The following is a 1,098,026-nucleotide window of genomic DNA, read 5'->3' on the forward strand; positions in this document are numbered from 1 at the left end:
GTGTATAATAGCTCTAACGTATTTAACTACTTACCTTTTACTAAAATATTACCTTTTAGTAAGACTTTACCTTTTAGTAAGACTTTACCTTTTAGTAAGAACTTACCTTTTATTAAGATTTTACTATCTAGAAATACTAGTTAGAAGTGTATATTATTACCTAATCTATTTCTACCTAGATAGTTCTTTAGTTTAAGCTCTTCTAGTAGGTTTAGTAGATCTAAGAAAGCTATCTTCTCTTTACTAGCTAGACCTAAAATATTATCTAGATATATTAAACGTAGTAAGAAGGTTGTAAGCCTATTTACCTAGAATAATAAACTAAAGACCTTTTCTAGTATATAGAAGCGTAGGTTTAGTAATATAATTATTAACTATAAGAAAACTATTAAAGATATTAATAAGAATACTTTTATAGATAAGCTTATAGGTAAGTAGCGCAGCATAGGTAATACTCTAAAGAGAAAGTAGTAGAGGCCTAAAGAGTAGACCTAGTAAAGAGAACGTTTTAGTAAGCTATTAGATATAGAATACTTAGAGTAGTCTAAGATCTTTATATACTAGCTTTAACTTTAGTGCTATTACGTATATATATCTAGTATAGCTTTCTAATATAGCTAAGGTATAATATACTATATAACTCTACTATTCTCTAAAACAAATACTGCGTGCGTACTTAAATATAATAAATATTACTTTTAATACTATAGATTTATTAAGATACGTAAGAAATAGAATACTAGCTAAGTAACTAACTAAATAAGTTAATAATATTACTCTTTAATATAAAGATTTAAGGCTATAAATTAATCTAAGTAGAGCTAAGGTGTAGACTATTATATATTTATAAGCTTTAGCTTAACTCTTTTTATTAGTACTAGTATAGGTATTTCTAGTAGTTTTTATCTAGATAAATATAATAATAAACTATTACTACTAACACTAGTTACTACTTTCTAATTACTTTTATACTTCTATACTCTACTTTCTTTACTGCGTTAAATCTACTCTATATAGTAATACTTTCTTTTTTATCTTTTTTCTTTAATATAACTTCTAGTCTAGTATATATAATATACACGCCTTTATATATACGCAAAATTTCTAAAGCTCTTAAGCTAAACTTATTCTACTAGTCTATAATAGAAAATAAGCGTAGTTCTATCTATAAGAGTTTAATTAACTTTATTCTTAATAGTATTAAGAAAGTTAGAGTTTTTAAGATATATTCTATTTATAAGTAATTAGGTAAAGTTAAAATCTATATAAAGAGATATAGATATACTATATATCTTATATGTCTAGCTATAATAATATCTAATCTATCTAGTAATCTTTATCTACACTACTACACTATACTCTATAATAATAAGCCTAACTCTAATAAACCTAGCTCTATTATATTAAATATAAATTAAATTCTACTTCTATTCTATAAAAAAGAGTATCTACTTATTTTCTATAATTACCTATTCTAGATAAAGAAGAATCTTTATATCTATATTACGCAGTCTTCTAATTATATTACCTACTCTAGCTTTAGATATAAGAGGCGTTACTAGATAAAGGTATTTACTACGTATAAAGAAGTAGAGATTTACAAAGTATAAGATAGAGTAATATATCTAAGTTAGTGCTCTATATTCTATTGCATACGTAAGAGTAATAAACCTAAGTTCTATAGTAGGCGTTAGACATATATAAATATAGTTAGTTACTCTTTTTTTATATCTTACTTTAGTAGTACTAATAGATAAATAGTACTATTATAGAGAGACATTTACTTACCTATAGCTAGACTATATAAGACTATTTTTATTTAGTAACTAGATTAAAATATAAGGTAGAGTTTAGATTAGAATATATAATAAGTACTAAGCTTATTATAAGCTCTTATATTATATATAAGCTTAAGAAGTACTTATAAAGTAGAAAGAGTTACTAAAGCCTCTACGCCTAAGTTTTAAGATACTATATTCTTATTATAATTAGGTCTTTTATATAGTAAAGGCTCTTTATAAATATATAGACTCTAAAGTATCTATAGTATAGAATAATAATAAAAAGAACTATAATAGTTTAGAGACTAAGCCTTTTATAGAGTTCTATAATTATAATAAGTTAAAGTTAGTTACACTATCTTATACGCGCTACGTTCTTAGAAAGGTATTAAATATAGCTACTTAGTCTAAGTCTACTTAAGAGGTTACTTCTATATTAATTAGTTGTATACTAAAATTAGTTTTTTAAAATTTCTTTATCTACGTTATTAAGATAGCTTAGTAGTATAGAATAATATTAGAGTTTCTAAGTAGTATTATAGAAGTAATATTCTTAGAGTAGAGTTTTATAGTAATATTATTATAGTAAAGTTAATAGGTTATATTAAGAATACGTTGCTAATTTAGTAATATTATCTTTATAATATATAGTATATAGTATATTATAGTAATAATATAAAGTAGTCTTCTAGAGTAGTATTATAGAGTAATATCTAAGTATAGTGTAGTATATAAGCTATAATTTAAACTTACGTATATATATATAGAAAGTACCTAAAGGCTACTAATAAGTACTTACTTATTATTAAGATAGCTTAGTAATATAGAATAATATAATACTTAGACTATATTTTATACTACTATTATTAGAACTTTCTTTAGGTATATATTATCTTTAGCTTTAAATCTACTATATAAATAAATTAAACTCTAACGTAAACTAGTTATAGAACTAAATATTAAATTAATAAAATAATATAAGTTATATTAGTAATAATAGCTATAAATATAAGCAAGATAGAGTTTAATTCTTATAGTTTCTTATATTTATAGAAGTATCTTTTTATATAAGTCTAAATTAAAGCGTAATTAGTAGTTAGCCTAAAGTCTAAAAGTCTAGAAAAATTAAGAATTTATTATTAGCTTAGTAGTTACTATAAATATATAAAAATCTAGAAAGAGTAGTACTTATAATATCTTTCTTATTATATATATACCTAGTAATAGTCTTTAGAAAGTTTAGTATAGTAAAAGAGTTAGTAAGGCTATTCTAAAACCTCTATATATCTCTTAAGATTTTCTAGTATTCTAATACTCTTTAATTACTATAGCTAAGCTAATAATATTACTACTAAGACCTTACTATTTCTAACTCTGCTTAAACGCTATAGTTAGACTAATAGTACTACTACTCTAACTCTAACTTATATATAACTTTTCTTACTAATAATACTTTATAAAATCTATAGCTAGATTACTAATAATACTATAAGTACTACGTAATTTATCTAACTAATAGCAATTTAGAAATACCTAGACTCTACTTATTAGACTTTCTATATTATTTATAGCTAAATACTTTTACTTAGATAATAGTAGATCTATAGACTACTAGAAGATTCTTACTAGACTAAAAGTTTTTATTATATTAATATTACGCTGTATATAGTTAGGTATATAAATACGTAGAGCATTCTTAATAGTAGCTATAATTTCTCTATTATTTACTAGTTAATAAATATTATCTATAAGGTCTTTAGTAATAACTAAATAAAGAGGTTAGATTTAGTTATATAAGAGAAGTAGAACTCTTACTAGCGTAGATAATTATAGTAGATAAAGCTAAATAAAAAGAGAGTAGGTCTTTAAGAATCTCTAAACTCTTTTTTAACTATATCTAGAGTTAGCTATATTATCTTAATAAGAAAGAGAATTCTTACTTTCTAAATTACCTTAAGATAAATGTTATAGTTATATATATTAATACTATTAAAGCCTTCTTTAACTAGAAGAGTTCTTATATCTTATTAATAATAAGACTCTAATAAAAAGATAAGTAGCAGAAAGAGAATTAGTAAACTATTTATTATAAGATAATTAAGTTTTACGTTAAATAATAGTGTTATATTAAGAATAGATTATTTTTAAGAAAAGATAGATTATAATATACCTATAGTGTAGCTATAGTACACGTTCTAGGCGCTAGATCTTTCTTAACCTAGCTTATATAGTCTATAAGAACTCTAGAAGAGCTATATATAGTATTATTTTAAAATTTCTTTAAACTCTTTATCTTTTATAAATATAAATACTTCTATTCTTATATTATTTTTTATATAAGGTAGATAGAACGCTTAGTTAATATATAGTAGAGTTATACACTTAGACTTAAAACGCTTACGCTAGTCTACTTACGTATAGAACACTACTATAAATAGTATTACCTTTATAATCTATACACTATTTTAGCTAGTATACTTTACACTAGTAACTTTATATTATATATTTATATTTTCTCTATATAGTACTCTACTATAGACTATACTAAGCGTATCTCTAGTAATAGTAAGAGCTTATCTTCTAATTACTCTTATATAGCTACTTTATCTTCTTTTTTTATAAGCTCTACGTATTAAGCTATTCTAGTCTTTAATATAAATTCTCTACTAAAGTTATCTTTACTTTAGTTTCTAGCTAAGAATTAGATTACTAAGCTCTACGTCTAACTACTTATAGCTTACTATTATAGAACGTTTACTAATTAGAAGGCTAATAGAGTTACTACTAAAATCTAGTTCTAACTATAGAATAAAATTATCTTAAAGAATAATAAGCTTTACTATTACTACTCTACTCTAAGCAAAACTATAGAAGTAAAGATAGCTAATCTAGTCTATAACTATATTACCTAGTAATTTACTAGTCTTATAATAAAGAAGGTAGAAGAAGTAAGAAATAAGTTATTAGAGAAAGGTATTAGCCTTTCTATAGTCTAATTACTTTATAAGTATAGAGTAAATTTTTATAATAGAGGTTTTTATATAGCTAATATTAGATTTTAGAATAAAAAGCTTCTACTTTTATATATTCTTAAGATTATAAATAGCTAGAATAGAAGCGCTAACTTCTTTGCGCTAGCTAATAACTATATTAGAGATACTTCTAGTAAAGTTAAGACTTTAATTAGCTTAGATATAGACTATTAGACTTCTAATTAGTAAAAGAAGCTCTATATACAGCCTAGATAGGTAACCTACTTTATCTTCTATTATAATTTTAGTGTCTTAGGTTAAACATCTATATAATCTTTTAGTCTAGTTATATTCTAGAATATTATAAGTATTATTAACTCTTTTTATACTCTCTAGCTCTAAGTAGATAATTTTCTAAACTCTATTATCTCTAGGTCTTTTAGCCTCTATATTAAAATTATCTATAAAAAACTTACTAATATTATAAAGTATAGAGAAAAGATATAAATAACGTAGAATATAGTGCTATATAATAAAGTACTTAAATATATACTTCTTATTAAGCTAATAGAGTAGAACTTGCCTTCTAATAGTAGTTATAATAAGAATAATTTATTCTCTCTCTATAATAGTAATAAGTCTTCTAACTATATAGAAAATAGTAACTAGTTTACTAGTAATACTATAATATCTACTAGTAGAAGTATACGTAGTTACACTAATAAGAGAAGCTATTTAAAGATTAGCGTAAAGGCTTATAAAGAAGATAAAAATAATAATAATATTATAGATAAAGATTTAGATAAGAAAGAAAAGGTTATTTATAAAAAAAGTAATAAGAAAAGTATTATAGAAAGTGTAGAAGCTGCCTTAGAAAACAAGAGTAAGAGTTCTCTAAGTAAGAAAGCTAGAACTTAATAGTTATAAATTCTTCTATTTAAGGTATACCTTTAGAAATAGAATAGTTATATACTATAGTAATTATAGACTATATAAGAGGCGAAGATAACACTTTACGCTTAGCTTATTATAGAAGTAGTCTTCTTATAGTTTTCTATAGACTTAATACTATAGGCTTTATACTCTAATATATAAGAAATAAGAAATAAAAAATAAAAATAAGAAATAAGAAATAAAACATAAGAAATAAGAAATAAGAAATAAGAAATAAGAAATAAGAAATAAGAAATAAAAAATAAGAAATTAAATAATAATAATAGTAATACTATAGGTCTCTTTAGTACGTAAACGTAGAAATATATAGATACTTATATACTACTTTTATATTTAAAACAATATTAGTCTATAATTTTAATTTAAAAGATTTAAAATAGATTAAAGTTAATTATATATAAAAAGACTATAACTATATAATTATATATAGGCTTATACTAATAGTAAGAAGTAAAGTTATAGATACTACGTTAGAGTAGTAAGAAGATACTAGAAGGCGTAATTATTAAAGTTACTAATCTTGCTTAGTAACTTTCTTACGCAGACGTATAAAGCTACTAGACCTATAGTGTTACTTCTATATCTAGGTAGATATATTTATATTACTACTAAACGCAACTCTAGTTAGAGTATATATTACTAGTGTAAAGCTCTTATGCGTTATGCTTATAACTAGTTTTACTAGTTATTTTCTAGAATATTATAATATTATAATATAGTATATTATACTATTCTTAGATTTTACTATATCTTCTATTAAGAGAGTTATAGTAGTTATATTACGTAGTAGATCTAATTTGTTATAATAGATAGTAGAAGTCTATAGTAGTGTTTACTAGTAGTGTTCTATAGTACTCTAAACTAGAAATGTTCTATAGTAGTATAAACTAGTAGTAGTTTATAGTAGTCTTAAATAGTAGTGTTTAACACTAGTCTTTATTAGTAGTATTCTATAGTAGCTCTTACTAGTAGTGTTATAAAGTAGTTTCTATTAGTAGTATTTTATAGTAGTTCTTTCTAGTAGTGTTTTAGAGTAGCCTTTAATAGCTTTATTCTTATATAGTTATAGTATTATATATCTATAAGTAGCCTTTTATAGTAATATTATAGAATAGCCTTTATTTTATATATCTAACTAGAATACTTAAAAGAGAAAGTATAGTGTATACGTAATAAGTTACCTTAGAAAGATTATATAGAAAGAAGACTTTAAGAGAACTTATATTATAAGTATATAAAAATTTAAAGTAGTTTATATAGGTATATAATATATAGTAACTATTTTTAAACTAATATATCTAGTTACTCTTATCTAAACTTAGAAATAGTTTAAAAGAAAGTTTATATACTAAAAAACGCAATAAGAAAGAAAATCTCTAGAGTAATTTAACTTATAAGAAAGCGTAGCTACTACTATTTACTAATAAAAAGAAAGCTAATATAGTAATAAGTAAACTATGTATTACTACTATTATAAACGTTCTACTAAGATTAAGCTAGAAGTTCTTTTAATTATTTTTACTATAATATATAGCTATAACTTTTCTCTAACTAAGTAGAGTACGCGTAAACGTTCTACTATTATAGTTAATAGAAAAGTGTATCTATTTATAATAATGCTTATAGCTACTAAAGTAGCCTAAGAGTATCTATAGAAGCTTCTAAAGGTAACTAGACTAGACTATATATTACTTGCTAAGCTAGTTCTTAACTATATTTAGTACCTTTTTAATAGTATTAATACTCTAAACCTTAATACTCTCTTTAAAGCTATTAGGTAATCTAAGTAAGTAAAAGTTACTAAAGTTAGTATTAACTTAACTCTAACTAAGAAAGGTAATAACCTTATTAACTATTAGCTAGAAGCGCTAACCTATATCTACTATCTATAGCATACTATCTAACGCAACACTAAAGATAGTATAAATATAGTTAGGTTCTAACGCTCTAATTCTATTATTTAATTAGCTATTAATTTATAGTAAATATATATATTAACTTACTTTATAGCTATCTTAATATTAATAAAAAGAAGCGTTTATAGAGCTATAGAACGTAGATACACTATTAACTAATAAAATACTATATCTACCTTATATATAGCTAGCTTAACATTCTTACTAGAAGTAAAAAACTTAAAGATAGTAAGGCGTAGGTTATAAAGAGTTTTACTAGTAGAAAGCTTATTTTATATAATCTAGATTATAGAACTATAGCGTCTCTAAATCTTAGCTACTATAAACTTTTACTTATTATACTAAATAGTATAAGTAAAGTTCTAAATAATATAGGCTAAAAGTTACTTAAGTACTTAATAGTCTCTAGATAGGTGTAGAGCTAAGAAAAGGCTATAGAAGAACTTACTAACTCTAGATATAGCTACGTACTATCTTGCCTTACTAGTAGTATATAGAGTTTTATTAAAATCTATAATACTCTTTTTATTATATAGTAACTTATCTATATACTTCTTAAAGTTACGCGCGCTCTTTTCTATAACTATACTAAAGATAAGTAAAACTATCTTACTAGCAGAATTCTCTATCTATAACCTAGTAAGATTATTATCTATAGGTACTTATTAGCTAGGCTTATAGACGTAGAATAGGTTTTATAGAAGCTAGTTAAATAGCACCTTTTAGTTCTTATTAACCTATTTAGTAGAGTAGAAAGTATTAATACCTATCTTAACCTTTTTAATCTAGTTCTATACTATTAGAGAAACTATTTAGGCGTGCTTAGGTATAGATACTTACTAAACATTTCTATTAATTCTAAAACTAATGCCTAGGTTATTTATATCTATAAATAATATACTAATAATTCTCTTAGTATTAATAGATATAATATAAATCTTAGATATTAACTAATTTATAGCCTCTTCTATAGTACTAGTAGTAATAGAGATAGAACTAATTATACTATATCTAATAGTAACTAGAAGGCTATAGTAGTAATAAAATATTAGAGCGCTTAGGTAATTAAGTATTATATATAGTATAGAAAGCTTCTTAGAGGTAATATACGCGTTATTCTTCTTAACTAGAGTATACTTCTAGAGAAACTTAAAGAACTATAGAGTTATTAGTAATTAAAATAGTTTCTATATTATCTACACTTATATTTACTATAGTTACGTTATTATAGAGAACCTAATTAGTAATACTAATAATACGCTCTACCTAGTCTAGCTATATAGTGCTAGAAGTAATAGCCTTGCTAATTACCTGCGTAGGTTCTATATCTAGCTATACTATTAGATCTAATATAATCTTGCGCACTCTATTAGAAAAGTTAACTTCTAGTTCTATAGTAAGAATCTAGCGTTTAATAAAGAGGTTAGTATATAAGTTAAGTAAGAATAGTTTATAAAAGATATTTTTAATAGTATAAATAGTAAGTAAGATAAGAAGTATTAGTATAGATAAGAGATTTTTATTAGTAGAGAATGTAAGCTTATAGTGTTAACTTACGTGCGTACGTACCTTACTTAAAACTTACTAACCTAGTAACTATACGTAAACTAGCTTTACTATCTTAGATTAGTATGTATCTTATAGCTATAGACTTAGCTTTTATAGCTAGCTAATTAAGAAATATACTTATACTCTACAAATTACTCTCTACCTAGGTACCTCTACTACTACTAGAGTATCTTCTTTTTTATTTATCTACCTAACTATAAGCTATATTCTACCTATTACTAGATTCTATATTACTAGTTTAAAGTTCTTAATTAGAAGACAACTCTAACTATAGTAACTATAAGTCTAACTTTTATAATAGTAACTTCTCTAGTAAAGCTAAGTAGCCTAAGAAAAGTGTACTATCTATTTAGAATATAGATAATATTACGTTTATAATACTTAAACTATTACTAGAGCTAAAGAATACTATTTTTCTATCTATATAAAAATATAAAGACCTTAAGAAAGTACGTATATATATAATTCTATTACTAATTAATATTACTAATCTATTTCTTTTATAGACTATCTCTAAGTTAGTAAGATTTATAGCTAGCCTAAAAAAAGATAAGAGTACTAGTATAAGTCTATTATATAACGTATTCTGCGTAATAGTTTATAACTATAGATATAAGTTTAACCTATAAGATAAGTACTATTAACTCTATTACTATATATTACTGCTAACACTCTTAGAGATAGTAAGCTTAAAATAACTAAGAACGCTTTAGATAAAGGCTAGCAGAATAAGCTTAATTCTAAGTTATTTAACTTTAGAAGTATTTCTAAAGTAGCTATATCTATAAACTCTATTCTAACTAAAATTATTCTATATAAACCTAATATTACTCTTAGTTATAAGAGCACTAAAGAAGCACTTAAGGCTATCTAAGATTAATACTTTACGCTATTATTAGAAAAGTATAATAATTCTAACTCTAAAATTATAGTTAATAGCCTAAATAGTAAATTTAGTAAATTAAGTAAGGTAATATTTTATAGATTAAGTAAGTAAGGCTTTAATAATCTTAAAGTAGGCTAGAGAATATATACACTATTATTACTTTCTTTTAGTAAAATTACTTATTATCTAAGACTATCTATAGTAAAATAGATAAATTAAAAGATAAAGAATATACTTATAGACTTAGCTATTATTATATAAACTAGCACCTTATATTTCTCTATAGAGCTATTTATCTACTACTATATTAGCTTTTAATGTATTAAAGTTCTCTAAGACCTAAAGGCTAATAACTCTAAACTCTAAGAGATTATAAGTACTATAAGCTATTAAGGTATAGTAAGAAAGAGATAAACTAGACGCAGGCTTATATAACTACTTAGAAAAAGTAGTAGCTAAATAAAGTACGTCTAAAGAATAACTTATATAGTAATTACCTTATAAATAGAGTAGTAAGTAGATCTATTTCTACTATAGTATGCGTAAATCTTCTTAGATAAACCTTACTAATAATAATAGAGAAAGGCTTTTTTAGAGCGTAGGTTAAGTTTACTTATATAAACCTAGAAAGGTATATATTTATATAATCTATCTCTAATACGTAATAGTTTTTATATAATTACTTTTAGCTCTTAGATTACTATAATTAAGACCTTTATTAAAGTAATTAATAATATAAAAAGTCTATATAAGCTTTCTCTTTCTAGATAAGTTTTTATATCTACTATTGCTAAAGGTTGTACCTTAGATTATATAGTATATTAGAAAAATATAAATGCTCTAGTAGATATAATAGATTACGTAAGTAACGCTAGCTATAAACTAGAAGAGATATAAAAAGTAGATTTATATAGTATAGAGAATCTTATATAACTAATATAGTTAAAGCCTAAGAATAAATATAAGTTAAGTCTATAAAAGAGAAAAAGAACTTCTTAGTAGTAGATTACTTTTCTATATAGTATTACTAATTTATACTAAGAGGTAGTAATTATGTATATTATTTTCTATATATTAAAGGCTTAGATCTAATCTTTAATATAAGCCTTCTATAGTAGTTAGAATAAATTATACTATGCTATATTTATAAATATAATATAGTAGTGTTACTTATAGTAAGATAAGACTTTAGTTATAATATAGAGAGCCTTAGAATAATATAATATCTTTATCTTAACCTAGACTACCTTAAACTTTTTAGCATATTAGTTAAGTAGCTATTTCTATCTACTAGGTTTTTATATTCTTTATCTATTATAGAGTATAATTATTTAAGTATCTATTACTAATAAAGTATAAATAATTAGAATTTTTATAATTCTTACGTTAGAGTTTTATATAGAAAAGCCTATATATAGTACTAAACTAAGTATATTCTATATTACTACTTCTACCTCTTACTACTAGAGTTACCTAACTATATAGAACTAAGACTAATAGGTAACTTAGAGTATATACTTATTATAAGTATTTAGATATTTTAATTTCTACTTAAGCTAATTAGTAATATAGATTAGAATAAATAGAATATAGAGGTCTAGAATAAAGTTCTAGATACTAAGTAGCTTTTAACTTTTCTTTAGAGTAACGTAGAATAAACTATATACCTATAGTAAGCTAGTATCTAGTAGAGTTAAGCTAGGTGCAAAGACCTAGCAAGTATCTATAGTATTTAAATACCTATTTATTAATAGCCTTAAGTTATTTAATAATTTACTAGTTCTTAGTTAGGTATAGCTTAAGAGTAGTGTTAAAAGTGTAGTAAAACGTCTAGTATAAGTATAATACTAGTTAAAGAATAGCTATAAGATTAATAATATAACTTATAGAGTTAACGTTACTATAGCGTAGACAAAGAATAGTTAACTATATATACTAGTTTAACGTTAACGTATCTATATAATAGTAGAAGAGATAGATATAGTTATTAATCTTATCTAAAGTAATAGTAATTACTTATCTATAGAAGAATAGTAGATAGAACTTCTAGTAGATACTATAATAGGTATACGTAAACTAACGCTGCGATAGAAAGCGCTAATAATAGCAGCTTCTAGCACTAAGTATAATTTTTATAAGTTTATTACTAAGAATATAGATATAGATTTAGTTACGTATCTTACCTAAAAGTAAGTTAAATAGATTCTAATTAGCTATGCATATAATATATAGTAGAATTAGATAGCTTATATTTATTAGTTATCTCTATAGCAGCGTAAAAGATTTAATCTTACTATCTAGTAGGTTAAGAGTACTAGTAGTGTAGAAATATATATATAGACTAGAGTAAGGCTTACGCCTAAGCTCTATATATCTTCTAACTACGCTAGTTCTCTAGTGCCTTACTAGACTATATATTAGGTTATTAATTAAAATTCTAGAACTAAATTTAAAGCGTAGAATCTCTATAGTATTAAGCGCTAAGTTATCTTAATAGTTAATATTAGCTATATACCTAGGTATATTTAATTTAGTACTATTCTAGAGAATATAATATATAAGTTGTATTAGAGGCAAATAACTAGATAGTAGTATCTATAAAGTAATCTATAATAAGTAGTATTTATAATATTATATTTTAAAAGTAGTATTTAAAAGATAATATTACTAGAGTAGCGCCTAAAGAGTAATGTTAGTATAATTATATACTAAGAGTAGCCTTTTCTAAGTAATATTATAAAAGTAGTGTTACTAGACTATTACTTATAGAATAATATTACTATAGTAATATATCTTAAGTTAGGTTTTAAGTAGTATTATAGAAGTAATATTATTAGAGTAGAGTTTTATAATAATATTACTATAGTAATATTACTAGGTTATATTAAGAATGCGTTACTAATTTAGTAATATTATATTTATAACGTAAAGTATATATTATATTATAGTAATAAAATAGAGTAGTTTTCTAGAGTAGAGTTATAGAGTAATTTCTACGTATAGCATAGTACGTAAGCTATAATTTAAACTTACGTATCTATAGTATTTAAATACTTATTTATTAATAGCCTTAAGTTATTTAATAATTTTATAGTTCTTAGCTAGGTATAGGTTAAGAGTAGTATTAAAAGTATAGTAAAATATCTATTATAAGTATAATACTAGTTAAAGAATAGCTATAAGATTAATAATGTAATCTACTAGATTAACAAGCTCTAGCACTTTAAGTAAGAAATTAAAAACTTTATTACTAAAAAGATAGAGCCTATATTTAAGAAGGTTAAGAAGCATGTTACTAGCTAGTAAATATAATATAATATAATTATTAATATAACCTAAGAAAGTCTACTAATATATAAAATAGGTTAGAGTTAGTATTAGTGTCTAGATTTTCTATATAGAGTATATATTTTCTATCTTATTAGGCATAAGTTAATATATTATACGTTACTCTTAATATAGAACGTAATATAAAGTACCTAGGTAGATTAGATATCTAGAATAGATCTATCTTTTCTCTACTAACTTTTACTTTTATTTAATATATATACCTACTTACCTTAATACTATAAATTAGAATATTAATAACTATAAACCTATTTAGAAGTTAGTCTTAGCCTTTAGCTTTAAGTCTACTTTCTCTTTAGCTACGCGTCTAAGAACGCTAAATATAAACTTAGTGTATTTACTTAGTAATTCTATAACGTCTAACTTATTAAGTAATTTAATATATAAAATAATAGTTTAGTAGAGTACTTCTTATAGACTATTATTACTATCTAGAGTACTACTAAGAGTATATTCTATAGCTTACGCAAAAATATCTCTATTCTATATTAGCGTATATAAAGAAGAGAATTTAGTGCGTACTAGATCTTTAAGGCTATTTATATTATACTTATCTACTATTTTATATATCTTTAAGTAAATAAGAAGCGTAGTATAATTAGTCTTAGTTACCTTAAGAATTAGAGCATAAATTCTGTATATAAAGTTAATATAAGTACTATTATAATTAGTATAGTAATAGTATAGATAGATAGCGTAAAATAGATATCTATAATTACTACTACACGTATATAGAAAGTCTAGTAGAAACTTAAAGTTACTAGATAAGTAACTTATACGTAGAGCTTTAGCAGCCTATATAGCTAATTTAATTATTAAGTTCTTAGCTTTATAGTTATTCTTATAGAGAAATTAGATAAGTAGCTTTATAATAGCTAGGTTATTCTTAGAGAGATTAACTTTACTCTTAGCTACTTTCTACTAATATATTAGTATTATCTAAATAACTTTAAAGATATATTTCTCTAAGATAAAGTACCTACTCTACCTATAGAAAACCTCTCTGCGCGCTTAAAGAAGCCTAAGTAGTAGTAGACTATAGCTTTATAAACGTAGTGCGTATTACTACTATATATAATTATAAAGTTAGAGTATTTACCTATAGATTACAACCTATATATATATATTAGAATTATTATACCTTTCTAAATCTATATAATATATATTCTTACTCTCTTATTATTATAATATAGGCGTTAGAGATTTAAGTTACTATTATAGTCTTTACTTCTATTATTTTAAAGTTAGGTACTAGTAAGAGTAACTAATAGAGTAGAAATAAAGTTCTAAGAACCTACTATTAAAGTGCTACTTAGTAAGAGATTAAAGTAAAAGTAAAAGTTAGAGTAAAAGAAGTACTAGTATTATATACTTTATTAGTTATGTCTCTATATTACTAAGCACTTCTCTAATAGCTTTTTATCTTTCTAGTATTATAAAAAGTAAATTAATATACTTTTATAGATAGCCTAGAAGTTTAACTATCTAAAGTACTAAGTTTATATAGCTAAGTGTAGTAATACCTAGATATATAAAAGAAGTGTTATAGGTAACGTTATTATTAGCGTCTTAGATATTATAGGTAATATTCTTAGTAAGTTATATAGCTAGAAACTTTATTACTCTAGTTTATAAACTTATTATTATCTAGAAGTTAAGTTTCTAGATAACGTTATAAGAGTAATGTTATAGTAGTAGAGTCTATCTAGTAATATTACTATAGTAAGGTTCTTAGGTTATATTAAGAATGCGTTATTAATTTAGTAATATTATATTTATAATATATAGTAAGTATTATACTTTAGTAATAAGAAAGAGTAATATTCTAAAGGCATATTATAGAGTAATATCTAAGTATAGTATAGTATATAAGCTATAATTTAAACTTATATATTTATATATAGAAAGTACCTAGAGGCTATTAATAAGTACCTGCTCTTAGTATCTCTATAGAAACTAATTATTACGTTATAGACGCGTATTAACGCGTTCTATCTCTATTAGCTATTTAGTATATAATATTCTAGATATAATACTCTAGCTTCTATAGTAATTTCTTTTTATACTACGTTATAGAAAATAAAAAAAGAATTTAATACTTTACTCTTTAGTAATTCTTAGGCTACTATTTAAGTTTCTATAATCTACGCTGCTTTTACACTAGAAAAGAAGAAGCTCTTTCTCTTTAGTGTAGAAGTTTTGTAGTTATTAGAAGATAGGTTCTAATAACGTAGTAGTAGAATATTACCTAGCTTATATAATATATAGTTATAATATTTATAGATAAAGATACTTTATTAAACTAGTATAGTAGAAAGAAAATACTTTCTAATAATATTTTTTAATTAGATAAAGATACCTATAAATATATTAAAGTTATTAAGAAAATACTTTATAGAATAGCTTGCGCAGCACTCTTACTATTTTATTAGATATTAGATAGTCTAGCTACGCGCAGAGATAATATTTATATATATACTTAGAATATTAATAGCCTAAAGTACTGCTGCCTATAGCTATCTAAGAAGAACGTAGTTCTAATACATAGCTATATATATATTATAGCATGCTCTATATATAGTCTTTAGAAGCCTATAGATATTAGTATATTTAAGAATAAGATACTTCTAGTATATCTAACCTATCTAGGTAGGCTATAAAAGCTTAATCTAGAACAAACTTATTATTCTCTATCTAGAACTAAGAGCTAACTAGATAGTGTTCTTTAGCTATATATAGTGCTATATAATAGTTTCTCTAAGCACTAGCCTAGCCTATAGTTTAATAGTATATTAGAAGAGAATATAAGAAACTCTTCTAATACTATTATAGTAGTAGGTATAAACCTTAACGTGTCTAGCGCGTAGAAGCTTATAGATTAGTTTCTAAAAGTAATACCTTTTATAATAACTATATAAGTAAACCTTAAAGATATTCTAAGCTAGTAGTTACGTAAAAATCTTTTTAATTTTACTATTAGAGGTATATATAATAACTTTATAAATGTTTTCTATAATATATAGTTAAATAGACTAGAATTATAGCTAAGCTAGATAGCTAAGCGTTCTATAAGTTCTATAGTAGTATTCTATTATCTATAGAAAAAGAGAAAGAAGTAAAAGAAAGAAAGTAGTTAGTTAGTATATATTAGCGAAGAGCTAAGAGATAGCTATATTAAGTAAGATAGAGGCAACGTTTAGAACGCAAAGGTTACTATTTCTACTATTAGACTATATAATTATTTACTATTACTAGAGATAGTTAAGGCTATAGTAAAGTAAACTATAAGTAGTAATAGAGTTATTACTACTATAGCTATAATTTATAGTAACTTTAAGAAAGTATAATAGTATTAGAAGAGTATATAGAATAGTATAAAAAGAATACTATTCTATCTACGTTGCTTATTAAGTAGAATAGCGTACTTTATATATAATATTTTTTCTAATAGCTATTACTATTTTCTTATATTCTTTATATAAGTTAAACCTAGAAATAGCTATATAAGAAAGTAACGTATTCTTTCTAGTAGCTAGTAGCTTATTTACTAGTTAATTAACGCTAAGCTATTAAGATAAGTACTTATTATAAAGATTATTCTAAGTTTATTAAAGTAACTCTAATTATAACTACTATATATACTTTTACTTTAGTAAAGAAATAGCCTCTTAGGTAACTAGGCCTTTTCTAAACTTTTTATTATACTTCTTAGCCTATTTTATAGCCTATTTCTTAGTCTTTCTAATATTCTTACTCTTCTTACAGCGCTTATAAGAAACTCTAACTACTAAAGTCTAACTATCTTCTAGATTCTTATTATTCTTATTCTTAATATCTACGTCTAAGGTACTTATTAGATTATCTTATAGAGATATAGGCTAATAATATTAAAGTTAGTTAAAGGCTTCTAAGTTATTCTAAAAGTTATTCTAATAGTAACTAGAGGCAATATATAAAGTAGTAGAAGAATATAATAGAAAGCTACTTTTAAATAGAGCTAACGTAGCTTTTTTTATTTTACTTTTAGCTCTTATCTTTTATAGAGTTATAATATACTCTTACTTCTAGATATAATTCTAAACTACTTTTACTAGACTACTATAGATAAGGCTACTAGACTCTAACTAAATAACTTCTTTCTTTAATAGAGAGTCTAGAGATTTTACCTCTCTTAAGTAGTAAAGATATAAGTAGTTATAGTTATAGTTAGAGATATAATCTATATATTTTCTTAGTATAAGCTACTAAGATAATTCTGCGTTACTCTACTTACTCTCTTTTAGTATTCTATAGGCGTTACTCTTATTACTATAATTACTAGTAAGTGCTATTATTACGTTATTAATTACTAACTAAATATCTTTATTAGTTATAGAACCTATATAACTTAGTATATAACTATAGATAGAATAAAAGTATCTTACTATTTTAAAGAGCTATACTTATTATATTTAAGAAACACTAAATAGACTTACTAATATATTAGTTTAAAACGTAAGTAGTCTCTAGAAGTAGGCTAATAGTATTATATTCTTTACTAGCCTTTGCAAGAACCTCTATAAATAACTAAAGCTTTTGTTTTTTTATATATAAAAGTATATTATATATATTATTAAAGCTATTAATTATCTTTTTATTATTAGTAGATATATAGTATTTAGAAAAGTTATTTAACTTACTTTATTAAATACGTAGAAGGCTTTATTATTAAACTTATAAGAGACTTTAGCTTCTTTTTCTATAGTTACTTTTATAAATTAATACTAATCTTAGATAGATTAAAGATAAAATAGAAAGTAGTATCTTTTTAGGTATATATAGTTTCTAAATTACGTCTATAATAATAGAGTTAAAAATACGTTAGAGATTTTTAAAGTATATTAGAATATAGATAGTAGCTAGTGTTACTAGATATAATAGAGATTCTAGGTTATAGCTGTTTTTTTGCGCAAAATTTGCTATTACCTAGTAACTACTTTTTCTATATAACTCTATAATTATAATATAACTTTAGGTAGAATATTAGCTTTTAGCAAAATTAATAATTTACTTATAGATTATATAGTTTCTAGAGAAGATAGCTACTATACGCGCTATATAATGTTAGAAGCATCTTATAAAATTATATTAAGATAGAAACTATATTTAGAGTAAGAATAAGAAACTACTAGTAGAGGTAGCTATAACGTATCTATATTATTTAATTATAATAGCTACACTAACACTATTTAAGAGATAAAGCTCTCTTTATCTTAGAAGTAGCTAGACTAATCTATAGTCTATATAACCTTATTATAACGTAGTAGACTATAGCTAACTAGTAAGATAGAAGAGTAGAAAGCTTAAGCAACTATACAAGTATTAGTAAGTATACTAAAGATATATAAGTGTAATATTAGAATAGTAGCTAGTAAGCTACTTAATATAGTAGATAGTACTCTTAAGATAATATAATAGAGAGTGCTTACTAGGCTACTTAGTAGATACTATAGTATCTTGCTAACCTCTCTTAATAGCCTCTAAAACTCTATTACTTAATAGCTTATATAGAATAAATTTAATATTACTATCTTAGTTAACTATACGTATAATTAGCATAAAAACGCTATATATATAGCTTTTCTATATACTAGCTATAATAATACTATAGAGAATATTACTATTATTACTAAAATACTTTATAAGAAGACGCTAGGCTATTATAAGCTATTATTAATTAGAATAGGCTTATATAAGATAAAAATAAGTATACTAATACTTATAATACTTTTAATAAGCCTTAGTTTAGATATATACCTAGTAGAAAAAAGCGTAATCTAAGCTTTATTAGTTAATATATTATAGAGTAATTAAAAGATAGTAGAAGCGTTAGTTTAGGTAGAGAGTAAAAGAAGATATAGCTATATAAGTAGTTATAAGTAAAAGTAGTGCAAATTAAAAGTAATAAAGAAAGAGGTTACCTACTATATACGTTATAGAGTTTTAGAACTAAAGAGACGTACGTTACGCTAGTTTATTCTAGTATTAGCGCGCTAATTTCTAGAGAAATATATTCTTTAGTATAGTATTTTACGTTAGACACTTATATTATATTCTAGCTCTATTTTTATTTTACTATTTATAAGTACTAAGTATTATATAAGTATTTATTTATAGATAATAAACTTCTATAGTATATTTATAGAGCTATATTAAGAAGTAATATTTATAGATAATCTTTTAAAAGGTATTTTATATTCTTTAAATAATACTTTACTTTTATTTTCTTAAATATAGTATAATATATATTAGATAGTAATAATATAACTAAGATTACTTAGTTACGTATATATATACTATAGTAGTAGTAAATATATATAGAGTAAAGACATGTTTATAGGTAGTATAGTATAGTAATATTAAAATATAATAGTCTAGAGTAGTATAGAAAAGTATACTTTAGGTATACTTTTAAAGCGTATAGTATAGATAAGATACTAATAGTATAGAAGTAGTAAAATAGATATAATATAGTTATAATAATATACTCTAATAGTAAAGTAGTATAGTTAGATAAAAAGCTTATATACATTTATAATATACTCTTATTACTATAGTTAAATAATAACTATTATCTAAGTTAATTAGTAGAATAAACTATTTCTATTAAAGTAGAGTATAGTACTATACTAAAATATTAAGCATTATATATAATTTAAAGACGCTCTACTTTATACTATAAAGATATATTTTATATATAAAGTACTATTAAAGTTAGTTTCTTAGGCTATATTCTCTTAGTAGCGTAGTCTACCTAAATACTTTAACTACTATACTACTAATTTAGAAAGCTACTATAATTAGTCTTAGAGACTTATAACGTGCTTAGGTTATATAATATACTAGGTATATATACTATTTCTCTTAGTGTAGTTAGCTACGTATTTATTAATAGACTACTATAAGATAAAAAGCAAGAACGTTTAGTACTAGATTACTTTACTCTTATATAGTAGCTATTCTTTCTATATCTAATTATAACTCTTAGATTATCTTTAGATTAGTTTAGATAGTGTAAGATTAATAGTAGAGAATATATAAGAATTTTATAGTAATATAGTTTAGAAGTAACTAGGCTTAATTAGTTATAGTGCTAGTTACGTTAGTGCTTAAATCTTTACTAGGTAAAGTGTTATTTATAAAAGTATAGAGACCTTATATAGTATAAGAAATATATTAAAGTTAGAGTTTATAAGCTACTATATTAACGTACTAGTATAGAGAGCTTATAAAGTAACTATAATAATAACATTTTTCTTTAGTACTTTATTTTAAAGAATCTCTATAGCTAGTTAAATCTAAATATATTAGCTATAGTTTAAAGATAAAATTAATAGAATATAAACTATTCTATAGATAACGTCTATATTATATATTATATAGGCTAGTATTATTATAGAACTAATTTTAAACAAAAGAACCTTAGAAAAGAAGAGAAAGTATTTCTACTACTTCTACTAGTGTAATTCGTAATAGAGAAAATTATTAGAACTTATTTACAATACTAGATAATACCTAGATATCTAGATAAAAATAAAACGCTTAGACTAGTAGTACGTGCGTAGTCTAACTACTTAGATAGAGCTAATTATAATTTTTCTAAGTTAAAAATAAGCTATAAAAATAAAATAGAGGATTATTCTACTAAATATTACCTCTACTCTCTCTATTCTATACGCTTATAATATATACGCTAAAGCTAAAGTTTATATAAAGCTATTAATAAAAGATATATACTTTTTAATTATCTACTATTCTATTACGTTAGTATAATATTATTATAGAAGCTATAATAAGAACTCTCTAAGCTATAATAGCTTTAGCTATTAGCGTTGTATAGCCTTCTTTAGCAAGGTTTAAGTACTAGAATAGTGTCTTAACTTAGTAGCTAATAGTATATAGTATAAGAATATAAAATAGCTTTAGATAATAAATTAGAATTAGATAGTAGAGAATACTTTAATTAGAGCTAGAGAATAGCACTAGCTAAAGCATTAGGTACTAGACTAAAGGCAGATTCTATAGACTTTACTAGAGATTAGAACTAAAGAGATAGTGTATATAATAGAAGAGCTACTCTAGCGTAGATTTAGAGTATCTTAGTAGATTTTAGACTCTACGTTATAAAAAAGAAAAGTTATTTCTTAGCTTAAATAACGCTATAGCCTATTATAGTAATAAGATAAGGTATACCTAAGTAATTAATAGATATATATTATATTTAAGTATATAGAAAAATTATATATATATCTTCTTAGTATAAATTACTTAGTAGGTACTTAGATAAGCTAAAAGATATATACGCTAACTACAAGAGGTTATAGATAAACACTAAGATATAGTACCTTTTTGCCTTCTAATAAATATTAAATAGAGTTTATAGAGATTATATAGTTAGATTATTAAGATAGAAATATTAAGATAATTTAAGAGCTTATAGGTGTGTAGCAAGTTATAATAGTTACGCTAGTATTAGTAATATAAGTTACCTTAGGTATTTTATATTACGTTAGTAATTAAAAGTTACGCGTAAACCTTACTAGTAAGATATTACTTATAAATATTACCTCTTAAATATTACTCTTCTATATTATTCTCTTAATATAACTCTATAGTCTTACTATAATAATATTCTACGTTTAATATAACTCTTAAAAGATAATACTCTAAAGATAGTTAGTTTATTACGCTAGCTACTTACGCTATAGCCTTTAGAAACTTAGTTCTTACTACTTACGCCTGCTTACCTAGTATAATAATTATAATACCTTTAACTAATATATACCTATCTACTAGAACCTACACTAGTTAAATAAGAGTTCTAAGTATAACCTCTTTAGTTAATTATAGCTATAATTTAACTTAACTTTCTTACCTTTCTAAACTAAGTCTCTATAATAAATTACACTATAATAGCCTAAGCTTTACCTTTACTACGCCTTTCTACTAAGCTTTATAATATAATCTACTAACTTACTCTTACTACTCTAGAGTTACTATATCTCTATAAGTCTAACGCTACTATAAAGAAGCTATATCTTAGCCTTCTTAATATATTCTTTAGAAATAAGAAACGCTTTAAGTATAATTAGCTTAAGTACGTTAGTAAGTAGTTATATATAGAGACTACTAGTTTAGAACTCTAGTTTAATAATATTATAATCTCTAAGAGCTTAAAAGATACGTTACTATCTAAGATACTAATTTACTAGATATTATCTATATCTATTATAAGAAGATTCTAGGTTAAAACTATTAATCTTAGAGGTAATAGTAAAGAGAATATAAAATATTAGAGTAGATAAAGACTATCTACTATTATAAGCCTTATAAAGCTCTATAATAAGAATTCTTCTATAATAGTAAGGTACTATAAGCCTTACTAGAGCTTTTATTAAGAGAGTTCTAAAAGTATTAAGTATTTCTTCTTTATAGATTAAGGCCTTAGCTACGCATACTATAGTAAGAGCCTTAAAGGTATACTCTAGTATATAAGCTATTAATATATAGTAGATAAAGCTATATAGTCTTAGCTAAAGAATAGTAATAGCCTAAAAGTATAATTAGTAGAACTATAAGCTAAGAACCTTAGATACTTCTCTAATATTCTAGACTATACTATAATACCTATTATTAAGGTAGATAGAATAATTATAAAGAATAACTTAATTAATCTAGCGTTAGAATAGTAGATTAGTAATAAGTACTTATAATATTAGATAATATATAGTCTCTAGAGAGAACTAGAGAGTCTTATAACTAGTTAATAAGGCCTTAATATATAGAGAGCTTAGCCTTCTAATAAATATTAAATATAGTTTATAGAGATTATATAGTTAGATTAGTAAGATAGAAATATTATAATAATTTAAATTATAATTTAAGAGCTTATAAACGCGTAGTAAGTTATAATAGTTACGCTAGTATTAGTAACATAAGTTATCTTAGATATTTTATATTATATTAGTACTTAAAGATTACGCGTAAACCTTACTAATAATATATAACTTCTAAATATTACCTCTTAATATTACTCTTCTATATTATTCTCTTAATATAACTCTATAGTCTTACTATAATAATATTCTACGTTTAATATAACTTTTAAAAAATAATACTCTAAAAGTAGTTAGGCTATTACGCTAGCTACTTACGCTATAGCTTTTAGAAACTTAGTTCTAGCTACCTACGCTTTATTACCTAGTATAATAATTATAATACCTCTAACTAACGTATACCTATCTACTAGAACCTTTACTATTATCTCTACTAGCGTAGTTCTACCTTCTATAATTAATATCTACCTTATTATATTCTAATTAACCTACTTAAGCACTATTACTATAAGGTTTATCTAGTAGCTAGAGTTCTTCTAGTTAAATTATTAGTTACCTTCTATTAAGATAGTAGAGAGTATAAGATACTTTATTTATAACGCTAGCTATTAATTACGTAGTAAAGTAAAGCTATTTAGAGTAAAGTAATATAGCTAATACTTTTTTATATATAGAAAGCTACTTAGGCTACTTAGGCGTTAGATCTAAGCTAGAGTTAATATTTATATAAAGCTATTAATAGAGGTATATATCTAAACCTATAGCTATTATACTATCTTTTTATAATATCTTTATAGAATAAGACCTTACTAAGCTATAATATTATTATCTTTTAGTATAAAGTAATCTTCTTTAGTAAGGTTTAACTACTAAAGCTATTTAGTAAACTAGTAGCTAATAGAATATAGTGTCTAGCTTTAAAGCTACTCTAGGTAATAAACTAAAAGTAAATATAAAAGAATAGTTTAATAAGAACTAGAGAATAGCACTAAGTAAAGTAAAGAGATAATATATGTAATAGAAGAGCTACTCTAGCGTAGATTTAGAGTATTTTAGCGCGTTTTAGACTTATATTATAAAGAAAAGAGGTTATCTAATTACTTTAATAGTGCTATAGTATATTATATTAATAAATAAAGTATACCTTAATAGTAGATATATCTCTATTAAGCCTCTATAATGCAAAGAATATATTTTTCTAGTTACTTAATAGGTATCTAGATAAGTAGAGGTAATATGCGCGCTAATAAAGAGAAAAGACTATAAGTAGATTATAAAGTCTAGCTATTACCTAGGTATTAGAGAAATAAGCTAGTATAGCTAGGTTAGATAGTATTAGCAAATAATCTTAGACGCGTAAATAATACGTAAGTATTACTTCTATAATATTACTTTTATATATAACGCTATAAAGATAGATAACTTAGTTACACTAACTATTCTTTCTATAAACTTACTCTCTATTACCTACGCCTTTCTACCTATTATAATAATTATAATCTATTAACTAACGTGTATCTATCTACTAGAATCTATACTATTACCTCTACTAGCGTGTTTCTACTGCTTATAACTAACACCTACTTTATTATATTCTAATTATCTCTACTTAAGCTCTATTACTATAGGTAAAAAGAAAGTAATCTAAAAGCTAATTAATTTCTAGTAGACCTATAAAATACCTAAGATTAAGAAAGTAAAGAATATTAGATACTTCTACTATAACACTAGCTATTAATTAGATAGTAAAAAGATATTATTAAAAGTAGAGTAACGCTTCTAATACTTTTAATTGCATAGAAAGCTAAGAGGTTTTATTTCTTAGAACTAAGCCTCTAAGCTACTAACTCTAAAGATACTATACTAATATTACTTTATTTATAAGTCTATTCTAAGCTACTTAAAAATATATTAATTTAGTAAGATTAAATTAAAATACGTCTACGTACTAGAGAAAGATCTAAATAAGAAGAAAGCTTAGAAAGATATAATTCTCTCTAATAATAAAAATAAAGATAAAGATAAAGAAGATAAAGAAAATAAAGATAAAGAAGATAAAGAAGATAAAGATAAAGAAGATAAAGATAGAGAAGATAAAGATAAAGAAAATAAAGATAAAGAAGATAAGAAGAATAGGCTAGAGTTAGGTAAAGAGAATAGTTAAAAGTTAGATTATAACGTAGATTAGAAGTTAAGTAAATAATATAATAGTAAGTAAGACTAGGTCTTCTAGATACCTAAATACGTTAGTAAAATAGATAGTAAAAACTAAGATTACTACTATAATATATTAAGCGATAATATCTCTAACCTCTATAAGGCCTAGTATAATAAGTCTAATAATAGGCTTTACTCTACTTATAGCACTTAGTAGAGTAGGCTATCTAATAATATAGTAAAAAGTTATAATACTACTATAAGAAAGAGAAAACGCAGCTACACTATATAAGAAGTAGATAATAGTACTTCTACCTAGAGTAATACTACTATAAGAAAGAGAAATTATAACTAGAATACTTAAGATAAAGATAATAGTACTTCTTCTTAGAGTAAAATTAGGTATAGTAAAAGTATATAGTTACCTTTAGGTAAAGGTTATTCTACTATAGTAATCTAGTTCTAACCTAATAATACCTCTATATATATTAACACTATTAGTAATATTAACGCTAATAATAATACCTACGCTAATAATAATACCTACGCTAATAATAATACCTACGCTAATAATAATATATACGTTCATAATAATACCTACACTAATCTATTCTTTAATAATAAACTAGAGTATAATAGTAATTTTATAAAGTAATAGCGTAATAAGTATTACTATAATATACTAAACGTATATAACACTATATTAAAGCGTTTTAAAGGCTTTATTAATAGATTTTCTAATAAATTACTATCTACTAAAACACTGTAGTAGCTAAGAGAGATTTAAATTTTCTAATACTAGTTAAGTAAATATTATATATTAAAGCTACTTCTTCTTTATAAGTATAAGAAGCTAATAGAAAAGATAACTTAAGAAAAGTAAAGTATCTAAAGGTATAACAAACGCTTAGGTAACTACGTTATCTTTCTAACTATAAAATAAGTATAAGAATTCTTAGAAAATAGTAGACTAAGAGAGACTATTATAGTACCTACTAAGCTTAACTAGTAAATACGCCTACTAAAAGATATTAAGTAAATATTAAATATTATAGTCTACTTTAACACTATTAATTACTATAAGTATAAGATATAAAGGTACTCTAAGAAAGAGCTTATAGCGTACTCTACTAAGAATATAAGTAATAAATTTAGAGATATTTAGAACAAATTATTAGATACTACTCTAAACGTTCTTAACATTAGTCTAGTAACACTATACCTAATTCTAAGTTTTCTAAGGTATCTACCTAGCTAGAATTTCTAAAACTACTAAGCTTTCTTAAATTACTATAAGGTAGCTAAGAAAAAAAAAGGTACAGACTTAGTATAGAATAACTTCTAGCTTTTAGTAACTTATAACGCTATCTTAGAGGTATATATAGATAGATATAGCTATATAACCTATAGTAGAGTTAAAACTAAAGATAAGCTATAGTTATAGTAGAATACTAATAATTTCTATAATCTTTACTTATAGAATTAGTAGAGTTGTCTATAAGGCCTTCTAAGTCTTATATATCTATAGCTAGAAGACTAGTTTATATAACTAGTAGATATACTATATATAGTTATAATAGAGCTTTATTATCTAATCTACTATATAACTAGACGTATATTTACACTATTATAGAACCTTAGTAGATAGGTTATAGTAGTAGCTGTAGAATAGTAAAGCAACTCTATAATTACTAATAAGTCTATTATAGAGAAATCTATTATATAGTTTAACTAAGCTAATATAATATATAAAACTCTATATTACTTTCTATAGAACTCTAATAATATTAGGTAGTATATAGTATAGAAAAAGGCACGTATCTTTAAATTCTATTTTTTTATTAGCTAACCTTAGAATTTAGGTCTAGAATATTACTTATAAGAGCTATAAATATAAAGAGAACTATACTTAGAATCTATAGTGTCTATATATAATAGTATAGAGTAAAGAATATACTATATTACTTTATAGTCTATAGTACTATTATAATAAGAGTAGTAAACTATATAAATATTTACTACTTTTATTAATAAAGTAGTAGATATATAAAGTTACTAAGAAATATATTACTAAAGATAAAGTTCTTAATACTTTTAAAGAAGTTATAGGCCTATTATATAAAGAGATAGACCTATTAGGTAAGAAGATAAACCTATTAAGTAAGAAGATAGAACTATTAGGCTTATAGAATAGATTACTTAATAGCTTTTAGCCTAATAGCTATTAGTAGAGCGTAAAGTAGTATAGTAAGGCGTTTTAGTGTAGAGTAGCTTTGCTAAGCTATTTACATTAACCTAGGTTAATAAAGTATACTAACTCTATTTATTATATATAATCTTAGTAGTACTTTACTAGTTAATAATTAAAGACTTAATATCTATCTATTCTCTAGACAAATACGTAAACGCAGTAACCTCTACTTTATAGTTTAATATTATAAAGTCTCTCTAGACTACTAGCTCTAACTACTACTATAAATAAAGTGCGTCTATAACTTAGTTAATAGTCTAGTTCTAGTTAGGCTAGGTTATTAAAATTATACTTTAGTGTATAGTATAATTATAATAAGTTTAATATTATCTACTAGAGTATTGCCTAGTGTACTATTATAGTGCTATAGTTATTAGTAGAGCTAATAATTTAGAGAAACGCTATTAGAGAGATAAGAATACTAATAACTCTAAAGAGAACCTAAGCTTAGTATATTAAGTTAGAATCTTTAAATAAGAGCGTATATTAATCTCTACACTATTAGTGTTAATTCTTCTATATAATTAAAACTAATTCTACTAATAATTATAAACTATAATAGTATTAACCTCTTTATATTTATAGTTAAGCTAGATCTATAAATATATATTACTAGTGCTAAATAAGATATTAATAAAGTAGAATATCTAGAACTACTAAGCGTCTAGTAAGATATTAGCAATATAAGTAATATTATAATTACTATAGGTAAAGTTAGCCTTTAAGTACCTCTATAGTATATAAATAAAAGCGTTACTATTTATAAGCTACTACTAGCTAAAGATTTTCTACTAGTTCTAATACTTTAGTAACTAACTAAGTTAGATACAATTACTACGCTGCGTAATAAAGTTAAAGTAGAAATTCTAGGTATATAACTTTGTTTAAACTCTAGTTAGAGTAAAGAGTTAATATATTAGAGATAGTTTAGCACTAAGTATAAGAGCGCTATTAAAAAGGTAGAACATTTTAAAATAGAATAAGATAAAAGTTAATTAAATACTAAAAATAGGTAAAAACACCTTTATATACTTCTAAGGTAGCTAGAAACTAGCTAGCTTAATTTATTTAGATCTTAATAGAATAGAGTAGTAATATTTATAAGTAGTATTTAAAAAAAACGTTTAAATATTATCTTTAAGAGTAGTGTCTAGAGGTAGTATACTAAAGTAATATTCTAGAGTTATATTAAAAAGTAAGTACACTTAAAGTTATTTAAAATCTATAATATAAGATAAGGTTATTAGCTAATAAAGTCTATATACGTACTTAGTTAGACGTTTAAGCTTTATAAGCTTCTAAAAGAGCGCATAGAATTACCTAGATAATATATTTACTATATATTATCTTAGTTAGTGCGTAGACGTAGATAAGTACGTTTAGCCTATATCTATAAAAAGAATTATAATACTAAATAATAATATAAAAAGTTATAAACTATAGTAAATAAAAGATAATAAGCACGCTTTTATAGATCTTAAATTTAAATTACTAATCTATTACTAGCGCGCACGTTATTACTCTAATATATAGCTATATACTATATTAGCGCGTTCTAACGCATATACGTAAGGCTATATATTACTATTATATATCTTTTTATTAGTAGTAATAGTTTAAATAGAAGATATTAGAGAGGTATCTACTTATATAGCTAGTAGCTTTCTACTAGATCTTTTAAAAAAATATAATAAATATAAAAAGCTTTTACTTTCTATATTAATAAAAGTAAAAGAGTATAATAAAGAATCTCTAGAGTAGCTATAATTATAGAAAGAAATAGGTTTAGTTCTCTAATATAAAGCCTTAGATTTAATAATTATAGAACTATTATAGTTATTAAATACCTATAAAAGCCTAGAAAGCTTTATTTACCTAATACTTATTACTTCTAATTATAATAGAATAGATTATTCTCTTATAGTATTTACTACCTCTAATTAAGCTAGATAAATACTTACTATAAGCTAACTATATTAGTTACTAATTATACCTAAAGAACTAGATATAAAGATAGTGTACTACTTATATTCTTACTATATCTTCGTAAGACTTTAGACGTACCTAGACTAATAGAGTAATTAGAAGATAACTACTACTAGTTACCTAGAATAGGTATAGAAGAGCTATACTATAGATATTATAAGCTCTAACTATATTATAAAAAGTATCTATTTAGAATATACGTTTCTTAATATTATCTACTAAGAAGAGAAGATATTAAATAAAACACTAGTATTTCTACTAGGCCTCTCTAGCTAGAACTATCTTCTAACTATATAAGAATATCTAACGTATAGAAAACTAAATACGTATAGTAAACTAGACACTTCTCTTAATAGAGTAGACTACTACTTTTTATTACCTAGAGTATAGACTATACTTTATATTAAATAAAGTAGTTTTATAATTACTATTTATATTATTCTTAGGTAGAGACTCTAGATATATTAGCCTAAATATAATATTAATAAGCTTTTTAGTAAAATATACCTACTATAAGAGAAAGTACGTTATCTTATTCTAGTAGAAGGTAATACTTTAATTTATTCTATAGAAGTTTCTTACGCCTTAATTACTCTAGATAATAAACTTAATATAGCTATAGTTATAGTATTAGCACTAACGTAGAATATTATATAGTAACTATAGTGTCTATATATAGAGAAGAAGTATAATAGAACTACTATTAATTTTAATAAAAAATATATAATAATAGAGAAGATAAAGAAGGCTATAGATTTAATAGAAAAAGGTAACTCTGCCTAGCCTTAGCTACTAGTTAATAAATACGTAGAGGTAAAAGCTTTACTTAAGGTATATATTTAGTTATCTACGCTAAGTAGGTAATCTACTAATACTTACTCTTTAGTAATTTCTTATAGGTAATTCTATTTAAGATTAAGGTATTAAATTTTACTAACTATAGATATATAGATAATAAAACTAGAGATAATAACTACTTCTAGGCACTATAGAGATACTTTAAGAAAAACGCTAGTAGGCTAAGATTTACACTATAATAATATAGATCTACTATCTAAATAGGTTAGCCTAGAGAAGAATAATAGTAATTAAGAAAACGTATAGTAAACTAAATAATAGAGGCATTTTAAATAGAGAAAGAGGGTAATAGAGTAGTTTAAAGCGTAGCAACTACTATATAGTATACTAGTAGAGTAAAAAGATCTAATTTATAAAGTAAAAATATATTTATAGGTAAATAGATAGTAATAATTATACGTACTTATAATAGAAACTAGTATTTAATTAACTACTAAGTCTAGTTACTAGAGAGTATCTATAGTGCCTAATTAGTATATACAGCGTCTATCTTACTTAGCTTATAGTTAATATAACTATCTTCTAATACTAGTAGTAATAATACGTGTAGTTTATAGACTACGCTATTAATAAGCTTAATAAGTAAAAAATTAGCTAAAAGATTACTAAATACTATTAAAATAGAAAAGCTCTTAGTAATAGGCTAGTATATATAGCGCTTAAGTACACTATAAACTAGTATAAGCTTAGAAAATACTTTTTAGTATAATAGAAGTGTAGCTTTTATCTACTAAAGGCTCTATTTTTATAGCTTATTAAGCAAAAGTTAGTAAGTCTAGTAGTAAAAAGGTTAGTTTACTTACGTCTAGATTGCATATATAAAGAATATTAGAATAATACTATTACTAAATAGCTAGGCTATAAACGTAATAATCTTATATTATTATATTTATAATTTAAAGGTAGCTTTATTATACTCTATAATATTATAGATAAAGAGTTTAGTAGTAGTCTTAAGTTTCTTATTCTAATAGCTATATATTATAAGAAACTAGGCTATAATAGAATTATTCTTATCTACTTAAGCTATAAGAGAAGTATATATCTAATAGGCCTTAACGTTTTTAATTAAACTCTTAATTATATTATAGTAGACTAGACTCTTACTTAAACCTATTCTATTTAACGTATACTAGTTTCTATATAAAAGTAAGCTAAATAAATCTTAAAAAAGTTATAGAGTAGACTTAGTCTAGGCTATCTATTCTACTTATGCAATTTCTTTAAGCCTAGCGTAGTACGCTAGTTACTTATTATATTTAGTTAGAAGAGTCTAAACTTACTCTATAGTAGACTATCTAACTAGGTTAGTAAAAAGTAAGTTAGTTATATTAGTAGCTTTAATCTTACTAAACCTCTAGGTCTCTTTTACTATACTAATAAGAATATCTACTTTTAAAGCGTATAGGTACTAGAAAAATTAGTTATAATAGGCTATAATCTTATTACGTTACGTATTATTATTAATAGAGTATATAATATCTTTTAAGCTAGTAGAGTAAGTAGTATAATAATAAAGTTTAAGAGTTTTAGTAGTATTATTAGAAGTAGTAGTAGTAGAGTTTACTAGTATATCTTCTAGAGTAGAGAGTAGAAGTCTTGTTACTACGCTAGCTAGAGTATATTCGTCTACTACTATAGGCTTAAAGTTCTCTCTTACGTTATTTATATAAGCTAGAAGAGTGTAAGGTATAGAACTTATCTAAAGCTTTTCTAGAATAAATAGAGTTTCTGCGTTCTCTATTAATAAGCCTAATTCTATACTATAGCGTGCGTTACTAGAGCTTAACATAGCTATATTCTACTAGACTACTTTAGTAGAACGCTCTAGTAAGTTAACTAACTATTCTATCTTTCTAGTATCTCTAATAGCGCTAGTTATAACACTAGAATTATTACTACTACTTATTCTATATACCTTTATTCTCTTTAATACTAGTAGAATAGTAGAGATTATATTTAAGAACTACTATTTTATAAAAAGTAATAGTAGTATACTACTTCTATAGTTAAGGCTACGTGCGTCTCTATGTAAGCTATCTACGTAAACTAGTAAGATAACACTAGTAGTTATAGAATTTATATAGATATATAGTAGTAGTACTAATAGTTATTATAACTCTTTATAAGGTAGAATAGATAGTAGAGTAGAGGTAGAATAGATCTTGTTTAATACGTCTACAACTTTTTAAAGTATTATAGCTATAGTATATTTCTATAATATTTCTATACTATCTAACTTATAGAATATTATTTAGTAGTACTATAATACTATTAGCTATAACGCTTTTATCTATATAGAAGGCGTTAGAAAGATTATATAAGTAACTATAAGAAAGCTACCTTAATATAGTAGAAGCTAGATAAACATTATTAATATAAGCTTCTACTATTCTAATATATAGCTAGATTAAGTAGAAAGATAATATAGCGTTATGCACGCTATGTATAGTAGTGCGCACTAAGGTAACCTTAGAATAAGGTTTATAACGCGTATGTACACGTACTACTACACTACTACTATAGGCACCTAAATCTTAAAACTAAAAATACGTACCTATATAGAGTTAAATATAGAATAAAAATCTAGTAGTAGTGTAATTATAAATAATACAGCTATTATACTAGCTAAGAGAGTAGTATTATAGCTAGATAGAGTTATAGAACTAAGTACTAGTTACCTTATAGTAGTTTCTTAGCGTTAGCCTTATTCTATAAAGTAATAATTAGTTACTTCTTTTTCTATAAACGTTTTAATTATTAGTATAACTAAGTAGATAAGAGCTATAATAGCTATAACTAGAGTAGAACTAAAGATAGTAGCGCTTTCTTAGCTATTAATTTATAGTATATAGAATACTCTACACTACACTCTAGTAATAATATAGTAGACTTTATCTCTTTAATATTTATATCTATAGTTACACTATAAGGTAGTAGATTTATAATCTCTATCTTATCTAGCTATAGGCTAACTAGTATATATCTAATTAGGCTGCTACTAACTCTAAACTTTATATTCTTAGAGGTTATTATAGAATTAGTATATATATTAAACTATAGATTAACTATAAGCGTTCGTAAGTATCTAATCTCTAGAAGTTCTAGAGCTGTAGTTAATTCTAGCACAAAGAGGCCTTATTACTAGAAGGCCTAGATAGTAATTACGTCTATCTATATACTATTATCTATTAGAGCTATATTTATTTTAAGCCTACTACTATATAGATAAAGAGCTTAGAAGATTAGTATAATAGTATATTATAAGTACTACAAACGCAAATAAACCTTTAAAAAGTACTTTAAATACTTCTTTCTCTATTAGATTATTTTCTTTAAAAAAGTAATAGATTATAGTCTAAGCCTAAAGCTGCTATAGATTTAAAAAGGTTTATAGTAGTCTAAATAGAGTATAAGATTTACTATAATAATTTTCTTAAGTGTAGATATATATATAATAGAGTAGAGAAGCTATTTTACTATATAAGTATGTACCTAAATAGGTACTTCTTATAGGTCTAACTCTAAGCTACTTAGGTACCTAGGTAGATTTTTAGGTAGTAGATAGGTTATATAATTATTAAACTCTTATAATTATAATAAAATATACTTTATAATATTAGTACTCTATATAAGGCGCACTATACTATAGTAGACTTTAGAAGTATTATATTTTATCTTATAGACTAGTTTTGCGCACTCTAGTAAGCTCTATAGCTATTAAATAGGTATAGTGTTATAACTTTTAAACTACCTATAAGTAGGTAAAGATAGAAGGTATTATAATAGCTATAAAACTTATTAAGATAAGAATAGCTCTGCGTTAATAGTTTAGAACTTATAATATATTATTATAGCTAGTTAAACTTACTAAGAAATATAATTCTTATTATAAAGCTACTAGATAGATTAAAATTAATTAATGCCTCTATAGAAGAGGTAAGCTTCTATAACCTATTAATTACCTATATAACTATAGATAAGTTATAGCTTATATTTACCTTAAGTAGCTAGAGTTTTATTAGTAAGATATTTATAGTATATAGTTTTTAAGTAAAATAGTTGTATATAAAAAAGTACTATAAGAACTATAGAATTAAACCTTATCTTAGTTAGATATAAAAATAAAGCTAATTATTACTTTTATAAGCTACTTATTCTTTTTAAGCTTAGCGTTTTCTACCTTCTATAGTCTACTCTTATCTATTTAGATTCTTCTATAGCGTGCATAAAGGCTATATTCTAATATTACTAGTATTAACTTAAGAATAGTTAGTACTATAGAAGAATTATTTTTTACTAGAAGATTACTAATATATAAGAAATATAAGATTTATATACTTTGTTACTAGACTATAGTCTTGTATATACGCTTTAATCTCTATAACTATAATTTAAATCTTTATACTTTTTATTAGTATACCTAGATAGCTTTTATTATTAATAATTAAGTTCTACACTTATAGTAGTATTAACAGAAATATTCTAGCTCTAAACTTAGTTAACTATACTATCTAGTAGATTACGCTAGTTTACTAATAGGTATATTAATAAGCCTACTGCGCAAATAGTATTTAGAACTTACACTTATAGAGAGATTAACTTATAATTTAGTTTATATTAAGATAAGTAGTTACTAGCTAGATTAATATAAAGATATACTTAAGCTATAGATTATATAAGTAAGATTACTACTTAAAAGAAGAATTATATATTCTTTAGAGCTTACTTAGGCTAGAGACTTATCTAAACTATTTATTCTGTCTACTATATTACTTATAGAGCTTATTAAAGAGAGCGTAGTAAGTAGTACTATTTTATATTATAAGTATAGAGACAATAGAGTAGATATAATAGTAGTTAGTAAGATAAAAGATAAATTAATATTTAGGTAGTCTATGCGTACAGACGTGCTCTTAAACTAACTCTAGTTAGGCTAGAGTATACGTTTATACCTAAGTATATCTTAATTATAAATATCTAGATATTATACGTCTTAGAGTTAAATAATCTCTTTTATACTAAGATCTTTACTATACTATAGCTTATTATATATATAAGAGTAGATAGGTAGTCTTTTTATAATTTTAGTAATATAGAAAGTAGAGATAATATAGTAGTACTTAGATAGTAATATTAAGAAGTAGTAGCTTAGAAGTAATATATAATAAGTAATATTAATTATATATACTTATAAAAGAAGTTCTTAAGGTTACTATATATAGAACTAAGTAGAGAGTAGAACTATTACAAAGTAGACTATCTCTAGAAGTGTCTTCTAAATAAAAGATAATTACTAGTTTTAGTTTTTCTATAAAGCTACTATTACTAGCTACTCTAGTAGTAGTTAATCTTAGACGTAATACGCAAAATAGAATACTTTTAGAATTAGTATTAGAAATATAATAATATAGTAGTATTATAAACTAAGACTATAATATATAGTACTATATAAAGAGTAGAGTTACTAGAGTAATATTTATTGCGTTATATTTAATAGTTATATTAGCAAAGGCATCTTACTATAGTAACGTTTAAGTAGTAATATTAATAGAGTAGTATCTATAAGTAGAGTTTAGATATAAACTATTATTTTCTTTTATATATAAACTCTAAGTAATAGTCTTATAAGAATTTATATACCTACTAATAGTTTATACACTATAATAAACTAGCACTTATAAGAAAGAGCCTTTATATAAAGATATATTATCTTAAATATTATATAATTCTTTAGCGTTAACTATATACGCTTTACTAGTTTTTATTATTATAGTATAGCTTAATATTACTACCTATATAGAACGCTTACGTAGTATTCTATAGAGCGTAACTATACCTTTAGTCTTACTAGTAACTAACTTAATTCTAACTACGCAGCTACCTAATTAGTTAGTATTACTATTAGGTATTACTATTTTTCTCTAGAAGAACCCTCTATTATATATTTACTATATAAACAAACTATATCTACTACTAACTTATTACTATTTAGACTTAAATTCTTTACTCTTACGTAGCTTAGAGTAGATAAAATTAAAGAAAAGTCTAATCTAGAGTTCTTAACCTTTCTTAAGACTATCTATATAGTCTACTATAATTATCTCTAACGCTTCTATAAATAACTATCTAATAATATAAGTAACTATATATAACTAGAGAATATTATAATTTTATATAGTATTATACTTACTATATTCTTTACGCTATAGAATGCGCCTAAGCATGCTACCTTTAGCGCTCTAGATCTACTACTACTATATATCTACTAGACGTAGTTACGCTATAAGAAAATAATAGATCTAACTATTCTTAAGAATTAATACTATATACTAGCGTAATAGTATACAAACTTTTATACTATAGACGTAGCTCTTTATATAGATATATATTTAAAGGTTATAGTATAGTAAGTAGATATTATATCTTTATTAGATAGATAGTAGCTATTAGATATATAGAAAAGTTTCTATAATTTAATATATCTACTATAGGCTTAGATATTATAGCTAGATAAAGACAAGGTAAGAGATAATTAGAGAGAGGTGTTACTTATAAATAAACGCTAGAATCTTATAGGTATCTTAATAACGTAATATTAGATAGATAGATATTAGAATATAGAGAATATAGTTACTTAGTACTTTAAAAGTTTACTTTTCTTTTTATATACTTATTACTCTACTAGAGTCTACTACGTATATAACTACTATATTAAACAAAAAGCGCGTCTAAGTTAAAATAGTATTCTTTACCTTCTAATTAGAGATATATTAACTATAGCTAAAAAGCTTAATAATCTATTTTAAAAAGAGAAGCCTAAGTGTTAGGCTAATTTAGGTTACTCTAAGAATTATAGTTAACTAGTTATACGTATTACGCTTATATTAGATTATCTTCTACTAATATTAGTAGTATACTTAGGCAGCTCTACTACTCTTAAGTATAGAGAAAAGATTAATATATTTAAGAATATAACTATAAAACACTACACGCCTAGAGGTTAGAGAAAAAAGTAATATATTATAGTAGGTATAATATTCTATATTAGAAGCTTATATAATTACTTTATTACTTATTATAGAAGTTATAGAAGATTTTACAGAGTTATTATTAAGTATAATAGTATACTAAGTCTAGAGGTAAAACCTATATACTTATAGCGTGCTAGTAGGCTAATAACTAATTATATAAGAGTTATATTCTATAGATAGTATAATTTTTAAGAGAAACGTAGTCTATATAAGCTCTAGTAGTTTTGTAATATTTCTTCTTTATTATAGAAATAAAATAAAGCGTTCTAAGTATATAGGCACTTAGCTAGAGAAAGTACCTTATTTATAAACTAGCTTAGCCTTTACCTTATTTTAGATTAGATAGTAGACACTATTATAAGAGACCTAATATAATTACTAATTATAGTTTTATATTTATAAGGCGTATTCTTATATATACTATATTATATCTTTCTAATATAGATAACTAGCTACGTAGATTAAAGTAATATAATAGCTAGCTTAAGCCTCTTAATATATAAGATTAGGTTATATATAGTTTAGTACTCTAAGAGATTTATATAAATTAGTAAGTATAATATATAAGCACTCTAGCTTCTATTTAAATAGATTTTTAGAAAGATAAGATTTAGAAAGTAGAGCTACTATTAGATATAGCTTAATAGCTATCTTTTTCTCTATAGAAAGTCTTTTCTTTTAATATTTTCTTTCTAATATTCTACCTTTTTAGAACTTATACCTAAAAGATAGCACTATTTACTATTCTTAGTACTAAGAAAGTTACGCAGAAAGTTATAATAAAGATTAAAAGTAAATTTATAGTGCACGCGTTAGATAAAGCTTACTATTATTACGCTAGAAGATTAAAGACGCGTTGTAGAGTTTCTAAGGTAAGGCTAGATTAAATAAAGTTTAATTATAAATATATTCTATCTATAGTATACTTTAAGAGCAAATATTTAAAAGTTATAACTAGTAAGGTAGATTATTATAAAGCTTATTCTATAGTAATAATTATATATATAGAAGAATATTAGAGTAGAATACCTAAGAAGTAAATTAAATATTTTAATCTTAAGCTTAGTAGATAGTTACTACTATAGGCTTAGTAGTGTTTAGTCTGCTAGGTTATGTTTACGCATTAAAGCTATTAAGAGTAATAATAGACGCTTTATATCTTACTTTATAAAGTTTTATTAATCTACTACGTTTAGTAGTAAAGCTAGTAGTACTTTAATAGAATTAGTTAGTAGAGGTTTAGAGGTCTAGGCGTGTTATAGTTACGTCTCTATTTATAACACTATCTAATCTACACTAATATTAATATATATATCTACGTAGACTATTAGGTTACGTAAAGTTAATATATTATATAGTAAAGTAACTACGCTTAAACACTAAAAAGAGCTATATAAGCTCTAGCTTAGCTAGTAGTATAGAGTCTCTTACTAATTAGCTAAGCTCTACACTATCTATATCTATAATACGTAGTCTAGAATTAGATGCGTCTTAGAAACTAAAGAAATATCTACTAGAACCTATTATACTACGCGCAGCCTAAACTCTATTATTAAAATAAAGTTAACTAAGCTTTATATTAGTTTAATAGAAGGTAAGTCTTACAACTATATAGTTAATAATTTATATTAGAATATAAGCTAATTCTATATAGAGTCTAGAAGCTAAAGATACTTCTATTCTACCTAGTATAATTACTTAGCTAGTATTTAAAACGCTATCTTATATTATAATACCTATTTATAAAGACAAATATAGTCTTACTAATAAAAAAGAAAATACTAAGATAGATATTACTAATAGTTAAGAAATAGTAACTAAGAAGGTTACTAGATAGAATTCTAGTAACTATTATATGTAAGATTAACCTAGAGGTAGTTATTAACTACTAGCTAAGTTTCTAGTTTATAATAATACTAACCTAGATCTATAACTATCTATTAGAAGATTCTCTTTAGTTTTAGTATCTAATAGCTCTTATAGTAGCAGCGTTAAGAACATTACTACTAGTAATAATAATATAGATAATAAAGATAGTAATAAAGATAATAACTAATACTATAAGAGAAAATAATTTAAAAAGTATAATTAGTCTTAGAAGCTAGCTAAGATATTATAGCAAAAGAATTACTAGTAGAGAGAGAAACTTAAGGTTAAGAATATTACTATAGAGAAAGTAGCTAAACGCTTATTACTACTATTTGTATAAAAGTAGAATAGATATAGATAAGAATAGTATACTAATGCGCTCTATAATTATAATATTAAGAGTAGAGAATATTATTACCTCTATAGAATATATAATACTAAGCGTTAGAATTTAGAGTTTATAGCTACTATTAGTCTTACTAATTCTACTTTTCTATAATAGATTAACGCTTTACGTAACGCGTATACTTTACCTATAGTATTAGTAGATTAGTTTAAGAGTACTACTTAGCCTAATATAGCTTAAAAGTAAATATATCTTTATTTAGAATATAAAAATATTAGAGAATACTAATTATACTAAATAACTAATATAAATAGTCTTATTCTATTTCTTTTATCTCTTAGAGTAATTTAAGTAATACTTATAGTCTACGCTATTTATAATAATATACGTAACCTATAAACGTCTTTATATATACTATTATATCTATAGATCTAAGATACTCTAGAAAATTCTATACCTACTTAACTTAAGTTTAGAGACTTCTCTTAAACTTACCTTAGTTTTATATAAAGTCTACTAAACACTATTCTAATTAGTTTTCTAGGTTTATATAGTAAGAGTAGAGTAAATAATTTCTTAACTAAGCTATAAGAAGAGTAGTTCTATAATCTTATACTTTAACTTATAATTACTAGATTAACACTACTAGATAATATTAGGTATCTTCTACGTATATAGAAACTTATAGATATTAATACTACTATAAAGTTAAAAGAGTAGTAAACTTAAGATAGTACTAGAAAGTAGTTATATTATTTTAATATCTAAATAGAACGTAATAGTAATATATAGAATAAAATAATAGAGATTATTAATACTACGCTAACTCTAGTACACTTCTATAACCTAGTAATCTTAGTTAATTTTAAGAGTATTAAAGCTTAGATATTAAATATAAATCTTATAGAGAGTATAGACTAGACTAATAATATACTAGAAGATTTATTTAATAAGTAATATATTTCTAATAATAGCTTTACTCTAGATATAGAAGCTATTATAGTAGCTCTATTACTAGATCTATTAACTACTATTAGAGAGTATATAGACAATGCAATTATAAATAACTAGAGATATTACTACGTACTTAAGATACTTTAAGATCTAAAGAAAAATAGATTTAACTAGAAAGTACTATCTATATAGATATATATAGTAGCGATATTATAGAATACTATCTATATAAACTTTAAACTTCTAAAGATATACTATCTACGTAAGAGTAGCTTTTTGTTTAGTTAACTATATAGATATAATAAAATACTTTTTAATACTATAGGCTACTATCTATTTTAAGAAGATATAGTAGCTAATATTTATATTAATTAGTATATATATAACTACGCTGCCTTAGAATCTAGGTTAATAGAATCTTATACCTATAAAGCAGGTTTTACTTTAGCTAAAGCTTCTAAGAAGAGAATCTATAAGATTCTAAGTTATAATATTAATATTTCTTATAGTATTTAATTAGAGCTTTATATAAATTAGAAGCTCTAGTAGACTCTAAAGTAAAGAGCGCAGAATTACTATAAGAATAATTCTATGTTTAATCTAATAGATAGTTTAAACAGACCTAAAGTAGCGTAGGTAGTATCTACTTCTATCTTTATAAAATATCTCTATAGAAACTATAATAAATATATCTTGCTTCTAGAGATATATGCTATTACTACACTAGCTAAAGGTTAATCTATTAAGTAGGCATAGCTTATGTAGGTTATTCTATAGTATCTAGAATAGCTTTTTAACTTCTATTACTCTAAATTTCTAGTACTCTAGGTAGTAAAGAAAGAATAGTATAAAGTAGGCTATCTACGTAGTTAAAGCTTCTAGAAGTCTTTACTACGTAATAGTTATACTTAGATTAGAAGAAATACTATAGACTAGAAAACTTTATAATTTAAACTAAAAGTAGATAGTAAACTAGTAGGCTATATTAATACGCGTCTACTAGTATAGTATTCTAATATATATTGCCTTATTACTAAGTAGTCTAAAGAAATACTAAGAATCTACTTTAATTTTCTACATATTATAGTAAAGAATAGAAGTAGCTTACTTAAGAAGAAGATACTACTTATACTAATATATAAGCTACTAAAAATATATTATAGTAGTGTTTAGATATATTTATAGTACCTAAAGTTAATATAAATAGATTTTCTATCTTATACGTCTAAAGATAAAGTTCTATTTATATAGAATAGGCTCTATTTAGCTATAATAGATAATATAAATATAGTTACTAGAAATAGAGAAATAGCCTTAACTTCTAAATAGTTATTTAATTAGCTATAGATAGATAAGTATTTATACTACTATAGTACTTCTAAAGTTATCTATAAATAAAACTACTAGAAGATATTACTATATTGTAAGAAGACTTAGATCTATAAAGCTAAGATTAAAAGAATTAATAGCTTAGGTAACCTTAATACGCAATTTACTAAGATACTATATACGTAGTTCTTTAAGTACTACTAAATAGTTCTATATCTAAATCTAGTAGGTATATTTCTATCTACTAAGAAGAAAGAAGGTACCTACTAAGTCTAGAACGTATATATAGACTCTAGAAGTAGTAATATTAGATAGAGAGTAATAAGATATTAAAGTAGAGATATACCTTTATATCTATATATTTATAAGATATAAAATTAATTACTTAGATAAATACTACAAAACTATTAGATAGTAGATAAAGAACTAGCTACTACTAAAGAGGTATAGTAAAAAAGTAGAAAGGTAGAAAATAGTTCTATATAATCTAGTGTAAATGTTAAAACTATTTAATATATTATTATTCTAGTAATTACTATTATATCTATCTAAAGATTAAATAAAGAATATCTAGAGATTAAATAGTAGAAAGAGAATAGAGTATTACAAATATATACTATAGTATCTACTAGAGTAATTTATATATATAAGTATATAAATAGTTATACTAAAGAAAGCTTTAAAGCTGTTATAATTAGTAATATTAAATAGTTATTATACTTAGGTTCTTTACTAAGTATTATAAGACTAGATATCTATTATTATAAAGTTAATTTTATTTACTTAGTAAATTAAGACTAATACAAGTAGCGTATAATAATATTATATATTTAATAGATCTATTAAGTAGTAGTATAGAGTTACCTTTAATAATAAGGTTAAAGAATAGTATAATAGAGTACTAGAGTTATTAAGTAAGAAAGAGTTAAAAACTAAGTTAGTAGAGTATAGTAATATATAGTAGAGAAATAGTAAAGTAATATTAAAATAGTGTAATAGTATAGAGCTAAGAAAGTATAATAGAGAGTAGAGTAATAGAGTAGTAAGATAGAGTAGAGTAGTAAGATAGAGTAGAGTAGTAAGATAAAGTAGAGTAGTAAGATAAAGTAGAGTAATAGAGTAGTAAGATAAAGTAAAGTAATAGAGTAGTAAGATAGAGTAGAGTACTATAGTAGAGTAGTATAGTAAAATAGAGTAGAGTACTAGAGTAGAGTAGTATAGTAAGATAGAGTAGAGTAGTAAGATAGAGTAGAGTAATAGAGTAGTAAGGTAGAGTAGAGTAATAAGGTAGAGTAGCGTAGTAAGATAAAGTAGTATAGTAAGATAGAGTAGAGTACTAGAGTAGAGTAGCGTAGTAAGATAGAGTAGTATAGTAAGATAAAGTAGCGTAGTAAGATAGAGTAGAGTAATAGAGTAGTAAGATAGAGTAGCGTAGTAAGATAGAGTAAAGTAATAAAGTAGTAAGATAGAGTAGTATACTATAGTAGAGTAGCGTAGTAAGATATAGTAGTATAGTAAGATAGAGTAGAGTAGTAAGATAGAGTAGAGTAGTAAAATAGAGTAGAGTAGTAAGATAGAGTAGTAATATAGTATTATAAAGTAGTGTTTAGAGGTAAAGCTTAAGAGTAAAGCTTAAGAGTAAAGCTTAAGAGTAAAGCTATTAAGAAAAGGTTTAGAGTAAAGTTATAGAGTAAAGCTATATAGTAGAGAAAGGTAGTAGAGTATTAGAGTAGAGTAGTAGAGTAGTAGAACTATTATACTATATATATATTCTAGCTATAGTAGCTAGAGATTAGTTTTTTACTCTATAATAAGAACTAAGTAAGAGAGTTATATAATAAAGTAGTTATATAATAATTAATATATAGATACACTATATTTTCTAACTTTAAAAAAATATAAGATATATAATATATAAAATAATTAATCTACTAGCCTAAACTATAAAAGTATTATCTTAGTCTAAGTAGTATTACACTATACCTATATAGAAAGCTTTTTAGTAGCAGCTCTTTATTCTATATCTTTCTTTTCTATACTAGTAGTAAATATAAACATTTTTATATTATACTTTAATATAAAGATATTAGTTTATAGATATATTATTAAATTAGTAAAAGATATTACTTTTAAATACTAATATTTTTTTTCTTAAGATATTAGTTTACTAATAAATTACTAGATAAATGTTACTAGTATAGTATACTAAATACTATATAATAGTAGTAGTATAGAATAGTATAATTAGATAGTACTAAACTATAGAGTTTATAAGTATTAGTACTTAGTAGTACTTTATAGTAGTATTTAGTAAAGGTATATTATAGTAGTATTTAGTAATAGTATATTATAGTAGTATTTAGTAATAGTATACTATAGTTGTATTTAGTAATAGTATATTATAGTAGTATTTAGTAATAGTATATTATAGTAGTATTTAGTAATAGTATATTATACTAGTATATAGTTATAGTATATAGAAATACCTTTTAGTAATAGTATATAATAGTAAAATAAAGTAGTTTAATAGCTATACTTTTATATTTTAGTACAATAGATAGTAAGATAAAATTATAGAATAGAATAGTAAAAGAAAGTAGTTTACTAGATTAGAAAAATAAGAAGTAGAGTTAATAGATGCAGTAGATAACTAAGAAAATAAAGAAAAAGAATAGATATAGTAGAGAAACTAGTTATTTACTATTCTTAAAAGTTTTAGAAAGAATATACTTCTATTAGTAAGTATTTAGAAGATATATCTCTTTTATTATAAAACTCTAAATATTTACCTAATTACTATTATAATTAAAAATATTATTTATAAGTTATAAAATATAAGAATATTCTTGTTATAAAGCTCTAAAGCTAAATTCTAGTAGTATACTACTTAATTATAGAGATTTAATACTTATTAATAAAATAAAATTAAAATACTTTATAAGATAGTTATATTAACTTATAAGTTATAGAATATTATAAAGTACTTTATTAATACTCTAGAGTTTTATATAAAAACGCTATTCTTACTTAGTAATAATAGAAAATTCTATAGAGTAAAGTTTAAATATAGTATTATTAAGTATTATAATAGAGTATAGTATATAAGATAAGTACTTAGAAGTAATATAACTAAATAGTTTAATAAAGAAGTATTATTAGAACTAAAGTTAATATCTAGTAATAAGAATAGTATTAGAAGAAAGTCTTACAAAGTAGTATTCTAGAGTAATATAAGGTATATACATTTTAAAGTAATTTTAGATAGTAGAGTTATAAGTTAGTATTTTACTATAGCATTAAATAGTTCTATAGTATAGTAGTAAGATAAAATATAGTAATATCTTCTATTTAAAGGTAGAATAGAATATTATAGTAGTGTACTATAGTTATATAGTTTTATAGAAGAGACTATAATATATATTAGTTATATAGAGTAGTACTATAATATAATATTATTCTAGCTAATATATTAAAGTAAGTTATATAATAGTATAGAAAAAGAAAGAATTATAAATAACTTCTTTCTATAGATAGATAAGTATTAGTAGAATATAAGTAATCTCTACTATATTACTTACTTAATAGTAGTACTATTACTAAGTAGTATATCTAACGTAAAGCTTTAGTATACTAGAAATAAGTAGTAGTTAATTAAATCTTTTGTAAAAAACTTAGATAATAACTTTTATACTTATATCTTTTATACTAGAAGTAATATTCTTATACTTTAAATATATTATAATAATATATAAGTAAACTAGATTTATAGCTTATATACTATATAAAAGTTATTAGAAAGATAAAGTAAATATTTACTTAGAGAAGTAAAATATAAAAAAAATGCTAAGACTTTTTATTAACCTAGGTTAATAAAAAGTCTTAGTAAAAAGTATAGACTTTTTTTAATTTAACTTTTCTAAGTAAATATTTACTTTATCTTTTTAATAACTTTTATATAGTATATAAGCTATAAATCTAGTTTATTAATATAGAAAAAATATAAAAAAGTTAGATTTTTTTCTAAACCTAATCTCTAAGTCTATACTATATTACATAAGAGTAACTAATTATAGATATAGTTCTAGTTTATAGTAGATATAGTAGTACTATTAGTAGGCTAGTTAGTAGAGTTAAAAAGATAGTAGCGCTTTTTATTATTATTACACTAGTCTTATAGAATATTCTATAGAATAGAAAGTAGATTTAGTAACTTATTATAGCTAGTATATAAAAGGTCTAGAAGCTATATTAATACTATCTAGTAGAGATTACGTATAAAGTTATCTAAGTGCTAAATTAGAAAGCTATGCTTACTAATAGTAAGAATATTATCTTACTACTAGACCTAGCCTAGAGCTATATTACTATACTAGTAATTACTTATCTTATAACTTTATATAATAAGATAGAAAAAGAGTATTTTAGAGTATAGGCTTAGCTAGCTATGTATTTACGTATAGATCTACTTCTAATAATTACTACCTATACTATAGAGTTCTATAGCCTATATAAGTAGAAGCTTATTCTTATTCTTATTCTTATTCTTATTCTTATTATAGTTATTATTACTATTATTATTACTATTTTTATTATTATTATTATTATTCTTATTATTATTATTATTATTACTATTATTAATATTATTATTATTATCTTTATTTTCTCTTTCTACTATAGGCGTAGACTCTATAGTAGAGAATAGTATAGATAGTACTAGGTTGTTAAGAGTAAACTATAGATATATATTCTAGATAATACTAAATTAGACTAACTTCTTTAGAGCTAAAAAGGTAGTAGCTAGTATATATAGCTAGACTAAACTAGACTTTTATATAGCTATTATAGTAAAAAGAGAATCTATAGTAAGACTAAAGTAAGTAAGAGACTTCTACTATAGTAGCGCTATCTATAGTATATAGTATAATTTTAGTAGGCCTTATAAGTAAGTAGTAGATATATTAGACTTAGAGTAAGCTAGTAGAGTGTCTATATTAAGAGTATTAAGATAAGTATAAATTACTTACTACGTAGACTACTACTCTAAGATTAGAGTAAAGATACGTAGAATAAGAGCGTAACTACTCTTATAGTAGTATATAGTAAGAACGTAGTTATATAAAGCGCTAATATAACTAAGGTTATAGTTTTAATAAACTATTAGTAGATAGCTATAAAGATACTTAGTAGTTAGCTTCTTAGTGTAGTTTTTATATATAATATATAAAAGAGTAAAGTAAAATATAATAGTAATAGTTTTTTAATATATAATAACTATAGTTTTAACTACTACGTAAAGGTAAGCTTTTTATCTAAGAAAAGAAATATTCTTATAGAGATAGATCTATAGCTTATATAGTAAGTTACTTAGATACTATTATAAACCTAAGCGCTTATAAAAGCTATCTACTTACTCTATAATAAGAGAATATAAGTAGCTTATCTAGGCTATCTTATAGTTAGCTAGTGCGTAGTCTATCTACTAATTCTAACTATCTTCTAGGCTATTTATAGATATAAGTAAAAGTAGTATTATAGTAAAGTAGCTATAGAAAGTTTATTTAGCTATACTATCTATAAAAGAAAAGTCTTAGAATATAAGCTTAAAGACTTTTAAACTATTTAAAATACTTAGTACTTAGCTACTAGTACTATTTATATAAGAGTGTAGACACTAAGTAGATATCTTAGTATATATATACTTATCTACTTCTCTATTAGTAGTACCTAGGTTATATTTATTACAAACGTGCCTTTACACTTAGACTTACTTATTATTCTTTTTCTAGCTTTTAAGGCCTAAGATAATAGCGTTATATAAGAGCCTAGTAGAGTTAAGTAGAAATATATATTATATATAGTCTAACTAGATAGAAAGACTATTAATAGGTATAATAGGCTTATAGAAAAATAGTATAGTAGTAAGGTTCTAGTAGATAAATAGTACTAATAGCTTAATGCGTATCTAAACGTTCTAGATAAAGTATAAGCCTAGAAAAAGCTAGATATAATAATTAGTAAAGTGCTTTTATAGTTTTAGTAGACTAAGGTCTAAGATAATATAATAGAGAATATATACTATAACGCTAAGAGCTTTATAGTAGATAAAAAAGTTAGATAAAGCTTCTAGAATAGTAGATAGAGAGTAGAGCTAATATAATATACTATAGGTAATATTACTTATCTACTATCTTAGTCTATTAAGTAAGAAAAGAGTAAGCTAAGAGTCTAATATATAAAGTACTTAAGAAGTAGAGAAGAAAAGAAATAAAAAGTAATATAAGAGAAATAAAGCGTTTTATATAATAGATTAGTTAGTATAAAAGAGAAATTACTATAAGTAAAAGAGAACGCTAAAAGCGCTAGCGCACTATTTCTATAGTACTAAGGTAGAGCTAGAGATAGTAGATAGAGCTTACTAGATAGAATAGTAGTATAACGTAACTACTTCTTTTTTATATTAGAAGTAATAAAAAGAAAGTAATAAAAGTGTAATAATAGACTAGAGAGAAGAGTAGAAGATACGCGCTAAGTAGCTAGAGAGTAGAGTAGAGTATAGAAGTATACGTAACCTATAGAATAAAGTAAAGAAAGATAATATATAACTAGCTACTAGTAATAATATTACGCTAGCCTCTAAACTACTTACCTAAGTAAAGCGCTAGCGTATCTACTAGAAGTAGATTACTACACTATAGAATAGAATAAGTAGCTAGCTAGATAGAGAGAAAAAAAAAATAATTATACTAGAATAAGTATTATAAGAGTTAGTTAGTATCTATCTATAGCTAAAGTAGTATATTATATACTATACACTAGGTAATAACTATATAAAAGCTATAGCTACGCGTTTTAGTCTACTTTCTCTAGAAGTAGGCTAGCTTTATTATATTATTAAAGTTACTATCTATAGATAAAGCTAAGAAAAACGCTAATCTAGAGTAGCTAGTAGATAGAGCTATAGTAAGCTACGTAGAAGATAGATAATTAGTACTAAAGGTAAGTAGTATAAGTACGCTAGAAATACTACTAGAAAAACTATAATCTAGTAGCGTAAAGAGATCTAGCTAGATAATAATACCTACTTTATAGTAGCTAATAGTTATAGTACTATTTCTAGAATTCTAAGTTCTTTACGCCTTTTTTATAAGATTAGCACTAGTAACTATAGTCTAGTTAATATAGTCTATAGCGCTATTATAAAATTAGATATATATTTTAGTATAAGAAGGCACTTTACTATATAAAGTATAGTAGAGGCTCTTTATATTAGCTCTAGAGAATAGAGTCTACTAGTAAAGTATTAGTTATAAAATGTTAAACTACTAGTATTTAGAGGCGCTACTTAGATTAAAGAAAATATATTATCTAGCTTAGGCTCTCTTCTATAACGCCTTAAGATTAGAAGTAGTTAGAAAGACTATATTATATATAGATAGTAGGTAGTTAGAAAAGTAGACTTAACTATACTAAGTAAGAATAAACTACTAAAAGTAAAGAAGCTAGTAATAAAGTATAGACCTAGAGCTTCTAATAGAAGAGACTTATATTATAATCTAAAAAGTAGATATACCTATAACTAGAGCTAGTATAGAAACTCTTAATAAAGTTTACTATAGATCTAGCTAACTCTATAAAGTAACACTTATAAATAGCGTAGTAGTAATATTATACTTATATAGTATACTAGCTATAAAAGCTATTTATATAGTAGAGAAGTTATATTAACTAATCTTAAAAAGAAAAGAGATAAAGCTAAGACTATAAGCTTAGATATAAGCTAGAAAGTTATTTTTAAACTAGTTTCTAATAAAACTATAGCTCTTAGAGAGAGAAGAAGAGCTACTATTATATAGTACTTCTAGACGTAAAAGTCTAGAAGATACCTAAGCTACTTACGTATACTATAGCTACTTAACTTCTTCTATATTAGTAGTATAGATAATAAGCTAAGCTATATTATTAGTTTAGAATATAATAAGTAGTTTAGTATAATAGAGACTAGGTAGACTTAGATATTCTAGCTATAGATTAGAATAGCGCATAGTTACTTTCTAGAAAGTAATATTAGTTTTCTAATAGAGTAAAAAAAAGTAGAGAGATATAATTAAGTACGTACTAGTAGTACTATAGCTTATAATATACTAGATTTCTACTCTTTATAGATAAGAACTACTTAGATATAGTTATAAACGCTATTATAAAATTAGTCTCTATAAGATAGAAAAAAAAAGTATAGTATAAGTAACGCACTTTCTAGTAGAAAGAGAAAAGAAAAGGTATAAGAGTAACTAGCTTATATAATAAAGTTAATATTATACTAGTAGTTAAAGTTCTAATAAGCGCGTATATTAGAACTATCTACTAGATTATAAAGATATAGAGTATCTTTATTATTATAAATAGATATAGATAGAGTATATATAAAACGTAGTAGTAAGAATATAGTATAAATACTAGCGCTATATAGGCTAGAAGAGTACTTTATCTCTAGCGTAATCTTATTACTTATAGTACTATTCTTAAGAAAGAGAGTTATAGATAGTGTAGAATTAGGCACTATATCTATACTAGCTTTCTTTTCTTCTTTATCTTTTTCTTCTAAATTAAGATAATAGAGACTACTATTAAAAAAGAAAAGATAGTATTATTTAGTAGAAAGTAGTAGAGAAGAAGAATAAGCTATAATAGATAGAAGTAAGTATAGTAAGACTAGATAATATATAAGAATAGAGGTAAAGTATTATTAAGAGTAAGTAAGAAGTAGAAATATAAAGCTAGGTATAGAAGTATACTCTATAATTAAGAACTATTTCTTTTATTTCTATTAGCTTAGGCTCTATTACTTTATAATAGTATATACGTACTTTACTTATCTAGCTCTACTCTAGTACTATAGAAGAGGTTAGAAACTAAGAGAGAAGTAAGAAGAAAATAGAAAGAGAAAGAGAGTATAGACTAAGTAGAGCTAGTAATAAAAAAAAAAATAATATAGTATCTAATAAAAGAGAGAAGCTAAGACTATAGAGATAAAACTCTTAACTATATATTTAAGATAAAGAGTTTACTATATAAAAATAGTTACTATAGTTAAACTAAACTAAGAGTAAGTCTATATCTATTAGTAACTTATTAGCTTATAAGAAGTAGACTATAGTAAAAGAAGATAGTATTTCTTTATCTACTTAAATATATATATAATATAGATAACGCTAAAATAGACGCTATAGTATAGTATAAGTATATCTAGTTTATATCTAATAGAGCTATTAGTCTAGATAATATAATTCTATCTAACTTACTTATAGTATAGTAATAGACTATAGATACTACTATAGAGACTACTTTTATTACTAGATTCTCTTATAATATATTATAATAGATATACGTAACTCTTTCTAAGTTAATCTTATTAGCGCTTATAGAGAGATACTTTTAAAAAAAGAATAAAAATATAAATAGCTAGTTAATAAGTACTACTATAGAAGGTTTCTTTATAAGTAGGTATAGATAGAAGTAGAAGCGCAGCGCTAGTCTAGCGCAGCTTATAGTATATTTCTAGTAGCTATATATATATAGTCTTACTAGTTTAGACCTTAGTAATAAAATAGCTAAGAAACTAGTAAGTAGAGTATAATATATAGTAGGCATAAATGTAGTAGCTAAGTAGAAAGACTTTATAAAAAGCTAGAGGTATATAAAGAAAACTAGCGTACTTTTACTACTACTACTCTTAGACTTAATAAGCTAGATCTTTTATAGTATACTAAACACTATATACTTAATAGCTAGCTAGCCTATTACTTTATAGACGTAATAGCTATATAAAAAAATAAACTAAACTAGATACTCTTTACTTATAGAGTAGATTAAAAACTAGTATATACTATTCTTTATTATGTATATAGCGTAGAAGTAGCTAGTGTATATAGTAATCTTATAGATAGTCTATAAAAAAACTACTAAGTAAATAGTAACTCTAGCTAAGAATATACTATTTAGTAAGATATATAATAATAGTAAGTACTTAGAGAGTATAAGAAAGACGCGTAAAGCTAATCTCTAGAAAGCCTAGAGGCTAGAAGTCTATCTAGTCTATAGTAGAAAATAGAGATTATTAGAAAAGTACTTTAGTTTAGATATTTTCGCTATACTATCTACTACTAGAATTTCTAATATATAAATAGAATAGATACCTTTTCTATGTCTATAAGCTTAGATTAGTATAATATAAGCGTATATCTTTTATATATAGATAGTCTATATAGCTATAGCTAAGTAGATTTATAGATAGCTTATAGAGAAGGCTCTCTCTATAGTATAACTAGCTTTTAAAGATATATAGAATAAAGTAGAGATTAAGATAATAATAAGTATATTAAGTTATAGTGTCTAGTTCTAAGTAGAGAGTAATATAAGTGTAGCGTTTAGTAGTGTTAGCTTAGGTAGTATAGAAGAAGTAGTAATTTCTAATTTATAATAATAAAAAGTAACTAGTAGCTATAAAAAGTAGTAAAAATAGAAATAATATATAGAAAAATAGAGAGTAGAGAATATAAAGATAAGTATAAGAAGATTTAATTATATAGGTAGTAGCTAATAGAATACACTTATACTATACTAGCACTATTAGCTATTTTATACCTAGTTAGCTAGCCTAGATCTTCTTACTTTAGTAGTAGTACTATCTACTAGTCTATAGTATAGGTAGATAGTAGAAGTGCTTTATCTAGTATATAAACTATATAGGTAGCCTTAGTCTTAGTAAAGTAACTAAAATAATAAATAATAGCTCTAATTCTATTCTAAAAAGTATAGGTAATAGACTTAGTTCTAGTCTAAGAGGTATATAATAGTATACTATAAAAGCGTTATAGTAGACGTAGAGAAGCTATTAGAGACTACTTATATACTAAGAAATCTACTAGATAGAAATAGAATATAGTTAGAGAAATTCTTAGTATTATAGATTAAGTAGTAGAAGTTAGAGATATTATAGTAGCTAATAATAGTAGTAATAGAGTAGAAGGTTTTAAGATAAGTAGAATAGTTTAAATATATAATATAATAATTAGTAAGAATATATATAGTAAGATATACACTAGTAATAAAAGTCTACCTATAATAGGTAAGCTATAGTATAGTAGTAATGTAGAAGAGAAAGATAGATATACTTATAGAGAAAGAGATAGTAGTACTATTAGATAAGAGAGTTATAGAACTTCTTTAGATACTAAACGCTTAGGTTATAGAGATTCTAGAACTAATTACACTATAGGTTATAGCTAGATAGACTATCTTAGAGTATAGTAGAAGCTAAGATAGAAAAGTTATAAGCGTAAACGCTAGTCTAGGCCTTAGAGAATAGTATAGCGCTTATTAGTAGACCTTTATAAAGACTCTAGACTTTAGTTTTATAATAAAGTAATACTTTTTCTATAGATAGAGCCTTTACGCTACTATAGACTAATAGAGCTAGAAGAGCACTAGATATATTTAGAAACGTAGACGTAGTAAAGAAATATAAAGCTTTACTTATAGTAAAGCTATCTAAGCTTAAACTATCTAATATAGATACTAAAAGTGTATAAGAGTCTATAGAACGTAAGCTATCTAGAGTAGATATAGCTAGTAGTAGCGCTAGAAATAAAACGTTTACTATAGTAGCTATATTAATAGAAGATTAGTCTAGAAAGTAGCTATACACTTTGTACTTAATATCTATAGTTATATTAAGAGTAGAAGTCTTTTATAGAAAGTATATATAAACTAAGCCTTTCTTTCTATATACGCTAACTAGCTATTAATAGATAATATAACTCTAAAACTATATTATAAAGACGCTAGAGTAATAGCTAAACTTAAAGTAGAGTATTAGATTAGGTACACTATAAAGAGACTTTTAGTAGCTAATATAAATAAGCTTTTAGATAACCTTATAGTAAAGAGCTATATATTACTAGTAGTTTAATATACTCTTAAACTTATTTATATAGATAGAATAGACTAATAGATACTAAGTAGAATATACTATTTTATATATAATATAGTTAGTAAAGGTATTAAAGTTTTTATTATACTTATAGTAGTACTTATATTTATTATAGATCTTTTTATAGTTTTTTATTTTCTTTTTAGTTTTAAATAATAGATAGTAGTCTTAGTAGGTATAGAGAACGCGCCTAATTAGCTTAGATATTACTAGTATACTAAAGTAGAAGTAAGTAGTAGTAAAGAAAGAATATAAAAGAATACTAGAGGCTAAAAGATAGCTATTTAGTAGTATATAAGTAAGAAACTAACTAAGATAGAACGCTATTAATATAGATAGTAGTAAAGATAGTATATTAAGTATAGCTACGCTTATTTACTAAGTACACTATAAGTCTACTAGTACTATTAATAGCTTATAGTGTAGCGTACGCTCTACTATAGTAACACTATTCTAAAGTAGCGTAGCTATCTTTCTAATATTAGAGTTCTATAGCTAGATAGTACTATAGATAGATAGAAAAAAACTAGTATACTACTATAAACTAGAATAGACTAATAAGCGCTATAGTAAGTAGAGAGAAAGAAAGAGAAAGAGAAAGAGAAAGAGAAGAGAAGTAAGCTATATAGCCTTAGTTATAGGTAGATAAAGAATTAGAGATAAACTATAAGTAGTAGAAGTAGAGAGCTTACGTATGCGTTCTATAGAAGAAGAAGTAGTAAACACTAGTACTTATACTAGATAATATATAGCTAGATATAAAGTAGCGTATAAAAACTTAGGTTTAGATTAATATTAATATTTTTCTTTAGAATTTTCTTTTATTAACGTTAGTAGTCTAGGTATATATAATAAATGCTTTTGCGCTAGTATAAATCTCTACTATATATATAGATAATATATTACCTATAAGTAATAGTTATATTAAACTTTATATTCTATATATATAACTACTTAGATTTCTCTCTATTCTTTACTAAACTAATATAAAATACTTAACTATAGCTCTATTAGTACGTTCTTATTCTTTTATCTCTAAAGTTAACGTTATAGCGCTTTCTCTAAGCTATAGTATATTCTCTTATCTTTTTATATAGAACTAACCTATTCTATAGACGCGCTCTCTTAACTAAAGCACTATTAGAAATAAAACTACTATTACTAACTAGACTATAGTTACTAACTCTAATACTATTACTAATACTAATAAAAAGAATACTATAATAATACGTATAATATATATAAAAGCTATCTAGCTTAGCGCTTACTAATTAGCTACTAATATTTTTCTTAATACTCTTCTAGTAAACTAGTCTATAGTTTATCTTAGCGTAGATAACGCTACTATAGAAAAGCGTATAGTTCTTAGTAATATTAGTAATATTACTAAGATAGACTATCTTAGTCTAGTTATAAAAAGTAGAAAAAAAGTATTAGTAGCTACTAGCGTAATCTTAAAATTAGCTTAGTCTACTAGTATTAAGAAACTACTATAAACTAACTTAATATATTCTAGAGTAGAATATAAAAAGAAAAGAGTAACTTTATTCTAGGCGTAAAAGCGTAGTATACTAGGCTAAGAAAGAATAGGCTAGCTAGCTAGAAAGTAAAAGTAGCGTATTAAGGCTATCTAGAAAGAGAATAAAGAAAAGACTAGAACTATTATACTAGAGGCGTATAGAAAATAAGCTAAGAATAGTATTAAAAATAGTAAGTTTATTACTAAGGTCTTCTATAAGAGCCTAGACCTAGATAAAAAAAATACTTAAGATCTATTAATAGTTTCTAAGTATATTATTAAGATCTTTAAGTACTTTAAGATATAAAAGATAGTAACTATACCTAGCTTAAACTATATAGAGAACTAGCTAGAGCTAGAATAGAAAATACGTAGTATTCTTATTAACTAGATACTCTAAGTATATACTAGCTTTAACTTTCTTTCTAAGACTCTCTTTCTAGCTATTTATATTCTTAACTACTTTCTTATAATAATACTAATTTAGCTTAAGTAATTATAGTTAGTTAGTATTATAGCTTTATTTATTATCTCTAAGTATAAAAAAGTTTTCTCTCTCTACGTCTAACACTTTCTATACGTTATAGATAATAGTATTACTAAAGTAGAAGTTTTTAAAGTAGAACGTTTTATTCTTAAAGCTATTAAATATAACTTTAGCTACTTTAACTTTCTAAACTTTCTTAGATAGATCTCTAAGATAGATAACTATAATATATAGACTTATATACTAGAAAAGTACTTTCTTAAAATAAGCTATATTAACTACTACTTTTTTATCTACTCTCTAAGCTAGGTTACTACTACTACTATATATCTTACCTACTTTATACTAGAGCGTAGCCTATAAAATAATACTTTTATATACTACGCTAGCTATAGTAAAAAGTAACTCTAGCCTATTATAAAGTTAATACTAAAGTATACTTCTAGCTTAGTTATCTATAAAGCCTTTTTTAATAAGTATACTAGTAAGAGATTCTTAAAAAGTAAGTTATTACTTACTCTACTTAGTACTTTATAACTAATCTCTACTAGCCTCTATAGTTTTTTATACGTAGATCTAAAAGTATATTACTATCTATAGTACTATACTCTATAAAGAAGAGTATAAAGATAAAGAATAAAATACTACTATTATCTAATTCTAGACTAAGAGCTAGCGTTAGCGCTAAAATAACTTTCTTTCTTTTATTACTACTACTTATTAGCTCTTATATAGAAAAGCTAGAAAATACTACTATACTATATAAAGCTATAGAGATAAAAGAGCTATATTTAGTTTTTATAGAACTAACGTATAAACTAGATTTAAATCTATATTCTTTTTCTAGACCTCTTAGGTACTTATATAATAGTATAAGAAGTAAGTTAATATAGAATTTATTATAGTAGAATATTAATATAGAGTAGAGTAATAAAATATAGTCTAGTAACTCTATATAGTAATCTTAATATAAATATATTTTCTAAACACCTTATATTTACTATAATATAGTAGTAGGTATTAATAAAACTCTCTCTATAATATTTACTATAGATATAGTACTTTAATAATAATAATAATATACTTATAAGAGGTAATAGTAATAAAAGCTTCTCTAGAGAACTTAGAGAACTTAGAGGTAGTAATAGGTAAGCTATAGAGCTATAGAAATATTAAAATTCTAGAAATATATATCTAGATAAGCTTTTAGAGCTAGATAGAAGCTAATAGTAATAATAGGTAGCTCTTATTAGTAGAAGAGCTAGAATTTAGAAGATAGTATAATATTAACTAGAAGCCTCTCTATTAGCTATAGAAGTAGGTAGATAACTATAGTTAGTATAAAGGTAAATATCTTTATAGAGGTTAATACTATAGTTTAGAAAATAGCTATCTTACGTAGTATTTATATAAAAGCCTACGTACTTAAATAATACTTCTTTTTACTATAAATCTTCTTTTCTAACTTCTTAATACTTCTATCTCTATTCTCTAATATACTCTACTTCTTTCTTAATAGATAATACTTAGTCTAAATTAACTTCTCTTCTACACTTATAGAGAATGTTCTTATCTTTAATAATATCTAGACGCTTAGCGTTATAGAAAACACTAGTTTAAATAACCTTACTATATTTATAAGTAGCTTAATTAATATTAATATTTATACTAGCTACTCTTTAATAAGTATTATATAAACTTTAGCTATAAATATAGAGCTTATATAGCGCTTTAAAGAGTACTTTAACTTTAATAGTATTAACGTTATAAAGTAGATTAATAGGTTAAGAAAAGTAGTAAGCTTATATCTTCTAGATATATAGATTCTTATCTATATAGACCTTTCTTCTACTACTTATATAATTACTTTAGAGTAGCTCTTATAACTCTAGACACTAGACACTAAACTTATAGCTAGTGTAAATAGAGCACTAGTAATACCTAATAAGTAGATATTTATTAATCTTATAGTAGGTAGTAAATTTAATAGCTAAAAGTAAGTAGTACTTTAACTAATTTAGAAAGCGCTAAATATATAAAGAGTAAAATATTAGACTATAGAGATAGTTATATAATATAGTAGCTAATATAGCTAAGCTTATAGATAATTATATATAAAATATAAGTTACTAGTATTTGTATAAGCTTTACGTAGGTATCTTAGATTAGTTTAGAGGCTTTGTGCTAGTATTAGACTTACTATAGCTTACTAGTTTTTCTTTTAGTATTAGTAGTTACGTAAGGCGCGCTTTAATACTACTAGTTAATAATCTAGATAGCTATTAGTATTATATTATAAATATAAAGTAGTTAGTGTATTATAATTACGCGTATAGTAAATATTATATTAGTAGTAGTATAGTTATAAGTGTTATAAGTTATAAATCTAAGCTTACGTTAGAGATTTTTAAGTTTAAATTTAGAGTCTAATATAGTAATACGTTATTACGTAATTATATAATTACGTAATTACTTAATTTTAAAAAAGTACACTATAGGCCTTATCTCTTAGGCCTAGAGAGAAATATAGAATTTATACCTTAGTATCTATTAGCTTATAATAGTATAGAAAGTAGAAAGTATTTCTTATATTTATATTCTAATACTTACTTTCTCTTTAGCTTTTCTAAAGTAAAGGCGTAAAGACATATTACTTTTCTTTTTCTATTACTTCTAATATTATTTCTCTATAGTAGCTCTTAACTCTTATATAAAGTATTAACACTTAGTACTTAGTATTATAGAAAGTATAGGTTATAGGTAATAGCTTCTATTATAGAACTACGCTTAGGCTAGAAATCTACTAGTTTCTACTACGTGCCTAAGTAGTATACTACTAATACTTAATATAGATAATAGTAAGATATAGATATAATATACTACTATAAAAAGAGCTATATAATTATTAGTTTTCTATTACTATAAATCTTATTACTATATACTACTTATACTATTCTATAACTATATACTATTATATAAAATACTATACACTAATAGTATTATAGTATATTAGAGAAAGTAATTAAAAGTAGTGTATAGATATTTACTATACACGTCTATAGCTATAGCTTTTAATATAACTATACGCAGCTTTACTTATATAAATACCTACTTAGCTAAAACTACTAATAGCTACTATAATAATAATAATAATAATAAAAATAATAGAAAAAATATAAAATACTAGAATACTAGATTCTACGCGTACTACTATCTTCTAATATATACTTAACTATCTATCTTAAGCACTATAATAGCTAGCTTTACCTATTTTCTAAGAATATAGTAAGATCTATAAGAAAAAGAGTATATATTTATAAACTCTATCTATAACGTAGTATTAGTCTATTACTTCTAGTCTACTACCTACTTTAATATTAATATTAATATTAGATAAGTAACGTACGCTAAGAACCTAGATTAACTTACTACTATTAATAATAAGTTTAAGCTTAGCGTAGACTTCTATAACTTTAGTAAGAAGTTTATAGTAGTAGTTTACTACGCTAAAAGTATAGAGTAGAGATAAAATAGAAGAAAAGTAATAAACTAATAGGTATAAGTATAGAAGGTTAATACGTTTGTACTAGTACTATAGTTTCTAGAAGTAGAATTTCTAATATACTATAGACCTATAACTAATAAAGTTATATTCTAGTAGTAGAATATAAATAATAAGGCTTTTACGTAGATAGTACTACTTATAGAGATTAAAGAGCGCGTTATCTAGTTCTATCTACACTAGTTACTACTACTATAACTTTATTTACGTTAAGTTACTAAACTTAACTAAAGTATACTAGAAGTTACTAGTTAGCTAGACTAATAGGTATTTCTTTTAGCTATATTATAATAAGTTTACACTATTAGTCTCTACTTATACCTAGTAGAAAGCTATAACCTAATCTTTAGTAATAGGCTATATATTATAGCTAATAGCTTACCTACTCTTAGTAATATACTTAAGAACTTAGGTAAGTATTATTAAATAGTTCTACTAGATAGTATTCTAACTAATAAAAGAGCTTAGAAGCTAGATAAAATATACTAGCGCTTACCTAAATAATACTCTACTCTAGCTAAGTATATAATATTTTAGTATAGAATCTATAAGGTTAGTTTATAGATACTATTTATTAAAGCGTTCTAGTTCTTTAGAGTTACTATTAGCTATTTTAAATAATACCTAGATTTAAACTATCTAAATTATAAAATTATAGAGACGCTTTCTTATCTAAAGAAATTTAAGTTTACGCTGCCTAACACTACTAGGTATCTAGTAGATAATTAGAGAAATTAGCTAATTAGTCTCTTCTCTAGTAACTTAGAAAACTATTCTTATACTTTATACTAATATATATATAAGGTAGCTATAGAAGTCTAGACTTTATATAATATTACTAAATTAGATAGATTTATAGATAAAAAAGAGTAGAAGAGATTTTACTCTATTAGTTAAGTAGCTAAGAATATATCTAGTATAAGTAGAAAGGCGTAGAAAAAACTACGTAAGTTTAATATAGAAAGTATAAGAAGAAGAGACTTAGTAGAAAGAGTAGTATATAAATAAAAAAATAAAAATAGAAGTAAAGAGAGTAACACTATATCTTTTAATAACTTCTAGTCTTTTAGGTATTAGTGTAAAACCTTCTATTAAGAAGTAAAATACTTAAGCACTAGGCTAAGTTAAGATATATAGTTATCTACTACGTTATAGATAGAGTTCTATTATAAAATATATATAGTAGAAAGTAATATAAATAGGTTTAAGGTGCTATCTTAAGTAGTATATAGAACTATAGCGCTTTAACCTATACTTATATATATACTTCTAGTAAGTAGAAGAAATATCTAGAAGGCTAGCTATTATTAAGATATAGAGTATAGTAGAATATAGGTAAAAACTTATAGATAGTGTATATTAGTATAGCTAAGCCTATTACGTTTATAAAAGCTAAAAGACTATATAAGTTAAAGAGAGAAAGATAGTTATATATATAATACTATAGTAGCTACTTTCTATCTTACTAAAAGAGTGTATATCTTAGCGTTATAAAATTAGAAGGCTAAAGAGTATACGCCTTAATATTATAGAATTAAAATATAAATAACTACTTTTCTCTATTCTATATCTATACTACTTTAACTATAACTCTACTAGTCTATACGTATTTAGTAAGCGCTAGTCTAATAAGCGCTAGTGCGCTAACGCGCTATAAGCTTCTAACTAATATAGAAACTATAGTATTTCTAACCTCTTTATATATATACTACTACTACTATATCTATTCTAGTCTAAACTAATTTATATATATATAGATTTACTTCTATAGAAGCTACTAGAGTATATATACGCCTATATAGTAGGTAGCTACTCTAGAAAAGAGATAATTAGTACCTTTATATTAATAAGCTAAGTCTACTATAATATATCTAAACGTAAATAATATTTCTACTTCTAAATCTACGTTATCTCTAGTTTATATTAATAGCTTTATAATACTATAGAATAAATCTAATAAGAGCTTAGCTCTTACTAGTAATATATTTATATACTTAAAATCTTTAGGTTAGAGTAGTCTATAAATAATATCTACTATAGTAAATACGTTAGATAGAAAGTATAGATATCTATTCTATATCTACTCTAAATACTATCTAGAGTATAAAACGTAGTATAGATATTACTACTACTATTACTCTAGTGCGTCTAGTAGGCTCTAGAAATCTACTATCTTATCTACTAGCTATATACTTATATTTTCTACTTTCTAACTTTATATAAAGAGCGTAATAATATTTTATATAACTTTTCTATATATAAGCTTAACGTACTTACTTTCTTCTATCTATATAGTATACTAGAGCTACTTATAATTAATAATAAAGTACGCGTTTATATAGCGTAACTACTATCTTTCTTATATATAATCTTACGCGTATACTATATATATCTATAGAATATTCTATAATATAGTAGAGCGCTATAGCTTACCTTTTATATATATAAAAAAGAGCTTCTACTCTCTCTACTTAGCTTATATATATCTCTCTAACTATATATACCTACTACTAAGAATAGTAGTAATATATAGCACTAGTGTAGTATTCTCTCTACGCTAACCTTACTTACTCTTATAAATAACTTAAATATACTACTAACTATCTACTTACCTATTATACTTATATTAGTAAAGGTTATAGCTATAGATAGTATAACTATACTTAAGAAGCTTACTATATACTATAGACATAGCTCTATACCTATCTATAAGTTAATATAAAACTTATATCTACTTACTATTATATAGCTATTAAATATTAGTAAGTTAGACTATAGCTACTTAGTATAGAACTATAGCGTCTACCTACGTGTTTTTAATATTTAGAGTATATATCTTAGCTATAGATTACTAGTAGATATATTTAGAAGCTATCTATAGCTCTATAATATACGTATAGAGATTATATATAGTTATAGTAACTAAGCTAAAATTAATAAGTATAAGGCCTTAGGTAGACTAGATACTTTAGAGAAGCTTACGCTAAATCTATATCTACGTAATAGTAACGCTATTATAGTAGACTACTATAGTAAAAGTAACTACGCTAGCTAAAAGATACTATATAAGATACTTCTTAATAGAGCTATAGATAAAGTACTTATCTACTAGATTACCTAGGTAATCTAAGTAGTAAAAGATATTACTTAATATCTATAAGTAATTATATAGGTAAGCTATATATATAGCGCTTATCTAGAAATTAATATATATACTATATAAAAGAACTTAGTTATATTCTACTAAATAGTATTATACTAGAAGATAGCTTTCTATATAATTAAGTAATTATAGAAAATATAACTAAAATATATAGTAATATAGTTACGCTACTCTAATTAGAAGTAGACTAAATAGGTATTCTATAGTATAAATAAAGGCATTCTAAAGAAGCCTTAGGTATAGAATTAGAAGATATAGTTCTCTAGGCTAATAAAAATATAGTAGATAAACTAGAAGAGTTAGCTACTAGGTACGTAATATAGCACATATAGTAATATATATATTAAATACTATTTACTAAAGAGAAGAAGAAACGTAGTATAGATTTATAGTAACTAACTATAGTTAAGATAAGCTACGTTAGAATATATAAATTCTATTACCTAGTAGTTTAAGTAGTAGAGCGTTAACGCCTATATATTACGCCTTTTCTACACTTTTAATACTACTAACACTAGATCTAAGTATTCTTTACTAATAGAATATAACTAGTATCTCTATAAGTAATACTCTATTTACTATATAATCTTTACGCAAACAAAGAGATAGATAGAGAGCTTTTATCTAGTAGACTATTATTACTATTAGTATATTTATTAATAGTAAGCTTAATACTTAGATACTAGATATTATAAATCTTAAGAAGAAGTGTAATAATAATAAAAAGAAGCTTATTAAGAATAGTAGATATAATAAAGCTAAGTAGTTTATAGCTATATTTATAATAGTTTTAAATATTATCTTTACTTTAAATAAAGCTATTATACTCTAATTAACTAGTAATATTAGAATTCTAAAAAAAGTATATTTTCTTTAGATTTATTATTCTTTTATAAAGCCTAGTTAATATAGTTCTATAATATAGTTAATACTTATAAGTACTAGTAATAGCTACTATCTTCTATTTATTATATTAAATTCTAATAGTTCTTAGTATACTCTTCTCTTTAAAGTTTATAAAACTAAGTTATCTTTTATAAAAGCTACTCTTTTTAACTAACTACTAATTTTAAGAGTATAATTTTCTATTTACTTTTCTTTCTATTTATATTTCTACTTTTCTTTTTACTTTTATTTTACTTTTCTTATATATTCTATATTATCTTTTATATACTTATATTTCTTATATAATAATTAGTATTTCTATACTATATAATATCTATTATATTTATATTATACTACTAAGTAAGTATTAATACTTTTTCTTTCTAACTATATTTTTAACTTTATTCTATAAGTATATTTTCTTCTAAACTTATATATATTTATTAAAGCTTAATTTTTAAATATCTTATATAAAAATACTAACTTTAGTTAAGTATTTAAAAATACTATTCTAACGTAACTCTATAATATAGTAAGTTTATATCTTAACTTTTATAAGCTTACTATATACTATTTCTACTTTTATAATAAAAGTATTACTTTAATATAATAATAGAATATATCTAGTTACTTTAGTGTATACTATATAGACTTATTATAATATATCTACTTAGAGTTTAGCGTTTTCTTTATATTTATTATTTATATATATATCTATATACTTATTTCTTTTTTAAATCTTAATCTAATCTATACTTCTATTACTTTTTCTATTTATAAAATAACTTTAAAAGTTATCTTTTATATTATTTTTACTCTATACTTTTCTCTTACTTATATTTTTACTTTTTATATATCTATTTTTTTAGTTTCTATCTACTTATCTTTATACTTTCTATCTACTTATCTTTATACTTTTTATTTACCTCTCTTTTAATACTTCTTTCTATCTATCTTCTTATAATTCTTTCTATCTTTCTTCTTACTATTCTTTGTATTTATATTTTTACTATTCTTTCTATCTATCTTTTTACTAATCTTTCTATCTATCTTTTTACTATTCTTTCTATCTATCTTTTTACTCTTCTTTATACTTATCTTTTTACTATTCTTTCTATCTATCTTCTTACTATTATTTATACTTATATTATTACTATTCTTTATACTTATCTTTATATATAAATTTATTATTACTATTACTTTATCTCTATCTTATTATATATTTAATAATCTTTTTTTCTTTTTAAATATATTTTACTTATACCTAGTATTATTAAGATAATTATATCTTTTTTATAATATACTACTTCTTCTTATACTAGTTATATATTCTTTCTAATTTATTATTTTAATTATACTTTCTACTTAAGTTTTTATATATATTAGTTACTTTATATTATTACTTTATTTAGATATAAATCTTACTACTTTCTATAATAAAGTATTTACTTTACTATATTACTAAACTTATAACGTAGTAGTTAGTATAATAGTAAGACTAATAATATAATAGTAAAGTAAATAGCTATTAAACTTAAAAGATAGTATACTAGAAAAAGCTAGATTTATATAATAGTAATATAAGAATTATAGCTATATATATATAAATATACTATAAAAAATTATACTATATATTTAATTTAATATATATACTACTTCTTTCTTTACTATATTATTTTCTTTATATATAGTTTTATTAAAAACTATATAGTAGACTTCTTTATTATACTTTTTAAAGTAGAATTTCTTTACTTAATATAATATTCTTTATAATTTAGAAAACTTAAATATTTATCTTAACTAAAGATTCTATACTAAATTTAAAATTTAGAATTTATACTTTAATAATTTACTTATATTAAAATTTTATATACTTTATATAAAATAGTTAAAATAACTTTTTTTTTAATACTTATTAATATTTATATACTAATACTTAGTTATTATACTCTTTCTAAGTTATCTTTAGTAATTATAATTTTATTAATATATTTAGTTATCTTTAATTTTTATTTCTTTTTTTACTTTTACTATTCTACTTATATATTTACTTATCTTTCTATCTATCTTTATACTTATCTTTCTAGTTATTATTTTCTCTATCTTTATACTTTTATATATATCTATCTTAAGACTTACCTTAAGACTTATCTTATAACTTATCTTTATACTTATCTTTATACTTATCTTTATACTTATCTTTATACTTATCTTTATACTTATCTTTATACTTATCTTTATACTTATCTTTATACTTATCTTTATACTTATCTTTATACTTATCTTTATACTTTTATTAATATTTATAGTAAATTTTCTTATAATATATATATATATTATTTTTCTAATTTTATTTTATACTATTTAACTATTATAAGTTAGCTTAGTTTTACTTTTAGTTACTAATAAAATATATATAGTTAGTAGATTATAATATTAGTTTTGTAGATTACTACTTTGTTTTCTATAGCTTTAACTAATTTAGTAGATTACTTTACTAAGCTATAAGAAGTTAGATTATTATTACTTTTAGTTAGTAATAAAATATATATAGTTAGTAAATTATAATATTAGTTTTGTATATTACTACTTTATTTTCTATAACTTTAACTAATTTAGTAGATTACTATACTAAGCTAAAAGAAGCTAGCTTATTTTTATATATAATTAGTAATAAAATATATTTAGTTAGTAGATTATAATATTAGTTTTGTACATTACTACTTTATTCTCTTTTATTCTTAGTAATCTAGTAGATTACTCTACTAAGCTATAAGAAGTTAGTATATTTTTAATTAGTATTAGTAGTAAAATTAAAATACCTAGTTAAATATAATATTAGTTTTATATATTATTAGTTTATTTTATATAAATTTAACTATTTTACTAGATAGCTATACTATACTATATTAAGTTAGCTTATATCTTTATTTAGTTAGATACTTTTACTACTTAGCTACTATATTATAATAAAAGTTTTGTAGATTACTAGCTAGTTTTGTAGATTACTACTAGAATTTCTTAGAATTTAACTAAAATACTTAATTACTATACTATACTATATTAAGTTAGCTTATATATTTTTTTAGTTATATACTTTTACTACTTTACTACTATATTATAATAAAAGTTTTATAGATTACTAGCTAGTTTTGTAGATTACTACTAGATTTTCTTAGAATTTAACTAAAATACTTAATAACTATACTAAACTATAATAAGTTAGCTTATATTTTCTTTTAGTTAGATATTTTTACTACTTAGCTACTATATTATAATAAAAGTTTTGTAGATTACTAGCTAGTTTTGTAGATTACTAAGATTAGTATATTATCTAAGGTAATCTACTATAGATTACGTTTTGTAAATATATATAGCCTAGAGACTATTATACCTTAGTATTCTAACTTATATTAACTACTTTTACCTATTATCTATAATATTAAAAAGGTATTTAGTAATAGAAGTAATACTTACTAGAGTTAGTCTAACTAAGTTATTCTTTTTTAAACTCTTTTACTTATTACTAAATTCTACTATAGTTACTTAACGCTATAGAATTACTAGCTATATAATTCTAAAGTAGACTCTAGATAAAGTAGACTATATAATAAGTTTACTAGTAAACTATAGTAGTAGAAATATATATATAGTATATAGACCTAGCTATATAGGTAGAGGCTACTATACTAGTAACTATATTATCTAGCTATTATTATTATTTATTTATAGATAGTATACTAGAGCTACTATAAAAAGGTATTAGTAAACTAGTTTAGATAATAGTAGAAGATAGTATTAGAAGTATAGCTTATATCTAGTAAAGTATTTTATAAAATACTAATGTAAGTAGAGTAGAGAGTAAAAATATAATAGATATTATCTTAGAGGTAGAAGTATAAAGAGAGAGAGATAACACTATTCTTAACTATAGTAATATTATAATAGCTAATATTATATTAAATATAATATTATTTAGATATAGGTACTATAAGTAGATATTATATTTTTACTTATCTAGGCTATACACTAAGCTACCTTAAACTATACTATTAGTATACTTAAGAATAATATTATAATAATAGTATATAACTATCTATTCTATAGATAATATAAGTATAGCTATCTAATACTAATTGCGTAGAGACGCGTAGTAGAGAAAGAAGTAAAGACTAGAAGCTAGTATAATAATAGCTAATATAGCTTAGCTAGCGTAGCTATACTATTCTAACTACTAGATAGTATTATAAAAATTATCTAGATATTTATAAATATAGATAGATACTATAGATAGATTATAAATACTATATCTATAGATAGTATTAGTAATAAGAAAGCAGCTATCTCTAGTAAGAAAGTATTATATTATACTCTTCTACTCTAATAACGTTATACTACTATAGATATCTAAATACTAGAGCCTAGTACTTATTACTATAATACTAAAGTAATTAGTTACGTAGATAATACCTTATAGGCCTTTATTAATATTAACGTTTATAGTAATATACTCTTAGATAGCTTTATTACTAGTAAAAGGCGTATCTATATAGTATATATAATAGGCTAGATTAGAGTAGTTAGTTAATTCTTAAAATACATAAATAGAAGATAGATTAAGATATAATTTATACTAAACTTTATTTTTATTATTAGAAAATAGAGTAGCTATAAGAAAAGTTAATAGTATACTCTAAGTAGTTAGATAGTTTAGAGCCTAGATATAGAAGTAAAAGGTAAAGTCTACTTATAATATATAGTAGACTTTATTAATAATAATATATAAAAAGTATTAGGTAGACTATTAGTGTTAAAGAAAAGTCTTTAGTAAGAATAAAGTTATAACCTATTTAGGTATAGTAATAACTATATTAGTAGTTTTATCTATATTATTACTAGTATTCTATAAGATTAGGCGTATACTAAGACTATAAAAATAGTCTACTAGATTAGCTTTTAGCGCTATAAGTAGTACTATAAGTAATATTATACTATACTCTAAGAGCTTTATAAAGAGCTTAAACACTAAACTCTTACTACTACTAGTAGTAGCTACGTAGGCTATAGTAGCTAACTTACTTTAGATAATCTTAAGTAAAACTTTCTCTTATAACTTATAAAACTACGTAGCTACACTATAGATATAAATAAAAAGTTTAGATAGATAGATAGTGTTAAACTTACGCTTAATACTATAGTAGAGATTAGTATAATAGTTTAATAATATCTCTTTAGACGTAGTAGTAGCTAGATTATTAAACTAGTTTATACTATTACTACTATTATTATATACTAAAACCTTAATAGATATAAATCTAAGAAATATATAGTACTAGGTACTTACCTTTAGATTATATTTATACTATACTATAAAAATTCTACCTACTTCTTACGTATATATAAATATTCTAATCTATACTCTATAGCTAGCCTACTTTTCTAATATATTAGCCTTTTCTTTCTAAAATATATTCTAAACTTCTACTACTAATATAATATAAAGAGCTATATTCTTATAGTTAATCTTACGTCTAATAGTAATATAGATATACTATATAGCGTAAAGCTTAATTCTAATACCTAATACTTTCTTAGTAATAAAGTAGAGTCTATTACTAAGGTAATTAGCTATCTTCTATACTATACTAGTATAGAATAGAAAAAGTATAGAACTTATTATAAAGAGATTACGTAAATAATACGCTAGAAGATTATACTATAAACACCTATAGAAAGATAATACTATTTATATATAATAGATAAAGATATTATCTATAAGTTATAGTAGAAATTAGTAAATAGATTTTAAAGTTTTATTATAATTAAAACTCTTATAGTACTATAGCGCTAGCAACACTAATCTATTAAGAAAGAAAATATTACGTATTTTACTATCTATAGTATTCTATATATAGTAACTTATTAACTTAGTACTATAAGTAAACGCGCCTAAGATTAGGTACACTAATACTACTATATCTTTATTTAGGCGCTAAATATAGTTTCTAATATAATAAATAAAGTTAGAGTTATAGAAAATAGAGTTAAGAAAAAAACGCTATTTAGTAACTACTTTCTTATTAGTAGCTAGTATCTATACGTAATATATAATCTATTCTCTAAGCTAGATAAAGTAGTTATTATTAGACTTATTAAATACTAACTATAAGTTATTATATTATAATATAAACTCTATACTACTAAAGATAGTATATATAATAGAAGAAAGTTTATTAAGTATATTAATATAGTAAAGATTATATAGTTATTTTTTAATCTAAGTCTAGAGATAGTAGATTATATTTTAGAAATTTAATATACTTAACGTAAATTTATAGTAGATAAGCTAGTTACTAGACTATATTATAAATCTATCTACGTAGTTAGCGTACTAGAAGTAGCTTATATACTTTACTATTAAAATAATCTACTATATTAGTATTATATAATTAACTATTAACTATAAATAACTCTACTTTAGAAGCGTAGCTTCTACCTTATTATTAGTATAGCTCTATAGTATATCTAATTCTTCTATAGTTAATATACTAGTAGACTTCTTTTTATTAATATTATTATTATAAAAAGTAGTAGTAGGCTTAAAGTCTAACTATAGTTAGTAAATAAAAGCTAAGCGCGTAAATTTCTTTAGAGCTAATAGATTAGTAGCGTAAGGCTAGGCCTACTTATATCTATTTAGCGTAATACCTAGAATAGTAAAAAGTATAAGTAGTAAGAGTTTTTTTTTATTTAGAGTACTTTTTTAGTATAGTAATAAGAGCTATAGATTATAGAGAAGAACTTCTATTATAGTAAGTATTATCTAGTTAGAGCTAGTATTAATAAGTAGATAGAGTATATAAAGAAAAGTAATATAGCTCTTAAGAGCCTAGAAAGTAATAAGCTATTAGAAAGTAAGCTAGAAGTAGAAAAGGTAGCTAGGTAGTTAGTGCTATAAGTACTATACGTAAAGAATAATAGCTTAAAGAGAGCTAGTATATAAAATAAAGTTATATATATATAACTATAAGAGCTACGTAGACTAACTATAGAATTCTTTCTTATATATAACTATAGCCTAAATATAGTAAGAAAAGTAGTTATAGATAGCTATTTATATTTATACTATACTTAAGATATAGTTTACTAAAAACTACTTAAAAAGCTTTATCTTTTTAAAAGATAGCACTATAAGCTTAAGAAGCTCTACGCTAGATTTACTATCTATATAAATAGTAAAGTTTATATAAATAAGCTATAGGCTTATATTATAACACTAGTTACTCTCTTTAGAAAGAATATTATAAATACTAGTAAACTCTTCTAATTTACGCTTTTTAGTGCTAGCTAGTATAGCTTTAAAGGTATTACTACTAAGCGCTATAGTAGTAGAATATAGCTAGATAACTTTAAAGAAAAATATAGTAGTAGTGCTAAACACTATATAGTTAAATAGACGCTAGTAAGATATAGCTATAGTATAGTTTAAGAAGAAAGCTATTATACTAGAGCTATATAATTTAGCTACGTTTATATTAGTAGAAGCGTAATAGTAAGTATAAATATAGGTTTATAAGTATTTCTACGTAGTATCTTCTATAGTAATATACTAGTATATTCTAGAAAAGATACCTTCTATTATAGTATATATTAATCTATCTACTATAGAGATAAACTTAATAGATTTAATTAGAATAGGTAGAAGAATAAAATTAAAGTAATATTAGTGCAAAGATAGAATAATAGAAGCTAAATAGTTAATAATAGTATAATATTTATCTACTACTAGACTTTAGTGTATACTAAGGTAAACTACTAACTTATCTAGTAGAATAGTAATTCTATAGATTTTATAGATAAAAATATTCTATTTCTTATAATAGTAGAAAATCTCTAGTAATTCTATAGTAATAGTAGAGAAAGAGGCGTAATAAGAGAAGATATAGTATAAATATAAGTATAATAGCTAATTAATAGTAGAAGTTCTAGAAGTAGATAGGTAAATAAAAATAGTACTAGACTTCTATAGTAATAGATTAGTCTTTTAAAGAAAATTTCTAGAATTTAATATAATATTAATAGTAGCCTAATTATAATACTAATTTTAAAGTAAATAAGTAAATAGATTAGTATACGTAGTAACTACTATAAGTAGTAGTAGAGTAATATAGAATAAATAAGCTAGTTACTATAAATAAAGTTATATTTAGAGTAAACTAAAAAAATACTATAATAGTAAAGAGACGTGTTATAGAAGTCTATCTAATAGTATCTTAGTATTTAGAAAAAAAGAAAATAAAGTTTTACTAACTCTAATATAGCTATAGAAATATATAGCTAGAGTAGTTAGAGTATAAATAAGTAGTTCTAGACCTTATAACTATAAAGGTTATATATTTAAAAATAGCGTAACTTTAGTATTATAGTCTAAAACTTAGATTAAGTAGCTATACTAGTAATTAGTAGCGTAAGATAGCGCGTACTAGTCTAATATAGATACTAAATTAGTATATATAGATTAATAATTAGTATAATTTTATTATTACTAGATATAAAAAGAAAGTTATAGACTAGTAGACGCTAGTATATAATATAAATATTCTATTTCTATAAGTATACTTACACTTCTATCTATTACTATATCTAGTAAGTACTAAGATAGCTAGAATAATAGTATCTATAAATCTACTACTATAGTAAATAATATATTTCTAAAGAAAAAGTATACTAATACTTACTAGTTAGAGTTTTATAATAGTAGCGCTTTTTAAAAGTTATTAATATCTTAGTTACTATTTTATACTATAGTATAGATATATAAGTATATTACGTAGAAGAATCTAGTATTATAGATTTCTAATAAGTATAATACACTTACTCTTATAGGTATAATACTAGTACTTTTAATATTAGTCTAGAATAAAGCTAAAGTTAGAGAAGATAAAATAGAAGTAGATATAGATAGCACTACTTTTATAGATAATATAATATTAGAGGTAGCTAAGAACGTAGTAGATAAAATAATAACCTAGCTAAAGAAATAATAATACTAGAAAGAAAGCTTAGATAGTAGTATAAAATAGATAATAAAGAGACACTAAGTTAAGAAATTAAAGTACTAGAAAAAGTACTAAACTTCTACCTAGAAGCTACTAAATAACTTTAATATAAGAGTTAGAATAAATAGAAAGTAGCTTACGTACTAAGAGTACGTAAAAAGATAGAGAAAGATAAGCTTAGCTATAGTAGAAAATTTAATTTACGCTAGATATAACGTTACCTTAAAAGAAATATTCTAGAACTAGTTAGCACTAATAAGAGTTTAGTAGTAGTAAGCTACTAAGAGACTAGAGCTACTATAAATTATAATATAGAGTAATAATACTATATTACTAGTGTATAATAATATAGTTTCTATCTATAGCCTTAATATATAATCTTAGAAAGTATATAAGAAGAAATATAATAAAGTAATACTTATAGAGAGTATAAAGTTATACGTAACTATTTAATATTATATTAAGTATACTAAGCTTTATAAAAATAGGTTAGAAATAGAATAGATTATTAAAAAGTACTAGAATAAAAGTAGTAGAAAGAGACTAAAATAGAGAGTTATAATATTTATAAGAATATATCTACTAAAAGTACTCTATAGTTAGAACGTAGAGAGATAGACGTATAGAAGAGAATAAATAAAGTTTAATAAAATTATAATATATAGAAAAAGGTAAAGCTATTTTAAGATATTATTTAGAGTTAGCGCTTTTACGCTATTACTAGAGAAAGTTAAGAATAGTTAGATTAAAAGCTTATAGAAGGTAATATTTCTAAAGTAGTATAATCTTATTATTACGTATAATAAACACGTAATACTACTATTAGATATAATTAAGAATATAATAATAATACTAATAGAGAAATACTCTCTACTATTAGAATAGTTTACGTTTAAAGATATAGAAGAATAGAACTATATTTATAATAACCTAAAGAGTCTATAGTTTCTACTTTAGTTTTATAATCTAAATAATAGTTATAGATATATTTAGGTTAGATAGCGTCTAGTAGGTACTATAGAGCCTAGAGATATAGTAGAGAAGAGGTATTTAAGTAAAAATATATTATTTTTAGAGTATAAGTAAATATAATAGTTTTACGTTATACTAAGTTTAAATATATTCTATATAATCTCTAATATTAGTGTTATATACTATTATATAGAGAGCTAAACTTAGTTATAGTAATATATTTCTTATTCTAGTCTCTTTCTATATTATATCTACTATATCTTCTTCTATTATTATATACTTATAATTATCTTATAAGTAATAAAGCTCTACACTAGTAATATTTACTAATATTCTAGTCTACTATAACTAAATAGATATAGCGTCTAGAACTAGAGCTATAGATATAGTAGAGCTTCTCTAAAGTAAGAGAAAGCTACTAAATAGTTTTATCTTAGCTAAGTATAAATATACTACGCGTACTACTATACTATTAAAAAATATATCTATTAAGAATATTATCTACGTCTATACTCTACGCTAATTATCTCTTTCTACGTAGTTATTAAAACGCGTTACTACTTCTACTTTAGTTTAGAATAGTAAGAAGTTAGTATATATCTACTATAGAATCTTAAGCTTTAAGTATATTTCTATAGAAATTAAAGTAGAGTTTAAGTATATAAAAGGCCTAGTAAAAAAGCTATATATAGATTAAAAAGAGTTATATTATACTTAAGTAGAAATAGTCTACTTAGAGAAGGTAGTAGTAGCGCTATAAAGTAATATTATAATAGAAAAGCTAAAGATAGCTAGAGCCTTAGATATAGTTAATATAGCTAAAGTAGAAGTAGCTTAACTCTATAGTTATATTAAGGTAAGTAAGAGTATACTCTATAAGGTTACTAAAAGCTATAAAACTATTATTAATACTAATAATACTACTAAAGTTAACTATACTAATTTAGATACTAATAGTATACTTACTATTAATAGTAAGGTAGAGAATAATTAATAAGCTTTAGTATATAATAGCTAGAATAGAGAAATAATAACTCTATTCTAGAATATATATTATACTTATATAATATAGACTTTCTTTTATATATATAGTAGTTATATTTAAGTACGTCTTCTACTTTCTATAAGAACCTTTATATATAAAATAACCTAATATAAACTAAACCTATCTATTCTAATATACTCTCTACGTAATATACTACTATTATATATATATAATATATTATATCTTATTATAAACTCTAGTCTACTTATTATACATATAGAATAGAAGACTAAAGTAATAAATTTTATAATAAGTTTATACTTAGATATATTAATATTTAAAATAAAAGTTTTATTACTTAAATAAATATAATAGATTTATATTAGATATAGATACTAAAGGTGCGTATTATATAGAGGTAGAAAGGTTTTATATCTAGCCTAGATAGTAAAGTTTAATATTAGAGTTAGATAGTAAAGGTTTTATATCTAGATAAGAAGTAAATAGTTCTTAGTATCTACGTATACTCTAACTATAGGCTAGTAAGTGTCTTACTCTATAGTTAGAATTATATAAAATATATAAGTATATTATTACTTATATAAAAGTATATCTACTTTATATAAAGTTAAAAGAGTTAGTAGTTATAGAATATCTATAAGAAGATTAAAGTTTAGAACTTTAACCTAGATATTATCTAGAAAATCTTATAAACTTTAACCTAAGTAAGCACTAAAAACTAAAGTAGTATAAACTACTTATAGTAGACTTCGACTTAAAGTCTACGTATCTAATACTAATAGCTACTAGCGTTATTATACTACTAGACTCTAATATAGCTATAAGATATAATAACTATAAAGAAGTTAGTATATAAAGCTTAGAGTAGAAAAGGTTTTATAGATAGTATATAGCTAATTAGTAGCTTTACTAAGTAGTATAAGAAAGTGTTAGTATAGAGATTTAAACTTATACTTCTTAATAGTACTTAGTAATACTAGATAGAGATACTAAATAGTTAGAGTATTTTTTCTAAGTAAAATAATCTATAATTAATAACTATATAACTTACTATAATAGTAGCTATTATAAGTATACGTACTAAAAGAGAAAAGTAAATCTACTAGACTATTAATTATAAGTAGAAATAAGTCTTTTACTATATAAATAAGTTTTATAGATTTATAAGTATAAGCTAGTTATAAGTATCTTACTATATAAGTAGATTTATAAAATCTATAACTATAAAAAATAGGCTTAAATCTAGTAGTAGATACTTACTAGTCTACTAAATCTAGAACTCTCTACTAAAAAATCTCTATTTAAGTTTATCTTAAATAGAGTTAGTTATAGAGTTCTATATATAGACTATTTAATCTTAATAGACTCTATTTAGATTTCTAACTATAGTAAAAAGAAAGAGGTAGATCTACTAGACTATTAATTATAAGTAGAAATAGGTCTTCTACTATATAAATAAGTTTTATAAATCTATAAGTATAAGCTAGTTATAGATATCTTACTATATAAGTAGATTTATAAAACCTATAACTATAAAAAATAGACTTAAATCTAGTAGTAGATACTTACTAGTTTACTAAACCTAGAACCTCTTACTAAAAAATCTCTATTTAGATTTATTTTAAATAGAGTTAGTTATAGAGTTCTACATATAAACTATTTAACTTAAATAGACTCTATTTAGCTTTCTAACTATAGTAAGAAAGAGTTTTATTAATATCTACTACTATATTATAGTAAATATAAGATATTTAGAAAATATACTTATATTAAGATTACTATATAGAGTTACTAGACTATATTTTATTATCTTACTCTATATTAATATTCTACTATAATTACTACTATATAATATAGTTTTTAAATACTATCTAAGCTTAGAAGTTATATAAAGAAGTATATATTATTAGTTAAAAGTATTAGTACTAATAGTAATATATACTAAATATATTAAAATCTTAAAATTTTTTAGTAGTTCTAAGATAATAAGCTAATGTCGCGTCTAGAAGCATAGAAATAAATAGAAGATAAATTATTATATTACAAGCTTACTTAGAAAGCTCTCTTAAGTAGCAAAGCTTCTAAGAGCTTATCTTAATCTATGCTAGTATAATTACGTACTATGCTCTTAAGAAGCATCTAGAGGTGCGTTCTGCGATAGCTAAGTATTTTTTAATATCTTTTTACTAAATAGAGTTTATAAAATTAAGTATAAGACACTAGTAGTTAACTCTAATAGAAAATCTAAAAAGAATAAACTTACTAATATTATACTATAGACTACTAATATTATATACTAATATTACTATATATATACTAGAATTTATATAAAAATAGTTTATAATTCTTAATTCTAATAAGATTAGAGTTAGTTTCTTATAAACCTTTATCTAAGCTTTAGTAAAGTATATAGAGTAAGATATACTATAAACTTCTTCTCTAAGAAATATAATATCTTTACTAATACTTGTTATAGCTATACTTTAAGACTAGTCTATAATATCTTTATAAGAAGGCTAAAAGAGTAGTGCGAAGGTTATTCTTACACGTAGAGAAAGAAGAATAAGACTAACTTGCGAGCTGTATTTTACGAACCTCTTCGCGCGTGAACAACCCACTTCACGCCTTCGACTATGACCTCGGGTTGCGTTATTTGGACGAAGTGGCCGCTCTCGCGCGCGAATGCGAGCTTGGTATTCGAAGAGAGCTGAAGATGTCGCCGCATGATGCTCTCGCTCTTCTCGTCCGCCGTGCTAATCAACTCGCGTACCCGACGCCTCTGCTCTTCGCTCCCATTCCCTTTTGCAACTCCAGCCTTGTACATCCCATCCCAATCCCGACTGCGCATGCCTCCAATGACGTACACAGGCTTCTGCCCGAGAAGCGACTGCTGGTCACTCAATCTCTTCTCGCCCAGCGTCGCGAAGCTTGCTACGTACTCATCTTCTTCCATGCGCGCAATCACCGCGTATCTCTCGGTCGCTTCCTCAGCCATAAGTGCGTCCCATTCCTGCTGTGTCAGTTTGTGTTCTGCGGCAATGCCTTTGGCAATGTATGGGTTGATGCCCTCGGACATGGCCTGGAGATCCGGGTCGTTGACGTCCAAGACTTGTGGCATTGTCTCGTGGTTCGCGTCGACAAGTACCAGTCCGGCAATGTGATGTCCATTCCCTGTCAGCGCAATGAATTCGTTGATCAGTACGCCGGCCCAAGAATGACCGACGAGGATAAGAGGGTTCTTGAAGGGAACGTTCTCGACAAGGTATTGGATATCTGGCGCAATATTCTCGGCTGTGGGTGGGTACGGAGCGCTGTCGGATAACGCGTAACCAGCGCGATCGTAGGTGAAGCAGCGCATGGATGCAGAGAGCTGTCGCACGACAGCTGACCAGTTGAGCCTGCTGCTTGCGACACCAGAGACAAACAGTACCACCGCATCATGGGGATCGGTCGGTTCCGGGCCGTGGGTGTATAGCGCAAGGGAATGTGTGCCATCGGTTTGCACCATCCTTACACTATGGTGATCCGCGGTACTCATCGTGTGTAGATCGTGTCGCGTGCTTGTCGTCCAGGGTCTTGAAGTCGTACGTGAAGAGCCTCAAGACAGGTAGTGACGGGGTTTCCTTTCGAACGCGACAGCGACCTACGCTTGCTTAAGTAGATGCGAAGTTACAACTAATACATCGACACCGCGCGACGTGGTCTCACCAGGGCAGGATGTGCGGAAAGAGTAAGGCGCCACCTCGCTTGTGGGTCAGATTCATAAGCAAAGGGCGCAGCGCCCTCCGCGACCGTACGAACGACAAACTGGAGCCGGTTTCAAGCTCAAGCGACTACTATACATAGCCAGTCGGCCAAGATTCGCGGTGGAAAACTCGTTCCATGTAGAATTGACTAAGAACTGCTGCGCTCCGCAAATGCTTTGTGTCGCGCGCGCTGGTGCATCAAATTTGTGTGCAAAAGACGACCATCAGATTGGGAGTAGCGATCTATCCTCTCTTCTAACGGACGGATAACGCTTGGGGCTGGTAAGAGAAGTATGTGACCGCGGCATCATGTTTGCGATGAAGCGGGCAACAGTCGCAGCCCTCACTTACTGAAGTATCCCTGTCCCAAAACAGCTTGCGTAGCCAGGTCTTTAGAATCGCCAGCGCTATTGTTCACCGTCGTGGTACGTGATACGGCGCACATTGCTCAACACGTTTGTCCTAGATTATGTGCATCTCCGATAGAATGCTAGCACCAGCGGGCCGTCCCAGTCATACGGTGCGGCTCGAGAGGCGGAGTGGCGCCTTGCTTTGTAACGGTATAGCGTACGTATGCCGGCATCGTGTGCGCGCGTGTAACAGAAGGTTGTGCGGGGGCATGCGTGAGGGTGGAGAATGCGTTGATGAGTAAACATCTGCTACTGCGATACGTCAGTCGGGCTCTGGGGCAACGCTCGGGTGGGGATGCCTACGCTATACCGAATGGCGACAGCGATGGACCTCCAAGAATCGCGCCGATCTTCTTGCAGTATGAGCATTGAAGGATTATCACCAGACGAAGTCGCCTTCGTTCACGTTGCGATGAGGAGTCGGGTGGAGGATGCGCGGCGGTGGACGATTGTGCGCCGGCGTTGCGCGAGCTGATGGAACATCACGTGGAGCCGGTTTTGATGTTTGGTGGCGGCGGCATCTAGGTGTCATGCGAGGGGCAGAGTCGCAGGTAATTCTGGAGACAGAGGCGACGCTGTGAGGATCGTGTTGGTGATGTCGCGATAGGCGTGCCCCCACAACCCGAGGAGGCTTGGCGGTACTGTATCGCCGAGGCAGCCAAGCGACACCAGCTATCCTCCGCACCAAACGTCACACAGCTCCGATCCTCACGCAACAGGTCAAGTTCCCATGATGTCGCCTTCTGTATGGCATCACTATTGGCAGTTCATCAACGACCTTCATAACGGAACCGACTTCAGGGTATAGATCGGTCAAATCGGCGGTTTTGGGCGAGGCTCTTTGTGAAATGCGCCCGCGGAGGTGCTCACGCCTGACGTCGAGCAAGTCGCCAACGTGGTTAATGAACGAGCTCATGTGGGACTTGGCTTCGAGGACTTAAGAGCTCACGGCAATGGGCTATGCTGCAGCTGTAAGGGAGACTTCGCAGCTCCTGAGAGAGCCGGACCAGATACTGCACGCTGCTAGCATGAGGATTTCAAAGAGTCGTGTCTCGCATCGTATAGAGCCGAAAGTGTACCTACTCGGATCCCGTTGCGTTGTGTTCCGCGATTGGAGGAAGACGAGAGCTGTATTGGTATTCCTATGACGCGAAGCATCAATACCCTGCGCATTGGTGTGTTTCCCTGAAGGCTTCCGTGACGAGTCCCGACGACATCTGAATAGTCGCCATTCGTTTTCATCAAGAGAATGACAGCTTCGAGGATGTGGGACAGTAGCGTGCGATGCAAGAGACCGCGGGAAGAAACACTCGAAGTACATGTAGAAAGGCAAACGCTTCCATTTCCATGACTTGGGTACGACCGTGCAGCTTGACCGGTGTGATGGTATTCGGCGCTTTGGTAGCAAGGGTTGTGGTAACAACGTCGGCCGAGTGAACTCACATCCACACCGTATCGCTGGAGTGACGGAGACACAAAGGATGAAAGATCAGAAGGCAACACTCCATAGCGCAGCAGCTCTTTCCTATCTGGAAGTTGATAACGTTGCCAGGCCACTGACGCAAACCTGCTGTGTGCTGGTCACAAACATCTTCGCGTTCGGCTTCGTCGCATGAATCCACCGCAAAACGGGCAGTCGCGCCGATATTTCGGGTGGTCCTTGAAGATGCGCATGAATTCCCCGTATTAACATGCTAAGTTTAGCATTATCGGGTCAGCGCGGACATTGCATGCTATTCAACGACCGGGAGCTGTTGTACTACGGGTAAAGAACCCGTACTACGGATGAAAAGCCGGCGGGTACTCACGTGAGCCTCGCAGAACACGTACGAAACCTTCTAGAAGATGAGGTCGACGGCTTGTCGAGCGGTAAGATGATTATCTTCACAAGGAATATCTCGCTGAACCTATGATGAGTACGCCTCGACATTAGACTCTGGGGTTGATAGCCCGACTCTGCGCAGGTGCAGCGAAGGGCCGATGCTGGCTCCCTTCGCACCGCTGCTCCACGATACGAGATAATGTGGCTCGCCCGATATATTTACGAGATGATCATCGAAATCGCGGTGGGTGATGGACGTTTGCGGTGTGGCATGACTGCAAGGCTTCGAGAAACGAGGCGGTAAACAGACCTACTCGCGCCGATTAGCTTGGAGGCTCCTTCCCCACAAGTCTGCAAGGAAGGATTACACGAAAGCGAGATATAGCGCCGCTACTGATAAACTGACTCCAGTCTGACGTCCGTTCAGCGGTGCACTTCCTTGTCGCCAATCTCAAATGTAACCCCGTATAGATATGTCGAAAGCACAAGCATCAGCCGCATTGACGCCTGCCCGAAATAGACGAAAGCTTGTCACTGCACTAGTCAACGGCGGACGTAGACTGACCTGCGTATATAAACGTTGAAGGGCTTCCGTCAAGTACTCACTACACAGCATCCATCCATCTCTTCACAACAAGCTTCACTCATCTCACCCACTTTCGCTACCAACCCACGAATCAACCATGAAGTTCGCCATCGTTGCCCTTTTCGCCGGCCTTGCCGCCGCCGCACCCACCGCCGTCCAGGAGGACCAATTCGAGACCGTTACCGTTAACAACGCCTCGTATGGCGGTCGCGACGCGACGTATTTCTCGTTCTACGTTCACTCTCAACACGTTGACAACGTCCACTGCGCTGCCAACCCTACCTTCGAGGTCGAAAAAGTCTACAGCTGCGACGACTCTTCATACACATTCCGCGTCTTGCAGGTGGAGGGCGGCATCTATCTGAGATTGGCCCACGTTCTTAACGGGTGAGTTGTTCGAGCGATTATCGGGTGGGGAGAACGCGTGCTGACATAAATTTAGACCTTCCATGGTGGGCGACTTCATGGTCAGGATGAACGGACCTATCCCTATTGCCCTCAGCCAGGTCGGCACTGCCACTGCCGACTTGGACAAGGAGGGAACCGTTTAAACGAGCGGTGGATATGATAATGAGGGATCTTGCAGTAGCTAGGTCCGTAGCTATACCATAATGTTAATGTGGATCAACCGAACGGTGCAAATGATAAACATGAACAGTGATTCTTCATCGGTCGTGACAGCTCGATAGGCAGAGCGCATGTCGTATCGGCCTCACGCAATGCGGCAAAGACCTGCGACGGAAACTGGTCGATTGTATTTGCAATGCCCGCCAGAACAAGGACCAGGGCGTTCGAATACATTGCAGCTGGAGTGAATCTTCACATGAATGTGGCCTAATTATATCTCGGGCTGGAGGTTCTCATGGAACAGCGCTGGTTGAGCATGTCTTCACGAGGATGTCCGACCGCCTTGCTAGCTAAAGCGGCCTGCGTGACACTCACGGCTCCTGCGAGTGGACCTGATGCTGAAAGCGCGCCGGGGCTTTGACGCGGTTCCGCCAAGTGCTACCATCTGGAGCGCGGAATGCTTTCAACCTGCGTCATGGACCGGTGGTCGCAGGCGTACGCGCACCGCCTTGCCGTCGCCGTTGGCCGTACTCGGGTATGACCGGGTGTCAGGACAGCTCTTTGTAACGCGTGGAGATTCTGTCGCTCTCGCAATGAATTGGCTGCGTGTATGCGACAGCGGTGCGACCTGAAGCAGCAATGGGTACGGTGCGGTTGGGAGACGTGGGGTGCAGAGGTGCGGCGATGCAGCCGCCCGAAGATGGGCTTGGTGGCTTGCAGCCTGCCCAGGAAGGAGCCCCAAACGCGCCTCGGCCCGCCCACCTGCGCGCTTCCGCCCTCAACCTCCACCCCCAACGCGCTGCGTCAACACTTGTCTCTCGGAAGGGCGCCGGCTCCCACCATGTGCTGTGCCGCCCATGAGTCCCTCACATCGCGCGTCAAGGTCTGCAGTCATGTTTCCATCATCTTCACGTTAGTTGCGCTCTTCACATATGGCTCGGCTTCCTCGTCCTCGCCGCAGCTTTTCATACCCATTCCTCATAGCCTTGATGCAACGACTTGCGATGGTGAGCTACTAACTGACCCCACAGCCAGTCGAAGATACCTCAGCATCCCTTGTCTACTCCACGCCTATTCACAATGGTGACGATAGACTCCAGACGTCCGCTTTGAACCCTGTGGGCATCACATGGTAGGGTATGCATACCGGTGACGCAAGATCAAGGTCGCAATATTTACACCGCTTGAGCTATATAACCAAATCATGGATACGTCGATACGGACCCTTTCCTGGGGACACGGGAGGCTGTAAAGCCAGTTAGACCGCCGCGTGGTCGCGGTCTGTCGCTGATGCACGATCGCTCAGCATGGCCAACCACCTCCAGGGCACCTACCTGTTCGGGGAGGCTCCAGCCAATTGAGCCAATTAAGCACTGCATTGGCATTGCACCAGTCTACGTCGGGTTGGAAGATGTCGAACGCGCTCTTGAGACGGTTGGTGGTAGCATACACAGACCACCAGCACTTATGACGACTGCGTGCAGCACGAATACCTCGAACTTGAGACTATACCACCGCCAGAACTAATTGAAAGGTTATATATCGAACAAAAATGATGTTGTGACAGACTCCTCGGCCTTAGGCACAAGAACTATTCGGAGACTCCGATGCCTCGGCACTAGATGTACTTCCGACAGCCGAGCAGCCGTCATTGTCTTCCCCTCAAATGTCGATCATACATTCAAGCTCTAGGCCTACCCGTAGTCCGGCCCGCTCTACACTAAAGAACGTCACTCTGAAGATTGCTAGGGAGTGTTTTACAACACGAGCGAGCCTTGTATATCCGCTAATCTAGATGCGACACGGGCGATCGGGTTCCGTCTTTCACAAGGCTAGCGTGCTGGTACGGAGTACAGATGTACTAACTCTACGGGGAACGGTCCTGGCTGCTCCGCACTCACAGACCCTTCTTTGGGCGTTAGGCTTGGATTTCTTCTCACTACAAGATTGGGTTTTGACATACAGTGGAGAAGAGAGTGTCGGAGTGCGCGAAGAATGCAAGGTGGAAGACAGAAGGTAGCAAAGAGAAGGTTGTAGACCGAGTCCAAAGGCAGAAGGTCACACATGGAATGTGAATGACGCTAGGTTAAAGACGCAAAGCAAGGGAGCATAAGAAAGAGCAGATTCCTCGAAAGAAGGACGGCCATCAAAGCATCTTCGCATCGAACACAACCAACATGCAGCTTCTCAAGTTCCTTCTCCCCCTCGCGTTGAGCGCACCTTTCTCGGCGGCGCAACCACTCGATGAGAGAGCGATCTCTTCGAGCTGGGCTGGGGTCAACTCGTACTTCCTTCATGCCTACCAGAAGTACGCGCACCTCAGGACTTCTCGTGCATATACTCACCATCAACAGGGCTGATCGTCTAGCTGTACTCGACGCGGTCAAAGATGCGAAACTCAAGACGCTGCGTATCTTCATCTCTCCCACGCCTCAAAACAACAAAGACACTGGCTCAGTGAACATGCCCGATATCGAGCCACAGCAGGTCGGTACATACGACGACACCCAGCTGAAGGCCATTGATCAGCTGATGGTCGAGGCGCATGACCGAGGTATCAAGCTCATCATCGCTATGCATGATCGCTATCAATTGGGCTGCTGGGGTAATGGTATGTTCCCTTCAAGATCGAACTGGAGTTGCCAATGATACTAACGCGTGCGTCTCACAGATACATACGTCTCGAAGTACAAACTTCCCGCAATCGACTGCGCGAGGACGCCCGCTGCTCAGAACGATGTGACGTTCTTCTACCAGGACGCATCGCCCATCTTCGACTTCGATAACCGCCTCACACACATTCTTCAACACAGGAACTCGCTGCTCTCGGGTTCACCGCAGTGGAAGGATCTGTCAGACTACATCTTCTCGTTCAACATTCAGAACGAGGGACAGGGACATTTGCGCAACAACATCGCGCCTGCACCAGAATGGTGGTGCAATCGAAGCAAGAAGATGCGAAGCATCATGGGCAGCAGCGCCATTCTCATCTCGACAGGTATGTGGTCTACAACCCACTTCGCACTACTTCAAACGCAGAGACACCGATGCTGATTATGCATGTTTAGGCGGCGGCAACGAATTCCCCAACTCTGACATACCCGAAAACTGGAGCTGCGCCACCCTCGATCTCATCGACATCCACTCCTACAGCGGCGTATCCGAATGGCGCAACAAAGCGCCCATCGCCCTGCAGCATGCCCAAGCCGCCAAGAAACTCGTGCTGTTCGAGGAGTTCGGCGCGTCTGGTTCCAACAAGGCGAGCGTGGTGGGTCAGCATATCGACATCTTCAATGGGCTCAAGGTGCCGTGGATGATCTGGCAGATCAACAAGCCGGGCAAAGGTGCTGCGGACTTTGAGTTCTGGACCAACGAGGATACATTTGGGGTTGTGAAGCAGGGGAGTGCTAAGGCATTGGGTATTGCGGCGGCTCAGACGTTTCCCAACCTCGCTTGAATGCACGCATAGTGGGAGAGAAGCGGGGAGAGAGAGATTGCAGATAGCTTACATCGCCGCATGACAACTACGACTTTCGATAAATATCACCTGTACGCTTGATCTCGTCGTCGACGTTCTTTCCTCTGCCTGCAGCTTCCAGCTTCCTTACTAACGGTAATACTTCCTTGCCGAATCTCTCGATGTCCTCCTCGTAGTGCAAGTGAGCAGTCAGCACCAAGTCGACGCCCAGACTCTTCAGTAGCAGTATCCGATCGGCGATCTGTTCTTTGGTACCAATCAACTTGGTCTTAAAGCCGTCATTGTACTGCACCAAATCTTCAAGCTTGCTATCCGCCCACATCCCCTTCTTATTACCTGTACTGGCACCAGCCTGCTGTACTGCTTCTCGAAACGCCTCAACGGCCTCCGTGTCGGCTTTCCCTTGAATCTCTTTCAGCACGCGGATAGCTTCTTCTTCCGTCTCACGGATGATGACGAAGCCATTCACCGCGAATTTGACTTTGCCCTCACGCCCAGCTTTTCGCGCACGCTCTTTCACATCCTCGATCTGCTCGCGGAAGCCATCCAGATCGTTGCCGTTCATGAAGTACCAATCGCTGACTTCGGCGCCATTGTTCCGGGCGTCGTCGCTATTGCCGCCTTGGAAGATCTCCGGATGCGGCTTCTGGAGTGGTTTGGGTGATAACTTGTAATTCCGGAACTGGTAGAAGTCGCCGCCGAAAGTGAAGCCCTCGTCACCAGCAGTCCAGATCCCCTTGAGTGCGCGAATGAACTCATTGGAGCGTCGATATCGTTCGGCATGCTCAAGCCACCATTGCCCGATACTCTGGAATTCGCTCTTGTTCCAGCCGGAGACGATGTTTACCGCAATGCGCCCATTGGTGTAGTTGTCGATGCTTGCGATTTGCTTTGCGGCGACAGTGGGGTTCCATGGGCCGGGAAGTATTGCAGCGATGAGCTTGATGCGCTCGGTGTTGTGCAACAGCGCCTGAGACAATGATACACTTTCGTGCTGGTTGTCGGCTCCATACGATGCGGTGAATCGAATCTGGGTGAGCGCATACTCGAAGCCGTAGGCTTCGGCCGTCCGGGCGTATCGTACGTTGGATGCAAGGTCCCAACTCGTCCGCTGGGCAATCTTTGAGACAACGAGACCGCCTGAGACGTTCGGGACCCAGTAACTACAGTGTCGCAAGGTTAGGAGATGCGGCAAATGGCTGTCCGTGGGAGACAACTCACGCGAACAATAGACGATCAGGATCTTGGTTCAGGTCTAGCTGCTCTGTGGGCGTATAATCTTGTGCTGTCTTGTTCAGGTGTCCATTGGCGCCATTCGTCGTGCCATTCTGTGCTGCTGCTAAACATATTATCAGCCCTACACATAATTGATAGCCCTAGTATCCGATAACCTTACCTGTCTTTTGTCTCTTGCGCGGCGTCATGCTTGTTTGGAGGTATACAATAGAACGTAAGTTTGAAGACACGGAGGTATGTGAGTTGAGTACCCGTACTATGCTGCCCCGCAACATGGACTTGGGGTTCGATTGCAGATCGGACGTACGCATTATAAGCGTGGATTGCGTGATATGCAATCATCCGAGAGCGGGATTTGTGGGATTGCTGTAGATTAAACCCGGTGAGTAGACTTGATGGTGTTCACCTTGATTGCAGCCGGCTTGCCGCCGATCTTGCCTAAGCCAGCTGGCAGACTTCTATATTGCAGCTCAACATCTCGGCTTCGTGTATGACAAGCTGTGGTGTATGATCTTGCGACAACTTCACGAGTCCGGCATCCTCAATTGGCTGCTTACAAGCTTCGGCCTACTGGTCAATGGGGCAATCCAACCTTCCGAAGACGTGATGTGCCGTAACTTGCAGCAAGATACTCAAGCACCGCATACCCCACACCAAGATCGACCAGGATAGCGAGCTTCGACTACGACACTACCATATTGTCCCGACACGACCATGTGAACGCTACTGAGCACTGAAAGTAACGCCGAAGCACGTAATCTACCATCGCGTGGTCGCAATGGTAACATGCCGACACCGCCGTTGTCCCGCGTCGATGTGGTCTCTCTCAATATGGGAGCTCATGACCATTCAGTACAAAAGACTGTCTATCAAAGCCAGTCGTTTGTATGAAGGATTCCTTGCGCGCAGACAATCATGTCCAAATTCTCAACGACCGACTTGAACAGCAAAAGCAGCGCTGGCACGACCGATGTCGAGAAGCAACTCACCCATGAGTCTCCGACCGTGCCAATCGCAGCTCCAAAGACCCTGGGTGCTGGAGTTAGTTATGCTTCCAGTACATCATACTTCGTTACTAACGTATCAAGACGGCGCTTCCAATCGGAGTCTTCGCGACCACTTTGACCACGCTATCGCTAAGTCTCATGGAATGGCGAGGAGTGACCACAAACAATGTCTTCGTCGCCAACTTCTTCTTTGCGGCGGCGTTCGGCAAGTTACCGGTATGGACGATGTGTGTATGCTTTGGCTGACTGGACACTAGGCCTGGTAGTTACTGCACAGTGGGAGCTGTCCGTCGGTAATGGTTTCGCGTATACTGTCTTCAGTGCCTTTGGACTGTTCTACGCCGGCTTTGGTGCGATCTTGACCCCTGCCTTCGGGGTTGAGGCAGCATATGGTGGCGATGTGAAGCAATACAACAACGCTCTCGGGTTCTTCATGATCAGTGAGTTGCTCAAGACCGACAAGTGGTGAGATTGCAACTAATCGTGTGACAGTGTGGACGGTCTTCGCCTTGGTATTCCTCGTAGCTTCGTTGCCGACAAACCTGGTCTACATCATCATCTTCTTCTGTGTCGAACTAGGGTTCTTGCTAGTCTCGGCGTCTTATTTTGCCACGGCAGATGGACACCCGACCTCGTCCGTCGGTCTCAAGAAAGGCGGTGGTGCGTTCTGTTTCTTGGCTGGATTGACCGGGTGGTATCTGACGTTCGCGTTGCTGCTCAAAGACTCCATCGTTGAGCTACCACTCGGCGACACTTCCCGGTTCTTCGCGAAGAGAAAGGCGGAGTGATCTACAGGCAACAGAGCTCGCATGCTGGTGACGGAAGGTGCCTCGGAGGTGCGCAGTCTACTGGGATTGTTGATGCGCCGTGATGGTGCGGAGTTGGGGATGATGCGATTGAGGGGTTAGATGGCGAACGCGGTTCGCGTTCGGACGTGCGCACGGGTTGCAGACTAGTCTCGTACTGGGTTAGCACAAATGGGATGATGCAGGTGCGGTCCGCCGACGCGTCTCACTCTCCAACACTCACATTCACATGTTGTACCGACACTGCATCGTGCGATCCACCCCCACGGTATCGGACTATTGCTAGCTATACCTGCCTGCCGGCAGACAGCTCAACGCTCACCATGTCGGCGATATATCCCTGTCTCTCCGGTCGTTCTCATCGCCATCGTGAACCTACTCAGGTGTTTATGCGCACCAATGCGAATGGCTCAAGAATGAACAAATAGCACGCAATACTCTGCGTGATTCTCATCATTCCGAGGGATGTTCTGCGGGGTTTAGATATAAGATCGTAATCGAGATGTCGAGATGTCATCATTCTGTCCATCTACACGATGGCCATCACGAATGGAACTAACAGCGAGTCCGGAAATGCGCAGCAAGTCGACTTCAGAGACCCGGCTGTCTATGCTGGGTATGAGACGAAGTGGTCTTCTATTCCGGAAGACGAAGCAGGCTGGCTACAGCGTGCTCAAGATGTGGCCGATGTCCTCGCTGTCGATGCCGTCGTCCGAGATCAAGAGAACAAGTCTCCACGTGCGGAAGTTGCGCTACTGAAGCATTCCGGATTATTGAAGCTCCTTGGGCCGAAGCAGTATGGTGGCGGTGGTCAGCCTTGGAGTGTGGGCTACAAGGCGATCCGGAAGGTCGCTGAAGCAGACGGGTACGATCGTTCCCCTCCCGAGTGCGTATGTATACTAATTGTCGCAGGTCAATCGGCATGCTCCTCGGCTACCACCTCCTCTGGTCAACCACAGCAAACATCGTTGGCTCACCCGAACAAGCCGATCGCTTCCAGAAGCTCATAATCTCGAACAACTACTTCATTGGCGGCGCCGTCAATCCCCGCGACAGCGACCTATCCATCAAGTCCGACGGCGACAACCTCGTCTTCAATGGCTTCAAGTTCTTCAACACAGGTGGTGTAGTCTCCGATCTCACCGTCCTCGAAGGCGTATACGAAGGCACCGGGAACCACATCTTCGCCTTTGCAAAGACGGATCAACCGGGCATCCAATTCGGACATGATTGGAACAACATCGGCCTCCGCTTGACGGAGTCGGGCAGTGTGAAGATCTCCGACGTGCGCGTGCCTTGGACGGATGCGCTGGGTTGGAACATCGAGAAGAAAGAACCAGATCCCCGCGCGCTGCAGATACCGTTCGCGACACTCCTACTGCCAACCATTCAGCTCGTCTTCAGCAACTTCTACCTGGGCATTGCGCTTGGCGCACAACGATACGCAGCGAAGTACACAGTGAAGGGAACTCGGGCATGGCCATTCGGTGGCGATGTAAGCACACCCGCATTTACCAAGCCGATATACATCGCTAACGTGTAACCAGAACAAGGAGAAGGCCACAGACGAATTCTACATCCTCGAACGCTACGGGAACTTCCACGCCCACCTCCGCGCCGCATCCGCCCTGGCAGACCGCGCAGGCCAAGAAGTCGATGCCATCTTAAATAAATACGCCGGCGATCTTAATACCCGCGGGAAGCTGACTGCACGGCAGCGAGGCGAGCTGGCGGAATGGGTTGCGAGCGTCAAGGTCGTTACAACGGATACAAGCCTGCAGGTTACTTCTGGGGTGTTTGAGGTCACAGGCGCGAAAGCAACGAGCGCAAGGGTGGGCTTGGATCGGTTTTGGAGGGACGTGAGGACGCATACGCTGCATGATCCTGTGGCGTATAAGAATCGCGAGTTGGGGAGGTTTGAGTTGTTGGATGAGATTCCGGAGGCTACTTGGTATACTTGATTGCGTTATCCGAGCTCAATATGACATATTCCTTAGGAAACCTCGATGTTTCTATACGTGGTGAAGCTATGAACTGATAGTCCGTGGACTGGCAAAGAACGCTCAGTAATACCTGGTAACTTCTTCCGGCGGCGTGACATCCCTAGACGACAGCGCACAGTGTCTGAAACCCCTCACCCTTTCATGTTCTACAACTCCCCATTGTAGCTGCGCTAGATGCGGGTCGACCTCGCTGGGAGAAACATGACAAGCTGCGCTAATCGCGAGACTACATGAACCTACAACAGGTAATTCCATTCGCATCTTCCGAACCCCCACAAGTGCCACACCAGCGAGTAGCAAAACAAAAGCAGACAGCAGTACAATGAGACTCAAGTACGAGAACCCACAAGCTGATATAGAAGAGTTCTGCGATGTCCCGTCCCTGTTGAAAGAGTCGACACGAAGGAGAAAGATGGTTTGCGAGAGGATCCAATGGAGCGATCCGCTAATTACCATAAGCGGAAGACTCCATCTGTAAGGTAGTTGTAAGAAGTAGGTGCTTCGCTGCTGACCATACGGTTGAGTGACTCGGAGGCTTTTCCTATGGGTCGCAAGGCGGTTCCACTCCTCGGCGCCAGCCATGGATGTGCACACCAAGTTGACGGTGAAGTAGCAGACAGAGAGTACGATTTGTGGCGCATTGGCAAGCCAAGCATTCAATAGGGTAGCTCTGGGGGATATGCTCTTCGAACTGAATATGTAGTCGTCCGAAGCAGTTCCCCAACCCCAGGTCTGGCCCCATGGCCATTGGAGTGGGCTCACCGAGATGGAGATTATGGTGAAAAGAGACCTTGAACATTAGCGGGGACTGGAAGGCTCCGTTGAGATGACTTACAGACATGCCAACATGAACTTACTTCCATGGTGGACTGAAAAGAAGTATCGTACCGGAGACGGACGCCAATAGCCCTCTAAACGGCTGCGAAGCTCAGGAGTATCTTCATTATCGGAACAGCCATGACTTGGGGAGTGGCCAATGCTAAGCAAGATCTCCTCTCGACCCTGCGTACATCTCCCGACAGTATGCGGATCTGGACGCTTGAGAAACGACGCTGCAGCATCTCCCAGAGTGACTCAGTAGGCAGATCGGTCGGTGCCCAGAACAATCGCCATTACAGCGAGTTTGAGTAGGCCGAATGTAACCACAACAATCAGGAAGTAGAGGCTGACTTGCACGCTACTGTGTAGAGTCGGTTTCGCAGAAGCTGCCTGCGCTACGTGTGCTGAGACGTTCATGCCCAGAGTCTGATTGTTGGACACCGGCTCGAATCGTATCCATACAGGTGACTCCTTAGTCAGCTCTCTTATCATGCCTTGGTTCCCAGTCACATTGAGACCCAAGTAATGTGACAGTGCTCCAGTCGTGTTCAAGTCTGAGAGGGATTGTGTAGTATCGAATGCTACACGATCCACTCCTAGGTAAAGATCGCCATACGTGGAGGAGTACTTGTTGTCGTAGACCTTGTTCCATCGGCCTTTTGATACGTTCCAGTACGACCCCGGTGTTTGCCCAGCATCTGTAGTGGCGCTGATGTGCCGCCATTCGTCTGACGTGATATCGAGAGTGAAGATGTTGTATTCCGAGTTTGTAGCCACCTTAAAGACCGCGGCATTGTAACTGTTGGCCATTAGTTAGAGCATCTTGGAGCGTATTGCTCGGCACGTACAATAGATGTAAGGGAATGGACGATAGCGCCATCGTGTACCAGAGCATCGCACGCCTTCGAGGTATTGCCCTCAGATTACGAGGGCTTAGTATGCCGATATCAAGCCACTGTCCTTTGGCGTGCGCTGCATCGACGTCTTCTCGAGTTGGAGACCCTAGAACCTGCATTGTGTAGTTGGACGTGGACAAAAGTATCGTGCTGAAAGTATTGATCAGAACGTGCAAGCCCGTGTTCCATCTCGACATCGTGGCCTCGTCGCCAATTTTGAGGTCGGCTACCCCCGATGTGTTGTATCCGCCACCGCTTCTGGCTCCGACAACGATCATGGCGATATTGCAACACAGGACGAAAGAAGACATACAGCAACCAAAGAGAACACCCATCCGCCACCCATGGAAGCGACTACCCCGAACCCATTGCATAATTCGGGAATCGAGAGCGTCTGGGGGGTTGTTGGGTGAACGTGACTGCGAAGGGGAAAAGCTCTGCTTGGGAGTAATATCGGTATGGCCAAAATCGACAGTCATGTTGCCTTGTATATCGCTAAAAGCATTAGCTACGTCCACATACGATCGTGTAGAGATCTCTACCTAGAAGAACGAATGAAGCTATCCGTGTACTGATCGTGATTGAACACAAGTGATTCGCTTTCCCTATGTTCGAGGCCTGGGGGCGAAACTGTGCGAGTGCGGTGCTGTAGCATGGACGATGGCAGGGTGTCGCCGAAGCGCTCGTCATCTACACTCAAAGGGGGCAGCAAAGGTGCCTGTGAAGAGATTCCAGATTCATCCAACATTTGCACTCAAACAATGTGATGATAATGATGGAGGGACCGAACAGAAAGGCTTGAGAAAGGCGGGCATGCCTTTTTATCGAACTGGTGCATCGCAACAAGGCTGAGAACAGAACCATGGTAGCGGTCTTGGAAATGGCCCCAGTGTGGTTGCCCGACCGTATTGGAATCACCTTATTGGTGATGGTCATGGTGCATGCATCTCCGGCGTGTGCGGCTGAGACAATACGAAAATACATGTGGAAAGACGATGATTGAGCGTGCCGTGCATCACCAGGCTACGCTCATTGTCGCAAAATCTCGCCATGATGAGTCCGAAATGTTGATGGGAGTTTGCGATTGGTAGGCGGGGTGGAAGAAGCTGGAAGTTGCGAGTTGATCGTGACGCGGGCACGTGAAACGAAGTTCCGCGGCTGTGACCTCATCAAGTCAGCACAGCCCTAACGCATCTCACCTAACCTTCATCCTTCCACCTCCACTCACGCGCACTCAAACCACTCACTTCGCATCGCACACACCCGATCTTTGCGACAAATCCATCACGATGGGTGCACCCAAATACCAAAACGTGCCTCAGCGCGATTCGCTCGACGAGGCGGCACCTGCGCCGTCCTATTCGCAGGCGCCACCCAGCTACCAGGCGGCCAACGACCCCCAAGAAGCCCTCCTCAGCGGCGTTCCCCGCGGCGAAAACGACAACCTGCCCGATGACTTCAAGTTTGGCGGCGTTGTGGCAGAGGCGACATTGGACATCCGGATGGCCTTCATCCGCAAGGTCTACGCCATCTTGTAAGTATCCACGCCTCGAAGACATAGGTCGCATGTACTAATGCCATACAGGACCGTCCAACTCCTCGCGACCGCCGCCGTCAGCGCCCTCTCGATGATGTCGGAATCGTACAAGAACTTCATCCAACAAACGCCCGCGCTCATGTGGGTGTCGCTGATCGGCTCCTTCGTCTTCCTCGGCCTCACCTTCTGGAAGCGCAAGTCGTACCCGACCAACCTCCTCTTCCTCGCCGGCTTCACTGCCATGGAAGCATACTCCATCTCCGTCATCGTCTCCTTCACCGACTCCAGGATTGTGCTGCAGGCGCTTTTCTTCACACTGGGCATATTCATTGCGCTGAGCCTGTTCGCCTGCCAGAGCAAGTACGACTTCACGCACTGGGCACCGTACCTGTTTGGCGCGCTGTGGGTCGTGGTCTTGTTCGGCTTCATGTCCATGTTCTTCCCCCACAGCAGCTCGGTTGAGCTTGGATACGGCGTTGTTTGCGCGCTCATCTTCTCTGGCTACATCCTGGTGGACACACAGATGATTATGCGCCACTACCACGTTGAGGAGGAGATTGCGGCGTCCATTTCCCTCTACCTCGACATCATCAACCTGTTCCTCGCCATCCTGAGGATCCTCAACTCGCAGAACAACAACTAGGCGGGAGGATGTAGTAGGAACTGTAGATTCACTCGGGAGAAATTGTACGGCGTTATGGGTATTGATATCACTATGCTGGGAGTGTGTGGGTAAGGAGCTGGGTATTGATTATCGTACTCTATGTTACTTAGCTTTAGTTGTATAATACCACTTTTACACTTCTCTTCGTATCCAAAGCAAGTGCTAGAGAATCGGCGTTTGTATGGTGAAGACATCTCTTCCATCTCATGATGGACTCGACGCGCCATTCTAACAGCATGCAGCATCCAATAGCTATGCATGCATATCAGTCAGGCCATGGCGGGGTAGCACTATGGGGCTGCAGGGAGCGTGGGCGCGTTGATAGGTCGGGAGGGTGAAACGCCCGGACCCTTGATTTTCGGAGCACCAAGCTTCGTCGGCGGATGTCTTGGCAAACCGACCCTCGCAGGAACTCGACGATAACGGGTGCAGGGCCGTGTTAGGGGCAGACGGGGACGAGACTGAGCTCTCATATAGGCTTGCCACCTCCTTTCGCGCAATGCAACACTGCCTGTCTTTGTTCGCGTTACACCCTTAGGCGCATGCTGCAGTCGGGTTAGGCGAGGCCCCATTTTTGAAGTGGGCAGATTCGTAGCGCGCTCCAGACACTTGTCTTGCTACAGCGAATACTGCTAGCTCCCGCGACACCTGTCCAGAAATACAGGGAGAGCAATTGGACACGCCTGTGCCATCCTTCACCCAGACTCCAAGCTGGCACGCAGGCAAAGGTGCAATTCGCGTGGCCCGCTCAGGAGATTGTTGATCCGCGCTTGCCCCATCCATCTCTAAACCCTGAATATCTTTGCTTGGGACCACCACACCGCTCCCTCGACTCGACTCTGCCCGGGCGCATCGTGCTCTCCCCCGCCGAATCCTCGCCTACGCATCGACGACAGTCAGCGCCCATTCTTTCGCCCGTTTCGCTGCTCAATGGCTGTTGGTTGCTGAGACACGCACCCCAATCCGTTCGCTAAGACGTGACTGTTGAGCGACAACCAACGACGCCCTTCGAGCCCACACGCCGCACTACACGCCGGCAACCGACTCCGGAGACCGTCGCCGGGCTGCAAGCACTCTCTGGAATTCATTCCTCTGCCATTGGCTCCTCTATCGGACCGCCTCGAGACAGCGGGTATCGCGACAGCGTCGCTCCATCACTCTCTCGCTCCCCACATTGGGGCATATTGCAGCCAGCCACCATGGCGACGACACACATCGCCAACGGCGCGCTGGGAAAGACGCACACGGCGGACATGCAAGCGCAAAAGCTACCGACTGCGCCCAAGAGGCGGAAGATGCAGGCAAAGAAGGTCGAGGATGAGGGGCTCATGGCCTCGCTGTGCACCCTCATCTGCGACCACCAGATTGGTATGATCTCGCAAAGACTCAACAATGTTGAACATCATGAGACTAACTCCCACAGGCATCTCCGTCAACCTCCTCACTCTCCTCGTCCTCACCCACACATTCTTCCCCCGCGCCCGAAGCCGGACCAACAAGTTCTTCCATATGTCGTACTACAACCCCGACACCAACATGTACGGCTGTGGCACCGACGATCTGCCCTTTGTCCTACTGTGGACCGTCATCTTCACCGGTGTACGCGTCGCAGTCATGGAATACTTGCTCGACCCGCTGGCAAGGCTGGGTGGCATCAGGACAAAGAAGGGCCTGGACAGGTTCAAGGAGCAGGCCTGGTTGATTGTCTACTACACCGCGTCGTGGTCCTTGGGAATGGTATGTCGCACAACACAGAACATATGGATTGGCAGTGCTAACAAGGCTACAGTACATCATGTACCACTCCGAGTTCTGGCTAGATTTGCATGGCATATGGGAAGGCTGGCCTTTCCGTGAGGCAGACGGCCTTTTCAAGTGGTACTACCTCGTCCAATGGGGTTTCTGGGTCCAGCAGCTTCTTGTCGTCAACATTGAGGAGAAGCGCAAGGATTACGCGCAGATGTTCACCCACCACATCTTCACGACCGCGCTGATGTGCTTGTCCTACGGCTACTTCCACATGCGCGTCGGAATCGTCATTCTGACCATCATGGACTTCGTCGACATCATCCTGCCGGTAAGCAGTCCGAAATCACTAGTTGAGCACGAGAACTGACAAACAAAGACCGCAAAACTCCTCAAGTACATGGGCTACTCGAATGCCTGCGATTATGCCTTCGGTCTCTTCGTCATCGCCTGGGTCGTCACCCGCCACGTTCTCTACATGATGGTCTGCTGGTCCATCTACGCATACGCCCCAGTCGACATGGCACCCGGCTGCTACCTCGCCGACTCCACCTCGAAGTACACCTCGTTCGTCCCCGCATCCAACACCTCACAATTCGAAGCATATGGCGGTAACAACCACTGGGGCAACCTACTCAAGGCGTACAACGACCGCAACGGACCCATCTGCTGGAACCCGCAAATTCGCTACTACTTCCTCGCGCTCCTCCTCACACTCCAAGTCTTCTGCTGCATCTGGTTTGCGACCATTGCGAAGATCGTCTACAAAGTGCTCATGGGCAACGCAGCGGAGGATCTGCGCTCAGATGACGAGGGCGAGGACGAGGAGGTCGAGCAGGAACAGACCAAGACCATCTTCAACATGGCCACCACCTGCGGCGAGAGCGGAATGAGCTCCATGACGCCAAAGGAAGAGGAAGTCGGCGTCGATGCCCTCACCTTTGCGCGTCTCAACGGCGCCAGCCAGCGCCGCCAAGCTAAGAGGGAAAGCTCGCGCGCAAGTGGGATTAGTATTCCCGGTCATGGCGATCGCAAGGAGCTACTCGGTCGCATTGGTTGTGATAAGCCTTCATAGGCTTTTTGTGGTCACCACAACGGGTTATCGATGTTTTCGGTGCGTTACGAAAAGTCTCGCGGGCGTCTGTGGCGTCATAGACTATACAGTCCTGGGTTTTTTTCTTCCAAAGTTTTTGGAAAGGGTGTATAGGTTTCGAGGGAATATACCACCATTTGGCTTGGTCGATGTGTGGTTCCGTCTTGCGGTTGATGATCATATGTATACCCCCAGAAATCGAAGTTAGATTGTTTTCTTGAACCTTTTCGATCGACATGTGTGCTATGGGCGTGAAGTACGGATGATGCTCGATTACGCGGCGTGGTTACCACCAGGACATGTGCAGTCATCCCGCTCTACACCTCGGCACATGGCTAGTGTGAGTGGGATGGTGGGGCTGATGTTTACACTTCACGAACGTTGTTCTGACTACCTAGGTACCAACCAAGATTCAAACATAACACGTGTTGTGAAGGCTCCCCCTTGCATTAGCAACTGTGCCGTTGACATGTGGCACCTGGTATCCTTCGACTGAAACCCTTCACAGTACCAGCTGTTCACACCGAATAATCCGTCGACCTTTATATAACCTCGACATAGTCCACTTTGGCAACAGCAGAGTCCTGCCAGCAAACCAACTATACACACATATACACTACCAACACATCACCGCTACATCACAACGACACTACCATGCCATCCCCGGACAACCCCAACCCCACCCTCCCCTCCCCACCCTTCTACACCCACATCCCCAACATCAACAACCTGCGCCTCGCCACCCACTCCCTCACCACCACCTCCGGCGCCACCCTCCGCCCAGACATCCTCTTCCGCAGCGCCGAAGTCGCCAAGCTAGACACCGCCGGCTGGACCGCCGTTCGCGATATCGGCGTAGGCCACGTCTTTGACTTACGCAGCAAGCCGGAAGTGGAGAAAGGATGGGCCGGCATCGTCGGCGACGATGCATCCGGCAAGCAAGATTTCAGACCAGGCTGGATCCAAGCCATGGAGGAAGCAGGTGTGAAACGCACGTGGACACCCGTGTTCTCAGATGAAGACTATAGTCCTGAGAAGTTGGCGGAGAGGTATGCGAATTACATGGATGAGGATGTTAAGGGGTTTGTCGAGGCTTATGCTAGTATTTTGACTGATGGGGGGAAGGCATATGGGACTATTTTGCGGTATCTGGCTGGTCTGTCTTTGCCGGCATCTGATGGTACCAGCAACAACGGCAAAGAGGACGAGAAGCGAGGAGCGCTTATTCACTGCACAGCCGGCAAAGACCGAACAGGAATCTTCTTCGGCCTCCTCTTCGATTTCCTCGGTGTGCCGCGCGAGCAGATCGCCGAGGAGTACCAACTCACTGAACTCGGCCTCCGCCCTGCGCGGGACGAGATTGTGGAGCGCTTGTTGACGAGTCCCGGGTTTAGGAAGTATATGCTTGCGCAATCAACCGGGCGACCTCTATCGAAGGAGGAGATGGCACAGATTATCCAAGGAAGGGATAGCGAAGGTTCTGATACGTCGAAGTTTCCGCCTGAGATTCTGGAGAAGGGAAGGCAGGCTGCGTTGAGGATGGTGGGGTCGAGGAAGGAGAGTATGTTGGCGAGTTTGGAGATGTTGAATGAGCGGTTTGGGGGTGCGGAGAGGTATATGAGGGAGAAGTGTGGGCTTGGGGATGGGGAGTTGGAGGCGCTGAGGAGGAATTTGGTGGTTGAGAAGAAGGAGTGACTAGGTGTGGGTATGGAGGTCTCGACGAGACGAAGAGGAAGGCTGTAGCAGCGATCTGGCCACCCAACAGTAGAATGACGCAGACCGCGATCGAAGAAGGGATGTATTATGGAGAGCCAATCATGTGACTGCGCTCCTGCATCTTCGTCTCGGGAAAGCGTCCGCGATGTAACAATTCTTCACATCATACTGCCAATATCTCTCCCGTAGGTTTCGTCCTGAAGGAACCCAGGAGGTGCAAAAGAAGCTGAAGAATGTGTTATTCTCGTCTTGTTTGCTCGCGCATTTGTTCGGTAGATACAAAAGGTTGTAGTCTGGTTATTAACTCAAGTTTCAACGGTCTTTGGACAGTATATTATATGTGCATTTTCTCCCATTTCTGGAAATATCTCTTCGTCTAGGTCGTCGATGTTGCGGAAGTTGTGTGTGGCTAGTTTCGCTCTGCGTCATCGCAGTACCATGGAACGGTCTTTGGTGTTCATCATGCTCTTATATTGCGTCCAGAAACGACTCTTCACTGGTTCCTTTCTAACTGAGCACAATGGATCGTCGCGTAACTGCTGTAGGAACTTCTCTGTGACGTGCATGCGCTGTTCACTTCCCTCGTCACCCCACTCGGCGCGCATCTCGGCCAGCCGCTCTTTGTGTCTCTTCCGCATGCGCTCTAGACGCGTGTCATGCTCTGCAAACGCTTCCCGAAGCATCTCGCATGGAGGTGGACGTAGTTCAGCACTTTCATGTAGTTGTTCGTCGGTTGATACGTAGTGCAATGTCCATTGGCCTGGTTCTTCGAATTGAAGACCACAATTGGCGCTTGGGCATACACATGGTGATTTGAGAGTATGTTGATAGTATGCTTCGGTAGCCTGGATCAAGAGTAGCTTCCGGGCGTTGACCATATATGTGCAGGGTTCCATCTTGTCGTGAAGCCAACGCCACCATTTACCCACAGGTCCAGATCGTTCCTGAATTGGTGGGATTACGACTTGCATTGATTGTAAGGGCTCGGTCAGCTCCCAAGATACTCGTTTATCGGTAGATTTGATCGCTCGCCAAAGCTTTCTCGACCTGGGACGATTGGGATCAATGGGATTAAGATGGAAATTCGATGCGTGTACGTGGACCCCATTCGGGCATCCTTCTGCCAGCTGAGTCTGCGCCTCCAGAGGCTCTTCTTCGGGTTCGAGAATAAGGGTTGTGCTAAACTCGACGCTTATAAGAGAGGGAAACCATACGCGCAGTGTCCTCCAGAACGCAGCTATCTGGTGTTCCGCGTAGAGCCTCGCTTTTTCCTCATCTAGGAACTTGATGTAATGCGGTGTGAGATCCACCCAGTCACCATGAAGGGTCGTTTTCGAATTCAACAGCTCAACGATGATGTACTGCATGTACTTGTGAGCTTCGAGAGCGGCATGTGTGAGGCCCGAATATCCGCCAGAAAGTACCCAAGAGCCCTGTATGCGATACTGTACCGTGGGATCAGACCAGAAAAGCTTTGCTGCTTCTTTCCGTGTTACAGGTGACGCACGCATGAGCTGGAAGAGCGTTGCTTTGTCGCAAAACGACAGCATATGGTGCTGAAGCTCCAACGCCAGGCGTGAGAAGTGTTCGAAAGTTTTAAGTGAGGAATGCATCGTTTCCTCTCCCTGACGAACATGATGTCGAAAAGGTACGCGTATCTCGCCGTGACGGGTCGCGCATAGGTCCCAGTTCAAGGATGTGGTCCACGGGCCCTTGGGTACGATACTGGGTCGGGTCCTGGAAGCGCGCACCTGCAAGTTGAGCGAATAACAGCCGGATGGTAAACTGGAACGAAGTGGCGTCGTCGCAAGTGAGTTCATTGGAGGTACATCGCGATGGCGTTCTTGCTACAACGGATGGTTGCCTACGCTGAGCTGTCCGCAAGCGGTCTAGTGTCTGCGGGCTAGTGCACTCGAGCACTTGAGATGCTCTGAGATGGATGGGCCGAATGAGCATGACAGACAGCGCACCCCGCTCATCTAAAAGTACAACCATCACCTACTTGAGCGCCAATTTCTGGAGGACAGAGAGAATGGAGAACAGGTTTCATGGTCTTGCCGACCCTATGCAGGTAACGCATCCCGTACTGCGACAGCCTCGGAAACTCTACCGGGGCTACCACGATGGGTTATTTACTTATTTTCATCCCGAAGACGGCTTCAGAGCAAACGATCGTTACTTCATAGATTACTGCTATTGATTCAATGCTAGGAAAGTGAGCAAGCATCTCAACTGGAAAGACAGAACCGTCGCACACAGTCCCTTCATTCCATGCTTCGACAGCAAAGGTACGTGTCTATTTGCTGGTGATCTGAGAGTCTAAAACTAATTCTTGTGACTTAGACTACGCACGGAAACCCGCAAATTCCAGAAGATAACGGGGCGCTCGCAACGTCCTCGTTATCGAGATCCACATTTCGAAGTTCGAGACTCACTGGCTGGATTCCGAGTTCTCAGAAAAGTCCACTAGTATCAACGGTGTCATAACGCCGATGAGGAAAGAGATGATGTGTCCGATGACAGAGATGGGAAGGAAGTGATGCCTTGAACCTGGCACTATACAGCGTTCGGAGTAGCTCGCAGTGAAGATCATACGTCCGGAGTACGTCACGCGCACGGCGCTTTGACGCATACCGCCTATCAGCGCTGCGCATTGCTTTCGGGGAAAGTGCGGAGGGTCGTCTAGGGAAGTCGGTATGGGCGAAGCGGAAGTCATTTCGGAAGGAAAGCACAACACGGCTGTTCGAACGCCGCGGTCTTGCTGCCTTCCGCTCCTGCCAATTTTCATTTGACACTTATCCACCTCACTTAGTTGTAGACTTCCTCAAACACTGCATCGGAGACGCCACCCACCATGCGCATTCCCGCTACTGCCATGAAGCTCATCATGCTCATGCTACTGATCTTTTGCATCCAAGACATCGCCGCCTTGCCAGCCGAAGCGTCCGACAACTTGTGGAAGCATATGACCGTACGTCGCTTCTGTCCGAACTACAAGGGTCAGATACTGACAGGCTTTCCTCTAGATCCAAGTCTGCAACGTGGCCAACTTCAAAGGCGCCTGCCGTTACTTCGACGTTATGGTGGACGAGTGTCGCGACATCAGCAGTGATTAGTACGTCTAGATTATGTTATCTTGAGATATGAAGCTTGTGCTAACACATGCGCCTCAGCTCCAGAGAGATAAGCTCAGTTCGCGCTGTCACCCACATGGGCTGCTGTCAATTGTATCGGTATGCTCATTCCTTGCTACCTTCTCTATGGTCTGACCACACGCTCACAAAGGCTAATTGTAGAACTCCGCGCTGCGAGGCTCTCTTCGGCGATACCGATATGGCCGTACGCTGGGGCGAAGGCGGTAAATCAACAGTTTCAGGTTGGACGAAGCAGGATATCAAGAGCATGAAGTGCTTTATCCTGGGCCGGCCGACCGAGATGATCGACTACTACTGAGTGAGCGTCGCGGGGAAAAACAAGGGCAGAGGCGCCGATATACAATGCGCTCGATTTAGACATGGCCTCAAGACTGGGACAGTCAGCAGCCGGGGAGAAGCTTCGCAAAAGCCATGTGTTTGAACATGAGTGGAGAGACCCGGGACTTGTATGATATCGAGAGCGGAGAATGGTACAATGGTCGTACATCATGGTCTATCTAAGAAAGGCAATCCGAAAGATGCTCTATTTTGTCCCGCATGGAACTGTAGCGGACCGTACAGGTAGTGTACACAATGTCATAGCAAAGACCAGGGTATCGGTGGAAAGAAGAGGGCCGAGCGGTCAACCTCGGGCGGGGTATATGATGTCGTGACGTCGTAGCGTGAGGGTATCGTGAAAATAGTAAGAGGGGGTACTGGCCAAGCGCATGTACGAGGTGAAGATGAGAGAGAAAACAAGAAGTGTGGATAACGCCAACAGCCGACGCCGGGCCGGAGGGCTTATTGAAAGAAGGGGGAGTCAGGTCGAGAGGGGACATATTGCCGATGACCTTCACTCGCATTAAAGCAATTTGAAGTTCTTTTCTTCGCAATCAACCTCAAAAGCTTCACCGTACATTTTACCGTAGATGTAAGCTTCGCCGACGAACAGGTACCCAAGATGCTCACCAGAGCCATTTTGAGTGGGTCGGAGGATGACGGGAACGCTGCAGCCATACAAGATAGCAATCGCATCTCCTTTCTCGGTTCTAGGTGGTCCAAAGCCAACGAGTTCTTCATGGTCGAAGTCGCGGATATTGGTGGTGGCACTAGAAATGGGGTCGCCTCTAAGGAAGGATCGGTTCCAGGTGACAGCACGGACGCGACAAAGGTAGTCGTACACGATGTTAGTGGGGCCGCCTTGAAGGTTCCCCCGTAGAATGGTGCTAATGTTGAGGTTTCCACTATTTGTCTGGTAGGTAAGACAATGTAGACATGCTTTCTTGTACCAATGAGGGGGTGGGTTGCCCTGCGGATCGCGGTCTGCCACGAGCGTTTGCCACAGCTTGTCTGGAATTTCGGGGTTTTCTACCGCGTGATTGTCGAACGTCCATCCTAGATCCTCCAAACAATCTTTGGTGATCACACTATCGGGAAACGGGTCAGTGCGGAACGAGACTGTCCCTATCATGACACCATTCACGGACATCGACATATCGTGTATGACCCGGGAAGGTACGACCGACGTACGATGTACAGGACTTCGAGGGAACTTGACACGGGCTTGCTTGTTTTGCCTACCGCAAGCGTTGTAGCTGTTACTACCGGGTAACCCGACAAAGCTGTCGCCAGCCTTTCGACCGCGAAACAGACCTTCGCCCTTTCCCCAGGCAGAGTCTTCCACGAATAGGATCCAGGAAGGTAGATGAACTAGCTGAGGGGTTGTTGGAGTTGGTTCCTGGCGTTCCCTCAATGCCCAGTGGCGACAGATTATGTCGATGGATCCCGTCGTGTCTACAACCCATTTGACGAAGTCCCGGTATATCTCAAAAAGATCCTTGTTATAATCGGGAACAGGAGGAGGCTGAGATGCTTGCTGACGCGACTCTGGCCAATACGCTTCTTTCGATATACTTCTGAGCGCATTGATGGTATCGCGTGGATCAGATGTGTCCAACCCCAATGAAGAACAGACGAGGCTCTCCAGCCCTTGGGTGGGAACCAGGGTGCCGTCCGGTCCTTTGTGGATTAATGTTGATTTCATGTCCACCAATAACTTAGCGCCTAGGTGCCCCATCTCCAGGGTTGGATCCCCGTTCGGGTGACTGCCCTTGATCTGAGTGGATTCATAATGCATCGTGAGCCGAGCCTTCATGATATCGAAGTTTCGGTCAAAGATGCCGATGGCAATCTGCAAGTCCCTCCAGTCCAGCACCTGCTTGCCACAGTGTACTGAACCAGATTGCGCGAATGCTAGGTCCTGTATAGCCCAGCGCCGTGAGAACCTATAAAAGGTAAGCTAGAGAACAAGTTCGAACTAGAAAACACTTACCAGCTCCGCTTGAGAAGTTCGTACACGCTTGCCCATTCTTCTACATGAGCGTCATCGGCGGGGGTATCCCAGTGGGTGGCCGGATTAACGATCTTGGGAATGAAGGTCATGGCTTTGTTGGGGATGTGACCACCAGGATTGTCGGACCCAAGCCATACGTTCACATTGTAGGCTTTGCGATAGATTTCAGCAATCTTGAGCACTTGCTCTCCCTTTTCTTTGGCGTCGTCTTGATTGATACATACTGCATCCACCCAAAGTCCGAGAATCATGTCTGCTTGTCGCAAATGTCTAAGAGCTTCATAGAGATTTGGTTTGATCCTGAGCACCTTGTCTACAGCCGGTCTGAGTACTTCAGTCGATTTTTCCATAGACTGAACATGAGGCGAGGCTAGGTCTTCCTGGATGATGATGCTACTGTAGTCTGCGCCATCGTCCCAGTTGTAGGAAAGGGCCGAGTACCTGTAATTTTGGCTTCCGAGGTCATCATCGCTAACGGCCAGAAACGAAGCGTTGATTTTCTCATCGAAGGCTCCCGGCTTAACGACTAGAAGACGGACTTGGTTGCCAGGAATACGTTTGTAACTGTACATCCTGCCCAGCGGGACCAAGGCTTCCGCCAATCTAGGAGCAAGTGTCGTGAGTGGCTGAGAACGCGGCTGCATCAAATTTTCACCTTCAACCACAGGAGCGATGTCCGTTCTCTTGCTCTTGGAGTCTTCCAACTCGTTTTTGCTGATGTCGCTCTTGAGGGAGCCATCTGAGGTTGACCAAGCAGCACCTTCATTCTCTGAGATGGAACTTCCTGAAACCGTTACAGAGTCCCGATCGCTATCAGCGAAATAAGCGTTGGTCTCAAAGTAAGCGTTGACAACTCTATCTCCTTCACTGTAGGGCAACGGGAGTGAGCTTAGAGAGAATGAACGTATGTGTTCAGCGACGTGGTTTAGAAGCTGCGATCCAGATATGTCGTCCAGATTCCCAGTGAAAGAGCATAGAGGACAACTCATAGCTCCCAAAAGCTTTGGATTTGAGCACGTCTGAAGAAAGGCTGATGTGCTCCTGATTGATCCCTCATGTAGGTCGGTAAGATGGCCTTTAAGCGAGTTGATCGAATTGAATTGAGGCGAGTCGTTGCATAGCGAGCACTCCCAGTAGATCTCTGGATGGTTATGAGCATGAGTCATATGGTTGATCCAACTTTTCCTGTCTGTATATAGAGCCTCAGGGTCGGTGCAGGCGTCTAAAACGCAGGTATATGGCTGAATGTCTTCTTCGATGTGCTTCCTGTTGTCTTAGTTAGAGAACAATCCAAGTAACTGATATTGCGGCCGTAATATACGAACCTCCAACGATGCCATTTGAGATCTTTCTTCTGTAGTGGTACACAGCAACATGGACATCGAACCTCAAGTAGTCTTTTGTTCAGACGCGGGGGACGAGGATATTGCGCTTTGATAGCTGAGGCAACCTCAGAAAACTGGGTACCCGATTGTTGAGATCTAGCGATTGACACCGATGGCGACTCCAGTAAGTTAGGATCTAGGATAGATGCAGTCGTATTTGATAAAACGTTAGTAGCAACCTGATGAGGTTGCGCGACCTTTTCTTGTGTTTGGATATTTGAATCCACAGTTGAAGAACCACTCGTGCCATGAGGAGCAGCTGCGATGATGCTAAGAAGGTTTTGGTTAGGCTCCGCCGCTTCAGCACCAGAAGAGTCGACATCGGGGTCTACACGGGGTTGTGTGCGCTTCATCTCGTGTCTCTGGGAGTATTTAAAGCGATTGTGTCTTCTCAGGTTTGCAACTATCAGACGTTCTTGTACCGCGGTTAGTTCCCGAGACATCGAAGATACATTCCAGGCATGTATATCAAACGAATTCGAAATGCTTGTAGCTTCTGGTCTCGACTCTTCGAAGATCTCAGAGCCAAGTGATCCCCAGAGTGTGCGGCGCTTGTTTTCAAGATTCTGGGGACGAAATAGTACAATGTGTGTAAGATGTCTTCGAAGCATCTGTAGATCCGGATCATTATGACTGTTAAATGGAAAGATGCTGTCGGCTTTCGAATAGTGAGAGTTGACAGCGGCTTTTCGTATGACGATACTCAGCTGCGCTAGATCGTTCAAGAGAGTATCGGCGGCTCGAATCGCTTCTGAAAGCTCTCTAGTAACCTCATCTGGAGTTTTTCCGATTACTGTAGTGGCTAATTAATACGTTAGAATTTGTCATAGAAGAGCGGGCATCTATGCTCTGCTAAGACGATTGTAGACTTACTGTGCAAGAGATTGTATAATTCCCCACCAGATGAGTCCTTGTATTCTAGGCCTCGATCAATCTCTAGGCCTGCCTAGAGTCAGTACAATGGTTTCGTTGTTGACTTTTGAGTGCGTGAATACCGAGATCCCTGCAACTGTCGATCGTACTTTGTAGCACGACCAAGAGGTCTACAACTCCATTCCGAACATGTGGCTTGGCTTCCAACCTCTCATCCAGGGATGCGTTCTGGCTATTGGAAGCGCCTACGCTGGCATCCCAGAGCTTGAAATCGGCCAATCTGTCTTCTGCCCAATCATCTCTTAGGCTCCGAATCAGCAAACACTTCATAAAGCTACTCCGGCAGGCCTTGGTTGCGTCTGAAATACTTGGCCAGTTGGTTGTATTCTCGGAAGATGCGTCAGATTGACTTGCACCACTAGCGACTTTCGCATAGCCTGCACTTGGCTCCATCGTACCCAGACCATGCCCCGAACCTTCGCTACCGAAGGCAGAGGCGCCGTCTCTGGTAGGGTTGTCGGGCATTGTCGCTTCTCTCGTTGGTATAACCTAGTTTATAGATTCTAGAGCAATGAGTGTTAATGAGTAACATATACAGATGCTGTGGTCCGTCTGGTGGAGGGACGAGGGGACACTAAGCGCCGTGGCTGGTTACGTAACATTCAAGACGGTTGTCATTCGTTAAGATATCAATGAGGTTTCAGCCACGTTCATTACCCCTCTTTCTGCGCCACGCTAGGTCTAGTGTCAGTAGTGTTACCTCAACACATGGCCCATCTGCTCGTTCTGATTCTACTATGTCTCATGCTACACCAGAGCGATGAGCGAGAGTCAACGTACTGCTGATCTGAAAGCGGCCCTTATTGGGTTGCATGTCATCGCCCGTGCTCTTCTACATGCACTTCTCAAATCTGGAAGACCGAAACAAGAGAGTAGAGTGGTCGCACACATATCTGGGGTCTTGGCGCTTGCCAGCGAGACTGCCCACTCCCTCAACAGCAACTTCTTTACCGAGCTTACCAGGTTGTGCAAGGTGACGTTTTTTCCGACGTTCATGGACGAAACCAAACGCTCACTGCAGTAGTGGCAGCACCGAGACAACCGTTGGAGATTTGCCACGTGGGTCAAGTCGTATTCGGAATTCAAACTTGATACAAAAACGTGGCTTTGTCAAGAAGCGTCTACGCACGCTAAGGAAGGATTTTTTAATTACGCCAAATCCCCTCTTTCGGATCAGGATGCGCTACTTCATTTCCGTACAAATGAACCAGTGGGACTTACCCTAGCACTAAAGACCACTCTGCTATACCACAATTTGTCCCAAAACGGGGACGAGGACACGCTAGATGAATTACCTCAATTTGTCACCAGGAACCTTTACACAACGGTTTCCGAGTATTCCAGCTGCGACTCCTCGCCTTCGGAAGAGATCAAAGCGCGGCACCATGAAGTTCGGTTGTGTTTAACAGGTCGGTCGCACGTTTCGGATGGTTTCGCAACTTTCGACGTACACTCTCTCTGCTCCCCAAATCTACAACTAGACGGGACGTTAGGCCACTGGCAACAGTTAAGGTTACGGGTATCTATGTAAGAAGATATCGCATGCTGTAAAAGTGCGATATGCTGACGAGGTGCTATGCTTGTAGGAAGAGAATGGCGACGAAGGAAGTCCGTTTTAGTGAGCTTGAGACTATGTCTTGTCACTCTGATGATAGCTCTAGCGCAAGAACTATGCTCGCTAGTCCTGATTCTATGTCTAAGCAAGAATTTTGTGGCCTGCTAAGGAAAGACGTAGGCCCGGTCAAAATATGCTTGCAAGTCGAAGATCGATGTCTGCTCGATCTTGCTGACTCAGAGACGACAGGCCAGAGACTGGCACGCAGAAAAAGTATTCCTTTGGCCCAAGTCCTTAATTCTTATGAGATGTCTCGGAAGAGAAGGGTAGTCCTCGCCTTTACGCTCGCTCGCTCGATATGGCAGTACTACGATTCTGACTGGACGAGTACAAGTTGGTCAGCAAGTTCGATACAATTTATGTTGGAGACGGATAGATCTGCACCAACACAGTCACGCATCACGTGTGCACCCAGTTTCACGGTTCGCTTTCATGATGATGAAGACAGGATCCCGGAATGTTTTGAGTCAAATCATGTCGGGCACAAATATCCAAGGATATTGTCCCTAGGGACTCTGCTCTTAGACGTCGGCCGAGAATTCCAGGACCAGGGGACCCAGCAACCTTCGTCTTCCATGGAACAAAGGATCAACAATGCGTGCACTTCAGGTCTAGAAGCATCTGACCCTGATTGGCCTCATTTTGGGTACAAGGACAAAGCCGCAGAGCATCTTAGAGTTCTCTACAAGGATGCGACTGTAGCTTGTTTCGATAGTAACCTTTTCAAGCCTAAGTGCGACAGGTAAGCCCTAGACATCTATGGCTACAAATTGCTGCTAAAGTTGTGTTCAGGTGTAGACGCCATGACATGAAATGCTATGGTTCTACTACGCGGCTATGCAAAGGCTGTGTAGAGGCTAGGCACAAGTGTACATACAAAGGCGTTCCCAGACTGAGTGAGGAAGCCTTTGTTCTTGGTGCTCAAGCGAGACGCGAGGTTTTGCTAGAAAAGGTCGTTCGTCCCTTGCGTATGGCTCTTCACCTGATTGATTGGGACGCGTCCGACGATAGACCAGAAGTCATTCCCCTACGATCAACAAGAGAGGCCCATCTTGGTCCTCTGCACCAGCTCCGACGCTCTCACAACGCTGTTTCCGAAGTTCAGGAGCGAGTAAGCTCTGCTATGTCATATTCTCTTATGTTGCGAAAAATTACTAACTACCGAATCCAGTCACCGCCGCGAAGATGGCCGCGCCAAAACCCAGTATCATTCTACGATGATGAAAGTTTGCCCGAAGGTGTCTTGAGCTTAAAGTGAGGCCGTGCTATCCAGAAAAAGTCGTCTTTACAATGCTGAAATGAATACAGACGTGGACAATACGAGAGATGGAAAGAATTGTTTGTCGAGACTGCTCAAAGGTTCGAAAGCACTGCCGTGGAAGAAACCCATCCGTTAAAGATAGCTGTGCTCGACACTGGTCTTGATCAAAGCCACCAGGATATCATGACCGAGCTTGGCAGAATTTGGATCTACGAAAGCTCCCGTGATATGTTTGAACGGGCCGAGAACAGTACCATAAATGATCTCCAAGGTCACGGCACACATATCGTAGGCCTCATCCTGGAATATGCGCCAGAAGCCGACCTTTATGTTGCGGACGTCACAATTGACGGTGAAGCTGACCGTAACCTGATCGCGAAGGTGAGATATAATCCAGTCAAAGAACGCGACTATGCTTACAACGCCCAGGCTATAGTTTCTGCTGTTAACCACGAGGTTGACATCATCTCGATATCGTTCGGGTTTCAACGGAAGAGCGTTGGCGACGACCTTGAGCAAGCTATTGACTACGCCAAAAGTAAAGGAGTTCATATCGTTGCGGCAGCGTCGAACAGCGGAGGAAATGCGGGTCGCGCATGGCCAGCCCGATATGATGGCGTTTTCTGCATTCATTCTACTGACGCAAACGGAAACCCTTCCGGATTCAATCCCACCGCGCTTGAAGAAGTCAATTTCGCGACCGTCGGTGAGGCTATCGTATCTAGCTGGCCAGGGCACCTGTCCGAATCACCTGGCAATGATGGTACGGATGATAGTGACACTCTGACCAAAGTCAAGTCCGGAACATCATTTGCAACCCCGATCGCTGCAAGTATCATCGCCTTTGTGCTGCGCTATGCGAGGACACATCTAGATCAAGAGTACGCACAGCAGCTAAGGCGACATGCTGTCATGGGCTCCGTTCTGAGGTGCATGGCAGGACCTAAAAGATTAGAGTTCTACTACCTGGCGCTGCACTCCAACCCCGCTCAGATTTTTGGTAGAGAGAACCCGGAGGACACCCGCAGAGATATAATCACGGCTATCAGGCAGTCCGGGTAGCATAGGACATGAGCCTGGACCTTATTTTGGGTTGCATGTGTATCGTTACAGTAGCGACAGAATTGGATGTATTGAGAGATCTGAAATTAGACACAAAGAACATGGGTCGGAGTACCCTCAGTCGTCTTTCCTCACTCCAAAGGTTACCCTATCTTCTCCCTCCGCTACAGTAAAAGGGCTGAAGGTATTCTCATCGATCAGCTGACACTCATGACTTATGGTGAGGTCATGCGGTCGACTCTTGGTAGGCGAAAGTTCGAGGAACGCACCTTTGAGATACTCTTCTTCTTTCTTTATCTTGCCCGACCTGCTTACTGTTACCCTGCTAACTTTGAAGGCCAACACAAAGTCAGTGCTTCCTTCCCAAGAGGCTTTGGACTTCTTGGACCTCCCGCCATGTACCTCAAGTCCGCCGCCGACGGGGATAGTTCCTCCAGTAAGGATTGTGCCATCGACCTGGGCGCCTGCGAGGCCGTCCGTACTATTCGTCGCCGTAGTAAGGCATTTTGCGCCGCTCACAGTCTTCAGCCCTGTTATAACGTAAAACTCTTTGCGAAACCGACTCCGTTCGAGGTATCGTAGCACGGCGGGTGCATTAGCGCAGCGCTCGATATATGCTTCGTATTGTGATAGTTCGGCATTCGCGCTGTGATCGTCGGTGGTATCAATGTAATTGGTTTCCAGATCATCGAACGTGAACGTCCTGCCGGTGCTTTTTGGTGTTAAGAACGCTCCCTAATGCAACGAACGATAGTACTGACCTCCGCTCGACGTTGACCGCCACGTCAACTCCTGCACCAAGCAATGCGCTCAGAAAAGTGGTCATAACCGTGACCCCGCCGGATCTTCCATCTTCTGTCTCAATAGCAGCTAGACTTTTCCGCGACTTGATTATACTATTGGCGTCCGGTTGCAGAGTCGCGAGGGGACGATGGGGCTCTTTCAGAGAGGCTAGCACATTGCCGAGCTTGATAGGGCCCCCAGGTGGATAATCCCAGTTCCGTGGTAAGAAGTACTCGGGGACTTCAGATGCCATTTTCCTCGAGGAACGTATTGTCTACCTTACAGGCTTGGTCTCCGTAAGATTCGCAATGACAGAGGTGATGAGGTTCTTGCGCTGGTGAGCTGATGAATAGCTGTGTAAGGATACACATGCATGAGGTGTTCTTGGGCAAGCGATTCATCTAAAGCTGCCCACAGCGATTGTGGCTCATCAAGCAGCTGCAGTATTGCTGGTCTGACAGCTGAGAGTGACGCGCGCGTCGCAAGCTTGGTTTTGGCGAAGATTAGCTCGCGTCGGCGACGCCATCTCGCAATCTACGCGCCATTCAGCGTTGAGTGCAATGGTCCGACTGGCCAGGCTGGAACGACACATTGGGGTTGTCGTAAGCGGGTTCGCAGCTACTATCGCGTTGGCCGATCTGACATCGGATGCCTGCTTGGCGCTGTCGTAGTTCTCGATAGCCAAAAAGTGGATGCGTAGGAGATGGCATCGAATGTGCTCACTGCAGCTGGGCTGTGTGCTCCCGCCTATCGCAAAGCGTTACATCCTCGCTCAGCCACAGCTCGGAAAGCCACCGGTAAGGCGTTCTTTGCATCAACACATGATGCGCGATTTGATCATTGACGTTTGCTCGCAGCACTGGGGTCGTGGCGAGTGAATGTGAGTGACAATGGCAGCCTGGAAGGTGGCGGCCCCGGGGTGTTTGGGGGAAGCAGCGGCGCTCTCCTGGGGTAGCCGAAGCCGGAGTAGCGCAATTTGCAGGCGGAAGTAACGCGCCGTACTCACCAGAATCTATCACACATCCACGACATAGAACATCGACACGGCAACATCGCCGGCTTACATCTCCAATTTATCTGCGCATCTTCCTTCAATCTTCAACATCCGATTCATCGTCCAGCTCCTCATCGCTCAACATCTCCTCGTCCAAATCTTCCTCGTCCAGATCCTGCAAATCAGACTCTGTTAACCGGTCTTGCATAGTTCCATCGTGAACATCGCTTTCCTCTTCACCATCAATTCCACTCCTCTTCTCTTCTTCTGCGCTTTGTCGAGACTGACGCTCGCCGATCAAACGAAGCAGTTTGATCCACTGTTCAACATCCGGATAAGCCTTCCAATCGCCCTCTTCGCGTGTGTAAACCACCCCTCGCTGACACCAATCTTCCTCTTCGGGATCGAAATCAAGAGGTTGAATGTCCAACGCTATAATCAGCCAGTCCACAAAATCTTCTTGCGCCATTGCCTCATCATTGACAGGCACAGAAGCTTGAGCAAGGTATCGCGGCCTCAGAGTCAGCAACGCGAGCATGACCGGCGAAGAGAGGTCTCCAAACAACTTGCCTATTTGCTTGATACGTTCAGTCTGATAGTCGTAGTATCCGACCAACTCCTCCCCAAACATCTTGTCTCTCAATCCGTCGCCGAAGTCGGGAGACCTCCCCTTCCCCCAACCCGTGAGTTCAGGAAAGACAGTAGGGCAAAGCCCACCAACCATCAGATTCTTAAAGGGCACCGCCGTATATCCCGGCCCCCGGATACACCCATGCGCCAAATACTCATGCTCGCCATGATACTCACCCGGATCCAAAAGATGCGGCACCCACCAAATCCTCACCTCGCCATGCAGCCTCTCGCGATCAATCACAGCAACGTGAACCTCCCTACACGACAGGGAGCAAGTATACGCATAGCAGAGAACTGTGTGGAGAGAAGCAGCCCACGAGCTGAACTCAGTCAGAACGTCTTCGTCGGCGGAGAAGTGGGCTTGCACCATGGCATGCAGTTCTTTCTCCTGTTTTTCGTAAAACCCGGTGACTTGCCGGCGGTTCATGTAGCCTCGGGGTATGATCTCGGTTGCGTTGATGACGGATAATTCGCGGCCGCCGCCGCTGGATTCGTCAAAGGCGCGGAAGAGGTAGCGTGGAACGCGGTTTCGCATGGCTAGGTTTACGGGTCGAGTTAGTTGTACGGGGGCTGTAGCTGCTGGATCGCTATCTTACCTTCGAAATGGTCCTTTCGCTGGCCGGCGGTCTCTTCGCCATCAGGACTCTGCACGTGTAGAGGCATCGAATAGGTGTCGATCTGTGTGCTCTGTCGCTTGTTGATTTGTATGGTTCCAAGACTATATACATCATGTGCGCAACAAACAACTAACAGTCATGCGATGTTCTCAGCAGCCTCATCTCACATACTCAACATCTCCGAGACCCAAACCGCCTGGCACAAAGCAATATTCGTAAACGATAAATATAATCATTCATATTTCATTTCATCCAGATAGTAAATATACACACGAATCTCCCAATCCATCCCAGCCCAGCCCATCCGATCCATTCGCCCTGGATTAAAAAACGCCATGAAGAAGCCTTCCTCATATGAAGAAGCTCAGTTGTCATCCCATCATACTTGCATTCCAGCATGCATCCAAACAATGGGGGGTATTAACCAAAAAAGCACCACCACCATCGTCGTCATCTTCCATGCCTCCTCCATCTCTTCCTCATTACATCAATATCCAGACCGATCCACCGACGAACAAAGCGAATATGAGGATAGTGAGGATCGCCGCGCCCGCTTTATCCCCAGTGGTAATTTCGGATTGGAACTTGGGTAATCGGTCGGCGTCGTTTCCAGAGCCTAAGCCGGGGTTACCCTCGGAAGTACCACCGGTATCGCGTGAGTACGGCGGTGGCACCCTCTGCGCATTCAACACACTGATGACGTTGAGAGCTGTCATCTGCGGTCCGACGCCTTTGATGTTGTCCCAGCCCTGCTTCCACCAACTCATACCGCACTGGTGGTTGCCGCCGCCGTGGTCAGACGGACCCTCGCATGTTTGCGCAGCAGCTACAGCGGACTTTTGCAGCTTGGGCATGATCTGGGGCGTGAATTCGGGGGCCATTTGCATGGTAATGCCGAGCCAGCGGGCGAGGTACGCTTTGAAGGATTCTTGGTCCGCGTCGCAGACTATGTTTGCTTCACAGATTTCGACCATGACGCCGCCTTTGTCTTCGGGGAAGAAGATGGCAACTTTGTTGATGAATTTGGTGAGTTCGTTGCGCCATTTGTCAGCGCCGTTGGTGTAATTGTACATCTGCGACTTGGTTAGTCGTTGGGTTGTAAGTAAAGTAGTGCATAACTTACGTATGCTGCTCCTGCAATCATGATTCCGTAGTTGTAGGTCCAGGGCGTTTGGTCAGCGTCGCTGCATGGCGGGTTCGTGCTGATACTGGTTCCGTCGTAGACTTGACCGTCGCCGGGCAGAATGGGACTATTCGCCATCCAGTCAAAGGCCTTCTCCGCCCACTTCGCATATGTGTCGTTCTTTGTGTACATGGCCAATCGCGCGCCGAGATGGAACAGTCCTCCGTTGGATGCGGTGTTTTTATACGTCCACCCATTAAGCCACGGATAGATCTGCCAGCGCATGCCACCGCCGCAAGTGCCATCGGACACCTCCTTCTGGTAGCGGCCGACGAACTGGTTGAAGACGGACTGCGTCATGGCGAGCCAACCGGGCTGGTCTGAGGGAGGATCTTTGAGTTTGTATTCGGCGGCGGCGATCATGGAGAAGGCCCAGAAAACTTGATCATCGTTTCCTTCGTTCTTGGACTGGTTGGAGGGCATCTAGAAGGCTTAGCGACAGACCTTGCGATAGCGCATTGAGATACATACCAGGTCTTGATGCTCACCAAATTGGTGTATCAGTCCCTCGCGGACCATCTCATTGTACTGATCGTCGCCGGTGTAGTGCCAGTAGTCGAGGAGGGTACCAAACATGGCGCCCGCCTGCCACCAGTAGTAGGGTTCGTAGAGGATACCCGGGTAACCACCGAGTACATGGATGCCCTTATCGTCGATAGTCGCATATTGCGCAACGAGCTGTTTGGCGACCTGGGAGGAGACATCGTTGATAGAGGCTGTAAGGTGAGGTTAGCAGACTGTATAAGCGCACGGTATGTATGCGACGGCGACGGGTATCCTACTCTCTGAATTGGGGTCGAGCACGATGGCCTGGGTGAAGGGTCGCACAACATCTGTCGACAGCAAAGAGAGCGCCGCTAGCGCTCGCGCAGGGCTGAACAACCTCATCTCGACATGTGCTTTGCGCCTAAAACAATGCTAACGAATGGCTACCCCGCAAGTGCGTGAGACCAAGTGGGGAGGAAGCGAGATCGAGCAAGATCAAGCAAACAAGCAGCGTGGTGAGGTTGACCGGGGAGTAGGAGGCAGGTACCGGAGAAGGTTGTGGCAGCGGAGGAACGGCGACAGAAAAGCGAGTGTGAGTGCAGGTGGTAGTGGTAAACAGGCGTCCAGCGTTTGATGACGGACGTGACAAAGAGAGGCGGGAGCGATCGTCGAGGCAATAGCGGGCAGCGGAATGGCGGCACTGAGAAGGTAACTTTGATGGATTAACACGGGCCTGTGCCCCCATAGGCTACCCTGGCAATCCCATGGTCGTATTCGCCGCCTGCATCTAATCATCATGCAGCTGGCGTTCCCTCTAAGCCGAGGGAAGGCAGGTCAAGTTGTAATTCACAGCGCAAGCGCCGGTGCGAACGGCGCCACACCACCACCACTAACTGAATACAAACAGTATGCAGACAGTGAATGCATTCCCACAGTCTGCGTGTATCTTGCGCAACGCAGCCGCAAGACCCGGTATCCGCGTTGAAACCTCTGGACTCAATTCCGCATGCCTGCGCCCCACCTGCAGGGAATGTTTGTGGCGCAGGCGCCTGACTTTGCGCTGTTTGGCCTGACTTCACCGTTTGTTTTCCTCGTTCCGTTTCGTTTCTCACGTGGGTGAACACTCAATCTCCCGCACCGCATCTGTGGCTGAGTGAACCCGATCTCCAAAGCTACGACGTCAACGTCTGTCTCACACAAGCGTTTTCCAAGCAAGCTTACAGGCGTGCTTGAGGGCCGAACCCGCCTGCCCAGCTGTCTTGACGGCTCTCTGCCAAGACCTCTGCCAAGCCGCTGTCCCGTGCAATGTGTGGGGATGTCCGGAAATTGCGGTCATGGACCCTATTCTTAGTACACAGGAAGTTAGGCCAGGCCCTAAGGCAAGCAAGGCAAGCAAGCAAGCAAGAAAAAAATGGAACACCAAAGATTCTTGGTTAAAGTCGCGAATATCATGCTTTTAAGCAAGCAACAGGGAGACGCGCGTATCGCACGCGTCTCTTACGAAGCCTTGTCTTGCGTTTACATCCTAAACACACCCCAAGTGCTCTCCTTCTCCACGCCCTTGTTCTGTCCACCGCACGCCATCTGCAGGCCCATGCCAAGCACCCTCCGTGTATGTTCCGGCGGTATGATACCATCGTCCCATAGCCTTGCCGACCCAAAGGTGGCCTCACTCTCGTGCTCGATCCGTGCCTTTAGCGCGGGATCCACTTTCTTGCCCACGGCTTCCATGACGGACGAGAGCTGCTCTGCGCCCATGACCGACGTCTTTGCGTTGGGCCAGGTGAACATAAGGCGTGGGGAGTACGCGCGGCCGCTGTGCTTGTGTTAGCAATGTTGTGTCGAGGAGTGGGACTGGAAGGAGACTTACCACATGCCGTAGTTTCCAGCGCCAGCACTAGATCCGACGACGACTGTGAACTTGGGTACGTCAACGCAGCTTACTGCTGTTACGAGCTTTGCGCCGTTCTTTGCGATACCGCCTTTCTCGGCGTCCTGGCCGACCATGAACCCTGAAATGTTTTGGAGGAAGATGAGGGGAATGTGTCGCTTGCCACACAGCTGGACAAAGTGCGCGCCCTTGAGCGAGCTCTCGCTGAAGAGAATGCCGTTGTTGGCTACGATACCCACGGGGTGGCCGTATATCTTTGCGAAACCAGTCACCAGAGTTGAACCGTACAATGGCTTGAACTCGTCGAAAGAAGATCCATCGACGATGCGTGCAATGATTTCGTGAATGGGGATTTGACGGCGCAGATTGGTACCCACGATGCCTGAGAGCTCCTGGGGATCGTAGAGAGGCTCCTGGAAAGTAGGTTGCGAAGTAACAGTCTGGTTGCGGTGCCAGTTCAAGTTGCCAACGCTCCTCCGCGCAAGGACAAGTGCATGCGCGTCGTCGACTGCGAGATAGTCTGTAACACCAGAGACCTCACTGTGAAGCTTGCCTCCACCTAAGTCTTCTGCGGATACCACCTCGCCAGTCGCTGCCTTGACGAGCGGTGGGCCAGCGAGAAAAATGTGACCCTGATTCTCCACGATGATGTTCTCGTCGCTCATGCTAGGCACATAAGCACCACCTGCCGTACATGGTCCCATGACAACGCTGATCTGCGGGATGCCCATGCCCGACATGCGCGCTTGGTTGTAGAAGATGCGGCCAAAGTGGTTGACATCTGGGAACACATCTGCTTGGTTGGGCAGGTTCGCACCTCCAGAGTCGACGAGGTAGATGCAGGGTAACCGGTTCTCTTGAGCGATGGTCTGGGCTCGCAGATGCTTCTTCACTGTGACGGGGTAGTATGTGCCTCCCTTGACTGTAGCGTCATTGGCGACAACCATGCATTGCACACCGTTAACTGTGCCGATACCAGTGACGATACCGCCTGCAGGCACATCATCCTCTCCGTACATATTGTAACCTGCCATCTGGCCCAGTTCGAGGAATGGCGTGCCCGGGTCAATGAGAGCAGATATTCTGTCTCTAACCAGCATCTTGCCTCGCTGTATGTGCTTGTCCCGAGCTTTCTGGGGTCCACCTTGCGCGATCTTCGTGTGCAGGTTGACGAGGTTCTCGGTTGCCTCGTCCATTTGGCGCTTGTTCTCTTTGAAGTCCGCATTGCTTGTGTCGACGTTCGTGGGGATCACAGACACGGCTTCGGCATGGTGAGAATGCGTAAAAGTAGCAGTATTGCGAACTGTTTGTGGAGTGACCCGCGATTGGGTGTGCGATGTTGGCGTAGGACGCGAAGTGGACGAGAGGAGGCAGCGTTGTGTTTGCGATCGGACAACTACTGAGGGTCGTACCGAGTGCTTGAGCAAGGTCAAAGCCTCTCTTGAGGGCGCTCTTGGAACCATTTTAGTTGGAAAGATAAGCGCTTGGGTGGTCTCAGCAGTCCAGACAGCCCTCTGTGTGTATGTGGGGGGAAGTTGCTTTGCGCGTATTCACGACGCGAGATTGAGGGTGTAGTGGTATGCGAAACGTATCGGTGAGTTACAGCTCGATTATACCGCTAAAAGAAAGCAGACAAAAGAGAAGCAAGAAGTTTCCGGCCTTCCGCTTCGAAGGAAATTGAGCTCGTTGTTTGCCGAAGCGCAGTTGAAGCTGGGGTTCGGATGACATCTCAAGACCGCTGTTAGCCGTACCGCGGCTCTGCGGGGAAACCACTAGTGTCGCATCGAGCAGGTACCAAAACACTTGACCATGCATCGTGATGCGCGAAAAAACATCGTACTGTAGCATTTAAGCTATTCTGCAAGATGTTTACAGCTTCTCACCCTCAACCGGCACCTCAACCACCTGATCCAAGCCCTCATACTTTGGAATATCAAGATTAAACTTATCCGCCATCTCCGGGCTCAAGAACCTGCCACCAAGGAAATGCCTCCCAGTAAACTTCTTGACCAGCGGCTTAGGTGCAGTCAAACTAATGAGAGCTGGTGGCATGAAGCCCTTGCCAGGCCCAGAATCTTGAGGTCCGTTCTCGATATCCCATGATGAAGGTGCATCGACGGCGAGAACAGGGACAGAAGTAGATGCTAGAGCTTCGATGACTTTGGGGAACGGCTCGCGCACTTCGCCGGAGAAACTGAAGCCGAAGATTGCGTCGACGATGTGGTCGGTTTGCTTGAGTGCGGACGTGAAGTCTTCTGTGAATGGCACTTTGAGGTCTTCGAGTTGTTTCTTGAGGCGCTGTGGAGGCCGAGGGTCAGATAGATTCTCCCCGGTACTTGGCGGAGTATATACCTGATAAAGCTCATTCTTGCTCTGCTTTGGGTAGTAGATTGTAGGTTGGTAGCCGTAGTGGAACAGATGACGGGCTGCGACTAGTCCGTCGCCGCCGTTGTTGCCGGGACCACATGCTATGAGGATGCGCTTGCCTTTGCTGAGGGGTTGTAATTTGAAGACTGAATCGTCAGCTTGACGGAGTGGATTCGATGGAGTACCAACGTACCTGCTTGGGAAACAGAAAGACCTGCGAGCTCCATCAACTGATCGATGGAAAACGCGCCCGATGACATGAGCTCTTGGTCAAGCGCGGCTGCACTTTTGGCGGAGAGAGTCTGAATTGAGGTTAGTAGACATCATCAAGTCCAAGATCTTGGAAGTTTACTTACTCGAAGAGCCATCGTGAGATATTCAGTTCACATATGGTGCGTAATGTTGAAGCGGAGAGAGTGGTTGTCACAAGATATATTCGTGAACGACATGGTGTTGCCATTACATCACTGCTCGAGGACGATGAGGTGAGCGCAACAGCGATTGCACACCACCACAACATAGTCAACTTCAGCTTCTACCTAGCTAGACTTCATGAACTGGGAGCAATCGTGCCTCTGCAAAGATTACTTAATCATACACACCTCAGCCACCAACCCAAAGTACACCAACCTCGCACGTGCCCACGCATCTCGGCAGATCCTCGGAGCAAAAAGATATACCCAAACCACCAACCAACCGCCCGCTCCACTCGCGCAGTCGTCGCAACAGCCCAAACCTCCCCAACACAACACCCCACAATGGTCTTAAGAATCCGACTCGCCCGCTTCGGCAAGAAGCACTCCCCCTTCTACAACATCGTCGTCGCACACGCCCGGTACGTCTCCCAATTCCATCCAACAATCCCATCTCGGGAGTCCGCAAACACTGCTTCCACTGTATACTTGCATGCCTACTCCGCCGCCCATCTTTCAAGACGATCGCTCAGATCCATTTGTTAAAACTCCCTAACTAACACGTCCATTTCCAGAACAGCACGCAACTCCCGCCCCCTAGAAGTCCTCGGCACCTACGACCCAAAGCCCCAACCCCCCCGACCCGGCGACACCCACGGCCGCCCCTGGAAAGACATCAAACTGGACCTATCGCGCGCGCGGTACTGGGTCGGTGTAGGGGCTCAGCCCTCAGATACCGCGTGGCGGTTGCTGTCCATGGTGGGGATTCTGGAGCCGCAGTATAGGGTGGGTAAGATTGCGGGGATGGTGGTTAAGAGTGGGAGTGCGAGTAAGAGTTTGATTAATGGGGTAGGGGAGGCAGGAGGGAAGCCGGGGGTTGTGGTGGAGAATTTGGAGGGCGGGACCAAGGAGACGGCGGCTGCTACTTAGGTGGCTGAGTGTGGATGCGAGGTCTCGTGCAACGTGCGTAGAGCGAAGGGAGGGGAAGATCGAACCCTAGGTGGTTGGACACATCAGCGTTCGAGCACAACGTTGCGAGAGCAATTGGCTGGGTTGCGGTACGAGGCTTCAGCCCAGACGATTTTCAAGATGATCTAAGAAGGAATGAAAGATGCGCAACCCAACAATCTGAGATTGGCTCTGAACAAGGAACGTATGCACAAGAAGCTCAGCGCACGAAGACATAGCGTGGAAGAGACTATTATGAGGGAAGGTATTTCTAGTCTTCTATCCTAGCTCACGAGGGCTACAACTGAAATGTACAACTTGTAACAATACAACAAACTTCTACATGCAAACTCCATTTCTCAAGCAACGCTCTAGATCATCAACACAAGAAGACGACATTGTGAAACTACGTTTTGGAAAAGAGCGGTACGATTACTATTTCGCTCCAAACTACCACAAGGCTACACATATACCTGCACAACCCGTAAGAATACAACAAAACCGTCGACACTATCATCGACTTGACTCCAGCACCCAACCCATTCATCCAGTCTAATAGATGCGCCCCCAAGCAAACAACTCCCGCTAAATGCAACAACCATCTCCCCAAACCCAACAAGATCGAAACATCCTCAATGCGCCGCGACCAAAAAGGTATTCGTAATGAGACAAACGACCATAACAACAACACCGTAAATGCTCAAAGCAAGCGCCAAATTACGCAGTAGGCCCCTTCTGAAATCACGATTAAGATGTCCCTCGCTCGTGACATACCCCTCCGCCTCTCCACTCTGATACTCATCTTCGTCGTCTTCATCCTTAACAAGACGCTGGTGGTGTGAAGATTCCGGGTCAGAGATCTTGTAATAAAACAACCCCGGTAGAATGAAGGAAATCGTCGTAGAACCCGTGCTACCAACATAAGCCAGTACTTTCTCCAGACTAGAAACGGTCATGGCGGTGATGAAGGAGAGGATGATGAGGACGGTGGAAATGACTGCGAATTTCAAGTCGCTCATCTCGTTGCTCTTGGGAGCGCCGGGTTTGGGTGTGTTGTTCATGAGTGTGTTTCGTGAGGGGCTGCTTTCGCTTTGTTTGCGGCCGCCGGGGCGCCACTTTAGACATGCGTCGATGCTGGCGCGGCAGGGGTGGATTTGGAGGGGGTAGGAGAACATGACGAGGATGACGATGGCGAGGCGGCCGATGGTGCTGGCGGCGGCGGTGGGGTACATGGAGACGATGTTGCCGTGGATGTTGTCGCCGTAGGATAGGTAGCCTGTGATGCCGGTGAGGATGTACAGTCCGCATGCGCCTCCGATGGAAGCGAAGATGACGGTGGTGGTCTGGAAGTGAGAGTTGTCGGCTATCTCGTTCAGGATCGAGAACATGTTCTGGTGGCACGTGTAGGCGAAGACGATGACGGGGAAGGCAGCGAGTGCGGAGACTGGGCCCGCCCATTCGAAGACACGGACGTTGCCGCGATCGGCTATCGTGTCGCCTTTGAGGAAGTGGGCTACGACGAGTATGACGAGGTAGGCGATGGAGAAGAGGGCGATTACGCTGGTGTACTTGAGCGAGTCGAGACGGCGCAGGAAGGACAGCGGAATGACGATGAGCCTGGATTGGTTAGTACACACCACTCCGAACTTCATAACCAGCACCTACATGAATGCCGTGATCCAGAACTGCCTGTCGACCAGAAAGGTGATGTCTCCAGCGCCCGGCGCAAATCCTCGAACCACACCCGGCATCAGATCTCCAATGATGATAAGATAGCTGACGGCCACGCCAAAGCACTTGACGGCGATGGCAGCGTCGAAGATGATGGACAGGTTCGGATATGTCATCTGAGACAGTGTCGCAAAGGATACATGTCCGCGGTCAATGTAGCGCGCGCATCGCGTCTGGAGGTAGAGGCCAAAGCCTGCGGTCGTGCCAGCCCATGCGATAACGAAGATGCCGAGGAAGATGCCCATTTTGGAGAGCGCGGAGGGCATGGCGAGGAGGCCGGCACCGAGAACTGTAGACGGTCAGCATGGTCTTGTGTGGGGTAGCTGGCATGGGCATACTGGTGTTGGCCAGGTTAATGACACTGGATATCCATGTTGCCTGGCCCTTGAATCCGACGTCTTGTTTTCCTCTGCCTCTCCTACTTGGGTCAGCTTTCGTCCGATAAGAGATATACGAGGCTATCGTACCGTCGCCCTCTCAGCGACCCGGTGCTCGAAGTCATGGGGTCTGCGTCTGTTGGCTCGGGGCCGATGGCGGAGTAGGAAGCCATGCTCTGGGGTGCGAAATGCGCGGTTCGTGTTATTGCGCGTTCATCCGTTGCGGGTTGGCGGCGGTGCTATCTATATTGCGATGACGAGCACAGGCAAGCGAATGTAATGACAGAGCTATGGGAGCTCGAGCTGATAGTGAAAAGCGAGGGTTGGAGTGCTCCGCTGACGTCTGGTCTCGAGGCCCCATAACCCGGGGGCTTATCAGCGGCCGCTAAAATTAACATCCGCTCCGCTCGAGGTACGCGCCCGCGTTTGCACGCCTGGGCGAACATAAACATCGAATCCAGCACAACCATGGACGAATACGAGGAGGCGGTTCTGTTCACATTTTCACTGCTGGAATCGCGGTTGGATCGCCTGGAGTATATCCTCGGCGGCCCGCAGGACAACACCAAGGACAAGCAAAAGACCATCCCGGATCGCATACACAGGATCGAGCAGTCACTGCAGCAGCTCGCGGGCAAGACTGCGCTACTCGATGAGGCCAACAACTTACGTACGCAGCCCGTATCTCCTCTACTTTCCAAGGCTAACGTCACCAGTGAGCAAGCACAAAGATGTCCTCAAGACACAACACGACGACAACGATGACGGTCCCCCACTCGACAACGCCCAGAAAGCTGTGTTGGTGACGGAACGCGCAACAAGCTTCGCGACAACTGCGTCACAGCTTCAAGCTCTCGAAGACCAGCAGATACCCACCACCGATGGCTTCACCAAGCTAGCCGTGTTGCGACCGCGCATTGCTGAAGCAGAAGAACGCCAACTACAACAAGCACTCAAGATATCCGAGCTGCGGAAAAGGAACGGCTTGCTGAATCAGCGGTACCAGCAGGTCATGCTCCTCGGCGCAGGAAGATGCTGGGTCGACTACGACGAGAGGCTGAGGAAGGCCCTGAGAGCGCTTGTGCGGGAGGAGTATAGGAGAAGGCCTGCTGAGGAGGAAAAAGGCGTGGCACGCGAAGAAGAAGAGGGCGATGAGAGTGAATCTGAGGAGGATGAGCTGTGAGAACTGTCAGCATCACGCAACAGTTCACCGAACCAAGAATGCCACGCTCGGTGCCATCAGTCTCCGCGCAGAAGCACCAATCGCCTGCTGAGACACCGTACGTCCATTACTATTTTCTCAACCACGTTGTGTTGACGGTACGTGGACTTTATGCGTTGCGCAAATACCGACGTCAGACGGTTTCAAGGCGTGGCTGACAGATGCCAGGTGCTTCACGTGTACCTTGGGCGCGCTCGTCACAGCCACAGCCGGTACCCGCGACCGTCATTCTAGTTTTGCACATCTGATAGAGGCTCAGCAGTCTGGGCGGGGCATGTGGACCAGATCAGCAGCGAGCATGTGGACCGGTGTCACCATCGTTGCAGCGATCCAGAGTCGCGCATGTTACAAAAGCGACGCGTTGCCTCGGATCAAGCAAGCATCCGAAAGTGACATATTGCAAAACAAACTTCCCGATCATGACGACGGCCATGGGGAAATTGATGCGTGGTACAGTAACGTACGTCAATTGACCTTTGCACCCTTACCGGAAACACTTTGCCATGACACAGGTAGCAGTCGCAGATAGTTCAAACACGAAAAGAGTTTGTAAGCGCCAGCTTTTTCTTGCTGAATGATGTAAAGTGAGGTCAAGTGAGGGTCTCAGCAACTTTGTAGGGCTGCGGAGGGTTCGGTGCCGTAGCACGGCGTTTCAGGACCGTCTCGTGTCAGCTTGGTGACCTGGCCCAGGGCCCCGAAGCGTAATGGCGCCGACAATGGTCCGGACGTCAATTTCCTGGCTCGCCTGGGAACTACTGCGCCTAGACACACCTCTCAGCCGCAAATGGACGCGGCGCACGTGTCGGCTACCATGGGTAATCAAGACAGGCCATGGGGAAACGTGGATGGCATGCCTTGAGGGCGACGCAGGGTGCACATGAGATTAGCCAGACTTGTGCAGTGGAATTGCAGCTGTCAGACCAGTTGTGTATGACAGCAGCGGTGTAGATTGTCGATTTAATCAAAGTACCACATTTCGGACGGGGATGTCCTGTGTGTGGGAGGGTTCTCGGGGTGTTCTTGAGTGACGAGTCGAGGATGCATGATGAGGCGTCGCCATGTATTGGGATCCCTTTGAGCGACGTACCTAGGTGGTACTAGCTGCGCCACGTCTTGGCTTGGCGTATTGAAGAGTGGATGGTGAATGAGTGAATGGCCGTGAACAGCTTGACATTGTCGAAACATTGTCGAGCAACAGGTGGATGAGATACCCCCATAACGCTGTTAACATCAAAACAACGTAGACTTGTCTGTGTACGGCGGCTCGACGGCCACCAAAGGCACTAATGCACTAAACGCGCGTGCAGCTGTCCAGGCCTTTGGCTGACGGGCGCGGTGCCATTTTAATCTCTGCACAAGTGGGACCCGCAGCGCTGCAATCCCCGAACAACCCTTAGCCATTCCAGCCGGCGCGGCCAATCGAGAACTACTGGGAACCCAAGGTGAAACCGTCGCATCTCTCGCTCTGCTCCCGCCCTCGCCCGTAATCCTCCCCCGACACCCACCGCCTGCTGCCATAATCCAACTTCACGCAGCCGCCAGAGTCGCAGAAGCCTTGCGCGCCCACCAACACTGCTGGTCACTGGACGCCCGCCTCCCGCTGCTTGCGCCCTGTGCACCGTTCGCTGCCCTGCACAACTCCACCAACGCGCCGATATACTGGCCCAACCGCCCACGCCCACGAACATCACTCACTCTCTTTGACTCTCGACATTCACCCATAATACCGCATCGGGCACCCACGCTCTTTCCTGCTCTTCCTGCGCCCGCGACAGCATAGCTTAATCGCCCCTTTCCCCGCCGCTTCCACCAACACATGCCCGCTTACGGCTCGCTGGGCGGCTCTCCTTCACTACGCAAAATGGAAAACGGAGGCTACGGCCAGAGGTCCCAGGGCTTCAGCATGAGCCGCATCATCGGGGATCCCTTTGCGCTGGCCACGATATCGATTGGCATTGTGAGTAGTCCGGAGTACGCGGCAGTCGCGGGCGTGGTCGCTAACGTTGTATACAGCTCGCCTGGGTCATCGCCTTTGTCAGCTCCATAATATCAGCCATCCACGGCGGCTTCCCCAACTTCGCCTGGTGGACGCTCGTCTTCATGTTCTTCTGCATTGCGGGCGTCACCGTCACAGTCGCCTCGGATGCCGAGAGGACGTACCATGTCGCAGTGAGTAGCCGCCACGGCATACCATGCGAACGCACTTGCTAATTCCAGCAGATCGTGGGCTTCCTTGCCGCCGGCCTGGTCTTCACCACCTCATCCGTCAACTCGCTCGTCTACTCACCCGTCGCTCCCTTTGAAGCCGCGGCAGCCGGCTACATCCTCCTCTCCATGATCGCCGTAAGTCATGCCAGCACACGCCCACCACCAATTCCAACTAACAAGCCCAGATCGTTTGGATCTTCTACTACGGCTCGCAACCACAAGCCAGCCACCGCGCCTTCGTCGACTCCTACGCCCTGCACAAGGAGCACCCCGGCTCGCGCTCCTCCCGCCCCATCTCCAACGGTTACACCAACCGGCCCGAAACCCAAACCGCCAACATCCCGCCGCAAATGTACACCTCCGCCCAACTAAACGGTTTCGAAACCTCGTCGCCCGTCTCCGGCTACCCCGGCGGTCCCGTCGGCGCAAACGGCCGCAACAGCTCAGCCCCCCAATTCGGCGGCATGAATAACAACGTCTCGACTCCCACAAACGACGACGCAAACAACCAGCAAGAAGCTTCCATAGAGTACCCGTACCGCGCCAAGGCCATTTACAGCTACGAAGCCAACCCAGATGACGCGAATGAGATTAGCTTCCAAAAACACGACATCCTCGAAGTCTCGGACGTGAGCGGACGGTGGTGGCAGGCTAAGAAACCAAACGGCGAGACGGGTATCGCGCCCAGCAACTATCTCATCTTATTATAAGAGAAGAGAGGGCATGGAAGAGACTGGTTCTCTCAACACCCTTCTTTACGACCCTGCCACGAATGTTTCCTTGCCTTGTCAACTTTCCAACTACTCTACACTTCGATGTCCACAGCTACATCTTCCGAAGTGTGTCCGCTTCGACAGCCAACGCGGAGCTGGAAAGGGGAGAATTTATGTGGGTGTTTTCTAGGGCTGATTGGATATTTGACACCGTGCAACACAGAAAGTTGCGCACACGGGTGTTATAACTGTGGCTACCATACCTTTCTGCACGATACCCAAAGTTTCCCGTTTTTTGTCTTTTGTTTCTCAGTTCGCTTCTACATCAATCAGAGTAATTCTAAATCTTTTGTTCGTTTTACTCTTTTGAAGCCATTGTGCTGTTTTACCTTCACACTTACAACTTACCCTTCTTTCCTAGCCTTCTTGTTATGTATTTTATGTATCTCTGTTTTTGCGTTGAGTTCATCGGCTTCCAATGTGAAAGCAGAGCAATGGGTGTTTTTCGGCATGTGAAAGGGTAGTTTTCGTGGTTGTATCTCATGAAATTGAGACAGAGGAGACAAGTGGGTGTATGCATTAGCCTCAGCAAGCCGGGTCTTTTTCAGCGCGCAACAAGTAGCGGGAAAATTAGCGATTAGCGATTAGCGATTAGCGATTGTGTGGAGGAAATGAAGATTGTATAGAAGCAACAAGAGAGAGAGGAGTAAAGAATGCAAACTTGACTGAACTCATCAAAATGTGCGTGCTTTACTTTCTGCGTGAAGACCATGCTTTCACCTGTCCGCATGATAAAATAGTTTAGCAAGTGAGGATTCCTTAGTTTATAGTAAGAGAATAAGATTGGGTATCTAAACGCCTGTCCAAGGAGATGCAACTAACGCCTTGATATATCCAAGCCTCAGAACGCCGTATCCGTACATAAATCTCATCCACGGTCAAGAAGAACCAAGACCCTCTAGCAATAACTCCGTCTCTCGGGATCGGCCACATAAACCTCTAAATAATATACCGCCTCCATCCATCAGGATAAAGACACTTCTTCCCACTATCATCCCGGCCCGTGCGAAAGCGCTCCCATCGCGCATCATACCCAGCGCCGAGAACAAGGATAGTCTCATCGTCGAGCCATCCGATGAGGCCCTTGGTCGGCCGACCGCCCGGCACACCCGGAATACCTGCACTCAGAGTAGCGGACCTACCGTGTGGACCCCAAGTGGTAGGTTCATCGCCCATCTCGAACTTAGCTGTGGCCGTAGGATATATATCTGAGAACGCGCGGGGCAGACCAGGGATCTTGGACAAGATACCATACTTGTGCTGCGACGGATCGGCTTGTGAAGAGGCATTTGTTGCGGTTACAAGGTCGTAGATGTGGAGGCTGGATTTATCGGATGTCACGGCGAGGGTCGAGCCGTCGGGGGAGAAGGCGAGAGAGAAGACGGCAGCGGGGTCGACGCCTCGGCGGAGCTCTGCCAACTTTGTGCAGGAAGGGAAGGACCATAGCCGGATGATAGTGCCCTTCTCGCTGGCTGTTGCGATGAGGTCGCCGTTCCTGCTTATGCCGATTGCGCGCAATGGGCTTTCGTGAGCGGGTATGATACTCACATTGCCCGTGGTGAGATCATATATCTTGACCTGACCCGCCGCCCTTCCCGGAAAAGCGACGATGCTCGTGCCCAGCTCACACAGCCCAAACGGGTTATTGACGGTCTCGTACCCGGCCGATTTGACCGGCGGCACCTTCATCTTGTATATGCATATCGAGTTGAGCAGCGCGACGATCATGTGTGACTGCGACAGGCGCACGCGCTGGACGGGCGTCTTGAACTCGGTCGACGTGGTGAAGCGCTCGGTCTTGTCGTTCCAGATTTGGACCTCGTAGATGATGTCAGTGTCGTTGACGCTCCAGTCGGGGTCCTCAGGAGGTACCTTGTTCTGGGGGTACTTGGGCTGCTTCCCTCCTCCGACCAGGGCGATGTAACTCTTGTTGCCGAGCATCTCTGCGCAGCCGATGCCGCCGCCGACTTCTGTGGGGGTGTTAGTGGGATATGGTCGGTATTTAGGATAGGGTGCTACCTCTGGAAATCTTCTCTTCGCATGTTGAAGACGAGAATACTGGAGGTGTTAGCAGGGGCCTTCAAGGTGTGTGCGCGCGTCATACCGCGAAACCCGTTCTCCAGGGCTACCGAGAAGTGCGAGCAGTCGGCGTTGAAGGATGCCGAGAGCACAAAGGGCCCGGCATCCGAGTCTAGAATGGGCCGGGTGTTCATGCTGGGCGCAGCGAATAGAGGAGATGTTTGTACGGGAGGTTGTTTCAACTGCTCAAGTGGGGCGTCTTGAGTGCAGTGCGGAGGTGGGTGGAGCGCTGTGCTGAGATACTTCGAACGTAAAGTGGCTAGCAAACGGCGCCGAAAGCGTTATCGCGGTGTCCGAGAGTATGCTAGACCCATTTTCTCAGCAGCGACTGAGGCAAGGCGAGAGTGAATAGCGGCGAGAGGGTTGGTTGATAGCGATATCGAGGGTCCACGGCTCCTCCAAGAGCTCGGTCACGCCCTCGGGATCCACCTGAGCTCTCCCGGCGCTAGCCGCTTAGAGCAAGCGCGACTTGAGGACCTGATGGATGAGCAACGATGCTTTTGGGCACCATCAGTCTTGTTAATATGACCGGAGAATTACTACCACCTGCCGCGCAGGGCCGCACGTGAGAGACGAGACTTTCAAATTTACCATTTCAAGTTGTAGTGTTGAGCTTGGAGAGACCCTGATAAAGTACCCCGCTGAGTGCCGCTGTGAAGTAGAACAGCGCGCACCCATTGGAAAAGCACCAACGCGTTCCACTCGCTATCTAGACATACTTGCAATACAATTCGCGATCAATATCAATCCGCAATCACTCGTGTTGTACATCTTGCCGAAATCAGACGCGCCAGGTGGTCGCGCCAAGAAGGAGACTGCGACCGGGGTGTTTCCCGCTAGCGAGCCCCTTTGCATCGCGCAGGGAGTAGCTGCCAACGTCCCCAAATTTCCACGACGACACCGCTCCAACACCACACCACAGACATACGCCCCCGTCTCACCCCCAAGCAGTCTCGCCTCATCGCTAGATTGTCTCCATTGCGTGTGCACGCCGCCCATCCACCACACCCATCACATTCACCGCCCCCGAGTTCATCATGTCTTCGGTACGACGCTCCCCAACACCACGTCTCCCTCAGGCCACGATGCCGCCCTATCCACCACCACACCACCTGCCATTGACCACACCCGCTAACAATGTCTCAGGCGCTTAACAAGACGCGCAGAAAGAAGAATGTCAAGAAGGGTATTCAGTTCTGTCTGATGGTCTGTGGTGCCTCTGGTACCGGCCGGACGACCTTTGTCAACACCCTCTGCGGCAAGCAGGTGCTCGGACACAAGGAGGTCGACGACCCAACAACGGCACACGTCGAGGAGGGCGTCAAGATCAAGCCCATCACAGTCGGTACGTCGCCCCGATAAGGACCAATGGCTATCATCATCGCGTGCGGCTGCTAACAAACATTAGAACTCGACGAGGAGGGCACCCGCATCTCGCTCACCATTGTTGACACACCCGGATTCGGAGACCAGATCGACAACGAGGCCAGGTAGGCATCTCCTAGGACTCACCACAACCCACGCTTACCCTCCGCAGTTTCTCAGAGATCGTCGGCTACCTCGAGCGACAGTACGACGGCATTCTCGCAGAGGAATCGCGTATTAAGCGTAACCCCCGATTCCGCGACGACCGTGTACATGTCCTGCTCTACTTCATCACACCCACCGGTCACGGGTATGTATGCCGCGCCCCTCTGCCCGCTCCAGCTAACACACCACAGTCTCCGTGAACTCGACATTGAGCTTATGAAGCGCCTCTCACCCCGCTGCAACGTCATCCCCGTCATCGGCAAGGCTGACTCCCTCACACCCGCCGAGCTCGCCGAGTCGAAGAAGCTGGTCATGGAGGACATTGAGCACTACCGCATCCCCGTGTACAACTTCCCCTACGACATCGAGGAGGACGACGAGGACACCGTCGAGGAGAACGCCGAGCTCCGCGGCCTGATGCCCTTCGCCATCGTTGGATCCGAGGACATTGTTGAGATCAACGGCCGACGGGTACGGGCACGCCAATACCCCTGGGGTATCGTCGAGGTCGACAACCCCCGCCACTCCGACTTCCTGGCTGTGCGAAGCGCCCTCCTCCACAGCCATCTTGCCGATCTCAAGGAGATTACGCATGACTTCCTATACGAGAACTACCGTACCGAGAAGCTTAGTAAGAGTGTCGAAGGTGGTGCTGCTGCGTAAGTTTTGTCCCCGCTCTACTACAATATCAGTACTAACATCCTACAGTGACTCGTCGATGAACCCCGAGGATCTTGCCAGCCAGTCAGTGCGCTTGAAGGAGGAGCAACTGCGACGCGAAGAGGAGAAGCTGCGCGAGATCGAAGTCAAGGTCCAGCGCGAGATCAACGAGAAGCGGCAGGAGCTTCTGGCCCGCGAGAGCCAGCTGAAGGAAATCGAGGCCCGCATGAACAGGGAACAGAGCGGCCAACTGCAAGACCACGACGCAGACGAGGCTTAGATGACGCCAACACACCTCGCTTTCAGGATCCGGCTGTCGCATCTCCTGCGGTCTTGGTCAAGCACGGGTAGCGCGCTTGCCACGGGAAACCATCGAGTCGTCAAAAGGTGTATTGATCATCACAGCTGCGGGCGTTTGTAATAGGTGGCTTGTGCAATGCCGACACGGAAGGGACATGGTCGGATGCCGGGCTTCATTTCTTCTTATTTGGGGGCCTTTCCATCTTTTAGCCGACAGTGATAGCTCCCTTGGATCACGTCTGTGGTTACACTGTCCCTCGACATGACACTGCTTCTCGTATGTTTTCTTAGCTTTTTCGATACTTATTCCCCCGCCTTTTGGTCCTTCATGTAGGAAGTAGTAATTAACATTCTAATATCACCCCGGTGGTCATAAATGGTGTTTGTCATTTGTGGTTTTCTTGTATGTGATAGAGTATCTCGCGGCTTTGCTCCTTCCTTTCGTGACTGCAAATTCTGAGTGTGATTCGCACCTTCCACACACCTGGGCAGTGTCACTCACTCCACTATCGCGCATGCTGGAGGCCTTTCCAGCAAATATGACCATTGACGAGTGCGCTGACATCGCTCCGCTCCTTCCCATCGTAACTACAGATCCTGAGTGTGGTGCGCACCTTCCACACCTGGGCAGCTTTCACTCCACCAAGTTCCACTCCACTCGTGTATGTTGGGGGCCTCTGATTCATCGACGATCACAGCTCTTCTCGTCTCCTCAACACAACGCCCACACTTGCTTTGTTTGTGCGCCTTCATGTACACTTACGACACCACAACTATCGACTTATGCCATATTGTAACGTTTGTGTACTCAAAATACGCTAGATTAGCTTGCTGTTTCTTCACCGATCAGTTTCGCGAATGCCGAGGGGGAGGGGTGGTGGTGAAAGTTTCGCTTTCTAGATTTTAGATATGGTGTGGATTGTTGTGTGGAATGGGGTGTGGAATGGGCTCACCGATCAGTTTCGCGAATGCCGTCCACCCCGGCCCGGCAGATTCTCACCGCACGTTTAGGTTGACGAGATGGTGTTTTCACGCGAAGCACCGCGAGACGCGCATTTTATCGTTGGTGGTAGGGGTGGAAAATGTGGAGGGGATCTTGTAGGTACAGCAGTAGCCGCTTGTGTCCAATGGGTTCAGTCCGATTAATCATTACAGTCACAGGCAGAAGCCACCAGGTGTCTGAGTGCGAAGGCAGCTGAACAATGAGTGCGAGTCTCGCGATGCCATAGCTACCTGTTTGTGGGTAGTAGAAATTTTCACGCTGCCAAGTACGAAGCCAGTCCAGCAAAGACCACGTACTCATCCCGTAACTGAAAATAGGAGGACCACCATGGAGCAAGACTGAGGATGACGAAGACACTGCTAACGATCTAGACAACACCAAGAGACTTCGTTCTGAAGATCGCCGTCTTGCTGGTCGATCTTAGCGGACACGGAGCTGCGAGAGCGAAGCCATTCACTGTATACTCAGTCTCAGCAGTGCATCGACCCCATCAAGAGCCAATGACGAAATAACCTGCAGCGCTTGCATACATCAACCCACTTAACATTGATTTCGCCTGCCCGAATTGCAATCTGGCCTACGGGCCTGGTGTCTCAAGGTGGGCGATGATAGGACCTCTCGTATGCTAACATTAACGGAAGGGTTGACTGCGCACACACTGCTACATACATCCTGCAGTGCGAATATACCTCGCCTCCGCCGTTGCCGACAGACTGTCACGGAGAAGACCGCAAGAAGCAACTACTGCAGTCAGCTCTAGGCCGTTACCCCAGGTCTTTCGTCCACCAAGCGATCTTCCCGCACCGGTCAAATACTGCACGTCATGGTAGCGGATCGTTTCGACCCATTTCATCCTGTCTGATCGGTCTACTCTGCAAGTGCCGATGCGCCTTGCTCTCATGCTTTTCCCGTCGGCTCACCGGTCACATCGCGCACAAGACGACATCAGGCATCATTCTCGTGGAAGGATCTGCCAGCGGATAAGACGACCATGACAAAGACATGATGTTGATGACCATAACAATGGGTATTGATACAACTCACTGCAGTGGTCTTAATACGGTCGCACACTAATCAATCAAGAGTCGCCCGTGCTCGTCGGAACGACACCCTATCTACTGAGATTCATGGCTTTTGAATTTGAAGGTGGGGATAAATCAGGGGTTAGCCTGCCGTCCATTAGCGTTATACTGGCTTTATCCCTGGTGCTTCGCGGATTGACAAAACCACGGCACAGCGGCAAAGCGAACGCGAAAGTACGCACGCATCGGAGCTTCGACATTGATTAAGGCAAGCCTCGGGGTCATACTCGTCCAGCCATCTCCTGCCAGTTTAAACATGTCGATCCTGATCACGTCAACGGCCTAAACTTGGCCGAACGTACGCCTTCAGATCCCAAGATGCTCCAGGCACTGTCGTGCTCCCCACACAGTGGGTATATCGGCCCGCTTCTCGCTAGATTCATCTGGTCTGGCCTCTCAAGCTTCCCTTTGCTTGCGTATCGGACCACGATGCCTTCGAGATAGATGATCTTTGACAAATTCCTCAGCCAGACATGAACAACCCGGATTCAGACCCTTTCCGTGTCGGTCCGCTTGCACATCTTCGTATGCGACATCGGCATACCGAACGTCGCCGACTCTGCACGCCATGTTCTATGCGTCTCTTCACCGTTCAGATCCCAGGATGGTCAGGATGTCAGACTCGTGGCTCGATGACATTGGCTTCATTGAACGGAGTACGCCCGGTCGGTACTCTATCTCGTGTGGGTCCAGGAGCAAAGCCGAAGCGCAACTATCCGTCCACGTCTCGGTGCCAGTCATCAATACAGATGGGTGCAGCCGATGCGAATATGGCTAACCGTCGCTGCATCATGCCGGAGATCGCCCCGATATGGATTCCTTCGTTCGTTTTCGCAGAAGATGGTATCACTGAGGCGAGGTGAAAGCGTGCAGATGCGTGAGACACGCAGACGTCCTGGTCTATTATGCAATGCCGTCCCAGGAACATATCCTGCATGTGGTCCTGGATCGAATAAACGCCACAGCCAAGTGGCGGCAACGGCGGCGGGGAACCTTCACACGTACCAAGTGCCAACACAAAGGCGACGCGTTATCTCCTCCTCGTACACGCGGAATACAGCGCAAAGAATGTGTTCTCGACCGGCATACATAACCGACAGCATTGTGTATGAAACGTATGAACCGAAGTTCGTCGATCGGTAGAGCGTTTGGTTCTCTGGCTTGCGTGCATGGCGCACGCCCCTAACCCCACCTTTTCCCAACGGTTCCACTTTTTGACCTGATCCGGCTGGAGATGTACAACCATTATCATCATAACCGCGCAGTGCGCGGCTGTCGTTATTATGTTCGGATGTCGACGCAATGACTCAAGATATTCTTTGGGACCGAGGCGGCGATTTGCCGGTTCAGCTGGCTACTAACGACCCACTGCCTATCAGCTGCCGCGAAAGCTGCGAACTCTATCGTCCCTCGCGACACGCCTTCCTGGCTGTGCTACTCAGCAGAGCAGCATGTGCACTCCTTTTGTGCCGCGTCTGCAACAGCGTTGAGCGTGTAGTAGCTGGCTAGTTGACCTTACATGTCGGCCACCACTTATTCATCATCAGCTACTGCAGACTGCTGCGAGGCGCCAGGAACCGAGGACTAGACACACGCTCGGATGGGGAAAGCAGAGCCTCCTACTAGCTGAATCCAGTTGTACTGTATACAGGATCGAATCATAAATCCGGTTGACGCCATCTTATGCAGGCGGGGTCCCACCGGCGTGGTTCGGGAATGCCAGGTGATGCAGGTCTCAACACAGCCGCCAACCGCACGTCAGCTACCCACCTTCAGAGTTTTCAGGAACGTCCGTCAGTGTGCAGGAATGCACAGTAGCCGGGCACGCGCTCGCCGAGCTCACCGGAGGATCGAAGTCACCTCATCAAAACGAAGATTGACGGACTGTCTTTGAGGCCAGTCAGGATTGATGTTCGCGTGAGCCGCTTGGAGCGCGGCGGTAGTCTACGCACGACCACATCCGGAAATACATCTACAAGGTTATTCATTGGATGCAGATTAACTTTACCCTCTTCGATGTGCATTACTCCGTAGTCTACAGAACTGTCCCGGCTGTGAGCGATTGGGTTTACCAAGTGGCCACCAGGTGTTCTTTCTTCGTCGCTCAATGCAGGGACCCAGCATCCGACCGAGCCTTGTATGCATGCAATACCGGGGCTTTCGTCACCCACCCCCTTCAACGTCTGCATCGAGATGGAGTGGGACCCATTTCCTCATATGAGGATAGATGCGTTCAGCGAAAAGTCTAGACTCGCCAATCGGATTGCAGATCGGCTGGGGAAGGAAAAGTATCCCTGTATACGCTAGCTCAGCCACTCACCTCTTACCGAGTCTGAACGGAGTCGCTCTTCAGCGCCGGGAGCAGGGGCATGACTTCCCCGAAAGCTGAAATCTCACTAGCTGCCTAGTCTAAATCGTTCTATCCAAGGCCATTGTGCACTGGTATGACCAGCCGACTTATTCTTGCACGCGACTGCGGCGGTAGAGCTAGTAAAATGGGACCCTCTGACAGTTCCGTCATCACGCACAACATGTTGCCTGGTGTGAGCGGGTACCACTTTCGCCTTCACCTGGGTGCCGGTGCTGGCGTAACCGACTGCTCTGTCATTAGTTGGAAACTTTCTTTTGTACAACCCTCCCGCTTCCTCATCCTACCATTGGTGAAGTCGTTTAGCTACTTCTTCCTCCTTTACTCGAACCAGGTACCAGAGCGATAGTACATACTACACCTGGTGCGACGTGAAACGCCACCAGATCACGTAAACTCACATCTCTACACTTCCTTTTAGTTGGCTTCTTAATCGTACATCTTGTCTCACCTGGCCTCTCGTTCTACCACTCCCATCTTTTCCACACACTGAGCTTTACACCTCATCACCACTTCTCATCATCCAAGACGTAGTGAGAGCACTCTTCCAAAGCTATGGACAGACCGCAAGTTTCGATACCACCCGTGAGTAGTACGATCCATATCGCATACTGCTACAACATACTGACTCCAAACGCTAGGCTGCGAATATCCTTGGTGTAGGTTTCTCTGCTCCACCCACGTTTTTGACTTGAGTCATGATACTGACATACGATCTGGTTCTCTAGACCCTCGGCACTGGTGAGTACCTCCGAACGTTTGGTGGCTAAGGACTATGCTAACTTGAGTAAAGTGTATGCAACCCCACGTCAAGCCCTTGACCCCACGAAGCACTTGCTAACAAAGGTCCGAATGCAGCTGCTGGTGTATACAAATCATCCCACAGTAAGTATCACACGCATCAACATTGCACATGACAGATCGCTGACTTTACCGAAGAATATGGACCAACTGGCGGCGGAAGAGCACCGAAGGCCTTCCAGGCACCATGCTCATACTCTGGTCAATTTGTGCGACACCCACATCAACGGACCTGGTCGACTCAGCTAACCACAGGATATAGGCGGCGTACCGTTCGGTGTATACGCGATTGTTCAGGTATGCCATCACCCACTGCACAGTCCGTCTTCCCTTTTACTTACGTTTGATTAGAACTTCAACTTCGCCCTCAAATTCCAACCTCAAGCTTTCGCCAGTCTCACCCTAATCGCATGGGGCCAAACACTCTACTACCACAACAAATGGCGGGTCTGGACAGCAACTGTGGCGACCATCGCTCTTGCAGCTAGCTTCGGTATCATGGAACTCATCCTCATTCTTACACTGCGCGTAAGTTAACCACGCAACCTTTCATTTGTTCGAAAGTAACTGACAGTATACCGTACAGGGCCCATACAGCCGCGGCGTCGAATGGCCCATGATGCTAATGGCCATCTCCGCCTCCGTAATCCAAGTCATCGGCCTAATCCCACCCTACTTCGAGCTCGCCAAGCGCAACGGCCGCGTCATCGGCATCGACTTCTGGTTCCTCACCATCGACTACCTCGGCGCCTTCTTCTCGCTCATGGCCGTCGTCGCGCAGCAATGGTTCGATGCTCTCGGCGCCAGTCTATACATCGCCTGCATGGTCCTCGAGACAGGCATCTTTGCCAGCCAAGCGGTCTGGCTATGGCGTGTCAGACATGTGCGCAAGGAAGCTAAGAAGGCGGGCAAGACGTACGACGAATACGTTGCTGAGAATAGCGGCAAGAAGTTGCCGAGGTGTGGGAGCGAGGAGACGTTTGTTGATGTTGAGACGGGGTGTGAGAAGAAGACGACGATTGGAGGTGGAGAGTATGATGCTGGTACGGCTGAGAAGGCGGTCGAGAAACCATCCACGACCCAAGAGGAACGCATCGATGCCACCGAGGCGACTGCGACACCCGCATCGACATCGACAACCACGTTGACGCCCATATTCACTTCGATGACAACAGCGCCATCACCCGACACACTCCAGGCCCCCCCTGCTGCCGTCCTGAAGAACGATACGTCCGGTTGAACCCCTTTGTATATATCTCCCTTTTCCTTCGGACAATTTGCACGGCGCTGCACATATCATCTTCCGACTTCTTCATGTCCTGTACGATACCTCACGATGGCGATCACGGCGTACCATCTTTTCCTTTCCTTCCTTTTCACAATCTGGCGGCAATGGTTAAAAGCTCTTCCTGCTCCTCCTCTGGTAGGAGGTCAAAAGCTCGTTTCCTTGCAAAAAGTTGAAAATAACTTGGGTGGCTATCTGCTATGGGTTTCTGGTGTTATTTGCGGATGGGGATGGGTTCCGGTGTGCGATGGCATGGCATGGCACGGGTTGTACGAGTAGGAGTTTAAAACTAATTATATGGTTGCTCTGACAGTATGGACCTTAGTTGCGGTACATTGAAGCCAAGGCTTACAATCGACACGTGATCTGACAATGCACGATAGTCAAATGGGCTAGTGTGATATCTTCGCTGGTACGGTATTGGAGTGCCTGTTTTACTGACTACAGTTTGCTACTCTCTTTACCACATCTCCTCCTCCATCAAATGAGACCAAGGGCGATGATCAACAGAACTTGCTACTCATCATCCATTTGAGCCTTTCCTCGCTGTTCCTTATTCTCAGGACCAGGTCGCTTAGTCGACACAGTACCCTTGAGCTTCGCCGTCTCAGCAACACCCTCACCCTTCTTGCTCATTTCTCCTTGCTTGGAAATCTGAGAGCTGTGGTGGGTATCACCGTTAGACAAACCCTCTTGCTTTCCGGACATGTAGTTGAAGCTCCTGGGCTTTCCGCGCGGATCGGCCTGTAGTATTACTTAGCATTCAAGAAGTGGGAACAAAGGTTACAGCTTGTACTAACCGGGTCGGCTACATGTGAAGGTGCAGCCCCGTGACCCATAGCCTTCGGGCCCAACTCTTCATTTGGGTCCGGTCTGCCGGCACCAGGTGCGCTGGGATCGCCTTTCATAGTGATCTTGTGGCTGCGCATATTTTCCTCGTTCTCGCCGGCCATCTTGCCTGGCATGGTTGGATGCGGCTGCAGATTGGCCGCGAGGTTCTGCTTTGACGAGGGACGCAGATCTGAATTTATAGCGAAATAGAGACCGCCGGTGAAGGCCATGGCTACACCTGCGAACTTACTAAAGAAATACGTTATAGGAGGATCGGGATGAGAGTTGTGATGGCATCAAAACGTACAATGTGAAATCGCTATTCTGCACCTTGGGAATGATGGGCTCGCTGGCATACTGCCTGCTCTGGGCGCCATTCCGTAGGGGGTGAGGCCTAGCGCTACGAGAACATTTCGAGCCCTGTATAGTAGTGCCTGTAGCAGAGGCGACTCGCGGCTTTGTAAAGCGAAGTAGCGGCATATTGAATCACATAGATGTATATACTAAGTGTAATTGAGTGTGGAGGAATGATTGGTAGTTTGTTTCCATCTCCCATGATATTTAGACATTCGGTGCTAGGCCAACATCAGGTTCCAAGGTTATCGTCAATGCGCGCGAGATGATGCGTCATCGATTCAGCGGAGCCATCTCCGGGGTATGAGTGTCGTGTCCAGGAGATGGAAAAAGCAGTACGTGCGCCATGGAATGCATGAGAACGCGTTTCATCAGAGTTGCATGGAAGGATGACGTCTTTGCGGGGTGCGGGCGCGTGTCTGGGGAATTGGAAACTGCGGTTCTGGCTAGCGTGGTGAATACGTCATGGTTCGTTCGCGATGACCCATCAGCGACGAGCGGATTACAACTACTACAGATACATACTGTGTCCATATTCAACGGTTATCCCAACTGTCAGATACCACACGTTCAAGTGACATGTGCTGACTAAAGGTAAGGTGTCCAATGAGCGATCTAGGCAGTGAATCACATGAGCGAGCTAAGCAGCTCTGCCACGCGACGCATACGAACACCCTTCATCGACGACAATAAACCATGCACTCGTCTCAAACGTCTCAATATGACGACAGGCCTTTTGATGGCTGCGCATCGAATGCAGGCGGATCTAGAACCATTGCAACAGCGGCTCATTCGTGCGACGCTCAACACACAACCTCACACCGACAATACGACCACGGTTCTCGTCCACGGCGCGATAATCCGCCAACACATGCGGAAAACCAAGCCTTGACGTGTATCTTCATTCTATATACTGTAGAGAGACTCTTTTGTACGAAGGTCCCTACGGCTTCTGATCAGCGTCCGATATGAACACAGTTATATCCAACCCCCGCTTGCCGCGGACTACTATACGAACACCAGAAAGCTAACAGCTGACGCCATGCTAATAGCCCACCAAATACGGCCAGCAACCAGATCTTGAATGCTACGCGAGGCACTGGGTACTGGCGAGCCAGGCGACGACTCCACTGAGCATACAGTCCCGTCAGGATTAGTGCTAGCGCTGGCACTTGTGTTGAAGAGCAACTCCACCCATTGGATATCGAACCAGGCCTCTTGCCCGGTATCCATACGCCCCGAGAAGGTGCCTCCGTTACTCCAAAGGCTCAAGATGATCATGCTCTCTGCATCCGGTACGTTGACTCTTGTGTCAGCCGATTGCGCACCGTTCATGTACCAGGCGCTTTTCCCAGGTACCCAGTCCAGCCTATAGTTGTTCCAGTCTGAGGTAGGTTGGTAGTCCTTCATTGACACATTGAAGGTTGCACCATCGATGGGTGCATCAGTGTCGGGGTCGGTGGTGGGCTGGTTAGAGTAGTGCACTTCGTCAGCCTTGGCCCCAGTCGGTATCTCTATGTCGGACTCATTGGTGTCATCGTGGTACGTGAAGAAAGCCGCAACTGCGCCGCTGGCTCCATTGATGCGTGCGGACATGCGGATTGAGGCGTAGGTGACATTGTATTCCGCAAAGTCTAGTTCAGCGGCCACCTGGCTTCCATCGGAGAGTCTTGTCGTGTGCAAGGTAAGATAGGTAGAATCTTGCGACGCATCGGTGTTCTTGCCTATGAGTGGTTAGATCTCGGTAGAAGCAACGATAGCTCCAGCTTACTTATCGACACACGAGATGGTTTATAATACATGTCAACCGTATCATCCCTTGGCGACGGTCTATACCAATCTCTCGCATTCCAGCCCGAAACCCATGGAGCAGCCTGAATGATCTTGGACTGGCCGCTGGCTGCTTCAGTGTTCGTGTGACCCTCTCCGTAAGACGAGGCAGAAGCCGCATCGCCATCGATGTCATCATGAAGCTGCCTAAAGTCGTAGAAGCGATGGAAGTCGTACGTTGATGCCGTCGAGCCGTTGGTGGAGAATTGAGTACATTCTGCAGCGACCTGGGCGAAGAGAGAAGATGCAGCGAAAACCAAGAAAAGGGCTGAGCTGTAAAACGTGACAAACATCGAAGGTAAGCGCTTGGGATCACAGCAGAGGAGATCTGCAGTCGTCACGACATAGTAGTCGGACCAGCTTACACTACATACGTGCAGAGGTTGCCCTTTCGTAATCTTGTGGTGTGGATGTCACCTGTATAGGCGCAGGAGCGAGACATTGACAGTAAAGGCGTTCAATCTTTCAATTTCGGCTTCTGATGTGCCTTTCATGGAGCTTCGACGTCAGCGTCCGGTATTGCAGTGCAGTATTGTTGTTCAGGGCCGGTGCATGGCAAGACGAGAAGGTACGAATGAGGCGTGCAGAGTTTTGTGGCTGGGTCGTGGCGCCCACTTGTCGAGTTCTCCTGCGGGTACTAGCCACCTTGTCGCTAGGTACCGTTCCTGAAACATAATATTACGTTTCTGCTGTTAAACATCGCAGCTAGTCGCGAAGGCCAGACGCGTCGATGGGACGCGTCTAACCTTCGAAGGCTTCGCGACGCGTCTGCAGGTGGAAATGAAAAAGCCAGCTAGCACTCATTCGAGCTAGCGCAAACACCGACCACCGGCCATTGTTCGTGCAGTCGTTCACGTCATCATCATCATCACCACCGCTCGAACGCCAGAAGGCAACAACAGCTTTGTTGTACAATATATCGCGAGATGAAACGCTCCCACTTTCTTAGCGAACTGATTGGCTCGCTTCTCGGCGCTCTATTACAACCGTTCATCATCGGTCTCGCGCGTTGATGTGCCGACGAATAACCCCGCCGCTACTCCAACAAAGATGTGTCTCGGCAGTCATTCTGAGTCCGAAGGGCTGAAGCTTACTTGCAGTTACAATATCAAGCGGTGGCCCTACCTATCGCACGTCCCAGCTACTACAACTGCAAGATATGCGCATTTTGTCCGTTGTCAGATACACCACCCATCCTGGAATTTGCGCATCACGGGGCTCAAGGCAGCATTGTAGGCATCAACAGCCAGTATTTCTGTAAACGGATCGGATGTTTCTTACGCGTCCGACCGGTTCGCCGGGCCTAGTCCCCACTTCCCGGTAGATACAAAGCTGTCTAGAAATGGTATTATTCCCCGCGTCGTCTACGTACGTTGGTACCTTATATATATCGTGCATGTCTTTGCGATCTCACGATAGCGCGACAGATAACCCCAACAAACGGAAACATGGCTTCAGAACACCAGGCACCACAGACCTTCACCTTTCACCATGCCGAACTAGGTCCCATGACCGGCATCGTTACGCCCGACAACGTTGTTCAGTTTCGCGCCATACCATACGCTACCATCCCCGCTCGCTTCAAGCAGTCTGTTCTCTCGGATACGCTCGCGGCCAAGAAAGACTTCACGGGACATGGGTATAGTTTGCCTAAATGCTTCCCTGCGAAGAAAAGCTAATGCCCTCAGCTATGCATGCCCTCAAGTCTTTAATATTGACGCGGTTGGCGGCGGTAACTTCCCTGGCGAAAAGTTTCCACACTCAACGGACGAGTTGAAATGTGCTATCCTTCAGGTGAATGTACCGCTTTCGTGCCTCAAGCAGCAGCCACCCTCTTCAAGACTACCTGTATCGGTCTACATCCATGGGGGAGGCTTCGTGCTCGGGAAGATTGACGAGCAGCACAACACATCTCTCATGGTCGAGCAGTCGATCCTCGACGGCCAACCCATCATCTCCGCGAGCATACAATATCGTTTGGGGGCGCTTGGCTATCTACATAGTCCGGAGGCTGGAAATGCAAATCTTGCACTGAACGATCAACGAAATGCGCTTCTCTGGATCCAAAAGTTCATCGAGGGCTTTGGAGGAGACAAGAAGAAGGTTACTGCCTTTGGAGAGTCCGCTGGCTCCATGTCAATTTGCGCCCACATGCTACGCCAACCTCCGTCTTCGGGTCCGCTGTTCCAGAGAGCGATTCTCATGTCCGGCATTATGGGGCCAACGACAGCACCGCTATCACCCGAAAGCGCAAGCGAGACATACAACAGCTTCTTGAGAAGAGTTGGGATTGAAGACGAAGGCGAGGCAGGTCTGGAGAAATTACGTCAAGTGGACGTACAAAGGATTGTCGAAGAATCCGCTGAGCATCGAGCAGCTGGTAATATGTGGCTTTCGGTTCAAGATTCAGAATGGTTTGGTGATGAAGCGGGCTGTGTGACATGGGACCGCTTTCCTGAGTTGCTTGGCAAATGCGAGTGGGTCAACGAGATTATTCTGGGAACTACAGGCTTTGAGGTGAGTCGATGCTTTTCAATCATACGTCCAAACCGAGAATCTTACTCAGTCATACAGGGCGTCACGTTGATGTCAGCAATTACTGCTGTCAGCCCGGACGCTTTCCTCAAAGGCATCGCAAAGCAATTAGGCGAGAAAAGCGCGGGCCGAGTCGAGCGAGCTTACGGCATCTTGCCGGGAATGGACAAGAACGTGTTCACAACTGCAGGCGCACGTTGGGTAGGCGACGTCGTTTTTGATGGTGAGACATTCCGCATTATGTTGTGTGCATAGCTGATAGTTGTAGCGCCGACTCACTACTTAGCACAATATCTCACCCAGCACACAAACAAGAAGGTTTATCGCTACGTCTTCGATGTCCGGAATCCTTTCGCTACCAGTCCCTTCTGGCAGCAAGCGCATCACTGGGTCGACGTGTACTACGTGTTCAAGACGTACCAATTCCGCTACCCGTCACAAAGACTCAAGGACATTTCTAGCCAGCACGCACGAACCTGGAATAACTTCGCGAATGGAGAAACACCGTGGAAAGAATATAAATATACCGGCAAAGGCGACGAAGTGGTGATGGTGGCAGACGAGAGGGACGGTTGGGTAGAGAGGACTGTTGAAGAGCACGAGAAAGTGGTGGACAACAGCTGGCGGAGGTGCGAAGTGTTGGTTGAGAGTTGGGACAGCATGCGCGGGAAGCATTTCTCGCCATTTCAAATCGAGCCAATGAAGGCAAACACGACAGCCTAGATTAGATGATAAGGATATCATCCCACGTCAACCTAGGGAAAAAGTGAACCCCCTGGGGTCTACATCGATGTTAGCACACCCACTTTGCATGTAGTCATGTTAATGTAGTCTGCAGACCTGTTCAGGTTTTCCCTTGTATGAGGTGACCCGGTGCTTCTCCATCATTTTGAGTCATATGGCGCTAGGCTGGATTACACTTAGTGGCTTCTTCTTGCGGCGGAAGACCCTCCGAGTCATCTCTTCTATCATCTTTCCAAGTGTACAAGTATCCGCAAGACTGTTCATGCATCTCATCAATCCCGGCACACCTCAAGATGACTTTCCAACAATCCTCAACACCGTTTTCGCGGTTCGCCCTCGTCACACCTCGACTCATCATTGTACCCACGCCATTGGCTATCTCAATACCGGCTTATGTCACTCTTTTTGCGAACCTCCTCGCAGATTCGTCATTCTGCGAGATGGGCTTTGGCGACAAGTTTCCCGTAGTGAAGCGCACGCAAGAAGAAATGCACAGTTCGATCGCTACACGAGACATTGCACAGTGTTGGGAGAAGAGAGGATTGGGCACTTTTGCAGTTGGCTGGCGACCGAAAGAGTGGTCTGACCATGCAATGGGTCGGTATTTGAAAGATGCGAGCGAGAAAGTCAGGATCATTGATGGAGAAGAGATGGACAACGTATGCCAAACACTAGGCGCAATCGAATGGCTAGGCTATGCAGGCGTCCGGGAGGTTCTTAGAGATGCGATACTTCTCTCTTTATAAAGTATTTCCTTACGTATAAGTTATATAGAATATAAAAAGTATAGTTAGCTTATTATTTCTAAGTTACCTCTAAGTTATTATAGTACTATAAAATAGTAATACTAAACTATAAGCTTTAAATTTTATATATATAGTAATAAGTTAAAAAGAAAAGTATATAAAGTGTACTATAGTATTTTTATTACTTTTATAATATATATATAATTATGCTACTTATACTCTTTTTCTTTATAATAGTAATTATTTTTATAATTATTTACCTTAATATTTACACTTACTTAGTCTACTTTATAATCTTATATTTTACTAGTAAGCTTATTATAAAAATACTTAGTATTTATTAGTAATCTTACTTATTACTCTTAGCTTAAAGAATATAAAATATAAAGTTATACTTACTCTTTTTAAGTACTTAAATAAGTATATATAATACTTATTTATTAGATATACTACTTACTTATATAAAGATAACTTTAGTAGCTAAAGTCTTTTTTTTAGCTAAAAAATTAGCTATATAAAGTTTACTTTTTTACTTTTAATAATATACTTATATACTTACTCTAGTAGAGACTACCTTTATAAGCTAAATTAGCTTTTATAGTAATAATAAATAATATATAAAAACTAATATTATCTTTATACTTTATAGTTTATAAGTTCTAATATAGTATAGAGTTTAAGCTACTTAGGCTATCTTAAGATAGTAGAAACTAGTATATAAAAAGTAATATTACTTAGTATAGAAACTAAAATTAAGTAATAAATTATATTTTAGAATAAATTTAACGTATTTAATTGTATAGGGCTGAAGCTAGGCGTCTGGGATGCAACGACAACTTCTCTTCCTCCGCGCGACGATTCTGACGATCCACTACCACCATGGGAAGAGATGGTCGAAATGCTCTACGGTGTTGCGCCGGCGTATTGGGGTCAGGGTGTAGCTCGCGAGGCCGCGGAAGCAGTCATGCAGTGGGCGGCAGCGGAGAAGGGTGTAAGGAGATTCATCGCTGAGACAGAAAAGCCCAATGCGAGAAGTGGTAGAGTGTTGGAGAAGATGGGGTTTAGGAAGAGTGGCACTAATTATTGGAAAAATGAAGATGAATTCGAGTGGGAGAGGGACGCTAAGAGCCTTGAGTAGGCGGGTTTATGCTGTGGGCACATATTCTGGAGCGGTTACGAGCATCATGATAGCCCTCAAATGTTTCCAGACAGATTCATTGTACCCTACTCTCTACGATGCCTTCTCATACTTTGTCGCCAAAGAGACTTGGCAAAAAGCCTAGGTCTTGCCCTGCCTGCACTGGTGCAAGCAAAGCTTTCGCTTTCTTCGCCTTGCACATATCTTCTACTTCTTTCTCATCTGCCTCATCTAGCTTCACGGGTGTTCCCAGTCCAAACCTGTCAAGATGGCCAGCGTGTAGCATCACCTGAATGCGCCGCTCTTGTCGAACCAGAATGCCCTTCATCAACCACTTCCCCACGCCGAAAAGGACGTCCCAGTCACTTGGATTACGCTGCCATGCACGATTTTCATACATAACTCTGATGCGAATCAGCTTCAGACCCTCACAATCGATCAAAGGGCGGAGTGCGAGCCTATCTAGTAGCGCGTCTACAGATCGTGGGCTGCCCAAGCTGGTTGGAGAGCTAATGCAGAAGAGCTCTTGAGTATTGATTGTCCACTCGATTTCTCGGAGAGAAGTACAGGCGAGTGCAAGCTCCACCATAGGGCTTCCTGGAATGGGTGACGACTGAGAGTCGTGGCACAGATGCTCAAGACGAAAGGCTAGGTGCTTCACTGCCCGCAGACCGTCACCACGAGGAATTGCTGCCATAATGTCGTAAAACCACGCACCGCCGTCGCCGCCACCCTCCTCGAGGTTGAGAACAATCTGCTGTGTGCGCTCTAGCATGAAGACAATGATCTCGCCCTGCAACTGCCCGCATGTGAGACTCAAAGCCGCGTACCAACCTCCGACATCTCTGTAAGCTTGTCCGATTGGGGTCAGAGTCTTCTGGCTATGTTTGCAAACGGTCAGCGACTGATAGTTCCAGATACAGCAGGCCCAGATATTACAGCTGGAAGAGTCGGCCAGAAAGACAGTGCCGTTTCCGGAAAGATAGTGGTGGTAAACGATCTTTCGAATCTCAGCCGGCAATCGCAAGAAGTGGGGAAAGTATGGTGGTGGCTCGTAGGATAGAAATCCCGTCACTGCTGCAGCGATGTCCTTGAATTCTGTCCACTCGATCCGTTCAATGCCGTTCTCGTAGTGCAGCCATTCAACGACAGGACCAGAGAATTCCCGGAAAGCTGCCACTTTTGCATCCGGCCAGATGTCGTAGTCGTTGGTGAAAGCCAAGTACTGCGCCGCTCTTTCTGCGAGATCCTGGAACGCCAACTGGTCGATGGGTATTATGTCGTTTGTCGTTTGGTGCATATATGTCACCGCGGTCGGGACATCGCGTGAAGCAAGAATGTCAATGGAGCCGTGGTCGTCATAAAGAAAACCGCAGGAACAGTGTCCGTCCCACATATGCGCACAGAATCGTGCACACTCGAAGTCGAATACATCATACCAGCCCGTCATATGGCGAAAGACAGCGTCGCCGAGCGAACCATACCCCATGTGTTCGTAAAGCTGTACCAGAGTTCTGGACATGTACTGTTGATGGTACGGCATGAATGGGTCAAAGCGACATTCGCGGTTGTCCTTGAGGTATGACATGCTTGCCTTCGCTATCTTGGTGAACTCCTTATCTGCGGATGTTCTGCGGAGAGATGTCTCGTAACGTAGATACCAAAGACCTGCAGAAGAAATATAGCGGAAAGCTTTCGTGAGGTCTTCGTAGAATGGGTCCACAGATAGGTTGGAGCTCTCACTATGTTGGGCGAGCGAATCACTCAGCGCATCGTTCGGTGTGGTGTGTAGAACGGGTTCGGTCTCGTATTCCATGGTGTGTTCAACGCCCTCGAGAAGATCCTGAAAAGCCTCGAGAAGTGAGTGGTCATCGGATTGGTCCACGCAACCGTCATGATCTGTGGCTCTTGCGACAAGGAGCATGTACTCGGAAGAAATAGCGTCCTGTCACCATAGATTAGTAAAGTAGACAAAAAAGTTTGAGACCAATACATACTTCAACCTCGTAATGTATACACTTCGGCATATCGGATTGTCAATCCCGAGTTGAGAGTAGCGACTCGTTGAGCGAGAACAATGCAGTACGTGGATATGGTGATAGACATGACCTTGGAGGGGACTGAGCACTGACCATTCGGTTTAGGCAGCAGGGTACCTACCTAGGTATGTCAATCCGCAGCCGTTCGAGTGAATTTACCTAGACCCCAGGTCTGCAAGCAGAAAGACATCACGTGACGTGTATAATCTTGCCCAGGTGGCGTGTAAGTAGGGCGTCAGGCAACCCGCGCGGGGGGACCAAGGCCTCCATGCTATCATATCAGTCACCGACAACTCGAGAATACAAGAGAAGTAGACACTTCGCAACGCGACAATGACTGAGGGCACTCCCATCCCCGAAGTCGCCAGTCAAGAAGCGGCATCCGTCCATGAGCCCAAGTTCACCAAGTTCCTGCTTTTACCCGCGGAGCTACGTCTCAAGATCTTCGCAGCGTACTTGCACCTAGAGACAGCGCACAATGACTCCACGCTGGCAGATCATGGTCACCTCAGATACCGCAAGCCTTGTTGCGACGTCTTTGAGGCCTATTTGGAGAATGCGCGCAACGCCTCGAGTCTAGCAAAGCATCTCCATGTTGACAATTACAACAATCCGTGTTGCACCTGGCGCTGGCCAGAAGACCTCATTGTCTGCGATCGGAAGGCTGAGGATGAACTGGCGACCGCGAAAGTCGCGCCGTGGCTCCCTGCTCTCGCCTTTGCGAACAAGCAACTCCTGAGCGAAGTCACCCTCTTCATGCTCTCGACGACCGAGTGGTTCGACTTCAAATACGATGCAAAGAAGCCCTTCAAGATCGCGCGTTGGTTCGCAGACTTCCTTTCCACGTTCCCCGCGGTGACGATCGATGGCGTAGCTACCACCCAAGGATTCGCAGCCATCAAGCGCATCAACTTCCCCCACGTAAAGTACATACCGTATACCCGGGCCAACTATGATATCGACGGCAACCTCGACATCCCTCTAATGCTCAAGTGCACACAGCTCGACGCCATCGCCATGTCATTCCACTGGATCCAGCTCGTCGATAGAGCGTACACACAATACCAGAGTCCCCGCGAACTGGAAGATTTCCTGGAAGCCTTCCAATTCAGACCGATGCTTGAACATAGTGGGGTCAAGAGGGTGTATCTTGAAGGTGTGAATCATCTCCAGGGAGGGGAGCGGCGGTTGGCTTGTCTGTATAAGTTTGGCGAGTGGCTTGTCAAGGGGTATAGGGAGCGGGGGAGGGAGGTGGATGTTCATGTCAGTGAGCGACGTCAGCGGTTTGATGGGAGGACTGTGGGGCCGAAGCTTGTTGTGGAGGGCAGTGAGGAGGAAGAGGAAGAGCCCAAGGTGAACCGGAAGTCTGGTAAGCGCGGAAGTGGAAGAGTCGGTTGAGCATCTCTTGCTTAGACTGCTGGTTGACCTATCGCACGGTTGGAACCAAATGGATCGATCGGATCCTCCAGCCCATTGCACTGCAATCTCTAGCGTGTATGAGGGATAGGTCAAGCTGAACGTCGCAGCAGTTGCGACCAACGGTCTGGAGGCATGATAGGCAATAGACAGAGAAAGACCAATATTGCGGGTCATTCTCCACCGTCCAAATGAAGTATGCTCCATGGTATTGTAGTGACGGAGTAGCACAAGCGGTTGAAGGAAGCCTCTGCGCGGCGTAACCGACTTACGATTGGCAGCGAGAGGCCAATAACGTGTCACATCGCGACGAGATATCGTAAAACGATAGCTCATCGAGCCAGACACAAAATGCTGTTCGTTGCCATCGTGCTCATTTATCCGCAAGTCGAAGCGACCTGAGCCAGCGATGTTCTCGTCTTCTTTTCGTGTTCTCGTCATGCGCAAACGCTTCAAAGATCGCGACCCGCCGGCTATCCACCGCCCCTGACCGCTCCTGGTTCGACCGCCATTTTCGCCGTGGTACAGTCTCCGCAAAACCAACACAACAACCATTCACACGCGTCACAGTGGTAAAATCCGCCCGCACGCACACCGCAGGCCGAACGCTATGATCCCACACCGAACAAACACCCTCAGAAATTTCACTCCCAGCCCCCACGATAGGCCATTCCGGCCAACACCGGCCACACACAGTGGATCTTGTGAAAAATCCTCCTCCCAATACCACCTAGGCATCACGTGCCCCTCTGGCCCTTGCACCGCTCCCTCTGCCTATATAAACCGCCCTCCCTCCGTCCCTCCTTCTGCTCATCATGTCGATCATACTTCATAGAATCATTTCTAATAGTATGCATCCTCTTCTGAGTTACTCTAAGTAGCCACAGAATCTCCACCCTGGTTGATGACTATCAGCCTCGATGTCCCGGAGTGAGGCTTTTTTTTACGTGGTGCTTCGGCGCTCGTGGCGATGATCTTCAGCTGACTGGTTTGCGACTTCGTGTTGCGCTGGGAGGCAGGACGTTGATGGCAATCTGACAGGTTACCTTTTTTTCTTTTTTTCATTGACAAGATGGGCTTGCTCGTCGGTTGAGGAAGAAATCTTTGGTGGTTTTGGTGGGCTACATGGTGGTGTTGAGGCAGAGGGAGCTGTTCGTCGCATCGCGTCGCGCTTTCCGGCCCATCGACGGTGTTCATGTGGAAGGAACAAGAGCTCAGAGCGATGCGCGTTGCACTTAATACTACTATGATCGACCGTCTGTTAAGTGCTTTCAAGTCTACTGTAACTAAACGATGGAATGCATGTCTTGTCAGTGTTCGCGCAGCGAGGCGGCGCCTGTAGCGAATGTTTTCGCGTGCGACAAAGTTGCCCGTTGTAACAAAGGCACAGCTAGATTCTCCGCGACGAGATACACCACACCTCGAGCGCGAAGGCAGAACAACTGATCATCTGCGCGACCCAGGAGCGCAACGTTCATTTGAACGACTTTGTATTTGACAAGCCCCTCAAAGCAATACTGAAGTTCTTGTGTCGCATCATCCACCGCCACGAAGTACGAGCCCATATCGCACGCCTCTACACACCACCAACTTCAGCCCTTTAGCCCTTCAGCACCTCAAACTGCGCCGACGATAGCCAGCATACCGTGATAAGCTATTTTGGAGGGTCGATGAATGGGGAAATGAGCCAATAAAAATGTGTGGAATATCGAGGTTGTGTGTCGCTAGGTTTTCTCGAATTGGAGGATACGCGAATGTTGAAAATAAATTCTCCTGCACTACCCGTGTTGGTTGTTGCGTCAAATCTAACGGATAATCATGAGGGAAGATTTGGGAACGATTTGGTAAAATCTGTAATATGGTGGTACGCGTAGAGCACATGGAGAAGAGAAAACATCGCTTTTGTTTGCTCAATGACTACAAATGATCACCCTTAACACCTATTATATTCGCACTTTTCCTTCGTGACAACAACGCCCAACGCCGGCAGCAACTCCTGAGTCTGACCCAAAGTCCCTAACACTTTTCTCTCGTCAATCAATGCCTCAATGCCACATTCTCATGCCGCTGCCATGTTCATCTGCTCCAACTTTCGCATGCGCGCAACTCGGGCTTTGGCCGCATTCGCCTGCAACTTGCGTTTGATAACACGTTTTGCATGCCAGTGAACACCTTTGCCATTCCGAGCGGGTGGGTCGAGTGTGGTCATCTCACTATCCGGAGAAGGAGTGGTGCTACGTGTGGCTTCCTTGGCTGTTGTGATTGAGAAAGGAGCAGAGTGGTTCTCCGCGGTTGAAGAAGATATGCCTTCCACGGATGGCCTGACATCACGTCTGGCATCGATGTCGCCGCCACAGCCATCTGCGTTACTATTGTCGTGGCCACTGGGCACTTCGTGGTTTGGGAAAGAAGCTTCAAACTCATCGCTAGATAGAAGACCAACAGATCCTGGAGGTGACGAACTCTTTTCCCTCTCCATGGCGTTTCGGATCAAGACTTCCTGGCGGAGACTTGACCGTGCTTTCTTCATTGTAAGAGAGTGCCGAGGGTATGTAGGCCCCTTAAATGATTTGGAAGCTGAATTTGCTGGAGTAGTGGTGTGGTTTGAGGCATCCGTTGCCTTGTCGTATGTCGACAGGATGTATGCCCGGACCTTTTTCAACGTCTGCTGTTCTGCCATCAGACTGGCGATCGCGACGTCGAGACCGTCGATCTTCGCGTTCAGGTCCGACAATACGACTTGCCGTTCGGTATGGTGAGTCTCGTTCTGCTTCTGTTGCTGTCTCATCTTCAAGGATCCGAGACAAGATGGGATTTTGAACGCCTCTTTGCTGACAACCCGGTAAGCTAAGGTGAAGAGTTGATGTGGCTGATCGAGCGTGTGATGAGTAGGGAGGCCTAATATCGTAGGATGTGGTTATGGTCTTGAGTGAAGGTAGGAACGGCAGTAGAACAATTAAGAAGATGCTTCGAGCCACACATCCCATGTTAATGGGTTGGCTCGTGGTGGAAGAGCTGGCTAATGAAGTGAGAGTACGCAGATGGGTCGAGTGAGAGGATGATGTATGAACATGATGAGTACTCCACAAAAGAAATGGAACATCCGAGACTTATAACAGTAGTCTTGGGTCATTTTCGGAATGCTCAGTGCACATCATAGGTATGTCGTTGACAAGTAACATTGATCGAACGGCGTCCAGGTTCAGAGGCTTTACTACTGCGCAGGCGACGGGAACTAGAGCTGAGTTATCGACTTGATATAGCCGATGATCTGAATGCGCGTCTTCTCGATCTTCACGCGCTCGCATAGTACATCTCTCGTCATGTTGGAGAATATCCTGCTACTAAGTGGCTTCAGGTGTACAGTGTGATTGATGTCGCAGTCCTGGGATGATGAGAAGAGGTGCTAGCAATACAGCAGCCATGACCTGGATCCGTTCCGGGATGCGTGTCTCACATGGGACGAGAGGGGTGAGCGGGGAGTGGGGAGAAGCGATGGGTATCAGTGAGCCGGGGTGGGAGATAGTCTAGCCCGGGTTTGGCTAGTCAGGGACCAGAAACGTCTCTCGCGCAGCGCGACACGTCAATTTTTTGGAGTTATCGACAAAGTTCGCGACAGCAAAAGGCTATCACGACGCCAATGCTCGAATCCAGCCCTGGGTATGCCATCTTCAGCGATCTGAGGAGAAGGATGGGTACTTCCTCTTCTCAGCCCGTTCCTTCCCCAAAACGCGAGGCCGCGACGGTAGCTTCCCCCGCCACGGCGCGCAGGTCCCACTTTAGTGAGTAGACGGCCTCGACGCGTTTTAATGGGCACTTTTTTGCTCCATCAACCAGCACCTTCCCGCCCAGAGCCACGACTAACGCATTGGAGTGGCAGACCCAGACATGGATGACGTCGCCGCGTCAGAGCAGCTCATGAGCGAAAAGGGCACGCGCATCGGCGCCGCCGGCTCCATTGGCACCCTCTCCCAGGTCGACGGCAGTCAGGACGCCTCTCCTCTCATCCAGAAGAAGCGCAAGCGAAACAGCGCACTCGGTCTCACGAAGAAGAGTGTCGCGACGTCCCCAGGCAAAGGCATACTAGCCCAGGACGACGTTCCAGCCTCATCTCCTTTTCCCTTTCCCGCGACGCAACCGGAGCCCGAGTCGCCTGCTGCCAATGCTTTCACCCACTCAACCGCAGTTGAGGTGCCCGACTCCCAAATTCCCGGAAGACCCGCGCAACCGACTGCTTCATCGCCCATGTCCAGCCACGTCATTCCGTCCAGCGCAACCAAAGGCAAACGCACATACAAGCAGAGCAAGCAGTCGAAGCGCGATCGGGCTATCAGCGACGCTATGCAAGATGACATAGACCAGGACGGAGACACAACCATGATGGCAGACGAGGCAGCCTCGCCGTCGCATACGGCATCGAAACACAAGCGCGCTCAAGAAGCGGACGCGCCGGAGTCGAACGACGCACATACACGCAAAGCTGCTGCAAGGGACGCTGACGGAACACCCGCATCGGCTAAGCGGCGGAAGATTGGTACGCCAAAGTCGCTGACTACACTTCGAGACCTGATTGGAGGCGGGGAAGACGAGGACGCCGAGCAACCACGGACCGTTCAGAAGTCAAAACTAAAACGAATCAAGAAGCCGCAAACCCCCATCGCGAAATCCAGAAACCTCTACGAGATTCCCGACGACGATCCGCGTCCCACGAACGGAGAGGCGAGCAACGCGCAGACATCTGCCCCCAAGCCGCGTCTCAGTTTGAAGAAGACGAAGAAGAACAAGGACAGTATCGACAACCGGCCTACTCCGGTTCGCACGCCTGCTCAGCCGTCGGGCGAAGCGGAAGACGAGGACAGCATCATGCGAGAGCCCGTCTCCAGTGACGAGGCAGACGTTGCTCCACCGTCCGGTGATGATCACAGCGATTTCAAAGAGAAGAAGAAGACAAAGAAGAGGCGGTCATCTGCGAGGAAAGCAAAACCAAGGCGGGAGAGCGGCCGATACAGCTTCACCTGGAAAGATCCCCCCTCTGGTACCGCGGCGGAGAGAGCATTGAACACCGAGCACGACCTACAACACCCTCCTGATCTACGAAGCTCCGGTGACTTCACCGCAGACGAGGAAGAGCTCATCCGTCGAGCTATCGTAGACTACCAACAGAGGAAAGGCTTGGAGGTGTCTGAGCTTGTGGACATCATACAATGGAATCCAACTGACCCCAGCTTCAACACTGGAGATGGAACTATATCATCCAAGAGCGAGTGGTCGCCACAGGACGTCGAGGACGCGCGTGAAAGCGCGGAATTCTGGGACGACATCAAGCACCTCCGCACAGAACGCTCGCACGACAGATTAAGAAGACATATCCGTCAGACATACCACCAGTTCAAGAGGGGGATATGGACAGAGGAGGAAGACAAACGTCTGAAGCAATTCTACGGGATGCACCCCAACAAGTGGAAGGTCATTTCGGTGGGCATGGGGGATCGCTCCATGCACGACTGTCAAAACAGATGGCGCGATTACTTGCAATATGGTGACAAGCTCAAGTCTTCGCGCTGGGACGAAGAAGAGGAGGATCTTTTCATCCGCGCCGTCACCACGGTCGCTCAACGGGACGAAGACCACCGCGCCGAAGAAGGATTACCGCCCATTGAAGAATACATGATCAAAGACATCAACTGGCAGCAGGTCAGCCGTGAGATGGACAACACGCGAAGCCGGATTCAGGTCGTACAGAAGTGGAGGAATCTGCAGAAGCGCGAATCTCCGCCAGAGATCGAGGTCGAACGCAAGCCGAGGAAGGAGAAGCTTGCTGCTTCCAAATCTGCGATTCCCGAACCTACCCCCAAGAAGCGCGGACGGCCAAAGGGAGAGGCTGGCGCAACACCCAAACCCAATCCTCGCTCTGCCAAGTCACAGGATGTCATTGACAACTCGGATGAAGAAGAAGCCCAGGCCTTGCCGCCGCCTAAGAAGGCTAAACGGCCAAGGAAGAGCGAAGGGTCGGAAGTGAAGAAGCCCAAGAAGTTCCGCACGGCCGAGACCGACGAGATTGTTGACAACTCTGACGAGGAACGCCAACCTAACAAAGAAGCGGACAGCCCACCGAAGAAGAAGAAACGCAGAAAGTCAAAGAAGAGCGAGGTTGCAGAAGTCGACAACGAAGAGGAGTCTCGCCCGACCAAGAAACGGGATGTCATCGAAAACTCAGATGAGGAGATGGTTGACGCCGATCAGCAATCGACGGTCTCGCCGCCGAAGAAGAAGCGTGGACGACCACGGAAAAGCGAGGGTACCGAAGCCAACGAGGATCAAACGCCCCGCCCGACTGAGTCAGGAGATATCATCGCGAACTCGGATGATAGTGCTGATGTTGACGAGCAACCCAAGAACTCGCCGCCGTCCCAGAAGCGCGGTCGCCCCCGGAAGAGCGATACTCTGGAATCGAACGAACCGGAGAAGCGCACCGAGCTCGAGGTTTCCGAGGAGTCAGTAGCAGATCTGGAGCTTGCAAATGACGATCAGTCTGAGCATGCAGAGGGCGCCGAAAAGGTCGTGGAAGAGACCCAGCCAGTTGTACAGGAAACCCAAATAGATCCGGCTTTGATCGACCCAGCCCTGATAGATCCGGCTGTGAACTTGGACCGCGCCCAATCACCGCCAACTGGTGATGACGCCGAGCAGGAGATTGAGGAACCATCCGATGAAGACGAACCATTCAGCACCGCGCCGATCATTTCCCCAGAGCAACCGCAAACAGACGGCAACGACGAAGTGCAAGAGCAGAATGAGGACTCACTTGAGGACGACCCAATCGAAGACGACGACGATCAACACAGCGTTGCGTCGAGCAGCTCATCACAAGACTCGGACGACGACCAGTCTGAGCACGACAGTAAAGTCTCAGCGCCTACGGAGAACGACGAGCTTCCGGTTGAGGAGGCCCAGCCTGGTGCCACTTCGACCAACTTAGATGGCCCGAGGCCGACCATTTCCACTGGGGACAAGATGCAATGGGGAGACAAGTACGACTTGATCGCGAGCCTGCAAAATCATCGCGATGATCGTGAAGAAGACGGAGACTTCAATTGGGACAAGATCGCAGAAGAAGTCGCAGAAGAGCGCAAGTACATTTGGACTCCGCAAGTACTGCAGACCGCGCTGGACCAGCTCATCCAGCTTCTCCGCGACAACTGCAAAGAAGTGGACGAGGATGACTTGGACGGGACGGTGGATGATATAATGGATTTCATCTCCAGTGAGCATGGGGAACAGATTGACGAGTACTACGACCTTTCATAGGAAACGAACTGATACGCGTCGTTGGGTCTTGTCGCCATCAAGCGCTTCAGGCGGTAGTAGTGGTAGTAGTGCATTGAACGTACTTGGAGTAACGCGTTCGTCGCGTGTACATAGCATATAAAACCATATACACCATCGCGTAGTGCAACATAGCATGATATCTAGCGTTCCTTCCGCATCCGTATCCTCCACCATCGTGACCTCTCTAAACGGAGCCAACACGCGCACTAAGCCCCTTCGCCACATCGGCTCGGTTGGCACCCGAGATCTCACTCACTTGCCCCACGACATCTACTTCGCGTGCGTAGCGCATCGCGCATAGCGTATTCTAGTCTGGTTGTTCAGATCTTCAAGGTTGTGCCTAGCGAGCATCGAACAACGCAAGGTGAAGTAAACGTTGTGTCGATACATCCGGCGTTTACGGGTCCGCACAGCCACGCTCAACGCCTCAACATACCTAGTTACATTACACTGGGAGGCACGGTAAACAACACAACACATTCCACCGTTGTGGCAGGTGGTGCAAGGTGTGAGGAGAACCTAAAATAGAATTAAACACAAAGATTTTAAGGGTCACGAAACGTGGATCCACAGCCGCATGCAGGTGTAGAAAGGACGAGGCTGTGGATGGTGGACGGTGGACACAAAGGCTAACGCACGCTGCACGAGCTATTGAAATCTCCGGGACCCATACGGCGTACGGTAAAGAGACTAGAGGTGTTAGAGAGCTTAGAGGGTCCGAGTACGATGGAATGTGTGGGAGGGTGCTGGGATAGACGCGGTCTGCGGGTGTGAGTGGGTGGTGTGATCTATTGGGTTGGGTTGGCGGTGGGCGCGGGGGAAACTTCGTCCGAGTGGTGAAGATGCGATAGATATCTGGTCAACACAACGAGTTCTCAAGGGAAAAGAGGATGCATCGTGAAGTGCATACGCAAACTCCCTCGAACACATCACAACACAAGCGTCCATGGTGACACCTCCAGCCTCGTGCAGGATGACAAACGCGAAAGGGCAGTTCCCTGATCGAGTACCCACCTGTCTTGGCTTATGTCAGGTGGTCCCTGCCACGACCAAAGGCGGCCGGGGCTTGCAACGTTGCGAGGCCAATGGCGCGATTTCTGATCATTCCCCTAACCGGCACCCTCCATGACGTTGGCTTGTCTATCCGCGGCCAGTCAACGGCTTTGGCGCGAAGGCGAGGCGACGAAACGGACAGGATGGCCTCGCTTTCAGCGCTCCGAGGTAGGGTCGGATGGCTGCTGGCGGAGGCGGATGGAGGATTAGGGTTCGTACTGCTGCACTCCACATTTGGGTGCCCGTATTTCCCCCCCTTCTATCTTACTGTACCCAGTGTAATCCTTCACTCCATCGCCGCTGTGTCTGTTATTGCTGTTGTTCTGGCCGTTGCGTTACTCTCGGTTGCGCGTCCCTCGTTTTGCATTTGCATCCGCATCGCCCGGTCGCTTCTGCTGCAGTGACATCCATTCGCTCCACCTAGCTGATTGTCATTCCGGCTGTTTGTGCCACCCTCAAATCAGCGTCCTCCGCAGCCTACGCCTCCTCACCAGGGCCCTTGCCACCCGCTCACCCTCGAACGTGCATCCTGCGTACCGGCACATATAGTATCCGGCTGTTAACCCGTCTGCCCTCGTCGCTCGTCGAATAGAACCGGGTCAAGGGTGCCGACCTTGTTCCTGAACCGCGACGTCATTTTGACCATTTACCCGCTGGCTTCCTTCCACCTGACGAGACCCGAGGAACCCTTTGCGAACACGACTCGTTTACGTTTGACGGCCCTTTTTTTTACCCCACGACGTGCACGCGACCACCTGGGCGCACGTGTTTGGTAGCGATAATAAGCAATGGAGCAAGTCCGACCACAACCCGCGACGAGGCCCGAGGGTCGCCGCATGTCGATATTCACCGAGGTGGGACTGGTGGATGAGAGCAAAATGATGGAGGAGAGGAGCCCGGTGCCGACACATGGAGAGAGTTTGAGGAGGTTAAGGCCCGCGAAGATGCTGAGGTTTAGGAGCCGGAACGATATCTTCAGCGCGGAGGGAGAGAGGTTGGCTGACGATGAAGACGATTGGGAGTCGGTTTGCGACGAGGACGAGGCGAACGAGAGCGTGTCGCGTATGACCACCACATCGCAATCCTTTCTTCCGACGAAGCTGTATCGATTCGGCCTTCTCAGTGTCCTACTGGCATTGATGCTACCAATCATCCAACTCAATCCCCTCAAACACGTCGGCGTACGGGGTGGCGCGATCCCGGCGAACTTGATCCAGGCCAATGCCGAACGCTCGATGCTCGTCAGACGAGAAGACAGTCCGACCGATGCGTGTAGACGGTGGAGCGGACAAAGCGCCATCGTCAACGGAACGCTGTACATGTACGGATTCCGCAGGACTACCGACGGCCAACAGAAAGAGGATACATGGAGTACGTTACAAGAGGCAGTCATCCCTGCGCATTCAATGCTAACATGATACAGACAACGACTTCCTCACCCTCGATCTCACCGAATCCTGGCAAGTCGCCTCTCCCGCTCTGACCGGTCTCCCCAAGCCCACGGGCCCACCAGCTGTTTCGCTCGGCCAGCTCTGGGCATCGCACGATTCGCTTTGGCTCTACGGTGGCCAGTTCTCCGACAGCCCACAGGCCGACCCTTCAAACAACTCAGTCTGGGAATACAACATTGGTGGCAAGCAATGGATTGAACACGCCGACCCAAAGACCTCGGCTGGTGGAGAAGAGGCAGAGGATGCTGGGCAGTCTGTACAACGCGTCGCTGAAGGAGCTGGTCTTACTGTTCCTACGCTGGGCAGGGGCTTCTACTTCGCTGGTCATTTGGACTTCCTCACGACGGAAGGCTGGAGCATTCAGACCCCGCGACTGTATCTGAAGAGCTTGCTGGAGTTTACGTTCCCGGGCCAGAGCAACAATGCTGTAGAGTCTCTTGGAGACGGCAAGACCGCTGGTTCGGACGGTGTATGGCGCAACATCACCTATGGCGGATTACAGAACACCGCGTCTTTCCCTGAACGCGCTGATAGTTCGCTCGTCTACGTCCCTGGATTTGGAAAAGAAGGTCTCTTGATTGGATTGACTGGTGGTGACAATGCTACTTTCGTAAGTTGACTGCTCATGCTGTGATAGCGGACGCTAACAGAACGTAGACCCAGATGAACACTATCGACGTTTACGACATTGAGACATCGACATGGTACAAGCAGAGTACTTCTGGCAAGACGCCGAAGTACCGGGTCAACCCATGTACAGTTGTAGGAGCTGCTGCAGAGTGAGTACACCCTACTTTCATTATCACTCGCAATCCCTACTAACAACGTCTAGCGGCTCATCGTACAACATCTACATGTTCGCCGGTCAAGATCTCAATGACCCTGGCAAGCTTGACACCCAAACGCAGCGCGACGACATGTGGATCCTTTCCGTTCCATCATTCTCCTGGATCGAAGTCGAACAAGGCACCGACAAGGCCAGCATACCTCCCCCACGTGCCGGCCATCTATGCCAAGTCTGGGACCACCAAATGATCGTCCTAGGCGGCTACAACACCGACCTCGGCTGCGACGCGCCCGGCATCTACGTCTTCAACATGAGCAGCCTAGGCTGGAGCGACCAATTCACCGCCGTAACAGGCAAAAACGCACTCCAAGGCTACAACGCCAAAGACAAAGGCAGCACCGGCAACCCCCTCGCCCAACAAATCAACCAGCGCGGATTCGGCGTCGAAGCCGGCATCGAAGGCTCCTACGGCTACGCCGTCCCCGAAGCCGTCCAGAGCGTCATCGGCGGCGCAGCAACCGGTGGCGCCACTCTCACCGCCCCCGTCCAAACACCCACCCAAGGCCCCCTCGCAACCGGTAAACCCCAGACCTACACCATGACGGGTCCCGACGGCGCAACCATCACCAACGTCATCAACGGGAACCCACAGGGTAGCTCATCCGGCGACAGCGGCCCCAACATCGCCGCCATCGTCGCCGGCGTAATCGCAGGCGTCTTCTTCATCATCGCCGCCTACTTCGCCTTCTGCGCCTGGATCTACCGCCGCCAAGTCCAGATCTGGAAGTCGCACGCTGCTGCCGTACAAACACGTGCGAATGCGGAGAAACAGGGGACTTTTACTAGTAGCTCGGGTAAGAATAGCAGTGAGCGGCCGCCGGGTACGCTGGGTGGGAGTAGCCATGGGGGCGTTGCGGCGGGTAGCTTTGATATTACGAGGAGGGGGAGCGATGCTGTGCCCGCTATGCCTAGCACGGCGTATGGCGGGCCTGGGGAGGGGGATCGATGGGGCAGGAGGAATAGCGAGGGGAGTGTTGTGGATGGGTTGTTGGATGGGCAGGAGCCGAGCTTTTGGGGGGCGAGGGGTGTGTTGCTGAATCCGAGGAGGAGTTTGAGGGTTATTAATAGGGATTGAGACTGCATCTCGATCTCAGAGCAGAGTGGTGGCATATGATCTTCTTTTTACGATTCCCCTGATTCAAGTATTTGAGTAAACATTTGGTTATATAATGATGGGATAGGGCAGGCATACATGGCTGATTGGGATAGTAATAATGACATATGGATAATGATCTACTTCTTCAATTGCGATCTTTCTTCTCTCTTCTGTGCTGCATCGACGACACCACGGGCTTAAATTTAGTGACTACGTCGTAGATACCCACATATATCATTTCTCCTCGCATACCTACGTAATCTCTCCTCCCTTCTTCAACCCCCCAGACAAGCCAAGGAAGCCAACGAAAAGAAAAAGAACCCACACACCCACACACGTCGAGGATCCCACCGCTCCCCCAACCGCCCCCGTTAAGGAAAGCCCCACCTCCATCAAGGTTATCTCGGAATCAGCCTCGGTGCCCACCTAAACCGTCTCAAGCCATCAGATTAAACTACACCAGTGCCATCTGTTTGCGTGTAGCTATCGAAAGGATGGCATGGGATGGGGTTTTGGAGGGTCGAAAACCTCCGGCGAGGTCTGTCAGGTAGGTATGCTGGTCAGGTTATGTCTATCGCTTGAACAGAGGAAGAGGCGCGAAGTATCGGTAGTAGTGAACAGAGTAGTAGGAAGAATACCTAGGTACGTCGGGTGAAGTGACAGTGGGGAGGCTCATGTAGCAGAGAGCGTAGAAGGAGTGTTCTCGCACAGTAGGTACTTAGTATATATATATATGTTAATGATGAATTTGATCATGCGTGCTCAAAGATCTGTAATTCAAAGTAGACAAGGTAGTTGGGTTGTGAAATGATCTGTCGCATACTATGCGCTGTCGGTGTTAGAAAATGTACTCTGATTGCATTATGCATGCAATGACATTGTTTCTAAGCACGGTTTGTCGCTCTTTAACACACGCAAGTCTAGTTAGTAGCAATGTGGTGTAATCACTTCAGTCTGCATCGCCAAACAACCCCTTCTTCAGCACCCCAGACTCGCCAAGGTAACCAACGAAAAGAACCCATATATCCACCACACACGTGTTGGGGGTCCCACCACTCCCCCAACCGCTCCCGTTAAGAAGCCCCCCCCCTCGAAATCAGACTCCCACGCGCTCGTCTGACAGACGATCTGCATCATCGTTGGAAAGCTACGCCGGCCGGTCGTAAACTTTCCTGGTGACACGTGATAATCTGTCGGATCACACGCGTATGGAGTTCCGTCCCGAGGGACTGGTCTGTTGCAGACGCCAGTTTGGAGAGGGGAAGAGAGGGAGTGGGTGGGGGAGGGGGGGAATATATAGATGATAGGAGGAGAGGGGAGGGGGGAAGGAGGCTGTGGGGCTGTTGCCTGGTGTGTTTACAGTGAAGGCGGTGGTGTGGAGGCGCTGATGCTTGGTGTGTGTACAGTGAAGTTGGTGGGGTAAAGGCGCTGGGATGTTGTGATAGTGAAAGGTTGAAAGCAGCTTTCGACCGGATTTGCATTGCTTTCTGAGTGCATGCGCACATCAGCCTACTTGTCGAGAATCCACACCCCCATCGTGAGACCATCTCTTCTTCGACCCCCCAGCCAAGCCGAGTTGAAGCCAACGAAAAGACATGTGTATGTCGAGGGTCCCTCCGCTCCCCCAACCGCTCCCGTTAAGAAGCCCCAACCTCGAGAGGGGTCTCATTCCAGCCTTCTTGTCTTGACGCATCCTCCCATGAGTGGCGTTGGAAACCACCAGAGATGTATGCGCAGTGTCGCAACAAGCGGACTGAGACGAGACCCCTCTCGAGGTTACTGGTCTGATACAGACCCCTTCGACCTGGGCGCCCAGGTAAAACTATTCTCTCTTTGGAGAATCCGTCGCCACTCTGCGATGCCGTTCTCTGAGGGCTATCCCGTTCGGTGTGATTCTTTTTTGAGAATCACCATGAGCTGCAGCGTTCCTCTCTGGGAAGCTTGGTGATGTTAGCAATTCATCGTATGTCTCGGCCGGAGAGAGGACAAGGGAAAAGGTAGGGCAAAAGGGAACATACCTCGCACTCCCGTCGGCAGCCCCACCTCTCTACCAACCCGCCCGGTCAAGAGCGTCCCTATAATATCTTTCCTACCGTGTACACCCGTTTCGTCTTCTTACGGGTTTGACACAACGCCGGCACACATCTCCATCTGTGTCTCTCTTGTCTCGTGCCGGAATCTCTTCTCTTCTCTTCGACATCGGACCTCGTACGCAACGACTCCTCTATGGGTAGTCGCCATACACCTGTGTTGTGTCAGCTCCCCGTCCCAAATGTTCTGTGGAACAGGTGGAAAAGGGGAAAGGGGGAAGGAGAAGATAAAGCCATATCTCACCCTCCCCAGTGTTGAACAGCCCCACCGCTCTGCCAACCGGCCCTTTTAAGAGCCTCCCGCTACGAACCGTTCTTCCCGTGTAAACCCTTTGGGCGACCCACGGTCCAGGTTGTAGCGCTGGTGTGATGCACACCCCAGAGATGTGTGTTGATGATGGTAGTTGATGTGGATGGAAGAGAATTGCAAGTGAGGTAGTATGTCATATATAGACGAGAAAGTTTGCTTAGAAGAAGGATCTCGTGCGCTTGACTGTCGGGCGGGTGATGAAGATTATGATTGTTACGTGTTTTCTCTCGCGCTTTGATGTCAGGCGCGAGTGTGATGCAGGAACCGATTAGACATGTTAAGGGAAGATTGGGATGTAAAAGTTTGGTATAGCGAGACTGATAATACGCGTAGATGTCTCTGAGTGCAACGAGGATAGCAGAATACGTGACAGATCATACCAGCATCGCGCATCCACTGGCTGCGATGGTGTATGTCTTTCGCCGTTCGACCGGAGGATCAAGCTTTCTGTATGTGAAGCCATATCGCTCCTTCCGTACTTTCAAGGCTCCTTCCATTCGTCTTCTTCCTTCGTGCGAACCAAACGACATCTTCCCGATGAACTTGGCGCTTCACACCCCTCACATGACGTTCTTCAGTCAATGGCTTTCACACGAGGTGCGCGGTTGTTCGGCGCCGATCAGCCTCGGCATATGGACAGCCGAACGCTGGACCGACGTAGGCCCAGCACCAGCTCTCCGGAGCACTGGAGCTTGCACATGCGAAACCCAAATCCGCTCTCGCCCACATCAGCCACGCATTTTCGCTCTTCATCGCATTGTGGGAGCAGTCGCGTAGGTATCCTCTTGCTCTAGACGGCTTCTTTGGTCTTTGTATCTGCTTCTGCTGCCTCTATCCGGATTACACGCGCGCCTGTGCATCCCACGCAACCCCACTACAGCTCCCACCATGTCAAACACGGCGGACTCGGTCATTGAGAAGCTGCCCAACACGGCGGAGCTAAAAGAAGATGTCAAGGCAGCGTCCAAGTCTTCGCTGCAGTCGCTGCGGGCGCTGTTAGCGGGAGGTGTGGGTGGAGTGTTTGCTGTTGTGGTTGGCCATCCCTTTGATCTGGTCAAGGTGCGCATGCAGACGGCAGAGAAGGGCGTCTACAGCGGGGCTATGGACGTTGTGCGGAAAACCATCGCAAAGGAAGGACTGGCCAGGGGGCTGTATGCAGGTGTTTCTGCGCCGCTTGTTGGTGTAACACCCATGTGTGAGTACAGGAGGACCAGTATATGAATAACCTAGGCTGACAATCGACAGTCGCGGTGTCCTTCTGGGGCTATGATCTCGGCAAGCAACTCGTATCCAGCGTATCCAAGGTCGAGAACAACCAGTTCAGCGTCGCACAAGTCTCCGCCGCCGGTTTCTTCAGCGCCATTCCGATGACTATCATCACCGCACCCTTCGAGCGCGTGAAGGTGCTCCTACAGATTCAGGGACAAAAGAACCTGGCGCCTGGCGAGAAGCCAAAATACGCTGGTGGCATGGATGTGGTCAAGCAGCTATACAAGGAGGGCGGCATCAAGTCAGTATACCGCGGCTCTGCCATGACACTGGCGCGTGACGGCCCTGGATCAGCCCTCTACTTTGCGACATACGAGACCGTCAAGCGCAGTCTCACGCCAAAAGACCCTGTCACCGGTCAGCCGGGGTCGCTGAGTATGGGCGCCGTCATGGTTGCTGGTGGTGCTGCCGGTATCGCCATGTGGATACCCGTCTTCCCAGTCGACACCATTAAGTCGCGGTTGCAAAGTGCCGAAGGCCGACCAACAATCAGCGGAACCATCAAGGGCATCCACGCGAGCGGCGGTCTCAAGGCTTTCTTCCCTGGTATTGGTCCAGCCATGGCACGAGCAGTGCCTGCCAACGCAGCCACCTTTGCCGGTGTAGAGCTTGCGCAAAAGGCGATGACGAAGATGTTCGACCGCGACGGCGAGTAAGGGACTCGCCAAAGTCCTCAACTTTTTCGGATTCGCTTTTCTTTCATACTCCATGTCCATCTCATGTTGATCACGAACGATTTGGTGGCATTGCATATGGCGTTGTTAGTTTTCGCCTCCGCGCTTAGATATAGAGCAAGGGGCTTTCTGGGCGAACTCCACCCTTCGTCCCACTCGCCAATAGATACTGTTCTCACATACCCATCTTTCCTACGTCCAAAGTACCGGTTTTGGGCGGCCATGAGGTCTGTGCAAGCCAGGGCCCATCGGAATGCGGTTGCATCCGCAGTCCACTCTTCCCGCCCAACCAAAAGCCGGCCAAGATGACAAAAGCCTTGCGATCGCTACCGCTGTCATGGACCTGGTAAGGCGCCGGATGTGGACATGCAGTACCAGGTGCATACCGCCTTTGTTTGCTATACAATCCTCCGGTAGTCGCCACCACCCCCCGCGTCAATATGCCTTGCTTCGCCTTTGTCCTCGTCTATATCTCCCGTATTCGTACTGTATGTGTTTCAGGGATTATCGTGTCGATACTATTAAGAGGTGGACGGGATGTCCTGATGACGTGTGGAGATTGGCTTACCTCGGTGATGAATCGAGGTGTTGAGAGATATGACAATGGAGACTGCGCGAACCCGCACACCATCGATCTCGAGATCTGTTGCGCCAAAGTTCTCGCCTCTTAACCAGCACCCCGTGTCTTCTACCGCTGAATCAGACAAGGCTCATCCCATCTTTCTCGAACACCCCTTCGAAAGACTGTCTCCTACGCTGGCAGCATATCCGCGCGTTGTCGAAGCTTTACAAAGGAGACGAATATCAGTCTATCCCGACGTCAGCGAAACGATGCAGAAAGCGCTAGGTCACCGTGCCGACTTCTTCGACGATTTCTCTTCGGAATCAGAATGGGAGGACAGGATGAGCAAAACGATACAGAGTCCGATTACAAGCGAAGGGCCGGGTCTGAGAGACATTCCGTACGACATCCACGCCGACACTGAGAATGCGCAGCGCGGAAGGAACAGGCAACGCAGCACCATCACCTCGCTGCCCAGACTCGCAGATCTTGCAGATGTCTCTGGCTCTGGAACTGACGATAGTGGAACCGGTGACGAGCGAGCTTCTGGTCGAGGAACGAATCACGCGCGAAAGATGTCTCTGACACGTCTGAACAAGGATAATGTGCGCCTGGTGGACAACAGGTCTATCAGATCCAGCATCGACTCGCCGAGACATTCGCTACGCAGCACCTTGTCTTTGCCGAACTCTCCGCTCATGGCATCGGCCAATTCAGCACCGTTCTCTGCATCAGGACCTCTAGAGGATACACTCACCGCGCTACCGCAAAGTCCGACGTTCCGCAGAGAGCACAGGAGGACCGCGTCGTCAAACAGCACATCAGACAGCGTCCTCGCAGACTCCATCATCAACGCCCACGTCATGACCATGCGCGCCCTCGAAGCTCTGAGTTCAGACCCGCGTAGTATAGACCCTCGAGTCAGTAGCGACATGGCAAACGCAGCAGGTCGCACATACCTGCACTCCGCCTCCACAACCTCCTGGCCCAAATCCACCTCTTTCTCCGCAAACCGACACGTCACGCTGTCCCCTCTATCAACCGGCGAAGACCAAGACGACAGAGCCAGCCGCCACCGCACCGCACAAATCTACTCCCCAGCCCTCAAACCCCCCAACCCCTTCTCCATCCCCAACACCGCAACCACTAGCACAGGTCATGACCTCCTCATCCCAAAGGCTAGCTACATCCCGCAAAAACACGCCAGTATCCTAGATTCCCATCTCTCGGCCCTCAACTTCTCGCTTTCAAACCGCACGACGGAGGATTACACGCGGTTGAACTCGTGCTGTACGAGTGCGTTTCCGTTTGGAGATGAGCCGAAGAGTCCTTATGATGATCGGAAGGGGAAGGAGGTTCTGGGGCTTATGACGGGGAATGCAAATGGGGAGGAATGTGATATGAGGAGTCGGAGGGAGAGGAATGAGAGTGCGCAGGGGGTTGTGAGGGGTAGTGCTGAGGAGAGGGGGCGGGGAGGTGGAGGGGAGAGGGGGGGTGTGAGTATGGAGGAGAGTGGTGTTGTTGTGATGGTTGGGTTGAGGAGGTGGACGTGGGGTATGGGGAGGGGGAGATGTGCGTGTACGTGTGGTAACGCGGATGAAGAGCAGGCTGGGCTATCGCCAGGAAGAGAAGGGGAGTTGGCCCGAGTCGTTATTCCAACGTACGCCTCGTCTTGGACGCCGAAACACAGTTATACCAAGAGCAGCATCAGCAACTGCAACAGCGAAAAGAGGATGGATCACAGTTCTAAAATGAAAAGGAAAGAGCGCTCCGCCGACTTCGACGACGAAGCTTTCGCTTTGGCGCTGAGGGCTGCGAACCGAGAGTTGGCGGGTAATTGGTTCCGGAGAACGTTTAGCGCGAGGACGTTGAGTGGGATACATGTTGAAAGAAGAAGTACATGGGATCAGGGTAACGGCAACGGCAATAGCAAGGACGACCGCGATGTTCATCCTGCACTTCGTTCGAGTCAGAACAGACACCTTGCAACTCCCTCCGAAGACGACCTATTGTCCCTATACAAAACCCCCCAAACCGGACGGAAGAACTACACTTGGATATCTTGGGCCCGCCGCAATACCTCCCGCCCCCAACAACAACAAACCCCAACGCTCCATCTCACATACACACTCTCCCGCCCGCGTGTACTGTTAGTAATGGGTATCCTCCTGCTCATCAGCCTCCTCGCAGCCGCAGCATGGATTCTAGTTGGTGCCGGCGAGGGGAAATTGACACGGAAGGAGTTTAGCCAAAGAGTGGGGAGTGGGATGGCGATTGCGGGGTTTGTGCTTGCGGTTGAGGCGTGGGGGTTCGGGGGGTGGGTTGCTTTTTCTTGATGGGATGGATGGGGGTGGGGGATGGGTGTTGAGAGGAGAGTGTGTGGGACTTCGAAGCTGAGTTTAGAATTTGATATGAAAGTATCTATTGTGGGGAAATGTGAAAAGTATCATCTCTTTGGAATGACCGGGCTGTTGTATATCGATGATATACCTTTAAGTATCCTTAGGTCCCCTCTGCCTACCCTGCTTACCCTGCGTCCACTTCGCGACACTCACAGACTTGTCACTACCATCCTTCTCCCCCTCACCCCTCTTCACCGGCTGCCCAGCACAACTATCCGCACAGATCCTGATAAAAGTAGTAGCGGGGTCCGAAATGAATCCATTGATTGTGCTATACAGAATGCAGTTCAAGGATTTGAACGCAAACGCTGAGCAATTGTTTAGAGCGTCACACCGCTGACGGCAGACGTCTGCGTTCGGGATGCCTCCAAGGGCGAGGATGACCTGAGAGCCGGCCGCCGGGATGTTCTCGCAGCGGACGAAGTAATTGTCTTTGCATTGGGAGTTGTTAGCGGAGCAGGCGTTGGAAAGTGGAGTGGTGAATTGTGGGCAGTTGGGGTATTTGACGCAGGATACTGTTGGTGCGGCGGGGACGCAAACGGAGGGAGTTGGGGTTGGAGTCGTGGTTGTGGTGGATGTAGATGTGGATGTTGCTAGTGTTGTAGGCGGCATGGTGGCTGCTGGGGCGCTAGTACCACAATCGCGGTTGTAGTATGTGAGACCAGATCCTGGTCTAGGGTCGACATTCGTAGCGGTGATAGGTATCCGGGCTAGATAGCATGTGTTATCATAAATGATGAAGCTACGGCATTCACTCTCTGCGCGACAGTTTGCTAGACAGTCCTCGTTGGTTGTGAATGGCGAGGCTTTTATGACCTGGAGGTTGATGTTGTCGATTCCTTCCACGCCACAGAGCTCAGTAGCAGTCGGAGAAACAGAGGTTATTGATGACGAGGTCGTAGACGTTGCCGGTGTTACAGGCAGCGTAGTAGTTACCGAGGCGCTGATCCCGCACTCGCGGTTGTAAAATGTCAGAGGGGATCCTGGCCCAAGGTCGATGTTTGTACTGGTGATAGGCGACTCATTTAGATAGCACCCGCTCTCAGAGATGATTACACTGCCGCATCTACTCTCAGCCCGGCAGTTGGCTAGGCAATCCTCGATAGTTGTGAAAGGGCTGCTTGTGAAGGTGGACGGTTGTTCTTTAATGTAACCTTTTGTGCCGCAGAACTCCGTTGTAGATGGGGAGGGTGTGGGTGTTGACGTGATCGTGGAGGCTGCTGTCTCGGGAGTTACGGAGATTCCGGAAGACGAGCTGGAGGAAAGTAAGGTTGAGGATTCGTCGGTTGATGACGAGCTTGAAGCGGTGCTGGTGGTGCTTTCGCTGGTCGATGTGGAAAGTAGAATCGAACTAGAGGACGAAGCGCTGCTGGAGCTGGAACTTGAGGTGCTGAAAGCCGAAGACCTAGCAGAAGACAAAACAGCATCACACTTTCCAAACCCAGCTTGACAGCCCGTTCCACAGTATGCGCTTCCGCTACCACAGTACGAGTATTGCGAGCAACAATCGCCATACTTGCCGCCTGAGCATGTCATGCCCGCCGGCGAGGCTCCATACGAGTTTCCACAGCGAGCGTTGGTGGTAACCTTAACTTTTGCAGGGGTAGACGAAGGTGCTGTCGACGGAGCTGTTCTGGTCGAGGTAGATGTACTGACGCGGCTAGATGTTGTCGAAGTACGCGCTGGTGCGACTGCATCGTTGCAAGTACCAAACGACGACTGACACCCAGTTCCGCAATAATCCTTCGTCTTTCCACTGCACGAAACATTAGTTGGTGACCTGTGAAAACGAAGCTATATAGCATACCAGTACCCGTACTGCGAGCAGCAATCACCCCACTTTGAACCTTTGCAGGTCATGCCTCCTGGCAAGGCATTGTAGGCGTTTCCGCAGCGCGCATTCGTCGATACTTTGCCAGCGGCGAGCGTTACCGCTGCTGAAAGGGAGAGGAGAAGGGTCCAGCGCATTGTGACTGGTATTAATGATTAAGGATTATGCTGTATACGAAGGAGCGACAGATTGACGGCGAGCGAAGGAATGACTGTTGGTGAGGTGCTCGTAGAGAGTGAGACGAGTAACCTAACAAGGTTTGGGAGCTGCATAGCTATATACCTATCTCTTCAGTTGATGAGTGTGTGCTCACAACATCGCGATCATGCTCTAAGATTGGAGCCGAAGTGGCTTGCCCGCGTACCTGCATCAAGTTCACGATAGCCTCACGCAGGCGTTCCCGAAAAGCCACAAGCACACCAAGGCACGCATCGGGTTGGCTTCTCAGGTAAACATCAACTAGGCAGTCGCAAACATCAGCCCATGAACAGAAACTAAAAGAGGTCGGGAAGAAAAGGAAGTTGCGCACGATGAAGTCAGTGATGGTGAGCCAGTAGCGCAGCGGGTGATTGGCGCGACCCCTGGAAAGCACGTGTGGACGCGTTCTGGACGCAAGCCACAAACCTTGGAAGGCACGAGGCTGCACCACGACTCACGATACTCTGCGCGATCGGCCGCCCCGGATGCGGAGGCGTTCCGGGAACTGAAGTAAAGAACTTAAAAGCTTCACATCCTGCAAGGCTTGCGCTATCATCTCCCGAAGACATTCTTTCATTGTTTTATCCTCTACTATACTCTCAAATCCGTCTCAGCCCTCCACAATGACCGGAGATCACGAATACGTTGCCGTGTTGATGGACTGCCCATGGAAATGTCACAGAAGAGTCTTTAAAGTGGCGATGCAAAAATTTGATTTCTCAAATTTCTGCATCACCACTTAAAGACTCAGCCTTCCAAATCCCCACTCCTTCCTCCGCAGTCCAACACCCAACACCCAACACGGCAGGCAGGCAGTCATCATCACCTTCCCATCCTCTTCCTCTTGAACGCTCCCCGTTATGCTATAACAGACGATCGTCCAAGAGGAAGAGGATGAGACGGCGCTGATGACTACTTGACTGCCAATGAAGTCTACACCTGTTCCTCATTCTTCTCTCAATTGGCGATTAAGGACTTGCATTTCCATGTTCAACAGGAATATGGAGATGAAAGTCCTTAACCGCCAATTACGAGAAGGATGTTCTTGTTGGTTGGGGATCTACGTAGATATTGCGCTGTACTCTTCTTGTAATTAGCGATGCAAATGTAGCATTTCCTTACTCCTGTTGACTAAGGAAATGCTACATTTGCATCGCTAATCACGAGAAGGACGTTGTTGCTGCGTGCGCATCTAGGTGAGATACCGCGGTATACCGGAAAAAGTGTGAGGAGGACTGCGCGGTGACCATAACCCGTCTCCTCTCCCATGATCGATACACAAGACTGCTCCTAGAGTGATGACAAATCCACTCATCCACTTCCACCCTTTCCCAGCCTCGCCCAGGGATCCTCAACAAAGCTCGGGAGAAAGTATGCAGTATCCCCATTCTCCATTCTCACGCCGTGACGCAGCGCATTCAGTTCAGCCTTGGAGATTGGTGGACCGCCGAATGATACCATCTCTGCCGTGGGCGGGTCGCCAGACATCGCAAGGTTTGGAGTGCTGCTCTTGGTGGCAGCCGGTTTCTCAGGAAGATTCTGGCCACGGGCTAGAAAAGCAGCCAGACCAGAGTCGGCGGGTCGGTTCTTCTTTGCTTTACCCGGCGCGTTGTTGTGGGGTTGCGGCGTGGGGTTTGTGAAGTCGGATATAGCGTCGGATACAGCGTCGTCGAGGTTGATCTCGTCTTCGTTGGCAACTTTTTTCGATCTGACACCCAGTTTGGTGGAGTTGGCGCCGCTCGCATCAGGGCCAGCTTTTGGCGAGGCGGTGTGGTCGTATTTGCGTTTCTTCGTCCCGCCGAAGGAGGCGAAGCCCATGGCCGCTGCGATCTCGTCGTTTTCGTCGTCGTCCATGGTGGAGGATTGGTCGTGATCGTTGAAGAGTTGGTCGTGACAGCCGGAGTGGAATTACACGTAGGACCACGGCGCCAGCGCCAGAGGTATCGAAGTCATGAGCTTGCGCACGGATTTTTAACAGACGTCGGCACCTCGGGGCTTGGCAACTGGCTCCAACGCCAGCGACCCACATCCATCAGCACACTACTCCAACGCTACAACGGAGATCCACACTCCGAGCCATTTCGTCACTACCATTCTATACCCGTGTGTACCATGCGTTGACATGCGGAAGAACTACCACACCTCGCTCAATCGCACAGCGACGATCTCCACTCCGATGGAGAAGGTAGCATCGTCGGGGTGTTCTTGCTCCGCATATGATGTCAACCGGCACTTGGGGACGTAGTATGCATAGTCGGACCGCGGCTTCGGGATAGGCGGATGGATATATAAGCTTTGATGTGAGCCGTTGGTAATGGCTTGTTCAAGCCAAATTCTTATCTTTGGGTTGTCGAGATGAAAGTCGCGACTCAGGTGTTGTTCGCCTCGTTGGCTGCGGGCTCTGTGCTGCCGAGAGGAGGTGGGAGCCATAATGGAAGTGCGATTGCAGACGACGACTTTGTCTATGTGGATGGATTGAGGCTGTATAATGGCGATGGATTGTACTATCTTACTGGTAAGGATATGCTTCTCTCCCGTACAAGTGGTGGGCTGACATGTTCAAGGCATCAACTACTGGGCTTGCATGAATCTTGCGGCAGGCCCAGAGGCAGGAGGCAACTACTCGCGTTTGGTTACAGAGCTCGATCAGATGGCTGCTAAAGGCATCAACCACCTCCGCATCATGGCTGCTTCAGAAGGGGCACCAACACCCCAGCCCTTCAGGATGAATCCAGCACTCATGGAGTCACCTGGCCAGTACAACGAAGACGTCTTCCAAGGTCTCGATATCTGCCTTGCTGAGATGTCGAAACGCGGCATGCGCGCCACCATGACGCTGAACAACGAGTGGCAGTGGAGCGGTGGATTTGCCCAGTACGTATCATGGGCAAACAACAACACCGCGATCCCGTACCCGTCAAGCTGGAACCAGACTGCACCACCCCAGCGCGAAACACCTGGTACAGGATGGGGAAACTACACCGTAGAAGGTGTCAACGCAGCTCCATACGACGAGTTCACTTCCTTCGCCAACCTCATCTACAACAACACGCAGGCCGAGCAATGGTACAAAGACCACATCAAGACCGTCATGAGTCGCCGCAACACCATCACAGGCCGCCTCTACACCGAAGACCCAACAATCATGACCTGGCAACTCGCCAACGAACCCCAACCCTCGGACCAACTCGGCTACACAGGCCCCTACAACATCTTCTTAGAACCAAACCCCAACGACCTACTCTTCCCCTGGGTCGACCGCATCTCCGCCTACATCCGCTCACTCGCCCCCAAGCAGCTCATCAGCGTCGGGTTGGAAAGCAAGCAAGGCGAATACTACTTCAAGCGCGTGCACAACTTCTCCACCGTCGACTACGCGACAACCCACTGCTGGGTCCAGAACTGGGGCGTCTATGACATGTACAACGCCAGCGACGCGAATCTAGTCGCTGCCCAGGATTTCGCCCGCGACTTTATGAAGAACAGCAGTCAATGGGCCATCGACATTGGGAAACCGGTTTTCCTGGAGGAATTCGGCATGGCAAGAGATAACTGGGTGAATGAAGACAGGGAATACCCTTACCTCAGTGACGCGAGCACGACGCACAAGGACGCCTATTTCACGACGATCATCGGGGCTGTTATGGATGAGTTCAGGAATGGGGGTGCGTATATCGGGACGAGTCCGTGGGCGTATGGCGGGATTTGGAGGCCGGAGACGCAGAAGGCGAATGAGTTTGGGATGGTTTGGGCGGGGGATCCGCCGCATGAGAGTCCGGGGTGGTATGATCTTTATGATGAGGATTATGCGATGGAGATTGTGCATGCGCAGCAGAAGATGATAAGCTTGTGGATTGAGAGGCAGGGGAGGAATGAGACGGGGTATTAGTTGGAGTATGAAGATGATTGCTCTTCGCGCTGGTCGTTTCGCAGATTATGGTTTTGTATACATACTCAATTTCTTCCACTGCGGATCAAGAAAAGCGCATTGAATACCACATGCCTATCAATTATCTTGAGAGATCAAACATACACATCGAATTGCCCTATCATACAACCCCCCGTCCCTCCTACAAAAACCTCGACGGACTACTCTTCTTCAACACCAACGGATGCCGATGCACACTCGGCATCAATCCCAACCCAATCGCCCTCCGAATCGCCTTAGCAACCTTCCTCTGATTCTTCGGCCTAAGCCCCGTATCCTTGCTATGTTTAACCCTCCCCATCTCCGTCATATACTCAGACATCATCGTAAAGTTCTTATACTCCAATATCGGATTTATACCCAGCACATCAAACGCGTCTTGCTGCGGCTTCTTGCGCCCGTACTTCCACTTCTTTTGCTCGGTGCCGGAGAGGTCGTGGGGGGCGTAGACGTCGCCCGGTTGCCATTTTCGGTAGATTTGCCGTTGGTATTGGGCTGCGCGGTCGGATTCGAGGACTTCGCGTGGCATGTTGGCGGAGAGGCCCATGGTTGAAGCCATGCCTGTGAGGGAGGGGCCGGTGCGCGGGCGCGTGGTGTTTGTGTTTGGGGGTGGGCGGGCGGCGGCGGTGCTGCTGGCGAGGATGTCGAGGATGCCGTCTTGGGGGCCTGGGGTGGTTAGAGGGTGGGAGGTGTGGTGGAGGAGGGCAGTTGGGAGATGGGGTATGTGGTGAACGTGGGGGAATGGGGCGCACCTTGCTTATGGGACCCGGTGGAGAAGTAGCGCATGCATGTCGAGCTTATGGACGGCAGCGGCCGCAGTGGTAACCGTGTTATTGACATGTTGGCGGCTGTGGTGGTGTTGGCGTCGTCGTCGCTGCCGTCGTGACTTTTCGAGATGCGGCCTCGGCGGTCGGAGGTTGACTTTCTTAGCGCAATTGGATTTCACAGCAGGCAAGAGCTCCCGCAATTGCTCCCCTCACTCCCCGTCGCCGCCACTGGATCCCGCTTCCATCTCGTCTTCTTCGTGTATATACCGTTTGTGCGCCTTCCTCCACCTCATGGACAGCTTCTTCGCCTAGATACCCTTCCCACCGTGCGCCAATTGCACGCCCAACCTACGTCACCACACTTTTGTCTTGTCCTGCGCTTAGCGAACGTCGCCGCCGCCATGCCCTCGCACTTGACCCGCCTCGTCTTCCGCAACATCATCGCCAACGAGCCTCTGCTGTACCGAGGATGCCGCTACCGAGCCGTCCGACCCCGCGTCATCACCCAACATGGCGCCCGATTACTTCCCCAGACGCAACGGCGGACTTTCTTTGGGGAGCTGTTCAAGCAAAAGCGGAAGCTCAAGCCTGCGGAGGCGCCACCGGGTCTGAATACAATGGCTGAGGTTTCGTATAAGCGCGCGAATGACCTCAGGCCGCCGGCACCGAAAGACGTTGCGGATGCGATCAAGAAATTCTTTGCGCAAAGGAAAGGCGCATTTGAGGACTGGCATGTGGGGACCGCAATTGAAGCTCTCAAATATCTGCTGGAGAATCCAAGAGAAGACGGGAAGCCATGGCTATATCGGCAAGATCTGGATAATATCCTGGAGAAACTACTGGACACGTCGAAGCGGCCAGAAATTCTAGGGAAAGCGCACATGGCCTTTGGGCGGCTCGTGGTTGACGAGTTGGCAAAATCTGAAGAACAAGAACCCGAGAAAGCTGGAGAGAAGAAGACCAAGGAACTGAAGGTCCCCTTTAAGATGTACATCGACTCGAGGCGTATCCAACTTCTATCCGCGTTTGGTGCGGCTACTGAAGCAAGGGATATCGCAATGAGCGCGTTTAAATACGACAAGACAGCGAATGCCTTGACACGTGGTGCCGTGGTCTCTAGCTGGAACACAGTGATTGGAGGGATCACCCGGGAGAACAGTCTGACCGAGGTCTCGAAAACGGTGGATGCTTTCACAGAAGCCTCGGTTCCATTGACCAGGCCTGCGCAAAATAAACTAGTAGCATTCTACGCTGAGCGTGGAGACCTGGAAAAAGCCAAATCTTGGTACTCGCAACCTGTTCACACCAAAGTCGGCCACCAGGTTACGCAGCCGTCGGGCGGCACCAGCTCTGCTCTGCTCAAGGCCTGCGCCGCAGCAGGCGATCTTACATATGGTCAACAGGTGGTAGCGAGCATGCTCAAGGTTGAGATGCCCTCGAAACCTGAGTGGGATGCAATCTTCCTCTGGTCTGCTGCTATCGGCAAAGGCCCTGATGAGATCGCTCGGATGATCAACGTGCTGATTCGCAGAAATGACGAAGCACGACAAAAGGATCCTAAAGTTCCTATAATCCGCCCAGACACCGAGACCATCAATGCGTTGGTGGAGCATTGCATGTCTAAGCAGGACCCGTACCTGGCGGAGCGCTACATCGTACTAGGCGAGAAGTTTGGCATTCATCCCGACGAGACGACCTATACGATGCAGATGCAATACCGCATCTCTGTCGGCGACCTCGATGGAGCGAGATCTGCCTACTTCAACCTGCAGGGTAGCTTCTCTGGGGACGAGCGCAGTGTTGCAGTCGTCAACGAACTGATCCAAGCACTGTGCGTATCAAAACAGCATCATTTCGATGAGTTGATGGCCATGGTGGACGACCTGCACGAGCGCAAGGCCAGCTTCGCACCAGAAACAGTGGCAGCGCTGACGCTGTTGCATCTGCGGAGGGGTGAGATCCACGACGCGATGGATCTTCTCCAGGTGCACGCTCATCAATACTCACCAGAACAGCGGACGATCATCCAGAAAGCACTTTCCATGTTCATACTAGACGGTGAGACTAGCACCGCGGATGCTTGGGACGGGTACCAAATCCTGCGCAACGTATTTGTCGAAACACCCCGAGAAGACCGGATACCAATCATGAACGGCTTCTTCGCCAGGAACCGTTCCGACATGGCCTGTCACGTCTTCTTCCACATGCGCAATCACGTCAGCCCGACTCACACCGCAACAAGAGACGTCTACGTCGCAGCCTTCACCGGCTTCGCTCGCTGCCAAGATGCCGAGTCCCTCGAACTAGCACACAACCAACTGAAACTGGACCTAAACGTAGAAATGGACACCAAACTCCGCAACTCACTCATGCTCGCATACGCTGCCACCGGCGAGAACCGCAAAGCCCTGTCCTTCTGGCGCGAGATCTGCGATTCAAAAGAAGGCCCCACATACAACAGTCTCGCCATCGCCTTCCGATCGAGCGAAGGCATGCACTTTGGCTCCGAACACGCAAGGTCCATCTGGAAGCGCTTGAAAGACCAGGACGTCGAGATTGACAAGAACATCTGGACAGCGTATATGTGTGCTGTTGCGCGGAATCATAATCATGATGAGGCGTTGGCGCTGGTGGAGTCTGTGGAGGAGGAGTATGGGTTTACTCCTGATTTGCAGATGTACGTTACTTCCTTCATTGACTTCAACCTGGTGGCTTTGTTAACAGTAAAGCAGTCTAGGCAGCTGGTTCAACTGCACGGCTAATATTGAGAGGCAAACTCGCGTCGAGGCTTGGATTAAACAGCATTATCCGCAGGTGTGGGCTGAGATGGAGGCTCTGGGCCATTGGGTTACGATGGATGGGTTTGGGTATCGCCAGTATAACATTAATCGCGACCTTGACCCGTAGAGCGGCGCGGAATGGAACGGTAAGGTAGCCAGGCCAGGATGTGCTCGATTGACGGCAGTACGACATCAACCGCGACCGTGACCCTTGAGTCGCGCGGATCGAAATGGTGTGGTATTCTCACTGGGACTCGGGTACCAACATTGCGGGTAGTATGAGATTACGGTCAACCGCCGCATTCCAATCGCGGAATCTTAAACCAGGCGCATTGCGCCAATGTACGCATCCAAAGTCCCTCGCGAAAAGACTCTAGGCTCGAACGCGAAGCCCGGAAGACCATGCGCTTCACATCCTGATAGTCAAAATCCATATCCGGCCAAGCACACCTCGTTTTCGTCTTCGTTCGTCAGGGTCTCGCTTCTCTCACTTCTCACTTGCTGGCGCTCCGTTTGTTGCTCACCAGGCCTCAGCGGCGTTCGACGAGCGCTTCTCCACCGCTATCCCTACTATTGACAAAGTCTCCCACCCGCCGCCTCCTGCCTTCTCTCTCCACCCACCCCTCACTGACTGGGTATCCGTTTGTCGCCCGCCTGGCCTTCGAGCGCCTTCCCACCGCTCTCTTACTGGGGATAAAATTCTCCACTTGATACCTCCTGTCTTCTCTCTTCCACCCACCTACTACCCTTCTCAATTCTACCCGCCCTCTCTTACTGGCTGCAAAAGCCGCCCCATCAATTGCGCCGAAGCTCTACAACCGCTACTACATCTATCCACTTCGCTATCGACCGCGTCGGTCTGTCAAGAGCGATTGGCTGGACGACGGTGAGTAACCTCATGATTTGCGGAGAAAAATGAGATTTCTGACATTGAACGTGGTAGTCATCATGCGCGCTCACTATCTAGTCGCTGGCTTGATCGGCCTCGCTGGTCTTGCCTTCGCCGCTCCTACTCCCGAGTCCACTGCCGTCTCCCTCATCCCGACCTCCCAACCCGCCGACATCGCCGACCTCGAGTATGTTGCTCCCGAATGCAATATGAGACAACAGCCAGACATGTGGCTCGCGGCTATCTGCGGCAACCACACCAACACGAGCACCATGCCTAAGACCTGGCTCGGCGTCTGCGCACTACTTACCGCCGGCGTCGCGCATGAAGTCACCACCACGGTCCAAGACCCTGGTCTCATGTGCAGGTTCTACGACGACAGCGACTACTGCAACAGCGACTTCGTCGTCGCTACCCTTACCCACCATTTTCGGATTCCGTCGGCGATTGGCAAGCAGATCAAGTATGTCAGGTGTGATAAGGCGCCGCCACGTGGGGATTCTGGTGAGCTCGAGGCTAGAGCTCATGATGCTCTTCTGGACGATGCTCCTTTTGTTCTTGGAGCGGAAGATATCAAGCATGCCGAAGAGAATGACGCTCTTTCCGCCCACGACGCGATCCCCACCCAACCCGAAGACACTTCATCTTGGTCCCCATCCCCCTGTATGAACCCTGGATCGGACTCCTACTTCTTGATCGTGTGCGGCGGTGGCAACGCCAACTGGATCCCCAACAATTGGATGAACGCTTGTGTGCGGCTGTCCGATACCGTTGGGCACCACGTCGGCACTGTTATTCAGAACGCGCACATCATGTGCAAGTATTACGACGACAGTAATGAGTGCAATAGCGACTTTAAAGCGTACTCCAACAATCTTTCAGAGGACATCGAGATCTTTTCGTATCCACCCCAGGTCGGAAACCAGCTCAAGTATGTCATGTGCAAGCAGGGTCAGTGGCGCAGGGGTGTTGCATCTTCCTCCGCCTGTATGAACCCCGATGCGAGCCACTACTTCTTGTCCATCTGCGGCAATGGCAACGCCAACAACATCCCCAACAATTGGATGAACGCATGTGTGTCGCTGACCAGTACCGTTGGGTACCACGTTGAAACTATTACTCAGAATGCGCGCATTTCGTGCAGGTACTACGACGACAGCAACGAGTGCAATGGCAACATCGAAGGGTCCACCACTACTTATGAGAAAGAGGAGAGCTTTACGATTCCACCCGATGCTGGAAACCGGATCAAGTATGTCATGTGCAAGATTGGTCAGTGGCGCAGGGACGTTGGTGAGGTGGAAGCTCGAGAGGTCGTTGCTCCTTCCTCTCCAGAGATTGTCGTTGCTCCAGATACCGACGCCGCTCCAGACACCGACGTCTCACCAGACTGGGCCTGCATGAACCCGTCCCCAGATAACCAATACTTGGTTGTCTGCAGCCATGGCGTAGGCCAACTCATGCAAAAAAAGCTCTTGGGTAACTGTCTGAAGCTAAACAGCGATATCGCGTATAACGTCGATTCTTTCATTCAAGATCCAGGTCTGAGGTGTAAATTCTACAACGACCGCCACTCAGACTGCAAAGGCGAACCCATTTACACCGCTCAAACTCTGGATAAGCAACACCTCTTCAAGATCGATGCGAAGTACGGGACTAGGTTCAAGTATGTTTGGTGTTACAAGGGCGACCACCAGCTGAGCGATGTTCCTGCGCTCGAAGCTCGAGTAGCGGATACGTCTCTCGAGGCGCCATCTTTCGCGGTCGAGGAACCGTCCGGGCTCATCGCGCGACTCATCAGCGATACCGGCTACGCCTTCGAGTATCAAGAGAACTTCGCTGGGCTCTGCATCAAACTCCCGGACACGGTATCTCGTCATTTGACGCACGCAGCCTTGGTCGATCATACCCTCTGCAGGTTCTACGAGAGCGGCTGCTTTACTGTCATTAAGCCTCTCTTCACTGCAAAGAGCGAGGCCCCCTATACCAAAGTTCCTGTGCCATCGGATGTCAGCAAGAAAATCACCCACGCTGTCTGCGGGCCTTCGTCTGCCCCACACAATGAGATCGATGCGCGAGCGGATGTTGTATCTCTCGAAGCTAGCCCGACAGCCACTTCTGCAACAACGATGGCCAAGGAGTTCTTAGCGAGGATCTACAGCAGCACAAGCAACATGGCTGTTCTCAGCGACAAGAATAGAGCCTGCGTTCGGTTCAACGACGATATGTCCCACGATGTTACCAAGGTAGAAATGGGAGCCAACACTCTCTGCGTGTTCTACGACAACGCTTGCAGTCGAGCTGGATACCCCGTCTTCACCTTTTCGACCACGGAGGGGTACTTCAGTCGAAACGTGCCAGCAGATGCTTCCAAGCAGATTACCCACGTCATTTGCGGGAAGAAAGACACTCATGCTGCGATCGAGACACGAGCGGATGCTACAACGGCATATTCGGGAACCCTTGCGAGAATCTTCAGCAGCACGAGTCGTCATGCTATCCTCAGGGAAAACAGCCGAGCCTGCGTTATGTTAAGAGATCGTGTTGCCAACAGTGTTACCAGTGTAACTGTTGCAGCTCACACTCTCTGCGTGTTCTACGACAATGATTGCACCCTAGCTGTATACCCCGTCTTCAGCGTTTCGACCGATAAGGAGCAATTCACCACTCGAGACGTGCCAGGGGATGTTGGCAAGAAGATCACCCACGTCCTTTGCGGAAAGAAAGATGGTTATGCCGACGTCAATGCGCGAGCGGATGATTCATCTCTCGAACCAGCAGCCCAGAAGACGAAGATGGCCCGAGTCTTCGGCGATACAGCCGACTTGTACATCTACGACGACAACGACGCGGATTGCGTTGCGCTCAGCAAGCATGTGGCTAATGACGTTGTCGGAGTACAACTCGAAGCCGGCATTCTCTGCGTGTTTTACACCAATGCCTGCAATATAGCCAAGTTCCCGATTTTCCGCGCTTCGAATCCTTGGAGCAATGTCGTGAGTGTGGATATCCCGGGGTATACTGGCCGCGACATCACACACGTCGCTTGCGGGAAGAAGCATACTCTTGATGCTGAAATCGATGCCTGGGCGGCTAGTACATCCGTTATTGATGCGCGGGCGGATACTGCACCCATTGTCGACAACACGGCTCTGATGACTTTACAAAAGGACGGTCCATCAATCGCCTACGTATTCAGCAGCACTGGCATGTTTGGTATCTACCCCGCAGACGCCAACATCTGCATCCCACTTAGCGACTCTACTGCGCACGATGTCATTGCCGTGGCTGTACACGAAAACGTCCTTTGCAGGTTCTGGGAGAACAGCTGCGACGTATCCAAGGGTCCTCTGTACCAGGTTCACTCGGACAAGGGTGACGCAGTCCCCAAAGTGCCGTCAGACATTGGCAAGCAGCTTACTCATTTCATGTGTATGCGTACTAAGCCTCAATCTACAATCGTTACGCGAGAAGCACTAGACACATCGATGGCCGACCCTGGAGCCATGGCCTTTCTATTCGGCAGCACTTCCCAGCTAGGTATCTACGATGAAGACGCCAAGAAGTGCATCCCGCTTGGCGACTCTGTTGCGCATGATCTGATCGCTGTGGCTGTACCCCGAAATGTTTCCTGCTCGTTCTACAAGGACGACTGCGATGTATCCAAGGGTCCTATCTTCCTTGTTGCGTCGGGCCAGGGGCGTGGGGATGTCCATTACGTGCCGTCGAAGATCAGCAAGAGGCTTACTCATGTCATTTGTATGCGTACTCAGCCTCACGCTGAGATTGTTGCGCGGGAGCAAGGTTCTCGATCCAATGTAGCTCTCATCACTTCCGCGGCCTCTGCAGCCAACACACCGGATCCAGCTACCGACTTAACCAATACCCAGATCCAATACCCCCGAGACGGATATAGCCCCGTAGATCTCCCAGTCGGCGATCTATTCACCTGCTCTTATGAGCAAACCGATAGCTGCTGGATCATGGATGCACTCAACGATTGCTTAGAATTCCCTACGAACACCGCCCACAACGTCATGATCCTCGAGCAGGCTAAGGGGACGTATTGTTGGTACTACAACAAGCCTGGATGCAAGGATAGTGATGAGGTTTTCCATCACACATCGGCGCCAGGAAATCCGACTGCATTTATTGGGACCTTCTTCAAGGATCTCGCGAGTGTGGTGTGCGGAGGTCCCGGTGTGACATCTGAGCTGGAAGTCATTCCCCACGACCATGCTATCGAAAAGGTCACCGCCGTAGACAGGCCCATCTACGCCGACGATATCACCAAGCGCGATTCTCTCCCCACGGACTCGGCACCTTCATGGACACTTCCTAGAGTCATCCGAGTGGGCGAAGTATTCGCCTGCTCCGAAGACTTTGCCTCCGGCTGCTGGTACATCAACGCCCAAAATAAATGCACGGATTTTCCGGCCCAGGTCGCCCACAAGTCCCAATTCATCATGCAGGCCAAGGGTACATGGTGCAAGTATTACCTTGAAGCCGGCTGCTCGCACGAAGCGTGGCAGTACGTATCGACTCCCACGGATCACACTACGTTCGGGGTCAAGACCAACTTGGTTGCGAGCGTGGAGTGTCAAGCTTCTAAGGCGACTGCGAACGAGGTCACCAAGCGCGACTGGCCCCCAGGCTCAACAACAGTCTGCCACCAAGCGCACTACCAGTTCTGCACCGACAACGCCATCAACGCTATTCAGCAATGCGCCAACTTTGCTCCTGCGGATCAGGGCCCGATCTCGCTCATCCAGTATGGCCGCGCGTACTGTAAGTGGTACCGCGACTTTGGCTGTGGAGGTGGAGAGGACAAGTCGCCCATGAGCATTGACTCGAGGGGTGGGGAGCAGTGGGTTGATGACTTGAGCGTGGAGAATAGGTTCAAGAGCGTCAAGTGTGAGACGTATCAGTGGTAGGCTTTGGGCTTATTGCGGGTCTTCTTACGGATGTGATGCGGAAGCGGAAGTAGCTTCTTTGGATGACAAGTAGTTGGATAAGTAGAGGAATGAAATAACGTTCCCTCCATCTTGTCACCGTGTGAGATAGGTCTGGAATATGCATCGACGTTGGGTCACCTACTTTGCACGTTGTCGTATTGATGTAGGCTGCAAATCCATTTAGCTTTTCCCTACGTTGACGTGACTTGAAGGATTCTGGTCCGGTAAGCGTGGCAGTAAGGCGTACTTGACATGCACGCTTTCCCTTCTTCGGTTAGCACGAACACGATCTAGCGCGTCCCAGTGAACCAACTCTCCTACCCCGCAAACTTTCTCTCCATGTTTCGCGACATTTGAGTAGCCATTGATATGAATAGTCCAGCTGATCTCGATGCCTTCTTCGCCTTTCAAAGCAGTCAGTTCGCCTCAGACCACGCCCTAGATGATGGCAGCTTCGCCGGCTTGTCCGAAGCACTGGCAGCCTCGAATGCGGCACCGAATCAGTACAATGAAAGCTGGATGATGGATCCGTCGCTTCTGGATCTTTCGAACCACTCAACAGCCTCTTCGTCGCCGTTTACGCCAAGCGCATCGATGTCGCGACCCAAGCTTGGTAGCCGCTTCTCCAGAGAAGTCATCCGCACACTCAAAGACTGGCTCACTGTTCATCAGAAGCATCCTTATCCAAGCGAGGGCGAGATGATGGCACTTCAGGACCGTACGGGATTGAATAAAGCGCAGCTTACGAATTGGTTCGCGAATGCCCGTCGGCGTGGCAAGGTGCAAAGTGTCCGTCCAACTTCGCCGCAAGTAAAGAACTCGCCTTCTTCTCCGGTTGATATCATTCCAAGACCTGGCACGCCTGCAGTTAGAATGGCGTCGAATCATAAAGACCCTATGCAGCGTTGGGTGGAATCGCCGCCGGAGCATGAACCTGCTGCTGTTGGCGACATTGCGCGTGCCATGGCTTCTACTTCGCGTGAGTGACTGACTATCCAATGCAATGAGGTTGCAATGCTGACTGCTAGTAGACGAAGACGCTGGAGACTTCGCGTATCATCAGCCATGGGAATCGCCTTATGCCATGTCTTCAGCAAGTAGTGCAAGAACTTCCCAATCGAGTGAATTCTCGGGTCATTGCTCATCAGGGTCACAAACATCTCTCAAAGTACGTCGCGCACCGCGGAAGAAGCGGGCCACTCGACGCCGGCGTCTTGACACGGAGAGAACCGCACCCATCGGTATGCCGTACCAATGCACGTTTTGCACCGAGGTCTTCAAGACTAAGTACGACTGGCAAAGGCACGAGAAGTCGCTCCACCTACCGCTGGAGAGATGGATCTGCGCACTCCAAGGCTCTCGCACTACGAAGGAGTCCATCGGAGAGCAATGCTGCGTCTTCTGCGGCGAGGTGCAACCGGATGACAAGCATATCGAAGCGCACCACTACTCGGCATGCCAGGAAAGGAGCTTACAAGAACGTACCTTCCATCGGAAAGATCATCTCGTTCAGCATCTGCGCTTGGTGCACGGCGTCGAATTCTCCGAATGGTCGATGGCGCGCTGGATGTTGCCTATACCAGATGTCAGGTCAAGATGCGGGTTTTGCGGTACCACTATGAATACATGGCTTGAGAGGACCGATCATCTTGCCGATCACTTCAAGTCTGGTGTTACGATGGCTAGTTGGCAAGGTGACTGGGGTTTTGATGCATCTGTCATACCGCTGGTCGAGACTGCTATTCCGCCCGGTATGATCCTCATGATTCGCTCATTGAAGGCTATGCATACTGACATCATCCAGATCTCATCGATTGGGAACGAGGTACCCTCATTCCCATGAAAGGCAGCGATCCATCTTGGGGTACTCCACCAAACGCCTACGAATTGCTTAAAGTCGAAATCGAGTTCTTCATTCAGCGGTATTTCGACAAGCACGGATACTTACCTGACAATGACGCGATGCAGCTAGAAGCATGTCGCATCATCTTCGCAGCCGAAACTACTTCCGTCATGCACGGACCAGACACAAACCATCTTCACGAGGTCTCGTGGCTGCGAGACCTGATGATGTCATCACATGAGCTGACTGAACACGCAAGGTTTCAGCCCGTTCGATCTTCTCGCGAGAGCAGACATTTCCCGTTGCGCATCAATGCCAAGGATCATCTCTTCGAACAATGCCCGCTAGAAGCGCAGCTTCGCGCTTTCGTGATTCAGCGCGTGGGGACGGGTGAGACACTGGACGATGTGCAACTGCATCATGAAGCATGTCAGATTGTTCGGCGCATGGAGCAAGAGTCCAGTACGCCATCTGACGTCTTCGCTAATTGGATAGTCAAAGGAATCTACTCGGGCACGAATTGGATATCGCTCTTCAAGCAACGCGCAGGTATCTCCGACGTTGTATCTACCAACATCCCGGCAGATCATGGCTTGGGCGAGCTACTAGACCTATCCTGGCCAGCCTCGCCTCCCAAAGAAGCATCCACGTCCGCTCTCGGGACCGCAAGTCCATCCAAGCAAACCCACGACTACTTCACTACACTTCCCACCTTCTCCGAAGAGCCCATAATCTCGCCTGAATCTACCGCGCAGACGGACATGTACGGTCGGTTGCGATCGCTGCTACCGGACGACACAAACTTCTACCGGATCTTTGACAGCGACATGAGGAGATGGGCGGCATCGACGCTTTCACCGAAGAACCCAAACTGCCACGTCCCTTCCGACGAAGAGATCCAGCATCAGGCGCGATGGATCATGTATGATGGTGACGACCCATGGAACCAGACGCCTGCGGATTTCCCGAACTGGTTGTCACGGTTCAAGAGGGAGGTTGGGATTGTGGCGAATGACGAGGGAGTGAATCCTGGTGATTTGGTGATGTGAATGCAGTGAACGGACGCTGACATCGATCATTTGTTGCCGCCTAGAAGTACGCCGACCTTTCCAGAGCTCGTGCGCAAAGAAGAAGGCTTGGGTGCTTTCTACGGAGCACCCCCAGAGGTTCATAATCCCTTATGTTCACCAAGACGAAACATATTCTCTCTCAACCCACCACTTCAACATCTGGCAGCCATGAGCTCTCTACTACTGCGTGTATTCCGGCCCGTGCTGACCTCATTGTTTGAGTATGCCGGCTATCCTATTTCCGTGAGCTTTCCAGACCAACATACGCCCTTCCGGTCGAATGTCGCAGTGTCACCAGCGACCAACACCGAAACTTCTTCATCAGACCAACCCACGAACTCCCACGATGAGTTACCAGGGCCGTTCCGGCTATTCTCACTGCCAGGCGAGCTCCGAAACATCATCTATGCTCACGTTCTCGAAACGGATGAGCCTATCCTCATGGCACCATACCTCAAGAACGGAGTCTTACACCAGCGTCTAATCCTCGAGGATCCGACCCAAAAACTACGGATAGATCTAAACCAAATGAAATTCGTCTGCAAACAACTCTACGAGGAAACATCAGCTCTCCCACCAACCCTTTGTCCAGAACTGATCTTCCCCCTCCGCAACGACACGCCCGACTCCGCTTCTAGCATATGCGCAAGCTACATTGCCAACGCCAGACCCGAGCAACTCAACAGCATCCGCCGCATCCACGTCCACGAGCGCATCGCATACAGACAGGTTCCTTTCTCGCCGCACCTCTTCGACCCTTGCATAGCCCAGCTCGTAACATTCGCCACCCACCACCCCTCCACGTCGATCCACGCCTTCCTCCACAGCTCCGACCCCAAGGTCTCCAACGACACATCCAAATTCCCCATCGCAGGCTTCTCCTACGAGATAGCTCGCAAACGGGTAGAGTGCGGGTCCGGATACTACAGCGCTTGGTACAGTATCGACAGGGCTCTGGATGAGATGGCGGAGACATGGTCGGACCATGCGTTTGAACCGCAGCCGTTTCCGCAGAACTTTGTGTTTAGGCTGGGATGTGGGGTGAGGTGGAGCAATTGGCAGCAGTGGGTTGGGCTGGAGTTTCCGAGGCCGATGCTTACGAGGACGGGGGCTAATTATACGGGGAGGTATGATATTTGGTTTTTGGGGCGGACGTGAGACGGGCAGTGGAGATAGTAGGGTGGAGCTTTGGGGAGGAGGGTGGTTAGAAGGATGGTAGTCTTCGTGGTTGATGTCATAGGACTGTTATTGACATACATGAGATATCACCCACTATGCAAGCATCACATGTGCCTGGGGAGAACACTGATTGCTTCCCGAAAATCTCTGCATTCATATGAACTACACGGCAGCAGAACTAACTTCCATGAGCTTTCTGCCTCATCCATTCAACCCGTTCTACCCACCTTCAATCTTGTCGCGGCGGCGGGAGAATATAGCCGCCGTAAGCGAAGAGGTCGACCCCCGTGGGTTCGAACAGGTCCTTTAAGTCCCCCAAGAAGCCTGACTGTGCAGGACCAAGTGCTGGCTGCGACACGTGCTCTTGGGATAGCGGTACACCTGCCGCTTTTTTGATACGAGCCTGTGTAAGAAGCCGTTGGCCAGTTGGCAACTGCTGTGGCGGCGGTTGTGCTTTTCCAGTAGCAGGAGTCTGTTGTACCGGCAGCGATTGCTGCGCTTGATGCAGTGGCAGCGTTTGCTGCGACCGAGGTGGACCATATGGGCCCATGTCTAGGTCAGGGTACCTTGCACGCTGAAGCGCCAGGAACTGCTCACCGTCTGTCAAGGCCTGCTCAACTGGCGTCTCGCCCACAGTCTCTGGCACCGTCTGGGTTGCCATTGCGGGTTTGCGTCTCGTTTCTGCGTTGAGCTGATGTACTAGCGTGAGATGTTCGCGCCTCAGCTGTTCATGCTTTTGCTGCAGTGTCGTGATAGCAGTCGCCTGTTGCTGCATTGTCGTCATAGCAGCTTCAAGACGCTGCTCTTGCTCTTGCAACCTACTTTCCAAGTGCCTATTGTAGGCATGCCTAGGGTCAGTACAACTGCTTCGAGGACCGTATGTCTCAGGTACACGGCCATACTCAGCGCCGTAGCTGCTGTTTTGATAGCCGACATGATAGCCAGGCTCTTGGTATTCACCAAAGCGCATACCGTTAGCCGACTTCTGATGGTCGCGCACTACAATTGGGCGGAGACTCTCCGCGTAATGTCCACGTTGTGGATTATCATGCTGCCGCTCATTAGGCGGGCCATCGCCACCGTTACCAAGGCCTTGGCTGAAATGCTGCTGCAGGTGCGAATCTTCTGCCATGGTGGTGTTCATGGTCGTTTGCAGCGGTGTGGGATGTTAATGCTGCGGTCAAAAGTTTCGGTGTCGCGTTGAGACTCGCCTTTGTTTGGCCAAGGCGCTAGTGCGCTGATCACGTGCTCGGTGCGCAGCCCGCGCACCATTTTGACCGCTGCCATCACGCAGCGCCATCGTTACAAAGCCAAACAGCCGCAAAGATCGGTGTAACACGAAGAGGCATCAACGACCACAGCACAGCAGATGACGAACCGGGAATCGATCCACCCCGATCGCAAACTCATGACTGGGCTAGATCCTAGCCGAGCTGAGGCGCCGTAACGCTCTTCATGAAGCCAAGTTCAAAGAGTAGATTGCTGCTGCCAACGAGCGCACAGCGCAACCCAGTGAGAAAATTTGCAAGATCCAACCTCTGTCCAATGAGGTCAAAGTAACTGTTGACTAAATCAAGGAACATGGGGGGAAAATTGTGTGCGGGAAAGGAAGCACATCTTGAGGAACGCCGCAAACTACTAAATGGGAATCTCGAACGCTGAGTGACGCCAATCCAGCATACGCCGCTGGCGATGCCGCAACACGATGAGGGAATTTGCAGTGTAGACTGCGGGTTTGTAGCTCGATCCATACCAGAACTTATTCCTTACATGCATCGAATTAACATGTCTTTCCAATCTTAACTACCTGTAGCGAACACTGCATAGGCATGTGTTTAGGATCAGCAATTAGACTGCAAACATAACGTGTTCTTGCATGCCACACTGTAGGCCTGGCAAAACACTTTGTCACCATACAAAAGCGACCGTACTAGAGGTTTCACGGCTGCGGGCGTTGACTTACATTCACACTCTGAGGATTGCGATCTCTCTCATTTGATGAGGAGTACCTTTGCGTATGTGGTGATTATGTATTTCGGGAGTCATGAGTAGCTCGTCTCGCTCTGCGTCATCGCAGTACCATGGATGGGATGGAAGGGAACCAGAATAGACTTACATTCACTTCACGTCATTGCGCTGAGTCCTGCCAGGGACTACCCTCTGCACCCGCGACAGAAGCCAGTCATATATCGCCCGCCGCCGCTGCTGCAACCCGGCCTTCCCTCTTCTTTTGGCGCGCTTGGTTGTGGACCTCGGGAGATTCACGGGTACTACTGACGCTCGCTCTTCCTCCCTTTGTGCCTTGACCTCCGCCCTCGCTTAGCCTGCGCATTTGCTCTTGCCTCCACGCGATTTTCGCTGTAGCAACCTCCAAACTCTTTGTCCCGGCATTGCAAGAACGATAAACAGCGACAGCGATCAACAGTATAGCTCAGTCAATGGCGACTGCGAGTGCCGAGGGCAGCGGCGCAGGTAATCTCAGCTATTGCAATCACTTCTACGACACTAACACTTTTGCTAGTGCCAAAATCGATCCTGCCTCAGTTCCATAGTCCGCTTCTCCGATTACCTGGCGAGATCCGCAACAGGATCTATGAATACGCACTGGAGGACTCAAAACCGCTACGTGTGATTGGTAATCTTCACAAGGCACCATACAAGGCCCACGCAACGCGATTACACCAGTTCAATACACTCAAGCACACTTGTCGGCAGCTTCGCACAGAGACTGCTTGGATGGGTGTTTCGCCGGCTGACGCGTCCTTTCACTCTTCCTATAACACCTTTAGCCAAACCCTCGTTCCTGGAACTCGGCAACTTGAGTGTTACAAGCATGATCGACCCACAGACAGCTTTCTCTCGGATATACCCTTTGATGACTTCGTTTTTTTCTGCCAAAGAAATCCGCAGCTCGAAGTGGCTATCTTTTCGCAAGCTCTACGAAAGGATCTTGGATGTCGCGGTTTGCTTGTTGCCGGGGCGGCGCTACAGCGTGTTCTGCGAAGGAAAAAGCTGCCTTTCCAGGTAGATGCGGGTATTGCAAGTGAAATTAGAAAGATGGCAAGACACATGCACAAGAACACGAATATGAGGCTATGGAGGTTCCGCTCAGGAGGCAGACTGCTCTCGGGAAACATCAAGGTTTATCCGATGGAGGAGTTCGATGAAGCCGAAGTGCGGTACTCGTATCTCCAGAAGAAGAAGGGGTTCGAGGACTGGGTCGCGCAGATCAGGGAGTGGTACAGAGACGGCATTTGAGGCACGTTATTCGTGGAGCAAGAAGGACAGCCGGAAAGAAGTGCTTCTATAACGAGAGTTTGGAGATGCCTGGACAGTGCTATAGTTTCTCGAGTTCTTCACATCCGAGGTGACACGCCGATACTAGCATGGGGGCAATCAGATACATAGGTACATCGAATATGAGACGCCCAATCCCTGATCCATGATATGAGTATGCCTGCGCGAAAGTTGCACGTGCACTGTGACCCATTCTGGAAGCTTAGCTATTATGCGCCGGGACTGGGTAAATGTGGCTAGTATCGTGATGAAGGAGAGTGTTAGGCATCGTGATTCAGCGCATATCATTTATAGAACGGATGCAATGAGTAGAGCGTATGCATCGTCTAAGTTCGAGTGCTTTCATGCGTTGACTGGGAAAAAGATGTGTCAAGGGAAAGCACGCTGTCATGCCCTTTCTGGTCGCTAGCGGGGCTTGGCGATAACTAATCCGCATTACCCCAGAGCTCCTTCTCCACACCCCATTCCGCCCCATCCGATGGGAAAGAGCCAACACACGCTTTGCAGAAGCCATTGAGAAGGCAAAACAACACATATGATTGTAACAGGCGTGCTACTACGGCTTGCACCTTGATCAAAGTCTCATACGAATGTCAACATCCTCACAGCTCCAATGCGACATTCACCACGGCAGCATCGATCGCGCTTCGCGGAGGTGGCCTGAACCTTTCCCAAAGCAGGATGCCATCCGCCACGCGGGAAGCTTTCGCGCTTCTCGACTCAGGCAGAGGATGAAAGGAGGCTCAAAAGAGGCGATACATTAGGCAAAAGAAACGGCAGTCGGCTCGTTCATCACGGGACTACATCATTCATTGGTGGATCGGCGCCTCTCTGGGGTCAAGGAATCTCCACAGCCGGAGGAAAGCCGTCCGAAGCAATTTGTATAAGAGGTCGCGCTCCCCACGGGGTGGAACGTCTGTTTGGCTCTTTTCAGAACGACGGCGACATGTTGCTACCAAGCTTAAGAGAAATGGCTCTTTGGCATTGGTGCGCTCAATCGAATGGTTGATACTGGTACGTATGCTTGCTTATTTCGTCACATCCCGCATCTTTCTGTTTGCGGTCGGCACCCCATACTCACACCACCCACGGGGTACCTGTCTACTATAGCACGGAGTCAAGGCTAACCATCATAGACGTATCTGGAGACTCCAACAACGTGTCTCCCCACATGCGCACCACAACCGTCATCCCACATACTGCCGTTCCCAACATCCGGTAACCCCTCGGTCTCCCGAACATCACCCGGTCTCACAATCTCGACGCGAAAGCGTGACCTGGATGTCGGCACCTGTCACATTGCTCATCTCACGATGCTCTCGCATTGATCCACACGGACCCGTATTTCTCAGAAACTTCAGGACTCTTGGCTCAGGATTTTCACGCTTTGATGCACGTAGCGGGCCGCTAGCGCTGCAACCTCGGAGTCGGAGATGAGGTTTTTATCGCGCGTCGGCCAAGACCGGCGTTTGCTGGGAAACCTGCCAAGTTCGTACCGCCGACACCGAGATGCGCTGCCAGCGATGAAAACTCACGGTGACGTAGAGGTGGACATCTGACGTCGCAAGTCTCGATTTACCGCGCTCCGCGAAGAATTTGGATATCCCGCAGGAACTGTCACCCCCGGTTTTCTAATGCAGAAGCTCTGGCGCACCAGTTACCGGCTACTAGGACGAAAAACGTGCTGCCCTAGCTGGAGAACAACCTTTTCGTTCCGGCTACCCTCCAATGGCGAACAGATGGACTTGTCACCGGTGTGAACGATCCAACGCGACTTGAGGCTCTGCGGAAGCTAGCGAGTGCCGTCACGTCCGTGCGTACACGTCTTGCATATTGTCCAACGATATGAGGCACTTGTCAGCCTCGTCTGCACTATAGACGCGTCTATGCCCCTGCATAAGGAAACATCCCGGGTAGCTCCAAGCTATCTCATAGGCCGGCTGGATGAAGTCTAACATTGGATACTCGGATGGAGCAGTTCGCCGATACTGAAGCGCACCCCATCATCACCATCCACAATGGCTGTGTAAGGGGAAACCGTTGCAGCACGCGATACTGGAGTCACTGGGGCAAGATCACAAACTATGCGACCCCGTATACGACCCCGAGGGGCAATCCACCAGAACCGGAAGGGTGGTATACTTGCAACAGCTGCAGTGGGCCGATCGTTGCACTATCAACTGTCTGTGCTTCTCGGCGTGTCCAGCAACCATTCCGATACTACGCGATGAAGAAAATTCACGACCGGCAGCTCTCCGGCTCGAGCGTGCTCGTGACAGGCTGCCCCGTTGCCAGCTCCAGCTCCACGATGCGATGTCATCATACCTCCGTTGTCAGGGCGCTCGTGCGAGCATATCTCCTTTCGCCTCCATGGCTAGGGCGTTCTGGAAAATGTTAGTCGGATGGGTATGCGGATGAGACTGACACTGGGGCTCCACTGTCAATAGACCCTACGAACCCGTCTCCGCATGCATTTTCTGCTATTTATACGGCGCAGCCTTCTCCTCACAGCCCACACTGGTCTCCTCTTCTCCAGCTTCTCTCCAGCTCACTTCGTTTGAGACGTATACCCCGCGCTGCAGACCAGCTCGACTTTTGCTCGATACCCTTTTGCTTTTCTCTATTGATTCCTAATTACCACGCGCCCAACATGACGGTCATGTCGCGTTTCTTCAAGAAGAAGGCGACCGAGGAGGAGATCCACGAGAAGGGAACACCCAACACCGCCACTCCTGCGGACACACCTCCCAGGGGAAACTCTGAGACCGTCCAGGCTGCGGATCTCGAGCCCAAGGGCCGTGTGCCTGCCATTGCCGTTATCCTCGGTGCTTGTGCCAGTATCGGTGGATTCATGTTCGGATATGAGTCTGGACAGATCTCTGGTTTCCTCGAGATGGACGACTTCAAGGCGCGTTTCGGCGGTGAGAACAACGAGTTCTCTGCTGTCCGCTCTGGTGCCATTGTCGGTCTTCTTGCGTAAGTCACTTCGTTCGCAATGCGATGAACGCGCCTAACAATCTCCCAGTGTCGGTACTCTCTTCGGATGCTTGGGCTCAGCTCCTCTCGCTGACACCTTCGGTCGTCGTCTTACTATCTCCGGTTCCGCTTTCTTCTACATCATCGGTGTCATTATCGAAATCACCAGCAAGAACGTCTGGGTTCAATTCGCCATGGGCCGCTTCACTGCCGGTCTCGGTATCGGAGCTCTCTCTACCGTCGTTCCCATGTACCAATCCGAGTCGATCCCCAAGCGCATCCGTGGTGCCACCGTCTCCTCTTACCAACTGTTCATCACGCTCGGTATCTGGACCGCATACATGGTCAACTACGGCACGGAGAAGGACTACGTCAACAGCGCTCAATGGCGCATTCCCAACGGTCTTTCCGCACTCTGGGCCATCATCCTTGGTAGCACCATCCTCCTCCTCCCCGAGTCTCCCCGCTACGCATACCGCAAGGGCAAGGTCGACGAGGCTCGTATGAACATGGCCCGTCTCAACGGTGTCGACCCCCATAGCGCCTTCATCGACGCCGAGATTGCTGAGATCCAGGAGAAGCTCGAGGCTGAGTCTGCTGGCGGCGACCACCCATGGCACGAGATCTTCACCGGCCCCCGCATGCTGTACCGCACTCTCCTCGGTATGGTCCTCCAGGCCGGTCAGCAGTTGACAGGTGCCAACTACTTCTTCTACTACGGCACAACCATCTTCTCCGCCACCGGCCTCTCCAACTCATACGTCACCTCCATCATTCTCGGAACCGTCAACGTCGTCGCTACCATCTTCGGTCTCTGGGTCGTCGAGAACGTCGGCCGCAGAAAGGCCATGATGGTCGGTGCTGCCTGGATGGCCATGTGCCTCTTCATCTACTCCTTCGTCGGTCACTACGCCCTCGACCAGAACCTTCCCCAGAGCACGCCCGCTGCCGGAAACGTCATGATTGTCTTCACCTGCCTGTTCATTGCCGCGTTCGCCACTACCTGGGGCCCCCTCGTCTGGGCCATCGTCGGAGAATTGTACCCTGCCCGCTACCGCGCTACCTGCATGGGTCTCGCCACCGCCTCCAACTGGCTCTTCAACTTCATCATCTCCTTCTGCTCTACCCTCATCACCGACCGCATCGACTACTTCTACGGTCTCGTCTTCGCCGTCTCCCTCGTCCTGCTCTTCTTCGTCGTCTACTTCTTCATGATTGAGACTAAGGGCCGCTCGCTCGAGGAGATCGACACTATGTACATGATTCACGTCAACCCTATCACCAGCGCCAAGTGGGATGCGTCGAGCTTGGCCAAGGACGGCCTTGTCGACACCGACAGGCTGCACATGGGTCCTGGCGGTCGCAACTTCAGCAAGGCGGAGCAGGCTGGTACCCACGGTGGTATCTTGGAGCCTGCCGAGCGCAACGAGAACCAGGTCTAGATGATTGGTTGTAGGAATGAGGCTATGACGGAGAAGATGTGTTCACGTTTGGAGTGGACTGTGACGGCCTAAAATTTATCAGTTGTAATTCAGTATGAGTGTCCGTATGTAGGACAGAAAATGGGATGCCAATATGGTGCATGCCCTCAATACATTATCATCAAATCACTTGCAGTCTTCTCATGGTGCGTGAATGCTTTTCGTGTTGTTCTCGTATCTCAGCCCAGACCTTCGAATACTTCGTCTCCCTAATGCCACAAACATCTCCGACAATTTGATGCCACTCGTCTCCCGTCCCAGGTAGCCCATCCAGATCGTTGTATTGCAAAAGCCGAATCCAAGTGATGATTGCAGCCTACAGCGCATGTTCCGAGCTTTCATGATACTGACCGGAGTCTATGTAATTAGCAAACCATTCTGTAACCCCAGGAATCATTGAAAAATATACCTAACTCACCATAGAAGCTCCGATGTTTCTAGACACCCTCTCGCTGCCACTTTTCAATCTCCTTGATGCAGAGCTTGATCTGCTCTCCGCCATGTCTCTGTATGTCTTCCTCACTGAAGACAGGTTGGACAAGATCGCCAGGCCCTGTACCAGGGAATATGCGGATATGACTCGGGATTGGCTCCTCTCGATCAGAGCCAAGACGAACGGCCATCCGGCGCATGAACGGAGAGAGAACAGCATGGTTCTCGTGCATGTGTCTGGCGTACAGGAGGCCGGCAGCCTTCATAAGCCACATATCGGCGGATTCGATTTCGCCGAGAGAGCCGACATATAAGTGAAACTTGATACCGGGCCAAAATGCGACATATGGCGCCAATATCTCGACTCCCTTGTTCCATGAGCTCACCCATCCCGAGGAACTCGAATATTCGTCGCATAGTGTGACTTGACGAATGCATTGCTGCTGACTCCACGAGCACGTAGTAACGAATGTATGGAAGTCTGCGATTTGCCGGTCAGACTGAAAAGCCAGGTCGTTCAGTCTCAGACCTAGGCCCTTGGTTTCGTCGTAGAGCTGGCGACAGACGTATTTGAGCCGGTTAGATTCGACCCAGTGCTCATAGAGTCGATGCCCTCTGAAGCTCTTCGGGTGAGTCTCGATCATAAGGAGGCCTCTATCTTCGGTGAGTGCGTACTGTCAAGCTGTTAGCACGAATAGTAGGATGTCTTAGCACCGCGTTGGCAAAGCATAGTAAGGGAGCTACATACTAGTAATAAGTTAGCAAGATATTTTAAAAGCTATTCGTGGCGGCTACTTTACCCTCATAGATTATATCGCGGAGTTCTCTCGGTAGAGCGAGTAGGCGGTTTGGGACCGACGGTGGTGCTGAGCCGCCTGTGGCGAGTGGCTGTGAGTGTGGGAGGCGCATACTGAGTGTCGGCGACAGTAAGTAGTGCGAGGAGGAGGAGAAGCGGAGAGGCAAGTAAAGTCTCAGTGTTGTTGTCTAGGAGACCAGTCCGTTTGCTCTGGGGCTTGGCGGGCCACAGAGACTCATATGGAAGGAGCGACTGCATATGTGACGTCACAGCGAGAAGAGTGAAGAAGTCCAACCAAGCGGAAATATTGAGTGGATTGTGTAGTATGAGCCCTGATCATTTCCTAGACTCGGCGACCATCTTCGCGAAAGCCACTAGAACCTAGACATGGCTACTTATCAACTCTTGCAGCCGGAGCCTCTGAGATGTTTTCTGAAAGACAAGCCCAAGTTGAACCTTTTCGCCGTCTCACTGATGGACGCTCCATGATATCCAAGAAGCGTTGGCAGCGACTCAAAAACCCTCCTGGAACCACTGTTTACACTGTGCAACCCAACCATCGACATCTTCAATGTCAGAGTAGGGATCAGTGCGCCTGAGTTCTTCCTCGTCAAAACTCTTAGGGAACACTTGTACAGCCGTCGAATCCGCCCAAAAGCCATCTCGAGGGATAGAGCGATACTGTGCCAAGCGACCTGCGCTATCCTTGAGCTCTGCACTGGCAAGAACAGGAAACGTGCCTCTTATCGCACACTGAGCCACGCTGCCCTCCCAGTGCCAAGCCTGGAGACTATGTTGGCCCGAAAGCCAATCAAGTCGTACCTCCACAGACAGGGCTGGATATCTCTTGCTGATCGTATCCGCTGCCTGCAATTCCATGTGCAGTCTCGCAGATGACGTCTGCAAGATCGCGACGCTTCCGACTCGTCCGAAATTCGCAGGCGAACAGTGCTTCTTAGTAAACTTGTCGAACAGTTCATAGCTGAATGAGCTGGGGAAAGTTAACTTGTTGTATCTCAAACCGAGGCCCTTAGTCTCGGCGTACAGCTGGCGACAAACGAACTTGAGCGAATTCGGATCGGGGCCTCGAGGGTTGTCTGCTGCACGGAGACGAGAGGGAGTAGATTTTAAGACAACGAGTCCAGCTTTCTCGGTGAGTGCGTACTCGTAGATCATGTCGCGCAGCTCCCTCGGGAGGTCGAGCAACCTGAAGTGTCCAGACGCAGCCATCTATTGACATGTCAGTTGTGCGTCTCAACTGGAAGAACTCAGGTAATGTTTGCCTTTGTCGCGACCGACATACGGCAGTGGGCCCGGGCGCTTGAGATTGATGTTGGCGTACAGTATGGTAGTGGAGTGAGTGTCGCGGTTTGTTTGTAGTAAACAGGGAAAAGTGGGGCACCTCGAGATGAGCGAGGAAAGAGCGACCCGGTCGTGACGGTGAGGTCGAGCCGGCTACTGATAATTCGATCTCATGGATCATATATTGACTATTCATCCGCAACTAGGAAGTCCTGCAATCATTTCCCATACGTCCAAGTCAGAGGCGCGTCTCGCTATACATGATGCGTCATACGTAACATATCCCTTTTCCTTTTCCTTCACTTTCAAACTGGATGTCGTCGCCTTCAATGCCGCCGCTTGAACGCCAAGTGCTAAGGAAGAGCCCGTATTATGGTACAGAGAAGAAGGTAGATCGGTGAAATTACTGCAAAATAGGAACGCGAAAGAAGCAAAGGGGTATTTTGGGGGTATCTGTGGTGCGACGGTGGGTAGTGGTCGCACGTAAGGATGTTGGTAGGTTGTGGGGTGTTTGGTGGAGGGTATGAAGCGCGATGGAGTTACTGTTTAGTATCTGTTCACCTGGATGCATTAGTAAATCTACATCTTCAAAGGATAGCATTTCAAGCACTTACCGGTATCCCGGGCCTCTCCGGGCGCCTCTCCTCTCGCGGTACTCATCGTGTTCCTCAATGACTTCGACGACATCATCGCCCGGAACGCGTTGCCGTCCCTCCACGATGATGCTCCTCGCTCTCGGTGGCGCGCCCCTCCTCTCCTCAACAATGATCTGCGAGCGTCCACTGTTCCGCCTCGGGCTCCTGCTAATCTCGCGAACTTCAGACCGGCGTCGCGACGAGCGTCCGCCATGTGAATTGCGACGTGGCCTGCGCACTACAATCTCTTCCTCTCCGGCCATTGCCGTTGTCGTACCGGTCTTATTGTTGGTGTTCATCAGCGACTGGATGAGCCAGCAGATCAGGAGAAAGCCGGCGACGCTGCCTAGCACGATGCCGACGACGGTACCGGGCTCGGGACCGTCGGTATTGTAGTAGGTGGGTATTATACCCTGCTGGGCATATATAACGTTCTGTCGCTTGGCAATGGGGGCTGTCTTGGGCGCATCGAAGACAATCGCTGGCACGTCGAAGGCAGGCTGTCGGGCGCTGAGGCTGGAGTCGCGGGGCGCCATGTTGGCGATGACACTGAGGGGATCGCGTACGGCCGGCATGGTGAAGTCGAGCAGTATGCGACACTGGCCGCGAGAATGCGCGCTGGCAGCAAAGTGGTGGTGTTCGTATTTGGCGTGTTTGGGGGGCCGTCGTCTGGGGGAACAGCAGTTCCTGGCCTGGAACCGACGATGCCGGCGCTAGTTGTGGGGTGGAGGTAGATCAATCTGGTGTGCAGCAACACGCAACACAATGCTCGAGAAGGAACAAGACAGTCAAGCAATTGAAGGGTGCCGAAAATCCGTCCCAGGTAAAGAGAAGTGGGAAAAGCAGGGCGCGCTTGGGGATTTGACACAGTAGTGCGCTGGTTGACTACGACGCCATGATGCAATTATTCATCTTGTTATGGGGGCTGGGGCCCAATAATAGGAGGCTGAACCTCAACACCACCGCCCGCACCGCGCGACATCACGACACTCAATCTTCGGCCGATCTCTCCGCATGGCTCTTTTTCTGATCAATGTTGTCGCAATGCATCGCCTTTCCTGTTCAGCATCGTGATGCCGCCAAAAGCCATCCGCAACGCTCCGCGGGAGGCGCAACGCCTGAATGCCCAATTTGACCTCATCTCAACCTCGTACCCGGAACCTTGCTCCTAACAGTCGACCAACTCTGCCCGCCCATACTTGTTTCTTCCTCGCATGTTTCCTCTATTCGACTGGATCGCCCTGCGTCAGATCCTGCTTTGCGCAGATGATTCCCGGCCAATTGCGACGGCTTCGCGCGCCGAAACCACAACTCGCTTGTCGCGCCGTCACGTGAGACGTTTGCTGACCTTCCTGTCCGGGTTCTGGTGTGATCGCGACTGCCACAACAACATCCTGACTACCACCCGACAGCATACATCAAGCCAGCGCGAGCTTTGTGGAAGCTGCAAGTATCACTGTGTTATCTTCGTCGACTATAGGAGTTGGCGACATCTGATGGGATTCGGTGTTTTGCTACCCACCTGCACACGCAATTGTCAGGAACGCGTGCGCATGGCAAAGCGCAACTGCTACACGAGATGATACACACCCAAACAGCAAGATGGAGTGTATATGTATCCGTCTGTCCTTGCTCTTGGGGATCGATAGATAGTGAGAAACTACCTTGTAATCACTATGCCACCACAAGATGTGCTTACAGAGAACGCCCAGTCAGAGAACGTCCAGCCACAGGATGCGCGTCCAACTTTCATACCTAAGAATTGCTTACGTCTCAACAATCCTCACATGCTCCAGCTTCAAAGGGACATTTTCAGCCTGGAAGACAAGACCGAGCGCGTTTTGAAACCATTCGATCCATCCCACCGTTTCGACGCCATCAAAAGCTCGCTTGGGCAGAACAGCAAGAGCGAACGGATAAAAGATGACGGCATCTTTACACAGTGGCTTGCGCCCACTCATGCCCAACTACGAATTCAGATATGCGGTGGATCTAAGATCGACAGAACTTCAGCAGCTTCTTTCGCTGTTGAACACCTTCAAGGTCTCCAGTCGTCAAACTCTTCCAAGAAGACTCAGGTCCTGTATTTCTTTTGTCATCGTCCTGACCGTCGACGTAGTACTGCCAGCGCAGTGCTAAACGGCTGGATATATCAGCTTGTCCAACAAAGACCTGATTTGACTAAAGAATTTTGTGAATGGCTTCTTCAAGATCCCATTTATGTACCTTCCTACCTCGACAAGGCCAGAATGATGTGGGCCTTTTTACGACGGGCTGCAAAGCTGAGCAACGCGGGAATAACATACTGTTTGCTGGATGGCTTGGACGAATGTGGCGCAGAGAGTAGAGCTCTCATCCTTGAACTACTCGATCTTACGCTCCCGTACGAAGGCTGCCCGGAGACGCAGCCTACTCTGAAGTTCCTCGTCACCACCCGCATCCCTCTAGACGTCGCAAAATACGGGAATGTCGACTTGGATGCGCGCACTGGGAGCGGGTCTATGTCTTCCACTATGGGCTCGCTTACAGCCGAAGAGCATCTTAGCAGCCTGAGCCAGAAGTATAGCCGCATGGGTTTTATAGTGTTGCAGGTGCTCGCTGCCTACCTTTGCCCGCCAACCACCGGGCAGCTTCTGTCCATGTTCCCCGAGAGCCAGCGAACCCACGTTCTTGAATTCCTCGACTCTCGTCCAACCGAACTGCTAATTAGTTCCGAGCACATAGGGTTCGCAGATTCCGATGCGTGGCTCGCGCTCTCAGAGTCAAGTCTTGCGGAGGCCAACAATGCCAAGCTTGCTCGACAATGCCTAGAGTTAATCGGCGCTGGCCTTGCTCAGATCGATATGGCAGATCTGGAAAACGACGAATCTATTTGGGTCTCGCAAGTCCCTACCGACTTGAAGTATGCAGTAAATCACTGGGCTGAACATATCAAACTTCTGAAGGACATCCCGCAAGACTTGGTGGCATTGATCGAGGCGACCTTTTGCCCTGAACCAATAGTCCTGGAGAAGTGGTGGATCATGTTCATGACCTGGAATTACGGCATCTCCCCGTATCATGATGTTCGTAAACATCATACAACACTCCTCCACGTATGCGCCCTCTTTGGTCTCGACAAGCTCATCGAGGCCCCCTCCTCGTATTGGTTGCTGGTAGAGGACATGTCATCACTAGACGCCCAGATGCTAGCACCGGTCGATGTCGCGATCTTGCATAACCATATTCAGACGGCCAAATTTCTCGCTACAACCTTCGAGTTCTCTGGAAGTTTCTCATGTATCCTCGCGGCTGGTTCCAGTGTGGAAATAGCAGATCCGATCCATTCGAGACATGGCCCCACTGATATACATCTAACGAAAGAACAAATCGAGGCGGTATTGTGGAACGCAGTCTGCACCGGTATATCAGAAATGCTCGACGGCGCCATCAACTTCGTGTTCGTAAAATCGTCCGGCGACCTTTTCCCATGGAACAAAACGTCATACGCTGAAGCCATCATAGATTCCGGTGAATACCAGCTGCTGAAACACATCCTGACAACGGTCAATATGCAGGAGAAGGCTGCCCACCTCATCGAATACGCAACATGGCATCACGAACCGCGCATGCTCCAGGAGATACTAGACTACGAGGTCGTGCGCGAAATGATCAGACACAATCAGATAAATCTTCGCAACGCTCTGAGCAACGCACTCTTCCGCAGAAGCCCCCGGATGACAGAACTGTTACTCAGCGAAAAGACTATGAACTTCCCAGCCCTTGTCAACAATCCAAGACCGCTGGAATGGGCAGTCAAGCACCCCAATATCCACACTCTCATGGTATTCCTAGCACGACCGAACTTTCGTTTCGACAGGGGCGCCATTGAAGAAGGCATCGCGCTGAACCTCATGTTGCACAACGCGGGCCAAGAAAGCGGTGTCGATATCGATAGTCTTGGTAAGCTACTCAAGCGTGGTGCGCGAATGCGGTACGAAGACTTTGGCATGACTGCTCTACACGTCGCTGCCGAGATCGGTCGGATGCCAGTCATGAAGACCCTCCTAGACAATCTTACCGAAGACGAGATCAAAGAGGATATTGACCGCAGATGTAGCCGCGCCCACAGAAGTCAAGGTCGGGAAGGTATGACTGCATTGGCTATCGCTGCTTTGACGGGCCGCTTGGAGATAGTGCAGTGCTTGTTGGCTAAGGGAGCGGATATTGATGTGGAAGATAAGAAGGGGAAGACTGCTGTGCAGCTGGCGCGAGAAACTGGTCGGGTCGATATTGCGGATACGATCTTGGATAGTTGATGCTGTGGGGATGTTTGAAGAGTATGGAAAGGAACCGAGGTAGGTTTGATAGTAGTTATTCGCTGTTCAACCTAGACCTGAGCATCTCCGCACCTCACCCACTTCCAATCCCTATACCTCCAACCATGCGCATACATCAGCTGTGCGACCTCTTTCCTCCTGCGGACATTCTCTCTCCCCCATTGGCCCTTCAGTGCAAGGTCCAGCAAGCCTACGCCACCTTCCTCAAGCCCAGGATCAGCGCCAGCATACAGCAGCCTATCAACCCAATCCAGCCACCCATTTTTTACTGCCACGAACAGCGGGCTCGATAAGAAAATAGACCTATTTGATATGCTAACGCGGCTCACAGTCCAAACGACTGCCCATGTGCGCTTCGCACCTCTGGAACATACATATATCCAGCCTTCGTCACGGACCACATGGGTGAACTTCCTTTGAAGGCGCCGCTGGTATGCTACACCGAAGTGATGCGCAGGTATTATAGCTAATGTACCCAGCGCTTTGTTACTACTCGTTGATAGAGTATTAAGAGGGGGAAAGAAGTTGCAAAATGTCTTATCTTTGAGTGTTCGGGCAAAGAATCCCTCGAATATGGAAAGTTTACCGTAGAAGTTCGGTATGCTCTCCATCCATTCATATACAGCATTGAAGACGCGCTGGTTGCCTTTTGTGGTGGCGGCGATGAGGAGGTCTTGAACGAGGATCCGTCTTGCTACGTCTTTTCTGAGGAAGGCGTTGCCTCCTGCTTTATCTTTCATGTGCTGGGTGCAGTGATTCAACAAGATGTCGATTATGTCCTTGCGCTGACTGACCTCGAGGACGGCGATAGAGAGGTATGTGTACAGCCGTTTCTGTTTTATGTCTTTTACTGACCGTAGGAGTAGCCGGAGCACGTTTTGACGTCCGGTACAAATTGCAAAGCCAAGAAGGGTCGTACCAAAACAGTAATTTAAATCGTCTACGCTGCTGCGAAAGCCTGCAAATAGCTCGAGTATCGTGTTTTCATCTTCGACATCGATGGCACAACAGATCCTCAGGAACTTGCGATCGTTCTCGACGCGCGTTTCGGGGTCGTCATCCACTGTATACCCGTCGTAGTGTGGCAAATGCTTCGCTCCATCCGCTGAGTTCGCGTGTGCAACGACCCAGCTCTCCTTCCAGTACTCGTGCATGCACCAGCTTATCCAGGTTCCCAGTTTCTTACGTCTAACTGCATGGTCTTGTTCTGATATCCCCAGCCTTTTGAGCTCAGCCTTATACACCGGAATGAAGAGATGTGCAAATAGGCTACGTTTGGCGCCCTGTCTTTTTACACGATGTTGGAAGTATGCGTAGCGAAGGTTCAACGGAACGCTGTCGAAGCGAGGATAGCGAACACGTTCACGACTGAAGGCGGGGTCGCGGTAAGGAACGAATCGGAATGACACCAGGCCGTGATCAGTGAAGAACGTTGACAACACCTCATCGTCGATTAGATCTATATGAAGTTAGCTATATGGTGAGGTTCGCCGAGTATAGTAAACGTACGACTGGTAAGCCTCAGCTGAAAGAACTCGTGACGGGTATAGGAAGCGGAAGCGAGTTCCAAGATCCATCGCAGTATTTCGAGTGGTACTTTCATATTCGAATTTGATGGGGTGGGATTGTTAGATGATGGAACAAGGGCAGGAAACGCAGGTTTTGAAGAATGAGTGCATGACTGTTCGAAGTTCTGTGAGTCAGCGTGAACCATACTTTGGTCAACCTGTCGAGCGAGAGACATTGGTCATGAACGCATTGACTGAACGCATCTCTAGACCAATATTCGCATCGTTCACGTGCTGTACATTGTGTTACTGTCTCAGTGGGCTGTGGCCATTACTAATCCAAAGCTGCCGTTGGGTGAAGTCATGCGCCTCGCGCCATCTGAGTTCTCTGAGCAGATAAATTGATAGACGTTTGAGCCTCTTGGTCGGCTTTCATCATACCACTGATAAAAGGTAGTGGGGCTGTGATTATTGTTCCTGTATGCTGTAACAAGGATGGGTCGTGCTGGCCGGTGCTCGCGCGACGTGTTCAGTTCGGAATGAGCACGCAACTGCCATGGCTGCGAGCTTAGCAAGGTCGTAGCTGCTGATGTGTTGAATGTAATAAGTTTCGATCCTGCTTTCGTATGCGATGATCTTGTCAATGCGCGAGGTGGCTGGTTAGAGGGCGCTAGTATGACGCAATCGTGACTCGCGCTATCATGCTGACTATGCAGGGCCATCACAACATTCGCGATCACTGGAAAGTCGTTCTTACATTCTCATTGCTTTCCAGATTAAGTGACTTTTTGTTGATACATGTACAAAGAATTCTGAATCAGCGATAGCTAGCCATAACTTCTGGTATTTCCCAAAATCACCACTGCCTACACACAAGCGCCTCGCTTCCAGCATCGCGTTCTACACCAACACCGCACTTGTCGAAACCCGCGTCTTCTGATCCGGAAACCAGCCTACCAGCGCACCTGGAAGGTTGCGATGTTCCAGTTGGTGTCAGGTCCTCGCTTTAGCTATTTGTGAATACGATCCCGCCGACGCGACTGTTGAATTCTCTCTTCCACAGTGGCATCATGGACCTTGGGAGTAGGTTGTCACCATCGGCGCCGAATACTTCCAAAATGACATCATGGCTCTCGGCAATCTTTCCCGCACTGGATGACCCGTACTGTCGGATGATCGCCGTATGTAAGTTGATGAGCTTGTCTTTACGTCGCACCACAATGTTCTTGAACAGAGCCCTGAGGGACTCTTCAGACGGCTCTGGGAAGTTTGTGTTGACATGCAGCTCTCTCATACTCTCCGGAAGCATGTCGCCCATGCAGGGGATGTCGATATGCCCCCACGTCCGCGCACCAGTTGGAATATGCGCATCACGGCCCTGGCGCTGTCCGCTCTCCAGTGGCGGTCCACAGAAGCATTCAACGTCCACCTCCAGCTTTTGCAATCTCGTAAAGCGCAGGAACGAGGAAAGACCGTTTACAATCTCTCCATGCAGCTCGTCAATGGTGATGGCGAGGTCAACAATAGTATCGCTGTTGTAGTTCGCCAGGGTCTCGATCATTTCGCCCGCATTCCAATCGTGTTCAAGACCATCCCATTTTGTTTGGTGTGAGTACTTGAAGACTTGGAGAGCTGGTGTGTTTGTGAGGAAGGCCGAGAGTCCCGTAGCGTCCATGCAACAGTAGGCGAATTCGACACGGGTCAAGGGAGATTTGACATTTGGGTTGAGCCAGTTGAAGGGAACACCTCCCCAATCCTCGTCAACCGCAACGCAGCTGACAGCGTAGATGTTTCGTATACTATTGAGAGTCATGAAAGGCGCGAGACATTGCAAGCCAACTCTGACGTCATACCCTTCCTCCACGAACGGTAACAAAGTCTCGAGCCGAGCCAGGGGCTTCTGCCGGTGCCCATCTGCATTGGACATGGCGACAAGCGACTGCACATTAGAAACAAGAGCCTCGGCGCCCTCACCTTCCCTGACCTCATGCCACCTATCAGGCAGTTGCAGCGTCTTCAGGTTGGGTAGAAGACTTAACAAAGCGACGGTCGCATACAACTTGTCCATATTCGACTGGTCGCCCGCTCTGTCTTCTTCCAGAATGCGACCCCACCACTCTTCCTCGTCAGCATCGGCGTAATATTCGGCGCGCCGCAGCAGATCTCTGATATTTTCCATCTCCTGCTCATCTTCGCGGAAACTGTGCGGGGTGGTATCCTCCGGCATTTCATCGTCTTGCCGGTGATCCCAGAGAGAAAGAGTCTCAATGTACTCAGCAATGATCGGATCGCGAGAGATGTCGTGCAGGATAGCCAATGTGTCACCGCGACGAGTCCGGCTCATGTTAGTCGTGTGGCTCCAAGTCTTGCGCATGTCATTGTGCTGTCGGATCTGGGACGCAGCGCGTCCATACACAGTCTTACATGAGAGTACGAAGCTTTCAAGACCATCAGGTGCGGTACGGTCAATGATCAGGTCAAGAAGTTCTGGTGGAAGATCGAGGAGTCCCATGGTAGCCTTCGAGGTGGCGCGGCCGGCGTCAATGCCGCCAAAAAGTAAAGAGCAGGCGGAAGTCCTGGCAGGCAGGTGCGTGGCGAAGTTGTGGCTTTAAGTGTCAAACGTGTAGTAAAGGTATGATTCCACGGTTCCGATGCGAGCTAGTTGAAGCTACTGGTGGCGGCTCTCACCTGTGCACGAACAGATTCTAGAATCGCAACAGCGCAGGGTCCAGAGATGTTGGGCAGCGGAAGAGAAGGTCCGAAACTGGCAAGTAAGCGAAAACACAAAGGTCGTTCATTGGTTTCGGTGTAAATCTCCTTTGCTCTTCTCGTTTGAATCCTGTGGTGGGGTAAGCTAGCGGCGCTTTGGGCCTAGCCTGTGCAAAAAAAGAAGGCTCTCATAGCTTCGATCTCCGACCACATGCGCCTCGCTTGATGTCTAGCAACATCGTCCTACATTTAACATGTCGATGCATATATATATGTGGCATCGTTACTCCACGGAGCTCTCCCAAAAGTGGCCCCCATATCTGTTTCGAAGCGCCCGGTCTGATGAGGTCTTCCACCGGTTTATGGACAGTCGCGACGATCACACAAAGATCGATCCCATGCCAGTTTTGATACAGATTCCTTGATATATTCTTTCATGGGCTGAGATGTGGGCGTTGCTTTAGTGCTTTACGGGTGAAGTACCCGTCTTACAATGTTGCAGGGTCATAGCACTCGATCTGTCCACTTCCTTGTCGAAGATAACCACTCTCTGTCTCGAGAACTACATACATATCGGAACAACCTTCGCAAAGAGATATGCTGCGTACATTCGTTTGGATTGCTGTTTTATATACGTGGAGTCAATCTGTAGCACAGACTTGTGGTTGCGAGAATTGTTTGGGCAGAGAACCTGATTGTGCACTGGCTATGATACTGTGACCAATTGCAAACAAACCCTTTTGCCCAGAAGTAGGCTGAACACACCAATTGGTTGTCTACATGACCCCGCATTACCGGACGTGCTTCTTTTCTGCATATCTCATATCTAAAAACTTGATTCAGTTCCACATGTTGATCGGGTGGTCGAGTATCTAGGTATTCCTCTCCTGATGCGGAGCCCACTGGCATGTACAACCCGATATCTCTTAGTTTATGCGGTCGAGCCCGGATGAGTCGCACTACTGGGATCGTGAAGCGAAACCTTGGGCCGGAGAATGGGTTAGCTCGTTTCTAGTCGACCCAGTCAAGGGTCCGGCAATTCTCCCCGTTGAAGAAGCAAGGATACATACGGTGTATACCCCCAACGCTAAGCGATATGTACTCATGTACAGGACGTGTGGTCCTCCCGGTGCTATCTTTTCGCATGGAAGAAGCAAGCTTACAAACGGTCTATACCCCCATCGCCAAGCGATCCATACTCATGTACAGAACGTGTAGTCCACCCGGTGCTATCTGTAGTTAGTTTAACGTCGATGGAAGGATCGATGAACAGTGATAGTCTAAGTTCGGTGCATCGTCGAGCGGGATGACCCTGAGTGAAAGTGACTGACTTGCATAAGCAGGTTTGTGCCAGACTTCTTGTACGGAATAGTGCTGGTGCAGGAGTAGTGCTGTTGGTACGGATGGGCCCTCCGACCCAATCATGGTGCTTCTGAACGCGATGTCACGTGGACTGAGGGAATGTGCTAGATATCGTTCTCACATATCTGAGCGCTACCGAGGTAGTTGAACAGCGATTACAGGTATCGTACTCTTTTTACACTCAAACATCTTCACACAGATCATCAAGAGGCCCTTTCGAATTTCTTTAGTTGTCTTTCCAAGTGTCAAAGGGTTGCGCGCCCCAAAGTGTCCGATATGCCCCGGCATCGTTTCAGCCCAACTGTGAAGAAGTCGTTCCCAGTAAGGCAGCTACACTTCTGCATATCAAGGCGGGTATCATGACTACCGGCGTCTTTATGCAGTCTTGTCACAACCGTCTAGCAACTGGGGCTGCGGGCCACGAAGCAAGGATATAATGCGTCATCACCAGAGCATTGCGCAATGCGAGGATCCTCTTCGACGGCCACTAAGAATATCGCGTAACGCGGAGAAATGTAATGGAATGCACTACATTTGGTGCGACTTGGCGCAGATTGCGATCTTGTCCAAAGCAAGTACCACCTCTCCCCGAAAGTCTTCCTTTGAGATGCAAGTCTGCTGAAACCCCACTTCATTCATCTGTCAACATGGCACTGTATGGCCTCCCATTGCTATTCACTCATCGCTTTGCCAACTTTCGGTGCTGTAATAAATTGCAGATTCCAGTTATGCCATGTAGTATTGGGTAATAACACCGAGCCTTCTAACCCTACAAGTATACGGCAACGTGGCCTGCCCCGCCACTTGCATCTCCACAACTTTCGGGCTCTGTTGCGCTGTTTCTCATTTCCAGCGCTGCTCGAAATCCTCCAACGGCTGCGGGTCTAAATTACGAAGTGAAACGGTATTAGGCGCCGGTGACACTTCATCCTCCCAGGCATTACCTTCGGCTACTCCCGTCAGAGGCCCGTGATGCGGGTAGGCATTACGACGACCATCTACATCTGAATGACTGGGCCGGCGGTGATGCTGAAAAGTCTTCTCAATCTGTTCGCCAACCGATAGAGGCGTGTAGTACACAGACGAGTCTCTTAAGTCGATCGGAGATGGCGATGCCGCTGGAGGTTCGTCAAGCGACATTGCATCAAGGTTGGACTGAGTGAGTGGTGACGGCGCGGTCATGCGTGGCTCGAAATTGGGCATGGTCATCTCTTCAATCCGGTTTGCACGCAGGCTGTTTACGTGCGACGGATGCCGTGATTCAGTAAAGAACCCCTTGATCTCCTGGCACGCATCGGCGACGCTGTCGGCCAGACGATCCTCCCAAACTCGTTGACCTCGTCTCGGATGATAATCGCCGTAAGCCAAGGCGTCGTCTTCATGCGGGTAACGGCTATGAGTGATGTGCAGCTGCTCTATTGCGCGCTTCCTCTGCCGTGCTGGAGAAGGTAATTTGGTCGATGGTGCATGGGGCGACCCAGGTTCCAGTTGTTTGACGTCTTCAACAGACCCATCAGTACTGCTGGGAGTTTCCTGACCCTCACCGCTGGAGTCATCGTCACGTATGTCTTCCTTCTTTTGAAAGGTGGGTTGCGGGGCACGTCGGTGGATGTCGTACTTGAAGTTTGTCTTCCCTGTCCGCTTTTCATCGATGAACTGGGGAAATTCGTTGAGTGCTTTTTGGGGCTGACCACGTCTGTTCATGCAGAACTTCTGAATCTCGGCGGGAGTGAAGAAGTCGGATGGTACCATACGCCCAAAGCGGCGGCCCATGCGATTGAGCTCTTTCCGCGGCACAGTCACCTGCTTGTCGCTGCCAAAGATGCGTGTAAATGTGATGCCAGCAGTGATGTCGTCAGCGAAACCGAGATACACTTGGGTGTCTACACGACCTGGGCGATACAAAGCTTCGTCCAATGAATCAGGAGCGTTTGTTGTCAGGATGACGATGTGGCCTTCTCGCGATCCAGGTCCATCTAGAGTGTTCAGCAAACCACTTAGAGTGACTTTTGTCCTCGACGGGGGAGGCGGCGGAGGCGGTAACTTTTTCTTTCTAGAATCCACATTCTTACGCTTCTTCTTCTTCGGCCTTGCATTCCATGAGCTGATGGACTCTGAGCTACTCTCCCCCTCCTCCTCCTCCTCCTCATCTTCGTCACTATCTTCTTGTTCTTCCAAAGGCGGCAGCGCCATGGTGCGTTCACGGACAATGCCCGCAGCGTCAATGTCTTCGAAGAGGATGACGCAGCGAGCGGGCAGATTCTTCACATCGTTCTGCAAAATGGTGTCGTCCATGCCTGCAAGGTCAATCACGCAAAGCGGCAAATTGTAATGACTCGCAATTGCGGTAGACAAGCTGGTCTTGCCTGTGCCAGCCGGACCATAGAATAAGTAACCTCTCCGGTATGGCGTTCCATTCTGGTAGTAATAGTCCTCCGTCCCATCGGCAAAGAACACCTGGAGATCAGTCAGAAGCTCTTGTTTCTTGAGTGGGTTCATGTCAATCGTCTCAAGACTACGTTTCCTCGAAGTATGGTTTACATTGCGATGGGCAGAGACGTAAAGGACAGTCAGGGACGTCATCTGGCCGCTGACAGTCTTATGAACGGCTTTCAGCAAGGCTTCGATGGGCTTTTTACTGCCCCACATGCAGCGTAACGTGAGTTTGTCGTAGGTTCGGCCATCCGGTTTGTACAGCAGAAATGGTACGCCTTCGTGGAAGAAAGGAGTGTAGCCAGCAGAAGCTATGAGGTGGTGAGAGTTGCTCTCATCATTGTTGGCGGTCTTTTGCTCATGCGACAGATCTTTCCACTCCAAATGTTCGAAAGTCGGAAGCCATGCGAACAGCTGGTTGGATGGTTGCTTGCTGATCCACATCAAAAGGTCGGTGACCAGCGCATCGCTACTGTCGAGCTCAAGTGAGTTTGTGAGGTTCGAACTGAGCCAGTCGTATGTTGCCTTGCCGTATGTGCGAGCGGGAATGCATAAAGCAATAGCCCAAACCAGATAGGTGAGGTCTATGCCTATGTTGCAATCGATCCAGACCTTGATAGCTTGGAACAGTGGCTTGTTCATGCTGTTCTCGATTGATGAGTCCATCAACGTCTCGAGAAAGTTCTTCTCATTCTTCACTCTTCGATCTTTCGTCTTCCGGCGAGAGTCATGGCGGCGGTCATCGTCGTCCCAGCTATCATCGCTCATCGTTGGGACCCTTTCAACTGAGACTATGGTAAAGCCGATAGCTGACTATTAGAAAGATAGGAGAGCGTATTGCGCTTGGCGTATGAAAGTGTTGAAGGTTGAACGGCCGTTGAAAGTTGCAGAACGGCTATAGTTGATATAAGACCAAGAGAGCGGTACATTATATAGACAGATAAGTTCCCAGCAGGAACAGTCGTGAAGGATCGATTGGTTCGCGCTCTGCTTCGGCGCCTGTCGAGTATCGAGTGAAAACACATCCCGTTGGAAACCATAGTCGGTATAGAACAACTTTCACCCGCTCTACAAAGTGAAGAATACTTACTACAGTACCAGATCTGTTTCCATTATTGTATTATTAGCAGACTTTCGAATCGGACAGATTAAGTATGTGTTTTTCTGTCAGCCTTCTCAAGAATGTGCGGTCAGCTCCGCGGATCAGTGTATCAACCCCGATCATGTATAGGAAATCACTAGGTAGTGACTTTGGAGATGTAGCAAGTTCTGGACGCGTCGAAGCGGAACGCGCGTGTGGCGACGTTGTAGGTGAGGACGCGATCATGGCTGGAGTCTGGCGATATTCGCGTGATCAACAGTTTGTTTTGCGATACGCTTGCTGGGTGATTGTTATCTGCCATGAAAGTGTTGGGAAGGTGAAAGAAGGAAGTACTGCGAAGACGCGTGGCAGGGCCTGAGAGCGGGAAGCGCGCTAGCGCGCTCGGCCACCCAACCATCTCGTGGTTCATGAGATCCCACCAGGAACAATCCACAGCAGCCTGACTGAGCCGAGATCGCCGCGCAACCTGCGATGAAGCTGCTCTTTCGAGTCGCGCATATTCTGCTGGTACTCGTCCTCTCGTCTCTGCTGATATACAGCGTCTATTACGCGTTCGCGCTTCTAGCGGAAGACCAGCAGCACAGCTCGCCGCAGTCAGTGCAAGCCGATTCCGAATTGGACACCGACTACGTATCTCGCAAGCCATCACCACAAGAAATAGTATGTATCTTCCAATGGCCGCATCGAGATGGTCGTGTACTGACGTTACACAGGCTGCATCGATGAACACATTGTGGGACTACCTGGACGACTGGGATGAAGAGCATTGCAAGAATGTCTGCGAGGCTTCGTGGGTTGCCTGCCGACTGAGGAATTGCTATCACCTACCGGATGTCAGGAAGCAAGAGCTGTGAAGATAAGTCATGGATAATGGCTTGCGACGCTGGACGGCGCGTCTGCGATCTCGCTGCAACATCATCTGGAGCATTCTGAACGTGTCTCGGCGATTGCAGAAGAGTTCAATATATTCGAATAACGATCGTGTGGGGTTGCGCGAGACTCAGACGATGAATGTCCAATGCCGGAGTGCCCCACACCCTTCATCAATATGGCTAAGAGTACCATACGCCCATGCATCACTACTATTCGTCCATGGAATCCAGGAACGCGGGAACCTATCCCATTAGGAATTCTACAGCCTGCGACGATACTGGACATCGTTGTTTTGAAAGCCCGTGAACTCTCGCTGTTGACACACCAAGATCGCTACAACCATCATGGCTTTTCTCTTTGCCCTGGCTTCGATGGCGACGTCCACCATGGCTTTCGACTGCACCCGCGAATATCTCCAGAACACAGCAGACTCCTACGTCGACCTAATGGCAACCGGCCAACACGACCGTTTCGAAAACATCGCCTACACCATGAAATACTTCGAAAACAACGTGACCGCCTCACTTCTCAACGGCGTACCCGCCTTCGGTCTAACCATTGACACCCATCGCTCCATCCTCGATACCACACAATGCAAGACAATGACCGAGCTCATCGTCACCGACACCAAACATCCCTACGTCATACACACGCAAATGACTCTAAACCCCGAAGGCAACGTAAACCTCATCGACAGCATCGTAACCGACGCAGGCGACTGGGCCTTCAACGCAACCGGCACCTCCTACTGGAACCGCCAAGAAACCTGGACGTCTATTCCCGAAGCCTTACGCGACACCCGCGAGACCATCAAAGCAGCTGGCGAAGCCTACGCCGACCGCTGTAACGACGTCACAGTCCACGTCCCCTTCGGCACGCCCTGCGCGCGTCTCGAAGGTGGTGCGTATACTGGTCGTGGAAATCTCTCGGCGAATACGTGTGATATCGGTGGGCTGCCTGAACATATCCCCATGACTAATCGCAAGTATGTTGTTGATGAGGTGATGGGTGTTGTGGACATTTTCATGGGGTTTACGGGGCTGGATCGCACGAGGAATACGGAGGGGGCGCCGGATAGTCATATGTTCCGGGTTGAAGGGGGGAGGATTAGGTATATTCATACGGCGAGTGCGTGTTTTGTGGATGGGTGTGGGATGAATGGTACTGGTAAGTTGATGAGTCTGAAGTGCTGTTGATTCGTGCGCTGACGTGTTGATAGGTATTCCGCTTGGTCTTGGACCTCGGACGCTACAGCGGGGTATCAAGCTTCATTAGCTTACATTCGGTGTAGCCGATCGTTGCAAGCTCGTTGTTGGAGGTCATATGTGACCGATTCTGAAGATGGTGCCGGCATCAATTCATCGGGACTACCAAGCAATGCCACTCTACTAGACACTGCTGCACACTCACTAGTAGTTCCTTCCTTCTCTGACCTCTCAACACCCGCGCAATCTAGTAACCTCAGTCGAGCATCACAACGCTCTCTTCAGTCCCAGTTTACCCTCGCTTTCACCTCAGGATGATCCTCCAACCACTCCTCCACATCACCCTCATCAACCACCAGTCCTGGATGCATCTTCATCGCATCAACAAGCACATCCCTAATCCCCTTGTCATCATCCAGCGTAGACGTGAACGCCTCCTCCAGCGCATCAGCCAAATCCAGACCCTCATACTGCCAATACACATGCAAAACGTCTATGACGCCCTGTCGTGCAAACTCTTTCAAGTCGAGCATGTCAAAGTAATCGGCAACCGTATAAATGCGTACGTGCAGGAGGAGATGGGAAGCAGATAGCATCTTGCCTGCGCAGGGGCATTTGCGCTTGAAGATCTGCGGAGCGGTCGGGGGACCGTGCAGCAGAGCGTAGGTGCTGTGGTTGCAGTAGGCTGTGGGGTGGACGGTCTCGCCACCGGAGAACTGGTAGGTTGATGTGTACATGTAGTCTAGGATGTGCTTCATGGTAACCGTATCGACGTCAGAGATTTGTACTTCTCGGCTGTTAGTTTCCTGCATTCTGTCAGTATGACATGTATGTCGATGTGGTTGCCAATACTCACACTGCCGTTGAAGCGAAACATGCGCGCAAAGTACGGCGATGAGGCTTCCAGGATGCTCTTATGGGTGATGAAGTGTCGACCTTCGCAGATGATGGTGAAGTCTGAGGTTTCGTCATTGAGTGCAAGCTTGGTTTCTTTGATCTTGGGCTTAGATGGTGTTGGAGGAGCTTGGTTCTCTTTATCGAAGACTTGAGATGCTTTGACCTGCGGCGTCTTGGGGACGACCTTGCGGATGGTGGTCGCCTCAGTTGGGAGATCCATGGCTTTGATGTGATCTAGGGTCAGGGTGGTTGTTGAATAACACGGGTATTGACAGCGGGCAATGTGTGACCAGATTCGTCACGAGAGCCACGAGCTCACATGGAAAGGCAGTGCTGGTCGCAGGTTGTTTGGTACCACTGGTTACTGTCGCCTAGAGCGGGTGGGGGGTCGCTCGCGCAGCCGGTTTCATCCCAGCTTCACGCCTTGATTCGATGTCGTTACCACGGCGATAATCGAATTGCCTGCGGAGCGCAGGCAGCGATCACTTTCCGCTCATTGATCTGTGATGGCGATGGTGAGCGTGAAGATGACACAAGGCAAACATGTGGCGCTGAAGAGATCAGCCCGCCTCTAGTAAGCTTTGCAGGGATAGAGAGCGCGGCGATGTGCGCACCCGCGTCGATGACGCGCATGCACGTGTTGTGATTTCAGGCTATTGTAGTTTCCACAGACCTATTAAAGTAAAGACTGGCCGTCGATTGCGAGCAAAGTGGTAGTCTTAAGACATTTACATGCTTGAAGGCTTTGAGGGCTTTTAGGGCTGGGAATGAAGTCACACAATCTGAGTACAAAAATATGTGTTATATCTTCTCGCTGATACAACTTCCATAGTTCCAGCAGGACCGTGAGTGTCAGAAGGTCAGTCTTGACAGCGAAAGACATCGCCGCGTTTAGATACCATTGTGACGCCATCGCGACTACCCCAACTACGCCTGCGGAAATTCGCCAATGGAAATCGTCAGTCTGCCGATGGAAATCATGCGAAGCCCATTCGTCAAATAGATCATCACAGCCGCCAGCAACAACCCCCAGGCACACCTGAACATCTTCCCTCCCCGCCTCAACCCATACGAAACAAGCATCGTGATGACACCAGTCATTACGATAAATTCCAACGTCTTCATCAAAACCAAGCCGCTGCCTATAAAGAGATAAGCGTCACAGCCGAAGATTACCATAGCCTCCCTAAGCCACGCGGCCGCCCTCATGAGCACGAGCTTATTCAGATGCTCTGGATGTCGTCTCATAGCGACCTGCCCACCAATGTCGATCGCGATGCATAGAGCCTGGACGACCATACGTATTGCGGTCTTGGACAGATGAGCCCTGCAATCCGTACCCATTAGAGCGGAGAGAAATGCCATCTCAATGGGAGCGCCATAGAAGTCATCCAGCCCGATCAGAAGCCCTATCGAGAAGAAAAGCAAGCTCAACCCCAACAAAGACACGAACACCAGCTTCATGTAGTACAGCCAGAAAGAGAATGCGTCTGCCCATGTCAATTCTCGTGCGAAGAAGGCATATGAAAGTAGAGCCATCTTCTGTTCGTCATTTTGTGTGTGTAACCGTCCTAGCAGGGGTATGTTGGCGACTTGTGGGCTTGCTAGTACAGATCCCACGAGCAGTGCGTGGTCGACTAGTGCTTGGGTATAGCAATTCGACAAGAGATGGCACATGATGTAGTTCATCGGGCTTCCGTATGTTACGGCGAGGGGGGCCGAGCAGAGAGAGCAGGTTGTCATGTTGAGCTTCAGAGTCGTGATCTTTAGACACTCGCTGCCGATGAGGTGGCCGCAGGGTAAGAGTCTTACGGCCTTGCATGGGAACTCGTTTGGGTCGTCTTTGTTGTCGACTGCGTTGAATAGACGCATGCATACGTAGCATTCATCTTCTGGGTCGGGCGACTCAAAGTCCTCTGTTTTGTAGGTTTTTAGTGAGGCTGTGATGCCGTAGATCGGCTGAGACGATGCCATTGCGACTTAAGTGATACTGAAGGATAGCTGGTTGTGAAGTGGTTTGATAAGTTGTGATCTGATGCCAGTAGTTGTATCGAAGGCTTCGTGTTATAGTGGCATTCACGTGCAGTGTACTGATAGGCAAGAGTTAGTGAACTGAGTGAAACCGGTAACTAATAGTCACAACGTTTTCTATCCACGGTCTGCACCCTTTCAATGCTAAGCAGTAAGATAATTGCGACCAGAATGATCCAAACCATCATGTTTGCTGCTTTGCGGGACGCAACATGAGCTATCACATCGTTAGCCCCGCTTCTGAAGAATCTCAGACAAAACAAACTTACAATAAACTCCATCTTGTCCTCTCCACTCCACCTCCTCAGATCCAATTCCACCGTCTTCACAGGCTGAAACCCATGTCTCGCATACATGGGCGCACCCATGGGACTCGCTTCAAGGAACGCCTCAACACCAGCCTCATCCGCCTTCTCGCAACCCCATCGCACTAGCATACTTCCCGCTCCCCTCCTTCCATGTTGCGGCAGTGTAACCAGTGTATCTAGCACATAGTAAGGCCTCTTTCCCAGAATCTCCCGCTTGTTCGAGTTGAACAACTTGAAGAGTTCCGCGAACATCTCCGGGTCACTTTCTTCGTATGGTGGTGGGACGGTGAGACCAGCGTCGACCTCTTCCCAGGTCCGTTCCTTTGCGCCTTCTTCCTTGGGCTTGACGTAGCGCCAACGTGCACCTGCGATCATCTCGCCGGTCGAGGTGTCGACGCACTTGACGTAGAGTATGCCCTTGTTGGTTATGCCATCGCGGATGTCTTCCGTCACTTTGTCGAGGGTTTCCTGAGATGGCTCGCGGCGGGCGTAGAGGATCTTGTTGACGGTTGGGCGAAAGACTTCGTGACGTATGCGCATGTATTGCTCTGCTTCTTCGGGCTTGAGAAGCGAGACTGTGAGGTTCGGGTCTGGCATAATGATGGTTGGAAGACTCTGTAGGACAGAGACGAAAGACACTACTCGACAGTGAAACGTGGGTAGTGGTACTGAGAAGCAAATGAAGAAACCTGCGTGTACTTATGTACTCATGTGTCTGCCTAGGGCAGAGTCATACCTTCCGTGTTTGGCGTGCCCGGCATGCCTGTCGGAATCGGAGTAGTCACCCAATAGCAGTCCGAAGCGAAGGGAGTTGCAAGTACGATATGAGCATTGTTACCCACCAAAGGATGGTGTACTTGTCATTCTGCGCCTTACACGTAAAAGGGCTGATACAGTAGCTTTGTCACGCGGACACTATCAATAGTTGATGCAGGCGCCCAGGTGGTTTCCTGCGGGGGCAGCAGCTCTCGATCATGATCTCAATCACTCGCATACAGCAGGTCGTCAATTCGACGAGCCAATTTCCAATATACTCAGCGCTTTTCCATTCATTGAGCATGATGCATGCTAAGTTCAGCGATACTGTCATGGTGTTGTTGTGTTACATGCTGAGTACTGCAGGTGGTGTTGCGAGGTGCTGACTGCGGAGGCTCGCCTAATCCTGCCGCGTACTGGGGTTATCCCTGCAACAATTTCTCCCTCAGTTTTGCGATCGCGCGCCTGCAGCTCTCATTGCACATTCACGATAAACCACAATGGCGCCCGCAAAGACGATTCCACACAAGTCCGGTGGGCACCAGCGCTACGCACCCGAGAAGGCGAAAGACCCTGCGCGATTCCAGTCCGAACTTGAGGGCTCAGACGACGATGCAAATGCAGGCGCACTGCAGCCGGTGAAGGAACCACAGGACGATGACTTTGAGGGGTTCGGCTCCGAGGAGGAAGTTGGAGACAACGGAGCTCAGGACGACGAAAGCGATGACGAGAGCATAGACATCCAGACGGAGAAGAAGCAGGAAAAGCCTGTCTTGCCGAAAGATGCTGAGGAAGAAGAACTGGAGCGCATGATCTTTGGCGACTCTGAAGGCTTCCGGCAGGGTCTGGAGAACTTTTCGCTCGACCCGACCGCAAACGCATACGGCGATTCATCGGACGAATCTGGCGCAGAAGAGGCCGACCTCGACGCTGTGGCAGATCAAGATCTATTCTTCTTCGATGCTGGTCCAGTCGCTGCGCCTGCGGGCTCCGTTGCTGCAAAGGCAGAAGAATCAGACGAGGACGATGGCAAGCCCGCCTGGGAAGACAGCGACGACGAGAGGCTCGTAGTCAGTTTGGCGTCGGTGCCGCAATTGAGGAAGCTGCGAGAGACGGCAGACGACGACATGGTCAACGGCAAGGAATACGCGCGGCGGTTACGCAAGCAGTACCAGAGGTTATACCCTACGCCAAAGTGGGCGGCTCATGCGACAGGCAAGGCCAACAAGAAGCGCCGACGGGATATGGATGACGACGAGAGTGGTGATAATTCTGCGAGCGACATGGACGTGGACGAGGAAGATTTGTCTACGCAGCCACTGGCTAGGCTACTCAAGGATGCGGATATTTTGTCACAAACCTCACGAAGCGTGGCCAAGCGGAGGAAGGTGCAAGCAGGCACCATTGACATTCAGCGCCTGAAAGACGTCGCAAAGGCCGGGCCGGTGAGTACCGCGATGCCATTGCAGACGACCCTCATACTAATTGCTATTCCAGTCTGCCATCACCTCCCTCTCTTTCCATCCCGCATACCCGCTGCTCCTCTCCTCCGGTCCTAGCTCAACACTATACCTTCACCACGTCAACCCCAACCCGCCGAACCCGAATCCTCTCCTCACGTCCTTGCATATCAAAAAGACTCCTCTTGTCACCACAGCGTTCCATCCTTCACCTTCGGACTCGCGCATCTTCCTCAGCGCGCGACGACGCTACTTCCACGTTTGGAACATCGCGACCGGCAGAGTGGAGAAGGTGTCGCGTGTATACGGCCACCAGCACGAACAACGGACAATGGAGAACTTCTCCCTCTCGCCCAACGGCAAATACATGGCTCTTCGGGGTTCCTCGAGAAAGGGTGGTGGTGTTATCAACATTCTGGATGCAAGGACACTGCAGTGGGCGACGCAGGTGCGCGTCGAGTCAAGAGGTGGTGTTGCTGACTTCGCATGGTGGGGCGACGGCACTGGTATGAGCATTGCGGGCAAGAACGGAGAGATAACGGAGTGGAGCGTCGAAGGAGGCGTCATAGGAAGATGGAACGACGAGGGTGCTGTGGGTACTACAGTCATCGCACTCGGTGGCAAGAGCGGACGTGAAAGCTGGATAGGTGGCGATCGATGGGTGGCCATTGGCAGTTCCAGTGGCGTGGTCAATGTTTATGACCGGCGAGCATGGAGCGAGAACGACCCCTCAGTCAAGCCTGCCAAAGACGATTCGAATGGCGGTATCCCCAAGGCACCGAAGCCGGTACGCGACTTGCAGAACCTGACGACACCAATTTCGCATCTCGCATTCACGGCGGATGGCCAGGTACTCGCCATGGCGAGTCAATGGAAGAATAACGCCATGAGGCTGGTGCACCTCCCATCGGCAACCGTGTTCAAGAATTGGCCTACCGAGAAGACACCGCTCGGCAGAATCACAGCAGTCGCATGGGGAAGGCCGAGCGAAGAGGAGGAGAGAGAAGGCAGTCTCGCACAGCTAGCAGTCGCCAACGAAGCTGGACATATCAGAATGTGGGAGATAAGAGCTTAATTTTGGATGCGTCGACGTTAGAGGACGCCAAATCACTAGTGTTTCCGACCCAATCTGCCGGCTGGGAGTTTTGACCGAGAGTACTGCACATATCGCACACAAGAAGTTTAACATATGTTCGAAGAAGCAGCGCAAATGATTGTCTCACCTCTTCCCTCCAGTGATGAGCAAGCTGCGTCAACTGCGAGGGATCAGTCAAGCGCGGGTTCTTACATGCTGGATCGCAACTGCTGCGAACTCCCGAGCCGAGAACGGTCAACAGCTATTCATCTCGCTTTCCAACTGCTCTGCAAACATGTCGCGTCGTCCTCACTCCGTCTATCGATCTATCGTCTATGCTTACTTTGTTTTCATCGTGAACATGGCAGGTACACTCCCCACGCACCCGGGCTTATACACCCGCCTCGTACGACTATCCTCCATCACCACAACAGCACTTTTGGATACCTCTTGCACCACAATCATTGCACAACAGCCTATCAGCAACATCTTCGCAAGTGCATCATAGCAACAACATTTCCTCTCTCATCATGGGCAAGAACAAGATCCGCAGCAAGGACAAGTCAAGGAAAGACAAGACCTCCATAAGCGACACGAATGGCTCAAGCACCCCTTCGACATGGACATCTTCTCACGGGGCGGTCATAACCAGATCCACTAGCAATACATCTGATCGTCGCCAGCTTCCAACAGAACCCCCGGGGAAAACGCTCTGTGTTCCTACCATCACCTCGCTCAAAGATACAACTACATCCAGCACTTCCCCCAGTTCATCGCCCGCTCCTCCGGTAATACGCGGAAAGGGCTCAAAAGACAAACGAGACTCGGTCATCTCAAGCACATGGGAAGGTCCAAAGCAGCAGTCCGAACCTAAAGCTACCACCGCAGCCCGACCTCGATGGGGCTTCAGGCCTCGCAACTGGTGGCCATGTCGCATCATACGCTGGATATACCAATTCTTCGTCGCTCTGACTCGGATACGCTGGACCGACAAGCAGATCTCCAAAGATCTCATATTAACACTAGCCTTCGTGGGTATAGTCGTGGCCGGTGGCTACGTTGCCCTGGACATACTGCTCAACGCAATACCTGGTGTCTCGGCTCAAGCCGTGGATGGCAACTGCAGTATCGTCTACGTCACTGTTCCTGGACCGATCATCACCATCTCGCTCGTTGGTGCGTCGCCAACCAACCCGGCGAAAGGCACGTACTACTTTTCTGTCGTGAATAGTACGACGGAGTGGTTGGACAGTATTGCGCCGCCTAGTCGGTTCAGTACGCTGCCTACCAGGACGGCGGATGTTACGCCGATTGTCTCTTCGGTGGGGGTGACGAGTTTTCTCTCTTCCGGAGCGGCTGTCGTGTCTTCAACGTTGGGACCGACTACGTCTACGCTGTCTCTGTCGGGTCCTTTCGTCTCGTCGTCTGTAAGTTCACCTTCATCGGGCGCAGCATCGTCTGAGACATCGAGCTTACCTCGCCCTATCAATCAACCACAGAGACCGTACCCGTCGTATCCTGTTTCAACGAGTGTTGTCACTATCAGCAGCGGGCTGCCTACTCCCGTTTCTACGCTATCCACAATTCTGTCGCCGTCTGCGACCTCTACGCTTTCAAATGCAATCACCTCATCAGTCGCCTTATCAAGCAGCCTGCCTGGCCTGAGATCAAGCATACTCCCAAGCACACCTGGCGGAACATCTTCGGTGCCTCTACCCGGCTCGAACGTACCAACGACTTCAAGTGCACCTGCAACGTTGACAAGCCCGTCTGGTAGCTCGGCTACTCTCAGTCGCGTTACATCGACAACTACAGGGGGCTCTTTCGTTTTCCCGTCCACGCAGAGCGACGGCTTCACGGTGTCTCTGCCTAGTCCCACTTCAGGACCGACTCCTTCCGCCGACGTATCGTCAAGTACCTCCATAAGCCTGTCGAGCAGTATCGGTAGTTCTGCAATACCATCGTCAACGGGGCTTACTCAATCGCTATCTACATCAACTCCCCTCTCGCCAAGCAGCTTCGGTTCATCTACTCTTCCCACCAGTGTAGGTAGCTCCTCCGTTGTGCCATCGACAGGTTCCACTTTGCCACCCTCCTTGACGTCCTCAACCGGGAGTTCCATTTCGACACCGGGGATGTTGCCGACTTCAGCTCCATCATCCGCTCCAAGCAGTACATCCAGCCCTACATTGTCGTTGAGCTCCTCGAGTCAGCCTTTGACTAGTATACTCAGCCCAAGTACCTCCACCGGCTTTGCCACACTGTTTCCCATCACGAATTCTTCGTCAAGTCTGAGCTTCAACTTGACTTCTAGCTCTTCTACGCTACTGAGTTCGAGCACCACGACGAGCTCTTCAGTTAGCTCTAGCTCTTTGGCTGGTAGCTCTTCCTCGTCCGATAGTAGCATAAGCCTTACATCCGCTACTACCTCGTCCGGTTCACTATCGAGCTCAGTTTCAGTTTCACAAAGCACTTTGACTTCGAGTCTGACTGCCACCACCTCGTCTGGGTTACTATCGAGTTCTGTGCCACTTTCGCAAAGCACTTCGGCTTCTATTCCGACCGCCACCAGTGTGTCCAGGTCACCGTCAAGCTCTATTTTCATTTCGCAAAGCACCTTGACTTCCAGTCCGACCGCCAGCACCGCGTCCAGCTCACTATCAAGCTCTATCCCAGTTTCGCAAAGTACTCTGACTTCTACATTGACGTTGACGACAACTACCTCTCCGCTAGCGACGTCGTCTGCTCCTCCAGGCTTTAACGCCACGTCTATGTTTAGCGCTCGGGCTATGACAAAGGTGATATCGTATGGGGATGTCGCCATTAGCTTCGTTTTTCCGTCACCCAACATCTCAACGACCGTGTCGTACTGGACCGGGATATACCCCACGGTGACTGGACCGGAGCCATCAGATCTGCAAACTATACCTTTGACGACACGGACTGAGCGCCAGACCCCAATCTCCGCTCTACCATCCTTTGAGATCTTCTCATCCCGATCCAGACGTTTCAAGACGGTAGTGACGACAGTGTTTGAAGACGAGGATGAAGGGACGACATCACTTGCGAAGCGGCAGGATATTCCAATCACTGTTGTTGTGCCCACCCCAACACGAGAGACGGCGATACTTGCGACAACGACCGTGGCTATTCCGGATGCACCAGGACCTTCATCTTGCGGTGAGTCGGGCAACTTCACGCTGACGTTCGATGACACGGTCACTGGGGACGATGACAACACTATACTGCTCGTTGCCAGTGGCATGAAGAACCCCTACCACCACCTCTTCTACGGAAACGGATACACATACGTACCCGACATGTGGGAGCCATACCCCGCAATTTCCCAGCCAAACATCGCCATGTTCCTGCCTCTGACCGGGCGGCTCCTTCCCAACACGCCCTTCGCAGGCACGATGCTTCCTGGCGAACTCGGCGCCGGACCACGAGCCTCAGTCAACGCCTACTGGTTCAACGCGTACTCCGCCCACTTTGGCTGCGCTCTCAACGGCCTCACACCCTGTACGTTGCGCATATCGGGATACCGCTTCGACACCACTCTCCAACAAGAAGTGCTAGTCGCAGAACAAAACGCGACTATCCCGGCATGCTGGGGCTACATCAACTGCCGCCTAACTCAGATCTTCTTCAACGACGACTTCCGCGCGTTGTCTGGTATCCAGTTCAATGCCTACACATACAACCTGGGTATACCGCAAGTGCACATGATGGATGATCTGCAAATGGAATGGTACAACAACACCTGTTCGGCGGGTATACTACGGATAGGACACAGCTAGTGTGGATCTAGGGTGTGGCGAGGTTGAAGTCATTTCATCGGGAATATGATATGTTGTTGGAGATGGCGATGATAAGAGTAGCATAGTATATCCTGGTGAGCAGTATATCTAGACGAGAGTTGCATACAGTTAGTCCACATCAAATGCGCCACTCTTCCTGCAGATGACCGTGATGAAGCCTCAGGTGACGGCTAGACCGTCGCGCTGCAATGAGGCGTGAGCTCTCCATCCGCGTCGATTGGCCGTGCACGGCAATCGTCGTCCGAGATGTGTTCCAAGGTGTTTCAGACGGGGGGTGCCATGTGAGCTGGAGGGGAGTCGAAGACGCGTCGGCAGCCAGCCACGGAAGGAACGACGCGTAGCGTGGGTGCAAGCTCTCCACGGCGACTTCCCTCGTCGACGTCCAGGGTCCTGTTATGGCGTCACGCGGCGCCGTCGGATTTCCATGTCACGCGCGAACCGCTGAGGCTGCAGCTCCACGCGGTGCGCGCATATCGATATAGCCGGCGTATCATTCTCCAGCATAGCTTTGAATTTCCTTTTTCTTCCTTCTCCAGACCTCGCTGCAGCTCTCATTCGTCTTCCCGTCTTCGATTGTCGCATGTCCTGTTCCCGCCTCAAGCGACGTGCCGCATCTGCCTTTACCGCGTAGATACTAGCGTTTGCGCGGCAAGCTTGACCTCTTCACGGGTGCAGGTGATAGCAGTCTCTTTCTCGGCTTTCGCTGCTCAGAGGGAAATTCTCTCACTGCTCCGCCGAAGGTAGACCGCCGACCCAGGCCCGAGGCCCGCTACCACAATTTGCAGAGCTATGGCTACCTTTGCGCAGACCAATTTTCCCTCAGACGTCCGAGACAAGCCACCCCACCAAGAGCCCCCACCACAGCATCGACAACACCACGGACCCTTCTCCCATCAGCTCAACCCGCCCACCGCGCCTCAGTCTCAGTCGTCGAACCCCCCGCCGCAGATAGCCAGACGTGCCTCGCGCGACCTCAGGCCCCAGCACTCCAACGGCGCAATGGCGGGCGCGAATGGCCATGGGCCCATGGCGGTGCCGGGCGGGCGCGCCAACGGCCACGAGCATAGGGCAAACTTGCGCGAGATGGGCTTTGCCGGCCCGCGCAGCCCCCCAAACAACAAGAACACCTCACACGTCCCCTGCAAGTTCTACCGGCAAGGCGCATGTCAGGCTGGCAAAGCGTGTCCGTTCCTGCACTCCGACGAGCCGCTGACGGAGCGGGCGCCCTGCAAGTACTTCACCAAAGTAAGACATGTGCGGGAGGAGGTGAATCATCGCTAATCACTGTACTAGGGAAACTGCAAGTTCGGCCAGAAATGCGCCCTCGCCCACATTCTCCCCAACGGCCATGTAGTGAACCGCGGAAACGCCGGTAACCACTTCAGCCGCATGAACATTCCACACCACCAGGAGATGCCCATGAACAGCTCGCTGCTTACCATGCAGGCACACATGGGCGGAATGCAGCCAGGCTACCCGTATGCCATGCCCGACGAGTACGCGAACCAGAAGAACCAGTACGACATGATCCCGACCATCGACACCACCTTTTCTTCCCACCCAGGCTCCAACTATGGCTCGCCGCCAAACGAGAACGGCCGACTTCCGATATCGCCGACACAGAAGGGCTTGAGCGTGATGGATGTAGGACTCCCTGCGTCTTTCGACAGCCAAGGTGTCTCGACCATGGCGCGATACGGTCCCATTGCGTCTTCAGTACCCGCCAAGTTCCTCGCAAACTCCCCGCCGTCCTCGTACCAAGCCGATTCGCCCGCGCTGCGAAACCTACACGACTCTGCGTTTGGAGATGGTCTGCGGAGGGGCATTGCAGGACTGGGGTCCTCTCCACCAGAGTCGGTAGAGCAGCCAGTTGGACGGAGGATGCTACACTCTGAGCTTGCCGCGAACCGCTCTCGAGGCATCATGTCGTCGAGTGTAGGCGCGCGACCGACGTACAAGGACGAGGAATGGGATGAGACGGACATGATTGGCAAATTCGAGGAGGACCTGCTGCCCAATTCGTTGAGCGATCTTCTAACACCACAGGAGAAGATGCGCCGCTTCTCGCGCGACCAGGGCGAGAGCGACAACCGCACCTCGCAGTCCAGGTTCGGAGTCTCGCCAACAGCGTCAGACCTCAAGTACGGATCACCATCAGCAGCCACAGCTTCTCCCTCGCGATTCCAGTCCATGTGGGCCAAGCCCCGAGGCCCGACTTACGATGGAGGATTCGAATCAGGCTCACTACCAGGCCAGTCAGCCTTCGGACACGTCGGTTCACCCCTCCGCAACTCAAGCCTCCACCCAGGAGCCAGCCCCTCCCTACGCGCCATGAACCGACCGACCACAGGCGACATGAGCCCATACCTCGCCTCCCCTCCTCGTCAAGCTTCCATGAGCATGATCAGCCAGCAACTCTCGCGCACCCGCATATCAGCCCGCGACGAAAGCGGCATCACCAGCAACCCCGTGCACCCCGGCATCAACCGCGTCACCTCCGCATCCAGCATCGGCAGCTCCAGCGGCCGTCTCGGTATCGATCGCGCCGTAAGCAGTAGCAGTATCAACCGCGAGAGAATCGAGGAAGAGCAGGGTCTGTTTAGCATGGAAGAGGAGGATGATCTGAACAAGAGCAGGGACGGCGCTTCGACTACCTCTAGCAACAGCAACAAGCGTCTGAGTGGTCTGTCTTGGGGTAGTGGTGGCAAGGGTAGCCCGAACCTGGCCCCTGTTGGCGGTCATCGGACTGCTGGTAGTTCTGCGCTCGGCAAGGAGACGGGTGCGGGTGCTTGGGGTGGAAACGCTTGAATCGACGGACGACACCCAGACGATGTACGACGATAGCGGAGACCTGCCCTGGCCGCCCAGAGCCGATTCAGCACCAGCAGCCACCCACACACCCCACCCCACGACAGTCATCTCTACGACATTCTTCCCCTACATCACTCACTTCAAAAGAAACTAGGTTGGAAAATTCTCAGCGTTCCCGGCGCAACTTGCATACAGGGTCCTATTCCTCCCACAATACGGACCCTAATCCCTCCCATCTTTCAAACGGCATATACATAAAAGTCTCTTAAAGCTTCGGCTTGACATGATCAACCATGAGGATTCTACCTGGCGTACACAGCACAACGGCACGGGCATGTGCCATTTCCATCTTCTTTCCTATTATTTCCTTTTCTTTCTTTGCAAGTGGGCGTTCGTGCGTTTTTCTTCTTATTTCCACATGAATGGTGCGTCATGGGCAATGGAGTTTATATAAAGATGAATAGTTAGTGGCTATCTTCTTATAGTGGCTAGGCTTTTATGCTGTATGGGGTTAATGTAGTGGATGCTGGATGTGATGAAGGGTTTACTGAACAACGAGTATTTACGATGGCATATGAATGAGCATGGATGGATCGATGAAATGGGTGGGTGAAATGGATGGATAGGTAGCTTTAGCTGGAATGTATATATACATATTCTTGATCAATCGTACTAGGCGTCTTGTGCAGGAACAGTTGGTGGTGGTGGTGGTGCGTACTCGAGAAACTCGGGCTCTGCGAAGCTTAGAGGAGTGAATGGAACATTGTGACGCATGCCACCCAGTGGTATGCCTTTGCTGAAATGCATCGTCGCCTTACGCAGGCCCCAACGCATGTTGAAGACCTGGGTGCATTTCAGCAAAGGACGGCGACCCTTCGCGTGCTTGTGCAGGATCTGCGGGCTCCCATGTTTTGAGCTCATTTAAAAACAATCAGGGTCGTCTCGCCTGGGGCTAGGCGACCCGTACGTGAAGTAGTTGGGCGCGATACTTCCAGGTCCACTCGTTGGCTGGGCTAATTCATTGGGCCCAGATCTTGCTCGTTCCTGCGCTTGTGTGGTACTTCGACTGCGTATTTGGGCCTGTTCCATAGTCGCCCAATCCGATTCTTCGTAATCAAGCGATTCACGCGGTTGTGGAGATACCATTCGAGGTGGGGGTGGAGGTCCATGTAACTGCTGGAAGCCGCTGTTCGTCGAAGAATATTCGAGGTCAGCCCCGGAAGGTTGAAGAGGGCCGTAGCGATCAGACCTAGGAGGCAGCTTTTGCTGCCTTTGCGCAGGATATAGAGGCTGCATATCGGGTCTTCGCCAGGATGGCTCAGTCCTCCAGTCGGTGCCGTCTCCGCGAAGCTCTGTATATGCAGACTTGGGTGATCGGTATACAGAGGACATGCCCTCTCCGGGCTGGTGATTTGAACTCTGAAAGGTCTCTTGTGTCGAAGACGGTTGACGCAGGGGATTCCAAAAAAAACGTGGTGGGCGATAAGGGTTCCTGCATGCTTGAAGGCGCTCCGTGGTTTACAGACAGCTGTGGTGACGGTGCAGTGGTGTTTTCAGATCGCGATGACAACGGTGCTCCCATGATGGGACCCATCGTAGCATGTCGCATTCGCTCAGAGTCTGCTCGGGCACTGGGCAGGGAAGCATGTTGGGCATTTGTGTAGCCAGGCGAACTGCTGTAACTCTGTTCCTGAGACTCCAGGTAGTCGTTGAGGAGCTTCTGGTCGAAGATTTGTTGTGTAGCGGTGACTTGAAACTGTAGTGGTGACTTGAAACTGTTGCGGTGCCTGTTGCTGTTCTTGCAATCGTCGTTGCTCCGCACGTTCGTCCAAAACTGCCATTTCCTGTTGCCACATTCGTTCTTTTTCCTCATTCCATTGGGATTTATGTTGCTGCTCGTAAGGTGCTTTCTGCAGTTGCTGCATGTGTCGACCATAAGGTAAGTAGTCCTCCTCCTGCCGGCTTAGCAATAACCTTTTCTTGTTTTATCGTTCGAGTAGGTCATCCAACTCAGCACCAGCCGAATCAAAGTCTGGTGGCCTTGAAGAAGCGTGTCCATAGGATGATACCGACAGTGACCTTGGTGAATCGTGTCCATAGGATGATACCGACAGTGACCTTGGTGAATCGTGTCCATAAGATGATACCAACAGTGACCGTGGCTGCAACGCAGCGGGAGCATACTCAGCATCGTCGTAGTTATCATCGCCGGTATGCCAGAAACTGTCGAAATCGAAATTGTCCGGAGCTGTTGGGTCACCAAGGAATGGCTCCGAACCCAAAGCGTTATGCTATCGTGATATCAGCATGCATATAGAGACAGAGGTTGTAAACTACACTTACATGGTCGTTCCTGTTGATATGTACTGGGTTGCTGGAAAGAAGAGCAGGCTGATCATGCTCAACGCTGTCTTGCACGGAGAGGTATGAACTGCCCCGCCGGAAAGATGACGGGGGATCCGCGTCAGAGATATTTGGGTACGTTTCTGACGGTAATACCGAGTGCGGGCGAATGCGCCCGTTGGCCGTTTCATTGGCTTGGCCTTGTCTGTATGCTTCACTTGGGTCGAGTGACGCTGTTTCTGCTTGAGAATTTCCTACAGCATCAGGGTTTGAGCTTAAGCCTGCGATGTCAATTGAAGCCACCTGTTGTGGTCTGTCAACCTGATCACCCGTGTTCACTGTTGCCAATGTGTTGAGGGCTCCTCTCCTGTAGAGCATGTCGGCATGCTGGCGAAAGCGGAGGAAGAGAAGCGGGATGCCTTGGGCCAAAAGCTGTCGCTTCTTGTCCTCGGGCCATCGAGAGACGTCACTTTCAAACTTTTGCATGATTTCGGGCGTGGCTGTTTCCATCAGCTTTTTCGCGAACTGGTTGATGATCAATTGGTCTTGACGGTTCTGAGGCATCGAGGTTTCCTGTGCTCTCGGTGGAAACTGTGTTCCCTCACCCCCGCTACTTTTCTGCTGTTTCATCGTTTTATCCTGATGATGCAGGACTTGCAGTATTAAAAGCTTTTTTGTATCGACTCCCGGAGCCAGGGTAGAATTTTGTTCCCTCCAAGTCCTGAGCTGAGTCCATGTCGTTACATCGGAAGGCAAGTTCTTCTGTATCTGCGCGTTCAAGACATTGGGGGGAAAACGCTCGTCATCTAAGTAACGTATGATCCCCGGATTCGTCTGTAAAATCTGCTCAGCAGCAGCGATCCTAGCCGCATGCGTGGGGTACACACTCGAACCTTGGGAATGCTGCTTATGCTCTTCAAGCTTGGATGCCACATCTGCTGTGCGCCGAATCTTCGCTGGTATGAGTAAAACATTAGACTGGCCATGGTGTTTACGCGTATGCGCATTGAGCGCGCTCCTCTTTCCAAAGCCAATGCGATTGAATTGACAGGACACTGTCTGGCAATACACGCGTTGGAAATGGGTGGTCTCATGCTCGAGCCGGAGTTGCCAAGTGGCAAAGCCCGACGATAGCCTCTCACAATGCGGAAAGCGGCATCTAAAGGCAGTGGAAGCATATGATTCCTGGAACGCCCGAAGTGTGGCCGGCGCAACACCCTGTACTTCGTGCTGAGCCAAAAGATGGACAACAGCACTCTCGTATACGTGCGCGAGTCGGCTGAAGAGCGTTCGGTCGTTGTTGGTGACGTAAGTTTCGATATCTGGAGAGGTTCGTGAGCTCACGAAGGTGGCTACATTGGATTGACAGGCTGTGTTGTCAACTTACCTGAACTGTTTTCACCGTCAAGTTGGCTGACTAGTTGTCTGAGACCCAGTACATTTGCCATTAAGTCGTAGATTGGTATGTTCAGAAAGGGGTTGAGCCGTTCCTCTACGTGGGTGGTGTTTGCCCATTCCGGCGACGTGATCCGATGTACAGCAAGTCCGAGTGCGTGCAGATAGTTTTCGTGTGTTCCGTGCAGCTGATCTAGTTGACGTTGAAGGGGTCCGCCTCGGCGGAGATCTCTTCCAGAGGCATATTGCAGGCAGTGTTCGATCCAAAACTCTATCGCATATGGTAAGAGCCTGTAGTGGCCGCTCGCGATGAGAGCAAAATAATCTGTGAAGTTGCTTCCCAATCGTACGAGCTCCAGGCCGCGGATGATGACAATCGCGCATGCGCAGGATATGTCAAGTGCAACATCAATTGCTGGAAGGATTTGGGGTAGTTGAGCCTTCAGGAAATATCTAATTGATCGTTAGCGGACATAAATCTAGCTGATGGATATGCTTACTCTTTGACCGAGAAGTGGACTGGTACTATCGTTGAATCAGGTAGTTCTTCGATAAGCGGTTTGCAGTGGTCAAGAATGGAAGCGACAGGAATACTTCGCATCTGAGAGCCCATGTCGTCTGGAAACATAGACAGCGCCTGCAGTAGCTCTGATTTATGCAGAGGCCTTCGTGAGAAGCATATCCAGCTCATGATGCGTGGCACGCCTCCGTAGCTTTGGGCACCTGGGGCGCTGCAGAGACGAGTCACGATCTGTTTGTAAAGGGCCTCCAGATCAGATGGAAGGCTGTCGACGACAGTACGTAGTTCCTCAGGGCTATACACCGTATCAAGTGATTGCAGCACGAGGCTCACCCACAAGAACATACCTGTGTGAGCGTTAGAAAAAGTACTGTCGTTCAGCAGATTGAACGGGACGTACCCTGAGACTTCTCAAGCAGAGTCTTCTTGACGTGAGCCATGATCGAGGAATCAGGGTCGAGCTCTTCGAAGTGCTCGGGAAGATCAGCAAGCTTATCATCGACAAAACTGGCAATCGCACGAGTAACTGCAAGACCTTCGTCGCCATTGCTAAGAGAGATCATCGTTGACAATTTGTCCTTCTTGCGTCGCGAAGTGACCATAGTCTCTCGGCTGGCGATCATGATCTTGCAAATATGAGAGGACTGGTCGGTTGATATCATCTGCGAAAGATCCTTGAGAAGCTCCGTTTGATCTCGTTCAGCCCATTCATCGATGCCGTCTACAATAAGCCGCACGGATCCCAACCCTTGAAGAAGTTCAGTAAGAAGAGTCAGTAATGCTTTCTTCGTGGGTACTGGGTGTGATTTGAAGTAGACATCATGGACGTAAGTGGCGAGATCCTGGTGTTTTTGAATCACTTGCGAGATAAGGGATCGCAGGAGACGGCTTAGGCCATCGGATTGGCTTCCAAGAAAACTACAGAAGTAGTAGATAACATGGATGGCGTTCGCCTCGGTGTGTTGCACAAGCACAGAGCATATGGTAGACTTCCCTTCACAGAGGTCAGCAAGTGAGTAGTCACGGCGGTACTTTGACATACCTGCCCCGGGTTTTCCGCAAAGCCAAAAAAAGGGATTCTTTGCGCTATCTCCCAGCCATTGCTCAGTGGCTTCGTGTTGTATGAACCAATCGCAACTGCCTGGCAAGTAATGTTGGATGCGCCGGTCGAGAGAGTCGGCTGGGAGAACATCGGTCGTTCCCAACCACGTGAGGACTGTTTGAACCTTGACCTGAATTTGGTGTGTATAGTCAGCCCGTGTCTCATATATACTGAATTCACTAGTTCGCACTCACTGCAGCCCACTCGCGCTCTTGTTGCTCCCATTTGTCATTGTCGGCTTTGCCACGTCGGATGGATTCAGCGATGTCCGCTGCAGCAGCTTCCTTGTCGGCTAGCTCGCTGTGATACGCCAGGCTATGCAGTATCCCATTGAATCGTGATTCAAAGCCAGCCCACATGGAACCGAAGAATATAGGCCATGCTATAGCTAGTGAGAACAACATAGTGGCAGGCTGCTAGTGTACTTACATTTCCTCTTCACAAACTTGTAAGCTCGACGATGAAACTCTACAATGTCAGAATATACTAGGGCTAGCACGTTCTGAAAGTTGTGATCATTGACAAGTGCAACGCCAAGACGATGAAGGCGAGAGAGTATGTCCCCAATTTTGCCGTAGGCTTCTATCAACTTTTCGAAGGCACTGATAGAATCGGCCGTGATCTGTCTTTACAGTAAATAATCCAGCCGCTGTCTATACATGCGACTACTCACCATAAGCATCATCTTTACTGGTGCCCAGATCCAAGGTAGAAAAGGTGTGCCGTTGCACAGCACCTCAACTACCTTGGAGTAATGCTCCATTCCCCGAAGGAATGGATCCAGCCGAGCCATATTCCTTTGCATCCGCTGGCCGCGGAGCTCTTGCTCAATCTGTATCGCTGCCTCTCGGACATCTTTGAGCTGCGTGATTTGGAATTGTCGTTGGTCGTCGGACGTGACAGTGGATGCAAACCGCTCGAACGCGTCTTGGATCGTGACGCGGGCTTGGGCGGAAGGGGCCGCCATGACGAAGTGGGGCCGTGCGCGCGTCACGGACACGCGACGAAATCTGGGGCAGGAGGAAGATGCTTCGATCACAACACGTTCGCTACTTTGTGAACATATCGATGGTATTTTCAGTAGGGGAGTAACGGAGGGCAGCTTGTAAGTGGCACGCTCAAGGTTGACAACACCTGGGCACGCTTGTACAGCCTCGTAGGCAGACAAACTCAGCCCCAGTGGCTTGCAATGGCTTGCCGCAGTCATGCACCCACAGTAACCTTTCTGACTTCCACTCTCCAACATGGTGATCTGCGAGACGTCTTCTTTTGCGTCTTCAGAAGATTTACAGCATGCTCACACGTCTTCCAGAGATCGTTGTCGACGAATCAGCTGCTCCAGCTCCAAAGCGACGGCGATTCAATACCCCCCATGCGGAGAGCGTCACACTCGAGAGCGTCTGCAATGCATCTGACTCTGTATCCTCGGCGCAAGTCACGTCGATACCATCTACTTGCGCAATAATTGAAGAGACAAGCGACAACACTTTGGTGTGTTATGGCATGGTTCGTCGCGTTCATCTTAGTTCCGTGGCCTACACTTACGTTACTCAGATATCAGATCTAAAAGTACAGAGCTCTTCCCATCATGTCGCTAGTCCAACCTCGGCCCAACACCCGATCCGCTTCGAACCTCCTCGCACGCTGTACCACGGTAGCGCCAGTACGCCAATCGGGCGGCTCGACGAATATTGGGGCGAGCTACTGAAGAGGCTGGTTGCCGACGACGAGCTCATATTACAGCTCGCACTGTTCTCGGCCCCCATCGCCCCCTTGATAAAACCAAAGATGCCTAGGAGAGATTTACAGTACCTTGGAGTCACAATATATGGCCCCAGATGTCGCTGCGATGACGTGGGCATTTTCATGACTCAAGTCAACTGCTTTTTGGACGATCCCGTTGGATGTGATCTCAATGTGCCCTACATGAACCCCCAATGTCTGTTCAGTCTTCATAAGCGACTACCGATGACTTTTGATTTGCCGCAGATGCAGCAACCGTACATCGACAGTTTTTCACGAGCCTCACTCGATATTCTGTCCGGTTTCGAGACTGCTGATGACTTCGAGTCATCGGCCAGCCCTACAGTTCTACTTACCGAGCTGAAAGAGTACGTAATCTGTCGCGAAAGAGGTGTATTGACTAACTTCGTCCCAAAGGCATCAGAAACAAGCCCTTACTTTCTTCCTGCAACGCGAACGAGGTATGCACCCAAACAAAGATGGTGTTGGCATATGGTTGCGGAATACAAGCGCAGACCAGTCTACGTGCGTATGCCCGAGGCCTCTTTTCGAGATTCAATGCTGAACCATGATGTGCTTCAGTTTTGTGAACGCTGTGACTGGTGAAGTACAATCTGCCCCTGGCCCGATATGGCGTGGTGGATTGCTCGCCGACGAAATGGGTCTTGGAAAGACGCTGAGCATGATAGCTCTAATCGCTTCTGACCAGGATCGCCCTTCAAACCACGATCGATTTACATGCTTTCCTACACCCGAGACTTACATACCGTCGACTCTGATAGTGGTGCCAGTGAACTGTAAGAGTGCATGTATTGTGCGACTTTACAAATACTGACTTCTTCTGCAGTGTTCGGTGTTTGGGAATCACAATTACAGAGGTTCGTCGTCGCAAGCTGTGCGAGTTGCTCTTGCTGACCTTCATTAGCCATGTTCAACAGGGCAAGTTGGCATGGTGCATGCATCACGGCAAACGGAGGTTCAAGCTGAAGGACCACGAAAAGCCGCCCGGTAAGTTGTGTTCACGTACACTCTACAGATGATACGTCGACTGACGGGCCGTTACATCACTAGAGATAGTGTTCACTACCTACCAGACCCTCGAGGGAGAGAACCGCAGGAGCGTTCGGAGCAGCGATTCTATATTCTCCCATCACTGGAGACGCATCATACTCGATGAGGGTAAGCTCGAACGACTCTCTCACATCATGTGGTTCAATACTGACTAAACCTCTTCTAGCACACACAATACGCAACCACAAGACTTCTACTGCGCAAGCAATGGCCGCGCTCCGTGCGACTTCGAGATGGGCAGTCTCGGGCACCCCAATCCAGAACAGCCTGCTCGACTTCCATGGCCTCTTCAAATTCCTTCATTTCGCCCCCTACGACGATCCAAAGGCCTTTGATGACGATATCTCGAGCATATGGCGTACAAAATCTGTCGAGGACGCTGGCGAAATATTCAAGACACTGCTCTCGTGCATCATGATACGTCGAACCAAGGCTATTCTAGATCTGCCCTGCAAAGACGATCAGTTGATACGTGTGCCATTCTCTCATGAGGAAGAACGACATTACCGCCAAATCGAGCAGCCCGTCCTGGATATGCTGGATCGCACCACAGGAAACGGCAGCCAAACCCAGGCCCCTTGGATGACCGCTATACAACAGATCAACAAACTCCGCCTTGTTTGCAACTTAGGAGTCTTCACTCCTTCGCAAGTGAACGGTTTCTCGCAGCCTGGCAGTTTAGATGACACGACATCCGTGATGAGCGCCCGCTTCTCAATGGGTGGAGGATTTTGCGAACTGTGCTTCCAGCCAGTAGAAAAGTCAATACTCAGTACTGGACTCCGTGATCCTACACAAGAACAAGTCTACTACTCAGCCTGCAGCAAGTTCTACTGCGCCGAGTGCTCTTCGAGTCTTTACCATCGATCACCCGATCCATGCGCATGCACGGAGCAGCCGCGACCCTGTCACCTGCGTCCGCTGGCATCCTTATTAGCTACTCCTAGTCTAACGCCCACGGACAGTCTTTCACCTTCATCGATGGATTGGGACTATGCCAACGAGATTTCAAGCAAAGTATGGGCGCTTGTTTCGCAGATCAGGTTGCGTCCACAGGAAAAGCAGTAAGTCCACCACGACCTTCGAGCACGTTTCCGAGCTAATCTCTCGCTAGTGTCGTATTTTCGTCCTGGACATCAAGTCTCGATATGGTGGAGAGAGCGCTTCGGTCTAATGCAGATCAAGTCATTCAATTCGTCCGAATCGATGGCAAGGTGCAGCCGAAAAAGCGCAGCCTTGCTATAGAGCGGCTTCGTGACGACCCTGGTATACGCGTCATACTGATCACCATTGCTTGTGGCGCCTGTGGGTAAGTTTACGAAAATATTATCCATGAAACACGAACACATACTAACAGTTGTTCCAGTCTGGACCTGACAGCGGCATCTGCAATCCATCTTCTCGAACCCCAATGGAACCCATCTCTCGAAGATCAAGCGCTCGCTCGCGTTCATCGACTCGGACAGACTCGTCCCGTCACCACCATACGCTATATCATGAAAGACTCGTTCGAAGAGGTAATCATGGCGCAGCAGATTGTGGAAATATGAACTAACACGTCCACCTATAGCACATCCTCAAAGTTCAAGATCGCAAGAAATTGCTCGCCACAACGCTCCTCTCCAATGGCTCTTCGCTCGAGGTAAGCAATGCGCATACGAACACATTCACGCTAGCCTTCACATACTGACAAGCTGTTCTTAGAACCTGCGACAATTGCTGCACGAAAGAAAGGGCGGTCAACATGCTTGATGGGACGCAAGAGCATCGATGGCTAAACGCAATATATTCTTCTTATCATTCGTGCCTGGATTCTAGTTTCTGATAATTGTAAATACTCTCATACGAGACTACCATCGTGTTCAGGGTGGTAATGAATTGCCGGAGTCGTGACTGAATCGCCGTCCGCTTTGCTTCGTCGCGCACAACTTCGACAATGTACTGATGCAAACTTCTATGTGAAGCCCTCTACAGGTACCATAAGTGAATTCTGTCATGGCGTATCTGATTTCTAGCTCGTGATGATAGATGACTCTTGTGATCGTCCTACGCCTCCCTCTTCGCAGGCTGCTGGTGTTGATGTAGGTGGCCCGTGCGTATCGCGTATTGACGCGTCCGCGCGTCATCCTTCTGCCATCGCAGAAAGACTGCAAGCACTACATCCCCAATCACCAGCGACACCTGCACATCACCACCGTATATGCCTTCGATTACACGCGGAAAATTACGGCCAATGTTTGCGCATTCCGCGTGCTGCTACATGGCGTAGCGCGTGTTACGCGTTCTACGGATCTCTAGCATGTTTAGAAGCTGCGCACGGTAATCGTCGTATGCCTTTCTGCGCGCTTCTTCCTTGTTATCAAACTCCACCTTCTCCTCTCCGCTCAATCTCGCCGAAATCGCGTCGGCGCTTTCGCGTTGGTCAGCCTGGCTCAGCTGTTCGAAATAGATAGGAGATGTTGCACCAAGACGGCGACGATGGCAGCCACCCAGGTCTTCGTCCAATTCGCCGGTTCCTTGGAGACGAGGCTGCTGCGCGAAAAACAACACTGCAAAGGGTCAGCCTCTGCAATTAGCGACGTGGCCTCCAAGTGAAAGGGTGAAGGCTATGCCATCATGCCATGGGCGTGGGTTGGTATTCTCTCCCTTTGCTGCACACACCGTGCGTGGCATTTCCTAGGTTATCTTAGCGTATGTACCCCGCACACAAGCACGTGATAAAGGCTCCATCCCAGCGCGCCACTCCCCGCAGCCTTGAGAGCAGCTTGATACAACCTGTTCATGCTCAAGTAACAATGCCTGGCGATGTTCAACTCGTACTCCCGCGCCGCGATCCGACAATTGAATGATGGTATCAACGGAGGAGAGCTATGCGTGCCATGCCAGATAGCCATAGAAGAAGACGAGCGTACGGGCTTCGCTAGCATCGGTACTCCAACCTGGTTGAACAACGGCTTCCGAGAATACGATGAATACCAGCATCTTACCGAGCCCGTTCTCTATTGCGACTGTTGTCGTCATGTTTTTCGCGCCCGAGAGTTCCAGAGACGACAGGGAAGAGATCAAAGCCCATCAGTTGATGCGCAGAAGTATCCTGGGGACTTCAACGGATTGACAACGTGTGTGTTTCTGCAGGATGACGATTTGGATTCGAAGGCGTGTGAGGCGGCATTGAACGACTTCAAGGTTCACAAATCAGATTATAGTCGGACAGTAAGACATCACTGGGCGGATGTGGAGTTGATCAAGAGTTGGCTTGGTGACTGCGAAAAAGACCACGGCCATGCCTGCAATGAACACCAGACATCACTTACTGATACTGGGCCGCTTTTGCTTCTGGACGTTATCGATGATTGTCTCGCGGTTGGGAATTTCAAGGATCGGTATTTCGCCTTGAGTTACGTCTGGGGCGCTTCGAAACAGTTCCTGACCCTGGTGGAGAACTACGACCACCTGCGCGAGCCCGGAACACTTTCGAAGCAACCCTTGACCCAGACGATCAGGGATTCAATGACTTTCATCAAGAGCCTGGGTGAGCGATACTTGTGGGTTGATACGATGGTAGGCGAATTCAGCATGATAGATTGGGGCCTCCACTTACGAAATCCAGTGCATCATCCAAGACGACGCTGCTAACAAAGCGAGCGCTCTCGCTCAGATGTGCGCAATCTACAGTTGCGCCATGGCCACGATAGTGGCCCTAAACGGAGACTCCGCCGACGCCGGCCTACCTGGCATTCCGCCTACGGCCCGCAACACCACCGCAACCTTCGTCACCCCTGGACTACACATGGTGGAGCGATCATCCTTGGAGAACATGTTGGCAAATCACACCTATGATGGTGTAGACGTCGATTGTGTATACAACACGCGCGCCTGGACATTCCAAGAACGATTACTATCGAATCGAAGTATCTACTTCCTCGGCGAACAGGTGTACTTTCATTGCAAGAAGCAGCTTGTATGCGAAGACAGATACATCAGCGATGACAGCGGATTCTATACTCTGGACAAGATGCGCACGACAAGCGCAGAACTGAAGTCCAAGACTACTCGAGCTAGCACATATAGTCCACTGGACGAGTTTCGTTGGTACGAAGAAATCGTTGCGGAATACACGGCAAAGAAGATGGGCTACCCGGACGATATCATCAATGCTTTCACCGGCATTCAGACTATGCTAACTCGCATGTTTGATTGGCCATTTGTCGGCGGCCTCCCGACTTCCTTACTGGATCTTGCATTACTTTGGACTCCTGTCACCACTATTGAGCGGAGACTGACAGCCTCGCAACAACCAAGCTGGAGTTGGTCGGGCTGGATCGGGCGAGTTCGATATGCAGATCTTGTGCGCCCAGGCCATAGGCCGATAAGCTCGTTGTTCAGGCCGCTAGCCAAACATCAGCTGGCCACGCCAGCTACGATTGTCTTCGAATGTATGAGCGTTCCTCTGAAAGCGTTCAACCTCACCAAGTCTCCGAAAGGGCTTTTTGACCCATTCCAGAGCACATCTAGCCCCATCACCGAAGACTCATGCTACGTCTTCGACAGCAACAAACGTCGCTGTGGCATGCTCATAGGCCTTTCTCAAGAAAACGCGTCTGATATAGCCAGTGACAAACTGAAGCTCCTCGCGCTTTCGGCTTGGAAGTCGAACAACAGTCTCACGAAGAACGGGCCAGTTATCTCTCATCTCTCGGATAATGGATATTTCTCAGACGAAGAGGTGTACGATCAAGCTTTCCGCGATGCAGAGTGGTGTACTTACAACGTCATGCTCGTTCGCTCGGTAGGCGACGCATATGAGAGGGTTGCAGTGGGACAGATGCACGTAGACGCGTGGCATGGAGCGGGTGAGACGCGGGGAAGGTTCGCGGTGAATTGATCATATGGCGATACAGTAACAACGCACAACTATAACTCAGAGCATGAACAGTGGCAACATGATACACACCCTTCGAAAAGCTCAAGGAGCGTATACTTTCCCAGTGCCTATATGTACTGTTCAATCATTGAGTAGGCACGTCGCGCGTTGTGCAATTGTCATGCGGCATCTTGCCAAACCAGCTCCCTTTTTGGGGTGTTGCCAAAGCCTTCCGCATAACAAGGTCCGCCATCAACAAGCCAGTTCCCTGTTCAGTTGGTGGACGCCACCCTCCAAACAACGGCACCTTCCTCAGATAGATCCTCGAGTATGCCGTGCCGCAGTCTGGTTGCATAGGTATGCTAAGCATTATCTGACTTGGCCTCGACGTCTCATGTCCTCCTTTTGATACCAAGCGGGTTGATATCACCGTTGTTTCTCCAGCACGTCGATTTGCGCGAGGATCACATCCTTGCACCATGGGAGCGGATTTTTTGTCATGGCGCTGTACACATTCGTGAGGTACTGCTCTGTTGAGAGTCCGTCGGTGCATATAGCAGGGATCATGCAATGTCTGGCGACGTGTGTAGCGAACAAGAGGCGTGATGTTCGGCCGTTGCCATCTGGGAATGGATGGACGCTGACGTAGTAGAGAGTGTCCCATACACCCTTTATCAGAGGATGTATGTCCTCTTGGTCGTGCGCAGCGAACTTTGACCACCGCTCCAGATTCGCTTCCACTTCGCCTGGATAGGGGAATATGGCCTTTGGGTTCGACTGAACCTGGACTGGCATGTGGCGGATTAAGCCAGCCTTGAATGGCATTTGCATGCCTCGAAACAGGATTCTTGACATGATCCTTATGTCCCCTAGGAGGTTCTCCGGGGTTGATGCTCGCTCGACATAGGTACTCGATAGTACAGCCTGTAGTGCGACACTGTTGTTGCGCAGTTCGAGATACTCTATCTCCTTGGACTCCTCGCCGTTGTCGAGTTTTATCAACTCGCTCGAGGATGGAAGCCGCAAATTCATCGCGTTGAGCAACGCGCTTCCACCGTGTTTTTGCAATGGTATGGCCGCTTCGACCTTCTTTGCGGTCGCTAACGATAGACTGTTGTGTTCTATGGCGCAGCTTCTCCAAGAAAAATTGGCAAGTACGTTACTACAAAACATTGTGGTATCTTGCACGGTCTTTGATGGTGATGTGTCCTCAGCTCTTAGCTGGAAATCTTTTCGCAGCGTATCCAAGTATGCAAGTTCTTGACGCATTTGGTGTTGCGCATCTCTCCAGGGTGCTGCATTTCGTATCTGGTAGACCTTGTCCCATACTGTTCCGGAACGGGCGAGCGTAGTCCACTCCGGTCCATATTCGAGAAGACCGTCGAATTGCGCATAATGCTTTCTGAGGAGGGTGTTTCGCGCGCGGATGATTTCTTTCGTCCACTTCATGTTGTTTGCGTTGCTGATTTTCTGTCTGTGTTGATGTTCCGAAGTTTGGTGCAGGTTAACAGAATCTTTTCGGAGGTTTAGGGTTGCTAGTAGCTGCACTTCTATGGTACTTGCCCCTACTTCCATGGTACTCTCTCTGACTTCCATAGTACTTGCATCCACTCAACCATAACATAGCAGCGGCGAAGGTCCCAAATCCAGCATCACTCGCACTCGCTATACTATTGTAGTATCTTACAATATCGTTGATGGTGATTAGTCCTCAGCACTTAGCTGGAACATTCTCCGGAGTGTATACAAATGTGCGAGCTCTCGATGCATTTCATGTTGTGCACGTCATCCTAGGAAAAAGCTAAACAGGTCTGCAGCCTACATTAACGTAGAAACCTACAAAGTAGGTGGCCTAACGTTGATGTAGGCTCTAGGCCTGTTCAATTCTTTCCTTGTATAAGGTGTGTGCATCTTTCTAGGGTGATGCATTTCTCCCACAGCCTGCATTAGAGGAAATCATCTGAGCCAGCCCACGCGCACAGATTGTAAGAGGCCAGTACAAGACGCCGATCTTCCTTGTTCATGGCACGAGCGATGACTTGATCCCCCGGGAACAGTCGCAGGGGACGTACGAGGCGCTCGTAATGGAAGGTGTGTCATCGGGCCTTGCTATCGTCGAGGGTGCGCCGCATATCTGCGACCTCAGTAGCAATCCTGAGTCAGAAGGGTGGAAGGGTATGCTGAAAGGCTATGATTCCCTTTCTGCCGCGATAGCCCATTCCAGTTCTGCTGCTGCCGGGTGTTCCATCTGATCGGGTTCTTTCGGTTGCGATAGCCCTCGTTCGAGAGGCCTTCAACGTAAAGGGTGTAGTGTGGATTCGGGACTCATGGATGGCTCATTCGCGATGTATCATAGCCAGTGGCGTCTACAATCGAATCAGCTCGGTGCTTTAGGTGGAAAAGAACAACATCGAGGGATATAGTGTAGTAACTCAATATCATCCCAGCGGAACACGCTGGATGGGATCATCATCGTACCTGCTAATCTGTGATTGTCTGAGCGGCCAACACCTGGATCTAGTTGATGCGATGACTCGGAATCAAAGATAGTTATGATTGTAAGGAAGTGCGCAAGCGACGACTGTTGCTGCCGGTAGTACAGTATGGGTATATGCGAGGCTGTTAGAGTGTCGGCAGGCCATCTCCAAGGCCCCTGGAAAAGCGCGGGCCTGGGCAGGGTCCAATTATGCGCTAACGATATGTGCTCGACGCCCGCGTCACTGTTCCCTGCCACCCCGCCACGCCTGCTTCATCCATCTGCATGACTCTCTTTGGCATTCCAACCGCGATCGCATTTGCTTGCGCCGCGCTTCATCTCCATGGGCCTCAGAAGCACGGCCAGCCCCTCGGATGCCATGTGCACGCGTCATATACTTTCTTTCTCGCGCTGCTATAAGAGCTTCAGTTCCATCTCGTTCACAGCCAAGGGCTTTGTAGTGTTCAGGCAACAGCGCTGTACCCGGCAGAAAGCGACTCCAACGGAATGTGACATGCGGAGAGCCAACACTACCGAAAAGAAGCGATATTCGGATCTGGATTGCAGTTCAGCAGCACCCCATTGTAAGCGCCCAAGGCCACTACATCCAGGGCTAGAGCATATGACACGAGAAGGATACTAGAACCCGCAAACGGTCTTCCACATACCATAGTCACTTGCGCATGCCTTTACAAAGTAGCTTGGCTCACGGTCGTCGCAATGCATCTCAGGCAATAGCTGGTACGATTACGGCGTGAGCATGTTCTCTGCTAACGATAGACAACGCCCGCACTACGGACGAGAATGCTTCTGGAACAGCTGATCTGCAAATGCCGTAGATAACCTCGCATATGGCGTATGCTGTATTCAATCATCTCTCAGCTTTCGATCTTGAACGGTCACGACTTCACACATGAAGAGTGGTGGCGCCGAATCGTTGGCAGGCCCCCACCTCAGCCTGATCACCTGCCGTGCCGCTCAACTTGATATTAGGTTCAGCCTTGGGAGAACTACTGCGATCCGTCCTGAAGGTTCTTCTACCACCTCAGGAGCCATCTTCGACGCGCCTAGAGATATCTATTTACCATTCGCAATGCACCAGTATACGAAGTCCTCGCCGCAGAGGACCACTGCGGGCGGGCAAGAACTGGACGGCATCCAGCCTCGCGAGGACGAGGCTGCGATGAGACCGGGGAATGAATCCATCCGCTCAGGCTTCAACGTGAGCCCGGTGCTTCGATCAAGCCTCGACCCAGTCTCGACTGCGACTCCGTCTTCAGTCCCAGACACAGCTTTGGAAAGGTTTGAAAAGCCTGCTTCTTCCGACCAAACTGGAAGTTCAATCAACCACCTGCCTGTCACCTTACTTGGTAGACGCCCGAGGTGGAAACGGACATGGATAACGCCTGTCACAATACTAGGCTTCTACTTCATATGTAAGCATGATAAACAGCGTTGTACATCTGCTTGTTCATAATACTAATGGCGTCTAACCAGCCAGCATTTGTGCAGCAACGCACTACTGCTTCTTCGTATACCTCGACGGTCGTATCATCTCTCCAGAGTCTATGCCTTCCACGAAGACTACTACAGTACCACAAGCCTACGCTACTACGGTATCGCTGGTACTAGTCACCGCATTTCGCGCTGCAATAGTAGCAAGCATCGGCACATGCTATACGCAACACCTTTGGGCAACGTTCAGAAAGCGCACTCTCAAGGTACTATATTTCTCAGTCTAGCTAGCGGAACGGAAGCTTACAATGTGCAGATCAGCCTTATCGAAGATCTTTTCCAAATGCAGACCAATCCGCTCCGCCTTTTCAACTACCACTTGTATTTCGAAACGCCAATGCTTGTAGCTGTTGCTACGTTTTGCTGGCTTGTACCCATTGCAACACTGTACCCTCCAGGTACTCTAGTCGTCGGACTGCAATCGTCTTCCATCGATCAAAGCTTCAATGTGTCCGTCTTCCACTATAGGACTCTCAAAGACATTACGGACGACAATGTCATAGCCCTAATTAGGTGTGAATACGATTGTAATACAGACTGATGGTGCGATTTGCGTCCCCCGCCATTCCCGGAAGCGCTACAGAATTCGTCGCTGCTAGAAGGTTGTTCTTCAAGGGGGTTAGTTCATCTCATGCCAAGCAAATCATAGTGTTTCCAAGGTCATGTTTGTCAGATACTGATTTGCCTACAGCATTATTCCTAGTATGGATTATATTATACGCACAAATCTGATTGTAGGTGAGATATCCAGGCTGAGGCAAGTAAGCAGAGAAAACTCATCGTATGAACTCAATTTTCTGGGGACCATCCTGGATTGCGAGACTACGAACCGCTCCATAGAAAGCACGATCCTGCAGTTAAGCCACCGCCAACCCCTTCCCCAGTATCCGGAGATGGTCTGGCAGATCGAACATCCCGAACCCAGGTGTGAGTTAAAATACTACGTTGGATCAGAACTTTTCCCTGGGAATAGGTCCATCACCTATCGCATCAGGCACTACGAAGTGAAACCACGGTATTGGCCGTGTTTGGACAAAGACAGATGGAAGCCCACTATCAATCAGTCGCTTCCTGAATACAGACAGAACGTTAGTCTTCCGGACTCTGGCATACATTTCGTTGTACCTGTAACCGAGACAGTGTGTCGGCCGAGAATAGTAAGATATCACGTCACCATCACACATGCTGGTGGAGCACAACATATCTCTTATGTAATTGGAGCCGAGGGATCTGTACCAGAATACACGCCACAGTTTAACAGGTTCAACGGAACTTTTGAGCAATGGTCACAGCTTGCAGACACTGAATCGATATACCACAATTTTGCATGGAACCTCGATCAGCCTGGAAGGAGTTTCGAAGTCAGCTTATTTGAGTATCCCAGCATGTCTAACGATACGAAGCCTTACACAACTGAAAATGGTACCGACGTGGAAACGTGCCTGCTCGAAGCACAGAATCTGTCGTCCGACAGGCCCGATGATGAATCACCGGGCCAGATCTGGGCCCTCGGTGTCTTCGAGCAAAGACTCCATGACATCGATGAGGTTTATGAATGCCCAGCATTTGACTCTAATATGGCCAATGAGCTCCTCATCAACACCACAATCTCCGCACTGGCCCTAAACCAGCGCTTCGACACCGTCAACGGAACAGAGACCCGCACCTTCACTGTTTACCGCTTCGAGAACAAGCTCGCCTTCTTCCTCCCATACGGTCTCTCACTCGCCCTGGCGATACCAATCCTAGTACTAGGACTCGTAGCTCTTTACGTCCAAAACCACGGCGTTTCGGCTATCAGTGGAGGTTTTATGCAGCTTCTTATGACGACTACCGCGCGTGGTTCACTCGAAGCTGCGGTTATGAGGGGCTCTGGTACGCTGGGTGGATACGAGAATGTTTCGGAAGAGCTGCGGGGGATGGAGGTTAGGTTTGGAGAGCTGGTTGAAGTTAGTGGGGATGAAGTCAAGGACACCGATACGCTTCTGAGTGGGCATGACGGGCTTGTTGATGCGCAAGATTATGATAGTTCGCAGTCAGGTGTGCAGGCTGCGTCTGGAACGGAGCGGTTCGAGAACAGCGTTTCTGTAGCGCGAAGAGCCGGCTTCGGCACGGTCGATGAAGTGATACCATTCAGGAAGGAAGCAGAACAGTAGTTGGAGGCTTTGTGCTCTAGGAAGCTACGAAGGGAGGAAAATTGACGGGTTTGCACTGATTCAGGTTGTCCGGGCACTTGCAATGCTGATGGTTCAGCTCTGACGGTGACGGTGACGTACACCAGAAGTCACTTCGGTTAAAATCGAATCGCGTTACCCTCCGTAAAGCGGCATGTTGTGTAGCGCATCGCATTCATGAGAACTCCGAAGGTGTTGTGATGATGAGCAAAAAGAGGCAAAAGCAAAATATCCAACAGCGCCACCGGTGCATTGCCTGTACGCAGCTAAGCGGACGCAAATTCACCCCTCAAAAACGAACAATACATATGTACTACGTTCGGTTAATATCTTTCTATGGGTTTTCTGTTCCTGTTACTCGATACGATTTATGGCGTCACGGCACTAATCTCGGTGTTATGTCAACCGTGCTCACCGGCGGTAAGATTAAGTCTCTCTTCGGTATTGTCTACGGACCGTTTCCAAGCTTACACACCGAGCCAGGGGGAAGGTTGTATTGCTTGCTCCTCCCGTTCGCTCGCTCTTCTTCGTAAAGTTTGTTTTACACATTACATTGTAAACTCCAGAATCATCGCCAGACCCAACAATGCAGACGCGCAAAAACCAACGGGTAGCTTTTGCGGCAGTTGCGTTTCTTTCTGCCTTTGCATCCAGCTCGCCAGCACAACCACTCTCGCGTCGCGATGTAGCTTCCCTATCCGACGTCCATTCTCTAGCACTCAAAGAGCGTGGTATACCGGTCGTCGACTCAACCATTCCCCTCAAGCTGCGTTCCGGCGCTGGCAGACAACTTGCGAAACGCCAGAATGGTGGGCCTCTACGCACAATCTATGATGGAGCGCAATATGCCATTGACGTGACCATCGGTACGGAGACGCTTCAAGTTTTGATCGACACTGGAAGCAGCAGCTTTTGGGTACCGAAGGCCGATTTCGTGTGTGTAGACGTAAACGGCACGCAACAGTAAGTCTCGACACCTTAACATACTCTCATCTGGTACCTCAAATCTGATATTGAACGTTAATCATTGTAGATCTCAGCCCACTTGCGGATTTCCGAAATTCGGCCCCAAAAGCTTCTCCGGCGGCCAAATCGCGGACCAGAACTTCAACGTGACGTATGGCGGAGGGGAGTTTGCGACTGGCATTGTGGGTCTTGAAGACGTTGGCTTTGGAGGTGTGACCGTCAAGAATCAGAAGATGTCGTTCGTGGATAGAACCTACTGGCTGAGCGCAGGCAATCTGACTAGTGGGCTGATGGGTACGTAACGCATGTTGTCTGTTTTGAGGTTTTGTTAACGAAAGTTACTAGGCTGGGGGCTTGGTGCCACCACCGCCATCTTTGAGGGCGCAGACCCGTCTCAAGACGGCGGGAAAAAGCCCATCTTTGTCAAACCATGGCTGGAGACCGCCTATGACCAAGGCTTGGTGGCAAAGCCCATCTTCTCGGTCGTACTCGGTAAGAGGGGCAAAGACGACGCGGACTTGTCAGCTACAGGTTTCCTTACGATAGGAGGAGCGCCATCGTCATCGTCGTTGCCGCTCACGGGTGCCTACGCTACCACGCCAATCCTCAAAGAAACGTTCGATCATTACCAGCTGAAGAACGAGTATGTCCACTATGTCATCCGACCTGACGGGTTTGTGGTCAACGGAAAGTTCATCGCCTGGGCACCAGGTACCTCCGCAGGCACCCATTACGGTGACAGTCAAGACCGATTCACGATCCTTGACAGCGGAACCGCGTACACCATGATCCCGAAGGCCCTTGTAGAGACGATCGCTGCAGCTTTCGACCCTCCAGCTTCCTTCAGTGAGGATGACGGGCTCTGGGTGGCTTCATGCAATGCGAAACCACCTTCTGTCGCCATTCGCATCAACGGAACGAACCTTCCCTACGCCTCATCAGACGTTCTCGTCGACGGCACTCTAGGCGTAATCGACGAGGAGAAGCAGACATGCATAGTGGGTTTCATGGAACCATCTACTCCGCCTTGGGGTGGCGACCTGCCGTATATCCTCGGAGCCAACTTCCACAGGAATGTGCTAGCGGTACACGATATTGGAAACAAGGTGATGACGTTTGGTGCGCTGAAGTGGAACTGATCTCGTATCCATTGCGACGCTGATAGCATACACAAGATTACATTTCGATAGAAAATACCTTCATATCTGTTATGCACGTCAATATACCGTAGCTCTCTAGAGATCTGTCATGTTCGTCCGCCTAGTGTTCTTCCCCTTTGCGTGTTAGCATCATGGCCAGCCGTTCCAACATGACCGTCAATCCACGGAGTGGTGGTTGACTCCTTCCCTTCATGTCGGTCCGAGGTCGCGACATACACTCAGGCCAGAAGAGTACGCCGACAAATGGATGCTGATATGTGCTAGCTCAGTCCTCGTAATGTAGCAGCGTACCTCACAAATAAGCACATCGCACAGCTAGACGTATCACTTAATTTATTGAGTCTTAGACTTGGTGATAGGCATAGCTAGGGTAAGCTCGCCTACGCAAAGACTACCGCAGCAAGACACAGAGCTCCAGGAAGACCCTGGATAAAGAAAATCTTGGTATTTGCCGTACACCCTCCATAAACACCCGCCACAAATACACAACCCGCGAAGAACAGAGCAATTTGAGGCGCAAACACGGCACTGGGATGGGCCAGAGACCACAAGAGGCCAGCTGCCAGGAATCCATTGTACAGGCCTTGGTTGGCGGCCATGGTCTTGGTTTTGGCCGCAAAGTCAGGCTTGAGTGCAAATGCTTTCAACCCTGCTGGTGAGGTCCAGAAGAACACCTCCAAGGCCATGATGTAGACATGGAGCGCGGCGAGTAGAAGAACGGTAATAGAGGCGAGGAGCGGCATGGTAGGCGCAGATTGAGGGTTGGATGTGGTATCGATTTTAAACGAGATGATGATTTGAGGGTATGGTCGAGTCTGGTGATGAGGGGGAATCAAGGTGAATAAATAGCTAGAGGCTACTTCGGCTTTACTTGAGAAACGCTAGTCTCAACGTGTTGCAGGAATGCTAGCGACACGGGCAAATTCCTTCCTATAATGCCGAAGGACCTCACGTTCCAGAGAGAATTCGAGATTAAGCTATGAAAGTGTAGACCCCAGGGTGTTCAGCTTTTCCTAAAGTTGACATGCCCCGGGGAAAGCTATTGCGCAGATAAGTCTTGAAGCTAGGTGTTAGTTTTGTGGAGGCGAAGAGGCAAGGTTCCCAAAGGTTGAGTTGGTGGCTGTGCGCGCCGGCTGTTGCCTAGCCGTGCATAGCTCTAGCTGACTGCGGTCATCACTGCCCCGCGCCATAAAGCGACAACCACGTTGGATGCCATCTCCTGTTCTTCTTCGCACAACATCAGTTTCGCCACTAACCTTTTTTTTTACATTCTATTGTTCATATTGTTGAATGCTATCCATAGTAATGACTGCAAAGTTACATCCAGATCATGCGTCTATTACGAATGAATGAAGATGGAGACGTTAGCCTTGAAGACCACCCGGAAAAGACTGAGCCGTACGCAATACTTTCGCATAGATGGGGGGAAGACCATGAAGAGGTCAACTTCAAAGATGTGATAGAGCACACGTACAGGCACAAGAGAGGATACGCAAAAATCCTTGGCTGTGGAGAACAAGCAAAGCGGGATAACCACCAGCTCTTCTGGATTGATACCTGTTGCATCGACAAGAGTAGCAGTGCAGAGCTTTCCGAGTCGATTAACTCCATGTGGCGTTGGTACTGCAACTCTCAAGTCTGTTACGTCTACCTAGATGATGTCCGTGCAGGCATTGATGAGGCTGAAAAGGATACTGCATTCACCAAATCAAAATGGTTCACGCGAGGTTGGACACTTCAAGAGCTACTAGCACCCCGGAGACTTGAGTTCTACGACGCCGAGTGGAACCAGATTGGGACGAAAGAGAGTCTAGCAGATAAGATCTGGGAGATCACGAACATCAACAAAGACTTCCTTGGCTCAGACATCTCCTTACTCAAGCAAGCGAGTATTGCTGAAAGAATGTCGTGGGCCTCGAAAAGAACGGCAAAACGGGAAGAAGACATCGCTTATAGCTTGCTCGGAATTTTCGACATCAACATGCCTCTGCTGTACGGCGAAGGCGCGAAAGCCTTCCAGAGGCTACAAGAAGAGATCGTGAAACACTCAGATGATCAGTCAATATTGGCATGGACTTCATCGCCTGCGCAAAACCACAGTGGTAAACTTTTCGCCCATTCGCCAACTGCATTTGCCGCTTGCCGCGATGTTGTGCGAAGCATACAACAAGGTCAGGTGAAGCCGTATTCCATAACAAACAAAGGCCTCAAGATCAGTCTACCACTCATCAGGGGAGACAATAAGGGCGAGTTCCTCGCGGTGCTCAATTGTAGACGCCGATATGACACATTCGGTAATTTGGCATTTCCGGTAAAGCATGGGGACAACAGTCACCAATATCAGAGGCGAGCTGGCGAGCTCCAGCTCGTTCCTTTTAGCGACGGGGTTCTTGCAAGAGTGCAGCCGATGTATATCAGCATGGGGCCGCTTGCTGACTACTCGACAAACCACCTGAAGGACAATACATCTATCTTACGCGCGCTACCGAAAGGCCTTAAAGTCTCACAGATATTTCCTCCCGGCCCATCATCTCATGAAACGCACACCTTTGAGGGCAATCGGTATCCAGACTGTCCACAAGATCCGGACAACCGGACCCTTGTGGTGTTAAGTTCGGGGACCACTCGATGCTACCTTTTCATGACGTTCTTCCACAAGAATGAGTTCTTTCAAGACTACGTCTGGGATGCCCGGCTTCTTCCTGTTCTCGTCGACGACAGCTCCGATATTGAACAGGTCTTCAATGCATGGAGCTGTGAGGATCTGTCAACTCTGCAACGAGTCCAGCATTCATCTTGTGGTAGAGTGGCTCTTCGAACTATACCACAGGTCATCAAAGGTCGAAGATATACAATCATCGAGATCATCGATTGTGGTTCAGATATTGGTATACGCCTTCGAAATATCTATGAGTCACTTCTTGTAGTCGTTCGATCTATTGGATACCGCCTATGTCGTGTCATTTACTGGACCTTTGATCTGTTGTTCAAGGGGGGCAGGCTCCGTGATCTGCCCCCAGCACTAATGCTGTTTTGCATTCCATACCTATCATCATCCCGAGATCCTGACAAGTACCAGACGCCGAGGATCTACATCATCTCTACTTTTCTAATTTTCGTTTTTGTTAGATGGAATGAACTGCGCCTATTTCAGCAGCTCCAACGAGAAGAGAAGATTGTTCTAGGTTGGCAGAATGTTCGAGAGTTCGATCCAATCATTGGCTATATTGCTGTTCTGCTAGTAGTCGTCTTTCTACCTTGTGTTCTTCTCGAACGGTATTTGGAATACGACTTTGGTGTTCCGTGGATGATTGTAGGGGCTCTGGTATCGCCGTTATTAGCTAATATCACTCGAGACTGATTTCGGTTGCATTTAGGGGAACTAATATAAGACTTAGTAGTTCTTAGCTTTACCGTAAAGCAAAGCATGAATGACCCCAATGACAAATGGAACAAATGGACTAGATAGTACCTGGATTGCAAATGCTGTGGCGTCTTGCATAGCACTATCATGCGAGATTGATTCGTTCGCCGCTATGGCAAGTGGAACAAAGTGTGCCAAGCATGTAGCTGTAGCGAAAAGACAACTGGGTCAACTTCATCTTTCTTAGCATTACCTCTATTATCTTTCTCAACACGATCTTACCCCGACATACTATATATCAGGTTTGGCCATTTTCGCGTAGCAGAGCCTGCGACTTGGCATCATTGCGCAATAATTGACAAAATTGCCAATGAGGCTGATAGGCGGGGCGGTGGTAGCTACGGTTAAAGGGCGGAGCTGTGGTAAAAGACCGAGACGGCAGCACGTGAAAACGACGAGACCTCACCGTCGGCCCTGAAGCTCTTACTACCATTACGACCCAAAAATGGTAACTCAAGTTCACCGCTAGACAAGTATTCTAGCACAGTTAATGTATTCGCATAGCTGGAAAGGTTAAGCTACGGGTGTACGAGGCTAACGCAGACTGGTCAGGCGGGCCAGCTGCAAGCGCCGGTTGTTGCTTAGCCTCGCGCCCTGCATAGCCCCGGCTGACAGCGACCATGGAGCAACAACCACATCAACATAGGAAAAGATTGGACAGCTTACCTCGGGAAAATATCCATCAACGCCAACACACCTGCTCTACATGTCTTTTACTGTAATGTAGTCTGCGGACCTGTTCAATGTTTTCCATGCATGTGGTGCAACCACGTCAACTACCTAGGTATCTCCGGTTTCTTCTGACACGCCATCAATTCCACTTCAGATCTTCTACTCGTGGTCCAGTATAGCTAGGACCGAGTAGAGCAGCATGAACAAATACGTAGGTTGGATTAAGCCTAGCATAGGCGTAGAGAAGTTGTCGGAGAGCCCTAAGCAGCACTCGGCCGTAAGAACACTTGTGCCGGACACTGTCGGGATGATAGTTTTCCGAGATGAAAGCGTCGCCAACATGATGCTGATTCATCAACAGTAGTACCAGTGCTTGCGCACCAACTTGAGGCTCATATAAGCTGGTTGCTTGTGTAGAAACGTCACTTACCAACACTCGGTCCCGCCACGACAACGCTTTCCAGAATTAGACACAGCTTCTATCATCTCGACTACACCTATGATCTCTGCTCTCAAAGTTCTTCTTCTGATGAGCAGCCTGACACTCGCGTCCGGGGCAATGGCAGAGGTAAGGGTTCAAAGCAATGCCGTGTTGGAAGAACCTCTGCTCACATGCGATCAGAATTCAACATGTCAGTTCAACATAGGTCTTGATACCGTAAGTTTACCAGAATAAAGCTCCCTCCAAGTACTGAGACGCTGATTTGCATCAGTCGGATCTTGCAAACACCAGCTATGTGCGCATGATGAAGAACGTCAAACTTCCCGTTTCGGGAACGACATACCGCTACGCCATAAACCCCCCTTTCGACAAGGAAAAACCGTACCTCTTGTTCCTTCACGGCTTCCCAGAGACTTCGTACAGTTGGGTCAACCAGATCGAATACTTTACAAGGCGCGGCTACGGTATCATAGCCCCAGACCTTCTCGGCACCGGTGGTACAGACAAGCCCGTCGAACTGGAAGCTTATAGTCTGAAGAAAATGGCATCTGAGATTGCTGAACTGCTCGACTGCGAAGGTCTTGACAAGGTGGTCGCAGTTTCGCATGACCTGTAAGTCCAATAGCCACATGCTGTCTCGTTTCCAGACCGCTAGACTAACGTGCCATAGTGGATCTTTTCTACTCTCCCGCTTTCATGCGTACCATCCTCAGTACCTCTCAGCTCTTGCATTCTTGGATATCGGCTACTACGGCCCCGGCACAGACTTCAACCAAACCTTCGTGGAGGCTTACAACAACATGTCACAAGCAACATTCGGATACCCTATTCTTGGGTACTGGTACTACTTTAACCAACCAGACGCGCACATTCTCTTGGATGCACATGTAAGTTCAACATTATGACCGAGCACGTACGCAAGCTAACAACAGTACAGTTGGATTCTGCGTACTCTCTCATGTTTTCGTCCGATACACCCAAAGTAATGGTGGAGAACTTCAACACGATTGGTGCGCTTCAAGAATGGCTATCAGCTGATAGAAGAGCGGAATTTGGCAATGCCTTCATCACCAACTCGACTCGAGAGCAATGGAAAAGTATCACTCGCGCACAGGGAGGTCTTGAGGCGGGTCTGAGATGGTACAAATCTTTCTTGCGTGGTATCAACTCGGCTGATGAGGACGGTATGACGCATCGCAGATGCCCGCTTTGTTTGACATGATCTAATGGAGCGCAGAGATTCGATCGATGTCGGGAGTCATTGAGCAGCCTAGTCTGTTCATCGCGGCCGAGAGGGATGCGGTCGGTATTCCGGCGGAGCAGTTACGTTCTATGCTGCCATACGCTCCGAGAATGCAGATTAGAACTGTTGATGCCGGCCATTTTGTTCATATTGAGCAAGCTGATGAAGTCAACGAGGTGCTCTACGACTTCATACAGAGCCTTCAATAGGTGGATGCCAAGGTAGCAATGGGATCTGCGAAAGGCTGGGGTGATTTGCTTCTCCTCCTCTTCTTCTTTGAGATGTTGTAGTCGTGAATGTTTGTCGTAATGGAAAGAGATTGTTTGGTGATCACACTTTTCCTCTCTGCGAGCACATGTACTTGCGGTCTTCATCATTCGAGAGACTCTTTGCGTTCGGGTTGCTAAGAGTTTTAAAAAATTGCGCAGCTCGGTCGCTGTGCGTCATCGCTGTATCCATGAACATCCAGCCCGTATGTGGCATCGCACTTGGGTTCGTGTCAAAGGAATGGATGGCGAGAGTAGCCTGTTTGTAGAATAACATATGTACTGAAGCAGTCCTGCTGCAATGATGACCATGTTCAAACCGTTGCTGACAGGATGGAAAGATTGCGACTATAGTTTACCCTAATGTTAGAACAGCAGGTGATCTGTTCATCATGAAGAGGTGCGATGCGCAAGAAGTCACCCCGTAAGGTAACAACTATTCCCACAGGCGTTGTCTTATAAAGACAATCTGATTCAGGAACAAGGATGGGCAAAGATTATGGTTCATTCACGACTACATGGATCGACAGTGACTGGTTGACGCGAAATTACGCGGCGATGCAAGCCTAGACATGGGTACAATGAAGCGTTTCGATAAGACAGATTCATTTCGAATACGAGTGCGTAACTAATTCCACAAACAGATCGACCCACAAGAAAAATTGCCTCAAAGAGGATTCTGAACCACAACTAGGCTACAGCTACACTTGCGGCATCGTTCTTTGCCATCACTTCCAAGTGATCACAAAGACCCCTCACCCGCTGCTCAATACCGGCATTGAAAGCTGCGGCCTTCTCGGGATCCCTCGGCGGTATACCCATGATGGGGAAGTCAAGACGAGACCTTTCACACCATTCACTCACCTTGGGCTCCGCCATCCACTTGAGTCTGTTCCTCATAGAAGCCAGAAGGGTCGTGGGATATTCTGCCGGTATGCGAGTGTACGGAAAAGGGTCGCAAAGATAGTTCTTGAACTTTTCGTCGTCGTAACTGCCTTCGACGTGTCCAACGAGAGCGGCGCTGAACGTGGGCTGGAAGAACTTGATGTTCTGGATCGTGATGTTTCTGCCATTGAAGACGGGAATGGGTGGCTCATTTCCCAAAGCGGCCGCAGCGCAGTCAATGAAGAGAGTATCAGGCACAGGAGTGTATGTGCCCTTCTCTAAAGTGACCTTGTCTGGGTCAATGCGTTTGACTCGTCCCTGGCGTATGATGTTCGTGACTTTCTTCACCTCGTCAAACTCCGCCTTGGTGACAATCGCGTGCCTAAACATGGTAGGCTCGATGCTCTTGTCCAGACGGTGAGCATGCCCGAATTCCTCCATGCGGTGAAACATCTCTTGAGATGTTTTGGACCCCATGATGGCAGCGCCCTTTTCTTCCAGCAGTTGTTCGGGGTTGGGCGTGGTCTCGGGAGGTTGAAGTGTAGCGCGTTCCAAGAACCAGGAGTCGCGCGGCATGATCCAAGAAATGTTCTTCGGGTCAATGCCTTGAGTTAAGAGAAACGAGCATGCGTCCATTCCAGTCTTCCCGGCTCCGACGATTGTATAGGCGCCGTACGGTCGCTTCAGTGTTGCTAGAGCGTTGGGCGTGACAAGGTTGACTTTGTCTGAAACTTCATACGAAGGTGGAGCCATAGAGGGGACTGTGATCTTCACGTATGTGGCGTCTACAATACGAGTGTTCGGTCCAACCCGGATGGTTTTTCCCGTGACAATCGATTGAAACTCTCCATCGCCAGTGTAGTTGTGCAGTGGGTAATAGGTAACGCGACCGGAAGGAAGGAGAGTATTGTTCAGGACCTTGGTGTAATAGGCAACAACCTCGTCGCCCGATGCCACCTCGGTAAGGCCTTTGTTGAATCCAACTTGATCGATTTTCCCATCTCCGAGATGTCGAGAGTTGACACCGTAGACGAAGGACGGTTGGTGAAGGGTGACAAAGGGGTAGGCAACTGTCCAATGACCTCCCGGACGCGAATAGCGATCGACAATGGCCACCGTGATCTCCTTCTTAGCGGCAATCAGGGCGTCAACGAAGGCCATGCCCGTAGCGCCCGCGCCGATGACGAGGTAGTCGGCGGATATAGTCTCGGTCATGTTGACGGTCATGTTGATCGATTCTGAGGTAGGTATGCAGGTCGGAAGACTCTTTCAGGAGATTGTTGGTATGTTCGAGACGAAGAGATGGATGTTTGGTGTAGCAAGAAGAGAGAAGAGAAAGCAGATTCATATACCTAGGCACATACCTTGCCCGACCGGAACGCGTGTACTGGATTCTTCAATAGGGTTCAACATACCGCTCCTTCGGCATCATTATTTCGCTGTCGATATTAACCGTAGTCCATGATATCTTGACTTGTCCTTGGATGTTTCCTGTACATTGCGGCCGAGCCTGTTGTTGTGACAAAGTTGCTCCGGTCGGTCGAAAGCTCCCGAGAAATAGCTTACGGACGTAAGCAACGGAGCCACACTATGATATTCTAGCTTGAAACTGCCATCCTGCCAAGCAGTACTTGTGGCAAGCTTACGGACGTACAGGTACCTACTCAGCCTGAAAGCAAACGCAATAGCATGAGGCCTTGCGGTCTGAGCTTCGTCATCTCGCGATTCTCCAGAATACTGTACCTATTCAGCACCATCTCCAGCACACGAAAAGGCAAGGTCTTACTGTTGGTCCTGAGATTCTTGCTATCGATTCCCTCAGGAATAGTGGCCTAGTCTAACGACAAAAGTATCATAGCCAGCGGATGTATGCCCATAGCTGGAGGTATAGAGGTTCGAAGTGGCTTAGGTGTGGGCTCGTATCGCTGCGGGTTCGGCTTCGGGTGCTTGAATTCGCGGTTCTTCTTGTCTACCAAAGCATGATGGTATACAAATCGGAGGCCGCTCGTTTGCTCTGGATTACTGCCGTAGCATGGGCAAAAAAAAAGGGCAAAAAGAAGGATGTGCAAAAACATACAACAGCGGGGATTCGCTAGTGGTCACCCACCTAACTACTAATCCGCCGGTACAATGCTTGTATATGGCTGAGCGGACGGGAAGCCTAATTCTCATTGTCCTATGGTCGTATGTGAAGGAATAGGTGATTTGGTGGTATATGAAGTTGTTGCGCTGGCCTCGAGAGCAGAACGGCGGCGAGGACGACTTGAGAGGCGCCATGGGAGGACCGCGATTGCTGGAGACAAGACCAGCACTAGGATGTGCTCAGTGAGTGGACCTGGGGACATAATGCAGCCTGTCCATGCCTGTCTCGTCGTCGGTCCTTGAAGACTCGCTGCGGTACGGCGCAGGGCGCTACCGAGGTATAGCTGTGATGGTGACGCATGCCGAGGATGGGACCAACTTGATGCTGTAAAACGGGATAGACGCAGCAGTAGCAGTGGTAGTAGTGGTAGTAGTGGTAGTAGAGCGGAGGAGCAATAGCCAAGATCCAGGTGCCTCCTTCCTCTGCTTCAGGAGTCTCGTGGAATAGCGTGCGTAGGCACGTGCGCAGGCGCGTCCACGTTCCAAGGCGCGTAAACAAGCCGATGACGTAGCGTGGCTTGGGGCCAGCCATCAACACCTGGCAAGATGGCGCATACATATCCCCGGCTGGGACTGGCCGTTGACACTTCTTTATCCTTAACTTTAACAGCGACATAATGTTTACCACCAAGGCGACCTCACTGCGAGCTCTGTCTCGCGTACCATATAGGGCCAGGTGCCCAGCAGCAAGGAGACAGTATGCGACAGACCATGAGCAGCGCACCAAGGAAACACTGAAGACATCATCGCGATTGACATGGTGAGTAATTGCTATTTCAACTCTTTGCGCGGTGCGCATTGCGTCCCCATACCAACTGGACAAGCCATACTAACTGCCTCAGGCTCACCACAACCGCGGCCGCCGGCGCTGCAGCCCTCTACTACACCACCACTCCATCTACTTCCACTGCCTCCTCCTCCTCTGCGCCTTCCACCTCTAAGGCCGCCCCACCTCCCCCGGCGTCACATGATACCAGCCGACCGGGGCACCGCCACGAATCCGAGTACGCCTCCGACGTTCCCAAGCCAGTGGAAGACCGCCACGGCGACAGCGTCACCAAACACAGCATCGCCGCGCACAAGAACCAGAACAAAGTCCGTGAGGGCAAGTTCTCGGGCAAGGAGTTTGACAATCATGAGCTGGTGCATTCGCCGGGGAAGCCTGGAGGTGACTTCGAGGTGAAGCGGTAGGATGGGAGAAGGTGATAAGGGAGGTGAGGATTGTTGAGCGAAGTACAACGGAGTCGCAAAATCACTGAGCGCACTCATGCTCTCTGTAGATGTCTTGTATCCATTCATATCCGCGTCTTCTGTCTTGAAGGGGAACAAGATATGCCGGCGACGCTGCCTTCTTCCGCATGTATCCTATATTCGGTTCGTATATACCATCGATCTAGGTCTCCCTTGAATCGCATTTCGGCATCTCTACTGCGGTCCAAGCCCTGCATCCCTCAGCTCCTTGAAGAACTTATTGGAGAAAGCCGAATCAACGAATTCCAGAAACTTGGTAACTTGCTTCCCGTCCTCCGTGAAATGCAAGATCAGCGCGTATTCATTCGCATACGGTCCGATGTCACTGTCTGCTGTGCTCGTCGCATGCATAATACATGTATGCGCATCTACATCATGGACTTCTGTGTGAACGGTGACCTACGATGATGTCAGTCGCTTGCATTCCTAAACAGAACTCTGCGTCTTACTTTGAAGTTCCTGAAATGTGGCAGCATTTGACTGAAGCGCTCGCGATATTGGGTGTTATTCTGGATTGGCCGTCCTAGGGATGCAGGAAGGACTTGTTGTGTGCAATCTTCCGTTCGATAGGCCATTGTCTTGTCCATGTTCCAAGCATTGTACCCGTCAATGACGGCTTGGGCCGTTGCTTTTTGGGCGGCGAGGGCGGACATTATGGATGCTCAGAGATGGAAGATGGCAATAGTATTGCAATGATAAGCTGCGTTGTGGTACTTGATATATACATGTCTGACTGATCATAACCTTGGAATAGGCTAGCGAGAAGCGGGCAGGTGCCCAGGTGGCGGGGGTGATAGACGAGTGGTCGTTGGCGAGTAGTAGCTACACACCCTCAAGACGCGACGATTTAGGTTTGTAAAGATGCGTCATGCGCTAGGGCGACCGTTGCACGCCGGAAGTCTCACCATACAGCGCGCATTCTGTTCCGCTGTTTACGCTGCCTCGGCTTGTGGCTGCCTTCTCACATGCCCCAATGCCTTTTCCCCCCGCCCAACGCCTTCACAGCTATTCTCACCTTATCGCACATGCGCGCCTGATTGCTGACGTTCATATGCAGGCGTGCGCAAAAAGCAAAACGCCTTTAATCTGCATGAAAGGCCCGCCGTTAGGGAAGAGCGAAGAAACGAGAAGATAATGCGCCTTTGACCCCCGGGCTGAGCATCGAGAAGACTTAGAACCGTCCCTAAGCAGATGCTCTCTTGGAAGGTCCACTACTCTCAGCATTAACTCCTCTGAGGGCTCCTTCTCTTCGTATTTCGAGATCGCAAGAGCAGTCCTGAGAAGATTCTTTATCCTACAACTGTTTAGCACGTACCTTCCGTCAGGTATTAGCAAGGCTACGTAGAGCCAATGATGATACCTTTCTGTTACTCTCATGTGCTTCTAGAATGGCTAGCATCACTGCGACGAGAAATATGCTTGTATCACGAACCTGAACGGTTGCTATGAACCTATACGGCAGCTAGAGTATGAGATAAAATACATATCGGAAGGCCAACAATGCGCATCCGTTGAACTCGACGACCAAGCCCACTGACTTTGATGCCCGCGCCACTAGCCACGTCGATTTCGGAAATGTTCCTTCGCTTTACCAGCAGGAAGACCCGTTGTTCGCTTGCTCCCCACCCAATGTCCAGCCACTTCGCAAACACCCCGATCTAGTGCTGGGATCTTCGCCCTTCCAAATACCTCGTCCGTACTCAACTTCCATGGCTGACCTCCCACATCTGAAGCCATCAGCGTCGTTGTCGGGTTTACGTAGTTCAAGAAGAAACGGTCGATCGTAATTCCGAGTGCTTTCGCGCTTACAATGTCTCCGTATATGAGCGTTGGGTAGAAGGGCTTGCCGATGTAGTATACACTGATTGAGCGCAGACCTGGAAGATAAGTGGTCGGATCGACAACCGTGTCGTTCAGCAAGCGTCTCACAAACCCCGTCGTGAGAACCATACAGTCGACAATAGTCAAAGATCTGAGGCTCACCGGCAGTACTGAGAACAAGAGTCCGTTGGCCAGCACGACGTGACTAGGTGGAAGCGCAGACTCCGGTATTATCAACGTCTGTAAGTCATCGAAATGGTAGTATATGGGCGAGATTCGTTGAGCCCGAGAGAGTGTTATACCACTCCATGATGATGGCAGCTCCAGCTTCGTGAGGCGAGAGTATTTGGCTTCGAAGACTTGGGCGAGATACTTGTGCTCTCGTAGTTGTTGCGTCGAGGGGTCATTGGTCCAGTGACGTCGCCCATCAACCTGCGGGCTCATTGGTCCTTGCCATGGGTCTGCATCCCTGAGCAACATCGGATAGTGCAACATATGACCGCCACCGAGAAGCAATTCTTCTAGGTTTGGTAGCGCCAGCAGGAGCAGAGCGAGGAAAGCATTGTTGTGACCTGCTCGGAGCGCGTCTTCCCACATCCGCTTGTTGTGGTTACTCATGTCTTCAGCGTCCCGGATAACGTTTAGACAATCTGTTCGGAAGGTAACTTCGGTCTCAATAGCGAACTGCCTCGACGGCATTCTTGACCGGCGTTGCGCATCCATGTACCGCAGAAGCCCAGCGCGCAATCTGCGCCGAAGTTCACATTCTCGGGCACTGCTCCAGGGCTTTTGTATACAGCCATCTTCGATGCCACCGTAGTTTGCTTTCCGAGCCTCGGGAGATACATAGTTTGTGATTTCAAGAGATTCGACCTTATCCGCCCATTCGTTGGCGGGGAAATCTCGGAGCGTTCGGAACAAGGCGAATGCTTTCGAAAGTGGAACGGTAAGTGCTTTGAGCTCGTGAAAGGTGGTTCGAACGACTTTGGGGAAGCGAGTGTTCGCAGCGGCGAGGGATGTTAGATTTCCGTAGGCGCTTCGGTCAAAGCGCGGCTCGACTATAAGTTGAGGGATGATTTGGAGAAGTAGTTCGTCGGGGAGGTCCCTGATGCTGGCCTTGGGAATACTGCTGGCTGTGGAGGACGACATGGCTGAAGATCAATAGTCTGCGAGCGTGCGGAGGGGTAAATTTACGAATAAAGAGTATAAACAACAGTGATCATATGAAGGAAAAGGAGAGTAAATTCATAAGCAGGTGTTAGTAGGCACCCGTCTGACTACACAAGTGCCCCTCTATGCGTTCGATTAGGATAGACATGATAGAAAGTGCGGGGCAATGGGATCGAAGCGTAACCAAACAAGGCGAGATAGGGAATGTTCAAGCAAGATTCCCTAGCCAACATGTGCTGTTGCCTGGAAGGGGGTTCCGTCTCGAGTGAAATGATCGCAAGACCGGTCTCCATATAACGGGTAACAAGTGCAATAGCCAAGAGCTTCCGGGACAGTGGACAGTAGCGGACGTAGTGTACATTAGAGAAGGCTGTCGTCCATTCCAGTATATGAAGGAGAGTCGTCAAAGAAACCGCGGGAGCTGCTATGCGCCTCTGTTGCATGACCACATGTGCATTATTGCGCTCTCAACACCTGTTGTGAGTACTACCTGTTGTGGCTTGTCATCTGTGGGCATATTCAACCTGTCGATGGTATCAATCCTGTCTCCATGCTCAGTGCTGACAAGACGGCAGACGAGTGTTGTGATGAGATCATCGAGCACACCGACACAACCGTAACAGTGACCGTACTCCAACCTCCTCGGGGGCGATATCAATGCAGCCCCGACGTAACAGGGACTTGTATGTGGTCAAGTGATGGAGGAGCAACCCCTGCGTGTATGAAACGGACGTCCACGTACTCAAAGGGCCTGAAAGGGGGCGTCTTCCCAGGAACAGATTTCTGTCACTGCCGTTGTTCATATCCTATCCAGTACGCAGTGTGACTGCACCTTGAGATACGGCATCGGACCGTGCAAGATTTAATGTGGTTCTGCGACCAGCGGCCTTGCATTCGCAACCTGCCTAGGGGCGGGTGACTGCTGACTCGGACCGATTCGATCGCTGAAGGGATCGTCCGCCAACGGTTTTCTCCGCAGCTCAGGCACGTTCTCATAGCCATTACTGGCGAGAATTCTCTGCTACGACTCGTCGAGTGACATCGTCGAACTCGGCGAGAAGAACGATGTTGCGACTACACGTTCATGTCCGGTGGAAGTCTAGCATAGTGCCCTTTGGACTACCAATTCAATAGTCAGAAGGCTCGAAGCTGAGGTTTGCGTGTAGCTCGACACGGGCATTCGAGGTGGAGCAGGCACGTGGCGTGGAGACGCGTCGGGAAATTGCTGCTGGCCCAATTCGTCCAGACAGCGCTAATCCTCCACCAGTTCGGTAAAGCCAGGGTCAAGGCACGGGTAAAATCTCCAACGGCCGTCTCGTGGTTGTAGCGCGATGTCAACAAAAGGCTGCGTCATGGAAGGTCTACCGTGCGCGTTGTGAAAGCACTAAGCTGTATTGGTCAACGCTACGCCGCTTGGGGAACATTCGGGCCGATCCAGGAAGGAGTGTGCCTGAGCGCTGGCTTCCGACGATCGGGCAAAGACACCACCGTACTTTCTGTATAACCGCGATTCAGTAGTTTGCGCGACCACATCATGGACTGCAACTTCAAATATACTTGAGTAACTGGAGACAACAAACTGCAGGTCGTCTACACTAGAAGACGCGCATACGGGCCGATCGTTCACGTTGTAACGGTGAGATGTGGCTGAGCGGACTGCAACCCACTGACAAGGAACAAAGAGCCGCTCTGAGAACGACCAATGCAGCGAGGATACCAGTGCGATGGCAGCCCTATCTAAGCTTTTCTCACTGAATGGGTCATACCAATGAGTCGCAGGAGACGTCTACGATAGTCCGCATCGAAGCCGCGAGTTCCGCGCCCTGGCAGTTCTACCCCTGATGCCGATCCCAATCGACACCAACACGATGACCTGAAGCGCACAGGTTATGACTCGGGACTGTTAGAGGCACAGCAAAATAGGAAGAGCTTTGGGAATCTGAAAGCGGCGTCGCGCATGGCGCATGCACTTGAAAGCGTCCTGATTAAGGTTCCTCTTGGTAAGGCGAACTAAATGAATTCAGGGCTGCAAATCTGGAAAAGCCACAACCGACAGTATCTATGCCAAGCTGCCAGCCTCAAGACAAGATACGGTGAGGCTGTCAAATCTGCCATACTCCAGCTAGAAATTACTCGAGCGGGGCAAAGGACCCGTGCTGGTGGTTCCCACCTTTATGGGGTCACCAACAGCGATCTACGCTCATGATACCACTTCATAATGGCCGAATGCATGGGTCACTCCAGTGGATCAACGACGGACACCCTGGAATCAGGCTTCGTCATGTCGATCGATATCCTACTGGTCTTCCTAATGCACACAACGGTGATATACCGGACATTACTGTGCTGCCACACTTGTACATGGTGTGGCGTTAGGAGAGAGACGTTGGAGTGGGTGAGTATATAAGTACTATCGGCTCCGACTTCAATAGTGGTATCATCCAGCTACAGATCCACAGTCATTCCTTTTTTACGACACTCGCTTTTTGCTCCAACTATTTTACAGTCTTTCCAACAACCCTAATTCTCCCAAGATGCGTTTCAACGTCCCCGCCATTCTTGCAGCCGCCGCTGTTGCGAACGCCGCTGTTATTCCCCAGATCCCCAAGGTTGATGGCGTCGTTGGTGGCGCCACATCTGGCGTCTCTTCCACCGTCAACGTGAGTACTCTACAAGTCGCCTTATGGTTACTCAACTGACAACTTCAACAGAAGGTTGAGGGTGTCGCAAGCCCCAAGATCAACGCCTCCATCGGTCGCCGTGTTAACGCAAAGGTCGGCACCAAGTTCGGATCCGTAGACGCCTCCGTGGACCCCAAGAAGATCAACGCCAACGTCGGTGCCCACATCACCAGGCGCCAGGTCCCTGACGTTAAGCCCATCGTTGGTGGTGCTACCTCCGGCGTCACCTCCACAGTCAACGACGTCAAGAACGTCGGTGCTTCCGCCAACGTTGAGGCTCTCGACGACACTGTCGAGGTAGAGGTCGGCAAGCGCCAGGAGCTTCCTGTCGCTGGTGACCTCGTCAACGGTGCTACCTCCAAGGTCACCTCCACTGTCGACGACGTCAAGAACATCGATGCCAAGGTCGATGCGTTCGGTGCTTCCATCGACGCATCCATCGGCAAGCGCCAGGACCTTCCCGTTGTTGGCGACCTCCCCGTTGCTGGTGGCGCTGCCGGCGACGTTACTTCCAAGGTTGGATCTACTCTCGCCGACGTCCAGAACCTGGACGTCAACGGCATCGCTGAGGGTGTCACCGCCCCCGTTGCCCCCGTCGTTGACGGTGTTGAGTCTGCTCTCAAGCCTGTTGTCGACGGTGTCGAGCAGGCTGTTGCCCCTGTCACTGGCGCTGTCTCCGGCCTTGTCACCCCCATTGTCAACGACGTCAAGGACAGCGCTCTCGGTACCGTCAACGGCGTTACCTCCAAGGTTGAGTCCACTGTTGGATCCACTGTTGACGACGTCAAGAACACCACTGGTTCCGCTTCCGCTCTTGGTCAGTCCGTTGATGCCGCTGTTGAGAAGCGCCAGGTTCCCGACGTTGCTCCCGTTGTTGGTGGTGCCACTGGTGCCGTCGAGCCCGTTGCCAACACTGCCACTGGTGCCGTTAAGCCTGCCGTCGACACCGTCAAGGGCGCTGTTGAGCCCGCTGTCAACACTGTCAAGGGCGCCGTCGACCCTGCCGTCAACGCTGTCAAGGGTGCTGTTGAGCCCGTTGTCAACACTGTCTCCGGTGTTGTCTCCCCTGTTGTCGACAACGTCAAGGGTGTAGCCGGCTCTACCGTCAAGACCGCCACCGACAAGGTCGGCTCCACCGTCGACGATGTCAAGAACATTGACGTCTCCGCCGATGTTCTCGGCGCTGCTAAGGTCGACGCCTCCCTATAAAGGCGCTGCTAAGCTATGACGGTCATGCTTCGAGCGTTACGCAATCTTTCCAGCGTCCATCAGCGAGACGCATTTGTACATATATCCTAATCTGTAGTAACATCTAATCAGAAATACCCCCCCTAACTTCGTCCATTCATCGTGAACGTGATATGTTGAGATTGATTCGTGATGGTTGTTCACACGCCGCTACTTCGCGCTGTGCTAATCACGCCCCATGAACGAAAATTTGTCACTACATCGATGCCAACTGTATGATGTCCTTTACCGCCATCAAATGACCACGTGACGAAGAGCGCATCATTTCTGTCACCCTCAGTTGAGCTCGGTGGGCCGACGAGAGTTGCCTCGTCTCTAACCACAGTTTTGCGCCATATCCAAGCTCTTAAGCCACCCAATATTTGAATCTGTGTAGTCATTGTGTTTCCGTGTCGACACATCCTACCGTATTTATTCTGGATCTTCTGCATTAAAGCTTCGTCGAGTTGCGAAGAGTGTATTACCTTGGCATTGGCTGTGCTCATGATCTGAGTGGTGGTCTGTATGTACCACGGTACATATCCTGGAGCCGAGGGTCATCCGTAGTTCAAGACACACATGCTGGGCCAGAAGATCCATCACCCAGTCTTAGCTGTGCAACGACTGAGAAACCCTTGGTATAAATTAACATGTATTTATACGCGATCTATTGCTTTAGGGCATTCTTCTCCTAATCCTAACGCCCTCTTCTTTCGCAGCAGCAGCAAATATACACCAAGCTGGGTCAACATGATGTCTCCAAATAACGCACACAAGCGACAGAAGCTTGGTCTCAAAGAGTAAGTGGCAAAGTATCTTGAGAGAAAAAGAGAGAGTATGCTGACAAAATTAATCTCAGTTTCTCAGATTCAAAGATCCTATCTGACATCACGATTCGATACGGACCTATAGGAGAGCGTATATTCGAAGCCCACAGGATAGTGCTAAGTTCGAAGTCATACTGGTTCAAGGCAGCCTTCACTGGAGGATTCGCAGTAAGTCTAGTCTCTTACGACAGAAACGCATGCCTCTACTGACGTGATAAGGAGAGTTCCGCCAGGGATATCACCCTGAAAGAAGACGACCCCGATGCTCTCAAGACTATGCGTGAGTTCGCATACGATGAGGATTCCCTCCATCCCGACGAGTTGGCAAAAGGTACTCCCATCGGTATCCGTCATGCCTTGGGGCTGTACCGCGTCGGTGACAAGTACGACTTCCCAAGATTCCGAGACTGTACCATCTCTTGTTTCAAGCTTCGCTTGGAGCACTGGCTCAGTCAACCTTCGCTTGGGGACGACGCTGCGCACAAAGACTTTTGCGATATCGTTAGAGAGGTCTATGACATTGTTGGTCCAGACAACCATACGCGTCAGAAGCTAGTGGTGGCTTTGCTGGAAACGATAGACGATGTGGACTCCACGCGCATTCTCAACAACACGGGGGGTAAGCAACGTTCGGTAGTAGAGGCGGCCCAAGAAGTAGCACCATTTGGACGAGACAGTTTCCTGCACTTGATGGCCAAGACCGGAAGTTCAGCAGTCAACGAGTTCGGCTTGGTAAGTACAACTGAGTTGTGCACGGGAATCAGGGTCGACTGCCCCAGATGTCACAGCGTTTGGTGGAGAGTGGTACTTGAGGAAGATGAAGACAGAATCGAACGGTGCGTTTGCGAAAATTGTAATCGGAATATGATTGACCTGGGAGTAAAACCGGATGAGGCAACTTGGACTGCACGTAGGTAATTTTGCTGTTAGGCTTGCATCCATGGATGGATGCGTAGCGCGGTCTTGCCTCGGCAGCGGAGATCTCCGGCACTACCGGTAGGCCACCCTGAGCTAGGTTTCAACTTTCCAATGTTTCCCCCTCGAATTGCTCTCCATGAACTTGCGATTCCACCAGCCTGCCACTTTAACGACGTTACGACCCATTGACGACCAATTTGCATCTCTCGCTCTCTTTTCTGTCTTTCCGAACTGTTAGAGATACTACGCGTGACTCCCATCTAGCTCGGAACTGTCTGCGACCAGCCATACCTAGAACACACGCCCTCGCGCAATCACGCCTCACCGCTCTCGACCTCAGCTATACAGCTCATACGAGTTATCATCGCACTCGCTCTTTACGTCGAAATAACGCACCCTCCTTAACTGCCCACCATGCCCGAAACAACCAAGGTCGTGCCCCTCACCTGCCACGGCCACTCGAGACCTGTGCCGCATATTCACTTCTCGTCCCTGGTCGACGAGGACCAGTACTACATTATATCAGCATGCAAGGATAACAACCCCATGCTCCGCGACGGAGTCACGGGTGACTGGATTGGCACCTTCCTGGGCCACAAAGGCGCCGTCTGGCAGGCGAGACTCTCCTCGGATGCCTCACTAGCAGCGACGGCCTCTGCGGATTTCTCTGCGTAAGTGCTTCTGACTCCCGCGAGCGAAGATGGTACTAATACTCCACAGCAAGGTCTGGGACACCCACACCGGTGAAGCCCTACACACTCTCTCGCACAACCACATCGTCCGCGCCGTCGCGTTCCCCAATCAGCCCCACCCCCAGATCCTCGCGACAGGAGGCATGGAGAAGAAATTGCGCATATACGATCTTTCACGTAGCGACGCGACGAGCTTCGAGATTGGCGCAGGCGTTCACACCGGAACCATCAAGTCGATCGTGTGGACATCGGACCCGAACGTCATAATCACAGCCGCCGAAGACAAGAAGGTGCGGTGGTGGGACTTACGCCAAGAGTCTACAATCGGCGAGCACGCCGTCGAAGGCACTGTTGGCTCTTGCGAGTTGGATAACACCTCCTCGGAGGGCATTCTGAGCGTAGCTGCTGGAAACAGTGCCTACTTCTTCAACAGCCAGTCGCCCGGATCGCTCATCAAAAGCATCAAGACACCATACGAAATCGCCAGCGTGGCTCTGCACAACGGGGAGCGGAAGTTTGTTACTGGTGGTAGCAACCAGAATGATACCTGGGTCAGGGTCTGGGACTTCAACGAGGAGAAGGAGCTCGAGACCAACAAGGGCCACCACGGACCTATCTGGTCGGCAAGCTTCTCGCCTGACGGAAAGCTCTACGCGACAGGCAGTGAGGATGGAACAGTCAAGCTCTGGAAGTTCACATCCGGCCCGTACGGTCTGTGGAAATAGGATTTCGCATGACCGGCGCTGCTCCTTGCCACACCTATGGCCAGATGCAACATTCCAGCACCCCCATAATAGCAAATACGAGACAAGTAGCATTTACCACTTTGGACACTTTGGACAAGCTGTTACCATCGCGATTCTTGACAATGACATGTATGGAGCAGGTGAGCAGAAGCGCTGCGAGACCATATCGTAATCGCAGCATTGGAGTTGACATTACATTCGCGCGCTATCTCAGGCTACTCCAACCAGGGTAACTGTACCCGCGGAATTATCCGATTCGACATGCCGAAGGATCAACAACACCAATGGCGTGCAGCAACATCATCCGCCTGCATATGCTACGGCCGGCCTAGGTAGCGATATGCAATGCTCAACACAACGATAAGACTGCCTTGGCAAGATAGCCGATAGCTGCGTTCACGGCCGTTGCCAAGGGTGGGAGGCCTCGAGTGATACGCTTAAGTACAGATGTCATGACCTCGCTGTCTGTATTGTATTCCCGAACTTTACTGTCGCCTGTTAGAAGTCGTTGCCAGGGTCTTCGGTTATCTCGCCTCTACACCTCTCAGGTCAATAGTTGGATCCGGACTCCAAGCACCAACAGCCGGTTCAGCAGCTGTACAGATTCAACATGGGAGAGAAAGAGGAGATCTCGCCAGCGCGCGAGCCCAGCGTTGATGAAGGGCAACTTGCTGCTGAGAAGCAGATGCGTGATATCGGCGCAGATCTGTATCTCGAAGTCCAGCAATACTCAAGAGAAGAGCTAGAAGCAGAACGCAAAGTCGTCTTGAGAAAGATCGATTGGGTCATCATGCCGATGGTACGTTCTCCTCAACTCATGTCATCAACTACGAGACAGCATAGCTAATGGAAACAGATCTGCATAACATACATGATCCAATTCCTCGACAAACTCTCCCTAAACTACGCAAACGCCTACACCCTAACCCCCGACCTCGGTCTTCAAGGCGACCGCTACGGCTGGGTCGCCGCCATCTTCAACTTCGGCTACCTCTTCTGGGCGCTCCCCGCAAACTACCTCATCCAGCGGCTCCCCGTCTCGAAATACACCGGCCTAATGATCCTCCTCTGGTCCATCCTGCTCTGCTGCCACGTCGCAGCGAAAAACTACTCCGGCATGCTAGCCCTCCGCTTCTTCCTCGGCATGTTCGAAGCCAGCATCAGTCCCGCGATTATGAACATAGTCAGCATGTTCTACCGCCGCGACGAACAGCCCGTTCGTATGTGCGTGTTCCTTGCTTTCAACGGCATGGCAACGATGGTCGGTGCGCTCCTCGGCTACGGCCTCGGCCACGCGCATTCCGCGCATATCAAAACGTGGCAACTCATCTTCCTCGTCATCGGCCTGTTGAACTTCGTCTGGGCGTGGGTGTTCCTCTGGGTTATGCCTGATAGTCCTTCCACCGCCAAGTTCCTGGACCATAAACAGCGGATTGTGGCGATTGATCGTATTGCGAGCAATATGATTGGTGTGAAGACGAAGCAGTTTCAGAAACATCAGGCGCTGGAGGCCGTGCTAGATTTCAAGGTTCTTTGTATTAGTTTGATTGGGCTGTGTTGTGGTGTTATTAACGGCGGTGTGTCGAACTTTTCGTCGAGTTTGATAAGGGGGTTCGGGTTTAGTGGCATCTATGCTACGTTGCTGCAGCTTCCGACGGGGGCTATTGAGTTTGTTGTTGTGCCGCTGTGTGGACTTGCGGCGGGTTACTTTAGGGATACAAGGTGTCTTATCCTGGCTCTGGTCTGTCTGCCACCGCTGGCTGGCTTGTTGGGGATTCGACTCACGCCGCTATCGGAACGCTGGAGCCTTGTCGGATGCACTTGGCTGCAGTACATCATTGGTGCGCCGGTTATCTTGTCCTGGAATCTGCTTACGACGAATATCGCGGGTCACACGAAGCGTAGTACCGCAAACGGCATGTGGTTCGTTTTCTACGCGGCGGGCAATATCGCAGGAGCGAACATCTTCTTCGCGAGGGAGGCGCCACGTTATTTCTCGGCCTTGACCGGGCTCATCGTTTGTTATTGCGCGATGGTGGTGATTGGAGGTGTACTGGCTCTGTGGATGGGCTGGGAGAACAAGAGGAGGGATAGGATGTATGGTCAGGGTGAAGATGATCAGGCTATCCGAGACGGGTTCAGTGACTTGACGGATAAGCAGGCGAAGCATTTTAGGTATGCGCTGTAGATTTCGTGGACGATTCAATGGAAAGATATCTATCGTTACTACGTACTTGTCTCATGAAGAGATGTTCATGTTCTCTAGATCTTTCGCAATGTCATCCCCGGTCACATCATTCTTATCCACATTACCTGACAAGTATCCAATGCCTTTGCATCCACCTTCATCATCAAACTCCACACCAATTATCTTCTTTGCTACCCACTGTGCAGTCTTGGCATGCAGACTCGGTTCCATCAGCGCATCATTCCTCTTTCCCCCATACACCTTACTTCTTCCCTCAGCGAGTGCCTGGAACACCACCAACTGGTCCCGCAGGTACTCGTCCACGCAGCCACCATGCTCGATCTCTGTTAACACATCATAGGATACCTTTTTCACGATGGTAGGGATGATCTGTTCGAGCTTCCCAGCACGGAACCCACGATCGTATAGCCAGTCGCGGCCAAGCTTCATGCCGGTGGGCGTGGTAGCTACTAGTAGGAGATAGTAACGCTTATCGTGGTGTGAATCTTCAAAAGTAGTCTCGACCCTATTATCGTGATCCCCCGTATCGCCGAAGAACCGAGATTGGCGTCTCTCAAACATGCCATCGAGTTCCTCGCGGAATTGCCGCTCAGTATCTTTGGGTGCGATGATAGTCGCCGCTACACTAACTATTTCTCCTCTGTCGAGTAATTGAAACGCTGATAGTCTCTCTTTCATAGGCGAAATTGTGTACGTGACGCTGCCAACAGTGGCACTTCCCTGCGACCAGCCCCGCGAATGGACCTGAATGCCGATGTGTGGTATGCCGACAAGCTCCAACGTTGGTATGAGTACCTGCGCGACGTAGTCGATAGATGGAGAATTGGAAACGTTGGTGCCTCCATCGATACATATACGTATAGGCGTTTGAACTCCAGAGAAGATGATGTACGGTAGGATGGCTTGGAGAACTAGATTGACACTTCCGGGGGTGCTCTGCTTGATCCGCACTTCGCCAGCATCGAGTACACTGTTGAATTGTTCGACGATCTTGGATGGGATGAAGGTGATTTCCTTGCTCTTGAGTTCTGCACCGTTGATTTTCGCATTGCTTGCTTGGCCTAGCCACTGCACACAGGTCAAATGTTGAGCTTTGAGTCCTCCGCCGCCAGACCGCTTGCCCCGGATTTTGCTGACGTGGATTGGCTTTCTGGCTAGGCTCGAGAGACCAAGGGCTACCCGTAGGAGCTGGCCTCCACCTTCGAGGGTCGTGCCGTCTAGATGGATTGGTGTCGGTGTTTGAGGTGTGGACGCCATGGCTACGAACAATGCTGCCGTACGAGTGTGCAGCTCATCGATGAGTTATGTGCAATAGTAGAACATATTCTGAGATGCATCGCTGTTGTGGCTGAGACATGGGTTGATGCCTGGTGTATGAGTGAAGATGACTCAGGCGGTCGCGCCTTCCGTCCACAGGTTCACGCCGTGAATGAGCCCTAATGCCACCCGTATGTAGCAGGTGTCTATTGAGTCATATTTGCGCCTTCTTCGTTCGAGAGTTTGAACTTCTTTGTGGAAACCTCGTCGATTTGGCGTGGGGTGAACAAGGAGACGACCTAGAGCGCGCAAAGCTGCAGCGTCCCGCGGCGATGACGTTGTGCAGTGACAAACATTCAGACAATAGACATCCATAAAAACACCGGGCATCTAGAACGTGATCATAGCAAAGACCCTTGAACGCGGGCGTGAAGTTGGTGGTGCCCTGCTTCAGGGACTCTCGGAGATCGAGCCGCGGCACGCAAGCGATCGACGCGGCGGTCCTGTCGTCATCAGCGAGGCGCCGAACTTTTGATTGACATGTCCGAAGTCGTCCACTCCCACGTCCGCACGTCCACGGCCATGTCGAATGCCTCAATAACGCCCCAATTCCATCTTCACGTCCGGTAGCTGCCTCGTCTACCCCCCGCCAGCCATGCGCGCCCCGCTGGCTTTCTCCGCAAAGGCCTGGCACGGCCCAGGCAACGGAGCCCTCTTTTCAAATATACAGTCGCGCATCTCGACGACAACACCCGCCATTGCGAGGTCCTTCGCTACGACACCGATACCGAAAGCTTCAATACCCAAGGCGTCACCCAACAGCTGCGCGCCGTCCCTCTTCGCGCGGTCATCAATCCTCCGATTCGCAGCCGCGGGCACCACACGCAACAATGGCCTACACACACCAGCTCGCATGTTCACGACATCGCGACTACTAGCCGAAGCCTCGAGCAATGCCAAGCCTGCGAAGCAGCGCATATCATATAAAGAGGAAATCAAACAAAAGGGCATCGTAGACTTGGAAGAGCACGATGGCGAGCCCGAGAACGAGGAACAAGGCTTTGCAAAGTCCGAAAAGGCGGCGCAGGCGAAACAGGTCAACTTGAGCGCCAAACTCAGCAAAGACGGGTCTGGCTCTTCGGGCGCACCAGGCGGCATGAAGGAGATCTGGAGACTGATCAAAATTGCCCGACCTGAGCTCGGCGTACTCTCCTGGGCCTTCCTGTTCCTGCTCCTTGGTTCTGGCATTTCTCTCTCGGTACCCTTCTCAATCGGCAAGATCTTGGACGCCGCTACTTCGACTGAGAACACCAATGGGCTACTCTTTGGTGTTTCTCCGTCTATCTTCTACTTTGGCCTGGCAGGTGTCTTGACGACCGGCGCTGCGTTCAACTTCGGACGTATCATCATTCTACGAATCGTTGGAGAGCGCATCGTCGCGCGTCTTCGATCGCAGCTCTACCGCAAGACCTTCGTACAAAACGCCGAATTCTTCGACGCCAACAGGGTTGGAGATCTCATCTCCCGCCTTGGTTCGGATACCATTATCGTTGGAAAGAGCATTACACAGAACTTGTCGGACGGTCTACGTGCGCTCGTTAGCGGTGCAGCTGGTTTCGCCATGATGGGTTTCGTCAGTCTGAAGCTTACCGGTATTCTCGCCCTGATCGCCCCGCCTGTCGCCCTCGTCGCCTTTTTCTCCGGTCGATCGCTACGAAACCTCAGTCGTAAAATCCAGAAGAACTTGGGAACATTGACTAAGATCGCCGAAGAGCGGTTAGGGAACGTCAGAACAAGTCAAGCTTTCGCTGGAGAGGTTCAAGAAGCATCACGATACAACCGGCAGATCAAGAGGATATTTGCTTTAGGAAAGAAGGAAGCCGTGGTTGCCGCGAGCTTTTACGGAAGTACTGGACTAATGGGCAACCTGACCATCATCTCCATCCTGTACGTTGGTAGTAACATGGTCAAGAACGGCGTCATCTCTATCGGTGAGCTCTCCTCGTTCTTGATGTACACCGTCTATGCTGGTTCTAGTATGGTTGGTCTTTCCGGCTTCTACGGGGAGATGATGAAGGGTGTTGGAGCTGCCAGTCGTCTCTTTGAACTCCAGGATCGCAACCCAACAATATCGCCCACCAAGGGTCTTCCAGTGAAGTCGGCTCGAGGCCCCATCGAATTCAAGAACGTCAACTTCAGCTACCCGACCAGACCAGCGGTGACCATCTTCAAGGACCTCAGCTTCAGGATTGAGCAGGGTACCAATGTGGCCATCGTTGCACCCAGTGGAGCTGGCAAGTCTACAGTCGCTAGTCTCCTTCTGCGTTTCTACGTCCCCAACTCTGGAACCGTAACCATCGACGGCCGAGACATTACCACCTTGAACGCAAAGCAATTGAGGAGGAAGATCGGTTACGTCGGTCAAGAGCCCGTACTCTTCTCTGGCACAATCGCGGAGAACATTGCATATGGCGTACCCAATGCTACACGCGCTGAGATCGTGGCTGCTGCCCGAAAGGCCAACTGCCAGTTCATCAGCGATTTCGTATGTACAACCCCTATCTTATGGGAGCCCCGCTAACAAGTACAGCCTGATGGCCTTGAAACACACGCTGGCGCAAGAGGAACTCAACTCTCCGGAGGCCAGAAGCAACGTATTGCCATCGCACGAGCACTCATCAAGAAGCCCGACATCCTTATCCTCGACGAAGCCACGAGTGCTCTGGACGCCGAGTCCGAAACTCTTGTGAACCAAGCGCTTAACAAGCTTCTCCAAGAAAACAACACAACTATCAGCATCGCCCATCGCCTATCAACGATCAAACGGTCCGACCGTATTATCTGCATCGACTCTGAAGGTAGGGTAGCCGAGGAAGGCACCTACGAACAGCTCAGCTCCAACCCAGAGGGCGCATTCAACAAACTCATGGAATGGCAGATGAGCGGTGGTGATGTGCCTGCTAAGGACGTCAAGGCCCCAAAGCCTACAGAAGAAGAGGAGGTCGAGCGAGAGCTTGATGAGGAGAAGGAAGAAGCTGCTGGCCGCAACCGTGTCTAGTGAAGCTGCATCTTTATTTGTATCATATTCAATGGCAGTCGTGGCGATTTTGCGCGACTCTCCTGCTTCCTTCATGGAAGCAACGGTGGGCAAGCCCGCCACCAACAATGAACCTCCATACAGCACCCAGGTTGCTGCACGCTTGGGCCCAGACACGTATTCCAAAGCAGAATGCGCTCCGCAGGGAGACTAGAGAGTGATCGCCCTCTCGCATGGCGCTATTTAAGTGGTACTATTTGATCACATAAGAACTTATACGATCACGCTCCTATATTGCCATAGCCTAGGATATAGTTCACGTTCTGACGACCCAAGCATGTGAGGCTTGCAGCTATAATCAAACCATCATTCTCCTCTCAATATCACTCTACACTCTGCAAAACATGTCGGGACGCTTCACTAGCTCCTTTAGCACCCTGATCGCACCCTGCATGTCATCACATAATCAGGTACGACACCACTCATAGCACGCACCACAACCTGATACATGAGCGGCTACCAATCAAAGCTCTACTGGACACACTAGCGTACCGAACAGGCAATCTCCCCGTACATCGTGAGGTAACGCGATGGTGACGTCATGCAAACCGCGCAGTCTAGACCCTCCACACCTAACGCGCGCTGACGCGATGTATGCTGTGATGCAAAAGCAACGTGCCATATAATCCCCATCTCACTCGACCCAAAAACCCACCCATCCCAAACCAATTCCTCCCTAATGCTCAACACCACATCCCGTCTTCTCCGCCTCTCCACATCCACACTCACAAAGCGAAGCCCAGTCCCCATCGCCAAATCCTTCAGCACAACCACCCCCCGCCTCTACGCCGCCAAAATGGAAGCTTTCAAGAAAGTCGGCAACCGCGAGAACGCGCCGCCCAAACACGAAATGGTGCATTTCCCCGGCCTCATGTCCGAAAAACGCAGCTTCGGCGACTTCCGCACCGTCCTGCACACAGGCCTCTACTCGCAAATCGTCGCCATGGAAGTCCCCGTCAACGGCGAGATCGGCGACGAAGTCCATCTCGTCGACCAGATCTTGCTTTTCACATCCGGTAAAGGGCTGGCGACGGTGAATGGCAAGGACCAGGAGGTTAAGGCTGGTGATGTTGTTGTTGTGCCGGCTGGGACGCAGCATCAGTTTGTTACCAAGGGGGATCAGCCGCTTGAGTTGATTACGGTTTATGCGCCTGCGGAGCATTTGCCGAGTAGTGTGCATAAGACTAAGGAGGAGGGGGATAAGGCGGAGGAGGATGAGGTTGATGAGGCGCCTGAGTGGGCGTTGAGGGGGAAGGGGGAGAATGAGAAGGAGGGGTTGGTGAAGGAGAGTGGGAAATATTAGATGGGAAGGCTGTGTAGTCTTAATGATAAGCGTGTTCTATGAGGCTGAAAGGTTGTGCGTTGTTTGTTGGTGTAAGAGATCGTGAGCTGGGGTACGTCCTCATACGACTCATCCGCGAGGAGATACTCTACGAAACAGAGAAGTATCGCATCTCCAAGAACCCCAGGGGTACGTCCATAACTAGAAATCGCGTAGGAGGTTAGACCTCAACCCATTCCGTAAGCTGTTCCTTGCGAACCTTGTGTCGCAAGAGCCTCTTCTCTTTCCCCTCTCCATCAAAGACCGCGGGTACGATTTGTATGTCAGACTCGCTGCCAAACTTCATCGTAGTCTCCCATGCCTTCCCTTGTTTGAGCTCCCCAATATCGTCCGCAATCTTGAGAGCCTTATACTGAACACCGTCACCCAAAGTATCGCCACAGTCCCGGCTTGATTGTGGGAGCTTGATGCGACCGCATCCAAGCTCATTTTCTGGATTGAAGTTACACACCAACCACGGCGCTCCTGCTCTTCCATTCTCCTCGATAGCGACGACGAGGACGAAATCAGAGTCATCAGTCCAGGATAGCTGCTTTTCGTTGTTTTTGGCCCTTCTCTTGTCACTTTCCACGTCACAATCCTTGAGACGGAACACCCGGCCCATTTGCATAAACACAAAGCCTGTGGCGTCGTTGCCTCTGGACTCGTTCTTGACACTAGATTGATCTGGCTCAATATCCTTGGGCTGGGCTCCTGCGGTCTCGGCATCGGATGCTGCCTTCCATATGTTGATGCCAATTATGTTTCTGAGTTCCGGCCACTCGCGCTCATCGCCCCAGTCCACGTCATCATCCTCGTACTTCAGCTGGTCAAAGCAATCGGGTACCAGGCAGAAGTGGTAGTCGCAATGCATTCCCAGTCGGAGTGCGCCATTTTCGATCCCGTGTAGTGCGCGATAGACCTTTTCGCGCGATACTTCATTAAGAAAATCGGTCTCTTGGATCGCTTTGATGAGTTCGGCGGCGGTTGGACGTGGTTGGGTTTGGCGAATGGGTTCTGTTTCTTCCGCCTCTTGCCTCACTTGCTTGAGCCTCCATTCGTGGTATCTGCTCATGTCTGCTAAGTCGGGAAGCAGTTGTTTTATGTCTCGGGGTTGGCGATCAGAGCCGTCGTTGTTGGAGCTAGGATAGCTAGCTTGCGACATGCCGCTAGCCATGAGTTCTGCAAATATCCTCTCGCAATCGGCGTCGGTTAGAGTTGACATGGTATCTTTGCGTTTGTTTGTTTGAATTTGAGTGAGAAAGAAAGAATGAGAGAGAGGTCAAGTTCAATTTTGCTGTGTGAAAAGTGAACTTTGTTACGTGTAAAAGCTCTTCGGTTGAACCATGGTACCATCAGTGAGTCACATCGTCTATGATCCAAACTTTGAACCCTTTGCAGATTGAAAAAGACACAGGTCTCTTCCCTCTCAAATAGTGATACTCGATGTGTTCTTACCGCGATTCTATGCTCGTGAAGATGGACTTGGCTTGTTCAGCCAGTGTATGTTTCGCGTAGTGATATTTATGTAGTAGCCTCATCCTGAAGATTAGGCCCACGACTTTCCATAACATCTAAACTTGATACGAATGCTACTGCATCGAACTTGAATGCAATAATTAGTTGACCACGGTGGACAACAACAGCTTAAGGAGAGTGGGAAGTATTACCTGGGTAGATGGGAAGTTTAGCAGACTTGGTAGATCGCGATAACGCATACTTGAATTAATTGTTGACTGTTAATCAGGGTCGTGCTACAAACTTCCTCATATTGGTTCACGGCGGTCTCGGTTGAATGCCTCACTATCGTGGTTTTGTTTAATACTTCATCCAGGTACGATGATCGTTCTCCGCAGCGATTCAATTCGTTCGTCTAGACAATGCTGTCCAAGCATATAGTTCAGCTCGTATCTTAGAGGTCGAAGTAGTGTTTCGTGTCCACACGATGATGTAGGCCGTGCTGTATACCTTTTGGACAGCAACCTTAAAGCCAACTTAGACGACATTGTAATCCTCTTGAAGCCCAAATGGTCTTCACACGAGTGGTTCCTCAATTAACGCTATGCCTCACTGCCCAAACGGGGGTCGAAGAGCGACTGCTACCGAAGCTGTCACTGTTCGTTATGACGAGGCATCGTAGGATACCCGTGTTCATAGTTTGCTACCATATTTGCGCGTAATCTGTGATTCATACGACAACAAGTCATTCTGTCTGTACACACAGTCAGTGTCGCAAATACATGACAGTCACGTTGCGCTTTGGGGTGCTTGTGAGAGCAGTTGCGCGGTCCTCGTGAGCTTGTATGGCGCAATGTAGCAATCACGTCGGTCAGGTTATTAACCACCCTTTTTGACGTGGAATCCTCACTCACGCACCATCGACTCCAAAGTTAACCCAAGACAATCCAGATTTCTCCCTGATACCTCTACCGATCACGATGTCTGCACCCTCCAAGACCTTTCCGCTAAATGATCTCCCTACCATGGCCTTCGACGGCTCGGGCAAAACCGACACAGTCCGGGAGAGATATTGCTCAATGCTCAGAGAAATTGCGGCGGTGGCCGGCCAAATAGAGTTCACGATTGGTGAGCACTATCACCATTACTCACCCAGCGTCCGTACTCTCGTTGATGAGTTCCTGAGCTCAGCATGGGGGCAAATCATCCACGTATGCGAAAGACCGTTCGCTGTGATAGAGTCAGGGCTTGAGGCAAACCACCAAGCAGTGCTCAACCAGCAGTTTCGGCATGCCGGCGGAGCAAGTTCCCAGGTTTTCGCAGGCCTCATCAATCGCCCACCTGCCAAGGACGGGAAGAAGGCCAAAGCCAACGCTACTGTTAGGGAGATCATCGTCTTAGTAAGGAAATGCATTGAACGAGCGAAGCTGGCATGCCGTACTTTGTTCTGGACGTTGACAATTCCTGGATCGGGCTGGGATCCACTCACGCGCCAGCTGGAGGAATCTCTGAACGCATTCAACACTATACCTACAGCCCCGAGCCGAGGAATACTCATCGAGATAGCCCTTCGGAGGAGCATGGGAAAGAACGTGCTAAACGCAAACAACAAAGTCGTGAAGAGGATACCAAACCAAGTCGCAAAGCAAAACATCGAAGCCTGGAAAACCTCAGATCGTGTTTCACAAGATCTCCGCCTCGTGTTCCACACAAAGCAGAACGGAGCACTATTTGACGGACTGGAGCGCACCACCACCGAGCAAGCAGACGGCACCATCAGTATAACGTACGATGGAAAATTCATCAATTATCATTATGCCGGCACACCCACGATGCACTTCATCTGCGCCCACAACTGGTACGTCCCTGAGAATCTTGCCAACGCTGATACGATGCGAGATTGGATAGTCGGCTCAACGCGGCCCAAATGTCGTTTGTTCGCCCATGCCAACGAGATTTACACAATGTTAAGGGAGGAACATCTGGGAACCGCGCATATGAACGCCGTGGGAAGCGCCCGTCGGCGACTCGAACCTATTGAGACCGCAGTGGTCACAAGATTCGAGGCAGACCACCGACGGGTGCACCAAAAAGAGGATTTTCCACTGATTCGTCCAGTTGTGATAACGGACTTCCACGGCAACCCCTCCAATATGAGCCTGGTCGGACGCACTAAAGACTACGGCATCAGTATCTCTAGGAGTCTGAAGCCGACATTGTGTTGTTTTGCATGCCGATGTATTTATGGCTATAGATCCTTGTTCACCCCAATCGATCAGGAGACACAGAAGCGGGAGTTCATCAGCTTTGACTGGAAGGACCGCATCATCGAGCATTGTTGTGCGGAAAGCGCAGCGTCGATGCAGTGTGCTCTTTACAACACTGCACGTAACGGAATGGCGCATCAGTAGCTTGGCGATGTTCTTTCGGCAAAGCTACCTACAAAGACACCTCGCGCTTGTCTCTTGCTCCCTTTCACGGTTCCTCTCGCCCTGCACTCGGGCGTGGCGAATACTTCCTGCGTTTCCATGGCGTACACATGATCTCTATCGTTTTTGTTTGTTTTTCTGGAGTCTTCTCTTTTTAGGGCAATGTAAACACTTGAGGTACCGAGAGTGTTTCTTTGCATCGCCTTTCCTAGCACTGGTTGTCGTCATACGACTATTTCGATCGTCGTTGGTCCTTGGGCGGGATTACTTAGGTTCTCTTCTCTCCTTGGCTTGTCTCTCCTCACACTCTTTACATTGGAATTGCTTGCGAGTAGTTGGATAGTAGGATACTTATACTACCATCTACAAATGACCGATTCCATCCATGCGACGACGTGACTTTGCTCTGTGTTTGTTGATCGTTTGAGACATGCCCAGGTGGACATGACCCCGGGAAAATCAGCTTGTGTTCTTTCAAGAGATGTCGATGTATGAGGCTGATTCTAGGGCTTCGACAAGATGTCCCTGGCTAAAAACACGATTCAAAACTGAGTATCGGAGTATCAAGTAGCTTGAAGGTGGATTACAGATGTTGAGCAGCAGCAGTACTGGTAGTGACTCACATGTATATTACGCAATCTTGGAGATACCCTTATGGTAGGACTGTGCAGATAATGCGCAGTCGATCAAAAACCCAAGCAATCGACTGAATGACCTGTTGGTCATGATAGCTACATGTGTGCGATGCCATATCCTGGTTGCCATCCACTTCGCCCAGTGCCCAGGTGGCACTGCGATGACGCAATGCGCAACGAGCCATCCCGACCTCGGGACTTGTGTAACGCAAACTAACTAGACAGCAGAGCTCTTCCACAAATAAGAGGAGTTCCAACTACGATAGACATTAATATTGTGGGATGCGCTGGCTGAAGAGAGATCGCGTGAGCTAAGAAGCGAGGCACTGGGTCAAGAAGATTTTGTTCTACATTCTGTGTGTAAGACGGCCTGATATGATATCGCTAGGCGCCGTCACATACATCTACGGCGGTTTACATTTTAAGGAAATCTAATAACGGCGGCGATGGATACAAAAGAGTGACTGTCCTGAACGCGAGAGAAGATACAGATCCGTTCTAGGGCACATAGTAAAGATGACTAGAAAAGGCTACGCGATCCTGTCCGCACACTCGTTGCCATCGCGTTCGGAGAACGGCCCGATACTTAAGATTCCGGCTTCTCTAACCACTGCGGATGACGTCAGGGACCTTCTGCCGAAAGATATTGCCTGTGGTGGAAAGCGTGGAGAAAACCGCGGCGACGATCTGGGCCTCGGATTCCGTCCCGAACTGCGTTGTCATACACCACGGCTTCTTGTCCTCGAGATCGCTCATTTTATCTCCAAGCTTCACAGCCAAACGCTGAGTTTTGTCTCCTAGAAGAGTTCCCCAGAATCTACCTGTTCGCGGGATACGGACCCTGTCGCCTTCGATCTCAGATTCAGGCTTGAAATTGAAGATCAGCCATGGCGCGCCAGGCGTTCCGTCCCGTTCGATAGCCACGACGAGGACAAAACCGGAATCGCTCCAGGGCATCTGTACAGGGTTGTGGGACAATTTGTTGTAGGTCTCTCTCGACTCGTGTGAGAGGTAATCAACCCTGCCCAGCTGCATGAACGTGAAACCGGTATCATCATTGCCAGTGGATGAATTGCTGGAAGCGGATTCGTCTGAATCGTTATTCTTGCGCCGGTTGTTACTCTGAGGGCTTGTCTTGGTCAGGTTGATACCGAGTATAGATCCAGGTAGGATGTCGCGCGGGTCCATCCCGTCGATGTCGTAATCTTCGGGGACTAGCTGTAAGAGATCCATCCTCAGACAGTAGTGATAGTTGAGATGCGTTCCCAGGCCGATGTATGAGCGTAGGTCGGTACTCAACATGTCACAAAGAGTCGTACGGGAGTCCTCGGAAAGAAAGTTTGTCTTTTCAATGGTCTTGATGAGGTCGGCGGCGCTTGCAGGTTCAGGGAGTTGTCGATTGAGATTGCACTGCTTTTGGCTCCAGTCTTGAAATCTCCGTAGATTGTCCAGGTTGGGGAGTAACTGGCGCATGAGAAGCTGGCAATCTTCCTCGACATCTGGATTGTCCGTACGGAAAGAGCCGTCGTTGTTGTGGTAGCCGCTTGTCGAACGTTCTATCAGCCGTGCTGAAATCCTCTCGCAATCGGCGTCAGTGAGAAGTGACATGGTTAGATAGATCCCGGGAGTGAAGTTGAGTTGAGAAAGGTAGTACAGGGTATCGTGGATGCGACTTGGGTATGCTTAGTTTGCCAGCTGTTCGCACAAATGCTCGCGGTGACGGGTGCTTCTGATGTTGCTAGTCTCTAGCAAACGCTTGGTAGCTACCTAGCTAGACAAAATCACCAAGCGAGTGAGTGTGAGTCAACACGCAAACGACTTGGCTCAATCGTTCGGTAGCTAAACACAATCAGCGCACGCATAGCGCAAGCAGCAATCCCCGACCACGGTCTCTTCGGGGCCACAACCAGTTGTACAGAAGACCCTGTCAAGTGCGCTGCACGGAGCAATCTTTTTTTTTCAGTCGTGCTTAACGCTGAATGAACCCTAGAAGAAGGTACCAAGCCTGAGCTCGATTTCCTATTGGCGTGAGGCATTGGAAATGCGATCATGCATTCATTATTCGCTACCGTGGGTGTAAATGGAGCAAACCACTTTAGATGAACAGCCTAGCAAACCACCATTACTAGATGTTTATTTTCTAATGTACAGAAGGTTCTTTTGCGAGAAGACCTCTTAGGATTGAGCGCGAAAGATAGAAAAGTGGAAATGCGGAAGTTCGGAAAGTGGGGGAGAGGTTTGAACACGCTGCTGGACACGCAGCGCGATCGTCAGCTCTATCTCATCGGTATCGAAGGGACATGCGCTGCCCATTGTGAATCGGTCATAAACTCACCGTGATATTCCATCGCGACTTTGCTTTCCGGGTGGTGTATGGGTTTTCGTCATGATGCAGCTGAGTTAGTCACGCATTACTACAAGTGGTAAGAAGGATTCTCAGTGATCTCACAAACCTCCACATCAGAGCGACGAATGGAACAATGCCCGAATTCAGGGTCGTGACAGTTGCATCACAGATCTGCAATTGAGACTCGAGGCGTGTGGGGCCGCTAAGAGAGCGTTTTCAACGTTCTTCCACCATGGCGGAACACGATAGTGACGCGGACCCTGCGCGCGTTCGCGGTGGTGGACGGTGGTCTGTCAGCCTTGCCGTGGCGTAGTATGACATGTTTAGAGGCAGTCTAGATTAGAATACGGGTGTAAGTATTATGCATATCCTGACATTGGGCGAACTCAAGTCTTGGTGCGGTAAGTTTTCGTGTGGCGTTGCAACGACGTAATAGCGCTGCAATACCCCGATCGCGACATTTTCGCGAAGGTACTGGATGCACTCAAGATGAGGGGAAACATGGCAGGATTAGTGTCTTCAGAGAGGAACAGCGGCCGGAGTCACGATAGGTAGCTCGCGGGGTCGGGCTCTGAGCCGAAGTTTGGTTATCAGATGCGATAACCGCCGAGAGACCGAGGACCGGGCGGCGTGACAATGGCATGTTACAGAATTTGCGCGACTATGTGCCGAGAAGGCCTGCGCTTCAGCTCGTGGTGATTGCGGTGAAGGCTGGTGGTGTAATATAACACGTTCGGTGAGCACCATGATCAGGAGATGGGGCTGATGCCGTGGGCGCAGCCAAGATAGTCGCAGGATGGTTTGATCTAGGTCTATATCGGATAAAGTAGGACATGACAAGTGGGAATACGAGCGGTTTCGGCGATGGGGCGCTGACAAGCGTCATTCGGCAGAAGTGGGCGTTCGGGATGCTCATCTCAGCCTTGAAGGCGTCGTTGATCGGCAGTAGGAAAAGCGTCCGGGCGCGGCCTCTGTCGAACATTTGTCCATCACCACCAGACCTCACCTCATGCCCACGCCCTCTGCCACGGCTAGAATCCGCCCAATACGAATTTCTTCACAGTTACTGTCCACCGTGTCAACGATCTCGGGAATTCGCACGCGGCTGCCACTCGGTCGTGTTCGTTTGCCAGCCAGTCGAGGTGAGTGATGCCACGATCTGATAAGAAATTCGGTTGCATCGAAGCATCAGATAACCACCACCATCCCCCACATGCTCTGCGGTCGCACATCTCCGTCGTCCGCGGTTCAACAAACAAGTGCGCCATGCACACCCGCACCGCGCCTTGCTGTTGCATTGAATTCCCCATGGCCATACCAAGTCAGTTCTTGCTAATCATGGTCCGCGCTAGCAGTCCCCTTTGTCGCGTCCCCGGCAGCACGCCCATCGCTCCTTCACCTCACTCCACGCAGGCACATGGCAACCTCGACAGCGACCATGCCCAGCCCCATTCCTACCACGGCGACCTCCCACCCTGACGACCCAATTCCTGCCGAGCCAAAGGATATCCCACAGCTCTCACTCCGGCCCTCGCCGGCACAGTCGCAGCCGGAGCAGACGTCCCCCAAATCTTCAGGCGAGTCCACACTATGGACCACCAGCAGCGATGAGTCTGAGGCGCCCATGACGCCCATGACGGAGCCCGATCCGGGCGTTGAGGAAGTAGTCGATAAACTACAGGAACTGCCTACCTCGGCTGTCAATTTCTCTGGGCAGACGCGTCCTCGCCGCGCATCCACCACGCTCATTTCGGACAACCCAAATGACATCAGACGGATACTGGGCGAGGGTGAGACGGCCACCAAGCTCATCAGCCAGTGCTGCGGTGGAGGATGCTGTCTGCTCAAGACACTGGCCCCGGACGCGTCGTCGCCCAACTTCATACCCGTCGTCGTCCCCGACAACCATGCCTTCCGGAGCCTCAACCTGCAGCTAGGCCCGCTCGGCCTCGACAGCGAGCTCACCGACACAATTCCGCTCCCTCCCGCCAACATGTCCTTCGAGCCTCTGCCGTCTAAGGACACCAAGTACGTCTCGCAGGTGCACAAGACGCCGCCCAAGTACGTTCAGCCACACCCGCCCTACGAGGTTTACTCGGCGCCGCTCTACCACGCACGCGAGTTGACCAAGCCGGGCGCTGAGAAGAGAACCATCCACTTCGACATCGACGTTACCGACTATCCCGACGAGGGAGGCGTCGACTTCAAGGTTGGCGGTGCTGTTGGCATCTGCCCTCCCAACTCGCAGGAAATGGTCGATGAGCTGTTCGATCTCCTCTGCATCCCCAAGTTTGTCCGCGACAAGCCAGTCACACTCAAGACCCAGACGGGAAGATGGCCGACCATCTGGGGCGAAGACCAAGCCCGCGAGCTTGTCACAACCAGACGCGAACTGCTTACCTGGTGTGCCGACATCCAATCGCACCCGCCCACCAAGAATCTCCTCCACGTGCTCGCCGAGTATGCTGAAGCCCCCAACGAGAAGAAGATCCTGACATACCTCTGCTCAGCTCAAGGACAAGCAGCCTTCTGCGACCTGCGTACTACTTCTCACTTCACAGTCTCACAGATGCTCAGCGCATTCCCTTCGTCGAAGCCGCCGCTACCGCACCTCCTCTCCGTCCTCACTCAGCTGATGCCTCGATTCTACTCCCTCTCGAACGACCCGCACATCTCGTCGGCGCGCCCCGGCCTTCCCGGTACCCGTCGCCTCATCGAGATGGCCGTCACAATCCATGAGACACCCGATTGGCATGCTGAGGGTGCTACACGTACAGGTGTAGGCAGTGGCTTCATGGAGCGCATGGCACACGCCTTCATCACAGCCGAGAATGAAGGTGTCGACCCCCGCAGCATCCTCGATCTGCGCATCCCCATGTTCCGCGGGCTCATGGCGAACCCTCTGTCAAAGCAATTTGGTGGTGAAGGCCCCATGGTGCTCATCGGAGCGGGAGTTGGCATGGCTCCTTTCCGTGGATTCATCCTGAACCGCCTCAAGAACGCCAACTGCGCCAACAAGATCTGGCTCATCCAGGGTGTCCGAGACTCTATGCTCGATGAGCTCTACTCGGGTGAACTAGGCGACCATGAACGCGAAATCAAAAAGGTCGTCCAGAGCCGGAAGGTCAAGGTGGGAGGCTCCAACGAGGTCAAATACGTCCAAGACGAGGTGCGAGTACAGGCTGACATCGTCTGGTTCGTCATCAATGCTCTCGACGGACGCATCTTTGTCTGTGGCTCTAGTAAGGGCATGGGCGAAGGTGTCGAAGAGTCCCTGATTGATGTCGCGATGCAAAAGGGCCGCCTGAGCGAAGCGCAAGCGAAGGAGTTCTGGGCCAGGAAGAAGGAGGACGGACAGTACATTGCCGTAAGTACACTCTCCAATCATGCCTACCTTTCACATACTAACGAACACGCAGGAAACATGGTGAACATGCCCTCTCTGAACATCTGTACATACAGTTACGGCTTCCGTTTCACGACCGCGTCTCTATCCTTATCGCTACCACATTGCCACGGCGTTCGAACAAAAGGTGTCCTTTATAAATCATATAGGCAGAACAAACATTGGTCCGCACTTTCAGTCGAAGTTGGCTGTTCATGGCCTCTTCGTTTTCTGGGTTGGGATATTCGTCATCACATTAGAAGGACATGCGCGCAAGAGCATGGCGTTTGTCAAAGGCTGGGAACAGGCAATTTGTTTGCGTTATTACTATTGTCAAGTCTAAATCATCATATCACATGTTGTTGATAGTGGGAAGAGAACGTAATGAAAGATGTTATTACAAGTTGTGGTCTTCTGGTGTCGAAAGGTTGGTGCTTGAGTGGAAGCTGGTATCTTCCCAGTGCATTTAACAGTATCAATAGGGGTAGCTACCGTTTATGTCGCATCATATGAAGGAATTTCTCGAGGTAGAAGTATACGTTACTTCGTGAACTATCTACTTGTCAGAATTTAATACAACGTACGCCCCACGAGTCCTGGCCACCTCTAGTAGCATACCCTCTTACGCACGTGCACTGTGCGCCAAATCACACTTTGTCGTGAATCTAATGAGTTGATAGAGCCTATCTACAATGCAATAGTCTGGGTTGCGCATCACACGTTGATCGTAAGCCTTGGTTTCAATGTGTCTCAACCATGGTTCTCCACGTTCGCTACTCTACAGCGTTTTAGCATTGGGGTGAAACGAGTTCACTCACTTATATCGCATCTACCAAAACAGCATCGTTCCTCTGTTCTTCCACTCTCCATAACGACTAGGAAACCTCATTCGATACGCGTTCTAAGGAAACATTATACTCTAGCATGGCAAGCCAACTCCCAGACGAGGTCCTTCTCCAGATTCTGCACTACCTTCCCAAAAGTGTCAAGCACCCCAATCCCCAAGCCGACTTATTGAATGCGCTCTCGACGTGCAAGCAACTGGCACCACTTGCCCGAGAGGTTCTCTTCTGCGCACCAATACTGTACTCAAGCAAGGTCGACCAATTTCTCGCTTCACTCTTCCAGTACCCAGACCTGCGACACAAGATCCGCAGCCTGACCATCGAAACGGAGATCCGTGGGATGTGCATAGGACCGAATCCTATTCCAGCACTCGAGCCTTCGCTACTATCAAAAGCCATCAGCCACATCAGCACATTAGCCATCGATCCCCTGACGAAACAACACTTCGCCGAATCCCTGCATGCCGGAAACGAATACGACGGACCAAGCATCCTCCTCAGCCTCGTGCTGACCATGCTACCCAATTTACAGGAACTGTATCTCGGGGGCTCGATACTGTACAACTTTCCCTTTCTCCAACCCCTGCTCTACCATAGCAGCCTCTTTCCAGCCCACACCCCTGATCTAGGGCCTCTACTTCCTCTCTTCAGCCACAAACTCACCGTACTTGAATTGCCCAACGACTTCCGTACCTCGCCTTCCAGCAAGTCGGACTATCGGGGCTCTGTGCACGGTATACCGAAGTACTTCCCCGCGTTGCGCACGCTTGTGCTGCCGAGTGATAACGTGGTATATGCCTACTACAAAGAAGTCGTGCCGTCGAAGCTCGAACGGCTTATCTTGACCGACTGTCTCGGTAGGGAGGCAGAAAGGTGGGTGAAGCATGTAGCCAGGGCAAAGACAACGCTATTTCCCAACCTGGCAAAAGTGAGCTTGTATCACTGCTACCCTGGAAATGCCGCTAAAATGGCGTCGCGGGACTTTATGAAGAATGTGGGTATACTGTGTAAGTTTTCCTCCCGATCAAGATTTCGTGGTCGACGTTTTGTTCTAACAGTGTCCGGTAGTCTACCAGTATATTCCAGCCTTTCATCTCTGGAATACCAATGAGTTTTTCCATCCTTGGCTGTATAGTGGTGACGAGCTTGATCTTTCGGCGGCGACCATGGATGAGAAAGAGCGTAGGTGGGATAAGTCCGAACGGGATATGAAGAAGAAGCGAGAGGCTAGGAAAATTGCGTGGGGCGGAGTCGCAGGCGTGCGGAACCACACGGCATAGTAGAAAGGATATGCGCCTAAATTCTTTTTTCCGTAACAGGAGTTTATCATCAGTAAGGCCAACGCATCGTTGACGTAATGTTTCGTTAGTACACCCGCTATGAGCACACTGTACCAATTCTATCCGACACCAGGCCAACCTGTGCACAGTCAGTTTCCACATCCTTATATCGAATCTCTCATCCAAAAACTTACTCCAAACAGTCGGCCCATCATTAACCTTTGCAACATTAACCCGATCCCCCACCCTCCACACCTCCTCCCTGCCCTTCCCCCAAAACCCATACCGCCCAAACACCGGACTCCACTTCGCTCCCACATCAATCCTGCGATCCTTCTGCAGCCTTTTCAGCACCTCTCCACTCGGCCCCTCCCCCGGTTTCCCCGTCTTGTAGTCAATATTGATACTCTTGCACCTCACACAGTTATGCGGAAGCAAGATCTCCGTCCCCCCCTTTACCGTAACTTTACCCCAGTAATCTTCTTCGTACGGTTCATACGCGCCCTCCACCACGATATTAGGACGGAACTTTTCGATATCCATGCTCATACCTTCTGGTAGTCGGGAGGAAACATCATCGAGACTCGTTTGCGAGCAGAAGAGATACGGGGCGCAGTCTGCGAAAGTGATCTTCCAGGATTCGGCTACTGAGGGCTTGTGCAGGCCCATTGCCTTCTCCACGTACGAAGTAGTAAATGGGACGTATTTGGAGAGAAAACGGGTTAGTGGCGAGGGTGCAGCGGGTTGCATGTCCTGGAATTGGACGGCGCGTCGGTTGGTGCCTAGGTAGACGAAGATTACGGGGTAGCCGAAGCAAGATGTGAACCAGTCGTTGTACTTTTGGGGCATCAAGAAGGCGGACGTGGGGCTGGAGTGCATGTCGATGTTGATGGGGGATAGCTTTTCTGCGTCGGGTTCTAGTGGGATTTGAATTGATGTTGCTTTTGATGAGTCGCCGTACGCGATGTGTTTTACAGTGATGGTGTCGCTGGTCATTTCTTGGAGGAATTGCGTCATTTCTGGGTATTTGGCTACGGCCATGTTTTTGTAGCCTTCTTCGGTTTTTTGGAGGAGCATGAAGGAGCCTGGGTGATATTAACATTGTGCCAGTGTAAAGAGGATGTGGGAAGCGTACGGTCGTGCTTGAAACCATGAGCGGTGGCAACGGCTTCGGTGACCTTGACGGCTCGCAGCGACTTGATGGGGTAGATGTATATCTACCAGTACTTTCATCAGCACACGATCTCTGTCATCTCACAATCATCCAACATACCGCTGAGATCTTCATAGCCGTCAACCGCTGCATCAACGGGCTAAGAAGGTTGAGCAGTTGATACATGCCGAAAGGCACTACACAAAGTGCCGTGATGATCCATATCGGCGACACCTTCTCGATGTTGAAAGCGTACTCTTCCTCCATACTGCGCAATCAATTCGTAAATATCGAGAAAAGGAACCGTCGGTGGTCTTGGAAGTTGATGTGGTTGCGGTTGGAGATGCGCCTGACCCACGTGTACGCCTTACCAAGGCGCCAAGACATGTCAAACCTACTTGAGTAACCTCGGTCATCGGTCATCATCGAACCTTCAACGGCACGCAGTGGCGTCAGTATCATGCGACAGTCGTAAGAAAGTTGCATTGGTAAACACATTGTTAAGTACTCAAGCCGAGAAGGACCGCGGTACCTAGATGTCCGCAGTTCAAAGCGATGCCGGGTCCACTGTGTCAACTATACAAAAAACGCTCTCGAATAGCTTCAACGAGTTTGTTTGATCTTGATTCATCTAGCCACAGTCCTACAATCTGGACCCTTACACCCTCTTTCCGAAAACTCGGAACCGCTTCACACCCCCATCTGGGATAATCACCAACTTCGCATGCGTGTAGCCCCTGCCAGCCACCTCCTTAAGCTCAGCCTTATACTCATGCTCCTTATCCGGACCCGTCTTTTGCGGCTCCAGAACCTCAACCCACTCCTTATCATCATGAGCAGGCTCCTTCTCAAAGCTTCCAGCAAAGACCTGCACCTTTTGCGGGAAGTTACCCCTAAAGTGCGCAGTGTCGACGACAACGTGGTCGATCTCGCCCTTTGCGCCCAGCCTGACAATCGTCCAATCGACGTGTTCGCCACGCGTGCGCTTCGTTTCCCAGCCGTCGCCCATGTCTTTCCCGCGACCGGGGAGGAGGAGATTGTCTTTTGTGCCGAAATGTTGGTCCGAGCATGATGTTGCGACGCCGCCCATGACTGTGGCTGAGAGCTCGAAGATAGCATCTGCGGATTGGGGGAACACGGGTACAGCGACACCGTAGAGGCGGAAACGCGCAATGCCGCCGTCGGGGTACATGAGGAGCCGGACGTGGGTGTACGCCTTTTCAGTGATATTTGCCAGCTTCCATCCGTGCCGTTGGCTAGGTCCACATTCCTGCTTTGACAGAATTGTCTCCCAACCCTGGTAGCTTGGCTTCTTCACCTCTTCTTCCTCTTTCTCGTCCGTGATAAAAGCACCCTCGACGGCAATTTCTGGTGCATGGTTTCCGTTGAAGTGTGCCGTGTCGATTTCTACACCTGCTACTTTTCCGCTGGCGGTACCCAGTCTCAGTACCACCCAGTCGGCGGGTTCGGTGTTGTGACGTCGGGTTTCCCAACCGTCATACCAAGCTCCCGTATGTACGAAGACACCAGGTTTACGGACTGCTGGAGTCGGCGTTATGAGATTCTCGGCTGCGGCGAAGTATTCATCACTGAAAGAGAGGACTTTGGAGCCAAGTGGTGCAGATATGAGATCTTAATGCTTGTTAGATCTTCTGTCGAAATGCAAGGGTTATGGGCTTCTCACCAGTGTATTGGGACTTGAAAGTACTATCGATCTCATCAATTGGTATCGATTGCGCAGTGTTTGTGGCTACGCTTTTGACATCTTCTGGTGAAATGGTGCGAATCTCCATTTTGAGAGTATGATATGCAAGAAGAATAAGAAGATAAATGCAGTCTGCTGAAGAGAGAGAAAAGTAGGAAGTTTGTTTTGGGATTTGGCTGACTACCAAGAAGTTATGGCGGGGTGGTGGAGTGGTGGGGTAGCTAGACCCTGTGTGCCAACAGCTGCTGCTGCTATCGGAATCCGCCGATGCCTCCGCCGACTCGATGGATATTGACGGGCCGATCACGGAGTGATACCGATAACTAGATAGCTACCTTACATAAGACTCTCATTATCGACAGTCATTCCATGTATTGCTTGTAAAGTGTTTGACTCCTCTCGCTGTGAAATGGGCCGATGCTACAGTAAACGCGCTGTTTGCCCGGCGGGCCGCACGATAGGGAAAAATTGATGTGTTCGTAGTTGACACAAAAGATTGAAGTAATGGTAAACAGATCTATGCATACCCTGATACTATGGTAATCTCCAACTTGCGTGCTGTTGCACCCTTCATCCCCCAACGGAATCAGCATCGTTCTTGCGGTTGCAGCCGAAACAGTATGTCTGCATCCTCAGATCTGGTTTGCGTGCCGTAGGGTGATTGATAGGGTATTCCTCTTTAGACCGTTTGTCGGACCAGGTGCCACGTGTGTATCCAAGTCATATGCGGCAATGCAACAAAGAACGCGACGGTCAGCAGCAACGAGATGTTGTAGAACGGAACTTAAAAGAATCCGGTCTTCGTCTCAACCAAGCAGTGTGGATGCGACTATCAAAGTCTCAATTAGCAGGGCTCTCAATACTGCCGATCTTCATCTTCACCCATAGCTCGGATCGTTCCACTGCGTCTCAGAATAGTAGGAGCTTCCATTCTTGTTGTTGCCTCCATTCAAGTCCAACTTGGCCATAAACTCGGGGGGTACGGTGGGAATGTATTTCCGCTCTCGTTCTTTGTTGACACCTCCGAATCCGGCACCGTAGGTGATGAGCATGTCCGTTGACGTTGGAAGTGAAAATGGCAGCATGTACGACGGGTCTAAGAGCAGCTCGTCCGGTGGCTCGTCCTTCTCGTCTTCTTCCGACATGCGCGAAGGCGCAGGCGATGGTTCGACAGGTTTATCGGAAGTAGGTCTGACAGGCGTGGTTGGTACGGATTCCGATGCTGGCGGCGGATTGGGCGACTTTGTGCGTGCGGCTTTACGATCAGCGGCAGCTTTTTGCAGATGTACAATGTACTTGGAAGCGCTTTTCGGAAGGCCTTTCTCGCCTACTTCGGGGCGGTAATATTTCGCGGTGTGTAGTAGCTGTTGGGGCGACAGACGTGTTAGCTGTTGTAGAGTACCCACGAGCGACTCTAGGTCTTCTCCGAGTGAAGAGAAGCATTGAAGCCATTGCAGAAGTTGCACCAGAGGCTCGAGATGCCGTTTAGCAGCGTCCGCGGTGTTCTCGCCGGTAGAAGTCATGGAGCCGTTCTCGTAATGTTCGGGTTGCCGGTTGTTGGAACGAGCCCAGTCTTCGAGCGTCGAGACGTTCATGCGTATTTGCATAGCTTTTGTCCGTGCAAGATACTTCCGGTTCGACATTATGCGGTTAAAGACTTCGGCAGAAAGCCAGTAAATGAGCTGCGATAGCACCTGCGCAGCAATGACAGAGTGCACATCGTACAGATCAAGGACGAACAGGGTGGATGACAGGAGAGAAGTGATGTTTCGCGGTGATGGCTGTGCTCTGCGCTTTGGAGATGGCGGTCGGAAGCGTTTCTCGAGGGGTTCTAATGGCTTTGCCTTGGGTTTGGAACGAAATATTTTCCATTCGTGTTGGAACTGTACGTCTTCGAAGCCAGGCATAGGCTCATGGTCGAGCATTGCCTGGTCCAAGTTCTTGTCCATCCTTCGCTCAGCGTCACGGATGATCAGGATGAAAATCTCATTGATAAGTTCTGCCATCTGCAGTTGAAACTCGGTAGTCGCACTCGTGAGCCCGCCGTCTTTCTTGAGGTAATGTAAAAGCAGTGTCGCATTGGACATCCAGAAGGCTAGCACAGTCATATCCCACTGATGCTTTTCTACAACGTCGTTTATCTTGTTCATGGCAGATACCAGCAGGGTCTCGAGAAGTTCCGGGTTCGCATGATAGTGTGCGTAGCGGGCACTCAGGAAGAGTATGTTTGCGGGAACTGGCTTTTGCGACGGAGAGCGCTGCGGCGTCATGTTTGTGATGATGATGTCCAGTATACGTTCCAGCTCGCTTTCTTGGAAGACAAACATCTGGTCGTTGAGACATCTGTCCCAGATGAACTCCTGCGCTTCTTCTTCTGGCTCTTCAGGTGACTCGGGCTGTTCGTCCAAGCCAAGGTTGCCGATGTCAACCTCGAGATTGAAAGCACTCTCCATCATCATGCGCCGTTTCAAGTCGTTCTCCTGCATTTCTTGCTCAAAGCGGTCCTGGGAGAATCCAGAGCTGTAGAAGTCGTCGCCAACACCGACGTTGCCAATCGCGTATCCGCTCTCGTGTAGATAGTCGGACAGCTCGGTGTTGGGCTCGACAAAATCGAAGGCGGTCCTTCCTCCAGAAGACTTGACATCAGTCGATGCGCCGTGGTCGAGCAGAAGTTTGACGATGGCCTTGTGCCGATTTGTCATGGCCCACATGAGCGGCGTCCAGCGATTCTTGTCCTGCATATCAACAGTTGCGCCCTGCTCGAGAAGTGTAGCTGCCACGTCCTCGTGTCCAAAACAGCTTGCGTAGACGAGTGGCGGCGTGCCTTCGGCGTCGACGCCGTTGATGTTGATGTATTCCCGCGTTTTCCCATCCAGCAGCCGCTTTACTCTTTCCAGCTCGCCATTCGAAGCGGCCAGTGTAAAAAGCCCCTGTAAAGCCTCTTTCTTTTCCTCGTGTGACAACTTGTCGTCGGCGACAACCTTGGCCTCGTCGCCTGCATTGTCGTTCTTGAGGCGCGCTTGGTGGGCCAGCATCTGCACTAGGCGACTATCGCTGTCTTCGAGCTGCTGCATGTCTTCGTCGCCAAACGTCGGGTCGTCGAGCGAGAGGTTGAAGCTGAGCGGGCGGGCGGGCATGGGGGTGGTGAGAAATTGCGACTGCCCTAGGCGACGTCAGCTCCTCGTGGTTCATTGCGCCTTCCCTATCCGACACTTACCCTGCCAGGCGTCGTAGATCTCGGTTTCCTCATTCATGATGGTGACAGGTCGCCTGTCATTGAGGGAAGTGGGCAGGTCCGAGGGGAGTTGTCGTGGCCTCATAGGTTCCCCAAGGTCGCCTGAATAGGCATGCTCGTGGTCGGGCGAGTCCATTGTGTGACATTGAATAGGGTGGATGTGGAAGGATGGTGTTTGCTATGACAGCGGCTACCTCTGCGGAAGATGCATGTGTCAAATGTCGAGGGATGCCCGGTCGCCTGTGGTGGGGCAGCTTCAGTCTAACAGTGGCGGGCAGGCAGAGGGTGCTATGGGGGCGAAAGTCGGTCGCAGTGGGAAATTGCGACTGGGCGTATTGCTGACCCGCCCGGCGGAGGTGGTAATAATGCAGCGTCGGTATGCAGATGATGCAGACGGCACTACTGGCCCTGAACCACGATGATGTCGCTACCAACGGCTCCAGCCCGAGGGCTAACGCGCAAGGCCGATCTTCCGCTATGCCAGATACAGCCGTCCCAACTTGCGCGGGGGGTGCTCGCCTGCCTGCCAGCCACACATGGTCCACGTTGATATTCGCTGCGGATGCATGCTTGGTTTTGGTTTCAGGGCGCGTTGGGCTGGGCAGGGAGACGTTACTTTTGCGTGCGGTGTGTTGGGCGCAAACTTCCGCTACAGCGAGCCCATGTCGATTATGACGTCTAAGAACAAGCGCGAAGTCTGAGCGCGCATCTTCGCAGTCCGTCTGCTGTGGCTGGAATGCCATCAGTAAGCACTCCACATGCGCGTCTGCTCCCTCTAGAACACTGGCATCAACAGCCTACCGGACTCTCTTCTACGCCCCTCCCGTCGCTCCCAACACTCCCGACGACCGCGCTCTTGACATGGCAGTCGCGCCCCGCTGATGCTGTGATGGATAGATCGAGCGCCTGGCGACTTTACTCTACACATTGATTCTCTACATCCCACCCAGAGCATGTCTTAGATCCCTGGCGGTTGCGAACATCGGAAAGACACAATGACTCGATCGGAAGGAGGCGGGCGCACGCAGCACTTCTCGCACATCTTTGCGCGTCTGCAGGAGCTGCAGAACTATGGCTGGGACACGGACATTGAGCCCTTCCACTCAGTAAGAGGCGTCGCATAGCCCAGGTTGTCGCTGCACCATGCTAACGTCGAATAGTCGTATGATAACTGGCATTTCTTCGGTTACGAGAAGCAAGCGCCCCGGCAGGATCGCCCTCCGTCAAGAGGAAGGAGCGCTGTAACCTCCCCCACCTCTTTCAAGCTGTCGCATTCGCCCGACTCCCTGACCCGAAGCCGCCCAACCATAACACGCACTCACCGCAGTTCGGGCTCAGATGCGAGCGCCTCTACCGTACAAACACATCGCACCAACACCACCGCCAAAGGTGTGGCAAGAGAAGGCCGGACCGTCGTATGCCGTGTCTCGCAGCAGACTCTGCGGCTCGAACGCGAGTTCCAGCTCGCCAAACTCGTCGTCAAGGAGTCGGATCCAGAGTGCAAGCACTTTGTTCGGCCTATAGAGTTTGTGAGGCTATCGACCAAAGCCGGCGAGGAGCCTCTTGTCGCCAGCATATTCGAAGCCCCCGGGCCCAACTACCTCAACGACTTGGTCAACTTCGGCCCCAATTTCTGGAAGGTTGGCGGTCATGGACAGAGTGGTCAATCAGATACTTCATTGCCCAACCGGGGGATACCTCTCCTCACCTTCCTCGACTTTGCCGTCGGATCAGTCGAGTGTCTGGAAATATTGCACCACGGCCACGAAATCGTCCATGGCGAAATTCGAGGCGATGCCTTCCATTTCGCTGAGAACGGGACAGTCAAGATGATCAATTTTGGATCGGGCGCACGATCTTTCGAGAACGGACTGACAAGCGCGGGTTGGAGTACCCTGTCAAAAGAGACTGGCATCGAATTGAAGTTGGCCTTCATATCCCCTGAACAGACTGGTAGAATGCCCGCTGAACCCGACACAAGAACCGACATCTACAGTCTTGGCATTCTCTTCTACACGATGCTCTGCGGGCAGACGCCATTCGAAGGCGCTACGGCTCTCGATGTCATGCAAAACGTCATTAGCAAGCGAATTCCTCCAATTTCTTCCAGACGACTAGACATCCCAGAGGCTCTGTCTGAGATCATCCAACGTATGACGCAGCGCAATATTGAGGAGAGATACCACTCTACTTCAGGCTTGAAATTCGATCTCTTTCGTATTCGCGAGCTTCTTTACGATGGAGATGTAGAAGGATTGAAGGCCTTCCATGTAGGCACCAAGGACATCAGTTGCTTCTTCAACTTGCCCCTCAAACTAATCGGGCGTGAGAAAGAGCGCAAGACTATAGTGGACGTGATAGAGCGCGTAGCGAGACATCGTCGGAGTAACGTCAAAGCGTTGCAGAGCCTGAGCTCAGGTTCCTCCTTTTCAGATCAACGACGAGACCTGCAATTTGACGACATCATTTCCGAAAGCACTAGCTCCAGAGGCTCCGACAGCAGGCTCAACAGCGTTTCGGCAGATGGCCCTGTATTCATGGAAAGCGCTCGGTCGATGCAACAGGGCTCCCAAGATAGTGTGGCACAATCAGAATCATCAACGGCTGAAGGAAGTGTGGACAGTCGGCCCCAACTGCAATCCGCGAGCCGAGGCCGTTCCAACAATAGCATTGAAAGCACCGGACTCTATTCTCGCAGCCACCAATCCAACGATGGCCTAAGAACTCTAGCCAGCACGCGAAAACTAAGGCGCAAGGCGCGATGTGAGGTAATAGCCATCGCCGGTGCCACCGGGTTGGGTAAATCTCGTCTCGTGCAGAGCGTACAGAGCACAGCAAGGAGCACTGGCTACTTCGCTATGGCTAAATTTGATCCCGCCAAGAAAGCACCATTTGACCCCATTCTTAGGCTGATGTCTTCTTTCTTCCGCCAAATATGGTAAGTCTCTTTGAGGACTACTCTCAATGCTCGCAATTGTACTAACGTTAGCCAGTATGTACAGTCATATTAGACATTCCTGTTCCCCTACAGCAGCTACTAACTCATATCTCTCTGTCTAGTCAGCGAGGCGGACGTAACGACGGAATTCCACCAGAGATTGCGCCATTACCTCAGGAACAGTGGAGTTTGGGCGGTGCTACGAACCTACCTTGATCTACCGGAATGGCTCTTGAACACGAACGGAAAGAGTCCGCAACAGAAGGACACGGAGCCCACCAAGGATCTGACTCGACGGGCATCATCTCCTGCCGTTCACTGCGGATCAGCTGGACATACTGCCGAGGCTTGGCTACGAAGCGGAGGTGCTTCGAAATCTTCCAGATTCATGAATGTCTTCATAGATGTTCTACGACTCCTGGCAATGCACAAGCTCTGCACATGGAGTTTGGAAGATGTTCAGTATGCCGATCCCGAAAGCGCTGAGCTGATTCATCACATCGTGCAAGCCAAAATTCCGCTTGTTCTTATGCTCACATACAGCGACGAAGAGACTCTACCCCGAGAACTCACCCCACTACTGCGTCACGCTACCAGAGTACAGCTTCTTCCTTTTGTAGAGGCCCAGACGGCCGACTACGTGGCTGAGACGCTCCACCGGGACCATCAGTATATCCTTCCTCTAGTAGCGGTAATTCAGGAAAAGTCTCGAGGCAACCTCTTCTATATACGCGAGATACTAGACACTTGCTATCGGAAACGCTGCGTGTACTACGAGTGGCGGGAGAACACCTGGGTTTTCGACCTAGACAAAGTCTTCGCCGTTTTCGAGAGTCCAGAGTATGGATCATCCGTTACGACTGACTTTATAGCAAAGCGGTTGACAGAATTACCATCTTCCAGTAGGAAGCTTTTGGCGTGGGCATCCCTCCTGGGTGGCACGTTCTCGTTCGAACTTCTGAAGAAGCTCCTTCAGCCTACAAACAAGCCCGCAGCTCATGGGAGGTTACCACTTTTCGAGAGAGACGAGTGTGCCGTCACAGCTCTCGATGCAGCATTGAAAGCCTACGTACTCATGCCTGCCGAACAAGATGCTCGATTCAGATTCAGTCACGATCGGTACCTTACAGCGGCTATGAACTCCCTCGACAAGGAATGGGATACACAGTTGATGCACTTCACCATTGCCAAGATGATAACTTCCGGCGAGGAGTACAACGACGACTCAACTTCAGGTTCCAAGGCGTTGTACATGCAGAGTCGCCACATCTGTCTCGCTGCAGAACTGATCAAGACCAAGGAAACAGTGCGAGCTCCATTCCGTGATATGCTGTATCAAGCTGGAGAAACTGCATGCGAGTCGGGTGCGCGATCAACTGGCATCTACTACTTCGCACACAGCCTCATGCTTCTGCAAGACGATCCATGGGACGACAATAGGCCAGACGTATCCTACCAAGAGACGTTGCAACTCTTTGTGCGCTCGGCAGAATGCTATTGGCACCAGGGCATGTTCGATGAGGCTCTTAGCTTGATCCGGACCACCTTCCAGCATGCCCGCGATCCCTGCGATATGGCTAGTTCGTTCATTCTACAGTCTAGGGTGTTCGCTATTCGCGGCGACAGTTTCGGGTAAGTAATGTTCCATATCCCTTCCGTGCATGCGCCTGGAGCAGGTTTCACTCTTGCAAGATAGCATGACCTTTGAAACTTGCATGTGTACCTGTCGCCTTTCATCACTGCAACTATCGCGACAGTCAGCTAACGACATCACTATCTATAGTGCGTTCCAGGCTCTCAAAGACTGTTTGTCTTTGCTCAATTCCCCTATTCCTCCGACAACATGGGAGGCATGCGATGCTCAGTTTCAGCAGATATATGGCACGCTTCAGAACATCGATAAGGAAGAACTGCTCAAGCGGCGTCCATCTCCTAATGACCGTGTCCTGATGACTATTGGGCCTGTCTTCATCGAACTCCTTAGTGCGGCGTTCTGGTCGAACAGCCTGCTTTTCTATCAGGCGACGCTGAAGCTCATCACCGTCCATCTCGAAAAGGGTACCATGTCACAGGTTGCCCTTGCATATGTGCATCTGGGCACTGTTGCAGGCGGTCGTTTCGGAATGACGAATTTCGCAGTCGACATGGGCGCGATTGCAAAGCGAATCTTTCAGATGGTAAGTTCTGGCTATACGAAGTGCACGTGAGATATATGCTGACTTCATACCTCTACCTCTGCAGTTTCCTGAAGACTACTACACCCTGGGACGAGGTCAAACTTTGCAGCCAATGTTTCTGGGTCACTTGGAAGCGCCTGTAGGCGATCTGATATCGAGCTTAGAAGCAGCCTTGCAGGCTTCACTAACTGCTGGCGATCGCATCCTCACACTTCTAAATCTTGGTGTACAGGCTCACTTTAGGGTCATGGCTTCATACGACGTCGCAGAATTGGAAGCCTGGATTGAAGAAACACCGCTCGATATGCGAAACTGGCAGAAAGACATGCGTGGAGGAGTTTTTCTCATGGCTGCTCGTCAATATGCAAGAGCGCTCCAGGGAAAGACTGACTCAAGCAACGCTCTTTCCCTCCTCTCGGACCACGATCACAATGAGGTCGAGTACATTGAGTTCCTCGAAAATACGGCCAGCAATCCCAAGCGTCCCAAGTCTATATATCTTGCGACCAAACTTCCGTTGTTGGTACTCTATGGTCATCATTCGGATGCGGTGGCTCTTGGGGAGATGCTACTTCCGATGCTGAGCAGTCTCTGGTCAGAAAGACTCAATTACTCGGTCCGATACTACTTATCGTTAGCATACATGGCTGTTCTTCGAGAGAAGCCCGCTCATAGCCGGAGAGACGAGATGGTAAAACACGTTCATGAGACCCTCAAATTGCTCGAGACATGTTGCACCACCACTGGTGTCAACTACCGGGGCTGGATACATCTTCTCACTGCCGTCCTCGGGGATGTTAATGCCGATCCGCAATCCGCGCTGGAGAATTATGAGGCAGCCATGGAGCATAGCGAACGTTACGAGTTTGCATTGGACGAAGCGTTTGCTCTCGAGCTCTACACTGGATGGTTGGTAGACAAGAAGGCCTACCGGGCGGCCCGACATTCTTTGAAAGACTGCATCTCGGTATATCGGAGGATGTCAGCATACGGAAAAGCAAGTCACTTCGCGAGTCGGTATGAGTGGCTAGTGCGTAGCGGCGCCTCGCTCACGACAGTGGACCAAGCTGTACAAACCTCCCTCGTAGATACGGGTAACACGGCCTTCAGACTTGAGCAAAATGATCATGATCAATTTCTGGGCGCGGAGACTGCAGTCGATCGAACACAGAACTGGATTGTCCCGGAAACACGGCGCCAAGAGTCTGCTCCAGCTCTACACAACGGTCTCTCGGCTGTCGGTCTGGACATGCTAGACCTATCCTCAATCTTGGAGTCGAGTCAAGTCTTGTCTAGCGAGCTCGTCGTCGATAAATTGATGGCGAAGATGAGTACCATTTTGCTCGAATCTACGGGCGGTACTTTGTGCGGCATAGTGATTGAAGACTCACAAATTGAATGGTCGATCGCATGCGTTGCCACCAACGAGCCTGACAACGACAGTGGTGTCTCTTCCGGCGTCACATCCTTCCCTGCCAGTCAACCTTTAGATACTGTGGACGATGTTGTTGCGCGGCAAGTGACGCTCTACACACTCCGCTTCCGAGAGATAGTCTTCGTCCAGAACCTACTAGAAGACGACCGCTTCTCCAACGTTTCTGACGCCTACCTTCAACGGAATCCCGAGGGGAAAGCAGTCATCTGTATCCCGATTCTGCACAGCGATCACCTTCTTGGTTCAATATACGTCGAGGGCCCGCCGAATTCGTTTACCGAACGCAACACCCAGGTTCTTCGGTTACTGGTGAATCAAATTTCCATCTCCTTAGCTAATGCACTGCTTTTCAAAGAGGTGGAAAGAGTATCCGCAAGCAACGAAGCCATGCTTGAAATGCAGAAACGCGCTTTGTCACAGGCGCGGGCAGCAGAGATCAAGGCGAAAGAGGCTGAAGCTATAGCTGTGCGTAACATGAAGCTGAAAGAAGAAGCCGCGAAGGCAAAGAGTTTGTTCCTGGCCAACGTGTCGCACGAGTTGCGTACTCCCTTGAACGGCGTGATCGGTATGTCTGAGCTGTTGAAGGCTTCACCGCTAAACTCGGAACAAACCGGATACGCCGATTCAATTCGTGTCTGCGCCGATACGCTGCTCTCGATCATTAACGACCTTCTGGATTACTCCAAGCTCGAGGCTGGCAAGATGAATGTCTTGGAGATGCCCATTTCATTGAGCGAAACAATTGCGGAAGTAGTCCGCGCTTTGGCCTACACGAACGCTGAAAGAGGCCTCAAAACCATTGAGCAATTGCATCTGGATCCAGAGATGCTCGTCATGGGCGACCCTGTTCGACTGCATCAGATTCTCATGAACTTGCTGTCCAACAGCTACAAGTTCACGCCACGAGGATCTGTCACTGTCCGCGCTGTTGTTGACCAAGAGACAGACGACTGGGCAGATGTGACATGCAGCGTTATAGATACTGGCATTGGTATTCCAGACGAACAGAAGCAGAAATTGTTCCTTCCTTTCTCGCAGATAGAGTCCAGCTCTGCTAGAAGCTACGGCGGCACTGGCCTTGGTCTGAGTATCTGCAAAGCCCTCATAGAGAACGTTATGCATGGTACAGTACGTCTCGACAGCCAACCCGGCCAAGGTACTACAGTCACATTTTCGTTGCGATTCAAGAAAGTGCCGAAAGCGCAAGCAGGCAGTCAGCAGCAAAGGACACGAGAGCCAGACCCTATGGCTAGGTTCTCAAGCCAGGAAAATAACGGCCATGAGCAACTGTCGGGTTCCTGCATCGATCTTTCTACGATACCCAGACGAGAACTACGGGTCTGCATCGCGGAAGACAACTTGATCAACCAGCGCATCGCAATCAGCTTCGTGCAAAAGCTTGGCTTCAAATGCGACGCTTATCTCGACGGATACAAGACTATCGACGCTCTTGAGCGTGCTTCGGAGAATGGTCGCCCCTTCCATCTTATTCTCATGGATGTGCAAATGCCGCATTGTGATGGCTACGAAGGTAAGGATTGCTACTCGCGCCTTGGCTAGCACATGAATACTGACTATGTATAGCTACGAAACTGATCCGCAAGCATCCCAATCCCGAGATTCGAAATGTACTCATCATTGCCATGACCGCTTCCGCTATCCAAGGAGACCGCGAGAAGTGCCTGGAATCCGGTAAGTTCTGGCAGCTTGCTCTACGTTTGAAACATACGCTGACCTAGTAGGTATGAACAATTACCTCGCGAAACCGGTTCGCGCGCAGACGCTCAAAGCGCTACTGGACTCGTACCTGAACAAGAACAAGGAGGTGGAGGAAATCCCCAATCTTGCGATCGAGGCGAAGAAGTTGGTCAAACAAGCATTGAACGAAGCTGAAGCGCTGCCTGATGTCACGAGTGGACACAAGGATCTCGAGAAAGACGTGCAGAATGGAAATGCTGCAGAAGAAGGGACGAAGCTGGAAAGGCCGTCCAGCGTTCGTATGAGCACCACCCAACACATATTACCCAACGGCAAGACGGAGCCTGTGCCGCCTTCCGAGTAAACCGCATTTTCTTGGCCAATTTAAGGATTGACTGGTGGATGTTTTGCGGCTTTTCGAGTTCCCGTTCGCGTTGTTATAGGCCGGTCGTTCTTGCATCGTATGGCGTTACGCTCACTGAAGGAAACCATAGGGGACTTCCTTCGTGTTCCAGGTACATCGTAGCATTCTCGCCGGCAGCGCTTGATGATCGAATATTCGCTGTAGTGCGAATTTGAATATACCCGTTCGGTCGGTTCATCGTGTTGACTCAATCTTCTTCCTGTCAAAGCTTCACCGTGCGGGGTTACAATACGATGCAATGACGGCCCAGCACGCACACTCTCAGAACAGACAGTTCGACGCGTAAGCTCGCAGCACGAGCAACCTCACGGCATCATTGTGCTCGCCGGATCATCGGCCAAAGCACGACTTGGCGTCAGCTCCCTAGCCAGCGTGTCGCCGTCCCCACTTTAATTAACGCCGAAAAATGCCGCGCACCCTGCGGCGCAGTGACTGAACCACGAAGTGGCTCATGAAGTGGCTCAACAAAGCGGTGGCACAGTCGCTGCCAATAGATCGTCACTAGAGTCAGCGTTCCGCGACACAACTTTTACACCTTATACAACACCGGTGGTGAGGATGAGTCTGCCCTCGCAGATCTGCATGTCAGAAAAGGGCTTGCGTCACCCCCTTCCCCCTTCTCGGCTAACGGGATGTGCGTCAATTGGGCGTGGGCGTCTGGGTTAGCCGGCATCCACGGTTGAGTTTGTTGGCAGAGGGTTGAGTCTGTGGCCTTTCTTCCTGGTTTCTGGTTTTTTCTCTTTCATGGGTTTCACCTCTTTCACCATACGTATGCTCTAGGAACTGAATATTCACAACGATACGCTTGATCTCACCTCTATTGTTCTATTTAGACTAATCCTTATCTTGACTACTCCACGAAAAGACAACTGGGTTGAATATGGACACAGACGCCATGACACGACCATCTCTAGAATCCAAGCGGCATCACACCTTCGGCCTCCATCGCAGCAGAAGCCACCTGTCTAGCAAACCATCCTCTCCACACCTCTTCGAAGGCACCGACGCTGTACTCCAAAAACGCAAGGTTGCTCTCCAAAAAGTCATAGATACGCACCACGCTCTCGAACTGAAATACGGCCACGTCGCAACACCAACGAGTACCACCAGCGAACGACCGACTTCATCATCTTCCTCGATCTCCTACGACCCTTTCACAACAGACTTCGGCGACCTATCTATACCCGACGCTGAAGTGCGCACTTTCCGCTACCTGCTTTACAGATGGGACCACGACAGCTACACGCTCGACCCGGAATTTGACAAGGCGATTGAGAGACGAAGAGAGCGCTTCGAAGAAGCGGCGATAAAGCATTTCATCAGCCGAGTCGCGCTGTGGGATGCCAGTGGGCAGGAGCAACAGACCCAGTCACGAAGCGTGTTCTCAATTTTTGGCAGGCGAAGGAGATCGCGGGCGAAGAGCGATGCGAGTAGGATGCTGGGAATCGCGGAGACGGCGAATGAGGATCCTGGCTTAGACGCGTTGAAGGAGGTTACTACGAGAGAGGGGTTGGCGCAACTACTATTGACGTTATTGGCAAAGGATGATGCGCCAGCAACCACGAGATTGAGAGAGGAGTGTAAGCAGGCGATACATGAGTGGTATCAGGTGAAGATCATTACAGATGGGTCGAGTGACAGTTGAGAAGAGGTGTCTTTTCATTGTCTGGTTCAACGTCGTAAAAGCTGTGGCTATCAGACATCCAGATATACTGCATCGGTAATAAATCATGGCTTTCGGGTTAGAGAAACGTAAATTTGTGCAGACGCGACGAAGTTCAGTGTTCTTGTGCTTGCTGTACCCCAGTGATGTCATCAGCACTATCCGAATGGTTCCGCTTCCGATCGGAACCAGTCCCGTCACCCATCTCAAGCTGTTGTGAAACGAACTCACAAACACGGCTACGTTCCATCAAATATGCCTTTCCTCCACGTCGGCTACAAACGCTTTCACTACACCGACTTGAAACCACAAGATGGCAAGACACGCGAAACACTCATCTTCATGCATGGGCTGGGCTCTTCGCAGAATTACTATCAGCCAGTAACGCAGAGCTTGGTCGCGAATGGATTCCGCTGCATTACCTTTGACAATACAGGGGCTGGTCGATCGACGTACACATTTGTCGAGCAGAGCATTGAGACGCTAGGAGAAGATGTGATTGGGATTCTGGACGCGCTCACCGTCGACAAGGCTGTGTTCGTTGGGCACAGCATGGGAGGGTACGTCAGCAACCTCTCGGGCAGAAAGAAGCCTTGGAAGACGCGACTGCAACGAACACGACAACTGACACGTCTCTAGCATCGTCGGCGCACACCTTGCGGCTGAGCGAAGTGACCGCATTGTAGCAGCTATTCTGATCGGCCCTGTATATCCCAACCCTGAGGCAGGCCCCCGCTTTCACGAACGGATAGAAACCGTTGCAAAAGACGGTATGCAGCCCATGGCAGACAGCATCCCACATGCTGCAGTCGGGAAGAACGCGTCTCCACTGGTCAAAGCGATGATCCGCGAGTTATTGCTATCACAGGATCCAGCGGGTTATATTTCCAACTGTCGAGTCATTATCAATGCAAAGCCGCCTCAGTACAGCAAGATCAGCGTGCCAGTACTCATCCTCGCTGGTGAGGAGGACAAGAGCGCACCGCTTGAAGGGTGCAAGAAGATGTTCGAGGAGATTGGCAGCAGCGAGAAGAGGCTGGCCGTTATGGAAGGAGTTGGGCACTGGCACTGTCTTGAGTCTTTTGACGAAGTTGCGGAATTCATTGAGGGGTTTTACGACGAGATGCTATAGGCAATTCGTACTGGTTATTTCCGAACGACCCGCGGAACGGGGCACGCACTCACGGAACTGTAGGGTAGTGGAGAAGTTCTGTGTTCGTTTCATCGCACAGGCCCGTTTACCTGCGAGTCAAAAGGGAGGAATGGTACCTGCCAAGTCATACCGCCTTTCTGTGATGCCTCGCACTGAGTTCACAGTGTGCGCATTGTGCCTGCGTGGTGGAGTTGAAGAGGGGTTCGTGAGGATACCACGTGCGAGCCGATCTTCCAGACGACCCTTGCGATGACTAGCTTAGCGACAAAAAAGCTGCAATGCAGACTCATCTCCGCGTGCGAGTAGGACGCAATTGGTGGTGTTGTGCTGCCGCATGACATAGCCATTGGCGGCGTCCCTGGCCCGATCAGCTGCATCATCTGCATTGGATGTGGCCTTGGCGCATGGGTTCCACCCTCCAAAGAGCGTTTGCAGCGGATAACTGTAAGCAGTAAGGCAGCGGGCCGCGCACCCACAAGACATATATGTGGGAGTAAAGACTTTTCCAGTCTCTAATTCGTGTCAAAGGGCTGTGGTAGGAGTGATGTATTTTAAGGTGGTGGTTCAGGGTTCTGCGCCGGTACCCGCCGCAGTGGTTTGGTGTAATCTTCCCTGACGCCCCTCTCAGCAATGCCCACGACGCCATGCGCAGCGCTTCATTTGGCATCCTTTACTTTTCAGGCTCGACATTTCCGCGTGCGCTTGCCTGAGTCGAGCGTGGGTCATCTTGGCCCGATGTCGCTGGCCTGTCGTTCTTTGATTTGATTCGGTCCTTCCCGCCGTCCGTGCTGCACTCCCAAGGTTGTGCCGGATCGACTTGTCGGTAGACGAGGCTGCCACTCGCGTCTATTCGACATGGCCTCGCGCCCTCCTTCCCTTATCACGAGCCAACCCGAAGTGATCAGCGTCCGAAGCTGTGTGTGTGGCCTCTCACGCGCTACCACATCATCGCTGGCATGTGAAAGCCGACGACATCATACTTGAATGTTTTGTCCTCTGCCCCCCATGTGCGACTCTGATTGTGACATATTTAGTGCATCTGTCATGCTCCGTCTCGAACGCACGGAAGCTAGCGAAATCCTTCTCCAGTTTAATCGCGCCGCTAGTCTTTTCACGCGCCTAGTCTATTCAGGCCCCGGAAATCGAGTCCTGGGAGGCGGTGAACTCCCAACCCTTTTCGTAGAGGTGCCCACGCGCTCGGCTCAAACTCGTCAAGAGATCGTGCATGCCGTGCGTCTCGCTGCATGCTGGCAGGGTCTGGGCCAACCAACGGCCAAGATCGACATTTGGGACGTTTTGATCTCTTCTTTATATACTAGGCTCTAGTTTCCCTCCTACTGACCGCGGTTGATTCAATAGTCCTCCAGGCGGGTCCCGCGGTTCGTCACTTGACTGACCCAACAATTACTGGCGTCACATAGCCCGCCTGTGATTCCAGATTTCATTCTCTTATACCGCTTGTGTGTGCCGTTCGCGCGAGGAATCCAAATCTGTGTGTTTCGGTGTTGGCACTGGCTGCTGGTATGGGCTTTTACCCCTTGAGCACAGAACCTTCCTATTCCGATACTGATATCCGACCTAGACGAGTACCGAAATTATTCACCACTAAGACAATATTACCGATTCAATATCCTTTGAGACACCTCACATCTACGTCACTCCCCGTTCTCGATCTTTGATAGATCGGCGATGAATCGAATTGATAGTGTTGCGGGTTCCTATCTACCCAAAATACCCAGCCAAGAACCACTGTGCAACAACAACACTGCTCGGCATAGCAAACATCACAGGAATAAAGTCGAATCGATCTCCTCTTTCCGGGTTGCAGACATGGAGCCACGACGACCAGTCTCAGAGCAGCGCTCACGACCATTACGACAACAGTCAACCACATCATCAGAAAACTCAAACAGCAGATCGAAGAGCCGTGGCCATGGCTCAAAGCCCTCATCGCGACGCACTTCCTGTACTATCGTGGATCCCTCAAGACCTGCGCGCCATTACCGAGTGAAGAGTTTCCAAACACCCCCCGCCACCACAACCAGCCAAGATGTCGACGACGTTCTCGCTCTGCACTTCCGCAGCTGCAGCATCTTCTCAAATCCATCCTATCAGTCAAATTCCGGTCTTCCAAGCCCGGCAATGTCTCACGGTGACGCATTCGGGTTTCCCAGCGCAGCAACGCGTTTCAGCTCAGACAGTCTACGCGTAGTGGAAGAAACATCGATGCCCCGCCAAAGCGAAGACACAATCGACGCAGAAAAGACCAACACAACCATGCACTGGACGTCGCCATGCACGCGAAAACGCGAGTACGAAAGAATCGACAAAGCCAACAGCGGTCTACGAGGCTTCTTCCGCAAAGTAACACCGCGATGTGTCTCAGGCCCGCAAGAGAAGTTCTACGAGAAAGATCAGTCGGATGCTGGATCTGTGCGACGCTATCGCATGGATGATTTGGATGACGCGCACATGAATGAGAAGGACAGTGCGCGGCCGCGGACGAGTCCTACACCCAGGCCAAACTCGAGACCTGGCGTGAAGAAGCGGTGGACGTGCTTCTAGGTGTAAAGAGCAGAGAAAGAGTGAAAGAGAGCAAGAGTGACATTACGCAGCAACGATTTTGGCATATTTTCGCGCAGCATTGAGAACAGGCGTTTGCTATATCACGATACCCACGGCATGTTTGTTTTTGCGAGCTTATTGCTTTTGAATCAGAGAGAACGCATTATACCAATACGTCCATAGAGTAGAATTTTGTCATAATTTATAGTTTTGCATTGATCTCGTAACAGTCTTGCTGGTGTAGTGAATGAGCATGCAACAGGCGGTGAGCATTGCGTCATGGCATCGCATTTCTTCATGGATTGGGTATTTGATGCGCGATATACAAGAAGACGTGCAGCGTAAGTGAATTGAATGGTGATCATTGATATAATTAAATGCGTATCTATAACTTGGACTCCTCTTTGACTGTGCCAATCTTGAGCTTGGGTGCGTACTTCTTCAATACGCTCTCGTTGTGGTACTGTGTCTTGGTCAGCAAATCCAAACTTCATGTGCGATAAGGCGCTTTCGATGATCAAATCAAGGGTCCAGTCTGCCATGATTCCGCTGGTACCGAGCACCGAGTACCATCAGCGCGGCGGTACCAAGACCAAGCGCGCAACAGCAAATCCAGCCCTGGGAAGACCGCGCGTAACGAATCGTCCCAGAAATTCCTTCCCTCTCGCCTTCCATATGTATTGGCTATAACGTACCTTCCAGAACTGCTTGCTAGCATCCTTTCCACCGACTCTCTTCAGGATCTTAGCGCCACCTGGGTGCTCATCCACGAACGAGTCCATCTTGTATACATCGTTGTCGACTATTATGTACAGTCCCTTCTCGACTGTGTTGTGCTCGGCGACTTGCTTGGTGGTGAGAGACTCGGACATGGTGGGCTTATGGACGCGTTTCGGCGGTGGAGGCGGCGCGACGGCAACGGAGGGTTTGGTGGAGGTACGTCGGCGTTTGAAATGTGTGAGGAGGTCGCGACGGTCGCGTTTAGCTACGGAATTTTGCAGGATTTGTCGGTGAAGGACTGGCGAGTATGGCTATGGTGATGCGATAGAAGTGATCACGGGCGGAGTCTGGGGTTGATCTAGTAGTAGCTCGGGTTGCGGCTCGGTCGTGGAATGCTATAATGTGGAGGTATGCCGAGGTTGATGAATTGCGCTAAAGCTGCGCGTGGTAAGCTGGGTTGCGGAGATTGTGATTGGTGCTGACACGTCATTCCTTCCTCCCTTATCGACCATCAATCTTCCAAGGCCGTTGTTCCTTCCCCAGGCCTGGAAATCACCTGGGTAGACATCGCGGCGGCGGTGAGCCTCGCAGGTAGTACCCATGGATTTCGCAAACTCTATCGCCACATGCTGCACCGTCCGTCAAAGCAGCGAGTGCCTCAAGCTGAATTAGCACACGTTATGTTTTGAAGAAGGTTCTATTGCGCTTCGTCTCAAGGCGCAGTTTCTTCCTGCTCAACCTTGGTACTGATCGGGCCGATACCAGTGGAATTGTATACTCGACACCATTCATTCGATCTCTGCGCTTAGTCGCTTGGTCTACCACTACAATAACATGCGATTAAAGGGGTACAGCGAATCACAGCGTATGAAGAGCAAAGCCGCAGAGTCCCTCTCATCTTCTCAGATGTAAAATGGGGACTAGGCAGAGACTGTGTCCGGAGTAAGGATTTTTCATACGCTTCTGCCTCTCTGAAGCTACTGGTATAATTTAAACCACATCACCTACCACTTACCTTTCCAAATAGCTTGTGTATCTCCCAAGCACGCGACAAGTCGACTGCACTATCCCTCAAGGACTGTATTCCTCAGTCATACGACATGATGTCAACGAAGCATACTGAAGCCCCTGTGCGCAACGCAGGGGTAGAATCACGCCTTCTTCAGCTACCCGGCGAGCTTCGCAACAAGATCTTCGAATACGCACTCACCATCGATGAAGGAATCTATTATCGCGAGGACAAACTGGGTGTGGGTTGGTTGTGTCTCCATCCTCAAACATTTGAAGAACACGTAGAAAGACTGAGCGAAATCCCCGCACCAGTAGGTCGTGTTCAAGAGTCAGATGATGACGCTCCCATGAGGAAGCGACGAAAAATTTCAGAGACGAATCTGACTACCAACAAGCCAGTGTCAGACACCAAGAAGACGATACACCAAGGGCCGGTCAGAGTGAATGGACACGTGGTCGCCAACCAACTCCAGTTTGTCAACAAGAAGCTTCGAAGCGAGACCAAAGCGTTGGTCATTCGCCACAACGATATACACATCCGGGGTCCGCCGAACCATCTCACCAAATTCTTCAATAGCGTCGTGGGAAAGAGAAGACTATGGATTCAAAAGATCCACCAGAAAGTCACAGATTACCGCTTTGAGGATCTATATGGTCTCCAAATCGACGCAGAAATGCATCCCCGCTTTCTGATAGAGTGTCATAGCAGGAGCACTGAAGGCTGGGCGGAATTTTATTCTCTCGCTACTCGTGCAGCAAGTGGGACGCCGAATATTGTCTTCAGTTGGTAGTACCAAGAGCGCTTTTGTACGGGCAGATTGCCAAGATCATCAGAATGGACCCGCTACTAGCATGAGCTAGGCTGTTCTTCTAAGATTAAGATTTGGACAAGGTTGTGGTTCGGCCTCTTCGCGAAGATGGCATTGAACGAAAGGAGCTGATGCCAGGTTTGCGAGATAGGGTCGAAGACTTGCTACCTATGGCTAAAGACTGGTTTGAGAAGGGGTATTAGAGCCACGGAGATTGGACAGCATGCTTGCAGCATACAAAGGCGGATGGAGGGACCGACAGCGCAGTGTTTTGGGTTTAATAGCTCACGGACTACAATGATACGATTTAAGCTCTACAATGCTACGTTCTAAATGCAAATTGCTACAGTATGTGCACGCGCTTCGACTCTACAGTCACCCCGTGAAGTGCATCTATGCCGCAGGGCTAGCAACCGAAGTTGTGAGCGGGCCGCTCTCAATGTACGTTCCCGAGAAGAACCAGTCTTCAGCGCCCGTTCCATCGTTACCCTGGCGGGGCAGACGAAGGACACCAAGATGCCAGTCAGCACCATTGGAAGAAGTGCTGGTGGAGAACGGTCCAGCAGTCTTGGTGAGCGTGCTGTTGCCGGTAGAGTGCCAGAAGGTGACTTGGTTCTAGAGATTGGTGTACAAAGTCAGTACATGCTTCATGTCAATTTTCACGGAATGTGACGTACGGAGGAGAAGTTGATCTCGTAAGCTACGTTGTGCCACTCGTCGGCCTTGAGCTCAACCTTCCACTTGCTTTGGCCACCCACCATCCATTGCCTGCAATGCGGTTAGCACAACCCCCGGATTGAGTCCATGTATTTGGGTCAGCTCACAAGTTGGTGTTGCTAGTGCCAGACTCTCCGTTGACCCATCCGTACTTCAGTTCCGTGAAATGGCTCTCGAAGAAACAGATCTGGTGTTCATTCGTCGCACTTGGAACGTTGGTAGTAGACCTCTTGATCGAGAAATGGTAGTATACCGTGCCCTGGTTGATAGCAGCCTTCGTCTGGGGGATGAGCTCTGTCCTCCACATGTCGCTGTTCCACTTGGCCGTGTTATCGATCGTGATCTTAGCACCTTGCTTGCTGCCAGTATCGCCAGAGTTCTTGTAGTTCGGTGACAGATTTACGTATTTGGTGGTCGCGCCTGAGCCGTGGATGTAGTACTGATAGTCTGGCAGAGAAAGAGGCGAGCATCAGCTGTGTTCGCTGTGTAGCTTGACTGCAGCACTTACTGCCCACTTGGTTTGCCCATGACCATTTATCCAGATCGGAGGAAGTTGTCATGTCGTTGAAGCGACCATCCCACAGAATTGTGCCTATCTCTAGTCAATAACATGTAAATGCGATATGTGAGCTGACGAACCTGCGGACACGGCGCTCACAAGCGCGTTGATGATAGCTGCCTTTCCGAACATGTTGACGACTGAAAGTGAAAGGGTCCTCGTTTGGAGAGGCTGTGACGACTGACAGTTGAGATATCGACAGCTGAGCTGTTCATGACGCTATATAAAGACCGCCTCAAGCCAATGCTTAAAGTATCTCAACCCGAACCTGGAGGTGAGGCGTCCGTTTCGTGCTTAGAGCGCTGCACATCAATATCGGGGAAAAGGCACATGTCCGGCATTCTACATTGAGTATGTGCTCAATGTGCGCTGCGTGACCACTGTTCTCAATCAATCTATATGTTTTCGCCGCCTTTTCACATATAGTTGTGGACCTAGTAACGGCCAAACGGTCCGGGACACATTGCGCCTTGTCTCAGCCAGACGCGGAGATGGCGACCCGGTTTTCGTCACCGCGTCCGCGGCACATGGTTCGATGCCGGCGAGTTAAGTCCATACAGGTACGAGATGGTGACGGGCTTGTTAATGGAGGAAGGCCGATCTGGCAGGGTGTCGAGATTAAGCTACATTAAGCCGAGGCCTACCCCACAACTAGTGCGAGCTAAAAAGCTTCGAATGGCGAGTCTGTCAGCAATTTCGTGTGGTGACATGAACTTAAGGTCTGTCGCTAAGTGTAACTGTTTCTGGAGATATGTGAATGGATGCCTTTGGCATGACATTGGTTTCGGCGCGGGCGCACTTGCCGTGCCGCATCTTCCGAGATCTACCAAGGGGACCGAGAAGAAGAACGCCAACACCTCGATGCCTATCGCCGCAAGAAGTCTCGCAACAAGAGGCTGTCATCCACATCGAAAGAGCTTTCCAGTCTTGCGGATCTCTTACTCATGTCCAGTTCCAAGGCTTTCCTACTAGTAGCTGGTTTCCCAACCCCACCTGGGCACGATACATCAACCGTCGATTATCGACATGCGTGCCTGACCCTACGCAGTCGCGGCAGTCTCAGTTTTCCTCGCAGACGAGAATCTACCGCAGCTTCTGTCCCTTCGCGCAGCCGAAATGTGATGCAAGAAATTTCGCGCCAAATCAGTGGCGAGGCCACCTCCGTTTGGTGTGGACATATTCTTGGTCGTCGTCGTGAAGTTGTGACCTTGGTCGTGGGGTCAAATGTGTCCCAAATTCTGAACGAGTTGAGAGATTCGAGGGGATAGTACACGGTAATGGCTGCAAGAAGTACCGCACTAGCTGCCGCCCTGGGGTCCAGTACCCGGATATCTAGCCAACGGTGAAGCAAGTGTCCACGGGTCTGTTACTTCGACTAGTGGTGGCACGACTCGCGCTGGTGAGTACAGCTGCTAGGCCAGCCGGACCAGTCGTCATATGTTAGACGTCGCATGGAGTGATTTAATCTGGTACCAGGCTTTAACCAAGGGGAGAGGCTCGAGAAAGTATTGCGCGGCGATGGCCGCAAGGAGAACCGCAGCAGCTGCGACCCAGGTGTAAGCGGAGATGCGGCTTCCCGCTTGGGGAGAGGACGCTAAGGAAGTGGTGTTGTCTTTTCGAAGTTGATTCTCCGAGCTGCGCCTGTGAGGGCTGGATGGAACGCGAGTCATGTCACCAGCCGTGGGCACTTCGATTCATCGCTGGAGAATCAACGAGACTTTACCTGGCGTTTGAAAAGCATTTCAGAGTTGTTTGCAGCGCGAAGGCCTCCCTTCCATAACACCGCTGTTGGTACTAGCCGCTCAGGGATTAGTGTCTATTGGTCTCATGCCGTCGTGCACACGGTGGCCTCTTACACCCCACATGGACTGAGGCACAGCAAAAACTGCGCTACGATGAATGTCGTTCCCAATCGTGCCATGAGGTTCCGCCCTTGCTGTCTCACTTTAACTGTTGATCATGAATGTCGAAAGATGCATCGCGCTACACAATGAGATATTGCGCCACGGTTGGGTCAGCTCAGGTCGCAGTCCAGAGTCTCTCGAAGCCACCTGCAAGACATGGTTCGACACCTTTGGCGATGATGCCGAGGCTGTTCGTTCCCAGCTTTCGCCTGATCTTGTTCGGTTTCTCCAAGAAGCTCGAGTTATTGGTTATTCTGAAAGTGTAGTCGATCTATCCTTCTTCTACTGGCTACAAAATCTCGCTTCGCCAAACTTCATGTTTGAGCAAGCGGAAGATTGGTCAGACGATGGAGAAGATGGCAATCTTTTGGTTCTCTACGAGATGAACAACTTCTCGGGTCACTGGTGCGGACTGGTGTAAGTTGAATCAGACAGCCGCATACTGTCTTGATCCGGAATGTGCTAATCTTGTCGTACAGATATGATCAAGAAGCAAACCTCTGTATCTTGAGCCCAAGCATCCATGACGCAGATGAGGTCTTTGAACAGAAAGTGTGGTACCCATTGGAAACCGCTCTGGAGTTCTGGTTGGGCCAGATTCGGAAAGGGAAGATCGTTGCTGCGCCCAAAGCTATACACGAAAAATCTGGCAATGAGCGCTACGACCCTTGGGAGTTTATCCCGTACAGCAAATCCATGCTGGAAGAGAATGTGGAGGCTTTCAATCGTCTAGTAGAAACTATCGAAACTCGGATGCCTTCCACGGCCGAGCACGCAGAAGCTGAACAAGTTGTACATGGGCTGGTCGAAGAGAGCATACTTCAAAGCATGAGTCTTCCCCATAACTTCACTTACGATTTCCTCCGACAAGCACGACGCCCACGCTTCCGAAACATAGCCCCAGGTCTCGAAGTAACTACCTCCATATTCTCCGATCAGCCATTCGGTTCTTATCTCTCGTCTACCTCCGACCGGCCTCCTATCCTCCTATTTCGCTTCAATCCCAACACTGTCACTGGCGAAGAAATAGATAATCCATTCCCTGGATTCGACCGTATGAGAACCCATACTGTGGGCCTATATCTTGTCCCACATTGGGAGACGACCGCCGAGGACGAATGTAGGTTGATTTTACCTTTTGGTATTGGAGCAAATGGTTATGCAAGGAGGACTGATGGCAGCAAGTTTGGGAGAAAAAAGGGTGGTGAAGACAGCCATGTAGATTTGTATCGTCCTGGATATCAGCCGCTTGAGGAGCCGCATGATCATAGTCTTGTCGATGTGTTGAAGAGCTGGACGGGTATGGTGGAGAGAGGCGATTGGCAAATTGATGAGAATGGAGTTGCAGGTGGAATGGATGTATGGAGAGAGGCGGATAGCAAGGAGAAATGGGCCGCGTATGTGATTCCGAGGGCTGTACAGGGGGTAGAGAGGTAGATAGCTATGGTGAAGTATGAGAGCTTCCAGAGGTAGAGCAACTAAAGCAACACGAAGCTACAATCGCGCCGCGGAACTTTTCACTCTTCAAGCCTCAAGTAATAAACGCCTACGAGATAGCAAGCTGTAGAGGGAAACGGAGGTTTATACTATTCGGAAAAGCCTCATTGGTTACCTATTTCTACTGGAAAAGGCTCTCGAGGTGGCGTCGCACCATTCTCAATTCTTTGTCTTCGTTCTCTACTCGATATCCCGGACCTTCCCAGCAACCAGGATTCCACCATGCATCTTCCCAAAGATCTATAGCATGCTGCCAGATGATCTTGAGGCGCTGTCCCTGAGACGATGCGCTCTTGCTAAAGTCATCCAAATAGCCCCTGTCGAACTTAACCTGAGATGCCTTACAAACTCTCGGACCTCGCAAGATCTCGGTGTCTTGTCCATCTTGTGCAGGCTTCGGACGCCCAAGCTTAATCTTGAAGCTGTTGTACTTGAAGTCCAAGCCCGCAGTCTCCGAGTAAAGTTGCCTGTTCGCATACTTGAGCATGTTGAACTCAACGTAGCGCTTGACAGGAGACGGTGTTTCGAGTGCACCGAGATTTTCCGAGTGCCGCACAACCTGCCGGGGTGCTTCCGGCGAGTGAAGGTAGAGCGGAGTTGGTGAAGAGAGCGCGAGCTCGTATATTTCTGGAATAGCATAGTTAGCGCATGACCAGTGCACCATTCAACGTCGACGTAGGAACGATAAATCACTCCAGAGCTCCGACTTACTGTTTCATAGTTCACCCGGGAGTTTGAGCAGGGGCGATTCCGTGGACATGTTGTTAAATTCGTCTGCTTGTACCGTACTTCTGCTGGGTAAACTAGAGTAACGTCTTCGAGTCGAAATTAAGTACCAGGCGCAGAGTTCTGTAGAGAATGGGTGGGTTTAGATTCTGCTTGGAGAGGAGAGGAGCACTCGAGGGGTGGAAGTGGGATGCTTTAAAGGGATGAGCCACTAGAGACTTTAGGTGAAAAAGGTCACTGCATTCAACTCATCCACAATACTATCGAGTGAGTACTCTCTCGTAAATTGAAACGCTCTGGATCGCGCTTTGCCTCTGTTGAAGTGGTTAGCCTCACGTTGACAACACTGTTGGGTCGGATCGTATCGATCGCGAGTTTCACTCACGAGCGTTCACTATTTGTAACCCTCTACTACATATACAAGGGCTTCCTCCCTTCTACATAACAACCACATCACAACTCTTCTTGATCTACAAATACTCACGAATCCACCAATCACTCAACCCCTACCAACGTAATCTGCTCCCCAAATCTTCTACCAACGCGGAAAGCATGCCAATTAGGTCGAACATGTTTTCAGATTTCATCTGGTCGTTTATGTCGAAACCGGAAGCTGTAAAACCAGCGACCAAGAGCCGCCTCTTCCTTCTTCCTCCCGAGCTCCGGAACGTTATCTACGAATACGTCCTAACCACACCAGACGCAACGCTAAAGTACACGACAAACGACACCTCCGGCCACAAACAGCTCAATCAGCTACAGTATGTCAATAAACAGCTACACCAGGAGTGCGCACACCTTGAGTTAAAGTTCAATACTACCATCACGATCTCTACCCGGGCCGAAGGCAAGACCACTGCCACCGAACAATTCTTTGCGCTTCTCGCATCACTTCCAGAAGAGAAACACAAATGGCTCCGAACTGTGGCTCTGCAAAATACCGACGCTGATGTGAACGAGTACTTGACGCAAAGGAATAATCCAGGCAAAAGGGTCCTCACACAGATCGACAACCAAGCCAACATGTGTCGACTAGCGAAACTGTGCAGACAGATGCCATATATTACCGTGGAACACAAATGGTCAATGTTCAGCGCCAAAGTGCTGAAGACAGCCTCTAATGGACCTGTCGAACCTCTCATGGTAATCGCACTTGGGGTTGCCTTATCAGAGCATCTCTTGGGTGACTCAAGGACCGAACTCTGGCCTATGGAACCGAACACCAGACCAGTCATAGAAAAAGGGGTGGAGATCGTACGAGGATGGAACATGTTTGATATAAAGGGCGGGATGTCGCAACCATTACATGAGAGTTTACGGGCGGATAATTTGCACTTCTTCCCCATGGAAGATATCCTAGAATCGGAAGAAGTCCCCGTACGCACAGGAACTCACTTCAACAATAAAGGGGAAGATCTTGCGCCGATATGGAGAGCGGCGATAAGGAAGTGGGTAGCGGAGGGACTATAAGGGATTTTTTTTGCTAGATCATGTCTACTTTGTAGACGAAATAACCCACGAGAAGACGCAGGTGGATGGGCAGTTACGTGCATTCATATACCTCATCCATGTAATTCGCATCGGTGATGCTGTCCTTTGAGGGTGACGAGTGTAAACTCGCGATAGGTGTGTCTTCATAGCTGTTGATGTAGCCTCCACACGGTCTTATTTTTGTAGTAACATTCGACTTATTCGCATACGTAGGAGGTTAGGCGACTGGTTTATGATTCGTCGTTCATAATTCTCTTTGTTTCATCGGCACCTGTCATGTTTGTCGTGTGCAAGTGGATGAAAGAGGTGAATGAGATGAAAGCAGCCGCGGCCAGCGCACGGGCCCGCAGTTGCCTCGGTGACATCACAAACAAGCTGCGCAGACTTTCCCAAGTCTGCCTATCGCCCATCACAGCGACCACACGAGCCAACCCACGCCTGTCTCACGTCCGCCCTACAACTGTCTCAGTCGCCGGCCCCGCTCAACCGTAAACTTAATTCCGCGACAAAAAAGGACTCCACCACATCGACATGGCTGACGCGCGCGGAGAGTACTGGTACTATGAAGATGGCGTCGACCCCAGCAAGATAACGGTCCCGGAACTGAGGAGCATCCTGCTGCGACATGGCGTTACGTATCCGTCCTCGGCAAAGAAGCCCGCTCTGGTTGGCATGTTCGTCGACCTGGTCCTCCCTCAGAAGTCCAAAGTCCAGCGGATGCAGGCACACACGAAGCGATCGACGCGGGGCATCGTAGACGTCCCCTCCAGTTCAGCCAGTACGGTTGAGACAGACGACGCCGAGGACGAAACACTTATTGCGCCTACGCCTGCGAAGACGCGACGCACAACCCGACGAACCACGCGCGAGCCAACAGAGGAGGCAGAGGTGCCGGCACCACGCGCCAAGACACCCGCGCGCGCTGTCCCTGCCAAACACAGCAGAGCGCTTGAGCCCGAGGTGGATGAGAGGCCTGCAGCTAGGCGTACACGCAAGAGTGTCACTCCCGCGCCTAAAGAGCCCACGCCTGAGCCGGAAGCGTGGCATCGCAACGATGCTGCCAGCCCCTTCACCCAGGAAAACCCGTTCCAAAGCGGCAGCTCTCCTGCGGTCCCAGATACCACATCGCGCGACCGGCGTAGGAGAACTACTGGATTTGGTCAGCAGGAGCGGCGCAAGAGCGATGCGCACCGCCGGAGGACCGTCCAACCCAAGGCTGAACAACTAGACGAGGGCATCATGGTACCTACACGTGGAACGTTTGATGTGGCGGACCCACGTACACAGCATCAGGAAGACGATCTTGCAGATGCCGGCGAGGAGTTCACTCCAGAAGAGCAACTTGAACTAGTGCGCGAGCGTGCAAAGGCTGGCGAGGTCGACATTCTGCCTCCACGCAGACGGAGGCAAAAGGGCAAAGCCACTGGTACGATCAAAGCAATGGCCGGAACTCTGCTCCTCACAGCATCAGCCGCTTTCGCTGGCGTCTGGCGACAGGAAAAGATCGATGTTGGCTTTTGTGGCATCGGACGAGATGCTACTGGACTTGGTGGTATGGAGCTACCGAGCTGGGCAGACCAGCTCCTCCCGCAGTGTGAGCCCTGCCCACCACACGCGCAGTGTTTCCGCGGGTTGACTCTGAGGTGCGATCTCGATTTCATTATGAAGGACCATCCGCTGTCACTCGGTGGCCTGGTTCCTCTCCCTCCGACGTGTGAGCCAGACAGCGAGAAGACGCGGAAGGTGAATGGTATCGCGAACAAGGCAGTGGAGATTCTGCGACAACGCAAAGCCCAGTATGAGTGTGGGGAACCAGATGCGGCAGGGAATCCAGTGGAAAGCCCTGAAGTCAGCGAAGGAGATCTGAAGCAGCAGATGGCTTCTCAAAAGAGCAAGAGCTTGACAGACCAGGAGTTCAGTGAGCTGTTCGACAGAGCCTTTCCTGAACTGACTATGCGAGAGGAGATAGTCGAAAGCACCGATGGGTAAGTACCTCCTTTCCAGTTCTCCAACCACTTGTGCAACATTTCTGACGTGGAATTGTACTAATCAGTTACTCTTCCTTGGAAACAGAACAACAGGCGGACGACGTCTCGCATCCACCTCCCTCGCCAAGCTCTCCCTCTCCTGCAGCGTCCGAAGATCCCTCCGAGAATCCTTTGAACGACATCTTCTCCAAATTGTAACGATGCTCATTCTGATTGCCACTGGATCGTACGGAAAGTACGCATACACCAGTAACCGAGCAATGGAAGTTCGCGCGAAGCAACTCGCAAGCGACGCATACGATAGACTCCAGGACCAGGCCGCGTTGAGCTACTATGACCCTGGCGCCGAGAAGGGTATCAGTATGACACAACTGCGAGATGACGTCTTGAGGACTGAGTTCAACGCATCTCGCCGACAGAAGTTATGGACAAGGGTGCAGGCGAAGGTCGAAAAGAACAGCAACATCCGTGCAGGTGTCCGAACCACCGCGAGCGGCGACGTTGCTCGCATGTGGGAATGGGTCGGCCCTGTGAAGCGCATCGACGACGGACGGAGCCCTGAGAAGCGCGAGAGTGGCAGGTTCAGTCTTGGCATGGGTAGCAGCCCACTCTCCGCATCCAAGGATACGAAGGAGGTCCAGAAGTGGGAGGAGGGACATCCGATTTACTAGTCGTTACGCTCGCAGCTTTCATTTGTTTCCCATCGCGGGTTCATGGGTCAAGGATGATATATGATCAGGGATCTGCACTTTATTTGGCACGCATGATACCACAATTCAATTCTTACTTCGACTGCACTCCATCGTTTCAACACACTCAATGACTAGTGAATATGTTTGGGGATGGTCTGGTGCGTGCCCTCGACATCTTGGCTGTGGCTGGTGAGTGGCGCAGGTCTCGGCTTACTAACCTAGCCGAAGCCCACACAACGCTAGCAATATCGGCCCAGCGCGACCACAACACCTCCAGCAACACCGCCAACTTTTCGCTCATACTAACCACAGAGCAAAATCCGTCAAAATGGTGAGTGACATTCTTGTTGCCAGAGACATTGCGAAGGACCACGACCGGTGCGACGAGCGAACGAATCCACGAATCTTCGATGACGATGGCGAGGCGAATTCTCCGACCCCGCGACATTCGACACGATGATACCCCGTTAGAAGACCGAGATGTGGCGGAAGACACTTGATGCTGAGAGGATTGGGATTGTACAACGTCTTTTACAGAGGGCTGCTGGTGCGAAGGGACATGTGAGGACCTTGGCGTTGAAGAGGCGGCGACTCAACACGTACTCCATCACGGGCCCTTGGTATCGCGCCGCATCTGAACCCAGCTGTCGGGCGCAGTGTAGATGCTGGCATTTGATGGTCGCAACATCTCACCAGGATGATCTCAATCGCGACCTCCGCATCACCGCACATCCCTCGCCATCGCTTACGTCGGTCGCTCGCTTCGCATTCGTCGCCAGTACAGGAAATTGGGAATTTCAAAAGCATTGAGCCTGAATGCTGACTGTGACTTCCCAGGTCAACGTTCCCAAGACCCGCCGAACCTACTGCAAGGGCAAGAAGTGCATGAAGCACACCCAGCACAAGGTCACCCGTTAGTGATCCGCGTCCACACACTCGCATACCCGTATACTGAGACTGTGTAGAATACAAGGCAGGAAAGGCCTCTCTGTTCGCGCAGGGTAAGCGTCGTTATGACCGCAAGCAATCCGGTTACGGAGGTCAGACCAAGCCCGTCTTCCACAAGGTACGATCGCACGCATTCGAGCTCAAAAGATGAGTACTAACACCATGCAGAAAGCGAAGACCACCAAGAAGGTCGTTCTCCGTCTAGAGTGCACACAGTGCAAGACCAAGGCACAGGTAGGCTCCGCTCACCTTCTTCCACCTCGCAATCGCTAACATACTCGTAGCTCGCCCTCAAGCGATGCAAGCACTTCGAGCTCGGTGGTGACAAGAAGACCAAGGGTGCCGCTCTCGTCTTCTAAGCGTGTACCTTCTTTCTCTCTCTTTTGCTGGGCTCTCGGCGTAGTCTTCGGGCGGATGGAATGGACGGCTCTACCTTCGACTCAAGCAATGCATCAATCATCAGTGCGATAAGAATGAAGGCGTGTGAGGCGGAAGATCTGGCGACAAAAGGTCACCAGCCACGAATTTACGGACTGTAACCTACATATGCATCAAATGGAGCTCGATTGAAGGGACCGCAAAACATTTCCACTTAACGCAGGTAGTGACAGCGTGATCGGTGCCAAGTGATGGCTTCTGGATGCAGCAGGTACAGCCGCGCGGATCGTTACTGACGGAGTCATTTCTAAGTAGTGGCTACCCCTCCACCCCACTAACGCGTCGCGTCCTATCTTGTCGATTGGGTCAGACGCTACTTCTCATGTGAGTCTCCATCATCCTCTGGATTCCCCTCACACAATGGCTGATACTAAGAAAAGTGTCCTCATTATTGGCGGCGGCGCAGTCGGTGCCATTGCAGCCGTCAACCTCGAACTCGGCGGTCTCGCAACGGTGACCGTGGTGCTGCGATCTAACTACAACGTCGTCAAAGAGAAAGGATACACAATCGAAAGCTGCGACCATGGCAGATTGGATGAATGGAGACCTAGCGTTGGTATGTTGCAAACCTTATCAGCGATTCACCTGCCGATCCGCAACTACAAGAAGCTAACACACCCAAGTCCGCAACACCATCCCCAACCTTACCGAAGAAGACCTCCCACCATACGACTACGTCGTCCTCTGCACCAAAAACATCCCCGACGTCTCCCCCACCGCCGTCGACCTAATCACGCCAGCCCTGCCCAAAAACAGCAACAAAACCACTCTGATCCTCCTGCAAAATGGCCTCAACATCGAAAAGCCCTTCTTGCGCCCGCATCCCAACATCCCCATTCTCTCCGCTGTCTCCATGATCGGCAGCGCAGAACCCTCACCGGGCCACATCGTCCAAGACGAAGGCGATAAGCTGCTTATCGGCGCTTTCCCCACTTCCAACATTAATCCCGCTGTGCCGGAGCGTCGGGCTGAGGAGTTCGTGGCGTTGTATGGGAAAGGTGGGAAGACGGATTGTCAGTACTCGCCTAATGTTTTGCATGATAGGTGGAAGAAGCTGGTGTTCAATGCCTGTTTGAACCCGATTTGCGCGATTACGGGACTGGATGATGGGCGGCTGAGACTTGCTGATGGGGCGTTGGATGGGCTTGTGAGGCCGGCTATGCGAGAGATTGTTGCGGCTGCGAAGGCAGTTTGTGGTGTTGAGTTGGCGGAGGATGTGGTTGAGGCGACTATTCATCTTGATCCGTTGGAGAGCTATTTGAAGCCGAGCATGCAGCAGGATGTGGAGAAGGTGAGTCTAGTTCCTGACTCCGGTGGTTCAAGTGGGAAGAACGAGGTGCTAACGTTGATAGGGCAACTTCATCGAGTTTGAGAATCTGCTGGGTGAGCCGTTGAGGGCGGGTAAGGATGCTGGTGTTGCTATGCCGACGTTGGAGGTGCTTTACCAGCTTGCCAAGGCGATTCAGTGGCGGATGAAGGAGAGCAGGGGACTTATTGAAGTGTCGAAGAAGAAATAGCACGGTTAAGCTGACATGTTGACTCTTGGTCTTGTACATGGTATTATCAGCTCCACATGTACTGTATCAAGTACGGATTGGTAGAGTACTAGAGATTATGACAAGAACTTGGAATGACTATCGAAGATGTGTGGTATTTCTTCGAAGCTTTTCAGCCTATTGCTAGCATGCTGTCTAAGACAAAGAGAAAGCTCCAATCTACCCCACTTGACCGACTATCAGTATCGTGACTCTTTTTCGATACACGCCAACCTAGGAAAACCCCGAACACCCTGGAGTCTACGTTGACGTTAGATCACCTACTTTGCAAGTTGTTGGTGTCATGTAGTCTGCAGACCTGTTCAGGTTTTTTCTTGTATGAGGTAGATATGGAAACCAAGGGCCAGGTATCATCGTCGAGATATCGGGTCCCAGCAGGAGACCGAGAATATATTCAGGCCTTGTCGACTAGATGCGACACCCTCCAGTTCTCTCTCTAGATACCATACTCCATCCACTCTCTCAAGTACTTATTGCCGATCCACTGCTCTGCCTCTAGAATAACCTCGCCATCTTCCGCAACTCTGTGATTTGCCTTGATGACGGGTACTGTGAAGTTCGCAGGTAAGGTGGGGAAGTACCTTAAGTTCTCGGCCTGCAGTTGCGCCAAGTGTACTTTTGGGCCTTTACATGGCTCTCTCCATTTCTTTCCAGATTCTTTCAACATAGTATGTTCGGGTTCGTCGAAAATAAGGTATTTGGTGCTTTCGCCACGGTATGCATAGTAAATGGATAGAGCCGCCATAAAGAAGAAGACAACGTCGTAGTGCCGGCGATTGGCGTATGTCCAGAAAGGGTGATAACACTTGACTCTCATAGTGGGGATGTCGTTGCAGAGTCGGGCGAGGCGTGCGACAGCCTCCGCGCTCTCACTATCGAAGCACTTTGGATCATACTTGTCGCATGTGATGCTGATGGTCTTAATCCAGGACCTTTTGGCAATAGATATCGACGACACCCAGGCAGTAAGCATGTCGGACGGAGACTCATGTCCGGAAGCCTCAGACAATGTGACTTCGTTGAACTTGAGCTCTAAACCAGCAGTCTCTGCATACAACTGCTTGTTAACATACTTGAGCTGGTTGTATTCGACAAGCTTCTCGTCATCCCCCTGCTGGAAAGGTGCCTCGCGATGGTAGAGGTACGGCTTGTCTTCTCCATCCTTAGGCATGCGGTAATGCAGCGGCTCTGAGTGGGTGAGAGCAAGTTGGTAGATCGTGTTGCGGAGCTCGGCCGGCAAGTCCAGAAGAAGCGAGGTGTTGGCCATCGTGGTGCGATAGTGGTTGAGACTTGTTTTCGGGAGATGAGGAAATTCAGTCGGGTTGGGGCTGCAATTGACACAAGAAATTGTGCTTGAGACTCGGTTGACTAGTGGCCGGTTGTCGTTCCAAGGTTCGCTCTGCGCCGCCTAAACTGGAAGGGGGTGCTTCCCTCCACCTACACTTCAACAATACGGCAATACAGCTCGTCTCTCACCCAACAGGCCCGCACTCTTCGGGTGAATGCGTCACTACCTCCATGTTCCCCTACACGCCATTCACTTCTTGCACTCACTGGGGCTGACTTCGACTACATCTCCTTCACTTTGGGTTCAGTCCCGAAACTAAATCGTGTCATCTACTCGACCAGACTATGACCAACATACCGGCTTGTAACGCAGAGCTCATGTATGGGTACGTCGGTGTCGTGATCAGCAAGCTAACTTCTGTAACATCACGTGCAAACTCAAAACCCAACTACACCTGGGCAGGGCTGCGTAAAGCGTGTCGTACGATTCCAATATACGTAAAAGTGGTCAGAGTCCACAGCAGGTTTAGGGCTGAGTCGGTGTTGCGATACCTCGGCGAAATTCTTCAGCAGCCGATGGAGTGGAAACAACCATGTTGACGAGACGAGGCATTTCCACTCATCTCGATCAGGATGGGTTCGGCATGGCTATTCGATCGGAGAAGGCGACGCTGGTGGAAGCGTGACCATCCGAAGCAAGGCCGGAGGAGTTGGCGATTGGATAGTCATGGGTTCGCGTCGTGGGAGTGGAGGGGAGTTCCTGAAAGCAGAGCGGGCCATGGCCCTGCCGCTGCAAGGGCATGAAGATCTTTATCGTAAAACCGGTAGAGGCGGAAGATCTTGGGCGCTGACAACGTCGCCATTGCAGGGTAAACCAGGTTTTAGTGGGCTGAGGAGCGGAACCGAGGTGGCGGTGCAGTTCGGCTCATGTCATGCTTGGCGAATGACGAGTGACGACGCTGTGAACCAACTGGGCTGCTGGCCACGACTGGCAAGAGTCAAGAATCTTCTTAACCTCCGCACGTGAACCACCCTACCCATCACCTGTCGCTCCTGTGACTCTTCCCTACGCCTCGCGCACCTCACCTGGCCACCGACCCAACAACAACCATTCTTGAGCGCTTTCGAGCGCGCGCGCCTAGGCTTGGAATCCACTCAGCCACGCTTTGCTGCTTAGTATCACGACCAGATCAGCACTTTTCAGCCGCGAAATCAGCCCACCGACAACAGATAGCTTGATAACCTCAGGCATCAGCGCTTCCCCAGGCCTGACTCTATGCACACAAACGCGCCTGACCAGGCTGAACATCAACAACACCTCGGCACAGCCAGCGCATACCGTATACCGAAAATGGCGCTCAACGGAGTGCGCCGGAAAGACACGACCAAGGGGCCGCCGCTGCGCGTTCTGTCGTTAGGTATGTTGGTGATATGATGTAAGGCCTCAGTATGGCAGGTGCTAACCCATGTGACAGACGGCGGCGGTGTGCGGGGGTACTCCATGCTCATCATCCTCCAGGAATTGATGCACCGAACTTTTGTCGAAACCGAAGGCAGAGCCCCAAAACGGCACGAAGTACCCAAGCCATGCGAACACTTCGACCTCATTGTCGGCACCGGCACCGGAGGCTTGATCGCCATCATGCTGGGGCGGCTGAGAATGGACGTTGAGACCTGCAAGGACGTCTACGTGCGCATGACGAGGAGAGTCTTCGAGACCGACAAGACATTTGCCGGCATACCGTATCGATCGACGTTATTCAAGGCGTCGAAGCTGGAGGAGGCCATCATGCAATGCGTGCGCGAACACACAATCTACGACGACGAGGGTAACGACAATCACAACGGGCAGGATGCACCGCCCATGACCCCCGGGAGCGCAATATCGGGCCGCATGCAAAGAAGCGCTAGTAATGCCAGCAACTACAGTCAGATTGGCATGACTCCCGTGAATATGCGCATAGCCGCCATGAAGTGGGGAAACCCTCACGCCCAGCTATACGACAACAGAGAAGAGCGCACTAAGACGTGAGTAGGACGCATGTCGTTAATATGTCAATGCGCTAACTGTCTGCAGTGCCATCACAGCCGTCTACAAAGGCACCAAAAAGTCTGGCAACGGCCAGGTTCTCCTCCGCTCCTACGATTCCCGTAAAGAACCTCCAATCGAACCAAACGCCACGATATGGCAAGCCGGCCGAGCAACTTGCGCGACCGCCCTAGCATTCAAGCCAATCCAGATCGGCCAATCCGTCTTCCTCGATGAAGGCTCCGGTAAATACAACCCAGCGCCTATGGCTCTCGACGAAGCTGTTTGCAACGAATGGCCTGGGCGCGAAGTTGGCGTTTTCATAAGCATAGGCACCGGAAAGCGGCCAGAAGGCACGAACGCACAACAGCATCTGTGGTGGGAAGGCTTCGTTTCCGGCGGCATGGGCGACTTTGCAGAGGCGAGACGGAAATTGATCCAGAAGATTGAAGACTGCGAACGGACACACAAGGAGATGAAGGATCACCTTGCGAAAAGACAAGTCAACCCTGAGAACTACTACCGCTTGAACGTCAACGTCGGTGTGGGGGAGTTCGGAATGAATGAGTGGAATGCACTCGCGGAAATCAGCACGAACACACGCATGTACTTGGCGGACAAGGGAGTACAAGGCATGACGCTTGACTCGGCAGCAAAGATCGCAAGGATACACTTCGCAAAAGTGCGATGGGAGCGCGCAGCCAAGGGAGAGTCGCCATTCTCGCCAGGCGCTCAAGCACCGAACAAGCCTCTTCCTACCGTCCCGGATCCAGCGCCCATGGCAGTCGAACTACCAGCGGAGGAGCTCGCGCCAGAATACTACACAAACATACATCCCGCCTTCCGCCCTCCGCCAGAACCGCGCCGGCCATCAGACAACGACAAGTTCCTGGTTGTGTCATCAGACGAATATCCGCAATCAGCGGCGAGTACAGATGGATTCAGCGACTTCCATCCCCGGCATTCAGGTGAACTAGTGTCGCCAGGACGTCGCTCAGATGAGCAATTCTCAGCGGGACGTCCAGTATCCTGGATGAGCTCTGCGCCTAGCTGGGATGATCGCATGTCCAACGCTCCACCTAGACCACCTAAGACACCTTTGCAGGATGGACTTCACCCACCGCCTCTATCCGGTGCACGCACATCACCCCCCTCTGGCTCTCACTTCGCAAGACCCCCTCCAGGTGCACCACTACCGTACCCGGATACAGACGGCCCGCCACCAATTGTCAACAAGGCGACGAAACCGGATTATACACGGTAAACGAGTGCGAGGTCGATCTTCTTTTTGCATATATGCTTGAATGGTGTGTGGAGTCTTGCATGGCCTATCTCTACGAAGGAGCGCCCATATCACGATGTTTCACGGCTGATAGTTTGTTGAGAGAATAGTTTAGATACCCATCGAAGTTTTCTTTGTTTCGCTCAATGTCATGAACTTTTTGCATAAATCATCGTCTTTCCATGTTGCTTCTCATGTCTCGCAATGCTCAAAAGATTTGGAGCTGCCCATATGTGCTGATCAGAATACATGCATGACCGAATCGCTTCGCTGCATCAACGTCGCCAAGATGTCAATAACTGAAGCTCGCAAGGATCAACCGACCGTCCACTCAGATGTCTTCCTCAAGATCTTCCTCCTTAGGCTCAGGCTTGACGGGAGTGACTTCCTCCTCCTCATCACCGACGACATCCTCAGAAACCTTCTTCTTGCGACCACGCTTGGCAGGAGTGACTTCACCCTCTCCGTCAGCAGCAGCCTCGCCCTTCGCCTTGCGCTTGCGCGGAGTAGGAGTCTTCTTGGGGGTATCCTCCTCAATGGGGTTGCCCGACATAAGAGCCTCCAACTCGTTCTTGAGGGTATCCTTGAGGCGGCCCATCATGCGTTGACAGGCGATGACGGAACGGCCGGCGGGGCGGGGCGTATTCTGTTCGTTGTGTTAGTTCGCAGTGTTGAGAAGGGAAAGTTCTAGTTGGGGATTACTAACATTGTAGTCAAAGGTGACGTTGGATTTCTCGATGAGTGCGAAGAGGTAGACGAGCTGTAATTCTTTGTCAGCATGTATGGTGTGGAGGGTGGGAAGCGACATACACGCTCCTTATCTGTCCAGGCAGTGAGGGCCTTGCCGCTATTGGCGCCTGACATGATGAAGCGATTGACGGACGGTACTGGATTGTAATTAAGTGTGTTGAAGGTGTTGTGCTGTGCGGTGGACAGAAGATGGTATGAAGTACGAGGCAGTAGAAAGGAAGAAGCTGGGAGGTGGCAGAGTGGTTTATGTGTGGAGGTCGCGCTGTTGTGACGGTGAGGATGAGCTTGGCACTGGCGGCTACCAGGTGAAGGTGAGTTCTGGCACACGTGGGTCATTCGGGGTTGGGAGATTGCAACGCTTTGGTAAGTGAGGGATTTAATATGGTAGAACGTATCAAGCAGGTACGTGGTTTCAATACTGGTTTGATTTGTTCAAAATGCCTATGATGCATATGCCCTATGAAAGCTGACTATGCAGCTAAACAAGACCGGCGGAGCATTCAAAGTATGCCGTGAACCTATTCCGAACGCCAGACGCTGAGATGCGTTACAGAACGCTCAAGTCGATCGCCTCTTCTCCATGCCTGCAATGCCACGGTGATCGGGATGGATGTTCAGATATCCTCAGCCTCTTTCAGGATGTCGTCGTCATCATCGTCCTTGACCTCCTCCTTGACAGTCTCATCCTCCAGATCCTCCTCAACCTCCGGAGTAGGCTCCTTCTTCTTTTTCGGACGGCCGCGACCTTTCTTAGGAGTGACTTCGGCGTCACCACCGTCCTCGTCAGTCTTAGCTTTGCGCTTGCGGGGTGTTGCGGCCTTCTTGGGTGTGACCTCAGAAACAGGCACTCCCGCCTCCATGGCCTCCCACTCCGGCTTGAGAACGTTCTTGAGTGCGTTAATCTTCTGCTTGAAACCACTGGCGTTGCGACCGGCTGGGTAACAGCCCTCCTACGTCACGTTAGCGGGGAGTACTCTGTGCATTACAAAAGTCAGAATAGGACTTACGTTGTAGTTGAAGACAGAGCCGTTCTTGTTGACGAGGTAGAGCAGACTGGAGAGCTAGTCAAGGTCAGCATCGCGCGATTGACAGAGTGCAGCTGCCATTAGGTACTCACCAAGTCACGGTCACTCCATCCGGTACCCGTGGCCTTCTTGGTATCCGACATGATTTGTTGGTCGTTTGTGTTGGTTTTGTTTACTGGATGGTCCGTAGTGCGGAGGAGTGTGGAAGAGAAGATGAACTGAGGGAGGTGGAAGTTGGAGGAGAGGCGGCTCAGACTGATGTATATAATCAAGGTGAGAGGACCGCCAAGCGTCCAGATTGACCAGAGCTTGAGCTCACCGTGAGTTCGTAAAGAGTAAACGCGGCACGTGGTGCATGGTGCAATGTGCATCATACGTGGTGAAGGTGAGTCAGTTGCTCACAGCAACGCGATAGCCGCCCTATGGATCGTGTATGCTGTGCCGATTCGCTTCAATGGTTCTCAAAGAACGCGAAGTACACATTCTTCAAGCTATCATGATGTATTCCATAGGTATGCGACATGTTGCACTGATTACCTACCCTATTTTGATAGGCACCCGGCGTTGAGACGCGATAGCAAGGCTCAGTCTCGATGAAAACCATCAAATATCGCAGATGCACTTACATGTTCTGAGAGTAAAGTAGCCGCCACGAATAGCTCTTAAGATAGTTTGCGAACTTCTTGCTAGTACGTGTCCTCCTTGCTACACTTTGGCTAAGACGATTTCGAGACATTGTATTATTCGTGCTAACGGCCTGATAGATAGGTTTTCCCATTGCCAGATGTAGATTGAAAGACAAAGTTGGAGTGGAACTGACAAAGTGACCGACGAAGATGCAGCCCAGGATAGCAGAATGTACAAAACCTACCTGGACAGTGTATAAGAAACCATACCCAAGTGAGCTTCCCACCGTCGCAAAGAAATGTTTGCAAGTGCCGAATTGTCTAAAATAGTCGTCTCCATCCACAACGTCTTTTAGAATGGTGCTTGGTATAGAACTTCCTGTCTCGATATCAATTTTTGCGTCCAAGCACTCATACCATACACAACGTCAAGGCTGCGATATCAGATCGCATCAAATCCAATAACATGGGGATCACCTGTAAAAAGACGAGGTATCGCCCTGGTCGAAAGCAAAAAAGCACCCCATACCCAAAACAGGCAGTCAAACACGGCCACACACTAGCAGCTGCCAGCCACCTCAACCACCAAGTCGTCCCGATTCGACCCGCTCTGACCATCACGTATGCGGCATGCGAACCATTGAATCAGTGCGTACCGGTGGATGTGGGTCCGGGGTAGAAGCGGGCCTTCCCGTGCGTCGATGAGCCACCGCATGCGGCACCGAGGCTGGCATGGGTCTGTGCCTACTATAGTTCGAGGGGTTTTGATAAGGGTTCGCGTGGTGTACGGGATTGGTCGGGTTGATAAGAGGAGGTGTTCGAGGCGTGCGGATCGTCTTATCGTCTTACTGTATCTTTGTGAGATCAGACGGCGGATGAGGGGTCGGACAGTGAGGGGGTCCGCATCGGGGGGCTGTTGGGCGGTTTGGGTGTTCTCAACAGATACTCTCTCCTTGGAAGTTATGCTAGCTATCCGATGTGACACTAGGGTGAAGATAGACATTGATCATGGCCGCTTGAAGTCACAGGAACGAAGTCAGGGAGATAGCAAATATTGTCCATAACATAATGTATTGTCATTCCAGTGCGCTCAGCTGCACCAGGTCGGAGGTATCTAGGTGTACTACAAGTTATCGTGCGAAGCGATTAAATGTAGTAGGGTATCGAAATCCGTCCAGCCATCCCACAGAAAAGGAAATTTTGTGACCCATTGCCCAGTCTAAATGATATCAAGACCGAAAGAAGAAAAAAGGTAAACCTAAGTGGCTAACCCTGACGCCAAAGAACATGTCGACGAATCAGAAAGCTACAAGTGAGCAACACCATTGGTGACCTCAGCGACACCGACGGTGGTGCCGTTCAACTTTTCGCTTGCGTAAAGTTGTTGAGAGACCTTCTTGTCGAAGTACTTGGGCTCGGTGTATGGGTCGTACATGTTCTTCTTGATGTAGGCGTCGAGTTGCTCGTCGGTAAGACCACGGAGCTCGGTAGCGCGGTCAACACCGTTCTTCTGAGCTGCACGGATGACACCGCGGGTTACGATGACGGAGACTTCGCGGATACGGCGGATGTCGGGGTACAACCAGCCATCGGCGCGCTCTTGCTTGTTCAATGAAGTCGACAGTGATTCCGCGGAAGCGTAGATCATGTCTTGGGTGACAGAGACGGCCTTGGAGATAATGGCACCAAGTCCGATACCAGGGAAGACATACATGTTGTTTCCTTGGCCGGGGGTGAGCATCTTGCCGTCGAACTCCATCGAGGGGAAAGGAGAACCGGAAGCGAACAGGCAGCGTCCCTCAGTGGCGACGACAGCCTCCTCGAATGTGCACTCGGATTTGCTTGAAGGGTTGGAAAGAGGGAAGATGATGGGGTGGTTGTTGAGCTTGGCCATCTTCTCAAGGATGTCCTTGTTGAAGGCACCGCCGATGGTGGACAGACCCATCAAGATAGTGGGTTGTACGTAGTCGATGAGGCGGCTGAGCGACTGGTATTGGCGGCCGTTGTTGTCGTCACGAGCAAAGAAGACCTTGTGCTCGGCCAGCTTGTCACCACGGTCCAGGGTAACGAGACCGTTTGAGTCGACGAACCAGAACTTGCGCTTGGCCTCATCCTCTGTCAAGCCCTCCTTGATGAAGTACTCAACGATCTGCTTGGCAACACCAACACCAGCACTGCCAGCGCCGAGGAAGATAGCCTTGTGGTCCTTGGCGGGAACACCGGAAGCCTTGACAGCGTTGATGAATCCACCGACAATGACGGCGCCAGTTCCCTGGACGTCGTCGTTGAACATGGCGTATTGGTCTTGGTAGCGTTCTAGGGCGGGGAAGGGGTTCTTGAAGTCCTCGAATTGGATGACGATGCTGTCACACGATCAGTTTCCTGAAAAGAATACGGATGTAAAGTACGTACCTGGGCCACTTGTCGGTAAGGGCAGCCATGAGCTCGTCAAGGAACTCCTTCTCTTGCTCAGGAGTGACCTTGGGCATGCGGGATCCCATGTAGAGGGGGTCGTCACGGAGAGCCTTGTTGCTGGTTCCGAGATCGAGAGTCAGGGGCAGGGTGCTGTCTGGCTTGATACCAGCGCAGGCAGTGTATAGAGCGAGCTTTCCGACGGGAATACCCATGCCGTTCACACCAAGGTCACCAAGACCCAAGATGCGGGATCCGTCTGTGAGAACGGTGATGTCGACCTGGTGTGGCCAGTTGTCGAGGATCTTGCGGAGGTTGCCGCGGTCGCTCCATGAGAGGTACATGCCCTCGGGTTGTGTCCAGATTTCGTGCCATCGTACGCAGGCCTCGCCGACAGTGGGGGTGTAGATGAGAGGAGTCAGTTCCTGGGTATGTTAGTTTATTGCCCTGGAAATCCTACTGAGTTCTCGCATACCTTGATGTTCTCTCCGAGGAGACGGTAGAAAAGATGTGGGTTGGTGGCCTTGAGGTGGACGAGGTACTGGAACTTCTCAATGGGCGCCGTCTTCATGGCAAGGAGCCTGAGGCCTTGGTAGAGTTAGCAGTGGTATGTGGATAGTCGGTGTCTGACATACATCGCTCGCTCTGGATGTCGTAGCTCTCGACGGCGGGGGGAGTGAGGCCGTATGTGCCCAGGGTCCTGCGGACGTCGGGCGTGTAGGACAGGTCGTAGTCACCGGAAGTGGTGCTCAGTTGGCGGGCCATGTTGGGGCGTGTAGCGGAGGGCATGGTGTCGTTTGCTATAGTGGCCATACAACGAACGAAGGAGGGTTTTTGGATTGAAGAACGGAGGCCTTGGGCGGGAGCCGTAACTTTTATAAGCGGTCTGAATCGCTGCATTGAAATGAGCTGAAACGACGCGTCGGCAATTGAAAAGGAATTAGGAAGACAGCCCGCCTGGGGCGCGGAGGATGGGGGGCTACATAACAAGCAGCCTATCGGAGGGGTCTAGGTTCCGCAACAGTCAGTCTGTGAGGAGATCCGTTCTCGCCGTCAAAGTGTGCCTGTAAAGGAAGCATGGACCAGCCCGTTGGTGACTTTTACGCGAGTCCCTTCCCCAAGTTTACTATCTTGCCGCGTGCACAACTGCAGCTTCACACACTACACTCAAAACAAATCATATCGCATTCTAGGACACTCTGTCACCATTTCAGAGTCTTCACAGCTCGTCTTTCCAGAATTTTGCTCGAATCCTGAGGGATGCCGATGCTCGTCGTGTCACAGCCACAGCCACCGGGTAGCAGGGGTCATGACTGGACGTGCATACGAGTCGGGAGCAATCGGAACGCCCATATTTGCCTTGACGGAATGCCGTAGGATTCTTCCATGGGCTTCAGTCTTCGTCCGCTCACCTTCTGTGCTATCTTGCTTTTGCCGGTACTCTGTCCTAGCTGGAAAGTAGCCCGAACGGCTCTCACCCGCGCCCTCGTCTTTGGTATACCGCTGTTTTCTTTTGGTCAACGACAGCATGCCCGTAGCCCAATATCGCGCTCGTTGCGAGGTCAGGCATCGAGGCATTTTATTTCCGCAGTCAATGCGCAGCGCCGCGTTGCAACAGCGTGCTTATTATTAATCGCGTTGATCTGACGGGAAATGTCTCATGGCCATTCGCCACATGGTACCTTGAAGTGCTGTCGCGTTACTCAGGTCAAGCGGCCCCGATGGACATTAGCCACTAATAGCCAGAAGCCATCACCGTCTACTCCTTCGCGGGTCCGCACCGGCTCCATGAAGGCACACCGCGACCCGACGAATTGCTAAGCACTACGAGCGGTGTGTCTTTGTACCGCAGACGGAGCCGCTGGGGGCAACTTTTTTACGCACACGGTACACCCCTGACTGTTCGCTAACGGACCGTTGGTGCCATGCCAGGGGAAGCGCATGCAGCATCCGATTGCTTTCGGCCCATGTCTGCGACAAGAAGAATGGGCGCCTCGACGAGTAGTCGACTGTCTATATCCGTGATATCCGGATCGCATCTCAGTATCGGAAGTCCGATTCAATGCACGTTTGATCTCCTTTGCGATATGGACGAGGTCTCAGACCCTATACTTGCAGATGCGACAGTGGATCACCCGCGCGGTTGTGTGGGGAAAGCTTGATGGCTTGGGTAAGGTAGCCGCCCTAGGGCTCTGCGCCCAGTTCCTGCTCCTCCGAGAATTGGGGCACGCGACTCCACAGTCCACAGCACCACGGGATGTTACGGACAACTTTATTGCAATTACCCGCATCCGATATTCACATTCACATCCGCGGAGGCTGGCTGACGCAAGCATCAATTATCGAAAAAGTGGCTAATTATCAATGGATTGCCTCCCTTGCAGCAAACCTGCGACTGTCATGCAGCTCACCGTCTCTTGACACCTGGAAAGCCATGGCGTGCGAGTCAGCATCGTACATACTAGATCTGATCCAGCACACGCATGAAGCCCTATGGTCGGAGCAGACTAGCATGGGTAGCAAACTACTAGTCTCTGACAGTCTCCGATCTCCTAGTATTTCTTCCAGAAATCAGCCTTCGTCGCATCTTGGGAATTAGACAGCTGCCATCTACCTACCTAGGCTTCTCGCGCTCCACAAACTCTATGGATAGCCAAGGAATTTGCATACAATGATATGCATCTACTCACTTCATCTATCAAACTATTACAATACTACTGACTTCTTACACAGACTGTTTGTGATGGTCGTGTTCGCGGATCGCACGTGATGTAGTTGACAAACTTAGAAGGCTCTCGTGTTCTTGGCAACACAAAGCCCGCTGTAAAATGACAACACGATCAGTTTACATAAGGCATACGTCTAATGAAAACCTGATTCCAGAAACTGGGAGCCTGATTGAAGAACAATGAGGTCCATCTATCAGCTGGCCTTATGGCTGCTTGCTATGACGCGGCGACGCACGGAGACACTTCCGCGGGGCTGTGATGGACCTGTGGTAGCTGTGAGCCTGTTCACGATAGCCATAGTATTGGAGCTGTTATCAAAGCGGCTAGGTGTTCCAGCCGGAGTACGCTCCATCATTGTGAACCGGCTTCCGACGACTGCTTTTCTGTACCTTTTTTCGACTACATTTCAGAGCTAGAAAGTGGCTTACCTCGGCATCTGGTTGCTTTTCACCCCCATTGTACGAACGCAAGAACACATTCAGAACAATCGCCATTGTGGTCGCTTACACGCTTGGGGGAAGTTTGCTTCGATTGCAGAATATGGAGCTCATCAAAGCCACGTGCTCAAGAGTGATGCGCGAACCATGGGTGCCATAGGTTGGGGAATGACACCCGCCCATGTAGGCTTGGCGCATATGTGGAGCCGCGGGATCGACGAACGGCATGACGTCGAAGCGCTAGCTTCCCTCGTCATCCTGATCAACGCGTCGTTTGGGAGCCTGGAACCTTGGTGCAGCTTCAATGTAAACTCTACCAGAGCTCTCTCCACTTTCTATCAACCACAATTGCACTCCACTCCACGTGAAAGTGACACAAACTATCGCAATGTCACTCTCATCATGCTTCGGCTCGCGCAAACGCGACGACGACCAGCGTCCTTTGTTGCCTCAGGTATGTCAGCTCAACTGTCTGCAGCGCGACGCGTACTAACACCGAACGACAGTATCGCGATGATACAACGCTCCAGCGTGAGGTGCACCAGAAGCTTCACTCGTATCAGATGCTGCGGGCGCTTTCCATGGGGTTCATGCCGTCGAATGAACAAGTCATCATCAACCTTCGCAGCTTGCTCTCTGCAGACGTCCTCAACCCAGAGAATCCAGACTTGAGCGACTCAGGACGCCTGCTTGTCAAGTTTACGAAACAATGGCTTCATCAGTTCATCGACACGATGAACCACAAGAACAGCGAAGACCAGATTCAAGACTTCCTCTGGTACCTTTCCAAGTCCAGGATCTCTGTTGATGTGGAGGATATCGCGAGGCGGACGACAAGGTCAAAGGCGAAGGCGGATGCTACTGCAGGTGCGTACACACAGATGCGTCTATATCTCATTCACTAACACGGGAGCAGCATACCAGAGCCTCCAAACCGTCGGATCCCTCCTCCTTACCAACTCAGACTTCCGCATCTTCCTTTCTGATCTCCAAACCGTCGGACGCGAAGTCTTCAGAGATACCGCATTCACACTGTCGAACGTCTCCAAGAAGGCTGCAAAGAAGATTGAGCCCTCACAGGCAGAGTACAAGGCACTTAAGGAGCCAGGCGCGGATGAGGGCCCTGCGCCCTCAGCTCAGGATTTGGGCAACGATGTCGCCGAAGTAGCCCAGGTAGTTGGAAATGGTGTGGCCAAGGTTGCTCAGAGGGCAGACGTAAGCCTAGGACAGAAGCTACAAGGCGATGAGGGCGAGTCTCTCATGTTCCGCCTGAAGAAGACGGTTACAAACCTGAGGCAGAAGAGGGACTACAACGACTCCGTCTCGGTGCTGGCACAGCTCCTGAAGCGCTACGCTTTGGTGTACTCTCGCACGGTTGAAGATGCCATGGGCACGCTCGAAACCGACATCGACACGAACCCAGCGATGGACAAGGCCGTCAAGAACTTCTGGACATTTATCAGCTCGTTCGGAGATAAGCAGGAATGGAAGAAGCTCGAGGACGCCTTCCACCAGGTCTTGGACCACTCTCGCAAGGACCCAGAATTTGAGGATCTGCTGACCGACGTTGGCAACTCCCTTCAGAAGCTGCTCACCGACCCCGACTTTTTCGATCACGTCGACGAGAAGTTCCAGGAACTCCGCAAGAAGGCCCAAGGTGTTGGAACTGAGTCTTCGCTCCGCCAGGATGTTGATGTGTTCTTTGAGCAAGCCCAGCGAACGTTCATGGCCGTGACGCAGGATGAGGACATTGCGAAGCTGATCAAGACGAGCACGAGGATCTGGAACATCTTGTCGCCCATGCACAACTACACCAACAGCGAATTGGTTCAGGACGCCATCAACGTCTTCGTTCCTCTCGGAATCCAGGCTATCCAGTACATTCCTATCCCCCGTCTGGAGGTCTCCACGCCCGAGATCGACATGCTCCTCGAGAACCTGATTATCGAACCCGGAAAGACCGTCAACCACACCTCCTTCCTGCCTTTCCGCTTCAAGGTAGAAACATACAACGACTTCGAACTCCGCAAGGCCCGCTTCCGTGTGGCGTCAAAGGCTACTTCCAAGTTCACCATCAAGATTGACGGTCTCTCGTTCCGTGCAGATGAAGTTGGCTTCCTTCTTCGCGCACACTCTGGTCTCCTCCGTCTTGCCGATGAGGGTATCGCATCTTTCCAGCTCGACGAGCGCGGTATCGACATCCATCTCGACGTCGAGGTTGGCAAGGAGAAGCTGGAACAGATCCTTACTCTCAAGGCTGTACGCGTCCACATCCACAAGCTCACCTACAAGCTTCGCAAGTCCAAGTTCAGCATTCTCGGCTGGCTGTTCAAGCCTCTCCTCCGCCCCATCGTCCGCAAGGTCATGGAGAGGCAGATGGCCAAGGGTATCGCTGATGGTATCCACGCTGCCAACCGCGAACTGATCTTCGCTCGCGAGAGGCTCCGAGCTACCAGGATCTCGGACCCAGACGACCTCAAGACCTTCGTCAAGGCTGTCATCACTCGTCTTACACCCGCCGACGACCCTGACGTCTACACGAGGGTCGGTGTCGACGCGCCGGGCAAGGGTGTCTTCGCCGGCAAGTACGCACCTGGTAGCGTGGTCAAGCTGTGGGAAGAGGAGGGTCGTCGTGCAGCGGAGCGCATCGATGACTGGGATGAGGGTGGCTGGAGGAACGACGTTTTCGACCTTCACGCCATGACAATGTCTTAGGCGTTTTGTTGCATCTCTCACGATCGGCTCAATTTGCAAGGTGTATTTTCCTCTTCGGCATGGTTTCATGGGTTTATGATCGTCTCAAGGCCAAAATGTTTTCTTAGCGGTAAGGGCATGGTTTGCTTTTATGCGTGTATACGATATCCCAATGTAGTACATGGTTCATTTGATAGTCTTGTTACAAAGGTGTCAAATCCTAATAGTGACTACAGGTCCGCTTTTAGGCAGACATCTAATTCATGAACGCCCGCTCAAACAGCGTTATCATACAGTGCACCAAACTCTGACCGCGAGTTCGATTTTTTCAAATGCTAGAGTGATCTTTCTTTCCAAGATGGAAAAGCCTCTAGCCTTCCTACGTATCCCTTACAAATCAGGAATCCCAACCACTTTCATCTCGATTCACCTAGAACGGAGGCAGGTAGAAGGGGTATCCGCCATTCTTGATGCGGAAGACACTGAGCAGGAAGCTGTACATGCCGAATAAAACACCAGTCCACAGGAAGACGGCGAACGACTGTGCGCGCGGGTCTTTGATTCTGGGAACCTTGATGGCCAGAGAAATAGCAGCAAAAGCGAGGATTCCGTAGATGGCGGCAACAATCTGCGACTCGAGACCGTACTGGCTGCTGAAGCCCCCGGCGAAGTAGTTCATACCACCCTTGCCATCACCAACGACATACGGTGTCTTCCTAATGTGGTTGAACATGTGGCCACTGGTGAAGAGAAGCACGGCGATGAGGCTGACGGCGGCCCAGAGGTTGCGGTTCTGAAGGATGGGAATGATGTATGGCCAGGCGACTGAGATGGCCGTGATGCCTCCGAGGACGATAACGGTTGCGGAGATGTAGAAGACCCAGTCGATGGGGCGGGAGACGGAGGGCTTGGGCACGTCAGCGGGGAGCTGGCGCGCGATCCAGGCGTGGATCTGTTCGGCTTTCTGGGGGCCGGCGGTGAAGTCGAAGCGGACGGGTGCGGAGTCGACCTTTGCGTTTGCGCCGACGGTTGGGTGGAAGTAGAGGAGGACGGGTGCGGTTTGAAGCATCATCTATCAATTGTCAGTTTTAGGACATTGCAGTAGAGGAAGAGGGACATCTCACCGACTGGAAAGTGTTCTTTCCATCAACAAAGTCCAACGTGCCGAATACCAGTCTCGTCTTCCCATCTTTATCACCCTTCATCCAGCTCTTGCCCAGCAAATCCCACTCTGGCTGAAAGTCCCTGCAGAGCATGCATCCGAACCTCGGCTCTAGGGCCGTCAAAAGCACAGCAACGCCATAATCTCTCGGAGACTTTGTCAATTGCGCATAACCGGCGTCGTCGAGCTTGAGCGGATGGCCAACGGAAAGCGACTTGGCGCGGGCGTCAGTGAAGCGGTCGCCGGTCGATTTCTTGGCTGCCAGAGCTGTAAAAGGCAGCAGCGAGGCAGTGAGGAGCTGTAACCACCGCATTGTGTCGTTTGGCGGGTGGAGAGTTGGTGTGCGGAGCTTTGGTGGGTTGGACTGATGCTTGGGAACGTGGCCTCGAGCTCGGAGATGCGGCGTGCGTAATGCCAAGGCCGACACCTAGGCAGGGGTGCGCGACATGGGCGTTGGAGGTCAGCACTCTGGATTGTAAACCTCACAAGGACTGCTGGACTACTCAAGAGGCGATTCGTTCCTCTGTAGTTTTCGAGTACTGTTTCTATCTTTTCAGCGTCATTCCTTCACTTTGTTGGGTTGCTAGCTCCATGACGGCCATCTGCGCTCTGTTTGTTTACCCAGTCGCGTCTACCTAAAGCCCCACCACATTCCGTCCTACATCTACACCTAGCGACACGCTCGCGCATCATTGAGCAGATATTATACCATGGTCGCCGCTGTGGAGGCAGATATGGACATCAACTACGAGATGAAGGATGTGAGTGAAAGACCGCTGGACCCTGTTCGGCTGCCATGTCTTAGACCTTATACTAACCCTTTCAGCTCCAACATTCGCTGCGGAACGCGACGCTGGAACTCAGCCTTGAGCGGAGTAAGCATTCGGTCGAAGCGGTAGTCAAAGACGAGGAGATGCGGAAGTTGCGAGTCGCCCAGTGCCTCCTGCAAGACGAGAACAGCGACCTACACGAACAACTCGAGGAGGAGCAGGCGCGATCGGACGAGCTCGAGGCATCGCTCGAAGAGGCCCTTGCGCAGTTGGACGAGCAACGCGCAGAGGCAGAGGCAGCACAAAACAACATCCGCACCCAGGCGCGGGAAGTCGCGAATCTCAAGGTAAGCACGTCCGGCCTATCGATCATTGCGCTATTTGCTTACTTCTCTTAGGCCGAACTCAAGGCTATGGAAAACGTCACATCCGACTCCAACAAGATACTTTCCGACAAACTTGCCCTGTCCCGCGAAATCTCATCACTACGCCCCGAAGTCGAACACCTGCGCGCCCAGGTCGAAGCAAACACCGGCCTGCTCTCTGAGAAACTCGCATTGCAACGCCAGATGACTACGCTACAAGTCGAACTCGAGAACGAGAAGCGGACCTCCGCCCGTACCATTGCGAAACAGGGGAAGAAGATGGAGCAGGACGAGGACCTCCGCAACGAGTTGGAGGAGGTGCGCAATGAGCTCGCAACGGAGAAGAAGGACCGGATGAAGGCTGAGGCTGGGCTTACAAAGGCTGAGAAGGCCATGGAGAAGGTGCAGGCGGATCTGGAGTCGCAACAACAGGCCACCGAAAGTCTGCAGGCCAAGGTCGAGAGCCTGTCCAAGAAGGAGGCCAACAAGGCTAGCAAGCGCAGTGAGGCCCAAGATGCCGCGATTGAGCAGCTCCGCGAGGAACTACAACAAGAAAAGGCTGCACACCTTCAAGCCGAGAAAGCCCGCAAAGACACCGCCGCCCGCGATGCTGAGATCGAAGAGCTGCGACAGGAACTCGAACAAGAGAAGCGAGAGCGTCAGAAGGCGGAAAAGGCGTCGAGGAAGGGTTCGCAACAACCCGACGATCAAGCCGAAGCTGCAAGGAAAGAGCTGGAAGAAGAGAAGCGCGAACGCAAGAAGCAAGAGAAGGAATACAAGCAGACCTTGGCCGAACTCCAGGGCAAAAACGCGGTTCTCGACGACAAGCTGAGTGCTTTCCGTGAGAAGCTGCGAACAACCAAGGAGAAGTTGAAGGAGAAGGAAGCCGAGCTCCAGAAGGCAGACCGGGCACAGACTGCACCACCTGTTAAGAGCATCGCAGCTGCGTCTAGCAAGCCCACAAAGACTGCTCGGAAACGTATGGCAGCTACTGCTGAGCCAGAGACCATGCTGGGTACGCCGGGAGACGGCTTCCCTGCGAAGAAGGCAAAGCGCGGCACTTCGGTCTCTGCCATCGGTGATACATCCACCTTCTCACTAACACCATTCCTGAACAAAGCGAGCAACATCGCACTTGACAGCCCTATCATTGAAGAAGAGGAGGCCGAGCAACAAGTCGAAGAAGAAGCTGCTGAAGAACAAGCTACTCCGACAGCGCCTCCCAAGAAAGCCCTCAAGAAGACTGCCCAACCCAAGGTCAAGGCCCTCGCACCATCAGCATCGAGCAAGGCAAACGCAAAGCCACGCAAGAAGAACGCCGCCCCAGTCCTCGAGATGGTCTCAGAGGAAGCATCTGAGCTCTCTCATAACACATCCAAAGACGCATCCGAAAACGCACCCGTATCCATCCCAACCAAAGATGACGATGGCCCATCAAAGAAGTCCAGCAAAGTCAAGCCCCGCAAGTCACTCATGTCCTTTGCCACATTTACCGAGGAACCCGCAGCGGAGAAGAAGAAAAAGCGCAAGCTCGGTGCAGGTGCCGGAAAGACACTCTTCGATTCTGAAGATGCCGAGGACGCTGCGCCCCTGAAGCCTGTCGGTCTCAGCAAAGGCTTATTTGCGGCGAGGGCCCTGAGTAAGAATGTGTTGGGTAAGCAGGGACAGGGACGCCCCATTTCGGGCGGGTTCAACATGATGAGCGAGGAGGCGTTTACCTTCTCGCCGCTCAAGAAGGATCGGAGAGGGGCGAGTATCCTGAAGTAGAGGAGAGGGGTTGGGGGTTCTGAGATGCTGTACAATATTCGTTCGGTGCATATTTGGCGTTTGGTATCAAGTATTGGCATTCACTAGACTTCAGCTTATATGCAATACATATATTACAGTTGCATCCTACAATACATGAGCAGTGCAAGATACTATCTTTCGTAAGTCTAGTTGAGGAATACATACACAGTTCTGTAAGACGTCCGGCAGGCTGAATTTCTGTGAAGACCTCCAAGCTGCTACCTTGCACTTTTTTGAACACTTGAGAGGGTGTTGTATGCAACACGCTAGAATCCAAGATATCGTGTTCTCGAACCAATGTTGGTCTGCAAGTAGGCCAAATAAATGGACCTGGGCGCTTAAGTACCTGGAAAGCCATGTGCGGCGCGGAAACAGGACCATAGCGCTGGGGCGTAGTAGGCGAACAGTATATATAGGCCGTACTAACTGTGCCTCTTCAAGGCGAGCAAACAGCACGACCCCACAACAGACCAACAACAAGGTCTTCCCCTGAGTAAGCCGTTTCGCGATGGGTCCAATGGAGTTGGAGTAAGATTTCAAAGAAGGCATTGTCTTTGTAGTCGAGCGCCTGATTGGGCTGTGCATTATTCCCACACCACTCATCTCGAGATGAGGGATGAGGGATGAGGGAATTGATGCTCACCGGCGACCTGTAACGGAAATACGCAAGGCAATACGGAAAATGCGCAGAGTCTTTGTGAGGGAATTACATCTCGCTCACGGCGCGCCGAAATCGCTCGTGAGCGATATCTGACCGGTGCGGACCGGAGTATAAAGACACGAAATGCGAAGATATGCACTTCGTACACGGTGTAGATAGTACCGCCGTGGCGCACCCCTTGTCCAGATGGCTGCAAGATGCCTTAGACGCTGAAGCCATCCAGAAGGCAGAAGAGACAGCTCACGACTGTGCCGTAGAGAATAATAGCCAGCACCAACACAAGTGCGATGCCTCACGATGTTTTCCCGCGCCAGCGCGCTTACAAGATCGGAAATAACCCGTCTACTGTCAAGCCAACTCACCAGCCTCCTCGGGCGTTGTTAGTCCCCTTTCAGATATGGCCTAACATCCGCAGCCGAGCCTTCGCCACGAAGCCCACCTACAGGGCTGAATCCGATGGCCGGGGCACTTGTTGCCCGATCCACGAGGCGCGTGATAATGCCGAGATGGCTGAATTGGTGTGCTTATCGAATGGCCAGATCGCTGACGTCGGACATGTTTGAGCACGCCCTCTGTATGGCCCGTTTGCATATATCGAGTGTGCCTTGAGCGTATTTGCACGTCACGAGTAGACCCGAAGGGTGTGCTCTGGGCTTGGTTCCCGACTTAGCCGAGTGCGGGAGGCCTTGGAGGTGCGTGGATGTTGTGTGACGCGAAGTCGATGGGTTTGTGTTAAACTGCAGAGGTGCGCGCTGGTATGAGTATAGGGAACCAAGGTCAATGTGTTTGTCGCGTCATCTCAAGGATCGTAGTGAGCCTTGTAGCAGGTAGTAACGGATGCGCATTCCACGCTGTCATCAAGAGTCCATTTGGTCGCATGCGATGGTAAGACAGGTGCGCACAGCCCCAAGAAGTGGCCACATACTAGCGTGACAAGGGCAAGGGCACGAGCAGGGATCGAGCTAAGCTAGCTTCCCCGCTCAGAATGCATGGTGCTGTGAATGCAACTGCCTGGGTGCATATAAGCCAACGACACCCTGTTGTTGTCGAATAATGTCCCTCACATATCCTTCTACCATCGCCGAGTCTACGCATTCTTCTTCGAGACCCATTCTACACGATAACGATACCGTTAACAATCAACGTACTACCGCGACCATGAGCGACATCAACGGAAAGGCACCTGTCAATGGTGGCACCCAGTCACCTCGCACTGCTGAGCCGGTTATCAAGGTTCAGCCACCGCGTCGAGAGGATCTTCAGCCTAGCTATGCGAGGGTTATCCAGCCTGACGATGCTGATGCTGACACTAACGGCTGGTATGGTGGCATGGTATGTTTACCTCAAATCCATATCCCATGCGCCACTCTAACACCCATCTAGATCAACACCCTAGGAGGCTGCATCGGTACCCTCGGAGCCATCCCCTGCTGCATCGTCTGCCCCAACCCCTACAAGCCCGTGAACCAAGGAAACGTGGGTCTCGTCACCAAGTTCGGACGATTCGCCCGCGCGGTCGACCCCGGACTCGTCTACGTAAACCCACTGTCAGAGCAACTCGTCCAAGTCGACATCAAGATCCAGATCGTCGAAGTCCCCAAGCAAGTCTGCATGACCAAGGACAATGTCTCCCTTCAGTTGACATCAGTCATCTACTACCGCATCACCTCGCCCCACAAGGCCGCTTTCTCCATTTCCAACATCCGCCAGGCGCTTGTTGAGCGTACGCAAACGACTCTTCGCCATGTTGTTGGTGCGCGTGTGCTGCAGGATGTGATTGAGCGTCGTGAGGAGATTGCTCAGTCGATCCGTGAGATTATCGAGGAGACGGCGCTTGGATGGGGTGTTGAGGTTGAGTCTATGCTCGTCAAGGATATCATCTTCAGCCAGGATTTGCAGGATTCGCTCTCTATGGCTGCGCAGAGCAAGCGTACCGGAGAAGCCAAGGTCATCGCTGCGAGGGCTGAGGTTGAGGCCGCTAAGCTTATGCGTCAAGGTATGTTATGGCTGTATGAAATGCGTGGGAGACATTCACTGACTTCTTATCTCTTTAGCTGCCGACATTCTCAGCAGTGCTCCTGCTATGCAGATCAGATATCTCGAGGCTATGCAAGCAATGGCTAAGTCCGCCAACTCTAAGGTTAGTACACCAATCTTCCTGCCCAGAATCACGCGAAACTGACCGCCCAGGTGATCTTTCTTCCTGCGCAGAACCAGACGGTTCAGAGCGCTCTCGCTCAAGCCGACTCCGTTGGCGAAGGACCCAGCTCCCACGGTGCCAGCCCAATGGGTGTGCAGAGCTCTGCAGCACAGGAATACGGCGGCAACAGCCACGGCTTCCAGAGTGCTATCAACTCGCATGTCATTGAGAACATGTAAAGAACTGGCTTAACAACGAAGCTCCCATTCTTCACTGTATTCATGTTGCTTTTTGGTTTTTTGGTTTGGTAAGCGATGACTACGGATGGATGGATACGACGAGGCAGATTGATAAGAGTTTGACGATGGACTTGGGCATTTTGTTTCCGCGTTTCTTGATACCCTATTCCGGCAGCAGTATTATCGGTTCACTCGCTACTTGTTCTGATAGACTCTTTTACGATAATGATAATGCCTGATTATACTCAACGAACTTAGTCTCATTAGCGGTGAATGAAATCTTACTCGATACTGATCTGCTGAGATAGAAATTGCCGAATACGAGGAGGGCTAGGAGGTCGAGTAAAAGATATGGCGTGCCTAGGAGATATACATATCATCTGGCGAGCATGACAGTAGAGCATACGGACTAACGTATTCGTCACACTGGACTATCCCTCCATCTATCGGTCCCCAAAAAACTCATTGTCGTCATCAACCCGCGTGATGCCTTCCTCGACAGTCACCGCCAAACGATTGAAGCATGGCTCGCGCTGCGTGACCTCATCGGCGCCAACACAAAAACATGTTAGCGCCAGCTACCAAGCATATATAATCTCTGCTTTCTGACCTTTTCTCCTCTTCTCGACACCCTTAAATGCATGAGTGACTATCCAAAAAGAGTTGTTCGTTCGTAAATGACCTTTGGGAAGTGAAGTGGTTGGCGATGACATGAACGTTTTGCGCCAAAAACAAGTTGACTTGTGGCCATGTGGCAGATACGATGCAACTCAGGGTGAGTCGAAAACAACGCTCGAAAGGCATGTCGAGTCCAAAAGTGAAGTTTCATGTGTTCATTCATCTACTTCAGCGTACTGTAATTCTCCTCGACACTTTCCAAACCATCCATTTACCAGGTTATGTCACCTTGTATACTCCAAAACGTCCAAGCTTACATGCCATGGTCGCTCACTCAAACGCACAATGCTTGGCTCCAACAGATGCTTTGATACAAAGGAATTTTGAAATTTAAAAATGGAATAGTAATAGCAGAAGCTCCAGCTCCCGCAAAATGATCAACAAGAATGGAGGGAAGAATAACAGGGTGTCTGACCAGAAACACGGACTTATGAAGGAAGCACACTCTTGTCGGTCGTTCCATTCCCGTTCCCTAGTATCGGTCGGGCCTCCTTCTGTTGTGGTTCGCCATATGCCCACTTCGTTGCTGCGTTGACGATGTTTGCGCATACTGGGTCGACGTGCTTGACCCATAGTGCCGCAGTTCGGTATAGGATGTAGTAAAAGACCGCAATGGCGATAAGAATGTGCGTCGTCGATCCACGTTGGAGGTCCTGTTGCTCTCCCTTCTCGTTCCTTGGCGGGTTCATCGCGGAAGGTAGGTAGATCATCCAGGTAAGCACAGACTTGATGAAAGTATTGTGCAGCAGGTATACAGGGAAACTGACGCGACCGAGAAAGTTGAAGACAGGCGACGTAAGGAGTTTGCGTGCGTTCCTCGAAAAGAAGATGCCCAGCAGGACAAACGCGGCTCCCAGGTGGTCCCAGTATCTTCGGATATCCGTCTTATCGGCGGTCAAGCTGTGCATGATGGTGGCCATTGTGTGCGACCAGCGTGTGTTCTGGGCCGAGTCCTGGGGAAATCCAGCCATGAACATGCCGCAGATTATCATGATGGCGGGGATGGGGGCGGGTAGGACGGAGGTGGCGGCATCCTTGTAGTGGTTGTGCAACTCGGCTACAAACATGCCCGTGACGATGTTGAGGCCCTTGATGGAGCCAACTGTGAGGTCTGCTCTAGTTAGCGATTGCCCAATTCGTTTGCTGGCCGGAACTATACACACCTTTGCCGACTTGCCAGAAATACATGTACATGATGCCGTAGATGATGAACCGCGCTTTCGGTCGCACCAAAACCGTAGCAAGCATGGTTGTATAGACCATAAATGCGCCTTCCAAGAACATATGCAGTGTCCACTGTGTGCCATCGTACTCGTCCCAGCCGGTTGTCCATGTCTCTGTTTGCGCTCTGAACAGCGACTTGAAAGCCATCCACAGCGTAGGCTCCTGTCGGTGCCAACCCTGCCGTATCCACTGCGCATCGACGTGCTTCGTCATATGGTATGCGTTCGTATTCGCCATGAACCAGGTAACGATGGTCGCCGCCATGGTGGGGAGAATCAGCCGTCCTGAGCGCGCGAGCGCACTTCGTGCAATGCCGTGGAAGGCAGCATCGTGATTTCCCTGACGCGACTTGCTAATCGGCCCAATCGAATTGACGTATCCAGTTACGAGGAAGAAGAGGGCTACGGCGCTACGACCTCCGACGGCGAGGCGGAAGAAGGGGAGTTGGAAGAGGTGCGGCGCGGATTTTGCGTCTGCGGCGGGCTGGTGTAGCCATGGTACAAACGCAGTACATAGGTGACCGCATACGACCATAAAGGATGCTATGCCTCGGAGGCCCTATAGCACGCTGTTAGCCCTAGTTACACGACTGTGCTTGTGACGGCGGGTACGACTTACATCTATCCAGTTGGCGTCGCGGGGAGGCATGGTGAGAAAATGTAGCGTGCAGAGCCAAAAGAAAGTCTACTATTCAAGGAAGGTGAGGATTTAAGAACTATAGTATGTGCTCAGGCGCATTGCCGTGGCTTCGAGACTTGCTGATGCGTGCCCAGGTGGCTTGGAAATTCCGCTGGTGCCGAATTCCGGGTACCAAGAAGGCGAAGAACAACGGCGCTCGTAATGATGGAATCGCTGCCGCAAAGATCAAGACGGTCGGCAAGAGGGGAGCAGAGGTCAAAAGGAAGTGTGAGTGTAAACCAGCGGTTTGGCCTTGCGAAGCCAATGCACCCTGGCCCTGCCGGTGGGGGCTACATCTTTTCAGGAACGCGCACCCTGCAGTAGACGCGGCTCACTGGGCAGATGCTGGACAGTTGGATAATGCCAAGAGAGGCTATCGGGAAGGTCACTTTAGCAGTCTCCTTTGGTACGCCATCAGTGGTTTGCGGGCGCGGCAAAAACCCCAGGTAATGCTTGAACTTGATGGCAAGACTCTACCACAGATCACCCCTGAGCCGCATTGAGGTTGGTGCTCATGTCGCGTGCCCGGGCAGATGAAGCATGGAGCATGAAGATGGAGGGAAACGGCATCCCGCGCTAACAAGCTGCATCTGTGGCCTTTACAACTCCATCGCGTAGCGCACTCCTGACGATGGTCCCTATATCTGGAACTCTCCGCTGGCGGATGTAACACAGCCATTGCAGCTGCACTTGGCCATGATCGTCCGGAACCGTTCCTTACTACAAGACCAAATTTAACGCACAGTTACGAACCACGAGACCACCACGAAGAGCTCCGCAGACCAGCTACCCGCGTATTCGGCTCACGATAGCGGTACCACTGCTCATCGGCGCATGGAGGCGTAAGCTAGTGCGACGCCTCGTAGAATCAAGCACACGGAAGAACGTTTCGTTGTCTTGGCGGGCTGACGTGGAGGGCCGCTTTAACCGAGACTGCAACCCCTGAGCCAAGTTAGGGGTCGCTGCAACGCATCGTTATTTGCCAGAGCGTCCGTCTCCGATAGAGTGCCGTTTCACACCTGAGCGGTAACAATGTCTTGCGTGTCTTGACAATCGCGCGGCAAACTTGCCAAGGCCTCACCGCGCATGCAGCTGGGTATACAGAAAGAACACGTCTTGTTACCCGGATGAATCTCTCCCTGTGTTCGCGCCCTTCTCGTGATAACCCGATTGCATTCTCGTAGAATTGCTGCGCTACTTGGAAGAACGTATTTCCACTGTCACGATAAGTCAACTAATCATGAGTCAAAATTTGAGATACGCCTTCAGCGCCTCTGTCATTGCACTCCACCTGCCTTGCCCATCGTAGCGTGTGGCAACTGCTCGAAGCCGCCACCGAGGACCGCAGGCAGCGTGCTTGCCGTACCTGGCGATGTCTTCGCCCATGATACCCCAATCGAGAAGCCGGACGCGTGCTCAGGAGCGATGACATTGTCATTGGCCTGACACAAGTTGGTTAGCAAATATCGGCATGCATGGCTGTTTGCCGGATCGAAGAGCCTTACATCAACAAGCAACCAATGTAGCTTCTCCTGCAGATACGTTCCAACAACATTCTCATCCATACTGCGCAGTTCCCCCATTCGCATCCGGTCTTCCAGGGCTGCCGTCAATGCAACTACGCCATTCGTCTGCATCTCGGTCTTCTCCTGGCCAACCGCGTTCTGGAAACCTGCATATCCAACGAACCCAGGCTCTGACATCCATGCCTGAGTATTCGCAGGTCCGGCGTTGATGTTCATTTTCGCGTCCAAGAAGACGAGGACCTTGGAAACACCTCCAGGCCCCATGTGTTGTGCGCGTATGACGGCGGAGTACTGGTACCGGACATCGCTGCTCTGCGGACTGGCGACATGCTGTTCAGCGCGTGCGGTCTCCCACGAGAACCGTGACGTTGCATTCCCCCCGTACAGTGCGTTCACTCTACCAACCAGAGTGTCGGTTGCGGAGAGCCCGAGGAACTCAGGATACGTGGAGCCGAAGATTGTGTGATCGCGAACAGAGGCTGAGGTCCAAAAGTCGCCTGCTGCATTGCGATGAAATGGATAAAGAGCTGTCGACGTCAACGTCATTAAACATCGAGTAAGCGGTCCGTGATGCACTCACGCGTGTTTTCGTCCGCTTCTGAGTACGGTGCAGTCGCAAACGTCGGCCAAGGGTTGACGTGGCTTTCGACGAAGCTATCCGGATGAAGGTCTTGCCAGATAGCGAGCAGTCGGTCGACGTTACTACAATAGTCAACACCCCACTAGAGTAGGTTGCGCGGTACTTACGTATGAAGCAACCAGAAGATGGGATCAAATGCAGAGTACGCCGCATCGTACATATGACCTCCACGGCCAATGGCATTATGCAAAGTATCATGCACAGACTCCAGACTATTCGGGATGGCGCCCTGAGCATCCGTTTCCGCCATGCTGTTACTGACGTCGAGATAATTTGCTTGCATGCCCAGCATCTGGTAAGTCTGCTGCATGAGGTTCACCCGATTGCTGTCGAGAGATTTCGCTACAAGGTCGTTCTGGGATTTCGCATTTACGGCCATACTAGCAGGGTACCTCTTTGTTGAATTCCAGAGTATCCACGGTACACTCTTGAAGTCGTCAGCTGGCAAAGGATGGAAGCGGTATGCGTACAGCGGATTTGGAACAGACATTGTGGTCGTCGACTCCCCACTTGGAACTTCAATGTCGACCACTTCTTGTTGTACGATCGCGGGGAAGGAGCTCGTGTCTTTGGGCGGTACAGCAGCGGCGTCCCAATACGGCATTCGGAAGGTGCTTAGGGCATTGTACATTCTCTCTTTCGCTTCTCCCACCGGAAACTCCGAGATTGCTTGTTGAGCATTGGAGTAGAGCAGTTCCTTTTCAGAGTCAGTGAACCGGATAATTCGCAAGTCCCCTTCCATACTTCTATGAGGCCGAGATATGGTCTGTGCCAGGTGGGAAACAGGTTGCTGCCATGAGCACAGTAGCCGTTGCTTCCGTTCGGATGTTTGCCAACGTCATCCCATGGTATGTAAGGCCGGCCGTGTATACCTGGTGTCGATTAGCGTGTCGCTATCTGGTTACATGTTGCATATGATAGTGACAGAGCTTACCTGCGATCTGATAGTAAGAGAACTTGTCGTATTGACCTACGCTCTGCAGCCGCCGCAGTCCTAGCAGATAGACGTTCAACTGATCTTTGTTCCGCTCTAACTCTCGTATCTCTAATCGAGGATGTATGGTATCAATACCCAGTCCACGAACGCCAAGGATAGGATGTATTGAATTCGCTTGTCGTGTTTTACCGCCCTTCCTTGGAACGGCAGTTGAGCTTGCTGGGGCATACAACATGGAAACGCAAATAAACAACCAGAGCGCTCTGGCGAGCATCCTGAAAGCCGCCAAATATTGGCTAACGCAAGAAGCAAAGTGAGTTGTTGAGAGCGCGGACACTTTTGCGAGAGAGCAGCATCAAGTTCTGGGGGATTTGAGACGAGTACAAGACGAGCCTCCAAAAATGGCACAACGAAAACAATTGTGAGCTGATCCTACATTGACAGTATAAACGTTGCACACGCTGCTCATCAGCTTGTTCTTTAACTTGTTCTTTATCGTGCATATGTAGCTAAGCGTGATATGCTTACACTGGTGATCAAGCCTGTGTAGTACTCGACGCGTAAGGACTGAGTCGCAGCGAAACGGCTGACTGGTACAGGCTCAAGAAGCACGCAAAGTGCTAAACATAGTATGTAATCTCGTGGATTGAATACTAATACAGGGCAGTTTATAATAACACAAGCTCGGTGTGGGAATGAGAAAGCACCGCATTAATGTGTCAGATTTTTGGGCGTTCACTCATCTTGTTTATTCTACACGGCATATATGGCAAGCGGCTTCGCGATTAGAATCTCTGCAATATGCTCGTAACTGGATAGTCAAACCAGACCTATTCACCTAGTTTGTTGATGCGGCGTTAACTGGCTGCGGGTTAGCTGTACACCACGCTAGTCGTGACCTCAACACCGCCATGTTGCGACACTTTGCTGACGACCCAGACCACATTGGCCAAACACAACGTTGCACCTTCCTATTCAAGTTTCGGTGTGGCTTCAGCCATAAACTGAGTTGTAAAATTAGCAAGAGAATATCGCCTCTAGAATTGTGTATATGAAAACTCTCAAGCTGATAGTAAGCCATGGATATGCAAAGAGACGCCGTCGACTCCAAGTCATACAAAACGTAATAGTACAGCCACTAGAAAAGTACTCAACACACCAGGACACCGGCTAGTCCAGCTTCAAATCCATATTCGCGTACGCATACTATGCGTGGTCACCCTCACCAGTCTCGTCGTGATGCATTTCAGTCCCGTGAAAAGCATCGCCGAACGCCGAATCATCGACAAGGTCCAAGCCCAGGTTGTCATCGTGTCCATAGTCGGCCAGAGCGTCTCCAGCACTATCAATGTTGTCGAAACTTCCAAAGTCGGCGGTGTCGAACATGCTGCCTGCATCAGCGTCGATGTTGGATTGAGGCATCCCGCCGACATTGTTCGGGCGCTGGTTGTTGCTCATGTTTGGCTGCTGGACACCGCCGGCTGGCTGTTGGGCATTGCCTGACTGGTCGTTCATCGTCCAGTCATCAGTCTTGTCTCCTGCACCCGCCATGCCGGACATTTCTACATCCAGATCCAAAAGATCGGCTCCTACATCAAGGCTTGTATCCTGTTGATCGAATGCCGACGACTGGTTCATGTTGCCGTGTGGTACATTGGGTGTACCGGTGGCGGACTGCGATTGACTCGGTGGTTGCGATAGTCTAGGCAAGGACATGTTGCCGATAGGTGTGCCAGAAAGTGATCCCGACCCATATTGATCCAAGAGGTTCGCGGCAGAGTTGTCTTCCATTGAGCCCTGGTTGTTCATGCCATTCGATGTGCCGTTCGCTTGCTGTTGGGCTCCGTTGCCGTTCATCTGCGCTTTTGGAGGTGAGGGTTGTTGTACTTCAATAAAACCACCCTTGTCTACACAGACAACCGCCTTCTTCTCATCAAACTTGACACCCAGCGACTTCTCCAAATCTTGTACAACTCCTTCGACCGGGTTTGCGTCATCACCGTCGTCCTCGGTGGAGCGAGATAGATCTCGTAGTCGGCGTTCGGCTTTGATGTAGGTCCTGGTGCGCTTCAACTGTGCCACCTTCTTCGCGTGCTCGGCCTTCATCTTGTCAATTTCAGCCTGCTCATTCTTCGTGTACTCTGCTACGCGCTTCTCGAAGTCCTTGAGTTGGTCTGCGTCCAGCTTGTAGTAGTTCTTGATCTGGTAGTTGTCCTTTCCTGGCTCCACGTTCTCAGCTCCCGGGACGTCCAAGATGCCAGCAGTAAGAGGAGCAAGCTCTCCCATGAGGCCTAGGCCTAGATCAATCGGCGCGATCTTTCCAACAGCGTACGGCGATGAGAAGATCTCCTCCATCCACTCGTGATGCTGCTTGTAGCGCGACAAGCTGATCTCGCGCGGGGTGAGGAAATCGAAAGCATCTTGTGTCGCGTTCTCCTCCTCTTCGAGCGTGTTGTCCGGCGCAAGCGCGCCTGCAGCGGGTTGACGGGGTTGAGGTTGTGTCGGCAAGCGCTGGCGTTTGGCTGGCGGAGGTTGTGCAGGATATTGCCTGCCTGGGTACATGGGGTTGTAGCCCTGTGGCTGAGGGCCTCTCATCGCCTGGTGTCCAAACTCGACTTTTGGCCAATTCGCCTGGTCGACTAGCATGAATTCCTTGCGCATCAACGGTCCGGCTTGCTGGAGTTGAGCGCGCATCTGGAACTGAGCCTGGACCTCTCGTGGGACGGGTATTTGGGCGGCGGGCATTCTGCTTTGTGGATCTGCGGGCTTGTAGTGTACAAGCCAGAGATTGGGATCGATGTTTCCAGGACCTGCGGCGATTCGATAGCGATGGCGCGCGTGTACGGCATATGGTTCGCCGGGGTAGTGGTAGCCACTGTTGTGGACAAGGACTTGGAGAGTCTATAGGGTGTTAGGCATTGCGCGCAAATGACGCCTTGGTATACATACGTATCCGCGCACGTTCATATCGTATGCGGTCTCAGCATCAGCCCAAACCATGCCGTCCGAGGCGAACATGGTGCCCATGCGCGGGGGCTGCCATGTGAGGATGACAGTGCCATCTTGGGGAGGGGCGGCAAGGTAGGTCCACGCGACGGGGGACGTGTCGCGCACGATCTGCGGGCCTTTGATGAGGTACTCGAGGGCTTGCGGAGCTTGGAGGCCCGGCAGAGTAGGGAAGCGGTACGAGGATATCAGGTGCACATGGGGAAGGAGGTGGTTCGGCACCTGCGCACTCGGGTCGGGGGCATGGTAGGCTTGGTTCATGCCGTACATGATGGCGGAGATGATGCGACGGGATTGCCGCGTCGGTCGGGTCGGTTTGGGTGGTGATGCAGCGGGCGCGAAAGCTGGGGTTGGTTGATGTCTGGAATCTTTGGCGCGTTGGGACCGCGCGACTGCCAAGATGTCGTCGTAAGCGGTTAGCGCGGTACTCGGCTCCTACGAACACATGTTCGACTGCACGACCACGGTGTACACAAAGGTGCTATTTTTCTGTATGTTAGTGAAAGATTTATGGCGCATAGTTTCAGAGGGGACTTGCTTCGTACGCATTAATCAGCATCGTCGAGGATGTTCCCCTTTGCAGCCGGTCGCGAGCACCTGAAAGATCCTATCTCGACCTTCCTGTATCATCGGAGCGCTGAAGTCAGCTTCGAGCACTATGTCTACTGCCTTCTATTGGAAGTATTTTTGCGTAATGCTCTGGTTTTGACCTTTACCTGGGTACTCATTCTGCACAGTTGTGGAAGGGTGATTTCGAAGGTTCAATACCAACACTAAAATCAACCAACTATCGGGCATTGATGATACGTCACTATGAATTACGCAGTGCCATGGTGTAGTCATATACAGCAAAACTGGATGCAAGGAGGGTAGGGAGGCCTTCTCTTGCGAAGCTATTCATGTTTCCTCTTCAACCTACCAATATATGGAAGTTGAGCCTTTGCAATGAGCCTACCCGCAACCTGCCTAGGTAATGTGACGTATCTTAGGATCACTCGGAGCTTCTCTTGTATGCGAGTAATTGTACACGTTCTTAGCAAAGCCATAAGCAGCTGCCCCATTAGTGATGAAAAGAACGAGTGAAATATTCGCGTGAATTATGTATCCCAATGAAAGATGCAGCTTTGACTGGCGGCATAATTTGCGAGTCAGCCCCACAAACTTGCATGGTGTTTTCGGCGTGAACGGCTAAGTCGATTGAGTGGGGGTAAAATGTCACCAGCCCACAACACGAATTTTGATCAGGCCTCGCTCACTCAGGGCGTCGAGCCATGGAATAACGCTATAAACGTTACAATTTGACGACTTTTCATCAATCACCGATCACCGATCACCGCTCATCGCCCGTTTGGGCGACGGTGAATTCTGCGATTCTCTTGGCAAAAGAGCAAAACCGGGCTTGTGGTTTAGTGGTATAATACTCCCTTAGCATGGGAGTGGTCCAGGGTTCGATTCCCTGCAAGTCCATCTTTTTGCGCTGCTGTACCGTTCCCTAGATGGGGGAGAGTGTGGAGGTGTGGTGAAGGTTTGGGATTTTTTGCGTTTTTTTGGTAAGAGGGGCAGCACGACTCGTCATTCCACGCAGATGATGCAGCTTCTTTGCCCATAAATTCGCCTCTGTGCTCATGTCTGCTGCCATAGTTTGACCATGTTCTTCTTTGGTAATTATTTTAGGGATTTTGGGCGTGTGGTGGTCGCAGGCAGCATTGGAGATTCCTCATCTCGACCAGCCCTTCCATGGCTTGGTAAAAGCACTGCGACAACAGCTGCGTCTTAACAGCGTGACAGATCAGTGTAGTGCATCAGTTTTGAGCACATGCAACAAGAGTGTGTAGACTTCAACATAATTACGACACTCCTACTTAGCAAACAACCCCATAGATCTACCCTTTGAGTCTTTTTAGCAGCTCTAAATCGGGGAAGATGTAATTGTACACACTCCTATGCAACAAAGTACAATCCCGCAAAGACGGTCTTAGTTCACCCTTCGCTCGCAACAATTGCTGTCCCTACTCGACTGTATGTCTGAAGGCATTAATCGTTATATGATCTGGCGAACCCAGTGGCAGGTCAGTGTTCAAAGCTTTGTTAATGCTACGTATGGCGCTCAACAAAGGAGAGGAAGACGCATCCTCAGCATCGCCAGCCGTACGCGAACGGAATTAGTAATTTGGATCATAGTCGTACACACCAGAAGGCTCCTTGAAGAGAAAGTCAAGCATGCCACGATGCATCTTTGTCTTCTCACTCAATCTCGGAGTTCTCGGCTCCGCACCAACATCCAAAAGCACCAAACCCCACTCTATCGCATGCCGTAATGTGTCAAGACTTATCATCTCAGGAGTACCTTCAATTTCCGCATGTGTGGCTTCCTCTCCATTCTTCTCTGCTGCTTCACTAGCGACTGTCCTAGCAACATTTTTAGCGATAGGCACAACCACATCGCGCAGTGTTTCAAGCACTGTCCTTTTGTTATCGCGCTTGAGCGTCTCCGATGGATCCTGTTCGTTGTCGTTGTCGTACCTATAGACGTATGCTTCCGGGGATGTACGTTTGCGAATACAGGTGAAAAGATAGCGCCAAGCGTGTAGTTGGGGCAGATTTGCTCGGAATTTCACTATAGACTCGGGTTTCCAGTCGTTGATGATCTGGTCAACCGAACTTAGAGCATCGCGGTCTGCTGCGCCTGATACAGGATATCTGGATTTGGATTTCCAATCGTTGACGACATTTTTCAACTCATCTTTGAAGGCGCCAGCATCGTCCGTCTTCCGCCTTTTTCGTGGTGGATCAAGAGTCTGTCCGAAGGCAAACTGTGCCCAAGTATCGCTCTCTTCTGGGGTATACGCGAGTTTGAAGTCGTCGACAATGGTGCCTTCTGGCTTCTTTATCTCATCGCCGTACATGCGGTCCAATCTGGCCAATTGATCATCGATGACTTTTCGCAATTTCTTTAGACTTGGGCGACCATCCGGGTTATATCGCAGACATTTCGAAACAATCTCGCACAGACCCACGCTGTATTCTTTGGGAAGCTCCCTCAGACGACTTGGAAAGATCCCTTCCTGCTGGCTGACATTTCCTTTCTTGAGTTCATCATTATACACCCAAGTTTTACATCTCTCATCGGCTTCGTCATAGAAGTCAGTACCTTTATAATGAGCGACCATAAGTGCCCAGGTTGTCATAGCTAGACTCCAGATATCCGACTTCTCCGAGACAGTCCATCTTTCCGGGAACCAATCCAATTCCTTGAGCGCGGAATGCTCTCGTTCCTGTCGAAAGATGAGTATCGAGAGAACGAGGAGATACAGATAACTTACTGGGGGCTGCATGCCGGGCGTACCGTCGTATCTTCTCTCGTCTGTACCCTTCTCACAGGCAATGTCAAAATCAGAAACAACAACGTTCGGATATGCAGGGTACTTGGTATTAGCGGCCTGCAGGAATATGTTCGCATCCTTGATATCGGAGTGCACAATTGCCCGCCATGTCTCTTCTCGGTCTTCGGGTGCTGCATTCGGTGATGAGCAGGTACCATCCCGCAACGCCAGTAGTGCCTCAGTCACTTGGCTGAGAAAGTACCAAATGAAGTGCTCGGGCACAGGTCTCTCTTCTTTCTTATGCCCGTCGTGGATGCGTGCGAGAGTCCCTAGTTCAGCAAACGACGTGTATATGTTGTACAGATGTCCTTCTAAAGCCTGGTTTCCTGTATGAGTACGGAGTGTTTTGGTAGATTTCCGGTGACTGTGGCCACGATATGGTATCATATGCGAACAATTGAGGGTACTAATCATCTGGTTCATATAAATCTCGTCCTCGGCGTCCTTCTTCTCTTTGTCTGATATTGCTTCCAGACATTTGACCGTGACGCGCTAGTGATAGGTTAGCACAGCTACCTGGCTATGTTTGTTAACCTTGACTCACATCCTCGATGACGCCAGTGCTGCTGGTACGAACACATAAGTATACGGACTTGCGAGGCATTGTTCCCTGGCTGAAACGCCGTTTGCCATCGTCGAGCCGAGTCTGGTGCAAAGTCATTGCAAACTTCCAACGACCGTCGTCATGACTGTAGAAGTCTTTTCTCTGGCCTGCCGTAGGACCCAAGAAGCGTTTGCGTTTAGGGTCATTCTGAAGGAAAAAGGTAGGCGACCGCTCACCGCTCGAGGCTTCCGATGACGCCACTGACGCATCATCGTTGTTGTCAGGCTGCTGTAATCCAGTTGGTACTGCTACTGCTACTACTGGAGGCGCTGGGTTAGGAGGAGCGGCTGGTGGAAGGGCTGGAGCAACAGCGCCTGGCGCAACTGCCGTTGCCGCAGGTTGTCGGCCGTTGTCTGTCTTGCCCAGCCAATGATTCCTCCTTGCGGTCCACAGCCTGTCGATACTCCCCCCTGTGTTTCTTCCGCGAAGGTCTTTTCTCCGGTTAGCGATGACCTTCCGCATAAACGAAAGGAACGCGTTCCTCGTCCTGTTGTTGGTAAATCCATCATAGAGTGCTGCATCATCGACATCTATGCTGAAGTATGTGTCAAAACCGTTAATGTTGTCTTCCACCCGAGGGCGCCGAGCGTTCGCCATTGCATGTAGAATGTGCTGGGTGCCTTGGAACGTTACGGGGGATTATGTGAGGATTTGCAAAACAGATTGCGCAAGCCTGCGCTCAAGTGAAATCGCATCTCCATTTCGACAAATAACGTCAAAGCCTCTTGTAATGCTTTGTTGATGGCCTTGAGGTGGTGGTTTGATGCAAAGACAATGGAACTGGGGATGCGGAAGCAAAGAAGGACTCTAGGGGTCTTTACTTAGTAAGACGCTTTGTCGCATTTGGCAAGAGTTCCTGTTTAGAAGTAAATTTCAACTTTTATTTTTCATGCAATTGATTTCGTTACCCTTTTAGCGTTCATATCTCCTGCTTCCACTCCTTGTTAAACGCCCGCCCAATAACCATTCTCCTCACCTCACTCGTTCCAGCACCGATCTCATACAACTTGGCATCCCTAAGTATTCTACCAACGGGCACTTCGTTCATGTATCCCATACCGCCCATCAACTGCACGGCATCAGCCGCGACCTCGCTCGCCCTCTCTGCCGCATACAGAATAGCGCCTGCGCAGTCCTGTGTCTTGATATCAGGACTAGCATGCGACTCATCCACAGCGCGGGCGACACTGTATGTGAAAGCTTGACTAGCCCGGTATTTCGTGTACATATCCGCCAGCTTCCCCTGCACAAGCTGGTTATGCGCAATCGGCATGCCGAACTGTTTCCGCTGGTGTGTATAAGGAAGGACGTTATCAAGCGACGCCTGCATGAGACCCAGCGGTCCCGCTGAGAGTACAAGGCGCTCAAGATCCAGGCCCTCCATCAAGACGCGGACGCCGCGGTTGATCTCTCCCAGAACGTTTTCCTTGGGGACAAAGACGTTTTCGAAGACGAGTTCGCCGGTGTTGGAGCCGCGCATACCCAGTTTGTCGAGTTTATTCGCGACGCTGAAGCCGGGGGTGGAGGTCTCGAGGATGAAGGCTGTGATGCCTTTGGAGGCGGCGTTGGGTTCGGTTTTGGCGTAGACGACTATTACGTGTGCGTCTGGGCCCTATCGAAAGCTTGTTAGTACACCGTCTTCCTTCTGACAGCCTTATATGTAGACGCGGCAAGAGAACGTACATTTGTAATCCACATCTTCGTGCCATTAAGCAAATACCCACCATCCACCTCCTTCGCCGTACTCTTCATGCTAACAACATCACTCCCCGCACTATGCTCGCTCATAGCCAACCCACCAATCTTCTCTCCACTGATCAAACCAGGCAGGAACTTCTTCTTCTGCTCCGCATTCCCGTTCAGCATCAACTGGTTGACGCACAATTGGCTGTGTGCCGCGTAACTCAGTCCTATGCTGCCGCTCGCCCGCGACAGCTCCTCCATGACGACACAGTGGGCTTGGTAGCCCATTGCCAGTCCGCCGAACTCCTCATCTGCGGTTATGCCTAGGAAACCCGCTTCGCCGAACTTCTGCCACATTTCGTTGGGGAACTCATTCTGTTTATCGGTGCGCGCGGCAACATCTTCAGGAATCTCGCGTTGGGCGAAGTCGCGCACCGATTCGCGGAGCTCGTCGAGGTCGGATTGCGAGGGGGGTGTGAAGGCTTTGGGGTGTTTGGTCGATGCGTGGCGGGCTGTGGTAGTGGAGAGGATGGCGGCACGAGGGACGCGTGTTTGCCGGATGCTGCGTGTGAAGAGGCGGGGGGCTAGGGAGGCCATTTTAATGATGTTGTAAACTGGAAATTGGAAGGTCGAATGAAAGTCGTCAAGAGAAGTGGTGAGATGTTTGACAATACCGTCTTGGGAGTTCGGTTTGCGACGGCTGATGGACCGAGGCACCTTCCTAACTGATGGATTGCGGAGGACCAGGGTCCGGGGAAGAGAGGAGCGGCGTAATTCCGCCCTCCATCCCCGTCTATGAACAGACAAGAGCACTACCAACAAGCCCTCAAAGGTCCTTGACACGCTTCATCGCCTTGTCATTACACTCGCCCACATCCAGCGCGACCAAAAATCTGCTCACAGCATTATACGCCGCAACCGTCGCCGTCAACTCCACAACCATGGTATCCTCCAACACGCCCTTGACCATCTCCGCAACCATATCTTCCACCTGCACACCCACAGTCATCTGATCTGTATAAACCATAACTGCATACTCCTCCTTGCTGAACCCCAACAGCCCCTCCCTCTCCACCATCCCATGTTTTGTAACAGGTAAATCAAAGATAGTCTGAAGAACTTCTTTGGACACGCCTGCTTTCAATGCTAGAGCAGCATGCACGTCCCATTCGTGGACTGCGTGGTTTAGTACTGCGATGCGGCTTATCGCGAGCTCTTTCAAGTTGGCTGGTAAACTGGTTTGCGTGCGGATCGCGCCGATGAATGAGTTCCAGCCGTCTGCTACCGCGGGGTTGTGTAGGAGCGCAAGGTCGAGTGGGATAAGCGGGCGCGGCTTTCGTCGCTCGGCGATACGCTCGTAAATTGGGCGGGCTTCTTCATTTGAGGGCTCGCTTGGGGCGTAGGGGACGCGCATCTTGGGTCGGAATGTAGTGCTGAGGGGTCGTACGTAGGTAGCAGATATGATGGGCCGGGTTTGAGAGTGGCTGAGCTTTGCTAGATGTGGGCGGAGGAACATTGGATGCAAGGAAGCAAGGAAAGAGGGAGACTATATATCACTCTTGTGCATATGCAGGGACTATCACGGATATACTTTCCGGTATACGGAATAGCAAGGCATGGCACTGGTGAGCAATGCTAGTTGTTCAGATAAGAGTGAGCAAGCCAGGTTTTTGAAATATCTTTCGATCAAAGATTCATTCATGCGTAATTTTCCGTAGATCCAACCATAACAAATATATACATATCCAACACCGCAAAAGACGAACTAATCTACAACCTGCTCTGCTCATCAAAGACATTCGGTAACCTAGGGATACCTTCCAATCTAGTTGTCTTCTTACCCGCTGGTGCGAGTGTGACATTGTATGTCAAGTCGAGCTTCGCCTTGGGGTCCTTGCTAGGCTCAAAGTCTAGCAGCAGATCGTCCTTGACGGCAAAGACAGTGTCGTTCGTGACCCACTGGTCGTCGCGGGGGTATAATTGTGTGATGAGCGGCTTGTAGTTCTCGGCTGAAACCATGAGATGGATGTGTGCGGGACGGAAGGGGTGGCGGTCGAGAGTCTTGAAGAGTTGGCCAGCGGCGCCTGTTGTGTGTTAGTCTTGCTCGTGCGATGTCTTCAGAGAACGACATACCATCGGTAGGAAGCGAGTACGCTGTGGGCTTGTAGCAGTAGTACCAGTACTCGCCCTTCTCGTTGGTGGTGAACTTTCCGCGCAGGTTGTTGGGCTCCTGGTTCTCGGGATCTTGGAAGTCGTACTTTCCGTTTGCGCTCGCTTGCCAGATGTCGATGACGGCGTTGGGGATGCCCTTCTTGGTGTCGAGATCCATAACTACACCGTGCATGAGAGTGGTTTGGCCATCGGGATGCGGGTTCCGGATGATGGTGTCGCCGAGGTCGCGGAATGGCGAGTGTGGTGACCAGAAGGGGCCGAGGATTGTGGAGGATGTGGGTGTCTCGCCAGACTCGTTGATGTGCTTGTGTGCAATCTCGTCGACCAATCTGGGTAGAAGTTAGTATGACGTTTGGTCTTGCTGAAGGTTTGACGACTTACGATTCTACACCTAGCACATCTGAAATACGATGCGCCTCGTTCCTGGTGGCTGTTGTGGTCTTGCCAATGGAGTTCACAAATCGCACGCCCTCAAACCACTCCTCGTTGGTAAGCTCGACCTCGCGAATGAAGTCGTGAAGATGTCTGATCAGCTTGCCCATGACAAAACGCGTCCGGTCTGGCACATTTGGTCCAATAGCGTTGATGACGGCGTCGGTGAAGTTAGGGTCGAAGCGGTGCGAGCCATTTTCCTGAACCTCAGGCGCTGTCTGTGTGTTTGGGTCCATTTTGAATGTGTATATAGGGAATCAAGGTACAAAGGGTATCAAAGGGCTGGTGAAGGGGAGTAGTACGGAATAGACATCATGCCTGGGAGGCAAGAGCTTAATAAATAGTAACTGAATTCTACCGCCCGCAGCCAACCGAACCGATACCGTTGACAATGGCCGTCTCTCTAGCCGCGGATCAGGCGAGACCTTGTCAGAGCTGTCTGGCGGCATGCTGTACCGGCTTTCAAGCGTACTATGAGCGCGAGGAGCTACAGTGCCGAAGGCTGCGCCAGGTCGCGACGGCTGCCCCGCCTCGCGCTGGGCGGGTTGGCGAATTAAAAGGGAGCCGATGTGGAAGAAGTCTTACCCGGCCTTTTTCCCTCGCAATTTAGCGTCATCAGCACTAATGCCCCGCCTTCGGCGCAGACCCCGGAAGTCTAGAGACGCGACGCGATGGCTGAATTATCGCAGAGTGGAGGGAGGATTCGGAATACATTCCAGAGTAACAGCTTTTGCTGCGAGCTGTTTGTTTACACCAAAGACACGTTCCGTGCAAGGAAGCAACCACCAACATGGTCAAGCATCACCTCATGATCGGCACTTGGACGCCGCCAGGTGTGATCATCACAGTCGCATTCGATGATGAAACATTGAAGCTGGAGTTGGTGAAGAAGACGGAGATCCCAGAGGATGAGCCCATAAGCTGGATGGCTTTCGACGTATGCGCGCAATTCCTGGACCTTGACGCGACCAACAATGGCTGATGACAAGGGAAACAGCACAAGAAAAAGAACATCTACGGCGCTTCTATGAAGAAATGGAGCTCGCACGAAGTCAAGAGCCCGAGTGAGATCGTGCATACAGGCAGCTTTCCCATGGGCGGACATCGTAAGCGACACACCATGAAAGCTCGATGCCATTACTGACAAGTTCAACAGCCAAAGCAAATGATGCCGACACCAAGACCCGTGCGATCTTCCTCCTTCCCGCTCAGAAGCCTCCATATGCCGTGTACTGTAATCCGTTCTACGACTATGCTGGCTACGGCAACATCTTCTCGGTCAACCCGGAAGGCCACATCAAAGAGAACATCCAGAACTTCGAGTACTGCGACAAGACTGCCATCCACGGTATGGTCTTCGATCCCTCAGAGACCTATCTCTACAGCGCGGATATGTGGGCAAATCGCGTCTGGTGCCATAAGAAGATAGACGATGAAGGAAGGCTGGAGACAGTAGGCTTCACTGAGGCTCCTGCGCCGAAAGACCACCCAAGGTGGGTAGAGATGCATCCATCGGGCAACTATCTGTATGCCTTGATGGAGGCAGGCAATCGGTTGTGCGAGTACGTGATTGATCCGCAGACCAAGCTGCCCGTCTACACGCACAAGACGTACCCATTGATTCCACCTGGTAAGTCAAACTCTTACTCCTGGCCATCCCAGTAGCTAACTATATCTCCCAGGTATCCCCAATGCAACCACTATGTACCGCTCCGACGTTTGCTTCCTCACCAAATCCTCAAACTACCTCTTCGCGACCTCTCGATCCAACTCCTTCTCCCTCACCGGTTACATTGCCGCATTCAAGATCGCTCCCTCAGGCGCCATTGAGCGACAAATCTGCCTCAATCCTACGCCGACCTCTGGTGGTCACTCGAATGCAGTATCGCCGTGTCCTTGGTCCGATGAGTGGCTAGCGCTTACGGATGATGAGAAGGGCGGCGTGGAGATCTATAGATGGCAGGACGAGTTTCTAGCAAGAGTTGCGAGGTTGGAGATCGGTGAGAAAGGCTTCGGTATGAATGCTATTTGGTACGACTAGACCGATACACAATACTTGGGCGTAGAGGATACGTGGGTAGCACCAAAAGAATTAGCATCACAAAAACTTCACCCTCAGCATGCCAGCATGATTTCTGGTGTGGGTGAGTCTGCATGCATTGATGGTCCTCCACGTCCCGAAGCGTAGCGTACACGCGTGGCAGCGGCGGGTCTGTGTTCAGCCTCGGAAGAATGAGGGGCAGCGGTACCGCCGTCGCCCGAACTAACGCCAGTCGGCAGATGTCGTCGGGGGAGCTCTTCCTTCCCCAACTTCGTCATGGCCTGCACGAGATAATTGGAGTAGTATAGTCGCAACCATCGAATCTAATCGTTTTCCAATCTTCCATTTCCACCCAGTCGTCTCTCATCTACTTGCGACACTTACACTGAAGTGCACAGCTACCCCACACAACAGATACAATGGCAGCCAAATCAACACCAGGCATTTTGTACGTGACGATGCAGCCCAAGGAGGGCTTGCCTGAAGCACAGTTTCACGATTGGTAAGTTGACCCCTCCGCAGTCGCATCCTTACTACCTCACGATCTCACCTGACACTTTTCCCTCCAAGGTACCAGAATGAACACGGTCCCAATCGTCTGCGCCTCCCGTTTTGCAACAATGGCTTCCGCTATCGCGCCACGGATCTCGAGAGCGCGCCTGAGTCTAAAGACAAGCCAGAATGGATGGCCATCTACGATTTCGACGAACTCGAGTGGCTCACTAGGGAACCGTACATGAAGCTTCGAAGCGCACCGGTGCAATCGCAACGAGAACGCGATACTATGAAGCAGATATTCGTCGACAGGCGATCCTACGATCTACTCGGTGAATGGAAGGGTGGAGACTTCAAGGACCTGCAGAAGGTTGAAAACGAGGGAGAGAAGAACGTCATGATTGCTGTGAGCTTTGCGCTGCATGAGGGCGCAGACAAGGAAGAGGAGCTGAAGAAGTGGTACGATGAGGAGCACGTACCTCTTCTGCAAAAGGTGCCCGGCTGGAGGAGGACGAGGAGATTCGTGACATCATACCTAGATCTGGAGAGCGGACACAAGACCGAGAAAGAGTACCTCGCGCTGCATGAGTACGCGCCGCAGAATGGGCTCGGAGGACCTGAGTTCAAGGCTGCTACTACGACGGAGTGGTGCGATAAGATCTACAAGGATGTCGTTAAAGACAGGAAGAGGAGGGTGTACGATCTCTACTACACCTTTGGTGCTGCACAGCGCGACCTCCAAAGTCTGGCGAGCAAAGACACAGTACCAGCAGAGAGTTCAGAGGGCATGGTCAAGACATATCCTGCGCACACCACACCAGAGAAGCGACCAGTAATCGAGAGCTTCGTCACAACAAAAGACGGTGTGCAACTGCCGTACCGCCTCGAAGGCTCCAGTGATCCCAACGCGCCTCTACTCGTCCTCTCAAATAGTATACTCGTCGACTACGGCATCTGGGACGACTTCGTAGCCGAGTTCACAAAAGCCACAAACAACAAGTACCGCGTCCTCCGATACAGCACCCGAGGCCGCAACACGCTTCCCTCGAACTCTACATCACCTGTCACAGTCCACACGCTTACAGACGACGTCATCGCCCTCCTCGACGCCCTCCGCGTCAAGGAAGCCTCCATCGTCGGTGTCTCCCTCGGCGGCGCAACAGCACTCAACGCAGGCCTCTCCTACCCGGACCGCATCTCCGCCTTCATAGGCTGCGACACCAACGCCTTCGCGCCCCCCTCTAACGCCAACGCCTGGAACGACCGCGTCGCCGTCGCCGAGAAAGAAGGTCTAACCGCCTCATCCGGCGAACCCATTGTCGGCGAAGAACTCGCAGAAGTGACAGTGCGCCGCTGGTTCGTAAAGGAGTCTTACGACGATGCGGAGCTAGCGAAGAAGATTCAGCGCGTCAAGGACATGGTCAAAACGAATTCGTTGGCTGGGTTTAGGGATTCGGTCAAGGCGCTGCATCAGTATGATATTAGGGAGAAGATGGCTGGATACAAGGGGAAAGGTGCGTTCTTGGTGGGTGCGGGGGATGGGGTGCTGCCTAAGACTATGAAGGAGAACATGGCGGATAAGTTGGGGGGTGGGGTTGAGCTTAAGGTTGTTGAGGGGGCGGGCCATTTGCCCATGGTGGAGAGGCCGGCGGAGGTTGCGCAGTTTGTTGCGAAGTTTTTGGAGGGTTAGACGTGTGTTGCTTGGAGTCTTGAGGATAGTGAGATCTGCTCATCTACACCGTATCATGCAGAAGACGGTAGTGTCCTGAGTAAGCTGTGGCCTTTGCATATCGATCTATACTGCTTCAGTTCATTGAGATCCCCAGGGCCAGCTAACCGCAAACAGACTAGCCCGATAGAGCCACCGAGACATGAAACATATATCCCCGACTCAATCATCCGCAATTTACGCATCTCTCTTTCTATCACTGCGTTCTTTTCTCAAGACACTTCCACTTATTTCCAAAGCAGTAAGACCCTCACTCTGCGAGTATCTCCAGCCTGTCACCAACAAGTCCTATTACAGGTACTACCTAGGTTCCCAAGGTCGTGGAAGCCAGTATGTCGGGCCGCATTCAACACGGCCGCATCGGCAAATACACTTATCCAGATAAAAGGGCTTTTCCCACTCTTGATAAGCCATACTTCTTCAAACCTACCGCGGACAACCGGCGTTTACGCCCTTACAACAAGACACGTTATGTGTTCAACTTCTCCCAATGGGAAGGCAAAACTGTTCATGAGTTGGCCTTCGACGAGCGAGACCGCGGTGGTCTCGACTTCCTCTTTTTCATCGTTAGCGACAAGTTCGATTTGGCGCGTCGCCCCGACCTCATCATTGCACTGCGCTCCCTTCAATATAGCTATTATAACAATTATCTCTTCCCGACATTCACTACGGGGCTCACCAAACGAGGATTCAAGAGGGGGTTGAGAAAAGGAGCGGTATATGAGTGTGCAATGTATCCCAAGAGCATTAATCCCCATCTACAGTGGAATCTATCGTACGAAAAAACACCGTTCGACCACTTCATCGAATTGTCAGAACCTCACAAGATACATCGATGGACGCGTAAAAAGCCGGATGTTACCTTCGATGCGGAGCCACTCGCTGCACTGCGGCCTGAAGGCGCAGACCTGGAACAAAGGAGTGCATGGGACGCGTACCCGATACGTCTAACTTTCTATGGAGTCCCGACCCGAATTGAACGCTTGTTCATCGATGACCCAGAGAAGAAGGCGACCTACCTCACCGTATCACCCGCCGGAATTCAAGGACACGATATTGAAGATAAGTTTATCAATCTCACCATGAAGCTTGATGAGGAAGGCAGAGAGCCTGGTTGGGCAGAAAGTATGCTAGGCCTTCCTTTCCACTTCTCAGGAGCTCTTTGCAGTACAGATACCGTCGACTTGGTGGACACAAATTTTGAAAAGGTGGATGACGAGTTCGATATCAAAAGCGGGCTTCGCTTTGAACTAAGAGGTACTGTTGGTACTGTTGATGATGGAAAAGTATCTGTCAAGCCAGACTGGATGGATCCACGGCTCTTGGAAGATCAGAGAAATCGCGAAACGATGCACATGACTTTAAATGAGGGTGTTCAAGTCCCAGTTGTTGGAGAGAAGTATCTGATCAAGGGTATCATTCCGCCGCCAGACCGCGACAGGTGGGAGCGGCGTCTATTCGATTGGAAACAAGCTACGCTACCGGACGGAGTTTGGAAGGCTTTCGTATTTGATCGCATTGCGGAGTAGACTATCATCGCATCATTCCCTACATTGCTCTTTTCGCCTTTGTCGATGCCAACTGTTTAGTGGAGGAGTTACGGACAACATCGAGTCTTTGTCCTATGTTTCGCATTTGGAAAGTCATGTCCATCCGCAAATCAACTGCCGCTTTCGTATGTGTTCCTCCGACTCTTACGGAACAAAGGCGGGCTGCTGTCTAGGACTCTTTGCCCGGCGACTCTCGAGGTCTAAAACTTTGTCTCTGCTCCCTTACTATACAACCACATCTCTTTCGCACATATCGAACTACTCCTCCACTTGTTCAACCTGCACAAAGCCCTCTCTTCGACAGTGATCGAATATGTCAGACCGGGTCCAGCATGGCCGCATCGAGAAGTCTCCGGGCAAACCACGCCAGTATGATCGGTCCCTACAAAAGAAAGCGTTTGCACGACACAAGCAAGGGTATAACTTCCGCCCTACGGAGGAGAACAGGCGTAGAGTTCCTGAGAATAAAGATCGATACTTCTTCAACTTCAGCAAGTGGGATGGCTCCTCGATTAAAGACCTCGCCCATGACTGGTCTGGAGAGAGCTTTCTGGCTGACTTCGTGCTTGGCGAGAAGTTCGATCTGGAGGGTCGACCCGACCTCATCACGGCTTTCCGCTCTTTAGATATTGACTTCTATAACGACGACTCGGATGTTGGACAGAAAGTACTAGAACGAGGGTTTACGCGAACCGTGAGAGGGGGCTCACACTTCTATTCTAGCCGTCTCGCCGAAGTTTCTAGAGTACTGCTGTCTTGTGATGAGACGAAGTATGATCAGTTCATTCATGTCACTCATCCCCCGTCTGAGCATTGGACTGTAACGAAGACTGCTTCATTCGGAGGCGACGAAGAGACACCAGACGTAACCCTCGACACCGTGACATTCGACAACACGATTTTCAGTAAGCTCGATGATGCGGAGCGAGAAGAGTTGGCACGATTCCCGGTGCATATCTCTTTCCACGGCATGCCGATTAGGTTAGAACGGCTCTTCATCGACAAGCCAGACAAGAAAGCGACATACTTGACTATAGCGCCGCTAGGCTTCGACAGCAGCTCGACTAACCGACATCCCCATTATCTCACAATGCGTCTCAACGAAGAAGGCCAAGACGACGACTGGGCAGAGAAACTTCTCGGTATACCTCATCACTTCTTCGGGGTCTACGTCAACAGCGAAACGGAGGACCTTACTTGCGCCCACATCAAGCCTATACAAGCAAGTGAAATTGAGGCTGGGTTCCGCTTTGAAGCGCATGGTAACGTCGTGTATTCGTGTGAGGGCTATGCTTTTATTGACCTCTATTGGGAATCGTACTCGATGTTTCAAAAGTATGGATCTGAAAAGCGGCATGTACCACTCGGGGGTCTAATTCTGGAATATTCGGAAGAAGAATTGGATCTTCTAGATGGTCCAAGTCACATTCGTGGGACACTTACGACACAGGATAACGAGTCTTTCATTTCTAAGGGATTGCGCCTCGAGTGTGCGACATGGAGATGCTGTGCTTTCGAACCCGAGAGCGCAACATGAAGATTGGGTTCTTGTAGCGCACTGAACTATCATTATTACCGTATCAATATAAACACTTACCTTTCTATACTACACCCTACCCTCTATCTTCCCTGCCATCCAACCAACTCGTACAATTCACACACCTCTTCGCCTTCTCGCTAATATACTTTCTGCAAAACCGACACTTTACCTGCTTCTTGACGATGTTATCCCCACTACCCCTCGAATAGGCCAGCGCCACGACCCAAAGCGCCAACGCAACGACCAAGAACCTGACAATCTTGTCCAAGAACTCGCCGTAGGCTAGCACCACGGCGCCGTCGTCAACAGCCTGCTTAGGGGTGTTGTAGCCATTGGATATGGTGGTGTTGTAGTTGGGTCCGGATTGCAGGATGGCGAATTTGGCGTCGAGGTTGCGGGAGAGGAAGGGGAGGAGCGAGATGATCGGGAGGATGATGGAGGAGACGAGGGAGTTTGCGACGGCGGTGAAGGCGGCTGCGAGGCTGGGTTACGAGTTAGCATGGTTAATTTACGTGTATTTTATTATAGAAATGTACATACATCAGTCCAACGGCTACTTCGAGCACGTTGTCGCGTAGGGCGAAGTTGCTGAAGCTGTCCCAAGCACTGGCGGTTCGCCTGCGGATTCCTTGTTCTGCATCGCGGAGGGTTTGGTGTGTGTTTTCATCTAAGCGCGGCATGATAGTGCTATAGGGTGTTGAAATGGTAGGGTAAGGTGTCACGATGTGTAAGGATGTGGTGCATGGGTGGTGAAAGCTGGAGTCGCGTCTCAGGTGACGACGTCATGCCGACCGACGCGTAGTGCGCGTAACCTTGGAAGGTTCGCACTAAGCACCAGATCAGGCTTGTACGAGCACGCCCACGGTCACATTGGCATCTTTGAAGCATACAATTGCCATCGGATATGTTCAGCAGCGTTGACTGTAATGAACATCCCCCCTTCGTTGGTAGTTGTGGCGATGTGATCATCTCCACTCCAACGCCTCCCGAAACCCAGTCTACTCCACGCGTAAGCTTCCCCAGGCTGTGGTCCACTTAGCGAGACGCCAGATAGATCGGCTTTCCTTATTATCATTGCCCTGCGTCGCAGACAGCCAGGCGGCTGCAGCGCTGCGCACGACATATCCAGATCCTCCGACATGACGACGTCTTGCACATCATGCCATGCACACGGCGAACACCACATCCTTCACGATCTCGATCGCGAACAGGCGTCGCACACCCAACCTCACATTTATCTTATCCAGCCACCAATCCGCGCCGTGGGTCTCCGAATGCCGACCCCACAGAGTCGGCCCTTCTACACAGGAAGCCACTCTCCTCCCGAAGACAGGCCACATGCCCAACCCACACCCCACCCCACCGTCGTAACGAGGAAACCACCAAAAAAGATTTAGACCCCGCCTGTCGCAATCACAATCACGCCAGGCAGCCTCATGATTCAGTACCATCGTCAACTATGCCGACCCCGGATCAAAGCACTCCGCCGCCTATCTCGCGCCGCGTGACCCTGTGCGGCACGCCATAGTAGGATCGCCGTCCTATCTGTAAGGGTCAAAAGGGTACATCGTCCAAAACGCAGGGTCTTGCCATCCGAAGTGGATGGAAAAGCGTGGACATGACAAGTGGTCACGATACATCAGGTCATGTTGTATCAACTTTGGGAAAGGTAAGCTGTGTACATGTGTAGATCTCTTCGCGTAAAGCACACCAAAAAAAGATGCGCGGTGCAAAATACCCTTTTCCTGCGATAATGTCGGCACGCTGCGCTTCGTGAATGGAGGAAGTGAGGGGTAAAGAATCCGAAAATGTGGTTGGTGAAGCAGCTGGATATATGCCGGTAGATGTTTCTTGGGCACACTTTCTCATGCAACATGCGCAGTGCACGAGGCTGCATGCAAGATACAGAACAAAGCGGTATGGCTAGTCCTTCTTGGAGTAATGGCAGACGAAAATCACGACTTGGTCTGCTGCAGGCAATCGTGAGGCTGAACGGAAGACGAGGAAGAAAAAAAAATCGAGTTGGCTGGTACGATAAGATTATCTTCGCCTCTGTAGCGGTGGTGCCGGGAGACCCGATTATTCCTGCTGTGACAGTCGCCGCGGAGGTTTTTCGGATGGTTTAGGGTTGGAGCGGTAAGCGCGCGAAAGAGGGATGTTCGCTGCTGGCGTGTGGAGGGGTAATTTGGGCGCTGTTGGTGGTTTTTCGCTATCGTGGGTTATGCGGCGTGAGGTCACGGTACTGCACGCTTGTCTCTTAGTCTGCAGTAGTCGCGTTTTCGGGTGGGGGATGGTTGCGTGTGCTCGACTCAGTATATCGCCGACGGAGGTTGTCAATGGAAGGGGTTGGCCCGTTGCGTTTGATGAGGTCGTCATAGCAATATCACCGAGCCAAGTGCGAAGGAGGGGATGAAGCTTGAAGATATTATGAAGTGGAATTTGTTTGTTGTTCGATCGCTATCATGCTGCCGCGGCACGCAATGCAGTACAGTATGTGTAAATGCTCAAGAAAACACCGCCCAATGCGTGTAACCATAAAAATGCAAGCCCGTGGTATACCAAAAACGCCTTCCAATGCTGTGTGTAAAGTCAAAAAGCCACCAACGCCGCGCAATGCTGTGTATCCAACCCCTACCCCATGATGCACCTTTTTCTCCATCCCGCCGTACTACCGTGCTACAAGATCGACTCTCCCGTTACCGAGTCGACTCGTGCTCTTGATTTTGATCGGGTCGATGACCTCCGGCGTTCTGCGCCGTCCTTGGGCTTCCTAGTCTTTGCGCGACGTAGCGCAGGAACATCCTCCTCTTCAGATTCGTCTACAGTGAACAGGTCCGGGCTGGGTTCTCTCCATGAGTGGCGATGGCCCGATAGTGTGCGCGAGTACCGGCGACGGTTTTGCTGTTTGCGGGTTGCGAGATCCTGTGCGCGGCCTCGTGATGGTTCAGTGATTCTGATCCGTGGAGGGCTGAGCTGAGACACAACTTGTGGCGTGTCGTTCAGTCGATCGTCATCGAGCCCCATGAAAGACTCCTCCTCGTCCTCTTCGTAGATGGTAGGCGCGTGGTACTGAGTGTGGAGCTGGCTGTGGTTGTGCTTGACATATCGGGTCCACTTGTTGGCGAGGTTGGACTTGAACTTGGAAGACTTGGTGGTGCGCGGTCCTTCCTGGACGTCGATGCCTGCGCTCAGGGACAGCTCGTACGGGTCGTCAGCCTCGGTGATGGGTGGTGAGATGAAGTGCGAGAAGGGGTCTTCGTCGATGTCCGGAAGATCGTTTTCATTAGTGTCGTCGCTGCCGTTCTCGACCCATGGTGGGAAGGAGTAGGCGCGAGGGGTGCTTCGTAGATAGGAAGGCATTATTAAGAGGAAGTCCTTGAATTTCCGAAGGAGCGATGAACGTCGAACAGGCAGTGATGGCTTAGCGCTTGATTCAACCTTGACAAAGGCGATGTGACCGAGAATGGTGTTCGTTCCCCCGGCTCCTGGCCGGTCCTTCCTGAAACAGCAGCTCGCGAACGCTCGGTGAAGAGAGTTCACAAGTGGTGCTGGTAGGAGATTTTGGTAGTAGATTCGCCAGTGGTGAGCGGCGCACGCAAGCTATATATGCGTGACTTTTGGGTAGGCGTCTGGAAGAGTCACGAGTGGGCGGCGTGGGAGAGGCGACGAATATGAGACAATGCGAGTGCTGCCTGGGAAGTGTTTGCCTGGGAGAGGGCAATGCAAGAAGCGACAGTTAGTAGGAACCGTGGTTTATCCTCCGCGAGATGTCTGGTACGGGATGCATATTCTGGAGGATTCCTTGGGTACTTATGTTGACAGGCGAGCGAAGCAGCCGGAAGAGGAGCCCTGCATGTGCAGTGCATGCGCATTAGCGTGCGGTGTGGATGAGAAGCTTAGTGCAGCGTGAGCAGAATAGGTAAGGATCCCAGGGCGCAAAGGAATGGGTGACAGGCAGAGTGATGGCGGGCGGGCCACATGAGATGGTTGGCGGCACACCATCTCGGTGTAGGATGACCTGCAGGCTGCACGCGCGCATTGGCCACTAGGTGTTGCGGACTCGACGGCCGTTAATGCAGGACTGACGATCCATGGAGTGCCGCTAGATATCAAACTATGGCCAGAGACTGAACAGCGCGATCGTGCAAATTGCAGCGAGCCGTCACGACGACTGGCGACACTAGGCGTCGAGGGTGGAGCCAAAGGCCCGAAGACACTACGTAGTCACGATACAGCGCTAGCAGCGGGGCAGATCACACCAGCATACCATCACAACCTCGACGTTCCCACTCAGCCTCATTTCAGGCTTGCCTCTTTTGGTCCATCATACACCCTCTTCTGCTCACACGCCGCTCGCTCGCGTCGCTGAGAGGCCACGACGGAACTGCTTAGAGTCCCGCTACATCCGCCCTGCCACGCTCGTCGTGGGCATGACGAGGCTGCTTGCGTGAACCTTTGTTCTGTGCCTGCAGCCGACGCTCGACTACACCGAACCCGGTGGCGTTCCTCCAGAAATGTTTCATGGAATGGTCATGGATAGGGTTTCAGCTCCGTGGATGATTCAGCTGATGCGGCTCCAATACACCACACTGATAAACTACATTAACTTTGGATCACCGTGACAATTGCCACTATTGAAGCCTGGCACCGTGGTCTGCCTACACGGAGCATTACCCGTATCATTCGACAGCCTGGGATAACGCGGCAGCACCTCCCGGCTCCACTATCCAGTTCTCCATTATTTTGAGATTTCTACTGTTTTCCCAGATTCCTCCTTACAACCGCGATACGGCCCGATTTTGCTTGGGCTCTACAAAAGATGGAATGACGTAGTTTCGCATACACACGACCCTCCTGTTGGGCTTTGTAATGTTACAGTCACCGTTTTCTGACGTTGCGGTCAACGTCGACGATAGTCGCACACTGTAGACGTGGGTAACGCGGTTCCCGGGCGCCAATTTGGGCGTGCGCCTCAATATCTGACTAAGAACTCTATCTCGCCCACCGCAGTGTCACCTGAACCCTGATGCCGCCTGACGAGTCGGAGTCGCCTGAATTCTTGAATTTCAATGCGTCCCGCTCGCTAATGCTAGCAGACGAAGTCTTGGGAGCTCACGTTCAGCTCTCGAGACGAACTTTTGTGCGCCTCATGGCTGTTCATGTTCCAAATGATGTTCGGCGTGCACGAGTTTGTCGCGGTTGGGTATTCAAGAACACTACCTTGTTGGGTGGCTGGGGGCAGCTGCGACAATCTCGGCTCCTCTTTCCAGATGCTACTACAAGTCGCTTACGCCATTAATGAACTGCATTCGACACGGGATTGGACACTTCTACAGTTTCTCTCCTAATGCGAACCAAATAACGTTCACGAATAGAAGCTCATCGTTTTCCTTCGAAGCGTGTAGTCTTCCCTGGCATGTCGGCTTCTAGGCGTCGTTATTCGCAGCGCTTCCTCCCTTGACTGCATCACGTCTTACCAGATCTGGTGGACTACAACACAGCATGCCCTAGTAGCGCTCTCTACACAATTTGCTTTTTTCCATTCAAATCATTGGGTCCTTAGTCTACACAAATCGACCGATGCAGTGGCACGCGTACCGTGACCTACCACTCACCGCTGGGACGACCCCAGCAAGACTAGATTTCTTCACAACCGGTCTACATCCTCGCAGAGTCCGTCCCTCAACGTCCTTCACGATGCATTCTCAAAGCCATTCACCGCCCTACACCGCCCTTTCCGCCATGCCTTCCGCGATACGATCTACGAGGCGCGAGCGCCCGGGAGCTAAAGTCGCTCGCTAGCCTACAAATCCCCAGCAGGGATTCCCCAAACCGTCAGACCTGCATTTGTACCAAGGAAGAAACACCATACCTGTGGGTCTGCAACAACTCGGACGCTTTTGTTCCAGGTTTCTTGAAACAAACATCGGACCAGCATCGGTCCACCTCGGACTTTTTATGACGCGCGCCTACAGTTACGGGCTCGCGTTTCGGCGAGGCGACGAAAAGTTCGAACGAGATGATCATTGGCCGCCTGCCTCGTTTCGATTCCGTCTCCGTTCGTACATACGAGGCGCTCACCGCTGGTGTTCCTGCACCAAAGCCCGACACACCGTGCCGATAGCGACTTACATAGTGTTGAATGCCGGCATTTGTACCAGCGCTGACAGATTTCCAGTCGCCTTGACTGGATGCCGACGCCGGTGCCAGGGATCCTGTCTGTGGGGTGCATGGTTGAGATGAGCCCCGCCGTCTCTTCGAATTCTGCAACACCACGGACTCTGATCCGACTAATCGCCCCTCTCGATCCGAAATCTAGTTGAGATGCGCGCGCGTACTGACTGCCCCTATCCTCGCGCCCAATGCATGTCCTTGGTACAACGAGGCTCTCACCGACTACGTCACTTCCTTTACCGTCCATGTTTGGGTATACTCTTCTCCGCGGGTCAATGCGATAGTAAGCGCTTCTGAGAAAGACTTCATCAAAATTACCCCGCTCCTCCCACACGGAAAAAAATTAATGGTGTACGCGTGTTCCGCGTGACACCATCGACATGGTGCGGGAATGCCGAGCCTGCAAGTAGTCAATCAGCTGCAATGGCAGAACAAACGTGAGGGCTGCAACAACCAGAGGAGACAAGGAAAAAGAAAAGGAGAATAAGCTTCGTCCTAAACGCTTCGTCGTAACATGTCGGAATCAGCACTTGCGTATGCCCATGCCCATTACCCCAGCTACGTCACCTGGCACACGCGTTGCACTCACGATCGTCGCGTTAAAACTCTTGTCTCTTTATTCTTTGCTCTTCGTACCCAATCACAAAAGCGCACGCAGATCCCCTCGTTCAAGAAACGCCGTCCCAAACGCCGCGATCAATGGGTATAGTACATGCTAAGATCCGATGCCAATCTCATATCCAAGCATCACCTCTGTTGATGCTCCCTCCCAGCCCCGATTTCCGCCCGTTGAGATCATGAAGTTGCACGTCGGGTCGAGGTATAGCTGCGATATGACGCCGGTGCGGTGTCCGGGGACAATGAAGAAGGGTGTAGCGGCCGCGCCGGCTTTCGGTCCCGCGTCGTTGTGGGCGAGGTCGTAGAGACGGAGGATGTCGTATGATGCGCTGGTACATGTTAGTGCTTGTCTCACGTCACGTCACGGCACGTATCTATGTGTGCGCGTGCGAGGGGGAGGTGAGCTTACCAAATGAGATGTCGCCCATTGGGCATAGCCCGAACTGCGCTCACTGCACCACTGACGCTGGGGAATCGGAATGTGCGTCGCGGCTCTCGTAGGCTCTTGTGTAGACTGTATTCGTCCACTGTTCCGTTTCGCCGGCCAGCGTAGATGAAGTTGCCGTCTGGTGACCAGCATGCGTTCATGCACCACGGTGGTGTGTTTCGCGGGGGTGTGATGCGTGCGACGGGGTTTGGTTGCCGGCGGTCCCAGATACGCAATGTGCCGTCCATTGACGCGTCCATAAAGGTCGTTTCAGATGAAGCAGGCTGCTCGGTCTGGTTTGCGGAAGCAATCGTGGACTGTTCTAGATCCTCTCCATGGGGCAGGCCGTTGGAAGTGCCATTGAGCTGCGCATCTGTAGTTCCATTCGCTGCTGGTTGGTTCTCAGCATCTACTGGGGCTTCCTTCGCTTGATCCGCAGCTTGCTCCTCGGGTGCTTGTACAGGACCGCCCATGTCCATCATGTCCATGTCAGCATTGGCGTCGTCGTCGGCTTGTTGTATGCCGTTCGCGATGGCTCTGGAGAACTCGTCCTCGTCGTCGTCACCACCGAAGGAAGGAAGAGTGGCCGAGAGGTTGTTTTCCTGGCCGTCACCGAACAAAGAGTCCTGGTCCTTGTCTCCAAACAGCGAGTCGTCAGGAGATCCCTGAGCATCCTCAGTACCTTCTTCTTTGGGTATCACGGGCTTTATATCGGCGCCGTTCGCGAGGGCGCCGTTGGTTCGAGGTCGGGCGGAGTTGTTGGAGGAGAAGGTGCCGTTCGAGGTAGGAAGGGTTTCGGTATCCTGAGGTATGGGTAGGGTAGACATCGGACGTTGCTCGATTGCGGATATCTGTCCTCCGCTCGTCTCGAATTTCCTCTTAACGCTTCCAGTGTTCAAGTCCCAGTCATTGATAGTCTTGTCCCAACTACCACTCAATACCGACGTCTCGTCCTGCGACAGTGTCAAGACCGACACGGCTGAGGTGTGGTTTTTGAGTGTGTGTATCCGCGTTCCTTCTTGATGGCGCACCGACTGCAGGTTTATGCCTCCCGAGTCCAGACCCGACAACAGCCATAGCGCTTGGTGGTGTACTGCGAGCGAGTACACAGGGGACAAGCTCTCGGCTGCGGCACTGTCCTCATTCTCCCAGTATGAGAGAAGCACGCCCGCCTTGGTGACCGAGTCAACGAAAGGGTGTCGCTGGGCCACGGTCAGGGCAAGCTTGCCGTTGGCTGTGTCCACCCAATTGAACTTTCGTATATAGCCGTCTGCGCCTCCACTGAAGACCCATCGCATGTCCGGTGTGGCGGTGATGGCATTGATTGACGTGCTATGCGGTGCGGCGATGGTGGGTATGATGTCGTAGATAGGCGCATTCAAGGCCTCCTGTCGCACGCTCGGGTGGAAGGGCAGGTTTCCGAGCACGCCCGAAGCCGCCGCTCGAGGGCTGGGTGATGTGAGGGTAACAGAGGGGTTGCCATCTGCTTGTCCAGCTGTACCGCCATTGGATATGCTGTTGCGTGGTCGCTGCGAAGGGCTGTCGGGCTCGTCCTGGTCCTGATCTTGGTCCTGGTCTTCATCGTCGTTGTCGTTGTCTCCGTCTGCATCGTCGTCGTCATTATCGCCGTCGTCAGCATCGTCGCCCTCTTCCTCCTCGTCTACATCCATGGCATCGTTCTCCTCCTGCTCATCTTCCTCCTCGGCGGAGCCTGTTGCGCGCGGTCAGCTGGCAGCTCCTCCGAGCGTCGTGGGGATATTTACTGGCGCCATTCTCGTAGTCGTCCTCCTCATTCATACTGTCTCCATGAGCATGGGCTAATTAGCACGTGCTCAGCGGATGCACTGCTACGTCGCGTCGAGTGGATGCGCCGATGTTCGCGTTGGGGAACATGGATGAGGCTCGGCCTCGCGTCATTCTCCCGAACGGCGCCATTCCTGCTCGGGACTAGTCAGTCCAGAAGCCAACTGGTCCAAATGAACTCCAAATCCCCGGCCAGCACCTGTGCAACGTACAACACCGACCCATTTCTATTGGCTGATACTGTACACGTTTGTCCCCTTCTTTGGATGCTGACGGTTCGGCATAGCCGGGGGTGAGATGTTGTAGTCGCCACACGCAGCAGCAGTGCCTACAATAAACGTTATCACACCAACACGTCCGTCCTCGTTCAAGGCGACCTTTTCCGAGATTTTACAACCCAGGACCCTCGCAAAGTCTTCGCGAGATACACAGAACGTACGAAAACAGACCTGTAAACTTCAACAGTTGTCTACCTCCTTTTTCCTGTGTTGTCTTATCCAGCCTGATTGAGAGACCTCATCATCCTTACTATGGCCTCCGGTCCTGTCTCCTGGAATGATCATGTCGGGAACCAGTTTCGCTCTTGGCGTAAGATTCCGCAGCCACCAGGCTGGCATCGGTGTTCAGCATTGTTACCCCTACCTAAGTCTTTGCCTCCTTAATGATTTGGCCCCCGCACCTGTCGCGCTGGCTCACTCTGCGATATCTTGATAGGTTTCCCAAATAATGTCTTGTCATCTGATGGCCACCGGTTTTCCCCTCAACCTTCTTAAGCATGGCAGACCCCCGCGCCCCGCTGTTGTTCTGATATCCCGTTCTTCTGGCCTCTCTTGTATGCGAACCCTCTTTCTTCCAGCCTTTCGTTCTTCGATCGCTTCGATTTACTACTCATCATTCTGACATCCTGTGGAGTGTGATGGAGGACACTGCGCTCTTGATCGATCAGCGATCGTTGGTCTCCACCAAAGAGAGTGATGTGCACGAGCGCGATCTGGGACCTACGAATCCCACCGAAGGAGCCAAAATCGCTCTGAAGCGTGACTTTCCATGGCTTGAGTTCATGTATCACACTGCAGTACTCGCCATAGTTGGTATCCTTCTGTGGATACACATCATCGGACTCTTTTGGAGGGATTTCAAGATCAAAAACCAGAAACGGCAGAACATGGAACTCATGGCATTTCAGGTCGCGTCCAAGGCTCACGAGTTGCTGATGCTCGCATCACTATCCATGATTGTCTTTCACTACATGCGAAGACTGCTGGTCGGGCGAAACGGTATTCCCTTCGGACTCGTCAATGCACTTCATGTCACAGGCTCGCCCAGCATGCTGTTCAAGTGGTCATTCTGGGCGGGGTGGAGGCGTCACCTCCCATTCGGAGGCTTGTTGTTTCTCACCTGTATCTTTTCGCTGACTTTAGGACCGTCATCCGCGATCACGATGATTCCTTCGCTTGAGTGGTACGAGATGAAGAACGCTTTTCCAGCCAACGGCTCAACCGTCCTCTACAACGCAACTGCAGCCAAAATCTGGCCAACTGTCTTCAATAACTCAATGGACACAAATCAAACTGCTCGTTGCCTCCAAGATCCATTCACGTCACCATTAAACCTACACTGCCCGTCGGCAGGGTTCATCGATATCTATAAATGGGTATTTATCTCCAGTTTTTGGGACATAACATGTTTTCAATGCTGAAACTATTCAGTTTATCAGTTTCACGAAGACTGGATCACGCGATGACTTGCTCTTCACAGATCTACGTGCGAGCAGCGTTCAACGGAAGGTCTCCATCAAGACTGGCAATGACCCAGAGGGCGGCTGGGCCTACACCACCGTCGTCACAGAGCTGAGCTCGAGAACACTCGGTACATTTTATAACTATGCAAGACACAACAATGCCGGCGGTACTAGAGACATGGCATATCCCCGATTGCGCATCAAAGCGGACACTCCAATACACCAGCCCATCGTCTATGTGAAGTGTAGCCTCTCTATGTGGACCCAAGTCCCGGATCGACTACGCGTCCCATTTCCGAACATCGATAGGTCACAGGCATGGGGGCAGGAGGCATTGCATCCCGAAGCTGAGACACAATACGCCAAGTCTAACGATACCATCTTTGATCGGCTACCGAGTAAAAACGCGAGGTTCAAATGGTACAAAAACAACAACGGGGATTTGTCATCATCGCTACTTGCGTTGGCAATCATCCCTGTCTCGGCCAAAAACTCAACAAAAGACAGATACCCGTCCACTGCCACTGTGGCATGCTCAACTGATGCAAGGTGGGTCTCTAGCGATGCATATTACCAGCCCAAGAACTCGACCACTGTCTCGAGCAACGTTTCTGATGCACTCTCCGAGACCGAATGGAAACCCGAAAAAGCACTCCTCACCAAGTTGGGCATATCAGAAAACCCACTCGACCTGAGGCTCGACTGGGCGCATTTTCTGAACCGAAAACAAAGCGAGTGGCTAGCCGACAACTCTTCCTCCAGTGTCAGTGGCATGGCCCGGTTCCTCAATACTGCCATCATCCGCCCTAAACAAGAAGAGAACCGAATTACGGCGTTCTATGCGCCTAATATGACGACCCCAGACACGGGCGGCGCATTCGAAGAGGCAATAGCGATGCTGGTGGGAACTGTGCTTGTGGACGGCATAGCGCGAAGCATGTCTAGATTATCCTCTTTCGTCAAAACTAACGCCACCGCTGACGTGGTAACAAGACTTGAAACCTTTCTTCCCTCGGGTGAAAGGCTTTTCAAGTGGAATCCAGACAGCTACGTTCCCGATTTTTACTCAGTTCGCATCACACTCGATTCCTACGGATACGGATACGGACTCCAGAACACGGCCGTCTGGGCAGCCATGATTGTCCTGCTGCTCTTTGCGCTGATGTTGATTGTGCATATAGCATTTGTAGGCTATTCTGTCGCTAGGGGACGGTACTACGGTGGCGAGTGCTGGGAGGACGTAGCGGAGCTTATCGCGTTGGCAATGAATTCGGCGCCGAGCGAGAAGTTGTACGGCACGAGTGCAGGTGTGAGGCGCCCTGAAACATGGAGGAGTATGATCAAGATCCAGGAGACAGGCGACCAACATCTGGAATTGTGTGTCGTGGATGGACAGCAGGAGGATGGAGAGACGGTCAAGATCGGGAAGAAGTACTTGTAACCAGAGTGTTTGCTCGTATTTAGGTCGACACGACAACATAGCTGAGGCCTAGATGCACTAGCCATTGACAGTGGTATATTCTGGGTTTGTTTAATGTTTAATTTGATGTATCATCGCGAAGTAGTCTGGAGATCAAGGGTTTGCAGCCACAGTCGGAGACGCGATGCGAAATAGTAATTGAATGGTTTGGGCGGAGTTTCTTTCTGGTACTCCGACTCGAAGTTTTCATGAGTAGGTAATTTTTATTTACATTGAGGATATGAGCGTCAGTGGATATAGCTTCAACCTTTTATCGGCAAGATGAGGAGATCGAACGTCTGGGTCTGCCGGTATGGAAGGTGATCGCAGAGTCACACTTCCAATATCACGGTACAGCACCGGGATAGCCGATATGTTGATCCTGACGGCTCGCTGCGATAGTTATTTTTGACACCAACGAAAAGACGCATTGTCTGAGTAAGGAAAATGTGGCGACCGTCGGTACTTACAGCAAGTTCTTGCGAAGTTGCTTGACTCAAGTAGTAGGCGTGTCAACGCATGGGGCCGCTTCCCCGAACTTGCGGGTTCAGGCCGCCAGCGAGGCTGACCGGCCAGCGGCCCCCATGGCCATGAGGCAGCCTGGCAACCTGTCCTTGGGTTGGAAATTTGCGGCTGAGCTCAGTGCGACAAAGCTTGTATCAGTTGGTGTTTCTAAACATTGAGGAGAGAAGAAAGGCGATGTTGATGAGATGTCGGTAAAGAGCTGCAGAGCCGCAGAGCCGCGCAGGATGCGGGCACCCGCAGACACCCCGCTTAAACTGCCTAAGGAGGGCCTCTGCAAAATCATCCAGCGCGTAACCCATCGTTTGGAAACACACGGTGCACGGTGATATGGACTATGAGAGCACTTGTAAGCTCGACCGGTGAGAGCGTCGTGTTCGTGGTTCTACCTAGGAGGCAAATGATGACATGCCGCCTCGCCACTCCACGCTTATTGTGCCGCAACATAGGCATACGCCTCATGCTCCTTACATTTCAGCAACCCCAACTCCTTCAACCACTCAAAAAGGATCGCGATGCCGGTTCTCAAGCTTGTGCCACGTTCCACGTCGGTTGCACTGCCCTACGCGCCGAGGCATGGTTGGTCCAGAGCGGCGTGATTGGATTCCCGACCCATAATCCTGTAGCCGCCGAAGGCACCTCTTGCATGGTTTCATAGCCAGGCTGGTGCGGCGATCATGCAGCCTTCACGACTGCGCCGCAATATTTGCTCCGACCATGTACTGCATATGCCCGAAACTTGTACTCTGGGACAGAGTACTAACTCCCACATCCTCTCACGTTCTGCGTGTGTGCGAAACGTCAAGTGACTCCCTCAACCATGGCGACACCCACACCATCCCCCACATCGAAACATTTCAACCTAACGACCACTCAAGAGGAGAATGCAATCGAAACGGACCTGGCCCTTCCTGGCATCAAGCGTGGTATTGCCATTGGAGTAGCGTGTTCCGTATCGATCGTCGTTATCGCCATTCTTGCTTTCTTTGCGATCAGACGAAGGAACCGTGTGCTGGCTCGGAGAGCACGGCTCCAGACCACAAAGAGAGAGTCGATGGATGCCGAAGCAGGACCACAGGAGAAAGCTTGGTATTCTACACCCGCGTCATCACCACCGCTGCCAACACCACCACCGCTGCTTGTTGAAGCCGATGCTCGGATTATCTACGAATTGGATGCAGGCCAGATACCAGAACTGCACGGCGATACTGCTGCGCAAGAAGTAGAGGGAAATGGCAACATTCACGCCACGTCAGAAGCGGAAGAACTGTACGTTCGGAAGCTTGAGCAATGGAGGACTTGGAGCATGGCACTGGAGCCGGATACAAGGACTCGTACCACCGAACCCGTACGTGCTCCTGTACCGCTACTCATGGTCTCACCACCTGAGGCTTCTCCTGGTGAAGTCTCGCCGATGCAGCGCTTGTCGAGGGACTACACCCCGCAGGACGCCTCGCCAGTATCACCGCCTCCAAATGTTCATTTTCCATCGGGTCATCGCGAGTACACCAACCATTGAGAGAGCGAAATTTCCAAGATTGGCTTCCCCGCTAGGAAAGCGCGAAAGAACGTATTTTGATTCGTAACGACATAAGATGCTAGCGGACCGTCAACACGACGCTTGCTTATCCTCGATACTCTTCGAATCGACGTGGTACCGGTCGTCTTCGCCATCGATTGGCGAGTCCGGGAAGAGCCGCTCCCCAGTGCCTTTCTTTTCGTCGTTTGGAAGGACTTCGGAACCTGGTAATTCTGCAGCAAAGAGTCGACGATCGCCAACGGCCTCCACGGGAACAACAGGACTGGCGAGTTCAGAAGCGCTCTTCTCGCTATTACACCCAGCCTCCATCTCCGCTGGCCCGAGGGCTCCACATTCGCTCCCCTTCGTCGCATTCTCCAAGTCGTACGAACTTTGTGACAGGGTGCTCTTCCGGCGTATTCCAGCTCGTCTTCGACGCACGCAAAACCAGCCGCCCAGTAGAAGTAGTATGACAGCAACGGCGACTGCTGCGCCGATACCAGCGCTCGCGCCAACGCCCAGACCGCCATTTCCAGATTCTAAAACTGCGGGCGCTGAAGCAGAGGCTTGCGTCGAGGTTGAAGAAGGAAGAGAGGTTTGCGAAGACTGTGATGCATCGGCCGGTGATGGTCTCCCGGGAGGACCCGGTGTTGGTGGAGTTGGAGTTGGTGCAGGTGTAGTTGAGCTCACGTCGTCGTCGTCATCATCGTCCCTGTCCTTGCGGTCTTTCTCTGTCTCGGTCGGGAGCGGTACAGTCGGATCTGTGGATGTCGACATCGCGGATATCACGATGATAGATGTATATATAGTAAGAAGACTGCCAGAGCGCACGTTGACTGTTGTACAATAATGTGAGCTTCTAGTGACCAATGTTGGGGTTACCTTCAAAGTCATTTGCACTTGCTACACCCCACCTACATATGAACATCAGCGTCCCAGGACAATGGGCATCGACGACGACACCTCATCCATGTTTTCGCGTTCAAGCATCGGCAGAGTCGCGGCACCCATCGCTCATTCGCCGACGGCCCTAATAGCGCGTCGATTCCGCCGGCTCAGCCTCGTCTCCTCACGAAAACTTCGGTCAATTGTCATCTTGGCCTTACCTGCTACAGGCCTGACTTTTGCGTGCCTTGATGATGGGTCTCGATAGGCCAATGACCTTGATGCTCCCATGTAAGATGGGAGACGCGTCCATCGGGGCTCCGCTGCGCTGTCGAGTTCGCCAAGCTGCGGAGGCCACCGCCGCGTAGTCATCAACTACCGATCCCTTCGACCAAAGTTTGGAATTGTCTTGCACATAGAATGAATAACATTTCTGCGTGGCGACTCTTGTGTAGTGGTTTGCTTCGGGCTGCGCACAGTATGTATGTATGCAGGAGCTCCTGAGAACTAAGAAACATTCACGGGCCAGCCGCTACATCATGCAGGGCTAATGACATCGACCCAGGAACTGGAATTGTCGATGCTGGGCCTAAGTCGAAAGTTTTGCCATTCATGGACAAGCCGCTGCACAACACGTGGAGTCTCAGGCATCGCTATGATCACGCCGATTAGGTTCACGATATTGGGTTCATGGAAATGCGCGCAAATTGCCATGAAATGTATGACACCTATCTCTTTAGAGGAAAAAGAGCGACCTGACGGCGAGGAGATGGTTCGAGTCGGTGCTGCGAAGCGTGCGTGATCCACATGTCGGCGCCATCGGAAGCGAGTCCGTCCCGTCCGCGGTGTTTCCTCCAGCCTCCCCGCCCCATCGCGTTGCACGCCGTTCAACGTGCCTCGACGCCGTCGCTCGCTCTATGCAAATGCTCCTCCTCTCAACCGATCATACAAACCGAATGGTGCCCAAGCAAGAAAATCAGCGAAATCTTTGACGCCGCGCGTCTGACTGGACTCTGGACCGGGCTGCAGACTGCAGCTCTCGCAATCGCTTTGCGGGACGCATCTACTGTGAGATTTCACGGTACACCCAAAGTTTCGAGTACATTAGCACGTGGTCTATGTACAGGGACAGATGCCTCGGGATGCTGCTGATTCGCTATTGCTGTCTGAGTAAGCAGGGGCCATGGAAAGTATCACTACCATCGTAGTGCCCGCGGAACAAAGCCGGTCGAGAACTCCTAGGGGGAAGAAACTAGATCGACATGAATTATACTTTCAGCCATCCCAAAGGTAGTCATCATTACCGCATAGGATATTGTGCCATCTCGAGAGCACGGTGGACTAAGATCGATCTTTGGCGGTGCGCCCATGCACTTGCATCAGCTTCTTCCGCGGGATGAATGCCACAGGGTCTCTTCCGTGGCCTACAAGCATGCTATCAATCTGATAGACTCTGGTGCGGCTCCTCTGGATGGTCGATCAGCTAGATTGGAGCCTGCGCCTGCCCTTGCAGGTGATGGGGACGAAGAGGCCGTCAGCTAGCGCAGAACGGCACACCCGCACTTCTTCAATAGCGCGACATTTGAATGGGGAATCCCTTCGATAATCGTCTGAGTAATTGCATGTTGAAGAGGTGATCTGGCGACACAGAACCATACAATGGCAGAGGTTGGCAGAGAAGCATGATACGTCGAAGGCGCGCCTGAAACCAAACACCAGAGATCCAAAGGTCTGGAAGGAATGTTGTTTTTCGTTCCGGATTCATGTTCTGGCATTAAGAGCTAGCTCCGCATGTCAGTTAGGGCTACCGGTCTGATGGAAGAGTCTAATGATACCGCCCAAAGTCCTGACGAAAGACGCCACACAACGGCTGACCGAGAGATAATAAGGGGATCCACCGGGTCTATTGCGCATTCATCGTGCATATCCCACAGGCCACTCGCCCCCGTAAGACTACGCCGGTTGCGGCCCGACCTCTACGTGGATTCATATGCCTTCGGGCTCCTCTACACAGATTGTTGCGGATCTTACCTTCATTTCACATTGAAACCACTGAGACCTTGCATTATGGCAAGCCAGAACTCCAACCCCAACGCAGACCCTGTCTTCTTCGGTGGCATAGAAGTCGACATCACCCAATTCGATTTCAGCGACCATACTTCGAAGGTCAACAGTCTTACGATAACATGCGCAGTCTTCATCGCTCTGGTGGTGTTGACTGTCGGTCTCCGCCTCTTCGCAAGAGCGAAATACGTCGGCCATATCTTCATAGACGATTGTACGGGCCCACCTATCCCCTCCCTCACAAAGGTCCCAGCTGATGTATGACAGTCCTTATCATTTGCGCGGCCATCTTCACTGTTGCTCTGGCTGCAGTGTGTATCGCTGGTAAGCAGCAGGTACTTCGAGTGCGGAATCCAGCTAACGATATGTTAGCAACCCAATATGGCCTCGGGCGACACATTTGGCTCCTACCCATGTTGACACTCTTCGACACTTTGAAGGACTGTATATTGGTAGGTGCCAAGCTTTCATTGGGTGTCGTATCCTGGATATGGCGATTGTCATGAATGTTGAAAATGGACTTGTTGAGCTGTCACAACTAACGCGCTGTAGTATCTCTTCATCTGCCAAATCCTATACGCCTTTGCTATTGCGTTGACGAAGATCGCCATCATATCGTCGTACCTGCGTTTCATCCACGACAAGACCTTCCGCATCTGGATGTACGCGATATCTGTGTGCATCGTCGGTCTATGGATTTCGGGTAAGACAAGCCACAGTTCCCGACACGTGACATGTGCTGAAGTACTGTTAGGAATCTTCGTCACCATCTTCCAATGCCGTCCGGTCCAAGGAGCGTGGGACTTCACCCTCGAACCAGTGTGCGTCGACTACGTCACCTATCTATACGCCAGCTCCGCCGTTAATGTCGCGACGGATCTTCTCCTTTGCGCGCTACCTATCCCTCATATCTGGAGGCTGAACATGCCAAAGAGGCAACGAATCGTCCTATGTGTGCTACTCGCAGGAGGCGCAAGGTATTTGTAGACGGCAGGTCATCGAACTTTGCTAACCTTTGATAGCGCAAGCATATTGGGCATTGTCCGTATTGCCTTCTTGGACCGTTTACGCGTCCTGGATGTTACCTGTAAGTATTCTTTCGATTTGAGGATCATGATGGAGGGTGTCTTTGGATGCAGCAAGCAGAGCACGAACTGCTATACCTGCCACCAACAGAAATTGCATTGATGTCGGCTATTCCACTCGAACATGAGAGCTAACAAATATACAGATCAGAGCGTCGAGTGCGTAATTATGTCGGTAGGCGAGTGCAGTCTGGGAATCATCTCCGTCAGCATCGCTGCTCTTCGTCCAATGGCACGGCAGTTCTTCCCCAACGCGATGCGAAACTCTCCCTCTTCCTCGTCCAAGCCACGCGAAGCAGGACACGTTCGCCTCGAACACATACCCTCAAGCCAGGACAAGGATCAGTTCACATCGGAAAGCAAACATGATCTGTCGGGTTCATACGGATCGCATACACAAGTCTCCTGCTAGTCATCCATGTACAATCTAGACAACTTTTACAAACCTCCGTACGGCTTCCCAGCTCGCATCCCGTCCCCAAATGCTGCATTGTCGATGTATACTGCAGGGATACTATGAAAGGTTGAATGGTGACTTCGCGAGTCTTTTGCGAACATAGCACAGGCAACGTGAGCTTCATTGGACACAAAGAGTCAGCGAAGCTTATGTTACCAGTACTACATTTGAATCCTTGGCTGCGTTCCTGACCTAGAAGAGAAACAGGAATGACGAAAGTCCTTGGAGGTTGTCAAGCTCTCGAGACAGGCGACCAAGAGCGGGACGGAACGCCTTGTTCAGCTGACCGCCAAGAAAGCCAAGCCGTCAGCCCAATCTCGCGCTTTTCCATGGCTGGCTAAACAACGATTGTTATTGGTCCAACACCCTCACGACGTCACAGACCATTACCAGAATCGCGTCAAGCTGAAAGCAGGCTGTGTTGGCGATCTTACTCTGCGCGTGCAGGCTGTGTACAGCGTTAAGGCGTCCACGGCGTAATTCATGAAGCACACCGCTTGTGGCCTGAATACATAAATGCGATGAGTCGCGCCTCCTTTCCATGTGCATACAACTCATCAAATCTGCCTTAAGGTTACACCAAAGACTCATTGCGGCGACTCATACATCAACCACTCACCCTTAATATACTCATCAGTCTATAAAACCCTACCTCGAGTTCATTACCCCCTTTACACCTTTCCATCTTCAAACACAAACTTGCAAATCTACCTCAAACATTACCACCATGAAGTTCACAGCGGCAACTGCTCTTCTCCTCGCGACTGTCGCGCTCGCCAGCCCAGCACCCGTCGCCAACCCAGACGCGGTAGCTGAACCAGCACTGATCGGATCTCGCGCCCAATTCCGCGAAGCGCTTGCTGCACGCGACACCCTAGTTATGCCAGAAGTTCAACTCGAAGAACGAGCCAGCAGCAGCGGCGGCAAAGGAGGAGGCAAGGGTGGAAAGGGAACTGGTGGAAAAAACACCACCGAAAGCGCGGCGTCCGACATGCTTTCACCAAGTCGCGCTCTGCAGATCACTGCACTGGGTCTGGGTGTTGTGGAGGTTGTAAGACTCTGGGGTTAGACGACGCGAGCGAGATGAAGCTATACTGGTTGAGAGCAAGGTGGCTATCATTGTATTTGGAGGAGAGAGGCGGAGTTTGATGTGGTCACGACACTTTACTGAGCGATGGAGTCATGTTTGCACGTTATTGTATGATATTGGAGTTCGATACCACGGCATTCGGAAATCAACATGGAGTTCACAACACCACAACCTTCTACTTGCAGGCTAAGCTCAAGGCGCCCGCTACGTCACCCCGCATGTGTGCCACAGCGATCAAGTTTCCACATCTGACACGACAAATCCATGTACTGGACTACGAGGACTGATGACGATGGTACCGACCCGGATCGGTGAACTCAGTGTGTGTTGTACACCGAGTGATTCATTCCATCGTTAAGATGATCATCTCAGTAAACAAGCATAGCCACAGTGTGGCGGTGTTGATCAAAGGACAGACTGGATATGGCTGAGATGATCAGTGCACAGCCACAAAGAGCTGAGAGATCAGCAAATGCAATAAGCCTGAACAAGTTCACCATGTGCAGATCAAAGAGATTTGAAGTATGAAGAGTAAACATTAACACTGGTATCTGCCGCGGCCTGAACGCTAGAAATGAAAAACGCCGTGCAAATGCTATGCCCCAAACGCTACGCTATGCTATCGGATCGAATAGAATCCAAAACACTTTTTGTTGCCATGAAGCAATGTTTACAAGAACTTGTTGATCATCTTCTTCCATCCACTGGCGGAAGATTCTTCCCAGGTCTCGCTAACTTCGTCCTCGAACTTTCCACTGAGGAGATCGGCTTCCGCGGGGTTGATGAACTTGCTCCTGGTGATGAGCTTGTGTCCAATGTAAAGTACGGCGAAGAGGATCAGACTGATGTATGCGATGAAGAAGTCCTCAACGCTCCATGGGACGAATGCGGTGAAACCTTGGGTGATGGTGATGATGGCGCAGAAAGTGACACCGTAGATGGCGAGTGGGCGGCCACCCCATGACTTGAATGGGAGGGTGTCACGGTCGATGTTCTGAGCCTTGAGTGCGCGCATGAAGCTGATGTGGCAGATCAAGACACAAGTCCAGGCGATGAAACCTGCGACGGAGACGATGTTGAGGAGCCAGTTGAAAGCTTCTCCACCGTTGGCGCTAAGATTCATGTAGGCAAGCAGACCCATGGCGCCGGTGACTGCGGTCGCCCAGTATGGGACACCTCGCTTGGTGGTAGCCTTGAGGAACGCAGGGGCACACTTCTCCTCCGCAAGACCGACAAGGATACGGCTGCCTGAGTAGACATTGGAGCTGGCGGCCGAGAGAACGACGGTAAGCAGGATGGCGTTGAAGATATCGGGAAGAGCGGAGACTCCTGCGAGCTGGAAAGCAATAACCATAGGAGACGAACCGGCGTTGGTGTCACCAATCTGAAGAGCCTCGTTGTCGTAAGGTACCAGAATGCCAACGAAGAAGATGGTGAAGACGAAAAGGGTGAAAATGCTCCAGAAGGTCTTTCGGATAGCCGAAGGCATAGTAACACGGGGATTCGCGGACTCTCCAGCACCGATAGCGCAGAGCTCAGTACCCTGGTATGCGAAACCAGCCTGGATGAGAACAGCCCAGAAACCGACAAACTTGGCAACAGGGCCCTCGGCAAGGTATGGAGCGAAAGCACCGGGAGAGTTCCAGTACTGGAAGCCAATGTAGCCTTGTGCGCCGACACCAGCGTTCATGCAGATGGCGTAGATCCAGAAACCGACGAGGGCAACGACCTTGATGAGAGCAAACCAGAATTCGAATTCACCGAAAATATCAACGGGCAAGAAGTTGACGGCGGTAATTGGTACCCAGAAAATGGTGATGAAGATGCCGATGCTGAGATCCGAGTCCCACCATTGAATGATAAGTCCAGCGGCCGTGAGTTCGAGTGCGTAGGTGATGGACCACGAGAACCAGTAAATCCAACCCATGGAGAAACCTAGCGAAGGGTCGACGAAGCGGGCAGCGTATTGTGTGAATGCACCAGAAATGGGGAGGTAGGTAGCCATCTCAGCCAAACTGAGCATGACGGAGTAGACCAGAGTACCGACGAAAACGTAAGCCAGGAGCGCGCCAGCGGGACCAGCAGTAGCGATGGAACCTCCGCTAGCAATGAAGACTCCGGTTCCTACAGTACCGCCGATGGCGACGAACTGCAAGTGTCGGGATGAAAGCTTGCGCTGAAGCTCATCCTTGGGGGGTGCGACCTGCTTCTCGACGTCGCTCGAAGAGTGCGGGACCGACTTGTCCGACCGCTGGTCCATCTTGGGCGTGATCTCCTCAGAGGCGGATGCCATATTGGTGGTGGTATTGGCGAAGGACCCTGGGTTGGGGCTTGAGGTTCAAAGTAAGAACAACAACGACGAAGCTGTGATGTATACGATAGATGTCAAGTGCGCAAGAGCCAGGGACGAAAACGATATTTCAATCAAACCACGGTTACCCACCACTCCAGAAAGTGGAGTCATGGCGCAAGACTCCATGAGCCATCATGTTAGCCGTCGGCGTACTCCACGCTCTGGAAAGCCAGTCGACCGTCCAAATTTTCATCGTCGGTCCACTTGGCGGGCAACAGAGTCGTTTTGCCGCGCAAGATGCAGAAGTTGAACCGTGACAGTAGCATGATCGAAATTTTCGAGCCAGGATCACGTCGGCTACGAGCGGGTCGGCGCCGCCAGTTCGCGTCGCCTTGAGCGCGTCAGGCCAAGCGGCAATGCTTATCGCGGGATTACCGTGTGGAATGTGTAGCTTTGCCGTTCCGTATGTTCCCAGCAGGAAAATTCTGCAGCTTAGCAGTATCTTTTTTGGGGTACTTTGTGGCGGCGGACGCGTTTCGGGAATAGCGAGAGGGCCGGCCCTTCATCGGGTCACGGCCTTGGCGCTGGCCGTGTCAGACTTCATCCATCGGGAAACCTCATCAGGCCTATCATGACTCCGTCGCATGTCACCGCATTCAGCTCACCCCTTTCCCCAGCCGGTGGTTGTAGAGATCTGCTTTGGTCATGCTGAGTCAAATGCCGCAGACTTTTATTTGCATGGCTTGAAGGCGCATCACGCTCTGCTTAGGTAGTGTTGTTACCAGATTCGCGCGACTATCACATCGTGAGAGCCCAGTTCCTGCACATCTCATGCGACCAGTGGAAGCAATCAGCCAGCATAGCAAGCCATCGATACCGCCTATACGTCCAGGACGCATGCAAAAATCTGATGGAGCCTACCATCTCACGCGGCTAAGAGGTTTCAACATCAGGCGCGTTCATAATTAGCTTTCTCACCGCAGCATCATCATCGACGTCGAAAGCGACATCTACTATTAGTCACGTAGCGAACGTGGCATAAAACTAGACCCCAGGTTCTTCAGCCTTATGCACTCCAGGACGAGCCCAAATGTGGTGCTACCGTTGCGCTGAGACATGGGAGTCGGGACCCAGCCGACCGCTCGCCGGACTGTCCTTGCAGAATCCGGGGATGTGTCTGACTTTTCATGTGATCTGGGGAAGATTCGCCTTGTTACTGGACTAGACCACTTGGTCTTGAGCCGAGACCCTCGTCTCGTTGCCACTATGTCTTTTCACCACCGCATCGTCGTACATGATCGGACACACATTAAGTGTAAATCGCATGGATATCTCGGTACATATCATCTAGTCTTACTGCTGACGAGGCAGCCTGATTTGTGGATCGATTCGCTTACACGTCTAGATGTGGAGAAATTGGGACAGGTACACTAATATTACCACACTGCGGCGCTCAAGCACGATGCTCACTTCACCTCGACAACGAAGCGCTGTGGGCTCCTCAAGACTCCCAACTGACACATTCACTCGTCATCGTCGTAGTCCATCTCTTCGTCTTCATCCTCATCCTCGTCGTCATATCGGTCTTCTTCCTCATCACCCTCATCACCATCCATCCCACTCGTGTTCTTCAACTCATCCAAGTCCCACACACTATCCGGCAACCCCGTAACCCCCACATCTCTCTTCACAGTGATGATTCCGAACTCCTCGACGCCGCAGAAGCCTCCCCTCTGACTCTTGCCAAAGAATCCCACGATGATCTCATCGGGGCTGGGTGTCAGCCTCACAATGTCCGAGCCACGCCTCGCGTTGAGCTCGCCCGCGCTGGTACCGTCGTTCAGATGTAGCCTTACACCATCCCTAGGGACGACTTCAACGGAACTAATCTCCACCCCCTCGGGAAGACGTATCTTCTCGGAAGCGTGACCACCGAACTGGTGTTTACGGCCGTATGTACGCATGGGTCCCCAGTGACTCGTGTGACCATCTGCATACTTCACCACGCCGCCATCCCATAGACATCCGACCCTTAGATCGATGGAAACGGCGCGGTGCAGGTTTCCGTCCTTGCCCTTCTCATGAAGGAGCTGCGCCCATTCGTACCGACGAGTATCGGACTCATCGGGGAAGGCTAGGCGCTTGGCGAGTCGGATCTCGGAGCCTGGGATGCGGATGTATGATCTGCTGGCGAGGAGTTTCCAAACATTGCCGATGTTGGTTTCCTTTCCATTATAGGCGAGGATATTGAGATGGAGGGCCTGGGATCGATCGAAACGCTCTTCGAGAGAGGATTCCGTATACTCAATGCGCTTCGGTGCGTTGTGAGTCCAGCCGAGGGGCTGGGATGTCTCTGTACGCTTGAAAGTAAAGCGTACGATGCCGCTGCTTGAGCTGACGACGAGTTTCGTCGGGCCTTCATCGTCGGTGTGCTCAGCGTGGGCCTCGGGCGAAGCATGTCGTTCTTCGTTGCTGATGGTGGGGTCGATGGGCAGGCGGAAGTGGGGCAGCATGCGGAAGGAGAGCGCATCAGCTAGGTTCCAACGAGCATTGTTAGGAGTGTTGTGAGGGTCTACAAGTGCGCCTTCTGATTTGAGGTGGCCAGAGTACGCGGTCTTGGGGAGGAAGTTCTTGGGCCAGTCTTGCGCATATCCACGCTCCATGATGCCAGAGCGATGAGGCGATCCGAATGCGTGACCGATTTCATGGAGGAACGCGCCTTGGCCGATGGCGCATGCTTCCCACATGGTGTCGCACTGGCCGTTGTCATTGCCTACTTTGTCTCCAGGTGCACGGACGTCTGTGAGACAGCCTGTGACTTCTTCCAAGAAGCGCGGCCAAGAGTAGGTCAGGTGGCTACCGAACATACCCAGTGAGATTCCGTCGGGGTTATGGCAACCCAGAGCTGCGTGTCCGAGAATCAGCTTCTGCGAGATGCTGTAGTGTGAGTCCAAGATCAACCCAGCAACGATGGGTCGGGCATCGGAAGCGAAGGGACCTGCTTGTTCCTTAAGCGCATCCAGAAACCAGTCGAACAAGTCATTGTCACGACGTGCGTTAGGGTTCTGTTGCGCGACCTCTTTATTACGGATCTCCTTGACGGTCCTGGAAGAGCGAATAACGTTGACTTTGGCAGTCGATCGCATGGCACCTTCTCCGTCGAGAGCCTCTTCAACGCGCGCATTGAGGAAGTCGCGACTAATCGTGTCCGCAGTCCACTCCTCATCCAGCCTGAACGTTCGACGCCCAACACCTTGCAGCCTCAAGTCTTCCGCGGTCATAGCTTGCCACATGTAAGCCGCCATGCGGAGCTTGGCGATAGCTGCTTGGAGGTCAGAGTGCGCCGAAGACATCCCAGCGGCCTTTGAGGGTGGACAGTCGATGAAGCATGGCGAGTCTGCGGCGACCATGATAGCGAGGTGAAGAGGCGGGTACTGCAAGAGCGGGATGTAGTTGACGTTCACCTCGATGGTGTGTTCAAGGCAGTCATTGCAGACGTAGGCAAATTCCAGGACGTTCTGTCCTGGCGAGAGCATAACGAGGGCCTTGAAGTTACCGCCTGCTATCGGCCACGTCTGCTCGGGAAAGGAGTCGGCCTTGTTTGCGCCTTTGGTAGCAACATGGATGTAACTTCCTTCAGCAGCGGTAAGCGCATAGGTACCCGTGACTAGGAGACAGCGCTATTGTACGTGTTAGTTATAGACGGTCAACATAGGAACTGCACCATACCTGATGAATCGTTTCCCCGTCTGCGACATTGGTGATATAGAGAGGGTTTGAAATCGGTGCCATTCTGATGCGATCGGAGGATCGTTAGTAGTGTGTTTCGGTGATGTTGTGCAGAAATAGGAATGAATATAACGTCAAATTTTGTCAAGAGATGTTGCGATGTATCTAGAATGCCATTTTCATGTCGTCTTACTGTGAGTTTTATATTCCATTTCAAACGCCCGTGAGCAAGGCTGCAACTCCTTACTATGTTGTGGCTTTCAGGCAGCCGTCCCGAAATGGCTAGTCTCAGGGTGCTGCCTCGTCGAGGATGCCGGGTAATGTCTTTCACGTAACGTCACCATAACAACTCGCATACTAAGGAGCGTGACACTCCCAAAATTTGAAGCATCGTATGGTTACGCGCGATGCAAAACACGCCGAGATTTTGATGATGCGTTACATCACCATACACTGGCCGGCCGGGCCGCCCGTAATCATCGAACTCATGGCTTGCATCGCCCGAGCTTGGAACATCTCTTGCAAATCGGCATTCCCAGCTGTGACCTCGGCCTGTGCGGCAGCGGCCGCAAAATTATGCTTCCTCTGTTGTCTGTGCTCCTGCGACCAACCTTTGTACAAGTTGTCCACATTCAAAGGTCCATCATCCGCAAAGAGCCTGGCGGCTCCTTTGTGGTACGTCGTCAAATCCTTCAAGCATACCTCGCTTTGCGCGCACTCATAGTTTTCTTCCTGTTGCCGTAGATGATTGCGCATCGCTCTGCGCGCTATGTCCATGAACCGAGGATATTTCCCTTCGATTACGGACGTAGTAATGATGGTATTCGCTGCATGTTGCGGCGATCGTCCGGTTTCTGAGAAAGACGGATCCCAAGCTGGGTCGTCCTCGAGCGCTGCGTAGATGGCTTTCCACGTATCCGAGCATTGCCGCTGCATCAACGTTCCGTTGAAATAAAGATCTGGCAAGTCAGCCTGCAGCCAGAAAGCAAAATGTTGCAAAATAGCAACAGATGTGAGTCCCTCTCTGCCGTTGATAGGCTCCAGTTTTAGTCCCTGCTGCTCTTGAGAGGCCTGCATCGCGCGCGCGAGACGGCCACGGGTTGCATCAGGAGCAGAAGCTTCGAGAAGTGCCGTAGTAATAGTATCAATTCTCCCATTAAAGGCTCCACCGGGGATCTTCTTGATCCAACAGCCACTAGCACCGCGCGGCAAGTAGACAGTCTCTCCAAACACAGTTGCATCTCTGAACAGCCGAGACTTGTTGGTGGGATCATATCTAGGCCGGCCTAGATCTCCACGGCTAAGGTCCAGACGATCAAAGGTATATGATTGCACTTGCTTGAGCGTGGGCTGGCCAGTAGCAAGATCGAAGAGAGTCCGTGCTTCCTCAGGCGACTCGGGTGGTCTCTTGAGCAACACGTATCGGGGATCCTGGCTGAAGAGCATGAACTCCATGTCGGGCCATACTGGGTCGGAAGGGCTTCTCAGCTGTGTCCCCATATAGACATGAGCCATGAAAAGAAGAGAACATGAAGTTGCTTCGTGTGACAGGCCAGCCGCGTGCCAGTGAACGAGAAAGTGATACTTCAACATGCCGTTGAGCAAAGGATGGTGCTTATATATGTAGAACGCTTTTTTCTTCATCATCCCGAAAATGGGGTGTCCATTGACCTTTGGATCTTGCGCAAGCTGTTGCCATTGTTCGGCAAATCCGTCATGGTTGGCCCAGGGACTGATGTCGTTGTATGCTTCTCTGAAAGGTTTGTAACATTCATCTTGGATGTTGTCTGGCATCATCGGATCCTCCCAATTATTCGTAATGGCCTGTTCTACTCCCATTAGGTGGTTCAGGTAGACCTGAAGTTCAAAGTGCGGTCGGTTGGTCATCTCGCCCATGATGTCTTGCGAGTCGAAATGAAGCTGGACGCCATATGTAAGCCACATTGGGATCTTGTGCTCGGTAAACATGTCCAATAGACCTTTGGAGACCATATCCAGCAGTGGTGGGCGTTTGGCTGCTTTGGCAACGATCCGCATGATTTGGGCAAATTCGATTGCTCTGAATGTTCGATTGTGAATGTTGGCATCGCCGAAGTCCTTCGGCATCACTTGCGGAATCGAGTTCTTTTTTGTCATGTGCTTGTGGAGGTAGAACTTCAAGCCAGCGAAGACCGGCCAGAAGTCGAAATGTGCTTCACTTTGGGCGTCCGCTGTAACGCCAAGCCTGGTGGAAGGCTTTGCAATCTCCGCGAGAGACCACTTTTGCGAATCCTCGTGGTTGTTGTAGAAAAGAACGGCGGGAAGCGTCCAGACCGGATACTCCGTGACTGGATATTTCTTCGGTCGTGTTACTAGCAAGTCGAACTTCGCCTCCGCACTTTGAGCAAGCTTAATAGCCGTATCCGTGGTCATGGCTGCCACAATCAAGTCGACTTTGCCGCTCTTGTATTTCTGCCAGTTGTCACGGACTACCTCCCTCATGTCCTGTTGCTCCTGTAGCATCAGCGCAACAGCAATCCAGAAGTCGTCCTCTTTGTCTTCCTCAGCTTCCTCGAGCGTAACATTAGATACGTCAGGGAGTGTATCTTCAGCGATGTCTTCCTCGTCGGCTAGTGCCACAAGCTCATCGACAGTCAGCCCCGCGAAGCGATTGCGTGACGATAAGTCAGCCACATTAGTAGCGGAACCATTGTTGCGTGCGATTTCTGGTCCGCCCGACCCGAGGAATGGCTTGAGAGATGCGAAGGTGTCCTCGAGAACCTTGATGAAGTATTCGTGCCGCAGGTCACTGTTCGTATCCGGGTTGATTTTCGCCTTGTACCATTGCGAGACCTTCCGACGTGTCTGAATGGCGCGACTGAAATGCCTGCATAAAGCAACAGGGACCATGATCTCAGACTCTGCTTCTTCTCCAGCTTTTGCTATCGCTTCTGCCATGGGTACAAAGTCCGATACTCCGAGTTGGTATACCGGGCCACCGCCTCCACCTTTCGCATTCTGGTTGCCTTTCCTGCCCGCGCCCTTTTTCGACTTCGATTTCGACTTTGTCTGTTTTTGTTCTTTCGTTTTGACTTCGAAGCCGATGGACGCGGCGGTTTCGGCAATCCATCCTGCAATGTATTCGGTGGCTCGCTTGTACAAGGTGTACTTGGCGAGGAAGGTCTATGGCTCGTTGAGACCTGACATGATGTGAACCGATTCGAGGCAGAGAAGCGCTCGATGTTCGCGTTCTGTGATGGGTGGGGTGCCTGGGTGCGACGATGGCGGTTCCTGGTGCTGCCGCAGCTCGTATAGCTCCAAATGAGAAGGCGGGCAAACCCTGCCGAGCGCCGCTAGACCTATTCCCCACTGCACGTGACCTCAGAAAGGCGGGGCACAGAACTATCAGCGAGCACGACTCATAACGGCCCGAATCGATTCAAACACTCAACTACGCCTCAGGTCCATTGATATAATACGGCGTCATGTCAACGGAGTCGTGGTGTGAATGCGGAATGGATCATTAAAATGATGAGATTGTTGCACTGTTTATAAAACGTCCACGGGTATCCTATTCTTGAGTGCCTACGTATGCTCGACATCCCAATCAGAAGCTGCCCAGGTGCCCATGTGAAGAGAGCTTCGGGACCTCAAAACCAGCTGCTGTACTCGTTTGTCAAGCTCATCCTACTTTATTCTTCGTTGCGATGTACTGATAAGTCAGGGTACCTAGGTAGGCCCATTAGGTTATCTGCATACCTAGGTATCGACTATCGTATCTAGGCTTCTAGGTCAGGTGTATAACTAGGTGATCACGACCGGATGCAAGCTCCTTAGCGATAGTTTTTGCGACGCCTTCATTCAGAGTCTTGGAGTCGCCCAAACCACCGATGGTGATTTGAACTTGCAGAGGCAACTATGGTCGAAAGCGGAATCTGAAGAAACCTCGCTTACGCTTGTTGCAAGCAATTTTGACAAAGAGAGAGAACAGGGCTGTTTCTATAGCAGGAAGCGCAGTAGGTATCAGTATCCGTAAGTACAGATTGAGTAGCGGTGAAGGACGCCATCTACAAATCTCTACATGTAGTCTGGTAGTCGCCAAAAAGGTTATTAGAATTGTCAAATAAGCGGTCAGATTCTACTACTGTAGTCTGTAATCGGCTATCGTCGTCCACTTTGCTATGGTGTTGGTTCGAGATCTTAATCGCGCCGTAGCGGCATCGTGGCGTTTGTAGACCCGACCAAGCGCCAGATCAATCAAACTCAAAGTTGACATTCACGCCGTCGAATGTAGTGTTGTCTGTAGTTGCAGTCTGACTGCAGAGGTCGATTAGAATCCGACCCTGTGGTCATTCTAGAACAACATGAGGAGAGCGGTGACTGTTGGCGGACGCCGAAGAGCTTCGGAGCATGGCCGTGCCCTTCCTGGTGTGTCGCAAATGTCCCTGGCACCCGTGGACATCTGGCACATGGCCACAATCCATCGCAATGCGCGAGCATCTCAGTACCATGGCGTCGCATTGCTTCTGGCCCTTCCACTACGCGCTGCATGTGCTGTACTTACCGCCTTGAGCTGTCACGTCCGCTCCTGAGTTTCGTCGACCCTGCGCCACCACACGCACTAGGCCATCAGCCTCGCCGCCCTCGCGTAAATAGGATGGCAGGATCGCGTGGAAGAATGCGTTTCGCCTCAAAGAATGCACTTCAGTTAAATGAAGTGTTTGTCGCGATTGGCTGCTCGACAGCAAAATGATGTAAATCGTCCTGCACGACTTGTTCAGATCTTGCTGCGTTGTCAGGAACCGGGTCTTTGTTGTGACGTAGATCGATGCAAGCGAGGTCGGCTGCTCGGGCTGTCACGCCAGGATCAGGCAAGGCGCGCTCAAGTGGGGCTTAACGGCCGCCTGGGCATGCAACGTTCCGTTCCATACATTTTCACAACGTCTCCTGAGGAATGCACCTTCTTTCGCCGTTTAGGACCGAATGCGGGTCTCGTTGTGCTGACCAGATGTGTGCGAATGGCCTTATCCAAACTCTAACGGATATTACGGATGTAAATGTCAGCCTTAGGACAATTCGCACAATTTGACAGCCTTTGTCGTTTGAACTCTGTGAGTACCTATAGATTCCCATCCTTGTGCTATATCAAACGCTAGCCGAACCATCACAGGTTTTCCACCGTGTTACAGGGCTTCCTTGGAAGCTGGTTCTAGATTCCCATTCGCCAATACCCTTGCTAAACCCCTTAGCCCCACGTTTCGATCGCTTTTCTGGACTTCGTCACACCTACCTCTAGCATCATCGGATGGCGTATTGAGGCGCTTGAGTTCTTTGACAGCTGTTTGCCACACCTTGTCATGGGTTAGCTCTGGTAAATCTACCGGTTGCTAAAGAAAGATTTTCAAGGTTGGAATGAACGCGTGGTGTGGGTGACGGTTGAACATCGCCTCCACCAAGTCGATCGGTCAATGCAAGACTACAATCGTGTACACATTCTCACATTCGCATGAATACACTTTCATGCTAGGTGCCGGTCAGGCGGTCTACGGGCACTCAGACCACATCCCACAAGCGTTTGACTTGGTGAACTTGAGGCTCGGAGATGAGCCTTATGCAGCGCCTGTCGACGAGCGCTCCGGTAGCCGGTACCCCAGCTTAGGGTACGTCACTGGCGCTGAAGCCTCAGCTCGTGAAGGGTGTCCGACCACCCTATGGCATAGTCTGGGGCAGCCACAAAACCCTATGAGAGGCTTTGACGTGAATAACGTGCATACAGCCAGGACACCCTGCAGCAAAAGTACGCGCCAGGGGCAGCGAAAAGATGCCCAATGTGTAAGTATGTTCGCGTTCGACATCTGATCCCTGCCCTGAATGGCTATACCTCCGATATCGATCTACGTTCCACAGTATCCATTTTTCATGCGACAGCAACTCCAGCCGTGCAGGTTTCGAGATCAACAGCCCTAACGGATACTCCACCCTCGGTACCAACCAGTCAGCATGATCAGCCAGGTACCACAGAGCCAAACCAGCTGAGATCGACGTCATTCTTTGCCGGGTGCAGACTCGCCATGAAGAAGTTGGGGACGCCAGGTGGACCTGTCACCGTTATTCTGACCGTTATGGACGTGCGCTCCCGGCTGTCAGCTAATTCCCCTGGCGTCGATGACGATCGTAGCCTGGGTATGCCGGTGTTTGATGACGATGGCAATGTAATGAAGCGTGTACTTGGAATGAACCTTGAACAAGATGAGGACTGAGAAGGTATAAAGAGGGCAACGATGCCTCGACAATTGAACATCATCCAACACATTCAACTCACATCAATAACTCTACAACACCACTTCCAAACAACACTTCCTTCTTTCACAAGAACCAACCAACCCAACCAACCTTCAAAATGCAGTTCACCATCACCGCCATTGTTGCTTTCGCCGCCACCGCTGCCTTCGCTGCTCCCCTTGACGAGCGCCAGGTTGGCCTCTGCTCTTCCGGCAACCCCGTCTGCTGCGCTACCGATGTCCTGAACCTCGCCAACTTGGACTGCGCTCCTCGTACGTCCTTCCCATCTTCCCAATCAAAGACATGATCACTAACATTCTCTCAGCTACCACCACCCCCACCAGCATCAACCAATTCATCGACGGATGCGCTGAGTCCGGCCAGCAGGCCAAGTGCTGCCTCATCCCCATCCTCGGCCAGGCTCTCATCTGCTCCGACGTCAACCCCACTGCTGAGGCTCCCGCTGCTTCCTCCGCATAAGCGCCTTTCGTCGCTTCTCATTCGGCATGGCGCGAATAATGTATAACCTCAACGATGGTCGTGCCTTGGTTTCTTAGACATGTACAACATCTTTTCTTCGATTGTTTTAGATAGGGAGTGAGCATTAATACACATTTCACTTGGAATAATTCTTCTTAATATGGTGACATTGATACAATCTATGTATAACTGAAAAGACAAGAGAGGTGTTGAGGAATACAACCTATGTTGTGGGTGAAGTTTGTAACGGCGTGAGGTACCGAGGAGGTATTTGAATACTGTGAGGCTGTCGGTATGACAGCTGATAATAGTGTGAGACGTATACAACGACGTCGCACTCAAGGTTTTGCAACGTCTGGAAGCCATGTCGGCGCCATCTTCTCCCACAATTCCTTGAGAGGACGAGTCTTGTAGTGCTTGTCTTCCTCATTCTTATCTGTGGAGTCGTACTGGTGACACAGCCAATCCCAAATCTTGTCTCGTCCGAAGACATTCTGGTGGAAATACTGACAGGCTTGGTACCATTCATCCCGAGAATCCCAATCTGCAACCTCTTGGCACTGATTGGTCATCTCGGCAGCGCGAGAGAGGCAAGCCGTCATGTTGCCCATTAACGGTGCCATCTCGAGTCCGTGCTGACGGAACAACGGGCATCCACGACCTTGGAGTCGGAGAACTATCGAAGCGCGTTTGAAGATTGGCGCCATTTTCTCAAGCTCTGTCTTCACATACGAGGCCATGATGAACTCTGGATGCTTCATGGGTAACGAAAGAAGCTCTGGTATATCGTATTCACCTATCGTCTTGCTGGCGGCTGCCTCGTTGGGCCATCTGAATCGCTTCCACGTGAGACTAATGAGCCGCTTCTCCGGCAGGCCGAACCAATCCTCATTGCTGAAGTCAATGAGGCCTGCTGCACCTTGAGGCACTGTCGGCTGCTGGGGAGGTGCCTGTTGGATAGGCGCGGAGGTACTCGGTGCCTGTTGCGGCTGCGGAGCGATCGTGATGGCGGGATCGGGGAGGTGTTTAGTGGTGGTGGGAATGGCGGACAGCGTCCCCATCTTGGGGGCTGGAGGGTCTTGCGTACTTGACGCGGGAGGTTCGGGCCTCATGATGATGAGGTCTTTGAGACAATCCTTCAACCCAAGGTAGTTGGCGAATTGACGATAAAGCGCAAGGAAAACCATCAGTTCCTGGCTCTTTTGGATGGAAGCACCTTCAGGGACCAAGAAGTTCCAAAACTCCACAATAGAGGCATTCCAGCCAATATGGGATGACTGCTCCATAGTCATACCGCCCACGAAGTATGGCTTCAGGTCAATCTCGGCACTCGCCATCAAGGTCCAAATCGCGTTTACCGACGACATCCACTCAGTGCCGGTACTGGCAGCAACCAAAAACCCCCTCATCGCAGTCTCGAGGGTAGATGCTTGGCTAGCCAGGTTGCTCATGGTCGACCTGGCAAGGTCTTCGAAAGATGGCTGTGGCGGGGCCGGAAGGTATGTGATAGGTAGCTCGACAACCTTATGGGCAGGCGCGATGACTACATGGTCCTTTGTGGTAGTCGCTGTCGACTTCGTAGTGATTTGAGCCACTTCTGGCTTCGGTATGGTAGGTGCCGCGGCGACCTTTTCGTGCTCGGTAGACCTATAGGCTGGTGGTGGTTGCCTAGGTGCAGACCGCCAGTAATCGCGTTCTTTGCGACGGGTATTTCCCCAAGAAGTCGACAGTTGAAGAACGGAATAGTGTGTCGGGTCGCGTCGATCGGAGTGTGCGAACGACTCGCCGGTGCCGCGGAAGTTGGTGAAGGGGAACCCGAACGGCGGAGGGTATGAAGGAGGCGCTAGCTTTGCAGGCGGTAGTGTGACGGGCGGCGGTGTGATGTGAGCGACGGTGGGAGTGATAGGGAGCTTCGTCTCTTGCGATTGTCCCTTTTCGGCAGGTTCATGGGGGTGTTCGTGGTCGGCCTCGGGATGAGGGCATATCCAGTAGGTATACTTGATATGTACGTATAGGTAGAAGGTGAGATAGACACAGATGAGGAGTGCGATGAAGCGGAGGTAGAAGGGAACTCCTTCGAAGTTGTGGGTGAACTGATAGTAGACTTCCCAGCAGATCTCCCAGTATAGGTACGAGACGGAGGTGCGGAGGTAGCGAACAACCAGCGGAAAGATGCCAGATGATGCGACGATGCGGCCGATGTCGAGAGCTACTAGCAAGAGGAAGCAAAGAAGGGCGATGGTGACAGTGCGCATCTTGTCGGTAAAGCGTGCGGCAGGTGAGCTCGCAAAGCAGGGTATGAAGAGGTTTCGGGTATCGTCAAATAGAAGAGCTTATGTTGGTAGCTGCGATGGAAAAGAATTGGAGTGTTTGGTTTGGAAACTGAGAGCAATGAAGCAGGACGGGTGTTTTGAGGGTTTGTATCGCTTTGTGTGTGGGCGAAAGATATTTTGACTGCTATTGTGACTGGGTCCGTGCCTATTGTTGGTCACCGTGGAAATGACGACGAGTTATTCTGGAAAAGCGGTGGTGAGTCGCGAATTGCGGTGCGGAGCGCTGAACAAACGGAAGACTTGGCGCGATGCCGGCGGTGGACGAGAAGTGAAAGGGACAGCGACAAGACGCGCTATTTGCCAGAACGCTATCATCAGCTACAAATGATGTGTTTGACTAGCATATCGTCCCATTAGAAGGAGAGATCCCCGGATCAAGGTGTCTATGAAGCATGGCGTTCGCTCAAGTCGATGGGAAGGACCATAGAAGTAATATCCAGTCAAAGCCGAAAGGTGAGTAGTTGACGAGACTTTACCTACAGATCCATATCGCAGTGTCGGTTCCGACTTCAAGGCGTCCGTCCAATCTGAAGATCTAAAGCTTTTGCGAGGATGTAGAGCATCTCCAAACGTACGCACACAACGCCCTTCTCCTTACCCATGCGAACGGGGTTGCCCACGATAGCCTCTACCTCTATTCTGCGATTCGACTGAACATCCTGAAGCATACTAGGTTCAATTCCAGCGTTCGTTGGGATCCTGGCTTGCGCCCGGCTAAGCTGATTGTCCACCTGTTCCCGCGTGATCTCGTATCCATAGGCAGCTGCGATATCGCGGATTTCAAGCATCACGGCTAGTACAACACCATCGGCCTCTTCCGAAGCAGTCAGAATATCTGTGTCTTTGCTCAGAGCGAGAGCACACATGGGGTTCCAGGATGCATTGACGAGTAGTTTTATCCATCGCTTGTGCTGAACGTCCTCGTAGAATTCCGCTGTAGCACCGGCTACTGTGACAAGTTCCGTGAAAGCCTTAGCACATTCACTTGGTGCAGAAGAGGGATAGGAGCCAACTTGGAGTTTCTCGACTTCGCCGTGTTTGATGACGCCGGCTGGCCGTTGAGTCGCGGGCATGTAAACGACAGCGCTGATGATCGGGTTCTTTGGGTATGCCTTGAAGTATTCTTCCTCGATACCGACGCCATTTTGGATAAGTACGATAGCCGTGTGTCCAGGTGTGACAGCAGGAGCGATGAGCTTCGGTACCGTATCCGGGATAGCCTTGCTACAGACGATGATGTAGTCAAATGGATCTGATGATTGAGACGCTGCTTCTCCACAGTCTCGGACTGCATTGGGTCTGAAATGGAGATTTTGACCAAATATTGATGAATTGATGATGAAGCCATCTTTTTTCACGACCTCATAATTCGAGCGGCAGACGGCGGTGGTTGCGGCTACCTTGCTGAGCAGGTACAAGTATACCGTTCCGACGCTACCGGCACCGAACAGAAGTATCCTTGGCTGCTTCCCCGAAGACATGGTAGAATCTTAGTATCGAAGATGGTGTTGTACGTAGCTCTCCTGCAGTGCGACATGGAGGATTGGATGGATGTCACAGTCATGGCCCCACGGCTCTTTCCGTGGCCCCCAAATTTTCGCCGCGGAACGGGTACCCGCGTTCCTCCCAAGCCAGCTTGGCGCTCCTTTACAGACCATCAGTAAGCCATCTGCGGGAACAGTCAATCCTTCGTTGTATACTTGAAGCGGCTATTAATCCACGATGATAGGGGCCGTCTTACTTGTGGGCTCATTGCACGCGCGCAGGCTGTCGCGACAACAGCAACAGCTCAGAGGACGACCATCGCACACAACCGGATAGCATCCACTGTGATACAGCAGCACAGCTAATAGCCCTGAAAAAGATATCAGTACCTCAGCCGCACTGTAGGCCCGCAGGAACACAGCGTGGCTTTTCATGCAATCTGGAGCCTCGCCTCGATTCGCTGCCTACGTTACCCATGCCGCATCCTGCATGCCAGGTCAGGAAAGGAGTGGTCAGGCCTGTGAAGCTATGATGGATACGACCCCCAAGAGCTGGGCAACTAACTCCAGGCTGCCTTACATGTTAGTGGTCGTCAGCTCCGTACACCAGCTGTAGTTATAACAGCTATGAGATGAACCGGCGCCCTCGTATTCTGGTTGTCTGCTTAGCCGCCCCGCCAAAGCCAATTTGCGGCTAACGTACCGCGCGCCGACTCGATGATGCACAACCTTCTCTTCCTCCTCCTGACCGCACTCACAGTGCGCATTTTCGCGACGAGTCAGATAGCGCTCTTTGAGGACGATAACTGCCAAGAGTCATTGCGAGGTTTAGAGGGCCCAAACGGCTATCCGAATGGTACCTGTACAGATCTCAGGCGCAATGGCCCTTATGGGAGCTTCCAGGTCGTCGGCCTGGACCCAGGATGCACAGGTATGTTGCTTCGCGACAAGATGGATGCGAGGATGGCCATACCGACATTGCGCGCAGTCACTATTTATATGAACGATACGACCGTCGACATATGCTCCGGCTTCCAAGAAGAAATCCAACCGATCGACTGCTACAACTCGACCTTCGTATACTACAGTATTGACTTCTGCGACGCCGCCGCCATTGGTGAATCGCCATCTGCCACGTCCACGCCTACGCCTACACCGACCCTGTCGTCCACACCCCCTCCCTCAGGCTCCTCAGGCTTGTCAACAGGCGCGATAGCGGGGGCAGCAGTTGGAGGAGGCATAGGTCTGGGAGTCATAATTGGATTAACGGTGTTCTTCATCATGAGAAGGCGGCATTCGTCGCGCCGACAAGAGATGTCGGGGTCTACGCAGCTTACTAGCGTGACGCCATATGAGGTACACGCGAAGCACATTCAGGAGCTGGGACCGGGAGCGGTGGCATACAAACATGAGCCTGTGGAAATTGAGCAACCGCCTGTTGAAATTGGGGGTATGGAATTGAGGCGGGATGAAGGCAAAGATCTGCACCAGAACTGATCTGTCATAATGAACAAAGTAACAGTGGAAATCTTGTTACACAAGGCATATTCTTCGAGTGTCGCCTTGCGGCTGCGCTTGACCTTGCATGCGTCCTCACTGTCAGCACCCTTCCTAGTCTAACCTTGAACATTCCCACTATGAGTCTCAGAAGTCCCATGAGCCACTGTTGGCGATCGCAGTATACCCCCTGCAATCTACTGCATGATAATACACCTCCCCGTTCGGACCGTCGAGTGGCCTCATCCATACCCAATCAACCGCAACAGTTTTGGGTTCGGCGCGCATGACACTGAGGGCTGCTTTGATAGCGGCTTGGCTGCGAAGAGACAAGTGGCCCGGGTTCCAGTCGAGAGGATCCGTCGATGCGTTCTGATAGGGCATTTGTTCCAGTAGCCCATCCAGTGAAAGGTTGTTCAGGCGGGGCATAGTCTCGAGGGTCGCTAGGGCTTGGTGCCATGTCCCATTCTGCAAACCTACAGAGTGTAGGACAACTTCCTCCAGTACTGCCGCATGCAGACGTAAGAAAACCAGCCATGTTTCGTAATGGAGCACTGCTCGCGTAATATTGAGATGTCGCAAACCAGGAAAAGAAAAGGCTCCACCTGGTTCACGAGCCAGCAACAGTAAGTTTAGTTTCCTTCGGTTCTGCCTCAGTTTCAGCTTTGTGATACCAGTGCTCAAGCTCAGCAGCCGCCCAAGCCAATCCAGATCCATGTCACCGACAGTTGAGAAGTAGCGCAGTCGTTTGCAAAGACCTTCCCGCCAGCTTTCTGAGTCGACGAGACAATTGAATGTGTTCCGTCCCTCGTTTGGATTCACGAATTGGAGATCCAGCTCGACCTTTTCGTCCATCTGAGCTTGTACTAAGGCTTGTAGAGTCAACTCGTACACTCGGTTGAAGTTCTGGTGCTCCGATGTATCCCCGTTCCACGTCACGGAATCCTTGTTGAACATCAAGCCTCGACCACATTTGATCTTAATATTCTGCGTCCATCCTGCATCACATCGGAAGCTGGACCTGTCGACCCGAACGTTCTGTAGGCTCTTCAACTCTCGTAAGGCTTCCGTAAGAATTAAGAGATCCATACGAGACCGTTCGACGCTTGCTTGTAAGTCATTGTGTGCTGTTTCATTGACCGTGGTAAATAGGGTGTGACCAATACGCTGACCGCTCACGGTTACCCGGTGTACGTATTTCGACAGTGTCTTGTGGCGGCTGATCTCAAAGAGTGTAGTCAGGCTGGTAGGATGTAGGATGACTATGAGATGCCTGAAGAATCGCTGCCCGAAAGCATGAGCGACATGGGCGCTAAGGGCGCGACAAACCCGGCGTACATTGATGAGGTCCTTGTCGTCAAGGTGATCAGAGATGTTGCCGATTATCTCAGCGGGAAGGTCGAGTAGTCGAAATGGCAGCAGCAACTTCCGAGCAACTTCCGCTTCCTCTTGGGCGAGGACCGCCTTCTTGCGAGCTCGCGTGGTGACCATGGTGATGAGGCGATGGAGGCGCTTGCAGAGAGGGTGTGGTTGAAGAGTCTGCGTCGATGCGAGGTGAGAGATCGTGTGAGCGAGACGCTCTTGCCCGTTTGTCAACACCCGGGTCGTGCGCTTTTACGCTAAGCCTGAACCTGATGTGAGAGAAGGTACGACAGAGGAAGCTAGCAGCGGAGAGCATTCCTGGTGCCTAAGAAAATTCATGGAAGACACGTCACCTAGTCATCTACGAGATAAAGTAGGCTATGTAATTATTATTGCGTACATTGTCTTCTCAAGCCAGTCCCTGCCCGCAACGGCAATGCATACGTAGCTTGCTTTTTGATAGCCGGAGTCGTTGCATGACCTCTGACCAGCTGCCTCAGTACCCTGTGTTCGGGAAACCTACGTGGCATACCCACAATTTATAGTCACCGTATCTGTCTTGATTATCATTTTGGTGCTATCACCACGCAAAGATATTGCTATTTCCGTGGCATACTCTCTCTACGTTCTCCCGCAACTTCGACCACGGAGCGGATGGGGAATCAGTTGACAAAGCGACAGACCAGGCGGACAACAGAGCAGCGTTAGCCAGTGTGAAGTCAATCCGATAGTCAATGCCGCCAGGGTATTCGAACTCGAAGGTGTATGGAACTGGAAGCAAGGCTCCCATGACGAGCAAAACATCTGATCGATTGCTACACGCGACCCCCTGTCGACATGTCGACACTCTGTCCGAACACGGTTCTAGCGCTGGATAGGCTATACTCTGACTCAGCCAAGCAAAGCACATATTTTGTAGAGCCGGTAGTTCGTAGATAGTCTCCAGTATTCCAGACCAGGACTCGTGCTGCAAAGAGACATGCTTTAGTATAATACGAACCAATGTATTCTTGTGCATCTTGAAGAAGTCGTTAAGAACAGCATTCGTAATACAAATACAGCCGTCATAGATAGCCAGGGACCGAAGGTGCGGCCAAACATCCAAGCCACCCTGGGCGTTGCTGAACCTGATACATCCACGGTGAGGGAGCAGGCTGAGTTCCTGCAATGACGAGCACGAAGCAGCAAGGTTGTGAGACCATCTGCCGGTATCCATGGTAGTAACCTCAAGTCTTAGAACCCTGGACGACAAAGAATGCTTCCAATAAGGTAAGCTGAGGTCGAAAAGCTCATATGCTCTGGGCGATGGAGCCAACGTAGACCAGCCTCTGAAAAGTAAACTCAAGTCGAGGCAAATCTTATCGCAAACCATAGCTCGCTCCACAGATCTCATCATCACTTGGATCAAGTGATGTAGGGCGGTGAAGCTGCCTTGAAGCTGTTCCATACGGAGTCTCTCTGGGCCGCAACGGAGGCCGATCGCTTCTGAGGAAAGGATTTCCGAGCGCAGGTACGAACAGGTATCTATCCGAATACTCTCCAGATTCTCGAAACTCCGAAGCGCCTCTGTGAGCATATCTTCCACGGTCGATGCAGGTATGCCAGCGTAGGTCGTCGAAGGTGGACCAGTTTCGCCGCTGATCGATAGAGTCTTCACGAACCGCGAAAGCCTCTGGTGGTGAGCGTAGCGCAACAAGACGGTTAAGCTCTCCATGTGGGGTATAACCACAAGATGAGTGAAGAAGCGCGTCCCGAAAGTGAAGGCCGAACGATGGCTGAGAGTGCGACAGACCAGTCGAGTCTTTCGCAATGAGTCGTCGTCCAAGTGGTCGCAAACGCTGCTGAACAGCTCCTGGTAGTTGAGAAAGCCATTAGCATACGATCATCGCACCGTGCGTCAGAGCGCACTACTTACGAGAGGCAAGTCAACGATCCGGAAGAAGCTGGGGCCGTGCAGACTGAGAGCGCTGAAAGCGACACTGAGCTCGTCCATGGTGTCGCCGTTTCAGCTGACCGCGTAGCTTGCGCGTCTCGATCGAGCGGGGGAAGCGCGGATATTGAAAGTGCGCAGATGGACTTCGTGGGTAACGGTTGTTGGGTATCAACTGCTCGCGCGCGCCCACCAAATAGCGCCAAGACTGCGCGTTTGCTTGTGATCAATCCATCTCAAGTCTTCCTCGACAATATCTCAACCACCTCACATATCAACACAGCATAGGAACGGAAAAGTGACTGATAAGAGGTAATAATAAATGTACAGACATGGAAGAAGTCTATGGTCCCAGACCAAAAAGAGATATGATGATCCAAAGTGCAACGCCGATAAATGCAGCTTCTGATATCGCAAACGGGCATGCTCCTAAACTCCAAAAGCATTGGGTGATACCCAAATCGAAAGCCAGACGTGCACATCCTGGTACAGGGTCCACCGTCAATACACCTGATTGTACCCATCTCTCTTGTACATTAGTCGTGCCAACATCAACCCTAAAAACATTCTAAATCTTCCTCTTCTTTGTATGAAACATGTTGTATTCTACCCTCTTCCTCTTCGGCGCCGGATCGGCCGCTGCCTGCGCATTCGTCGGCTTCGGCTTGGGTGCGCTGAAGTGCATCCCAGGCGGTAAGGAGGTCCGCGCGGGTGGTGGCGGCGCATTGCGTTGCTGCGGTGCAGGCCTCTGTGTAATGGTCGGGCGATTCGCTGATAGTGACGGCGCGGGCTGAGTGTCAGGCTTCTGAGAAACGGATGCCGAAGCTTGCTTGGATACTACCATACTTTTCGGAGCCTCATTCTCCGCCATTCGAACCATCCTTGCTGGTGCTTGCCTGACGTTGGTCTTTCGCTGAGCTAGCAGATGTGCTGGAATTTGGCTCGCTTTCGGGCGCTCACGGCCATGGTCGAACATGCCGCGCTTCAGCTTGTCGAAAGCGGCCTTTCCCGTCTTTGAAGGTGCACCCGACGGTTGCCCCCAGCTGCTGGTAGTGCGTCCAGTGAACATCTTGCTTGCGCCGGCACCGTATCCAAACCTGGTCTCGACGATCAAGGTCTTGTTCTGTCCGCGGTCTTTCTGCAGCGCTTGCATCTGCTGTTTGAGGGCCTCTTTATCCGCCTCTATCTCCAGTTCTGCATCTTTCTTCAACTTGCGATACACCTTGCTCCAGTTTTGAGGATCGCGCGGCTCATGGGGCTTCGTCTCCCAGTTCGGAATGTCTCGCTTGATAAAGCGAAGCCATATCTCGCCCGTCTCGCCGAGTAGTTGTGGGCAGTTGGCCTCGAGTTCGAGCAGCTGATCGGGGCTTTGTATGAATCGGAGGACTGGCTGGAGGAAGGAGTAGGGTAGATCGCCGACGTCGCGGAGCATATCGATATTCTTGATGAGGCGCTGTCGAGCCAGCTCGAAGAGGCTTGCGACGGGCATGGTGACGGTGATGTTTATGCGGAGGATATATCCAAAAGCGTTGCGTAAGATAGTGTTGTGAGGCGGAATGCGAAGATCAAACGGGTCGGGATGTGAAGGGTTTTGGTCGTAGAGAGGTGGTTTGCTGACAGGTTCGTTGGTGTTCGTTGATAGGGTGCCGTCTATGTAATGTGAATCATGGACAGGCCGAACGAGGGCGGCGTGAACCGTAGATGGGGCTGAGGACCCCACGGGGCTCACGGCAGCATGTTGGTGGGCTAGTCCGGATCAAGAAGCTGGTTGTAAGAGCGACGCTTGCCAGAACGATGCGGAGCGATGAAGGGGAGAGTGATGAGAGGCAAGAGTGAGTGAAAGTGTAGAAGGCGCGGTGGACTGGTCTCTGACGTCTGGTCAGGCGCTAGCGGACCCCTGCCAAACGCGTTGATCGATTCAACTCTTGGACCTCAGCATCGCGACTTTGACGACGACGACGTACGATACCACAAACAACATCTCCCTGTTCTTCGACCATTCAGAAAATATGGCGATCAACGACTGGGGTCTTCTTTCCCAACCAGACGAGGGTAAGGCGCCTTCCATTCACTACAAAGCTCCGACTAATTCCAGCAGATGCGCTGCACAATGTAGCCCGCCTACTAGCTGTCGAAGCACGCCCATACACAAACACGGCCAGTCGCATACTCAAGCCAGACTTCTTCGAGGATGCGCGCCCCAGACAACTCCCCTCCCCGCCCCCAGATGCCTCAGGCGCAGAGGAGGAGGCCGCAGCAGTCGCTGTCGAGCGCGAGCAACAAGCGCACAAGATCGAGATATGGCGGAAAGACATCATGAACGAGCTATCACTGCTGGACTTTGCGATTGTTCGATCCGAATTCACCACGAATAGCAACCACACCGAGCGCGCGCGTTACGCCGATGAGAAGACGGCCATCGAGGCAAAGCAGGAGCACGTGCGCAAGAACATAGAGAACCTGCGCGTCAGACTGGTCGAGGCGAAAGAGACGCTGGCCGTGCGAAAGACGTACGACGAGCTCACGGAGAAGATCACCAACAGCAAGATGCTGAAGCCACGGGACGAGCAAGCGCACGCCCACGAGAAGCTGGACCAGGAGATAGAGGAGCTCAACTCTGAAGTACGATTAGCGAAGGCTACCTGGAAGGAGCGACGCACGCAGTTCGGACGCATAGAGGAAGAGGCACGCGGCATGTTGCGCATGATCAAGGACGAGAAGGAGGAGGCTGAGCGCAAGGAGGGCATGATGAAGGATGGTGACGAAGATGGCGAAGGCGAGGGCAGCACCTCCAGAGGAGACGTTAGCCATGCCGGTACACCGCGACCAGATGGTGGCATGACACCTGGGCATGCCAGCCAGAGCGGAGACGGCTCTTCGTCACTACGGGTACCACCACAAGATCGCCTGAAGCCTCTATCACGGGAAGCCAGCGCCGCACCCTCACCTGCTAGATCTGGTGCCGCCGATGACACAGAGATGGCAGACCTTGGGGCACACTCAGGAGATGCCAATGATGGTGACTCTTCTGGGCTGGAAGAGGGCGAGGATCTTGAAGATGGGGAGGAGGATGGTGAAGATCGCACAGACACCAAGATGGACGAATCGTGATCACATGTAAATGATGATTCTTTGATGATTTGATTGCATAGCGCGGTGTTCGGGTATCATTCCATCATCTTTGTACCACTACCATACGGCAGCGGTACCGACTATCTCTTCGGTAGTTACGAATCTAAGAAGCTTCACGCATGGCCGCCTTGCCCTTTTCGACAGCCTCTTTCGCCTTGGTGATTTCCTCCGGTGATGCCTGGGCGCCGCCTTCTTTGTTGTTCTCCTACAGATTGTTAGTATGGGGTACCCAGCCCATGGAATCCTAAACTTACGAGCTCCTCCTCCAGCCGCTCAACTGCCTGCTCAATCTTGGTCTTCATGCCAGGCAGGACGTTCTTGGTCTCCTGGAGTGCTTGACGCTACACCGCAGTTAGTGATCATGTTCAGTATCAGGACTGCCGAGACTCTGCACCTCTTGCTTTAGGGTGTATTCGCCGTTCTCATCTCCCTCATTGGCCTCGGCCTTCTTGATGCGCGCCTCTTGCTGCTCAATTTCCTTGTGGTAGCTGGCTTCTTCCTTGACAAGTCGGGTTACGACGCCAGTTGCGATGGCGAGTTTAGAGGGAGGCGCCATGGTCAAGATTGATGTTGGTTACGGATCGAAGTGTTGAATTTATGATTGGGAAAGGTAAAGAATGAAGACTGGAGGTTTAGTTGAGTTGATTAGTGTCGCTGTTCGTCGTTGCCTGCTTGTAAACATTTGTTCACAGCGGGGCTAGCTGCCCCACTAGTAGAATTAGTCTACAGCTTGGTCTACATGTGTACACATAATGCTGTCAAGTCGCACTCGATGTTTGCAGAATGACCTCGGTGGCTTTCATAGAAAGACGTCTCCAGTAGCAGTCGTCTTTTGGCCTGCAATTGGACTTGCCTCTGGTATGCCAAGACCACTTACGTCCGTTTCCAGACTAGTTCAGAACGCGTCCCACGCGTCGCTGCGAAAGGAGTAGGCGCGACAAGCCCACCGTCCCTGGCAACCCCTCTGCAACATCAACACATTCACCGTTGCTGCCGCATAGAGCACCGCAACCATGTCTTCTCCCGAGAAGCGCCGCTCTCAACGCACTTCAGCGTCGGCGACTCCACGGCGAAGCGCCCGTGGTCAGAATTCTCAGATATCCGACAGCAGCCCAGCGCCAGTAGGTCCCGAGGAGCAGTTGCAGTCAGAGGCTTCGCAGGCGTCGCAACGTGGATCGCAAGCAACTCCTCGCAATGCAAGATTCCAGACCACTTCGACACAATCCCCGCTCTTCTTCCGCTCGTCGCCTGCAAACCCCTCCAATTCGGGGCCAGCGAATGGCGACGAAGAGAGTGATGGCGGTGCGACACCAAAGGCGTCTGCGATGACGATTGGGGGTATGTAGAGACTGATATGAGCTTCAGTATGCACCGCTGACAGACACAGATTCATCGCCCATCCACTACGCATCCTCGTCTAGCCCTGGTCGAGCCCGCAATGCCCAGAACGTCCCTGGGAGCAGTAGCAGCGCCCTTTTCGTGGGCGGCTCCGAGTCTGCAGCCCGCAATCGACGAAGCGATATCCACTCAGACGTCTTCGGCACCAGCTCTACCAATCGCCGGCGCAGGCTCTTTGTCGACGAGAATGGCATGCCAGTGCAGGAGGCTTCGGACGCGCCAACCTTCTCCAACATCAACCCCGACACATCAGATGCAGACGTCTTGGGCGGCAACTCTACTCGAGTCATTTGGGGAACCAACGTGTCGCTAGTAGATGCCAGACATGCCATGAGAGACTTCTTGATGAACTTCCGAAGAAAGTATCGCATGGTCCAAGACGGCGAGCTGGCTGAGGGCTTGAGTCTTCCGGACAGTCACCCGGCCATGGCTAGGGAATATGTCGATATCATGAAGATGATGCTGGAGCTTGGTGTCACGCCTCTGAACCTGGACGCGCGCAATCTCAAGTCTTATCCGCCGACAAGGAAGCTCTGGCATCAATTGCAGGCCTACCCGAACGAAATCATCCCCATCATGGATGTGGCGATCAAGGACACGATGCTCGAACTCGCTGAGAAGCGTATGGCAGAGTTGCGAACCCAGATGTCACAAGCACAGCGTGCTGCTCAACCCAGGGCTCGCGACTCAAGCTCCCTCCCACCCATGTTGAGCTCCGATGCCCCTACACCTGGCGCTCCGTCTCCGGCTCCATTCGCCGAGATCCCGAATCTGGTCAGCGAGGTCGACCAAAAGACGTACAACGTTAGGCCGTTTGGTCTCGATCACACCATCAACTTGCGTGAGCTCAATCCTGGCGATATGGACAAGCTCGTCAGTGTCAAGGGTCTGGTTATCAGGACCACGCCCATCATTCCAGACATGAAGGATGGTAAGTGTGTCACAAGGATGTTCATATTCTTTCGCTAATGTTGCTAGCTTTCTTCCGGTGCTCTGTATGCAATCATACTGTCAGGGTCGACATCGACCGTGGCAAGATCACCGAGCCCACCAAGTGCCCGCGCGCCGTATGCGATTCGCCAAACTCGATGCAGATCGTGCACAACCGCTCCGGCTTCGCGAACAAGCAGGTCATCAAGCTACAAGAGACACCGGATGACATGCCGGACGGACAAACACCTCATTCGGTGTCATTATGTGCCTACGATGAGCTCGTCGATGTTTGCAAAGCCGGTGACCGCGTCGAGATCACTGGTATCTTCAAATGCAATCAAGTTCGCATCAACCCGCGCCAGCGATCCGTAAAGAACATCTTCAAGACATACGTAGACGCCCTTCACATCCAGAAGGTTGACAAGAAGCGAATGGGCATTGATGTGTCAACAATCGAAGAGGAACTCGCAGAGCACGCAGCTGGTGATATTGAAGAGACCCGCAAGGTCTCCGAAGAGGAAGAGGAGAGGATAAAGGCTACTGGCGCTCGTCCTGACGTTTACGATCTGCTCTCTCGCTCGCTGGCGCCCAGCATTTACGAAATGGACGATGTGAAGAAGGGTATCCTGCTTCAACTCTTCGGTGGCACCAACAAGCAATTCGAGAAGGGTGGCAGTCCGAAATACCGTGGCGACATTAACGTCCTACTGTGTGGTGACCCATCCACAGCCAAATCTCAGATCCTACAATATGTACACAGGATCGCACCGCGCGGTGTGTACACCTCTGGAAAGGGTTCCTCTGCAGTTGGTCTGACTGCATACGTCACCCGCGATCCCGAGACCAGACAGCTTGTGCTTGAGTCCGGTGCTTTGGTATTGTCTGACGGTGGTGTATGCTGCATCGACGAGTTCGATAAGATGTCGGAGGCAACGCGATCCGTTCTTCACGAAGTCATGGAACAGCAGACGGTTTCCATCGCCAAAGCTGGTATCATCACCACTCTCAACGCCCGTACCTCGATTCTGGCATCTGCCAACCCCATCGGATCGAAGTACAACGTCAACCTTCCCGTTCCGCAAAACATCGATCTTCCGCCCACACTGCTCTCGCGTTTCGATCTAGTATACCTCGTCTTGGACCGCATCGATGAGCAGAACGACCGTCGCATGGCTCGCCATTTGGTCGGTATGTATCTTGAAGACACGCCTGAGAATGCCAACAAGAATGAGGTCATGCCTATCGAGTTCTTGACTGCCTATATCTCATACGCGCGCTCAAACATCCACCCCAAGATCACTGAGCCCGCATCAAAGGCTCTCGTTGATGCATACGTCGCGATGCGCAGCCTTGGTGCCGATATCCGCTCGCAAGAACGAAGAATCACGGCCACCACACGTCAATTGGAATCCATGATCCGTCTCGCAGAAGCGCACGCCAAGATGCGCCTATCAGAGGAAGTCACGGCCGACGATGTTCATGAGGCTGTCCGTCTCATCAAGTCTGCGCTCAAGCAAGCAGCTACGGATGCACGCACCGGTCTGATCGACATGTCGCTTCTCACCGAAGGTACATCGACCAGCGATCGCCGCAGGAAAGAAGACCTCAAGCGCGCGGTTCTTGCCTCGCTCGACGAGCTCGGCTCTGCTGGCCAGAGTGTGCGCATGAACGACCTCGTGAAGAAGGTGCGAGAAGGCGCCAGCGAACAAGTCGAGAACCAGGAGTTCCTGGAGGTGCTGCGTAGTGCCGAACTTGAAGGTGCTGTGCAGATCAGTGGTGAGGGCATGAGGAAGATGGTCAAGAGGGTCATTGGCACCTTCTAGATCGACTACGAAGCCATGGCGTTTGAGGGGTTATGGGACTGGCATACCTCATGGGATGATGATGCGATGTGGTGGATTGGGTAGTTTAGCAAGCACTCTGTTGTCGCGTTGCATTTGTAAAGACATAGGGTCGTCTTGAATAAGGCACCGAATCTTATACTTTACTCAGGAAAACTTTCGCGAGCGCCCCTAGCGCCGACCCCCAACACGTGGTGTAAGCCCTGGCCCCGAATCGTCCTGCATGAAGGCAGCACTTGCGACCCCGCATTCCTACCCTCTACCTTCAGCCCACTAACATGCCCAGACTGGCTGCTTCTTCACTCGTTGGCATCGTGTCATGTCCACCTCCAGCGTTAGCGAAGCGTCCGATCCGTCCAAACTAGAACAGGGTGTTGAGACGCTGAACCCGACGTTCTGTGCTACGTGCAGGAGGCTTTCTATACTGCCTGAGGATCTGGATGCCAAAAAAATTGTCCCCGTTGAGTATGCCTTGGAAGACATCGCCGAAGCCGCAAAGCGAAAATGCTTGCTCTGTTGCCACTTCCTCAACTTCCTGGAGTCGGAGGACGGTATCGAAAACATTGCTGGAGACAGTCGTTTCCAAGCGTGTCTTAAACATATAGCAAACTGCCCATCCTACGACGCATCGAATCTGCCCGGCCTCACACTGATCAACTTTTCAATTCTTGGGTACATGGGTCTCGACAACCGTGGTATTGGACTACAACTCGAAGTCGCCGAGTACAATCTTTTGGATGGAACGCCATTCGTGTATCGGAGATGTGGACTCAGTGCGCTGCCCCCGGTACGTGTCACGACAGCCTTGACTTCTTGGACTGGCGACGAAGCACATCTCCGCACCATCACTGAATGGATACAAACATGCGAGGAAACACATTATACTTGTCATCAGGAGAAGCTCGGGAGGACTGGCACGTTCGTACCGACCAGACTCATCGATGTCTCAACCGCCGATCTACCGCACCTTACAACCGCAGCCAGACTTTCCGACAAGAAGGACCGTAGATACATCACTTTGAGTCATAGATGGCAGAACGAAGACATGCCTAAGCTTCTGACTTCGAATCTGCACGAGCTGCTTGAAGGCATCAAACCGGATAGATTACCGGCAGTATTTCTAGACGCTATTGACTTGTGTCGAAGACTAAGCGTACCCTTCATATGGATCGATGCACTTTGCCTCATCCAGGATGACCCCACGGACTGTGACCAGGAGATATCGTCCATGGGGGAAATATACGCTAATGCGTTTGTGCACGTGGGAGCAACAAGGGCCTCTAATATACCTGGAACAGGACTGTATACAGAATCGAACTCAATCGGCCTCGCATCATTCTACATGGACTTTCAATGGGGCCCACTGAGGTTCACTCGTATTGTTCACGAAGTCAATGCGGTAGAACGTATCAACCAATCAGTACTGATGTCGCGCGGTTGGGTTTTCCAGGAACGACTTTTAAGCCCCAAGTCTATTTACTTTGACGATCTGCTTGGATGGGAGTGCACACAACTAGTCACCACCGAATTACATCCGGAAGGCGCACCGAATCTTACTGTGCGAACTGGTTGGGGCCATGACTTGCCGTTCAAACTATCTAGTCTTCTCGGGCGACTGAATACCCTGGACAAAGGTAAAGAAACAGTTGATTATCACATGAGATGGCTAGCTCTTGCGCAATGGTTTTCGGGTTGCAAGTTCACATACGACGAAGACGTACTGCCCGCCATATCGGGGTTAGCAAGAGCATTCGAGTCGAAATTGCAAGATCGGTACGTGGGTGGTATCTGGTACAAGGATCTTGTCCGAAGTCTACTTTGGGCACAGCCTTTGGCGTGGAATATCGATCAAGCAGTGTTGCTTCAAAAAGGCCGCGGAGGTTCGTAAGCTCCTTTGCTACTCGTACCCAACAGTCGGACTTTGTCTAATCCTCAACAATAGCACCTTCGTGGTCTTGGATTTCATTGAAACAACGTGTTATATTCTTATGGCTAGGACCCATACTCCAACAGCTGTCCGACCAGCGACCCGCGCATGTCCTCGGAGTGCATATAGAGCATGTTCAGGATGATCAATTTGGGAGAATATCGTCCGGACGTCTCCAGCTCGCATGCTACATGCGAAAAGCCTCTAACAGACCAGCAAGAAACGGAGCATCGCATATTAACCAATGGGTTCTTTACAGCGAATGGACCGAGAATTTTGATGACGGCCGACAATTGTGCGCTGGCTGCTGGTTCTGTGTGCTTCAACTTCTTGAGGCTTATCGTCGTTGGGACGTAGACGATAACGCCGAGATAGAATGGGAGCCGGCGTACCTACTCGGTATCATCTTGGAACCTGTCGACTTGTCTCAGCGACTATACCGAAGAGTGGGGCTTTTTGTGCATCCGTGGGGAGAATATAACACAAGCCAAACGAAAGAGCTTTGCCCGGAGTTCGCGGACGTTGCCCGTTTGGAGGATATGGAGCAAGAAGAGGTCACCATTATCTGATGAGTAGTGGACGGATCGTTCTAAGCTGTAATACAATTTATACCAAGTACGCCAATTGCTAATGTAAATCACATTGTCCCCTTTTGTAGTTCTGCTCCTGCCAAAATCTCCGCCATTTCGCCTGCCGGCCCGTCTCCGCCCATTTCCCCGGGTCATCGATGTCAACATACACATCAGCTTCGTCTTCGCCATCTTCGCTGTCCTGCGAAATCATTCGAATAGCAAGACGTTGCGATGGTCCCGTTTTATGCCATATGATGGCCTCCAGAGCAAACGCGATAGGTGTTTCGAATTGGGACAGCAGATTCGAAATCAGCCAATTCCTGCACTCGTTCTGCTCGATTTGGATTGAGTTTTGAGATATCTCATGTATGTCGATGGAGTGACAGCCGTGAGTGTAGAACTGGAATCCAAGCCCTGTGAGATTCGGTACGCGTTCTTGCAACAATCGCACAAGACACGTATACATGCTACTCCATTCGTGCGGGCCGGTAAGCGTGATATGATGCAGATGATTGATGCGCTGCGGAGCACATCTGATCAGATGGTTTAACCAGGGCTGTAGGTCCTGCGAATTGACTGACACGACGGTTTCACGAAGGAAAAGCTCCTTGGCTTCATTGCGGATGGCCCTGTTGGACGCTATAAGGGCCCAGGGTCCTCGAGGATCGCGTGGAGCATCGATTTCGTAGCTGCAACGATCTTCTTCTTTGCACATGCCTGACCACTCGGGATTCGCACACAGCAACCGCGTCTTCGGATTGGTACGGCGGCAGGGATACCAGACGAACGGCGGTGGCTCTCTAGCTTGGAATGGAGCTGCTCCCTTTGTCTTTCCACGTCTGCGCACGTGGATGTGTAATACGTCGCGTAGGTAATCGTAGATTTGAAGACGCAATTCAGTCGGGAGGCCTTCGAACGTCGCTCGAGGGTTTCGAGGCGTCTTGAAAATGGAGGCAGGATATATTTCCTCGATGTCTGAATCGTCGCATGCTACGATTCTCCTCTTCTTGTTCTTATTCTTCCCTTTGTTATTTTGACGGGTCGATTTAATGGAACCCGCTCGAGACATGCTGGAACTGGCCGATGACGTGTCGTAGTAGTCGTCATAATTGACAGCCTTTCGCTTTCGGGTTGCGCGCGCCATTGTAGAGTAGCAAATATCGTGAGTGGCATCGAGCTTGGTCGGCATATAACTAGGTAAGCTTCACTCACCCCTTGCATATCAACCAAATGCGTGGCTGCGGCACAGCTGGCATAGTTTCCAGGCAGCGACGCACCCACCTATCGGAACCTACGAGTATATGCATCATATCCTATGCGATGTTACACTGCGTCTCTCTTGGGTGGTGCTGGATGTCAGCGTCGTACCTCTACCCCAAGCGATCACAGATGGAGGTGTTTGACTATCCAAGTGTGAGCTGAGTCAGCGACGAGCCTCGGCACGAACCATCTACAGTGGTTTGCTTCCCACAATGTCCGCAACAGCCCGCGCCTATATTGGAACTCTACGATGCCTGACTTGCGTAGTGAAAGCGCTGTGAAAGCTCGGTGTAATCGAAACGACAACCTCCATTACTTTGCCAGTGCTTATCGATGACTGGATAGCTGAAAGCCCGACGAATGCCTACTTCCATAGCTTAATTCAACCGTTACCCCGACTCACACACGAGACATATCACAGGCACCATGAAGACGTCCAAGTACGCACCAAAGACGCCTGCCGAAAGTCTAGCCCAATCGAAAGCCGAGAAGCTCAAACAGGACAAAGATCGCGTTACGCGTTTGCTAGGACGCGTCCGTTGGAAAGCCGAGATGCTCATGGTGTCCTACTTCCGCACCATGGAGATTGTACAAGCAGCTGCCCAGGAGAATGAATACCACCAGTCCCAACACGCAATGGGAAGCGGCGCATCGAGTGTAAGCAGCTATCAGCCCCGTCACCCCTACCGTCGCGAGACTGACACGGCGCAGAAACAAGCCGAATCCATGTTCAAAGTCGACTTCTTCGAATTCTACACGCTGCTCGAGCGCTACATCACAGACTGCCTCGCCATCTTCGGTGTCTCCGTCTCTGCCTCTGCGCCGCGCACGAACTTCAACGCCCTACGTTACGAGACCAATCCCGATCTTCACCGAACGCGACCGATGGCTTCGCATGCCTTCCACGCGAACCTGCTAGAAGCTTTAGACGATGAGAAGAGCCCATTGGCAGGGTCTTTGGGCCTACAGGACGTTCGTGTACAACTGGGCATTGCGAAGGAATACCGTAACGCGTGGAAAGATGCTGATAGCAAGGCAAACATAGCCAGCGGCGACGCCCGCGCGAACCTCTCGCTTCATGACCTGCAACTCGAGCATATGTTGCGCAATATCATTGGTGGATGTGACCTTGCTCACGAAGCAGTGCAGCAGCATTCCGACGGTACTGCGAACGGTACTTTGACCAGTCGAGACTTCGAGCCCAAGACGTCGTATGGATACACGAGCATGGAGATTGAAGATACGCCTTTTGAATACATGGACGACGCTATGGATCTGGATTGAGGTAAACAACTGATACATAGTATCACAATACTAGGTCATTGCTAAAGCCGATCGACGGCTCACGATGTAAGTTGATACGTTCTACTCTGCTTCTTCGGCCATCTTGCTGCTTTCCTCTCAAGCCACGACCTTTCTACTTCCTTAGTCTCTCTTCAATACCACCCAAGGCCTCAATCGGGCTCATCGGCCGATATTGCTCAATACCAACCTTCTGCATCAAATGCTCCTCTTCATGTCCTTCATCCTGCAGCACACTATCCGCGCGATATCTGTTGCCATCCGCTCTGGTCGCTGTCTGCTCAGAAGCAAACTTCTCCTGTTCCAACTCCCACTTGCACCTCTCCTTGCAATCCCAACACACACTCCTCTTGCACACGCGCATGTCATACTTCCATTCATGACGATTGAGCATCTCCTGACAATGTGCACAGTCCATCGGAATAACGATCGTCTCCATATCGCCACGTCTGCGCGCAATGCTAAGACCCTTGCTGGTGCGAGTGTGGATTTTCACATCCCCATCGCTACCGGCATCGATGCCATCGAACACAACGAGTTTGTCGACTTTGCACCACCAAGCTGGTCGATTGCCAGCTTCCGTCCGCGCACGAACTGATGTGCTGGTGAAAGCGTCAACTTGCGCGCCTGGACCCGGCAGCCAGCATCCGTTCGTCGTCTGCCGTGGTGGCGTGAATACACGCGTCTTCTCTTCCTCGACCTTCTCTTTCTTCGCAGGCATGTTCAATCGTTCCTGTAGAAGCGCTGTAGGCGACCGCAGAGCAGCTTTCGACTGCGTCTTCGAATTGCGGATCAAATCGTACCGCTTTTCGAGATCAGAGCGTGGCTTGGAAGAGTCGGATACGGGGTTCGTTCCTAGGTTCAACTCTGCAGGCCGTTTCAGGCGTGCGATTGAGTCCGTGCGTTGACGGGGTGAAGTGGTCGATGTCGATACGGTATGCTTCAAAGAGATAGATGAGTTCCTTGATTGATGATGGGAGTCGTTAAGAGCGAGGGATGTGGGTCGGGACTGTGGTGGGAGGCTGTCATCGTCTGAGACATACACACCAGAGTCTCGGTCGCGGGATTGCGTGGCACTGGCCGTTGCGGTAGATATTGGCCGTTTGAGGGCGTTGTCTTGGCCGTGCGTAGAAGGGGAAGGCGCGGGACTTTCTTGCTGTGGAACGGCTTCCTGGACATGTTGGACCGCTGCTGTTTCTTCCTTCGCAAGAGAAACGAGTTTCTCTGTCGCAGCAGTGCCTTGGGGCTGGCTCAATGGCGACGATTTTGGTGGCGGTGCTGGTGCCTCCTCTGTGTCGTCCAGAATCAGCTTCTTCGAGTAGTTCTTGACCGGAACCTGAAGCTCTCGCTCAGGCTCTTGCATCAAAGGCTCCCGCTCTTCAGCAGGCGGCGTTGCGATGAGAGGCACGGCTTCCAACACCTGTTGATGCTCCAATGGCTTGGCGTCATCGTCGAAAAGGAAAACCCCAGAATCCTCTCCATCTGGATTCAGATCCAGGTTTTTGGCTACCAGAGGGATAACCATACTAGAGTCTTGGGCTGCTGCATCTTCGTTGAGCAGTGGTGCCTTGGACGGATCCGGCTTGTTGCTCTTCCAGAACGCGAAGGAAGGCATGTTGTTTAAGGAAAAGACTGTGGGCCGAATACTAACGGAAAAATGTATGAATGAAGGAATGACTGAAGAGCAGTGTCTTGCCCAAACATCTCGCTCCCATCTCACTCTTTACATACCCCCAACCCACCACGCCGCCTACAGACCCTACAAGCACAGCCCCCGCAACCCACGCGTCCTCCAATACCCCTCTCCATCTTCACACCCTCTAATCACACATCCCGATTCCCTGAATAATCTCCTTTCCACGATGCCAAATGGCTATCTGACGTCTGTCTACTCACTGAATGTGGAGGTTGTCAGATGCGAAACACCGACAGCCGGGATCTAACTGGCGCATTGTTTGACGACATCCCAGCCCGGCCCTGTCTCAGACGCGACTGACGTTCATGCACGCTAGGATCATGGGGGTGGGATATCGATAAGAAGGATGTGGGACGGGGATGAGGTTTATGCGTGAGAGGGGTAGAGTGTTGGAAGTTGATGATGTGCGAGTATTTTGACTGGAGTGTTTTGAAACATCTATGAACGGGGCTACGTGTTTATGCGCATAGACTCTTTTGGTATTACTTTGACGTTGCTGTACTAAGATAATACAGTAGCTATCTAGTTCTGGTATGCAAGGACATTTACACGACGCGCCCCTTCACTTGCTTGATGTTCTTGACGTTGATGTCGCGCCATCCCGCCGCGGCGATGAGAGCGCACCCCAGCATACAGATACTAGTGATGAGCATGAGTCGCTGTGAATCAGCATACGACTGCGCAATGCCAGTCCTCTCGGGCGATCCCCACTTGTACGACAGCTGGTTAGGCAGTGAGGCGTAGATATCCGCGACATTGACACCAGCCGGGACGTTTTTGACGAGGTTATTGTAGAAAGTTCCAGTCCAGATAGCAGCTGATACTGTGCTTCCGACTGCACTGCCAATAGAGCAGAAAAGGTTGAGAACAGCGATGATGACGGCCATGTGCTGATGATCTGATGGCGCCATCATGGCCAGCTCACCTGCGATGACGATCGTGCCTCCTGCGACTGCAGTGAAGATCTGCGTCATGACGATGAAACCCACTGATGTGCCCGGCTGTCGGAAGTGGATCATCAGCCCCAGGGCCAGGATGTCAATCGGCAGTGCGAAGAAGACGGCAACCCACTTGAAGCGCCCGGTGATCCTAATTGCCGGTCCGACAGCCGCCAAGCACCAGAAGCAAGACACAACGCGGTAGATACTCTGGACGTAGCTGGCGGTGGTCACGTTGAGGTTCCAGACCACCTGTAGCATGGACCCGAAGTAGCTTCCCCAAACTGCGCTGTTGAAGTAGACGAAGACGAACATGATGCCGGCGAGGAAGACGGTGCGGTCCAGGAGCAGTTTGTACGGGATGAACGTGACAGGTGCGAAGAACCTTTCCCAGATGGGGAATGCGATGAGTAGGATGAAGCCAGCAACAATCATTCCGATGATCATAGGACTCTTCCACTTCTCCGCTTGATAGCTGTACAAGCTGAATGGCAGCAAGAACAGCGCCATACCTGCTACCAGTACCAGGATACCAACAGCATCAATGTCGACACAAAACTTCTTGATGGCTGCGGCGCTCCAGTCGATGCTACGCGGTTCAAGTAGACCCTGCTTCCGCGCTTTCCTGTCGTTGAAGAGGACCAACGCAGCGAGAGGTGTGACGACGACGGGGATGATGATGGTGAAGATGCCGAAGGCCCAGCGCCAGCCTGGCCCAGAGAGCACGGATTGTGCAACGGGACCGCCGATCCAGGTTGTGATTATGTAGGGCGAGGTTGCGAAGGAGAGCATGAGAGCGCGGTTCTTGAGCGTTGAGGTATCGGCAATGAAGACGGTCAGGATGTAGGATACTGCTTGTGATCTGACATGTTGTTAGCGATGTTCTTTCCGACCTTGCCTGACAAGAGATGATGCTCACCCAGTAGAAGAGAAGACCTGAGCCGCAGCATACGTCTCCACGTTCTTACACGAAGCCATCATAATGTATCCCACCATCCACACGCACAGCGAGAGCAAAAGTCCTTGTGGTCGCCCCCACATGTCCAGTAGTTTGGCTAAGGGGATCTTAGACAACCCGCCGATGATGGAGGACATGATCCCTGTAGCGGCTGTGAGGGAGTGAAGGCGGAAGGCGCTGGTTACGTAGGGGTTCATGGCGCGAATGACGACTTCTTGGAGGGCAGTGACGAAGTAAATCCACCAGATGCTGGATACATGTTAGTCGAGGTATGAAGATGGATGGATGAAACAAACATGACATAGGCGCCAATGAGATGGTATTTCGTCCATACTGTTGCCGCCGCCTCGACGGCTTTGACACCGGCTTGGGCGTTGCTGGAGAGACTTTCTTGATCGGTAGCTTTGTCGTGAGATGCATCGGTATGTACACCCTTCTCTGTGTCGGCCGCTTGACGAGACATATCGGCGGGCTCGACAGAGTCGGTAGCCTGGTTCTTGGGACGAGAGAGAAACTGCATGCTGTCTGACACCGAAGCGATAGCGCAGTCCGGCCAGAAAGGAGAAGAAAGGATCAACGAAGAGGCCTACTACGCCCAATCACTGTGTCTTACAATGCGTTCTTATACTTTCTCGAACATTCAGAACCCTATTCCACCCGTTCAAAACTCGTATAAACCCACAGAGCCGCAGTCTTGAGGCCACCACAGGCCACTGCCGACCCTCCAGGACCATGACACTGGAACCGCCTTCTACATTTCGCACCTATGACAAGGCTACCAAGGCGGTTTCAAGTACTTGGCAGTGCTTGGTTCCGGAACATCGATACTTGAAGTAGCATTGAGGATGCGTAAAGTGGAGTGGTGGTGTTCGTGAAAGTGCTAGCGCGGAAAATTCGATCTGATTAGATGCAGAGATAATCTTATCAGCGGAGGTTCGGAGCATTGGAAGTCCGGGCGAAGCTCGGATCTTGGACGGTATGGAAGGAGCGCAACGTGTTGTTTACTGGAGGCGCAGTATTGAGATGGAATTGCTGCCACGTGTCTTTGTCGCTTTTCTACTTTGGTGACTATGTGTAAGTTTGTGAAGGAGCTGCTAGGTGTCTGCTGCCGGTGTAGTCGACGTAAGAGATGTCAGTCGATTGCGAAGGCTGGCGCGACGTCAAGATCGAATCGTGATCGAGAGCCGTCCGTCACGTTACATTGGACAGTACTGCGCCCCCAGATTATTACAGTTCTGGCAATGCGCTCCCGTTGTCACAGCGTCTCAGTGATGTTTCGACCGGCTAAAGGGCTATGATGCACAGTGAATTAGGAAACCTGCAGCAGACTACGAGTGCGAGGACTGAGTGACTGCACCCGTCTGAGGTGAGACCGTGCCGACCCTCAAGCGTCGACGCGGCAGACAATAACCTGCTCATGAGCGTGTGGGATGAAGTCCGTGGGGTGTTCACTTGCGATTTGCAGGATGTGCATGAGAATTGCTTCTGCGCGAGTGCCGACATGCCGGGCATGTAGGCGTGGTGCGCAAACCCCCAGAGGGAAGCTAGCGCAGCTGGCGATCAATCGTTATCACAAGACAAGGTGTGCAGGGCGTGGAGAAAGTCGAAGCCACTCCATAAGACGGCAGGCCGCAGCTGACGATGCGATGGGAGAGCCATTCGTCGTGTTCGGGAGATAGCAGGTCTTTGTGCGATGCGCTGGCAGGCGTCGGTTCGTGCCTGAAATGCGCCTCGGGTGCGTCAGCGTTCCCGTCCAGGGCTGGCCGGATGCAACCAGGCAGCTTTGAGCGTGCCCGTCTTCACAACGTTAAACCTCGTCCATCGTCGACTGCAGCGCGTTCAAATGCCCACGCTGTCTGCGCGCCACAGCCCCCCTGTACCGACAGCGACAGCTCACTCCCCGCGCCAGGCCCTGTCCAACGGCCGCACGCCGCGTACTCATTACAGCAGCCTCATCTACTTACCGCCCATTCGCACCCGGACCTGCCTGCTGTCCAGGCCCCAACCAGCGAAGACGCGCCGGAGCCCGCGCAGGATGCCACGAGTGCTGCGGCCCATTGAAGCAAAAGCACGTCCATGATGATGCCTCCGACTGCATCCACTGCCGACGACCTCGACGGCTTCCAGTCCTTGACCGGCGTGGCAGAGAGTGCAGAGCCCACTACGTCAACGCCTGCCCGCGACGACCCCACGAGCAGCACCACCGCCCCAGACATGTCGGCACCCATGCGTCAACACCCGCTGGCTGCCCAGCGCCCGCCCTTCAGCGTCAACGGCTCGCCCTCGCCGCGCTCGTCGCGAGAAGCCTCGCCCGCAGGCCCTCACCACCGCAGTGCCACGCCCTCTGGCGCCAGTGCGAGGCCGGGCTTCCGCTCACGCAAGAGCAGCGCCGATGCGAGTCCCAGCCGCGGCTCCAGCCTGTCCAACTCGACTGCTGCCCCGGGCGTGCAGCGTGCTCTCTCCTCCACCAGCATACCGGAGCTCACCCCAACATCGTCGACCGACACGGTGCGAGCCACACGCGCTTCCAAGCCATCGTCGAGAGCGAACTCGGGCGACACGACTCCCCATTGGCCCCTCTCACCGCGCCTCAAGTCACCACCGCCGGGCGATGACGGCCGCTCTCGTTCGCGCACCAACTCGTTGCGTTCGCAGATCAGGAAGCCCGAGGCCCAGTCGACGCCCGCTATCGTCGTCCAGAGCTCGTCCCCAGCCTCAGTCTCTCGCTTCCCAGTGAGAGAAGACGTGCCCGTGAGCGACGTCGACGAGCCACCATCCCAGCCACAGACACAGCCTCAGCAAACCATCAAGGCGCCCTCGCGCAGTTCCGGCGGCGCGGCTCCCAAGCTGGCAACGGTGCAAGAATCTAGCTTGCCTGCCACACCCGGATTTGATGGTCTAGAGCCGCAAAGGTACGCTTTCCCCGCAACGGCCCCACTGTTTGTCATCGCGACGCACGTTAGACTATCGACGGAGCCAATTTCCGCTGCCATCCGCAAACTTTGTTAACCTCGCTCTTAGCTTTGTTCCCCCAGCGACTTCCCACAGAACTGACCAGGACCGAAATGACGTCAATTCGTCCAAAGTCACCGAAGACCTCAGCACCAAGCACGATACGTCCAAGCACACTGAGAGCGGGAGCGACAGCGCGACCAAGAGCGCCAAGAAGGGCAAGATGCAGGAACAGCGCTCCACCTACACTCATCGTCCACACACCGTCTCGGCCAAGCCCTCCCTGTCCTCCATGTCGACGCGATCGCGAGACCCGCCCCTCCGCAACATGACGGTCGAAACCGAAACCGTGCCCTCTGTCGCGCAGCCGTCAATTGTAAACCAAGACAGATCCGCGTCGGGTCGCGTCGACGGCGGCATACGGCTCAAGCCCAGTAACGAGACAATTCGTCCGAAGACCCAGAAGAAGGCCCCCAAACGGAAGGCCGCATCCATCAACGCAGGCACTGGTAGGTTGCACCACATCTCGTACCATTATTACATTCCAAGTCGGCCGGAGTACGGCTCTCGCTACGGCGCGAGCCCGTCATTCGGCAGCCCCGTCTCATACCGCTCATATGACGACCGGCCGTCTTTGTTGACCTTGTCACCCCCAAGTCCAGCGTTGAGCATGGCTCCTCCCCGCCCTCCCCATCTCAGCTATTTTTATTCAAGCACTAACTCAAGTTATCGTACAGCTTCATCCAAGGCAGATGTATTCGAACAAAAGGTGGCCAGCGCCGTCGACGAGGCCGACTCGTCTGACTCGGACGCTACCTTTATCTACGAATCGAATCCTCCCGAGCAGCCAACTCGCAGCCGCCAGCACCACTCACGAACGCCAAGCATGACGTCGCTAGCCAGCCTCACAGACCCACGACTCCAGATCCGCGACACGCACAAGCATCCAAGCAAGAAGAGCAGCATCAAGTTCACGAACCCATACACCAACGCGAGCATCGATGGCGATGACCGCGGCGAAGGTACTGTCCGCATCGGCTCCGGACGAGCGGGCGGAGGTAGCCACCATCACCACATTGGAAGACATGGCCAGGGTCGGGGCGCGCTCAGCCACATCACCATGGACAGCGACAACTCGGTACCGCAATCTTCGCGCGCACGTGGCCCGTCCTCCAGACACGCGTCGCAACCGAACAGCCCTCGCTTCCATACTTTCAATGTTGGCAATGGTCACAGCAACGGCAGCAAGAAAAGTGGGGAATTCTCTGCAGCATACGATATCGACGCCGAAAACATCGCCGATGATGAGCGCACACCTCTGATCCAGTCTGGGCGGAGCCCACGGGCCCGCACGCCTCGCCAGCGCAACACTGCCACCATTCGCCAATTAGAGCGCCGGCATCACCGTGATGGTGGGTGGTGTCGGCGGTTCGCTGGCTGCCTGGTTCTGTCGATCCTGCTGCTCGTCGTCGTATTCTGCGCTGTTGGTCTTGTCTTTGCAACAACGAAACCGCTCACTAGCCTTGTGGTGCGAGACATTCAGAACGTCGTTGCAAGTCAAGAGGAGATTATGCTGGATCTCATAGTCAACGCTGTCAATCCCAACATTATCGGGGTCACTGTATCCGACATGGACATTTCGCTGTTTGCTAAGAGTAAGCACGTCGGGTCGGACAGTTGGTGGCGCGAGCACGGGAATGGCCCACATGACAATGTAGAAGATTGGAGACCGATCGAGGAAGATGCAGTTCCAGATGTCTCGATTACCGGTGTCGACGAAGGAACCGATCCTATCGAAGGTGAACCACGGACCATGTTGCTAGGCCGCATCGCCCACTTCGATTCGCCATTAAATTTTGAAGGTTCCTTTTTCCAGCGACACCGCGCCGAATCTATTGGTGAGCTCCGACTTTCGCACCCAGGGAACAAGACCGAAGCTGGTGGCAGCGAACGTTGGGAAGAAGTCCTGCAGTATCCCTTCGAATTAATCGTGCGAGGCAACTTCAAGTACACACTGCCCCTCAGCACGCAAGAGTTCAAAGTCCCTGTCACGGCAACCCATTACTACGACCCGGATATCGAGCGCAAGAAGAAGCTCGACTTTGCAGAGAAAATAGAAAAGAGGAGGAATCCATTACCTGTATCAACAAAGCCTTGGGGACGTTACGACCGCAGAGCCCTACCGTTCTGGAGTCTCCTATAGCATGTCCTATCCTGTATCACAACATTGCCCGAACCAGAGGGGCCAGCACAACCGTGTGGCCCCAGCAATATCGCCCAAAAGAAACTGATACCCACTAAAAACGAGTTCACGACACAATAGACTTGTCCCGTCCCGGCAATCGCGAAATCAGCAAACGCGTTGCCCTTTTTTCTTTCGGCTCCACAGCCGTTCACGAATTCCTTTTTCGATTTGCAAACCACCACACACCGCCTCCTCCGAACCGGCTGTTCGCATGCTCTCACAGCGAGTGATTTTGAGCGCCCTTCCTTGACCTTGCGCTTCAGCGATGGTGTTTGTATCATGACGTTTTCTTCTTCTGCATTGCCCAGCTTTTGGAGGACCCAGCCTCCGTCCCCAGCGACTTTCAGCGCTTTTCTGGTTTTAGCTTGGAGGTGGATTGCGCTTTGCGAGTCCAAATACATTCCTTTGATCTCTCTTCTATGTATCCATAATTTAGCCCTTTACTTTTGGTTCCGGTTGGACCTTTGTTCGTTCCCATGGCGGCTAGGGTGGTGCATCAGGTTAGGTATAGCATGGCATGGCATGGTATGGTAGGGACTGGGAAGACATTTGCATTGCGCTGGGAGTATGGACATACAGGAATTTATTGAGTTACTCATACTGATATCTCTTATCTTGGCACCTGTGATGTACTAAATCTCGATACCCAGGTCATGAAAATCGTTAGGTCCTTGCAGGGCAGGCGACCAGACATACTCCAGAAGAGCGCCATAGACACATCTAGCGGTCAGCCTCGCCACCCTTGCTCTTCTTCGCTGGTTGCTCCGCAGTTCCCTTCGCTCCCGTGGTAGCCGCGACCTTACGCTTCTTGGGTGGTGCCTTGGCAGTAGCCTCAGCGTCCGTGGCAGCCTTGGTGGACTTGTGTGCAGTCTCAGGAGCAGCCTTGACCTCCAGAGTAGACGTTTTCTTCTTCTTTTGGGCGTATTCTTCCTTGGCTTTCGTCTCGGTTGCCTTGTCCTTATTCTTCAACTTCTTGAAGAATGCATCGAAGTTCTGGTCGTTCTTGCCCACCTTCTCTAAGCCCATGTTGTGCCCGGCGCGGCTGGTATAGGGCTTCAGATCCCATCCTTGTATCTTTCCGGTGCTCACATCCTTTCGATACAGGCCCTCGACCATGTACGCATGTTGGTCGTCGTGGAAGAAGTTACACGCTTTGCGAGGACAAGGGAGATGACTAGCGGGATCAAGGTTGTGCCTCTCTTCCTTCGTGCACCTTGTTTTCCATCTTGGTATCTGCTTGGGACGAGGAATGGACTCAGGAGTAGGGGTGTCCGAGGAGGCTTCCTGTTCTGCGGGGTTGGACTGGCGGCCGGTGTTCTCATGAGGTCTGTACCGATGTTAATGGCTACTTTGTCCCACCAGGCTACTGACAGAAGAACATACCGGACTCGCGGCGGTTGCAAGATACGATGGGTGTCTTGAGGAGGTGGCTCTTGTGGATGTGTACCCTCTTGGGATGTCTCAGATTCCTCGCCAGCCGTAAACGCAGCCCACACCGCAGCCTCGAACTCATCCTCGAGTGCGTCTGCTGTTGACATTAGAGTTTGTATCTTCTTCGATCTGGTCAACGTACCCTGTGTGTTCTTGGAGATATGCTCGTAAGCCTTTACCAGGGCCGGGCTCATGGACAACTCGCGGTCGGGTTCATCGACCTTGCTGCGAGCTTGAAGTAGTACGTCTGGCTCCAAGCCCCCCAGCAGTTCCTTGGCGGCAGCGACCTTGCTCATAAGTGTGTTCAACTTGTCCAGAGTCGTGACTCCCGGCATGTCCTTGAGGGCGACATCGAGACGAGCCATCACGGTTGCTGTGGTATCCCCCAGGTTGGAGGTTTCATCGCCTTGACCACCATTCACCGCAGGTCCTAGGTCATATCCAGCTGAGGACATTGCGTTCACTTCTATCTGTGTGTCAGTTTCGTCGCTTCACTTCGTGGTTACAAGAAAGACTTACGAGTAAGAGTTGGGTATTGGGAATTGGGTATGATTAGAGAGGAGCAATGGAAAACGATCGTGTGGTATCAATCGGAGGAGGCGCTAAAGAGTAGTTGTGGGACGAGGACAGTGCTCTTTGCGGTGCTGTAACGGGAGCCTGTCGCGTTTGCAGTGACGTAGTGGTATCGAAATGAAGGTCTGGAGTCGGCCCAAACCCATGTGACTGCCTATAGTCTGTCGACGTTCAGATTCACGATGGGGCGCTTATACACGTCTTAGTCTCGTACTGGAAAGCCGGATGGCTCCGATGCGTTCGAATCTCTCCCCATTCTAGTTCCTCTTGCATCCTGCCTGACACGCCATATTTCTTTGAACGTAAGCCTGTAGCCTAAACCATGCAGGGAAGACTTGGGCTGTGTGACCACGCAAATTCACCATTCACTATCTTTTGCGACCGTAATCAGAGCTTCGGCTGGTCCAAGCGTCAGTCTAGCGCCCCTCCACGTCCTTTCGAATAACACCTTCCACTTTGTTTACTTTTCTTCCTCTTCAGTCGCACTCACATCCGCAAGATGCGTGCGACTCGCAACCTTCGGCGTTCTAGCCTGCGCCGGCCGCTGCCGCTGATCGACTGTAACTCTCAACCTTCGATCTTCTTTATGAAGGTAAGTTCTGGAGATGTCGCTTCAACCCTGTGATATCCAGCTGACTTGATACTTACAGATCGCCGGGTTCTGGTGCACTCGCATGCGCACAACTTTCACGGAACCGAGAGTACAAGTCGACAGACGAACGCGGCTGAGTGAACCCGACAGGTTTGCTGGACCCCAACAACGGCTGTAGTCTTATAGGCTGTGGTTTACGCTACAGTTGGCTGGCCCTTAGCCTTTATGGATTCGGGTTCGGCAGGGTCTATGCTAAGTCAAAGAGAGTGATGGCCTCTTTGACCAGATAGATTGGGGCTATAGTAGGTTCGCAAGTTCACTACCGCTGGCCCCGACGGCTTACCACCACTGAGGTGAGACGCTCTGGCAGATAGTGGGTCTGTCGTCAGGTTCAGTTATGGACAGTCACTGCTCGTATGTCAGGTACAATCGTTGGATAGACAGGATCAGCAACCGCGGCTGCCTTCTTCGTGGTCCTGTTTCAGGTCACAACAATGGTGGTTCGATTCCATCCCACGTGTACCCGCCGCCGGTGTTACCCTTCTCAGGGAAACGTGTGCGGAAGATATCTGCGATAAGAAGACTTGCGGAACTTCTGATAGGTCAAATGACCCACGATACATGACATTCGGGTAGCTGGCTCCCATATCGACGACAAAGAGACAAGAGATCAGCGGCGGTCGTAAAAAGCCTAAGCTGTTCTTCTGTTTCTCGAACCACGGCACTTGGAGAGGGGCCCATGTGCCACTTTTTGGACTCTCCAAGACCGCCAACCATCGGTGGTCGTACGCCTCCGCCGGTGGAAAATCCTATGTCACCATAGGTAAACTTGGTGGATGTTTGTGCTATCGTTGTGCAGGCCAACGTAGTGACAGCAACACCGCCATTGTCCTGAGGTCGGTCTTTTGCACGATGTTAGTCCAGTGCAGACCCAATACCCGAAGAGGTCGGTTCTCTGCCAAGGTCTCGACTCGCGTAGAGATACATACCCAGACTCAGGACTATTACTCGCGGGGCCCGGTGGATGAACATCAGGTACGTACCCCTTCCTAACTTAGCACCCCTTTGGTATCGTCTTCACCGAGCGTAGAAAAGTCCTGACCGCGGAGCATCTTCACGGATGTCTCGAGGGCCGGACGAGATCTCAACATCTCACTTTGGGCAAGTGTCGAGAGTGCTCGCACTTCCAAGATCAAGTGGCAAGCCATGCGACGCAAGTCGTCTTCATTGGGCATGTCCATACTGCGATTCAACTCGCAGTATCTTTTTCATTGAGTCATCCGCCTTTACGGCGGGTCTCGAGGAAGGAGAGAGAGAAAGAAGAACACCAGCACCATCGTTTCGTACCTAAAGAAGCCAGAGGTTAAACTGACTCCAGGAGTGCTTTGTTGCTAAATCGGGGTGTGGTGTGAGGTCGCCATACCCCTCGGGGGGGTTGGGCAAGATGACGTTTACATCCAAAATAACGCTAGCCTGTTCAAGCCTCACACCTTGGCAACTACCCTTCCTTCCGAGCACATGGGAGCACACACGATGCATGCGCGATACGATTGATTTTGTCATCTACATCTCATCTAGAACCAAGCTATCCCAAAGCCACCCTCTCCACTGCGTCGTCCTCGTGACCTTGATGTCCAGTCGATTGCTTCCCTCCCCCTTCAACGCGCCTTCCGCGATCGGAATCTCCAGCAATCTCCACTCGCCCGCCCGTGTCGCACCACGATACGTATCCTGACTATTCAAAAGACTGGCGCTGGTGATGTTGCCGACCTTGACGTCGTTGAGCAGGATATCGCAGCTCGAGCCCTGAGAGAAGCCCGCCAGCGAGACCGTCAACTTAGCGGCGGAGATGCTCTTGGAAGGGAAGAGAACAGACCAGGTGCCAAGCGCAGATTGACCGAAACACCAGTCAAGAGGAGAGCTGGTGCCGACGGTGTAGGTCAGGTTTGCGGGACACTTGGAAATGCGAGCGTGTTCGAATGGGTGGGCTGGGTCCGCGAGCTTGAAGCCGTCGCTTGTGCGGTCGAAGTCGCCGATTTGGAAGATGCGCTTCGCGCTGTCGGTGACTTTCCATGTCATCTCCTTGAGGTTCGTGTTCTTGCCCTCGCGGATCACGACGTCGTTCTGGGTAAAGTTTGTTGTGACATCGCCGATTGCGCCGCCGTTGCCCCAGGCATACAGCGCGTAGGTGCCAGTGCGGATGTCGTGGATGTCGAATTTGCCGTCCTCGTCGGCGTATGTGGTGTAGTAGTAGTTCTGGCCTTGGTCGAGCGTGGATACTGTGGTGTTGCGGTTGTCTCCAAGGAACACGGCAGCGCCAGCAGCTGGGCGTCCGTCGCTTAAGAGGAGCTTGCCTTGCATCTTACCGCGGGACTGGTAGGGCTTGTTGTCAAACCACTTATACGGCCAGGCTGCTTCCTCCTTCTCCCAGCGGGCTGCCGCGTCGTCTTTGCTGCCATCGTTGAGGTACCAGAGCCATGGACCCCAGATCTTGCCATCAGCAAACGAATCGCGCGCAATGGCCTGGTAATGTGTGCCGTGAATCATGTTCAGCTGCACTGCATCGCCCGTCTGGGACTCGCGATGGACCTTTGAGAGGTTAGTATCAAACCGCATAGCAGCGAGGCGACCGGATCGAACATACCATGAGCTCCTGCTTGAGATGATCGCCGTTGTAGTAGTCCTTCCCAGGATTGAGGTACCAACTCCCCACTTCGTCTCCATAAACACCGTAGTATTCTTGGTCTCGAACAAACCCGCTCCAGTCATACTTTGTCAAGAATGACCCGTCAGCCTTTTGCCAGGTTTCATCCTGGACGTTGGTAGCTTGACGGTATTCTTCCAATGCGGGAAGCGCACCATCTTTGACGTTGTTGTGACCACGTGGAAACGAGGTGTTGTCGAGACGCCACAAGGTACGGAACTCGCCCAGCGTAGGCAAGTCGTGATTGACAAAGTACTGGTATGCGCCTGGTAGGTCATCGTAGATCACCCAATGAAAGTCGCCCTCCTTCGCCGTAAACTTGACGTTGATGTAATCGGTGTCTGAGTCGACAATCGCGGCGGACGTCCAGTTCAAATCAGATGCCGCTCCGTCTACAAGTTGTTAGCTGTGTTGTGACTCCCTGGCCGCAGCACCTTTTCATACATACTGTAACTAACATAGTGTCCAACAGCATCTCCAACGCGGTCCTTGCCCTTGTACCACAACTTATCGGCATACTGGCGATTTTGCGTAACATTCCAGATTTCATTGCCGATAATCCAAGTCGAGTTTCCAAGCTCTTTCAAAAAGCTCTTGGGCTTCTTTGCGCGCTCCTCTACTGGAGCAGCCGCAGCGAGCGCAGCAAGGCCGAGGAACTTGAGGGCACTCATGATGATCACGTCGATGCGAAAGTGTGCTCGGCGAGGATAAATTTGAAGCCATAGTAGCTCTGGTCATTATATACCGCTGCAAGCATACACGTCGCTCGAAGAAAGCTAACGTGCCTCTCGGCGGAGATGCCCCGAAGTTATTACCGGGTAAGCACTGGGGTCGCGGGGTACCTGGAGCAACCCCGGACAATTTGATCGACAAGAACATTGTTCCGGAACTTCCTGCAATCGCGCTTCTTCGTTGCCCAGTAGCGCGTTCTTGGGGCGGTGTTTGCCCGCGCGTGTGTCCTGGATTTGGGAAGGCGTTCGTGGTGACACGGGTGAGGCTCCCTGCAAAACGTGGTCAACCGCCACAGCGTTGGGCGAAGAAGCACCGAACGCGTCTTGAGAGCGTTAGACAGACTTGTAATCATTATCACGAGGTACCAGCAACCGGGTCGATGCTCGCGGTGATGTGCAAGAGTTCAGGAGGTGGCCGAGGGAAGCACCGAGCGGGACGCTTGCCTGTTGTGGCCTGGAACAACTGCTACTAATCAGCATTACATGGAAAATCTGTGCTCTCCAGAGAACATTCCATTCTTGCGCGAGGTACAGGACACTCTAATGAAGGCTCCACCGTATGTGTGGGTGTCTGCCAACTTCATCTACGATTTCTCTTCCAACGCCTTCGCATCAGCCTCCTTAGGTGTTTGCGTGCCTGGCGCAGCTGTCTTCTCACCTTCCACCACCTCAACATGATCCCCGCGACGACGGCCCTTGCCAGTGATGTCGCGCCACATACCACCGAAGTTCCTGGCTAAACTCTCACGGCCTTCCCATAGAGGATATACACCAACAGCCATAGTACTGCACATCAGCCAGATGATGCCAACGACGACCCATCCTGAGAAGAACGACTGACTGAAGATGTAGCCGGAACCGTAGAGAGGCATTGGCCAAAGTACGAGAAGAACGAGTGTCAGCGTCGCGGTGGTGATCTTTGCAATCTTGGAGGCGCGGAACAGCTTGGCTTGTTCGGCGGCTTCGGCTTCTGGGGAGAGGGCAGCATGGCGGCCGTGCACGGCTTCAATGTCCATGTGCGCAGCTGCTGTGACATCCGAATCGTCCACAAGGCGAATGTTCTTCATTGACACCCAGTCGTAGTTGTCAACTCCGAAGATCAGGGTCAGGACCGGGATGAAGATGACGGGTGAGAGCAACGCGACCACGTTACCAGCCAACATTGGGTTGTTGGCGCCAGAAGTAGCGACAGTGATCACGCCGTCGTTCAGCTTGGAGGTGGTGACGAGCCAGGCGGTGATGCTGCAGCAAAGACCCAACACTGGCGACAAAGTAGCCGCCCATTTGTTCTGACCCTTCCACATCAATGTGAGGGTGGCTGGAAGCACCGCAGACGAAATGATTACGCCCATGAAGACGTACAGCCAGCCCATGCTGATACCTGCGTACCAAAGTCCAGTCGAGAACGCAGCCATGACGAGTCCAAACCCACATACGCAGACGTGCGAGGTGTAGACGAGACGTCGACCACTTGCACTGGGGTTGATGTAGGTTGCGTAGATGTCGTATGTCAAGATGCTGGAGACAGCAATGAGCTGCGCCGAGAAAGCTGAAGTGACGGCCATGAACACGACTAGTAGAGTAGCCACTGCACCGCCAGATCCGAGGAGCGCCACAGCAGCATATGGAAGGGTGAGGCCCGCGCTGATAGAGGCTTCATCCATGCCGTTGGGATAGGTAGGGAAGTACTCCGTGCTCTGCAGTGCCAGAGCGGCGAGGCCCATAGTGGTTGCGCAAAGCCACTGACGACGAGATCAGACGTGATTCGGGATGCTCATGGAAGGAGTACTTACAGGGATAGCGAACCAGGAAAGACCTCCGATGATGTATCCAGGAAGAGCATGAACTGGGGATGCAGCAATAGCCTTGTTGTAGTCTGCCTCTAGTCAGTTTCCGATACCATTTCATGTAGAGGAACACTCACATCCGTTATCCATGAAGACAGTTCCAAAGTTTCCAATGATGTTGATGACGAAGAAGATGGCACCATCTTTGCTCCTCATTGTAAGATAGCTTCCGCCAGCGTTGCCGGGAACGGGGGTGGTTGCCGAAAGTTCCTGCAGACGATCGTACACTGCTTTGGGCGAGCCGAGCCGGTCACCCGTGGCATAAGTCGTGAATGCGAAAGTAAGAAGGATGATGAGGAGGATAACGGTGTGAACGTAATCTGTGAGAAACGTGGCCTTGATACCACCAAACATGGTGTAGACTACGACACCCAGGGGAAGTAGGAAACAGGCTGCGGCTGTAGGCACACCGGTCAAAGAGCTGATGACGGCAGATCCGCCAGTCAACAACATGGCTGTAACGAGAATGTTGGTGAAGAGGCCGAAGGTGATGTAGACAAAATGCGTAGCCTTTCCATAGCGAGCACGCACAGCTTCGAGGAACGTCTATGGAGTGGTCAGTTCTAGCTTCGCCGATAGCGAGAAGCTGTTCCACTCACATGAGCGTTAGGGGCTCGCCTCTTGAGTTCGATCGCAACGGTCGCAAAGAGCAGGATCTGTACGGTAGCACCAGCGGCATACCAGAGTGGTCCAGAAACACCTAAAGACGATCAGATCTCTGACTTTCTGTAATGTAGTGTCGAAACGTACCGTAGCGGAACGCGACCGAAGAACTCTGCAACAGGGTAGCTGCCCAAGTCCACGAAGACACTACTGCTGAAGCTACCAAACCAGACTTGACAGTACGACCGGCAGTTGAGAACATCTCTGAAGTTTGCACCTCATTGTTGTAGCGCTTGAGAACCCAAGTGGTGAAGACCTTTAGGTTGTCAGATCGTTGCGCTTGTAGCATTCATGTATACATACCATGCCAAGGGCGAAGAGAAAGCCAACACCAAGCACGATGCCATAGCCCCAACCCTGGCCAAGGGGAGAAGCAGAAGGGCCAACAGGAGTACCGCCGCCAGCCATGTCGAGAGATGTAGCTTGGTTCAATGTCAAGCTTCAAAGCGTTGGCTGTCGAACCAGTCCAGCGGGGCAGACGAGGTATCTATACCCCAATGCATCCCCACGATTACCGTTTCCCGGCTTCAGCTCGGTCCCAAGACTGCTATCTCGAGCCTTTCAACCGCACACAACCATCTTGTCGATTGGCAATCGGGCCGGCACATGATTGGTTGAAGATAGGCGCATGTCAAGACTAGGTAACGTGCAACGACGGCCAAGACTAGAAACCTCTCGTCTTCTACGCAATTTTGAAGCTTATATTAGCAATGAGGTCTTGTTGTAGGGCACTTTCAGCTCTTAGCCGACTGGGCATTGCATGATCGCTCGCCTATGCTGATAACGAACGGCCTTGCAACGGAGGTGCATCGCGCTTGCCTCGTAGTGGCGGGCAGGACCGAATGGCTCAGCGGAAATTTTCATGCTGAGCCCTGAGTGGCTGAGATCTGTGACTTTTTGCTTGGACAGACTGAACGAGGTCTGGGCGTGGAGATGGTGGGCATGTTGGAGGCAGGTTGGGGTTGGTGGTTTCGATGAGGTAAACAGGAGAGTGAAGATAAGCGATGGTGTGGTAACCAATGAGGACGCGCTGGCGGTGGAGTCCGAAGTCGGCTTGCATCAGAGGACCCCTGTGACCCGGCTTTCTCCACGGTAATGATCGACTTGCATCTTCGCAATGTTGTCGTTACTCGATACCTTCGACACATACCTGCGTGTTTCTCTCGAGAGTGTTTTACAACTGCATTCTGGTCGTCCGCGCACGTTCGCGCGATCATAGCTTTGAGTCCGGCTTCCACGGGCCCTCGTTCCGCCATCCTCTGCCGCCATATTCTACCGCTCAACACGAACAATTTCGTGAGGACAGTATGGATCTACTCTAGCTCTCACTGGGAGATTAGATGGTACCTGTGAGCGAGTAGAAGTGGAAAGCTCACCTTTAGGTGTATAGTATAGGAGTGGTTAGAATCGTTGATCCAAAGCAGCGGAACAATATAATACGGAGGATATTCTATCGGAACATTGCGCCCCGCGACTGCGACGAACGTTTTGCGAAACCTACGAGACGGTTCGTTGTCTAATGTACAAGGAGTTTCTGTTGGCGTCGCGCTATGGAGAAGCAACTCGTTGTTGGTGCTTCATTGGGCTTATTCATGGTTGCACGAGGCTGTCGTACTTGGAAAGGCCTTTTGCCCAAGACTGAGCGTTTAAAATCTAGGTAAGGCTTCTCTTCGCATTAGTGCTGGTAGCTGTCGACATATCTTTGCAACATCATTTCCAAGAAAGATGTTCCAGTGCACATTATGAGTCTTTGAATACAGAGTAAGTAACATCTCGTACTTGTTGCGCGTGGTGAGGAGTGAGTGACCCGACTCACGGCTTGATTGGCGTGTCCATTCGGCATCGTACGACGACCATGAGCAACTACCCCGGCCTCTTTCCCAATCAGGAAGACAGTCAGCGGGAGCTTCGGATGTCACATACATACATTCAGAAGTCTTGAGCTCTTTTTCTTCTTTTCGTTTACAGCCTACCTCCAGCATCATGCTTTTCATCTTGATACTCGCGGCTGCACTCGGTGCCATCGCGCACACCGTCCCAAACGGATGTCCGCGCAAGGTGGGTGCGGAAGGCGTACGGGTTCGCATACCTCCAACGTTCAATACCACCGATTATGCCCATCACGGCAGATCATGGCAACCACCACCTGTCGGGTTCTACTTCCAACCATGGTCGATGATTCTCGCATCAAACCCTCAGTATGCGGCGATGCGGAACGTACAATACGACCCGACACCGATCGATCCCTCTGAGCCCACTGGGCTTGTAAATGACCTCTTCTCATTCCAATTCCCAGGCAATGACACAATCATTACAACATATGGCGTCGATACACCGCATCCCAGCTTGCCCGCAGTGCTAGACTTTGCAGGGACTGGAATTTTGGTCGGAGCCACGTGCCAATACAGCATCTTGGTTTGGGGCTGCGACGCGAACAGAGTCCCATACTACGCGAGCTATTCGACGGCAGTGGAGTTCACCCAAACGCCCCCGGGTATCGACCTGATGAGTACAAGTGATCAAGGACCTGATCAGGAAACGATCGATGCTGTTTTGAAGGCGTTGAAGAAGCTGGGAAACGAGGAGATCACCAAGTATGTTGTAGCTCTAGAGAGGATGGTGCAGGATGGCGGCAGAAGAGGCATGCCCAGGGTAAGTGTTTGTGTGCTCTTTGCTGGCACCTACTAACGAAATACTTTAGGCTACATGCGACGAGTATTGCAAGACGAATCAAGGCTTGATCGGGATCGAAGGCTGAACGTTGTGGAATTGAGTTGACGAGGTCGTGTTCGAATGCCCTTGCTGCAACGGATGACTGCTTATGCTGTGTCTGGGCTTCGAACGGGCGCATTCCTATAGTCGAGGATCTACGAGAAGATGTATGTAGTGCTGTAGAATGACGATGTAGAGGTTCTGGACATTTGATCCTGCAGTATGTTGCTTGGTGTTACCGGTGTCGTGTGCCTGCCGTTCAGTCCCAGTCGCGTGTGTGGAAGTCGCGACCGACGCAGGGCATCAGCGTTCAGCAGTCGCTCCTCCGCTGTGGGTCGCGCCAAGGCCGCCCGGCAGTAGCGCCAAAAAAGTTCAGAACTGGTAGATGCAGGCAGCGCAAACCTCGACGAACACCGACGCGACCACGTTTCGTAGATTCGAATCAAACTCCGACACGATGGCGAAGCGCAAACTCAACGCACACGACGTGCCAGAGGTGACATCGAGCGATGAGTCGCAATCCGAGCCCCGCAGCTCGCCCGAGCCCGCGACATCCACCACAATTGCGCCTGCGATTGCAACCGCTGCCACACCGAAGAAGAAGAAGAGCTCTAAGTCAAAACCTGCCGCTGAGCCAGTCCCTATAGTCGCCTCATTCGCCGAACTTCAACTCGAGCCCCGTCTTCTAAGAGCGATCCGCGACCTAAAATGGGCATCACCAACGGCAGTACAGTCCCAAGGCATACCGTTGATACTGGAGGGACGCGACGTCCTTGCGCGTTCGGGGACAGGTACTGGAAAGACGGGAGCCTACCTTCTCCCCATCCTCCATAAGACGTTGCAACAGAAAGGCCAATCGCTCATCCTGGCGCCCACTAAGGAACTCTGCTCACAAATCGCGACAGTCGCGAAATCGCTCTCACAACACTGTGGACAATCGATTCGGGTCCGCAACATCGCTGGCAAGGAATCGGATGTCGTCATCAAGGCAGCACTCGCGGACAAACCAGAGATCGTCGTCGCAACACCAGCGAGGGCATGGGCAAACATCAACAGCTCTGCCATGGCAGTCAGCGACATCAAGACGCTTGTCGTAGACGAGGGTGATCTGATCAACGGTTACGGGTTCGCAGACGACATGGAGAACATCGCCCGGGAGATTCCTGTTGGAGTCCAGAAGATCGTCCTTTCAGCCACCCTCTCAACTGACGTTGAGTCACTCGGCAGCCTGCTCTGCACAGATCCAGTTGTACTGAAGCTACAAGACCTCGACAAGGACTCGCAGAAGGTCAAGCAATACGTTCTGAAGGTGGCGGAGGACGATAAGTTTCTGCTGCTTTTCGCCATGATGAAACTCAATCTGGTCCATGGAAAGAGGTAAGAAGCGCCGGCATGAACTACATTTGAGACAACGCTGACTTCGTATCTCCAGTATCGTCTTCGTTGGCGACGTCGACCGATCATACCGCGTCAAACTCTTCCTCGAGCAATTCGGCATCAAGGCGATCGTACTCAACTCCGAACTGCCACTGGCGTCCCGAACACACATTGTGGAGGAGTTTAACAAAGATCTCTATAAGATCCTCATTGCTTCGGACGAAACCGACGTCGTTGGCGTGCAAGACGAGTCGCGACCAAAGAAGAAAGCGAAGAAGGACAAGGAGACCGACTCCGGCGTCTCTCGCGGCATCGACTTCCTGAACGTCAGCTGTATAATCAACTTCGACTTCCCCGGGAACTACAAATCGTACTTCCATCGAATTGGACGAACAGCACGAGCCGGCAAGTCTGGCACGGCCATTTCGTTCATCATCCCGAAGGAGAAATACCGCAAGCATAAGCCGACTACATTTGCGGGATGTGAACACGATGAAGAAGTTCTCAAGAAGGTTGAGCAGCACCAAGAAGAGGGCCAAAAGCTGGAGGATTACCAATTCGACATGAAACGATTAGAGCCATTCCGATACCGGTTCGCAGATGCCCTGAAGTCGGTGACCAGGATCGCCATCCGCGAGGCACGTATCAAGGAAATCCACATGGAGCTGGCCAAGTCGCAGAAGCTGTCCCGATACGTAAGTTCGCCCGCATCATTCATTGCTGGCTCATCCTAACATCGTAACAGTTTGAAGAGAACCCTGAAGCGCTCGCGCATCTCCGCCACGACCAGACTCTCAACCATCCCGCGAGGATACAACCCCACTTGCGGCACATTCCCGATTATCTCCTACCAGGTGGGAAGAAGCCGCAGGATGTTGGCTTTGTCGGCCTGAACATACCACGGGCGAAGAAGCAATATACCAAGGGCAAGGGCAGGAAAGTGGTACGAAGGAATGGCAAGGTCGATCCTTTGAAGACATTCAATGCGAGGGGTAAAGGAAGGAAATGAGGCATTACGTCCTCGACCAGCTCTCTCTGAATGTCAGTCGTAGACTTGCACCAGATCTATGACAAAACACATCAGCGAGCTTTCTTTCCAACGATCGTGCCATTTATAACTCAGCCAGTCGTGTCCATGTGTTCATCGCTCAGTACTTCTCATCTCATCTGCGAATATTATGATGGAAAGACCCAGCAAGATGCTACTTAGGTAGGGCCAAAGGTTTGGGCAAGTGGTCAGACTTCTGCTCGGAGCTTGGATCTTTGTTGCTTTTGTGGTGCACTTGGGCAAAGCTACAATTAAATTTCGTGTCAATCGTGCAGACTTCATATAGGTGCGTGATAGTTGTGTTGCTTAATGTTGATGACATGCTGGGCAGGGTGGTGCGGACCACCCAATCCATCGCGCGTGACCCAAGTCGCCTTCCGCTTCATGATCACCCCTCCATGCATGAACACTCTTGCGCACTCACGAGCTATCGACGAGCGCATTGCCGATGTCATCAGTACGATCACGACCTAAATTGACCGCCCATGGAGTTGCATCCAGGATCGATACCTCGCGTCCAGCGACGATGGCAGCTACACGACGCGCCCTTTCGTAGCGCTCGGCCCCGTGGCTGGGTAGTCGCGCTCGATGGCCCATCGCATCTTCAACAATCGCATCGTACGATCTGCGATATATGAGGGACTATGCGACCGTCTAACGCGAGACACGATGTAGAGCTTGTCCTTTGTCACCTAGGATACCGCAGCCTCGAACCCACCCGAATCGCGAACCTCCCGCATACGCTTCGATTGAACGTTCTCCTTGGAGTACGCCGTCTATAGTTCTCTGGACAGACACAGGAGAACAGGGAAGACGATACTGTCACATGCATCATCCCGTGCAAGACTATCACAAGCTCGAGTCGCGCGATCAGTGAAGGCGCAGATGAAAGAATGAGATGGTGTTCAATTTGGTCGGATAACGTATTTAATAGTGGCAAACGCCGAACGGAACCCACAAGGTCGCAACGCCTCCCACCAACACCGGTCCTCGAATCGCGCTATCATTACTTCGGCCGTTAGGTTCATAATCACTGGGATAACTGAAAAGTCGGAAGATCGATGCGTGCATCTGACAAGAAAACGTATTTGTTGCTTGGAAGGCAGGGGACATCAAGGTCGTACTCCAGAGCACACCACGTGGCGGCATAGCGATTGCATGTGCCAGTAGTATGCGCGATACTCTAGGGCGACCCGGTATCGCACACGTACCGTTCTGATTAGTCGTCCTCGTCGGTCCAATACTGTAGGAGTTTGCTCAGGTGGTGGGGCTGAACCCTCCCAACATCCTTCACTTTGACATTCATCTCGATCGGGTATGTCTTGCCAAATCGTATGCGCGACTCTCGTCGTATCGTAATCGAAGAGTCGACCGCTTCGACTTCGATAGGGTCCTTCCACATCCCGCTCTCGTACTCTCCAGGTAAATAACAGGAAGCTGGGTCTGTTCCAGAAAGGTAGAGGATCGTATGTTCGGCCGGGTTGCAGCCATCTTTGAGGGCGCCACGACCAGAGTAAGTGCCAATGCCACTGGCATAGTTAATAAGCAGCCTCTGCAATCTTCCGTCATATCTTACCACGCTTTTACAAAGCCTCGTTTTACCTTGACTACGACAAAACGGCGGATGTTCGTATGGGCCCTTTCATTGAAGCGGACCACAGTGTATGCGTCGTCATTTGCGCGGACTTGTGCGGTTGCGCCTGCAGCCTCTGTGTACAGCGTAGCGAAGACCCTGCCAACTACGAAGAATGTTTGAGCCTCTTGGCCCGTTCGCATTCGATAGCCTGGGGTCTGTCAGATCATGTGATGGCTCGAGTGGATGTGGGAAACCTACTCGAGTCCAGCAGATCATACCATCCGGTGTGTGGCGTGCCTGAAATGAAGTCCGGCATTACGCGGGCCTGTGGCGGAGCTACAAGAACATCCAATTAGGCGTTATGCATGCCATGCATGGAATACCACGACATACCAGGTTCAGGCATCTGCACCGTGTTTGAGCCATTGTCTGGCTGGTATACTGAGTCCTGTCTGGTAGGTACTGGTTGAACGGGAGTGTACACTTGGTCGTTTGCTGATTGCGCTTGTTTAGACCAATGATAAACAGGACGCCCTAGCAGTGTCAGTGGTCTAAAACGTTCTCAGACCATATTCCTGGAACTCACTGTATTCGTCGTACGTCACATAATAGTAGTCTTGGTACGTATCGCTCCACACCCAAGTGTAGGTATTGGTGGCCATATCACCCGTGACGGCTGGGTAGCAGCGCCGGTTTTAGGTTGCTAACGACACGATAGCTACGCGGGGAGCATGCAATGATTTGACAAGCTGGTCAAATGTATACGCGAGAGAAATGCCTGATGAGGGGACAAGTTACTTTGACGGTCGGTGTCTTACACTGACTTTATATTCGGAAGCAGTAGCTGGGCGTGTCAAGTGATGCGGCTCTGCTGTCTCGACAAGGTCAATCAGGAGGGTGTGCTGCGTACTACGCAAAAGCATGTTCATCGTTCACCACCTCCACATCTTTCTGCATATGCGGTTGATGTTCTCCCGCCTGCGCGTCGAGCATCTGGGTTGTGGACATGCGGACATCATTTGGATGTACGACCAACCCATGCATTACACCGCTTATGCAGTATTGTAAACCGGGGAGCGGGCGACCCCGCGCACATCCGATACGACATTCCGATGTTGTCAGCCCGACGCCACCACCCCGATACAACCGTCCGTGCGACTCTTCGTTGGTTTTATGATAATATCCGTGCGACAAACAAATCGGGTTCGTACATGCTTCCAGCTCCCGATTTGTCTCGCAGACGATGACCGACCAGCCCGCTCCAGCTCCATGTCGTGCGCAAAACCTTGGATCATCAACACGCTTGTCTGCGGCTGGCTCATGTGTCAGGTCTCCCCTTATCTGCCGGGGAACGCCAGATGACGGCCACGTTTGCCAATTTCCGTCCTTGAATTCTGGCTGTTCATGCCGCGTCTTATAGGGCCTGATGACTGGAATGTGACAAGGGGACTCCTGGACAGCCAGCGCGAGCTATTTCCAGTGTTATGCAAGGAGAGCAGCATCATTCTTGTTTCGAACATTACTGGATTGCTTTCCCGCGAAGAGCGGTGCTGATCAGCCTTTGAATGCCATGGAGTATCAACGTTCCGCAAAAGACGAAAGAGTAGGAGTGTCGTATTCTGATCTTATTATGTCGCAGATTCGGCAGCGCTTGGAAGAGATAGCCGACTCCCAAATACGAATATCATCAGCAAGAAAACAATTATTAGTCAAACGCGAAAGGCTAAGGACCAACAGCCGCGTAGTCCAACTGAAGAGGGTCGATGCTGGAGATGCGGAAGCCGCGTTCATGAGCCGAATAAGAGAGTTCCTCAACGACCACCCGGGCGAACTCTCAAGTCTGCTTCAAGACGCATACGAAAAGGTGGAAAAAGCCCGCGATGATCTAGGGGAAACAGAACAGAACTATCTGGAAGATGAGAGCGATTTGACTGGCGCCGAGTGGATGTTCATGGACCAAGAAGACCGATTCTATCAGTGGGATATCCACAGCATCCTCCCCGACGAAAACAACGCAGACACTACCTTTACAATAGGGAACTTGAGTGAAACTATTCCACATACTTCAGCTTATAGTACACCCCTACCTTCGACAGGATCGCCATCCCCGGACCAGTTCTTACCACCTCCACCTCCACCGCCTCCTCCACCTCCTACGCATCGTTATTTTACCTCGTACGACCCGGTTAACCTTTCTTCAGCGACCGATATTGATCAAGGATATGATACTATGATGGCCGAGGTGAATACATTGAAGAGAGAGTTTGAGCAAATACGCCACAAGCAAGCCTGCGACCTCGAGTGGAGGGACGAGCAGGACGTATACCTTCCTGGAATCGACGTCGTTTCTGATAACAGCTCCAAAGATGGTGCGAGTGGGAGCGGTGATATCGTATACGAGATCTTCATTCTCGAAGCGAGAGCTCAGCGTTTGAAAGCCGAAGCGATGATACAGGGTTTGGACACATCAATGTTGACTAGACGATATTCAGATCCAGCACATTCGATCAGGCCCGCACCAACATGCGCGACTCCCATGAGACGAACACAAACGGAAATTGCCCCTTCCTCGTTACGTGATCAACCCACGGTGAAGCAAAAAATCCGGGAATGGTCGCTATTTCATCTCAAAGAAAGCGCGGTCCATAAGCAAGTATATCTCAATACACTGCAAGAGCATGGAGTATCAAGTCCTTCAGAAGGTGATTGGAAAGCTCGAGCTACACAATATTGGAATGTCGACAGCTCTGTCGAGAGCAGAGAAGGCAGCGAGCAGGATGACTCTTCCGCCAACGGGTCGGAGCACGAGCCTCGCTCCTGCCGTGAAATGAGCGTTAGGCAAGGCGTGGCTTCTCCGTCTTCAAGTTGGTATCTCCAAGAAGAAGATAGCATACGCGATACCGACCAAGCTATAGCCATGTCAGAGCCTTACGAATCACGGGAGATGCTACACGAAGAACGTAACGCTGTGTTGCGAGAATCTTCAACGTTTGTGCCATCATCTCATCATCAGGCGATGGCAAATGCGGATATCGACAATGAACACCGAATGACAAGTTCTACCGCGGAAACTTCTCATGACCAGCAAGAGAAGGCTAGAAAATGCATCGGAGCAAACGCCCTCTCACTCCAGACCCCAGATATCTGTCCTACAAAGATCGGAGACGCAGCAGAACGGAAGGACAGCGTCCAGACATCGAGCGTCACTACTCATCCTGATCATGCGACGGCAAGGAGCCATCACAACGAGATCAAGGCGCATCATGCAGCGGCAAAATATATCGCAGTTGAGATGAACACAGGAGCAGCAACATCGGATGAGGGTGGCACCCAATCGCAGCATACTCTATTATCCGCCGTACACCCAACACTCTCTCCAACCCGTGCTCGGGAAACGGATGTTCATGATCCGTCGGACTTCGGCGGCGCAGTCCAACCCGCTTCATCAGCGCCTTGTACACAGCCTCCAATACCCTCGGCGGTCGTCGATGAGACAAGCACGCAACTACCCGACAATTCCGCCACCCCTGACTCTCGTCCAATCTCGCAAGGACGCAGACATACGACGAGTTGGCTACGAAACTTGCTACCCACATACAAGAGCAAGCGAAGTAAGAGTACCTCTTCTATTGGGGGTCACCACCCACTGGCTCGATTTGGGAAACACCCGGTCGCGTAATTCGGTCGTCTATTTTCCTTGTGCCGAGTGGTTCATGGGGGTTCCATCATCTTACAAGCGCATGTTATCACATTGTCCTAATATTGTATAGTCTAACGAATCATGACGGTAATAGTAAGTTTTTCATTTCCGCGTATGACTCTCGGAACGAATTTCCCGGATTGCAAGGTTCTTTGACAGGGCGGCGGTCGGGCGTTGTATCATCTTATTTGGTATTCAAATGCAGCATTAGGCTTACCGGAGCATATCGTTCCATTCGATCCGAGACCCCATGAAACGTCAGCTCAACCACGTTGCTAAGCAGCTGAGGGGGACAGGTGGTCGATCACCCCACTACTAGCAAGCCCCAAGGTTGCGTTCTGTAACCACCGTGTCGGGTTCAGCTCGATATGTCCCACTCTCACGGTGATCAGCAGGACGCCCGCTTGCGGTATGTGTGAGGTGTCTGGATCTGACCTGATGTCAGCACATCGGATCCCGAAGATAAGGCTACCGTCGTTCTTTCGGCCCGATAGAAAGACAAGTGCCGGTATCACAAACCCGGCGGGTACACCACATACATTACCGATGATCGCCAACCGCGCGGTAAGCTCAATTTGGCAGGAGCTGCTAAAGCTCATCAATGGCGTATTGATAGGTATCGTATCCTAGCATGAGCTTCGGGAGTGACATGTGATTCCTATCGGCGGTGACATGCGATCAGATGGCACGGCAAACGCGTAGCTTGCTCCCGTTTGTCATTTGTCCATTAAGTCAAACGCTGGGTTAAGATAGGGAGGAGGACGACACGGCATCGCTTGATGCTTCGCCCCAGGCCCCGTCAATGGAGTTCTATCCCAACGGCCCGCCGGACCCCACTTGACCCACCGCGGCATGCAAGAGGACGCCTAGCTCCCGTCTTACACGCTGCTCTAGCGACTGCCTGAACCCCAAGACCAAACCAGCGCATGCAGCTGGTAAGGCTGGAACTGCCACCCGACCCACTCGTTGTGGAAAGACTTACTCTTCACGGCGCAAAGCAAAACGCCATGTATGAGGAACCGTACGCATGACCATAGCTGCACGAAGCTGCAGAATGCGCCAGCTGTTTTGCTACCCGCGCGCTGCCGTATAACCGGTTTCTGCCCTATGACCCCGCGCGACGTGGGCACAAAGTCGCCTATTGCCTTGTTATCCCGAGGTCAGATTGGCCCTACGTTGCGTCTTGACAACTGAGCACGACCAGGTCTTACCACCACGTATTTGCTTATTTTGCCGTAATTGGCCACATGAGCCTGATGGCGTAGGCAAATGAGATAGTCTGCGACAGGCGAGTGAGGCAGCTATCGCACTAACGAGATGACAGTAATACATGCGTCTCCCCGCACGGTCGATTGGATGTTGTTCTCGTGGCAATAAGCCCGTCCAGACTGACCAATCATCACCGCGCTAAGGCATCAATATCGGTGAGTGACGCGACACGGCTGGAGATACGGCTGAATGGGCTTCGAAGCCTGCTGGCCGATAGTGCAGTGACCAAAAATCTGAGATCTGTTGGCTAGTAGCTGCGTATTGTTCGTGAAAGGGATGAAGACTGGAACGTGACATGGGTGAAAGGGTCAATATCCGATAGGGACACTGATACGAGCGCGGCCGAAAGGTATGCGGCTCTGCTATCGATAATTGATTGGTGGAAGAGATGTACAAGGAAAGTATGCCTGCAATGCACGTGTGACTCATGGCCAGATGGACTTGCAGGAGGCTTGCAGGATGTATGCATGCTGTCAAGGCATACCAGATGCGCATACGTGCGCTAGGTAGAGGCTGTAAGTATTCATATCGCGGCTGGAGTTACTTGGATGTATTGAGCAGAGAGCTGTTTGTGTACGATGAGAATTGCAGTGATAATTGAACAGGAACGTGCTGTTCGTAGGAAAGGGTTTTGAAACCCAATGCAATTGCTCTGACATCCTGAGAATGCAAGCATGACCATCCTAGCGCCGTTCTCAACTATGGCTCATTGGGCCATTATGAATCAGTGCTGGTTATCGTACGCCGCTGTTGGAATTGGGTGGTACTTTGATGTGTTGGGTGTCTAGTTGTGAAAGCTGTTCCGAAAGGTTTGGAAAGACTTCAGGAGTGGAGAAGGTGGAAGACCGAGGCACCTGCCATGATTTGTCGAAGGCGCAGCCCGGGGGACACGCACCATGATATCTGAGACGCTGGGGATTCTGCATGTCGTTCTCAAATTCATCCGAGCCTTGATGGTCTGCGTGATTGTGGCCGAGAGAATCATGTGGCCATTCGTTGAGTATCGATGTTGCCCAGTGCCACAGGGTAGACAACTCTCCCACTCCAGCAATATACCTTACGAGAGTGTAAATTTCATGTGGAGAAACACGAAGTTGGTGTAGCATCCATCGGTTCACTCGATCTGGCGTGTTTTCGAAGTTTACAAGGTAGTCGCTGAGGATAGCTCGAGTCTCTTCGCTTTCGTCTAGCAGGAGCAAAGGATTGCCTTCCTCCAGACCCGGGTTCACGGGGAGATCATCGATCACTTCTGATGTAGGGTCAGGATTATCGATGTCGATACTTTCTGCAAGGAAGATGTCCTCTTCAGGGGTGTCTCTGGACATAATATTCCTTCCAGATGACTCAATCTGACCCGTAGCCCAGATGCCAATGTAGCTCAGCGTCTCCATCCAGTCGTTAGCGTTGGCGCTTCTATTTGTAGAGATGTAATTGCGAAGCTTCGGGCGGTCGACTGATTCTAGCGATGCTGTCCTAGTGTGGTAGCCTTGACTCTTTTGCTGGATTTGAGGCTTGAGCTTTAAATTGAGTTCCCCAGCATCTCTTGGTAATTCACCGATACCGACATTCTCACCGATCAGTGTACCATGTAGCCGCTCAACAGACGCTCCAGAGGACGATTCAAACTCTATCTCAGATTGCTCCTGTTCCTCTGTTCTGGTAGTGGACGCTATATCAAAACTGAAGATCTTGTCGAAACTCTCCTCGATCCTTGTATATTGGTCTATCAGCTTGTGTTCTTCCGCACCAAGCGAGATTTCGAGTGGCTCGTAATCCGATTCAACAGGCCCAACCTGATCTCTAGCTGCCTGCGCTGCTTCGAAGAGTGTGAGCATAGCGGGATCGATGGATGAAGCACTTTCGCTCATTTTCTTGCGTATACAATCGAAGAGCAGCATGTCACACTGCGATACATGCTCCCTTAGTCTGTGGAGTTTCTTTCGTCTCTCCTGAACAGCAAGACGCAACGCAGTCACCTCTCTCTGCTGTGCGGCAAATTCGGATAGCTCGTTGATAAAGTTGGTGTAAAGTCGTAGGGCCGCCTGGTTTAGATGTTCATCCGCCTCAACAGTCTTGTTAAACGGAGTAGGAGGTCGAGGAGCCCGCTTTGGAGGTGGTGGAGGAGGAGCAGGTAACGTCAAAGCTGGGGTGAATGAACGGGATTGATCTAATGCGTCTTTGCTCTCATCGTAGATGTTGTTTGTCGTCGGACGAATGCGCCGCGGCCGCGCATGCGTCCTTTGATCTTCAGCATGAGGTTCTTCCATCGGTCTCAGTTCCGAGAGGAAGCGTACTTTCTTGAGAATGCCATTTCGAGCTTTGCAGGCTGGACATGAAGCTAAAGGCTCCGGTATTAACTTTGCTTGCACTGTCTCGTGTTTCCCGCCGATCTGGCCAGCGGCAGGCGCATCGGCTCCCGCTTCGTTAATGCTATTCAGTGCATCGATCTCGAGAGGTGGGCGAAATTCGATGTTGTCAATTGGGACAGTCTTTGGAAGTCAGCTCCTAGGTTGATGGGAGTCCATGGCATAATGTGAAGCCACCTACGAGATCGGACCACGTCGGCATTGCAGCTGTACGGCGGATGCGCGCTTCTTGCCCCTATGAAATATGGAACATACGAGAGCGCATTTGCGGTCCTATGCTCTAAGAACAACAATATGTCTCGCCCTCCCTGGTTTGCGATGAAAGCTAAGAGATGTCAACGTAGTTGACGACATTGCGTGATTGACTGCTCCCAGGCCCTAGTGCAAGACGCGATCAAGCGAGGCGCGTTGGCTACCATGCAGCCAACTTTATTTCGCCCCACTAGACCCACCTTTGTAATCTTTCGCATGCCCGCTAGTCAAGGCTCGCCCATACTGTATGCACCCACAGCTACTCATTCGTCTTCGTATGGAATCTGTCACATGTTTGCATCCGCTGCACGATTACCACACCCAGCCTGGGGTAGCCTGTCTCGGCGAAGAGCCTCTTTCTCGATCTGCGATGCCCCGCTCCGTGAACTCTGATGTTTTAAACTACTCGGACCCTCCTTGATTGCGCTCGAGTCAACAACCCGCCATGATGTAGCTATGCCCGACTACTACGGGCCTTGGATATGGTCGAAAGAGCATCAACGTCATTATGCCTTTCTTTACGCTGCCGACAACAGTAGAATCCTGGATACCTTATGGGAAGCTCAACATCTAGACGCTAACACTACCGCGACGACGCCAGCTACACAGCTTTACGGGGACGACCGAAGGTAAGACCAAGCGATGTCTCAGCGCCTCGGCGAGAAATGTCTAATCCAAGGACAGTGCACCTCGTAACCTACCTTCGATACCTACTTCAGGATCAAGCTATCCTCAAACAAGCTACTCGTCCACTTCGCCACTCCCGCAACCGCATCCATCTTCACGAGAAAACTACGTAGCGGCACCATCGTCATTATCTGCATCATATGCTCATCCTCAAGGATCATATGCTGTTGCACCGCCAACATCATCTGTTTTCGCTTCGGCTCAAGGGAGCTATGGAACTGCGCCATTAGCATCATCGTCCTCAGCTGCCCACTCTGCTCATCATTCGTATCCACAAACGACGTCCAACGGCTCGCAATATATATCCACCGCCCCTGACTATGGCGCAATCGGGCGAGCGGCAAACAATCAGCGCTATCATCTGCCAGGTGATCAAAGGAGGGTAGATGGGCAAGCGAGTCTTGTCACAGGAGGACCCAGCGGTCATGACACTTCGTACGGTCCATTAGATAGCCATTCTATAGCCTCGGCCCAGGCTTCTGTCACAACTGCTTCAGGATCACCATATCTACATCAGAATCAGCAAACTCAATCTGGCTTTCCTTTTACATCAGCATCAGCGGGACAACCGCAACATACAACACCACATATGACGCGATCCCAGTCGGCTCAATACCCAGCACCTCGTCGACCAGTAACATCTCTTCCTTATGACGTGCAATCTACCATACGAAGTCTTGATCGAAGGTATATTCAGACAGATCCGAATGAAGCCAGCAATCAGGAGTCGCTCGATCCACGTGAGCATCGCAGCATAGCCATGGTCGGATCTTTTAGCTAACGAATGCAGGCTACCGTCGAGTTGTCAAGCATCACCACGCTAGTTTCTTTGTGCTTGGTCGAGTAAGGCCCTCTCTTTGGTTAATCCACCAACACCACTGATCAGACGCCAAGGTTTTCAAGATGCTCTGGACGGAACCTGCAGGTCAAAGCAATCCAGGCAGAACTCGCAATTCCACGCACTTCAGCACCGTCCTTTACGGCCAAACGGCTTTCAGTGAGATACGCAGATTCGTCGTTGTGCGAAATAAGGGCGACTTCAGCCAGTGCATGTAGGTCTTTTTGATGGATAGTGATTACTGTTCTTCGAACTTCGAGCTTCACAGCTTACGATTCATACAGTCCAATCCAAACCTACAAAGGCCAAGGCGCCACCAAGCCAGGCCTCGTCATGGACGATCACGGTGTTATCCACACCTCATCCTTGGCCCCGAATTTGCTACCAGGCGAAAATCTGACGAAATACTCAGTGCAGGTTCAGCCCTTCAAAGACGAACGGCTAGAGGCAGCAAGTCGCGTCAATTACGGAAAGGCATATGCTGTTGAACACAACGTCAAAGTCCTCGAAGTTGGCATGATACTAGAAGGTCACAGGTACTTGATTCAGCAATATTTCGACAGTGCAATGCAGAGCTAGTAGCCTGTTGCAATGGGCTACGTATGCGCGAATCGTCGCCTTTGTTTTCGTTTCATATGCTTTTCGGTCAAACAGTACTGCAACATACGCAGGCTTCCAAGACCACTTCTAGTACCTTCTCCCCCACTTGTTCCTGATTTATTGTCTGTCCCGCCAGACTGCCACATCATGTGCAGTAACCTTTTGCGCTTCTGGCACGTCTAGCACACCTGCGATCTACTTTACGACTCTCGTCTTTATGGAACCTTAACGCGTAACGGATTCCCTTTCGCACAGTTTGTGGCTTTGTTCTTCGGGTTCACAGTACATCAATCTCTTCGCGATCACGTTCAAGTAAAGATTAGTTATGCACTATTACCGTTACTGTATGCTCATCTCATAATCAATGCTACTATATTATATAACCCCAATGTCTGATGAGCATCCTAAGTCGCAACCTTCTTGATCTGATTTCATCGAAATGTCGTCGCCACGCAACGCCAAACTATGTAGGTCAGAATGGATCAAACCAAGAAATCCCGGATCGAACTTCATGATGACATCAAAGGAGTAGGGCATGATGTTTGAGTCATTTCACACATTCACGTTGAGGGAACATGTCTCTCTACCTTACAGCAAGTGCTAAATGACTTGACTCAACTGTGAAGATTTTCTAGGTGACTAATACTACTGAAAACACTGGCAGGGTCTTCCATGACATGGCAGCGAGACGAAGCGTTCGAGTCATCTAAACAGCATCATGAGAGGAAATTCCCTGAGGTAGTCGACTGCAGAGCCAGCATGCTCCGCCAAGGCGAGTGATTGTGGGTGAAAGTGAGAAAGGCTAAATGCCGTCGAGGAGCGCTTTTTGGGGCGTTTTGGAACTGTTGCATGATCATGCTACTGTGATAGCATTGCTATAGTGGTGGGTAAAATGGGAGGGACGTCAAAAACCTGGATCGAGCGTTAGTGACCAGTGTCGCTTCCTCCGCTGGGGAGGTCGTAGGGGCACACACTACCATATGTTGACAATCTCGTACTGCGTATCCTATCAAATCGTCTTCATCGAGATTCTTGCGTAATCGAAATTTGCTCTATGAAATTTTTCAGAGCGGCAAAGCTACGTGACTGGTGATTCCATACCAGGCAGGAGCAATGGGCTAGCGCACAGACTCGCACACAAACAAACCACCAAACTTTTCTGTCCTCCTCCTGCCTCTCGTCCTCACACCACCTCAAAGCAATTGCGTCTTTTCTACACTGCACCATGGACTCAATTGAGGTATACGTACAAGCGCAATTCGCCGCTCTCAAGGGTATCTACCACTTCCTTTTCAATCACGCTCATGGCTAATGTGAGGCAGCGAGAACGGAGGACAAGCAGCAAGGGCATGCAGCCGTTTCGAAAGAGCCGTCAAAGGCATCCAGCAAGTCTCCCGATCGTCAGTAAGCCCATCGAGCTAGATAGACGCCACTAACAAAGCACAGCTGCCTCCGTACACCGCATAAGCTTCGTCGGCGACTCAACGAGTGTGAAGGTCAATGCTGACCAGCTCAGTAAGTCTCTCCATTTCATGACGGTCAGGTGATTGGTACTAATGTGTCGCAGTCGATCAGTCCAAATATGAACAACCTCTCATCGAAGCCAATTTCGCTGCTCTCGAGCGTACAGCCGATCCTCCTGCGCTTGCGCAAGAGCACACAGCCGGCTCTTCTGCCACCGAGTCTGCGACCGCGGTATCCGTTCAGGCTTCCCAACGTGAGCGATACCCTGTTTTCAGGCGAATCTGAACTAACGGTGTCTAGCTCGAATGCAAGCTGGTGGTCGCCCTCCTGTCGCGGGTTTCCACGAACACGTTGAGCCTGCTGTATATCAGGCGTTTCTCGAGCGTCTGGGGGTAGTCAATGGCAAGAACTCCATTGCATTTCGAACATGGCAGGCTTACCTCAACTCGCGTTTTGGCAGCATCCCCGAGAGCATCAAGGATCTTACGTGGTGGAAGCCGGCTGACTTCCCGCTCTCTGATCTGGCCGTGCAGATTGAGCCGGCTAGATATTACTCGTCGTCGTCGTTCAGTCTCGGGCTGTGCGCGGTCACTTTCGGTTCTCTCGAGACTTGCCCTCTTGGTGCTGGCTGCCCTTGGCGTCATGCAAAGTTGACTAGTAATGAGATGGCCTGGCTAGGAGAGCTTGGGGCTAGAAGCGAGGGTTCCAGATTCAGTCGCCTCCGCAAGGAAGGAGATGGTACTCCTTGTGTTGTCGATGTCACTTTATGGGACATCTAGCACACAGCCAAACACATATGTCACTCTCGGGGTCGTCGACTCTTGTATCCTGGTTCATGAGGTTTATTATGAATCCAATGATAGTTCTCATCCACGAGTCTGCTTGACTCACTCTTTCTCTGACCATGCCCACGCCCACGCCTATGCTGATATTTATTGAAGAACTGTACAAACTCTGTCGCCTTTGCTCCCAGGAGGCCATTGCGAGCCCCTCGGTTTCCTCTCGTATCTACTGACAAGAACCTCCCCAGTCGCTTCTTCCGTCGCTCTCACCGATAACGTCCAAATCGACAGTGTCGATTTGCTACAAATACTTCTAAGATATGGCTCTTTCGCACCAACTTAAGTTTAGGGCATGCACTTAGAGAGAGAGGAGCACTGCGTAGCTCGTGTTTATCAGGGTGATGCCACCCAGCTGTGTTGATGCCCCGGCTTGCCGCCCCGCGCAGTCTCGTAATGTTTATCGATAAGCGATTGGGACGCGTCATGGGCCCGTGCCGAACGCGTCAACCAGGCAGATGACCCCAACCTCTTGCTCACATCACCAAGTACCATCATCGCTTTCATCGCAATGGGGCACCAAGCCAGACATCCTATTACGAGTACCAGTTACTCTTTATCATCGGCACACAACCACCTCATTAGCATACTGCCCTAGAGTGAAATCGACGCGTCTTGGAGCAGAATTAGTACACTGCGAAAGCACGGCATGAATAGATACCAGCACGAAGCCATAACACACTGAACAGGCGTAATGGTATGATAACACGTCGACTCAGATCTATGAAGCGATATCTAACACTTTGACAGGATTCGTGTTGTGTGCCATGGCACTTTCCGCATCCGCAACGCAGTAGGCCCCATCCCCGATGGCACCTCCTTCATATGAATAGGCGACAGCACACAACGAAAACTCTTCGCCTCAGCTCAATTCCTTCTCACCTCACCTCATTCCACCTCTAACTCATCTCATCTCATCCCGCTCTCGCCCCCACGCCATGTCGTGGCTCCAGTACAAGCACAGTTGACCGACGTCGCTGGTGAGTACTTCTCTACCCTGATGCGAGTGCATTTTAGTGACCATCACAGCCACCGTAGAGCAGCTCAAGTCAGAACAGCTCGAGTCAGAGGTTAAGAAGCTAAAAGCAAAGCTCGAGCATACGAGCATGAGCTTGCACGAAGCCGACACCGACGCCAGTCACCTCCGAGATGAAGTTTGGGAATTGAAGATCGAGCTTCGCCAGGCCAAGAACAAGCTCTCCGATCAAGAGAAGGACGAGTACAAAGCCATCATCGAATCTGCTCCCAAGCGACGTAGAGTTACTGCCTACGGTGGCGACGAAGCTCTTCGAACACCTGCAACGCCATACCAGGTAGTCTCTAGGCAGGTCTCAGAGTCCCCCCGGGTGCCGATGTCGCCGCCCCGCCTCAGCTGTTCGCTCGAGACTTAACTCCTCTTGTCGCACAAAGCCATCATCAACGTTAACCCTAAGTCAACGAAGCACGTCATTCACCAATACACATCGGAAGCTCCTCGCCCCCGAGTACGCCTGGAGAAGACCGTGATATCTCGACTCCTGCTCCAACCTCGGCGCTATTTGAGGGGTCGGCACGTCGTCAACCAGGGCGCCCTCGCAAGGTTCAGGGTGATGATAACAACCCTGAGATCATCCTCTTCGTCGGTTCGGCTAGACCCACATCAGATGCATACTTGCCCATTAGCCATCTCGTACAAAGCCAACAACCCCTCCTTACTAATACATTGCGGATGTACCGCGACACGGCCGGCTAGTGGGTATACATGAGAACAAGTCACAGAGAGATCTCAATAAAGGTCAAGAAGTGTCTCAACAAGTGGATGATGAACAACCGATCGCAGCCTACGGACATAACCCTTTACGCAGAGACCGCGTGCGAGTACTGTCTTCCAGCACCACTCACAAGAAGGAATTACCATAGATAAAGCAAGCTTTTAGCTTGCTTAGAATAAACATGATACCTCTAATAAATCTTTCCGCAACGTGATGACCAAGACTTTGTACACGCAGGTGTTTATCACTATCTTGCTTAACGATCTGTATACGGACATTGTCGTTGCAGACAGGCTTTGTGCGTTTAATATTTCCTACAACGAACTGTATGCCATACTGTTCAAGCGCTCAAGGTCAATCGACACTATCAATATGGCCTAGGTGGCACTCGAGACCGCATCACTGTTGGACACGGTAGTCCCGAACCTGGCACTCATAAGGAGTCACTCGAGCCATCGAGCTATAATAATCTTGAATAGTTGTTGGATACTATATAAGTGCCCAAATCGACACTGTCGATTTCGAGGGCATAGTAATCTCCTCCTAGAAGCCGAACGTGGAGGCTAACATCAGCACCTGGGCACTCACCTGAGGACAATACTGGTCTAGCCCAATGCAAGAGACGCGCAAGGATGCGCAACGTGGCTTGTGGGTCACCACCTGGTTGGACGAGTCAGATATCGCCCCGTCATTCCGTGTCGGTCATCACACCAGACCCACAAGGCTGCATTTCAGAAGACGGCAGTCGATGAATGACAAGCTGTGGGCAATCCTCAGCATCGTTATCGTGACACTTTAGTCGAGAGTTACACTGTCCAGACATCTCGAGTGACATCCTGGCTACAGCTGTGATAACCTTGGAAGTTTGCTCAAAGTACTCGCCTGGAAGGATCGTAACAGCGCCCGGGGTTGCCTAATAAGAGGCAAAACGCCATTGACGAAGCCACCTGATACATTATAGGAGAAGAGAGCTGCCGGAAGGGTGGCTTGATTGGTCGCGTGGGGCCACATCACAACATTTGGATGCGCTGCATGCGCAGCTTCTGGATAACTCACTTTTTCCTATGCTACATACGCGTCCATTCGTGTTTGCTACTTTCCAACCCCCACCGATCGCGATAGCAAAATGACAGGTGGTCATCACTTAGCTCTTAGGCAGCGGTGCAACGGGGCTGCATCGGCCGGGTGCGAGTGCGGGACGCTCCTTCCGCGCGCGCTGGGTTTCGGCTACTCTCCCCTACCGGAATGCGTCCCACCAGAAAAGCTTCACCGGATTTCTCAAGCACTGAGGGACCTCTATGGAATAAGAAGCGCTAAATGAGATCGCCTCTTGTTCCTATTTTCGGTCCAACTCTAATTCAACGTCGTTTCTACGACACAAGAGGCAGTATTCGAGGTATGTGTGGTATGCCGGAGCTGAAGCGTACATTAGGCATGTGAAGGTCTGAGGGTGTTCGGCTCGGCTGCAAGTAGCCCCCATGCAGCAAATTGGATTTATTTATTCACGGGTTGGAGTCTCATCGCCCTGTCGAGCCTCCTGGTCCTTGCTTGATTGCCTGCTCCCGTCAGATAAGTGACGCTTGCGGAACCTGGCTAATGTCCCTCGTCCATCGTTCGTCCTGATGAGCTCATCAAGCCTGTCTGTGTGTCGCTTTCGCTATTCTCCATGTGTATTCCATGTACATGGCATGCAAGGTTGCTGCAGCCATTTGTCGGATATGAGGGTTGTGGGTGCGGGGTATGACTGTAGCCTTCGCGCAAACGATAAGACACAGTGTGCTGCAGACTGCAAATCACTTCCAAGCGAATGATTCTGTCAAAGCGGCGTTGCTCACTCCTAGTTATGACGCGTGGCGGACGCCGATGCGTCGCAGCTGTACGTCAAGGCTGCGGCATGACTAGGCGATCCGGTTGGGTACTGCCTGCGAGACTCATAGCTACGATCCATTGGCTATGACTGTGATTGCAGTTGTAACGAGTGCTGCGCGATATCATCCTCCTTGCCTGTGGTCCATAGGTTGCGTTGCGCGAGCATCGAACGGTCAGCAGGTTCCCCACAGTGGTGCGGTCTTTCTTCGACGGTCGCTGTTGGCTCCAGTAGTCAACGTGTCAGTACACTATAGATATTTTTCATAGCGAGATAATTCGTTCCATAGTGGCTGCATGCAGATGCGAAAAGGAGAACGTGCTTACTGGTATTGTTGGAAAGGTCCCGCCAGTACACAAACCAAGAAATGTCTACCGAACAGACTCCCGGTTATCGAGACGCCAACCTCAATGAAACTCATGCTCTATATATACATCGAGACAAAGGGAAAGATCGATAGCAAAACCCGTCTTGATGTCCAACAAAGAACCCTTTTACATATTTATACACGGTATCGTATAAGAACGCCAGCGAAGTTCAAGGTAGTTGGTGTGAAGGAAAAGCGATCACACTAAGCAGAAGAATGCTCGACACATTCTACGTGCTAAGTGGTTTTACATAACGAGACATCTGTCTACCAACGACGATTGATCAGCTTGTGGCGGCACCAAGTCTGGGTCCTGTGATGGTGGTGTTCGTTCTGACCCTGAGCGCCGGCGATTTGGACTGCCGGTATGGCTTGGTCGCCTTCGGTATGCATCCGGGGTCTTGGGATCGAATACAGGTGGTGGAAAAGTGCATGATGACATCAACGGAGTTCCAGTATCGGTTGTTGAAATCATTGCTGGCACCGGCTCGATGTCCTTGAGGTCAGGTATGGTGTGGCGTCTTAACAGTGGTAAGGTCGGTGTTGTGTGGAAGCTGCCGCTCTGCCGTGTTGGTGTTATGTTGTAGCTTGTTTGTTTCGCTCCAACGCCCTCTGTGAATGATATCGAGCGAGCATAATAACTGTAGTGGCGTCTATCACTATCTTTATCCAGGGCAGTTCTCTTTTGCGATGCGCGTGGTTTCGGTGATTGCGACGTACATGGCGAACTTGAGGCTTTTTTTGTTGCATCAGCAGGACGCTCGACTGGGATGCGGACTTCATCCTTTGTATCGAGAGAGTCGCCTGATTCTACGATACTGGTGACCAGCGCAGTATCGGATACACTAGATAGTTGGAGACCAAGCATCATTTCATCTGCGCTATGTTGTTCGCGACCAGACGGCGTCGGGCTCAACCCGTCTTTGGTAGACTTGGTTACATGTTGATCCGTGTGATTGATGGAAACCGTGGAGTCGCCAGTGTGAAAACGTTGATAGTAGTCTTGAATCAAAAGCCATTTGGTGTGCTCCCACCATGTCCGTGTGTCTGTGAATCCAAAGTCATGTATCGCCTTCAGACAGAGCTTTAGAAGAGGCGAAGAGTCCACCATCTCGAGCAACCACTCATCGATATCGTTCATTTTCTCTACCCAACGCAAATGGTTATGTGTCTGGTGAAACCGACCGACATTATTCGTGTTGAGCAACATCAAATCCCTGCGATTGCTCGGGCGGGAGTGAGATTGTTGGAATCTTGCATCTGCTTTGCGTGTCGACATCAGAGCTTGCTCTGCTAGAAAGTCGGATAGTTGCGTGCCACGCCGGTCGCCCACTTCATCACCGGAGGCTGTGAGATCCGCTATTATTGAATCGGTGTTAGTATCACCTGTCATGGAATGGGTTGTCAATTGCAGGATTTCCAGGTTGTCTGCACTTCGACTTCGGTCCAGCGTTTCGCTTGGCACAAATCTGTTGTTCAAAACTTCCTCAACGAACCTTGTTTCTCTGCGAGAGTATTTCCACTCTAAGGTATTGTAACTGGCTTCGGCTTCATCGTATCCTGCTTCTATGAGGCCATGTCGGTCTCTTAGTGAAGACGCGTCAACGAGAGCATCCTCAATATCTTGCGGTAAATTGGCACCTATCTCATTGAGATACTGCCTTAACAGATTGAAAACGTGGCCATCCTTCGCACTCGTCTGTATATGGAGATCGCGAAGTTCCTGGCGCTTCGCGGCTAAGGAGAAGCGCGTGCCCACCAACTTGTCACGGAGATCCCGCAACGATTGCTGCTCGATATCTAGCTTTTCAGATATCGTACTCCGTGGTGCTTCCGGGACAAGAAATGGATGAGGATCGTCTGCTGTGGGCAACGGAGGAGGTGGAGGGACGTTCATCTCGGCGAATGAGATCGGCGGCGGCGGTGGAGGATAGACCATCACGGGTGGAATGCTCGGGCGAGGCTGAGCAGTATCGTCTTGACCATCACTGCGATCGCTATGCACCTCAATGGCTCGAGAACTTGAAGAGATTGAAGCATCATGGTCAACTTGAGATCCATCTGGCGATACCGCTGAACGCGTTGGACGTATAAGATCTGGCGAACCCGGTGTCCCGGTCCATTCCTTTGACGTTGCACTCTCAACGATAGATGCTATACTTGTTAGAACGATCCGTAGTCGCCAGAATGCCGGAGAGCAATATCCACCGGGAGCAAGTAGCTCATACTGACCAGTGGCTCGTTGTTCGCACTGCATTCCCGGAGAGACATTAGACGACGATATGCTCGAGGATGAAACTAAACTGAAAGTGATGCATCCCGGACAGCAAAACGCGGCGGCAGCGAACGTATTATCCGTTTGTAATCTCGCCGGCGCCCCGTCACCGTGCACATTCGCCGATGCGCACTGATCGGCAAGGAGAGTCCCGAGGGTTGCTACTTGCTTCCGAATTGGCGGGTTCGAGCATGTGGCACATGGGCTCCATGCACTGGCTGATAACACAATAAAAGCAGCGTTCATTTGTGGACGGGGCGGGTGCAGAAGCGTGCTAGTGGCCGTGCTAGTCATCCTCGGCACGGGCACATGGGCCATCGCCAGCCTGTGGCAGCCCGGCACTCGCGCCAACCGTCTGCACCTTCACTCTATCGCCATCTGCAGGAGGGTCGCGTCGACATCATGTCTAATACAATAGAAGACTTCGCGTCGTCGCATGTGTTCATCATGCGGCTCTGCGCGACCCAGTCATCTGGCCATACCTACATAAAGACGTACAGCGCAGTTGTACCCGTTGTTCCCTTCAGCTACCGCGCAGATTATGTGGCACCACTCACGGCATGGAACCAGCACAACCACAACCACAGTCTGAATGGAGCGCCCACTTCCAGAGATACCTAATCACTCTATGGAATGCACAGCATGGACGCTATTACTGGCAGCACTACGTTGAAGGCCCGTGGCCGTGCCCTGGCATGCCGCACATGTATAGGCTAACCGGAAATAGGCCAAGGCTGGGTATTTTTTGACTGGCTGCCCGTGACGCAAGAGTTTCAAAAGGCCCAACCTCAAGCTCAGTACCAGCCGCATATACGCAATGACTCTGCACAGACAGTCACAGCATCTGGAGATGGGCCTGCTGGTTATGGACGAGGCTCAATGGTATATGCAACATACAGTCCAACGAATCCGCATCCCACCAGCCACTATGAAACACTTGATCCATGTTAGACTCCAACCATCGCTACATGTGCAAGACACTGACTTGTTGTAGCTTTCAACGTCAAAGGCAGTGCTTTCTTCGAGGAAGGGAAAGTTAGTAGTAGGCATACAGGGCGAGACAAAGATTGCTGACAATAAACCAGGTCTTTTCGATTCTTTTCACTGAGCCAGCGGGTGCCAATGCCCTGAACGGGCTGAATCCCATGGCCGACTACAATACCAACTTGTCCAACAATACCAACCTGTCAAGGGTCAGATTCGGTGAACATGTACATACCCAAGTACGCAGGTTCATCGTCGTTAAACGTAGACGAGAGTTCTGCTTCGCTGTGTACGCGATTCTCTCCACGTTCTAGACTGTGAAATGGCTAATATTCGGCAGTCCAATATTCACCTATTACGGCCAAGCCACCACGAAGCGTGGAGTACGTCCTGACGAGCATGCCATTGCCTATTCGCTAGGACAGCAACCACAACTTGTACAGGGTGAAGCGCCGCTCCGGAAGGTTCCCATCCCAATCGAAATGGAGGAAAACAACAGGGCGCTGGTCCCAGCCTCCAGAATTTACTTCGCCATCCACCACCCGATTCAGTACAACGTCAAGGTGAAAAACCTCGGCCACGTGCATCCAGATTATCTTCCCACTTTCCTTGGCTACTGGAACCAGGAGAACACTGACTCACAGGACGACCCTGATGTGGCACAAAACCCAAACAATACGGACAATTTCTAATCCGCGACTTCCCGAGATATCGATAGCTTCTTTCTCAGGTTTGATCAAGATACGTTTTGATTTTGTATTCCTTACCATAACGATTTCATTGCTATTGTTTCGCGCTTTTTGTTGACGTTTGATCGCACCATGTTTCGGTTAGTCGAGGTTGTTTCTGCTCATATACGCTGCTTTTGAATGACGTTTTCACTAGTAACAGCTATCCGCGAATGAATTTTTTATTAATACTTCCACCATTCCTTCTTGCACTTATGTTCGTCTTGCGTATATATCCCGTGCGCAAGGTCTTCATCACACGCCTTACACAACACCGAATGCAACACGTTCATATGCGAAGTGTTGGTGTGGTTCAGAATGAGGACAGAGCCACATTCGTGGCGTAGCCATACCGAATTGGTACCTCTTGTTCGCTACTCGGATATACGTTTTTTCCATTGGCCAACCTTTCCCATTGAGGCTATGAAGTGTGGCACAGCGACCGTTGGTAAACACCAATGATGTTGCTGCAGGACGACGCCACTATATGCACTACAAGGTCACCGGTATTGGCCCCGCGTCAAGCTCAGCCTGCCTGCACCAGCCTTTCCGTTCTCGCATCAGAATTCACAGTGTGTTTTAAACACCCGACTCCAGAGCGTCCACCACCACTGTTGTTGCATGTGACGAGCTGCGTGCGAACGCGACGACGAATCTGTGCTGAGAACAGCTCCACGACCAACGCCTACGTCAATACATGATAGAAAGGCTTGTTTACCCACCATTGTAGTGCAGCTCCGTGTCAACGCTAACTTCACAGCAGTGCTAAGGCTCACTACGACCCTACCTCCGCGATGCGTACCAAGCCTAGTCCAATCGGCAACGTTAAAGCGCTCAAAAGATCGCTCGAAGCCGTTTCACAAACTGGCGACATCGACGTCGAAAAGAATGGCGACTATTCCATCGACAACGAAGAGTGCCTTCCCTTCGAATACAAGGCAGTTTTGGGCAAAGGCGGAAGTGCTTTCGTGCAAAAGGTGCAACACAAGACCACGAGAGCAGTGTTTGCAAACAAAGTGGTTGCATTCCCTCGCGAGAAGGCTAAAGGCAGAGACCAGGCGAAAGGACGATACTACAACGAGCTTGCAATCATTCGAAGTCTCAAAGCTCATCGGCACATGATTGAGCTGTTTGCCACATACAGGACGCCCCGATCAGGTGCCTTGATTCTACGTCCAGCTGCGGACCAAGGCGATTTGCAACAGTACCTCGACAACTACGCCGACGCACTCGATGATCACACGACAGCATCCGCTAGTGTAGCTAGAATGACTAAAGTCTTGGAGCAGGCCTTTGGATGCTTGTCAAGTGGTCTTGCGTACATGCATGGGATGGGCATTCGCCACAAAGATATCAAACCAGGGAATATCCTAGTTCATCAAGGCGTCGTTATCTACACTGACTTCGGCGCATCAAAGGACACTATAAAGGATGGACATAATACCACAGAAGGAAAACCTGACTTCTTGACACGGAAATACTCGGCACCTGAAGTGCTCGAGTACGAGAAGAGGAACTTCTCTGCAGATGTTTTTTCTTTGGGTTGTGTGTTCGTTGAGATACTTTTACGCTTGTGTGGCTTGACAGAACAGGAAAACTTGAAGGCTGAGGGCTACTCAGGCATCTTGAATGCGCTCCATACTCAACTTGCCTCCGCAGAACTCCCTTCAAGCGTTTCGTGTCTTCGCGAAATCGTCGTTTCAATGACACTGACGGAAGCTACGGGTCGTCCTGGCTCTACAAAGGTGGTAACAGATATCTGTTCCCACGAGGCGCTGGCATGCTTAGCATGCTACTCCGAGGCTCGGGTACAGCCGCCGCAGTTACAGCCACCAGAATTCGAGCCACCAGCTCGAGGACCACCAACTCCAGGTTCACCAGCTTCGGAACCAACAGCTCCACAGCGGCAATCACGAGCTCAACTTCAACCACAACCACAAACTTCGCAATCACAGCCTCAATTTCAACAACTGCGATCGCCTACCCCACAACCCAAAACTTCTCAATCACAGGCTTCACGGCTAGGGACGATACACCCACGAGAATTGGATCCACATACCCCACAACCGGCATGGAATCATCAATTTGAGAGATATCTTCATCTACTGTTTAACGACGAATACCAGCTATGGTACTGGAATCATCATGACGGTAAGCAGTCGCGTTGACAAGCACGAACATCTATTAAAGACCATCAGGGCAAAGTTGGGTGTTCTTCGACTGGGTCCCGCTGAACATTGCGCCCCCTGTCCCGCAACTGCAACCCCAGGTGCAAATGCAACTTCGGCCTCACTTCGATGCAAATCAAGCCAATTCAGGCCACGCACATCAACGCGTAGACTCTGCTCGCGCCGCGGAACCATTGAATATTCGCCAAGGGAAACATGTCTTCGGCTACTACGACGGTAGGCATTCACAGCCTGACAGTCACTACGAACACCTTGATCCTTGTATGTCGTTATCGAGTATGATCATGTATCACAGCGCTAATTCATAAAAGCGTTCTTCGTCAAGGATGCGGCCTTTTTCATCGAAGGGAGGGTATGTATCGTTCTCCATAACCAAAACACAACTGATAGGATCAGGTCTTCTCAATGCTCTTCAGCGAAGCAGCTGGTGCAAATGCAGTCACTGCCCTGAAAAACATAAACAACGTGACAGATTACAACAGCTCCATCTCCGTGGTAAAGTACCGTGAAAATGTACATTCGCAAGTGCGTAGATTCATCGTGGTTAAGCGCAAAAGGGAGTTTTGTTTCGCCGTGTAAGTCAAGTCTTGATCACCATGGTGCGCTGCTAATGATGGAAGACCTATCTTTACCTACCAGGGTAAAGGCACGAAGAAGCAGGGTGTCTCTCCACATGAGCACGCCATCGCATTCTCGCATGGATACGCCGCTCATTTACTTCCAGACGAGGCCCCCCTTGCCAAACATGCTATTTGCATCGTTATGAACAATGGCGAAAGGCCTCTAGCAGTGGCATCGAGGATCTACTTTGGGATTCACCATCCAATCCAATACAACGTCAAAGTCAAAGACCTTGGTGTTGTACATCAAGACTGGTTGCCAACCTTTGTTGGCTATTGGAACATGGAGAATCTTTCCGACACTCGGCAATCTACCGAAATTACCAATGAGGCTGCTCAATATGACTATTCGTGATATAGCAATACAGAGAGATCTTGATGTGCATCAATCTGGGTGGTAGAACGTCTTTTTTTGCTGGGTTCTGTGAGAAGGTAATTGGCCTTTCTCTACTTAAATAACAAACTCGTCAGCATTAAATCGTTGCCCCTCGATTAATCGAGATGTCAGTTTCTGAGATACTGCTTTCTTGAGCAAGCTATCTATTCAAAAGGACACATTGAGCGGCTGAAAGTTTGTTGCATCTCACTAGACTTTACTGTGGAAAACCCTCAAAGCTACCTAGGTATCACAATCATACCTACCTTTTGCCGAAGTACAATCTCAAAGACCTAGCCCAACCCAAGACCAGACCGCAGTCTGAGCCAAAGGCGCGCTCTATTCTTTCTCACTGTGTAAAACTGGCGGAGTATGTGGTGTGTGTTTCGTGCGACAATTACTGCCCAGGGGGCCCACTTTCCGCGCGCCGACCTATGCAGCCGGGCCTCATGTGACCGCGAACGCCGAGGACCCTAGGGCGCGATTCTCGTGTGCACTGCACAGCGCGTCACCAACACCCAGAAGACTCGCGACTGTTCAGAGCTGAAGCGCATATGCCTCCACCGTTTCTAGATCTCAACGAATCGGAATTGCCATGACGTTATGATTCATTCCCTGAACTCCGCCCGCAATGCCGCCCCGGCGTCGTCCGCCGGTTTGGCCTAGCCGTACCATTTGCTCGCCAGGACAACCCAGGCTACAAACAAGATGGCACTGTCGCTCCCACAGGGTAGTTGGGGTTTCTCGATGTGCGCCCACTGCATACCGTCAGATCGAGTAGGACGGCGCCTCGATATGGCCAGCGGCCCAATGTTCGTCAACGCGCAACTGCAGGAGACCAAGACAAGGGTAGGCTGGTGGGTTGAACCTGATCTTGTTTGATGGAGGTTTACTGACAGGAAGCAGATCGAGACCACTTTCGACGCCACTTAGATCTATACGTCGAATACCCTCTATGTCCGTCGCTCGCCAGCCCTCCGCTACGCATCCGCACACGTTTCCTCACCGCCGCCGAGCTCGCGCATACACAATAAAGACATCTGAAGACACCCGTGGCTACGTACGATGCCCTCGTCTCGCGGTCTCTGTGATATTGGTCCTGTCCTTACGCCAGCGTCTTGCCACGGGAATAGTCAACTCGCTTGTCTGAGCCCTTCGTCCACGAGTTCTCTTGGGAAATTATTCTTCGACCCGATTAATAGCGAACACTAAGAGCATGGTTGGCGTCATGAATGTCTTTCACCTGTGGAGATGCTGCGTAATGGGATAGGCAATGCTTCATGCAGTCATGCTACCCTTTCGTGTCTAATATCTGGCTGACTTGACGGGGCAACAGAACAAGAGAGTAACGTTGTCATATAAAAACAGAAGAGCAGATTCCACATATCGGTCCACGATCGAGGGGTCTTTCTGGTACGCTGGGTCACGTCTCATCGATTCCAGCTTCTCATTCTACGGAATTCGCACGCGCGAAGTGTTCGATACATATCTCCAATGGTCTCACAACATTTCTTACGAACTCCGTCCTCCAATTCTTGTTTTTATCCGAAACCCCCACGTCAAAGCACCATTTTACAGCTGTGGCATAGTCGTCTCCGCCTTCTCCGCCTACACTGCTAGCCCACTTCATCGCAACTAGCACGTCCAATGCATGCTCGGCGTTGGTGTCCGTGTTAGGTAGATGAATCTTGCGCGTAGGCAGGTCTTCCAATCTACGACCAAAGCAAAGCTCCACGAGCAGGATACCGAGAGCATAGAAGTTACGATCATTCACCGATGATCCGGAGGAGGAGGACTGATTTTGATCATGCGACAAGTCTTGCCGGATGAAAGGCTCCCCGTAGATAGGGTCTTGACTATCTTCCTTGCGAGGGTAAAAGATGACATCTCTCTTACCAAACCCTGTTCGCAGCCAAGGAGTGGACCGTAGTTGTCCAACCGACGAAGCGAGAAGAAATGCGATCCGGTAGCGCTGCCGCCGGGAGATGGTGCCCTCAAAGTCTTGAGAGAGGATGTGATCGAGCGTTATGGGAATGTCCCCATCAATTTCCTTGTCTTGAACGGCGGGATGAACATGGAATGCTTGCCCGTCATGGCTAACGATCCCCATGCAATCTACACGATTCGTGTCGCACAATCGCTGGCACAGCTCCATCTTCCGACCGATGACCGAGTCGAGGACGATTTCCTGTATTTTCGGCTTGAGGGGAGTAAAGCCTACTGTCTTTCGTCTCACAGTGGGTATTGATAATGATGCCCTCGGTATTGGCAAAGCTGCTGGACTTGGCTGACGAAGAGGTGGCGCTAGAGTCGCAGGCGTCGCTACATTGTGAACGGCCGAGCAACTAGACATTTCACCGCAACTGATCCTTCTCCAGCGCCATGGAAGGGGCTCATAAGACAAAGGGGCGATGAATGTGAGGACGATCTCAAAGTATACTTCGGCAAATGTCCGATGCTCCAGTCGCAAATTTGTAGCGTGGTGCGGCTGGCACGAACACTGCCAAGAAGTTGTCAGTGCCCTATAGAGAAGATTGGCCTTGCTTGCTATCTTCCTGAATGTACTATCCATCGATGAGATTTGCTTGGTGTATCCGGGTGTAGCATCTTGACATGCAGAGACTCTATCGCTAGAGCGTACGAGCTTTTCCAGGCGCTCGTTGCATTCTTTAAGCTGGTCAACCAGTTCGTTTCGCTTTCTTTCCCCAAGGCTGAACTTCATCCGGAACATTTCATATTCCAGATTTCCTCTTGGAACGGGAATCTTTGAAGCTCTTGAAAAGCCTTGAAGGCTTGGCGATTTGTTGCGACGCTGCCCTTTCTGTTCTGGTAGTGAGAGCCCGTCTTGAATGCTCTCTTTATCGAAGCGTATCTCCCTGTTGAATTCTTTTACCACATCGTTCATGTCGGTAATGATGCTCAGGTACAGCTCGTATGATTCATTCAGCCTTCCTTCCAATAGCTTTTGCAAAGCTTTGTCATCCCATCCCTGACCGCCCGGGTCTGCTACCAGTCTTGCAACCTCATCCTTATTACCGACAAGTGGTATCAGAAGTTCCTCGAGGTTCTTTGTGTACAAGACCTTGTGGAATTCAATGTCTTGTTGACATTTCTTATGGTGCTTTCGTATGTGCCAATAAAGGTTACGGACCTTCGCAACGTCGCGCCAGTGCTCGATGCCGCTTAGTAGGAGTGGGAAAGCGCCAAGAACAACACCCGCTACTTCTAGACCGCTCATATCGTTTTTGGGAGTTGTACTATTAGGAATAATTTTGTAATAGATGGCAAGGTGAGAGATTTGAAGCGGGAAGGCTGAGATGGAAGGAGGGGTCGGCGGGCTGCACAGGTGGATTCCCCGCACCTTTCGCCCCCAAATTACGTCCTGAACAGCTTCCAAGCCCATGACGTCCTCACACTGAAACCAATCAGACTCGCATCTTCTCTTGCGCCTCTGATCTATGCGCAATCTTTCTCTATGAAAGATCTAAAACAGCGAAACTGCGTGTGCGATACTCTGCACTGACATCTGTCTCGACTCTCGACCACCTCCTGCGATCCGTTCGCTTGCATCTCACTGAAGGATAAACCATGACATCCTCGATGTCAGAGCGATGTCGCGCCTGTGTCAGAAACCTCAGAGACGTGATCTCCGCCCTATCCGAGCCAGGGTCCACCGGTGAGCATGTCGAACAAGCCCAGGTTACCGAGGAGTTAGACAGATTCACTCTTTTTGTTGGGAACATAGGTGGTTTCCATGACCCTGAGTCATCCATGTCTGTCGAGTCGCGGCTACGTGAGGCAAAAGATGTGCTCAACCACATCTTTTGTCTCCTGGACGACCTGAATGAAGCTGCAGAAGAGCTTCGCCAGATTGTCTCTGGTGAAAGACAGGGTATGACATGTGTTCTTGATGAGAATGAGGATGGCAAAGACCTGAGGACCAGCGAGGAGCATGAGCTTCGAGACGAGATCCGCGCAACTATCACACGGCTCTTTAGGGTTTTATCCCTCGTACGACAGGCAGCGCCTACAGACCCTTTCGCCAAAGCTCTCAACCGGAATCGCTATCACTTCAGCGATCAGTATGACATCGCCCATGTTGGTCAAAGATATCCAAATCTTGACACGGAGGACAAAACCTGGCTTCGCCAACGTCTTGGAAGAGCTATAACAGATAGGCGGCGCTATCTCAGCTATATGCAAGATCACCGTGATAAATTGGAAAGGGAAATCGATCAAGATGAGGATGCCAAAGATACCACGGGAAAAATACACGCTCCTACCACAGATCAGCCGCGGGACCACGACTCGAGAACAGACATCATAAGCCGCCCATCATTCTCAACGCAGCCAACTACCATTATTCCACAACAGATCACGCTTGGTTTACTGAATGCAGAAGAGCTAGACTCAGGCGACGATACTCATTCGTACACAACCGTATCTCGCTCAGTCGATGGAAATGACGAGCCGTCTGATACAGTCCGTATACCAAGGCTTGAGAACCTACGTTCTGGCGACAGAAAGGAGATTGAGTGCCCCTTCTGCTTTCGGGTCAAAAATTTCAAGAACGAAAGTGTGTGGAGACAACATGTCTTCTACGATATCCGTCCTTACGTCTGCACATTCCCGGATTGTGATGCACCTTATTTCGGGGATATCAACAAATGGTTTCAGCACGAGATGTCGTATCATCGAGTGGCGTACAAGTGTTTTCTTTGCCCGAACACGCTATGTCACCAGGAGAAAGACTATGTTGCCCATCTAAAACGGAGACATCCAAGCACGTTTGACCGTGCCGAGAGCGAACAGGCTAAGACTCTCGCTCAGGTACCGCTCTCTGAGATACCAGCAGCCGACTGTCCATGCTGCACAGATTGGGTCGATCGTTTGAAAGAACATGCAGGCCTTGCAGGTGGACTAATGCCTAATGAGGTCTTGACTGTGAACCCAACAGCATTCAAGCGCCATCTCGCGAAGCATTTGGAGCAACTCGCAGTTTTTGCTATTCCGACTAGCGCTACAGTTGATGATCCAGATGATTCAACCGATGCTCATGAGGTAAGGAGCTATCATACGGCTGAGTCGGAACTCTCAGATTTGAGCTTTTCCAGCGAACGTCGCCGTGATGGTACTGTGTCAGATGGCGAGAAATCCTCCGGAAGTGCACAACACACAGTCATCTCCGCTGCTGAAGATGCAAGTCCGATGCCGATTTGGAACTCGCAGTATGGGAGATATTTGCACACATCTTTCGATTCGACTTCTGGACGTCAGTTCTGGACTCATTATATAGAAGGTATTATTCTTGTGCGCAGGGTGTCTCACAGCAGGTCACTCACATAGTGCAGGCCAGGGCTGGGTTTTCTTCCAATGGTACCAAGCCGAACATCAACATGCCGATTCAGGTTCCAGCGGCGCAGCGCAAGCAGGCCCATACTTCCAAATAGGAACGGGCCAAGCTATCCCAGGCACTTATAACTACGCCCAACCAGCACCAAATAGCCATTTGGAGACGTTGGATTCCTGTACGTGTAATGACATACAGGAACATACAAGTGATTGACCTTGTATAGCTTTCTACATCCGGCACGGCAAATTCTTCCAGCCTGGCAAGGTGCGTTATGAGACGGCTTCAAACGAGTTCGATATCCAAGTACTAATGAGGCGCCAGGTCTTCTCTGTCCTCTTCAGTGAAGGGGCTGGATCGAATGCGACGCGGTACAATGACTCTATATCCATAGTCAAGTACGGGGGGCGGGTGCATACTCAGATCAGACGCTTTATAGTAGTCCAGGCAAAGAATGGCTTCGCATACTCCGTGTAAGTGACATATGCACAGCATTTGAAGCGCTTCGCTGATATCCTATAGTCCTATATTCACGTACAGTAACCAGGGAACTAACAAGCCTGGAGTTGTGCCTAGCGAGCATGCTATAGCTTATTCATACGGATACCAGCCAGTGCTCCTGCCCGGCGAGACCGGGATTGAGAAAGACCCAATCTGCATCATCATGAACCCAGGGGAACGCGCGCTTTCAACTGCATCCCGGATATTCTTCGGCATTCAGCATCCGATACAGTATAATGTAAAGGTCAAAGACTTGGGTTACGTTCATCCCGACCATCTCGTCAAATTTCGAGGCTACTGGGCGATGGAACAGCAGATGGGTAGTGCACAGGATATGCAAGATATCGGCGAAGACCACGACGGAAACGAACATCCTAACACAAGCACGCAAGGTTACTCACACCCACAAACTACGCAAGATGTCGACAAAGGCGAAGTCGAAAACATCGCTTCTAAGTAAGCTACACAAGGCTATACTTGATCAGTCACTCATGTTGCGTAATATGCTCCCTGTGTCTATTAGCCTTACTATCTGTTTGTTATGCGCTACCGTCAATTTGCACGTCACGTTATCGTCGCTCTCTCACATCCTTAAATACATTGCTGTGGTGGCATCATTTCATGTGCTGATTCGTGCTCTGGCAATGTACGTACCGGATGTGACGTTCATTTAGATAATAGTGCGTTCCCTCCGTGCATTACGGTAGCCGGATAGACGTGCTGAGTTCCCAGCGATAACTGTTCGGTGGCTTGTCTTGGAAATTTCATTGAGATTGCTACCCCGGATTCGTAGCTTCATCTTGCGTGGGTATTCGAGAAGGAAAATGAATAATTGCGCAAAGGTCTGCTTTAATATGAAACCACAGAACCCTCAATCCACAAAGCTACATATGGTCCTAACAAGATGTAAACTGCAATTTCGTCGATGGCCAATGCCGCCTGTCACCATCATTCAATATAGCTAGTGTCTAGCGTTTCAACCTTGGGTTGAAAGCACGTTTCCTAGAACTGTAATGGTAAATGATCTACGCCGCACCCCCAACAACACACCCCTCATTGGCATGCCAAATCAAATCCATCGCATAAACAAACAGCCTATCCTCGAAGAGCGTACGAGATGCATGTAGCCCGTCGATCTCATGTTGAACCCCCATAGCCCGCCGCGCTTCGGGTAAGTTATAAACCCAGTCGGCGAACAACACATACTCCCTATGATGGCTCCGCACAGTCCTTTGGCCATTCGTTAGATCCAACACGGGGTCATACCAAGCACAACGCTCGCCTTGATCATTGAACTGGAAATGCTGCCTACTGAACACATCCAGTTCATGCACATCTTGTTCGAGGCTACGCAGATTGTTCGAGAACATCTCGTAATCCGAAACTAGTACATTCATCGCAGGAACCAACGTGAACTCCAGCGTGAACTTGAGCTGATGAGCCTCAGTCGATGATGGTATATACTGCGCTTTCGTGCGGAGCGCGGTGAGACTCTTAACCAAAGCCTTGAGAGGAGCAAATATCTCTTCGTAGCTTAGAACGACGAAGGCGTTGTTGAGGGCTGTGTAACGGTCTACATCCAGATCCTCGTTGAGTTCCAAGGCGATGCGGGCGGCGCGCTGGGTTTTGTGGAAGGTGACGCCGGCTTCTCTATAGCGATCTTCCAATGAGTTGCAAAGATTGAGAAGACTATCGGCGCGTTCAATGATCTCTTGGATACCGGTGCGGGCTTTCTTGGCCTCCTCGTCGGCTTGCTCTGGAGGTACGGGTTCGCAGTTTGGACACATGTTGGTGATACGACTGATAGGTTGGATTGGTACTCCCTGGTTAGCTCTGGTTGCAGTGGCCGAGGGAAATGATAGGATGAAATTACGTCTTGTGATATAGAGTGCTATAGCAGCGAGCGCTGTGAAGCTTCACCCCTAGAGTATACATGTAGTCTGCACAGCGTGTTAAACTTCATTCACCCACCGTCTCACCAACCCTCGACGTCAGTAACCGCCAACATAGTCCAGTACGGGTCCTTCACGATTCCCTCGTTTTCCACCACGCCATCGACAAAAGCTTCCGTATATGCAGACTTTGACTTCACGACCCCATGCTCAATTTCCAGAAAAGTCTGTACCCACATCCGAAACATATTACCCTCGCGGCTGTGCTTAGCGGCCAGCGCCTCAGTTCCATCAAGATCGGAGCGCTCGGCGAGCTTCGCTACTTGCTCCTCCACCCATACCAGTCCAGCCTCCAGATTGCGGAGTGGTTTCGCCAGTTGAGAAAGCGTAAGTTCACATTCAGCTTCCAGTACGCGGAGTTGATCGACGTTCTCCGGAGCAGTACCTCTTGATATCACCCATTTCTGCAATACCGCATAGGCAGCGTCGAAGATTTCGTCCCATGGGTGAAAGAACGGTTCTTCAGAGCGTGCGCGGCCGATTTCGAACATTTGGCTGAGCCGTGCACACACAGTCTGATCGACTGCTTTCGAGCTACAAGTAGCGATTGAGCGTCGGAGCGCATACGGAACTTTGTGGTAGGCGATTCCAGCGACTCGAAACCGCCTTTCGTATTTGTCCAGTCTGGCGAGCCATGAGAGAGCCCGAGGCTTTGCCCAATCAAGCCAATCTTCGTATACCGCCGCAGGAGGTAAAAGCGCTGTGTTTGCGCTGTCTAATTGCCAGTCGTACGGTAGGTTGTTGATCCATGTGTCGATGCGCTTCTTCTGGGATCGTGACAGAAGCTGACCATATGTTTGTTTTGATGAGATAGCCATGGGTATTTGATCGTGTTTCGTGCAGGGCGGTCCCGCTCAGTCTTGTAGTACGGCTTGGGAAGTCGGCTGTTTCGTGTTGATATCGACTGATCGCGCAAGAGGAAGTGGTTGTAGAACGCGGTCGGGCGATGGGGTGAGGGGCTGTAGCCAGTGCTCGTCAGTCGCCTGTTGTTGTGATGGAAACGCACATGGCCGTTTGCACGTTGTGGTGTGTGCGCTAGTCACACTCATAGTGAATGCAGCTTTGGTCGTCGCAGCGTTTGTGGAAGCGCGGTTTACCGCGTTAGCCTAAAAGGTCTGCCGACGACAAGCTCGCGCTGCTGAATCAATTCCAACATCAAGGCTGGCCTTGAAGTATACAATATGTCTCACTTCATCCATCGTTCATATGGAGTAGCAATGTCTACTTCAGGTGTGGTGTAGAAGAGCGCGAGAGTTAAAACACACTTCGTAGAGTCAGCGCTCTTGGAACATCGCAAATACTTTGCATACTAAGCGTTCGGCAATGGAAACCCCGTTCTCTTCAAAGCAGCTCCATAATAGGAGAACGTCAAAACCAGAGCTCTGCGCCAACGTTGCGCAACTTCGATAGGATGGAGAGTGAGCGCTCCATGATTCTGATGACGTCACGCGTTCGCGCGAGCCGCGTCCTCACGTGGCAATTCACCTAGCTGAGATGAGCTTTGTTTTGGTCGCTAGTCGGTCTTGTATTCGGCGAAGATGAGGTGACATCCCAAGGATGTCGCGTCGCGTGTGGGTGAAAGAGGCTGGCTGGTACGATTGTCCCCTGAGATGGCTGGACTAATGACATCATCGATGCGACTCATGCACGCATGTGACAGGCAGGGCAGACCTGGAGCCCTCACACTTGACATGCCCACTACCAGCCTGCTGCACTCACGATGTTGCTGTGATGGGAAGTAAAGCAAACATGCAAACTTCATTAATCATCAATATACACCAATAACTGACTACCTAGGTATGTACCCAATCCACCAGTCAAAGATCTATGCAAGACATATACAATAAGCTCAAAGGTATGTACTCATCACATCGTAAATAACCGTTCCCCTCCCTATTTCGCATCAGCAGTAGCTGCTTACTGCCCGCCAACAGCGATAGTAAACAGCTTGGGGCTACCAGCGAAGATCGTGCCTGCCACGTCCTGACCACCATCCGGAACAACATCGTCATATGGGAAAGCATACCCGCGCCCATCCTTCTGCATTTGATGAACGATGCGCGAGTAGTGGTTAGTCGTCGGGTCCTTGTAATACTGGCTGGGGTTGCTGCCGTTGGGCAACTGATTGCCAGGCGTGTTTAGCAAAATGCTACGGTTGAATGCCGCAGCGAGACGGGGAATCACTGCGTTACGCGCTTGGTTTGATCCAGTTGCAAAGGGCCCGGTGCTACAGGTGAAGATATCCCTAGCTGATGGAGCAGCAAACTTTCCTGCCTCGCCTAGTTCGAGCTCGTTGCCTTGGACGCGGCCCTTGAGATTGCCGGCTGCGGCCTGGGTGTTGATGGTCATGTCTTCGTTACGGTACTTGTTCCACACTGCCTGGACGTAGCCGTTCCAGTAATCTCCCCAGGCATTCTCATTGCCGACAAGCAGGTTGTTTGGGCTCAGTACGCGCAATGGCTGCCCGTTGGCCTCGTAGATCAGCTTATCCCACGGTCGACCGTCACGCTGGGCTTGCGCGCGCAACTCCTCCATGATTCTCCGGAAGCCATCGGCGCCCATACCAGGTACTGTTTGGGTCTTGCCATCGTTGCTGGTCAAGCTGAGCGCAACGGGGATGCTGACGAAGTCGACGTAGCTAATATTGGCGAAGAGCTGTGCGTCGTTGTAGGTGAACTCGCAGAAGGTCCAGTTGATGTTGAAGTTGGGGTCGCTGGGGTTGGTTACACTGGGCTCAACGACGGCAGGGCCGGGATTGAGAAGGAATGTGAGCTTTGCGCCGATGCTGAACCAGATACGACCACCAGCGATCTTGGGAATTCTGACATTGACCGTGTTACCAGGACGGCCAAGTGGAATGGCGACATCGGCTTGAAGTGGCTGTTGGATATCCTTAGGGGCTACTGGGTAGTAGATGGACTGGCCGTCTGCTTGCACAAAGAGAGGAGTGTTGTTTCGCTCAAGAGCAAGGCCGGTGATGTAGCAGTATACATTGTCGGAGTTGGACTTGTTCTGCAGTGCCAACTGAAGAGTGCCAGGTGCGGCCTCAGCGAGTACTTGTTGCTGTTCGTTGTTGGCTTGTGGAGCTGCTGCGCGCTTCTCATTGCCGGCGTCAGCGGGAGTGGGAGCGGGTGGTGCCGGTGCCGGATTATCCTCCTGCTTGCCCCGATTTTGCCAACTCTGGCGGCGCTTGTTGACGAAGCTCTTGAACGACTTCATGATAGAGTGGAAGAAAGATTTCGGGTATAGTGATAAAGAAACGCGAAGTGAGAGTTAGGGATAATGCGAGTTGCAGAAAAAAGGTAAGGAAAGCAGCGAATATCAACAATGTTGTAATTGCGCAAACCGCGAGTACGTCACACAAGATATATCCTCGTCCAGTTATAGTCAATGCACTGAACGCGCCAATGTCCTGGATTTCAAGGCGTGAATGCAGGGTCCAGCTGATGTCACACATGCGACAAGATTCCAGGGCGATCAAGGCACGTGCAAACCTGTTGCGATCGCCGACTCGCGCGCCGGCCTAACGTCAACAATTTCGCGTTAGCAACCAATCACATTTTCACAAGCGACACCACCTTGTCGCGGCCCGATGGAGGAGAATCCCATCTTCAAACCACGCGTGGCGCGCTCGTGGCATCTGAATCTGACACTTAAAACGCGGGGTGCAGTGTGCGTGGTATCTTGGGACTGGTATTGGACGGCGCCCGGTGGGCGGGTTAGTGTCGTAAAGGAAGGTATTAATGAGCGGTAAGCGGAAGTACGCGATGCTTTGCGACAGTGTACATTGGAAGAGGCCCGTTTTGCCTACGTTGCGTCTGTTCCAACGCCTATCAAACACCGGAATTGTCTGAGATAATCACGGTATGCCACGCCAATATGCTGAAAACGCGTACAAACTGTATGCCCCCACAGGAAACGGCTATCGTACAGTCCGATGTAAGATGCTTTGTACAATAGTGAGATCGGCAGTCTGATTCACATGCTAGGGCGAAAGGCCTCGAGGCATGCCCACGAGCTCGCAGACGAGTGATCTGTAATGCGAACAGCGCAACGGCGCGATGCAACGTCTTGCAGTGCGTCAAGTTGTCGTGAACAAAGTCGCGCATGACTGCCCGTGGCGATTATTCGACGTCCTGATACGGGGATCAGAACGGTGCTCCATTTCCAAAAGACATGCCAGTATAGTTGTTGTAGCTGTCCTCTCCCCAAATACCTCCCGCCATATCGAAGAATTGGCTCATGTCGAAGTCGGCACCCCTCATGAGCGCGAAGGGGTCGTTGCTAACCTCGGTCACCGGGACTTGGTTCATGTCTATGCCGAAGTCTTCCATATAGTTGGTGCCTGCTAGCGTGTCGTATTGATCTTCCGCGTGTCGTGTCGGACACGTTGTTGGTGCGCTGGTGATGGGACAGGAGCTTCCGCTCATACTCCGCTCAACCGAGTCGCTGGGCGTAGATACTGATGGCGTCTGGCTAGGCCGCTCCGGTCGGATTTTGCGAATGTACCAGTTTTTTGTCAGTTCATTAATCATCCGCATAGCGTGCCAGAAGTCGGGGTGGGGTCGCTTTGTTTTATCGAACGTCGATAGAGTCTGCATCCTATAGCAAAGTGATTCAAGACAGAGATCTAGGCGCACTCTTTCTTGAGCAGCTTGAGTATCCCACCCGATGGCGGCGTGGTCTTCACTAGGTATGCATAACTTGGCGACCGTCATGATGACTGGTGGTAATCGCATCCATTCCGAGAACGATATGAGGTGATATTCGTGGGCTGGAAATGAAAGCAAAGTATCGAGAAAGCGCTTGCTGGCTTCAAGAGCGGAGAGTAGGCTGTTGATCTGTGACGAACGTACCGATGCCGGTAACTCCGAAGGAGACGGCCGAAGGGCTACGCTGTGCAGTTGCATCTTGGCGTATGAGAAGGAGAGTTCGAGTAGTCGTTGAGAGGGGACACCGTTGCACTCCCGTTTCCATGTATCGAGTTGTACATCTATGAATCGAACGTGCATCAACGCTCGCCCATCAGACATTGGCAGTTGCGAAGTGTTAGCTGTGAACAACTCATCTTGTACTTGGTCATCAATCTGCCGCAGAGATATCAAAAGGCTAATGGTCTCATCGGTTTCGTACTCGCGATCTTGCTTCAAGCTTTGCGCCCACTCGGTCATGGTTGAAGTATGCCTGAGCAGATTCGGCTTCTGTAAACCCGCCGCAACCCTGCTAGAGTCAGCATGCAAAGTCACAATCTGGTGAAGAGAGCACATACATGGACGAAAGGTAATAACAGCCTAGGAATGCACGGCGTCTTTCGCGCAGTTCCTCAGCTGGTGGTGGTGGAGCTGGAGGTCGCTTTGGCAACATTGGAGAGACTAAAGGCTGAAAGTCTTGGTGTAGGCCGATGTCTAGAGCCAAGCCTGTGACGAGATTATGCAAAAAGAAGATTTGCTGTGTTTTGTGGCTGAAGACAAAATGATACCTGCGCGGATTAGTAGATTTTCGGTAATGGTGGGTACCATCCTACCATGAGAGATAGACCAGTACGCTTTGAACTAGGCCCAATGTCCTCCGGGGTTGCAAGATTGTTCTATTAGCGAGCTCTTGGCGAAAGATCCCATCAAGTGCCATCTGGCGAGTGTGATGTTGCCATGATGCCACCAAGAATATCGCGAGTGAAAGCATGGGCCTGTGCTCATGAAGCTGTCTTGCAGTGACTTGAGGCGGTAGCATAACAAAAGGGAACGTGGCCGACATCTTTCGATACTCTATCAGTAGTGTGTCTGCTTCGCCGGATGTGAGCAACCGCTGGACAACCTCATGCTCGATAGGAGCTTCGGGTCTTTTCGAAGTCCTAAAGATGCCCTCACGAGCGTTAGGAGCATCTTCACGGTCGTCAAATCTGTGTATGGTGCGGATCTCCTCAAGATACTGTCGATCGGCTTCAGCACTCTCTGATGCATCGTCGGTACTTTGGTCAGGCGGCACGGCGTTCGGTTCGTAGGATGGTGTCGGCATCCAGCTACCCGGCGCCGTGTTAACTACTCCCCGATTCCGCCAACGCTCCGCTGCGATGTCTCTAGGGACTGGCTGCGATGCATTTGCTGAGTCTGTTGTGGCTTCACTGTCAGCCGCATGGACGAGCTTGGCTACCAGGCCATCGATCTTTTGCTCGACCTGCGCGATTCGGCTACGAGTATCATGAGTTGAGATCGAAGTAGACGGGCAGCGACTTACGAAGGGGCACGCAGCTTCCTCGCTCTACGCGGCGCTTCTGCCCAGACACATTCCTTGCCGGCTGAGAAACATCTGGCGGATGGTCAGCGTCTTTGTAAAGACATGAAGATGTGGAGCCACGGCTAAAGTATCACGCTCCCATTGGCTGGCGTACCTCTGACATAGTCCAGATTGGGCGCTCGGCAAACATCGCGTCTTCAGGTTCCGGCAGCGTTGGCACGCCTGTGTTGTTCGCGGTACACCCGCTCTCGCGGACGGTTGCTCAGTTTCCTCCATCCGATGCGATGGCGCAGGATCGCTGCAGGTGCGAGGAGAGGGCAAGAGCCAGACCCAGCACGGGACGGAGGGACGATCAACATCCGTCCCGGGTCGCCTGAATTACTCATCGACGCTAAACTCCTGGGGTCAACTAGGTACCGCATGAAATGAACACTACAAACATAATATATTTCAAAGCACATTTGTATCCATTGAGTGCTCAACGAAACATTGAACCTTTACGCTTCAGATTTACAAACTTCCCTTTCTGCTCTAACACTTCCCAGGCTTCGTCGTTTGGAACCTTGGGAACCATCAGACCACGAGAGACTTCGGTCATTGTGTACAACTTTCAAGCGCACTCATTCAATCTAAAACTGTAGCTTTGAAGCCAACCTCCAACCGTACCAAAGCGTTGCACCAATCGTAATGAGGTTCAGATGTATGCTCATCGCATGAGCTCTAGAAAACGCCCGATTGAGAACCTTCATGTCATCGCTAATGGCTCCATTGAGCTGCGCTTTCCCATCGCGAGTCACTTATTTTTCCATCAGCTATCAACGAAGTCGCGAAGATCCGTGCATACTCACCTTGATGAACCCTTTCCGCCATCAAGTCCTTTGTTCTCGGACCAAATACAACCAAATTGAACCCAGCAGTAACACCAGCGACTGCGAAAGCGATCCAGTCACTCTTCTCTGCAAGCAACGAAAGTGGCCCACGAGGCGGAAATGTCGCAGCGACGATGAGTAAAAGAATCGACTGGCTTTGAAAGTATATTGGAAAGACCCGCTTCTGCAGAGTCGTAAACGCCGATCTGGGAAGAGCTTGGTAGCAGACTTTCGTCATTACAAAAGTCTGGTAGAGCTCGGTTCCGAGTAAGGTGGAGTAGGCCAGGAGGTGGACAGGCGGAAGAACAGCCGCGACATAGTCAGGAAAGGTAGACATGGCAACGCCAATTCGATTCAGAGAACAGATTGCGGTATGAATCAAGAGCCGCTATGAGATATCGATACCCATGCCGCATCAGCAAACCTTTGACTTTCGCTGCCGCCTAGCATGGCGGATCTGATCGGAAGTCACATAGACGTTCGCATCCGTCCCGGCGAGGCTCTAATGCATATGTTTTCCGCGCCCCAAAGACCTTCCGCATCACCAGCTACAGTATGCGACACGAGTAGATAGAGTCGCGAAATGCTTGTGGGCGTGTCCTGCGCATGACGGCATGAAGCAGCTCGGGCAGCATTATCGCGAGGTACCTGACGATTAGCGCCGCACCCCGCAACTCCTTTACCATCCATCCCAACTCCCCGAGGATCTGCCACCACCACGCAGCTTCCGGTCATGCTTCCGCGCATCACGAGCGCATGTCGAGCTGCTTCAGGCAAAGTGAAGATGCAATATGGCACCCCAAATCTGGAAGATCTCTGCTCTCCATTCCGCCGGCGCAATGGCTGAGCGCAGTATAGCTGTCACTGTCACTGCTAACGACGTACATATGTACTGGATGAAGCTCACACTCTGGGATTCATAGTAGCATCTCATTAGACAATCGAAAGCCTCCAATATGCGCGCCACACTCCTGTCCCTCCTTCCTCTCGCTCTCGCAGCACCAGCCGTACTTCACCGACAAGCCACGAAACCCATATACTGGCTCCTAGCCGGTGACTCAACAACCGCCACCAACGGCGGCTGGGGCGATGCCTTCCTCTCCACAACCGTCGCGGATGGCTCCTCAGGTCACAACTACGGGCACAGTGGCGCGACAACAAGATCGTTCCGAGCTGGCGGCGACTGGGCCAACGTGACCAGGGACATCGGGACGTACAAGGAGGACTACAGGGTGTATGTGACGATCCAGGTATGGCACCCAATGACGAGGAACAGAGATTTCGGGTGAGGAAGAGGAACAAAGTAGCTAACATCCCACCAGTTCGGCCACAACGACCAAAAGCCCACCTCCGGCGTCTCCCTTACAGATTACCGCACAAATCTCGCAACCTTCGCCTCTGAAGCCGAACAAGCAGGCGCGATACCCATTCTCCTCTCACCCCTCACCCGCCGCACATTCAACACAACTACGAAACGCGTTATCGAGAACCTGTCGAACGAAACAGCCATCACACTCGATGTAGCCGAGGCCAACGACTTGCACATTATCGATCTGAATAAAGCATCGACGGCTTACGTGAATGCGATTGGACAGAAGGGCGCGGATACGTATAACTGGGGTGAGAACGGCACAACGGGAAATGATCGCACGCATCTGAATCCGTGGGGTGAGGTGGTGTTTGCAAGGATGGTGAGTGATCTGTTGGTGGAGAAGTACGGGGAGGAGTTTGGCGAGTGGACGGTGGGGAATGAGACATTGAGTGCGTTGATCAGGGATGGGAAGGTGGCTTAGGTGAGTGTTGGTCAGATACTGGACGAACGAGAGAAGCGTGGAGGTAGCTAGTTTGTTACAAAAGGACTGCATTTGAGCGCATTTTTACACGATATGTTACAAGTACAAGAGGCCTTTTCATCCATACCCCTGCCCTTCATACCCACCACTAGCCCACCTCCTTCCCTGCGCCTCGCCCTGACCCTGCGCATTGCTGAACGTAGTTGTACTCGAGTTCGGCGTATCCCAGGGTGCATACTGGCTACCTGTATTCATAAACTGACTGCTCGGCCTCGAAGCCGGAGATGAAGCTGCACTTGTATGCGAATAAGGCATGTACGGTTGCTGCGTTGGAGGCAGCGGTGGCGATGTATACGGCAAGTACTGTTGGTGAGGGGGCTGCGGTGCCTGCGATGGACCTGGATACAACCAAGGTTGTGCCTGATTGAACTGCTGTGATTGCCGATGTGGAAGTGGCGGTGGGTATGATTGATTTATAGCACTATGGTTATTGCCCTGTGGTGTAATTGGAGGTGATCCATACTGTGGTGGAGACGCGATATGCTGACCCCGCGCAGCGTAGTCGTGTTCTGATATTGATCGGTCTAGCGGTGGTGTGGGCTTCGAGTAGCTTGACTGCCGCTGCTGGTGGTACCGATTGACTGCTTCCAGGTTTGCGACTGACTTGCGATTGACAGCCTTGCTGTTCCTCTTGAGTCCGTGGTCTGCACTACCCTTTCTCAACGTCGTGCTGTCAGGCTGCGGGACGCTAGCTGTGGATCCAATCGAGCTGTGTCTCTGTGATGGGAGCGAAGAGGCCGAGTCTTGTCGTTGTCGGTCGTCAATGGACGATCGCATACCTTCGGACGATAATGGTGGAGATTGAAGTTTGCCCTGAGCAGGTATAGGGGATGAATGGCCAGCGTACGAAGATACTGGGACCTCTGGAGCCGGCTGAGCATGTGTAACCGTTACAGCCTCTGCCCTTCCCGGTCTGAGGTGAAAAGGCAGACTCCAGGGCTCCTGGGAGTGCTGGCCATGTGGTGGTGCAACTTCCTTTTCATCGCTGTGTAAACTGGATTCGCGCACTGCTTGCAAGGGCAATGGTGGTACCGGACGACGGCGGTTTATCCCAGCACTAAGGCTTGACGGAATCTCTTGGTGCTTTACGGTCCTGAACCGCTTCACTGTTGGGTTGCGTTTGCAGCGATCCTGTGCCTCTCTCAACAGTTTTCGTATCTTGGCCTCTTCCGACAAATCTTCTTCAAGTTCCACATCGGTGACACTGCCTGCGTCCGTCTGTCCAGCCACGGAGACGTCGTCACCTTCCCATTTGTCGTCATCAGTCTCTTCCTCCTCTTCATCATCGGAATCTTCTTCCTCGTCCTCATCATCGTCATCATCCAGATCGGAATTTTCATCCTCTTCTTCTGATGTGTCAAGTGCTTCGGTTGCAGACCCTCGATTCGGATGTCGTGCGTAGACGTTGGCGCCCGCTTTGAGTAAAGCGTCCACACAGGCTGATTGACGATGAGCGCAAGCTTCAACGAACGCTTCATCCAAGAGATTATCCGGAGGTTTCATCGCGAGAAACTTGTCCAGAACAGTCTTGTTGCCTCGGATGGCAGCCGCGGAGATAGCACTTCGGTACATTCCGCCCTGAACCCGAAAGTCTGCTCCAGCATCAAGTAGCTTGACAACCACTTCCATACGATTGAAGTATGAGGCAGCCACAAGAGCAGTGTGATACTTGCCATCATGATGATTAACAAGTTCGATAGCTCGGTCGAGAATTTCCTCAATGATAGCCATATCGGCTTTCATCGCTGCCGTTTGTAGGGCGTCGCCATACTTCCCTCCCTTTGCGTGTATATCGGCCTCATGTTCTATCAGTAGCTGTAACACGCCCAGGTCGTTGCCGTAAGCTGCTGCAGATACCGTAGAGCCAAGTAAACCTCCTTGCGCTGAAGCATTGGCACCGTTGTCGAGCAAGCGTTGCACGACGGGTAAGACGCCAGACTGAGCGGCAGCCAGGATGGGGAATCCGTGTAAGCCACCACTAGCGTTTACATCGGCGTGATGTCTGATGAGGAGCTTTACGATTTTGTCAAAGCCGCCGGCAGCGGCTGCAGAGAGTGCACCGCCAAACTTTCCATTCGCTGGCCGGATGTTGACAGCCGCACCATGCTGTAACAGCTCTTTGACGATGTCGAATGAGCCAGCAGCACAAGCCGCCTGTAGAGCCGAACCATACTCACCGGATATGGGCTCCGTGATGCTAATGTCGGCACCGGCTTTCAGTAAGACTTGGACACTTTCCATATCCTCGGCCCATGCAGCAGCTTGCAGCGGCGTTCCATATGGCCCACCAACAGCGTTGACATCCGCGCCAGCTTGGAGCAATACCTCGCAACATTCCTCATCGCCTTCGGCCCTGTGTAGAAATTAGTCTCTTTGAAGATGACCAGGGCTGCTTGAACTTACGCTGCAGCGTGGAGTGCTGTACCGTACTTGTCGCTTGAAATGTGCACGTCGGCGTTGTGAGAGATAAGGAATCTCAGCCCATCTGCATCGCATGAGTCGGCGCAGTTGATCAAAGCTGTTGTACCTCTAGCGCAGGCTGCATTGATGTCGTGGACGTTCTGCAAGAGGAGCTCCAGGTTTTCAGTGAGCAATGTAGATGCTGCCAATGAAATCACTGGCCAATTATCCTCCCCTCCGCGTACGTTGACATTAGCACCATGTTCAAACAAAATCTTGGTTGCAGTGCTGTCGCCTTGCTCCACCGCAGCAACAATGGCATACGAGAAGTGCCCTCCGAATGCGTTCACATCAGCTCCTTCTTCGATAAGAAGGCGAATGGTGTCTTCATCGCCAGTATGAACAGCAGCTTGCAGCTCGGTGCCGTAATAACCAATTGGTTCAGTATTGAGCTTGGCTCCGCGCTCAAGTAGCAGTCGAACGTTGTCGGCATCACCATGCCATGCAGCGGCCTGGATGCATGTGCCGTAATCTCCACCGCGTTTGTTGACGTCCGCGCCTTTATCAAGAAGAGCCTTCATGATGTCTGCTGTACCGTCGTATGCACTGGCGGCTAACGCAAAGCCATACGTAGGCCCTTCCGTATCTGTGTTGGCGCCAAAGTCGAGAAGCAGCTCCACGGTCTCCAGGTGCTCGTTGTCGGTAGCCTGATACAGGGCCTCGTCTAGTTGCGTTTGATCGATTCCCTTTGGATGAAGTAACTTGAGCACTTCCGTTCTACCGTAGAAGGCGGCCAAAGAAAACGCTCTCTGGTACCTGATGATGCACGACGGTACTTTGGATTCTTTTTCCAGAACGGCGTTGACAATAGCATCGTAGCCCCGTTGCGCAGCAGCTTGCAATGCCTGTTCGAGCACGAGAACGCGCTCCTCTTTCTCGAGCAAGATCTCGAAGACTTCTAGATGGTTGTAGGTAGCAGCTGCGTTCAAGAAGCTTCCATAGGTCTTCATCGGTCGGCTCAGGTTCCACGACTGTGACAAGAGGTAACGGACAACATCAGCATGTCCACGACGGGCGGCGGCACCAAGTGCAGACCCGTAGAAGTACTCTTCGTTGGGGTCAATACTAGCGCCTCTCTCGATCAATAGGCGAACAGCTTCAGTATTGCCTGAGAATGCGGCCACATTCAGCGCTCTTCGGCCAGGGCCACCAATGACGTTGACATCGGCGTTGCGGTCGAGCAGAAGCTTCACGACGCGATTTTCGAGGTTGCCCGCAGCCGCGTAAAGCGCTGTTCCATGGTCCGACGACGAGGCGTTTACATCGGCCTCGCGGTCGAGTAAAGTGCTGACAACATCGTAGTGGCCGTTCCTTGACGCAGCATGCAGCGCGGTAGGATTGGCGCTGCTGCTCGAAAAGTCAATGTCAGCACCTGCTCCCAGTAGCGCATTGACAATCTCTCCACAGCCACCATCGCATGCGTAATACAGAGGCTGGAAACCCAGTGAGTCTTGTAAGTGGACATCCGCCGTCTCCCTGTGGCTAAGGATGTGGTCGACTAAAGCAGGGAACTCGAGGATTACAGCGACATGGAGTGGCGATACGTCTTTTTGATCTGTCATGTTGTGAACTTCTTCTATGGTCTTCCACCATTTTTGACGAGCGTCAGAGGCTTCTTGCCAGAACGAGTGGTCGAAGTCAATCTCTTCGAGCACATCCGGTGGTGCTCGCTTCGCATGTTCCACCCAGTACCGAACAGGATATCGTAGATCAACGTCTAGCAGACCTTCGTCTTGATTTTCTTCTCCAACCGAGGATGAATCAGCCTCGTCTTCTTCTTCATCTTCATCGTCTTCGTCCTGTTGGTCATGATCGTCCTGTTCGCTTTGTTGGCTGACGCTATCGTGTACTGACTTGCTGTCGGCTTCGGTCGTATCGGTCGCCTCTTCTGCTTCGACCTCAAGATCCTCCGCTGGCTCTTCTTCCTCTTTTTCTTCCTCTTGATCTTCACTATCGTCCTCTAGCTCGTGTTCTGCGGTGTCTTGATGTTTGACGGCGTCGTATATATACTCCAACGAACGCAACGCGATGATGCCATGCTGAACATCGTCGAGATCCAGAGATAAGTCGTTCTTTGCATACTGTCGGAGATGTTCCTGTGCGGAGATATCGATCCATTCGACAGTGCTGTTATCCAGATCCCAGTCGTTACCTCTCAAGGTGAAGAATGCACCACAGCGAACTATGTATGCTTTCAGCTTGTCCACATCGTTGCGATGTTGCTGAGGTAGCTCGGCCATGATCGCAAGTTCGCGCATGGTGGGCGCTACATACGCCGAGATTCTGCAACGCAATATCTCTTTCGTGTATTCATGGCCCTCCGCTTGTGGGTTTAGGACGCGCTTTCGCACGTGCTCAAACATGTCGGTCAGACCATACGGAAATGACTCCAACAGTCTTCGGATCTGTGCGTGCTGTGTAGATCCGGGGACCCACGCATTCTTGACTTCTTGTACGACTAGACTAACGTAGATCCAGTTGTCTTCCGCGCGCGAGTAGATGTGGCGCTTCACGAAATATGCCAAAGACCTTGGAAGATCCAGCTCGTCGACGCTGTTTGATATGTGCGCTTTGAGGTCGTCACTAATCTGCGCAGAGTTCTCCGCGTCGCTCAGATTGATCTCCAACGATCGCGGTCTCAAGCATTTCTCGATGTTCGGGCGCCCGCTGCGATTGAGAAGCAGCCATCTAACGGGTTGACACTCTTCTTCATCGTTTGTCGTACCCTCGGTCTCTAGCGTCTCTGACATGTACCGCAAGAATTGTTCCAACGATTCTTCCGCAAGCTGCTCCACACCATACACCACGATGTAGATCTTAGTGTTAGGCAGATCCCGCGCCATCTTATGTAGTGCTATCCATAAAGCAGGCACCTTGAGTATCTCTTCAGTGTCAAAGCTTTGCTTTCCAGCGTCTTTGCTGCTCCGAGAATCTGAAAGCAGGTGTCGGGCAAGATCTTGGTCCATGTCGATCATCTGGCGGACAGCCATTTGCAGCAGACCTTTCAGCGATCGTCGCATCGTGTCGCCCTGGTCGCAAAAGAACGATATGATCATAGAGTTGTTTGCTTGTGCATTTCGGAGAAGTTCAAGAGCAGAAGATGCGATCGCACCTTGGCCCGTACCAGCCTTTCCATGGATCCAAAGGATGGGACTTGCGTTCAAGTTCTTCCAGGTCTGAAAGTTTTCGATTTCCAACACTGATGATGACTTCGTGCCCTTCGCTCCTGTGTAGGTGCCCTTTACGGCGGCTTCTACGTCGGCGAATCCTTTGCCGAGCGCATCCATCATGCTGTGGTAGGTGCGATCATCGACTTGAGATTGTCGAAGCATGTTCTGACGCGTCTTGATGATGCTATCCGCCTTATTGGCTGTCTCACGGATCTCATCAGAGACGGAAGTGAAGTTACCATCCTTTGGCCCAGGGAACTTGTTGAGTTGGAAATGATCCGACATGAGAGAGATGCTGTCGAATGATTCGATTGTTGCCGAAGATTGTTCAACAATGCGCTCTTTGCTTTTGAGCCATGTGATTCCTTTCACGAGATAGTTAACCAAATCGCTATCGTTCTCTTCCCAGAAGCAAAGTAGCCGAAACTGAGCTTCTCGCGCCATATAAGAGAACTCGGAGAGTAGACTGCGCAAGATCTCCGAGTCTTTTTCCAAGACCTTGAGTAGACTAGACGGCGTACCCCAGCCGGCGACTTCAGCCATGGATGCCAGAACCATTGCCTTGGACTGGCTTGACGTGCCGTGAAAAGGTGTACCGAGGAAGAAGCATCCAGCGATCCAAGGATACACGTTGGGAAAGTCTGTTTGGCGCGATCTTGACATGAGCAGGGCCTTCTCGAGAATGATGCCCCCAAGACAATGCGAGATGAAGATGATGGGCGTTTTGGTTTGGTTCTCCAATACGTTGTTAGCATGTAGTCATCACGAGTACGTACTAACTCACCACTCGTGACCTATCGAGGCTATGTAGTAGTTTGTTCGCGACATTATCGATGCGTTCGTCGACTGATCCTTTTCCGAACCACTGCGACTGATACTGGAAAACGCTAATCTTGGCATGTGGAATCTTCTTCGGGAGCATATTGGCATCGCGAAGCCAATGCACTTTGCTCTTCTTCCATGTATATTCGGGGTCCGCTCCCAAGCCTGGAATGGCGATGATCCTCGAAGTTATTAGCTTTTGATTCTCGCGTTGGACTTCCAGCCACCTACTCGATTTTGGCCGAGAACTTTGACGTTGTCTGCTCATCACTAGGGTAGACAACGTTCAGTCCGGGGTTGAAAGACTGTGCTTGTAAACATGTAGAAAACCGAGTGTGAGCAGAACACTAACCTGTGCATCGAACTTCGAATGCTGGACCTTGGTGGCCGAGGCCATCGCGAATCGTGGTGCTGTAGCAAACCCGCGCTGCAAACTGGCAACTAAAGGCTACAGCGTAATGTTAAAACCATCTTGTGAGGTATGCGCTCTAAGTTTGGAGAGCGCCGCGTTTTCACCCCCTGCATGTGGATTTCCTTGGAGACTTTGGGGGCCGCTTATGTTGGGGGCCAAATTACCGAAAAGGGTAAGACGCATGAGATGGCGCACAGCCGCTTGATCACAACTGTATTGATTGCCGAGTATCGATCGTCTGGCGCTGTTCGCGATGGCGCGGGACCGGGGTAGAGGCTCGCCAGTACGCTGGGCGACGAGCTCCGGCCCTCTCTTGCTGTCGCATTCCCCTCCGGCGAGAACCGTGTTCTTCGTACAATGATTGACTGCTGCGAGGTCAGTAGCAGCCCTGTGAGCATCCGATAACATGCTAATATCGTGTAGCAAACGATGAAATGCCCAGTGCCGTTCCGCACGGCTCTGCTGAAGACTGAGAGCTCGGATGGTAGTTCAGGGCCAGAGGTTCCGTTGCTGCCAGCAACATACCGGAGAAATTACAAAATCGAGCCCGTCAGCAACAACATCGGCGCGTTCTTGGATATCGAGCTCAATGTCCGCCGACTGAACGAAGTCCACAAATGGTTATGGCTTGTGGGCCTTCCAAGCGCGCCGCGACCTCTTCATTACCAAGTGGTCAAGAAACGGGAAATTGTGGTGACAGAACAGTTGGATCTGCATCTTGTTTGGTCGTCAGCGTCTTCGTCGTCGATTCTCCTCAAACCGCTGCCTCGCTTCCTTCTCTGCCCAAACTTCTGGGTCACGGAGATTTGCCCACGTCGGCACCTGTACGAGACGGCACTGGGCTTCATGCTGTCGTACGTCGCGCTCATCGAAAGGGAGGTTGACTACAATCTAGCCATCAACCACGGCCTCATTCCTAAAGAAGTCACTTGGTCTGGGTGGCTGGCGCTCGTTGGCGAGGTCGTCTGCACCTCGGTACAGACGCATACCATCGATGCGTCGGCTGCATCGTCTGTAAGCTTGCTGGAAGACCGCCCACGCGTCAACCAACGCTTCAACTACGGCGAATTGCGACTCGGGCGACTGAACTGGATATATCGCTTGGCCATGGGCGAGTTGCGCGGGTACCTAAGCGGCTGCAGCACGTATGGAGCCTTTATGCGTGACAACGTTAACAGTCTCATCACGCTATTCGCATACACTACCATCGTGCTCTCCGCGATGCAGGTTGGGCTTGCGACAGAGCCTCTCGCAAACGACTACTCGTTCGGCATGGCGTCGTACGTCTTCTCCCTCTTTTCCATCCTGGCTCCACTCGCATGCATTGTCGCTATTCTTGGCGTTATAGCCTTTATGTTTGTCGTGAATTTGGCGCGCACGCTGAGGATTCGAGGGCAGAAGCGGCGTCAAGGTGTGAAGGTGTGAAAGCTCGACGCGACACGCGCCTGGCTGCTGGCAACGATGACGCGCTGCGGGCCGACAGCCAGGGAAGCGACAGCCCAAACATCCCCACCAAACCTCACCAGTCCCCCGGGGCCATCAACACCCACCAACCCCACCAAAGATAATTGATGAAACCCTAGGTCGCGATAGCTCTTCGCCGTCTATAGTAGCTAGGCATCCATGCCAGGCACCGACTGCTTGCATCAGTGGCCAGATACGGGCCCACAGACGACGCAACGTATCGCGATAATGCCCGAGGTCATCCACGCCTCACGGACATCAGTAGCGGGATTTCGCATCGTGCACGAGCAGAAAGATGAGAACAAAGTGCCAGTAATCCAGCGAAGAAGACTCGTATCAATAGGCTGTGTGCATATCTCTTTGCCCGGGCTGCAAGGGTGGCTAGAATCTGTGTCGTGTTTGCTGCATACACATCATTATATATTAAGAAGTAGCTAGCTCCTATTACGATGTATACTTCTACCTTCAAAGATATACTCAACATTTTCTAATGCTTTTGTAGACTGCAACAGGAGGTATAGCTATCGCAGCACACGGTCTTGCCTAGGTACCGACGGGCTAGAATAGACGCAGTAGTAGCGGTACCTAGGTACAGTATTACACAGCATCGTCTGTGACATCAAACGCGGTTATGATAGAATTCTGGTCGTCCCCGACGCACACGTTCTATTCGTACTTCAATCCAAGCCCATATTTGCATCGCCTGCCAGTTCAGACTCGCAGCGAATCCCTCCCTAACAGCTCCAAAGCTTCATGTCGATTGTTAGTTCCGCTAAGCCTGCTGAGCTCCAAAGAGCGAAGGAAGGAGTTTGTGTGTCAAGGCTCGGTGTAAGCACCTGCCGAGGAAGCTTTTATCCCGACACTTGACCTATTCCGACTCCTAGCGCTGACACTACGCCCTACATGACCGACACGGCCAGCAATCTCGAATGTCCATCTCTAACCTCATATTTTTCGACGAAATCGCCTCAAGGCACGACATCATGAGCGACGAACCTGTAGAGCTCACCAACCTTGGAGCGTCCAAGGTTGACACCCCACCAGAGGATGCTACACCACCCGTTCAATACCCGCGTGGTATCCGCTTGGCTTTGATAACTGTCGGCCTCGCTCTCTCCATCTTTCTCGCTGCTTTGGATTCAACAATCATCGCTACCGCAATCCCGAGCATCACCACGCAATTCCGTAGCATCAGCAGCTTGGCCTGGTATGGCTCGTCCTACGCAATTACCAACACCGCATTTCAATCTGCGTGGGGCAAAGCCTACCAGTACTTCAGCCTCAAAGCCACCTTCATGTCTGCAATTGCAGTGTTTGAGATCGGTAATGTAATATGCGCAACTGCACCAACAAGCGAGGTTTTGATCTTCGGGAGGATCGTGTCTGGCATGGGCGGTGGCGGAGTGATGACGGGTGCGTTCATCATCGTCGCAATGACAGCTGGACCACAATACAGGGCCGCCTATATGGGCGTGTTTGGCGTGACTTTTGGATCTGCAAGCGTCGTGGGACCATTGTTGGGTGGCGTTCTGACAGACGGCCCTGGATGGCGATATTGCTTTTGGTACGTGAACCCCGATCTGTGTTTTGGCTGCTTTACCGTCTACAACACACTCTCCACCAAATGTTTTGCGCGTGGATGGAAACCACGCAGGCATTATCAGGTCAAGGTCGGTGTGCTGACACTACACAGGATCAGCCTACCGATTGGTTTCGCTGCTGCGCTCACGATGTTCCTCTGTTTCCATGACCCTGGCAAGCCCAAGGATGTACCTCTCCGCGAGAAGCTCCTGAATTTGGACCTTAACGGCGCCATCTTGCTATCCGGATGCTTCTCTTGCTTCATCCTAGCCACGCACTGGATCGGCATCATGCCTCCGACTAGTGCTCGTATCATTGGCAGCTTTATCGGTTTCGTGGGCCTTTTCATCTGCTTCGCGATCAACGAACGCTACATGGGGAGCTGCGCGATGGTACAAGCTCGCGTGTTCAAGAACAAACTGGTCTTCGCCAATCTGCTATATGCATCCTTCATTGCGGGCGCCTTCTTTCCGCTCATGTATACACTGCCAATCCAGTTCCAATCTGTCAACAACAACACGGCTTCGCAGAGTGGAGTCCGACTTATTCCACTCGTCATGGGCGTCTCACTCTTCACTATGATATCTAACGGAACCCTCACCTTCTGGCGCCACTATAAGCCCTTCTTCTTTGTCGGCGCAATCTTGGCCGTAGCTGGGAACATAAAGATACACTCCTTGGATGCCAGCACACCAACTAGAGACTGGGTCGGCTTCGAGCTTTTGACAGCCACGGGAGTCGGCCTCGCTCTTCAGATCCCGATGATTGCCAATCAGGCTCTCGTTTCTGCAGATGACCTAGCCGCTGTAACATCGATGTCGCTCTTCATGGAAAATACTGGTACTGTATTCTCCGTCGCATCGAGTGAAGCGGCATTCACGAACGGACTGCTTTCAAGCCTCGCCCGCAACCTGCCCGAACTGGACGCGAAGGAGATAATGGATGCTGGCGCGACGCAGATCCGCGGGCTGTTCTCAGGTCATGAGCTTGATCAGGTATTGAGAGGGTATCTGGATGGCTGTAAGACCAGCCATGTCATTCCCGTAACCTGTGGCGCAGTCTGTGCGGCAATCAGTTTGTCCAACGCTGTGCCGGCGACCTTGCAAGGGATAAAGAAGCGGCTTGGGAAAAGCCATGATCGATGATTACTGAGATGATATGGAAAAGGAAGCTTCAACACATTGACGATATTTCAACAGGAAGACCAGGACTCAACGGTCCGGAGTTGTGGAGCTCAACGCCCGCGCCGCGATACGACGTGTTGTCACGCCTCACACGGTCTCTTGACAGAGCCCAGCGTGTTGGCCCACGTCAAAGTCGACATGATGGAGTTGGGAAAACAGAAACCGGCAGTTGCACCGTGCTGATGTGCTGCAGTGCATTGATCGTCCCTGGCCGGCTGCCGGTGCAATAGCGGCGGGACGCGTTCCGCTCAAACTATATTGTTGATATGCAACCATAGCCTATCAGTATATCAGGTGCTCAAAGAGTCTCGCGTTGTTGCTCGATGACTTTCACGTTGTTTGCGAGTCGTGAAGTAATCCACATCGGATGAGATGTGCGCGTGGATGAAGCACGCGTGACGTAGCATAAGCTGCTAACGGAATCGGGCATAGCGTTCCCATCACGAGCCATCTACGCCCGTGCGCAGCGGCGACTCAGCCATCGCCGCGCTTATCATAACAGTCCCGTCTCTCTCGCCCTGTCTGCTGTTGTCTCTTCTGCAATGTCCACAAATCATGCCATCAAACTCATCGACTCTTAATCATCGGAGCAGGCCCTTTACCATTCTCTTCGCCTTTGGCGTCTTCGCGCAGGTCGCGTTGCTTGCCTGCATCTTCTGGACTTACACTAGCTATGGCAACCCCCGTGAGCCGACCGCCTTAGCGGAAACCACAACTAAGACATCATCAAGACCAAGCGGCTTCACTCTGCGCCACCTTTTGGATCACGGCGCTGGACAACCTGGGCCACGAGCACGAAGATTCGATGTGACTCCAGAGCGGTTTGCCGTTGCTGGTATCGACTCCCGCATCGGGCCCTTCACTATCAAGTCGGCACCAGTCAAGATAGAAAGGCCCGCGTTACGTGGCTACGATGCACAGATCCCCATGTCGCCCATGTGGATCGCCGAGGATATCCCGGGTCCGGATGTCACGGACAAGAACACCGTTATCAGTTTCGCAAACATGTCCGAAGATGCTTACAAAATCGGCCCTGACGACGCAGGATGGATGGACGTCGATGGGCATTACAACTCGTCGGTCCCTTTTGGCTGGGATGACAGTGGCATCCGAGGCCATGTGTTCAGCGACGACACTAACTCCACCATCATTCTGGCGGTAAAGGGAACGACGGTAGCCATGTTCGAAGGCGACGGAACGTCCGTGCACGACAAAGAGAACGACAACCTGTACGGCTCTTGCTGTTGCGGCCAGGGCGGCACATATCTTTGGCGCAAGGTATGCGACTGCCAGACTGGCACCTACAGCTGCGACGAGCAATGCGTCAAGAACGAGTTACGGAAGCCGAACAGGTACTATGCCGCAACTGTCGAGCTGTATCAGGAGGTTGTCAAAATCTATCCGGATGCACACATCATGACGACAGGGCACAGTCTAGGAGGCGTCCTCGCTTCTCTGATCGGCCTGCAGCACGGTATCCCCGCGGTGACGTTTGAAGCATACCCACAAGCCTTAGCAGCTAAGCGCTTAGGACTACCAGCTGCTGGTGACGTTGCTCCACTCAGGAAGAATACAGGTGGCTTCCATTTCGGGCACACCGCTGACCCCGTGTACATGGGAACTTGCAACGGTGCGACGAGTTTCTGCTCTATTGGCGGATACGCCTTTGAGACCCTTTGCCATACCGGAAAGAAGTGTGCATACGACGTGGTCAAAGACTGGGGTTGGAGGCAGAACACACAGACACACAGCCTTAGATACGCCATTGACAACGTGTACATGAAGTACGACGAGGCAGCAAAATGCCAAGAAGAGGATGTTGGTTGTGTCGATTGTTACCTATGGAAGTTCGAGAACGGGACGAAAACCACGACAACGAGTACTTCTACAACACCAACAAGTACCACATCATCGAGGACGCGGACGGAGACATGTAAGACGCCTGGGTGGTGGGGATGTCGTGATGAGACTACTACGATGGTATCAACTACATCGTCCAGCGTATCAAGTACTGCAACTAGCACAAGTACAAGTACCTGTCAAACAGTGAGTTCCAGAACCTCAAAACAGTGCGAATATGACTAACTTCTTGAAGCCCGGATGGTTCGGCTGCAAAGACAAGACGACAGCTACCGGTCCTATTACGTCTGCTACGACCACTACTACATCAGCTGCACAGACAACTACTTGCACCTCGAAGGGCTGGTTTGGCAGGTGTTACGATGACGTTCCAGCGACAACCACTCCAGCCATGCAAGCTCATGCCTACTGGCGGAATGCGGCGACTGCGACACAGACGGCGCCTTAGACTTTCAGAATCTTGCATATGCTATATGGGTATCTTTCAGTAGCATGATATACCCATTTAGAATTACCAATCAATCGTCTTCGTTGCTTCTTATCATCACGCGAAGAAATGTTGCTGCATGATTCCGCCATCTGGTGGTGGCGCGAAGGATCAGTTACGTTTAGGCTAAACCCGATTTACTTGAGCCATTCCTCGCATCTCTAGGCAGCCATCAACGAGTGTGTTAAAAACAAAACGCATGCAGCACAAATTGGCCATCAAACAAGCTTTCTCTGCTGTGAACACAATGCTTGACTTTGACTTCCACCTCACAACACCTCGTCTCTTCATATCCCACCTTAACCCTGAGGACGATGCTCATTGCGATTTCGCATACGAGCTAGTGTTCAGCCCAGGTCCCGCTGAGCAGAAGCCCGCAGTCGATGCGGAAAAGACAGAGATCACACCCCCTCGCGATGTTGGGAAGAACTTCATCGCGAAGGATATTGAGAGGATGGAGCAAACAGGCTATGGCCGCTACCTGGTCTCGCTCAGACAAAACTCGGCTTTGAACATCAATTCACCGCACGAAGACGAAGACGTTCCTTTCTCGAAGCGACGCCTAACGCCAATTGGCATCGTCTCAATGCAACTCGCGCGCTTCCCGTCCGAACCGTCCGCACCAACGATCCCAGATGTCGGGTTCACATTTCTGCCCCGGTACCTTGGAAACGGGTACGCTACTGAGGCTGCAGCGGGCTTGATGGAGTACTTTACAGACGAGAAAGGACTCAAGGAATTTTGCGGTTTTTGTAAACCGGAGAATACAGCAAGCGCAAACGTTTTGAAGAGGCTGGGATTCGAGGAGAGGGGCCCAAGGGAGGTAGATGGTGTTGTCGAGGGGGAGATATTGAGCGCTTTGGTCTGGACAATTGGCGTTGGGCATGAGAAGGGCGCGCTTGAGAAGCGAGGCTTGCAACGCGTTGAGAAGCGTTCGTGGAAGTGGTGGCGTTGAAGCTATTGGGCAGGTGTATACATGACATATCTCTTCGCTAGATAGTTAGCTCAGAACACACTACTATACAGCATGCCCAATTCGATCGTGATCATGCGCAGGTGTAGTAGAATTGTCCGATGAACGCGGTGCCGGACAGACGATCGGAAAGAGTCCGCGCAATGACGTCTGTGCGTCGGCCTAAGTCTTAGCGCAAAGCAAGCCCGTCTTCAGCCGAAGCTCGCATCCGTCCGTCGCTTCAGCTTCGTCGGATGTTCCGTCGAGTGTTTCCTCTCACCACAGGGCGCAGCCGCGCGCTCTGGTAGCCGATTGCTAACTATTCGCACTCAGCTGACGCGACATTATTCCACGAGATGTCAACACCGGATGCACTGGCAACGACGCGTCAGGAGAAACGGCGCCGACTTGAGCGCGTCGCTGCGGCCTGCGACCTGTGCAAGAAAAGAAAGGTAAAGTGCGACGGTGAGCAACCATGCGCGTATTGCACTCGAAAGGATCGCGCGGCTACTTGCACGTTCAGCGGTCATCATGCGCGCCCACAAGCGCATTCTGCCGGTCACACTCCCCTTCACGGTGTCCGTTCCGACGATATCCACCGTCCTCACCCCCGTTCTACTGTCCATACACCTAATAATCGCGATCGCGATGAACAGGACGGTGCTGCGCGACAAAGACTTGATCGTGAAGCTGCCGAAGATGGAACATCACTCTCGCCAACATTGAGCAGAGATGATCAGCAAGGCGATACAGTGGTGCCTCTTGAAGGTCGCATCCTCCGTGACGCCCAGGGAAAATCCATCTTCATTGGCGACTGCGCCCCGCTGTCTTTTCTACAAACAGTCAGGCATCTCATCACATCCGAGGTGGACCCAAGAGCTACTGTGCAAGCTACACGCGACCCCATCATTGAGATCGCTCGGCCTGATTCAGCGGATCAACATTCATGTCCTCCCATTGATGTGCATCAAGTCGACGCACTAGTCGACGAGTTCATGGCTGCAAGTAGTGGCCTCGTTCAGCTCTTCCAACGAGAGGATCTTGCTCCCGAACTGAAGGCATGGGCAAGCAGCAGAAACTCCAGTTCAGACGATGCTGCAGCTGCCGTCTTCTATCTGGTCCTTGCAATCGGCGCCCAAGAGCGATTCGAGGAAAAGGCAGAAGCCTGGTTCAATACTGCTCGGGATGTGCTTTTGAAGCATATGTGCAGCAGCATGAATGTTTCGACTGTTCAAGGCTTTGCCCTCGTAGCGATTTACATGCTCCGAGCGTCTCAACCGAATGGAGCCTATTTATACTTCTGTATGTGGAGTACGGATGAACTAGCAGTACATAATGCGCTAACTTGCTCCAGCCCTGGCTGCGCGTGCCGCATACGCAATCGGCATACACCGAACGGAAGTGAACGCATCCTTTGGCGAAACCATCAAGCTGGTGCGAGACCGGATTTGGAAGAGCATTCGCGTCACCGACCAGTTGATAAGGTAAGATACAACCACAGATGTCCTCAACCAAAGTCTCATTCGTTGCGGAGTCACCACAGCTTCACCTGGTAGCACATGCTGATCCTCTGCTTCTCCATGTAGCAACGCATTAGGCCGACCTCCATCCACATCAGATGTCGATTGCACCGTTAAGTACAACACGTTTGAAGACAACACCGAAACCGATGATGCCAATGTACTGGATGCCAGCGTCCAGATCTTCATGATTATCGAGCGTGTCGTCGTTGAAGTGTATTCTCGCAAACGTATATCACTACGCATTGCAGACTATGTCTCGCGACAATTGAAGAGCTGGGCGTCCAAATGGCTGCAGAAGTTATCTCATCTTACGACCAGACCTCATTCTCGAGAAGCCGTGGTGGGCGCTTGCTCCACGCTCTGCTCCTATTACTACGGCATCATGCTACTCACCCGACCTTTCCTCATCTACGAGTTATATGAATACATGGGCGCTCCGTTGAAGAGCGGGGGCTCACAAGCTGATCACCAAGAGAAGCGCAAGTACGCAGATGCTGCACTTGATGCCGCGTCGACGTTAGTGGATACACTGCTAGTCGTTACGATTACAAAGCAGTTGCCTCGTAAGATGCCACTGATAGTGTAAGTAAAGCCATCTTGACCAACTGACTTGGCTAACAAGTACGAGATCCTGGCTCTTCACGGCTACACTCGTTCTTGCCGTCGGCATCCTTGGCGACTCAGGACTCATGTTAGTGGACAGCTGCAAAGATGCAATCACTTGCATGGACTACTTCGGTCAAGTCGACCCTCATGCCCGGCAGTATTCACAGGTAGCACAATCACTGCTCAAGATCACCACTGCACATGCCAAGAAGAGAGAGCTGCATTTGCGCCGGAAGAGGAAGCAAGCATCGTCGGAATTGTTTGGCCTATTGCCTGGAGAGTCAACTAACATTCCGGCCCAAGTGGACGAATGCGACGCACAGCTCGGCCACGGGTCGCTGGTCTCCCGAGACTCCGTTCAGCGCCACGTGTCTTCCGCAGCGCCACTCGATTGGACTATATACGATGCCGACTTCTTTGCCATGCCATGGCCGAGTGAGAACGATCAGGGTCTCCAGGATTTCCTGCAGCCGGGCACTCACAATCTTGATGGCGTATCCGTGGCTGACATACCGCTTTTCCCCATCCACGACCAGCAGATGGGCGGTGACTTCTTCCCGTAAGTTCGAGATGGATGCGATGGCGTCACGAGTGGGTTTCTTCTTCAAGGTATCTCCCAAGACACTTCAATGCACGACTTTTGTTTCACTAGTCTCGTCCCTCGACGTTCTCAAAAACGGTATCAGCTTGGTGCCTCCAGTTCCGACCAACTCTTGCGTCTTCGGCTTTTCGGCCGCCAACTCCGTCGAGGCGGAAGCTATATCTCGTCTCTTGGGACCGGTAGTGGGTTTTCCCATTCGGCTCGGTATGATGATGTACCTGGTCACCAAGGCGATGTGTTTGTCGCGGAAGCCGCTGAGCGCCGCGACTGCTTCGTTGAATGCGGTCAGAAGCTCAGTGTTGTCTGCATGGCTATCGACGTAGCTTCGAATATTTGCGATTGCTTGGACATCGTCAAGAAAGCGGGCATGGGGCCCGGGCATGTACCCACGCATCTCTGCGTGAAAGCCGCCGCTTCTCGAATGGTCGACAGAGAGGACCGCATCGAAGAACTGCAAAAGCGAAGACTGGCCGTTGGAACCACCACGATAAGCGCGCCATGTGCCTTTTCCGTTACCTTCGTCGTAGAAAACGCCGTTTGGTAGACCTGCACTCGCCATGTTCATGCTCCCAGCCAGGAAAGGTCGGATGGTATGGTAGAACATCTGCGGGTCACACCGCTCGTCCATGCGTTCCAAGAGCTGGCCAATGCGCTGCATTCCCTGTCGGAAGTATTGCAGGGCGTGTATGATCGTTGTGGCATCATCAGTCTCGACAGCTTCAATAGCACCAAGCATGGCCTCGATCAACGGGCCTGCTCTTGCTTCCATGGCATTCGAAATAATGAAGAACCACGACTCATCATCAGTTCCAGTCGCTGTGTGTAGTGCAACCATGTTCTCCGGTTGCGTCAGGTCGGCGTCTTCGTTGAGTGGTGTCCAGTTCCACAAGTTCAGAGCTGCATATGTGGCCACTGGATGCACCTCAAGATAGTCGGCAGTCTGAAGGAACGGCACAGTGATCGCTGGGGGTAGTCGCTAGCTTCCTTGTTAGCGACTGGAGACTTTACGGTGCTGCGATCTCATGCTGACATACCTCTGATGGCTCGGGACCTGCCCATATGTAGCCCTGGGCTATGACAGCGAGCATCGAGTGTGCTCTCTGCCATTCTGCCTCACTGGAGAGATGCGACGTATCGAGAACGGGCAATCCATCGACCCATTGCCGTATCTGCTGTGTCTCTATGAGGGTTGGAAGTTGCTCAACGATCTTTTCCCATGGTTGATAGTAGGTATGCGGTAAGCGTCTTAGTGGTGGCTCGGCAGGCAAGAACCCGTTCTTTGAGATGCCGTAATTAGGGAGCGCATCGGGTGATGGAAGGACGGGAATTTTGTGAGGACTCATTGCGGCGGAAAAGGTAGCGACGGTAAAGTTGCACAGTAATATCGGAAGGGTACGTCCTTCCTTGTAGCGGCGAACTCCTGCTTTATTGCGCTGAAGAGCGAGGTCCACACTCACCTACGGTTGCGTTCCGATAGTCTTCCGAGCTCGGAATGACGGAAGCAATGTCGGATGAGAGTCCGACACCCCAATGAAGAAGGTGCAAGCTTAGTTTGACGCAAGCCTCAAGCCTCTTGCTTGGAGACGTAATGGCCAGATCGTGATGCATATATAGTCTGACGCCGTCTTCTCAGCATCATTCTCACATTCGTACATCACGTTGCATCTTGTTGGTTGCCCAAGACATACCCTAACCGACAGCACATCATCACCATGGACGCACCTGCCGCAATCCAACAGCTTCGCCAAGGGCAAAAGCCACAGTGGCCAACAAACGCCGAATCAGCAGAATTTGCGCATTCGCTTGACCAAAGTGCAGACATTCCCAAGACGTTCCGACCCGAGTTCGTTGTTCCCAGCAAAGCGCAGCTAAAGCGGAAAACCCTGAACGATGACGCACAAACCGCCAACCCTGCATCAACACCAGACGACGAGGCCATCTACTTCTGCGGCAACTCTCTAGGTCTGCAACCGAAAGCTGTTGGCGAGCATCTGAACGCATACCTAAAGACATGGGGATCCATCGCGGTTGGCGGCCATTTCACCGCCCTCGAGGATTCGCCGCTCACACCCTACCAAGACATGGCTGCTGGGTGCTCAAAGAAGATGGCTGACATCGTCGGCGCATCCCCTTCAGAAATCGTTGCGATGAACACATTGACCATCAACCTGCATCTGATGATGGCTGCCTTTTACAAGCCAACTGAGAAGAAGCACAAGATTATGTGCGAGTGGCGACCTTTCCCCAGCGACTGGTATGCGATCGAGTCGCAAATAGAATGGCACGGTCTTGACCCGAAGAAGTCTATGCTACTGGTCGAGCCAGACGACGGATATATCATGACCACCAAGAACATCCTCAAGCTCATTGACGAGAACGCCGATGAGCTGGCTCTCATCATGCTGCCCGGTATCCAGTACTACAGCGGCCAACTACTCGACATCCCCACCATCACCGCACACGCCCGCAAGCACAACATCACCATCGGATGGGATCTAGCGCACGCCGCAGGCAACGCCGAGCTGAAGCTACACGACTGGGATGTTGACTTCGCATGCTGGTGCACATACAAGTACATGAACGCCGGCGCTGGTTCTATCGCCGGTGCTTTCATTCACGAGAAGCATGGCAACAACGACCACTACAAGGGGCTGAAGGGCTGGTACGGCCACGACAAGTCATCCCGCTTCCTCATGGACAACAAGTTCGTTCCTACACCCGGCGCGCAGGGCTTCCAATGCTCAAACCCATCGATCGTCGACCTCACATGCTTGGCTGGCTCACTCAGTGTATTCGAGAAGACATCCATGACTGACTTGCGATCACGATCTCTGCTCCTCACCGCATACGCTGAGCATCTACTTTCTCAGATCGCGGCGCGCAACATCAAGGACGGCAAATTTCCCTTCGAGATCATCACACCCACAGATCCCCGCTTCCGCGGCGCTCAACTGAGCGTGCTGCTGCCAGAGGATGTATTTGACGATGCGAGCGCGGCGCTAGTAGAGAACGGTGTTGTTTGCGACAAGAGGAAACCAGGCATCATTCGTGTTGCGCCAGTACCGATGTACAACACTTTCAGCGATGTTTGGCGGTTCATGCAGATCTTTGAGGAGGCGATAGGGGAGAAGGGTCAAGGGCAGGCGAAGGAGCAGCAGTCGCAAGGGACGGCGGTCGAGGCGAGATTGTAAATTAATTGTTGTTAGTTAGATATTCTTTTCGCAACACTAGACGTTAATCAGCACGATCGTTGTCGAAAGCTCTTCCATCTGTCTCTCACTTGCTTGAAACAAGCACCTCCCGCTTCCGCTGTGTATCAATATCTGTTGTGCCAAGGCCCTAACTCGCCTTCACCCCGTCTTTGGATTGCAGCGCAGTAAAGTCACGCTAGTTGCGAGATCTCCATAAGTATCGTACTCGCTGTGTCCTAGGGACGCTTTGTTTCCATCTCTCATCCAAACTCGAAACCACAAACAGCGACGACAATGGCGGGAGTGGCTAAGAAGCAGGCTCTCCGTGCGTTCAAGGGGTATGTCAATCCATACAAACCCTCTTCCCTCCAATATGGCGTAGAACAACACTGACTAGAGAATTGTACAGCTTACTCGAAACCGGCGTATACTCCGATCTCACCATCACGTGTGGCAGTGACACGTACAAAGTTCACAAGGCGGTTGTTTGCGAAAGGCTTGACTTCTTCGCGCGTGCGCTCAGATTTGGTGGACAGGTGAGTATCCAATACATCATACAATGAATGAGAACTGACTACTCGAGAAGGAGTCGCAGAATGGTGTTATCGACCTCCCGGAAGACGATGGGGCTGTTGTCAAGCTCTTGATTCAGTATTTGTATGAAGGAGAGTATGCACCGCTACTACCCGACACCAAATCATCCGCCAATCTTCAACCAATCCGTCCTCAACCTCAACCCAACGAGTCTGAACATGGGCCTTATACCTACGAGTTTCCTCATACTTGCACCGACAGGACAACCAACGGTGCATGTACTTATTACAGAAACTGCCCGCATCACACATGCAACTATCAAGAGAGCTTGAATGGTTATGAATCAGACGTTGAGTGCTGTGAGAACTTCGTTTGCAAGAAGTGCAACGAACCACCTCCACCACTTCCTCTCAACGGCGCATCAGACCAGCTTCTTCTTCATTCCAAGACGTATCAAATCGCAGACAAATACGACGTACCGGGGCTAAAGGATCTAGTGATAGAAAAGTTTCGCAGGTCCTGCGGTCACTTCTGGGATGACGATCTCTTCCCTGCTGCGGTGCGCCACGTCTTCTCTAGCACACCTTACCACGATAAAGGCTTACGCGATCTCGTCAGTGCCACGCTCAGCGATCATCTCGACTTGTTGTACAAGCCTGAGATAGAGGCTCTGGTCGTCGAGTTCAACGATTTGGCCTACGGTCTGCTAAAGAATAAGTCGGGAGCGGGTTGGCGTATGTGGGTTTGAATTGCAGTCGGTTGATCTAGCTTGATTGGAAGGAAAGGACCGCTGCCCGGTTGACTCGGGGAAATTCATCTTACCTAGGTAGCCATTGCAACCTTCCATAGTATATATCAAAAGTGGTATCTACATGACCTCGGGAGGCAATAGGCTCAAGCCATCATCACCAAGATAATTTGGTATATGGAAAACAGGTCGTGCTACTCAATAGATCCTTGTCTGGACTTTGACTATATCGACACTGTCGAAATGAGCTCACTTTCACCACATGACTAAAGAGCGCCGGAGTAAAGTGGCGCCGGCCGCAAAGGTTGGGGAAAGAACCACCCTCCACCCGTGGACATCTTCAACGTCATCTCACCCGTGGACACCTTCAATGTTTTCTCACAAGTGGAGACCTTCAATGTCCTCTCGCCCGTGGACACCTTCAATGGCCTCTCACCCCACACTGCAATCTCAATCAACGATAGATATGGAGTCAACTGCGCAAGTGAAGCTGCTTTCAGCTGTCAAGAAGTGAGTGAGGTCACACGAAATGATCAACCTCAAAGCTAATAGCCTTCAGTCTGCTCGACACTGGCGCGTTCTCCGACCTCACTGTAACCTGCGGTTCAGATACCTACAAGGTCCACAAGAACATTGTGTGTTCGCGTGTGGAGTTCTTCGCTCGTGCCATGAAGTTCGGCGGCAAGGTGAGTTTATTGGCCTTCAAACTGACCGAGTATTCGTTGACACGACCATAGGAAGCTAAGGAGGGTACTGTCGATCTGCCTGATGACGAACCTGCCATTATCAAACTGTTGTTCCAATGGATCTATAAGGGCGAGTATGGGCCTAGCGAAGACAAGACACCGGCGTCTCCTGCAGTTCTGGAGTCAACCTGGCTCGTCTCGATGCGTAATTATGCGGCTGCGCGACGCGATAGGGATTCTATCCCACCTCATATGAGGAACGAACCAGAGATCAGCGATTCAAGGATCCCCCACACCTGTCTATTCGAAGGATGTATGGAAAAGGTCTGCCAGCACCATACCTGCGGAACCGATTGCGAATACGAGTGCGTTGGCTTCCTTTGCGGTATCTGCAAGCCCATCACAGGAGAAGCCAGCAACAAAGCTGAGGCGCTTCTCATCCACGCCAAGATGTACGAGCTTGCCGACAAGTACAGTATTGCGGACCTCAAAGATCTTGTCAAGGAGAAGTTCCAGCTCGCTTGCCGGCTGTCGTGGGACACTCCTACGTTCGCCAACGCAGCTCACTACGTCTTCTCTACCACCCCAGATCAAGACAAAGGCCTACGGGACATCGTGGCCTCCACTATCACTAGTCACGCGAAGATACTCTTGGAACGTCCGGATATTGAGGCTCTCTTGAGTGAGTTCAACGATCTAACCCTTGATCTACTCAAGGCCCAGGTGTTTATGGTATCTTTCGATGACGAAGGACAGAGGTTGGCACCTGGTGGTCACGAAGGGTGGTCGTCACTCCGCACAATCGGCTCATCATAGAGACAGCAGGAAGACGATCTTGCAGTTGGGAGTGAAGCAAACGAAGAACATGAAACGTACGAAGACGCCTCGACATGTAACGCCATCCTGATGGCTCAAGTAGACACCGCTACCAAATCTACCGCATAGTCCTCATTCCATGCACATACATCGTTTCGTCCTCCCACGAAAGCACATTCATTCCTCATACCCTCCCCATCTACTGCAACCTCACCTCCCCCTCCCCCGTCTTAATCCCAAACTTACTCAACCGAATCCTCGGCACAACCCCCACCAACACTAACACACTCGCAACAATAACAGCCCAATGCTGCACATGCGCCAAGTTCAAATTATACGTCGTCCACGTCGCCGCGCAAATCGTCGCAAGCCCCAACACCGCAATAACATACCCCGCCACCCTATGATACTTATAAATACTCTTCGCGTTCTCCACGCTACCATAAAGCTGCGGTACATAATACTGCGTGAACCCCACAATCGCCTGGATATACACAAGGATATAAAAGGTAAGGCCGAGGCGTGCGTGCGCGGATTCAAAGTGTTCGTGGCCCGGGCCGGCTTTGTTCATTTCGATGATGATGAGGCCGGCGGTGAGGGCGGAGGCGCCGAGCGCGTGAAAGAGGAAGTGGGCGAGGGTGCCGGCGCGCTTTTGTTCGGGGGTGTGGGTTGGTTGGAGGACGAGGGCTGCTTGGATGGCTAGGAGGAAGCCGGCCTAGGGGGTATCAATGATACGGTTGGCGGGAGGGGGTGATTAGGGTGGTGTTGTGGCTTACGGAGTTGAGAAGCTGCGTGGTTGGGTGGTTAGTTGGTGGTGGTTTAGGTTTGGGGCGTGGGGATGGGGCTTACTGGGTGGGCGGAGAAGAAGATGAGTTTGTTGGAGAAGATGGCTCCCCAGATGATGGCTGCGAGCTTTTGACGCGTTAGTATGGGCGTGGTGTTGGAGGTGTTGAGGTGCTTACGATCCATATTCCTGCTTGCGCGATTGGAGCGGTGCCTGAGTCTGTTAGAAGCCTTCCTTACAGCGTATGCTTGACAGCACATACCAATCCACAGGTTATGGTAGAGAGGCTGCCCATGCATCTGGCTGGCATCTCCTCTTCTGCCTAGAAGTGGCTCTTGTTCACTCTGTCCGCGCGCCGCGGCGGCATTTGGTGGGATTCCCGTCGCAGAAGCCATGCTGTGATGTAGAAACTCAAACGCGATGCTATGAATAGCCTGAGACTTGAGAGAAGGTCGAAGGATATAGTGGCAGCCTGCGACAGGTGTCAGAGGGATGCGCTTCGGACTTTAGGCGATGAGGAAGCTCCGGCAGACAATGACGACAACACGAACCCCTGTTCGTATCCACCAATTAGCGCGATGCGGATGTCAGATGCATCCAACTCCGGCCAATCAGCGCCGAGATGACTAAAGCGTGGAGAAAGTGGTGATGTTTGCATTGCGGGTTTTGGGGGGTGGAGAAGGCGTTCTTGACGCGAGATGCATGTCTAGCGCGTCCACAACGGTCGCGTGAGACATCTTCATCGCACCACCAGACGCAAATGAGGAAGCTGAGCATCGGTATTGGTGGTTTGAATGTATTCTCGTCTCCGTTACATCGTTGCTATTGTACAAGTTTGCGCTCATCCGTAGCGCTGCGTCAGCATAGTCATCCCCGCTGCGTGTTGAGGTATCAAGTCCATGTATAATATCCCCCCTCTTTCTATCCCAAGGCAGAGTTTGCTGCCATAATGCCGCCTAATGAACCATACCACGGGGAATCATCCTCCACCAGCTGCGTTCGCTCCAAAGTAACAATACGCCGTCAAATGCTCATGCATTCGCCTTGAAAACATTACATCCATTAACAATCCAACTGCATGACCAAACTAAGGATATGAGATGCGAGAAGCATCCCAAGTAACAACCAGCGCCTCTAGTGCGATGGTAGTAACGTAGACCACTGTCATGTCCGGTGTGCCTAGTAGCACGTCCAGTGGCTCCCCAACTGCGCCGTTCGCTGATGCAGGTAGGAGCAAAATCGAGTACCGTGCCTCGATACAATGTGTACGTGTGCGTAAAGGTAAAGTCACCCACTCTCACTTCTTCTTCATGAGAGCAGGCTGTTTCGAAGGGTCGGCCGGATCCAGGAACTTGGTCATGGCAAGAGAGAGTTCTTTGAACTCCACCGGCTTCGTGACGTAAGAGTTGAAGCCTGCTTCCACGCACTTTGCGTAAACATCACCGAGGACGTTCGCAGAGAGCGCGATGATAGGGTGGCGGCGGTAGCTATGCTTCTTCTCCCACCGCCGTATTTCTTTGCAAGCTTGGTACCCGTCTTTGTTGGGCATGTGTAGATCACACTGGACGACGTTAGTACTGTCCGAAAGAAACAGACGTTGCTACTTACGAGGATGATCGAGTAATAGCCGGGTGGCTTTGCAAAGACGGTATCGGTAGCTTGAACACCATCCTGTACCGTCTCTGTTTCAATGTCGATCCTGGCAAGGAATTTCAAGATGACCTGAAGACTATCAGTATGCGCAAGAAGTTACATGTAGAGGCCACTAACCGTTTGGTTGATCTTGTTGTCTTCGACCAGCAAGACCTTGTGGTTCTTGCCACCCACGCGACGCTTGAGTTCTTCAAAGACGAGCTTTTGGCTGACAACGACCTGCTGTGCGCTGTCTTGATTGCGATCCGTGCTAGACTCACGCTCCTTCTGTGGGTCAAAGATGATGGCAAACTTCGAAGGTTTGAGAGGCCGGTAGATGAACTGGAGGCGTCGATCCATGTGAAGCTGCTCGTAGTCATAGACCGGTGCTTCTTTGATTAGCTCCTTCTTCTGTGATGGATCCGAGACTACGACAACGGATGTGTTGCCGTACGCCATGGAGCTGAAGATCTGGTCCACGATGGCGTGCACCTCGGCAGTGTCGTGCAGCACGAGAACAACATGGGTGAATAGCACGGGATTGTCGCCGCCCATCATCTTCTGCGCCTCGATGACGCTAGCTTGACCCGTCACTTGATGAGGTATCCCTTGAGGAAGTGTGTTCCTGATGTGTCGGATCGTAGCTTCCCTACTATGCTCCAGTGGGCACACCACCAGAATAGAATACATGGGAGGTTGTAGAGCACTGCCAAGCGGTGACAGACTACGATGGGGCGAAGACGCACGGAGGGTCTTGTCCGAATTGATGGAGGTGGAAGAGTCGGGCTTGGGGGCTTCCTCGCTATCGGTTCGTTTGGGTGGCAGAGCTAGTTTGATATCCGGGTCTGAAGCTGGGCTGGCTTCTTGCAGGTACGAAGACGCAGAAGATCTTTCCGAACGCAAGCTCGACTGTCCAGTAAGAGCGGCACTTGTCAAAGAGTGATCCGAGCTACCAGAGGAGAGGGACGGAGAGTCGCGCGAACGCTCAGAGGCTGACAGACTAGATGCAGGCGACCTGACAGGTTCGCTCTTGTCCGAGGAGACGCTTGATACGCGCTTGATCGGTGCTTGGCTAGGATTTTGTGACTGAACAAATTTCTGCAGAGCCGAGGGCTGGGGTAGTGGAGGCACTGCTGGCACTGCCAGCGGTGTCTCAAAAGCTGGCGTGCCTGGTGTCGACACCTGCGGCCTGGGGAAGTCGTCGGCAGTGGGAAGCCCAAACTTGATCGTGAAGAAGAAAGTCGAACCCTTGCCTGGCGCACTTCGTGCATCCATTCTACCTCCATGTAGCTCCACGAACTGCATAGAGATAGCCAAGCCGAGTCCTGTTCCGCCATGTTGCCGGGTACTGCTGGCGTCGATCTGACTGAATCGCTTGAACAAGTATTTGGCCTCAGCATCTGTGAAGCCTTGACCGGTGTCCACCACTTCGAACCGAACCATGGTCTCGTTGTCTCGCAGGGGCCGAGATCGATCGGGTGGTTGCAATCTGCATCGGATAAAGATCTCTCCTCGCTCGGTGAACTTGATTGCATTGCCAACCACATTGAGAAGAACTTGGCGAATGCGGAACTTGTCACCCTTGACCTCTGCTGGCACACCTTCGTCCACAAGGTAGTTGAGTTCAAGGCCTTTCTGTATGGCTAAGCCCATATTCAAGTCATTGACCTCTTCAAGAAGCGACGGCAGATGGAGCCATTCCATGGACAGCTTGATCATACCGGCTTCGACCTTTGACAGATCGAGAATGTCGTTGATGAGGTTCAGCAGACTGTCGGTACTAGCTTTTATGATGTTGACATGCTCCAACTGCTCAGAGTTGAGCGTGCTGTCAAGCAGGAAGTTGACCATGCCAGAGATACCGTTCAGAGGAGTACGGATCTCATGAGACATGTTACTGAGGAACTTGGACTTTGCATCCATGGTTTCCTTCAACGTCTGCTCGAGCAGCTTGTGGTCATTGATGTCGGTAGCTGTGCCATACCAGGTCTCTTCATCGCCGTCTTCAGAGAGTGAATTCTCTAACAAGATCCTGACCAGATGCCACCTGTAGTCACCGTCTTTGTTGCGAAGTCGCACTTCGGTGGAATACGATGCCCGTCCATCTGCATCCTTTGCAACCCTGAGAATACCAGTGCTTGCTAGTTTGGACAACTTGGCCTGAGGCATGTCCATGCGGTCTGGTACTGATCCACCTGGGCTAGTGATTGTTCGCTCAGTCTCCGATGAAGCGTCCGATGAGTTTGAGTCGGTTCTACCGTGATCTGCTGGCATCGAAGTGGGCACATTGGCGACTCCGTGTTCATCTAACTCGGGGAGCTTGCACTTGACAACGTCATCAGGGTGCACATGCTCCAAGAAGCCGTTACCCAGGGCATGGATCTCACTCTGGCCAGAGAAAGAAATCCATTGGGAATTGCAGAACGTCAAACCCCTGCGATCGGACACGACAAACACAATCTGCGGGCTCGAGTTCGCCAGCGCGCGGTATTTGGCTTCCGACGCGGCCGTCTCCTGTTGTCGGGCAGAATTGAGTTCAGCAATATGCTGTTCGTGGAAATCCATGTTGGTGCCAATCCAGTGAACAATCTGTTGGCGCTTGTTCTTGAGTGGGGCGACACGAACGTAGAACCATCGGTAGTGGTGATCAAACCTTTGCAATCTCACCTTCTTCTGCAATTGCTGACCAGTGCGTAGCGATCTGCTCCACTCCTCCAGATACGAATCGCGATCCTCCGGGTGAATTGAATCCCATGGGTCTTGCAACACCTGCCGTTGATCCTGGCCTCTATAGATCAGGAATTTGGAGTTGACCCAAGTGATTGCTCCGGTATTGGGAGCGGCGGTGAAGATCTGCACCGGTAATGAGTCGGTGATTGTCCGGAGCAGACTTTCTGAAGGAGGTGGCATGTCAGACGTTTCGGTGATGGACGGTCTCCTCACATGTCCATGCGGGGCCTGAGGCGGCTTCCCACCGGGTGTTGTCGCCGATTGCAAGGACTGGAATGACGAGCTGAAGTCTGCACCGTATGAGTGCAAGAACGAATGGCCTCGGTTGGAGTTGCTCTGCATCTGGGCGCGACGCGTGCTCAACGACTCGTCTGGCTTATCGCTACGTGCCTTGGAAGCATCGTCATTGGCCTGTTCAGCTACTGGGTTTACAGTCACTCGCTTTGCAGGACGCTTGTCTGTCTTGCGGGCAGCTTGTTCATGAGGCGTCGAAGTTGGGGCGTTCAACGTTTTGCCATATTGTTTTCTCGCATCGAAGTAGCTTTCAACCGCTTCGCTACCTGCAAGTTGGCCAGGGGTACCGCCCACGGAGTGTCTGCTCGAAAATCCGACGGAGGAAGTGTCCCAGCCAGGTGTTCCGGCGATGGAGTCTCCGGGACTGTGCTTGGATCGACCCGAGTAGTCGGAAGGACTAGTAACACTGCCCGCTGCTGAGTTGGTGATGTCTTCCAGATCAAGGTGGAGCAGATCGTCGAGGCTATCGGAATCCGAGGGGAGGCTAATGCCGCCAGAAGTGCCAGCTGTCATGCGCCGCTGTCGGACCGACGCGACTTGAGCTTGAGCGTTGGTGAAGTGCCAAGAATTGGAGAATGACGTAGCAAGGTGAGGGCCAAGGTGCTTCAATGAGTTGGTAAGGTTCCGCGGATATGGCACGATGGGCGACAGTATGGAAAGAATCGCAATGGGCGCTTTCCGCACAAAGCCCTCCTTGTTCAGCGACGTTGACATGGATTGTTCGGACTGTCTCCGCGTCATTGACGGCGTTTGATTTGGCGTGGAGGTTGCTGGAGACGCCATGATCTGAGATAGAATGGGATGCACCAGAGGTATGTGTGTAACTGTACTGGCTTTGTCAACGCCAATGGCCTCAACCATGCCAAATTGCGTGTAGTCTTGAGGTGAACGCGACGGGTTGAATGTCTCCTCGTCGACATTGCCTGTAGCGAAGAACGGATTGGCATCAGCATCATTCTGGATAGCCGGGGACGGGGCGGGCGACTGTGCCCATGGTGAGCTTGGGTACTGTTCGTACTCTTCATAGCGTTGCGGCAGGCGGGGATCATTCGTAGCCAGATTGGCACGGCCACGAGCGGCGGCCGCTTTGTGAGCTTCTTGTGCAGCAGCACTACCCTGTATCGCAGAAGGTTTATTCTGTTCCGATTTGTCCTTACCCAAGTCCTCTTTAGATGTCGAATGCGAAGTCGAGTAATCTCTAGTCAGAGTGACCAAGCGCCCTCTCTCCAAGACACGGTTAACACCGGTGTTGTCGATGAGGGCATCTGGCTCGTGATCGAGAGCACGCAGTACATGGTACACAGCGCTGGGCGGCGAAGGCTCGCCCACACTGGAGAATTCTGGGTCGCTAAAGGTAGGTCCACCTGTTGGTGTCGAGCCAGCGAATGCGGGAGAGGCGCCATCAAAGGAAGCCTGTGAGACCTGCCTTAGCGGATGCTCTGGCCTGGCAGCCATATGGGGTGCGTGGCTGGCAGACCTCATTGGACCTCTTGGCCGGTTGAGCGACGCCGGTGTGGGCGTATCTGGACCGGCGCTGGACTTCTGGCGTTCGTGGCCCGCGAAGGAGTGATGCGAGAATAGCTTTGGTCTGCGTTCCGGGATCGTGGTGGAAGGAGGCATGTCGGCATGTTCATAGTCGCGTGAGCTTGGGTTCTCTTCCGACTGGAAATGGCTTGCTGCTTCCTGGTAGGTGGCTGCATGCGGGCTTCCCTCGTTCCCCATGGCAGTAAAACTAGTCTTCTGGCCCCATGGCACGTTCTCGATATCAGACGCATCCGCTGGTACTGCCAAGGTGGCTCTTTCCGCTCCATAGTGGTCGCGCATGATGGACGTTACCGCCGTCCACCAAGCAGCAAGGCCGGGCTCGGCACCCAGGCGCAGTACGATGTCGTAAAGATTGGGACTCGGGAATCGCGGGTCTTCTGCATCCGGGCTCTGGTAGTTCCTTCCTCCGGGGGCGAAGGGCGTGCTTGATGCGGCGGGGGTGCTGCTCTCGGAGGCGATGCGCTCTTGCGGGGTCGCGTACTCTCGCGACTGCCCCGCTGCTACCGTGGGCGACAGGCTGGTGAAGGGCATGTGGAATGCCGAGGCCCATCGTGGCGTGTTTGGGACTGAAGGGAAGGGGTAGGATGGCGTTCGAACGGCATGGGTGGCGGCGGGCGTGGGTGGCATGCTGCCGCGAATGGTCCTCGCAGACTCGGTCGATTCGGTCGACGTGGTAAGGCCCGTAGGGAGCGGCGGGTTCGGGCTCGGGGTTGGACTGATAAAGGCGCCCTCGAGGGTGGGCGAGATGCCCGGCATGGGTTCCTCCTTGATGGGCGATATGCGGCGAGAGCCCAGCGCGACAGCGGAATTGTTGGACGAGCTCCGCATGCGCGCCCGCTGCTGTTGCTGCAGCATCTTCAGCTGCAGGCCGCGCAGGCGTTCCACCTCCATCTCGTCGGGCGAGGCCTCGCTCAGTGGCGCTTCTTCCGCGGCCAGCTCGTCGGCACCAGCGCCTTCGTCCTCGTCGCCCGGCTGGCTCTCTGCCTCGCTCAGTTCGCTGTCGGTGGCGGCATCGTCGCGGGGTTTGCTCGGGGTCCGGGTTCCGGGCGAGGGCTGCGAAGTTTGCGACTGATATGTCTTCGCGTCGCTGGCGGCCAATCTCTGCAGTGGCGGGCGCGTCGTGGGTGGCGGCGCAGTCTCTCTCTTGGGATTAGGAGAGGGTGACGGGGCCTTTGTCATTATTGCATTCCCCAGTCTCCCACAGAACGCGCAGGTGGTGTCGTGATGGGGTCGAGGCAGCGGCGGGCATAGATGGGATGGTGAGCTATGACGTCGCGGAATGTGCTCCTGGCAAGAATGGACGGTGAAGCGGCCTCAGCACATAGACAGGTCAACAACACGACTTAATGGCCACCAGTGGTTTCGCACTGTCAGACTGCCAGCAGAGGCCGAATCCCACCGGAGCGCAGAGACAAGCTGGGAGTGCTTGGTGAGTAAGAATCAGGTGGTGGGCTCATGCCAGGATCAGGAGCAGGATAGCCTCGCGCCCGTGGGCTTCAACACACGCCCGCATACACTTACAGAAACGTCGAGGCCGCGCACTGCACGCGTTGGACAAAAGCAGTTTGGATGGATCGTGGATCGCGTAAATGATGTGTATTGGCGCGAGGGACCGTCTTGCTCCTGTCTCATTCCAGCCGCCCGCTTGGACGAAATTGACTGTTGGCTGCGAGCCGCTAGATCACGGCCAGCGACGTCATCAGGGTTTCTCGATACTCCAGCCGCGCCTATGCCGATCTGGAAACCTCCAGCGACGCCCAACCTCCACAGCCCGTACTCACCGCACCGCATTCTCCCTCTTCGCTGTCTCTACATCGTGATCCTGCCTTCACCACCCATCCCCGTCGACCGCTCTTGGGGCGCTCTACATGGCGTCAACTACTATTTTAGCGATGGCCAACGGGATGCCACGTTTCCCCATTGGATGGGTACCCCTGCACATTTCCAAGACGGTTTCCCATGCCGTCCCAACCCGGCTAGCGCCAGCAGCTTTCCTTCCGGAAGCCTGAGAGACGCTCGACGCACCACCGTTCTCGACACTACTCAAGAGCCTCACTAGCGACGCTGCTGTCCCTCTCTCGATTGACGTGTTGAATACGCTATCCCGCAAATTTGGCCGTCCTGTCGCGTCTCGGCCCGAATCTGCGCCTGCCTACAAGTAGCCCATGGAGCCACTTGTGGTGTCATTGTGCTGGAGGGCGGACCATGCGGCTGGATCTTGCAGTATACCAGAGTACACTAGGAAGCCTCAGCGGCTTTGGCGCTTCCATTCTTCTAGCTCCTGTCAAATGCGGCGGGGCGGAATCCCAAGACAACGTGCGTGGTAACAATGTGCCGAGCAGCTGCCATGCGAGACACGCTGCCCTCCAAACTTTAACAATCTCTACCCGTCAGCTGGCGGGTACCTGCCTCACGTGCGAACACCACGGCTGACAGGTACCCACCGCCATGCCCGCGTCACCCTCGGCAGAGGTATCGTGAGATCAGATAATGCCTGTTCGCAGCCCTGTACTCGCAATCTATCATCATCCGCGACTTACCGCGCTTCCGTTCCGACGCTCGGAACGACTACCCCAACCAATCATCATACAGAGGTCTTCGAACGGGTACCTTACATTGCCCATTACTACCCAACGCAGATCTACAGACAATCCCAATATCGAGACGCCACAGCCGTCTTCGGTGAGGATGATCTTTGTGCGAACCGTTATCCAGGGTCCGCGGAGCTTTACATATGGAACAACTGCAACCACGGTACGCAATCGCCGATCAGATCGTGATGATCGCCACCCCAATGACGCGAACCTGAACGTTTGAGGCGCGCGTAGCCTATCCGTGCGAGATCTTGCACCACACGTCTCCATGAAGAACTGTGATTATTACTAAAGAATGAGATGTTTCGCATATTCAATGGTATATGAACAAAGGACCATCTAGATTTTACAAATACCATCCTGCGCACCAGCATCGGATTTAACCTTACGGCACAGACCACGCGGAAGTGTCTCGCCATTTCCTGCGCCAGTACGCGAACATGAACAACAACACTCGCCATACACGATATCTCCCAAATCAAAGGGCCAGCTACCATGCGATCCAATCGAATTCACTTTTGCGTCACCGGAAGGTAAGCGGGTAAAAAGGCCAAGCGAATGACAAATACATCTACTACTAAACTTCCAGCAAGCCTCAAACACACCGACAAGACATCACCGCTCATTCAACAACCATCAATGAAACGACCGCACACCACATCGATCTAGACACTTCCAGCGCTTTGAACATCCTCGTCTTTTCCAAGACCTCTGCGAGTATTGGCAGTGCCCTCACCACTTCCAGCACACAGGCTCAAGATCATGTTCCCCTTGAATTCACCCCAACACTGTTTCGTCGGCTCATGCTCCCTCGTCCTGTCGAAGTTGTAAATATCGCGACACTCCCCTTCGCAATCAATCTCCGGACACGTATTCTTGATACCCGCCTCAGGCTCGAACTTCAAAGTCAGTCCGCCCTGGTACCCGGGACACTGATCTGTCTTGGCCTTGTAGTCCGCATCCGTGGCAGTGAAATCGGTGCCGTTGTGCTTAGCCGGTTGACCGCAGTCCAGAAGCGAGATGTCATACCAGAGTAGAGGGTATGGTTGTGGAGCTTTGGGGTTGTAGGTAAGGGCGTATTCGAATTGTGTGGTGTCTTTATTGCCAGGTTTGTCTGCCCAGGATATCTTGATTGAGATTCCTTGACCCCATAGTTTGTCGGTGTCTGGGTTGTTACCTTTGATGTTGTCCGGATCGGGGGATACCCACGTGCTACGGAAGCCTTCGCTGTATGTCTCGCCAGGAGCGATGGGGTATACGACTTGCTCTTCTGGTGTGCTATAGGTCGTATTGCTTCCGTTCAGTCGGAATCCGCCGATGGTGTTGATGTTGACGGGAACGGAACACTTGTTCACGACGATGGCATTACCGAATTCGCAGCCCGTATCCGGCGTATTCACAGGGCCGTAGTCGAGAGTTTCGTGAGGTTGGGGTGCGGCTTTGGTAGCAGTCGGCGATCCACCCGCAGCCTGACTCGATCCGGCCAGCGCGGTCACCACATGAGACGCGCTACCAGGAGGAACACCAGGAATTACACCAGCTGGTGCCATGGAGGATATCGCTTCGAACGCTGAACTCATAGCCATCGTTCCTTCGATCGCCGAGCCCGATCCCATAGGCGTCGCATTGCTGAGGTTGATCAAGTTCACGAGGAAATAGGATGCCATCATGACTGAGAAGCAGATTTCGTTGAAGGTAAAGTGGTCGAGTCCCAGAATCATCGTGGCGGTTTAGTGTGGAGGACGAATAGTATCGGGCTATGAGTATTTTATCGTCTGCGTAGTGTAGATAGATATTGATAGCGAAGAGTGCAGTGTTTTGCATGTAGGAGTAGATCTGAGGGGGAACGGTGTATGTAGGAAGTTGAAAGCAGCGAGAGAAGTTGAAATATATTTACTCTTTCCGCCATGAGTCTTCGATCATGACTTGGAGTGATGTAGAAAGTGACTGGTGTTGACAGATACCGAATTGACTCCCATTATGACAACGTTTCGCTAAGAATCGACACTTTACATGAATGTAAGAGTCATGAACATGGGCTGGTATACCATCAGATCTCTCTTCCATCCCGTATCCTACCCGAACCCGCAAGACTTTTCCGCGCGCTTACCCGCAAGGTCTTCTTTCCCATCATCCACCAACCTCGAACCACTTGAGCAGCTTAACGTTATACTCCTCAAACCCACCAACAAGATCCTCCGCAGATATATTCGGCGGCTGCAGCAGTGTAGCATAAAAGCGGGCTAGACAGTCCGCAAAAACCGCACTATCCGCGAACCACTCTCCGCGCTTCTTAGACTCATCCACAAAAAGTCCCAGCTGACGATGCGCAGTCATAGCCGGCAAAGACTCCTTCCAAGAAACCGATCTCAAAGCCTGTTTATAAGCCTGCCAGTCCGCACCAGCCTTGCCCTCTTACTTGGTAGTCTCTCTGAATTCTCTTAGCTTTCCGTGGATTTCGTGCCATAGCTGCATCGCTTCGTAAGCCTTGCTAAAGGTAGGGCCTAATGCCATCTTCATTCTTTCGTACGTCTTGGGCGTGTATATGTTGTTTACATATGGCTGGAGCTTGGACAGAGTGGAGTGTTGCGGGTTTGGGATCTGGAGTACTTCGACTAGCTCGTCGAAGGCGAGGTTTTGGAGGTGTTTCTCCTTTTCTGAGGTGAGGTTCTCGGAAGAACCTTGGTCATCGCCGGCATGTGTTGGTTCATGGTCCGGTTTCTCCTTTTCTGCGTTAAGGTCCTTGAGAGGTTTTTGATCCCCGCAAGCATGTGCTGGGTCATGGGCCGGTATCTCCTCCTCTTGTTCTGGGACTGGAAGCGTGTGTATGTAGTCTAAACTCGTATGTTTGCCGAGATCGTCATAGCTGACTTCCGTATTAGAGTGAGGTGAGATGGGGCTGATAGAGGGTTGCTCAAGGAGCTCTAGACATGTATTTGCGAAATCGCCTTTCTCTGGTGTCGGTGTGACTGAACCGATGGGCGAAACTGCTTGCTGCGTCTTCCTCGGATACAAGAATCCTACGTCGCTTTATCTTTCGGCTGGCTAATTCGGAGCTCATTGTGGGCCCTTCTGCAGCCATCGTCCCCCCATATGAATCCGTACCGCCTTATTAAGCTTTGAGCATCTTGCTTGAAGCAGCTGGGCCTTGTGAACTCCAATCGTATGTCCGGACAGCCGGCTAGCAATTGGATATGAGCCGCCACAGCTTCCGAGATATCTGCATACAGTCGATGTATGTCGTCGCTTTGAAAGGAATGGGAATAATTACTGGTCCTGCTCCCTTCACTATAGACAGTCAAACCCAGAGCTTCCAGATACTCTTTCAGTGCCCTCCTTTCCCTGAGACAATCGAGGAGCGGATTTACCCCATGTCTTTCCAGCTCCTCTGTAACCCGTGTCGTACTTCCTTTCGACTTTCTATTTGCGGCGCACGGCATTGTAGATGGCATACTGGGTTTTTACGATCCGCATTGGAAAGGCCTCGGACCTATGGCTGATAAGATAAGGCGCTAATCCTAAGAGGGAATGAAGGGGAAGCAGAAGACTGGGATCCCTCATCCTGTCTGAGTCTCTATACAACAAACGTATTGGCGAAAATTCAACGAAACTAGGACTGTAGAGCGCGTAATTCTCTACAATGCTACGTCTTGCTGCTTTCTTAGGTCTATCTTTGTTGTCACGCGACATGAGAGTAAAATTAGTGCGATTTGGGCGTTCTTCGAGCCAGGATGGCTGACAGAAGCGCCATAACGAACAACACCCGTTAGATGACGAGAAGAGTCGGGAATGGAGGGCTTGTTTGAAGCAACGATAAAACAACGAAACAACAAGAAGAATAGTCTAGAAAACGTATGCTAGAGGGTTGTCATTCGAGCGAGCGCAATACCCTGTCTCTCTGAATGCACGTAACACATGCGCTGCTGACGAAAGCTGAGTGTAGCTCCTCAACTCCTTGGGTTTTGCTCTCTTGTGTACGTCTCGCCATGTTCACGTTACCTGTACAGGTAGACGCGCTATCGATCCAGTTCAGCACCAGTAGACCGTCGGAGAGAACCACGGAAGGTAGGATAAGGCATAATCTCTACTAGGTGTGTCAAGGTACGAGTGACTTTGATGGATGTGTGAATGAAGAAAGACTCACGACCTTGCGTGCTTGCTCATCGATGTCTGACGTTCCGGAGTTAGCTGGCCACGAGGAAAACAAGTCCGCGCCTGCCCTGTGTCAGCCACAGCCCACCCAATCACCGCGCAGTACCTGACGACTCCGCATTCCAGGCCCTCGATTTTCCTCCACATTCCGCGTCGGCGCTGTTCCGCCCTCCCGCGTCAAGATGCCGACGCAACCCATACTAGAGCTTCCCGAGGCTGCTGCGACGATGCTTGGGTATACAGATATCCGGGAGCGCTCCAATTCTCCCCACAGTGATTTGTTATCTACACCTCCACAGTCTGTGAGTTGAGCGCTGCATATCATATATCGGAAGTCTGGAAGTTTGTATACTTGCGCAAAGCCCAGCCCAGCATGCCGTCAATATCCCTCACACTGCGCACTGCGCGCACCTTTTCGCGAAGCACAACAAAAGTCATTCAACCTTCTCTTGTTACTCTCCGTCGGCTGCTAACACTGACAGACATACCTCAACCTCTCGCGCTCCTTCTCCTCGTCTCTGCGCCGGAATGAGATCAACAAGGTCTACCCGAGTGCCGCAGCGGCTATCGAAGACATGGCCTCTGACAGTACGCTGCTATGCGGAGGCTTCGGACTTTCAGGCGTCCCAGACACGCTCATCCACCAAGTAAAGAGCACACCACACATCACAGGCCTAACCGCCGTATCCAACAATGCCGGCATCGTTGGAGGAGGCCTCGGTCTACTACTCGAAAGCAAGCAAGTCAAGAAGATGATCGCCAGCTACGTAGGCGAGAACAAAGTGCTCGAGCAAATGTACCTCACCGGCGAGCTAGAACTCGAACTCACACCCCAAGGCACCCTCGCCGAGCGATGTAGAGCAGGCGGCGCCGGCATCCCAGCCTTCTACACACCCGCGGCCTTTGGCACCGTTGTCCAAACCGGCGAACTGGCCCTCAAGCACAACAGCGACGGCAGCGTAGCCCAATACTCCACACCGCGCGACGTCAAAGTCTTCGCAGGCAAGAGCTACGTAATGGAAGAAAGCATCAAAGGCGACTACGCCTTCATCAAAGCCTACAAAGCCGACCGTCTAGGCAACGTGCAATTCCGCTTCTCAGCCCAAAACTTCAACGGCGCCATGGCACGCAACGCAACTACTACAATCGTAGAAGCCGAGCACATCGTCGAGCCCGGCGAGATCCCTCCTAATGCCGTCCACGTCCCCGGCATCTACATCGACCGCGTAATCCAATCGACCGCCGAAAAGAAGATCGAAAAAGTCGTCAACGCAAAGGACCCCAAAGAAGCCGTCTCCGCCCTCGGCGCCGGCGACGCAGCCTCGAAACGCGAACGCATCGTCCGCCGCGCCGCGAAGGAGTTCAAAAACGGCATGTACGCCAACCTAGGGATCGGCATGCCTATGCTCGCCCCGTCCTTCGTAGACCCCTCCGTAGAAGTCCAACTTCAGTCTGAAAACGGCATTCTCGGTCTAGGTCCATACCCGCAAAAGGGCCTCGAAGACCCTGACCTCATCAACGCTGGCAAAGAAACTGTTACTCTTCTCCCTGGCGCGTCCTGCTTTGGCTCCGAAGAGAGTTTCGGCATGATTCGTGCGGGAAAGATCGATCTGACTATCCTCGGTGCCATGCAAGTGTCCGCTAGAGGTGACCTGGCCAACTGGATGTTGCCCGGTAAGGTCAAGGGATTCGGCGGCGCGATGGATTTGGTCAGTAATCCGGAGAAGACGAAGGTGGTGGTTACCATGGAACATACGGATAAGAAGGGGAGGCCCAAGATTCTTAAGCAGTGCGAGTTCCCGCTTACGGGTAAGGCCTGTGTGAGCAGGATTATTACGGATCTGGTGAGTACCCCCTCTTTTCTCATCGGACTCTTGGATTGGAGACTAACGATTGGTGTAGTGCGTGTTTGATGTCGACTTTACAGAGGGACTGACGCTTATTGAGCTTGCGGATGGTGTGACCGTAGATGAAGTGCGGTCGAAGACCGGTGCGGATTTCAAGGAGGCAGCGGAGATCAAGCCGATGTTGTAGGAGATGTATAGTCTTCACGTTCGAACAAAAAATACCAATGTCGCTTTCCTGCACAGATGATGCACGTCTATTCCAAACCCCCAAGCCCGCTATGAGACAAGTACGCAAACTAAGCCTATCGATAATGCAAACACCGCAACCCACTACGTACAACCATCCTACTCCGTCCTCGTCTTCAAACTACCACTCGCCCCATCAACAGCGGGATCGTAGTCGCTTCCAGCCTTGAGACTCTTACTCCTTGAAGGTACCATCGTAGGATTAGCCTCCTTCAACGGATCCACCTCCGCAGCCTCGATATCACTGTCCTCACCATCAATACCCGCCTCACGCCTCCGTCTCTGGCGCTCCAACCACTCCTCGTCGTCCTCATCCTCGCTATCATCCTCACCAACAACACCATACCTGCCCTCACTAGCACCACCGCTACCATGCTCAGGGTCCTTGATGAAGTTATCAATGATCCAGTACTGCAGCGCATTCATAATCAACGGGAAAATGAACATGACGAAAGTGATTTGCAGTGCAGTGTTTCCTTCTGTCCAGCGCAGTGCCCAGTCTCCTACCCATGCGATCCAAGGAAGGAAAGCGAAGATGGCGAGAACGCAGAGTTTCATACCGATGAGGCCGAGGAAGTAGATTATGGATTGCTTGAGCCACCAGGTGGCGCGGGGTGGTTGGCCGTAGTTGCCGCTGCGGATGGACTCTGGGGGGTTGGCTAGCGGGGTTTTGGCGAATGCGGCGTGGAGGACTTTGAGGAGTAGCACGAGGATTGGGATACCGATTGTGGTCTGGTATCGTTAGTTGCTGATTGCAGATGCTCGTGGGAATGAACTTACGTCGATGGCCAGGTTGAGGAGGTAGAACGAGCACGGATTCGGCTGGTCACCCTCCTCGTTGGTTCCAGCGTACTTCGTCGTCGCGCTGGTTGTCGCTGCGACGTCGAATTTGCCGGAGGACAGCATAGACATCAGGACGTTTGCCAGATGCAACAGAACCGAGCCAAAGACCTGCTTGGAGACATCGAAGAACCAGATCTTTATGGGCCGTCGCGGAGACTCCCTCAGCCTCTTGATTGCGAGAGAGGATACGGCGAGTAGTCCAAGGAAACCTTGTACAATCAGTGCAAAGTTTCCAAGGAGGTTGCACTCGCCCTTGTCGCTCTCGCCATCCATCGGGTTTCCTTGTGCGGCTACAGCTTTGCTAGGCTCGGCGGCTGGTACTGCTGTCTTCTCAGGCTTGGTCTCTGCCGGAGTAGCTTCAGACGAGGGTGTAGATGTCGGTCTGGGTACGTTTTCGGGCGCGGCTTCTTCGTCGTTGGCATTGACGTTGTCATCCGTAATACCAGTCGGTGTGGGTGTCGGTGTCGCAGGGGCAGCCTTCGAAGGCTCAACAGGTTTCGCAGGTTCCTTTTCCACGCCGTCGATGCCCATAAGCTCGGTCTCAAAAACTGCACGCACCATTAGCCAGACCCAAACTCTCCGCATAAAGCAAACATACCCAGCGTCGACCCAGCAGGAATCTTATCACCCATAGCGTGGTTCCCATACGCCAGCCCAGGCGGGATAACCAACTTCCTGGCCTCTCCAATACACATATCCAGAAGTCCCTGGTCCCAGCCCTTGATCACCTGGCCCTTGCCAATGGTGAATGTAAACGGTGCGCCACGGTCGTAGCTCGAGTCAAACTTGCTGCCATCGCTCTGCAGCGTGCCCTTGTACATCATCGACACTTTGTCGCCCTTCTGAGTCTTGCGCGTACATTCCGCCGGTCTGGTGACTTGGACTTCGAGATCCTGCGCGAAAGCAAGCGAAGGCAACAGCGCGAGGGGGAGCGCAAGGAGGGAGGTGAGGAGCCGCATGGCAGGCGGCAGTAAAGCGACGTGATGTCGCATTCGCGGTCGAACAAGAAAAGCGAATGCGGTATTGCGCGTGAGGAAGGAGGTAGAGAGGCAAGAAGCAGTGCGAGTTAATAAGCCACGATGAGGCTGATTACTGTACCGTACTGCCGGACTTTCGGGGCTTCTGAAACCTGCGTCGTGCGAAACGAAGCGCTTAACGCTCGCAAGTGCGGACGTTTGCCCGAAACAGATGTGCCGGCGTGTAAACGGCGAGAGAGGGGAGAGAAGGGGGTCTGACGGTCAACGCCAGATGTGGATGTGCCAGGTGGTTGTGGCAGGTGTTCTCGACGTGCATGGCCACATGAGGTAACTGCGGCCAAGGGTCCTAGATTGTCCCGCCGATCCCCGAAATGCCTCCGCGGTAGTCGATTGGTTGTCTACTCCTTGGATATCAAGCTACAAGATGCACTACAGCACGTAGTACCGAACAACTACCTTGGATCATCCGCCTCGTACAAGGAAGAACCTGAATTTGAACAGGTGCGCTGTCGTCTACATCAAGACGAGACCTTAAGTTTCCTAAATTTCAAGGCGACGTGGAATTCTAGCAGGTAGAGCGTTGAACTTTTCACGTTTGTACAGTGCGCACCACTCTTTAAGACTATTTTTGTTGAAACACACGAAATAGATATTGATATGATAGTACATAGCGAATGTGGTTCAGATGCAGTCTCAAGGAAAGGGTATAGTAATCCCACGGCACGGCAGCGTTCGCACACCCGCTTTCCAAAACTTCCCAAGTGTCCTGAACGCCTGATGATGCTAACAAAAAAGTGCGATGAAATACCCAACAATACACACGCTGAAATCCAGAATGATTGCTTGCTACACACATGTATGCTACTCAGTGTCCCGTGCAGTCTTGATCGGACTTGCTCGCGCTGGGCTTTCAGCGACGGATGCCCCGCTCAGACCCGGCGCAAGTTGCAGACTGTTGCGTACGATGCCTTGTCCTGGTCGTACGACGACGCTGCCTCTTCGGTCGCGCTCCAATGGATCCACGGTGTTGACAGGCGCATACGTCTCCTGATTCTGGAGATGTGCGTTCATCCGCGCCTCTTCTCTCATCTTCTTGATCTTCATGTAGTTGTATGCCGCGATGCTACCGATCGTGACGACAAGCCCAGTCAGGTTAATGGGCGTAAGGGGGTCCTTGAAAACAAGGTTCGCAGTCCCAATCGTGACGACCTCTTTGAAAATGCCACAAATGCTAAGGGTGACGACTGAAGTGCGCTTCAGCAGAGCGAACTCGGAGGCGGTCATAAGGAAGGCGAGGACGCCCGGGAACAAAAGAATGCCAATGCCGAGGCCGGTGCCCCTGGCTTCGAAAAGTTGTGAAAGACCCTCCATGAGCGCGGGGAAGCCTTCCACGGGTATCGCGAGAATGAGTATGCTGATGAACATGACGGGTGCGAGGAAAAAGATGGAGGAAAATGGGTTCGCTGTCGCGGGGTTGCGGAGGAGCAGGATCTGGGTCAGCGACCAGCGGAAGCCAGACGAGCAGGCCGAGACCATGACGAGGATGAAGCCGAGGGTGTGGAAGGCAGCCTCGCCGGCTACCATCATGACGACGCCGCAGGTCATGATGAGAATGATGAATACGAGTCGCCAAGAGGGCTGTTCGAGGCGAAAGAGGAAGGCGAAGATGAGGACGAAGCCGAGTGCAGATGATTTGCACATAGCTGTTGCTATTAGTTGTAATCGTAGAAAGGAGATGTCATCCCTTACTGAAAAATGTCAACGAGATGAACTTCAAGCTCGTGTTGCCCAGGCCAATGTCCATGCCAGTGGCTGCACCACACGGCCCGAGTCTGCTGAAGTAGAACCACTTGGTCATGAGCGGCTTCTTAGGATCGACCGGCTCTACGCGCGAGCCGGCAGCGTGCGGGTTAAGGGAATCGTGTCGCGGTCGGAGGGAGGGTATTAGGAATAGGACGAGCGAGGCGAGCGTAAACTGGACTATCATATGCAGACATGTCGTGAATAGCGGAAAGGGAAAGATGTTCTTGGCCTCGCCGTCGCCCTTGGCTTCCTTGAACATCCACTTGTTGTAGACGGATATCGATATCGAGAAGAGGTACCTGGGTCTGTCAGCGCGTGTCAACCGTACTCCTATTGACGTCCTACCATAGACATATCAGAACGCCATTGACTAGCATCGATTTGAGCAAGTTCTGGTCGGCGAGCTTCTTCTCCTCCTTGGTATATGTATCATCCGGCACGATGCGCTGATCGAGCATCGTGTTCCGCCTCTTTCTTCTCCGGCGTCTCCGCCTGTCGCGCTTGGTGAGGCCCGTCTCCTCGTCGTCTTCGAGCCCGTCGGCGCTCATGTCGTCGTCGTCGGCGCTGTCACTGGACTCTGAGTCGGAGCGGTCTGCACCCGAGGAGGACTCCTCTCCTTCTTCGGCAATGTGGTCGGAACGGCGGCGTCGGTGTTTCTTCAGGTCTGTCTTGGTGGGCAGGGTGGCGCCGGCGAGCGAGGAGGAACGTCTGCGAGCGGCCGTGTGCTCATCCGTCATGGTAGGGATGGGCGGGTGGATGAGTTTCGCAATGTTGGTGCGGTGCGAGACTCTGCGGCCGTCATCCGAAGCCAGGTCGGAGAGGGAGCTGGCGGAGGGCAGGGACGGCAGTGTTCTCAGAGGAAATTCATTCCCCGGACTAAGCAGCGGGCCTTGTTGTGTAGCGGTGTCCTGCAACTGCAGCCAGCGAGTTATCCGGGCCCCCTCTGAAGTCATGCTGCTCGACGGCGTGCACCTGATTCGCTTTAGCCTGGTCGCCAAGCCGAGAAGGAGGAAGACCCGCCAGCTGGCCCGGTTTCCTGGCAGTGCTAGCGACGGGCTAGCATCAGGGGCTGAGCGGGAAGATGCGTCAAGGGATGCTTCAACGCGACAGAAGGATGCAGGTACAAGCAGACAGACGCGACAATATCACGCCCGCTGCCGCAGCGCGCGACGTTTTGATTGTTACGGCCTGCACTCTGTGACACCGGCTTGGCCGGCTCTTCAGACGGCGCACCAAGCGGCGACCAATCACCACCACGTGTCATAATTAGTTGTTAAGCGGGGAAGCTCGCCGCGGGAGATCCACCAGGTGATGAAGATGGAGTCTAGACGCCTGCCAGCCGAGATGCCGACTACTGCACGCGACCACTTGGTATGCATCATTCTCTATGTCATGGAAAATGCACATGCTGGACTGTCCAACACCCACAATCTGCAATCCCTTTGTTGACTATTTTTGGTCCAAGAGTGCCTACATGCTTTTGGAAAAGCATGATGCTCACGACCCGACTTCCGAACCCAATGCACTGCGGGCCCTGCATCTGCAGTCCGCCCTGCATGCCAACCTTCCATCGATGAAAAGTGCGCCGATCACTGCGCCGACCACGGGAAACTCCAAGGATATCCAACCTCGAACGCCATTAGATGCGAGTCTAAACAGAGAAAACGTGTGACTATGTCGGTGTCGGCGGCATTACTGGTGCTGAGGGCAGCTGTTCGATCTGCCGGATCAAGAAGCTCTTCTCGTCGATGAACTGCTCGTCCTCTGTCCGATCGTCCAGGAACGACGGCAGGAAGCGCAGTAGCTTCTCGCGGTTGCTGATCAGGATCCGTTGCACTGCGACTGATTTATTCGGGTTGGCAACAAACACCTGCGTCTGTCAACATGCGCACATCCTCTCACATTTATCATAACTAACCTTGAAGACATGGAAGCCCTCGTAGTTGATCATCTTCCTGTCGTCCCGCAGCAACTTCATGATGATCTTGAGATGCTCCCCCGAATCCACATATTGCGTCATGACGTTGTAGTTCGCCCGGTCGAGGAGAATCTCGCCCAGAAGCTTGATCGACTGGCGCTTCGTCACATAGCTCTCCGACTGGACCAACATCGAGTTGTATTTCGAGAAGAAGGCGTCGAAGTTCGTTTGTAGGAACGTAGCCACCAACGGCTTGTGCTTTGTCAGGATTTCCTGTCGCATGTTAGCCCGTGAAATGCCATGGCCAGCCAGCCAACCTACCCTGAATGTGTTGAATGCGTCTGCGCTGACTTCGAATGCGCCCTTGTCTATCCACCCAAAGAATTTCCAGAAGACACCATTGCCGGTGGCTGGTAGATCCGGGTTCACGTTGCCCAAGTCGAGCGTCTGGCCATCCTCCATTGGCTCGTCGTAGAGCAGCAGCGCAGCAATCGCATCGTATTTGAGTGCCTCGCGCAGAATGCCACCACATGGCATGGCGCTTTCCCGCCTATCGTAGCCTCGACATAGCGCTATTATGATATCCGGTCGGTATGCGACGACGTGCTCTAGGACTTGTGGTGTGGCCTGCCCGGCGGGCTTGTAGCGGAATGCGGTCGAGAATATGACCTGGGCGTCTTTTCGTGATTCGAATGGGAGCTTGTGGATGTTGATTGCTAGCGCGTAGAGTAGGTCTTCGTTTAGGATACTCGTGAGCAGCTGGAAGACAGCCTCGGGATTTACTTCTGTGTCTTTGGCACGTCAGTATACTCTCTACTGTGTCGCAAGAGACGAACGCACCGGGTGTGCCCTGAAGCCTGATCTTCATCTGCTGCAGGTCTAGTGCTAGTCCTTCCTCCAGCTATCACATGTCAGAAATGTCTCCCAAGCGCTGCACTGCAGTCGGCTGGTCGCACCTTGGGGTTGGGTTTGTCCTCCTGTCCTAGCCGCAACGTAAGCTCTTTGATGGAGCGGGTAAGCTCGAGGTTGTTCTTCTGCTTGTTTCGGAATAGGAACGCCATGTTGAGGGGGCTCGGAAGTTTTGCAGGGCGGGGATCGAGGTGCGATGGCGGCGGTGCTATGAGGGGCTGCGATTTGAGGCCAGGGCCGGGAAGCTGCTATCTTGACGGCGACAACATACAGGCGACGGTAGGGGAATATGACTTGGGCTCCGAGGGCGGTTATGGCATACAGGGGGCCAATGCGGTTGCTGTCCTGTCTCTACTCTGCCCTGGTGATGCTGTTGCTTGTGAATGGCCCGAGGATCAACCCTGCCTGCCCGGCTAGTGCACCCTGCGCTGACCTGTACTTCCACTCGCCCACAGTTGGTTCTCTAGGTTGGTGCTAATTTTTCAGTGGACGGCTAACAAGAATTAATTATATCACTATTTCAATTATATACGGTACGTCATGCTAATGACAGTATGTTCAACGCGTGCGGAATTGCCCCGCTCCTCCACATCCCTGCGGACGCGAATATCCCAGACCAACAACCATGGTGTTCACGACGAAAAGTAGGCATGCTCTAGGACCTGATAAAAAATTAGCCACATCTTCAAGGCTAGCCTGTCGTCTCACCTTGGATGCACTCATTCTCGAGCCACTCTCGTATTTGACTAGACTGCCAACGAGATCTCGTTCTTGCTCTGAAAGGCTCGGCAACAACACCGACCAATTCTGGGGCGGGTACTCGTAGAACTGGACCTTGCCCCAGTCGCGGAAACCCGCAGCCTCCTGCTTCAATCAGTAAGAGTTTGGGTAAGCCGGACGCATAAACCTACCGGCCAGACCTCCAAGTTCGGAGTTCCGAGCTTCTTGAAGACGCTCTGTATCAACGCCAGATCACTTCCTAACTCTCCAGAATCGAACAGCGTCTCGTGGCTGGGGTCGAGTGCTTCGGCGACTGTGCAACCAGCAGCCCACAGATCCAGACTGCAGCCGTACTTCTGGTTCCCAAACAGCAGCTCTGGCGGTCGGTAGCAGGTAGTACCAACGTCGGTAATCTTCGCATCCGCTGCTTCTGGACCCGGTGCTTCGGGCGCCCACGCGATGCCGAAGTCGGAAAGATATGCTGGTCCGTCGAGGGATTTTAAGAGTATATTGGAAGGCTTGATGTCGCGATGTATTATCCCCTTGCCATGGATATCGGCTAGGGCGGTGAAGAGGTCTTTCAAGCACGACTTGATCTGGCTCTTGGACAGCTTCTTGTCCCGCAGTAGGTCATTGAAATCGTGGCGCACGAATGGGAAGACCAGAACGAAGTGGCTTCCATTTTCGCGGAAAGTCTCTATGAGAGGGATGACCCGCTCTGATGCCGCCCTGGCGAGTATCTTGGCCTCTCGTTGTGAGTCGTGCGGTGGCTCCATTACCGATGGTGTAGTGATCTTCAGAGCTACGACATTGGTCTTCGTGGGTGACTTTGTAGGAAAGTAGCTTTCATTTCCAACTGCAGGCGCTTTGTAGATGACGGAGAAGAGACCTTCGCGATGGTACAGTGCATTCTGATACTTGCCAACCGGTTTGCCGCCGGGTGTTGGGACATAGTCTTCGTCCTAGGATACGAATTAGTTGATTTGTGGTTTTTAGTATGGCAACTACTGACCTCTGGTGTTGGAAAGTCGAGTGACGGTCTGGGCAGATTGGTTATCTTGTCGTTGCACAATCTGTCGTAGTCGTCCTGTGGCATGGTCAAAATGGAATCATAAAGCACCATATTGGTCTATACCAGAGAGTGGGCGTCGGCGTAGATTGTCGTCTCAGCTACAGTGGCCTTTTTGCGAGCATCGTCTGCCGATAATGAAGGGTCCGCTGCCTGGAAGGCTGATGTCCTGCAATAATGTTAGTTTTGGATTTCCATGTTCCACGCGTGCTGATAGGGCTAAATCGTCTTTTTCCATCGAAGATCGCGATCAAGCAAGTATGCCATTCACATGGTCGGGCCCTGTTCCGGACTAGAATGTACCAGGTTCCCTAGCGTGACGGTGTAAACATGTTACCTGCATTTTTGTGACAGCCATCAGGCGGGCAGTGAAGCCCAAGCTCGCTCGCCAGTCCGAGGAAGCCATGTGGCGCGATTACTCAGACGCAGAAGTCGAGGTAGGAGACATGCAGCGGTGTCGCCAGGCAAGAGAAGGAGACCAGTCGCCCCGACTCAGTGTCCGCCACTGCCCAAGCCCGCGCGGTCGGTGCCCAAAGGCAGCGTGGCCATGGTCACAGAGGTCAATATTATGCAATCACTCGACACGTTCTGGCGCGTCTCAGAATCTTCACCAAAGCCCCGACTGGGTCAGGGGAGGCATCTCGAGGTTTAGTCGTTTCCCAGGTTACGTCAGACTCCCGGACGCAACCGCGGTGGACTAGGCCGAAAGCGACGAGCCCCAAGCCATGACAGCCAGCGCAGTTGTGACAGCTCCACGACTCCCGACCAGCCCGCCGAGCTGCCTCTCCATGTAAATAGCCCGAATCGCTTCTCTGTGGCTGTGCGCCCGTCCCCCGCATTCCTCGCCATGGAGCTCCAACGCAAAGAATACCCGGCATTGCTGGTGAGAGTGCCTCGATGCTGCCCTCCCAACTTCTTCGGCTCACACCATGTATAGACATCGCTGTCGCCCGCCCAGGCCGTGACGGTCCTCGACACCCGCATGAGACATGTCGGCCAGCTCAACACCCACATTGCCGACTGGCTGCAGGTGCGTCAGGCCCAGCTGCCGCGCATTGCCATCCACACGTGCTCACCAATGCGCAGGAACGCCGTCGCGTCGAAGAACAATACGTCACCGGCCTGCGCAAGCTCGCAAACAGACATCCTCCCGACGAGTCCTCGGACCTGGGGTATGCACCCGCCCCATTCGTCTCATAGCACACCAGCTAACACGGGCAGCATCTTCGCGACGCCCTGGCAGAAGATCGTGAGCGCAACCGAATCCATCGCCGCATCGCATGCGCATCTGGCCTCCCGGATCGAGGCCGACGTCGAACGACCCCTTCGCGACTTCTCTGCCAACAACCGGGACGTGCAGGGCTTCGGCAACATCCAGGGGAATCTCTCGGCAATCGCAAAAGACATCGACACGGCGCAGAAGAAGCAAAGCAAGCTTCGTGATAAGGGATCGAAGGCCAAAGCTTCCGCCGTTGCCGACGCCGTACAGGATATCGAGAAGGCAGAGCTGCAATGGGACTCGCAGGCACCCTACGTCTTCGAGCAGCTCCAGGCCATTGACGAGACCCGCCTGAACCACCTGCGCGATGTGCTCACACAATTCCAAACGCATGAGGTAGACCAGGTAGAGCGGAGTAGAACTACCGCCGAAGAGACTCTGAATGCCATGTTGAACATTGAAACCGCCGATGAAATACAAACGTGGGCGTTGCGAATGCGGAGCGGAGATGCACCCCAGCCTTCGCGGAAACCAAGCAACCCACCAACTCCCTCGCGCACCCTAGCACCCCCAGCTTCTGGACCAACATCCCCTACCGCAGTTGATGACAACCGCAGCCAGAAGAGTGGCTCTGTGCCGGAGAAACACAGCTCCAACCCCCTCAAGCGATTCGGCACGGTATTGGGGAGAAGGAGACAAAGTGCGCATCCGTACGGCCGAGCGCAATCACCAGACCGACAATCTTCTTCAAACCTGGGCTCGGCATTCAGTGGATTTGGCAAGGGCAAATCGAAAAAGGGAGATAACCAGGGCCCATCGCTGCCTCCTACTGCGGAACGCCCAATATCACCTCTGCGACAATCGCAGAGACCCAGTACTTCTCAAAGATCCGATTCCCAAAGCATTACCCGCCAGGCCAGCACTGATGTTGCGCCTAATGGCCCCACACCCGAGTCGACCGTGGAGACAGATGCACCAGCCGCCGTCAATGGCACTGCACCAGTCCAAGAGTCCATACCAGAGCTCAAAGAGCCACTACCGCCACCACCAGTTACGGAGACGCAGCCAGAACCTGAAAAAGATGCCGAGGGTTTCTCTGTGCCTCCATCAGCTCTTGATGCCATCACCGAAGCCGAGAGAGAAGCAGGCTTGTAAGATGACCATACACACGACAGTCTACTCAGCTAACCATGAGCAGGGCACAAAATGACGGCAACGCACCACCCCAGTTTAAGCTCGACATCAGGAATGCCCCGATTCAAGAGGAAGATGGAGATGCTGATGCGGCTACCGCCAACTTGGTCAACATGCTGCGCACAGTAAGTAATAGCAAGGTGTCTTCAATCCTATACTAACACCCATACAGCAAGCTGCCCAGCCGAAGCGGTCAAGCACGTTGCGTGGTCGCCGAGATGTTCGTAACACGATATTCGTACCAAACCCCGCAGCACCCGAGCTTCAAAGCATAGGCGAAGTGCCTCCGCTCCCAACGAGCGATTCTGGTCTCGCTTCTGGCCCCGGTTCAGCAACATTCCCTGCCCCTGCCATTCCTCCCCAACCTGCATCTCCAGCTTTCAAGCCTCCCCATCGCGCATTGCTGTCAGACGACCACCCAGCATCGGATACGCAATCCATTCGATCGGGCCGATCGCTAAGCAGCTCCGCTAGCACCACGATCAGGCATCCGGACCTGCATGAACCAGGGCTCAATGCGTCGCTAGTGGAGACCGTCAGCGCCTGGTTCGAGCAGGGTAACGTTACCAAGGCCATGGTAATCGGGCAGGTCGCGCTCGCGTACAACCCCGTCGATGTCTCTGCCGGTCCATTGGGCACCGAGAGCATACGTCTAGAGAACTTCCCCGTACTCGAGAAGGTAGCGCCCAACCCTGCCTTTATCGAGCAATCAACAGACAGCCCAGGCAACTACACTGTTGACCTGTCGAAGATTATGAAGACATCAGTGGCCTTCCACTACCAGCTTCACATCGAAGACAGCAACATAGCATCCCTCCCACCACTCATCCTGTCACCAGCCTGGAAGTCAGAACCCACACAAACCTCCGCCATCCTCAACTACTCCCTCAACCCCCGATTCGAACTCGGCGGCGCAACCAGCATCACCGTCCGCAACCTCGTCCTCGTAATCCGCCTTGAACCCGGGTCCAAAGCAACATCCTGCCAATCGAAACCCACGGGTACCTTCTCGCGCGACAAAGGCCTCATCTACTGGCGCCTCGGCGACGTGACCCTCTTCAAAGACTCCGCCCCCCAAACCCTCCGCGCCCGCTTCATCACCGACGGCCAAGCTAAACCCGGTAACACAGAGGCCCGCTGGGAGATCAGCGACGAGCAGTCATTGACTTTAGGCAGCGGGCTAGGCGTTAGCATGAGTGCGCCTCTCAACGCGAAGAAGGACGACGGCGAGGCGGATCCGTTTGCGGACGCAGAGGAGAATGCGCCGCCTAGTCCGGCGATTGGCTGGAAGCCTGTCGCCACTGTGAAGAAGATTACCAGCGGGACTTATCTGGGTGTGTAGATGGAGAAGGATGTTGTTTTGAATAATGGGCAGGAGGAGGACGAGGTGGAAGTGTAGATGCACGTACGAAGATGTTAATTACCCCAATCTATTTAGACTACCTGCTATTTTCTTTGTGTATGTGTGTGGGATGGATTTTGGGAACGTGTTGTTCTTTTGTAAATAGGTTGGGTATGTGAATGCAGTCTTGATATCCCATCGGAGATGTCGTGTTGGCTTTCTTTCCGTAGTCCTTATCTGTTGTACGGTTTGAGCTACTTTTCATGATCGGTACTAGTTGCTTTTGTTCCGCCTTTTAAGTAATATGTGCTCTGTCTTATGCCCCGGACGTGTGAGGGTCTCCGTTTTTGCTTACCGGATAAGGTCAATTGCTCGTGAAGCTGGGTACGGGTGCAATGGGAGCTTCGGAGCCCTGAAGAATATGTAAAACTCTCTTGGTGGATGAGCATTGGTTGCAGAAAGGACACATGTGGTGAGGAGATGATTGCAGGAATGACAGAAGAGAGCGCCGTTGAAGTAGTGGTTGAAGCAGTGGTTGAAGCAGTGGTTGAAGCAGTGGTTGAAGCAGTGGTTGAAGCAGTGGTTGAAGCAGTGGTTGAAGCAATGGTTGGAGCAATGATGGCCAGTAGTTGCGATTGATCATCCAAGGGAATGCCTTGCAAGAAGCCGCGATACAGAACCAACGATACCCTCATACACATTGATATCCTACCGCCCGATATACCAACCATCATTACCCACTCAGTCACATCCATAGTGTGATCCCACCCCACCCCCCATGTTCCTCACAACCCTCTCCCGGGCCAGGCCTCACATACGATCAATCTCCCTCAGCAACTCCCTCCTACCCGTTTGTCTCATGACCTCCAACTCCGCTGCGAGTATAAGCAAAGTAGCCTGGAGGCAAAGTGCCCACAAGATCTTGAAACCTAAATGCAACTCCCAAGTCGCCAGCGCCCCAGTCGTCATCAAACACACGGCAATCATGAACGCCTGACGCCTCTCAGAGCACGTACGAAAAACATGATGCGTCGAAGCAAAGGTAAATAGATCGCGCGAAGCCGATCGAATGGGTAGCGGGACTGTGCTTTTGATATCGACAAGCGGACCGGTAGCGTTGTCGTCAAAGTACACGTGCGTCCGCATGCGTGCGTAAGTGTATACAGCCAGAGTGACGAAGAGGAGGATGGTCAAGATCTCCGAATTGTTGATGTAAGTAGTGTAGGGAGCGTCGACGTGGAAGTATCGGAACCAGATGACGTGGATTGCGTTGTCAACGAGGTGGATGTACGACAAGCGAACTGCAATGTCGCGCCATGGCCGGAAGATGAGGCTGTAGAGGAAGTAGAGCATGTCGATTGGGTCCGCGTCCGTCTTTTCAGACGTGAAGGTCCATACTGGGTCGCCGCCTCGGTTGTGCACGGTACGGGTCTCTTCGCGGAAGTAGTAATCGTCGTAGAAACCGAGGTAGCTCCAGCTCCAATATCTGCTTTCGACTAGAAGCCATAGCCAAAAGATCTTGCCGACGGAGTTGGAGTTCCAGACCAAGCTTGACCAGTTGGGTTGGGTGCTCCAGCCGGAGAAGATAGACAGGACCCGGATGACGGTGGTGATGAGGAAGTGGAGCCAGAATGTGCCTTGCAGCAGACATCGGAGTCTGTTACGGTAGGCGATGAGACTGTATAGGAGCGTGGCGCCGACAAAGATGTAGAAGGCTGGCCAGCCGCGATGCGTAGGTGTTTCCAAGACGTGTCGGTTGAACGGGCACTCAGGATACGATGTTCGCATCTCGCCTGGAGCATTCCAGTAGCAGACTGCATACGTGCCTGGGTAATTATTCCTGAGAGCTCCTGCGGTGTACATCAACAGTCCGGGTGGTGCGCAAAGGAGCAGTGCGATGTGCAAGTTTGGCGCGTTGCTCAAGTCCCGCCGAACGAACTCGCACCAGGAGGTGAAATCATCCCACAAGCTTGTCATAGCTGCGACCGAGGCAGGAATTTGGCGTGTGAATATGATGTTGAGGTACAAGCCGCATGCCTTTTATGTGGACGCAAGAAGGGCTGGCCGGTGGCTGTGTACCGAGTTGGTTGTACCATGGTTGAATGAACCGGTGCCGATATGATGAGGAATCGTTCCATAGTTTCAACAAGCTGTGCAAGATGTCAGAAATCGAGGTGATGTTAGAGGTTGTGAAGGCTTACAAATAGGCGCTCCTTCTTGGTGAGGAGCCTCGACGCCAACGGCAGGGCGAGAAGCGTCGTAAGATGGAACGTTTTTGAGGTTTCGGTTTTTTTTTTGGTTTTAAATTTTTTTTTGTAATTTTTCTCTTGGGGTGGCGTGCTCTGCTGCGGCAACTGGGGAGGGGCGAGGAGAGGTCGGAATCGTAAGGGCACGACCGGCGTATCATAACGTATCATAACGGCAACGCGGTCGATCATATGGCATCCTTAGACCTCTCCCCGAGCTTCGTTCGTGTGGCCTCTCCCCACTGACTCCACCGTTCGTGACGCCCCGTAATGCTGGGCCACCTTCGCAAAGAGGCGGAAGGCCAGAACGCGGCCGATTAGGCCCAGCAGGGCGCCGAGGCTTCTGTCAGCAGGTATGAGGTCCCGCCACGAGTCCACTTGGAAGATCGCTTCCACCAGCGCATACACACAGCAGAGCCCCTGAATGAGAAAGGCAATTAGCAAACCATCTTCAAAGCTTGGGTGAAAGGAAGATAGAGGAAAACTAACACTTTCAATGAGCCACACCCAAGGCTGGTCATCGAAAAAATACTAGTTAATAAATGACCGGAAGCGATAGTAGTACATATTAGCGATGATGATACCGCAGAATTAAAGACGAAGCCACCCAGCCATCATATACCCCTCCGATTGTTTACCGCTAGTAGGCGCGCTAGTGTCCAGCTCCTCCCTTCTCTCAGCAGCGGAAAGGTGTACCCTTCACATCACTTTCATTTTACACAGAAAATCCCAAGACACCTTGAAGACAGACACGCTTCACTAACTGGTTCATCGCTGAAAGAAAGTAAACCAATGTAGCCTCCACAGTGGATGATTATTTTGCTTGTGGATGTATCAAACGCGTGCACGCCTTCCAGCGAGGCACCTACCTCAATGTCCAATACTAACGTATGGCACGTCATGAGGTAGCGTGGAGGCCTCCGCGGCACCCAATCTGGCCAATGCACCCCAGCCTACCGTTGCAACTACGATCGGTGTGCCACTCAGCGAGGCGGCTGAAAGTAGGGCCTGGAGCATACGACTATGGTATCTAGCTCACAGAAATTTCCAAGAGGCACGTTGCAGCATACAACTGAAGTGGAGAGAACAAAAGACACGCTCGTAATGTGATTTGAAGAAGACGGAGTACTAGGAAAACACCTACGCTCATATCTATCTCGACGTCTGCCGAATACATCACGTTTACGTCGCATGCTACTACACTTACCATACCCACGTAGGTTTCTAGAGGCTCAGTGGAAGGAACATTGCCAGTAGGCTGTGTGGGAGCTCGGCTAGTATGGCATGGGCAGATGCAGACTATATGCAACATCACGATTGCGCGGCTGGGACAAGAGAGGGTGCATTAATACGTAGATTCCAAACTATGGAGGTATGAGTAAACTTACATTGAGCATGAAGAGAAGACCTCCCAAATTGGCTTTTCCAAGTGAGCGCCCTGAATGGTATGTGTCCGAAATGATGTCGGCCCAGGTCGCCAAAAATGCAGTACAATCCTAGATAGTCAAGTCGCGATGAAAGACGCGCTCACTCCATGCTCTTGGCGAGCGCCCACAGACTGTCAAGCTTAGCCCGTCCGAGTGTCTCACGAGCCTCGCCAGCGGTTTCGCAGACTCTTGAACCCCACTTGCGGAAGGAGCGTTCCTTGATCTCACCCTCGAAGATGAGAATGCACTTATTGGATGAATGGTCCTTGACGTCTCCGGTATCAGTAACTGGCCTCAGCCACTTTGGGTCCGATGCTTGCTTCTCGGCCTGGTTCTCTGTCGGTGGCCCGTTCTCATGCCACTTGATGCGATGGAGCATAAGCTTCTTGTACTTGTTGATTGCATATGCGCCGCCTTCCACAACGACCAGGTTGAGATCGGGGTTGAATAGGGTGATACCGGTGAGCGCATGTTCCTTCGCGTTGTTGTCGATCTGGAAACGATGTTTTCCGTAGGCGAGTGTGTTGATCTTGAAGACGCACATGTAGAGACCTTTCTGCGCGTCTTTCTCTTGGTTGGCTGCAAGCTTGGCCGCTCGCTCTTCCTTGGTCAACTTCCGGTCTTCGTTTGCAGTGATGTGATCGTCGTGACGCTGTTGGATCTGTCCCTCGACGAGCATCTCTACAGCAGTAGGGTCTGCGATAGCTTGCTCACCCATGACACGCATCATGTTTCCGCGCTTGACCTTGGGTGGCGGAGGCGGCTCCAGACCGAGACGAATCTTAGCCTGGTGCTCCTTGAGGTCGGCCGCACGGCGCATTCTGCGTAACTTCTGTGTCTCCTTGGTGGTAAGATACATGGGCTTCACCTGGACTAGACGCTGATCCTGGGGCGCTTTCAGGAGGGGAGGATGTTGGACGTAGAGAGTGATGATTGAATCGTCGGTCTCAACCTTGACCTTGGTTGGGTCGTCCAAGCACTCGTAGGTAGGCTCGGCCAGAATACCCTCGTCCCACCACTCGATGTCCGGAGGTGCCTGAACCAGGAATCCGCGCTCGCTATTCTCGTCCAGACCAGCGCGGCGTGCTTGGATGGCGAGCGTCTTCTTGATCTCTTCTAGGCGGCGTTGCGCGCGCAGCTTGGAGGCCTGGTCGAGGTACTTTCCATGCTCATTGAAAGCCAGGACACGAGGGCCTCTCTTCTTGGCAAGGGCAGCAGCCTTGGGGTCAAAGTATGGATTCTCCAGCTCCTCCTCTTGTTGTTGCTTCTGCTTCGAGGCAGCGGGCTTGGCCTTGGGGTCGACTTTGGGTGTCTCTGAGCGGCGATTGCCCAGTGTTGTCGCAAAGCGAGGGCCAGTGGAGTCTGGTGTTGGCGCTTTCGCGATTCCTGAACCGGCCTTGAGCGCTTCCATCCGTGCCTTCATGGCAGCCAGCTTGTCCTGGACTGATTCGCTAGCGCCAGCCGACGCCGGTGCAGGAGCTGCAGCGGCAGGCTGCTTCGCAAAACGGGCTGCAATCTCAGCGGCCTTTGCCTTGGCTTTCGCCCTCGCGGCTTCGATGGCATCAGAAGCCTTTGCGCGCTTAGCGTCTCCATTCGGGCCCTGGCCGTCGGGGTAGGGGCGCTTCTCTGCCATGGTCATGGTGGATGTGGTGGATGTGGTGGATAAAGGAGTGTGGGTCGTGTGATTGGCGTAAGCGGAGGATCGGGTGTGAAGTCCGGTTGAATTCGCGCAATGTCGTCGCTGTAGCGCTGTAGAGAATCGACGCAATTCACTACATGTGATGCGCGTAGGATGTAGCCGGCGAGTGTGTCCCAAAACTGGCGGGTGGGGTGTGGTGGATGATGAAAGCCAGTCGCTGCAGAGTGACGCGAAATCCGCGCTGCCGCCTCGACAAGCGCCTTGGCACTGCCGGCTAAACCCTGGCCGAACTTCTCTGGTCCCGAAAAAAACTCCCCGCAAGGCTCGCGCTGCTGCGAACATTCACTAAACGCCTTTGCGCGCGACTTCTTCAGACAATAGGCGCAAAAGACAAGCTGGCGCCGCCATGAACACCCACCAGCCGACTTCCTCGGCCATAAATGGCGTCGAGTTTGGCTTCTTGACTACAAGCGATATCAAGTCGCTCTCGGTGAAGCGCATCACGAACCCGACCACCTTCGATACGCTGCTGCACCCGGTACCTGGCGGTCTGCACGACGCTGCCCTGGGCGCTTTCTTGGACAATGCGTGAGCTTCATCGCGTTTCTACAAGCTCATTCACTCCGCTAACAAACTTCAAGATGCGGAACATGCGGTCTCACCAGCTTCCAAGGCTGCCCCGGCCACTGCGGCCACATCGAGCTCCCCGTACCCGTATACCACCTCACCTTCATGGACCAGCTGCTGCGACTGCTCCGGGGCAAGTGCGCATATTGCCACCAGCTCAAGCTCCCCCGTGTCCAAGTCAGCGAATTCGTCTCTAAGCTGCGGTTGATAAGATGTGGACTAGTAAAGGAAGCAAACGAAATGCACGAGCACATCAGCATGGAGAAGGGCAAGACGACAGAAGACGCCGGTAATTCCGAGGACGACGACGATGACGACAATGCCGACATCATCACCCAGCGCAACAACTACGTAAAGCGCTGCATGAAGAGGGCAGGCATCACAAAGCACGATGCGCGTGCTGTCCGCGACAAGAACGAGACCATCTCCGATGCGCGGCGACAAGTCATCAAGGACTTCTATGCCGATCTGACCAAGCGGAAGGCCTGCGGCAGTTGCACGGGCATCAGCCCAACGTACCGAAAGGACCGTGGCATCAAGATTTTCCGTAAGCCTCTGAGCGAAAAGGACAAGGCCAAGATGGCTGCAAAAGAGATGTCCTTCCAAAACCCTCTGGACATACTGGCTCGCAGAGATGCGAAGGCGAAAAAGCAACATGTACACGCGGATGAGGGAGTCGCGGACCTGGATCCCAACTCGAGCGAGGACGAGGGCATCGAAATGGAGGATATACAGCAGGCCGACGGGTCGCTCCTGGCTACAGAATCCCGCATGGCACGGAAAGCGAAGTCGTCATCCGCTGTTTCAGAGAGTGCGCAAGAGTATATCAACGCGACAGAGGTCAAAGCAGCCATGACCCTACTCTTCGAGAGCGAAACTGAGATGATGCGACTTCTGTACAGCCCTCACGGAACCAAGTCTCTCGTCGACGTAAACCCCGACATGTTCTTCACACAGGCCATCGTCGTACCACCCAACAAGTACAGACCCGAAGATAAGACGGGCGACTCTATTGCCGAATCCGCCAGGAACAAGCTCTACAAGAGCATTCTCGAAGCATGTGACACGATCCGTCAGATTAGCCAGGAGATGCGAGGCATGGAGAACGAGCTCGGATACCGGAAACGTAACTTCGACGACATGCAGACCCAGTTTGTCAACCTCCAGGGTGCCGTGAACGCCCTCATCGATCGCGATGCAAACCCCGTGCAAGGCCGCGCTGCAGTCACAAACGCCGATGGTATCAAGCAGGGTCTGGAAAAGAAGGAGGGTCTCTTCCGAAAGAACATGATGGGCAAGCGTGTCAACTTCGCCGCGCGCAGTGTTATTTCGCCTGACCCGAACATCGAGACCAACGAGATCGGTGTCCCTCCAGTGTTCGCCATGAAACTTACATACCCAGAGCCTGTCACGAACCACAACTTTTACGATCTTAAGGAAGCTGTCCTGAACGGTCCCGACAAGTGGCCAGGAGCGCATGCCATCGAGAACGAGTTTGGACAAGTTGTGTCACTGAAGAAGAAGAACTACGAAGAGCGACTAGCTTTGGCCAACCAACTGCTTGCACCCACAAATTCATACTCCAATGGAGCTCGGAATAAGAAGGTGCATCGTCATCTGAACAATGGCGATGTTGTTATCATGAACCGACAGCCGACACTGCACAAGCCGTCAATGATGGCACATCGCGCCCGTGTATTACCGGGAGAGAAGACCATTCGCATGCACTACGCCAACTGTAACACATACAATGCCGATTTTGACGGTGACGAGATGAACATGCATTTCCCTCAGAACGAGCTTGCCCGAGCGGAGGCTATGACGGTAGCGGATACCGATCATCAATACCTATCTGCGACCGCTGGAAAGCCTCTGCGTGGTTTGATTCAAGATCATATCTCCATGGGAGTCTGGCTTTCGAACAAGGACACATTCTTCACAAGAGAAGAGTACCATCAATTACTCTACTCTTGCCTGCGACCCGAAGATGGCCATACCACCTCAGGTAGACTTGAGACAGTCAACCCTGCTATCATGAAGCCTCGGCCGATGTGGACAGGAAAGCAGATCATCACCACTGTTCTGAAGAACATCAAGCCCGCGGAATACCAGGAACTGACCCTCACATCCAAGTCGTCAACCAATGGCAAACTCTGGGGTGTTCACGTGGAGGAGCAGTTCGTCATTGTCAAAGATGGCCAACTGCTGTCCGGTATCATGGACAAGGGTCAAATTGGACCTGCCGCGGGAGGTCTCATCAACGGCATCTACGAGGCTTACGGAGAGACGATTGCTGGTCGAGCCCTCAGTATCATCGGACGGCTGCTTACCAAGATGCTTCACATGCGCGCCTTCTCTTGCGGTGTCCAGGATCTGATTCTCACAGAGGAGGGAGATCGTGCCAGGCTGGAAGAGCTCCGTAAAGCGGAGAAGGTTGGGTTCGAGGTCGCCTCCAAGTACGTCACCATGGATGCGGAGAAGATCGACCCTATGAACCCGGAATTGCGGCGACGACTCGAATCCGTGTTGCGAGACGACACTAAGCAGCACGGTCTGGATCTGCTCACCAACACCGCCAACGGCAAGATTTCCTCTGCGGTAACCTCAGCCTGTTTACCAGACAAGCTCATCAAGCCATTCCCCAAGAACCAAATGCAAGCCATGACAGGCTCTGGAGCCAAGGGTAGTATGGTCAACGCCAACCAGATTTCATGTAACCTCGGTCAGCAAGTTCTGGAAGGCCGAAGAGTTCCAGTTATGATTTCTGGTAAGACACTGCCGTGCTTTAAGCCCTTCGAGACGAGCGTACGCGCTGGTGGTTACATCGTCAACCGTTTCTTGACTGGTATCCGACCGCAAGAGTACTACTTCCATATGATGGCTGGTAGAGAAGGTCTCATCGACACTGCTGTCAAGACTTCGCGCTCCGGTTATCTGCAAAGATGCATCATCAAGGGTATGGAAGGTCTCAAGGTCGAATACGACACCTCTGTCCGCGACTCAGATGGTACCATGGTCCAGTTCCTGTACGGTGAAGACGGTCTCGACACAACCAAGCAGAAGTACCTCAACGACTTCAAGTTCCAGGCGGAGAACTTCTACTCGCTAGCCCAATCCCTCCACACTGCTGAAGCCTACCCGAAGGTTTCTAGTGCTGAAGCAGTTGAGCACAACAAGAAGGCGGCGAAGAAGGCTAGGAAGGGTGATGTGGCTGCAATGGACCCTGTTACTGCAGTTTACACGCCATCGAGGCATAGTGGTAGTACTTCAGAACTGTTCTTGCAAGCTAAGCGCGACGTAAGTGACTTCGTCCTAATTGACTGTAAGATGCTAACAATCATAGTACTGTGATCAAAACCCCGACAAGCTGCTCAAGAACAAGAAGAAGGACGAGGAGGGCGAGATCCTCAAGCGTACCTTTGAGCAAATGCTTGACCTCAAGTACCTGCGGTCCCTGGTCGAGCCTGGCGAGGCTGTCGGTGTCGTTGCTGGCCAATCTATTGGTGAACCCTCAACACAGATGACGCTGAACACTTTCCATTTGGCTGGTCACTCCGCCAAGAACGTCACACTCGGTATTCCCCGTCTACGAGAAATCGTCATGACTGCTAGTGCGAACATCTCTACCCCGTCGATGCAACTATATCCCCATCCCGAGCTTTCCAAATCAGACAACGACAAATTCGCCAAGAGTATCAGTCGTCTGCCACTCTCGGCTGTGCTCGACAAGGTCACTGTGACTGAGACTACTGGTCCCGGTCGCGAACATAACCAGGCCAGGAGCTACAAGATCCGCCTGGACTTCTACCCGGCGAAGGAGTACACCAAGGAGTACGCTATCAAGGTTCGCGACGTTGCCGAGTCCATCGAGCAGAAGTTCTGCCCGCGTCTCCAGAAGATCATCAAGGCCGACCTCAAGAAGAAGGCTGCGAACAAATCCTTGTCAACGGCGAAGTCGGCTGCCATCCCAACTATCGGCGAGAAGACTGGTAGAAGCGGAGAGCAAACAGTTGACGAGTCAGAGGAGACCTTCCGCGCGGGACGGGAAGGCGGTGCAGAGGACGATGACAGTGACGACGGCGAGGGTGACAACGACACTACTCACGCCAAGGACCGAGGCCGACGTGAAGACAGCGTGGCTTACGAAGAGCCAGAAGAGGAGGAACAGGCAGTCAACGACAACCTTGATCGAGAAGACGAGATCAACGACGAGGACGAGACCTACGGTGGCAGCCCCAAGCCCTCGCGCGCAGCTACCCCGGAACTCAATTCTGACGACGAGGACGAGGTTACACTCGTACCCACTGACGAATCCTCGGACATCCGCCACGACCGCATCTGCCACGACAACGAACACATCCACGACTTCACCTTTGACGATCGCAAGGGAGCTTTCTGCGAGATCACGTTTGAGTTCGAGACATCGACTCCCAAGCTGCTCATGCTGCACCACGTAGAAGACGCTGCCAACTTCGCCACCATCCACGTCATCCCCGGTATCACAGCCGCTCAATACTCAGATGCAGATGGTGTCATCAACACCGAAGGTTCCAACCTCATCGCCATGCGCGAGTACGCCCACATCATCGACGTGAACCGCACCATGACCAACGACATCGTCGCCATGCTGCACCTCTACGGTGTGGAAGCCGCCCGCGCGACCATCGTTAAAGAGATGCACGGCGTCTTCTCCGGTCACGGTATCTCCGTCGACCAACGCCATCTCAACCTCATCGCCGACACCATGACCAAGGGCGGTGGCTTCACACCCTTCAACCGCATCGGTATGAAGGGCAACGTCAGCCCCTTCATGAAGATGAGTTTCGAAACCACCGTCGGTTTCCTCAAGGACGCTGTCATGGAGCGCGACTGGGACGAGCTCAAGAACCCCAGCGCACGTATTGTCGTCGGTAGACTGGGTGGTATCGGTACGGGTGCGTTCGACGTGCTTGCACCGGTCAAGATCAGGGATCCGCTCAAGAACGTCGCGGAGGAGGTCAACGAAGCTATCTCCAACGGTATCCGGGAGAAGCGCGATTCAGACTCGGAGTCTGAGGACGAGGAAGAAGAAGAGGAGGATGAAGATATCGATGGCGATGTTCAGATGGACGACGTGGAGATGCAGGATGTGGATGCTGTTGAGGAGGTGGAAGAGGTCGTTCAAGAGTCGCCGAAGAAGAAGGAGAAGAAGAGTAAGAAGCATAGGCGGAGTAGCGATTAAGCGCCGCTGATCTCTTCTGCTTGTACGTTACTATGAGTGCATGTGTTTCTTGAGCATGGTATGGGCGTTTGGGGAAAAGGCGGGTTAATATCGATGTAGTTTAGCATGTTTGCATTGTGAAATGGCAAAAGTGTTCACATTCACGATACTCTTCTTTCGATTGATATGTAAATGCAACCTGTCTAGACGATCGTGATTGTATGCCTCTCATAGTTTTCTGGGTCCCAGTCGTCAAATTCGGGATAGCCTGGACTGGAATCCTGCTCCAAACACCCATCACCTCGAGGATGCTCGAACGCCCCGATTCTGCGCCATGTTGTTCTATCATTGTCTACAGGTTCGACAATGATGCCTATGAGCCTCTCAATTTGTACCCACAGGTCACGTGTGTTCCTCACCAATGCCCCTTCTTGGTGTGCAAGCAGAAGGTAGTAGGCAGCGCTCGTGTCTCGAGTATTGGAATCCTCCCCTTCGTCTCCGTTGTCAAACCACTCGTACTGATCAATCACGTAATCGACTGGTTGGGAAGATACGTGTCTGATGTTGCGTTCTGATACGTGTCGAATGGCTTTGCGGAGATGGCCGGAGACCTGGACACGAGCGAAAGCGATGCAGCCAAAAGGGTCAGGGCCTGAGGTTCTCACGTCGATTTCTTTGATTTGCCCAATGTACGTGTATCTAGAGTTTTCTTTGCTGCTGGGCTGTCTGAGGTGGATGAAACCAACGGGAAATTTCACAGAAGCCCAGGACCATGAGGGTGCTGATAACGTTAAAGGTTGCGCAGAATATGTATGCCGGAGAGATCTTACCCCGATAGTCATCTGGATATATAGGATCCCCGCTAAAATAATGGTCTTCGCGAAACCAGCATAAGCCCGAGATGAAGTCCTCTTTCCATAGTCCAGCATAGTACTCGTCTTGGAGCGAAGCCTGAAAATGGTGTGCAAGACCTGATAAAGCAGGGAAACAATCTGAATCGTACGTAAGCTGACACTTCGTGAATGCCTTAACAATATCTAGCCAAGACTCATATTGTGCAGTTTGCTTGGAACTCTCATTGCGTTTGGCGAGGATTCTTCCTAAACGAACATTTGGTTCTCCATGATCAAGGTCTCCCGGAAAGCCGAATGGAAAAGTCTCGCATGCGAATAGCTCAGAACATTCCCAGAACATCTGCTGCCCATAAGCTAACGTTCTTGAACTGAGGACGCGTTCCTGTAGCACCCATCCACGCTTGAAGAGAGCACTGTCTTGGAAGTCGATCGCGTGAGAACAATCATAGACGATGCAGCTGTACTCTTCGCCTTCTCGCTCAATTACCACAGCGATTGGAGAATGAACCAGAGGATCTCGGTCCACGAACAAGCCTGCGCTCAGTCTTTGTGGCCGTATGTGTTTGGTGACGAAGCAATCGGAATTGCTATCCCCGCGCATCTCGGTTTCGCTTTGACCCCTGATTAGATCGTCAGGCATCAAGTCACTGTCTGCTGTCAGGCACACAGCATCAGCGGCTCCAGTGGCACTGATGTTGAGGACAGCATTCTGATAGATGTGACCCATTTTGCATACTTCGGATGCCTTGTCAATCTCATCATCTTGTATGATGCACAGAGCATCGATCCAGACATATGGTACTTGTAACGCCCTAGCCAATTCGAAGGCGTCCTGGAATAACTGTGGCAACTCTAAGACATTCACATCCGTTTCCAACCCCTTGATATTGCTTTGCAGTAACTTTGGCATTTCACTTCGCCATTTGTGGCTGACTGTCAGGTACACAGGGGCCTCTGATTTCCACCTATGTGCCGTAGTTACAATCTTCACTCCTTGCGAACTGATCGCAAGCAAGCGAGATGGTATCACTTTTACCGTTTGGACATCGGAAAGCTGGTTGCAGCGCTTGTGGTTTTCCGAACACTCTTTGAGCCATGCAGAAGCCTGGGCTATGCATCGTCGGCCGCTGGTGCTGCTGGGTAGAACAGGCAAAGTAGCTTGGACGGGAGATGGATTACTTTGATCAACTCGAGAACTGGGTTGTTGAGTTTCTTTGCTTGGATCGCTGTAGCAAACTATTGGAAGAAGTAACAGTTCGTACGAATTCCACAGCTTCGAGTTCTCTCCGCTCTGTCGTATACCGATGATATCAGGATAAAAGTCTTCCTCATCAAAGTGAACGTATGTTTCCCAAGTTGAGTAACTTAGATCTACAATGTCCCGTAGCCGATGCAGATTCCACACGAATGATTTGCATAGAGGGCAGCCACCTGCTGCCGACAGCGCGATAGCACGCCCATCGCGCGTGACTCGCGATGTATCATTTACAGCCTTATCCGGCTGTATAAGAAACTCCTGGCAATCAGCGCAAATGGATTGGGCGTTTGTTGGCGGAAATGGCGGAGATGGAGGAGATGGAGGAGATGGAGGAGATGGAGGAGATGGAGGAGATTGCAGCACAGGTTTCATCTCGATCAGTCTACACGGAAGGAGTCAGCTATGACAGGCATTGTGACGTTAATAAACCGTGATGAATCATGATTAAGAGACACGCTTGTGCTCACCTGAATATGTGTGTAGCGCATGTCGAGACCAGAGAAAATTGGTATCTGGCTGAGGCGCACACCTAGTAAGAAGGATGCGCCTCTATGAGACCAGCTACCGTGGTGGGGGCAGTGGTCACTGGACGCGCATCTCAATTGATGATGCGATAGCTACCGGAAACAGCACACGGCGGGGAGCGGTCGTTGATAAGAAAGAAAGCCTGCGACCTTCCGAGGTAGACTGGACGATGCGACCAAGTGATTAGTCCAATGTGATATTTTTTGAATACTGATTCTTAATGACCAAAGTAGGTGTGGTGTTCTTTACAAAAGTGAACAGACGGTCTCTCACGGTGGTTGCCTACATAACTACCCCGCACCACAAGGTTAGCCACCACTACACGTGACTCTCAAATACGCATGCCACCGATGTCATCAGTGTTTTATTTACAGCAAAGCCCAAACAATTGGCTCCATTGATATGCGCGAAACGTGTCTAACGATGTTACACAATTGTGATCGTGTGGCGCTCGCTTCTAGACGGGTCCCAATCATCGAACTCACGGTACTCGCAGGGTTCGTCACTACAGCCCAAACAATGCCTGAACATGCCAATCCTCCGATAAGTTTGCAACCGCTGATCTATACATTCGACGATCAATCCAAGCAGCACTCTGACTTCATCCATTTTGCGCGAAGTCCCGAATGTCGTATCGTAGTGATGGAGGATAAAATGAAAGCCGCCGCTAGAGGACCGGAGCGCATCTGCAGTGCATCCGGCATCGTAAACCTCGTAGCTGAAGGGGAAAGAGTCGATGATTAGGGGTGTTTTCTCGTAATGTCTTTCACTGCTCCGTACCATGTGGCCAGAGATTCGCAATTTACCGCTAGATAGTCTGCCTGAACCCAGTTCATCGTCCTGTTTCGTCTCGATAGACTCGACTCTGGCGATAATCTTCTCTGAGGATGAGGATTCGTTTGAGTCCCAATGCATCGGAAACCCCACTGGAATGGCAACCGACGCCCATGACCAAGATGGTGCTGCTCTTGTAAGTCAAAAGTGGGACCGGCTGCTGCTAGGTGATAATACCTCTATACTTCTCTGGGTAGACTTCAAGCTGGCGTCCATGTATTTCGTGCTTTACAAACCATGCAAGCTCATGGATTATATCATTGCGCCACATTCCCACCAGATAGTCATCTTGAAGTACCTCTTCAAACTGACGCTGAAGGCCTAACAGGGCCGGGAAACAATCCTCTCCGAAAGATAATTTGCAGCTTGAGAACCATTCAACAACTTGCATCCAGCTTCGATACACATCAGACTTGTAGTGTTCTCCTACTCGAGACGGAACGTTCTCTTCGAGTAGTGTGGTAATGCGGAGAGGGAAAGAATGGCCAAACCTCACGCTAAAGAAAGGCTGTGCCTTCTTCTCCGGAAAGGATTCACATGCCGAGGTCTCGGTGCATTCCCAGTGTATTTGTTCTCCGTAATAGATCGACCTCGGACTGAGTAAACGCTCTTGCAACACCCATCCGCGACCCATGAGCGGGGCCTTCGCAATCTCTTCAAATGCGGCGGACCCGTAGACTCGAAGCTGCAAGTCTTTACCAAGCCATCTAATATTAACAGCGAAAGGCGTATGTTGCCTCGGATCGCGCGTCGTGAATAAGCCAACCCCCGTTTCCTTTGTCGTCCCTTGATCCAGAAGGCCACCAATGTTCAGCAGCGCGCCTTGGTAAATCTTCCCCATCAAAGCAATCTCTCGATGCACATCGGCGACGTCGTCTTGAATGATGCATAGCGCATCTATCCAGAGATATTTGATACCCAGTTCTCTAACGAGGAATATGGTATCTTGAAAGGTTCGTGGTATGGCCTCCTGGTCAATTCCTCGTTGCATCCTCGAAATGTTATCTCGCAAGAGCTTCGGCGTTATACTGACTTGCCATCTGTGACTCAGGGTTACGTAGTGCGTACTTCCAAGATCATCGATATCGTCTTTCGGGACAAGCCGCACGTAGGCTTTTCCTAGTTCCAGTAGACGTGCAGGAAACGTGGCGTAAGTGTGGGTCAGTCTTGCCTTCCCACATCGTTCATGACTCCTCAAACAGTGCTGCAGCCATTTCGATGCCTGATCAAGACATCTTTGGTCTTTTGTGTGTCGCGCTATGAGGCTTGTCGGTACCATGAATCCTTTATTCGGAGCGTTGTGTTCCATGTACAGATAGTGCGATGTATTTTGCTCATTATCCCTCGGGCAGATACGAAAGACGCTTGGAAAAAAGTATGGATTCTGTAAAGTCACATCTAGGCTGCTGATGAGCTCTAGATCCTTGATAGAGCCGTATCTCGTCGTGAGTGTGTGTTGGTGGCAAATGCAAACTCGGCAGCCCTTTGCAGCTGCATCAACAATGCATCGTGGATCGTAAGTAACCGCTTTATACTTTCCACCAGATTCTTCCGGAATATCGAAAGCCCTCTGGCACACAGTACATAGTGAAGCGTCCTCCAAAGCCATGCTGGCGATGGTTTCTCAGGATTATGCGATCTGGTCCATCCGAATCAGCGCGGAACTATGTTTTCTCTAGCATGAAATACCGATAGACTGTCGAGAAGTCAGTTGCATGGCCTGGCAGTAGTTTGACCCTGAAGAAGAGTCCAAGGCTTCGAGTGTGCCTCTTGCGATACCTACGTAGTAGTGAATGGATGAATGCTCACTATCGTTACTGGGGCTCATCCCGATAACCTGTAGCACAGCGCACCGAACGTGGAACGAACAGCAAGATAGCATTAGCTCATATTTAGCTGTAGGTTGAGCTATCGGTCTCCTTGGATCAGGTTCATTGTTCGCATGGAAGAACCTTACCCCGCATTGCGAGATTGGTATTAGGCAGCATCATGGCAGCCGCTTCACGCATGTCGTCATTCCTGCCAAGATCAATGCCAAACAACACAGTATGATACTATACTGGACACAAAATGCGATAGATCACCAGGAATGTTGTTATGAAAGACTAGAGACGAATCGCCATTGAGCCACGATGCCTAGTGATGAGCCGGTGTTTATCTCCGTTGGTAAGTCCGCCCTGAGGTGGCAGCCTGGGACTTGCCAATCAAGGCATCTCATTCCTCTCTTATCTGTATATGTCGTTTCTAGCTAGTGTAGGATTTCACTTATGCGATGGCGCGCAGCTGTTGCGGCGTTACTTTACCATTGTCTCTAATTAGTTTAAAGCGTTAATTATACGTGCTGTTTTGATCCAGAGACTATCGCGTGTGGTTCCTCAACTTTTGTCTTTGCGTAGTCATTGCCAAACACGCGGACTTTATCATGAATTGCTCTCTCGTCTCTGACGATAGCTTCGGTCCTCAGTATTGCGACGACTTCGACTTTACACTAGCCTTTGAACAAAGTCTCTTCCAGATTGCGCCGTGTGCTCTACTCCTTCTCGCTCTTCCAATTCGAGCCTCTCAATTGCGACGACAAGAAGCGAAATGTGCAGAATCGTGGGCGCGCCGTAGCAAGCAAGCCATCATATCGTTCTTGGCTCTGAGCCAGTGCGCTCTCTTGGTTTCCTGGGCCCTTGCAAAGAACAATAGTCGCACCGCTGTAGCAGCGGCAAGCTTGTCTTTCTTCGCTTGCTTGGGCCTGTTTTGGCTGTCTTCCGTTGAGCACATGCGCTCAGCGAGGCCCAGCGACATCATCAGCGTCTTCATCCTCATTTCGATTATCCTGGACATTCCACAGGCTCGTATCTTATGGCTTCGTCATCGCTCAGACACTGCCGTTGCAGCCATTTTTACTGCTTGCCTGGCCATCAAGATTGTCATACTCTTTTTCGAAGCACGATCCAAGAGACCATGGCTACTTCCCCCGTATCGAGCCCACGCGCCGGAGGCACTCGCAAATATCTTCGATCGAACTGTACTGTGGTGGCTTGGCCCGCTCTTTCTCCTCGCGTATCGAAAGAACATTAAGTTCGAGGATTTGTACGGTATCGATGACAGCCTGTTGTCTGAATCAGTAGAAGAGCGGTTCATGCAGTACTGGTCACGCTTCCGTAAGTCATAATTTCAAATCTTTTTAGCCTGCTTCTGACAAAACGAACAGGCCAATACCATACCAGAAAGCGTCCCTTACTGCGAGCAATGATCTCGACAACTAAGTGGAGTCTACTTGCGACTATATTGCCACGTCTCTGTCTCAGCGCTGTGAAGCTCACCCAGCCTCTTCTGATTGACAAAATAACGAAATGGCTCGGAGATGACTCGCGAGATCATGATACCGGAAAAGGCTTGATTGCCGCGACGATGCTAATCTACCTGGTCATGGCCCTCTTAACGGTAACGTACAGAAGGCAGGCCGACCGATTTCTCACTACGCTGCGCGGGGTTTTCATCTCCGCATTGCATTCGCAGAGCTTGGCCCTTTCCAACACCCAGCTCTCAAATGGGAATATGCTCACGCTAGTAAGCACCGACGTGTTGCGCATTGGCATGAGCTTGCAGCGAGTCGGAGAGATTTTTGCTGCCCCGTTCGAAATCGTGGGTGTCGCAGCATTGCTAGCTCGTCAAAGTGGTGTTTCTTGCATTGCCCCAATCGCAGTGGGAATGGCAGTGCCCATCATCAGTGCCCTCAATAGTAAGCGAGGCCTACCGATGCAGAGGGTCTGGCTTGATGCCATTCAACGACGGATCGCATACACAACTGCTGTACTCGGTTGCTCCAAAGGCTTCAAGATGCTGGGGTTGACCGAGTTCCTGTCTCAACGGATTCAAGCACTGAGAGTCAAGGAGCTTGCTGACTATGCCGGGTACCGGAAGTTCGTCGCAGCCAGGGAAACACTCGCTTCAGTGCCCAATGCCTTGGGGCCAACTCTTACTCTAATGATGTTTACACTGATCAACGATGGCAACAAGCTCACCCCAAGTGTGGCGTTCAGTACATTGTCGTTGGTTTCGCTACTGTCCGTGCCGATACAAGAGGTGGTATGGGCCATTATTGACCTCCAACTAGCTCACACGAGCCTTTTGCGCATTCAATCATTCCTGCTAAATGACGATGGAACCATATCTGAGCCTTCGCTAGATCTAAACAGTGTTTCTCCGTCCATTGAGATGACGACGATGGTTCCAAATGGCGTCAGTCTGACCGATGCGACAGTATACGCTGGTGGTAATCCTCAACGCCCCACCCTTCAGGACATCTCCCTGGATCTGCAAGAAGGATCCTTCACCCTCGTACTTGGACCAGTCGGAAGCGGGAAGTCGACTCTACTTCGCGCTATCGTCGGCGACGTGAAGCTGGATGCTGGCGGACGTACCGCCTCGAGGGACTTCCACTCATTCGCATTCTGCTCTCAAGAACCCTGGCTGCCCAATGACTCGATCCGGAACATCATCATTGGAGAGTCCGACTTTGAGCCGATTTGGTACAGCACGATTGTGAGCGCATGCGCATTATCGATCGACATTGGCCGACTCCCGACTGGAGAGCAAACGATGGTAGGCAACAAAGGCATGTCACTGAGTGGCGGACAGAAGCAACGTCTCGCCCTCGCAAGAGCGCTCTATTCGCGGATCCCTGTTTTGGTGCTGGACGACATTTTCAGTGGCCTGGACATCAACTCTCTCAAACATATTGCTGGATCTGTCTTCGGCTCCTCCGGTATAGCCAAGCGGCATGGTCTTACAGTCCTCATGACCACTCATACCGCCACGTATTTTGTCCAGCAGGCAGATCGGATAGTCGTCTTGGGAACTGACGGTAGAATCGCTGAGCAAGGGTCGTTCGGGAAGCTGATAAACAATCCGAACAGTTTTCTCCATACCATCGAGCTTCGGGAAGAGAACGCAGCCAGTACGTCGGAAGAGCCAAACGATGCTGTTCAGATTCCGGCGAATCCAGTCGGCGAGTCAGACGATGCTCTGGTGTCTCCTTCTGCACGCCGGACCGGAGAGTTTTCGACCTATGCATACTGGTTCCGATCATTTGGATTGAGATTATCTCTTCTGTTCCTGGCCGCAACATTATTGGCAGGGTTTTTCTGGAAGTTTATGGAGATTTGGGTGCGGTGGTGGTCTGATGCAGAAGCATCGCGACACTCTCTGGGATATTGGATCGGTTGGCATATTGCGTTCGCGCTGCTCGCATTGCTGTTCGATTTTGCCAAATTCTGGATCATCCTCGTCTGGGCTGTACCTCACTCATCAGCGCACTTCCATCATCGGATCTTGAACAGCGTAATGAACGCTCCATACTGGTTCTTCTTCAAGACGAATCTGGGGTCGATCGTGAACCGCTTCTCCAATGACATGACGTTGATCGAGAGCGCTGCTGCAGGTCCTATCTTGCAAGCTTCGGAGAGCCTTACGATGGTATTGGGCAGCGCGGCATTGATACTGGCCGGATCGAGCTACGCCAGTGCCACTCTGCCGTTCCTGCTTGTGGCGGTCTATCTCTTACAGCGATTTTACCTTCGCACGTCGCGCCAGCTCCGTCACATGGACCTCGAAACACAGGCGCCTTTGGTTGACGCGATTCAGGAGACGATGTATGGCATTTCGACCATTCGCGCCTTTGGATGGCAATCTGCTTCCCATGGGAAATTCATCAGCCTTTTGGACCGTTCTCAACGCCCGCATTACCTTCTGCTGTGTATCCAACGATGGTTGGGCCTCATGCTGGACCTTCTGACAGCTGTGATCGCCACCGCTGTCGTAGCCCTAGCTGTCAGCGTGCCGTCGACATCATCTGCGAGTTCTCTAGGTTTAGCCTTGCTCAACATCTTGGGGTTTAACGGTCAACTCTCTACTTTCGTAGTCGCCTGGACGACGATCGAGACGTCTGCCAGTGCCGTCTTTCGCTGCCAGAATTTCGAACAAACGACTCCAAACGAGCAATCGCCACTAGAAATCGCGAGACCTAATCAAGACTGGCCGGCTGATGGAAAGATCGTCATCCAAGACTTGCGCGCTACCTATACTCCAGATGGTCCGGATGTTCTCAACGGAATCAGTCTTCGTATTGCACCAGGAACCAAAGTCGGTATCTGCGGCAGGTCAGGAAGTGGAAAATCATCTCTTCTGCTCTCGTTCTTCCACATGCTGGAGAATATCCCGAGGGACAGTATTTATATCGACGATGTTGATCTTACTACTGTTCCTCGAAGCTCACTCCGGGAACGCCTGACGGCGATTCCTCAAGAGACACTGATCATACCTGGTACGATGAGGGAGAATATGGACCCTGTGCAAAAGAGAAGTGTCGATGAGATGAACTCGGCTTTGGAGAAAGTCGGCCTCACTTCACTGGTCGCTGATCGGGGTGGTATCGAAACCAACATGGCCGACATTGGTCTGTCTCAAGGTGAACTACAACTATTCGCTGTTGCCAGGGCACTTCTACGCCCAAGCAAGATCCTGGTGGTGGACGAAATGACCTCTTCTATGGATTTGTTGTCAGAAAAAGTGATTCTTGATCTTGTGCGAACCGAGTTTGTAGGCAGTACAGTTGTAGCGGTTGCGCACCGGCTGGCTACCATTGTTGACTTTGACACCATTGCAGTCTTGGACGCGGGGCGCCTGGTTGAGTCTGGGCACCCCCATGAACTGCTTCAGAAACCGGACGGCCAGTTCCGGAGAATGTGGGACCAGCAGGAGTCACAGGATCGGTAAGTACCAATAGTTGAGTAGCTGGCCCATATACAAATGCCCGAACTCAGACCCAAGGCCGGGACATGTCTTGCTCTTATCATCTTGTTACATCTATCACAGTCCGTGACGCCGTTCGTGCTGATAAGTGATATGTAACCTTGAGCCAATTCAGGTAATGGAGCTCGTCCCAAGATACACAGTCCATGGCACCGCCCTGCATCTTGGTAGGAGTAAGCCAAGCCCTGATGATCCGACAAACCATCCCAAGCTCGAGGAAGATATCGACTGCCGACCTGCTTCTATCGGTATGCGCCTTACCGTCCCACGCGCTGCCGTGTAGCTGCCTTCTTACGCAACAGGCTCTGCGCCCATCTCCTTATGCACAAGAACGCATGTCGTCAAACTAGCCTCAACAAACGACAGCGATCATCGATGAACCGTCCTCGCTTAGCCTGTCGATCCGCCACACTGCATAAGCACGTGAAAGCCGCCGTTGTGGTGAAAAGTGGCGTGCTGTCTTTATCGCATCCTTCCCGGCAGGCCCACCTGCTCAAGAAGGAATGCCGATTATCGAGGTTCGGAGGAAGATGCATGCCGCGGTTCCATCGGGGCTCGGTAGCAGCTGATCAAAGGCGTTGTGACTCGTGATAGCCAAGCCACTGAAGAACAAAGACGAAAGGAGATTTTCTCGTGAGCTTGAGCCGCAACGCGTGACATGCAAGCTCCGCATCGGCGCCCGATGAGTAAGCGCGCTCAGCATGTGCGCCAAAACACGATTCGTGCGCTTTAGCAACACGCCAAACCTCGTCATCCACTTTCACATGCTTTGCAGGTTTCTATTCTCATTCAGGACCCAGAACGGCCTTAACACGTTCCACCGTATTGATATCGAGACGCGCGCTGTCCTGCAATCCTGCTGATGCACAGGAGGTATGTATGCGGCACGTATGACGGAGCCAGTTCCCGTCACCGTTCAATGGCAGCGCTGGAATTGTCGACGTGATAAGAGAACCCAATTGCGAGGCGAGGAGTCCTAGCTGCCATGCACGATGCCAACCGATCCATGGTAGGTTTGCGGCAAGCAATTGGACCTTCCGCGATAGCTGACGCGGAAGCGGAGTCGACGTACCGTATCATCGAGACGCGATCGATAGGACAAGAAATGCAAGCCCGACATATGCGTGTATACAGGGCGGCCAAGCTGTTTGAATATTTCGCCAACAGGAGAGGGGCGTGGCTGACCTTATCTGACGTCGCCGCGTCGTGAGTGGCCAAAGCGTCGCGTCTTTCACATGCCAGGCGCAAGCTGTACGCCTTGCAGGCCAGCTCCTCAACGCTCAACGGGCGCGCGATAGAGTTCGAGACGCGGGGCAGACATGAAGGCAGCATGATGCAGCTTGCTCTGTGTAACGTCTGACTTGCATCGACTCCGCACGCTGGGTCTCAACGTTCGAGACGAGATGCGAGGCGAGAAGTCGACTTTGGGTAGTGACGTTCTGGTAGGTCCCCGCGTAGATTGACATGGCGCTTGTCGACGATAGCCACTTTCACATGCCACTGCATCTGCTTCATCCCAGCCCACTGAACCACGCCCTTTTCAGCAAAGCCTCTCAACCAAATACAGTCACATCATAGCGCACAGCCGTATAATAAGGTCGACCAGGACCCTTTTCTCTTGCTCTACGTTACTGCTACTCCTCCACTGCCTCGCAACCCAACAATTCTTCTTCCACCACAGTAGAACCTGCAACACTGCATATCTACTACTACGATTAATGGCACCACACGCAACTGACGACGGCAACATGAGCTCCCAGGCGCCTATGACCAACGGCGAGACGCCCAGCTCAAAAGCTTTGTCGGTATGTACTTCTTACTTTTCCTCTTTCTCATCACACCCGCAAACACGTCTCTTCACACACATCATGGGTCACTTTGCTGCGATCTGGCATTGATTGCGGACCGTCGCGGGGTTTCGAGCACCTGGGAACCGCAATCTACTCGGACCAGTAACACGGCGCACGAAACCCACGATGCAGGCGCGGAGCTTACGGCCCAGCCAATCAACCCAGCATTCCGCGAACCTTCTTACAGCATGAACCCTACTTCGCGGAAGCTGTCCGACAAGCTTCCGTGGGAACTTCCGCAACTGCATACTTTGAGATTCGATAGACGAGCACGAGACTAACAGCCTCCAGCATCTCCACTCGTACCCCGTAGTCCACGACAGCGTCGAGACTTTCAAATCCAACCCCTACGGCTCGCGCGCCCTCAACCTCGCCAGCAATACATACAACTCGGTCGTTGCACCCTTCCACCCCTACCTGCGCACACCATACTCCTACCTCTCGCCCTACCTGGCACGCGCCGACCAGCTTGGTGACTCTGGCCTCTCCACCCTCGAGACACACCTGCCCATCGTCAAGGAGGACACGTCAAAACTCAAGGAGTACGCTTTCTCGCCCGTCACATATGTGCGAAGCACCTGGGAAGACGAGTACAAGAAGACGCACTACAACAACGGTGTCGTCAAGATGGGTGTTGCGACAGTCAGCTTCGAGCTCAGGATGGTGAGCGATGCGTGTGACGTTGTGCTGGGATACCTGAACAAGGGCAAGGAGCAGACAAAGAAGAAGGTTGATGAAGTTAAGCAGTAGAGTGCGACTATGATCTGCATAGTATCTCGGGGCGTTTGTACGATGAAAGGCGAGGTGATTAAGGCTCGCTGATCGGAAAAGCAAAGGCGAAGGGGCGTCCATCAGTATGGCTTGTCGATGTAACGTCGAGTAACTTTCTTGCGCCTGTCTGCGCGCCTTTCCTTCTAAGATAGACCGGTTAATGACACGATATCCCTTCTGTTCAATCGATTGGCGTTGACTGTGCACTGTATCAGCATGTGAACCGAGTCAGCAAGGGCCTAGACGGCTTCTTCGTTGACGGGACCGAGGCCGTCTGCGTGATTACATCGTCGCACGTGAAGGCAGCAATACTGGGCGCTCGGGTCGTGGTGTACTGTATCAGCTCGTTGTTTCGCTTCGGTAATGCCAGTCGTTCTTTTCTGCGCTGTCAGCATGAGCCTCACTACATCATCAGTATCATCCAGAGGTAGACAGTGGCCAACGTGAAAATCATGTTCATTTCATGAAGTTCGTGAATTGAGCCGGATGCCTTGAGCGGATGCCGGATTTTTCATGCTTTGATTATCAAGCCGAAATACACGCCTGGACGGCAGGCCGGTTGTGTGTCCTGTCATCCTATGATATCCACCGCTCATGCAGCATCTTCCGTTTCAAATCATGCCCATCTGCGCCCAGCCGTAACCGAAGGAAAGCTTAGAACTGTAAGGGAGTGAAGAACCACCTGTTCTTTCCGGACTGGTATCGCTCCTCGAATGCCTTCTTGACGGTCTTCTTGGCATCCTCCCGTTGCGAGACCTCCTTGAATGTGTCGGCGGAGATGACGCCCTTGAGGTTCTCGAGCTCGATGGTGTAGCGGGTGGGCATAATGTGGGTGTCTGCGTCTATCAGCGTCTGCCCAGCGAGTGCGTCCTCATGACCACGTACAGTTGACCTGCTTGACGAAAGGCTTGACCTTGCTCTTCTTGGCCTGCTTGGTCTTTGACATGCGGCGGGTGACCTTGGAGGGGTAGGTCTCGATACCGGCAACGAGCGCGTGGGGGAAGGGGTGCGACTTGGTGCCGTTGTCAAGTGGTGAGATGATCACGCACTTCTTTCCGGCGTAGCGGCCCCGGGTGATGATCTAGGCGGACTGTGAGTGAGTGCGATGGGGGTATTTCGAGCGATTTCAAACGTACGACAACGCGTCCGACCTTGAGGCTGGTGAATTGTTAGCAGCTGTTCTGTCGCATGTTGTGGGCTTTCCAGGGTGCGATAATTGGCGTCCCGCTGCGCATTTCGGGGAGCACCGCGGGGCGCCAATTTGCATCGCAGAGAGGATCGTGTGCAGCATCGGGGCACTCACAACTTCATTTTGGCTGGAGTCCGGGTTAGTGATGGGGTTCTTGGTCCTGGAGTTCGAGGTTGTCGCCAGAGCAAAAATGGTGTGTGGCATGTCGCTTGATCCGATGAGTTTGGCCGGCGCCGCCCCACATTAATTCTTAGCGCCAAACACGCTGGTTGGCTGGCCCCGCCGCCGCCTCTAGGAAATCTTGAAGACCCGCAAAGTTCGCGACAGCCAGTCGACACAGCTGGACAACCACCACCATGAAGATCAAGGCCCTCAGCCGGTCCACGGCGTCCACCCAGGCCCCCGGCTCCAGCGTCGCCAAGGTCACGAGGAACCTCGACCCCAACCTGCATCCGTTCGAGCGTGCGCGCGAATACACCAGAGCCCTCAATGCGACAAAAGTCGAGCGCATGTTTGCGCAGCCCTTCCTCGGCGATTTCGAGCCTGGCCACGTAGACGGTGTATACTCCTTCGCCAAGGACCCAAACTCCCTCGAGCATTTCGCCAGTGGCAGTGGCGACGGCATCGTCAAGGTCTGGGACTTTACCAGCAGGGAGGAGAAGTGGCAGGCGCAGGCGCATGAGAACCTCGTCAAGGGCATGTGCTGGACGCGGGACAAGAAACTCATAACCTGTGGATCAGATCGCCAGATTCAGCTGTTCGAGCCATATGCGCAAGCCTCGAAATCGGCGCCGAAAGCAACATGGCACGGCAACTCAGCCTTCACCTCGGTCTCGCACCATCGCTCGTTACCGACCTTTGCTGCTGGATCCAGCTCCATCTCCATATACGATACATCGAGGACATCTGGCGCCCCTGTTTCCAACCTTGTGTGGCCGTCGGTAGGTCTTTCATGCAGAGCAGACCTAAGGCATATACTAACATTCAGTAGGCCATTGACACCATCACGGATGTCAAGTTCAACCAGGTCGAAACCTCGATACTCGCATCATGTGCGACCGACCGCGCTGTCATCCTCTACGACGCCCGCACCAACTCACCCCTACACCGCACTGTGCTCAACTTCCCCGCGAACTGCATCTCCTGGAATCCCATGGAAGCCTACAACTTCGCCGTTGCTTCGGAAGACCACAATGGATACATATTCGACATGCGCAACATGAAGCGTGCGCTGCAAGTCTTGGTAAGTCTCCCATTTCGAGGTCAGGCCAGACTCATTACTAACACCAAATAGAAAGGACATGTTGCCGCAGTCATGTCGATCGAGTTCTCTCCGACCGGAGAAGAGCTCATCACTGGTTCCTACGACCGATCCATAAGGATCTGGGAGCGATCAAAGGGCCACGCCCGGGACGTCTACCACACCAAGCGAATGCAGCGTGTCTTCTCTGTCGCATGGAGTCCCGACAACAACTACGTACTCAGCGGATCAGACGATGGCAACGTCCGTCTATGGAGAGCGAGAGCTTCTGAGAGGCAGGGCGTCAAGTCATTCGCCCTAAAGCAGAAGCTAGAATATGACGCAGCGCTCAAGGAGCGATACAAGCACATGCCAGAGATCAAGCGCATCGAGAAACACAGGCATCTGCCCAAGACTGTCAAGAAGGCGGGTGAGATCAAGAACGAGGAGCTCAAGGCTGTCAAGAGGAAGGAAGAAAATGAGAGGAGGCATACGAAGAAGGGCACAGTCCGGAGAAAGGCAGAGCGTGAGAAGATGATCTTGGCGAGAGAGCAATGATAAGTCAAAAGAAGGGTTTAGTATATGTTTTGCATAGCGTTGGCGTTCTTGGTCTTCGGGTAGAGGACCTGCGGTACTATACGATGCATCTGAGGGTGTTGATCGTAGTTCAAAAGATATGGAATATTTGACTCCATCATCCTGCCTTTCCAGCAACAAATGCTTGCATTGAAACCGATGCTTTTCGAACGTTGACACACGTGACGTCGCGTGATTGCGTCATACCTCGGTCTAATAGCTACCCCAATGTAATCCACAGGACGAAAGGGCGCGAAAAGTGACATTTGACCGAGATCAAACAGCATACTTCACTATCCGGCTTGGAACCTTCAGACCCCTCTGAGTTGCGCCTTTTTACTCCCAATCAGCAATATACCAATCTGAGCCGCCCGGATCGCAAACATGGCATCTAGATCCGCGCTCCACATCCAAGACACCAAGTTCAACGATCTCGGTCTCTCAAAGTCCACTTTGAACAAGGAGAAAGTCTGCTGCTACACGCGCTCGCTAGAGAACGCCAGCGATGACAACCCCATACTCGTTCTCATTCATGGTTATCCACAATCGGCTTACATGTAACTTCCTCTCATCCCTATCACTGCACTTCATACATCAGATGATCTGACAAAAGGCTAGGTGGCGCCACATAATCCCTCTTCTCCCATCCAAGGCACCGCTCTTCGTTCCGGATCTACCTGGCTACGGCGCTAGTGCACCGATTGCGAAGAACGATAAAGTGAGCATTGGGACGGCAGTACTCGAGGCGCTGAAGACGGAGGTTGAGAAGAGTAAGATTGGAGATGGGGATGTAAAGGTTGTGCTTATTGGGCATGATCGTGGAGCGAGAGTTGCTCATCACGTTACTGTGAGCGGGGTGGATGGAGTGAAGATCTTGGGTGTTTGTTTGATCGATATCGTAAGTTTATCTCTGACATATGCTCGAACGGATTTATGCTAATTTGATAGGTCCCAACCTCCACACAATGGCAGCACTTCACCTCCCCAGCCACCGCAGCAAAGGAGATAACAGGCTACTTCCACTGGCCGCTCCTCGCAAACGTCGATCTAGCAACGCGTATGATCACTGCTTTCGGCCCCTCCAAATGGTGTCAAGAGATGATCCTGCGTTGGTCAGGAAAGAGCAATGCTGGTATCGAGAAACTGAAGGCTAATGACTCCTTAACCGTCTATGGCGATTTCTTCAATCAGGAACATACGCTGAAAGCTACTTGTGAAGACTACAAGGAAGGTGCTACGACGGATGTTGAAAGAGAGGAGAAGAACCAGAAGGAGGGCAAGAAGATTGGTGTCCCGCTGTTGTTGGTATATAGTGCGGCGAGCATTGGGAGCAGGTTTGACTTTCCGAATGTGTGGAAGGAGTGCGTTGGTGAGGGGGTGAAGATTGATAATCATGGGTTGGGGGATGGGGTTGGACATTTTGGTGCGGAGGAGGCGCCTGAAGAGTGTGCGGAGGTTGTTAATCGCTGGCTTGGAACGGTGGTTTAATAGTAGCTGAATATCTATGAATCCATTTGGTTCTGCGCGTCATACTCTGTAAGATCTTGCCGAGATACGCCCGCAGTCTTTGACGGAAGATGTAAATCGTAACTCTGTTCATCGAGGCTCTTGACTGAGTCGCATAGCTGACTAAGGATAGCAAACTCGACCTTCAATTTTACGCTGTAACCAAAGCCCTTGAAGCTACACCAGACACCCCAAAGCGCCATATATTCCAGGGTTATGGTGCAAACATCAATGAAGATGATGAAGACATTGGCCAGGAAAAGTAATCGAACTTTTCGACGGCATCCTTTTCTCTGAAGGGTCTCTCCCATCCGGCATATGCGCACTGCCGCCACCAAGTACACCACAGATATGATGATCTCTTGGGTAGTGAGAACGGCAACAGATATCCGTTCCATTATTACGAACGGCTTGTAAGACGGGTCGATTGCGTCAGTCTTTACTGCCTGTGGATCCAGTAAGCACGACGTCTTCTTGTCATCTGCCGGACTCACCAAAAGCGAAAAAACGAATTGAGGCACATGCATGCATAAGCCATTGACAATGATCATGCACAAAATGAAACGCAGCTTCCAAACACTGCGACACACAAGGTGCAGCCGTGACCAAAGTACCAACGATTGGCCTGTGACCATTGCACTCCACCCAAGCCCGATGCTTGCGATCACCCCGTAAGCATTCAGGTATGGAGCGAAGATCATGAGGAAGACGTTGATTTGATAGACAAGTACTCCCAGAGTTGCTATGAGCAAGCAGTAGAAGTACTTACCGGACCAGCGCTTGAACGTGAGGAAAATGGTGACTAGAAGCTCAGCGCCATTAAACCTATCAGGGTAAGTGTGTATCATGCGCACAAGAATAGCTTGCTCACTTACCATGTCATCCCCGTGAGAGCTGTGAACACGACTACATCGAGTGTCGAGCTCAAAGGCCCTACTACCAAGGTCTGCTGCGCGGATGTCATCAAGTAGAAGCTAGTATAGGACGCTGAGTGAGTGCGGAGTAAGATGGTGAGCGCTGAATAAGGGACTCTTGATGCGATGCTTGAAAGCTTATCCCGAAGGCTGGCACTGGTCAAGCATGATGATCATTGCGGCGCAGACAATAACAGTCAATAATACAACACTTGAGCAACACATCCTTTCGGTAGATATGCATGGAGCCAGTGACGATCGGTAGACACCATGCGTGGGAGTTTCTCCTTTTGGAGTTGCGGCGTGGCGTTCTCGTCTGGAGATTTTGTTGTCCAATCTCGGTTGAGAATGGGATGATGCGGCACAGACGGTTTTGGTAGATACAACGAGGTGACGCGTATTATCATGCTGATTGCGCGCTGTACAGCATCGTGACGACCTTCGAATAACGCATGAGTTGGTGTAGCGGATGTCGTGGGGTATCGAAGTGGCGGGTGTGGCCGACGAGTCAACGGAGGGAAGAGAGTGCCGTCCCGGGCCGCCTTGGCAGCGCCTTCGCGTACGCGAACCCTCTCCTGCTCGACGCGCTGTCGCCCATCCCTTCCTGCTCCTCAGGCCAGGCACGAAAGCGTACGACAGACTCGATCAAACGGGTAACTACACTAATTCCACCAAACAGCCCCAACGACGTGTTTGTATGGAAGCAACGTTATTCCCAAGCGACTTCCCCGCCGCTACGGCGCTCTGCCGTGTGATTCTGCATCCTTCAACTCAGCGCGTCGAATGAGCGACGCAGTAGCGTAGCGACATGTGCAGCCGATGGGCTAAAGTCCGCGTTCAACTTGCCGACATCTGCGGCACAGCAAAGGCAACATGGATCTGCTCCACGGCTAGTACCTCATGAGGGTTAATTGACTGCATAGTCCAACGCGCACGCCTCGTGCTTGCTACCTCCCCAGTCTTCGTCTCTCCGCCTCACACCCTCCACTCGAGCGCTCGCACGAAGAACCGATCACTATGCTGTTTCCGACTGTTTCCGCTTGGCTGCTATGCGCCATCCATAGCTCATCTGCATCCGGGATAGACGACCTGAGACTCGCAGTGTCTACGTTGAACACGCGATTATCGAAAGGCGCCACTATCACGTTTCCATGGGATGCTCGTTGGGACGACCTCCAAGTCCGCGGCTCGTCCCCACGCGTATCTCCCGATTACAACGTGGTGGTCGAAGTAGCAACAGAGGCAGACGTGCAAACCACCGTGGCATTGGCCAATCGTTTCGATATTCCATTCTTGGCCGTTACAGGGGGTCATGGGTGGACCAATACGCTCAACAGACTGCCGTTCGGTATCCAGATCAACATGCGGAAGCTCAATACTACGACACTCAGTCGGGATGGCAAGACTGCTACTGTCGGAGGCGGAACGATGCAATACGAGATCACCCGCGCCCTGTTCGCCTCGGGCAAGTATGCTGGTGAGTTTGACCCAGTCTCTGCAGACATACAGTCACTGACTGTTCCTCTCATCAGTCACAGGACTTGCAGAATGTGTGTCAGTAGCCGGGCCACTGTTAGGTGGCGGCCACAGTCTACTCCAAGGTCAACACGGCTACTCTCTCGACGGTCTGGTGTCCGCACGCGTAGTACTTGCCAGCGGTAAAGTTATGGAAGCCTCCCGGACAAAGAATGCCGACCTGTTTTGGGCCCTGCAGGGAGCAGGTCATAACTTTGGCATTGTCACAGCCCTTCGAGTGAAGACCTACGACATCCCTTCCAACTGGACCGTCTACTCACTCGTCTTCACCACCGACAAAATCGAGGCGCTGTTCAGCTTGATCAACGATTTTGAAGAGCCGACTATAGAACGCCCGACAAAGCTGGCGCTCACAGGAGTGTTCGCGAGGATACCTGCCGTCGATCCTGTCAATGTAAGTAGAGCCCGGCAACATATATGCCAAATGCTGACCCTTCACTAGCCTGTCGTAGCATACACTGTCGCATACGAGGGTACGGAAGCGGAAGCTAAACCTTACGCCGCGCGTTTCATAGCGATCGGTCCTGTATCTACTACACTTTCGACGAACGTCAACTACGTAGAGCTATACACGGTCACCGGCAACAACCTCGGAAGTCAAACTTGCTGGCGCAATGAGAACATCGCAGGAGCCGGGGTTTCTCTACCCGCCTGGGACCTTCAGGGTGTCCGAGAAGCATTCACGATATTTGGGAACCTCACGGCCGATCCTCGCTTCAATACATCTGTCACCCTACTGGAAAACTACGGCATGCAAGGCGTACGGGCTATTGATACAGCTTCCACTGCATTGGCGCCCGAAGAACGCGAGTATCCTGTTCTTGCTTCGCCGGTTTTGTGGTGGGCCGGCGACGATGCGCAGACGACGAAGGATGCATATGCATACCAAGGTGCGATACGCGATGCGCTATACATGGGCGTAGATAAAAGCAACAGGAAGCGACACTGCTATGTTAATTACGCTAACGGAGAAGAGAACAGGCCTGAGATCTATGGGTATGATGCTAGGCTCGCTAAATTGGTCAAGTTAAAGGGTGAGTGGGATCCGAAGAACAGGTTTGGATATTACAACCCAATAGTGTAGGCAGGAATGCATTCACAGTAGCAGAAGACGAAGTATTTTGAGGACGACTTTATTACTAAACTAAACGCAAGTGCGGCGAATGATGGTGCCGGGAGTAACTCGCGTCGAAAACCAGCGCAAACCGAAACGCCAAACCTCAGCCAGGAGCAGACATCGCATCTCTCCGCTGCCAAAACAAATGCAAAAGTCCCGCGAAACGACTACAGCCACTTCCAAACGGCCTCGTCATCCCCACTCGCGATGCTGCCCTCTGGATCCCAGTCGAAATCCTTTGCCTTAGGCGGCCACAGCCCCTGACACTCCAGATGCTTTGCGATAGCATCCTCCGTCAGCTCCGCCCCTGACTTCTCCTCCACCTCTTCCTCGACCCCTGACACCTCCTCCACCCCCTCCTCAGCAGCCAGCGCGAAGGTCCTCGCAGCGTCGTGAAGCTGCTTTACGGACATCTTACAGGCATTGTCGACCTCTACGCGCGCTAGCCCCTTGCTGGCGGAAACTTTGGCCTCAGGCCCAAACTCCGAAAAAGTGTGTTTGGTCATCTTCCAGACGGTGACCTCTTTTTCAGAGGCGTTCTGGTCGATTTCTTCAACGGTATGCTTGCTAGCAGTGACCGTGAGGTGTGTGTGTAGTGATTGTCGGGTTTTTCGCTCACCCGAAACGGTTTCGGCATTGTTGAACAATCCCGCTTCGACGCAGGATTGGCCCACGCCAAGGTATTCTGCCTCCTCTGCCATGTACAGCCTGGCCAGGCGCTCAGGCTGGGTGCAGGCGATGTGAAGGCGTTTTGTGGCTGGTAGTGCGTCGCCAAGCACACCCCAGATGTCTGTCCATGTGATGTTGAGGGTGGCGGACTTTGATGGTTTGATGACGATCTCGAGGATCGTGTTCTCAGGATCTATGGCGAGATCTTCCCAGTCTTCTGGGCCCCAGATGGGGAATTTTTGGTGAGAGGAGGACGACGCTGTGGCCTGCGCCTCCTTTGATGTGGTGAAGAGGGCGGCTGGTGACGAAATGCTTGTGACCATGTATTCGTCTTCGTCGAATTCGACGGTTGCTGTTGTGGCCATGCTCGCTTGCCAGACGGCGTCGCGGAGCTCTTTGGGTAGTTTTGGGAAGAGCGTAAAGGTAGACATGGCGATGGTATTGGTAGTGATGTAGTAATGGTTTTGTCTGGCGTACTGGTATGTGTACTGGTTTTGTCTGAAGCGAGTTCGGACGGGTATGGTAAAATGGTATGAGAGGATAGTTCTGATGAGAGAGAGAGGGGGGAATGGGCTGCCTTTTATTCAGACTCAAAGCGCGCTAACTGCAGTACCAGACTACTCGGCGGCGAAGAGTCATAAGGTCGCCTGTGTCTTTGCTCCACTCAAAGCGTCCAACGAGCATATTGTCACGTCACAAGAATCACAGAGCTACCCTATAACACGACATACCGAATACAATCAGCGCATCGACCAAGAACCGATACTCAAGTTCACAGCCGGAGGTACTCGCCGCATCACATAGAATTGTATCGCGCAAGCGTTCGACCAACGATCGAGACCCGATTTTGCAGCCCGGAAGTACGCGCCGCACCATATGGTGTCTCTGGACTTATCCTTATCTTGCGAAAACCTTCGACCAAAAACCGAGACTCAGTTTTGCAGCCCGGAGGTTCTCGCTGCACCTCATGTTGTTCCTGGTTATGTCATTATATCGCTCAGAACTTCAGGCAACCACTTCAGACCCATAACACTAGAGAAGAGACTCCTGCGATATGACACCGGTGCAAGAGTTTTCAAGTCATATGATCGCTCCCATACTTACTCTGCGACCACTCGTGATGGCTTGTGGTCTCAGCATAGGCAACGCCCGCTCTGCGACCCCCGGAGTTTACCCAGCTGCCCAAAGCTCAGCCGATTACGCATAGTTTACCCGAAGCTATGACAAGTCTGCGTTGCTGTTCTCAATCGTCTTAGCGCTAGTAGCCTAGTTTGAAGACATGTACCATCGCGCTTGTTCAAGTTTCTCAAGACACTTGATCGATGCATCATCCGCTTTCACATTTACTAAAGCCGTAAGATGTTTCTTATCGCTAATTGCTAGTTTATATTGCCATTTTGGATTGCAGTGTCTGCTCAGGTATCGTTCTCTGTCACTCGCCAGTCCGGATTGAGCGCACAGTCGTCTGCTGACTAACTCGTCCCCGCTCCCACATACTCTCTTCACAAACCCAGACCTTCCCATCCCTTCTTCCATGCAGTTCTATCCTGCACCTTCTCCACCCTCAAACCACGGCTCCGAGCCTGTTCGTAGATTGAGTCATCAACCTCGGAGACTTTCCGCCGCTCTCCTGCGTCGCTTTCGCTAGCGTCGTCATCGCTCTCAGCTGGATATACGGACTGGTCGTTGCACGGACTCTCCCCAATCTTGATGGTCTTCAAGTTTGGCCATTCTGTTTGGCGATCCAGGAGATGCTTGAGGTAGCGCTTGGTCTCGTACTTTGCATCCATGATACTGATGCTCTCGATCGTGGTAGGTAGATGACAAGTTCGGAATTCCTCGTTCGCAGAGAAGAAAGCTTCCTGTGGGGCATTGAGATTGCGAAGTTTAGGTAATCCAGCAAGCCAGGTCATTGGAGATACACCGCGAGTATACTCCAACATGATCATGTACCTGACCAGATCTTTGAGGGTGGGCTCAACGTCCAGAGTCAGATTCGTCAAACTGCGGCTCTCCAGATGCGCGACAATATGCGCGAAAGATCCTCGTGGAGTGTTGCGAGGATCGAAGTCGTCATGTGAGTCGAGAACAGTGCGGTACAGAATGAATAGGTGGGTCAAGTTTGTAAGGCCGCGGACAACGCTTCTCATATGACCGTACATACCATTCATGTGAATGGCATCATATGAGTAGAGTGCTTCAAATTCCGTTTGGATGACCAGACTGGTCAAGGTCGTAGAAACAGTTGCACCATGTGTAATTTGCGATATCATCGTGCCGTCGTAGTAAGCGCCTTCGAACAGTTTGATCCTCGCGGCTTCAAGCTGTGGTAAACTTAGCCAGCTGCATGGTGGGTAATCATCTGTGAATAGCCGCTTCAGCCTAGATAGACCCTGGAAACAATCTGCCAAATTCTTTTGCCTGGTGATGCCTTCGAACACTTCTTTGAATTCGAACACTTCTTCGAATTCGGTCCAAGCAACGTCGTTATTGCCATTGGGGTTACACCTCGGTGAGTTCCAGATCATCAGTGTGAGATCACTGAGGGCCGACGTAACACACAAGATTAGTCCGACAAGGGCCGTGTCTTCGCCTCTCATCAGCATATCTTCCCAGCCCTTGTTGCGAAGCGGAACACCGTCCTTTGACTTGACACCGATCAGAAACCTCATGAAATGAGTACCAAGGTCCGGAATACCGCAGGTACACTCCTCTTCGCTATCTTCATAATAGTATCCCTCGGATACGCAGCTCTCAGAATGCGTGAATTGCTCGTAAGAGAGCTTGACGTCCAGTTTCCGCACTCTGGTGGCAAGATCGGGTCGCTGCAAGAGAGTGCGCGCGAGAAGCGCGAGACCTCGTTCCAGGGTTGGAGTGATTGAGATATCCGTGTAGAAGACTTCTTGCGCAATAGGTCGTAGCTTCCGGCAACTCAACGCGAGGTGATTGAGATCGCTGTATCCGTTCTTGGTGTCGTCTCGTAGACATTTGGCGACTGCGAGCAGGAGCTCGTCTGGGAGACCGCATAAGTCAGTCATGTCGACGAGTGCGCGTGTCTGAGGCGTGGGGTGATGATCTCAGGTGAGATGAAAGAGCGATAGCCTGGTTCAGTACTGGAGAGCAGGAAGTCGCGAACGAGCCTAGTCTCGACTGGGTAAGCTGCGAACGCGCTATCAGCTGACTGCTCTCTCACTTGCATTTACAGATGTTGCAAGCTCGAGCAGGTTTCACTCACTGTATATCGCAAGGTTGTCTAGTGGTCGCGCTGTGCTCTCTGTCAAAGCCCGTGAAGCACCAGAATGTGTCACTGCCAGATAACTTTAGAGGGCAAAGCATCATAGGTTTGCGATACAGCCTATCATTTTCATTCCACTTCCCAGAACTTTTCGATCAATGTCTCTGAGTACTACTGGTTAAGCTCTCACGTGTTGGCTCCGCTGCGTCCACGGGTCCATCCCTTCATCTATCTTTCCTGCAGTCAATATTTCCCGCTTTTGGACCTAGTCAACCTCAGTGTCTAGGTATGCCCGCGACTTCTTTACCAAACGCTTGGTCACTTTAGTCGCATTGGATTGTGTGGCTGCTTCGTGTGATTTCCCCTCTTTGGTCACACATGCACTTGCCTTCGATAACCGTCGTGTCAGCTCCACTCGCCACCTTCGCGCCTGACCCATCGTTTTATCCAGTCGACGTTTCTATACATCTATGTTCAGATTTGGGCTGCTGCTTCCCCTCCTTCACCATAGCCTTCATTGAGGGTATCTCCGTATTTGACCAGCCGGTGGGTCTGCGACGGCTAGCGCGTCCGTCCATTGGGCAACGACGGCCTGGGCAGGGCCGCTAACCACATCGGGCGTGCCCGGGGCCGCCAAACAGGCAGCCATCAGCCTTTACCTAATACGACAACCTCCAAGCTGCCGTACATAAACTCATAACGTCTTCTCGACAGCTTTCGCGATCATCTACCATTTATCACAAGCTACGAAACTCGCGCTGTCCCAATGGCGTCTGATCCTATCCCTCCACCCTCCAACTTTCAGCCGCAAAGCCCGCTGTTCTATGTCATACCTGGCGAGATCCGTAACGAGATCTTCCAATTGGCGCTCATGCAGGATGAAGACAGCGCAGCTGCGTATCCGGAAGACTCGTACTGGTACCGACCAGGTTTCTCAGGTCCGCTCAAGGGCAGCAGTGCACTTTTGCGCACGTGTAAGCTCGCGTACGCGGAGGGTCAGAAAGTGTTCCTCAGAGAGCTGGAATGGGCTTTTTGGTTTAGTATGTTTATGCGAAGCCTCTGACGTTACGCCAAACTGATCTCGACGTAGATCGTGGACCTGATGGCCGTACATGCACTCCAGCGTGCGAAAAGTTCTTCCGCAACCTAACTCCACAAGCCGTGCAGTCACTCCAGAAAGTTCGTCTTTTCACGCAGATGTTCTGGCTCGAAGAAGGCAATCAACTTTTCTACATCCTCAGCATACCTCAATTCCGACCAACCCAGCTTACTATTACCATACGATACTCCGACTGGTGGTTCTGGGAAAGCAATTCGCCACTGAGTATGGAAGAAAAGTGGCTACGTTACTTCGAAGGAAACCCCGGCTTGCGCGTACTGAGGGTTGAGTACGAGACGCTCAGTTGGAAGAAAGCGGAGATGATGCGCATCATCGAGCGAAACAAGAAATGGAAACTACCTGTACGAAGAGAAGGCGGCAACTTCCAGAATAATGAGCTCGAGGGATATCTGAGCGCTGAGAACACTGAGCTGAAGGAATGGACTTGGAAGGGCCCAAGCAAGCTGGATGGACAAAGTTGGATTCACCACGGTACCGAAGATAAGGTCGAATATGTCGTCGTAACGGATACCTGGAAGTTCGTGGAAGGCGAACTCACCGAGAAAGAGATGGAGGGCCGATTGACCACTATGATGCGAGCACCTGAGTTGACGCGGGCCGAGATGGAAAGACGCCGCAATATAGGCGCATGGCGTGGAAGGCTTCGGGAGAGGAAAACTACACAGTATGCAGTTTAGTCAGAGATGTTTGCTTCACTGCGGGTAACATATCCTGTACCACTCTGCAGCGATTACTACATGAAAATTTGACAATCGCCTATCGCTTACAACCCTTTGCGCCTTGTGACGACCATCCGAGTGCTATATGCCCTAATCTTGCATTTAACATTAACGTCGACAGATTTTAGCGCTCGATAAACCTCAACTCCAACTTTTCTGGTTGTCTGACATGAAGCAGCAGCGGGTCTGCACATGAGTCCCGCAGAATACTCATCACCTTCTGTCCAGCCACCCCCACCTTCTCGTCGTCTTGACACACCACTTCAACCCGGACCTTTTCCAGGACGCTACTCAACACACTGCAAAACTCCACCTTACTAAACTTCATTCCCGGGCAGATCCTCGGGCCAGTCCCCCATGCGAAGAATCCACTACCACTCGTTGGGTGCTTGAGTTCTTCAGCAGACAGTATCTCGGTTAGAGTTACCTTGCTACTTCCGGCGGATTGCGACTGAATCCAGCGCTTCGGGTTCCAAGTAAGCGAATCGGGGAAGTTGGCGGATGAGGTGTGAGAAGCCCATGAGTTGAGCATGATTTGGGTGTTAGCCGGAAGAACGACATTCTCATGGGCTTTCTTGGACTCTAAACTGGTCTGTGGGATAGTACGCTGGGGATGTGCAGGAAAAGTCGAACGCGGAAGAGGTGGCGAAGGACTGTAGAGACGTAGCGTTTCGTACTTGCAATTCTGTTAGTCTTCGATCATACGATGCGTAACAGTAGATGACTGGTGTTGATGGCGAACGAAGACGTACCATAACAGCGATTACCCTCTTCAGTCGCGGGAACATTCTTGCATACTCCGGGTCATCAGTTGCTTCGTCTTTCAGGACTTCATCCAGCTCTTCCACTACCCAGTCTTGGACCTCAGGGTGCACAGCCAGTAAAGCCAATGCGTATGATAGTGTGATTGAAGTAGACTCCAGTCCACCAACTGTGAAAATAAAGATATTGCCTCTTAACTCAGCGTCAGATAGTTTAGCTTTCGAACCCGCACTTCCAGTGTTGGTTGCATCGTTGGCCCTGATCAGCGTACTGATGAGTGTAGCAGCTTTGGGTTGCCCGCCGGTCACTTTTGATCGCTCTCTTACGACAGTTTCGTCCATGTATTGCCGGAACTCATGCATGGCGAGTAGCAGCCTCCTAGTACTGGTTGGAAGTAGCGATCCGAGTACGGGCAATTTGAAGACTGGCATGATACCCTCTATAGCCGGAGAGATCGAAGTACTCATCACCGTCACTAGTGCATCGCGAAGTGACAGTTGGTGACCTGGTGTCGGCTGATTGACTTCAGTATTCTCGAAAGCGACCGAAGAGATGACATTGAGCGCCAGTGTACTGGTATCTTTGATCATGCTGTTCGTTCTTCCGCCGGGGGATGAAAGCCAACGCTCGATCATGTTTTTCGACTGTTGCAGAGCTTCGTTCCATACCGTGACTGAGGCTCGCTCGTTGAAGCATGGCGCTGTGAGTTTGCGATGACGGATCCAATCATTGCCATTTGACTTTTTGCGTTAGCTTTTACGGTCCCGAGTACTAAGAATATGGGGTGAACTGCGAGTTTCCAGAGCATATGGCACATACCGTGTCAACGTTTTGCCCAAACGTGCCCAATATCTCTACAGCCATAGTCAGTCTCCGATTCCAGTCTCCTATCACACATCGTCGGACTCACCGTTCACATTATCAGGCTTTACATAACCCATCCAATTCTTGAGTACATGATCAATCGTTCTCGGGTCACTAGTACATAGCACATTATGCCCTGGCGCCACCACAATGAAGCAAAGACCAAGTTCTTGATGTAACTTGTCGTTATCTTGCCAGCAGCATGTCCAGTCAATGGCCCTGAACCACCGGTATCTTTCTAGGCGCGTTCGGAATAGACTGGCCACCAGCTGCCATTGTAGAGTATATGGGGTGACAGGACTTATGATGGTGCGCAAGCCAGACTTACGTGCGGACAGGTAATTGCGATAGAGTTGGTACAGCGGATATGTGATAAAGACATGAGCGAAAAGACAGAGTATGGTTGCGATGATCATCATAGCAGGCATTGGTCGATAATTTGAAACTCTGATTGACTGCGGGCACCTTGGTGTAGCTAGAATTTAGAAGACACTGGACATCTGTGATCTGGGTGTTTGCGCGCTGAGATTGCACATCACGCGGGGTCACACATGCATCGTGCTTATTGAGGCAGGCGCAACTTGATGTTCAAACGAATGGATATCAAAAGTCGCCTTCATCCGACCATCGACTTTTCACTTATGCGGAGATACGAACTATCAGACAGAGATAATCGCATAGCAGTAGAGGCATGAAAACGCAATGCGCACGCGCAGCGCGCATGCAGGCGCATATCACACACGTGATGTCATCCTACTCTACATCACAACCTCCACGAGCAAGGTTGCAGCAGTACAATCCTGCCACATCTGAGACACGAGCAAGCCTGCGCATGCACGCCTCACCGAGGCACGTCTGCAATGCAGGGTCAAAGATACCGAACGTGTCAAAACATGCAGAGCCGACCCGCGACGCACGTCAATTACTCGACAGGAGGGATGCGCCCGTCTTGGGTTGAACATGGCATCGTGGACACTTGCAACGTCGAATGTTTGATCTACAACATGTGTTCGCAGGAGATTGCGGATGGGTATTTTGCTGGATTTACCGTAGTAGCAAACTTGTATGTTTCAGGCTTTAGCCTGGCTTGTTTCATGGATCTGGTAGGTATGTGTGATTCGGAGTGGGTTGGGGAGAAGCATTAGCCGGTCGCGTTGAATGATGATGTCGCGATGAGAGGCGCAACGGAGCCGAACGTGTCGGGGGATTGTCAACTTTCCCGCGAATTGGAATGCAGTCGTCAACAGTAACAGTGATGTTGTTTCCACAGTTATTCCATATCGTTGATGTCAACAAAGGCAAGGCAATGGGACCCAATACGTGGATATGCGCATGCTGCATGTACATTGAGGCAGAATTGTAGGTACGCGTGGGGAGCAGTCGGTGGTCGACACCCGACATTGCCGTCTGCGATGCGGGGTCAGAAGGCAAAGACCTAGTATTGGTGGTTGCAGGGTGTGTAGACGTAAGTATACATGCGTGCTGAAAGGTAGCACCACGCTATGACAGCTGGTACCGTGGTTCGCATAATGCGAACCCAGCCACAAGGCAGGCGCAGCAAAACTCAAGCAACTTCAACATGACTAAATGAACTACGACGCTGGACTGCAACACGATCAATGCGCGAGTTCTCTCGGCCCGCGATGCATGCAGAGATTTTCCTACCAGATCAGCCCATGTTTCCCAGCCACCCCGGCGTATCCCGGGATGGCTGGCTGAGCACGTTCTCCTCGGTGTATTCGGATAGCGATGGAAGAGCTCGAGCATCCTGTGTGTGGACCACCGTTGACGCGTATCTAGCTTTTAGCAACGCTTTGGCGTATATAGCCCGGGCCTAGGCGTCATAGCCCGTTACATTCGGTGAGTAGTCCGTTCGCATAGCCACGGATTAGAGGTTCGGCCAAAACCAGCTCGGCTCGAAGTGTTTTTGCTTTGCTCGGATACGACAACACGACCCGGTAGTCCTGAATTTGATTACCTATCGAAACACACTAGACGATTCGTAGGCTAGAAGGGAAGGCGTAGGTGGTAGAATATCGCGCGATGCTCTCGGTCCTGTGTAGAGACCCTCGGATGGGAGCTCTAGAATGCCGTCATATTACCGACGCACTGAGGTATATTGACCATGCCTTTAAGCGACTGTGGTGATTTATCCAGCCGCCCACTACCAAGGACGCGGGTAACGCACTTTGCTTTCCCTAGCGAGCCGGTGTAGTATCGAGAAGATATCGAAGGTGGCGTGTTTCCAGTAGATAGCGCAATAGCGCTTGCACGCGTTATCTGTTCGCCTGTTGCCCGGCGAAAGTACGTCTTTGGATAAAGATGAGTCGATGTATGGAGCGTCGATACCGGTACAGCCGCGTTCTGCAGTAGTATACCGGGTCGCTATGTGTCCATACAGCTGGGTCCGACGGTCAGTACAGCAAGGACGTCGCGGTAGGCTGAATGCACCCATGGAAATCCATCGCCGCCTATGCATAGTTGCGCTGAGACCCTTCTTAGAACGTATGTTCCTCAATTCGAGTCATTCCAAGGTTCTTGATGATCGTATGTAATCCGCTTCATAGCGTGGGGCATACTGCAGTGTACCCTGAATTGTGGCAAGACATACAATTGACGCATGTAGGTATGTCGTGCGGATCATGCACCGCCCTAGCCACAAGCGACTCTGCTGCGAGATGGCAGCCTGCTTTGGCTGCCGTTGAGATGCTGCATGGAGGCGGAAGTCGACATGTGTGCCCACCGGCGACTTTCTGACTCAAGTGACGACTCCAAAACGTCTGCGTCGCTGCCGGCACTTTACAAGTACATACATACGCTGAGCGTGCGGCGCAGCGGGGGGAGCACGGCCGTCTACTTCACCCTAGCTCGCCAGCAAGCTTTTAGATTGCTTCAACCTTCCATTGAAGATCCGAGGTACAAGAATAGAAGAGCGGTGAGGGTTTCGCTTCTAGAGGATGTTTGTTGCCGGCAAAACGGGTAGTCATCTCAACCGAACAATGAACCCCTCACTTCGATTGTTCATTGTTGAACTTTGTTGAGCATCGAAGAGCATCTGGAGTGCAATCGAAAAGACGCTAGAGAACGTCGGAACAAGCGAGTCGTCCACAGAGCGTGACAAGGGGTGGGGCGAAAACCCATGAAGCAAGACCGGTGAGCGTGTCGACCCGCCAATCAAAATCAGAGGTCGCACCCCACGAGCTGCAAGGAGCGGTCGTGGCTTACTTGCTCCGTCGATACCCCGATAACGGCTCTGCTGTCTCCTGACGTGGCCGGTGGTGATTGGTAGCCGAACGCCTATCTGAACGCTTGAACGAGGATGTGGTGCTGATCAATATGGAAGCAAGGGCTCCAGAATGACCGTCGCGGGAGAATTCAATATCTCGCTCTGAACCCACGACGGTCGCTTCGCGCTCGTGTGCTATCAAGCGAAGACATGAAATTGTCAGTGGAACCGCACGTGAAGGCCTTATTCCAGCAGTTCGATCGAGCCGTGATCGTGGACGACTGAGGGGCACGAGCTTGGCTCAGACCATGCAGGGATACCCTATATCACATGCATATGCAAGTGCGGCTTGCTGCATACGCGGCGTTATCCAATCGAAGGCTAGATTGTCCCAAGCGCGGCCGCATCGCGGGATTGCCTCACGCTGCAGGAACGTTTGTACATGTGTTCGAGACGGTCTTTGACTTGGACGTGGAGAATGATTTCTTTTCTCTAGAGCGGTATTCTCAGTGAAGCAAATGATAAGCTTGGTAGTTGTACTAAGCAGGCTCAGGGCGACGCCCTCGTCCGGGGATACAGACAGCTGTGGTCCGAGTACAGATTGCGCTTTATTGCCAGTTGGACAGGAATGTACACAGACCCCACTGCGTGGCCACTACACGAGAACACGATGCTCGAGGGAGCTAAGGCTGATGCAACAAGAGTCGCCCTTTTGATGAACCCTGTCAAAGGATCGAGAATAGAACGCTGGTCTTGTGCTGAGAGGTTGAAACCTCTGGGCGCTCGACCGGATCGGTCAAGGACGGTATTTGCTCTGACACACTGATGTTGCCAGTCCCGACTGCCGCTGTGGTGGTGGTCAGCAAGTAAGAGGTAGAGACAGGCGCGGGCCTTTCTCCACGATCCGCTCCCACATCGCGCCGGCTGCACTGCACGTTTATTTACACCTGTGCATATCTGCTAGCCACGGTAGTCCACGCGACGAGGGTGTGACTGCGCCTTGGTGAGGAGATGGTGCGCACAGCTCCTTGAACGTAGACTTACACACGGTAATACGGTGCGGGTCGCTTGAGCTTCTGGTCCTACCTTTCGCCTCTGGTGTGATTCACATACTAGCAACTGTACTACCGCACTGTAATAGAGTTCCTGGCATGGCCATTCCAATCTTGGCGAGGATCAACTGACGATGCGATATGCTCCGACAGCCCTCATCTGATGCCGTCAGTAGTGGTACAGGTGTGCGGGAATGTTGTTCCCGACCAGACTTGAGACCACATGTTGCAAGATAACATGGGAGGATTGGCCGTCAGAGCATCAGTGTACGCTCCGCGGCTAGCAGGGGGGATCAGATGGATGCGAACAGTTGGTTTGGCGCCTGAGGCGATAACATGGGCAGGACAGGTGCCAACTGTCAAGTGGCTGGCCTGCTTTGAGTCCCAGAGTCGAGGCTGTCACCGTTCGCATGGTTGTGGCAGGGATGGAGGCGGATTCTCCCGTGCGCTGTGCTGCGAATCCCGTGACGCAGTGACATGGCAGGGCGTTTCTCGCTTTGAGGATTGCGGCGAGGGAGGCGTCCGGCCGTATTACTGTTTCAGCTGGCCGAAAGGAATGCCCTTGTGATACTGCACTAGGTCACTGCCAGGGTACTGGGTCAAGAGATTCCGACAGCGAGACACGGTGATGAATATTGAGTTGCACTCATAGCGCGGTAGTGCGGGTGGCTGTTGAGGGCGCAGTAAGAAAGCGTGACCTCGGCTTGGCAGGGCTGCTTGGGGCTAGCGTCGCCAGCGCATCTACTCACCGCAACTAGTGGGCATCCTATCAAACTCTGCGGCGTCCACATCCAACGTCAAGCCCAAGCCTGTGTCACGGTCGGCACGTTTGTCCATCGATGGCAGTGTGGAGGGCTTCCAGCATCTATGGTCGACGCTGCGGACATGACATGGCTGTCGCACACAGTCGAGTCTCCACGTCGCACCTGCTTCACATGCTCGCTTCATGTCTTGCGTGTCTAGGCCGTCGAGTGGATAAGCCCATGGCAATGATAGACGCTGGTCTCAGTCCATACCGTCGACTACACAGCCAATCAAATCGGGTCTGACCAATACCATACCAAACAGCCAGCTGGCTTGCACGGCCTACCGTCCGTCTATCCCGCTCGCTCTCGGGCCTCATCCCTGCCACAGTTGGATGGGGCGCCCATTTAGCCTGAGCAGGGAATTCGCACGGCATCAGGGTGTCGAGAGACATTCGGGGAGCTGGATCTCATCTACGTCCTGCCCAAAGCATCCATTGCCGCTGTGAAAGAGGAAAGGATGACGATGGTGGTCAGCCCATGGGCGTGCCGCGGCAGTTGAGCCCGTTTCAGAGCGAGCGTGGCTGGCCGGCAGTGCTGCAGTGTCTCTCTCTGCTTTTTCGTCTCAGTGAGCACTACCAAGCGTCCCGCTCTGACTCGCAGCAGTGCAAATCATCGCGCCAGCCGGGCCACTCAGCAGCTCCAGCCGACTGTGCGTGATATGGACCCAGACGTTTGACCTGGGGCTTTCCGATCGCTTGTTGGGATGCGTTTCTGGGCTATGCTCCGCATCAACGCGGTCCGGCGCAGCTTAGTCAAAGGCTGCAGCCCTTGCGCGACTGCTCCCTATCACTCGACGACTGACTAGGTGTATTCGCACTGCGCGTCAAATATCTCCGGCTACTCTCAATGGCCCCATGTATTCAGCCGTGTTATCCCCATCGGGAGCCCATCCGATGCCTCAGGAAGCGGCACACTGGTGAAAAAAAGTAGGCGCCCGCTAAACATGGAGCCCACTATCCTTGCCCGCCATGTCATCGCCAGTGTTTAGGAAGCTGGCAAGAGTCTGGAGGCACGAACAGGAATAGCAGCCGTCTGACGGTCCCTGAGACGTGCTCATGGCAGCAGGCGTGCGAGAGGATGCGTCTGCTGTCGTGTTTCTTTGGGCCAGGGTGGTGGCTGGCACGAGAGTGCTATGCTCGCTTGCGTGCATAGTGGTCGTCGCGGTATAGCCTCGCAGCCCTGTCCCTGTCATCTCGTTCTCCATCCAGCGCCCTTGTCAACCGCACCGTCGGCGGATCAGCCCAGTCAGCATGCTCCAAGGTGGAGTCTGTGCGTCGAGAGCGAAACGGCCTGCCTTTCACGGGATTGTTGCTCGCGGGTCCAGGCTGGGTGCGCAAGCCGGGCCACCCCCATGCCATCGTGTCCTCTGCGACTCTCACCAAGCCCGATGTGAATTTAGATTGTGTGCTCGCGGCGGCTCGTGTGTGTGCAGCGCTGAGTCCCCAGAAGATCTCCACCACCCGTGCCTAGGTACAGTAAAGAGCCTGCACCTTGGGCGCACCGTCTCTGGCTTCACGCGCTGCTGCGGCTTCATCTCGACTGCATCGCCTGTCTCATTGAGCCGCTCCTGCAAACTCGCGCCGGCCCGTTCACGCAGCTACAGCGTTTCTCTACGGAACAACTTGCCAGCGACGCCCATCGCGCACTGACAGTGTAGAAGCATTGGACACGCCGCCTGCAAAAGAAGCGGCCACCTCGAACAGACTACCTGGCGGGGCGTGCGTTGCTCGCCTGTCTCGGTCAGCCCTCTTAGCTGCGGCCTGCCTGCTGTCGAGCGCTGCAGAGAATCCTGCAGCATCGCCGTCAAGAACGACTTCCTTCTCCACACGCAAGCAACCGTCCAGCGTCGTTGTTGTCCGCACTCTTCGCGTTCGTTCGTTGAAGAATTTGGTAAGTCAAAGGGTCTACCCACTCTCTTCTGTTCTGCCACGCTCGAATGCTGCCCGCCGGACACGCCGCCTGCGTTTCCTTCGCCTATCTGTCGCGCGTTGTCTGGTTGGTCCAGCACTAGCAAGAGGTCCCATCCCAACCACCTCCGCCTCTAAACCCTCCGCCTCCCCACCGCAGTCTGCGAAGAAGCCTCTCTGTTGGCTTTCCCTGTTTACATCCCATATACGGCCGCTTGTTGATTGTCTTGCACTCACTTCTTCCTCTTTTGTGTCCCACGTGCGAGTACTGACGCGTGCTGCGCGTAGTGTTTTCTTGCAGGTGCAGCGGTTATCAGTATCGATACAGCTCGGCCCGCATTAACGAAGCGCGACGACATTACGACCCTTCACGACAACAACACTGCCCACGCCCACGTCCACCCTGCAGCACATGTTTCGAGCCCGTTCAGCCATCTTCAGCTATTCTTCCAGACCGGCATTCGTCAATTCCTCCCTTTGCGTGTTTTGCACCTGAGCGTCAAAAGCGTTGTCGACTACCAGCTCTTCCTGCTTCACGACTGCAACGACGTAACGATTAGCTTTTTGACACTTTAGCATTGTTTGCAGCGTTCGAATTTAGCCTGCAGCTTCACTCGCGCCTTGAGCTTTGCGTCGCGTCTATCTATCGACAAGTCATCCTGGTCAGTTCCTCCATTCACGATTACCACCACTGCACTCCCACCCCAACCAATCCGGCCCACCACCCTTCACTCGACTCTCCCCATTGTACTCTCAAACCTGCCTCTCCAGTTGGATTTGTTTGCACACGTGTCTGGCCGCGTCTCGTTGGCTGCCGCTGCAGTCGACCGATTTCGTTTTGAGGAAGCAAACAACTAACTTGCGGTGAAGATCATTCGTCCTGTCAACCTTTTGCGGCAAGCTATAACAACAGCGAGCTATCGTCTGTCGGATACGTGCGCAGATACTGCAATCTAGTTTCGTGAGCGTCGACTGATTGCTCCGCCACAACAATACGCTCGGCTATCGTGAGGACTGACTCGAGCATCCTCGCGAAAAGCTTCTCGAAGAGCGACACAGAGACTTCTACGCGAAAACACGTCAATACCGTAAAGCTGGAGCTCCCGTCGATCTCGTCGGTCCACGCCCGCGGCCCCGTCGATACCTGGTACCAATCCCACTACCAGCCCAAGCCTGCAGTATCCAACGAGCGTCTGCCAGCCCTACCCCAGATACAATCGCATCCTAGCGCCTCGTCAAACTCCTCTTCCCCTCGAGGCGACTCCATTAGCTCTGGTTCAGTGGTCGGTGGAAGCGCAGGTTCCCATACATCTTACGCCGCATCGATCAACGGTCAGGCCACTGGGTTCAAGACGCCCTCCCCCGAACACACCCCACAGTCTATCCGTCGCGACTCCCACGTGAACGCGCAGTCACCATTCGGCACCCAAGACGGATACGGCTTTGCTACGGGCGGCTACAACAGCATGAACCAGATGCAATCGTATGCTGACGTGCATCAACCCCACATGGCTACCGCTACCCACGCTCCGGCGTCAGCTCCCCCTTCGGGCTTGTCGCATTACTCGTACCCCCCGCAACAGTCCTCGATGATGCAGCCTCAACACCAGTACAGCCAAGGTCCACCCGGATATCCATATGGCTACCCCACTGGTGTCCCTTCGCAGATGCCTGCTTCTTCTGGTTCAATGAATCCGGCCATGGTGCCTTCAACGCTCCAACTTCCAGGTAAGCTTGATGCCATGTCCTCAGAGATAAGACTGACTCTTCTAGCTATGTCGTCCGGAGCCCCCGCATCATCACTACCAGGTTCGCAGAGCTATCAATCTCAGACCTTCGACCACACTGGCCAGGTCGCTCCCCCAGGAATGAAGCCCCGTGTGACCGCAACACTGTGGGAAGATGAAGGCAGTCTTTGTTTCCAGGTTGAAGCCAAGGGCGTTTGTGTTGCTCGCCGTGAAGGTATGTTTAGTCTTCAATCACACGACGGAATACTGAGCTGACTCATTATAGACAATCACATGATCAACGGCACCAAGCTTCTCAATGTCGCGGGAATGACCCGAGGTCGTCGTGACGGCATACTGAAAAGCGAGAAGACGCGCCATGTTGTTAAGATCGGCCCAATGCATCTCAAGGGTGTTTGGTAAGTGTCACCACTTCGCATGCGACTTTCAGACACTAACTTGAGACAGGATTCCTTTCGAGCGAGCTCTCGAGTTTGCCAACAAGGAGAAGATCACCGAGCAACTGTATCCTCTGTTTGTTCACGACATTGGAGCACTGCTTTATCATCCCTCGAACCAGACGAGGGCAAGTGTAGGAAGCGCTGCCATGGCTGCTGTTGGGAACCGGAGACCTGACCATACGCAGACACATCAGCGATACCTGTCCGGACCGGCAGCGTCGCAACCTCCGTCGCTCCATCATCACCACTCGATGAGCAACCCGATTGGTGCTGCCATGTCTCAGCCACCGCATGCTATCCAGCCGCACCCTTCGTCAGGTCGCCCCGGCATCGACCGGGCTCACACTTTCCCTACTCCTCCCACAAGCGCCTCAAGCATCATGGGTATGGGCAACCAAGGTAGCTCATACGAGTGGAACGGCGCCAACGTCCAAAACTCCCAAGGAGGTCAACCGCTGTCCATCGACACTGGACTGAGCAACACGCGCTCTGTACCAACCACGCCCGCCAGCACTCCACCTGGCGCTGTGCAGCAGGGTATGTCGTACGCTTCTGGTCAGAGCTTTGATGGCTCCAGGCCCTTGTACTCAGGACCACCATCTCAGCCAGGCCAATACGCACAGGGCCAGCCCATGATGGGATACCGTCAAGACGGCTCTTACCCAAAGACGGAGATGGCACCACCATCGCGCATCAGCGATGTGCCGGATGAAGGCGACGTCAAGCCAGCCGATGGCATGATGCCGCAGGGTAGCGAGCAGGTGGCTCCTCCCCAAGCTGGAAGCGAGGGCGATCATGAAAATGAGTACACCCACGCCAGCGCTCCTTACAACGGAAACAGAGGCCCTTACGGATACGCCTCCAACGGTGCACCTGGCGCCATGCACCCCGACCACGCCCACCTGTCTCCTGAGATGACGGGATCGCCCCACCAAAACGGGTCTGGACGAGCCACGCCTCGATCGGCAGCTACCGGCCAGCCTCAATGGAACCCGGGCTACTCCACGCCGCAACGTCAGGGACCCCCTTCCAGCAACCTTTACAGTGTTATGAGCGATCCCCGAGGTCCCCCTAACGGTAACGCAGCTCACGACGCCTACCAGGGTCCCGGCGCTGTCTCGCAGTACTCCAGCCAGGGATACCCTCCCTCCAACGGAGTGAACAACTCCGGTAAGCGCGGTCGCGACGACGAGGAGCAGGATCCATACCGCCCTGACAGCGTTCAAGGCGACGATATGGGCGGCCTCAAAAGACGCAAGACTATGGAGGGCGGTGCCGTTGGTGGAAACTACGCCGACCCCAACCCTGGCATTCAGCGCGCGCATACCATGACGGCCCAGGCTCAGCGTACCAGGCGGTAATCGGACTCATTCGCGCAAGCATTCGGGTGGTCAGCTGCCTGTTCTCACATTAGAAGGCGGTTTGGCCTCTATCTACAGCGATTTCGCGGCATTGAGCGAGCGGTCTTTTCAGCAGCAACACAACATGGTACCTCGACATTCACCAGCAGACTCACGGACCGAAACGCAACGACTCGGGGTGACGCAGACGCCCATCTTGTCGCTCTCTCGTATTTCCTAGTGTTTATATTTCCTTTGGTTATGTCTCTTGTCTACATTTCAACACGTTTCGGCATTCACGACTTTAACGACCATTTGCTTCTCGGAACTCGTGTTCCACGACACCATATCCTGGGCTTTCAGTCTCATGATATACGACTTCTGCATGCGGCACGAGCACGTGCAAGTCTTGTACATTCTACAACCACGTCTTTTACTTTTCTGGAGCTGGAAAGAGTCTGGAAGCTTTTCGGAGTCGGTCGTGCTGCCACCTCAGTAATCCTCTCGCTCGACATACGCCAACACACCCACCGTTAATACCGGACACATGTGGCAGTGGGGCCGACGACGTGAGCGACACAACTCCAGTACTCTTTCCTGCTTGGGAAACAACGGCGCGTCATGTTTGACGAAAATGCAGGCGTACACGACGGGATGTTCACGCAATGATGACATTGATTTGGCGGGCATGTCTAGAGTCGACATGTCGCCCTGTTGTTTTTTAGTAGGTGGTGCGTTCGGGCTGAATAGCATACGGACAGCCGTCAAGCCACTTTGAGCGATTTAGGAGACGGGATGGTTTAGTGTCTTATTTTCGTTGGACGAGCCGGCGACATGGACCTTATGATGTTAATGAGGGAATCAAAAGCTCTTTTTCCACTGATGTTATGCGTCGGCGATTGACTGTGATGTGCTGTGATGCGTTGTATGTATGCGGCTTTTTCGTAAGTAGAGACTAAGGCTGGCTCTAGCGACGGGTGAGGTGGCAATGGACACCGCTTCACACACTAGGGACCCATGGAGGCTTTGGGCATTGACGACGGGTGGGTGTTGGAGAGAGATGAAGCGGCGAAAAGATTCAATGGCATTGCGCGTCCAGGGGTACGAGAGAGTCGTGTGTGCCACATGCGATGTAGTCGCGTTGGGTACAGGTGAAGGGATAGCAGCCTAATGCAGGGAGCGCGGTGACGTGCGTACGTAATCCGGGATCAAGTTGCGACCTGCCCCTCGAGGTGTCCGTCTTGGCAGTCGCCCCACGTCGTCATCGGGTAAGCAAAACAGAGGCTCAAAGTCGACGAACGCGCACCCAGAACGAGGCGGAGCCAGGCAGTCACGTTGCCGCCCAGTATATCCTCCCCGCTGTGCTAGACTTCTGTCCACCTGCACCGCCAACATGAACATCATCAAGCTGCAAAAGTACGTGGGCGCGCCGTCCTTCTAACATCATCCGCTGGCTTCCACGGTAGCTAACAGGCCATTGCGCACAGGAAATACCCCCAGTTCGAGCAGGGCGAGATCTTTGGCCTGCAGGATGCCTTCCGCAAGCTCGACGTCGACGACAAGGGCTACCTCGACGAGAGCACCGTCATCAAGGGCGCCCAGCAGTCGGAGCACCAGCCCTACGACGTGGTGCGGCAGGCCCTGAAAGAGGTGGAACTCGACAGCTCGCGGAGAGTCGAGCTCGACGACTATGTAGATGTACGCATTGCAGCATGCTACGCGCCACGTGCAAGCTAACCGCAACAGCTCATCTCCAAACTGCGCGTCTCGTCGCCGGCCCAGCAGCGCATGTCGACCGGCCCAACCCGCCCACGAGCCGGCACAGCTTCCAGCGTCAACTCGCCCTCGAACCCAGGTCACGCCTCCAAAGGCAGCGTCGGCGGCGGCAGGATCCAGGTCCAGGGCTCTTCGGCCAACGTCACCCACACCATCAACGAAGATGAGCGCACCGAGTTCACGCGCCATATCAACGCCGTCCTCGCCGGCGACCCAGATATCGGCGACCGCCTGCCCTTCCCGACCGACACGTTCGAGATGTTCGACGCCTGCAAGGACGGATTGGTCCTGTCCAAGCTCATCAACGACAGCGTGCCGGACACCATCGACGAACGTGTGCTGAACAAGCCGGGCAAGAAGATCAAGTCGCTCAACAACTTCCACTTCACCGAGAACAACAACATCGTCATTGAGTCGGCCAAGGGTATCGGGTGCTCCGTCGTCAACATTGGCAGTGGAGACATCATTGAGGTACGCGAGCACTTGATTCTGGGTCTGATCTGGCAGGTCATCCGGAGAGGTCTGCTCGGCAAGATTGACATCAAGCTACATCCTGAGTTGTACAGGCTATTGGAGGATGACGAGACATTGGAGCAGTTCCTGCGTCTGCCCCCGGAGCAGATCTTGCTGAGATGGTTCAACTACCACTTGAAGAACGCCAAGTGGCACAGGACGTATGTACGAGCTCAATCATACTCACCACATAGCTAATCTCCTTAGTGTCTCCAACTTCTCCACTGACGTCAAGGATGGCGAGAACTACACCGTCCTCCTCAGCCAGCTCGCCCCCGAAACTTGCTCTCGCGCGCCGCTCCAACAAACCGACCTCCTTCAGCGCGCTGAGATGGTCCTGCAGAACGCCGACGCCCTCGATTGCCGCAAGTTCCTCACACCCACATCACTCGTAGCTGGAAACCCGAAGCTCAATCTGGCTTTCGTCGCCAACCTGTTCAACACACATCCCTGCCTCGACCCCATCACCGAGGAGGAGAAGGCCGAGATTGACGACTTTGATGCGGCAGGAGAGCGCGAGGCCCGTGTCTTCACTCTGTGGCTCAACTCTCTCGACGTTAAGCCCGTCGTACAATCTTTCTACGAGGATCTCAAGGACGGCACAGTTATCCTACAAGCATACGACAAGGTCATTCCTGGCAGCGTAAACTGGCGACACGTCAACAAGCCGCGCGAAGGCCAAGAGCTGATGCGCTTCAAGGCCCTCGAGAACACCAACTACGCCGTCGAGCTCGGCAAGCAGGTCCAATTCTCGCTACCAGGTATCCAAGGTGCCGACATCACCGACGGCCAGCGCACACTCACCCTCGGCCTCGTATGGCAGCTGATGCGCAAGGACATTGTCTCGACCCTCAACGGTCTCGCCCAACAGCTCGGCAAGCGCGAAATCTCCGACGCAGACATGATCAAGTGGGCCAACGACATGGCACGCAAGGGCGGCAAGAGCACCCAGGTCCGCTCCTTCAAGGACTCTTCCCTCGCCAACGCTGTGTTCTTGCTCGACGTCCTCGCCGGCATGAAGCCCGCTTACGTCGACTACGACCTCGTCGCCCAGGGCCGCAACGACGACGAATGCTACCAGAACGCCAAGCTGGCTATCAGTATTGCGCGAAAGATGGGCGCTACCATTTGGCTTGTGCCTGACGATATCGTTGCCGTGCAGAGCAGGCTTATCACTACTTTCATTGGTAGCTTGATGAGCACGCATGAGAAGATGGGTGGACAGTAAGCGCAGTTTTGTGAGATCGTCTTGACTGAATGTAAGCCTTTTGAGGCGGATGGGTAAACGATGGAACGAACGCCCTATGGGTGAAGCGTGCGAGCGTTTTTTAGTTTTGTCTTTTGGAAAATAAGTTCTTTGCAAGGAATGAGAAAAAATCATCGTTGTTCACTGTCATCCTTCTTTGAGTTCAGCTTTTTGATGGGAGTCATATATTCGATGTCTATGCCTTCTGGGTAGACGTGCAGGATTGGACAGACATAAGCCGACACTGTCGTAATTTCGATCATATCTACCGAGCCTGGGAAGAAAGCCGAAGCACACACATCAAATGGTCGAAGTCGAATTTCGCAGAGCTGTGCCTGAAAATTGCGTCTTCATTCTTCTGCATGATGAACCAGTCAAGGAGATTTTCATGCCATCAGGTTCAAGATCTGGAACGCAACATGATTCCGACCGCCTTGACTTTGATTCTTCCTCTCGAGTTCTTGCAGAGACAGAGGAAACAGGAAGCAACATGATGATAATGGCGGTTTTCTTTTTGAAGTTTCGTTTCGCAGTCTTCCAACGCACTTTTACCATGTAGCTTTGAACTCTTCCTTTTGGAGAATACGATCTGATTCAATGCGGTGGAAGAGTGGAGAAGGCCAGCGGCACAAAGGCATACGGTGGGCCAAGTATGTTTTTCTTTTTTTAGGAAGACAGGAGAGAGTCATCGTGCTCTTGTGTAGATTTTTGTGGTTGGTTCCGACTTGGGGAATGGCGGAAGAGAGGAACATGCGGTTTTGGTGGCGCGTATTTTTGGAGGAAGCAGACACATAGTTTGGGTAGCCATGGTTTTTGGTCCAGAGAAAAGTGGATGTGAAGAGTGTGTTGCAGCAAAGACCATGTGTTTAAATGAATGTCGTTTTGGGAGAAAGCAGACACATGTCCAGTCTGGAGCTGAATTTTTTGTCTGGGGATGGCTGGACGTGGAAATTGAATGAAAGGTCTGATGTCGAGAGAAGATGGGCTTTTGTACGCACCGGCGGCGGAGGAGTGTTTGTGGTATCGGTGCTGGGGAACAACATAGGTACGTGTGCGGGTAGTTTTTGAAGTAGCTGCAATGCTTTGGCGGAAGCCGGCATGTAATTTTTTCTTGGCTGTTTGTTGTTGCGCACAGAGCCGAAGCAGATGCCATAAATGTAGAGGGAACGTGTTTTTAGAAGATAGGTAGGCTAGATGTAATCGAAGGCCTGGACTTGGAGAAGGGAAGGAGCAGGCATGGGGCGCTATGCAGGACATTTCTTTCCGAACGACGAACAGCGACATAAAGTGCTTCCGTATGTCTTTGAAATGTGCCTCGAGTGTAGGCATCCATGAATTGTTGGAAGGTTTCAGGCATCGGTTCCTTCTTAGGTGTTTTTGGTAATATCCTCTTTTTGTGCTGGGACCCGGAGGAGGAGACCAGTTCATCCACGAGGAAGTTGCAGGTTTTGAGAAGGGAAAGACATGACATATTCTGCCCAGGTTTTTAGGTATGCCACATATTTTGGAGGTAGATAGGAGAAAGAAGGAGGTAGAGAGGATTCTCGAGCTTATATACTCCCCCCGTGACAGAAGATGAGATGACGGAGTGTCTGAGAAAACAACATGGCTTCGAGGACTTTCAGTTTTGGAAGAAGACATTATTGTACACAAACATGATACAAAACTTACCTATGCACTTGGACATGCTCTGTACAACTACGGCGACTACTTACGCACTCCCGTAGCTTTCCTTCTCCATAGGTCCTTGCTCACGTCCTCATCCCTCCACTCCTAACCCCCATACTAACCGCCTCCGTCCCCTCACTCTTCTCCCACCCATCCGCCTTCCTCCTCCCCAACGCCCTCCTCAAAATCCATTCCTTCGCCGTAACCTCCTCCTCGCCCTCCGCATACCCTCCCTCCACAAGACTTCTCAGCAATACATCATCCTCCGGCCGACAAAAATACACAAGACTATACCTCTCTACACTCCCCTGCTCCCCAGGCGGCGCAACAACACGATGAATATTACTCCTCAACGCGCCGCTGGAGAACTTGACAAGCGCGTCGCCTAGATTGACGATGCAGTGCCCGGGTAAGGGACGCACATATGTCCAGCCGTCTTCGCAGAGTTTCTTCTCGATGGCTGTGGGTGGTGGGGATGTGGATGTTGGTAAGAGAGGGGAGATGTGGGATGGCAGTCTGACTTGCAGGCCACCTAGGCGGTTGAATAGGACGGTCACGCTGCCGAAATCTGTGTGTTCGCCCAGTGCGACGCCTTTGAGGGATTGTTCTTGGGGTGGTGCTTTGACGAAGCGGATTTGGTCGCCTGATGAGGCGTGCAGACGGTGGAGGGCGGGGAGTCCGCCTGCTGACTTCGTCTGTGTTGCAAGAGGGAGGCGGGACGAGAGGAGAGAGGTTATGAGCATACAGATTGCATGGGAGGATGTGATGTATGATTTGTATAGGTCGCGATGTGGGTTTAGGACGGTAGGGGAGGGAAGAGGGTCGCTGAGGCCGAGGATATCGTCTTTGGAAATCTGGAAGTTGTGTGTTAGTACTTGAGCTAGTAATGTTCGAGTTGAAAAGGAAGAGGAGCATGTACATTGTAGAATTCATTCCGGTCTTTCGTTCCTTGCTTATCGACGTAACCTTCACCGTACCCTTTGTAGCCAAAGTAACTGCCTTGATCTTTGAAATCGTACTTGATCTTCTCAGAGACATCCAGATCGTACAAGTCTCGCATTATTTCGAAAAGTTTGTCCACATCTTGGAGTAGCGCATCGCCGTCGACAGCGGACGTGTTGGTAGTATTGTTGCTGTCACTGTTTGAATGTGTATTGGAGTTGCGTACGTCAAGATAGAAGAAACCCAACTCGCGACATGCTTGCCAACACCTGTTTTGTTCTTCTTCGTCGTGGTCGAGTAGCTTTTGAAGCGAGATGCGGAGAAGTGGCGCGGTGGGTACGTTGTCGGGGAAGACTGGAAGATCGGGAAAGTGATCGCGTGGTGGGGATGGGGAGTGGTCTGAGTGAGGCATGGCGAGTAGGTGTCAGATGTTTCATGTGGTGAACTACATCGCGGAGGAACGCAAGATACGTGCGTTGTTCGCATGTCGTGTGGGCCGGGTATAACTGCTGGTGATAAGGTACACAAGTGGAGGAGCGCGTGGAGAACGCGGGGTAGCCTCGGATAGCTAGGGCGATAGACAACACTAGGGCATGACGATAGAGTTCAGAAGGAGCAATCACAACAACATAAGACAAACAGACAGACATCACGATGCATGGGTAGAGTGTTAAAGGAGACGCAATTCATTAACTATCCACAGATGTAGCTCCGATATTTCCACCACCCGAACAAGCAGACATGAACACCAACCCAAACACCGAGAGCGATAGACACCGATCGATGCCTGAGAGCGCCATGCTACCCGTCAAGTGACGATGCAAAAGTTATGAACACAAGTATAAGATGAGGGGCCATGAGCAAGCAAACGCCTAAGGGATGATTGAAGATCGAACGTTTGAATGAGACCTGAGCAATGTTAGATGATGCGCGATGACAGTGAGTGATGGTGATGATGGCTTACCATTGACGAGATGTTTCTACAACCTGGATCCGTGGACAACCTTGTAGTCGACAGCCATCTCCATACCATCGTCATCAATGACGAGGATACGGACGCTGCCACGGCCGTTGTCGAAGGACTCGGTCAGGCGGGAGATGAGACCGCTCTGGTCAAGGACGGGAAGACCCTGCTTGACATCGCCAGACTCGGTCATGGCAACAACGCGACCGTCCTCACGGATGTCAAGAACACGGTACTGCTTGAAGACAGGTCCGAGCATGTTCTGGACAACGACGGAAGGAGCCGGGTTGGAGATGAAGGAGGACTCCTCATGGAGCTGCTTGGTGAACAGGTCAACACCGAGGTAACGGTGCTGGCCAGTCTGGGAGGAGGTGGTGATGCGGATGACCTGGCAAGGGCGGCCCTGGAGGATCAGGAGATCGCCAATGCGGATGTGGTGGCAGGGGATGGTGATAGTCTTGGTGGAAGCCATCTTGCGGACTGTACGGACAGAAGTCGGGACAGGTGCGATAGAAGCAGAGACGGGTGCGGGTGCGTGGGTGATGGAGTGGGAGTGGGCAGGTGCAGCAGCAGAGACTGTGGACCTGGGAGGGGCTGGGGCTGGGGAGCTGTGGACGCGAACGACCCTTTCAACTGGAGCTCCGGATTGGACGGGGCGGGCAGGGGCAACAGAAGGAGTAGCCGAAGTGTACTTCTCCTTAACGATTACCTCTTCACGGTCGTCGTCGTACTTGGCACCGGGGTAGGAGTGCTCGTGAGAGTGGTGGTGACGGTGAGGGTGGATGGGGTGTTGGATACGGTCGGCGACCTTGTGAGCGGCGTGGGAGATTCCTTGACGAAGCGAGTGGTATTGGCCCTCGTTGTCGTAATATCCCATATCACGCTTGCGGTGCTTGGGGGGTGCGGCAGTGGAACGAGCAGATGATTCTACTCGGACCTCAGATGGCTGGTGGGAGGCAACAGACTCGACGTGCTTGCTGCTGGGGAAGGTGTCGTGCTTGGTGGTGTAAGTCTCCTTCGAGTAGCTTGCACCGGCGACGATGGGACGGGTACGTTCGCGAATCTGACGTTCAGTAACGTCGATTTGGGATGGAGCGTAGTCGGTGGCAGGGCCGTGGACTGTATTGAAGTGTCTATCGTAGGTCCTGTCCTGAACCTCGACGTGGGAGTGGGATGATGTAGGAGGTTGGGGGTGAGGTTGGTAGCTGAAGGAAGAAAGGAAGGTCAGCTTTGGGTTGGGCAAGGAAGAGCTTAGAGGAGGTGAGGGAAAAGTGGGGCCTGCATGTCGCTAGGACAACAACAGATGAAAGGGGTTAGCGGCTAGCGCGTGGCTGGGTGCCGCTAAAGTCAGGGGGTTGGTCTGTTGTGCTGATCCGTGCGAAGATGCGCTGGCAAAACAATGGATCGGACTTACCGGTCGTGGGATCGCTCAAACTCTACGCGGTCAGTACGCTGAACGTGCTGAGAATGAGGCTGGGGCTGGGGCTGCTGGGGCTGTCCGGGCTGTCTGTAGCGAGTCTGCTCGTGGATATGTAGCTCCTCACGGTGCTGGGGAGGCTGCTGAGCGTGAAACTGCTGGGGCTGGGGAGCCTGCTGAAACTGCTGCTGCTGCTGGGGAGGCTGGGGACGACGGAGGCGCTCTTCTTCGTAGATGCGAACCTCTTCCTTGACGTGGGTGTCGTGGTGTTGCTGCTCAAACTGCTGCTGCTGTTGGGGAGCCGGAGGAGGAGGGAGGACGGTAGCGGAGAAGGATTCGTGGACCTCTTCGTGACCTTCCCGTCCGTGAGAAGCCTGTTGCTCGAACTGTGCTTCCTGTTCTTCTACCTGGACACTGGTAGATTCCTTAACTTCCGCGTTCCGATACGCAGACGGGAAGACACTGAAGGGGATCGGAACCTGGGTGGATTAGCATAATTGCTTATACACTCGCGGTGAGAGAGCATACTCGTGCTTCAAAATCCAGTTTGCCGGAGTCTGGTCGTTCGTTCCTGAAAACCCTTCGAACCGTTCGAAAACAATTCGAAAGGAATCAAGAAGAACTTCTTGGCTCCTTTGAGGGTCTCACGTGGAGATATTTGGAGATATAGGATCTACTGAAGAGTCGCCAGCTTTATGGTGTTGACGTGCAGCAGCTTGAAGATGCGCAATTGGATGCAGTAGCGGGGTGTAGGTGGAGGAGTGATGGAGTCAGGCTGGCCGAGGAGGGGGATCAAGTAGATTGGCGGTCAGTCGGATCACTGTTGTGTCGGCGTATCGATGGTCGCAGGGTTGTGGAGGCTGGGAAGCTTTGGCAGAGCTGTTCAAGCTGGGACTAGCGTTATTGACACGGAGCACTAGCGCGTATCAGCTTCCCCTTTTTCCCAGCCATGGACCGATTCAACCCCAGAGAACCCATCACATCCTGGCGCTTCTCGCACCGAGGTAATTTCGGACGCGCAACTGATCTTAGCACGGCTGTTGACCGGGCAATGGCCAGCAATTGGTGTCGCAATCCAGAGTCGAGTCGCATTGGAGCTCCACAGAGCTGCCGGGAGCTTCCCCGACCTGGCTGCAGCTCCACGACCATGGCCATTGGCAGTGGGCCGATCCCAATGTTGCGTGGTATGCTTCAATTGGGGCCGGACGGCCTGCTCATGCATGATGCGCCAGCTCCTCCGTGAAGAGAGGCATTTTCAGCTCAGCCTATCCATGTCGCGCGCGGCCAGCTGTTGATAGCTCCAAGCCTCTCCCCAGCCACCGCGTTTTCGTCGCGTCATAATTGGTCAGAGCTCCATATTGCTGCAGCCCGAAAAGCATGGCTGCAGCTGCGTGGCCCGACGATCACGGATCCGCCGGACTATCACGTGCGAGACGGTTCATCGATCGCGGTCCAGGTGCTGCAAATTGACGCGGACTGGGTGAGCTGTCCGGTCGCTTGTGGACTCGACGCATGTGAACCGTGGTTCTCAACGGCTGTCCGCATCATCGTCCCCACGACGTGCGCCCGCGTCTGACATGCAGCACCTGCCGCAGCGACGGTTTCGTGATTGTGGAGAGTTTAGTGATTGGATTGGTGTGCTACAAGGACTGTGTGGTCTGTCAATGTCACGTAGCTGTTGTACGGTGTTCGCACTGAGAATGTCAGCAGCCTATACCCAGGAGCGAATGGTCGCTATAGTTCGGACAGTCTGCTATGCATGCCTCCAAATAGCTCCTGCAAGATCTGACTCTTTTTTCTGCAATCCGCTTTTCTCTATACTTTTCCCTGTGTATACGTTGTCATACATAGCAACACTAACGACTTGTAACAAGGATATAGAACCGACGTGGGTTTGGCTTCGGGAAGTCGATGGCCCGACGAAGCATTTCCGATGATTTCTGCGAAACCGGATGACGGGCCCGATTCCAATGACGATGGAATTTGCGACGTGCTTCGATGTAGGAGTTGCATGTTTATGCGGAAATCGACGTTGGCTGGCCGCGACTTCCAATTGTCCAGTAGCTGCTGATCGCGCTGTTTTGTTGCATCTCGGCTATCAGTATAGGTAGGAGCGACTACACAACCTTACACTCTGCACCCTCCTCATCTCTGCTATATCGTTGTTTATATGATCAGTCTCATGCTTGGACTATAGTCGTGGACGCCTGTAGACTTCTCATTCCAGCGCGCATTAGGTCATGTCTTCATGAGGCTCTATCCAGTCGCCATTTCCCCTTCTAGATCAGCAAGCATCTGAAGCGGCGAGCGAGCTTGTGTTGTACTCGGCACATGGCAATGCTCACCAGACCGAATGTTGCTATTACGATGAATTCCCCGCTTCTTTGCAAGACTTCCTCTTCTTCACGTCGGGTTAACTAGGAAGGCGACTGTATTGAGAGCCACACAGTACAGAATATACTACACCTTCTAGTCAACCGACGCCTACTTCTTTTGTTAGGCTTTTGTGCTTTCCGTCGTGCCATTCTATTTTCTATCGAAGAGCGAGAGAACGAATAGTTTCGCTGTTAGAGTTGTTGTCAGAAAGAGCTCTCAACTATCATTGCTCTTTCCATTTCAGACAGTCTGCAAGAACAAACACCACGTTGAGGTAGCTACGATGGACGCCACAGGCCAGATTGGGAGACACCTATCTCTATGATATGCTTCCATCTTCTCCATGACAACACGTATTGCTTACCTTGGTAGCATTCATCACCCCATTGTCTATTAGTCTTCTATTCGACCATTCACAAGCTGTTGAGTACATCCCAGCTCCAGCATGCGTTTCCCATCCGCGGCGCTTCTTGCGTCGATGATACTCGCAATATCAGCAACAGCCCGATTTGTCATATACGCAGACGAATGGCACCCAACGCGTCCAGACAACCCACGAGATCGAGCTGGCATCGACCATGTCATCCTCGCCTTTGCCCCAGCCAACGCAACAGCTACGTTCCAGCCCAAAGTCCCCATACACACCATCCGCACCGAGTTCCCCAACGCAAAGGTCATGATTGCTGTTGGCGGCTGGGGCGATACGGTTGGTTTCTGTCAAGCCACGAAGTCCGACGCATCGATGCTCGCGTTTGCCGCTGATGTTGCTACTATGCTTGCCAGGACTGGAGCAGATGGAGTCGGTGAGTACACCATCTACCTACATTGGTTACTTGTCGATGCTCACAACAGAAGACATCGATTGGGAATATCCTGGCGGCAACGGGGCGGACTACAAACAAGTGGCGAACTGGGATCAGACTTACCAGATCGCCGCGTTCCCTAAGTTACTGGCTGCCATCCGTGCCGCTATTGGAAAGAAGCTGCTTTCGATTGCTGTCCCAGGAAAAGAAGGCCAGTCATCATATACATGTTTGAAGCAAATCAACTGACAAGTAGTAGTTGACATGCTTGGATACACTCGAACAACCGGACCTCAGATCTGGCCATCCGTCGATTTCATCAACGTAAGTGACATCATCTCTCACACCAACCTTGCAGAGATCATACTAACTCTCCCAGGTGATGAGCTACGACCTAATGAACCGCCGAGACACAGTAACCAAACACCACAGCTCCGCCATCGATGCCGAAAACAGCATAAAAGACTACCTCGCCATGGGCGCACCCCCCTCCAAGCTCAACCTCGGCTTCGCATACTACGCCAAATACTTCACCACGCAAGGCGACTGCAGTGGCAGCCCCCTCAACTGCCCCATCGTCCTTGCGGAAGATGCCCAAGGCAAAGACACACTCACCTCTGGCGCCTGGACCTTTGAGAGATCTCGCATACGCCCCGTTGATGCCTCCTCTCTGACCGTATCCCAAGACGGCACCTGCGGTCCAGAGAAGGGAACCAAGTGTGAGATAGGCTGTTGCTCTCAACACGGCCACTGCGGTACTTCGCCTGAACACTGCAACGGCGCCTGCCAACACGCGTTTGGAACTGGATGTACGGACGCCGATGTAGCAGCTTCATGGCAGCTCGCAGCCAAATACGGTGTTACTGACGAAGTAGCCGGCGGACAATACTACTTCGATGCCACAAACCGCCTTTTCTGGACATGGGATACGCCCGAACTCATCACAAGGAAATTCGACAACATCGTCCGCAAATACAAGCTCGGAGGCGTCATGGCGTGGAGTCTAGGTGAAGACAGCGCGGACTGGAGTCATATCCGACAGATGGCGAAGGAAGTTGCCAAAGTTGGACTCGGTTCGGCGACTGCCAGCGGTTCCAACGAGCCAGTCGATGGCTACCTGTACGACGAGATCGCTCATTATTGCTGTCCAAACGGCTACGATCCAGCGAAATTCTTGATCCACCAACCGGGATATATGTTTCCACTCACTTACCATCCTTTTTTGGTCGACTGCGGGGATGGGAAAGGGCGGGTTTACTGTGCATGCGACACCCCCGAATGTTCCTCGTGGGCACTTTATCCGGACCACTACGATGGCAATGACCCGGTTCAGCCCATGTTGAACGACGATGGCCTTGTCGAGATTGGTACAATGCGTCAAGACTTCAGCCTTACTCGCTTTCCGCAATACTACACGCCAGCGGAGCCCATTCCAACCGCACACAAGACTCCGGAGCCTCATTACCGTGTCTTTTTGGAATGTATGGGCGATGATGGTTGGCTGATAAGCTGTCCGGACTGGGTCACCTCAAAGGTTCTTCATGGAACCGCAACTGAGCCCACACCCGCCGCACTCGAGACCCCGTCGGCGACTGACGGTGTCTTTATGGAATGCCTGGGTGAGCATGGTGGCCTAACTCGCTGTCCACAATACTACACGGACGCCGTCCTATCCAAACAATCCGAACTCTACACACCCGCACTGCATACTCCGTCGCCGACTGACGCTATCATCCTTGAATGCATGGGCGAGAACGGTGGCCTGACTTGGTGTCCGCAATCCTACACAGACGAAGCCCTATCGAGTATGAGTAAGTCCAAAGCAGCCGCACTCCAGACCCCCTCGCCGACTCCCTCGCCGACTCCCTCGCCGACTAGCAATGTCCATTTCGAATGCACAGGCGTGCATGGTGGCCTAACTCGCTGTCCGCATTCCGTCATGGATAACTTCGTATCCAATAAATTTTCACTCGACGCAGCCGGACTCGAGACTCCGAGGCCAGTGCATCAAGACCCTACTGCTGTTATGACCGCAGCCGCTATCGAGACTGGGTTTACTACGCATATCGGTATACCGCAGGCGCCGGAGAGTGGGCTTCCTGGTGGATCTTACGGTATGCGTAGGCGTGAGAGGGCACACAAAGCGTGATAAGACTGTTTTGCAGAAGTTTTGTTTTTGGACGCACAGCGATGTTTCGTTTTGTTTTTATTGTTGTTTGAGTTTGCAAGATGGCATGCTGTTGGCAGTCGACGACGCGTTGTTTCTCTGTCTGTAAAGTAGCGTGCGATTAATGAATTACTACTCTTTGCCTCCACGACACAAAGTTCGTGGTAGTCCTATACTAATACAATCATCCCATGTGCCACGTTATCCAAGCAATACCTGAGATACTTTTGTATCCATTCATTCACCCACCCTACTATTCCTGTTGGGCCCCTATGCCTTGACGGTACTCCTCTTCATGCCCTTCCTCGCGTTCTTTTCCCTCTCCTTCTCGAGGAACTTGCGCTGCTCATCGGCGCTGAGACGACCCAACTTGGCGTCTCTCATCTCCTTCTTTGCCTTGTCAAGCGAAAGCTTCCTCTCCTCAGCCTTCTCCTCATCATCTGCCTTCTTGATCTTGGCGATTTGCTCGTCGCGGGTTTGCTTGATGCGGCGGAGGGCTTCGGGGCGGAAGTGTCCATGAGAGGCAAGCTGGTCGGTAAGACGGAGGAAGTATTGGAAGATGGGCATGGTGGTGGAGTAGTCCGAGGCGAATTTCAGGGAGAGGCTGAGGCGCTTCTTAGGCTTGGTCTCGTCGAGGCTGGGAAATGTTAGCTTGGGTGAAAGAATAGAGAGATTGGATGCTGGATAACTTACGTCCTGGGCGCGTTGATGGGCTGGTCGCTGACGATGATGGCCTCGAAGCTGTCTCCGGCGTCGTTCACGGCCTTGATGAGCTCGGGTGTGAGCAGCATGTCGGTAACCTCGGCGCTCTCGCTCATGACAGTGACCCAGACAGGCAACTTGGCGTGGTCGCGCGTGCTGGTCAGAGACAAGTCGTAGCGCTCATCGCGCATGCGCTTCATGATATCCTTGTGTACAATTGCGAAGACGAAGCCGTCGAAAGAGCTGTTGGTGACCTTCTTCGCATCGGCCTGACCGTACGAAGGAGCGAACTTGGTCTCCCGGCCATCGAAAACGTAAGCGGTAGCCTCAAGACGCTCGCTAGGTGCCGGGAAACTTTCGAAGAACAGGGGAAGGACGCTCTCTCCCAGCCACATGAAGGGGTTGGCGCGCTTGTAGAAGCTCAGCCTGAAGTCAACGAAGGCAACGTTCTGGCGTCCAGTCGCGTAGGTCTGGTACTCGTCGGCCTTCTTCTCCTTGAGCATGCTGTCCACATCTGCAACCGCTCCCTCTCCGTCTGGGCGCGTGTAGCCGACTTGGGCGAACTCTTGGGTCAGGACAGGGGCGTGAGCCTTCATCCATGCCTTGGCCTTGCTACGGTTGCGCTTGGTGCCCCAGAGGTGAACCGCGATGAGAGCAACGAGGAATGGCAGGATGTACATCTCCAGCTTGAAGTCGTCCATGGTGGTGCGCTCCCACACCCGGTACCATGCTGTATAGGGCCGGTTGTCGCCGAGGCCTGTAGGAGCGGCTTGCGCTGCACCGGTACCGGTCGTGAAGGACGAGATGGCAGCAGGTGTGGGCTCAGGAGCACCTGCGTAGTCGGCGAAGTCTGGTTGGTGTCAGCGCAGCCATTGATTATGTATATTGATAAGCTCTGCAATTCCTGATGGCATCCTCAAAATAACCTCGCGACTCCATCTCCGGTCAAGAATTCGAGTATCGCAAAGGGGTCTCGTGTGGTCCCGCATCCCAGGCTGGTGGCCTCGCGACCGCGCATGCAATGTAGTGTACGTACCATCATCACCAACAACTGGAGCCTGGACAGGCTTTTGGCCACCGAAGAGACCCTTGACGAAGTCTGCCATTGCGTCGATGCGTCACAACGAAGGAGCGTACGTGGAGATTTGGCGGCGCGGGAGGTGGTTTGGAGGATCTCGGCTCGGTTCCACGTTCCAGGCACTGACCTCATTTTACAGCGACTAGCACGCATGTGGAGGGGCATCTGGGCAAGCTACCCCAGAGCACCTTCTGGTTTCGCGCCTGGATCTGGTGCAGCTTATTGTGGAATTTCGGTCGGGTGTTTTGATATTAGCTACTTGGGGACATTGGTTTGCCAGACTGGTCATCTGAAGTGGTTGTATCCGTACTCGACACTGGTAGGAACGGGCACTCTGCCATGACCATGGAAGCTCGACATCAAGCCCCATTGCAGTTGGAGTAACTAAATTGTCTGCTGCCTCACACGTATCCGCAAGGTCGACCCAAAGACGTAATCTCACAAGTCAGTCTAGTCATCGATGCAAGTGACAGCCATTCGTGTTTTATCAGCCACGTAGCAGCTGGGTGGCAGCATTACTTCAGAATAAGTGAACATAGCGTAAACAGACAATGAAGATTGTTATATGCGGTCTGACAAAGGAGATGTTGTAATGGGTAAAGGCTTGTCGGTTGATTGTATATTGATGCAGAAGACTCATATTGGTCCCACCCATCTGGATATCATGCTCGAAGTGCGGAGTCTAGTTCTTGCCGAACCAGGTCTTGTGTCCCTGAATATAGTTAGTAATGATGTTGCACTCAATTCAACCCAGTGCGAACTTACAAGGACGAGACGGCCCATCATGTACATGCTGGCGCCGAGGCTGCTGAACATGATAACCTTGAAGCCGGGAACCAGGTACTTTCCACGGGCCTAAGAAGCAATCTGTCAGCATTTATCCCTGTGTTTTCTCACTTCCACACGCCATGTGTCCAGCACCGCATGCGCATCATCTCTAACCACATCATGCCCCCATCAACCCTCCTCTTGTGTATTCAGTACGCACCTTCTCCCAGGTCCTCAGTCCGTCGTGCTTCTGGAACTCGCGTTGCCAGTAAGGCACCTTGTTCTCGCGCATAACCCAGCTGCCGACTGTCAGTATCCAGCTCTGTGCGGAAAGGCGGAGGAGCACTGGAGGCCGTCGCGGTGCTCCCTCAGGCCTGCGGCCAGGCCCAAAGCTCGAGGATGGACGTACCCAGGCATTTTGAAGAGTGTAGAGGAGTATTGCGCGGCGTGCGGGGGCAATTGGTGGTTTCGTGGATTGGTCAGTTTGGTGATGTCGCGAGGTCGAATGATCCGCCGGCGAAAGCAAGTCGGCCGCCAAGGCCCTTGGCCGCTTTGGGCGCAACAACTTTCCGCATGCTCAGTTCACGCACGACGATTGCGACGCCAATGGACTGATTTCGCCCTCCGCCCCTGTCTCGTTGATGCCACCGGCTCTGGACAGGCTCCTCGCCAGCCCGTCAGCCCTGCGACTCCTTCGCTCCGTCGTCAATGCCCCCGAACTCCCCGCAGCCTGTTCCGCGGCAACAAAATGCTGCCCGCCAGTAGCACGCCGCCGCAACTACTCCACCCAGCCGAAACCGCAACCCAAGCTGAAATGGAGGCGAATGAAGGATGCAAGCGAAGACGCGGCAGTCCGAGACCACGTGCTCAAGGCACTCCAGCGTGACGAGTCCAACGATACCCTCGTCCCGACCGTAGATATCTTTGAAAACGACGTCGCACGTGTAGCGGAAAGGGAAGACGATCCTGCACAACTCGCCGCTATCCTTGCAAGCGAAGAGAGACTGCACGGGAAAAAGGGTGTCCGCAATGTCTGGCAGAACTTCCGCCATCGAGGGTACCGCCTGCCCACTGAAGACACACCCGATGCCGCATTCCTATGGGGAACTTTCGTGAAGAACCACCTGATCGCGGACAAGGCGATAGAGCACGCTGAGGAGCTGCTTCACGAGACAGGTAAGACATACCCTGGTCTGTACTATCTGGTCATGAGCCACTGGCTCCCGAGGAGAACAGCGCCCGCGTTGAGGTATCACTACGCGATACAAAAGAGCCTGAAGCCCCAGCGGCTTCCCCTACGGCAGCTGGCACATCAGGGGCGATCCACTTACAAGCACGGCGCATACGAAGCATTGATGGAGATATACGAGCACAGCAATGAGCGGGACCTCTACGACGAGGTGGTGCCGGCGCTCATTGAGAAGGATGACATAACTGCGGCACGCCGATGGCATGCACTTTGCACTCTTCGCAACGATATGCCGTCCGAGTCTGTCGCGTCACATCCTCTCGTCCAGCTGTTTACCGTTGAGGATTCAGCTCGTGAGGTCTACTTTGACACGAAAGGGTCGACGAAGAAGTGGAGGCGGGGTGCAGCAAAATACAATGAGAACCTTCTGCGCCGCTTGGAAGGCCCCGATACAGCGCCCGTCCGATTCGAAGACTCGTTCGTCGCCCGCATGTTCGCAACGCGTACCTTTCCACCTGCTTCGATCATACAAGGTCTCTCTATGGTGGGCATCAACGAGATTGGGCCTCAAGCTGTGCTCACCATGGCACTGCAAACACAACCGGTGGAGGAGCTACCTATGAGGTTCGAAGAGCTCAGGCAAGCAGGCATTGCCCTGCAGGGCTGCGTCTTCTCTTTGGCACTGGAGACGTTCGCAATGGAGCAGAAGTGGCAACTGGTGCGCAGTATGCTGCAAAGCGACCAGCATCCGGACGTCTTTGGCGACGTGGAAATGCAACGCAAGCTGCTCGAGCACTATCTTGACAACGACGATTATGCGCAGGTCCAGCGCACACTTGCCATTCTAACGCTCTTCCACAATGACTCTAGTCAAGAGTCTTGGAACCTGCTCTTGCAAGTCTACATTAAACGCTCTGGACAGAACCATGTCGTGGAAGTGCTCCAAGACATGCGTGCTCGCGGCATCATGGTGTCGCCTGAATCAATCATGGCCATTCGCAGCCTATTGCGTCGTCGGCAACGAGGACACAAGCCTGTCAGTGACCGATTCGATGACTTGCGTTTCGTCGCGCGTGTATTCGTCATGATCCTAGAGAACGGTCTAGCCCCCATCTCTCCACTCCAATGGCGCGAGATCGTACGCAGATTTGGCATGGTTGGAAGGTTTAGGGAGCTTAGAAGACTTTTACTCTGGCTTCTTTGCTGGTATGCACCGAGAAGCAGTTACCAGTTCAGCACGTTGCCAAAATCACCATTTCTCGAACCGGCAACAGCGAAACTGCGTGCTGCATACCCTGAACGATATCACTACTTTCACTTCCCAACGACGGTCACACAGCGCGAGAATCCGTTGCACCCCGTTCGACGACTGTTCGCCCCCTCCCTTCAGCAAAGTCTCATCATCTGGGGCTTCAAAGCTGGACTCCTGCCAAACGCACCTCTCGAACAGTCCATGCTGGGCCCGACGCTAGCCAAGAAGCATTACCGTCGTCGGTTGCTGCAGCGCCGGATGCTACGCCGATTAGAGTGGAGCGCAGGTCTACGGATCCTTGTGCATCTACGAAATCTCGGCGTCTTTGTTCACTACCATACCGTACTCAAAGCCTTGCAGTCGCAGTTCATAAACATGTTTGGCCATGGTCGCTCCAAAAAGAGAGAAAATAGAGTGGTGGAGAGGTCCAACACGCTCCCGTATGCGCGATACGTTCACGAGGTCAACAAGATATGGGGAAGCCCGCTACTGCGGGAGCCTCAACTCTTCGGCAAGGGCATGGTGCACGATCACATGTGGCACCCACGTACGAGACGGAACATCAATCGCAGAGCTTCCATCAGTCTTGGTGAGATTCTGGGCCCGAACTGGAGGGACCGCGACAAGGAGAGCCACACGGCTGTCAAGCAAGACGAGAATGCGGCCATAGCTCAGCTGCAGAAACACTTCAAGAAGCAGGCCAAAGCCATAGAACCAGGTTCTGAGCCGCAACCTCCTTCCACCATAGCCGTCCCGCGCGTCCAAATCGATAACGGTAAGAAGTAATGAAGCGCCCCATATGCCGGCGACTAAGATAACGACCCGAATGCCTGGCCCTGCCATGATACGTAAAGAATATACACCATAACCTTTTTCGCTTACTCCAACCCCGGATCCGGATGAGTGCTTTTGATGATTCGCTATTCATTGCTTACACACTTTCTCAGCTGTTCAAGGAGTGAAAATCCAGACCTCCGAAGAGACGGAACGGGTGGAGGTGCGGGCGCGTGGAGCCGTCGCTTGGGTGAAAGCGGGAAGTCGCGCTAGTGTGCGCCTCATGAAGGCTTGACCTGCAGGACCTCAGCTTTACACTTTCGCACCTCCAATCTCGACGTACAATCGCTTCCGCGCACCACTGACTGAACTGCTACCCATGGATTACTCATCGCTCCTCTTGATGCGCGGTCATAACTATAGCTGACCACGCGGGAGATGCTGCTCGTGCGGCCAGAAGCAGGCCTTCCATCCCGCTTTCTCAGCCTTCCCAGCTTCTCAGCTCTCAAGCTCATGAAGTGGCTGATTGACGCCTGTTTTTCGTTCGCTAATTTGATCAGCACCCTGTGTCATGTCATGACCATTCGCCAGGCCCAAGGCCGAGGACAAAGTCGGCCCCCGTCATGCCAACAAGCGCTCTGCTGGCGCGTGGTCTTTCCTCAACCGTGCCTCCTGCTTCAACTCTCCATGTAAGATACCGGAAACATGCGCCAAGGCTGAAAACTCTGTTATGCAATGTAACATTGTTCTCCTGCAGCCAGGCCGGACGATCAGCCACAAGGCTGTGCGGGCTTTCGCGAACCTCCGCTACTCGTCCTTGTACTACAGAATGAGTACCTAGGCGCCGTGCGCGAACACCCTGCACCCGCATGCTTCCACCAAACAGCATCACCTGTCCAATCAGACCTTGGACGGCAGTGGCGTTGCTACCTTGCATTGCTTAATTCTACCGGAATGGTGCTTGACGCTTCCTGAGGCATGCGCTCGCTTCAGTCACTCTGTAAAAGGGTGATGTCTAACGTGTCGAGCGTCTGACCTAGGAGTCTGATTCGGCCTCGCGGGTATAAAGGCCTTCAGGTTGCTCTAGCCAGCCGAAGTGCTTGCTCTAAGTTAAGCACCTGTCATCGTACATAAAGCACTTACTCTGAATTCGATTGCAATGAGTTCCACCGATAACGACTTGTCAGAGCAACAAAAGGCCAGGACGGGCAAGAGGCGGGGCAAGGATAGCAATGATGTCCATGGAACGGGCAACTCGTCGTGGAAACATCGTCGTGAATACAGCACTTTCAGCTATCAACCTTTGCCACGCAGCCAGGGGACCATTCGGATCCTTGAGCTTTTCTCTAGCGAAACTTCGGCTGCTGGAGTTCTTTGTGCATTGATCACACCAGGCGAGAACGAGAGACACCAATATCCCTATGAAGCCTTGTCGTGGTGCTGGGGCACAGCAGGCAAGTCTGCTGAGATCAGGATTCAACGCAATCGCAAGACATACATCAAGAAAGTGAGCCCGAACCTTGTGGCTGCTATGAAGGCACTTCGCTACCCGGACCGTAGCCGCTTCCTGTGGATTGACATGGTTTGCATCGACCAAGACGAGTAGGTCAGTCAATGATACTCAATCAATAATCGCTGACTTCTGTAGCCTGGGTGAGAAGAATCATCAAGTCGAGATGATGAACATAATTTACGGCAACGCTTCGCGAGTTTGCATTTGGCTTGGGGACGCGACAGAATCCAGTCGCATGGCACTACGCTTCATCAAGAAAGAGGTCTCACATTTACGAAGCTTCGACACCCTCTGCGACAGTCAAGACGCGAGCAAGAAATGGGTCGCGTTACTAGATCTGATGCAAAGACCATGGTTCTCACGACGGTGGGTTGTTCAAGAATTGGCCTTGGCGAAGAACCCCATCATCTACTGCGGCAGAGATAGGATCTCTTGGAAGAAATTCGCTGTTGCCGTGGAACTCTTCGTGGAGGTGGAAACAGCGACGCATCGCCTGTCGGAGGTCATGAAGAAAGATCGACAGTACCAGTATATTCCCAGTGTTTTCGACTACGTCTCTGCCCTCGGCGCTAGCTTGCTTGTTGATGCGACAGAGCGCCTGTTTCGCGACTACAAGAAATCCGAAGTAGCGCAACCCGTGCCAGACCCTCTGGCACAGATTGAGTCAATCACCGATTCGGATAGCGAAGCCTTTTCTGACCCAAGCGACAGCGAAGACGACTACACATCTGCACCCCTTCATTCAAGCCATGTAGAGGACGTATCTGGTAGCTCGAGACATCGTATACAGCCTCTTCTGAGTCTGGAATATCTGGTCTCAAGCTTGACCATTTTCGATACCACCGTTCCTCACGACACAATTTATGCACTGCTTGCGATCGCGAAGGACACCACACCACGAGCTGTGAGCGTAAATGCTGCTGTCACGTCTAGAAGCGCTCAAGCAGGCCTTGAGGTTTACACACAGCGCAAGAGCTACAACGTCGACTACAAACTGCCGTACGTAGATGTATGCAAGGACTTCATTCAGTTCTCGATCGACCGTTCTCTTCACGGCAACGCAAGTCGCGCGCTGGATGTCATTTGCCGCCCATGGGCCATTGAGGAGAGGAAGCTACAAAAGATGCGGGATACCAAGGAGAAAGAGAAGGAGAAAGAACAAAGAAGGAAGAAGAGAGAGAAGGACCTTGAAGCACGCCGCAAGGGACGCGAGAGCCGTAGAGCACTTTCCAATCATGCCGAACCTCCTGACCCACCTGAGGGAGCACCTGTTCAGAACGTATCTACGAACGCTGAATCGGGGGATATGGCATTGCCTTCCTGGGTACCACAACTCTCGAATGCACCATACGCGATGGCCCAACGGCCGGGTTTGACCGGCCCCAAGATGAGTCGCATTAACGCCGATCCTTTGGTTGGACTTCCAAGTTCCTACTCTGCTGCTGAGACCAAGGGCGTCGACATCAAGGCACTCCGATTTCGTAAGCGACTGAAACCTGGACACTTTGACGAGGGTCGATTCAGCATGTACGTCCGCGGCTTCAAGCTTGATGTTATAAAGGATGTCACCCAGGTATCTCGCAACGGGCACATTCCCGCAGAGTGGCTTGATCTTGCAGAATGGGAAGACGGAAAAGGGCTCCCACCTGATATGTTTTGGCGGACGCTCGTCGCCAACCGGGGCAAGGATGGCAAGAATCCACCCGTATACTACTCGCGGGCTTGCCAAGAATCGTTCAGAAAAGGTGGTCTTGAGAGCGGCGCAATCGACACTACCGCGCTCATTGAGTACGAACGCAATTCTGTCGTCGCCCAGTTCTGTCGCCGTGTGCAGGCCGTCACATGGAACCGTGCCCTTGTGCGTACCGAAAGCGGGACACTAGGGCTGGTCGGGAAAGATGTCCAAAAAGGCGATTTGGTCTGCATACTCTACGGATGCAGTGTTCCGGTCGTGCTGCGGGAGTGTCCCAAGAAAACCGAAGAAGTATTTGAGGAAGAAATGGAGCAAGAACTGGTCGATGTCAAGAATACTGTTGTACAGAAACTAAGGCAATACATCTTGCGTAAACGACGACATGAAGCTTGGAAAGACAAAGAGATGGCAAAGCTCTGCCGTGCATGGCTGAGAACCACCGACTACATGCGTAGCCACGGCATCGATTCTGCCAAAATGTCAGCCAAAGACAAGCAAAACTCGACAGGAATTCTTCTACGCATCTTGAAGCAGGCCACTGCCGACTTCAAATGCTGGTTGTATGAAGAACGCAAGAGGGTATGGCCCGCGATCAGGATTCGCATTGTGGAAGAGATGAAGGAGCGGAAGGAGCACCCCAATAGGAAAGTGAGCAGGCCAGGTAAAAAGGAGACGGACGAAAACCTACGTAGACAGACGTCACGAAAACGAAGACAATCACTGGGTGCTGCAACCATGCTGGGGAGAATCACTGAAGCACCAACAACGGCTGAAGGTGCTACCTCTGCCGCTTCTAAGGAAGGGCCCACAACTATCAAGAAGAAGAAACCTTTGGTGGACTGGTGGGAGTTCGAGCTGGCACTTGTTGCCGGTAGACGCTGGTTGCAAATGACTAGAAGAGGGAAGGCCAATCGAATCGACTTTGCGGTACAGTACAGTGAACAGCTATGGAGACAGAAGCAGCATGGCGAGTACGAGGCTGTCAGAATGCTCATCCTGAAGGAGAACAAAAAGAAGGTTGAGAGAGAGGCCGACGAGCTTAGATCCTACCTGATGCGCAGACGCGGAACTCACAACGGAGGTGTGACTGGCGGCCACCAAGTAGCGAACAAGGGACTCGAAAGAAACGACTCACCGACAAGAGGCAACGAGGAGCATCGAAACGGCCAGAATGATGAATACTCTCAGTACCATGAAGACAACGAGGAGCATGACAGTACTGAGGAATACGGAAAGACGGAGAGAGAAACCAATGCATATGACGGTGACCACAAGACAGAAGCGGAACATTACGGGAACGGAGAGACGTCTCAGACACGTTCAAGATCGTCGGGCTCGAGCCCCTTGACTGTACATGCGCCGTATGATATGCCAGCGGCCATACGGCCCAGCTGGCGCCGTCCCATAAACAGAACGAAGTTGACGGAGGGCGAGACGATTGAATACAAGAAGAAGGTCATGGATAATCTGCGAGAGAGACTCGGCGACGAAGGCTACTTTTCTTACACGCTGCTTGGTGAGTGTTACATCCATGGGATGATGGATGGTGAGGCGATGCAGCACCAGAATGAGGGTGCTGAAGGGGTCATTCCTTCGATGGTGTTTGAGATTCGTTGATGGTTAGCTCTTTAGTCCAGGTAGAGAATACGATTTTGTGTTGTCTCAAAGCTCGATACAAATTCGCCGAACTTGAGAGCGCGACAGGGTGATTAGATGGTTTGCCCGAATTATGAGATGTCGCGTTCTCACGTGCATGCGCGTGGTTACTAGCTTAAACGGGCCACGTTTCAGGAGCCTGACGCGTCAGCCCCACTTCCGCGTTGCCGAGGAAATGCCAGGTCGTTTTCTCGTTATGCTCCCCTTGTTGTAGCAGCACCACGCCTCAATTCTTCACATCCTACACCTCAATTCCCCTCAATTGATCTCCAAAACTTTACAAGAACTCATCGAATCATGGTTGCCCACTGTGCGCTGTGCCCTGACGAAGGCAAGCTCAGATGTGTCGCCTGCAACGGAATCCAGTACTGCTCCAAGCGGTGCCAAAAGGCCGATTGGAAAGTCCACAAGCTCATCTGCAAATCCTTCAGCGAGCACATGAACAATCGTCCCAGTCAAAAGCACTACAGCATCATTGTCTTCCCGAAAGATGAAGAGGCGCCTCGCTTCGAGTGGACTCTGTTCGAGCCTGGCACCTACAACGCCAAGATTCCTTCACCCAAGAAAGCCTACGTGCAAGAGCTGGGCTTCGAGTTTTATGGCGTAAATTGCAACAATCGCAACAACCCCATAGGATACTTCGAGGAAGACAGCACCGATTACACGACTAAGAGGCACATCGCTGGAAAGCATCTCGGATTGCTCTTTACGAGAAACCTGGGATCTTTCGAAGAGCCTCTGCCGGAGGATATACCAATCAGTTCGTCAATGTCTTTGTACAAGTCGCACGAGAAATGTACTAACTCAATACAGACAAGAGCTTGATGGACATCGATCCTGAGCTTGCGCGACTCCACGGCAAAGGTCACGTCCTTGCCTGGGGCTGCCATTGTCCCGAAGACAGACGCAAAACCTCCGATCTCAACTGCACACCGGCAGACTTCCGTCACGCTGTGGACGCCCTGAGAAAGAACCACTACAAAGATAGCTTGCGAGCGAAGGAGGTCATATCGAGGAAGACGGGTGGTGTCCTTGCCGTACGCCTCACTTGCGTGGGCGACAAGCTATTCTTCGGCCATCCTACATATGAGAGCCAGATCGAGCCGCGCTCCATCCTGAGCAAAGATTCTCAGGTCCCCTGCCCAGTCGCCGATAAAGTCGGCATTCCATTGATCATCCGGAAAGAGCCCCCTGCGCTCTCCTGGCGCGACCGCGACGTCGAATCCCGTCGGGAGAACCACAACGCGGCGATGCTCAACCCGCCAAACCAGAAAACTAAGACTGGCACTCTGATCATTGCTCGCAAGGACGGGAAGCCGCTTTTGCCTACGCACCTCTTCTGCCTCATAATCTACACTGGCGAGAGGCTCCAAGACCCGAAGTACGGAGAGGACGGCCACCGTCTGCCGAGTATGATGTTGCAGAGCCGTTTGAACCTGGTGTCTCCGGAGGACTTTGAGGAGTACTACAACAACGAGTGGCATCGTTTGAAGCTTAGTGAGAGGTTCGTCCCCTCGCCTTATCAGATGTATGATGACTATGATGGCGAGATTCATCCTATCAATATGAGATAGGTAGGGATGGAAAGGGGAGAAGCATTGGCTTGTTGATGAGATATAGCGATGTGTGGAAGTACCTAGTTGCAATGTGGAGGTACTGAATGTACTCTGTTATATTCAGCTAGATAGCGTCACCCAAATCAACTTACGTTCCGTAGCTACAATTCGCTCTTATGCGACACCTCCCTACTAACACCGTCACCCTCTTTCCCGCCACCACTTCCGGCTAGCCTGACAGCAATGGTAGGTTTATGTACCAGCGTCTGCAGCACAACACAATACCTCTCTGTCAACTTGCCCAACTTCTCGATTTCTTCCTCGGTAACCTCCTTGCCATCTTCCCTCTCCCCAAACTTGACCGCAAACTCCAACCGTATGCCTGTTATACCAACAGGAGCCGTCCTGTCTACGCCCAGTGTGCCTTTGAAATCCAAATCCCCTTCTGCGGTGACGGTGCCGGAGGCGATGGGTATGCCGAGGGCGGTAGCGACGGCTTTTAGGGTGACGCCTGAGCAGGCTACGAGGGCATCGAGGAGCATGTCTAATTGACGGCGCATAATGTCAGCACATGTATCACATACAAATCCGATAAAGATATTGCGTACCACCAGAGCATAATTCCCCAGATATCGCTGGGTCGTCGCCGCCAGCCTTTTGGTGCAGGCCGGCTACCCTATGCGCTTCCTTCACAGCTGAGCTATCGGAAAGCTTGCATGTTATCGAATGGTCGTCGAGCGAACCAGTAGATTTGAGGGTGACGACGGCGGATGAAGGGTCGCTGCGGTACCCATCTTTGATCGGGGCTTGCTTTTGGCGGAGCGCTTGAGCGGCGGACATGTTTGCGATGAATTGAATGCGAGATCGGTATGTGAAGAGAAGCGAACTTCTGGAATGATTTTACGGTACAAATTTCTGTTAGGACGCCTAGAACTTTCTCAGAGGCTCAAAAGTCGTCGTTAGCCTATACATCATTATGAAGTGTACCCCGCAAGGGGCAGGTGGGAGCTCCGCAGCCCCGCTTCGCCGCTGGTGCGAACGATCAAACAGGAAGGAGGGGTGGCTCGGTCGAGATGCTGCCCGGAGATGTCATGTCGAGAGCTTGGAATCGTATGCTGATGAGCACTTTTGAGGTGTGAGAGATGAAAAACAGCAGGTGCGACCTGCGCGAGTTGGATTTGCCATAGACACGTGCAGACACGCGATAAGATAAGCGCCAGGGGTCCAGCGCGTGTGCGGCACGCGTCTTCGCTCCACTTCAACGTCATTTCTCGTCACGCCTCTTGCCTTCGTACGATGCACACTGCGATCGCATCCTTTTTTTTCGCGTACACTAACCTCGGATCCTCGAGCATGAGTTAGTCCATGCAAGCCACCTGGGCAAAGCCGAACCAAGTTTGTCTACTACAGGCTCGTAAGGGTTGGGACGACGGCTATCGCATTGCCAGTGGTCAAGGGCTCCAGCTTTCGATGCGGAATGCATACATGTCATCCGTAAGCTTATTCGCCTGTCCTCAAATGTTTTATGGGTTGAGCAGGCACGCCGTTCCTGCATACGAAGGTTATGAGGGTTGGCGGCCGAGAGATCACTGTCGTGGCATATACGTTTAACAAACTGATCGGACAACGCGTGGCTGTAATGTGGCGGCCCAGAAATACCAGAAGTAGATCTAACGTGCTAATCAGCCTAGTCTCATGATACCTGTTCACGCGTGGCTATTATTAGCGCTGTGATCTCGACGTCGACATCTTAACGATCCTATCCCCGCGCAACCGCACTTACACCTACATCGCCAGCATGGCTCGCCTTGCCGACCTTCCGACCGAGATCGAGCTCCAGATCGCGGCATATATCTCCTCCAAAGATCTTGCGTCCTATGCACGCGTCGGCAAAGCCCAAGCCAAGGTCGCACACGAGCATCTATACTCCGCACCGATGATCCAACAGCCAGATGAGGGCCATCGCCTCATATTGTTGCTACGCACGCTCTTCGCTCAACCTCAGCGCCTCAACAGCATACGCTCAATATCGCTCGCTGTCGTGAACTGCACCGTGCCCTCCGACATCATTTCGACAGCGGACGAGGCTGAAGCCGAACGCATCGATTGGGATATGACTTCAGGTCGCCCTGATATTGTGGTCGATAAGGTTCTTGACAGCCCCCATTGTCTGGAATACAGGGATATTCAAGAGCAGCTCGTCTTCCGCCTCAAACGAATTATGGGAACCCACGTGTCCGAACAGCATTGGTTCTCGGATGTTGTGAGGTGGCGCTCTGCAGCCCTCTACGGCGGATTGCTCAGGCTCCTGCCTAATCTAGAGCGGCTGGAGCTTGAATGCTACACCAAGCAGCATGGAGGAACGTATCTGTCTCTAGATCTGACAGATGTCACGTTCACACGAAGGCTCTTGGGTATCACGCCGTGTCACGATGACGTAGACCCGGTGCGTTTTCCAACGCTGAGTGAGCTATATGTTAAGAGTGGACTCATGCTCAATAGCACTCAACTGCTACCCAATTTGAAGACCTTACGACTCGGTGAGCTCACAGATCTCCCCCATTATGACCATCCGAGCCTAGTGCATATACAGCATTTAGATGCATGCATCTTCCTGTGGCAAGGAGAATCTCCGACATGGTCTTTCGCTCGATTATATCGCAAGGATGATGACATGTCAAGAGTACGAAACGTCAATTTACGCTTTCGGACACAGACCGTCCGCGGTTTCTGCACTTTCAATTACGGTATTAAATCTCTTGCTCAGCTATTAGAACGTCTACTTGTTTCCAAGGCTGTTCTAGAGACGCTATCTGTCGAACCCATTGATCATAGCGAACTCTTACACTGTCGATACCCAAGTCATAAGGAGGGCTTAATATCAGACTTCAGCACATTCGTTCACCTACGACAGCTCACTTTGCCTTTTCGACCACCTACGGACACTCTGGAAGGCAAACTACCTCCACTTCTTGAGAAGCTCGGTCTAATTTGCACCAGCGGTGTCCATCCAACCTCGGTCGAACACATCCTTCAACACCGGCTCGACCACGGCATCTTCTCGCGTCTCGATCTTTTCCTCTTGTCTGAGGCTGATGTTGACATCAACCATGAAGCCTGGAACACATTCAAAAAAGCTGGCGTAGCCGTGTATATCTGGGTGCGACAGTTTACGCTTCTGCGTGGAATGCCTGTGTAGGATAGGAGGGCTTGAGGAACGGCATCGACGTTTCCGGATGAATCAACAGGAAACTTGGCAGATTGTATGAGCAGCGATCATATTGATGCAAATCTGGACATGGATGTGGAACCATGGCGGACGCTAAGAGACTAAGGGAGTAAGCGCGTCTTCACGTGATCTGGGGCTGCTCTCCCTCTGGGCAGCATCTTCCAAGCCTACGCCAGCAACAGCTCCGACTCAGTGAGTGTCAATTTGGTCTGAATCTTCGCGTCTTTGAACACCGCTGTCATTGCAGCTCTCAGTTACTGTACGACAGACTGCAGTGCTTGTAGCCAAGTCCCTGGTTGCGATCTTTCACCTCCGCGACACGACCAGCGCCCGAGAGTCTGTGCACAAAGCAGCGCGTGATCGTCATTTCTTTGCGACCTTCTCTCGCTATTATACAGCTTTTCAGCAGCCCTCGCCTCTCTGCATCGTCTAGCTACTCACGAAAAGCGTCTAGCTGGACAGCGCCTACCCCAACACATCTTTGCACAATCCGGTACCACAGGACTTGTCGCCAACATGTCGCTCACCAGCTCCGCCGCTGTCTGCCAAGCTACTCCCGGTAACAAACCGTTCAATTTCGTCGCTCTTCCTCTCGAGGTGAAGGAGCTTATATACAAGCACGCCATGTTCGCTGGCGGCCATCTCAGGAACAAACTCTACGTTCCTACCGACATTCCCACCGACAGTCCCAGCAAGAACGCACTTCAGGACTCTTTCCCAGCGATTTGTTTCACCAACAAGCTCGAGCGCATCATCGCTTCCCGACTCTACCTGCGATACCAAACAATCTTCATGGACAACAGTGACGACTCACCAGTTCTTGAAGCTTTCCTATCACAGTTCGGAGAAGCCAATGAGGGACTACGATGGTTGAAACATGTTCAATTTGCCTATTACGGAGACTTCTGTTACGACTTCAGCAAAGCTATACCTTCGATCAAGATGTGCACCGCGCTAAAGACAGTTGTGTTCCACATGGTCTCACCACATCTTTATAAATGGTCGGAACGCGGACCGACAGAGAAGAAACCTAGCACCGGTGCTGAGATCTTCGAGCGTCTGCGTCTACATGGCTTGGCCGACTGTGGTCATTTGACCAAGGTTCGATTCCACGTGTTCAAGGGTCGTCGTGCGGAACTGGAGGGCCTGAAGGAGTTGATTCAAGACTTTTCATGTGACTTTCTGGCGCTGCACGGATCGACAGCTTTCAAAAAACTCGATGTCGGTATTGAGGATGAGCATGGTCTGGTATGGGTGTTGGAGCCGCAGGTATGAGAGAAGATGTACAGACATGGCGCGGTCAAGTAATTATCAGCGGGTCTTTTGCTGCATGCAATTATTACTTCACAAGAGCAGTGGGTGGGTGTAATAGTGAGCGCTGGGGTATACATTGATGTGCGTCACAGTACGACCAACGCAGATGTGGGTTATTGGGGTCTACGTGAAGCTGGGTGAAGGTGAAGGCGAGGTACAACAAGATCCCTGTCTTTTGTCGGCGCGATTCAGTACCTACCAGTGTGTAGGCCCTTGATTGCGAGTAATACGATGTCTAGAGTCTGAGCTTGAAGACAAATTATGTATAATTAGGAATCTCATTTCATCTTTCCTAGTGGCGAGTGCTTGTGCACTTTGCATTGTATAAGGCCTGTGTCATTTTGACAGCTACATGAATGAACGTCTGGAGCAGCTAAGGCTGGAAAAGATCGATTCCGATGCGCCATATACTAGTCGTACAGTAGTCCCCCCAGCTTCAGGGTGGGGAATTTGGCAGCGCGCCGAAGTAGCAGTTGACAGACTTGATCCTGTTCTGTTCATTGTCGTTAGCTCAGATGTCTTTGACAAAAGAGGTCATATATCTAGAGCACTCACATCCAATCCGTACGGATAAAGATCTTCAATAGATCGGCCGGTGTTGTGAGACGGGTTATCTTGGTTGATAACCTCGCAGTTCCGCGTCCTAGCTTGGGTCAGCCTTATATCACTTGTGGGCCTGCTTGATGAGACATACTGGAACAAGTCGCATCGGAACTGCTTGTGCGCATTTTCGTAACCGTCAGGACACTGTGTTAAGGATACCGAGGAAGCCCAAGGGTTGTCCCTATCATGTGTCAGCAATTGTACAGAATGGGCGTAGGTTGGTGCGCTCACTCCCTGATGTTCCTGCAGCCCAAATCGCCCTTGGAGCAGGAGTAGGCGACACTTCTACTACCTTGGTATTTGGTTTGTTCAAACAGGGCAAGCTAAATAGCTATCAGCGAATTGATCAATAGGACGACGATGCGCCATACCAAGTGCGGATCTTCGGCGCTGGTGTCTGCGGTACCGATGTCTGCGGTGCCGACGTTGGAGAAGGTTTCGATGTCGGAGTGGCGCTCAGAACGAGCATCGACTCCAGCGACGTGAGCATCCCTATCCCAGAAGCACTGCATAGACCTAATCGTCTCCTGTTCATCATGGTCAGTAAAGGGACGCTTCTTTCACGACGTCCAGACCCATTGGTACTCACATCAAATTTCGGCGTCGTCTTCCTGAGATCGTCGATAGACGTGCGAGTCAAAAGGAACCTAGAAGTATAATCGCAGGTCGGTGTGCTAGCTAACGTTACTCTCGTACCGCAGATGAGCTTACTCGATAAGACCTACGAGAAGAAGAAACATGCGAATGTCTTGCCCCCATTTGGTGAGCCGTGGGGGCATGCTTGTAGAGTGAGCGAAGAAGCCCATGGCTCAGAGCTTGAATATGTTAGTCACGGTGAGGTGGACTGACTCGGTGCACTCACGCGCCGTCTGCGAGGCAACCATTCATTCCTGTAGCGCATAGGTAGGCTTTAGCTCGCCTGCCATGCCTGTTGGGTCCTTCATAGAGATTTACCTAGATGGCAGTTAGAGAAGATGAGTAAGAGGTAGTGGTGTGCACGTACAGCAGCCGGAAAAGGGTCAAGGTCTGCAGTGCTGACGTCGGTAGCCTCGGAGATGCCGTCAAGCTTGACGCGGGACGCGCTAGCGAAGATATCCTGAGGCATGATCACGTCGCTGCCGTCGATGACCATAGGCTCATCGCCGAGCTCGATCGTGGTGCCATCAGTCTTTTGCAAAGTGAAACCTGCTGCAACCGAAAGCAGCGTCAGGAAGAAGAGGATGAGGAGACGCATGGCGGGTGAGAGATTGCTGTAGGAGGACGAAGTGATAAGTCGAATTGGGAAGGAGTTGATTTGACTTGTTGGTGGAGGAAGAAGTAGGAGGCAAGGATCGCAACGGGAGGGCAGGCTTATGTGTTGGGAAGAGTAAGTAAAGGCAGGTCAATTCCACAGCCAGCAAGTGAGTGCCCGTTTGCCAACATTCCGATCTTGAGTGAAGCCGAGGCCTATGTCCGACTTCTGTGTCCCGTATGAGATGTCAGTCGATTGCACGTGCTTTCGCGCAAACGACGCCGCGAGAAAGCTGGTTAATAACACATGTTGGCCTTTCGCTTTCACTTATCAGTGGTTGTCGTAGAGACTCGTGATGTGGGGCACTAAATCGATGTAATCATTTGAGGTTAGGAAATGCTGAGACAAGCCTCCGCTAGCCCTTCCAGGTACTCATCAAATGTTCGTGACACCCAGCTTTTCTTCCCTTTGGCCTACTATGGCGAAGCTGAAGGAAGCTAAACTGCATCCTACAAGCGTATCTCTCTCGTAAACTGAGTCCATATTGATTTATCATCACCTGGACGGCCCGTCTGTATGCAGCCCTGCCTTCACCTCAAATCCGAAGTCGTACGAAGACGCGACACCTGGTGACCTACCCAAATGTGTGCTCCATGAAGACGTTTGGAGAAACAAAACCTAGCGCATCAACCATCAGTTGTGGCGATTCTTGGGTAGTCCGAGTATAGAGAGTGCGTCTGGTCAGTGTTGAAGTTCAGAGGATGGCATCGGGTGCTCATACGACAACCCCGCGGGTGATCGGCGCCACTGTAAGGCCTCTGAACTCTCATTGGCCCCCGCCATTGCCCACAGGTAGGCAGCGACTGCCACCAGAGAACCCCGAGTCTCGTAGCCTTCGCCCTAGACCTGCCACAATGCATCAATCAAGTGTTGGCAATCTGCTTAACCTACTCCCTCGACCTCCATGGACGCAGCCACTCAATTGGGATCTAGGAATGAACTGGGGTGGCGAAAAACGCGTCTTCTTCCCTGCGTACGTAAGGCACCGTGACGGCAACAATATATCGCAACCATCGCCTTCCGGGTTCTCTTCATTCCAAAGGCTCCCCACCGAACTTCAGCTTCGTATCCTCTCATGTTGTTCGATACCAACCCTTTGGCAGCTCATGCGAACTTCATCCATGCTACGCATCGAGTCATCAAAGCTGTTCTGGGGACATCCTAACGCCTCTTTCCTCCTGGATAGTAGTTGGATTATTAAAGGCGGTTATCCCGGTCATACTTGCGTCGACCTTACGTTCCTTGCCTATGTCCAGAACGTAGAGTTAGAGTACGGCTGCCTGCATAACTGGCTTTGGCCGGAACGAGAAGCAAAAGAACCACTCCGCCCAGAAGACGTACAACAAGATATTGTGGCTGGATTCTGGTCTACATTGAGGAAGAGATGCCCGGCAGCTAAGAGGGTAGTGTTCAATCAGAATTTGATGCTCTGCGACGTCATAGAGGAAGTCGAGAATGTGCCACTATGCCTAGAAGTGTTGTTACGAGCTTCTCCAAAAAGCATCACCGCTGAGGCAGTCATCATGCAGACGCGAGGGAAAGGTGAAAATTGGAAAACCGACTTGTACAGCTATAGGGAGAAGCCGCAGTGGAGAAGTTCATACTTTCGGCCTCTTGGAGATGGAGGCTGGGAAGATCTTGAGGCGACAACGCGTAATAACACAGTACTAGTGCCTGGACGGCCATTTCGCGGTCTAGTCGGGCAGTTTGAGAAACACAGCTTTGTTTCGGATAGGAACGTCCTCCAGAAACGCGCGCTTTTGCCTCTCTTCATAGAAGCCTTGGACCGCCACCACTTCGACAAGGGGAAAAGCAATGCTTTCGAATGCCCTAAGCCCGAATGCTCAGTGAGATTTACAAAGGCTGGTGAATGGACAATACATGCAGCGACTACGTCACATGGTTGCGCTCGAGCATTGAATGGGAACTTCGATATACTGCCTACAGAACTGCGAGGCGTGTTCGAGAACAGGTATAATATGTTGTGGATGAAGATACAGGAACTGAGCGAGGTCTGCGAAAACATGTTGGAAGATTGGAACGAAGAAGGTGGGGGAAAGAGAAAAAGAATGGAACAAGAATTTCTCCAACAACTGGAGAACGATCCGGATTGGGCGACAGACGAGCCGGCGGCAGAAAGCCGAATCTGGAGAAACTTCACAAAGGTGATGGATACGGCCTGGAAGGACCTTCTGAGTTCCCATGATTGAGAAACACTGAAGCCCAAGGCTTGCATTGGACACGTGATGGAAGGACCTACAGTGAACAGGATTTGCGACCTGGCTGAGAGTGTATAATGACATTTCAGGGAACTAGTTTGGTCGCGACTCGGTAGTTTGAAAGGGTCGCATGCCGGTAGTCGGAAGATGCAGTGATCTGTGGACACTAGATCATTTGGAGTTTTACGGGCGCGACGTATGCTTGATCAGGATCAGTAATGCTATCAAATGCCTAAGTCGCGGTAGAGCCGGCTCGGTTTGTTCGCTTCCGTACAGTGTCTTCGGTAGTAACTCAACCATGAGTTCGAAATCAGGTACATCAGCAAATCGTAAAGAGCTGAACGATCCGGCAATGTGTTTACTCAACAGGCTACGGATATCACCCTGCTCCACCTCCGATGGGTCCAGCGCGTGCACTGAGAAGCTCAGTCGGACACCGACTTTGCCATCTCGAACCATCGGGCCGTAAAATTTTCTCGCTCATCATGTACGCTACTAGGCGTGTCGATATGCAAATTTTGAGCCTCATCCCACCCACAACGCGTCTCGAAGCACGCGTGGGCCGTTCGGAGCTGTCGGAGCATCTGGAAAAGGGAAGCCGACCGCCACTATAACGTTTTTGCGCGTGGCAGACCGTCTAGAAGTCAGCAACTTGCAGGCCCCACGTGCAAATGTCGGGGGCAGGTCGGAGGTGGATCGAGAAATCGATAGTGGAGATTCCGCGGAGGAGTGAATCGTGCACCGGCAGCCGGTGTGCCATGGGGGCGAGGCGCCAGTCGTTCGAGACGGTAACCGAGCTGACGTCACGGGTCGCATCCTTAAGTTCGATAAACAAGGCTAAGGCGCGTGGCGCAGCTTGGCGCGGACGATCGGCGCAGCTTGGTCTGCCTTCTTTCGATGCTTAGAGGGCGGGCGGGGGCCTTGTGTTGGAGGCTTAAAAGCCAAGATCAGGTGTTGCGAAACCATCTGTGGTGTGGGAATCGTGCGAAGATAAGACGTGCAATGCAGTCAAGGATGACGTAGCACACCTTCTACCAATTACTCGGTGTACACCCGACAGTGAGGAGATGGCAAGGCGTCCCGCGCGTCTGTCCAAAGCCAATACTACCTTCGCTTCGGTCGACGCGCACTTAAGTTTCGACCCATATTTAATGCTACATCGCCTGGTCTGAGAGGTCCCCGGGACAGTGTCCAACGGCCTCTAGCACCAACGCGCCATAGCGCTCAAGCCCTGTCAGCCGTGGAAGCTGTAATATGACGTTTCGAGGATTCGAGCGCGTGCCTTGTGATGCGCACAGTGTGCATTGGGCTCTTTGGAGCGTGCACCCGCGCCTCTGGATTCACTGCGCGTCTTATAAGTTGCTTCTTCCGCCTGCGTGACGTCTGGGTTTTATCATCTTACCCCAGATTCTCCCACCCAGTCCCCGCAACTGGTTTCCGGGTTGACTACTTTTAACCAATAACCCGCCCAAGCGCATTGCTGTCGACAACATGGCGTCTGCAGCAGAGCGTAAGCCCGAAATCCACGACATGGACACCGTCAACAAGAACGAAGCTGGTGACGCTGAGAAGAAGAGCGCTTCCGACGGTGACCTTCACCACACTGAGAACCCGGCCGATCACGCGATCACCGCCGCCGACAAAGAACACTACGAAAAGTACGGCACCTACGATCGCTACGAAATCACCGAGGAAGACTGCTACGACGAACTCGGGTTTTGTTTTCCAACATGGAAGAAATGGACCATTCTCAGCATCGTCTTCATGGTGCAGGTCAGCATGAACTTCAACACCTCGCTGTACAGCAACGCCGTCGGGGGTATCTCTGAGGAGTTCGGCGTCAGCAAGCAGGCAGCGCGTTTGGGTGCAGCCATCTTCCTCATCACGTACGCGTTCGGCTGTGAGCTTTGGGCTCCCTGGAGTGAAGAGCTAGGACGATGGCCCATCCTCCAGCTCAGTCTCTTCTTTGTCAACATCTGGCAAATTCCCGTGGGCATTGCGCCCAACTTCGGTACCATCCTTGGATTCCGTGCACTCGGCGGTCTCTCTACTGCAGGTGGTTCAGTCACTCTCGCCATGGTCGCGGACATGTGGGAACCGTAAGTACTTCGCGCCTTCATTCGAGTTTCATACTAACAGTGTTAGTGACAACCAACAATACGCCGTTGCGTTCATTGTCTTCTCCTCCGTCGGCGGCTCGGTCCTCGGACCCATCGCGGGTGGCTTCGTCGAACAATTCCTCGCGTGGAGGTGGAACATCTGGATTCAGTTGATCTTCGGTGGAGCCGTCCAAATCGCCCACGCCATCTTCGTTCCCGAAACCCGTACCACCGTCCTCATGGACCGTATCGCTAAGAAACGCCGTACAGAAGGCGAGAAGAACGGCAAGCCCAACAACATCTGGGGACCCAACGAGCTCAAGACGTTCAAGGAACGTTTCAGTGTCCACGAGATTCTCGTTACCTGGGTCCGTCCCTTCCGCATGTTCGTCACGGAACCCATCGTGCTCGTTCTCTCCCTGCTATCCGGTTTCTCCGATGCTATCATCTTCATGTTCCTGCAGTCATACGCACTCGTATACGAGCAATGGAACTTCTCCGCCTACGCTATTGGACTGACCTTCATCGCTATCGGTATCGGCTACTTTATCGCGTGGTTCTCGTTCTTCCCGGCTATCAAGCGTAACGAGCGCCTCCGTCGCGATCACCCCGATGACGAGAGGTCTCAATATGAGGCGCGTCTCTGGTGGTTGCTGTATACCGCCCCATGCCTTCCTATCGGTCTCATCATCTTCGCTTGGACAAGCACTGGCCCACCAATTCACTGGATAGGATCTCTGATTGGATCAGCAATCATTGGTATCGCCAACTACGCCATTTACATGGCAACCATCGACTACATGATCTGCGCGTACGGTCCTTACTCAGCCTCCGCGACTGGTGGTAACGGTTGGGCTCGTGACTTCCTCGCTGGTGTTCTTACACTCCCCGCCACGCCTTTCTTCTCCAACATTGGTGGAGAAAACCATCTCGCGTACGCATCCACGATCCTCTTCGCTATATCTCTTCTTCTCGTAGTTTCGGTCTACGTCATCTACTGGAAGGGTCCTGAACTCAGGAAGCGCAGTCCCTTCGCACAGCAACTTAGTGCTGCTCGTGACGAGACTGGTGGCCGCCGTGTTAGCAGTCTTCCAGGCATGTACGGTTCTCGCGCAAACTCATTCGCGCAGCAGGGCGGCTCGATGCCCAACTCTCGCAGGGGTAGTGTGGTGCGCGGTGTTCCGGGTGGCGAGAACAGGTACGCGATGCACCGCAGGCAGAGTGCGCGCAGCGCCGTAGGTGCTTGAGCGTCGCTTGTGTTTCTTAGTAATACAGACGATACGGCATAATGATATCTTAATGTTCATAAATTGGTTGTGTGTTGCTCTCGTGAAGATGTTGGTGACGGATGGCGATCCCAAGCCTTGGGATCTGTGCTGGCTCTTACATAATCGAATCTGCCCTGCTGTTGCTGTTGTTGCGCGACTTCCTCTCGAGACACCACAAACACTAAAATCCTTGTTATTTTTATACCAATACAATGACGCGACCGCTGGTGCGACAGCACAAGCACTCTTGTGACGAAGAGCGCATGTACCTTTATACTGCGGACGCCACCAAAGAACATCTCGCCGACCCAGCGGCCTAGCTAGGTTTGCGCTAAAAGTATTTCGTCCACACGCGGAACCACGGGACTGTATCCACCAAATCCAACCAATACCTCCTAGAGACAAAGATAAGTTTGTCTTATCGCCATCGTGTTGTTATACAACCGCATTTGGGACTGTCTTTGGGGTTATCTCCTCCGGGTTGACAAGGGTGTCTGTGCCATTCCCATGTGTGTGTGTACTCTCTTCGAGCCTGCTCTTTTTCGAGAAGAAGCGCAAGATCTTCTTCTCGACATCAATACCCTTAGCCTGCCAGGTTATTGCTTCCTCGAACTCATCGAACTTCACGCCAGCTTCTTTCGCGCGTTTACGGATCCCACGAGTTCGGAACAGCCAGACCCAGTGTGAGACGACCATACTCATCTCGATGGCACAGCTAAGCATCGTTAGTATTATTCACTGATAACATGATTACCACGATACATACCATAATGCGTACATGGTCCCGAAGAGCACGTCAAACTCGTTCTGGGCTACGAGAGCCATCAGCGAGAAGAACGCGCCGTTCCAATCGATGGCCAAGAAGATGAAGTCTATACCTACGACACGGCCCCGTCTCTTGAGTAATTCAAATGGGATAGGTATGTAGCCTGAGATGAGAGTGAGAAAGGCGACGATGCCAATCAACAGGACTGGCCACTCCAACCCGTCGGCGTATGGCTGTCGGATAGCATAAACAAGGCCAGCTTCTACCCCTGCGAACAAGACGAGAAGAGCGAAGAGCAGAAGAGATGCAGTCCAGGTTCGCCATTTCCTAATCCTGGTTAGCCGTCCGATCTTGACAGGCAATGTCGTTTCATTTCGATAGACTCACCGGCTGTAAATAAGACACTGCGCCCAACTAACACCGCACAACACACAGAAGCACTGCGGCTGGACGATAAGCGGGATGTTGAATTGCTGCGCGATGGCGTACACTCCGAAGGGCACTCCACTAATTGACCATAGCAGCATCATGGACTCAGGTAGTCCATCTGTTTTCTTGGTCCTCCAGTTCCGGTATATTTGCGGTAGTAATTGGACGCACCAGAATACTGTTCCAATGGTCCCGAGTACGTTCGCAGCTAGAGGTATTGACGTCTGTGGCGCCATTTCACGTCGGCGGAATGAATTCGAGAACGAGCAGCACGGTAGTATAGTCCAAGGGTTGCGAGGTTGGAAGCTCTATCGCAACTCAGGTAAGAGATATTAATGTGTCCTAAGCATCGGTGGCGAACTAGGAAGTGAAATTGCTGGCCCGCTATCTAGCTCATATGCCGACCAGTGAGAGCGCGGTGCAACAGCGGCTCAACCACGAAATCGCAACTTGGGAAGCCCGTTATCCTTTCACTGTTTCTCCGCTTCCTAGATGGGCGAAGATTAAGCCAATCCTACTGGTGTATTCTGCGTTCGCTTGGTCCTGCGCTGCGGGTAACTGGCATCACGCTATACGAGTCTGAGGCAAAAGATAGCAAGTCGTGCATAAGCTTTCCCCACTCTTTCCTACGGATGCCAATCCGGGTTGTAGACCCTCGGTATGCTGCCCGAGTCCTTTTGTCTCAGATGCTTCTTTCGGGTTTCGCGCGCAGGCTTCAAGTCTTCCCGTGAGGGACTTTGAGTTTGTACATTGGTCGGGTTGGTAAGTCGATAACGGTGGGCTACTAGGGTTGTTCGTCGGAATGGTCGTTCCCGTACTCAACCATGGTCTACAATAGTTCTAGTTCGAGAGGGATATGTTATCCGATTCATCGTTCGTGTCTCGGGCTCTTCGTCAACTCCTTAGCTGTCTATTCATTTCCATTAGAACTGTCACTACCGTCGTCAATTCTGTTTTCTAACGATACTCTACACCAATTGACTTGGGAAGCTTTAGACAAGTACCACAGTGAGTGGCATTAATGCCTGTGAGCTCTATGAAGAACGTATGACAGAATCGTTACTGCGTTGAGAAGACTGTAGATCCGAAAGAAAGATGGGTATAAGGAAGTAGCCGCCTCGTTATTGCGTTATACACGTAGTGAATGTGCGGGTGCATACACGGCTGCCTATGGCTACCACTTCGCATATATATTCCGTGCTCTATTGACTGCATAACACAGAAGATCGTCCTATCAACCTACAACAAACCCCTCAACACATACCGCGTACCTTTCGCAAACTCACTATGGCCGCCGCAACCCAGCCCGATGGCTTCTTGACTCTCCCCGCCGAGCTCCAAGTCAAGGTCTACAAATACGTTCTTGCCGCCGCTCCGAAAGCACCTGGCCCAGGTAATCTCGCACCTTATGCCGGTCTCCTTCTGTCGTGCAAGAAGGTTGCCTCCGACTTCGAGTACGAATGGGCGAAACACTACAACGCACGTCTCCAACATATCGTCGAGAACACTTGCTTTCACCCATTGCCTGTCAAACAGTATGTGCATGCGGCGCATCTTCGTATCTTAGTCACACAGCCGCGGCCGGGCCCGGGCCCATACATTTACGACGTACGAGCACCACCAGACTTCATGGAAATGACGCGGTTCTACACTCTGAGGCTACCCTACCCAGCCCGCAGTCTTACAGTAGATCAATTTCTCTCCACAGGTCAAGCACTTCAACTCCAGGCCCTGCAGTCAGGAGTCGCATCAAGCGGAGTCTTCCCTCGGGTTGACTTCAGGGCGCAGGAAATACACTGTTCTTCTAAACCGATTTTCGAACGCCAACACTCCCAGAGTAGCCAGCATGGAAGCCAGAGCGATCATGTTCGGCGTCTGACCCTCGAATCCATACCAGCTGAGATTCGGGATCAGATTTGGTACCATGTGCTATCCGAGGGTCCGACTATGGAACAGATTTGCGATTTGTTGGATGTGTTCAATAACTCGCCTATGATTCAGGGCCACATTATATACCGCGCCTTCGGAGACCGTTGGTTCAGGTTTCGGTGAATATAGCAAGCGGGGCACATGGAGGAGGTTTTGAAGGTGTCGATAATCCAGAAGGGAACGAGCCACGTAATGAGAGCACTGATGAGATCTCGATGTATGTAGCAGGGTCCAGGAAGGGAAAGCATCCAAACTCCAGTTTTCAATAGTTCGTTCATGAAGTCATCACCAAAATCGACAGTGTGTTAGTGAATCTTTTGTACTCGGCCTGGTGTAGCTTCAGTTGACGCCTTCTCATTCTGCGTGCCAAGTCGTACTAGCGTATCAGCAGATCTCCCCATCGTGTCCTCCGGGTCGAAAATCTCCTGCGCTACGTTGCGCCATTGTTTGAGCGAGACCTATGTATAGTGTGGGGATATCTGTCGACGGAATCGAGCGGAGCCCTGTCAGCCCATTTGGGTGATTATGTAAGACGAGCTAAGTGAGCGGCGCCGATCTTCATACGTCACAACCCCCTCGCATCAGTCACCGCCAAATCCATCAGCACAGCCTCGGGCAATTTTGTCGTATATTCACCCATCTCACAACTACCAGCGAAAACGCAGTCAGGGCTATCTGCCTTAACAATTTTCCGATACCGTGATGTACGGCAACGTCTTTCTCACGTAATGACGATGAACCTAGAAATATGGCAAGTGCGCTCGGCCGGAGGCACTACCACTGAAAACCACCGAGATCCGCTACCCTAAACCACGCGGTGACCAGAGGGTCATAACGATCGCGATCAGCACTCAGCTTGCAGCAGAGACAACGTTGGCTGCTGTTGAGGAGAAGCAAACCAAAGCCACCATCACATCTCATTCGCAACTCGCCCAATCAGCATATGCGGCCCAAGATCCCGACAGCCATCCAAGATACGATCGACGTCATTATAGACCGTTGTTCTGCTCGAGGCATCTCAAGCGATCCAATTCCGTTGTAAGAAGTGTTCGCATCGAGGTGTATCGTGATGTGCAGAGCTCAGGTGTCATTCCGATGGAACGCCTATCATGCACGCGCGTCGATGGTCCCTCGTCGTTACCGGATCTTTACATCCTGAACTTTGTGGGGTAGCGCCATCGGCTCCGCGATCCCCCAATAGTGCAAGCCACGGGCCGCTTCAAACAACGAAATTTTCTTAATAGCCTTGGTAGGCTCTACCTCATATCTCGCTATGCATCCCACGACATCCGCAACGAATGCCTCCTAGAACTCCCCATGGGCGAAGAGATCGCTCCACCCCAAGATTTCGGTGCTTGGGGTCCGTTTGTTCGCGACAACTACCGCCCTATACGTGTGACTCGCGCAGACATAGCTGTAGCGGCTGCAGCGTTCGGTCTGACCAACTTCTTCGCCATAACCGCAGCCTTCATCGCCATTAGGCAGACGAAATCATGTCGACGCCCAAGGACCAGTGTCTATATTTGGATGGTTTGGCTGGAAATCGCGGCTTCGGTAGCTCTCGCCATCGATTGCCTGTTGTATTTGTTGAGGATTATAGAACCTAGCTTTTACTTCTTCTTCTCAGTCCGCAAGTATACCGTGGCCTTGGCATCTGTACTTGGCTGACATCAGCAGTGCTTTGCTGGGTTTTTCAGATTCAGTTACTGCCTCAAATTATCATCAATCGCATTCGTATCATCCTTGGGGATCGAGTCAAAGGCCGGCGCCTCGTCGCAGGCGCCGCGATCTATGTGACCTTGATCAACATCAGCGTGTTCATTATCTGGATACCTGCGCGGCTGCAAATAAGCTCAAAGTACGCCTGCAATCCGTTTTTCACGAGTATGCCCACTAATGGACGCAGTTGGGTTCGAATTAACGCTATTTGGGATCGCACCGAGAAAGTATTATTTCTTCTCCTTGATGGATACCTCAATTGGTACTTCATCCGCGTCGTCAATGCGGACCTGGTTAAGAACGGCTTAAGCAAGTACAATCGCCTGGTCCGTTTCAACAAGCGCATCATTATCGTCTCTCTCCTGTTGGACGTCTTGATCATTGGCGCGATGAGCATCCCCAATGGATTTGTGTGAGTTTGTCTTGCTCAAGTGCACCCTCGCTCAGCTCGACTAACTTTTACAGCTACGCTATGTTCCATCCTCTGGCATACCTCGTCAAGCTCAACATAGAAATGTCCATGGCTCACCTCATCAAGACCATAGCCCTAGGCACCCCGAACCCTGGTAACGACCCTTCACGACTCTTGACTTTCTCGTCTTCGCCCGGTGAAGACATGTTCAATGCCGATATGTTTGCGGAAGTACCACAGCAACGACGTTCGCTCATTCGCGGTTTGTTCGGTAGCGACCATATCTCGTTCTCGCAAGAGGATGTCCGCATGAGAAAACCGGGAGATTCTTCTACAGGTAGCACATCCGTGCCTGATTACGAACTACCGTCTTGGAAACCTAGGGTGGAGAAGGAGCCTGATATGATTGGCAGCGATAATCTCAGCTCTGAAGCGAAGAACAACGCGAGAACCCACCAGGAGAACTGTCGTCAAGAGAGCAAGGTGCCGAGCAGGACCAGAAGTCTGGATGGAGGACCAAACATCCCCATGCCGGCGGCAGTACATCTTCCTACTCGAGCAAACATGTCGGAAGTTGGTTGAACAATCCTGCGAATCGCTTCATTCATCACCTAGCAACTATTTAGACCAGGGGTACAATCCTCCTGACGCTAGTGCTACGTCTTGTTGCCGACTTCGAATCGCACCGAGCCCACTCAACGCGATCCGGGACCATTGACATACCAGAAGGATGCGTGATGGGACCAGCGACGCTGCTTATGTTGAAGCAAATGGCATCGCCTCAGAAGATCGCCATTACGTACGCCCCTTGATCGTCATGTAAGAGGTACGAGGCTGCATGAAGGCTTCTCATGTCACACAGCGTCTTCGTGTCGCTTGAGCGCACGATGTTCATCTCCAAGGGCATACGGAAGTTGCGCATACACTTATCAATCCTTCGCACGGGTTTGCAGATGCGAGAGTAATGCGCACAAGTACCGTAGATCAGATATGTTGCTGATTGAACAATATACTGTTCGGGCCAGGGCTGTTCCGATAATATTGGGGGGATTGCTTCTACGACATTACCACACAAAACGTGTCACGGGCGGCTGCTTGCCCGTGTGCCCTTGGGAAGATTTCACACAGACTATTGGGATGAAGTGCAACAACGCATACGTGTCGCAATACCCCTGATCTAAACTGTTCTTTCGTTTGGCCGCCAATCAAGCATAAATCAATTGGTCAGACTCGCTCGTACAAGCGCTATGGGTACTTACGGCTGTGAAACAAACATGCCGCGAGGGGAAACATGCGCGTGGTATACCTAGCCGATAACCGAAGACTATTGACTGAAAGAGATTGTCTTCCCGCTTGGTACTCCGTGTTATGATGTTGCCTGGTAAGAAATACGCAGCACATAGGTATCACGAGAGGACGAATCAAATGATTGTTTGACATCCCAGTATAAGAACCAGCATCACCCACCTGAACGTGTGACTTCTCAATCGATCAACTTCACCAACGTTCCATACAACAAACCCACTGCGTCTCAACATGAAGTACCACCTGTCTTTCGTCGCTTTCATCGCCATCGGCTTTGCCGCAGCAGAAGGCATTCAGGGCGGAGCTCGCATCGAGAAGAAAAGATCAGAGTCAGATCTATGTATGTACACCCCTTCCATCCAATCATATCAATCCCAAAAACTGACAACCTCAGATTCCGTTCCCGTCCCCGACTCAGTGCACATAGAGTCCTACCCTGCGGTCCCACCGCTGGTAGAGCCTACCGACATCAGCTCCGACGACTCGTGCTCCACGGCCCTCACCACCATCACGACTACGCGTACCGTCTCAGTCATCACGCAAATCCCTTCCAGTCTCGCTAGTGTCACCGGTACTGTCGATCTGAGCTCCTCCATGCCTTCTCAGTCAGCACCTTCGACGAGCGAGACTGGTCTCATAGAACTCACTACTTGGCTTGCGCCCCAGTCACCGAGCGGTACGGCCACGGATTTCGTGCCCGCTCCGAGCAGTGTCGCTTCTGATGGTGAGGAGAGCAGTGCTGCGCCTCCGTATGCTCCTGCTCCTAGTGCTAGTGATACGACGACGGCGACTGTTATTGTCGAACCGACTCCGTCCACGACGAGTGCTTCGGGTCTGCCGGGTTTTACGGATGCTGCTGGGACGGTCGGGGTGCCGGTGATGGTTGCTGGGGTTCTTGGGTGGATGGCTTTGGTACTGTAGGAGGGGAAGGTATGTGGTCACTTGGTTTTGGGAGGGGGGAGTAGATAGTAATGATACGTAGAAGTAGGATCCATATTCATTAACGGCTGATTTAAGGAGCGTGTTTGCGATACTGGACTAGTTTTCAGCAATCTGATCGAGCTCTCTAACCCGTCGTATTCTGTTCAGAGCCATAGTGCAGGCTACCGAAGTGAAGATGGCAAAGCGACTGATCCTGATTACATCCAGCATGCGAAACGATCAGGGAACGACATCGCTAGCTCTTGTCGCCCACAAAACGACTCGAATATGATTCCATTAGAGCAGTCTATCCCTGCCAGTTGGGATCCTCAGCCTGAAGAGCGCGAGCAATAGCCTCGTCGTCAGCCTCCTCAGGGTTGATGCCAATGCGTGCCTCCTCGCCAGTAAGAGCAATGGAGCCCTGTTGCCTACCAGTCATGCAGCAAGAATAAAACAAGCTAGCCCACAGGAAGACCCTACGAAAGTATTTCTGTCAGTACAGACACATGTTGTGTTGGAAAATGATGACCTACCAGTTGAAGAAGTTCAACCAAAGCAACAGTCCCTGCCATGTGTTGATCTTGACTCCGCTAATCCACAGTCCCCGCTCTCCAGCAAAGTGTGCATCTCCCTTCGCCGGTGTACTAGCGACATGTCCAATGAAGCCTATGATCGACATGCCAATCGCAGCCGCCATCTTGAAACACTGGTATTTGATATACCTCTGCTTGGAGAGGGTACCAGCGACGGCGCGCCTCTGTTCTCGGCGGACGAGGTAGACGGTAGTGATGGAGGTCAGGAGGGGCGTGTAGAGAAGGCTCAAGGTGAAGAACTTGCGCTCCGATGGGATTACGAGGGTAAAGAAGGCGGCGACCACGGCGAGGAGTGCGATGCCCATTTGGCAGTTTTGGACGATGCGCAAGCGGGGAGAAGCATCGCGAGGGAGGGCGGAGAAGGGCCCGAAGCTCGTGGGTAAGTTCATGGACGGCATCTTGGTAGCAGATACGCCGTTACTTTCGTGGTGGTAAGAGATGTGAGGACGCAGATGTAAGCACACGATGCGGGCGTCGCAGCGTTCTTTATCGTGGGGCTGGCAGCTTCACCGGTTGCGCCTCAGGAACAACGGGATGCATACCCCTGTCAGCCACAGACCTCAGAATCCCAAATTTGGCATCTTTCTATACTCAAATTCGCGCGCCCTGGTGGGGAGGTGGCGCGCGATTGGGCCGGGTGCCTGGAACTGGGGCGCGCGATACCGCAAGCGTGTCGCGTAGTTTAGGCGGCCAGCCTGGCGTAGGCGGACGTCGTGTCAAGTTGTCAGCACGCGATCTGGTTTTTGGCGAGCGAGGCTAAGAGCGTGTAGGTGTTGATGTATTGAATATGTAGCCCGGCGGTTGTCAAGATGGTGGTGAGAGATGCAAGCCATTCGCTGTTTGGAAACTGGGGATGTCCTGGGCCGTCAGCACTGCGCTCAAACTCGAACAATGCAATGTAGGTGTCAGCCGGCTTTGTGCCATCGCCATCACTCGAGTCGTTGAACTGAACATCGTCGTAAGACTTGCTCGTCGTTCCTACTCTTGTAATATCTGCATCTACTTTTGCGATCTGAGTATGTGTTGTTTCCGCTAACGCGCCATGCTCTTTGCGCCTGAGGCAGTCATCAATACGAGAGATTGGATCATCGGTAGCATTAGCGACCTTAAACACCAGCATCAAAAGCCACCCGTTGTCGCTGGTCGCATGATCCGGTTTCGAGATCGATAAGGGATTCGACCAGATCCTCTCGCACGCGAAGCGGCTCATCTGCGCCAGACATGGCATGAACTGAACTGTCCTCTTCGTCGGGTGGTTGAGCGCATACAGGTACTCGGTAGATGCGAGATCTTGGACGCGTGAAGTCTCGTATAAGGCTAGATAGTTATCCAGGCCATCGCTGCGTTTCTGTGCGCGATAACGGCGCGCGCGTTGGAAGCCCGGGAGGCATACACGCTCGGGCAGGTGCTCGTTGGTCCACCAATCATTCAGTGCATCTTGATCGATTGTGGCAGAGTCAACAGATCCCCATAGAATGAGAATACCGTTAGTCGTTTGCGACGCGGTTGAGGGAGATGCCATCTCATGCTAAGGCGAGCTGGGCGGTACGGAGTTCACGAAGTTGGCCAGCTTTGGGTTGCTGATAATACAACTAGCCACAATTTCAGTTCGATACGAGTCGTGCGTAGGTCGCAAGATGGCTCAGAAGACTCAAAGGGATTACTTTGCCCAGGCTGGTGTTATTGCGCGCGCGCAGTGCTGTTCTTATCGGACCTTACGGTGATTTGCCAAGTGGGGCAGCTGCCGGTTGTTCCTGCAGCTCTCCGCACAACGATCATCACACGTCTCCCTTCCACCAACATTCCCTTGTCCAACATGCCCAGGGGGTGACAAAACGCTCTTCACCATGCGACAAAGTCTGAAAAAGTGGATGATCGACAATCCGCACGTTCGTCCGATGGTCGCGGCCTGAAACTGGCATCCCCAAGCCTCGGCCGGAGAGAATAACGTCTCAGTTTCTGCCGGTGCCATGAAATTCTCGAAGGCTATGCGCTTCGCCACGGCGCGGCGCATCGCCAGATGACCTGGTCCTCGAATCGTGCAGCAGCTTTTACGGCCGAGGAGAATTACAATCTCGCTCACTTGCATCCGAAAATCGATAACGCTCGCGCCAATGGAAACGCCGCCTCCTAAGCGTACATCGAATCGGTAGAAGACTCTGCGTTAAGGGAACAAACTGGAACAAAACAATCCCTTGCTCTGGATCCGCGATCTTCGCGCGTGGAAACCGGTGAACATCGTCTGGGAACCATGTCAAGCTCTTGTCAAATTCATCTACCGGCACTATGAGCATGACAACGCACCCTATGCCTGCTACGTTTGCAAAATTAATTGGCTGGATAGCTCCGCTGGATGGCATTGTCTAATTTCCCACAAGATAACCCACACGGCTAACGCAGATCGACACTAGCATTCAGCCTGTCTGCGGCAACTAGCCGAACAAGCCTTGTTACCAAGGTCAGGGGAAAATATTAAGTAGCAATGCGCCTCCTCGTACAGGCGCCTGCACGCCGTCAAGCCTCAGCTCCTCGTATCGTCAGTCGTTTTTGCGACCACACACTCATTTATACCCAATCCAGTCATTCTTTGTACTTGCGCAACTCCGACCGTTATACCCTAATCTAATCCTTGTTTTTTACGAGACCCACCAAACCCACCATGCGTCAATCCATTGCTATCCTCTCCATCCTGGCAAGCGCGGCTTGTGCTGAAGACGTCGTCAGCTTCTTTTTCCCTGGTGGTACGTCACTCTAGCCCGAGGAACACCGCAGATCGAAGTCTAACAAGCGTAGGCTACGACGGCATCGATCCTGTCGCAACCATCAACACCGCCAACCCCTCCACTACCGAGTTCCACATCGCATGCCCCACGGGCGTCGACGATAGCGAGTGCGGCTGGGGCCCAGGCCTCGATGTCACCATCCTCTCGCAAACGCGCTTCCAAGCCCAAATGTCTACCGACACGATATCCATGAGTCTCGGATGCGACTACAACGAGAAGGCAGTCGAGATGACTTGCACGGTGAACCAGCTTGGTGGCAATGACGATACGGGCGGCAAACCCATCACTGCGACGCTCTCCAGTGATGACGTGCAGTTCCTTTCTGCAACCGTCGTTGCTGGAAACAGCCTCTTGACTCCTGCTGCAAGTGCCGCGACCAGCATGACTGCCTCTGCGCAAGCTGGCAGCACTGTTGCTACTACTATGAGGAGTGCTAGCACGGGCGCGATGACACCCAGTGGATCTGTCATGCCGACTAGCACCATGGCTTCTTCGGCTTCAGCGTCTACACCGGCTGCCAGTGGATCTGATTCGGCATCTGCGTCTCTGCCCGAGAGCACCGGTGCTGCTCACAAGTACGGCATTGAGGGCTCTGCGCTGCTGGCCCTTGCTGGTGCTGCTGCGCTGAACCTCTGGTGAATGCGCCAACGAGGTAGTTGGTAGATGATAAATAAACGTTAACGAAGACCGTCATTGGCAACAAAGACGCGATTTATCAATTTGTCAGAACCCAACCGCGACCGATGTGTCAATTTGTGACTTACTAACTACCATCTTCAAGGCATCCCGTTACCTCTAATCATCGAGTTGAAAGTTTTTGTTTGTTGATAGACGACCAGTACTCACTGCGGGACAGCCCGGCTCAGACCGCCACACAGTCCACACATCCTGCCCACTCACGGCATCCCGAGTCCGAACATTTTCCAGCACGACCGTAGCAGGAACAGGCCCTTCGATGAACCGATGCAGCTCAACAACACGCAACCTATCGAGGCGATAACCCAAAGCACAACCGCAAATCTTCTCCGTAAATTTGAAAGCCAACGCGTCAGCTGGCTGAAAGACTATACGTTCCATCGTGTGGGGGGGTCTTTTCCTTGTAAGCAAGTACGCTGAGGAGTTGAAACGAAGCGTGTGTAGACTTGTGAGCCTTCTGCACAAGTACCTGAGCTTCTTTGCATTCTCACGTTGTGACCTTCCTAATGGATCGACATTGTCATTGCATTCCCAGAGGATAGTCAGCTCTGTGATAGGCGCGATGTCACCCTTGAGGAAATTTGCAAATGGGTGTCGCCCGTTGTAGTCCAGGGTTAGATGTGTGAGACTGCTCATGTTGATACATAACCAGTCGAGGTTAGTGGATAGAGTCAAGCTCTTTACATTCGTCATACCCAAACCTTGGCTTAGCCGACAAATACCAGTTTCTTCCTCTCGCCTGAGAAACCAGCCAAGATTGCCATACACGTTGTTGGAACTAGGGGCTGCTTTGGCGTAGATCTCGACGGCGCGCAGTTGAGGCAAAGACGCTAATATCAAACTAGCCACCATGAGTTCGCTCGGGCAGGAGAGGCTCTGTATCCATCGTGCGTGACCTGCGCCGGATCGCTGGGAGCCATCGGGCAGAGTGTACACGATATCGGCCATCTTTGCTGCTAGGCTGCCCGGGGCATGGTCCGACGATTCGCTTAGGTATTGCAACGGCCGTATAGGCACACCTTGCCATAACCATATCGCTAGACTGCACACATTTTTCACGAGATCGGGGCGCTCGATGATTGTACGCAAGAAATGCAGCATCGTTGATGCATAAAAGCCGTCGTACGACGGTTCGCGGTCTTGTAATTGGCGCGGTAGCGATACATTTTTGAACAAGAATTCTTGCGCTATGGGTGCAAGCCGCTTGCATGTCAAGGCTAGATTCACTAGTGGTTGCGTGCTTTCTCTTTGTTTCTGCCGTGTCTCTGCGGCACTCTGGGGAAGTGTAGCTGTCGGCTGATCTTTGGGATGATGAGGAAGCCAGGTGGGCGAGCCATAGCCAGCGTCTTTGTGGATTCTGATGTCAGGCTCTAGGTAGCTGGCAATCTGGAGGAGGAGCTCGTTGGGTAGGTCGAGAAGAGAGGGTTTGCTAGTCATAGATATATTTTGGATGCCTAGATATGGTGATCAGGATTTCTTGAGCTTGAGATGTGAACGAGGCATCATCGAATTATAAGCAGTTCACGGAGATCGTACATACGAAGGTAGTAACTGTACAAAAGAGGTGTTCATGATTCACAACGCCAATTACACCCAAACACTGTTCAACATCGTTCTTTTGTACCCGTATTACATGTCAAACTATATGAATCTCATTCTCGCACTGTAAGAGTCAACATTCTAGTCCAGTCGCCTGCTCTTGCTTCGTGCTCCTTCCAGAACTATGCATTTCGGATATTTCCTCTTGCCCGCGCGTTCGCAGTTAGGACGACGAGAGTCGCCACAATCAGGTATGCAAATATGTCTAGAAACCCAAAGCTCATGATGACGCTAAACCCCAACACAGCATACACCAGCCGTCCGTACACTAGAAACTTCAACATATTCCTACTGGACCTTGGAAAGTGTGTTTCGTATGTCAAACGAGTGAACGCAAAGCCTGCAATTATGAAGAAAACGGCAGGTGCGACATCCTCGCCAGAACGCGCGCCAGAACGCGAGCGGTCATAAATTGCATGTCCAGTTGCAACGTCGCATAAGAGTCGTAATTCAGGGAAGCGTTCCATTAAACCGTACGAGTATGTGCCATACGCAACGTGCAAAGCTGGATCGTGGATAGCGACGTACGATGGAGGTGGATTCCCGAATCGCTGATAGGCCAGGCAGAAGACCGCGATGGGAGCGACAATAGCGAATATGGGAAGGGTGATGAATAGAAACGCGCGCGAGGCTTCGTCGTGCACGATAATGATAAATACGTCGAACCACGTCAGTACCTCGCCGTTGTACATTTTGATCTCGCTGCTTGATGCATCCATGTCTTCGACGCCGAACGGGGTCCATCCGAGTTTGCGGTCGTGCCACTGGAACCAGGGTGTTCGGCATACCCTACCTAGAAGAGCAGTGGGTTTCGTGCGAGGGAGTAGTGGAAGGAGCTTTTGGCGACACAGGAGACATTGTTCTACATCGTCGGTGGCGCGTCGGTAGGTCTCAAAACAGTGCTGGCCAACAATGTGTCCGCATGGTAATCTTATGGGTAGGCATTCGGGTCTTAAGTCACTTCCCTCCTCGTCGTCTTCTTCTTGGCTAAAGTACGTGCGCAGGCATATCCAACATTCTTGTTCGATAAGATCGGCCGGATCGGCGTGGGTAAATTGATAGGCGTATCGTGTACTGAACAGAACATGAGAGAGTGACTTTTCCAGGGTGCTCATTGTGAGAAGTAAGATACCTGAGAGTGGTAGAGTATGAGGGCCGCAACGAAAACGACAACCAGTTTACCGATATTGACCAACATATTTGCGGAGCCGATCTTCACGCATTTGAGCATGTTGAAGATATGGTCCACAAGAACTTCCATTGGATCGGAACGAGTGTTGTAGAGTGGTGATTCAATTGTTGTAGTCGAAGATAGCAAGTCATGGAAGGTGTGTATCCTTAGAATTCGATCGTCAACTAGTATTATAGGGGGATATTGACGCCAGGGTACACTGTTCACGCGAGTGCAGCTTCGTTAGGCGCTCCCAAGTCCTCCAGATCCGGTGAAGGAGCGATAAATGGCGTGGAATTTGCGCTCATATGAGGTGTATCGTAGCCCACTGATGTTGCAGTCGAGGTAGAGTCAGTGTCATGATCCCGGCGAAGGACGAGTGCAAGGATGGAATTAAAAGGGTCCGCTGACCGCAATTCGCGCACGTGGCCTGAGACGGTACAACTCGGGCGAGAGGTCCGTAGAGGTTAGCAAGTTCCATAGTGAATCGCGTTACGATTGTGCAACTGCCAAGAGCTCTTTCCTCTCCCAACGCCAGAAGCCTACCCGATGCAGTTAGCGTGGCTCGAGCGTGGCTCAAGGCCACAAGCAACATTGAACAATCCAGCCTTTTACACAATCAAAACCAACAGATCTGTACTTCCGGAATCAACTCACAACCCGCCGCCATGTCGCAATCCAGGACCGCGATACTGCGACTTCCCGATGAGCTCCTGGTCAGTATCACTGGCGGAGTCGAAATCGTAGACCTCCACACTCTCTCGCTCACTTGTCATCGTATGCGTCCAATAGCACAAGAAGGTCTTATCAAACGAGCGACTGTCGAGCCCGCAAACCTGTGGAAGCTGAACGCGATGTTGCGAATTCACCCAGATCTGGTCGCGTCCTTCACCCATCTTCGTCTCGGACCAATGACGATGGACGTAGCGCGTGATTCATACCGAAAACACTACACCGCATGGGAAATCAGCAGGGGTTGCTATGAGCATAGCACGACAGAAGCGGAAAGATCGACAGTATGCTTTTTCGAGAGCATGACCGTTCTCTTTACTCTTGCGCATGGTCTGAAGGCTACATCCTTCAATGGGATGTCCGGCATCATCTTCAATGAAGTCAACAACGCATATCATGCTTTCGTCCGTCACAACAAGCCTGCAACCATATCAACGCATCAACCAATCCGACAAGTGAGATCGGATCTTCAAGCGCGACTCGAGGAGATCAATGTCGAAGTTAGTCTTGTCAGTGAATATCTGCACAACAGTCTGATCATGGGCCTGGACCCGGTAGACTTTTCAAGTCTCAAGCGGCTGGTGATCCCATACCAATACCTATTCGACAAGCTATGCATCCACGACAGGGTTACGTTCGGACATCGCATCCGTGATCCAGCAACGGCTGAGCTTCGCCACGTACTCCCTTCATCCCTCGAGTCTCTCCGTACGAGCATCAGCCATGAGAATTTATGGCCAGGCACACAATGGCTCGACAATCTGATAGCTGATGATGTCAACTTTCCAAGATTGCGCGAAGTCCAGCTGCTGTATCCGTATAACATCGTCTCCATGGGCTGGCATTATAGATCCATTCCCTATTCCAACAACAAGGAGTTCCCGGCTGCGCTTCGGAGATGGCGGGCATCGCGTGTTGGCCTAACCACCGCTTTTGGCACTACTAAATTCCGCGAGATAGGATGGGAGGCACCGAGCGGCAACCTGACTACCGCCTGGGATACTAGGAAACTTTACGCGGACGCGAGACGGCCAGAAAGGCATTATACCCCCGGTGATCTCATCCCTGTTATCGAGAAGTGTCTGGCCACTACACATGATCAGCTAGAGAAGGAACCTGAGATGATGGCAGCACTTGGCTATGTGCTAAGGTCTCCTTGATGGCGCCGTCTTCGACAGTATCACGGGGCTGTCTAATAAGTGGGCCTGATATGTGAAGTATTAGTTGGAAGGGGTTATTGCGACAATTCAATATTGAAAGACGACCTGAGTCTGTGAAAATGGGTGACAGCAGACACGTAAGGTGGGCCTTGTCCAATGAAGCTGCGGTGGACTCGAAAAGCAGATCATTTAGCGAAAACAAAAAGACGAATAAAAAAAAGCTAAGGTTAATGTGACGATTGTTGCAGTGATGTAGTGCCAGGCGTTGTGTTGGTGTGGTGAAGGAGCGATGGTTTGCTCACCCCCGTCTGCTGTTGCGCACGCGCCCTGACATCATTACTGGTCCCACTCGCTCCGTCCCTCCTGCCTCCCTCTCGCCATCTTGCCCCCTCTGGCCCCCCACGACATCAAAATCTAGACCTTCTGGCTATTTCAGACGCCTGACCCCGATACCCGCGCAGACGATCCCACGAAGCCTACTCCAGCTGCCAGCTTCACATATGACGACATGTTCGCGATGCTGCGCAGGGGGCTGTGTGGCCGCACGCGCTTGAGCTGAGGAGCACCCCTTCACGGCCACGATACGCGACAGGGGCTCAGCAGCGCAACCGTCGCTCTGAAGGCCTAGATTCCCGTGCGACGCACTCGATATGACGTCGGTCGAAGCTCTGAATATACCAAAATGTCGGACAGAGCTGCAGTGCTATAACGGGCTCGCATGCTATAGGGCTGCAGACGGATAGAGGGCGCATCCACGGGTCCAGACCGCCATTATCGTGACCGCAGGACCTGGGTATGATGTCGTTATGGTGTGTACAAGGTCGATCAGGCTCACTTGTGCGCAAGGCATCTACCCTACGGTGTACTTGTCGTGCCAGAGAGGATGAGATGAGGGAGGTGGAGAGTTTATGATCTCGATGGGAGAGATCTGGACTCTTCAGACCATGGCTACGGCGCTGACGACGGCGTTGGGTATTCTTTGCGTTGCACTGACTTCGAGTATACAAAGGTAAGCGTTGTACACTGACATGGCGAAGGCTATCACCATCTCTACAGATACTACGCATCCAAGATTGCACTACAATCAGCCTCATACCAGTCTCCTCACTTCCAAATGCGCGAACCGAAACACACGTCGTCCACATCGATCGAACCGAACGAGCAAATTCCCCTGAGTCTACCTCTGAACGCCGACCTTAGTATTACAATGACACTTGGGAGCAAACCCCGGCGCTCTACAAAGAAGTACCGCGCGGTCAAGCGGCCTGACGGTATCATTGTCGAGCATCCTCGGTATCGACCAGCAGGCACGTCGCAGAAGCCCACAAGAAATCCCGAACGGAACTTGGTCTCATTAGACCACGTCGGTGCACAAGAAAAGCATACACAAGGAGCAGGTCCGAACAGTATGGAGCACGACCTCATGGGCATAAGCATGGGCATGGACATCTCTGTTCGCGCCGTGCCCGTCGATGCTATGGGCAGTGACAACTACACTAGACTGGGGAGAGGGAGGGGAGGATACAACGAGGTTGTGCGCGAGCTCACACCTGTTCATATCATGGCAAACGGGTGCAAACAGCATTCCTATGCCGACTTTAATCCGATGGCTCGCTTCCTTAGCGAGCGAGGGCCCTGGAGCCCTCACTCTTCTCGAGAAGATACAGGAAAAGACCATGGATCCTACTCAGCTGCAGCTTCCTCAGTGCCAGGATCAAAAAGGAAGGTGCTGTGGTGACTATCGGATCCACCCTCTCGGGCTCTCGTCTATGCAAGCCATTGCAGACGAGGTATATTATCCGGTGGCCGTGTGCTTGGTGTGTCTCGTTTAGACACTTCCAATCGGAAACCGAGTGCCGAACCGATGGCCGATGGTTGTGTGAATTGTGGCTGGAATGCCGGGAATCACGACTGCAGGACGGGCCGGGGAATCTATGGACCAGCGGCAAGCGACCACACATCTGCATCTTTGCAGACATACGCCCGTAGTAATACGAGCGAGCATGACGATTGTGTCGCCACTAAGTATATCAGCCAATTCGTAACCCTGTTACTGTTTTACTCTAACACTTGCTTGTCATTGCCATGCGCAGCGCCACTACCACGCTTGCCGCAGCACCGATGAGATATGAACCATGATGCGCCAGACGTCGCCAATCCTGCAGCAGTACTTTTCTGGAATGCAAGCTCCACATAAGAGCTAGGCCGCGCTTGTTTTGCGACTGCATTCATTATGTATATCAGGGTTGCCCTCCACCCCTTCTCAGCGCGGCGAAACCCAAGAAGTTCATAAACCCCTGTGCTACTCACTACAGTCACTGGTCGCTTATTTCCCCCAGCAAGATGGCGGTACTTGATGTCCTCCAACAGTTTTCAAATATCAACCCTCTCTTCTTCGCAATAGTCGGGCTAGCCTTGACAGCGTGCGCTATCGGCGCACTATCCTACTCGCATCGCGTCCCTAAGAATGCGCCACCTCAAGTCAAAGACGATCTTCCAGTCGTCGGAGCTCTTGGATTCTGGACCCGAAGATGGGAATGGTGGAGCGAGCGACGCGACCAGTCCAAGACGGGAACCTTCTCTTTCCATGCTGGACCAAACATGATTGTTGCGCTTTCAGGAGATAGAGGGCGCCAGCTATTCTTCGAGTCGAAAGATCTGGGCTTCACCGAAGGGTATGCTGTGTTGTTCGGCAACTCGCCCAAAGCTTCCAGGACCATCACCGCGGAGGATAATAATCTCAGCTTCAGCGCCATGTTCCATCGCCGTCTTAACTTCTTCTTGAAGAACGACCAGTTCCGTCGCAAGCTGCCTATCTTGATATCTGACACAAAGCAAGCTCTCGAAGCCATCAAGAATGAGCCCAGTGGCCGCACCAATCCCTTCGAGAGCCTGTACCGGATCGTCTTCCGTCTCACCATCCGCATGGTAGGCGCTACTGAGATTGCCGACGACCCTCAGATGCTGGAGGAGGTTCTAAAGATGTTTGAGACGATTGAAAGCAGCTCTACCGCTACGTCAGTCTTGTTCCCGAAGCTCCCTTCACCGGCTCTCTTGAAGCGGAACTGGGCAGGAGCGCAACTCTATATGATGATCGACAAAATCATCAAGAAGCGTGCGGCAAGCGACGAGAAGCACGATGATGCGCTGCAGTACTTGCTGGATCAGGGTGATCGCGCCGAGAGAGTCGCTCAATTCGTCGTTGGAGCGTTGTTCGCTGGTCTACTCAACAGCGGTATCAACGTAGCCTGGGTAAGTCAATCCAAGCCTCCCTATACCTTGCGCCAACAGAATGTAAGCTAACTTCAACTAGGTCATGTCCTATCTCGCGACCTCACCCGAGTGGCTCGCCAAAGCGAACGACGAGGTCCGCAGTAATGCGGCGAGGTACGCTAAGAACCCGAACGCACCCTTGCTCCAGCAGCTCGACGATGTACCTACAGAGGCATGGGAGGCCGAGTTCCCAGTCATCGACATGTGTCTGCGAGACTCCCTACGTCTGAACCTACTCGGTACGGCCTTCAGGCGGAACATTAGCGGCAAGAACATACCCACCGGCAACGGCGACGAAGTCATACCACCTGGCGCATTCGTCACATACGCCCCGGGCGACATACACTACGATCCAGAGATCTATCCCGACCCACAGAAGTGGGACCCGGCTCGATACATGCCAGATCGTGCGGAGGACAAGAAGAAGGCAGCACATGGCTTCCTTGGCTGGGGGTCAGGACGGCATCCGTGTTTGGGCATGCGCTTTGCAAAACTCGAGCAGAACATCATCACGGCGTACTTTATTGCTACTTTTGACTTTAAACTTGAAGACGAGAGTGGCAACGTGCTTACTGTCGCCCCTTTGGTTGACCCTAATTGGCATTCTGCGCATAAGCCCAAGGAGCTGCAGTTTCTTAGAGTTACAACGAAGCAGGTATAGGCGGCATACAGTCGGTAATTTGATGGATGAATGTATTTTGGGAAGAGTACATCTCATCGCCACTGTCGGTCTTGGGCATGTGAGCCCTGTCTTTTAGGGTAGAGGTAACATAACGCACCGGGATGGGACCCGATACTGCAGTATTTGGCAAGCTTTGAAGCGACACGAAATCAATATCCTTATACCGAAGTGTGCGCCTAGCTATCGTTTCTTATCTTAGTAGGGCATGCGTGTCAATGGAAAGAGCATTGGAACGAGTCACCTGCTTGTATACTAGCGGCTTGGCGCGGACGTGTCACACCCTCCTTGCACCTCAGTCAACGAGCAGCCACGGTACACATGTTGCGCAATACACTTTCTATACCTTTAAGCTACGAGGCGAAGACATTCTTTCACAGTCTAGGGAGGTCTTTCAAGTAATACCCCACTACATTCACTCGATTACGTCACCCGATAACTGACCATATGCAGGTACCGCGGTAGCCGCCCTTGTGACTGACCCACAGTACTCACATGCGCCCATGGATATTTGCCAGAATACCAGTATACCAGCGCGATAATCTGCGCTTCAACTCAACCACCCAAACCACATCTCACCCTCTTCATACCGCGATGGCGCCGATGACGCCACTCAGCTCTAGTCCCAGGAAGCGACGCGTAGCGAGTCCCGCAAACGGAGTCAAGACACCACCTCTCTCACGGGAAGCTGCGATACCAGAATTCAGTCCCGAAGACTCCCAAGATGTCGGCCAGCACGATGCGTCTGCGCTGTTGGACGAAGTCGACACCCACCTTGTCCAAAACAACGGAATGCTGCGCCTCCCATCCGAACTCCTTGAATTGGTAGCTTCCAACATGCTCGGCACTACGCACATCTTCAATTTTGGACTGGTCAACAAACGTCTTGGAGAAATTGTTCAAAAAACCATCCTGCGAGAGCTGATCGTGTCGGGGAGGAACATCAAAGGCTTCTTGCGAATGCTTTGCTATCAGCCGGAACTCCTTAGCAAGGTACTCAGTATCAATCTTGGGGATTTCGGGTGCAGTCACCACGTAGGCTGTTTCTGCGCGAATGGAAACAGTCTCGACCTGGACATACTGGAAGGTCTTGGCGCAGCCATCTCTACGACTACTGGACATACCCCGGACTGGAGCCGGGTTTGGGAAAGCAACGCCTCAGTCGGCACCATATGGAGGAAGGAGCCAGCGCTTTACCTTAATCTTCTCGCGATATCGTGTCCCAACATCAAATCGGTGGCTGTTCAGCTACCGGAAGTGAGGCCCTTTTTCTCCAGCCAACCGCCACGTTCGCTTCAGCGGGCACCTCTAGTCTTTCCAGCGCTGAATCTTGAGATGCTACCCGGTGCTCCATTCCAAGGACCAGCGTTACCACTGTTCCAGGCCAAGCTCGAATCTCTCACAATCGCGGAGAACACCAGATGGAAAGGGCCGCCCACCATCGAGGTTCTTGAGTCGCACGATGCCAAATGGAGGAGTATGGGAGCGCACATAATCACACTGGCGGATTTCGCAAGATTGAAGCGGCTTGACATACCCATGGGCATTCTTGGGCGCCCCGACGACGTAGTCTTCTCTCTTGCGGCCAAACCTTTTGCAGCACGTGTCAATGATGCGCTCCCGGCTAAACAGACTTTAGAAGAGGCACGTTCCAAAGTCATACCACTCACTATCCAACGCCTTCACTTGCGCTCGTGTAATAAATGGACGTTTGCTCTTTTGCAAAGAATAAACGAAATCCCTGTGGGCGACCTGAGACTCAAGCACGTTGAGCTATATTTCAACACGCCGTGTAAACAACTCATCATACTGTGCAACGCTTTCGATCTGGGTCGGCTGGATTACCTTGACCTACTTACAAGCCTCGGTCGCAAAGGCATCAAAGTGACCTTCCATAGTGGGTCCCAAGAGGTAACCGGCGACATGCGCCAAGAACTCGAGGCTTTTTATCGTTTACGGCCTCTGGAAATGTGGCGCTGTTCAGGGTCATCAGCGCCATTCTCCGAGTGGGCTCCAGAAGCAAGCAGACAACCCCAACCGGCCTTTGGCGTCAGGGTGTTCTTACGTCACGCTGACCACCACTCGCAACTCCTGAACAGCCCCACATTTGATTTGAGGTTGTGGATACAGAGTGCATTCTTTCATGGTATCAGGAGCAGCAAGTGGGATCCGCAGCTTCAAGAACCAAACAAGAAGCAAGCGACAATCGACTCTAGTGGATGGGCTGACAGGGCTCTGGGGAAGCGTGCGTTCAGGCGACGGCTTTCGCCATTACTGAGTGAGTTTGGTATTGGTGCGATACTGACATAAGACTAACGCGCACGGCAGATCTGGACAGTTTCCAGTTCACTCTCCGCTTCGAGCAGAAACTTGCGCCTCTCGCTAAAGAGACTCTATTCCTTGGTGCGAGCTTTGTCACCACGGAGAGTACGAACGCACAGTCTCCAGATCAGTACAGAGACTCGATCAAGAAACCGTGTGCGAAAGAAGAGCAGACAAAGCGGTCCAATAAAGCTGAATTCAACGAGCCTGCATCATACATTACCGATAAGGCGCAGGGCTTGGACGAGGACATAGAACGTCTGCATTTAGAATCTGTAAGTATCCCCATGGCCGCCGAGTTCAGTGAGACACTGTGGGCTAGCGTTGCCTGGAAGATACTGCTGCAACCGAAGAGGAGGTTATGCTACAGGAACTGTTCAGAATGTTTGGGTGGTATTTAATGATTAGATGAACATGGACGATATGCGCCATGGGCTAGGTTTCCGAGCCGGCCTGTCTCTCAATATGTTCAGGGTGGATTATCGATCTGTGAAAGATTCTAGATAGTATTCGTAGTAGTCTGGGAAGAGCAGTGGGCATGAGATGGGCGGAAGTTATCAGCTGCATCTGCTCGCTGCAAAGATCGGACGTGAAAGACGCAAACACGTGACACAACCGTGCGCTTCTTCCAAACTTCCAAAATCTGGTCACCCCGCACTCGACGTGACCCAATCCTTACGGTAGCGCAAAGCTCATTCGTATATTCTGGCAGCTTGTTATCCGTCGATGATACCCTATCGCTGCCTGGGCGCGAGTCAACCACTCATCACCGCTGCCTAATTAGACATCTCAGCCTCGCGCCTACCCCACCATATCACCGCCCGCGCGACCCTTGCTCCAGCCCGAATTTCTCTAGCTTGCCCATCATGTTCCGAACTTCCACGTTCTCACATTCACCTCGCACACCTAAGACCATCGGCGATCTTCCGGAAGAATTACTTCTCAACATCGGCGCACAGTTTACGAGTTTGAGTCGCAACCAGGATCTTGCAAGTCTTGCGCTCGTATCCAAGAGATGGCGGCCTGTCGCGCAAGAATGGCTACTCAAAGAACCAAGGTTCAATCTCGCATTCATCGATCGGTACATGTCAGAACTAGGATACCGGTCGCACCTGCTCGGCCAGGTCAAGAGCCTGGAGATTTGGAGTAAGAGTGAAGGCAGAACAACCAGGACCCAACATACTACTCGCACTGGGGTACAAGTGTATCTCACCCAACCCAAATATAATGCGCTGCCTGCTCCGGATTACATAAGGCAGGACGCTGAGTTCCTGGAAGCATGTGGGGTCATGATCAATCACTTCGCTACCAACAAACGACATGCGAAGGATTGGCTAGAAGCTATCAGAGATGACATCGTCCCTGCATTATTCGCCGTCCTTATCTGTGCTTTACCCAATCTACGCGAGTTGAAGCTCGGCGATACATGGCTCATGGACTTTCCTCTCTTCGCGAGTACACGGTCTGCATCCGCTCGCGCAAGCTATACACTACCATACGAGTGGAAGCACAAGTTCTTGCTTGGAGCGCTGACAGCCAAGTTACCGCATTTGACAGTGCTTGAGATACCGAGCGACATGACAGCGATAAGATACTCCCACAGCGTGACTACGGTCTTCGACCTCCGCCGCTTCGAGAGCCTGAGGGAAGTCGGTCTGACTATGAAGGCGATACAAGGCCATGGAATCATACGACAAGGACTGCCAATTACGGATCCGGCGGAGATCTTCCCAAAGACGCTGGAAGTCCTGCGCATCAGCGAGGCGACGCACATCACAGCCAACTTCCTAAATACGCTCTGTCTCGCTAAGAAGAAGCTCCACCTACCCAACCTCACGCGCATAGAAGCCTATCATATGGAACATTTAGACAACACCAGATTCAGCGCCGAACTGGACAACTGTCTAGATCCAATCGACGATGTACGCAAAATATGTCGCGACGCCGAGATTGCGGTGTATCTCTACTTCCCGCCGTGGACTATGTCGACATGGGAGTCGGAGGGTGGTACTCCGTGGCGATTGAAGGCCGAGCCGGATGTGCTACATCGTGCGGAGTACGTGTGCTGGAGGAAAGCGATGGGACCTTTTGGTGTGCATCAGGATCCGATGGATAGGGTGGAAGTTGAGTGGGACGCTGATGGAGATGCGGTTATGATCTAGCGTGATAGATGATATGAAGGATGATGTGCGATCAATGTGTAGCTACCCAGGTACTTTTGTCAATCGACAGGGCTTTCGTGTTTGTATATTACGGCGGTGGGAAACAAGCAGTCTTGCTCGCATGTAAAGAGCTCGCGTAAATTAATCCGCTCTGAATAGAGCTACCAGCCGCCATGGCAATATGGTTGCGCGCAATAGCTGCGAAGTGGAATAGAGAGATGTTGCGTGACGCTTGCCCTTCCCCTATCTTTGTTATGCCGAATCAGGTATAGCCTGCCCCAAATTGCGGCCCTGGAGGCCTAATGTCCCGCGGGGCCGAGTTCACAGCTCTGTTTCTGCCTGATTTGAGGACACACACACACATTGGTTTGTCACGAGCAACGGAGGAAAGAATCGCACACCCATTGGTGCGCTTGTCAAGTAGAGAAAGCGCTTGGAAATACCAACTTCTGTGCGAGCTGATCACGATCCCCACAGTCAGACGTGAAAATACATTTACACTTCCATCCTCCACCACTACGATCAAATGGCACCCGCGCGGAGGGATTGGTGCGACTCCAATGACTCCGACGACTCCATGGCTCAGTGTTTTGATTACCTGCGCATCGATCCGTGCTCATCATCAACGCGAAAACCAGATGACAGCCGTCTTCTGCGTTTACCCAACGAGCTGCTGTTGCGAATAGTAGAGTACCTTGCGCCTACCAAGGGTCTACTCATGAGCCAAGGGTACGGTGACCGCACCTATGACCGCACATACGGGGAATACCCAGAAGTGGCACCAGAAACTGAGCAGGCGCGTTGGAGGCATGGGGCAGAAGTTCAGAGTATGCTTTTCACGAGTCTGACATGCAAGCGGCTGCTCCCTATAGCCCAAGCCATTTTGTATCGCGACGTCTCCCTGCCTCAGCCATACCGCTCGTATTTGCTGAAGAAGAGGGCCCCTTCTTTCTTGGCGCCCTTTCTACGTACGATAACCCATCGTCCAGAACTTGGCATCCGTGTGCGCAGCCTGGCTGTTTGGTTCTGGAACAAGTCGCCAGCTTGGATTCCAAAAGACTACGAAAAAGACAGGCTCTGCAATTGTGGTAGCTGTGAAAAGAACCTGGGTAACATTGCTGAGTCACTCCAGCTATCGGTTGAGGAGAAGGAGTCATTCATGAAGAACTTCAGATCTCCTTCAGAGGCCGCAGTGTGCGGCCTCATTCTTGCGGCACTTCCCAAACTCCAGACCGTGGAACTGTATACAAGACGTTGTTTTGTAGAATCTCAAAATCCCAAAGATCGCTTCTGGGTTTTAGCGTTCGACCTCACACCTTTGAAACAGGGTTTGTCGCCCGCCAGGATATCGTCACTCACACTTTCCACTGGGTTTGAAGGTCTCAGCGCGATTCCTTTTTCTACTCTCACCAACCTCACTCTCGAGTACGATAGAGGTACAGCATTTCCAACAGTGCACAAAGGCTGCTGGGTTAACGTCAATACTCTCAAAGTCATAGTCACAAGCGGACTCTTGTGGGGCGGAGGAAGGTTTGCACAGAACCTGCTAGCCCTCATGAAGAGTATCCCCAATCTGCGGATCCTCGAAGTCGAGTCTGGTCCAACCCTGAACCATTACCCTATCCTGGCGGGTGTGGATACCCTCGCGATTCATCAAGCGGATCATGATACGCTGGTCTCACTAGATGATTATCTCAAGGGCAAATTCGCGCCTCTGGAAGATTTACGACGCCTAGAGGTGCATTGGCGCGGCGATTTGGCCCCGCCTGATCACATAGTGGCGAACTTTCCGAAGATGGCGAAGAGGGCGGGAATCCCGATTGTCACTCTAGCTGATGGCGAGATCTGTGAGATCTTCGAATGAGTACTGGGACTGTCTTAGGCGAAGAGCTTCAGTGGGTTACTGCCCCAGAAACAGGACTGAGTCCAACGAATATTAACGTCAAAAATCAGTATAGCAGAAGGCCCTGGGGAAGCATTAGCAAAACATTTGTTCTAGATGGTGTATTGCATCTATCAAAGTCTGAATGAGCGACGTGTTAAACAGCAAAACTACGTATCGATAAAAACATTACCTCGATAGTCCCTTCTCCTCAGTAAAGAACGAATGCCCAGCTTTTATACCACTCTTGTCCGCTTCGCCATTGAACCACATTCACTTAAGAACCTGGAGCCTGTACACAGTGATGATTGCCAATGCAATGCGTGCAGCACAGCCTCGTCTCACCCGGAGGCGCACTCGTCCCGCAAGGAGACCAAGCGGGCAAGCACTGCGACGGCGGCGGAGGCGTGCAGAATGTCAGCTCCAAGTCCGTCTCAGCCCCACAGACCTTAATCTGACTACCCGCGGGTGGCTCGCCTGAAGCCCATACAATGCTTTCGCAGGTAGCATCCGTTGGCTTGAGTGTCAAGGACTTTCCGGCAAACCCGTCACCGAAGATGTCGCTCATATCGTACCAGACCTGGTTGACGTCGAGATTGTAGGCGAAGATGGTCTGGCTGACGTTGGGCTTGGAGATTCCGCCTTCGATGGGGGAGATCTTGAGGGCGATGCCACTAGATTTGTGTTGGTTAGGCATCCTCTCACGTGATTTACTTACTAGCGTACTTACTAGCGCTTCCTTCTCTCTATATAAACAGAGGCACACTTCTTTGTATATAGAACATTAATATATTCTACACTTCTCTCTATTCTATAGGTTATAAGCCTCTATACAACTACGCGCGATCTAGCTTACTAGATTACTATACTTGCGCTCTACATTGCGCGACTAACTATAGTTATAGTTACCTAACTACACTACACCTTATCTAAGAAGTACCTACTCTACACTCTATATCTTTACCTACTCTTAATACACTATATTATTATAAGTACTCTAATTAATACTACTACTACCTTAGATAAGAACTTTACTAAACTATTTAGCTCTAAGAACTACTTAGAGTAGGCTAAGGCGTTTAGTCTTATTATAAGTCTTAATAGATACGTGTATCTCTATAAGAATAACTTAGCTATAGTTACTAAACCTACTACGCTAGATTTTACCTTCTTCTATTACACTTATTAGACTACTAACTCTAAGATTACTACTTAAGGTAACTTATTTAGACTAGACCTATAGTCTTAACTAATATACTATAATCTCTACCTTTAGAAGTATAAAGAGTATAAGAAGTTATATTACTTTGTGTTTACACTTCTCTAGGCTGCTATAGAACTCTAGATATAGAAGAAAATTAGTAATCTAGAGTTACCTTTATTAGTAATAGCCTCTATTATTAATAATAATAAATCTAATAACAAGATATAGTTTAAGCGCTCTTTTATTAAGTTAGACTATATTAAGCTTAATAATATTATAGCTATACGCTCTTTTCTTACTAAGTTTAAGAATATCTATAATAATATCTAGAACGCTAATAGTACTCTTACGCGCTTACAGCTTATTACTAAGATTCTTACTACTTTACTCTATCTCTATAACTTATTTATCTAACACTAGCGTTTTACGCACTTTAGTAAGAAGGTAAGCACTAATAACTTTAAGAAATTTTAGTTACTTCTACTTAACTATACTAATAATAATAGCGCTTATTAGTAAGCTAACAAAAATAATAAGTTTAAGAATTATTCTAAGAATTATTCTAAGAACACTACTTCTAAGAATAAGACTAAGACTACCTAGTCTAGTAAGGCTAGTAAATAAGATTTACCTTATATTAACTATAATTACTATAGTTATAGTAGATATACTATTAATACCTATTATTATATAGATAAGCTAGACACTTCTAAGTATATATTCTATAAAAAGCTTAGATATACTAAGAATAAGTATAACGCTAAGAAACACGCTGCTAAGATTAAGGCTAAACCTACTATAGCTCTTACTCTCTACGCTTCTACTAACTCTAGTAGTAACTAGAACTATATTATTATAGTAGTTACTAACTTTAACGCTAACTTTAACTCTACTATAGACCTAAACTATACGTACTCTTACTCTACTTACCTAGTACTTACTAACGCTATCTAGAAGTGTAAAAGTATTTACTTAGAAGTATAGAGAGCTCTCTTAAGTAGCCTATATAAGAATAGTTTAGATAGTATTTATAGTTCTAATATATTATTAGTTATACTTATAACTATATACTTAACTCTAACTACTTACTACTAGATCTATAATAGTAGAGTCTTCTAATATATTACTAATAACTACTCTTTATTTACTAAACTTACGCCTTATATAGAAACTATAAACGTATATAAATAAGGTACGTAACTTAATATTACTAGAATAGAGACTATTAAAATAATAGTTATAAACTTCTAAAGTAAGATTATTATACTCTAGCTTTATAACGTGCGCTACGTGCTCTAAGTATAGTGTAACTTTCTCTCTATTTTCTTCTTAGCTAATTTAAAACCTAGTTTTATTATAATTACTACTAAAGATTATATAAAGATATATAAAAAAGATACTAAAGCTAAAGTTATCTATACGCTTTGCAATTTTTATATTAATATCTACGTTCTCTCTATTAAGTAACTACCTTCTTAGTCTATTATTACTACTATAGTTAATTTTAATAATCTAGTTTAGGCTAAGCACTACTACCTTAGCTACCTTAGTTTAGAAAGTATATAATAACTTACCTAAATAAGCATAAAGATAACTATTACTAATACTTAAATTAAAGCTAAGCTTAAAGATAACTACTCTATATACTACACTATCTAAGCTTTATATAAGATTCTGCGTAACCTAGCTAACTAACACTATTAATAGTTTAGTAAGCTAGTTACTATAGATATCTAGAGACTTTATCTAGTCTCTAGTTTAAATAGTAAAAAGTATACTCTTTTTCTTATTAATAACGCTATACGCTTTATATAGATAAAGCTATTTAGCTTAAAGAACACTATTAGTACTAAACTTATCTTACTTCTTACGCGTTTTATTATAAAGTATAGTAAACTTATCTATTAGCTACGCTGTAATAATAAGTTTATTACTAATGTAATTAAGGCATACTACGCTAACTATAGTATTACTATAGAACTTTATATTCTATATACTTACTATATAGTAGATATAGTTAAACGCTTATATTATATTATATAAGAGTAAGTAGCTACTATAATTTAGAACTTTACTTCTACTTCTATTATAACTATAGCTATTATTAACTATACTAAAGAAATACTATAGAACGCTATACTTTTAGAGAGTTTATAGATGTATACGCTACTTAAAGTAGTTTATAAAAAAAATAATTCTCTATCTAAAGCTCTTAAATATATTAAGACTTTATATAAGGTACTATATTAGAGGTAATCTAACCTATCTAAAGCTAGTGTATAGAGAGCTTACGTATACGTTACTATATTACTAAAGCTACGTAACGTAGTTACTTTAAGAAAGCTTTATACTTCTTATACTTATATTATACACTTTTTCTATATATTAAGTAATAATATCTACTACGTCTAAAACTCTAATACTAGATAAGTTAAATAGATCTTTATTACCTGTATTAACAACACTACTAGTATAGTAGACCTACAGCCTTATAGCTAATATATTAACTAGCGTTTACTATAAGATTCTGTCTCTACGCCTACTATTGTAGATAACTCTAACTCTAATTCTAACTATAATAATCTTTATACGCTAATTACTTTAACTACTATAGAAGACGCTCTTAACTAGAATAATATACCTCTTTCTATTCTAACTATATAGAAGGTACCTCTAGACTAGGCCTATAGACCTTATATACGTTACTAACGTTTGTGTTATAAGTATCTAAAAGACTCTAATCTTCTCTATAGTTATTATATAACTAGAATAAAAGTTAACTATTATATATAGACTTAGGTAGACTAAGATATTATTCTTATAGCTTAAAATAATAAAGTACAGTAGAAATAAGCTTTTAAGTTATAGTCTACTACTTCTCTCTACTTTACTTAGTTATTACTAGAGATACTACTAGACGTTTTAATAGATAGAGTAAGCGTACCTAAAGATATACTAGTAGTACGTACGCTATTACTACATAAGCCTACTATACGCTATAATAGTAACTATAATAAAGTACTACTAGACGTTTTAATAAATAGAGTAAGCGTACCTAAAGATATACTAGTAGTACGTATGCTATTACTACATAAGTCTACTATATACTATAATAGTAACTATAATACTATTATTTCTAACTTCTAACTAGACTTAGAGAATAATAAAAGATATAGTTAGTATTATAGTATAATACGTAACGCTAGAGTATATCTCTATACCTTATATTTATAGTATAGAAAATAGTGTAAGTTTATACTTTCTTCTATAATCTCTAAATATAACTATTACGTTAAGCGCTAAACTATATATATTCTAGCTACCTTATAATAAATTATATAGGCTAGTAACTACTATATACCTTACTAGAAAAAGAAGTATTATACTTAAGAAGCGCTAGACTCTGTTTATAACTCTTATATTACTACTAATAACTATCTTAACTATAAACTAGTGTAGATATAAGTTTACGCTATACTTCTATCTTACTAATACTACTATACGTGCTAAAACTAAATACAGCTACGCTATTAATAAAGAAGTTACTTACTAGTAACTATATATAATAGTAACTACTCTTATAATATATATAAGAATACTAACTATCTATACGTCTTACTAGAAAACGTTAGTAATAGAAAGTATATTAGGTATTTAGGTAAATAGGTATAGTGTAACCTTGCCTTACTATATTTAAATTACATTAAGTCTAGCTCTACTTATACTTATTTTAGTAATAATAATAGTACTTAGATAGCTACCTATCTACCTAGAGTGTTAGATTACTTATTGCTATATAAATATATATAATACAATTATTTTAATAGAGACTATACTAGTAAACGTAGTAAGTATCTATACTACTTTTATATAACTAAGAATTTTGTAAATAATTTCTAGTCTTATATATAGAAAATCTCTAACAATATTCTTATATATAAGAACCTAGCTACTTATAACCTTATTAGTAATAAGAAAGAATAGATAATTTAGTATAACTCTAATATATAGGTTTCTCTAATATAGAGTATAATACGCTACGTACACGCGCCTATTAATAAAGATAATAGTAATAAGTTTACTAAAGAACTACTAGATAATAATCTTTAAGATATTACTTTAGTTTCTTTTAATAATACACCTATTACTATTAATAAGAATCTTAATACTAATCTTTATAGTCTCTACACTAATCTAGTAATAGCTATAATCTTAGCTTTATTAATTTATATACTAAAAACTTATAAAGAGGCTATAACGTTACTATAGACTATAGAATAGTATAAGATAACTTATAAGAAGCTTAATAATCTACTTCTAAAGAATGTCTATAATATTATACTAGTGCCTAAAAGAATAAAAGTTATTTCTTCTAAGTTTATATTTAAGGCTAAACTAACCTCTATAGGTAAACTTACTAAGCTAAAGATATAAGTAGTAGCTTATAGCTTTTAGTAATAATAAGAAATTAACTATACTAAAAAGTTCTCTCTAATAGTACATTCTACATCTATTTATATACTACTTACTATTTATATACTACTAGAATAGATAAGTAATTAAATAGACGTTTTTATTACCTTTCTTAACACTACGCTTTATAAGATAGTCTACTATATACTCTCTTCTCTAGTTATTCTATCTACTAGTTATATATAGCTACTAAGAAAATCTCTATATAGCCTTATTTAGTCTCTACGTAGCTAGTATAAGACTTTTACCTTTTAACTTATTATAATAGAATTTTGCATCTCTTTATATAACTCTTATATCTATATTTATAACACTAAGTTACTTATTATATCTATTTATATAGATAATATTTAAATCTATATACTATGCTAGCGTATTATTAATTATTTTAAAGATAACTTATCTAAGTTATTTACTATTACGTTAGAACTAGACGCTTTATATCTTAGTATATATATTAATTACTAATTAAATATAACTACTATTTACTAATCTAAATATATATAATACGTACTAGAGTAGTATAAGCTTATAAATCTACCTACTATAAGTACGCTATATAACTACTACGTAAAACTAGCTAATAATAAGAATACTACTTCTTTACCTTACTTCTAGAAGGCGTATTTATAGAAGTTTAGCTCTTTTAACTACCTACTAGCTATAATATATATTAATCTTATTTATATAGCCTTATTATATAGATAATTTAATAGCTATTTTATATAGTCTTATTTAGATAGTATTATATAGGCCTACGCATATATTAATAGTACCTCTTAGGTTAGTATTATATATATAAAGTAAGAACCTAGTCTATATAGATATATAGACGCTAACTAGGCTAGATACCTAGATACCTAGTAATCTATAACTAGCTATATCTTTACACTTACTAGAAGTTCTATCTTCTAGTCTTTAGGCTTATAAAAGGTTATAGCACTCTCTATATATAAAGCTAAGTATATTACTCTTAGTAAAGCTATTAAAGAAGCTATTTAGATTTATAACTTTATTAATAATTTTAGAGTTAGTATTATCTTTAACTCTATTTCTATTTATATTAATAATAAGTCTACTATTAAGCTTACTAAGAATCTAGAGTTTTACTAGTAGAGTAAGTATATTAATATATAGTATTACTTTATACGTAATTACGTACGTAATAAAGATATTATAATTTAGTAAATTAATAGCAAAGATAACTCTACTAATATATTAACTAAGGCTCTTAATACTATTAAGTTCTAAAAGATCTACTACACTTTAGGCCTTATAATAGGTCTAACTTCTCCTGTAACATTAGTAGTACCTATGCCTTGTCTAGCTTATTCTTTCTACAGTACACTGTTTTAAGCAAATTGTTTTTTTCTTCTTTCTTTTATTTAATTTATTCTCTATTTAGATTTAGAGAGGCTGTTAGTTAGGTATTCTCTTACGTAATTTACTTACTAGCGTACTTACTAGCGCTTTCTTCTCCCTATATAAACAGGGGCACACTTCTTTGTACATAGAACATTAATACATTCTACACTCCTCTCTGTTCTACAATTTGGGATTAGTGCGAAAGGGCTCGCTGTACGATGATTCGGGGTAGATGATGTTCTGGTCGCTCATGCTGCTGCCAACAGACCAGAGGTAGATTGGATCGGTGCAGTGGTTGGTTACGATGGCGCGACCGGCGGCATTGACGCATGCGGCCAGTGCAGTGACGGCAAGTGCGTTGAAGAGCATTTTGAAGAATGTTGCCGATTGAAGACCGAGTTTGCGATTGAAGGTGGACAGTTGTTGCGAGGACAACTGTGACAGCTCTCTTATACTGTTACTACACTCCACACACAGCGTGGCCGTGATTGATCCTCGTATCTGCAGCAACCCTTTCGCTACTTTTGTCTACATACCACGAGGATCATTGCACCGGTGCGACCGAGTAACCGACAGCAAACGAAGTTCTTCGTTAGAGTATTGGTGGCGATCATTAATGATTGGCCAGCTATTTTCGGCCTCCAATGATGCGCGCCGGCATGCAGATACCAATCACATGGTCCCACGTCTGGAGGTACGCTTATTGGTGTCAGCTGAGGCATACTCACGCTACGTGAGGCGTACCAGCCGGTTGTGTATGGGCTTTGTACACTAAGACAGCTCGTATATTACGGTAAGCTAAAACACAATGGCGTGTAGCAGTGACCGGATAGCGGGTACCAGTACGAAAGACCGGGGAAGTGAAACCATATCGGTTTCTTCGTATCATAAGTATAAAATGAGATGTTGGATATACGAGCGTTACACGTTGGCTGTTGCAGAGCTTCTTGCCTGGACTGCGCGAGAGTGAAATGACACCGCTCAGCTGAGCTGAAGACTTCGTCACACTGGTGTATATTAATTTTACGATGCTCATGGTATCTCGTTGACACTGTTGACCGCCTTGGTTGGCGTAGCGTTCACAGCTTCACGCTTCTTCCTGCTCATCTCGTAGACCGTTTTCCTCAAACGGTTGATACTACCCAGTGGCTGATGTGCCACCAGTCCATCCCATGGGTTCAGTTTCATCATGTCCTCCCAGAAGACTCTTCGTTGGGCGCTCAACGCATCTTGAGGCGGGAATTCAATTGTTGCGATGGTCTGATATGGCGCCGTAGCTTCGTCCCATACCACTGAGCCGTCTTCGGTCGGGTGATGAGCAGGTGAAGTACCGAGCTGAATCTGCACTTGACATCAGCAAAAGCGACAACAATTAGGCGTTGTCGAGACGGACTTTGAACTCGTATTTGGCGCCATTATCAGCAAAGTACTCCAACAGCCAATCGCGAAGTGCCTCTCGCGAGTCACTACCTTTGACTTTCTCCTCTCGTTGCTTCATATCGTCGAGTACTGGGAAGAGCGCCATGTGGCCATACCATTCGCCAAAACGAAATGCACTCTGAGTGTAGAACGAGTGGCTGATTATGTTCGTATTCGGGAGCATACCTAGCGCAATGAGTCAAGACAAATAACATCCAGAAACAGCACGTAGCCTACCAGGCGCACTTTGCTTGATCGCATCTGTCCTTAGTTTTGTCGCTGCGGCCAACTTCAAGGGACTGTCAAAGTACTTCTCCCTCAGTTCCATGATCTCAAGACAAGTATCGATATCGGTCAACTCGATCGACGGAGCGTTATTGAAAAACACATCCTGCGTACTGGCCTCAGGGTCAGAGCTTTGGAGCTGCTCACCCTGCACACCGAATACTCGCATTCCCAAACCGCGAGGCCCTGGCTGCTGGTCTGCTTGAAGAAAGACAGGTTCATTAGCATATCGTGCCGCGACATCGTAGATCTTGCCGGGTGTCTTGAATAGGCCTTGTTGTAGGTGGGCCGGCAGGTCCGGAAGCACGGTCATTTTGCCTTTGACAATACCCTGCGTCTTGACGTGCGTCGCTCGAAAAGCATGTCGATGCTGATCGAAATTGTGCTGCTGCATCCTGTTCATCGTCTCTCCAATCTTCTTAGCGGTCTCATCTTCGTTGGGTTTTGGCGTCTCCACCCCCGGCGCATCCCAGCGAAGGTAGGAGTCGTTTGGCGGAGCTGAAGAAAGAGCGCGCTTTGCGCTATCGTACACATCAGAAAGCGACATCTCAAAATCTGGTAATCAATGAATGCCCAGGGCCAAGGGTTGGCTTTGCATGGGTCTGAGTCGCGATCGTGAATGCTGCACTAGCTGTAGCCGCGACGTCATAGATGCATCATCACCGCGGAGGTCCCCAGGGCTCCACAGAACGCGGATAGACGCCAAACATGGTAAAGTTCGGGGGATGGGCAATATTGGCATGGTGAAAAGTTCCAGGATGGCTGTAACAGTTGCGTCTGGTGATCTGTGAGGCTCAAGCATCGACGGGCGGCAAGACCTCCTTCGCTCGACCTGTGCTGAGATCAGCGCGCGCTAAACCCAACTCGGCCTCAGGCATGATGATGCAGGCTTGGAAAAGGCATGACACCTTGACTTTCTCGCTTGGCATCGAGCCAAATCGCATCGAAGAAAATGCCAAATTGACGTCAAGCAATATGGGATTTGCTTCGCTGTCAACGGTCATCCCCCGTCGTCGATAAGACACCATGTCCCCGTCGCGCCCATCATCCTCGCATCCCGAATCAACGACTTCATTGGTTTCAGGCACCTCCTCTACCGACAACATGAGTGCCCGTGCCAGACCCATCAAACGGCGCCCCCGGCCCGCGCAACGAGAAGACTACAACCCCACATATTTGCCATGGAAGAAGCGCTTAGATCACTTTACTTGGTCGTGGTTTGAGTGCACTATGTCGACCGGCGCCATTGCGACACTTCTCGGGCAGCAGCCATACAGCTTCCACGGATTAAAGACCATTGGGAAGATTTTCTTCATTTTGGATATCGTTTTGTTCCTTGCGTTTAGCGCATGCATCACCTACCGTTTCATCCACAACCGTGGATCCCTTAAGCTCAGTCTGCACCACCCACACGAAAGCTTCTTCTTCGGCGCATTTTTCGTATCTATCGCACTCATCATCTACTGTATCGAGCTGTACGGAGTGCCATCTTCAGGACCATGGCTCATCAAGACATTGGAAATACTCTTCTGGTTATACGCGGCCATCGTCATCTTGGTCGCCGTTTTCCAATACCACGTTATTTTCGATCGACGTGAGCTTCCTGTTACCGACGCAATGCCCGCTTGGATCCTACCGGTATACCCCTTCCTTGTCCTTGGAGTTCTGGGTGGTACACTGTTGAAGAGCCAGCCACCTGGGCCTGGCTTCGCCATCTTCGTCGGCAGCGTTACCTTCCAGGGCTTGGGCTGGACTATCGCGTTCCTAATGTTGACCCTCTACTTCACGCGCTTGGTTAACAGCAATCTTCCCGAGATACCCAAACGCCCCGGCATGTATGTGGCTGTTGGTCCGGCTGCATACACTGCGAACGCATGCATTTCGCTTGGTATGCAGGCACCGAAGCACGTCCCCGAACATCTGCTGGGTATCACATCCTTCCCAGTTGGTGATGCTTTCAAGGCTTTCGGAGTTATCGTGGGAATCTTCTTATGGCTAATCTCCTTCTGGTTCTCCGCCATCGCCACCATCAGCATTGTCATCAGTGCTAAGGAGTCACACTTCACCTTGAATCATTGGGGATTCATCTTCCCTAACGCTGGAATGACCATCGCACTCATCTACATCGCCAACGCACTGGACAGTCCAGGTATCAAGGGCGTGTGCAGCGCAATGACCATTGTTTTGGTGATGCTGTGGATCTGGGTGGCGGTACTCAATGTGAAAGGTGTGCTACAGAAGAAGGTCTTGTGGCCCGGTATGGATGAAGACATGGAGGACATTGAAGGGCACGGCCACAAGCCGGGCTCAGATCAAGAAGACGGAGATGTGCAAGTGTAGAAAGCTGTTACCATTCTCAGCGATATATGTATTTAACGAATTGTGTAATGATTCCACTGATGGAATGCTTGTTCTGCCACTAGCCAGCTGTCTCTACACAGAGCCAACGTATTAGATGCGATCGCGGCCAACACATCATTCCTTGCCCACAACCCATCTTCGCCACTACACAGTTGACCAAGATACCACCGCGCACCGTGCATCTAGAACAGAATGTCGTACTACAACATCTACCCCGACACAGTCATTGACTACATGATATGCACCACTTGCGGTACCGAAGCATTCGCATGGCTAGCCGATGCCTTTTGTTGTCCTGCATGCGGTAGCGACAAGTACAAACATCCAGAACATGCGCATCCTGAAATCGCTTCAAGTTTTGATGAAGCAGATATACAAAGACAGCTTGCGAAAGAGCATTGCGAAGAGATTCGGCGACATTTTGCTGACTTGCAAAAGATACATCCAGGGCAGCTATGGGCTGGGGCTACGATAACGACGCGCGAAAGGAAGAGGAAGCGTTCGCTGAGCGATGACGGGCAGCGTCAGAGGCAATGAGCTAGTTCTGCACGAATCAGGCGAGGGTTGAGAAGGCGAGGTGTTATGCATGTAACTATTGCTAAGCGACGTAAAGGGAACTATTTGTAGAAGAACGCTGAATAAGAACCCAATCAGTCAACACCGTACGCCCCTAGATACCCGTAATACTAATACATTAAAGTTCAACTCCACCAAATCACCCTCCCATCTGGAAAATTGACTTCGAACTCTCCTTCCTCTTCAATCCAATCCTCTTAGCCAACTGACCAAACCCACTACCCCTCCTCTCCTTCTCCTTCACTCCCTTCACCTCAACCTTCGTCTTGCCCTTCTCGCCCCAAGGGTTCTGCGCCTCTCGCTCAATCTGCTTCTTGCGCTCCACAGCAAGTATGCCAACTTGATCCACGAACACAGACTTGTCGAGCAAGTCTTCGACCCTGACTCTCAGACCATCTTGGTCAAGAATGGATGCGACTTGTGCCAAGCCCATGATGTCTCCGCCCAGCTGGAAGAAGTCTGAGCCAAGATCAATGGGTGTAGGAGAGCCACGCTCGTCGTGTAGAATTTGCTCCCAGGCCGATCGCAGCGTTGTAGCGAGGGTGTTTGTTTCGTGATTTGAGAGGCCTGTGTCGGTGGGTAAAGTGATCGGCTGCTTCTCCACGGACCGCTTGCGCATCTTCTCTGAGTTGGCGGTAGTCGAGCTACCGGAGCTGACCTCTGTAAACAATGGCAGCAGAGTGTGCGGGTCTTCCGAGAAAGCGATGACATTGGCGCAAAGAATGTCGAATGCGTGCTGTGCAAATTCTGTGGTAATCGTGCTGTTCGGGACGTACGTCAACGTGACATCCATTTCGTTGCCACGGGAGGTAGTGTGGATGGAAAAGTCTGCGAAGTCTTCCTGAGAGCCAACGGCGCCGATGGTGTACTCGATGCCGCCTAGCTGCATAGTTGGCTGGTCATCTTGAATGTTCTGGTCATGTTGCAGAACGCTGGAGAAGTTTGTCCAGTCAGGCCATTCCGTGCAGTGTCGGGTGATCTCGCGGAAGCCGAGCGACTCAAATGGCATGTTCGCGATTTGTTGGTCTTGAACATACTTGAGAAGATCCATTACAGTCCAATCAGGTCGGTACACGATGCGAACAGGTACCATGTTCAAGCAAGGGCCGACGATGTTCTCGACATTGGCGACACCGCCGTTACGGCCTGAGATGACGTGACCAAAGACAATATCAGCCTTGCTCACAAGACGGGAGAGAGTCGAAGCCCAAGCGGCCTTGGCCACCGTTGCGCTGGTGATGTTGACGCCCTTGAGCTTGGGTGCACTGACTCTCTTTTCGAGCGTGATGGATTGGCCAGCTGAGCGCTGATAGTTGGGGCCGAATCGGTTGACAATCTCTGTCATCTTAGAGCCGCGAAGAATGTCTCTCCAGTGATCGTGGGCTCCCGATACTGTCTTGGCAGTTTCGCGTACAAAGTTGCCGAAGCTTGGGGCAGATGAGACTGGAAGGCCATTGTATCCGTCTTGGAGCGCACTGAGAATCTTGGACATGCACACTCCATCGTATTGGGCGTGTGAAAGTCGCATGAAGATACGGTATTGCCCTGTTTGCTTTTGCTTCGCGACCACAAATTGGATGAACGCTTCGCCAAGTCGTGGTCCGCCCTCTCGATCCTTCTGTTGCAGATCCTTGGTGAAGGTGTCGATATCTTCGTCGGTTTGATGGTATATGAATTCTGGTTGAAGCTTCCGCAATACGACCTGAAGGAAGCGATCGCCATAGGGGACGAATACAGTGCGAAGAATATCGAAGGCTTGTACCATACGGTAAGCAGCTTGCTTGAGCTTGCGAAGATCGAGAGGCCCATCTCCATCCAGGTAGAAGTAGTTGAGCATCCATTTTGACTCCATGAGAGTACCAGTGATGGCGAGTGATTGAAAGTCTGTGACAGGGAAGACGTCCGAGATGCCTCCCTTGAATACTTGCACTTTCGAAATGACACTGTCGACATTGGGGTCTCCGAGCATCGAAATGGACCTGTTGAGAGAGCTCTCAACACCTTCCTGGATAGTATGCGTCGCCAACGGCCTTGAACTGATTTTGCGCGAGGCATTTGGCTTCGTTGGGCCGGTGGTAAGCCCTTGCAACCTCTTCAACATAGTCGAATCTCTGTGGCTCAGCTCCGACTCGGCGGGCATCTCGCTGGGAGCTATGCTCTTGGTGTCGGCGTTTGGATCGAACATGTTGTCCTGGAAGTCGCTCCAGATTGATGCGGCTCTGCCGCGTTGGTAAGACCTAGACTGGCCTCCGACACTCTTGCCTGCCACTGAGCCGCCGCCGGCTCGGGACATAACTTCATCAATGACCTCGCCCGCAACACGTACTACACGAGCCATGTCGGCAAATGTGGGGTTCTTGAACACATCAGCCACGGTCATTGAAAGGCCCTCTTCTCTCGCGGCTCCGACGAGGCGCATAGCCATGATGCTATCACCCCCGAGATTGAAGAAACTATCCTCTTGCTCGATGGTGTCCTCCACCGTCTCGAGAAGCTCAGCCCACAGATTGAGTAGCTTCTTCTCAACAATGTCGGGTGTGACTTTGGTAGAGGTCTCGGTGGCAATGACACCAAGAGTGGCGACCATGTCAGCAGCGGTCTGGATCCTGTTCTCCGCATTACTGGCAATGCTCATGCGGCGCGAACGTATAGAGGCTGCTCGTGGTGAGGCTGGGTGTATAGACGCTCCATCGACACTCGGTCGTCCGCGTTGTGACATTGAATGCTTTCTCGTGAGCATCCCCGTCATTTGGTTCGTCATCTGATCGATTGTCGCAGATGTGGGTTCGGTTGTCAGCTTGTTCTGCGCTACGATCTGTTCGACGATCTGGGGCACCATCTCGCTGACGATGGATCGGATGAGGCTGCTCCAGTCAGGTGTCTCAGCTGGCTGCGGCGCCGCTGGTGTCAGATCAGGGAATGTGATCCTCGGCGTACGAGGTGGTGAGGTTGATCCGGCACTGGACATGCTCGAGCTGGTTCTGAGAATAGGACGCGGCTTGGGTAAAGCAAGGTGTCCGGGTGAAGACTGTGTCGGCTTGATCTTGATGAAGTTATCCAAGTCTGAAATGGTTTGCTGTGCGTTGTTGAGCGCCTGGGCCAGGACCTTTGCCATGAGAGCAGAAACGTTCTTCGCCTCGGCATCGGTAACTGCATCACTCCAATACGTGAAGCGCACGGCTTCATCGTCGCGAGTGGCATCGATGTTGACCGTGATAGCGAACTCGCTGGGATCGTGGCCATCAAGCTGCTCGAACTCAATACCAGAGTCATCTGCCGCGGGCTCGTCTGTGTTCCCGCGCCTCTGAATCGAGACGGCAGTGTTGAAGAGCGATTTTCCAGAAAGACCAAGATCATGCTGGAATTGAGCGAGCGAGCAATGTTGATGTGGCATGGAGTCGACAAAGTCGGACTGCACCTTCTCAACGATCTGGAGCAGTGAAGAAGCCGGTTTCAATTGAACTCGTGATACCAACATGTTGATGAACGCGCCAACTGCGCTCTCGATATTGTCGATTGGTACGTTTCTTCCAGACGTGAGATATCCGTAGCACACATCGGAGGAGTTGGTGTAAGAGCGGAGCACCAGAGCCCATGCTGCGAGGAGGATATTGGCGAAAGTGACGTTGCTGCTCTCCGCTAGATCGTGAATCTCGTCAAATCGGGTAAAGCGCATGTCCAAAGATCGAAGCTCTCGCTGCTTACTGGGGTCACGAGGCGTAGTCGGGAAATAGCATGGGCTGACACCGCGAAGCTTGGCCTTCCAGTACAGTACCGCATCATCAACTGGGAGACCGCGCAGGTACTTGATATAGTCGCTGTATAGCGGTCCGTCCTCAGATAGCTCCCCTTGGTATGCTTCCTGGAGATCTTGTCCGATAATGCCGAGTGAGCCTCCGTCGATGACGGCATGGTTGACAATGACCTTAACAAAGATCTTGCCTGAAGGAGTCTGGACGACAGCAGCCTGATGGGGAAGGACAGGTTTCTTCTTGCCGTTGAGAGAGCCATGCTTGATGGACTCTAGCATCTTGGTCACTTCGCTGTCCTTGCAAGTATACTTGACTATGCCAGAATCGGGGCCCTTGACGACAATCTGATCGAAGACGCCTCCTTTGCAGACACTGTCGATGAAGACGGTGCGCAACGCTGGATGACGGGCAACGACTTGCTTCCATCCATCGATGACTTGACTGGCATCGACTGGGCCTCGCTTCGATTTGACCTCGAACGTGGTTGACGACCAGTACGATTCCGGGGCCTTGATCTGACTCAAGATCATCCCGTCTTGGATAGGCGAGCAAGGATACATATCTTCCACCTGATCAAAGGAATGGATACCGGCATGGGGAAGAGTCTTCAAGACTCGATCGAGGCGACTGTAAGACTCCAATGGTAGTAGTGGGAAGTCGGTCATCGTTGGCTGTGGGGTATCGGTCTTGGCCAGTTCGGTGGCGATCTCCTCCAGTGTGCGTTGGCATTCGGCGATCCACCTGCGAATGCCTTTCTGGTTCTTGGAGTAGCGATTGTACATGAAGCTGAGTTGGATCTGACCTTTAGAGACTGAAGCCGAAATCTCGAAGAGTGCCATACGCGTTGTCTTGGTACCCACGTCGGATGTCTCTTCGTCATCGCCGTCCAGCTGCAATGGCTGTAGGAGCGAATCGCTAGACCCAGACTGTTCTTGTCGGCCAAGGTAGTTGAACAGCACTTCCATCGGTGCATGATTGTCAAAGCGTTGCTGCCCATCTTCTGTGAGATAGCGATGAGCAAAGTAAGGTCGGCCATTACTTGTGATTTTGCGGCGGGTATCCTTGACTTGTCGGAGCGTATGCATGACCTCGTCTTCTTCGTCACCGATGGGAATGGTGACCGGATACATGGATGTGAACCATCCGACGGTTCGGGAAAGATCGAGATTACTTGAGTCCCATGCTTCTCGCCCGTGAGACTCGTTGAACAGGGTGGGAGCCCTGCGGTTGATGAACACGCGGGAGAAGGAGTGGACAATAGACGCCAGGAGGATGTCGACGAGGTCTGTCCTGTACACGTGGTGGTTTTCGAAAGCCATCGCAGATATTTCCTTATCGATGACGAACTCATCCCTCTCAGTATCACCGTACACGTTCGATCGAGCCTCCATCCCCCAGAAGGCGTAGTTCGCCGGTTCAACTGCGAGCGGCTGGGTTTGCACGTCGCGTTGTCGATCGATTTGCGAGGCGTTTGAGCTCTGCATCGCATTCCAGGTCTGGAAAGGTAGGCTCTTTGCAAGCTTTGTAGTTGGGCCAGAAGCGAGTAAGTCTTCCAGATCGCCAAGCAACACGCCCCAGCTCACTACATCTACGACAAGGTGGTGAGCCGCCATGAAAAGCATCTGTTTGCCCTTGAGACTGAAGAGATTCACGGCAAAGACAGGACCGGCGCGAATGTCGAGGCTTTTCTGGGTAGCGGCAATGATGGCAGTCGCAGCAGAAGCGGTTGAAACCTCATGTGCCGTGAATGCGTAGGATCCGGAAATCTTCGAGGTGACAAGCTGCTGCCATTTCCCAGCCTCGTCCTTGGAGAAGCGAGCACGTAGCATCGAGTGACATGCGACGATGGAATCCATAGCGCGTTGAATAGTAGCCGGCTCCACGTATCGTGAGATGCGCAGTGATGATGATTGGTTGAAGTGTGTGCCGTTTTCGATCTTGCCGGTCTGGAAGTAGAAGCGCTGAATGGGAGAGAGGGCAAAGGGTTGGTCGCTTGTCTCTGTTCCGTGGTCCAGGATGACTACAGCCTTGATGTCGGCCGCCAGATGGGCCAGGGACTTGGCGCGCAGCACTTGGTTCAGAGTAAGGCTGATACCCTCGCTTCTGCACTTTGCGAGAAGCTTCATGGCAGAGATCGAATCGCCACCAAGCGCTATGAGTGGTTAGTAAACTTGACACTATCCTCTCTGGGGATCACTTACATAGCCAGGACTTGGAAGGCTTGACGTCTTCCACAGGACAGTCCAATACCTTCGCCCAGATGCCCCGAAGAACTGTAAGAGCGGTATCAACAGGTCCATCGGCCACTTCAGGAAGCTCAGCGTTCACGATGCGCTGATGCGTGGCTTCATCCAGATCTTGTAGCCACGACCCGACTTGCTTCTTGTCCAACTTGGTGGAAGCCAAGGCTGGGATACGGGGAACAGCGATCCAAATGGCAGGTACCATATATGATGGCACGAGATCAGACAATCTCTCCCTTGCGCGATTGATTCGCGAGAGCGTTTCTTTGTCGGAGAGTACCGTGCGCCAGTCTGAACCAGCGTTGGTAGCGGCGGTTCCGGGGAAACTGACGACAACCGTGAGCTTCTTCGTGCAGGGACCAATCTTGGGTAGCTGTACAACCACTTGATGGATGTTGTCGTCCGCCTGCAAGACTGTCTCGATTTCATCAAGCTCGATTCGCTGACCCGCGAGCTTGATTTGGTTGTCTCTTCGCCCGATGTAGTGGATAGACCCATCAGCGGTGTACTGGACAAGGTCGCCGGTACGGTAGATACGCGATGTACTACGGGTCGAGAACATCTTCAAGAAAGCAGGGGCTTCGATGAAGGCTTCCGCAGTACGTTCGGGATCGTTTAGATAGCCTCGGGCGAGTAATGGTCCCTCGAGGCAAAGCTCTGCGGTTGCGCCGATGGGTGCAAGCTCGTGAGGATTGTCAGAGTTAGTAAGCCAAGCACGTCCGCTCTTTAGGGCGCGACCAATGTTCGACGGGTCTCGTTGTGCAGAGACATGATCATTAACGATAGCAAACACAGTGCCCTCGGTAGGACCGTAGCCGTTCTGTAGTTTGACCCCGTTGGCCCATTTGTCGACCACGTCAGATGTCATCGCCTCACCACCGGCTACCAGAGTCTCCAATGTCGGTACAGCGCTTGGTCCTTCCAGCGTACCGGCAACTGACGGTGTGAAGAAAGCCCAGTTGGCTTTGAGATCTGTCACTGCAGCGGCGAGGTCCGTGGTGCGCTGTTCGTCTGATGGTACACAGATCGTGGCGCCCCTAAGAAGGACGGCGAGGGTTTCGCCAACGGAAACGTCGAAAAGGAAGGAGCAGAACTGGAACACTCGAGAAGTAGGCGTGACATGAAGCCCTTCACATATCGCAGCCGAGCTGGAAGTTATACTCTTGTGCTCTACGACCACTCCCTTGGGTTGTCCTGTGCTACCTGAAGTGAAGATGACGTAGCAGGTATTGTTGCCTTTGGCGCGCTGCGATAGCGGTCCGGAGCAGGTCGGTAGTCGTCGAATGGCGGTCTCACTGACATTAAACACGTGATCGACCATGTCCGTGAAACGATGGGCATACGGCGGTGAGCACAGGACGATCGAAGCTTTGCATGCCTCAACGATATGCAGATGTCGTGAAGGCGGGTCTGATGAAGATAATGGCACGTAGCCTGCGCCAGAGATGAGAATAGCCATGATAGCTACGATGGCCCATCGCGACTTGTCCACACAGATCGGGATCAGAGATTCAGGGCCAGCACCAAGCTTCACTAGCTGCTGTGCCAGTTGCGATGCAAGCGCGCCAAGCTCAGCGTAGGTGAGTTCCCCATCGAAAGCGGTCACGGCTGTGGCAGCGGGCTGAGATGCAGCCTTCTGGAAAAAGAGCGAGGGCACAGTGTCATCGATGAGATCAGGCTCATACGCGTTCCACTTTTGCACGAGCTGCTTGTCTTGTTCACTGAAGACAGCTACATGACGAACATGAGTAGCTGATTGGAGTTGGTTCAGCACCGACTCAAACTGGTATAGAAGGCGCTGAACATGCCAAAGCGAGATGACATTTGCATCGAAGTGAGCCAAGACATCGATCTTGGTCGATCCCATCTTGCACTCAATCACGAGTGGGTATGTGAAGAAATTGCCCTGATCTTCGTTCTCGTGAACGGTCCACATGGAGTCGGCGAGCTCCTCGTTCTCCGTTTGAACAACCAAAAGGTTCTGAAAGTCGCATGCGGCTGCCATGTCGTCGCCGAGTGCTTTGATAGCAGAAATCCCATGGTGTTGGTATGGGATACGGTCGGTGACATTCGTCGCTATCATCTTGAGCAAGTCGCTAACAGTAGCGCCGCGATCAATTTTGACCCTGGACGGAACGGTGGTCAATGTAGGACCACACACGTCCGTAATTCCCGCGACGGCAATGTCTCGCCCAGCAAGAGTCTCACCAAACACCACATCATCACTTCCGGTGTAGGCAGAAAGCAGCAAAGCCCAGGCAGCTCGTATGACATTGGCTGGTGTGACGTCTGTGTTCTTGCGAGGTGCAAGCTTCACGGTATGTTGGAACATCCGTCCGTCGGATGTTGCGTTTGAGGTGGCATGGGGTGGCTGAGGGAACTGGAAGGCGTTGAGACCCATCAAGCTGTTCTTCCAGTAAAGATTCGAGGCAGAGGCATCAGTGCCAGAGATGTACCCCACAAATTTGGAGTAGGGTGTCTGAGGGATGGTGGATGTGCCGCTCGAGTATATCTGCTGCACTCGCTGAAGCATCAGGTAGATACTCCAGCCATCGTACAAGGCATGATGCAGTGTCCATACAAAGTACCGCTCCCCTGATGTCGTAGTAACCAGTGAGTACGCTGCAAGTTTGCCACCGAGATCCGAAGGAATGGTCATCGCTTCTCCTTCGGCACTCATGAGCGAGGTCTCTTCTTTCCAGAAAACAGGATCCTTCTTCATGACAGCTTGCACGAACATACCGGATGGTAGCTGGATGATGCGAGTACGAAGGATGTCAATCTCTTGAATGGCTGTGTCCCAGGCCGCCTTGAATTTCGTCATGTCCAAAGATTTTGGTAGCGCCAACACGTGCTGCGCGACATAAGCTCCAGCTTGCTTGATGGAGAGCGTGAGAAGCGCATCCTGGAGTGGACTCGTCGGATAGGCGTCCTGGATGTTTTCCTTCGGAACTCGACATTGCTGGACAGCTTCGTCCAGTACTTCAGCTCTCGGAGACGAAGCTGGCAGCAGGTCAAAAGGCTGCACTGCCTTCTGCGGCTGATTGAGTGTGTTAGAACGGGTACCAATCTTGGCTAACTCGGAGAGCTTCGGATTCTTGAAGATATCGATGAATGATAGCTCTAGCTGTTCGGTATGAGCCATCGCAACGAGACGCATGGACGAGATGGAGTCGCCACCAAGGCGGACAAAACTGTCGTCGATGCCTACTGCAGAAGGTGGCAAACTCAAGACGGAGCACACCGCCTTGTGGATCTTCTTCTCTGCCTCGGTCGTGGGCTGCTTCTTGTTCGCCATGCTTGTGAGTCGGTACAAAGCCATTGTCTCCCGACTGAGGTTTTGTACTAAGCTGCGGAGACGATTGCGGTCTAGCTTGCCCGCCGAAGTCCAGGGCAACTTCGTGACAGGGATGAAGATCGAAGGTATCATGTACGAGGGCAAAGAGCCGGCGAGCCCATTCTCAGTGTCTTTGCACATGTCTCGAAGCTCGTCGCTGAGCGGAAGAAGTAGTTCATCGGAGGCGGGCAGGTCGGTCGAGGGCGGCTGGACGTTTTGCGCTTCGTCTCCGGCTTGACCCTGAGTAACAGCAAAGAATACTGCCAAAGCCTTCGCAGAGCTGCGATTGGAGGGTGCGACTAGTTCCACTGCGGACTGTACGCTTTCGGGGAAGTTCTTTCCTACGTGAAACTCGATCTCACCCAGTTCAATTCTCTGACCGTTGAGCTTGATCTGGGTGTCCTTACGACCGATGTAGTTCACGGACCCATCTGTGTTGTAGCGGACAAGGTCACCTGTCTTGTACATGCGGGCTGTTCCAGAGACTTGGCTGCCGGAAGAGATAGTTTTCGCCCAGGCAGGATCAACGATGAAAGCCTTCGCGGTCTTGACTTCATCATTCAGATATCCACGGGCCACGGTGGGGCCTTCAATGACGAGTTCGCCGACGCTACCGATAGGCATGAGTTTGTCGTGGTTTCGTGGGTGTACGATCCATAGTCGACATCCGCTTCCGGTACCGATGGTGCCTGGCTCTGAAACAATGAGCTTGTGATCCAGTGTGGACTTGTATGCAGTAGCGGCTACTACTGAGCACTCGGTAGGGCCGTAAGCTGTTCGTTGTCAGTACGGAGCCGAACGGGGAATATAGGGTCTGTATACATACCGTTGATGAAGCAAGTGCTGTTGCCCCATTTCTTGAGGATGGGTCCGGGAAGCGCCTCGCCTCCAGAAACAAGCGTCTTCAAACCAGGGACACGCTCTGGCTCGATAGTTCCAAGAACCGACGGGGTCAAGAGTGACCAATTGACTCTCAACTTGCGGATGGCGCCAGCTGCGTTGTTCATGCGATCGTCATCTGTTGGCACGCATACCGTGGCGCCTACGGTCAAGGCTGAAAGAATCTCGATACAGCTTGCGTCGAATGTGTATGAAGCAAACTGGAAGGTGCGAGAGGTTGCATTGATATTCATGCGACGCGTGAAAGCAGCTGCACTTGTACAGAATGCTTGATGAGGAATGATTGTTCCCTTCGGCTTGCCGGTAGTACCTGAGGTGAACAAGCAGTACGCTGCGTTGTCGGGAGTTGCTGTGGAACGTGGCTTGCTGGTCACTGGAATTCCGAGCTTCTTGATGGATCGTTGGTCGACGATAACGGCTGCCTTTGCGACCTCGCTTGCTTTGTCGTGGTATCCGCGCGAGCACAACACCACCGGGGCGCCAACGTCTTCGATAAGCTCTCGAAGTCTGGTTTGCGGATGCTTCGGATCCAGCGGCACGTACGCTCCACCAGCCTTCATGATTGCAATCATGCTGACGATGGCGTATGATGACTTTTCGAACAGAATTGGCACGAAAGTCTCAGTGGTCACACCGATAGCCTGTAGATGGACTGCAAGCTGATTGGTGATCTTGTCAAAGTCTTGGTAAGTGAATGACCCGTCCCATCCTTCCACAGCCTTCGTTGCTCGTGGTCTCGTCAGTGCCTGATCATGAATGACGTCGTGCACACAACGGCGGATAGGTGGCGGAAGTTGTGGGTTCCATTCGGTGATTTGTCGGAGACTACTATCGGTGAACACGTCCAGCATGCCAACAGTGAGCTCCGAAGCACTGCTTTCAACAACGCTGTCCAGAATCTTGCTGAAAGTATCGGCCATGTTCTGTGCTTGAGAGGGGAGAATCCTGTCTTTCGAATAGCCAAAGTCGACAGTGATGTTGTCGTCGGTAACATCTGCATTGACTGTGACAATGTATTCGCCGGCATCTTCCGCTTCCATATCTTCGTAGGTGAGAGCCGTCTCCTCCGGATCGCTTGACAGACCGCGCCTTTGGAAGGTGAAAGCCGTGTTGAACAATGAAGGTAGTTGAAGGGCATGCTGTATGTCGGCAAGAGAGCAGCCCTGATGCGAAAGAGCCTCAGTAGAGCCTGTTTGGAGAGCCTCGAGGAGCTGGGCAATGGTCGTGTCATCCGAAAAAGATATGCGTGAGATGACCATGTTGACGAAGCAGCCCACGGCCTCCTCGATGTTGGTGACCGGAATGTCTCGACCAGAAGCGATTAGGCCGAAGGAGACATCAGACGTGCCTACATAGTAATGAAGAGTGAGAGCCCACGTAAGCTGGAGCACGTTCGAAAGAGTCACACCATTGTGCTTGCAAAACGCCTGAACATGGGCAGTGCTACCGAGGTCTATGTCAACTGATCCTGACTCTGGAGAGCTTGGGATACCATCGTTGAGGGTGGGAAAGAAGCAGGGCTCCATCCCGGCAAGATGCGTCTTCCAGTATGACAAATCAGCATCGCTGGATTTGGAGAGCATGTATGCAATGTAGTCGGAATAGAGTGGTCCGGCATCAGCCCGTGTCAGCTTTCGTGCGTACGCACGAGCAAGATCCGTAAGTAGATTGGATACCGAGGTGCCGTCATTGATCGCATGACTGAGCTCGAGCTTAATCCAGACTTTGCCAGTCTTTGTTTTGCAAATGCTCATGCGATGAGGTGGCACAGCCTCGCGGCAGTCAATGGGCGATTGATCTCGCAGAAGCTTGGCAACCTGATCGTCCTCGCAGTCGGCGAGGAGTTGAACTCTTCCGGCTTTCTCCTTGACTACGACCTGATCTTTCGACCCGTCCTTTGCAAGGCTATCGATGAAGATAGTTCGCAAGGCCTGATGACGGTGCACTACGACTTGCCATGCTTCGGTAAGACGGCGTGGATCCATTGGCTTGCCATCCGTGGACTGTACTTGTGCCACGGTGTGATACGTGTAGAGCTCGGGATTGCGTGATTGCGTGTGAAGAAGACCCTGCTGCATTGGAGATGCCGGGTATATATCCTCTACATCGGTGAGGGTGATACCGGCGGGCAGAACCGCGGAGAGCCTGGATGTACCGTTGTAAAGAAGTGGAAGATGCTTGAAGTTGCTGACGTTACGCTCCTGTCGAACTTCGAGAAGCTGTTCCACGGCATCGACGAGGGTCTGGCGACACTGTGCAACCCACGCACGGATCTCGTTCTGTCGTCGCATGTTGCGATTCCATCCAAAGGAGAGCTTGATAGCGCCCTGGGAAACCGCTGCCGTGATGTCAAAAAGCCCTAGGCGGGGAACATCCGCTCCAACTTCGCGAGAGTCGACCTCATCGAGCGAAGTGAACAGTCCCTCCTTGCCGTCTTGTGTTTGAAGCCTGCCAAGATAGTTGAAGACAGCTTCTGCAGGCCAGTGGCTGGCATATCGAGTCTGGCCTTCCTCTGTGAGATTCCGGTAGGCGAAGTAAGGCCGCCCTTTGTCTGGCGTACGGTTTCTGAAGTCTCTGACCCATCGGATAGTGCTGATCATGTCTGTGGCTTCATCCAGTGGGACAGGAAGATGGATAGGCGTCACTGTGGAAAACCAGCCCACTGTGCGCGAGAGATCTTGGCGGCTATTGAAGGTTTCACGACCGTGGCCCTCATTGTGTATCGTGATGGTGGACCTGTCAGAGAAAACCTTGCGGAACGACTCAAATAAAGCAGCGATGAGAATGTCAAGGATTTCGGTAGCCAGAGCGTCCTGTGCACCGAGGAGGAGCATGGTGTCTCGAGTCGACAGCTGTACATCCTCTTCCACTACGTCTCCACTGAGATTGGAACGGCCTTCCATGCCCCAGTAGTCGAAATCTCCCGGTGCAATATCCCCAGCCGGAAAGACACTTCTGGCGTTCTCTTGCTTGGCCTGAATGGTCTGCTGTTGCAGCCACAGGTGATAGGGTAAGCTCTGAGGTGCTGGCTGAAGGCCGTGAAGGAGACCCTGCAGATCTTCGAGGATGATTCCCCATGACACCACGTCGATGACAAGATGATGAGCGACGAGTGCTATGGCCTGAGAGAAAGATTGATCGATGTCAAAGAGCTCGATAGCAAAGGTCGGACCGTTGGAAACGTCCAAGGTTGCCTGGCTGTCATCGATTATGGGTCGTAAATTGGCATCGTCTCCTGCTTGCACGTTGTGGCGACGAAGTCTAAATGACGTTGGTGCATCTTTTTCGACTCGCTGCTTCCAAGCTCCTGCTTCGTTCTTGGCAAAGCGTCCGCGAAGCATTGGATGAGTTTTGACTAGAGTAGTCACCGCCGCCCGAAGCTCTGCAGTCTCGACATTGCGTGAGAGGCGGAAAAGCTCAGTCTGATTGAAGTGGTTGTGCGCATCGCCAACGGTGTCGAAGAAGACGTTTTGAATTGGCGAAAGATCGAAGGGCAAATCGTAGTCTACGGCTTCCGATACAACTTGTGACTTCTCGGAAACATTGGCTGCTGAGGCCATAGCCGAGATGGATTTGGCGCGAATGATATCCTGTACGCTGATGGGAAAGCCCTGCGCACGACACTGCGATGAGACTTGCATAGCGGCAATTGAATCACCGCCAAGATGTAGGAAAGACTGGTTGAGACGGATATCAGCGACTGAAAGGTTCAGAACCTTGGCGAAGATAGCTTGCAGCTTCTTCTCGATCGCATTACCGTCGTTGGATCCGGTGTCGTCCGATCCAATGGCCGAGATCAGACGATAAGTAGGCTGGTCCATCTCCTCCAGCCACTGGATCGCGCGTCTTCGATCCAATTTACCGGAAGGCATCAACGGGAAGCGCTCGACAGCGACCCACAAGGAGGGTATCATGTAGGCGGGCAAGCGCTCGCATAGACTGTCCCGAATGGAAGCAATGTTCAGCGAGGCACTTTCTTGCGGCAACACCTTCAATCCGTTCCCCGTGCTCATCGTAGTCGTGCCCATGTTTTGGAGGGACACAATTGCGACAAGTCGCTTCGCACAAGGTCCAGCCTTAGGCACCGAAGCCAGAGCGGTTTGTACGTTGTGATCGTTCAATAGTTTGTGCTCAACTTCAGATAGCTCTAATCGTTGGCCGCGCACCTTGGTCTGGAAGTCTTTGCGACCGAGATACTATTACAGTTAGTATGCGTCGAGCTAGAGTAATGGAAACGACTTACCAGCATTGTGCCATCCTCGTTGTATTTGACCAAGTCACCAGTCTTGTAGATGCGCAGGGACGCTGAGGAGTCATTGCTCAGTAGACCTGGAGACCACTTGACATGCCCAACGAAAGACTGGGCTGTCTTTTCGGGATTGTTGAGATATCCGGCTCCAACTGCACCTCCCTCCAACAAAAGCTCTCCTATGGCGCCAACTGGTGCAAGTACGTTGTGGTTGTTCCTTGAGACGATCCAGCCTCGTGCTGTGACAGCCTTTCCAAGATTGTTGGGCTTCATGTGAGATGTCATGATACTGGTAGTTGCGACAGCAGAGCATTCAGTTGGTCCGTAACCATTGCCGAGTGTGACCTTGTCCGCCCAAGTGATCAGGTCTTGCTGCGACATTGCTTCGCCAACAAGGAACAGAGTCTCTAACATAGGGACTTGCGATGGCGACATCATACGCACGACCGACGGTGTGAGAGCAGCCCAGTTGACATTGAACTGGTTCATGACACCAACAAGATCGTTCGTTCGGGTAGCCTGGTCTGGTACGCAGATAGTACCGCCCTGCATGAGAGTGCTTAGTATCTCAATTAAGCAAGCATCGAATGTGTACGAAGCGAATTGGAGTACTCTAGACGTATTAGAGATCTTCCAGCCAGCCACGAATGCAGTAGAACTGGTGACCCAGTGGTTGTGGTTCACTAGAGCCCCCTTGGGTTTGCCGGTCGACCCAGAAGTGTAGAAGGCGTATGCTGGAGAGTCACTGTGTACTGAAGGAAGACGCTGTAGACTATCATGAGGAGTCTCAGTTGCTTGCCGATCTACAACCAGGGTGCTGGACGGGATAGACTGGCAAAGCCCTTCATACTGTGGCGCGCAAAGGACCAGGTCGGCGCCAATGTCTGAGACAATTTCACGAAGGCGGAGAATAGGTGCCTCGAAGTCCAAGGGAACAAATGCTGCTCCAGATTTGAGTACAGCCAGCATGGCGACGATGGTCCAACCTGACTTGTCGAAGCAAAGCGGGACGAATTGATTTGGCTTAACCCCAAGTCGCATCAACCGGTGCGCGAGAGCAGAAGATCGGTCGTCGAGCTCGCGGTAAGTCATGACACCAGTATCCCAGGCATTGACAGCAGCAGCGGTGGGACGAGTCGCAACCTGGTCCTCTTCGATAACACTGTGAATGCATCTACGGATTGATGGCACTGGCTCGCGATTCCAAGAGCCGATCAGATCACGGTCAGCAGGATTGACTAGATCCAGGTCATCCAACGTTCGCGTGATGTTGTCAGCACCATTCAACTGCGTGAGGATGAAGTCAAATTGCTGCACCATGCGCTGAGCGAGCCACTTTTCGACAACGCGATCATCGAACAACGCTTCTACCAGAACGCCAGTCGAACTGACCTTGCAGTTGAAGACGAACGCATAGCTGAAAAAGTCAGTTCCGATAGTGTTGGCACTGATCATGTTCCACAGAGGGCTCTCGGCGTCGAAGTCGTCTCCTGACTCGATACCCAGAAAGCTCTGGAAGTCACAGGCTATGGCTGTCTCGGAACTGAGTTTGCTGATGTGTTGTAGACCGGCGAACTGATATGGCAGCGAAAGCGAAGACTGTTTCTGGGTCTCTTTGAGATACTCGTGAACTGTGGAAGTGCGGTTGAGCCGCAGCCGGACGGGTGCAGTCGTAATAGTGGGGCCAATGATGGACTCTATGCCAGGAACGGAAGCCTCGCGACCACTGTTGGTTTCACCCCAAATAACGTCATCTAGTCCGGAGTAGGTGGCAAGGAGAATGCCCCATGCTGCGCGGATCATGGAAGGGACGGTGACCTCGAGGCCTGGGTTGCGTTTGAGCTGTACAGAGTGCAGCAATTGGCCATTGGCTTCCACGCGGTGATCTGGGGATGGCAACTGGGGGAATTGTGACGCCGTTACGTTGTCAAGTTGCGAAAGCCAGAACGCATCGGATTGCTTCTGTTCCAAACTCGTAATGTACTTCACGAAGCGCGAGTAAGGCACAGTGAGGGCGATGTTTTGGGTTTCGTTGCGGTAGTGTGCTTCGACTTTGCGGAACAATGCTGTCCAGCTCCAACCATCGTAAACGGCGTGGTGGGCAGTCCATACAAAGAAGACCGAGTCAGTCTTCTCACCAACGAGGGTGAAAGTTGTTAGAGGTGCGCCGTTCTTGGCGGGAAGCTGCCTGGTGGTCTCGTTGATGTCTTGGATGTCGGGGAGAGACTGCCACTCAATCTCTTCGCGTAACACTACCTGCAGGAAGCCATGCTCCTCTGAGTAGACGATGCGCGTGCGCAAAGTGGCCTCGCTGGCAATGACGGCCTTCCAAGCCTCTTTGAAGCGCGCCAGGTCGATGTCGGCTGGCAGGCGGTAGATGGGCTGCACGACGTACGTTCCTGGATCCTTGTTGGTGAGCATTACAAGACCCTCTTGGAGCTTGCTGCATGGGTATATGTCTTCAATGGAATCGGGGAAGACACCGCACTCAGCTGCAGCCAGTGCCACGATAGCCTGACGGGAAGACTGCGGGAGCAGCTCCATAGGCAAGGTATCTGCTTCCGGCTTTGCGGCATCATCGGAAGATAGCATCACCGCAGTAGCGGCCATGTCTAGCAGCTTAGGCTGCGCGAACACATTGGCGACATTGAGCATAACGCCATCCTTTCTAGCCGCAGTGACGAGCTTCATGGCGCTGATGGAGTCCCCACCAAGGCGGAAGAAGGAGTCTTCTGCGCCCACAGCGCTCGCGTCGAGCTTCAGCACCGAAGCCCAGAGACGCGCCAACGCGACCTCAGCTTTTCCAGCAGGTGCGCGGCCGCTCTTGCCTGCTAAGCGGAAAGGAGTCATGTGTGATTCAGGAAGGGCTGCCGCCAAGGCGCGTAGCACCTTCCGGTCAAGTTTGCCAGACGTTGTCATGGGCATGCGGGTGACTGGCATGAACATGGAAGGGACATAGTAAACAGGGAGCGCATTGGCGAGCGCGATTTCCACCTGCTTGGCCACTACGCGTGCCGACTCGCCCATCTCGCTGATGGCAGCTGGAGCCTCATCTTCAGAGAGGCACATGAAGGCTACGAGCGCTTTTGTCTTGTTGCTGTCGTTGAACTTGACCAGCTCGACAGCCGACTTTGCGCCAGCCGGTAGGTTCAGCTTGAGGTGGTGTTCGATCTCCCCCAGCTCAATACGTTGGCCATGCAGCTATGTAAAGTTAGTTGATGAACTTCAGAATGATATGTGATCAGACGCGTACCTTGACTTGAGAGTCTTTTCTGCCCAGATAGATCATGTCACCGTCGGAGGTGTATTGTACGAGATCGCCAGTACAGTAGAACCTACGTCCCGTGGGGCCCATGACACGAGCCCACTCAGGATCCATAAGGAATGCCGCCTTTGTCTTCTCGGCGTCATTGAGGTAACCGCGGCTGAGGATTGGTCCTTCGAGGATCAACTCTCCCTTGCAACCAATAGGCATCAGGCGGTCACGGTTCTCGGCGTCGACGACCCATCCAACGCAACCGATTGCCTTGCCGATATTGGTAGCTTCGCCGCGGCCATCACTGAAATCTTTGAACGCCGAGTTGATGGATGCTTCGCTAGGTCCGTACATTCCAACAAGGTGGACATGTTGACTCCAGAGGTCGATGAGCGCCCTGGTAAGAGGCTCCGCACCAAGACAAAGGCTTTTAATTGAAGGGACCTGTGCAGGCGTGAGAAGTGCCGCCACCGTAGGTGTGAGATCCATCTTGTTCGCTCTCAGCCTAGCGATGGCACCAGGAAGATCGTTGACACGATCGGCTTCAGAGGGTACGCATACGCAGCCACCTCGCTGGAGAGTAGTGAACATCTCTTCTAGTGAGTTGTCAAACGTGTATGAAGCGAACTGAAGCATGCGCGAGTCCCGGTTGATGCCGAACTTGGAGCCGTGGGCCTCCGCGCTGGTGGCTATTGCCGAATGCTCAAGTACAACACCTTTGGGTCGCCCGGTACTACCACTGGTGAAGATGACGAATACCGGGTTGTGGGGCTGCACGCTAGGGCAGGCAGGACCACCGACAAGAGGAAGACTCTGTAGAAGTGCATCATCTACTATGATGACATTGGCCACGAGACCGTCGAACTTGGATGCACGCGAAGCAGTAGTCAGTACCACTTGGGCACCAGCATCTTCGAGACGGGTTTGGAGCGCTGGGGCGGGATGCGCTGCATCGAGTGGGACAGCAGCGCCGCCTGCCTTGAGAACAGAGAGCATGGCAATAATTGCAAAGGCACTCTTGTCGAAACAAGTAGGCACGAACACCTCAGGTCCAACTCCAAGCTTGACGAGATGATGCGACAAGCGATCTGTGGCGGTCTTCAGCTGGTCGTATGTGTACTCTCCGTCGTGAGCACAGATCGCCTGTGCCTCTGGTTGAGAATCAGCCCATCGGGCGAATATGTTGTGTACACACTCGTTGATCGTGGCCGGCATGACATTCCAGTCCTGTAACTGTTGCAGGTGCCTCGGGCTGAGATGGTCCAGGGATGAGATGCGCCGTTTCGAGTTGAAGACAATGTTCTCGAGCGCACGCGCGAAAGTGTTGGCGACATTCCTAGCCTGTATGGCGGTGAGATGGTCTGTCCAATAGTCGAGATCCACAGCTGCTGTGTCATCGCCGACTTCGATATTGACACTAACTGGGTACTCGGTCGGATCGTAGATCGGTCGAACCTCGCGGAGAGTGACATCCTCTTTGGGAGAGTTCTGTTCCTGGGGTAGGCGACGGTAGGAGAGCGCAGTATTGAAAAGGTTGGCGCCGGAGAGCTCGAGCACGTGCTGAACGTCGGCCAAAGCGATATGACGATGAGGCAAGGCTTCCATATAGTCTCTTTGTACGTCCTGAAGTATGTCCAAAAGACAACGAGACCCATCCGATAGATCCACGCGGCAGACGAGCGTGTTGATCAGCGGTCCGACGATGCTTTCCACTCCATGGACTTCCTCCGCATCACGAGCGGAAGTGAGGTAGCCGAACGTGACGTCGTTACTTCCGATGTAGCAGCTGAGTGTCAGTGCCCATGCAGTATGAAAGACGTTGGATAGCGTAATGCCATTGGTGTTGCAAAAGTGCTGCAGATCGGCCAAACTTATACTGGTCAGATCGAGGCGGATAGTGACCAGTTCTTTGGCTACAGTATGGCCTAGGCCGTCGTCAAGAGTGGGGAAAGAGCAAACCTCACTACCACCGAGGTAAGATTTCCAGAACTCGAGGCTGGACTCTTCAGGTTGCTTCGCAAGCCATGCAATGTATGCGCTGTAGGGAGTACCGTCGAGAATGGTTCGCCCTGCGCATGCTTTTCTAAGTTCCTCAGCCAATAGACTCATGGAGTGGCCGTCCATGATGGCATGGCTGATATCCAGAGAGCAGTAAATCTTCCTGTCGACCGTAGTGCAGATGGTGAAACGGTGGTTTGGGCATCGACCGTGGTTGTAAGTGACGGAACGCTGCTCCTCAATGCGTTTTATAGCATCCGTCTCATCCAAGGCTTCGAAGTGTACGATGTTGGCGTCGATGTGTTTGAGAACCACTTGATTGTAGAGACCCTTCGCACCGACATTCTCGATGAAGATCGTGCGTAAAGCTGGGTGTCGTTCGACGACTTGTTGCCAAGCGTCAGCGACCTTCTCCCAAGAGATATCCCCGTGGATCGTGGTAACCTCGTGAAGAGTAGCCGCAGCGTAGAAACCGGCATCCTTGGTTTGTGACAGCAGCAGGCCTTCCTGCATCCTTGAACATGGATACACATCTTCAGTGTCGGTGTCCCGAATGCCAATGGCTGAGAGGCTATCGATCATGGCTGAGAAGCTCTCGTCCGTCAATGACAGTAGCGGAAAGTCGCTGAGTGTTGGCTTCGGGTCGAGGATAGTGAGACCTCGGATCATCTGCGAGATGGTTGACTGGCATTCCGATACCCATTGCTGAATGAGTGACTGGTGCTTCATGTGCCGGTTGAACGTGAACGCGACCTTGAGATGACCTTTGAAGACGAAAGCGGAGATCTCAAAGAGACCCCACCTGCAGGTTTCGTGACCAAAGTCAGACGTGCCGCCAGCCTTGCCTGTCTCTCCGGCCATGGTGCCGGATGGCTGGAGAAGAGCGTCCGCTCTCTCGAGTTGCTGATATTGGCCGAGATAGTTGAACAAGATCTCCATGGGCCAGTGAGTTTCGAAAGTATCACGACCTTCTTCAGTGAGACAACGCCTAGCAAAATACGGCCGGCCATTACCAGGGATTCGTCGTTTGAAGTCCTTGATCTTGCGGACTGTATCTGTAGGATTGCGTGATGGCGATACAAGGATTGGAGATAGCGCGGTGAACCACCCAACAGTGCGGGTGATGTCAATGTCTGAGTCCCAAGGTTCACGCCCGTGACCTTCGTTGAAGATGGCAGGCACAGGTCGGTCGGTAAAGACATGTGACCAAGACTGGATTAATGATGCAAGCAAGACCTCGACTGGCTCGGTCTTGTAAGCAGTATGGCAGTTGGTCAGGAAGGCGGCACTGAGCTCCTTGTCGAGTTCGAAGCTGGCATGACTAGCATTGCCGTAGGTGTTGTCTTGATGCTGAATGCCCCAGTACGTGAAGTCCATAGGAGGAACATCAACAGCAGGAAGGACCTCATCAAGCTCGAGCGACTCAGCGTGATCACGTTGTAGCTCCGCCCATTTTTGGAACGGAAGAGCAGGGGCAAGCAACTGCCCGCCTTTCAAGATCTCTTCAAGCTCTTCAAGCAATAACCTCCACGTGACTAGGTCAACAACTAAATGGTGACCGGTGAGGAATGCATACTGCTCGTCACCGAAATCGAAGAAGTCGGCAGCGAACAGCGGGCCAGAGACGTGATCAAAACATTGCTGCGAGTCGGCGATCTGAGTGTCGATTTCAGCTTGTGATGTTACGTCAAGATGACGAAACCGGTAGGAGCCACTGATATCGTCTGCACTGGAAGTCAGCAATGTGCAAGCGACTCGCCTACAGAGCAGCAGTAGTACACGAGGCCATGTAGGTTGGGGCACTAGCTGTTAGACTTACTTGTAAGACGCTGTTGCCAGCCATGCTCAGGTGAATGCGTGAACCGTGCTCGCAGCATGGAGTGGCGTGTTACGAGCTGTTCCACCGCAGACTGAAAATCGCCGGCGTCGGTCTTACGTGACACCCGGAGATAAAAAGATTGGTTGAAATGGCCATTTGTGTTTGGACGCTTGAAGAAGAGTGATTGAATGGGAGAGAGCTCGAAGTCCTCATCGAAGAATTCCTGGTGGTCATAGGCTGAGTTGCCGACTTCTTTGACAGCAGCCGACAACTGGGTGATGGACTTGCTGCGCAACACCTCTTGGACGCCAAGACTCATGCCTTCCTTCCGACATTGGCCCACGACCTGCATGGCAGAAATGGAGTCTCCTCCAATCGAAAGAAAGGATTGGTCGAGAGGAACATGGGGCAAATTGAGGACATGAGCCCAGATAGCTTGGAGGCTCTCCTCGACATTAGTGACGACTGTTGATGACATGTTGGGTCGTGTGTCGTTCCTGTTAGACACTGGGTGAGCAAATGATTGTATTGAGGGGTCAATGTGATGCTACATCAGGGCATGGGCCATGTGAAGGGTTCTGTGCTAATCGCGCGGTACGCGTTTTGCTTGCATGGAGGGTATACTTACAAAGATCAGGTAGAGTGTGTCTGACGAATCTGATTGTCAGCAACAATGTGATTAATTTACGTACCGTGGATTACAACTTCTCGTCGAGTATGAGAAGGGTGGCGAAGGCAGATGCGTGCCTTTTGTGCTGCCGACAAAAACTTGGGTATAGCAATCCAAAGATTCTAGATTCAGTCACACGGAATGTCTGTGATTGAGAAGATGAAAAAGCTCAGTACGGGCCTCAGGTTCTACTCTTGCATATGCTGCGTGGGATCGTCATTCGGGGATAGTGAGTTACTCCTGAATCCCTTGCCACCTGATACGGGGGTCTCGGCATGGCAGTGAAATCATCATAGGTTATTCTTGTCTGTTTCAAGCCACACAGACTGGAGAAGCATGGAATGCGAGCGCAAACAGCCGGGGCCTGCAGGCAGGCATCGTCTTCGAGAACGAAGAAGCATTAGCTGCAAAGACCCGCAGGCGCCCCAGGCCAGCTTAGAGATGTTCGTGATTGGAGGCGTTGCGCTGGATAGACGAAGGAGACGGACGAGCTGGGCATGAAGCGGTGGACACGCTGGCGAGTTCCTTTTCGAGTTGCACCAAGAGTAGTGCATACCAGATTGTGCGAAACCAAAAAGCAACGGGCGGCTCCTAGTGGGCGAGGGCCATGACCGTCGCGTCTTCGCGAGGCTGGCTGTGACGTGCTTGGCTTTTGCGATGCTGTGAAGTCTCTGCGGAGGTCGCGACAGGTTAATAGGTACATATTGTGGCGTGCGTAGGAACACGAGACGGTCCGACGCGGAGATGGAAGGTGTGAAGAATGAGGTTTGACGCGTCGGTGGCCGGCTGGCTCCTGCTGGTTGGGGCAAGACGCGCGAAAACAAAGATGCGGGGCGCTTATGTAACGCGTCACGCACTAGGCTACAAAGAGCCTTGGTCTAGCTCCAAGCGCCATCGGATGCTCTTCTCCGCCTCAGCGCTGCCCCGGCGCGACTTTCGCTGCCCGTACTTCAAGCCTCCCTACATTGGCATGCGTCTGCATACGGCACCCACGAGCTTGCCGCCAGCTGTCACCGGTCAGCTACCCAACGGGGATCTCGCCTCACGCTGCCACGTTCAACAGTCTGCCACCATCAGCCTCAGTTCCCGAAGCTTCCGCCGCTTCCATGACACGGTGCCGTGACTACGATTCACGTTCCGCTGTCAGTCGCGCTACTGTATGGTTTTCTTTGTACGCCACCTTCCACTTTCTCATTTCCCATGTGTGCATATCCGGAACGGCTTTTGAACCCGCCGCCATCACGCTCCAAGAAGTCTCGCCTGCCGCTCCCGCGAAGCACGCCCTCAAGACCCACACTGTGATGGTGGGATGGATCCATCTCTAAGGCGCACAGCACTTTCCAAGGTCCCGCTCCTGATAGTTAGACATGGTCTAGGTAGTCGACGTCGGATGAGGATTATCCGGCTCCTACCGCTGGTTACCAGGCAGCCGGTACTCCCATCCTAGGGCAGCTCAATCCTCATGTGCGGCTTCCCTGCAACTGATCATGCCTTTTCAGGACTGTCAGCACACGTCGTACCATCTGTCGAAATGCCTTTGTCATCCGCGGAACACGAGCACGTGAACAAACGCGCATCCACTGCATGCTGTCGCCACTATCCAGCAGGCCTCGGCGAAACTCATCTGCCTAGCGGTCGTCAATTTGCTTGACAGGAGCTCAGCCTCGTCGTATTCAGCTACTATTGTGGGGTAGACAGCCGTCCAAGACATATGAACATGGCTGCAGGTACCCCAGAAATCTGATATTACCCGTACGAGCTGCGCAAGCCATGAACTTCACCTGTGGATACACTTGCAGCTCTAAGCTAGTAGTGGAATCTTCCGGTGCCCTTTGGAGTGTTCATCGCGAGCTGTACCGGCCGATCAAAACGTATGCGATCGGCGTTGCATCGATCATCACTCAAGTGCAATGAAGCTACCAAACAACATGGAGACCTACATCGGCACTGCCATGAACCTGGTGCCGTTTTTGCGGTCACATCACACAAGCTCAGCCATCTGCCTTTCGCTCGTCGACACCAATCCCTTCAGCCTGTTTTCTTCGCCTCCTCGGAAACCGATTTGGCACTCCGCCGGTATTCAAGTCCGCAATCTTGACGAATCACTCGTCATAACAAAGAGGCTACTCCGTTATTCGGTCCACGAGGAATCAAGTTTCGCCTACGAACAGTCGATCACTGACAGAGTTCATCGCGTCCTACTGTACCCATTTCAGGGCTTCGTTCTCGCGCCTGAAGTCTCCTAGGCTTCGCGACCATGAGCCTGTACATTGGCGGGTTGGCGAGTCTATAACAGTGATTGGTGCCGTAACCACTCCATGTCTCAGCACGTGAGTGTCTGTGTTTGAGGTGATCAACACCGTTTCCATCTGGATAATTGCCGCGTCACCAGCCTAATTGTTGGATTGCACCATTCTTGATTGAGGGGTAATGCGAGATATCATCGCGGTCAGACCGGTCCGTGTTCACTATCACTCTCCTCACGGTGGCGGAGGTTTCGATCTCGATCAATCAGACTGCACGAACGCGCCTTCATGCACAGGAAAATGTCTATGTGATGACGTGGGTTGCATTTTGACTCCCGTACTTGATTTTATCCAGTACGCAGGTGCGCCTCGGACAGCCAGTGTTGTACATGACCCGCATACGAGAACTCAGGGATCAATGAAAGTGCACTGTTACATCATCTTTACACCTGGAGGATCAATGGTATTCTCGTCAAGGAGTAGCTCCTCCGTCGTTAGCAGTTCAGGCTACTTTGCACTTCACGATGACTAAAGGGCCGATGAACGGCCGTAAGCGATGTCTTCGCCTTTTTTGGAAGCCATAATCCCTCCTTCTTTACATGTCCTATTTTGGCGCTCAACACAGCTAAAAGAGGAAAGGACACCGCTGTCAAACGTTTTCAACACCCCTAGTTCAGAGCACGGTGAGCCAACAGCAATGTCGCCGCGCTACCTGCTACGGCCTTTCGGGTGCGATCGTCGGCATGACAGCGCCGATCTCCAAGCCACAAGCCACAAAACAGGCGCTACGGCTGTGCCAAGGTGACACCGTGGTAGAGTAATTAAGGTTAAGGATTCTCTTCCCGGGCCGCCGACCACACTGTTTTAAGCGCAGGGTGATGGGAGGGGCGCTTGTCGTTGCTGCTAATTCGGGTGGAACCCAGGGCTAATCCAAATCCAAGCACCATGCGATGCCCCTGTCCATTCAAACAGTGTACAACACGACGCATGCAACCTGCATGCACCAAATCCGTACCAGGTTATGAAATGCCAGTCACGCACCCTACTACCGGTATATTCTCCACCATCACTTTCCGGGTCTGCAAGCTATCTGCTTTAGTGTAAGATGACGATGATCTCAGCCAGCCAACTCAATATCATGCCATCAAGATGGCGATTGAAAGCCGTGTTCAGCTCATAATTAATACGTAAGGCGCTACTAGTAGCTCTTGGGGAAGAGAAGAGGTGTGTGTCTGTGTGGCATTGCGGAGCATTGGTCTGAAAGGATCTTCAAACATGCTACCGCCTTGTCCAAGCCGTCGCCGCGAGTAGTCAGAAACACTGACGCAGGGAAGCAAAGAAATAATCACCCTGCCACCCGTCCACATGATCAACATAGGGATTGGAACTACTCAAGCGTTTGTGGGGTTCTCGGGGTTCTCATAGTATCAAGAGTCCCTTCCCTATATGCTTCCCTCGATGCACCATCTACATTGCTAAACAACGTCGACGAGTTGGTTCTCGCCCATAATGGCAACAAGTATGGATCGCAACTGCGCCTTGACGGACGACACCTTTGGTCCCTATGCCGGCGCGGAGTGCCGTGGCGGGTTCGACTTTACTCTTCTCTTTTCAGAGATCTTTCTCTCCACCATACCTCTATCTCTGTTGATAGCTATTGCTCCCTTCAGGATCTACCAACTGTGGTGGAAGGAGACCAAGGTCTCTAGGTCTACCTTGTTATACACTAAACTGGTATGTACTTCATCGCGAGCTCAACACTCAGGTATCTGACCATTACACCACAGATAGCATGGGCCGTCTTCACTGGCTTCGAACTCGCCCTTCTCGTTGTTTGGTCGAACCGACAAGTCCGCAACAGTCGTGCTGAACTCCCTTCCGCTGCCATCAGTTTTGTCGGCGCGTTGTTGCTAGGATGTCTCTCCTACGTAGAGCATATGCGAACCATTCGCCCATCATTCCTCCTCACAGTATACCTCCTCTTCACCAGCATATTCGACATCGAACGTTCCCGCAGCTACGGACTCACCCCAGAGCTTGAGCATGTTGCCACCGTCTTCGGACCCCGCCTGGGACTGAAGGTTTTCCTTGCTATAGTGGAAGCAAGAGACAAGCGCCGACACCTTTTGCCGGACTTCGCCAACAATCCGCCGGAGGCTACCAGTGGCATGTACAAGCGAGCGACTTTCTGGTGGCTGAACTCGCTGTTCAAAAAAGGATTCTCAACTTCGTTGAACATCGAAGACCTTTTTCAATTGGACAAACACCTACGAGCCGACTACTTGCATCATTTGCTTGGATCATCATGGGCAAGAGGTAGGTCATAATCACGTCTGAACATTTCCCGCACATCCGCTAATGCTAGAGCTCATAGTCAAAAACATTGGTGCCCACTCTCTCTTCGGAATGACACTGAGAAACCTTAAATGGTCTATATTGGCAGTCGTGCCACCCAGACTTTTCCTGATCGCCTTCAACTTTTGCCAACCCTTCTTGATCGAAAGGGCAGTCCTCTTCTCCCAAGAAGAAGACACGGCGCAAACTTCAAACATCGGTTACGGACTCATCGGCGCATACATCATTGTCTTCATCGGCATCGCAGTCAGTATATAACCGGGATAACATGTCGTGGACAGCTGCGCTAACTAACCATGCAGGTTTCTACCGGCCAGTACATGCATCTAACGTTCCGATTCATCACCCAAATGCGAGGCGGTCTCATCTCGATGCTATACAACAAGGCGACAGAAGTCACATTGACGGACGTGGACGCTGCATCTTCTATCACGCTCATGAGCGCTGATGTTGAGCGCATTGTTACTGGCATGGAGACTGGCCACGAGATATGGTCCAATACTCTTGAAATCACCCTTGCGATGTATCTTCTGGAGCGACAGCTCGGTGCAGCATGCGCTATCCCTATCGGCGTTGCCGTCCTCTCATTGCTCGGCTCGATAGCAGCCACCAGCTTGGTAATGCAACGTCAAGCACTTTGGCTTGAAGGTATAGAACGGCGAATCGCAGCGACTAACGCTATGCTCAACTCGATGAAGGGTGTCAAGATGGGCGGTCTCACTGAAGTGTTACGAGATGATCTTCAGAAGCTCCGAGTCGATGAGCTCAACATCTCCAAGAAGTTCAGGAAGCTCCTCATCTGGACTATGGGTTTCTGTAAGTCCTATATCATGCAAAATCTCCCCTCATTCACTGACTTTCGATAGCCTACATCTCGCCAATCGTGTCACCCATCTTGGCGTTTGCTGTCTTCTCGGTCATCGCACAAAACAGCGACGGCCAAAGCACACTGGACACCGCCACCGTCTTCACTTCCCTATCGCTGTTCACACTCCTCACTGAGCCTCTAGGGTCTCTCATCATGGCACTTTCCTCGCTCATGGGAGGTGTGGGGTCGTTCAAGAGAATCCAGGATTTCTTGACACTAGCTCCGAGAAATGAGCAGCGCAGATTCCCTTCCATCTATGGTGGCAGCACAACGTCGTTGTTCGCAGGTGAGTCGATCAAGGGATCCGAAACTTCTCAAAAGAGCCGCGGCTCTGTTGAAGTGAAGGAGTTCAGCGCGCTCGGCTCTCAGGCTATCGTGATTGAGAACGGCTACTTCGGATGGGACCCGGTCAAGCAGCCCTCTGGTACCTTGCAGGACATCGACATGATCGTCCCACGCGGGAAGATTACCATGGTCGTGGGACCGGTAGGGTGTGGTAAGTCAACCCTGCTCAAAGCTGTGTTAGGAGAGCTGCCCGTCATGGGTGGCTCCCTGCAGGTGTCTTCCCTGCGGATCGCCTTGTGCGACCAAACCCCATGGCATGTGAACGGCACAGTGCAGGAGAGCATTATCGGTGCAGCAGTATTTGATCATCGGTGGTACTCATCGGTTGTTCGGAGCTGCGCGTTAGATGAAGACCTCCGGCAATTACCCCAGGGTGATCAAACCGAGATCGGCAGCAAGGGTATCGCATTGAGCGGAGGCCAGAGCCAACGAATTGTAAGACACACCAACACTCACCCCTCTTTTCATGATTGGACATTACTAACCACTGTACGTTTCCAGGCGCTTGCCAGAGCAGTCTACGCCCAAAAAGACATCATCATCCTCGATGACTGCCTTAGCGGTCTCGATGGCCAGACCGAGAACCGCATCTGGCACAGCCTCTTCGGCTATGAGGGGCTATTGAAGCGATGCAGAACCACTGTTCTTGTTGCATCCTCTTCAGCCAAACGTCTACCTTACTGTGATCATATCGTCTCTCTCGACAGCAACGGTAGCATCTCGGAACAAGGCCCCTTCGAGAAGTTAAATAAGTCAGGAGGCTATGTATCAGGCTTTGATCTTGGACGCGCCGACTGGGACTACCGCCCAGAGAAGCACATCTACGAAGAGCCGCCACGATACACTGAGCGTCAAGTCACCGACGCCCAGCTCACAGAGGACGACGTCCAAGCGGAAGCGAACCGCCGCACTGGAGACACAGCCATCTACCTCTACTACATCAGCACTGTGGGTTGGATCCCGACGATCATCTTCATCATTTCCATTGTCATCTTTATCTTCGGTATCTCGTTCCCAACAGTTTGGGTGAAGATGTGGGCTGAGTACAACGAGAACCACCCCAACGAGCGACTCGGTTACTGGCTGGGCATCTACGCCATGCTTGGTGGGCTTGCTCTCTTCTTCCTCATGGTCAGTTGCTGGCAGCTCATTATCACGATGGTACCTCGTTCTGGTGTCACATTCCACAAGAAGCTGCTGGATACAGTGCTCGCATCGCCCATGTCCTTCTTCTCCACCACCGATACCGGAGTGACGCTCAATCGCTTCAGCCAAGATCTCATGTTGATCGACATGGAGCTGCCAGTCGCTGCACTGAACACCTTTGCCACTTTCGTTCTGGTCATCGGACAAATGGTTCTCATCGCCGTCGCGGCTCCCTACGCAGCGATCTCATTCCCTGTCGTCATTGTCGCAGTCTTCTTCGTACAGAAGTTCTACTTGCGCACGTCGCGTCAACTCCGCTTCCTCGATCTAGAAGCCAAGTCGCCGCTCTACACTCAGTTCAACGAGATACTGGAAGGCTTGGCGACTATTCGTGCCTTTGGATGGCAGAGTTTCGTCGAAGAGAAAGCCAAGGCGCTGCTTGACCGCAGCCAGCGTCCCTTCTACCTTCTCTTCGCGGCACAACGATGGCTGACGCTTGTCTTGGACCTCGTCGTTGCAGCTGTTGCCACCATTCTCATCGTCCTCGTCGTCACACTAAAGGGAAAGCTCAGCGCAGGATATGTCGGTGTTGCACTACTGAACGTCGTACTCTTCTCTCAAAGCATCAAGCTGCTCATCTCCTTCTGGACTCAGCTAGAAACACACATCGGAAGTGTGGCTAGGATCAAGAACTTCACCACCGATGCCATCGCGGAAGACCATGAGAGCGAAGATCACATTCCCGCTTCCAACTGGCCAAGCGCGGGCAAGATCGAGTTCAGAAGCATCGAAGCATACCACCGACCCGGTGAGCCCGTCATCTCAAACTTCTCACTCTCCATCAACCCTGGTGAGAAGGTCGCCATCGTTGGTCGCACCGGTAGTGGAAAGTCGTCGCTAGTGCTCTCACTCTTCCGCATGGTCGAGCTCTCGTCTGGCAGCATTACCATCGACTCCGTACCTCTTACCCGCATTCCTCGTCAAACCATCCGCAGTCGCCTCATCGGCCTACCTCAGGACGCTTACCTACTGCCCGGCTCGATCCGCCTTAACGCCGATCCTTTGAGAGAGTCGAATGACAAGGCCATTATGGCCGCGCTGAAAGATGTCCAGCTCTGGGACATCATTGTGTCCAAGGGCGATGTCGACAAGTACGCGCATCCGCTAGATGTCGAGGTTGAAGACCTCCACTTCTCGCACGGACAGCGCCAGCTCTTCTGCTTAGCGCGCGCCATGCTCAAGAAGGACAAATCCACCGTGGTCGTCATGGACGAAGCCACCAGCAAGTAAGTCATCGCACATTCCATCCCGCTCTCTCAATACTAACAATGACGCTTAGTCTCGATGCTGCAAGCGACGCCCACGTCCAACGCCTTCTTCGCTCCCGCTTCCCACATCACACCCTCATTACCGTCGCGCACAAGCTCGACACCATACTTGACTTCGACAAGGTCGTCGTCATGAACAAGGGCCAGCTCGTCGAGTACGGCTGCCCGCACAAGCTGTTGGACCGCCAAGGGAGCTGGTTCAAGAGCCTCTACGAGGACACCGCACGAGGAGGAGACGTAGAGGACGACGATGACGATGACGCGATAAACACCCTATCGCGGTAGGCACAGAACTGGACATATACATAATGATAATGGGGTGACGAGTTCATTTCTTTGCACATATGTCTGCGGGTATACAAAACATTTCCTTTGTCATCACATCGGAGCCAAAAGGCGTTGGGGTATAGCAGACTGTGTTTATTTGTTTCCACCTCTATATTTATGAAGAAGTCAAGAGGTCTTCATGGTATCACACTTCCATAATATATACTATCATACTCCGAATCCTCCACAGAAATCAAGACGCACGTGAAAGCTCCACCACAACCTCCTGGCCTTGGTTCCTGAAGCCTTGCAGCAACCAATTCTTGATACCGGCGATGACATTCTCGGGGTTGCCATCGATAGTGTAGGCGGCTACCATGTCGCTCTTGATATAAACCAGACGGAGGTGCTTCAGGGACTTGTTGTCGAAGATGGATTTCATCCCGTACTTCCGAACAATATCCGCAACCGACCTCGTCACCCTTCTCTTAGCCCTCTCAGGATCCACCCGTTCTAACTCTTGAAGCTGCCTCTCACCGAACATGGAATCTGTAATCGTCGACGTATGCAGAGTGAAAGCCATTTCTTGCAGTTCAGGCAGACTTGAAGCGAGAGCGAGATACGGGTTTGAACTGCGGTTGTCGGTGATGCCGGAGAACCAGTGAAAGCCGTTCATGTCGACTTTGAGGATGTTCTTGTCAATGTCGGGAAGGACTTGCAGCATATCGCCGATGAAGTAGGTGTCGGTGGTAGAGGCGACGGTGAAAGTCAGAAGGCGGATGTAGGGAAGGACGGTGTTGTTCCATTCTTCTTCTTTTTCGGCGTTGAAAGTGATGCCTTTAAGGAACTGGGGGCGACCGGGATTGGCTTCTGGTGTACTGGACTCGGCGGCGATGTCGACGGTGAAAGGGCCTAAAGAGATGGCACAGTTAGAGTTGGTGGATACAATGAGGAGAGTGAACTTCATTACCATTGCAAAGGATGTGCCAGATGGCGATGTTGGCGTCATCGGGTACACGGACATGAGCCAATCCGTGGACTTGAAGGTTGCCAGTGGTGTTGGGGTTGTTGGAGCTAGACATGATTATTGTGTGTATAGCTTCTGGGTGGTGGTTCCGATATAGGAAGGAAGATGATGATATAGCGAGGTATGTCAGGCGGTGGAGCCTTGAGGTGTAGGTAAGGAGTCCAAGTCTAGTGGTGGTAAAGGATCCTTATATATGGCCCTAGTCCGAGACACGAGCTCACCTGCAATGATGTCCTTGTGACAAAAGCGTTTGCTCAAGGTAAAGGAGAAGGCCAAGTCAAAGGCGAGGAGGAGACTGATGACGCGATCGATATATAACCAACGGGCCCATATCCAGTATAGTTGAGAGTGTGAGAGCGATGGTCCACTGGCAAACGCACACTTGAGCCCTCTTTGTACCCGACTTAATCAGCAATTGCGTTCAGTGTGCTCATGAGGATCTATCAGTATATCAAAGAAGACGTCAGGGGCCACTTGCATGTGAAAGAATTCTCTCATTGCCGTTTGTATCCTCATTCACGTCAAGTCAGGGGACTACATCAGGTCCAGTTTGACATAGAATCGGTGCGGCAGCGCTCCGCAGAAAATGATGCATGCGACTGACTATAGCAAACGCTCTAAGAAAGCCGGTTATTCACAAACGTCCGAGTCTCGGTCAAAGCTCTGTCTGATATTACGACAAATCTTGCATTGAGGAGACTGTGGTTTAGAGACGTAGCAAAGTGAAGGATGTGTGCGAAAAATGATCTGAGTCAAATGCGTTCTTCAAGTGTCAATGTCGGTCCCTCCATACGACCAACTAATAATTACCGAAACTATTTCAGCAATAAACTTTGGACCTAACAGAATCTTAATGTATGGTGTTGTTCGCGGAGTAATCAAGACGGGCGGCGGGGTATTATCTGACCGGCTAAACTTCGCTGCTGACATAACCCCGGCCGTGTCCGTGACGCGACACAACACTCGGCGTTGGAAAGATCGTCGGGATGCCCAGAGTAATCGCGGACTCGTTTCACAGCCCCGGGGCCGTCTCATATTCCAGAGCGCGCCCTACAAACCCATGAACACTCTCACGATGATATCCAGCTAACGATAGGTATCACTGACTTTTGCAGCTTGCTCCTTGCGTCCTTTCTCTTTGTTACCGTCGCGCCATTGGCATGCGCGTCAGCCACATACCCGCCCCCCTTCGTTCCTCCCGCCGTACGTTGACGAGCTATCGCAATGGCATTACACTTGGATCTACCACGAGAATCCCTCGAAGAAGACGAGGCCCTCTTAACCCCGACAGAACCGGACTTTCTTCCACCGCACAAATCGACCAAGAAGCCATGGGTACTCCTCGTAGTGCTCATCTTCATCATTGTCGCAGTCGTCGATGTGGGTGCCTACCTTGCCGAGCCACCTCTGACACGTCTATTTGAGGAGAATCTATGTCTCAAGTACTACCGCGAACAAGACCCTTCGGTGATCGATGGCGACGGAAGCATACCAGAGCAGCTGTGCAAGGTGGATGTGGTGCAGCAGAGACTCGCCACCATTTTTGGCTGGCAGGACATGTTCAGCGCGATACCGGGCATTCTTTTGGCTGTACCATATGGCACTTGGGCAGACAAAGTAGGGCGGAAGTGGATCGTCACAGCAAGCTTGGTCGGGTTGGACCTTGCCTTCGTCTGGGTGATGATAATAAGTAAGACGGCATTGCACGAATCTTGTACATATGCTAACGTATGGGTAGCCTACTTCAATTCTCTCCCTTTACAGCTGACGTGGTTCTCGAGCGCCTTCACGATCATCGGCGGCGGTCCAATCGTAGCCATGGCTATCGGTGTAACGATGATCTCCGACATCGTACCTCCAGAAAAGCGAACGACGGTCTTCCTATACCTGACGGCCTGTGTCCTTGTTGCAGAAATGCTGGCACCGATAATGGCAGCGAGGCTGATGGAGAGCGGGAACTGGCTGCCTCTGCTATTGTCACTAGCGATACAGCTTATGGGGGTTGTTGTGGCTTTGTTCGTCCCCGAGACGCTGCACCTGCGCGATCTGCCTGAACCCAAGGACAGCGGAGACCAGGTCTTCGAGCTACAGCCCACGCCTACAACCAGCCACTTTTCGCTGCGAGCACAACTCCGCAACTTCCAGGATGCAGTGCACTTCCTGAGGAGCGATTGGACCTTGAGCCTGGTCGTCCTTACGTTCTTGGCCAATAGACTGGGCAGACAGTGCATCTCGCTCTTGGTCCGTTATGCTTCAAAGCGTTACAACTGGGAGATCAAGAAGGCCGCCTACTTGCTCTCATTCCGCGCAGCCACCAACTTGGTGGCTGTCACTATCTTGATCCCACTAGCAAACTTCTTCCTCTTGAAGAAGCTGCGATTCCCTGCACACTGGGCCGATCTCTGGATCGCACGCGGATCCATAGCTTTTACTACCATTGCCTTCTTCGTCATGGGTATTGCCGCGCATCCTTCACTTCTGATCATTGGGCTTCTCATTTACAACATGGGAACTGGCTACACCGCTGCAATGCGATCTGTTTCCATTCATGTTGTGGGCGGTCAGTCGAGTCCTGATATTGGCAAGCTCATGAGCACCATTGCGATTGCAGAAAGTATTGGCGCCATGATCGCGGGCCCACTGCTGAGCGAGCTGTTCCAGGTGGGTATTGGTCTTGGCGGCGCCTGGCTTGGTTTACCTTTCTTGACCTCCGTTGTGGTATTCGCGTTCATGACTGTTGTGACGAATTATATTGACGTGGGGGATAAAGAGCCGTCTTATGTGCCGGTGGATGACGCGGACGAGGAAGAGATACGCACGAGTGCGCTGGACCGCGAGGAACTCGCCAGGCATAGAGACTTGCCATGATCATAATATACAGGCAGACAATTTGACTTCTCATGCCCGATGGCGAAGGCTTTCTTTCGAATTTGGGGCACATGCCATGTTATCAAAATGGTAATATTTTCCCGGGAAGGCGCGTTCCAGAGACAGCGGTATCTCCTGCCATGCGAGGCCTCAAGTCGCCGCTTCTTCCACAGCATAGGCAGTGACGTACAAGACTGCAACTGCCGCAACAACCGTTGGCTGTTGTGTCTTTCTTCCCACATGTTCGAATGCATCACCTCTCGTACCATACCGTTGGTCGTGCTTCATTACCGCTGTTTCTGCTACATGCCGTCAACACGTCTTTAGCACTGCTTCGCTAAGTTGGCCGCACCCTCTTACCGCACTACTCCAGCAACCACAGTTTTATCCTGCCACTCCGATGCTTGCTCGTGCGAATAGCGATGCAGGCACCCGACTCCGCCGGTCCAAGTCTGCCTCGACCGTCCACAAACGTCCCACTTCCATCGCCGAACCGCTGGATCTAGATGCGATCAAACAGCAGGCCCTAGCTGCAGCCACTGCTGCCTTTGCTCGTGCGCAAGCTCAAGATGCGGCAGACCGTAACGCAAAGCGCAGTGTCGAGCTGGCGAGATCGAAGAGCAACGCCAGCCGCAAGTCTCTCACCTCGCAGGGCAGCCACTTCCCACCTCGCGACTCGAGCTTCCGGTCTTTGCAGCGTCCGACTGCCGAGCAGACGAGAAGTGCACAACGCCTGTCACAAGCTTCAGCAGACTCTACGGAACAGAACACGGAGCAATTCCCGCCGTTTTATCCTACTCCCAGCGTTCATGAGTCGCTTTCCATACCGCGGTATCTATCGACGCAGCCTTCGATCACGTTCAGCGAAAATGCTAGACCGAGTTCCCAACCAAAGTCATTCCGACAGAGTGCTTCGTCCTCGATTACCTCGCAGCAGATACGGAAGGCGCGTTCCATGTACTACGCAAGTAGTGTTCAGACCGGCTCGCCGATTGCTCGGCCGCCGTCCAAATATCTTACAACGCCACCAGTAGCAAGCATTAGCCCGGTATCAGAACCCTCGCCCATACCTTTACCCTCTCGAACAATTCGGCCGTCACCACTAGCAGGCCCGCGTATGCCGGTCACAGTTGGACCTGACACTACGCTTGACAAAGTACGAGATGAGTATCTACAAGACTTTCAGCAGAAGGCGGTGAAGCACAAACCGTCGATGTTTCTAGCGCCCTTCAAGAAACGTCAAGACAAAGGGAAGGACAAGGGCAAGCGTGTCGCGTCAGAAGCGCAGTCCTTCTCTACGGATTATCAGCAAACACCCGACGAGTCGACGGTGGATCTTGCCTTGAGCGACTTCGTGCCACCACAGGAAATCAAGGAAAAGAGATCGTTCTCCGGGTCTCTCAAAAGCAAGATTAAGAAGGTCTTCCGGCGCACGTCGGGCAAGTCCACCAATCTCCCTGTCCAGCAGATCGATGCCAGTCGCGACTACTTCCATACTGCGCACTACAGTCCACCCACCGTGAAAGACGGACTGAGTATTCCTCCGCCTAATGAAGAAACATTGAAACGCATTCGTGCTCGGACACCGTCACTTGAAGGTGCCTACCCTGCATTTCTACGATCTGGATCCAGAAGCAACAGCACTGGAAGTGCACGGAGTAATCGGAGTCTTCATAGCGAAGCTAATGCTGCGAACGTATCAGCTTCTCGAGTTACAAGTTGGGGAACTACTACCACCAGCGACACGCTGACACAACGTGCCATGAAGCGAATGACCGTTATCCATGAGTCTAAAGATAGCATTGGGAGCGAGGCAGACCGTGCGGCATCTACAAGTGCTTCGAGAAGGAAGTCTCTGCCTCTCCCACCTCTCGCCGCTTTCCGCGACCCCATGCCCATGGAGATCCTCACCGAAGAGTCACTTACGCCTGTCGATCCCAAACGCGTCTTTTCTGCATTGATGAAAGAGATAGGATCGTCAAGATCACAAAAGTCTTCAAGCCCGGCCAAACGAACACCAGGCGCAGAAAGCGATGTTTTTGAGTCCAGTACTACCAAGCTGTTCTCTCATACACGAGAGTTGCATTCCAGTGGAAGTCGAAACCTTCGTAGCAGTATCGATCTAGAACAGCGACCTCCATCACGACGACCGGCCACATCCCAAAGCACTCAGAGCAAGACCAGCACGATCAGATCTTTTGGACGGGCGATCAGATCCACCATCCGCACAGTCACACCCATCGGACAACATTCATCTCCTGATCCAGGCCCTACCAGTCGTGTCGATGGCACGAAAGGAGTACATCGAAGAGAGGAAACGATGCCTTCGTCGGGCAGCACGCCTGAGTCTGATGATACACAGACCGATAGTGATGGAGCTGAGCGCAATTGCGCCGTCCAGATGTTTACTCCAACGACATCGCAAATTGAGAAGCGTGTAGAGAGAGCTAAAGACCGTTGGAAGACTCCTCTGGATGGGGCAGAGCACGTCCAGTTCCCGCGTGAAACTGGCAGAACTTACGATGTCGCATCGTTTGTTCAACGGACTGATGACTCCACAAAACCAGCTGTTCAAGATGACAAAGAAGTTGCACCGGGCGCTCGTGGCATGGCTGGTCAATTCCCACGAAGACTGCCTGTTTCGCCCAGAGTATCCGTGTCACCAGCTTCTCATACTGCCATGACGCCAATGTCTCCCAGCATCTATTCACGAAACACAGATGGCGTCAGCATCCTTCCTAATGACAGTGTCATGTCTTTCGGAGGGCCTGGTGAGGTTGAGCAGTCTCAGGACGGCGGCTCGGCAGTCGTTTCAACTAGTCAGTCAATAAGAAGCTACGTTGTAGGCACGCCTTCTCCTCATCGGCGCGAACCTACTCGAACTAGTCGTGACTGGAGAGCTTGGCTGTCGCATGAGATCTCTGGTATGGAGCTCACCAGTCAAGAAGATCTGAGGATTCATGATCGGTATACCACTCCATCAAAGAAAGTCAGACCAGATTCGAGCCGTACATCACATACAGAACATGAAGACACGACGGTCGTTCTTAGGGGATCACTCGATATTTCCACGCCGCGACCGCATGCCGAAGATACAAATGAGAATGCTGATACAACTGTTACCCGCGCAGAAGATCTCAAGCGTCGCGATGACGGTGGCGCACGTGCTGCGAAGTCAGACGCGGAGAAGTCTTCGTCGCACATCAGCACTCGCGATGGCAATCATACCCCACTTCGACAGATTGTTGATACTGAAAAGCTCATCAAACACTCTCAGCCCGAATCGAGGTCTCTTTCGAACAGGCAGCATCTACTGTCAACACCCGAAGGCCACGCATCTACATCGCGCCCGGCTTTTGAAACGCCAGAATTGCCTTCAAGAAATGACCGGTTCCCTTTCCTTGATGCTGGTGGGCGCGCCAGTAGCAACGTCCTTGGATCGGCCACCGAGACAATTGCGCCGGGCAAATCCCAATCCTCGCCCAAGTCCACACCTGATCCCAAAGCTACCACCAATACATCTGCCCCGGCCACGAACGAAACTACACAGCGCGTGCCAATCACCACCCTAAAGAGGAGCCCCGCGCGTAAGGAGAATGTCACTCCTCCGTCCCTCCGCAGTCACAAAAGCTCCGCCATCTCCCCGCTAGGTCTATCAACGCGACCAAACTCCCAGCAACTACTGTGTACGCCCCGCCGTAACTCACCCAGCACCAACGTTCACACCCTTGAAACACCATCGGCAAAGAAGAATGCCAGCTCAGCAGAGATAGTAACGCCCCTCCGTCCCCGTATCCGCGCAACATTACGGCCCATGTCCCCCGAGAAACTCGCTCGTAGACCACGAAGCGCCTTCGACCTCCGCGGCACCAACAATACAGGTCGTCCCGCCGTCATAGACATGGACAACTACTCTCCACTTCCTGGCTCAGAGCTCCGTCGTCCAGCACTAACACTAAAAACTTCGACCAGCTCATTGGCTATGAGCAAGGAACCGTATCCCGAGACCAGAGTTTCTGTTGGGAGGGGTATTGAGAGTGTGCTTGGTGGTGAAAGCCCTGGGAACGGAGGCAGGGATGGCAACGTAACACCAGGTCAGCGAATGGCCGACAAGTTCCTAAGGCAGAGAAAGAGTGAGAATGCTTTGTCGCCGGGTGGAAGCGCAGGGAAGCAGAGCTTGAGGGGTGGGTTGGTGTTGGTTAGGGAGGATACGCCTGCGTTCTTGTGACCATACAATTATCTAGAGATATGTGTATCGCGACAGAGATATGGCGATGGGACTCTTTGGATACACGTAAGGGCGGATATGCATGACATGAGGGTGGGTAATTGGATGAGCATGGATGGGATATGGGGGCTTTTGGGCGGTGTTGTTGTTCGGTTGGCTACTTGGTATGGTATATGCCCGGTATTTTGTAGTTTTGCTGGTATCAATGCAATTACATCTTTACACGTTCACGTCTCTATATGTACATCTTGAAATTTACATATACACATAAACAGGGTATTTTACTACAAAGGAAAAAACGCTGATGTTGAATCCACCTCTTCTCTTCCTCCCCATCCCTCAAGTACCCATTCCCTTTAACTCATCACAGCAACTCCCCCTCCTCATCCAACCCCCCTTCATCCTCTTCCTCCTCGAAATCCATATCAGCCGCCGCCTCATCCGCCTTCCTCTGCACCTCCTTCAACCCACTCATCTCTTCGACCCACCCCCTTTCATTCAGCGCCCTGGCTACAAACTCCCAAGGATCCTTGTTATACGCCTCAAGCACCCTGTCGCTACACGCCGAGCAGCAGTCGTAGGGCTTACCTTCGACTTGCAGGTTCGAGAAGGTGGATAGGTAGCCGCGTATTGTATGGGGTATTGTGCCGAGGGGGTGTTGGAAGAGTGGTGGTAGCGCGGGGTGTGAGGGTGCGGGTGTGGGGGCAGTGTTGTTTTTGGGTTGGACGGAGGGGGGTGCTGCGCGGGCTTGGGAGGGGTGTTGCAGGATGGACATGAGGAGTTCGACGAGGAGGGAGGAGGCGAGGGGGGCGACGCCGGGGCGGGTTACGGTGCATTGTTGGTCGAGGGTTGCGTTGCTTAGGGACTGTTTTATTGGGGTTAGCGGTGTGTTCAGTAGAGTGAGATGAGGGAACTTACGTCTGCGGGTGCGACGACGTCGTTGCAGAAGTAACATCCTAGTTCTACTTCTCCCCTTCCTTCTTGCGTTGTCTTCAGGCCGTGGCGCATGACTACGTAGGTATCGAAGCCTAGTGCGGCGTTGAGGACGATCTTCCCGTAGGCCTTGCCCATGACGGTTGGCAGCCATCTGCTCTCTCGTGTGTCCATGAGTAGAAAAATGGCGTCGTGTTCGCGGATGAGCTGCTGTAGCTTCTCAAACTCGGCCTTTGTCTTTGCGCTATCGGTCATCGGGTGACCCAGCATCGGTACCTCCATGACATGCCCTTGAGCATCGACACCTGGATATATCTCCTGTAGAGCCTCTGCCGCTCTTTCGGCCTTCTTTGCGCCGCCTTGTAGACAGTCGTTGAAGTTGAAGAGAGGCTGTCGTACGGGGTTGGAGAAGCTGACTGTAGCGTTGTCGATGAATGTGATCTTCCTGACACCCCATCCCATCAGCGTTCTTGAGACATAGGTGCCTAATGTTCCCGCTCCGAGCAGCAGACACTTGCAGTTCTTAATGACATCGAGATCGATGGTAGGAGCTATCCGCCACTTGATCAGCTTGAGGTTGAGGTCCACAGCCTGATCTGCTAGTTTGCGCTCGTCCATGTACTCAGAAAGATCCACGTTGCGCGACGTCAGTTTGCCTGACTCTGTCCGTTCCCAGCCGGTTACTTTGGGTAACTTGGGTGTCTGTGGGCGAGTGTCTGGTGTTTCGGACGTGGGCGCTGCCTCGGGTATTGGGTCTGACCGTAGCTGTAGGATCAACGAGTTGGAGTGGTCGCGTCGTGTGTGGGTGTCGCGATAGCACATGATTTGAGCGTCGTTTAGGTGCCACCGATTTCGCATCAGCACGAGCAAGTTGCGAAGGGGCCAGCCTGGGTTGGTTTCGTATGTGGAGGGATCGGCGAAACATATGAAGCGATCTTTGCTATCCACCTTGTCGAAAAAGCCCTTCTCGTAGGCCTCCAGCCTGCCTATAGACCATGTGTATCCAAATTCTTCCAGAGGTGAGACGGGCGTTTTCGGCCTCTCCTCTGGATCGCCCCCTCCTTGTATGCGCTTGGCTAGGAAGAAGCCTCGTTGACGGACGTCTGAGCTGTATCGCCACGTCTGCACCGCGTCTACTAGGTATGTGGTCTCTCTAGCGTGTAGCCTTGTTGCCTCCCCAATCTGCTTCCACGGTGGATCTGACTGTATGGCGGGGAAGCCAAAGTGGTATGTGAACTTGTACTTCTTGAGGTTGGCGAAGATGATGGCTGTGAAGGAGGAGAGGAGGGAGGGGCATTCGTATATCGAGCCGTCGTGGATAGCATCCCAGATCTATGCCGCGTCAGTTTCGATCGCAGGGAGAGATGATGGACGTACTGTTTGGGCGCATCGTTCGAGTATGGCGGCGCGATCGAGACTCTTGTAGTCTTCTATGGTGTTGCAGTTCTTTATGATGCCTTCGGCGCGGCAGAACGTTGGAGGTGTATCGTCCGATGTCAGCGCATTCGGGTGTATCTGTACTCGCATAGATCGCGACGAGTGCTCTCCAGGACGGACTTCGTACAGCCCGAGCACCTTGCGCGCGGAGTCGTCGAGTTTGTCATGGTTAATTTTGATGTGTGCGAGAGCGGCATAGAACTGAACGTCGACATCACTCAGCCAGGGCGCAAACTTGAGGGTGGACATGGTGGGCGGTGATAGTAAGTGGTGGGGTTGCGATGAGACGGAGTGAGGATGCGTGGCGAGGCGGAGATGTAGTATGCAGGCGATGTGTCCTAACAGGCGATGATGATGGCAGTCATACGAGCAAAAGCAATACACGTGCAGCTGTCAAGGGCGCCTGCATGTGACAGTGAATGTCCCAGTGATGCTGAGGCAGCCGCACGCTTCACCCCGCGCGCCGTCATGGGTCCAGCCCTGGAGTCTTGGGCGAGGCCCCGCCACGCTAGACGCGTTCCTGCAGCCGACCACGCGCCTAGCCGCTGTTAGCAACCCGAGATTCGATCCACGAGTCCGCCCTTGCTGTTCCCAGGTTACAGCACATTCGGACGACATCTATCGCTATGCTTATTGGATTGTGCGGAGGCAAGCACCGTCCGAGATTACACGAGACGAGGCTGACAGAGCACAGGAATATGCGCGGGCAAGTCGTCGATAGCTTCGTACCTCGTCGAGGAGCACCACTTCACCCGCCTACGCCTCGCCCGAACTGCTGAGACGCCTCCAGAGGAAAAGTCAGCTTCCAATACACGTGTGCCTTCGCCGGTCAAGTCGTCCGTAGACGCACAGCATACCTTCCCCAACATCGATTCGCTACTCGAATTCGTAACGTTGAGATGGAGAGAACGATTCGTTACAACGGACATATGGGACGAAACGGTCGTCGATGCCCTCCTCAGGCGTCCTTTCTTCCTCCTCGTCAGCGTCGACGCGCCTGTCAGTGTGCGATGGCAGCGGTTCAAGGCCCGATGTGCTGCCACCGACCACACACCGCCTACTCTCGAGGAGTTCGTTCTACGCAATGACAAGCACTTGTTTGCTCCCAGAACAGGCCTAAGCGCCCTCTGTCAGAGAGCACAGCTGAAGCTGCTTAACTCGTCGTCCGACATGGCTTCCCTGCGTAGTGCCATACTGTTCCTGGATCTCATGGACGAGGCCCGTGTACGCCCAAGCTGGGATCAATACTTTATGCAGTTGGCAGACCTGGCAGCGCGCAGGAGCAACTGCATGAAGCGACGAGTCGGTTGCTGCATAGTACGGGAGAAGCGTGTGATTAGCACCGGGTACAACGGTACCCCACGTGGCATGACCAACTGCAACGAGGGCGGATGTACGTTCACACTCGGGAATCCCCACGACACAGACTGACAACATACAGGCCCCCGCTGCAACAACGCCGCACAGGGAGGTGTTGGTCTCTCCACCTGCCTCTGCCTGCACGCCGAAGAAAACGCCCTTCTCGAAGCCGGCCGCGACCGCATCGGCGAGAACGCCATCCTATACTGCAACACGTGTCCCTGCTTGACCTGCAGCGTCAAGATAACACAAGTTGGTATCAGCGAGGTCGTCTATAACCAAGGCTACCTCGTGGACGACCAAACGGCCAAGATCTTTACGGAGAGCGGCGTCAAGCTGCGCCAGTTCTCGCCGCCTGCAGACGGACTGGTAGATCTGAGCATCGGCGTGGGCGCAGACAAGCAGGAAGAAGACAAGGCGGAGGATGCCAGAGAACTACTCGATGATATGAACTTCCTGCGACCTGTGGACAATTAGATCAAGCTGTCAGGATAGACAAGCCAAATAGAAACCAAGCTGTCCGACCCGCATGTAGTCAGGTGGGAAAGGCTGTTGGCGGCGCGTGGTGGCGCATGGCGTTGCTCAAGGCCAACGCCTCACGAGGTGCGTGCGCATGTCAAAGGCCACTACATGTCTTGGGCAACGACATCATGCCAGTTCCGGTGCCTACAGACCTTCTGTTGGCCATCAATTGCGATGCGCATCGTTCCAACTTCGACATGCTAGGGTTGGCGTTCGTGTACCGACGATGAAGGGATAGCTACAAGAAGGGCTGGCCATAGCATAGCCTTGCCGGGCAACACCGCCACGACCGCACACGCGACCGTCAGCAACGGTTCGGTTCGCCCGCGTGGCCCTTCTCATATTAACAACCTCAAAAACGCGCAACACTTAGACTTCGCATTCGGCCCATGACGTTTGACCTTGAGTTCCGTAACTCGTGTTGCTGACTTCTCATTTCCCCGCCTCAACAGTACCCTGAAGTTTAACAAGCTTCGGCCCGCTTGGTCGGGTTGAACTTGGGCCTGATGACGCGCCCACGCGGCGCGGTACCAACACCGTCACTATTACGGTCACCGCCATGCGATAGCAACATGAATCTTTCGTAATTCGCTTTACGAAGACATACGGGAGAAATATCGCGTGTCGTCGTCCATGTACCTACGGTAACCGTGCTATCGTCCGTCGCTCCACAAGCTTGACCAAGCCTCGACAAGCATCCGCTTCCGAGGCTTACACTCTGAGCTGGTCTGGGCACATCGAATGCACTAAACAGAGCCGCGGCGAATCAACGCCAAACATCATGCAAACGTCTCGGTCTAATCTTCGTATAGTCCTGCTTCAGGAAGGTGCCTAAGGCTGTGCTTCTGTTTCCACTGCGTCATCTCGCATACCTCGTTGGTGCTCGCCCTTCGGCTACGAATCTCAACGCGATAGCATGCCCTGCACGACCCGGAAAGTGGCGTTTGCGAGGTTTATTACCGAGCCTTGCTGGTGCCTCCGCCAACCTCCTGCTCTTCCGGGGTAAGCGCAAGGGTCTGTATACCGCAATGCCGTCACGTTCAAATACTCGCCTTGGGCCCGGTTCTTCCGTGCCAGCTCACAGCCGCTTTCATCAGTCAATTCCAAGATGAAGCTCCTTTCAGTGGTTGGTTCTTTGCTGTGTGCTTCTACAGCTCTTGCTGGAAGCTCACCACACAAGCGTGGTGTGTTTGAGAAGGTCAGGCCTGCTGTCGAGAGGCGTATGCCGGGAGAGGCTTTCAAGCATCCCGAGATCCAGAGGCGTGCCGAGAGCTTCTTCTTGACCAACAAGACTGAGTGTTAGTATTCATTGTCATACTGTGATACATCAGACTAATGAGCCAATAGCCTTCGCCGTCAACGGTACTGGTATCCCAGAGGTTCCTTTCGACATTGGCGAGAGCTACGCTGGTCTGCTGCCCATCTCGGATGATCCGGAGGAGACACGAAAGCTCTTCTTCTGGTTCTTCCCTTCCACCCAGGCTCAGACCCCTGAGGAAGTTGTCATCTGGCTCAACGGTGGCCCAGGATGCTCTTCGCTCAGCGGTTTCCTCACGGAGAACGGCCCGTTCACCTGGGAATCTGGCACTCTCGCCCCGGTCCAGAACCCCTACTCATGGACCAACCTCACCAACATGCTCTGGGTTGAGCAGCCCGTAGGTGTTGGATACTCGCAAGGTACTCCCAACATCACCGACGAGGTTGAGCTTGGCAATCAGTTCCGTGGTTTCTACAAGAGCTTCGTTGATCTCTTCGGACTCTATAACTGGAAGACCTACATCACCGGAGAGTCCTACGCTGGTTACTACGTCCCCTACATTGCCGACAGCTTCATCACTGCCGACGATGACAAGTACTTCAACCTTGCCGGTATCTCCATCAACGACCCCATCATTGGTGACGAGACCATCCAGCAGCAGGTTGTCCTTCTCCCATTCGTCAACTTCTGGCAGAACCTGCTCTTCCTGAACGACACGTTCATGGAGCAGATCACCCAGCACCACAAGGAGTGCGGTTACACCGACTACATGGACAAGTACTTCACTTTCCCCCCACCACAGGGTGCTTTCCCCGTTCTCCCCGACCCATACAGCTCGGAGAACTACACCTGCGACCAGTTCGACAACTTCTACTCCGCTATCCTCGAGGTGAACCCCTGTTTCAACATCTACCACATCACCGAGACATGCCCGCACCCATACTCCCAGCTCGGCATAGTCAACACTGGCGACTACTCGCCCCCAGGCGCTGAGATCTACTTCAACCGCACCGACGTCAAGATGGCACTCCACGCCAACGTCAGCACCGAGTGGCTCCAGTGCACCAACACCAACGTCTTCGGCAACGGCGACGACGAAGGTTCCGACCAATCTCCTGGCCCCGCTAACAACGGCGTCCTCCAGCGCGTCATCGAGTACACCAACAACACCATCATCGGCTCCGGTGACCTCGACATGCTCCTCAGTACCAACGGAACCCTCTTCGCCATCCAGAACATGACCTGGAACGGCGCCCAGGGTCTCTCCGAGTACCCCACCACCCCTCTGTACGCTCCTTACCACCCAGAGTACAACGGCGGTGCGCTCGCGGGTGCTGGTTACCAGGGCTACTGGACTGCTGAGCGCGGTATGATGTTCTACACTGCCCGTCTTGCTGGCCACGAGCTGCCTGGCTACACTCCTGGTGTCGCATACCGCATGTTGGAGATTCTCCTCGGACACATCAAGGACTTCAGCAGCACTGAGAACTTTGTTACGCAGACTGGTAACTTCACTGGTACTGGTACTATTTACAGGAGGGGTCTCGGTATGGGTAGCATGCAGTTTTAGATGCGCGCCCTGAGAATGCGATGAAAAAAGAGAAGAATACATTTGAATCTAAGTGTTGAATAAACAATCTATCTGCATACCATGCGTATCGTGTGCTGAGTCTGTTATTGTGAAGATGCGTGACAATCTGCTCTTCGATGGGTCAATCGCTGACTCGGTTACAACCGCCGCTGGCACCAGGATACCCCACCACACAAATTTTCACTGCGCGACAAACATCTTCCACAAATCTCTCCAATACAGATCCAAAAGACATGCGAGCAGCTTACGGCATCGAGGCCATGTTTATTAGCTTATAAGTGGACAAATTTCGAAATTTGCCATCAACCACCTACTCAACTATCAAGTTGATCAATCTTCAGTAGTATAGTGGTCAGTATTTCCGCTTGTCATCTTGCAAAAGACAACTCGCGGGAGACCGGGGTTCAATTCCCCGCTGGAGAGCTTTTCTTTTTGCTCTTCCTACCTCCCCGTAATCGCCCACAGTCCTGGTGGATGGCATGGACACATGATTAGTGATCATGTACATGCTTTTTGCACGTCGCGGAAGCTAGGCATCGTCGATAGGGTTGGAGTGGAGTAGTCTCGGATGCATGCGAGGTGTACGCGATATGTCAAATGTTGTTTTTGCAGTAGAGTTGTCTTGGTGGCTAGGTTAGGTCTGCGGGTTCGGAAATAGACCGCGGAAGCTAGGGGTAGTAGATGCAGAGGGTTTATAGTCTAAGGGTGCATAAGAAGTGTATTATGTACATGGGGAGCTGTATGTTGTTTTTGTTGGAAGGGTGTTTGGGGTATTTGGTCCGTGGTTTTGGGATACCAACGACCCGTGGACCGCGCAAGTGTGTTATGCGAGGCGGAAGACGCGGAAGACGCGGAAGACTAGGGATACGTGGTTTAGATGGTGCTAATGGGGACTATAGAAGTGCGCTACTTGGGTTATACATGTGCTTCTTCAATCTGGACTTGTGCGGATGCATCGTGAGGTTTATTGGGGCGGGCTAGGTGCGCGGCTGCGCGATGTTGCGGGAGCCTCGAGCCGCCTGCACCACAAGTGCCTAACCATCACCTATGCGCCGGCTTAGCTACTCTGCATGCCGCGAAGCAGGTATGATTGCTTCACTGAAGGCGCATCGATCTATAGGTAATTCGATCATCAGACTGAACGTGACAAAGCTTCGTAAAAGCAACTACTATTCTTGGAAGGACGACACTGCTGCGCTGTTTGGAATGAACGGCAACTTTACCCAGCTACCAAACGCAGGCACGTATCGGAGCAACCAAGCTCCTAGTCTACAACATGTCGGGGAAGCTATTAGCATAGTATACTAGCGAACTGGTTCAATTCCGTTGCAGCTAATGCGAAAGTTCACTTTTACCCAGGTAATCCTCGCAAAATTCCTTTCAACCTGGAGCGGACAGCATTTGACGTACTTTGAATCGTTTTGTTGGAAAGACATGAAATAGGCGAAGTTCTCTTTTATGTCGCTCTTTGGAAGTATAGCGTGCGTGAGCAAGGTACGCTTTTTGGAATTTACATCGAAGATTGAAGGGAAGGAGCTGGCACAGCCATTCATCTTTGCGAATACCCTTTTGGTCTTTGAGCGGATTGAACTGGGCATAGCGCAGCAAACATTTCAAGTCGATGAAGGCATTTTGGAGAAATAAAGCCTTTGGGTGGATGAGGAGGGAAAATGGACAGCGGAAAGATGCGGGGTTTTATATACAGCCGCAGCATCGGACGAGCCATCGACACTTTCAATTTCATTATCAAGAAGAGGGGAAAGAAGCGAAGGCCAGTCATGGATAGCCAGTTTCGATGTTTTGGTATTATATTTTTGAGAACTCCCGACAGCACAGGAAACATAAGGGTTTTACTTGACTGTTTAAGGACATAACCCTGTCGAGCGGATGAGGAAGGAAGAAGAGTATCAAATAATGAATGCTTTGGTATCGCACACGAACACATGTAGTTGGTCTCTCGCTTTTCTGAGAATGAGAGAAAGACGTTCGACCTTGTCGTTCAAAAGACAGAACCGCAAAACTCTCGGAGCGGACCATGTAAGCTTCGGAGCAAACTTTTGAAGCGACTTTCAAACTCCCAGCTAAGACATGTAACTTTGAACAGGGTAAAAAGAGCGCTGGCACATGGCCCTGGCACGTCGTGTTTTGTTTCAGCCAGATCTTCCAGTCATCGACACCAGCTCTAGGGTTTTGAGAGGAGCACAGCAGCGCGGACATGTCTTGACTTCATAGTCATTTTGGAAAAGAGGAAGATTGCCCAGACATGCGCAGTGCCACCGCAGTCTTTTGGTAATAAACACAGGGATGTGTGTATGAAGAAGAAGAAAAGCGGAAGGCGCGAGGACGTATTTATACACAACTGCTCACTATTCACTTCCCATACGTAACATGATCCAGTCATTTGGAAAATCATCGAGATTGGAAGCCAAGGTATAATTCAAGCCCACTTCCAGAAACATCATCGCATTGAGAAACGCATTTTTGAGAATGTGAAATCCGCTTTCGAGACAGAAGTTGCGAAATCTTCGGAGATGCAGAACATCGCATTGGGCGGGTTGGTTTTTGTGTGAGCGCAGCACCAGACACATGGCACGATCGGCGTATCAGTTCTGGGAAGAAGACCAGAGCTGGCGGAAAAGTCATGAAACTTCTTTCTCAATGTTTTTTGACGTACGTTCCAGGCAAGTTTTTTTTTTGAATAAGACGTCAGGAAGTCGCCAACAAAACATGAGATTGACTTTGGGTATTTTGAAAAGAAGAGAGAGACCGCAGACATGATTGGCAACTCTGGATATTTTGGTAAAGGAAGAAATGAGTTTTGGATAATGACAGGAAAGAAGGAAGTCACGAGTTTATATACCCACACCCAAGCGCCGAACGCTCGGACACTGCAAGTCTTCCCGGTGTTAAAAGTGGTGGTGGTGATCATCATGTATGTATATTCCACGACCATGTATCTCAATCGCGCTTCCACTTGCTATCTACGTATACACTCACCTGAGAGTCGAAACCATCTTCATGTACATGAAAGTACTCATTAACGTCAAAAACCGTCTTTCACGACATGAACCAGTAGTATATCCACCAGCCGTATCGCGCCAGCTCGCACTGCAGAAAGCGCCGACGCTCAATATATACCAACAGCGCCCAACAAAGAAGCCACTAAACTATGCAAAACGACATTCAAGAAGCCAAGTAGGGGATACAACGCGTAGGAAAGACGGGAAAAGTCATCATCCTAGCCGCTATAAGTACGCCCCTCCACCTCCCTTCTCAAACTCCTTAGGATCCCTCGGACTGAGTTCCGAACCATCCGTATCCACCCTTCTTATCGCTGGCTTGTTCTGTACTCTCTCGGGCTCAAACCCAGGACTAGACGTCCGCGGCATATCCCAGTCATCCGAGTAGCCTGGCGGTCCAACCGGCTCATCATCATCGTCACGGCTTGCAATAGGGAGGAGATTCGTTGAATCGCCCTTGACAAGGCCTAGTCTCTCTTCTTCCGTAGCAGTAGCTGCCGCTTTGCCCTCTCTGCTGCTCTTTCGACTATGCCTACTAGTCGGTCGTACTTTGCTACTTGATGCTTCGCCTGTGGATTCTGAGCGGTGTCGCGAGAAGACGTTTTGGAAAGAGAATTGGCGCTTGGCGATGTGAGGGTTTGGTCGTGGAGGAGCGAGGGAGTCATTTGAATCGGTACGGCTGTGACGGTACTGCGGGTCGGGGAGCGCGGCGAACTGGATGTGCGTGTCGATTGGCTTGTAAGATGTGTCCTGTGTCATTATAGTTTGCTTGTAGGATCCGGCGTCTGATTCGCGGTCCGATGCGCCGTCTGCTTGTGGGATGGACGGGAGTGTCTGCATGCCCATGCCAGAGGTCCCTGGAGCGTGAGAGCTGCCGCGACTACTAGTCGATTTGCCTCGGGAGCGCAGTCGTTGGAAGAAGCCGGGGTGGAAGCTAGCGTTATCGTCGTCGTCGTCGGATTCGTCGGTCGGGAATTGAGACATTCCAAGAGGAGGGTGTATGGTTCGGGTTTGGACGATGGTGCCGCTGCGCGTCGGTGGCCGATTGGGGTCGAGAACCGTTTTACGTCTTCGGAGACCGTCAAACTCCACCTGCTCGCCCTCACCAATCGGCTCCATGTGCTCTTCCTGAATCTTCTTCGCCTCGGCCAGTTCCTTGTGCGACCTAGCCTTTGACAGTGATCTGAGAATTGCTGCACCACCACGAAGAGTGTCGGCTCGGGGCTCGTATTCTGGTTCTTCCATCTCTGCGACGGTTCGCACTTGGTCGAGGTCGCCCTTGAAGACGGCGGAGTCGGGAACGTCCTTGGCCGATTTGGAGAGTTGTAGTAGCACAACTCCAGAACAGATCTGCAAGAAGCCCATGATGACGGTGACGATCTGAAGCGGTGTGCCTTTGAAACCCTGGAAGAGGACGGCCGAGGTGACGATAGTCGCGGAAGTGAAGAAGACGTAGTAGGTTGGTGTTACTAAAGCAGCATTGAACAGATTCAAGGCTTTCTGGGCAAAGCTTAGCATACTCCACATGGCCAAGAAAGAGGGAGGGACTTACGTTGAGGTAGATGATTTCCGTCAACAATGTGACGACCACAAAGACGAGCAGCACATAGAGGAACCATTCCTTAAACTGTCCGCCGTATGTGCCAGAAGCCTGCGCCACTACAGCAGCACCAAGACCTTGGGTTGCGACAACACTGAGCCCTCCGATCAGACTGCAGATGGTGATGTAGACCATCATGGTCTTCTTTCCGTACTTTGGGCCGAGCCAGAGAGCAATGACAACACATGCGACGATTACGACACCTGCATAGCTGAGAAAGCCGGGCGCAATGACCCATTTCTTCATGTCTTGGATGCGCGCCACAGACGACTGCTCTGGCGCGTTCACTGCAATGACAACAGATCCGATGATGCAGTTGAAGCAGCCCACCTTTCCAACAAAGCTCAAGCGTTCCTTCAAGAATATAGTCGACAATATAGCGCAGATAACGACGGAGAGAGCGCCCATGGGGGTTACGAGGATAGCGTCGGTGAAAGCGTATGCGACAAGGTTACTGCCAGGTATTAGTAGGATGTTCGGACGTGATGCCTCGCAGTCTGTACCATATCTCTCCAACAATCATGAGTGTCATGCCGAGCCACCACCAAGCGTTCTTGAGGTATCCGTAGCCTTCTCCCGCCTCTTCATTGTACTTCTTGTTCGCCTGTAACAGACCATGCTTCTTGATAACAAACGACGTGCCGATGAATACTCCCGATGCAATCGCCAGGACGAGACCAATGATTTTGTACGAGCCTGGACGGGTTCCAGTGTCGCCGCCCATGCCACCAGCGCGGGCATCCAGCTGGGCGGCGGCATGGAGGACGTGTGCTGTTGCGTCCATGGTTTGGTTGGGTCGCAGCGTGTGCTACCAAGTGCTAGTGCACTGGCGACTCGACCTGGGGGTGTAATTGATTTTGCAGCTGTTTTACCGCGGAAGCATGGATAAAACTGTTGGCGACTTCAATGCCGTGTGTGAAGGTGCACGTGGAGGAACGCTGGATCGCGGAGGCAGGCACGCTTTGGGAAGTCTGTTTGGACAGGGTCCAGGGCGCCACGGAGATGAGAGAGGAAGGCGCGAAGCGGTCGCAGAGGAAGTCGCAAAAATCGGAGAGGAAGGCGCGAGTGGTAGGGGCGTTCTGTTGGTGAAGTACGAGGAAGGCGCAGTCTTCGGTGCAGATGCGGGCCGTTGGTGCGTAATCGTGGTGCGTACAGCTGAAGGGTCTAGATGCGTAGGTGATTGGTGCGCGGGTCGTCGTGGTGTTTACACGGCTGTTGGGGGCTAAAGCGTGGCGCAGAGGGGCTGGCAAACGCTGTTATACAAAAAGTTGCGGCGGAGATTGCTTGAGTAAACAGACACATGCGACAGCAGAGGCCGTCCCGCCGCCGTCAACATGTAATCTTGCTGCAGGGGCAACGGCGCATGGATCGTGGGTGTCCGGGGGGCTCTGAGACGTCACCGGCCAAGAGATCGGCGCCCGCCCACCAACGCTTGACAGCTGCCGCGCCAGAAATAGATGATCAACACTCGACAGCCAGTACGCGACGTGTGATATTCCTCCACTGCTGCACCTCCAGCGGCATGATTGCAGTGTTTGAACATGGCAGTTGAAATCGACGACCACCAGGACATCTTCGCCGCCGCCAGCGTGGCTCAGATCCATGAAGCCCTCGGCCAATTGCATGAGCAGGAGGCCAGCGTCACCCAGCGCCTAAACGCCCTCATCGCCTCGCAGAAGGATCTCTCGCGCGAACTCGGTCGCCTCGATCTGCTGCGCGCCCACCTCGGCACCCAAGCGGTCAACACGCGAGCCATTAGCAGTGGCATGCTCTCCGACGCCGCCTCGACTGCGAACCGAATCTCCAGCGCCGTCAAGCGATTAGATCAGGAACAGTCCAACGTCAAGGCCACGCTCGAGGTGGTGGAGCAGGTGGCGGAACTGAAGGCATGCGTGCTGGGCGTACATGGGTCTATGGGAGCTCCCCAGGACTGGGAGACGGCAGCGGGCTATCTCAGTCGCGCCGCCAAGATACCCGACGACGTCGTAAATGGCAGCTTCGCAGAGGAGATTGTGCCCACGGCTGAGGTGCCTGATCCGCCGCGCGTGACACTAGATGCAGCAGCAGAGTCGCTGTGTGGCCTGTTCCTGCGCGAGTTTGAAAAGGCTGCGCAAGAAGGCGACGGTTCCAAGGTGACGAGGTTCTTCAAGCTGTTTCCCCTGATCGGACGGACAAATGTAGGACTGGATGCATATGGCCGCTATGTCTGCCAGGGAGTAGCTTCACGCGCGCGCACAAACTTCAACTCAGCTGCGCCTGCCCAAAGGAATGAGGGTTTCTTCTACGGCAACACCATCACAAAGCTGTTCGAGCACATTGCCCAAATTGTCGACGGACATGAGCCGCTGGTAGAGCGCCACTATGGACCCGGCATGATGCAGAAAGTCATTGAACGTTTGCAAATTGAGGCTGATGTCCAGGGCGGTATTGTGCTCGATACGTGGCATGAGGAACGCCACATTGACCGCAAGCTTACCGATATCAAATCATATGCCTTTTCCTTCCTTGTCCAGAGCTTTCTTCCCTCACAAAAACCTGCATCTGGAACACCTCGCTCTAGCTCGCCTGCCAACGGTGCTGGCCGGGCAAGCGAGGATGAAGGAGTGGACATGAAAGAGATTGACGGTTTGCTTGGAGAGGGCGCGCTGATGCTGGGACGCTATGCCCTGTATGCGCGCTTCCTCTCAGATAAGTGTGCAGTAAGTGCGGACACATGTGTGTATTTTCATCAGCTTACCCTAGCAGCCCTCCGAACCTGAAGACCGCATCGACTATGGCCTCGTGATGCCCAACTTCCTTGCTACTAGTAACCTCCACAAGAAAGTCAACAGCCATCTCATCGAGCCTGTCAATGCCATGACAACCTTCTTCTTCCGTCGATCAGTTGAGAAAGCTTTCCAGCTAGACGAGGCCCCGGCAGATCTCACACTGAATCCTACAAAGCCTCTTGGGTCCAACCCACCTTTCATAACCTCCGCCGTGGACGATGTCATGTACATTGTCAACCAGGTCATCCAGAGAACACTAGCAACCTCGCAACGTGCCGTAGTCTCTAGCGTCGTGCCTGCCGTCAGCCACATTCTAGGCGCTGAGTTCATCGGCATGATACAACGAAAGATGCGCGACGAAAGTTACCCCAAGCCTGTTATCCAGGGCGGTCTTCCTCCAGAAGATAAGGTAATTGCGTTCCTGGTGCTCATCAACAATCTCGATATCGCGAACGACTACGTCAAGCGCATAGTCCAGCAGCAATTGGGTCGACAATCACAAGGCGGCGAAGATGATGTGAAGTCGCCACTGCACGACCTCTTCCCGTTCGGACATGACGCGGTATTCGTTGAAAACACACTAAAAGCAATGGAGAAAGCCTTCGCATCCAAGAGCGGAGATTTGCTCAACGACGGCATCACCGTACTGTTCTCCAACGTCCTAAAGCCTCGCATTCGACCCATTCTGGCTGAAGCATTCCGAGACGTCAAATACGATCCCGAGGATGGCGAGAACGAAGACGAAGAGGAAGAGGACGTTGATGTGGTAAAGTCGCGTTTCGATCGCGGCTGGGGAGTCGTGATCCGTCCCATCAAGCGCATCTTGACCTCAGCGAACTTCGACCGACTGCTCGCTCTAGGTCTGAACTCTCTTGCGTCATCACTTGAGAAGCGCATCAAGAGCTACTACGGTAGAGTGAATGAACTGGGTGCTGTCAGGCTCGAGCGCGACATCTCCGGCATCATCACAGCGGCTACAAGTGGCGGCGCCTACTCACTCCGCGATGTCTTCCAAAAGAGTACGCAGATGACGCTGATTCTCAACATGGAGGACGATGAGTTTGCAGAAGTAGCGGAAGATACATCAGGCGACTCGGGCATACCCTGGGTGCTGGATGTTGAAGAGAGGAAGCGAGTAAGAGCCATCGTCAAAGGCTGATCAGATGGTGCTTGGAATTGTCCTTCCGGAGCGGGGTTCATAGACGGAGGAGCATCCTTGGCACGCAATCTATACAAATGAACGACTGTCACCCGCCTCGGTAGTGGATTATTCTCCGCAAATGATTTTCACTGTGTCTTCGTATCGCGACTGCTCGTGGCACCTTATTAGTACCACGCTGCGATCCGTTGCAACCGAGTGACATGTGGCTCGTGCCGGCTTGGCTGAACTCTCACACCTGTCACGGGGAACATCGCACACGCTCAACTCCATCTTAACCCATCGGCGATATCCTCTAATCGCTATTTCATATTCGCATCGAATCGTACCATACTCTTACGTTGCCAGGCGACTATCGGCCCGTCGCGCACGCCACGATGAGGCTGTCACCCGCAAAGATCCTTATCCCTTGCATCTCGCTTCTCCTGCCATCCCTGTCTTCGGCCCAATGTCCGCTCTACCAAAACTACGCCGCGCAATACCACGAACCCTTCACACAGGGGACGTGGAATCTGAGTTATGCCAGACCGATTGTACCGTGTCGGACGTATCGCTCGGAAGAGGTGGAGAAGACGATTGAACGGTTACGAGGTGTTATTAAGGATCCGGACCTCTTTCGTGTATGCAATGTCGCTGATGCGGTGTTATCAAGATGAACATGTTGATGTGAATGCAGATATTCGAGAATACATGGCCGAGTACATTGGATACAACTATCGCGTGGCGAGGATGGTCAAATACGACTAGCGATCCGGACTCGTTGGAAGGGCCTTTGATGAGCATGAAGCCTGAGGAACTTACCTTTGTCATCACGGGCGACATTGAAGCAATGTGGCTGCGCGACTCTGCAAACCAACTCCAAGCATACATCTCGGTTTTGAAAGAAGACAACAGTCATGACAGTCTAGCTGGACTGTTCCGGGGAGCCATAAATCTACAAGCACGCTACATTCTCGAAAACGCGTTTTGCAACGCCTTCCAAGCACCGGATGAGAGCGGAGTTGAACACAAGAGTTCTATGAACAGCGACCGCATTACTCCGTCATTCGACTACTACAAAGTCTTCTCCTGCCAATGGGAACTAGACTCCCTAGCCTCCTTCTTGCAACTATCCGTGGACTACGTAACAGCAACAAAAGACTACGACTTCTTCGAAAAGAGCAGCAACTGGACCAAAGCCGTTGAAACCGTGTTGAACACCACAGAAAGCATGACAATAGATTCATACACCGAAGATGGCGAATGGCAACACACGCCATACACATACTGCGCCCCCTACGGCGGCACCCCAATCAACAACTGCAACGGCAGTCCACACAAAGGCAACATCGGCCTTGTGCGCTCGTTTCACCGCCCCAGCGACGACGCATGTACATACCAATACCTCATCCCCTCCAACATGATGTTCTCCTCCGCCCTCAACACCTCCTCAACAATAATGTCTCGCATCACCTCCCGCGAGAACCCGCTAGCCGCACGCATGCAAGCACTCAGCACAGCGATAAACCGGGGCGTGGAGAAGTACGGCATCGTCAACGATCCTAACTTCGGCAAGGTGTATGCGTATGAAGTCGATGGTTATGGATCGGTGAACATTATGGACGATCCTAATGTTCCTTCGTTGCTTTCGGCGCCGTTTCTGGGATACACGACGCTGCGCGATCCGATATATCAGAATACCCGACGGAAGATTTTGTCGAGGGATAATCCGTATTACGCCGTCGGACCCGTGATCACTGGTGTAGCGAGTCCGCATACCCTGCCTGGTAGACCATGGCCCATGGCGCTTATCATGACTATCCTAACGAGTGAGGATGAGGATGAGATCGTTCGGAATTTGATGTGGTTGGTGCAGAGTACGGATGGGCTGGGGCTTATGCATGAAAGTGTTCATGCGAGGGATAAGGGTGTGTGGAGTCGGCAGTGGTTTAGTTGGGCGAATGGCTTGTTTGGGCAGATGATTTTGGATTTGGAGAGGAGGAAGCCGTGGGTTTTGGGTATGAGCTTTCAATAGCGGCACCGGATGATCCCCATTCTTGGATGCTTTGTTAGATGTGGTATCAAAATATGCACGAAATGGAGCAGGTGTTTTTGAGCGACTAATTACTAGGATATCTACATAGAGTTTAAAATATCCAACCGTCGCTATAAAAAGGCATTAATAAGTCGACATCAAGATTAGGAAGCTTGATTTTTAACATTATTAATTACCAAGATGTCGACATAAGCTTAAAGAAACTCAATTCTTTACTGTCGTCAGTATGTGTGAGGATTGCGATAGCCCTCGTGGAAACGGAGTGCAACCTGACAAGCAATACGAAGAGCCATGCGCACGTAGGCTCGCGCCTTTGCCGTAGCCCTGGGATACGGTGAAGGTACCAGGGCGACAACCAGTGGTCCTGGCAAGCAGCATAGCAGCCCAGTGTTGCTTGAAATTCGCGACACTGTAGTCTTGCTCCACGATAAATCGCAAGATGAGACCAAGCTCAGGATCGGAGAGGTTGTTTTTGGCGTATGACGTTGAACAAAGGTCTTACTTTACAGCGACGAAATGAACATGACGGCTGACTTCCTCTTGGCATTTCTGCCAGATGGTGTTGTAGTCCGGCAACAAGGTAGAAGCCCACCAATACAGACCATGCTTGAGCTGCCGCAGACCATCAGCTTTGATCTTGTCGCCTAGATGACCAGTGCTGAGATCGGCCATTGCACCGAGAAACTCTTTTGTGCGGGGGATGAAAGTCGCAGAGTTCCTGGTGTCTTCGGTCTCGGACGATTTGTCGGGGTAGACAGTCATGACATACTCTTCGAAGGTAGTACAGGCGCGAGTGCGTGTTGCCTCTGATCAAGTTAGCATATGAAGCTCTGCAAGCTAGCTGGCGCTATGGAAGGGGCGTGTTCTCCAAGGCAGATTTACTGGTCGATGGAGCTGATGGGTTGAATCACTTGTAGACGTCAAACCTGTTTATAATCTTATAATTCTCCTGAGTAGAAACAAATGTATTCCTAAATGCTATCTAGCCAATCCGCAATTTCTCCCTGTGGCTGCCATGTCAGATTCTTGGCTACCTTCAAAATCAAATTTTGGGCAAAATTGATGCCACCGCGTCGATCTACCTCACGCCGAGACCGTCGGGACAGCAAAAAGACAGCTGAATGATTCAAGCGAGGCTCGAACTCGCGACCTTTCGCGCGTACAACAGAGACTGTGAGGCGAACGTGATAACCAACTACACCATCGAACCAACTTTGATGCCAGAAAGGAGAAAAAGTTGCAATATATCGCGCGAAATTGCGAAGCAGCGAGCTCGAAAGACGAAGGTGGGGCTGATAGCGGGGTAAAGAACATCCGTGGCATGGCTCGCATCTCCACTGAGAACTTCCACCAAATCAAGTTGGGCGTAAGTTGCGTGCTGACTTCTGCTGACACGATGCACCGATTGTAACCGCATGGAGCTGGTGGTAAAGTCGAGTGCCCAACATGGCATCGGAGGTCTGACGAAGGGCGTTGCTTACTCCTACACCTATTAGTACAGGCTCTAGTAAGGTCTCATTTACCGACAGCTTGTTTGGGTCTTCAACATTTCCTGGATCTGGTTCTGGTCCGCAATGTCGACCCTCAAAGAGCAGCTGCCATGGACGTTGTCACCGCTCATCGTCAACGCGCCCATGGCGGGCTTCGCAGGCGGTAAGCTCGCGTCAGCTGTGACACTCGCTGGTGGCCTCGGTATGATCGGGAGTCTACGCAGCATGGACGACTTGCGAAAAGAGCTGGGTATCGCCGCAGAGGCTTTCAAGGACAGTCCCGGACTATCGGCGTCGCGTGTTCTCCCAGTTGGCGTCGGCTTCCTTCCCTTTGTGCTCAAACTCGAAGACGTTCTTCCGGTATTCGATGACTACAAGCCCGCGGTCATCTGGTTGTTCGTGCCGAAAGATCTGGACGACTACGCGGAATGGGTACCAGCGATACGCAAGGCTTCACCCGAGAGCAAGATCTGGATTCAACTCGGTAGCGTCGCAGCGGCTCTTCACGTTGCGAGGATAGCGCGACCAGACGTGCTGTGTCTCCAGGGCGCAGACGCCGGTGGTCACGGCTTCGAGAAAGGCGCAAGCATCGTCTCACTACTACCGGAGGTGACCGACACGCTTGCTGCGGAAGGCTTCTCACACATACCCCTCGTTGCCTCAGGTGGTATCGTTGACGGACGTGGCGTCGCTGCAGCACTCACACTCGGTGCCGAAGGCGTCGTGATGGGAACGCGTTTCCTCGCGTCTAAAGAGGTGAACGTCCATCCGGTGTACCAAGCCGCAGTTCTGGAGGCGCAAGACGGCGGTCAGGTGACGACGCGTTCGAAGCTTTTTGATCAGTTGCGCGGTCCCAACATCTGGCCGGAGCTGTATGATGGGCGCGGGTTGGTGGCGCAGAGCCATAAGGACTTTGCCAACGGCATGAGCCTGGAAGAGATACAGAAGCTGCACAATGAGGCCGCTGCGGGTGAAGACAAAGGATACAACACGGGCTTGCAAGGGCGTGCAGCAATCTGGGCGGGTACTGGTGTGGGGTTGGTGAAGGAAGTGCAAAGCGCGGGCGAGATTGTGCAGGAGGTGCGGGAAGGTGCGAAAGACGTTATGGCTAGGACCGCAGCGAGACTGAAGTGAGTAATAATATTGTTTACGTTGCATCACGCCAAGAAAGTGAAAGTGGACGCGACTTTACGGTACCTAGGAAGCAGCGATTGTTGACCACGGGAAGCCATGACGTCACGTGTTTAGGCGCAAACTTTGGGGCCTTGAAGCTCCCCAGGTGCACGGCAACGAAACATTAGGATTGTTGTGTTGCAGGGCGTCGGACCAGTTTTCCTTACTGGTTGTCGCGTCGGCTCGTCTCCTTGATCGGCTGATGACTTCAATCCTTCTCTTCTTGATTGCGGCGTCGCGCATCCCTACGCGATTAAGTACCCGAATAACTGGCGCATCCTGTTCATCAAGCAGCTTCCGCTCACTTCAAAACTAACAGACCTTCCTCGCACAACTCTCATCCATTCACATCATGTCAGCTTCTGTTCCGTCTTACAACGAACTCCGCGCTTCTGGGGGCTTCATCCAAAGCTCTATGGACATGCTGCGAGTGCACCTGTCGCTTTTTGGGCCTTTGGAATCTTCAGTCGAAGTTGCGGACACCCTCGGCCCAGACTTCAAATGTGAACCTTACACTACCGACGGTCATTCCTTTCACAAGATCTCCACCTCGCCCGCAACGGAACCACCGGTCTCGTCGATCAGCGTAAACATAGACAATCTGGATACATGGGGATACAGATGGGAAGGAGAGCATCGAGACGATAACGAGGACAATCAAGAGTGGGTCGAAACTGAGAACGACGAGGATCGGGCGCTTTTGCGCTGCTGCGGCATGGCTTGCCCACCACCTCCGCCGTCCCTCGAGGTGCTGCCTACTACACATCCTTTCGTTACCGTACACGACTACATCACTCAAGTCCACGCTTGGCTCCAGACTCTGAAACCAAGTATTCTGGCAGCTATGGACAAGTTGAGCTCTCCATCAACAAGACTCTACAGCAGCTTGGTGATCCTGAGGGTCTTAACGTTCGAGGAAGACATAGGGGCGGATAGACTGTGGGAATCAGTTGAGCGACATGTACGACGACGCAGAGGCGGCACGATGCTTTCTTGAACACGTCAGTATAACACATCTTTTGCGTGGAGACGCGACGGTGGCATCGTAAGGTGAGGCAGACATTAGACCCATTAGATCATGTATCTGATCGCAGGGTCGAAGATCGAGGTTCCTACAAAGTGTAACGCTTGATCTTTCGCTCCGCTAACGCCTTTCGATGATGTTTGTCAAATCAGTTTGATCAGCTGTTTCTCGCGTCGACCCATCTCCTCAATGAATCGGTCATACCATTCATGGGGTGTCAGATTCAATCTCGCCATCATCTGGTTCAGTACCATCTGCCTGAACCTCCATGCTCTTGGTTGTTTTATACATTGTCCTCGTATCCAAGATTCGCGAAGGGGACCTTGCTCGGGGAGTTCCAATTTCAAACAGATGGCACCCACTCCTACTCTTTTGTATACACCTGGACCCACTTCCCTCACCATCAGCGCGTTGTGCTGCATCTGAATTTGAGAGCCTGATTTGCGTGCAAGCAGAGGTATGGCAAGCACCTCAGAATGCTCTTCGAAATACTCAACCTCATCATCCCATTCGAACAAGCACAACGCTGGTACTTGGTCTGAAGCGTCTTGTACACACTCCCAAAGGTGTGCGTGAAAACCATTGCGTGCCTTTATGATGGGTGTCTGGAGTACGAGTGCAGCTTCCACAACGTCGCCAAGAACTAGCGGACCCCGCGTGTGATAAATGATCTCGACGACTTGAGTGCAAGTGCTGTACTGCCAAATGTCCAGATTCCACCTTTCCCATTCGACGGTGCATTTTGATGACGACCATGACCAGCTTGGAATGACTCCTGGTTCGACTTGATGGGTTGTACCGCCTGATTTACTATGCCATAGAAGATCGAAAAGCAGGGTGTCTTCCCACAGGCCGGCTATGTATCGGTTGCCGATAGAATTTGCTCTGATTCGGCTGGCAAAGGCAGCAATTGCAGGTAGTTTATCTTTCGCAAATGTGAGGGTTCGCCAAGAATAGCCTTCTACAATGTCATACCATAGATCTTGTAAGGAGCTTCGAGATGCAGAGGGACACACCAAAACGGATCGTGGTAGGTTGACGCTACCTTCTGGCTCACCCTCACAGACTGTTCTTTCTCGACAAGACCAACTCACTTCCTTGGGACCGAAGTGAAGCACTCGGGGTGACAGACTGAGCTCTTGGAAGGTCCATCCGCGCTTGTACAGCGGCCATCCATCATCTGTCTCGTGATGTAAGTCAGTTTCCCGACTACCAGGCACATCAAACTTTTGTCGCACGTATAGCCAAGGATATGCAGGCAGAAGAGAGCCCATACGAAGGGTTGGGGTTGATTTGAAGAGCCCCTCAGAAGCGTTTCGTGCCCCGACCGCTGCAATAGTCACATGTGCGTTCTCATAGACATCTGCCATGCGGGAAGCCTGTTCACGCCAGTCATCTTCATCGTCTTGCACGATACAAAGGCTATCGATCCAAATGCTGTCAATTCCAAGCTCTTTACAGACTAATAGGGCATCCTGATACGTCTTTGGGAGATTCTCTATCAGTATGCCCGTTTTGATGTGTTCACTGCGGTTTTGACCACTGGTCCTGATAAGGGTTTTCCCGTTCCCCCAACAGTGACTCAAGCAGGCATATCGCTTGGGTGGCGCATCTTCGTTGAGAGTGATGTTTTTGTCGCCAATGAGCAGAAATCTAATGCCTTCCAGTGTTTTACTCGTTTGTGCACTGTCTACCGAGCACTTGGGATGATCTGAAACACACTCGCTCATCCAGGCCTTAGTAGTATCGAAAGTTGCGTTTGATGAAGTTTTTCCGGGAAGCAGAGCCATGGGCCTTTTGTCGAAAGCCGTAACTACTCGAGAGTCGTCTACGAATATAGTCAGACCCCACAACAGTCTCCCAATAGAAATTAACGAAGCGAGCACATACACACGAGAGTAGAGATGACAATGCGTACCAGAACTTCTTACTAAGCACTCAAAGAACATCCAGAAACTAGGCAACGACCCGAGTTCACCATCGCCTACGTGATATACATCAAGTCCGCCATTTTTTCTGAAGTTCACGTGTGCGGGTCGTATCTGCGTTGTGGTATCAATCCATTCGAAAAAGGCTTTTGCCAGATGAAACCACAGACAGTCATCTCTTGAGCCTTCGTAACTCCAGTTTTGTATAGGATAACTACAAATGTCATGCTCCTCGAAATCGGCGCAGTATCCGCAACTATGGGCGACCAGATCCGAGTGAGAGAACATGAGGAATGGATGTTTATCGGATGTCGTGTATTATTCAGTCCTTCTGGAGCGTGCATTCCGTGGCAAAGAAGAAAAAGCAGGTGAACCTTGGAATGTACAGCGAAGACAGTAAAGAGGCTCTGGCTAATATACGCTAGCGCGGGCTTGTGGCATTGCGTATGACCCGGAGAACAGCCTAAAATCTGCGTCTAGCAATCTCATCGACGCTTAGAGAGAAGCACAAGAATTAAAAGAAGTTGTAGAGGTCTTCGATTGTACAGCTGCCTAGGTACATACACTGAACACTCAGGGTCGTTTTGCAAGGACGCTCAGGTAGAAGATCGATGTATTGAAAAAGAAAAAGGGCCATCATCAACGTCATCTATTCGATGGATCAAATAAGGCTACGACTAGAACAACGTTCCAATCAAACAAAAGCCCACTACACCCACCACCCAGCCCAGCATACCCCTCACCTCGGGGGCATGTCTGACCGCAGCACCGGTGAACTCCAGAGGAGCCGTCTGCTGTACGGGCGCAGCGCTGGCGTTACTCGGCACCAAAAAGCCAGCCGCCATAGTAACTACCGGTGCCGGCGGCGGTAGGTTTTCTGTCGCGACAGCGGGTGCGGATGCGATTGGTGTTGTCGACGCAACGGAGGAAGAAATTACGAGAGAAGTTTCGGATGCGCTCGACAAGGCCGAAGAGGCTGAAGAGGCGGGGCTTGCTGAACTCGATATGTTGAAGGTGGGACTGAACGATGAAGATGGCGATGCAGATGAAGCCTGAGTTGCGGATTCAATCGACGACTCCATCGACGAAGCGGGGATGACAGCTGAGGATTGGCTGGCTGTGCTCGAAGCCACAGATGTCGCGTTGCTCGTCAAAGCCTCTGATGTAAGAGGCGTGGGGCTCGAAGCCTCAGCAGCTGACGACGTGCTCTCGGAAGCAGTCACTGTGATTTCTGCTGTTACCTTGGAAGTAACGTAAGCTGTGCTTGTGACCTCCACAGTCGAAGTGCTCTCGGCTGATGTTGTCGTATCGTTGAGCGACGATGTTGCTGACGGGGTGTACTCAATAGCTGGGGCTGTCGTAGTAGCAGCGGATGAAGTCGTGGAGACAGCATAGCTCATCATGGCCGAAGTGGAGTTCAGCAGAGAAGTAGTACAAGGCGTAGAAACGACCTCGCTCGCCATTGTTGAAGTACTGTTCAACAACGACGTCTCATACGCGGTGCTGCTTGCCACAGCGGAGGTACTGTTCAGCGCAGCAGTCGTAGACACCATACTACCCATCGCATTGGAAGAAGTATTCAAGAGCGAAGTCGTAGACATGGCGCTACTCATCGGTGTCGAAGTAGCAATCGACTCCGCAGAGGACGGAACAACGTCGCTGGCGAATATGAAGGTGACGTTTGGCATCAAAGTGGGAGCCGCGGCCATCTCACTAGCAATACTCGCTGTAGTCTTCGCTGTAGTGTCTGCAATTGGCGTTCCAGATACGGTCGCGCTGAACAAAGATGTCATGTTGGCTTCTAGCTTTGGCGCCGCGGTCATGTTGGCTTCGAGCTTCGGGGGCGCCGATGTAGCTTCAACCATCATCGGCGGAGGTGGAGGCACAATGACGCCTGTGACGTTGTCGAAAGCATTCTCAGGCGCTGCGCAGCCGGAGAGTAGAGGGAAGACGGCTGTGAAAATATTCTCCTGGACACCAACTGCGTTGAAAGGTGGTGGAAGGATTGGTATCGAAACATCGAGAGCGATATCGATCGAAAGGGAAACATTTGCTTCGACCAAAGCAAGAGGGCCCAGGCTGAGAAGTTCGGGGGGAAATTCTGTTGTCTGGTTGGCGAATGGCGCATTTGGTGCTGTAGCATTGCTGCTGTTGCCGGCACCACAGTTCTCCGGAATATTGCTCGACAGCTTCGCGTCCAGACGGGGTAAGTTCAACGATGGTGTGACTTCAGCTTTCAGCTGATCCAGAAAGTCGAAACCAATCGGTATGGCAGGGACGAACGCGAGACCAAGCAAGATCTCTGCGTCAGTGATGTTAACGTTGACGGGCAGCGGAGTGAGACTTGTTTCCTGGAAGCCAGTAACGCGGCTGCTGGCAAGATCAGCAAGCTCCACTCGGATACTGGAACCATCAGGGACCTGAGAGCGTTAGCATCTCCATAATAACCATGTGGGGAAATATGTACCGTAAGCTGGAGTCCGTAGTTGACTTCAAGTGTACCGCTGATGTTGAAGTCAAAGGCGAGCCTGGGCTCAAAGATAGCTCCAGCCTTCCCAATCCCCGGAATTGTAAAACCAGCAATAGGAAGTTGGAACAAAGCGACCTCGAACTTCCCAGAGCTGGGCGGTCTAGCGAACAAGTCCAGTGTTGCACCAACACCAGTCGCCACAAGCTCTACGAAGCCACCACTGATGACATGCGAAATCTCCTTTCCATCGTCGCCGCCTTCGAAGATGTCCGGAATGAGATCGATCTGCGAAAGATCGATGTTGAACGCACCCTGCGAGAGGGCAATCTGGCCACTTGTCGCGCATCGCTTGCATCCAATCTCGATCGGCAACGGCACATTTGGTGCTCCAATAAGGCCAGCAATGCCCGATAGGAATGCTTCGACCGGAAAAGTGGTGTCGAGAAGCTCGGATGAAAGGTCAAAGGAGACAGTGTTGACATCGTCGGGAGTGTCTGCCGGTATGTCGACCTTGTTCTGTCGCTTGTTTCGAATTCTCGCGAAGTCGGAATGGCGTCGGTAAATATGATCGTCCGTCGTGTGGCCGAAAGAGATGTCGACATGATCAAATGCTGCTCGCCATGTTGTCTTTGAGACGGACAGCTCAAGCGCTTCACCGTCCTCAGCGAACGACACGTCATTGACCCTGTGATCGTCAGATGAAATCACCGAAACGCCCGTGGTAAGCTTACCGATATACTGATCGCTCGCCGTCATCATTACACCCCTCGTGGGATGTGATGATCAAACCACCATCCGCGTCATGACAGGCCGCTCGGGCGTCTCGTGCCGAAGAAGTATCCACAAAGTGTAGCTTCATCGTGTCATCCCCACATTGCACATCTTTGAGGTGATGTTCATGCTCTTCCAAGTTGAGCAGTGGTCTCTGTCCGCTGACTTTGACCTGCGAAGCAAATGTAGACTCGTCATTCCAGACGTTCTCATCTAGCATGTTGTCAGTGTTGGTACAATCTCGTGGCTGCTACAACATACTGTCCACATAGGCCAACTCAGACTCGAATCTCTTGGTGATCCTCACACCCCTCCGATATAGGTCTGTTCGTTTTGTAGCTGCTCGCAGCAGCCGATGCGTCTCAAGGTCACTACCCGAGATCGCAGCAACATCCGCGCTAAAGTATGCGATTAAGAGAACGGCAAACGCGCCGCGGAGGCTGGAAAAATGCATGTCGCGCGCGTATTAATCGAAAGAGATGAGTTGAAGGAATGTTCGTGCTCTTGTGAGGGCCAAGCAGCTCACGAACAACAGCCCGATTATTAAAAAGGTGTAAAGAAAACGAGCGAATGTAAAGAGCGTATACCTCACTTCGAAAAGTAGTCTCGCCAGCGAGTGTAGACGACAAAGATATATAGAAAAGAGCCCACCCACGAAGAGAATCCACACACACCGAGAAGGAAACGGAAGATACCTACCCCTACGAAGATCGGACGAGAACCAAGCCTAATAGAAAGCCCGACTCATTATGAACCCCAGCACAGCCAAGCCAACAGGCTGTGGAGATCATACACTGCACGGTACCTGCATTTTCTGGCACTGCACAGGTCGTCTTTCGCAGCGAGGGCTGCACCACGCGTGGTAAGGCCCAAGATCCTCGGCCCGTGGTTCGCGTCGCATGTTCACACGTGTGGTCTAGTCTATCGCGACCGTGGCGTGAATGGCATGCGCTACAGCTGTCATAGGCTCGGAAAGTAATAGGACAGCGGAGTAATGGTACGGGGGTGGGTTCTCAAACGGGGATTGTGTGAGAAAGGGTTCTGTTTGCCTCAGGTTCTTGTCCAAGCGAGTGGGGCGGCCTAGTGTCGCTAGCGCAGCACTATTCTGCTTTTCATCTCTTGCTGCGACAACCCCTGAGGCTTTTCTATCGGTATCTTCAATTGCAGGACTTTCGGAACTTTCGGCAGACAAAAAGGGCCTTTGGGGTATTGGTAAGGGCTTCAGAAAGGTGAAGTTATGCCGAACGGTGTATTGGATGCTTTCAGACAAGTAAGGTGCATAGCACGAAGGAAGTCGTCGACGTGGGATTTGACTCTTTTTCATGAGTAGCGTACGATAAATCCACTGAAGGATTCAAATGCTGTGTTACCATAAGCCCGAGAAAGCCCCAAAGGTGCTCAGGTGGTGGCGCAGGCTTCAGGCGGCAGCCTTGGCCTTTGCCGCATCTTGAGAACGCTGACATGTGTAGCCCAGTCCACAATACCCTCACATACCCTCTCGTGATTGCGAGTCGCCCCGCAGAATGCCGCCGTCGGGAGATCCGTATCTCGACGTACCGCTCAATCTGGGAAGGAAAAACATCAGGCTGGTGACGCTGGAGCCCGGCGACGCGTCAGAGTCCATCAAATGCAATCTGCAGAGCCACGCGCTGGATGACGAGTGTTCGGCGTACGTCGCTCTTTCATATGCATGGGGCGCGAAAGAGCGATACGATGATATCCAGATCAATGGCTCGTCTTTCCCCGTCGGTCGCAATCTCTGGCACTTCCTCAACCAAATGCGAATGCAGGGTCAACAGGTGCTCTTCTGGATTGACGCCATCAGTATCAATCAAGCGAACGTCCTAGAGCAGAATCACCAAGTGCAGATGATGAGGGAGATCTATACACAAGCTTGCTCTGTGTGGATCTGGCTTGGCGAAGCGGATCGTTCCACGTCCAGCGATGTCGCAATGCGGTACTTGAGTAAGCGCACGGCTTGGAGTGGCAAAGATGTCGACTTGAGAAGGTTCTGGACTGCGCATAAAGCAAACGCTGTACTGGAACTGTGTGAGAGGGGGTATTGGAGAAGAATCTGGATCGTGCAGGAAGTCTTGCTGGCGAAACACATACAGATCTTATGCGGCGGCCATTGCGTGGAATGGGCCAAATTGCAGCAACTAATAGAAGATTTTCAAGCCATCTCGGATAGAGGTCGATCTCTTCACGTTTTCGGCGTACCAGCTGTCCTCGAGAGCTCGGCTGTGATCATTATCAGGGCGAAAGCGCAATGGAATGGCGTTCCTCAACCATTCACATCACTACTCGAACAGTATCATAGACAGCGTTCGACCGACGTCAGAGATAAAGTGTACGCCCTCCATGGACTGGCAAGCGATAGTAGTATGATACCCATCAACTACCGGATCGATCCAAAGCAACTCCTAACCCAGATGATCTGCCATGCCTGCTCGCCACTAGCGCCCAAGATGGGAACGAAGCGATCAAGCACTGGTCTACTTGATTTTGCAAAGTTGATGCAAGAATCACTCAAGATCCTTTGCGATCGGGCAGAGCTGGGCCGTCATGTCGAAGTGGCTTGGTGGAATCGCATTGTATTTTGCAACTTCAGTTCTTCAAGAGAGACATGGTACACGTGGCGACTTGACCTCCATGAATCAGGCAAAGGATTTGGACAGAATATCGACGACACGACTCGGTATGTAGACAAGTCCCTACATTTGCAGCCATCAGATTCACCAGAGCAGGAAGGGGTTGTAGGGTTTGCCACGGAGAAGGGGTTGTATCACTGCAGCGTAAGAGGATGCCGCACAGATATTGGTGAACGATCGGAACTCATCTGTCATGCGCAGGTCTACCACGATGCATTCCACGATTGCTTCGTGGACGGCTGTCTTCACCGCTTCGATCGCAAGGACAAACTGTGGGAACATATCTGGCAATCTCATCGAAATGTGTTGCAGTCACCTTCTCTCTCAGAAAAGATGTTTGACTTACCTTATTGCGGAGACATTTTGATGCGCAACCTCCCAGCGGCGTGCCATTCGCGACATCAACACAAAACCAATCCTTACACAATGGTACACTGGGATTGGAGATGGCACTCATTAAAGGTAAGGCAGCCGAACAACGATGGATTACCCAGACATCACGGGTCGTGCAAAACTTTTTGTACCTTTTGTACCTACCATTGGGAGTGCAGACTCAATGAATGCTCTTGTAAATACAGCTCAAGACAATAGTTACATATAAGAAGCTAATGATCTCTCCACGAAGAATGCAGCTCATACGTCTCTTCCAAGCTAACACCCCTCTCACGATGCAGCACCAATCCCCTCACCCACTGGACAATTCGGCACATTCTCCTGCCACGCAACCTTCGCATACGCTGGCAAATAGCTATTAGTCGTAAAGCTCTCATCAATATAATACTCCACCTGGCTGAGCGAAAAGTCTCCACCAACATCAGGCTGATTCAAAGCGTCGACGATGTAGCTAGCAATAAAGTCCAAGAACACGAGATCAACAGTCTTCGGCATCGACCCATCGAGCGGGAAGGAAGCGTTCGCCTGGAGATCGTTGGGTTGGGAGAAGTTGGGGATGGCTGAGTGAACGGTATCGTCTCCGTCGATACCGAAGTCGTCTTTGGTCGTGTAGCCTGGGTTAGGGGCTGTGGATTGACGGCGGATGAGACGGCCGCCTTGCTTTGAGCGGCGGATTACTCCTTCGTAGTGGTGGGTGAGTGGCGGGTCGAGGCAGGTATCGCGGTCTGCGAGGATGGGGCTGAAGCCGAAGTCGGCGGTCGCAAGGTCCCGTTTCTTCTTCTGGAAGGGACCGGCGTTTAGTATGCCGAGGACTTGAGACGCTTGCTCGTAGGGCACGTCGGGAATGAACTGGAAGGCATCTTTGAATGGGGAGACGATGAAGGAGTCGTCGTAGGTGAAGGGGCCTTTGGCGAGGTCGAAGCGGACTGATCCGGTGTTGATGATGATGAGTCTGGGAACGTCCTTGCGCGTCTCGTTTACGACGACAGTAGCCAACGCGGTCTGGAGGAGTCCGAAGATGTTGCCTTCAGCAAGGAATGGCTTGCAGTACTGGCAGTATGTCGCTGGCGCGCAACCATACAAATCAGTCAAGTTGAGCTTGGCTCGTTCCGACGTAATCTCATTAGTAACGCTGACACCGGCCAATGTGTCGAACTCGGTGTAGCGTTGACTTCCCTTGGCATGGTAGGCAAATGTGTTACGGTTCCAATCAAGGTATCTTCGGGCGTAGCGAAGAGTGGAGTTGGAAGTAGACGCAGGCAAATGTGCACTAGCAGATGCAGTTCCAGTGCTTGCCGGTACTACTGCACTGCGTGTCGGATTCGGTACACCTTTAGGGTTATGCTGCGCCTTGCAAGTCTTCGATTCGATGCCAGACATTGCGACCCAGCCTAATGTCTCGCAGTAACGACCTGAGATTATGTTAGCCACTTCTTTCAAAGCACGTCCAAAGTACATACCAGACTCAATTCCTGTAGCTTTGTCATCGTATACGGCAAAATCTCGGATGTGGGTATGTCCACCAAAAGCTTGAATGGGTACGTCTGGTTTCATGCTGCGGATGGCTTTGAAGACAGTACCCATTGTGCTGCTAGAAACGCTGGTGCGCACCGGGTTGTGGCCGGTGATTACGAACAAGTCGATTGGCTCGGTATAGTTGACAGCCTGTTGGAACCACGGCTGCTTCACCATGTCGGCTGCTTTGATGACCTTGGAGACGTTGCTGTTGCCGGTGAAGTCAAAGAGGACGCCAAATGCCATGATGCGGAGCCCTAATTCTGTCAGCATATTGTTAATTTCACGATTGATCGACTTACCTTGCTCTGTGGTGAAGTAGCGGTAACGTGATCCAATGTACTCGAACTGGCCAGTGGTGGGGTTCTTGATCTGCACATTGCTAGTGAGATACTTGTCGCCATAAACCTTGGAGAAGTTATTGAAGGTCTCGTAGGCAATTTCGGTAACATAGAGCTCGTGGTTTCCAATGGTCAGCAGATCGTAATCAATGTTTTCGAAAATGGCGTTCGAGACGTTGCCATTGGGAGTCGTCGCATCGCTGAGTCCAGCACCGTCGTGCAAATCCTATCGCACGTTAGTCAAAAAGCTACTTCCTTCAACCACGTGCGCAGCCCTACTCGTCCCCAGGGCTTGATGGCAGACACTAACCCCTGTGTCTACCAGAAGCAGATCGACGCCTAGGTTCCGAGCCTTCTGCTTCATGTGCTTGGTGAAGCTGGCGTAATCACCCCAATCGGCCCCATAGTTCTGTTCCTTGATGTGACCTTCCAGCCATCCATGGGTATCCGTGGTATGCAGGAAGTTAATCTGACCCCATTCCAGTGGCGCTTTCGGTGTTGTGGTCGCATTCTGCGCGTCCGGCTGCATGCGACGAACGTTCCTGGTCAACACGACATCGTCTTTCAGCGGCCCGTAGCAGCTGTTATGACCTTCGCAGGCTAGCGCTGGTGCTACTGTCGCTATGAAAGCGCCAAAGGCAAGAGACCGCATGATGAGGACCGGATGAATGACAGCGCGTGAGGATAAGCGTTCAGGGCGTCATCTTCTTATATAGCCTCATGGCCGGTACGCGTACGTGCATCGCCGCTTCGGCTGTCTTACCCATGCCGCCGAACAAAAATGCCCCTAGGGGCGGAAGCGGCAAAACCGCACGTGTAACGGTCATTGGAGAAGAAGATAAGCTTCGGCATAGTCGTGGACAAGCCATGCCAAAAGGCTTGATCGAGGCCTTCTCCTTCCTGTTGGGTGACAAGCGCGACTTTAGCGTTCCGAGGACCGGGGCGTGGCATCGCACCTCTCCGATGGTTCTTCCCAGCCATCTCCCGTATCTCCACCTTATCATTCGCCAACTCGCTTTTACCATTGCGTTCGGAATGCGGCTCGTACCTGATACTCTTGAGAAGCCTCTCGATCGCGACGATTACTCAACCTGATCAATGCGTGCAATACGTCACAAGTCCTGGTATCTCGCTGGAAGACAAGAAAACTTTGCTCTTTTAGATTACTCCCATCACGGATCTCGTGTTCGACCATCTTTTCCGAGCTGGCTTTCTGTCACCATAGAATAACATCAACATATGGCATGGCTCTGAACTCCACTACGGAGATCGCGGCGTGTTGCTTCCATGACTTATCCCAGAGCTCCAACCCTGACTCGTTTCTTAGCGAGATCATTCCCGCAGCGGAATGAACAGCCCAGTAAACGGCCTTTCACCCCCTCCTCGGTTCTGGAAAGACATCGTTGTGGCTAAACAATGATCAGCTATGTGAAAGTACATAGCAGCACTGCATCGACTACAAAGCAAGGTACCTCCTGTGCTATTTCACGCTTCAGCCCAACTTCTCTTCACAATTCTCAATATAGCGGCTAGATCAACTTCGCAGTCATGGCCAACCCACGGTGTGCCACTTGCGGGACAGTCGCCGTCCGTCCGGATCCAGACCAGCCTCACCTCAACGCTAAGTGGTACAAGAACCAGCTATTAGCTGACATTACCATCAAATACGGCGACCATGGTGAGAAGGAGTTCGTCGGTCATCGTCTCGTCCTTTGTTCAGTGAGTGAGTGGTTTAAGAAGGCATCCAAAAACTTCAAGGAAGCCAATGATCAGGTGATAATTCTAAAAGGCGACCATCCGGAAGCCCTAGAGGCTTTCTTCGAGTACGCGTACAAAGAGGAGTATCTCGAAACAGTCGACATTCCGGATGAGTTGACGGAGCTACGACAGCGGTTCATGCATCGTCTGCGTGTTTTCGCAGTAGCCGATAAGTATCAAGTGGAAGGCCTAACAGCTCTAGCCTATCGCCAACTCAAGCAGCTCGTGGATCTCTTTACTGAGCCAAGACGGACCTACGGTGACGAAGATGAAACGACAGCATCTGAGTTCTTCAAATTCATGTTAAGGCAAGTGTATCATGAAAGCGAGCGTTATTTTCCAGCTCTGCGGGACGACCTATACCAAACCGATCAGACCGCGGAAGGCACTTCGCAGACAGATCCGTCTGAGACTGAGCAAACCAAATCCATGTCTACTGAGAACGCTCCTGTAAGCGCTACATCTCAGCGGCACAACTCCACGCGGTGGACAACATCCAGCCCACCGAACCCACATTCAACCGAAGGTAGAAGTTCAAACCACCCTCTCGATCGCGTCCAGGATCTTCTTGCGGAAGGAGCCATGAATGCCTGGGTCAACGCGCATCCGGACTTCAATCGTCAGCATCTTGTGCCTCTTGCGCAAATGTTCCCGGATTTCGGTACGGATCTCATTGTCGCAGCGCTGAAGTCGTCGCGCATAGAAGGCATGCCCGAGTATCTTTATGAAGACGAGGATTACGCTTATGACAGTGATAATGATTGGTTGAGGGCCCACCACGTCTTGTGAAATCTGGCTATCTTGCAATAGCGATGGAGACAGGTATGTAGGCGCGTAGCGTAATGACGCAATATATTTACTGTTGGAATATACGAATTCGCGATACTGTTCTTGTGATGCGACACGTATTTCTCAGGCTTCATGCATCTAATTCGCCGCGGTGATAGCAGCGCGCGTGTCGAAAGCGATGGAGTGAAAGTGAAGTTGGTCGAACCTTCTCGATGACGAGCTGGTCCGAACGCGACGTGCCACTTGAGCCCCGCAGTGCTACGGACAAGGTGCAGCCTCGAAGCACAACACAAACACTCGCCGTAGCACACGACTCAGACCTCGGCCACCATGGTAATCAACTACAGCAAGTGGGTGAGTCATGCGCTTCTACCATTGTAATAGAGGCAGCTTCTAACAATCTCCCAGGACGCCTTGGAGCTCTCGGACGACAGCGACATCGAAGTGCACCCCAATGTCGACAAGAAATCCTTCATTCGCGCCAAACAAGCTCAGATTCACCAGGAGCGCGACCACCGCCGCCACCAAATAAAGACGCTCAAGTACGAGCGCATCATCAACGATGGCCTCACCGAACGCGTCGACCGTCTGCTCACAGCGCTGAAGTCGCACAAGGACAAACAGGCCGAAGGAAATGGCCAGAACGATGACCAGCTCGTCTTCCAGGCCATGATGGAGAGCATGATGGACATGAAGATAGACAAAGACGGAGGCTCGGACAGGCCGCCGCCACCGCCAGAGGGCGTACACGAGCACATCAAGGACAAGCCCACATACCCGCAGATGATGGCAAGCTTAGTAGACGCCGTGAAGAAGGACATTGACGAGCAGAAGAGCGAAGAGCCGCGATACACACTATTCATCCAGGGTCTAGAGAAGGAGAAGGCGCGCATACAAGATCTCCAGCAACAACTGCTAGCCAAGCTCGACGAGCTAGAAAAGGAAGACAAGAAGCACATCACGAGCGACGACATCCACGAAGGCTTCAGCTACTCCAACGTCAAGAAAGCCGAAGAAGAGAAGAAGAAAGCCGCCTCATCCTCCTCATCGAAGAAAGAGCCCGCCGTCGAACTTCTCAACAACCCGTCCCGCCCCTCCGCCACGCGAACAGACACAGGCCAGTCCTCCGGCGCAGACGGCGACATAGAAGAAGGCAGCGTCGTCGAACCCACCGGCGCCGATTCCGACAACGAAGACGACATCACCGCCTCACCCCTCGCCCAGCAATTCGCTAAAATAAAAGCCGGAGACTGGTACGCGTGTCTCCAATTCCTCATGGCACACCCCGAGATCCTCGCCGAGAAAGAAACCGACGGCCTGCTCGTCGAAGCCTTCAACTCTGAACTCGACGGCAAGCCCAAGCACGCACGGCAATGCGTGCATCAAGGTCTTCTTTTGCAGTATTGTAGGCAGCTGGGAGGCAGACAAGGCGTAGAGCTCTTCTTCAAACGTATACAAATAAAAGACCACCAAGCCGGCAAAATGTTCAACGACGACGTCGACTCCACATACCACCGCATCAAAACGCGCGCCGCCGAGATCCTGAAAGAACGCGCCGAGAACCCACAATCCGAAGGCGCAGGCGTCGAGCAAATCCAACTCCACGCCGTAGACCCAGGCACCACCATCAACATCTCGGTGCCCCCCAAAGAATCCCTCGCCACGGACCCCGCAGAGAAAGAAGCAGAAGAGCAAGCGAGACAGATCTTTGAAACCTTCCCGCCGGGTCTGCAGCGCGCGTTGGAAAGCGGGAAGCTGGATGAGGTGAACAAGGTGCTGGCGAAGATGAGTGTGGATGAGGCGGAGGAGGTGGTTGAGAAACTGGGTCAAGGGGGTATGCTGAGTCTGGAAGAGGGCGTGATTGATGCGACGACCGAGGAGGGACAGAGGGTCATGGGCGAGATTGAGAGGAATAGGAAGATGCCGGGTCAGGGACAGGCGCAGGAGCAGGAGCAGGGGACTAGTAGGATTGAGGAGGTGGATTAGGGAGGGGATGGGTGAGGGTGTGATGGGCATGGTATTATGAGTTATGGGAAAGGAAATGGTATGGCATGGTATGGGATGATGGGTCCTGTAATTGTACATTATGGTTGATGATGGTATCTGAAAATAACTGGCTTCGATCAAAAATCCTAATTGTGTGTCCCCTACTTGATATCCTGTAGCTTTGCCTTGGATCCAGTCCACCATCTCCCTTGTTATGCCTGCGCCCATGCTGAGACCCCATCCATATCGTACATCGACCCTTAAACCCTAGACGCCCTGTGCAGACTAAATTGCAAGCCATGCAGTAGTAAATGCCACCCCCGTGCTACAACATATCCATTTTAAAACTACCATTCCATCCATTGCCTGCTCTAGCAATTTCCTTAGAAAATATGACACGAATCCTAGCTATCCCAAGTAACCCAGTATCCTCAGATCAGCTCAGCAAAGTTGTCGTCGATGCCAGCCATATCCCGGTCTCCAGCAAACGCCGCGAAGTCATCCTCACCAGCATTCCTGCTCATTTTCCTCTTCTTGTGCGCATTCTCGTACGCATGATGTTGTCCGTACACACCACCTTCAGCAGCACCCAGTGGCGCATGTTGCAGGCTCTTGAGGAGGTCTGCAGCTATGTGCTGGTTTGGCTCGCCGATGGCGGTCGCGTATTCGGGCTGGGTGGTGTGCTGCGCGGGGGCAGGAGCGGTCTCTGGTACGACGGGATGGGGGGCGGGTTGCGGCATTTCGTCGTCGCGGATGGTGGGCACAGGGTCGTTCTGGGGCGCGGGTGCGAGGTGTGGTGAGCCGACGGGTGTGAAAGATTCCATGGGTGGGGGTGTGAGTTCCTCGACTTCTGGTCTTTCCTGCGCACCTGAGAAGGTCGCTGCGACAGGGGAGGTTGTAGCGACGGGGAGGGGTGCGGTAGAGATTCTGTTCTGCTCTGCTGCTGACAGGCCTTTGAGGATGGCTTCCTCGACTGCGCGCTTTCGGCTTTCTATAGCGTCTTTGCGCGTCTTGAGGTCTGCTTCCTGCGCCTCTTCGTCGATGAGCTTCTTCCTGTTCGCCTCGAGGAGGTGCTCTAGACCGGTGAGGAGAGCCTTGCGCGCCTTGATGCTCTCGGCGACGGCGCCTTCGGCCAGCGCAAGCTTCTTGCAGAGTGCAGCGAGTCCAGCCGCGTGCATTGGCGGGGATGGGATCGCGGCATTCGGGTTGGTGAGCTTCTCGTAGTCTTGGTTGGCGGTGGTGACGGCGGGTTTCGTGGCAGCATCGGCCTTCTGGAGGGCGGTCGCGAGAGGCGCGACGGGTGTGAGCTCAGGCGGGACCGACGAGCTCGAGAAGAGCGATCCACCCAAAGCAGGTTTGCGCGTAGATTTGGAGCGGTCCACCTCGTCTATCGACCTCTCCACCGCCTGCTGCACAGCCAAGTTGAAGATGCTGCGCTGCCTCCAAACCTCGACGACCCTTCGAATCTTGTTTTGTATCTCGTGGGGGGAGCCCTTGTAGGCTACTGTCGTCGCTTCGGCGAGAATGGGTTCGTATGCGCGCAGGAACTCCTCCTTCTTGCGCATCTTGGAGGTTTGTGTGATTTCGTTGGCGAGATAGATGAGCACCAGTTTCTTATTCGGAGGCGACTCCTTCATGCGCTGTAGCCATACATGAGCGATGCGCTCGGCATGTCGTCTGTACACGTGACGTTAGTATATGGTTCCAAAGTGCATGACAAAACTCGCAATCCATGGATTCGACGCGTGGTGCATGCAGCAAACTGGAGTCTTGGCAGAGATGAGATGCTTTACCTGTGGAAGAGGATCCATTGGCCGACAGTGGAGATGGCCTCTTGTGTCTCATTGAGCGATGAGAGCTTGGCCTTGAGGCTGTCCTCGGTGAAAGCCATGATGGCCCTGGAGGTCTTCACGAATATATGCGACAGCTACTGAAGAATGATGCGCACGCGAGCAGAAGACAATCACCCAGTGAGAGTGCGCGTGAGGGCAACAGATGGGATGTAACCTTCAGCGTGCGATATGCGCTCTGCAAGTGTTCGCGACTACAGTGTCCAGATGATGACGTGTGTTGGAGGTGGAATGGATGGAGAAGTTCAAGGTGAGGGAGCACTTGAGAGCTAGAGGCGCTAGGTGGTATGCGGCTAAACGTGGCTCCGCCGCGCCAAGCAGCTCCCTGGCTGGCCGTCACCAACGGTAACTATCCAAGACGCAACAACAAGACACTTGTACGCAAACTGCTGTCGCCAAACTTATCTCCGCGCCTCCCACTACATCCCCCACACCCTCCACACCCACAATGGCAGACCGATTCCCCTCATTAGACGAGATTGACGCCGGTGAGCTCAGCTATGGTCCCCGAAGCACCTCCGCACCGCATACTAAACCAAGCAGGCCAGACCGAAGCGCGCGGCGATGCGGCAGACTTTGACATTAGCGGCGACAACGATGCCAGCAACTTCCTCGACCGTGAACGCGCGCTTCTTGGCGACGATGCCGACCAGTTTGCTTCGGAAAACGACAGGGCAGCGACGGTCGAGGACGGCGAGGACGACCTGCTTGGGGGCGACTTCAGCCAGGCCAACGTCGGCGGCCAGGAGATGAGCGGCTTCGAGAGCTCCTTCCCCGCCATTGACACGACCAACGACGTAAGCACGCCTGCTTCCTTAGCCAAGGCATGGTTGCGATCTGGCATGTTCAAAAGTGACGCGCCAGTCGAAACATGAATTGAGCATAGAATAAACAACTTCACGACGGTATACTGACTCCAGCAGCACATGGCTCCCGGCGGAACCATCACAGGCTCAGGCCTGCCCTTCCTCCCCGGCCAACCAGCCCCATCCTTCACCCCACAGCGCTCAGACTCCCCAGAGCCCGACGTCATCCGCGAATGGCGCGAGCGCCGCGACCTCCAGATCCAGCACCGCGACGAGGTATCGCACGACCGCAAACAGAAAACCATCCAGGAGGCGCAGCAAAACATTGACGACTTCTACGAGAACTACAACAACAAGAAGGACAAGGAGATCGCCAAGACACGGAAGGAGGCTGAGGAGTTCCTCGCAAACCGTGACGACACCACCGCGGGCGGTACGAGCTGGGAGCGCATTGCCAAGTTGGTCGATTTGAGTGGAAAGGGTACCAAGGGCGGCGCGTCAGGCAGCGAGAAGGCCCGCTTCAGGGAACTGCTGCTCAGTCTGAAGAAGGACGAGAAGGCACCGGGTGCGACTGGATACTAGACGGAACGACGACATGGGTAGATGGCTATCTTTTTTGGAGCTCAGGGCAATGGTTTGGCATACGAATGAGCGTGTCTACGGCCATAAAACTTGGAGTTTACGGATTAGGTTGCAGGGTACTTCATGCAGCTGTGTTAATACTTACTCTCTGATTGCCTACCATTGCTTGTGGTTTTCGATCTTCAGTCATCAGCACGAGGATCATCGAGCAAGCGCTTTATATTTGCTAATGTGGTATATAGGCATTGAGATGATGAGCCTGGACATCTAGCATCTAGCAGTATCGACCATGGACATGATCATGAACTCCCCACTAGAAGTTGAGCTAACTGCTGCTTTCAAGGGCCATATGACCCCCAATGTCATGATCCAGTACGGACACCCAAACAATCCCAAATACCGCTTCCGCACTCACAAAGATGTTCTCTTCAACTGCTCAGCGACCTTCAAGAGAAAGTTCAACTCCAGGGAACTAGTAAGTCAACTTGACCATCACTTCCTGTTTCCGTCCATGTAGGATCCTTGCTTTCTAACCTGTCAAGGACATTGGATCTACCATCACTATTTCTCATGAAAACGTCGAAGCCATAGAAGATGTGCTACGCTACTTCTACCTCCAGACCTACGATCCGGTTCTTCTCCCTTCGGCTCCGATGTCTAGCATGCAGCAGCGCAGGAGGTTCGCCGCTCGTCACGCTGCCGTCTACGATCTGGCACGTCAGAAGGTGTGCGGTGTCGGTGGCCTGGCTGAGCTCGTTCATGGGCAGTTCCAGCAAGGCGCTGATGACGCTCTAACATGGTTGGACCAGCCAGGCAACAATACGGCAAAGAACGCTGTGAGACTGCTCCGCATGTATGTCAATCTGATCTACGAGAACGACGATGATACTTGGGAGACGTTTGAGGGTCAAGATACACCTGACATGATCAGGTTTTGGCCTCTAAGAGGTTTGGTATGCGAAACTGCAGCTAGGATCTGGTTGAGAGCGCAGCGATGGAACGCAACGCCGGCTGCTGGTCAGAATGGAGTCCAGGAACAAGGCGAAGAGGAGGTTGAGATTAATCATGGCGACACAGGTGAGGACGCTGTGAAGAAAGAGCTCGCGAATTTGTGCTGGAAGTATGCGCATTTCGCACAGGACTTTGCGAGGTGGATGTTGATCAAGGGAGAGGTAAGTATCGCATTGGGCCACAATGTCATGGGAAGGACTAGATAGATGGTAGAGGTAGGCGGATATTGGCTTCGAGGTCCTACACTTAGGTAGAGTAGCAGCACCTAGACACTCGACGCAACAATCGCCATCTGATACAAATCCAAACAAGCAACCAAACCCGTGACTTTCCCGGGATTCCCATCCCCACGGTCCAGCCAAAGCCAAGCTCTTGACCAGCCCATCGCAATCTAACCACGGCGCCATCACCAAACCCTCCCCAACCCCGCGGGCCGCATCGCAACAGTCCCGCAGCACCAGCAATCTAAACGTCTTTCGACAATGCCATGTAAAGTGTGCATCGTGACACGACGTCGACCGGCAACCCGGCTTGCCTCTATATAACGACTATATTAATTTCTCCGAGATGCAGGATGGGTCTTTCCCTGGTACGGCACTTGGGTAAACGAACATCCGCAGATGCCCAGGTGTAATATCGAATCTGAGACAACCACCAAGAAACATCTAGCTGGTGTCCACCAATTGCGTGAATCGCAAGCGTAGGTTGATTATTGAACATGTTCTGTGCGTCATGTTTCACAAGAAAAAAGGTCGAGACGCTTTTTAACTTTTCCAACGCGGACGAACCCGTGCCCTGCGACGCCGCATCACCAACGCCAGAACGAGACTGTTCTCCCTCACGAACAACATATGATGGCATTCGATAGAAATATGACGTCTGACAAGAGAATCCACCATCAACTCATTTCGCTTACCTCCCTCGAGTTCCCTCAACGGGCCCAACGGCTCCTTCCAGCCTGATCCAGCCACGCCTCACAGCCTCACAGGGGAAACAGTGGAGCCGCCCAGAGCCTCGCTAGCGCGCCTTGATTAATCTACGCACCCTCCTTTCATGATCGCCCTCCAGCATGTGGCCATCGCCATGGCAAGCCAGTGCAAGTTTCAAACAATCATCTCGATGCTTGGTGCCTTGGATCGAATCCCATGGTGACGCAACTGCGCTCCTGTGTCGTGGAGTAATTACCACCCGGGAACTACTATAAGACATGCAGCTACCTCTGTCAATCTATATTTTCGGCATCTAGGTCACTCGGTACCGGTCGTCTGTCTAACTCCATCGTCATCTATTCACTCGTTTTTTTGTGTTGTTCAAACTTATAAGTCGTTCTCTTCTTTCTCCCCATCTTCGGATTATCAGCACGCTCGATACGCAGGACCGTATCTTCACAGCAGCAACATCTCCAATCTACCTTTCTTTGATACCCCGAATTTTTCGAATCGACGCTACCATCTTCTTCAAAATGAAGTACATCACCTCCGCCCTCGCCTTCGCTACTGCCGTCGCAGCCCACGGCTACGTCAACAATGCCACCATTGGCGGCAAAGAATACATCTTCTACCAACCATACCAAGACCCTTACATGACGGACGTGAAGCGCATCTCACGACCGATCCAAGGCAACGGCCCCGTTGAGGACGTAGCCATCTCCGACATCCAATGCGGCGGTTACGCAGCCGGCGGTATCAACGGCTCCAAGCCCGCTGCTCTACACGCCGAAGCCGCCGCGGGTTCAGACGTCGAGCTTTACTGGACGCTCTGGCCTGAGAGCCACATGGGTCCTACCATCACATACATGGCCAAGTGCCCCGATGCCGGATGCAACGACTGGATGCCTGAGTCAGCGTAAGTAACCCACCTGACCTATTATCCACCACCATGATATTAACACCCCCACTAGTGCAGTTTGGTTCAAAGTCCAAGAAGACGGCCGCCAAGGCACCTCTGACGTCTGGGGCTCCGACGCCCTCCAAGTCCCCGGCGGCTCCGTCACATACACCATTCCCAAGTGCATCACCCCAGGCTACTACCTCGTGCGCCATGAAATCGTTGCTCTTCACGCCGCGTACCAGTACCCTGGTGCGCAGTTCTATCCTGGGTGCCATCAACTCAAGGTTACCGGAGGTGGATCAACGAAGCCGAGTGGCCTTGTTGGTTTCCCCGGTGCGTACAAGGGTAGCGATGCCGGTATCACTTATGATGCCTACAAGGCGGCTACTTACACCATTCCTGGCCCCAAGAAGTTTACTTGTTAGATGGGGTGAAAGTGGCTGGGGACTCTGAGCCAGGAACCCGGGAATGGGAACCCTCAAGTACAGTACCCTGAGACGGGTAACAGAACGCTTCTTTGTATATATTTGCAGTCGTATATAGCTGTCGTCATGAATAGATCTCTGCATCACAATTGAAAACACTTGTGTCTGTTCGTTCTGCATCGTGTCGTGCCGCGTAGTTGGTTCTTGTCGTAACGCTGTTTGCGAAATCATCACTTCGTTCGAAAAGATCCAATGTTATCGATACTTGCGCAGACACTTTATCAATCGCAATGGATAGCTGATCGTTGCAGAATTGTGTGCATGCGTGACCTTGGCTGTTGCACTGCGGTCCCTACAATGGCCGTGTGCTTGCTTGATGCGCTGGTAGATGCAGCGTCGCAAAGCGCATATTATCGCATCGAATGTGTCGAATTCCAAGGGTGCAATGCAATTAGCGTCTGTATTGCAGTAATGAATATCCTGGTGTAAGATGCAGTCACGCCGCTGCTGAGTAACTATTGCGTTTGATGGCCGCGAGTTAGGTACTTCTCCTAGCCCTTCTGAGTCCATAGCCTGCCATCGAAAATGCTGACGAGCGTACCAGGCAGGTCTTCGACATCCGTTGTGTCCCTACTGCGGTGTCTCTATGGCTACCTTCGGATTTCGTTGCAAATACCCTATCTCGACGTCTGTGCCGCGGACGTCGAAGAACTCTTTCTTTTTCCTGACGGCGACAACTTCCCTGATCCCGTCTCGTTCACTCCGCGGAGGCAGGGCACTTCCTTTTATCCTGGATGTGGGCTCAGAAATCTGGTCAGATGAACAACTATCTCGGGCCTTCTCTGGTACTTTTGCGCGTGGAGGGGAAGCGTTCTCACTTCCCCGTCAGCCGTATATCCGCCACCCTTACGTGTCCGAGCCTGATTCGCACTAAGGGGTCTGCATCTTTCGTCTGATTGTCAGGCACCTCGGTTGTGCATCTTTATCAGATGCGTGTACCAAAGTGAGTGCGATCACGCTTACCACGGTACTGACGGGTATAAAGCCTATCTTGGCCACCAGTACAAGATGCCCTTGGATTGGCTGCTTCGTTTTGGTTCTGCGTTGTCGATGTCGGCCTTACCTCGTACTATGAATTCGAGGGTGTGAGCAAGAGCGGTTGTAGATGACTGAAAGCGGTAGCGCCCTGTACGATCGGTGAGGTTCGATCAGCGCTGTGTGCTGTCGCATTTGCGAAGACGCATCAAGGTCAGCGAAACCTGGAGGTCGCATCTTGGTGTTGAACGTGGCTAGTAACTATCGAAGGATATGGGGAAGAGCGCCACTTTCCGGTCAGTCTAGAAGGATGTCTTCAGCTACTATATCGAAAATGGTACACCGTCTGGAGGTGGAAGCAGCCCAGCGTGGGCTTGCGCCAGTCTAAGTGCCAGGCTGATCGCCGGCCCTAACGGACGGGTCCGCACATGGCTTCGGCACTATTTTGAAACCGCCGAAAGAGAGAGGTACCTTCTGGAAAAGATCAGAGATGTCAGGTTCGCTTGGAGAAACGAGACGAGTCAGCAATTGCCCGGACAAAAGGCGCATGGCGTAGATGAAGCAGGAACTTCTGACGTCCTTGCTGCGTAGTGTCGGCGATGCTTTGAAAAGGCAATGGCTAATGCGATTGCGGTTGGAATCGCGGTCAAGGTGATGTGAAGAGCAAGCGGTAGTCCAAGGGCTTGCGCTGCAGCTAGCAATGCGATGATGCCCACAGTGGGCCCTAGACGCCGGTTCTGCTCCTTCCCCGACTCACATCTGCGCCGTCCAAGCTAACCTTCGAGTGCTAACACGCCCGACAGCCCGAAACAGAATGACGATGTACCCATGTCGTCTGTGATGATCGATGAGGCAGCTGCAAGCGATATCGGTCGGTATATTTCATCGCAGAGCCTTGGAGGATCTTCATCTTACGACGCATCGTCTTCCGTCGTAGCCGTGAACGCTTGACAAACGTTAAAGACCAGGGATTCTGGTAATTTGTCCAACGGCTCTGCTTCGTGCTCAACTCCGTGCCCGGCGGACTTAGTCGAACAGGAAGACCCTGGAATTAGTCGATGGGTGAATAGCCGCGAGCTTCCACCGCTCTTTCGGATCTTGCCAACACTCCTAGACGTCTAGTGAGTATTCCATGTCCTGGCCTTGGTACCATCATCATGATCACCTGGCCATGTGCATACTTAGGCGACGCTCCTGATCCATGCTTCGTCGTGGCTGGTTGCAGAAAGACGATCCGTGCTGCTGTTTAAATCGGGTCCTCGAAGATATGTGGCGCGCACCAAGGCGCGCGACTAAGGCACAGTTTGAGAGGTGCAAGAGGCCCAGCGCAATGGTAATGAAAAGCAAATCTCCGTCGGCGATCTGGTCATGTTCGTGTTACATGTGCATTGGTTGTTGCATGTATGCCGTCGCAGGCACATCCACGAGTGTCGCTTATGCTACTCGTCTAGGCAAGATGACACGGCGCGGGACTGATTTCTGATAAGCTGTCGACGAGACTCTCGTTCTCAAAGTATATTGTCGAGTATACGAATCCCGAGTAAATCATGGCCGACGTTTCAGTCCAGAGTCAGGGATCAAGGTTTCGGATGAAAGCTCCCGCCGCGGTTCATGGAGCGACTCCGAAGTCTGCGTTCCTTGAGAGCCCAGCCAGAAGCTTACAAAATTCCCTGATATCATGCTCGTCAGATCTGTCCCTCGGTGAAGGTACGTCGTATCAAAATAGCCGCGCGGACCAATAGAGATCTTCCTCCTCACCGCCTGGACGAAGTTTTCTTACGAACAGTCAGGGGGTACCGGTTACAGGTAGACCGTAGTAACACCCGAGTCGTACCGCTCGTGAGCTCACGCAAGGCAAGCCGCACTTCCATCTGCGTGCGTCATAGCTCCAAAGAATGTGTTAGACCGCGGCAGTTTCCTGCCCGGACATTGAGTAAGGGCTCCTCGCTGCCCAGGTGAGGCGCGTTGAGTAATCTACCGTGCCTCGCGACACATCGGCTAAACGTCGACAGTCAGCTATCAAGAAGCTCATCCATGCCGCTTCGACAGGCGTCACAAGCGTCTCATGAGGTGGGTTACATATTGTTCCCAGGGCTGAGTATACCCCAGTCAGAAATGCAGAGTAAACGGCCCGCCACCTTGGGTCGCCGAAGCGGCACCACTCTTCTTGGCCCCAGCACGCTACTTCCTTCAAACGTTCGGCACCAGTCTTCGTGCGCAAATGACAGTACCGTAAACCCACAATCGCTTCAGCGACTCCAGGATCTGCCCGTCTGCGCAAAGAGGCTGAGTGTTTGCGATTGGCTGCGTTTTCGCACCCTGTCGTCCCACTCCTTACTTGCTCTTTCCCACGTTCACGCCTCTAGCAACACACTCCGCACGTGTCATCATGGCAAACGCTGTAAAATCGCTACCCTGAATGTAGGTCGCATCTCGCAACTTGATACTACTGGACCGTTTTGGGCACCCGTTGGTCGCACGGTTGGCTTTCCCTTTAGTCAGGTTATTCATATAGCCACTACCCGTGGACATGTCTCCCATGCCCCTACATCATTCACCCGACCACGTACCCTTTCCACATCCAGTATCGACTCCCTGGTAGCTGGGTTTGTGGATCCACGCCGTGGCTGTCAATCCTCCTAGTGTGTCTCCGCTGACGGCCCACCGTCTTTTACACCCTTCTAAATTCCTTCTACGCTTCCGTCGCCGAGACCCTTCTTGTTTCTCTTCAACTTCTCATGCTCGTTCGTTGATCACCGGTATTAACCATGGGCTTCAATCCAGACTCCAAAGAATTGGGACCGAGTGAGCCACGAGCGCTCCAACCTACCGTCTCCAGTCAATCGAAAGCAGCAGAAGCAGGTCAAGACCAGAACCGAAGCATCATGGCAACTATCGCAGACGACGACGACCGCCTCCTTGTGCGCATTGGATACACTCCTGTAAGCGCTCCAAGTCATTCACTCGACCACCTTCCAACAGTCTTCGCAGGTTCTACAAAGACATTTCTCGAGATGGTCTACAGTTTCATATGCCATCTCGATTCTAGGAGTACTGGGCTCAGTGCCCGCCACCTTTGGTGCACCAATGAGCTCAGGTGGCCCAGCAACAGCAGTATGGGCCTGGTTCATTGGCAGCATCATGGCATACTGCATAGCAAGTTCAGGTACGTTTGCAACATGCATAGAAGAGTCCTAGCTAACTCTCGTCAAGTTGCCGAACTGGTCTCAGCATATCCGACAGCGGGAGGCATGTACTATGTCACAAAACACGTTGTACCACCTGAACACGTTGCAGCCTGGGCGTGGATCATCGGTTGGTGCAACTTCCTTGGACAAGCCGCCGGCGTTGCAAGTCTGGCGTATACAATCTCCCAGATGATATTGGCGACGGTTGTCATGCACACGCTAGACAATGGAGAGTCTGCCTTTACGCCGTAAGAATCACCCCACTTGGATCACCTGCAGCAGCTTACCGATCAATGCAGGCAAGCATATCAGACCGTCCTTCTCGCTATTTTCGTGTTGTGCATGTTTGGCACAATCTGCTCATTCCCCACGAATTGGCTTCATCGCATCATCTTGTGGTTCGCCCCTATCAACAGTACGTCGACGAAGGATTCGTGTTGAGCGCCGTCTGACAGCAAATAGTCATCGCATCAATCTGCATCTGCATCGCTCTTCTCATTCTCACACCGAACAAGCAAAGCCCACAATGGGTGTTCACAACAGTCATGGATGGCTCAGGCTGGGGAAGCAAGGGTTTTTCATTCCTCCTTGGGTAGGTCCAAACCAACATTTGTATAGCGCCAGACCACTGACTAATCCCAGCTTCCTTTCCGTTGCATGGACGATGACTGACTACGACGGCACGACACAGTAAGTCAGCCCTACGACTCCACACATGAGCCAATCTAATCAGCGTTACACAGCATGTCGGAAGAGACCCACGATGCCGCTATTCGCGGCCCTGTAGCGATCCGCGCTGCAATCCTCGTCTCCGGCGTCGTCGGTTGGATGCTAACCGTCACCTTCTGCTTCTGCATGTCAGACTACGATGCGATTATGGCCACGCCGACCGGTCTGCCCGTGGCCCAGATCTTCTTCAACGCTGGCGGCAAAACAGGTGGAACCATCATGTGGTTCTTCGTCATGTTGGTCCAGTTCTTCACCGGCTGCTCAGCCATGTTGGCAAATGCTAGAATGGCTTGGGCCTTCTCCCGCGACGCAGCCTTCCCATTTTCGGGGTGAGTTTCCGCGTCCAATCGACGCTAGTATTGAGGGGTGCTGACTTTGCATAGCTTTTGGAGCAAGATCAACTCCTACACGCACACTCCGGTCAATGCGGTATGGCTTGTTGTGCTGTTCTGCAGCTGCCTCGACCTAATCGGCATCGGAAGCACTCTTACCATTACGGCTATCTTCAACATCACCGCCCCGGCTTTGGACATCAGTTACATCGCAGTCATCATTGCCCACCGATGGTACGAGAACACTGTCACTTTCCACCCTGGACCATACACAATGGGCAGATGGAGCAAGCCGGTCAATGCGATTGCAGTGACATGGGTCATCTTCATCAGTGTTGTGTTGTTCTTCCCGACTGTCAAGCCAGTCAGGGCCGACAACATGAATTACGCTATCTGTGTGGCAGCCTTCATTGGCCTGTTTAGCACGGCTTGGTGGTATGCGGGTGCAAGGAAGAAGTACACCGGCCCGCGCACAAGCGACACCATCGACATGCTTCCACCGGAGGATCCAGAGGACATCCTCAGCGACTACGACAACAATGTTTAGTGCACAGTTCCGCATCGCATTCGCCTATTCCTATTCGAGAGCGCATGGCCGCCTCGAACTTTACGATTTTAACGATTTCACATTCAATGGAGTTTTACGGTGGCGGGCATCTTTTATTTCGGCGTTGGTCCACATTTGGGTTTCATTTCTTCCATCATTTTCTTTCGAGCAAACGGAGTCACCACCTAGAAGGGAAGAGAGATCAGGGGCCACTCCCATTCACTTGCGCAAGATACCTATAGATCGGATGATACCCCCCAAGCAGCCAGCCACACGCGTACTCGATAGCAAAACTACGCCAATGTCCTTATTATTTAGCGCAATATACTCCATCATTACAATTATCTATTTTCAGTAATTTCCCCCATCGTCCTCGGTTCGCATGGTCACTACGTGGGTGTCAATGGTCACAGGTTTGCCTCTGCTACTAGCGTTGCAGCTTCATGCAATGCAGGTCATATTTGGTCCGCCCACCCGCGATTAGTCGCACACCACCAATGACAATAAATGCACTGTCTTTTTGCTTTTTCGCCTTGTTCTGACTGGAGTGATCGGTGTTCACAGGGCGTGGTTCCCTTGCTTACGTGACTCTGCACTGCTAGCATAGTGTACATCTGCAGGCCTAGCGGGATCGAGGCTGCAGTGGATGGACTTCGCACAATGGCACTCTTTTGGACTTGTGGCCGGTCGGTCAGAATTGCGGGAGGAATACTATGCGGGAAGGTTACTGGATTTGTAATACGACTATGAAATACCATGTGGCTACGAAGTTGCAGTATCTGAGATGGAGTGACGTGTAACCGTACGTTACATAACCTTAATACTATACGAGCAGGGTAATATCTTACACTCCTTCTAGATTGTATGGATGTGCACATGATTGGTCCAGAAAGACAAGCTCGTTGCTCTACCAAAATTGGAGACCTCTACATCAAATGGTACCACAACGCATTCATCCCGCTAACCAGCGAACTCAGCCCACAGAAGACAACAAATCCACCATAACCACTTCCATAGCCCCCAAGTGCCTCTCCTTTCCAAGGCATTCCACCAACAAGCGCCTCACTCATCGGCCCAGCAACGATATTCCCAAGTCCCCTAGCAAGACAGAACAGCGAGAATATGAGGATGGTATCCACATGTCCCACCCCCCTCGACTCGCCCTTCTTCGCCATCTCCCTCATGACAGCCGGCCACGCCGCCGGAAAGCCGCCGGCAAACAACCCGACCAAGATACAGAAGATGTATAAAACAGCGATGTGTGTAGCCAGGCCCCAGAAAAGAAAGACAGAGAGCGTGGCGCCAGTAGCGGAGACCGCAATGCAGACGCGCGAGTTGAACCGATCGGTCATGTACCCCATGATGGTAAGACCTACCATAGCGGACACGTTGAGCAACATGAGTGAGGCCGTAGACAACCAATCCGAAGCACCAAACACCTCGCGAGTGAAAGAAGGAAGGTAGATACCAGGGAGATAGTACCCCGCGCCCTGAACAAAATTAGCAAGTTGATGTAAGAGAAAAGATCTTGAGCAGACGAGCTTCCAGTTCCAGAACCTCTTCTCCCCAGTACCGTTATCCGTGACTGGAAGTCTCGGTCTAACAAACCACGCCAACGGTATACCAGCGCCAAACATAACACCAGCCAAAACCCGCATCGTACTCTGATATCCAACCTGCTCCAGCAACGCGTTGATCAAAAGAGGTAGAATCAACCCTCCGCACCCACCCCCCGCACCAATAACTCCAAACGCCAACCCTCTCCTCTTATCGAACCACTGTTCCGCAAAGACCAACAGCGGACAAAACGCTACACTACCTAAGATACGTGTATACAGTCAGTCAAAGTCTCATATGCCGTTCGTAAAGGAAAGTATCTTACCACTCACACCCTGCAGCACACCCTGCGTAAACACAAGCTGCATCGTGCTCGTACAGAACGAACTCGCTATGTTGGACACAATACAACCGAGAAGACCCACTGTGGCCATCCAGCGAGCGTAGCCCGGTTTCCGGCGCGCGAGATACAGGACGAGGGGTAGGAAGATGAGGATGAGAGATTGATTCAAGACGCCGATTACCGCGGCGAAGGAGGAGGATGAGGATTGGGAGCTGGAGGCGAAGGGGGCGTGTGTGGTGTAGTGGGATTGGAAGCGGCCGTAGGAGAAGGATTGACCTGGGGGTCAGTGTCAGTGTCAGGAGTGCGTGTGTTGTTTGTTCAGGGATGAGGGACAGGACGGACCAATGGTTAGGAATTCGATGGCGAACGCTGCAGTGAGGAAGAGCCAGGCGTGTTTTCCTTTGTCCATGGGTGGAAGGTTGGAAGGGAGTACGGAAGGGGACTCATGGAGCTGTGAGATGTGTTTCTCTTCGAAGTCGTTTCGTGGGGACAGGTCTTGGTCGTTTGGGTTAGCAACAGTTGTTGGTGGTGTGCTTTCGATGGGATCGTTGGACATGTTCCCGGTTGCCAGTACGTGGACTAGATTGATGGAAGGAATGCGATCGGAGGATCAATTGACTGTACTTGACAATGGCCTGATTGATCTTGCGTTCATGAGGTTACCGTCGTGACAAGTAGGGCCTGCGTCGACTGGAAGTTCACATACGCCTCACGTATCTTGAGTGACTACCTTGTTTACACACGCCTTGCGCCCACACGCCTTACGCCTACAACACCTCCCATTCCCAACCACTCTCATGCGCAGTCTGGTCCGCACGCCCTACGCGTCTGCAGGGTGACCTTGGCAACCATTCAATTCACCCGCAACACCTTCACACAACACGACATCCAAACATCACCCAACACAACCAATTGCATATAAACTTGTATTGATGCAGATCCAGGTCTATTCTGGAAGCCAATGGGGTATTCTAACTGTGTCGCAAACATGACTTATAAATCTCGATAGATGATGGCAAGAGAAAAGGAAAATAGTGGGTGTAAAGAATGAAGAACCTTGACATGATGGAAGAAACTTTTAGTCCGTTATTTCCCTTTCGTCGATGGTTGTTCTGGCGTAAATGTCGTTGCGTTAATGATTATGTTTTGCGCTTGCGCAGTGTTTGCGGGGATACGTCGCGTTTCCTCCTTCTCTGCTTGCACGTGGTATGTGTTTTTCTTGTGCGACGTCCTCAAGGCTTTGGATACGTCGTGTACTGCGATGCCGTGTAAGGTGTCATGCATGGCATGCTGTTCCTCGGTAGGCTATGACGCTGTCTTGTCTCTGTTGGTCCGACCAGATAGGTGTCCATCCATCGATAGTCGTCGACCCGTAGGTACAAGAGCAGCTTGGCCCGAGGAGCGTTTATGACCGTCCAGTTCCCATACGGCTCAGTTCCTTTATCCGTATAGTAGAAGGCATCTTGCTGAAGCGCTTGCTACTCGATGTGGTGGACGAGTTTGCCGAGGAAGGAGCCGAGGCATAGACGTATTCACCGTCGACGTATTGCGCTTCGCTGATAAAGGTCGTGCGCTTCTCGCGACGTGTGTAACGCTGTTCGAGGCGGTAGAGCTCGAGGCCTGGATTGGGTTCTTGTTAGTCTACTGTCGCAGGTGTGAAGGTTCGGGGCTAAGGTAAGATGGGACGAAGCGAGGTAAGACATACGAGCTTGCATCTTCTCAATGAGACCCATTGTGTATTGTGTGAAGTTTGTTGTGCCGCGCGCCGAGAGATATTGTGTTTGTGTCTGTGTCGAAGAAGGAATACCAAGGAGAGGCGGATCGTAGATACGGCACGGTTGTGATGTCGCAATGTGTTCGCCGGCTAGTTCCCTGCTGCGCTGTTGCAGATGCCGTATCGGATTGAGGTCGGACCAGGTACTCGAATTACGTTATAATAATGCGCTTCACGCCTGTGAGATTGGTGCTCAGATTATGCGAGGGTAGATAGCGGGTAAACGAGTGTAGAGATGCGGCGCGGGAGGGGAACAGTGTGATGAAAAAGGAACGGATGGCTGGTAAAAGACGGGATCAACGACTACGGTACGCGAGTTCCAAGAGGAAGGAGGGCCTTCCCTCGGATAGGTTGTTGGGGCGGGACAGTTGCTAGGCGTTCCAGGTTTCATGCGCGGGCAGTTCTCGAATCCCAAGTTGCATGATTTGGGGTTAGTAGAGCCGAAAGCCAAAACATACCAGGCCTAGAAAAGCCATCGTGTCCGTGTCGCGGATTCGTGAGTCGTGGACCGCTTTCGCCATTGCGCGGCTTGCTTGCATCGATATTCTTTATTGCGGGGTGTAGCGGCTTACTTGCTTGACAGCTGGGCAATCTGTAAGCATAGCCGTCGCGGAAACCTCTCCGAAGGCTCCAACACCCTGGATTTCCCAGAGTTCGCATCCAAAGGTTCCCGGTTCTCGAGTCAGGGTCTCACGTGGTAATCAGGGGTCTTGGGCGAGACCCCAGAACGTGCCGGCGCCACCGCCTTGGCAACCGACGCTCGTCCCAGGGGCGCATTGCTAATCCTCGTGCAGCACAATTCATCCGCCGGGTAGCAATCGGCATGGCCGATCACAGAACAGATACGTTTCTTTTCGTAGGACAATGAGAACCACCATGACATAGGATCTGATTGCTTCTCCAAAACTTGATGCCCAAAAAATTCCGGGATCGCCATGCCGCATACCGTAGATCTATAGCCTCACCATGCTCCGTGCTCCATTACAGTTGAAATTGTCCGACCATGACCTCATGCGATTACTCGAGACTCCGGGACCGTGCCATCGACCACAGCAATCGCGCCAACATTGCCTGCGTCTGCGGATCCGTTCAATAACGAAATGACAGAGATGACATCCGAAGGCTCGAGCAGATGCCAGCTGGCCAGCGTCTGCTTCGAGCTGGCACCAACCGTGACCGAGAAGACGTGATCAGTGGGCAATTTGGACTGGCGCAGCGATCGGAACATGTCTGATGATGTTAGCGGGTGGAAAGCGCAGCCACAAGTGCAACACATACCTTCATCCGTAAAGTCGTCGCCCATGCAAAGAACAAACTCAGGCGCATTACCGCTACCTTCGCCGTAGTTCTCTACAAGCGTCTTCGCGATCTCGCCCTTGTTCACGAACCTCGGGCGAACTTCAAGATTGGCTTTACCCGTCATGACCTCGACGTCGTGCTTCTTTGCGACAGTCCTCTCGAGATGCTTCTGGCACTCCCGCGCCTGGAATGCACCGTATTCGGGATCCGCTCTCCGGTAGTGCCATGTCAGGGCAATCTTCTTGCGTTCGATGAATGAGCCTGATCATCTGTTAGTAATAGGTAGTTTGATGACAGTATAATAGCTCACCTTGAGTCCTCTCAGTGTAGTGCTGGAATACGTCAATGACCTCCTGCTGCCAGCTCATGTCGGTCGTCTCGGTGAGATTATGCCATTCCTGACTGCGTGGATGCCTCATGAAGCTGCCATGCTCAGCACTCAGACCCAGCTCGGGAATGTGGCCCATCCATTCGTCCAGGAAAGCCTGGTCTCTGCCGCTGATGATCCAGACAGCATTCGCAGGGTCAGCTGCTAGAGTCTTGAGAGTTCGAATAACACGATCGGATGGAATGGCTGCCTGCGGGTCCTTGACAATGGGTGTCAGAGTGCCGTCGTAGTCGAACATGAAGAGTCGCTTCTTGGCCTCACGGTATTGGAAGAGTAGTTTGGCCCGGTCAAGTGCTGGCGTAGCGAACGCTTGATCGAAAGCTGACAAATTCGTCATCAATCGCTTCAGGTAGTTGTTCGACCAAGCCTGGACATTGTTTTGCACAACATGATTGTAGAGTTGAGCGTGCGTCTCGGCACGAACTTCGGCACTTTGGTTCAGAGCGTCGTTGATCGCATCGGCAACTCCGCCCATGTCCCAGGGATTGATGTGGCTTGCGCTGTGTAAGGAACTCGCTGTACCAGAGAACTCCGAAAGAATGAGCGGTCCATGGTTATCCTTTTGGCAAATGATGTATTCCATACTTGTCGTGTTCATACCATCTCGCACGCTAGTGATGAGGCCGATGTCTGCAAGTCGAAGCAGAGCAAAGTATTCCTCCCGGGAAAGGTACTGTGGGAAATGACGGACCGGGGTGAAATCGAGGGTTCCGTAGGTGCCGTTGATTTTGGCCGCAAGGTCCGAGATCTTGTTGACCACCTTTTCCTGTGCGCCATCACTTCTATCGGTATGGACTCCGCTAGGACTTGTGACCTGGATGAGGACTACTTTGCCTACCCACTCGGGATACTTCTGAAGGAAGAGCTGGAACGCCTGAAGCTTCTGAACCACTCCGCGAACCGCATCTAGCCTGTCACGACCAACAATGAGCTTCTTGCCAGCATACATCTCGCGGATGTCTTTGAGTTTATGTTCAATCTCCGGGTCGCCAAAAGCCTGTCGCTGTGTGGAGACTGCGTTAATTCCGATGGGGAACACGTCGACTGCTACATGCGCGCCGTATGCATCGACTCCAGTGGAAGACGAATCAAAACCCAGTATCCTAGTACAGCAAGACGAAAAGTGCCGCGAGTAGCTGTATGACTGGAACCCGATCATGTTGGCACCCAACACGCCCTCCAGGATCTCTTTCCGTCTGCTCAGGCAGCGGTAGAACTCGCTACTTGGGAAAGGGATGTGCAGGTAGAAGCCAATGTAGATGTTGGGTAGACGTTGGCGAAGGAGACTTGGCAAGAGCATCAGGTAGAAATCGTGTACCATGACGATGTCGCCTGGCTTGTAGACCTCGAGGATCCTGTCTGCGAAAAGCTTGTTCATGCGGTAGTAATCGGCCCACGATTTCCGGGCAGCGCGCCCATCAGCTGGCTCATTCTGCTTGTAGTGGAACAGGGTGTAGAGCTCGTGCTCGGCATATGTCCTCCAATGGCTCTGGTTCTTCAGGATGTATTCATCTTTGCCATCATCTACCTCGTCGACAAGCCACACTGGCACAATCCTGCCTCCGTGATCGCGTTCGAGCTGTTTATCCAATCGTGCTCGATCGTCTGGGCCTATCCTGAAGCTGTTTGGAGCTTGAGGTACTTGTGTCGGTTTCTTTGGATCGACGGGAATGGGCGCGGCAGCCTTATTCATGGGCGCTTGCGTAGCTGTGACGGATGCTGTCTTTGCGTGCGCGATCTCGCCGGTCCAGCCTACGAGCACGTGGTTCCATGGAGAAGAGCTAGAAGCCAGGTAAGAGAAGGAGTCGAAAAGGGCCGAGGTTCCGCGTCGCGGATTCAGTTCCCAGTCGTTGCCCTGTGAGTAACCAATTGAATAGGGTATGGCAAAGGTCGCACTGATAACGCGACCGCTGAGGTTTAAACCAGGGTGTGCGGCGCGAGGATCTACGTCTGCAAGATCGTGCTTGGCATCCGGGTCGGGTACCTCGCTCGTTTTGCTCTTGACGTCTCCATCAGTTTGTGCGCCGGCTGCCTGTTCAGTCTGAGTGCTAGCCTGGCCCTCCTTTTGCTGGCCAGAGAAGTATGAGTTGGCGCTCCATTGGGGGCCTGGTGTGGCAGTCTCGGGATTGAAGGGAAGGTTGCTCGTCTTCTCCGTAGTGGACTCGTCGAAGTAGGCAGTTTTGCCGGAGAGATGGACACCGGGTGTGACGGGCACGTTGGTAATTGCGGGATTTAGCGCGGGATGTGTGCTGTCTTGGGAGTCGAGCGGAGGCCTCTGGGGCTTCTCATCTGTGGGAGGGGCCATGGTGGATGTAAGCGTAGGCGGTGCTCTGCATGGAACTGTCAGGTACTTGTAGGCGAGAAGATGAGAGGTGGGAGGATAATAGGCGAGGAATATGCCGAGCGATGGACGGGCAGTGCAATGTTTACGTGCATGCAGTGGTGAGGCGCGACTAAAAATAATTATGAAATGTGAATTACCTGGTGCTTGAGTCGCTGTCTTGGACGAGTCTCACAGGAAAGAGCTCCGCAATGGGTCTGGGCTGGGGCTGTCACGGAACGAGGGGAATTTAGGAGTGTCAAACGAAGGGTGGTGTGAGTGGAAAACAGGTAGAAGACACCACGTGTGTCGAGAAGCTCACAGAAGGTCGACGAGTGTAATGAGGGAAGAAAAGCTGGCCGTGGTGGGATGGTTCAACGCCCCACTAACATAGCTGTGACGTTGGAACCGACCAGCTCGGGCCTCACTGTCGCTGCTGCAAGCAAGGCATCCAGGACAGCAGCGCACCATTACCGACTCCTCGCGCCTGCACGCGCTCCGCTCGCTGACCGCTCTGCGAAGTTTTGTTGGGCGTGTCAATATGATGTCAGGCAGCTTTCATATCGGACGAGGGTGTGGGCCGGCGCAAGTGCTGCAAGTGGACCGACGGAGACGCCTTGGGGCCTCTGCAGTGCCTGTGGGGTATTGGGGGCAGTCTGGCCGCTTTCACAAATGTCCTCCGTATATCATGCGACATGGCAGACGCAGGGCTAGCAATAAACGTGTCCAACGGCCGGGTGCATACGAGAGCGACTGGTAATGCAGCATGCCCGCGGGAGTGCCTGGCATCCTCCGCCGTCGAGTCGACGGCCCAAAGCGGACTAGATGCTTGGCATAGTGCACGCGAAGATGCATGCAGAAGATTCGTGTAGAGTGAGCACAACCACCACCTTGCCCCATTGCGAGTCGTCGTTATCCCCCCGGGCCTAATGCAACTCTCGCGCACCCGGCTGATATGTCGCGCTCATAACCGCTTCAGTCCGTCCCTTGCGCTATGGCAGCACTTTGTCCAACCTGGCTCGCCAGGACCCCGCGACCGACGCCAACTTTCTACTGCGACGGAAGCTGCACAAGATGGCGCGAGTTCAAGTAGCAAGGGTGATAATACTCAGGCCCGCGATGCCCAAGCTAGCGAAGTAGTCACCGAAAATGCGGCAGAAAAGCAGAGCGCAGAGGCAAAGGCAAAGGCAGAGCCATTGCCTGTGAGGAGAATGACCACGGTCAAAGGGCGCTGGCTGTCCAGCAAGGTCGAGGTTTCGATCGCTAAAAACAAGCACCTGAAGCGGACAATGCCTACTCCCTCGAACGTCGAGTACCAGGATCAGCTGGTGACTGCCAGAGACGCGTTCGCAAAATCGCAAGACTACGAGGGCGTAGTCGTGCGGCCCATCGTGGTCGGGAAGGTCAGAGAAAGCGCGCTTCCATGGTGTGTGAACATGGAGGGAGAGCCAAAAATGACAGGCATGGATCGGTACATCCTCAAGCCATCCTCACTCGTAATGACATGCTAAGTCGAGGTCCAGTCTGCATCTAGAAATCGAGAGATTCTACAAATACACACAACCCGACCGATACGAAACGGCCGCGCGGAAGCACCTCATCGAACAGGTGCAGAGACAGGTTAAACAATTCCTTCCAAAATACAACATCGAAGTGTTTGGCTCTGAACGGACTGGCATAGCCATGCCTCTGTCCGACATAGACTTCAGGCTGGTATTAAAGTCGCAACCGTCAGACCCCGCGCAGGTGCCAAAATTCCCGCCAGATACGAAAGAGCGTAAGAAGGGAACACGTCTTCTGAGTAAGTTATATTGGACGATATTCAATAAGAACGGAGCATATCTACTGGCCGCGATTCGTCACGCGCGCTATCCTCTCGTCGCCGCGCAGGACCGCAAATCAGGCTTGGATGTGCAGGTCGTGCTCTCAAACGATACATCCATCTCGAGGGTCACCATGCAGGAGTATATGGAAAAGATACCCTACCTGCGAGAGCTCTACTGGGTAGTCAAGACCATATTCGATACACGAGGCCTTTCGGACGTATTCCGCGGCGGTTTTGGCTCCTACTCGCTCTTCATGATGGTCGTCGCCAGCATAAAGCATGCACCAAAGCCACCACAAGACTCTGCGCGTGCCCTTCTCCACTTCCTCGACTTCTGGGGCAACTTCGACATGACGAAGCACGGTGTGTCTATCGAACCTGCTTACCTCTTCGACAAGACGAAGCACCCTGTCCTCACGGATACGCAGAGGGCTCGGCTACAGGTATGCACCCACCCATTCTCCTCTTTACATCTTCCATCATGCTAACCACCACACAGAGCGGAGAAACCAAACCCCTCCCCTCGTACATGCTCTCCCTCCGCGACCCCGCCGACGAAACCAACGACCTCGGCCGCAAAGGCATAGCCATCAAGCACGTCCAAGCCACCTTCCGCGATCTCCACAAGAACCTCCTCCTCGACGTGAAATTCAACAAGCGAGCCTCCATACTCAGCCCCCTCGTAGGCACATCCTACATGCTGCAGCTCGAACGTCGCAGAAAACTACAAAACTACGGTCGCGAGTGGGTAGAGAGGGAGCAAAAGGACCTTGCTCAATTGGCAAAGGAGGTTAGAGAGGGTGGATGGCAAGGTGTAGTAGACGCAGTAGACGAAGAGGTGCTGAAGGACTCTGTGGAGGAGGATGTGGAGGAGAATACACTGAAGACGATGGAAGAGGAAGAGGCCAGGCTGCGATTAGCCAAGGAAGAGCGGGATAGGGAGTGGAAGAGGCTGGCCGAGGAGAAGACTCGGCGGTTGAAGGAAGAAGCGCAAAACACGTCGATACTAGACCATGGTGATGCCATGTCTTCGATCCTGGGTATGGATATGGCAGCAGGGCAGGATCCGCAGACAAGTAAAGATGGTGTAGATGGACAAGGCGACGAGGCGAAGAAGGCCTAGTCGCTTACCAATGTTGTAAAATATCATCACATGCAATCTTTACACATGCACGTCTCCAGCCCATCATTAATCACAAACAAGCACGCGACTCAAGTCGAACATCAGAGAAGAAATCGAGCCTGTTGTGGTAAGAGTGATAATAGCCAGATGCTATGAACCCCAGTCCAGCATGCATGCCGTAGTACAAGTGTAAAACCCCCCATCAGTCACTGCCATGAAAGTCTGCCCCGAACCATCATCCTAGCCTCCCTTTCGCAGATGCTAACGACAAAAGACACGCTCTCCGCCGCACCCAGTTTTGACGCTCCTTTGATGCGCTTCGAGGGCCTAAATGGCGTACTTTCGGGTCCACTCGCGCGCCGTCGATTCGTAGCGGGACCGGTCGGTCTTGTAGACGTGTGCGATCTCGGGGACGAGCGGGTCGTCGGGGTTTGGGTCTGTCAGCATCGAGCAGATACTCAGCAGCACTGTCATTTTTGTTAGTATGTATTCTACTCGACGTAGGGGACTCGGGTAACGCACCCTTTGAGATGGTCAGAGCAGGGCTCCATTGGTCTCGCAGAATGTCCAAGCAGATGCTGCCGTTGGAGTTGATGTTGGGGTGGTAGATGCGGGTGGTGAAGTTGACCTTCGGGGGCTTGAAGGGGTAGTCGGTTGGGAAGTGGATTGCTAGGAAGAAGACACCGCCGGAATATGGTGAGTCGCCGGGACCCATGATGGTTGCTTGCCAGTGGAACTGCGTGTTGTTAGTGTCATATCCAGTGTCGTGTTTCGTTCGCCCAGCCGCGTGGCTGTCTTCGCGGAGAGTGACGTACCAGATCATCTCCGATGGGGCCAGCTGAACAGGAAGAGGGAGGGTCACTAGGGGTATCATGTCAGCAAAATGTTCTTCTCATCATGTTCTCGCAGGGCTACGGCGTCGCGGCCTTGCTTGAGGGCCCCGCATGCGGTCGTGGCCGTGCAAGCAAAACAGCGAGCCTCGCCGCCAGCCACGAGGGCCGGGAGATAGGTCACGTACCGGCCGAGATCGGTCAACTCCTTGTTGATACGCTTGAGAGCCATGGCTGCGGTGTGTGTGTGTGGTGTGTGGAGTGGTGGTGACGGGTATCGCGGGTGTCGGGGTCGAGCGAGTTGGTGTTGAAGAGTTGAAGTGGGATGTCTGCGCAGGCAAGGCGGTTAGTTAGCGGCGGGGATCCAAAGAAAGCAAGTGCGGCGTGTCAGCGCGGGAACCTCATCCGCCACTCTTTAACTCACTCACCTCTGACTCTATGCGAGGACAAAGACGGTCACGCTGTAGGTGCACGATGTTTTGCACGATGGGGCTGGAGCAGGGGCGTTTGTATTTATCATGTGTGAGGAGCCAACCGCACGAGGCGAGACAAGCTGACCGCCCAACTGTCGCTGCCCACATTTCCACCGAGCGTTTCTAACCCAACAACCGCGCTGGGTGGCAACCTATCGAAGCCTGGAGAAGATGCCTCAAGGCTGACATGGACATTCACGCTGCTTCTGACCTCACTTAGTCACCACGCATTGGGCGGTAGCGAGGCCTTTACTCGGGTGGCGAACGGCACTGTGGATACGAGCAATCAGATGTGATACTTGCCGCGTTCGAGGCAAGAGTCGCCGGGTTTGATATGCATTTACTTCTAAATAAACATTGTCTGCATGCGTACCACCGCTAGGCGCCTACAGCTGACAGGTTGCCTGTGATTGGGTGCGCTTCTACGTATTCTTGTCGGTAGTACAGCAACAACCCGAGTATATTTCACCATTAGCAGAATGCTTGTAGACCTGTGATTGCACGACCGAGGATCAAAGCTGATGCAGGTTAGTCAGAGTCGAGACACGTTTCGGTGATACTCACAGTGGATGTCGCTCTGGCCCTCGTATGTCTGCGTCACAAACAAGTTGGCGACATGTCTTCCGATTCCGTACTCGTCGGATACTGCGTTTCCGCCAAACACTTCTTGCAGTCTGCTCACAGTCAGTACATTTCGAACAAGCGCCTGGTGCTACTTACGTCCGCGCGTTGATCAAAGCCCGGTCACAGTTCTGTCTCTTGATCATAGAGATCATCTCAGGTGCAGCTTTGCCCTCGTCCTTGAGCCTTCCGACTTGGTGGGCGGCCAGGATACCGTATGCAGCATCCGTCGTCGCGTCAGCTAGCTTCTTCTGCACAAGCTGGTACTTGGCAATCGGGTTGTTCTTGAATTGTTTCCTCTCGAGGGCGTACTCTCGGGTCCTTGCAATGCAGTCCTCGAGAGCACCGATAGTCCCCCAGGCAATGCCATACCTGGCCGAGTTGAGACAACTGAAGGGTCCCTTCAAACCCTCAACCTCTGGAAACATGTTTGCTTCGGACACGGGACACTCATCAAGCTGGATCATGCCGGTAATGGACGCCCGCAGACCGTTCTTGTGCTTGATTGGCGGGGTTTCGAGAGTACCCGGTGGACATTGGTCGCGCTCAATGACAAAGCCACGGATCTTGCCAGTCTCCTGCAGCTTCGCCCAGACAAGGAGAACATCGGCAATGGGCGAGTTTGTGATCCACGTCTTTGATCCAGACAGTGAATAGTAGCCCTTCTTGGTCGGATGCGGCTTAGCAGTCGTCTCCAGAGAGCCTGGATCGGATCCGTGGTTCGGCTCAGTCAGACCAAAGCAGCCCAGCAGTTGGCCCTTGGCCATCTTGGGTAGGAGGCGCTCCTTCAGTTCTTCAGATCCAAACTCCTCGATACCTCCCATGGCCAGTGAGCTTTGGACTGAGTAGCCGGAACGATATCCAGAATCGACTCTCTCCACAGCTCTGGTGATCAGACCTGCGGCGACACTGCTGACTCCGGCACACTCATAGCCCTGAATGCTTGCCCCCAGTAGCCCTAATTCGCCCATTTCCGTGATGATCTTCCTATCAAAGTCCTCATTGCGGTATGCATCTGTAACACGTCAGCTAGCTCCAGACTCCCCACAACAGTATATGTACCTAGCACTCTCGGGAGCATGCGCTCTTGGCAATATGACTCTGCTGTCTCCGAGATGGCTTGCTCTTCCTCTGTGAACAAGTTGCTTGTGTTCAATGGATCTTGCCAGTCAAACTTGACGGGAGCATGTAGGTACCGCTTGCCGAGGGCCGCAGACCGGAGTGGGGTGCGCAATTGCCTGGTGGCATGTCTGTATGTTGGTCGCAGCATTTTGGAGTCGTGTGATCAGGAATGTGAAAGTGTCTCAGCTACACAAAAGTGACAGTTATACCCGGGTTCTCACGAGAATCTGCGTAATTGGATGAAGTTGGCCTCGGAAGTCCCACCGTTGAAAGAACCGCGGCAGGCGGTTCGGAAGCACTCCGCGGTGGCAAGAAAGCTAGCATCATCACTCTATCCACGCGGCAATTGAAGGATTTGGCGGGATCACGAGTTGCAGATAGCAGTTCCGAGATGCATCGCCTGGAATGCATGCAGAGCCTCACTAAGCGATGACAGGCAAATGTGGGGTAGCGACGCCAAGGAATGTAGACCGTGATTGCGCGCGGTGAGACGCGAACGCGTCGTGACGATCGTTGGCGTCACTTTCTCCAGCCACCACGCAGTCGCCTACGCTTCTACACACAACGCTCTGGGCCAACAGCACCTCAAACCTCTCCGATTAATACAACTGCCAGAGGAGATCAGTCGCCATGGGTATCAAACACCTGTACCAGCTCATTGAGGAGCATGCGCCAGAGGCCGTCAAGAAGGGCGAGATCAAGAACCAGTTTGGACGCAAAGTCGCCATAGTACGTCTGCTATCGTCTCACCTACGCGGTCCATGACTAACATACTCAGGATGCGTATGCATATCTAAACCCCTCTATGGCTCTTCCATCTAATACCGTGTAGATCTATGAGCATCTACAGTTTCCTCATCGCAGTCCGCTCCGATGGCCAGCAGCTCATGAGCGAGACGGGCGAAACCACATCACATCTCATGGGTCTCTTCTACCGCACCATGCGCATGGTCGATAACGGCATCAAGCCTCTTTACGTCTTCGATGGCGCTCCACCCAAGCTCAAGTCCGGCGAGCTCGCGAAGCGTTTCCAGCGCAAGACAGAGGCACACGCGGCGGCTGAGGAGGCGAAGGAGACCGGTACAGCAGAGGACGTTGAGAAGTTCTCGCGGCGGACAGTCAGGGTCACGAGGGAACACAACGAGGAGTGCCAGCGCTTGCTCAAGCTCATGGGCATCCCGTACATTGTCGCACCGACCGAGGCTGAAGCTCAGTGTGCTACGTTGGCGAGAGGAGGCAAGGTGTACGCCGCTGCTTCAGAGGACATGGACACGCTTACTTTCGATTCACCCATCCTGCTGCGACACTTGACCTTCAGCGAGCAGCGCAAAGAGCCCATTCTGGAGATCCACCTGGACAAGGTGCTCGAAGGCCTGAACATGGAGCGGAAGCAGGTACGAATACTTCACTACCTCAAACGTATCATACGCTAACCACTGTCAGTTCATCGACCTCTGTATCCTCCTCGGCTGCGATTACCTCGACCCCATCAAAGGCATCGGCCCAAGCACCGCCCTCAAGCTCATCCGCGAGCATACCGACCTCGAAGGCGTCGTCGAACACATCAAGTCCCAATCCTCCAAGAAGCTCACCATCCCCGACGACTGGCCGTTCGCCGATGCGCGCCTCCTCTTCCTCGAGCCCGATGTGCGCCCCGCCGACGACCCAGAATGCGACTTCAAGTGGGAAGCCCCAGATGTAGAAGGCCTCGTCAAGTTCCTGGTCGAAGAGAAGCACTTCAACGAAGACAGGGTACGCAACGGAGCAGCCAAGCTGCAGAAGAATATGAAGACGGCGCAGCAGAGCAGACTAGAGGGCTTCTTCAAGCCGATTGAGAAGACTGCTGAGGAGAAGGCTAGTCTCAAGCGCAAGGCCGAGGAGAAGCTCGAGGAAAAGAAGAAGAAGCAAAAGGCTGATGCGAAGGCGAAGAAGCAGGCCAAGGCTAAGCCGAGGACTGCTGGTTAGGGATATGAAGTTACGGGAGACAGCGTCGGGGTTTGCGCGAAAAGGGCGTTTATGGGATAGTGATACCGGGGGAGCTTACGGCGTTTTCAAGGCATACGCATATGGTTCGTTATACCATGTCTACTTCATGGTGTCTCGACATGTAGCTTCGTTCTATATCAAAGCAAGACATTTACCAGCATTGTTACATGCACAATTCATAACTTAGACGCTTTGGTATCTTCATACTTCCCGGCTCGTTACTTGTTGTCTTGTTCTTTCGCACAGTATATCCAAGGTTAAGTCTCAGTATGCACCTCAACATCGCGTAAAGCATTCATATCCACTTCATGTCATACTGTTTCCACATCTACGAGCCCATGGTGCACTCCGAAAGTTAACAAAAGATGATATTCCAAAAAAAAAACCTTTCCGATAATACTACTAGAGTTTCACCGATACGGAAAGGTGCTAATGATCTAAGGAGAATTGTGACCGTATCTGCCGAACACCTAACCTTGTTCTGTAACTATGACATTTCCATGACTGACCGCGACGACACGCATTACGCTGATTTCTCTCTGTAGACAGGCACAACATGAACGGATCAAATTACAATACTCGTCATCACAATACTCAAAACTATAGAATTCGCCGACTTTTAGTAGATTCGCCTCTGACATCACTTCCAATACCCGCCATCCCATTCCTACTACCTAGGTACTCTCGCGCATCAACCCAAACCTACAACCATCACCATCGTCATCCCAAGACGGAATGCAAGTAACCCGGCGAACCAAACGCTATGTCTCCAATGTCTCCAACCAAAGTATCACAATACACTACTCTAGCGCCACAACTGCCCGGGCAAGGGAAACTAGCAATTCCATCACTCACCAGAAAACCACATCACATTCGCAGCTCTTTGTTTCAAAGAGTGACCAAGCAACCATCATCCCTTTCCATCCCGCCGAGTCAACACACCACAAGCCCGTAACGATAGCCCCCGTACGGAACCATGGGTTCAACCTCGCAACGAGTCACGCCCAGCACGAAACACGTCTCAGCAAACGATAAAAAACGGGCGAACGACAACGCGGAACTTACCTGCACCTGACGCGGCATCTCACACCCCAGGGTCCAGTAGCACTGAGCCTGCCCTCGCGCATCCGGCTTATCCCACCACCGCCGCTGTAGGAGCCACACATGCGCACGCACTACCACATCGAACCAAGGCCCAGCTAGCAGTCGTTGAACCGGCCAAACCAACCACTCAACCTTAATCCCCTTCCTTTCCGAGCGACTTTGGTTCGAAACAGGCGGGAAAACTTCGGTACCCAAGTATTCTTTCTCTAAGCTTCCGTCGAGGCCGAAACGAGGCGTGGGAGCTAGAATGTTTAGGTGGGGGATGTTACGTTCTGACGCTGCTGGCGTTGACGTGGATGTGACATGACATCTGACTGACGGATGGATAGAGCAGAAAGAGTTCACGCCAGTGCTGTTTGCAGCCCGCAGCGGTCGCGCCAGCCAGCGTTGACAATCCACGGATGCCTGCTTCTACGCTATTGACGGATGCATCCGCGTTAGAGTGGTTCATAGTTGCGTTTGTTAAGGGAGTAGACTGGTCGGCTGGCCTGCCTGATGCTGTTCGGTTGCAACGTGAGCCGCGGAGAGTTTTTGGAGAACAGGTTTTCGGCTTGGTCTTTGTTCATTTGGTATGCAATGTACACGGGTAGGTAGGTATGGAAGATGCCCAGGTGTTAATGGACCACATGCATTGCGCTAGCACAGAACGAGCCAATCTCTATTCCGCCATCTACTCCTCCCTCACAATCAGATAAAGAATGCATCATACGTAACCAACTCAGCACATCAGCGATGCCCTCCCACGGAAAACCCACGGCAGGTATAGCGCAAGCCGAACGCAACCCTAACGAACCAAATAGCCCCGAAAAATCGCGCCACGTTATCGCGCCACTTAGAGTTTCCAAGGGTCCAGGGTCTTGCACGACAGCGTTGGTGGTTTGGTCGGAAGACAAGAACATGTTGGTTGATTGATCGACACATGCGCGAACGCGGGTCCCGGACGAACTTCCCCACAGACAACGTTTCAGTTGCTGCATGCTGCAAAGTGTGGATCTACACCGGCCGGTGAATATACTCGCGTGGCATGTACATTAGCACTTATCATGTGAAATGATGCGCGTTTTTGGGACGCTGGAAAAGGGAAGGTTTGCTGTGCGGTAGGCGTGTTTCAAGGGTCCTTGGACAGGCTTTCTACTGCTTTGGGATGTGGGTATCTTGGGTATCTATTCATGTTTGCGGGTTTACTCATCGTTGTATGTATTGCGTCCAGGGATATTACACAAGTCAGGCGAGTTGCCCAACGGGGTAATATGTCGTCGATCCGGCGAGAGTTGCGTGGTTGCTGGTGACAGGGGAAAGCGAGGTTGGGTTCTCATCCCTGCTGCTGCTCTTGCTGCGACTTCGAACTCGTAGCACCAATGCGCATCATACCCAGTACGCTACTTTGAGACTGGTGCGCTAGCTTCAGCGGGGAATAGCGAGACTCTGGGAGGCGGCGGCCGGCTTTGATGCTGTCTAGAACCCTGTTCATCGTGTCAGTCAGTCGAAGTCCTAGACAATGTCTTGACAGAGGGCATGTATATGTTGTGCATAAACCCAATTACATGCGCAATCGCGTGTGAAACAGCCGGACAAGCTGTGACGGACGGGAGATGCGCAAGCCCAAAGGCTTACTTTGCTGGCGACTTACCATTCCGCATTGATGAACTTGACAGCCTTGCCACCTGTACGAGTAATCTCCTTCTGCATCTTGCTTGCTGCTAGGCCGCCGCCTGCACCACCCCCACTGCCAATGCAGTTTACTCGACCAAGTATGACGTGCGTTACGGTTCGGCGGCCGAGCGATATCGAATGGCTAGCGCCATGGGCAGCGCAGAGCTGCTTGAGCTTGTGATCTGAGACTAGAGGGGCGGTGGAGCCGTTGAGGTAGAAACAGAGGCCGGTGAAGATCTGCTTTTCGGAAGGTTTTGACGAGGCTGAGGAGACGTCGCTCTGGGGATGCGTGTCTGAGTCGGTTCCCACGTCTGGGGGCGCATGCTTAGAGACAGTTGCAATGCCCTCGTCTTTCTCCTGGGATGGCTTTCTGCTGCTGCCGGCCTTGCTCGCAGCCCATACCTCGGCCAGGCTCTTCTGTCCGCCGGTCCTCAGACCCTTTGCGCCCTTCTCCCAGCTGCCATTGTCCTTGCGGCCATCCTTGCCAAAGTCCTCACTCCCTGCACCCACCGTATCCGCGACTCTCTTGCCACCGTCTCTGCCAGCCCTGAACTGCTCGCCCAGCTTGAGGCTCCGTGAGGCGCGCCATGAAGTGGAGCCTCCGAGGCGGTTCTCCGCGCGCTGATGGCCGGTACTGGAGCTGTTCCAGGGGTCGAAGAAGGTGCGTCTGGGGGGTGCGGCGGCGACGGGGGACGTCGGACGCGGACGCGGACGCGTCGCGGATGAGGCTGCTTCAGGCGCGTCAGACGCGTGCGCAGGTGACGGGCGGTCGGCATGGCGGGCGTCGTCAGAAGTCGGGTCCGCGTTCGGGATGCGTGTTGCCATATCGGGTGCTGATCTTGCGTCGACGGTTAGCTTCGGGGCCCTTCCAAGCCGGGGGGATGTGATGCGAGTGCATTCTCGCCTGCCCGCCGAAAATGCACGTGAAGGATTCCACGTCCCAGTCCTGTCCACTGTCCACTGGCGTTGCAACGGGCACCCGAACCCGGGCTGCATGCGGCAAGGCGTGGCGGGGGCGGCTTACCCTGTTGTTGTTGTGCGTGCAGACGCATGTGGGAACAGCTGCGGGCTCAGTGGGCAGTGTGATTAAAAACAAAGTTTACGTACGCCAGGGTCCTGAGTCGAGTTCCATTGATTTTGCAAAACAAACTTTGCTAATCCCATGCTGCGACGTCTACGCGAGCGCAAGGCAATCCTTTGCGTGAAACCATGAGGTTCAATACGGAAGGTCAGCAACAGCAGCCTCGTTCCTGCGCGGCCTCGCTCCTCACCTGAGGGCAAGGCCGCCAATAACACGGATGCGATACATGCGCCATGCTCAAACAAGCTGATTGTGATGTGTGTGTATTATCCATTACTCGTCCATGTCTGAGATGACACAATTACACTAAGTATCTCGGATATCGATGCGTGTTCCGCAGCAACGCAGTCGCGTGCCTTTTCGTATGTACAGCCGAAGAAAAGAAACATGCTTCCAAAAACAATTCGTTGTAGTACGCCATTTGCCATGCACCCTGTTTCCTGAACGCCATGCTTTATCCGTCATAGATCACATGAACTGAATGTACTAACATGAAAATAGAAATTTTGACCCGCGAAGGTATTGCTTCTGACAACGCCCGCTAAGAAAGGTCATACAACTGACGGCGGCAGCGAGACGTCGGGACATCTTCGCAGTGCCGGAAAAGAAAACAATGGGGTACTTTAATAAAACGACTCGGAACGCCTGCATGCTTTTGCGGCGATGGCAGGTCTCCATGTTGTCTAGGCATCGCGTTGCCCATCGGTCCGAATAGCGCGGTATGAGCCGTGGAGTCGTGAGCGCATGTGAACATACTACATTGACTCGTGGTGATACGAGTCGTCGTGAGGTCGTAAAGGCCGTCGTGAACAGCTGCTCCGCCGTCTACGCATGGGCGTGGGTGCTCTTGCTGACCGAGGCCTCGTATATCGCGCGGTGCTTCTTCATCTCGTCGGCGTCGAATGCCAGAGCATCGCTGCCCTTTCTGCTAGCCAATGACGCCGAGCTGCCGTTGCCGAACTTGAGGCTGGCGAGCGATCGGGCCTTTTTGAGCGACTTCTTTCCAGCATTCGCACCTGTCTGGGGAATGTGGTCAGCGGCGGCCCGCTGATTGAATTGCGTTATCTCTTCGACTTCGGGCCGGGGCTTGACTCGCATGCGCTTGAACTCGCGAGTAATCCTCTCAAGTTTGCTGAGACCCTTGATGGACGGGGTGTAGCTGAGCATGGGCTCGGGCGACTGCTTCTCGTGCACGCTAGATTGTACGCTGGGCCGGCGCTCGGAACCAAAACTGACACCGGAGTCATGCTTCTTCTCTTTGCCAGGTCCGTTCATGTAGCGATCAAATGACTCTGGGCCGTGAGTAGCGATGCAGTCTTGAATCATGTTCTGCGCGACGCGAAGGTACTTGTCGACGATCCTCTGGACGGTGGGCCAGCCAGTCTGGTCTTCCGGGCGCTTGTCCCGGTTGATGAGAGGAAGTAAGACATCAGGTCCCCTCCTCTGCACCTGGCTGATCAGTTCGAAGAAGATCTGGCGTTCTTCTTTCAGAGCTTCGTGGTTCAGGAACTGCGAGGGAAGCTTGGTCTGGGCATGGACAGGAGGAAAGAGGGTGTTGAGGTAGCTAATGCAGTTGAGCTTGTTGAACTCTTCGTCAGAGAGATGGTTGATCATGATCTGCTTCATGTTAGCTGAGATCACGTGAGAAAGAAGTCAGATAACGTACCCATCGGCGGAGCCCGACCCATAGCTGAGCATAGTACGACTCAGCTTTCCGGTTCTTGCCTTCGAGATTGTTGATCCAGAGTGCGATGCCAGGTGCCTTTTCAGCGACACGGGCCATGTCGGCGTCCCATGTGTCCCTGTGGACGTCAAGGGCCTCGAACGTGGTAGCCATCTCTCTGCGTCGTCGTGTCTCCAAATCTTTCAGGTAGTCGAGCGCAGTCAAAGCTTGGCTCCAGTCGACATCAGCTGGCTCGGGCATGAAGGTGCGGGTCACAAAGTTTACGATGAAGGCGGGTGGCAGTGCGCTGGTCCGTGTGGGTAACGCTTTGAGCTGGTTCATCAACGACGAGGTGAAGCTCATGGTCGCAGCTTCTGTGGTGTTCCATGCGAATGAGCTGGAAATTGGTGATGTGTTGCCCGACTTGGTGTAGTTCTTGGGGATGGGTTGGGCGCGGTCCACGCGGTTGAGCTCGTACATGGTCTTGAGGGGGATGTCGTAGCTGCCAGGGTACTGTAATACGTGTTCGAGAATGTATGCCATTGAGTTGTGGTTCTCGTCCGACGCGCTCCGGGAATGATTTGATGCCATTTTGAAGAGCACGTGAAAGATGTGGCGTGTGGATGCGAAGGGTCCCGGCGATGGCGCAGCGCTAGAGTTGCGCGTATCGCAGAAAAGCAAAGAGCGGAATGCGATCCCCGAGAAGCGAAAGCGAGTTGAGGGTGTTGACGAGGAGAAAAGGCGGCCCGGGGGAGATGGGCTAGCGGGCGGCGCGTGGGGTTTGGTGGGGTGGTCGTAGCTTTGACGAGAAGAAAGGAAGGCGCGACCGGAGAGGCAGGATATCAAGCACAGCAGACAGTGCGGACGTGCAGGCAGATGGTGATACGTCGAGTCGCTCCAGGCAAGGTTGATGGTGGAAAGTCCAGTGTGGTCGGCGTTGCAGTGTGCGACGGGGCAGGCGGTTATGAGCACGGTAAGCAAAAAAGAAGGACAAACACAGCGGTGCAGGGTCAAGTGGCAGTGGTGGTGTAGGACGGGGTTATGAGGAGCAGACGATCGCAGAGGGCTGGAACGGGCAGACGTCGGGTAGGTATACAGAAAGGGTTTTGCGTTTGCTCTAGTCAACGCTTCTTCTCATGATCCCTGAGCGAGGGCCCGTGATGGTCGCTTTCGCACTTGCATGAGTGGCGTCAGTGACAGGGGCTTCCAGCTTCCCCGAGAACCACGACCAAGACGGCCTAGCCATCTCACAGCAACGCCTTTCAGCTCGAGTGCGTCAGGCTTGCCGACCCCGCCCCGAGTCAGGCACAGCTGGCACAGTTGCTCCCAATCGTCGCCTCGCGCTATGCTCACAGTCGCGCTGGTACGACGTGCATCTCCGGCCGTCCCCTGAGGACCCTGAGACGTCACTCTCAGGGCGCCAACAGCAGTACCATGGTCGAACCAAAACATGGAGAAGCACCAGAGCACAGGCTGATCCTGGCCGCAAAGGGTCCGCCGCTGTCGACATTCCGAGGTCTGCTCTGGTGGCTTCTGAATCGTGCTGCGTCTGCCCAACCGCACGCGAACTCTGCGCCGCCCTAACTCAATTCACCGACGATGCAGTCTCCACTTGGGACTCGACCGCATCATCCTGGGTGCCGATGCATGTCCCCTCGAGAGCACTTGGACCTTGCAGAATGCACATGCACATGCAACCCCATTTTCGATTCTTCCGCACTACCAATAAGGACGTCGCCGTAGCTGCAACTGTCAGAGGACAGGGTTGGGCCTGCATCGGCATTTTGACCTCGCAATGCAAAACCCAACCTTCAGGCACAGAAACATGGCAAAGTTGGATGTTCACGAACCTAACCCGAATCCTCATGATCCGCGTCATCTCGACAATATTGTGGCAATGTGTAGCGATGAGGATGCGGCGCGGCAGGCCCGTTGACGATGAAACCTCTGAACTTGGCTCTTGTAGCCTAGATTCACGACTCGTATCCTTGAGCTCGCACATTCGCAAACGCGATGTACCTTGCAGACTCGGAGCTGCAGCCATGCGAACTTATCACCGCTCACGGCCCCTGCCCCCGTTGTGCAAGCCTGCAGCCGAGTGGGGTGTTTGCAGCTCCGATAAAAGATTGCTCATATCACAAAAAAGCACCATAACAGCGCCTGCTATCGCATGTCAACAAACAACGCGACGCGCTTGACATGTCAAAATCTTGCTTCCGCACACTATGATTTAGGAGATGGGTGGAAATCTCGCCCGCTGCCGTCGGACAGATTCCGATGCATGTGATTGAGGCCCCTCGAGTATACCTAAGGTACCAACAGGTGTAGACTGCATGCTCATGGCCTTGGGCCGCGGTGCAGCAGCATGTACGCGTTCGAGATCGGACTCGTAAAGGTAACGCAAAGGATCGTCCTGACTCCTAGCAGTCTTGTGTACTAGCATCAGTGCTCCTCCTCGCTTGCAGACCACACACTGCGAGGCCGAGGGCAACCCCATCGTTACACGAGCCGAGATTACTCATTTCATCGATCGAAGCTGTGCGATCGTACTGCACATCGCCAGATTGACGAGCTGTTGGTCCCTTTGCGCTGACCTTTGACGCCATACCGTCTGACAATCTCCTCACAGGCCACTCAGCCGCGGGTACAAACGCCGGTGGTTCTCCTCAACAACCCACAGCCGCGCAGGAACAAACGCAGCTAGCACAACAATGCCAGGATGCGTTTGTACGAATCGATAAAGACCGTTGAAAATAATCTCCGCGTCGATCTGCTCGCACCTGGGCAGACCGTGGCCAGCATCCCCCGTTTCGTCTCCACACCTAACGTTGCAGTGTCTCATTCGTTGCGGCCCAAAATTGCTTCCCCTTTGGGAAGCAACACCATCGTTGCAACAACATTCATGCGCATTGAAGATCGACTTCACGCCGCCACGCACACGGGGGGCAGCTGAAGCAAACAGGGTGTGGAATTTCAAATCAGTCCCTTGCTGTGGCCAGCCATGTAGTCATGCCTTCTCCTGGTGGCGTAGTCGGCCTCTGATCTGGAATCGAAGATGCAAGCCATTCTGGTGTTCTCAAGTTTGGTTCAACCCCCAAGACTCTGCGATCATCTCATCAGGTTTTCTGCGGAGGTTTCCACTCTCGCTGTTCTCCGTGACACGGTCGTCGCGCGGACAGCTAGTGCGTAGTCGCCGAGGGAAGTACCACAACTCAGCTTCCTCATTGCCCCATGTGGCAAGTTCAAACCTCCTGACATGACAGCTTGGAGATACTACTATAGCCAGGTACACTGCTGTATCATAGCATGCATGAGGTAGGGTTGACCTTACAGTACTCTCGGCCACGCCTCAGGTACTTCTTCGGGCAAGCCGGAAGGACACGTAACGGCGAGCTAGTGATCCTTGGATGGTGTTCGCGCAGCGACTGCACAGCCTCACGACCGCAGCCTCACCTTCGGAGATAGAAAATACTGCCAAGACCGATGCAAAGGGCTGTGCTCCTGAGCATGGCAGATACCGACGCCATCGCACCTCACGTGGCCTTCTAGATGCACAACCTCGGTCTGCTTGGCGGGCTGTCCCTGGTACCATTCTTCCAAGCTGCACCAAGACCTCCATCAGAATGAACGGCGAACACACACGGCGAGAGGGATTTGAAATCACATAGGAGGGATTGGAATTGGAATGTAGAATCTATGTGACATGTAGGGCGTGGTAGCGAAATCCTGCGGTGCAGCATGCAGGTCTATTGATGAGTCATCTCGCCCACGTATTTACAAAGTCAGAGCAACGCTGAACACCAACTATCAATCTGTCATTCCAGATACTTTGGCCATGGCGTCCTCCTCGCAGCTCGACTTCGTGACCGTGGATGTCTTCACCTCGCAGCCATACGGCGGAAATCCGCTGGCCATTGTGCGCATCCCGCCCGGCCGGACTCTAAGCCAGGAACAAAAGCAAACAATCGCGCGAGAGTTCAACCTATCGGAGACGACCTTCTTGCACGAGCACGCGGATGGTGCGGCAGAGGACCAATGGACCGTCGACATCTTCATGACCTCGCGAGAACTGCCGTTCGCCGGACACCCTACCGTGGGCACGGCCTGCTATGTCTTGGGAAGGACGGCTCGGGAGCGTGGCGTCAGCAGCGGTGTCATGGAAGCGAGCTTCAACCTGAAAGCTGGGAGGGTCGGGCTGCGGTACGATTGCGGCAAGAAGACGGCGAAGGCTTCGATCCCTCATGACGTGTATGTTCCTGCATTTGACATTGTCCTCCTTCGGCCTGCCTAGAGCGTCTGCATCACGATGGTTAGTTCGGGTTGTTCCAGACCCACGGTCTGAGAGCGATTCGGCGACCTGAGGTGCTGCAGGTGTGTATACATCTAAGCTAACCAGTGCAGTCATATCCACAATAAGAGCTACACCAAGGACAGTTTGTTCGCTCTCCAGCCGCAATTGGCTGAAGCCCATCGGCAAGGCAAAGTTAAAGTCAAAGATGAACATGCCATCGTCTCGATAGTCAAAGGCATGACATTTGTTCTGGTCGAACTGGAATCTGAAGAGGCACTGAGCATGGTATCGCTAGCTGGCCAGTCTCTCTCCGTCGAGGGCCTGGATCAGGGCTGGGACGAGACGTTCATTGGGACATATTTCTTTGTTCGGGCGGGAACGAGCGACCATGGCGTAACGAAGCTAAGGACGAGGATGATCGAGGGTCCGTTGGAAGATCCGGCTACCGGTAGCGCCGCCAGCGATTTGGCCGCATATCTGTCGCAGACAGCGGGAGAAGCATCCAAGACGTTCAAGTACGAGATCGTTCAGGGCGTAGAGATGGGGAGACGAAGCGAGATCTTCATCGAGGTCGAGATGAACGAGGACAAGAGTGTTGCGCAGCTGTTCTTGGAAGGCAAAGCAGTACAGGTCATGGAGGGGCGGTTGACTGTCTAAGTCTTTCGTATTTGCGATGGTTCTCGTTCGAGAGTAGGTTCCCGTGCGGTCATCATAGGCGTTGCAGAGGTTGAGGGTGACCCGTATGGCATAGTCATCGCAGCAATAGTAAATGAGTTGGGTGGCAGAGAGTGTACGACATCGCGCACCAATGGATCGTTATGAGTATGGAAGACCACAGACCCGAAAGAAGGCGTATGTACAATCGATACCTGTAGACCTGCTTAATCTTGTTAACATGAGGAAAGCCCCGGTTCCATTGTAGTCCCTCGTCGAAGGCTGCGCGGCACAGCCGATGGTGGGATGACTGATCATCATCACCGTCGAGCTGTGGATTGGCGATCGTAATGATTGTGGTAGAGCCTGGGGGTTGACTGTATGGAAGTATGGAAGACGATGGTTCCGACAGGACACATATGTGCAGTCGCGCCCGTTGACCTGCCCGGACTTGTCAACGTAGAGGAGATCCCGACTGCCTCGTACTTCTTCGCTGAAGGCCACACAGTACGGACGATAGTGGGGTAGCTGATCATCTGGAATGAAGAGCAGTACTGTCTGTCTCAGAGAGCATTTCGGGTTCTCATGATCGTCATGGAGCTGTGCGTTGGCGGTCGTGATGATTGTCGTCGAGAGTTGAGCATCTGAGGGTATCGAAGTTGGTACATTAAAAAGAACGCGTATGTGTAATCGCCGCTCGTAAGCCTCCTTGTGACAGTTGAGATGAAGTAGGACCGAAGGGTGTCCCGACAACTCCTCGAAGATGGCGCGGTACAATTCATGGAAGAGATAGATCCGAAGAAGAGAATGCACGTAAGCCTGCTTGAGATTGTTAATCAGAGAATCCCAACCTCGAGGATTTGCGTCACAGAGACTGGAACCTGAGGAGTTTCTGCGGGTGTTGGTTACAGATGTAGATCCTCCGTGCCTGAAGACACCTCCTGCCTCAGGCAAGCCGAGCGACCCGTGGACACCAAGCCATATACGGCAACCCTGATTCCGTAATCCTTCACGACGTTGAAGGAGCGAACGTGTAGCGGGGTTTGACAGGAGGTGTCTCAGTTCCTTTTGCCGCGAGCACGGTTATTGAGTGTGGGTCAAGCGCAGCATCATCGCTTGCAGATTCGATGGAGCAGCGTGCAGATCTTCGAGAATGGGTATACACACTCTTGTTAATGGTGGAGAAGTACGTCGGTACGTCGCCATGTTGTCTGGGCGCCGCGTCCACAGTGGAGTTGGTGAGTGGGCGTGACAACTTGGCACGGCAACATCCCAAACAGCAAACATCGATCTTTATCGATCTCGGATTAAGAATTGCCGCCATCGCATGTTGTCGCAGAGATAATCGATTACCTCTGGCATCCAACAGAGTGCCTGCAGATGCAGGATGCGGACTTGCTACTCCGTGGTCCTTCAACTGTCACCTGTCAAATCCGTCAAATCGAGACAATGACAGCACGAACCAACCTTGCTCGAGTACGTCGCACATCGCTTCCGACAACTCAGTGAGGCTCATGGAGGAGGCGTGGGTCGCAAAGTGGGCCGCAGCGAGTAAACCAAATTTCCCCGCTGGCGTTGCGGTGGTGACGAACGGATATCGGAAGTCAGTCACACAGTCCTGCCGTGCATTCGGTTGCTGTTATGGCGCATGGGAAGGCATCATAGGAGTTTGAGCGTGTCCTCCTCAAAATTTAGAAGATGCCTGGCTCGAGCCTGAAAGGCGGCTAGCGCAGCTCGTTTGGGTTAGCGCCATTGGGGTTCTTGCACACCTCTTACACGAACCGTTTCTCGGACCTCCTCTTCAATGCCTGGCGCATTCTCGTTCCGGAGAGGCTGCCATGCCAGCCTCAGTCAGTGGCAGGGCGCCAGTTGATGCCAGCGCCCCGTGCGCGACGTTATCGATGTCGGTATGGGTGGGTTTGAGACGTCTCTGCCTTCATCGTGGGTTTCATGCCCGAGGAACCACGAGCCGCCTTACCAGGTTGCTCTTTGCCTTGTATTCGCTCGCCAAGGACTTAAGGCAATGCGATTCCTCAGATATCTTGCTTTCCTCACCATCATCAGTCGCTTGTTCCATTACAAACTCCGGTTCTGCAGTTGAGGGTTACATTCCTTTCTCTTCCTCTTAATTCTTCATTCAGATTACGTTGAACGTATCTGCCTTTTTTGTAATCCACCGCTAGCCGGACTCCACTCTTTTATCAATCTTAACTTCTTTTCCTGAAGCTATCATCATGCGCTTCTCAACCCTCATCCCTATGCTGCTTGCAGCCGGTGTTGCCAACGCCCAATTTGGCGGCCAAGGTGGAAACAACGGTCAGAACAACGGTCAGAACGGCGGCAACAACGGACAAAACAACGGCCAGAACGGAGGCAACAACGGTCAGAACAACGGTCAGAACAACGGCGGCAACAACGGTGGTAACAACGGAGGCAACAACGGCGGTGGTGGTGGTAACCTGGCCCTCAACCCTGATGTTGTTCAAACCGCCAGTCAGTCCGATGGATTCGACCAGGGCCAGGAAGATGGACAAGCCGCTTCCCTCACGTATGTTGGCACGCACGTCTTTGTACAGATCCCTTGCTAACTTGACCAGTGACCAAGCCAACTTCATCAACTTCTGCCAGGGCAAGACCCTCACCAACGGTCTCCAGGTCAAGGAGGGATCCTGCAACGGTATCGGTAAGCTTCAGCCAGTCAAGCCTGCTTCAGAAGATAGGTGCTAACTTTCAGATAGTCATGGGAGATATTCCTGCCGTTGGTAACATGATCTCTGCGGTCTTCACCAGCCCCCAGAACAACGAACAAGGCATCCAGGAAAACCAGAAGATTGACTTCTCCGTGAAGATCACCAACTTGGAGGCCGGTTCTTTCACCAACCCTGACAACACCTACTACGCTGCCCCGCAGACGCTTCAGGGAGGCAACGTCATTGGCCACACCCATATCTCCGTCCAGGACATGGGTAACGACGCCAACAATCCTCCTGATGCTCAGAACTTTGCTTTCTTCAAGGGTATCAACGACGCTGGTGACGGCAATGGTCTTCTCACTGCCACGCTCGAGGCTGGTCTCCCTGCCGGTAACTACCGTGCTTGCTCTATCACCTCTGCCTCCAACCATCAGCCTGTTGTCATGCCTGTCGCTCAACGTGGTCCCCAGGATGACTGTGTGAGGTTCACTGTTGGCGGTGGCGGCGGTGGCGGCAACAACGGTGGCAACAACGGCGGCAACAATGGTCAGAACAACGGTCAGAACAACGGTCAGAACAACGGTCAGAACAACGGTCAGCAAGGTGGTCAACAGGGAGGACAGCAGGGCGGCCAGCAGGGCGGCCAGCAGGGCGGCCAGCAAGGTGGACAGCAGGGCGGTCAACAAGGAGGCCAGCAAGGAGGCCAGCAGGGCGGTCAAGGCGGCCAGCAAGGACAGGGCGGCTTCGGCGGCTTCGGTCGTGGACGTGGACGCGGACGCTTCAACCGCCGCAGCTTCGCCGCACGTGACTTCGTCGCCTAGGCACTTCATGAAGATCGAGAGATTGACGGCAAGGTTTGGGGTTGACAAGGTTTGAGGTTTGAAGCAGTGGACGCTATAATGGTACTTTCCTCTTTGACGACAATTACAAGATAGATCGTACTTCTGTTCCCTAGAGGGGCACGGAAGGTCACTCTACGGAGGTTGAAGCGAAGCGCTTCATTGGACTGGTTCTGAGGGCGCTATTTCCTTCTCTGGCGCCTACTTAGTATTGATGAAATGTAAAACTATTCTATTGTATTTCTGCTTGTTCATGTTACCTCGCCTGCTCTTCTGTTAGATCTTGTGTCGCAAGCAGTCTGGCACTTGATTACTTACGCATGAATGCATTGAAGGTGTCGAAACCTGGATGTCTCAGGACACCATGCGACGATCAGGCACGAACATGCCGCAACACGGCATCTTGTAACATCGGCGACGTCATCCCAAGATGCTCTCGCCCCCACTAAGGCTTGGTTGTAACAACACCAAGCGAACCTGATGCTTTCCATGACCGATGAAGTAACAGTTGATGAAGAACAATTGTCTGGAACGAGTATGACTTTAATCAGTGATACTGTGGTGTGCTACGAATACATAATTCATTGCGAGGCCAGCATATAAGGGGACCTCGAAGCTATCGCAACTATTCCGCATACCAAAGTACACCTTCGGTGACTAGCGATAACAAAGACCTGAACCAATTCTGAGTCAAAGGCTTATTCTACTCTGCGTAGAGTATAACAAGAGCCTTGGGGTGGCGTATGCATTCGCTGAGTCGGCCGCATCATCGGATAGGCCACCAACGATGACTCATAGATCGCCCAACTTATATCGATAGACGCAGGAAGCCTGTTGGAAACATCACATCTGGTGACGCTTCTTTCGACTCTACAACTCATGAAAAATTCACTTCATATGAATCAAAGCATCAGCGACTTTCGATCAACACCCCCCGCACTACCTACAGAGCTTTGGTTGCAGATCTTGGAACACGCCGACCACCGCGATGCTTCCCATCTCTGGGGCAGCGTGCGTCTAGTCTCTTCGCACTTCAAGGACTATGTTGAACGCCATTTCATGTCCACCTATCTTCCGGATATCACAATATTCCTTGCGCTTCCTCGTCGCGATCCCGCAACAGGTACACTGAAGTGGCCTGGCGACCCTATCCCGCGATCTAGGATCATCTTTTCGTTCGATAGCATCACTGCTGATCGGAAGCGCGCAGTTCTTGTGTCGTCGGAGACACTTGGGCCACTGGGAGAGATGAAGAGCGTCGATGAGCTTAGGCGTGCGGGTAGCTTACCAGAGGAGCGACTACGACAGGCGCCGCCCTGGGTCAACATTGGGAAGAATCATTTGACTGGTGTGTCGGTGACCGTAAAGGGAACGTTTTGTTGGGATGACGACAGGAAGATATGGACCTGGGAGGTGAATTGGAGGAACCTGGTGACCCATTTCTACCAAGCGAAGATACTCAAGCGGGCGTCTGCGTCAACCGGCGGACATCGAACAGAGGGTTGACGAATACGGCGGATCGGTCATCGGTCATGAGGCCACCAAACGCGCATCACCTCTCCGAGATGAGAGAGTCACCTTTAGTGCTTTGGAGATTGCTTCCGTCTGACTAGAGGAAAGTTCAGGGTCAATACGCTTCTGTGTTTCTTCAGACAGTCCATGTAACAATGTGGCCAGCGCTGAAGATTTCCACACAGGAGCCTGGGTCCGCCGGCCTTCCAATATCGTCGCGCATATCAAGACTAGACTTCCAACAAGTGAAATGGCTGGCAACGTAATCCATTCCCAACGTATCTGAACGATCTTCTCCGTCGTCCACGCTGTACCTGCGATAGGGACGGTGCCTATCCCGCGCGATTTCAAGTTATTCGTTATTGCCTTGCTGACATTGGAAAGAGGCCCCTCGAAGTCGTACGGTGGTACTTGGTGAAAATTCCATATGCCGATGTCAGACGCAAAAGGGTACTCTGGATTTTGGATGAGTGCGGGAGGCATATCAGAGAATATCCAGTCGCGCAGAAGCTCCGTAGTTTGGTTCACAATGTTGAAGGTGTCATTTCCAAGGGCGGCAACGATCGGTGATGACGCGTCATAGCTGTCCGGCTGTATTGTGATGGTGTTGGTGACCAATTCTTCGAGGACACCGTTGTTGACTTGGGCTTGGAGAGTCTTTACGCACCAAGTAAGTAGACATTCCATCAGCACTGGCGTTTCGTTCCTCATTGCAGCGGCAGGACCTCCGGGAGTGTACCCAACATAGAAATCCGCGATGGGTAAAGTGGCGTGTGCAAACTCGGTGGTGTTTAAGAAGGGATCGTATCGGGAATGAACGTTTGACGTGTTAACAATTAATGTCGTTAAACTTGTTACTCGACGAAAACCAACGAGCCCCGTAGAGCCAACTAGGAAAGTGTTGTTGACCTTGAATCCGCAAGGGTCCACGGCCTCTCTGAAACCTGTTGCACGATCCAAGCTCGTATTATTCTTGCAATAATATTCCATCAATGAGGACACGTCCTGACATTCGTGGCAGACACCAAGCGTCGAGTATGAAGGCCAGGTGCAGTTTCCTGTGGGACACGTGGCTGTAGATGGCCTGATCCCAACCTCTGGAGTAGTGAAGGCGGAATCGATTACTGCACCCATTGTCGGGTCTGGGCGGGCACCGAATGACAGCTTACGCGATACAGGTGCATTATGAGGTACAAAACTCCTCGCGGCCCATGTTGTACTCTGCTGGTCGGCAATCATCGTTTCCGGGTAGGCCACAATCTGTTGGAAGAATGGCTCAAATGCGAGCGCTAGAACAGTAATCAATGCACCCAGGGACGCCAGGTGTCTGGTATCATGTCAGCGAGTAATAACGCGGTTCCAACTGGGTATAATAACCTGCACCGTGTCTTGATGAGAAGCAGAGCCGCACCCCAAGGTCCACGACTTGCGGCGTCGTAGACCTGGAAATCCCATAAGGCCGCCTCCTTCTGGAACCAAATCCACTTCAACTGTCCAATAGCTTCCGAAACCGGTAATATCAAAGCTGCTTTAGAGACCGCAGCGAAGACGGCAACGTACGCGTTGAGCGTAATGCCTGTTACCAGGTACTCTGGCTGCCGTTTGCCATCATAATACCACAAAACACCTATGATAGCCGCCATACAGGCGAGACTAACAGTCCAGCTGAGTAGCTCCCACCACCACCAATCAGTGACGATTCGGTCGTAGAACGTTGTTGAAGCTCGAATGAGGGGCCGGTCTTTTGTGTCACTATCTTGATCTAGGGAAGCTGTGGGCGCGGAATGAAACATGTCGGTAAAATGGAAGATAGAAAACTCTCCAGGAGCATGGATTGAACAGTAAGAATCATCATGTCCTCTTATTGATATGGGGTATTGCTACTGCGCCGCATCTTAGGGTTACATGCAGGCAAGTCGGAAACTAGTAGGGCGCATAGTATCACTTCGCGCCTCACCTACTTGTAACAGGCATAAGATCCACCCGCCAATAACTTAATTGGCGGATGTCTGGCTCGAACTCATGGAATCGCTGTCTCAAGCGCCGAGGTGGGTTGTTGTTCAAGTAAGCGCCGGCCGCCAGGTCTATCCGCAATAAAGCGCAACTGGAACCGCATGCTCTTGCATTCTTAGAGAAAGGGCCGTGCTTCTCTTTCCTGTCTCATGGGTTGATCATGAAATTGATGATGTAGTGGTGTTGTTCTCAGGTCATGAACCGATAGCCTTTGCAGAAGCCATTCGCTGAGCGACCAAGCTAAAGACAGCGATTGATGACATGAATATGGCAAGGTTGTAAAACTGTTATTGTATTAGCCCACCAGATGACCGAACTGATACTGATAGAGAAAGCATACGGCCTTCCTCGAGTACGCGCTCTCCTCCGCCTCGCTGCGCGCTTCCACGAAGAGTCGACGTAGATTAGGTAAATTGGAAGGCTGCGATATGAAGTCAGACTTCAGCGTCATACAATTCGTGTTGGTTGTTGCATTCGACTTACCATGCTGCTACGCCGATGATGAGAGTGGGAGCGTCGAAGCATTTCAGGGCTGGGCTAGATGCGATGCATGGCTGCGGGCCCGGGGCGGCGCACAGACCGCATCATCAAGGTGGCAGTCTGGCAGTCGCGAAGCTCCACCAACATTAACCCAACCCGCACTTCACCTTCACCCACGCCCCTCGATCCAGAGACACCGACTTCTCGACAGCTAGGATAAATCGCCAAAGAAGTTTGCGCTTCCCAATACCTCGGCCTTGTAGGGGAGTAGGCTCCAGATTCTACGAGCCGGAGTCGGAGGGGTTTGGCTGAGCGATTAGCCTGTACGGTCCTACGAAGATGGCCGTTAATAGGATAAGAGGCGCATTTGCGCCCCCGCGAAAGGGAGAGACGTTCGAATTGAGGGCGGGTCTGGTGTATGAATCTCCCAAAGAGCCAGATCGCGATTCACAGCTGACCATTGCATCAGATCTCAATATGCCTACGAACGGTGAGCGCCTGGAACTGCGAGGACTACACTGGGGGCATACTAAGACTGCGGCAGGAAAGAAGCCATTCAGAAGACTATCATGTCCATGACGCTGGGTAAAGATGTCTCGGCCCTCTTCCCTGACGTTCTGAAGAACATTGCGACTGCCGACCTTGACCAGAAGAAGCTGGTATATCTATACCTCATGTAGGTCCAAGTTCTGGTTGCGAGGCAGGTGGGAATTGACAAATACTTAGGAATTACGCAAAATCACACCCCGATCTCTGTATTCTCGCCGTAAACACTTTCGTACAAGACTCCGAAGACGCAAACCCGCTCATACGAGCATTGGCGATCCGAACAATGGGCTGTATCCGCGTCGATAAAATGACAGATTATATGGAGGAACCGCTACGGAAAACACTCAGAGACGAGTCTCCGTACGTACGGAAAACAGCAGCACTTTGTGTCGCTAAGCTCTTCGACCTCGCCCCGTCCATGTGCATCGAGAACGGCTTCCTGGAGCAGTTGCAGGAACTGGTTGGCGACCCGAACCCCATGGTCGTCGCAAACTCGGTCACTGCACTGGTAGAGATTCAGGAGGCAGCACCGGAAACCAAGGCCCTAGTTATATCGTCACAGCAGCTGAAGAAGATGCTTCTGGCGCTGAATGAGTGTACAGAGTGGGGTCGAGTCACTCTGCTCACCACTTTGGCAGACTACAAGCCGGCAGATGTCAAGGAGGCGGAGCACATTTGCGAGCGAGTCGTTCCACAGTTCCAGCACGTCAACCCGAGTGTGGTGCTGGCCGCTGTCAAGGTCGTCTTCCTGCACATGCGAAACATCTCTCCCGAGATGATGAAGTCGTATGCAAAGAAGATGGCTCCCCCACTAGGTATGTTGACGACGGAGGTTTACAGGGGTGTCGCTAACATGCTATAGTCACGCTCGTATCGTCCGCTCCTGAAGTACAGTACGTTGCGCTCCGAAACATCGACCTACTCCTCCAGAAGCAATCGGATATCCTTAGCAAAGAGATGCGCGTCTTCTTCTGCAAATACAACGACCCGCCGTACCTGAAGATGCAGAAGTTGGAAATCATGGTGCGAATAGCGAACGACAAGAACGTCGACCAGCTACTGGCTGAGCTGAAGGAGTACGCTATGGAGGTGGACATGGATTTCGTGCGACGAGCCGTGAAGGCTATCGGACAGGTCGCCATCAAGATCGAAAGCGCAAGCGAGAAGTGCGTCAACACACTACTGGACCTTATCAACACCAAAGTCAACTACGTCGTCCAGGAAGCGATCGTAGTGATCAAGGATATTTTCCGCAAATACCCCGGTTACGAAGGCATAATACCGACCCTCTGCCAGTGCATAGACGAGCTGGATGAGCCCAACGCGAGAGCCTCACTGATCTGGATTGTCGGAGAGTACACTGAGAAGATCAACAACGCGGGTGAGATTTTGTCGAACTTCGTGGACACATTTGCCGAGGAGTTCACTCAAGTACGTCTGCCCTCCAAGATGGATTCACGGAAACTAACAGCCACCAGACACAACTTCAAATACTCACAGCCGTCGTCAAGCTTTTCCTGAAGAAGCCAGATCAAGCACAAGGCTTGGTAACAAAGGTTTTGCAGGCCGCTACCGCAGACAACGACAACCCAGATATCCGCGATCGAGCATACGTATATTGGCGACTACTTTCTAGTGATCCCCAGATCACCAAGGTACGTTAGTCTACTACGCTGCGCAACATGACATTAATTTTGAATAGGATATTGTGCTCTCCGACAAACCCCCGATCACATCCACAATACGGTCACTGCCTCCTCAACTACTAGAGACGCTACTCACAGAACTATCAACTCTCGCTTCAGTCTACCACAAGCCACCAGAGGCCTTCCTTGGACAGGGCAGATTTGGTGCAGAGGCTATGCAACGGGCTGCCATTGAAGAGCAACAGGAAGAAGCAAGAGAAAACCCAATTGCGGCAGCAGCAGCAGCTGCTGCCGTCAGTGGACAAGCGCCTTCAAACGTGGAGAACCTTTTGGATATCGATTTCGACGGCTCCGCGCCTGCTTCAATGCAGAAAACACCCACACATGGCTCATCAGGTCTCGAAGGACTCGCTGGCACCCCGCAACGCGTCGCATCTCCAGCCACAAACGCGCCTGCTCCACAACAATCGAACATGGACGACTTGCTAGGCTTGTTTGGGGACGGAGGCGGCGCCGCACCGCCAGCCCAGGCCACAAAGATGAGCAACGATGACATCATGAATGGATTTGCGAGCATGAGCATGGATACCAACCAACCGCCACCACCGGCACAGCAACTAGGCGGCGAGCAGAGCAAGAAGAGCAACCAGGATTTGCTCGACTTGTTCTAGACAGATGGTCTCGAAGCCGTTGCTCCGGTTTGGGTGTTTGTATGTTAGGGAAAACGTATATCTAGTGAGCATCTACTGGCGCTGGAATAGCATGCCTTGATACGATCACATGTGTGCAAATCGAGAGATACTGGTATGAAGCACCAAGATGTCTCCTGTCACTTGTGATGAGCATATATTCGACTCACTGCCACACCCTACCAAACGATTGATGCTCTCTCCTCTCTGTAGCATCACGGGTTTGACATGACAGCTTTGCTTCTTCGAGGCATACAGCCGGTGCGGCACAGTACAGTATACAGGCTAACATAGCAGTGAGATCCTCTTCGCTCATAGTCTAGCCTTGACTACCACACCCAAAGGCACATCATCCTTGCTCCTCTCCTTAAGCACGCGTCTCAGTATCTTCCCACTCGCACTCTTCGGCACCTCATCAATAAACACCACACCCCCTCGTAACCTCTTATGATTCGCAACCTTCTTATCCATCCACTGCACTATAGCCTTCGCTTCCGCCTCCCCAGCACCAGCCTTCGAAGCAACGATATACGCCCTCGGCACCTCAGTATGCTGCTCCTCATCATTCACCCCAATAACCGCCGCATCATCAATGAGCTCGCTCTCCATCAACTTCCCCTCCAACTCCGCAGGCGGTACCTGAAAACCCTTGTATTTGATCAATTCCTTGACGCGGTCCGTGATGTAGAAGTTGTGTTGTTCGTCTTGGAAGCCGATGTCGCCTGTCTTGAAGAAACCATCGGGCGTTATGGCGTCGGCGGTTGCGGACTCGTTCTTCCAGTATCCTTTGAAGATGTTGGGGCCGCTGAGCCAGAGTTCGCCTGCTTCGCCGGGGCCGAGTTCGGCGCCGGAGGCGGATATGTATTTTGCGGTCATGTTGGGGAACATTTTTCCGACGCTGCCGACGGAGGTGTACCATTCGTTCCATGGCTGGAGGGGGGTGTTAGCATATCTCGCTCGGTGTTGTGGAGATGGGAACGTACCTGAGTGTGTGTCATGGGACTTGTTTCGCTGAGCCCGTATGCTTGATTGATCTTGAGGTTCAGTCTCTTGTGCACAGTATCGACTAGCTCTTTCGTAAGGGGAGCTGCGCCACTGGTTATCATCTTGACTGACGAGAGATCGTACTTGTCCACCATCTTATCTCTTGACAAGCGTACAATGACTGGAGGTGCAACATAGATGAATGTAATCTTGTGTTCTTGTATCGTCCGCAGAAACGTCTCCATGTCGAAAGCAGGCATCACCACGAGCTCAATGCCGCGATGCAGTGTCTGATGTACCAGACCAGTAAGTCCGTAGATGTGGAAGAATGGTAAAACTCCCAGGAACTTGTCGTTTGCGGATGAGTACCAGTTTCCCACTGCGCCCTGGCAAAGAAGCAGGTCGGCGACGATGTTGCGATGACTGAGCATAACGCCTTTCGGTAATCCTGTGGTTCCAGAACTATACGCCAGGAACGACAGGTCTTCAGGATCCGCCCGTCTCCTGCGATACCGTAATGCGCCTGATGTCTTCCTGATGCTAGTCCAGTGTTTGCATCGATGTGTCTCGTCTTTCTCGGCACCCAATAAGATCACCCTATCACTTGCAATCCCAACCTTCTCCGCAGCTTTTAACGCGGTGTCCAGGAATGACTTTGTCGTGACAAGCGCTTTAGCCCCCGAATTTTCGAGCTGGTAGGCTAGCTCATCCTTTGAATACCCTGGATTCGCAGGAGTGACAATACCACCAGCAAAGAAGGTTCCATAGATGACTGGTGGTACGTCGATGTCGTTTGGCGCATATAGAGCAAGCACGTCATTCTTTTGCCAGTCCCAGAGATTCCGGAGTCCTTCGCCGAATAATGTCGCGTTGCTTTTTACATCGGCGAATGTGTACTTTCGACCAGAGTTGATAGCGCGATATATGACTTTATCGTCGGAAAAGTCGCGGTCTTTGCGGTCGAACATTAGACCCCAGAGGTCAACGGCCGGAATCTCCACATCGGGAAACGGTGATTTGGTAGGCATATTGACTTCGATAGCAGGAATGCTGTGGTCACGAGACCTTCAAGCAATGTTTCCTTTGGGCTGCTGTTATATTGGATACGTAAGGATGCAGAGTAAACATGCAGCTTGATCAAAGGATGAACTTGAGATGCATCGAGATGTCAGTCTGTGGGGAACCTCGGCTTTGGTCCCGATGACGTCGCCTACCCGTTGGCCCTATTACCGAATCGCATTGTAGTGTGTTCAATGCGTTTGTGGAAAACTCCCTTATTCAATTCGCGTCAGAGCTGTAAGCGTACTTTAAGTATGCACATCCATATCTGGAATAGGTTAAAGAGCTTGGCCAGCTCATGTCGTTCCGCGGAGAGGTGGAGGAAGAGAGAGATCTCCGCACCTGTCCGCGACTAGCAAGCAGATTGCGTGTTGAAGGCGATTGATTGCTCGTGTTGAGAAGCAGATAAGGCAAGCTGACGAACATGGTGTTTCAAAGTGGCAGCAGGTGGCCTTTTGCACTCTAATTGACCGGCCAGCTTACGTGTCTCTGAAGTATATGTATGTGCCTCAACTGAAACCAGGGTGCAGTTAATCGAAGTCCAGGCCCGCACTGTGCAACCAGCGATGATGTACAGACCGGGAGAACCGGTCATACAAGGACGGGTAGAGAGTGCATGCTGGTGTTACGATTTGGGCCGAATCGATGATGAGATCTGACGATGTAACAGTGCACACGGCTAGGGGTCCAGGCCTGTGGTGGCCTAATTGTGCTTACTGGCAGCCGTACCACCGGCTATCGCTGATCGGCTCGCGATTGAATAGAGGAGGTGATGTGGATTTCTGGAGCGTTTGAACAGCGAAGCCACGCGGAGTAAATAGTGGAATGGAAGACAGAAGCCGCGGCTAAGGAACCCGCTCCCGCAGGAGCGCACGGCCTCCGAGATGGTGGGGGAAGGCACGACCAGCGACCGAACGACTCCACAGACCCACCCACAGCCCTCCATCACAATCAATCCACCCATCAAGGTGTTTGCTTGCATGACATCTGCCGCGCTTTTCCTTGCCCACGAAACCGAAAAAAACCCAGACTCATCAGGTGGGATAGCGTGACATCGACCACAGCTGGCAGTTCACGACAGGTTCAGCTATATCCCAGGCTTACCGACGCGCTCCCGATCGGTCTTGCAACCTCAACCTCCGTCGACCAACCCAGCCGGCCGGGACGTCCCTCAGGCCTTCGGTGGGCGCCTCTGCAACGCGATTGGCTGCGTGGGTGCTGTGCCGTGGGGAGGCTTGCACTGTCGAGGACCCATACAGCGTCATCATTGAGGCGTGGACGGAAGAAGGGCAATTTCTCTGCAGCGTGATATCTGCACCACTTGGCCCTCCAGCTGGCAGGGAAGCCGGCCTTTTAGCAAGTGTCACCGGTAGCTACTTCTAATACACAGGATGGGTAAGTGGGCCCCTCTTATATACGCAGCCGTAACTTCCCCTCCCTGGCTTCCCAAAGCTTTTGCCATCCTCCGCGCCATCACGGTTCTGCTTTCTCTCACGACCCGACACGTTGCCTGCTGACCTCTCCCTACCAGACTCTGCAGGAGATAACTATCGTCCAAGCGACCGAGTAAGTGCTCATGTTTCTTCTTTCTGTTTCCGCCGCCAGGCGCAGGTCAGGTGGACGGCGAGGCTGTTGCAGTGCTGGATGGGTCTCTGTAAGCGTGGGCGATGGTGATGGGACCGGTGTTAGCTACCTATGAGCCCCTCCAAGGCAGCCAGCACCCTTGGTTTCCTCGCTCATTGCTCACGCCTGGGTGGTGGTCCGTCACGTGACTGTCGCTGCCGGCAACTGCCGCCCGGGCGGATTGTCGTTGCCCAAGCTCCGAGCTGCTTGCCCTCACCCGCTCGCGCAACCTCTCCTCAACCCCATCACCCACGCGAGCCCGCACCTGCTCGCCATCGCCGAACCTCCCAGAACCTCTTCGTCGCCTCGACACATTGCGTGTACTTTGCAATCATGTCGTACGAAACTGACAACTATGACCAGCGCGACCGCTCTCCCCGTCGACGATCTCGCTCACCGCGACGCTCCAGACGCTCCTACTCGCCCCGTAGCCGCTCACGCAGTCGCGAGGACTACCGCCGCACTGAACGCCGCTCGCGCTCCCCCCAAAGTGGTGCGCAAGGTGCAGGAGGCTACCAATCGTACGGTGCTGGCCGAGGAGCTTCATCGCGACCTGTCGAGAACAAGGGTGAAATGATGCAGAGTATTAGGGATTCTTCGCAACAAGATCGCCGTGTCTACGTCGGCAACCTGTCCTACGATGTCAAGTGGCACCACCTGAAGGACTTTATGCGCCAAGGTACGGCATGCGCTGCGCCGCGTCAAGAGCTGGGCTAATGCGGAAATAGCTGGCGAGGTCCTCTTCGCAGACGTCTTGCTGCTGCCGAACGGAATGTCAAAGGTAAAGGATGATGGCTTGTCTTGATCGTGAGAAGGATGGAGGTTGACTGGCTTTTGCTTGGGTGTAGGGCTGTGGCATCGTGGAATATGCCACTCGGGAGCAGGCGCAGAACGCTGTTGCATCGCTCAGCAACCAGAACCTCATGGGCCGACTCGTATACGTTCGCGAAGACCGAGAGGCCGAGCCTCGATTCAGCGCCCCCGGCGGCGGACGCGGTGACTTTGGCGGCGGAATGCCTCGCGGCGGCGGCTTTGGAGGTGGCTTCGGCGGCAACCCTGCTGCCGGAGGTGGTGCAGGACGACAGGTCTATGTCGCCAACGTTCGTACCCTTTTCTCTTCTTTGCTTACCTCGATAGCGTGTACTGACCCAGTTCTAGCTTCCTTACAACGTCGGCTGGCAGGATCTGAAGGACCTCTTCCGCCAAGCTGCTAACAACGGCCAAGTCCTCCGCGCTGACGTCCACATCGCCCCCGATGGCCGTCCCAAGGGCTCCGGTGTTGTTGCTTTCGAGACTCCCGAGGATGCTCGCAACGCCATTACCCAATTCAACGGCTACGATTGGCAAGGTCGCAACCTAGAGGTCCGTGAAGACCGCTTCGCTGGCGCTCCTGGTGGCTTTGGTGGTCGCGGTGGTGGATTCGGCGGACGCGGTGCCTTTGGCGGAGGCTTTGGCGGCCGTGGAGGCTTCGGTGGCCGTGGCGGATTTGGTGGTGGCTTTGGAGGTCGTGGAGGCTACGCTGGTGGAGGTGGCTTTGGCGGTCCCCCTGGTGGCCCTGCTTTCGACCCCAACGCTGCTCCTGCCGCACCCAACCCATTCACAGACTACGCTACTGCAGGCGGAGAGCCCAGCAACACCATCTACGTTCGCAACCTCCCCTGGTCGACTAGTAACGAGGATCTTGTCGAGCTCTTCACCACGATTGGCAAGGTCGAGCGTGCCGAGATTCAGTATGAGCCCAACGGTCGCTCTCGCGGAACCGGTGTCGTTGAGTTCGCCCAGGCTGGAGATGCCGAGACATCTATCGGTATGTTTGTTCATGCACTTTGAGTCCTGTTACTAACAATACGTAGCCAAGTTCACTGGATACCAGTACGGTGGCAGGCCATTGGGTCTCGCCTACGTCAAGTACACCAACATGGGCAACGGCGGCGATGCCATGGAGGGTACCGAGAACACTGGTGGTTTGACCCAGGATCAGATCATGTAAAGTGATCCTTGCTTTGCGGTATTTCTTCGACGCGCAAGCATCAGAGGCTGATGCATACGGGTTCCCATCTGCTCTGGTTATGAGCATTGTCATGTTAGGAACACCTTTTTCTCTCTCATTTCACATGTATACACATGACGGAGCTTTGGAGAGATTATGTTACGGGTCTTGATCACGGGCATGTCTGTAGTGGACCAAAATTTCCTTGTCGACAAAAGGGCTAGCTTTCGAAATGTAATGAGGAGATCGAATAGTAACCTAGCGGTTTCAAGCTCTTCTTTGTCATGGTCTATATGTATTCGTGATGATTGATATGATGTGTTATTGCTGCAGCAATTTCATCATCCACTCGTAGACAGCCCATTGTACGGCGTTCACCACGAATGCCCGTATGCTACATATGCCCAAGCCACGGAAGAAGACGCCCGCACCTTCTGTCTTGTACGCATGCCTGGCAACCTCGACAGCGCTCAACCGTGCTCTGGGCGTCTCTGACCCTAGCAGCGCACTTCCCTCCCCATGCCGCATTGGCGCATGTAGTATCTGCGTCTGCACCCTCGTCTTGATAACATCCAGCGGAAATATCGACGCCCATGTTATGACACCAGCAAGACCACCACATAACAGTACTTTCATGGCTGTTTCGCGATCGGAGTCGTCTGGCGAGGACCAGGCCTGTTTCGAGAGTTCGTAGGACCAGAAGCTGCGTGTGCGGTCAGCCAACGTCCTCAATCATCGTGCTTCTCCATCCAGGAGAACGGACAGGCAAGCAACTCACTAAAACCCATACCCCACCGCATCCCTCACACTGGTAATCCCACCTCCATAGTACAAACCCCTGATCCCCTCTGCCTTCCAAACATCTCTCGCGACACTCCAACTAGTTGTCGTCGCGTTGGTCGCTACCTGCGCGCGGCACTTTACGAGTTCGGTAGGTGCGCTCACGATGAAGGATGCGAGGCCGCCTGTTGCACCTGCCAGGAAGACTTTCGAGTAGTTTGTAGGCGATGCAGGAGAATCGTGGAGGAGGGTGAGGGTGCGGTTGTAGGTCATGAATAAGAGAGCGTTGAGGGCGCCGTAGGTTAGGATGGGTGCTGTTGCGCCTATACTGGAGGAGTTGAGTCAGTCAATCGTATCCCACTTTCATTTATACCGTTTCGAGTGTCTATTTGCTTGCTCACCTCTTACGAGTGTCCCCGCATTCTCAAATTGTCCTTTGAAACCCCGTGGTGCTGTTACCGCGCCTGTTGTCGCTGGAGATGTAGCTTCGACATTTTGGGACGAGGGACCGGCTTGGAGACGCGTTTTTATCAGGTCGAGGGGGTTGCCGATTATTATTCCTGCTGCGCCGGACACGTAGCCTGCCCAGAAATCTGCAGACATGGCTTTTTGGGAAGGGAGAAGCGTTTGGAGAGGGGGAGGGGGTGAAGGGAGGGGTACTTGGGGAACGGTTGCTGGAGATACATGCTGCGGGTTGTGGGGCAGGGGACGCGAGGGTTGTGCCGAGGCTCAATGGAGTGTTTGTAAATGTTGAATGTGAGGATGCTGATCGTACATATTGGAGATGAGCATGATAGTCGGTATCAGGAAACGACGGCTATGTTGCAGTTCACTATCGTCTCGGTAGGTATGTTCACTGTATTGTTCGTCGCACGTATTGTCATATAGGCGTCAGATCTTACGGCAAGATCACAGGCTAAGTAAATCGAGACCTTGTCCAAAGTCCATGTGAACATGTAGCTAGAAGCTAGACTAGAAGCACCCTGCAGCGAAACATGCCAGACCATGTTTACTTGTGCGACGATCCAGCTCGTCTCGTTCGGGACGCTTGACGCTGTCGGACCACCGACAGTATCTCGAACAAGCACTGCGTGTGCAGTATCGGGCTGCGATGCTGCAATTTTCAGAGAATCTAGCTGGACGTAAAGACTGGCTTGAAGCCCAGTCGAGGTTGGCGCAGAGAAGACCCAATGGCATGCATCTCGTGTGTGTCATTCGCCACCGCGTTGGCCTCGCGACCCGACCCGAATGAATCATGGAGCACTGACCATATGAGGCTGAGACACGCCTGACTACCTGCCGATCTCCCTCACCCCGCCGCCACCCAGAATCACTCACTCACTTACATTTACCCTCGCGCAAGCTCATTCTTTGTCACTGCTCATTTCTTTCCTTTCACTCGTGTCTGTGGATCCCGACTCGGTCTGAAGACACTCTTTCCATTGAACCTGTCGCGATAGACCATGAGCGTGCGACTAAGACGATTGTTTCGAGATCAGTTACACGGTATGTTTGACACTTATTGCGGTACAGGCGGCGCAGTATATATCCAGACTGTGAAGGCTGTTCAGGCTTCAATACGCGCGAGCTTGGCCTCGGGACCGCTTACCATGGTTCATCGTTCACCTTACTGACGACTCCAGTGTCTTCTACGCATTAGCACCAATTCCTTACGACAAGTATACACCAGGTCAATACGCCGATTCGCAAGCCTACAACGATCAAATGCCTTCACGACCGCTCGACTCCGGCTGGGACTTCAGCACCGCCATCGGCCTGATAGATTCGGGCACCCAAGAGATTAGCTCCCCTCCGCTTCGGTCGGTGGCGACACCTCAGGCTTCTACACTGAAAGATGGAGGAATACGTCTCGGCAGCTTTTCGAAGCTGTTCGAAAACCTCGGGTTCGCCGATGACACCTCCGCGCCGTTGCCGCCACTCGATCCTGAGTCCGAACTCAGCAATTCCGACGACGCTTTATTACCCTCCCCTGTCCTCGGATCGACCAAGACACCTGCCAAACTTAACGAGAGCTCAGACGAGCAGGGAATAGACAACGCAGGTCTGACTAAGACCCAACGGAAGAAGGCTCGCAGACGCGCCGAGAAGGAGCTCGAAGAGGAGCGGTGCCGTCACCAAGCTGTTCAGGACACCTTGGCCCAGCTCGCGGAAGAACGCGAGCAGAGGAAGCAACAGGCACAGCAGGCGTTACTGCGGAAACAACTAGATGAAATCGCCAGCATAACTGCCAAGGATGTCAAGGTGGCGGAAATGCCAACCAAGCCGTCCCGAGCACATTCACGATCCAACGTGGGCGCTAAGATCAGGCCTGCGACACCTACCCCAGTACTTGCACAGGACACAACCGAGGCTGCTCAGACACAACAGAAGCAGCCCAGGACACCCAAGGCCCGCCCCAGCATACTGAAGCGGCCTTCCGCGGCACAGCCTGTGACTCCTCAGCCTCCTCAAGAAGTCCCCGTAGTCGTTCCCTCTACTGCACCGGCCCCGACTCAGACCCAAAATATAACATTCGATGCACTCGCACCTGCCCCGTCTCAGGACCTTCTACTCGAACCTCAGCAAGCGCCTCGTGCCACCACACCGGTACACCATGGACTTGTTCCCCGAACTGTTCGACCGGTCACCGTACCAAGAACCTGTTCTCAACCAGCCGTCGTTCAACAACCACCCACTACCCCAACGCCGCAACGTAAGTCGTTTAGCGGACAGCGCCCAGCTCTTACGATTAGATCACAGGTAGAGCGTCATTATCACTTGTTTAACAAGTTGATGGAGACTTTCCCTGATGATCGAAAGTGGCTGGTGGCCCCTATGCAAATGCTTAACGAGCGCAACTCAGCGCATGGATTGCATGTCTTTGTCGATGCCTCCAACATCATGATAGGCCTCAAAGACATGCTCCGCTACCACGGCCTGCACCACAACGCATACGACATGTCCTTTGACAGTTTAGCGCTACTGATGGAGCGCCGCCGACCGGTAGCAAAGCGCTTCTTCGCCGGCTCCCACCGCGAAGCCAACCCCCTCCCCCACGTAGCGAAACTCGTCGAGACATCCAAAGCCGTCGGCTACGACAGCGTCATGCAAGAGCAAGTCCTGATCGTACGCGAAGACTCTGAGAAGAAGAAATTCTTCAACGACGTCAAGAAGATGGGCTGGCACAAGGCTACTCAAATACGCTCTTCCGGCAGCGGTAGCGACTCTGAAACGGGTCCGTCTGCTGTCACTCCGAAGACCCCCTCGGCCCCGAAATGGGTCGAGCAGGGTGTCGACGAGATTCTTCACTTGAAGATGTGCCAGAGCATAATTGATACCGAAGTGCCTAGCACCATGGTTCTTGCGACGGGCGACGGTGCCGTGGCGGAGATGTCGGATGGGTTCCTCGCGCATGTGGAGCGCGCGTTGAAGAAGGGGTGGAAAGTTGAATTGATTAGTTGGGGTCAGCAGATCAATGGAGGGTATAGGAGGAGGCAGTTTAGGGCTAAGTGGGCGGAGCAGTTTACGATTATCGAACTCGATGAGTTCTTGGAGGATCTTATTGATACGCCGTAGGATGGTGGGTTTACGTGGTTGGATGTGTTGGTCAGGGATGCGTTGTTTGGGTGTTAGTTCGCATACGATATCAGGGATGAGCGAGCATGGCGTCGTTCGACATCGTTCTCGGTGGTATTCTTCTGGTTGTACATAGCTTCGGCTTTATTTTGTGGTGGTTCCTGTATTGCATTGCATTTTTCTGCGCGAAGGGCATTCAGCGTTGGCATTACATAGCATGGCTCAGCGTGTCTGATGATACGTAGGTCTTTACTCCATATAGAGAGGGAGACGAAACTCTATTTGCTCATCTTATCTATCCGATCCGAAGTCTTCATGCACGAGAACGTCTAGTTGCATAGCCAAGTGACATGATGAAAGGCTCAGCCTGGTGGCGCTGTTCAGCCACCGCCATATATGACTTTACATCACAGTGATCGACAGGTAAGCTGTGATGTCGCTCGATCAAACCTGTTTACTGGCCAAGGACCTCAGCTGTATCTGCCTTGCGCCACTAAAGCCGAACGGCATACCGCAATTGCTGTGTTGAAACAGGAAGGCTGAAAGCTCAAGGCTGAAGAGGACATAAAGCCCGGCGCTCTCACTCTCTCACTCCATCAATACTCATTTCTACAACCACACTTTCGGGTATCAAGCTTGAAACAGTATACGACATACGCGACATGCCTCGTGACCCAACCTACCACGATGTGGAGAAGATGAGGCGCCATGCTCTCAAGCCGTACGATAGACACGCCAGTGACAATCAAGAGGCCATTGGCGATGACGACAACAGTGATGTTGAAGTAGCTATCGACGAAGAAGGATCTGGCGGCGATGATGATGCCGGCAGTGCTGAGGACTCCAGCGAGGCTGAGAGTTCTAGCGACGACGACGACGAAGATGCCACCAACAATGAATATAACAACGAGGGTGAAGAAGCCAATAGCGATCAAGATTCTGACAGTGAGGAAGAAGCTAGCGACGTTGAAGATGCCATCGACGACGAAGAAGTCGACTACGATGAAGATCAAGCCATGGAAAAGCCAACCAACATCTTCAACCCGAGTGGCTCCGGCGTAAACTGCACCGACATGGGCGAATCTTACGCCTCAGGACTACCCAACGAATACAGCCCACCCGCTAGCGACTCCGGAGGAAGAGACCTTGATGCATGGAAGGAGCGTCTTGAAGAAAACGGCTTCAAGACATCCGGCGATCCACCAGACGAAGCATATCTTAGCGGCGCCCGCGAAGCCTCTGTTGCGTACTGGCATGCCGATGGCGGTGGACACGTCGTGGCGATGGATGGTGGCGACAACGATGCGACTTATACATACTCTGATCATCAGGGCCGTGTTGACGAGGATGTCACGGAGGAAGTCAATGAGGCAAGACGTGATGGGCGCATTGCATTCTATGTCACGAGGCCGAACTTTGACGATCGCGAGAGGGAACAGCAGCAGGAGGATGCCTATGAGGATGACGAGGAAGAAGAGGGAGGAGATGAGGCCTATGGTGATGACGGAGACTATGGAATGGACAATGGGTGGAACAAATACCGGTGATACTGTGATGGGCTCCAAGTTGATACTCGTAGCACACACTCGTCTACCTTGAAGTTGCCATCACATTGCCAAAACCTCATCGACTCATGATCCTCCCTCCACAACACCGTACCTGACGATCCCATCCCGAACCGCACACCTTCAGTGGAGCATCCCCTGAGATCCTCCTCCCCTACTCCTCCCACCGCATCTGCGTTCCGACTCTTCCGAGATCATCCACCACAGATCATCGCGACAACCCTTCACCGTCAGCCGGCGTGCCGAACGGCAGCACGACGGTCTCGGCAAAAGTAGTCAGCAAATGGCAATTACCCGACTCCCGCTTTTGCAGCAGGGACGACGGCGGCGGAGCGACGGTTTGGCCGCGCTCGGACCCTTTCGCGGTGCGCGAGACATGCGCGCAGAGACGGGGGAGAGAGAGGCTGGGATACGCGGGATACGAAAACGAGACTACTAGGTTCTTGCGCGACATTTTCGCGTTCGCGTAGCACGATTGTACCTGAATTCTGCTTTAGTGAAACAACGGGGCATGCTGTGCTTCTTTTCTTTTCTGCGGTGTGGATGCAGGACAGCAAACGGGCGGAGAAAGGGACGGGCAGCGGATGCGGGTGGGTTTTGTTTGTTTGGGCAGCATGTTTGTTGGGGGAGTGACAGTTACAGCGAGTCAAGGCATGAACATGGTAATGTTAGTGTTGAAAAGGATGTACATGGCATTTGTTGGAGAAGGGTGTCAGAGTCAGGGCAAAAGGAGGAGGGAAATTGCGATGGTCGCGATGTCGAATCTCGACTCTTCTTTTGTGATTTAGCCTACAAATCGAGTGAAGTTTGCGTGATCGAGTTTTTATTGAACTGAGTTTTTTTCCTTTGGCTGTGGCTCGGTAAAGAGATTTGTTTGATTAGTTAGTGTAGGTTAGTGTGGTTTGGGAAAGGGCGAATGTCGTGAGAGGAAAGCGCGGTGGAGGTTGTGTTCGTCCGAGGCTCCGCCTGACATGTCCGAGAGAGCGAGACCGAGATGGCCATCGGCGATTGGGCAGTGGGTGGATCGGACAGGAAAAAAGAAATTGCGCATCGGGCGTGGAAAGCACAGGGTTGCGGGTGGAACCATGGCAGTGGAAAAACGGGTAAGGATGTGTCTACGCCAAGAGGGCGAGGACTGCACGGGTTGCGGATCTTGCGAGGTGCCGAGGGCGCCTATTCAGACGTCGCGACGGACGGTAGGAATGGCGCGGGTACAGTCAGCGGTGGCTTTTCTGGTGCGGTGAGAATTGTGTCGGGGCGTGATTGGTAAGTAGCGTGCAAGAGGTGAGAAAGTTTGGGCAATGCAGTGGAGTGCAGGGCATGTTTCGTGTGTCTTTGGGGCTGGGGTGGGTGGCCGCACGCCTTGTGAGTCAACGCCGACAGCGAACGAGGCTGGCCAGCACATGCCCGTATCTCGTACAGGCGACGGACCGGGATGCGGAAGTCGATGGAAGACGATTTGGCATGCGTTGGTTGCCATGGCTTGACGGCACGATGCGGTCACCTGTATGTTGATGTCATGACAAGCTAACCAAGGGTCTAACGCACCGCTGCATCACTCTGGCATGGCGCATCACTCTGGCGCCAGGCCAGCAGCAGTTTTGCTAGACGGGACCCGTACCAAGATGACAAAGCCATGTGTGAGTGCGACGGACAACGTGATAAGGAAGTCGACGGGTGTGCTGCAAGGGTCACATGCCTGCAGATGCAGATGCAGAGGCCCTGGGAACGTTATCAGTGCCACGGTTGGGGTCGCATGCCACCATGAGTGCCCACGGTGAAAGAGAAAGCGTCAACCACGGGCACTCGCATTCTTTGCCAACGCGGTCGAAACAATGATGCGAATCCTGGCGGCCGTCACAGCGTCCTGGTGTAAACGAAATTGAGCGCCCTCGCAGACTAGCCGGGTCCGTCGTAGCCGCTCACGTCGCGGACCTAATTTGACCCCCCGGCAGCGCGCTGTGCAAGCCTCAGCCATCCGGAGCTTCCAGTGTCCACTAAGTCACGGCTGCCTTTCATAATCCCTAGTCCGCCCTCTTCCGCCTTCTTTCCCTCTTGTCCGCTCGCCCACCTCCTGCACGCCGTACCACTTCGACGTGCTTTCACCCGCCTCTGGTCGCGTGTCTGCTGTTGCTCCTACCTGGAACTGCGCCACACAGACAACCCCCGAGCGACCGAGCCCTGAACCGCCATTCCTCCAGCGCCATCCTCAGCATGACGAACAAGAGCTACCTCGCATTCCTCGACAACAGCACCGCCGCCGACATGCTGTCGCGCACAAAGGTCCCGGGCCTCTCCGCCCTGCCCAGTCTTATCCCCCACCGCGTGCGCAGGAAGTGGAGGGCCACCAAGTCGCGCATACGCAGTCGCCAGGCGCCCACGTCATCCATCGCCGGCCTCGAGACGTCTTTCTCGCCCTCGGATACCCTGCGCTCCCTGCGCACCCATTCTTGGAGCATATACGATGCCCAGTATCTCTTCCTCGCCATCCTCGCCATCTTCTCCCTCTCCGTGAGCGAGGCGCCGGGGCCCTTTGCCAAGACATTCATAGCCACGCTGCTCATGACGGGCCTGTGTATGCCCATCACACGACAGTTTCTCCTCCCATTGCTCCCTACTCTTACATGGCTATTCCTCTTCTCTAGCTGCAAGTGCGTAATCCACCTCCTCAAACTTGTGGCAGGATCCATACTGACATCCCCCAGATACATCTCCCCAGACTACCGCCCTGCCATCTGGGTCCGCGTCCTCCCCGCCCTCGAGAACATCCTCTACGGCGCCAACCTCAGCAACATCCTCTCCGCGCACAAGCACACCGTCCTGGACATTCTCGCCTGGTTGCCCTACGGTGTCGTACACTATGTATCGCCTGTCATTGTTAGCGCATGCATGTTCATCTGGGCGCCTCCTGGCACCCTCCCAATCTGGGCGCGCGCTTTTGGCTACATGAACATCACAGCGGTTCTGATCCAGATGGTCTTCCCCTGTTCGCCCCCCTGGTACGAGAACACATACGGATTGGCCCCCGCCAACTACAGCATCCCTGGTGACGCCGCGGGACTCAAGGCAATCGACAAGCTGACTGGCATTGATCTCTACACTTCGGGCTTCCACGCTTCGCCCTTGGTCTTTGGCGCCTTCCCCTCGTTGCACTCCGGATGGGCTACTCTCGAGACGCTGTTTATGGGACACGTCTTCCCCAAGCTCTTCCCCGTGTACGTTTTCTACACCATGTGGCTTTGGTGGTCGACCATGTACTTCTCCCACCACTACGCCATTGACCTGGTAGCTGGCAGTCTGCGTAAGTTTGAAATCTCTGCCCCACTATTTTCTTCTGCTAACTTCCCCAGTTGCCGGTGTCTGCTACTTCTTCGGCCGCGCCAAGTTCCTCCCCCGCCCCCAATCCGACAAGGAGTTCCGCTGGGACTACGACTACGTCGAAATCGGCGACCCCATGGACGGTGCTGGCTACAGCATGCTCGACATCTACGAGGAATTCCCATCCCACGCCCACTCCGACTCGGACGACTGGGCTAGCGGCTCCTCTTCATCCTACTCCACCGGTGGCAGGAGTCCCATCGGCGCACGATCACCAACCGATGACTCTCAAAGCCTCTGGGAAGGCGAGACCATCGGATCCGACACGGAGCCCACCACCCTCCGCAAAGACTAAGACCTACGACACATCTACATCTCTCTCGCCACAGACTTATACTCATCCCTACGTTTCGCACTATCACCTTACTTCCCCGGGTGACGGCCTCTAACGACCTATGCATTGGAGCGGAGTTTTTTCTTGTTTGCGAAGCATTTCAGCGATCCATTATCTACACCATGGATTTGACGGCATAGAATCACTAGCGTCGGCAGCAGCAGCAGAGACGCTGCAGCCCTGCATGCATCGGGGAACCACAATCATTCTTCTCGTGGGCATCCCTTGTAGCGCTATTACGCGCGGTTTATTGTACCCTTTTTTTGATACCCAAGTCGGTCGCTTACCTTTTGGACTTTTCACGACACAGTTGTGTCTGTGTGTTGTTGTATACATTCGCTTCAGCGCCCGGCCGCCACACTTTCCGCATTCTACTTTTTGAGCGGCTGGACGTCTGCACATAGGGGGTTTTGATGATGTTGTGGTATGAATGGCATGGACGGCAGATGCTATGTCCATGTTGGATTGGGAATAGGTGGTAATGATGGGCTCGGCTGGAGCCTACCACCGCAGAAAGAAAGGGACTATTATTATCTAGTGTAATGCTTAATGGAATGGAAACGGTTAATGAACCAAACAATCATGGATCTTGTTAAGGATGGTACCTACAGTCAACCCATACTCGTCGAACCAAGGTTCTATCATTTCGCTACCTAATTGTCAACCATGATTCAACTTTGCAAATGCCATGCGGACTATCCGCCCGTTCCTTTCGCGGTGTCGCATCCCACTTCTCCCTGAATCCTCCAGCATCAGCTCGACCTCAAGATCCACCTACAAGTCGCTATCGCCCCATCAGCCATGGACTACCTCGAACTAGACGACGCCGCTACCCAGGCTTTCGAAGAGCTAGGCGGCGACTTTGACCTACCACACATCCTATCGAAACCTTTTGGGTCTACGAATCCTTCTACCATCTCACCGCCGAAACGTCCCCGTCGCCGGGTTGAGGCATCTTATCTCCTCCGACTTGAGCATCCTCTTTCTACACCTCGTGATGTAGCCAATGCTCTCAGTCTTTCTCGCGTACCACGACTTGAAAGTGGCGTTGGGGAAGACGGCGAGGCGAGCTTCTGTCGGCTGTCCCAATCGGGAGTGATTGCTCTTGATGTTTGGGTTGAGAAGCACTGTCCGAACCAGAGGTTTACAAAACTCCGCATTGGTCTCGCGCACAAAGAAGATTCTGGGGAACTACCATTGCTGGGTCGCGATCCAACACTTCCTCAGTACCGACCCACTCTCGCAGCCAGGGCCAGCGAACAAAGTTCACCAGAATACCCCGTTCACTATTTCTTCTATGGCACACTAGCGGATCCGGAGCGGCTTGAACGACTATTTGGTGTGTCTGCTGATGAGCTGCCGGCTTTGCGACCTACTATCTTGCTAGGTGGACGTATCAGGATTTGGGCGGAGAGGTATAAAGCCTTAGTCGATGAGCCGGGCTCTGTGGTGGCTGGGTTCGCGTTCTGTTGCGGGTCGATTGATCAGGAAGATGCATTGAGGGTGTATGAGGGTGACGCGTATGAGGTTGTTGCTGCGCGATTGATTGTGGATGGGAAGGAGGTGGTTGGGAGGACGTTTCGGTTTGCGGGGTTTGATGATGAGTTGGGTGATTGATGTGGTGGTGCGGTTGAGCTTGTACGACTGTGGCGGTCGTCGTCTGGTGCTCGTTGTGAGAAAACCCGTGTTGAGTGTTGAGTGACTTGCTGTGTCGATGGATCATCTCATAATCTGTAAGGTATCACTAATTAAGACTGCCATTGATGATGGTGAGTTGATCGGTATCTGAGTGAAGTCTGATCTGGGATGACTGCGATGTACTGGTTGTTGAAGGTTTCTAGTCTTGATCGTGAGATTCTATAACATTGTCCCTTAGAGGCCTGACACTTGCGTAGCTGTCGAACAGGAGCAGGATCGCTTGAGGGTATTACTATGGCTGCGGGAAAGTCGCTGTATCATAATCGCTGTGACGAGTTGATGATGCTAAACGGTGAGCGGCGCAACGCGGTGTAGCAACGCTGTACATAGAATCGCAACGTAGTTGTATACGTCAGACACCTATATTCTCGTTACGCCGCTACAAATATACTCGTTTGAATGCTATCAGTGGGTTCGCTGGCTCAGTATCCGTGCTAATGACTGCAGAAGCGCGTAGCTGAACGTAAAAGCGGTGAGGCTGAACGGGGCATCATGAGTCTCAAAGTGCGACAGGGCTGAGACTTTGAAGTTTCATGCGTATCGATGGGTTTTCGGTCCTATGGCTGTAGTTCGATTCGTGAAGGTGCATGGCTGAGTCTAGCTGATCATACGTACCTTTATGGCTTCCTGCGCTTAACGTTGTGCCAAAGTACCGTAGCGCGCCCTACTAGGGGGTTAATGTAATGTTAAAAGAATATTATTATTATAATATTGTATTATAGCTCTTTTATCTAAAAATACGCTTTTATAGTTAAATTATAAATAATATTATAATATTAAGAAATAGAATTTGCAGAATTAAAGCCTTTACTAAATATTAGAATATTAATACTATATTTATAGTAATACTACTTAAAATTTTAATAAATACTATAATAATAATAGATACTATTAGTAAAAGTATAATAGTATACTTATAAAAATAATAACGTATTACTAATAATAGTATTATTTAATAATAGATATTAATAGAAGAATACCTTTAGTATAGATATTCTACGCAATTTTAAGTATATAATAAAGATTTTATAAGTAAAAGCTACTAATTATATATTAGTTAAAATAGCTAATAATATAGATACTAAATACGCTAGATAGTATTATTATTATAATTAGTTTAGTAATGTAATATTAATTAAGAATAATATAGCTTTATTAGAATATTAACCTACTAGTATATCTTTTATTAAAACTTATTATTAATAATATATAGTTATAAGAAATTATTACGCATAGCTTTTAGAATAAATATCTAGCTTATATATACTATATATTATACTATAATAGAGTAAAGGTAGCTAGACTTTAGATAATAGAATATTAATAAGCTAATATAAGTATATCTTTACTTTACACCTCTAGCGTAAACTAAAACTACTCTAAGTTTTCTATATATATTAGATAATATATATAGTTTATTAAATTTATTATATAATAATAAATTACGTTATAAATTAAGTATTACTTAGGTATAGTCTCTAAAGACAATTTATTACAAGACTCTACTACTTTCTCTATCTATACTAAGGCTATTAGACTAACACTATAGTAATACTAGCTCTTAGTAGGTAATATATATTTACCTTAGTATTCTATATTTATAAGTAGATATAGGTAAAAAACTTCTTATTATTCTTATAGTTAGTAGTAAACTAAGAAGTAGTTTACGTATAAATATAGTAAATAAGTAAAAACTTTAAGTAGAAGCTATACTTAATTACTATAAAATATATAAAAGAAGAAGAAATTATATATATATAAAGTAGGTATTATTACTATATAGATATAATATATGCTAGTAGCCTAGTAAGCTAAAATAATTAAAAAAGCATAGTAGATATATATGTTTTAGGCTTAAAGCTAGATAGAAGAAAGTTACACTTTATTATACCTCTATTATAATGCGTAAACCTATAAAAATAAGAAGATATTAAAGTATAGAAAAGAAAAGCTATTATACTAGCTAACGCTAAAGTTATAAAAAATATTAAAATAAATATAATAAACATAGATATAACACTTTCTCTCTATAGCTAAGTAAGAATAATATATTAATAAAGGCCTCTTTACGTTACTAGTCTTATCTCTTACTATTATTATTATAGCTAGCTAGGTTAACATTATTATATATATTATTATTACTAAGCTTCTAACTTAGTAGAAGGTAGTAGCTAACTAAACTAGCTTTAGTAAAGTTAGAACGCTCTTTAGTAGTAAAGGCGTTCTTCTTATTATAAGCTAGATATTTAGAAGTTTAGACTATTAATTTAATACTTAGGTAATTCTTTACTATCTCTAAAATTTCTTTATATATATTAAAAGTGTTAATAAGAGCTTTATACGTATAGAGAGAGTATAGCTTCTTCTTATAACTACTTTTAGTATTAAGAATAAACTTAGTATATATAGCTACTATAATAAAGACGTCTAATAAAATATTAGTATATATATCTATTAGAAGTGTATTAACTCTTACTTACTTATTACCTACTAAGAGACTATTAGATTAAACTACTACTATTTATATACATTTTTTATAAAGGTAAATACTTTATTAAAATTAAATACTATAACCTTTTAGTTAAGTAATAGGTAAAGGTTAATAGCGTTATAGTAGCGCTAAATTATCTAACTTAACTTTTACTCTAGTAGAGCTTTAACCTAGATCTAAAATATTAGTAGACTTTAACTTAAATACTAAAAGAAACTTACTTTTATATTTACTAGCGCTCTTAATTTCTATTAGTAATAATTTATATAGATTTTATATATACCTAGTTTAATAACCTAAGCTAAGTCTAGTTAAGTATAGTAGTTACTTAAGACTTTGTAAGTAATTAAGATAACTTAATCTAGATTAAGAGTTAAGAAGTAGTAAAGCTAGATATATATAAGTAGAAGCTTAAAGTAAATAGATATATTAGATAATATAGTACGTAAGTTCTTCTTCTTATATATATATTTTATAGGCTAGCTAGTATTATATATTTATAAAACCTATTAGTAAGAAGATTAATTAAATAGATCTAACTCTAACTTATAAGTAAAGATGTAATAAAGTCTATTACGCTAATATAATTAAATAGCTCTTTAGATAGCTAACTCTTAATTACTCTACTAGTAGTAAGAGAGCTTTTCTTCTAGAAATACTTACGTATTATCTTCTAAGCCTAATCTAGACTTAGCTTCTTACTACTATCTTCTAATAAGTTATTATTACTATTATTACTTATAACTTAGATACTATAAACTTCTTTAATAATATTACGCTCTTTTACTTTACTCTTAGTCTTCTTCTTCTTCTTAATATATATAGTAGAAGATAGAGTTAGATAGAGCTATTATTAAGTATATTATTTAGCTTTACTCTTAGATAGTAGTTAAGAAAAAAGCTTTTTATAAAGTATTATAAGAGATAGCGTTTATAAAGTAGAAATTATTATATTCTAAGATTTCTACTCTTAAGATACTACTTTACTCTTTTTAGGCTTTCTTAGAACTAATACTTTCTTAACCTTTTTAGCTCTACTTATCTTACTCTTTATTAAGTTACTACTTTTTAAAAGTATAGATTATATATTAGTATATAGTATTAAAAACTTAGTAGATTTAAATCTTAATTATAGAGTGTCTTAGAAAGTAGCTTAAGTAGAAGTAGATTATAAGAGTAGATATTAAATTAGGCTCTTATAAGAGCTACTACTATATTCTAAGTTTTCTTTTACTTTAGTAGATTCTTTATAACTATACTTTTCTTTACCTTTAGACTTAACTATTTTAATAGTCTTATTAGTAGACTTATTAAATAGCTATAAGTAGCTAGGCGCTCTTCTCTTATATAGCGTACTAGATTACAAAGTAGTAAAAGCTATAATATAGAAAGAATAGATAGAGAAAAAATAAAATAATAAAGTAGTTATGTAAAGTAGCGTATATAAAAAAGTAATAGAATAGATAAAATAGTAGTAGTAGTAGTAATACTAAAGTATAGAACTAGTAAAGTTATAATATATTAGATATATTATAAAGTAGTCTATACTTAAGCTTAAGCTACGCTTTCTCTACTTTAGTTAATAGTACCTACTACTAGTTCTACTCTACCTCTATATTCTCTCTATATTTCTAGATACTATAATAGATTTTAACTCTATTACGCGTCTACTAAACTATTTTCTCTATCTTTATAATACTTATATTCTAAGCTTATTAGTCTTATCTATTTTACTACTTTAGACTATCTAATTCTACTAACTATAGCGCTATTAGATTAGAAACTTCTACGCACACTATAAGTAAATATCTAAAATCTTTATAGTAACTTTTATTAAATCTATACTTAAGAGCGTAGTAATCTTTATTATACTTACTCTAGAAGTATTACTATCTACGTTACCTCTACTAGAAGTAATATTCTAGAGCTATATAATAGTTCTAAACCTCTACTAATATCTACGCCTTAATACCTAGGTATATTATCTATCTATATATTTAGACTTAGTTGTTTTAGTTCTTTTTATTTACTACGTCTACTAAATGTCTATTAATTTTAACTTCTTAGACTTAGTTATTTTAATTCTTTTTACTTACTATACCTACTAAATACCTATAGATTTTAACTTCTTAGACTTAGTTGTTTTAGTTCTTTTTACTTACTACGTCTACTAAATACCTATAGATTTTAACTTCTTAGACTTAGTTATTTTAATCTCTTTCTATTACTATACGCTTAAGAATGTTAACTTATTAGACTTAGTTATTTTAATCTCTTTCTATTACTACTATAGCCTACTATAGTACTTCTTTACTACTATAGATCTTATTCTAAATTTCTCTAAGTTAAATAATATTAGAATATATACTAATATATATATATATCTAGGTTAACCTCTATTATAGCTAACCTCTCTTATCTTTAGAAGATATTTAATATTTCTATAATATTATTCTATACTTTCTTCTATCTCTTAGCTTACTAAATCTATACTATTATTAATCTAGTCTATATTATCTATTATTTAGAATACTATCTTATTAAAGTTAGAGAGTAGTTATAATTACTTAATTATAGATACGTAATTACTTAGCTCTTAGATATATAGCTAGAGATTTTATTCTAACTTTCTTTAGTAGTAGAATAATTATAATATACTTAATTATCTCTAATTATTAATTGTCTCTAGCTCTAATAGTTATAAGCCTAGCTACTTAATTATAGAACTAATTCTTACTACGTATTAAAGCTTACTAGAAGATAAATTAATTAATCTTATTTTTACTCTACTCTTTCTAAATATTTTATAATTAGAACTTCTTCTACGTAATTACTTACTTACTACCTACCTCTTTATATCTTTATATTAATTCTACGCTTTAACTTTATAAATATAAGTAATTATAATATAGCTATTATAGCTATAAGTATACTTCTTAAGAAGTAATCTAACTAGAATACTTAGTTTGCGCTTTTTAAGTAATACTATAATAAGAAAAGTATCTAGAAAGAAATTAATTCTAATCTTTTAGATATTAAATATATAGATACTTAAGAGCCTAAGTTTTCTAATCTTTTAGTTCTAGAGCCTATAGCTCTAGCTTCTCTTTCTATAAAGCTAACTAAGAATTAAAAGAATAAGTATAATAAAGCTATCTATAAGTATAATACTTTCTTATAAAATTATAACTATAAAACTAAAAATAGTACTACGCTTATAGCTTACTAGAACTATAAGTTTAAGTAGTAGTTAAGAAAAAGTAAAAAGATTAATAATATTAAAAACTAGATTATACGTACTATTATACCTAAGTACCTATTACTTATAACTATAAGTAATAATAGAAAAATAGTCTAGTCTTTTATAAAAACTCTTAAGACTATACTTACTTTTATAAATTAGACTACGCAATATATAGTTTATATAAAGTATTACACTTATTTTAAGAAGACTTAAGAAAGTACTACTAAGAAGTAGTTTACTAACTAATTAATACTCTACTAGAAAGTAAAGATCTTTAAGCTCTTAAAGATTAAAAAACCTTTTATAATTACTAACTTTCTTACTATAGTTAAGAAGTTTAACCTAAAGTAGGCCTACTAGTAGTAATATAATTAATTATATACTATAGCCTTTAGAAAAAATACATTAAGTCTTAGTAATCTTAGTAAGATATTTAGCGTTATTTTTTAGAAGATATTAATTACTACTAAAAAAAGAAAAGCTAGTATAATCTTTAACGCTATTATAAGTTAACTTTTTACTTTTACTAAGTTAGGTAAGAAGTAGTTAAGCTTACTACTTAAGCCTTACCTTTATAAACCTAACGTAAAGTATAAGTAGAAGCTTATTTTATATTACTAATTATAGACTATAATTACTAGATCTAGACTACTAGATATTCTACTAATAGAACTTTTAGCTTAAAATAAGTAAAAGATCTAAGAGCACTATTATAAAGAGAAGTAGAGTAGCTTATATAAAAAAGTTAAGTAATTAGACTAGAAGATAAGCACTCTAGCGTTTAAGTATCTAGATAATATAGTCTTAATAATTATTTACTCTAAGAAGCTAATTACTAAGTTTAGACCTTCTATCTTTAGTATAGACTTTAAGCTTTATGCGCTTTTAGCTAGTATAATTCTTAATAGTAGAGCTATAGTCTACTTAGTTAATAATAAAGCTTTAATTAAGTCTAATTTCTTTATTAAGACTAATAGAGAAATAGTTAAAGTAGGTAGCTAGATTCTTCTAGTAATTAGTATTAGTAATTATATACTTTATCTTATTCTTAGCACCTCTAAAAGACCTAGAAAAGCTAATCTTACGCTTACTAGCGTTAAGATTATCTCTAGTTTCTATACTAATATTATCTTAGAGAAGCTTCTTAGAAATAGTAGTATATAGTATATAGACTATAATTATATAATTAGAATAGGCACGCTAGAAGCGTTTGTTATTCTTATAACTCTTAAGTATAGATTTAACTTCTTATTTATTAAATATAATTCTTCTATCTATTCTTCTAATTCTATTATTATAAATACTATTACCTACTTATAAGTTCTATAATTACGCACTAGTAATACTAATCTTTAGCACTAAAGATCTAGCTACTTAAGTAAGTAAGCTCTTAAAGCTCTTATAAAAGCTACTTAGAATATAAAGATTATAAGTATATAGCGTAGTAAGTATAATAATTACGTAGCTACTTATATATTTTAAAGAATTTTTTATTAGCTTTATAAGCTATTACTACGTCTTTTCTTTAGAGTATTATAAAACCTATTTAACTTTTTTATAAGCTATATACTTAATAAATAGGCTTTAATTATTAAGAAGAATTACTTAGATAAGCTATATAATTATAACCTAAAGAATAAGACGCTAGACTTTATAATAGAAGTTATTATAAGCTTTATAGCTATAGTTAAGCGCTACTATTAGTAGAAGATTATAGAAATCTATTAAAATAATAATACTATAATACTACCTTAAAGAGAGCACTTAAGATATAAGAAATAGGCTAAAGAGAAGAGAATTATAATTATAACGCCTCTACTATATATCTATAAGTCTAATAGCTTAGTAAAGAGAGCTAGCTAAGAGCTTATTACTAAGTTAATTAAGATATATATAAGCGCTAATCTTCTAGCTAGACTCTAGCTAGTAATTATAAATATAGTAGCTTAACTCTATAGAATAAGTTTATTATAGCTTTATAGCTATTAATCTTTAGATTAGATATTACATAAATAGTTTAGAAAGTATTTCTAATATTATTAGCTATCTAAGATTAGGTACTAGGCTACTAATCTTTGTTTAGATTAGAGTAGAATCTATACTTATAGCTATTAAGCGTATCTACTTAATAGTAATTACGTAGCTAGAAAGTACTATTAAGACTTTAAAGTTAAGCCTTATAGCTATATAAAATATCTTATTAGCTATTAAGCTTCTAATATATATTATATATAAGTACTAGTAATTAATTAGATAATTATAACTTATAATATTACCTTTAATAAGTAGAAGTTCTATTAAGGTAAGTATAAAGAGAAGCTAACTAGAGATTAAGTACTTAAGTAGATTAAAATACTTAATAATAGTAAGCTTATTAATTTTATAGAGAAGTTTAATATTTTTTCTATTAATTAAATAGTAAGTATAGTAGAGCTATTAACTACTAAATAAGATTTTAGAGGTAACGTAAGCTATAATTAAAGTAATAAAGTTAGTCTATTTATTAAATATAATTAAAGCTCTATTAATTTAATAGAGATAGAGTATAAGGCTAGTATTCTATTAAAAATTTCTAATAATTAGTAGCTTTCTACTAGGCTTACTACTCTAGAACTTACGCCTAAGCGTAAGATTTTAAGAATAAGTAATTAAAGTAATTATAAAGTTTCTAATAGTTAAAGAGTAGTATATACGCCTAAGAGAGCTAATTTATTAAAGCCTAGAGGTAGAGAGCCTTTTATATATAAATTAGAAGATCTATTTCTATCTATTAAGTCTATTATAATAGACTTTAGTTTAGTAGAAATAGATAAAAAACTAGCTTAACTAGAGTAAGCGCTAAAAAGACTAAGAGGTAGACTATCTAAATTAGTAGCCTTCTCTTAATAATTAATATAGCTATAGAATTAGCTAATAGCTAAATTCTCTAGAACGCGCTATAGTAGAAGAGTTATAAGTAAAGAGTCTAAGCGCTTTCTTTCTATAAATATCTATTAACTATTAAGACGCCTAAAGAGTAAGAGTAAGTAGCCTACTTAGCTTAGTAATTAACTAGAGAGTAATAGCGTAGATAGTATAAATATAGTAATTATAAGTTTAGTTAATAAGTAAGCCTAGATTAACTTTTATAAAACTTATCTTTCTAGTCTTTAAAAAAACTAGAATAATTAAGCTAGCTATAAGACTATAAACTCTATTATTATAGTTACTACGCTTAGTAAGTATAAGCTAAAGACTACTTACTAACACTATAATAATCTCTAAGAGCTACCTAAATTATAGAAATAACTAATCTAGTATTTAATATATATACTCTTTAAAAATACTTCTAAGAGAGAGATTAATTAGCTAAGTAAGAAAAGAATCTAGACAGAAATCTATAGATTAAAAGCCTAAGATTAGCTACTTCTATTAAAATAGGTATAGACTTATAAGTATAATTAGAATAGCTATCTTCTTAAATATAAAGCTTAAATTATAGTTTATAGTAATCTCTAGAAGAAGAACTTAATTAACTTAACTTATATAGTAATACTTACTATAAAGTTTTTTTACGCTATAATAGTAATTACTACTTAAAGTAATCTAGAGATTAAATAGTTAAATATTATAGAAGCGTTTCTTAACGTAAAGATTATAGTAAAGAACCTAGTAATTTATAAAATACTAAATAGCTTTAGAAAGCTAGAATTATATATATAGCTTAACTACGCGCTTTATAGATTATAAAACTCTCTACTATTATAGTATAAGAAGTTCTTAGAAACGCTAAGAGCTATTAGTATAATAGCTTCTTAAGAAGAGCTTTATCTTTTCTTTAATTAAGAATATAAGATTCTTATTCTCTTCTATATTAATAATATTCTATTACTTTATTATAAAAATATAAAGTAATAAGTAATAGCTATATAGGCCTAGATCTCTAGTAAGTATAAGATCTAAGATTAGAGAGATATAGAGTAGTTTCTAGGTATTTATATAATTAAAAACTAATATCTAAAGATAATTATACTTATTTATAATATATATATAGATAAGATACTTAAGAAGTTTAAGCTTAGAAATAGATCTTTCTTTCTAACGCTTCTACTATTAGAGAAGCTAATTAAGAATACTAAAAAAGTAACTAAGCCTAAGATTAAGAAATACTAGAAAATAGTTAGCTCTATACTTTATATAGTAATTATACTCTAACTAGATATAGCGTATACTATCTTAAAGCTCTTATACTTTCTTATAAACCTAAGTAATAAGTATAAGAAAGCTATAAAGTAAGTAATTATATATTTTTATTATACTTACTATAATATAATTTAGTATAGTAACTATAATAGGCCTAATCTAATAATTACTAGAGATATATTCTTTACTAATAATCTAGAGACTTACTAATTATCTTATAGCTATATTACTATATTATATAAAGGCGTAATTTTTTAGAAAGCTATAAAGTAGAGTATAGTTACTACCTCTACTATAGAAGTAGAGCTACTTACTCTTAAGTATACTACTAAGAAAGCTATAGCGCTTAGGTGCTTTCTTAAAAAGCTAGCGCTTAATCTTAAAGAACTCTAGACTATCTAGTGTAATAATTAGTAAATAATTAGGCTAGTTATTAAAAAGAATAAGCGTATTAATACTTAGCTTAAGTATATTAATATCTAGAATATATAGCTATAGTAGAAATATACTAAAGAATTATTTAAGGTTAAGTATTTAGAGACTATAATTATACCTATAAATAGATTAACTAAATTACTTACTTAATAATAGTTTAAGAAGTTTAAATAGCTACTTAACTTATAAGATTTATAATATTTAATTTTTAAAAAGTAGATAAAGTAGAAAGATCTTTATTTAGGCTACTACTATAAAGATTAATTATACTTAAGCTAGATCTTAGTTACTCTAACTAGCGCCTAGTTATAAAAAAGTAATTACTAATAATTAACGTAAGTATAAAGTAGATAAATTACTAAACTTTTCTACTAGACTAACCTATATAGCTACTAACTTACTAACTACTATAGCGCTAATTTCTCTAATTATAACTCTTATAGTTATTCTTATTAAAGATAAGCTTACTATTTTAGCTATTCTTAAAGTTCTTAACTTAAGCTTATAGATAAGTAGTCTTAGTAGCTTAAGTCTATATATAAATCTTAAGCTATATCTAATTATACTTAGTATATAGTAGCGCCTCTGTGTGCTTAGCTTTAGCTAGCTAACACTAAGTATAGTAATAGAATCTATTACTTATAACACTAGATATAGAGCTATTAGACTAGTAACTATATAGCTAAGAATTATAATAATAAGAATAATTATTACGTAGCTAAGACTAATAATTATACTACTAAGACTAGTAGTTACGCTACTAAGACTAATAATAACTATACTAATTCTACTACTAATTCTATAGTAGCTAATTTCTAAATTAAAAAGCCTGTGTCTAGAAAGTTAGTAGTAGTAGCTACTAGAATAAGCTCTAATAATAATATTCTAAGTATTATAGTGTTAGATTAAAGGCTATAAGTAGATAACTCTAAGTAGAAATTATAGATAGAGCTATCTAGCTACTACTTATATTAATTCTTTTTATTTTCTTACTTAGTATTATAAACTTACTATAAGTACTATATTAATTAGAGTCTTAGAAAGTTATAGGCATAGTACTTTTTAAGCTCTTCTTACTTAAGAACTTAGAAGTTCTATCTAATAATTTAGCTAAAGTCTTAGAACTACTCTTAGCTTCTTTCTTCTACTTTTTATAAGCGTAAAGATCTTAGTAAAGCTACTTATAATACTTAATAGCGTTCTTAGAGCTTTAGTACTATTATTAAGTTAGTAAAAAATTAAAAAAACTAAAGAGAAGAGAATTATAAACTTACTTTAAAACTATAGTAATCTACTAAGCTTATAAAGTAATTATATAAATCTTAATTAGTAGTATAGTAGTTATAAAAGTTATAGAATAAATAATACATAATCTAATAGAGTTACTTAAAATAATTAGTCTTCTAAATATTATTAAGAAGCTACTAATAAATATAATACTTATACTTAGAAAGTTAAGAAGTATTATAGTTAAGTAATACTCTAACTTACTTATACTAATAACTAGTATATATTAGATATAGATAATCTAAGAGAGTTTTAAGTATAAAAGCCTTACTCTTAGACTTCTTATAAAAGTAACTATAACTATAACTATTACTTAGAGACGCTTACTTCTCTTAATCTTAAGCGCTTTAGTTCTTAATATAGTTAGATTACTAAAGGCCTAAATTCTAAGTTTAGAAAGTATTATTAGTAATAAAGATACTACTCTTAGAAATAAGCTTAATAGTCTCTTAAATATTTTAGTTATTAAAGTTATTAAACTAAGAGGCCTTATAATCTAAGTAGGCACGCTTAGCGTATAACTCTAATTACTTATAATTCTTATAAAAGTTATTATTACTAAAGCTACTAGTTACCTTAAAGCTCTAATCTAGTTAATTATTAGAATTTATAAAGCTCTAAGATAGTTAAGTATTAGAAGCCTAATTATCTTATATAAAGCTACTAAAGAATAAGCTATTAGCTACTATTATTCTAGAAAAAGAAAGTAGAATTTAAGTAGTAGCGTCTTTAAGTTAAGCGTAGTAGAGAAGTTAAGTACTTAACTATAGAGCGCTATTAAGTAGAGCGCTATTATACTAAGCGCTATTACGCTAAGTACTAGCTTATATATTATAATTACTACTACTAGAGGTATTATAATTAGAGCGTAGAACACTATTATAGTAGAAGCTAAAACGCTAATGCTTATAGCTAGAGTTAGAGTTAGAAGTTAGATTATTAAACTAAATTATAATAGTTAGCTATTAATTTAGGTATAAGAGTAAGAACTTACTATAGTAATAGAGAGAATAGAAAAGTAAGTAGATAGAAAAGTAAGTAGAGTAGAAAAGTAAGTAGAGTAGTATATTAAGTAGAGTAGAGAATTAAGTATAGAGCTTAAGAGTGCTAAGGCTTAAGAGCTAAGAATCTTAAGTAGAAGAGTTAATTAGATAGATAGCTTATTAGCTAGTTAGCTTAAGTATCTTAATAATATAGAAGTAGATAATTATAGTAAAAAAGAGAAGAATTAAAAGACTTATTATTATAAAGTCTTTAATTTTAGCCTAAGTACGCACCTATATAGATAGCTAGCTTAGCTTATTAAGCTCTTAATTATGCTATAAACCTTACTTAGAAAAGATTAAAAGCCTAGATCTTACTATTAGAATTATCTCTTACTAGTTAGATACTTAGATTTCTATAGCTATTAGCTATATTCTAAACTATTATAAAGTAATTTCTAAACTAATAAAGTTAATTTCTAGGCTATTAGGCTTTATTTAAATAAGTAAGAGCTTACTACTATTAGTATTAAGTATAATTAAACGCTTAGTTAGGCTGTAATCTACTACTACGCTCTAGATTCTTAAGCCTAGACTTTACTAGAGTATACTAATTATAGTAGATTTAATAAAATTAATTTTAGTAAAGTAGATTAATACTCTTACTACTCTAGAGAGTATATTAAAGTTAAAGAGTAGTTATAATTACTTAATTATAAATACGTAATTACTTAGCTCTTAAGTATATAGCTAGAGATTTTATCTTAACTTTTTTTAGTAGTAGAATAATTATAATATACTTAATTATCTCTAATTATTAATTATCTCTAGCTCTAATATATCTATATTCTAAAAAGATTAGTTTTCCCTCTTTTCTAGAAAGACGCCTATTAGGTATTATCTAGGTTTACTAGAGCTAGATATTATCTTCTTTAGCACTACCTAGATCTTTCTAGCTAGTTATAGAGGTATAGAATACTTTTCTTTTAGACTTATATATATTTCTAGCGTTTATCTATATTACGTAATATTATTACTTAGATATAAACTTCTAAAGCTTCTATAATCTAGTTATTTAGGCTTAGATATTAACTTCTAAAACTTATATAATTTAAATATTTAGGCTAATCTTTTTAGTATAGTTTCTCTTATAATATTCTAGGTTAATATACTTCTCTACGCTTAAAATTGCGCTCTTAACTTCTCTAAATTCTATCTACTATATAACTATACTATAAGACCTCTATAACTACTTTATTACTTTTAATAATAAGTTTAATAAAGAGAATAAAAAGAGTAAATCTCTATCTTAATTTCTACTATTATTATCTACGTATAGTAAGTCTAAGAATAATATTCTACTTATAGCTTTTAGAGATAGTAATAATACTAAGTCTCTAGTAGATATAGCTACTCTATCTAATAGTGTTATAATAATAGATAATATATTAAGAAGCTTTGTAATACTATATAGAGATAAGAATATAATAGATATACTTTTTATCTACTTTAGTAATAAGGTTAAAGAGATAAATAAGGCAGAGAATTCTATTATTAGTAATACGCTAGATAATAAATAATAAGAATCTAGAGATACTACTTTTAATAATAATAAATATAATAGTAAGGCGCCTAACTTATCTAATACCTTACTAGTTACGTTACCTACACTACGCTCTTTCTCTAGAGCTAGAGAGAATCTAACTACTAAGGTACTACGTTACCTATAGCTTTTTACTATAATAGTTTTCTTTCTTATACTTACTATCTTTATTAATAAATAGAAAGTATTATATAAAATATACTAAGACTTACGTAATATTCTTAGCTTTCTTAATTCTATTCTATTAGAAGTATCTACTTTACCTAAGCGTGTAGATACTATAAAATATACTTTTAATAACTAGCTATCTCTTCTTAAGCAGCGTAAGTAAGAGTTAAAGCTTAACTAAACTATAGTCTCTACGTAATTAAGTTATATAGATAATATTTACCTCTTTAATATATAGAATATATTCTAGTAAATAGTATATTCTACTATAGTTAAAGAGCGTAGGTACTTTAGTTTAGTAGACTTTATTAATAACCTAGTTAAACTCTAGAAGTCTAAGTTATAGAGAGTATTAAACTAAACTACTAGTAAAGAGTTTATAATAATCTATAGAGGCTATAAACCTTTATATCTAGTTCTAGTATCTAAATTTATCTAGTTCTTTAATAGAGATAATAAGTAGCGTTTTAGATAGGTTTTCTTTATTAGTAGAGATTAGATAGCTAAAGCTATAGCTAAAGGTAAAGATAGAGAGGTAATACTTTTTATTAATTATATCTATACGCTTAGAGCTCTACTACTATACCTATAGTAAGTAGCTATATCTACTATACTATAACTTCTTTTCTTATAATAAGAACTTTTTCTAGTTAAAGTAGAAAAACTAATAAAGGTTTAAGAGTCTAAGTTAAAGTAGTAAGAGCTAGATATCTTTCTTAACTACTAATTTAGTACTAATATACTATACTTATATTATTATCTCTATAAATACGTTATTTACTATATCTTTACTAAGTCTACCTTACCTACTATTTATAAGCTTACTCTCTCTATACTCTATTATAGTAAGCTTAAGATTATTAAATATACCTAGAATAAGATTATTATATAATTATATCTAGCTAATTACTACGTTATAAGCTTTCTCTATACTACTTTTATTAATAGGTTTAGATAATATTATAATATATATTATTTAATTATTAGTAAATATCTATAATAGGCTTTCTTAAATAAAGCTAACTATAAGAGATAGATTAATATATTCTCTTTAACACTAGGCCTCTTTAGTGCTAGCTAGAAGAATATAGTTAGATCTCTAGTGTACCTTACTAACCTAGAAATAGGCGTTAATATTATTCTAGATAATAGAACTACTATTACTATATATACGCCTTATCTTATATATATTAGTAATATACTATAGTAGTAGATAAATACTAGCTATAAGAGCTAGAACACTACGTATTTCTACTAGTTCTACTTTATTAAAGTAGAGAATAAAGTAAACCTTAAGTATAATATTATTATTAATAGTTACTACTATAACAAAATGCTACGCACTTATAAGTATATATCTAGTAAAAGCTAGAGAGAGAGAGATACTATATTCTAGAAGCTTAGTCTCTCTAAGAACTCTTCTTAGCTTTTACTTCTTACCTCTACACTTAACTATATCTAATTATATCTACTAGATATAGTCTATAGTAAGTTTAAAGAAATTACGTAATAGGTAATTACTTATCTATTTAAAGATATATTAAAGCTATTCTTCTATAATATCTTTACTTATAAGTTTACACTACTACTAACTCTATCTAGCTAGCCTTAGAACTTATATATTAAGAAGTATTATAGCTTATATTTAATATAAAAGTTTAGCTAAGTAAGTATTATACTACCTATTATCTTGCGTAAATAGCTACTACTAATCTACGTCTACTAGAGGTATCTTAAAGCTATTACTACTATTCTAGAGTTACGTAAAGATAATATAATATATAAGAGTATTAATTTTCTTATATACTACTTTAGTATAATTATAAAGTTAAACGCGCTCTTTATAGAACCTATACTATATATAGTAAACTATAACTAAGTATAATTAGTTAGTATTAAAAGCTACAAGCGCTACTAGAATATTCTAACTTTTACTATTACTACTACTAGAAGAATAGCGCCTAACTAACTAATCTCTATTAGAAACTCTTATTTTTATTTCTTACCTAGAAGAAGCTCTATTAATAGTAAAGTATCTAATATAGCTAAATAGCTTACTAGTAGTATAATATTTAGAGAAAAAAAAGAAGTTTTAGATATTTAGCTTACTATTAGAGTAAGTAAAAAGATAGAAGCTTAATAAGTAGCTCTTAAATAAAAGTGTTAAACCTCTAATATTTATTTAATTCTCTACTTTATAGATATTATTATCTAGTACACTTCTACTCTAAATATTCTAACCTTCTAGAGAGAGAACTACTATTAGTAAGTAAATAAGTCTCTATTAACTTCTTTAAGAGAGTTATAATATCTCTCTTCTCTTTTTAGTCTAAAATAAATATATATTTTCTTAAACTATCTATACGCTAACTCTACTTAGTCTTTTTAAAAACTAAATAATAAGTACTAATAACTAGAGAGTTACAAAAACGCTTATAGCTATAGAGTACTAACGTTAAATAATAATACTTATACTTAATAATACTTTCTATTACTTCTATCTAGCTCTTATAGATATATATTAGAGTGTAGCTATAAATTACCTAACTCTTCTTTAGTACTTAACTATAACGTCTATAGATTTAGAGCTATCTAAGCTATCTAATATTAACTTCTAAACGCTATTATTAGATAAGATATACCTTAATATTAAAGTCTAAGTTTACCTTATACTAAAAGAAAATCTTACTAAGAATAAGCTACTTAGAGTATAATATAACTATAAGCTTATAGCTTTATATCTATTTAATAAGCTTCTCTTTAACGTATATAAAAATAATTATAAAATACTTAATATAAACTACCTATAATATTAAAGTATCTAATAAACTAAGTAGTTAAAGTATATTAACTTATATATTAACTACCTCTAATTACTTTTTATTATTTATACTACTAACTCTATTATAGCGCCTTACGTAAGATAATTATTTTTAAAGTAGAGAATTTTATTAAACTCTAAGATAATATAGCTAGCTAGATTAAGAGAATCTTTACTTACTAATATAGTAATAATTATAAACTTTTTATAGTTATTAATATTATAGAAAGGTTATTTAAATATAAAAGTATTATAGTAGCTTTTTAAGACAAGAGTTTAGATTAAGATTCTATACTAAAGTGCTAGATATTTATAATATAGAGTAGAAGAATTATTATTAGTATTCTAGCTTTTACTACTACTACTATATAGATTATACTAAGCTAAGAAGAAGAGATATTCTAGTATATAGATAAAGATATCTACTTTATATAGATACTCTTCGCTACTACGCTAGCATCTTCTATAGTTAGTAAGATCTTCTTACTTTCTCTAGCTAACTACACTAATAATACCTACTAAACTATACTTATCTACGCTTTACTCTATTACTTAATAATTATATCTTTTATTACTAAAAGAAGAATTATATTAAGACGTGCGTTATTGCTAATATAAATTATTATTAAGTATAGCTAACTATATATTAAAGTAGCTTCTTATATACGCTATTTTAAAAGTATAATTATAGTAGCTAAACTCTATGTATAAGAGAGTTACTCTACGTAACTATTATCTAAACCTTTCTAATATTCTATAGATAATAAAGAGAACTCTTTATATATTATTCTAAGTCTAAGTAGATTAAACCTTATAAAATTCTAAAGATATTATTTAGTATAGCTTTATATACTAGAAAAGTCTTAAGAATTAAAGTATAGCTATATAGATAGTTTCTTTAGAAGGTTATAGCTCTAGATTTAGTAATAATATATAAAGCGTAATATATAAATTAGAGAATATAAAAAGTTTATTATTATAACTACTTTTATATTTCTTATATATAGCTTTAGAGCTACAGCTTTAAGTAGTAGACTAAGAGAACTAAGTTTATAGCTACTAAAGACAGCTTATAAAACTAGAAAGATAGATAAGCGCTATAAGCTAGTGTAATATATTAAAATATAAAGTATATTATATAGTAATTCTAGACTAAGTAACTATATATATAATAATAATTAAAGGTTAGCTATAGTATGCCTATATAAAATTAGACGTCTTATAGATAGTAAAAATATAGCTAAGTAAGAGGTAGCGTATATTATAGAGTAGCTACGTGTTACGTAGTAAGTATAGCGTAGGTAGAACACGCTTATACGTAGCGTTAGATAGAAGTAGAGTATTATTATATATATTATTAGTTTAGCTATTCTATTTTTATATCTATAGACTATTCTAACTTTATAAAAGATTTACTTTATATCTAAGCGCTGCTATAAATTCTTATAATATATATATCTAGTATATTAGAGAACTAGTAGAATTCTACTCTAAACTATTTATATTAAGAGGTTGTATTACCTCTACTTAATTAAGCTATACTATACCTACTATAGCGCGCTGTCTTACACTAATATAACTATTTTCTATCTAGTATTCTTATAACTATACTATACTTCTATAGTTCTACTTTATTAATTTAATATATTATATATTTTTACGCGTCTAAATATCTAGATAGTATATAGACTATCTAGCTAGCCTTAACTTAGTATAGTATAGCTTCTTTAGTATTACTACTTCTATAAAAAACCTCTTACTCTTTTTTACTATACTTCTATCTCTACTTCTTACTAAACGTATAAATATTTATCTACTAGCGTTTATTTCTACTATCTAGGTAGCGCGTATCTTTAGTGTAAAGTAAATCTATATATTATACTTATAATATCTATCTCTTCTACTTAGCTTAAAAATGTAGGTTAAGTACTAGTAGGTACTATTAGAGTAAGTTCTATACTTATCTAGTAGAGTCTAATAGAGTATAATTCTTCTATACTAAAGACTAAAAATACTTATATTTACTATAAGCGCTAGGTCTAAATACTAATCTATTCTTAGTTTTATATAAATATTTACTACTAATAGTATAGCTAAAAGTAATATAATAGTTATATTTATAAAATATTTATATTCTAGATACTAGCGCTAGACTATAAAGAGCTCTATTTTCTATTATATAAAGAAATATTTACTCTAATATTACTAGCGTAATAGCTAAAACTACGCGTAAATTAACTCTAGAATAACTAAGTCTAACTCTTACTATATAAAAGCTAGGCTTAAATTAGACCTAAAATTATTACACTAAGAAATATTTACTCTAAAGTTACTAGCGTAATAGTCTAAACCTATATATAAAGTAGCTCTAAAATAACTAAGTCTAGCTCTTAGAGAGTAAAATCTAGACTAAAAACTACTAAGTCTAATCTATAAAATATATAGAAATATATAAGTATATATATATATATATATATATATCTAAAAAAAAGTTAAATAGCGCTACTTCTCTCTAAACCTTAAGGCTTTAGAATATTACTTTAATATTTTATAATACTCTTAGCTATCTATAAGCCTACTAAGGTTATACTATTACTAATTCTTATAATATACTTTATTATCTACTATACCTATCTACTTCTACCTAGCCTAAAGTAGACTAGCTAAAAATATCTAGGCCTACTAAGCTTAGATATAAGGCTCTTTAGCTACTTCTAATACCTAATAGTAATATAAAAGACTACTCTTACTAACTAAACTCTTACTAGGCTTCTATATCTATCTATATTATGCTTTAGATATAATCTTCTAGGCCTTCTATACACTAGCTATATCTATATACTTATAGGCTATTTTAATTCTAACTAAGACTTCTATTACTTCTATATACTAGCTATATTTAGACTCTTACTTATATTAATTATTTTCTTATATATAACTAAGTCTTTCTATAAATACTTTATTATACTATATTTTATATCTAAGTATTAACTAAGTATAAGGTAATAGAAAGTATAGATTAGATCTAATAGAGGTATAAATAATAAAGAGTAGTAACGTATGTATATAGGTAGATAAATAATAGTAATAGTAATATAAGGTATATATAAATATAGTAATAGAAGCGTACTAATATTTAAAAGGTTAGTTAGTAACGTTTAATAATAATATAGGCTAACACTTAACTTATAAGACTAGCTAAGGTTATCTTAGACTTTTACTTTCTTAGCTAGTAAGTTAATAAGCTTTATAATAAGTAATATTAAAATATATTAATATCTAAGTTCTTATTATCTAAGATAGTCTTAGCCTTCTTTTTAGAGGCTACTTTTACTTTAGGCTTTATAGCTGTACTAGTAGTAGACTACCTAGTTAGTAAGTTTACTAAGTGTATTAACTAAGAATAGAGCTAAGAAAAGAAAATAGGTAGCTTAAGAATAATTAACTATAACTCTTAGAAGTAACCTTAGTATTATTACTATTCTTATTAGTCTTAGCTTTTTATCTATAAAGTATTATAGCCTTCTTAGAAGTAACTTTAGTATTATTACTCTTTTTATTAATCTTAGCTTTACGCTTATAAAGAGTAGCTATCTTCTTAGTAGTAGTAGGCTATAGAAGGTTAGTAAAGTTTATTAAGTTATTACTATTACTTACTTATATATAGTAGAATATTATACTACTTCTTATTACGCTAGCTAAGTACTACTTCTTATTAGTAGTAGCTCTAGCTAAAGTAATTATAACTTATATAGATATATAATAATTAGATAATTAAGCTTATATAAGCTGCGTTTTCTATACTAGTAAAGTAGTGTAGACTAAAGAAGGTTAGTAGAGTTTATTAAGTTATTATAGTTACTTATCTAAGCCTAGTAGACTAGCTAAGTATACGCTAATAGTTTATTATTAACTACTAGATATAAGTTATAACTATAGAGTAGTAGATACTTAGAAATAATATTCTTATGTTATAGTAACTATAGCGCTTTATAGAATATAAGTAAGCTTAATAGCTATATAGATAAGCTACTAAGGCTAAGTACTATTAGTATATATAGTAGTATATAGAGATAGAAGACTTATAGATCTTAATAGAAGTAAGCTTCTTCTTAGTAACTTTTTTTTTTAGATAGCTATAACCTTTCTAGATATCTTATAATTAAGCGTATTATTATTATTATTATTATTATTATTAGTAGTAGAATAGATATAAGAGTAAAAGAGATAGAGATAAAGAAGGTAAGTAGAGATTTATAGACTAAGGCCTAAGCGCTAGCTATTACTAGTTACTACTTTAGCTAGTAAGTAGTAATAAGAGTAAAAGTAAAGATAGGTTATAAATAATAAGAGAAGCTACTACTACTACTACTACTACTAGGTAAAATTTAAAATTTACTTTTAAGGCTAGTAAGTAATAAAGAAAGTTATACTATTTAGTAAACTTAGATACTATAAATAAGATAAAATTAGATAGAATCTTAGAAAGAAGATAATAGGCGTAATAGTAGTAGAGAAAGAGAAAAAGAAAAGAGCTTACCTACTTAAGTACTAGCTATATTAACGCTACTAGAGAGTGCTTTATTAATAAAAGAATAGATTCTTATCTCTAGCTATACACTACCTTAGACCTAAGGCTTACTTATTATAGTAATCTATAAGAGCTATAAGTGCTAATACACTACTCTTTAACCTTTCTTAAATATTTATATACTTATATACTACCTATATCTAGCTTTTCTTATCTAATTTATCTATATCTAGTATACTATCTATAATAAGAGCTATAAGCTAGAGTATAAGAGAAAAGAATAGAATATAATATTAGAATAGTTAAAAAACTATTAAATTAATCTATCTAGTAGATAAAATAATACTATAAAGTACTTAGTAATATTATTATAGTAATATATAAACGTATTATTAGCTTTTAAAGGTTTGTTATAATATATATAGCTAGTATTTAATATAAATTTAATACTAATAAAAGTAGTATCTCTAGCTACTTTACGTTCTAGTCTATCTACTACTATTATAATATCTATACACTAAGTACACTAGCACTTATTAGCTCTACACTAACTAGCTAAATAGCTTAGATTACGCTATATTAGCTATAATAATTTAGAGTAACCTAAAAATATAGTAGATAAGTTTTACTACTACGCCTCTCTCTATATATATAAAGTAAAGCACTACTTTTAATAATAAGAGTAGATACTATAGAAAGCGCTCTATATTTCTAGCTAATTATTCTTAAGTATAGTAATAATATTCTTATACTCTACTAGATTAGGTCTTTAAAATATATAAATCTTTATAGTTATTTTTACTTAGTAATACGTTACTTATACTATCTAGTAAATTTTAATTTTAGCTATAGTTATTAGCTATAAAGCTCTAGGTAATATTACCTTCTAGTTTAGCTACCTACGCTACTACTATATAAGTATTAATTAGCGCCTATAGAAAAGTAGATAGATAACTTATAATAATTCTTAATTACTATACTTATTTATAAAGTACTAGTTTTAGAGAAAAAAAAGGCTAAGTATTAGTATATTATAGCGCTAATATAGATATACGTCTTTATTATATAAGAGTTAGTAGTGTATAATATTTATATTATAGGCGTATTTTACTATATTATTTCTAAGAGTTATATTCTTTAGAGTAGACGCGTATATATATTACGTAGTATAAATTAATCTACTAAACTCTTTTACTATCTAATCTAATATATATTCTATTTATAATATCTACTAGTTCTTTAAAATTATTTAAGAGTTTAATAGACTACTAATAGTATAATAAGAATCTATTATTTATAATATATATCTATAATAAATACTAATATATTCTAAAAGTATTATAAGATAAAATTATATATAATATATATTTCTTTTTAATAGCTTAGTTAAATATATCTAGCTAGTAATAGCTTTCTATTTTTTATTTAAGAGTAATATCTTTAGAATATAATATACTTATAATAGTAGCTATAATTATAGTAGCCTACTAACACTAATATATATTATATTTAATAGCTTTACGCTAGATATAGTAAATGTAATATATTTTATATAAGATAGGTTTTATAAATCTATTAGAGGCTAGTTAGACTACTAATATTATATTAAAATTAATATCTATTAACGCATAATAGGCTCTTGTTAGCCTACTAACTACAACATTCTTCTTTTATAATACTTTTTTTAGTAAATACATATTATTTATAAATAAAAAATAGAGAGCTATTATTAGCAATACGTATTACAGAAAAATTTAATTTTGCAAGCCTAACCTACTCCTAACAACCCCTCTACAGTGCGCGTGACGGTATGTATAGATCCAACAACAAGCAGTTCTGTAGTGATGCCTTAGGTGTCACTTGGCCCACCGTTCAATGTGGGGTCCTGTCCATTCTCGTACCATAATTGAGCTTCACTAGGGTCGTAGAAGACGTACCTTGCCGGTATCGAGAGTGCTAAGGAGGCGTGGTTGCCTGCGCAGTGATCAACTAAATCCGACTGAAGCAGGGCGCCCTTTGACCGAGTAATGCGCAACGCAACATAACAAGCAGGTCCGTTTTCTCTGGCTACTCGAGTTGCTTCTATCGTGTGAAGAAACAAAAAATGCGTCGACTCGCGCTTGTGATCAGAAGTCGTGACCGTCATAGCCATTAGGTGCACTCATTGTGCTCTTCGAACTTACTCGCCAGGGCGCACCTGCCACCATGAGGTCAGCTGCTGCCTTCTTTTTGGCCATACGTTGGGTTCGTTGAACAAAAAGGCTGAACGCTCCAAGCGCAACACCGGTGTATCCTGAGGTACGGCATCATGCGACGAGTCGTAACCTTGAAGCTTAACGATCGTGTCGCTGCTTGTATGTTTGCCACGTGGTGCCATCTTTCGTATGCATGGAGCTGTCCTCTTCTAGGGGCTCGTCCTTATCGTTCCGGCCTTGACAGCTCACTTACACCCTGTGAAGATCGCAGTCGCGATGATCCTAAGGCTGGCGCAGCTAAGGATACATGTGCTATGATGAATTTGGCCCGAATTTGGCTCTTTGACCACAGGACGCACGGTGGCTCGGCTCCGGTAGGTTAGGCCCCTTCTGATTGGCTCAACAGCGCCTTCCCGTCTGAGGCAGGCTGTGCTGCTCTAGGTATATGACGGACCGTTTTCCAATGATTTTCACAGCCCCCTCGCAAATGTTCTCAATCTTCACGTTGCCACTGATACCTAGGTATCCACGCGACAGGCGCTTAGAGCTTGTCGACGGAACCGCAGATGTATGTTGTCCAACATGCAGCTCTCTGGGATACCTATACACGCGCGATCACGACGAAACTCATCGTCGTAGCCTTATTGTTGTGTCTAACCGCTCCTTTGATGACTTTCGCACATCGGCCGTGCAGGGGTGTTTCTTTTGTGATCTTGTTCTGCAGAGCTTTCTACTCTTGCAATATGTAACTGCAGAGATGCGGGTTGAACTTCTACTTTACCCAGACTCGCCGGCTGAGCTACACTCTTCAGGTGAACAAGGCTTTCATGAGATTGTGGAGATCTACCCATGTTCGAGTAAGTGTCTGTCCTCTGGAAGAACTTCTATAAATGCTCGTCGCTAAGCAATCACTATGTAGCAAACACGATACCCAATTATCCAACAGTGGGCAACGATGTTCCAAGGGAATCGACTTTCGCAGCGTCAGTGGACTTTCTAAAGGAAAATTACTACACCTGCGTGACTGAGCATGTGAAGCAGTGTGGTCGGGGACCAAGCTGGCTCCCAAAACGAATCGTCGATATTTCTAGGAGCCAATACCGTGTGATCGAGCCACCTGCAGGTACGGAGGGCACATATGCTACTTTATCGTATTCTTGGGGTAGTAGTGGATTTGCTATGACCACTTCAAGGAACTATCAAGAGATGAAACATGGATTCGACCGAGACAGGCTTCCCTTAGCTTTCCAAGATGCGGCAGACATGGCACAAAGTCTTAGCATTTGCTATCTCTGGATTGATACTCTATGCATAGTTCAAGATAGCCCTACAGATTGGGAAGAGCAAGCTGCAAGAATGGGCCAGATTTATGAAGGAGCTGCCATCACCATAGCAGCCTCTTTGTCGACGGACCCGCACCACTCTTTGTTCCAGAAACGGAACCCAATATACGAAGAAATCGAACTGTTCAGCGAACTCAAAGGAGGTCCAATCGATGTGGTATTCAAAGCAAGGAGAAAAATTGCTCGAGGTATACATGCCAAGACTGGACGGTCAAAAGACATCGATCCACTAGATACACGAGCATGGGGTCTGCAAGAGAAGATGCTCTCAACGCGACTTATAGCCTTTACTGGGGCAGAGTTACAGTGGACCTGTAGAACATCAAAAGAGTGCGAGTGCCACCATATCAAGATACCGGCGCAACCACTCTTCCCTGTACTCATTGGAACAACGACTACGGACAGGATTCTAAGCATCTCTAAGAGCTGGAGTCAAATAATCGAAGAGTACTCAACTCGGGAACTGAAAGTTCCTGAGGACAGGCTCCCAGCTCTGAGTGGCTTGGCCAACAAATTCGGAGCAGAAACCTGCTATACGTATATTGCGGGTGGATGGAAGGAGACATTGCTTTATGACCTAGTCTGGCAACGCGATATTGATCCGACTTCAAGAACGTCAACATGGCTTGCTCCGAGTTGGTCGTGGGTCTCGTCGCCTGGAGCTGTAAACTTTCGACTTGCGCGCCACTCATATCCCGGCTCTCGAATTGAGCACACGACGATGATCAAGTATCACTACAAGACTGCTGGTGACGGCCCATATAACAGAGCTTTGGCATGTTCATTGACTCTACAAGGCCATACTGTAGCAGCTCTTTTGCGGCGGTCTTCTCACGATTTCGAAACCTTTACAATCTGCATCGACGGTGCAATGTACTCGCCAAACACCGATAAACGGGCCACATGTGAATTCTCTATTGATGCATCCGTACCACCCTACAATGCAAACGAAACACAAGGCACTTCAGACCAATCGCAAAGTAGAACGTATGACGACGCTCTCGACCAAGAACGAGAGGAGCCGATTACGCTTCTGAGCCTTTACTCCATCTACCACCGCAGATACCTATATCACAACTTCTTAATCCTTGCAAGATCGGGCCATGATTCCAACACCTACCGACGCATCGGTATAGGATCAGGTAAGATGTATCGTGGAAGCGGTTGCGAGCATGATTTCCCAAGCGAGGCGCAACATGTCAGACCATTTGAGTGGTTGTCCGTTGGTAGCAAAGATAGTGGGCGAAAGTTTGGAGATATCGTGGAACAAGTCGTGCGCATCCGATAGTTCTGCGGTATGCTACAGTACAGTCAGCAGTGTCGGCTTACTCATGCTTAGCAATATTCGTACATCGTTCTTTGAGTACTCCATACGTGAGGGCAGTCTACATGATGGCCTTGCTGTTTGTCCAGACACCCATGGCAGAAGTCTTCCCCCGTCGCTGCCCACTCGTTACAATTACTAGTGCTGCACCTCGCGGAAGGCATCGGCACCGACTACTTTCTCGCGTGAAGTGGCTTGGATTTTGCGATTTGCAGTTTCCTTCGAAATGAAAGCAAAGACGAGAAAATTAAAACGTTAGGTTGGTGGCGGATACGGGAGCTGACACCCTAGAGAGGAGAGAAGGAGGGGGTAGAATGTCATGTGGCAGCCATTTACACAGCCCGACTGACCCCGCATTAGCACCGCCTCATGTCTGACGATATTGGTGCCCTTGTATATTGTTTACCGCGGCAGCCTCTCGCTAATGAGAAGACACGCGATTATAAGAAGATCGTTTTAATGGGGTTCTTGTACATCGGATATACAGCTTAAGCCATTTCCCCGGAAGATGACCATTTATTCCGTGCGCTTGTACTATGTTCCCTGCAGCCCACCCCAGGCTCGGTACTTGAGGTTGCGACATATGTGTGCAGTATCATCAACGACTGCAACTTAGACCCTGGCACTTGAAGTAGATGAAGATCATTGTATGCTGCCAGAAGTAGGCGCGATCGAGACATAATAGTATGCTAATACATGGTTTCATTCCAGCTGTGTTGTTGCTTCAGCATTAATAGGGTGCTAGGCTCAGATGTACTGCAATTGACGTGATGACCGCCCAGACACTTAAGCTCACAAGCGAGAAGGCACGACTACGGATCATACTAGCGTACAGATGCTAGCCTCTCCTCTCAGGCATCTTCCTGGTATGTAACCTGCTCCGACCCGTTCGTATAGCATGGTACCATCCGCGCGGGGTTTCACCTTTGGCCTGACCACGAGTATATAATGCCTCTTGTCTTTAATCTCCTTCGGACCCTTCTCAATGCCTAGCACAAGTGCCATGTACTCCAAAACCTCCGAATCCAGCGTATTGTCGAACATAACACTATCCTCATTCACCCTTGCAGCCGTGATATCAAAGACTTGTGCTTTTCCATGGAAAGCGTTGGGAGCCCTGACAGGCGAAGGTGACCACGGAGGTTGTATTACTTGCCAGTCATATTGACGCCATGTCAAGGCCAAGTAGTCAATTCCACCCGACACTGACATCCAGGACCAAGACGGCACACGTTCTCGATCGCTTGGAAATGCGATTGGTTTCAATTGTTTGAACTCCTCTCCACGATGCCATAGGAGACTACGGTGAAGGAGGCCGCTTTTGTTGGGGTCGTCCAAGATGCCGAATCCGCCACGCACACCCATCGTGCGGAGAAGACGCTGTTGCAAGCCGCCAATGGCTGCCGGCCGGTCGTAATCTGCCGAAAGATCTAACCGAGAATATTGTCGATACAGTTCCTGAAACCTGAGAATGCGCTCACCGTATTTCGCCGGATCGAAAATTTTGGGGAAGTCTGGGTCCCCGAGCAAAGCAGCGGATTCGCTAACGACACATTAGCTTCTATCGGCCAACGGCTTACGCCAGATGAAATACGGATGCATCACTCACTTTTTCATTCTTACCATAGTCTCGCATCGAACGCCATGACCACATTCCCAATAGGTTTGATGTTCCGTGAAGAACACCGTGCGTCTAGCTAGGGCATGCTCTTGCAACACCCATCCACGCCTGTGCAGTGCGCCCTGTAGTACGTGACTACGGAAATCCTCAATCGTACTACAGACGTACAACGTATCACTACTGCCGTCTTTCTCGCAGTTCAGGGCGACATGCTCTCGTTTCGCCCGAGGCAGTAAGAACCCTGACCTCTGATCGGTAGCGCAGCTGGCGGCCAACACGCAGTAGGCACCGCTGTACACATCTTCCATCCGCTTTGACTCAGAACTGAAATCACCGTCTTCGCCTTGTACAATGCAGATAGAATCAATCCATAAGTATTCCTTTCCAAGAGCGCGAGTTACCTTAATCGCATCCTGGAACGTGCAAGGTAGCGCTGACAGCGCCATACCCTTGGTATGACTATTGAGGTTTTTCCGAGTGGTCGAGAAGGGTGGGGAGTCGCCCCAGCGATAAGAAAGCGCGATCCAGTCACCAGTTTTCCCAACCCGCATCTCCTGGAGCTTGACATCATGATCGCCATCGCTGCCAACGTAAATCAGACGGGTTGGCAGTCTGACCTTGGTATTCGTCGTGAGGTTTGTGTCCTCGGGGGGCTTACAAACAGGCTTGAAGTGCGTTTTATCGCAATCATCAAGCCAACCCCGTATCAAGCGAAGATGCGATTCCGTACCTGCCCCTGAAAGCTCAGGGAATCCGATTTGAACATTATGCGCGCGGCAGCTAACACCTGTATTGGTGACAGCAGTGAGCACGAGATAGTCGTTCTAAGGTTAGAGCAGTGACTTACCATCGCCCCGTAATAAGGTAAGTACCGGATGCTTCGTGCCTTTCATTCGCACAGTAGAGCCCGCCCTTTCGAAGTGCACACTTTTGCTTCCTCCCTCCAATCTGTCATCGCAGATTGGCCATAGCAGGTAGCACAGATCGCAGCTCTTGGCCTCCGAGTTTGTTTGGAGTGTTTGTGTGGCATAGGAAATTGCAAACTCTGTGTCTAGCAGCCTTCCCTGGAAGTCTCTGCAGATGTTGCACAACTTCACTGACGGCGGTGTTTGATGCGGAGAGATTCCCGTGGTACTTCTCAATCGAGACAATAGGGTTGTAGCAAAGTCGTTGTCAAGTTCGAACACCCATTCTTCTGGATCTAAGGATGGATGCGCATAGTCGACCATGTCGTTTGTAGGGACGGGAAGACCGGTAGAATGGACCCTGTGGTCAGTAGGTACCGGTAAATGAGGCAAACCAATGATTTCCGCTGGCGCTGGTCTTGGCTCCTGATTTTGGTACCAGTAGTTTTCACTTCCTCCACCTTGAGCTATGAGGAGTAACTCCGCCTCGAGCTCATAGGCACGAATTCTAGTCTGCGGTCCTGATTCCGGACCATGAATGACCTTGTGATTTGTGGAATCTGGCGTGGTGACGCTGATCAATGGACTGTCATCATGTGAAATGGGAGGCATCCCGGTATCAGCTGGACCACCAACTTCGGGGAGATCAACGACCAAGAGTTTTGTACGAACGATTTGGAGGAGATTGCCCAGAGCCGTCGCATCTGGACGACACAATCCGTCCTTTGCCATGTGCTCCATCCAGTGTTCCACGACGCGATGGATTCGTACAACTCTCTCGTGACTAATCTCGTAGAACATGTCGGAAGGACCGAAGTATCCTTGATTACTGTTGTTGAATCTAGAGAGCTCTCCATGGTCGTACAACAGCCAGATGATAAACTCGAGGATGATACAGCCCATACCCCATACGTCGTATAAGCGGGACCGTACATGCGGAGTGCCCTTAGGAAGAAGTGGCTGCAGGCCGGTCTCGGGTGGTTCGTATCTTCTTGTACCGTATCTTGCAGTTGTATCCACGTGACCATGGCGCAAGGCAGTAACTTGCTCGTGACTCTTTGCCTCACCCCAGTCACCGATCTTGAGCGTGCCGTATCCATCATTATCCCTGAACCAGAGGATGTTGCCAGGCTTGAGATCACCGTGGCGGTAGGAAACCTTGTCCGGCATGTAATGGGCCGCTGCGAGCGCTTTTGCTAATCCACAAAGTTGCCTTATCACCCACTCAACTAGTGAGGCTGTTCGCCTTGAACTGTCCTGTTGAGTCCAAAAGTCGCTGAGGTTCCCGCCATCTGCCCATTCGAACAGCACGTAGTATTCCAAATCCGCCAGGGTACCGCGTTGAAAAGACGTGATAAAACGGACGATGTGTTTCTGTCCGAGTTCGTTCATTCTGACCAAAGCGTCGACTTCTCTTTTCACATCGACTGCTACATTCTTGCCGCCTTTCCTAAAAGCCTTGACTGCGACAACAGAAGATTTACTCTCGTACTGTAGTATCATGTCAGTCTGAATAACCGATTCCAGGGGATTGATCTAGAATACCTGGTTGAGTGAATTTCTGAAGTGTGCATGGTGAATTGCATACTTGTACACGACCCCATGCGCGCCACTACTAAGATGTGTGTCCTTCTCAATGAAAGGAATCGGCCGGCGATTGTCGAACTTGCAATACTGCTCATGTACTGATATTGTTGGGGACAGGAACAACAACTGGTCATCCTGGAAGAGACTGATGGACTGAACGCGCCATATGCGCTTTGTGCTCTTGCTTTTGTGTTTCCTCTTGTCCTCCATCAGCACGAATGGATGACTCTCTAGTTCACACTCCAACTGGTTCCCTTTCCATTCGTCAATTGGTAACCTCTCATCTGTGAACTTATCATCTTTGAATAGTCTCATTGCTGCATGAAGTCGGTCCAATCGTATGTAAACTGCGATGAGGAAAACCTTCTGTGCGCTTCCCATGATGTAATCGGCGAGTGCGATATCTTCCTTGCTCGGCCGACTCAATTCTCTGCCCATAACTCGAAGCACAAAATTGCGTCTGTCCGTCTGAGTCGAGGCGGTTCCTGTGAAGATCTCATCGAAAATGCTTCTTGGAATGAACTTGTTCCCCTCTGTCCTTTCGAACATGCTTTTCTGCATAGCGACACAGAGCCTCTCCCGCAGCGACCCAGCGGGGTCGGAATCGGTGTCGGATTCCGACGTATACATGTCTTCATTTTCCATCACCTGCTCACCACTCGAAGACATAGCTGGCTGTCTTCGATCGTCAGTATATTCGTTGATAGACAAGTGTAAGGCCGGCAGTAAGGTTCGAGGAGCCGATAGACCCAGATCTTCAGCCGCCGACGATAGGCATATAAGCACCATCAGACCTCCGAAATAGCTCTTGCGGCTCTTCGGCTCACTGGTCCTCGTTTCGGTAAGAGCTGACGTCGCATCTATGGATCGTAGAAGACCAATGGCCGCCGCCGTCCGCTGCGGTCATTTCACTTGGAAGGATAGCCATCGCTATGCCAGTATCATTGGAGATGAGGCTCTGCTCAGCAAATCAGCGGACAAAGATAAGACTCTCACTGAATCCCAGTCTGCTGCATGCAGACATTCGTGATCAGATGCGCATGTTCGATATTGTGGCTGGACTTGGTGTGCAGCTGTGACGTCTGAATGGGTGTTGTGGGGGATCCGAAAAGAAGGCAGCGGCAAGGCAAATTGGTGAGGCGGCCTGAAGCGGGACGGCATGCCCTGTGCGGTGACTGCGGGGTCGAGGCTGGAGGTCCTCCTCCCACCATGCACGCGACATGCTGCTGACGCGCATCACAGCTGAAAAGCCATGGGCATTATAAGTGGGTGGCAGCGCTTGATCTTTCGGCATCATGCAGCCTATCCATCCAGGAATGCAGAAGATATGTCAATAGTAGACGCATCAAATGAACGGATACTTCGGACGGGTGCGTGCATAATACATCCACGCGATACGCTTCATTACAGGGTAAGCGAATCATGGCATCACGAGACATTCCATTTGATGGTTGATATCTGACGACAGGTTACACAGCGCGATGCAGAGCGACATGGCGCAACCTGCGAGAGCAGCCTCAACAGCCGACACAACCGACGAGAGCAAAACCCTGTCATATCGTCAGATACCTAACATAAACGGTTTGAGCGCTTTGATCCAAGAAACTGCCACCAAAGGCCACAGGAAGGTTTTTTCTGAAGATGGGTCGCTGGCTATGACCCCCAGAGGCCGACGGGCAGAAGTGAGTCCACGGAGAACTCGCTCAGCGGTCCTTTCACTTCCACTAGATGTCGCAGAGAACGAGACCACGAAACCGGAAGAAAGACCAGTAACTACGCGGATAGAGCGCCAACAGAGAACAGAAGACTTGACTCTCAGCAGCCTTGTTCTCAATGAGAATCACCTTGGTGAACAACTTCGAATAGCCTTGAAATGCGAGTCTTGGACCAATCGAAAGTTCCTGCCGAAAGGGCGTTTGGATAGTCTTATCACGTCGCGGTCAGTGGAACATGAACTGTCAAGGATAGCATATCTTCCTACAAGGATACTGAAGCACCCCTGGCATTCATCCGTCAAGTTAAGAGTTGAGATGCATCCCAAAGATGAGGCTGTTGGACGTGGGCAGACTGGGCAGGGTCATGGTGATGCCATCACCCAACCTGACGGGCCATATTACAAGCTGATTTTCGCGATTTTGCTGTTGATCGATCGACCTAAGAGAATATGGTCTTTCGTAAGAGAACAGGTCTGCGATGCTGATCTTCCTCTCGAGGAGAGTATGCTCAGATTGCGGCATGGTGGAAAAGTGGCAACGGCACTGAAGTGTCTCAAAAGCTCTTACAATATGCATCGCTTCCTGGAATGCCAGTGGTATGTACTCGCACCTGTCTTTCGCAAGCCGAACAGTAAGACAGATGCACACCTTGAAGTCTCTGAGAGTTATATCCTACCATTCATAGCTTGGACAGATGAAGGTCGTCAAGGCGGGTTTGCGCAAGTGTACAGAGCTGAGGTTCACCCTGATCATCATGACTTTGACGCAAGCGAGGTAAGTAAGCACCGAGAAAAAGCTTCTTATAGACTAACAACGTGCCAGGTCCCTTGCAACGTCGTTGCTGTGAAGAAGCTTCTACTCAAGAATCGCAATGTTGTCAAGCGTGAAATGAATGTGCTGCAAAACCTGAGCAAGACGCTTCACGCTCACCATCATTTGGTGACATTGCTCGCGACTTACCAGCAACGCGACTACCTTTGTCTAATCTTCCCTTGGGCTGATGCTGATCTCGAGCAGTATTGGGAGTTGAAGCATCCTCGATCCTTGGGTGATGACAAGAAGCTTTCTGCCTGGCTGACGCACCAGTGTTATGGCCTAGCCGAGGCGGTGTCTCAAATACATCGCTACAAGACACTATCCAATACCTCAATGCCTTACAACAACACCTCTGGAGCACCACAGCCTGCTCCACGATCCCGCCCACAATCGTCCCAATCGCCAGGGCAACGGAATCAGAAAAGTTTGTTCGGTCGGCACGGTGATATCAAGCCCAGTAACATCTTATGGTATCCTCCTGGATCTTCTGCTGGAACAACCGATTACATGTTTGGTATCTTGAAGCTCTCTGACTTCGGGACAACGCAGTTCAGCGACAACGAACATGTTTCCGTCAAAGACAGGAAGACCGTCCCACGCTCGACATCCTATCAGTCACCTGAGTGTCAATTAGACGGCGGTGAGCTCAGTAGTCAATGCGATGTTTGGGCTCTCGGGTGTGTGTTCCTGGAGTTCATGTGCTGGTACTTTGGCGGATATGAGCAACTCAGAGATTTCGAAACCGACCGCAATCGCATTCATCAGAATACTTCTTACTTCTTCATACCTTGGAACCATCGGCAGTCGAATTTCGCAGAGCTCAAGCCACCCGTAATTGAGGTTAGTGCGAGTGCAACAACATTATGGACTGAGGCTGACGACTGCTTTTAAGATGATCGAGAAACTGCGAAAAGAGATTGACACCAACCGCGAATTGCTGCATGTCCTCAATGCCGTTGATAAAGACATGCTGCTGATCCTCGATGACGGTGCTGACGTTTCTATCAATTCAGATTTTCTTGGAGTAGCACGGCAAGCCAGGCGTGGGCGAAGAAAGAGTGTAGGTAATATTGCTCGTAATCTAGGCTCAATTTTGTCAACTACGCGAGAGTAGCTATGTATATCAATCCAAATCTTCGTTCGGGAACCAACATCTAAAGCGCATCTCTGAGAAGTTCGGGTCTGGACAGTGGGACGAGACAACCACGACTGTGTTGCGAGTCTCTCCTGGCAGTATCATGAGCAAAACCCACAAAGATCGCGCTACCCGTACCATGTCTTCTCCGCTGCCACAGACCTCAGTGCCAACCTAAAGAGTGTGGCTAAAGACGAGAGACAGCTGCAAAGGGTCTGACCGACCAGCTTGCTACTTAAGTAGTAGCATATGAGAATCGTATCATGAGTGCGTTGCAGGCTGGGAGTTTGATGGCTTCGATTCGTGCCAGCGTTTGGTAGCTGGAAAGGTGCTCGGTTAAAACAAGTGAAACAGCAGTTCCGCGTCTTTTCAAGGTTGACGGTGATTGCTTTTATGTATCCAGCGTTGTCGCGTCGAGTCTGGTATCTACAGACATTACTAGATGCGCCTTTGGTATTAGGACGAATGCGGGGGGCGGGCTAGCTCTACTCCGAGCACCCGAGTTAGCGCCTGGGCAGGGCTGTGCAGGCGCTTTGTTACCATTCTGCAATTTGCTACTTATTATCTTTTACTTATCTTGCTGCGCGTTTGTTATATAAATTATATATAATTACTAATTATTTTTTTAAGTTAAAAGTAGTAGTTTAGTATTATAATATTACTTTTTAAATAAGTAAGTAGTATTTAGTACTATAAAATAAATAGAAAATTTAGTTAATAACTAAAGTTTAGTAGTAACTTAAATAGTTATAATAACTATAAGTAAAGTTTTTTTTAAAATACTTATAAGTAGTATAAAATTCTATTTTACTACTTTTATTTAGACTTTATTTCTAAAACTAAAACTATTAAAAATACTTTTATAATAAACTTTATATCTATTAATAGTAATATTATTTTTATTATTTATAATAGCTCTAAAACTCTAGCGTAAAGTGTAGAGATATAATATAAGTAAGTTAAATAAGTAAGATTCTGCGTATAAGTCTATATATAGAAGTAAGTAAATATTTAATATTTTTTACTTAATTAGCGCTAGGCCTAATTAAGTAAAGATTATAAGTTTAATTTACTATACTACCTTCTTCTTAAAAGAGAGTAAGTTCTAATACTTATAATATTCTTTTTACTTTTATATAATATACTAGTTATATATAATTATAAATATAAATAATAATTATAAAGAAAATACCTATATTATAAAGCTATATAGACTAAAATAGTATTATAATACGTAGTTATTCTTTTAAATTCTTCTAGGCTTCTATTATATTCTCTCTATATATTCTTTTTTTTTTTTTTTTTATATATAACGCGCTAGTGCGCTTTAATTATAGTATTAGTGTAGTAGTTTATATTAGAAGAGCTAGCTTAATAAGGCTACTATAAGTTAGATTAGATAGATAGTATTATAGTGTTATAGTTCTTATTTAGTTATTAGTAAGTAGGTAGTGTACTACGCCTTCTATAGAAGTAGTGTTATTATTTTAGCTAGATTAGCTATTACTATATAAAGTATAACTCTCTAAAGGCTAAATTACACTATTATACTACTTAACTAATCTTTAGTAGATATAGTTACTTTTATATTAAGTATAGTGTCTACTCTAAGTCTTTATATATATTAGTTAATAAAATATATAAAAAGTATCTTTATTATATAGTAAGATAGAAATATAAAAATATTTTTCTTAGTTATAGTAACTTACGTGCTAAGGTAAAACGTAAGTACTTATATTTAGCTATTAGTAATATTCTTCTAATAGCGTAAATATACTAAGTATTATTATTATAAAGTTTTATTAGCTTACTAAGTCTCTAAAGCTAAAGTATATAGCTAGTTTTACTAGGTATTATTAATAGAAGTTAATAATAGTCTTAGTACTACTAACTAAGTTTATATAGAGCTTTTAAAAAAAGTTATTAGATTCTTTAGAATAGTTAGCTTATTAAACGTAATATTATAGTAAACCTTTCTACTAAGTAGCTAAGTTCTTTAGTTACTTATTAATCTAATAGTTATTAATAGCGTTAATAACGTAGTTTTTATTATCTTTAATATTAGAATATACTACTACTAGTTACTTTTTATCTCTAACCTAACTAGATAAAAGGTTTTTAGAGTAAAGGTATAATAACTAAGAGTAGAATATATTATATAACCTTTTTATTTTCTTAATGTTAGAGCTAGAGACAATTAATAATTAGAGATAATTAAGTATATTATAATTAATCTACTACAAAAGAAAGTTAGAATAAAATCTCTAGCTATATACCTAAGAGCTAAGCGATTACGTGTCTACAATTAAGCAATTATAACTACTCTTCTACTTTAACACTTAAGTAGCTATAGTTTATATACTAAGTTATTAATAAACTAAATAACTTTAAAAAGACTTTAGTTCTTAAAGTTAAGAAAGTAATTAGGTTAAATAGTATAGATATTCTAAGTATCTAATATAACTATATTATTAACTTTAAAGACTAGCGTAGAGAGATACTTATTATTAGTATATTTAGCTTATTTAGCTTATACCTACTATATAAACTACTTTAGCTTCTTACGTAGTTAGTTTAAGTAAAAAGCTAAGAAGTCTACTTAAGACTTATCTATATACACTAAACTTAAGTTAGTTTTTATAATTACTATTAGAAGCTCTAAGCTAAAATATAGTTTATAGCTCTTAGTAGCGTAAAATAAAGTAATACTAGTACTTACGCTAACTATAGAGTTAGCTTTAAATTTTACTATTAGTAAGTAGAAAGCTTAGTTATTTTATTTATAGTTAATATATACGTAAAGGTATTACTTAAGATAGGTATTTATATTTTTTATCTAACTATTAGTCTATAAGTAGAAGGCTATAGAATACTTTAGGTAAGTTCTTAGTTACTAGTAAAAGTATTTCTAGAAGTAGGCTATAAATTAGCTACTATAATTAGTAATAATTTTATTTAGGTATTTTTTTTCTTTTTATATATATTCTATAAATGCTTATATAAGTATATTAATAGTAAGAGCTACTATTAGAATAAACTTTTTTTTCTTAGTAAGTTAATTTATAATAACTAGAATATTTATAAAGACTTATTTATTATAGAAGTAAGAAGATAGATACGTAATAAAGTTTATAGAGATATATAACTAATACTTATAAGAGATTAGTAGTAAGTAAAGTAACTTATACTTTTTATTATAATAACTTTTAAAGCGTTTATAGATTAAGTAGTTATATATATATTAAGTAATATTAGTAGTTATCTTTAGCTAGAAATACTATTATAATAACTAGAAGTAGAACTTATACTTTCTACTATATTCTCTATAAAAGGCCTAGTAGAACTACTTAATAACTTTTATATAGATATAGCTAGAGCTAGAGATATATACTTTATTCTTAATATATAATAGTCTATTCTATAAAATATAGTTTCTAAGTTTAATATAAATATAGTAGCTTCTATAAATTAGGTTATATAGAATACGTTATAGTCTATTCTTAATAGCTTTAATAAGCTTCTTAAGTACGCTATTCTCTTTTTTATTATACTTAGCTTTAATAGAAGGCTATAAGTCTTCTTATATTATAACTATAAGGTTTTTATTAACTATATTAAAAGAAGTAAGATATAAGAATACTATTATTAGACTTAACTTAGCGTAGGCTTTACTAATAGTATTCTCTTTGCTAAGCTAATATATTATCTAGACTAAGGTAATAGAGCTATCTTTAAATTACTTTATATAATAGTAAGTAAGATAAATAGCGTAGTAACTACTACTATCTTTCTTAAACTATATATATATAATATAAGCTTTAGAGTTAACTTAGTTTATTTTAAGAATAGTTTATACTTAATACTAGTAGTACTTATTATTATAATTAGCTAGTAGGTTACCTAGTCTATAGGTAAGAGTATTAGGTTTAGTGTCTTACTTTTCTAGTCTATATTTAATATAGAAGTTAAACTTAGCTAGAAACTTAGTCTATTATACTTATCTTTAGTTAAGCTTTTTATTTATTATAAATATCTATAGTACTTAATAATTAGAAAGAACCTTAATAGAATTTCTTATATCTACTAGTTTAAACTACTACTCTTTAAAAGCTTATATAATAGCTAAGAGCTTTTTATTATATATTTTATAGTTATACTTAGTAGGTATTATCTTATAAAATAAAAAAGCTACTAGTTATAGTATACTTTTATATATTTATAATAAGATAGCTATAGTAATAAAATCTAATACGTTTATCTCTAAGTAAGACTCTAAGTTAGAGTTAAAGTAGACTAGTATACTAGCTATTATAAAAAAGTTCTTAATATAGTAAAAAGTAATAAAGATAGCTAAGCTATCTTAGAGAGAAAATAGCTTATAGGTATTAACGTTTTTCTAGATAAGCTTTATAAGAGCTTTTACTAAGTATAAGAAACTTTTAATAAAGTATTAGTAGAAGTTTATAAAACTAAGAAAAGACTATACATCTTTAACTATTCTTAGAAGAGACTAGTTCTTAATAGTAGCTACTTTCTTTAAATCTATTTTAAGTTCTTTTATTATTAAGATAAGACTAAAATATTTAATACGCTTAACTTTAAACTTATACTTTAAAGCGTCTAAGTATATCTTTATATTTTTAAGTTTCTATAAAATAGTAAGAATATAACTTTTATAAAGTACTTTATCTTTACTATATATTAGAATATTATCTAGATATATACTATAGATATTATTAAGATATTTCTATAAAGTTTTATTAATAAAAGTTTAAAAAGTTTCTAAAGCGTTGTATAGACTAAATAGTATAATAAGGTACTTATAGAGTTTATACCTTATCTAAAATACTATTTTCTTTTTATTACTATTCTTAATTCTAATAAAATTAAAAGTAGTAATAATGTTAATAATACTTATAATATAGACTTTAGCTATTTATATAAGCGTTTTTTTAATTAATAGTAGTATATTATAGTTTTTCTTAGTAATAGTGTTTAAACCTCTATAGTTAATATAAATATATAGTTTACTTCTTAGCTTTTTAATAATAAGAATAGATAAGGCGTATAGAGATAAGCTAAGTTAGATAAATCTTTTTCTTATTATCTTATTAATATACTTCTTAATAGCTTCTATCTCTTATTAAGTTAAACTATAAATATATAGGTAAGATAGTTTACTAGCCTTAACGTCTATAATATAGTTAATACTAAAGTAGTAAGAAGAAAGATAATTTATAAAGTATAAACTAAAGATCTTCTTTATCTTAGAGTATAGCTAGTTAGGTATAAGCTTTTTTAGTTTCTTATTAGTTATCTTAGCCTTCTTATACTTTTTTATATACTTATTAAAATTATTCTATAATATACTAGCGTAATAAGTAATATTATTATAAAACGCTTTATACTTATAGTTATTTTTAGGTAGCTTACTAAGCTTCTTCTAGTAATATAGCTCTACCTAAATAATCTACTCTAGGTAGTATTTAGTAGTAAAGTATATAGCGTAGATACTTATTATTATAATAGTAGTATTTTTATTAAGCTTTCTAGTATAGCTATTAGAAAGACGCTAGTTACTATATACTATCTTAGTTATACTACTATATAGATAAATTTAATAGTAGTAGAGACTATTAAAAGTTATAGAGCGTTTAGTACTAAAGCTAAATATAGAGTTATAATAGTTTATTTAGTTTATTCTAAGAATAAAGTTATATTATTCTATACTTATAATATAGTAAAGAATAGTACTTATATAGAAGCTATAAGTAATAAGTAATTCTATAGCTTTAGTAAGAGATTTAATAATATTACTATTAGCTAGCGTTAGATAAATAGAGAACGTCTTAATATAAAAGAGTTAATAGTTAAGAGTCTATTACTAACTAATAAAGTACGTACTAGCTCTAGTATTAACTAAATACGTAGTTATTTTTAGACTAAGAGATATAAAAAGCTAGTAATTAAAGTCTAGTTATAAGGTAGAGTAGAAGCTACTTTAAGAAATAATAGTAGTAGTAGAGATATAGTATCTTCTATATAGAGTATTAACGCTAAGTACTATTATTACTATAGCTTTAAGTCTATTATAATACTTTATTATAAAATAAGTTCTCTTAAGTAATTTACTCTATTTTAGCTTTTAATTATAATTTTATTTAAAAGTATCTAAAAACATACTTTATATTTAGAGTTAATAATATATCTTTTATTATCTATCTTATTCTTAGCGTAAGCTTAGTGCTTATTATAGTTATAGTTACTATAGTTATAAGTATTATTAGTAACGTTCTTATTATCTATAAACTTAGCGTTTATAGTATTTAAGAATAAGTTTTTAATCTAGTTAAAAAGTACTATAGTAGTCTTAGTATAGTTATTACTTTAATAAAACTTATTACTATATTTAAAGTAAGCCTTATTCTTAAAGAGAATATTCTACTATTTATTAGTTTAACTAAATCTAATAAAGTGTTTAGTAGTCTAGTTAGAAGCGTGCTTACGCTCTAAGAAATAATTACTAGAAAACTATTATTAAGAAGTTTTATAAGAGTTTTACTTTTACTTAGTTTTTTTTATAGTTAGAGTAAAGTAATAGTTAATCTTCTTTTAGTTAAGATTATAGTTATAAGTATAGTTTAAAAAGAATATAAGTATCTTACTATAAATAGATCTAGTAGTAGTAGTAGTAGTAAGGCCTAGGCGTATATACTAATATACGTATTCTACTATCTCTTAATTAGACTTCTAGAAAATAGTATAAACCTTTAGAAACTACTATTACTAGTTTATAAAAGTCTTACCTTACTTCTATATAAAAGAGTATTAGTTATAAAGTAAAGCTTCTACTTCTATTTTCTTTTTATATATCTTTACTTTAAAGTACTTATTTATAACTTTAAGAATATCTAGATAGCTCTTAGTAAAGGTAATATTATATTTAATTAAGTTCTAAGTATTACTCTTAATATAATCTTCTAAGTAGATAAGTGTAGCGTAATTATTAATATAAGTTAAATACTTATTAATAGTAGACTAACGCTACTTCTTATAGTCTTTATTCTTATCTTTATTCTTACTCTTAAATATAAAGATATTAGGTAGTTAAATAGTAACGCCTCTACTAGTACTAGTAACTAAGTTTAAAGCTTAATTATATAGGCTAGCTATAGATTAGCGCTAGCGCTTAGAAGCTATAAAAAGTATTAATTACTACTTATTACGTTAGTTAATATTATTATAATAAAGGTAAGTAGCCTTATTATATTAAGTATAAGTAGTATTATTATAACGTAGATAGTATATATTCTTATAGAAAAGATAGTTAGTATTATTATAATAAGTATAGTTTATAAGAATTAATATAGCGTAGCTATTATATTTACTATTTTAAAAAAGTATATTTTAATAATAGTAGTTATTAGAGTTAGAGTAGTTACGCTAAAAAATAAAGTATAGTTTATAGTTAGGCTTATAAATAAGTAGCTTATTAAGTACTATATTATACTTTTACTATAGACGCGCCTTACTAGTCTACTTATTACTAAGCTAATAGTTAATATCTTTATAGTTATTATTATAGTTTATATAATTAATATAATACTAGTTAGTTTTCTTCTTTTTATTAGTTATATATTAGTGTTTAGTAGCTATAATCTTTTATTTAGTCTTCTAGTCTTTATAGATATTATAGACTAGCCTTAAAGTGTAGCTATAATAAGTATTAGTAAAGATATTATATTTCTTAGAGAGAGAGCTTATAGTAAGTCTTACTCTATATACTAAGCTAAAGCTTAGGTAAAGCCTAAGCCTATTATATACTCTCTATAGTATCTATAAAATTCTACATAATTTTTTATTATAAGCTAAAAAATACCTTATATAGAACTAATACTTAAGAATAAAGCTAAGTATTCTTAACTATAATAGTAGAGGTAAGATACTACGTAACTCTTATAGCTTAAAAGTAGTAATAATAGAATATAAAAAATAGCCTTTATAATAAGTTCTTTATATAAATACTTTAAGAGTAGAATAGGTATATAATAATACTACTATAGCTAGTGCTAGAAAACTCTATAACCTATAGTACGCGTACTATAGTAGTTATATATATAAGTTATAGTAGTAAAGTGTATAGCTAGCGCGCTTATATTACTAAGATACTATTAACTAAGTAAACTTATATAGAAATCTTTTTAGGCTATATATAATAATATACTACTATATATATATTACTATAATATACTTATATAACTTTTACTACGCTACTTTATCTATATCTTTACTACTCTAATTATACTTTATATTAGTACTATACTATTACTATAGTATATCTAATAGTACTTAATAGTAGCTATAGCTTAGTCTTAGATAGATAGTCTTTTAGGCGCTTTTTAGGTAATCTTTTTAGTAACTCTATACTAGGCTATAGAGCTAATAGTAGAATTATACGTAAAAAATAAGCTATTAATAGATTTAAAGTAGATAGTAATAGTAATAAGAAGAATCTTATTCTAGTAGAGATAAACTTTAATATACTATATCTCTCTTATATTAAGTTTACTAAGAATTATAAAACTATTTAGCGCTACTTATATAGTAAAAGTAAGTTTTAAGTCTAGAAGTTTACTATTATAGCGCTGCTAATACACTATTTAGAGATTACTTATTAAACCTACTTATATAAGAAGCTATACTATAAGTGTATTAATAACTTTCTTACTACTAATAAAAAGCTTTAAGTTCTTCTCTATTACTAGTTTAAACTAGTATATTATAGTATTAATAATAATAACTCTTATATTATAATAGCTAGTATAATTAGCGCTAGCGTAGAGCTAAGAAGAGACTAGAGAGCTATCTTTATATCTATCTTTAACTACTTAGCTAGAGCGTTCTTTAAGCTTCTTAAGATAGTTTAGGTCTAGAGCCTTATTATAACTCTAGTACTCTTTTACACTACTAAGTATTATAATAACTAGAGTAGTAGTAGTATAGAAGTTTAGCTAGCTTTATTAATACTTTCTTATAGTTATAGTAGTAATACTATAGTCTTAGTTAATACTATTACGCGTAATATAAGTAAAATAATAGTGTAAATATTAGTAGTTTAGTAGATCTAAAGTAATACTATTACTAACCTCTCTAATATTATAGTAAGTACTATTATAGTAAACTTCTAGTTTTACTTACTAACTTAAACTTTACTAGACCTCTAGTACTACTAGCTAGTAGCGCCTTTTTAAGGCTCTCTCTTTATCTTTATTAAGATTCTATAGTTATTACTATTTACGTTTACTACGCTACTACTTTTACTTATATACTCTACTACGCTATAACTATTTCTAAGACTACTATATAAATAGTAGCTCTAGTTTATACTATAGCTTACGCTAAAGTTACTATAAATATTACTATAGCTATTCTAGTTCTTCTATACGCTACTTTTATAATAGCGCGCATAGTAGCTATTATAGTTACTCTAGATCTAGGTTTTATTTACTATCTTCTTTAGAGAAGCGCTACTAACGTAACTAGCTAAGTCTATTATAGTAGTATTAGAAAACTTAGTTAGAGCTAGATTCTTAGTAGATAGAGCTATAAAGTTCTTACTTATAGAATATAGTATAATCTTAGATTATAACTCTAGAATTTAGTCTAGTACTATTTTATTCTTATACTAGTTTCTAGTGTAAACCTTAGTTTACTTCTTTATTCTCTATTATAGATAAAGTCTAGTACTCTTATAGTACTAGTAATAAAAAAAGCTTTTCTCTTTAAACTTACGTTACGCTATTATAATATTATACACTTTTATACTTTACTTTAAACTATACTAGTGCTACTATATTTAAAAAATTCTTTAGAGAATACTATAATAGGTTAGTATAGCTAATCTATTTTACTAGTACTTAATGTTTACTATAACTCTACGCGCTCTTAGCTTATAGAATTTTCTCTACTCTAAATTTCTATAGCACTAAATTAGTCTTTTCTAATTCTAAGATAGGCTCTAGCTAGAAATTAGCTTATATCTAGCTAGAAAGTAGGTTTTTAGTAGTCTTTTCTACTAAATCTATATAAATAGTTTTATAAAAATTACTAGAGAAGTCTAATATAACTATAAGTAGTATAGGTATAGTAACTACTATATACTTAATCTATAGCTAGTTAAGTTTACTACTTAGCTTATTTATCTTAATATTATGTATTAAGAACTAAACCTTATTACTAGGTTAGAAATATTTTATAGAACGTTAGCTATAATTAGTTACTTTCTACTAGCGCTACTACTAAAACGTAATAGCTACTTACGCTAACTTAGCTCTACTATATAGATATTTTAGAAACTTTATAGCTAAGCTACTTAAAGAAGTATTTATCTTACTAGAAATTAGTATTTTCTATAATAAGTCTACTATATAGCTATTTAGAAGTAAGTTTAGACTTATACTTATAACTAAAAAGTCTTTATTATTTAGCACTAATTAATACGTAAAGAGATAAGTAGGCTAGTTAGTTTACTTAAAGTTTACTATTATATAAAGTACTATCTAAACTTTTTAGTTTACGCGCTCTATTCTACTATTAGTCTAGAAGTAATATATAGTAGATAAAAGCTAGTTAATATCTATAAGCTAGTAAAGAATCTTCTAAAAGCTATCTAACTAGTTAGAACTCTAGTCTATAATAATAGTAGTTAGAAAACTATAGAAACACTACTAGGTATTATAAAAAATGCGCGCGTAATACTCTATAGCTATTAATATTATAGCCTCTAACTATATATACTTTAATAGTTAGTTTATTATTACTAATAAGTACTATAGTAAGTTAGAAAACTTCTAAGAGAGCTTAGTTATAAAATCTATAAAGATCTATATCTAATATTATATAGTAACTAGTATTAGCTATAGAAGACTCTAATATTTCTTTCTTAAGATATATACGCTATAGTAGTAGTAGTTATAGATATATTACGCTATATTAGCTAATATACTATTTTAATAATAGTTATAGCGTAGTAGCTAGAATATAGTATTCTTTCTAGAGTACTCTACTAAACTCTCTTTATATATACGCTAGATAACTATAGTAGTTAAGAGCTTTTATAATAGTAGCTATATAATACTACGCTAAAGAAGTATACTATATATACTTACTATATAGTTACTAATCTACTAGTTAGTATACGCTTTAGTAGAGAACTTCTAAAACTTATCTAGCGTAGCTTATAGTCTAAGTACGTAACTATAGTTTTACGTAATAGCTTTATTCTATAACTATTATATATATATATTTATAAAAAAAAGATACTCTTTAGACTAATATATATTACTAGTATATTCTAATAATATAAGTACTATAATATTAATAAAGTATATAACTACTACCTTATTAGAGCCTTTCTAAAGCTAATTCTATAGATATTAGCTTAGCGCGTTAGACTACGCGTAGAGGTATCTAGGTCTAAACTTAAGACTATAGTAGAACTAAAATAGTAACTCTATCTATTTACTTTAGTACTTACTAAGTTTACGTAAGCTTATAAAGTACTCTAAGTTTTTATAGTTTATAAACACTATAAATAAATAAAAAATACTTTATAGCTTACTACTTTAAGTCTTTAGGCACTATACTACTATAAGAAGCTTTTTATTATAAATAGTATAGTTCTACTACTCTACTATTAAAGTAGTAGAGTAGTACGCTATAGAGTAAAGAACGCTATTAATATACTATAATAAATACTTACTAAGAGCTACTTCTAAGTAGTTATATTTAACTATAGTATTCTAGAATAGATTCTACTAGACTAATATTAGCTTTATAATAAAGTATATCTTAAAGCGCTTAAACGCCTTATACTTAGTAGAACTCTACTTAAATAGAATATTTTAACTAGTAAGATAATATAAAAATACTACTACTTTAAAAAATCTTTTAATAAAGTTCTAGTAAAAGTTTATAAACTCTAGAAAACTCTAAACGCTTATTATAGTGCGTAGAGACTTCTAATTCTAAACTACTTTTAGTTTATTAGAGTCTAGATAGATTACTTTCTCTACCTAAACTATATAGCTAAGATAGTATACTTTCTTTATTATAAACACGCTCTTCTCTAGATCTAAATTTAGACTAGTAGCTTAAAGTAGTAAAAGTACTTAGTATATCTTTACTATATAATTAGTATATAATCTACTTATAAATATTAGTACGTTATTTAAATATATAGTAGAGTATTACTCTAGAGTTTTAAAGAGTATACTATTAATATATTATTAAAAGATAGTAAAGGCGCTAGTTAGTCTAAATAGATAGATAAGCTACTTAAAGAGACTAAAATAGATATAAAACACTATTAGGTACTTATTCTCTTTAGCTATATAAAGCTTATAGAACGTAGCCTATATATTAACTTTTATAAACTACTATGCTTATAATATTATATATAAAGTTTTCTTAATTAGTAGAAGTAAGTAGTAGTTAGACTAAGTAATCTTATTTAATAAGTAGTAATCTACGTAAAGGCGCTATCTACCTAATACCTTCTTAACTAGAAGTATAGATACACTTATAGTAGAAAAGCTAGTATAGATCTAGCTCTTATCTATAAGCTTTATAAGCTACTACTATAGCTCTAATAGTTAATTATATAATATAAAGTAAAGAGAGCTCTAAAAGAGCGTAGGTAAGCTTCTATTAGGCTATCTAGCTAACCTAATATAATAGTTTATAGCGCCTTTATAAGAAAGTAACTCTAAGGCTTTAGATTTATTAAAAAGGTTCTAAAAGTCTACTAGCTTACTAGAAAGCTTTATTATAATAGACTTCTTAAATAGCGTAAAGATAAGTATAATAGAGTATAGTGTATTAATAGTAAAAGTAAGTTTATAAAAGTTTATTACCTATAATATCTACGCTATATCTTTATTACTTTTTATATTTTATATAAATATAGATACTATAGATACTACTATAGACCTAAGCTCTAGAAGAGATAAGCGCGTAGTAGTTTTCTTTATAATTATACCTTCTACTACTCTAACGTAAAGTTTACTCTAGAGTATATTAAAAATAATATCTTTATAGTATATCTATAGTTTTTCTAAAATAATATTATAAATAAGTTCTAGAATAATATAGGCTACTAGCTATAATATCTAACTATCTAGATTATACGTTATAGCTATAAGTCTAGAAATATTAGTTCTTTCTAAGAACTCTATAGCTTAGTAAAGAGTCTAAGAAGAAATTATAATATAATTAGCCTATAGCTATAAGGCTACTATCTTACTAATAGCGCTATAGTACTTATACTCTAAGTCTACTAAAGCTTATACTACTTTAACGCTATCTAGTAGTAGTAAAATAAGAAATAGACTCTTATCTATAGACTACTAAATTTTATAAATATTATTAGTAAGAAAGTTATCTATAGACTTTTCTACTAAGTTAGCGCTTACTTATCTTTAGTTTAGACTTAAACTAGAGGCTACTAGTTTTCTAAAATACTATATCTTTCTTCTATTATAGTATATCTAATCTCTACTACTTATAGTATAGTTGCGTTAGTATAGCTTTAGTAAAGATACTTCTACTTACTATAGTAAGTATAGGCTTCTAAAGCGCGTCTAGCGTTAAAAATATTCTAGAGAATCTAGTTAGTATAGGTGCTACTTGTGCTACGCTTTATAGAGGTACTAAAAGTCTTTATAGTACTTATATTTACTATTTAAATATTACTATTATAGTTATAAGCTAGAGGCGCTAAGAGCGTAAAGTTATAATATAAACTCTTTACCTTAGTAGTCTTAATATTTACTATAATAGCTTTATACTTCTAGATAGCGCTATTAAAATCTAAATACTAAACGCTTTAGTTAAGAGTAACTATCTATATATACTTATTAAGCGCCTAGCGTAGCCTAGTAAGCTTCTAGTTACTACTTTAGCTAAGCCTATCTACTTATATAAAAAGCTAGCTAAAGTAAATAAAAAAGCTAGTAAAGCTTTACTTTTTATTTTATTATAAGTAATTTAACTATACTTAAACGCGTTTCTAAAAGTACTAGTTACTATAATAGAACTTAAGATACTCTAGAAAGGTAATAAAGTTTTAATAGTTTTATTTACTAAGTTTATAAAATAGAGTAACTTTACGCTATACTATAATTAAGAAAGACTACTAAATATAAATAAACTAGGCCTTTATATTCTTAATAAACTTCTAGTCTATATCTAATCTATATTTTATTATAATACGCTATAAATAAAAGTATATTTTATTACTAGTAAATAGCTTTTCTAGAGGTAAGATCTTATAGTAGAAAGTAGAGGCTACTATAGTAGTAGAAGAATTTAGAGATAGTAGCACTATAGCTACTAAGAAGAATAGTATAAGTACTAATAAAGTTATAGTTATAGTAATAAGTAGTAATATTATAAAGCTAGGCGTAAAGCGTATTAAAGTAATAAAGTTACATAGTTTCTTATTCTAGAAGCGTAATATTACTATTATAATATAGTTCTAGATTTATATTTTATAGATAGCTACTATCTACTTAAAGAGCTAATAAAGTAATATAAGAAAAGAGACTTCTAAAAACTCTTAGGTATTCTATATACTAAGTTTTACTATTATAATACTTAGATATAGCGTATAAAAAGAAGAAATATAAATATTATAAACTAGCCTTAAAGTGTAGCTATAATAAGTATTAGTAAAGATATTATATTTCTTAAAAAGAAAGCTTATAGTAAGCTTTACTCTATATACTAAGCTAAAGCTTAGGTAAAGCCTAAGCCTATTATAATAGAAGTAGTTAGCTTTACTCTTCTTATACTTAAGCTTATTCTTTAGCTTCTTAATCTTATTTTTATTAATATTCTAGGTATTTTTAAGTTTACTAATAGAGTTATAGTAGGTCTTACTAGTAGTGTAAAGTTCTTAGAGCTTAGTCTATAGTATAAGATAAGCTAGGTACTTATTAATCTTATTTAGGTTATCTAATAAAGAGTTCTTACTCTTTAGCTTCTTAATTTAAGCTTTAAAATTATAAATATAATTTATCTTTTTATTATATAGCTAATATAAAATAGTAGATAGTAGAAGTTATACTTACTTTAAGAGCGTATTATATTCTTTAGTAAGAAGTTTAATAGTAGTTATAATATAAATAAGCGTAGCGTAAAACTACTATAAAAATTTAGTAATAGTAGAACTAAGTTAAGCTTTATTACTAATAGTAATATAAAAGTATAATTTATTAACTATTATAAAGTTAATACTTTTTTTAAAGTCTTAGCCTATTATAATAGTATAAGTAGTAAAGTATTTATCTTTAGTATAGAAATAGAGCGTCTAAAGCTCTAACTATTATTTTAACTCTAGAGAAATATAGATAATCTCTAAGTTATTACTAGTAATAATCTTAATATAGTTATCTAAGATAGTAAGTTTAATATATTAGATATTATAAGTTATAAGCTCTTCTAGTACTTTAGTCTTAGTACTAGTTACCTTTTCTAAAATAAAAGATAGAGAATATAAGTCTAAAAAGCTACTTTAGTAGTAGTTAGATTACTAGATCTTACGTAGTACTAGAGCCTAGGTTATAGTATTCTAAGTATCTTAAGTATTCTAGGTATTATAATTACGTAAGTATAATAGCTATAGTACTTATAATATCTTTAATAATAATATAGTATTAGTAGTAGAAATAAAAGTATTAGATTACTTATAGACTATAGTCTACTTAACTATATTTACTTAATTATTTATAGTTATTACACGTCTTAGTACTTAATATATAATATATAGATTTACTATAACTACTTACTCTAATTAAAGTAAGCTAATTCTTTATTTATTATATTATAACTTTAGTAATAAAGTATATTATTTATCTTAATAGTTACTTTACTAAGTACTCTAATAAAGAGCTTCTAGTAGTACTTATTAGTTACTCTACTTCTATATTCTTATATTCTAGATTATAAGTAGTATTACTAATTATTACTTAAGTGTTAGGCTTACTTCTAATTATAGAATAGTATTAGTAATACTATAGACTTACTTATTTAATAAGCTTTATAAGTTAGAGTAAAGTTATAACTACTTATAGTTTTATAAAGTTATAAAGTTATAGTAGTAAAGAGAAGATAAGTATTTATATCTTAGATATAGAGTAATATAAAATAGTATAGAGATATAATATAAGTAGATTAAATAAGTAAGATTCTATGTATAAGTCTATATATAAAAGTAAGTAAATATTTAATATTTCTTACTTAATTAGTACTAGACCTAATTAGGTAGAAATTATAAGTTTAATCTACTATATAAAGCTACTTAAATCTTTAGTATTTAATAGCTAATTTCTTATACATATTCTTTAAAATAGCTATACTTATAGTAGTTTAGTAGTACTTTTTTAAGTATACTAGTATATAAAGTAAGTTATAAGTAGTATATTATACTAATGTTTATAAGTAATACTTACTTAAAAATATAGATAATATAAAGTAAGATCTAAGTAATTAAAGAATTAATATAAAAGTATTTAGCGCTTATATAAGTAGAGATAGTATATATTAATTTTTTAGCTCTTTTTATTTCTACTATAAAGTAGTATATTAAGCTATAAGCTAGAGTTTAGTTAAGATTAGTTTATTACTAAAAGAATAAGTAGACAGCTAGTATTAGAATAGTAGAACTTAGTTTAATTTAATATTACTAGTTAGACTAGTAGCTAAATAACCTATATTAAATAAGACGTTTTGCTTAGATATTTAGTTTACTTTTTGCGTTTTTTGCTCCCTCGGAAGACTTGTCTTCCACCCACCACACACCATTTATCATTTCGGTAGCCAAAGTGTTTCAATTTGCTATCAGGTCGCGATGCACGGTGATATGTGCATGGCACACCGTTGAGATGTTGTTTTTGGCGAAATCGCTGGTTGGGTATTGCGCGGTCCACGATTGATCCGAGTGAGCCTTGACTATCTAGGTGCTACTAAACAACGTGCATCGGAGGCATACCAGATCACTAAAGAGGTGGGATTGATCGTGTGAGCTGCGAACGTATCCTTGGTATTCAAGCTGACAAGATGCGCAAACTTGACGCCAGGGCGCAGGCGCCGAGCATGCACGCCTGACGCTCAGCCTCGTCCATAGATAGGCGTTTGGGGGCCGCTTACGCCTACGTTAGATGCAGCTCCACCCTGCTGCATGGGAACCCTCACCCACGATCTGTCACACATCAACATCGTCATGAAGCTCTTTTCCTTTGTCGTAACACTCTACCAACTCTTCCTCATCGCCGAAGCTGCTCCGCTAGAGCTTAGGGACGATGAATGCACGCAGCTCCACAGCTCAGAGGCGACCTGGGATCCCGTCGACAAATACACCATCGAGTTATTCCAAGCGGAAGCGATATTGCGACCAGAACCTAACCTCTGTCTATTCTACACGCGCGGGTTGAGCGAGACGGCGCGCCGTTACGCGAAAACGAGACCAAATGGGGAGTCTCCTATGACAACGATCTGGGTATTTGCATATTCGCTGCGTAGTCTCTGGCTTCTGCTAAACAAGCACAGGATGTCTGGCCAAAAAAGTACTACAACAGCGAAGCCCGAAATACCAATCCACTACGCTGTATCATGAACAACGAAACCTGGCGGACACAGTATTACACCAACATGTCCAAAGCCTTCGCGTCGCTATGCAAAGTATTTGCGACAGTCATGGACGCCAGTATTGGACCAGGCGCAGATACTCCAGGCTATGTCAACAAGGGAGGCCTTTGGTTCCAAGCAGAGTTCCCAGTCTTGCAAGAGCAGAACAAAGTCCTCATGATAGAAGCCATATCGCCAGATGGACAGACCGCCTTCACGTATTGGACCCAAACGAACGTCGCTCAGGATAGTATACATGACAAACATGTATACGGACGTGGCATGGCTACAGGAAGCGAAGCATGGCTGGACATCTTCTCGGTAGCTGAGCACTCGTTACGTGAAGAGTGGCATATGGACTTGCAGGGCAAGTAACAGTTATGAAGTTCCAATGAATAAAGTACTAGATGCACCACAACACTCTCCCATCGACGTTCTTTCGGGTGCCCTATTCAACCCACCCGTAGCTCGGATTCATCCTCCGGTCCAGTCCGCGTTCTTCCTCGTGTATGTCCGAATCTTGCGAACGTACTCGATAAAACCCCGAAAATACCTTGAAAAAGCGATTGTCATGCATACAATGCTCACTACGTAGCATTTCTGTTGAAATGGGCACTCGCTGTCTAAACAGTTATATCGGGTCACCACGGCGACGACGCCCAAAGCCGAAGCTGCGACAGTGATAGCAGACCTAACTAGCGGGATAGCGCGAGCATTGTTTGATGGGACTGCGTGCACTTCCTCGAAAGATCCGGAGCCATCATCCAATGCGAGATCGTAACCCTTCAAAGATCCCGCAGCATTTTTGTGGGCATCAGGGCGGACGATTCCCGATCCAGGGCGCTCGTCCTTGAGCGCATACCATATCGTACAGACCAGGATACCGTAGAGTGATAGCTGATGTCCTAGTACGTAGAATAGTAACGAAGTTACCCTCTGGGTTTTGCAGCGTTCGTGCGGGCGCGCTCGACCCAGATGCACCGCATACGCGAGACTGAGGAAACCAAGCATGCAGAGGAAGGTCCCGGGTATGTAGAGATAGCGCCAATAGCGCCAGGTTAATTGTACGAAGCTATTGAGGGCAGCTTGTTTTGCGCTGGATGCGCCGGTGAAAGAGGCGTTGTCGGTCATGTTGAGGTGCGTGCTGTGGTGGTGCGAGCCGGTCTGGCTGAGTCTCGTACATATGATAGCCTTTACCAAGAGTCTTGGTAGGGCGGCAAAGTACCACATACCCGGCTTCTGAGCTTGGCGGTTACTATGTATGTTGGTGTTCGTTCGTTGCATCATTGTTGGATCATGCTGCGCGGACAAGCGGCACCTTACCGCTCGAATCACGATGTTACTGGATTAGCTACCCATTATCGCCAGATACAGTATGATCAAGGTGCATTTTAGAAAGTCGATATTGCTCCTAAAGAGGAAACATTCTAGTAATGAACCAAGATGGCCGAGAACCTACCGCGTCGGTTTTAACGGAAGAGAGGTATACCCTAGAAAGACCGTGCCCAAACGCCCAGCAGGTAACTTTCACAATACAATACTCACTTACATGATGGAGAAATTATTTGCCCAGCCTAGCGGACCAAAGCCCTCGAACCCAGTAGACTGTGCATTCTCGTCATCACTTGCTTCCCATCCGAAGAAATTTTGGAGGTCGTCCAGGTTGAACATGGGCTGCTCGAAAGCAGTTGGCGCGCTGGGAGAAGAGTACATGGTCCCTACTGCATTCTCAGATGGTGTCGTCATGGCCTGGCCTGATGTTACAGTAGAAGAACCGTGACCAGTGGTAGGCGCTGAGAAAGGATAGCGAGTAGTAGCCGTGCGAAGAGTCGAGGGTGAAGTTGCTGACAGTATCTCCTCGACAGGAGGAATAACTGAGATGGCCGCATTTCGCTGTCTAGGAGTGCCAGCCATCGGTGCAGGCGCGCCGACAATGCGCCGCGCTTCATTCTCTGATGGATCCTGAGGCGCAATGTAGTCAGCAGAGTGACCACGAGCCAGACTGTCGCGTACAGTCTCCAACCAGCGCTCGGAGGTGATACATAACGATTCAGCAAGCGGGTACATGAACGCCATCTCCCGTAACGCCTGGTTGTTGTACTGCACTAACTCGACTGTACGACCAATCACAGTTCCTGCGTCGGGCTTTGATACGTCCAGAATCCGAGCGATATAGTAGAGCATGATGCGACTACTGTTGTAAACGAATGAAGGCAGTATGGAGTCCGCAAAGTGTTTGACCCCGTGTTGGAGTATGTGTGAGACTAGGACCGACATACGCTGCGCATGCTCAAAGCAGACGTCTTGCAGATGACTTACAAACGCTTGTCGATCAGTAGGGAAGACGAACGGCTCCTGGTTTTTGAACAGATCAGGGAGAGCGATCCTATGTACGTCGCACATAACGTGATGGTACATGCAGTGGATGAGGAGGAGGGCACCTAGCTGATGTGTCTCGCGCCGAATGTAGATGTTGTCCGCGGAGAAATCTAGCCAGGATGGCAGGCTTTGTTTCCACGACTGTATGTCCTCAATGAGGACGGCGAATCCTGACTCTGGAAGCCACGGCGGTTGTTCTTCATCCATGTGCTTCACAAACCTAAGCCAAGTCAGCAATCAAGACTCGCGAGCTGAATCTAGCCACACTCACCGAAGAACACGTCGCCAGATACTGACAATGCGCACATAGTACGCGGCCATGCCCAGGTTATCCGCCGGCTTCTCTGGAATGTCCTCTGGAGACATGAGTTCCAATAGTGTGCCCCTCTCGAGCCGCTCCGTAATACACGGGATCTGTAGTGAGAACTGACGCTCGTTGCACGGAAGCTGAATCTTGAGGTCTCTTTCATTGAGTATAGTGAGGTGGTCGACGCCACTACCAGCCCAGACATCAATCATATAGCACGCCCACATGAGTCTTCTACGCGACTCTCGCACAGAAACCTCGTTTGGACTTCCTCCTAATTCCTTACAAAGCACATCTGGTGACACTTCATTGTTGAGCTGTAAGGCATGCGCCATACGTATGACAAGGCCGGTAAGAAGAAAAGACCCAGCATAGTTGCCATTGCGAGCTTCCTGGTCGTGAAGCAAGACCAAGACCTTGAGTTTGGTAATTGAGATGGTGCTGTAATCAGCGAAGAACATCTCTTCCGCGACTTTAGCCCACTGGCTTCCGGCTGACTGGATCAGATCTTTCGTCAAGGGCGAGAACGACTCACTGTAGTCGAGAGCGTAAAACCGAGCACCCAATGCACACATTATGTGCAAGAGGGCTTGATCGGAGGCATCCACGAGCTGTCCTTCGTCTAGCATTCGAATGAACGAGGGCTTGTGCTCGAACGCGAACACGCGGATGGGGTGGACGTTGTTGAAGTAAGCATCTAACAACGCATGAAGTTTGATTCTGGGTGGCAGCTGCTGGGAAAACAACCTGTGCGGATTCGTAAGTTGGATGCACGCCAGTAAGATCGTAAGGCATACCATAGTAGGCCCGGCGGACACCCCGCTACAGCAGGCTCGCTATTCGACAGTGAGCCGAGTATCCTAGAAGGCTCTCGAGAATCCCGGGGAGTGTGTGGCGGTATCATCACGGAATCGGCGTGCGTGTCTGAGGCAGGAGTCGCAATGCTCTGTACCCAGGCTGGCTCCACCTGCTCAGCATCGTATACACATGAGGTTCTGCGCTGCTGGCATCTTATGCAGTTCGGTCGTTCGCCGGAGCATTTGACTTTGGAGTCTCGACAGGGAATGCAGGATCGAAATGTACGTTTACGCTTGATGCCTACAACAGGCTCGTACGCCGTGCTTGGTCTCTTCGCAGCAGTGGAAACACCGCCATTCTGCACACAGTCCAGCTGTAGCCTTTCGCAGTTCAGGCAGCCGTTTGGGCGTTCATCGCACTTGACCTAGATGGTTGTCAGCTACGTTGGGCCCTGATTTATGGTTTTCCGGATATCCTAGGCCCCGACGCCAGAACTACGACCATCACGACAACCTGATGGTCGCTCGCCGGATACCCATTGCCTTGGTATGGGTATCTAAAGAGAGGAATGATATACAAGAGACCATGAGATCCTACCTTTCTCGCACGGCAAGTAGCGCAGGCTGTCGAAACTCTGTTAGTACACCTATCGCCATATAAAGAGGCCATGTCGCGTACCGTTGACTGGTCTTCTGCGCTTCTTAGCAGCAGTCTCTGGGACGGCGGGCGTTTCCGGCGACTCCATGTATCGTTCGGTTTGTCGCTCGGGATGTCGCGTCGTTCTGGAGTTGCGAAAGAGCGACGGCGGCGCGACGACGACCCAGACTTAAGGCGAAAAATGACGTGCTAATCCGTTGGGATTGGCTCAAAGCACGCGGCCTAATAGTGGGGTCATGCTGTGTTCGGGCAGGTGCGGATCGCATTCCCCCACGAGCTAGCTGTTTGCGGGCCTAGCTCATGTGTACCCTTTCTCTGAACCCCGCAATTAAGGAAGGCCAACTCTCAAAGCAGACGATATTTGGCTTATTTCCAGTGATCTAGAAGGGGCACGAGACCCTTATAGTGTTTGCGGCTCAACTAGAGTGTGATACTCCAGGACTTGGCATGACTTGGCGTCATTGCAACGAGCCCTCAACATTGAACCCTTCACACCCAACATACACGCACCAACGTATGTCAAGACGGGATAATGGCTTTTCCATGAACATGCACAGATACGTCATCACAAGCACCCGTGTGCTGAATAATCCCTGCGCTTTTAGAATCGAAGTCCCTGCCAATCACTGATAAGGCACACCGGATATGGCGACTGTCTAGCAACAGATGCACCAACAACATGGTACTAGATTCGATACCCCAAAATACTAGGCGTTCAACATCATGATCTCGCCAGCCACGTAGGTTTATTTAGTCAGAAATGTAATGCACGGGAGATCAGGTCGCCAGCAATGCAAGTACACGGATTCCCCTAGCCAAACAGGCAACGCGCCAAGCAAACGCCAGGTAAGCACGATCACAAGACCAAAACGACACGCCAGCGAACGCAACACGCGTACTGCCTCTGCACCTGCATCATTTGATCAATCATCAGGCTAGCGAACGGAGATTTTATCCGAAAGCCGTAAATGGTTCCGCTAGACTCAAGATGGTGTGTTGGATGGAACGAGACTGCGTTGCATCGACACTGGTAAGAGGATGTATCGAAAACTTTGTCTATTCAGTATCCGCAATACACCTTTCAATGCCACAGATCAAGCTATTTACGCCAATGCGAAAAGCATCCAAAACACCGTGCCATGTCTATACCAAAAGCCACTTACTCACATGTTCGTGAGTTTGCTTATTGAGGATCAATGATGTCGGTGCACGCAATCCCATTCGTACTGCAGAGAGACGTTAGCGGAATGTGCGTACGAAGGATGAAAAGGTTCTTGACTTACCACTCTGCCCTCCTCATCGCCGGTATAGACATGGTGAGGCATCGGCAATATACACGTGATGGGTGCCGCAGACGAGGGAGACGTTGGATCACTGTGATTGAGCACATTGATGAGGTTCGCAGACCATTTGCTGGGTACTGAGGTTGGAGTGGTGATGGTCGGGGGTGTTGGCGTTAGATGGAAGATTTTGACGACACCCCTACGATGTCCAGTGAAGATGAGCTCGCGCTCACACCACTCATTGCCCACACCCTCATACACAGCGACAGCCGTGATGCTATCTGCGTCGTCTTCACTGTCGCAGATATCCTCGTCAAGCAGCACTGCGCCGTTGAGTGTTGTGACGATGAGTCGGCTTCCGCAAGCGAGTACAATGTGTCCTGTGACACTGTTGATCCTGGCCGCTTGGATTGGTACTGGGTTGCGCTTCTGCCGTGGACCAAGATCGAGCTCGCGAACGAACTCATTTCGGTTCAAGTCCCAGAGGAAAACACGTCCGTCGAGAGATGCGGATAGGAATGCAGAGAAGGCACGGCTTGCGGCGAGTGTGATGACGGATGACTTGTGGCCGAATAGCGTTGTGGCGTTCTGCAGGTCGATGTGGCCTCTTTCAGCTTTGCTCATGTTCCAAATCGCGAGTGTACAATCTGTTCCTGCAGTGATGAGGGTTCTACCGTCAACGAAGAGGGAAGTTGTCAGCTGGCCAGAGTGTAAATGCTCGAACAGCCCGATGAGCTTCTTGGAATGTGAATCATAGAAGCGCACGCTGCCGTCCGTGAAACCCCACTCCATGTAACGATCGTGATGCGGAGGTATGTTATGCCGAAATGGTGCTGAGCAAAGGAGCTTGTCGCTCTTGCTGATGTAGTTGAGAGATGAGATGCGATCGTTAGACTCCAATAGCGTGCCGGGAACCCGATGTAAGCTCTCCGCAGACGTGTCGAGCTTGGTGGGTTTCGTGACGTTTTCTTTCTGTGGGTGCGGTCGCTGGAAAACCTGTGGAGGCGTCTGTCCAAAATTGTTGATAACACTAATCTTCTGTGCGCGCTCCTTCTCGTCAGTAATCGAATCGAGATCGATTGCACCCTGGTATGTCATGTAGTGGAATACATTTGCTGCCTCGATTGCCGCTTCGCCTCGCTGCTTGTAACCGAAGATGAGGTCGATCCAATGATGCAGGTTCTGGCTGACGTAGGGACTTTCCAAAGCCTCACGCTGTTTGGCTATGAAGATGGCTGGATCGCCCTTGGCCCACGGAGGTAATTGGACGTTATCTATCTTCGAGCCATCGGATCGCAAACCGAAGTTGTACCCATTAACGTTGGTCAAGAAGTCAGGGAGAAAGTAGAACTCTGGGGTAAGCTCGCGTACGTCGGCCATATTCTTCGCGGACACCGAGTCCCAGACATTTTGGATCGAGTAGAACATTCGGTCAGCGTGATCCCATGTGCCACCCTGAATGAGGAAGAAGGCCGCGCTGAAGGGTTGAAGTCGCATCAGATACGACGCGACGGTCATGGCGGACGAATAATGAGTTCCGTAGTGGAAGGCGTGACTAGCGTCTCCCATCTCTGCAAACGAGCTAAATCTCTCTCTGATGAGGTGCTCTTGCTTAGGATCCTGAATACCAATAGGTTTGCGGAGGTCTCGAAAGTTGCTCGGGTCGCTCAAATCCAATTCTTCGCTGTGGTAGTTAGACAACACCCACGGGAAGACCGGGTACTGGGTCAGATCGTTGAACGTCCTTCCAGCGAGTGTATTGACGAACATCAGGTAATGGAAGTTGGACATCTCTCCTTTCAGCCATTTCTTGGTCGCCGGATGAGCGGAAGCAGAACCAAATGCTGATGCGAAGCGCGATCCAAACGTCTGTGGTGCTTCTTCCGGATTGCGCAGGGAATCAAGGCGCCAGGATATCTCAGAGTTGGCATGCTTGTCCGGATTCGCGACATGCGAAGCTCGTTGTAGGACCCGAGAGTGGATGTCATTTCGAGCCTGGGCAGAGACAGCTGTGAGAAGGTAGCTACGGCCATCATCAAAGAAGACTTCGATTCCAACATCGCGGTGAAGGAAGCGCCGCTTGGAAATACTGATAACCTCAGTCCACTTCCAATTTCTCACTGCATCTTCTTGGCTCCTGGGTGGTGGGCGACGGGTAGTGACAGCTTCTTTTCCAGCTATGACTTGAACGTAGGGGTCGCGCTCATCGGGCGGCGCCTGCCACACGCGTACGATCTCGCCGTCCGACCTTTGGAAGAAGTCGTCCAGCAAGTAGAGACAATCTTTTCCTACGATGAGCAGGCCCTCTATTGCTTCTAGTCCGACCACCCGAGAGATGTTGCAAACGTATTGCACCTGATCGCCGCGGTTAAGGCTCCGCATTACCTTGCGGTTCTTGTCTTCGAAGCCATCCTCATCTTCATACATAGCTTCGACCATCTCAAAGTCGTCGTCGCTAGCAGATTCTGGTTCTTCCGTTTGATCACCCGATGCACTCACGGAAGAGGCAGACCTAGTCGATCGCGCCTTGACAGGTGTGGCACCAACAGCTTCCTTCGCCGAAATTGCTGGCACAGTGGTATCCAACCTGGGTCGCTCTCGTGGATCTGTGTCTTTGCGTTTGGGTTGATACGACTGCTCTCTGCTAGTGTTGTCGACAACGATGCGTAGACGCTTTCGATCGCGGCCCTCGGTTTCGTCGAGCCGCCATCTGGCAGGTGGACTGTCTTCGAACAGACCACATGGGCCTTTCAGTTGGTGATCAAGCTTGGCCAAAACTGTTGCCATGTAAGTAGCATTATCCTGCTGGTCTTGAAGGACGCGCTGGTGCTTGATGCGTTCAGAAGCGTGTATGTTGGATCTCCAGTGGTTTGTGGAGTTTTCATGGTGATTCCAGACATTGTCCGCGGCAAGCTCATCAGATTGCCACTGCTTCAGCTTCTCCTTGCGCTTGGCGATTCGCTTCTGGGAAGTCTCTTCGGTCTTCTTGTTTTGGCTTTGCGCAAAGTCTTCCCATGATTTAGTCATTGAGCCATAGAAGAATTTATCCATCTCGGTCTTGTTCTTATCGAGCCACTCTAGGAATGTTTCATTATCAAGTTCGACAAGCTTCTGAAAGCCATCGTAGAGATCTTTCGTGTCGCCATGGATGGCATCGGCCAAGATCATAGATGTTTCGTGAGGTTTTTGCACCATGAGCGACCTCCAGAAGTTCGCCGCCGCAAGACGCACGTCCGTGTGTTCAGACGACAGCTGTGTGTAGAGAAGATAGCAGATCATCTTCAACGAAAATGTTTCGTTGTTGACAGAAGAAAGAATGATAGGCTGCCAATACATCATCTTCTCGATAACTGCCGTGGTAGTTGCACCACTTTCTGACTCATCAGACTCCGCCAAACGAAGCAGAGCAACTCTCAAGAAGGTGTTACGAATTGATGAGATAGGCTGCGTGCACAGTCTGACGGACTTGATAGTCGCAATATCCGGACGTTCGAGATACTCAAGGAGGAAGCCAGCGAAGTCGAGCAAGGACTCTGCGCCTTCAAGAAACCATCCCTCGAAGACTGCTTCGGACACGTGGATCACAAAGCGTTGCAGATTGAGGAGAACGCGCGGTTCGTGCAATAATTGCTGATCAAACTGGAGCGCGTTCTTGACGGACGAAAGCGTTTGCCGAAGAATGTATGACTCGAAGTATGCTTGATGTTCTTGAAAGCCGGGAGGCGTCTTGAGGAAGAGACCTAAGCCAGGAAACTCTTTGCGTGTGAATATCTGATCCTTGAACACGTCGAGAACAACTTCCAAAGTCGCTTCCACCACGGAGCTACCAACCTTTAATGCCAAGGGAGCAGCGTACTTTGGTGATAGTATTGGGTTGAGAGAAGGTTGCTGAGCGGCCTTCTTCTTATCCGCAGAGACGAGCACAAATGATGACGCTCTGCGGAAAGGTAACACGCGTCGAGACGCAGGCGAAGGTGATACGTCAACGTTGGTCGTGCGAACCACAGGCGCTTCATGCCCGTTAGCTCGGGAAAGTGGTCGGATCACAACGTCTTGGCCCTCGAAGGTCAGTGCGGACCCTCTTGAAAGTAATTCCGTCTCAGCGCTAACACTATCAGATGTGACAATGACTGGATAGAGGACGAAGAGCAGTTCTTGGACATAATTGGAAGAGTGAGTGTAGTCGCGAAACCCTTCCGATCGTGAATGTAGCTCAGACAGAAACTGGATAGCAGAGTTCAGAACAACGGCAAAGTCATTCAGTCGATCTGTCTGAGGAGCCCGAGTATCTAGAATCATTAGCATGGTTGTTACATAGTGGCCGAACTTAACTCACCAACTGTTGGCTGCTTGGCATTTAGCGACATTGTTCTACGACGCCCTCGAGTGACTGTGCCTTGGCCAGTCTCTTGCTTTGGTGTGCTATCATCAGCTCGGGCGAGGTCTCGGTCGCGAACTATCGCTCGCAGGCCAGTCTCCAACATCGCGGTGATTACTGGGAATATTTCAGGGTACCAAATTCTGAGCTGAGACTGGGGTGAATGCGCGATAAAAATGTCGACCAGATTGAAGACGTCAAAGTCGCGCTCGAAGTCAATGGTTGCGACATCGCGACCAAAAAGGATCGCGAAGCAGATAGTCCAGATGCCTGGTGTATTCCACCAGTGGCGCAGCCTGTTCTTCATCAAGATGAAGCCTCCTGTCTTGTCCCCAAACTTCTTGACGTAGTGCGAACCATTGATCACTAACAGTCGAGCTAAGATCTTTGCCCCAAGAACAACGACTCGCTGTTCAGGTTCGGCAAGGAGATAGAGCAGCCACTTTCCAGTGACATTTTTCGCAAAACGAACGATTTCGTGCGGATTCTGAGGATCGCAGAGAAGTTCCGCCAGAAGAGTGAGGATGGCGATGCCCAAATCGGGTAGGGATAGTGGTGGCGAACTGCCGCCGCTTTGTGCCGGGCTGTTCGAGCGTGGTGTAGACTCTGGTGTCAATGTTGGTGGTGTACCTTTGCGAAGACGAGCAATGCTCGCTTTCGGTCGCAGTGCTCGTTTCGCATATGATGCGCGGCTGTCGTGCAGCGCATATGTGACGAAAAGAGATAGCGATCTCGCATTTTCCCCGTTGAAGTTGATGATAAGTAGCGCTTTGAAGGCGGCGAGAAACAGCTTGAACGTTGATGGAGTGAAGTTTTCACCTTTGAGAGCATCTGTGAGACGCTTGACAACACCTGTAATGGTCAGCTAAAGTTGACTCGCCATGTCGGCATACTTACGTATCCTATGGAATCGCTTAGCGTTGTAGTGATGGTGCTTGCTGCCCTTTGCAAAGTGCGCAAATTGCAAGTAATACAGCTTCTGCGTTTCCAGCGAGGTAGCTCTACGCCAGATTTCCAGATCAACCAGAAGTACTCTATACGCAAGTGGGTTGATGATGAGTGACTCGGTTGGCTCGTTCTCATCGTATCCAACGAATCGGAGGATGATTCGCAAGAGCTGCATAACAAAGTCTTCGCAGTCTTCTGGTGTCACATCTAATGAGGAGGGGTTGCGCGGCACCAATCCCCCCATGGCGAATCCAATCTTCTGGCGCAGGACCTCAGCCAAGACAGCAAACCCGTTGCGCTGCTCCATGGCCTCACAATTGCGCCAATTGCCCCCAACAGCTTCAAGCAGAATGTTGACAGAGCGAAGCATGCTGTCTAAAGTCTGGGCAGATTGCACCAGCTTCAAGCCGACAGCCACACACCCACCAATGCGCCAAATGGCATCGTCGAGTGATTGTGGAACGACAACGACAGGGTCACCAGACAGACGTCCAAATCCTCGTGGCTGAGACAGTGCATCATTGACCGAAGGTACGGCAGCATTGATGATGATCGGAGTACTATGAAGTCTGGTATACTTATGCAGAGTTTTAGCTGATTCGCGTGATAGTGATCGGATTAGTTGAGATTCATCGATGGCATTTCTGTCATCGTCGTCCATTACGGAACTGGGAGAGAAGCTCAGTATTATCTTCGATTCAGGCATGAGATGGCTTGCATTGGCCCGAATAGCTGCTACGATGTCGGATCGTTCCTCTCTCCCAGGATGTAATATCTCGTTGTGAACATGAAGCTCAGCAGAGGTACGGTAGGTCTGAAACGACCCGAGCCTATCTTGGAAGTTTCCACAATAACGCGGACCAAGTTTATGATATACAGCGATCAGCTCATCTGACAGCGGTTCAGAGAATAGATGGAAGGAGGCGACTGAGAGCTTGGAGGCAATGACGTTTCTACCCAGCCGAGGCGCCAAGTTCCGTGGTGTTCCCAAGAACGCGAGTATGTGGTGTTTGGACACGCTAGAAGACATGGAGGCAAAGCTATCCTGGCTGCTATCCAGTAACGGAGGATGCGAAGGGTAGTGGGCTTTCATAGTCTCGGTGAACTCACCATCGACGAAAAGAGATGCCTTAGCAGCGCCGATACCGATAGTCTTGGCTCTCCGATGAACCACAGCGATGTGGTACCAGCGGCCTGCTTCGAAACGAGGAGCTTTCTTGAATCTGACACTGGGTATGACACCAGTAGAATGACCCATGTAAGTCTGCAGGATAAAGCAACGCGTATCTCTTTCCAGGTATGCCATGAGGAAACACGTTTGTGTATCGTCGTATGCGCCGAAGAGAGTGGTATGGCAGTCGGCGTCGAACCTGTCGACCCTTACCCAAGCAGCAAATGTATATCCGCCTCCTGGGGACATGGGTGGGAATGGACGGCCAATGTCCGGAAGTTCAACAGCGCTGAAGCCATGCAAAGACAGATCGAATTGTATGAAGGGCGGGTCGCGGGATGAGCGCATACCACGCAAGAGAAACTCAGCAGCTGATTCAGAAGACGCTGCTTTGCGGAAGAGGTAGTATGCATCGTCCAGCTTGTTGATGCCGTACTGAATAAGGTCGTCGGCCAGCTCTTGCAAGAGGCTAGCTTCTGTAGGAGCGCACTTGTTCTCAAAGAGCAGGGGTAGGACACTGCTCAAGACGCCAGTGACATGCAGCGCAGCTTTGTTGTAAGATGAGATAGAAGTGATTTCCAGGATGGCAAGCAGCACCGATATGGAAAGAGCCTTGGAGCGCGTGCCCGGGGCATCTTCACCAGAAAGACCCCGCCAGAAGTGGAAGATGGTTGGAATGATGTCTGGATCCTGCAGTATCTCATTGCCGCTGAATATAGCCCGTACCTGGCTGCGTAGTGGGTCGAGATCGAGATCGGTATCGCTGTACACGGACCGCGGGCTAGAGACTACGATCTCAGTAGGCTGCGAGTCGCCGCTGGCCGCTACATCCTCGTCCTGCTTGGGTTGCGCGATTTCGACCTTCTTATCGATATCCCTGAAGATGCGTGTCATGGTCTCCTCGCCCAAGGCAAAGGCGAACAGGGTGCCGAAAAGCTGCTCCTGGCCGGCATCGTCACGCTTGCTCTGCGACTGTCCGCCAAAAATGCCAGTGCTGGCCAGGGCTTGTTCCAAAGCACTCCAGCCGCCGTGCTCGACACGCTTGGCGAAGAAGCGCCTGTTACCGGCATGCTCGTTCAGCGCGTCTGACAGGACATCGAGTGTTCCCTTGATCACCTCGAAGAAGTCGATGCGGTCGGGCGTGGGCAGCTCGGCGGGTTTGTAGAAGCCAGAGAGCGAGCGCAGGGTAATGAGGAGGGTCTCGAAGCCGCGGACATGGCGGAACGCGTCTTTGGTATGGGTTTGGTCGTTGGACTCGATCAGCAGCTGGCGCATGCGGCGGAGGGCGTTGCTCTGGTTGTGGAGGACGTCGGAGGTCGGTGGTGTGGTCTCGGAGGCCCTGATCAATTCATCCGCTAGGCTTCGGAGTTCGGCTATCTGGTTATTCATCGGCGGCAGTCGTGAGGCGGCCGTGGAGGACCTGTGCGGCCGCGTCGTCGCCATGTTCAGGCGAGACCGCTGCGGCGGAATTTGGGCGGAGGTGATGGCTGCGCGGGTAGCACCTTCATATCTCCCGAGCCCCAAGCCCGCACATGAGACCTCGACTTGCGGGGAATACTAGTCGTGTCGTTTGGTGGTGGGCGGGCGCACAATGAGGGCTGATTACGGCGGGCGGGCTCCGCGCTCGTCGTGGTTGCTGCTAAGCTGGTCATCGAAGCTGATCCCTGTCAGTCCAGAGCTCAGCCAGGCTCCCACGCTGCACGCGCCGAGCAACGTCAAGTCGCCGCAAAGCAAGGTACTGATAAACAATGCGCCAGCACTAAGAGCTGTGCATATCGCCTACCAACATAGTTATGATAAACACGCGTTCTGTCTCACGCGGGCCGCATGGTGCGCTCCTGACTATTGCCTCTCACGTGAGCACGCATTGCCCAGGTGTGGCTGGCATATCGATAACTACCTCAGTACATGTCAGACCAACGTTGGCTCCCAGTAACCCATATGTGAAGCCACGCTCCACCAACACAGCCAGCCTCTACAATCAGTCTGCATCCCAGGGCACTCGGGTGTCCTGATACCAACCGTGTATCATTCATCTGATACTCATGGCGCGTGCGCTAGCTCACCCCAGCCTCACTCGCGCGGGCGCGGATAGGTCATGCGTCATCCACCTAGCGCGCCCGGGCCATGCACCGAGGTCCTGATAAGAAGCTCCATCGCCAGAGCTACCCCAGCTGCATCCCCATCTCTCCTCCACAACACTCTCCTCCCTCCCATCACCCCTTCCTTCATCTATCACGCTTCTTGCACCCCTTTACCCTTGTGTTTCTAGTTCTCGCTGTGCGAGCTCCGCCATCATGAAGTACAGCCTGGTCTTCGCGCTACCGGCTTTGGCCGCCGCGTCGCCTACCTTCAACGTAGAGACCATTCACAAGAACGCCGCCCCAGTGCTGTCGTCGACCTCTGCCAAGGAGGTGCCCAACAGCTACATGGTCGTCTTCAAGAAGCACGTCAAGGATGCCTCCAAGCACCACGACTGGGTCCAGAGCATCCACACCAAGAACAACGAGGAGCGCATGGAGCTGCGAAAGCGCTCCTCGCAGTTCCCCGTTACCACTGAGGTCTTCGATGGTCTCAAGCACGTTTACGAGATGGCCGGCATGAAGGGCTACTCTGGCCACTTCGACGACGAGACCATCGAGGCCATCAGGAACCACCCCGATGTAAGTTCCATCCCCAGCTGTTACCAGCTTGCATCATCCCAGATGGCGTCAGCGCCTTGGTGGCCTAGAGTGAGCGCTGCCTAGGCGGCCTTATCTCCGCAAGGCAGCTCCGGCTCCGCATCAGCACACGTGACGCCATCTAGGTACTTGTACCTGCATAAGACTTGGCGCTAACACCTTGATAGGTCGACTACATCGAGCGCGACTCAGAGGTCCACACCCTCGGCCACGACGAACCTGAAGTCGAGAAGAACTCCCCATGGGGTCTCGCCCGTATCTCGCACCGCGACTCCCTGAGCTTCGGCACCTGGAACAAGTACCTTTACGCCGCCGACGGTGGTGAGGGCGTTGACGTTTACGTCATCGACACCGGCACAAACACCAAGCACGTTGACTTTGAGGGTCGTGCTAAGTGGGGCAAGACCATCCCCAACGGCGATGCCGACGAGGATGGCAACGGCCACGGCACCCACTGCTCCGGCACTGTCGCCGGTAAGAAGTACGGTGTCGCTAAGAAGGCGCACGTCTACGCCGTCAAGGTCCTCCGCTCCAACGGCTCCGGCACCATGTCCGACGTCGTCAAGGGTGTTGAGTACGCTGCTAAGTCTCACTCTGAGACCGTCAAGGCCGCTAAGGACGGCAAGAAGAAGGGCTTCAAGGGAAGCGCCGCCAACATGAGCTTGGGAGGTGGCAAGTCCACCACCCTCGACCTCGCTGTCAACGCTGCCGTTGACGCTGGTATCCACTTTGCTGTCGCTGCCGGTAACGACAACGCCGACTCCTGCAACTACTCCCCAGCTGCTGCTGAGAAGGCCGTCACCGTCGGTGCCTCCACTCTCCTCGATGAGCGTGCCTACTTCTCCAACTACGGAAAGTGCAACGACATCTTCGCCCCTGGTCTCAACATCCTCTCCACCTGGATCGGCTCTGAGCACGCCACCAACACCATCTCTGGAACCTCAATGGCCTCTCCCCACATTGCTGGTCTCCTCGCCTACATGCTGTCTCTCCAGCCAAGCAAGGACTCTGCCTACGCTGTCGCCGACATCACCCCCAAGAAGCTCAAGGAGAACCTCATCTCCGTCGCCACCGTCGGTGCTCTCTCTGATGTCCCAAGCAACACCAAGAACGTCCTCGCCTGGAACGGTGGTGGCTCTTCCAACTACACCGAGATTGTTGAGAAGGGTGGCTACTCTGTCAAGAAGGCTGCCGAGAAGGAGGAGGAGTCCGAGTTCACCATCACCATCCCTTCTCTCTCCGAGATCGAGGGTGACTTCGAGAGCGCTAAGGAGTCTGCCAGCCGCACCGCTCACCGCGCCGGAGGCAAGCTCCAGCACCTTGAGCAAGAGATCGAGGACTTCATCGCCGAGGAGATGGAGTCTATGTTCGAGAAGGTTAAGGAGCGCGTCGCTAGCCAGTAAATGTGACATGATATGATCGTTAATATGACCCAAGAGGGTCTACTGATATATGGAATGGGATGGGTTCGGTATCGGCGTCTGGTTTTCTACATGGAGCATGTGTCTCCCATCTCATTGGACACAAGTTGATGTACTGTACGTTACTCTTGATATGGAACGCAATGTGAGGTAGATTAGATATCTGGAATGGATCTATCTTTCCTCCACCAATTTCCCCTCTTGTTTGCCATGTGTGCCTGCCTGCCTCCTTGCGAGTAGGGTCGTTTACGACCACTGACCCATTCAGGAGGCCGTCTTGGCCATCGCCTTCAAGCCTGCTTTCTCCTCCGCTAGGCGTCTGAGAACACCGTGTGCGAAGGCGGCATGCTCAGAGAGCAACGTTGCGATGGCTGGTTTGTTGAGCAGCTCGATGTTCCCTACGACAGTCTGATAGAGTGACTCTCGTAATCCGGTATCACTGTCGGGCGTCGTAGTGAGGGCATGCTCAGCGGCCGTGACGAAACCTTCGGTATCCCAACAAGCTTCACACGAGCGGGCGAACTTCTCCTTCGCCAGCACTGACAATCCAGGAACATCGTACTTGTCCGCCACCTCATACATCATCGCGTGCAGAAGAAGTTGAGCTGCGTCGCCTTCGGATAGTTGAGTCTTGATGCATTGCTTGCAAATGAAGTTGACGCATTTCTCCTTACAAGTCTCGCCCACGCAAGTATGGTGCTGACACACGCTATGATGAGGAGGTGGGCAACCAGGCTCACAAGTATGAGGAAATAGGTAGTGGTAGCCAGGTTGTCGATTCGTGATAGGCATCTTGGCAGACTCAAAAGTTCGAATCAACTCGTTCAGCTCTGGGCTATACTCGCATTCGTAGAAGTACTGGACGAGAAGCTTCACTACGTGCGGATCGTCCTCGGGCAAGTCGACTTTCCCCTCTGCGGCTTCCTGCATAAGAGCTAGTTAGCAGATGAACGTCTTTGTATATGCTTCTGGCCGGACGTACCTTGCCGACAGCGAACCTCACAGCCCTTTTGAAGAACGACGACTGAGGGCACACAACGGCTTTGTGCACGTTGTAAACATCTGAACCGCAGGTGATGACAAGATCCGAGTAATCGCCTGATGAGAGTAAACTAAGAGCGCACATTAGCAAAACAAAGCCGTTGCTGATGAGAATCTACTCACGCTTTTGTACGAGTCAGAAGCTCGTCGCGGGCGTTGTCCATATTGTTGTCATTGAGTGCGAATTGATATTCGGTCGACTGTGTGTCGCTATGCTTGCGGAAATATGTGCAAGAGAAAACCCTAGCGAGAGCAGAGCACAGACGTTAGACTAGGACGGTTCCGAGAGTGAAAGTGAAGGTGAAGATTCCAATCCGAGGGTACGAAATCCAGACGCTGGCCGAAGCCAGCCGTGAACATCTGTACCCTGTATTGAGTAATTATAGAATGCAGCATGCATCTTTTCGATGCAGCGACTCCTAGTACCTAGCCAACATGTAACTTTTCACGGACGACAGTCTTCCTTCTTCCCGTTCTCATGGACTTCACTCACGCTCGTAACGTGACCCTGACTGGCAACCCATCTACCGGGTGAGCTCCACCCCCACCCATCTCAGCCTGATACGCCCGATTTCCATCAACAGTCTTGATACCCTTCCTTGGATGCAGTACATCCCACTCCTCATACGCCGGAGTAATATCAAACATCCTCACAGTCATGACCAAAGCAATTTTGAGTTCCAACTGCGCAAGCGTCTGCCCGATGCATGCACGGGGACCCCACTCAAAAGCTCTCCACGAAGCTTTCTTCGGGTACAATGGGTCTTCAGGATCGACTAGCCAGCGATCAGGAATAAAATCTTCAGGCTGCACAAATACTTCGGGGTTATGATGTAAAGCTAAGGTGAGGGTCCAGATGTTACAGCCGTCTGTTGGGTATTGTTGGCCCTGCTCATCTGATAGGAAGACATCTGGACGGCCATCGCGCATGCTGCCGGCGGGAGGGAAGATACGTAGAACCTCTTTGATGACAGCCAAGGTATAAGGTAGCTGGTTTAGTAGTGAGGGGTCGTCCGTGATAGTCCGAGTGATGGTGTCCAGCGAGAAGTCGGACCCGAACACCTTGTCATGTTCTGCACGGACTTTAGATAAGGCCTCCGGGTGACGCGAGAGGAGTATGTAGCTGTAAAGTAGTGTACTACTCGTAGTATCATGACCAGCGTAAAGGAACAACCGAAGTTGAGGTTTCGCGAGCTGCTTGAAGACCGATTCGGATATCTCATCTTTGTCTTCTACATCTTCGAGATACTTGTCCATGGCCAACGCAATGATAGATCTCGACTGTTTACGAGAAACACCAGATGAGTCTTTGCGGGAGCTGGCCAACTCTTCAAAGCGCTTGTCAATTTCCTCATCGAGGTATCGGTTCATACGGTAATTGTTGTACTTTTGAACAAATGGGCGAGGACTGAGATAGCGACGGAACGGGTTGAATGTTGTGCCGAACGATGTCCAGTAGACTTGTCTTCGGAGACAATCTGCGAGCGCGCTTCCTTGGGTTTGGTAGTATAGACGTGAGCCACTGTGTCCGATGTTCAGTAGTTGCCCCATGTTGCAAACGTACTGAATGGTGAACTTACAGGGTAACACGTGCAATAATGTCGAATGTTAGCCGAAGAGTATACTCCTCCAAAGGAAAGACTTCATCTTTCTTTGCGCGTTCTTGGAGAAGTTTGCAGAAAGTTGAGACTTCCTCGGCGATCGCAGGTGAAAGTCCTGTGATGTAGCCAGCAGCGAATCCTGGATTAAAGAGCGCTCGCCATTTCTTCCACGTGCTTCCCTCCATTGTCAGTAGAGACGGACCACCATTGATGACCTCCAAGGTAGCATTTATGTTGGGCGGCTTGTTGAGGAAAGCAGCTTCTACTTGCGATGCAACATGAGGGTTTGCGACCACCATGAGAGGAGCGTTGAAAGGCCATAGGTTGAGATAAAAGACGCCGCCGGGGAACGACTCTGCTATCCGCCGTACTACCACATGCATTACAGTGTTGCGAGGCAGGTCTTGAATGGTTTCTTTCAACACGATGAGATGACCGAACAGAGGATGGTGTTTTGGCATAGGCTGGCTATTGTTAGAAGTACGTCCGCGGTATATCGAAGAGTCGACTTACTGCACCTGACTTTTGTAGCCTCTTGATGTGTTGCCGATTAGCCATTAAGCTGGCTACAAACATGACCAAGGCTCCGGCGGCAACAGCCATAACGGCTGGCATGCTGACCCGCGTCATGCTTACTCACGTTTCGTGCAACAAAGATTGCCGAGGGCGGCACAAAAGCACGAGTAGATGAGCTCGATTTCGCGAGTGTTGATGTTGAAATGCCGCCGAAGGTGCAAGGCGCACGAGGAAGTAGCCTTGGGGGCGGCACGGGTAGGGCGCTAGCCCTATTTGGGCCACATGCATGTCAGCACTATCTATAGCACAAACACCGCAGTCTTGTACTACAATGCCATGCACCCCGACAGCTGAAATGATTTTACCCATGCCGGTTAATAACATGCTACCGAGTCGTCGGTTTCTTGGGGATGTTGTGATTCGTGCTTCATTACCCGACGCCGACCGGTCATAGCCCCCACACGCAACAGCTCCGGGCTGTCACCACCATCCAGCACACGAAGCCGCGACTCCAATGATTAGCGCAAGAGATGAGCAGGCAATTATCTGTTCTGAATGCAATTACTATTTCCAAGTTTTCTCAGCCCCAAGCCTCTATGCAGTCGCCTGTGATCCCACATCGCAAGATGTGCTTATTATGTCTCGACGTCCCGCCTGAAGTTCTGTAGCTATATCGTTCAGTCTTCTCACCGAGATCTCATCCTACCAAAGCATCTTTCCAGTCATGTCGATTGATCCATCGAAGCTGCCACCCGCGCAATACGTGCCTGGCAGACAGTACGCCATCGAACATGCTGGTAGAATCGACAAGGTGCCATTCGTGGTATGCACTCCCCGTGCTGGCCGATATTTTCAATACTGACAAATACCTCAGATCTCAACTGGACTCCTTTTTGGACTTGCCATTCTTTCCGTATTCGTGCGCTTCGCGATTCGCATCTTTGGAGGTCGAAAAATACGATGGGACGATGGACTCGTCTTGGTGTCGTCGCTGTGCTTAACAGTAGCGTTCGCCTGCGTCCACAAGGCTCTTAATCCTTTCTATCTCGTCGAAGCCATAAACCAAAGGAAGACAATCCCGTTCCGAGAGGACATTCCTGCGATCTTGGACATCCCCAAGTGGGCGTTCATATTCTCCATCTTCGGATGGAATTCCATATATCTAGTCAAATTTGCTTTCATGTACTTCTTCCATGGCCTGACCCTTGGACTGTCGGTCAGGGTCGTACGATTTTTCTGGATCACCGCAGGCTTTCTTGTCATTGCTTGGATCTATGCCGTAGTTAACTTTGTCGTCATATGTGCACACTTTGGTGCAGACGCAGGTCAGTCAATGTTTTGTCCTTTATTAAGATCCAAAGTACTGAGTTTATACAGCTAAATGCGGCGATGCCCAGATGCATAAGAGAAGTGTCGCGGGCAATGTCATCGTTGGCGTCCTTGACATCATAGGCGATATTCTCAGTAAGTGCTAGAAACTTCATTACCCCGGTTCACAGGCTCATGATTTCTAGTCGTTACCGTTCCCATTGTCGTCGTAAACCAGTCGATGATGTCGTTTTCTCGGAAATTATCAATCGTGGCCTTGATGGGTCTCTCGGCAGTAATGGTTGTTTGCGCATTGATACGGGTCGTTGGCTCGTTGACCGAAACAACAGCGGCGGCATTCGGAACTGCACCCGTGTGGGCTGCGTATTGGTTTATGGTCGAATCCTGCGTCGCGCTCATAATGGCGTCCGTCATTGTTATCCGCGGAGTCTTTATCACCAACCCTGTCGATGACGACCGACGAAAGCAGGATAGTGTACTCCAGCGATTTGGGCACCGTATACTGTCGGTGCTAAGGCTCTCCAGATCCTCAAGAAGCAGCGGGCGGAGTCCCCAGCGAAGCGACGCGCTCCATGACAAGCACGAGGATCCAAGCGCGCCGAGGATCGCCACCCAGAGACCGCTAGGAGGAACATTGAATACTGTCAGAACATTCATCTGGGGTGGTAAGAGGCAAAGTCCACCTGCATCGCAAGATGATCCGCTGGTGTCAGTAAACACGACGTCTGATTTTGAGGATATGGACTACCACAACATCCGGAAGGCAGAAGTGGCAAGACATAAGCCAGAGATGACCTTTGCTTGATGAGCGATGGTGGTTGGAAGCGGAAGGCACGTCTGTCGCGCATCAATAAAGTTGTCAGACTGTATTTAGGTACTCACTACCAGTCGCCTTTGGAGTTGTTCGAGATGTAATCAATGATTATGTGTTGAGGTCTACGCCATGGCGTTCGTGGTGACTTCGCCCTTGAAGGGCCGATTTGAGGATGTTAGCGTTGGCGCGACAGCGTCATCCCACTGCTACCTTCCTCCAGTGCCTCAAAGTCGCGTTCAACTGCACATGTGCGACGGGAGGTCACCAGTGTTCACAGCAATATAGACACACTGCTATGCGTGCACGTTCAATAAATAACCCGGTAAGGCTGTATGCCATCTGTACATGTGGTGGCGGAGTGCCACAGCCCACTGCCCCTCAACCAACATCTGTGCTGCACGCGATGCACAGCTCACCACTCCAATAATAACCATCACCACCACCACTACCGCAGCCGCTGCGATGGATAGAACCGGACACAAAAGCGCAAGCAATATCCTGTCCCTAAGGATCGTCATCTGCCGATGCACAAGACTTGCGTAAACCGTTATCTGACCGAAAACGTTGGGCAATGGGCCCCAGTGCGACCAACGAGGCGGTGCTGCAGTCAGCAGAAGGACGTCTAAGCACTACGCCCGGTCTGCCTACAGATGATGTGCATGAAGAAACGCGCGGTCTTGTTTTATCTATGACTTTATCAAGGCCCTGGTTCCCAGTGCTATTGACAGTCTTACACCTACATCGGATGCACAATCCTGCATATACTTTTTCGCGAAAGGCGAGTACTCATCTTTCCGCTTCTACAATGGTACTAAACCCCTCAAACATCGGGTCCACGCTCTGCATAGGAATATCACGCTTTTGGACGACCTGCTGCGAAAGTCATCGGCAAGCAGCTGGAGACATTCGTAAACAATGGCGCTGGCTTGGACCGTGGCTACTTTTCGTAGTTGGAATGGTCACGTTGTTACTTTGTTTGGCATGGTTGTCATATCTCACTTCCAAGGCCCCCGTTGAACTAGACGCTTGTTTGCCCGATGGTGCCTTCACAGTGGATCCATCACGTTTTCGATATCTGAGCAGCTCGAGCTTTTTTCAGATTAATTTGGGATGGGGTCATATGACTTTCACACAAGTGAAAGCTATAGACATCAGCTGGGATATCGTGAGTGCCGCCATACCCCAGGCCAGGCAGCTAAGTGTATGGTCCAAAAACGTGAGAGCTAACTACCCTCAAGCTACTAGGACGTGGTGGTCAGGCGCTCATCGCGTATATATCGTGGCGCGTCTTCGCCAAATACGTGACGACATCCATGGAACTTACACCAGTTACGTTCGGAACATATCGGACAATCTTCTTACCAAGCGGCGGCTTTTTCCTTGCTATCATCTATACGATTCGAGATTTTGTGACACGTCACGGCTTGCATTCCAGGATAGCCATGGTCTTCATGGTGTATACCATGGTATTGACATTTATGTATCCGACCCTCGCCAGTGCAATGACTGGTTACAGCGCGAACATTGAAGCATTTGTTAACACCACCGAAGGCGATTACATTCGCTTCAGCTCCTTCGCCTTCGCCTACTTCGTTATACATGACGGTTGGCGCGTGCAGCTGGATGGCGACCATGGTGTCACATCAAGCACTGCCCGAAACATAGGTAATGAAATCATGGTATTGAGGAGCTTTCGGAATCTGACTGGGCTCGAGTAGATTTTCCTGGTAATCAGCCAGTGATTTCTTCACCTGAGACAATCAGCTCGAACTTTAACTTCTGCTACGGAGCTACCGGGGTTGACAGCAGTACTCCTGGAGTCTGCGATTTGCTGTACAATGTGTCTAGATGTAAGCTAAGCTACCTAAAGGAGCACGTATGTTGCTGATATACGAGAAGATACTGCAGACTACGGTCTGAACGGCGAAAATCTTACGAACTCGACTTTCGCGGGCATCAATTTACTACCTCCTGTCCTGAACATCTCAGCTCCCTCTCTGCAAGAGGGCAATGGTGTCTATCATACAGAGCAAGCATTCAGTGTAACTTCCAATAAGTCGTCACTATTATGGGCATATAACAACAGAACGTACCATTATGACTACATGCGGAACAATGGAATGTGTCAAGCTGTATCGGTAAGTCATCTTACGCGAAGCCCCCTTCTTCCGACTAACTCGTGCAGGACTATAAGTGGGGGTTTTCTTATGTTCAATTATTCATCATGGTAATCCTCATGATAGTCTGGACTTCAGGGCTCTACATCATGTGGCTCAGAGCCTACATGGTCATGCAAAAACGAGGGCGAGAGAAAGAAAACGTTGCAGGAGAATACAAGGCTGTATTAGAACTTGCATCTACCATGCGAGAACAAACGACTGGACTCGTAAGCGAGGAAGGTGATGAAGTCCTTACGGTTACCGAAGCTAAGCTGCGTCGACGCATCGAGAAAGACTTGCGTGGAGGATCCATCTCCTACGCTGCGCCACTCGTCCTCCAAAACAAGAAAACTCGACAATGGGATATCAGGGTATGGGTTGAGAGCCACAAGCTTTCAATCCTTGCCATGGTTGCCTGTATCCAGGCGACGCTATTCAGTGCAACATCTCTGCCACGAAATGGCATCTTCCTTATCTCTTTACCGTTGGAGTTGATTCTCGCTCTACACATTGGGTCAACTAGGGGTTGTCGCATCGTCCTATTCATTTGGCTATTCCTGATCATCACCATTTTAACCCAGACCGCTCTATACATGACGCGTCCAACATACAGTCAATTTACTCTGAGTGAGTTAATTGATACCATCCCAAAACTTAGGTCATACGGGCTTGATTTAGGAGTCTGGCTAGACTCGGGACTCTAAGAAAGAACAATCTTCATGTTCGGGCAATGCAATGTCAAATAATGTCAGATCAAGCATGTGCAAGACGACTACGTAGTGATAGCTAATAAAGGCTCACGGAAACGCTATAGATGTCGAGTTTTTCGTAATAACAACGGTGGGCACTTTCCACAATGGACCACACCTGGGCATGGTGAGGACCTCGGACGGCTAGTCTAATCATAGGCGCGCATACTGCAGCATTCGTATCGCCACCGACCTTCAATAGAAGTTCTTGCAGTCGAGATGTCTCTCATAGCTACAAAAAGTGTATCAAAGGCGGTTGAGACATTCCAAGGATTCCAGCAATATCTTGGCTTTCTGACCGTCGGTTACGGCTATTCCCTACGCACATCAATAACAGTGTCTTTCAATAGACGTTCGTCCAGAGTAAATTTGCATTGAATGGCTCAAATGTTTACCTCCCCTCAGAAATATCACGACCCATCACTCCGAGCCAGCGCATCGCTGTCCTGAGATCCGCCAACTCACCCAATATCGTCGTAACACCTCATGCTCCGGTCACAATCTTCCATGCATTCATCATGCCACCCACGTATAAAAGCACATCGACACCCTCCACCAGAACCGCATCAACAAAGCCAACTCATTTATCCACTACATCTCTTATCCAATTACCACAGCACGAAGCACCAAAGCACCACCACCCAGTAAATTCACCCCAGCTCAAATCCCCATCAAAACCAACCATGTACCCCCGCTTCACCCCCGAAGAATGGGCCCAACACAACCCCTACGCATACAGGCGCGGCATCTCCCCTCCACGTAACCGCCACGAAGAGGCACGTCGCGGACACCACCCCGGCGACTACCGCAGTGTGAGCCCTCCTTACTCAACGGAGCTACGGAGGAGACCGCGCGTTAACTCTAACCGCGGAACGCGTATGCATGCTAGCTTGGGTGATCCGTATTCATTCGGCCAACCCGGATGGGGTGTGAACATGCCTGGAGGGTATTGGTTTGGTGAGGATAATGAGTGGTAGGGGGGATGAAATGAGGAAATTGAGGAAGGCGCTGAGACGAGGGTTATGGAAGATGATGATGGACTTTTCATATCGGTGGTCTGGTGCTTGGAGAGTTTGGGGTGGAAATGAAGCTATATCTTGCCCGTAGCTAATATCGTGCACCATATGACCCTTCTTCTTCCATTTCCACTTCTCCAACGCGTCTAACACCCCTCTTCAAACTCCCGCCTCGCGGCCGCATACCACTCATCCTTCATCACCCAAATCGGACTCGGCACACGATACCATCTAGAAATCGTGACTCTGAAATTGTCCAATAGCGCCCCCTTGAAGATCTTCTCAGCATCCGGAGTCGTTTTTATCGCTGGTATCATACATGTAGCGGTTGCCCACTCGGCAATATGTATCTTTCTCCACAATCCGTAGGGATAGTGATGTTGAGGATGACTTGAACCCCCTGTCATTGCCTGGAGCAACCCTGCCTCAACAGCCGAAGAGCCACGCAAGAAGAAGCGTAGGCTAGCGTGAAGCAGCGCGTATCTGGTGCCTACCATAAGAGGCTTTTCGTGTCCGAACTTGTTTATACGCCTAGTGTCATAGCGGAGCACGACTTTCGCAGTTGGGTTGGCGCGACAGAATGAGTGTATGATAGGGTATTCGCCGCCCGTGAGCAGCTGCCCGATACCGTACCAACAATCCCTAGTGATCGAAGCGTGTTCCAACGGCCTGGGCGTCACTGTGTCCGCGATGACCGTAATCTGTCGAATTCTCGCTTGTGCACTGGCAGGAATGGCCTCTAAAAACCTCGCGCATATTGCTTGTGCCGGTGTTGTCGTTACTGGCTCTTTCATGAAAACCAATTCGTTGTACCGCAGGCTCAAGCCCCTCGTCTCTTGACACAAAAGTCGACAGACGTATCGGAGCTGGTTGAACTCGGCTTTTGGAATTTGGGGGGTCTCTAGAGTGTACCGCGTGTGATACTCCCCTTGTGCGTAGAGTTTGGGAACTTGAATAGAGCCGCCGTCAGTGTTGATGCTGATGACAGTAGCCAGTACCGGTACTGAGTTGGTGAGAGCGTAGGAGTATATCATCAGTCGCAGTTCGGCCGGAAGTTCCAGGAACTGGCTATGGGTATTTTGCGTTGTCATTATCAGCTATACGCATATTTTGTTAGTGCTGGGTGGGTGATCATAGGGGGGCCGGGAGGTACTCACGTCGCTCGCGACGAAAATGTCGACCTCGGCGGCGACGATGTCGGCGTCTGGGTCGTGGTAGAAGTTGGATTTGGATTAGAATTTGCGCACGTATGTGAGACGATGGAGAATGGAAGAAAAGAAGCGGAAATGTTTGCCCTCCCTTGCACAGCATAATCAGGTTACCATCTTCTGGTTGTGGAAGGACCCATAGAAGCGAGAGCCACTGACAATCTTCGAATATCAAACAGCACTCCATTACGACGCCAGAGCAACAGCAACACTGAAATTTGAACGTCTAATTCGATATCTTCTCTGAACCTGCGTCGAGTATGTGGAAATGTCGAACATAAAAGAAGATAAAATGCTAAGCCTAGCCCGCTGAACCGCTGATTACCACAGATTGATCAACGCCATGCAAACAATGCCATACCTCTCTCCAAGCGCCAGTGGAACCGACCATGCAACGTAAAAACAGCGTGAAACTTCATCTTCTTTGCTAGCCCACCCTATTTAAGGGAAAAACTGAACACCCTAGAGCCTACATTAAGATAAAACCTTGCGAAGCTAGTGGCCTAACGGCAACGTAGGCTCCTAGGTGTTCAGTTTTTCCCTTGTATAAGGTGAGCCCATTACACTTCGTGCGCAGACCTCCTGACAGCGATCCTTAATACTGCCATACCCGTGTTCTCAGTCCAAGAGTATTTGTGGTACTCGTAAACGTGAGTAGGGGCAGTCGTGATCGAGGTTTGGGAGGCTTCTAGACTAGGTCTACGTTGAATTTCCATGTGCCTGTTGATGTTAGCAGTAGTTCAGGGAGGAGTGCATGGAGGCGTGTGGACTACATACCGAGCTTCAGGTTCTCCGCTGTGTCGTTGAGGACGATGATCCTCCGCTTGGTGCAGTATGAAGTCTTGTCAAGGATGTCGACCTTGAGGTCTTTCAACTGATCAATAGGCTTTTCGAACATCTCGCTGAGGTTCTCGACGGCCATTTCCAGATCCTTCTGGTTGTCCTCGAAGATCTCCGTTAGGTTGTTGCGGGCGAGGTAGTAGGCAAAGGCGTAGGTCCACTTAAGCACCTGTCGGCATTGTTGAAGCGCATGTGAAGCCTGGTCAAGGAACTGCACCTCAATCCACGACATGCCTGATGAGTTTTGTAGCTGTTGCATCTTCTTCTCCGTCTTAAGATAAAGGTCCTTGTCGAGCTTCGCCGATTGTTCGTGGTTCGCAAAGCGATTGTAGTAATGGAGGTATCGTTCGAGCGACTGCCGGGACTTAGCCTGCGCATCGCGCGCTTCAGATCCGCTCTTCTCTTCGAAGCGATTGCAGTTGTACCAGCTCGTGCCGTGCTCCGACCACTTGCCCATGCACATCCAGCAGAACTCATTGCGACACTTCCTGCACGTCATGTGGTTGCACCCTCCGTTCTTCTCGATTGTGGAGTTACAGTTCGGGCATTCCTTCGTGTTGGCTGATATCCAGTTGGCGGTCTCTGAGTCGTCCTCGCATTTCTTGACCCACTTCTTCACCAGCGCGCAAGGTGCAGGCTGGTGGTTGTTCAGTGTACATCCAAAGCAGAAGTCGTGTCCGCACTCGCAGTGTACTGTCGGTACGATCTTGGTAAGGTCCTTGCTCTTTACAGGACATTCCACGGCGTACTTGCAGTCAGGCGCCGGGCACCATTTGAGATTCTCTTTATCGTCGACGTAGGTTCGCGTGAGGAGGGTGTGGTATCTACGACTGTTAGCAGGCTGAGGAAAGTAGAGCGATCATCACGTACCTGTCTTGGAGATCTGCCGTAACGAGAAGGTCTAGCGATTTTGAGTCGACTATGCGAGTGCAGCCTTCTCCGGGACAGCGTATGCGGGCAGCCTCTCCCTCGTCTTGGATCTTGGTGCCGAGGTACTGCCTGTAGCAATCTAAGCAAAACCGGTGTCCGCACTTCATGGCGAAGCTCCGCAGGTTCGCGTCGTCGTCGCAACAGATGTCGCAGACGAAGCCTGGTATCGTCTCTATTTTGGGCGGATTGGTGGTAGAGTCCTGGCCCAGACCCGCTAGCTCTAGGACCTCGTCTGTCTTCTCCATGTATTGGTCGATCAGGCGCTCCTTGTTCCATCGCAGGTGCCGCAGGAGGATGGCGGCGGCTTCGGGTGGCTGGCCGAGGATGCTCGAGACTTCGTCGACCTGCTTGTCTTGCTGTGCTTGGATCTGGGCGGGGTCGAAGACTTTGAAGTCTACCTCGAAGGCCTGCTTCGTGGGCTTGATGTCCTTGTCTTGTGATTCAAAGCCGACGTCATCTTGGTCCATGTCAAAGTCGGAGTCTAGGCAGTGTTAGCACGTGTCTTCAGTGGCAGCTGGGGGATGCGCACCCTCTTCCAGGTCCAGGTCGCTGTCCTGGTCGTCAAAGTCATCGCCGCTCATGGAGCTGTTGAAGTCGTCGTCCGAGTCCATCTTGCCGGCGTCGGTTGCGGGCGTGGCTGGTAGAGTAACAACAGGGTGATTGGTCTTCTTATGGGGGTATTCCTCGGCGGGGCTGAGGTAGTTGTCTGCCTCGTCGGCCTTCCGCTTGCGAAGGGTGGTGGACGGCGTGATGATGGAGGAGTCCCGCCTGATGACGGAACGCGGGCTTGACAGGCGGCGGCGAAAGGAGCGACGTGCAAAGACGAGACAAGGCCTGAGGCGCGTGTGGTGAGTGGCGGTACAGGTGGTCGGAAACAGCAGCGTATTGGTCAGCAGCGCAGAAGGGAAGGAGTCACAGGAAGTGAGAGATGGCGTCCAGCAGTCGATTGCTGGTCCTCGATGCGGGCACTCATCGGGGTGGCCCTAGCGCCTTCTGGGAGGCAACAGTCCAGGGGCGTCCGGAACCTGACCGCGTTCTCCACATTTCACCGCGCGCTTAGAACACACCTTTTCGCGTGTTAACCAGTCTATTATAGCAAAACGCAGTGTACCCTCAAGACATCCTCGTTGCTTTTTGCAGACACAAATGTCCAATGCGGACAACAGCGGCCAAGACGTGCCTCTATAATGGTGTCGCCTATGCTCTCACATGAAACCGGCCACCGACATAGACTTTCGTGAATTCATGCTAGCATTGCTTTTCCACGTAGACTCGCGGGCTTGAATATCTGCTACAATAGTGTCCCTGATATACCGGACCTCTACCGTGTTGTAGCCATCACTAATCCTCGTCACTCTCCTCTTCGCTCTCGTCTTCACTCTCCTGCTGCAAGAAGTCGATCAAGCTCTTCGTCTTCTCCCTCACCTTCTCCATGTCCGCGTTCTCGGTGCTCTTGTCGTCTTCCCACCATTGTATCATGCCATCCTCTTCTATCGAGTCCAACTCGACGAGCTTTGTTGATGCGCTCAGCAGAATCGCATCGCCGTTCTCCTTGTTGCATAGGTCGGCTTGGAGTAGCAGCATAAAGTCGATCTGATCCGTCTTGCTTTCAGCATTCTTGTCGAAGATGGAGCGGTCGATGAGCTCCTTGTGCTGTCCAAAGACCTGCGCGACGGCACTCTTGATCGCTTCGCCCGACTTGGTGAGCTGGGTGACACGCTTGACGAAGGATGAGACGACTGCGCGTCTGACTTGGTGGTCCGACGCGTTTGTGCTCATGCGGAGGGCTGTGAGTTCCAGTTGGATGTTGGCTGATTCATGGCCCTCGACTAGCGAATCGTAGATACTTGCAGACGCGTCGTGATCGAAGTTTGCCGCGTGTTGACTGTCGGCTGAGCCCACAGACAGGAAACTACTCGTCGCAGATCTGTCGTGGCGTTCCATGCCCATCATGTCTGCTTCTGAATCCGAGTTGATTGTGGATATTGACTCGTTCGAGAAAGTGTACACTATCTCTGTTAGCGAATGTAGGTAGTTGCTGATGACAATGCACTCACTTGAGCCCTTGGTGGCCAGACCGTCCACCAGCTCGTCCTCATCATCCTCGTCCGAGTCGTGGAATTCGAAGCCGTCGCCTTTCTCGCCAACTATCGCAGGGTCTGAATCGCCACGGACAACCTCCTCTCCTTGTTCCCGTCTCCGCTTTGCCCTTGTAATTCTGTGCTCTCCTCGTATTGTCATACCCTCGCTGATGCTGACCCCATATGAGATCAGAGCACCAGCTTCGATGGTACATCTGCGCCCTATAGAAACCTCATTTGCGAGGATGGCCTTGGTAACCGTACTGCCGTCTGCTATGCTGGCGTAGTCCCAAATGTACGCCCCGTCAATCTTGACATTCCGGCCAATCTGGCAATGCCTCCCGATGATGCTGTTGGTGATGACGCTCTTATCGCCTATGCTGGTGCCCCGACCGATGACTGTCTTTGGCCCGATGACACAGTCGCGCGCAAGTATGACCCCCTCCTCTTTGTATGTGTTGCCCTTCTGTAACCGATATGACTGTCCTTGAACGAGGTTGCTGTCCGGACACAGCGGGTATGCCCATCGCGAGACGATATCCTTACTGACCGATTCGTATGCGTGGAGATTCCGTACTCTTGCCGCGTAGTGATCTGAGATGATGTGTGTGTGAAAGGTCTTGCCGTTGAGCTCGTAGTCTTTGAGCACGCTGTGTAGGAAGCCCTTGCGAGGCGCTTGGAAATCAAAGTTGTCGCTCCATAACGCAAGCACGTCGGGTGTGCAGATGTCGATGCCGCAGTCGATCAGGTCTTGGCGGACTTCGAGCTCCTGGTGGGTGGAGAGCAGTTCGGGGTCGATGGAGAGGTAGTGCGTCTGGTCTCGGTTCGGCATCTGTTCGAAGTGTAGGCATCTGTCTTTCTGCGGGTCAATCACGAAGACGGGACTTGTGCCTTGGGCTTTCGTCCTGTGAGTCGCGCCTGCCTCGCGTAGCACCATGGTCATGATAGCGTTCTTGTCTTTGGCCCGCCGCGCCCTATGCGCTGCGAGTGCAGACTCGAGGGGCAGATTGCTGACCACATCGCCGTAGACCAAGAGAAAGTCGCCAACCAGCAGGCCTCTGCTGTCCAGATCTCGCATCGCATCACCGATGGAATGCGACGTCGACTGGATCAGCTCCAGTCGCGAAAAGGGTGACGATTTGGAGGACCATCGCGAGGCCTTGATGTAGTCTTCAACCTGTTCCCTGTGTGCGCCGCAGTATACAAAGACCTCCTCCACGCCGGCATTGGCGAGAAACTCGAACGTGTACTCGATGAGCGGGGTATTCGCGAGGGGCAGAAGACACTAGCAGGCGTCAGCGGGCGGCTGGCAATAGTCGGGGGATGCGTACTCTTGGGTGCTCGAGTGTGAAGGGACTGAAGCGTGTCTCGAAAGGATCCGCGAGTATCTACCAGGTTAGCATAATTCGCGACCAGTTGGGTTGCGCAACCTACCACAGCCTGCAGCGGCTCATCGCGCTCCTCCTCGCCGGACTTGCCCTTGTCTTGGCCTTTCTTGCCTTTCGGTGGCATCTTCACTTTTGGGTAGTGTGTTGCGCAAAAGCTCGAGGGGCGCTTGGAATTCTAGATTCGTGGTGCACGTGGAGGGGTTTGGCCTACGACTTCCAAAAAGCTCCCACTAACTGACCACCACCGCTGAGTCACAAGCCCCCGACCAGGGACCACCACGCCTACCAGATCTTCGGGTCTCCGTCACGTCTCAGATCCTTTAGCGGGGTGGCTCTGCGGGTAAGCCGCTGCGCATGATTCTCGAACATGCTCGTGCGCGGCCTTCTGGGCTGGCTATCAAGGTCTGGACCACCAGGGCAGACATGTGCTCGGAAATGCTTATTGCGACGACACTTGCACCTGAAGGGAATGACCAAGATTGGCATGCAAAGCGAGACCTGTAGCTCTACACGAACAGCTTTAGAGTCAGTAGCTGCTGTCAGAGATTTCTGATATCCAGAGACATGAGTAAATCATCAGTTTTTTCAAGACAGCCCACAATGAGGCAAGTGCGAAAAATAAGTAGTATAGATATCCTTGACGTTGGCTACTTTGACCTCCCTATATTCGAGAGAAGAATATAATTGTTTATCTAGCAAGTAGGGTATTTTTCTAGCAACCGTCCAACCCAGACCTGATACAATGGATAGATGACCTTGAACGCCTCAGACTTGCAGGTCCTAAAATACCCTGACAGACAGCTCCCTGAGCTATCCTATTCTTGCACCTTTTTCTCCTGTAGATACAAGAGCCGATCACGACTACCGGCCCTGAAAATGGCTGGATTGCCTTTGTCCAGCAGTACAACATATGCTCAACACCTGTCATCCTGTAAGAGGTGGCTGCATCACATTCGTTGTGAGGCTTGATTGGCGAGACCGCCTGAACGTATAGTTGCACCTGCTATCAACGTGGGCGTGGTTGCATGGACCCCATCTGCTGTGGCATTTGGGGAGGGTACATTTGTTGACGCTTCGCTGGATTGTTCATATCGTCGCCTCCAGATATCTCCGAGACTTGACGGCGATGACCCGGCGCTAGTTGTGATTGTTGCTGCTGTTGCATTTGCATGTGTGGTGAGGTACTGTATCCCATGTTCCCGTGCATGGGGTTCACACCATATGGACCTGGGTGTTGGACTGGTTGACCTCGCATTGCTTGCGCAAAATCGTCCGGGACCGTGCTGCCTACAGGAGAGACGCCCGGCATTTGGTTGGGTGAGTTCCAGTTGCTGACCGTCTGTGGAGATTTAGCTGGAGAATCTTCCTCTTTGAGCACCAATTGACGCGCTATTTGCACAGGCTGGGGCGCGACCATGGTTCCGTCAGCCTGAGCGACTGGCTTTTTGAGATGAACAAGGTGCTTCTCTAGCATGTGTAGAAGACCTTCCTTAGTGAAAGGCTTGGGGAGAACATCGTTCATACCTGGAGATGTTAGTACAGAGACTGAGAATGAACAAATTTCTCTTACCATGCTGGAAGTACATGGAGATGTCGTCGCTTCGGATATTAGAAGTCATAGCAACAATCGGTGTAGTGTCAAACTGTCGAATCAAGTGGCATGCTGATACACCGTCCAGGTTTGGCATGATAATATCCATCAAGACCAAGTCGTACTTTGAGCCAGCGTTCATCTTGTTGACAGCTTCCAGACCATCGAGCTGGGTTCAGTTAGCATGGCGTACAAACGACGAGAGTAGATGACTTACAGCACTATCGATGGAGCAGTGGAAAGCGTACAAGAACTTGCTTCCAATTCGACGGCACGTGGGGTCATCCTCAACGAGCAGAATCTGAGGCGGTCGAATCCATCCTGGATCTGGAATAGCATTTTTCCTCTTTGGCTCTGGCATTCTGGGTTCGCTGGATTCTACTGCTTTGGGCGGGGCAGCATAGGGAATGTTATTGATGTGCTCGCTGTACATGGGGTCAATACCTTGGTTGGAACCGACAGGGTAAACGAGGTTATCGAGGTTTTCGAGACGCATTGAGTTGGTCGAAGTTGCTGATGGCGGTCCGCGGCTCGTCGGTCGCAGTGTTGCTCGCGCGATATCTGGTGGTGGGGTTGTCAAAGTGCCGTTCATCCGCATGGTGATCTCGTTCATCTGCTCCAGGTTTCGGGGGTTCAGCATAGCATCTGCGTTTGTTTCGCTTAGAAGTTTAGAAGCGTGCTGCAATGGAGAAGCGGGGTTATCGTCATCGTTGGCTGCGGCGGGCTCCATGCTGCCGTTCTGCGAGTCGGTGCCGTTGGGGAAAACGAGCTTGCTGTTCCTCCTTTGCGTCGCATCAACGCCGTGTAGGAAAGTCATGATCTGCTGCATGACATGCTCGTGGTTGACAACCGTCTTTTGTAGCCCGATGACCTCTTGCAAGAGCATGGAATGGTGGATGCTCAATTCACTGTAGCGACTCTCGAGCGCATGCAGTTGAGCTTGCGTGGCCATCAGCTGTCCGCTAACCATGTCCATCTGTTGCGAGGGCGCAAACTCTTCCGCGGCGGCTTGGTTGGGTTTTCGCGGCGCGGGGGCCTTTCGACGGATGTTGTCGAGCGCGTCTTTGTTGTTCATCTTGAAGTCGGGGTGCTTGAACTCCCAGGCCTATGGGGCTGTTAGCCACGATACCCGCAGACGTATCCAGGGATGCCACATACTCCAGGCCCGTACGGTGACTGTCCATTTTCTTCGTTATTGTGACGGACTTTGTGGAAATCGTACTTGTTCAGCTGGCGGACAAAACTGGCGAAATTGCTGTGTTTGAAGTGCTTGGGGAGGATGTGCTTTGTAAATTTCTCGTTCTGTTCCTGGGTCAGCAAGTCTGCCACGATATTGAAGGCCCGAGGCGCATACTTCCAGGACGACAAAACTGTCGCCGTCATTTCCCCATCGTACTACACTCTCGTCGCTCCCGTTCTCCAGCATCCTAGATGAGGTTCAGCGCGAAGCACAGCGCGCATGGGCGCGTCAACCTACTTGTACAGCTTGCGCACAAAGTCGCTGGAGTTGTTGGACCCTCCCCCACCGGCTTGGCTGGGATCCATGATGGTGAATTGGGCTGCGCCGTGGGCGTAGATGCCGCTGGTGGTGATCCGTGTTGATGCGCGACGGCACCCAGATAGTCGAATGGATGCCTAAGGGTCTGCTGAAACCCAGTCACAGTCTTCACCAGTGGAGGCGACCGCGATGGAGCTACGGGGGACGGTGCGCAAGGTTCCGGTTGCGCGTTGGAGTGGTTTAAACTTTTGCTTGGCCGGGGGCGGATCGGTGGTGGATGGTCGATGACGAAATTTCCCAAAAAGGGCGCGCCGTGTTGCAGGCGGACGGAGGGCGATGGACGAGATCTGGAACCTTCAAGTGTAAGAAACAGGGAGACATGGGCACCTCTGCGCGGGCACTTGGGAGCTAAACGGGCCTAAAGCAGGTTAACACTGGGCTCGAGAGGAATGCAGTCGAGCATGCGCTAGGAGCAAGCCAAGCGGGCGACGTGCCGAGGAGACGAGCCAGGGGGTTGCTGCTATGACAGGACACGGGACACGGCCATGAGCAGACTGAGTCGCACCCCGTTTCCACACCGCACACACATCGCGAGCGCGGCCATAGTACCTGCAGTCCTTTTTCGGCGACCATGGTACGCTGGGCGTGGCTGTCCCAGCCAATGTTTCCGTGTTTCTGCAACCCATGTCCCCACTGATTACGCCGTTGACGATTCACCACCGGCTTGAGGCACGATCGGCATACAGCAGCAAGCGTGCAGTTGGGCTGCGCTAGTACCGGTGTGGGTCGAATGGGTCAGTATCATTATCCGCAATTTGCTGCTGCACTCGAGACCAACCTGCATATACAGCTCTTATTTATGGACACGATGCTGCCATGTGTTCCGATATTGCATACTTCGGGGACAGGCTGCACACGTCAAGTGGGACGCGGCCGGTGCGCGCGCCTGCCGTCTTCCGACCGAAATACCCCCACCACCAGTGCCTCACCACCACCAAGTGCACACGTGCTCTCTTCACACACGCCCACATTCACGCACCTCTACCTGCATACACGCCATGTTCGCTACCGCCCGCCGTCTACCCCTAGTTCGTCCAGTCGCCGGTCGACGTCTGTTCCACGCCTCGGCACCTGCATTCGTCAATGTCGGTGACAAGCTGCCCAGCGTTGACCTCGTCGAGGGTTCGCCAGGTAACAAGGTGAACCTGGCCAACGAGTTGTCCGGAAAGGGTGTGATTATCGGTAAACTTCCCCTAGCGTCGACTGAGTGAACATGTGTTTGACAATGGCAAAGGCGTTCCGGCTGCCTTCTCGCCCTCGTGCTCTGAGAACCACATCCCGGGCTACATCAACTCCTCAAAGCTGAAGGATGCCGGGAAAGTCTTTGTTGTCTCTGTGAACGACCCTTTTGTCATGAAAGCATGGGGCAAGATGCTTGATCCATCTGGCTCCAGCGGTGTGAGTTCCTTGCACTCCAATGAGAAAACACCCTGTTGACCTCTCTAGATCCGCTTCCTCGGTGACCCCAGCCTGAGCTTCACAAAGGCCCTTGACCTCTCTTTCGACGGTGCATCCATCTTCGGAGGTGACCGCTCCAAGCGATATGCCTTGGTCATCGAAAACGGTGCCGTCAAAGCAGCGCACGTTGAGCCTGATAACACAGGCTTGAATGGTATGAGTCCCTACTAATTAATAGCGAATGCAGCTTGCTAAAAAGACACAGTCTCTGCGGCAGACAAGGTTCTATAGACGACCCGCGACACGTTTGCAGATAGATGCTAGGATGAATATTCGCTACGACGACCACAGTCTGCTTGCAGTCTCAAAAATGCCCTACGATGTCTATCGCAGAGGAGATTGGATACCCCATCTTCCCTATACCGATGATCAATATAACACATCATGTTTATGAGATTGCTTCGAATACGGTGACATTCTACTGAATCAGACAGCAAAACGAAGCAGTCTGGACACCCTGCGCTAACCTCAGACTTAACCCACAAACCCTCTACACGCTCTGCACACATAGACCAACACAAACACACCATCTACTTCTTTCCAGCAAACGCGCACGTCCCAAGATCGCGCTTCTCCGCCGGAAGCTGGGGACTAATGTCAAAGTCGAAGATGTCCATCGGTAGTCCGATGGTCGTACAGGCGTTGGGGATATCGACAATACCAGCTATATGACCCTGAATCGGGGCACACGAGAGCAGGAGATAGATCTGGTAGTCGCTGTAGCCTGCAGTTCAGTCAGTGACTAATTTTCGGGAAAACCTCAAGCGTCTCGAAACTCAAAACCAACCCCCATCGCTACAAACACGACAACCAATCTCTGCTCCAAACGAAAAAGCCAATGCCAAGGAATCAAGAACGCTGGAGGTACCAAACGAGACATGAGCCTCGAACTTCACCAGGGCAGGCTAACACAGGCCAACCCACAAAAGCTTCGCAAAAGCAAACAGACCCAGAAAAGAAGTAAACTCACCAAAACGTCTCAAATACTCAATCACCCTCAAGCAAGTCTGACGATACGCAACCGTAGCATCAAGATAATGCTGTTTGCCCTTCTCATCCACACTAAACCCCTCAAAGTAGATATACCTGCCAGGACCAAACTGCGGCTCCACAGGACCAGGGATGTAAATGGGACTCTTCATGTCGAGCTGCTTCATGCCACCCTTCATGACGCTGAATTTGATGGTGATGACGCCTGCCATTTCGATGGCGCCGCAGAAGGAGATTTCGCCGTCGCCCTTGAGGAGAGGGAGAGGGTTGTTAGTTCGGGGTGTTCTGTTCAGGATAGTTTGTGGGGGTGGATGGGAAGAGCTTACTTGGCTGAAATGTAGGTCTCCTACGCTGAACTTCGCACCGGGTACGTGGACAGGGAGGAAGACTTTGGAGCCGCGGGAGAGGTTCTTGATGTCGCAGTTTCCACCATGTTCAGGACGTCCTGGGATCGTGCGAGCGCCTTCTTTCGCGATTTTGTCCTTCACGGAACCTGTGGCGGAGCCGGAGTGGGCGTTTTGGGGCTGTGGTGGTTGTGCAACGATGCGGTCCAGGTGCGTGTGCGTCGAGATGAGTTCGGCTTCGCGCGTGTTCCAGGTTTCGAGGACTTCGGCGGAAGGGGCACAGCCTAGGACTGAGATTGTGGATAATGCGATCAGTCTTGTGTTCGATTGGGACAGAAGGTGGGTGGAACATTTGCTTACTGCCGGGGTGAATTAGGCCTGCGAATCGAACACCAGGGATGTGGCGGGAGCTGCAGAAGATGCCTTCGAAATCCCAAATAGCCTTTGCACTGTATGTGCGTTAGTCTTCATGTCTTCTCTGCTTCCATTTTTTCCTCGAATCGCGATATTCGTCTTGCAAACTTACGGTTCCGGGTAAAGCTCATCCAGGAACCCTCCACCGTTTTCTTTCGCAAATATACCCGTGAAACCCCATGGCTGGTCTTCTAGCGGCTGTACATCTTGGATATCAACTACCAGCACGTCGCCAGGCTCCGCAGTTTCGATGTCAAAGGGCCCAGTCAAGTAGTGGATCTTGGTAAGGTCAACGTCACGGATGTCATCTGCTGAGTCATTGTTGCCGATTTGACCGCCTGTCCAATCTACGCATTCGATCTTGACGGCTTCACCAGGTTTGATAGAGCCATAGGAGGGGTTCTCGGGATGCCAGCGATTCTACACGTGTTATCTTTGGAGATCAACTTTGGGGTTGCGAGCATTTAACGTACGTGCAGGCATTCCTGCTCCGATGCCGGTTTGTCCAGCGAGACCTTGGCCGCGTATCTTAATCCTTCTTTGCCCATGTTGAGTTTTGAAGTGTATCAAGCTTGGGAGTTAAGAGGAACAGAAAAAAACAATCTGCAAGTTAGACAATAAGGGCAGACGCGTCCGGTCGCGAGAGGGGAAAGTCACGTATATGAAGCCAACAGACGCGGGGAAAGAGTAACTCTCAACCTATCAATTGTTATCTGGGACGAATAGATACGTGCCGAGGACGAGGCCGAAACCCATATCCACCAACTATTACTACAAGGTGGTTGATAAGCTCGATGATACGGCGCTGTTACGTTACGTATGATCGGAAGGAGCTGTAAGCTACCTACCACAACGGGACGTGTTGACCCCACTGCGGGGTATAGTCATAATGGAACCATCATCGTACAGCGGCCGGATAGCGTGACAACTAGATATACCTGATTGCCGACGGCGCATGTACTAGCTGCGGTTCGTTTTCTAAGGTGCGAGGTTGTGTGTTCGTCATGTTGAGCGGCAGTTTTCCGCTCGCATAGACATTGTCATCCCGTGTCTAGGCGTCATCGCAGACTAGCTGAACGTCTTTCGTGGTGTTTGACGGACTTCGGATTGGATCTTGGGCTTGTGCATTGCGAGGTTGTATTCGTCCATGTGTTGCCATGGCAGATTGAGGAACTCGTGTTTGTTCTTCCAGCGCAGTGACTCTTCTTTGAACTTGTCGGCTTCGGTGGGCGGAAGCGGCGGCTCTGTGATCTTTGTAATGAGGTATGCCGTGGACGCTTCGGCGAGACCGTAGATGAGGACACCGACGAGGGGTATCTTGACAAAGATGTAGAAGCCTAGCCCGAAACCGAAGAGCACACCAGCTCGGTCTTTGAACCAGAGCTTCTTTTGCTCTTTGTTGTACCGAACGCGTGTGAAGTAGGGCTCAAGCTGTTTAAATTAGTCAGTTGAATGTGGAGTTCGCTGAGGAGATGCTCACCAGCTCTCGCATAAGAGTTCGTGATGAGAAGTAAGCCTGCAGGAAGCTGACCAGGTATCTGCGTGGGAACAGCAGTGATCCCGCGAAGATGGCTGCTGCGGGCTGGGTTCCCACCGATTTCTTGAACGTGTAGAAACTGGCAGCGGGCAGCACGAAGCGTCCTACATATGGAACGTAAGATAATGCCAGTACTGCCAGAGAAATGGCCGCCTTCCTTCCCTGTTTTGTCGCATATAGCATTATAGCCTGTTTGATTGGCTTCTTCTCCTTCTCGGGCTTGGGTGCGTGGTCGGGGTACTTCTCGAGGTTTGGGTAGTACATGGCGCGGAGGTTGTGGGGGTCTTCGCTCTTGTGCTTCTGGACGTACGTCTCGTCGACCCAACGGAGGGAGTCCATGAACCTGGAGACGTTGTCAGCTAGATCTCAAACCGGCTACGAGCGTGCCTACATGCGATCCAGAGTAGGTGTGACGTAGCGCATCATGGTCATGAGGAAGAAGGGCACCTGGAGGACGGTGTGCTCAAGGAAGTGGAGGCCGTTGACGACACTCTCGTCCATGCTCGTATGGTCCATGTTGACGAAGAGAGAGAGGATCCATAGTAGCACTCTGACGCCGACAATCTGGCCATGTTAGAGGTAATGTTTGCGTGACATAGGGCATCCGTGAATGATTGAGACGTACGGGTATCGCGACGATGATGCGGATGGCGACGCCTGCAGCTACAGCAATAGCAGCCTGACGGTAGTGGTCCGAAGTGAAGAGACCCGGGTTCTGGAGAGCTCGATTGACTGCGGCGGTGTTAGGATGGAGCTGTCACTCACGATACCATGATGGCCTCGACTTACCGCCAACCAGAGTAAGCTGGGCTCCCCGCAGGATGGCGTTGGGGTCGAAGTTGGACACGTCGAACTGGGACATGTCGATTTTGTCCATGTTGGCAAGCTCGACAGAGGCTCAGGCAGTCTGGTGTTGCTTTCGGCGCAGCAAACGTGGATTGCGTCCACGTAGAGGTCGTGTGCGAACGCCTGCGAACTGGCGGAGCCCATGACGTACTGACAGCTCCCCACGGACCCGTCGTAGCGCAGCGCGTCGCAAACAAAGCAAGTAACGCGTTGTTGATAGGGGATGCCGTCGCACCAACAAAACACGCACCCATCTGCAGCGTCCCATCTCACACCGGCGGCATAACTGGCAACTGGACGCGCGCGGGGTTCAGACGATCCGCTGATCAGGTTGAAACTCCAAGTCGTCCCTGTGGCCAAAGCGCGTAGCGTTCCGAAGCCAGGGACTTCCAATCCCTTCAGCCTCTCCATCACCCCCCATCTCCGCACTAACACTTGTAATACTCTCACCAAGCGCCGGCCGCTGTCTTCTGTGGGATCCTTCACCTCGACCTCGCCCTGCCGGGATAGCAATGCCCCTATAAGAAGTCTATTATGACGATGCCGGCTTCATCCCAGCATCCTGAGCACGCGCCGTCTGCTCTCAACCCCAGCAACTCGAGGCGCAGCTTCACACTGCCCGCGCGCACTGCACGGAGGACTACGTCGGTGCCTGCACCGTCTGCGAACAGCGCCGATGGCATAGAGACGCTGTTTGTGTGCTCCAACTCGAAGATCTTCTCCTTCACAACAGCTGGGCCCGCTCGGCGCCTGTCACCTTCCCGCTCAGGTGACGCAGCGCATCCGATAGCATGGAAGACGCCTACAGAGCGCACACTCGCAGTCGGTATGCCATCCCATGTGTCACCGGGCTGGAACTTGTCTAACCTATCACAGGCGCTCTCCGTATCTATCGTGTGACAGCCTCCAACGTCTCCTTCCTGAACAGCGGCAATCTCCTGCACACCATCTTTCCCAGGTCTCAGATATGGCTTGTCGACAACCAGTCCGTCTTCGTGCTGCGCGTACGCCAGGACTCGTACTATCGCATCGAGCTCCCCTATGAGACGGACGAGGACAAGGACAAGATCACGCAATTCAAGTCAGTATTGGCTCAAGTCATGCAGTACGAAAGGACGCAGTGTCCGTTTGCGCGCGGGTTCGAGGTCGTCGCAGAGCTCGAGCGCCCAAAGAGCCCCCCACGCAAGACGATCAAGAGGAAGCCCTCAGGACAGGCAAAGAAGTGGGTTATGGACAAGACCTGGGTTCCGCAGCAACATGGCTCTCGGCCTTCTACTGCTGGTACTATAAGCTCAGAGACTGGTACCACTTCTTCAAATGAAGAGGACGACCGGTCGAGCGTCTGTACTGACAGTAGCGAAATAGTGCCAGCCGCACCCGAGACCCCTTTGGCGAGAACAGCACCAAAGCCCCTCCTATCCAGATCTCCTCAACGTCGCCCCTCGGTAGCGGAACGCGCCAGCATGTTTCAAGGCCTGCGGTCAGTTACGGCGCCCATCCGAGCGCCCAGGAGAGAATCGGTATCGGCCATGGAACGTATAATCGAGTCCCCAGCAGCAAAGCAACCCACCGAGGCTGAAAAGCCCATACTGGAACGTCAGATTTCGGATGCCTTGAGTCTGGCCTCAAGCGCAGACTCGTTCTACTCTCTGGATACTGCTACTCCACGAAGTCCTTCTCCCAAATTCCTAGATGCTGAGGCTGATGTTGTGAACCCATGGGCACAAGCCTTTTCCAAGCAGCAAGATGAGCCCAGGGGCCGTTCAATACACCGACGTCAGATATCGGAGGTTACTGTCCGCGCCCCGTCCAACGAACGTACTGATGCATCCGCACCTGTGACGCCTACAGCCCCATACTATCCGTCCGCGGTTCTCTCGATCGATGGACGGCCGTCATCAGCACCTTCGACACCACCGCTTATGAGCGATTCCGACGATGACAGCCTCGGGCGTGCTAGCATAGACATACCTACACCACCGGATGCCATCCGCATGAGGAAGCTCACAGGCGCTTCACAAAGACGTGCCTTCTCTCCCATGCCTCCAGCGCAGAACCTTTTCTGTCCACCCAAGCACAACCCAGGAAGAGACTTCACAAATGCCTTGGTGAGCAAGACGTGTGAGCTTGTTCTGGGGCCGCCCGCACACCTGGTATCCGTCATGCTCCGTATCGCTACGAGCATCTCAAATGGGTTCGGATTTATCACATACCGCGTACGCCGCGCTGAGAAGATTCCATGCGCTTGGGAGTCAGATGATGATGCTGACTGGGCTGAAGAAGACGACTTCGGCATCCCGCTCAACAACATCGGGACCCCGGCAATGCGTCGACAGACGTTCTCGGGCGAACTTGACTAATGCATTTGAGGCTGGCTGAGCTTGGATGGTGGTTTCTTATTGCATTTTCACGGTTGATACCAGGCGTTGCATTTTATGTTTGCATCTAGAAGGCGAAGGTCATGCTACTTTCAGTCGTACTTGCACGACGTTGACGTTTTTGAAGAATACATGATTGTAATATGGCGGTACGATAGTGGATAATATGAGATGCGCTCTCCGCATGAATGAGGATACAAGTTTACACACCGTCTTTGGCTGGGCAAGCAGCGTCACTGAGAAGCTGAGACCACAACACCACCCTGGGGCATGCATCCTACCCTTGCCATGCTGAAGCTTGATCGGAGGCATCCCGATGAGCCTGGACTCCGTGCTGAATGTGGTGACACTACGTAACCTGCTCTCCTGAGCCGTAAGACTCCGAAGCAGGTCATCTCTATGACTTCAATCTCGACTTCAGCGTGCTGCTATCCGTCATGGCGGGCGACGCATGTGGTATGACATGATGCCTGACGTCGAATACCGTTGGATCTCGATCGCGAGGTACACTGCTGGGGAAGGCGTTACCGGGTCTGGCCCCTAGCGCCCGGTTTGTCCGTCCAGTCGCGCGGCGATGACGAGCAGCCATGCAGGCACAACATAAGACGATGCTCACTCATCCCATCTCCATGACCCCATCAGCGCCATACCGCAAATGCACACGTCGGATTACTTGCATACCCTCACCTGAGAGAGACTGTTGGGACTTGCGCGTGATCGCCCGCGTCGTGGGGCATTTTAAAATGAGGATGCAGGGTTATGGGTCCTAGCCACGCTGGCAAACCTTCGATCGCATCCAGCCAGCTTTACCGCAAGTTGCAGCGCCAGCGGCTTGTCCAATGACGTCTAGCGCTCGCTCGCGTGTTGCGCACGGAATCAAGGACCTGACCGACTAATTAACTTTGTAGAGGAGGCGGGTGATCCGTTCCTTTTCCCCTAACACTCCCATGGAACCTTCAGCTTTGTGTCAGGAATAGACACCCGTCTCGCTTGCTTACGCCTCATCACCTACTTATCCATTTCGCTTCGCACTGCCGGGGCTGCAACATCGACTACCACCGGATCGCGTTTACTATGAAAAGGAAGATGGAGGAGGATCTCGACGTGTTGTTGGACGAGACGTTGACCCTATGCAAAACACCCCCCGTTCCGCGACGCAATCCGCATCGCGTCTTCTATCAGTACAAATGCAAAACATCGCCGCCCACGACGCCACCAAAGGAACCGGAGAACCCAGAGATGGAGATGAAAGGACCGCCCATGTTCCACTTTGGAGGACAAACCGAGTTGGTCCCTAAGCCCCTCTTCGCCAGGAGCAACTCGCTGCCGTCACAATCCGTCCGACCATCGCTACCATCTCGCCCATCCGAGCCTTTCCAGTTCAACGCCGACGACATCGTCAAAAGCCCGACACCTTTGTTCGGCAGGAGGAACACGCTGCCATCCAAGGTGCGACGCGCTGTTGCCGCCGAAAGAAAGCCATCGCCGTTGTCGCGCGGAGAGGGAGTGCGATCGTCGCAATCGGCCCACACCACCACCAAGGAGCCCACGTCACCAGCGCTGCCACGTAAGGAACCCAACACCACGCCGAACCCAAAAGCGAAAACCACCAAGTCGCAATTCGCGACTCCGCAGAGGACCCCCCGTGTTGTCGACATCAAAAGACCATCACCACTTTCTGGCAAGGGAAGTGCGCGACGACCCGGTCCCACCCGATTCGCTCCTGTGGAACCCCCATCGCCGATAGTACTGTCACCCGTCATCTCCAACAGCTCTGCGACTTCATCGCCATCGCCATCTGTTTTCTCCGAAGCGGCCAGTCTCTCTGCGTCGAGCCCATCAACACCTGCCACGTCACCACCTGGCTCTCCAATGGTGCCAACAACACACACTCGCTCGCAGTCGCTAAGTTATTTCCCGCCGTCTCATTGGACCATCAAGCCCTCGCCTTCCCCGATCTACGTCCCCAGGCAAAAGTTGAGGAGGAAGGACAGTCCCAAAATGGAGACTCTTCGCACACTAAGAGCGAAGGAGTCGGACATGATGCTGCAACAAATTTACGACCAACATTGGGAAGCATACCGCGCAAAACTACTTGTAAGTTCTGCCAACGCACCTTCCACGCAGCACTCACTAACCTGGCGTAGAATATGACTAGCGGACTCCGCGCTGCAGAGCGACTTTAACGATCACGATTTATGACTTAACGACTTCAAGACGAGGGCATGCATGGCGTCACACGGCATCTGATTATAATACCCCGGGTTTGGATATATGGGCGCATTTAGAAACCGATTTGCATTTACGGTCTGCATTCACGGTCACAAGCGTTTTAACATATGGGTATACACTGTAATCTAATAGAGCACAGGGCACTACAGCCCTGGTTTGATTCCAACATAATCTTCGTCGACGTCTCTGAGCGAGCGAGCGGCGCACCCTGTCGTGCTGCGGAGCCTCAGCTGCACGCATGCAGAGCTTACATCACCCGCGCATGGCAGCTGACCTTGATAGCACGCAGCCCCCTCGTGCGGCGCTAGTGATTGGTTGACACATCTGACAAGCGCAGCAGACAGCCTCACCAGGCCTTAGCTGCCTTTTCTCCCCGCTGCACCCGCCACCTGATATTTGTTCACCAACTTTACTCCTTTTGGAGATGCAACTCGCAACACATGAACTCCCAAGGTAAATGTACACTGTCTGTGCTATATCCAGACCGCCTGCGCCGCATATCCGTCGTGGCGCAGCGCGTAGCCCTGTTTCGTGTAAAGGTGGGCCTGACCTAGCCACCATAGGCTAAGCAGGCGCGTAAGATGGCCCCCAAATGGATACCCGTATGCTTCGAGCGTTCTCCATGTTCGCATTGACGCTGAACAGCACATCAAACTGTAGTTATGTGGGGTGTGTGGCACAGGACTTATAGGAAGCTTGTTCCCACTTCCCGTGGTTTTCGATGATTTTCTAGTAGCATTCTGAGATCGCGTTTCTGCCCTGGTGGCACGTCATTTGTTTCATACCTCAAAGCGCAGCCTTGTAGGCAGCCTTGGGACCTTTCTGCAGACGACTCAACATCTGACTCACGCCTCGTCGTTGCCACTGTAACACGTATCGATTTGGAAGAGGCCGCCTTGTGCCAGTCATGCGTATGAGTCGGAGGCGGGTTTAGTGTTTGACTCGACAACTTCAGTGCAGTATCCTACACTCACAAGCAAACGTCTCGCGACTGTATTTGAAACACCGTATACCATCACCGTTCACGAGAATCCCGGATCGCCAGAAACTGATACTGACGACACCGACATCTGTTGCCTTTCTCGGCGCCAACAACCATGGAATCCTCGAACACAGAGAGAAATGACAACGCGCCGCTGCGCTTGCTCTCGCTAGATGGAGGGGGTGTACGGGGCCTGTCGTCTCTGTTGGTACTTCAAAACCTGATGGAGAACATAGCCTTGGAAGAGAAGAGGTTAGGAAGGAAAGCCATGAACGACCACGAACCGCTAAAACCGTGCGACTACTTCGACCTTATTGGAGGCACATCAACGGGTGGCATAATAGCCATCATGCTGTCACGATTGCGACTCGATTGCAAAACCTGCATCGCTGTATACAGTAAATTAGCAGAGCAAATATTCAAGCACGATCGATCGATAAAGGCTTTTGGCATGAAGATCCCCACAGGAGCAAGTCGGTTTTCCGGTGCCGTTCTCGCAAATGCCATCAAGTCTGCATTGAAAGACCTCGGCTTCGATCCAGATGAACTGATGTGGGATGAGGCGCTTTTTGAAGAAGTGGATGAAGCGGCTGATCTACCCAGAGACAGCATTTGGGCAGATGCGCCGCCAGCGCCGGTAATCACAGAGAGTCCGGTCGGCACACTCAAGAACTCGCTATGCTCGTTGGAATCAGGCCCTCCTGAAAGTGTCGATAGCACGAAGAATCTGTCTACACTCTTTGGCGACAGTCCTTTCGGCCCGCGAAAGCCAATGCGAAGCGCTACTTGGAAGCTGCATCACCGGCAATCAGTTCACAAAAAGGCAAACGCAAAGGGGTGCCGCGGCTTTGTACTTACTTCCCTCAAGAACGCGTTGGGCCTTCCCCGAATACTGTCTACCTACGATCCCAATGACCGGACGACGAGAATCTGGGAAGCGCTAAGAGCTACATCTGCAGCACCAACCTTCTTCGAAGAGATGCAATTCGGCACGCCTAAAGTTACCTATCTAGACGGCGGCGTAGGCTTCAACAACCCATGCGCAGAAGTCGACTACGCGGCAAAAGCACTCTGGGAAGGCCGCTCCATCGGCGTCATAGTCTCCGTCGGCACCGGCCTACAAAGCATCCCCAGCGTAAAGAAAATGGCATCGTGGCTGCCCTTCGGCCTTGGAACAGACATCTCCATAGCCAGCGCGCTCACGGGCATGGCAACAAGCACCGCACGCGTCGACAACGAAATGAAGCGCATGTACAACAACTCCGACACCAAATACTTCCGCTTCGACGTCGACCGCGGCCTCGCAGACGTCAGCCTCGAACAATGGATGAAAGAAGACGAAATGGCCTCCCTAACCGAACTCTACATGAATGACGGTGAGCAAATACGGTCCGCCAAAGACTTCGGCCAACGCATGGCCAAACTTTCCGCATTACCTCCAAAATTCGAAATAAGCGCTTCCCACTTCCGTCTAGGCATGACCGGACGCGGCCTCCTTGATTCGTCCTTCCAACTCGCGCAGGTTGATTTTAAAACGGGTATGCCGTTAGGCGTTTCCCCGCACCTTGACGATATACCACACATGTCTCAATACCGCGACCTCTCGCCCAGTGGCGAAAGCGGACTTGCCCTTGACAACGCAACCGGCCGCCTCAAACGCATCTTCCCCGTAGCCGAAGACCTGGACCACGATGGCCGCCGCGAAGAAGCCGCCGTATACCAATGCATCAAAGCCGACAACATATGTCTCCGCACGATAAAAACAGGCATACCGCAGGGCAAATACAAAGTCCAATTCCTCGTCTCCTTCCACAATAGCACGCATACGCCACCTCGAGATCTTGTCTTCAGTGTCGGGAAACCGTTTGATCCGTCGACCTTCTCGCAGCGCTATGTAGATGTCAAGATTACGCCGGATGTGGGGAGTGTGCTGTTGCATCCGGATGCGGTGAGGGTTAGGGTCGGGTCGAGACGGTATGAGGAGCTCAAGGGGAAGGGGTGGGCGGAGATTGAGGGGGATATCGAGGTTAGTGTGGGATTGGACGGGGCGTTGGGGTTTATTGTTAGTAAGAAGTATGAAGATGGTGTGTTTGTGGATGGATGGAGTTTTGGTGGTGTGAGGCTGGAGCCGGTGTTCGGGACGGCGGGTGGGGTGGTGACAAGTCCGAGGATTTTGACATGATTAATTGAGCGGGCGTTATGGGAACGCTGTCTCGGCGAGTGGTTGGTAATCGCTCGTCGACTTTCGATGTGTACAAGCTTTGTTTCGATTCTCTTTGTCGGGTGTCTGGAGGAAGTTATGACGAGCGCAAGGTTTTGAGGTAATGTTTATCAGACGAATTATAGACCATGTAGTTTACGTGTCATAGCAGCGAAGCGCATGTTTGTTCAAGGAAACAAGAACTTTTATTGAACTGTCTACTGTTTCTATTATTGAGACACACCCTATGCAAACACCGAACAGTGCCGATACGTGTGTTAAAGAGCGACGATAGTTGATATTATCGTGTGACGACAAGCCCTACGATTGGCTTGGCTAGCGTTGACCAGTGAGATCCATTCGACGGTGTCTGCATGTATCAGGAGCGAGATCCCGATGCTCAGAGTGTGGGGGAAGCAGTCGGGCAGGTGGTAACGCTGACGGTGTTGAAGACAGTGGTAGGCACGCTGGTGGTGGAGGTGATCGTAGCAGAGGCAAGAGTGAAAACCGTCGCTGTAGCGGTACCGGAGACGGGTGTCGAGGTACTATAATTGATAAGCGAGTGCATGACGGAAGCAAGGAATACAGTACTTACGTGGTAACGGTAGTCCTGGCTGTGGCCGTCGAAGTCGCAGTGACTTGAGCCTGAGTGAATGTGAAGTCAGGACCGAAGAAGCCAGCACGCTTCTCCAACTTCGCCTTGGAGTCGTCAACCGCGGCACGCTTGTTCAGCTTCACCTTGGGAGCGGCAAACGCGACGCGCTTGCGGTGAAGCTTGAAGGTGGAGCAGCCGGAGAGCTTGCGTCCTCCAATGATGTTCGAGTTAACGCGGACGTCACCGATGCTTCCCTTCATGTAGCAAGCACCAGGCTTGCCAATGACCCAGGAAACATTGACACAGCCAGTAGTGTTGTCACAGGCTTGGAGACATTGCTCGTAAGTGTCGGTGTACACGAGACCGTTTTCAACTAGATACAATATTAACTTGTGTGCGTTGTAACGATGAACAGGGGAAATTACGGTCATTGCCGAAGCGGTCAGAGCTGCACTCGACAGCATATACTGCGCCACATGACGTTGTGACCATTGAGCCATTGGAACCAGGGCAGCTAGTAGCGCCTGTTGGGCTCGCAGCAGGAGCGCTCGATGATGCAGCAGGAGCACTCGATGATGCAGCAAGGGTGCTTGATGGTGCAGCGAAGACGCTAGCAGGTGTGCATGCGCACTGGTATGCTGTGTTGGAGATCGTCGTAGTGACAGTAACGGTAGAGGGTCCGGGAGCGGGCGCAGCTGAAGTGACTGGAGCTGAGCTTGCTGCTACTGCCGAAGAAGAAGAGGAGACAGAAGAGGAAACACGGGATGAGGTAGACACAGGCGAGGAGGCTGCCGCGGATGAGGAAGCAGCCATGGGCGAGGAGGCAGGTGCCGCCGAGGATGCGGCCGCAGACGAAGAAGCGACAGCAGACGAAGAGGCAGGTGTCATCGAGGATGCGGCCGCAGAGGAAGAGGCAGGTGCCGCCGAAGAAGCACTAGTTGCCGACTTAGTTGAGATGCTGCGGACCAGTCTTCCACCAATAATGTTGCTGTTCGAACCAGCAGCGTTGGCTGCGCTCTTCAGGTAGCAAGGACCGTTAATAATGTAGCTGGCAGCGACACAGCCTGAAGTGGTAGAACAGTCTGCCAAGCAGCCCTCGTAGGAGCTGGGGTAGGTCGGGCTCATTGGGCCCGGAATATCGCCACCCTGGTAGTCGGCACCGCACTCGACTAGATATTGCATGCCGTTGACAGTGACCATGGAGTTGTTGGAGCCAGGGCAAGAAACACTAGCGCCTGAACTGGCAGCAGGGCTGGAAGATGAACTTGCGGTGACGACTGTGGTGCTGACAACTGTGGTCGTGGCGACTGATTGAGAGGAAGCGCCTGCAGAAGAAGCGATCATCGAAGAAGATGAAGACACAGGAACTGATGCAATCCTAGCACCCCAGACACCACCGTTGGACCTAGGCGCACCGACACCGCTCTTCAAGTAGCAAGGGCCGTTTGGCAGGTATGAAACGGCCTGGCAGCCAGAAGTAGCTCCGCAAGCTTGGATACACTGCTCATAGTTCGCAGGGTTACCAGGCGCAACACCGATATCGGAGTTAGTGCGGTCGATGAAGCACTCGACGACGAAGTCTCCTTGAGGGGTGGTGAACGTGGCACCATCGCTCGCGGGGCAGGACAAGGCAGACGCAGATGGCGACGCGCTGACTGAAGTGGGGGTGACAGAGCTTGAAGTGATGGCAACAGAGCTGGAAGCAGGGCTTGACGAAGCAGGGCTGGAAGAGGCTGAGCTTGAAGCCGGGCTTGAAGAAACAGAACTGGAAACACGGCTTGAAGAAGCTGCGCTCGAGATAGGGCTTGAAGAGGCTGAGCTCGAGACAGGAGTTGAAGCGGCTGGGGTAGATACAGGGCTTGAAGAAGCGGAGCTCGAAGCAGGGGTGGAGGCTGCTGAGCTCGACGCAGCGCTTGAAGAAGCGGGGCCCGATGCAGGGCTCGAGGAAGCAGAGCTGGATGATAGGCGCGCAGATGAGCTAGAAGAAGCGGCCGAGGATGATGCGGCCGGAATGGAGCTCGGTGTCGGAGTAACCGTAGTCACACTTAGGACGGTGGTAGTAGCGACGGAGGCTGAAGAGGGCGATGGGATAGGAGACGGTGAAGCGGATGAGCTGGAAGAAGCGGACGAGGGCGACACGATGGAAGCGGAGCTCGATGGAGTAGCCGTAGTGACGCTTACCACTGTGGTGGTGACAACAGAGGCTGAGCTTGGCGAAGGGATCGCGGAAGGTGTAGAAGATGAGCTCGGGACTGGTACGGCGGATGAGCTTGGCAAGGGAATGGAAGACGCGATTGAGGACGAGCTCGGCGAGGGGATAGGAGGAGGCGAAGCAGATGAGCTTGATGACGGGACAGAGAAAGGTGAAGAGATTGAGCTCGGCGTTGGCGTGACTGTCGACATGACGACCGTGGTGGTAGTAGACACTTGTGCCGACGATGATGGTACAGCCGGAATGGAGGATGATCGGGAAGACGATGGCACAATGGGTGCTGGAGAAGAGCTAGAGGAACTCGGTCGAATGGATGTCGGGCAGACAGTGAAGGTCTGTGTAACAGCACTGGTGACCGGGAATGTGGAAGTAGCGATGTTTGTCTGTGTGCTAGTGGCAGAGGCGGAAGAGACTGTAGTAGTCGCCGCAGGCCTAACAGGAGCAAACGCAGTGTTGGTAGCAGTCGAAGTCGTCTGAACAACGCTTGTAGCGACAGTGCTTGGGGAAGGCTGGTCGCCGAACGCAGCAGTGAAGGCACGGGGAGTGGCAGCGAACGGGTTAAGGAACGCATAGTTATCGATCGTATAACGACCCATGTTGACCCAGTCGTAAAGGTCAGCATCCTGACAGAAAATGCCTGTATAGGTTGCCGGTACGCCTTGGGTCTGGTAAGTGCAGGTGCGGGTGTACAAAAGCAACGGGTTGGAAATGATGGGCGTGAATGTAGGCCTGGTTCCTTGATAACAGGTAGAAGTACCAGACATATAAGTCACCTGGATACCGAAGTTGTCGCCAGATCCAAAGCTATGCCTAGCTCGATCATAACTGAAGGTTGGGGTGGCCGACCCAATGAGGGACGGCAGACCCGCGGCAACGAGCGAGCAGCCTGACATGTCGGCTGGCTACTGGGGATCGAGCAAATGTAGGAGAAAAGCGAGCGTGCAGAACGAATGATTCCTGACTACAGAGAGCAGAGGGAAGCTCTTTTATGAATCCCTACCTTGCAGCTACGCGGCTACTCAATATGATGAGTTCATGGAGCTTAGAAGGGTTAAAAGACCCTGAACCACCAACCAAAATCGAAGGCTATGGGGTTACTCCGACAGGAGGGTTCTCCTCACGATCGATATTCGGTATGTAAATGAGGGGCCGGTTGGTGAGGCATTGGAGCATGCCATCGCTTCCACCTGGGTCGCACGGAGGGAACGCTAAACATCTTCCCGAGCAGGCTGAAAAGATGCACGAATGTTTTCGCGATTGGGAGTGTTGTGCGTCTAGGTACACCTGTGTTCCTGAGGTGCGGTGTGTCGTTCATGGCACGAAACCCTTCCAAGCCTGGAAGACGCGTTTGACAGCACGGACCCCCACTAGGCGTTTAGCGCAGGGGCGCCGTCGTCATCATCATGCCCGTTCACCCAGTCCGGCTCCATCTTGTCTCGAAAGGCTCACAGTTACATCCTCTGTCATGACTTCTACTTTCGATACGGATTTCGGTTTGGTTGGGCTACCGTTTTACGTACTGTATGTGCCATCTTGATCGAAGAAAGATATCTCTATTACCGAAGAATCCAATTTGCCAAACGTACTCCAGTCTCGAAGGGTCTTTCGCCGAACATCGCATCATGAACGATCCCTGCGTCTCTGCAACCTTTCACGTAGGTTGGTAGACTAAAGGAAAACCACGAAACCACCCATATATAGCCCGCATACCTTGCTAATGCAGGTCCAATATTGTCATGGCCGGCCCCTCGGTACCGTGCCTGAACAGCCATCCATTGCACAACACCCTCGATGGTGATAGCTACCGGCTGCGACATGAAGAATACGAGTTCTCCCATGTCTCTACGCGTTACCATAAACATTTGGAACTCGTGCACTAAGCAGCTGATCGCGAAAGACACATAGAGTTGAATTAAACCCGATGCGAGACTGCCTTTGCGGAGACCCAGGAGGCGCACAATGCGAGCTGCGGGTTGCGAGACCATCTGCAATAGACATTTGCGTTAGCGATGCTTGCATACCGCACTGTGGTGGAAAACTTGGAAACGATGTAAAAGTGTAATGAGGAGTTGATCCTGACGTTACCTTTCTCATTGTTTGGTGGTAGACCACACTCCAGACCTGCCTCACAGACCACGCATCCCTCAACTTTCCCATTAGCGGGGGCCATTGCCACGTTTCGCATACCCCGCTTCCAACGGATACAGCCGCCATGAAGCTGTAAGCGAAGTTCAATCTGTCCCAGACCCATATCGCACCGGACCAACCAATGAGTGCATCGACCATGAGGTGATAGGGGCGGGCTTCCGATGACAGCCGTACCTCCGCAGCTGAACCCCATCCAAGCAGCACGAGCATGGCCATAGACCGCAAGTACGCGATCAACATCTTTCGGACATGGCTGGCCACAAAGGTCCGTCTTGAAAGACCTTCGTACGGATCGTCAGGAACGCCTTTGACCTGCCAGTTCCAACCAATACCACGATGCGACGGAACCATTAGTGGACACACCCGAAAAACTTTCTGCCTTGACAGGTCCATGTCGTCCAAGGTTATCACCCTCTTAGTGCTGCTGCGCTTCGGGTTCCCAGTGTATGCAGGGGCATCGGGCCCTTTCTGTGGAGCCAAAATGGCGAATTCGAGGAACCAGAGAGGCACAGCAATGAAGAACGAGCTGTTGTAATAGTCGGCAGAGGGGTTACCGAAGGTATAGCATGGTGACCTAAGGCATAGGTCTAGAATCTGTGGGAATATGCAGATGGCGATCCGACGTCGGCTGGAAAAGAAGAACGGGACGATGGTAAGGACAAAGATCAGTGGTTGGTAGAGTGGCGGCATGGGCTTTCGGTCGGCGAGCTGTGGCCAAGAGTACCAAAGTGGCGCCATGCTCTCCATCGTCTCCCGCATGTTGGCGTTAATAGTTTCAGGAATAGCCATTGTCACACTTCGCGGGCTACAGGAAGAAGTTCCAGCGGGGCTCGCCAATTTGTGAAGTCGCATTGATCAGGCCACCAGCCTTGGACCGCGTCGAAGGATCCGAGCTGACGTAAACTCTGCCTGCTAACTAAAGCAAGCACTATTGCTACGGCCTGTTTTCTAGGTAAGGCTAGGACAGATAGCTTTCCTCGATCTCCCATCCTCTTCTTCGGACACCCTCATTCTCACATGCTTTCCACGTATCCACCATTGATTCCAACTTATGCCTGGTCTCTTTATTCACGATAGCTCGGTCCTCCTTCAACTCGTCTCCCACGAGTTGAACTAGTGCCCAGGCAACTTCGACCTTCAACAAGTCCGGTGCTGTCAACCAGCTCAACCTCGTCTTACGAATGTCGCCTACGTAGATCGCTGTCAATATGCGATTGTTCTGGAGACGGTCGTGCAGCAGATCGTGTTTATCGTAAATGTATAGAGATGTGCCGAATCGCTTTTCTCCCCTTCCGCTGCCCTTGGAAGACACGATGTCAGTGGCAAGGTAGGCATTCAGGTCTCGAAGGGCTTGATGGTAGACTGGCTGGCTACTCAACTCATCGATGATCGCCTCCAGCTGACCGGCGAAGAGCGTGCATTTCTGCTCCCGAGTCTCTTCTCCTTCATCGCGGGAAGGCCATGGATAATCGAGCAGGACAAGACGCCAGGAAAAGGTATCAGGAAGGACCGAAGGCTCTCGGGCTGGGTCGCGCTCCCACTTTCGGTTGCGCAAGTTGTTGACGTAAGACACCATCGCTATTAGGATCGGGTTGCCGTGCTGTAGCCACCAAGACTCTGCGATATATTTTCCACTCAGCAATCTATTATAGAAGCCTTTCGTAAGGCTGGTGTACGTTGGCCCGTCGTTGAATACAAACGTCGTGAAAATATTGAGACATTGCTCTTGGATGAGTTTCGGTGTAAGAACTGTATCGTCGGAAGAGTCCACCGCATGTTCTAGAAGTTCGATGAAGTCCGCAGAAAAGCGACCATTCCGGAGACTGCGGTCTTGCCCAAATAGCCGTATCCATGTTTGAACTTCGGGAAGTGAAGCTAGTGCAGGATCAGCGACAAGCCCCTGATTCATGGCTTGCAAAGATGCCGGAGGTCCGATGATAAAGCACAGGTATTCCACATATTCTTCCAGTATAGTATGCGGTACATGAGCCGGCTTCTTGTTGTTCTCGTTTAGTAGCAGCCTGTTCACGTACGGGTCTCGCGGGATGGATGGGATGCGAACGTCCATAAGCAACGCGTCTTCAAGCCCGTACTTTCGGAGAAACAATGCTGCCCATCTCGTCGTATGATCTCTGAGGTTCTGCAGTACCGGCATCAAGACTCGATCTACGAATTGCTGGAACTCGACCGTATCGTTCTTCTTGTTACAGAAATATTGGATCAGAGCCACCAGAACCGGTGATTCTGACCCTTCCTCGAGCGAGATGCCGGCTTGAATCTCGGGGAGCGTAAGGTCTTGTTCGCATTGCAGCCACTGCGTTTCGTCCAGCGGCTGTCTTTCGTTCAAAGATCCAGCTATTGGTACGAACAATTCCAGGAGAGCAATTACTGCGCGAGATTGGTCTCGAGAGCCATTCTCAAGCAGTACCAAAAGACTCTTGACGATATTGAGCCTGACGTCCACATGGGTGTTCATTTTTGAAAGTGTCGATAGCACTGAAAGAGCGTAGTCTGTTCCGTTCAAGTCAAGGTCCTGGAAAATCTGAACCAACATCTTAATCGTAGTGACTTTCACATGTGGCTCGCCAGTAGGTCGCGCAACATCGCCCTCTACTGAGCTCTCTCTGTTCATGTTTCTGGTCTGTACCATGTTGATAATCTCATTGGAAAGAGATCCAATGCAGGCTCTAGCCTGCGACGCCGGGAGTCTTCGGAGGAAACTCGGTTTTAGTAGGATGCGATGCCATGAGCTCGACTTGGGCCTATCCAGGATTGTACGGACAGCTGACTGCGTGGCCAAGCCAGGTCTATCACTTTCGCCCAGTCGAGCAATGAGCTGCATAGTGACCTCATGCAGAGCTGTATGGCTGTCGGATTCTTCAACTGTGTCCGCATGATCAAGAGCTTTGACGAGGTTTCGTGAAAGCTGTGCCAGCAATGTAGGAGGTATCGTATCGAGATGACCGTGTATGGCTCTGGAAGCTGTAAACTGATTTGGCTCATCAGAAGTGAGGAACTCTTCGTCCAAGTATAAAGCCGGGTATCGCGTGTCTGTTTTCGAAGGAAATGGAGTCGCTAGAAGGCGGTCGCTCTTGACGAATTTCGCGTCGAGATACAGCAGAGCCGATAACACGCCACCTTCTCCCATATCGCGCGATGAACTCCAGATAAGCCTAGCGTCCTCTTCGTAGCCAGGAACTTTAACTGGTGCTGCAACAATGGGAAAGTTCACACGGCTTCTTGAAGTCATGATTCTCGATACGCCAACTGAGAAGTCCACATAAGTCGGTGCATCAAGTTCCCGCTCGACAAAATCCGGTCTTGTCGCAAAAGGGTTCCATTCACATGGCCCACCCGAACCGTCATCCTCAGGTATCATTGGCCAAGACTTCTCTATATTCCTCATCACGCCCTCAGGCGGCCACTCATCCAAATCGTCTGGCTTCATGTCTTTCCAAAAGCGTATTGCTTCCTCCTCTGTCATCCTGTCGGAGCTTAGAGGGCCGATGGCATACTGCCACGCCCTTCTGAGACGAGCTTTCTTCTCCAGCTTGTCGCATGCTTTGGGTATATAAAGCTGTAGGCCATATTGGTAACTGTCTACGAACAGCCCAATGGTCTTCTGAAACTCTTTGTCTAGTGATACGGGTTGGAGAGCAGTCTTCGGATCTGGGAAGATGGCTTGCTGGGTACGCGCTGCAATGTAAGACGCCCCTATGCTGTTGAGATCCTTCACGTTCAGAATCCACGGTGCAGTCAGGTATTGTATTGGAAGTCCTCGAGGAAAGGGCTCAGGAAGCGCTAGTGTGGCAGGACGGTCTAGCGGCCTTAGCTTGGACCAGAGTTCGTTTCTCGCTCGTGCGAGGGTGTCTAAGAAGACATATGTCGAGACGTCGGAGCTTTCAAGCTCAATAGTGAAGGATCTGTGATAGGCAAGAATGCCACGGGGATGATTCGCCTCTAGTCTTGCGTATTCCTCTCTTTGCGCCTTTTCCTCGACCGCAATGAGCATAGGAATCGTGACCTGCCAAATGCAGGCATGTATACCGTGATCAGGGGCTCTGAGTTGCTTCTTGACATGTGGTGTGAGATCCATCCGTAGTTTGATAACATCGTGGAATAGCTCAAAGACGCCACCCCAATCAGACGCGTTAAACGAAGGTTCCCTGAGGGCTTCGCATGCTGTGTCAAACATTCTTTGCAAAATCGTGTTCGCCATTGCGACTCGGTGTTGTAGCACAGTCAGGCTTGGCAATCCGTTGATTGATGCAGGAATACCTGATAGTAGGCGTGTAGCTTCTTCAGGAAATATGTTTGGATAGATCTCCCGCATCACGAGCGGATCTCGCAAGAAGCGTTTGGTCCACTCCAGCGTATCTTTCAGCAGGTCTAGAGACCCACTGGCGATAGCAGCAAATAGCGCTGATTTGGCAAAGAATGCACGTTGTTCCGGCTGAGATGCAGTAGCAGCCTTCTTCTTGCGCACATCAACGTAGCCATTGGCCAATATCTTGGCGTCTTCTTCCCTGTTGTTCAGGCTTAGTAGCCAGAAGTGAAATATATCCGGGTCACCACTTTGACCTTGAAGTTCATAGGTTGGCGTTTGGCCGAAAATAGAGCGATTTCGATCAAGGTCGATTAGATCAACATCTCCTCTCGCTTTTCGCAGACGAGTAAACAGTAGCAGAGCGTCGGCAGGGGACAGATTGGCGAAAAAGCTGGGATGGATCGAGCCCTTGGTCTTCTTCAGATCCGCATCGCTGTCGAGGTCAAGCGAGGTGGACTCTTGGTAGCAAAGTCTCAAGAGTGGGTAGCTTCGCTTTTCTGGAATGCTTGCGAGGACGTCATCCCAGTCTTCGATGTTGGTCTTGCTGGCCGTACCGAATACCGGATGAGAACAGAGCCTCCGCAGTTGCTGTTCGAACAAACTTGGCTGTTGTGACCAGCAATAGGCGACCTGCTGGAGAAAGTCGCCCTCGATGCCAGTGATGTGACATCCTGTGCTTGGATGGGCTTCCAAGTACCGCATTGTGAGATCGACTATTCGTTGTATCATATCCCAACCTGCGTGGTTCTTGATTGCACGTTTAATGAGAGGATCGACGAGTTGGTCGATGAAAGTCTCGTCCGCCACTACCGAGTGCGCTGAATTACCAAGGGTTTCCAAGAGTCTCAAAGAGAACTCCATCGACTTGGAGAAGCCCTTTGTGGTCGATTTACCTGGCGGATGGTGATGCAGTAGCTCTGTAAATACCGTGATGTTGTCGCTGGGTAATTGTTCCACGCTCACCGCTTGGAGAAGCTCTTCTTGCATACACTCCGGATAGTACTTGACGAGATCCTTGGTTCGCGCATCTTTCCATGTTCCTTTTGACCCGCTTGCGATGGCCTCTTCTACCAGCTCCTTCGAACACGCAGGAATGATGAGTCGATAGAACCTTCCAAGTGCACGCTGATCTTTCGTCTTATGCGGCGAATCGGGGAAGCGATCAGGGTGCAGCGCTTTGAAGAATTTCGTGAAAAGCTCTCTTTTCGCATTCAGGTCAGCGCCTCTACCAGAACGACCAATTGCGTTACAAGCAGCCTTGACCTCGATCACTGAGAGGTCTGCAAAGATGTCAAGCAACCCAGCAGTTCCTCCAAAGCCATCCCACGTCTCTCTCCATCGCGAAGAACAAAGTCCTTTACGCAGAAACTTGATGCCGAGCTTGCGGACAAGTACGGATTTATCTTGATTGAGCGCTTCGCGTGTAGCGAGAGGCGACTGTGCTACGCCGAGCCATGGCCCGAAGGTGAGCGGCGATATCGAGCCTCTCTCAATAGCTGAGAGGAGCTGTGTCGTGATCTCCTGGATTGGCACGTCGTCCAGTATTTGGGTGTAGTAATCTCGTAGCTCAGCGGAAGTGGAAGACCGGATGCGACGCGTGTCGAGATTCGCGGTCATGGTGTGCGGAGCCGAGGTAGATTGCGCAATGGCCCTCCACCATCAATCGCAGCAGCAATCAGCATTGATATAGTTTCCAGAACTTCAGGCATGATGCACGCGAAGGGTAGCATAGGCAGACATGGCCAGATGGAGGAAGGTGGATGATCAGGCGGGCCGCGTAGTGGGGCCTGTCGTGTGTTGGAAGGGCTGAGAGGCCAGCGACGCGTCTATGACATCAGCCTTTCCTCTCAAAACGGTGGCAGCTCCCAATACGCTGCGCCCTGTTTCTCCCGCTCGCAGCCTTCAATTGACGCCCTCTTCGATCCACAGCCCTCCGTCCCCTTATACTCGGGATACGCACCGTCACCTTGATGCTGCATACTTGCTGCTTCCCAAGGCCTCATTACCGATGGTGCGCGAGATGAGGAGGTCCGCATTTGGAGCTTTCAACGCTATCTGTAGAAGTCTAACTCGCAACCGATCAATCAACAAGGAATCTATAAACAGCGAACCCCCTTCGTATTTTTCACCAGAGCGTACCGCCCTCTCAGGCTTTAACTACTACGTCACCAGTGTCTCTTTGAAAGAGTTCGAAAGTTTCATAGCCATTATTCTCCCAGAATGGTCTCTCTGCCCTTCGACCACCACCGGTAATTGACGCACTAAGTCCGCACGGATCTATAAAGGTCATAAACCACGGCATGTCATCCTTCCAACCTGGACCTTCCAGCTCGGTCTGCCCATCCTGGGCCAAGTAGATATGGTAGTCCTCCGGTAGGTAGCGACGCGGATGGCGATAGTTCCACAGCACGGTGTTTACGAGCATGAAACTCGCGTCGAAAACCCAGAAGAACCATTCGTATCGAACGATTGGCGAGAGACTCATTGGATCCCAGTCTTTTGACGGATTCGTGGGTACGCGGCTGATGCCGAAGTGTTCGATGCAGCGATAGATTGTGCGAATGAGGATGAGGCCCTGACTGATGTACAGTGTGATGAGAGGGCCCTGTACTTTCCCCGACTTGATGCCACCCCTGATACATCGTCTGTGAAAGACGCCGGCAATTATGCAGAAGAGGAGGATGACACCGATTTGTAAGATCAGTGACAACTTCATCAGGATATGTCCGATGTCGGCATAGATCTCGAGAATGTTGGGGTTCGCTAGCCAGGAGACGCCGATCGCGTTCAAAACTTCAACGATGCTGGATATTGCGCCAAACGTCGTAAGGGTACGGCCGGGATGCAGAGGCGAGTGGTATGGTACGTAGTAGAGTATTCGACCAAGCACATGGTAGTTGGCCAGCTCAAGGATGGGGCTGGTGATTTGTTAGCCACCTCAAAAGAGAAGGGCGAGCTACTTACGGTGCACATAATATGAGGATAGAGCTCGCGACGTATGCTCCGATGTTTTCGTAACTAAAGGCCCCATAGGAACGTACGACAAAGCCAGCTGTGAACAGTAGACCGCAGAAGGGGTGGAGACCGGTGACTTTCCAGGCCTTGTACTTGAAGCATTGCCAAACATGCGCAAGGGTAGCGATTGCGAACCACACGGCGAACACAGGAGGGGCCCATTTAATAGGCTGATACAGGTAGACACTTCCGGGAACGATCTCGCCGTCTGAGGGAGCCATGGTAGATTTTATTTAACGGGGTAAATGAAGAGCATGAGAAGTGACATGCGCATCCAAGTATTTAAGCTGGAGCGACTGCAATTTGATCTTCGAATGATCGTTGCTGACTCCAAGGGCAAGAGAAGAGCAATCGGCATGTCCAATAGGATTACTACAGGCTTGTCCTGACACAGCACTACTGATGGCCAAGCCTTCATACGATTGCACAGCTAAGTACTCCTCCCGTATACCGCTTGCATGCTCTCGATCCAATCAGCTTGGCTCAAGAAATGCAACTTTGGAAGGCAGAACGATTCCGTCGCTGTCGCGTCTCAAACTCGGAGCACGTCAAAGTAGCATACCTTACACCATTTGGATGTCGGCAGGTAGCAGCACATGCAAGAACACAGTGAAGAATGTGCCGGCCAGCAGAACGGGATCCCGATGACCATATCTACTAAAGCTTCATCGTGGTGGCCGTTTTTAGGCGCACCTGCCAATCGAGCTTCATACTAGCTTTCGGCTGTCAAATGACGCAACTGCCGCTCGGGCAGGAACGCGTCGCCCGCGCGCGCCTTCCTCATGAACAGCCACATCACGCTAGGCAGACTACTAAATGCGCATGTATACATGCCTCGAAACTTTTTTCAGTCGCTCACAACCTGCACTTTTCGGTTGCGATTTTCAGCACAAGACATGTCGATTCGGCACCTCCGAATACGAAGACACTCGGGTCTCAGGCCCCCAGCGCCACATGCACATAAGCTTCCTCGCTGGACTAGACCCAATACAGAAGTAAAGTTGGCCAAGAAGCACTTGATAACCAGCTGAACTCATCACCACCACCCACCTATGATAGTGAGACGAGCCCTCTATGGTAATAAAGCTGCAGAATTGCACGCTTTTATGATGCCACCAAAGCCGCTGCCGTTGCCGCCTTCTTTGCGGGTACCTTCCAGTTAATCTTCATCTACCCGCATTCAGAAGCGACCATGGCCGAAACGGGAGAAAAGAGAGCAACACGCCAATGCTGGGAGTGTCTTAGACGGCGTCTAGTGTGCGACAAGACGCTGCCGCGCTGCAACAAGTGTCAGAAACGCGGTCGGCAATGCTCGGGCTACGACGACGCGAAGCCGCTTCAGTGGGTTCAGCCAGGGATGGTGACGTCCAAACGAAGAGGAAAGAAAAACAGTAGTCCGCGGAAAAGATCCAGCAATAACACAGCGGCTAAGAGTGAACTCGACTATGCCTGCGAACCCATAGACTACGAAGCCACCTTGACCGAATGGGTAAAGGATCGGATCGTCAATCCCCAGTATCGGGTGACTGAGCTCCACGTGCTATCCTTCAAGATGATAGCCGTAGCCAAAGAGGCCGCCAGGGTATTCGAGATCGGCGGAAGGGCCAAGATTGAAGAGATCGTGCAGAAAGGTTTGCACGAGGAAGCCGCAAGCGCATTGCGCTCAAGTCGTGATCCACTCCCACGGCTGAAGCGACTGCTCGCGTTCCTGAGCATGCAAGACGTACCACTCTATGATGATCTCATGGACGAGACATCAGAAGTGGTGCAAGCCGTCCAGTACTGTGAGTGACTTCCTTTCTCATCATGGAACATGGGGCTAGCTTTATAGCGACATGTGTGGCCGATGGCTAACGCTACCAGACAACGTACGGATACACCCACAATACAAGGCATCCCAAGAACTGGCACCCAACCCCGCCCTCGTACTCTTTCCCCCACAAGTCTTGCATTTGCTTACGCCGTCCATCCATCATGCGTTAGTCTGCCTGTCACTCAACCACTTCATCCACAGTCTACCACTAGGCGCAGGCCATACAGCGGTGATAGCGCGGACAAAAGTATACCAACATCGAGGGGCAGCTTTGCGAGCATTAAGTCGACATATTGCTCAGGACAAGACACGATGCTCCGACATGACTATCACTACAATTCTCATGTTCATGTGCTTAGAGGTATGCGAGCGCGTCTGGAATGTGAAACTTGGAGTCACGCACTGATATGTACCTCTAGCTCCAAAACCCCACCTTTGCGGACGGACGTTCACATGTGAATGCCATGAAGCGGATAGTTGACCTCAGAGGTGGACCCAAGCAGGTCATGAAGGAAGCCCCGTACCTGATCCCGTCGATGGTGCTCTACCTACTGTATGTCTATTTGCCCTTTAGATTGAAAACCTACTCATACGATCAGTATCGTGTCTCTTTCCAACACGTGCAGTCCGTCATGGGACCAAGTCGACATCAGCAACACTGCGGAGGAAATGACAGAAGACATAACCGACATGTACAGTCTCATCTTCCCGTACACGCTCTGTCCGCGAGAGCTCTTCACTGAGATATTGCGGACGAACCAGCTACGCGCAAAAGCATCTGCAGCAATACAACTGTGTGATTTCAACCCGAATTATGCACTCGAAGCTTATGGCGTCCTCGGCCGCATCGAGGCCTTCTCAGTCGAGGACTGGGCGCGAGCTGGCACCTTCTGTACCGAATGGCTGACTGTTGGCCTGGTGTACAAATCCGCCGTCGCGCTCTACGCCACCTTGTCCCTTTGCCCACTCATGGTCCTCCCGATGACGCCTTCACTGCTCGAGAACCAAACAGCTTACGGTGACGTCCTGCTCAGCAACCTCGACGCTGCACTCAAGGCCCCGCGTATGGCTAAGTTTATGGTCTGGCCGCTGATCGTCGCGGGTGTAGAAGCTATGCATCGCGGGGAAGGGACGCGCAACTGGATCGAAGCGGGCTTGGAGGATCTGAGTAGGACGCTGGGGACGAGTTGCCCACTCAAAGTATGTTCGGTGCTGAAGAGATACTGGAAGGGCGGGGTTGCCGGGTGGGACGAGTGCTTCGATCAATCGTATGTGTTTGCAATCTAGAGAGCGAGCTAGTCAAGGAGGGGTTGCAGTTGTTCGTGTCATCATACCCAGAGGTTCGTGATATATCGCTAGTATGCGTAGTGTACAGGCTTGCTATACAGAGGGGAGAGGGGGTCCCCATTCGTGATACCCAAACGCCAATCTATGCTGTCGTGTGCCGTGGACCAGCACTACCGGTCCAGGCCCTTGTTCTCTGGATCCTCATCGCCCTTGGTCTCCTTGACGTCTTTGTACGGCCGCCCCGCGTAGAGCATGTATCCCTTCTCCTCCATGGTGCCCGCCTTCTCGTCCGCCTCGGAGCGGCCCTGGCCAAATGCGCCCGTCTCGAGTTGGCCGGGCACGGCAATGGGCCGGTTGCCGCGGAAGCGCTTGCGCATGTCAATCATGCCCTTTTTGCATTCGGCGTAGCCCTTTTGCAGCTGCTGGCACTGGGTGGGGAGGGTGTATTTGAGGGGCGGGCGCAGACATTCACCGGGCGTGTGTCGGTCGACCATGATGCAGTCGCTATTTTGGAGGCAGAATGCCAGCGCAGCGCCTAGCCACTCCGGTTAGCCGAGGCATCGCAGAAGATATTGAACAAGCCATACGGATGTCTTTGCAGGACTGCGGCATGGTGGCAGGAGGTCGCGTGTGGCTACCAGCGCACTCAACAATGCATGTGTGGAGTGATGCAGTGGAGCTAACATTTCACAGCCGTCGGCGAAACGTCGCGCTAACCTCCGGGGCTAGGATGCGTTGTCACATGTCAGGGATGGCTGCTTCCGTCTGGAACGTCATTCAGACTCTATCCTGCAAGACCTCACCGTAACTCAAGAGGGGCTGGAGCGCGAGCTGTGAACTTTCCGAGGCCCGCGCGTACAGAGGGGCGATGCGTTGTCGCGCTGCCATTTTGTCTCTGCTTTAATTGCTTCTGTGCCCTGCCCGTCTACACACGCCCGAGGGCACCTGGGCAGCATGGCGCTCCATATACCCTTCCTGTCGCGCCTCCACATCCGCGAGTACATCGCCCTGTTTCTCTCCATCTGCCTCATCGGCCTCGAGTCCTTCATTGCCGTCATCACGCTTGCCCTGCCCACGCCGATTATCAACTTCTGCTACCGCCTCACGCGCCGCCTGTTCAACCACCTCTCGTCGCCCTCGTCCAAGCGCTCGCGCCAGAAGAAGAAGGGCGTGTGGAGCTCCATCGCCAATGCCTCCGACTTTACCGAGCTCTGCGACCTCTACGGCTACTACTGCGAGGAACACATTGTGCAGACGGGCGATGGCTATCTCCTGGGTCTGCACCGGCTGGGCTGGCGACAGGGCGAGGAAAACGTGCGCGTCAACAGCGGAGACAGGGCCAAGGGCGTCAAGAAGAAGGTCGTCTACCTCCACCACGGTCTCATGATGAACAGCGAGGTCTGGGTCTGCTTGACCGACAAAGAGCGATGCTTGCCATTTGAGCTGGTCGAGCGCGGATACGACGTCTGGCTCGGCAACAACCGTGGAAACAAGTACTCCAAGAAAAGCGTCCACACGCCCCCTACCTCGAGCAGCTTCTGGAACTTCAGCATGGACCAGTTCGCCTTCCACGACATCCCAGACTCCATCGCCTACATCCTCGAGACTACGCACCAGCCCTCCCTGTCGTACATTGGCTTTTCGCAAGGAACCGCGCAGGCTTTCGCGACCTTGTCCATCCACCCTACACTGAACGAGAAGGTTGATGTCTTCATTGCGCTAGCCCCGGCCATGTCTCCTAAGGGTGTTGCGTCTGGCATTGTCGACGCCTTTGTCAAAGCCTCTCCGGATATCCTCTACTTGGCGTTTGGACGAAAGACCATTCTCCCTTCGGCAACCATGTGGCAATCCATCCTATATCCTCCTATTTTCGTCCGATTCATCGACACATCCCTGCGCTTCCTTTTCAACTGGTCCGCCGTCAACATCCTACCCGAGCAAAAGCTCGCAGCGTACCCACATCTCTACTCATACACGTCGACTAAAAGCGTGGTACACTGGTTCCAGATCATTCGGAATGGCACGTTCCAAATGTACGACGATGAAGCGCCGAATCCAATCACATCCAACCGATCCAAGTACTACAAGGTTGCCAAGTTCCCCACTAAGAACATTAAGACGCCTATCGTGCTTGTTTACGGCGGCTCGGACAGTCTAGTCGATATCAAGGTCATGCTCAAGGAGCTCCCAGCTCATACTATCGCCAAAGAGATCCCTCACTACGAGCACCTGGACTTCCTGTGGGCGGAATCTGTTCACACACTCGTCTTCCCGCACGTCTTTGAAGCGTTGGACAAATTTGCAGGCTCAGAAGCAGCAGCTCTAGAGAGTCAGAAACAACGACGTCTACGATCGCCGGGCCGGTACCAAGGTCTCCTACCAGAGTCCAGCAAGCTACCCGGACTAGACGGCGACGAAGATGACGAAGATGCAGGGGATGAGAGTGCGACAGCTCCACCGGCACTGCGGACAAGAAAAGTGTCTCAGCACTCGCGCGCACCGAGTTCCATCGATGGTACGACGATAGCAGAAAGGCCATTGTCACTAGCCAGTCCCTTCCAAGCGTCTCAAACGCCACGACCTCCCACTCATCGAAGAACCCAAACCGAAGAGAAGCCCTCGCCTTCCCGCAACAGAATCATGTCGCCACCACCCTCGCACAGGATATCAACTATATCCTCACCACCCCCCTCAACAAACAGGATGTCAACCATATCCTTCAGCTCACCAGGTGCGTCAGTTGGCGACTCTCAAATGACAGAAAAAACCTCGACGTCTCGGCCCGAAGGATGGTGGTCCTCTGACGAAGTCGCTGGTACAGATCCGTCTCAAACTACCACACCCGCTAACCACACGCCCGCCAGGAGGTCCAGTTTCGACAGCCAGCAGAGCACGAAGAGTATGGCGGGCAAATTCGGAGCCAATGGTATCACTCTTGGGGCGGGCAAAGCCGTCAGCGGAGTCACCATCACACAAGGAGAAGGATTCGGCGAGGGGAGTGGGACTCACAAGGATAAAAACGATCGGGAAAGATTACTGGAGGCGGATCGGAAACAACGGAGGAACGTCTTGAAGAAGAGACAGCCGTCTAGTGGGTGATTTGATCTGACGAAGTAACGATGGACTTGCATAAGACTGTTACGATTATGTTGGTTGGTTGTAAATTGCAATAACAAGAATCTTGTGGGCTACTTCATGCCAACGCCCTTCACATTTGCAATGTTTCCAATGGCGTGACCATTCTCATACGTTGGGCGCACCTCCGCTAGCATGATTGATCACGGGACTCTATTCCGCAATACGAGATGCATATCCAGAACCTCATCTTGACTTCAATCTTACCTAAGCTCTGCATTCTCAATAAACCTTTATCTGCCGACGACCCATCGGTTTCATTAGCCATGGCACCCGCGTTCATGCAGATACCCAAGCTCCTTCTCTCGCACTCCACTCGCGGCTGCCAATACCCATCTCTTCTACGCGATCTCGCCAATTAGGACAGTGATGGCGTGGATATGGGATAGCACTGTAGCCATGTATCGGTCGCTAGCACGCTTCTTGTCGTCTGGGCTCCTCGATGCAAAGGTAAGGGTGTTGATGACTTGTGACTTGTAGATCACTCTAAAATGATGGTCAAGGGTAAATACGACCCCGCGTATAGGGCCTTTGTATTCTACAGGACTATGTCGCCTAATGAGGTATGTTAATGTTGGCAGGTTGCTCTGGAGGGATTCTCGCTGATCTCTATATGGGAACTTAGTCCGTGTCGAGTTTTGGGAGACCGTCGATGGAGAGTGAAGTGGAATGAAGTTGGGACTTCGTTGCAAAGGCCTTGGTCTTGTACGAACATGCATGAAGGTGTCGGTGCAATGAATTTAGTTGGCTGAGGGGAAAGAATGGTATTCTATTGATGTTCAAGTATCTATGTTCGCTTTAAAGCTGCTGAACCCGAAACTACACCCCCAATCCGTTTCCCCTTCCTGCGAGCGAGACGATCAAGAAGAGCCCTGTATGTCTTCCTGCTCGGCGAGACCGCTCTGCTGCATCTGTTGATGCATTTGTTGCTGCATTTGCTGTTGCATGAGTTGCTGCTGTGACATGTTCATCGCGGAAGGATTGAAGTTCAGATGACTCAAGGGCGCTGACTGCCACCACAGCTGTTGCATATCGACAAGAGGTACGCCTTGATCAAAGTTCGTCATAAAGGGGTTTCCGAAAGCGAAAGACGTTGGTTGTTGTTCTGGCAGAGGGTACGGAAGTAGCGGGTCCATGAAGTGATCTTGGGAAAGCGGGGGTGGGAAATTTGGCGGCATTTCCTCCCAGGAGGCTGACTGCGGTGCAGAGCGTGTAGGCTTTGCGGGCCGAGAAGTCCATCCAGTATCGTCGGCAATCAACTCCTTGACTTGCTCCCGAAGAGCAGGCGCACAAGTGTTCAAAATCTTGTAGACGACATCATGAGCCCGAGCAGCGACTGGGTCACTTACTTTCATAGCACGAAGCCAGCGTATCATCTTCTTGATGCACGTCAGGATGTCGTCTCTCTCATCCTTTAGATGTTTGCCCTCATAGGCCATCTCCAGCAGCAGCACGGCTACTGATTGCATGACTAGTGGAAAGAACGTCAGCTCTTGTTAGACTTTTCTCATATCATGATAAACTTACTGAGATGAACCACATCCCACCACGGTCCTTGCGAGTAAATGAACTGTGTATCTGGCTGTTCAGGGAACAGCATCGTCATGTTTCGAGCTGACTCGACGCATGTCTCTGCTGACTCGGCGTTGAAGTTCATGGATTTGGAACTCTCTGTTGCTATTCTTCGCTCTATTCGACAGAGGCAGGGCCGCGTGATGAGCACTTTCGTACTCCAGTAGTAGATTCTGAGTAGAAAACGTTCGCGGTTGAGCTCGGGTCGTTGGGTGGAGTTACTCGGACGGATGTCATCAGATGGTAACGCTGTCTTGACCCAGTCCTCTAGTTCCTTGAGCAGCTCCGTAATTTTCGTCTGTACGTACTATAGATATAGTAGTCAGCAGAATGTCCTATACACAAACAAGAATCATTTGTCGGCGACTACACGGTCGGATTGGAAGGATGGTACACATACCTCCCAAGATTGGACTGCGGTCCGGGGCGAATATAGGCTGAGAAGGACCTTCTGTGAAATGATGGTCAAGGTGACATATGTATGCAGATAGTGGCTTCCATCCGCATCCCGTTGACCTGAGTCAGAGGCAGCGCTACTTCCAACAGTCTGAGGTGAGCTGTAGTTCGTGCGGACGCGAGAGTGTCGTCGCGCCGCATTTGTGTCTCGCGTTGGAGATCCAGGTTCGTACTGTGGCAATGTTACAGTGCAATCCTCGTTTCCAATGACCGGAGGCCGACCAGTGATGGATGAAACGAGGCACTCTACTGAGTGCAAACACCACCACGTCTTCACCAACGGCTCTCTCCTAGAGTCGTTCATCGAATCGTCCTCGTTACGCAGGTGTAAACCGAGTGCCAAGGCGAGTCTGACGGAGAGCCCGCTCATGATCCAGGCTCTACTCACGTGTCCGATCACAAGGAAGTAGAACGCCAATGTTCCTGTCTAGTGTTCAAGATGTTAGGTACATTGATGAGGCTTGAATGGAGATGGACACTTACTGCTTGAACCCTGCCCAGACTGGGGGCTGCCAGGAACGATATAGTATCCTTCAGTCCCAAGAGTTGAACAGCTCGTGTCATGTATACGAGATGGTCTCTCTCATCGCCTCGCCATTCGGCACCAATGAGATGAGAGTATTTGGCGCCAATAGCGAAAAGTAGGTTCATGGTCGCACGCCATTGTGGCGGGATTTGATACGGATTTCTGTACCTGAGAGATTGAATGTAGCGTCGAAATTGGTCTTCGAAGTTAGCGGGCATGAGAGGAAATGTGCCGTGTACAGTTTCCAGATAGCAATCAAAGAGCTTTTCAGCGATGTCTGGGCCAGGCATCTCGTTTGGATCTACAGCGATATCGACCTCAATATCATCGCCGTCCAGGTAGAAAGTCGCGTCCGTTATGTGTTGCATCGAGCCCGGTCTAGCATTCTGTCTTCGTTCATGCAAAGCTTCGGATCGTTCGTCAATAGCTGCCGAACTTGCGCCTGGAGGGCCGTATCGCTGCCCTTGAGGGTCTGAGTTGCCACGTTCTGCTTGACGCTGAACACTTCGTAGCCATTGCACCTCCGAGTTTTGGCCCATGTAGCCGGTCTCTCTCGACTCGTGGCTGCGCATCAAATCCTCATCAAGGAAGTCGAGATCTTCGTTGGAGCCGACGGATGCAGTCACGAGGGCCTCTCCGTGATGGCCATCCCCTGGCTCTTTTCTCTGCGCCGATTGCTCGCGTGGCCTTTTTCCCAGAGTCCTGACGGATTGTAAGGAATCCAGGGAAACAAGATCATCCTCAACCTGGAGAAGTAAGGTCAGCAGTAGCCTTGTCACACTCTCAGGCAACGAGATAACTGACGGAATACATACATCATGTAATGTCTGCTTGATGGCCTTTTTGTCTGCTTCATCGACCCGGTCTTCTAGTTCTTTTAGGAGATTAACGAGGTTCTTGTTCAACCTCATGGCCCTGTAAAGTCAGCATGTAAGTCGAATGTTGGATGGTTAATCTAAACATACTCTCCAAGACGATCCCGACGTGCTGGATCGTACACACAAACTAAGTTGTTGCGTTCACAGTTGGCGCAACGCGGATGATCACCCGAACACCTGACTTCTGGAGCGGGATTATCAGCAGGAACGATTAAATACGGAGGGATGCGGCTGTTTACTTCGTCTGCGGCACGTTTTGCATGCCCTTGCACTAGAGAAACGAGTTAGTTCACAACGTGTACTAATGTAGGCTAGAGTCACTGACACTCTTTCCTCTTTCTCGTATCTTTCTGCATTCTCGTTGCCCTGCTGCGGCGGCGCTGGCGCCTTTTGGATCGCGATCTTCCTACCCTGTCCATCACTGGACTGCCCGAGCGGGACTCGTTGCATAGCACAGGCCGACGGTGATTGGAAATCAGTACAGGATCGCACTGCCAGTGCAGATGCAGCTCGCAGGGGAGCGACTTCAGTCACGTGTTGGGTTCCGGCCAAGGTCTCCGTGGGCCTGGTTGTTCTGGGAGCGATGAGGGGAAACGGATCTGCCAGGACGGCCTGAGGCGCGAAGGGTGGTAATCCACGGTAAAGGAACGGTTACGGGACTGTGTGGCTTGATGTCTCAAGACAAGACAATAGGCAGGCACGCATATGCGAATTGTAACGAATCGTTGTTTGGTGGTTGTGGTAGTGGTGGTGCTGGGGAGAAACGCACCCTTCAGAGGATTGATAGGCGGCTGTTCACCCACCAATCATAGTCCTCTACATTAGTTCACTGTCCGAAGCAGCGTTGTGCTGTGGCTTCAAGTTGAGTGGATATAGTCGGATGCGTTTAGCAGTGGCCCATTATACAGGCCTGCGGCAAATCATGAACAGGTTTCGCCTCGTCGGGATCGGGATCGAAGGCAGGGCGGCGACTCCCCGCGGAAGTTGCCTGCCAGATCGCATGGCATCCACAGCTGTCAATTCTCTGCAGCGCGGAAAGAAAATGAAGCAAGAAAAACTACAGCATGTGCAGGGCTAGCGAAGAATGGCGAACGCGTTTGGGTTGTCGTGCTATTTGAATATGCCTAGGTAGCCAACACGCCGTTGAGCCGTACGCGCGATGCAGGTCGCGTACGTCATTCCTAGCAAGGAACTGGCTCCTACCTCGCTTCTTTGCTGTTGAGAGTTCAGATAAACCACCTGTACACATTGAGGGATCAATGTAAATAACGGATACTCACATATCTTTTGTTGATGATGTGTCTCCAGCGACGACACCCCATATCTTTTGGGTGGCTCCCAGGCATCAGTTTTCGTAACACGAGCCGATTTATCTTCTGCGTGAATGCAAAGGGACAGAAGTGTACGGTTGTGTTTCCGCGAACATGCTAATCCCGCCAGCACATACCTAGGTAGCCGTAAAGAGCAGCACGTGTTTCACCCGAGGCAACTCCGTCTTCGCGAGCTTGGGACACCCATCTAATCCGCACACGCTGCAGCATTTTTCTCGCAACTTTACTCTGAAAACGAATGTCTGACATAATTTGATTGCGCGCGCTGACAAGGGACATCTACTTCAGCTCAAGGGTTCCGGGGAACTTGTAGATGCGGGTTGCGCTATCCCGAATCTGGAAGCTTCTGCTAGCTTGCTGTTTTCCGTTAGCATGTGATGGAACTTCCCGATATCGCTTCACCCCGTGGAAACTTCAGGCAGCACCGTCAGTACATGCATTATCTCCCTCTTTGCTCTTGAAACTTCTCCCAGCACTCTAAATGCCTGCAAGAACCAACTCGTGTGTAACCTGTCGCAAGAAACGCATCAAATGCGATGCGACAGTCCCCAAATGTCTTATGTGCATTCGCACCGGTCACGACTGCCCCGGACTACCAGATGGTCCCGTCTTCGTAGACATGACGAACATTGCTAAACACGGAATGAGAAAGCGCAAGTCAAAACTAACAAGCAAGAGCGCGGAATCGTCCACGCTGAGCTGCGCGCGTTCTGACCAAGTGTTGTCGTATCAGATTTCGCAAAGAGCAGTGGTGACCGAGGCATTTTATGCTCACTTTATGGCTCACTTCACGTCCGAGGGCGAAAGCAAAGACATTCGGAATCAACGTACTTGGCTGCATAGCTTGCCTGTTCTGACAACAGATGGCACAAATGAGGCACTGACAACGGCTGCACAGGCTACGGCATCTGCCTACTGCGCTGCCGAAAGCGGAAACATGGCACTTACACAGTACTCATGGAAGATGTACGGAGAAGCCCTACGGGCGCACAGTCGATTCGTCTCCCGTCTACATACCAAGCAAGAAGTCACGGTACATATGGTGTCTACGAGCGTTCTGTTCAGTTTATTTGAAGCTATGCAATCTACCAACGCCGCAGCCTATTGTTCTCACGTTTTCGGAGCTGTTCGGATGCTTGAATTGACTACACCAAAACAATGCTCACAAGGGGCGTTGTGTCAGATCTTCTGTAAGTTTCCTCATGCGATAAAGCCTAGCTGTATTTGCTGTGGTCGTCATTGTATTGTTCGTGGAAGAGAGGATGATGTACCCTTTCAGACTGTATCCCACACCCTGTCTGAAACTCAAGAGGGCAGTCTCTTTCGTACGGGAGAAACACGTAACGCGCGCTAACACTGTACTTCTTTTGCAGATCATCTCCGGACTCAATTGACATTCATCAATCTGACCGGAAATAGCAAGAGGATACCTTTCCGAATGCAAGGCATTTTGTACGGGCCATTGAGATACGTTGAGTTACCTCGGTTTCAGACGCTTATGGGCTATGTATCCGACCTGGTGGACGTCTATGTCGCGCGGAAGACCGGCGCATCGCGACCAGAATTTGGCCTCGATGCTTACACCGTGCTTGAGAGCAATATTGAGGTGCTTTGGCTTGAGTATATGAACGATGCAGTGGATACGGATAAGTTACTGCTCTGGGAGGACACTTCGACCGAAACTCGGCACTTTCGCGACGCCTTCACTGCTCTCGTCGTGGCATACTTCAGCGTTGCTCGCATCCTTCTCAGCCTCATTACGCCACGACTTCCAGATGGCTTTCCGACCCTATCCGATGATTACACATCTGTATTGCTGGCCTCGCAGTACTTGCAGACTCATACAGTTGGGTGCGCATACATGCGCATGGCCACGCCTCTGCTGCTAGTTGCACTGCATTCCCCTGAACCTAGCCAGCGCAATCAAGCTACCGCTTACTTCGAAGGCTGGACGCAGAGGTCCATGTCGGGCGTTAGCACACTTGCACTAGAGACGATACGTCGAAACCACGTCTACGAGCGTGACCGGACGCGCGAACAGTGGCAAAATTCGGCGTTAATCAATACCTAGATGCAGCTATTCAGCCACAAGTACCAGTGATCACGATGCGAGAGATGTGTTGTCGTCGGACAAAAGCACCAAGCCGCTACCCGAACTGCCGGAATAAACCCGTCAGCGCTAAATACGGCTAGCTCGTGGATACCCCTCTCGCGATCCCCTTAGTAAACCCCGATTCTCGACACGAATTCCTCTTTTCGAAGCGCATAGGCCAAGCCCCTCAGCTGTGTACATGCAACGATGTACAGCGAAGACCCCGATCTCGAGACGAACTCTTCCAGCACGAAACCCACACTTTGCTCGAACTTGCCTATTTGCGACACCGATCAATGCCAGTATATGGCATGATTTGCAATATGCGAGGCAGGAGGCAGGGTCTAGAAGAGACGATACGGCTTTGATAATCAATAGATCGGGTACCGTCGCCGTGTGTAGAGACACAACATCGGAAGGAAGAGCGAGCACGTCGCTGTTTGGCTGTAATCTGTTCGAGCGTACGGCAGTTGGCTCACCTTCGCCTCGGATTATGGTCAGGAAGAGAACAAAACCGGGGGGAAATTGATTTGAGCAGACTTCCAGTCGGATTTGCTTTTCTTGACTCAAACTCCAGTGCCAAGGCTGCGCGCTGGTTGTCAGGCGAACTTCACAGGCTACGATAGAGGCTTGTAGACAGCAGCTTACATCCATAATGATGTTTTGTTTCCATTGTGCATCCAGTGGGCAGGTGCCGTACGCCCCATTTTGACAAGTCGATCACGTTGCTGCTACCAGAGAAGCTGCCCCAGCCCTCGTATCAATCGTTGAAATGAGTATATGAGAGCAAGTGGGTATCATCAAGGAGTCGTTCAAATCTACTATAGCTCTCTACCAATACCCAAAAGGTTGAGAATCAAGCTTTCTTCTTGCTGCTTTGTCCAAGGTCAAGATGTAGTAAAAGCGCCTTTTCAACCAGACTGGCAAACTCGCGGTACATTACACTGCACAAAACACAGATTGGAGTAGAGTTACGGACTTCAGGAAATAAAGACAGAAGAATCATAGCTGACTAGTCCTACGAACACGTTCCCAGTCCAGTCGCCATAATCGCACACATGAAAATCGTGAATTGACACAAAACAAGCGCACCCTCCTCTTGCGTAAAAGACTCATACAGTTCCATAGTACACTTCCTTCATCGACTTGCATAATGCTTGTGCTGATACCCATATTAAGCCTTCTGCATACCTTCGACAAACTCAAGCGCCGCTTCTCTATCAACAACATCGATGCTACTCGTCTTGTTCGTGTAGGTAACACCATAGCATCGATCCGCCACGTGTACCATCTCAGGCCTGAAAGTCGTGCAGATAAACTGACCACCTCCATCCGCGTTCTTTCCACCATGACCACTCAACCGCTCCAGCATCTGCGCAACAGCAGTTCGATACTGCGCGTCGAGATTGGCATCGATTTCGTCAAAGAGGTAGAACGGCGCGGGATCGCACTTTTGGATAGCAAAGATCAGGGCGAGCGCGCAGAGCGACTTCTGACCTCCAGAGAGCTGACCGATCTTTTGCTGCTCGTCGTGCTTGCTGTTGAAGGATACAGCGATGCTCACACCTGTGTACTCTTCGACCTTACTCTTCTTCCCTTGGGTCTCTTGTTCTTCCATATCGTCGTCATCGGAGATGTCCCCACGTGCGTCGCGGTCGGATTTGCGGTTGATGATGAGGCGACCGCGGCCGATGGGAACGAGTTGCTGGAAAACTTCGCCGAAAGCTGCGGCGACTTGCTTGAAGGTACGCGCGATAGCCTCATCTTTGCGCTGGTCTAGCACATCGATGAGATTCTCGATGGATTTGCGTGATGTGTCCAGTTCGGCGCGGCGTTCGGTGAGGGTACGTCGCTGACGCGTAAAGTTCTCGTAATGTTCGAATGCTTTCTTGTTGACGTGGGCGAAGCTCTTGAGGGCTTGGTTGGCCTTGGTGAGTTCTTTGGTAACCTTGTGATAATGTCAGCTGTGTGCAGGTTTGAAGAGGCGAACGTGGAGCTTACCTTTGTGGTGTCCCATCGAGTGTATTTCCGATTGACATCTTCAGGAAGGGTACCCAGATCACGGATATCCCGCTTGACTTCCGCTAGTCGGTCTGTGTAACGACTACGATCGGAGTCCTTCTTGGACATGGCCTGCTCTTGCCTAGCCATAGCCTTTGCCAATTGCCTATTGCTAGCTTCCTTTTCGTTTCTTGAGTTCTCCAGCTCGCTCAACTGGGCCCGGATGTCTTCAATCTGGGCGTCGGTTTCTTGGATCTGTTGGTCGAGGTCCGCGATGGTTTGATTGACAGCATCTAGAGCTCGTTCACATTCTCGTAAACGCGTCGACTGGCCCGTAGACCCGCCTGCGCCGCCCTGTTGTGACAGGATGTTATCCAGCTCTGGCTGCAGATTTTCTGTGAGATCGAGCTCAGCCTCGTCCTTTTGGGATTCTAGCATGGCGCGCTCTTCCTTGGCTCGTGCGAATTGTCGCTTCAAGTCTTGTACAGTGCTTCGAAGTGTGATCAACATTTGCTCCTCGTCATTGGACAGTGCTTTCTCAAACTTGGAAGCAATCTCAGCCTCCCAGTCACTCTGTTGCGCGCCGAGCTGATTGATTGTTGACTGAAGTGCTGAAGCGGTCATCCTCTTTCTCGCAAGGCTGTCCTGTGTGTCTCGAAGGGTCCTTTGCTTCATTCGTACTTCTTCCCGCATAGGCGCATAGCTGTTTTCGCCCTTGTCCTTCTCGTATTCCCGCCGTCGAACCTCACTGAGTGCTGCAGTGAGCTGTTGACGCTTTTGCTCAAGTTCGGTGGCAATATCTCGCTTCCGCTGCTGCAGCTCATCGTATTGTGTGCGGATCTCGGCCAATGTTTGGTAAGCCCGAATCTTTGACTTGGACGGGTCGTGGTAACCTCCTCGGTATTGACCCTTGCGCGAAGCGTTATCTCCGTCAAGAGTGTACGCACGAACGTTGTATTGCTTTGCGTTCTTCTTGCACGCAGTCAAGTCAGGGCAGACAACGATCTTGCCGAACACGTGTCTGAAAGCATCCTCGAATCTTTCGTCGTACCTCAACTTTGGCAAAAGTGGCTGCATGTCCCCGGTCGCAGGAAGGTTCATGTCATGAGCCCGGATGCGATTGAGGGGAATGAAAGTAATACGCCCGCCCTTGTCTTTGATGAGCCGATCAATCAGCTTACTGGAGACTTCATCGTTATCCACGACAACGTTAAAGAGCGCACCCTCAGCTGCTGCTTCGGTCACGGCTCTGTAGTCGTTGTTGACATCGAGTAGGTCTGCAATGGTACCATGCACCCCCTCTAGCCCCCCCTCTTTTTGGTATCTACGAAGAGACTCCAGACCACGACTAGTGCCATGATCAAGCAGTCGAGAGAACGTGCTTTCTGCTTTCCGAAGCTCGGCTTGCGCGTTTGTTAGTTGAGTATTGACCCTGTTGTCTTCTCGGTAGAGGTTCGTCTGCTCGTCGTGTACAGCTTTGTAGGCATCCTTTGCTTGCTCGACTTTGGCTGAAAGGTTGACACTAGCGTCTCCTTCGCTTTCAATGGTTGATCGTAGTTCAGCGATCTCGGTTTCAAGACGCTCAACGTCGCTCTCCAGTTGAGTAATCTCTTCATTAGTCTGCATGAGAACAGCCTTGCGGCGGCTAAGGTCAGCATTGCACTCTTCGATTTGAGCGCGCAATGCATCGTCTCGTTGTCGTTTGGTTGTAAAGAAAGCTGTCCGACCCTGCTTTTCCTCGAGACGCTTCTGTTGGCCTTCAGCTTCTAGCAATTGTGATCTGACGGCTTCTTCCTCTTCTTTCTTTGCGTTGTATTGGGGTATCAGCTTCTTGAGTTCGGTCTCTCGTGCGCGTATCTGTTGTTGGAGTGACTTCGTTTGTGTATCCCGCGACTTCTTCGTTCGTTGGGCTGCCGACTGGTTATCCTGCAACGATTTGAGCTCGAGCTCGATCTTGGCCTTCTCCAGTGTCGCTGACTTGCGTTCTTGTTCAGACTGCACGCGATCTTCCCGCAGAATGTCTAAGTCGCCTCTTCGCCTGTTGATATCCGTGTCGATCTGCGCGATGTCGGCTTCGGTCTGTACGAATGCTGCCTCGTCGGCCTCCTTCATCTCACGACCCTGGTTCTCCATATGGTCGATCTTCTCAATCAAGGCTTCTAGGTCAGCCTCCTCCCGGGACTTCAAAATGTACATCAACGACCGGCGCTCCTTGTCATTCCGGCTCCACGCTTCCAATTCCTCCTTCTCGCCCTCGAGTTCGTTTAGACGCCCGTTGATGGAGTCGATTACACTATCGACAGCTCCGCATTTGTTTTCGGTCTCGGACAGAAGCTTGAGACTGTTGGCGCGTCGCTCTTCGTAGACGTTGGAGCCGGAGATCTCTTTCAGCAGCTTCAAGCGCTCAGAGTCTTTCATGTTGGTGAGCGCCGTGACACGACCTTGCGGGACGATGTAGTAGGGGTTCGATCGCGAGAAGCCAGCGGATTCGAGGATCTGCATGACTTCGGATTTGGTAGCGTTCTTGCGGTTGACTGAATACTCGTCCTTCTTTGCGCCGATGGTACGGCGGAGAAAGAACTCGGGTTTGCCAGTCTGGAAGCGGTCTTCGGTGTTGTCGAAGCATACCTCGACATATGCTGACATGACTGCTGAGCCGGATCCTTCGTGCAGCAGCGCCTGACGCTCTTCACGACCCAAGTTGTGGTAATCGTCGCCTAGCACAAAGCGCACGGCGGCGAAGAAGTTACTCTTTCCCGATCCATTACGGCCAACGACGACATTGCAATTGGGCGAGAAGGGCTCGATTTGCATCTGCTCCTTGTAGCTCTTGAAACCCTGAATCGTGATCTGCTTGATGTACCCCATGGCGGCGGTTGAGCGCAATCGCGATGCGCGAGTGGTCGGACTGAGTGATGTGTGCGGTCGCGCGTTGGACGTGTATGCGATCGTAATGGCGCTTTTCAGGACATAGCGGGGTCGTGGTTGTGGTCGTGAGCGAGCGTGTTTTCCTACTGTTGCGCCGACGACGCGATGCGCGTCGCGCTTTCCCGCCAAGATACGCTAACCCAATTGCATCAACGAGCAGCCACGTGACGCAATGGTGGAAATCTGCCGTCGACAAATGCTGCGTATTAGCTACCTACTCTATCATGAATTCGCTCCCCTGAACGTGGATGCGAAAGGAGGACAGGGTAGGATGAATCAAGACATCCTCCCGACGCTGAATGCACAGCGTGGAACGTGTTGGACACTCCCGATGTCTATTCGAGCAGCTTCATTGCCTTTTTTCGATTGGCACCACAGTGCCTCAGGTGTCACCTCTCGCTGAGCATCGGATTGATGGTTTCATTTTCCAAAAGACATGCACCTTTCGAATAGACTGCACATAGCCAACGACGCGGGTAAATGCGGTGGTTACATCGTGAACATGGAATCCTTGGCTCGCAATCTCGTTCAAAAGAGTCGCTGTCGCTAGTAATAGTGCGAGCTTAACAGTGATATACATGGCATATGAAGTTCGAAGTTCTCGAGACCGCCACGTGATGATGAACACTAACGAAAGCTGTTTGTAGGGTGTAACACGTTATCAAAATACCATTAGGTGTGTCAAGCACGTCGGACCAAGCGCCCACGTTGTGCAAAGGTATCGTGGGGAGTCACAAGGTGACAGAGGCATGAGAGGTCCCAGCAAATAGCGCACATTGCAGCTTGTGACGGTGATGGCCACCTTGGCTTTTTGTTGGGCATTGCGTGAGTAACGATTTGAGTAATCGTCTAATTCGACTATCGGTTTGGTACAGAAGCCTCGATTTTCGAGTTTACAGCGATGCTGAGGTGTGTCATGTAGAGCTACCCACCGCAACGAATGGGATTACGCATTTTGGCTATCATCGTGGAGGGCCTGAATTGATCAAGATGTCCCTCCTATAGGTTGCGGTGCTGTTCAGCGAAGAGATCTAGGCAAAGACGTGAGCTCACTGTGAGCAAGCGGCGTCGAGATGCATGCCAACGAGTGAAAATGAGAGGATAGTGAAGGAAGCGGAATTTGATTGTGATTGGCACATGGAGCTAAGGCGCGATGATGCAAGGTGTGCAAGGTTGGGGCGGGGTCTGATCGGATTTCAAAGCAAAAAGATGGGATTTCGCAATTTTCCCATGTTGGGCAGCCAACTTTTCGATGCGCCACTCTGCAACCCTGTCTGTAGGACCGGGCGGCGAAACTCGTCTGGGCCAACAGGCTTACACTTTGTGATCGACAGAATACATGGGTTGTGGAGCATCGTGGCCTGCCGTTATCGTGCGCTACGGTCTGGGCTGGTTCCAGCTGTCTACCGCTGTGCCCTAGTACACACTAGCACCGTTGCGGGAGCATTTGCGTTGGAGGCGACAATGGTGACGACTGCACCTTGGAACAGATGAGCAACGGCAGATGTACAAGCAGTACTCGTACTCGGAGACAGCTATCGTCGAATGTAGATGTGATGGAGCAGGATGCAGAGCCGTCGGTGATTGGGTGGGATCATGGTTCCAGGTGATTGCCATGAACGGTCCCATGTGGAGCTATAGCGTGACGGTTGGCCCAGCTCTCAGCCCGGACGTGTTCCGCGGAGCGAGCCGTTACAACGTCATAGGCCTCGCTCCACTCTCGCATGGCGGAGACCGCTCGGAGTAGCGCAAACGAGGTTCGCAGCAGCTGGCAGCGTAATCCAAGGCGGCGAAAGCTGTCTACCATTGTGACGAGCTAGGTACCTGGTCAGTAGCTTGGGCTGAGAAAACTGGGATGGCTAGGCCAGTGGACTGTCCCGTTTTGGTCATGGCGGAACTGCAAAAGCGCATGCTGTAGAGACGCAAATTCGGACGGGCGCGGCAGGCCATCGCGATCGAGCATAACAGGCGCTAGAGGCCGAGATTCTCGAGCTGGGCGCGGGCTAGGTAGCGATTGCCTCTTCATCGTCGATCGGGAAGGCGCACTACGTAACGCACAGCAGAACCCACCAATCGCACGGTCCCCACGCCTGCCCCTGCTCGTTTGAATCGCTTTCCTCAATTCCGCATGCTGCCAAAGCCCCCATTGTTTGAAATCCCATGCCAGGCGATCTTCTTCCCTCACAACTGCCCTGGCCCGCTGCTTCTTGCCTTCATCACATAAACTCTGCCGGACCCTCCTGCCCATATAAGGAACCGCCCGCCTCAGGCCTGCGCACCATTCCTTCCGTGCCCCCACCACACCAACAACAAACAACGTCGTCCACCATGACAGCAATCCAACAGCAACCACAGTTTGAGTGGGCTGGCGACGCTTTCACAGCCATGAACAGCCTCAATGGCCCCTCCCAGCAGGACAAGTGGGCAAACGCCTTCAGCAATCCCACCTCAATGCCTCCCCAGCAAGCCTTCTCCATTCCACCCTCGCTGCTTACACATGCCACCATGGAGCGCTACGGCCAAGTCACCCCGCCTGAGGAGCCCTCACCAGCACACGCCCCTCGGGACGCTCGGAACGAGCGCGAGACGTCCATTCCTGTCGAGCAACTCCGCAACGAGACTGTCTTTTGGCCCAAGCAGGAAGCCTCTCCTCAGATGCCGCCTGCAAAACGACGACGCACCAGCCGCCAGGACTCGGCCAATCAAGACGCGGTTGCCGCTTCTCTGCCTAGCGTCCCCGTTGTGCAACAACAGGATAACGCCGACGGCAACCCTCAGCCGCCGAAGCGCAAGCGGGGCAGGCCCAAGTCGCAGCCACAGATGGTCGAGGCCTACACTGCAGACGGTTACCCTTTCCAAGTATCGTCCGCTCGCCAGACGCACCTCGAGAAGAACCGTGTAGCTGCCCACAAGTGCAGGCAGCGCAAGAAGGAGTACATCGGCAGCCTCGAGGGACGCGCTCGCGAATTCTCTGCAAAGAACAAGATGCTTAAGGAGAATGTTGCGCTTTTACGCGAAGAAGTCCTCGACCTGAAGAACGAAGTTTTACGCCACGCTGGCTGCGGCTTCTGGGCTGTCGACGAGTATCTAGCGCGGTGCGCCGGCGGCCTTCTCGGCATGGACGCCCCTGCACCTGGTATGCCTGGCCACCACGCAACACCACGACATAGCCACAGCAACCAGAGCCCCCATATGCAGAACTCCAATATGCAGAGCCCTGGATTCTCCAACCAACACGCACGACAGCAGAGCATGGTTTCCATGAGCTCCGTCGATGTCGACGATTTCCATGGGCTCGAGCTCCTCAAGGACTTTACCGACGAAGACATGGACGACTTGGAGGCTTAGGAAGCCAACTTGCACATTCTCGCTACCGAGGCTTTCCAGTATTGATGCATTTGACATCGCTCTGCCTTGATCTTTGATATGCAATGTGGGCTGCTGGCTTGTCACTGTTCCTCACTTCTTCCAACGATTTCACGATACCCCTGGGCTTTGCCTTTCTCTGAGCAACCAAAAGCTTCTTTTCTTTTTCTACATTGCTACAATGACCAGCTTGCCTGATATTGCCTGCTTCAGTGGCCACGATCCCGACGACATGGCGTTTGAGCGGTTGATGGGATTGGTGTCCCATCGCGTACGAGTGTACTGCATAGATTCTACAAAGTATAAAAATGGAAAGGCGATTACTGCATATCTTCCTCAGGTAGTCAGGTAGTCATTTCGATATGAATGAGTATATCCAGCAACACAATGACCTGTCCCCAGTGATCCACCGTACTCTCATTCCGTTCAGCTCAATCGATCCAGGTTCCGCTAACGCGGACCCTGCTACTCCACGGACTGTCGTTGGGATCGCGTCTCGCTTACCAACTTTTGTCTAGCAATCTCCACATCCTGTCACACGTCAAGTCAGCCCCAGACGGGTATCACACAGCATGCGATACTCTCATTGGCTCACGGAAAGATTGCTTGGATTGAAGCTATCTTGGTCCCGAGGTATAGGACAACTGTTTAACACCCGCGAAATTCAACAGTTCGCATGCCAACATAGCGTCTCTGCCGGCCATCACGATTGATACGAATAGCCTACCAAATGACAATTCGGTCCTTCTCAACGGCGCCGTCTTCCCCGCCGTAGGACTATCCAGAAACAGACATACAAGCAGCTAGCATAGCAACGATGCGCTTCCAGCTGCCCATTGCAGGTACGCGGTGGGCCCACTCGCTACTCTGGCCCCATCAGTGACGTTCGAAGCCGAGCACGCCAGATCTTCAGCTCGCGTAGAGTTTTGATGGTTTACCACACCTGGGATGCTATGATGTGCTGAGCCATGAGCCGTGTGCCATACTCGCCAGGGAATAAGACCCACTGCTGCAGATGTCGTTCGGAGCAGAGCACCTGAGTGGGATAGGACAGGTGTGTGCAGAGATAGGCAAGTCTGCATGCCTTCGTTCGCGTATCCGCAGTAGCATTCCCGGAAATTGCCTACGTAATTTTACATAGCAGGAATGATTATGCATATTATGAGCGGCATGAAGAAGCTCCAACATTCTTGCTTCGCGAGCTTCACAAGTTTTCTGTACCTTCATTAGCTACGGACGAGTTTGCCTATCGCGTAGCATACGACACCCTGTTCATGCGAGGTGAAGATCCGGGTTCCTCCATTCTCTCTCCCCCCGGTTAGCGTACTCAGAATTCCGCATCTTTCACCCTTGACACCGTCGTCTCCAGCTGACGACGGGGTCCCGTTATTGCGTCATATCAGCCGATTTTACCACGCACCCCGTGGAAGGGAAAAATCGAACACTTACTTAAGGCTTACAACCTTGCAACATTACAATAATAGCCTTTTAAAACATTATAAAAATATAGAGAGAACTTACTCTATATAAAATTCTAAGGCGGGGCTTCTTAATAAAATTTAAGGCTTCTTGTTGCGTTGTGCAGCGTGTTTTAATAATTTAAGCCACTTCTTAGCGTATCGATATTCCTTTCCACGGGGTGCACGCCTAAGTTGCATTGCTGCTTCCCGCTCACAGCAGGGATCCGAGTCTTGGCCAATAAAGGGAGTAGTAGACTGACGGAAGATTTTGCCGTGAAGACGCCTCGCTTGGCTAGTATACGTGAGGGATTGTGAAGTAATGGGACGGGACAGGATACTGCAGATAAGCGAATCGAAGTAGATTCCTCCTTCGATCATTTCTTGGGAGGCAGGGAGTATGAGCCTGTGTCGTAAGCCTCATTGCGAAGCCATTACTTGACGTCTCCGTGACCCCGCACGACGACAACGCAATTCTCTGCTCGACAGTGACGACCTTGCATTGACTGCCCCTTGTCATACTTCAGTAAGCATGTCTGTCACTTTACATGTGTACGCGAAGTCCGTCGATCGTCTACAAAAGGCAACCCATCTCCCATTGGTCAGGGAGCACTTTTCCGGCGCGACCTCGGACAGACCGTCCAGGGCCTCCACTATCCCATCACGTGTCCGAAGTAAGCCTTGGGCTTCAGTGTTTCTCAACCATGGGAACTCAGAAAAATCTCAACTCAACAACCAAAGTACACCATCGTAGTCATGTGCTGCTCTGGTGCCTGGAAGGGATGGGTGAATAAAATCTTCGCACTTGTCCACTATCCCACGAGGCATGCAGCGCAGGCAAGAAATCTCAATTCGGTCCTTCTTACGTATATGCGCCTCCGCAACAGGAATCTCGCATGGAAGTATCTCGGTAGATAGCAGATGTAGATGAGCACCGACGCACCGAGTGGGGATACATAACGTCATAAGGCTGAAGGGACCCCACACAACACCAGATCCTTCTCTGCCTCCAAGCAAGGAAGGGGAGGCGACTTTCACCGTTGAATGCCAATCTCACAGTTCTCTGGGGAAAGCGCCAACGGGCTGCGTGGTGGCGAAACGGTCGGTACGTGGTTACTTGTTCTGGAAGGGAACGTTGAAACGATTCGAGGCGGGATCTTGGGCCGTAGTCAATAGGGTCAAGACACTACGCGGTGCGGGTGCTGTACCCGTACCATCTAATTTCTCTGAACAAGTTCTGCTCTGATTGTAACTGGTAGATCTACTGTACATCGTGTGCTTTCACGTCAACCCGCATGGACAAAGTAAATTGCATTTCTTGCGCAAGCGTTGTGATGCTGACAGTCTTGGAAGGTACCACTGTGTCTATACAGGCAGTTCTTGACTTCCCTATACACTTGAATCTGTGAATCATCGCCAACGCATGCATCAGACACAAAAGGGTTTCTTGCCACTCTCACATCTGGTCCACATGCTGGCTATACAGAAGTCTAGGCTCATGCTTCGAAGTATGTAGGCTGACTCCATCTGACTTCTCCCTGTCTTTGCGCACATCCACACACACACACACACACATAAATTTTGCACCGCATATACAGTAGCGTTTGGAGCATCTAGACCACGCCAGCAGTCCGGTATCGAGTAGCTCCTACCAGAGAAAAGCAATGGTGCGTAAAGCAAAATGTCCAGATGGAGCAACTTGTTGGCAAAGTGTTGAAGGCAGTGGAACCTTTGCCCGGTGCGATACAGACGTGTCTCTGAGAATATCCGTCATGGCTAGGGTATCCAGGGGATACTGCGCTACTTGTTTGACTCGTGTGGTGAGGTTGAGTGTAGTAGAAGGCGACGCTGGCGTCCACGGGGAAGGGAAAATGTGAGCGAGACGTCGTCCGTACGATATCGTTAGTTTATGGTCATCTATAAAATCTACTGGGTCAGAGGTGTCTTGAAAACTAGCGCGACGTGGTCGTCACCGGCCGTGACGACTGTCTCGCCATCTCCTTGTACAAAGGCCATGATACCTCCTCCTTCACCACCTCCCCGGTGTCCCTTCCACTCGCCTACAAGGCCCTTGCCAGCTGCAGCCGTTCCACCTCGTGCATCCCATCGCTTCAAAACACCGTCGTATCCCACACTGGTCAACAGCCAACCTCCGGGGCCTTCCTTGGCAACGAAGTCCAGCTTGACAACAGCTTGTGGTGACTCGTCGTCGGCGTGTGCGTCTTCTATCCGCCTTCGGACGGCGAAGCGGTGTGCGGTATCGAAGAGGGTGATGGAGCCGTCGACGTTGCCGGCAGCCATGAGGGTGAGTGGTGCGGAGGAGAAGCTCATGCACTCGACGTTGTCGCTTCCGGCTTGCAGACTTGCCAAGATCTGTCCGGCTTGACCAGCTGACGAAGCACCGCCTTTGGCGCCAGCCTGCTTGCCTCCTCCAGCTTTGTTCTTTGCGCCTCCGCCGCTCGATGATGTAGATGCTTGCGCGGGCGCAGCGAGAGAAAGACGGGGGAGTCCGACGATGCGAATTTGGCCTTCGGGGCCACCGACTGCGACGAAAGCGCCCGAGGGCGGAATGCCGACTGAGTATAGTCCGCCCTCAACGCGGAAGCGCTCGTCCAGGCCTGTCAGACCTACTACGGCTTGTGAATCGGTAGTCGCGGTGAGACCTTGGGATGCGGCATCGCCGAATACATCCCACACGTATAGACTCGAGTCTTCGGAGATGGTAGCAAGGAGCGAGCCGTCGGGCGACCATGTGCCGGCAGTGCAGGTCTCGGTGTGGAGGTAGTATGCTTGTAGGACCTGTAGCTCGTTGTTCTTCTCTGTGCTGATCTGATATACCCACACTGAACCATCGTTGGCGCCGAGCGCGAGGACGTTGGGGTGGTCGGGCGACGGGTTGGGGATAACCCAGTTGATCTCCTCGACCTCCTGTGCCTCTGCCAGGAACTTCCACTTCTTGCCGTCGGGCACGCCCTGCCAGACGCGCAGTTTTCCGTCCAAGCCAGCTGTCGCGACGAATTGTCCCTTTGGCTGGGTGAATGTGATGGCGTTGACCGAGTCCTTGTGTCCGTCTAGTGTGAAGATGCTCTTCAGGCCCTCGCGCTCGGTGGGCTGTCCGTCGCTGCTCGGTTGCGCCGCTGCCGCTGAAGACGCGTCGATGATGTAGCCGACATCGTCGCCGCCGCCTGTCGCGATGATCTCGTGGTGTACGGGGTGTTGCGCTATGCAGAAGATGCTGTCCTTGTGCTCGTCAAAATGCGCGACCGAGTCGTTTTGGAGGTTGATCTCCATCTCCATCTCTTGGCGGCCCTCGTCACCCTCGTCGTCTGAGTCCATGGGCACGTCGCCATCGTCCTCCACAATCTCTTCCGCCTCCTCGGCGTCTAGGGTGTTGTCCACATCATGTACGTCGATGTCGTCCTCGTCATGCTGGGGTTGGTTGGGCGTCGGGTTCGTGATGGCCATGTTGTTGGCTTTTTGATTTGCTTCTTGTGTATATGAGAGAGATGGGTACAAGAAAGCGCGCACTGCTATTTGCGCGAAGTTATATGACGGGGCGCAGTGTGTTGCTTAGAAATGTAAAATTGCACCTTCTTCGAGTAACTTTTCTGATCCAAGACCCTGTCGGAGGGGCACAAACGCCGACCCCACCACGCCCTCACACGTCATTTGTCATCCATGCCTTTCGTGGTACGGGCTACATTGAAAACCATACTCGCCTTCAAGCAGATCGATACACATGCGCAATTCTTTCTGTATGTGTGGAAAAAAAACGTGTAAACAAGGTCGCCTCTGCACTTCATCATTTACCAGACCCTTCCTCTTCCGTAGTTGAGCAGCTACTCCACACGGACAGACAAATCATCCTACAGTTTCCTCTCCAAGTCTTTCCAGAAGCCGAGCTAAGTGCTCGTCGACCTTTGCGGATGCTTTACGCATATCTGCGGCTTCTTGAAACAGCGCCAACAGCTCTTTCCGAGTATCTTCGTCGTGCGTCTTGCTTCTGCGTCGCGTATGTCTGTTCAAGGACTCGGGGGTGACGTGCGGCGGTGTTGCTCTCTCCTCATCCTGTTCCGGGGGTGTTTGTGTTGAGACGGCTCCAATCGCATCCGCAGGTGTTTGCAGCCTTGAAAGGCTAATATCCGTGCCGATATATTTTCGAACCCATTCGCGTTCGCTAACGTAGCTTTGGTCTGCGATAACAGCTCGTGATGAAGCATATACGAAATAGCAAACGACCAATCCGACGATGTATGTGATGAAAACAGCACGGCTACCTACCACACCAGCTGGCTCATCGAGGTTTCGCGTCCAGACATATCCAAGGTACACACCCAATCCTATGAGGAAAGCGTTCAGAGAGGAGGATAAAAGCATGTTTGGGGCTGACATGCTCAGCACTGCAGCGGCAGAAGGCAGACGTGGGTGAGATCCGGGCAGGATGTCATGGTAATGAACTGATCTGGAGCCTTGAATCCATCTCTTCACTTGGTCGGCTCCTAAGCACCGCCCTAAAATGCGATATTGGCTTGTTGCGTAGTATACAGCCATGATGGATGAAACGAGGCTGAAGGTGAAGAAAGCCCTTGCAATCCAATGTGCGCTACTCAGGTTGTCCAAGGAGAGTGCTGTAATCGCTATTTGAGCGAGAATTGTACCCTGTTGTTGCTTCAGCAAATCAATTCACTCTTCTCGACTTTTACAGGCTTACAGCGACAGCGATAATATTGCTGTCATCCTGAGCTGATCGCCTGAAGTCCAAAGCTTCGGAGTCTATGGTGCTGCCCAATATCTGGACCTGGATCCTCCATACCTCGCGACTTCCAAATATGCAAATCATCCAACCGGATAGACCATAGTTTCGGGCGAAGAAGAAAACACTCGATACAGTGTGATAATTGACGCGCGACAACAGGAGAAGGAGCGGAACAACGTCACCTGTCGAGACCCCAAAACTCATGTCTTTGGGGGTATAGGAACGACTTCCAGGGTACAATTCAAAGTTGGAAACTCTGATTTTGGTTGTTTGGTCGAAATGGTCGATAAGATACGGTTGTGAAACTCGGACAAGGCTGAGGTGTAAATGTATGTATAGGTAGGCATACCTAGGTATGGTCCGTGCGGGGCTGAGGGCTGCGTTTTGCTGGGATTAGTACCAGCAAGAGTAGAAGGTGATAGTTCAGTAGAAGCCAGTAAGGCCTCCACATAAATCAGGGGATGTGATCAAATACGCATCACACTAGGGCTAAGCATACCCATAGCAGACCGGTGTCTCTCATTGTAGTGCTCTAAGGCTGTTTAGAATGCAAGGCTCACAGCCTCGCCCGAGCCTCATCCTTGATAACAAGCCCAAACTTCCCACTCTTCTCCTTGTCCCTGAGCACTCTCCTAAGAATCTTGCCAGAAGGACTCTTCGGAATCTCATTGATGAACTCCACTTCCTTGACCCACTTGTACCTGACCTTCTTCTCCTTGACATACTCGATGATGTCTTTCCCGATCGCTGTGCTCTCTTCCGTTCCAGGCTTCAGTACGACGTACGCCTTCGGCAGCTCACCAGAGTAATCATCCTTCACGCTCATCACTGCGACATCTTCGACCTTCGGGTGGCCTAAGAGTAGGTCTTCGAGTTCAGCCGGTGCTACACCGATGCCCTTTACTTTGATGAGTTCCTTGATACGATCGGAGATGTGGATCATGCCCTCCTCGTCGATCGCACCGCGATCGCCGGTATGGAGGAAGCCATCGGCATCGAAAGTGTCGCGAGTAGCTTTCTCGTTGTTGAGATAGCCCATAACGACTTGCGGTCCGCGGGCGAGAACTTCGCCATCTTGCCCAACATCACCTTCCGTACCATCATCTTTGATGATCTTGACTTCAGTCGAAGCTACGATCGCACCACCAGAGTGAGCGTACTTGTATGAGAACTTCGAAGGCGGGTGCGCAGTGATGCATGAACAAGACTCCGTCATCCCATATCCTTGCTTAAAACCGGTGTTGGGAAACTTCTTTTGAAGCTGTTGTATAATCTCTTCCGAAAGTGGAGCAGCACCCGACGAAAAGCGCGTAACATGGCTGAGGTCGTACTTGTCAACCAACGGGTCGCGCACGAGTCGGATGAGAATCGGTGGTACCAGAAGAAGCTCACTAAGCTTGTATTCAACGATAACATCCAACATCTTTTCCATAGTAAACTGCGGAAGCATGACAACCTCGGCATTGAGCAGGACTGGCAGATGCATCTGATGGACTGTAGAGGTAGAGGTACAAAGTCAGTATATGTCTCACATGCAATTCGTACAGTCAGAACTTACCTAGACCAGTGATGTGGAACAGAGGAAGTACGGCCATGATCTTTTTCTGGGTTTCAGGAGTGATCTGCTGTACCTGAAGACATTGCGCTATGACGTTCTGGTGACTGATCATCACAGCCTTTGGCAATCCGGTCGTTCCAGAGGAGAAAGATAGAAAACCGCAGACGTCTTTGTTCTTCTTGCCGGGAGGTAGCTTGAATGCGGAGGTCTGCCCGGAGTCGCCATACGACTCTCCCATACGAATTAGATCCTGAACGGTGGTGTATCCAGGTAACTCGCCCTCCAGTAAGAACACGTTGGATTGCGGTAGTCCTGCAGCCTTTGCGCTCGCGGCTGCGATCTCCATACTACCGGGTGTAGTCATCAAGAACTTTGCGTCCGCGGTCTTCAGCGCGAATGTCATCTCTTCAACGTTGTATGCCGGACTGGCCCCGCTGATCTTCGCTCCTACGCGGAGTCCAGCAAACATCGCTACCGGGTACCAGACAGTATTTTGACTGAACAGCGCCACTGTCTCGCCTTCTTTGAGGCCATACTTCTTGACGAGCGCAGTGGATATATAGGTGGAGTATTTCTTCACATCAGCCCAGTTTACACGCTCCTTCGTGATCGCGTTTTGGAACCCAGCTAGTTCGTTCGGTGGGTATTTGTTGATGGGCGAGTAGGCGGAGTCGAAGAGCCAGTCCCAGTCCGTCAATTCGGTTGGTACTACAACGGTCAGCATCAATGACAATGCATTGGCATGGTAGATTCGACTTTTGACAACTTACGATCGATGGGCGGTTGCCTGGACTTGAAGATCACCATCTTAACGCAATTGACTCAGCAATGGATAGCAAACGACACGCGACTTATAACCGGATGAACTGATGCGAGGAAACCAGCGCTGTATAATCGTACTGAAAAGCGCAGTACAGAAGGTGACGGGTCAAGAAGCGAGTGACCATCAGATGGGCCGCCTCCATGCCTTCTAATAGGCGACTGCCACCATTCTTCCTCGGCGCGCTCATCTCCATCGGATTCGCACTGCTCGAGTCGATCGTGGAGCGGGGATAAGGTACAAGGCGGGGTTGAGCAGCTACCCTGTCATCCGGAAGCGGTTAAGATCGGCGCTCCTTCTGACGTTATTTCGGGTAACATCCGAGCCAGGGTGTAAGAGCCGCTTGCCACACACCAGATCATCTTGTTACGAGGTTTGAGTGGGACTTCAAAATCATTAGTAAACAGAATCCCGATATAAGGAGGCCCATACCCAGACAGCAACCGCGACTTCCAAGCCTCTCATCACCACTAGCCGAACCGATCTACCATCTCCACAACCGACATGTCCGACGCAGGAGATTTGCAACAAGACCCCGTCTTGAAAGTAGAAAGCAACAAAGACCTCAGAATCACCCTCATCGGCACCGGAACTATTGGCCTATCCTTCGCCGCCTTCCACCTATCCCACCTTCTCGGCCCTTCCCAACTCACCATCTACGATACTCGACCAGATGTCGACCAATACGTCGAAGAAAACCTACCAAAATTCTTCGCAGAAGAACCTGCTGCTGCTGCTATCTCCAACATTCGCATCGCCAAATCCCTCGAATCAGCTGTAGAAGACGCGCACATCATCCAAGAATCCGGTCCGGAGAATCTCGCCTTTAAGAAAGAGCTATGGGCGAACGTGGAGAAACATGCACCAGAGCACTCGCTTTTTTGGAGCAGCACATCTGGTATCCCAGCCTCGCAGCAGGCGCAAGATATGCAGGATAAGTCGAGGTTGTTGGTCGTGCATCCGTATAACCCGCCGCACATCATGCCGTTGCTGGAACTAGTGCCGTCGCCGGATACCTCGGAGGAAGTCATCAAACGGACGCAGGATTTTTGGACGGGTCGTGGGAGAGTACCGATACATATTAAGAAAGAGACGAATGGCTTCGTGGCGAATAGGCTGGCATTTGCGTTGTTGCGCGAAGCTATCCATCTTGTAGCCGAGGGGGTTGTTTCCGTGGAGGAATTGGATAGCATCGTAGAGAGCAGTATGGGGCCGCGGTGGGCAGTGGCCGGACCTTTCAAGAGCTATCATGCTGGTGGTGGACCGGCGGGGTTAGAAGGCTTCTTTAAGAATATTGGGGGTACGGTGCAAGATAGTTGGCAGGATGCGGGGAAGCCAAATGTTGGAGAGGGATGGGAAGAGAACATTTTCAAGCAATCGCAGGATGCGTACGGTACTGTGGATGTTGGTGAGCGCGATAGGTTGACGCGAAGAGTGTTGGAAGTGTTAAAGGAAGAGAGAAGCAAAGGCGCACAAGCCTCAGAGGATTGAATGCAACCAAGACTAAGCAACCAATGTATTGTTTGAAAGAGAGCTGAGATTCGACGACGTATTAGTACATCTAAACGATAAGGTACAAGCTGGTGATGACACTAGGTCCAATGAAGAGACCAAACCAAAACACAATGTTCCCCAACGTGTCTCTCCCCTTCATAAACTTCGTCTTGCTGAACGCTGCCAGCGGCAGCTGCGTCAACTGGAATGTAAACAGATATCCCCTGACCTTCTTAAACAAGCAGAACATGAGAACCTCATGCACAATAGCGCTAAGCAAGAAAGTGAAGAAAGTTGCCTGCATCTTTGATAGATGGAAGAATGAGATCGAGGAGTGATAGACATGTCGAAGCAGGAAGTTGTGGACCGGTCGGTTCCAGTCGCGAGCGTATTGATCGAAGGATACAGAGTTCCACCACGCGCCGTAGAAACCACGGTCGGCAAAACGCGTGACTTCTGCCAATACGTTGAGGAGACATTCCCATATGACGTACCAGCTGAGAAGCTGTTCGAGGAGAAGGGGGAAGAGCATATCGGATACTATAAAGGGAGACGATTAGCGGTTTATTCAACGGTCTCATAGTGATGTAGCACTTACCAACCCATGGAAACTCTTTCCATCGCTCATCGAGCGACATGCCAGCCTCTTTGTGTCGCATAGTCTCTACGACTACTGGGTAGATGTATGCTTGCGAGATGATGATCATAATCCAGATGACTCCCAGGGTGGCCGCTGACTTTTCCGCTACATACCACCAGTTGATGCGTTCCTGCCTGGGGTACTCTAGATCGTAGACGAGTGTGGGAAGGCACGCCCACTCTACAAAGTTGTAGAACGTTAAGTTGTTCGGGTAGACGTTATCAGTGGTAGTGCACTTTCCACGAAGCTCTTCATCAAGAATCGTAATCTCGGTGTTGAGCACGCGTCGAAAGGCTTCAATCTGTTCCGAATCCAGCGGGTTCCCGGTTTCAATAGCTTTGCCGATAGATGCAATCTCAGACTCTTCCTTTGATAAATTGGTAGAGTACTTTGGCCCAATGCTTCCCCGACGCGTCAACTGGCCTTGGTCAGATTTCTCAAGACCGGAAGCAGTTAGCGCCTCAGTCGGGGGATCTGTTTGGGTCGGGCCCTCATGCGCTTTGATATCATCGAGTTGACGTAGTTTCTCACGGAGCAGATTGCGTCGTCGATATACTCGCGATACTATTGATAGTCAGCTCAGGTCTCTTGTTTCAGTGCGGATCACATACAATAGCCGTTGTAGAAGGAGTAAGCATGCTGCTTCATCAGCAACACGAAGACGTGGAGAACGATGAAGACTGTATGAGTCCAAGGCCAGTCTCGCCAGAAAGTAACCCAGATGATGGTGCAAGTGAAGAAAGTCTGCCACAAAGACTGTATGAGCCAGCCTGAACCGTTCCAAGTCAGATAGTCGTTGACAATGGCCTTGTGCAGGAAGAAGCCAAAGCTGGTGGCTACACACATTGCGACATCGGTCGTCAACATGACGAACAAGTCTTTGTCGATCATCAAGTGCAGAATCTCTGCATCCCCAAATACGGAGCCTTTCGTCCTGTAGTTGCCTGCTGCTATTCGCGCGAGTAGCAAAGCCATCGCGATCCAGAAGAGTGTGAAGAATCCATGGAACGGGGAGTGCGCAGCGGACGCGTTTTGGCGGTCGAACGTGGTGAACTGTTGTGTGAAGACAAGATCGCGGGGTTTCCCCTTCGCCTTTCCATTGAGTTTCTCAGCCTCTCGCCGCAGACCTGACTGAAGAACCTCTTGGAAGACAGGATCTTTAGCAGTGAATGTGTACTCGCCCTTCTTTCCCGATTGCTCTAAAACGACCTGGATGCTCTTCCTACGGCCTCCGGGTTTCTCGACCACCTGCGTTTCTGAACCACTGTCATCGGACGGTATCGCTGTCGTACTTCTACTTCGCGAGTCTGCTGCCTGCTCATCGTTTTGGGGACTCAAAGTTGTTGCGCCGTCCACATCCAGTGTTTCCGATGCTGCGTTGGCTGTCCACGTGTCGTGACTACCGAGCGCGGGTCGCGTCGACAGTCCCTGCAATACGTGTGCCATTGCTGACTTCTTGGGCACCAACGGTGTAAATTAGGATTTTTGACTCTGCGGCTTCCTTTCTGTGTCGTCTTCAATAGTTTGCGGTTTGGAGATGGATACGCGGCAGTCTGAGGATATATACCGGATGTCCGTGGCTGGTAGAGAGAGTTGTGGCGTGGGTCCCTTGTAACGGAATCATCGGAACAGGTGGATGTTACGAGCTCACGGCGAGATGTAAGACGACGGCCGAGCTGTGATAAGATAAATCAGAGCAGCTGACCGCCTATCCTCTGAAAGAACAGATGCGCGTGAATGAGACGCGCAGGGAATTGGCTTTAGGTCGAGGCGACGAACATGATGTAATGCCGCGCCCTGCATCGCGGAAACTGATCCGTAGCTGCACTAGCCACGTCACGTGAAGCTCCAGCCACTCGCAAGGCTAAATTGCCCGGGCGATCACCTGGGCACCTTTGGGCGGCCGTCCTGTCATGCCGTGCGTTCCACTTTGCGACGCGACACTCTCTTGAGCCGCTTGCAGAGCCGGACTACCCGCAGACCACTGCTATTTGAGGCACAGCCCTGTCTTTTTTTTGGTTAGAGTCGGCAACAGCGTTGATCCCGACGTAACCCGCAACCAGCCTCCCCGTCTCATTTCAACATACTGCGGACATGACTTCCTACGAGAAACCGAAGCCAGTATACTTTTCTTTTCAAATGCACTGCGCTCGGGGTTTGCCAGACACTATGTCTACGCGCTGGGGCTTTGACACCCCGGCTCTAAGGCGTCCACAGGATCTCGCGCACTCTCGCTTCCATCCTTCTGGCACAGTAAGGCGCCCGACAAACGCTTTGAGAGGCTTAGCGACGCTTCAGTTGCCCCTGACTTAATCCCAAAAACGGGAAAAACGGGAAGGCTGCAGGCTGTGAGAAGGCGGAGCACCAATGCAGCATGCAGTTGTTATTGCTGAAATACTCTTGAGGTCGCCGCGAACCGTGTCTCGCGTCTTACCGTCAGTCGAACGCCAACTCACCTCACATTGACTTCGGAAATCCAACTTAGGGACTTGATCAGCACCAACACCCTTTCGCCATGGCACCCAGACGCAGCGGCGGCGGCGGCACCGGATATAGCAATGCTTCATGCCCCGACGCCTTCAATACACCGTACAGTCAAGCCGCGCTTGCATTTGTGGTGCTGTTCCTGGTTCTGTACACGGGAATTTTCATATCAACGTTCTTTATCCGCAAGAAGAGCGGTGCCGGAAAGAAGTTGATTGGTGTACCTTTCGTTGTAGCCCTATTCCTCCAAGTAATGTAAGGACAAAGTGCATTTCGCAGGCTTTACAAGTGCTAACATGCTCCAGCACGCGTATTTTAGGTCTCGTAAGCCAAGTCATGTCACAGTGCGACAACATCAACTACATTGATTATTGGAATATCAACGTTGCCTCCGCCATCATGAGCGGTTTGGCCAATGCTGCGCTGCTGTTCGTGTTTGTCTACGTCCTGAACTCCATGCTGCACAAGCAATTTGGGAACATGTCATCTGGTTCCAAGACCGTACTTCTGATTACTATTGGCGTTGCGTTTGCTGTCATCCTAGCAGACGTCAGCATGTTTGCCTACGTCGCATTGGCGGACAACTCCTTGGACTCCAACTGGGACTTTGCGTTACTAGTTTCAAATGGTCTCGATCTTGCCTACGACATCGTATGGATGATCGTTGTTATTATTTCGGCGGCTATGTCTCTGTCAAACGTTTCGGCATTGAGATCAAGACGCTTACCCGGAGGTGTAAGTCCATGGCAGCTACTATCTACTGGTACAATTGCTAACAGCCCCAGGACCTCTTCGGCTGGGTTACCGCCCTCTATGTTACCCTATTGGTGAACGCATCATTGGGGGTAATCTACTCATCCAGTATCTACTGGCCCGTAACACCTTCTCTTGGCGCATCGCTGGCCTTGTCTTACATCATGGGCTTAGTCAAATGTTTGGCTTTTATAACGCTGCTGGGCATCGCCAAACACGTCTCCTGGAACCAGACGATCGAGAAGACCGAACAAACTTATGCGCCCGTTACGCAGCAGCAGGTCACGTACGGCTATGGCAATGGGCAACAGGATTACTACCAGCAGACACCCGAACTTGTACATGTCAAGTAGGTGGAGGGTAGCTGAGGGCGCTCGATGAAGTCACACGCCATTCCTACGTTTTTTCTTGCATTACCACGCTGTTTCGCTATATACCCAGAGCCTAGCTTCAGAACATGATGTTTATACCATTCACATTCTGCATGATGCGCCAGACTGACCTTACTCTTTCATAATTCCTGCACTGTATGGTCTCCCAACTCTTCTGCTTGTTCATCCTGCAGCCGGTGTATTATTGTGCGAAGCTCAGCCGCGATAAAACCGAAGAGAGCTGCTTGCCCATTCATTCTTTGGTGCACGTGTCATTGTCAAGGTATAATTTGTGGAAATGAAGAGGAGTTCGTCTTTTTCTTCAGTCGACCGGTGTGAGATAGTGATTCGATGCGGAGGCGCGGAACTGAGGAATCGAAACAGGCAGGCACACCTGAGGGCCACATGCACCTGCACAGGACCCAAGCACTACGTAGGACACATATCATGTCTGTACGCGAAACAATTGTCGCATATCTTTGCCTGCATTGCTCACAGCGCTGTACAGCATCGCATGTGCGACGGCATCCTCATTTGCTCTAATTCCCATGGCAAGGTGTTCACAGCATGCGGCTGCGCCTCAGCCGCAGCGGGTCATGCAGGCACTCAGCCTTCGCAAGAAGGCTGCTTTCCCATTCAATCCGCCCTTATCTTCGCGCTCAATCCTAGCACCATTGCAATGCGACACTTTGGAAAGGACAAGTAATGCGCACGCAGCAAGTATCCTACGATGGCCGAAGTCATAGGCCTCGCAGCTAGCATCATCCAGATCGCGGGGGCTGGTGCCAAGCTCAGCGTCGCGTTGTACAACTTCACGAACTCAGCCGCGCGGGCAGACCAAGACGTCAAGGACATTGCCGATGATGTAGAGCTCACATCAAATGCGCTCGAAAGCGTAGGCAGGGTGTTTGAGTCCGAAGAGGCCGGATCCATCGTGTCGAAGAAGGCTATCCAGGACGCTAACAACATCATCAAAAAGTGCCAAAGCGTCTTCGACGAAGTGTCAGAGATAGTAGAGAAGAGGAGAAAGACTGCAAAGGATGGAAAGAAAAGCTTGAGCGTGATGGGTAAGCTGGCCTGGCCGATGAAGGAACAGCGGGTCGAATTGAACCGAAGGAGACTTGAGAGTTTGAAGAACAGCCTTGTGCTTTTGTTGCATGTCTTGCAATTAGCCCAAGGTCAGGCGCGAGGGTAAGCCGAGTTAATACACTACCATGCATAAAATGCAGCTGACAAAAGCCACAGAAAAATGGAAAAAGGTGTCTTGGATGAAGAGCGTGAGAAGATCCGCGAATTGCACCAGCGACAGCAGGACTCACTCAAAAGCCTGCAAGCTCTCGAAAACAGATTCTGTCATATCGCAATCAATGACGAAGAAACCCTTCGAGGATCAAGCGTCGCCTCTCGTGTCCCAACTTTGGAGCTTATGGCCAACGCTCCGGTTATGGAGCTGCCTCCGCTAGAGAAAGTCCCAAAGCTTCAGCCAAACACCATTACCATCGAACTCTCGACCACAAATGATTCGGACACTTCTGACAGCGACGCAACGATGTCAGGCGATGACAATGAAGAGCAGATCTCGACCGAAGAGCTGGCAAAAGCAGCGGACCATGTGAAGAAACTCTTAAAGCGCATCACAATGCTACAGAAGAGCTTCGATGTCGACAAGAAGAAACATCGAAAGCGACACGTGCACAAAATGTATCAACGCTTTTGTCGCAAATTTGAATCAGGTATCAAGCTTCCGTCAGCTGCCGACTTTGGAAAGGTTGCTCCATTCATCGATTTCGATATGAACGATAACTCGGGCAGTCTGGAGAATTTTGACTTTGATAGCTTTCTTCACGTCCCGGGTGAGAGCACGCATTTTCCATTGGATGATTTCTATTTCAGCCAAGGGCAGGGTGCAGTGCCTCAGCAGACACCCAATCTCGATGCCATATCGTCGGCGCAGAGCTCACAGCACCCGCCTCTTGTGTCACATAGATCTCTGGAAACGATCCCATCATTTGATGCGCAAACGCCCCATTATCCTCCAGCGCCGAGTGGAAGTGCAGCCTCAGACTTTCCGTTGGATCTGTCTGGTCAGCAACAACGACCTAGTCTTGGTCAAGGACAGTCAGCACTTGTTCAGCAGACTCCTGAAGCATTATCGCAGACGTGGGCGCAGTTTCAGAGGCAGGCGCAATCCATGGTTCAACAACAGGCTCAAGCGCAACCCATGGCTCAACAACAGGCTCAAGCGCAATCCATGGCTCAACAACAGGCTCAAGCACAGCACCAAAAAGCTCAAGCGCAGCACCAACAAGCTCAAGCGCAGCGCCATCAAGCTCATTGGCAGCACCAACAAGCTCATTCGCAAGCTGCAATGCAGCCAATGTCAGGAATGATTCAAAGCCCGCCTAGTCCTGCTATGCCCATGCTCAACAGGCCCATGCTATCACCAGTCTCTACTTCTAGTCCCTCTATGCCTATTTACAGCAGACCTGTGATTCCTGCGATATCTCAGTCGTCACAAAGCGGTGTCGAAAGCTCGCTGCATACCCAGTCTCCCATGTTGACCGCAGATTCGACACTCTTACCACAACCGCCAAGTCCTACCACTGTCCTGCGAGACTATCAATATCAGTTGATGTTCTTGTATTGTCGGAAAAGGAAAAGCAATCCACCCTCTGAACAGGGACAATATGGTAACAACCAATTGATGGCGGATAATTCGATGACAGAGAGTATACCTATGCAGTCTGAGAAGAGTGAGAGGCAAGATCCGCAATCAACTTTACAAGTCTACGGTTGGCCAGGCGTTCGCAAAAGAGCAAACACAAAGGAGGAGAAACGTGCACCAACCCCTGGACGCGCATTCACGGAACAGCAAAAGAGGAATGCGGTCCAACCATGCAACAACTGTCACAGCCTCAAACTCAAGGTAAAGTAAACCCACATCACCTCCGCATATCGTACTGATTGGCCGCAGTGCGATTATAATTATCCGTGTGGCAGCTGCATAACGCGGAACGTTGAGAAAGAGTATCTTTCAGAGAAAACCTGTCGCGGCATCAACATTGCCGAGCACGCTCAAGGGCTTCCTACCGTATTTGAGAACACTGGCCAACAGCTAGGCGTTCCTGTCCCACCCTCATCGAGCCTGTACACAACCTCTGGTAGCTCGTCAAGCAGCAAATCACACAAGAACCCGCCCGTTATTCACGATGGAGGTGGAAAGATTTACGACCCGAACATCTCCACGTCTGCGCCGGATGGGGGGGAATACGATACATCATCAGGATACGTAGAGCCCGAGGCCGAGGAGTCTTACCTCTCTAGAGCCAAAAGTCTCAAACCCAATGTAGGGAGAGTGGGCGACCAAAAGCGTTCGCGCAGCCCTTCCGACGTTAGAACAGGTCTCTCTTGGCCACCTCCAGCGGCCCTACGCTTCTCGACTGACGATGGAACGGAGCAGGACGCCGATCAGCGTTCACCGAGAAAAAGGCGACGTTTGGCAAAGGAAGAGAATGAGCAGTTTTCCAAGAACACTGCTGACATCATGTCAAAGCTAGAGGACGATGAGCAAATGACAGAGACTGGAAACATTTCGATTTCGGTGGACCGAGATATCGTCGATGTGTTGCTCGAAGAATGGACAGTACCAGTGTATTGACAGCTACATGCTCTTCAGTCTTATTTCAAGAGTGCGCAATGGGTCACATCTTCGTCTCATTTCAAGACGGTTCTTGTATGATATTCCAGGTGCACATCAGCAGAATGCTCGTCTATCCTCAGAGTATCATCACTTCACCACCGTAAACTTCACTTCCCCTGCGCCCTCAAACTCGATTTTCGTACCCATCTCCAACCCTGCACTACTCCAAGAAGCAAGGTAGTTCATTACCTCATCTACCGTATCCTCTGTCCACCACCACGATCCGCCGAGATGGCAGAGTATGTACTCCTTCCCAACCTCTAGCTCCAACCTACTTAAATTCCCGCCTCCGAAATCCAACTCTCGGTGCTCCGTATACGCTCCTTCGAATCGTATGAATTCGTGTCTTTCATTTTCGTAATGCTCTCGATCTACATCTAGATAGGGTTCGAGCTTGCAGCGCGACGTTGCGTCGAGGATTGCCAAGTCGGATTGAAGAGACTTGACCCATGCGCGATCTGCATGGACTGTAAAGGGATACGCGGCGTCCGTCGAGAACGTGAGCGTGAAAGCGAGTTTCTTGGTGAGGGAGGAGAGAGAGTATGTTGATGGTGCTGATAGAGAGGCGGTGACTTTTGGTGTCTTTGGTCGCGAACTTCGGGTCTCGAAGATGATTGTGTCGTTGCCGTTGGCGGCCTGCCAGGGTATAGTCGGTGTGGCTGGTGTAGGAAGTTCAGACGCAGATAGCAAACCGCCCGGGCTTCTTGAAAGAGAAGTCGAAGTATTCACCGCGCTGACTGGCCAATGCGAAATCGGGGTTGTCGGTTTGAAGCACAGTCTGTACTTCCTATCTGGTCGGAGAGCAGTAGTAATGAACGGCATTTCGCAGGATTTACTGGGCCTCCCTGTAGTAAAGATGACTTCGCTTTGGTCTTCACGAAAGAGAACTGGCTCTGTGCCTTGGCGCACGACTTCAACTTCCTCACCTGTCTCGTTGTCGAGACACTGGATAAATTGGCTGGAGTTCATGGGCTGGTAAAGCCTCGAGCCTGCGAGACCATCTTGGAGGTATATAACTCCCTCTTTAAAATTGTACTCTGCGATGATGAGGACTATGAAGAAGACGGGATCGTTTGAGAGATAGCATGTTCTTGTAACGAGAAGCTCGGCTTCAGCCCGCGAGCGAAAATCGGTCATTTCGTCGATGTTACTGGGTATCGGAATTACTACGGTCTATCGATTGATTCCAAGGTCATGTGTAACATGCGAGCAGAGCTTGATTGTGATTCAGAAAGTGTTGCAGTTCTTGACTGTGCCCGTCGGCTGATGTACACCACCTGGGCACTGACGTCAGAGGTCTCATCACTCAGTATCAGTAGAGGACGCTTCCACGCAGCACAATCAAATGAGCGACCTTTAGGTCGTTCAAATCCAAATCCACTCCCTTCTCATCCTCTCATTTACCACCAGCCTACAGATCAACCCAACACTTAGTACATCTCTGCCTCGCCAAACCAAACGGCCTTTGTCCCTCCTCATCCTCCCAAGTCTCCGTATCAAACTCACTAACTACCCTTCCCTTAAACGGCTCCTCCGCACCATCGCTCCAAAGATGCGTCACAGCATCCGCAATACACTCAATCTGAATACCTCTAAACCCCATCAACTTGGCCTCGCGCCGCAGCCAACGCGCCGCGCCCGACGCAACACCCTCGCCCTCGTAGTCATGGCGTGTAGACGTCGCGTTACGCATCAGCACCTGGCCTGGTGCGGTAGCTTTCCACTCCGCTGGATCCCTCGGGTCGAGCTTCCGTAGAGCGCCGAAGAGCGGACCAAATTCTGGTATCGCTTCGTCTACCGGGCCCATCTTCGCGGGATCGAGAGGGACGAAGTTGTCGTACGACAACGCTATGCTGACCAATGGGAAATCCATCTGGCGGAGTAGTCTCAAGCCCTCTGCTTTTCGTCCTTGGGTTTGCTCCACGCTATTCTCCTCCGGTTCATTGACATCCCAGAATAGCTTCCCGCCTGCTTCTTTCGCCTCGGGGGTCTTGAACTGGTATTCTGTGTCGAACACGCCGTAGGATAGACCAGAGTCGATTTGGTGGGCGACGAGGTACTCGAGTTTTCTGGCACTTTCTAGTGTCCAGCGGCCGAGTGCTTTGTCGGGCCAGATGTGCTGCCAGATCGCGGAGTGGAAACCGTGGCTGTGGGCTAAGATGGCGGTCGCCCAGAGCAGATCTTTGGGTTCTAGTTTACGGATCTCATAGCGGGGCTTTAGAGAGGAGGGGTTAGAGGGAGTAGGCGTCTTTGTGTTTGTTGCTGGTTTGGACATGTTCGCGTATGTGAAGGCGAGTGCCTATTGGGACGGTCTCGACTAGTAGGAGGCGGAGGGCTTAGTTTTGATGTCGATGAGGAAGTAGTTCCTGGTTCGCAGGAGGTGTATTGTGTCCACGCTGAGAGATGTTGAGCTTCGAATGCTAGCTAGCCTACGCACTCTTATAGAGAATGAGGCAAGAGCGACAATGTACGGATAACTAGTACGTGAGTATTCAATAACAGATAGTCCGGTGTGCAAGAAAGGCGCGATTAGAAATTGAAAGTTATGCGTGCGAGTGTGTTGGAGGGCGCACTTCATGCATCAAAAGGGCTCAAGCGGATGACCCACGAATTCAGCGCAAACTGGCCAGCAAGCTTGTAAACCCTATCCAAAGCTTCGCTTCTCGTCCAAGAATGGTCCATAATGCGGGTAACAAATTTTGCGTGCAGGCGCTCTTGTCCGCGTTAGGAGACCAGGATAGTACCAAGCTGCGAGGCTTACGCGCCTGAATGCAGTATGTTGAGCCGACCCACACATGTTCCTCGTATAAAGTACTATACATCAATATCCTTGTTGACCGCATGCCTTTAGCTAGGAATAGATTTGTAAAGGTCTCGGTTAGCGACAGATGTTGCCACTGTTAATGGTTTTGTAAGATCTGCAAAATTCGTCAAGAAAGTCTCTGTTCCGAATTAGTCATCAGATCCACGATACCCACGACAGTCAAGAGAAGTATGTTTCTTATTGCAGAGTGCAAGGCGCACAGGACGTTAGATTAGACCTTTACCCTCCTGCAATAGCGCAATTCCTCGCTCTTTTAACTTGAATTTCTGGATTTTCCCGCTCGCAGTCTTGGGGTAGTTGTCGACCCAAAAGACGTACTTCGGCACTAGTACATACAGTCAGCATAGTTCCTAGGCGGGCCCGAGGCTTCGAATTCGATGTTGTAGGAGCGCATGGACTTACCTAAATGGTGGCTCAATTTCTCCCTGACCCAGTTTCGCACCTCGTCCGTGGTCACGTTCCCATCATCGCCAGCATGCGTGACTATGAAGGCTGCGACAACCTCACCGTACCGCTCGTCGGGTAGACCCACCACACTAACCTCGCTGATAGCAGGATGAGCGAAGAGACAGTTCTCGACCTCTAGTGGATGGATGTTCTCGCCCCCCTTGATGATCAGATCTTTTATCCTGCCAGTAATCTTGATGTATCCTTCTTCGTCCATAGACGCCTCATCTCCGGTATGCATCCATAGCATACCGTCTTCGTCCGGTTGTAGAACTTCCTCTGTGCGTGCTGTATCACCCCAGTACCCTTTCATGAGGAGGTAGCCTGACACTGCGAGTTCGCCGCGTTGGCCTACGTCAAGTGTGCGCGACCAGTCTGACGGACTGACGACTTTGGCGCGAACATGTGGGAGAAGACGACCGACGCTGTCGATGCGCTTTTCGATCGGGTCGTCCGTGGTGGTCATGGCTGATACAGGAGAGGTCTCGGTCATGCCGTAACAGATGGTCAACTCAGTCAAGTTCAGGTTCTTGTGTAGCTTGCGCATGAGTTCCGAGGGTATAGCAGAGCCTGCTGCAATGCCGGTACGCAGATATTGAAAACCATCTTTGGGTACAGCACCATGAGCCAGCAGCTCCAGTTCAGCTACGAACATGGTGGGGACGCCATAGAGGGCTGTGCATTTGTATTCGCGAACGGCTTCAAGTGTGGCCAGGGCATTGAAGGCTTCGGTGGGAAATACGATGGCGCTACCGTGGGTAGCCGTGGCCATGTATCCCAGAATGCATCCAAAGCAACTACAAACAGTCAGTTGATGTTGACAGTAGATTGCTACAAGGACTTACTGGAACAATGGAGGCGGACAGCACACAACGTCGTCTGGCGTTAATAGCATCCTATCGCCGATGCTGTTTCCGTTGTTCAAAATACTCCTATGACTTAAGCACGCAGCTTTCGGCATGCTTGTAGTGCCAGACGTAAATTGGATATTGACGATGTCATCCGGATGCAGGCCTTGATCTTCGAACGCATTGTCCTGTGCGCCATCCTCGAATACGTGCTCGTATCTCTTTAGACTCCTATAGTCTCCCAGATCCACCCTGCCTTGCGCGTTATTCACCAGTATGACGTTCTTCAGCGACGGGACGAGTTCGGATTCGAGGGTCGAGCCGGCGAGATTGGGTATCAAGTGCGTGAGGAGCGAGATGTTGGATCGCGGGTCTTTACGCGGGAGGTTCGTTTCGGCTCCGATGACGAGATGCGCGGCATCTAGGTGATTGATCGCGTTGAGGACTTGGGGTGCGTTGAACGAGGGATTCAGTGGCACCTGTGTAGCTGTTAGCTGCTAGTGCCCATGCTCCTAGCCGGTTGGCTACATACCAGTATCGCTCCCAGTTTAAACAGCGCGTACGTGAGCTTTCCCTGGTCAGCAACTATGCGTCTCCAACATGCTTCCAACATACAGTAGCGAACTCAGCATTGTTCCCTAGACTGACGGCGACTCTTTCCCCCTTCTTCACGCCAAGCTTCTGCAGTCCCCTGGCAAGCCTGTTCGAGTCGCGATCGAGCGCATCGTACGTCAGGTGTATACGTTGATGGTGCGATATGACTCTATATGAGTATTAGCAACGCGTCTCTGGAGCTTGTGTCAGTCGGCACGTACGCGTTCCTGTCACCGTATTGCTTCACAACCTCGTCAAAGTGCTGTGGCACCGTCTTCTCCAGTAATGGCGGCTATCATAACGTCAGTCTCCACCATCACATCATCGGGAAGCTTGGAACATGCCTCATTGGGCCCAATGCTGTATGCTTGTGTGAGTAGACCGCGTCGTGCGCAGTAAGCAGGCCTACGGGACCTTGCAGCACGAGCAAAGAGCGACCGAAGCATCTTCAGACGCGGAATGCATCCGAGGTAAGGAAGGATACACGTGCATCGTGAGATATGCTCGTGTGGAGAAAGCTGGTGTTAGTGAGCTTCGTTCGGAACTGAGCCGCGGGCCAGGTACGAGACTTGCGGGGTAGCTGTGGAGAGCTAGAGACACGCACGCGGTTGACGTCGGATAGCTGTCAGGGGTCTTCGCCCTCCGACTATGGGCTATGCAACGTAGGCGACATCACTAATCTTGGTGCACAGAAGATAACTTTGAACGTTTCCATACATGAGTCTACACAGAAGCAAGGTCTTGAGATAATCCTAAACTCCAAAGAGATCACTCCTGCTACGTCCCAAATGCTACCGCTCAAACTCAAGCACTCTTCTACTCGCATCACTAGCCGACCGGTTCCTAGCCGGCTTGATCTCTTCCCCAGTACCTGCCGGTGACAGTAGGTCCAGCGGTGCTTCCCCCTTTGATGCGCCCACGTCCACCGTCTCGGCACCCTCCAGGAGGTCCAGGTCTTTCGCATCAACCTCCTCATCATCGTCATCGTCTTCTCGTCCGTGTCGAGCTTCCTTGTCCAGCTCCTTTTGCGCTTCGTCGTATCGCCTCCTCACTTCAGTTGCAACGCGCATTCCGTCATTGACGATGTTGTCGAGCATGCCTCGTAGGCCCTTGCCGGGTGGCACAACACCAGCGCCAGCGCCGCCGACCACACCGCCTAGTCCACCACCTCCGCCGCCTTGTCTTCCAGCATTGGCGAAAGTGGTGAGGTTGTGGAAGCTGGATCCCGAGGACAGCGTCTCGTCGGCCAGGCGGAAGGACGATGAGAAGCCGACTTCGAAGAAATTCAGTAGTGCGTCGTCGGCGAGAATGACCATGCGGAAAGTAGGAAGCGTTATGTGAAGAGGCTTGTTCGGGTCAAGCGCAAGGTTTGCCGACTTTGCCTTGTCGTTGCGCTCTGCAACGTCTGATTCAGTGGTATGATTCGATGGTGTTGGCGACATTGGGTTCTTTTCTGACTTCTCGAACGCGGTTGCTGTGGCTTTTGGTGTTGATGGCTCAGATCCAAAGTCTATCAGGTCATCTTCTTCGTCATCGCCAATAGCGAAGTTGTCAACCTCTTCTGAGACCTGGTCGACTGCCTTATTTGACTGATTAGAAGGGTGATCGGGGTCAGCGTATTCGAAGCAATGCCGGATGAAGGCAGAAACGCTGCTCAAGAATTGTTCGTCGCGACCGATACGTTCCGAACCTGCCTCTGAGCTAACATCCAGTGAAGAAGCAGCTGGACTTGGATCGTGGACGCCTCGTCTTGACAGGAAAAGAAGGGCTTCCGAGATTCTCAAGATACCCTCACGATCTACCCTGCCATCGCCGTCGTCATCGTAGAGTTCGAAGAAGTAGCTGATGTTGGACATGATGTCCTTGGTGCCTTTTACGTGTGCAAAGCCAGTGACAACGTTCTGTAACGATAATGAGTCGGTCATGTCCACATCCCACCGCCGGAATAAGCGTCGCATAAACTCGTGATCTGCTGGCTCCGGTCCTGAACCCCATGGTGACATTGGGGGTCGTTTCCTCATACTGTTTCCAAAGTACGAGTGTGGAGACTGTGTACCACTGCCCTCGGGTGGGGAGCTCGGTGAGTCAGTAATTGCCCACTTTGCGATACCTGTATTACCGTAAGCACATATAGATAGAAACGATACTGTATGACTTACCAGCAAGAAACTCTCTAAAAGCATCGTAGTCCATCTGGGTAGGGCTGGGTCCAAGTGCCACACGGCCCTTCTCCGCGTTTCCAGATGTACCCATCACAACCTCAGTCGCTTTCATCCTGCTGGCCTTTGCCTTGCGCTCAGCCTCTTGTTGCATGATCTCAGCTCTTTGCTGTCGCTCGTACAACACTGCGTAGAATTTGTCGTACAAGAAGCCAAGGTCATTCACACTCAGCTTCTTGCTATCGGGACCGAGGTTGCGTATTGATGTACGCTTGGCGAAGTTTTCGATGTTCTCAAGTACGGCATCCTTGTGCTTCGCTCGCTGCTCGGAGATGGTGTTCTGTGTGATGCCAGCAAATTCTTTGAACGCGACCACCATGAGCTCTTGGAATCTAGTGACTGCTCGCAGTTTGGGGTTCTCGGACTTCGGGTGGGCAGACTCGTCAAGCCTTGAGAAGTACGACTTCAAGACTGAGATGAAGGTGCCGTCATCTGTAGCGTCGAGTAGTTCCTCGCCATTGATACGCAGGATAGCTAGGCCGATTTGGAAGAGTACCTTGGGGCCTTCGAGGAAGAAAACATCAAGAACGCGGAAAGCAAATATTAGAGGCATAGAGTTGATATAGAGCGAGAGAAACCAAGGTAGAGAAACAACAGACAACTGCACGTCTGATTTGACCAGATGGTCCCATAGTATGGGCATCGTCTTTTCGACGAGCGATTCGAAGACCTTTTGGTCCAGCAAGGTGCCGTACATGGTTTGTGAGTAGTAGCCGGGCAGGAGGCGGTCACACAGCACGGATAGGAGGAAAAAGGCCTGAGTCTCGGACATGTAACTTGTTTCGTTAGACAAAAGCAGCTGTATATCAAGGGGTACACATACATCAGCAATGCTGCGACCACAATGTTCATCGCCTGGCAGTAGCCAACCTCCTCGTTTGTCCAGCTGTATGCCGTCAAGACTCGTCGGAGCCGACCGATTCCCTCTTCGGACTGAAAGCCTGGGTATTCCGGCAGACTCCTGTTGAGGTCCTTCTCAATCTCATCGATCGCTAACGACTCTCGACCGGAGAACTTTGCTAGGGTCTCGGTGTAGAGGTTCGGGTTCTGTAGGCGCAAGAAGAAGGCGCCCGAAGTGAGCTCCCACATCTCGCCTCGTAACCGATTCGGCAGACCGACGCGAATGAGCTTGTGGAAGGTAGGTTGTCGGATGAGAGTTGCGCTTCGGCCGTTATCTGCTGCATGTTAGTAACGTCTTTAAGCACGCTTGGTGGTCATACCTCTAAGATACTCGCGCCATAGCCGTATCTTTGTCGCATCCCTCAGCTTCCGTGCGTTGCCTGGATATTTGAAGATCATGCCTAGGCCGGTATCTGGGTGTTCTCGCGCTTGCTTGCCATCATCTCCGGCCTTCTTCTGCTCGGCGTCTGTGAGAAGATACTCCGAGTAGCATTGCCCCACTACCTTGCGCAGATTGTCTACCTCCTTGACGCCCTCTCTCAGTCCCTTCTTGAGAGCATCGCAAAAGCGTTCGCAGGCCTGTCGCGACCCCGCGAGCTGAATCGTAAGCTTCTGACCAGCAGGCACCTGCGATTTCGAGTCTGGTATGCCGTTCCATGTTGTTATCGCCAGCGCGAACATGTAGCTCTGACTGTGCAGCCGCTCCACCCGTCGTATGCCGCATAGCGGTAATGTGAAACCGTTGCCCGCAGGTCCCGCACCGTGAGTCTGCCCGGTGAAGCTGCTGGAGGAGCTCAGGCTCGCGGTATTGGCGAAGCTTGAGCCCTGTGTGGAGAAGCAGAGATACTGCTCGCTTAGGTGCAGCTTGCCGACATAGTGGTTGCCCTGACTGCGCTCCTTCTCCGATGTGACGTCGCCGGGGCCCCTCGTGGAATGGTGGGGTTGAAGAGTAAGCTCGGCGGTAATCTCTTGGAGGGGGTTCTGCGAGTCGGGGAGGCGGAATTGGTAGCGGAAGAGGGTGGCTTTGGAGGGTCGGCGGTCTGACGATGCGGGAGCGGCTATGGTGTTGAGCGTGGGTTCGATGTACTGCTGCGCCTTCTGCACCAAATTCGAGATGTTGAACATGGCTTCGGGCCGGCCAAAGAAGCAGAGTGAGGGTTGGTTATGGTGTATTGCGTGACTGTTTATGCCACATGACGCGACTAGATTAGCCCTCGTGAAGCGCCTTGGAGGGACTGGAGCTTTATGCAGGGCTGGTGTTGGTGGAGTCGCACGGCCACAAAGAGGCTGAGAACCGGGATGACTAAGACACGCGCTGGGCAGCTTTCTCATGATCCCCCAAGATTATGACGCACCCGCCAATCTCAAAGACAATGCAAGAGTCAAGTTCACGCGGACAGAAACGGGAGTGGGTCGCGTCTTTTTCAATGGTTGATTATCTGAAGATTCTCATACTATTATTGAAGCTACCATATCGCCTTGAGTCGCCAGACTGCGCGCAAAATATCACTCCAGCTGGTGGACTTGTTCACCTAATCATACATTCTTGCGCTCTCGCTCATGCTACTGCACTGTCAGCCCTGGCTTAAGTGCATGTGTAGGCTCCGTCAACTCGGAGATCGGCACCCTGGGTTTGGTCAGTTGTTGCTCATCGGTGCGGCTGAACATCACTTACAGTAACGTAGGAACTCGCGTCACTAGACAAGAAGGTGACGGCACCCATCAAGTCCTCAGGACGTCCCATCTTACCAACGGGAATGAGAGAAGTCCACTGCTTCTGGAGGTCTGGGTTGTCGTCGAGAATCTTCTTGGTGCTACATCTTTGTTAGCATCTGCACAGTCTTCGTCTCTCAGTGTACTTACAGTGCAGTAAGCATGTATCCAGGCGAAATGCAGTTGACTCGAATGCCAGCGCCAGCCCACTCGACCGCCAAACTGGAGGCCAGATGTCTGACAGCTGCCTTAGCGGCGTTGTACGGAGCCTGCGGCTGTGGGACGTTGACAATGGCTCCGGACATGCTACCAATCATGACGATGCTGCCCGGTACCTTCCTCTCCATGAGGTGCTTCGCGACTGCCACAGAGTACAGGTAGGTACCGTCAACGTTGACTCCCCAAAGCTTCTGTATGCGGTCATGGGGGTAGGAGATGGCATCGTAGTTCTCGGTGAAGCCAGCCGATGTAACGAGGTTGTCGACCTTGCCGTGCTTCTTCAGGATCTCGGCAAAAGATTGGTTGACAGACGTCGGGCTCGAGACGTCGCAGAAATGTGCTGTGACCTTGGGAATTCTATATTTTGACTTAGTTGAGGTCGTTGGTTCTGCATATGGGTTTCTTACCTCCGAGACCCTGGGTTCTCCTTCTTGAAGATATCGAGCAGGCCCTTGGCAGACCGCTCACCCTCTTCCTTGTTCATGTCGACAATGGCTACATCGGCTCCAGAGGTCACCAAGGCCTGCGCCATGACTAAACCCAGACCTCGGGCTCCACCAGTGACGACAGCGACCTTGCCCTCCATGGAGAACGAAGCCAAAGTGCGCTTGAAGTGCTCACCTCCACGACCCACGACGGGGTTGGAGGGTGGTAGGTCCTTCTCTTCTGGGTACTCGACGACAATGTCGTCTCGGGTACGTGCATACTGACCCTCGTGCTCCCCACTCTCACCAGGCTCGCCCGATGTGGTTGCAGCGTTGACATCGTCCTCGTTGGAGGGGTCCTTGTCGAAGCGACTAGGTGAGGACGTGAAATGTCGCTGTGAGGAAATAGCTGACTGTGCTGGTCTGAAGGTGGCACGGGGAGCTTGGGCTCTGGCCGCGCGTGCGACTTGACGGAAAACCTGAGATCTGAACATGGCTGTGGTAGAAAGCCCAATTCAATTGGACGTCGCAGTTGGTAGGGAGAAGCTCTGAATTATGAGGAGAAGGTAAGCGTCGAGGTAAAGTAGATTATCTGAGGTGATTCTAGAAGGCTCTCGAGTCAAGGTGATATGACTTAGGAAGGAAGCAAGCTAGAACAGGGCAAGAAGTGGGAAATGAAGAAGAAGAATCAAGTGAGGTTGGGAGTGAAGCTCACGATGCCCAAGCAGCTGGCAAATAATTTCGGTCCTTCCAAGAGCTTGAGCTTCTCCCCCACCGCGTTTTGTTGACGGACGCCTCTGACGACAGGTCTATGCAGGGCCAGGATTTGGCGAGGCCATCCCGCATGCACTCCCACCTCCGCACACTCCGCACACTGCATCCTGGCCTGTCTGGTTGATTGTCTCCATTGAAATCACACGCCGTCGCGGTTGGCACTCCACCTCCAGGGCGCTCAGTGGAGCCGCCCTAGCCGTTTGTCCTCTCCGCACTACCGCAGCTCAGCAAATCCTGACCGCCTGCTACCCCACGCTGCAGCCACTTCCCTGCCACCAGACGCGTCCACGGGTGCACCACCACCCTCCCCGTGCATGCCCTTACCTGTACTGTAGACGTCTTACGTGTGTTGTTAATTCCAGCAATAACTCTGTTCGTACCTTCCAAGCCCTCGTTTGCACCTTCCCCGCCCTCGTCATCCCTGGTGCCACATCGTGATCGCCCTCAACAAGCCGGAATTGTGCTGACCGACGCGTCTGCAGCGACACGACAGCATCGTGATCCGTCATGTTTGAACTCTACCTCCTTACCTTCAATGCCGCGCGCAACCTCGTCGATCCCCAGTCCCTCGCGCCTTCCTTCTTCGACGCCCTCCCCAAAGACACGCCTCTGCCCGACATCGTCGCCATATCCCTGCAGGAGGTTGCGCCCATCGCCTACTCGTTCCTCGGAGGCTCCTATCTGAAGCCTTACTTTGACCGCGTGACCACGACAGTCCAGCTTGCCGCCGACCTCCGCAGCAATGGCAGCGACTCACTCGAGCACATCGCGACGCGCAGCCTGGGCATGACGGCCCTGATGCTCTTCGCCAAACCCCACGTCATACAGAGGATACAGTGGATACAGTCGGCAGGCGCAGGTGTCGGCTTCTCCAACATGGGCAACAAGGGCGCCGTTGCCATGCGCGTCTGCTTCTCGTGCCCCGACTCTGAAGATACTCTCGATCTCACCTTTGCGGCCGCCCATCTTGCGCCCATGGAGAGCAATATTGACGCGCGGAACAAAGACTGGGAGAATCTGGTGCGGAACCTGGTCTTTGTCAACAACGATGACTCCCCGTACAGCTCAAGCGAAGAGCGACCGCTGCTTGGCCCCTCGTCTGAGACACCAGCCGACCACAACGGTCTCTTTACGCCTGGCAACCACGTCTTCTTCTACGGCGACTTGAACTACCGCACACACGACAGCCCACCAGAAGAGGGTGCGCATCAATCATACCCTCAGCCGACAGCGTCCGAATCGTCGCCAACACACTACTCACATCTGCTGAAGAAGGACCAACTGATAAGAGAAAAGGACGCTAAACGCACCCTGCATGGCTTCCAAGAAATGCCTATCAACTTCCCGCCTACATACAAGTACGCCACCTCACATGGCAAGAACTCCAACGCGCCCAAGCGATCTGGAGAGGACGACTCATGGGAGTGGTCGAAACATCGGTATCCCTCATGGTGCGACCGAATCCTCTACCTCCCATCCGGGTCTTCATCAGACCTTGAGCCGCAAATTTACACCGCCTTGCCCGTACAGCCGACGTCCGACCATCGACCGGTTGCTCTATCTGTGCGCGTTGATGACAAGCCTATTAAGATGGGCGTGAACGACGTTCTTTCCAGGCCACCCTTTGAGGTCAACCCACAGTGGAAAGCCAGGAGAGACGCAGCTCGACGGTGGGAGCTTATCGTAGGCGTCATGTCGTATCTCGCTCTGACCGGCAAGGGCAGAATCATTCTCATCACTTTCCTGGGTGTGGTCATTGGCAGTCTGTTCCTTGCTGGGTCACTGACCAGGTAATCTTGTGGACGACCACATTCTCCTATGGAATTAATTTATTTCTCCTGCGTAATGGTTCCATCTCCAGTTCCACTGGTCTTGGAGATGCTCGATCGACGTGCGTGTCGGCATGCCTGTGGCCTGCACCTCTTCTAGAAACTCGATCATCTTGCATCGGTCCTGGTCATCCTGCAGTACGGTGCCAAACTTATGTACTGTATACGCGGCGTCCCATTGCGCAGAAATACAATGAGCGTTGCACCGAGCGATAGCTATCATCTCTCTCAAATCTCTCAAGACTTCACCATGTGCAGAATCGGTCACGACGATCCCGTGTACGCCTTGCATATTCATCCCTGGATTGTAGACCGCAAGTGCAATGCGACATATTCGCAGCTGTTGGTTCGCCTCCGCTGTCGCCTGTTAGCAAACAGTCCGTGAGCTGACGATTAATTAGACTCACCATGACAAGCGCCAGAGAACCACAATTCCGGATATCCTCCAACGGCATGTGGGTTGCCTTCCTGGTAAAAGAAGGCATCGAAGCTTGCGGGTCGCCTTCTTTCCCACTCATCGACCAAACTGTGAAGATACTGCCACTCGGCCATCGTCCGCACGCTCTTTTGCGCCCACTGCAAGATGCGCGCAGTCAGCCATAATATTCGATTTCCCCACGAGACTTCATCGATTGGCGATATTAGAGCTGGCAGAATGAAGTTTTCATAATTAATGCGCAGAGTGGGTTGGTTGAGCAATGCTTGGCTGACCTCGGTATGCACATGGAGTACCAGAGCAGCTTGTACAACCGGGCTAGACATATCGAAGACCCAGCCTTCAGGACCATAGAAAAGTTCAAACGTCGAGAGATGTGATTGTCCTTGTGTACCCGCTATTTGAATGTCAGCTGATCTCCGCGCAATTCCTCGTCTTCACGTACCATGGAAGTCCTCAAAGTTTCGCAGCAACATGGCGGCCACCAGCGTCGCCTCATCTTCAATTTGTCCCTTCTCGGCAATATACGGTATGAGACTCTGCAATAGTCTCTCATGATAGTCGTATGGTCTGGTGGGGAAATACGGATCGAAGCGCAGTATACACTGTCCGGAAATCATGAAGATGGCGTTCATGAGCATCGGGCTTGTCAAAGCGAGCTTTGGGACGATATTCTTGAAGATGCTAGCAGGACTCATTATGTCTAGTGCGTCTGATGCTTTCTCTACCCAGAACCGAAAAAGATATGCTTCGATTGGGTCAGGTATCGGCCATGCTACCGGTGAAGCATGGTTCGTTGGAACGAATGGATGTGGCGAGGGGATATCAGAGTTCCAAGTTCCCGGCAGGGGCTCGTCAAGGCTGGAGAGACTTGAGACTGAGCCAGGTGCAGGGCTTGTGTGTCGCCGGATATGCGACGGAAGCTGCCATAGGTCAGGCGTGGTCTGTGGTGCTGCGGGTATGAGCACTCGATCATTCCAGCTTCGACTCGTCGGGCGCATGTGTCGCTCTCTTCCTTGCGGACTCTTCCTCGATACCGACTGTGGTATCTTCTCAGCCGTCCTGGAGCGAACCAGATGTCTTGGTGTCTTCCTTTTGTCAGCACTTCCGGGGCCCTCGAACTCTTCAGCTATGAGTGACGATTCGTCGACAAAGTCCACTACATGACAGTCATTAGCATCGACTCAATAAGACCACCACATGACTTGTACCTACATGTTCCTGGCGTACCAACCCATCTCTGCGCCGCACCGAAGAAGTAGTCGTACTTCTTGATATCGGCCCTGGTAGCCTGACTTTCCAAATCAGGATACACACCATGTCGAAAGCGGACTTTGTAATTGGCTTTCCTTCGCGGGGCGGACTCTGACCAAGGCGCCGACATGCTTCTGGAAGGAAGAGCTTATCCACAAAGCTTAATATCTTGGCAACTTCACTGTACCCGTAAACAAAGTTGAAACAAAACCTCGATATCCGATCTTGGCAAGTACCTCAATTCCAAACTGGAAAGAAGCAAGTAGGAAGCAGGAAAGAGGAAAAGCTGATGCTACTCTCCATCAACAAACAGGAAATATCGCCGCTTCAAATGGGGATATGTACTCCATATCACAACGCCATGAACTGCACGGAGAGATCCACGCGTCACAATCCGTCTTGCTGATGATTTTCCTACGTGCGTCTAGCCAGCACGCTATTTGCTCTTCTCATCGCCCATCCCGCGATTATTCAGCGGAGGAGCGGTATGGGAAAGCACAGGGCGCGTGAGGCTTGTAGGTGCCTGGTGTGGCATTTGATAAGCAGGATTTATTTACGTACGCGATGTTTGATGGGGGATTTGGCATCGGACATGGGGAAGGGTGGGTATGCGAGTACGGGTAGATACGGGGTGGCTCAACGGGAGGACGTCGGGTATTGGCGTGCACGAAATGCTTGCCTGTTTGGGAGTCGCTGAGGTAGGGGATGGAGCGTGATGGTAGTGGGTAGACGTTGTGGCTGGCTGGTAGACCGACTCAGCCTTCGCTAGCCACTGTATTGGAAGCGGGTGATTGGATCATGTACTAGGGTTGTGGTTAAAGACGTGCATGATGTTCATCCCACCGCAACGTCCAGCATACACCATTCTTCTACTGGCCCTGCCATCACGAGCCTATGCCTTACACTCACAGCCAACTAAGCTTTCCTCACACGGGTAGGGCTGCATGCACCTCGAGCCTCCTCCTTCTAGAAACAATCACTCCCGCACCACAAGACGTGGTTGAGTAAGCACATCGCTGGGCAGCCATAGGTTCATCGGACCGTGTTACTGCGTAGCTGTATAAGCTGCATCGTTCGATATTGCAACGGCTGGTGCTATGCGGCTTATCCAGCTCGTCATGCATACCCTATTCAGCTCACTTGTCCTACTGTCGCGCTTCCACCTGACGCCTTTCCGGTCCGGGTAGCGACATCGGTAGTTCGTGAGAGATTTTGTCAGCGGGGATATTCTGGGGAGTCATACTCTCAAGAATAGTTGATGTTTGTTGACACGAGGAGGTGTGACTCAGGTGTCTTGTACTACGTTGTGCGCTGGTTCTATAGGTGAGTATCCCAACGGTCGTTGAGGCTTTGCTAGTTGGTGGCTTGAATGAAGTGATTACGCAGCTTCTTCACCGAGTGAAAGCCGGAATTGTTGCGCGTGGAGACAACATGATTGTTAAGAGTGCGGAGTGAACAGTGATCACTCATCTTCATTGAAGTAGATCCTGTGGATGGTAGTGTGCACATTGTGTTCGATAACACCTACTCCCTCCACATAGCGGTGCCCACTCAGACAGCTGGGAGTGAACTGGGAATCCCCAGAACACGTGACTACTGACTCCAATGATAGAAGAACTGCACAAACCGCATGTAGACCATCGGTACGACTGAGTCTGAGGTTCCAGACTTCTCACGATGGTGGAGACACTTCAGCTTTTCCAACGGCATGACGTAGGAAAACAAGCGTCTTTCCTTCCCGAAAAGCCACGTCTCGCGCTTATGCTCAGCTAGCAACTCACTGGTTTTATGGACCCTCGAGTCGATGGCACTAATATCTTTCTTCGCTTTCGCTTGTCACCGCACTTATCGAGTGCCGGTAGTGAAGGTCCGAGCCTCGGGTCATCGACTCCGATAGGCTGTCAAGAGATGTGAGCAAAAGGAAGTGCAAGTGGAAGCTCCATCGCTGTCACGATCACGATGCTAAAATTGGGCGCGAAGGATTTTGTTGATCAACATCATAGCTTCGACGTCCACGATGCAGCTTTGACATGCGCCAGGTTTGGCGAGCAGGAAGATCGAAGACGTCGCATGCTGGGTTCCGCAAGAGCCAACATTGATGCCCTGTAGAAGTGCTGGGGGTGGTGTAACTGCAGCAAGGCGCATGCAAACATCGGCGCGACTACACCTGGGCAACAACAGCGACAACAACAACACACTTTACGGCTGTTTGATGCAGCCTTCGGCGAAACAATGGGCACAAATGCATGAACCCGGGCATGGGAATGCGAAAATGCCATGCATCACAACCACCATGCACGAGTCTATTGGCCTCGGCACCATTTTGCCGTCACCTGAGGTCCAGACCTTTCGTTGTGCGAGGTTGGTTCCCGCGGCAGCATGTCGGAAAGCAGACGCTGTCAAAGTTTAATCAAAAGAAAACGACATGACAGCACCGAAAAGAAGCCTCTCGCAGCCTCTCCGCGCCTACGAGTGGACTCCGTGGAGGACCCGCTTGCCTCGGAGCTGAAACGCACATGCGAGAAACGAAGCAGGACGTGGTGGGAAGTGCGACTGACGTCACAGTGCAGCGGCCACCAAAGGCGCGCTGCACCACCTGCCCGTCCAAGCGAGCCGATCCCCAGCACAACGCTCGATCGATACCGACTTCTAGGCCCTGCCTACTACTCCGTGCGCCGGTGGTCTGGATTCCTACAAAGAGTGGGCTCTTTAGCCTGCGTCCCCCAGCTACGGGACATCACGGACGTATTCTGTATAGAGGCTATAGGGAATAAGGAAATAGAGCGACGTTTTGTACGGAAATATGGACCCGTGATTGCCGTGAAAGGAGAGAAAGGGATCGGGCCTTGAAGCGTGAAGGCTCGTGGTTGTGGGTTTTGCGTGATGGGCGGATGGATGAGGGTGAGATCTAGACACGACTGTGGGGCTAAGAGAAAGTCTTGTCTTACGTGTTGTGGCAGGTGTGTTGCCGACAGGGTGCTCTGCGCATGGAAAGAATCACGAGTGCATGGGGAGATGCAGGTGAGGTAATTTGGGTTTGATTGTTGTGGTGGTGGGAGTTTGTCAAGTCCTCCGAGGGAAACTCTGCCTAGCGCTCCGCCTCTTGCATGCCCTGCCAAACGCCTGCAGTGGTCCTCCAAAGACATGAAAAAATGAAAATGGTATATCATACAACTGAAAGAAAAGATCGCTCCGTGTAAATGCTGAACCGATGTGCTCCAATAAAAGTTTCCCAAATCGCAAAGTCGAAGCTGAAGAGTGTTGCCTGCACACTGTGCCGCTAAGTCGCTGATGTTTGAATGATTCGTCGAATGTCATGAGGGTGAACGCCTAGGGCCCGGCGATTATTGCGCCCTTGTCGACGATGATTGAGAGTTGAGTTGTGACAGCGATGCGAATGAGTTGGTCATGGCTGAGTAGGCTGCTGATGGTAGGCCGTTGGTGGATGATGTGGATGAGGCGCTGTTGCTGCGGACTTGGAGGTTGAGTGTGTGGCAGCTATCGCATCGTCCGTTCATGCGGTTGCAGCGACCCCGGCATCCTCGCTCGTAGTTGGCGCAAGAGAACATTGTGGATTCGTGTTGTTGAGGTTGGTTGGATGTTGGTTGTTGTCGTTGAGTAGTAAAGGGATAGTGGTTGTGGTGGTGTAGCTGTGTGCGACTTGTGATCGAGAGACTTTGTAGTGTGCTGGATTTAGATAATCCTGAAGCCGAGGGCAGACTTCGTAATATATGCGCTGGTGGGTTGTGAATGCCCGATGATGTAGCCAGCAAATGCAAGATATGCAGGGTAGTAATTGCGTATTCGGGCGTTAAAGTAGCCGTAATCGATGGGGTCCGTTGGCGTGTCTTGGTAGCGTGCGGATGGGTCCAATAATAGTGTGATGGAGTGCCGAATGGAGTTAATGTGAAGATGCCCAAGTTCTGCAGATGCACGATGCGTGGCTTATAGCTATGAAGCGCAGATTAGACAGATGGCTGACAGTTTTCAAAAACTTGGAAGAGATAGGTGGAAGATCAGCTGTGACGATGGAGGCCGCAACTTCTTATGACAGTTGACGCGTCCAGAAGATGTGTGTGTCATGGTAGATTATACAGTGGAGAGACCCGAGGCCAGAATGTCGGCGGTCAGTGCGCTCTTACTCAATGGCCAGGGTCTCCTCTTACGCATGCACGAGACCCTGCCCTGGTTGTTCATCGCCCAAGTTAGCGCCAAAACCTTGATTTTTCGCTCTCCCGTCCATTCCGGCACTTCGCAGTCGCCTGCATACCTCATACGTACTCGGTGACGCTCAGCCACCACGGCGGTTGTTCAGGCGACCACCAGCAGGTTGTTGCACGAATTCGCATCCATGTGGACACACGACTAATCATTCAAACAGCCAAGTTGACTTTACAGGGACAGGCACAGTAGAACCTCGTTTCAAACAAATTCTGGAAAGCGGCTTAAAGTGGGCAACGAGTCCAAGACTTGCACGGCCACTTCATCCGTGCACTCGTCAGCACCAAGACCCAAGAAAGCCACTCCAGAGAATCCACACATGGCGTTAGCCTGTCGCACTTCAGCCCTCTTCGATTACGTGGTGCTGCAGTCGTACCCTACGTGAGGCAGTAATCATGGCGCATGTGTGCCATGTGGTCCCGGCCCTGCTGCCTCAGAACATGATAAGCCGGCCCGCTCGACACCGGAAACATGTGCGGGCGTATGTAAGCTCGCGACTCGCGACACCGATAAGATAGCGTACCTGATATCAGAAGATGGCTGAAGTGGAGGCCGGAGTGCGCGTTCGAGACTTTGTTCGTTTTTATGAAGATCGGCACTCCTACATGCGCGAGATCGATATGGCCTCACGGCGAAAGATTTATCCACCAGATCTGGCCTGATCTCAGAAGATGCAAACTGCTGTTACTGCGAAACCGGTCGAAGTTTCGACCTCGTGCGAGAACTAGATGCGAGTGGTTCGCAGTGGGTTGCTCCGGACGTCCGATCTGCGACCGTTAATCAAACCGTCCGGTGCATCCGCACCCGTCGCACGGCCAAACGCAATCGGGTCTCAACAACTTTGCCTGCGGGCAACTCTGCACCCCGAATTCCGCCTTCCAGCCTTGTGGGTGTCAGTGGGTTTGATGATCAGCGGGCGGATCCATCGCTTATCGTGCTTCAAGGACCACAGGGACCAGAAGTCCACTGTTTACTGAACATTATGAAACATGATAGATCCAGGCAGCATGCTGAAGTAAGTCGCAGCAGAAGTCAGTCATGCATGGTTATGCTGAGAGCGATTGGAGGTTTCCAGTAGACCGTTGCCTCATTTCCTTTCTCGGTCCTCTGCCGCTCTCCCATACCATCCAACTTCCGCTCCATTCAATGTCATCCCATTCAATAAACTCGACACTGAGCGTCACTATCTTGCGCGATTAATTTCTATGCCTGCAGATTCGAAGACAAAGTGCATGTTCAGCGATATCATTCCACACAGTCAATGGCGACGTTAATATCTTGGAGGTGTCCGAAATTTGTCAGTCCATTGACAACCCCTTTGCTGACATGGCCCGTCGATAACAAACTCGTTGCGATGCGCGCGCAGGCATAGGGAGTGTGTAAAATAGAAGGAGTGACCAATTCAACTTGGTCGCATTGCGTGCTGGTACCTTGAAGCAGTGCTCTTCACGAAGCCAATAGTACCAAAACACTAATTAGTTGACCTGCAAGACATGTATTCCCCTGTTCTCGCAAACAGCAAACTGAGCACTGCGGAAAACAAACGAAATTCTCTATTACACTCTTTCCACCAAGCATCATGAACAAAATGAACCCGACTAACGCTGCAGCGCAATCTACTATACCTTTTCCAACTCTGCCACTTGAGCTCCGCGAGATCATCTACCGTCATGCGATACTCCCAGAGGACCTTACTTCTCAGTCTCAGCCCTTGAACTTCGGCCCCGTAGACACCCGGCGTGGAGGCGACCCTTTCTACCTCCAGTGGCTCGAACAACTCTGTCGCGTGAACCAAGCCACGCGCGTCGATGTATCACTGTATCTTCTACGGACGACCGAATTCTACCTCATCTACCCGGAGCAAGTAGTGCGATTCACGATGTTCCTGGAAAGTCTAGGCGAGAACGACCAAGGCTTTGCCGCAATTCGTAAACTCGATTTCCAACTCTTTGGCCGCTACCAACCAATTGCTGGGACTAACAACACTTACATCGAGCTCATGAAGCGATGTACAGGGCTGACGCAAGTCGCATTGAAGTTCGAAGTTGGGTACATGACTATTGACTCATGTAACTGGGCTGAGGATGTTGTTATCCCTCCTACAACGTTAGGGACCTTCGATCTATGGACATTCGATCAAACGCGCATCAGAGAACTTGAAGATGTAATTGCGATTTACCAGTTGGCAGATCTCATGGAGGTAGAGAGTTTGCAGACGTTGACGATCGAGGCTTGGCCTAGGATCAGGGTAAGTGATCGACACGGTATGCAGAACGTTTTGGTGGACTGTGCGCCGTTGATCGAGCGGTTGGTGGTGTGGCTTCGGGAGGGGTTTGCTGCCAGAGGGAGGGAAGTTGATGTAAAATATGTGGAAGCGAGTAGTCCGGGACTGAGGTGGAGCCGGAGGATCTGAGGTAGTAGTTGCGGCTTCCATCTGAAGCCAATCTGAGTAATGAAATAGTTGACTGAGTCGATTGTCCAAGCTGCATGAGAATTTGTTGCCTCTCATGTCTACATGACCAAAATATGTGTTTCCATCGTCTACCGAAGTATGTAGCAACTTGTTGTATCGTGAAAGTACCTGGGCAGCATGGAATGGAAGATGACGTGCGTAGAAGGTGAAGTTGGGCTTGGTCTTGCGACAGGCCTATGACTAAGCGAGGGCTGTCGTGTTTGCCATGTAATCCCAGCCAGCCCTAACCAGCCTCATTCATCCTTCAACGACCGAGCGCATCCGCAACACCATCGTCGCTCAACCATTTTTGACCATCACTGCCATTGCTGCATCTGCGCGCACTTCGGGGCCCCAATTTTGACATTGTCGGCGCGCTTTCACGCCACGCGCATCGACTTGGCCGCGACGCGTCGACGTAAACAACAGCGCGACTCCTCCACCACCCCGCCCACAACCCGATCTACCCAACCACCACCATGTTTCTTCCAGAGGACCTCCTATTCAAGCAGGGCGCGCTTGCGCACGTCTGGCTTGCCTCGAATCAACAGAAGAAGCTCACCAAGGCCCAGGTGCTGCAGCACAAGATCCCAGAGAGTTGCGAGGTCATCATCCGACCTGAGGTGGCCGCTGGCGGTCCGCTTGCATTGCGGTTGAACGCGCAGTTGCTCCTCGGTGAGGTTCGCATCTACAACAAGAAGGTCAACTACCTCCAGGATGACTGTCAGGAAGCGCTGTGGAAGATCAGGATGGTAGGTTCCAAGTTTGACTGCGTGACATGACCACTTCTGACCCCTTTGCAGGCCTTCCGTCCCGGAAACATCGATGCGCCCGCCCAGACTCACGTCGCCAATCCCACAAACCTCATGCTACAGGATCAGATCACCGATCTCGATCTGTTGGCTCCCATGCCCGACCCTTCTTTCCTTCTCTCCCAGCCTCTTAGCGGCAGCCTCAACCTCGGCAACACCACAGTCCCCGATTGGGACAACAGCCAGTTCCTTTCCGGCAGCATTGAGCAGGCGCGCGGAGAGCCTATGGAATTGCCGGATGACGACCTGAACCTGGACATTGGAGAGGATGATGACTTGGAGCCGACAGCCGCCTACGACGAGGGTACCAGCATTGAAGTTGGCCGTAACGCACCTTTGGAACGCCGCCGGTCCGAAGAGTTTACCGGGCTAGGCAAAGACATGATAGTGGATGACGATGATCTCGGCATCGACCTTGGCGAAGATCCTCCCACTGAACTCGCACGCGGCCATGAACTCAATTTGGACGATGACCTGGATATTACTATGGGCGGTATGGACATGGACACCGAACTTCCTGCAGGCTCTATCGCCGGCGACTTCCCTGTGCGACAACGTGAAGAGTCACCGCTCTCCGAGTTGGGAGAGGAGGAGGCCACACGTCTTGAACAGGAGGTTGCCGAACAGAACGTCACCGTGTTTGAGCCAGAGCCAGAGCAGGAAGAGGAAGAATCAATCCATCAAGCCCGCGCCAAGCGCAGGAGGGTCATTGCAGCTGATGCCGAAACTATGATCTCAAGTCACCAGTTGAGGGAGCAACAGAACAACCGCGAGAAGATCCTCAAGCCTGCATCGTTCCTGCCTCGCGACCCTCTTCTGATGGCTTTGATGAACATGCAAAAGTCCGGAGGGTTTATCTCAAGCATACTGGGCGACGGACGAAGCCAAGGATGGGCTCCAGAGCTTCGAGGCATCCTTTCCCTAGAAGTTGTCTCACGCCCAGCCCAGAAGCGCAAGCGTGGTGGTGCAATTGCCGACAATGACGCTACCGAAGACGAGGCTGCAGCCGAAGGAGAGAAGACGCCACAACTGCAGCTGGAATTTGAGCAGGATGAGCCGACTTTGGGAGGCGGTGACCTTGGCCTTGGTGGCGACAACGACCCCACGCTTGCGGGATCCGACGATATCGTTCAACTTCCTGACGACCCTGGCTTCCAACAGGTTGGTGATGACGAAGAGGACATTTTCTCGCCCGTTCCAGACAACTTCGACGACACAACCGCGCCGCTAGTCCATCCCGACGAAGCTGGGCCCGTATCGCTAGGCACAAAGCACGCTGTCCATTTCTTGCGAGAACAGTTTGGACCCGAAGCTGAAGAGAGCGAGTCGGTACGACAAAAGACCAGCATCGTTTTTCAGGATGCCTTCCCAGAGGCCCGCACATCACGGACAGACGCGACGAAGATGTTCTTTGAAATGCTGGTGCTGGCGACCAAGGATGCCATCAAAGTTGAGCAGCCAGCTAACGAGCTTGGTGGCCCTCTACGCATTCGCGCTAAGCGTGGCCTTTGGGGACAATGGGCAGAGACTGGTGCTAGTGGCGAGCTGGCATCCCAGGCTCAAGCAGCACCTACAGGAGATCCAGACGCGCCCGCTGAGGCCATGTTCCAGGGACCACCTGAGGTGTCTGTGTCTGCCTAAAAGTTCAACAATCTGTGTTTCTCCGACCTTCTTTGGGGCTTGGTATCATCTGTCGGTGTTGGCTGGATACCCTTTTCATGTACGACTCTTTTCACGTTGGAGACGGACTTTGACTGGTGTTTTGGTGTTCTTGTGAGGTATGGTGTTTGTGGGAAGTTGGTCCCTTGTATGATTGTATTAGGATAGTTACATTAGCTTTGGAAGACGGAATGAATTCAGTACTACCTTCACGGATCTGGAGTATCCTTCTCCAAGTGATGCTTGAAACGTCATGACTTCACGGTTGATCATTTGACTGAAGTTAATGACTTGGAGGAAATGTGCATTGTGTTGGCGTGTATTGCTCGGAAAAAGTAGGGCTGTCCAACTTGAGGCAGGTGCGCTGCGGCAGATTATCCCGAGGTCGGCAACTGCGTCTTCGCGGCCTTGCTCTTTGCACCTACTCGCCTCTCTGAACTCCGGCGACGACATCACCCTCCAAAATTCCCGTCGTGCTAGCCATCGCACACTGCGATGCCTACGAATGCAGCGGCGACAGGCCGCACGCGCAAAAGGGCTGCCGAGGCGTGTACGTTCTGCCGGCGGAGGAAGGTTCGTTACTGGACGCCTGCGTGTCATCGCCGAGGAGCTGCATACTGAGGCTGGCAGATCAAATGCAGTGCTGAAAAGCCAATCTGCGCAAGTTGCAAAACGCATGATACAATTTGTCATTACGAGCCTATATCCATAGATGACGTACAACATGCTACCAGTCGTCCGCGCAAGACGCCGCGAGCAGAAAGAACATCCGAAAGAGCATCAGACAGGACATCAGAGTCAACACCATCGATCGCTGCTTCTGCGCCTGTTGGACAGACCCCTGCAACTACACCTCAAAGCGTGTCGCGCATTGTTGTCGCTCCCAATGGCTCCTCTAGTTACCATGGACGCACAAGCACTTTATTTGACGAAGGCACAAATGATCGATATGCTGCGGAAGTACGACCCCAGATGTCGGATGAATGGATAGAGAAAGGTCTTGTTGCTGAAGCTGCCCGTCAGAGACAACTAGAGACGGTCAACTTTCGACTTATGAAACTCGATTTCGACGGCGTCGAACCTGAGCTTGGCATGCACTTGTTATCATTACACTGGAACCGGCAACACCATTCTTTCCTTACTACCTATCGCCCAGCCTTCATGCGTGACATGGCATGCGGCGGTCCGTACTTCTCCAAACTTCTCTTGAATGCCATCTACTTCGGCGCAAGTAAGTTCAGCCCACGGCACGAAGTTCGCCGTGTAGCAGACGATGTCCGCACTGCTGGTTGGCAATTTCGTGAAAGAGTGAGAGAACTCCTGGGAGGCGCTTTGGACAAGAGCGAAATCACAACAATTCAAGCGTTGCTAGTTATGACCAACTCGTTGTTTGCTCTTGGCGATGAGCGCAGTGCTGCCTGGCTGTACGCTGGGTTGGCGTTTCGCATGATCGTTGACCTTGGTCTTCACGTTGATAAGCCTGAATTTGCAGGGTATCGTAAGCTTTCTGATGAGGACCATGAGATCCGACGTCGCGTTTTCTGGGCAGCATTTGGTAGGTATGATATTCATATCGCTCATCATCACACTAACTAAAAGCGCAGTCGTCGACAAGATCCAAAGCCTCTATCAAGGTCGCCCAGTGAGCATGACAGAGACACTCGTACCCACCAAATTTCTCGACACCTACGAAGAACTTGAGCATTGGACGCCCTTTTCCTATTCCACGCAACCAGACGCCGTCTATCTAGGTTCGCCGGCTTATAGTATCTCCACGTTTCGACACCTTTGCCAGCTCTCGGTTATTCTGAGCGACATACTCAGCACCATCTATACCGAAAGAAGCTTCGACGTAAGCCCTACAGAGCTGTCCACCAAGTTGGAGAGCATACATCAAAAGCTGTTAACATGGCGTGGGCTTCTGCCCGAACACCTCACGGTAGATGTAGCGGAAGTAGCGGCGACACCTCCTCCGCATGTCCTAAGCTTACAGTAAGTGATTATAACGCTGCACACGCCACGGATGTACTAAAACAACACTAGCGCCTTGTACCATGTTCTCACGATTCTCTTGCACCGACCCTTCGTCGCAGATGGGCATCTCTACAATACATCACGCGCCATCTCCGTGAACTCGTTTATGGCGTGCGCCACTGCGGCGGATGCTATTGTACAGCTCCTGAGAGCATACGACAAAACGTTCAGTGTGCGGAGAGCCCCTTACCTGATTTCCTATGCGACTTATGTTGCTGCCACTGTGCATGCCCGTATTGCAGCCAAGCGTGGTGCCGGCTCACAAGCTCACAAGAGCCTAGAGACTTGCTTAGCCGTTTTCCGCGACAACCAAGAGACTAACTGGGCTGTACGACGCGCCAATGCCATTATCCAGAGCCTGATGAAGAGATTGGGTGTTGTTGCACCCGAGCTGAATGACATACACATCGGCAGTGGTGAAGACAACCACAACAGCGCACCAGACGTTTCTTTGGGCAGTGCAATGAATCGCGAACCAAGCTTGCAAAGCTTCGATATCGATGGCATTATCCAGAGTTTTGTCCGAGATCAGGACTCGTCGCATATGCCGCAGCCAGGTTCAATGGACCCTGCTGCCGACATGGCTGTACCTGGAGTGCCGCCGTCTGCGTACAGTACCACTGAGACGGCAAACATGCCCTTTGGGAACCCTGGAGACTGGACTTATCAGGGCCAACAGCAACCCTTCAGTGAGCAACCGTTTTCAGTAGATGACCTTCTTTATGGATTCAACGGGTCAGAGCTTGATCAATTCACAATGCTGGACTGGGACATGTAAGAGTTGAAGCTTTGCATGAGCCTGGCAAACCACTGTTACCGGAAACACCACCTCCCAATGTGCACGGCCAAGGTTTCCTCTCGCTAAAAGACCTTTCAGGCTTGAACACAAAAGACAGAGAAAAGACGGGTATAGTGGCACTAGACTTTTCTGTTAGCGCGTCAAATGCTGTGGTTTATCAAGTCCCGCGGGAAGAAAGCCGAGGTTTTACCGCGGCTAGGCTTTCCGCAGCAACTTGAGATCCCACGGCATCTTGCGCGCTAACGGGAAGAGTCTCATGCTTCTACCCGTTGGTATCTACCCGAACACTTTTGGAACGGAGACATATATAGAGAGTTGCACCGTCGAACATGATGACACATGTCAGCCTAGAAACGAAGCACCGACTTCATCGCATTCATCACCTTCAATCGCAGCATCATCCTCTATAGATGATTCGCACACTTCTCAAACCATCTAGTTTTCAAAAGGCACACGCCTCGACTGTCTCACATATCTCGCCAATCCGCATACCTGAACTCCCAATGGCACACGAAAGCGCACCGAAAAGAGTGCGACACAGCTTACCAGCCGTTTTGATGCGTGCTGGTACTTCAAAAGGTCTCTTCATCCATCGTCACGACTTGCCATCTTCCCAATCAGCGTGGGCAGGCCCATTACTTGCCGCCATGGGTTCTCAAGGTTCGGATGCTCGACAGATTGATGGAGTAGGAGGAGCGACTTCAACGACTTCCAAGGTTGCAGTGGTTTCGCCATCATCCCGAATGGGCGTCGATATCGATTATACCTTCGTACAAGTAGCAGTGGGTCAGGAGGCGGTCGACTTCAGCGGAAACTGTGGAAACATGTGCGCTGGTGTTGGACCATTTGCGCTACAAGAGGGACTAGTGCGTGCAAGTCCCGGAGAGAAGACGGTGAGTCCTCCTGTTGTAATTGAGACGGATGGGATACTCATTCTTCTTCAGCTCGATGTACGGATCTTCAATACGAACACTTCGCGGCTCATCGTCGATACCGTTCAAGTAGACGAGGACGGATCGTTCGATGAAGACGGAGACTACGCGATACCAGGCGTCAAGGGAACCGGAAGCGAAGTAAAAGTGGCCTTTGTGGATCCTGCCGGGAGCATGACCGGAACTCTCTTTCCTACGGGGAGACGATGTGATACTATTCATGTGAAAGGACAAGACGGCAATCGATTCTCAGTCAAGGCGACGTTGATAGACGCAGCGAATCCTTTCGTCCTAATCGACGAACGAACATTACCGTCAAGCCTAAGGAGGGGGAGCAAGGACACGGCCGTCTACCTCAAGGACATGGAGTCAATACGATGTACTGGCGCCGTTTTGATGGGTCTTGCTTCTGATATAGACGCTGCTGCAAAAGTCCGCGGGACACCGAAGCTGGCAATCGTTTCATCTCCTCAACCAGGTGACCATGGCCGGGAAGGCACGCCGGACGTTCATGTCCAAGGGTTCAGTATGGGCAAACCCCACCCGAGCCTGCAACTCACAGGTGCGGCATGCTTGGCGTCGGCAGTGTGCATAGAAGGTACTGTAGCCCACGGACTTGCATCCGGCAGCAAGGTGCAGTCCTCCTGGCAGTCGTCTTCACCTGAGCGAACACCGAGTCCCTGCTCAGACTCTGATGGTAGCTCTTCGGATCTTCTACCGAGCCAGAGGAGAGTCTGTCTTTCGCATTCGAGCGGGTCGATCAAGGTTGATGTTGTGGCAAGTAGCTCGGAATCATTTGCTGTTGTCGATAGATGCGTTGTCTCGCGGACTGCTCGGCGGTTATTCGAGGGGAAGGTGTATTATTACTCGAGTAGCGTTTAATCAAAGTCAATCCAAGTACGACAAGATGATGATAAGGAAATTGCGCAGGCTTCAGCCACAGCTGTAGAGTTTGAGAGAGGCTGGTGTATGACATCACACGCAGAGCCACGGAAAAGCGCGCCATCACTTGAGCGTGCAGCGGACACGTACCTGCCAAGCCGTCACTCGACGCTGCGAGAAGCCGACACATGGTAGGCAACACAACGCTAAGCTACAAATAGAGGTTACATTGAGTGTTTCAAAACGGAACACGTCGTCAGAAAGGTCTAGTGCTGTGAAGTCAAACAGTAGTTCGTGTGAAAGTTGTGACCAGAAGCTCGATGGAGACCCTTGCTCGAGAGTACCGGTGCTTTGACGTTTTGGTGCACCATCGACATTGAGCAACACCATCCCTAACGACAACCCGCAATCGACTCGCCATTTCCTTCTCTCGTCCCGCTCGCCAATCAAAGACGCATTATTACCGCTAGCACCAATGCGATAATCCACGGCGACGAGCATCTTTTCCCACGCTAGCTCTGGACGGATAGGCCACGTTGGACGGCGGCGCAACAGTCGACTCCTGGCCATGCCAACATGTCAAAAGCATCCACGTCCTCATTGCCCCTCTACAATGCCGCGGGCCTGCCCTCCAAGTCTTCGCGGCCCTCTTCGCCCATGCTGCAGCCGCCAGAAGCCATCAAGCGCAGCACCACGCCCTCAGTACGCCATGCGCTCCGGAGTTTTGGACACGCCGCTGACACGTGTGAATAGTCAATAACATCCGCCCATTCCCTCCTCTCGGCTCAGGACACGGCCCACAAGCTCTCGACGTCGATTACACATGGCCTCTCGGCCTCGGACGCCTCGGCGCGCATCCACACCCACGGCCTCAACGAACTCCCCCACGAAGAGCCCGAACCGCTCTGGCTCCGCTTCCTCAAGCAATTCAAGGAGACGCTGATCTTGCTGCTGCTCGGGTCCGCTGCTGTATCCCTCATACTGGGCAACTTGGATGATGCTGTGAGCATTGCCGTGGCTGTGACCATCGTGGTGACAGTGGGCTTCGTGCAGGAATACCGCTCGGAAAAGTCAATTGAGGCGCTGAACCAGCTGGTTCCGCATTCGGCACACATCATTCGCGCTGGGGTCGAGCAACCGCGGAACGGTCGCATACCGAATGGCACGCCAACTGACGACGTCGAGTTGGAGAATCTGAAGGACACCACTTCGGCCCTGTCAGCTGCGGAGCGGAAGTCTACTACCATATCTGCGACGTTGTTGGTACCTGGCGACCTCGTCCTCTTCCACACGGGAGACCGCATACCCGCCGACATTCGCATCACGCACGCCGCAGACCTCAGCATCGACGAGTCGAACCTCACCGGAGAGAACGAGCCTGTCTCCAAGTCGCCAGACACCATCACACCCCCGCCGGGCTTACAACGCCCATCTTCACCTTTCTACGCGTCCGAAGCCGCAGGAACGGTCGGCGCTGATATACGACTGAATGATCAGAAGAACATTGCTTTCATGGGTACATTGGTTAGATCGGGTTACGGACAAGGAATCGTCGTCGGCACAGGAGGCAACACGGAGTTTGGTGCCATTTCTGCATCTCTGCAGCAGATCGAAAGTCCACGGACGCCTCTACAACTTTCCATGGACCGTCTGGGCAAGGATCTGAGTTACATGTCTTTTGGAGTCATCGCTTTGATTGGTCTGGTAGGGCTGTGGCGCGGTTGGAAGTTCATCGAGGTCTTCCAGATCGCCGTCTCACTCGCTGTTGCCGCTATCCCCGAAGGACTGCCGATTATCGTTACTGTCACGCTTGCGCTGGGTGTGCTGAGGATGTCCAAACGCGACGCCATTGTTCGACGGCTACCCAGTGTTGAGACGCTGGCTTCTGTCAATGTCGTGTGTACTGACAAGACGGGTGAGTCAACCGTTCTTCGCGCATGTGACATTTACTAACTTGGACCAGGCACGTTGACCACGAATCATATGACCGTTACGAAGATATGGCATTTTGACGAAGCAGCACCGATCGACGTAAAGACGAAGCACGACTCCACAGACCTCGATTCGCCGACCCGTAACATACTACGAATTGGCAACATTGTCAACAATGCGCGCTTGTTGAGTGACCAGGCAGCCTCGGCGTCCACGGCAGCGGTACTTTCTTCGACTCTAGGAGGCGACGACAATACAGCTGCCAAGAGCCGATGGGTCGGTCAACCCACCGATGTCGCGCTCTTAGACCTGATGGACGCTTTTGGGGAAGACGACATCCGGGAAAGACTCGGCGAACGCAAGTTCGAGACACCGTTCAGCTCGGAGAGGAAGTGGATGGGGGTCGTCGTTGGCGGTAATTCTGGCAACCTCACCCCTGGATCTGAGCATGCATACATCAAAGGAGCATTGGAACGGGTTCTGGACCGCTGTGATACGTATGTTACAGCACAAGGGAAAGAGGTGGCACTGGACCAAGCACGCAAGCAAGAAGCGATGAAGGCCGCCGATGCAATGGCGCAAGAAGGCTTACGTGTGCTCGGCTTCGCAAGCGGTGCATCCAAAGGGAAAAAGAGGAATGCCAGTGGTACAGCCTCACCTGCACCATCCACCAGCTCGGCACTTGGAGATGATGAACAGTACCGTGGTCTTGCGTTCGCTGGCTTGGTTGGCATGAACGATCCGCCGCGTAAGGGTGTAGAGAGAGCCATTCGGAGACTCATGGCCGGCAAAGTCAAGGTTATCATGATCACAGGAGATGCAGAAACCACCGCAGTTGCCATCGGCAAGAGTCTGGGTATGCCAATTATGCCAAACTCAGCACTTGGACGCTCCGTCATTCGTGGTGACGAACTGGATCACATGAGCGAGGAAGAGCTTGCACAAGCTATTGCGACAACCTCGATCTTTGCGCGAACTAGTCCTGAGCACAAGATGAAGATTGTCCGAGCACTACAATCACGAGGCGATGTTGTGGCAATGACTGGCGACGGTGTCAACGACGCGCCTGCACTCAAGAAAGCAGATATCGGTATCTCCATGGGTCGACTGGGCACAGATGTCGCTAAAGAGGCCGCAGACATGATACTGACAGATGACAACTTTGCTACTATCCTCAATGCGATCGAAGAGGGCAAGGGCATCTTCTACAACATCCAAAACTTCCTCACCTTCCAACTCAGCACCAGCGCGGCAGCACTGAGCTTGGTACTCCTTAGCACATTCCTCGGCTTCCAGAATCCGCTCAATGCCATGCAGATTCTGTGGATCAGTAAGCTTCTCTACTCCCGTTCCCATTGATATCTACTAACAATCACCTCCAGACATCCTTATGGACGGTCCACCAGCACAGTCCCTCGGTGTAGAACCCGTCGACCCAGCCGTCATGGCGCTACCTCCCCGCCCGCGCCACGCCCGCGTCCTAACCCGCCCACTCATCCAACGCGTCCTCCAATCCGCCACCATCATCATGCTCGGCACCCTCACAACCTACTACCTCGAAATGTCCACCGACAACCTCGTCACCGCCCGCGACACAACCATGACCTTTACCTGCTTCGTCCTCTTCGACATGTTCAACGCGCTGACCTGCCGCTCCTCCAGCAAATCCGTTCTTGCAGGCGAGATTGGTGTTTTCGATAACAAGATGTTTAATTACGCTGTCGCGGGCAGCTTGCTCGGACAGCTGGCTGTTATTTACTTCCCGCCGCTGCAAAGCGTTTTCCAGACTGAGGCCCTGGGTTTGGGCGATCTTGCGCATCTTGTTGCGGTGGCGAGTTGTGTTTTTTGGGCTGATGAGGGCAGGAAGTGGTATGTTAGGTGGAAGGGACGGAGAGGGTATGGTGGGGGGTATAGTACTGTTGTTTGAGTATAGAGCGTTGGGTAGACTATGGTGGTGTAGAAGCGTTATAGCGCGCAATGGAAGTTGCTGTTCTCAATGACGTGTTTGGTGTGTACATTCGTGCCGTGCGGAATGCAGATTTGCGGACTTCAATGTGGTGTTGACAGACTCGCCGAAATGGAAGCGCATGCACTCATCTCCATAGTAAGACTTCGTCTCATGTGCGAACGATGCTCTCGCGAGAACTCACACTGGGAGCCCGACCATGCACGTGCTACTGCAGGCCACATAAAAGCCGCATCCCTCTTCCCTTCCTCCACCCTCCACTAATTCTACTTCCTTGACGTTTTCTACAAAAATCGTCTGTCCACGGACATGTGTTTTCGTGGGAACCAAAAACTTATGAGATCGCTGCTTATGTCCACTCCTGCGAAGTCCACAAAACGAGGTACGAGATTGCCATGTATCGCCGATGTGGAAGCCAAAAACACATTAAACAACCGGCATGACCTGTCTTGCGCTCTCGGGCTCGTGCACAGTAGACATAAATTCTATCGAGTGTTCGATACATTCATTTTCTGTATACCACCACAACTGGTCAGACACCAAAACCAGCGATTCAAGCACTGATGTTGTTGGCTTTCTGGCCACCAAAATACCTAGATGGCTATCTTATGATTGCGCTGGAGACTGTGGACAATTTCAAAACAGTTCCAGGAACATGTCGATGAGAGACACTTATCAACTGAGCTAAACAAAATGGATATGAAGCTCTCGATGTGCGGTGCGCGACTGGACCGAGACAACACCCAACATACTCATATGTTGAGATGGACCTTGAGCAGTATAAAGCTTCGCTCTCTTGCCGATTATCACCTATTCCTCACAGCCTTCTTCTATTGCGCGCTATCAAAACACAGCACAGACAGACCCATGAGATTGCTCGCTCAGCGTGGAACAAAACCACTGTCGATCAAAACATGTCGTTCTGAAAGCTTCTCCTGAGCTAGAAGCTTCGTGCTTAGTCGGCGTGAGGACTCTGGAAATTCCAAAAAGACCATTCATGTCTGATGAAACGAGAACGCTAACAGTGACATCGAAGCCTAATAATTAGCGCAATATGTTTCTCGGTTCGAGGTGCTGGCAGTCTAAATGAAGATCTGTCCGTCGTCTCTGATCCTCATCTGTATTTGCGCAAATCCAAAAACCTCGAAACAATGATCCCCACCGCGATGGTTTTCCTCGTTCTTCTCCAAAAGGTCCTATCACGCCAACCTAAGAAAAAGCTAAACAGCCTAGAGCCTACGTTGACGTTAGGCCACCTTGTTTGCAAGGTTTTAGGCCAATATAGTCTGCAGGCCTGTTTAGTTTTTTTTTTGTATGAGGTGCTATAGGGCTCTCCATGTTCGTGTGAAGCAATCCAGAGGTCTCTACCTTTGGCTACATATCCACGCTACCCAATCAAAACCTGAATAAGATCTTTCCATGTGTATCATAGAGTATACCAGAATACCGTAATATCATCGAGGTTTGCAATATGAGCTGAAGTCAGGAACTCTACAAGTACCTTGCTACAACACTTTCTATCTTCCTCACTTCCTCACTACCAGCTTCACCGATCTCCAAAACACCGTCAGCGGAAGACAATGTGCTTCTCCGCCTCTCGATTCAAAGCGCTGGACATCCAAGGTATGTTTGCAAAGCCAGTATCAAAATCGGAACGGACTCAAGACATGAGAAGTAGTTGTTGGTCGTCAAACACTCTGATACCCATAACCAATCCAAACTGTTACTTCGAATGCTCTGGTCATCAGAATCTTGCGACAGAACTCGCGCATAGTCTCTTTACACGCCCAATTTGTTCTGCAATATCGACACAAAAGCCATTCGAAGGATTGCAGAAAAGAAATGAGGTCAATGTCATGAAAAAAAGCTCCCCATGCACTTTCCAAAGCCGCTACTTCTGCGAAAATCGCGCTCTTCCAGATACAATCCTAAAAACACCCCCAGCTCATTACATGTCCTTGCCACACTGCAAGACTGTCGTATCTCTTGGAAGTCTCAAAGACGGATGGGTCACGCGCGCGACTAGCGTATCCAGACATCTATATAAACCCTCGTTCTTCGCTTCTACCTATCTTCCAATACCAAACATCTCTCTACTTGTTAACAAAAAAGAACATGTACGCAGCCATGTGAAGAAGGGAGAGAGACGTGTCTACCAACACAAACCACGCTTTCGAGATGTGTAACATGTGGCTTCCAGTCTTTGTGTGTCTCAAAACCTCGACGGACGGATTTGATGCTGTTCTGCCGTCCAAATTGCGTACAAGACCCAGCCATGTGCTCTCCCCATATACATGTTCTACATATATACCTCCAAAGGCCGATCTCGAAATGAAAATGTCTGCGACTAGCGTCATTGGGTGTTTATATAAAGATCCATTGCGTCCTTACAACTCTTCAACCCAACTTACATTTACAAATCAATACCAAAACTTAAGGCTGTACAACCGATGTGGAGAAGGGAGAGAGACATGCGTGCGAAAAACATAGCAGCACGACTTATGTCGTTCGTTCTCTCCGTGCGTCTCAAAGCCAGCCTACGTATTCCTCATGTTGTCCTGTCGTCCAAAATACAACAAAAGACCATGCCATGTGCTCTCCACACCCAGCACACCCGTAGTGTATCTATAAAAGCGCAGGCAGCAAGAAACATGTCTGCGACTAGCGTGCCTAGATTTCTATATAAACCCATCGTTGCGATATCAGTCATTCCTCAGAACAGTACTCACTTCAAGTACCAAAAACGAACTTCTCGCATCGATGTGATGGAGGAGAGGAGAAATCTAGGCTGACCAAAAGAGTTCTTTTACAATTACATGTGTTGTTTCCAGCTCTCGGTTCTAACGACTTCGTAGTCTGTGCCTTCCTGTCGCTTCGAAAAAAAACTTTGAGTACCAGAAGCGATGTGAACTCGCGTTATGTACGGAGACGAACGTTGAGTCGTCGCTTTCGTGCGAGAGATGTCAGAACAGAGTATGCATGGGAAACAAGGGTGATGATGACGATAATCATCATCATCGTGACATGGGAATGTACGTGAACCTTTGATTTTTGCCGGTCGACTTGACCAATGACGATGTGCCAGCTGCTTCCCTCGAAAGCACTTGGGGTACTTGAACACTACCGCCTTATTACCAGGAGGGCAAGAGCCACATCTAGAAGAGGCGGCGTCTCCCAGCGTATGCTCGCGCTCTGTAGTGCCTTCCAACGCCCTAGCTGTTCGCTTCTTCCGGTGTAGTAGGGCATCGCGTATCGCAAGCCATGTCGCTGCCGTATCTTCCTCTTCTGCTCCGAGAAGCCCCCTCATATCAACTCAACATCTCCCGTACCACACCCCACACACCAAGCCCTCACCGCACTCCATCTCACAACCCAGACATCCCCTCTCTTCATCTCAAACCGCCGATCTGTTCCTTCCACGAATATCTCTCCCACATCGCGCAACGCCCTGACGAAGACCGCTTTATCCTCATCCGGCTTATCAATCATGCTTATGCCACCCGTGGTATCATCGAGCCGTTGTAGTGACGCCGGGAACTGCGAGAGGAAGGAGGACGTGTAGTGCGAGGAGAGGAGCGCTTGATGCGACGTCAGGTATTGGTGTTCAGATGGGGAGAGGAGTGGGGAGGTCGTTTCGAGGGAGGCCGTATGTAGCGATTGGATGTGTAGAGGGTGTGCGTCGATCTGCAAACGTGGTGTTAGCATCACTGTACATATCGGAAACAGGTAGTGTAAGGCCCTACTTTTTTTATCCTCGCTCTCAGAAAACTACGAACCAGAAACTTGAACCGCTCAAGCTCCGTCTGTATGATGATGAGTTTGAAATTCGTCTTCGGGTTCATGTCGCCCGTCTGGTCTTCGACAAGTTCAATCTGGCTGCGTCATTAGCTACCTTGCGTTGCGCAAGCTGCAGTCTGCCGCGCGCTCACCTGTCTCCTAATCCGCTCCAACACCCTCTCCATGAGCTCCTCAGGCCACGGTAATATCTCCGGCGCAACTCTTTCCGCGACCCAACACCGCGTCAACTCCTGCAGATCGCGTGTCTCTCTTGGCGTCGAATCGACCGAGACCTCTGCGAGAAGGTCGTCGATGTCCATTGTACCGTTCCACACAAATGTACCCTTTGCTGTTCTTGAAAACCAACGGTCGTATCGGTCGGGTACGTTGTCGCGTGTCTGCCGTGTCTCACGCGCGCGTGTATCGTGGCGGCACCGAGATCGAGGTAAGGCGGGGTGATGGGATCGAAAGTAAGCAATCGGCAGGCACCCGACGAGCAGCAGGATGCAAGACAGAGATCTGAAGTATGTCTCGGGCCGGATGCATGCGTGTGTTGGCTTGCAGCGAGCGTGCATGCAGATTGCAGATGTTTGGTGGGGCAGGGATGCGCGATGCGGGGATCGCTTACCACTAGCGCCGACGCGTCCCAGTTTGGTTCCGACGCGTCTTGACACCTCGGGAAAAGCAGGCTACACATGTATGACGCCTTGGTAGGAGCTAAGGGTGCAGCTATCAACGGCCGTCGCTACCGCTGTATTTCAATATGAACCACTGCTAGTGTCTGGCTCAACATATAAACCGTGCATGCATTAGTTTGATGATACATCGTGGTTTCTTCATCAGGATAATGGTACAGGTGGAGCAATCTGATGAGATTTCGTTGTTGTTTCTAGCTTGGTCGACTGCAGGACATCCTCAAGCCATCCTTCGTCCATCCGCATTACAGATATGTACAGCCCATTACCTCCTCATGTTCCTCTGTGTAGATGTACACGAACCAGAGGATAGAAGTAGGTAAAGGCAGATAGATACATGAAAGAGTCGCGCGAAAGGTGATACAAGAGAAGCCAAGAAGTTCAGTCTGTGTGATGTAGAGAATGATACCAAATGAATTGTATTAAGGAAAGGGCAGTAGATGCCGTGTAGGTGATTAATGCTCTGGAGGCACGTAGACCTGTTTGTGTACTTGGTTTCGTGATGATTCTTAGATACTTGTTCTGAAGAACATGTGCAGGCAATGTTTCAGCGCTGCAAGGCCAGGAGAGATCCGTCTGAGGATGGGTAATAGTAACAAAGGAAATGAAGAAGCTCGCGAGGCAGCCTTCTTTGGACTGCTCAACGCTCGCCGTAGACAAGATGGGTATCCAGCGTTCCCTATCAAGAAATGTGAACTTTTGTCCGGGCCCACAGCTCCGCGACAAGGGGTATAGAAAAGAAACGGGGAGACACCCCAAAGATCAGATGCAGACTGTTGCCGCTGTGCAAAGATTCCGAGAGTGATGCAAGCCAAATGAAATCGCTCGAACGCCCCGGAATGGAAAAGGACCAAACGCCAATGCTGTGGGGATCCAATGCCATGCAGCAATCATCCATAACGCCGTGAATCAATCCGCCATGAGTTAGTTTAGTTTCGTTATAGTGTTGGTTGTTCGTTGTGCAGGCTTAATAAGAAGCCATGCGACGGGAAGCGGCCGTGACACGTCCGACTTCCAGGGAGTCATTGCCGAGGGCAAAGATGTTGTTTCCAGATCTTGACCGGCCCATGGCTGTAGGGCTGTCTTCCATCTGGCAGTGCTGCCCGAAGGTGAAGGTGGTAGCACGGTTGAGTTTGGCACGCGACTTGAACTTGAGCTTGTTGAGGCCACGTTCACATGATTGTTCATGCTCTTTGGCATCCATGCGAAGGTAATTTTGGGGGTAGCAGCGAGTGGCGTGTGAATGGTAGAAGGAGCTGTATCCGCCGTCGAGGATGTACACTTCAGGGAATGACAGATGAGGATATTGATGCGCGTTCTCCTTGCGATCTTGCGAGCGAACAAACTTGGCCCTGGTGTTGTTAGTGAATGACCAAAGCCGAAAGATGAGATGAACTTACATTAGAGGAGCACGATGCGCAGAGTACTCGCAGTGAAGGACCAACAAAGTGTTCTCGCTAGACGGGGCCTGGAAGAGACGCTCGGCAAGCTTCTCCTTGTCACAGAAGTTCAATGCACCTTCAATGTGTCCACCATTGTATTCGTACTCGAAGCGGCAGTCAATGACGACCTTGTTGTCATACAAGTGATCATAAGCACCATCCAGCACTTCTACCAATGTCTCGTGGGTGATGCGAGGGAGACTCTCTGGCTCAGTAGTGGTGAAATGGGGAAGCTTGAGAGTGTTGGCATCATCGACATCCATCACAGACTGGAGCCCACTGGGCTGGTAATCATCCTGTTCTTGCTTGGCATTCATTACTTCACCGGGGCTTTCGAACATGCTTAACGATCTGCGGAACTTGCTGGGACGACGAGAAGGAGGACCGGCGGGTTTTCTGACGGCGGCAAGGGGGGAACCATTGGCACGGGCGGCAGTAGAGTTGAGAGAGAAAGGCTTGGGTTTTGAAGCGAAGAGAGAGCCGTTGGAAGTAGGACGACGTTCTTGGGGAGGCGAAGCAGTGAAGCACTCGTCCAAGCTGAGTGAAGACGAGTTCCGGGTGAAGTCACCGCAGCCAAACTGGAAGGCGGGCAGCGGAGTGCTCGATGGCTTGTCTTGGTCCTTGAACGACACAGTGTTAGTGGAGTAGTTCTTGTGGCGCGCAAGAGAGGGCCTGAGAAGATTGGACTTTCGGCGGTCGGCGGCTGACACGGGTCGGGGAACCTCGAGCGAGGGCGTAGAGTATGTGGGTGGGGTGGGTAGCTCGTCACACGGGGTGAGCATGTCGCTGTCGGAGCCGGGGGTCACCTCTGGGGAGGGAGAGGGTAGGGGCAGGCAGCGGTCGTTGATGAAGCTGAAGGGCGCCTTGTGGGGAAGAGGCGAGATGTCCATGGAGTCTGGTGCAAAGCCGGGCGAGGACGAGGGAATTGGCGGAGTCGTAACGCCTTCCCATCGAGCCAATGGGGTCGTGGTTTCTGTTTGTGCCTGTTAGCCCTTGTGCTTCCAGTTTGGAGTGCGCAGCCACTTACCCCGGGTGTCGATCTGGTGAAAGAGATTCGACGTGAAGAGCGACCGACGCGGCGTGGCGAGCTGGGGGCTGAAACAAGCGCGTTAGTGTGCTGCCAATATCAAAGGGACAAAGGAGGGATTGTACCTCTGGTCCATGTGCAGGTTGCTCGACATGTCGGCGGCCAGGCTGGTGGTGGGTGACGAGCCTCGCATGGGCTGCAGAGTGAAGTAGTCTCCCCCACTCTTCTTCATGCTGAGGTCGCGGAAGTTGAAGCTCTTGGGGCCCAGGCTGTGTGCTCCTCCGAACAGCGGCTTCGACTGCGGCAGGTCACGGCGGTATCCCCAGGGGCCGGGGATGGGCGGCGGGTGCATGGCGGCGAGCGGCGAAGACATCTCCATGGTGGATTGGTTTCGTGTTGGTCGTGGCTATCGTCGTACCGGGCAACGGGCGGAGCGAGCGTTTGCACGTCGGGACTGAAGTGAGGTCGGACGGGAGGATGCAATACTGGCGATAAGCATACAAGACAGGAAAGCTAATTCCAATCTCTGAAGATGCTGGTGGTGATGGTGTCGGTGTCGGTAGAGATGCTACAGGCGGGCTCCGGACATGGGCGAGGCTGAGGCTGGGAGGCTCCGGTCGAGGGTCGGCAGGTGGATGGTGAACGAGGTAGCTCTTGCCGTAGTGATACTGGCGATAACCGTCGTCCAAGATCCGCTCAGCCAACTTAAGAGGGGATTGGGCCTTCTTGGGGACGAGAAGGGTAGAGAAGAGAGAAGCGGAGCCCGGTCACGCACTGGATTTGAGCATGCCGTGGTTGCTGGGGTAGCCCGCTGCTGGGCCAGGTTAGGGCCGACGACCAGGGCGTGGGCTTGAGAGCTAGGCGCTTGCACACACCGGAGGCCTCACTGCTCAGCACGGGACAAAGAATACTGGGGACTGGAGTTTGCTTGCCCGGCTATGCACCCACGCCCAAGCGGTGCTGTTGATCCGCAGCCTCTAATTCCGCCGCAGGTACACCGGCCCATGATTTGATCGCGATCCCACGCGTAGGCTGTCGCGTAGTCGCCGTGCAGCTGCAGCTAAGTCACGCTGCACGCCCGTAAACAACCGTTCGCAGCTGTTCCACCTCGCGCAGTACCCATTGAATAGCAGCACGGCACGGCATCACGGCCACACTGCTCCAACGCGCGCTGCTTCAGTCCGGCCTCGATCTCAGATAAAGCTCGACACAGCAGCCAAAGCGCACTCCTGCCATGGTTGCCAGAGAAGCAATTGCCTAGCTCGGCACGGGTCAGACGCAAGCGGAATGGATGCTCCCTGTAAGCCCAGCACGATACGTGAAACCATACGTTCGCTCTCCGCCTAAACTCGCGCCGCCGAGAGAATTTCTCCCTTCGGAGTGGTTCTGCGTGGGCTGCGTGGAGCGTCTAGCCGTCCTGCGTAACGTACCAACCGTCTCCCAGGGAAACCAGCTGCACTCGCTACCGAACGGCGACCCCTCTCTGCCCACCGTCTACACTATCGTGACTATCCAGATTCTATGCACGCTAGCATCATCTACCCCATCTCCAGCCTCGTTCACGAAGCGCGAGCTGTTTTGATCAGGCAAGCTCGGTCTGCGTCTGCGCATGCTTTCGTCATCGTACGGCCCAGCGACGAGCCTTGGCGTCGCTGCCAGGGAACCGCCTCGCTGTAACATGGCTTGCACGCGTCGCCATTGGCTGCCTCCTCTGTCGGCGACTCATTGGGCGGGCGGGAGATTTTCAGACTGTATTCGGTGCAGCGAGACCGACGTCGCAGGCGCCGCTGGCTTGACGACGTGAGCTCATCCCGGCCCGTTCGCCCTCTGATCCCCTTAGCCCTAAGCGGCTGCATAAAACAGGAATGGCTCCATCCAACGCGCTACCGCTCTAGTCCCGTGCTCGCGATCGAGCTCTCCCCTCTGGGATCGCGATGGCGACATGTTGCAAACGTCATAGGCAATAAGGCTGAGATGAACTGCCAACTTTGCTATTCTCGGCCGCCTGTTTGCGCCTACTGCTGCAAACCAGTTCAGACAACTGTCGACCTGTCGACCACCGACCCTCGCTAAGAGCCGCAACAACATGACAACAACAACAGACGTCAGCGCAGACCCGACATGGCTGTCGGAGAGGCCGGGGGCCGCTGTCATAGTTGCTGTGGTGCCATTTAGAGGCGAGCTGAGTCGCTGTTCGAGAACGGCGGCTCTGCCCACCACACGTCTGCACAAAACCTTCATAACGGCACACGATCGGCTGGACCCCACCACCAACGGGCTGACCCCTCCTTTTGTGGACCGCCAGACACACGACAAGCCTTCGCACGGCCAACCTGTGGCGCTTGTTGCAAGCGCCTCGAAAAACCATCGTCTCGTCGCCAGGTGCGACGCGTCGAGCTTCGTATACACAAACAACCGACTTCGCGCCATCACCTGACCTAAATAGGTGAAGGCGAGTCTCACCACAGGGTCTGCGTCATATACCCCAGACCTCGGGACCCGCTTCACGACGCCGCCAGAGCAGGCCTCGCGTTTCGAGACCCTGAAAATCTGCACTCTCGTCACTGGTGGCAGCTTAGCCGTAACTCTTTGTCATGGTGTCTCGTCGTCCATATCGCGTCAGCACCTGGCCGGACGCATCCGACATGATGTGCAGGAAGAGCTTCATCATGGTGGACACTCTGTGTGAAGAAAAACTCTGCCCATGATTCTCAAGACACATCGCGGGACATGTTTCGGGCCCGAGGGTCACTCACCATGAAAACCCAGACAGCTCCTGGAGCTCCTTGAAGCGTTCACCAGTATCAGCCATCTCGGAAATTCAATCCCTTGCGTCGCGTGCATCCCGTTCTCGGCCAGCACGTTGCACATCAGACCCTCTTTCGTGTGACAAAGGATTCACTTATAGTTACTATAGTAATGTACCTCGAGGGTTCGGCGTCCAACAAGAAGCACGGGTTTCACATCCATGCATGCGGCGCCTTCGCTTGCGGCCTGGCGTTTTCGGAAGGTGCGATTCCTGAGACAACGCGGGACGCTGTGACATGCGCTTTCCCTTTCAGCCTGTGACTGCGGGGACATCCGGTGAGCATCCGCATCGTCAGATTCAGATTACCACCACAAAGAAGGGTATATTTAAATCTGCAACGCGGTTTCGTCTTCCCGCGGGGTACATCCTCATGATTTTCCAAACATACCCTCGCGCATATCGTCCGTTGCCAATCTTTGCGATTCATCCCTCCGCATGACGGTGTGGTTTTGCCCGGCGCCTTTCGCATTTGCAACACTGTTGCCATGGCGATGCATGGGGTCAGACGCGCCTCATGTGTACCCAGCCGGTCCCTCTTTGCACAACTCTATTCGTATCATCCGAATACCCTCAAGAGTCAGAAAATTATGAGCATCCGAGCAAACTTTTCAAAATGTGCAAAAGGGGGTGGAGTTTGTGGCAGAGGCACCGACCATGCAATCTGCGATATCGATAGGAAAACCTCACCGCCTGCTCCTTTTCTTAGTGAACACGGTAGACAGTAACCTCACAGAGCAAGATTGCAATATTTAATGACTGGTAAGCCCGCTTCATTCTTACAGCAGGCAACTTGCGTTGCACGTGCTTCGTTTTCGCGGACCTAGATCATGTGATCTGTGTTGAGAGATTGCATCGTGACATCGTCGACAGACTGAAGAGGCTCGGGAGCGGAAATAACCTTGGACCGATCTTTGAGAACACGTTCCGCGCACCCTGGGATGTCGAAACTTTGCTTAGGTGGTGTTCTAGTGGAGAGATTGCATCCGATGTCATCTTGAGGAAGTACGGGTGTGCTCATCAGGGTCTTTGAGACCACGTCAATTCCATCCTAGGATGCCGAAAGCTTGCTAAATTGAGAGATTGCAGCGTCTGTCATTTCGAGGAACTACAGAAGTGGTCATCAGGGTCTTTGAGATCACGCCTCTCCCGCCCTGCGATGCTCAAAGTTTATTTAGATGGTGTTCTAGTCGAGAGATTGCATCGTGAGTCAAATTGAAGAAGCTCGGGAGCGGCTGTCAGGGTCCAAGAGATCACGTCATTTCCATTCTGGAATGCTGAAAGTTTGCTTAGGTGGTCTAGTTGAGAGATTGCATCGTATGGCAATTTGAAGAAGCTCGGAAGCGCATGTAAGGGTCCATGGGATCACGTCACTCCCACCCTTGGAAGCCGAAAGTTTACTTGAATGATGTTCTAGATGCCGCGAGAGAAGGGATCAGAGCCTTGATGCGACCCGTGGAGTCAAGTTGACATGTCACCCCCACGAACGAAGCAACCAGACACCCAGCAAGACAGCGGTACAAATTGAACCATATTGCGCACGATGGTTACAATCTCCCGAGCACATATTTGGGGTAGAAGAACCTCTCGAATTAAACATCTACGGTTACATCGCGCTTCGATACACGTCTAATCCTCCCCGTTATCATGGTTGCTTAAAACATGCCTCATACCCAGGCCATCCCTTGCCCTGTCTTCCTGCTCGACCACACTCAACGGCAATCCCTTACCAATACCGCACAACACAAAAGCCGCCCACTTCCGCCTGAACGGGTTGATCGCGATCGTGAACACGAACCAGTAGATGAGCTCCGAGTACGTGAAGAAGTCGAAAGCGCCACCAGGTGCCTTGGTCTTGATGAACCGCGTCATATCGATCCAGCGCTTCATCCACCAAGTACGCGGTCGAGCGAGAGGGTCGACGAGGTACATGAGTAGGAAGCGCGTGTAGATGCCGATGTGGTAGTTACCGACCGTTCCGATGGCGTTGACGTAGGTGCAGTTGTTTGCGCAAATGGAAGGGTGTTCTGGTGGGAAGACTTGAAGGTACCAGTTCGGCGGTTCGTATGGCTCTTGAAAGACCTCATCTGGTAGGAAGCCTAGGCTTGGACGCTTGTAACCAGTCGCCATGATGACGATGTCGGCTTCGATCAGTTTCTCGGAACCGGGTCCGTTCTTGGGGACGCCTCGGGCGCGCTTGTTGAATTTGATGCCGGTGCCAGACTCATCGTAGCCCAAGATATCGCCGCGTAGCCATGATGCTTCACCTGAGCGAATGAGGTCGAGGACTGAATCGTTTACCATTGGTGTTTCGGTAAAAAGACCCTTTCCGCTGTTGGATGCTGGTGAAATGTCGTAGAGATCGCGGTAGAAGAAGAGACGTAGGATATACTCCGGAATCCAACTGAAGATGGTCTCCATGCCGAAGATGTTGAAAGCGAGAAGACTGTCGATGAAAGGGTTCCTCGGGATAATCCACTTCTCGGATCGAGCCAGTACGTTGGCGTGTTCTGCTTCTGCGCTGGCAACGAACTCAAGGGCTTCGACGGCTGAGGCTCCACCGCCTATGATGGCGACCTTCTTTCCTTTGGCCACTTTACCGTCGAGTTGCGAACTGTGCCAGATTTCGCCCCTGAAGTGCTCTTGACCCGGAAGCGTAGGCATCTTGGGATCACCACAGGTGCCAATCGCAGCAATGACGCCATCGAATCGTCCGTGAGAGGGGTCGTTGATGATCCATCGTCCGTGAGGATCTTTGTACACCTTCTCAACACGCATATTGAACTCTGTCTTACTCTCAAGACCGTATCGCTCCCAAAGCGATCTTATCTGTGACACAATTTGCTGGCGATCCGGATATCCTTTACTCCAGTGCACGGAAGGGTGGAATCGGTACATGAGCGAGTGGATTTGCAGACCAGACGTGTTGTTCACCCGGCTCCAAATTCCACCGAGATTCTTCTTGGATCCGGCTTCGAAGATGCGACAGTCGAAGCCATGGCCGACAATGTGCGATGCAGCGGATACGCCTGTCAGGCCCGCACCGATGACTGCGATCTTAGGTCGTACGAGGTTTGCATGCGGTGGCGGCGGTGCTGGCGAGAGCACAAAGTCGAGCACATATTGTATGACTTCGTAGATGAAGAGAATGGGGTGAGTGAGGAAGTATTTGATGTAGCTCATAAAGTAGCCCATCGTGACGGATGAATTTCTCTCGTTGGGAGAGAATGGAGATGGAGAGACGGAGACGAGAAGATGGCTGCGGCATCTTGATATGCATGACCTTGATCCATTTTACGTGACGTTCAGCTTTTCACACGGAGCCTTGCGGAAACGTGCAGTTTCCGATGTTGTGTTTCGCATATTACGACTTGTGATGTCACGGTGGGCCCGTTGCATTGTCCTGCAGGTGACATGTGAAAGCCATTCGGGCTGCAACGTTGCTTTTGACAACACTGAGCCATCGTTGGGCTGGCTTGATTCCGCCTGCTGGCAAGACGGGTAGTTGAAAGTATCCTTAAATTATTGAAAGTTAATCTTCCCACGTTTACTGCTTCCAGTAGTATCCTAGCAGCCAAAGTCGACCCAAGCTGATGGAACGAATGAGAGACCTCGTCCGGATCGTCGACAGGGATGGGGCGGATAGCGAGGTCTGGAGCTAGGACCTGACGCTAATGCGAAAGCGGGCAGCTACTTCTATTTGCGCTCCACCCTCTAGCTCAATCCTTCCTCAACCACCAACGGTGGCTTTTGTAGCCATGTCGTTCTTCCGGGGTCAACCCGATGTAGAGACGCGCTTATGCACGGCAGTTAACGTTGCGATACAAGCCGGAGATCCGCATCAATTGCAGTCCATCGTACTGCTGGAGCCAGGCGAAGGCAATGTTTTCCCGCCAGACCATCAAGAGCTCATCCAGTCCTTGCAGCAGAATTACCCTGCAAACAACGAGCAGTCCGAGAAACGTCTCGAGGATCTTGTCAGGCGAGTTGTCACTGAGACTGCAGAGTCTGAGGATGAGGAGGGCAGACCTATTCAGTCTTGGGGTTCGCTGGTCACCTTCCTCGTCGGATGGATGACCTTTCTCCGAGACATGGACGCAGAGAACCTTGTGTTGATTTTCGAGCTGATGACAGACCTCCAGTCGTATGTTGACGGAAGTGACCATCAAAGTACTTCATGCTAACGCGACTCCAGACGTGCAAATAGCGCATTGCAGCATCCTACCAAAGGCATCTTGATGCTTCCCACCATCATGTACTATGCAAAGGTATTCGCAAGAGTAGCGATTGGATTAGAGAAGAGACCGGACTTGACGATGCATCTCATCACCACCGACGCGGACGAGGATGGCCAAAGCGAGTCATTGCCAGAGCGGGCAGCGAATATCGTGCGACAGGCCTTCATCATATGTCTCAACGACCGCAACACTGTACCCGGAGGTATCAAGGATGGTAAGCCTGACGGGAAGAAGGTTGGAATCTACAAGATGGCAAACATATGTTTGAAGACCCTCTTCCAGGCCGATAAGCTGGGGAGCTGCGAGACCATCTTCAACAACATATCGAACTCCTCACCACCATTACACATCTACCCGGCTGCGGAGCGCATTACCTTCCTTTACTACCTCGGGCGGTACCACTTCAGCAACACCAACTTCTACGGAGCTCAGCTCGTTCTGGAGCTAGCATACAGAGGTTGCCACGGGCAGTGTCCAAAACAACGCCGCTTAATCGCAGTCTGCCTTGTCGCTGCCAACATACTCCTCGGTCGTTTCCCAAACGAACTCATCTACAACGACCCTGCATGCGTGGGCTTCCGGGAAGTGTTCGAACCGCTTTGTCGTGCGATTCGCAGGGGAGACCTTGAAACATTCCGTCGGATAACGAATCTGGACCTTTCCCATCCAAGTGCGGAGTTTATGATCAAGTACCGTATTTTCTACCCAATCGGCAACTATTGCGAGCCCCTCGTATGGTGGTCACTTCTCCGCAAGGTATTCATCCTTACTGGAAGCATAGGGGAAGCATCGAAATCGGCTGCTTTGCTCGACCTCAACGCAGCCGTCCTTGTATTCCGCTTCTTAGAGGCGCGCTCGCTCATCAAAAATGCCGCAATGGCCGCGCAAGACCGTGGTCCCGGCCGTCGCAACTTTGGCCACATCTACCAAGACCATGCATCAACAAGCAAATCGACATACATCGACCCGGACTTTATCGGCATGGAAGGAGTGCAGCCGTACACCCACGAGTATGATTTACTGGAGCTGGAGTGTATATGCGGCAGTCTCATCACCCAAGGTTATCTGAATGCGTACATTGCGCAGGCGAAGCAGAAACTGGCCATCCAAGGTGTCAAGACGGGAAACTTGAGCGCTGGCTTCATCAACCCGTGGGAAGTCAACAAGGAGAGGAACAAGGACGAGGTGCTCGGATGGAAGAAAGAGGCTGGAGGCGATGGAGGTCAGGTTGTCAGGCTTTCGTCCGCGGCACCGGCTGGGATGTAGAGGAAGGTTGCGCATGATACCCTGATACTGAGATCGGATAGGAATATATGCCAGTAAGACTCCATACGTTGTTTGCGCTAATATTGCGGATGAAAGTCCAGCCAAGAAGTCCCCAACGCCGATGTTCTTGCGTTATCTGCAAGGCACGAACCCACTCCTACGGTCGTACCGCCAGCACCGTTGTTACCCACCCATCACCAAAGCGTCAGCAAACTACGATGACCGTGTTGCTTCGAGCCCTCTTGTATTGTACTCTTTTCCCTCGTCGTGGTCTCGGATGATCTACAGTAGAATCGCTGTCACCTATATGCTGTCAGCACCGCATCGACAAAGTGTACTCCGCATACGTACTATAGGAATACTTTCTCGACAAGCCCATGCCTCGACGTCTGGCGAGCCAGGTCTTGAACGCGAACCCAACGCAAGGGATGAGTACGACGATCAAAACACCGAGCAATCCAAAGAGCGCTTCCTTAGACCATTGAGGGTTGGTGATGGATTCATCCGGAGGAGTTGCGTTGGGGGAGACAGCTGGGTGTGATTAGGACTGCGAGGCCGTAGACTGACTAAGCAACATACTATTTGAGGGTATTGCCGGCATTTGCATTGGAATGGGAGATAAATTGTCGCCCTAGGGAAGACGATGCCTCTGTAACCAAGACGGAGCATCCCTTGGCCTTCAAGTCAACTTCCGAGGCCTGTAGTCTATCTAAGTATCCTTTTCTTAGGGGCATAAAAGTGGAAAGATTAGACGCAATCAAGTATAGAGCATCGAAGAGTCCTTTTTTAGTAATCAAGTCTGGAAAGGGTTTGAAGTGAAAGTTGTAGTGATGTTCGATGAGATGTTTCCCTCGAATAATCAGCAGGGAGGGTGAAGGGGATTAAGTAGCACTTCAAAGGGCTGTGATTATTCGTGCCAAGAATTACTGTGGTTGGGCAGGCTGCGAAATCACCACATGACGCGGACTGTCTTAAGGTGGCAACGAAGATGAGTGCCAAGAACTTTCGTGGTCGAAGCCCAAATGGGGAAAGGCAGTGTGGCAACGAATATGAGTGCCAAGGACTTTAGTGGTCGGAAGTCTCAACGGGAAAGGTCGTGAAGAGGCGGCGCAGCTGTACCTTAGCCTTCAGGCAGATAAGATTGATAGGCGGGACTACTCAAGCTAAGTAGCATGATGAGAACACGGACCTGAGATAATTCAATTGTGGTCTCGCCTAGAGCATGCTGAGTCTTGTTAGTTGTCGCTACGAGATGTGCATACACATAGCAGACCATTGACGGGGAAAGCCAAATGCTTCCAAGGTTGGTTGGCAAGGTCAGCTTTACAACCTTCTTCGTGAAATGCTTAATCACATAAGAAACTGCCCTTTATACAGATTCCAGAATAGGGCTTCTTTAATGTTCGGGCTTCTTATTGTGTTGCGCAGTGTGTGTGTGTTGAGCCTGCAAGGCGTTCCATTGCTGGCTACGTAGGTACACTTGTGGTGTGGGGATTCGCGGGTACGGGCGGGCCGCCTGCCATGCTAGCGAACCGCCCCGCGGTCGCGCGTCCGACACAAGCATCACCTTCACATAGTGCAGTTCACTTCGCTACGCTATAACACAGGCATCTCTCACTTGCGATTCTAGTGCCCTATCACCGACCGCCTTCTTGAATCCGCGATCGAATAGACGAGAGCCAGCGCGTGTGCCATAACCCCTTCTAATCATTTTCAACCCACCTTCCCATAAGATCCCCGACTTGTATAGGAAAGCTTATCATGGAACACAACACGACGGAGGAGGAGAAGCAAGATGTCATTCAGTGGTCTAAACCGATCCCCGTCGAGCAGTTCAACGACCCCGCTTTCATGAATCGAAACCTCGACGATGAGGAGCCAAGTTTTGGGGGCAACGGCACTTTGGAGATTCTACAGGTTATACAATTACTGGAGAGATCTGGCATTACCTGCTGTATAGTTGGCATATCCGCTCTGATCTATTACGGCGCTGCGAGGGGACGCAGGGTAAGCTCGAACTGACGATCTGTTGTCCACATTGTTTCAATCGTTGCATTGCTGACCGAAACTACTAGGACTGGGAGGTGTGTGTGCCTACAGAGAAGCTCAAAGATGCGTCTGCACTTCTGAGTTCAGTCGATACCTACGAAACCTATCCACCTCGCCCACCGGGTATGCAATCATTACTCCACACTTTCCCACGATTCAAAATCCGAGGCAAAGCAATGTGCTTTACCTTGATCCCCTCAGACGACGCGCATATCGACTGCATACCTGCCAACATCGAGCGTAGCCAAATGGATCTGCCGTACCCAACTCTAGAGGTGTTTGCACAGAGTCTTCTCGACACCAACGACATGGTCGCACTCACGGATCTCATAGATGGCATGAATCTGACTGAACAATGGGGTTTAGATCATCTGAAACTTGATGGCGAGAATGATTTAGCGTGGGTATTGCGAAAGAATGAGAAGATTCGAGCTTCAGTTCCACTTACCTTTACCTCGTGTCTCCGGGAACTTGCAATTAAACCCATCAACCTGAAAGAGACTTGGATTGAAATTGTCCGAACCAAAGAGCGTCGTATTGGGGAGGAATTGGCAGGGGCGGACTTGGCCACGCGGTTCCGTGGTCGGACATCCCCGGATCCGAGGACCAGAGAGAGGTGCGACGCGTAAGACGCGGACGCAGACGTGGTAGCAATGCAGAATTTTCTGCGTTAACTTCAAGTACTACGGTTGTATACACTACAAAAAACGCTGTTTGATGACTGAGAAAACACTGTGAGTAAGTAGGTCAGCAGCTGCACTCCTATTCCAGGCTACTGGAACATGTTGTTAGTGATGGATGCGTATCAATATTGAACCAGTAATTAAAGCTTTTGCAAAGATAATAGACAAGAACTGTGGTCAACATTGTATTTAAAATTCGAAGTTGACGATAACAGGTTTGGGGAGTTCGTCTGTCTTAAATACCTAACTAGGTATCAATCTACGATCGCCATCACCACTATGATCTGCCCACAAAGTCTCTTCCAACTTGAATGAACCAAAAATAAAAGTTGATTTCGGTTGATGTTCGGCCAGACTCTTATTGAGCTACAACACCAGTGGACAAGGAGGCGATTCGCCGCGGCGCAGTTAACCGCTGCTGTGCCACACAACAAGACTTCAGAGCACACTCGCGCCGACCTCACATGAAAACTCTCCGGCAGAAAAAGAAGCTCTGGCTGGTAAGAGAAATATGATAGCGTGTCGAACCACCACTCCAGATCATCGGGAGCGATCGAAGCTTGTCTTGAGTCAACTTAGATTTCAGACCTGGTTTGCACCGACGTGACAAGTCATAAAAGTCTAGGGCTTCCTAAGTGGCTACTGAGTGTTTGATAATTGAACTTGGTAAGGTCTGGGAGGGTGTAAGGCTCAATCGCCTAGTATTGTTGCGCGCAGCAATAACGCAATTCCGCCTGGGTACGGTTTCCTCCTCCGAGATGCTAGCGAAGCGCCATGAAGTGCCCCATAGCGCCCCTCAAATACTCAATCGACTAAGAAACTACCTAGGTAGCTTGATGGTCACCTTGTGGCTTTCATGCGTGCTAATATGGCGACTGTCGACCACGGCATAGACGCCGTTCGGCCCCGCCTAACGCGCTATGATCAAAAGACATCCGCTCAAGCCAAACAGCTCCTTTCAAGAGAAAGAATCTCGCGCCAGGATTACACAGCTTGTTTCAGGATTCTCGATGGCTAAGTTGGCGCGCACTTTCAGTTTTGAGTCACAGTTTTGAGTCAATTTCGCAAGCCGGTGACTCGAACTGCATATAAAAACGACCAAACGTTCTCTTCTAATCTTCAGACCAGCCACTGGCAATTTCACGTCTCTTAGATAGGTAGACCTTGTTCTGTATATCATTGTGCAATATCCTCTTCATATCACATTCATCCGATCGAACGTTCCCATATTGTCGCCATGTCTCGTTCCCGTTCCACTCAACAACAGCCGGGGACGTATACCCACGAGCAACTGGGTGCCTTGCTCAGACCGGCAAGCCGTGCTGATCTCCAGCAGTTAGTATCTGCCGCAGACTTCATGTCTCGGGTATTCCAAGCCAACGAAGTTCCTTACGCCTTTATGGGCGGGTTCGCCCTAAGGCTTCGAGGAAGCGATCGCGAGACTCGCGACGTTGACATTGCTGTCGGATGCACAATGCTACGTCTTATCGAGGTTCTTTCCGCGCAAACCAGGTGAGTAAGCCAATACTTCATCCAACTGTCCAGCGACAAACTGAGGTCCTAGAATCCGTCGCCCTGCTGGCCCCACGTCCGGCGTGATGAGAGTTTTCGTTTTGGTCGGCGGCCAACTGAATCCCGGTGTTCCAGAACTCTGGGTGGGCGTAGATCTAATCTTTCGCGGTAAGTGTAGTCTTGTATTTCCTCGCGGGTACATGTGAAATGTAAACTGACAGCTTCTTCCACAGGCTCTCATGGTGCCCCAGACCACGTTCAGAACTCTTCGGAACCTATGACGTTCAACACAAACGCAGGGCAGATGCAGTTCCCTGTCATTGATCTCTTGAATGCATTGGCCAGCAAGCTGAGTGCATATTACACGAGACAATCACGAAATGACTTCAATGACATCGGGTTCCTTGTCACAAAGTACGAGGGACAGGTCTATGCAATCAGAACACAACTGAAAGCAACGCACACCCAATACTTTGTTGAATCTTTTGCACAACTTAGCGGATCGCAGAGCCAGACCGAACATCTTAAACGCACTCTCGGTGTAGCTTAGGGCGCGTGGTCGAGGCCGGAAACATATTAAGGTACCATGGGGCAAGCTTTATTGCAGGATCTAAGAAATGACGCACACTTCATGACTGCTTTGTGTCTCATCGGGAGTTAATAACGCTGGAGCGATACGTAGACGGATGATAGCGATTGTCATGATGTAATTCTGGGTAGTTTGAGCCTGAGTTTTACTGTTAATCGAGAACCATGGCCATTCGTAATTGTCCAGAGGTTAGCCTAACTACGTAGGGCACTGTAGTTGCAACTAGACTGGGAAACCTACTTAGTGTGTCATTCTTCCCTTTAGCAAACGACGACGATGGTATTGCCTCGACTTCTTTTGGACCTCCACTGTTTTCTTAGCGTTGATCCCCTGGCAACCGCATGAAGGTTCCTGGTATCTATGTCATTTCTCCTTAGTCGTGCCCGATGTCGATGCCATTGAGCAACAAACCTTTGCAGAGTACCCGTTCAGGTGTAGAGTTCATATATTTATGTATGCATATCTTTAGCATGAGCCCAAAGAATGGCAATAGTACCATGACGACTATGCCGAGTAGAGCAAAGGTTGCTTCTTTCGACCATCGCGAGTCTGGTGCGTTTAGTATCGCGAAACTCTTGGGGGATGGAATCAGCGGTGCTAAACGATGTTGTTAACATCTTTCATGCACTGAGTCCGCACAGGATGAAGTAAAAGCTGTTGCCTGGGGAGGCATGACTCTTGATGATATTGGCCTGCGGTCAAACTTTCCAGCTTCGAGATATGCTAGAGCCACAACTGGTGATCAAACTGGTGCAGTCGATGAAAGCGAACACGATAAGAGGAAGACGGCGATGCGAAGCGAGCTCAGAAGATCTCCAGTACGGGTGGCAGTGAGTTGGTAGAAAGCCTGAAGTTGCTGGAGGTTTTAGTCTTATATGGGCTATACGGTGCTGCGCGCGAGGCCGCACGATACAATCACTTATACGGCAATCGACTATTCTTGCATCGCCGGATCAGGCGGTGTCGAATACATGAATTCGGATAAATCGGCACTCGGTCGTAGTCGGACACTGATGCAGTGCAACGGGCAGTGCAAGCGACCTGCCCCACCCTCGACCTCTACTCAGCCTTTTGAAGTCTAGATGTTTTATTGTACGTGTTGTAGTGCTTGTAAAGGTCATGTACTTACAGTATCGTTCGAAAGAGCTTCACAGACCTCATTGGCGTCTGAAAACTAAAACCCGCGACCCGGCAGTAGGCGAACCGCTAGTGCTTGAACCCCGGATAGCATTAAGTGATTAGTTCGAATTCAGGCTTGCGGCACCGTAATCGCGCGATGAAGGCTGGAAGAGTATGTTTGTCGGGCCAAAGGGCCGAAGAAGATCAACTCTACAAGATCCATTTCGTATGATCTATCTTACACCACCGCTTGTTGTCCGTCTATTGCCCGACGTTAGTGAAGCGCAGGTACTTCTTGACCTCCCTAACATCGCCAAACTTCTTCCTGGCATCCTCAGTGCTGACGCTGGGTGGCACGATGACGTCTTGGCCCTTTTGCCAGTCAATAGGTGTAGCAATGCCCTTCTTGTCTCCTGTCTGCAGGCTGTCGATAACTCTCAGTACCTCGGCGGTGTTCCTGCCGGTGCTCGCGGGGTATGACATTGTAAGACGGATCTTCTTCGCTGGATCGATGATGAATACCGAGCGGATGGTGAAGGCAATGCCGCCGTTCTTCTGAAGCGCGTCGAGGTCGTCTTGCGAGATCATATCGTAGAGGAAAGCGACGTGGCGATCGGCATCGGCGATGATGGGGAACTGCACGGTGGTGTTGGACGTCTCGTTGATGTCGGCAATCCACTGGTCGTGGGAGCTCAAGTCGTTGGCGCTCTATAGCAAGGTCAGTAGGCTGATCTTGATCCGTCAATGAGCCGATAGAAGCGTACCAAGCCAATCATCTGGACGCCTCGCGCATCGAATTCATCCTTGAGCTTCGCAAAGGCTCCAAGCTCAGTCGTACACACGGGTGTGAAGTCGGCAGGGTGGCTGAAGAGGATAGTCCACTTGTTGTCTAAGAACTTGTGGAAGTCCTACTTGAAGTAAGCATGCGTTGCGCAGCATTCGTCGGAGAAGCTTACCATGTCGCCATGGGTGGTCTTCGCCTGGAAGTTAGGCGCTGCGCGTAGTCAGTACCGTTGATCTGAGATATACTCCAAACGCTACATACCAATGGATCCCAGCCTCAGTCGTGGCTGCTCAGCTGGAAGCGCGATCCCGCGACGGAGTAGCGGGGCAGCAGGACGCTGTACCCGCAGGGCAGGACGCGCCGAAGCGCGCAGAGCTCGAGAAGCTGCACGAGGGAAGAATGAAGCCATTGTGAGGTTTTCAGAATACGATCAGGTATCTGAGATGTGTTCTGGAGCTTTGGAGGGTGGTTCGCGGCGGCAACGTCGATTAGTAAAACGGGGACTTTTCGACATGGCGTCATGTCGAATCAAAAAGCCCCGCCGGTCCGAAATCGGCCGTCTCCACCTCTTCGTGCAGTTCCATCACTACTGGAGTATTCTGTCGCGGGTCTATAGCAAGCATATGGAGTTGTACGAGTTGATGTCGCGCTTGGTCAGTAACGATGCTGCCACGCGTATGCCACGCGACATATCCAGCATGACGTCAGCGTGCGTGCATTAGCACCAGCGAAGCCACCGACCGTATCTCACATCTTTCCATCTACTTTCCCATCCTTGATGGTTATGTCCAACTCATCCTCTGAAGCCAGCATGATTGGAACAGTGAAACCCTTCCACAAACGGGTGGGAACCCTGTCGCCTTCTCCCTCTTCCTTCTCCAGCTCACCACACCACCATGTGCAACCCTTTGGACGCATCCGAACTATATATCGGCCATCCTCAAGGCTTCGGAGCGTGCGTCCGATATCGAATGAACTGACTAATGGGATTCCAGGTTTCAAAATGACCAACTCATCCATCTTGGCTCTCAGGTCGGTTTTCGCATGCCGCAATTGGCAGATGCTAGTCTGTTGCCTGTGCATCATTTTACCAGTCGCGGCATTGACGATGAGAAAACTTGATGTGGGCAGACGATTCAGCTCTGACTGATCAATGACCCTGCGGCGACCGTCGAGGGTATTCGTTTCGGTAGCCGAAGGACCCCATGGGACAAGGAACTTCTGCTGGCCCCGTGACTGTACGGTCACAGTTTCAGAGCCACTATTGACGACGGTAATTTCCAATGATGTATCATTGACGAGACGCATTCTCGTCTCTAGTCGCGGTGGAAACTTCAGGTCATCGACGACTTTGAAAGCTGCACTGCCGTGACGCCAGCTGTTGACCAGTCTCGCTTCCTCGCCATCTCCGTCGCTGTCGGCAAAATCCTCATGGTCGTTGTATATCTATTTCTTGACGCCAAGGTCGCGACTTGCAATCCTGATTCTGTATCTCCTTCCCGGCTTCAGTACTAATGCTAACACGCCCTGGAGATCAAGCGCACAGAGGTAGACCGTGATATCATGTCTCCAGCTCTTGGTCCGATGAACCCGGGACGGAACTGAAATGCAACCTCGATTGCTCGCATCAACCTCTCCAAGCGAGCTTACGTCCACTTCAACCCATTGCGTAGCTTCCCGGGGGCGTTCTTCATACAGGGTTAGCAGGCCATGCGCCAGTGCGTAAGGCACATCGAAGACTGAACCGACCGTGTCAATAAGTATTGATCGAGGGTCTGTATCAGACTTTTGTATCCGACAAAGACCAAACACTACACTGAATGGTAGCTTCCCTGATGCGTCGAAGACGTTGTAGCGGCTATGGAGCTGAACGTGAATTGGAAATCTGGTCATTGCGGTTCGTACGTGAGAAGAACACAAGAACCTGTGGATACACCGGGAAGTAAGAGTGAAGGGCGTTCTTGAAGATGAGTCATCTTGCAGGTCTCATTGGCGTTTCTAAAGGCCTTGAGCATAAGCACGATACCAACACTCGTTGTTGCCTGCCGTCGCGGACATGCCACGCGAGTGCCCCACTCCGGATCTCGAACATGACGTCATCCCGCGTTGTCAAAGCCCGAGCTCCTCATGAAACTTGGTCGCATGTGGCTGGGGATCAGGGCCACGCGCATCGGGAGAAACAAGAAACGAAAAGCCGTTGAAGACCCGTCCCGCATGTTGAAGACCGTTTTGTTCGCCCTCAATCCGTCTTCGGCAGCGCCTGCCTAGCTACACTCGCTTCCCCATCGCCCAGTATGTCCATAACGTCCTTCGACAACAAGCCCGGAACAGGCGGCTTCTTGAAATTCAACTCCGGCCCGCCGCGCATTTATCTCACCTGCGCTCTACCAGCCCCAGAGAAGGCGCTGCTATCCTGGCGCGAAGAAGGCTACGATGCGCAATACCTGCCTTACGATACCAACACGCAAAACCAAGCAGCCTACATCCGGTCCCTGAAAGAACTATCCATAAACTTGAACCTGGGCGAGAACTACGCGATAATAGCTTATGGCGACGCAGCGAGCGTCGTCTTGAAAACAGCACAGAAGCCCTTGGCGAAATGCTGCGCTATCATAGCGTTTTACCCAAGCGTGCTACCAAGCCCTAAGACCATGTATCCGAATTCGCATCAGCTGCAAGTCCACATAGCGGGACTCAGCCAGTCTAGCCCAAGACCAGATATGTGCGAATGGAAGCTGTATCGGTACGAGAAGTGTGCCACAGGGTTTGCGGACCCATCGTCGCGAGCGTACTCGGAGGTGGAGGCAAACCTGGCATGGACAAGAGCGCTAGCATGTATACGGAAAGGATTTGGGAAGAATGTGGACCTTGAACCGATTGCGCTGAGCCACTGGAACGCGAGGTTTGAGGACGACGACCCTGATCGCGCGAGTATGAGTGTGGTGAAGAATATGACGCAGGATAGCCCGCATGTCACGATCTTGCCGACTATGCAGGGAGGCGTGGGGAGGAAGAAGCTCGCGGAGTTTTACGGAGAGTTCTTCGTACCTAGTTTGGTGGAGGACTTTTCCATACGGTTGGTCTCGAGGACTATGGGTGTCAATCGTATAGTGGACGAGATGATCGTGTCTTTTACACATTCTGACGAGGTTGACTGGGTGCTGCCAGGCGTGCCGCCAACGAACAAGCGAGTGGAGATACCCATGGTCAGCATTGTGGCGGTAAGAGGAGACAAGCTGGTTTCAGAGCATATGTATTGGGATCAAGCATCTGTTCTTGTGCAGGTCGGCTTGCTGGATCCTAGGATGGTTCCGAAGAAGTTGAAGAATGATGGACTGAAGGCGATGCCTGTCGTAGGGGCGGAGGCAGCAAAGCAGTTGGTTGAACCGCAACAGAACCGATATAACAAGCTGCTACAGATGCACGGTTTTATGGACGGTTTGAATGGCAACTAGAGATCATCGCATCTTATTTTCAGCGCGGTGTTCCGGAGTAAGGCTTGGAAGAATCGCTTCATCGAGCCTGGAAAGTCTCCGTAATCGCTTGATAGATTCTCCAATACTGTTCATCATCAAATCCATCTCCAGATCAATTCTTGGAATTATCTATTCTCAACCGATGAAACTGCATGTCGGCAGCTTGTACTCATTGAGTACCCAGTACTTCCGCCTCACACCCTCCCATTCGCCCTTATCATCCAGATTTGGCACCGGAACCGTTTCCCATTCTGTGTCGAAACCAGCCTCGAAGAGATCGAATTCTACAATCTTATTGTAAACGTCGTAGACAATTTGGCGATCTGCTCCCATGCCGTTGAAGAAGCCAAATCTGCCTCCCTCGCCATCGGAACCACCAGCGGGATCGAGGAGCCCGATGACATGTTCGGTGAAGAATTCGCGCAGTGCTTTGTACTCTTCGGCGAAGGTGTCAAAGTAGATCGCGTCAAACAGCTCGCCCTTTTCGACAAGACCTGGTACAATGTCTTGCCAGCGGCCTTCGTGGATGACAACGCCTGGCTTCTCGTGCCATCCTTGCTCTTTCATGCGCTTGATGACATCTGGATGCGCCTCAATGATGTGGTGAGCTTTTGGCTTTTTCTCCTGCAAGATACCATCGATGATGCCCATGCCATGACCAACGTTCAGAACGCGAAGCCCTTCTGTCGGCACCAATAATTCGGCCGATCTGCGCATGAGTGTTGTCTCCCACTCCATCATGACTCCGTTTGAGGAATCGTCCAGTAATCGGTCGCGGTCGAATGTGAGCTTGGAAGAGAGATAATTTGGGTTCTCGGTTGATTCATCGCCTTGCGCTTCTTCCTGACTGATGTCCACTACCTCGACGCCTTCAGCCACCTCTTCAACCTCATCTTCCTCCTCGTCTTCTTCGTCCGAATCATCGTCTCCCAGAAGTTGGTATTGCTCCATGCGACTCAGCAGCATTTCCGCGCGCACGCCTGCGTCGACACAAAGCTCGTATAGCTCCTTCAGGCCCAATCGATGTGCGATGCATCCCGGTGTTTCGCCATTTGAATCCAAGTCGTTCCATATCGCACCGTTCTCGAACAGGAACTTGATGGTCTTTACAGCGCTGTCCATTTCGTTCTTCGTATCCTCCGCCCCACCCGCTGCTTCTCCGTTTGTGTCTCCGTTGACTTGCTTTGCGTCATCTTCGTCGGGCTCACAGGCAGCGATTGCGGCGTGCAGAGGCGTAAAACCAGTCTCGGAATCTTGGACGTTCGCGGAAGAGTTGCGCAGAAGGTTGCGGAGGGAGGCGGTGTCGTGGTTCGCGGCGGCGAGCAAGATGCTGTGCGTCTGCAGATCAGTCTGCGTATCGAATTCCGGGTCGTCCATGATTAGTCCAGTAGTGTTGGTGTCGCGTTCGCAAAGTATTTAGAGGGGCAGTTGAGGGGCCTGGAAATTTACTGAGACGCGAGTCATGCAGGGTCCAGCTGGTGGATGTCGCAGTGTCAGTGATCCTCACCTCAAGGCCAAAGCGACACAGAATTGCATGAATGTGATTACACTAAAATAATATTGCAACATACATTCAAGCTCGGATACCCCATTACCAAGTAGTGCGCTATGCATTCCCAACAACTGGCACTAATTCCTCCTCTACAACTCATCGATAACACTTGAGTCCAACATCTTCTCCAGCTCATCCCTCGGAGTGATCGTCCTGTTATCCTGCTTCGCTAGATACCCATCCTCCTCGACCAAAAAGTCAATCATCCCATCATCCCACCGTCCACTACAGTTATGGTGTTTCCAAACAGCCCCCACAACCCCCACATCTGCATCAACAGTCTTAGCCACATATTCAAAAACATTCTTCTCCTTCGGCGAATTCGTGAATACGTCCCGTGTCTTGTCAAGCGCCCTCACAAACTCTACAATATCCTTGCGCCTCGAGGGATTGTCGAGAGCTTCTGTAGTAGAGAAAAGCGCGTAGACTTCTCTGTAGATTGATGCGTTTTGGAAGATGATCGCGTCGTCTCCCAAAGCCCTAGCGCCGAGCTCGACAGAAGTTTCCCAAATACCGAACGCATCCAGGCTTCCGTTGTTGAGAAGATACGGGAGAGTATCGTTTGCACACGGCGTCTTCATGCACCACCACGCATTAACCCCTTCGTACTCATGATCCTGCACACCAACACTACTCATCATATTGTGTACGAACACTTCCGCACTCGAACCCAGAAAACTGCCAATCTTCTTGCCCTTCAGATCTTCAAGTTTGTTGATACCCTTCCTTCTATCGGCGACAAGGCGGTACGACACCTCGCAAATGACGTAGATAAGGCGGATGTTACGGTGATCGACATATTGTCTGATACTTGGTGTTTCGGCGTTGGCGCTGAGGTCGACACTTTGGTTGGAAAGGATGTCGGGGACACCACCTGATATGAGAATTGCAGGCGTACTGCCGTTGTAGAAGTTCTCGATGGCGTAGGGCTGAGGCGTCCGCTCTATCCAAAGGGGGTAGGATGCGATTGTAAGTCCGACAACCTGGTGAAGCTGGATGATAACAACGGCGAGCAGAAGGAACGACAACATCATGCTTCGTGTGAGCGATGAGCTATCTGATTGTGACAATGAAAGGTAATCTTCGAAACTCGAGCTTAAATGTGTCTACTTGCGTCCCGGTTGCTGCAAGAACTCTGTTACGCCGGGTCAATACGAAGTCTTGGAATTCTGCGTGCAATTACAGCATTCCGATCGATGACGTCGAAGCAGGGATCAGTGCATTGAAGTGGTTACCCATATAGGATTATTGCAGGGTACATCGCCCCATCTTGGCATTCTACACATAGGCTGTCAAATTGGGGCGTAAAAGAGATGCACGATACTCAAAGCGACGCGGAACAGTTTTGAAGATCTGCTGTATACCAAGGTTAGACTGTCGGACATGAGCTTGTCATTAGAATGCAGCAAGAATGTACAATGAGACAGAAAACACGTCAGAGGAAAGAGCGTCCCATGTCTAATTGGGTCGCTAATGAGATGGAATTCAGATTTGGCTTTCGCCATGCCTACCTATCGTAACGCCGTAGTACCAACATTGTCGGATCGGGTGCGCATTGTACGCATCTGTAGAAGAATGCCAAGGTACGTATACTCGTTGTACAGTAGTCTTAGTGAGACTGTATCCAGCCCAACATTTGACCGAAAGCTTGGGCTTGTGACTGCTTGATCTTGGCATCCTCATAGTCTCCGTATACAGCAAAACCATGAGGTACGCCCTCGAATACCTGGATCTCATGCTCGACTTTGTTCGTCTCCATGGCTCTGCGACCAGGTGTCAATGCGTCTTCTTCGGAGAACATGGGGTCATCTTTGACAGCGGCAATGTAGACGGGCGATTTGACAGCCTCGAGATCCTCCTTGTATGTCATGGTTGGGTGCGCAACAGCGCCGGCCCTGAGAACGGGCTCTTTCTTGACCGTGCCTTGCTCTACATCTTTCTGGGTTTCTTGGCCCCAGGCAACAGTGTCAGGCAGCTCGGATGCCAACATCAGGATGTACTTGGCGCCGAAACAGTAGCCGATGCCATAGATTCCTCCACCGTTGGCAACAGCATCGGCGTACTCTTCCTTTGCACTCTCAACAACCTTGTGAAGCAGCGGAAGGACCTTTTCGGGAGTATGTCGAGCGAGCCACATGTCAATCATGAATGACTTGATGCCCTCTGCGGTCCTCAGCTTGACCGATTCTAGCCATGATGCTTCCTTGGGTATCTCTGTCATATCAACAGTATTCGGCGCTGGGTCGTTGTCGAACTGATCGGGCATAACGACGAGGTAGCCTTCCGAAGCGTACTTGTCAGCCTGCAGCTGGTTGTTTGTAGACTTGACGCCAGTGCCGCCTGTCAGCATAAGCAGGAGCTTTGAGGGCGAGTGTGGGTAGTCGGCCGGTTTTGCGATGTAGCATTCGACGCCGCCTAGCTTTGTGAGGTCGCCGGTGGGTTTCTCGCCGGAAGGTGTTGGACGATCTGTGGTGCAGTGTTCCTGGATGATCAGTATATGGTAGTAAGAACTGGGGGTACTAGATGCAGGTATGCACAACACGTTCAAAGTGTTTTGAGGAACAGAACTTTGGGCATGCATATGCAGCTTCCCGTGACAATGACTTGACTTACACCCATGCTTGGCCCTTCTTGCGCTCTGGTGTCTCCGGGGAAGACGCTCTCCGCTGCTGCCTCTTGGGGTTGCTCTTGGGGCTTCTCCTGCGCATCACTCTCGGGCGCGCGCGTAGCGATGTCGTTGTCCGCCATGATGTTTGTAAATTGTGTAGTGTTGAGTCGATATACGCGAAAGCTGGTATGAGTGAGCTGCAGCTGGCTGTGAAGGGTCCAAGCCAATTACGTAGCCCCGCACAGCCCCAGAGCCACTTGGACGCGTGGATGCGGTTAGAGCGGGGCCACTGAGTCACGTGTCGAGACGCGTCGACGCGCTTTCTGATCTTTGACGTGTGCCCGCCACCGACACACGCCATCTCAACACCACGCAAACACACATACACAGTCACCATGGCAGAGGGAGCAATCACGCAAGGCGCTATCCAGTAAGTAATCGCAGGATGTATTTAATGGCGCATTCTGACACCACCTAGGAGCATCTTCCAGCCCAGCGGCTGCTTCGTAGAAAATCCGGTCCTGCAATGCGTGCAGATCAAGACGATGGAGCCCAAGGCGGGCGAGGCGAACCCAGTGCAGCGCTTCCGCGTTGTCTTGAGCGACATTCGCAACTTCATACAGACTATGATCGCGACCAGTAAGTCAAGCGCAGGCACTATACGGACGTAGCTAATCCCGTGCAGCCGCCAACGACATTGTCACTTCTGGTCAGCTTAAGAAGGGCTCGATAGTTCGCCTCCTCAAGTACAACCCTCAACGCGTCAAGGACAAGAAGTACGTATTTCTACACCTTAGAAGAGTTCTGCGCTGACAGCTACTAGCATCCTGATCATCATGGAACTGGAGGTCCTGTCGCAATACGGCGAACTCGACAAGATCGGACAGCCCGAAGCTCTCGACACCAAGGCCGCTGAGGCACAACCCGCAGCCATCTCTGGCAACAACTTCTACGGATCGAAGCCCGCGCCTGCCCCTGCCCCTCAGCAACAACAGCGATCCCTCCCTACTCACCAGAGCAATCCCGGTACTTCCTCGCATCCCAACCTCTACCCTATCGAGTCTCTTTCGCCATATGCACACAAGTGGACTATCCGCGCACGATGCACAGCCAAGAGCGATATGAAAGAATGGCACAACCAGAAGGGAACGGGCAAGCTGTTCAGCGTAAATCTGCTCGATGACACTGGCGAGATCCGAGCCACGGCTTTTACCGAAATCGCTGATAAGCTTTACCCCGTCTTTGAGGTGGGCACTGTATACTACATTTCAGCACCCTGCCGAGTCACGCTTGCTAAGAAGCAATTCTCCAACCTGCCCAACGACTACGAACTGCAATTCGAACGCGATACCGAAGTTGAGAAGGCGGAGGACCAGGAGAACAAACCACAGATACGATTCAATTTCACCAAGATTGGTGACTTGAATACCATCGAGAAGGACGCAACGGTCGATACTATCGGTGTTTTGAAGGAGGTCGCAGAGGTTACTACGATAACATCGAAGAACACCAACAAGGACTACAGCAAGCGAGAGTTGACACTAGCCGATGACAGCCAGACGTCTGTCAGACTTACCATCTGGGGCAAAGCTGCCGAGAGCTTCGAAGCGCCGCTGGAATCAATCATTGCATTCAAGGGAGCCAAGGTCTCCGACTTTGGCGGACGAAGCCTGAGTTTGCTGAGCTCTGGAACTATGATGGTAGATCCAGACATTGATGAGGCTCACAAGCTGCAAGGATGGTTCAACGCTGCTGGACAGACTGCGACATTTTCTACACACCAGAACTTGACCTCGGCTTCAGGCGGTTCCAAGAACGAAGTCAAGCCCATCTCGGCAGTCATCGAGGAGGAAGCATACCTCCAAGACACGCCCACATGGCTAAGCCTCCGAGCATCTGTCTTGTATGTCAAGAATACTACCATTGCATACCCCGCGTGCTCGACGCAAGGTTGCAACAAGAAGGTCATTGAGGAGAACCCCGGTGCCTGGTGGTGCGAGAAGTGCCAGGCTACCTTCCCTGAACCTCAATACCGCTATGTGCTTAGCGTCAACGTTGGCGACCACACCGGCACGCTGTGGCTCAGCTGTTTCGACGAAGCTGGACAGGACATTGTCGGCATGTCGGCAAACGATGCCATGAAGATCAAGATGGATGATGATGAGAACAACACACAAAACTTCATGAATGTCATGCAAGAGGCTACATGCAAGACGTTCAACTTCAGGGTGCGGGCGAAGATGGAGACATATCAGGACCAGCCAAAGTAAGTATACTGCATGTCGTGTTTTGATATCTGCTAACATCTTCCAGGCCGCGATACCAGGTTCAGAACTTGAACAAGCTCAACTACGCCGCGGAGGCCAACAAGCTGGCTCAGCTCATCAAGCAGTACAACATCGACGACGACACCTTGTTCGTAAACTGAAGTAGACCATGTCTCTTCCCAGCAACTGCATCGCGTGCGGTAGTATTTAGCAATGTATATGAGAGCTTCAAATGATGGATGTTAGATAGATGCACACGACGGTACGCGCGGACAAGCGCACAAACGAAGCAAGTTGTACCATACCATTATGAGTTTATTGCCGCGGCCTATGTTGTCCGACCCCACCATAGCTCAAGCTCAATGACTAGCTGCCCCTCAAACGTCATTACCAATCATTTCCGTAGCTACCGGAATGGCCTCGGAACAGACTACCACTTTCCTTAAGAATTTCTGACACTCTGACATTCTGACATTCTGACATTCTGACATCGTCTCTGACAATCCTTTGCTAATTGTAAAGCGCCACCTTTCCACCTTTCAACTTACTGGTATTCATTTTCAGCGGCCAACAAACCCCATCGACTATTACAATGAGCGACACGATGCGCGCAGTAGGTGTGTACCGACATTTTTGTACTTTGAAACGCCGAATTTGCTAACTCTGCGAAGATATCAAAGATGGCAAAGGCCCAGTCGAGAACCTCCACATCACCGACATCCCCAAGCCGAAGCTTGGAAAGTCGCAAGCGCTCGTCAAAATCAAGGCTTTTGGTCTGAATCGCATGGACCTATTGCAACGCGAAGGAATGTATCCAGTACCACCTGGTGCTTCAAAGATTCTTGGTGTAGAGTTCTCGGGTACAGTCGCAGAGTTGAGCGCAGAGGGTGGAGGCAAGGAAGGCTTCAAGGTGGGCGACGAAGTCTTCGGCCTAGCATATGGAGGAGCGTATGCCGAGTACATTGCTGTGTCAACACACATGCTGGTGCGGAAACCAAAGGAATTGACTTGGGAGCAATGCGCTGGTATCCCTGAGGTAAGTTTGACGCCTTCTCGTAGCGTGCAGTGCGTCTTGTAAGGCTGTCTTGCTAACAAAGTCTTTATAGACTTGGATCACAGCAACCCAAGCCATGTACCTCGTCGGCCAATTCGCTGCTGGCAAAACCATCCTCTGGCACGCCGCCGCCTCATCAGTCTCGATCGCCGGTATCCAACTGTCCCTCGCCGACAACGCCTCCGCCGTCTACGCAACCGCACGTCAAGACGCCAAATGCGACTTCGCCGTCAAAGAACTCGGTGCAACTGCTGCATTCAACACAACATCACAAAACTGGGCTGAAGAAGTTATGAAGGCTACAGATGGCAAGGGCGTAGACATCATCGTGGATTTCATCGGTGCATCGTACTTCCAAGCGAACCTTGATGCTATCGCCAAAGATGGTATTATCGTCAATCTGGGCTTCATGGGTGGAACCAAGGTGCCAGAGGGTACGGATATTAGTGCATTCATCAGGAAGAGGTGTACCTTTGTTGGAAGCAGTCTGCGATCAAGGGATGAGGAGTACCAGGGCAAGCTCAGGGATCAGCTTGTCGAGCATGCGTTGCCTAAGATGAAGGATGGAAGTTTCAAGCTGTTTGTGGAGAAGGTGCTGCCGTGGGAGAAGGTGCAGGACGCGCACAGGCTGTTGGAGGAGAACAAGACTAAGGGCAAGGTCATCTGTACTATCGATTAGGAGGTAGTCTAATGTAGAAGGGTATCGTAGGGAAGGAGGTCACGAGAGATCAGCCAATAACCTCAAGTCTAATCACAACATTCGACAAGATATAGGACAACTTGCACTATGTTCCCAGTACACGTTGACTCTTGCTCCACATGCCACAACACACTCGCATTTGTTTGATGTTCCTCAAAAGACAAGATTACTGCAGGCTTCGTATTGATGTTCTAACGTTCAAGCCCAACTCCCCCACCCCCCAAAAAAAGGAACTCTCACAACACCTCGCCGTCAACACCACCACCACAAGCCCGCCGCTGGGGCAAAAAGACGACGTTGGCCAGATTCGAACTGACGCTCCCGAAGGAACAAGATTTCTAGTCTTGCGCGATAACCACTCCGCCACAACGCCCCCGGATGCGACACCTGTGTGATTCGAACACACGCTCCCGAAGGAACTGGCTAACTTCCCTCATCACTGAGGACTAGCAGGCCAGCGCGTTAACCACTCCCTAGAATTTGGATTAGCAAGCGTTGGGTAGATAGACTGGATCAAACGTACGCCAAAGTGCCAAACAATTGGTTGCTAATTGATGAAGAAATCTGAATTTGGTATGTTCATAGCTTCAAGAGCCAAATGCCAACGTTAGGGGTCGAAAACTGGAATTCTGGGCGGATCTGGTGGAGAAGAGCTAAAGATGTTGAGTTGGGGCGACAGGAAGGTGGGACGTGTTCGTGGGGCTGGAAGTTTGACGGGTAATCGGGCGGTAAGTGCGGGGACGTTGAGCTGAATTTGGACTTAGCAACTTCCAACATCTCTTGCCATCACCCCATCATTATTCGACAATAGACTTTCGAGGAATGCACAGCTCCGATGATTCCTGAAACACGAATGCTGGTTCATTGAGTATGTTGCTTTCCATACCTAGGTACGTATTCTAAGGTGATGGTTGTTAGCCTAAGCTGTCGGCAAGCAGCAGACCAAAAGAGGGAAGATCGTGTATAAAGTGGATGGACGACCTTGGGAGTATAGCCACGTACCTATATACTTGAGCCTTGCGGAACAGCTCACTGCTGACCAGTCAAACTAGTGACCCCTCAACCTCGCACTAACTGACTGACGACCTTGGAGAACCGGCGTCAACAATGCTGTCCACGGACGAATTCGCTACGTCTCTTGCCATCCGACCTCATGCCTTCGCTTCCGCTTCGAAAGCCCCCACTCGCTCGACGAAATCGACCCTTCTCTTGTCGAGCTGACGAGTTGCCTGATCGATAGTTCGCAAGACAGACTCAACGCAAGTACCACCTGACTTCTGGACCTTGTCGTACCTGGTTTCCATCTCTTTCACTTCTTCCACCAACGTGGCTATGTGTCTGCCCAAAATCTTCAACGCTATCTCGAAGCCAAGCTCCCGAGTATCTGGACCTCTCAAACAGCCGATCGCTGATAGCATTCGTTTGGCATCTGCTGGCGCATAACCCACGATTTGGCTTCTTACCCATTTCAAGAACTCGAATATGTCCACAGGAGGAACCTCTGGCTGTGTGGGCATCGGTTCACCTCTCAGATCTGCAAGTCTTCCCCTACGAAACGTTGGTGATGGGGCCCTTTTCGATGCTGGCTGTATGGCCATTGGTGGACCTCTTAGATCTGCAATTCTTCCCCCACAAAACGTTGGTGATGGGGCCCTTTTCGATACTCGAGCTGCATCATCACCAGTGCGTTTACGCTTCAAATTCCTCGCATCTGTAGACGCCGAAGGATGCAGACGTTTCGAGTTGGTGTTTTCGCAGTGGGAAGAGCTGGGGTGGATGCTGTCCGTGGACGGGGGCTTTGGAATCGCGATTTGAATATGTCCTGGGAAGTTGCCGTCGGTGAGCTCCAGCTCGTACAGTGTGAAGTTGGCATCCGGCTGTACAGTTCCGGGACTCTCTCGCCACGCCATCGCTTTGCCAGCACCAGGATCAGCGCTGTTCTGATCGGTATTCATCTCTTTCCGAAGTGCAAGTCGCAGAGGATGTGGCGAGGTGGTTTAAAGACAGGCAGTAAGAAAAGGGTGGAAAGAGCTTAAATGGTCCTGGTAGCGTTGACTCTGCCTTCACCTTTTCTCTTCTCTCACCTTCACCTACGAAACAGGCAGTCGCATCGGCCTTGGCGCTTCCAACAGGGTCCAGAGGAACCCTTGACTGACCTAATGCTCATTTCAACAAAACTTAACATACGCACAGTGTGCGTGTCTCCCTGGAGCTAGCAATACTATGGAAGTTCACCCTACCAGCACTGAGATAGTGTGTTCGCGCAGTTCAATTTGTTTCTACGCGGTCGGTGGAGCGCAGTTCGCGTGCGTGACGCGCCGTCTCGCCAAGATCACAACGCGTCGCGAAACAAGTTTCTTCATCCCACCACCCTTCACTCGCACTACGATGCCTAGACAGTATAAGATGGCGCGTAAGAAGCCAACCCAAGTCGCCCTGGCCCGCAAGACGCAGGACATTCGGTCTTTCTTTCCGCGATCACAGGCTTTGCCGCCCTCAACCAACCCCATCTAGGTGCTCTGACTGACCTGGTAACTCACTCAACCGAAGCAACGCCTACCCCAATCACTGGAGGAGCGCCCACCTCACCGGGTCCGTTTCTGTTTCAAAAGCTAGCTACTCCGACTGGTCTAGCGCCTCACTCAATTACCTCGCCTGTATCACATGCCATGGTGAACGATAGGACGCCAGTCGCCACTAATGTTCTCGTGGCAGGCGGCTCTACGCGATGCTCGCGCTAGTCTGACCGAGCGGGACGTCATCACTATCTATGGCAACTCCGAGTCGATGCCCGGCGCGCGGAGGACTGATGAACCAGGACCACTTCAGAGACTTATACTACCACGGTCACAAGATCGACCGAATGAGACGTCTACAATACAGTCAACCACCCAGAGCTCGGAGGGAGCGCCTCTTGTTTTACCCCAAGCACGCAGCTTATGCGTCAATCCGAGCAGGTCCAACCGTTGCGGCGGCTACATACAATCAGCTCCAAGTCTTCAAAGATGGCAAGAGGAAGCGAGGAGAAAGCGATTGACTCTTGAGGATCATATAGGACGTAAGACAATGCATCCGCAAGTGCGACAAGACGAGGCAAGCTGCGATATCAATCAACTGAAAATCGACGGTGACGTCTACAACCACGGCGAGGAAGCTGGTACTCGCAAGGAGCGACTCCTTTTAGACAGGAGGCATAGCGTGTACACGTCAGCTCGTGCGGGACACACAGTTGTGGTGGCAAGCTACAGCCAGCTACAACACCTGAAAGATACCGAGAGTGCGCGCGGGCAACGGCACAAGCTCTTTCTCCGCATCATTCTTGATGAGGCTCAATGCATCCGTGGATGTGATCGGACTCGCCAAGGAAAAATCCTGATGTCGTTTGACGCCTACTTCAAGGCTGTCTTCACAGGTTCGTCTGTTGTTGACACTATCCTGGACTTTGATGGGTACTTGGCTTTCCTGGAGTTCGTCGGATGGGGATGGGTCGCCGACCTAAACTCAACCCACAGCACTGACAAGGTTCGAGAGTCGCGGTATGACCAGTTCAATGAGAGCTTGGCGACTGGCGTCAACAACCGCTCTGAGCCCCTCGAGGATTGGCACAGCGACTGCAGCTCGGTGGACGAGCTAGATGCTCAACAAATTAAGGAGTCCATCGAAGACGGGTGGCAGTGCTCGCACTGGCCTGCGCTCATAAGATACAACGGTGATCGTCCACAAAGCCTGGATCGCAATGACAGGAAGAAGATCGACGGCAAGACTATCGTGAAGGATGTTTCACCTCCGGTTCAGGAGAGCCCCAACGATAGGTACTATTCCAGGGTCTCGAATAGTAACAAGTACTACTCGATCGCTTCTTCCAGGCACTACATCACACTGTCGTTAAGGACCGCTCTGAGTCGATCGGGGGTTGGAAGAGCGACTACAACTCGATGGATGGTCTTGGCGACATGGAGATCAGGACAGAGATATCGTACGGCCGGTAGTGCGCGTACTAGACCGCGCTGCTGAAGGACCACCGCGACCAACCTTCAAGCCTCGACCGAAAATCCCACCAGAAAGTGGATGGCCAATTGATACTGGTAGACATACCAGCACCGTTCCCAGAAAACCCATACGACAACTACCATCCGGCCAACCTTGACAGCTTGAAGTGCTGTTCAACAGCAGCCTTCTGTTACTACATTGGAAGGCATATCAAGAAGGCCGTCATGGATGAAGTGGATGTAAAGATCGTCGCCACACGCGTCCAGAAGATCCTTGCGATGATGGTCCTGTCAAGAAATCTTTTCAGTAATAATGTTGCAGAGACCAGTGAGAACATGAATCTTGTTTTTGGTTCATGCTTTCGTGATATAGGTATCGAGGAGCCTACAATCCCTCAATTCATTTGTCCAGCAAAGTTATCAAGCAGCTGCGAGAAGACACTAGCTTTACTAATGGTTTGATCACTGTGATTGTACATACCTGGAAGCCTACAATTTACCAAGAAGATACCGGGTGTCAATGTATAAACAATGCGGTGGAATACACACCATCTACAGTTGTCTGACAATTTGATGGCGACATCTTGGGTAGCTACATGGAAGCGTACGGCCGCCCCAAAAAAGCCCAGAAAAGCAGTGCACATAAGCCCCAGCTCCAATTTCTCCAAACTATCGGTGCTCTGCACCCACATTGGGTTCTCATGGATCGAATGTCAGCATGGACAATTCGCGCGATGCGAAAGGAGGGTCTCCGTCTTCTCACCGCCAGAATGAAGAAAGCTGGAGCCTCGAACCCGGAAGATAAGAACCGCCCACTGGAAAGGGATGAAACGATCCCGTGTCAGTTCTTGTGGGGAAGCCCTGACTATCGCTGACGATTTGGCGGCCTACAACGAGCGAGAAGACAGATACCAGCGTGAGTTTGCCGAGCACTTCGAAGCGGTCTCGTTGGCAAAGAGCGCGAAGGTGAAGGACTCCAAGACGGACTTAGCAAAGATCGGATCCAAGTTCGCAAAGCTGTCGGTGCTGTGCACGCACATCGGTTTCTCCGGGCTCGACAAGATGTCGACGGCGGCCATTCGTGCGCAGCGGCACGAGATTCTCCCTCTTCTCACCGCGAGGATGAAGACAGCTGGAGCCTTGAACCCAGAGGATATAGATCGCCCGCTGGATAGCGACGAAGAGGTTCTACGGCAATTCTTGTGGGGCTCGCCCAGGATGAAGTACTTGCTTTGGGAAATCCAGCGGGTGATCTTTGGTAACACCAAAGTCGCCAGCCACCGAAAGATCTTCGCAACCTTCCAATTCCCCAGATCCGCTGAGATGTTCCTGAAGCTTGTGGAGTTCCTTGGAATTTGTGCGGTCCTCCTGGACACCAACATGCCTCCGGAGGAGCGTCACAAGAATATCCGGGCCTTCGACGAAGAGGACATGCCGCAAATCCTCATAACAACGTATGCTCTCAACATCGCTGGCCATGACGCTCAACATCGTTGTGCTACCGTCGTGCATGTTGAGCCGGCGTTCAACTGGGCTACAGAGCATCAGGCGGCCTCATGAGTCTATCGCCTTGGACAAGAAGAAGAGGTCGAAATTGTGCGCTTGTTCACCGAAGGAACTTACCAGGAGCTGCATGAGGCGGGCATGATCAAGAAAGCCAACTCCATGTTTGCCGCTTTTGGTGAGCTGCAATCTGCAAGTGAGGGCCTCGAGGACCGGGAGAAGATGACGACAGAGGAGATCGCGAAAGGTGCATTCGGCATAGTCCGGGATCGTGTGCGAGGCCGCGACGCCAAAGACGTGGAATCAGCCAAGGAGGACGCTATCACAAAGGCGAAAGTCAAGGCGAGAGTACCGTAAGATTAGATTAGCTCCGAGCGTGCGACTGTTAATCAGGGGTATCTACCAGAAGCTCCACGAAGCCGGTGTGGTCAGGAAGGCGAATTCTGTATTTGCGAATTTTGGTCAGCTCCAATCCACCAGCGACAGACATGCCTTTGGAGAGGAGATAGCCTTCGGAGAACTTACAAGTGACACGCATGAGCCAGCTGAAAGGCTACGTTGCAGCATAAATAGCGATGATTTAGGCTAATACGTGCATTAGAAAGCTACAACTAGAGTTGCCAGGTTGTTAGCTGTATATAAGAGAATAGCCAGGAAGCTACTATGCAGTGCACATCGGCGTAACTAATTGTCAAAGTTAACCGAGAATATTAAGAGAGCTATCGTTAAGATGAATCCTATAACTAAACAACGGCTAGGAGATAACATATCGCGTTGGCAGCGATAGAGCGTGCCCACGTTGTGCGACTATTGAACACGTAAAGCCATCATTAAAAGGGCAATAGGGCAACAAATAGCCTGCAGAGCCCATTAGATTCGTGCGTCTTCCCGGTGCCACAGCCGTCACAACAAGGTAGGGCTTGGTAAAGGTACTCTATGAGAGTCGGCCAGTGGAGGCCGAAGATCTAGTAGCCTTTGTAGACGTCTCCTGACTGCTGCTCACCTGATCGTAATGGATCCTCGCTCCTCCTGGCGGAAGACACTCAATGGTCTCGGCGTCGTCACCGAGCTGTCCTCTCAGGACCATCTTGGACCTGGCAACGTCTTCGAACAAAGGTTTTGACACAGTCTGCCACGTGCCCGTCTAGAATCCGAAAGATACAGCGTAAATAGGTCTCTTATCCGCTTTTCGTAGACGACCATGTATGCTCAACCCTCTATTGTGTCTATCGAGATGAGTGCGATTAACGCCTATGTCGCCGTCTCGTATACACGAAACCGTAGCACGAGACGTGCTAGTCTTCCACCTCGTTTTCGCCAACTATTCTAGCGAGACCTTCCCAACTAATATCGTCTGAGAGTTCCTCAACATACAACATGGTACGTCCTCTGCCAGCGTAACAATTAAACAGGTAAAAGGTAGGAAGATGAAAGAGTAACGGGACATCGTAGCTTCGTAAGGTCGCAAATATCAGGTACGGTGAAGTCATGATATGTGGCATGATCGACGTTGTGTTGCTCATGCTGGTTCGAAAAAGTTGGTCATTACGCCAGTCGGAACCACGGGCAATTTCTTTGGGCCACGTTTTGCCTTCTTGAGCACGCGTTGCGGGTCGCCGTTGCGCCCAATCAGGCGATCGTTGTGTGCTTGACCGTAGTCTTTCCAGTCCTCGCAAGCCCTCCAGGCCTCCAGTAGGTTCTTGATGGCGTCATCTACCGCCGTGATTGTGGACAGTCGCACAAGAAGGTCGCGAGACTCAAAGAGCCCATAGTAGAAGCCGGAATCATGCTGAGGGAAATATGCGGCGTTCATACCATATAATAACTCAGTCTCCCGGATGATTAGCGTGAATAGCGGCGAGCGTTTGAGCCACGGGAGGATCAGTTCAACCTTGCACGCAAGGCCATCTAGGCCTATGGACAGGACGAAGGGCTTGATCCCGCGAGCGGCGAACTCCTCTAAGCTCTTGTCGATTGTGTTGGTGAACTTGTATGCGCGAGCATATTACGACCTTATGGACGGGCCGATAGTCATGTGCGCTTGGGAGAACTTCCCCGTTGGAGCGCATAACGTGTGGACGTCATACAATGCAATAAGTGTTCCCGGGACATCCAGGTCACTACTGTGGTCGTCAACCAACGTGTCGAAGACTTTTCTGGCGAATATCGGTAGGCCTTTTGCCATGTCTTCTTATCCAGACTTCCATGCTTTCGGTGCGGCACTGGAAGACCTTGCCTCGGCGAGCACGCCTCTCGCTTTGCCAGTTGTTGACTGAGGTATGTATTCAGCCCGATGTACGCCGTCGAACCGCGCGTACTTCGAACTCTCCTCGCCCTTACACCTGGTCTCGTGTGAAGCTAGAAGGTACAGGTCGTACCAAAGCTTTGGGCATTTACTGCATTCATACAGTCCCCTCGTATCGTGGACATGCATGCCAGCATGAGTGTCATACGCTCAGATGTCCTCTCGTTTCCTTCGCTGTATTATCGTTTTCGGTGCCCGGCTAGCAAATAGAGGCCGCACCGGTGAAGCATTCGCCACTTTGTCGTCTTCTGGGGGCCTCATCCGAGAGACTGGGTGACTGCAAACTCCGACGTTGTCGCCAGGGTGGTTGTTGCCAGTTCCTTGAAGAATTGAAAGTGTCATGTATCCTCCTGCCCTGCTCGTACAAAAGCAACCCGTGCCGCCATGTTCAGTCCCAAATGAGAACGTTCTCCAACACAAGTCATCGCTCATGAACTGCATCATTTATTGACGTATAACTGCAGCAGGCTTCTCTTCTTGGCTGAGGCAGCCATTTCGCCATTCAAGGAATAAGGGCAATGATGGCAAAACCGTCTGTGTAACCCAATTCCTGAGGTCAAGCCCTTGGAGTCCAGTTACGGCGCTCCAAGTCTGCAGGTTTAGGTGGTACTCCTTCTGATCAAGCTTGTTGATCTTGTAGATACCGGTGATGAGGTACGCGCGGGTACCTTCAAAGGTTGGGTTTCGTCATGGTGCAAATGGAGATGGGTAGACGGGCAAGGTCGCGAGAATGTCTTAGCTGCAGGGATTGATGGCGGATCGAAAGTGATGGAGGTGGTGGAGGTGATGGGCGTGGTAGGGCTGGTGAGGGTGGTAGAAGTAGTAGAAGCGGTGGAGGTAATGGAAGTGTCAGAGGTGGCACAAGCGCTAGACTGCCCAGGTGAGCACGTGCCCGTCAGTTCGCAGTCGCGGTGCTTGACGGACCGCGCAAAAGCAATGGCGCCGCCAAAGGCCGGCGACAACGCTTTGCCTGGCTTCAACCTTCCGGTGAGGCACTTGTTATAAAAAAAACGTCGGTAAACAAGCGCACTATCTCGACATGTTCTTTTTAGCTGATACAGTACGCGGCCATAGCTCTGTAAGTTCTGTTTAGCACCACCAATCACAAGCAACAAGCGATTGCCCACGATTATTGCACAGTATGCTGCTGCAACAGCTACGATAATATTCGGATTCAGATCCCGAAGATAGGTATCTCTGAAATAGGTTAACAATGCCTGTGCAGCTTCCCAAGCGCGGAGATACGCTCACATGCCGACGATTCCTCTACCCGGCCACACGCGGCGCGAACCCATTCCACTTTCCACTCACCTAGCCAACCCCTTCGGCCCCGCCCACTCGCCCTTGACATGATACTTCCCATAAACCCACGGAAAGAAGTCCTTCTTCAGCCAGTAAAACGCCTTCCGCGGCACCCCTTGGTCAATTCCCAGCAGCCCATTGAACGTCTCCTTCGGCACACCCCCATACATAAACTCCGCAAGCAACACCTCCTTCCTCCCTGTCAGCAACGGACAAGACGTGTACCCGTCGTAACTAGCCGTCAGCTTCTTGCCCTCCATCGCTGAGAGTACGTTAGACACCAACACCGGTGCTTCAGCCGTGATGGCAGCCACGGTTTTAGATGTCGGTAAAGAGGACGCGTCGCCTATGGACCAGATGTTGGGGTAAGAAGTGTGTTGCGTTGTAGAATCCGAGACGGAAACGTAGCCTGCTTCGTTGGCGAGAGCGCTAGATTTGATGAACCCCCAAGGCACGTTCTTGGGCGCGACGTGCAGGAAGTCGAAGTGTTTCTTCACAGGGGTGGGGGAATTGGGGGATGTGAAGGTTGCGGTGTTGCCGTTGATGGAAGTAAGGTCGTGTTGGAAGAGACCTTCTACGCCGCGTTCTACGCGGAGCTTTTCGAGCGTTGCTGCGCTGGTGGGGTGTTAGCACATTTCTGCCTCGTTTGCATACTGGCAGGTAGAGAAGACGACTTACTATTTCGGCACACCGAACATCGTAGGCAACCCCGTCGCAAAAGCGACGTTGATATCCTTCGGATACAGCCCAGCATCCTTCCAGTAATCCAACGCAAGCCACATGATCTTTTGCGGCGCGCCCGCACACTTGACCACACCAGCTGGCTGTGTGAACACCGCCTCACCCTTTTTGAACTTCTTCACATTCTCATACGCCTTATCGCAATACGCATAGTCGTAGATCGTGCTCACCATAGCATCTTTCTCCTCCAACGCCTCCTTCAACCCACTCACACTACCATAGTCAAGCGTGATACCGGGCACAACAACCAGCTGTTCATACCCAATCTTCTCGCCGTTACTGGTCAGGACGTAATTTTCCTCTGGTGCAAAGCTTCCTACAGCGCTGTTGTAGAATTTGAAGCGTGGATCCATGAGCTCTTTCAAGGGGCGGCGCAGATCTTCTTTCTTTTTTAGACCGCCGCCTACGAGCGTCCAGCCCGGTTGGTAGTGGTGCCATTGCGCGGGGTCTATGATGGCGATGTCGTCTTGGGAAAAGTTTCCTTTGCGCAGGAGTTGGTGAGAGAGGGATATGCCGGCTGAGCCGCCGCCGATTACGACGATTTTGTGGTTGCGGGTCGTTGTTTGTACTGGTGATACGGTTGCTAGATTGCGGATGGTGTGTTGGAAGGCTGGTCGCGTGATCTTGGTCGCGGTTTGCGATGCACGTTTGAGGGTTAGTGCGGACATGGTGGCTGGGTTTGGCGACTGTCCGCGAAGGCTAGGAAGGGAAAAGGAAAAGTGGAATGTAAAGACAGACAGGAAGGCTTACACAAAGAGGTATGCGGTGCCTCCGGTCTTCGACTAAACATTTCATGCCATGTGGGTCAGCGGCTAGCAATTCAGGAACGACCAATGGATGAGGTGGAGATGGGTACTAGCGTGATCACGACATCGTACGACCAGTAAGCCAGCAGTCACAACCAAACACCACAATCACGACGAGGTACGAATGTAAGTATACACAACATAACATTAACTCATTTGAATCATGAAAACTATATAACAGACATCCAATCCCAGCGACTTTTTACAAGCGCGACAATCCAGCAATCTCCCTCGGGGCGTGGTAGTTGGGGACCTTCATGTCGAGGGCGCTGCCGCTGTAGCCCAAGTCCTCACCCGTAAGCACGGCGCACTTCTCGCCGATGAGGAGCGCAGTCGAGTACGTGTTGCAACCGACGTTGTCGGGGCAGATGGACAAGTCGGCGACCTTGAGGCCCTTGACACCGTGGACGTTGAGGCGCTCGTCGAGCACACCGTGCTTGACGATGGAGTTGCCGTTCCTGGGTGCCATGGAGCAGGTACCGAGCGAGTGCCAGGTGGTCTCAACGTGGCCTGTAGTGTGTTAGTGAGATGTCCGACGACTCATGAGTAGGGGAATACATACGCTTGGTCCAGTCCTCAATGTGCTTGATGTCCTCGGTGGAGTACTGCAAGTCCTCCTGAATGTCCTGGCAGCTCGAGCTCAAGAAGTTGGGCTTGGCTGCACGACCCTTCTCGATGGGCATAGTCCAAGATCCGTGCTGGATACCGGCCGTGATGTTACCAGGGAGCGCGTAGGCGTTGGTGGTTTGAAGATCCATATCCTTGGCACGGGCTGGGCTGTCGTAGCCGTAGAAGGGGTGCATGGCCTGCACCTCACCAGCGTAGGCGTCCATACGGCGGGCAGTCTCACGGGACTTGATGTAACCCCAGACCATAGGAGCCATGTCGCGCTTGTCGTTCATGAAGCCAGCGTCGAAGTCGGGGGCCTCGTACGGGTTTGGCGACACAATGTGCGTGGAACCACGAGAGAAGGGATACTCGAGGAAGTGGAACATGGTGAAGAACTTGCCCGGTGGCATGACCATGTGGTCACCGAACCAACCAGCAATAACGGAGTAATGCATGACGGGCTTGTCGGGCTTGTCCTTGAAGTACGAGTCCCAGCCCGAGCGGAACTCCTTGCATGGCCAGCTGTCCATCATGTTGAGTTCTTCCTCAGTCGGTCGGATCTTGACACCAGCCTCGATACCGTTGGTGGCGAGTGGGCCAGTGCCGTTGATGTTCCATTGCTGGAAGACCGCCTCCTGGACCTTGGGGTCGCCACGGACGAAGTCGTCGAAAGATTCGACATGAGGCTTAGCGCGGTAGGTGGCGAAGGTCAAGTAATGATCCTGGAAGTTGAGACCAACACCAGGAAGATCGACGAGAGGCTTGACGCCAGCCTTGCGGAGCTTCTCTGGGTCACCGATACCAGAGCGCTGAAGGATGAGAGGAGAGCTCAGAGTACCACCGGAGACGATGATCTGCTTGCGAGCCTTGATGACCCTCGACATCTGCTGTTCGGGGTGGAGAGGCTTGGTCGGAACAACCTTGACGCCAACGGCGCGGTCTCCCTCAAGAATGACCTTCTCAACTTTGTTACTGGTGAGGAGGTGCAGGTTCTGGTGAACAGCGCGGGTGCTGTGGATGTAGCCGTGAGCAGAGTCAGATCGTCGTCCGGTATCGCGGTTGATCCACTTGAGCCAGTGCTCGGCACCGTGGCCAGTGGTCAGGTCCTGGAGATCGTCGGTGGTCGGGATGCCCTGAGATTCGGTGGCACGGAGGAAGTCCTCCTTGATCGGGTATGTGTAGTTACCGAACGAGACCTTGATGGGTCCCTCGAAACCGTGGATGTCGCGGTTGTTGCAGGAACGTTGGTAGGTCTCGTGCTTCTTCATCAAGGGAATGAGCTCCTTGGTGGTCCAACCCTTGGCCTGGAAATCATCGTAGTCGGAAGCGGAGGCACGAGTGTACATCTGATGGGAAGTCAATAACTGCTAATGATAATGTGGATGGGAAGTTCTTACCATGAAGTTGATGGAAGATCCACCTCCGAGGATGTTGGCGACGGGCACAACAGCTCGGCGGCCATCAAGCCACTCCGAGGGACGAGAGTAGTAGAAAGTGGCAGTCTTGCTGTCCAACTTCATGTTCCTCGGGTAGATACCCGGGCGGAAGACCCATGGGTTGTTCAGGTTGTTCTCTCCACCCTCAATCAAGAGGACCTGGAGGTTGTGGTCGAGATTGGCCAGACGTCCAGCAACCACACAACCACAAGAACCACCTCCACACACGATGATGTCGACCTCATCGGGAATCGTCATCTTGAAGGCTGTCGATGAGATAAAGATATAATTAGAAAGGTGTTATTGTTGTATCGTTGACCGCAGGAGACAAGTCAACTGGGCATGATGCTCTTCTCAGTCGAAGGCACGACGTCTCTTTAAACTGTTCAGACCCCGCATCTCCAGGATCTTCGGCTTCAAGGAGGGTCCGTCATCTAGGCTGTGTCACTACGCGCTGTCCATCAGCCGTCAATTCCGATAGCAGCAAGATGCATGCACCGAAGAGGGGACATGTACCATTTGGCCAGCCTCCCCAGCCAAAGAGGCTTAGACGTTGGCTGCGACCATCCATCATGGGACCGCAGGGGTCGCCGTCGAGGCCATTCGAAGGGGAGCGGCATGTTAAACTTGCGGATCCGCAAGGTAGGCTGCGTCTATGCCGGACTTCCACAGGGTAGGTGCGCAAACAATGATTGGTCGGAATGCTCGTGCAAGGGTACATACCGTCCCGACGGTACTGGATAAAGACCGGACTGGGATAGACGCTGCAGTTTTCGCATGTTTGCTAGTTGGGTGCGGAGAAGCAACATATCCAGTAAGAAGACATGCTCGGTTGCGTACACAGGCCCACTCTTGGGGGTAAGCATTGCGGACCCGAAGCTGAGAGGCCGATGTAGCGTCCCCAGGCGTCGAGCTCCAGCGTATCACGTATAAACAGGAATGAACGAGGCGTTTGAGTGAGCCGCCGTCGGGAAAGCGATAACCGAGATATGAGAATCGTTTATGACGGATGCACAGAGAAGGAATTGATCCGAAATCTTTGCGCGGGCTTTCGCAATGGCCAGACAGGTTCAAGCACTCTATGCTGTGCTTTCCAGAGCTCCAAGTAGCTTCAAGGATGATAGTCCTGGAAGCTCATGCAGCTGCGGCAAGAGGGATTAGCTCGCGTCCCTCTGCGGGGGTCTTGCGGCGCTGACGTCTCATGGCGACTACTGCACCCCACATCCGCATTCTTCCACGAGAGATGCACGGATGTACTGTGGGTGCCTCACGCGCTCGGCGCACTCGTGGTTGACGGAGGTATCAATGGATTGGAGGTTATCATCGGCGTTGATGGCATCCATGGTAAAGTGAGAGTCAGCAAAGACAGGATATCCATCACCATCCTTCCAACTCCACTCCCCCACCCACCCAGTGCCGTAGTCGTTGTGCCTCACGTTGAGAGGAGGTCTGCCCTTGGCGTCGAAGCTAGTGCGAGTAAGTGCGGGGTTAGCTCCGCTTCGAACCACGGAAGAACGGTAAACCAGTCGTTGGAAACGGTCTCGTACGGGAAAGGAATGGCTTCCTGCTGTTGTACATTCTGTCCGTCGAGATAGTTCACATCGACTTGCTACTAGACCCTGTGAGCCGCAAACCCAAAGGCGACCCTTAATGTCACGATGTTACCTTATTCCCGAGGTACAGTTCATGCCCACTAAACTGTAAACCTCAGCGATCGCAACTCTACATCGGCCACAGCAAAGCGAAGCGAACGTGTGTTTTATCGAATCATACTCAGCAGTAGCTGCATTAGGACGGTATTGAAGTTTGGCGGTCTTGGTCCTGGGCTTGTCCAGATCGGCAGGCTACCGCGAGGTTCCTTTTTTGAGGCTGCGCGAGGCTGCGCGACACGCGCCACTATGTGACTGACTCGTCATGAATGCATGGGCTGGGGCTTACGTGGAGATGTTTATGCAGACGCTGACCGGAAAGTTTCCGCTTCCTTGAAAGCGCTATCCTGCAAGTCAAGGAGGAGGCTGGGGCACGCGTTGCATCCGCGTTATACTTGGCATCGGTCGTTCAGGCCGCCAGTCAGCGCGAAATGCGCCCTGGTCCTGAACGGTCCTTCTTCGAGCCTACTCCATCTCCGGGTGTGCCGCGATCCACCTAGCGACTCTGTGTTGAATATCGATGAAGCTTCGTGATATCAAATTATTGCTATACCCAGCAACACCACCGGCTATTGTGCTGGAGCTACTGTATATCGAGATGCGGATCCGATGGAGCACACCGCTTGGAACTGAGATTGAATCTGAATCTGTAGAAGGTCCGAAAGTCTAGGGATACATGATGCATCTACTCCTCATGACACCCATCGTGATCTGGGTATCGTTTGTCCAATATTCCAAGATGTCTTGTAACGCCGAAATGCAATTTTGTAAGAGCGGAGAATGGAAACCAAAGACGCCGTGTATGCCGAACAAACGCTAATACGCAAAGCAATGGAGGTCCTTAAATGATCTCGTGTCTCTCCCAGCCTGTCGGCTTCATGTGGGCAAGGTCCTTGGTCGGATGAGGCTCCTCTGGGTTCCGGTATTCGCTCACGTATGGGTTAGGGTCTTCCTTCTGGTCGAGGTTACCGAACGTGTGATTAACCTCTCGGTGCTTGGATTCGTCTGCGCGGACTAGGATTGGGTTAGTGGGCTGTGCTGCATGAAAGGATCAGGGGTATGCGCACTGTAGAGGAGCAGATCTCGCATTGTGCGGTGGCCTTCAGGCATCTGCCAGTAGTCTACCGCGATCTCGGGTGCCTCCATCTTCGCCCACTTGGGCAGGCGACCTGCATCAAGATCCTCGATCTGGCGTGTGTATGTGATGACGGCTTCCTCTTCGAGATAGCCTACGAATCGATGGACGGTGCGGGGACTGAGGAGGTAGGCGAAGAACAATGCGTTGCACCAGACTCCTTGGGCGCCTAATACCATCAGACGCATGAAGCGTCCTGGCTTTTGCATCTTGAGGAAGACGAGTAGGTGCATTCGTTCGTTGTAGCTTTCTTCGAGTAGCGATTCAATCCTGGCGCATGATGTATTAGCAACGACTTCGTATTCCAATAAGCGAGTATGCATACCATCCATTGTCGCGCTTCATCCGTCTCATGGAGTGCAAGTGACGAAGCATACCAGCGACCATACCGGGTACACCAGCCACACTCTCCAAGAAGACATTTCGAATGAGATACTTCTCTTCGTTCATTGCAAAAGCTTTCCGCTTTGCCAGTGGGTCTTTGGCATCCACATCCACAGCCTTCTGATGCTTGTATCCAGTTGCTTTGTCAAGACCCCAACGTAGGATCTTTACGGCGATGAGGGCGACCTTGTCGGACATGGTCTTCGCTTCTCGGTGCGCGATCGTGACTTGGTTCATCTGCTCTTCGGTGTACACTGACAGGTATTAGCTAGCTGTCAAGGCGTTGTATACTTGGAGGGTACGTACCTGGATGAGGCCATGCTGCATGCGTCTTGCGGACCTTCTCTGTTGGGTGCTTCTCAAAGAACTCTACGATCTTGGCTCCGCCATTTGGTGAAGAGGTGAAATGCCTCTGACCAACTGGTGATTGGAAGTGCTGTACCGCAACGAATGTGGGCCGGAATCCAGCATTGTAGCTCTGGAAGGACTTGATAAGCTGAGCCGTAGCCCGCTTCGAGGTGGTTGATCCCCGTGTTGCTGCTCTGGTGGGGATCATCTGCGGTTTAGGGTATACTTGTATATGTTGAGTAGGCGTATGTAGGGTAAGGGGTGATGTCAACTGCAATGGTAAGTGCTGATGGTTAGCTAGAAGCACAACTGAGGCACACGTTGGTCCTTTATATCTAACACCTAAAAAAAACTATCAAGCAGTACTCGTGCCTGCCTGGCGCGTTCAGTCATCATTAGGGTGAAGCAGGAATGGGCATGGGATGCCGCCGCTACACCGCGCCATACCCGTCCTGCGGCGACTCGGCGAGCGAATGGGGTGCATTCCAGAGGCCGGAAGTGTCAGCAGTCGTCAATTACGGGCGTATCGGTCGCGTGCGAAGACGAGTTTGAGGTGGCTGAGAGGAGTGGTGATTCAGCTGACGGAAGGAACCGGGATCGCCTTGCCAAGACATTTGCCATGCCCCTGTCCAACGTCTGAAAGGGGGACTTTGGCGACGAAGAAAAAGATACGAAAGTATATGCGATTCATCAAAGATAAGCTTGGTGATTTTTTGGAACCATGTACGATGAACGGACGATGTTGTTGCGTTGGATGCGTGGTCGCTGTTTCCGGAAGAAGCTCGTCGGGGGCTCGCTGACTGAGATCGGGGTCTCGTTGTTTGCCGTAGACCCGCTGATAGGGCTGACGCCACGGCGCAACATCGAAATATAGCTGTACCATGATAGTAATCTTTCGTCTGTGGCTTTGATGACCTGGTACATGGTTTCATGGTCAATATTAAGCGGTAGAATGCTTTGTGGCTGCTACCTCAAGACGCGGTGCTATGCCTAGGTGGTGTTGGCAGCTTCAGCATATCGATCTTCGACTCAGATCAATCACACCTGTGGACGTGCGAGCTGTCTAGACTTCATTGACACACTAGCGACGGGGTCTTGCTTCACCTAAAGAGAAAACTTTCAGCATCTTGCCGATGACCGATTGAGAAAGGGCGAAGACTGCCGTCAAGTCGGCAAGAACGTGCGCACGGCAAGTCACGAGCAGGATGCTTTTTGAGCAAGTATATTATCGGTGCGCGATGGCGCGATGTACATATGTTGCTGCACCAAAGCTCAATCATAATGATTAGGTAGCCAGCGTGCCCAAGACAAAGCCTGTGGTTGGAAATGCCCGATATCGCACTTGAAATGATGCATGACATTACACTATTCTTTTCATGCCATTCATGGGCTACGGCAGCGCAGGACATACATGATTGGCAAATGTTGGTTCATGTCAGTGCCGGCAGGTGTGTTGAGTCTTCCAAGGTTGTGTTTGGGGAGCCGAGTACCAACTACTGGACGTTGAAACCGCTTTCACCGTCCTTGGTCGACATGTCCGAATGGTCAACCTTTGAGACTGATGCAGCCGACGGTCCCTTGTTCAGGTGTTGAACGAACTCTTTGATCTTGTCCTCGCTGCCCTGAGCCTCGCCTTGGACCTGCCTGGTGTGAGTGGTGGTCGACGCATGTATGAGTCAAATACTCACACTCCCATCGGATGCATTGGTCACGAAGCCCGTCACACCGAGACTCTTTGCTTGTTTTTGCGTGAAGGATCGGAAGTTGACGCCCTGCACCTCGCCCTCGACTTTGTACTGGATCTGAGTGGCTACATCAGCTTTGCCACTAGTGACGTGGGCAGACAACGCACTCGCTTGCTTGACATTCTGGCTGTAGTTGCAAAGAATCGTCTCATGTGAGTGGGGTTGTTGCGAGAGGGGTGTCTGTTAGATCAAATTCATGCAAATGTCTGCTTGTAATATAGGGTGTATGCTCATGCAGGCGTGCGACGTCATCGTTATTGCGAAAGGTACACGCTACTTCGGGAAGGAACCCTTGAGCTTTCACCTGGATTGCGGGGCCAGAAGCAACCTTAGGCGGGCGGGAGGCATCTGGCGCCGCAAAGGAGAATTTGCTTTTGACACCTGTTCAGATCAAAGGATAATCGCAATGACATGCGTTCGCGGCTATACGGAGATTGCATCGGTGAGGACGCTCAGGGCGATGTGGTGCCGCTAGTCACGCGTTGTTTTCGGATACAATCTCGCGTCGCTCCCCGTTACTGAAACCTCTAATCAAACGCCCCCTATCGCAACCCCGACTGACATAGCAACAACCGCACATTGCCCAGGAGGCTCCGCAAACAAGAGCAGTGCTAGATAACCCGCCACCGCTCCGTAAATGCCTAGGATTCGAAAACACCGAATCTCTCTGCTGATAAGGAGTCTCACGACTGCGACGGCCCTGCACCTGCCACCCCTGTCAACCACCATGGACACGCCCAACTCCCCACCCGCACGTTCAACCTCGCCCGACCCGTGGGCAACCCCATCGCTGGCCATCGGCGCAATTCCCCCGCTCGACCGCTCTGTCTCAACCGCGTCGTCTGTCTCGTCGGCGCGCTCAGTGAGCTCGCGCCTCTCCGATGGCGGCAGGCGACGTGGTTACATGCGCCCCGAGGGCACCGAATTCTCCAAGTCGGCCAAGAACAGAGAGAGTGTCATGAACCTGGGCACCATCGCACATCTCCAGTACTACTTCGCGCGGACTGGCCTGCTCGACACTGCGACGGGACGCGTGGCCAAAGGCCGCAAGCCCGGATCGCGCACAGCGAGCGGCAACGAACCAATGTCGCCTGGCCTCGATGCCGACTTCTCGACGATGTCGCTGGCGTCACCAGACGGGATGAATGACCCAGTGGGCTTCGTTGAGTCACCCCTTGACGAGACGGCGTCCATGCAGTGGGAAGACCCCGAGCCCATGATGCTCCCGCCTACTGTCAGCACCTACAAGAACAACCCCGTCTACGTCCCGCCGCCGCCTGATATGACTGTCCTGCGTCGCGAACTACGCGAATCGCTGGCCGAGTCTATGAAGCATCTACACGAACTCGAGAAGGGCTTCTCTGATGTTCAGCCGGACGGAAAGACCGCGAAGAACGGTGGCGAAGAAGCGTCAGGCTGGCACGAAGTACAAGGCATAAATCTCTTGGACGTCACCACCCTCGCGATCCGCGCCGCGAAGAACTACTACACCGCACACGAAGAACCACAACGACTCTACGCCATCAAGTCGGAACGGACGATCCGAAAGGAACTATACGATACACTCGAGGTACTGAAACGTCTCGCCATTCGCAACTTCGGAAACGGCGTGCAGCCGTATGAAGTCACCCAACTTAAGCAGTGGGTTGACGACATCGGCACACTGCTCGACACGGAAGAGGAGAAGGAGCGCTTGGAACTTGCAGAAAGAGAAAGCTGGTCGTGGCGCGAGGGTGACTGGACGGGCAAAGAACGCGAGAGGGAGCTGCTCTTCCTCAAGTCGTTTGACAGCAATCCAGAGCCCCTGCCTGAGTGGACCAGCGCTGCTGACTCCGAACTCCCAACACCCTTCCTGGCCGCACTACAGAACGGACTGCGCCTCGTACATCTCCACAACACTCTCGTCCGAAAGTCAAAACGACACTTTGAAGAGATCAAGACGTACCACACCGACACAGCCAAGCCGTATCGCTGCGCTGACAACCTGCGCTACTGGGTCAAAGCCGCCGAGCTCCGCTGGGACATCAAACTTGACGTTGATGTCATGGATGTGGTTCACGGCGAAGACGCAGAAGCGTGGAAGAAGTTCGATGCTGCCATCCTGCAATGGTGCCAGGGCGTGCGTGAGGAAATCACGTCGGAATGGCAAAAGCAGAAGAACCAAACGAGAACCCCTACACTACAGATCGACCCGAATTACGAGGCGCTGTGAAGTGGCCTTATGGCAAAGTATTCATGGATCTCACCCTTCTTTCATTTCTTGTCCATGTTTCCCACTTAACCCTTTATCTAATTTGCACGAAGCTCATGTCCACCCAAATCTCAACTCCACACCATAGAGAATTTCCTCAAAGAGTATTCCCTGGTTGGAAGCAGGGCTCTTTTACCATTCCGCTCAGAGCGTGCCGATAGGAGGCGGCTTGAGATAGATACCCCCTTTGCACCTGCGGCTTGCAGATCTATAGTGTTATATACAGTCAAGTCGGAATGTAAATAATGTGTACCAATGTATAATAGGTCCTCAATCGGAAATCCCATTCAATCCAAGTCCGTCCAGCTCAAAGGACCGGGGACGCATCCACCACGATACGGGGTAGAGAGCACATGACCATGCATAGCACATAGTGAACGTGTATAACACAAACGATAAGATCGACGACCGAGGCGTCTAGAAAGGGTGGCACAGACCGAGGCGTTGCACCTTGAGTGCCAATGAGAGGAATGAGTGGGAATGAAAGCACTGATAGCAGGGGGGAGCTGGCTGCTGGCGGAAATTGGGGACAGCGGCGCCCGGTGAGACACAAGCGGGACGTTTTGTGAACGGGTGTCTCTAGACCTATGGAACGCCTCCTCCAAATACACACAATGGATACACACCACTCGCGCAAGCACTGTAAACCTTTTCATTGTTGATGCGCCACACTGACATTGTTGTTAAACAGAAGCAACGCGTTAAGTACTAAGCTAACGCGAGTTCGGCGCCAACCCAAAGAACGTCGATTCATCTCCCGATTGATCTTTTGATCCGTGCATAGCGATACCAGTCCTGCGCAGCCTCCTCTTTTGTCTGAACGCGACCTGGAGGCATCCTCGAGGTCCACACAGACATGCTCAATGAGCGACACGGCCGCGCCGCCTTCAGTTCTCGACAGCAGCCCCGCCGCGACTGCCGTTGACTTGCCAGCGAAGACACCGCCGAACCCACCACCGACGACCACGACGTCGTCATCCTCGCCCAAACCCCTTCGGCACACGCCCGCCCACATTGAGAGCACCACCAAACTCGCGAGAAATGTCTCCCCGGGCCTGCTGGCACGCATGAAATTCCTCAACCAGATCGCCGACACCAACAACAAGAGCGCCGTCGACGTCGGCCGCATCGAGGAGGACCGCCTGCGCCGCCTGGACGAGTTCCGCAAAGCCCGCAGCCTCGAAGTCGAGCGCCGCGGTACTGCGTGGTCCGGAAAGGCTGGTCAGGCTCCCGCAGCTGGAGAGACGCCGCTCGTGCCCCAGTCGACCGGCGAGAGCGTGCCCACGCTGGTGATGGAGCCCGACTTTGACAGCGACCACAGCAGCGTCGTCAGCACCAGCGATAAAGTTCTCCCATCTGAGTCAGAAGCCGAAATAGAGCTCGACCTGCAAAAGTACCGCCTGCCCGACGTCACCAAGTCGGAAAAAGCACTCAGCGGCACCATTACCGCTGCTGAACCCGAACCCGCGCCCGCACCGCCCGCCGAACCAGCACCCACAGTCGCGCCTGCCAAACCAGAACCTGTCGCGCCTGCCGACCCTGAGCCCACCGCACCTGCCGAGCCAGAGCCCATGGCCGCGCCTACTCCCCCACCCAAAGACACGCCACCCCTACCCGCCCCCGTACCCGAAGAGGAGCCATCCGTCCTCGACGACAACAATGGCATCGACATCGCGTCCTACTTCGAGAAGCGCCACTACCCCCGCGCCAACTCCATCTACACCCTCTCCAAGGCCAGCTTCACCAACCAGATCCAGCAGCTGACTTCGATGAAGCTGCCGCCCACAACCATCGCCTCCGAAATCACCGCCCTCCCGACCTCCACCCAGGCCGGACGCGCACTCCACAAGGCAGCCAACGACATCCGCCTATGGATATCCAAGACGAAAGAGGTCCTCAGCGGCCTCGACGCCGACGATGACGTAGAGTGGGCCGCAGCTGCCGGAAGAGAAGGCCTGGAGGAGGTGGATGCCGCCATCGGCAAGTTCGAAGGGCTCGTCAACGTCTACATTAGCGCAATAGAAGACCTGCAGTCGCGTTCCGACATTGCGCTCCTGCCCACAAAAGACCAGACGACGCTTGTCAGCCAGATGGAGGACATCGTCATGAACTGGGGCGAGATCAAGCAGACGCTCAAGAACATCAAGAACCAGGTCGAGGTCGCCATGGAGTGGGAAGAGCTGTGGAACAACGTGCTTGGCGAAATCGGCGCCGAGGTCAGAAACCTCAGTCGTCTGATCTTTGAGATGGAGGAGCGCAGACACCGCGTCATCTCCGACTCAGTCGCCGAAGCCCCCGAGAAGTTTGACATTTCCGAGCTCGAAACCGTCGTTGAGGTAATTCCCCGGAAGCAGTCGATAATCAACAGCAAGCGGCTTAGTATGCCGCCCAGTCTATCCATCGTCTCGCCCACCTCGCCCATCCCGCAAATCGAACAAGAGAATTCGCGACTGCTAGCCCTCTTCGCCAAGCTACAGCCACTGCGTGCTTCGCTCGACTTCCTCCCTATGCGACTCAGCGCCTTCCAGATGCGCGCGAGCACCATCTTTCCTTCCGCCTGTGACGAACTGGTACGGAGGAAGGAATCGCTAGAAGAGGAAGAGGCTAAGCTTGAAGCCGACGCAGACGCGCTGAGGCAAGAGTTGGGCGAAGACAAATGGGTGCACAGCTTCCGTCAAGCCCACAGCAAGGCTGCTGCCATGTACGACTCGTGCATGAAGAGCATCGAAAGACTGCAGCAGGCCATCGAAGACAGCGACGAGGAGAAACTAGCTACGCGCATCGCCACCTACAAAGACAAGCGAGATCACTACCCTCCGTCTATGAGGCGTGTGCTTGAGCTCATCGATATCGAGATGAAGCACAGGTCCACAGTCAACGGTGAGATCCTGCGTATCCAAAAAGACGTCCGCGCAAAGGTGGAGGACTTGGAAGACGTGACTGGAAACACAGACATCATCTTGAACGACTTCACTACATCGCGCAAGCTTCGTGACTCGGTCTCCACCGTACTGACAGAGGGCTCATTACCACAGTCAAGCCTTGACACACCAGGCACATCCCCTGCCTCAAGCGTCGTCATGAGCCGTAAGAGTAGTGGACAGCGGCCTTCCATTACTCCGGTAAGCAAGAAGCCTCGTCAGTCCAGTGTTGCGAGCTTGAAATCGTCGGCCCCTCCCAACCGCCGATACTCCAGCATACCACTGGGTGCTGAGAGTGTCGCTTCTCGCAAATCTACACTTGAGCGTTCCGCACGTTTGGACTTTACACCTTCCCGCGCCATGGCTGGCACTGCAGCTAGTCAAGCACGCGCAAAGACGCCGACCGATAGGCCTGGGCCCAAGCCTCGTTGGAACTCGGACACGCACATGCGCGATACTGTCGTCGGGCACAACTTTAAGCCGTTGACTCTGACCACACCTTCGCCGTTCCGAAAAGACGAATCACCCGACGGATCGCGACTGGGCTCAGCAAGCCGTTCATCGATACCCCTCAGAAGCCCATTGAGTCGCTCCTCAGCTCTTTCGCCGACTGCATCCAGCCGTTCTCCATCAACTACTCCAGGGCAGCAGCGCTCTGCTCGATTGATGCCAAGCCCAATGAACTCCTCTCCCGTTACTCCTGCCAAGGGCAAGCTGCCGATACGATCAACGCCCATGTCTTCCTCAAGTACAAGTACGCCAGCGTCTAGCCGTCGTGTCTCAACAGTAGTAGAAAGCGGCAAGAGCCCTGCCAAAGAAGAAAGTCCGGCGGCCCGTCGCGCATCACGCCCTCCGAGTGCCGCAGCCAGTCGTCGCAGCAGTCTGTTACCTACACCTAGACAGCGCACCTCATCCACTTCCGAGGCCACCAAGTCAACCACACCTGCTAAGTCGACCCCTCCTGGACGCTCCAGCAGCAGGCTTGATAGCTTGGCCGAAAGTCGCACTTCAAGCCGTGTTAGTGGTCGCCAGTCAAGCGTAGGAGACAGACCAATTTGGAGATAGGCACTTGCAAATCGGACAATTCACCTCGACGGACCGGCGCAGACCTGATCGATACCTCTTGTTTCCAAACGAACGACAGCAACATCATGCAATCAACGTTAGCGAAACCTACTTATTCACCCCCAACTTTCACTTCGCGTCTGGATCCTGGCTTGGTCCTAACCCCCGTTCCCTAATATTGCCTTCTAGTACTAAGCATCTGCATTCTTTCGAAGAAGAATCTCTCTCTTTCCCCGCGATGTATCATCGAAATATCCATCTCACCTCTGGACCATTATATCCACACTTTTGATTTGTTGCTTTTTCCATCTGGCGTTTTAGCGGTTGGGAGAAAGTATCCTATACCCCGGAGTTTCACACATGTTTTTGGCTTTCTTTGAAGAAGCATTTCTGATTCACACATGGCTGAGCGAGCGAGCGTATTTGGCGAATGGAGTGCGTGTGAGCGTTGGCATGTTTTTGTGCGTGCTAGGCGCTTGCAGCATTATGGAGGGAGGGATCTTGAGAGCATGCGGGGAAGTATGCTTTTGTAGATAGGTGCTAGATTGGTATCCATGGGTGGGCTGGGGGTGGATGGTGGAGGTTGGGGGCAGCAGACTAATTCTATGTACGAGCGAGTGTATGTTAGATAGTTGAGCGAGATATAGAATGATACCATAGTAAACCGACATCTCCTCCAGTATTGACTGTACCGCCGATGTGACTCACTGGTTAAGGGTCAAGCCCGGTCATCAATGCCATTGTCTCCCGGTATTCAAGACATGCGCACGTGAGTGGGTGGCATCATTTGTCCTCGAACCAAAGACTTCACACTTGACCCATAACAAATACCAAGACAGCAACTCTGGAGTGTCTTACTGGTATCTTCTTTGGATACATGATTTTTGCAAGACATTGTACTCACTGTGCCCATATAAATTCCTACAAAGTATCAACCCTGTTACTGCATAACCACCTACATCAATCTTCACACGAACACACAAGACCTAAAACCTTCACACCTAACCACATCCATTCCGATGACGCCCACGCACGAAGAGAAGTTTTTTCAACATAAGAACATGCAGAGTTGTTTAGCGGTAAACTGTCGGTTCTGCAAGTGGGAACGCGAACTCGATGGTGTTCCAGTAGAAGAGGTAGCCCCGCCTTCGCCATCGACGCTTGAGAAGATACGGTTGGGCCTCAGGGTGAGGGCAGCCGCGAGGAAATACAACGAGACAGAGCGAGAGTGGGACGGTACTGCATCTACATCCTGGGATCCAGACGATGCACGTTGGGATATGAATCCACTGGCGTCGCCGTTGGTGAGTAGGAGTAGGAGGGATAGCATACATTCTTGCGAAGAAGATGGTATGGAGGATAGGGAGGGTGTGGAGGTGTACTACACTGAGCAGTCTGCATCCTCACGCGATGGCAAAATCGACAAAAACACCCCCGAAGACATCGAGATCCAAGACAACGACACCAAACCACCAAGCCCCACTCCAAGCTCAGCCTACAGCACCGACAATCCCCTCGCCCTCGTCCACAGCCCTCTCTACACACAAAGCGAAAGCGACATATCTGACCTACCAGGCGATAGCACCTTCTCCAACTTTCTAGATGAAGTCCTTTTGGATCTTGGCGCTTGGCTTGATGCTGGGGGTTTGGAGAAGGGCGGCCTGCACGACGATATGCCGGAGGAGGAGTATGCGGAGTATAAGGAATGGAACAAGGCGATTGGAGGAGGAGTTGCGAGGGGTATGGTTGAGCGGGGAGTTATGGGGGTGGAGAGGAGGAGGAGGTGGAGTGTGTGATGACGATGGTGATGGCGATGGTGATGGCGATGGTGATGGAGATGGGATGGTGGATGTGGAGGGGGAGAAGGATTATGGTGATGTAGAGTGGTATCATATGTTAGGTTTATCGCACGAATAGTTCTTTTGACTGATGGAAGTGAACGTTTAATCTCCTACCATCACTACTTCGACCATATGGAGTATCAAGACTTCCATACCCTGCAGACGGCCGACCTTTTAGATTACTGATCCTGCATAGCGGCCGTGGTGGCTGAGCTGAACCCGCTAGATACATGCAGGGGGTAGCCTTCAGAAAGCCTCCGACGGTACTAACCGCTGCCGTTGCATATCCTCCGCAAAAGAGTCCCTGCGTAAATCTAAATAAACTTGGCAGTACACGGAACGGAGTTGACGATACTGTCATCCGGATCGGATGTCAGTTTGGACACCGACATCCGCCGGCGCCGCCCAATTGGAAAACGAGGATTGCAAAGCACCGAGTCTACGCACCTACTCAGGCTGCTTTTGATCTCCTTTGTGAATGTACGTGGCAGCTAGCCATGCAGTATCGTTGGTAAGCGACAGGGGTGGGTGGGGGAGGCGGAGGGGTGGAGGTGGAAGTCTGTCCCGAAACCGTGGTGGGAGTCTGGGCACTGATTATTTTACTGCGTGCTCCTGCATGTATTCATACACTTAACCGGGTTTGGCACATTGTATAGGTAAGATTGGAAGCGGTATAGAGCTGTACCATGCTTCAAGTTCCAACTTGACGGCCTTGTCTGCTTGTCGGTGAAATGGAATCGGCCCTCTAGTGATTGAATGCTTACGATCATGGCTTCGTTGTATCCCGCGATGGAAGAATGAAGAGCATATATAAAGCACCGTACACCACCTCGAAGCTTCATCAACATCGGATCCTCATCAGTGTCTTGCAATTACAATACATCTTTACTTACACTCGACAAACACTTTCTCCCCAATCTTGAAATGGCACCCGAACAAGAGCCAAAAGGCTACCGATGGGACATCATCACAGCGGAAGAACTCAAATACGCTCCGCCGTACTTTCAAGATGTCCCAGAAACGACGACGGAGGTGGAGTGCAAGCTCAGCGGCGCCTGGCCCAAATGGCTCCATGGCTCTTTCCTTCGGTACGTCACCCTCCACCCTTCACATCTGCCCTAAATCCCCAACTAACATCAACTTCACCACAGGGTTGGCGTAGGCCGTTTCACAGTCCCCACCTCCGAAGACGACTCCACACCCCGAGTCATCATCCAGCACCTCTTCGACGGCCTGGCCCTCCTCCACAAATTTCGCATGACTGACGGTCGCGTGTATTACATGAGTCGCTACACTTCCAACGGAATAACGCGCGCCGCGCAGCGAGACGGCTACGTCAAGAACTCCTGGGTAGGACCGAATCCCAACACGCCTCTTTTCGAAGCCCAGGATCCGTGTTCGAAATTACTTGGAGCGCGTGTAAGTCTGATCATCCTCTCCTCCAGTCATGGTTATCCACGAGAAGTGATGGGAAGACTGACTGGTTTTCGGATGGATGTAGCAAACCGTTTTCCTGCCTCATGACTCCATCGAACCAGATGCTCTTAATGTTCATGTTCAGCCGAGACGTGGTATGCATCTACCGGAGGATAAGAATCCGAATTCGAGGGGTGTCAAGGCGGAAGATCCGGCTACGCAGGAGGTAAGACTATCCACATCTCCATTTCATGCCAGAAGAACGCGACGAAGCTCACCAAGAGACATAGATTCTCGTTCACACGGACTGGAACTGCATGCAAATCTGCGATGCGAAGACGCTCGAGCCAAAGCGTTTACTCTCTCATGCGGTCATCGATCCCGAGCTCGCTGGAACAGGTTGCTGTGCTCATCCCGTCCATGATCGCAAGCGAGGACAGACGTACAACTACTTGATCGACGCGACGGGGATTATGTATATTTTTGCGTTGGATGTGGTGGCGAATCCGGCGCGTCTGTTGTGGAAGTCGGCGCTGACGTGTAAGCCGTGCTACACGCATGCTCTTGCTATGACGGACAAGTATGTTGTATTTGTCAGGAACGTAAGTAGTAGTTCAGAAGGGGTGGAGCGGCGGGATGTGGATCGAATCTAACATGCCACCAGCCTGTTATATTGGATCTCAGTAATCCGAGCAAGACCCTCGTCGAGGCGATGGTATGCGAGCACGACTCCCCTGTGTACTTCTACGTCCTAGACAAGGCCGATGGCAAGGTGTAAGTTCTCTCTTTTCATCTCCAATCTGACTTACTAACACTTTACAGCATCGCATCCTACCAAGTCCCCAACTTCTACTTCTTCCACACAGCCAACGCCTACGACTACGTCGACCCCAAAACGGGACACACGAACGTCCATGTCGACATCGCGAGCTACAAGGCCGAACACTACCCGTACCACGAGTACGCCATCTCGAACGTCATCAACCCGCTCAAACCCTACCAGACGGGCCGCCTCGTCCGCTACGAACTCTCCGCCGTCAACACGCGCGATCCCGCCGTCGTCGCCCGCGGCACCGTCAAAGCCGCTATTCCAGACATGATGGCGGAACTACCTCGTATCTCCAAAGCCGCATCCATGGACCCAAACTACCGCTTCGTCTACGGCGTATCCGGAAACGGTATTTCCGCTCCAGGCACAGATGTTCCTATCGGGCGTCTCGGTAACGGCGTCGATATGCCACACGCGTCTTTCTACGGCCACCTCTTCAAGTCTGATTGGTGGACTGGCACGTTCAAAGCGTGGGTACCGCAGAATGGCGAGAGTTGTCCTACGGAGCCGATTTTCATTCAGAGGCCTGGTGCGACGGAGGAGGATGATGGCATTGTGATTACGATCACGATTAACAAGGAGGGGACGAATAGTATTCTTGTGGGGCTTGATGGGAGGACGTTCGAGGAGGTGGCCAGGGCGGATATGCCGCAGGTTTATGCGCTGGGGCCGCATGGGTCGTTTGTTGAGGGCGATTTTGGGGTTGTTGGTACTATGGGGCGAGACTAATCGCATCGTAGAGCGTGCAGAAGAGATCGTGGGAGACACTGGGCCGAACATACTTCCTGATGAGTGGCGTCTGTGTGTTGACAAGGTGGCTGCCGAGTTGCAGGATAATCATGAATGCGAGCATTCGCGACGCTTTCAGCGCATTTTCCATGGCGCACCCAGGAGAGGCTTCAGGTGCGAGATGTGCGATGCACGCCATCACAAGTATATCTTGCAGTGAAGATACTGCTATTTCAACGTTTGTGAGGACTGCTGTCGCAACCGCATCTGAGGACGGCCTTGACTCGTTGTGGCCACTCCCATCCAACGTTACATCTCTGTTGTTGGGGACGTTCTCATTCCTCTGAAGTCCGTCACCAAATGGACTTTCACTCATTAGATTAAAGCAACACAATCAGCATCTTATCTGCAAATTAGCCTCGTGCTCCGCAAGATTTTCTTTGTCCTCGTATCCGCCAGGGAGCAAGCGAGCACTCATATCCGGGTAATTCCACGGTACCGTATAAGTCGAAGCATGACTCTCTCTGTCAGGACATGCAAAAGACAACAGATTAAAAATCTCTCCCAATACATCCTTTCTCTTTCCGCAAACGATGTTGCTACGTGCAGTCTTCAACCTCGTAGTGTTCGGCGCATGCGTCGTTGGCCTACACCCAAGCAACGAGATCCGGCAGACGGATTGCGACGAGCTTGGAAACTATCCTCCGTACACCGGGCCATGTGAAGTCGAAAGTAAGCGCATATATGAGTCTCCGGCTCTCCGACGTTGAAGGTGCGCGACGCGCTGACTGCAAGCAAGACTGCGGCGCAGGGCGACTCAATTGCTTGAAGCAGGTACCGCCATACACCAAATGCGCTGGCTATCCGACTGTGGGTGAGTATGCATTTCCACGACAGGTGTTTTCATAGCTGATGAGGATGTAGGCTGTCCTTTCATAGGATGCGCGTGTACCAGGTAGGAAGGCTGGGGATGACATCATCAACGACGGGTTAGGCTAGAAGTGGCTTAGTGCCAGGGTTCGTTCTTTCGTCCATCCTTCGCAGGGGCGCGTCTTCTCTCTGTCTTTCGCGCTCGACCCTGAGAGGTCTCTGCCAAAACGCGGGACCTGACTCGCACATATAGAAGACCGCCATCTGGAAACTTGCCCCGTATCGATGCCCAGGCGAATATATTGCTTACACGATCTGAGAATGCGCGGCCAATCATTGAGCGAGCGCAAGCTGAACCCTCTTCCCCGCTGGTTGCCATTGTTCTCAGACTGCTGCCTGAATGAAACATAACAACATCGCATAATCTCGTCCTCCTTCTCAGTACTTCACCTATTCACGGGCCAGAAACATCACCCCCCATACGAACAGTCTACCAACGAGCTAGCCTTCGCTTGCGCTATCGAATCCAACATGGCAACGAAAACCCCGTTTGTCCGAACGTATAATACATCAGCCGATTATAAAGACGGACTCCACGTGGTATGCGTCACAGCATCGATTCATTCGTCACTGTCATCCTGACGAAAGCCACAGTTCCTGGAAACTATCGACCCAGGTCTTGACTGGGAGCCAGCGCGCACCATAGGCTTACGTCTCTGGTACAAAGCCTACGTTGATCTAACACCCGAAACATGCTACGTACTAGATGACGGTAACGGACGTGTGGTGGGTTATTGTATCGGCGCCGCTGATACAGCGTCTTTCGCGCAGCGCTGGCGCGACGTGTTCACTCCGACTATCGATCCGAAACTTGTGCCACCTCCGGATGCCCAGACCAATGATTCGCGGATGGAAAGAGAAGACGCTAGGCACTTTCGAAAGGCTGTATATGATGCGGACTGTAGTATGCTGCTGCCTTGGCCGCAGGTGTTGGAGCAATGTTCGGCGCATCTACATATCGATATTCTGCCTGAGTATCAGCGGAAGGGGTGGGGTTCTATGCTCATACAGCATTTCCTGGGTGCAGTTAAAACTTTGGGTGCGAAGGGGGCCCATCTTGACATGGTGCAGTCAAATACGAGCGCAAGAGCTTTCTACGAGAAAGTGGGATTCCAGGTTTGTCCGCATGTACTAGATGATGGAGCGAGTGGCCAGCCTGGTGTCAACGGCATCGTGGTCACATTGGTCATCAGTCTATGAGCACTTCAAGTATCGTCAACTGTGTCACTTATCCTATTGTTCTTCGCATCAGCTTGAACTTCGTTGCATGAAAGATCTGTGGGCTGTTTTACAACTGTCTACAACGTGGCCGTAAAGTCGCCGTCGTGTCGAACTACCCATACCTCGCGTAGTCTTTCTTGCGCCTGTTGCTCACACTAACCCTTCCAGCATGTTGAGAGATGTCAACGCAACACTTACGCAATGGCACTACTTAACTTTTCCAGAAGTCTTACGGAGACAACAGTCATCTCTGACCCCAGAGCTTCTCCCACGCTGGAAGTTGAGTCAGTATGATGCAGCGCAGCCATGCAGACAAAATATGTTCAGATGCCAACGGATCTGCTGTTGTCAGCCACTGTGACAGACTTTTGCGATCCAGATATATAACTCCCTCCTCCATTCCTTACATCCGGAACCAAAAGGCAGACACCGACATCGCAGAACCAAGAGACCTCCCGCAATGCCTCACGCAACCCAACATCCAGCTCTTGCGCTCGCCACCTCTCCCACGAAAACATCGGTTACGCCGAATGGTAAAGTTCGATCTGATAGCTTTAAGAGCGTTCACGAAAGGAAGGACCTGCAGCAAGCACATGCACTGAACCCACTCGACCCTTTTGAAGTTGACGGTACACCCGTGAACGAGTGTTCAACTGCAGCACCATCCGAATATGACCTCGAAGAGCTGAGATCAACCCTCACTGAAGCCAGGAAAACCATGTATGCTGCTATGAAGAGATACAGCGACCTACACTGGATCGGCGAGCTTATTTACGAGCTCCCAAGTTCACCTCAGGTCTATGCCGTCTCGGAAGCTCCAGTCGAGGAATCAGATCACCCAGCACGGGAGACCCTAGCGAAAGCGCCACTTCCTCGCGCCAAACCAGACCCTGTTTCTTACGACGAATTCATCAAGATGCTGGAAGATGGAGGCTTTACCTGGCTGCTAGAACACGTAGACAAACTCAACAGCATGGACGACTTCGCCGTCGCTCTCACTGCCAACCCCGAGCAAAAGCGCTGCATCGTTGGGCGACCAAGGGGTAAGATCTTGAAGAAAGAACAAACTGACGATCTTGAAAAAAGGATATGCTGTATGCATAAAGGTGGTGAAGATTTTCGTCGGCAGGTTGTTGACCACGGGCGAGACCCATGGAAGTGTTGGCCACCAAATGCTGATGAGGACAAGGAAGTGGTTACGAAGTAAGGCATTTATGAACTTCATTCTGTCGTGTTGCAGATGATAATCATGTGGCTCAAAGGGTTCTTAGATTATCTTTACTATCAATCCATCTCTAAGCCCCACATATGTCCTGTTATATGACGTACGTCGGCATCCACAGCTGTACATTTCATGGTCTCACTTTGAGTAGTATTCGTATCGTAAGATTTGCATTCTAGTCCCAAAGTCTAGCACATACATGTGTACTTAGGTAAGATATAACACAGATACTTGTTCCCAAAAGTTACAGTCCTCCTCCTCTTCCCTTGACGCCTGCTCCGACGAACGCATGGCTCTCCACATAAAAGCTTCACATGCAGCCTGCGTATCAGCAACCCCAGAAAGGCCCGACGTGAAAAGCGGTGAGTACCATTTCATCTCCGCAGCATCCCTTGGCGCACGAGGCCCATCCTCAAAGACATCGTTGTTCAATTCGGCAACTGGTTCGCCACGTGCGTCTGTAGCTTGGCTAGCGTTACCGTGATATGGGCTCGGGATTGTCGCGTGTCTAGGTCTAGAGTCGGGGGTAGTCGAGGTCGCAGAGGCCAACGGAGACGCATTGTCGGGTGTTGTTTCGATGTTGGTATGTGATGTCGCGGAGGCCGATGAAGACGCATTGTCGGGTGTCGTTTCGGTGTTGGTACCGGACGTTTGGCTACCACTCGATGGTGAGTCGGGGCTTGGGTTACGGTCATTGCGTCTATTTGGTAAGCGATTGTATGCTCTTCTTCCTCGGCGCCTCCTTCGTCTGGGCATTTTGGTGTAGTGTTATCTTGGTTGACAGTTTGTTGGCTTGAAGAAACAGTTGCAGCTTTTCTAAATATTGGTATGATGTTTACGAGAGCACATCGCGTCGGTTCTTATACGGCAACCCAAAATGTGTCTCAGACATAAATCTCACTAAGACAATTCGTACATACATCATGGAATCAGACAAGTGTCTCGTCCAAAACGACCGATTGCATACCGAGAAACAATCCAAAGCCTCCAGGGATAGACTGCATCCTGGTATGTCCGCTCTGCAGAAGCCCTAACACTCATCCCAAAAGCCTACCCATTGTATCCTCATCCATCTAGCCCTATCGTGCATCACCAACCCCCCTTCTCCGATGTGCATGCCTGACCACAACACTCACACCCCTCCTCCTCATCTCATTCGCTACAATCTCCGCTGCCGCAACGCTTCGATGTGTACCTGCGTGGCATGTAGTCTGTATCGATGCGATCTGGTTTCCAGCATTGAGATAGTTCGCTATAGCGGTGATGGCTTTGTTACTATAGTGTCTCAGATCAGCCAGCCGTCTGCTACCTAGGAACCTGAGTTGTTCCAAACAGTATGGTAATGGAAAATATAGAAGGGCGAAGGGTGAATAACTCACATTTCCCCCATCGCCGTCCGACTGCCCAGTATAAACTGTTGCACTTGCGGACTTACGCCGGTATACCTTTCACATATCTCGCGGGGTGGGGCACGCCATTTATGGCAGTATATTGTGAGGAGGACTGGGACGCCGGCGGGTGTGTGTTGGAGGAGTTGTGCTTCGGCGTTTGGGTGATGTTTGAGGACTTCGGTCGAGTAGGAGAGGATGTAGAGGGTTTTCTGGACTGGTAAGGGGGGAGGTGGTATGAAGGGCTGGGGATGCAGAAGAGCGGGTGGAGGTGGGAGGATCACTGGCTGCTGGAAGTGCTGTTGCGGTGGTAATAGAGGTGGTAGCGGTGCAAGTAGAGGGATTGGTTGTAGTGGCATTGGTATTGGCATTTGCATCTGCGGGATCGCTTGCACGAAGGGCTGAAGAGGGAACATCTGCATGTGTGGATATATTGGAAACATAGCTGATGATGTCTGTACTAGAGAAACGTAGTATGGCACGCTGGTTAAGAAGTCTACTTCGCGTATACAGCCATCCTGTGAAGACGTCGCAGTGCTGGTGAAGCGCGTCAGTGACCATCAATGACCTTCAATCAGAAGGGCTATGTCTGGTACATTGCGTATGTCCGTAGACTCATCAGTGTGAATGGTACAACCAGCAACTTGCGGTTGTGCATGATGAATGTGCAAGTTCTCAACACGCACTGTCGGACTCTCTGTCTCCGCTTTGCGGACAAAGAATGTCCGTATGTAAGCATGTCAGCATGTAAGCATTACAGTTTCGGTGTACTCTTTCCATGTACCAAATCAGAGCACTAGCACAACCGTCACACCGGATCTTCAGAAGGCCAGCTGACCGCTACCCCTTCCATACGTCACCTTCTCAAACAGCTACGCCACATCAACCCCAACGCTATCCACACCATGACCTCAGAGTTGAGTCTGTACCCCAGGACCGCGATAGTCGCCGTCTCGTCACGAAGTCCAAGTATCAGCTTCCCCATGCAGTAAGTTCTGCATACAGATAGGGCTGCATAGTACCACACGTGGCGCCAAAAAGTCCCGACCGACTCCACGCCAACCTTCCAGCCTGCTTCTACACCCATCCTTCGAAGCAAGTAACCGACCTTCCTTGATCCTCCGCATGATCCTCCGCTTGCAAGCTTCCAGCGGCACAGTATCAAACGAGCCTATCGCTTCACGCATGCAAGGAGTCGCTCAAAACTTGGCAACGTCCGCGAAGGCGGGTCAAGAACCTTGGAAAGAAGCCTAGGTACCGTGCCGCAAAGATCCTACCTGCACGCCCCAGCCGTGCATTGAACAAACTGGGCAGCATCTGGGCGGCTATCACGCCAATGAAACACGTCAAACGGCATTCGTGGGAATAATAGAAGGAAGAATAGGGTGATGGGTAAGCGAATTGTGGGAGGCTGGTGTGGTTGCGCTGCGGCTGAGATTACCGCTTTGGGACTGCGGCGTAGTCGATGTGATACCGAGTTGCTGGGTCACCTTTGGAACCTTCCTAGGAAGGATCGTGAATCTCGTATCGAACGTCAATGAATCCTTCCTCGGTGGCTACCGAAATGAGAGAAGTGAAATTGCATGATTCTAGAAGCGAGGGAAATCGTTCGATCATCGTTCTGGGAGCGGAGAGGGCGGCTATGATGAAGTTACGACATGGACCATGGTGTTGTGCGTGCGCAAATCTGGATTGGGCGTCTCGGATCGAAGCGAGCAACGCCAATCATGACATATGCGCTTTTCTGGTTTCCTTGCATTTGTTCCTTGCCTTGCCCTATCTAGATTATGTGAGTTCAACGAAACATGTTACAACCACAGACTCGGTACCTATGCATCTTCTATCGCACAAATTACTCCTTCTGAGTTGATTCATCAACCCAAGACTGAGGTCGTTACATGATTCACAACTTTCCTTCACCTCCTCCTTGGAGCACATCGCGTACGAGCTTGAGGCCTTGCACGGCAAAGGCCACCATGTTGGCTTCGCGCTCGCTGCTCCCCGTCTCCGCTTCTCGAGTCACTGTCTCCCCGCCCTCCCGTGCCACGGCAAGCGCTACGTAGCCTGGTGTGCGGTTACGAGTCGTTCCCCCTGTCGGCCCTGCGGTTCCGCTCTCGCTGATGGTATACGTGCTTCCCAGTGTCTTACGCGTGTGCTCGGCGAGGCCAGAGACGATGGCAGGGGTTGGGCCGCTGTAGGATTTGATGGTTTCCTGTGTCCAGCCGCAGTATGCGATTCGTGACTCGAGTGTGTACAGGGTAAGACCGCCGCGATAGTAGGTCGATGCGCCGGGGAAGGAGAGGAGTGCTGCAGAGATGAGACCGCCTGCTGCCTGGTTGGAGTGGTTAGTAGGTGGCTTTGAGTTGGACTGGGGGGTCTTACTGTCTCTGCTACCGAGATGGTCTCTTTGCGCTCTTTGAGGAGTGTGGCTACCTCTTGGACGATTTGCTGGAGCTCTTCAGGCGGGAATATGGGTGGTGACATTTTGAGGTATGTTGGATTGGGTAGTTACGCTTCTTCTCAAACTTGAAATTTAAGCTTCAATTGTATACAAACGTTCTTGTGTTAATAATTGTATCGGAGTTATGACGGACGTAGTCGCTTTCGGTGGGGTATTTCGAGGTTGTGACGTATGCGGGGTAGCTTCCAAGGTTCCATTACACCTCCAACCGTATAGATAGTATACCGAAATATTGTACATACAAAGCCAGACACAATTTACTTTAGACATCGAAAGCGAACCTCTCTTCTCCCCTCTTCATCAATCTGATTGGTATCGAGACGCCCCTCAACTGCAGCGTGATGATACTCGCCATCTTGGTCTGGATCAGGTCCTGGGCTCTATCCGTAGCCATCTTGTATAGATCTCTTCTCTCCTTGCCTCCCTTTGGCATCTTCTCCACCTCTTCATCACAAGCAAAGTCATCGACTGCGAGTTCAACGCTGTACTGAGAGAAGATCGCGGCCAATACCGCGAGAATCTCCACTTGAGCAAAGCGTCGACCAATGCATGATCGGAAGCCGTCGCTAAAGGGGATGTATGAGCCTTTGACGGGCTTAAAGAGGTCAGATGAAGTGTCTTCGCCTGCTGGTCCACGTAGCCCTTCATCGTCATAGTTGATGTCAACGAAATCGTTATCGGGCTTGCTATCCGCGAGCCAGCGTTCAGGTCTGAATTGGTCTAGGTCGTCCTTGCTTGAGTCATCAGATGGTGTTGGCCAATACTTTGGGTTGCGATGTATGGCTGCGCTGAGGAATACGTGAGCGTCGCCAGGCACCATATACTGCTTTCCCCCGATATTCAATGGCTGTGGTCGACCCGGTGGAGTAGACTTCGGGATGTTGATGATTGGTTGCAGCAGCCGTAAAGTTTCGTTCATGACTGCCGCTGGCATGCTTCCGAATAGCTTTTGGAAGTGCTCTTCATACTTCCATTCGTCGATGGGCTTGCCCGCAAATATGTTGTCGATGTCGTCTTGCAGCCGCTTCTGGGAGCCCCAGTTCATGGCGAGGAATACCATGGAGAAATGTAGTGTGTTGGCAGTTGTTTCGTGGCCCGCCAACATAAGCACAAATGCATTACCCAGCAGGTCGCTCTTCGTGAAATTTGAACCCTCTTTCTTGGTGATGCCGCTTCCGCGGATCAGAGAGTCAAATATGTCCATGTTTGCTTGAGTCTCGCCGAACTCGACTTGGGTCTTCTTCATTTCATAGATCTCATCCATGTACTTACCCCATTCGTGGGCCGCATCGCTGACTTCACGATGCATTTTGACTGGAGATCGTGCTACGAGAAATTGTTAGATGACATATACAACTCGACGCGGTGAAGTAGTAATAAGAGGGAACTTACCAAGCCACTTAAGTGGCATGACTTGGGTCCACATGATGTTGTGTAGCAGCTGGCTTAGAGCGGCCCTGTAGCTCATGGTGTAGCCAGGAGGGGCTTCCGATCCTACAAAGATAGAGTCTTCGCTCTTTTTGTCCTCCACTTTCTTGCCCTCTTCGTGTGGCCATACTACGCGTACGTCGAAACCCGCTCCACTGATAACATAGAGAGCAAAGTTCATTGCCGCAACGGAAGGATCGGCAATAGTCTCATTGCCATTACCGTCGGATCCGGCCCACAATCCCAGCATCGATTTTGCGTGATGGAGAGTCTCGTTGAACACGAGCTGATTGTTCTTGTCACCGAAACTTGGTGCGACAAGTTTGCGATGTGTGCGCCAATCTGATCCTTCAGTACTCACCAGATTCTTGCCGTAAATGTCCAATGACGTGTACATCTCAAGGGGCTTGGGAAAGTCATTGCGGCGGGTGGTAATCTGAGTCACGGCTTCCGCGTCTGCAACAAAAACTACATTTCTGGTAGGAGATGCGACCATGAAGACGTCCATACCCATCTTCTCGAAAGGCCCATGTCCGGTCATGTAACTCCATTCTGGATTCAGAAGACTGCAATATCCAATTAATACCTCGCCTGATGTCAAGTCGAATTTACGTACTCAAACCACATGCCTCGCCATGATTGTGGCAGAAATCTCTCCAGTAACGGCAACCATAGCTTGAACGTCGACAGCCATAGGATGCTGAACGTATACCATGGCGCTACCACTACAGGTAGTCCCGAGCTCTTTGCTAGCGCGATATTGCGTTGCAGGCCCCGATACTTGGAGATTATCTGATAGATGGCAAAGCTCGCAATGACGCTAAAAACCAGGGTGGCAACCATGACGTTGTTTCGTCGGGAGGACTCCAAGCTCAAAGTGAGGCTATCGACACAAGAAATTGAGATCCGCACGGTCTCGCACTATCGAAGGCGCTGTCGTGAGGACGGTGAAGACGGTGCAGTGGATGGGTATTCGCCTTCCAGCGTGCAGAGGGGTTTGTGACGTATACATACGCGCGATCAATTTTGCCTCACAAGCGTTTCAGGGCCTCGGCTAGGGAGGATCGCTAGCAGATGCATCTCGCGTATGCGTGCTATATGCAACAACTGGCGGTACATTGAGGAATACGGATGAAGCCGTCGTCTGATAGGCTGTGCTCACAAAATCGCTGCTCGTGTGGTGTTGCAATGCCATAGAGGTCTGCGTCATCAGTCATCGCTTCCGAAAAGGGCTTGGCGCCTTCGAATCGACGTGTTTCCTCATATGTACCAGTTGTGTGACGCTTGCGCTCACCACGCATCTGCGAAACACAAAACATGAACGTCTGATCTAATCGTACCACCAGGGGATGGGGACCGCTGGGAGGTGCGCGCTCGGCTGCAAACTCTGCGGTTCGTACGACGTCGTAGGACATGGCTCCGAGGAGCAGCGTCCAGGCAATACTCGCGCGCACCGCCTGGTGGACAGCGAGCAGACGAAGGTTCGCGTATAGCGTATATCGTCACTTGCGACGTCACAGGAATCCTTCCGTCATTGTTGACTGCAATTGTGTCAGCGCGTGCACTTGGATCTTCAGACGACAAAGCGAATGCGTTCGTTCCATGGATACGACTCACGGTTCACCGTGTCGCGCCGCTTTGCCGATTCACCAGCCCCCTCTGCATGTTGTTATGCCACATGCGGCAGGCATGAGGACAAGGGCTACTACATCACTTGCCGTCTAGGGAGTTTGAATTTCTAGAAGCGTTGTTGCTCCGATCGATGGCGAGGCTTGGTATGCCGTGTCGCAGAGTGAAGCGACTACACCGACTCGACGGCAACTTCTCGACACGAGATTGACTCGCTTCTGCGCCGTCTTTTGGAGAGGTAGTCCAAGGGACACCCCGTTTTTCTACTGGACGCCTCATGCGTTCCACGTGGTAGAGCGACAGCCGCCAGGATGCTGTAAGCCAGGGTGTTCCCACGAGGGTCGCAGGCCGGCCTGGCTTAGACAATCTCGGTTGTGGGGTGTCGTCAATCGGACAGGTCCTCTCACGCATCAATCATCTAGTCTGAAGCAGACCGCAACTTGCCATAGCGCCGGTGAGCAGCAGGGCCGGGCAGAGTCGGCTCGTCATCTGACAAACTGGCTCACTGGCTATCTCTGTTCGGAGCTTAGCAGCAAAGGCACTGCTGTTTTGGATTGATGTCGCCGGGCAGCTGACCGTTTGTTTGCGGCAGGCCCTTCACGGCCGAGTAACCAGGTTACCTGAGCTTGGCCGTGTTGCAAGGGTGTCGAGGGCACTGCGGCGTGCACAGTACCGACCTACTCCAAGTGCACAATGGAGGGGTCTAGCAAATGTTCCTGACGCCATACTGGCGGTCGCGTGTTGCGGCGCGCTAGTTATTACCACTGACTTTGGAGCTCATGAAACTAACGACAATAGAATTGGCCGGCGCCTCTCCGGCACCTGCCATGAGCAGCAGCCGCGATTTCCCTAGCAGACGAGGCGGACAAAAGGGTGATGCAGTTGTACACACACTACCTCGCCATGTGCCACCAGACTGCCTACAGGCGTCTCGCCAGGATCTGCAGCCCGGAAACGCAACGCTGATCTTTGGGCAGCAGAGTCGCAAGTGACAGGTCCTGTTCGCGGAGACTCGGCGCGTGAGTCGCTGCGACTCCAGCACGAGCGCGAAGCTTCAGGTAAGCAGAGGGCTGCGGGCGCAGGAAGAGGCGCGGCGGCGTCGCGAGATATCGTCTGCAGCCACCAGCAGCGCATCACTTCCATCAACCTTCTCGAATGCCTCGGTGCCGCTGCAAAGTGGAGGCTGGCCGACTAGGGATCGTGACTAGCTGGCCTCAGAGCTCGGATCAGTTTCCTGAGTCTTCAGGGCCAGCAATTGGGCGGAAATTATCCGACTACAGCTGCTGACGGCCGGCACGATGGTTGTTGCAGGGCGGAGGACCGCGCATCGCCGCACGAGACAGCGAGCACCGTGACTGTCACATCGCCGGCGCTGGTGTTGCAGCAGCAGCAAGTCATTATTGCAAGTAGACGTGTCGCCAACGGCTGCAGACGGCGGCCAAGTAGCAGCAATGGATGCGCGGTCGCGTCGGGCGGGAGCAACGTTTGCTGTCTGCAACGGCATCATCCTATGGCACATGACGGGCTCTGGCAGCGCGCGCTGTTTGATACAACGGTCCCCATGTCGTCCTTGACGATGGCCACACAGCGCGTCTGGTGGCTCCGCGCTGCTACCCTGGTCTCGTAGCCTGGTCAATGGCACAAGCGACCTGTGTGCTGCACATCCTTCGCTTTCGCGCTAATACGCCGCCTTTGCATCCTCGTCCATCTCTCCAGGCTTCGGTATGGTGTTCTCCCCTCCCGACACGCCCATCGCCCACCACAACCCCAACCGTCACCACGGCTAACTCGCACTGCTGCCCTCCACCACCGCCCGTGTGCCTGACCCAGCGCTGACCCGCCTCCCGCCCCCCGTCGCGTCTCGCTTTGAGCTGTTCCTTTTTGCGACTGATTTAGTTTCGCGCCTCTTGTGATTGCGCCCTGGCCCCTTCGTTCGCACGGCCCGGTCTTAATAGCGCCACTTTTCGCCGACCAAGCCAGCAAACGTCGACAGCATAGACCGTCCGCGACTCAGCTATTTGGGCCTTACCTGCTTCGGATAGTTGTCTCCGGCTCCATGGTAAGAGAGTCTTGCCCAAGGCTAGGTCCTTTCTTCGCGCACGCGGCATAGGAAAGCTCCCGTCCTGCATCCCACTCTGGCCTCCGAGCACTTGCCCTGCGACGCTTTCCAAACTCTTCCCCTCTTCCAGGCGATGACGCGGGTTGGGCTGTCATCTGCAAATCATCTTTGACTTCCCATTCGCTGACTCTGGCGAATTGGTCTTTTCCTGACCCTGCGACTGCCGAGGCCGCCCTCTCCACCACCTGCCCACCCCCCGCGACCTTCCTGGCTTTTGCCGTTTGGTGGTCCTGGGACCATCCGTTTTGCCCAGTAGTCGTCTGTCATACATAGCCGCATGGCCATAGCGGATTCCGTCTGGCATATCTAAGGATGGCTGATCCTGACGCGCCCGGCCAGTCTAAGAGAGCTCGTTTGGGCTCCGGCAATCTTGATCATCCGCAGTATAACGGCCACGGATTTCCACCCCCTCCTCCACCGCCTCATACCCAACCCACTCGACCTCCATCCCATCCCACTTTGGTCCAGGCTTCTCCCCCCTACGCTTCTCACGGCTTACCGGTTCCGTCTGCCCAGTACCCTTCTCACGTTCAAGGCTATCCCGGACCGCTACCTTCACCGTCCCTTCCGCCATCTGATATTCGTGCCCTTGCGGACCCACGGAACATACCCTCACCTCGTCAGCATTCCAATGGCGTTACTGGAGCATCGCCTGTGACGATCCCCCAGGACCGAATCAACAGCTACCGTCCCCCACTCACACCTCAGACAACCACTGCGCCAGAGCAACACAGTTCCCGGTCTACCAGCGTCAGTATCAGTGTCGACGTCAAGTCTCAAAGTCAGACTCCCATGGAGCATGGCGGCCACCACCAGCCGTGGGCAATCAACCACGAGCATCGCCCCAATGGCAGCATACCAAATGGATACAACCACGCCATAAGTCCATCACACCCCAACGGACCGCCATATCATGTCCAGCCTCCACCACCTGTCCAGCAGCAGTATGCCGCTCCTGCTACGCCCTACGCGCAGACTCCGTACATGAACGACTATGGAAACGCGCAACAGATACGGCGAAAGCAGGTGCGCGCCACCCAAGCGTGTAACCACTGCCGTTCGCGAAAGCAAAAGTGTGACGAAGCACGACCGTGCCAGTTCTGCAGAGAGAACAACTTCGACTGCCAGTACAAGGACGTCCCGCCACCCAAGTGCGTTGCTCCCTCCCCCCTTTGGTTCATCGCTGACCCACCCTAGGCAAGACAGAAGCATGATGCAACTTCAAGAAAGCGTTAACAGCATATCTGAAGTCCTGTCGCAGTTCGTGGACCAGTTCAACGGCTGGAAATCCAGTGTTGAGAGCCGGCTCCCACAGCCGCGAGACCACGAGATGATGTCGAATCACGCTTCGCCCGTAGCTTCTTTCTCGGCACCCCCGAGAGAGCACGGCACATCTAGATGGCCTACTCCCATACAGGGAAGAGGACACATGGGCCGGGTCAACAGCAACCTGAAGATGGAGTCTCCCATCGCTCCTCACTCGAACATGATGTCGCCTTTGGGCGGACAAGCGTCGGCATCCATCAAGCAGGAGTCTCAGTTCGCGCCACCTCCCCAGCAACCGGCCACACCAGCCGAGAGTGTAAGGACAGACCGCAGCCATGCCACTGAAACCAGTCCCAAGGAACAGACCGGTCTGCAAGGTGACCACACCACACCTGCGCACAAGCTGCTCGATGAATGGCAGCAAATGAGCATTTTCTATCAAGGTATTCCTTATCTACGAAGGCTAATGGACAACGGTCGTGAAGTCTCGGACTACCCGATGCAGCTTGAGCAGGATCGCGGTCTGTTGCGCGTCTGGGGTGTTGGCGAGGGCCAAGACCTAAACGACGGAGCGCAGGGACCCGGAAGCCCGGAGAGCAGCAACGACTCCGAAGCCGCATCGCCAGCACCTGGCAAAGAAGGCCTATGGGGCTATCCATTTTCTCCAGACGCCGGTTCCGTAAAGACTCCGATCGGCACACCTCGAGAGTACTTCTCCCATCAGCCGCGGCAAGCCACTAGCAACGGGCTTGGTTCAGATGGTCGGCCCGACTTCTCGCGCCCAGTCATGTTCGAGTTGCTCAGGTCCTACATGGAAACGATGCACATATTCCACCCGTTCATGAACGAGACCAAGCTCAGGCGCATGTTCAAGGACTTCAGCGATCAATATAGTCCTGATGCAAGGCCTATGAACCCCCGCTCGCCTGCTCCCGTCCATGGCGTAAAGCGAAAACACTCGGAGAGCACCTTCGAAGGAGGATTAGCAACAGGTCGCGGCGAGATCGAGAGGTCTCTGCGCAACGCGATTGTACTGCTCGTCCTTGCTCTTGGTAAAGTCTGCGCTCACACAGATCCCTTGCCCGCGCCGAAGAACGACCGGCATCCATACGTCAACGAATGGGGAACCTTTAGAGAATCTCCGCACCCCAATGGCGGCAGTTTCACCAGCGAGACCTCCGATGAAAATCGCCCAAGGAACATCGACCTACTACCTGGCATGGCCTACTATGCCTACGCCACCGATATCCTAGGAAACCAACAAGGAGGTAACACTGTCGCGCATGCGCAAGCTAATCTCCTAGCTGCACTGTTCCTCAGTCAGTATGCTCGCGTACTGGAGAGTTGGAGCTGGATCAACAACGCGTGTCGCATCGCCCTGGTTCTCATCAAGGCCGACTACAGCAAGCTACTCCGTCAGAATAGCGACCGAAGACATACATGGAGCGGCAAGGAGAGATACAGACTCAACCTGGTGATGTGTGTCTACTGGACAGCTCTCCAACTGGAATCGTGAGTATTTTCGTTTGAATAGACTTATCGTTTGCTGATAGTTTCTAGTGATATCCTGGCAGAGATGAGCACTTTACCACCTTCCGGCATTTCTGCACATCAAAGCGAGATCATGTACCCCGAAGGCGTCAACGAGAGTTGTTTGCAAGACCAGGATAGCAACTTCGCGCAGCAAGAGGTGGAAGTACGCGCAGGCCCCAGGCAAGACTTGATGATGAAGCTGTACTCCACGCAGACATTCCTACGAGTTGTCCTCAACGTAGCGCATAACGCTCTATACGGCCCCACTGGCCGCATGACCTTCGATCCTACCAGCTTCAAGGAGGTTGCTCACCACGCACTTACCCACAAGGAAATACTAGAAGGTTGGCGGAAGCTGCTCACACCGGAACTGGCCTGGTCGGACGACGAGTTACCCTCGACAGATCTCAACATTGCTCGTGTACGCGCCAAGTACTATGGTGGCCTATACATGATGTTGCGACCCTACCTCAAGCTTGCGAGTCACACGCTCGAGTTCCCGCCTCCGCCCCCAGGCACGACCGGCGCTGCACAGCACAACTCGCCATCGCCTTATCCAAGTGCGGCTACAAACCGAAACGTGCAAATGGTTGACCTCAGCGAAGACCAGCACAAGATTATCAAGATCGCTTGCCAATGTATTGACGCTGCTATTCGGAGTACTATTGCATTTGATCGCGTAGGCGAAGAGCCAGGCAGCACGTACCACTACTTCACACCCACGCGCAAGAAGAGGCTCATAGTAACCAACGTCTTCGGCACACTTCACGCGTAAGTTTGCATCAGATTATTGCCTTGGCATCTTAACTAACACATACCCCAGACAATTCGGTAACATGCTCGTTCTAGCCTCGGTTTACAAATCCAAATTATACCCCCTACTACCCAGCGATACCTGGCTCACCAAGGCCAACCTCGCCGCCCTCTTCCGCCGCACGATTTCTGTCATTAGCGACGTGGCGCAAAACTCGCCAATCCTCCGCATGGATCTCGAGATCCTCAAAAACGTCCAGAGGCAACAGGGTCTCGAATGAAGCAATCAACATCATGACGACATATCCAACATCGGCCAGGCGCATTGGCATGACGACTCCCGCCCTGCGCTCCCATCCGACGATGTATCTCCGTATCTCCTGCACACGGCAGCCACCCTCGATCTGAACCGCCATCCGACACGCGCCATTGTCTGGTGGATCCGGGCCGATACCGATCTGAACGTGCATGATGATTTGCATGAGTAGACTCCGCGGAAGCTGCACGTAACATTCTTTCTGGATATTTATATATTTGCTTTTTGGGTTCCATCAATCTCGCCTCTGTTTTATTCCCACCACCCACGTCGATCAGGACAGCTTTTTATTGTTAGAAAGAGAGCGAAACGCATTGTTACATGCGCAGCAACAACCGCACACGCGAACGGCAACGAAACGGAAGGCTTCTTTTCCTTTGGACTCTTTGGAATTATCTATCATCATCATTGGGCGGCTAGCGCTGAAACCAAGCATTTCGGAATCCATCATTTCCTCACTCTTTTCCTTTGCGTCTCAGATCTTGTCCTCGCGTATCTCTGGATTAACCCAAGTTACCCGCTGTATGCACACATATCCGCCCAAGGCTTGGTAGCGGGGACGGAGCAAGTTTTCTCAACTGCAACTAAACCTTTGCTTTTCCTCACACCACTGCACGCCGGACCACAGATATGGGTATACCCAGGGACCTTTTCTCGTTCTCCTCTCTCTTCCCCGTCATCGTTCACCGATCAGACTAGGGGTCTATGTTACGTTTGTGGAGGGTGGTGTGGAGTCGGACGTCGGAGCGCATCTACATCGATGCACGCTAGGACTCGCGAATTAGGAGATCTTGGGTTCTAGGTCCAAGCCACAGCACTCACAACCCTGTCGCTTTGTCGCAATAATCACAATGTATCGGGCCCGCATCGCATTTGCAATCCCATCCATTTTACTTTGCTTTTCGCAGCCGGACCCTCGAGCATACCGTTCATGCAATGGTGGAACTTTGATCTACAGGTCCGCGGCTTTTCTTTCCGTGGCTCTCACCCAACGGCTTTGGATGGCCGCATTTCAAGTCGTAAGCCGTATCGCGAACAGCCTGCAAGATGACCGTGTTTCGTGTGCTCACTAACGGTACTTCCTCGGTCTAATACTGTGGCGTCGCACGCCCCGCTCCGGCTTGGGATTGGGAGAGATTGGTCCGCACGGGTGCAGCGCCTCAGCCGTTTCGCTCGTGCGGGCTGGCTGCGGTTCGCCGACTCCTGCTCTACCGCCGCCCGCCCCCCAAGTGTCACACATCACGGTAGTAATTGTTTGTAATAATCTGATTGATGATTATCTCACACCGATCAGACAGAGTCCAATACCATGGCTCCGTCTCAAACTGTATCGCAAACTCTATCTTGCAGTCGCGATGCATCCCTGCTGTCGATTATGCGGCGCGAGCATTTCAAGGGACGTATACAGATGCGGTGGTTCGGGCGACCGGTACATTCACAGAGGCAAAGAAGCAACAAAAGCTATCTTGAACGTCAAGGGTAAATCCGTTACATGCGCGACTAATCATCATACGATCTAACATGATCCGATTATTACTGCTACATTTCGCGGAACCCAGGGTTCCCGGAAAGGGTATCAATATGCGCAACATCCAACCTGCATACCAAGTCCAAACCCACGATCTCTAGTCGCTGCCCAACCAGCCTCAAATGCAAAATGCAATGCAATGCAAGTAAATCAGTACATGACGCCTCATCTCCAAGTCCATCTTCCTACGAAAAAAAGTGTGAGTGGGTTATTCAAAAAGGTGTGTATGTACTACGCGATCCACGTGCTCCCCCTCTGCATGAAAGGAGGGCGCCTCGTCGCGTAAAAGAAAAGCAAAGAGCACACAGGCGGGTAACCTACGAACCTAGACTAAACAATTGCCAAACGCACCTGCCGTATACGATACCACCTGCATAGCCCTCCCTCCTCCCAAGGCGAATTGAATGAATAACTTGAAATAGTCATATTTTCACCGCTCTCGTTGTTGATTAACCCGTTGCGACTTCGCTTTCGTGTTCGCAACAAAATGCTCATGTGGTTACGCAGTACCAACGACCTAGCGGCTTTTCCCTCACCGCAACAACGACAATGATGGCGGAAAACGTATGCGAAGGACGGGAGCGGCACATGTTGCCAACTCTACTAACCGTGAACCCTTCATCTGACTAAAAACAATCATGCATCGCGCTCATCAAGGTAATCGCCTGGCAAATTCCAACGTCCGCGCGAAACACCCAAATAGGCAATAAATCACGCCAAAAAAGCAGAACAGCACCCTTCAACATCAACATGATTGCTTGAACTACTGCACGCAAAGTCCGGTTCACTAGCAACGTTGACAGCAACTTGTCCCTGGCGTGCTTGCACAATAGACACATCCCCAATCCCCCCGGCGCTATTTGCGGCTCGAGCGAGCGAAGTGCGAAGAGCGAAGCGCGAAGAAAAAAACGTGACGGCGGGTTCCGGTCAAGACGATCAGAGTAGCGCGGACCCTGAGCCTTGAAGTTGGGCTAGAGCAGAGACAGAAGTTATTGATGACGGGTGTTGAAGCTAGTTTAGTCACTGTACCCACGTGCTCCGTTGCAAGCTAGGTGGGCACGCTCGGAAGCTTTACGGCGGGTGAGGTGACGTACCGGACTTGGTGCCGAGTGTTGGAGGGGCTGTTCTGGAGTACGTACTTACTTACGCTATGAATGCGACTAAGGAGGGTGCGGTGAAGGTGGATTCTCGTACGAGATATTTTTGGGGGGAGGCTGGGAGTGTTGCGACAGTTGTTTACTGAGCGCCTACTGCGGTTGATGTTCGGAATGTCTGGCATATCGTACGTGTTGGACAATGTGTGCATGAGTAAGATGCTGATGCGTTGGTTGCCGGGTGCAGGCCGTCGATCATTTGGGGTAACCTTGTACGTGTTGGAGTCGCAACGTACAACTCCCTTCCCATTCGCGTATGCTGCGCTCTCCAAAGTCGCAGTCGCTGCATGGACTCCTTTTCCTATTCATTTACTTCGCGCAGTATCTACTGCAAAGTGCACTGTATCCTGTCGATCATGCATCATTGCTGAAAGTGTCCTGTTTTTCCGCAGTCATCGGACCTTTCTCCATTGCCTGTCCAGCGGTCAAGGGAAATTTCATCATCTGATAAACTTGACAAAGCAGTAGACGGCGATGTCCCACGTTCCCGAGGCACACCCAGAAACGGCAAACCTGGCACGGAGTACGAGTAGAGTTTGATACGGTGAAGCAACGTTGGGCAGCAACGAGCATTTCTCTGGTTCAAAATGCTGGGAAATGAGCTGGAAAAGGGCGTCATTAAGGTGTTGCGGAGGAGACTCCGTTGCGTGAACTTGTCACGGGTGTTGCTGCCAGGTGGGATAAGGTTGCGGCACATTCGCTTTCCATCGGCAACTTCAGCTTCCTGGGGGGCGCGTGGTTGCCATACCTTGTCTCGCAGTCGCCGAAGACCTCGATACCAGGCTTGTAGCGCGTGCGACATCGTATTTTGAGGCAAATCCGATTCATGCTGCTGGTGATGGCGAATGCTGTGATTACGTCGGTTGTCGATGCCGACTGTACGCTAGACGCGACTCGATGATTAGGTTTACACAGCTGGGTATTCGTAGCACGTGTTTTCGTGTTTGCTTTTTCTTCTTTATACTTTGAGTATATACTCGGAGTAGCCGCGCGCGTGGGCCTTAACAAGAGTCAAGCCTGTTTGATGCTCGTATTCGACTATATTCAGCAACATTACCGGTACAACAACCCGGCCATACAAAGTCCTCTGATGCGAATTTCTCTGATGTTGACACCTGGGCAGTTGCCAAGATGGGTAGGCGTGTGGAAGGCGGGCGGAGGAGATACCCGCAGATCCCACAACCCCATACAGACATCGCTTTCGCGTCCCCAGTAATCCGTGGACCGCGACTGCGGACGTATCACACCGACGGACAGCCCTGTGTAGCGAAAGAGAAGGTACATGACACAACCACCAAGTTCGCCTTTAGCCTTGAGAAAGTGAGGCTCCCTCAACGGTAGCCGCGTCGATAGGATCTCCAAGGCGTTACTAGCAGTGTGACAGGAAGATGTGCTCAGATCCGCCTTGCAAGCCAAGTCCCCATCCAGGCCATCAACCCCAACAGCACATGCAGTCGCAATACCGGTCGTCGAATCAGTATCCCACGCAGGCGAGACGTTGACAAGAAAAGTAACACCAACCGCGCTGTGCTTTCCCGCTGACTGAGTCTTCGCCAATCGAACGTTTGCTCCCTCACCGATTAGACAGGCAACGCATCGGCTAGAGGCAGCTCCCACAGGAAAGGCCACCTACCGCGTTACTGCAGCCGAAATTGTAACGGGATACCCCGCAACGGTACATAGGTGAGGGAAATGCAAGATGCGCATTATGCGCCTATTATTAACATTGTCTCAGCTGGCATGCTGCATGTACACCGGTGGATGGTGAGTGTTGAGTATGCACGATAGGGCCTTTTGACTCCGATTCCTATCGACGAATGCTTATCGCAAACAATTGCATGGCGACTTGGAGACGTTCTCCGGCATGCCACTTTGGTGACGATAGCCGGTAAGCAGCTAGGGTCTGGGGTGCAGATAGTGGTATCCGGTGCGGGAGGGGCCCCTGACCCAGCTCTAGCTGCAACATCGAAACGCGCATACAGTGGAGAACCTGTACGGGCGGAGTAGATTGAAGACACCCTGGAATGTTCTGAGCGTCTTCTTTGCGCGTCTCATCGAGCGTGCAATCTCGGTCATGATCTCCCCGGCTTCGGTACGACTTGTACTTTCGCAGTGAGTACTGCTTGTGCGCTGAGCAGCGGCTGTCGGCCACATTTCGGTGACGAACCTCTTGTTCGTGCACGTATCGCGACGAGCCCCAAAGAGGATCGAAGGCGCAAGCGAACGGCTGATACAACTCGGCCCTTCCACTGACGACGCTCGGATTTCTTAACGACAAGAAGTCCGAGAGATGTGTCGTGCATGGCGTTGAGGAGACTGTGTCAGTTCTCAGTTCATATGGCATGATGAGACGATGCGGCTTGTCCTTCCAATTCAATCAGAGACCTTGTCAATCGTTAGCCTCATTCGTTCCAATAGAGCTTGTCCCTGCCATGGCTTTTCGGCCGCACTTTCAAGAAATCGGTTTGCATATTCGCAGCTTTTGCTATGTGCTGTCCGGGTTACCCTTCCAAGAGCTCGTTACACAACGTTGGACTCCTCAGCGGTTCCGGATCTGTCAGACCGCAACTTCGGAGCCTTGAGCGCAGCGGTATGCCTGCACCGCGCATGCACAATATGTGATATCCACATAACGAGACACGGCTTCTGTCGATGTTCGAGACAGTGCAGGGTCCCGGTGGGGCTGTTGCGATGGCGAAATCTGCTCAAGCATGAGCGACGTCGCGATGCCTCGCATCGACTAGTCAAGGCAATCACAACACCTCGCTTGCCGACAGCGACAGTGCTCTGAACACCTGCAGCTGGAGTTTCGTCCGGGTCGTCGCAGCGGTCAGCGAGCCGTGCGAGGACGCCGACATGGTACCTTGATGCCCAACGGACGATCAAGGCCGGCCTCAAGACGGACCGCACATTGTGAGATACGGCCGAGATGCCAATATACGGCTTATACGCCGGGACCGCTTCGCACATCATAAGCAAGTCATCCAAAGCCAAGGCTAAGTCGTTCTGACTGTGGTGATGCCCAACGCAAGCGACGAAATGTGGAACTGAGCACATTGCGAAACTGCAGTCCTGGATCCTCGTGGGTTCTTGTGGAAGCGAGAATGTGTGGCGGAGTCAGACAGATGTCGTGCAGTAGAGAGGCCGGTGACCCACTGTTAGAAAGCTTGACTAGACGCGAGATGTACTGAATTGTAAACTCGTTTCGAAGTCGTTGCGAGGTTCGAGATGGCTACTGTTGATGCGACAAGAAGTGTGGTAGGCAGATTCGATGAGAGGATTAGTGATCGAGTTCTTAAACCCAGAAAGGCAGCAGCCCAAGTGAAGAGGCCTTGGTAATGTGGCGTAGACTTATCCACTAGACTTCTGTTTGGCGCAAGAGGAAAGAGCACGTAAAGAGAAGAAGAGGTTTTGGGGAATGCGCATATAATGAGGTAGCTGCTTCTAGAGTTGGTAGTTCCTTCCTCCAGTCTGTTGACCACTTCGTCATCTCACCAATCGTCACTTCTTAAAGTCATCAACGGTCGACCACTGCAAGTCTTCTCTCAGTCCTATCACCACTTCAGACTCACTCTCAAACCAAGTTGTCGAACTCGCAATAGCTTCATAGCAATCATATACCCGTGCTGGTCGCGTTCCCATATCTCAATCTCTATTTCCGAACCTCAGCTTTGGCAAGAGCAATGCGCACCCAACACATGGCAGTGTGGGGAAGCAGGAACGCCATGTCGTTCTGTGCGACTGTGACTCCCACGAGCTTCGACTGCCTATCGGCATGCTCGCAAGCACGGAGCGCGAACGCCATACTATGAGTATCGTACTACCATCAACCTACGCGAAGAACTCTGAATCTTTCGCCAACGTCTGTCACCTACACCACCAATATCATTTCTTCCTCTATCATGGCTCTGTAAATATACGCATCGCGCAAAGGGGAGACACAGCAGTCTATCGCTATCACAAAAGGCATGAAGACGAGAAAGAACAACCATGTACCGCTACACTTCCGCACCTCCCTCCCACCACTCACACACCTACCTGCATCCTCCCCTCTACCCTCACAGACTCACCTCGAGATCCTACGACACAACTTACATGTCCAGACCCTACCCGTACACAGAACCACGTCGCTACAATTCCTACTACGAAACTACGTACGCACGACCCGGCACATCTCACAGACCAAGCACTTCATACCGACCCTCTCAAACAGAATATTGGAGATACGTCAAACCAGTTCAAACACAGCAGCCAGAAAGACCACCGCGCAAGAGCAATCTCAAGAAGACGGAGGGCAGACACGTTCATTTCGATCTTCCGCCTGCTCAGGGGACGTCGAGCAGGACGGTCAGGATTGCAGAGGAGGAGAGGCAGAGGGAACGGGAACGTGTTAGGGCGAGGGAGAAGGAGAGGGAGAAAGATCGAGAGAGGGATAGAGAGAGTAGAAGAGAGAGTAGAAGAGAGAGTAGAAGAGAGAGGGAAAGGGAGAGCAGATACATACCACCACCACCCCGACCCCCCATACGGCACGACGACACTAGCGATAAGATGCCTAAGAAGCAGTACGCCACCTACTCCCACTCCTTCGAATACGACTCCCAACTCCACCACCGAGAACGATATCGTTCTTCCACTCCGCCTCAACGGACCACTTTACCTCGCTCTACTTCATACCACACCCACCAATCCTCCCACCCTCCCCTCCACCAACCCACCTACCACACACCCATCCTCGCAACCCCAACCGTCTACATAATAACCTTCGCCACGGACCTCACACCTTCAGAATCCACGCGCGCCTCCCTCCTCTCCTCCCAACTCCCCATCCGCACCCCACCAATCCCACACCTTTACACCATCGACGCGCGCACCGTCCGTCCACCCTCACCCTCTCTATGCCGGGAGTACTCAGGCGTGAGTCCGCGGATCCAAGACATTGTCATGGAAGACAGTGAGGCGAGGTATGCGGCGCGGAAAGCCGTGGAGAGGGTAGTGAGGTTTGGGGAGCGCGCTAGAAGCAGGGATGGTGGAAGGGGGAGGGAGATGGAAGTCAGTCTGAGTGTGTGTTGTCACTCTGGTACACATCGCAGTGTGGCGATTGCGGAACGCATAGCGCAGTGTGTTAAGAGTGAGGTGGGGAGGAGGGGGTGTGAAGAGGGTGTTAGGGTCGTGTGTCGCCATGTTCATCGGGTTAAGGGACGGAGGGATCCTTTTTGATGGGGCTGTATTTGTTTGACCTGTGAGAGAAGTGGAAGTAGACGGAGAGTGCTGGGTTGTAATTTGGATTAGAGCACGATGGAGATGTCGTGGGAGACGGAAGAGAGCAGTGCGTGATACCCTAGACTTTTGGACACCGGGGAAATTGGAATTGGAACTTCGTATTCATTCTTCTTACATGGTAGTTGCAAAAAATCGCTATACTCCTAAATTGGCTGTGTGAACCCAGTTCATGCAGCCAGATACATCGATACCCAAAATCTGTCGATTTCTCTTGATATCGTACCTTCCTCCCCAATCTTCTTTTGTACAATCCAACCCTCTTCTGTTTTTTCTACGCGGTCTTCTTCTTTCCAATGCTAGTATCAATACTACCCACAACCCACGTAACAGCGAACACGGCAAACATGCCCAGCGTAATGACAACCGGCTTCCTGTATCCCGCAGTCCAGGGGTAGTCGTATGTGACAACGAGATCGCGATCTCTAAATTCATCGACGAGGTTGATAGCCGTGAGTTCGAGTGTGGTGCGACCAAGAGTATCCATGAACGTCTTGTGGAGGCTAGTCTCGTTGCTGACGATAGGAACGGTAGTGGAGAACTTGACGTTCTTCGCGCCTTCGGGGAGGATGACGCGGAGGTTTACGCGGCCGTAGGAGATGCCTTCGCCGGAGCGGGGGCCCTCGAGGAAGGGCACTTTGAGCGCGTAGGTGTCGCCCGTGGAGAGCTTGCGTAGGTACGAGGATAGGTCTGCGTTCCAGCCAACGCGGAAGCTGTACTTCCAGGTTCCGAAGACGGGGTAGCGCGGCTTCAGTTCTAGGAGTGCTTCTTTCTTGCCGGGGCGGAACTTGGAGGTCGAGACGTTACCGATGTCGTCGGTGAAGTAGGGGTCGACGGCGCCGGGGGCGAGGGGCAGAGCGAGGCCCTTGAGGGCGAAGGTGGGGGGGTTGAGGTAGGACTGGCGCTGCCATTCTACGCGCGAGAAGTGGTTCTTGAGACCTGCGCCTTGGTTGACGAGCCAGTAGCGCTCCTCGGATGCTAGGTTGCCGCCCCAGTGCGAGACCTCGATGTCGCGCTCCAGCAGTGTCGCGTGGGTGACGGGCTTGGTGAACTCGTAGCGCACGCTTACGGCCTGCTGGGCGCCTGCGGGCACGTTGTTGTAAAGACCGTATGTGAAGGTCGAGCCTTGCTTCTGGGGGTCGGCGGTCTGCTCGTCGTTGAGCTCCGAGGGAAGGCTCGTGTAGTCTGGCACATCGCTGTTGGGGAACTTGACCTTGGTTCGCTGCTTCTCGGTGAGGTAGGCCGAGGGTGCGTATGCGCTGAAGTCGTATTGAATGTACTGCTTGTCCGTCTGGGCGATCTGGGCGGGGACGGGCTTCAGAGCCGAGGCGATCGAGTAGGAGATGCTGATGGTTTGTTGCGCCTTGGGTGCGAGGGGCTCGGGGAGGTGGATCTTGTAGAACTCAACGGAGCTGTCCCGGTCAGTCTCGATATGTCATATCAATCGCACCATTGCCTACCTCTCTGCATCAAAGCCCACCACCTCGACCTTGAAGATGCCCTTCTCAGCCGCCTTCTTGTCTCTTACTTCGAACCCTCCGACTTTGGACAATGTGCTCGAGTCGAATGGCAGGTAGTATTCTGATTGCGCCTTGTCGTCAATGTTCTCGATTATGACATTGATCGTCTCTCTGACGTATGCCTTGTCCAGGTTCGTCGTCCGGACTAGGTTGGCATTCTTGAACACCTGCGGTGGTGTAAATGTGCTGGGTAGCACCTGCTTGGATAGCAGCGGTTGTGACAGGTTGAGTTCGGCGCTAGCGAAGCTCGAAAGCGCTGCGATGCAGCTCGTAAAGAGGAAAGACCTCATTGTTGGACCAGCAGTCAAGCTATCCAGTCATATATGAGGTCGGTGGTGAGGGAATTGGGTTGGCTGGCGGATGGCAGTCGGTGGTTACGCGGCGGATGTTGCGTCGTAGGTGTTCTCTTCGGAGTTCCCTGGCACCTCCGCGTCTTGGCGCGACAGCTCGAGCTCACCCCTCCATACCTAGCTATCTACCCACCCTCACTCTCTCACGTCACTATGAGACTTCTGGCACGTTCAATTGGTAGGCCGCGCATATCTGCCAGTCGCCATGGCATCGCGACTGCATCGGGAAGGCGCCATCTAACCAATAATGGCTTCTTCCGCGTCTCGGAGGAGGTGCGCGAAGCTCTACACTCCAAAAAGCCCGTCGTCGCGCTGGAGACGACAATTTACACTCATGGTAGGAACGAAATATATTTATACGCGCATCGCTTGCTAACTCACGTGACAGGCTTTCCCTACCCCGAAAACGTAGCCCTCGCATCCCTCCTCGAAAGCGTAGTCCGAACGAATGGCGGCATCCCAGCTACCATTGGCATTCTAGACGGTGTAGCACGTGTAGGCATGGATCCAGAAGAGCTGATCAAGCTGGCTTCTTCTGCTGGTAACCCAAACACAATGAAGCTCTCGCGACGAGACCTCGGCTATGTATGCGGTATGCGACTGACCGACAAGTCCTTCAATGGCGGTACAACTATATCAGGCACTATGCTGCTCGCTCACCTCGCTGGCATTAAGATCTTTGGAACAGGTGGCCTTGGTGGGGTTCATCGCGGCGCTGAGTCAAGCATGGATATTTCTGCCGATTTGACAGAGCTCGGCAGGACTCCGGTCACCGTTATCTCTAGTGGCTGCAAGAGCTTCCTCGATATACCGCGGACAATAGAGTACCTTGAGACTGAAGGCGTAGGCGTGGGCACCTTCGCCGATGGACGAAAAGGCAATGTAGACTTCCCTGCCTTCTGGTCGAGGGACAGTGGGGTCAAGAGTCCGACGACCATTGCGGATGAGATCGAGGCTGCTGCTGTCATATGTGAGTCTTCAAATCCTCCTTTTTGTTCCATTACTAATACCATTTAGATGCGCAACACGCACTTCAGATCTCATCTGGTCTTCTCTTCGCCAACCCCGTTCCTACCGATTTCGCTATACCCAAGGATGAAATGGATGTAATCATTGCCGAAGCTCTGAAACAAGCTGAAGCAGCCAATATCTCCGGCAAAGACAACACGCCCTTTGTGCTTGCTAAGATCAAGGAGCTCAGCAAGGGCAAGAGTATACCCGCCAACAGGGCCCTTATAGAATCGAACGTGAGACGGGCTACCATCGTAGCACGAGAGCTTGCCATACTTGAAGCAAAGCAGGAAGAAGCCCAAGGGTGAGCCAGCACTCTTGTTGCTTGATGTAGACTGGCACTGATGTAAGTATGCTAGACGAAATTCCTCTTACTTCACTCCTGTTCAGTCCAGTTCCGCATCTAGTGCAACCTCATCACCTTCTGAGTCTCCCTCTACTCCTGCCACGTCAATTCCGTCTACAAATGAGTCTCAACAAGTCCCGGATGTAGTCGTTGCAGGTGCCCTCGCGGTCGACTTTTCCTGTGACTATGCTCCGTTCACAGCTTCTGCAAGCCAAACAGAACCACTACCTCACACCTCGAACCCAGCAGTCATCACCCAAACACTCGGAGGCGTAGCGCATAACATCGCGAAGGCATCTCACCTTCTGGGCTCCTTCGTCCATCTCCACAGTGCCGTTGGTGACGACCTGAGCGGCCGCGCAGCCCTCAGCCAGCTGCAATCGGAGGGCATGCCAATAACCGGCATCAAAACTCTCCAAGCCCCATCCCGAACAGCCCAATACGTTGCCATAAACAACACGAACAAAGACCTCGCCCTCGCCATGGCCGACATGTCAATCCTCGAAACCATCCCCATCGAAACCATCCAAGAACTCGCGACCAGCATCTTCTCTCCCACCTCTCCCACCTCTCCCCGCCCCAAAGCCTTCGTCACAGACGCAAATTGGTCGTCACCCGCTCTACACACCTGGCTCCAAGCAGCCCGTCACCCCGATACAACCACGATCTTCGAGCCTGTCTCCACGGCAAAGGCGCTGCGTATATTCCCTTCCACCTCCAGCACCACGGCCGCACAATCCGTCTACCCCACCCCCCTCGTCGACATCATAACACCAAACACGTACGAACTAACCGCTCTCCACGACTTCGCCGCCCAATCCACGCTCTTCGAGTCTCCGGAATGGTTCGGTGTGATAGACGCACTGGGTATACCCAACGGCGGCTTACGCGTCCCACTAGCCGTCACCGTAGGAAGCGAACTAGTCGACCAAGGTATCCCGCAACAAACCATCAAACTCCTTCCCTTTTTTCCTACTATCCTAACGAAATTGGGGAGCAAGGGTGTGTTGATGACGAAATTGCTCGCGGAGGATGCGGAAGAGTTGTATGATGAGAAGGAGAGGGGGTATGTTCTTGCGAGGAATATGTCGGCGTCGGCTGATGCAGCTGGTGGAGATGGGAAGGGGAAGGGTGTTGGTGGTCTTTATATAAGACTGTTTCCGGTGGAGAAGGTGCTGCAGCCGAATGAGGTGGTTAGTGTGAATGGGATTGGAGACACGTTTTGTGGGGCGGTAGCGCATGGGTTGGGACTGGGATTAAGGGTTAAGGATGTTGTGGGGTTTGCGCAGAGGGCGGCGGGGGAGAGTTTGAGGAGTAGGGAGGCGGTGGGGGAGGGGTTGAGGGGGCTGAGACTGTAGACTTGCACGGTGGAGGTGTGTGTGAAGGTGGATGTTTCCATATGGAGTACTAAGATGGGTGTGTTGAGAACATCTTGTTGATCCTGCATGAGAGATAGACGCAGTCTAAGAATACTGGTTTGACAAGTCTGTGTACAGAATGCTACAAAGTATCGGCTTTGTAATTGCACAACTACCTGCTTCGACCGATTCATACACACACACACACACACACACACAAGCTCACACCATCACACCTCCCCTCATCAATCCCACAAGAATAACTAGTCATCTTCCTACTCAGCACTTTCAAGCCGAGATATCGGATTTTGAACTATAGCAGAGGGTTTGGAGGGGTTCTCCATGGAAGGGTTTCAGAATCGTTTGTTTTGGATACGCGAGCTGCTGGAGCGGGATCTCATCAAATGGGGAAGCGTCTTTTTTTGGAGGGAAGAACTCCAGAACATGTGGTGATGGTTTGAATTTTTTGGAGTAGGCAAGCAGTAGTGTAGTGAAGGAGGGTGAGTGTGGATGTAGAGTTTATATATGCGTCAATTGATTCATGAGGTCAGGGACGTTGGATTTTGAAGTTAATAGTTTGAGGTATCATAATGACCTCTACAGAGCTGTCAAACACACAAAATGACTGCAGAGCAGTTTTGATCTCTCGCATAAAAGTCCTCAAGCATACTTTCAGTAATGTGTCTCAGTTGCGCACCCATATTGGTTGATGTTCCAGATTTTTACGGGAACGGCGCAAACATTGAACAGACAGGCGTAGTTTTGGAATGTGAGAAAGCGAGAAAACCCGGGTCTCTGTCCATGGTTGAGAATGTTAGATGCTTTAGAGATGCTCTCAATGGGTCTTTTTGCATTCGTGTTTTGGTCGCACGGATCGTCTTCTCGAATTCTCATCGCAATGTTGCTTAGTTGTTTTGGTTCGGCGAGGAGATTCTCAGTCCATCAGTTGCTGAATGATGCGTTTTGGAAAGTAAAGGAAGAAGTGTTGTGAAGGAGATATCGTTGAAAGCTGGGGTTTATATATTGCTAAAGACGTGGCCATAGCGCAGTGTGTTCTTAGCGGCTTAGTCTCTCTTTTTGTATTTCCAGCTCAAAGCTCTCAGTCACATGAAGTGATGTACCTCGTCTTTCCAGGACGAACACATGGCTCTGCTCTGGCTCTGCTTTGGAATTGCAATAGCTGATATCAAATGCCACGGTCTCGAGCTCATCATTGTCTTCCTCATTTTCTTTTAGGAAGGAAGGACAAACATTCCAGACTCTGAGTGCAATCTTTGGAAAGAGAGAAGAACATCAGACTCTTCTGATTTTTTTTGGTAAACCCAAGGAGCTGAGTGTAATAAACAAGAGTAAGATCAAAGGTCACCGCCCCGGTATTTATACACACAGCTGCCCCACTAGGAGACACCCATATAAAGAAGCGGCAGATGTGTGTTTAGTGTTACAAGCTCAACATCCTCAGCCACATCATCAACCTCAGTCGCGATTTTTCGGACGCACACATGGACTTGTCCAGGATGTGTTTAAGAGATACTGTAGGCAATGCCAAATCCCACAGTCTCGAACTCATGACACTCTTTTTGGGCGTTCTGGAAGGGAGGAAGAACATCCAAGGCGCCAGTTACTGTTTTGAAAAAGAAGAAGAGAACATTCAACTGAGATAGTACCCTTTTTGGTAGACTCAGGAAGAGAGTGTGATGAAAAGGAGTAAAGGTAACCGCAGCGGTATTTATATACACAGCTTCCGAACAGCCAGACACCACGTATGAAGTCGTTATGTACATTTTTGGTGCTCCAAGCTCCACGCTCTCGAACACATCATCATCCTGAATGCACGTTTTTTGACGCCACACGTGTACTGCGATGTTTACAGCATACGTGAAAATGTGGCGGTTTCCAGAATTCAAAAGACTCGGCTCCATTCACACTTGCAATGCAGGTTTCAGGAAAGACAGCACACAGCCATTGCTGGGTGGCAATCTGTTTTTGGAAAGACAGAAGACCATCAAGCATTCCCACATCGTTTTTGAGAATACGTGGGAAAAGAATAGAGAGGAAAGAGGTTTGCTCAGACCCATGTATAGAACCGGTGATATGTTCGGCAACCTGGCTGACGCGAGATCCCGGAGGGTCGGTCTCATAGCTTTGTTTCTGGCGGTTTTGAGGAAAGAAGGCGCAAAGACATTTCTAGGTCAAGGAGCCTTTTTGGAAAAAAGAAGGAATACCATTCACGCCAGGAACGCCTCTTTTGGTAAACTCAAGAAGTAGAGTGTGATACAGAAGAATGAAGGTGCTGCCGGTAGTATTTATACCCGACCATCCCATGCAGAGAAACAGCTCATATCTCACCGAGGAAAGCTTTTAGGTATTGATGAGATAAATCTCGCACTCATCTCCCGCATCACACCGTTTCTGTTCTTTTTGAGATGGCAGCGAGACAGTGTGGGCATGTGTTCGCTGTTGTGCCTTTTCAGCAGAACATGGAGAGGAGCTGAGGACTTTCAGGCGCGTTCAGGCCGGCGAGAAGGACATAATCGAGGGCTTCGATTGTTTTGGAGAGACTCTCCAGGCCAGACAGGACATTTGTAAAAGCCTACGAAGTTTTGATCCCGAAGGATAAAGTGGTAGATAATAGGAAGAAGGTAGCAGACGCAGTGATCGAGGGTTTATATACCCCGAATCTGCTGCAGGAAGAGGAGAGAGCCGCAGTCCATGAAACATGTCAGTGGATGTTTTGTAGTAGGAACGATCTTCGCAAGTCCCAGTCGCTCTCGACCATAGTAGCGACATCTTGTTTTTTGAGAGAAGCACACCCCATGTCCTTCTTCCTCTTTCTCTCCGCTGTTGCAATCCCCAGCGCAATGCCGCATCATCCTTGTGCCTGATGGATCTTTCGGTCACTCCGACGAACGCGCCATACTTCGCTTCCTCCTGTGTTTTTGGTAAAACTCTGTAGACTCTTTGAGGTAGACAAAAGAAGAGAAACCGAACAGCGAAAGAGGGATTTATATACTCCCCAGCCAGTCCGCACAACCGCGCAGGAAGCAGAGACGCCGGAGACCATGCGGCATATCGCTAGCGTTTTGGATCTTTGGGTAATGTTGTGAAGACCTCCGCGATCGCTCCATCCTGTGACAGATTCGATATTTCGAAGTTCGCACAAGTTATGCCGGGTTCCCGTAGATGTTTTTTGGACGCGGGAAGAGAACATGTATTGGTTGAGGCATCTTTTTAGAGGCGCGCACACGCCATACCAGTGTCCTATGCTGAGTTTTGGTGCTCTCAGCCGGACACCCATGCGTCCACTGTCTAGCTATTTTTGGAAAAGAAAGTAAGAGTTTGTGGTGTAGAAAAGAGAAGCAGAGCGAACTCTGAGGTGTTTATATACCCTCACACCTCACTAGCGCGTAAGAGGTCGAAGAGGCAGTACACCCACAGGCCACTGCGGGGTTAACCTATGCTTTCAGTTTCGAATATGCAAGTTCTCACAGACCTCTCTCTCATAACATCGCTAGCTGCTAGTTTCTCGTCTCCAGCCTTTCCCTGGAAGGTGTATATGGTAGTTTCTCGCAGGAAGGCTCGTCATGGCAGGGACTTGAAGAAGATTTTGAGTTCTGCAGAAGGGAGGGAACAGACTTCGATCATCTTGACCCTGACTTTGAGGGAGACCGAAGCATGGATGCGTAGGAATTCCATTTTTGGAAAGAGCGAACAGAGAACCATGGGAGTGTCGTAGCTTGCTTTTGGTAAATCCCCGAAGGGAGTGGTGGTAATGAGGAAAGAAGAAGAGGTTGAGAAGGTAGAATTTATAGCCGCGTCTTGCACTACTCCGTGGCAGTAACGACCAGATACTCGCTAAACGAGCTCATGAAGGTCTGTCTTTTGTCTTTTGGAGACCACACCGCTCTCAATCTCTCATATGAACATGTTATCGTCCTTTTGGAAACATGTAAATAACGAAGGTGAGTTTTGAGTGAAAGACCGGAAAGCGGAGGAGAGCGGCACATTTCATCGTTGCCTCATAGTTTTTCGAAGAAAGAAGGAGCAGAAGCAACATTGGCGCATGCTTGGTCGTTTTTGATAAGAGCCCAAAGGCGTGTGGAGTGATGGAGACAAGAACGAGGTAGAAGAGGGGGTTTATATATTCATCCACGCGCTCAGCCACTGTTCCGCATTGGCTCTAAGGTTTGGAAGCAGGAGAACGGGCAGCCATCATGTGAATCTCATTAGCTTTTGGTACGACAACCCCACTCCAGCTCTCTCCATGAATAGATCCTCGAACGGTTTTGGTAGACGCAGGGGAACCACTCCATCATCTTTCAGTGTGGGCTTTTCTCGCACAGCCATGTAGAACTTCTCACAGAGTTTTCTGACACACCCATGTGGCCTAAGTGTGCTTATTTTAGAGCCTGTAAAAGAGGCGCACAGGACAAACTCCATTCCAGGCCTGGAGGAAATTTTTGAAGAAGAGCGAGACAATTCATGTACGTCTTGTTTTTGTGTTTTTGTGTTTTCAGAGACAGGCGGAGAGGACAGCGGACTCCATAACGTGTTTGAATAGATCTTTCAGTGTAGAAAGAAGATTAAGGAAGCGAAACGCTCCATTAGTAGCTCGTATGGAAGTTTAAGAGGAAGCCGGAGCAGACATTTGTTGTGGATGTCTTGATTTTGAAGAGCAAGAGAGGGAGAAACTCCATTTATAAGGTGTGAAGCCAGTTTGGAGAAAGGCAGGGAAGCAGACAGACTCCATGCAAGCTTTGTCATGTCTTTCTTCGTGGAGAGAAAGGCAGGCAGACACACTCCACTTTTCGGTTCTCAGTCAATTCTGGTGTAAAAGGCGAACAGAGAAGCCCTCCCCCTCATGGTTCGAGGCTTGCAGATTTTTGGAAGAAAGAGCAGACACACTCCATATTAGCTGCTTTTGTTGTTTTTGGTAAAAGCACAGTCAAGTGCGTAGGATAAAGAGACAAGAAAGGCAGTCGAGAGAGTCGTTTATATACCCCAACCTCACTCCTCTGTCCTCTCCATCTTCGTTGCTCTCTGGTCTTTCGGCAAATAGGCGGTGGAGTACGAGCGCACCGCTCATCTATGATGCCATCAAGTGCTTTTGATGTGGAAAATCCGAGAGAGTCTGATCTCATAGGTTCAATAGAGATAGTTTTTTTGGCAAAGAAGGAGGAGCACACCATGTCGGAGATTTGTACATGGTTTGGTGTTTAGACATGTATTCAGACATGTCAGTTTTTAGATTTCCGGCGCCGAGGAGACCGCACATGTAAATACCATTGCGTACTTGTGGAAAAAGCGGGAAAGAAGCGCACATGCCGCTGTCGTCTTGCAGATTTGGAGAAGAGTCGGTGAAGAGCGCACATGGACGCTGCCACCATAAGATTTTGGAAAAGCTGGAGAGGAGCGCACATAGACAGCTTTGTTGCGTTTTGGAAGAGCCGGAGAGGAGCGCACATGCTTGGCTTTGTACGATGTTTTTGGAAAAGCGGAAGAGGAGCACATAACGCACTTGTCTTTTGCTTTTGGAGAAAAAGAGGAAAGCTTTTGTGATACAAGAAGAAGGGTGAGGAAGGTAGGAGAGGGGTTTATATACGCATCTCTCGTTCTAGCGTCATGGTGCGCTAGACCCAAGTAGCCACTGGACTCGTATGCCTCTGCCGTCAACCACCTCGGCATGCGCATGATTACATGAGACGAACGTGGATTTTGCACAGGTAAAAGCGATAGTCATTCACTAACCCCCTACTTCTCCTCACCCAACTCCCCACCCATCTTCCCCTTCCCTCACCATCCTCACATCCTTCAATCATACACCCCCTCTCCACACCCAAAAACGCTCCAAGCAGACTGCCACCCCGCATCCCACATCGCTCATCCCAAGGCCGTGAAAAAGAGACTACCCATCCATCCACCCATCTGCCCATCGCTCAACAATCAAAACCAGTGCCCAAGCCCATCCGCTCATTCCAATCCCTCGTCCCCCAATTCCAATGATAATAATAAACCTTACAAGCTACTGCGACAGACCAGTCCAGTCCCTTGCACACGTAGCGTCGCATAGCATACCCAAGCAAGCCCAAGCCGCGCAAACCAAATCGCACAGTGCCAAACCGAGAGACAGGAAAACCCAAAAATGAAAATCGCATGGCGCCCCAAAACCTCAAAAGCCGCTTAGGAGCGAGCTCCCTTAAAACGCCGTGAAAACCCAATTGTTTGACCTCGCAGGGTCTCCATTCGCGAGGTCTGAGAGTGTGATGTGAGTGGTATCGAGATACTGAGGTAAAAGTAAGGTGGACGCGAGATGAGGTATCGTGAGTAAAGTATAGAGAGTTTGCAGCCTCCAGGGCGGTTTCAAGCGTATCGGATCGTATGGATATGTGTGCGAGTACACGCGCGCGTGTGTGGCCGATGACGATAACGATGACCAAGAGGAGATGTGCGCTTCGCCGTGTTCCTTCGCCAAGGAGGATTAGGATAGAAATAGGTGTGTTGCGTGGATAAGGTAGTGAGACTCGGTATTCTCGGTCATCGTCCGTCGGTGTTTGTAGTGAACGGCGCGTGCTCGTGGTCTGTTGTTGTGGTGTTGCGTGATTGTCGTCATACTGTAGTTAAGTTCTTGATACGGCGACTGCGCACCCCTCAAGAAGGCGCCATACCCTCAATCGCCCCTTTTTCAAACTCTTCCAACCGCTTCAACTTCGCATCGAGCTCCGCGAAGATATCGCCCATATGACACGCCTGCTCGAGCAGCGGTGCACTGCCGAATGGCCGCATACGGTGGCGTAGAGCAAGGGTGCTGGCACAAGACTATTTCCCGCATTAGTAACCGTCCCTTCAAACCAAACAAAGACAGTAAAACATACCTCGATCCTCGAAATCTGATGCTCAACAAAGTTAATCAAGAAACGATCGGTAATCTCGCCACCCCGGCTCTTCATCCTCTCCAGCAACGCCGTCTCTGGCGGTTTCAATTCAGAACAACCCGGGCTCTCGAGCGAACTGCACAGCATCTCCAGACGTAGACTAATATTCCAGAGATCCCAGACATCTTCCGTGTCGATAGTGAGCTGACTCCCCGCCATCTTCTGACCAGCCGTAGCCTCCTTCTGCTGCTCGACGGGTTTCTGTTCCGTCTGGCGCTGGACCGCCAGCCGACTAGCCAGCGAGTGCGGATACATGAGGTAGATGTACTCAGGGTTCTCGAGACCTTTAAGACGGCGTTCACCGAGGTCTTTGACTTCGAAACCTTGGGAGCTGAGGGAGCGGAGTTCGCCGCGGATCATCTGGCTGTTCATGTCGTCGCCGTAGGCTTCTTCGGATCCGGCGGAGTTCTTACGGTCGCCTTCAATGTGCGTTTCGAGGAGCCGTTGGATCTCGGCGATGAAGTCGGATGAGACGGTGATTTGGCCGCCGTCGGCTACGGACGAGATACGTGAGGCGCGGTTGACCATGGGTCCGAAGTAGTCCATGCGCTTCGTGACGGGATCGACTTCGCACACCGGTGTGCCCCAATGGATACCCATGCGGACTGAGAGACCACGGAAGATGACGTTACCATCCGGATCGACCACTTCCTGTCCATTGACGCTGTTGAGAATCTCTTGCGGCCACTGTACTTCGAGAAGCTGGCTCTGGATCGTGAAACACCACAGCAGAGCTGATGTCACAGTGCGGAAAGCGACCATGAATGCATCACCTTCTGTCTTGACCTCGTACCCACCAATAATGCGTAGTTGTCGGCGCATAAGCTCGTTGTGCATCTTTATTGCAGAACGCATAGCAATCGGGTACGTCTCCCACAGTATGGTCGAGTTTTTGATATCCGTAAACACCAGACTGACTTCGCCCGTTGGCGCGTCCACTTCGTTGTCGAGTCGAGCGAGCTTGGAGTCACCGACCAGGTTGCCCTTCTTTCCACGTCTGCGCGATGCGCCCCAGTCTGGATCTGCACCAGGTGCGGGTATGAGGGACATGCTTTGGGTGCGGTACCGGGCACGTTGTTTGCTCTTGAGATCACTGACACCAAGCAACATGACCATGATCTTGTTCGTCGCACCAAAGGCAATAGCCAAATCGCGCAGTTTTTGGGCGGCGACCATCAAGTCGTTGCGCTCTGATCGTGCGACATCAACAGCGAAGTCTGGAGTGAGGTATTCCCAAAGTTCTCGCGAAGCTATCAGGATCATCTCATCTGTGTCGCCAAGAGTAAGGTTCATGATATGCGGCGATGCGATGACTGATGGCGACATTTGAACGTATCCAAATGCTCTTGATACCTCGAGCATGTCGTTGAGTTTACCCTGCCGCGACACGAATCCGCCGGCTTCTCGTATCCTGGATCGCTCACTTGGCTCAGCGGGGTCGTGTTTCCTGGTAAGGATCTTGTGTCCTCCTTCCGAACGGATCAGAAGGGCTTGCGCATCGCCAACGTTGGAGATGTAAAGCTCCATCTCTTTCAAGAACAGTACTGTCGCCACACTTCCCGATGTCAGGTCGTCGTCACTAAGGTCAGGTACTGAATTGCGCGTTTGTGTTGACGGTGCAGTGAGTCCGTTCTTGTCCAGACCCTGACTTGCAGCGGTAGCGAGTTCCTTGTTGAGGCCAAGGTAACTTCGTCGCAAGGCATCTGACGGCGTTTCATTCGGTCGCAAACGGTCGAGCTCATCGGCGAACCGATTCTTGAACTGGTCGTACAAGTATTTGGCGATTTTAGCTCCGCCCCCCGCAAGCGGCTGTGCGTCAAACAGACCCAACAGCTGTTCGTCGTCGTGGCTGCGGAAGCGGGGCACAACCATGTCCATTGTCGAGATGTGTTCATTGCGACCCAGTGAATCGGCCATACCATACGCCATGGTACCCACAGCCGAACCAGCAGTGCGCACTCGCCGGTCCTCTGACTGTTCAGGGACCGAAGGAACCATCATCGTGACGTCCATCAGCCCAAGTACGCGAAGATTAATCAACGAGCTGAAGTCGGTCAGGTCGCGCCCTTCTCGCATACTCATGCCGCCGCCACTGTACGAGCCGCTGGGTTTGATCTCGAGACGCTTGTTGCCTGACAGATTCAGGTATCGGAGTTTGTGATTCCAGTTCCAATTCCAGTCATATGGCCAATTCGACACGTTGTATTTCAGCAAATTGCTAGCCACATCAAGAACAGCCAACTGTGCAACCTTGCCAAGTTCGGCCGGCAGCACCTGGAACTTGTTGTTGTTGATGTGGAGGACCTTGAGCGAGCCGACTTCCTCCAAGTCCTCTGCAGGTAGAGACGTCAGGTCATTGCCCGACAAGTACAGCTCGGTAAGATGTTGCCATCGTCGGATCGTACGAGGTGGTACATCATAGATGAGGTTGTATGCCAGATTCACAATTCGCAATTCGGGGAGAAGACATAATTCGTCGAACACGTCGTCGTTCAGCCGGTTGTCAGCCAAGAACACGTGTCGAAGAGAACCCGCAAAGGTAGTCACCAGGCGACTACTAAGGCTGGAGTCTTTGCGGGACATGGGTGTCAGTGTCCCTTCGGTGGGCGCACGAGACGCTACTGATGTCTTGCGCGCCGTGCTTGAAGTGTTGTATGACGCCATCGACCCCTTCCGTTGCGAAGAGGCAGCCGACGAACCAACACTCAGACCTCCTGATGCTTGACTAGGACGGCGATTCTGAAAGTCTTCCAATTTACCCAGCTCTTCGTAACTGGGACTTGATGTCAAGCCCGGTGTAACAAGCGCAGGCGCTCCGTCTACTTGAGCTTGTTCCCCATTTGCTACTGGTGGAGGTGACGCGCCGGGTTTGGGGAACGTGGTAAGAACGTTGGACGACACGTTTAGCGTTTCTAATCGGCGAGCGTACCAAAGCTCCTCGGGAAGCTTGGGCAGATTGTTCTCGCGCGCGTCCAAATAGCGAAGCTCCACCAAGCGACCGATCTCGGCAGGCAAGTCATCCAGAGAGTTTCGAGCTATACTGAGATGTTCCAGCCTGTACAGCTTTCCAATGTTGGTCGATATGGACGTGAAGTGGTTCTTGTCGAGGATGAGCTTAGTGAGGCCGGTCAGTTTGCCAAACAGATCTTCGGGTAATTGCGCCAGTTTGGCAGACGCAAGATTGAGGGCAGTCAGTGTTGGAGTGGGCTGAGTGAGGCCGAAGCGTGTAACTGGGTTGTGGTTCATGTGCAGCACACGGATCTTCGGGAAATAGCCTTCAAAGGCCGAAATAGAGTTGTGACCGATCATCAAGTACTCCAATCGGGGCAATTGGGACATGACATCCATACTATCAAGCGCGTTGAACCGCACGTCGATTTCTCGCAGGTTGACCAAATTGCTCAGTGTGGGAGGGAAGCTGCCGGTCAATTTGTTGTTTGTCGCCCAGAGTCTTTCTAGACATGTCAACTGGCCAATCTTGGGCAAGCTCGATATCGAGTTGAAACTGATGTCAAGATCCACCAGTGTCCGGACTTCGCACAAAAAGTCGGGGAATTCGTTCAGAGAATTCGAACTCAAGTTCAGACTGCGAAGCGCGCGATATTGTCCAAAATAGTGTGGCAGTCGCGTTAGCCCGTTGTTGGAGAGTCGGAGACCTTGTAGACTTTGCAGCTTGTGCAGTTCCGCACGGTCAAGAGACTGAAGGCGATTGTTCGATATATCCAACATGGTCAGCCGGCTGGCAAGACTCAGACTGGGCGGGAGTCGTCGTGCGTCATTGCTCGTGTACTTGATCTCCCTCAAGTTGGTGCAAGCAAGGATAAAGTCTCTAGGTACATCAAGTGATAGGTTGCGCGACAGGTTGAGCGATATTATCTCAGTCGCTTTTTGGTAGAGTGTGATAGGGATGGTGATCAAGTTCCGACCTTGGAGATCAATGTGACTGAACTTTTGCATCTTGCTGAAACCAGGATCCCTTTCCAGACTCGAGTATCCGCTCATCTTGGCAGGGAGGAAGGTGAATCTGCAGAGGTAGCTGTTATCTTCCCGTCCGACGTCTTCGAGGCGGTCCAGATCCGTATATCCGGCGAGTTCCAGCAATCGCTTCTGGATCAGCAGCGGGCGCTCGTTACTTTCCAGTTGCCGTGAGGTGTCATGTTTCCGCATCACAATGTGGTAGTTGTCCAATTCGTCTTGTAGTACGGTCTTCTTCCCTAGTATTTGTATGATTTCCTGCACGGTCGTGTTCAAGGTAGCTGATAGAGTCGCAAAAGTTGAATCGACCCTGAAGATGCGCAGACAGTACGTCTTGTTGTCGCTCTCTTCCTTGGAAGGCGTCGTAGTCTCGTCGGCGTCTCCCAGCTTGTCCATCTCGTCCTTCATGCGCTTCACGGCCCAGGAGTCTGGCGCGTCCCACGCCGCGGTACCGTCATCATCGGGTCCTGGTACGGAGATGTCTTCACCGAGGTTTGGTGGCTGCTTTGGCACCTCGCCCACAGGCGGCGTCATCGGCGGTGCCTGTTGAAGATTCACGATACCCTCCATGTCGTCCAAGTTTCTGTCCAGGAAGAAAACAGCATCGTTGCCTGCTGTGCTAGCGATATTATCGTTAGGGTCCCGTCCCGTAGGCTCGTTCGGAATTGCGCGCTTCTCTTTCCGGAAGGTAGGCAAACGGTGGTGAGGCGCTCGCATTCGCTGTTCCTTGGCTGCGCTCTCAACGCCATTGTTGATCGCCTGCTGCTTCGCCATGGTGGCCTGCCGAGCCGGCTCTGGCCTCGCGGATCGTGTCGTGTTAATTGAAGGATTTAGAGAGGTGGCGGAGGCAGTTCCAGCAGCGACGAGACTCTTGAGGGTGTCTCCCGGTAACGTGCGGTCCTTGTCCTTGTCCTTGCCTCGTAACCGCGCGAAGAAACCGTGCGACGCCTTGTTGGTGCTGGGAGACCGTTGCGCTATTCTGTCATCTCTTGTCATATCCGAGTATGAGCTTGGCGTAGGGCTCGACGGCCGTCCCAGAAGGCTTGTCTTGGAAGCGAAGGCGGAGCTGAGGGCCGAGGGTTGGTTCGGTCGGACGCTGTAGCTGGAATCTTCGCGGCTGGTGGTGGGGCGCAGCGGGTAAGGCTGGCTTATGTCTGCGCGTCCGTCTGGGGCCTTGTTGTCCTCCTTGCTGCCCTTGTGCCGGTGGCCAGTGCCAGGCAGTCTTACGTGCAGCTTGTGATGCGATCGACCCGATTTGGCAGAATGTTGCTCCGAGGAACGACGGCCGCCATACTCAGCGGGAGTGGGAACGTCCTGCGAGGGGTTAGTGATACAGGTCCGAGGTCGGCGGTAGAGTAGTAGGGCAGGAGCATGAGTGAGAGACGCAGTGCCTTCCTCTGGATGTGAACTAGACTCACCTTGGAGTCTTGGAACTCCCATGGCGTGACTTCCGAGGACGCCTGCGGGGTGCGTGGCCGGGAGCTGGTAGGCGAGGTCGGGCGCGACTGGTGCTTACTGCCAATCGTGTTGCTGAGGGAGTTGCCGCGGTTGCGCTGCGGCGTGCCCAAGCTCGAATCCGAGTTCTGGCGGTCGTCGGCGGGGAAGTCCTCTCCGAAGACGTTCTGCAGGCGTTTGTGGAAATTCCGGCCCATGCTCGACTTGGAACCGGTGCTGCTGACGGTCGTGGCACTGGCTACCGACGGCCGTCTGTCGTCTTTCATGGGGAAGCCCATGCTGTCCTCTCTGGTGCCGGTTCCCGGGCGGAAGCCAGGCGACGAGACATCCTCGTTTGAATCGTTGAAGAAGCTGCTCCAGACGCTGTTGGTCATGTTGTTTCCGTTGGGCGCGGTGGACCAGGGCGCGACCTGTGAATTGGCGCTCGAAGCGGTGGGGGGATTGCGCGATATGGACGGCACTCGGCCTCCCGAAGTCTCCAGGACAGCCAGCTGTTTTCGGTGGTGGCCAAAGGCGCTCGGCGTGGGAGCGTCCCAATTGGCAGGCTTGCGCGGGCGGTGCGAGGGGTTGTCTTTGGGCGGCGGAGCTGGGGGGACGGTGCCAGGCGATATCTCGGATTCCCGCTCGACACTATGGCGTGTTAGCAGGCGTTCGGTTGTCGATGTCGATGCACGTGTGGGAGTGCGACAGGCAAGACATGTCTCTTCCCGCGTCAAGACGAGACGAGGCCAGAGTCAAGGTCGAGGGCGCACAGCGCGCGCCGCCACCCCAGCCAGCGTCCATCTCGCACAGCACCAGACGCAACAACATACCGGGAATTGAGGTTCTTGTCCGTCTTGACGGTGACGGGGGTACCCCTCAGCGAACCCGCGCGTCCATAGGGCCGTATCGTGTCGCCCGAGCGCGAACTCCACGAGCTCTCTACCGAACCATGGCGGCCGATGGTCTCGTTCCTCGTCATGGCGGTGGCGGGGGCGTGCAGGGTGTGAGTCGCGGCAGTGGCCCGCGTGGGCGGCGGGAGTGGTGGTGGGGACTGCTTGCGCAGAGTGGCCGTGGACGGCTACTTCATCGAGGCGGGACAGCAGCTCGAGGTGTGCAACATGGGCGGCGGTCGGCAGCGCAGTGGGCAAGGCAGCGCAGGGCAAGGCGCGCAGCGAGGCGAGGCGGAGCGGGCGAGAGACTCGGGCTGTTTAGCGGCGGCAGACAGACAGCTGGAGTCGGTCAGGCTATGGTGGGTGGTGGTGCATATGGTTGTGAAGAATGGCTGACTACACCCTCACTGACACTTCGGATGGAGACAGGCATGGGGGCTCCACTTTGCTATGGAGAGCGGCATGCTTTGCCAACAATGCGCCACCTGCACCCACTCCAACCTTGGAACCGACCAAGCACTACGGGGTCCTACCGAGCCTCCGTGCTAGCAATACTCCAGAACACCTGCACTACCCAGAACACTAACCCAGAACGACGACATCCCCAACCACGCAGACATGTATGCTTTAGACAGTGCAAAAGATGAGACCTCCTCCTCCTCCTCCTCCCCCCCACCTATTCCACTTCGCTATGGAGAGCGGCACACTCTGCCAACAATGCGCCACCCACAGCCCAGACCAACCGTCCCCAACCCACTCCTCACCCTTCCCTTCCGCTAACCCAGCTCCCACCCACGGAGCCTACCGAGCCACCAAGCACCCGTCCTAGACTTCCCAGCATACCAATCCTTCTCCGTATGCCCCCCGGCCTAGACCACCAAACCAACGACACGGGCGTCGCGCCGCATGCAGTCATATCGCGAACGACAGTGCCGTACTTTTACATTTCATCTTACATCTCATCTTACGCGCGTTGTTTGCAGCATATGCCGATTCCAGTTCCGCTGAGGTTAGGTTAGGTCATGGCCCCGGTGCACCGAGCACCGAGAGCTTGAACCCCCGCTTTTTGGAGCCAAAGCCACCACCACCACCATCCTGACAACGACGACTACGACGACGACTACTATCCCGTCATCATCATCATCGCCATCCCTTGCTCCTGTCCATCTCTGCCTAACCATCCACATCATTGACATCGCATCATCATAGTACCGACACCCGTGTTTCATCCCAGAACTAACTCATCAATAGTTTGGTTCAGAAGCGAATCCGACATTTGTGGCGTACACCGAGCCACTGCCTATGCTTTCGCCTGTTCCAATAGCTAGAGACATTCCTGTTTCATTATTCTCCGATGTTTGAGGGACGCTCGTTGGTTGTGCAGCCGGAGCTTATTTGCCGTATACCCCGAAGCAGGCAGACGTGCAGACCTGTTGTGCTACCACCGCGGATTTAACCATCGCGTTCATTCGCGTGTATGCGTGTATTTATACTTTTTTGCCTACTGCGCTTTGCTGCGCGAGATGCTGACGTGATGTGTATGTCGCCGTGGAGGACGTCAATGAATGAATTGGCCCCAGTTCATATTAATCGCGCACTCTCATTCCGTGAAGGAGGCAATAGCGCTTGCAGCACCAGACAACAGCATTTCTACGTTACGAGCACATACGCCC

The 1,098,026-nt window shown here is 49.6% G+C and overlaps 327 protein-coding genes and 4 non-coding genes across 331 annotated transcripts; 176 read left to right on the forward strand and 155 right to left on the reverse strand.

Moving 5' to 3' along the window:
* Positions 1-77,314: 77,314 nt before the first annotated feature.
* On the reverse strand, positions 77,315-78,235 carry J4E85_003689 (uncharacterized protein; the record flags this gene model as incomplete). The annotated part of the gene is made up of 1 exon (XM_051467955.1): positions 77,315-78,235. The coding sequence occupies one exon, from the start codon at positions 78,233-78,235 to the stop codon at positions 77,315-77,317; it is 921 nt and encodes a 306-aa protein (XP_051327547.1).
* Positions 78,236-81,388: 3,153 nt separating this feature from the next.
* Positions 81,389-81,842, forward strand: J4E85_003690 (uncharacterized protein; the record flags this gene model as incomplete). Its single annotated transcript, XM_051467956.1, has 2 exons — positions 81,389-81,678; positions 81,734-81,842. 2 exons carry the CDS (start codon positions 81,389-81,391, stop codon positions 81,840-81,842), a joined length of 399 nt encoding a protein of 132 aa, XP_051327548.1.
* Positions 81,843-84,035: 2,193 nt separating this feature from the next.
* Positions 84,036-85,315, forward strand: J4E85_003691 (uncharacterized protein; the record flags this gene model as incomplete). The annotated part of the gene is made up of 4 exons (XM_051467957.1): positions 84,036-84,166; positions 84,213-84,469; positions 84,530-84,856; positions 84,927-85,315. The coding sequence occupies 4 exons, from the start codon at positions 84,036-84,038 to the stop codon at positions 85,313-85,315; spliced, it is 1,104 nt and encodes a 367-aa protein (XP_051327549.1).
* Positions 85,316-85,382: 67 nt separating this feature from the next.
* J4E85_003692 (uncharacterized protein) lies at positions 85,383-86,760 on the reverse strand (the record flags this gene model as incomplete). The annotated part of the gene is made up of 3 exons (XM_051467958.1): positions 85,383-86,499; positions 86,558-86,675; positions 86,733-86,760. The coding sequence occupies 3 exons, from the start codon at positions 86,758-86,760 to the stop codon at positions 85,383-85,385; spliced, it is 1,263 nt and encodes a 420-aa protein (XP_051327550.1).
* A 727-nt stretch (positions 86,761-87,487) lies between these two features.
* On the forward strand, positions 87,488-88,367 carry J4E85_003693 (uncharacterized protein; the record flags this gene model as incomplete). Its single annotated transcript, XM_051467959.1, has 4 exons — positions 87,488-87,613; positions 87,661-87,795; positions 87,857-88,019; positions 88,072-88,367. 4 exons carry the CDS (start codon positions 87,488-87,490, stop codon positions 88,365-88,367), a joined length of 720 nt encoding a protein of 239 aa, XP_051327551.1.
* Positions 88,368-88,921: 554 nt separating this feature from the next.
* J4E85_003694 (uncharacterized protein) lies at positions 88,922-90,346 on the forward strand (the record flags this gene model as incomplete). The annotated part of the gene is made up of 3 exons (XM_051467960.1): positions 88,922-89,250; positions 89,298-89,880; positions 89,933-90,346. The coding sequence occupies 3 exons, from the start codon at positions 88,922-88,924 to the stop codon at positions 90,344-90,346; spliced, it is 1,326 nt and encodes a 441-aa protein (XP_051327552.1).
* A 1,116-nt stretch (positions 90,347-91,462) lies between these two features.
* J4E85_003695 (uncharacterized protein) lies at positions 91,463-92,087 on the reverse strand (the record flags this gene model as incomplete). The annotated part of the gene is made up of 2 exons (XM_051467961.1): positions 91,463-92,006; positions 92,056-92,087. The coding sequence occupies 2 exons, from the start codon at positions 92,085-92,087 to the stop codon at positions 91,463-91,465; spliced, it is 576 nt and encodes a 191-aa protein (XP_051327553.1).
* A 1,305-nt stretch (positions 92,088-93,392) lies between these two features.
* J4E85_003696 (uncharacterized protein) lies at positions 93,393-94,283 on the forward strand (the record flags this gene model as incomplete). The annotated part of the gene is made up of 2 exons (XM_051467962.1): positions 93,393-93,637; positions 93,689-94,283. The coding sequence occupies 2 exons, from the start codon at positions 93,393-93,395 to the stop codon at positions 94,281-94,283; spliced, it is 840 nt and encodes a 279-aa protein (XP_051327554.1).
* Positions 94,284-95,503: 1,220 nt separating this feature from the next.
* J4E85_003697 (uncharacterized protein) lies at positions 95,504-97,125 on the forward strand (the record flags this gene model as incomplete). Its single annotated transcript, XM_051467963.1, has 4 exons — positions 95,504-95,672; positions 95,728-96,041; positions 96,094-96,381; positions 96,430-97,125. The coding sequence occupies 4 exons, from the start codon at positions 95,504-95,506 to the stop codon at positions 97,123-97,125; spliced, it is 1,467 nt and encodes a 488-aa protein (XP_051327555.1).
* A 672-nt stretch (positions 97,126-97,797) lies between these two features.
* On the forward strand, positions 97,798-98,838 carry J4E85_003698 (uncharacterized protein; the record flags this gene model as incomplete). The annotated part of the gene is made up of 1 exon (XM_051467964.1): positions 97,798-98,838. One exon carries the CDS (start codon positions 97,798-97,800, stop codon positions 98,836-98,838), a length of 1,041 nt encoding a protein of 346 aa, XP_051327556.1.
* A 2,875-nt stretch (positions 98,839-101,713) lies between these two features.
* Positions 101,714-102,312, forward strand: J4E85_003699 (uncharacterized protein; the record flags this gene model as incomplete). The annotated part of the gene is made up of 4 exons (XM_051467965.1): positions 101,714-101,830; positions 101,886-101,974; positions 102,033-102,092; positions 102,156-102,312. 4 exons carry the CDS (start codon positions 101,714-101,716, stop codon positions 102,310-102,312), a joined length of 423 nt encoding a protein of 140 aa, XP_051327557.1.
* A 543-nt stretch (positions 102,313-102,855) lies between these two features.
* Positions 102,856-104,918, reverse strand: J4E85_003700 (uncharacterized protein; the record flags this gene model as incomplete). The annotated part of the gene is made up of 2 exons (XM_051467966.1): positions 102,856-104,278; positions 104,326-104,918. The coding sequence occupies 2 exons, from the start codon at positions 104,916-104,918 to the stop codon at positions 102,856-102,858; spliced, it is 2,016 nt and encodes a 671-aa protein (XP_051327558.1).
* A 3,936-nt stretch (positions 104,919-108,854) lies between these two features.
* Positions 108,855-110,602, forward strand: J4E85_003701 (uncharacterized protein; the record flags this gene model as incomplete). Its single annotated transcript, XM_051467967.1, has 4 exons — positions 108,855-109,021; positions 109,171-109,390; positions 109,451-109,533; positions 109,588-110,602. The coding sequence occupies 4 exons, from the start codon at positions 108,855-108,857 to the stop codon at positions 110,600-110,602; spliced, it is 1,485 nt and encodes a 494-aa protein (XP_051327559.1).
* Positions 110,603-112,476: 1,874 nt separating this feature from the next.
* On the reverse strand, positions 112,477-113,675 carry J4E85_003702 (uncharacterized protein; the record flags this gene model as incomplete). The annotated part of the gene is made up of 2 exons (XM_051467968.1): positions 112,477-113,582; positions 113,609-113,675. 2 exons carry the CDS (start codon positions 113,673-113,675, stop codon positions 112,477-112,479), a joined length of 1,173 nt encoding a protein of 390 aa, XP_051327560.1.
* A 436-nt stretch (positions 113,676-114,111) lies between these two features.
* On the reverse strand, positions 114,112-118,652 carry J4E85_003703 (uncharacterized protein; the record flags this gene model as incomplete). Its single annotated transcript, XM_051467969.1, has 5 exons — positions 114,112-114,702; positions 114,753-115,235; positions 115,284-115,528; positions 116,834-117,114; positions 117,169-118,652. The coding sequence occupies 5 exons, from the start codon at positions 118,650-118,652 to the stop codon at positions 114,112-114,114; spliced, it is 3,084 nt and encodes a 1,027-aa protein (XP_051327561.1).
* A 406-nt stretch (positions 118,653-119,058) lies between these two features.
* On the reverse strand, positions 119,059-119,924 carry J4E85_003704 (uncharacterized protein; the record flags this gene model as incomplete). Its single annotated transcript, XM_051467970.1, has 4 exons — positions 119,059-119,487; positions 119,542-119,702; positions 119,750-119,858; positions 119,913-119,924. The coding sequence occupies 4 exons, from the start codon at positions 119,922-119,924 to the stop codon at positions 119,059-119,061; spliced, it is 711 nt and encodes a 236-aa protein (XP_051327562.1).
* A 390-nt stretch (positions 119,925-120,314) lies between these two features.
* Positions 120,315-120,899, forward strand: CYT21 (Ribosomal protein S16, mitochondrial; the record flags this gene model as incomplete). The annotated part of the gene is made up of 2 exons (XM_051467971.1): positions 120,315-120,391; positions 120,545-120,899. The coding sequence occupies 2 exons, from the start codon at positions 120,315-120,317 to the stop codon at positions 120,897-120,899; spliced, it is 432 nt and encodes a 143-aa protein (XP_051327563.1).
* Positions 120,900-121,549: 650 nt separating this feature from the next.
* J4E85_003706 (uncharacterized protein) lies at positions 121,550-123,198 on the reverse strand (the record flags this gene model as incomplete). Its single annotated transcript, XM_051467972.1, has 4 exons — positions 121,550-122,534; positions 122,583-122,937; positions 122,987-123,066; positions 123,116-123,198. 4 exons carry the CDS (start codon positions 123,196-123,198, stop codon positions 121,550-121,552), a joined length of 1,503 nt encoding a protein of 500 aa, XP_051327564.1.
* Positions 123,199-123,493: 295 nt separating this feature from the next.
* J4E85_003707 (uncharacterized protein) lies at positions 123,494-124,208 on the forward strand (the record flags this gene model as incomplete). Its single annotated transcript, XM_051467973.1, has 2 exons — positions 123,494-123,695; positions 123,742-124,208. 2 exons carry the CDS (start codon positions 123,494-123,496, stop codon positions 124,206-124,208), a joined length of 669 nt encoding a protein of 222 aa, XP_051327565.1.
* A 1,900-nt stretch (positions 124,209-126,108) lies between these two features.
* On the forward strand, positions 126,109-127,165 carry SHO1 (Transmembrane osmosensor; the record flags this gene model as incomplete). Its single annotated transcript, XM_051467974.1, has 4 exons — positions 126,109-126,204; positions 126,261-126,416; positions 126,468-126,590; positions 126,641-127,165. The coding sequence occupies 4 exons, from the start codon at positions 126,109-126,111 to the stop codon at positions 127,163-127,165; spliced, it is 900 nt and encodes a 299-aa protein (XP_051327566.1).
* Positions 127,166-128,167: 1,002 nt separating this feature from the next.
* J4E85_003709 (uncharacterized protein) lies at positions 128,168-129,441 on the reverse strand (the record flags this gene model as incomplete). The annotated part of the gene is made up of 3 exons (XM_051467975.1): positions 128,168-129,198; positions 129,248-129,286; positions 129,333-129,441. 3 exons carry the CDS (start codon positions 129,439-129,441, stop codon positions 128,168-128,170), a joined length of 1,179 nt encoding a protein of 392 aa, XP_051327567.1.
* Positions 129,442-130,444: 1,003 nt separating this feature from the next.
* J4E85_003710 (uncharacterized protein) lies at positions 130,445-131,777 on the forward strand (the record flags this gene model as incomplete). Its single annotated transcript, XM_051467976.1, has 5 exons — positions 130,445-130,652; positions 130,716-130,797; positions 130,845-130,982; positions 131,029-131,496; positions 131,546-131,777. 5 exons carry the CDS (start codon positions 130,445-130,447, stop codon positions 131,775-131,777), a joined length of 1,128 nt encoding a protein of 375 aa, XP_051327568.1.
* Positions 131,778-136,805: 5,028 nt separating this feature from the next.
* Positions 136,806-138,291, forward strand: J4E85_003711 (uncharacterized protein; the record flags this gene model as incomplete). The annotated part of the gene is made up of 8 exons (XM_051467977.1): positions 136,806-136,835; positions 136,892-136,909; positions 136,979-136,991; positions 137,109-137,135; positions 137,190-137,252; positions 137,314-137,348; positions 137,403-137,579; positions 137,638-138,291. 8 exons carry the CDS (start codon positions 136,806-136,808, stop codon positions 138,289-138,291), a joined length of 1,017 nt encoding a protein of 338 aa, XP_051327569.1.
* A 561-nt stretch (positions 138,292-138,852) lies between these two features.
* J4E85_003712 (uncharacterized protein) lies at positions 138,853-139,397 on the reverse strand (the record flags this gene model as incomplete). Its single annotated transcript, XM_051467978.1, has 2 exons — positions 138,853-139,080; positions 139,137-139,397. 2 exons carry the CDS (start codon positions 139,395-139,397, stop codon positions 138,853-138,855), a joined length of 489 nt encoding a protein of 162 aa, XP_051327570.1.
* A 1,132-nt stretch (positions 139,398-140,529) lies between these two features.
* On the reverse strand, positions 140,530-141,644 carry J4E85_003713 (uncharacterized protein; the record flags this gene model as incomplete). Its single annotated transcript, XM_051467979.1, has 2 exons — positions 140,530-141,245; positions 141,293-141,644. The coding sequence occupies 2 exons, from the start codon at positions 141,642-141,644 to the stop codon at positions 140,530-140,532; spliced, it is 1,068 nt and encodes a 355-aa protein (XP_051327571.1).
* A 1,155-nt stretch (positions 141,645-142,799) lies between these two features.
* J4E85_003714 (uncharacterized protein) lies at positions 142,800-144,609 on the forward strand (the record flags this gene model as incomplete). Its single annotated transcript, XM_051467980.1, has 4 exons — positions 142,800-142,990; positions 143,040-143,868; positions 143,926-144,109; positions 144,155-144,609. 4 exons carry the CDS (start codon positions 142,800-142,802, stop codon positions 144,607-144,609), a joined length of 1,659 nt encoding a protein of 552 aa, XP_051327572.1.
* A 2,011-nt stretch (positions 144,610-146,620) lies between these two features.
* J4E85_003715 (uncharacterized protein) lies at positions 146,621-148,438 on the reverse strand (the record flags this gene model as incomplete). The annotated part of the gene is made up of 1 exon (XM_051467981.1): positions 146,621-148,438. The coding sequence occupies one exon, from the start codon at positions 148,436-148,438 to the stop codon at positions 146,621-146,623; it is 1,818 nt and encodes a 605-aa protein (XP_051327573.1).
* A 448-nt stretch (positions 148,439-148,886) lies between these two features.
* On the forward strand, positions 148,887-149,951 carry J4E85_003716 (uncharacterized protein; the record flags this gene model as incomplete). Its single annotated transcript, XM_051467982.1, has 1 exon — positions 148,887-149,951. One exon carries the CDS (start codon positions 148,887-148,889, stop codon positions 149,949-149,951), a length of 1,065 nt encoding a protein of 354 aa, XP_051327574.1.
* A 2,077-nt stretch (positions 149,952-152,028) lies between these two features.
* On the reverse strand, positions 152,029-152,757 carry J4E85_003717 (uncharacterized protein; the record flags this gene model as incomplete). The annotated part of the gene is made up of 1 exon (XM_051467983.1): positions 152,029-152,757. One exon carries the CDS (start codon positions 152,755-152,757, stop codon positions 152,029-152,031), a length of 729 nt encoding a protein of 242 aa, XP_051327575.1.
* A 1,100-nt stretch (positions 152,758-153,857) lies between these two features.
* Positions 153,858-157,277, forward strand: J4E85_003718 (uncharacterized protein; the record flags this gene model as incomplete). The annotated part of the gene is made up of 1 exon (XM_051467984.1): positions 153,858-157,277. One exon carries the CDS (start codon positions 153,858-153,860, stop codon positions 157,275-157,277), a length of 3,420 nt encoding a protein of 1,139 aa, XP_051327576.1.
* Positions 157,278-159,139: 1,862 nt separating this feature from the next.
* Positions 159,140-161,724, forward strand: J4E85_003719 (uncharacterized protein; the record flags this gene model as incomplete). The annotated part of the gene is made up of 4 exons (XM_051467985.1): positions 159,140-159,722; positions 159,775-160,412; positions 160,460-160,581; positions 160,635-161,724. 4 exons carry the CDS (start codon positions 159,140-159,142, stop codon positions 161,722-161,724), a joined length of 2,433 nt encoding a protein of 810 aa, XP_051327577.1.
* A 3,309-nt stretch (positions 161,725-165,033) lies between these two features.
* On the forward strand, positions 165,034-166,070 carry J4E85_003720 (uncharacterized protein; the record flags this gene model as incomplete). The annotated part of the gene is made up of 2 exons (XM_051467986.1): positions 165,034-165,340; positions 165,391-166,070. The coding sequence occupies 2 exons, from the start codon at positions 165,034-165,036 to the stop codon at positions 166,068-166,070; spliced, it is 987 nt and encodes a 328-aa protein (XP_051327578.1).
* An 849-nt stretch (positions 166,071-166,919) lies between these two features.
* On the forward strand, positions 166,920-167,865 carry J4E85_003721 (uncharacterized protein; the record flags this gene model as incomplete). The annotated part of the gene is made up of 2 exons (XM_051467987.1): positions 166,920-167,805; positions 167,858-167,865. 2 exons carry the CDS (start codon positions 166,920-166,922, stop codon positions 167,863-167,865), a joined length of 894 nt encoding a protein of 297 aa, XP_051327579.1.
* A 4,527-nt stretch (positions 167,866-172,392) lies between these two features.
* Positions 172,393-172,935, reverse strand: J4E85_003722 (uncharacterized protein; the record flags this gene model as incomplete). The annotated part of the gene is made up of 1 exon (XM_051467988.1): positions 172,393-172,935. One exon carries the CDS (start codon positions 172,933-172,935, stop codon positions 172,393-172,395), a length of 543 nt encoding a protein of 180 aa, XP_051327580.1.
* Positions 172,936-173,436: 501 nt separating this feature from the next.
* Positions 173,437-174,970, forward strand: J4E85_003723 (uncharacterized protein; the record flags this gene model as incomplete). The annotated part of the gene is made up of 2 exons (XM_051467989.1): positions 173,437-173,596; positions 173,646-174,970. The coding sequence occupies 2 exons, from the start codon at positions 173,437-173,439 to the stop codon at positions 174,968-174,970; spliced, it is 1,485 nt and encodes a 494-aa protein (XP_051327581.1).
* A 181-nt stretch (positions 174,971-175,151) lies between these two features.
* On the reverse strand, positions 175,152-175,849 carry J4E85_003724 (uncharacterized protein; the record flags this gene model as incomplete). The annotated part of the gene is made up of 2 exons (XM_051467990.1): positions 175,152-175,675; positions 175,762-175,849. The coding sequence occupies 2 exons, from the start codon at positions 175,847-175,849 to the stop codon at positions 175,152-175,154; spliced, it is 612 nt and encodes a 203-aa protein (XP_051327582.1).
* A 328-nt stretch (positions 175,850-176,177) lies between these two features.
* On the forward strand, positions 176,178-178,538 carry J4E85_003725 (uncharacterized protein; the record flags this gene model as incomplete). Its single annotated transcript, XM_051467991.1, has 1 exon — positions 176,178-178,538. The coding sequence occupies one exon, from the start codon at positions 176,178-176,180 to the stop codon at positions 178,536-178,538; it is 2,361 nt and encodes a 786-aa protein (XP_051327583.1).
* Positions 178,539-179,504: 966 nt separating this feature from the next.
* Positions 179,505-184,379, forward strand: J4E85_003726 (uncharacterized protein; the record flags this gene model as incomplete). The annotated part of the gene is made up of 1 exon (XM_051467992.1): positions 179,505-184,379. One exon carries the CDS (start codon positions 179,505-179,507, stop codon positions 184,377-184,379), a length of 4,875 nt encoding a protein of 1,624 aa, XP_051327584.1.
* Positions 184,380-185,643: 1,264 nt separating this feature from the next.
* Positions 185,644-187,292, forward strand: J4E85_003727 (uncharacterized protein; the record flags this gene model as incomplete). The annotated part of the gene is made up of 2 exons (XM_051467993.1): positions 185,644-186,151; positions 186,205-187,292. 2 exons carry the CDS (start codon positions 185,644-185,646, stop codon positions 187,290-187,292), a joined length of 1,596 nt encoding a protein of 531 aa, XP_051327585.1.
* Positions 187,293-187,481: 189 nt separating this feature from the next.
* J4E85_003728 (uncharacterized protein) lies at positions 187,482-188,471 on the forward strand (the record flags this gene model as incomplete). The annotated part of the gene is made up of 1 exon (XM_051467994.1): positions 187,482-188,471. One exon carries the CDS (start codon positions 187,482-187,484, stop codon positions 188,469-188,471), a length of 990 nt encoding a protein of 329 aa, XP_051327586.1.
* Positions 188,472-188,721: 250 nt separating this feature from the next.
* J4E85_003729 (uncharacterized protein) lies at positions 188,722-189,624 on the reverse strand (the record flags this gene model as incomplete). The annotated part of the gene is made up of 2 exons (XM_051467995.1): positions 188,722-189,325; positions 189,395-189,624. The coding sequence occupies 2 exons, from the start codon at positions 189,622-189,624 to the stop codon at positions 188,722-188,724; spliced, it is 834 nt and encodes a 277-aa protein (XP_051327587.1).
* Positions 189,625-194,439: 4,815 nt separating this feature from the next.
* On the forward strand, positions 194,440-196,207 carry J4E85_003730 (uncharacterized protein; the record flags this gene model as incomplete). The annotated part of the gene is made up of 2 exons (XM_051467996.1): positions 194,440-194,765; positions 194,815-196,207. The coding sequence occupies 2 exons, from the start codon at positions 194,440-194,442 to the stop codon at positions 196,205-196,207; spliced, it is 1,719 nt and encodes a 572-aa protein (XP_051327588.1).
* Positions 196,208-196,683: 476 nt separating this feature from the next.
* On the reverse strand, positions 196,684-197,732 carry J4E85_003731 (uncharacterized protein; the record flags this gene model as incomplete). Its single annotated transcript, XM_051467997.1, has 2 exons — positions 196,684-197,352; positions 197,538-197,732. 2 exons carry the CDS (start codon positions 197,730-197,732, stop codon positions 196,684-196,686), a joined length of 864 nt encoding a protein of 287 aa, XP_051327589.1.
* Positions 197,733-197,987: 255 nt separating this feature from the next.
* Positions 197,988-198,704, reverse strand: J4E85_003732 (uncharacterized protein; the record flags this gene model as incomplete). The annotated part of the gene is made up of 1 exon (XM_051467998.1): positions 197,988-198,704. One exon carries the CDS (start codon positions 198,702-198,704, stop codon positions 197,988-197,990), a length of 717 nt encoding a protein of 238 aa, XP_051327590.1.
* A 682-nt stretch (positions 198,705-199,386) lies between these two features.
* Positions 199,387-199,986, reverse strand: J4E85_003733 (uncharacterized protein; the record flags this gene model as incomplete). The annotated part of the gene is made up of 1 exon (XM_051467999.1): positions 199,387-199,986. One exon carries the CDS (start codon positions 199,984-199,986, stop codon positions 199,387-199,389), a length of 600 nt encoding a protein of 199 aa, XP_051327591.1.
* Positions 199,987-201,087: 1,101 nt separating this feature from the next.
* J4E85_003734 (uncharacterized protein) lies at positions 201,088-203,709 on the forward strand (the record flags this gene model as incomplete). The annotated part of the gene is made up of 2 exons (XM_051468000.1): positions 201,088-201,494; positions 201,660-203,709. 2 exons carry the CDS (start codon positions 201,088-201,090, stop codon positions 203,707-203,709), a joined length of 2,457 nt encoding a protein of 818 aa, XP_051327592.1.
* A 346-nt stretch (positions 203,710-204,055) lies between these two features.
* On the reverse strand, positions 204,056-205,333 carry J4E85_003735 (uncharacterized protein; the record flags this gene model as incomplete). Its single annotated transcript, XM_051468001.1, has 3 exons — positions 204,056-204,070; positions 204,105-205,189; positions 205,240-205,333. The coding sequence occupies 3 exons, from the start codon at positions 205,331-205,333 to the stop codon at positions 204,056-204,058; spliced, it is 1,194 nt and encodes a 397-aa protein (XP_051327593.1).
* Positions 205,334-206,244: 911 nt separating this feature from the next.
* Positions 206,245-207,750, reverse strand: J4E85_003736 (uncharacterized protein; the record flags this gene model as incomplete). Its single annotated transcript, XM_051468002.1, has 1 exon — positions 206,245-207,750. The coding sequence occupies one exon, from the start codon at positions 207,748-207,750 to the stop codon at positions 206,245-206,247; it is 1,506 nt and encodes a 501-aa protein (XP_051327594.1).
* A 2,402-nt stretch (positions 207,751-210,152) lies between these two features.
* J4E85_003737 (uncharacterized protein) lies at positions 210,153-212,510 on the reverse strand (the record flags this gene model as incomplete). The annotated part of the gene is made up of 1 exon (XM_051468003.1): positions 210,153-212,510. One exon carries the CDS (start codon positions 212,508-212,510, stop codon positions 210,153-210,155), a length of 2,358 nt encoding a protein of 785 aa, XP_051327595.1.
* Positions 212,511-213,315: 805 nt separating this feature from the next.
* J4E85_003738 (uncharacterized protein) lies at positions 213,316-213,698 on the forward strand (the record flags this gene model as incomplete). The annotated part of the gene is made up of 2 exons (XM_051468004.1): positions 213,316-213,504; positions 213,558-213,698. The coding sequence occupies 2 exons, from the start codon at positions 213,316-213,318 to the stop codon at positions 213,696-213,698; spliced, it is 330 nt and encodes a 109-aa protein (XP_051327596.1).
* A 363-nt stretch (positions 213,699-214,061) lies between these two features.
* J4E85_003739 (uncharacterized protein) lies at positions 214,062-214,992 on the forward strand (the record flags this gene model as incomplete). Its single annotated transcript, XM_051468005.1, has 2 exons — positions 214,062-214,884; positions 214,937-214,992. 2 exons carry the CDS (start codon positions 214,062-214,064, stop codon positions 214,990-214,992), a joined length of 879 nt encoding a protein of 292 aa, XP_051327597.1.
* A 211-nt stretch (positions 214,993-215,203) lies between these two features.
* J4E85_003740 (uncharacterized protein) lies at positions 215,204-216,039 on the reverse strand (the record flags this gene model as incomplete). Its single annotated transcript, XM_051468006.1, has 2 exons — positions 215,204-215,728; positions 215,779-216,039. 2 exons carry the CDS (start codon positions 216,037-216,039, stop codon positions 215,204-215,206), a joined length of 786 nt encoding a protein of 261 aa, XP_051327598.1.
* Positions 216,040-216,943: 904 nt separating this feature from the next.
* Positions 216,944-218,755, reverse strand: J4E85_003741 (uncharacterized protein; the record flags this gene model as incomplete). Its single annotated transcript, XM_051468007.1, has 3 exons — positions 216,944-216,961; positions 216,996-217,778; positions 218,120-218,755. 3 exons carry the CDS (start codon positions 218,753-218,755, stop codon positions 216,944-216,946), a joined length of 1,437 nt encoding a protein of 478 aa, XP_051327599.1.
* A 659-nt stretch (positions 218,756-219,414) lies between these two features.
* On the forward strand, positions 219,415-221,449 carry J4E85_003742 (uncharacterized protein; the record flags this gene model as incomplete). Its single annotated transcript, XM_051468008.1, has 2 exons — positions 219,415-220,359; positions 220,412-221,449. The coding sequence occupies 2 exons, from the start codon at positions 219,415-219,417 to the stop codon at positions 221,447-221,449; spliced, it is 1,983 nt and encodes a 660-aa protein (XP_051327600.1).
* Positions 221,450-221,979: 530 nt separating this feature from the next.
* On the forward strand, positions 221,980-223,673 carry J4E85_003743 (uncharacterized protein; the record flags this gene model as incomplete). Its single annotated transcript, XM_051468009.1, has 3 exons — positions 221,980-222,876; positions 222,999-223,222; positions 223,526-223,673. 3 exons carry the CDS (start codon positions 221,980-221,982, stop codon positions 223,671-223,673), a joined length of 1,269 nt encoding a protein of 422 aa, XP_051327601.1.
* A 547-nt stretch (positions 223,674-224,220) lies between these two features.
* On the forward strand, positions 224,221-225,249 carry J4E85_003744 (uncharacterized protein; the record flags this gene model as incomplete). Its single annotated transcript, XM_051468010.1, has 1 exon — positions 224,221-225,249. The coding sequence occupies one exon, from the start codon at positions 224,221-224,223 to the stop codon at positions 225,247-225,249; it is 1,029 nt and encodes a 342-aa protein (XP_051327602.1).
* An 810-nt stretch (positions 225,250-226,059) lies between these two features.
* Positions 226,060-228,078, forward strand: J4E85_003745 (uncharacterized protein; the record flags this gene model as incomplete). The annotated part of the gene is made up of 2 exons (XM_051468011.1): positions 226,060-226,515; positions 226,564-228,078. 2 exons carry the CDS (start codon positions 226,060-226,062, stop codon positions 228,076-228,078), a joined length of 1,971 nt encoding a protein of 656 aa, XP_051327603.1.
* A 2,028-nt stretch (positions 228,079-230,106) lies between these two features.
* Positions 230,107-231,054, reverse strand: J4E85_003746 (uncharacterized protein; the record flags this gene model as incomplete). The annotated part of the gene is made up of 3 exons (XM_051468012.1): positions 230,107-230,199; positions 230,229-230,372; positions 230,425-231,054. 3 exons carry the CDS (start codon positions 231,052-231,054, stop codon positions 230,107-230,109), a joined length of 867 nt encoding a protein of 288 aa, XP_051327604.1.
* A 1,261-nt stretch (positions 231,055-232,315) lies between these two features.
* Positions 232,316-234,408, reverse strand: J4E85_003747 (uncharacterized protein; the record flags this gene model as incomplete). Its single annotated transcript, XM_051468013.1, has 6 exons — positions 232,316-232,686; positions 232,740-233,333; positions 233,382-233,571; positions 233,636-233,823; positions 233,888-233,909; positions 234,115-234,408. 6 exons carry the CDS (start codon positions 234,406-234,408, stop codon positions 232,316-232,318), a joined length of 1,659 nt encoding a protein of 552 aa, XP_051327605.1.
* Positions 234,409-235,307: 899 nt separating this feature from the next.
* J4E85_003748 (uncharacterized protein) lies at positions 235,308-238,007 on the forward strand (the record flags this gene model as incomplete). Its single annotated transcript, XM_051468014.1, has 9 exons — positions 235,308-235,552; positions 236,110-236,192; positions 236,262-236,363; positions 236,422-237,097; positions 237,221-237,319; positions 237,370-237,564; positions 237,622-237,772; positions 237,826-237,897; positions 237,960-238,007. 9 exons carry the CDS (start codon positions 235,308-235,310, stop codon positions 238,005-238,007), a joined length of 1,671 nt encoding a protein of 556 aa, XP_051327606.1.
* A 1,930-nt stretch (positions 238,008-239,937) lies between these two features.
* J4E85_003749 (uncharacterized protein) lies at positions 239,938-241,140 on the forward strand (the record flags this gene model as incomplete). Its single annotated transcript, XM_051468015.1, has 1 exon — positions 239,938-241,140. The coding sequence occupies one exon, from the start codon at positions 239,938-239,940 to the stop codon at positions 241,138-241,140; it is 1,203 nt and encodes a 400-aa protein (XP_051327607.1).
* A 405-nt stretch (positions 241,141-241,545) lies between these two features.
* On the reverse strand, positions 241,546-242,568 carry J4E85_003750 (uncharacterized protein; the record flags this gene model as incomplete). The annotated part of the gene is made up of 1 exon (XM_051468016.1): positions 241,546-242,568. One exon carries the CDS (start codon positions 242,566-242,568, stop codon positions 241,546-241,548), a length of 1,023 nt encoding a protein of 340 aa, XP_051327608.1.
* Positions 242,569-246,292: 3,724 nt separating this feature from the next.
* J4E85_003751 (uncharacterized protein) lies at positions 246,293-247,266 on the forward strand (the record flags this gene model as incomplete). Its single annotated transcript, XM_051468017.1, has 2 exons — positions 246,293-246,321; positions 246,372-247,266. The coding sequence occupies 2 exons, from the start codon at positions 246,293-246,295 to the stop codon at positions 247,264-247,266; spliced, it is 924 nt and encodes a 307-aa protein (XP_051327609.1).
* Positions 247,267-247,870: 604 nt separating this feature from the next.
* On the forward strand, positions 247,871-249,389 carry J4E85_003752 (uncharacterized protein; the record flags this gene model as incomplete). Its single annotated transcript, XM_051468018.1, has 3 exons — positions 247,871-248,247; positions 248,318-248,544; positions 248,596-249,389. The coding sequence occupies 3 exons, from the start codon at positions 247,871-247,873 to the stop codon at positions 249,387-249,389; spliced, it is 1,398 nt and encodes a 465-aa protein (XP_051327610.1).
* Positions 249,390-250,740: 1,351 nt separating this feature from the next.
* On the forward strand, positions 250,741-251,696 carry J4E85_003753 (uncharacterized protein; the record flags this gene model as incomplete). The annotated part of the gene is given in 2 exon segments (XM_051468019.1): positions 250,741-251,670; positions 251,685-251,696. The coding sequence occupies 2 exon segments, from the start codon at positions 250,741-250,743 to the stop codon at positions 251,694-251,696; spliced, it is 942 nt and encodes a 313-aa protein (XP_051327611.1).
* A 2,369-nt stretch (positions 251,697-254,065) lies between these two features.
* J4E85_003754 (uncharacterized protein) lies at positions 254,066-255,400 on the forward strand (the record flags this gene model as incomplete). The annotated part of the gene is made up of 5 exons (XM_051468020.1): positions 254,066-254,164; positions 254,220-254,560; positions 254,619-254,835; positions 254,886-255,132; positions 255,186-255,400. The coding sequence occupies 5 exons, from the start codon at positions 254,066-254,068 to the stop codon at positions 255,398-255,400; spliced, it is 1,119 nt and encodes a 372-aa protein (XP_051327612.1).
* A 747-nt stretch (positions 255,401-256,147) lies between these two features.
* Positions 256,148-257,569, reverse strand: J4E85_003755 (uncharacterized protein; the record flags this gene model as incomplete). The annotated part of the gene is made up of 1 exon (XM_051468021.1): positions 256,148-257,569. The coding sequence occupies one exon, from the start codon at positions 257,567-257,569 to the stop codon at positions 256,148-256,150; it is 1,422 nt and encodes a 473-aa protein (XP_051327613.1).
* A 1,672-nt stretch (positions 257,570-259,241) lies between these two features.
* J4E85_003756 (uncharacterized protein) lies at positions 259,242-259,675 on the forward strand (the record flags this gene model as incomplete). Its single annotated transcript, XM_051468022.1, has 2 exons — positions 259,242-259,244; positions 259,427-259,675. 2 exons carry the CDS (start codon positions 259,242-259,244, stop codon positions 259,673-259,675), a joined length of 252 nt encoding a protein of 83 aa, XP_051327614.1.
* A 1,614-nt stretch (positions 259,676-261,289) lies between these two features.
* Positions 261,290-262,705, reverse strand: J4E85_003757 (uncharacterized protein; the record flags this gene model as incomplete). The annotated part of the gene is made up of 1 exon (XM_051468023.1): positions 261,290-262,705. One exon carries the CDS (start codon positions 262,703-262,705, stop codon positions 261,290-261,292), a length of 1,416 nt encoding a protein of 471 aa, XP_051327615.1.
* Positions 262,706-265,260: 2,555 nt separating this feature from the next.
* Positions 265,261-266,616, forward strand: J4E85_003758 (uncharacterized protein; the record flags this gene model as incomplete). Its single annotated transcript, XM_051468024.1, has 2 exons — positions 265,261-265,386; positions 265,438-266,616. 2 exons carry the CDS (start codon positions 265,261-265,263, stop codon positions 266,614-266,616), a joined length of 1,305 nt encoding a protein of 434 aa, XP_051327616.1.
* Positions 266,617-267,387: 771 nt separating this feature from the next.
* On the forward strand, positions 267,388-268,471 carry J4E85_003759 (uncharacterized protein; the record flags this gene model as incomplete). Its single annotated transcript, XM_051468025.1, has 4 exons — positions 267,388-267,434; positions 267,494-267,629; positions 267,681-268,193; positions 268,418-268,471. The coding sequence occupies 4 exons, from the start codon at positions 267,388-267,390 to the stop codon at positions 268,469-268,471; spliced, it is 750 nt and encodes a 249-aa protein (XP_051327617.1).
* A 322-nt stretch (positions 268,472-268,793) lies between these two features.
* J4E85_003760 (uncharacterized protein) lies at positions 268,794-269,796 on the forward strand (the record flags this gene model as incomplete). Its single annotated transcript, XM_051468026.1, has 2 exons — positions 268,794-269,050; positions 269,100-269,796. 2 exons carry the CDS (start codon positions 268,794-268,796, stop codon positions 269,794-269,796), a joined length of 954 nt encoding a protein of 317 aa, XP_051327618.1.
* Positions 269,797-270,427: 631 nt separating this feature from the next.
* On the forward strand, positions 270,428-272,005 carry J4E85_003761 (uncharacterized protein; the record flags this gene model as incomplete). Its single annotated transcript, XM_051468027.1, has 2 exons — positions 270,428-270,616; positions 270,674-272,005. 2 exons carry the CDS (start codon positions 270,428-270,430, stop codon positions 272,003-272,005), a joined length of 1,521 nt encoding a protein of 506 aa, XP_051327619.1.
* A 51-nt stretch (positions 272,006-272,056) lies between these two features.
* J4E85_003762 (uncharacterized protein) lies at positions 272,057-273,283 on the reverse strand (the record flags this gene model as incomplete). The annotated part of the gene is made up of 1 exon (XM_051468028.1): positions 272,057-273,283. The coding sequence occupies one exon, from the start codon at positions 273,281-273,283 to the stop codon at positions 272,057-272,059; it is 1,227 nt and encodes a 408-aa protein (XP_051327620.1).
* A 655-nt stretch (positions 273,284-273,938) lies between these two features.
* MDR2 (multidrug-resistance transporter mdr2) lies at positions 273,939-276,341 on the forward strand (the record flags this gene model as incomplete). The annotated part of the gene is made up of 2 exons (XM_051468029.1): positions 273,939-275,828; positions 275,874-276,341. 2 exons carry the CDS (start codon positions 273,939-273,941, stop codon positions 276,339-276,341), a joined length of 2,358 nt encoding a protein of 785 aa, XP_051327621.1.
* A 718-nt stretch (positions 276,342-277,059) lies between these two features.
* On the forward strand, positions 277,060-277,683 carry J4E85_003764 (uncharacterized protein; the record flags this gene model as incomplete). Its single annotated transcript, XM_051468030.1, has 1 exon — positions 277,060-277,683. One exon carries the CDS (start codon positions 277,060-277,062, stop codon positions 277,681-277,683), a length of 624 nt encoding a protein of 207 aa, XP_051327622.1.
* Positions 277,684-277,882: 199 nt separating this feature from the next.
* J4E85_003765 (uncharacterized protein) lies at positions 277,883-278,926 on the reverse strand (the record flags this gene model as incomplete). The annotated part of the gene is made up of 1 exon (XM_051468031.1): positions 277,883-278,926. One exon carries the CDS (start codon positions 278,924-278,926, stop codon positions 277,883-277,885), a length of 1,044 nt encoding a protein of 347 aa, XP_051327623.1.
* A 1,258-nt stretch (positions 278,927-280,184) lies between these two features.
* On the forward strand, positions 280,185-281,570 carry J4E85_003766 (uncharacterized protein; the record flags this gene model as incomplete). Its single annotated transcript, XM_051468032.1, has 1 exon — positions 280,185-281,570. The coding sequence occupies one exon, from the start codon at positions 280,185-280,187 to the stop codon at positions 281,568-281,570; it is 1,386 nt and encodes a 461-aa protein (XP_051327624.1).
* A 1,256-nt stretch (positions 281,571-282,826) lies between these two features.
* On the reverse strand, positions 282,827-283,831 carry J4E85_003767 (uncharacterized protein; the record flags this gene model as incomplete). Its single annotated transcript, XM_051468033.1, has 1 exon — positions 282,827-283,831. The coding sequence occupies one exon, from the start codon at positions 283,829-283,831 to the stop codon at positions 282,827-282,829; it is 1,005 nt and encodes a 334-aa protein (XP_051327625.1).
* Positions 283,832-286,008: 2,177 nt separating this feature from the next.
* Positions 286,009-288,001, forward strand: J4E85_003768 (uncharacterized protein; the record flags this gene model as incomplete). Its single annotated transcript, XM_051468034.1, has 2 exons — positions 286,009-287,937; positions 287,990-288,001. 2 exons carry the CDS (start codon positions 286,009-286,011, stop codon positions 287,999-288,001), a joined length of 1,941 nt encoding a protein of 646 aa, XP_051327626.1.
* Positions 288,002-288,879: 878 nt separating this feature from the next.
* On the forward strand, positions 288,880-290,080 carry J4E85_003769 (uncharacterized protein; the record flags this gene model as incomplete). Its single annotated transcript, XM_051468035.1, has 2 exons — positions 288,880-289,673; positions 289,936-290,080. The coding sequence occupies 2 exons, from the start codon at positions 288,880-288,882 to the stop codon at positions 290,078-290,080; spliced, it is 939 nt and encodes a 312-aa protein (XP_051327627.1).
* Positions 290,081-290,199: 119 nt separating this feature from the next.
* Positions 290,200-291,500, reverse strand: J4E85_003770 (uncharacterized protein; the record flags this gene model as incomplete). The annotated part of the gene is made up of 4 exons (XM_051468036.1): positions 290,200-290,219; positions 290,275-291,165; positions 291,216-291,297; positions 291,354-291,500. The coding sequence occupies 4 exons, from the start codon at positions 291,498-291,500 to the stop codon at positions 290,200-290,202; spliced, it is 1,140 nt and encodes a 379-aa protein (XP_051327628.1).
* A 391-nt stretch (positions 291,501-291,891) lies between these two features.
* Positions 291,892-293,026, reverse strand: ALC1 (Allantoicase; the record flags this gene model as incomplete). Its single annotated transcript, XM_051468037.1, has 2 exons — positions 291,892-292,865; positions 292,918-293,026. The coding sequence occupies 2 exons, from the start codon at positions 293,024-293,026 to the stop codon at positions 291,892-291,894; spliced, it is 1,083 nt and encodes a 360-aa protein (XP_051327629.1).
* A 790-nt stretch (positions 293,027-293,816) lies between these two features.
* On the reverse strand, positions 293,817-296,309 carry J4E85_003772 (uncharacterized protein; the record flags this gene model as incomplete). The annotated part of the gene is made up of 2 exons (XM_051468038.1): positions 293,817-296,101; positions 296,156-296,309. The coding sequence occupies 2 exons, from the start codon at positions 296,307-296,309 to the stop codon at positions 293,817-293,819; spliced, it is 2,439 nt and encodes an 812-aa protein (XP_051327630.1).
* An 859-nt stretch (positions 296,310-297,168) lies between these two features.
* Positions 297,169-304,785, forward strand: J4E85_003773 (uncharacterized protein; the record flags this gene model as incomplete). Its single annotated transcript, XM_051468039.1, has 7 exons — positions 297,169-297,279; positions 297,334-299,111; positions 299,295-300,743; positions 300,895-301,288; positions 301,353-304,254; positions 304,308-304,415; positions 304,466-304,785. The coding sequence occupies 7 exons, from the start codon at positions 297,169-297,171 to the stop codon at positions 304,783-304,785; spliced, it is 7,062 nt and encodes a 2,353-aa protein (XP_051327631.1).
* Positions 304,786-305,740: 955 nt separating this feature from the next.
* J4E85_003774 (uncharacterized protein) lies at positions 305,741-306,490 on the forward strand (the record flags this gene model as incomplete). The annotated part of the gene is made up of 2 exons (XM_051468040.1): positions 305,741-306,425; positions 306,471-306,490. The coding sequence occupies 2 exons, from the start codon at positions 305,741-305,743 to the stop codon at positions 306,488-306,490; spliced, it is 705 nt and encodes a 234-aa protein (XP_051327632.1).
* A 273-nt stretch (positions 306,491-306,763) lies between these two features.
* On the forward strand, positions 306,764-307,640 carry J4E85_003775 (uncharacterized protein; the record flags this gene model as incomplete). Its single annotated transcript, XM_051468041.1, has 2 exons — positions 306,764-307,068; positions 307,148-307,640. The coding sequence occupies 2 exons, from the start codon at positions 306,764-306,766 to the stop codon at positions 307,638-307,640; spliced, it is 798 nt and encodes a 265-aa protein (XP_051327633.1).
* A 2,163-nt stretch (positions 307,641-309,803) lies between these two features.
* On the forward strand, positions 309,804-310,226 carry J4E85_003776 (uncharacterized protein; the record flags this gene model as incomplete). Its single annotated transcript, XM_051468042.1, has 1 exon — positions 309,804-310,226. One exon carries the CDS (start codon positions 309,804-309,806, stop codon positions 310,224-310,226), a length of 423 nt encoding a protein of 140 aa, XP_051327634.1.
* Positions 310,227-310,611: 385 nt separating this feature from the next.
* On the reverse strand, positions 310,612-311,098 carry J4E85_003777 (uncharacterized protein; the record flags this gene model as incomplete). Its single annotated transcript, XM_051468043.1, has 2 exons — positions 310,612-310,689; positions 310,922-311,098. The coding sequence occupies 2 exons, from the start codon at positions 311,096-311,098 to the stop codon at positions 310,612-310,614; spliced, it is 255 nt and encodes an 84-aa protein (XP_051327635.1).
* A 2,061-nt stretch (positions 311,099-313,159) lies between these two features.
* Positions 313,160-314,174, reverse strand: J4E85_003778 (uncharacterized protein; the record flags this gene model as incomplete). The annotated part of the gene is made up of 5 exons (XM_051468044.1): positions 313,160-313,381; positions 313,444-313,534; positions 313,591-313,930; positions 313,992-314,075; positions 314,123-314,174. The coding sequence occupies 5 exons, from the start codon at positions 314,172-314,174 to the stop codon at positions 313,160-313,162; spliced, it is 789 nt and encodes a 262-aa protein (XP_051327636.1).
* A 1,827-nt stretch (positions 314,175-316,001) lies between these two features.
* On the forward strand, positions 316,002-317,383 carry J4E85_003779 (uncharacterized protein; the record flags this gene model as incomplete). The annotated part of the gene is made up of 2 exons (XM_051468045.1): positions 316,002-316,363; positions 316,426-317,383. 2 exons carry the CDS (start codon positions 316,002-316,004, stop codon positions 317,381-317,383), a joined length of 1,320 nt encoding a protein of 439 aa, XP_051327637.1.
* A 181-nt stretch (positions 317,384-317,564) lies between these two features.
* On the reverse strand, positions 317,565-318,203 carry J4E85_003780 (uncharacterized protein; the record flags this gene model as incomplete). Its single annotated transcript, XM_051468046.1, has 2 exons — positions 317,565-318,070; positions 318,170-318,203. 2 exons carry the CDS (start codon positions 318,201-318,203, stop codon positions 317,565-317,567), a joined length of 540 nt encoding a protein of 179 aa, XP_051327638.1.
* A 536-nt stretch (positions 318,204-318,739) lies between these two features.
* On the forward strand, positions 318,740-319,639 carry J4E85_003781 (uncharacterized protein; the record flags this gene model as incomplete). The annotated part of the gene is made up of 1 exon (XM_051468047.1): positions 318,740-319,639. The coding sequence occupies one exon, from the start codon at positions 318,740-318,742 to the stop codon at positions 319,637-319,639; it is 900 nt and encodes a 299-aa protein (XP_051327639.1).
* A 552-nt stretch (positions 319,640-320,191) lies between these two features.
* J4E85_003782 (uncharacterized protein) lies at positions 320,192-322,319 on the forward strand (the record flags this gene model as incomplete). The annotated part of the gene is made up of 2 exons (XM_051468048.1): positions 320,192-321,645; positions 321,734-322,319. 2 exons carry the CDS (start codon positions 320,192-320,194, stop codon positions 322,317-322,319), a joined length of 2,040 nt encoding a protein of 679 aa, XP_051327640.1.
* Positions 322,320-323,156: 837 nt separating this feature from the next.
* On the forward strand, positions 323,157-323,647 carry RPL44 (40s ribosomal protein L44e; the record flags this gene model as incomplete). Its single annotated transcript, XM_051468049.1, has 4 exons — positions 323,157-323,253; positions 323,306-323,406; positions 323,457-323,522; positions 323,573-323,647. 4 exons carry the CDS (start codon positions 323,157-323,159, stop codon positions 323,645-323,647), a joined length of 339 nt encoding a protein of 112 aa, XP_051327641.1.
* Positions 323,648-324,086: 439 nt separating this feature from the next.
* Positions 324,087-325,243, forward strand: J4E85_003784 (uncharacterized protein; the record flags this gene model as incomplete). Its single annotated transcript, XM_051468050.1, has 3 exons — positions 324,087-324,282; positions 324,350-325,017; positions 325,079-325,243. 3 exons carry the CDS (start codon positions 324,087-324,089, stop codon positions 325,241-325,243), a joined length of 1,029 nt encoding a protein of 342 aa, XP_051327642.1.
* Positions 325,244-325,718: 475 nt separating this feature from the next.
* J4E85_003785 (uncharacterized protein) lies at positions 325,719-326,549 on the reverse strand (the record flags this gene model as incomplete). Its single annotated transcript, XM_051468051.1, has 1 exon — positions 325,719-326,549. The coding sequence occupies one exon, from the start codon at positions 326,547-326,549 to the stop codon at positions 325,719-325,721; it is 831 nt and encodes a 276-aa protein (XP_051327643.1).
* Positions 326,550-327,920: 1,371 nt separating this feature from the next.
* Positions 327,921-329,862, forward strand: J4E85_003786 (uncharacterized protein; the record flags this gene model as incomplete). The annotated part of the gene is made up of 3 exons (XM_051468052.1): positions 327,921-327,987; positions 328,045-328,597; positions 328,647-329,862. The coding sequence occupies 3 exons, from the start codon at positions 327,921-327,923 to the stop codon at positions 329,860-329,862; spliced, it is 1,836 nt and encodes a 611-aa protein (XP_051327644.1).
* A 349-nt stretch (positions 329,863-330,211) lies between these two features.
* J4E85_003787 (uncharacterized protein) lies at positions 330,212-330,744 on the reverse strand (the record flags this gene model as incomplete). The annotated part of the gene is made up of 3 exons (XM_051468053.1): positions 330,212-330,526; positions 330,587-330,640; positions 330,691-330,744. The coding sequence occupies 3 exons, from the start codon at positions 330,742-330,744 to the stop codon at positions 330,212-330,214; spliced, it is 423 nt and encodes a 140-aa protein (XP_051327645.1).
* A 500-nt stretch (positions 330,745-331,244) lies between these two features.
* Positions 331,245-331,798, reverse strand: J4E85_003788 (uncharacterized protein; the record flags this gene model as incomplete). The annotated part of the gene is made up of 3 exons (XM_051468054.1): positions 331,245-331,580; positions 331,638-331,691; positions 331,748-331,798. The coding sequence occupies 3 exons, from the start codon at positions 331,796-331,798 to the stop codon at positions 331,245-331,247; spliced, it is 441 nt and encodes a 146-aa protein (XP_051327646.1).
* Positions 331,799-333,587: 1,789 nt separating this feature from the next.
* Positions 333,588-335,482, reverse strand: J4E85_003789 (uncharacterized protein; the record flags this gene model as incomplete). Its single annotated transcript, XM_051468055.1, has 4 exons — positions 333,588-334,644; positions 334,694-335,118; positions 335,169-335,281; positions 335,329-335,482. 4 exons carry the CDS (start codon positions 335,480-335,482, stop codon positions 333,588-333,590), a joined length of 1,749 nt encoding a protein of 582 aa, XP_051327647.1.
* Positions 335,483-338,247: 2,765 nt separating this feature from the next.
* On the forward strand, positions 338,248-340,574 carry J4E85_003790 (uncharacterized protein; the record flags this gene model as incomplete). Its single annotated transcript, XM_051468056.1, has 3 exons — positions 338,248-338,313; positions 338,390-338,726; positions 338,776-340,574. 3 exons carry the CDS (start codon positions 338,248-338,250, stop codon positions 340,572-340,574), a joined length of 2,202 nt encoding a protein of 733 aa, XP_051327648.1.
* Positions 340,575-342,425: 1,851 nt separating this feature from the next.
* On the forward strand, positions 342,426-344,617 carry J4E85_003791 (uncharacterized protein; the record flags this gene model as incomplete). The annotated part of the gene is made up of 3 exons (XM_051468057.1): positions 342,426-342,476; positions 342,542-342,832; positions 342,884-344,617. The coding sequence occupies 3 exons, from the start codon at positions 342,426-342,428 to the stop codon at positions 344,615-344,617; spliced, it is 2,076 nt and encodes a 691-aa protein (XP_051327649.1).
* Positions 344,618-346,457: 1,840 nt separating this feature from the next.
* On the forward strand, positions 346,458-347,678 carry J4E85_003792 (uncharacterized protein; the record flags this gene model as incomplete). The annotated part of the gene is made up of 4 exons (XM_051468058.1): positions 346,458-346,631; positions 346,683-347,295; positions 347,354-347,439; positions 347,511-347,678. The coding sequence occupies 4 exons, from the start codon at positions 346,458-346,460 to the stop codon at positions 347,676-347,678; spliced, it is 1,041 nt and encodes a 346-aa protein (XP_051327650.1).
* A 1,106-nt stretch (positions 347,679-348,784) lies between these two features.
* Positions 348,785-350,228, reverse strand: J4E85_003793 (uncharacterized protein; the record flags this gene model as incomplete). Its single annotated transcript, XM_051468059.1, has 3 exons — positions 348,785-349,467; positions 349,520-350,063; positions 350,199-350,228. The coding sequence occupies 3 exons, from the start codon at positions 350,226-350,228 to the stop codon at positions 348,785-348,787; spliced, it is 1,257 nt and encodes a 418-aa protein (XP_051327651.1).
* A 1,307-nt stretch (positions 350,229-351,535) lies between these two features.
* J4E85_003794 (uncharacterized protein) lies at positions 351,536-353,166 on the reverse strand (the record flags this gene model as incomplete). The annotated part of the gene is made up of 3 exons (XM_051468060.1): positions 351,536-352,311; positions 352,365-352,486; positions 352,532-353,166. The coding sequence occupies 3 exons, from the start codon at positions 353,164-353,166 to the stop codon at positions 351,536-351,538; spliced, it is 1,533 nt and encodes a 510-aa protein (XP_051327652.1).
* A 1,401-nt stretch (positions 353,167-354,567) lies between these two features.
* On the reverse strand, positions 354,568-356,637 carry J4E85_003795 (uncharacterized protein; the record flags this gene model as incomplete). Its single annotated transcript, XM_051468061.1, has 2 exons — positions 354,568-356,262; positions 356,311-356,637. 2 exons carry the CDS (start codon positions 356,635-356,637, stop codon positions 354,568-354,570), a joined length of 2,022 nt encoding a protein of 673 aa, XP_051327653.1.
* A 1,125-nt stretch (positions 356,638-357,762) lies between these two features.
* On the forward strand, positions 357,763-357,834 carry J4E85_003796. The gene has a single exon. It is a non-coding gene; the product is annotated as a tRNA-Ala (tRNA).
* A 695-nt stretch (positions 357,835-358,529) lies between these two features.
* Positions 358,530-360,951, reverse strand: J4E85_003797 (uncharacterized protein; the record flags this gene model as incomplete). Its single annotated transcript, XM_051468062.1, has 3 exons — positions 358,530-359,642; positions 359,691-360,242; positions 360,295-360,951. 3 exons carry the CDS (start codon positions 360,949-360,951, stop codon positions 358,530-358,532), a joined length of 2,322 nt encoding a protein of 773 aa, XP_051327654.1.
* A 322-nt stretch (positions 360,952-361,273) lies between these two features.
* J4E85_003798 (uncharacterized protein) lies at positions 361,274-362,634 on the reverse strand (the record flags this gene model as incomplete). The annotated part of the gene is made up of 2 exons (XM_051468063.1): positions 361,274-361,966; positions 362,038-362,634. 2 exons carry the CDS (start codon positions 362,632-362,634, stop codon positions 361,274-361,276), a joined length of 1,290 nt encoding a protein of 429 aa, XP_051327655.1.
* Positions 362,635-362,863: 229 nt separating this feature from the next.
* On the reverse strand, positions 362,864-363,553 carry J4E85_003799 (uncharacterized protein; the record flags this gene model as incomplete). The annotated part of the gene is made up of 1 exon (XM_051468064.1): positions 362,864-363,553. The coding sequence occupies one exon, from the start codon at positions 363,551-363,553 to the stop codon at positions 362,864-362,866; it is 690 nt and encodes a 229-aa protein (XP_051327656.1).
* Positions 363,554-363,807: 254 nt separating this feature from the next.
* On the reverse strand, positions 363,808-364,877 carry J4E85_003800 (uncharacterized protein; the record flags this gene model as incomplete). Its single annotated transcript, XM_051468065.1, has 3 exons — positions 363,808-364,121; positions 364,171-364,538; positions 364,591-364,877. The coding sequence occupies 3 exons, from the start codon at positions 364,875-364,877 to the stop codon at positions 363,808-363,810; spliced, it is 969 nt and encodes a 322-aa protein (XP_051327657.1).
* A 554-nt stretch (positions 364,878-365,431) lies between these two features.
* Positions 365,432-366,682, forward strand: J4E85_003801 (uncharacterized protein; the record flags this gene model as incomplete). The annotated part of the gene is made up of 4 exons (XM_051468066.1): positions 365,432-365,578; positions 365,639-365,747; positions 365,798-366,271; positions 366,324-366,682. 4 exons carry the CDS (start codon positions 365,432-365,434, stop codon positions 366,680-366,682), a joined length of 1,089 nt encoding a protein of 362 aa, XP_051327658.1.
* A 419-nt stretch (positions 366,683-367,101) lies between these two features.
* Positions 367,102-368,867, forward strand: J4E85_003802 (uncharacterized protein; the record flags this gene model as incomplete). The annotated part of the gene is made up of 2 exons (XM_051468067.1): positions 367,102-367,184; positions 367,253-368,867. The coding sequence occupies 2 exons, from the start codon at positions 367,102-367,104 to the stop codon at positions 368,865-368,867; spliced, it is 1,698 nt and encodes a 565-aa protein (XP_051327659.1).
* A 371-nt stretch (positions 368,868-369,238) lies between these two features.
* On the forward strand, positions 369,239-370,435 carry J4E85_003803 (uncharacterized protein; the record flags this gene model as incomplete). Its single annotated transcript, XM_051468068.1, has 2 exons — positions 369,239-369,622; positions 369,671-370,435. 2 exons carry the CDS (start codon positions 369,239-369,241, stop codon positions 370,433-370,435), a joined length of 1,149 nt encoding a protein of 382 aa, XP_051327660.1.
* A 334-nt stretch (positions 370,436-370,769) lies between these two features.
* On the forward strand, positions 370,770-371,832 carry J4E85_003804 (uncharacterized protein; the record flags this gene model as incomplete). The annotated part of the gene is made up of 2 exons (XM_051468069.1): positions 370,770-371,734; positions 371,793-371,832. 2 exons carry the CDS (start codon positions 370,770-370,772, stop codon positions 371,830-371,832), a joined length of 1,005 nt encoding a protein of 334 aa, XP_051327661.1.
* A 237-nt stretch (positions 371,833-372,069) lies between these two features.
* J4E85_003805 (uncharacterized protein) lies at positions 372,070-372,676 on the reverse strand (the record flags this gene model as incomplete). Its single annotated transcript, XM_051468070.1, has 2 exons — positions 372,070-372,478; positions 372,537-372,676. 2 exons carry the CDS (start codon positions 372,674-372,676, stop codon positions 372,070-372,072), a joined length of 549 nt encoding a protein of 182 aa, XP_051327662.1.
* A 1,996-nt stretch (positions 372,677-374,672) lies between these two features.
* Positions 374,673-375,356, reverse strand: J4E85_003806 (uncharacterized protein; the record flags this gene model as incomplete). The annotated part of the gene is made up of 1 exon (XM_051468071.1): positions 374,673-375,356. The coding sequence occupies one exon, from the start codon at positions 375,354-375,356 to the stop codon at positions 374,673-374,675; it is 684 nt and encodes a 227-aa protein (XP_051327663.1).
* A 3,529-nt stretch (positions 375,357-378,885) lies between these two features.
* Positions 378,886-381,012, reverse strand: J4E85_003807 (uncharacterized protein; the record flags this gene model as incomplete). Its single annotated transcript, XM_051468072.1, has 3 exons — positions 378,886-379,117; positions 379,198-380,926; positions 380,979-381,012. The coding sequence occupies 3 exons, from the start codon at positions 381,010-381,012 to the stop codon at positions 378,886-378,888; spliced, it is 1,995 nt and encodes a 664-aa protein (XP_051327664.1).
* A 922-nt stretch (positions 381,013-381,934) lies between these two features.
* On the forward strand, positions 381,935-384,200 carry J4E85_003808 (uncharacterized protein; the record flags this gene model as incomplete). Its single annotated transcript, XM_051468073.1, has 2 exons — positions 381,935-382,672; positions 382,728-384,200. The coding sequence occupies 2 exons, from the start codon at positions 381,935-381,937 to the stop codon at positions 384,198-384,200; spliced, it is 2,211 nt and encodes a 736-aa protein (XP_051327665.1).
* A 1,360-nt stretch (positions 384,201-385,560) lies between these two features.
* On the forward strand, positions 385,561-386,259 carry J4E85_003809 (uncharacterized protein; the record flags this gene model as incomplete). The annotated part of the gene is made up of 1 exon (XM_051468074.1): positions 385,561-386,259. The coding sequence occupies one exon, from the start codon at positions 385,561-385,563 to the stop codon at positions 386,257-386,259; it is 699 nt and encodes a 232-aa protein (XP_051327666.1).
* A 90-nt stretch (positions 386,260-386,349) lies between these two features.
* Positions 386,350-387,036, reverse strand: J4E85_003810 (uncharacterized protein; the record flags this gene model as incomplete). The annotated part of the gene is made up of 2 exons (XM_051468075.1): positions 386,350-386,865; positions 386,950-387,036. 2 exons carry the CDS (start codon positions 387,034-387,036, stop codon positions 386,350-386,352), a joined length of 603 nt encoding a protein of 200 aa, XP_051327667.1.
* A 2,175-nt stretch (positions 387,037-389,211) lies between these two features.
* On the forward strand, positions 389,212-390,705 carry J4E85_003811 (uncharacterized protein; the record flags this gene model as incomplete). Its single annotated transcript, XM_051468076.1, has 6 exons — positions 389,212-389,422; positions 389,476-389,543; positions 389,761-389,911; positions 389,963-390,185; positions 390,231-390,295; positions 390,440-390,705. The coding sequence occupies 6 exons, from the start codon at positions 389,212-389,214 to the stop codon at positions 390,703-390,705; spliced, it is 984 nt and encodes a 327-aa protein (XP_051327668.1).
* Positions 390,706-391,477: 772 nt separating this feature from the next.
* J4E85_003812 (uncharacterized protein) lies at positions 391,478-392,127 on the forward strand (the record flags this gene model as incomplete). Its single annotated transcript, XM_051468077.1, has 2 exons — positions 391,478-391,801; positions 392,026-392,127. 2 exons carry the CDS (start codon positions 391,478-391,480, stop codon positions 392,125-392,127), a joined length of 426 nt encoding a protein of 141 aa, XP_051327669.1.
* Positions 392,128-392,510: 383 nt separating this feature from the next.
* J4E85_003813 (uncharacterized protein) lies at positions 392,511-394,133 on the reverse strand (the record flags this gene model as incomplete). Its single annotated transcript, XM_051468078.1, has 1 exon — positions 392,511-394,133. One exon carries the CDS (start codon positions 394,131-394,133, stop codon positions 392,511-392,513), a length of 1,623 nt encoding a protein of 540 aa, XP_051327670.1.
* A 1,523-nt stretch (positions 394,134-395,656) lies between these two features.
* J4E85_003814 (uncharacterized protein) lies at positions 395,657-397,925 on the reverse strand (the record flags this gene model as incomplete). Its single annotated transcript, XM_051468079.1, has 2 exons — positions 395,657-397,813; positions 397,863-397,925. 2 exons carry the CDS (start codon positions 397,923-397,925, stop codon positions 395,657-395,659), a joined length of 2,220 nt encoding a protein of 739 aa, XP_051327671.1.
* A 375-nt stretch (positions 397,926-398,300) lies between these two features.
* Positions 398,301-401,471, reverse strand: J4E85_003815 (uncharacterized protein; the record flags this gene model as incomplete). The annotated part of the gene is made up of 3 exons (XM_051468080.1): positions 398,301-401,024; positions 401,222-401,243; positions 401,431-401,471. The coding sequence occupies 3 exons, from the start codon at positions 401,469-401,471 to the stop codon at positions 398,301-398,303; spliced, it is 2,787 nt and encodes a 928-aa protein (XP_051327672.1).
* Positions 401,472-404,241: 2,770 nt separating this feature from the next.
* On the forward strand, positions 404,242-404,603 carry J4E85_003816 (uncharacterized protein; the record flags this gene model as incomplete). Its single annotated transcript, XM_051468081.1, has 2 exons — positions 404,242-404,395; positions 404,449-404,603. The coding sequence occupies 2 exons, from the start codon at positions 404,242-404,244 to the stop codon at positions 404,601-404,603; spliced, it is 309 nt and encodes a 102-aa protein (XP_051327673.1).
* A 338-nt stretch (positions 404,604-404,941) lies between these two features.
* On the reverse strand, positions 404,942-406,858 carry J4E85_003817 (uncharacterized protein; the record flags this gene model as incomplete). Its single annotated transcript, XM_051468082.1, has 1 exon — positions 404,942-406,858. The coding sequence occupies one exon, from the start codon at positions 406,856-406,858 to the stop codon at positions 404,942-404,944; it is 1,917 nt and encodes a 638-aa protein (XP_051327674.1).
* Positions 406,859-407,445: 587 nt separating this feature from the next.
* Positions 407,446-408,417, reverse strand: J4E85_003818 (uncharacterized protein; the record flags this gene model as incomplete). Its single annotated transcript, XM_051468083.1, has 1 exon — positions 407,446-408,417. One exon carries the CDS (start codon positions 408,415-408,417, stop codon positions 407,446-407,448), a length of 972 nt encoding a protein of 323 aa, XP_051327675.1.
* A 1,647-nt stretch (positions 408,418-410,064) lies between these two features.
* J4E85_003819 (uncharacterized protein) lies at positions 410,065-411,408 on the reverse strand (the record flags this gene model as incomplete). Its single annotated transcript, XM_051468084.1, has 1 exon — positions 410,065-411,408. One exon carries the CDS (start codon positions 411,406-411,408, stop codon positions 410,065-410,067), a length of 1,344 nt encoding a protein of 447 aa, XP_051327676.1.
* A 2,369-nt stretch (positions 411,409-413,777) lies between these two features.
* J4E85_003820 (uncharacterized protein) lies at positions 413,778-414,698 on the reverse strand (the record flags this gene model as incomplete). Its single annotated transcript, XM_051468085.1, has 1 exon — positions 413,778-414,698. One exon carries the CDS (start codon positions 414,696-414,698, stop codon positions 413,778-413,780), a length of 921 nt encoding a protein of 306 aa, XP_051327677.1.
* A 520-nt stretch (positions 414,699-415,218) lies between these two features.
* J4E85_003821 (uncharacterized protein) lies at positions 415,219-416,320 on the forward strand (the record flags this gene model as incomplete). Its single annotated transcript, XM_051468086.1, has 2 exons — positions 415,219-415,261; positions 415,308-416,320. The coding sequence occupies 2 exons, from the start codon at positions 415,219-415,221 to the stop codon at positions 416,318-416,320; spliced, it is 1,056 nt and encodes a 351-aa protein (XP_051327678.1).
* Positions 416,321-416,444: 124 nt separating this feature from the next.
* On the reverse strand, positions 416,445-416,897 carry J4E85_003822 (uncharacterized protein; the record flags this gene model as incomplete). The annotated part of the gene is made up of 3 exons (XM_051468087.1): positions 416,445-416,546; positions 416,596-416,682; positions 416,736-416,897. The coding sequence occupies 3 exons, from the start codon at positions 416,895-416,897 to the stop codon at positions 416,445-416,447; spliced, it is 351 nt and encodes a 116-aa protein (XP_051327679.1).
* A 457-nt stretch (positions 416,898-417,354) lies between these two features.
* J4E85_003823 (uncharacterized protein) lies at positions 417,355-420,495 on the forward strand (the record flags this gene model as incomplete). Its single annotated transcript, XM_051468088.1, has 3 exons — positions 417,355-417,679; positions 417,729-418,670; positions 418,718-420,495. The coding sequence occupies 3 exons, from the start codon at positions 417,355-417,357 to the stop codon at positions 420,493-420,495; spliced, it is 3,045 nt and encodes a 1,014-aa protein (XP_051327680.1).
* Positions 420,496-420,832: 337 nt separating this feature from the next.
* Positions 420,833-422,401, forward strand: J4E85_003824 (uncharacterized protein; the record flags this gene model as incomplete). Its single annotated transcript, XM_051468089.1, has 1 exon — positions 420,833-422,401. The coding sequence occupies one exon, from the start codon at positions 420,833-420,835 to the stop codon at positions 422,399-422,401; it is 1,569 nt and encodes a 522-aa protein (XP_051327681.1).
* Positions 422,402-424,698: 2,297 nt separating this feature from the next.
* Positions 424,699-425,556, forward strand: J4E85_003825 (uncharacterized protein; the record flags this gene model as incomplete). The annotated part of the gene is made up of 2 exons (XM_051468090.1): positions 424,699-424,929; positions 424,984-425,556. 2 exons carry the CDS (start codon positions 424,699-424,701, stop codon positions 425,554-425,556), a joined length of 804 nt encoding a protein of 267 aa, XP_051327682.1.
* A 133-nt stretch (positions 425,557-425,689) lies between these two features.
* On the reverse strand, positions 425,690-427,189 carry J4E85_003826 (uncharacterized protein; the record flags this gene model as incomplete). The annotated part of the gene is made up of 1 exon (XM_051468091.1): positions 425,690-427,189. The coding sequence occupies one exon, from the start codon at positions 427,187-427,189 to the stop codon at positions 425,690-425,692; it is 1,500 nt and encodes a 499-aa protein (XP_051327683.1).
* A 626-nt stretch (positions 427,190-427,815) lies between these two features.
* Positions 427,816-429,686, reverse strand: J4E85_003827 (uncharacterized protein; the record flags this gene model as incomplete). Its single annotated transcript, XM_051468092.1, has 3 exons — positions 427,816-429,070; positions 429,128-429,415; positions 429,463-429,686. 3 exons carry the CDS (start codon positions 429,684-429,686, stop codon positions 427,816-427,818), a joined length of 1,767 nt encoding a protein of 588 aa, XP_051327684.1.
* Positions 429,687-431,245: 1,559 nt separating this feature from the next.
* On the forward strand, positions 431,246-434,321 carry J4E85_003828 (uncharacterized protein; the record flags this gene model as incomplete). The annotated part of the gene is made up of 3 exons (XM_051468093.1): positions 431,246-432,078; positions 432,143-432,627; positions 432,856-434,321. The coding sequence occupies 3 exons, from the start codon at positions 431,246-431,248 to the stop codon at positions 434,319-434,321; spliced, it is 2,784 nt and encodes a 927-aa protein (XP_051327685.1).
* Positions 434,322-435,083: 762 nt separating this feature from the next.
* On the reverse strand, positions 435,084-436,249 carry J4E85_003829 (uncharacterized protein; the record flags this gene model as incomplete). Its single annotated transcript, XM_051468094.1, has 3 exons — positions 435,084-435,690; positions 435,747-435,891; positions 435,937-436,249. 3 exons carry the CDS (start codon positions 436,247-436,249, stop codon positions 435,084-435,086), a joined length of 1,065 nt encoding a protein of 354 aa, XP_051327686.1.
* Positions 436,250-438,522: 2,273 nt separating this feature from the next.
* On the reverse strand, positions 438,523-440,334 carry J4E85_003830 (uncharacterized protein; the record flags this gene model as incomplete). The annotated part of the gene is made up of 3 exons (XM_051468095.1): positions 438,523-439,548; positions 439,604-440,055; positions 440,112-440,334. 3 exons carry the CDS (start codon positions 440,332-440,334, stop codon positions 438,523-438,525), a joined length of 1,701 nt encoding a protein of 566 aa, XP_051327687.1.
* Positions 440,335-440,978: 644 nt separating this feature from the next.
* On the reverse strand, positions 440,979-443,312 carry J4E85_003831 (uncharacterized protein; the record flags this gene model as incomplete). Its single annotated transcript, XM_051468096.1, has 6 exons — positions 440,979-442,136; positions 442,188-442,270; positions 442,319-442,787; positions 442,841-442,941; positions 442,992-443,160; positions 443,208-443,312. 6 exons carry the CDS (start codon positions 443,310-443,312, stop codon positions 440,979-440,981), a joined length of 2,085 nt encoding a protein of 694 aa, XP_051327688.1.
* A 1,575-nt stretch (positions 443,313-444,887) lies between these two features.
* Positions 444,888-445,662, forward strand: J4E85_003832 (uncharacterized protein; the record flags this gene model as incomplete). Its single annotated transcript, XM_051468097.1, has 2 exons — positions 444,888-445,556; positions 445,606-445,662. The coding sequence occupies 2 exons, from the start codon at positions 444,888-444,890 to the stop codon at positions 445,660-445,662; spliced, it is 726 nt and encodes a 241-aa protein (XP_051327689.1).
* A 411-nt stretch (positions 445,663-446,073) lies between these two features.
* DBP9 (ATP-dependent DNA/RNA helicase) lies at positions 446,074-448,002 on the forward strand (the record flags this gene model as incomplete). The annotated part of the gene is made up of 3 exons (XM_051468098.1): positions 446,074-446,993; positions 447,049-447,688; positions 447,739-448,002. 3 exons carry the CDS (start codon positions 446,074-446,076, stop codon positions 448,000-448,002), a joined length of 1,824 nt encoding a protein of 607 aa, XP_051327690.1.
* A 1,258-nt stretch (positions 448,003-449,260) lies between these two features.
* Positions 449,261-449,933, reverse strand: J4E85_003834 (uncharacterized protein; the record flags this gene model as incomplete). The annotated part of the gene is made up of 3 exons (XM_051468099.1): positions 449,261-449,570; positions 449,618-449,825; positions 449,876-449,933. 3 exons carry the CDS (start codon positions 449,931-449,933, stop codon positions 449,261-449,263), a joined length of 576 nt encoding a protein of 191 aa, XP_051327691.1.
* Positions 449,934-451,247: 1,314 nt separating this feature from the next.
* Positions 451,248-452,197, forward strand: J4E85_003835 (uncharacterized protein; the record flags this gene model as incomplete). The annotated part of the gene is made up of 2 exons (XM_051468100.1): positions 451,248-452,089; positions 452,110-452,197. 2 exons carry the CDS (start codon positions 451,248-451,250, stop codon positions 452,195-452,197), a joined length of 930 nt encoding a protein of 309 aa, XP_051327692.1.
* A 3,123-nt stretch (positions 452,198-455,320) lies between these two features.
* On the reverse strand, positions 455,321-456,454 carry J4E85_003836 (uncharacterized protein; the record flags this gene model as incomplete). Its single annotated transcript, XM_051468101.1, has 1 exon — positions 455,321-456,454. The coding sequence occupies one exon, from the start codon at positions 456,452-456,454 to the stop codon at positions 455,321-455,323; it is 1,134 nt and encodes a 377-aa protein (XP_051327693.1).
* A 2,026-nt stretch (positions 456,455-458,480) lies between these two features.
* Positions 458,481-459,308, forward strand: J4E85_003837 (uncharacterized protein; the record flags this gene model as incomplete). The annotated part of the gene is made up of 4 exons (XM_051468102.1): positions 458,481-458,631; positions 458,682-458,734; positions 458,786-458,943; positions 459,014-459,308. The coding sequence occupies 4 exons, from the start codon at positions 458,481-458,483 to the stop codon at positions 459,306-459,308; spliced, it is 657 nt and encodes a 218-aa protein (XP_051327694.1).
* A 1,246-nt stretch (positions 459,309-460,554) lies between these two features.
* On the forward strand, positions 460,555-463,023 carry J4E85_003838 (uncharacterized protein; the record flags this gene model as incomplete). Its single annotated transcript, XM_051468103.1, has 6 exons — positions 460,555-460,603; positions 460,652-460,729; positions 460,776-460,844; positions 460,897-461,046; positions 461,094-461,243; positions 462,650-463,023. The coding sequence occupies 6 exons, from the start codon at positions 460,555-460,557 to the stop codon at positions 463,021-463,023; spliced, it is 870 nt and encodes a 289-aa protein (XP_051327695.1).
* A 6,078-nt stretch (positions 463,024-469,101) lies between these two features.
* J4E85_003839 (uncharacterized protein) lies at positions 469,102-469,568 on the forward strand (the record flags this gene model as incomplete). Its single annotated transcript, XM_051468104.1, has 2 exons — positions 469,102-469,115; positions 469,217-469,568. 2 exons carry the CDS (start codon positions 469,102-469,104, stop codon positions 469,566-469,568), a joined length of 366 nt encoding a protein of 121 aa, XP_051327696.1.
* Positions 469,569-470,398: 830 nt separating this feature from the next.
* On the forward strand, positions 470,399-471,629 carry J4E85_003840 (uncharacterized protein; the record flags this gene model as incomplete). Its single annotated transcript, XM_051468105.1, has 2 exons — positions 470,399-471,352; positions 471,441-471,629. 2 exons carry the CDS (start codon positions 470,399-470,401, stop codon positions 471,627-471,629), a joined length of 1,143 nt encoding a protein of 380 aa, XP_051327697.1.
* Positions 471,630-475,353: 3,724 nt separating this feature from the next.
* Positions 475,354-476,027, reverse strand: J4E85_003841 (uncharacterized protein; the record flags this gene model as incomplete). The annotated part of the gene is given in 2 exon segments (XM_051468106.1): positions 475,354-475,413; positions 475,431-476,027. The coding sequence occupies 2 exon segments, from the start codon at positions 476,025-476,027 to the stop codon at positions 475,354-475,356; spliced, it is 657 nt and encodes a 218-aa protein (XP_051327698.1).
* Positions 476,028-476,560: 533 nt separating this feature from the next.
* J4E85_003842 (uncharacterized protein) lies at positions 476,561-476,960 on the forward strand (the record flags this gene model as incomplete). The annotated part of the gene is made up of 2 exons (XM_051468107.1): positions 476,561-476,871; positions 476,921-476,960. The coding sequence occupies 2 exons, from the start codon at positions 476,561-476,563 to the stop codon at positions 476,958-476,960; spliced, it is 351 nt and encodes a 116-aa protein (XP_051327699.1).
* Positions 476,961-478,593: 1,633 nt separating this feature from the next.
* Positions 478,594-479,100, forward strand: J4E85_003843 (uncharacterized protein; the record flags this gene model as incomplete). Its single annotated transcript, XM_051468108.1, has 2 exons — positions 478,594-478,612; positions 478,730-479,100. 2 exons carry the CDS (start codon positions 478,594-478,596, stop codon positions 479,098-479,100), a joined length of 390 nt encoding a protein of 129 aa, XP_051327700.1.
* Positions 479,101-479,665: 565 nt separating this feature from the next.
* J4E85_003844 (uncharacterized protein) lies at positions 479,666-480,427 on the reverse strand (the record flags this gene model as incomplete). Its single annotated transcript, XM_051468109.1, has 1 exon — positions 479,666-480,427. One exon carries the CDS (start codon positions 480,425-480,427, stop codon positions 479,666-479,668), a length of 762 nt encoding a protein of 253 aa, XP_051327701.1.
* A 2,082-nt stretch (positions 480,428-482,509) lies between these two features.
* J4E85_003845 (uncharacterized protein) lies at positions 482,510-483,811 on the reverse strand (the record flags this gene model as incomplete). The annotated part of the gene is made up of 1 exon (XM_051468110.1): positions 482,510-483,811. The coding sequence occupies one exon, from the start codon at positions 483,809-483,811 to the stop codon at positions 482,510-482,512; it is 1,302 nt and encodes a 433-aa protein (XP_051327702.1).
* Positions 483,812-484,740: 929 nt separating this feature from the next.
* Positions 484,741-486,607, reverse strand: J4E85_003846 (uncharacterized protein; the record flags this gene model as incomplete). The annotated part of the gene is made up of 2 exons (XM_051468111.1): positions 484,741-485,812; positions 486,357-486,607. 2 exons carry the CDS (start codon positions 486,605-486,607, stop codon positions 484,741-484,743), a joined length of 1,323 nt encoding a protein of 440 aa, XP_051327703.1.
* A 2,044-nt stretch (positions 486,608-488,651) lies between these two features.
* J4E85_003847 (uncharacterized protein) lies at positions 488,652-489,488 on the forward strand (the record flags this gene model as incomplete). The annotated part of the gene is made up of 2 exons (XM_051468112.1): positions 488,652-488,945; positions 489,018-489,488. The coding sequence occupies 2 exons, from the start codon at positions 488,652-488,654 to the stop codon at positions 489,486-489,488; spliced, it is 765 nt and encodes a 254-aa protein (XP_051327704.1).
* Positions 489,489-489,975: 487 nt separating this feature from the next.
* J4E85_003848 (uncharacterized protein) lies at positions 489,976-496,397 on the reverse strand (the record flags this gene model as incomplete). Its single annotated transcript, XM_051468113.1, has 6 exons — positions 489,976-489,983; positions 490,037-491,901; positions 491,952-495,913; positions 495,963-496,182; positions 496,232-496,305; positions 496,353-496,397. 6 exons carry the CDS (start codon positions 496,395-496,397, stop codon positions 489,976-489,978), a joined length of 6,174 nt encoding a protein of 2,057 aa, XP_051327705.1.
* A 444-nt stretch (positions 496,398-496,841) lies between these two features.
* On the forward strand, positions 496,842-497,837 carry J4E85_003849 (uncharacterized protein; the record flags this gene model as incomplete). The annotated part of the gene is made up of 1 exon (XM_051468114.1): positions 496,842-497,837. One exon carries the CDS (start codon positions 496,842-496,844, stop codon positions 497,835-497,837), a length of 996 nt encoding a protein of 331 aa, XP_051327706.1.
* A 1,022-nt stretch (positions 497,838-498,859) lies between these two features.
* Positions 498,860-500,595, forward strand: J4E85_003850 (uncharacterized protein; the record flags this gene model as incomplete). Its single annotated transcript, XM_051468115.1, has 2 exons — positions 498,860-500,452; positions 500,533-500,595. 2 exons carry the CDS (start codon positions 498,860-498,862, stop codon positions 500,593-500,595), a joined length of 1,656 nt encoding a protein of 551 aa, XP_051327707.1.
* Positions 500,596-501,196: 601 nt separating this feature from the next.
* Positions 501,197-502,578, forward strand: J4E85_003851 (uncharacterized protein; the record flags this gene model as incomplete). Its single annotated transcript, XM_051468116.1, is given in 2 exon segments — positions 501,197-502,475; positions 502,490-502,578. 2 exon segments carry the CDS (start codon positions 501,197-501,199, stop codon positions 502,576-502,578), a joined length of 1,368 nt encoding a protein of 455 aa, XP_051327708.1.
* A 657-nt stretch (positions 502,579-503,235) lies between these two features.
* J4E85_003852 (uncharacterized protein) lies at positions 503,236-506,632 on the forward strand (the record flags this gene model as incomplete). The annotated part of the gene is made up of 5 exons (XM_051468117.1): positions 503,236-503,920; positions 504,631-505,242; positions 505,295-505,424; positions 505,527-506,045; positions 506,092-506,632. The coding sequence occupies 5 exons, from the start codon at positions 503,236-503,238 to the stop codon at positions 506,630-506,632; spliced, it is 2,487 nt and encodes an 828-aa protein (XP_051327709.1).
* A 63-nt stretch (positions 506,633-506,695) lies between these two features.
* J4E85_003853 (uncharacterized protein) lies at positions 506,696-508,013 on the reverse strand (the record flags this gene model as incomplete). The annotated part of the gene is made up of 2 exons (XM_051468118.1): positions 506,696-507,646; positions 507,705-508,013. The coding sequence occupies 2 exons, from the start codon at positions 508,011-508,013 to the stop codon at positions 506,696-506,698; spliced, it is 1,260 nt and encodes a 419-aa protein (XP_051327710.1).
* A 369-nt stretch (positions 508,014-508,382) lies between these two features.
* Positions 508,383-509,861, forward strand: BNA52 (Kynureninase 2; the record flags this gene model as incomplete). Its single annotated transcript, XM_051468119.1, has 1 exon — positions 508,383-509,861. The coding sequence occupies one exon, from the start codon at positions 508,383-508,385 to the stop codon at positions 509,859-509,861; it is 1,479 nt and encodes a 492-aa protein (XP_051327711.1).
* A 294-nt stretch (positions 509,862-510,155) lies between these two features.
* On the forward strand, positions 510,156-511,143 carry J4E85_003855 (uncharacterized protein; the record flags this gene model as incomplete). Its single annotated transcript, XM_051468120.1, has 3 exons — positions 510,156-510,199; positions 510,271-510,397; positions 510,457-511,143. 3 exons carry the CDS (start codon positions 510,156-510,158, stop codon positions 511,141-511,143), a joined length of 858 nt encoding a protein of 285 aa, XP_051327712.1.
* A 466-nt stretch (positions 511,144-511,609) lies between these two features.
* On the forward strand, positions 511,610-512,645 carry J4E85_003856 (uncharacterized protein; the record flags this gene model as incomplete). Its single annotated transcript, XM_051468121.1, has 3 exons — positions 511,610-511,653; positions 511,703-511,829; positions 511,881-512,645. The coding sequence occupies 3 exons, from the start codon at positions 511,610-511,612 to the stop codon at positions 512,643-512,645; spliced, it is 936 nt and encodes a 311-aa protein (XP_051327713.1).
* A 410-nt stretch (positions 512,646-513,055) lies between these two features.
* On the reverse strand, positions 513,056-513,824 carry J4E85_003857 (uncharacterized protein; the record flags this gene model as incomplete). Its single annotated transcript, XM_051468122.1, has 4 exons — positions 513,056-513,082; positions 513,124-513,360; positions 513,495-513,550; positions 513,692-513,824. The coding sequence occupies 4 exons, from the start codon at positions 513,822-513,824 to the stop codon at positions 513,056-513,058; spliced, it is 453 nt and encodes a 150-aa protein (XP_051327714.1).
* Positions 513,825-514,726: 902 nt separating this feature from the next.
* J4E85_003858 (uncharacterized protein) lies at positions 514,727-520,809 on the reverse strand (the record flags this gene model as incomplete). Its single annotated transcript, XM_051468123.1, has 3 exons — positions 514,727-514,990; positions 515,038-515,151; positions 515,200-520,809. 3 exons carry the CDS (start codon positions 520,807-520,809, stop codon positions 514,727-514,729), a joined length of 5,988 nt encoding a protein of 1,995 aa, XP_051327715.1.
* Positions 520,810-522,889: 2,080 nt separating this feature from the next.
* Positions 522,890-523,945, reverse strand: J4E85_003859 (uncharacterized protein; the record flags this gene model as incomplete). The annotated part of the gene is made up of 1 exon (XM_051468124.1): positions 522,890-523,945. The coding sequence occupies one exon, from the start codon at positions 523,943-523,945 to the stop codon at positions 522,890-522,892; it is 1,056 nt and encodes a 351-aa protein (XP_051327716.1).
* A 2,804-nt stretch (positions 523,946-526,749) lies between these two features.
* On the forward strand, positions 526,750-528,410 carry J4E85_003860 (uncharacterized protein; the record flags this gene model as incomplete). Its single annotated transcript, XM_051468125.1, has 3 exons — positions 526,750-526,809; positions 526,859-528,220; positions 528,279-528,410. The coding sequence occupies 3 exons, from the start codon at positions 526,750-526,752 to the stop codon at positions 528,408-528,410; spliced, it is 1,554 nt and encodes a 517-aa protein (XP_051327717.1).
* Positions 528,411-528,568: 158 nt separating this feature from the next.
* Positions 528,569-530,271, reverse strand: J4E85_003861 (uncharacterized protein; the record flags this gene model as incomplete). The annotated part of the gene is made up of 3 exons (XM_051468126.1): positions 528,569-529,201; positions 529,250-529,860; positions 529,911-530,271. 3 exons carry the CDS (start codon positions 530,269-530,271, stop codon positions 528,569-528,571), a joined length of 1,605 nt encoding a protein of 534 aa, XP_051327718.1.
* Positions 530,272-531,150: 879 nt separating this feature from the next.
* J4E85_003862 (uncharacterized protein) lies at positions 531,151-533,045 on the reverse strand (the record flags this gene model as incomplete). The annotated part of the gene is made up of 3 exons (XM_051468127.1): positions 531,151-531,992; positions 532,039-532,391; positions 532,438-533,045. The coding sequence occupies 3 exons, from the start codon at positions 533,043-533,045 to the stop codon at positions 531,151-531,153; spliced, it is 1,803 nt and encodes a 600-aa protein (XP_051327719.1).
* Positions 533,046-533,764: 719 nt separating this feature from the next.
* On the reverse strand, positions 533,765-535,071 carry J4E85_003863 (uncharacterized protein; the record flags this gene model as incomplete). Its single annotated transcript, XM_051468128.1, has 5 exons — positions 533,765-533,962; positions 534,011-534,283; positions 534,332-534,801; positions 534,851-534,911; positions 534,967-535,071. 5 exons carry the CDS (start codon positions 535,069-535,071, stop codon positions 533,765-533,767), a joined length of 1,107 nt encoding a protein of 368 aa, XP_051327720.1.
* Positions 535,072-535,551: 480 nt separating this feature from the next.
* J4E85_003864 (uncharacterized protein) lies at positions 535,552-537,114 on the reverse strand (the record flags this gene model as incomplete). The annotated part of the gene is made up of 6 exons (XM_051468129.1): positions 535,552-535,581; positions 535,628-535,783; positions 535,831-536,601; positions 536,652-536,726; positions 536,775-536,877; positions 537,050-537,114. The coding sequence occupies 6 exons, from the start codon at positions 537,112-537,114 to the stop codon at positions 535,552-535,554; spliced, it is 1,200 nt and encodes a 399-aa protein (XP_051327721.1).
* A 441-nt stretch (positions 537,115-537,555) lies between these two features.
* J4E85_003865 (uncharacterized protein) lies at positions 537,556-540,463 on the forward strand (the record flags this gene model as incomplete). The annotated part of the gene is made up of 6 exons (XM_051468130.1): positions 537,556-537,591; positions 537,646-537,738; positions 537,795-537,880; positions 537,930-539,078; positions 539,126-539,246; positions 539,294-540,463. The coding sequence occupies 6 exons, from the start codon at positions 537,556-537,558 to the stop codon at positions 540,461-540,463; spliced, it is 2,655 nt and encodes an 884-aa protein (XP_051327722.1).
* An 810-nt stretch (positions 540,464-541,273) lies between these two features.
* Positions 541,274-542,440, reverse strand: J4E85_003866 (uncharacterized protein; the record flags this gene model as incomplete). The annotated part of the gene is made up of 1 exon (XM_051468131.1): positions 541,274-542,440. One exon carries the CDS (start codon positions 542,438-542,440, stop codon positions 541,274-541,276), a length of 1,167 nt encoding a protein of 388 aa, XP_051327723.1.
* Positions 542,441-544,236: 1,796 nt separating this feature from the next.
* On the reverse strand, positions 544,237-545,775 carry J4E85_003867 (uncharacterized protein; the record flags this gene model as incomplete). Its single annotated transcript, XM_051468132.1, has 1 exon — positions 544,237-545,775. The coding sequence occupies one exon, from the start codon at positions 545,773-545,775 to the stop codon at positions 544,237-544,239; it is 1,539 nt and encodes a 512-aa protein (XP_051327724.1).
* A 406-nt stretch (positions 545,776-546,181) lies between these two features.
* On the forward strand, positions 546,182-551,623 carry J4E85_003868 (uncharacterized protein; the record flags this gene model as incomplete). The annotated part of the gene is made up of 3 exons (XM_051468133.1): positions 546,182-546,363; positions 546,417-549,699; positions 549,746-551,623. The coding sequence occupies 3 exons, from the start codon at positions 546,182-546,184 to the stop codon at positions 551,621-551,623; spliced, it is 5,343 nt and encodes a 1,780-aa protein (XP_051327725.1).
* A 7,152-nt stretch (positions 551,624-558,775) lies between these two features.
* J4E85_003869 (uncharacterized protein) lies at positions 558,776-561,841 on the forward strand (the record flags this gene model as incomplete). Its single annotated transcript, XM_051468134.1, has 1 exon — positions 558,776-561,841. The coding sequence occupies one exon, from the start codon at positions 558,776-558,778 to the stop codon at positions 561,839-561,841; it is 3,066 nt and encodes a 1,021-aa protein (XP_051327726.1).
* Positions 561,842-563,625: 1,784 nt separating this feature from the next.
* On the forward strand, positions 563,626-564,477 carry J4E85_003870 (uncharacterized protein; the record flags this gene model as incomplete). Its single annotated transcript, XM_051468135.1, has 2 exons — positions 563,626-563,682; positions 564,019-564,477. The coding sequence occupies 2 exons, from the start codon at positions 563,626-563,628 to the stop codon at positions 564,475-564,477; spliced, it is 516 nt and encodes a 171-aa protein (XP_051327727.1).
* A 675-nt stretch (positions 564,478-565,152) lies between these two features.
* On the reverse strand, positions 565,153-565,809 carry J4E85_003871 (uncharacterized protein; the record flags this gene model as incomplete). The annotated part of the gene is made up of 4 exons (XM_051468136.1): positions 565,153-565,334; positions 565,384-565,579; positions 565,635-565,656; positions 565,802-565,809. 4 exons carry the CDS (start codon positions 565,807-565,809, stop codon positions 565,153-565,155), a joined length of 408 nt encoding a protein of 135 aa, XP_051327728.1.
* A 234-nt stretch (positions 565,810-566,043) lies between these two features.
* Positions 566,044-567,485, forward strand: J4E85_003872 (uncharacterized protein; the record flags this gene model as incomplete). Its single annotated transcript, XM_051468137.1, has 3 exons — positions 566,044-566,628; positions 566,679-566,930; positions 566,982-567,485. 3 exons carry the CDS (start codon positions 566,044-566,046, stop codon positions 567,483-567,485), a joined length of 1,341 nt encoding a protein of 446 aa, XP_051327729.1.
* A 402-nt stretch (positions 567,486-567,887) lies between these two features.
* J4E85_003873 (uncharacterized protein) lies at positions 567,888-568,991 on the forward strand (the record flags this gene model as incomplete). Its single annotated transcript, XM_051468138.1, has 3 exons — positions 567,888-568,060; positions 568,122-568,401; positions 568,452-568,991. 3 exons carry the CDS (start codon positions 567,888-567,890, stop codon positions 568,989-568,991), a joined length of 993 nt encoding a protein of 330 aa, XP_051327730.1.
* A 2,294-nt stretch (positions 568,992-571,285) lies between these two features.
* Positions 571,286-572,543, forward strand: J4E85_003874 (uncharacterized protein; the record flags this gene model as incomplete). The annotated part of the gene is made up of 3 exons (XM_051468139.1): positions 571,286-571,400; positions 571,456-571,853; positions 571,902-572,543. 3 exons carry the CDS (start codon positions 571,286-571,288, stop codon positions 572,541-572,543), a joined length of 1,155 nt encoding a protein of 384 aa, XP_051327731.1.
* A 200-nt stretch (positions 572,544-572,743) lies between these two features.
* J4E85_003875 (uncharacterized protein) lies at positions 572,744-573,676 on the reverse strand (the record flags this gene model as incomplete). Its single annotated transcript, XM_051468140.1, has 1 exon — positions 572,744-573,676. The coding sequence occupies one exon, from the start codon at positions 573,674-573,676 to the stop codon at positions 572,744-572,746; it is 933 nt and encodes a 310-aa protein (XP_051327732.1).
* A 1,071-nt stretch (positions 573,677-574,747) lies between these two features.
* Positions 574,748-576,283, reverse strand: J4E85_003876 (uncharacterized protein; the record flags this gene model as incomplete). The annotated part of the gene is made up of 1 exon (XM_051468141.1): positions 574,748-576,283. The coding sequence occupies one exon, from the start codon at positions 576,281-576,283 to the stop codon at positions 574,748-574,750; it is 1,536 nt and encodes a 511-aa protein (XP_051327733.1).
* Positions 576,284-577,246: 963 nt separating this feature from the next.
* On the forward strand, positions 577,247-578,277 carry J4E85_003877 (uncharacterized protein; the record flags this gene model as incomplete). Its single annotated transcript, XM_051468142.1, has 2 exons — positions 577,247-577,520; positions 577,571-578,277. 2 exons carry the CDS (start codon positions 577,247-577,249, stop codon positions 578,275-578,277), a joined length of 981 nt encoding a protein of 326 aa, XP_051327734.1.
* Positions 578,278-578,443: 166 nt separating this feature from the next.
* J4E85_003878 (uncharacterized protein) lies at positions 578,444-579,716 on the reverse strand (the record flags this gene model as incomplete). Its single annotated transcript, XM_051468143.1, has 2 exons — positions 578,444-578,911; positions 579,072-579,716. The coding sequence occupies 2 exons, from the start codon at positions 579,714-579,716 to the stop codon at positions 578,444-578,446; spliced, it is 1,113 nt and encodes a 370-aa protein (XP_051327735.1).
* An 8,920-nt stretch (positions 579,717-588,636) lies between these two features.
* J4E85_003879 (uncharacterized protein) lies at positions 588,637-590,485 on the forward strand (the record flags this gene model as incomplete). Its single annotated transcript, XM_051468144.1, has 4 exons — positions 588,637-588,664; positions 588,710-588,898; positions 588,950-589,082; positions 589,132-590,485. The coding sequence occupies 4 exons, from the start codon at positions 588,637-588,639 to the stop codon at positions 590,483-590,485; spliced, it is 1,704 nt and encodes a 567-aa protein (XP_051327736.1).
* A 1,372-nt stretch (positions 590,486-591,857) lies between these two features.
* On the forward strand, positions 591,858-593,981 carry SAC6 (Fimbrin, actin-bundling protein; the record flags this gene model as incomplete). Its single annotated transcript, XM_051468145.1, has 4 exons — positions 591,858-591,880; positions 591,952-592,162; positions 592,211-592,914; positions 592,961-593,981. The coding sequence occupies 4 exons, from the start codon at positions 591,858-591,860 to the stop codon at positions 593,979-593,981; spliced, it is 1,959 nt and encodes a 652-aa protein (XP_051327737.1).
* A 2,028-nt stretch (positions 593,982-596,009) lies between these two features.
* On the reverse strand, positions 596,010-597,021 carry J4E85_003881 (uncharacterized protein; the record flags this gene model as incomplete). The annotated part of the gene is made up of 3 exons (XM_051468146.1): positions 596,010-596,027; positions 596,090-596,521; positions 596,587-597,021. The coding sequence occupies 3 exons, from the start codon at positions 597,019-597,021 to the stop codon at positions 596,010-596,012; spliced, it is 885 nt and encodes a 294-aa protein (XP_051327738.1).
* Positions 597,022-597,589: 568 nt separating this feature from the next.
* Positions 597,590-600,212, reverse strand: J4E85_003882 (uncharacterized protein; the record flags this gene model as incomplete). Its single annotated transcript, XM_051468147.1, has 3 exons — positions 597,590-598,706; positions 598,988-599,469; positions 600,198-600,212. The coding sequence occupies 3 exons, from the start codon at positions 600,210-600,212 to the stop codon at positions 597,590-597,592; spliced, it is 1,614 nt and encodes a 537-aa protein (XP_051327739.1).
* A 1,599-nt stretch (positions 600,213-601,811) lies between these two features.
* On the forward strand, positions 601,812-604,047 carry J4E85_003883 (uncharacterized protein; the record flags this gene model as incomplete). Its single annotated transcript, XM_051468148.1, has 5 exons — positions 601,812-602,169; positions 602,219-602,398; positions 602,429-602,493; positions 602,549-603,980; positions 604,007-604,047. The coding sequence occupies 5 exons, from the start codon at positions 601,812-601,814 to the stop codon at positions 604,045-604,047; spliced, it is 2,076 nt and encodes a 691-aa protein (XP_051327740.1).
* Positions 604,048-604,606: 559 nt separating this feature from the next.
* Positions 604,607-606,144, reverse strand: J4E85_003884 (uncharacterized protein; the record flags this gene model as incomplete). Its single annotated transcript, XM_051468149.1, has 3 exons — positions 604,607-604,973; positions 605,030-605,888; positions 606,075-606,144. 3 exons carry the CDS (start codon positions 606,142-606,144, stop codon positions 604,607-604,609), a joined length of 1,296 nt encoding a protein of 431 aa, XP_051327741.1.
* A 654-nt stretch (positions 606,145-606,798) lies between these two features.
* J4E85_003885 (uncharacterized protein) lies at positions 606,799-607,301 on the reverse strand (the record flags this gene model as incomplete). Its single annotated transcript, XM_051468150.1, has 4 exons — positions 606,799-606,828; positions 606,882-606,971; positions 607,105-607,258; positions 607,294-607,301. 4 exons carry the CDS (start codon positions 607,299-607,301, stop codon positions 606,799-606,801), a joined length of 282 nt encoding a protein of 93 aa, XP_051327742.1.
* Positions 607,302-607,525: 224 nt separating this feature from the next.
* J4E85_003886 (uncharacterized protein) lies at positions 607,526-610,111 on the forward strand (the record flags this gene model as incomplete). Its single annotated transcript, XM_051468151.1, has 1 exon — positions 607,526-610,111. One exon carries the CDS (start codon positions 607,526-607,528, stop codon positions 610,109-610,111), a length of 2,586 nt encoding a protein of 861 aa, XP_051327743.1.
* A 1,147-nt stretch (positions 610,112-611,258) lies between these two features.
* J4E85_003887 (uncharacterized protein) lies at positions 611,259-616,535 on the forward strand (the record flags this gene model as incomplete). Its single annotated transcript, XM_051468152.1, has 4 exons — positions 611,259-611,701; positions 611,748-614,821; positions 615,293-615,721; positions 615,775-616,535. 4 exons carry the CDS (start codon positions 611,259-611,261, stop codon positions 616,533-616,535), a joined length of 4,707 nt encoding a protein of 1,568 aa, XP_051327744.1.
* Positions 616,536-616,678: 143 nt separating this feature from the next.
* Positions 616,679-617,357, reverse strand: J4E85_003888 (uncharacterized protein; the record flags this gene model as incomplete). Its single annotated transcript, XM_051468153.1, has 2 exons — positions 616,679-617,061; positions 617,126-617,357. The coding sequence occupies 2 exons, from the start codon at positions 617,355-617,357 to the stop codon at positions 616,679-616,681; spliced, it is 615 nt and encodes a 204-aa protein (XP_051327745.1).
* A 958-nt stretch (positions 617,358-618,315) lies between these two features.
* J4E85_003889 (uncharacterized protein) lies at positions 618,316-619,061 on the forward strand (the record flags this gene model as incomplete). Its single annotated transcript, XM_051468154.1, has 2 exons — positions 618,316-618,963; positions 619,020-619,061. 2 exons carry the CDS (start codon positions 618,316-618,318, stop codon positions 619,059-619,061), a joined length of 690 nt encoding a protein of 229 aa, XP_051327746.1.
* A 1,201-nt stretch (positions 619,062-620,262) lies between these two features.
* J4E85_003890 (uncharacterized protein) lies at positions 620,263-621,021 on the forward strand (the record flags this gene model as incomplete). Its single annotated transcript, XM_051468155.1, has 1 exon — positions 620,263-621,021. The coding sequence occupies one exon, from the start codon at positions 620,263-620,265 to the stop codon at positions 621,019-621,021; it is 759 nt and encodes a 252-aa protein (XP_051327747.1).
* A 965-nt stretch (positions 621,022-621,986) lies between these two features.
* J4E85_003891 (uncharacterized protein) lies at positions 621,987-622,897 on the reverse strand (the record flags this gene model as incomplete). Its single annotated transcript, XM_051468156.1, has 2 exons — positions 621,987-622,169; positions 622,667-622,897. The coding sequence occupies 2 exons, from the start codon at positions 622,895-622,897 to the stop codon at positions 621,987-621,989; spliced, it is 414 nt and encodes a 137-aa protein (XP_051327748.1).
* A 3,767-nt stretch (positions 622,898-626,664) lies between these two features.
* J4E85_003892 (uncharacterized protein) lies at positions 626,665-628,519 on the forward strand (the record flags this gene model as incomplete). The annotated part of the gene is made up of 2 exons (XM_051468157.1): positions 626,665-627,272; positions 627,319-628,519. 2 exons carry the CDS (start codon positions 626,665-626,667, stop codon positions 628,517-628,519), a joined length of 1,809 nt encoding a protein of 602 aa, XP_051327749.1.
* A 456-nt stretch (positions 628,520-628,975) lies between these two features.
* J4E85_003893 (uncharacterized protein) lies at positions 628,976-629,971 on the reverse strand (the record flags this gene model as incomplete). The annotated part of the gene is made up of 3 exons (XM_051468158.1): positions 628,976-629,255; positions 629,307-629,633; positions 629,694-629,971. The coding sequence occupies 3 exons, from the start codon at positions 629,969-629,971 to the stop codon at positions 628,976-628,978; spliced, it is 885 nt and encodes a 294-aa protein (XP_051327750.1).
* Positions 629,972-631,022: 1,051 nt separating this feature from the next.
* On the forward strand, positions 631,023-631,510 carry J4E85_003894 (uncharacterized protein; the record flags this gene model as incomplete). Its single annotated transcript, XM_051468159.1, has 2 exons — positions 631,023-631,270; positions 631,444-631,510. 2 exons carry the CDS (start codon positions 631,023-631,025, stop codon positions 631,508-631,510), a joined length of 315 nt encoding a protein of 104 aa, XP_051327751.1.
* Positions 631,511-633,550: 2,040 nt separating this feature from the next.
* J4E85_003895 (uncharacterized protein) lies at positions 633,551-634,377 on the forward strand (the record flags this gene model as incomplete). Its single annotated transcript, XM_051468160.1, has 2 exons — positions 633,551-633,795; positions 633,849-634,377. The coding sequence occupies 2 exons, from the start codon at positions 633,551-633,553 to the stop codon at positions 634,375-634,377; spliced, it is 774 nt and encodes a 257-aa protein (XP_051327752.1).
* Positions 634,378-635,331: 954 nt separating this feature from the next.
* On the forward strand, positions 635,332-636,021 carry J4E85_003896 (uncharacterized protein; the record flags this gene model as incomplete). Its single annotated transcript, XM_051468161.1, has 2 exons — positions 635,332-635,440; positions 635,495-636,021. The coding sequence occupies 2 exons, from the start codon at positions 635,332-635,334 to the stop codon at positions 636,019-636,021; spliced, it is 636 nt and encodes a 211-aa protein (XP_051327753.1).
* A 307-nt stretch (positions 636,022-636,328) lies between these two features.
* J4E85_003897 (uncharacterized protein) lies at positions 636,329-637,012 on the reverse strand (the record flags this gene model as incomplete). Its single annotated transcript, XM_051468162.1, has 2 exons — positions 636,329-636,449; positions 636,555-637,012. 2 exons carry the CDS (start codon positions 637,010-637,012, stop codon positions 636,329-636,331), a joined length of 579 nt encoding a protein of 192 aa, XP_051327754.1.
* A 326-nt stretch (positions 637,013-637,338) lies between these two features.
* On the reverse strand, positions 637,339-638,136 carry J4E85_003898 (uncharacterized protein; the record flags this gene model as incomplete). Its single annotated transcript, XM_051468163.1, has 1 exon — positions 637,339-638,136. The coding sequence occupies one exon, from the start codon at positions 638,134-638,136 to the stop codon at positions 637,339-637,341; it is 798 nt and encodes a 265-aa protein (XP_051327755.1).
* Positions 638,137-639,273: 1,137 nt separating this feature from the next.
* J4E85_003899 (uncharacterized protein) lies at positions 639,274-640,036 on the forward strand (the record flags this gene model as incomplete). The annotated part of the gene is made up of 2 exons (XM_051468164.1): positions 639,274-639,355; positions 639,408-640,036. 2 exons carry the CDS (start codon positions 639,274-639,276, stop codon positions 640,034-640,036), a joined length of 711 nt encoding a protein of 236 aa, XP_051327756.1.
* A 3,495-nt stretch (positions 640,037-643,531) lies between these two features.
* Positions 643,532-644,755, forward strand: J4E85_003900 (uncharacterized protein; the record flags this gene model as incomplete). The annotated part of the gene is made up of 1 exon (XM_051468165.1): positions 643,532-644,755. One exon carries the CDS (start codon positions 643,532-643,534, stop codon positions 644,753-644,755), a length of 1,224 nt encoding a protein of 407 aa, XP_051327757.1.
* Positions 644,756-645,699: 944 nt separating this feature from the next.
* On the forward strand, positions 645,700-648,689 carry J4E85_003901 (uncharacterized protein; the record flags this gene model as incomplete). The annotated part of the gene is made up of 4 exons (XM_051468166.1): positions 645,700-645,764; positions 645,812-646,327; positions 647,095-648,007; positions 648,069-648,689. The coding sequence occupies 4 exons, from the start codon at positions 645,700-645,702 to the stop codon at positions 648,687-648,689; spliced, it is 2,115 nt and encodes a 704-aa protein (XP_051327758.1).
* Positions 648,690-649,301: 612 nt separating this feature from the next.
* J4E85_003902 (uncharacterized protein) lies at positions 649,302-651,430 on the forward strand (the record flags this gene model as incomplete). Its single annotated transcript, XM_051468167.1, has 2 exons — positions 649,302-650,952; positions 651,036-651,430. The coding sequence occupies 2 exons, from the start codon at positions 649,302-649,304 to the stop codon at positions 651,428-651,430; spliced, it is 2,046 nt and encodes a 681-aa protein (XP_051327759.1).
* Positions 651,431-651,895: 465 nt separating this feature from the next.
* Positions 651,896-653,191, forward strand: J4E85_003903 (uncharacterized protein; the record flags this gene model as incomplete). The annotated part of the gene is made up of 1 exon (XM_051468168.1): positions 651,896-653,191. One exon carries the CDS (start codon positions 651,896-651,898, stop codon positions 653,189-653,191), a length of 1,296 nt encoding a protein of 431 aa, XP_051327760.1.
* A 2,155-nt stretch (positions 653,192-655,346) lies between these two features.
* On the reverse strand, positions 655,347-655,770 carry J4E85_003904 (uncharacterized protein; the record flags this gene model as incomplete). The annotated part of the gene is made up of 2 exons (XM_051468169.1): positions 655,347-655,358; positions 655,522-655,770. 2 exons carry the CDS (start codon positions 655,768-655,770, stop codon positions 655,347-655,349), a joined length of 261 nt encoding a protein of 86 aa, XP_051327761.1.
* A 7,377-nt stretch (positions 655,771-663,147) lies between these two features.
* J4E85_003905 (uncharacterized protein) lies at positions 663,148-664,366 on the reverse strand (the record flags this gene model as incomplete). The annotated part of the gene is made up of 3 exons (XM_051468170.1): positions 663,148-663,456; positions 663,509-663,720; positions 663,772-664,366. The coding sequence occupies 3 exons, from the start codon at positions 664,364-664,366 to the stop codon at positions 663,148-663,150; spliced, it is 1,116 nt and encodes a 371-aa protein (XP_051327762.1).
* A 557-nt stretch (positions 664,367-664,923) lies between these two features.
* On the forward strand, positions 664,924-666,159 carry J4E85_003906 (uncharacterized protein; the record flags this gene model as incomplete). The annotated part of the gene is made up of 1 exon (XM_051468171.1): positions 664,924-666,159. The coding sequence occupies one exon, from the start codon at positions 664,924-664,926 to the stop codon at positions 666,157-666,159; it is 1,236 nt and encodes a 411-aa protein (XP_051327763.1).
* A 736-nt stretch (positions 666,160-666,895) lies between these two features.
* On the reverse strand, positions 666,896-688,788 carry J4E85_003907 (NRPS; the record flags this gene model as incomplete). The annotated part of the gene is made up of 6 exons (XM_051468172.1): positions 666,896-672,660; positions 672,710-676,861; positions 676,915-681,184; positions 681,232-684,438; positions 684,491-688,215; positions 688,311-688,788. The coding sequence occupies 6 exons, from the start codon at positions 688,786-688,788 to the stop codon at positions 666,896-666,898; spliced, it is 21,597 nt and encodes a 7,198-aa protein (XP_051327764.1).
* A 3,947-nt stretch (positions 688,789-692,735) lies between these two features.
* J4E85_003908 (uncharacterized protein) lies at positions 692,736-697,553 on the forward strand (the record flags this gene model as incomplete). The annotated part of the gene is made up of 7 exons (XM_051468173.1): positions 692,736-692,960; positions 693,014-693,542; positions 693,601-693,827; positions 693,884-694,397; positions 694,448-695,229; positions 695,296-697,226; positions 697,280-697,553. 7 exons carry the CDS (start codon positions 692,736-692,738, stop codon positions 697,551-697,553), a joined length of 4,482 nt encoding a protein of 1,493 aa, XP_051327765.1.
* A 235-nt stretch (positions 697,554-697,788) lies between these two features.
* J4E85_003909 (uncharacterized protein) lies at positions 697,789-698,617 on the reverse strand (the record flags this gene model as incomplete). The annotated part of the gene is made up of 2 exons (XM_051468174.1): positions 697,789-698,447; positions 698,506-698,617. 2 exons carry the CDS (start codon positions 698,615-698,617, stop codon positions 697,789-697,791), a joined length of 771 nt encoding a protein of 256 aa, XP_051327766.1.
* A 1,169-nt stretch (positions 698,618-699,786) lies between these two features.
* On the forward strand, positions 699,787-701,430 carry J4E85_003910 (uncharacterized protein; the record flags this gene model as incomplete). The annotated part of the gene is made up of 2 exons (XM_051468175.1): positions 699,787-700,252; positions 700,301-701,430. The coding sequence occupies 2 exons, from the start codon at positions 699,787-699,789 to the stop codon at positions 701,428-701,430; spliced, it is 1,596 nt and encodes a 531-aa protein (XP_051327767.1).
* A 400-nt stretch (positions 701,431-701,830) lies between these two features.
* J4E85_003911 (uncharacterized protein) lies at positions 701,831-705,658 on the forward strand (the record flags this gene model as incomplete). Its single annotated transcript, XM_051468176.1, has 2 exons — positions 701,831-704,249; positions 704,454-705,658. The coding sequence occupies 2 exons, from the start codon at positions 701,831-701,833 to the stop codon at positions 705,656-705,658; spliced, it is 3,624 nt and encodes a 1,207-aa protein (XP_051327768.1).
* A 364-nt stretch (positions 705,659-706,022) lies between these two features.
* On the reverse strand, positions 706,023-708,277 carry J4E85_003912 (uncharacterized protein; the record flags this gene model as incomplete). The annotated part of the gene is made up of 3 exons (XM_051468177.1): positions 706,023-706,523; positions 706,577-707,923; positions 707,969-708,277. 3 exons carry the CDS (start codon positions 708,275-708,277, stop codon positions 706,023-706,025), a joined length of 2,157 nt encoding a protein of 718 aa, XP_051327769.1.
* Positions 708,278-708,496: 219 nt separating this feature from the next.
* J4E85_003913 (uncharacterized protein) lies at positions 708,497-709,864 on the forward strand (the record flags this gene model as incomplete). The annotated part of the gene is made up of 3 exons (XM_051468178.1): positions 708,497-708,500; positions 708,723-709,421; positions 709,470-709,864. The coding sequence occupies 3 exons, from the start codon at positions 708,497-708,499 to the stop codon at positions 709,862-709,864; spliced, it is 1,098 nt and encodes a 365-aa protein (XP_051327770.1).
* A 1,153-nt stretch (positions 709,865-711,017) lies between these two features.
* J4E85_003914 (uncharacterized protein) lies at positions 711,018-712,737 on the forward strand (the record flags this gene model as incomplete). The annotated part of the gene is made up of 2 exons (XM_051468179.1): positions 711,018-711,207; positions 711,257-712,737. 2 exons carry the CDS (start codon positions 711,018-711,020, stop codon positions 712,735-712,737), a joined length of 1,671 nt encoding a protein of 556 aa, XP_051327771.1.
* A 355-nt stretch (positions 712,738-713,092) lies between these two features.
* Positions 713,093-713,181, forward strand: J4E85_003915. The gene has a single exon. It is a non-coding gene; the product is annotated as a tRNA-Asp (tRNA).
* A 2,822-nt stretch (positions 713,182-716,003) lies between these two features.
* Positions 716,004-718,162, reverse strand: J4E85_003916 (uncharacterized protein; the record flags this gene model as incomplete). Its single annotated transcript, XM_051468180.1, has 3 exons — positions 716,004-717,278; positions 717,331-717,832; positions 717,882-718,162. The coding sequence occupies 3 exons, from the start codon at positions 718,160-718,162 to the stop codon at positions 716,004-716,006; spliced, it is 2,058 nt and encodes a 685-aa protein (XP_051327772.1).
* A 757-nt stretch (positions 718,163-718,919) lies between these two features.
* J4E85_003917 (uncharacterized protein) lies at positions 718,920-721,305 on the forward strand (the record flags this gene model as incomplete). The annotated part of the gene is made up of 2 exons (XM_051468181.1): positions 718,920-720,077; positions 720,124-721,305. The coding sequence occupies 2 exons, from the start codon at positions 718,920-718,922 to the stop codon at positions 721,303-721,305; spliced, it is 2,340 nt and encodes a 779-aa protein (XP_051327773.1).
* A 781-nt stretch (positions 721,306-722,086) lies between these two features.
* On the forward strand, positions 722,087-723,319 carry J4E85_003918 (uncharacterized protein; the record flags this gene model as incomplete). The annotated part of the gene is made up of 1 exon (XM_051468182.1): positions 722,087-723,319. One exon carries the CDS (start codon positions 722,087-722,089, stop codon positions 723,317-723,319), a length of 1,233 nt encoding a protein of 410 aa, XP_051327774.1.
* Positions 723,320-724,462: 1,143 nt separating this feature from the next.
* J4E85_003919 lies at positions 724,463-724,550 on the reverse strand. Its single transcript has one exon. It is a non-coding gene; the product is annotated as a tRNA-Val (tRNA).
* Positions 724,551-724,661: 111 nt separating this feature from the next.
* Positions 724,662-725,964, forward strand: J4E85_003920 (uncharacterized protein; the record flags this gene model as incomplete). Its single annotated transcript, XM_051468183.1, has 2 exons — positions 724,662-724,706; positions 724,870-725,964. 2 exons carry the CDS (start codon positions 724,662-724,664, stop codon positions 725,962-725,964), a joined length of 1,140 nt encoding a protein of 379 aa, XP_051327775.1.
* Positions 725,965-729,632: 3,668 nt separating this feature from the next.
* On the reverse strand, positions 729,633-732,650 carry J4E85_003921 (uncharacterized protein; the record flags this gene model as incomplete). Its single annotated transcript, XM_051468184.1, has 4 exons — positions 729,633-731,375; positions 731,423-732,110; positions 732,157-732,409; positions 732,458-732,650. 4 exons carry the CDS (start codon positions 732,648-732,650, stop codon positions 729,633-729,635), a joined length of 2,877 nt encoding a protein of 958 aa, XP_051327776.1.
* A 2,860-nt stretch (positions 732,651-735,510) lies between these two features.
* On the reverse strand, positions 735,511-737,625 carry J4E85_003922 (uncharacterized protein; the record flags this gene model as incomplete). The annotated part of the gene is made up of 4 exons (XM_051468185.1): positions 735,511-736,652; positions 736,701-737,012; positions 737,058-737,322; positions 737,407-737,625. The coding sequence occupies 4 exons, from the start codon at positions 737,623-737,625 to the stop codon at positions 735,511-735,513; spliced, it is 1,938 nt and encodes a 645-aa protein (XP_051327777.1).
* Positions 737,626-738,644: 1,019 nt separating this feature from the next.
* J4E85_003923 (uncharacterized protein) lies at positions 738,645-739,643 on the forward strand (the record flags this gene model as incomplete). The annotated part of the gene is made up of 1 exon (XM_051468186.1): positions 738,645-739,643. The coding sequence occupies one exon, from the start codon at positions 738,645-738,647 to the stop codon at positions 739,641-739,643; it is 999 nt and encodes a 332-aa protein (XP_051327778.1).
* A 330-nt stretch (positions 739,644-739,973) lies between these two features.
* On the forward strand, positions 739,974-741,629 carry J4E85_003924 (uncharacterized protein; the record flags this gene model as incomplete). The annotated part of the gene is made up of 2 exons (XM_051468187.1): positions 739,974-739,997; positions 740,052-741,629. 2 exons carry the CDS (start codon positions 739,974-739,976, stop codon positions 741,627-741,629), a joined length of 1,602 nt encoding a protein of 533 aa, XP_051327779.1.
* Positions 741,630-742,060: 431 nt separating this feature from the next.
* On the reverse strand, positions 742,061-743,520 carry J4E85_003925 (uncharacterized protein; the record flags this gene model as incomplete). The annotated part of the gene is made up of 2 exons (XM_051468188.1): positions 742,061-743,306; positions 743,423-743,520. 2 exons carry the CDS (start codon positions 743,518-743,520, stop codon positions 742,061-742,063), a joined length of 1,344 nt encoding a protein of 447 aa, XP_051327780.1.
* A 407-nt stretch (positions 743,521-743,927) lies between these two features.
* J4E85_003926 (uncharacterized protein) lies at positions 743,928-744,867 on the forward strand (the record flags this gene model as incomplete). The annotated part of the gene is made up of 3 exons (XM_051468189.1): positions 743,928-743,967; positions 744,023-744,276; positions 744,403-744,867. The coding sequence occupies 3 exons, from the start codon at positions 743,928-743,930 to the stop codon at positions 744,865-744,867; spliced, it is 759 nt and encodes a 252-aa protein (XP_051327781.1).
* A 289-nt stretch (positions 744,868-745,156) lies between these two features.
* On the forward strand, positions 745,157-746,174 carry J4E85_003927 (uncharacterized protein; the record flags this gene model as incomplete). The annotated part of the gene is made up of 3 exons (XM_051468190.1): positions 745,157-745,342; positions 745,410-746,039; positions 746,148-746,174. 3 exons carry the CDS (start codon positions 745,157-745,159, stop codon positions 746,172-746,174), a joined length of 843 nt encoding a protein of 280 aa, XP_051327782.1.
* A 1,166-nt stretch (positions 746,175-747,340) lies between these two features.
* J4E85_003928 (uncharacterized protein) lies at positions 747,341-748,133 on the forward strand (the record flags this gene model as incomplete). Its single annotated transcript, XM_051468191.1, has 2 exons — positions 747,341-747,723; positions 747,779-748,133. The coding sequence occupies 2 exons, from the start codon at positions 747,341-747,343 to the stop codon at positions 748,131-748,133; spliced, it is 738 nt and encodes a 245-aa protein (XP_051327783.1).
* Positions 748,134-751,936: 3,803 nt separating this feature from the next.
* Positions 751,937-753,964, forward strand: J4E85_003929 (uncharacterized protein; the record flags this gene model as incomplete). Its single annotated transcript, XM_051468192.1, has 8 exons — positions 751,937-752,110; positions 752,160-752,334; positions 752,382-752,604; positions 752,656-752,771; positions 752,819-752,948; positions 752,999-753,046; positions 753,100-753,414; positions 753,469-753,964. The coding sequence occupies 8 exons, from the start codon at positions 751,937-751,939 to the stop codon at positions 753,962-753,964; spliced, it is 1,677 nt and encodes a 558-aa protein (XP_051327784.1).
* Positions 753,965-755,814: 1,850 nt separating this feature from the next.
* J4E85_003930 (uncharacterized protein) lies at positions 755,815-756,273 on the reverse strand (the record flags this gene model as incomplete). The annotated part of the gene is made up of 2 exons (XM_051468193.1): positions 755,815-756,140; positions 756,207-756,273. 2 exons carry the CDS (start codon positions 756,271-756,273, stop codon positions 755,815-755,817), a joined length of 393 nt encoding a protein of 130 aa, XP_051327785.1.
* Positions 756,274-757,269: 996 nt separating this feature from the next.
* J4E85_003931 (uncharacterized protein) lies at positions 757,270-757,597 on the reverse strand (the record flags this gene model as incomplete). The annotated part of the gene is made up of 2 exons (XM_051468194.1): positions 757,270-757,484; positions 757,570-757,597. The coding sequence occupies 2 exons, from the start codon at positions 757,595-757,597 to the stop codon at positions 757,270-757,272; spliced, it is 243 nt and encodes an 80-aa protein (XP_051327786.1).
* A 1,050-nt stretch (positions 757,598-758,647) lies between these two features.
* Positions 758,648-761,630, reverse strand: J4E85_003932 (uncharacterized protein; the record flags this gene model as incomplete). Its single annotated transcript, XM_051468195.1, has 3 exons — positions 758,648-758,868; positions 758,917-759,198; positions 759,248-761,630. 3 exons carry the CDS (start codon positions 761,628-761,630, stop codon positions 758,648-758,650), a joined length of 2,886 nt encoding a protein of 961 aa, XP_051327787.1.
* A 944-nt stretch (positions 761,631-762,574) lies between these two features.
* Positions 762,575-764,593, forward strand: J4E85_003933 (uncharacterized protein; the record flags this gene model as incomplete). Its single annotated transcript, XM_051468196.1, has 3 exons — positions 762,575-763,116; positions 763,169-763,913; positions 763,970-764,593. 3 exons carry the CDS (start codon positions 762,575-762,577, stop codon positions 764,591-764,593), a joined length of 1,911 nt encoding a protein of 636 aa, XP_051327788.1.
* A 327-nt stretch (positions 764,594-764,920) lies between these two features.
* UBC1_1 (Ubiquitin-conjugating enzyme E2 1) lies at positions 764,921-765,655 on the reverse strand (the record flags this gene model as incomplete). Its single annotated transcript, XM_051468197.1, has 4 exons — positions 764,921-765,060; positions 765,116-765,329; positions 765,409-765,454; positions 765,612-765,655. 4 exons carry the CDS (start codon positions 765,653-765,655, stop codon positions 764,921-764,923), a joined length of 444 nt encoding a protein of 147 aa, XP_051327789.1.
* Positions 765,656-766,367: 712 nt separating this feature from the next.
* Positions 766,368-767,787, reverse strand: J4E85_003935 (uncharacterized protein; the record flags this gene model as incomplete). The annotated part of the gene is made up of 4 exons (XM_051468198.1): positions 766,368-766,414; positions 766,461-766,570; positions 766,617-767,532; positions 767,580-767,787. The coding sequence occupies 4 exons, from the start codon at positions 767,785-767,787 to the stop codon at positions 766,368-766,370; spliced, it is 1,281 nt and encodes a 426-aa protein (XP_051327790.1).
* Positions 767,788-768,269: 482 nt separating this feature from the next.
* FEN1 (Elongation of fatty acids protein 2) lies at positions 768,270-769,604 on the forward strand (the record flags this gene model as incomplete). The annotated part of the gene is made up of 4 exons (XM_051468199.1): positions 768,270-768,368; positions 768,418-768,422; positions 768,472-769,033; positions 769,083-769,604. 4 exons carry the CDS (start codon positions 768,270-768,272, stop codon positions 769,602-769,604), a joined length of 1,188 nt encoding a protein of 395 aa, XP_051327791.1.
* Positions 769,605-772,041: 2,437 nt separating this feature from the next.
* J4E85_003937 (uncharacterized protein) lies at positions 772,042-773,207 on the reverse strand (the record flags this gene model as incomplete). Its single annotated transcript, XM_051468200.1, has 2 exons — positions 772,042-772,192; positions 772,360-773,207. 2 exons carry the CDS (start codon positions 773,205-773,207, stop codon positions 772,042-772,044), a joined length of 999 nt encoding a protein of 332 aa, XP_051327792.1.
* A 1,081-nt stretch (positions 773,208-774,288) lies between these two features.
* On the reverse strand, positions 774,289-775,717 carry J4E85_003938 (uncharacterized protein; the record flags this gene model as incomplete). The annotated part of the gene is made up of 2 exons (XM_051468201.1): positions 774,289-775,080; positions 775,130-775,717. 2 exons carry the CDS (start codon positions 775,715-775,717, stop codon positions 774,289-774,291), a joined length of 1,380 nt encoding a protein of 459 aa, XP_051327793.1.
* A 3,244-nt stretch (positions 775,718-778,961) lies between these two features.
* Positions 778,962-780,074, forward strand: J4E85_003939 (uncharacterized protein; the record flags this gene model as incomplete). Its single annotated transcript, XM_051468202.1, has 2 exons — positions 778,962-779,374; positions 779,528-780,074. 2 exons carry the CDS (start codon positions 778,962-778,964, stop codon positions 780,072-780,074), a joined length of 960 nt encoding a protein of 319 aa, XP_051327794.1.
* A 2,231-nt stretch (positions 780,075-782,305) lies between these two features.
* Positions 782,306-783,585, forward strand: J4E85_003940 (uncharacterized protein; the record flags this gene model as incomplete). The annotated part of the gene is made up of 3 exons (XM_051468203.1): positions 782,306-782,619; positions 782,669-782,754; positions 782,810-783,585. The coding sequence occupies 3 exons, from the start codon at positions 782,306-782,308 to the stop codon at positions 783,583-783,585; spliced, it is 1,176 nt and encodes a 391-aa protein (XP_051327795.1).
* A 4,592-nt stretch (positions 783,586-788,177) lies between these two features.
* Positions 788,178-790,474, forward strand: AP1B1 (AP-1 complex subunit beta-1; the record flags this gene model as incomplete). Its single annotated transcript, XM_051468204.1, has 5 exons — positions 788,178-788,284; positions 788,335-788,972; positions 789,020-789,588; positions 789,636-789,812; positions 789,860-790,474. 5 exons carry the CDS (start codon positions 788,178-788,180, stop codon positions 790,472-790,474), a joined length of 2,106 nt encoding a protein of 701 aa, XP_051327796.1.
* A 330-nt stretch (positions 790,475-790,804) lies between these two features.
* J4E85_003942 (uncharacterized protein) lies at positions 790,805-792,504 on the reverse strand (the record flags this gene model as incomplete). The annotated part of the gene is made up of 2 exons (XM_051468205.1): positions 790,805-791,422; positions 791,476-792,504. The coding sequence occupies 2 exons, from the start codon at positions 792,502-792,504 to the stop codon at positions 790,805-790,807; spliced, it is 1,647 nt and encodes a 548-aa protein (XP_051327797.1).
* Positions 792,505-794,491: 1,987 nt separating this feature from the next.
* Positions 794,492-796,148, forward strand: J4E85_003943 (uncharacterized protein; the record flags this gene model as incomplete). The annotated part of the gene is made up of 5 exons (XM_051468206.1): positions 794,492-794,837; positions 794,887-794,939; positions 795,007-795,258; positions 795,317-795,965; positions 796,012-796,148. The coding sequence occupies 5 exons, from the start codon at positions 794,492-794,494 to the stop codon at positions 796,146-796,148; spliced, it is 1,437 nt and encodes a 478-aa protein (XP_051327798.1).
* A 321-nt stretch (positions 796,149-796,469) lies between these two features.
* J4E85_003944 (uncharacterized protein) lies at positions 796,470-797,531 on the reverse strand (the record flags this gene model as incomplete). The annotated part of the gene is made up of 3 exons (XM_051468207.1): positions 796,470-796,851; positions 796,927-797,251; positions 797,330-797,531. The coding sequence occupies 3 exons, from the start codon at positions 797,529-797,531 to the stop codon at positions 796,470-796,472; spliced, it is 909 nt and encodes a 302-aa protein (XP_051327799.1).
* A 1,122-nt stretch (positions 797,532-798,653) lies between these two features.
* On the forward strand, positions 798,654-800,504 carry J4E85_003945 (uncharacterized protein; the record flags this gene model as incomplete). Its single annotated transcript, XM_051468208.1, has 1 exon — positions 798,654-800,504. The coding sequence occupies one exon, from the start codon at positions 798,654-798,656 to the stop codon at positions 800,502-800,504; it is 1,851 nt and encodes a 616-aa protein (XP_051327800.1).
* A 662-nt stretch (positions 800,505-801,166) lies between these two features.
* Positions 801,167-802,051, forward strand: J4E85_003946 (uncharacterized protein; the record flags this gene model as incomplete). The annotated part of the gene is made up of 1 exon (XM_051468209.1): positions 801,167-802,051. One exon carries the CDS (start codon positions 801,167-801,169, stop codon positions 802,049-802,051), a length of 885 nt encoding a protein of 294 aa, XP_051327801.1.
* A 2,232-nt stretch (positions 802,052-804,283) lies between these two features.
* Positions 804,284-805,742, forward strand: J4E85_003947 (uncharacterized protein; the record flags this gene model as incomplete). The annotated part of the gene is made up of 3 exons (XM_051468210.1): positions 804,284-804,720; positions 804,775-805,370; positions 805,420-805,742. 3 exons carry the CDS (start codon positions 804,284-804,286, stop codon positions 805,740-805,742), a joined length of 1,356 nt encoding a protein of 451 aa, XP_051327802.1.
* Positions 805,743-836,908: 31,166 nt separating this feature from the next.
* J4E85_003948 (uncharacterized protein) lies at positions 836,909-838,868 on the reverse strand (the record flags this gene model as incomplete). The annotated part of the gene is made up of 3 exons (XM_051468211.1): positions 836,909-836,973; positions 837,008-838,095; positions 838,201-838,868. The coding sequence occupies 3 exons, from the start codon at positions 838,866-838,868 to the stop codon at positions 836,909-836,911; spliced, it is 1,821 nt and encodes a 606-aa protein (XP_051327803.1).
* A 20,278-nt stretch (positions 838,869-859,146) lies between these two features.
* On the forward strand, positions 859,147-859,925 carry J4E85_003949 (uncharacterized protein; the record flags this gene model as incomplete). The annotated part of the gene is made up of 2 exons (XM_051468212.1): positions 859,147-859,422; positions 859,473-859,925. 2 exons carry the CDS (start codon positions 859,147-859,149, stop codon positions 859,923-859,925), a joined length of 729 nt encoding a protein of 242 aa, XP_051327804.1.
* A 1,170-nt stretch (positions 859,926-861,095) lies between these two features.
* On the reverse strand, positions 861,096-863,779 carry J4E85_003950 (uncharacterized protein; the record flags this gene model as incomplete). The annotated part of the gene is made up of 5 exons (XM_051468213.1): positions 861,096-862,149; positions 862,201-862,983; positions 863,034-863,458; positions 863,632-863,657; positions 863,713-863,779. The coding sequence occupies 5 exons, from the start codon at positions 863,777-863,779 to the stop codon at positions 861,096-861,098; spliced, it is 2,355 nt and encodes a 784-aa protein (XP_051327805.1).
* Positions 863,780-864,884: 1,105 nt separating this feature from the next.
* J4E85_003951 (uncharacterized protein) lies at positions 864,885-872,914 on the reverse strand (the record flags this gene model as incomplete). Its single annotated transcript, XM_051468214.1, has 4 exons — positions 864,885-864,917; positions 864,975-869,263; positions 869,311-870,204; positions 870,250-872,914. The coding sequence occupies 4 exons, from the start codon at positions 872,912-872,914 to the stop codon at positions 864,885-864,887; spliced, it is 7,881 nt and encodes a 2,626-aa protein (XP_051327806.1).
* An 854-nt stretch (positions 872,915-873,768) lies between these two features.
* Positions 873,769-875,555, forward strand: J4E85_003952 (uncharacterized protein; the record flags this gene model as incomplete). The annotated part of the gene is made up of 2 exons (XM_051468215.1): positions 873,769-874,134; positions 874,320-875,555. The coding sequence occupies 2 exons, from the start codon at positions 873,769-873,771 to the stop codon at positions 875,553-875,555; spliced, it is 1,602 nt and encodes a 533-aa protein (XP_051327807.1).
* Positions 875,556-875,837: 282 nt separating this feature from the next.
* J4E85_003953 (uncharacterized protein) lies at positions 875,838-876,778 on the reverse strand (the record flags this gene model as incomplete). Its single annotated transcript, XM_051468216.1, has 3 exons — positions 875,838-876,497; positions 876,556-876,685; positions 876,738-876,778. The coding sequence occupies 3 exons, from the start codon at positions 876,776-876,778 to the stop codon at positions 875,838-875,840; spliced, it is 831 nt and encodes a 276-aa protein (XP_051327808.1).
* A 325-nt stretch (positions 876,779-877,103) lies between these two features.
* On the reverse strand, positions 877,104-878,845 carry J4E85_003954 (uncharacterized protein; the record flags this gene model as incomplete). The annotated part of the gene is made up of 3 exons (XM_051468217.1): positions 877,104-878,136; positions 878,195-878,679; positions 878,729-878,845. 3 exons carry the CDS (start codon positions 878,843-878,845, stop codon positions 877,104-877,106), a joined length of 1,635 nt encoding a protein of 544 aa, XP_051327809.1.
* Positions 878,846-879,455: 610 nt separating this feature from the next.
* On the forward strand, positions 879,456-880,865 carry J4E85_003955 (uncharacterized protein; the record flags this gene model as incomplete). Its single annotated transcript, XM_051468218.1, has 5 exons — positions 879,456-879,554; positions 879,606-880,056; positions 880,109-880,195; positions 880,246-880,285; positions 880,586-880,865. The coding sequence occupies 5 exons, from the start codon at positions 879,456-879,458 to the stop codon at positions 880,863-880,865; spliced, it is 957 nt and encodes a 318-aa protein (XP_051327810.1).
* Positions 880,866-886,694: 5,829 nt separating this feature from the next.
* Positions 886,695-888,387, reverse strand: J4E85_003956 (uncharacterized protein; the record flags this gene model as incomplete). The annotated part of the gene is made up of 4 exons (XM_051468219.1): positions 886,695-886,726; positions 886,784-887,670; positions 887,717-888,257; positions 888,306-888,387. 4 exons carry the CDS (start codon positions 888,385-888,387, stop codon positions 886,695-886,697), a joined length of 1,542 nt encoding a protein of 513 aa, XP_051327811.1.
* A 730-nt stretch (positions 888,388-889,117) lies between these two features.
* J4E85_003957 (uncharacterized protein) lies at positions 889,118-891,369 on the reverse strand (the record flags this gene model as incomplete). Its single annotated transcript, XM_051468220.1, has 4 exons — positions 889,118-889,785; positions 889,834-891,142; positions 891,189-891,245; positions 891,292-891,369. 4 exons carry the CDS (start codon positions 891,367-891,369, stop codon positions 889,118-889,120), a joined length of 2,112 nt encoding a protein of 703 aa, XP_051327812.1.
* An 882-nt stretch (positions 891,370-892,251) lies between these two features.
* Positions 892,252-894,381, reverse strand: J4E85_003958 (uncharacterized protein; the record flags this gene model as incomplete). Its single annotated transcript, XM_051468221.1, has 6 exons — positions 892,252-892,769; positions 892,816-893,005; positions 893,054-893,941; positions 893,995-894,138; positions 894,191-894,263; positions 894,314-894,381. The coding sequence occupies 6 exons, from the start codon at positions 894,379-894,381 to the stop codon at positions 892,252-892,254; spliced, it is 1,881 nt and encodes a 626-aa protein (XP_051327813.1).
* A 1,011-nt stretch (positions 894,382-895,392) lies between these two features.
* J4E85_003959 (uncharacterized protein) lies at positions 895,393-896,083 on the forward strand (the record flags this gene model as incomplete). Its single annotated transcript, XM_051468222.1, has 4 exons — positions 895,393-895,576; positions 895,629-895,792; positions 895,841-896,006; positions 896,058-896,083. The coding sequence occupies 4 exons, from the start codon at positions 895,393-895,395 to the stop codon at positions 896,081-896,083; spliced, it is 540 nt and encodes a 179-aa protein (XP_051327814.1).
* Positions 896,084-896,382: 299 nt separating this feature from the next.
* On the reverse strand, positions 896,383-898,148 carry J4E85_003960 (uncharacterized protein; the record flags this gene model as incomplete). The annotated part of the gene is made up of 5 exons (XM_051468223.1): positions 896,383-896,576; positions 896,823-897,476; positions 897,547-897,635; positions 897,713-898,020; positions 898,074-898,148. 5 exons carry the CDS (start codon positions 898,146-898,148, stop codon positions 896,383-896,385), a joined length of 1,320 nt encoding a protein of 439 aa, XP_051327815.1.
* A 520-nt stretch (positions 898,149-898,668) lies between these two features.
* J4E85_003961 (uncharacterized protein) lies at positions 898,669-900,014 on the reverse strand (the record flags this gene model as incomplete). The annotated part of the gene is made up of 5 exons (XM_051468224.1): positions 898,669-899,031; positions 899,081-899,480; positions 899,529-899,701; positions 899,763-899,869; positions 899,927-900,014. 5 exons carry the CDS (start codon positions 900,012-900,014, stop codon positions 898,669-898,671), a joined length of 1,131 nt encoding a protein of 376 aa, XP_051327816.1.
* A 509-nt stretch (positions 900,015-900,523) lies between these two features.
* J4E85_003962 (uncharacterized protein) lies at positions 900,524-902,343 on the forward strand (the record flags this gene model as incomplete). The annotated part of the gene is made up of 2 exons (XM_051468225.1): positions 900,524-900,809; positions 900,860-902,343. The coding sequence occupies 2 exons, from the start codon at positions 900,524-900,526 to the stop codon at positions 902,341-902,343; spliced, it is 1,770 nt and encodes a 589-aa protein (XP_051327817.1).
* A 1,092-nt stretch (positions 902,344-903,435) lies between these two features.
* J4E85_003963 (uncharacterized protein) lies at positions 903,436-904,547 on the forward strand (the record flags this gene model as incomplete). The annotated part of the gene is made up of 2 exons (XM_051468226.1): positions 903,436-904,458; positions 904,509-904,547. 2 exons carry the CDS (start codon positions 903,436-903,438, stop codon positions 904,545-904,547), a joined length of 1,062 nt encoding a protein of 353 aa, XP_051327818.1.
* Positions 904,548-905,690: 1,143 nt separating this feature from the next.
* J4E85_003964 (uncharacterized protein) lies at positions 905,691-907,757 on the forward strand (the record flags this gene model as incomplete). Its single annotated transcript, XM_051468227.1, has 1 exon — positions 905,691-907,757. The coding sequence occupies one exon, from the start codon at positions 905,691-905,693 to the stop codon at positions 907,755-907,757; it is 2,067 nt and encodes a 688-aa protein (XP_051327819.1).
* A 609-nt stretch (positions 907,758-908,366) lies between these two features.
* J4E85_003965 (uncharacterized protein) lies at positions 908,367-909,570 on the reverse strand (the record flags this gene model as incomplete). The annotated part of the gene is made up of 2 exons (XM_051468228.1): positions 908,367-908,743; positions 909,369-909,570. The coding sequence occupies 2 exons, from the start codon at positions 909,568-909,570 to the stop codon at positions 908,367-908,369; spliced, it is 579 nt and encodes a 192-aa protein (XP_051327820.1).
* Positions 909,571-910,054: 484 nt separating this feature from the next.
* On the forward strand, positions 910,055-910,937 carry J4E85_003966 (uncharacterized protein; the record flags this gene model as incomplete). Its single annotated transcript, XM_051468229.1, is given in 2 exon segments — positions 910,055-910,915; positions 910,929-910,937. The coding sequence occupies 2 exon segments, from the start codon at positions 910,055-910,057 to the stop codon at positions 910,935-910,937; spliced, it is 870 nt and encodes a 289-aa protein (XP_051327821.1).
* A 2,751-nt stretch (positions 910,938-913,688) lies between these two features.
* J4E85_003967 (uncharacterized protein) lies at positions 913,689-918,674 on the reverse strand (the record flags this gene model as incomplete). Its single annotated transcript, XM_051468230.1, has 1 exon — positions 913,689-918,674. One exon carries the CDS (start codon positions 918,672-918,674, stop codon positions 913,689-913,691), a length of 4,986 nt encoding a protein of 1,661 aa, XP_051327822.1.
* A 529-nt stretch (positions 918,675-919,203) lies between these two features.
* On the reverse strand, positions 919,204-920,293 carry J4E85_003968 (uncharacterized protein; the record flags this gene model as incomplete). The annotated part of the gene is made up of 2 exons (XM_051468231.1): positions 919,204-919,975; positions 920,022-920,293. The coding sequence occupies 2 exons, from the start codon at positions 920,291-920,293 to the stop codon at positions 919,204-919,206; spliced, it is 1,044 nt and encodes a 347-aa protein (XP_051327823.1).
* A 971-nt stretch (positions 920,294-921,264) lies between these two features.
* On the forward strand, positions 921,265-923,172 carry J4E85_003969 (uncharacterized protein; the record flags this gene model as incomplete). The annotated part of the gene is made up of 4 exons (XM_051468232.1): positions 921,265-921,856; positions 921,936-921,997; positions 922,305-922,438; positions 922,512-923,172. The coding sequence occupies 4 exons, from the start codon at positions 921,265-921,267 to the stop codon at positions 923,170-923,172; spliced, it is 1,449 nt and encodes a 482-aa protein (XP_051327824.1).
* A 170-nt stretch (positions 923,173-923,342) lies between these two features.
* J4E85_003970 (uncharacterized protein) lies at positions 923,343-923,784 on the reverse strand (the record flags this gene model as incomplete). The annotated part of the gene is made up of 2 exons (XM_051468233.1): positions 923,343-923,707; positions 923,760-923,784. The coding sequence occupies 2 exons, from the start codon at positions 923,782-923,784 to the stop codon at positions 923,343-923,345; spliced, it is 390 nt and encodes a 129-aa protein (XP_051327825.1).
* A 342-nt stretch (positions 923,785-924,126) lies between these two features.
* Positions 924,127-926,271, forward strand: J4E85_003971 (uncharacterized protein; the record flags this gene model as incomplete). Its single annotated transcript, XM_051468234.1, has 1 exon — positions 924,127-926,271. The coding sequence occupies one exon, from the start codon at positions 924,127-924,129 to the stop codon at positions 926,269-926,271; it is 2,145 nt and encodes a 714-aa protein (XP_051327826.1).
* An 896-nt stretch (positions 926,272-927,167) lies between these two features.
* J4E85_003972 (uncharacterized protein) lies at positions 927,168-930,158 on the reverse strand (the record flags this gene model as incomplete). Its single annotated transcript, XM_051468235.1, has 7 exons — positions 927,168-927,778; positions 927,835-928,177; positions 928,280-928,762; positions 928,819-929,607; positions 929,677-929,776; positions 929,979-930,010; positions 930,150-930,158. The coding sequence occupies 7 exons, from the start codon at positions 930,156-930,158 to the stop codon at positions 927,168-927,170; spliced, it is 2,367 nt and encodes a 788-aa protein (XP_051327827.1).
* A 4,178-nt stretch (positions 930,159-934,336) lies between these two features.
* On the reverse strand, positions 934,337-938,031 carry J4E85_003973 (uncharacterized protein; the record flags this gene model as incomplete). The annotated part of the gene is made up of 2 exons (XM_051468236.1): positions 934,337-935,110; positions 935,164-938,031. 2 exons carry the CDS (start codon positions 938,029-938,031, stop codon positions 934,337-934,339), a joined length of 3,642 nt encoding a protein of 1,213 aa, XP_051327828.1.
* A 2,388-nt stretch (positions 938,032-940,419) lies between these two features.
* On the forward strand, positions 940,420-941,439 carry J4E85_003974 (uncharacterized protein; the record flags this gene model as incomplete). The annotated part of the gene is made up of 1 exon (XM_051468237.1): positions 940,420-941,439. One exon carries the CDS (start codon positions 940,420-940,422, stop codon positions 941,437-941,439), a length of 1,020 nt encoding a protein of 339 aa, XP_051327829.1.
* Positions 941,440-944,840: 3,401 nt separating this feature from the next.
* On the reverse strand, positions 944,841-946,379 carry J4E85_003975 (uncharacterized protein; the record flags this gene model as incomplete). Its single annotated transcript, XM_051468238.1, has 1 exon — positions 944,841-946,379. The coding sequence occupies one exon, from the start codon at positions 946,377-946,379 to the stop codon at positions 944,841-944,843; it is 1,539 nt and encodes a 512-aa protein (XP_051327830.1).
* A 1,847-nt stretch (positions 946,380-948,226) lies between these two features.
* J4E85_003976 (uncharacterized protein) lies at positions 948,227-950,035 on the reverse strand (the record flags this gene model as incomplete). Its single annotated transcript, XM_051468239.1, has 3 exons — positions 948,227-949,164; positions 949,229-949,936; positions 949,999-950,035. The coding sequence occupies 3 exons, from the start codon at positions 950,033-950,035 to the stop codon at positions 948,227-948,229; spliced, it is 1,683 nt and encodes a 560-aa protein (XP_051327831.1).
* A 517-nt stretch (positions 950,036-950,552) lies between these two features.
* Positions 950,553-951,539, forward strand: J4E85_003977 (uncharacterized protein; the record flags this gene model as incomplete). The annotated part of the gene is made up of 1 exon (XM_051468240.1): positions 950,553-951,539. The coding sequence occupies one exon, from the start codon at positions 950,553-950,555 to the stop codon at positions 951,537-951,539; it is 987 nt and encodes a 328-aa protein (XP_051327832.1).
* Positions 951,540-951,609: 70 nt separating this feature from the next.
* Positions 951,610-953,628, reverse strand: J4E85_003978 (uncharacterized protein; the record flags this gene model as incomplete). Its single annotated transcript, XM_051468241.1, has 3 exons — positions 951,610-952,082; positions 952,141-952,746; positions 952,794-953,628. 3 exons carry the CDS (start codon positions 953,626-953,628, stop codon positions 951,610-951,612), a joined length of 1,914 nt encoding a protein of 637 aa, XP_051327833.1.
* A 1,069-nt stretch (positions 953,629-954,697) lies between these two features.
* On the forward strand, positions 954,698-955,772 carry J4E85_003979 (uncharacterized protein; the record flags this gene model as incomplete). The annotated part of the gene is made up of 3 exons (XM_051468242.1): positions 954,698-954,921; positions 954,972-955,401; positions 955,452-955,772. The coding sequence occupies 3 exons, from the start codon at positions 954,698-954,700 to the stop codon at positions 955,770-955,772; spliced, it is 975 nt and encodes a 324-aa protein (XP_051327834.1).
* Positions 955,773-956,520: 748 nt separating this feature from the next.
* On the forward strand, positions 956,521-958,180 carry J4E85_003980 (uncharacterized protein; the record flags this gene model as incomplete). Its single annotated transcript, XM_051468243.1, has 3 exons — positions 956,521-956,981; positions 957,036-957,643; positions 957,777-958,180. 3 exons carry the CDS (start codon positions 956,521-956,523, stop codon positions 958,178-958,180), a joined length of 1,473 nt encoding a protein of 490 aa, XP_051327835.1.
* Positions 958,181-958,494: 314 nt separating this feature from the next.
* Positions 958,495-959,448, forward strand: J4E85_003981 (uncharacterized protein; the record flags this gene model as incomplete). The annotated part of the gene is made up of 2 exons (XM_051468244.1): positions 958,495-958,721; positions 958,791-959,448. 2 exons carry the CDS (start codon positions 958,495-958,497, stop codon positions 959,446-959,448), a joined length of 885 nt encoding a protein of 294 aa, XP_051327836.1.
* Positions 959,449-960,901: 1,453 nt separating this feature from the next.
* On the reverse strand, positions 960,902-961,765 carry J4E85_003982 (uncharacterized protein; the record flags this gene model as incomplete). Its single annotated transcript, XM_051468245.1, has 1 exon — positions 960,902-961,765. One exon carries the CDS (start codon positions 961,763-961,765, stop codon positions 960,902-960,904), a length of 864 nt encoding a protein of 287 aa, XP_051327837.1.
* A 755-nt stretch (positions 961,766-962,520) lies between these two features.
* J4E85_003983 (uncharacterized protein) lies at positions 962,521-968,447 on the reverse strand (the record flags this gene model as incomplete). Its single annotated transcript, XM_051468246.1, has 10 exons — positions 962,521-962,639; positions 962,717-963,558; positions 963,607-964,088; positions 964,142-964,177; positions 964,225-964,372; positions 964,425-964,495; positions 965,016-966,313; positions 966,363-967,198; positions 967,246-967,597; positions 967,643-968,447. The coding sequence occupies 10 exons, from the start codon at positions 968,445-968,447 to the stop codon at positions 962,521-962,523; spliced, it is 4,989 nt and encodes a 1,662-aa protein (XP_051327838.1).
* Positions 968,448-968,907: 460 nt separating this feature from the next.
* On the reverse strand, positions 968,908-970,173 carry J4E85_003984 (uncharacterized protein; the record flags this gene model as incomplete). Its single annotated transcript, XM_051468247.1, has 4 exons — positions 968,908-968,949; positions 968,998-969,136; positions 969,186-969,611; positions 969,662-970,173. The coding sequence occupies 4 exons, from the start codon at positions 970,171-970,173 to the stop codon at positions 968,908-968,910; spliced, it is 1,119 nt and encodes a 372-aa protein (XP_051327839.1).
* Positions 970,174-970,960: 787 nt separating this feature from the next.
* J4E85_003985 (uncharacterized protein) lies at positions 970,961-972,247 on the forward strand (the record flags this gene model as incomplete). The annotated part of the gene is made up of 1 exon (XM_051468248.1): positions 970,961-972,247. The coding sequence occupies one exon, from the start codon at positions 970,961-970,963 to the stop codon at positions 972,245-972,247; it is 1,287 nt and encodes a 428-aa protein (XP_051327840.1).
* Positions 972,248-972,277: 30 nt separating this feature from the next.
* Positions 972,278-974,102, reverse strand: J4E85_003986 (uncharacterized protein; the record flags this gene model as incomplete). Its single annotated transcript, XM_051468249.1, has 4 exons — positions 972,278-972,441; positions 972,690-973,115; positions 973,164-973,877; positions 973,949-974,102. The coding sequence occupies 4 exons, from the start codon at positions 974,100-974,102 to the stop codon at positions 972,278-972,280; spliced, it is 1,458 nt and encodes a 485-aa protein (XP_051327841.1).
* A 3,214-nt stretch (positions 974,103-977,316) lies between these two features.
* Positions 977,317-977,541, reverse strand: J4E85_003987 (uncharacterized protein; the record flags this gene model as incomplete). Its single annotated transcript, XM_051468250.1, has 1 exon — positions 977,317-977,541. One exon carries the CDS (start codon positions 977,539-977,541, stop codon positions 977,317-977,319), a length of 225 nt encoding a protein of 74 aa, XP_051327842.1.
* Positions 977,542-979,772: 2,231 nt separating this feature from the next.
* J4E85_003988 (uncharacterized protein) lies at positions 979,773-980,606 on the forward strand (the record flags this gene model as incomplete). Its single annotated transcript, XM_051468251.1, has 2 exons — positions 979,773-980,441; positions 980,466-980,606. The coding sequence occupies 2 exons, from the start codon at positions 979,773-979,775 to the stop codon at positions 980,604-980,606; spliced, it is 810 nt and encodes a 269-aa protein (XP_051327843.1).
* A 518-nt stretch (positions 980,607-981,124) lies between these two features.
* On the forward strand, positions 981,125-983,098 carry J4E85_003989 (uncharacterized protein; the record flags this gene model as incomplete). The annotated part of the gene is made up of 2 exons (XM_051468252.1): positions 981,125-981,397; positions 981,449-983,098. The coding sequence occupies 2 exons, from the start codon at positions 981,125-981,127 to the stop codon at positions 983,096-983,098; spliced, it is 1,923 nt and encodes a 640-aa protein (XP_051327844.1).
* A 990-nt stretch (positions 983,099-984,088) lies between these two features.
* Positions 984,089-985,928, forward strand: J4E85_003990 (uncharacterized protein; the record flags this gene model as incomplete). Its single annotated transcript, XM_051468253.1, has 3 exons — positions 984,089-984,671; positions 984,721-985,108; positions 985,160-985,928. The coding sequence occupies 3 exons, from the start codon at positions 984,089-984,091 to the stop codon at positions 985,926-985,928; spliced, it is 1,740 nt and encodes a 579-aa protein (XP_051327845.1).
* Positions 985,929-986,692: 764 nt separating this feature from the next.
* J4E85_003991 (uncharacterized protein) lies at positions 986,693-991,622 on the forward strand (the record flags this gene model as incomplete). Its single annotated transcript, XM_051468254.1, has 6 exons — positions 986,693-986,842; positions 986,894-987,682; positions 988,280-988,465; positions 988,517-989,678; positions 989,727-991,025; positions 991,078-991,622. The coding sequence occupies 6 exons, from the start codon at positions 986,693-986,695 to the stop codon at positions 991,620-991,622; spliced, it is 4,131 nt and encodes a 1,376-aa protein (XP_051327846.1).
* A 3,342-nt stretch (positions 991,623-994,964) lies between these two features.
* On the reverse strand, positions 994,965-995,758 carry J4E85_003992 (uncharacterized protein; the record flags this gene model as incomplete). The annotated part of the gene is made up of 3 exons (XM_051468255.1): positions 994,965-995,345; positions 995,405-995,533; positions 995,591-995,758. 3 exons carry the CDS (start codon positions 995,756-995,758, stop codon positions 994,965-994,967), a joined length of 678 nt encoding a protein of 225 aa, XP_051327847.1.
* Positions 995,759-997,100: 1,342 nt separating this feature from the next.
* J4E85_003993 (uncharacterized protein) lies at positions 997,101-998,981 on the reverse strand (the record flags this gene model as incomplete). The annotated part of the gene is made up of 4 exons (XM_051468256.1): positions 997,101-997,485; positions 997,534-998,548; positions 998,603-998,670; positions 998,728-998,981. The coding sequence occupies 4 exons, from the start codon at positions 998,979-998,981 to the stop codon at positions 997,101-997,103; spliced, it is 1,722 nt and encodes a 573-aa protein (XP_051327848.1).
* A 4,056-nt stretch (positions 998,982-1,003,037) lies between these two features.
* Positions 1,003,038-1,004,603, reverse strand: J4E85_003994 (uncharacterized protein; the record flags this gene model as incomplete). Its single annotated transcript, XM_051468257.1, has 1 exon — positions 1,003,038-1,004,603. One exon carries the CDS (start codon positions 1,004,601-1,004,603, stop codon positions 1,003,038-1,003,040), a length of 1,566 nt encoding a protein of 521 aa, XP_051327849.1.
* A 4,070-nt stretch (positions 1,004,604-1,008,673) lies between these two features.
* Positions 1,008,674-1,009,590, forward strand: J4E85_003995 (uncharacterized protein; the record flags this gene model as incomplete). The annotated part of the gene is made up of 2 exons (XM_051468258.1): positions 1,008,674-1,008,919; positions 1,008,988-1,009,590. 2 exons carry the CDS (start codon positions 1,008,674-1,008,676, stop codon positions 1,009,588-1,009,590), a joined length of 849 nt encoding a protein of 282 aa, XP_051327850.1.
* Positions 1,009,591-1,013,125: 3,535 nt separating this feature from the next.
* On the reverse strand, positions 1,013,126-1,014,057 carry J4E85_003996 (uncharacterized protein; the record flags this gene model as incomplete). Its single annotated transcript, XM_051468259.1, has 4 exons — positions 1,013,126-1,013,572; positions 1,013,629-1,013,772; positions 1,013,821-1,013,858; positions 1,013,910-1,014,057. 4 exons carry the CDS (start codon positions 1,014,055-1,014,057, stop codon positions 1,013,126-1,013,128), a joined length of 777 nt encoding a protein of 258 aa, XP_051327851.1.
* A 1,885-nt stretch (positions 1,014,058-1,015,942) lies between these two features.
* On the forward strand, positions 1,015,943-1,017,103 carry J4E85_003997 (uncharacterized protein; the record flags this gene model as incomplete). Its single annotated transcript, XM_051468260.1, has 1 exon — positions 1,015,943-1,017,103. The coding sequence occupies one exon, from the start codon at positions 1,015,943-1,015,945 to the stop codon at positions 1,017,101-1,017,103; it is 1,161 nt and encodes a 386-aa protein (XP_051327852.1).
* A 156-nt stretch (positions 1,017,104-1,017,259) lies between these two features.
* On the reverse strand, positions 1,017,260-1,018,501 carry J4E85_003998 (uncharacterized protein; the record flags this gene model as incomplete). Its single annotated transcript, XM_051468261.1, has 1 exon — positions 1,017,260-1,018,501. One exon carries the CDS (start codon positions 1,018,499-1,018,501, stop codon positions 1,017,260-1,017,262), a length of 1,242 nt encoding a protein of 413 aa, XP_051327853.1.
* A 264-nt stretch (positions 1,018,502-1,018,765) lies between these two features.
* J4E85_003999 (uncharacterized protein) lies at positions 1,018,766-1,019,710 on the reverse strand (the record flags this gene model as incomplete). The annotated part of the gene is made up of 1 exon (XM_051468262.1): positions 1,018,766-1,019,710. The coding sequence occupies one exon, from the start codon at positions 1,019,708-1,019,710 to the stop codon at positions 1,018,766-1,018,768; it is 945 nt and encodes a 314-aa protein (XP_051327854.1).
* Positions 1,019,711-1,020,285: 575 nt separating this feature from the next.
* J4E85_004000 (uncharacterized protein) lies at positions 1,020,286-1,021,424 on the reverse strand (the record flags this gene model as incomplete). Its single annotated transcript, XM_051468263.1, has 2 exons — positions 1,020,286-1,021,158; positions 1,021,290-1,021,424. 2 exons carry the CDS (start codon positions 1,021,422-1,021,424, stop codon positions 1,020,286-1,020,288), a joined length of 1,008 nt encoding a protein of 335 aa, XP_051327855.1.
* A 255-nt stretch (positions 1,021,425-1,021,679) lies between these two features.
* Positions 1,021,680-1,023,712, forward strand: J4E85_004001 (uncharacterized protein; the record flags this gene model as incomplete). The annotated part of the gene is made up of 5 exons (XM_051468264.1): positions 1,021,680-1,021,714; positions 1,021,763-1,021,923; positions 1,021,970-1,022,060; positions 1,022,108-1,023,550; positions 1,023,598-1,023,712. The coding sequence occupies 5 exons, from the start codon at positions 1,021,680-1,021,682 to the stop codon at positions 1,023,710-1,023,712; spliced, it is 1,845 nt and encodes a 614-aa protein (XP_051327856.1).
* Positions 1,023,713-1,024,143: 431 nt separating this feature from the next.
* J4E85_004002 (uncharacterized protein) lies at positions 1,024,144-1,025,284 on the forward strand (the record flags this gene model as incomplete). The annotated part of the gene is made up of 3 exons (XM_051468265.1): positions 1,024,144-1,024,168; positions 1,024,223-1,024,587; positions 1,024,658-1,025,284. 3 exons carry the CDS (start codon positions 1,024,144-1,024,146, stop codon positions 1,025,282-1,025,284), a joined length of 1,017 nt encoding a protein of 338 aa, XP_051327857.1.
* A 313-nt stretch (positions 1,025,285-1,025,597) lies between these two features.
* J4E85_004003 lies at positions 1,025,598-1,025,678 on the reverse strand. The gene has a single exon. It is a non-coding gene; the product is annotated as a tRNA-Ser (tRNA).
* A 2,327-nt stretch (positions 1,025,679-1,028,005) lies between these two features.
* J4E85_004004 (uncharacterized protein) lies at positions 1,028,006-1,031,154 on the forward strand (the record flags this gene model as incomplete). The annotated part of the gene is made up of 4 exons (XM_051468266.1): positions 1,028,006-1,029,217; positions 1,029,307-1,029,622; positions 1,030,199-1,030,786; positions 1,030,880-1,031,154. 4 exons carry the CDS (start codon positions 1,028,006-1,028,008, stop codon positions 1,031,152-1,031,154), a joined length of 2,391 nt encoding a protein of 796 aa, XP_051327858.1.
* Positions 1,031,155-1,034,409: 3,255 nt separating this feature from the next.
* On the reverse strand, positions 1,034,410-1,035,813 carry J4E85_004005 (uncharacterized protein; the record flags this gene model as incomplete). The annotated part of the gene is made up of 2 exons (XM_051468267.1): positions 1,034,410-1,035,019; positions 1,035,083-1,035,813. The coding sequence occupies 2 exons, from the start codon at positions 1,035,811-1,035,813 to the stop codon at positions 1,034,410-1,034,412; spliced, it is 1,341 nt and encodes a 446-aa protein (XP_051327859.1).
* Positions 1,035,814-1,036,153: 340 nt separating this feature from the next.
* On the reverse strand, positions 1,036,154-1,038,254 carry AOX1_1 (Alternative oxidase, mitochondrial precursor; the record flags this gene model as incomplete). Its single annotated transcript, XM_051468268.1, has 3 exons — positions 1,036,154-1,036,461; positions 1,036,514-1,037,906; positions 1,037,958-1,038,254. The coding sequence occupies 3 exons, from the start codon at positions 1,038,252-1,038,254 to the stop codon at positions 1,036,154-1,036,156; spliced, it is 1,998 nt and encodes a 665-aa protein (XP_051327860.1).
* A 2,232-nt stretch (positions 1,038,255-1,040,486) lies between these two features.
* Positions 1,040,487-1,041,720, reverse strand: AOX1_2 (Alternative oxidase, mitochondrial precursor; the record flags this gene model as incomplete). Its single annotated transcript, XM_051468269.1, has 4 exons — positions 1,040,487-1,040,659; positions 1,040,713-1,041,050; positions 1,041,106-1,041,418; positions 1,041,471-1,041,720. The coding sequence occupies 4 exons, from the start codon at positions 1,041,718-1,041,720 to the stop codon at positions 1,040,487-1,040,489; spliced, it is 1,074 nt and encodes a 357-aa protein (XP_051327861.1).
* Positions 1,041,721-1,043,005: 1,285 nt separating this feature from the next.
* Positions 1,043,006-1,043,379, reverse strand: J4E85_004008 (uncharacterized protein; the record flags this gene model as incomplete). Its single annotated transcript, XM_051468270.1, has 3 exons — positions 1,043,006-1,043,152; positions 1,043,201-1,043,314; positions 1,043,365-1,043,379. 3 exons carry the CDS (start codon positions 1,043,377-1,043,379, stop codon positions 1,043,006-1,043,008), a joined length of 276 nt encoding a protein of 91 aa, XP_051327862.1.
* A 605-nt stretch (positions 1,043,380-1,043,984) lies between these two features.
* Positions 1,043,985-1,045,469, forward strand: J4E85_004009 (uncharacterized protein; the record flags this gene model as incomplete). Its single annotated transcript, XM_051468271.1, has 1 exon — positions 1,043,985-1,045,469. The coding sequence occupies one exon, from the start codon at positions 1,043,985-1,043,987 to the stop codon at positions 1,045,467-1,045,469; it is 1,485 nt and encodes a 494-aa protein (XP_051327863.1).
* A 902-nt stretch (positions 1,045,470-1,046,371) lies between these two features.
* Positions 1,046,372-1,049,199, forward strand: J4E85_004010 (uncharacterized protein; the record flags this gene model as incomplete). Its single annotated transcript, XM_051468272.1, has 2 exons — positions 1,046,372-1,048,856; positions 1,048,910-1,049,199. The coding sequence occupies 2 exons, from the start codon at positions 1,046,372-1,046,374 to the stop codon at positions 1,049,197-1,049,199; spliced, it is 2,775 nt and encodes a 924-aa protein (XP_051327864.1).
* A 1,314-nt stretch (positions 1,049,200-1,050,513) lies between these two features.
* On the forward strand, positions 1,050,514-1,051,290 carry J4E85_004011 (uncharacterized protein; the record flags this gene model as incomplete). Its single annotated transcript, XM_051468273.1, has 1 exon — positions 1,050,514-1,051,290. The coding sequence occupies one exon, from the start codon at positions 1,050,514-1,050,516 to the stop codon at positions 1,051,288-1,051,290; it is 777 nt and encodes a 258-aa protein (XP_051327865.1).
* Positions 1,051,291-1,052,259: 969 nt separating this feature from the next.
* J4E85_004012 (uncharacterized protein) lies at positions 1,052,260-1,054,309 on the forward strand (the record flags this gene model as incomplete). Its single annotated transcript, XM_051468274.1, has 6 exons — positions 1,052,260-1,052,423; positions 1,052,487-1,052,754; positions 1,052,837-1,052,977; positions 1,053,042-1,053,353; positions 1,053,416-1,053,525; positions 1,053,574-1,054,309. The coding sequence occupies 6 exons, from the start codon at positions 1,052,260-1,052,262 to the stop codon at positions 1,054,307-1,054,309; spliced, it is 1,731 nt and encodes a 576-aa protein (XP_051327866.1).
* A 2,611-nt stretch (positions 1,054,310-1,056,920) lies between these two features.
* On the forward strand, positions 1,056,921-1,057,667 carry J4E85_004013 (uncharacterized protein; the record flags this gene model as incomplete). Its single annotated transcript, XM_051468275.1, has 1 exon — positions 1,056,921-1,057,667. The coding sequence occupies one exon, from the start codon at positions 1,056,921-1,056,923 to the stop codon at positions 1,057,665-1,057,667; it is 747 nt and encodes a 248-aa protein (XP_051327867.1).
* Positions 1,057,668-1,060,973: 3,306 nt separating this feature from the next.
* Positions 1,060,974-1,061,554, reverse strand: J4E85_004014 (uncharacterized protein; the record flags this gene model as incomplete). The annotated part of the gene is made up of 2 exons (XM_051468276.1): positions 1,060,974-1,061,402; positions 1,061,453-1,061,554. The coding sequence occupies 2 exons, from the start codon at positions 1,061,552-1,061,554 to the stop codon at positions 1,060,974-1,060,976; spliced, it is 531 nt and encodes a 176-aa protein (XP_051327868.1).
* A 239-nt stretch (positions 1,061,555-1,061,793) lies between these two features.
* Positions 1,061,794-1,063,802, reverse strand: J4E85_004015 (uncharacterized protein; the record flags this gene model as incomplete). Its single annotated transcript, XM_051468277.1, has 3 exons — positions 1,061,794-1,062,857; positions 1,062,924-1,063,525; positions 1,063,576-1,063,802. 3 exons carry the CDS (start codon positions 1,063,800-1,063,802, stop codon positions 1,061,794-1,061,796), a joined length of 1,893 nt encoding a protein of 630 aa, XP_051327869.1.
* A 3,697-nt stretch (positions 1,063,803-1,067,499) lies between these two features.
* J4E85_004016 (uncharacterized protein) lies at positions 1,067,500-1,070,540 on the forward strand (the record flags this gene model as incomplete). The annotated part of the gene is made up of 4 exons (XM_051468278.1): positions 1,067,500-1,067,858; positions 1,067,947-1,069,485; positions 1,069,534-1,070,277; positions 1,070,330-1,070,540. The coding sequence occupies 4 exons, from the start codon at positions 1,067,500-1,067,502 to the stop codon at positions 1,070,538-1,070,540; spliced, it is 2,853 nt and encodes a 950-aa protein (XP_051327870.1).
* An 8,268-nt stretch (positions 1,070,541-1,078,808) lies between these two features.
* Positions 1,078,809-1,080,344, reverse strand: J4E85_004017 (uncharacterized protein; the record flags this gene model as incomplete). Its single annotated transcript, XM_051468279.1, has 2 exons — positions 1,078,809-1,079,946; positions 1,079,995-1,080,344. 2 exons carry the CDS (start codon positions 1,080,342-1,080,344, stop codon positions 1,078,809-1,078,811), a joined length of 1,488 nt encoding a protein of 495 aa, XP_051327871.1.
* Positions 1,080,345-1,080,557: 213 nt separating this feature from the next.
* On the forward strand, positions 1,080,558-1,083,438 carry J4E85_004018 (uncharacterized protein; the record flags this gene model as incomplete). Its single annotated transcript, XM_051468280.1, has 5 exons — positions 1,080,558-1,080,741; positions 1,080,793-1,081,374; positions 1,081,422-1,081,719; positions 1,082,093-1,082,827; positions 1,083,387-1,083,438. The coding sequence occupies 5 exons, from the start codon at positions 1,080,558-1,080,560 to the stop codon at positions 1,083,436-1,083,438; spliced, it is 1,851 nt and encodes a 616-aa protein (XP_051327872.1).
* Positions 1,083,439-1,089,767: 6,329 nt separating this feature from the next.
* On the reverse strand, positions 1,089,768-1,096,442 carry J4E85_004019 (uncharacterized protein; the record flags this gene model as incomplete). Its single annotated transcript, XM_051468281.1, has 4 exons — positions 1,089,768-1,089,935; positions 1,089,992-1,095,340; positions 1,095,445-1,096,111; positions 1,096,294-1,096,442. 4 exons carry the CDS (start codon positions 1,096,440-1,096,442, stop codon positions 1,089,768-1,089,770), a joined length of 6,333 nt encoding a protein of 2,110 aa, XP_051327873.1.
* Positions 1,096,443-1,098,026: the final 1,584 nt, after the last annotated feature.

The sequence above is a fragment of the Alternaria conjuncta genome (assembly GCF_024043145.1).
Source record: "Alternaria conjuncta strain BMP 0040 chromosome Unknown scaffold_5, whole genome shotgun sequence".
In the NCBI taxonomy this organism is placed as follows: Eukaryota; Fungi; Ascomycota; class Dothideomycetes; order Pleosporales; family Pleosporaceae; genus Alternaria; species Alternaria conjuncta.